This window comes from Chiloscyllium plagiosum, unplaced genomic scaffold, assembly GCF_037043375.1.
Source record: "Chiloscyllium plagiosum isolate Xiang-an unplaced genomic scaffold, Cpla_swu_hap1 HiC_scaffold_2, whole genome shotgun sequence".
NCBI lineage: Eukaryota > Metazoa > Chordata > Chondrichthyes > Orectolobiformes > Hemiscylliidae > Chiloscyllium > Chiloscyllium plagiosum.
In genome coordinates this window covers 5,664,078-6,774,153 of record NW_028270140.1, presented here as the reverse complement: position 1 = coordinate 6,774,153, position 1,110,076 = coordinate 5,664,078, and the positions used below count along the sequence as shown (strand labels likewise).

The following is a 1,110,076-nucleotide window of genomic DNA, read 5'->3' as shown; positions in this document are numbered from 1 at the left end:
AAACAATAACCAGGTTTGAAGGTGTTTAGATCCTCTGTCCTTTTTTAAAAGAAACAAATCACTGAGATTTGAAAGAAATGTCTGTTCCAGCATTTAAAATGCTATTTGTTGGCATTATCTCAGGGCTATGATAATATTAATGTGAATGGAGAGTTGCATTCCACATATTATTCTCTAAGTACTGATGTGAAATTCTATTCACAAATCTGTTTTGTTGCTTATGTTTTATTATGTAATTTTTTCAAGCGACAGCATCCCCTTTTATTTTGCTGTCAGCCTAAGCTACTGCTGTGAGATCTCTCTGACAATGCCAAGTATAAGCAGAGGCTAAGGAATATACCATCTGATATGAATTTGTAACACACTCCAAGAATTGAAGTTCTAATCTGCATGTTAATGATAATGATTAAGGTTCTTTGCATTCACTATTTTCTATAATTCCATGCACTCCCAACACATGATCGAGAAAGTCAATGACACCACATCCTAGCTTTTGGTCATCAGCTCTAAAACCTCTTTATGTAGTTTGGTGTGATAACATTTGTGAAGTGTCTTGGCATGTATTACTTATGTTAAAGTTGTTATATGGGAACGTAGAAGTAGAAGTTGGCATTTAGCCTTCATGTCTGCTCTCCATTCTAGATCATGATTGATCATTGTCCTTCATGCCATTTTCTCATGCTATCCACACTTCCTTTTATGTCATTAGTATTTAGAAATCCTCTGATCTCTATCTTGAACTTTCTCAATGACTGAACTTTCATAGCCTTCTCGGGTAGAGTATTCCACAGACTTTGAGTGAAGAAGTTATTCTTTATATAAATGCAAGTTGTTGTTGTCATCATCTTTGCCCAGAACATGCTACATGACAGAACTATATTGATCTGATCAATCTTTCCTCTTTTAGACAATTGCATTTACAATTGTGAAATTAGAAAAGATGAACACCATTTAACTTTGTGGCTAAGTAACAGATTTGATGCTGTTCAGAAATAAGGGCAGTACCTGGAAATTGTTAAGGGGAGAGTTCAGTTTTACATTTTGATTAAGTGAAGTGGACATGAGCTATGTGAAGATTTATCAATTAATTGACATGCTTCCATGAGCGGGTTGCTTTACAATTGCAAAATGGGTTCCAAAATATTCAGTATGGAGTGTCAAGCTGTGCACATATTCTGCACCAGACGTCTACCAAAGTGTGCACCAAAGTCTTTATATTGAAGAAAAATGAAATCCCGGTTTCACACCTGAAGCAAGGTAATTCACAATCCAGACATATGATAGAATAAAACAAAGATGCACATTACAGGTTCTGCAAGACTATGAAGGGCTTACGCCCGAAATGTCGATTCTCCTCCTCGGATGCTGCCTGACCGGCTGTGTTTTTCCAGCATCACACTTTTGGACTCCGATATCCAGCATCTGCAGTCCTCACTTTCTCCTCAGTCTATGGAATATGCCCACTTTAAGATTGTTAGTGCAATCTGCTTGAGAACATATGTTGATTCATTGATAAATGTTGGCATAGTTGATATTGGTAGTATCCTTGAGAATAATATGACACTTAATTTAATCTAAAGATAAAATAGAACTCCCTAATCAGCAATTTCCAGGTACTGAACTGACCTTATTTCCAACAGCATCACATTACTTACCCATCAAATTAATTATGATACTGTGCTTTCATATTTTGGGCAGGTGAGAAGGGGTGAATTAGCTCTCCTCTTTTTAACCTCACCAGTTAATCACAACAAAATTTGAAATTCCTTACAAAAAGAAGCTATACCTTTCTCCCTTTAAAATGGAGTTAATTTTATTTTCTGTAAGCAATTTGGAGCCAATTGCAATGTTTTCTTGAGTAAGAGAAAGAACAAAGACTTTTTTTGGTGTTAATAAAAAAGATAATAAATATGATGGATCAATCATAAATTGTACAGCCTTCCCACAGTCACTTGGGGCCCTCCAAAACCCGCACCCTCACCCCTCCCATACACACAACACGTACAAAGTTAAAAATGATAAAATACAGTTCAGAGTTATTAGACTGAATCTTACTGTTTCTTACCTGTCTGAATTTCGTTGAGCTTTCTGAAGGGATTTGTGTTTGAGGCCAAACGGGTTTCCTCACCCTGTCTTGCCAAATTTGCCTCATTAATAGCCTACCTCACCCCTATGGTGTCTCTCACATACAATTTCTGTCCCACTTTACCAATACCCCATCCCCAGAACAACTCGCCACTTGGTGAACATCTGCCAAACACCGTTATTCCTTCGGGCTGCCCCAGTGATGATTGCCATGGAGAGCCAGGCCCTCAGGGTCTGCTGCAGATCTGTACAAACCTTTGTATTCCATCACCCCCTTCATTGATCCCCAGGGCTGAAGGTATAGCCATGGTAGTGTGGTGGGGTGAACCTTCAGCTATGTGCAAGAGCCCTTTCCTCATAAGGAGACTGGGCAGCATGAACAGGGTTTGCAACCATGCACAGCCCCTTTATCAGGTTCCACTTAGGGCCCTGCAGAGGTGGCCATGTCTTACATCTCCACTCTACCTCACCTTCTCCAATCCTTAGAGGTTCACCTTGCCTTTGGCAAAAAAGACCCTTGGCATGTTGCCCTGTCTAGTCGCAAGTGCCCTTGGAGTCACCTGCCAAAGCTCCAGAGCCAAGGATGTCAGATCAGACCATCCATCCCAGATGCAAAACCAAGGAGTTCACTGAGACATGGTGGGATGGACAAAATGAAGAAAGTTGATTGGGAGGCATGGGGCAAATAAGCTTTCTCGTTTATCATACTTTGTACAGAAATGTTGAAGACTTTATCGTTCATGCACCTGCTTCTGAGTCTTTCTGAGTAGATGGTCAATGCATTTTCATGCCATTTGGCAGCAGTTCCTATCCACTCTCAAGGTTAAATAGATTGCATTAACAGCTTAGAGGAGAAAGTGAGGTCTGCAGATGCTGGAGATCAGAGCTGAAAATGTGTTGCTGGAAAAGCGCAGCAGGTAGGCAGCATCCAGGGAACAGGAGAATCGACGTTTCGGGCATAAGCCCTTCTTCAGGAATGAGGAAAGCGTCACAAACTTTCCTCATTCCTGAAGAAGGGCTTATGCCTGAAACGTCGCTTCTCCTGTTCCCTGGATGCTGCCTGACCTGCTGCGCTTTTCCAGCAACACATTTTCAGCTGCATTAACAGCTTACTACATCAACAGCAATTCGGGGAATGTAGTGTGCACATGGTATAGCGTGCTGCTAATTGACGGTGGGTGCTGCTGAATACTTTGGCCCTCCTGGAAAAAGATCCCTGATGTCCGGCTCCCTCTGTTGCACAAAGATGTAGCTGCTAAAGAGTTCTCCAGCAGTGGCTGTACCAGGAAAGTGCCACGCATACAGATGGTCAGTGTTGTTGGATGGTCAGTGAGTAGATATCCTCTATGTCTGTGTGCTAGACCTTTTGGGGAGCTGTGATTGATGTTCTCCTTTGAATGGCTTATGCTGCACTGGCAGTACTAACAGTACCCACTCAGAGTATGTTGACAGCCATTTACTTCCCATTGCACATGTTCAGTTTCCGGCATGATGGAGGTGACAGTGAGCACACCTCCTCCAACAGCTCTCAGCCTCAACCTGACTGTGGCAAAGAGGCCCCAGGTGTCCACAGCCTGTTAACCCATTAAGGGCAGGAAATAGCCTAGTGGTGTTATCACTGGATTGTTAATCCAGAGACCCAGATAATGTTCTGGGACCCGGGTTTGAATCCCACCATGGCACATGGTGGAATTTGAATTCAATAAAATTCTGGGAATACAAAACCATGAAACCATTGTCGATTGTTGTAAATACCACCTGGTTCACTAATGCCCTTTAGGGAAAGACATGCCATCCTTACCTGCTCTGGCTTCTATGTGATTCCAGACCCACAGCCCTCTGAGCTATTGAGGATGGGCAATAGATGCTGGCCTACCCAGCGATACCCTCATCATGTGAGTAAATGATAAAAGAATCTATAGCATTTACACTTGCCCAAATCTCCACCCAACCTGTTTTTGTTCCTACTCAGACCCTGGCGTATGAGATGAACAGGAAGATCGTTCTGTTGAAGCCAGGGTGTTTCTGACTGTGGACAATCTCCCCTCCCACAGTATACCCTCCCAGCCATGCTTTACAGTATTGTTCCCTTCGAAATCCTGCTGTACCTCATCGCAATCAGACTGCGCCTCACCCAGGGTCTGAAACCCCCAGTCCCAAAGGCTAACCTGCCTAGATTTACTCACTCACCCGCACCCTTCTTCCTCATCCCCCCATCGTTTCTGTGAATGGACAAAACAGACCAACTGTGGGCCCTCCCCTCCGATGATATGATCAGAAATCCTCGGGGAAGATGTGCTCACCCCTGAGTGGTATCTATACATCTCTCCGACTGCGTATGGAGACCATCGCTAGACTGCTGAGAGACCAGCTCCCCGACCGGGCCCTTGGGTTGTCGTGTGGTCACCCTCACTGGATGCCTGATCATGGCCTTATCTACTGCAGGAGGCTGCCCTTGCCTTACTGCACTGGGATGTCATGGTTCCTCCAAGGACCTCAGTAAGGACTATTCCCCTGAGAGTGGGATAGATGGCTGCATGCTTGCCACACAGGCAGTGTGTTTGCCATATGTGCTGCTGGCATGTGGAGCTGGTGTGAGATTGGTGCAGCACATTGCTACACAGTAAGGTGTACCACCCTTAGACGTAACTGCATGGTTGCTTAATCGTGCTCATCAGCATGACAAGGCAAGGCAAAGTAAGAAAAGGATGCTATGGGCAAGCAGTTGGCATAAAGTGAGTGAGTGCTAAAAGGAAAGTGAGCATCCCTGAGGGGTAGCATGATCCAGACTGCAAGCTAGGTTCCTATCCTTTTGTGCTCAGCAATGCCACGGCACTCTTTCAGTACTACTTGCTAACAAACCCTGCAATTTGTGCTTTCAGAGTGTACTGACAGTACATATACCAGAATAATTGTGTTGTGCTGGCAGATGGTGTATGCCAATGTCCACAAAGGAGGAGTGCACACAGTTAGTGCCACAGGACCATGCCTTGGGCAGTGGTTTGGAGCGCATCAGATCAAGCGGAGAGCTAAATGTGCCAGATGCATGCTCTGGGATCCTCGTGTTTTCCCCACTTCCAGGTTGTTTGGCGGGTTTAGTGAGCTGGGAGTCTGAATATTAATGAGGCGAGTTGGGCTGCTAGCTAGGCATTGAACAATCAATAATAAACATCAATTGGGATCTCAATACGGCCTCGTGACAGTCTTGTGAAAAGCATAAACCATGGAATTAGATGATCTCGATGTCAAGATGGGTCTTGCTACACTTGTTGCCTGATTTTGCCCAACATTATGTCATACCGCACATTTGTCAGAGCTCTAGACAATTTCACCCGTTGCCATTGAGGGCCAAGGTGAATTCGTTAGTTTCTTATGTGCAGTCAGTAACAGCAACAGTTGCATTTATTTTCATGTTCTCAACAATCTGATGCTTCTTTGTAGTTTTCATTAGAAACCAGGCTAGTTTCTTGGCCAGAACAAGGGAGAAGTATTGAGGAAGGTTGAGGAAACAGGGTTCAGACAGAGCAGTGGAGGGATACAGGATAGCCAGAAGGGAGCTGAAGAAAGGGATTAGGAGAGCTAAGAGAGGGCATGAAAAATCTTTGGCGGATAGGATCAAGGATAACCCAAAGGCATTTTATGCGTATGTGAGAAACATAAGAATGACGAGAACGAGGGTAGGTCTGATCAAGGACAGTAGTGGGAGACTGTGTATTGAGTCGGAAGAGATAGGAGAGGTCTTGAATGAGTACTTTTCTTCAGTATTTACGAACGAGAGGGACCGTATTGTTGAAGAGGAGAGTATGAAACGGACTGGTAAGCTAGAGGAGATACTTGTTAGGAAGGAAGATGTGATGGACATTTTGAACAACTTGAGGATAGACAAGTCCCCCGGGCCTGACGGGATATATCCTAGGATTATGTGGGAAGCAAGAGAGGAAATTGCAGTACCGTTGGCAATGATCTTTTCGTCTTCACTGTCAACGAGGGTGGTACCAGGGGACTGGAGAGTGGCAAATGTTGTGCCCTGTTCAAAAAAGGGAATAGGGATAACCCCGGGAATTACAGGCCAATTAGTCTTACTTCGGTGGTAGGCAAAGTAATGGAAAGGGTACTGAGGGATAGGATTTATGAGTATCTGGAAAGACACTGCTTGATTAGGGACAGCTAGCACGGATTTGTGAAGGGTAGGTCTTGCCTTACAAGTCTTATTGAATTCTTTGAGGAGGTGACCAAGCATGTGGATGAGGGTAGAGCAGTGGATGTAGTATACATGGATTTTAGTAAGGCATTTGATAAGGTTCCCCATGGTAGGCTTATGCGGAAAGTCAGGATGCATGGGATAGAGGGAAATTTGGCCAATTGGATAGAAAACTGGCTAACCGGTCGAAGTCAGAGAGTGGTGGTAGATGGTAAATATTCAGACTGGAGCCCAGTTACAAGTGGAGTTCCGCAGGGATCAGTTCTGGGTCCTCTGCTGTTTGTAATTTTTATTAATGACTTGGATGAGGGAGTTGAAGGATGGGTCAGTAAATTTGCAGATGATACGAAGATTGGTGGAGTTGTGGATAGTGAGGAGGGCTGTTGTCGGCTGCAAAGGGACTTAGATATGATGCAGAGCTGGGCTGAAGAGTGGCAGATGGAGTTCAACCCTGCCAAGTGTGAAGTTGTCCATTTTGGAAAGACAAATAAGAATGCGGAATACAGGGTTAACGGTAGGGTTCTTAGTGATGTGGAGGAACAAAGGGATCTTGGGGTCTATGTTCATAGATCTTTGAAGGTTGCCACTCAGGTGGATAGAGCTTGTAAGAAGGCCTATGGTGTATTAGCGTTCATTAGCAGAGGGATTGAATTCAAGAATCGTGAAGTGATGTTGCAACTGTACAGGACTTTGGTTAGGCCACATTTGGAGTACTGTGTGCAGTTCTGGTCACCTCACTTTAGGAAAGATGTGGAAGCTTTGGAGAGGGTGCAGAGAAGATTTACCAGGATGTTGCCTGGAATGGAGAATAGGTCGTACGAGGATAGGTTGAGAGTGCTAGGCCTTTTCTCGTTGGAACGGCGAAGAATGAGGGGTGACTTGATAGAGGTTTATAAGATGATCAGTGGAATAGATAGAGTAGACAGTCAGACACTTTTTCCCCGGGTGCAACAGAGTGTTACAAGAGGACATAAATTTAAGGTGAAGAGTGGAAGGTATAGGGGAGATGTCAGGGGTGGATTCTTTACCCAGAGAGTGGTGGGGGCATGGAATGCGCTGCCTGTGGGAGTGGTAGAGTCAGAATCTTTGGTGACCTTTAAGCGGCAATTGGATAGGTACATGGATGGGTGCTTAAGCTAGGACAAATGTTCGGCACAACATCGTGGGCCGAACGGCCTGTTCTGTGCTGTATTGTTCTATGTTCTATGTTCTAACAGCTTCCCTTCCATTAGTCTTTAGAAGTTCTGAAAATATTCTGAGAAATACTGGTATTAGAGTGAATCTCTGAGATCTTTTTACATAGGAGTCTCCATGGCAGTCGTGGTGTCAGTGCTGCATTATTAATGTCATCTTGAGATTGCAATAGGTTTTGATAGCTGAATGATAGGTTTAATTTTCAAAATGTGAATGGTAAACTAAACAGGAGCCAAGAATCTTTCAATGCTTCCCATGGGCCAACTGAATCATGACTCACAGGAATTTAGTATGCAAGTACAGCAAGTGCTGAAGAAGGCAATTGGAGTGTTGTTTATTGCAAGTGGAATTGAAATTTTTACTATTTATTTGTGGGATGTGAGCATGACTGGTGAGGCCAGTGTTTATAGTCCAATCCCCAGAGGGAAGTTCACTGTCACCCACATTTCTGACAGTCTGGAATCACATGCAGAGCAGGTCAGGGAAGGATGACAGATTTCCTTCCTTCAAGGATGTGTGCTTTCAGAGTGCATTGTCACTAGATGTACCAGGATGATTGTTGGCAGATAGTGGATGCCAATGGTGGATGCCACAGGACTTCACAACATAGACTAAGATTCAATTGAATTCAAATTTCACCAAGGTGGGCTTCAAATCAATCTCTTTAGAGTGTTAGTCTGGGGTTCGGAATTACTAGACAAGTGACATTATAGACTTGTTCTGCTATAATGCGTTTCATTAACGCGAATTTGCTCTAACACGATTGATGAATTGGCGAAACTGTTTCTAAAGCCCAAACTTTCAAAATATTTGTTGGCTGTAACATGATTACGTCGCCAATACTTTAAGTACTATTTCTAAAGCGTGATTTTTCTATAACACAGGAACGAAACCTTCACAATATAGAAGAACTACCTCTACCACTACATCACCATCTTTCCAATATAAAATTAGGGACATTATGTTACAGTTGTATCAAACATTGATGAGGCCACATGAGGCCACATCTGTCATACTGTGAACAGTTTTGGTCTCCCTATTTTCGAAAGCATATAAATGTGTTGAAGCTGAAGAATCTAGAAGAAACTAGGAGAATGGAATGGTGTCCTTATAGGAAGCTAAGTGTGAGGATGTTGTGTGCCAAGTGGAATATACAAGAATTGAAGTATGAGATGGATTTGTTTCATTGAAGGAAGGAGTTTTGATATGTGTAATTCACTTATTGGTGAGAAATTGATCCACACAGGATGTACAACAGGCTTTACTAATGCCTGAAACAACCATTAGGTCCTACATGTCTCGGATTGCAAGCTTAAGGATTGCCTGCAAAAGATTGATGTCGAGAGTGTGGTGCTGGAAAAGCACAGCAGGTCAGGCAGCATCTGAGGAGCAGGAAAATCAATGTTTTGGGCAAGAGCCCTTCATCAGCCATTCCTGATGAAGGGCACTTGTCCGATACATCGATTTTCCTGCTCCTTGGATGCTGCCTGACCTGCTGTGCTTTCCCAGCACCACACTCTCAACTCTAATCTCCAGCATCTACAGTCCTCACTTTTGCCTTGCAAAAGGTTGATGTCTGGGGAGCTGGGAGAAATAAGAGTGCTCCTTAGGTTTTGGATTAAAGTACATAATAATTTCTTCTGTCATCACCAACCCAACCAGATTCTCAGACCCAATGTCATGTGCGCTCCTCAAGGCTGGCATCAACAATAAGGTTCATAATGTTAGCCAATGATTAGAATTAGCTTTATTGTCGCATGTATTCAGATGAGTACAGTGAAAAGGTCACAAGTCTCCAAATATGGCACCATCTTAGGTACAAAGGTACCTACATACAGATGCTTGAGTACAAATTCTTTGGAAAAAAATTAGAAAGTAAATAAAAACTCCAGTATTACAGACCTTCAAAGGTACAAAATCATAGTAATAAACTAGAAGAATAAAGAGATAAAAGGTTCAGAATAACAGTCCCTCCACGATAATATAATAAAGGAAAAAGAGAAATTAAAACAAAGAATTTAAGACAAAGTCCACATGTCTCTACCTCTAAATGACTTGCCACATGGAAGTTGCCTTTATTTATTGGCAGCAATCAGTGATGCTTTTTCAGTATCATGCAGTACTCTTCCACTTGTCATTGATAGGATTTAATGACCTTCAGAATGCAGTGAAATCCAGCCAAGCGGAGTACTTTGGAGGTTATTGAAGTGAATGTAGTGGCTACTCCAAACAAAGCCTTGAACCTCCATGGGTATCTTTGAAGAAAATAACAAAAATCACTGCATCAGAAAATTGTGATAAAGATAGATAAATTGTTCATGAAAATAAAGCAGAAAACTGCTGTGGGAACTCAAACAAAATGTTGAAACAAATATGTGTGTATATATCCATTGATGCTGTGCAAGCAAAGAGAAATTGAAGTTATATCGCTGTTCTTGCAGGTGCTCCTACTGGGATCATTTTAACCACAAATGATGAAAATGAATGGCCAGCAAAATGAAATAAATTTCATTACTGGGTTCCCAAGCAAGCTGAGTGCTCTAGCAATTCTGCAGACATTGCTGATAATTTTCCAGATCATCAAACCAGATCCATCGTCTATATCTTTCAGGAGATACTGTATGAGAATTGATCTCATCTTTCCATGAATTGACTGAAACGATAATGAAAACCTGCCTTGTAACCTATTTTTGCGTGAACCATTAGTTCTGTGGTTCTGCTCACAAGTACCAGGCATCACAATAAGTTGAAACGCAATAATGTCAGCTTGATTTTCATAGTGTCCCTCTTATCGGAAAGATGTTGGTGAACATTGTACAGATTGAAAATGAGTATTGAGTAGAGGAGGTTAAAAAGAGTGGATTTAAATGGATAATCTATAAGAACAGCTGAAAAGAGATGTTTTTAGCAGACCTTTGAAAGAAGTTAAGGCTCAGATACTTTGAAAAATGCAATCACCCTGCAAATCGCAGGGACTTGTGAGAGAGGCAACGGCCTAGTGGTATTATGGCTGCGTTGCTAATCGAGAGACCCAGGTGTGGACTTGGGGACCTTGGTTCAAATCCTGCTATGGCAGATGTTGGAATTTGAATTAAAAAGTTGCTTGGAATTAAAAATGTAATGATGACCATGAATCCATTGTTGATTGTTGGAAAACCCTGTCTGGTTCACTAATGTCCTTTAAAGAACAAAACTGCCATCCATATCTGGTCTTGCCTTTAGACTCCAGACCCATAGTAATGTGGTTAACCTCCAGATGGGGAATAAATGTTGCCCAGTGATGCTGCAATCATGTGAATGAAGAATAAAAAATAAATCCAAAGCTAAACCTGAAGAAGATTCCAATGTAAGGAGGGAATTTGTTTTTCTTACTGTTTTAAAACTAATCTAAAGCTTACATTCTGGAAGTTTTAGGGCACAGTTAGCCATAGAAGCCCTCCGGTGTGGAAACAGGCTGTTTGGCCCAACAAGTCCACACCAACTCTTCGAAGAGTCCCAACCAGATTAACCCCCCTACCCTATCACCCTGCATTTCCCATGGCTAACCCACCCAATTTATACATCCCCCGACACTATGGGATAATTTAGCATGAGTCAAAGAGTGTGGTGCTGGAAATGCACAGCCAGTCAGGGAGAATCTGAGGAGCAGGAGGGTCAGCATTTCAAGCATAGACTCTTCATCAGCAATGTAGCATACCCAATCCACCTAACCTGCACATTTTTGGGATGAAACTGGAGCACCCAGAGAAAACCCCACACAGACATGGGGAGAATGTGCAACTCCACACAGACAGTCACCCAAGGCTGGAATTGAACCTGGGACCCTGGTGCTGTGAGGCAGCAGTGCTAACCACTGAGCCACCGTGCCACCTCAAATATTCAGGCACTGAAAATAGGTCACCTATACTCTGAGGGCTTGGTTTCCTCTTCTCCCCATTGTCTGTAACAGCCTTTGATTCTCTCTAATCTGTTCCTGGTTGGGCATATGGGAACTCTTAGTGGAGGACATTTCTGGCCTGTCTGCATCAACAGCTTTGTGAGGAGGAGTTGCACCAATAAAATGGACATAACTTGACCCAGAACTTTCAGGATACTACAGCCTTAGCTTGAGCATTTATTTTGTCCAAATACATGATATATAACACTTCTGGTATTGCATCTGATTAAATTAAAGCTCTTAAACCAGATGTTTATTCAATTTGCTCAAGTTTCATGCGCATGAACAGCAGCATGCTATATAAATAGTTAGGAATGTTATCAATTCTAAAGGAGTAATCTGAAAGCATAAACCTCCAATGAATGATTGGGATGGATGGCCAAAATATTCAAACAACAAGGAATCAATGACATCAAACATAGGAAGTTACATTAATGAAACTGTTCCGGCTATATTTGAAAATTCTTTCTGACAGTATTTTTCCTGATGGTGGACTTCTGCTCCTTCCCCCTATACCATACAAGACTGGCATGTTGTCTAATTTCTCTGTTCCTCATTTTTAAAGTAATGGAGCAAAGTTTTTGAGTTTAGAATCCAAAGGTGCAATTCCCAAATCTAGAGAGTTTTGGGAAATTCTGATTAATTTATTTGTAATTTTCTCACTTATTTTATTTAAATGGTCCTGGTGAAAAAAAAAACAGGCATCAGATACTCAGCCCAACGCAGGGGGGATCTTAAAAGAGTGCAGAGGGCCAGGAGTCTTTTCATATCAAGAGAGGAGCCAGCAATTTTTAGGAAATTGTTAGTTGGTTGGTGAGAAGCTGCTGTCAGGGAGTGAGTCTAATTCGCTTAAAACTGAAACAAATATAATTTACAAAGAAGAAAAAGCAGCTGATTGGATTTCAGGAAGGAACACTGATAGAGAGAAAGTAAAGTAAATGAAGTCAAAAGAATTGTAATTTCCTTTGCTATTATTGTTTTGTACAGGACGTTGGTGAGGCCTATTCTAGAGTCCTGTTCTGGTCGCCCTGTTACAGGAAAGATATTAATAAGCTAGAAAGGGTTCAGAAAAGATTTATCAGGATATTTCTGGGAATGGACAATTTGAGTCATAAGGAGAGACTGGGTAGGCTGGGACTGTTTTTCACTGGAGCATAGTAGGTTGAAGGGGTGACCTTATAGAGGTTTATAAAATCATGAGAGTTATGGATAAGGTAAATGGAAGGTCTTTTCCCTAAAGTGGGGGAATTTCAAAACTAGGGAGCATTTTTTTTCAGGTGGAAAGAAATTTTTTTTAAAATGTTTCATGTTGAATGGTAGGGCCTTAAGGAGTGTAATGGAACAGATGGACCTTGAAGTTCAGGTGCACAGTCCTCTGAAAGTGGAGTCACAGGTAGACAGGACAGTGAAGAAGGCTTTAGCACACTGGCCTTCATTAGTCAGGGCATTGAGTAAAGAAGTTGGCAAGTTATGTTGCGGTTGTACAGGATGTTGGTGGGGCCACACTTGGAGTATTGTGTTCAGTTTTGGTCACCTTGTTATAGGAAGGATGTTATTAAACTGGAAAGAGTGCAGAAGAAATTTGCAAGGATGTTGCCAGGACTCAAAGGTTGGAGTTATAGGGAGAGGTTGGACAAGCTAGGACTTTTTTCTTTAGAGTGTAGGAGACTGAGGGGGACTTAGAGGTGTAGAAGGTCATGAGAGTCATAGATAGGGTGAATGCACTCAGTCTTTTTCCCAGGGTTGGGGAATCGAGGACTAGAGGGCATCAGTTTAAGGTTAGAGTGGAAGGAATAAAAGGGAACCTGAGGGGCAACGTTTTTACACAGATGGTGGTATGCACATGGAATGAGCTGCCAGTGGAAGTGGTTGAAGCAGGTACATTAACAACATTTAAAAGGCATTTAGACAAACACATGGATAGGATCGGATTAGAAGGATATGGGCCATGTGAAGGGAAATGGAGTTAGAGTGGATGGACATTTTGGGCGGCATGGTCAAGTTTGGGCCAAAGGGACTGTCTCCGTGCTGTAGGGGTCTACGACTCTAAGACACGAGGGGCAACTTCTTACAAAGAGAGTGGTTTATGTGTGGAATGAACTTTCACAGGAAGTGGTGGATGCAAGTAGATTTACAACTTTAAAAGACAGTTGGACAAGTACATTAACAGGAAATGTTTGGAGGGACTAACCCAGGCACGTGGGACTAGTTTAATTTTGGACTGTGCTCAGCATAGACTGGTTGGACCGAAGGGTCTGTTTCCATGCTGTATGACTCTCTGACTCCATATAAAGTTGTAACCAGGAAGTTTTTATAGTAAATTGACAATAATTTTCAAAGTTTCAGGATAGCAACATCGCAGGAACAAGTAAAGGGTACATCATGTAGTAAATGTGAACTCACGGACATACCATGTGTCCCAGACAAACATATTGGCTACACCAGATTGAGCTATAGCTTTGGAAATTGTGCAGTGTCTGGGGGTCTGAGTTTCCATGAGGCAGAGGACACCATGTGTACAGGGAGATGGTCACGCCATCGATATATGCAGGCAAAGCGGGAAAGGATGACTCCCAGGCAGTCTCAGAAAGGTATAGAGGGAGGACAGGGCTCCCATATTGTCCTTGTTATTTTATTTAAATGCAGGTTATTTTTTATTCATTTGTGGAACTTGGGTGTCGCTGGCTGGGCCAGCATTAATAGCCCATCACTATTTGCCCTTGAGAAGGTGGTCGTGAGCCGCCATCTTGAACAATTGAGTGGCTTGCTAGGCCATTTCATAGGGCAAAAACGAGGTAAAAACAATGACTGCAGATGCTGGAAACCAGATTCTGGATCAGTGGTGCTGGAAGAGCACAGCAATTCAGGCAGCATCCGAGGACAGGCAAAATCGACGTTTCGGGCAAAAGCCCTTCATCAGGAATAAAGGCAGAGAGCCTGAAGCGTGGAGAGATATACTAGAGGAGGGTGGGGGTGGGGAGAGAGTGGCATAGAGTACAATAGGTCAGTGGGGAAGGAGATGAAGGTGATAGGTCAGGGAGGAGAGGGTGGAGTGGATAGGTGGAAAATGAGCTGGGCAGGTCGGACAAGTCCGGACAGGTCAGGGGATCGAGTTGCGGGAGGTTAGAAGCTAGGATGAGGTGGGGGAAGTGGAAATGAGGAAACTGTTGAAATCCACATTGAAGAGCTTCAGGGCTGAGGAAATGACCTGGGAGTTGCAGTGAGAGAGAGACTCCCTGAGATTCTTGTAGAGAGAGGAGGAAAATTTCTTCAAGGCAGGCATCCTTGCAAGAGGATTCGCAGTAGGGTTAAAATCAACGAGGTAAAAACAATGACTGCAGATGCTGGAAACCAGATTCTGGATCAGTGGTGCTGGAAGAGCACAGCAATTCAGGCAGCATCCGAGGACAGGCAAAATCGACGTTTCGGGCAAAAGCCCTTCATCAGGAATAAAGGCAGAGAGCCTGAAGCGTGGAGAGATAAGCTAGAGGAGGGTGGGGGTGGGGAGAGAGTGGCATAGAGTACAATAGGTCAGTGGGGAAGGAGATGAAGGTGATAGGTCAGGGAGGAGAGGGTGGAGTGGATAGGTGGAAAAGGAGCTGGGCAGGTCGGACAAGTCCGGACAGGTCAGGGGATCGAGTTGCGGGAGGTTGGAAGCTAGGATGAGGTGGGGGAAGGGGACATGAGGAAACTGTTGAAATCCACATTGAAGAGCTTCAGGGCTGAGGAAATGACCTGGGAGTTGCAGTGAGAGAGAGACTCCCTGAGTTTCCTCATTTCCCCTTCCCCCACCTCATCCTAGCTTCCAACCTCCCGCAACTCGATCCCCTGACCTGTCCGGACTTGTCCGACCTGCCCAGCTCCTTTTCCACCTATCCACTCCACCCTCTCCTCCCTGACCTATCACCTTCATCTCCTTCCCCACTGACCTATTGTACTCTATGCCACTCTCTCCCCACCCCCACCCTCCTCTAGCTTATCTCTCCACGCTTCAGGCTCTCTGCCTTTATTCCTGATGAAGGGCTTTTGCCCGAAACGTCGATTTTGCCTGTCCTCGGATGCTGCCTGAATTGCTGTGCTCTTCCAGCACCACTGATCCAGAATCTGGTTTCCAGCATCTGCAGTCATTGTTTTTACCTCGTTGATTTTAACCCTACTGCGAATCCTCTTGCAAGGATGCCTGCCTTGAAGAAATTTTCCTCCTCTCTCTACAAGAATCTCAGGGAGTCTCTCTCTCACTGCAACTCCCAGGTCATTTCCTCAGCCCTGAAGCTCTTCAATGTGGATTTCAACAGTTTCCTCATTTCCACTTCCCCCACCTCATCCTAGCTTCTAACCTCCCGCAACTCGATCCCCTGACCTGTCCGGACTTGTCCGACCTGCCCAGCTCATTTTCCACCTATCCACTCCACCCTCTCCTCCCTGACCTATCACCTTCATCTCCTTCCCCACTGACCTATTGTACTCTATGCCACTCTCTCCCCACCCCCACCCTCCTCTAGCTTATCTCTCCACCCTTCAGGCTCTCTGCCTTTATTCCTGATGAAGGGCTTTTGCCCGAAATGTCGATTTTGCCTGTCCTCGGATGCTGCCTGAATTGCTGTGCTCTTCCAGCACCACTGATCCATTTCATAGGGCAGTTGAGAGTCAACCACATTGCTGTGGCTCTGAAGTCACATGTAGGCTAGACTGGGTAAGGCTGGCAGTTTCCTTCCCTAAAGGGCATTAGTGAACCAGATGGGTTTTTCCAATAATTAGCAATGGATTCATGGTCATCAGTCGACTCTTAATTCCAGATTCTTTTTATTGAGTTCAAATTCCACCATCTGCTGTGGAAGCTTTCTAACCCAAGTTCCTAGAACATTATTCTGGAATTCTAGATTCGGAGTAAAATGATAGTACGATTAGGCCATTGCCTCCTCATTGGGTATCACTGTCCCATCCAGCATTTATTGCCCAGAGAGCAATTAAATGTCAACAATATTGGTGTGGATCTGGAGACACATGTATGCCAGACCAGTTAAGGAGAGCAATTTACTCCTCTCAAGAACACTATTGAACCAGATGAGTTTTTGTTTTCTGATTATTGTCAATGGTTTCATGATCAGGGAAACCCAGTGGATGTGGTCTATCTAGACTTCCAAAAGGCCTTTGATAAGGTGCCACACGGGAGGCTGCTGAGCAAGGTGAGGGCTCATGGTGTTCGAGGTGAGCTACTGGTATGGATTGAGGATTGGCTGTCTGACAGAAGGCAGAGAGTTGGGATAGAAGGTTCTTTTCAGAATGGCAGCCGGTGACAAGCGGTGTCCCGCAGGGTTCAGTGTTGGGGCCGCAGCTGTTCACGTTATATATTAATGATCTGGATGAAGGGACTGGGAGCATTCTAGCGAAGTTTGCCGATGATACAAAGTTAGGTGGACAGGCAGGTAGTACTGAGGAAGTGGGGAGGATGCAGAAGGATCTAGACAGTTTGGGAGAGTGGTCCAGGAAATGGCTGATGGAATTCAATGTGAGCAAATGCGAGGTCTTGCACTTTGGAAAAAAGAATACAAGCATGGTTTACTTTCTAAACGGTGAGAAAATTCCTAAAGCCAAAGTACAAAGGGATCTGGGAGTGCTAATCGAGGATTCTCTAAAGGTAAACATGCAGGTTGAGTCTGTGATTAAGAAAGCGAATGCAATGTTGTCATTTATCTGAAGAGGGTTGGAATATAAAAGCACTGTTGTGCTACTGAGACTTTATAAAGCTCTGGTTAGACCCCATTTGGAGTACTGTGTCCAGTTTTGGTCCCCACACCTCAGAAAGGACATACTGGCACTGGAGCGTGTCCAGCGGAGATTCACATGGATGATCCCTGGAATGGTAGGTCTAACATACGAGGAATGGCTGAGGATCCTGGGATTGTATTCATTGGAGTTTAGAAGATTAAGGGGAGATCTAATAGAAACTTACAAGATAATACATGGCTTGGAGAGGGTGGACGCTAGGAAATTGTTTCCGTTAGGTGAGGAGACTAGGACCCGTGGACACAGCCTTAGAATTAGAGGGGGTAAATTCTGAACAGAAATGCGGACACATTCTTTAGCCAGAGAGTGGTGGGTGTGGAATTCATTGCCGCAGAGTGCAGTGGAGGCCGGAACGCTAAATGTCTTCAAGGCAGAGATTGATAAATTCTTGATGTCACAAGGAATTAAGGGCTACGGGGAGAATGCGGGTAAGTGGAGTTGAAATGCCCCTCAGCCATGATTGAATGGCGGAGTGGACTCGATGGGCCGAATGGCCTTACTTCCACCCATATGTCTTATGGTCTTATGGTCTTATCATTATTAGACTCCTAATTCCAGATATTTCTTCAATATGAATATGAATTCAAATTCCACCATCTGCCTTGGCAAGATTCGACCCCAAATCCCCAGAACATTACCGTGTACTGTGTCCTGTGTTTGGAAGCTTGCAAATCTCACACCACTATTTTAAAAAGGATCAAGTGAATAATCGGGGACCTGCAGACACATCAGTCTCATGTCAGTCTTAGAGAAAATATTCTTCTCCTTGATTTAGGCCCCTGTGCTCCACTTCCTCTACTGTGAAAATTGATAGAAATTTGCTATAATGATACTCCATTGCTATAATGGAGGCCCACTGAAGATGTTACCTAGTAGGGTAACAAAACATCTGGAAATGAACCTTCCAGCTCAGCAAGCAAACCTACATCCAAAACCTCAACCTGAGCTACAAATCTTCTCAAAACTCACTTATGATACTCCATATTTAACTTTGCTTGAAGCACTTCAGTATTAAAGAATTGTAAAAAAGAGAATGCATTTTATGAATTGTGGTTATAGTTGGAATGGTTTCTTTAAAAGAGGTCATTGAAAGTTCACTGTGGCCATTTTTTAAGAACAGCATCTTAGGAAATCCATGAATGTCGATAACAGCTTATCCTGCTCTAAACTCTGCAGGGGCTGATTTTGAATAGAGAGGTTGCTATTTGAGGGAGTCTAAAACAAGCTAATTGGCAGAAAGCTTTCTATGAACAAGATATCCAATTGATTTCAAGTCTGGCAGCATCTGTGCAGAGAAAACAGAATTAATATTTCACGTCCAGTGGCCCTTCAGAAGAAGAGTCACTGGACTCAAACTATTGATTCTGAATTCTGCCAGACCTGTGCTGTTGTTGTGTCCTGTTGATCTTTCCTTTTTCAAAAAATAATTCCTTTAACATCAAAATAAAATAAAGAACTGTAGATGCTGAAGGTCTGAAACAGAAATTGCTAGAGAAACTCAGCAGATCTGGCAGCATCTGTAAAGAGAAAGTGGAGTCAATGTTTTGAGTCCAGTGACCCTTCTTCTTACATCAGATCAGGGTGAAACGTATTGGTCCTTGTGAAAGAGTGATTGAAATAACATCTCTAGATTGTATTTCCTGAGCAAATCATGTCCACAAAATTTCAGAGACGAATGTGCCTGATTACAGATTTGTACACATATGTGAGAACATCAGAACAGCAGACTTCAGAACAGTCTACAGTTCATGTCTTTGTCTTCAAGGATAGCCCATTGCCATGCGACTTGTCTTTCCCAGGAAGCCAATTTCGCCCTTTGCCTGAAGATGTGGATAAGCGTGTCTGTGTATTTTAGGGATATTTATAGGGAAAAGCATTTATAAATGTATGATCCGGATTCTGTATGTGAGCCAATTGTTGAAGCTCTATTGAATAAGGACATAAAACTTGGAACAGCACAGCACAGTACAGGCCCCTCAGCCCTCGATGTTCTGCTAACTTTTTTATCCTACTTCAAGATCAGATTAACCTACATATCCTTTATTTTACTATCATCTATGGGCCTACCCAAGAGTCACTTAAATGTCCCTAATGTATCTGACTCCACCATCACTGCTGGCAGTGCATTCCACACCACTGAGTTAAGAACCTACCTCTGACATCTCCCCTAAACCTTCCTCTAATCGCCTTAAAATTATGCCCTCTCATGATAGCCATTTCAGCCCTGGGAAAAAGTCTCTGGCTATCCACTTTATCTATGCCTCTCATCACCTTGTACACCTCTATCAAGTCACCTCCACCCTTCTTCACTCCAATGAGAAAAACCCTAGCAATAAGTTGATCATATAACCATAACTATGTTTGTTAAGAAACCTGACTGATTGATCTTCTGTGTTTAAAACTGATATCAACATGATTTAACTGGTTATCTTGGAGACCAGAAAAAAAGCATTTCTATTTTATACTGTGACCCATGGATTAGTGGAATGAGAATGAGAGTTCGCACCTCCAGGCTGAGTCATAACAAAGCATTCCATTAACAGTGTTACACCCAGGCAGTAAGTGAAACCCCCAATATGTTGGTGTTCCAGACAAAATGCTCAAAATCATTAAGCTCCTTTGGTGAGGAGGGTCTGTTTGTTTATTTACACGTGGGGTTAATCTAAAAATAGATCCCACCCCATACCTTTCTCCCAGATCCAAATGAGCTTATGTTTTAAATAGGCAGAGGTGGGTATTGCAGATGCTGGAGATTAGAATCAAGATTAGAGTGATGCTGGAAAAGCAGGTCAAGCAGCACCCGATTTATGTTTTAAATACTCTCTTCCAACCTCTTCTGTCAAGCAGAAGATACATAAGCTTCAGAACCCCCTACCAACAGGTTCAAGAACAGCTTCTTCCCTGATGTTATTATACTGCAGAATGGACCTCTCTAACTCTAAATAATGTTGGAGAAAGTGAGGACTGCAGGTGCTGGACAGCAGTCAAAAAATGTGGTGCTGGAAAAGCACAGCAGGTCAGGGATCATCCAAGTATCAGGAGAATCAATGTTTTGAGCATATGCATTTCATCAGGAATATTGATCTTGTTAATGTTGATCTTGCCTTATGCCCCTCCTGTGCAGCTGTAACCTGTGAGTCTAAGCACCCTGTAATCTGAACATAAAACATGGAAAAGTACGGCACAGAACAGGCCCTTGAGCCCACAATGTGGTGCCGAGGATTATTCCTAATCTAAAATAAATTAACCTAACCTACGCACCCCTCAATTCACTGCTCTCCATGTGCATGTCCAGCAGTTGCTTAAATATCCTGAATGACTCTGCTTCCACCACCACAGCTGGCAACGCATTCCATGCATTCACAACTCTCTGCATTAAGAACCTACCTCTGACCTCTCCTCTATACCTTCCTCTTAATATCTTAAAACTATGACCCCCCCCCCCGTGCCAGTCAGTCCTGCCCTGGGGAAAAGTCTCTGACTATCGACTCTATCCATGCCTCTCATTATCTTGTATACCTCGATCAGGTCACCTCTCTTCCTCCTTCTCTCCAGAGAGAATTTCCTTGTTTGCTATGATCTCCCTGTAATGCTCGCTAAACAAAACTTTTCACTGTAGTTACATACATGAGACTACAATAAATCAAAACAAAATCAAGAAAAGGAGCCAATTTGCCAGGTTTTTATTGAGTTAGCAAACACAGGCCGGTACACATGAGTGTGTTCAGCAGGCGAGGAGGGTGGAGCAGATAGGTGGGAAGTAAGTTGGACAGGTAGGACAGGCCATGACGGCGGTGACGAGTTAGAAGGTTGGATCTGGGATAAGGTGGGGGGAGAGGAAATGAGGAAACTGGTGGTGCAGCAGAGGTGGAGAAATTGGGAATAAGGGATGGCATTTTTACAGGAGGCGCACTGACCTCTGCACCACTGAAGCCAGGTCCCAACTCACAGACACCTCCTCCGACTACTCCCTTCACCATGACCTCACCTTCCACCACCAACACATCATCTCCCAGACTGTACACAACTTCAGCACCTCAGGGGATCTCCCACCCACAGCTTCCAACCTCACAGTCCGGGGGCCCTACACTGCCCGGTCTACCTCCTACGCAAGATCCACAAGCCTGACTATCCAGGCCAATCCATCGTCTCGGCCTGCTCCTGCCCCACCTACCTCAATACTGTCCTATCCCCAGCTTCAGGAACTCCCCACCTACGTTCGGGACACCACCCACGCCCACCACCTCCTCCATGACTTTCCCTGGCCCCCAACACCTCACCTTCACCATGGACATCCAATTCCCATACACCTCCATCCGCCATGACCAGTGCCTCCGTTTCTTCCTCACCCAATGTCCCCACCAGTACTCTTCCACTGACACTCTCATTCGTTTGGCTGAACTGGTCTTCACCCTCAATAATTTCTCCTTTGAATCCTCCCATTCCTCCCGACCAAAGGAGTAGCCATGGGCACCCGTGTAAGAGCCAGCTTTGCCTACCTCTTTGTTGGGTACATGGAGCAGTCCATCCTCCGCAGTTACACCGGCACCACTCCCCACCTTTTCCTCTGCTCCATTGATGACTGTATTAGTACCACCTCATGCTCACATTCACCCTGACCTTAAGTTCACCTGGACCATCTCAGACACCTCCCTCCCCTTCCTGGACCTCTCCATCTCCATCAACAGTGACATAGACATCTTCCACAAACCCACTGACTCCCACAGCTACCTGGATTACAGCTCCTCCCACCCTACCTCCTGAAAAAACGCTATCCCTTACTCCCAATTTCTCCGCCTCCACTACATCACCAGTTTCCTCATTTCCCCTCCCTCCACCTTATCCCAGATCCAACCTTCTAACTCGGCACTGCCCTCATGACCTGTCCTACCTATCCATCTTCCTTCCCATCTATCCACTCCACCCTCTTGTCCAACCTATCACCATCACCTATCACATTCCCAGCTACCTTACTCCCAATCCCAACCCCCTCCCATTTATCTCTCTACACCCTCTGCTCACAAGCCTTATTCCTGATGAAGAGCTTATGCCCGAAACATCGATTCTCCTGCTTCTCGGATGCTGCGTGACCTGCTGTGCTTTTCCAGCACCACAGTCTCGACTTTGATCTCCAGCATCTGCAGTCCTCATTTTCTCCTGAGTGTATTCAGTTCAGGTGTTTTGACTCACCTCTCCCCCACTCCCCCATCCCTTGAAAGGACTTAGTTCTGAGGTTCCCTCCACATCCGCAGCTGTGATCTTTCCTGGGTCTCTCTCTCTCTCTCTAAAGATTTACATCCAGAGCCATGTTTGACTGGATCAAGCCTTTTCCAGGTTCTGACACTTTCTTAATAGCCATTATAATTTTGAATGTGTCCGTGTTTAATGAGCCCACATTGCCCTATGTTAATTTCTTTGAATCTATTTGTAAAATCTTTTGCATTTAGCTTTGAAACACATTGAGTTTTTTTTTCTCATGTTTTCTTTTTGCTCTTCATTATCTTCATTATTTCTGTTCCTTGGCTGCATTCTCATCGCTTTTACGATTCCACAAAAATTCAGGTTCAGTTAGAAGAATCTTGTCAGTGTTTATCCTTTACATCAAGATGAGGAATATCAGTGTGTGGGAAAGATTACAGAGATTGGGTAGTTTTGCATGGTCTGAAGATCATTTCTCATCCTACACACATAATCACTGTGTTTAAGGGACCTATAGTGTGCTGGAGTGGAACTGAATCATTGCATTGTGAACAAATAAATTATCTGCATATGCTGTATTCAATTCTGCTCTAGCTTATACTGACTTCCAACAATAATAGAGCTCCACCCTTTATATGCTGCCATGAGGTATTTCTAAGTATAGCCAAGTCTGCAGAATTTTTGTGATTTGATTTATAATCCAGCGAAAAGTTTTGTTTTGTGTGCAGTACAGGCAGATCTTTGGATAAAAACAGAAAGAACTGCAGAAGCTGTAAATCAGAAACAAAAATAGAAGTTGCTGGAAAAGCTCAGCAGGTCTGGCAGCATCTGTGAAGAGAAATCAAAGTTAATGTTTCAGATCCAGTGACCCTTCCTGAGAACAGAATCATTGAACAATTGAGTCGAGAGTGTGGTACTGGAAAAGCACAGCTGGTCAGGCAGTGTCCGAGGAGCAGGAGAATCGACGTTTCAAGCATAATTTCTTCATCATGCTCAAAACATCAATTCGCCTGCTCCTCGGATGCTGCCTGACCTGCTGTGCTTTTCCAGCACCACGCTCTCGACTCTGATCTCCAGCATCCGCAGTCCTCACTTTGTCCTCATGGGTGACTGAGCACAGCGAGCAATATGATATTATGGCTGCAAAGAAGCTGTACATAAATCAGGATCAGCATTAGCTTTGAAATTTGAGAGGCTCATTCAAAAGTCTAATAACAGCAGGGAGAAGCTGTTGGTATGTGCGTTTAAGCTTTTGACATTACTGGAATGTGATAATACTGGAACTGATCCTGGCATGGTTCCATCCTATTTTACACTGGCTCTTTAAATTTGCTGACTCACTATGTTTAGGGATAATACTTTGATGGCAGATTGGGGTATAGTGTGGAACTTCCTTTATTCAATTAATCATCTTCTCAAGCAAACCTGCTGGTTGCACTGAAGTATGAAATGGAGAGTTTATCTCAGTGTTTATAAAGGCCATTCCTTTCTGCTGCTGCTGCTGTGGCCTTTTGTTACCTTGGTGTTCCAGCTGGGAATGCAACTTAATTCATTACAGAGACTGCAGCTCGCAGCCATTCCCCTACAGCAACAAGAACCTGCCTCATATTTGTCCTGTTCAAACAATTACCTAATTGCATTTAAAAATATTCAGCTTTAACAATATTTTGCAGCAAAGACTTCCGAATTACATCCATCACCTCTGTAAAAAGATCATTCCTAACCTTTAATTCATGGCAATTCCAAGCCTAGAAATTTACCGGGGTATCACAAATTTCTATTCCACCACCTGCAGGAAGCTGGTAAAAAAATTAGTCCAAGAATATTAAGGACACCATCTTTTATGCAATTCTTTGGGCCTCTTCCCCATTTATGTCACGATGTGAGACTATTAGAACCATCAAACCCCAATATCTTACAGGAAAATGTATTTCCTAGGGGGCCATGGTGGCTCTGTGAGGCCACTACTGCCTCACAGATTCAATTCTGCCATCGGGCAACTGTCTATGTGGACTTTACACATTCTCCTCATGTCTGTGTGGGTTTTCTCTGGCTGCTCCGGTTTCCTCCCACAGCCCAAAAATGTGCTGGTCATGTGGATTGGCTATGCTAAATTGCCCATAGTGTCTAGAGATGTGTAGGTAAGGTGGATTAGCCATGGGGAACAGAGGGTTAAAGGGTGGAGGGGTGGGTCTGGATGGGCTGCTCTTCAGAGGGTTGGTGTGGACATAATAGGTGAAATGGCCTGTTTCCACACTGCAGGGACTGTATTTAATGATTAACTTTAACAATGAGCCAAACAGGAGCTGGAATGTATGAGCTGTATCTGTATTGTTTTAAATTTGTCAATGGGTTATGAAGTATATTTCAGTGAATCTATCCATTTTTGAAGTAGCTTGTGCAGGTTAATGAGGTGTGTCACTCTCAACCAGATAGAATAAATGTTTATTTAGTTACCAAAGTAGAATAGCACAATATGATAATTGCCTCATTTCTGTGTCTCTAGGTTTCATGAGCATTTAGTGCTCATGTATAAAGTGAACTTAACCTGAGTATAAACTCATTTGGAAAAGAGAACGTGTTTGGTATGTTATCTGGGAATAGAAGTCTTGTGACTGGAAAAAAAAAGGAAGAGTAAGGGGCCCCTTGAAACCACTAAGCAAAGTATGAATAACATTGACTGCAAAGAAAGGTAAACTCCTCTCAGGATGATCTTTGGAGTTCAATAAATAAATGCTGAATATCTGAACAGTTTTGTTTGAGGTCAAAGCCAGTCCTCACCTGACACCTTGCCATGATTTTGTCTAACCATTTCAGATATTTAGGCTTCAATTCTCCCCAAAGTTGCTGTCTGTTTTTAATGAAATAGGATCAGGAAAACACCATACATGGACCTCATCGCCAACTTCTACATCAACTCTACTTTCTCACTCTACTCCCATATCCCTTGATTCATGCCATGCCCAAAATGCCTACACAGTAAACACAGGAAATAGCATTCTTAAAGGTTAGTATGGTACAAAGAAACTGGATCTGAATTCTCATTTTTGAAAAGAACTCTCCAGTTTCCTTTACTGTTACAGACTTCTTACACCACACATACATTTTTAAAGGTTTGTCCATGGGAAATGGGCAGCATTTATCACCCATCAGTAATTGACCAGAGTGTATTTAAGAGTCAACCACATTGCAGTGGGTCTGGAGTCACATGTAGGTCAGACTGAATAAGGGCAACAGATTTCCTTCCCTAAAGGGAAATGAACCAGATGGGTCCATAACAATAAAACTGATTGCTTTTGACGAGCTTTTAGTTCCAGAATTTTTATTTTTAATTCAAATGTCACTATTTGTCATGGTGGGATTCAAATCCATGTTCTCAGGATATTAGCCTGTAGTTCTGGATTACTCGTCCAGAGACATTGCTACTACACCACTGCCTCCTTACTCGGGCCAACAAAGCAACTTGTCTGGCCTGTTCTCTTCTGCTTAGATCCCAGACCCTCTCCACATTCTCACCATCACTATAATAGTTGCAGGATGCTCTATTATAAGCTATCTCTGAGTTGCATCCAATGAAGCAAAGATAGCCATGACATTTGTTACTTACGAATGTTTGCCAATCCACCTTCACATTCTTTTGAGGGATGAACCAAGCCTTCGGTTGACTCAGCTGTGCTCAAATTAACAGCTTGCACACTGGATATGGATCTTTCAATGCATCACCTAGATTTTGACATTATGAGGAGGAAAAGGATGACCATGTAGAAGAGGCAAGGTTGAGGCTTGGGGATAAGGCATTACTGAAGTTAACTTTCATCAAATTCTCGGAATTCATTGATCTTGATCTATAGATCAAGATGATGTTACGGAGCTGTACCTTCAAAGTTAAAGATCTAGCTGGAGTTAATACTTCTTCCACATTATAAAGATGAGGAAATATGTGATCTACATCTGTGCGTGTGAAAATTATTGTCCATATTGACCCAAATAGTCATTGCGCAGATATACAGCAAGGTCTTTATTCAACAGAAGCAAAATTTACAAATAAATTGATGATTCCCCAGTTCTCAGCTCCAACAAAGCAATCAATCCATTGAAGTTAAATCCTTAAATCTGCTTTTCTTTTCCATTTGTATTCCATAGTATTATTATTGTAACTTTAAGACAATTTTATTGCATTTCTTTAAATTGTTTACACTTTATTATATATTTTTTTGCTTTAACCTCAAGAACATCTTATTTTACATATTGTTTCAAATTATTTCAAATGCTTCATTGGTTTGGTCTTCTCAGACCATTCACAACGGTTGAACCTTTCCTGTACCAAATCTCTGTTTATACCAAATTTGGGTAACGTTCAGAAGTGGGGTAAAGAGCAGATACACATTTTTTTTCCACAGAGATTCAGTAACAACAGAAATGCTTTTCCAGAAATCAAGTGTGTCATATTTTCGATTGTGGATTCATGCAGATATTTGCAGGTATGGTTACCTCTAAGTTAACTGTACATATATTCCTATTCCTAGTGATACATCTACATTAATATTGGTTATTAATATACATTAATTTGGTTTCTACAATTAATACAATACACCCTGACTTAGCTATTTTATCAAAAATCAATACTTTTAGCTACCATAAAAATATTCCAAGGTTCAAAAGAAAATGTCACTTTTGCATTTGTAAAATTTATTTAAATTTTCTTTTACACAGAAGCCTCTGCAATGTTAAATCTATTCATTGAACTTTGCATGTTTTGAATATGCATTATTAAAATGGGTTAATTGAAAGTATGATTGGAAGTGTTTATGTACAATTGACAAGACAATTTTAACTCTTCAATTTGTCGAAAGGAATAGGACGATATTAAAAATGGAGGAACTTTATCTCCCACTCATCTGCAATATTACCACAGTTGGTTTTGGTGATAGGTAAGATTCCAGATAGATTCAAGCAGGAACATTATTCGTGAATACAAATCAAGGTCTCATAATATATATGTGACTCTTGTGAAATTTGGCCTCTCTCTTAAGTAGGGCTTCAACTTCTAAGCCGAGGTGAAGCTGCTCCTCCAGATTAAATCTTGCTGTCATCAGCCTCAACTCAGTGCTGCTGTGTAACCCTCAGATATCCTGATCTTAAACAGCCCCTAACTGCTACAAATTGCTGAGCAGCCGACCAAGTCCCATGTGGGACTACCTTGTACCCGAATTGTCCTCCTTCTAGTTGTTAATGTCAATGATGTATTCCTTCACATTGGAAATGGAAAGAACTCAGACTGTTTGATGTCTAGTCAACAATTTAAAGCATTGCCATTCCCTCTAGAATTTTGAAGAGAGGTCCAAAATAAATAACATTGATGTTGTGTTCATGATAACATATAAAATGCAAATAAATCTGTTACAAAGTATAAAATTTGCATGGATGGGGTATGCAATGTAGAAAACTGGATGGATATGCCATAAATGTTCATAAAAAATAAGAATCAGAAACTTTCCAGTCTCGATCCTTAGTCTTTGACGAGGTAACTGAACTGCTCCAGTGGGTCAGTTGGTGGCAGAGTGCTACAGATGGTGTTAATGCCTCTGGGCAACAAAACAAAACCTGTCAATGAGAGTTGCACTGCCAGTTCTGAGAATGCACTCTGACAATGTTAGAACCAGGTCCAGATCAGCTTTTTCCCTAGAATTAAAGGGTCTATTGTAGAATCCTAGAATCCCACAGTGTGGAAATAGACCATTTGGCCCAACTCTCCAAAGAGCATCCCACCAAGACTCACCCCCTACCCTATCCCTGTAACCCTGCCAACCCCACAGCTAATCCACCTAACCTACACATCCCTGGACAATATGTGATAATGAGCAGGTAAGCTGTTATTTTTGGTAATGTTGATTAAGGGATCACCACTGGCTAGGACACCCAGGATTACCTCCTTGGTCTTCTTAAAGATAGAGACATGGAAACTTTTAAATCCATGTGAATGGGTAAATGTCTTATTGGAAAGTGAGCACCTCTTGCAGTACAGCACTCCCTCAGTGCTGCACTGGAGTATCAGCCTTGCTGCATGTGCTTAAAGCCTGGAGTACAACCTTGTGATTCAGAGTGTAATTCACTGAGGCACAACTGCCATTTCTGCTTGAATAAACAGATTAAGGCTCTGTGGGACCCAATGACCTATTGGTAGTCATTGATAAATATAACAAAGAATCTGTTAACATTTTTACATTTGTGGTACAGGTTGTTTCTCCTGGGGTCATAATAATTCCTATCCATGTCACTCGAGGTCCTTCCAGGGATTACCCCTCCCCTCAACCCAACTTGCTGATTGGCACTACATGGAAACCAGTCCAATCCCCACCCTCGGAAATCACCATCAGTATTGGAGCACACATGATTCTTCAGTGGCACTTAAATGCGACCCACCTCCAGATTTGGCTCTGGTTCCAGGCGAGTATGGACCCAAAGGTGGAACCATTACTATGGCAACTTTATATCTGTTTGGAGCACAAGACAAATTTTTTGACTTATGTTTTCAAAATAGAAAAATGTGCTCGATCAAAATTATGTTGGGACAATTCCTTCAGATGTTTAAAGGCATTGCCAACAGTTTTCTGCCAGTGTCTAATTTTATACTGGCTCTGAGTGATGTTCTTTATTGGTTTCTGTTTTGAGTTTTACTGAGTAGATACCTCTGGAAGATTTTGAACATGCATCTTGTACGTGCATAAAGTTTTAGATATATTTTTCTAATCAACCTGTCATTAAACATCTCTGGCACTTAGACCCAGACCTCCTGGCTCAGAAGTAAGGATATTACCACTTTGCCATGAGAACTGTGCAGAAAGTTCCATTTTGTGTAAAGAAACATGACAGTGCTCAATATGTAAAATATGAAAATTGAAATCAAGTCAAAATGCTCCTTAACTTCAGCACTACTCATGTTTCCAACGAGAACATCAACAAATTTCAATGCTAAATAAAAGATTAACTCTCTTGAGAAACAAGTAGATAATGACAGTAAGAGAACATGATTAAGATAAGTGAATAAGAGTCCAAAAGGATGCAAGTAATGAAAATAAAGCCAACCCAGCAAAAATACTGAAAATTCTAAAAATCGGCAACAGAAACAGGAAATGCTGGAAAAACTCTGCAAATTGTACATAATATGTGCAGAGAAGAAAACATGAACAATATTTCAGGTGAGCAGCCTTCTTACCTCATTGCTTCCCATTATCTGGGGCTCCAAACTCTCTCTAGGTATTAAGCTATTTACACATATTTCTTTCAATTTAATAAACTGTGTATTCCCTGAAAATTGTGCTGTCTCATTCCCATCGGCGAAGATCAAGACTAACTTGGGTGATCAATTTGTTAAAGACTCTGTCTGATTCATTGGCATGGTCCTAAGTTTCCCACTTGCCCATCATTTTAATTCTCCGGACCATTCCCTCCTTGCTTGTTCTGCCTCATACACTGTTACATGACGTGGTAACGAAGTTTGAAGAATAACACCTCACTCTTCTACACCAATCACTTAGACTCGACATTGAGTCATGACCACTGCACTCACTTGTTGCAGGCAACATCTCCATGAGATCCTGTTCGGATGAAATGTGAGTGAACCTGAACCACTACTTCTCTTTGTCTCTCCACGAATGCTGCCTAACATTATAAGTACTTTCAGCTTTACATAGGTTGATATTAGATGAATTTTTGGTGCACTGCACAATTATGTCCAGTAAAATCAAGGTCAACTCCTTGCCATTCAGTTGCCAGCACTCAAATCTGGGTTGCCTTATAATGTCCAAGTTGAGATTGGGCAATCAAGATTAGATTAGATTAGATTAGATTCCCTACAATATGGAAACAGGCCCTTTAGCCCAACAAGTCCATACCGACCCACCAAAGAGTAACCCACCCAGACCATTCCCATACATTCACCCCTGACTAATGCACCTAACACTACAGGCAATTTAGTATGGTCAATCTACCTAACCTGCACATCTTGGACTGTGGGAGGAAACCAGAGCATCCAGAGGAAACCCACACAGTCATGGGAGAATATGCAAACTCCACACAGACAATTGTCGGAGGCGGGAATTGAACCTGGGTCCCTGGCGCTGTGAGACAGCAGTGCTAACCACCAGGGCCACTCAATCACAAAAACAAGATTCAGAAGAAGTAATATACTCACAAATATAATTCCAAAAATGAATGCAGATCTCACCAGCTGAGATCATTGACAATACTAGTTCAACTTCACCAAACAAGGTTTTAGCTCCTTTTTTATACTTGGAGCAACAATGTGATAGTAACAGTAACAAACGCAGACCCTGCAATGTATGGGACATGTATATTTAGACAAGTACAGTGGCAATCTAAGTTTTGGAAGATGCCAGTAAACCCATTGTATGCAGCCAATAACATTATAACTATATATAATCACCAACTAAATATCAGAACATCATCTGCCAATGTCTAGTTGGAAAATCTGTGCATTCTGATTAATATGTAGCCATATATATCATGCGCCATGATCAGTGGCATTGAAAAATCATGAATGAATTAGATATTTCAGAAATTTTTATTTATATTAGACACAACAAATGGGAGATGAATTTCTTTGAGGTTTCCCCCAATCTGTCACCACAATGACAGTGCTTTCAACCAAACTATCTCCAAAACTTAAAGTGGCAAAGTAGAAGAATTAATGAGGGAACTTATGTCAAATATTATTCTATTTTTATAACACTACCTTCGACCATATGAAAGAGGGGTAGGAATAGACCATTCGGCCCCTCATACCTGCTCCGCCATTCAATTAGATCATGGCTGATCCATCATTCCTCATATCCACTTTCCTGCCTTATCCCAGTAACCCCCCCTCTACTGGTCAAGAATCTATCTCAGCCTTAAATATACACAAAGATATTACCTCCACATCTTTCTGTAGCAAGGAGTCCAAAGGCTCATAACCTTCAGAGAAGAACTTCTGCCCATGTCGGTCTTAAATTGGCACTGCCTTATACTGAGACTGTCCTCTGGTCCCAGTCTCTCCCATGAGGGGAAATATTCTCTCAGCATTGACCCTGTCGAGCCCCTTAAGAATCCTGGATGTTTCAATGAGATCACCTCTCATTCTCCTAAACTGCAGAGAGTAGCCTCCCAACTGTTTTGTCTTTGCTCATTAGACAATCCCTCCAGACCAGAGATCATCCCAGTGAATCTTCTCAGAACTGCCTCCAATAAAATAAAATGACCTGTCCTTTCATGAACGAATGCAGTTAGAACCAATTTGTAACTATCAGTCCTGAGTCATAGTGATGTCAGGGAATGCATATATCATATGGATATGAAAAAGGTTAATAATTTATTCTTGAAACTGCATGAATCAATTATATCTAGACAGGTAAACTTTGAGGCTGGTTTCAAACAGATTTCACTGCATATGTGATATCATTATAACTATTTCATCTTAATGTTAAAGGTTGCTAATGGTGAAACATCATTTAGAACATATAAGCAACCTAGAATGATTCTAAAGTTGACTAATTGAGAGGTAAGCATAGAGTAAGAATTGTCTGAATCACGAGATAGGATTGGTGCCCAATATTCCACCTTGACATCTCCTATCTTTTTATAGAATGCACAGTTCTAATTTCATGGAGGAGAGATTATTCATACTAGCTTTGTATTAGTTCCACCAACAGCTACCTTGCTCTTCCATTCGGACTGGAGAGTGATCCTACCTTGTCTGCAAGCAAATGGAGGAATAATTTGCAATTTATTATCAGGGTTTCAATAGCCAGTGTCTATTATATTTTCAAAAGTTATCTTAAGGTACTCATTACTGATGAGGAGAAATTTATGAATAGATTCAAATGTACAGCTTTGTAAGGTCATCCTTATGTCTAACTTATTCACAAATGCTCATTTGCAACTCATCCTTACTCAATCAAAATTGCGATGTTTCTGTGACAGCTACCGAGTCTGTTTTATCTACATCAAATGCTCCATTGACGTAAGCTTCCTTTATCTTGTTTTTGTCCTTCTCAGATGCAGCGGTTTCCAGAGCAAATGGATTCACTATGTCAATGCCACTTGTGAGATCCATCTGCTGCAGTTCTTTACTGGACAGCTTCTCCACAATTCCGGCTCCGAAAGAGTCGCCGAGTACGTTCACCATTGTCCGAAACCGATCCCTGAGGAAGCAGGCAGAAGAGTTTATGGACCAGAAACAAATAGGCTGAGTATCTTTATAAAAATATCAACTCTTTCTGACCATACAGTCTGTAAAGATGCAAGATCCTGAACTATCTGGACATCCATTTACATATATCTTTGGAGTAACCTACAGTAAAACAATTTGAAACATAATTTGCTCAATTCATTTTGTTATCAATTTCTCAGTTTTCAAAAAAACCTCTGTGGAATTCAACAATTGTTACAAATATGTTACAAATCCTTTCAAGCTTAGCATCACTAGACACTACAGAATGAGCATGATTATATCTTTCTGCTGCTCAATATTTAGTTAACAATACCGTGATCCAGAGATGATAAAATTCTCCTGTAATCTGCTGCTGTAATATTTCACGTGGTACCATGTTACATTTACCAACCTTTTACAAAGAAACCTATCATGGTAAGATATGATTATAATCCAAAAATTAGTTTAATTTTACACTAAATCACAGATAAACAAAATACAGTTCTCTGAGCCATCAGTAATAAAATTCCATGGAAAGTGAAAGAATGTAAACTTTACTAATGAAGTGGTCAAATAGTAAACTTGAAGTTAAATAGTCTTCAATGAACTAATTTCCTGTTTTGCATGTAAGACTATTTAACTTCAAGTTTACTATTTGACCACTTCATTAGTAAAGTTTTTGTTAGCAATCAAAGATACCTTCGAACAAAATGCTTCTTTGTCATCTAAAGGTCTGAATGTTGAGCCATCTGCCATAAACGAATCAATGCTTGGCCATTCAAAACATCAGGCCTGCACAAGTCTTGAGTACAGGAGTTGCAATCGTACAGATGTTGGTTAGGTCACTTTTGGAATATCAGGTGCAATTCTGGTCCCCTTCCTATTGGAAGGATGTTGTGAAACTTGAAAGGGTTCAGAAAAGATTGACAAGCATCTTGCCAGAATTGGAAGCTTTGAGCTATAGGGACAGGCTGAGCAGGCTGGGGCTGCTTTCCTTGGAGCATCGGAGACTGAGGGGTAACCCCATAGAGGTTTAAAACATCATGAGGGGCATGGATAGGGTAAATAGACAAGGTCCTTTCCCTGGGTGGGGGAGTCCAGAATTAGAGGGCATAGGTTTAAGGGTGAGAGGGGAAAGATATAGAAGGGACCTAAGGGGCAACCTTTTCACACAGAGGGTGGTACATGAATGGAATCTGCCAGTTGTGGAAGGTGTCATCAACAGTGCTATCAAGCAACACTTGCTCAGCAATAACCTTTTCAGTGACACCCAGTTTGTTTCCACCAGGGCCACTCAGCTCCTGACCTCATTGCAGCCTTGGCTGAAACATGGACAAAGGTCCCTTTTAAATCTCTCTCCTTTCACCTTAAAATTATGCCCCGTAAGGTTCTCCTGACGATCAATCTATTAAAATCATGTACATTGTAAAGGTCCTCTGCTATAACATGTACTAACTAAATCTAAGGAGCAAATGTCATTCAGAAGTTATCTGTTGTCATGATTGGTTACCATGGAGCTGTCCAGAAAGGTAAAAGTTTGATTGACATTCATGTTATGAAAACTTTAGGCATTTTCCAAATTGACATGTTAACAATGTGCTATATGTATAATGAAGTGGAAGACTTTCTTTTAAGGTACTTGAAAAAGCTTACAATGTATCTTGGGCATTGATTGTACACTGATCCTTAAGAAAACCAGTAACCTTGTAAAACTGGATGACCTGACCTTGCTGTAGTCTTTCTGTGATGTCAAAAGCAATGAATTCTCTGGCTACTGTGTGTCAGGCATTTGCAAAACACAAAAAAGGAACCCAAAGAACTGTGGATGCTGTGAGTGAAAACTGAAAACAGAAATTGCTGGGAAAACTCAGCAGGTCTGGCAGCATCTATAAAGAGAAAGCAGAATTAACATTTTAAGTCCAGGGAAGCAATGCCTGTTCTGAAGAAGGGTATAAGTGAGGACTGCAGATGCTAGAAATCAGAGTCTAGATTAGAGTGGTGTTGGAAAAGCACCACTCTAATCTTTTCTGAAGAAGAGTCATTGGACCTGAAATGTTAACTCTGCTGGATTAGAACAGAACTTCTACCTTATAATATAGAAAATGAAAAGAGCATATTTATTTAATACTATTGTTCAAATGGGCGATTATTATGTTGAGAGGTTTGAGATGGCATTTTCGAAGCTGGGTAAGGGATTGAAGGCATACTCATTTGTTATAAGTGGTGAGGACTCCACCTCCATCCAGAGATGCTGCCAGACCTCCTGAGTTTTACCAGAAATTTCTGTTTTTATTTTTACAAAACACACGTCTGTTCTGCAGCCTGATTGATATTTGGGAGTTCCCCACATTGTAACACTGAGCTCGTTTAATTTCATATAGATTCTGATCCACAGACTTCCTGCCACAGTTTGAATGATATGGTTTTTGACCTGCCATTCGGGAACAATTTATTACATCAAAGAAAAAATATATGACTAGTACTGTGAATAACATCTTGAACACTAAATATAATTCTCTTTAACTGAATACATTCCATTACAGATCAGTTGTTAATTTTAAATCTAAGATTTTATTTTTGTAAGGCAAGGGTGCTAAGGGATATGGGCCAAAGGCAGGTATATGGAGTTGGACCATAGATCAGCCCTGATCACACTGAATGACAGAGCAGGCTCAAGGGGCTGAATGTACTTCTCCTGTTCCTATGTTTCAGAGTTATATTGTTTCCTAAAAGAAAGATACTTTCTTATAAAAAAACTTCACGCAGACTTACAGTAGCCAATCCACGGCCATGATCAGAGTGATGTCATTAGCAGGCAATCCAACTGCGGTAAGAACAATTACCATGGTGACCATCCCAGCTTGAGGAACTCCAGCTGCTCCAATACTGGCTGCTGTGGCTGTAATGCTGGAGAATTGAGAAACACTGATCAGACTCCACACCGTTTGCTGCTTTAGCTATCATGAAAACTATAACACGCTGCACAAGCACTCTTGTGTCAGTGCTATTGTCCCTAACTCTGGACCAGGAGGCCTGGGCACAAGTCCCATCTGCTCCAGAGGTGTACAATCTCTGAACAGGTTAACTAGGAAAATATCTACATTTGAATGGATGAAATCACTGCCAAATTAAGTACCCAAAGAGATGTTAAAAAATGCAAAATTGGTTTAAAAGAGGGAGGGGGAAAGCAGTAAAATCTTGTCCACTGACAGTACTCCCACTTCGTAGGGCTCAGTGGGTAAATGCACAGACTGGGATGACACTGAGCATTACAAATCAGTTCACTCCCAGTTTCAAACAGCCAGGACAGAGATGTGATACAAAAGAACTGTGGATTCTGGAAATCCGAAACAAAAACAGTAACTAATGGGGACTGAAAGCAGATGCTGCCAGTCCTGCCGAATGTTTACAAAGATACGAAGGCAATAAATAGCCCGTGTTCTTGGAACAATAAAGAGAATTCTAATGTTATTAGCTATCCAGGAACTAAAGTAGGATTTTAAACCTTTAATGTTTTCTGGGTAAGTATTAAGTTTAAGTGAATCAGAACCATCAAATCTCCAACTCTTTTAACTTTCTGGACAGAGGTTAAGGTAGCCCCATGGGATTTACCCCAGCCCTTAATTCTGAGTCCCTGTATTTCTTTCCATCCATGACACCCAACCCAGGAACCCCGAGCACAATTTCACCCACTGTTTTCTTGATACTCCACAATGCCAGAACAATGGCAGTGCACTTCTGGTGAGAATCACAGCCTCCGCAGTGTTAGCTGACAGTCTGCAACCTGTGTGTGGAGTTTAATTAGGGCAGGACTTACACCTCTAGGGTCATGATTCCAGGGGAAGGCTACCACCAACAAACCCTGTTCTTGTGGGGCTTTTGGTGGGTCTTCCTCAAAACAGTCAACATAGGTCACTTGATAACTTTCCAGCAGGTAGATGGGACAATCCTTCTCCATCCACCAAAGATTCAGCCAATTCTCTCTTTGATTCTGTGTCTCCTTGTGGTTTACAGGTATGTTTAGAACATTGCAACTTGACCACAATGCCTTTGCGTACTTTACATGGAATATAACTATGGAGGGAAATGGTTTAAGTCGAATGATTTATTAAATTTGATAGCACCAGCACTTTTTAAAAGAACCAATATCCCTACATGTTGAAACCTGAGCTGGAGGTCTCACCTGATGGTGACTATCTGTCCTGCATCCAATGGATAGTCATTAAGCTGAGCAATAAATATTGCAGCAACTGCTTCATATAGAGCTGTTCCATCCATGTTTATTGTGGCACCCACCGGCAACACAAATCTGGTGATCCTTTTGTCAACCTTGTTTTTGTCCTCAGCACATCGGAATGTGACTGGCAGAGTTGCGGAACTGCATGGAGGAATGCATGTTACTACCAGAGCAAAGGTCTTTTCACTTTTGTTTTTAACTTCTTAGCATTTTCACATCTTTGTCTAATTGCTCTGTTCTGATGCTACAACTCTGAACCATCCCCGAGCTACATCCAACATCTCTCTCGTTTTATCTCTACCCTCTTTCTTAAAAATCCATTTTTTTGTCACATGCACAAACAGAATCCCAGAACATTTTGGTCCATTACATCACTCATTCCAAGGCATATTGGGCTAATATTGTTTTGATTTATTTAAGTGAAATGATCATTTCTGCAACATCATAGTAAAATAATGAGGATTACTTCGGAAAAATGTCACAATTGCTTGCGCGAAAGATTCACTATCTCACTCTCACTCACTGACCATATTAGCTCCTTTTAAAGATCGAAGCTATCCTCTGGCAATTGACCCAAGTGATCATTCCAACACAAGATATAGTGAGTGCATAGACAAGGGGCATTAACACCCCTATGCAATAGCAAGAAACTGTTACAAAACCTTGCCTGTCATTACCCAACCTGCAGTTTCCAATGGGATCACAGAATAGCAAGCAGAAACCAAGGCTAACCAATATCCTTCCTGGTCTAGAGATGCTTAAGACATTTATTCCTGTTGTTGAGGTGCTGAATCAGCACATGGGAATTAAACACGCTGCCTACTTAGTCAGTTCTACTCAGTAACAGATCATGAATTGCATTCAATCAGTAAATCTGCAGGGACTCAGTATTTTTGATTTGAGTGGGACATTACCCATTAGAATCTTAATTAAATCCTGCAGACTAAATGATTAATCAAATTAACATTTTTCCTTCTGTGCAGTCACTATAAATTCTTCTCCAAACAAGGTCCAGGTTGCTTACTGTATTGTACAACAGTCACTAACACCTATCCCATTACCTGGATTGTACAACAGTCACTAACACCTATCCCATTACCTGGATTGTACAACAGTCACTAACACCTATCCCATTACCTGGATTGTACAACAGTCACTAACACCTATCCCATTACCTGGATTGTACAACAGTCACTAACACCTATCCCATTACCTGGATTGTAACAACAGTCACTAACACCTATCCCATTACCTGGATTGTAACAACAGTCACTAACACCTATCCCATTACCTGGATTATACAACAGTCACTAACACCTATCCCATTACCTGGATTATACAACAGTCACTAACACCTATCCCATTACCTGGATTGTACAACAGTCACTAACATCTATCCCATTACCTGGATTGTAACAACAGTCACTAACACCTATCCCATTACCTGGATTGTAACAACAGTCACTAACACCTATCCCATTACCTGGATTGTACAACAGTCACTAACACCTATCCCATTACCTGGATTGTACAATAGTCACTAACACCTATCCCATTACCTGGATTGTAACAACAGTCACTAACACCTATCCCATTACCTGGATTGTAACAACAGTCACTAACACCTATCCCATTACCTGGATTGTACAACAGTCACTAACACCTATCCCATTACCTGTATTGTACAACAGTCACTAACACCTATCCCATTACCTGGATTGTACAACAGTCACTAACACCTATCCCATTACCTGGATTGTACAACAGTCACTAACATCTATCCCATTACCTGGATTGTACAACAGTCACTAACATCTATCCCATTACCTGGATTGTACAACAGTCACTAACACCTATCCCATTACCTGGATTGTACAACAGTCACTAACACCTATCCCATTACCTGGATTGTACAACAGTCACTAACATCTATCCCATTACCTGGATTGTACAACAGTCACTCACACCTATCCCATTACCTGGATTGTACAACAGTCACTAACACCTATCCCATTACCTGGATTGTACAACAGTCACTAACACCTATCCCATTACCTGGATTGTAACAACAGTCACTAACACCTATCCCATTACCTGGATGAGATCATGACAGAAGTCAACAATGCCTCAGCCATTCCTCCAACGAATATAAAGGGATTTTTCTGAACCACAATGAAATAGATCATAGGAAGAATAATTCCACCATGGATGGCTAATCTGCCAAAGGAAATTGCAACAAAATTTAAAATGAATTGAATTTTACGTAATATTGCCTTCAATAAAGACTTGTAAAATCCTATATAAAACCATCCTACACAATTTAAGCCAAATACTATGTGAAAACTCATTGTGATTGTACAATGATTACACTATGATGTTGTACTTTTGAAGATGTGTAATACTGTAATCATTATTTCTTGTTTTTCTATTTTTGCCAAAGAATTTGTACTTAAGAATCCGTATCGAGGTAACTTTGTACCAAATATGGCACTGTAAGTGGTGACTTCTAAACCTTTCATGTGAGTACATGTGAACAATAAAGCTAATTCATTCAAATCAATTTAATTGAGACCTTCGAAGAGTTAATATTTCTCTCTTTTTTTTCTTTCATTCAAGAGAGCAGTTAAGAGTCAACTCTGCACTCACATATAGGCCAGACCAGGTAAGGATGGCAGATTTCCTTCCCTGAAGGTCAGTTGTGAACCAGATGGGTTTTTATAATGATCAATGGTGGTTATAACTATACAGTTTTAAATTTCATATTTCACTAATTGCCATAGTCCCATAGCTAATTGCCTGTTGTTTTCGATTCTAGTCCAGAGACATTACCACTGCACCACTATTTCCCCCCAATATGTACATTCCTGCTCGAAACAATATCACGGTTTTCAGAAGATCCATTGATACATATGTAGCATCTACTGGTAAATCACTGAGCTAAGATGAAGAGTCTTAGATATATCCTGTGAAGCATCTTGAGATATATCTTCCATTAAAGATACCATATAAATTAAAGGATTAGATTAGATTCCCTACAGCGTGGAAACAGGCCATTTGGCCCAACAAGTCCACAACGACCCTCCGAAGAGTAACCCACCCAGACTCATTTCCCTCTGACTAACACTGTGGGCAATTTAGCATGGCCAATTAACCTAACCTGTACATCTTTGGACTGTGGGAGGAAACCGGAGCACCCGGAGGAAACCCACGCAGACACAGGGAGAATGTGCAAACTCATCACAGACAGTCGACCCAAGGCTGGAACCAAATCCGAGTCCCTGGTGCTGTGAGGCAGCAATGCTAACCACTGAGCCACCATGCTGCCCCTAAATCTACTGTAAATTTTCTCTAAATAATTATTAGGGTATTTACTCAGCAAGGCAAAGGTTAATATGAATCGAAAGGACCTGTGTGCTCCTGGAACCATACACTTCTACAAATGCAGACAAAATTTATATTACAATAAAACTCAATCTGTATCCCAAAAGAACATGCTTATGAATGACAGTGATTATCTGACAAATACACTCACATCATTTCATGATTTTACAGAGCGGGTACAAAGCCAATATGAATTAATGATGCACTTGAAGACATTGTACACAGATCTTTGAAAGTTGCCACCCAGGTAAATAGTGCGGTGAAGAAGGCATATGGCATACTGGCTTTTATTGGTAGAGGAATTGAGTTCCGGAGTTCTGAAGTCATGTTGCAGTTGTATAAGACTCTGGTGCGGCCGCATCTGGAGTATTGTGTGCAGTTTTTGTCGCCATACTATAGGAAGGATGTGGAGGCACTGGAACAGGTGCAGAGGAGGTTTACCAGGATGTTGCCTGGTATAGTAGGAAGATCGTATGAGGAAAGGCTGAGGCACTTGGGGTTGTTTTCATTGGAGAAAAGAAGGTTTGGGGTGACTTGATAGAGGTGTACAAGATGATTAGGGGTTTAGATAGGGTTGACCATGAGAACCTTTTTCCACGTATGGAGTCAGCTATTACGAGGGGGCATAGCTTTAAATTAAGGGGTGGTAGGTATAGGACAGATGTTAGGGGTAGGTTCTTTACTCAGCGAGTGGTTAGTTCATGGAATGCCTGCCAGTAGCAGTGGTGGACTCTCCCTCTTTATGGGCATTTAAGCGGGCATTGGATAGGCGTATGGAGGATAGTGGGCTAGTGTAGGTTAGGTGGGCTTGGATCGGCGCAACATCGAGGGCCAAAGGGCCTGTACTGCGCTGTATTCTTCTATGTTCTATGTTCTATTTTTGATCTCTGGGTTATTGGCTAGTGCAATGTGAATAGAAACTGCTTGTGCTTTGTTAATATAAAGTCCTCAACATCGATCTTCCTGTCCATGTGCCATGTATTTAACATCGGCCTTGGAAATCATAACCATTCAACCATGCCAGGTTTAACCCTGCATCATCACTGAACTATTCAGACCCAGATATTCTGAAGGCCAGATAGTTGTTGGAGCACTGAGGAACTGAGTTATGCATGCAGAATTCCCAGCACATGATTATGTGGGAATTGTTCTGCTTCCGGAACCTTGCTCAAAGTCTAAGATAAAGGGTTCCGACAAACTTTTATGGTTAACCAGGAAAATTCAGAGGATTAAAACTTTACTCTAAGTCCTGGATAACAACAGAACAGAACCTTTGACCCACTACTAACCACACCCAGCATCTCCACATACAACTCCTACAACCTCTGACAACCCTCCAGGCCTGGCCACTAGACCTGCCCCTGTCAGATTTACCTCCCACTGCCAGCCCTCCTATAACATGACCTGACCTTGCCAAATCTGAAATCCACAAACCCCACCCTGCCCATAATGGACTCAATACCTATCCCCCACCAACACAAACCATCTCACATATCACAATTTTACATTCCTCACTGGCTGCCAGAGAGCCTATGAAACCATTTACAAATGATTTAAAACCTAAAGTAGAGCAGCATGCTATAAAACAGGGGCACGTCTTGCTTTGCAATGCTACTCCTGCACAGGGTGGATGTCTACAGGATTTCCCCCAGTGGACACACATGTGGCATACCTGACTTGGAAATTCGACTGGAAACAAACTGATGAAAGGTAAGTGGGTAATTTTATAGAGAATTACTGTTGGATGAATCTTTTCCAACATTTCTGGGCCAGTCCTCTTTGATAACTCCATAAAGAAACATTAGTCTGTATATTTTCTGTTGAAATAACTCAATCCGGACACTGTACATTTAAAGGCAAATGCTTTTGTAAACTTTCAAAATTTGCTTCAGTAATTCCCAATTAAGCAATTTAAAAGCTTTGTGATACATACCCAGTCAGAACTGTTGCCATATAAAGGCCAAGTCTACGGAAAATTTCCCAGTCATCCACTCCCATTACTTTTGCAGCAATAAGAAATAATATACCTATTGGCATATACCTAAAAAGAAATCATTGACAAGCAATCAAATTAGGAAATATAATTTCAATTGAACATCAATATGTTAATTTCTAACCCTCAGTTTAGAAATGATAGTTAATTTAATTTTATTTGCAGCTCAAGCACTAAAATAGCAAAGTTTGCTTTTTCAGAATAAATCTCGACATTTTATTTTGTGAAGTTTAAATAGTTTAGCCTTTTTTTTTCACTTTCACCAAACTCCAAGGCAGGAGTCACCCAAGATACAATTGACATAAGATTTTTGTTTTTGTGGAATGCTACTACTGGAATCTGATTACAGGGACTAACACTTTTCAAAAACAAAAACAGCAACAGCAGCTTTGGCATCATCTATGGAGAAAAATTAGCGTTCACATTTTGGGTCCAGCGACCCTTCCTCAGAACTGACGGTAGCTACAAAAATATTGTTTTTATGCAGAAGATAATGTGGGGAAAGTGGGTAAGGAGTAAACAGCAGGTGGAGATGGAGCCCAAAGAGAGAGAAAGGAGTAGATAATGGTCAGCCCAGGAAAATGAATAGGCTACTAGTGCGGACTAGTAGTGGCTAACAATGGGTTGTATGTAATAGTGGACCATGTGATAACAATTCCTGATGAAGGGCTTATGCTCAAAGCATCGATTCCCCCGCTCCTCGGATGCTGCCCGACCTGCTGTGCTTTTTCAGCACCACACTCTCGATTCTGATCTCCACCATCTGCAGACCTCACTTTCTCCATGTGATAACAAGGCCTGGTGTGTGGGGGTCGGGGTAAGGACATGGAAAAGATGCCTCAAAACCTAAAATTGTTGAACTCGATATTGAGTCCAGAAGACTGCGGAGGTCCCAAGTGGAAAATGAGGTGATGTTCTTCCCGCTTGCATTGAGCTTTGCTGTAGCTCTGCAGCAGGCCTTATACAGTGATACAGGCCAGGGAACAAGGTGGTGTATTGAAGTGACTATAACTTCTCATTTTACTGTGTCTCCTTAGACAATGAAAACAGTGATTAACAGAGAAATATGGATCATTGTTAACAAAAAGAGTTATGATCCCTTCCTCTCTTCGGACAGTCTTTGTTGGTGGGTATATTTCTTGCATGAAGTGAACGAAGGCATCAGAGAGTTGATTGCTGTTTATGGATCTTGTAATGGACAAGGATGAAAACCAATCATTGGTTGCTGCAATGGTTCCAATAATTAGCACAGGAAGGATAGTGTTGAAAAAAGGTAGAAATTAATTTTAATGCAACATTCTACTTACCACATAATAATCTGTACAATTTTCATGGTGGCTTCATTCAATGCATCAAAGAAATCTAGCAGAATTTTGCCTTTTTCGCCCATCTGTCCAATGACAATCCCAAATACTAGGCAGAAGACAATGAGGCCCAGTACATTTATTCCATCAGAGTATGCACCAATCACTTTGTAGTCACTGATCTTAGTCTATGAGGAGTTTTGAACAGATTAAAAATAAGAATTTTAACCTATTTTTTAATTGAATACATTGATGACTTCTTTTCAAGGAATTGCTACATTTTCTGCACTCAACAACTGAAGCTCTCAAATGCAATGAAATATGAATAATTTTTTTAAAAAATCACGTGCACAAGACCGAGGACAGACTCTTCCAGGTTAAAGTTTCATTATAACATCAATATTTACAAAAATCACATCCAAATTTTCAAGATTCAATTAAAAATAAGTCTTCGCTTATTAATGGGTTAACTATTGAATAACCTCTAGGGAGGTTAAATCCTGGGACTGAACACTTCCTCCTCCTCACCCCAAACAAATGTCATCTTTGATGGCTGTAGTGCACACTGTAGGGTATCAATTATGGGACCTTCTTGTTCCATATGACTCAGTAACTATTGTGTAAGCAAGGTAACCCTCCAGGAAACTAACCTCTTTACTTGTTTCAAAAATCTCATCATTCTTTACCAAAGACAGATTGGAGAGAAAGTGACATGAATATCTCTGCATTGCCACAAGACTGGCTTTACACACATAGCATTGTGGGAAAGCCATGAATGGAAAGATTATAGGGATAGGATGTGTGTCAGGTGCAGCAAGATTGACTGATTGAAATCTGAAAATTATCTATGCTGTCAAAATTCTTTGCATGGAGTGGACTATGTGGAAGGGCAAGGAACTGCAAAATGTTGCGCTATCCTGCAGTCACACCAAGATGCAGAACACTGGAAGGCCAAACCTTGTTATTGTGTATTATATTCATGTTTCTGCCTTTCATAGGCCACCTCAAAATCAATGGGTCTTCCTTCCTGCCAGTTCTTAACTTTAAAAAGGTAAATATGCCCACTAGTTTAAAGGATATGTATATTTCTTTTCCAGCTTGTTCAAATACCTTTTTAACTGAAAGAGAATTAGCTTTGTGTTTGATTTTTAATTATGGAAGAGGTGAAAGCAATTCACTTCCAACTGACTTAACAGAAGCTGTGAGCCTTGTTGTTGTGTAGCTAGTAGTAGATAATGTTTGTCCCTGGGTATACTTGAGGGAAAGACTTCGAGACTAAGGCAACCTTCTCTGAGACGGCGACTGATGCTATCCTGCCCTCAGTCAATAGAGGGCCCAAACTGACTCCTTATGCTTCAATCTCCAAAGGCAATTTCCAGATTTCTGCTTTCCACCATTCAATAGTGCAATTGATGCATCATGCTCACCCAGCACAGATTTGCAAAGGTCTGGGTGCTCATAATGCGTGTGTGTAACTTTATTTAACAGAGTTCAGCAGAGAGGGTACAGCCAGCGGCCCGGAGCAGAGCAGGGATGGTGACAAGTGGGCCTGGGGACAGGGGGAGGAGGGTACAGCCAGTGACCTGGAGCAGAGCAGAGACAGTGGTAAGCGGGCATAGGGGGAGGGAGAAGGGGATACAGGGATGGCAGCGAGCGGGTGTGGGGGGAGGGAGAAGGGGACACAGGGAAGGCAGCAAGTGGGTGTGGGGGAGGGAGAAGGGGATACAGGGATGGCAGCGAGTGGGTCTGGGGGGAGGGAGAAGGGGATACAGGGATGGCAGGGAGTGGGTGTGGGGGAGGGAGAAGGGGACACAGGGATGGGGGCGTGTGGGTGTGGGGGGAGAGAGAAGGGTATACAGTGATGGGAGCGAGTGGGTCTGGAGGGAAGGAGAAGGGGATACAGGGATGGAGGCGAGTGGGTCTGGGGGGAGGGAGAAGGGGACACAGGGAAGGCAGCAAGTGGGTGTGGGGGAGGGAGAAGGGGATACAGGGATGGCAGCGAGTGGGTCTGGGGAGAGGGAGAAGGGGATACAGGGATGGCAGGGAGTGGGTGTGGGGGAGGGAGAAGGGGACACAGGGATGGGGGCGTGTGGGTGTGGGGGGAGAGAGAAGGGTATACAGTGATGGGAGCGAGTGGGTCTGGAGGGAAGGAGAAGGGGATACAGGGATGGAGGCGAGTGGGTCTGGGGGGAGGGAGAAGGGGACACAGGGATGGGGGCGAGTGGGTGTGGGGGGAGGGAGAAGGGGATATAGGGATGGGGGCGGGTGGGTCTGGGGAGAGGGAGAAGGGGATACAGGGATGGCGGTGAGCGGGCGTGGGGGAGGGAGAAGGGGATACAGGGATGGTGGTGAGTGGGTCTGGGGGTCGGAGAAGGGGAGACAGGGATGGGGGTGAGTGGGTGTGGGGGGAGGGAGAAGGGGATACAGGGTTTTGGGGCGAGTGGGTCTGGGGGTTGGGGGGAAGGGGATACAGGGATGGGGGCGAGTGGGTGTGGGGGAGGGAGAAGGGGATACAGGGATGGGGGCGAGTGGGTGTGGGGGAGGGAGAAGGGGATACTGGGATGGGGCGAGTGGGTGTGGGGGGAGGGAGAAGGGGATACAGGGATGGGGCGAGTGGGTCAGGGGGTTGGGGAGAAGGGGATACAGGGATGGTGGTGAGTGGGTCTGGGGGTCGGAGAAGGGGAGACAGGGATGGGGGTGAGTGGGTGTGGGGGGAGGGAGAAGGGGATACAGGGATTTGGGGCGAGTGGGTCTGGGGGTTGGGGAGAAGGGGATACAGGGATGGGGGCGAGTGGGTGTGGGGGAGGGAGAAGGGGATATAGGGATGGGGGCGAGTGGGTCTGGGGGGAGGGAGAAGGGGATACTGGGATGGGGGCGAGTGGGTCTGGGGGGAGGGAGAAGGGGATACTGGGATGGGGCGAGTGGGTCAGGGGGTTGGGGAGAAGGGGATACAGGGATGGGGGCGAGTGGGTCTGGGGGGAGGGGGAAGGGGATACAGGGATGGGGGAGTGGGTGTGGGGGAGGGAGAAGGGGATTCAGGGATGGCAGTGAGTGGGTCTGGGTGTTGGGGAGAAGGGAATACAGAGATGGGGGCGAGTGGGTCTGGGGAGAGGGAGAAGGGGATAAAGGGATTGGGGGCGAGTGGGTCTGGAGGTTGGGGAGAAGGGGATACAGGGATGGGGGCGAGTGGGTCTGGGAAGAGGGAGAAGGGAATACAGAGATGGGGGCGAGTGGGTGTGGGGGAGGGAGAAGGGGATACAGGGATTGGGGGCGAGTGGGTCTGGGGTTGGGGAGAAGGGGATAGAGGGATGGGGGCGAGTGGGTGTGGGGGGAGGGAGAAGGGGATACAGGGATTGGGGGCGAGTGGGTCTGGGGGTTGGGGAGAAGGGGATACAGGGATGGGGGCGAGTGGGTGTGGGGGAGGGAGAAGGGGATACAGGGATTGGGGGCGAGTGGGTCTGGGGGTTGGGGAGAAGGGGATACAGGGATGGGGGCGAGTGGGTCTGGGGAGAGGGAGAAGGGAATACAGAGATCGGGGCGAGTGGGTGTGGGGGGAGGGAGAAGGGGATACAGGGATGGGGCGAGTGGGTCAGGGGGTTGGGGAGAAGGGGATACAGGGATGGGGGCGAGTGGGTCTGGGGGGAGGGGGAAGGGGATACAGGGATGGGGGAGTGGGTGTGGGGGAGGAAGAAGGGGATTCAGGGATGGCAGTGAGTGGGTCTGGGTGTTGGGGAGAAGGGAATACAGAGATGGGGGCGAGTGGGTCTGGGGAGAGGGAGAAGGGGATAAAGGGATTGGGGGCGAGTGGGTCTGGAGGTTGGGGAGAAGGGGATACAGGGATGGGGGCGAGTGGGTCTGGGAAGAGGGAGAAGGGAATACAGAGATGGGGGCGAGTGGGTGTGGGGGAGGGAGAAGGGGATACAGGGATTGGGGGCGAGTGGGTCTGGGGTTGGGGAGAAGGGGATAGAGGGATGGGGGCGAGTGGGTGTGGGGGGAGGGAGAAGGGGATACAGGGATTGGGGGCGAGTGGGTCTGGGGGTTGGGGAGAAGGGGATACAGGGATGGGGGCGAGTGGGTGTGGGGGAGGGAGAAGGGGATACAGGGATTGGGGGCGAGTGGGTCTGGGGGTTGGGGAGAAGGGGATACAGGGATGGGGGCGAGTGGGTCTGGGGAGAGGGAGAAGGGAATACAGAGATCGGGGCGAGTGGGTGTGGGGGGAGGGAGAAGGGGATACAGGGATGGGGCGAGTGGGTCTGTGGGGAGGGAGAAGGGGATACAGGGATGGGGCGAGTGGGTCTGTGGGGAGGGAGAAGGGGATACAGGGATGGGGGCGAGTGGGTCTGGGGGGAGGGAGAAGGGTATACAGGGATGGGGCGAGTGGGTCTGTGGGGAGGGAGAAGGGGATACAGGGATGGGGGCGAGTGGGTGTGGGGGGGAGGGAGAAGGGGATACAGGGTTGGGGGCGAGTGGGTCTGGGGGTTGGGGAGAAGGGGATACAGGGATGGGGGTGAGTGGGTCTGGGGGGAGGGAGAAGGGGATACAGGGATGGGGTCGAGTGGGTGTGGGGGAGGGAGAAGGGGATTCAGGGATGGCAGTGAGTGGGTCTGGGGGTTGGGGAGAAGGGAATACAGGGATGGGGGCGAGTGGGTCTGGGGGGAGGGAGAAGGGTATACAGGGATGGCGGTGAGTGGGTCTAGCGGGAGAGAGAAGGGGATACAGGGATGGGAGCGAGTCGGTCTGGAGGGAGGGAGAAGGGGATACAGGGATGGGGGCGCGAGTGGGTCTGGGGGGAGGGAGAAGGGGAGACAGGGATGGCAGTGAGTAGGTCTGGGGGTTGGGGAGAAGGGGATACAGGGATGGGGGCGAGTGGGTCTGGGGAGAGGGAGAAGGGTATACAGGGATGGCGGTGAGTGGGGCTGGGGGGAGGGAGAAGGGGATACAGAGATGGTGGTGAGTGGGTCTGGGGGTTGGGGAGTAGGGGAGACAGGGATGGGGGCGAGTGGGTCTGGGGGTTGGGGAGAAGGGGAGACAGGGATGGCGGTGAGTGGGTCTGGGGGAGGGTGAGGGGGATACAGAGATGGTGGTGAGTGGGTCTGGGGGTGAGAAGGGGAGACAGGGATGGCGGTGAGTGAGTTTTGGGGAGGGTGAAGGGGATACAGGGATGGTGGTGAATGGTCTGTGGGTTGGGGAGAAGGGGAGACAGGGATAGCGGTGAGTGGGTCTGGGGGGAGGGAGAAGGGGATACAGAGTTGGTGGTGTGGGTCTGGGGGTTGGGGAGAAGGGGAGACAGGGATGGTGGTGAGTGGGTCTGCGGGGAGGGTGAAGGGGATACAAGGATGGCGGTGAGTGGGTCTGGGGGTAGAGAGAGGAGGGTACAGCCAGCAGCCTGTAGCAGAGACAGCTGCTGGTTGGGAACCTTTGGAGCCCAGTAAGGCCACATGGAAGCCCTTATAGAAGGACTGCAATGTCTATCATTTTAGCTTTATTTCTCATTTTCCTAACTTATACTATGTATATCTATAATGTAGTGTTTTTTTTCTTTATTTACTTTATTTTTATCTATCAAAGATTGCACTGTGTATTGGCAACATTGTCCACGTTTCACTATCCTCGCTGTTCTTTTGTGTACATGTGGCAGTAAACCTAATTCTAATTCTGATCCATTGGTACACTAACAAATGTAGAACAAGTCACTCCTAAATGTAATGTTTCATGAACACAGAGAGTGATGGGTGTGTGGAATGCACTGCCATCGGTGGTAGTAGTGTCAGATACATTAGGGCCATTTAAGCGACTCTTGGATAAGCATGTGGATTATAGTAAAACAAAGGGAATGTAGGTTAGTTTGATCTCAGAGTAGGATAAAAGGTTAGCACAACATCGAGGGCTGAAGGGCCTGTGCTGTATTGTTCTATGTTCTATGAACACCATTGAGTTTATTAAAGCAAGTAACTGAGATTGTCTAACAAAAGTCTTATTAATTTTCTCACTTCACTTTAAGGCTTGTCAAAATTTTTTGTGGCATTTTTACCACAGGTGTTTACATTTTTGAGGGTGAATCAATAATCTTGGACTTGAGGGGGAAGAAAGCAATTCCTCCTTTCAAAGTCAGGTTCGGAGATATACATACATTGCACCTTGAATGTAATGACCTAGGTTTTGTGCCGGCACCATACTCTAGCACACTCATCTTTTGGCATAAGCCACAAGAGAAAATAAGGAGGAGGATTATTAAATGGGAAGGTCATCTTTAGCAATGAATCTGCTCACAAAGCATACTCAAAATGGAAGCAAGTTTTACCTGAGTTTATCGGATCTATTTAATTTCCCTGATTTTTAGACTGCAAATGGTGTTCAAAAGTAGCCTAGAACTATACATGACAATGCAAATTTCACTACAAAATTAGGACATAAAATCATTGTTAGGAGTTGTTTTTAGTGGCAATGTAAGGTATGCCACACATCAGGAAGTCATGCTTGATGTCGTAATCACTGGGGACAATGATCTGCATATTGACGGGGTATAGCTAAAATAAACCCTAGTGCTTTGGATAGCAAATCCCTGGAATGGAGGAAGAGGCTTCATATTTCATAATTGTTGTGAATTTGAATTTGAAAGATTGCGGATGCCTGAATTTTAGCTTCTGTTTTTTCCCTCATTTTTTTCCCTCCGCACCTCATACTTCACATGTCCACAGTTCACAATTGCTCCATTTTAAACAATGCTTCTGAATAAAAAATGGAAACAGTGTCTCTTAGAATGCAACATTGAGACTTAGGAGCAGGGTTTCTCTTCACTCTGTGAAGTTAGTGTTTCTCTTCACTCTGTGGATTTATGTGTTAGTGCTAGGAAACTGAGAAACTAAGAATGGGAGGAGACTGATGCTGTTTTCTTCATCCTGATGTACTGCGTACGTTCAGAAACTTGGATCTTGAAAACACATTTTATAAAAATTGCGTGGCAAATATCATGATGCAGCTGAGTACCAAAGAAGTTGTGCCACATACTGCAAATACAAAAGCAAAATGCTACACAAGATATAAAGAAGCATTTTGGGAGAAATAAATAGATTGAACATTTCAAGTAGAAATCATTTAATTTACTGTGTTTCTCCACAAATGCTGCGTGACTTGCTGGATATTTCCAGCAATTCTTTTTGTATTTTATATTAGCTATGTTACCTCATTCATTTGTGTTGTCATAACAACGTTAACCATTGGGCTAGTGGGAATACTGGCATTGTTTACAGGTTCAATTCCTAGTCGTTTGCTTTTATACTGAAAAACAAAACCAAAGATGAGGTCACACAATAACTCTGAATTGAATCAATCACTTTATGTACTGCCAAATCAATTACAGTTCTTTAATAAAAACCAACCAAAGGTAACTTAAGCAAATATGAAACATCTTAAGGGGAAGAGATGAATACTGGTGTTTTGGATAGTTATGAAAATGCTATTTATGTCCTGTAACTGGTTTGTTATGAGGCGTGCGTGAAGTGAGGTGGTACATTTTCAACAGTTCCTAGTGGCCATGGGAATAAAACTGATAATAGTTAATAATCTTACACGTGATGGCATACCTTGACTTTTCAGAGATTTGAACCCAGTTTAAATTTTGCAGCACTAACGTTTTCAATGTATCTGGCTGGAACATTGCCAACTTTTTTCAGCACAAGAGTGTTTCAAGACAACATTGTAGTTTTACCAAATTTTTGGAAATTTTGACTCCTGGCAGACCAGAGATCAGAGTGACTTGTGGAGTAAAATATCCAGTTGTCATGCTACAGCAACACCACTAGAGAAGGCTTTTGGATAAAAGCCTGGAAAGGACAGATCTTTGTTGAATATAATCATTTTGAAAACATCAAGAAATATTTTTACAATTCTTCTATGTGGCTAAATACCCCCATGGTGAAATTTACACCAATGGAAATGTTTATGTCTATTATTGCGTTGGAGACACAGATTTAATTCCCTCTCTCTGCTGTGAAAGATGGAAATGAAACATTCGGAATCTTGAATTTGAAAAAATGTTCCCTGATTTGCCCATTAAGCCTTAAAGAGTGACTGTAGAATATTGCCATTAAGTAGCAACTTCTTTTTATGCAGTTGCATCTAATTGAAGCTGCTGAGTTGCCTTATTTATACACCATTTCCAATTCTCTTCTCCTTATTTGAGAAACTAGATGGTGCCCATTCCCTGCATGTAAATCACAGCAGGTACCTGGTAGCTGCATCTTACCAACTGCATTTCCCAGCCATCAGTCACCTGCTTCTTCACAGCAACATCTTTGCTTGTTGAGTGGGCACCATCCTCATTGACCAATCATTCGCACAAGTTGACATTGGCAAATAGCCAGTACATCCTTTTGCCTCTATCAAGCAGCGTTCCGAAAGCTAGTGCTTCCAATCAAACTTGTTGGACTATAACCTGGTGTTGTGTGATTTTTAACTTTATAGCTTTTAGCTTGCTTGCTTAGCACTCATTCACTTTGTGCTATCTGGTGATTACCAAGCTCTGTAAACTTCACAGCATTGTATGTAAGGCATACTCACTGACTTTACCACAGACTAATGGAATAGTGGCCTGTGTGTGGCTGGCATTGATTTCAAGGTGTACAAGGTGCTCTCTTCCAGGCTGCCTAACTCAGTGGCTTGTATTGCTGTTTAGCACCAAAGGAGAGGCAGGCAGCTCATGATAGTGGGAAGTGCTGAATGTTCAAAGGGATGCATTTGTTGCTGGACATGTGGCTCGATGTTCTGTCAAGGTCACACCTGTAGCAATGCGTCAGCTGTTTTCAAGCAATGTGGCCCAATGTGAAATTCAAAAAAATGCTCTCCTTCATGGGATGAAGGGGGTCTACAGTCAGTCAGAAAATACCACCACAGTCAAAGAGCTCATCTGATTTCACTCCAGGGGATTGGTCATGGTCAGTCAGGATATTAGCCCCATCAGAGCCTAGACCCTGGCACATGCCCTCTACACTGTGCTTACTCCATATTAATGTGAAACACATTGACTGATCGCAGTCCCCCATCATTCTCCCTGTATCTGCGTGGGTTTCCTCCGGGTGCTCAGGTTTCCTCCCGCAGTCCAAAGATGTGCAGGTGAGGGTGCATTAGCCATGGGAAATGTGGGGTTACAGGTAGGGGGTGTGGGTCTGGGTGAGACTTTCTCCGCCAATTCGGTGTGAACTCGATGAGCTTCCTGTACTGTAGGGATTCTCTGAATCCTTGAAGTCTGTAGTTATCTTTAATCAAGGAGGGGTCTGCTGGTGAGAGTTGAGCAATGCTTGACCATTCTCTATCTTTTCTTCATCCTTAGGATAGCTCGAGTAACTTAATCAGATTGAGCAGCAAAAATTAAACTTCAGCGGATATATTTAACAGCGCAAATGAAGGTATGCTTACAAAAGCGAACAATTATGTACTCAAACCACCTATATGCACTTTGTAAGTTTTTTTTTCTCCTGTGTCTTCCATTATCTAAGTGCTGTCCCAACTTCAGCCAGGATGAAGACTGTGTGCTGGTGCATGATGTGACGCTTTTTGGTAGAGACAGACGAGGCCTGCTGACTTTCCTCTCTGTTCTTGGTTTGAAATGCTGCAGGCTTTGGGATCATAGGCAGGGGAAGGTGGATAGTAGTGGGGGGGGGGATGACCTTGAGAAATCCAAGCAGTAGCAACAGCAGGCTAGAATCTGGATGTACATAGGATGCTCTGTGACTGCGAGTTACAAGTTTATTTATTAAGTAAACTTGTTTCAGATTTCCAAATAAATTTACTCATCCTGCTTGAGTGTGGTAATTTTGTTAAGGAACATTGTACAAGAATATAGAAACTTTAACATTTTCTCAGCAAGTATCAATATTTAAAAGACACAAATTAATTTAGAATTAACACATTTATTTGGCTGATATAGAGTTTTCTGCCTGGCATACTATTTTATCTGAAGCAATGGCAGTGATGTTTCAGCGATTAGCAATATTTCATATGAAGGTACCTTTTGATTTTGAATCTTTTATCTTGGAGCCGTATTAAACAAAAGCAAATAAAATTAACCCAAAGCTCTGTTACTGAACTGAGATTTTTAAGCAGAGAGAACAAGAACTCAATTACCTGTTGAAAGCTAGCCTGCACCAGGTTTTCTGGGAATGCATTCCTGTATGAAAAGAAAACATTAGTTATGAGACTTCTTCAGATAAATTGATATGTGGAACAAACACTCACCCAAATGTGGTAATCTTGCATTGACTATATTGTTTTTAGATGGTTCAAGTACAAACTAATATTACTTGCAATTAACTACCACCAGTCTAATGTCTGGCTATTTAATGGGCTATTCTTTCTTCCAACTATCTCATTATATTTCTAATCAATGAACATCATGATCCTTTTGATAACAAACCAGAGCCATTTGGTTTCTTGCTTTTCAAGAGGCCTTGTATCTTTTTAACTCGAGTGAAATCCTGTTAGCTGTGCCCACCACACTGTACATTTTGTCCTGAGCCACTCCAGATGATGATATCATGAAGACATTTTATTTGAACAGGGCTCATATCTGAATTAACAACCTAAATATATTTACAGAACTTAAGCAGAGCATTAAAGTTGAGGGACGTACAAATCTTTATGGATTTATTCAATGAATTTCAGAAGCTAATTATAAATCTAGAGAGAAACAAAGCCACTGAAAAGCTGACTGGAAAACCAGAGAAATTAGCTTAGATTAAGGTTTAAGATTAAAGTTACCCAGGGAATATAAATATACGAGAACGAGAAATTAGTTAGCTGTTTGTATTGAAAGAAAAATCTTGTGGAATGGTGAATGATCTGACTGTTATGGATGCCATACATATTGAAGGAAGGATTAAAAGGAAACAAATGTAACTCACAGAGAATCTCCTAAAATGAAAAGAAGGGGATACAAAATACTATGCTCAGGGTATAAATGAATGATCGGAAAAATTATAAAAATGACCATGCATCACTTGTAAATACTATCAATACTTTCCGAGAAACGGAGCTTGTTATAAAAGAGACATAAGACCCTGAAATAAATGTGTGCACTAGAGACAGGACGACTGGCATTCTGTGAGACTTTCAGTTATTGAAAGAATCAATCTTTGATGGATCAACAGGATAAAGAATGACAGTCAATCTACTGTCAGCTTTGAAAGTGAGGGGTTAAGAAAATTAAGTGACTGCAGGAATTTCCAGTATTTCTGATGACTGCAAAGATCCTAATAAAACCTGTCAGATCTTACATTCCATGGAAAATGAAGGTAAAGTTGCCATAGTCTTACCAGAGCACTGGGCTGCTCTCTCATTACAAAGAAAGAAAAGGACAACTGGAACTCATTTAACGTGAGGGTTATCATGCCTTGGGAAAGGGGTGAAAGAAAATGAGAGTCCTTCATGGTAACTTCAGCTGGTGCAAGAATTGAACCCATGCTGTTGGCATCATGCTACATCACAAAGTAGCTGTTCAGCCCACTGACCCAATGGACACCTGAATCCCTCTTGCATCATTGAAGCAGATGGACCACCAATTACAGTCTGGCAGTATGCACAGATCAACCTATTCTTCTGATTTACAAGGTAACAAACCCATCAGAGCTGAAAAATGTGTTGCTGGAAAAGCGCAGCAGGTCAGGCAGCATCCAAGGAGCAGGAGAATCGACATTTCAGGCATGAGCCCTCCCAACAAACCCATCAGATGTAACAACAAAGATTCCTGATGCAAAATCGATCTCATATATTTTGTTCAAGCTAAGCAGGGCAGATTCAGTAAATTACACCAGATGGCGTTCAGCTGCAACAACTCATAAAGGTCATCCTCACTGAATGTATCTAACGCATTCCCAGGCTACTGTGTCCTTTCAGCTCATTTAGGGATGAACTAGGACTAACCAAAAATGTAATCTCCAAAGACTTCCGTAAGCTCTACATCAAAAAATGTTTGACCTTGTGAACACGTAAACTCACATCAGGGCAGAAAAAAGATTGATTGTCATGTCAGTCCATATATTGGTTTGGTATTAATATAAAACATCGACCAACAAATCACACTGTGTGAAACTTGCCAATTCTATCAATCTCAACAATCATGCGAAACTGTCCACCCCAATGAGAGTCTTTCCAAGCTGTGAAGTAAGATCACCTCTGATTATTTTCCATGCCAAAGGATATGATAGCATTCTAGTGACTGACTATTTCATCAGGTTTCATATTTTACAACAAATTAAAATATACCATTAATGGCAATTGATTTTTACACATTGACTGCCATGGTTAGTGTTCAGGTTCAGTGTACCTTGTGTCCAAGTGTTCTAAGTGCATTAGGGGCACCCTTTCAAAATGTGAGAGAAAAGAGATGCTCAACATGTTACCTCTTCTCTTCACTATCCTCAGTCAAACAGTCTCACAGGTTTCATTTTTCACTCCATTAAAGTCCATAAACACTAAGTAAGAAGTGGGCAGCACGATGGCTAAATGGTGAACACTGCTGCCTCACAGCATTCTCCCCGTGTCTACGAGGGTTAACTCCGGGTGCTCTGGTTTCCTCCCACAATCCAAAGATGTGCAGGTTAAGTGAATTGGCTGTGCTAAATTGTCAACATTGTTCAGAGATGTGTAGGTTAGGTGCATTAGTCAAGGGAAACGTAGAGTAATATGGTAGGGGAATGGGTCCGGGTGAGTTACTCCACAGGGTGGGTGTGGATTTGTTGGGCCTGTTTCCAACTGTAGGGATTCTGTGATTTTAAAATGACTTACCAAGTTTTCACATAGCTATGTTAAATCTATAGGAAATGGCTTATTCTCACTGACAGCTCCCATGTTTGGGCTTCAGAGTTTGTCCTCACACACCCTGACCATCCAAACATGTGCTACAATGCATTTGAAATGAGAGAAAAATCAAAGAACAGTTATCTCAGTTTGAACCAGGGCCAAGCAAACAGGTTTGAGATGCTCACAGTAACATGTGGATTTGTGGATAGTTACTGGGTCATAGCCAGCTGAGGTCACATGTCATTGGTAAGAGCAATAGTCCAATCCTGTGAAGAAAAAGATGACATGGCGTTTCATGTAACAACCTTATCTAAAAGGGGAAGGAGATTAAAAACTGAATTATAGGCCAGTTAGCTCATCATCTGTCACCGGGAAAATGTCCATTATCAAGGACATATTAGTCAAGCATTTAGGAACTTATAATATCAAGTAGAGGCAACAGGTCTTCATTTTGCAAAGAAAGGGATTGAAATGAACTTAAGGTCACATGAAACATGTTAACAAGGTGTAAATTTGAAAAGTGAAAAAAGCAAAGGGAAATATTTTAATCTATCTTCACGGCAGATCCAATTAGGTGGATAAATAAAATTCCTTCAGATTCTTAGCCACTGAAAATCTGGTAGCAATTCAATGTTCACGTTTAATCTATTCTCTTGAGCTTAAAGTAAGAATATCTATCCTAAGTTACTGGGGAGCCTTCTTTGTATTTTGATCCTGATGTTAGTATTGAATCCTTTCGGCATCAATAATACCTGAGTGGAGAAGATACTGTTGCTTATCCATCAGGTGAAGACAGTGAAAGAAAATGAGCTACAGACAAAGAGTTCTCAAATAGTTAATTCCTTTCCTTTCCCTCTATACCAGGGACAGCAAGAAAAATACTCAAATGCCCAGAAAGAGACCTTTAGCAGGTTCTTTGTCCAAATATGGATGCAGCCTCATCGATTAGGTTGGCACAGTGACTGAGTGGTTAGCACTATTGCCTCACAGTGACAGGGACCCAGGTTCAAAACTATCATCAGATGACTGTCTGTATGGAGTTTACACATCCTCCCTGTGTCTGTATGGGTTTTCTCCCTCAGTCCAAAGATGTGCAGGTTGGCCATGCTAAATTACCCATAGTGTACAGGGATGTATAGACTAGCTTGATCATCCATGGGAAATGGAGGGTAATAAGAATTGGGTAAGGTGTGGGTCTGGGTGGGTCAGCGTAGACCTGATGGGCTGAATGGCCTGCTTCCACACCGTAGGGACTCTATGAGATTGCCATCACCGAAAAGGGGAAAATTTATTTTTTTCATTATCAACTTGGTGCTTAAGTTCTTCTATGTTCAGAGTAGGAAGTGTTGGCAGAGAGCTGTATAGTGGAAATATCATTGGATAATTACTCCACAGGCTCAAGTTAAAGCTCTGGGAATAGGTTTCAAATCTCACAACAGTTACAGGTGAAATCTGAATTGAAAGCTCATCTCAGTAAATACAGAGTATGGTAGCTGTTGATTTTTGTATAAAAATTATTTGATTTTTCTAGTATCTTTTTTAAGGACAAAACCTGTTTTGTGTGATTTGTCCAATACATAACTGCAGTAACCTTGTAAAGGCTCTGACACAGTCCTGGACTCCCACCAGAGTTTAAAAGACGGCCTAAGAATGATACTGATGGAATTTGTTGTCATTAAATCAATGGAGTTTAATCCCATAGAGTGTCGCTCCATTGTACAAGTGGTTTCATCTTAAGACTTATAACATCTAACATGTAAGATCTAACTTTTTAATCTTTGATACCCGCATCTGATGAGCAGAGTGAAGTTTTCAAAGATTAAATATAATCAGCAATCGTTTCCTAATCTTGTGCAATTTGCTGTAGTCATCACTTATAGTTGAAGTTCAATAGGACTGCTTTAAATTCTATAACTTTTCATGCAATCATTCTTTCTATTTCCACACCAGAGGTTTAATTGCCCCATTAGCCTTTGACCTATCTGGAATTCATTTGAATTCTGACAAAAATCAGATAAATGCCTGGTAATGGTCTAATGGCTCCTGTGACAGCTCCATTTCCAGACTCAGTGATCCCTGGGCATTATTTCTCACCCCATTCCAAAACATTTTCCTGATTTGGTTTTTACATTAATATCTTGGGTTTATAACAAAAGCTACATTAGTTGGTAGCCATCAAAGTCTTCACACCATATTTGTGCAGAGCACCAGTTAGTAATTTTATATTAATGCATACAGAGGAACCTTGATTATCCGAATATCAATTATCTGAATTTCGGATTATCTGAAGAAGATCTCAAAGTCCCGATAGAAATATTACATCAAAGAGGTGTTTCAACACTGATCATGTCTTTTGTTTACAATAATTAAAAATGAACTCGGCTTACTGAAATGCAGAGCTTAAAAATGTGTTGCTGGAAAAGCGCAGCAGGTCAGGCAGCATCAAAGGAACAGGAGAATCGACTTTTCAGGCATAAGCCCTTCTTCAGGCTTATGCCCGAAACGTCGATTCTCCTGTTCCTTTGATACTGCCTGACCTGCTGCGCTTTTCCAGCAACACATTTTTAAGCTCTGATCTCCAGCATTTGCAGTCCTCACTTTCTCCTTACTGAAACGCAGCCAAGAACAATGCTGTACATCGATGGGAGCCCGGGTACCATCTCCAAATGACTTACCACCCACAATCTCTCTCTCTCCCCACACTTTCACTGGAGTTCTATACAGGGGTGTACCCTAAACCCCACTTCCCCAGATAATCTCTACAACATTGTCCTGTACAGGGCAAAGGTGGAACCTGTCAAAAAGTTGCAGTAAAATGTGTGTGTGTGTGTGCGCGCTACTTTGGGTACCACCCCCACCCCCAACAAAGGAGGTGTCATATTGTCGGTGTCCATTCCGGCTGCCCTGGGGGGGAGGCATGGGAGGGGGTGGATGGGGACTCATGGGTGTTGACGGAGGCAGTGGCGCACGGGGTGGGGGTGACCAGAGGGTGGGGTTGGAGGGGGCAGACTAGGCTGGGGCTGGGGCCAGATGGGGTTGAACGGGGTTGGGTTGGGGGGGGCAGGCAGGGGGGGCCGGAGTGGGGCCGGGGGCTCACACGCATTGTGCTGCTGCCTAGTGTCCTGAACAGGGAGCAGACTTAGCAAGTGTTCGCTGTGTCAATCCCATTGAACTCATTGTGTGTGTGTGTGTGTGTGTGTGTGGAGGGTGTGTGTGTGTGTGTGTGGTGCGGGGGGTGGCGAAAAGGTTTGAGGTCCCTTATACACGAGTGTGTGTCTGCTCAGAAACAAACCCTGAGACAGAGAGAGGGAGCATGGTAAGCAGAGCAAAAAAAAAGGAAACCAGAAAACTCCGAGCCCCAGAGGAGTGGCATTGAATCAATTAACCGAATAATCAATTATCCGAACGAAATAGTGTCCACCCATCTCGTTCGGTAATCGAGGTTCCTCTGTAATACTAATGACACTTCTGGGTCCATATAGCATGTGTAGCATGAATTTTGTTACAGACATAAGCTTGTTTTAAAATTAATTCACAGGATATGGGTATCACGAGCTGGGTAACTGCATCTTCCTTCTCCTCCTCCCCCCAAACGGCAGGAAAGAGTCAACCACATTACTGAGAGTCTGAGGTCACACGTAGGCCAGACCAGGTAACAATGGCAGATTTCCTTCCCAAAAGGATATTAGTGAACCAGATGGGCTTTTCCCCAGCAATGGATAATGGTTTCATGGTGATTATTAGCCTCTTAACTCCGAGCTTCTCTTGCATTCAAATTCCAGCTTCTCTCCTAGCAGGATTCAAACCCAGGTCCCCAGAGATCCTGTCAATTTCTTCAGCTTTCTGGGAGATACCAGGTTTAATGGTCAGAGAATAATACCTGGATTTCTGGATTTTTGGATTAATAGTAAGGTGATAACACCACTAGGCCATCACCTGTCCTGCTGAGTAATTGTCATCTGGAGAAGAAAACCAGTGCTGAATGGTAGATTGGTGAATACTGTAGAATTTGATAACTTTTGAGAATTAAAGTACATTTTCAGAATCTCTCCTCAATATTAACTGAACATGCAGAGTCCATGAGAGGGTGAATGTTACATGATCTGTGGAAGGAGCAATCTTGATTTAATAAATACTACTTTTCTATCTTTCACAATATGAATCTTTGACTATAAAAATAATAAAGTTTCCTTTGCTAAAAGCTTGGTGATTTGTTAAGTTCATGAAAAAAGTGCTCTTGTGGACTCAGAATATCTGGAATCTTAAACAATTTACACAGCTGGATAAAGCTTTAGTCTATTAGAATCTGATTAAGGATTAAATACTTGAGGTGGGATTAATATCTGACAATAAACATATAATCTTTTTACATAGTGTTGCTTAAAACACCTGACATTACAGTAAAAATCAATTACACTCAGCCAATTCGATAAAAGCGAAGCCCATATATTAGTTCTGTCTAATAATGGGTACAGTTAATATAAAGTTATATGCGTTTGGTTAAAACCTAAATGGATTAAAAAGATGATATTTTGATTAGTCTGTGATACTTTTTTCAGTGATATGATGGGGAAGTGAAGTGGTTAATCTGTGCTCAAGCAAAATTTAGACGTTGATTGTAGTTAACATATACAGAGGTGAAGGTCTATAAAGATTGCCTCAATTATGTTAACTCACCTAAGGAGATCTAGCAACGCATCCACAGTGGTGACCTCTGGGGTACTTCCACTCCTGTCAATTTCTTCAGCTTTTTGGGAGACACCGGGTTTAATGGTCATCACCAACACAATTCCTTGCACAAAAAAAGTTTGTATGTGAGTAAATTCAAAAATTGCTCTGTTAGTAAATGTTGACTAAATAAGGTTCACACATCAGTTAATGCTGTATAAATTTCATGGTTTAATGCTAGTTACAAACTCTAAGGCATGCATATATATCTTACACTGCAAGTTTTACTAAAACATCATGAGGTGACAAAATGGTAGCACAGAACTTAACAGGAGGTACAAATCCTGCACTTAGCAGGACAAGGATGCAAGAGACCAGACTTGGGGAGAAAAAAAATGAAACACTAATTTTTATACGGTAAACAAAATGGTTTCTGTTTGTTTGGACTATCATTGGCATAGAGATGAAGCAGGAAGTTGATTTCTGGTGTAACCTTTAGTACAGTCCGAATTATTTAATAATTTTGGATGGAGCAACAGGAATAAAGATTATTGGGCTAGTGGTGAGATTCTTGGTAGTGTAGATGATCAGAGAGATCTTGGTGTCCATGTCCATAGATCCCTGAAAGTTGCCACCCACGTTGATTAGATTGTTAAGAAGGCATACAATGAATTGAATTGAATTTATTGTCATGTGTAACGCAGCACAGTGAAAAGCTTTGTCTTGTGAGCAATACAGGCAGATCGCAGAATTAAGTAGCATGGATTGTAAATGACAGGTAAACAGTGGCAAAAACAAAAACATAGGTACAGGCAAATGTTAAGAGTTTGTGAATCCATTCAATATTCTAATATTCAACAGTAGGGTAGAAACTGTTTCAAAACCGCTGTCGGGTGTGTTCAGGCTTCTGTACCTTCTCCCCGATGGTAGAGGTTGTAGAAAAACATTGCCAGGGTGGGATGGATCTTTAAGAATGCTGGCGGCCTTTCCTTGACAGTGGACCTGGTAGATGGATTCTATAGATGGGAGGTTGGCCTTTGTGATTGTCCGGGCCGAGTTCACCACTCTCTGTAACCGTCTTCAATCTTGAATGGTACAGATGCCATACCAGGTAGTGATACATCCAGACAGATTGCTCTGGATGGCGCACCTATAAAAGTTGGCAAGGGTATTCACCGTCATGCCAAATTTCCTCAGCTGCCTGAGGAAAAAGAGACGTTGTTGGGCCTTTGTAACCAGTGCATCCACATGAAGAGTCCAAGAAAGCTTGTTGTGGATGACCACTCCCAGGAGCATAACTCTCTGCACTCGTTCCACCTCTGTGCTGTTAATGTGTGTGGGGGCGGGGGGGGGGGGGGGCATGAGTAACATCTTGCTGAAAGTCAATAATGAGTTCCTTGATTTTGCCAGCATTGAGGGTTATGTTGTTCTCAGTGCACCATTTTTCCAGGTCTTCCACCTCCCATCTGTAGTCTGTTTCATCGCCATTTTAGACAATGGTGCTGTTATCAGCGAACATCTAATTGGCATTAGTCTGGTACTTGGTGATGCAGTCATGGGTATACAGTGAGTACAGTAGGGGGCTGAGTACACACCCTGGGGGGGCTCCAGTGACGAGTGTTAGTGATGATGAAATATTGTCCCCAGTCTTCACTGATTGTGGTCTGTGGGACAGGAAACTGAGGATCCAGGTGCAGAGAGTGAGCCTTAGCCTGAGATCACTGAGTTTAGTAATCAGTCTCGAGGGGATAATAGTTTTGAAGGCTGAACTGTAGGCAATGAACTGTAGCTGTTCTTGGTGTCAAGATGTTCTAGGGAGGAGTGAAGGGCAGATAGGAAAATTGAGTGAGTCAAGAGTAGTGGGGAGACTGGAGTTGAGTAATGCCATGACCAACCTTTCAAAGCACTTCAAGTTAGGGCCACTGAGCAGTTGTCACTGAGACATGCTGCATGAGCCTTCTTAGGCACAGGGATGATGTTGGCCTCTTGAAACAGGCAGGGACAGTGGCCTGCTGCAGGGAGAGGTTGAAGATGTCCGAGAAGACCTCTGCCAGTTGATTTTCGCATGCTCTGAGTGCACAGCCTGGTGCTCTGTTGTTAGTGCGTAAGCCTTTATTGGTAGAGGTATTGAGTTTCGGAGCCACGAGGTCATGCTACAGTACTTGGAGTGTTGCATACAGTTCTGGTCACTGCATTATAAGGAGGAAGTGGAAGCTTTAGAAAAGGTGCAGAGGAGATTTACTAGGATGTTGCCTGATATGGCGGGAAGGTCTTATGAGGAAAGTTTGAGGGATTTGAGGCTGTTTTCATTGGAGAGAATAAGGGTGAAAGGTAACTTAATTGAGACATATAACTTAGTCAGAGGGTTAGGTAGGGTGGACAGCGAGAGCCTTTTTCTTTGGATGGTGATGGCTAGTACGAGGGGACATAGCTTTAAATTGAGGGGTGATAGATATAGGACAAATATCAGAGGTAGTTTCTTTACTCAGAGAGTAGTAGGGGCGTGGAGTGCACTGCCTGAAACAGTAGTAGACTCGCCAACATTAAGGGCATTTAAATGGTCATTGGATAGGCATATGGATGAAAATGGAATAGTGTAGCATAGATGAGCTTCAGATTGGTTCCAGAGGTCGGCGTAACATTAAGGGCCAAAGGGCCTGTACTGCGCTGTGATGTTCTATGTTCTATAGCTGCTGTCCAATATCAAAAATCGCATCTACTGTTGGACTTTGTGTTCTGAAGTTTGCAATCACAGGCTGGTTGAGCATGACTGCACATTGCAGACGGTCCACAGCACGGGTTGTTCTGTACAGTCAGTCAATGGGTTACACATCTGGCACCACACCTGCCCTGGCACTTATCACATTCAGCATTTGTAACGGTCGGCAAAACATCTTTTTTGGCTTTATGACAGTATCCCATTAAAGGTTAAAAAAAAAGCACTTTAAGACAGCTAACTTCACCTGTCTTTGAGACACTTTTCCCTGCCAGTCGAATCTGTGAGGTAGGCTGGACACTGTTCAGGGCTGGAAGTTGTGACCAAAGGACTCTGAATGTATAAGCATTGCTAAGGAGAATGCCCCAAAACCTACTTGCCAACCATCAAATATTGCTCCCCATTTATATTTGGCATTCACATGAATGTCCTTAAGGGTACAAGATGCAAAGTTTCAACAAAATATATCTTTTCTCAATATATTCAAGATATGTACCATTCAAATATGATAAACAAAAGAGTTAAAGACTGTACGGTCTATGTAATATTATATAGTGATATTTATTACCTAGAATTACAGCAATTATAGTGGTGGAAAAATAATATATCACTGCCCGCACTCCAACTTTCCCAGAAACATCCGAATCCAAGGTAGCAACTCCTGTGGGGAAAAGTTCAGCAACTTTGTTAGCACAGTGCTATTACTTAAATCGAGAACAAAATATTTTAAATGATCTATTTGCCAACTTCTGAAAAGCATATCTATTGGTGACAAACTACAGTCTCTAATTTATTGTACCACTGTTCTGTTGTCTAAATCACTGAATAATTTAGCAAATCTTTCAATATAATAAAGAAAGAACTTGTACGGTTTCAGAATATCAAAAAGTTTCTCATAGCCATTGTGACCGCTATGGGTACAGCAGGAACATACAGAAGTCAATTTGTGCAACACAAAGTCCCTCAAACAGCAAAGTGCTGCATAGACATGAGGCTGAGTTTTAAAGTCGACCATCATCTAACCAGAAAATCCGAGCTCCTTGTACATACCACTGCTTTCAACTGGAGTCAAACTCAGCTTGGTGCAAGCTTCCTTATTGATAGAATCATAGATCAACACACCCCGAAGGTAACTGCTTCGTTCCTGATGTCAACATCTAAAACAACTAAAGCTACCTCACTGAAGCAAATTGTGTCTCACCTTCTAATATAGCAATGTTGTATCAAGAAAGAATGGCAGATACAGAATCTGTTGCAAACATAAGTTGTTGATTTGTAAAGCAGATAAATAACTGTTCAGCAACTAAAGGATTCAAGATTTTGGAGAAGCTCATTAGACTTTGGAGGAGGACCTCTATACTGCTTATGTAGGTGCACAAGAATAAATGAACAGACAGAAGAAAGTCTAGCATGTGGCTGCAGTTGGAAAGTGAAATTGTAATAAAAATTGCCAGAGTGGAATATAAATTTCTCAAGAATCCATCAAAATGTTTACCTTGAAATAAGCAAAAAAAAGTGGCACTGTAAATTTAAAATCCAGCCCTGGATGGTGCACCTTTAAAGAAGAGAAACTATTTTCCATTACAACAGAAAACCGATGTTTTCTGCCAGTTGGGAGATGGAGAATCATCTGAAGGCTCAGTCTGCGAGGCGATGGAATTTGCTTTTCACTACAGACTCAACAATTTATTGGCTTTTATTGATGTAAACCGCTGGTGTCAAAGTGGCCCTGCTCTACTGAAGCACAAAGTTGTGCAATATTTGCAAACACAGGCTGGTTGTGCATGATGGTCCATAGAATGTGTTGTTCCATGAAGCTTTTGGGTAAGCTTTCAACTTAGTAGTTCATATGCAGTATTTCAGGTGATGCCTACTATAGAAGTGAACACAGAATAATATTTGACCTTTTAATTGTGGATATTTTAATAGGAACCTAGGCTATGGGTTATGGAGGATGTAATAACATGAATAAAATTTTAAAACATAAAACTAATAAGCTCTAAACATCACAATCCAAAGGAAACCAATTTATCATGGCACTCTGAGCTGTTTTCTCTTGAGAATTTTGCTAGTCAACAACCAAATTAAATCACACAATAGAAAAATAATCATAGACTGACATGAAGAGGAATTTCTTCAGCCGGAAGGTGATGAACCTGTGGAATACACTGTCATAGACGGCTGTCAAGCTTGGAAGCCAAGCCATTGAGTGTATTTAAGGCAGAGATAGATAGGTTCTTAATTGGTAAGGGGATCAAGGGTTACAGGGAGATGACAGGAGAATTGGTTTGCAAAACATATCTGCCACGATCGAATGGTGAAGTAGACTTGATGGACCAAATAGCCTAGTTCTGCTTCTACAGCTTATAGTCTATATGTTAGCGCTATTATTTATTTGCCAATTACAGTGTCTCCCAGAAGAAGCTGAGGACAGGGTTATCTCATTTCAATGGGTTTATAATTAAACATGAATTGAAGATTGGCCTGTGTTAGGTACATGGATGAGACTCCCATGGATTCCGAAATGTTAATCAGCCAAAGAGTGAGAAATGTTGGAAAGAAAACAGTGTTCGTGCTTTTCCATTGAAGAAAAAACCCAACAGCACAATTCCGAAAACAAAAAGTAACTCATACTCATGATAATGGATGGATGGATGAAGAGATGATGGAGAAAATTTGAGAGTTACAGACCAGGAGGATTTTATATATAAATGTTAAAGAAAAGTTGACTTATTTGAGCCATGTCCAGACCACACCTAATTGCGTACAACTCAAGTTTTTACCCACTGGCTGAAAATGTAATCTTAGTAACTTGACTTTTACATGAGTATGTGGTAATTTGCTTGAATTATTTGTTTTTATGGTTTTGGTAAAAGAGCGTTTATTTAAGGCTCTGAGCTGAACTCCCCTGTTGTTCTTTTGATCGGTGTCAGGGGATCTTGTAAGTGTACTGAAAAAGTCAGACAGGTCCTCACTTTAATAGCTAGTTTGAAAGTCAACTCATTCAACAGCACAGAATCCCCAAAAATGACATTCCTAGATTATGCACTCAATTATCTGGAATGGGGTTTAAATTTACATTTTTTTTGACTGGAGTAAGAGAGCAATGAGAGCTTTGAATAATAGAAGCACGATTAGTTGAGATTAATTTCTATATCACTAACACGACTGATGTGCTTGGTTTCACACTTACCCCTGCACCACTTTTGCGAATTCAGGCTGACAGGTCAGAGTGCAGAACGAGGCTAACTCAAATGAGATAAGTTGAGATTCTTGTTAACTGTTTCAGTGGTTTGAAGAACAAGGGCATATTCTCCTGGTGCATTGATCAATATTACTTTTTCAACCAATATTACCAGACATGGGTCAGCTACTAATTAATACTATTGAAGTTCTTTTGAGTGTAGCTGCCATCACTGCACTACATTTTCATTTTCCATAAGTTCACTTGCACAGAATTACTGGAAAACCACAATATTGAAACAGGCTACTTTAGTTATCCCATCTGGATTGATGGACATTGGTTTTTCAAAGCAACAGCTTAAATCAATACACCGATTCTTTACTCAAATTCATTTATTCCTCTTTAATCTAAACCAATTATAATTTACTACTTAAATGGATTTTGGTTCACTCAAAAACACTAGTCATCTAATCCACAAAATCAAAAATTTCTGTATTTTTAAAAAAGTCTTCCTCTTTATCCTAAGTTTTTTTTTAAATTCCATTGTTTTCTTGTAGACTCTTTGTTTACTGGAAGCGATGGAGATTTGTTTCTTTCTAAAGTGTTCAGTTGCATGATCATTTTAAACATCGCTATCATATCATCTCCCAGTTCTCTCTGTTCCATCAAGAATGGCCTCATGGCATATTTCAGATGGATGTGACAAGGTACGGTATAAAGGCATGATATTTATTTTAATGTCATAACATGTAGTCTATTCCTGCTACTGGAATAATCTGTCTCAATGTATAATTTACTGGCTACTTGATGAAGGCACAGCGCTCCAAAAGCTTGTACTTTCATGTAAATGTGTTGGACTATAATCTGGTGTTGTATGATTTTTAATTTACTTATAGGTAGTTCTCATAGCAAGTATTCAGTGTGTTATTATTGTTAATGGAATTTTATGATTATTGCTAAGAATTGATATTGCTCAATTCCTCAATTTTTACTGGAAGTGAGTCTGCACACAAGTCAGTGGCGTGATGGGTTTAGAGTTTAAAATGTGATGGGAGATATTTGCAACACATGCACCATGCTATTCAAGTAAAGTGAACTTATACACTGATTTGCATGCTGTAAATTAACATACATCGGTATAGCATATAAACATATTACATGTGAACACCATACGTTTTTATCTTGCTGCCAAATGTAAACCAGGCATTGTAGATTGGTTGCCCATTATAGAAACTGCTGTTGAACTCAGTATAAATGACGGTTTATTTGGAAGGCTGATTTTGTCATGTCAGGTTTAAAGGTAGAAAGTGGAAAGGGCTCTTTGGAAAAGTAAATCAAGGCAGGACTTATACAGTTAACAGTAGAGCCCAGGGGAGTGTTGCTGAACAAAGAGACCTTGAGGTGCAGGTGCATAGTTTCTTGAAGTCACGGGTAAACAGGGTGCTGAAAAAGGCATTTGGCACTTTTGCTTTCATTGGTCAATGCATTGAGTAATGGAGTTAGGAGGTCATGCTGCAGCTGTACCATTGGAACACTGGTTTGATTCTGATCTCCCTGGTATAAACTGTGTTAAACTTGAAATGGTTCAGCAAAGATTTACAAAGATGTTGCCTCGTTTAGAGGGTGTAAGCTATAGGTAGAGGCTGAATTGGCTGGGGCTGTTTTCCCAGGATTGTTGGAGGCTGAGGGGTGACCTTATAGAGGTTTATAAAATCATGAGGGGCAGAGACAGGGTAAATAGCCTGGGTCTTTTTTCATAGGGTAGGGGAGTCCAAAACTAGAGGGCATAGGTTTAAGGTGAGAGGGGAAAGATTTAAAAGGGACGTGAGGGACAACATTTTCACGCAGAGAGTGGTGTTTCTACGGAATGAACTGCCAGAGGAAGTGGTGGAGGCTGGTACAATTACAACTTTTAAAAGGCATCTGGATAGGTATATGAATAGAAAGGGTTTAGTGTGATATGGGCCAAATGATGGCAAATGGGACATGATTAATTTAGGATATCTGGTTGGCATGGTAAGTTGGACTGAAGGGTCTGTTTCCATCCTGTATAATTCTGTAGCTATGACTCTATAAGTAGAAAATCTGCATCAGTTAATAAAAATTGTTACAAATATTGCCAATTACATTCCAGTTAAAAAAGTTTGAAACAAAATCAATGATTCTGAAAATTAATCTTCCTGATTTTCAATGCACTCAGTCTAAAATGCAACTCAATACAATTATTTACCTGTAATCATACTGGAGACAATTAAAGGTAAAATGATCAGCTTCAGCATTCTCATTAGGATCTCTCCAGGAAAGCCAAAGTAAAATTTGTCTAGGTTCGACAAAACAGCAAATTCACGTGCCAGAATCCCGGTCACAATACCTGGAAAGAAAAATATCATGTGGTCAATAGGCAATCAATTGGACAGCATCTGAGAATCTTTATCAATTCGAGAGACATTTGACCATTTTTACGCAAATGCAAGAATTTTGGGATTGACGTATTTTAAACTGCTGTTGTATAAATCACTAAGATATTTTAATGAAAGAGTCACAAGCTTTAGGAATCGACGATTTGTTTTAAAGTTAAACAAAATAGTTGTGAAGTGTTACAGATCGCAGTCTATCTCAAATAAATTAGTCTTTTCTTATGCAGCATCACTGGAATGTTAACCTGACCTTAGGTGATTAAATAATGCTCCTAATTATTTAAAGACAATTCCAGCTCTGTATTATCATGACAGTAATTTTTAACTGGTTCTTTCATCTGGATCTGGAAGCTAAAATGTAAGAGGTCAGACTTTTGCAGTTCGAAAAGAGCATGTATACTTTTGCAATTGCAGTTTCATGTTTTCTTTTTATTTTCTCTTATTGTTTAAATAAAACTTTAAATTAAGCTAAATAGGTATAGCTTGCTTTGACTATTAATTGCCCATTAAATTAACCATATCTGCAAGTTATACTTCATCAAGTGAATCAAGATTGGACAATTAGGCAAGAACATGAGCAAAAGCCACAATATTCGGTTCAGATCAAAGAGAAATCATAATTGTTACATCCCTGAATTAAGTTAGATTCCCTACAGTGTGGAACCAGGCCCTTCAGCCCAACCAGTCCACACCGACCCTCTGAAGAGTAACCCACCCAGACCCATTTCCCTCTGACTAATGCACCTAACACTACGCGCAATTTAGCATGACCAAATCACCTGACTTGCGCATCCTTGGACTGTGGGAGGAAACCAGAGCACCCAGAGGAAACCCACACAGACACAGGGAGGATGTGCAAACTCCACACAGACTGTTGCCCAAGGCTGGAACCAAACCTGGGACCCTGGTGTTGTGTTGTGCTAACTGCTGAGCCGCCGTGCTGCCCTATTAGGCTATTGTATAATTAGACATTGGATAGCCCTGGTACATTTCAGACCGTAATGTACTCAGCCTGCTCACAAGGCTTACCAGTGTATCTATATGCAAGATATAAGACATATCAGAAAGTTACACCCTGGAAAAATCTTATTAATAACTGGCTTTGTATGTTAGTTAAGCAGTAATCTGTGAAATCAACACAATTTCTGAAATCCAACTCGATACATGTAATTTTAAGATAAATCAATTATCTGAAGTATCCTGTTAGCTTTAAAGTGACACATAAAAACAGTGGAGCATTGATGAGAAAAGATGGCAGAATGTTGCCAAATAAATTGTTGAAATTATCAATATCAAAATTGTCAAAATGCACCAGATTAAGAAGAATTGAGCCAATATCATTGGGGCTAAATGTTCAGGAAACCAGCTGTTCAGAAGTGGGGCAACTGCAATACATAGGTCACAAGGAAAGGCACTCCCACAGCACCCACCCCTTTGCTTCACAGATCTGGCATTTGTGGAGAGAGAAACAGAATAAATATTTCACTTTGGATGTTAGTGTTTTTGTGAAACTCAGTTTAAGTCTAAACTAGGTCAGATGACATACATGAGGCCCCACTTTCAGAGAGTGTTCTTGGAGGGTGCACTGCTGTGACCTTTGTCAGATAGAGACACTGCCAAAGAGGATCCTGCAATGTTTCTTTAGTCTGACTTATTTCTGTGAACCTACAAGTGACTAAGCTGCTTTTTGGTCCAAAAAATATTGCAGACATCACACACCATTCCTGTACAAGGGCTTAAACTGTAGTTGCCATAATAGTTTCAAGTTAACAATGTGTTTCTGTGGCTCTTAATTGGTGAAGTGTCTTGAGACGCTCATTTGGCATCAGTAACTAACTAGTTGGACTAAATTGGGAATAAAACTTCAAGTTGGTTATTAGTCAGCTGACACACTCTGCTGGTTAATTCCTTAAAAGTATAAATCGACCTCCCACATTTTCTGACATTGCTAATTTTATAAGAGATTCTAAATATTTTCAAAAATCTTATGAAATAACATCACACTTTTTTGTTTTACAATTTGATTTTATACTATGTTGGTTAATATTATGTATTAAACTTTGTCGTTCTCATGAGTAATGCCAGTTGTTCTTAATTGTTGTCAGTGAAGCAATCAGATTCATTCTTAACTTCTGTTATTTAGACAAGTCTCATGTTAAAACCACTTGCAGTTCACATAGGTTTAAAAATCAATTAATATAACAAAATAAATATCCTTTTATATCCCCAGATGATGCTTATGCAAAGAGATGCCAAAAGAAATATTGAGATGTCTGGCAAGTGAATATAACCACATTGTTGAAATATAAGAGATCCATTAACCGATCCCTAGACAATACTCTCGACATCTACAAAGTGTTTGTTTGATGGAATCTTCCACAGTTTTGTCTCCAGATAGTGACATGCAGTCCTTCAGATTCAGTATTTCTCAGACAGGGATTTTCAATTCAATCTCAAAATTCTTAAACTAAAATCAATAACAACAACTTTCAATTATATGCACCTTTAAAGTAATAAACACACATTATCTGGTTACTAATTATTTTGCAGAAAGTTGCTATGCACAAGTTAACTGTGAGAATTTCCTATGTAACAAAAATGACTATACTTGTAAAATAACTATGATCATTAATAGTTGAATTGATTTTTTAAAATTGAATTGAATTTATTGTCACGTGCACTGAGGCACAGTGAAAAGCTTTGCCTTGCGAGCAATACAGGCAGATCACAGAGTTAAGTAGCACAGATAAATAAATAATAGATAAACAGCAGCAAAAACCAAAACACAGGCACAGACGAATGTTAAGAGTTTGTGAGTCCATTCAGTATTCTAACAACAGTAGGGTAGAAACTGTTTCGAAATCGGCTAGTGCATGTGCTCAGGCTTCTGTACCTTCTCCCCGATGGTAGAAGTTGTAGAAAAACATTGCCAGGGTGGGATGATGCAAGTTTTTCTCTTGAATCTAAGACAATCCTCACTGTACATTTTACTTCTGTCTATGCCAGCCATTTTGGCATCTTATGACAAAAATTAATGAAATTCAACTGACAGTATTCTTTGAGGAATGTTGGTTAATGTTGTCATAAAGATTTATATCCTATCAGAATTTTATTGAGACATTATAACCTCGCTTCATAAAGCAAGGCCAGTAATTATTGTCTATTCATAATGGTTTTTGAAAAGTGGGGGTGAGCCAAATTTTTGAAACATTATAGTCCACAACATGTAGGTACACCCATGATGCTGCTAAGCAGGGAGTTCCAGAGAATAGATGTCGGAAATTCAGCAACGATTATGTTTTTGGGTATTATGGGGAGATAGTTAGAATCTAGCTGAAGATGGTCATACTGATAGAATATTCACAATGAATGAGCATTAATTCAAAATCTAAAGGGAGGATGTTAGGTGGTAAGCAGCAGGAGATTTCCATATCTGTATTTGACTTAATGCCATTATACCTCCTGGTGTCCAGGGTCAACATTAATGACAACTCTCCCCTGTGAATACCACCATGCAGCTATCTATGGTGGCCCTGGGAAATAATGCCCACTATACCATCCTCTTAGCATTTGTGTATCTTTCTTTAAATTTCCTTTTTTATATCCATTACTGTCAAATTTTCATTCTTTTGACCATTAAATTATCATTTGCAGTCCATTCCATTCTGATACCTTATCAAATTTCAACCTTTCTCTTTCACAAATTAAATCTCTGTGTTCTTGTATTTTACTTTCTGCCTTTGAAATCCATCAAATGTCTATCGACACTTTCCAATCACTATTTTGTTAATGGAAATAAAGTTATTCAATATTACATTCTCTACATTTTATGTTCAGAATACTCATTCCACCTGGCACATTCTTGTCTCTTCACTTCTCTGGATTTTGTCAGTTGGAATTGTTTGGATGACACTGGCTGTCTTTTTGTTACTGTCATTAGTTCTAACCTAACATCCTCCAACTGTACAAGTGTTCCATTCCCTCCGAACCAATCTAAATATTGCTGCCAAATGTGCTCATGAGGGTTGCTACTGTTATTTGGGAAACCAACCCCAACTCTGAACAGGCTGACACTAACTATCTTATAACTGTGGGCGGCACGGTGGCACAGTGGTTAGCACAGAGCCAGAGACCCGGGTTCAATTCCCGCCTCAGGCAACTCTCTGTGTGGAGTTTGCACATTCTCCCCGTGTCTGCGTGGGTTTTCTCCAGGTGCTCCAGTTTCCTCCCACAATCCAAAAATGTGCAGGTCAGGTGAATTGGCCATACTAGATTGTCCGTAGTGTTAGGTGTAGGGGAATGGATCTGGGTGGGTTGCGGGTTGGTATGGACTTGTTGGGCCGAAGGGCCTGTTTCCACACTGTAAGTAATCTAAACTTCTCTTACCTTGACGGAGGTGATGAGAGGAACTGGCTGACAGGAGAGATCTCAATCCCAGGACTATAAATAACAGAGCTGTCTCTGGTGCTCTGGAGCAGAGTGGCAACACTGCGAGTTTGGTGAAAGGGGAGTGTCAAGGAGATCAGGATTTGGATAGCTACAGAAGACGTTTTTTTTTAATGTTTAGATTAGATTTTAGATTAGATTACAGTGTGGAAACAGGCCCTTCGGCCCAACAAGTCCACACCGACCCACGGAAGCGAAGCCCACCCATACCCCTACATTTACCACTTACCTAACACTACGGGCAATTTAGCATGGCCAATTCACCTGACCCTGCACATCTTTTGGACTGTGGGAGGAAACCGGAGCACCCGGAGGAAACCCACGCAGACACGGGGAGAATGTGCAAACTCCACACAGTCAGTCGCCTGAGGCGGGAATTGAACCCGGGTCTCAGGCGCTGTGAGGCAGCAGTGCTAACCACTGTGCCACCGTGCCGCCCACTATGTTGAAGTGTGACATTGCAGGGAGATATGAGCTGATACAGTGGGACCTGAAAACCAGCAGGTCCCAACTTACCCAGTTTTTAAAAGTAAAAATTGTTGATTTTGTTCAGATTTAAGTATAGGAATGGGGTAAGGTCCCCAGTATATATTTAATATTCTTTGAACAAGAGCAAGTGAAAGAAAAGCTCTGGAATCCACATCATGTGATTGTACTGGAGACGATGTAAGAGATTTACTAGGCTGTTTCCTGGAGAGTTTCAGGTCTGAAGAGAGACTGGACAGTTTAGGGCTGTTTTGAGCAGAGGAGACTGAGAGGGACATGATCGAGATGGAAAATATTGATCAGCATAGAAAGGGTAGACAGGCAGAAACATTTTTCTTTGATGGAGGGTTCAATGACCTGGGACACAGATTTAAGGTGACGGGATGTGAGGAAAAGCTTTTTCACCCAGACATTGGAATAGTTTTTAACCCCTTGCCCTTAAGGTGGTAGGGGCAGAAATCCTCTTAACATTGAAGAAGCATTTAGGTGTGCACTCACGAAATCAAGCCATACAAGGTTATTGCAGGACAATGGGATGACAATGGGTAGAATGCTTATTTTTGACTGGCATGGATGTGATGGGCTGAAGAGTATTTTAGATTGAGGCATGGCAAGGCAGTTCAGTCAGGAGGAATGCTTCTCCTGTCAAATGTACAAAGTCAGGGACACCTCCAATGACCAGGGTGAGCACTTGTGCAAGATGTATCTTCACTAAATGGAAATCTATGTTTTGAATCTGGAGCTATGCCTGGAATTATGGTGAAGCTGAGATTGGACGAGCAGCATTATAGCGAGGTCGTCACACCACAGGGGAAGAGAGGGAATGGGTGGCTAGCAGATCGAGTCAAGACACATGGCAGGGAGTGCAGGAGCTCCCTGGCCCATTTCCCTCATGAACGGATTTTCTGTTTCGGATACCGTTGGATAATCTGGTTTCTTAGGGGAATGCAGCAAGAGGCAAGACAAAGTTTGTGCGAACATTTGTAGCTCGGGTGCTCGTTGTTGTGGTTCTGTTCGCCGAGCTGGAAGTTTTTGTTGCAAACGTTTCGTCCCCGGCTAGGCGACATCATCAGTGCTTGGGAGCCTCCTGCGAAGCGCTTCTTTGATGTTTCCTCCGGTGTTTTCTTTACTCAGCGAGTCGTGAGTTCATGGAATGCCCTGCCAGTAGCAGTGGTGGACTCTCCCTCATTATGGGCATTTAAGCGGGCATTGGATAGACATATGGAGGATAGTGGGCTAGTGTAGGTTAGGTGGGCTTGGATCGGCGCAACATCGAGGGCCGAAGGGCCTGTACTGCGCTGTATTCTTCTATGTTCTATGTTCTATGTTCTATGTTTATAGTGGCAAGACTCTGTCATCAGGAGGGGCTCAGCAGCTCAAGGTGGGAGAAAAAAGATTGGGAGAGCAAGGGGGTTAGGGGATCCTATCATAAAAGGGAACAGAGAGAGAAGAGACTGTATCACAGACATGACAGCAAGATGGTTTGTTCCCTCCCTGGTGCCAGGTCACTGAGCAGTTGCAGGACATTCTAAAGTGGGAGGGAAAGCAACCAGTGGTCATGGTCCATGGTTATCCCAACAACATAAATAAAACAAGAGGGAAGAGACCCTACAGCAAAGTATAGGGAGCTATAGGAAATAAATTTAAAAACCAGGAGTTTGTTAAGCAAAGAAAATAACTTGAAAATCTGATCTCCAGAACCAGGGGTCACAATGTAAAGATACGCAATACGTCATTTGGTATTGAGGTGAGGAGAAATAATAGAGTCTTAGAGATGTACTACGCAGAACAGACCCTTCAGTCCAACTCATCCATGCTGACCAGATATCCTAAATTAATCTAATCCCATTGCCAGCATTTGGCCCATATCTCTCTAAATCCTTCCTATTTACATACTCATCCAGATGCTTTTTAAATACTGTAACTGTACCAGCCTCCACCACTTCCTCTGGTAGTTCATTCCATACACGTACCACCCTCTGCATGAAAAAGTTGTCCCTTAGGTCCCTTTTAAATCTTTCCCTTCTCACCCTAAACCTATGCCCTCCAGTTCTGGAGTCCCACATCCCAGGGAAAAGACCATGTCTATTTACCCTATTCATGTGGGAGCCTGCAGAATTCTCTGCCACAGCAAGATTTTGAAGCCAAAACATTGAATGTTTTCAAGGAGTTAAATATAGTTCTTCGGGCGATAAAGGGATCAAAGGTTATGGAGTAAAAGTGGGAACAGGGGACTGAGGTGGATGGTCAGTCACGATCACATAAAATGGTGGGGCGGTCTTGAAGCGCTGAGTGGTCTGCTCCTGTTTTCTATGTTAAGCAGGATCTCAAAGGCAGTAATGTTAAGATTACTCCCAATGCTATGTACTCGTGAGATCAGGAATGCTGTAAGATGGAGGGATTTGGAATGCTGAGGCACTTGGAAGGATCGAGAGAAGGTAGGACGAGTAGAAGCTAAACAGTTCAGATCCCAGCAGGATCGACACCAGTGTCCTCACTATGACTTTGGGGATTGTTTAAATTAGAGTGGCAAGGAACGAGAATCCCACTGAGGAGACAAGAGTGAGGCAAACAAAGATACAAAGACTTGCATATTCAAATTGCAACCAAGTCCAGGGTTTACCCAGCCATTTCTACAATGTGGGGAGCTGCTGGCAGTAATTTTTATCTTGTTGGCACTCTTGGCACTGCTCTACCAATGCAGCTACATCTCACCAACACCTTCATTCTGGAAACCCCTGGAGGACCCTAGTGGAGTTCAGCCAGTATCTGGTGGTGAACTTTGCTTGGGACAGTATTGCTTCCCATCATAATATACCACCCTCTACTGTGATCTGGTCTCTCCAGTTTCAATTCTAGTTACGATGGCTCTTTGATTTCCCCACATCACCATCAGCTGTTTCAGTTTTGCCAGGACTGGATCTTTCTGGATCCATATTGTCAGCTGTGACTGGATGTGCATCCAGAAAATTTAAAACTGTAATGGACTCTTCCAGTGGTGGTCCTACTGGTGGTGTATGTGCCAATGGGAGGCAGTTCAATGCGAATGCATATGCATTGGCCTCTTGGTCTCCTTGACCGTGTTCCAACGTACAATTAGTATAGTATCAGAACTTACCTAGTATCAGAGCCACTATTGAATTCGGCCTGAAGCTATGGGAAGTGCTGCCTTGTCTGCTTTATGTAGACCTAGCAGGGGTTTGTGGTCTGTTATCTTTACAATTTTATGTCCGTAAAGACATTGATGGAACTTCCTGACACCAAATATGACTGCTAAACCTTCCTTTTCTATTTGGTCTCTGCATTGGCCAAAGTTCTGGATGCATTCACTATTGGATGTTCCTCTCCATTGGGCCACTTTGAGCAAGTACTATTTCAATGGCATTCGGGGAGGCATCGCACATCAATACCAGATCTTGCTTGGGATCATAATATGCCAATACCTTACAGGATGATAGCTGTTTCTTCACTCCCCTTGGATATGCAACCATTTCCAGGCTGACCCTTTGTTGATGCAAAGGTGCCAGGATGGAGGCCAGCTTATGTACAAACTTTCCATGATAAGGCACCAGCCCAAGGAAAGACCTAAGCTCCGGTACAGACATGTGAGCCGGGGCACCTTAGATCGCCCTCACTTTATACGAGTATAATGCGGTCTTGTTGACTCTGTAGTCCAAGTAAGTCACTTGGGCTGCTTGGAACACACTTTTTTCCCTTCCAAGGCATATGCCCACCTGGGAGAAACATCTAAGGACTACATCCAAGTTCTCTAAATGCTCTGCATTAGTCTTCCTGTTACTAGCATATCACCAAGATAAATGGTGACCTGGAGTAGACCTTGTAAAATGTTCTTCATTGTCAGCTGAAAAAATGCACAGGCTGATGATACCTCAAATGGCATCTCATATATATATATATAAATGTAGAGAGAGAGAGAGAGAGAGAGAGAGAGAGAGAGAAAACAAACCCTTCTGGGTATAAATTGTAGCATACTCATCTAACTGCAATTGCAAATATTCATGGCTCATGTCCAGCTTTGTGAAGGTTAGTTCCCCTGCCAGCTTTGCACATAAATCCTCTATGTGAGGGATTCAGTATTTATCCAGCTGTGAAAAATGGTTTACCATTGATTTAAAATCCCCACAAAGGGGAACTGACCATTGGGCTTCACAATCAGTACGGCCAGTGCTGCCCTGTAAGACACATGGCACTGCGTGGGCCTTGCAGAATCAGGGAGTTGCTGCCTGGTCAACATGCAAGGTGGCCTTGGCTCTTTTGATATTCCCCAGATGTTCCTGAAAAACGTCCAGGGATTTAATTTGGACTTCACTCAGTCAGCTGTTTTCTAATCGAAAAATATTGGGCCAATTAAGTTGAATCTTTCTCAACCAATTTCACCCCATCAGGCTTGGGCCCGAGTCTTTGATTGCAATCAGTGGGAACTGAACCAGCTGCTTCTCAAAGGAAACCAGAACCAAAGTTGTACTGTTAATCTGTAAAGGCTCCCCGTACAGGTTCTCAGTCTAGCCGAGGTCTTGCGTAAACTTAAGGCTTGGAGACCAGAGTGAATTTTGTTAAAACCTTGTTCTGCAATGACTGGTAAAGCCACACCAGTATCGACCCCCATTAGAACTGGGTGAACATTTAACCAAACATTTATTTTGATTGGTTCTCATTTGGATGTTGCTAAGCAAGTTAACTATTCTAAACCAGATGTAGGTGGACTTTCCATGGTGTGCACTCTCCTGGATACCGGTCAATGAGTTGTCTTACTCAATTTCAGTCTAGAGGGGCTCTTTCACTGACTCAAGTCCACATAGCGGCAGCAACTACAATGGCTTGTTGGCCCAGATACTGAAGAAACGTTTAACTGTTTGGCCGAGGCTTGGCTTTGTTTTAGGGCTTTGCTGGGAGCTGACCTAGATCCTTCCATACAGGAATTTGTCCTGTGTGAGGCTATGCAATTGTCTTCGCTTAAGTGATGTTCCCCAAGCTCAGTTGGATTGGTGAAGTTAGCCACTTCCATTGGAATACGCTGCAACTCATATGTTCCACTTGCCCCATTTCCCAATGATAAAACCAGTTGTGGTTCCTGTTAAAGGCTTCAACTGTAAGGCACTTTTGTATAGTTACATCATTAATCCCACATTCCACACAGTGTTCTCAGCATATCATTAAGGGTTAAACTAAATTCACATCCCTCTCCCAGTCATTTTAACCTAATCAAAAATCCCGATTCAGATTCTCTTGATTCTTGAATTGCCAAATAAAGCAATAGCATCTCAGAATTAGTGGAGGCTTGGCGTTGTAATGTTCCTTAACTAAATCTGTCAACTCTTGAAAGGTTTTCATCTCTCGTACCTCAGGGAAAGTTAGGCTCCGAACTAACAAAAAAGCTGTAGGTCCACAATCTGTCAGGGGAATTACTCGCTGCTTTTCATCTGCCCCAATGTCACCCCCTGCAAGTTCCCCTCCAAGCCAATCACCGTCCTGACTTGGAAATATATCGCCATTCCTTCAGTGTCGGACAGAGTCAAAATCCTAGAATTCCCTCCCTAAGGGCATTTTGGGTCAACCTACAGCACGTGTGCGGCAGCGATTCTAGAAAGCAGCTCACCCCCACCTTCCCAAGGGCAACTAGGGATGGGCAATTAATGCTGGCCCACATCTGATGAGTAAATAAAAAAAATGTATTCTACAAATGATGTTTAGGGTCCATATGCAGTCTGTTTTGGGTACCATACAAAAATTGTTCTTTATCTTTTAACTTTGTAACAAGAGTGTTTTGAGATCAATGAGGTTTCTGCTGTGTGCTTAAAATCCTTGAAAGTGTGTTTATAAATCAATAGTTTCATTCATTTGATTTTAATCTTTATTTATTTTGCTACTAAACTTCTGTTTTAATATTGCAACAAAACCTGCAGCTTTACGTATTTATGTTTCAGCATGAGACCACTTCATTAAAACCGAAACGAAGTAAACAAGGCAGGTTTCAGCCTCGGATATAATGTTATACTACCAGTAATACCATCAGCTGGGATCATAACCAACCACTAAGCATATATTCCCCTTCTTTCCCTTTCAAAGACTACCTACAGTGACTGTTCTAACTGTGGCAAATTCGAGTCTTCAATCACCCCCCACATCTGCTCCTTTCTGGCTTCCTTCTGAGGTAGTAAATAAATTGGTGTTTTTTCCAAAATTTTCCTTACCTCAAGAAATGCTTCATCAAACTGGAAAGTAGCAAATAAACTCCTTTGCTCAAGGAGAAAGGAATCAGAAGAAAGTGAGGACTGCAGATGCTGGAGAGTCAGAGTCGAAAAGAGTGGTGCTGGAAAAGCGCAGCAGGTCCTCGGAAGCTGCCTGACCTGCCATGCTTTCTCTCATGCCACACTTTTCAACAAGAGCAAAGGGAGGCAGAAAACATTGCCAAGTTAGCTTGACAGGTGCTGCCCGAGCTGCTCAATCTCCTTACTTTCATATTTGATTTCATTCATAATTTAAGACAGTGTAGCATCATTTTTTCAAGAGTCTTTGGAAATAAAACATTAACTCTGTCGCACTGTGCACAGATGCTGTCAGACCTGCTGAGTTTCTGATTTTATTTTGCATTTCCAGCACCTGCAATATTTTGGTATCATCGAACAAACTGAGGAGGGTTTGCTACATTTAAATAGGGCATTTGGTGAGGCTGCACCTCCAGGGCTGTGTGCAGTTTTGTCTCTTTATAGAAGGGAGGCTTTAAATGCCTTGAAGAAGTTCAGAGAATTGATAACTGGAATTAATAACTGGAATTGATAACTGGAATCATTGGGTTGCCTTATGAAAAAAGGTTGAAATGGCTGAGCTAGATTTAATTGAAGCGTAAAAGAGTGAGGCATTACGTCATTGAATTGTGTATGATCCTGAAAGGTGGATATGGAAAGGATGTTTCCTGTTGTAGGTGTGTCCAGAATTAGCCAATTCTGATAAAGGGTCATGAGACTCACTCTGCTTTGTTCTCACTGATGCTGGGTTTCCCCAGTAATTTCTGTTTCAGTTTCAGATCTCCATCATCAGCAGGTCGTTGTTATATTTCAGAATTAGTTGCCGCTGTTTCAAAATTAGTGGTTGCCCTTTTGAGTAAAGAAATAAGGAGAACTTTTATTTTTGTTCTAGGGGTTATGTAACTTTTGAACTCTCTGCCTCAGTAGGCAGGGTGGATGGACTCAATAAATCTTTCAGGCAGAGGTAGATAAGTTCTTCTCTCATTTCACCTCACAGTGTCTCATTTTCCACTCAGTTACCCTGCAGCCTTCAGGGATTTATATCAAATTCATTAATTTTAGGGCCTGAACACATTTCACATCCTTTACCCAGCCCCACACTCCAGGTCCTTTCATGTCGTGGGTATGCTCTCAGCGCAATCAATCCACTTTCACTTACTAATGGTCCCAATTATCAGCTTTGCTTTCTCCCTGGTTTACCATTATCCATCCTTTTGGCTGCCCAATTGTGGCTCTCTCTGTCTCTGTCTATCTCTGGGATCCATCTCCAGCTTGTTCTCACCTGCACTCCCTGTCTTCAGCACATCTACCACCTTTTCCCAGCTGCTATCAGTTCTGGGTCACTGGATCTAAAATGTTGACTCTGCTTTTGCTCCACAGATGCTGTCAGACATGCTTAGTCTCTCCAGTAATTTCTGTTTTTATGCTTTGGATAGATTCTTGTCAGTCAAATGGACCAAAGTTCTGAGAGGCAGACAGGATTGGAGAATTCGAAACAGAAACTGATCAACCACACTCTTAATGAACAGTACAGCCATCTTGAGAGTTGAAATAGCCTATCACTGTTCCCAAATTATATATGCTTATGGAATATGATTGTCTAAGGGGATTGGTAGGTGTGGGGGCCGAAATTTTCAGAGGAAGTGGACTGAAAGTGGTTCCATTTGAATTGTCTAAGCACAGAGAATCAGTTCCTTCGAGCTCCACAAAATCAAAGCTAACCACATTCACTTTTGTCTACGCAGCCTCCTCATGCTGGTCAATGCTGAATGGTATAGATTCTGCCCAACTTAACCCAAAAATGGCAGTTGGGGTCATATGCATGTCAAATGATCCTGGTTAGCATTTGAAATAGGCTCACTGCTAGTTGGGGTTGGGGCGGGAGGTGGTTGGTCATCCCTGTGGTAGGCCCAAGGAATTATCGCCATGACAATGGAAGTTGGGCAGCATGATCCCTGGGATGGAGGGATTGTCTTATGAGCAAACGTTGAACAGTTTGGAACTCTACCCACTGGAGTTTAGAAGAATGGGAGGTGATCTCATTGCAACATTTAAGACTATTGAGGGGCTTGACAGGGAAATGCTAAAAGGATGTTTCCCCTGGTGGGAGACTCAAGGACCAGAGGGTATTGTCTCTGAATAAAGGGGCACCAATGTCAGACTGAGGTGAGGAGAAAGTTCTTCTCTCAGGCTGGTAAAATTGCAACTTTTAAGAGGCATTTGGATGGGTATATGAATAGGAAGGGTTTGAAGGGATATGGGTCGGGTGCTGTCAGTGGGACTAGTTGTGGTTCTGTTCGCCGAGCTGGAAATTTTTGTTGCAAATGTTCGTCCCCTGTCTAGGTGACATCCTCAGTGCTTGGGACCCTCCTGTGAAGCGCTTCTGTGGTGTTTCCTCCGGCATTTATAGTGGCCTGTCCCTGCCGCTTCCAGTTGTCAGTTTCAGCTGTCCGCTGTAGTGGCCGGTATATTGGGTTAGGTTGGGATATCTGGTCGGCATGGACGGGTTGAACCGAAGGGTCTGTTTCCGTGCTGTACATCTCTATGACTCTATGAGTCTTTGGAATGCTTTGCCACAGAGAGCTGTGTGTGTGTGTGTGTGTGTGTGTGTGGGGGGGGAGCGGGTCAGAGTCCTTGTGTATATTTGTGATAGATAGTCAGGGAATCCAGGGTTACAGGAATATGCAGAAAGTGGTTGTGAAGGGTAACAGATTATATTGAAAGGTGAAGCAGGCATGAGGGGCTGAATGGCCTTCTCTTCTTCTTTGTTCTTATGGTCTTGTGGACTATTTATCCACCACTAATGGCATGGCCCACTTTCATCAGGCGGGTGGCTGAAAACCTTGTCTCTAATTGAACAAATTGTCATCATATGGAATACTCCTGACTCACTATATTATATGAAGCCAGCAGATCAGTTCAGGATTTGGAATCATTGATGCAAGTGCAGGAGTACAAAATACCTCCTCGGTTACTGGAACTCAGCAAAGAGAACATGTTTTAGGTTCTTGAGTAAACTGCAGGGATTGCTGATATATATGAAAAAAAAAACCTATTAGTCGATTGTATGATACACAGCAAGGGGAAACACATTTAAAATTAAGAAATTTTTTTTAAACTCATTTTTAAAAACTAGGTTTTTGAAACCAGTTCCTAATAATAAACTGATTTTGTGTGTTTTAGTGCCTTCAGGAAAGGGCTGAGCAATAATTTTCCATGAACAAGATTTCGGTGCTGAAGATTTAACTAATGATAGATTGGAATTATCGATTGCACATTAAATCATCGGCCTGGATTTAATGTTGGCTGTCCATGTCTGGCCATTGGGTGGAGGGTGGCCAGAGGGTGGTGAATCTATGGATCTTATTGCCACAGAGGGCTGTGGAGGCCAAGTCATTGACTGTATTTAAGACAGAGAGAGATGGGTTCTTGATTGATAAGCAGATCAATGATCACAGGGAAAAGGCATGTGGATTGGTTCGAGAGACATATCAGCCATGATTGAATGGCGGGTCAGACTTAATGGGCCAAATGTCCTTACTCTATTCCTATATCTTATGGTTTTAGGAAGGTGTCGGGAGAAGGGATAAGGTGAGTATGCCCTGGTCCACAAGACTCTCTGGTTAATCAGAAAGGGTTTCACTGGCAGAAGAGGTCACTGCTAGGAGCTGTACCTAAAAGGAAGGAACACATTAATAGATCTGTGCCCTCATGACCAGGTGTCTGAGGTCTGGAAACACTGAGGCTGATCAGGTAAGCTTTGTTGAGGAACACAGCATGGTTGGAAAGTATAGGTAATGCATTATTCCTGTTTGGAGCTCCGTCCCATCCCTCCTAAATATGTCAAGGAGTGCCCAAAATAGCAGAGTCACTCCCACTCCTCGAGCTGCCCACCATGGTTGATCTGCTTGTTTTCACACACAGTGGCAGGCCCCTGCTCCTGGTTAAACATCAGTGGAGGTAGGAAGTTAGCCTCCGAGTGGAGGACCAACCACCACCTTCCCAGCCACTGATGCCATAGCGTGGTACTATAGGGTTAGGGGGCTTGCTAGTGAACACACTGTCTTTGCATCGCTACAACTGAGTCATAGTAGAATCCCTACAGTGTAGAAGTAGGCCATTCGGCCCATCAAGTCCACACCAATCCTGCAAAAAGAATCCCATCCCATCCCTGTATTTCCCATGGCTAATCCACTTAGTCTGCACATCTTTGGATTGTGGGAGGAAAGCAGAGCACCACGCAGACACAAGGAGAATGTCCAAATTCCACACAAATAATCACCTGAGGTTGGAATCAAACCTGGCTCCCTGGTGCTGTGAGGCAGCAGTGCTAACCACTGAGCCACTGCGCTGCTCACAAAGCCTCCAACATCAACACCTGGGTGTCACCATTGATCAGGAACTTAGCTAGGTCAGCCATTGAAATCCACTCATTAGTTTTAAAGATATATTATTGACAGACAAATAAGTTAACAAACAGGGATCCAGCTGAAGTACTGGAACCTACCCCAACAATATGGAACATTGCATAGGTATATCCTGTACACAAAAAGCAGGACAAATCTAACCCAGCCAATTATTGCCCCCATCAGCCTACTCTCAATCATTGGTAAAATGTGAAAGTTGTCATTAATAGTGCTCTTCGGAGGTTTGGTGCAGACTTGATGGACCGAATGGCCTCCAACTGCACTCAACCTTTAAGTTGCTCTGAAATTCAGGAGCTTTTTTTTCAGCACTGATCTCCATTAACCCATTCCTTCGCTCATTCAAGGGACTGACTTTGCTTTTTACAGGACAGGGAAACTTTTTCTTCTAGTTACCAGAAGCAGTTATATGTTCAGTTGAATGTTAAGGTCATTGTAGATTTAATCTGTAAAGTACACTGAACAGAACACAATGTGCCAAAATAGTTTACAGATTCCCTTTTATTGCCTTGCATTTGCCTTTTTCATTGACTTTGTGATTCAGATTTGCTTTTGAAAAAGCTGTCTAGTTTTGATTAAACTTTAAACAAGTTATTGTTTTGGATGTCTCCGCCTTGCAGTATTACTGTGGACTATTTGATGAATCCTTGGCAGGGTACACCTACAAGATAAGCATCTGCTTCAAGGCTAAAGTATAGGGATTGTAGCATGGCAGTTATGTTATTGGATGAGTTAATTAGAAGCCTGGACAAATGTTCTAAATATGAATTTGAAAACATAAATGTTTTTAAAAATCTGAAATACGAGACATTTCTCAGTAATGATGACCATTAAAACATAAGCTGATGTAAAAAGCCATCTATCTCACCATTAGTCCTTACGAGGGAGTCTGAACTATACAGTAGAACCTCAATTATCCAAATGAGACGTGCGGGGAGTATTTTGTTCGGATAATTGATTGTTCAGATAATCGATCTGGTCGTAAGCAAGCAGTAATTTATGAGCGCCGGTTATCGAACATTTCTCGATTTTCCGTCAATGCACGCCATAATGCCACTTAACCAATAACTGGTCTATCGTAAACAAGCGGTAATTTGAGTGCCGGTATCAATCATTTCTCAGTTATCTGGCAATGCACGCCATAATACCATTTAACCGATAACTGAATGCTGAGTTGCCTAATGTCACTTTTACAGGACCTTGAGATTTTGTTCGGATAATCTGAAATTTGGATAATTGATGTTCGGATAATCGAGGTTGTACTGTATATGCCCCCCCCCCCTACCAATAGCAATGTGGTGAATTCTAAAATTCCCCTGGGATGACCTGGCAAGCGATTCAGTTGTATCAAACCAGTACATAGAAAGCTGAATAAGAATGAAACTGGAAGGACCATCCAGCATCAAAATGGTGAAGGGACACCCAGCCAATTTGGCATTGCAAAGTCTTCTTTACCAACATCTGGGAACTTCTATCAATCAAACAGCAGTTTGATATGGTCCTATTCACAGCCAACGTCCTCCATTATAGCTCTGGCTATATCCAAGGCCCCTGGCAAAAGAGTCCCTTTACAGGTAATGGCCCAACGGTATACAGCAGAAAGTGTGTACATCAAGGATTCCTCGACATTAACTCCAGACCCCATGGTGTCTCATAGAATCAGGTCAAACACGGACAAGGAAACATCCTGCTGATTATCGAGTACCACCCACTCAAATAGTGAACCTGCACTGGTTGACGCCATCCAGGACAAATTAGTAGCTTGGTTAACACCCTATGCACCAGCTTCAATATTCACTTCTTCCACCAGTTACATACACAGTGTAGTTGTTGTGTATAACATCCACAAGATGCACTGCCAAGGCTCTTTCAACAGCACATTCCAAACCTGTCATCTGTACCACCTTGGACAACAAGGACAGCAGACACAAAGGAACATCACCATTGACAAGTTCCACCACCAAATTACATACAAACCAGATGTGAAATGATATTACCATTTCAGTGCTGTATCTGAGTCAAAATCTCCCTGATAGTATGTGATTTACTTAAGCCATAGCAACTACAAAAGTTGAAGAAGATAGCTCGCCATCATCTTCGCAATGATAATTACCGTGGGATAATGAATGCTGTTCTTGAAAGCCAAGTCCAAATCCCATGACCAACTGAGAAAAAGTGCCAAATAAAAGTTTCCAGTTAGATTAGAGAATGGTAACTGATCAAATTGCATTGGCTGGCTCCTGTTGTTGTCTCCAAATGAATTGATCTTTAATTCTGACCTGCACTAAATATTGGATTTTACTCATTGGGGGCAGTTTCATGCCTCCTCCTTGAAATTTGCAGAAATTATTTATTGTATAAGAATTTGGCTTCAGCTGGAGAATCCCACCCTTTAGCTGTCACAGTTTGAGAAGGATGTTAGGAAGTGTTGGAGATACATCAGTTTAGAGCAGAGGGATTGGAGGCTAGGGCAACTGCATGCTCCTCTTGCAGGATGTGGGAGGTAAGGGGTCGAACTAGTGTCCCTGCAGAGTTCACCTGCGAGAAGTGAACCCAACTCCAGGTCCTCAAAGACCGCGTTAGGGAACGGGAGCTGGAGCTGGACGAACTTCGGATTATTCGGGAGGCTGAGGCGGATACAGTATATAGAGGAGTTAAAGGGAGGCTCTCAACCTAAGTTACAAGATAAAGGTAGTTGGGTGACCGTCAGGGGAGGGAGAGGGAGTAGGTAGATAGTGCAGGGACCCCCTATGGCTGTCCCCCTAAATAATAATAAGTATGCTGCTTTGGATACTATTGGGAGGATGACTGGGGAAAGACACAGCGGCCAGGTCTCTGGCACTAAGCCTCGTTCTGTGGCTCAGAAGGGAAGGGGAGAGAATAGGGGAGTGACAATGATAGGATATTCAATCGTGACAGAAAGAGACAGGGGATTGGCTGGTCGCAAATGAGACTCCCGGATGGTGTGCTGCCTCCCAGGAGCCAGGGTCAGGGATGTCTCGGATCGAGTCTACAGAATCCTTAAGGGGGAGGGGTGCAGCCAGAAGTCATGGTACACATTGGTACCAATGACATCGGGAGGAAAAGGGATAAGGACCTGAAAAATGAATATAGGGAGTTAGGTTGGAAGCTAGAAGACAGGACACAGAATAATAATCTCAGGATGGCCACCAGTGCCACGTGCTAGTGAGGCTAGGAACAGAGAGTGATTTGGAGGAGTCAATATTGGACTGGGGTGGACAAAGTTAAAAGTCACCTAACACCAGTTTATAGTCCAACAGGTTAATTTGGAAGCACTAGCTTTCGAAGCGCTTCTCCTTCATCAGGTTGTTGCAGGAGCAGGTTCTACCTGGCAACCACCTGCTGAAGGAGCAGCGTTTCGACAGCTAGTGCCTCCAAATAAACCTGTTGGACTATAGCCTGCTGTTGTGTGATTTCTTAAGAGAGTGAGTGCAGCTGAACACATGGCTGCAGGGCTGGTACAGGAGGGAGGGCTGGTTCAGATATGTGGATCATTAAGTTACCTTCTGGGGAAGGTGGCCCTATGCAAGGAGGATGAGTTGCAACTGAACTGAAGAGGTACCAATATTCTGGGCGGGAGATTTACTAGATCTCTTTGGGAGGGTTTAAACTAGATTGGCATGGGGATGGGAACCAGAGCTATGGATCAGAGGATGGGGTAGCTGGTAAGCAGGCAGATACAGTGTGCAGAGAGTCTGTGAGGAAGGATAGACAGTTGATAGGGCGAAGTTGCAGTCAGTGTTTGAAGTGTGTCTATTTTAGTGCAAGAAGTATCAGGAATAAGGGTGATGAACTTACAGCGTGGATCAGTACTTGGAACTATGGTGTTGTACCCAGTACGGAGATTTGGATATCACAGGGGCAGGAATGGTTGTTGGATGTTCCGGGATTTTGATGTTTCAAAAGTAAAAGTATTGGCATTGCTAATCAGGGATAGTATGACAGCTGCAGAAAAGGTGGTCATCGAGGAGGATTTGCTTACAGAGATAGTATGGGTGGAAGTCAGAAACAGGAAAGGAGCAGTCACTTTATTGGGAGTTTTCTATTGACACTCCAATAGGAACAGAGACACGGAGGAGCAGATGGGGAGGCAGATTTTGGAAAGTTGCAAAAGTAACAGGGTTATTGTCATGGGTGACTTAAACTTCCCTAATATTGATTGGAAGCTCCTTAGTGCAACTAGTTTGGATGGTGCAGATTTTGTCAGGTCCAGGAAGGATGCCTGACTCAATATCTAAATAGGCCGACTGGAGGGAATGCAAATTGGATTTGTGCTTGGCAACGAACCAGGTCCGGTGTCAGATCACTCGGTGGGAGAGCACTTCAGTGATAGTGATCACAACTTCCTGACATTTACTATAGTTATGGAGAGAATAGGAGCAGACAATATGGGAAAGTATTTAATTGAGGGAGGGGGAATTACCATGCTTTCAGACAGGAACTGTGGAGCATAAATTGGAAGCAGATATTCTCAGGGAAATGCACAACAGAAATGTGGAGGTTGTTTAGGGAGCTCTTGGTGCGCGTGATGGACAGTTTGTCCCACTGAGGCAAGGAAAGGATAGTGGGATGAAGGAACTTTGAATGACAAGAGACGTCGAACATTTAATCAAGTGGAAGAAAGAAGCTTACTTATGGTTGAGGAAGCAAGATCAGACAGAGCTCTAGACGGTTGCAAGGAAGCCAGGAGGAAACTGAAGAATGGACTTAGGAGAGCTAGAAGGGAGCATGAAAAAGCCTTGGTGGGTAGGGTTAAGGAAAAACCCAAGGTATTCTACATTTATGTGAGGAACAAGAGGATGGCCAAAGTGAGAGTAAGGCCAATCAGGGATAGTGGATGTAACTTGTGCCTGGAGTCAGAGTAGGTAGTGGAGGTCCTTAATGAATACTTTGCTTGATATTCACCAGTGAGAGGCACCTTGTCGTTTGTGAGGAAAGTGTGAAACAGGCTGATACACTCAAACAAGTTCAAACAAGAAGGAGAATGTGCTGGAAATTTTGAAAAACATGAGGATAGATAAATCCCCTGGGCCAGACGGGATATACCCAAGGTTACTAGAGGAAGTGAAGGAAGAGATTACTGCACTTTTAGCGATGATCTCTGCGTCCTCACTCTTGACTGGAGTAGTGCCAAATAATTGGAGGGTAGCAAATGTTATTCCCTTGTTCAGGAAAGGGAATAGGGATAACCCTGTGAAGTACAACCAGTCAGTCTTACATCAGTGGTGGACAAATTATAGGAGAGGACTCTGAGAGACAGGATTTAAGATTATTTTGAAAAGCATAACTTGTTTAGAGATAGTCAGCATGGCTTTGTGAGGGACACATCATGCTTCACAAACTTTATTGAATTCTTTGAGGATGTGACAAAACACATGGATGAAGGTAGAACAGTGGATGCGGTGTATATGGCTTTTAGCAAGGTGTTTGATAAGGTTCCCCATGGTAGGCTCATTCAGAAAGTAAGGAGTCATGGGATACAGGGAAATCTGGCTGTCTGAATACAGAACTGGCTGGCCCATACAAGACAGAGGGTGGTAGTAGATGGAAAGTATTCAGCCTGAAGCTTGGTGACCAATGGTGTTCCGCAGGGATCTGTTCTAGGACCTCTGCCCTTTGTGATTTTTATAAATGATTTGGATGAGGAAGTGGAAGGATGGGTGAGTGAATTTGCCGATGACATGACGGTTGGAGGAGTGGTGGATAGTGTGGAGGGCTGTTGTAGGTTGCAAAGTACAGGATGCAGTGCTGGGCTAAGAAGCGGCAGATGGAGTTCAACCTGGAAAAGCATGAAGTGAATCATTTTGGAAGGTTGAATTTAAATGCAAAATATAAGGTTAAAAGCAGGATTCTTGGCAGTGTGGAGGAACACAGGGATCTTGGGGTCCATGTCATAGATCCCTCAAAGATTGATAGGATTGTTAAGAAGGCGTATGGTATGTTGGTTTTCATTAGCAGGGGGATTAAGTTTAAGAGCCGCGAGGTTATGCTGCAGCCCTATAGAGTCCTGGTTAGTCCACACTTGGAATATTGTGTTCAATTCTAGTCACTTCATTATAGGAAGGATGTGGAAGCTTTAGAGAGGGTGCAGAGATTTACCAGGATGCTGCCTGGACTGGAGGACATGCCTCATGAAGAAAGGTTGAGGGAGCTTGGGCTTTTCTCATTGGAGCGAAGAAGGATGGGAGGTGACTTGATAGAGGCGTACAAGATGATGAGAGGAATAGATAGAGTGGTTAGCCAAAGACTTTTTTCCCAGGGTGGAAATGGCTATCACGAGGGGACATAATTTTAAGGTGATTGGAAGAAGGTTTGGGGGAATATCAGAGGCAGGTTCTTTACACAGAGAGTGGTGGGTGTGTAGAATGCATTGCTAGTGGTGTTGGTAGAGTCAGATACATCAGGGACATTTAAGCGACTTTTGGAGAAACACATGGATGATAGGAACCCACATAGGGTATGTGGGTTAGTTTCATCTTACAGTAGGATAAAAGGTCGGCACAACATTGAGGGCCGAAGGGCCTGTTCTGTGTGGCACTGTCCTAAATGCTCTGTTCTATGTAACATGGTTCCAGCGATGAAGAATTCCAGTTATGAAGGTAAGTGTAAGAGGTTGGACTGTTCTCCTGAGAGAAAAGAAAACTGAGAGAAGATTTTCAAACCCATGGCAGATCTAAAGTGAGTATATAGCGAGAAAATGTCACTACATGTGAAAGGGCACAGAGCTAAAGTATTCACAAAAGGAGAACCAGGGAAAGAAAATTCTCTTAGAAATTCGTTAAGGTCAGAAATGCACAGCCTTGAGAATGTAATGCAGGTGGGTTCAATCAAGACATTCAAGTGGATATTAGACTGTCATTTGAACAGGAACAATATACAGGGTTACAGAAAAAAGGCAGGAGAATGGTACTGAGTGAAATTCTCATTTCAATAGCAAGTGCGGACAGAATAAACGGAATAGCCCCTTCTGTAATAATTCTGTGATTAACTTTCAATGTGGCTTCTGGTGGAAGAGGCTTCACACTGGAAGTACATTATCATCAAACTAACTCAGAATTTTTCAGAAGAAGTTCTCATCTTGCCCTATATTCTTAAAGTGTGCTTTGAAATGCTTCAATGAAAGTTGGTAGATCTTACCTGTTGGCCACATAACCAGCATAAGGAGCATTTTTCCAAACCTTCACAGGGTAATCTGATATGCTTACAGAAACCAGGCCAGGTATAAATCAAGGGGCTTTTGTTTTCACAGATAGCAAGGAACTAGACTGGCCAACAACAAATATCACAGACTGAACAAAAGCTCACTTTCTCAAAAAACTTTAACAGAAACATACCTTTTTCCACTTGTGGATTGTCTAACATTCTTCATTAAAGTGATTCTATGTACAGTACAATACAGAAACAAAGTATTTGACTGCACTTTCTTTAATAGACATCTCCAACATTTGGAACCTGTGCTTTTTTTTGTCTCAAACATGACTGAATTGGTGACTTTAAGGCACAATGTTTTAAAGTACAACCATCACAATAATCTTTTTAATTCCGAATTAGAATATGTGTTGATTTTAAAAAGAGAGCTCCCTGAGAATGTAAGTTCTGAGCAATATAATTTAGTGACTCTCTGGTGGATCTGAGTGGATCACCTCCAGCCTCATGGGAGATTATGGAATTGACAATTTTTTTGAACTACTTTAGTAAAAGCTGGAAATATGAACAAAGAGGATCTAAGTTAGTGTTATCCAGCAGTAATTGCAATATCCGTCAGCACTCCTGCTGATCAAACATATATTCATTCTCCTTTTCATCTTACCATATTGCCAACAAACACACAAAAAAAAATTAAAGTATGCACTGTCCAATTTTAAACATTGAGCTTAAATATCCAATGATATTGTCAATTTATTATTTTTGATTTATTCTTTAGGAACGCAACTAACCAAACTTTTAGGTTCATAATTATTCAAACGTGGCTCATGGTTTATTCGACAACACTATTCTAATCATACATAAGACAAGCCTGCATTTGCTTCAGCTATTTTAAATACATCATTGAGGCAATCATTACTTAAACCATTCTCTTTCCAATGTTTTATTCCACAGTAACAGCAATTAGCTGACTACTTTTCCAATGGAGATATCATATATCTTTGGAGGATCTTTTGATGTTTCAGATGTTGAATTGCATGACAACATTAGCGATATATTTAATGATCAGTGCCATTGCTCTGTGCAACAGAGAATTTCAAAGAGTAGCAGTACTCAGAAAAGAAAATTTTCACTGTTTCTGACTTAACTTATCAACCCTTTATACTTAAATGTTAAGTCATTGTTCTAGATGTCCCTCTGCCTGGAAGATCTTATGGCTTTCACAGTTAGTACTAGTTTTGAAAAGGGCGAAAGTGAGTGAGTGATTGAAAGGGGTGTTCTCTGATTTTGTGTGGGAAATTGTTTTAATTGATTGTCACCAGCAAGACTGAAACAAATAAATTGTGAGCAGAGGACTGGTTCTTTACAAAATGCATCTAAAAACTAATGCTATTGTAATGGTTTATGAAATAGCATATTAAACTTCTTCATCTCCAAAACACTTTTAAATTTAATTTTGTGAAGTCTAATTATTGTACAAATTTGCTAGTGAAATTTACACAAAAAGTCTGCTCTAGTTTATTGTTTGAAGAATGCAAATGTTTTAAAAGGATAATTATTTCTCAATTATTCATAGCATATCAAGCCAAGTTGTGAAATGTTGATTATGTCTAGTTGAATAAAGACTTAATGGGTGAGATTGTGTTGGAATATTTGTGTTAACCTTAAGAAGGGATAATAATGAGTACATATGTGATTAAAAAGGACAACTATATTGTGATTCAGTTAAGTAATTAAACTGATTACTTAAAGCATCCAGCCATCCATTGAATTAGCAAGGTGGCAAGTTGAATTTTGCATGCATTCGGTTTACAAAAAGTCTCACCTCTAATAGTGATGTGAAGCCTGATGCACTAATCCTATTCTTGGTACAGTTACTTTAATCATGCCTGGTCTGTTTTCTAAATCATAGCTTGGTTTCAGTTTGTTTTGAAGAGTCTGAAGCTCAGAAACAGGCAATTTTGTCGAACCTGCCTTGACTAGTATTAATGCTCCATAGAGAAGGCTCTTTCCATTCCTTTTCCATTGATCCTGTCGGCATATCCTCCTATTCCTTTCTCCCTCATGTACTGACCCAGCATAACCTGTAAATTGCCCAATTTCTTTTTCACATGAATGCTTATCTGTGTACATTGAAATTTATGCTGTTTTCTTTCTGAATGTTTCATTAGGTCTCTTCTATGGCCAGGAATGTAGTGGAGGCTGGAAACTTATAGAACATTTAAAAATATTTGGAAAGGTACTTCAAATATCATAACATTCAAGGATAGGGGACGTGTAGGAAATTGGGATTAGTTATAGTTATATTGGTGCAGACTCGATGGGCTCAAGGACCTTTTCTGCACTGCGTGAATCTATGAAACTCTGAAACATTATCTCAGCATCTGTCCTGTTAAGAATCCTGTGCTTCAATAAGATTATCTCTCCTTTTTCAAAAATCCAATAAATACACACCCAAGCTGCTCAATATTTCCTCCTAAGGTAATCCCTTCACCTCAGGAATCAGCCTTTCTCTGAAGTGCTTCCAATGGCAATTTTTTTGTCCACTCACCTAACCTATCTGAGCCCCAGCACTGCTCCCTGTAGAACCCACTAATTACAATTATTAACCTGATAATGATCCACTTATTCTGACCCTCTGTTCTCTGTTTGTTAGCCAATCCTCGACTGTACTAATGTATCACCTCTAACATCATAAGCTATTATCTTCTGCTGTTGTCTTTTAATGTGGCACCTTATCGAATGTTTTCTTTGAAATTTGTACTTAATAACTTTATGTCCTCAAAGTTGTCTCATAAAATTATCAAACACAATTTCCTATTCTGTCTGAAAAGGCATGTAGTGTTGCAAACTAGTGCTCCAAACCTCTTTTATTTGCCATCATATAATCAGATATAATTGCCCTATTCTAACAACTCAAAGACCAGAGTTTTATGTCTTTGGTTATGAGTGCAGGATTGCGCCTCTTCCAAACTTCGTCTTCATGTTTCATACATCTCAGTAGTTGGACGTTCCTCAATTTACTCTGAAAGTCAACAATCACTGCACTTAATGAAGGCTCAATGTATGCCATTTGTTTCAGCTGGACAAAGGAACTGAAGCATACCAGCCATGCATCTGGGTTTTTTGGGGGGAGTGAAAACAGACCCTGCAATCCAACAGAGCACATGAAAAGATGAGTTGGGAAAAAGAGTAGGCCATTTGGGTCCTTGAGCCTTTTTCACATTCAAAACGTTTATGACTGATCTTTCTCCACATTACTCTGACAACCTTTCACCCCTTTGCTTGTTAAGCATCTATCAACCTTTTAAAACATTCAAACACTCTGCTTTCACTGCCCCGTTTTAAGGGAGAGTTTCAAAGACGTGTGACTCTTGGTGAGAAAAGAATTCTCTTTTCCGTTTGTCCTAAATGGATTACCCGTGATTTTTAAATTATGATTTCATGTCACACAGATGTGCAGCATGAAAACAGACCCTGCAATCCAACTCATCCATGCCATCCTAAATTAACCTAGTCCCACTTGCCCACATTTGGCCTATATCCCTCTAAATCCTGAGTCAGCATAGTTTTGGTAGGGGTAGGTCATGCCTCACAAGCCTTACTGAGTTCTTTGAGGATGTGATGAGACAAATTGATGAAGGTTGAGCAGTGGATGTGGTGGAAATGGATTTCAGTAGGGTATCTGATAAGTTTCCCCACGGTAGGCTCATTCAGAAAGTTAGATGATATGGGAGAAAGGATCCAGAATTGGCTGTCTGAAAGAAGACAGCAAGTAGTAGTTGATGGAAAGTATTCTGCCTGGAGGTCAGTGACCAGTGATGTCCCACAGGGATCTGTTCTTGGGCCTCTGCTCTTTGCAGTTTTTACCAATGACTTGAATGAAGAATTAGAAGGGTGGGTTAGTAAGTTTGCCAATGACAAAAAGATCAGTGATGTTGGAGGTGTGTCAAAGACTGTTGCAGACTACAAGACATTGACAGGATGCAGAGCTGGGCTGAGAAGTGGCAGATGGAGTTCCACCTGGGAAAGCGTGAAGTGATTCATTTCGGAAGGTCGAATTTGAATGCTGAATACAGGGTTCAAGACAGGATTCTTGGCAGTGTGGAGGGACAGTGGGATCTTGATCCCTCAAAGTTGCCACCCAGATTGATAGGGTTGTTAAAAAGCCATATGATGTTTTCGCTTTCATTAACAGGGGGATTGAGTTTAAGAGCAACGAGTTTTTGCTGCAGCTCTCCAAAACTCTGGTTAGACCACACTTGGAATACAGTGTTCAGTTCTGGTCGTCTCATTATAGGAAGCATGTAGATGCTTTAGAGAGAGTGCAGAGGAGATTTACCAGGATGCTGCCTGGATTGGAAGGCTTGTCTTATGGAGAGAGGTTGAGTGAGCTAAGGCTTTTCACACTGGAGAGAAGAAGGAAGAGAGGTGACTTGATAGAGGTGTACGAGGTAATGAAAGGCATAGATAGAATAGATAGCCAGAGACTTTTCCCCAGGGCAGAAATGTCCGTCATGAGGTGGCATAATTTTAAGGTGATTGGAGGAAGGTATAGAGGGCGATGTCAGAGGTAGGTTTTTTACACAGAGTGTGCTGGGTGGGTGGAATGCACTACCAGCAGTGGTAATGGAGTCAGAGACACTAGGGACATTAAAGCAACTCTTGAATAGGCACATGGACAGTAGTAAATTGAGGAGTGTGTAGCTTAGGTTGATCTTAGTTTAAGATAAATGCTTGGCATAACATTGTGAACCAAAGGGCCTATACTGTTCTTTGTTCTAAACCCTTCCTATTCATGTACCCATCCAGATGCCTTTGAAATGATGTAATTATACCAGTCTCCACCACCTCCTCCGGCAGCTCATTCCGCACGTATACCACTCTTTCTGTGAAAAAAGAATACTCTTTATGTCCCTTTCAAATATTTCTCCGCTCACCTTAACCCAGTAGTCCTGTAGTTTTGGACTTTCTCGCTATTGCCCTGAAGCATCCCTCCCTAAATTTGTATTCCATTCCCCTTTGCAATAATAACATAAGTTTAGCTTTCTGAATAACCTGCTGTATCCATATATGAACCCTTTTCAATTCATTCATCGAAACATCCCGATACCTCCCCAACTCAGAGCTCTGCAATCTCTCACCATTTCGATAATATGCTTCATTTTTATTCTTTCTGCTAAAATGGATAATTTCAAATTTCCCTACTAGTTCTTTGCCCACTTATTTAGTTTATTTAGAGACTCAAACATAGAAAATAAGAGTTGGAGTAGGACATTCAAGCTTTTGGGCCTGTTTCACATTCAACAAGTTCACAACTGAACATCAAAATCAATCCCCTGTTCGAGCTTTCACTCCATACCCTTTGGTCCCTTTAGCCCAAAGACCTACATAGATCTACTTCTTGAAAATAATCAATGTTTTAGCATCAACTGCTTTCTGTGACAGAGACTTCCATGGACTTACCACTCTCCGGATAAAGAAATTTCTCCCCATCTCAGACCCAATGACACAGTCCTGTATACTTAAACTGCACCCCCTGCCTCTGGACTCCTAGGTGATCAGGAACATCATTGCTGACCTAATCTAGGCCTGTTAGAATGTTTTGGTTTCTGTGAGAGATCCCATTCTCATTCTAAACTACAATAAATATAGTCCTGTCATTCAGGAATCAGTCTGATGAACCTTTGTTGCTCCCTCTGTAGCCAGAACATCCTTTCTCAGATAAGGAGACTACAACTGCATTCAATACTCCGGTGTGGTCTCACAAAGACCTTGTATAATTGCAGCAAGACATCCCTACTCCTGGACTCCAATCCTCTCATTATGAAGGCTAACATACCATTTGTCTGTTGCACCTGTGATACTTATGTTCAGCGACTGTGTACAAGAACATTCTGATCTCGTTGCACCTTTACCTTTCCAAATCAGTCACCATTGAGATTGACAGTCTGCCTTCCTGTTTTTGCCACCAAAGTGGATAACCTCACATTTATCGACATTGTACTTCAAATGCCAGACATTTGCTCACTCACTCAACTTCTCCAAACCACAATGAAACATCTCTGCATCCTCTACAGCTCACCCTCCCACTCAACCTTCTATCATCTGCAAACTTGGAGATATTACATTTAGTTCCCTCATCTAAATATTTAATATATATTATGATATATGCACATCTGGCCCACCAAAATGTTAATTTGTCTCTGATTTAGACGTAGTCTTGCCTGCTGATTTTAAAAAGGCAGTTCACTGTGACAATGTATCAAAATTAAAATGCAGGGTTATTGCTGTTACAAGTTTAACTTAGGCACTAAATTAATATTATGTTAACAATACTTAAAGTAGATATGAACTGGGACCAATACACTGTCATGACTCTTCCACTGCTCTCAGAAAAAAGGCTTGGCTGGTTGCTTTATGTTGCTCACGAATGAGTAAAGCCATCAGTTTAAGAAAATGGTGTTGATCGCCCACACAAGGAAGACAAAGGCCACATAATGACAGTTATCAGCTGAAGTAATTGCTATAGTGATATATTCTAAGAAGAAAGTCAATGGATGTTTAAGGAATAAATGCTGTAGTGAATGATGAATGGATCACATCAAGAAAGTGCCTACCATAACAGAGAAGGAGCAATACATGTAACACATTAGCACATTAAGACTATTTTTGCAAAATCACATTGGATGAAAAATTCTAAACAAAAAAGTTTGCAAAAAGGACATCTTGGGAGAAAATTACAATGCTTAAAATATTAAAAATGTTTAAAATTAATTTAAATGTAATAATAGATACAAATTTATAATGTCTTTAATTAGCAAATGAAAATTTGTTTTACAGGTTAAGAGGTCATCAACTGAATTATTAACTCTGTTCATGCTCCACAGTTGCTGTCAAATGTGTGAAATATTTTCAGCATTTTCTAATTTTTATTTCAGGTTTCCAGCAACTGTTATATTTTGCTTTTTGTACTCGCTGCTTCACAGATGAGTTTTGAGGAAATTAATACATTCTAATAAAATAATTTAATGTGTTTCTCACCTTGCTTTTTACAGTCCCCTTTGGGCAAGCCCTGTTGGTCAAATTAAGCTTTGTATTCTCTATCTCAGTAAGAGCATTCAATAAAGGCAAAGTTTCTTCTGCCAGCAAAAGATGTCACAAAAATAGTACTGATAAAACAGACCGTCCAGCCATTCTTAACTAATTTATCTAGAAATACAAACCTCCACTACAAATCCCAGCAATTTCTTAAATGATCCTAGGGTTCATGCTACCTTCTCTGGAAATTAATTCCACGTGTTAGACAGACAATATAGTAATCCATACCAACTCCTGCAAATCTGGTGTATCAGGGCATCAGAATGGAAGAAGGTTTTGTTTTGCAATCTGTGAATGTGACTTGATGTAACCAAGTAAAATGTGTGGGGAAAATCACAATAAAAGGGGGGAATAAAACATGGGTACTTATCAACTAATAGGAACTTTACTGGGTATAAAAACTGTAACATTTACTGACATGATCAGGGTACTTTAGTTCCAGTGAAACATGTTCCACAATAAGGAATTACTTTCGGGCAGTTTATTTTATGCAGTACTAAAAGAGACAGCGTTAATGGTATTCTGCATCTGTAATTTGGTAAAACCAGCAATTTAAGCATCCACTTCAAAATGAGATGTGCTAGAACGATGTTAATATAAACAGAGATCTTAAAACTAATAGAATGTATTCAATTTAATATGTTCCTTTACATATTAATCATTTACCAGAAGCAATCTATTATGTTACAAAGCAGCAACCATCGTAGAAGACAACAAAAGGATTCGGGAATGCACAGATTCAATGCTTACCTAAGACTACAGCGAGAATTGTGCTCATGAGCAACCAGTTCTTCCTCAACACAGCTCTACAATCACATCTTTTTGTGGATTTCTTCCCCATGTTTGTTTGTTGGTTTAAATTCAAAGAAACAGATTAAAAATACATGTGTGCATGCACACACACACACTCACACACATAAACACCAAAAACAGTGCTGAAGTCAGTGCGAAATGCTGCTGCCTTCACTTCACTGCACTGTGTTCCGTCACTGCAGACAAATCCATACTCGAGCCACTACATGCACTCAGTTGTAACTAAGTACCACCCCTTCTGAATGCAGTGAGAGCAACCGAACAATGGCTACCATTAAAACATAGAACTATGTTTTTTTCAAAACAAATGGCCTGTCCATCGTTTAACCATGGATTCAGCACCCAGTGAAGATTCTGCTCTGATAGAATCGAGCCCTCAATCACTGCCATAAAAATTCTCATGTAAATTTCATTGTAAATCATAAAATTAAAATGATTTATATTAAATGGAAAAGGGTCCTTTTAAAAGGAAAATTTGATTTCTCTGCTTACTACAATGTATTTGTTAAAAAAAAGTAAGCTGTTTATGTATCCAACATAACATTTTTATGAATTATCAACGTTGGGAAAATTTTATGAAATATATTTGAAATAAGAGTGAAATTGATCTCAAGCCTGTTTAAATAAATGCAGCACTGTACAGTGAAGTTGATTGCATATTTCAGCCAAAATGTGAGAATCTCACTCAGAATCAACTTTAAATCTCGAGTTTGTTTTTGTTCAAAATTATATTGTTTTGTCCCTCTCATGCCAAAGGCAAAATCTCCATTAAATCATTATCGTGAATTACAGTTTATGTGTGAGGGTGTGACATATCAAAGATTGACTCACCTAGCCTTAACGAAAGCTTTCTGAGAGAACTACTGATTTTGAAAATGTTACTTTTTATTAAGTGTCAGTAGGTTTCAAAATAGCAATGAATTTCATTTCTAAAGCATCCAAGCTCGTAGGATTTAGCCATCTATCACAGAAGCAAGCATCAGAAAGTGGTTCAACAAAGAGAAGTTACTTGTTATAGTGATAAACATCGAACAGAAATTACAGTGGTAAAGAACTTGCCTTCTTATCAGAAGCTGAAACATTCTGAATTACAGGACTGGCAGTCAATGCACTTCTTTGCTTCAGTTGGACAGTTCTCAGTCTGGTTTTGAGATTATAGGGAAGTACTACTGGAAATATTAATGGTACATAATAATAGAATGCATCACTAATGCAAAAAACAGCAGCCATGTTCAGAGATACTGGAGTGAGATTCAACTGTCAAAAGAAGGTAAATGTGGGTATGTGCACGGCATTAAATCTCTTAGAAGTGATACGTGCTTCGGATCCCAACATCATCTTGGTTTCATCTATACTAACTGCTGTGTACATACCGCCTCAGGCAAAGGTTGAGGAAGCTCTGGATGTGCTGTACTCCACCACTAACACCCTGGAGACAGAACACCCCACGGCCCTGTTTATTATAACTGGCGATTTCAATCAAGCCAATCTAAGGAAGATATTGCCCAAGTACCACTGAACATTATCTGCCCCACTGGGGGCCTGAACAGTTTAGACCACTGATACACCACTGTGAAAGATGCTTACCACTCCATCCCCTCATTTTGGGAACTCCAACCACCATGCCATGCTTCTTCTCCCAGCTTACAGACAAAAGCTCAAGCAGGAGGCCCCTCGTGGATACAGGTCCAGTGCTGGTTGGAGGGGGTAGAGGATCAACTCCGGTGCTGTCTGGAATCGGCTGATTGGGCCGTGTCCAAACAGGCCGCAGGTACCTTGGACGGGTACGCCACCACCGTCACAGACTTTATCAGCAAGTGTGTGGAGGACTGCATACCGGGTGTTCCCCAACAGGAAACCCTGGATGAATCAGGACATACAGAACTGGCTAAAAACCAGGCGTGAGGCCTTCAGATCAGGAGACCCACTCAAATATAAGGAATCCAAGTATGACCTTCACAGAGCCATTAAGACAGCTAAGGACCAATACCGATCCAAACTAGAGACCCAGACAGACACCCGATGACTATGGCAAGGACTGAATGACATCACAGGTTCAAAACAGAGACAGTGCAATTTGGCGAACCTATCCCAACACCATGGATGGCATGGTGGCTCAGTGGCTAGCACTGCTGCCTCAAAGCACCAGGGTCCCAGGTTCAATTCTAGCCTCGGGTGACTGTCTGTGTGGAGCTTGCATATTCTCCCCGTGTTTGTGTGTGTTTCTTTCCACAATCCAAAGATGTGTAGGTCAGGGAAATTGCCCATAGTGTTAGGTGTGTTAGGCAGAGGGAAATGGGTCTGGGTGGGTTACTCTTCAGATGGTTGCTGTGGACTTGTTGGCCTGAAGGGCCTGTTTCCATACTGTAGGGAATATTAAAAAAAAAGTCACTGCATCAGAGGTCAGATCAGTTTTCCTCCATATGAATCCAAGGAAAACGATGGGACCAGGCCGTGCAGTTAGAGTATGTGCATGTCAACTAGCAGAGGTCTTCTCGGACATCTTCAACCTCTCCCTGCAGCAGGCCACTGTCTCTGCCTGTTCCAAGAGGCCAACATCATCCCTGTGCCTAAGAAGACTCATGCAGCATGTCTCAATGACTACCGCCCAGTGGCCCTAACTTCGGTGGTCATGAAGTGATTTGAAAGGCTGGTCATGGCATTAATCAATTCCAGCCTCTCCACTACTCTTGACCCACGCCAATTGGACCAACGGATCCACATCAGATGCTGTATCACTTGCCCTCCATTCCTCCCGAGAACATCTTGGCACCAAGAGCAGCTACATAAGAATCCTATTCATTGACTACAGTTCAGCCTTCAACATTATTATCCCCTCGAAACTGACCACTAAACTTAGTGATCTTGGACTCAGGCCCACGCTCTGCAACTGGATCCTCAGTTTCCTGACCGACAGGCCACAATCAGTGAAAATTGGGGACAATATTTCAACATCACTAACACTCAACACTGGAACCCCCAAGTGGTCCATATTCAGCCCCATACTGTACTCGCTGTATACCCATGACTGCATCGCCAAATACCAGACTAATGCCATTTACAAGTTCGCTGATGACACCACAATAGTCGGTCGACTCTCAGATGGTGACGAAACAGACTACAGATGGGAGATGGAAGTCCTGGAAAAATGTTGTGCGGAGAACAACCTAGCGCTCAATGCCGGCAAAACCAAGGCACTCATTATTGACTTTCGGTGGGATGTTACTCATGCCCCCCCTACACATTAACAGCACAGAGGTGGAATGAGTGGAGAGTGTCAAGCTCCTGGGAGTGGTCATCCACAACAAGTTTTCTTGAACTCTTCATGTGGACACACTGGTTACAAAGGCCCAACAACGTCTCTTCTTCCTTAGGCAGCTGAGAAAATTTGGCATGACGGTGAATACCCTTGCCAATTTTTATAGGTGTGCCATCGAGAGCATTCTGTCTGGATGGCAACTGTACCATTCAAGATCGGAGATGGTTATAGAGAGTGGTGAACTCAGCCCGGACAATCACAAAGGCCAACCTCCCATCTATAGAATCCATCCACCAGGCCCGCTGTCAAGGAAAGGCTGCCAGTATTCTCAAAGATTCATCCGGCAACATGGTGGCTCAGTGGTTAGCACTGCTGCCTCACAGCACCAGGGTCCTGGGTTCGATTCCCACCTGTCTGTGTGGAGTTTGCACATTCTCCCAGTGTTTGCGTGGATTTCCTCTGGGTGCTCTGGTTTCCTCCCACAATCCAAAGATATGCAGGTCAGGTGAAATGGCCATGCTAAATTGCCCACAGAGTTAGGTACGTTAGTCAGGGGTAAATATAGGGTAGGGGAATGGGTTTGGGTGGGTTTCTCTTCGGAGGAGTGGTGTGGACTTGTTGGGCCAAAGGGCCTGTTTCCACACTGTAGAGAATCTAATCTAATCATCCCACCCTGGCAATGTTTTTCTAAAACCATTACCATCGGGGAGAAGGTACAGAAACCTGAACACACGTACCAGCTGGTTTTGCAACACTTTCTACCCTACTATTGTTATAATACTGAATGGACTCACAAATTCTTATCATTCGCTTGTCCCTGTGTTTTTGTTTTTGCTGCTCTTTACCTATTATTTACTATCTATGCTACTTAATTCTGTGATCTGCCTGTATTGCTCACAAGACAAAGCTTTTCACTGTGCCTCAGTAAACGTGATAATAAATTCAACTCATCTGGTTTTGCAGTTGAAACTTTATTGCTGGAACAGCACAGCAGGTCAGGCAGCATCCAGGGAACAGGAGATTCGACGTTTCGGGCACAGGCCCTTCTTCAGGAATGAGGTTTTGCAACACCTTCTTCATTCCTGAAGAAGGGCCTGTGCCCGAAACGTCGAATCTCCTGTTCCCTGGATGCTGCCTGACCTGCTGTGCTGTTCCAGCAATAAAGTTTCAACTTTGATCTCCAGCATCTGCAGACCTCACTTTCTCCTCATCTGGTTTTGCAGCCAAGCAGGGACCTCCCTTGGACATTCTGAGATCTGGTCAATGTTGTCCAATGGATTCAGAGTCGAGAAGGAGGAAATATATCTTTTTCTATCAACTTGTTCAGAGATGTTAGTACACTTTTCTGAGGCAGGTCAGACTTGAAACTAACCCTCCTGGCTCAGTGATAGACACTACCACTGCGCCACAAGAGCCCCTCCTTGGAGCTGTTGGGTAAGTCATTAAATTATTTAAATAGGTCCTTAACTCCGAGGTAACCATATTGGCTTTAACAACCAGTGCACCTACATTCTGAACTTGTAGCAAATCACCATGGTCAAGCGAGCAAGTGTGTAGAAAGAAGTACTTCTTCAGTGAAACGGAAATAAATGTATAATTTGTAAAAGGGATATTAAACAGCTAGGAGGCAATGGTATGGTTGTATTCTTGTGAGAATATTATTACAGAGGCTCAATTTTGTTGAAATGAAATTTGAATCCTGCCACAATAGATGGTGGCATTTCAATTCAATCAGATATCGAAAATCAGGAATCTGAAGATGATCTGGAAACCATTGCTGTTTCTCAGAAAAATCTACCTGGTTCGTTAATGTTGTTTAGGAAAGAGCTCTCCCATCCTTCGTTGATCTTGACCAATGTGTGACTCCAGACCCACAACAATGTGGTAGGGATGGGCAATGAATGCTGACCTAACCATTGATGCCCACATTCCCGTGAATTAATTTTTTAAAATGAGGTGAGGACCTGAAGACAAGCAGCAACCATAACTAAATAGAAAAAATTAAGTACTGAATTAAAAATGGCACCTCAGTTTTAAATTTTCCTTATCTATACCTGACGTACCCTCCTGCACTCTTCGTTGAACTAAGGTTAGTCCTGTGGCTCAATAGCAATGAGAGACAGGGTCATGTTAGGCTACAAACCCGGAATTAGTTGAACTCCGCTGCTGTTGATGGATGGTAGCACATCATGGAAGCCCAATTTCAGGATGCTAGATCTGAATCTAGCCCATTTAGAATGCTGACTGTGATAGGCAACATGATAGAGGGTATATTCAGTGTAAAACTGGGACGTTTTTTTCACAAGGACTATGCATGATCACTCTTACCAAAACTGTCATGGTTCTATTGTGACAGGCAGACTGGTGAAGGTTCCATTGTGGTTGTGCTGGCACTATCACTGCCTGCCTCAGGCCCAGCTTGTCCTCCAGCACTCAGTCCAATCTTCATCAGTGGTATTAGACTTGATAATGCACATTTATGACCTCCTCTCCCCACCAAGAATACATTCTTTATTCTTGTCACCATTAGTGCATCCTCCATGTGATGTTAATATGGAGGATTAATATTTACCACCCATAACTCTCCGTTAGCTGATTAGTCATAGAGTCATAGAGATGTACAGCCTGGAAACAGACCCTTCGGTCCAACCCGTCCATGCCGACCAGATATCCCAACCCAATCTAGACCCACCTGCCAGCGCCCGGCCCATATCCCTCCAAACCCTTCCTATTCATATGCCCCTTCAAATGCCTCTTAAATGTTGCAATTGTACCAGCCTCCACCAATTCCTCTGGCAGCTCATTCCATACACATACTACCCTCTGTGAAAAAGTTGCCCCTTAGGTCTCTTTTATATCTTTCCCCTCTCACCCTAAACCTATGCCCTCTAGTTCTGGACTCCCTGACCCCAGGGAAAAGACTTTGTCTATTTACCCTATCCATGCCCCTCATAATTTTGTAAACCTCTATAAGGTCATCCCTCAGCCTCAGACACTCCAGGAAAAACAGCCCCAGCCTATTCAGCTTCTCCCTATAGCTCGAATCCTCCAACCATGGCAACATCCTTGTAAATCTTTTCTGAAACCTTTCAAGTTTCACAACATCTTTCTGATAGGAAGGAGACCAGAATTGCACGCAATATTCCAACAGTGGCCTAACCAATGTCCTGTACTGCCGCAGCATGACCTCCCAACTCCTGTACTCAATACTCTGACCAATAAAGGAAAGCATACCAAACGTCTTCTTCACTATCCTATCTACCTGCGACTCCACTTTCAAGGAGCTATGAACCTGCACTCCAAGGTTTTTTAGTTCAGCAACACTCCCTAGGGCCTTACCATTAAGTGTAGAAGTCCTGCTAAGATTTGCTTTCCCAAAATGCAACACCTCTCATTTATCTGAATTAAACTCCATCCCATTCTCAGCCCATTGGCCCATCTGGTCAAGATCCTGTTGTAATCTGAGGTAACCCTCTTCGCTCTTCACTACACTTCCAATTTTGGTATCATCTGCAAACTTACTAACTGTACCTCTTATGCTCGCACCCAAATCATTTATGTAAATGACAAAAAGTAGTGGACCCAGCACCGATCCTTGTGGCACTCCACTGGTCACAGGCCTCCAGTCTGAGAAACAACCCTCCACCACCACCCTCTGTCTTCACCTTTCAGCCAGTTCTGTATCCAAGTGACTAGTTCTCCCTGTATTCCATGAGATCTAACCTTGCTAATCAGTCTCCCATGGGGAAGTTTGTCGAACACCTTACTGAAGTCTATATAGATCACATCTACTGCTCTGTCCTCATCAATCCTCTTTGTTACTTCTTCAAAAAACTCAAACAAGTTTGTGAGACATGATTTCCCACACACAAAGCCATGTTGACTATCCCTAATCAGTCCTTGCCTTTCCAAATACATGTACGTCCTGTCCCTCAGGATTCCTCCAACAACTTGCCCACCACTGCAGAAGGCTTCCTTGCTCAAGTTTGACCTGTTGCCACTAAGCTTCATGGGTCCACAATTAATATTAAGGACTCCCAAGGCATCTCCCTCCTGAATCTGCACCACAGTGCTACCAACTCTGCTGGGACTGTCTTGCTATTGTGACAGGACATACACAAGGATAGTAGTGGTGGTGGTGGTGGTGTCTCACGCAAAGGCTGTATGATATGATTCTGTGCGTGTGACTGTCAAGTTGTTGCTTGACTGGTCCATGGTCCAATTCTCTCAAATCTTCCATAAGGCCCCCAGACATGAAGAACAGAAAATGACTATAAACCAAGAGTTCATGGGGTTGCATGGAAAATGATCTTGTGGATTTATATGCACAAATCATTGAAGTAGTAGGATAGATTGAGTAATACTTTAGGAAAGCATATAGATCATGAGCTTTATAATTTGTTGTTTTTGTACTCGATATATAATGAATATTTGTAAAATGCTGGTTTGACTTAAAACAAGCTTTTGTTTCTTTTTGGACATTTTCTCTGGATAGGCTTCGAACTCGCTGGGTGCAGAAAAGATTTATGGGAATGCTTGCAGGAAAGAGAGACCTCAGGTATTTTGTCAAAGAGAGAAGTTGTGGTTGGTCTATTTCAAAAGAGAAAGTTGAGAAATAACTTGGTTGAGGTAGGTGGCACAGTGGCTCAGTGGTTACCACTGCTGTCTCACAGTGCCAGGGACCTGGGTTAAATTCTAGCTTTAGGCAACTGTCTGTGTGGAGTTTGCACATATTCCCCACCCCCACCCCACGTTGTCTGTGTGGGTTTCTTCTGGGGTACTCTAGTTTCCTCTCACAATCCAAGGATGTGCAGGTTATGTGAATTGGCCATGCTAAATTGCCCGTCGTGTTTAGGGACGTGTAGGTTAGGTGCATTGTTCAGCAGTAAATGCAGGATAATAGAGTTGGGGAATAGGTCTGGATGGGTTACTCTTCAGAGGGTCAGCGTGGATTTGTTGGGTGGAAGGACCTGTTTCCATACTGTAGAGATTTGTGGATTCTAAGACATTAAATGCTATGAGTGTTCTGAGTTAAAGATCACACAACACCAGGTTATAGTCCAACAGGTTTATTTGGAGGTACTAGCTTTCAGAACGCTGCTTCTTTCTCAGATAGCTGTGGAACAGGATCATAAGACACAGAATTTATAGCAAAAGATTGCAGCATGCAACTGAAATGATATATTGAACAAACCTAGATTGCTGTTAAGTCTTTCATCTTTTAGATTGGGTTGCAGGTTTCTGTACATGAATATGTCAATCCCAGAACTTCTTTCAACTCACATTCTCGAGGTAACTTAAGGTTTTATAAAAAAAGTGACATCTCAGGTCAGTGCATTAAAGGTGTGAGTTTAGAGTCTGTCTGTATCACAATCTTGAGTCAGACTGGTTCTATTTCCAAAGTAGGAATTTATAACATGCTCCATGCATTGACCGCCTGCATTGACTGCCTACAGATTGTGTGTTTTTTGAACAAAATAGAATGTATCTGCAATTACAATTCTGCAAATTCAAATTCACCCCCTCGACTTATATGCACACATACATAATTGCAGATATTCCACCCCAGTCCAACACTGGCATCTCCACATCCTGAGTGTTCTGGACCAGGGTTGTCCACTGATTTCTTGTGTGGAGCCACATTTCCATTTTCTCTCACTCGGTGAGTCAGTGAGCAATTTTCAGAAACATGATATGATACAACAGTGAATGTGATATTTTAAAAATAATCATAAGCCAAAAAGGAAGGGTTAGGAGGGGTATGAGCAGGGTGCTGGCAGATGGAACTAGATTAGGGTCAGGTATCTGGTCAGCATGGAAGAGTTGGACCGAAGGATCTGTTTCCGTGAAGTACATTCCTATGACTCTATGACTATAAACAGACCATTTAAAAAAATATGTAATTAATTTTAAAAAGACCAAACACAGAAGATTAACAACTTCTGATTGATGAAGCAACTCTTTGCAGAATTTTCCCTCATACTTGGAACACTGGTTGTGGATCAAACAGGATTCCTTTCTGAGCTACCTTCAGGGCCACAGTCTGCCATGGACAAGCCTGGTCAAAAGCACTTTGGGAAATGGCTCCCACTTATGGAAGGGTCAAGACCAAAGGACATTTATTTTAGGGTGATTGGTTAAAAAAAAAATCAGCGGTCCCTTGAGAGAAACCTTTTCCACACACTGAATTGTTCAGATCTGCAATTCATTGCTTGAGACTGTAGCAAAGATAGGTTCGATTATTGCTTTCCAATTGGAACTGGATAAACACCCAAAGAGAAAAATATTGCAGGTTTAAGGGAACAGATAGGGGAGGAGGTCCAGTTAAATTGCTCTTGGAGAGATCTGGGCCAAATGCCCTCTGTGTGCTGTGGCCATTGCACAATTATCTGATCATTTAAACCACTCAAGCTCATTTTTGCTTGTGGTCAGTTGGTTTTGGAGGTTTTAACAATGTCCTATTAAAAAGTTTTAATGTTTCTTACATCCTTTCTTTCTCCCTTCTCACTTTTAATCCAATGTCTTTTCCACATTTTTGGTATATTGCACCTTATTTGACAGGAATCACCTCCTTCTCCTTTTACCCTCTGTTAATTTCTCAATCAATAGACAACATAGACGATAAGTGCAGGAGTAGGCCATTCGGCCCTTCGAGCCAGCACCACCATTCATTATGATCATGGCTGATCATCCACGCCAGATTGGTTAAGAAGGTAGACTTCTTGTTCCTGCAATGTATTATGGTTCCACTTGCCATTTTCCTCTTCTGACTATCTTCAGCTCTCAATTCCAGCAAGTTGTAACAAAAAGTGTCTTCAAGCTGAATGGTATGGGAAAACTAATGATGTATGTCATGAGGTGCTCCATCCTAGCAAGACCCAGTCAATGAAAAGAAACAAAACCGATGACATTACCTAATTTACCTTGTATCAGTCAATAATTCAAGTACATACTTCATGCTTTTTAAAGATTGTATTGCAATATTGTGAGTGCTCAGTGGACTCACTTCGTGTTCAATAACGTTTCACTAGGAAAATGGACAAACAAGACACAAACCAACTTCTTGGCAAACTGAATTCCCAGCATTTCACTCAGCTCTGTTGAATACATTGTGGTGAACATTCAGCTAATAACAGTGCTTGCTATATGTGCCTTGCAGCATATGACATTGACTGACAAATGGTTGTGTGCTGAGCTAGAGTCTACATAGCTAATTTCATGCTGACTTGGATGGGCTTGTCAGAGCTTGCTGATATAATTATGCTAAAATCCTGACTATCTGAAAAATTGAAATCTCTTTTTATGAAGATAAAATTTATACATGCTGGAACTTTGAAATTTGATTTCATCTTGCTTAGCCACAAAATAAATATGACAACTTATGCCACCTCACAACCAACCACAACAATTAATTAGTGTCGACTGCTTTATTTTCTGATATTTACCATGCCCAATCAAATCTGTGCTTAAACCTGGGAAAACCTTCTGTATGTTAACTGATGTTCTACCATTTTTCCTTGGTGAATGGACAGATCTTTCTGCTTTGCCCACAGTGACTCTCTGGAAGTTCACTGTGGCTGCTAATGTTAAATTGAATCTTAGAATTGCTGAGTTTAATAATCACATGCATAAAAGAAATGCTGAGACCTTTGCTTCCACTTGCACATAAATTTCAAGTTTCAATTTTGTCTGATGCTTTCATTTTGTCACTATGTTGACACTACATCCTTCACAGTCTACATAACAGTGTGCAAGGATTGCTTTTTTGGAATAGAAAGGTTATGCTACATTAAAATGGTTGTCTTCTATAGGAATGGCACTGCTCAGTGGTGCAAGGAGCACGTGGACACAGAAACTCATGTTATCACTGAAGAATTCTTCATTGGTTCAAGCAGCACAGGGTCCTGAATAGGTTCCAGTTCGGGGTCCGGTTGCAAGTTGATATATATACAATTGAGGACAATATAAAAATAGCCATTCGTAAGTACAGGAAATACTTGCATGTTGGATCTTTACAATCAAGCTCCGGTATGGAATCATTTTGATCAGTATGAACATTCCTAAGGTCAGACGTTCCAAAGTCAGCAGCCCTGTACTTTAAGATGCATGAGAGTACGTTTGATTGTGGACTCAGTTGAGAAAAAAAGACTATGTTTTACAACAAGACAGAGGAGGGAATTTCTGTACTTTAAAAAACTCTCTCTTCCTCTCTCTCACTAGTTGGTGTAAGCTGTTGCTATTAACAAATAACAGATAAAACTTGAAAACGTTCTGAACCTCATCATGCCCATTTCAAAGGATCTTTCTCCACCATTTCAACCACCTTCAACCACAGCTTCCCATCTGCTCCACTGTCAGCATTGTCCAGGAACCATTCCTTTTGGGACACCCTGGGTCATACCTCCATCATTTCTAACACTTTTCACACCCCTGCGGCACCTGTCCATGCAATCACAGAAGATAGAACACTTGCCTGTGCATTTCACCCTGCTGGGAGAAAGTGAGGTCTGCAGATGCTGGAGATCAAAGTTGAAACTTTATTGCTGGAACAGCACAGCAGGTCAGGCAGCATCCAGGGAACAGGAGATTCGACGTTTCGGGCACAGGCCCTTCTTCAGGAATCAATTTCACCCTGCTCCCTGTCCAAGGCCTCAAACATATCTTCCAGGTGAAGTAGCATTTCATGTGTACTTCTTTCAATCTATCATCATCATCATCATCATCATCATCATCACTGGTGGCCCCGCGTAGACATGGATGACTCTGTTCCATTCTCAGGGTAAGTCTGTGAATGGCTGTACAGTCAAAAGTGCTTCCCCAGAATCTAATACAATGGGGGCAGAAGGTGGTCATGGACACGGGTGGGTGGGCTGTTGGTATGATAACACACTCCTTAATTTGTTTTCTCCTTCCTTCTGCTTTTTCCCGATATCATGTCTGGATTTCCCAGATGCTTCTCCTCCACTTTGGACGATCGTGGGCCAGTGATTCCCAGGTGTCAGTAGGAATGCCACACTTCACCAGCGAGGCCTTGAGGTTATCCCTGAGGTGCTTCCTGAAGAAGGGCCTGTGCCCGAAACGTCGAATCTCCTGTTCCCTGGATGCTGCCTGACCTGCTGTGCTGTTCCAGCAATAAAGTTTCAACTTCCTCTGTCAACCTGGGGCTCGCCTGCCATTTCGGAGCTGGGAGTCAGGCACCTGCTTGGGGAGTCTCAGTCATGAGGATGACATGCCTAGCCCTTCGCAGCTGATCAGGGGGATGGGGTGGGATGGAGAGGTGGTCAGTGTCTCGATGCTGGGGATGTTGGCCTGCTCGAGGATACTGGTGTCAGTGTGTCTGTCTTCCTATGTGGGATCTTACAGCCTCAGTTTCAGAGCTGATCCCCTAATGACCATCCTCCATTTTACTTACATTCTCTCTCTCTCTTTCTTCACCACTATCCCTATCCACTCATGCCATTCTCACCAGACTTGTGTGTCTCTTTTACTTTCCACTCAGTGAGGAGAACTCATTTTCACCTCTCCATGCCTTAATTTGCACCCATTTTATATTCCTATTTGTTATTTATCCTAATTGGCAACCCCTTTGTCTTTTGCACTGGGTCTCCACACGATGTATTCCTCCAGCTCCTTCTCCATCTCTCTCAAAAACAGAAATAAATACCATTTTCCAATCTCTTACAGTTCTAACAAAGAGTAATGTCAGACTTAATACATCAACTCTACTTCTTTCTTCTCAGATTCTGGATTAGTGGTGCTGGAAGAGCACAGCAGTTTAGGCAGCATCCAAGGAGCTTCGAAATCGACGTTTCAGGCAAAAGCCCCTCATCAGGCTGCCTGAACTGCTGTGCTCTTCCAGCACCACTAATCCAGAATCTGTTTTCCAGCATCTGCAGTCATTGTTTTTACCTCGTTCTTTCTTCTCAGACCTGCTGAGTTTCTGCAGTTTTTTCCTGCATTTATGCCAGTTATTAGAAGCCAGAAATACAGGCAGTGACTGGCTCCTATTGTTTGAAAGAAATAGAGTAGATTGGACATTGATTTATTGTCTTTTTTTCTCTATTGTTTTATGTGCTGACTCATAAAAAGCTGACATATTCAACAAGCCTATTAATCTCAATCCTTACATCTCATTGGGTGAGAAGATAGAACCATGTTCTGGTAACTGCATATTTGCTGTGAGTTCGTTATTCTGAGGCCAAAAATATCCCTCTTACTGAATCCTTGTTGCAAGGATTCATCTTTCAGAAATAGCCACCATGCCCTGCCAAAATAAAGTATAGTTTATTTGCATTGTCTCTCTGATCCATTTTTGTACTTTTGAACCCTATTTATATGCCTTTGGAGGACACCATCCTCAAACCTGACTTTACCTTTTCCGCTTCTCATTATTACGAATGTACGTTCTTCTTCAAAGACAAACTTAAGTCAATTTTTGTTTTGACTGTCACGTTTGTTCAGTGTATTAAATGGTTAAATAGTAACTGCCTCCGAGTAGCTGCTCAAATTATGACAACTTCAAACAAATGGGACATCATGTATTTTCAAAATATTTTTATTCTTCTTTTATGTGTTTGGTTTCAGGAGTATGGTCCTGAGGTAATTAAAAATTGTATTGGATCAGAGAAAGAAAATAGGATAATAAATTGCAGCAAGTATTTACACTACTGCTGAGTAAACCAATAACAAATTCAAACATTATTGCTTATGAATGTCCTTGCTGTATTTAACATATAGCAACAGTGCAAGGGATTTATTTATTGACCAGTGAAGTTAAAGTGGATGCCAATTTGACACAGTTTGACCTTTAGAAGACTTAACTACAGGATTTGCACATTTTGGAGCCTTTCTACTGTCCTTCCATATATTTATATTCCAGAGGACTGAAGTATAAGGATGCATAGCTTATACTGCAATTATATAAAACCCTGGTCAGATCTCACTTGGAACACTATGAGCAGATTTGAGTACCACTCCTTTAGGAAGAATATATTGGCCTTGGAGGAAGTATACTGCAATTAAAAGACTAGACTTCAAGGGTTAAGCTATGAGAAAAGATTAGACAAATTAGGCCTGTTTTCTCTAAACTTTAGAAGGCTAAGAGGTGATTTGTTTAAAGTTTTCAAGACACTAACAGCAAAAGACAGGCAGGTAAAGATTAATTATTTCAACTGGATGGAGATTCCAGAACTAGGGGACATAGTCTGGGAATTAAGGCCAGACTGTTCAGGAGAGATGTTCGGAAGCACTTTTACCCACAAAGGAGTGGTAGATGTTTGGAACTCTCTTCCATAAATGGCAGTTGGTGCTGGATCAGTTGTTACTTTTAAATTTGAGATGATGTGGAGGAACCGGTGTTGGGCTGGGGTGGACAAAGTTAAAAATCACGCAATACCAGGTTATAAGTGAACAGGTTTATTTGGAGGCACTTGCTTTCTTAGTGCCACTCCTTCATGGTGAAGCACTTTCATCATGAAGCTCGTGCTTCCAAATAAACCTGCTGGACTAAAACCTGGCATTGTATGATTTTTAACTTTAAATTTGAGACACACCCATAATGTCCCAACTAATATTGTGAGCTCAGAGACTTGATTAACATGCTGCATGTGGGAAGACCCAGCAATTGAACACATGCTGTGGAAGGTTAGATTTTGGTCCAACTTGGCCTCTGCTTGCATACCTCCTGCTGTAATGAAGAGTCCAAAACGTAATGAAAGTCAGGCAAAGTCTATACTGGTCAGAAATTGGACCACATTTCCTTGCAATGAAGACAAAATGCACTCCTTTGTGTTTAGATTAGATTAGATTCCCTACAGTGTGGAAACAGGCCCTTCGGCCCAACCAGTCCACACCGACCCTCCGAAGAGCAACCCACCCAGACCCATTCCCCTACATTTACCCCTGATTACTCCACCTGACACTATGGGCAATTTAGCATGGCCAATTCACCTAACCTGCACATAGAGTCATAGAGTCATAGAGATGTACAGTATGGAAACAGACCCTTTGGTCCAACCTGTCCATGCCGACCAGATATCCCAACCTAGTCTAGTCCCACCTGCCAGCACCCGACCCATATCCCTCCAAACGCTTCCTATTCATATACCCATCCAAATGCCTCTTAAATGTTGCAATTGTACCAGCCTCCACCACTTCCTCTGGCAGCTTTGGATGTGGGAGGAAACCAGAGTATCTGCCTCAGAAAGGATTGTTTTGACCCTATATTCCTTGTGCAATTTGTGGAATGATTTACAGACATGATAGAGCAATGACTTCTTATACTTAAAAATTCATGGCAAATCACTCATAGGAACTTTACAAGAGCAGAGAGAAATGTTCTGAACTTCAAGCACATTAGAAGCATTAAGGAGACTAACCAATAGTGATATGTATAAATCAGTTTAATGCAGATTTATAAACTTTGAGAAAAATGAATAAGTCAGTGGGGTTTATGGGAAGTAAATTCGATGAGCAGAATCATCACAGTGGTGTCAAGTAGCACTTGCAATGGAATAAGCTGCTCACAGACACTCTGTTTGGGTTCCACCAAGACTACTCAGCTCCTGGCCTTATTACAGCCATGACCCAAGCATAGGCAAAAGAGCTGAACTCCAGAGGTCAAGTGAGAGAAATTGTCCTTGGCATCAAGGCTACTTTTGACCAAGTGTGGCATGAAGTAAGATATTATTAAGCAGGAGAGGGTCCAGAGGAGATTTACCAGGATGTTCCAGGTACAGAAGGTTTGAATTATAAAGAAGGGATAGGTATGCTGAGACCTTTCTCACTAGAGTGTAGGAGGTTGAGAGGTGACCTTATCGAAGTTTATAAACTTGTGAGGGGTGTAGATAGGGTTAATAGTACATGTTTTATTTTTCCCCAGGATAAGGAACTGAAAGACCAGGGAGGACATTTTTAAGATGAGTAGACAGAGATTTTAAAAAGACATAAGGGTCAAAGTTTTTACACAGAGTGGTTCGCATATAGAATTAACTTCTAAAGGAAGTGGTGGATGTGGATACAACTACAACATTTAAAAAACATTTGGATAAATACATGAATAGGAAAGGTTTGGAGGGCGATGGGGCCAGGAGCAGGCAGGTCGGATGAGTTTAGTTTGGGACTATATTCAGCATAGACTGGTTGGATCGAAGGGTCTGTTCCTGTGCTGTGTGCTTCAGTGACCCCAGGAGCTCTAGCAAAACTGAAGTCAATGAAAATCAGATAGTAAACTCTCCACTGGGTTGGAGTCATAGCTGGAACAAAGTAAGATGGTTTTGACTGTTGGAGATCAATCATCTCAGCTCCAGGACATGAATGCAGGAGCTCCTCAGGAATAATGTCCTTGACCCAACCTACGGGAACAGAACCAGACCAGTTCTTAGATACTGATGCTAAAAAAGTAAGTTAGACATGAGGAATTCAGCATGATTAACTCACCTCCTATTTCCACGAAGCCTGTCCACCATCTACAAGGTACAAGTCGGAAGTGTGATGGAATTCTCTCCACTTTTCTGGATGAGTGCATCTCCAATGACACTCAAGAAGTTTCTCACCATCCAGAACAAGGCCCTGCTGGATTTGCACCCTATCCTCTACTATCCAGGTTCATTTCCTGCATCACTGATGCTCAAGAGGCAGCAGGGTAGACCATCTACAAGATGCACTTCAGCAACTCATCCAGCCTACTTTGACAGCGCCTTCCAAAACCCACAACTTCTACTATCTAGAAAGACAAGGGAAGCAGATACTTCACTATCACTGTCACCTGCACTCACCATCCTGACTTGGAACTGTACTGCCATTCCTTTACTGTTGCTGGGTCAAAATCAGAGTCCTCCTGTTAGGACTGTACATATCTTTACCCCCGAGAGATTGCAGCTCAAGAAGCTCACCATTCACCTTCTCCAGGGAAATTAAAAATGGGCATTACCTGCTGGCCTAGCCAGTGATACTCTCATCCCATGAAGAATTTTTTAAAAATGATAACTGAAAGGTCAAAAAACCGGTAGAAGCAAGCAAAGTATCCTAGATTCAGCCCAGAGTGAAGGATGCAAGATGGGACACAGAACTGGAGAAGATTGCAATGCGGGTATGAGGATTTTGAAGACATTGCCACTTGGGGATTGAAAACCATTTAATAACAACAGAGGAAAGCATGATAAGCACATAGGATATGGTATAGGATGCAAGTAGCAGAGGATTAGAATTGGTTTAAGAAAGAGCAGTTTCATTTTCCAGTAATCTCTCTCATTCATGTACTCATGACTACATCATTTAGAAAACACATTTTTTAATCAAAATCAAGCAATCATAAATTGCCCTTCTGGTTGACATTATTGAATGGCTTCCTTGCTTTGAACAATTAAAAGTCTTACTTAATGTGGATGATTAGTGAAGTCAGCCATGCAACTACACTGTCTAAAACAGAAACCACTCCATTTGCAAATTGTCAGCTTTTAATACAGTAAAGCTGTTAGCAGCTCCCTTCCTGCAGTGAAATCATTAACTGTCAGCTAACAGACAGATTGAACTCCAGCGCGTTGCCTGAGCACAGGTATGTAATGATCACATTACATTATAAATATTGTTGCATTCCACAAAACCAGGAAGGTTGTGATTCATTTATATCAGTGATAAGGAGTGGCAATGCTGCTGACAGCAACTCAATATTCCGCCTGGTGAAAGTGGCAACATATCTGAAACCAAGGCTCAAGGAGAAAGGGTGACTTTAATAATTAACGTACAGAGGATGGGGTGCAATTGTCAGCTCACTTGCTGCACTCTCTCATTTTTAGTTACTTTGAAGCTGATGTTATCTCTGTCACTATGTAAAATACTACATACATTGTTTAATAGAATTTTACAAAGAAACAACCTGATAGCCTAATGCTGGTGCTTATGATTCCTCTGAGTCTCTTGCTATCCTTTTCAATTCTCTACAGCATATTCTTCTGACCCTGTCTCCCTCATTTCCTTATCTGGTTTGCTCTTTAATGCATCATTGCAGTGTCTAGTATGTTTTTCAAATTCAAGTTGTGAATGAGAGATACTTTTTCTTTCCTTTCTGAAGTACATTTTACAACTTGATATATGCACTGTTGTTGAATAAAGGGAAAATAAGATGAGAAAGACAAAAAAAAGCGCTGTAAAGTTTGACGATGAGCAACAAAACCAAGAAATTACTGTATTTGAAAAGCTCAACAGGTCTGGCAGCATCTGTGGAGAGAAAGCAAAGTCAATGTTTAGGGTCCAGTCAGGCTTGAGCAAAGGCTCATTCTTCTCAAAATGTGAACTCTGCTTTCTCTCTATAGACAGATGCTGTCAGAGCTGCTGAGTTCCTCCAGCAATTTCTGATAATAATATCTTCTTTGCCAATGAAACAGATTTTCACCCCATTCAAATAACTTAAAATCAGCTTAAACTCATTTATTCCAACAGGCGCTGTTTCATGGGCATTTTAAAATTTAAAGGGTTAATTATCAAATTAACCCTTTGCATTGTGGAGTAAAAGATTTTCTTAGTATCAATGAATTATTAAAAAATAATGTCTATGTAAAGAAATAAGGGAAAAATGATGTTGGCCATGGTAATGAAAGGATCACTTTTTTCAGTTTAGGTAATAAACAATGGTGAGGGTAATAAACAATAGCAATAATGCAGAAAGAAAAACATAATTCAGATGTTAAGAATGTCAGGAAGTCTTCTTTGAGGCTTTAGAGAAAATGACAACTTTTTGTAACTGTGGAATAACACCAACATGAAAATCTACGTTCAAAAGGTCTTGGGATTGGATGCATCATAAAGACTTAACTGTGTCATGTGTCCTTGAACTAAAGAAATTGAGGGTTTGGTTAAGAAAAAGAAGGAAGCATATGTCAGGTATAGACAGGATAGATCGAGTGAATCTTTAGAAGAGTATAAAGGCAGTCGGAGTATACTTAAAAGGGAAACCAAGGAGAATCCAAAGGGTTTTTGTCTCCCAGACTCTGGTGTGGGAGTTAGCTGGTTGCGGATTTATTTTGAACAGGTTTCCTGAGCTGAGCCTTTGGGCCCACTGATTCCAGAGTCTTGTCAGTCCTGCTGCAGGCAGATAGGACTCGGTTCAATAACTAGCTTGGATATCATAATAACTCTCCGAAGGAAATTGCGTAAACTCATGAAAAAGAAACAAGTACTGTAGCAGAGCAGGACTAGTGCTTTCAGAGAGCCGGCACAGGAATGACTGGTATGCCTTCTGTGATCATTCCAGTGAGCTCTTCTACGTGTTGTGATTTAAGCTGCATCACTTTAAATGTACTTAGTGGCTTTGCAAGAGTTACTCATTGCTCAAAGCCGATCTCTTTTGTCCTGTAAGAGGGTTGTTTGAGTCTCCACTCTAGAAGACTTGACTGGTGCAGCACTGCGGAAATGTCACATTATCAGAGATGTTGTCTTTCTGATGACATTTAATTTGAGACCTCATTCTCCCTCTCAATAGGGTTGTTTACTCACTGTGACATTGGGGTACTGTAAATTGGACCTTGATATGAACAAATCAGCTGTTCTGTTTCCTATATTAGAGTTGTGGCTACATATCCTAAAGTAGTTTAATAGGTGTAAGTTGCTTTTGTATTATGAAAGGTGCTATCAAATGCAAGTTTTTATGTCTTTCGATTTCACTGATCAGAAAATTACAAATAACATTTGTATCCTGCCAATGTTACTGCTTTACCTTATGTTAGCACTTCATTTAGATTAGGCCTTGAGCTCAGAAGTCCTGGTTGGTTAAATTGTAGCCAGATTTTTTTTAAAGAAAACTGTTTGTTAGATGTTGGCATTGTGGATTTGCAAAGAATAAATGAAACCTTAAGTTTTAAATTGCTTTAGATTTTAATAATTGAACACGAGATGGGCCAGTGGGCTCAGAATTGGCAGATAGAGTTTAATTCAGATAAATGCGAGGTGCCGTATTTTGGGAAAGCAAATCTTAGCAGGACTTATACACTTAATGGTAAGGTCCTAGGGAGTGTTGCTGAACAAAGAGACTTTGGAGTGTAGGTTCATAGCTCCTTGAAAGTGGAGTCGCAGGTAGATAGGATAGTGAAGAAGGTGTTTGGTATGCTTTCCTTTATTGGTCAGAGCATTGAGTACAGGAGTTGGGAGGTCATGTTGCGGCTGTACAGGACATTGGTTAGGCCACTGTTGGAATATTGCGTGCAATTCTGGTCTCCTTCCTATCGGAAAGATGTTATGAAACTTGAAAGGGTTCAGAAAAGATTTACAAGAATGCTGCCAGGGTTGGAGGATTTGAGCTATAGGGAGAGGCTGAACACGCTGGGGCTGTTTTCCCTGGAGCGTCGGAGGCTGAGGGGTAACCCTATAGAGGTTTACAACATTATGATGGACATGGATAGGTTAAATAGGCAAAGTCTTTTTCCCTGGGATGGGGTGTCCAGAACTAGAGGGTATAGGTTTAGGGTGAGAGGGGAAAGATATAAAAGAGAACTACGGGGCAGCTTTTTCACACAGAGGGTAGTATGTGTGTGAAATGAGCTGCCAGAGGATGTGGTGAAGGCTGGTACAATTGCAACATTTAAGAGGCATTTGGATGGGTATATGAATAGAAAGGGTTTGGTGGGATATGGGCCAGGTGCTTGCAGGTGGGACTGGAATGGGTTGGGATATCTGGTCGGCGTGGACTGGTTGGACCGAAGGGTCTGTTTCCATGCTGTACATCTCTATGACTCTATGACAAAGGGGAATGAGCGAGAGAATGTGGCTCCTCCAAGATCAGCAAGGTAGCCTTTGTATGGAGCTACAGGAGATGGGGGAGATACGAGTATTTTGCATCAGTGATTACTGTGGAAAAGGACATAGAAGATAGAATGTAGGGAAATAGATTGTGACATCTTGAAAAATGTCCATATTACAGAGGAGGAAGTGCTGGATGTCTTGAGAGTGGATAAATCCCAGGACCTGATCAGGTGTACCCTAGAACTCTGAAGAAAAAATAAAGAGGATTAATGAAGGTAGAGTGGTAGATGTGATCTATATGGACTTCAGTAAGGCATTTGACAAGTTTCACCATGGGAAACTGGTTAGCAGGGTTAGATCTCGTGGAATGCAGGGAGAACTGGCCATTTGGATACAGAACTGGTGCAAAGGTAGAAGGCAGAGGGTGGTGGTGGAGGGTTGTTTTTCAGACTGGAGATCTGTGACCGGTGGAGTGCCACAGGATTGGTATAGGCCCATAACTTTTCATCATTTATATAAATGACTTGGATGTGAGCATTAAAAGTACAGTTAGTCAGTTTGCAGATGACACCAAAATTGGGGGTGTAGTGAACAGCGAAAAAGGTTACATCAGATTACAACAGGATCTTGCCCAGATGGGCCAATGGGCTGAGAGGTTAATTTAGATAAATGTGAAGTGCTTCATTTTGGGAAAGCAAATCTTAACAGGACTTCTACACTTAATGGTAAGGTCCTGGGGAGTGTTGCTGAACTAATAAACCTTGGAGTGCAGGTTCATAGCTCCTTGAAAGTGGAGTCGCAGGTAGATAGGATAGTGAAGAAGGTGTTTGGTATGCTTTCCTTTATTGGTCAGAGTATTGAGTACAGGAGTTGGTAGGTCATGTTGCGGCTGTACAGGAGATTAGTTAGGCCACTGTTGGAATATTGCGTGCAATTTTGGTCTCCTTCCTATCGGAAAGATGTTGTGAAACTTGAAAGGGTTCAGAAAAGACTTACAAGGACGATGCCAGGGTTGAAAGATTTGAGCTATAGGGACAGGTTGAGTAGGCTAGGGCTGTTCTCTCTGGAGCGTCGGAGGCTGAGGGGTGACCTTATAGAGGTTTATAAAATTATGAGGGGCATGGATAGGATAAATAGGCAAAGTCTTTTCCCTGGGGTCGGGGAGTCCAGAACTAGACGACATAGGTTCAAGGTGAAAGGGGAAGATATAAAAGAGACCTAAGGGACAACTTTTTCATGAAGAGGGTGGTATATGTATGGAATGAGCTGCCAAAGAAAGTGATAGAGGCTTGCACAATTGCATCATTTAAGAGGCATTTGGGTGGGTATATGAATAGGAAGGGTTTGGAGGGATATGGGCCGGGTGCTGGCAGGTGGGACTAGATTGGGTTGGGATATCTGGTCGGCATGGACAAGTTTGACCGAAGGGTCTGTTTCCGTGTTGAACATCTCTATGAATCTCTTACTATATAGACAAAATATGGCAAATAAAGGAACTTGGTTTTCAACCATTGTTCAAAGAACTTGAAAGATGTAGAAATTAAAAAGTTGTTTTCACTGTTATGCTAAACACTGTGCTCTATATTCATAATAGCCCAGTGGCTCAGTCGTTAGCGCTGTTGTCTCACAGCAGTTGAGACCTGGGTTGAATTCCAGTGACTGTATGTGTGGAGTTTGCACATTCTCCCTGTGTCTGTGTGGGTTTCTTCTGGGTGCTCCAGTTTCTTCCCACAGTCCAAAGATGTGCAGGTCAGGTGAATTGGCCATGTTAAATTGCCCATAGTGTTAGGTGCATTAGTCAGTGGGTTACTCTTCAGAGGGTAGGTGTGGACTTGTTGGGCTGAAGGGCCTGTTTCCACACTGTAGGGAATCTAATCAGTGCCACTTCCTCTACCATCAAATGTCTCAGCACCTGCCTTCATTATTTTGAATAGTCTGACCATGGGAGATTTTTTGGATTACAAATGCAACTGAGGGACCAATGAATGATCAACTGACTAAAGATTTGACATCAAACAAACAGATTGCTGGAGAAACTCAACAGGTCTGGTGGCATCTATGGAGAGAGAAACGGAATTGATGTTTAAAGTCCAATATGACTGTTTTTCAGAACAGAAGTCTCTCCAGCATTCTCTGTGTTTTTTTTTCAGATTTCCAGCATCCACAAGATTTTATTTTTATTAAAAATTTGTCATTACTGTTCTTAAAATTTTTTCTGCATTTTTTTTCAGAAAGTTGTAGTAACCCGGTAAAATGGTTATTGTTATTGAACCAGAAGAAGCAAAGTTAGAACATTAATGGGAATGCTGTAAGATTCCGTGACCAGTGATTACAGAAGGTCTGGTTGGGTCGACTTACCAAGTCCTTGGCTACCAAAAAAGATTGAGCATGTCAGCAATGAATCAATTACAATTCTTGAATGAAAGAAAGTATGTTTTTTTTTTAATTTGTCCACCCTGAGAAAAATAATCAAAATGTAACATTAACGCACAAAGTGAAAGAGGGATTGTGCTCAGTACAAAAGAAAGATGAAAGGGGTCCACCTATGATTTAAATTTAAAGATGTTAAAGTCTCTTGAGGCTTAAAGGTTTCAATCTAAGACCGAGGTGGCTAAATTGCTGCTTCATATCCTGAATATTGCAAATCATTTGAAGCCCTTGGTGTCCAAATGATACTCTCCAGTTTGTGTTGTCTCTGGATGCTCTGCCCTTTGGGGGTTGAGAAACAGAACTGTCTCCATCTGGTCCAAGACACAAAACCCCTGCTCTGCCAAAAACAACTCCCTGAAATGTAGCTGATTTGTATATCCCAATGTTTGAGTTCATTGTTTTCATGCTTGATAATTGTTGGCGATCTTTTTCATCTCCAGCATGTGAAACATATCAGAAAGTTGTGATTCAAAATAGGAGATGAGAGTTTATTTATAACTGACTGGGTAAACTAGTTTCAGTCTCTTTTTACAAAAGTGTTAATTTCAGTTTGGATAATTTTGTTTATTCTATGTTGGTTTAGCTTTGCTTATTCTGTGAAGCTTAACTAACCTGTATGGTCACCTGATAGTTATGGCTATTTTAAATTCACGATTTCTCCCATTTAAACTCACTTGAATTTTTTTAAAAAGTCAATTATTTTCTCAATATCATGATTAATATAACTGGATACAGTAAGATGTTGATATTACAAACAAACTAATGACTCATTTGTAAATTGTTGATATTTAACCTTAACTTGATGCAACCACCAAACATGTGTTCCTCTCCTGTCCATTCTATACTCAGCATTTTGAAGGGATCATTCCCCATGATACCTGAATCCAATCTTAAGAAAGACGTAAATATAGACCATAAAATTTTAACTTCCATTATCCACCTGTTATGCTAGAGATCTTTCATGATTAAAATATATATAATAGAATCGTACAATCATAGCATCACTACACTGTGTAAACCGGCCAGTCGGCCTATTGAGTCCACACTGACCCTCTAAAGAGCATCCCACTCAGACCCACCTTCCCCCCCAACCTTATCCCCATAACCCCAGACTTCCCAAAGCTCATCTACCAAGCCTGCACATCCCTGGACACTACCGGACAATTTAGCACGGCCAATCCACCTAATCTACACATCTTTGGACTATGGGAGGAAACCAGAGCATCCAGAGAAACTCACACAGACACGGGGAGAATGTGCAGACTCCCTACAGACAGTCGCCCGAGGCTGGAATCGAACCTGGGACTCTGGCATTGTGAGGCAGCACTGCTAACCACTGAGCCACCATACTAAAAAGGAAGAAGCATGGATCCAGATCTGAAATAGCTGTTGTGATTACCTAGCTATAGAATGAGGCAAGCTATATGAGACCAATGTGGAATGAATATGGACTGGTAACAGTAAGGACTGAAAGACTATCTCTCAGATCCTCTCTCCCACAGCTTGTTTCTCCTTTAGAATACAGTTCCCAGTCAAAAAAGCAAGTTGGAAAAATAGCCATTAATTATTAAGTCAAAGATATCTACAGATTTCACCATTGCTGAGTATACCTGTCAACAATTAAACAACTGTGGACTTGTCATATTCAAATCACGAGACAAAGCGATTGAGGGTCTGAATGAGGCAACAGGTTTATTCTACAGTGCAGCTCGGGGTTACAGCTTGTGTAGATACTGACTCCTTGGTCACAGTTTCCTTGATAAATTTATGCACCTTCTAGTCATGCCGTGTGCTCTGTCATTCATATCATCATATGATTACAAATTATACAAATCCAGTATAGTACTTATAATTTTATGTGAAAATGGACGAGGCTGTAGTTGATGCATTCCACAGTGATTGCATTTTTTCTGAGGCTGGTCAGTTCCTCTACTTTGTACATTCCACATTGATTATGCTTTTTATATGCTTTAAGACAGTTCTCCAATCTGTTACAGTGATTATTTCTTTACAACATTGTACAAATCTCTGGCTTATGTATATTTGAATGATCAGATCCTTTTTTGTGAGTTAAAACAGGTTTCCACCATTGACTGCAACCATTTTTCTGTAGGATGAAACATCTCCCTTTTTTACATATATTGTAATGGTCACATTTTCCTTTTCAATTCTAAGCAGGTCTCATTTTTGAATTAGTTAAATATGTCTTGACTGCTCCCAATATGTACAGTCATGTCTCATTAGTGTATCTCGCTGACTATTAACTTCTATATCTCTACCTTACTTCACATAGTCTCAGGTTAAGAAAAGGCTAATTTCAAGAGCACTAAGGGCTTTTAAACTGCATAGCTTTTATTTATCCTGTCTGTAACAAATACATTCAACTTTACTTTCGTCTGTGTATGTGAGTGTACCTGTCATGTTTATTCCTATTTTTGTAAATAATACCATTTATCTTTCTTTCAAGAGAAACATTGCTCATTGGTTCCTTCATTTTCTCGAGAACTTTAATTTTCATAGAATCCCCACAGCATGGAAGCAGGCCATTTGGCCTATCGAGTCCACAACAACCCTCCAAAGTGCATCCCACCCCGTCCCAGATCCCCCCCCCCCCACCTGTCCCTATAACCCGACATTTCGCAGGGCTAATCCACCTCGCCTGCACATCCCTGGCTCTCGGTGGATTGTCACCTTGTCGTGGTGGAGAAGCTTGTGTGGGCCTGAGATCTTGTGAGCCATGCCGTCTGGAGCTTTGCACCTGGTAGGGTCACCTATGGCAGTAAGGTCGAGAGTGAAGTCCCTGACAAAGAACAATCCAACCAAGACCTCAAAGGTGGAACAGTTGGACAAAGTTACTTCAAACTCAACGGCTGTGAAGACTGCAACAAATCAATCAGCTCCAAACGCCATGGGCTCCATGGCATTGGAATCAGTTGGTTGATTTGTGAAGTACCTTGTACTTCTTGGAGTACAATGTCAAGCACACGTTAAAATAACACACTCGCAGGCGTCTTTCTCTGTGGGCCACTTCTTCAAGTCTTTCGGCGATCGGGGGAGGGCGATGGGAGCAGGCAATGTGATGGTTGAAAGCTCTTCGTTAAGAACCGGCACAAAAGCGGCGAATACTTGATTCAGTCGCTCAGCTTTTGGACAGAAGCAGGGAAGTTGTTCAGTCGCAGTATTCACATCCAGCAGTCCTACTTAGGATCCACTCTGCTCACCCTGAACTGGAAGGGAGCAAGATAAAGTGCTCTAAAAACAATTTGCTCCACCCCATCCTATCTGGAGAGTCGCATCCAGAGGGATCACCGTTGTGCGGTCGAAAAACATCCAGAAGTGAAACTATGAAATTTGGAACCTGGAATATGCAAACTCTGATGGATAGCCCAAACTCAGACCAGCCGGAGACGAGAACGGCCTTTTTGCCCAGCAACTCCAAACATTCAAGTTTGACATCATTGCTCTGAGTGAGACCCATAGAGCTGGAGAAGGGCAACTAAAGGAAGAGCAAGATCAATATACTTTTTTCTTGAAAGGACTTAATACTGAACAACCTAAGAATCCATTGAGTAGGTTTTGCCCTCCGATACAGCTTACTTCAAAAGCTGACAGAGCAACCACTGCGAATTAATGAACGATTCATGACTCTGTGAATCCAGCTTGTCAAGAACCAACATGCCACCATCATCAGCGCCTATGCTCCAACGCTGGACGCTGATGACGAAGTAAAGGATAGCTTCATCGCCCAACTTGATGACGTTGTTTCCTCTGTTCCCAACAATGACAAGATCATTATCTTGGAAGGGTTCAATGCCAGTGTCAGGGAAGATCGTAGACTCTGGACTGGAATAAGAGGCAAGCAAGGAGTTAGCAAAGTCAATGCCAATGGAAAACTCCTCCTCATCAAATCAGCTGAACAGAAGATGGTGATTGCAAACACCTTAGTTCGTCATAAAAACAAGCATACAGTCTCCTGGCAAAATCCACGCCCAAACACTGGCACCTCACCGACTACGTCATCATGCTATTTTGGGACCAACAAGATGTACTGATAACAAGAGCTGTTATTGGTGCCGACGAGTGCTGGGCAGACCATCGACTCCTCTCATCCACCATGAGAAGGTAGATTCGGCCCAAAAGGAAACACTAAAATTGGAACACTATCAAGAAATTCAATGTTGACATCCTTCAAGACATCAACCACGTACAGAAGTTCCAACAAAATCTTCAAGAAAAACTGCCTCAACAAATCCCACCATCCCTAGAAGACTGCTGGCATCATTGACAATGCAATCATCACCTCCTGCAAAGAAACAGTTGGGTTCAAAACGAAGAAGCATTAGGATTGGTTTGATGATAACGACAAACTGCTCCAATAACTTATTGACAAAAAGAGAAAAGCTTTCATCACCTGACAAAATGACCAACAATCAGCTACCAAAAGGAAACACTATGAGGAATGCAAAGCTGCAATCCAGAAGAGCACCCGAAACCTAAAAATCCAATGGTGGAGGGGGAAAGCTCAGGAAATCCAACAACTTGCAGATGCCAATGACACTCAAGGCCTCTTCAACACAACTAAAGCTATTTTTGGCCAGTCCACTCAGAGTCAAGCCCCTTGCAAAAGCAAAGATAGTTCAACCATCCTGAAGAGCAATGCTGACATCAATTCTAGATGGAGGGAGCACTTTAAAGATATTCTCAATCAAATTGTCCCATTTGACAGGAATGTGATCAACAACATTCCAAAACAGCCTGTTGATGACTCCCTAAGCAAAATGCCAACACTTCAAGAAGTCAAGTAAGCCATCAAAACCTTGAAAAATCACAAGGCCACTGGCCTTGGTGGAATACTAGCCGAGGTGCATAAAATTGGAGCCAACCTGCTTTCTCACCAACTGCGTCAACTTCTCATCAAGATCTGGATAAATGAAGACATAGCAGTAGACTTCAGAGACTCAACAATCGTTACCATCTACAAAAGAAAAGGCGATCGATCTGAATGCAGGAATTATCATGGAATTTCCCTTGAGCAACAGCAGGACAGACCCTCACCTGCATCATGAACAACTGGCTCAAGCCTTTAGGTGAGAAGATCCTTCCGGAGACACAAGCCGGTTTTAGATCATCACATGTTACATTCGACATGATCTTCACTATGTGACAACTACAGGAAAAATGTCGCGATCCACTTCAACCTTTGTATATAGCATTCATCAACCTCACCAAAGGCTTTCACTCGGTATCAAGGGAACACCTATGGAATGGTCCCATCCAGCCATGGATGCCTTGAAAAGTATATTCAAATCCTGAGACTCCTCCACAATGGCATGCTTGCCACAGTTATGGTCAGCAACAGTAACTGTGGTCCTGTGCAAGTCAGATCAAGAGTAAAACAGGGTTGCGTGATTGCCCCAACTTTGTTCACCTTCTTTACTGTGACAATCATCCACATCATCAAGGACGACCTACCCCCAGGAATTGAAATTGTCTGCAGAACAGACTTTTCAATCTTGCCTCTCTTAATTCCAAAAACAAGATATCTATGAGTTCCCTCATCAAGTTCCAATATGCAGATGACCACAGTGTTGCAGCTCCCTCAGAAAATCACCTCCAACAGATTATGACTGCTTCAACTGTGCATACACAAAACTTGGACTCACCACTAAGAGTGGACTCATATCCCACTGAGCGCCCATAAATAGATCAATGGAATGAAGACCATCATCTTCAACAATATCCATAAACACAATGGGCAATTTAGCATAGCCAATTCACCTAACCTGCACATTTTTAGAATGTGAGGGGAAACCGGAGCACCCAGAGGAAATCCATGAAGATCCAGGGATAATGTGCACACTCCACACAGGCATTTACCCAAGGCTAGAACTAACTGAAACTGGATTCTTCGCACTGGAAGGCAGCATTGCTATCCATTGAGCCACCATGCCACCCAAATCACTTTTGTTGAAGTGTTATACCTCTTTGTTTAAAACAAAAGCAAATTTTTGCTGAAACACACTGAGAGCAGTTTAAAAAGAGAATGGCCAATTCCCCATCCTAATTGGATTATGACACTCCTCTCCAATCATCCAGAAGAACCTTCTCAGAAGTAGTTCATTGAGTTCAAAGTTTGTGAGAAGATTTGTAGTTCATTGAGTATTTGGTACTACAATAAGAGTTCACTGTTTCAATGCCTGTTCTCCCTGGACAATGGGTTGGGAAGGGAGTAGGGACGTGGGGATATTGGGTAATATAGAGTCTTCTTGTCATCAATCACGCCACTCTCATTAGTAAGAGTCTCTAGCTGCCCTCTAACAGTCCTGTCTGTTGCAGCCAAGGTTTCTTCAGGTAGTCCATACATCATGGCACCAGCGAGATCCTTGTTGGAACCTTGCTGATGCCAGTTGCCATCAGGATCTCATGTCTGGGGTTAAAGGTCAGATCTTCACACAAAACACAGTCGTGTAATCTGTAAGAGTCCACCACAGTCTTTAAGTCCTGTTTACAGATGAAGTTCCCCCCTGACCTATCCAGGCACTGGAAGCATGCAGTTTGCATTGGCATTCTGGATCATGCCTTGGCAGCATAGAAGATCATCAGATTTAATCCTGTTGATGTAAACAACTGCATCATTCAATACTGTCAACATGTTCCATCAAAGTCCTCAGGCACTTTGGAAAGCCAATAATCCTAAACCACAGGGAGCTGATGATGAACTTAAAAGCCCCACAGAAATGACATCCAAAGTTTGAAGTATGTAAGATTTTGCAGTGCTGCGGGTAATTCTGCACATGTCTCTGGCAGGTGCCAAGAATTGTTTGTATGTGTAATAAATATTTGAGTACTGTGATTAAATCTATCAACAAGGTAAGGAAGACCTTCAAAGCCCTGACATCCTCCTTTAATGCCTCAAAGGGACAAGCAATTGGCTCATCATTGAAGCACAGTCTCCCCATACACACATCTATATGACCATAAGACCACAAGACACAGGAGCAGAAATCAGGCCATTTTGCCCAGTGATTCTACTCCGCCATTGGCTGATAGGTTTTTCAACTCAGTTTCCTGCTTTCTTCCTGTAGCCTTGGCAATCAAGACCTTATCTATACTTATTTAAATATATTCAATGAGCTGGCCTCCATCGTCTTCTGTGGCAATGAATTCCATAGATTTCCCACTCTCTGGCTGGAGGAATTTCTCCTTATCTCCGTTCTGAAAGGTCTTCCCTTTACTCTAAGGCTGTGCCCTCAGGCCCTTATCTCTCCCGCCAATGGAAACATCTTCCCAATGTCCACTCTGTCCAGGCCGTTCAGTACTCTGTAATCAGATCTCCCCTTATCCTTCTAACATCATCTTGAAAAATAAGTTCTGCTCACACAGGTTACTGGGATCATCAAATGTTGCCTAAACAATAGATGGCCACGGCTTAATGCATCCATTACGCAAAGAGCAAACAAATTCAAGAACACCATTGGCGAAGGATATTTTCCCTCAGAATGTTTCACTCAATGTGAAAAAAAATTAAAACATCAAATACTCAGAAGGTATGAGGAAGTCACAATATATTAGATAAAAACTGATAAATATAAATGTGATCATAGGTTTTCGCAGCCATACTTTGCACAAATCTTCAATATAAAAATCTCCTTTTGATGTTTTCTTAAAGATACACAAATTGCACTGGATACCGTGTGACTCTTATTTCAGAAGAATTAGGCAATTCATCCAAGTTTATTCCATCATGTTGCTGTCTGCAGTAATTTCACCATCATTCACCTTATGTCTTTTGTTTTATTCAGTTGATGCTGCTTTCACTGTCTAGACTAACATTTATTGTCCATATCTGATTGTCCTTGAGAAACTGATGATGACATGCCATCATGAGTTGAAAAGTGTGGTGCTGGAAAAGCAGAGCAGGCCAGGCAGCATCTGAGGAGCAGGAGAATCGACGTTTCAGGCATAAGCCCTTCTTCATGAGCCCATTTGGTGTAGATACACATACACAATGCTGTTGGGTATTGGAAGGAATCATGATATATTTGAGTGGCTTGGAGGGGAACTGGCAGGTGGTGGTTTAGATTAGATTCTCTACAGTGTGGAAACAGGCCCTTCGGCGCAACAAGTCCACACCGACCCTCCGAAGAGTAACCCACCTAGACCGAATCCCCCACCCTACATTTACCTCTGACTAACTCACCTAACAATGGGCAATTTAACATGGCCAATTCACCTGACCAGCACATCTTTGGACTGTGGGAGGAAACCGGAGGATGCAGAGGAAACACACACAGACCCGGGGAGAACATGCAAACTCCACACAGACAGTCGCCCAATGTGGGAATTGAACTTGGGTCCCTGGTGCTGTGAGGCTCCCGGGACCCGAGTTCAATTAACCACTGAGCCACTGTGCTGCCCCATGTATCTGATGCCCTTGTTCTCAGTAGATGGAAGTCGTCATGAGTTTTGTACAAATGCTGCAGTGATGAGTGCAGGCGCAGCCTAATGTGGCACACTGACTTACTACAAGAAAAATTGATTCTTGACTGAGGACTGAAACACAGGATGGACACTTGACTGATTTTTGTGACTGCAACAATTATCACTTTTACAGATGATTTTATCACCATTTAATTTTGAGCTGATTTAATTCACTTTTTTTTCACTTTTTGCCGATATCCCAGTCTAAAGTATTATGAAAGTGCTAAGAGTGTGGTGCTGGAAAAGCACTGCAGATCAGGCAGGATCCGAGGAGCAGGACAGTCGACTTTTCCAGCATAAGCTCTTCATCAGGAGTAAAGAGCTTACTCTTGAAATGTTGATTCACCTGCTCCTCGGATGCTGCCTGACCTGCTGTGCTTTTCCAGCACCACACTCTGATTTCTGATCTGCAGCATCTGCAGTCCTCACTTTCTCCCTATTATGAAAGCACACTGATCACAACTGCACAATAGAGAACACACAAATCAAAAGTGAGGAACCCAGTTAGAGGAATTATCATTGAGAAAATACTAAGTAGGTATAAAATCAATGCTGAGAAATGTAACTTCAGTGGAGGATCCATTGTATCCTCGTGGGCGGCATGGTGGCACAGTGGTTAGCACTGCTGCCTCACAGCGCCAGGGACCCGGGGTCAATTCCCGCCTCAGGCGACTGACTGTGTGGAGTTTGCACGTTCTCCCCGTGACTGCGTGGGTTTCCTCCGGGTGCTCCGGTTTCCTCCCACAATCCAAAGATGTGCAGGTCAGGTGAATGGGCCATACTAAATTGTCCGTAGTGTTAGGTAAGGGGTAAATGTAGGGGTATGGGTGGGTTGCGCTTCGGCGGGTCGGTGTGGACTTGTTGGGCCGAAGGGCCTGTTTCCACACTGTAAAGTAATCTAATCTAATCTAATCTAAATAGCAGAATTCAATTTATTTGAAATTAAGGTGGCTACTTATTTATCATTGACAGCACTTTGCACACTTCATTTCCAAAGCACTGTACTTTGCTACTTTCACTTAATATATATTTATTTTGTAATGCATTCCCAATGGTTAAATACCTATATTTCCTTTACATATCTGTTCTGAAAAATAACTCAAAAATAACATCAGAACAAATGGCAATTTCTAGAAGGGCATATAATTCAAACTTGAGTGGTTTCTAAAGTAAAATTTGATTTAATGTGAAATATGTAATTGATACTCAGTAAAGAAGGGAAGATGCGCAAAAGAATAATTGTTCCTCAGACTTGAATGATCAATGTTGTAACTTCTAAAATTTGTTGAATTTCATTCTTCAGCCATGCCTGTTCTTACTTTACCAAGTTGGATGCAGTGGGGGAGAGAGGGGTATCAGAGGTTTTCTCCATGAATGAATGAAAATATACTGAATGGTCTTTAATACCCATCTCCATCTTCTCATCTTGCACATAATTCCAACCGAATTCTCTTTACTGTGAGTTCTCAGGGATTTATGAACTACTGTCCATTTATTTTGGAAAATATAAACTGGGCCAGGTCGGGGAGTCCAGAACTAGAGGACATAGGTTTAGGGTGAGTGGGGAAAGATATAAAAGAGACCTACGGGGCAACTTTTTCACACAGAGGGTGGTACGGGTATGGAATGAACTGCCAGAGGAAGTGGTGGAGGCTGGTAGAATTGCAACATTTAAGAGGCATTTGGATGGGTATATGAATAGAAAGGGTTTGGAGGGATATGGGCTGTGTGCTAGCAGGTGGGACTAGATTGGGTTGGGATATTTGGTCGGCATGGATGCGTTGGACCGAAGGGTCTGTTTCCATGCTGTACATCTTTATGACTCTATGACTATGACTCTATGTTTTTCAAAAAATGTATTTATTCTAGAATAATTTTAAATTGTAAACTGAATTGTGTGGAGCATGCAATAATTATAAAATTCTCCATTTGTAACTTCTTTTTGTTATATTGTTTTTTGATTGCCATTATTCACCATGTTAACGAGAGTTTGTCTTTCCTGATGAAACATTGCCTCATTGTTAGCTTTAGATTTCAGAACCAATTCAGTTTTCAACAAATCATAAATTCATCTACTGAAAGGTAAATAATTGCAGAATGGTTGCTATTTGAAATTTCTTTTCAAATGTATAAAGATGTAAGACACTGAAACATACTTGTAATCATATTATAAATGATATGTCTGTAAATAAATCATTTCTTTTAATGCCTGTTACTAATAAGAAAGTGATGCTTTATTTCCCTCTGTCTAATTGCTTTCATAATCATACAATCATTAATATAATTTTCAACTGTCCTTATTAAATATTATTAATTTGATAATATTACTTGCATTGGCTTCATCCATTCACAACTTCAGTTCACTGTTGTGCAACTCTGCCCTCTTGAGGATCAGTATATTTTCGGTAATTTCCCAGGCAATATCTGGAAGAATAATCTGGAAGAATAAAAGAAAAGAGAGTATTTTTGGAAGTTCCTTTCCAGCATAGACTTTGTTCATCAACAGTTCTCTTTGCGATATGAAGCAACACTCCCCATCTTCAGTAGGCATAAATGTGTCAATTTAAAGCCCATAAGCTCCGTCTACACTACAACAGTTCTGTAAAAATCTATCATTTCTTGATGGGCATCCTTGGGTAGTGAAGTTGTATGTTGAAATTTGTAAAATTGGGTCTTTACATTCTGTAATGACATCTAGGCCCTGAAATTATGATGCCATATAACAACTAGCACAGGAATAAAATTGCACTTGGTTGAACTTCTTTTATCCAAAATATTCAAAGTTAATCATTCCTTTACTTTATACTAATTGAAAGTACTAAAGTAGTGGAGTGAAGATCTCAGTGAATTGCAAGTTATTTTAATATATAAATGTACTGTTATTAGCGATGAAATTCAATAGCTTGTCAAAATGGATTACAAGAATTGTAATTGTTCCACATGCTGTATAGAATAGCTACTGTCTAAAGTTTTGTTTGCATGTCATGCCATCAGAAGTCACATGAGTATGGTGACCAGTAGTGTACAAAATATTTATCCAAACATCCTCTTTTGGTGAAAATGAAACATGAAAGGTGTACACCATCATTTGCTACTATCATTCAACTTACAGTCATAAAGAAAATGACCACCCTGGACCAAAAGCTGTTTGTTCTTCCTCGTCTGTTCCAATTTCACTTATTCTTCACTTGACAAAGGAGCAGTGTTCCAAACCCTTATGATTTCAAATAAACCTGTTGGACTATAACTTTGTGGCGTGTGACTTCTGACTTTGCTTCCCCAGTCTAACACCAGCACCTCCACATCACACTTATCCTTCCACACAGATTGTTGGATATTATGTGGCCTGGTTGGTGTGTTTCTGATCGTGTGTAAAACAGATCAGGCGGCTAGTCCACTATATTCTCACTCACCCCTGATCTCATTCCCATTAACAGAGGCTGGTTGGCACTAATTTTAAAAAACAGGTCAATTGAGCTTGTTAAAGGCTCAGTTCATTCAAATGTTATCTTGCAAACGTGATAATAAAGATGGCTGGGCAGACAGATGGGAGTGGACAGTGCATGTCTTTTTCAATTTTTAAAATCTGAAGAAGGAAGGTGGGCATTATGTTTGGGGAGGCTCTTTACTCATCGATGGCATTCTGTCAGAATGTCACAGCTTGCCTTCCTACCTGAATGGACATTAAATCCAAGCCTCAAGCTCACTCACCTTGTCTCCCTAAGTTGATAAAAATCTGCTCTGACCAATGCCCAAGTCATGTTGCAGCTGTATTGAGCTTTGGTGAGGCCACATTTGGAATTATGTGTATAGTTCTGATTGCCACACTACCTGAAGGATGTGAACTCTTCTGAGAAGGGAGAGAAATGGTTTACCAAGATGTTCACAGGTTTGGAGGGTATTAACTATGAGGAGAGATTGGACAACTTTGTTTGTTTCCACTTGATCTTCAGAGATTGAGAGTAGATCTTATAGAGATTTACAAAATTATGATAGGCGTGAATAAAGTAGATAGTTGGAGTCTTTTTCTTTAAGGTAAAAGAGGTTAATTTTAAAGGAAACATGAGAGGCCATTGTTTTACACACAGGGTGGTAAGTGTCTGGAATGTGATGCCAGAGGAGGTGGTGGAGGTGGATGCAATAGCAATGTTTAAAAGGCATCTTGACAGATACGTGAATAGGCAGGGAATAGAGGGATATGGACAGCTTAGAGGCAAAAGGGTTTGGATTTAGAAAGGTAGCCTGTGTCATTGTAGTCTTGGTGGACTGAACGGCCTGTTCTTGTGCTGACCTGTTCTTTGTTCTTTGGATTCCTATGCTTTGGGGTCCATTGGTTTTTCTCCTACCTACAGAGTCCATTATGACCATGATGGAGCTCAGGCCCTACCTGGACCATTGGAGCTGTCAGTCAATCCCTTTGCCCACAACTTTCCTTGAGGATTAGGGTTACAACTGTCTGTGCCCTATAAATTTCTGCCATTTTCAATGCCTTTTCTTTAAAGACTTCAGGTCTTTTTCATGGTATGCAAGCAATGCAGGGAAGCATGTGTGGCATTGTACTGGTGGCATTATCGCTAAGACATTAAATCCACAATTCCAAGTAATGTTTAGAGAATCAGATTTGAATCCCACCATGGTAGATGTTGGAATTTGAATTCAATAAAAATCTGGAATTAACAGTCTAACAATGATCATGAAACTACTTTTGATTATTAGAAAAGCCTAGCTGGTTCACTTATAGAACATAGAACATAGAAAAGTACAGCACAGAACAGGCCCTTTGGCCCACAATGTGGTGCCGAGGATTAATCCTAATGTAAAATAAGATTACCTAACCTACGCACCCCTCAATTCACTGCTATCCATGTGCAAGTCCAGCAGTCGCTTAAATGTCCCCAATGACTCTGCTTCCACAACCACTGCTGGCAATGCATTCCATGCATTCACACCTCTCTGTGTAAAGAACCTACCTCTGACATCTCGTCTATACCTTCCTCTTAATATCTTAAAACTGTGACCCCTCGTGCCAGTCAATCCTGCTGTGGGGAAAAGTCTCTGGCTATTGACTCTATCTATTCCTCTCATTATTTTGTATACCTTGATCAGGTCACCTCCCTTCTTCCTTCTCTCCAGAGAGAAAAATCGGAGCTTAGTGAACCTCTCTTTATAAAGCAAGCCCTCCAGTCCAGACAGCATCCTGCTAACCCTTCTTTGCACCCTCTCCAAAGCCTCTGTATCTTTCCTATAGTTCCTTCTGTTCCTCCACACTGCCAAGAATCCTATCTTTAATCCTATATTCAGCATTCAACTTCGACCTTCCAAAATGCACCACTTCGCATTTATCCATCTGCCTTTTCTCAGCCGAGCTCTACATCCTGTCTATGTTGCGCTGCAGACTGCAATAGCCCTCGATACTATCAACAGCACCTTTGTGTCATTGGCAAATTTACTAACCCACCCCTCAACCTCCTCATCTAAGTCATTTATAAAAACTACAAAGAGCAGAGGCCTAAGAACAGAACCCCTGTGGGACCCCACTCACCACTAACCTCCAGGCAGAATACTTTCCATCTACAACCACTCTCTGCCTTCTGTCAGCCAACTAATTCTGAATCCAGATAGCCAAATCTCCCTTTATCCCATACCTCCTGACTTTATGAATGAGCCTACCATGGGGAACCTTACCAAATGCCTTGCTGAAGTCCATGTACACCACATCCACTGCTCAACCTTCATCGACTTGTCTTGTCACTTCGTCAAAGAACTCAATAAGATTAGTTCAGCATGACCTGCCCCTCACAAAGCCATGCTGACTATCTTTAATCGCTCTATGCTTTTCCAAATAGTCATAAATGCTATCCCTCAGAATTATTTCCAAAACTTTGCTGACCACAGAGGAAGACTGACTAGTCTGTAATTGCCAGGGATTTCCCTATTACCCTTCTTGAAAAGAGGAACAACATTCGCCTCCTTCCAATCCTCCGGTACGACTCCCGTGGAGAGTGAGGAAGCAAAGATCTTCGCCAACGGCTTAGCAACCTCCTTTCTCATTTCCTGGAGCAGCCTGGGATAAATCTGGCCTGGCCCTGCGGACTTTTCAATTTTAATGTTTGCCAAAATTTCCAGTATATCAACTTCATCAATCTTGATCCGTTCAAGCTTGTATCCCAGCTCCTCAAAGTTCTCATTTACAACAAGGTCCCTTTCCTTAGTGAAAACCAAACTCAAAAAACTCCCCTATCTGCTCAGACTCCACGCACAAGTTCCCTATGCTATCCCTGACCGGCCCTACCTTCTCCCTGATCATTCTCTTATTCTCACGTATGAGTAAAACGCTTTTGGGTTCTCCCTAATCCTTCCTGCCAGGCCTTTTTTGTGCCCCCTCCTGGTTCTCCTCAGTCCATTTCTGAGCTCCTTTCTAGCAAGCCTATAATCCTCTAAAGCTGTGCTAGATCCTTGCTTCCTCCACCTTAGTTCAGCTGCTTTCTTCTTTTTGACAAGAAGCTCCTCTGTTCTCGTCATCCAAAGCTCCTTAATCTTACCCCTTCTTACCTGTCTCAGAGGGACAAATTCGTGCATCACTCACAAAGTGCTTATGTCCTTTGAGAAAGGAAATCTGCCATCCTTATCTGGTCTGGGGTTAGATATGAATCCGAAGCCATTTGACTTTTAACAGCTGTTCAGTTGTAGCAGTGGCTGCAAAGTCTCAAGAAGGCAACTCACCAAGGCAATGCTGGACAGGCACTAAATGCTGGTTCAGGCTGCAACTCCAACTACCCACAACTGAAATTTTACTAAGTTGCTAGTGATTTTTCATCTGTTGTTTTTCTTTAGCTGGCACACTCCCATCCTTAAGTGCCCTTGCTGATTCCTGGAATGAAGCTGTTTTCACCTGGAGTGCTGTTGCGAAGGTGAGCGCTGCTTGATGCTGACCCAGTGCATTTCGTCAAGGAACACATGATGGGTATGCAGGTCCTTAGACAGTTAACTTAGCATAAAAAGAACAGCATCGAACCTGTCTCTCCAGCAACTGAGTCAAATGATTAGCTTCACTGGTTATATGTAGTTTTCAACGGTTGTGACAAGTTACTCACTTTTCACTGCCTAAGTCCAAGCTGACAACTTTGTTGCAAGGTTTCAAGTTGCAAAGTGGATTCTCTTTTGTTGAGCACATTGGATGTTTACACCCTGACTGGCTCAGTAACTCTACTCTGGCAATGATTTGGTAGTTTCAATTGGGTCAGATTTGGCTTTCTGAAAGTTTACTTTAATTTTCTCTCTTTTCTTACTTCTGGCTAGAATCGTTTTGTCATTGGGAGCGTAGTCTGGGTGCAGCATGACACCAGTCACTGGAATTTACTATTTTCCATTAATCCAGTTGATAAGCTGCTCCACTCGATGATTGCTTTGAATTTATCTGTGCTGAATCTAGCCAATGTTCTTGTGATCCCTTTGGCTGCTTTCACTGACAGATCTTGCCTTTCCATTTGCCTGGAGGTATTGGAGAGTTAGTGCATGGTGTATAACTTCCCAATAGTTCACGAAATGTCTGAAACCTTCACTTATGAAATGAGGACCATTGCTGCCCATCATAATGTTGAGAATGCCAGAAATATGCTTTCAGACATTCTAGTAGCCACTGGTATCAGCTGGTCTGCCTCCCAGGAATCTAAATAGCAGTTGATTAAAATGGGATTATCAGTGACTGTGAGAGTGAAGAGATTAATTCAAAGTATCATCCATGGTCTGGAGCATCATGAGTCATGAGCATTTCTTTCTTGCCTTGTTGTTTGATGTAAGTATTGCTTTGACTAATGTGGTCTTCAATCTCATTGATTGTGATTGGCCCATAGAGCATCCCTTGCCTTCTGCACACTGGATTGGATTGCTTCATGGTTTGTGTGGCTGTGATTCAGCCTTTCTTTGCTCGTCTCTTTTGGGATAATGTCACACATGGATGTACATTCTTCTTCGATCACAGAAGAAGAACTAGCTTTCATTTGTACTGAATGACTAGTGATGAAAGAGTACTATGATGTCACGACAAAGTAATGTCAGTGAAGTGGGACTTAGAGCAACCCTCATGCAGTGACAATGCAGTTGTGCCCAGAATCTTCACACAAACTGAACAATGAACAGATTTTGAAAAACACATCCTTGTATATCCATTACTCTTACTGTAACATGTATCCTTAATGATTCAGGTCACGTTTGCATCATATCTTCCTATCACGCTGAGCAGTTTGCTTCTCATTCTGTCATTCGTTTGATCTGAACTAGACCCTTGTCTGTCACACTCTGTACTTTTGTTGAGTAAGTGACTTTCAGAACATTTTGTGCTTATGCCTCTTATTGATTCTGGAAGATTTCATACTCTGTAGAAGGATAATCAATTTCCCTTGATTAGAGTGCAGCTCTCAACATTATGTTTCACTTGCATGTAGTTCATTCCCAAATGGTCTTGTTGTTTGCAAAAGCTCCAGAACAGATTGAATCAGTTTGAGAAAGATGGTCTAAAGCATCTTGTGGTCAGACCATATTATCACTTTCTCTCTCCCAAACTAATACTGGTGAAATAGTCACAAATAAAGATAATAGCCAGACACTTGTTTCTCAATCTGTGGACAGTATTGTTTAGTTTTCCTTAACTCTTCAGGCACAGACACATGAAGATTGCTCTAAGCCCCAATTCACTGACATTATACTGCAGGATGACTTTATCGTGACATCATAGTGATTTTGTATTGTTGTTGTCATCACTGGTTGTTTGATACATATAAAAACTGGTTCTTGTTCTGTGATCAAATACCCGCGCACAATCTTAGCAGTTAGCTTGCATTGAGATTCACATTCTGATGAAAGAATTGTCAAGCTTATAAATCCTATGAACCATTGACCTGCTTTTTTGTCTGTTGGTTACTGCTTAACTTCTAGAACACACACCTTATTAGGATCTTGGTGAAGTCTTTCAGCTGTCAGCACATGACTTACCATCTTGATTTCAGTCATTACCAGTTGCAGATTTTTCTTGCTCAGCTTCATCTGTCAAGCTCTCTCAGGCAGCCTCACTCAATTTCAATCATGATCTGAAGTGGCTTCTTCCATTGCATCTCCACATGCATAGGCAATCAGATTATCCACAGTCACTTCTATTTATGCTAGATCATTGGCAATCTCATGGTGTCAGTGTGATTATTTATGCAGTGCAGAAATGCCAGTCAGCATACATGACTATCTGCACCTCTCAAAGGTATTGGAAAACAAGCAGAAAATTGCTGCTTTCATTCACCTTCACTTGCCATTATTTACCTTTTATCCAGCTCTAGCATCAAGGATAACAAAAGCCCCTGCCTTAACAAATTATGAAAGAAAAGTATTGTCACTGGATTTTTAATCCAGAGACCCAAGTAATGTTATCATCATATCATAGGATCCTCACAGTGTGGAAACAGACCATTCAGCCCAATGTTCTGGGAACCAGAGTTAAAATCCTACCATGGCGCATAGTAGAACTTGAATTCAGTAAAGAATCTGCAATCAAGAGTCTAATGATGACTGTGAATCTATTGTCGGAAAAACCCAACTAATGTCATAGAATCACCATAGAATCATAGAATCCCTACAATGGAAATAGGCCATTCAGCCCAGCAAACCCATACTGACCCTCCTTTAGGGAGGGAAACTGCCATCTTGTCTGCTCTGGCCTATGCATAACTCCAGACCCACAGGAATGCGATTAACTCTTAACTGCCTGTGGGCTGTTGGGGATGGGTAATAAATATTGGCCTAGCCAGTGATGCTCTCATCCCATGAATGAATGTAAAACTTCTTCAATGGTTGACACATGGTAGTGAGATCTCTTTAGAGCTTTGCTTAGATTCTTTGGATCCAAACACCATCTATTCTCCCAATTTTGTTTTCACTGCTAATCCAGTTGGTAGCAAATTTCACTTATTGTCAGCACATCAAGCCTTCCCATCTTTCCTTTCACTCTACAGTTGAGAGTAGTTGGAAATCTCTTCAGAATATATTTTAAATAATATTCACCAGGAAGACACCTGGGAGTTGTGGAGCCTTGGTTGTAATCCATCAGGATCTCAAGTAGCATCCGGGGAGCAGGAAAATCAATGTTTTGGGCAAAAGCTCTTTCCTGATGAAAGGCTTTTGCCTGAAACATAGATTTTCCTGCTCCTCAAATGCTGCCTGACCTGCTGTGCTATTCCAGCACCACACTAATCTAGACTCTGATCTCCAGCATCTGCAGTCCTCACTTTAGCCTATCTGTCAGGATCTGTTCAGCAGTTCACCAAAACATAGCAAAGTTGTTACAGTAAGTGTGAGATTAGCTCGCTGTCCAAGCTTTTGACTTGTTTCAGCAGAGGGAAGGGAACTTTGCTTACTCTTCATTATTTAGATCATCTTCTTTCTCACTGAATTGGACATGCAGCTTAATTTGTTCTCTTAGGTTGTGCATGGTTTTACCAGAGACTCTCAACAATTTTATTTTCAGATCACCATATCAGGTAACCTCACACAAATCTGTAATACTCATGGTGTGGTATGTTTTTATTCTTCATTCGTGGGATGTGAATGTCTCTGGCTGGGCCAGCATTTTCCACCTGTCCCTAGTTGTCTCCTGAGAAGGTGGTGGTGAGCTGCCTTCTTGAACCACTGCAGTCCATGTGTTTTAGGTAGACACAAATGCCCTGAGGGAAGGAATTCCAGGATTTTGACGCAGTGATAGTGAGGAAACAGTGATACATTTCCAAGTCAGCATGGTGAGTAGCTTGGAGGGGAACTTGAAGGTGGTGGTGTTCCCGTGTATCTGCTGCCCCTGTCCTTCTAGATGGAAGTGGCTGAGAGTTTGGAAGGTCCTGTCTGAGGTTCTTTGGTGAATTTCTGCAGTGCATTTTGTAGGTGGTACACACTGCTGCTACTGAGCATCCATGGTGGAGGGAATGGTTGCTTGTGGCTGTGGTACCAATCAAGCGACTGCTTTGTACACGATGTTGTCAAGCTTCTTGAGTGTTGTTGGAGCTGCACCATTCAGACAAGGGGGGAATATTCCATCACACTGCTGACTTTGCCTTGTAGATGATGGACAGACCTTGGGGAGTCAGGAGGTCACTTACTTGCTTCAATATTCCTGGACTCTGACCTATTCTTGTTGCCACTGTATTTATGTGGTGAGTCTGGTTGAGTTTCTCGTCAATGGTAACCCGGAGGATGTGGGGGATTCAGTGGTGGCAAAACCATTGAATGTCAAGGGATGATAGTTAGATTATCACTTATTGGAGCTCAAACATCTGTTTGACACTTCACTTCCAGTTTATAGTATTATTCTGTTACTTCAACAGCAACAAACCACTTTCTAACTTGAAACTTTATAGAGTTATTTTGTTCAACGGCGAAGAGTGATTTTTTCAGAAGCATCATCCAACGTCTGTCTAGCAGCTATCTTTATAAGTTAACTTTTCTCGTTTCCAAAGGAGTGGTTTAGCTTTTCTCTTGCTTTTCTTCTTGTGGGCATTTTCTATAATCTTTACATCCAGCACCCCACCCTAGGAATCTCTGCTTATACATCATTACGTTATTCTTCCTTTGAATTATGCATGCCTGGTTTGGTTTACATGTCAGCATATTGGAAGACCTCATCAGTTCTTCTCCTATCCATATCCTTCAGTTGATGATTAGCTACATTTGAGCTTCTGCAAATGCCAATATCTTTCTTGAGTGTCAGTATATTTTGTCGCAGGAGATGTGCTCTCATAGCAGCATCACTCAGTCCTGGGTCAACCCCATCTCAACTTGGATGATCTTTCGGGTGTCCACACTTATAAAATTCAGCTCGCAGTTACATAATGAAAAATATTACCCCTTTCTTGCCGAGCTCCAATATGAAACATATTTCATCCACAAAGTATATCACCAAAACAGAGCTGAAACATTTATTTTTGCAGGTTTCTTGTTCAATTTTGTGCCAACATCGTGATTCTTTCATTGAAACTAGAATAATTGCCAAATTGCTCTCTAACCTTTAATTCATCTTCACAAAGAGAAGGGCTGGACTAAGAAGTCACATAGCTGTCAATATTCTATACAAAGTTGCCAATCAAGATTTCAATTATTCTCTGCTTTCTAAAAAAAAAATTATTGGCTCTTTTACAGCTATCAAAGTCCACTCAATTTCAGCTGCACACATCTGACCTCAATGCCCTGATGCTTACATCCAGTTCAGGAGCACAGAAACAAGGTATTTTCCTACTGTGCAAAACTGACCCATTGAAATCTAACCCAGGAGGCTGAATGTGCGTTTGAGGTTGGAGCAGAGGACAGGGACAGTTGAACTGGGTGACGTGAGAATGAGATCAATGGCTGGAACCTGTAGCCTCTACTGAACACATGGCCTGCCTGTATGTACCTGCACTGTGTGGAAGACTAATATAAAGTATCCTGCAGTCAGCCTCACAAGGAAGCAGTCTGTGAAGAGTGTACTGCAGTCAGCATTGTGGTGAAACTCTCCTGATGAAGGGCTTTTGTCCGAAACGTCAAATTTCCTGCTCCTTGGATGCTGCCTGACCAGCTGTGCTTTTCCAGCACCACTCTAATGTAGTCTCCTGAAAGAATGTCCTGCTTTCAGCATCATGGTGAAGCCCTCTAGAGATGGTCCTGTGGTCAGCATTAGGTGAAACAGTTGGGGAAGAATGCCAAGACTAGCAATCCAAGGAAGGACACATAGATTGGTAGGACCCTAAAACATACAAAAGACCAGAGGAACTTTGGTGTGAATGTCCATTGATCCTTGAAGGCAGTAGGGCAAGTCAACCAGGTAGCTTCACAACATACTTACCTTTATTATTTAAGGCATTGAATACAACAGCAAGGACATTATGACAGAGCTGTTTAGGAGACTTGTTAAGCAACAGCTTAAGTAATGTCTCTGTTATGATTGTCACACTGCACTAGAGAGGATGCCAGAAGAGATTCACCAAGATGTAGCGCAGGCTGGAATGATTCAGCTATGAAGGGAGACGGGATAGGCTGGGATTGGTTTCCTTTGAACAGAGAAGGCTGAGGAGAGATCTGACCAAGATGTACAAAGATCTGAGGTGCAATAGACAGGATAGCCAGGGAAAAATATTTCCCTTGTTTAAAAGATAAATAACTAATTTCAAAGTCATGAGCAGGAGGTTTGGAGAAGATTTTATTTTTTCACGCAGAGTTTGTGGATATCTGGACCTCACTGCCTGAACGGGTGGTAGAAATGGGAACTTTCAATTCATTTAAGATCTATTTAGATGAGCATTTGCAATGCCCTAGCATACAAGGCTCTGGACCAAGTGCTGGAAAATGCAGTTAGAGTAGATGGCTGCTTGATGGCTGCCATGGACATGATGGGCCGATAAGCCTCATTCCATGCTGTAAAACCCCTACCACTCGCAAAGGTGACTGAGACTAAAAACAGCCCTCCAGCCCTCACAGGACCTGCCTCCCAAACTCAATTCCCATGCCTATCCAATGCAAATTTATGCTATTTAATGTCATTAACCCAATATCAAAGGCTCACACATCTTCAATGCCAACCTACACCATTCCAACCACCACCCATTAACCTTCACACCCTTCATATTCCACACCCTCCAACCCAACATACACACCCCTACTCCTCTCTCAAAGTGCCTTATATGCCAACCTATACTCCAAATCGCCTCACCCTTTATCAACTCTGTATCATCGTATGTACTTGTATCCATACCCCATGACCCCTCATAACCCCAAAACCAACTTATGTCCCCATGCCAACTTGAGGCCAACTGATCCCAACCTGTGTGCCACAGCCATTACCTTTTTCTGTCTGTCTCCATGCCAACATTTCTACAAACAAGCATGAAAGTCCTCTGGAATGATGCTGACACACATTTTAGGTTATGTACCTATTGATGATATCACTATTAGACAGACACACTCATTGTTTAAAAAATATTGGTTTGAGATTCCTTCAAGTAATTGTTTATGAAAGCAACCTTTTCTATACTACCAGCACTTAGAACTATCTACCAAACAGCTCATTTAATAGATAGCTAACGAAGTGAAAATAATAAGTTGGGAAATCAATCATGCAGCTATAATCTCTTATATCAACAGACACAAAGAGAGATCAGCACTGATTTTCAACCCCTTTTTTTGCAATCTTTGGCTAGTTTTGAATTTTTAATGTTTTTGTTGGTTTGAATGGATTTATGAATATTTTCAGACAAATTCATTATTCCTTTCAACAATTCTCAACTGTGCCTAATCTCACAAATGGCACCCCTAGTGATACCTGACCACATAGTCCCTTCCAAAGTTGTCCAATGACCAAATCCAAAGGGGTACCTATCTCTACATAGGTATGTCCAGCTATTCAAATGATCACACAAGGTTCTTAGATCCTTCCAGCTTTAATGTGCAAGCTCTGGGTCCATACTACACAGGTATGGAAATCCTACTTTAGTGGAGTCAGCTGGTATATTGAACGATAAACTGTCTCTGTGAAAATCACAAGCATGAAACCAGGCCTGACTCCACAAAAAAGTCTAGAGAACTGAGTTAATGTGGATTAATCAGAAATCATTTCATCTTTTTTCTCAAGCGCTGGCAGTAGACCAATGGTTTAACTTTTCCAAATATTTAAAGTTATTTACATTTTTATCTATTCTTTAATTTTACTATAATACTATAATTATATCTTTGTGGATAGGCAAAACCTCTAGGCCGTGTTTAATCTAGTGTGTGAAATGGCTAACGCCATAAAGCCTTTATTTAATATGATGACATCAGAGATCATATGAGTCTGTCAAACCATAGTGTACAAATGATATTTATCCAAAAAGCGATGAACTCCCTGAAGCTCCCTAGCCATCCGCTAGCACCTTTACCAAAATGGTAAGTGACTCCATCCAGAAGTATTAGCCTGCATTGCTGACATCATCTTGAGCTAAAATGTCACTGAAAAATCTGTAATTAAGCAACAAACCCTCAATTTTTCACTCAAGTTGCATGATCGGTAATGGAGGTTTATCATCCCTTTTTAAAACATGGTTACATTACAAGAACATGATTTTATCTCAATCTATTTCTCTTGGAGCATCTCATTGTTTATTTTTCCCAAGCCGAGAAAACAGATGGAAAAATCTTATATATTGTAGTGCTCTTGATCCAAATTTAGGCTCATTTAGAAGCAGTAATTCCAACTAAATCAGTTTAGGAATGTACAAGCAATTCAGTTTAAATCAGATGTACTAAAGTGTGACACTAATGGTATTACAGGTCACTTAAGCATATTTAGTCAAATGTCTAGAGAACTGAGTTAATGTGGATTAATCAGAAATCATTTCAACTTTTTTCTCAAGCGCTGGCAGGAGACCAATGATTTAGCTCTTCCAAATATTGAGAGTTATTTACATTTTTATCTATTTTTTAATTTTACTGTAATGCTATAATTATACTATCTTTACATCTTCTCTCCTGAAGGTATTGGCCCATGCTGACATATTGTTCCATCAATATTACTCACCTTTCAGCGCTTCAAACCAATGGCAACTCTTCAAGTGCAATTCTGGAAAATGAGCACTGGCAAACTCTTCGATGTCGCAGCCAATCAGATCCTCAACTCATCCTTGCACTCCAGCACCTAAGTAACTGGTACTTAGGAACCAGATTCTTCCCTAATCTTGGAATACAACCCTATTGTGGCTCTTGATTTTCTTTTGCCAATGTGGATGGATTATATAAAAACCGACAGAACTGCAGATGCTGTAAATCAGAAACAAAAATAGAAATTGCTGGAAAAGCTCAGCAGGTCTGGCAGCATCTATGGAGAGAAATCAGAGTTAATGTTTCAGGTCAAGCAACCCTTCCTCAGAACTTGTGTTGAATGGATTATATGCTGGCTTTACCAAAAGAGTTTATAAGAACTAGGAGCACCATTCAATAAGAGCATGGTTGATCTTTTCATGACCTCAGCTCCATTTACCCACCCTCATACCTTAACCCTTAACCCCTTTACTGTTCAAAAAATTACCTATCTTAGCTTTAAACTTTTCTGATGATGCTTGCGCAATAGCTGGACTATAGGTTGACAGAAATTATTCTTATTCCAAGGTAATTTAACAAATGAGTGTAAATTAGAAAATGATAATGCTATTTGCATTCATGCTGTATGACTGCAATTCCTATATTGCAGAATAGTTTCCTCCTTCATATCAATAGAGAAGGAATCAACTATGTTACATTAACTTGTTAACCTATGAGAAAGGAACAAAGTTCTGGTTAATGATTTACAGAATATCTATGATGACTGGGCCATGTTGTTGTCAAAAGTGGAACAAAGAAGCAATTGAAAAAGTTGTTACTTCATCACACAGTGCTAAAACATCGAGCTTCCTAGTCTTATCATTAAATCATTCCAATGTTGGATTTAATCATTGTGTCTGTCAAATTTAAGACGCATGCTTAAGGGCTAGTTGAAGACTAAAAGTATTTCAGCAAGATTTATAAAATTTAAGTAGTCTCCAAAACAAATCTACAAAAATAATTGTGGTAAATCACGCAAATCAAAATTTTAAATACTGTCAATAAATATCTAGTTTGTAATAAAATTAAGATACTAAAGAGCTTACTCTCAAAAAAAAACAAATTGCTTTACACCATGCAAATCATGATTTACTTCTATTGGCAGTTTTGCTTTTTGATAGCTTTTTTTTTGCCTGGGAATATTTATAACCATCTGCTGAAAATATCTTAATTGGTTACTGTTGAAGATGTAAAATAAAGTCAGTGCAGGTTTGCTTGGCACTGTGATTTTGCAAAGTCAGCAGGAACTAAATAATAGCTCACAGGCATTACAAATATTATTAATGTTGCTTTGTCTAAATTAGACGGGTTGAAAGGAAAATCAAATATGTGCAGAAATATTGTAATGTACAATTAATCAGAGAACAATTTCGTTTCTCTTATTAGAGGACTTCATTTCTCTCAATAAGCTTTGACTTTCAAAATGTCACATAATTCACAAAACAAATCCAATAAAACAGAGTTGAAAAAGCACTGAATAGGCAGATGTTTTATTCTGAAGCAGAGGCAGCTTGCTGTCCACCTGTTGTCACCTGCCAGAGTGTTCCTGCTTCTTTTATATTTTCAGGGAGGTGGTTTTTGTGAGTGTGATGACTGTGCCTTCCAGTAAAAGGTAGTCAGTCACACCAATTAAGGTGACATTCTTTACATAGCACTTAGATTGTCGGGTAGCTGATGGATCACAAAATCCCCACAGTGTGGAAGCAGGCCATTTGGCCCATCAAGTTCACACTGACCCTTCGAAGAGCATCCCTTCCAGAGCCTGTACCTTTACCATAGAGTTAACATAGAATTTCTTTGCCCACAGCAAACATGTATCTCTATCTACAAAAGATTAAGCCTCAAAATCACAGATATTAAGTCATCAAACAGAGTAGATTAAAGTTTTTGTTCCAATGTACTGATATAAAAATGTTAATAATGTTAAAAATATTATAACAAAAATCAATAAATTTGTTCATGATTCCCTCAACCCCTTTTCCCCAGTTTTCAATTTTACATTTTACCTTTCCAACATTATAATCTAATTGTCATATTCATTGAACATATCTATATCTTTCGTAGCCTCATTATTTCCTCTTCATAATTTACTTTCCTCTCTCTTTTCATCAGCAGCAAATTTAGCAACAATAGCTTCCATCCTTTCCCCTAAGTCATTTATATAAGTTATTGTGGTTCCAGCATTGATCCCTGTGGCACGACCACTTGTTACATATTGCCAACCCGAAATCGATTCATTTCTGCTTACTCTTTTTCCTATTAGTCAGCCGATTTTCTGTCAATGTCAATATTATACCTCCCTACAACATAAGCCTTTAGTTTCTAAATTAACTTTGATGTGATATCTCTAGAAATCTGGAAGTACAGTACACCCACCGGCTTCCCTTTATCTGCAGATTTTTGCACCTTCAAAGAATTCCAATAAATTTATCAAATTTGATTTCCCTTTTACAAAACTGTGCTGATTCTGCCTGATTACCTTGAGCTTATCAATGTGCCCTGCTACAGTGTCTTTCACATAACTTTAAGTATTTTCCCTATGACAGATGTTCAGCAGACTAGCCTGATATTTCCTGCCTTCTGCTTTTATATTTCTGGTTAAGCTTCTCTAACACTCTCTCTTTATTAATTTTATGATCATCCTTTTCTGTTTGTTATATTTTATCCAACTCTGACCTGTCAGGAGAAAGTGAGGACTACAGATGCTGGAGATCAGAGTTGAGAGTGTGGTACTGGAAAAGCACAGCAGGTCAGGCAGCATCCGAGGAGCAGGAGAATTGACATTTCAGGCAAAAGCCCTTCATCAGGAACGACCTTCATGTCTTTCCTTTTGAATGGCGTATGCCCGAAACGTCAATTCTCCTGCTCCTCGGATGCTGCCTGACCTCCTCTGCTTTTCCAGCACCACACTCTTCTCTCTGACCTGTCACCTGTCATTGCACATTTATTTACTTTCTCCTAAGATTGGTGTTATCTTTAAAATTTCTAGTTAACCATGAATCACGGTCCAGCTTTTGAAATTTTTCTTACTTTTTGAAATGTATTTATTCTATATAGTCTGAAGTATTCCCTAAATATCTGCCACTGCATCTCTGTTGATCTATACTTTAACATAACTTTGCCAAGTTACTTTAATCCAACATGCCCTCATAATTTCCCTCCTATTCGAGTTTAAATATTAGTTTAAGACTTACTCCTTTTCTCCCTCAATTGAATATAAAATTCAATCATATGATGGTCACTGCCATTGAGGGTTAACTTCACTGTGAGATCATAAAGTTATCCTATCTCATTGCACACTATCCAGTCTAGTATTTTCGACTCTCTGGTCAACTCCAGTGCACATTATTCTAATAACCAATCCTGAAGGCATTCTACAAAATTCCTCATTTAGGCTACCTTTGTTATCTGACTTTTTCATTTTATATCTAGATTAAAATCTACCTTGATTATTGCAGTGCCAATCTGGCAAGTACCTTTCCCTTTATGTTAAACCCTTCCATGTGATTACACAAAAAGGCTTGCACACCTCTTCCACAAGTGACTTATTTCCTTTATCATTGCTCATTTCTACCCAAATTGTTCCCATATATTGTTTTCCTGAACTCTGGTTGACCCACTCAATTATGCAAATGCCATCATTAACAATGAACAACCCATCCATCCTTTCCTTACTTTCTATTATTCCTAAATATTCTGTTCCCTTCAAGATTTAGGTCCCAAACCACATCATCCTGAAGGCCATGTTTGTTTTGTTTTAAACGGTACATGCATTCAGATACAAAGTATTTCGTTTTATCCTTTTACTCACTTTGCAAATTGTATTCTTACCTAATTGTTGACTCTTAGCTTCATGCTCTATATTTTCCCATCTTGGTCTGTTTGTCATTTCCCATATGAATAACTTGTTCTTTGGCATTGTCTCTAATTTTTGATTTACTACACCTTTCCAAATGTTAGCTTTCTCCCGCTATTTAGTCTAATTTCTTGTCTGCTTCCATAGATATGTGGTTGCCAAGAACATTGGCCTCAGTACACTTCAGGTGGCAACTATCCCATTTGCACAGATCCCACTTCCCTTATTACTGGGACCTGTGCCCCATGAACAGGACCCACTTCTCCCACTCCAGACTTTGAGCAATGTATTCATCTCTCATCTGATTTGCCTTGCGCCAATTTGCACCTGGCTCAGGGTAATAATACAGAGATTATAACCATTTGTGACTCCTCTTCTTAATTTGGAATCTCTCTCCTCTAATTGACTATGAAGAATCTGCTTCTGTTGACTTGCCTATAGAGTCATAGTCATAGAGTCATATAGCACAGAAATAGACCCATCAGTCCAACTCATCCATGCCAACCAAGTTTTACAAACTCAACTAGTCCCACTTACCTGCACTTGGCCTAAACCCCCTAAATCTTTCTTATTCATGTACAAATCCAAATGTCTTTTAAATATTGTTCTATATCATTGGTATGCATAAAGATTGGATCCTTGCCTCCAAGTGCAAGTTCATCTCCAACCTTGCAGATATCCTGAATCCTGGCTTCAGCAGGCAACACAGCCGGTTGGTTTTACACATTTTACTGCAGAGAACAGGGTCAATCTCCCTCATTGCATTGTCCTCAGCAACATTTCATCTAAGCTGTGTGGCTGGGCATGCGCGAGGCTACTCCAAGGTTCTATGTGTGAAAATCACATTGGCACGCTGATTGCAGCCATCAGAAATCGTGATTTGGAGATGCCAGTGTTGGACTGGAGTGTACAAAGTTAAAAATCACACAACACCAGGTTACAGTCCAACAGGTTTATTTGGAAGCATTAGTTTCTGGAGCGCTGCTCCTTCATCAATTGGTTGTCCACCTGATGAAGGAGCAGCGATCGGAAAGCTAGTACTTCCAAATAAACATATCGGACTCTAACCTGGTGTTGTGTGATCTTTAAATCAGAAATTGTAACCATGCATGGATCTCAGAGCCGGAAAGAAAATTAGAGGGAACGTCAGCCCCCAGACTTTTACAGATTTTTAAATATAAATTATCAACAGTGATCAACAGCAAAACGCAGGATGCAAAGCACAATGACAGCGTCTTTGAAATGAAATAGCCTGCTCTCAACAGTGGAAGAAATAGATTGTCACATGTCTAACTGGAGAAATGATCTATCTACACCATTCCCCTCATACACAGTATAATTTGCTGAAGCAAGTCAACCAGTCCTCAACAGGTCTGATAGCATGTGTGGAGAGATTGAAACAGAATTAATATTTCGGGTCCAGTATTTTTTACTTTTGTTTTCCCTTTACTTTGGTACTTCTTGAGAATTGACCTGATGAGTATAAGACAAAACATTTACACAAAATGTGCCTTTGTTCAAAAATACTCAAATTCTTTATTCCAAACAATTATTAACTATGAAGAGTTGCACAGGTGGTTCAGTAGTAGAATTCTCACCTCCCATGCAGGAAGCCCAGCTTCGTTTCCCAGCCAACGCATTTCAGTTCTTACTTCTGGGCAGCACATTGGCTTGGTGGTTAGCACTGCTGCCTCACAGTGCCAGGAACCATGGTTCGATTCCAGCTTTGGACAACTGTCTGTGTGGAGTTTGCACATTCTCCCTGTGTCTGCGTTGGTTCCTTCCAGGTGCTCTGGTTTCCTCCCACAGTCCAAAGATGTGCAGGTTAGATGGATTGGCCATGTTAAATTATCCATAGTGTTCAGGGATGTGTAGGTTAGGTACATTAGTAAATGTAGAGTAGTAGGAGAATGGATCTGGGTGGGTTACTCTTTGGAGGGTTGGTGTGGACTTGTTGGGCTGAAGGGCCTATTTCTCCACTGTAGGCATTCTGTGATTCATGATTCTATAAAGTGGTATATCAGGATTGTTGATTTATTTGCAAACTAAGTACTGTATTACAGTACAGTCTGAGCATTGAAAACTATGACAACAGTGCCACCTAAAGGTGTAACATATCAGAGACCATAGACTTCTACACACCACAGGGTCATCCATGTGGCAGCTCCCACCACACCCACGCATCAAGCTTGAAAAACTAAAGATAAATCTGATAGATGGATTTATAATTGAATTTTATTGTGCAGTTTGTGGATCGATTTACTTGTATATCTATATTAAACCTATGGAGCAATCTAGAACAAGAGCTCATAGTTTTAGGATAAGGGTTAACAGATTTAAACAGAGTCAAAAAGCACACAACGCTGGCTTGGACTTTAACCCGGTATTGTGTGATTTTTGACTTTGTCCACCCCAGTCCAACACTGGCACCTCCATATCAGACTTAAACAGGGATGAGGAGTGTCATGAATCCATGGAATTTACTACCCCAGAGTGCAGTTGTCACTTTGAGCAAATTTAAGGATGAGGTGGACAGATTTTTAATTAGTGATATGTTGAAAGGTTATGGAGAGTAGAAGAAAGAGTAGAGTTGATGCTGAGATGAGATCAGCTATGATCACTATCAAAAGGCAGAGCAGGTTTGAGGGGCTGAATTGCCGACTCCTGCTCCTAGTTCATCAACTCTTATCAATATGTATGATCTATTCTATATTAAATACTCTATTCAAAAAGTCAATATTAAGCCAAATGCAATTAGTTGTACAAAGATTGAAAATACAACTCAAGCGGATGCAATTTATTAGCATTCCGCTCTGAACTAGATAAAAACTGAAAGAACTGCAGATGCTGGAAATCAGAAACATAAACAGATGTTGTTGGAAAAGCTCAGCAAGTCTGGCAGCATCTGTATAGTGAAATCAGAGTTAACATTTCAGGGCTAGTGATCCTTCCTTTGAACGTATTATTTTGAGTTCTGAGGAAGGGTCACCAGACCCAAAATGTTAACCCTGATTTCTCATCACAGATGCTGCCAGACCTGCAGAGCTTTTCCAACAACATCTGTTTATGTTTCTGAACAAGATGTTGTTCAGTTGTTTCCAACATTTTCCGAACATCCCTTGAGTGATACCAGCAAGATATCTTGCTCCTGGTAGGACCACAAATGGTGGTTTGGCTTGGGAGGAGACAAAGTGCCATTTAAATAGTCTTCAATGGTAGAACAAGACAAGAACATTTGCAGATGATGCAAAGATAGGTGGAGGGGCAGGTAGTATTGAGGAGGCAGGGAGGCTACAGAAAGATTTAGACAGGTTGGGAGAGTGGGCAAGGAAGTGGCAGATGAAATACAACATGGGAAAGTGTGAAATCATACACTTTGGTAGGATGAATAGGGTCATGGACTATTTTCTAAATGGGGAGAAAATTCAGAAATCTGAAGTGCAAAGGGACTTGTGAGTGCTAGTCTAGGTGTCTCTCAAGGTAAACTTGCAGGTTGAGTCAATAGTCAAGAAAGCAGATACAATGTTCTCATTCATCCAGAGATGACTAGAATATAAAAGAAAGGATGTACTTCTGAGGCTTTGTAAGGCTCTGATCAGACTACATTTAGAGTATTGTGCACAATTTTGGGCCCCATACCTCAGGAAGTATGTATTGGCCCTGGAATATGTCCAGACAAGGTTCACACGAATAATCCTAGGAATGAAAAGCTTAACATACGAGGAATGTTTGAGGATTCCGGGGCTATACTTGATGGAGTTTAGAACGATGAAGGAGAATCTGAATGAAACTTTCAGAATACTGAACGGCCTGGACAGAGTGGATGTTGGGAAGATATTTTCATTGGCAGGAGAAGTGAGGACCCAAGCGCACAGCCTGGGAATAAAGTTAGAATGGAGATAAGGAGAAACTTCTTTCGAAGGAGAGTGGTGAATCTGTGGAATTCAATGGCAGAGAAGGCTATGGATGCTGGGTCATTGACTATATTTAAAACAGAGATCAAGAAGTTTTTGATTGCCAAGGCGATCAAAGCTTACAGAGAGAAAGTGGGAAAATGGGGTCGAAAAACCTATCAGCCATGATTGAGTGGCAGAGTGGTCTCAACGTACTGAATGGCCTAATTACTGCTCCTATTTCATATGATCTTATGGTCTTATAAAGTCTAAATCACTCTGGTGAGCCAGCTTTTTGAATTGCTGCAATCTACATGCCGTAGGTAGATCCATAATACCCTGATGGAGAGAATTCCAGGATTATGATCCAGCAACACTGAAGAAAATAAATTTCCAAGTCAGGATGGTGAGTGACTTCAAGTGGAATTTGCAGGTGGTGGCATTCCTGTTTATCTGCTGTCCTTGTGAGTTGTGGGTTGTGAGTTTGAAAGATGCAGTCCAAGGATCTTTGGTGACATTCTGCAGTGCATCTTGTAGATGGTACAAACTGCTGCTACTAAGCGTCAGTGATGGAGGGAGTGGATGCTCAGGGATATGGTGCCAATCATGCGACTGCTTTGATATGATGGTGTCAAACTTGTGGAGTGCCCTTGGACCTGCACTCATCCAGGCAAGTGGGGAGCATTCCATCACACTCCTGACTTGTGCCTTGTGGGCAGGCTTTGGGGAGTGAGGCAAAAGTGAGGCAAAAGTGAGGTCTGCAGATGCTGGAGATTAGAGTTGAGATTGTGATGCTGGAAAATCACAGCAGGTCAGGCAGCATCTGAGGAGCAGGAGAATTGATGTTTCGGCAAACGCCCTTCCTCAGGAATGAGGCTGGAGCCTCAGGGTGGAGAGATAAATGGGACGGGATGGGGCTAGGGGGAAGGTAGCTGCGAGTGCAATAGGTGGATGGAGTTGGGGTAAAGGTGATAGGTCGGAGGTGAGGGTGGAGCGGATAGATGGGAAGGAAGATGGACAGATGGGACGGGTCATAAGGACGGTGCTGAACTGGAAGCTTGGAACTGGGCAAGGTTGGGGGAGGGGAAATTAGCAAACTGGTGAAATCCACATTGATGCCATGGGGTTGGAGAGTCCCTAGGTGGAAGGTGAGCCATTCTTCCTCCAGGAGCCAAGTGGTAAGGGACTGGCAATGGAGGAGGCCCAGGAACTGCATGTCCTCAGCAGCGTGGGAGTAAGGAGGTGAGTTACTCGCCACAGTATTCCAAGCCTCTTATCTGCTATTGTAGCCATTGTGTTTATGTGTGAGTCCAGTTGAGTTTCTGGTCTTATGCCCTTGTCAGTTGTGCTGGAGGATCTCTGCTGATGCCTTGTGATCTGGGCTGCCCATTTTGGAATGCCTGAGGTGACCAACTCTACCCGCAGCTGGTATCACATGGAAACACAAATCCAGAGCCGGAGTAGCTCATTCAGTCCCTTGAGCCTATGCTGCCGTTCAATAATAACATGGCAGCCTCAGATCCAGATTCCCACCTACTCCCTGATAAGCTTTCCACCCCCGATTAACAAAAGTCTCTCTACCTTAAAAATAGCCAAGGGCTCCACTTCCATCACCTTTCAGAAAGGGAGTTCGACAGACTTACTCCCAGCCCCTAACAGATGTTTTTTTGCCTAATCTCTGTTTTAAATAGATAATCCCTGATTTTTAAACACTGGTTCTAGATTCTCCAATAAGAAGAAATATTATCTTCACATCAACCCTGTGTCATGACCGCCCAGGATCATATCTTTTTGCAATCAAGTTCCCTCTTACTCTTTTAAACTCCAATGGATACAAGCCTAACCTGTTCAAACTTTCCTGATGAGATACTCATCCCATTCCAGTCTGGGAAACCTTCTAAGAAGTCCCTTCAATATTTAACATTGGTCATCAGTTGTGGTTCCTCATTTGTCATGATGGCTGATGAAAGCTTGTATGTTTCTTGACAAGATCCTGAATTGGAGATGTAGGTTCCCTCTGATCTCTTATTACAGATTACCTTCACAATTAACATATCCCTTGGGGATGTAGTGATAATCTATCCTGTACACATGAGCAGGCGAGCAACATATTCTATCCTTGATTAATGCTAGTTGGCTTGTCTTGTTTGCCCTTGAAAGGACTGCTTCATTTGTGAGTAGCCATTCTGCATGATATCAGAATGTACAATATTGTAAACACCAGATATGCAAGTTATTGAGGAATCTTTCTTAGCAGCTGTAAGTTGTCTAAATGTTGCTGCATGTTATGATTACAGTTAATGGCAATGATAAACAATTCAGATCCCAATTCAGAGTGAAACCTGGCTTGATAGATCATAAGTTGTATTTTTCTTGTTGTTTATCATGATGGTCAGTCACTGAATATGCCCACGGAACATAAGATGTTGCAAATATATTTTTGATTAAAGAATGTATTCGTCAATTGCACACAAAAGAAAAATGTAATTAGTTGTTTTTCCACAAATTGATGCATTCACTTTATGCTATTTTTTACAGTTTATGTCTGTCCTTAGGCCCTTGAACAAGTTGATAACATCAGTTCATTTCTCCTTAACATGTATTCTTCAAATGCATGTATTCAACAGCCTTGTGGAATGTGTTCCTCCCTCACACCTCAACAGCCTTCTGTCTCTGGGGTTTTCTTATGACTCAGGACTTTTCAACCTAGACTACTTAGAGATGGTTCATAACAGTATCTCTGCTGTTGGATCCTCTCATCTTTGATTTAATCTTCTGAAGCATTCTAATAGTTTCTCTAGTTAGCTACAGGTGGTGGATTCTCCCTTTAGAATTTTTCTTTATGTTAGAAATATACTAATTCTCAAATAACCCCTTATCTATCTGCCACAGTAGTACTGTTGATCTGTCCCCTAGTCTAGTATGTCAGTTCACTTCAATTAACTTGATTTTCATGCCCACATCATTGTCTTCATTTGGTTTGAAAAACTAGTCTTGGACCTAATCTCCCAACTTTCAAACTACATTTAAAATGTAATCATATTGTGTTCACTGTTACTTAGGGGTGCCTTTACTTTGAGGCCATTAATGAATTATTTTCTATTTCACAAAAGCAAGTTTAATATAACCTGCTTTCATCTGATGGAGGAGCAGCACTCCAAAAGATTGTGATTTCAAATAAATCTGTTGGCCTGTAACCTAACATTGTGGGACATCTGACTCTGTCCACCCCAGTCCAACACCAGCAGCTCCACATTATTGATACTAATGTGGACCATGACTTGTGGTTGTTCAATTAGCTATCCATTCTTCCACACAGGAATATCCCTCAGTTGTTCTGTGACATCCCTTTATCTGTCACAGCAGAAACTGTGCAGGGCAGCACTGGACTGACAGTTATGATGATGCTGCCCCTTTAGCATGGTCATGTTGTCCTTGGTTTATTCAAGAAGGGTTGTAAAGGCAGAGGTGTCAATTTGTCTGGAACTGGTTGCTTTGAACAATGGCAGGGATGTGACCAGTTCTCCCAGTTCAGGGTTTTTTCTATTTCGGCTTTGTTGAGCAGGCAATCAGAAACTGCTGGGGACCGAGAGAAGCAGCTACAGTGAGAAGAGGTTCCCTGCTTCAACAGATGATTCTTGCCTGAACTTTCTCTCTGAAACCACTCCCACCTGTAAGACCCTGTGTTTGAATTTACCTTTTTCCAAGGGGTGTGTTTATGGGGTGTTGTGAGGATTGGAACAGTTTTGTCAAGTTGTGATATCGTGTCAGTTGGATTTTCAAGTAAGTTGTTATTCTAAATTCTATTTTCTTTTGTTTGTGTTTCATCTATAGTGCTTAAATAAATTCTGTTTTGTCTTAAACTGAGTGGTTTGACCAACTGCATCATGGAATATCCACTTTGCGTCTGCCTTTAAAGAAATTAAAAGTTTTTCTTGAAATGTTTTGAGGGGCTCTGGCCTGGTCCAAAACACTGTGCTTATGTAGGCAAAGCATTGTCTTGAAAAGATGATGCCTGAGCATGGGGTATCAGTCAATTCTGGGTGATCGCAGCAATGGTGAGCTGTCCCAGAAATGGTGCATGGTGCGGGGGTCTGGAATTGGATGAGACTGACATCACAAAAACACAGTATGTAGTTAATGAGGCATCTTTGGATTGATGTGGGTGGCACAGTGGCACAATGTTTAGCATTGCTGCCTCATAGCGCCAGGGAGCTGGGTTCAATTCCAGCCTCGGGTGACTGTGTAGCATTTGCATGTTCTCCCTGTGTCTGTGTGGGTTGCGTCCAGTTTCCTTCCACAGTCCAAAGATGTGCACAGGTTAGGGTGGATTGGCCACCGGGTAGTGTCCAGGAATGTGCAAGCAAGTTGAATTAGCCATGGGAAATGTGGGTTCAGGTTGAGGTGGATCTGGACGGGATGCTGTTAGGACAGTGGATGTGGGCTCGATGGGCCGAATGGCCTGCTTCCACCCTGTCGGGATTCTGTATGGCGAGGGAACTCAGGAGACCTGGCTATGTTAAACTCTCCAAAAAACCTGGCACTTATCCAAAAAAGAATTCAGCCCATTGATATTGCAATTACACTGCACCACCATCAGTATAGGAGGGAATTAAATAATTTAGCTACTTCAATGGCGTCATTAACACATCATTTTCATGCACTTCCACAATATTGAATCATTCCATGGAATTTCAAGGCCATTTGTAGAGAGGCTGCGTTACGATGGATTGTGAGGAAAAGGGACCATTTGGTATTCCTTGTCTAGCTGTTGGATTTTCTATGCAACAGGAAATCAAAAATGATGGCCTTTTAAGGTGTAACTTTCAGTCTCGGCATTTTAGATCCAAATCGAGGGTTGTTCAGTGCGGAGGACCTGGACATGTGAAGTTCCAGTGGAGGTGGCACAGTGTGTTTTAACCATCTGTGATGTCTCCAAAACTTTGTCCCTGATTTTTAAACTGGCAGTTAGTTGTGTGAGTATTCCTAGGTTACTCTCCAACGTCATCCAGATATAAACAACAGCGTTACCATGACCTCGCTAAAAGCGGAGCCGCCTGTGTAGTGTAAATGCAAGGAGAACAAACACACTCCAATAGCCATCACACAAAGCGGGCACAGGGCAAAACGGAAACACTGAGGAGTGGTTGGAAAACAGTAGCCCTAATTAAAAACCACTCAACTCCTCCCCCATTCCCCCTTCGGTGCGAGATACTGGTTATCCAGTTTAAACAATAGTTGGGCTACAAAAAAGACTTGTGTAGTTTAACTGACAGTCAATAAAAGCTCACTTATTGCATTGTAATCTGCACTGGGAGCTGACATTTTAAGTAGAAGTTAACGCGAAGATTTCTCCTTTTCTCTCTCTCTCAAGCCTTTTAGCTTTGTCTTGTTAAGCTCACGTGCACTCCGCAGTTCCAGCTCGGACGGGAGCAGCGTGCGAAATGAGCTCTCCGCACCACAACAGAATCCTGTGCTGCTGTGTGTTTATATGGAGGCTTGCTCACTTTCCCAACAGGGGACCCTTAAAGAACGAAAAAAGAAGAGCAGAAGTTGCTGGAGGGACTCAGCAGGTCTGGCAGCATCTGTGGAGAGAGAAAGCAGGATGAGCGTTTGGAGTCCCAGTTGACCTTCCTTCCGAAGTTTAGTTGACTCTGCTTTTTCTCCACATATACTTCAGGGCATCTGCTGAGTTTCTCCAGAGCGTTCTGTGTTTGAGTTTGATGCTGCTGTCGGGTCAAGGATGGGAGCCTGCCTCCTACCCTGTGTAATTCTACCCCCAGTCTGTCAGTCTGGCGTCGGGTCGAAACGAGTGAATTTCTTCGTTGAGATAAACAAATTTTGAGTCATAGAGATGTACAGCACGGAAACAGACCCTTCGGTCCAACCCGTCCATACAGACCAGATATCCCAACCCAATCTAGTCCCACCTGCCAGCACCCAGCCCATATCCCTCCAAACCCTTCCTATTCATATACCCAGCCAGATGCCTTTTAAATCTTGCAATTGTACCAGCCTCCACCACTTCCTCTGGCAGCTCATTCCATACACGTACCACCCTCTTGAGTGAAAAAGTTGCCCCTTAGGTCTCTTTTATATCTTTCCCCTCTCACCTTGAACCTATGCCTTCTAGTTCTAAACTTCCCCCACCCCAGGGAAAATACCTTGTATATTTATCCTATCCATGCCCCTCATGATTTTATAAACCTCTATAAGGTCACCCCTCAGCCTCTGACACTCCAGGGAAAACAGCCCCAGCCTATTCAACCTCTCCCTATAACTCAAATCCTCCAACCCTGACAACATCCTTGTAAATGTTGTCTGAACCCTTTCAAGTTTCACAACATCTTTGCGATAGGAAGGAGACCAGAATTACACGCAATATTCCAAAAGTGGCCTAACCAATGCCTTGTACAGCTACAACATGACCTCCCAATTTGTTGCACCAGGCGGAGCCTTGACCACTCGGTTATAAATATTTCAGTGACACTTGGTTTTAATTTGCTGCATTTTCACTATAATAATAGTCCCAATCCAGAGGAGAAAATCTGTACTTAAGTGGGATATTATTTCCTTATTAAATGAGGTCGCGCTAAACGTGACAAGCCTGCATCTTTAAAAGCGCCATTCTGAAATAATTAACTGGTAGCCAAGTGGTAGTGTCCGCACCTGTGAGCTAGGAGGCCTGGGTTAAAGTCCTCGAGGAGAAAGTGAGGACTGCAGATGCTGGAGATCAGAGCTGAAAATGTGTTGCTGGAAAAGCACAGCAGGTCAGGCAGCATCCAAGGAACAGGAGAATCGACGTTTCGGGCATAAGCCCTTCCAGCAACACATTTTCAGCTGGGTTAAAGTCCCACCTGCTCCAAACGTGTGTCCCTGAACAGGGTGTTAGAAAATATTCACAACATATCAAGAGGTCTTGCGGCACAATGGAACACATCTCAGGTGACCCAGGTGTGTGTCCAAAAAGATGACTTTAAAAAAAACTCTTTAACAATGATCTCGGGTCGCAGTGAAAATGACCTCTGGGCTAGAAAGTGCACCTTCCAATCCCACTTACTCCAAAGATATATCATAGGTCCCTGAATGGTTAAGTTGTTTTTTTAACAGCTTGCGAAAAGTCCTTGGTGCCCAACATGTCTGTGCAGTTCATTAAACATCCATGTATTCCAGTTCCGTTTTCGGGCATTTACCCATAGCCTGGTATACTACGGCATTTCAACTGTTCATTCAAATACTTCCCTAATATCCTGAGGGTTCCTGCCTCTAACATGTTTTAAGACGGTGAGTTCCGGATAGCTACCACTGTCTGCGTACAATACGGTCGCATTTTCTTCAAATCCTCTCTAATCTCTTTGCTCATAATCTTAAAACTCTGCTCCCTAGCTTTGACCAAGGGGCAATGTTTCTCTCTAGATACCCTGTCAATTCCCCTCAGTCAGCTCACTCCCTCGGCCTTCTCTGCCTGAGGAAAATGGCCCAGTCTCTCTTTGTTGCTCAGTCCATCCGAGGCAACATCCTGGCGGACATTCTCTGCAACCACATCCTCCCTCTGGTGTGGTGACCAGGACTGCACACAGTGCTCCAGATGCGGCCCAACTGACATTTACCTTATATACAGTTTCATCATAACCAACTTGCTCTTGTGTTCAATGGCTTAACTAATAACGTTAAAAAATCACACAACACCAGGTTATAGTCCAACAGGTTTAATTGGAAGCACACTAGCTTTCGGAGCGACGCTCCTTCATCAGGTGATAGTGGAGGGCTCGATCGTAACAGAATTTATAGCAAAAATGTACAGTGTGATGTAACTGAAATTATACATTGAAAAATTGATTGTCTATTAAGCCTTTCATCTGTTAGAATACAGTGATAGTTTCACTTTCATGTACAAATCACAAAACCTTTTTTTAAAGTTGAATTCTCGGGTTAGCTGTTAATAATGGTGATAGCTAGACAATATGTTGAATCTTGACTAATAACAGCATGTATCCCATGTGCCTTCTTAAATACCTTATCTATCTGTCCTGCTGCTTTCAAGTATGCACACCACGTCCCTCTACTCCTTTGTACGTCTTAGGGGTAATACTATTCAATATGCACTCCGTTACCTGGAAAATCTTTCCAAAATGCATCCCCTCACGCTTTTCATGGTTACATTTCATGTTTCACCGTTTAGCCAGCGCCCTGTTGTCATTCCCCTTCACTATTTACACCATCATCAATGTTCAGGTCATCTACGAATTTACAGAACAAACCTCATACATTCATTAAACAAAAATTTACAGCACCACACATCTTTGACCTCAGATACATGCATTTTAGTAGATAACCATTTTATTAGATAACATTTGCTTAAAGAGCTCATTCACATCATGGGAAACTCGATTCATTTTGTAGCAGCGCTTGAAGTAACAGAATGAACCGGACTCCAGCCTGAATCTAAATGTCAGTCTCAAATAGACAGTACCTCAGATCGGACTGTCTCTCGATACCCGAGTTTTGTAGGAGTGGGAGTTGTAATCTATTGAACACGACTAGTGTAAACGACACTGATGCTAAACTTGGAAAAAGTAACCTATCAGAAGTAAACAAAGGTAGTAGAGAGAGAAAAAAAAATTAAAGTGGCAGCTATTCATATTTAGTATCCCACAGTATAATTAACCCTAATTCTGTCACTTCTTCGTTTCATTGGTGTTTCAGTTGTACATTGCTAAAGAAAAACACATTTTAAAAATTGCGAAGTACACAAGTTCTGTTGAGAAAGCAGTTTTTTTTGTCACAAGATCATTTTAAACGTTTGCAAAGATTCGGACCCCTTAAAGATGCAGATCGTGGATGTAATATGGATATAATTACTTCAGAACAAAACACCTATAATTACTTCAGTAGCACTTTCGATGATTGCCAAAACTATTGGGCGGCACGGTGGCTCAGTGGTTAGCATTGCTATCTCACAGCAGCAGATTCAATCCCAGCCTCGGGCGACTGTCTGTGTGGGTCACACAGACATTCTCCCCCATGTCTGTGTGGGTTTCCTCCTACTGTCCAAAAATGTGCAGGCCAGGTGTATTGGCCATGCTAAATTTCACCATAGTGTTAGCTGCATTAATCAGCGGGGGGGTGGGTTGTAGACTTGTTGGGCCGAAGGGCCTGTTTCCACACTGTAGGAAATCTAGTCTATCCCGACTCTAAACCTTTGGCCGTCTTGGATTACAAGAGAATAGACCCAATCAGCAATACTTCTAGTACCTGCGTCCTCGGCTTTAAGCAAGGCAAAAGCACATAGAGGCTGGAGCTGAAGTGAACACAATGCGTCAAGACAAACAAGGAAGTAGGAAAGAACGGGAAAAATCACGTTCGAACGATTTACAGGAACTAACTTCTTGCCATAACTCCTCACCAAACTGATAAGCTTTTGTTAAATGAATCATTCAAAAGTTAAAAATTACTAGAATTCCCAGACGCCTTCCATCTGATAACACTTTTCAGTTCTGCCAAATGTCTCCGGTACATTATTTCCCTAATTCGTGATAACATGACAGAGATTTCAACATCCTCAATGCTGTGCTTGTCAATCCAACCGTTGGATTCTTTTTTGAGTTGTACCATAAACCAGTCTGTCTCTATCTACCCATCAAATGGAGCTATTCCGATTGCCTCATTGAGGTACGTTGTCTAATTGAGGTATTGATTTTAAGTCAAATCAGTCAGTGTTTTGTTTCGTTCAGTGTGTTACAATAGACCATGATGTTCGAAGGTCTCAGGATCCCGCATAATTTTTCCAAATAAAGATGAAGTGCGTTCAACAATGCCACAAACTGCGTTGCTTAGTGACTGGCTGTGTCCTTTTTAGTGATAGTCCGGGCTGAAGCGTGTCTCATAGTTGACCCCAAGGTGAACTTCCTATTATACATTTTTTGCCATCAACTCGACCTCCTACTTCCACCTTTTGCTCAAACCCTCAGCCGTGACTATGTTACCCGTGGGCTTGTCTATCGCAATGTACTCCTGACCAGCCGTGGCCACCTTGCCCTCTTCGAAACAAAGAACAGAAACACCTGGATTCGTTTAGAACATAGAAATGTGCAGCACAGAACAGGCCCTTCGGCCCACGATGCTGTGCCGAGGTTTGGTGCCTCTGTTAGGGGTTTTGAGTGGGGTTTTGTTTTGGAAATCTCGGCGCTGTTGCACTGTAGGAAAAGTAATAACCAAGTTGCAGAGTTTTGACAAATAGCAATGTGGCAGAGACAAAAACAGAAGTTGCTGGAAAAGCTCAGTAGGTCAGGAGGCGTCTGTAAAGGGAAATCAGAGTGAACGTTTCAGGTCCGGTGACCCTTTCTGAGGTTAACCCTGATTTCTCTGCACAGACTCTGCCAGACCTGCTGAGCTTTCCCATCGATTTCTGTTTTCGTTTCCGGTTGTCAGCATCCGCAGTTATTTCGGTTTTCAATGTGATAGTGGCCTGCTTTAGTTAAAAAGGAATCACCATTCGCCAGGACACTCCTCTTTAAAATAGTGGCATTGTTTTTTTTTTCAGATCCACCAAAGAGAGTAGATGGGATCTCATTTTAGCATCTCATCTGAACCGATTCACTTCAGGGAGTTCCATTTGTTTGTCGCTCGAACGTTATGGGAGGTTGTTGTAGTGTTCAAGACTCCGAAATGGATCTTGAAATCGCAGTCTCAAATGCACTGCAACATAAAGTTGAAATCAGCCTACTGCCCCTGTCCCAACCAAGTCTTTGGCAAGAGATTTGGTCACCAAGCCTTATTTGGCTTTTGTAAAATTATGGGGGGTTTTCCCCACAGTGTTTCTGTGTAGTTTCTCCCCCTGGGATGGGGGATTTCAAGACTAGGGCACACATTTCGAAGGTGAGAGGAGAAAGATTTTAAAAAGACATGATGGGCAATTATTTTTACACAGAGGGTGGTTCACGTGTGGAATGAATTTCCTGAGGAAGTGGTGGATGTGGGTACAATTACAATGTTTAAAAGACTTTTGGATAAGTACATCAATAGGAAAGGTTTGGAGGGATATGGGCCAGGAGCTGGCAGGTGGGACTAGTTTAATTTGGGGTTAGACATTCGCTTGGACCGAAGCGTCTGTTTCTGGGCTATATGACTTTATTACTAACTCTATGACGCTAAGAGCCTTGGAAGTTTGAAGCCGTTAAAGGTGCTCTGTAAATACAAGTTGATCGTGCTTAATGTGTCACTGCCAGTTAGCTCAGTTGGCCAAATGGCTAACATGTGGCTCAGAATCGCACCACAGTAAGGATTCAGTCTGCCCATTCTGGCTGAGATGGACTTGAAGCCGAGAGGAGACGGCAATGAAAACCAACATTGAGGAAAGCAAAGCCGAGCCCATGGGTCAGAGTGAAACATCATGAGCGAGCGAGCCTACTTGCCTTCAGCTACAGTCCTGGTGTTAAAAAAAAAATCTCAGTTGTCTTTGTGTCATCATATTGAAGTCCCAACTAAGGAATTAAAGCCAGCGGGATATGTCAAGAGGAAGCAAGTCGAGTCATAAGGTGCGGAAACAGACCCCTCGGTCCACACAGTCCATGCCGAGCATTACATAAATTAGCTGCAATTGGGTATGACCAGGTACTGAAATACAATTACAATACTAGGGATCAATTTACAGGTGCGACCTAATTTCAGGCCGTCCTAGTTCTTACCCTAAAATAAATAAAGGCTGCTTCACCTGGATCGTTATTTTCAGAGGGTCTGGTTGTATGTGGTACATTTGTGTTCAAAATCTTTATTATACACAACAAATTGCAATCTTCCAGGGAAGGAGAAGAAGAACCGTGAGTGAACTACGCTGACATTTTACGTATGATGCAAAATGATTGGAGATTGCTTCCTTGTATTCTGTAACATGGGTTACATGATGTAAGAAAAAAAAAGCTTTAGACTCGATGCAAATTGCATGGCAAACATAAACCATCATTTTAATGAACGCCTCCTCCAGGTGACGCTAGTAACAGTATTTGGCCTTGGTCAAGTTTTGGAAAGGGAGGAACAATTATTTTTATCAATCTGCTCAGATCGCGCTCACTACTGATAGCATTGAAAAGGAATAAAGAGCTGCAGATGCTGAAGATCTGAAACAAAAGCAGAAATTGCTGGAGAAACTCAGCAGGTCTGGCAGCTCCTATGTAGAGAAAGCTGGGTTAACATTTCGATCTGAAAGAGGGGTCACTGGACCCGAGACATTAACTCTGTTTTCTCTCCACAGATGCTGCCAGACCCGCTGAGCTTCTCTAGCAATTTGCTTTTAACATTGTTGCACAAAGGCACAAGGTAATTTATAAAAACAACTAAAAACGTGCAGTTGAGTTTAAAAAAGGAACAATGCAAGACTTAGAATGACTGAGCAAAGCAAACACTGCGTATGGATAGTACAGAGTTGTTAATTCATATCCAGGTGCGGACTCAGCATTTCATATGAACCCTCTGCCAGAGCCCCAGCAATCCATTCGAAAACTTTTCATTCCAACAACTCTTTAATTATCTTTGTATTTGTGCCAAATTTCAGCTGAACTTGGGAGTAGCAAATAGATAATACTTGTCCATTACGTCCACTGGCCGCAGTATTTCTTTCGTTGAGTTTTGGCTGTTTTCTTAAAGTAAATGGGCATTCCGTGCAAGTGTTCCACGCATTTTAGTACACAGTAGGTCAAAACTGTAACATTAACTTCCTACCTTACCTATCGTCATTGTTTCTGTGATATTCGTTAAGACACGCACATTATTCCAACAAAGGAAACCTACTTATCCATTGCGGTTGCTTAAAAGCGATTTAGAGATTGTACAAAGAATAGAATACATACTGTTTCGATTTAAAAATTACACTTTATTTCCGAAATTTCATCTATGTCCATCATTTTAAAAAAGGTTGAGAATGAACTGGTTCCAGAGCAAGAAACTGGCAGTTCAGTTCTCATTTACGAGAATTATCAAATGTTAAAAAATCGTCAGTAAAGAATCAATTGAAGTCAGTCAGGCAAAGAGATACAAAAACAGATTCGGTTTAATGGTGCGCAGTGTTCCTTTTGGTTTACTTACAGTGCAGCTGAAGGTTATGAAAGTGATGATTAGACTATGCCTGTAGCTTGTGTGCTTAAATCGCTTATAATTGCAACTTCCTGACTTTCAAAGAGGGAACGTTTTGGAACCTAAAAAGTGACTATTTTCTGTGAAGAAATGAAAAATATTTGAGGAAAATTATCATATCGTGGCAGATTCATACTTTTTTTACAATATAGTTAATTTTCTTTCCATCATATGATAGTGCACGTATGTTGTTGAAAATTGAAATAAAGTATAGAGATGAATTGCAAAACTAAGAGTAGCAAAGAATAATGAAAACCCAATTGCTGTGTAATGATGTCTACATTCATATAATTCTTTTCTAAAAAAAAAGATTGTACACATGACTGAGTTATCTCAACCTTAATTCTTGTTGTTTTAGTTTTTATGCATTTGTTGAAGTCAACACCTATCATTTAAAACTCAAAATTTTGTAATAGAACAAGTTAGAATAAAAGAATGACAAAGTAAATTAAGTTTTATGTCTCGGAAGTGCATGTGTGTTTTTGTAAAATAAAGATAAATGTCCATCTACATGTACCTTATAACTTCATTGAAGCATTGAACTCTGAGTAATTGAACATTTATGGCACAGGAGACCATCTTTATGTGTCTGTACATCACAGTCTAAAGTAATTTTAGATTTTTATTGAAGGCAGTTCTAATCAAGTTATTATTTTTTATAGAAAGTATTTCATCTACCACATAACAGAAATAATCACCTATCATGATGTTAGTTGTGATAATGATATCATATATCATATGCAAAACACCACTACAAATACATATTGTCAATTTGAAAAAGGAACTGAAGTGGGGAAAGTTTAATGGATAATTATCAAAAAGACAATTTGCCAACATTTATTGTAACAGCATATACAATGCCTTTAAACAGGTGTTTGATTAGTAAAGGAGATTAAAGGTTATGAGGAAAAGACGGAAAAACAGATTGAGAAACATATCAGCCATGAACAAATGGCAGAGAAAACTCAATGGGCTGAATGTCCTGATTCTGCTCTTATATCCTATGGTCTTATGCCAAAGAGCTGGAGAGTCAGAAATCTAGACTGAATCTGAAAGCGCATGAAATGTTGTTTGTGTATTCCCATAATTTTTCTCATTCATACGTCTCAGTGAAATTTTTAATTGGATAGTCTTCTGAAAGGTCAATTGATGCAAAGACAGGGCCAGATAAGGAAAACTCAATCAAAAATAAAACTCAATCCATCATACATACGTTATCTTGAAACAACTAAGATTGCAACACCAAAGTCAAGATAACACATCCAGAAGCTAACAGCTAAATTCAGTACAAAGAATTAGAGATTAATGTTGCTAAAGTTGGAATGAAACAATGCCAACTTTAGTAGTCTGGGATTAAAATGGCATAGGAGTGGACGTTATTTGCTTTTGATTGATGAATCAGAAACTAATAAGATATTGGTGTTGTGTAATTTCTCTCAAACAAGTTAAGCAACTCTAACCAGAATGTTATGAATTAATTAGCCCAGCTGTCCCACAATATCAAAACAGTCAAATTACTATGAACACAAGCTGGTACCAATGCAAAACACTCCCAACCCTATTAAGAAATAGGTTAAAATAGCTTTTACTACAAAAAAAATCTCTTAATTCTATTCAGCCCCTTGAGCCTATGATACTTCCCGAGTCTCTTGTAGATTTGTGCAGTTGCTGTCTGTCTCTCTGTCTCTCTCTCTCTCCCCCTCTCTCTCTCCTTCTCTCTCATTCTCTCTCTCAGGATGGTCAGCCAGTCTCTGACATTTGCCATGCTGGTCTCCTCAGAACGTCTAAGAGGGTCTAAAAGAGATTAGCTGAACCCCATTTAATACCATTTTGAATGGTTTTCTTAAACTTTCTATTGTTTTGGCCAGCCACAGAGACACACTTAATAGTTTGAAACATTGTCAATCATTTGGATGGCTTGCTAATGTTTGTTTCTTTGTGTAGCAGGACCTTTCTGTGTGGATCTTCCTAAGTTGGCAGATAACTTCTTGGGGGTATGTCTGTCCAGTATAACTGTTGCCTTTTACATTAGGTTAATATCATTAGCTCCTGGCTGCTGTTTTTGCACTGCGCCTGATGTTTGAGTTTTGTGACTTCACAATTTTACTTGGTCAATATACCCAGCATCCCTTGCTATTTGGCCAAGTTAGCAATCTAGCTGTGTTTTAGCTGCCAGGAGGCTGCTGCATTGCTTCTATCTCCAAATGAATAATTGGGTTTACCAGGTACATTAGAACTTTATGCATGTTAACATAAGGTTAAAGGATTGAACATATTGTGCTGGAAGCAAAGACAAAGAAAGCAAAAACATCCAGGAAGTTATCTCAATCTGCAGGCGGTTGAAGAGGTTCATCATTCTCAATAAAAAGGAACCAAGGCTAAATAATAAAAAATACTTCAAATAAACATTGTGTAGCAGATTTTATTCTAGCCTGGCGATAAATGGTTGTGAATTGTCACCACCAACTTCTTAGGGGCAATTAGGGATTGGCAATAAATGCTGCCAGACTGCAATGCCCATGTCCCATGAGTGAATTAAAAAATCTATTGGAGATATACAACTTACTAACCATATAAATATACGTTTATGCTTTATGTGTGCCTGACACGTAATTGAGACATAAGGTCATACAGCATGAATCCACCTGATCTGTGCAACCATGTTCCTAAACTGAACTGGTCCCACCTTCTTGCATTTAGCTATATCCCTTCAAACCTTTCGTATTCATGTACATATCAAAATGTCTTTTAAATGTTGCAACTATAGCTGCATCCACCACTTCCTCTGACAATTTATTTCAAACACAAATTACTCTCTGTGTAAAAACGTTGCCCCTCGTGCCCTTTTTAACACTTTTTCCTCTCACCTTTAAAATATACTTCCTTTATTTTGAACTCCCCCATCCTAGGGTAAAGACCCTGGTTACTCACTTTATCTCTGCCCCTGATTATTTTATTAACCTCTATAAGGTTACCCCCCAACTTCATATACTCCACTGAAAAATGTCCCAACCTCTCGCCTATTTTTGTAACTGAAGTCCTCCATTCCCAGCAACATCCTCGTAATTCTTTTCTGAACCCTCTTCAATTTAATAATATCCTTCCTCTAGCAGTGTGACCAGAACTGCACACATTACTCCAGAAAAGACCTCACCAATGTCCTGTACAACCTCAACATGATGTTCCAGTTCCTATACTCAAAGGACTAAGCAATGAAAGCAAGTATGCTAAACTCCTGCTTAACCAATGATGCAAATTTCAAAGAATTATGTACCTAAACCCCCACGTCTCTCTGATCTACAACACAATCTATGACCCTACAATTAATTGTATAAGTCCTGCCCTTGTCTGTTTTACCAAAATGCAATACCTTCTTTTTATCTAAATGAAACTCCATCAGCCATTCCTTGGCCCTCTGACCCAATTGATCAAGTGCTCATTTTAATCTGAGGTAACCTTCTTCACTGTCCACTATACTACCAATTTTGGTGCCATCCACAAATTTACTAACCATGCCTCCTCTTTTTACATCCAAATCACTTATATAAATAACAAGCAAAAGAGGACCCCGTACCAATCCCTGTGAAACACTACTGGTCACAGGCCTCCATCCTGAAAAACAACCCTCTCCCACCACCCTCTGTCTCCTACAGTCAAGCCAATTATGTATCCAGTTAGCAAGCTCACCCTGAATCCCATGTAATCTAACTTTACTAATTAGTTTACCATATGGAACCTTATCCAAGGCTTTACAAAAATCCATGTAAAAACATCCACTGCTCTTTTGGTTACTTCCTCAAAACATCAATCAACTTTGTGAGACACAGTTTCCCTCGCACAAAACCATGCTGACTGTCTCTAACCAGCCCCTGATTCTCCAAATGCATGTAAATCCCATCTGTCAGAATCACCTCTAATAACTTACCCACGACCAATGTCAGGCTCACAGGTCTATAGCTCCCAGGTTTCTCCTTACAGTCATCCTCCAGTCCTCTGCCACCTCACCCGTGATTATAGATGATACAAATATTTTTATTTAGGGGCCCCACAATTTCCTCCCTAACCTCCCACAACATCCTGAGATACACTTGATCAGTCCTGGAGATTTATCCACCTTTAGGTTTTCAAATATCTCCAGAACTTCCTCTTCTGTAATGTGAACTATTTTCAAAACATCAATATTTATTTCCCTGAGTTCTTTAACTTCTATTTCTTTCTCCACAATAAAAGCTGACAAAAACTACTCATTTAACATTTGCACCATCACCTGAAGTTCAACACATAGATGACCTTGTTGACCTTTAAGGGGCCCTATTCTCTCTTTAGTTGCTCTTTTGCTCTTAATGTACTTGTAGAATCTCTTTAGGTTATCCTTAACGTATCTGCCAAGCTGTCACATATCCCTTCTTTGCCTTCCTGATTTCCCTCCTAAGAATACCTCCCACATTGTTTATACTCATCAAGAAAATCATTTGATCCCAGTTGTCTATATCTAATATATGATTCTTTCTTATTCTTGACTAGAACCTCACTATCTTTATTCATCTATTGTTTCCCTGCTCTTATCAGCCTCACCCTATACTCTAACAGGAACACAATGCCTCATTATCACACTTTTAAAAGCCTCCCACTTGTCAGTTGCACCTTTACTTGTGAACAATTCTATGTAAATACTTAAAATACAGTCTTTTTAAATAACCCTGAATATATATTAATATATTGTAGTAATAGGCAGATGTCTGTACATACAGTGGTGACATTGTATCTCAGTATCTGTATAATATTTTTAAAAATTGCTTCCAACAAAATCCCTTTCATAAACCTGTCCTCCTCTCATTGTATTTGAATAATGCAAATTATGTCAAAATTGAGAAATAAATGTGGCTCAGCAATCATTTTCAATAGAATATTTCAGCATAAACTATTATCTTGCAGCGTAGTTTCAGGATCCCTACTGTTACAGGTTCTGCTATTCTCATTTTTGATTCCCTTCTATCATGTGTTGCTATAGTCATTGCTGTAGTTCCTTGGTTTGTGACATCTCCTTTTTTCTGTATCATGATTCATTTTGAATATCACCATCCGCAATATTGAGATCTTCTAGTTGGTCGAGCCACCGTCTCCCTAAACGTTTACTTCTTTTAATGACTCTGGAAGGATGCGCGCAAATTCCAAAACTTTACAGCAAAAAGGTAAACCTTCCCTCCATGGTGAGTTATTCCTGCTCTTCACACTCAACTTTCCTTGGCTCATCTTTCATTTTGTTTGGTAATTATATAAACATAAGGTTTGCAGTCTTACAGATTATACTTCAGTGATGGCTCCATTCTCATTATTGCCTTCCCCACTTCACTATTTTCTCAGCATAGGATCAAATATTACTCTGTGAGTGTCCTAAATCTTTTCAGGCTCTTTATTTAACCCCAGTCTCTGTATTTTCTTTTGCCTGTGGTTCACGGTAGAAGGATGAATTTGTTCATGATCACTGCGAATAAGGCTCAAGAGGAAGAGAATGTGAGCCAAGGAATGGTAGAATAGAACTCAAAGTCAAGGGATGATTTACTGATGATGGGGGGGAGCGGTTGGGAGGAGGCATGAAGAATAAATAAATGGTATGGGGGAATGGCCTGGATTCAAAAGTAAAATCGCTATAGTCCTACCAGACCATAGGACTGCTCTCTCTCATTAGAACAAGATGCCTGGTGATGGTTTAAGCTGAGGGGTCACTGTGCCTCAGGAGAGGGGAAAGGTTGAAAAGATGAGTCTCATGGTAACCTCAGCTGGTGAGGAACTGGAACCTATGCTATTGGTCTCTCTCTGTACTTCAAATCAGTCTGCAATCACAAAGCAGACCACCAATAGGTTGTAAGTTTGCTCACTGAGCTGAAAGATTTCTTTTGAGATGCTTCATCACTATGCTAGGTAAGATTATCAGTGAGCTGTCTGATGGCGTTTGTTTCCCATCTTCGGACACATTTTAGGGTACTGCGCCCAGAGGTGTTTGTGATTTTTGAGAAGATCTGTAGCTCAGGTTGAGGTTCTGGTTGTAGGTTTGTTCGCTGAGCTGGAAGGTTTGAGCTGGAAACCAGCCATCCCACAACTCATTGACGATGTTATCTAGCACGGTGGGGAAATGTCTGAAAACACACCTTGCAACTCATCGAGCAAACTTACATCCAGAACCTCAACCTGAGCTACAAATCTTCTAAAAAATTGCAGACCCCCATAGAATAGAAAATGGAGCAAGGGGGCGCTTATAGCACAATGGTAGTGTTCCTACCTCTGAGCCAGGAAATTCAAGTTCAAGTCCAACCTGCTTCAGAAGTGTGCAATAGTGGATAGGAAGGTGGCAAATATATATTTTATAAAATGAGATGGACTGATGCATAGACAGAGGGCCCAGAACATGTTAGTCCCTTACCAACGTCTACCCCCCCCCCCCCCCACCTCCTGCTGATGCTGATGCCAAAGGGTCATGACCTGCTGTCCCATGCCATCTTATGGATAGGTTTTTGTCCTCCCTCCCAGGCTCCCTCCAACAATGATGCACTGGATGCTGCAACTTTTATGTTGACATCCTTTTTAATTCTGTAAAGGGTGTCTGCATTTTGGGATGTCCCAGCCTACAGCAATATGACTTCACCCCAGTATATCTTCAAGGTGCCCAGAGTGTGTGTTTCCATTGAGCTCCTTCCCGGCAATGGCCACCTCCAGTGAGATCCCTCAGGACGGTAGTTTTGGATCTGCACCAGGAAATGGCCTCCTGCCTTAGGGTTCCCCTAATGGATGAAGCAAAATGGATCGTGAGGTTGGGAGGGTATGGAATCAAATGCAATGGAAGGATAGATCAAACGATAGGAAGATGTAGGAATAGATAATGCTTCACACTCTGCTCCCTTCCTTACTATGTTGTGGCCACTTCCAACTTCCTACTTGAAGACAAATGTAGATCAGAAAGAGAAAAGGAAAATAGAGCAGAGATACCAGAAACACCAGAGGCACGTGACAGAAATCACATTCTCTGACCTATGTGTTAGGAGATCCATTCATTCATAGAAATAAAATATATGATTTAGTACTTTAACCTACTTACTTGCCATGGTGGCTCAGTGGTTAGCACTGCTGTCTCACAGCACCAGGAACCCGGATTCAATTCCACCCTCAGGCGACTAATTGTGTGGAGCTTGCACATTCTCCCCGTGTCTGCGTGGGTTTCCTCTGGATCAATCCAAAGATGTACAGCTTAGGTGAATTGGCTATGCTAAATTGCCCATAGTGTTCAGGGATGTGTAGGTTAGGTGCATTAGTCAGGGCGAAATGTAGAGTTGTAGGGGAATGGGTCTGGGTGGGTTACTCTTCAAAGGGTCAGTGTGGACTTGTTGGGTCGAAGGGCCTGTTTTCACACTGTAGGGATTTCATTATTCTTCTGCTTGTCAAAACAATGTATTTATTTCAAACGTCCTTTGCTGGTCCATTAATTCCCACAAATCATTATCACTGTTCCATCTTTTTAATATATATTTCCATTATCAAATAGCAAAACAAAAACAGAAGTTGCTGGAAAAGCTCAGCAGGTCTTCCAGCATCTGTAGAGAAAAATCAGTTAACCTTTTGGTCCGGTGACCCTTCCTCACAACCTGCCTGTAATCTTCAGCTGCCTGAAAGGTTAACTCTGATTTCTCTCCACAGATGCTGCCAGACCTGCTGAGCTTTTCCAGCAATTTCTGCTTTTGTTTCTGATTGACAGGTCCGCTTTTTCGGTTTCTGTCCAATAGGAAAATACTCACCGTGGGATTTCACAGCGTCTTAGCATTTTCTAATCAACCTGTTCAGAGATATTATTCTGGATCAGTGGTGCTGGAAGAGCACAGCAGTTCAGGCAGCATCCAACGAGCAGCGAAATCGACGTTTCGGGCAAAAGCCCTTCATTGTCACCAGAAATATTATTGCTGACCTATAAAGAACCCCTCCTGGCTTAGAGTTAGGGACATTACCACGCGGTAACACTTCACCAGGTTTCGGATTGGGCGCATAAACACGATGGAAATGAGGAATTTCACCTCTCATTGGGCCGGGGTAATCGTTGCTCAATGGGATGTGGTAACCAAGGGAGTGTCATTCCTGGTTAGAGGAAGCAGTTTCTGAGCTTCAAAAGAAAAGGTCATTAAACTGGAAGGATCTTGATTCAATATTTTTTGTGGTTTGTATGAGTTTATTTAGGTGTGTGTGTGTGTTTGGAGTAAGCAAAGCAGCGCATTTATAGAAGAATAGTTAAAATGGCATTTCATTATATTGGGCTGGGCGAGCAAATGGCAATACACTTGTGTTATTACAGTTTAACCCTTTCATTGCTCCTTCCTTCAGTTGATCAAAGGTTGTTCAATAACACGGGCCGGAGTCATTTATCCTGTGAAATATGTTGCCCACTTACAACAGGAAATTAAGTACTGCTATCACGCAATTCAATCAGCCTACATGCACTGTCTTTATTAATTAATCAAGTTTGAACGTTTCTAAGCGCAGTTAAAGGGCAGCAGGATAATTCACTTTTCATTCTAGCGTCGATACGGCTTGTGAGTATGAGAGAGAATGCGGATATGTGAGCGTCAGTTCAAACGTACTCACACTTTAAAATTAAAAAAAGACAGCAACTGAACAAATGCAACTTTCCAACGCAGAATGTGACTGTAAACATCACAGTTGGCTGAGGCTCAGCAGGCAGGGTCGGAGATTGTCTTTTTTTCCTGCCAATGGTTGGTGCAGTTTTCAAATCCTTGGTTGAATGAATTTCCACAAATCGGTCACCAATTACCCACCCCCGCAGTCCAGTTGGGCTGAGCACAGATACACACAACGCTCCAGTCGCAGGCATAGATACAGCCACACGTACAACACAACAGTAAACAGCAGTACTACAACCCGAGTGTACAGCAGTGAGCCCAAAGTCAGAGATACCCCTCCCCCACTCCGCGGAGGGAGAGAGAGGGACACACAGAGAGAGAAAGAGACAGAGAGAGAGAGAGAAAGAAAGAAAGAGAGGAAAAAAGTTGAGATCTGCTGGGAAAACTCGGAGGCTCCGCTCCATCTTTGAACACCGAATAACTTCACTGCGGAATATTCGCCTGGATCCAGGGATACTCTCTGTCATGAGGGTGCTTACGGTGTGTTGTGCAATAATTTATTTTCACCTCCCGGTAAGTGGCTCCTGGTGTGAGGCAGTTGTGAACGTGGGCTGAACCACAGAATCGCCGTGGTCAGTTTGTAGCAGCTAATGTTGGATAATGTAAGGGTGAAGGGTTTCTCTGAACTGTCAGAATAGCTGGGGAACCCTAGTACTGCGTTGTCTGGGGTCTGAGCTGGATCTGAAATCTGTTTTAAAAAACAGTAGGTTGAACACTTACAAAACAAACACGAGCGATTCTGGTCACTTTAAACTATTGCCTTTACTTATGAGACACCTTTTGTAAAGTTATACCATCGGCTTGGGGCTAAACTGATCATCAATATTTCACCAATTTCCCTGGAGGAACACAGTCATTCTGGAAGTTTTAGTTACAAAACCTGTCCTGTCCTCAAGTAAGCATTGAGCTGTAGCTGTGCAATTGTGGCAGGTGGAGTTTTTAGCTCATAGCTGATTAAAACGTTTCATGTCAAATTGTCTTTACAGAGAACGATGTAGAAATTGTTTTGTTTTGTTATTCTCCCTTGCGCTGTGAACTGATAAAGCTCATTGGAGACAACCTGAACCTGACGCAGGGATAAAACTGAAAGTGGAAAAACGTGATGCTGGATCACGCTGTTACATAGTTCTACACCCTGCTCCTTCCCATCTGACAGAACTGCCTCAGTCTGACCTGCCTCCTCATCCAGAAAACAAAAACAGTTCTTTAAATCCCAGATTCACAGATGCACGACTTGAATTGTAGAAGGAGCTAACTCTGTGCGTCGGTATCTTGATAGGAGGAAGTATTTGTTATCCTTGGAATGAAACCTGCACCGAATTAATGTGAGCATTTATGTAAAACACCACTTTCAGATTCACCTCATCAATCTCTCACTTCTTTCCTTTTGGGATAATTGGTGTGTAATGGCGCATGCAGACAATGTAGTTTGTATGTAGATAAGGTTAAAATTTAATGCAATTTGTCACATCATATCAAACTCCTGACATTTTAAAACAATCTAAACAACATTTAAAACTGCAAATGGGTCAAAGGACTTTTAAGGTTTTAATTACAAAGACAAGTTCCTCCTAACCTCTGGACGGTGATGAATGCCCTGTCTCTCCTACAGTTGGCCAGTGAATGGCTTCTCGCTCTGTTTTGGGCTGTTCACTACCTCCTGAGGGGTTCCTCTCCATCTCACACCCAGGTACACCGACTCCCGCCGATTTACATACCATCCCCACACAGACAGCAGACAGACTGGCTTACCACACCTTCCTCTGAAGCGCTTCAACATTTTCAATGCCCAAGAGTTAGTGTCATATTATTTTATTTAAATCTACAATCATTTTATATTAAATAGATATTAGGGTGAATCTGTTTCTTTTAGTTAACAGCTCCCCACTCTGTGCAATGATTAGTCAGCTGCTCGCTGTTTGATTAGATGACCCACAGTGTGGAAACAGGCCCTTCGGCCCAACAAGTCCACACTGACCCTCTGAAGAGTAACCCACCCAGACCCATTTCCCTCTGACTAATGCACCTAACACTACGGGCAATTTAGCATGGCCAATTCACCTGACCTGCACATCTTTGGATTGTGGGAGGAAACTGGAGTACCTGGACGGAACCCATGCTGACACGGGGAGAATGTGCAAACTCCACACAGTCACCCAAGGCTGGAATCGAACCCAGGTCCCCAGTGCTGTGAGGCTGCAGTGTTGGCTGAAGTTTTTTGTTTCAATGGAAACTTCTTCAAATCCGATTTCTCTCACAAATTCTGGTCTTGGATCTCGTCTCTTCCTTCCAACCGACTCACCCCCGCCCCTAAAACAAAATACAGACTGTATGAAAGATCGCCTGGCGATAGACACAGTTTGGCTTCAGTGGTTGATCTGCAGCTGTCTTCTGATATGCCAGCATCAGCTCCACTTCCGAGTAAATAAAACCACGAGGATTAGAAAAAAAGGTCAACTTGACTGAATTCCTCCCCCCCCCCCCCCGCTCCCCTCTCTAATAGCTTCATCTTTTGTTGCAATTCATTCATTTGCCACTCATGTTCTGGGCCTGTCCTGGTCAATGTGATGTGCTCTGTTATTGAGAAGGATTTTCTCCTCCAGTGTCTCCAGTAGTCGAGGCTCCAGCGCATTCCCTGGCACCCTGGGGCGTAGCTTATTTATCTTCCTTTAAACACATCCAATAAATGTCAGGCAAAAAAAAACAAAGAACTGCGGTTGCTGGACATCTGAAACAAAAGCGGAAATTGCTGGAGAAACTCAGCAGGTCTGCCAGCATCTGTGGAGAGAACGCAAGGTTAACATTTCGGGTCCCACTCTTTCCCCTTTAGAGTTGAGCCCAGTTGATTGGACCTTTGGTCTGTGATGCAGAGTAATACCAACGGCATGGGTTCAATTCTCGCAGTGGCTGAAGTTCCCAGGAAGAGCTCTCCTTCTCAATCTCTTCCCTCAGCTGAGGCATGATGTCCCTCAGGTTAAGCTGCCACCAGTCCTCGCTCTAACGATTTGGAGGAGCCGGTGTTGGACTGGGGTGGACAAAGTTAAAAATCATGTCATTCCTGAAGAAGGGCTTCTGCCCGAAACGTCGATTCTCCTGTTCCTTGGATGCTGCCTGGCCTGCTGCGCTTTTCCAGCAACACATTTTCAGCAAAGTTAAAAATCACACAACACCAGGTTATAGTCCAACAGGTTTATTTGGAAGCACTAGCTTTCGGAGCGCTGCTCCTTCATCAGGTGGTTGATGATGAAGGCATCTCCAAATCCTGACGTTGTGTGATTTTTATCTCTCTGTAACGAGTCAGAGATGGCCTATGGCAATTTTCCCTCTTCTCCAGAGCTAGAAGCAACTAGGAAAAGTTTCAAAGGTGACAAATTAAAAAGTGCCGCTGCTCCCATAGAGATGTTGTAACATCGATTTATTATACTGTGTTGTAATTTTTAGCCATGGTACAATCCCACTGCAATGCTGAACACAGCATCTTTAATTGCTAGACAACCATGCGCTCAAATAATACAAATCCTCACACCCAATTTAACATAATATCCCTTGGGACCTTGCAGAGTGTTGTTCTGTTGCGAAATAAAGACAGTTTCTGAAGGATAACAAAAAGTTTTTTTTTGGTAGGGCGTGGGAATAAGAAGATAGGTGACAATTCTAGGTATATGAATAGGAAGGGTTTGGAGGGATATGGGCCGGGTGCTGGCAAGTGGGACTAGATTGGGTTGGGATATCTGGTCGGCATGGACGGGTTGGACCGAAGGGTCTGTTTCAATGCTGTACATCTCTATGACTCTATAATTCGCAAAAGCAAACTAGAGAGATGGCCCGAAGTCATCCCCACATAATAAACATAATGATCGCCATTATTTTCCCTTATCTTCGGCCCGGTTATTGAGACTCACTATTTCTACCGTGCTCATCACGGGCACTCCAGAAACATGAATGGTACAATTGAACCGCTCATAAAGTCAACAGATTGAAAGTAGCAACAGGCACAAGATGAACTCACCGTGTTGTCTGGGGCTCATTGCCCTTAACGCTGCATGTCGAATATCAAACCTACAAAGTCTCCCACAAAACAGATACTTGGCTCCAAACCCCACCACTACCCCCTCCCCAGCCCATGATGAAACGACATCCATATTATCACAAGACCAGGGGCTCGATTAACTGTAAAATATAACAATGAACTGCGGATGATAGAAATCTGAAACAAAAAAGAATTGCTGGAGAAACTCAGCGGGTCCTGCAGTACCTGTGGAGAGCACTGTTCTGAAGAAGGCTCACTGGACTGTTTGTCTTTCCGTACTTGCTGTCAGACCTGCTGAGCTGTCCATCCTCTAGGTCGGTTAGCTCAGTTGGCAGTGTGATTGGTTTGCAATACAGAGTTTATTCAAAAATATACTTTATCCGTTAAAAAAAAAAGATGTGGAGGTGCCGGTGTTGGACTGGGATGAACAAGGTCAGAAGTCACAGGACACCAGAGTTTCAAATAAGGCTGTTGGACAATAACCTGGTCTCCTGTGACTTCTGACCATAAAAATAGATGCATGCGTAATCCCTGAAGCAATCCGGTTTTGTACAGTAGCATATGAAGAAACAAACAAACATTGTAGCTTGACTCTATCCAATAAACAAACCGAAGGCATGTTTAACTTGTACAAGGTAAAATTTGGGGAATGGGGAGGAACCGATAACGGAATGGGCCCCCATTTAATTTCGGCAGAAAAACCTTAGGCGGTGGTCTTTGCACACCAGCAGTGTAGAGTCAGGTTCTGTACTGGTCTGGATTACCATGATGAACTCTCCTTCTCAATCTCCATCCTCACCTGGGGTGTGGCCACCCCCATGTTAACTCACCACCAGTCATCTCCCCATGGTTTGGTAAGACTATGGAAGTGTTTCAGCGTCTCTGCTTGCGGGTCTGTCAGCCTGAACAATGAGTAAGATTTGACTTTTGCCTTCAATAGTTGCATTTTAAACTCGGAAAAAAAGCATTGAACATTGTAATCAACAAAATAACCATGTTTTGCTTTAGATTAATGTCCATAAGGTTAGCATTTCGTTAAAATTCTTGATGCAGTTCAGGTCCTGACACAGTTCCTCACTGAAACTGTTCATGTTAATTCAGGATGAAAAAAAAACAAATATTGTCATTTAACACCAACGAATGTGATACTTTCAGAATCAAAAAAGTCAAGATGATAGTATCAAAAATATAGCAACAATGGTTGTTCCTCGGGGTACGGTAATATTATTAGATATATTCATCGTTGAGTTAATGCATATACATTTTTAAATAGTATTTGACAAATATTGTATTTTACGTTCGTAGGAGACTCTCTGACATGGTTTGGATCATGTCGTGAATTGTTATTAACTCTTGCTGGATTGACGGATTATTTAAGCAAGTTTGACTGCCGAAGAATCGTCCCAATCATGAATGGAAGACCCTGTAACATAAACCACAGGGCGTCAGGAACTCCCCAGGGCTCAGCCTTGATTAGCGGACAACAGATCCCCCCCATCATCATCCAGACAGAGACACCATGCCCGTCTTCAAACAGCGCAACGCCAAGTCCCGCGACTGGGATGCTGGCGAATAACATGCATCCGAAACTGTTCCTGAACGGCTGTCAGCACCCTACAGTCACACCCCAGAACAGCAGCATGCCCGAAAATGCCATCCATTTACCAGCTTTAAGTCCCAGAAGGCACGTGGTAACAAAACATACTTTTCAAGTACCCCAGCCCCTGGGGCATCCAACCAGCTTATCCTCAAAACCAAAACAGACGGAATTTGGAGGTATATTTTCAAACAGCAGTATAAAAGGTAGGGATATCATTGATTGGATTGCACTTGACCCTCGTTACTTGAACATCCAAATATGTATTAATTTTTGACTATTCTGGTTTGTGTATCTCAGCCATGATCGATTGTTTTTTTTTAAAGGAGTGGATTTGTTTTAAATACAGAATTATAGTATTTTCCCAAATAGCTTCTTACTCTGTTGGGTTAACGCTATTTGACTAAATGGACGGTTGTTTGGTAATTAATGAACCTGCCCTTATCCATCGCCTTAAGCATGCCTTTGCATGTTGGTGGTGATGTCAGCATCCAGCCAGCAAGTTTAAGAATGTGCCTGGTTAACTAGTAAGTGACCCTTGCTAATCTATTACTGCTAGCGTTTTTTAACCTATTGCTTGGTAACTGTTGCACAGGACTCCTACTGTATTTGTAGTGAATTAATAACCAGCTCTCCTGAATGTGGTGGTTTTTAATAATAGTGATTTATTATTTTGAGGTATTGAACTGCAAATTGCTACATAATGACTCGCTCTGATTCTACTTTGCCTACAAGTCATTCAATATACATCATAACATATTCACTGCTGGTCACTACTTATTGATGTCTGCCATGAGACAAGCCACCAACGAAAAAGTTGAATAAAACTTTCACCTGCATAACTTAAAAAAAGGGAATGACTATTAAGTACAACTCCCAAATAAGCTTAACAGGGATTCACTGTTTGACACATACAGAATATTTTTTCGATGTGCTTTTGAATAATCAAAACATAAACAGGAAAAAAAAACATATTGCAAGCAGGGTATTTCAGAGTTCCCCTTACAAAAACAAATGAAGCACAGAGATTACACTGTTATACAAGCAATTCTTGCAGACGTTCAACAATACTTTTTTATTTTGTATCTAAATGATTGTTTAATGATAACATTGGTTAGTTGCAATATGATTATCCTTCTTCATCCATCTTGCATCCAAGTGTGCCTATCATGAATGTTTTCAATTTTTATATTCTAACATCCAAATTTCTAAAGAAATCTCTTTAACTTATAACGTTCTTTTTTGTTTGGGTTTACATCAATGAGAAAATGAACAAATGCTATATGAAATCACTTCTTTTGTGCCTTCACAGTTGTTACATTGTATACCTATTTAATTAGTTGAATCTGAATGGGAACTTGAAAAGATAAAAAGATTCACACGGCATAGGATTGAGACGTTGTAAATTTTGGAGATAACAAAATTGCAAATAAATGCAATTGGATCACAGGAAATGTCTTTTGTATTGGAGCAGATTATTTTAAATTCCTGCTGTGCTTCATGTTGCTAACATTTGGCATTCTCCAACTCATTTAGGCTATGGCAATGCCGTAGAAATGAATACGTTAATGTCATAATCAGGACAGGCTGCAGTGGGATACTGCTTGTTCTATTGAACAAGAATGATTTGATATTGCTGACGTGTTGGATACTTAATTTAATTTGACCTTTAATTGTATATATCAAGCTGTTATGTTTCCTCTGTAATATCTCGGGATTTTGCGTGCACATTAATGAGATTTCAGAACACCACAACAGTGCTCTAACTATTAATTTCTACTCCCTTCACTCATAAATCCACTCATTGGTAACACATGGATTTGACATAAAATAGCATACATAAAATAGATTTAGACAAAGAGTATACAGGAGGAAAGAAAATATTTTTCCCTGGTTTAAAAACAGAAAATTATAAAGATTTGAACAGAGAGAATTACAGCCTTCTTCATTCGCAAGCATGCTTAGATTTTTATATCTCAGCTGTTCTTTATTTTGTGTTTCATTTTACACTCTCAAACAACTTACTTATGTCTGAAATTTTAAAGATAGCGTGATGTTAGTTCTAAACAGCTAATAGATTACAAAAAGGAACACTGAAGAAAATGCAGCTAAAATTGTATTATTCTCTCCAAATATTGGCACTAAAATTTAATTCAAAGAATTTTGAAATTAAAGTTAGTAAAACCTGTGAATTACTTTTGTATTGAACAGGGAAAATAGTTAAAAATTTATACCCCATGTCAGTAGATGTTCCTGCTAGCATAGGGACATATTTGACAATAGTTTGTTATAAAGAGTGAAACAAAAGATAGTTACCAAAGAGGGCACTCAAAGACTATTCCAATTTTGTCAAAATGCATGATAAGAAATAACTGCTGCCTGCAGAGGACTTAATCCTGCCTTTTGTTAAACCAAAAAAAAACTCTCTATTGGAAACCTGTAGCAAATACATCTCTCAAGGAAACATACCGTCTAATAGGTTATTACATTTGTATTCTTTAACTAGTCACTTAGACAATCTTAAACCCCTTTGATTGCTTAGCATGCATGGTCATAAAGCAGCATGGCATACATACAGGGTACAAGTTATACTTGGGACTATTGTACTGAAATCCTGAGTGCGTCACTCAGGAAAACTTGCCAAGACATTCCATCTGCATGAGGCATGTTCAGTTACTGATACACAAGAATGGTTGCAGGATGGCCAGATGGATGCTATAAATGATCCCCTGCATTTTATAAACGGTAATGCTACAAAATTACATTGCTGGTCAGGGACGGAGAATGGGGAGGGGAGGTGGTTTGGTGGGGGGGAGTGTTGGGGAGTGGTGAAACTCCAGCTCAGCTAAACAGTGAAGGAGATTTTAACTTCTGCTCCCTGGTGAAATAATGCAATGGGGAAGTAAAAATTTGAGTTGTTCAGTTTGCTGCATGTTCCTGTAATGCTGTTGGTTTACCTGAGGCCATCCATTCATTCCTGATGAAGGGCTTCAACCCGAAACATGAATTTTCCTGCTCCTTGGATGCTGCCTGACCCGCTGTGCTTTTTCAGCAACACATTCTCAATTCTGATCTCCTGCATCTGCAGACCTCACTGTCTCCTAGGCATCCATTGGACTTGAATAAGTGTTGGAGGGCTAACTCAGCAATTAGCACTCCCCGCCCCAGGGACCTGGGTTCGATTCTACCCGCTGGTGACCGTATGGGTGGAGCTTGCAAATTCTCCCTGTATCTGTGTGGGTTTTCTCTGCGTGCTCTGGTTTCTTCCCCCAATTTAAAGATGTGCAGGTCAGGTGGATTAACCATGCTAAACTACTTCACGATGTGCAGGTTAAGTGAGTTAGCAATGGGAAATGTAGAGTTACAGAGATGGGGTGGGTCAGGGTGGGATGATCTTCAGAGGACCAGCACGGAGTTGATCGGCCAAATAGCCTGCTTCTACAATGTAAAGATTCTAAGCCTGCTTTATTATGAATTTTTTTGGCACTTTTAAAGATACTGAGCTGATATTATTAGATTAGATTGCTTACATTGTGGAAACAGGCCCTTCGGCCCAACAAGTCCACACCGACCCGCCGATGCGCAACCCACCCAGACCCATTCCCCACATTTACCCCTGAACCTAACACTACGGGCAATTTAGCATGGCCAATTCACCTAACCTGCACATTTTTGGACTGTAGGAGGAGACCGGAGCACCCGGAGGAATGTGCAAACGCCACACAGTCAGTCGCCTAAGGCGGGAATTGAACCTGGGTCTCTGGCACTGTGAGGCAACAGTGCTAACCACTGTGCCACCGTGATAGATCATGTGAAACAAAACCATTGATTTCAGAGTTACCACAAAGTAATGCACTTAAAAACCAGATTACAAACTTCAGTCATGAATATTGAGCTAATTTAGTGTTGACGCATGTCAAAAACCATAGGCTGGATTGTATGGGGTTCCACAATCTGCTCCTTTTTGATAAAACAAAAGAAAATTGACCAGGACGCTATCTACAATAATGCTGGCTGCACCATTTTTATGCTTGACAGGTTTTTAATTGGCTCAGGGTGGGTCTACCACCCCTATCTGTGTGGAAGTCCCACCTCAGAGAACATAGAACATTGAACATAGAACATTTCAGTGCAGTAAAGGCCCTTCGGCCCTCAATGTTGTGCTTACCTGTGGAACCAATCTGAAGCCTATCTATCATACACTATTCCATTTTCATCCATATGTTTATCCAATGACCATTTAAAGCCCCTTAACATTAGCAAATTGCCAATCTGAAACGTCAAAAGCTCTGTAGTCCCAACAGCATCAGATTTAAATGCTATAATTAGAGCCAAAGGAAAGAAATTTCTAGAGCCTGGATTGAAGCCAGGTTCAAGGTAGTGGTGAGGCCTGACTGGCAGGTGTAGTAATGTGGTGAAGCAGATCTGGGGCTGGATATGAGGCGCTAAAAGCAGGGTTAAAGCAGGATATGACCTGCTGAGAGGGAGGGGTTGAGGGAAATGCCTCCAATAGTCACAGATGATCCCAAGAGTGTTTGTTCCCAACTGGTCCAGAAAAAGCTGCCAGGCTGCTGGATTGGCATAGGATCTCCCATGGTGTGAGGAAGTAGCAATGAGAAAGTGAACATTGATTTGCTACTTAAAGATGTCGATATGCCCAATAGTGGATGAGCTACCCAGCTCCTACAGTAACCCCTGTGAACTGGGAGATGGGTTGGGTGTGGGGCAGGAAGACAGTAGACAGACAGACAGACAGCACATGCATATTCTGAGCCTTAATGTCCCTCTGCTCGACCCCACCTTCAACATACACTTGCAGAGGAGTGTAAAAATTTAGCCCCAAACTGTATTCATATTGATTGAAAATTAGATCTACTTTCAATTTTAAAAAAACTGTAGGTGCCATCACAAACACAGAATGTCAGATAATCTCTGAATTCTTCTCTTCCACAGTGTTAACTTTTTGTGTTTTGTATTTTGATTTCTAAGTAATTGAATTTTAGGGTTTAATTTTTGTGCATTTCTGATGTGTAATTAATTGTTCGTTATGCTCTATGTCTCACCAACACCACCCACAAAACATTTTGTCCTTAAAAAGATTTGGTGCATTAATTCGGATTCTTAGCTATCACAACAGACACAGTCTTTCACAGTCCTTTTCAATGTAAACACTCTCTTTTGACATATGCCGCTCAATGACAGATCTGCTAACATCAGAGTTATTGTACTTCCCAACCCAACACAATTGAATTCATACCTTACTCTGCCAAGTTTTGAAAGTGATCACTGTAATTGATTCAGTAATATCCTTTTAGAAAAGGGAACAAACCACCGCTACCTCACTTAGTGAATGTCCAAGTCCCATCCTCAGGGAAACTATCCTTGTGAAGTTTGCACATTCTCCCCATGTATCCAGCTGTTCCAGTTTCCTCTCTCACTCCAAAGATGTGCAGGCTATGTGTTTTGGTCATGTCAAATTGCCTATAGTGTGGCTAGGTGTACAGGGATGGGCAGGCTAGGTGGGTTAGCCATGGGAAATAGTGTTACAGGGACAGGGTAGAGTGATGGGTCTGGCTAGCATGTTCTTCAGAGGGTCAGTGTGGACTTGATGGGCAGAGTGCCTGGCTTCTTCACTGTAGGGATTCGATGATTCTATGAACCCTATATCTTACAATATGATTGACTCATAATGCTCTAAAGTAGGGTTGTGCGCTGCTTAATTATGATACAATTGCTTCAAAGATTCACCACCAACTTCTCAGGTCAACTAAAGTGATGACTGTCATCAGATCCAGTGTGACCCTGAAAACTATCCTGAGAACTAATTAAGAAACCTTTATTTTTACCCATTCTATACCACCTGAAATGTAAAATTGACTGATAAATACAAATCCTGCCTTTCATTTACCTCTAACAATTGGATTTGTTGTTGGTGTGTTTGCCGAGCTGGTAGGTTTGTTGGCAGACATTTTGTTCCCTTCCTAGGTGACATCATTGGTGCTGCGTTGCCTCCTGTGAAGTGCTCCTCTTTGAATTGATGAGGTTCTGTTTGAGCTGTTTCGGGTTAGTGCCCATTCCAGTTTTTCCATTGCAGCAGTTTGCATATTCGGTCCAGGTGTTTATTGATGGAGCCTGAGGGTGAGTTCCATGCTTCCAGGAATTCCCTTGCTCTTCCTTGTTTGGCTGGTCCTAGTATTGTTGTGTTGTCCCAGTCAAACTCACGGTTATTGTTGTCCGTGTGTATGGATACCAGGGAGAGTTGGTCGTGTTGCTTGGTTGCTGATTGATGTTCATGGATACAGGTCACTAGCTGTCTGCCTGTTTGTCTTACATGGTGCCTAGAAATGGAGAACACACACCAGAAGATCAATAGAATTTTCACAGGGATCAAATTTAGGAGAGAGGAGGAGAACAACAACAACCGACTCCCATTTCTAGATGTAATGGTTACAAGGCCACTGAGTGATGAATGCACAACAAAAGTGTACAGAAAGACCACAAATACTGATCAGATCCTAAACTACAACAACAATCACCTGAACACCCACAAGAGGAGCTGTATTAGGACCCTGTTCAAGAGAGCAGCAACATACTGCAGCACCTCGGAAGAGAGGAAGGACACTGATACAAAGTCTCCGCTAAAAACGGATAACCTGCACAGCTTTGTCCGCAGATGCCTGACGGGCAAGCAACACCAGGACACTACCCAACACATTGGCTACTCTCCCATACATTTAAAACGTTTCGGAACTAACAACTAGACTGCGCTGTCCACTCGGGACCTTGACAGGACATAAATGGACAGCCACACTCAACAGTGGCTCATCAGAATAAAGAGCCCAATACGCACTATGTGCAGGGTGAATGTAATTTAGAAAATCCCATGCAGTGAGTGTAGGACAAACAGGCAGACAGCTAGCGACCTGTATCCATGCACACCAACTAGCAACCAAGCAACATGACCAACTCTCCCTAGTATCCATACACACGGACAACAAGAACCATGAGTTTGACTGGGACAACACAACGATACTAGGACCAGCCAAACAAGGAGGAGCAAGGGAATTCCTGGAAGCACGGTACTCACCCTCAGGCTCCACCAATAAACACCTGGACCCAATATACAATGGAAAAACTGGAATGGGCACTAACCAGAAACAGCTCAAACAGAACCACATCAATTCAAAGCGGAACATTCCAGGAGCACTTCACAGGAGGCAACGCAGCATTGATAATGTCACCTAGAAAGGGAACAAAATGTCTGCCAACAAACCTACCAGCTCGGCAAACACACCAACAACAAATCCCACCAGCTCCCAAGCTACAGATCTTCACAAGGACTTTAAATGCCATGCAGCATTCTTCTTGTATTCGTTTGTGGGATATGGCATCATTAACAAGGCCAGTATTTATTGTTGTCCCTAGTTGCTCTTGGTTTTGAGCTGCATTCTTGAACTGCTGCAGTCCATTTGGTGTAGGTAGACCCACAATGCTGTTGCAAAGGAGTTTCAGGATCTTGACTCAATGGCAGTGATGGAACAGTGATATAGTTCCAAGTCAGGGTGATGAGTGGCTTGAAGGGGAACTTGCAAGTTGTGGTGTTCCAATGTATGCTGTCCTTCTAGATAGTAGTAGTGGTAGATTTGGAAGATGCTGTCTAAGGAGCCTTGGTGAATTATTTTATCATTTCATTATTTCACAGGGGGCCTCAAGAATATTCTTGGTTTAAAGCATTGTCTCTTCTTATACATTACAACTCAGCCTTCTTTATTCTCGAAGACCCAGTGAGCAGGGTTAACCTTCACATATGTGCTTTTGGCATGCAGTTATACCTCCCAACCATTTTGACCCATAACTGCCTGCATAATAATAGATCTGACTGTAAATTCATCACGGTTGAGAACAAATTTCCTCCAGTTGAACTCAGGAACATCAAATCCTACAGTTTTAGCTCCTCACCGGGCTTCCATTCTCTTGTTTGAATAAACTTACTGCTCAGGAGCTCCACTTCCTGCATCGTATCTCATGTTAAAGCCTGCTTGTGTCACCATCCCCCCCCCTTCTAATTTTATTTATTTCCCCAAAATCAAGTTTTAACTTCTCATCCTCATCAAAAAGGTCTCTACTGCCTAATCTCCTTGTAATCCTATAATATTATCCGCACTTACATCCAGACCCCATTCTTCTGTTCCTCTAAATATAACCTTCTGTATATTGTTCTATTTCATATTCCATTTCATGACGAAACCTTTGTCAGTCATAGCAATTCTCTCTTCTTAAGTTCTTGCCTTTCATAACCTAGCTCTCCACATTGAAAGGTTTTTTTCCAAAACCATATTTTTGACCAATCCCTTTATTCCTCCGCAAAGGATCCAAATTTTACAGCAGAGCTATTACTGAGCAATAGGACCTTCCTTGAAGTGATAGTGGTGCTTCTGTAAAGTGCAACTTTGTGAAACAACTTTGAATGAATCAGATTTTCCCATTCAGGTCCTTGTAAAAGCTGCAGTAATACTGTTTAGAAAATAAAGATACTGAAATATTCTACCCTTATCACAATAATGGTAAGTTATGGACAAACAATTTCAACTTTCATCATCTGATTTTAATATCTCAAACCTTTTAGTGGCTCTTAATCAATTTTGATGAAAGCAGAAATTAGTGGCTTAAGAAGGTCGTGGCTGTCACCTGACCAGCTTGAGCTCTTGAAATGAAAATGGAATAAATAATGACAGTCTGGATCAAAATTACCATTGTATGGCAAGGTGTCGAAACCCAGCCAGATATGAAGGAACCCTCACCTCCTAATGTTGGTTTAAACCTTTCTGAATTAAAATGAAAGTCACCTGCAGTTCATCCATCCTGGGGATAAAAAAAGTGACACCAGACGTTGGAAGCACAAGTGAACTGCATTCCAGGAAAGCGGATTTTGGGCAGAGAGAGAGAAGGAACATGGATTGGTAACAAGAATGAATGGGAAACTGTCTCATTCCCTGCTTTCTTCTCAAAAGTCAATGCTGGTGATAGATAAAGGACAGAAACATCCTTTATCTGTTTCACTACTGATGAGGATACGACTCCTTTAAATAACTGTTGTCTCAGATCCAACTACAGCAACTGAAGGACTCCAAGAACCTTTTAAACTGCATTTTGTCTCTCGGTATATTATACTAGACAACTTGGAATTACTATATCATCAGTTACTGGAACATGATGCATGGATATACACAGTGCATTTTGGCCTTGCCTCGACCTCCTAACAATATACCAAGTATGTTGGTCGTAGGTTTTTACACCACTTATTCTCTTTCTTGACTATGCCCTTCCCCTTCATAATTAAGGATATACTTTAACTCTTTCATTGATTTGTGTAATAGAATGGCTTCAATTCATCTCCCATTATCATATGGGAGTGAAAGGTAATTGCCAACATTGAGAGAATGTTTACTCTTGTTAACTTGTTTATTACTGTCTTATTTGCCTGTTGTACATTATATGTAAGTGGACTGGGCCACAGCTACTACAGGTAGTTCTCCTACAACACGGTAGCTGTGTTCCCTATGTGACGCTGTGTTATGAAAATCGCGCAATATAAGTAATGGGGCCTATGGGAAAAACATGGTTATGGGCAAGCTACCATTAATATCAGTAAAACTTAAAAAAAAAATTGCCTAACACAAATTACAGCACAGTCTAAGTATATCTTTAAATCATATATTTCAATGAAATAGTACAGTAAATTTAGCACTTCAATATGACAATCCCTGACTACAGCACTGTACCTTTCACCTAGCTCCTCACCAGAAAGCACGTGAACTGACTGACCTCATAATGCCGACATGGAATTCTAGTTCTCTCCACAATTCTCCCCCTGTTTGAAATACAGTTCCTTCTGAATGTAGACTACAATTCCCAGTTTCAAGCCAATTTTCAAGGCTTTCAGAGCGGATTACATTCCAAGTTTCTTTGAACGCACTGGATTTGCATTTTGTAAACAGAGGGTCCTGAGGCTGGGTTTTGCTGTTCAGCCTATGCTGGGGATGGAATCATGTAACAGTAAACGGGAGTTCACTTTATTGAAAAACATTCCACAATTCGCTAATCACGTTCAACCAAATCATGTTTAATAAACACACATTATTGGAAAACTATCTGCACTTCACTGATCAGCATACATAAGCACAAATATTTAACATGCATTGAAGGATGTTATCATTTAGCTCATGAACATCAATGGGACTTTTACTGTCCTTCAAAATGATATTTCCCTCCAATTAGGAGAATGCTAATGTGCAGTCTTATAATATTTCCATGATTGGTCTACGGTATATGGAGCATTCTGACACAACTTGAGCCATTGATCCAGATGTTTTACTTAGAATAAATAAAATACTGAGTTTAAACTTCAAAAGTTTGAAATGGTGTGCTACCAGACATCTTTCATTCTGGTTCACTTATTTCAACACTCATGTAAAAATGGAGAAGGGAAACTGGTGTCACAATGTAAATATATCATTGTCTCTCATTGTAGGAGGTTGGAGAAGTATTAATTTGTTTGACGGTGTTTGTTCTGCTACGATTAACTGCCCCTGAGTTTTAATTTCACTAAAGAGTATGTTTCTGTCAGTTCCTGAACTAATTGAATAAAAATATGGAGTAAAAAACCAGTCTGATGGCATCACATAAGCATTGTTGATTGTAGTCAAACCTGTCTGGTTCACAGATGTCCTTTAGGGAGGGAAGAAGAGTAGGAATCAAAATCTCCAGTCCTTACCTGATTTGACCTGCATTTGACTCCAGACCCACAGCAATGTGGCTAATCTTTTACAGCCATTTGGGAAATTAAAAATGGGAATTAAATGTGGGCATAGCCTGAGATGTCCACATTGCATAAAGTATTAAAAGAAACATTTTGTCTAATGTAGAAGCAAGATCTGTGAATAATAATAAAATATCTTGAATCTTTACCACTAATGAGGTAAGAACAGTGCTGTCACTCATCTGTCTATTAGTTAATAAACTTTACATCTACTATAAATACTCAAAGGACAAATCATGAACTGTTCACTTCTCTTCTGTTGATGTCACTGAGATATAGAGAAGTTAGTCCCATATTTTCAAATGCAATTTTAAGATCCCAGCTCATCAGACTTCCTACATTACAGAAAGGGAAATAAAGCTATGCTACTCATCTAACAATTAGCCTCCAGCCCAAATGTAATATCATTGATTTTTCTCTCTCTCATTTTCAAACCAGAGCTCACCCAGGTCTGATCCAGCTAATGAATCTCTTCTTAAAGCAATCATGTGAACATCAAGTCAATAGTTCATCCCAGGGTCAAATGAGACACCAGGATTGTCAATAGAAAATCTTATTGTGAGCAAATGTGAGGTCTTGCACTTCAGAAAAAAGAATACAGGGACAGACTATTTTCCAAATGGTGAGAACATTTCTAAAGCCAAAGTACAAAGCGACCTGGGAGTGCTAGTCCAGAATTCTCTAAAGGTTGACTTACAGGTTGAGTCCATGGTTAGGAAAGCAAATGTAATGTTGTAATTTATCTCAAGAGGGTTGGAATATTAAAGCAGTGATGTGCTACTGAGACTTTATAAAGCTCTGGTTAGGCCCCATTTAGAATGCTGTGTCTAGTTTTGGGCCCCATGCCTCAGGAAGGAGCAACTTGAGCGTGTTTAGCGGAGATTCACACGGATGATCCCTGAAATGGTAGGCCGAACATACGATGTATGTTCTTTAACTGTGTTCATATGTTTCACCATCAAGTAGCACCTTACCAGAAACCTACCGGTGGTCCAATGTTTTTGGGAGTCCTGTAGATACAATGACCTCTCAAAGAATGCCATCAATTAATTTGTGTCAGTTGTTTCCCTGGATTGTATTCATTAGAGTATAGAAGGTTGAGGGGAGATCTAATAGAAACTTACAAGATAATGAATGGCTTAGAAAGGGTGGACGCTGGGAATTTGTTTCCATTAGGCAGGGATACTAGGACCTGTGGGCACAGCCTTAGAATTAGAGGGGTTCAGTTTAAAACAGAAATGAGGAGACATTTCTTCAGCCAGAGAGTGGTGGGCCTGTGGAATTCATTGCCATGAAGAACATTGGAGGCCGGGATATTAAATGTCTTCAAGGCAGAGATTGATAAATTCTTAATCTCGCAAGGAATTAAGGGATATGGGGAGAGTGCGGGTAAGTGGAGTTGAAATGCCTATCAGCCATGATTGAATAGTGGAGTGGACTCGATGGGCCGAATGGTCTTACTTCCATTCTTATGTCTTATGGTCTTATTCTTAGATTGTTTCCAGAGAGAGAAATGGAGCAGGTAATTAGGGAGTAGAGTTTGGAGTGGGGATTGAAACCAAAGGCTTCAGTCTTTCAAATGTGCTAATTGGAAGAAATTTCTATTTGTCAAGTATTGAGATGTTGGATAAGCAGGCTAATAATTTGATAGCAGTTGAGGAATCAAGAGAATGGAGCAGGTAATAGTTGGGGAACGGAAAAAAAAAACACTTCAAGTGTCCCTGGCTATGACTATATAGATAAAAATGGAATCATCATAACCATCATGTTCCTTTTCTCTCGTGTGCTTACTTAGTTATTTCTTAAATACATCAAAGCTGTTTGTTTCACTCACCCTCTCTGCTATTGAATTCCCCATTCTCACCTTTCTTTGGGTAAACATGTTTGTTCTCAGATTTCTATCGGATTTTGTTTAGTGACTACCTTATAATGATGATCTCTCATTATGCTCTTTCCTTCAAAATTAAACATTGTATCCTTCTATATCCTTCTATCCAAAACTTACGTAATTTAAAAGATCTCAGTTAAGCCACTTATCTTTTATTCAAGGTTCTTCCCCATTTTTTATAGATTTTTTAAATCAACCTGTCACATGTGATGATACATGTCTGGAGAAGACAGAATTTGGATCCAGACCTCCCTGATGTTTATATCCAGATATTTCTGATAACAGAATCTTCTCTGTACCACCTCCAGTGCTTCTACATCCACCAAAGAATATCTTTAAGGCATTCTATAATAAAACTCTTCTTTAACTGTGTTCATATGTTTCACCATCAAGTAGCACTTTACCAGAAACCTACCGGTGGTCCAATGTTTTTGGGAGTCCTGTAGATACGATGACCTCTCAAAGAATGCCATCAATTAATTTGTGTCAGTTGTTTCCACTGGTCAGGTGTGCTGCAGTCGGCACTATCTTTTGCATTGTTTACAGGAGCAATAGATATAATGTTGAGACACCCTAATTTACTCACTGTCATCAGTAATTCATTAGGAAAGGAAAATGAATGGGTTCATCTTTTATCTAATACTTTTCACACCTTCATGACTTCATTTAAGAGTTTCACAATGAATGATATACTTTTGAAATTCAGTCATTGTATTTGTGAACAAATGCAGTGGTTAGTTTGCATAGAGCTAGGTCTTAGGAACAGAAGGAAGGTATGACTTGGTATAAAACAGAAAGTGCTGAAGAAACTCGGTTGGTCTGGCAGCAGCTGTGGAAAGAAAAGAAGTTAACAGGCACCTGTACCACATACTCGCCCACCAAGCTTTGTCTCATCTGCAAGTTGGGAGATATGACATTCAGTTTCCTCATCTGGTTGGTAGTTATTAATAAAATATTTAAAATACTGGTTAATTGCTTCACTACTCCATTCAGCGCTCAGGAAATGAAGTTGCTTAAAAGAGTGAAACACCTCCCATCCATTGATTTTGACGGCACTCTGCATTGATTTTGAAATGAGCACTTGCTGTTTTTTTGTTCCACCTCGATAATGATGTTATTGATTAAATAGCTATGTCCATTATGAATTGTCTGTTATGGTTGAGTTTCAGCTGTTTATGTTGTGAGGGTGAGTCGTAACCCTTTGTTTCCTCTTCGACCAAATGAGACCCACCTCTCTTTGTTTAAGCTTCCAATCAACTGCTCCTACAAGTAACAATTTCTAATCAAAATGTTACACTTTACTCACTCATATCTCTACCAAATCATTTTTGCATAGTTTATATTCCAAGTTAGTACACATGACTATGTTATCCAATCATGTTTGATACAAGTTTAATTACATTACATGTATTTATGTTATCTAACCTCACGTACACATATCCTAGCAGCAGTACATACTTTGTGATTACTATTATCTACCTTCACAGTCTATGTTTCCTTTTCAGTCTCTTCTATTGCCTACACTGTACTTTTCCCTTTCAATTCATCCTATTCCTGCGTATCTTTCTCTCTTTCAGTGAGAGTCAGAACAGGTATTCCATTAATTCATAAATAAATTACCATTTTAAGAGGTTGGAAAATCAGATTACAACTTTGATGTGGTTTCTGGTATTTGATTGCAAGCTAATTGAATTAAAATATTGAAGGGTATTTTCACATGACAGACACATTTCTTTCCCTCAGCATCATTTGTAGTTTGTTGATCAGGGCTTTTATCAGGTAGTATAAGTTTAATTGTTTTTCTGCAATGAATGAAAATATTTTCCAAAGTTATTGCATAAAATCTGAGGTCTTTACACAATGGATTCTGGATAAGTGGCTATGGAGGATGTATGAGAATGCATTGGGGGGCATGGGTGGTGGGTGTGGGAAATGGGTGAGTTGTGGGTGAAGTTGAGGAGGCTTTTAAACAAGGTTAAGAGCTGTCACTAAGAACTTAGGTGGGTGTTCTAACTAGTCCACCTCTGCCTTCACACTCCTCCTGCACCGATTCACCGTTTGTAAATTGAGGCCAAACTGCATGGAAGAAGAGAAAAGTCCAGAAGAAGAGTTGCACAGCAGTCAAGAGTGTCATTTGCGGGTCACATACTGTACTATCTGGCAAAACATATCCCCATGAGAGATACCCAGCCCATAATCACTGTAAACTGCTTAATTGGTAAAACCCTAGAGACTGTGTGAAGCATTACCTAATTAAATGTGATAGATTTACTCAACCTTGGCCTCTCTGCACTGTAAATATGAACCTCTGGCATATTCCCAAGATGTAATTATGGCATGATCCAGAGCTTTAGGACAGTTTATTCACAAAAATACCAAGTATTGTTGGTGACAAATCTCTTTAATCTTTTGTAATCTTTTCTTCTTGCACCTGTGCTAAACAAATCACATGGCGAGACTCCCAGTCCAAGAGACTGGGATCAATCAGCACTAATGTATGCACTATACTCTTGGGAAGATAAACATAAAATCAAACACAATTTAGAGGAAGATAGTTTACATTTTTATGTTTTACATTAGGGAAATTTAGGAATAATGTATGTTTTTCGGCAATATGTTACATTAGAGTATAGTCTTGAGTGATAAGGAAATACTACAGGTTATATATGGGCATGCAATGTCATTTTAAAAAAATATGTTCAGTAGAACCTGATTGCAGAGACTTTATTTAAGTGATAATATGTCGTCGTGCATAGACATTGTGTACATAATTTCATGTATGTTAGCTATTAGGAAGAAAAATAAAATGGATATGATTCAGTTTCAACTTGAGATGACCCAGTTTACAGGTCATCAAGGTCAAGACTAACCAAAACAGTTTTTTTTAAAAGTCAAAGGCATATTAGAATAAGCTGGTATCGGTTACTAGTTTTTCATCAGCTGCTGATTTCAGTCTTTGAAGAATAGGGAGATGTGTCAATTTACGATAGGATAGTTCAGCCTGCAATTGTCCTTTATTTGTGTGATATGATTATATAGGTTCAATCTATTTTTCTAGAATTAATTTCATCCATAGTGGATGAAGTATTTGTCCAATACAGCAACAGTGTATTTGAGTTGTGGAAGTTTGTTTTACAATTAATATATTGCATATGGAATTATTATCCAATAAATATATTTGATGCATTGGTTATCTTGATAATTTTTTTTAGTTCTCTGGTAAATAATCAACAGTTCCACAGATACTACTTTATGCATCTAAACCATATGGATCCTCAGTAAATCAACCAGTAGATTATCAGATAACTAATTGAGGAGGGTTAAATTACAGATCCAGTTGCTGTTATACAAAACTAACGGACAGGTAAACGCAGGAAAAGTGTTCCTGATTACCAGGAATCTGGAACCAGGGAGATTAAAGATATGGTACAGGTGATGTAGAGCTGAATTGAGGAGAAATTTCTTCACCAGAGAGTGGTGAGCCTGTGGAGTTCTCTTCCATGGGAAGTGGTTGAAGCCAAAACGTTGAATGTTTTCAGGAAGGAGTTACATGGGACCAAAGGGGTCAAAGGGTATGAGGCAAAAGTGGGAACAAGGTACTGAGTTGGATGATCAGCCATGGTCATAATAGAATGGTGGAGCAGCATCAAAAGGCTGACAGGTCAATTCCAGCTGCTATTTCCTATGCTCCTAAACAAATCAGCATCAACAGTCTATTCAGCATAAAAGGCACCATAGCTAAACAATATCGTATCCTTGTTTGACATCCATGCACACACACGTCAAAGTAGGAATCAATGAGTAGCAATCCAGACTGAAGTAATTCTATTTAAGTTTGAGGACAATAAAACAAACATAACTGCATGCAGTACTACCTGAAATAACTCCACAGAGGCTGGTATCCCGTCACCAAGTCACCCTTTATTTATACATGGAGAGTCCTTGACACTGATCCAGATCCTTCAGAGCCAACTCTGCGTGAGGAGGATGTCTGACACTCTTGTTTCTATTTGTCAGCCAGGGCTCCCTGACTGGACCAAATTGACAGCCCGGATCGGGGAACTCATAGTCTATGAGGTCCATCTGGCTGGCCTCGTTACAATCACTACACTGGCCAGTTCAAACTTATGAACTCAAAGAATTTCTGGTTCAAATGAGGCAGTATCACATTGTATGATATTCAGTAGGTGTTGTTATATATCTATGATTGAATTTATTGAACTTCAGTTGGATAACTGGCACCTTTCTCATCATTATTAATTTCTTGCTGCTATTAAAATAAATACAATCTAACACTTATTTAATAAGATGGGGGTGGCATACCTTTCTTAATTGCTCAATTTTTAAAAGGTGTAAAGCTGTTTAAACATTGCCAAATCCAGACAAGGGCTATCAGCAATATATTAGACTGATACAGAGAAATTCAGGGAAGGGTCTCAATTGGTACCAGTACTGAGTGGTTGCTTTACACTTCTTTTGCTGTCTGTAAAATTGCTTGTGGGGCAGAGATGGGTAGGAAGGTGCTGACAAAGATACCCAAGACATTTTATATCTAATAGAGTCATCCAGCATGGAAACAGGCCTTTCTGCCCAACCAGTCCATGCAGAACATAATCCCAAACTAAACTAGTCTCACCTTCCTGTTGCTGGCCCATATCCCTCCAAACCTTTCCTATTCATGATTCTGTGTTACGATCAAGCCCTCCACAATCACCTGATGAAGGAGCGTCGCTCCGAAAGCTAGTGTGCTTCCAATTAAACCTGTTGGACTGTAACCTGGTGTTGTGTGATTTTTAACTTTCCTATTCATGTACTTATCCCAAAGTCTTTTAAACATTGCAGTTGTAGCCACATCCATACTTTCCTCAGGAAGTTCATTCCACATGTGAGCCAGAAGAGGAGCACAAAATTGTGCCTTTGTGTTTTGATCATACCCCTTTAAGTAGGATTCCTTTCTCCATTAAACCAAAGGTCCTGCAGCAGTGATAGCTTCCTCGGTAACAATGCTGAGTCAAGGGACTGAAGCATCTTCAATCAACATTACATTTCGTGAATAACTGGATTTACTAGGACTTGAAACTCAATTTTTAACTTTACGCAGGGAGGGTGAACAGTTAAAATGATAAAAGTGGTCTTACTGCATTGTTCTCATTGGGAAATCTTTGATTGCCCTATTAACTGCAACATTAAACTGTATCAGAAAAGTGTGCATCAGTAAACAGCGGGTGCTTTATCAATACTTGCAAATTAGCATCTCAAAGATGTGCTTGAGATTGCAATGCTATTTCAAATGGGAAAAGACGATAGCCTCTTTTATTAATTGCTCCCGGTGCACTGGTACAATACTGTAGTGCTTGGTACTTCACCAGGTGAAGATCCCTATGACTAGCCACAATAACTAATCTCTGAGTTTGGATGTGATGGTGCATATGATGACCTCATCCCAAAAAGATTATTTTTCCTCAAAGGAGGGCCCTTTGCTGTTGAAAAGAATTTGGAGGAAGGGGAACGGAAACAAGAAATGGTTAGCATTGAAACTCTGCTCAGTTGCAGGTTATACATGCCTTGTGTTTAATTTAATGCCACTCAATCTGTGCATGTTTTCAGTGCTTGACGAAGAGTTGCAAATAGTTTTCAGAGCCTCTGCTTAGTGAAGCCTCCAGCCTTGAAATGACTGAGGAGCTTAAACATTGGACTGCAGCACTACCCCTCTCTGAGGATGAAAGATCAGTCCTCAGCAGAGGCCTCACCTTCATTCCCCTACGGTCTCGGATTAACGAGTTCAGCACGCGGCGAGACATCGAACAATTCTTCCGCCGCCTTCGCCTCCGTGCCTACTTCTTCAACCAAGATTCCCGCCCACCCTCTGATGACCCCTTCTCCCGTCTCCAACACACCCCATCCACCTGGACACCCCGTACTGACCTCTTACCCGCCCTCGATCTCTTCATAGCCAACTGCCGCCGCGACATTAACCGCCTCAACCTCTCCACCCCTCTCACCCACTCCAACCTCTCACCCTCGGAATGTGCAGCCCTCCACTCCCTCCGTTCCAACCCCAACCTCACTGTCAAACCAGCAGACAAGGGAGGTGCAGTAGTAGTTTGGCGCACCGACCTTTATACCACTGAGGCTAAACGCCAGCTCGCGGACACCTCATCCTACTGCCCCCTTGACCATGACCCCACCCCCCACCACCAAACCATCATCTCCCAGACCATCCAGAAACTCATCACCTCAGGGGATCTCCCATCCACCGCCTCCAACTTCATAGTCCCACAACCCCGCACCGCCCGCTTCTACCTCCTGCCCAAAATCCACAAACCTGACTGCCCCGGCCGACCCATTGTCTCCGCCTGCTCCTGCCCCACCAAAGTCATCTCTGCATACCTCGACATGGTCCTGCCCCCCTTAGTCCAAGAACTCCCCACCTACGTTTGGGACACCACCCATGCCCTCCACCTCCTCCATGATTTTCACTTCCCCCGTCCCCAACGCCTTATCTTCACCATGGATATCCAGTCCCTGTACACCTCCATCCCCCATCACGAAGGACTCAAAGCCCTCCGCTTCTTCCTTTCCCGCCATACCACCCAGTACCCTTCCACTGAGACCCTCCTTCGACTGATTGAACTGGTCCTCACTCTGAACAACTTCTCTTTCCAATCCTCTCACTTCCTCCAAACCAAAGGAGTAGCTATGGGCACCCGCATGGGCCCCAGCTATGCCTGCCTCTTCGTAGGATATGTGGAACAGTCCATCTTCCGCAGCTACACTGGCACCACCCCCCACCTTTTCCTCCACTACATAGATGACTGTATCGGCGCTGCCTCGTGCTCCCCTGAGAAGGTTGAACAGTTCATCCACTTTACCAACATCTTCCACCCCGACCTCAAATTTACCTGGACCGTCTCAGACTCCTCTCTCCCCTTCCTAGACCTCTCCATTTCTATCTCGGGTGACCGAATCAACACGGACATTTACTATAAACCGACCGACTCCAACAGCTACCTAGACTACACCTCCTCCCACCCTGCTCCCTGAAAAAATGCCGTCCCATATTCCCAATTCCTTTGTCTCCGCCGCATCTGCTCCCAGGAGGACCAGTTCCAATACCGAACAACCCAGATGGCCTCCTTCTTCAAAGACCGCAATTTCCCCCCAGACGTAATCGACAATGCTCTCCACCTCATCTCCTCCACTTCCCGTTCCTCCGCCCTTGAGCCCCGCCCCTCCATTCTCCACCAGGACAGAACCCCACTGGTCCTCACCTACCACCTCACCAACCTCCATATACATTGTATCATCCGACGTCATTTCCGCCACCTCCAAACGGACTCCACCACCAGGGATATATTTCCCTCCCCTCCCCTATCAGCGTTCCGAAAAGACCACTCCCTCCGTGACTCCCTCATCAGGTCCACACCCCCCACCAACCCATGCTCCACTCCCGGCACCTTCCCCTGCAACCGCAAGAAATGCAAAACTTGCGCCCACACCTCCCCCCTTACTTCCCTCCAAGGCCCCAAGGGATCCTTCCATATCCACCACAAATTCACCTGCACCTCCACACACATCATTTACTGCATCCGCTGCACCCGACGTGACCTCCTCTATATTGGGGAGACAGGCCGCCTACTTGCGGAACGTTTCAGAAAACACCTCTGGGACACCCGCACCAACCAACCCAACCATCCCATGGCTCAACACTTCAACACCCCCTCCCACTCCACCAAGGACTTGCAGGTCCTTGGCCTCCTCCATCGCCAGACCATAGCAACACGATGGCTGGAGGAAGAGCACCTCATCTTCCGCCTAGGAACCCTCCAACCACAAGGGATGAACTCAGATTTCTCCAGTTTCCTCATTTCCCCTCTCCCCACCTTGTCTCAGTCCCAACCCTCGAACTCAGCACCACCTTCCTAACCTGCAATCTTCTTCCTGACCTCTCCGCCCCCACCCCCACTCCGGCTTATCACCCTCACCTTAACCTCCTTCCACCTATCGCATTTCCAACGCCCCTCCCCCAAGTCCCTCCTCCCTACCTTTGCACAGTTTCCTCATTCCTGAAGAAGGGCTCATGCCCGAAATGTCGATTCTCCTGCTCCTTGGATGCTGCCTGACCTGCTGCGCTTTTCCAGCAACACATTTTCAGCTCTGATCTCCAGCATCTGCAGTCCTCACTTTCTCCTGCAGCTGGAATCCACAAACCTTTGACTCAGAATGGGTGCTGCTAATTTGTTTAAACTTTTTCACTCTTGATATTAGCTAATTTCCATCTAAGGCACAGAGATACCAAGGAGTTATTGAAGTAAGTGAAGTTACATAAGCCAAAGGTCACGGTTGGGATTTGGTAATATATTGTACTCATGGAAAGCTCTACTCTTCTTTTGAAAAAAGGTGAAAATTAACTCTCAGTAGTCTGAATGTGACAAGATTTATCTCATGTAAATTACTCATTTTGGAATATATATGTATTACAGACCTCAATTCTATTGCCCAATCTTAACCAAACTACCTTTAAGTGTGTCCCACCAATGTGGAAGGCATTAGTGTCATTGCATTCTGTTTTATGATTCATTTGCACCTTAAGTGCAAATCAAAACCTATAATCAAATGATACAATATATTGACTGACTGTGTGGGGTGAATTTTATGGCCCCCTTGAGTGTTTGATGGCAGTGGTCTCAGAAAACAGAACAGGTAGCCTTCCTGCTTCCATTATCCCACCCTCAACCCATCACCTTCATTACGGTGGGTGAGTAAAGTATGAAGCAGTCCACCTTTGGGTCTATTTAGATTACTTACAGATTTTCTGATATAACGTGCATTTCGTCAATGCGAATTGGCTATGATGTGATTGATGAATTACGGACGCTGTTTGGATAACGCGAACCTTCTAGGGAACAGGTGTAGCAATCTTCTACAACATGATTTTCTAAAGTGGTTTCCCATAGCACAATTTTCTATAGAACAGGGTGGCAGAGGTATACAACCGTAGGGTTATAGCAGAACGACCCGTACTAACCTTATTCCATGGGAAGCCTGACAGTTGTCCTTCGTTGGGGAGTCTCCGCTGCCTACTTCAAGCCCCACTCCACCACATACAACTCCCCTGCCACTAATACAGATGCCAATTTCCCTTCACAACTTCACCTCTTGCTGGTGAATGCCAAGTGGGTCTGTCCGAAATGACTGGACTTGCCTGAAGTCTAGAATCCTCACCTCAATTACAGAAATCGCTGCAGAAACTCAGTAGATCTGGCAGCATCTGGGGAGAGAAAGTTGAATTAATATTTCAAGTCCAGTGACTTCATCAGAATGGACTCAAATCATAACTCTGCTTTCTCTCTCCACAGATGCTGCTCGACCTGCTGAATTTCTCCAGCAATTTCTGTTCTTGTTTCAGATTTCCAGCATCTGCAGTTGTTTGTTTTGCTTCATCTCAAGAGCTCAGCAATGGCTACAATCTGATGCTGCAATTACCGGGAGGACAGAACTGTCACCAAATCAGATTGGCCAGCTTCTGCCTCAGGCAATACTTCCTCTGAAGAGAGCAGAGATCCCACTCATTCAATTAACACTGCACCCCCCCCAAACAATGTGATATCATTGCAGGCAACCAGGGTTAGGGGCTGGAATGACAATGAACCTTTTGACTGGGGTCATGGGGAATATTCCCCTCCAATCCTGTGATTTTATTCAGGAGAGATAATTAAAAAATGGTTAATATAATAGGGTAATATATGTTATAGAAAATTGATACTATCAAATTACTTTACCAAGCTTTTAAAGAAGTGTTTTCTCTAGTTAATGATCTGGGGACACTGGTGTTTTTGTTTATCTGGTAATTGTGAAAGTTAGACAATAAATTAATGGATTAAATTAACCACATTGGTATAAATCTATTGTATTCATTTCATGTGTTAAATGTGCACTCATTTGAATGAAGCTTACTTGTGCACCACTTAAATTGTTTCATTGAGGCTGACTAAATTATTGTGATCATGCTGCTCGTTGCTTTTTAAGAAATTGACAACTATAAAATATTGTAAGCTGTTGGCTATAGTTGCAATGCACAAATGTGGGAAGACACAGATTAGTTCTTGGAATGTTAATTGTGTTGTACTAACTCTCAGGTCAACTTATCATTATTAATTTATCGGTTTATTATGGTGAAGTTGGTAAAAGTAAAAGACAGCAAGCCTGAACCATGCAACAAAGGAGACTTATAATTGCATTGTGCCAGTATTTTCTGTTCAGTGAGACACTTTTATAATGAACTTGCATCTTGACAGAGAATAGCAATGCACTTTAAACTAACAATACAAATGCAACGAGTCAGCAGTTAGCAACTGCTGGACAACAGGCTGCTTAGAAATTCTGAGGATATCTGAATGCTTATACTGTGTAAACAACAGTCTCCAAACATGGTCATCAATATTCTGAGCTGATTATTTTTAAACAAGCTATGTGACACATGGAAATACACCGAGAATATCTGCAGAGAGCATTAAAGGAGTTTGAATTATGTTGTTAACTGAGTACAGCTGAAGCAGATTATTTGGTTAAAACCAAAATCAGATCATTCAGTGTTGTGGAACAAAGACACTATTTGACAGACATTTTCATCTTGCATTCATCAGGGCTATTCCTCACAAACAGTATAAATGCTTTTCTGCTTTTGTGGTATTTTTGCAATTGTCCTAATGATTGCAAGAAGAAAATCTTTGATTAAAAAGTTTCTGTCAGTAATACTCAAATTCTGTACTACCAAATGACAATTAGATGATTCATAGAATCAGGCCATTCAGCCCATCAAGTACACACTGAACCACTAGAAGATATCCCACTGAGACCTAGTCCCATTCCCTATCTCTGTAAACACAGCATTTCCCATGACTAATCCACCAAGCCAGCACACCCCTGGACACTTGTCTTGTGGTTCATTATATTTATTACAGTGCTATTGTTTTGGGTTCATTATATCTGGTTAGAATGTTGGTGGTAAAAATAGCACACTCTGTCATTTTTCCATTCAATAGGGTAATAGTCTCATAGAAATGTACAGCACAGAAAATGACCTTTCGGCCCAACTCGCTCATGCCAACCAAATATCCCAACTTAATTTAGTCCCATTTGCCAGCACTTGGCCCAAATCCCTCTAAAAACTTCCTATTCATATACATGTCCAGATGCCTTTTAAATGTTGTAGTTGTACCAACCTCCACCACTTCCTCAGGCAGCTCATTCCATACACACCGCCCTCTGGGTGAAACAGTTGCCCCTTAGATCCCTTTGAAATTTTTCCCCTCTCACTCTCAACCTATGCCCTCTAGCTCTGCACTCCCCACGCCAGGGAAAAGACTTTGTCCATTTATCCTATCCATGCCCCTCCTGACTTTATAAACCTCTATAAGGTCACCCCTCAGCCTCTGACACACCAGGGAAAACAGCCCCCAGCCTGTTCAGCCTCTCCCTATAGCTCAAATCCTCCAAACCTGGCAACATCCTTGTAAATCTATACTGAACCCTTTCAAGTTTCACAAAGCACTCAACATTAGGAAGAAAAATCAATTCATATCATTAAGAGTGCGAAATGGAGGAGTTGGGGGAAGTTAAAAGCACCTTTTCGAGAAGAGTATTGGTAAGAGTTTTGAAAGCAGTCAGGGTTTTGATAAGGTAAAGGTTCGAATGATAGAATTCTAGAACATGCGAGCAGGATGTCTGATACAGTGGTTATCTGTGATGTAATCAAAATAGGCAAAGAATGACGAGACGTTAAGGTAGCAGACTGTACAGGGGAACCTCGATTATCCGAATACCAATTATCGGAAAATCAGATTATTCAAAGGAGATCTGGAGGTTCCAATAGAAACATTACATCAAAGATGTGTTTCCAACAGTGATCACCTCTTTTGTTTACAGTGATTTTAAAGAGGCACCGTCTCCAAATGACTGACCTCCTGCCCTCTCTCTCCCCACAATTTCCCTAGAGTTCTACAGTTCTAACAACACCCCCGCCCAAACCGCTTCCCAGGAATAATCTCTCCAACATTGTCCTGTGCAGGACAAACGTGGAACCTGTCAAAAATTTGCAGTAAAATGTTGTGTGTGGCTGTGGCTGTGTCTGCGCGCTATTTGGAGACTTACCCCACAAAGGCATCTACAGCAGCAGCAGCAGTCTTGTTGTTGGCATCCAGTCCGGATGCCCTGGGGAGGGGCCGGGGAGTGGGGGGGGGGGGGGGGGGGGGGCTCGCGCGCTTTGTTCTTGTGGGTGGGGGGCAGTGTTGGTCCGGGTTGGGGGGCGGGCAGCGGGTTTGGAGCGGGTTGGGGTGGGGTTGGACCGGATTTGGTGGGGGGGGTAGGATTTGTTCTGGGTTTGGAGGTGGTGCTGGATGGGGGGGGGGAAACGAGAGGGGGTTGGGGGCGGGGCCTCGCGCAGTGTGTGCTGCTGCAGACTCCTAAAAGGGGAGCAGTCTTTAAAATTCCGAGCCCCAGAGGAAAGGCATTTTAATTGATTATCCGAATGAAATAGTGCCCACCCAACACGTTCGGATAATCAAGTTTCCACTGTATATGTAAAGTTTAGGAGATCGATGGGAGCAATTGAAATTTGAAGGAGGTTGGAAGCTCCTGGAACGCGTGAATGTAGGTCAACACAAGTAAAAGACTTTTGTTCAAGTGATGACAATTCAGATGTGTCATTACTCAACTGTGGTTAATAATCCGGTGATGATAATTTAGGATTGAATATCTTCACTCAAAGGATTATATGGGAAGCTTTAGAGTTCTCTATCCCAGAAGATTTTAGATGCTCCTTGATCAGATATTTTTAAGACCTACACATCACTGAACACTATGGGCAAGTTGGGATGGCCAATTCACCGAACCTGCACATCTTTGGACTGTAGGAGGAAACCAGAGCACCTGGAGGAAACCCACACAGACACATGGGGAGAATGTGCAAACTCCACACAGAAAATCACCCAAAGCTGAGAATTGAACCCATGTCCCTGGCGCTGTGAGGCAGCAGTGCTAATCACTGAGCCACCGTGCCGCTGCTAAAGTATGGACATTGCCATATGCAATCGTGACAGTTAAGTACAATGGAATGAACGTAGAGAATGCTGGAGAAACTCAGCAGTTTTGGCAGCATCTGTAGAGAGAGGAACAGAGTTAATGTTTCCAGTCCGGTATAACTCCTCTTCAGTACTGAAAGGTGTTAGAAATTTTTTTTTCATGTATTGACAGAGGCAGAGAAGAAGCAAGAGGATGGATGCCATAAAGGCCCAGTGCAAAAGACAAAGTGCTTGTTAATAGTGAAAAAGAGGTGTAAAATGGGTGTGAATTAGAGTGTGAAAGGGAGAATATAGCTCCTCTCCACTTATTAAAATGTAAAGTCGCTATAGTCTTACCAGCCCAAAAAAAAAGGAAACTTGCCTGCTTCAGAAATCAAGGAAACTGCAAGGATAGCAATCCTAAGCCAAGAAAATTGATGAGGTTAAATGTCCTACAGATATTAGAATGGAGCAATTGCCTGCTTTGGTAGGAATCCTTGATAATGGAAACCTAATGTTCCCCAGCTTAAGTAGATTTACAGATGTCACGTTGTCAGGAACAGAATCAAAGTCAGTAGCCATCAACCGAGAGATCTGTTCATTTGCCACGTCTGAGGAGAACGTGTTCTGGCAGAATAGTGAAACCTTCAAATTGATTTCACAAGTTCAGGTGGAGATTTGAGGGGGGAGAGTCAGTGATAAATGTAATTATACCTAATTCTCAATGCTAACAATGGGGGAAAACTTTGGGAGAATCCTCTGAAAAGGTTACTGTTGGGAAGTGGATTATGCACCACCCAACATAATTATGTCACATGGACTTGAGGTAACAGCTTTGGACCTCAATGGACTAAGGCATAACATGGAGGTCTCCCTAATAGTCTCAATGCTTATCCTTCCAATGTGACTTGTATCCTTGAAGAGATGACATCATCTTGCAGTTGTACAGGATATTGATGAGGCCACTTTTGGAATACTGCATACAGTTCTAGTTGTCCTATTATACGAAAGATATTATTAAATTGGAAAGGTTTCACAAAAGATTTACAAGGATCTTACAATGACTGGAGGGTTTGAATTATAAAGAAAGGCTGGTTAGACTGGGACATCTTTTCTCTGGAGCATAGGAGGCTGAGGGTGGAGGCTTGTGGAGGCTTATAAAATCATGAGGGGCATAGACAAGATAAATAGCCAAGGTATTTTCCATACGGTAGGGAGTTCAAAACTAGAGGCTGTAGGTTTAAGGTGAGAGGGGAAAGATTTAAAAGGGATGTGAAGGATACGTTTTTCACACAGAGCGTGGTACGTATATGGAATGAGCTGCCAGAAGAAGTGGTGGATGCAGGTGAAGTTACAACATTTAAAAGAACAAACCACGACAAGCAGACAAAACACAGCCAGATACCCGAACCACCTTACCATATATCAAAGAAGTTTCAGAAATGACAGCCAGACTACTGAGACCCCTCGGAATCCTAGTAGCACACAAACCCACCAACACTCTCAAACAAAAACTAACAAACTTAAAAGACCCAGTACAACCCATGGATAAAACCAACATGATCTATAAAATTCCATGCAAGGACTGCCACAAACACGACGTAGGACAAACAGGAAGAAAGTTAGCCACCAGGATACATGAACATCAGCTAGCCACAAAAAGACACAACCCCCTCTCCCTCATAGCCCTACACACGGATGAAAAAAACCACCATTTCGACTGGGACAACACATCTATCCTGGGACAGGCTAAGCAAAGACTTGTCAGAGAATTCATAGAGGCCTGGCACTCCAACCACAATGCCATAAACAAACACATAGATCTAGATGCCAACTATCAACCCCTCAGAAAACGAACAGGAAATGACATCACCACAAACCCCAGGAACCCCATCCAGGAGAAAGATATAAATAGAAAGCAGGAGACAACAGCTTCGCTTCACTTGGAGGTCACCACTGATGATGTTACCTAGCCAGGTAATGAAAAGTCTGGATATCAAACCTACAGCTCAGCAAGCAAACCTACACCCTAAATTTAAAAGATATTTGAACAGGTACATGGACATGAAAGGATTAGAGGGATAAGGGCCAAACTTCTGAACAAGTTTATCTTGGGAAACCTGTTCAGCATGGACAAGTTGGACCGAAGTGTCTGTTTACATGCTCTATGATTCTTTGACTTGAAATGATCTTCCTCTACCACACTGGCAAAACCTATGAGAAAAAAAGATGGTGCCAGTGATTTTATATGAGCTGTGGTGAGGACTCATGTCACAGCAATGGTCTCCCAAAGACATGAAACTGGAATAAATTTTAATCTTGTTTGCATCTGCAACAAAGCTTATTTTGTAAGCTCTGCTTTATAAAATCTAATAGTTGCATAGTTACTGCCGCTGACTAACGACCTCAGTCAGCACAGACCCGGGTTGGAATTTCTGCTTTATGTTACTGAATTTTATAAATTTACCAACTGAGCAATTGGAGAAGTGTTTTTGCTTTGTTTTTATACCTCCACAGGAATTTCTCTTTTACATGCGGCTTGTGTACTAACTTGGCAAAAAATTGAATGTTGTTCCATTACCTTCAATGAGATTAAATGCTTTACTACAGCTCTCTGGAATTACTCCATGTGGGGCACTGTAGTTATGAATAACTTGATTGGGTTGAGTTAATTCTGGTTCCCAAACTGCTCCATTTCTGGATGTTACCTTGGGAATATTTTACTTTCTGGTGTTTGCCTTTTAACTGTTGTGAATCTATTCCCTCTTCATCAAAGCTTTGCTGCAAGTAATTTTATAAAGGCTGATTATTCCTCTTAAAGCTTCACACTGTAACAATTTGTTTACTCAAGGTCTTTGAATACACATGTAACAAATATTCTCCAAACTAATGGCAGGTGACTGAGGTGGCAGTGGGGGAGCACTTTGGGGCCAGCGACCATGATTCTATTCGTTTTAAAATAATGATGGAAAAGGATAGACCAGATCTAAAAGTTGAAGTTCTAAATTGGAGAAAGGCCAATTTTGACAGTATTAGGCAAGAACTTTCGAAAGCTGATTGGAGGCAGATGTTTGCAGGTAAAGGGACGGCTGGAAAATGGGAAGCCTTCAGAAATGAGATAACAAAAATCCAGAGAAGGTATATTTCTGTCAGGGTGAAAGGGAAGGCTGGTAAGTATAGGGAATGCTGGATGACTAAAGAAATTGAGGGTTTGGTTAAGAAAAAGAAGGAGGCATATGTAAGGTATAGACAGGATAGATCGAGTGAATCCTTACAAGAGTATAAAGGAAGGAGGAGTATACTTAAAGAGGGAAATCAGGAGGGCAAAAATGGGACATGAGATAGTTTTGGCAAATAGAATTAAGGAGAATCCAAAGAGTTTTTACAAATATATTAAGGACAAAAGGGTAACTAGGGAGAGAATAGGGCCCCTCAAAGATCAGCAAGGCAGCCTTTGTGTGGATTCACAGAAAATGGGGGAGATATTAAATGAATATTTTGCATCAGTATTTACTGTGGAAAAGGATATGGAAGATATAGACTGTAGGGAAATAGATGGTGACAGCTTGCAAAATGTCCATATTACAGAGGAGGAAGTGCTGGATGTCTTGAAACGGTTAAAAGTGGATAAATCCCCAGGACCTGATCAGGTGTACCCGAGACTTCTGTGGGAAGCTAGAGACGTGATTACTGGGCCTCTTGCTGAGATATTTGTATCATCGAAAATCACAGGTGAGGTGCCGGAAGACTGGAGATTGGCAAACGTGGTACCACTGTTTAAGGAGGGCAGTAAAGACAAGCCAGGGAACTATAGACCAGTGAGCCTGACGTCGGTGCTGGGCAAGTTGTTGAGGGAATCCTGAGGGACAGATGGAAAGGCAAGGACTGATTCGGGATAGTCAACATGGCTTTGTGCGTGGGAAATCATGTCTCACAAACTTGATGGAGTCTTTTGAATAAGTAACAAAGAAGATTGATGAGGGTAGAGCAGTAGGTGTGATCTATATGGACTTCAGTAAGGTGTTCGACAAGGTTCCCCATGGGAGACTGATTAGCAAGGTTAGATCTCATGGAATACAGGGAGAACTAGCCACTTGGATACAGAACTGGCTCAAAGGTAGAAGACAGAGGGTGGTGGTGGAGAGTTGTTTTTCAGACTGGAAGCCTGTGACCAGTGGAGTGCCACAAGGATCGGTGCTGGGTCCTCTACTTTTTGCCATTTGCATAAATGATTTGGATGCGAGCATAAGAGGTACAGTTAGTAAGTTTGCAGATGACACCAAAATTGGAGGTGTAGTGGACAGCGAGGAGGGTTACCTCAGATTACAACAGGATCTTGACCAGATGGGTCAATGGGCTGAGGTGTGGCAGATGGAGTTTAATTCAGATAAATGCGAGGTGCCGCATTTTGGGAAAGCAAATCTTAGCAGGACTTATACACTTAATGGTAAGGTCCTAGGGAGTGTTGTTGAACAAAGAGACCTTGGAGTGCAGGTTCACAGCTCCTTGAAAGTGGAGTTACAGGTAGATAGGATAGTGAAGAATGTGTTTGGTATGCTTTCTTTTATTGGTTAGAGTATTGAGTACAGGAGTTGGGAGGTCATGTTGCAGCTGTACAGGACATTGGTTAGGGCACTGTTGAAATATTGCATGCAATTCTGGTCTCCTTCCTATCGGAAAGATGTTGTGAAACTTGAACGGGTTCAGAAAAGATTTACAAGGATGTTGCCAGGGTTGGAGGATCTGAACTACGGAGAGATTGAACAGGCTGGAGCTGTTTTCCCTGGAGCGTCGGAGGCTGAGGGGTGACCTTATAGCAGTTTACAAAATTATGAGGAGCATGGATAGGATAAATAGACAAAGTCTTTTCCCTGGGGTCGGGAAGTCCAGAACTAGAGGGCAGGTTTAGGGTGAGAGGGGAAAGATATAAAAGAGACCTAGGGGGCAACATTTTCATGCAGAGAGTATATGGAATGAGCTGCCAGATGATGTGGTGGAGGCTGGTACAATTGCAACATTTAAGAGACATTTAGATGGGTATACGAATAGGAAGTGTTTGGAGGAATATGGGCTGGGTGCTGGCAGGTGGGACTAGATTGGGTTGGGATATCTGGTCGGCGTGGACGGGTTGGACCGAAGGGTCTGTTTCCATGCTGTACATCTCTATGATTCTATAATGCTGATGTTTCTCAGAATTACAATAATGGCCTCCTGAATCATTTCCTTAAATATTTCAGTAGAAATTTCACTTATATTTTCTTTGATTAAAGATTGAAGTCATAATTTCCTTTGTCAAATCTGGGGAGATTTTATAGATCCCTGCCAGCAGGTTTGTCGATGCAATGGCTGAGAAATTCTCTGTATGGCCTTCCCATCATCCCGGAATCCTTCCATCTCTCCCTGTCCATAACTTCATAGGGAACAAGTTCAGACTGTGGTGGTCTGCCTGTCCTTAGCCCAATTGAAGACTTTAAATAGTCAATTAATGGTCATTGAAGAGCTATTTCTCAGCCTGAGTTCAAGGCTAGGTACAAGGGTTCAACGTTGGGGGAGGGGGAGGTCCATCCAGTTAGCTTGCAGAGGGACTGGCTCCACCACTGGTCCCTTTAGAGTTTGAACACCTCCCTTACTCCTCTTCATCTCACAGCTCTCATCTCCTTGAGGCTCCAGCACCTGGACTTGGGGGACTGTTTCAACTCCCGGCAGTTCTTAGTGCTCCCCATGGTGCTGGTGGGCCAACTGGGTGGCTCTCAACTGGGTGGAGATCCTGCTTCCAGCCAAATATCTCTTCTCAGAGCATCTGTGGGCATCGGTAGAAACCCCACTACCAGAAAACACCGGTCCATAGAATTTATGGTCACCCCTACCATTGTTAAGCAGAATTCTGAAAGATTCTTATAATTGTTAAGTCAGATTAGAGCTCGGGAGAATAACATTAAGGATATGTGCATGGTACCAAGGATGGGGACTTCAAGTGAGTAGATGAAATAGGAAAACTGGTATTATTTCAAACATAGGAATAGGCCATATGGCCCTTTGAGTCTGCTCTACCATTCAATATGATTGTGGCCGATCCTCTATCCCAATGCCACATTCTTGCTTTCTCTTCAAACCCCTTGACGCCTTTGATATCCAAAACATTATCTGTCTTTCTTGAAGACACTCAGTGACCCACTCTCTAGCCTTCTGTGGCAGTGAATTCCATAGGTTGACCACCCTCTGAGTGAAGAAATGTTGCGCAGCAAACTGTTTATGATCCAGAATGCACAGACTGGTAAGTTGTTGAAAGCAAATTCAGCAATAATGTTCAAAAGGAAATTAGATGTTTGCTTGAAAAGGAGAGCTTTATGGGGCTGTGGGAAAAGAACAGGGAACTGAATGAATATCTTTCCCGGACAGTGAGCACTAGTACGATGTCCCCTGTGGCTTCTTCCTGTGCTGAAAATGAGGATGTTTGCAATATTTCACCACAAAAATACATGGACATTAGTTTCTTCAAAACATAAAAAAATTGTTAGAATATCAATTGCAAAGTCAAAATAACTGGCTGGGTTTAATGATGTCAGGTGGAGAACAGAGAGGGATGTTTGAAATCAGAGTGATAAGTACTTACAGCTTACTTATGGTTACTTTCATATGCATATGCACGTGTGCAAACATGCACAAACTCACGCAGGCACGCACACTGCACACACACAAACACGCATATACACACGCACACACACAAACAAACACACGCGCAAGCAAACACACACAAACAGGTGCATGTGCGCACACACACAAACATAAGTAAACAAACGCGCATGCACACAAACAAAGATAAACAAGCACACACCCAAACAAACACTTATACACACGTAGGCAAACGCACACGCGTGCAGGCACACACACAGACATGCACATACACTTCTGAACAAACTGAAAAAACACAGGTTCACGGTATGATTACTTTGCCTGAACAAAACTGAAAAACACCAAAACCATCCAAAGCTTCTGATCTACACTCTCAAAATAGGGAGCTCCCACCAACACTTACGTAACATTTCCATTTGAGGTGAAGTGATGGCTGAGTGGTATTATTGCTAGATTGTCAATCCAGCGACCCAGGTAATGTTCTGGGGACCTGGGTTTGAATCCCTCCAGGGCAGATGATGGAATTTGAATTCAATAAAAATCTGGAGTTAAGAGTTTGATGATGACTGTTATTGATTGTTGGAAAAAGCCCATCTGGTTCATGAATGTCCTTTAGAGGAGGAAATTGCTGTCCTCCCCCGGTCTGGCCCACATCTGACTCTTGACTCACAGCAATGTGGTTGACTCTTAATTAGGAGAAAGTGAGGACTGCAGATGCTGGAGATCAGGTCCAAGAGTTGATACTGGAAAGGCACAGCAGGTCAGGCAGCATCTGAGGAGCAGGAGAATCGATATTACTGTCCTCTTGGATGGGCAATATATGTTGCTCAATCCAGTGAAGCCCTCATCCTGAGATTGAATTTATAAATATTTGAAGTGTGCATTTATGATTTGCACTCCAGTAATGAGGCAAGGCTTCTTTGATAGTTTCACTTCCACCACCTAAAGGATGAGGGTAGCAGATAATGAAATACCATCACCTGGAGGTTCGCTCCAAGTAATGCAACATCCTAATTTGGAAATATATTGCTGTTACTTCTTGAATATCTGAAATTTCCTGTCAAAAGGCACTGTGAAACAATCTTTGCTATTTGTTCTGTCATCGTTCAAGAAAGTGCTTCATTACCTTCAGGTCACAAGGTTGACAATTAATGAAGACTTTGTCAGTGGTGACCACTTCCTTTGAACAAATAATGAAAAGAAAAGGAATTATGTTTTGGAATGTTACATAATGGAAATAAATAGGTGGTCATAATTCTTATCAATCCAAATGCCATTATGTTTGCTTTATTGAAGTAATTTCTCTGATGCTTTTTTGGAATGACATATGAACTAAATTCAATTGATTTTAAAAACTAAAGTCATTAATAGAATATAGAACATTGAACATAGAACAATACAGCGCAGAACAGGCCCTTTGGCCCTCGATGTTGCGCCGACCAATAAACTGTTCTCAACTCGTCCCTCTACGCTATCCCAAAATCATCCATGTGGTTATCTAAGGATTGTTTAAATCTCCCTAATGTCGCTGAGTTGACTACATTAACAGGTAGGTAAAATCAATGACTGCAGATGCTGGAAACCAGATTCTGGATTAGTGGTCCTGGAAAAACACAGCAGTTCAGGCAGCATCCAAGGAGCTTTGAAATAAATGTTTCGGGCAAAAGCCCTTCATCAGGAATATAGGCAGAGAGCCTGAAGGGTGGAGAGATAAGTGAGAGGAGGGTGGGGATGGGGGAGAAAGTAGCATAGAGTACCATAGGTGAGTGGGGAGGGGATGAAGATGATAGGTCGGGGGCGGGAGGAGGATGGAGTGGATAGGTGGAAAAGAAGATAGGCAGGTAGGACAAGTCATGGGGACAGTGCTGAGCTGGAAGTTTGGAACTGGGGTGAGGTGGGGGAAAGGGAAATGAGGAAACTGTTGAAGTCCACATTGATGCCCTGGGGTTGAAGTGTTACGAGGCGGAAGATGAGGCGTTCTTCCTCCAGGCGTCTGGTGGAAGGGAGTGCGGTGAAGGAGGCCCAGGATCTCCATGTCCTCGGCAGAGTGGGAGGTAGAGTTGAAATGTTGGGCCACAGGGCGGTGTGGTTGATTGTTGCGGGTGACCCGGAGATGTTCCCTAAAGCGCTCTGCTAGGAGGTGTCCAGTCTCCCCAATGTAGAGGAGACCGCATCAGGAGCAAAGGATACAATAAATGATATTGGTAAATGTGCAGGTAAAACTTTGATGGATGTGGAAAGCTCCTTTAGGGCCTTGGATGGAGGTGAGGGAGGAGGTGTGGGCACAGGTTTTGCAATTCCTGCGGTGGCAGGGGAAGGTACCAGGACGGGAGGGTGGGTTGAAGGGGGGCGTGGACCTGACCAGGTAGTCACAGAGGGAACGGTCTTTGCGGAAGGCGGAAAGAGGTGGGGAGGGAAATATATCCCTGGTGGTGGTTTGGAGGTGGCAGAAATGTCAGCAGATGATTTGGTTTATGCGAAGGTTCGTAGGGTGAAAGGTGAGCACCAGGGGCGTTCTGTCCTTGTTACAGTTGGAGGGGTGGGGTCTGAGGGCGGAGGTGCGGGATGTGGACGAGATGCGTTGGAGGGCATCTTTAACCACGTGGGAAGGGAAATTGCGGTCTCTAAAGAAGGAGGCTATCTGGTGTGTTCTGTGGTGGAACTGGTCCTCCTGGGAGCAGATACGGCAGAGGCGGAGGAATTGGGAATACGGGATGGCATTTTTGCAGGAGGTGGGGTGGGAAGAAGTGTAATCCAGGTAGCTGTGGGAGTCGGTGGGTTTGTAAAAAATGTCAGTGTCAAGCCGGTCATCATTAATGGAGATGGAGAGGTGCAGGAAGGGGAGGGAAGTGTCAGAGATGGTCCAGATAAATTTAAGGTCAGCGTGGAATGTGTTGGTGAAGTTGATGAATTGCTCAACCTCCTCGCGGGAGCACGAGGTGGCACCAATGCAGTCATCAATGTAGCGGAGGAAGAGGTGGGGAGTGGTTCCGGTGTAATTACGGAAGGTCAACTGCTCTACGTAGCCAACAAAGAGACAGGCATAGCTGGGGCTCATATGGTTACCCCTTTGGTCTGGAGGAAGTGGGAGGATTCGAAGGAGAAATTGTTAAGGGTGGGGACCAGTTCAGCCAAACGAATGAGAGTTTCGGTGGAAGGGTACTGTTGGGGACGGCAAGAAAGGAAGAAACGGAGGGCTTGGAGGCCCTGGTCATGGCGGATGGAGGTGTAGAGGGATTGGATATCCATGGTGAAGATGAGGCGTTGGGGGCCGGGGAAACGGAAGTCTTGGAGGAAGTGGAGGGTGTGGGTAGTGACTCGAATGTATGTGGGGAGTTCCTGGACCGGGGGGATAGGAGAGTGTTGAGGTAGGTAGAGATGAGTTCAGAGGGGCAGGAGCATGCTGAGACAATGGGTCGGTCAGGCTTGTGGATCTTGGGAAGGATCCACCCTTCAGGCTTTGTGCCTGTATTCCTGATGAAGTTTCGCCTGAAACGTCGATTTTACTGCTCCTCGGATGCTACATTAGCAGGTAGGGCATTCCACGCCCTTACAATTCTCTGTGTAAAGAACTTGCCTCTGACATCTGTCACCCCTCAATTTGTAGTTGTGCCCTCTTGTACAAGCTGACATCATCATCCTCGGAAAAAATCTTTCACTGCCTACCCTATCTAATCCTCTGATCATTTTGTATGTCTTCCCCCAACGCATCTCGTCCACATCCCGCCGCCTTTCCAATGAGAACAGACCCAAGTCTCTCAGCCTTTCCTCCTAGACCTTCCCTCCAGACCAGGCAACATCCTGGTAAATCTCCTCTGCACCTTTTCCAATGCTTCCACATCCTTTCTGTAATGGGGTGACCAGAACTGTACACAATATTTCAAGTGTGGCTGCACCAGCGTTTGTATTGTTGCAGCGTGATATTGCGGTTCCGGAACTCAATCCCTCTACCAATGAAACCTAACACACCGTATGCCTTCTTAACAGCACTACCATCTGGGTGGCAACTTTCAGGGATCTGTGCATATGGACTCCAAGATCCCTCTGCACATCCACACTACCAAGAATCTTTCCACTGACCAAGTACTCTGCCATTCTGTTATTCTTCCCAAAGTGCATCACCTCAACAAATAGGCAACAAATATATCACCAGTGTTGTCTGTGCTTTGGCCACTTTGACCAGTTTATGTATTAAAAAGATTTCACCAAGTATTCTTGTTGGTGAGACGGACAAGGGTCACAGAATTCAGTTTGCAGTTCAACTCAATTTTATTAACAAGTCATTACTTATTAGAAACACCATGTGAACAATTTACAAATTCCACAGCATTTGCTCTCTATTTAGCACTATCTGTCTGAGAAAGGATATTACCCACAATGTTCCATGTGTTTGATCTGAGTCAATAGAATCTCCTTCCTCTCTGATGTAGGGCTGGCTCTCTTCCATGAGTGTGGGTCTCGCAGGTCAGGGTGCATCTTCTCCTGGGTCTTCTTAGGTTGCTGCACAATCTGCTAGCTGCGAGTCTTCATTCATCGTGTAACTTCTGGGTGTTTGTTTTTATCAGATCTTCCAGAATGTTGTGTGGCCTTTGGCCAATGGAGTCATGAGCAGGGTTCAAATCATCTTATGGAGAACATGCCAACACCCTTCATCGTTGCTGGGGAGGTGTAAAGTGCACGTCCTCAGGCACTGGCTGGGAGTCAAGGTGCCGGGAAGTCTGATCAATGCTTCTTCAATACATAACCCTCAGGCTGGTTGTGACAGATTTATCCTGAGCCTTTGTACATGTATGTGCGTGTTTGCACATGTTTGTGTGCGTGCGTGTGTGTATAAAATCTTTGATTTTGGTTTCCATTATTTTCTGTAGCTGATAGCTGCTCGCTCTGTTTAATTTAGTTTGGCCACATTTCTGTGAGCCATCATCTCTCTGGCTGTGGGTCAATTTAGAATCCAATTTTGGGCCCCAGGTCACATAACTGCACAAGATATCTTGTTGAGTCATTTACTTTAAGTTATGTAATTTCTAGGAAAGGCTGTCTTTAGCTCACTGTTCCAAGTGACTTTCTGACCCTTCTTTAAAAAAGTCAAGGTTTCCCTGCACTGAAAACCAAAATCCTATTCATTTCTACTTTAGAATCCACGGTCCAAAGACAATAATATTTATAAACTTTCATCGAACCTACCTCTTTCATTCAGGATAAGTCCTGCATTTCAAAGGATAAGTCAGCAACTAGAAAAGCCGCAAATATTGAAAATTCCACGTTAAAGAACTAGTGTGGAAACTTTAACTGTATTTATCTTTTGCACCTTTAGTAAATAGAACAACCTTCATTATTCCTTTTCCAGCATCTCTTAAAACATTTGAATATAGTATGAATTCCTGCTGATCTGCCCACCTTGCGTTCTTGTAATATATTAATTCTGATTATTGTTGAATAGTAAACACCATAGTATGCATCAAACCCAACTATGAGGATCTTATAATCATTATATTCTCTGTGAATATTGAGGCAAACAGTATTCTGTTTTTCTGCTAAAACTCATTCTCTCCTTTAAACTGCTCTCCTTCACCTTTTAATGTCTGAAATCCCAGCACAAATATTAATATAGGAAGCCAGTATTGTTGTTTTAAATGTCAAGCTAATTTTCTTCCAAACTTCCTTATAAGTTTCTTAATTATTATTTTTTAATATTTGTCTGCACTCTCCAATTATTATTTGTGCTCTAAAAGTTAAACTTTTTTATAAGTATCAAAGTTGTTCTGTTTGCAATACTCTGCTGTGAAATTCCCTCCATATATGATTTGGAGAAGCCGGTGTTGGACTGGGGTGTTCAAAGTTAAAAATCACACAACACCAGGTTATAGTTCAATGGTTTAATTGGAAGCACTAGCTTTCAGAGCGCTGTTCCTTGACCAGGTAGCACAAGGATGAAGGAGCAGCACTCCAAATGCTAGGGCTTCCAAATAAACCTGTTGGACTATAACCTGGTGTTGTGTGATTTTTAACTTTGTACTCCCTCTATATATTTCCTCATTTTTCTTTCTGAAATACGCTTGATTCATATCCTTTCCAAATTCCATTTAAGTATTCCCAATTTCTGAATTATGATTTTTGTTTGTCAAGCTATAAATGCATTTAATCTTGGCAAAGTTTGTTGTCTTCTCTCTTTATTTTTATGTTTAGTAAATTTTCTAATCTTGGTCTTTTTCACCTACTAATTCTGTACTGATTTGCATTACATGGTGGTCAGAGTTTCTGAAGTATTTCCTTTCTTGTCCATTGTACAGAAATTATTAAAATAATGCTTCTTCTCCATATTGTTATAATAGTATATTAATTGAATAATCTGAAAAAGACTCTGTACAATCCCTTCTTCAAACAAGTTTATTATTAGAGAATAAAAATCTTTTAGTACACAAAACTTCTTCGATTTGCCCAGGAATATCATCATTCATTTATTTTCCAATAATTGGTAGTCTATAATATGCAGGGAGAAAGTGAGGCATTCATCAAGAGCTTATGCTCAAAATATCGATTCTCCTGCCCCTCGGATGCTGCCTGACCGGCTGTGCTTTTCCAGCACCACACATTTTGAGTCTATAATATACACCCTCCTATTGTGATAAATTCTTGTCTTTTCCTGATTAATCTAAAAGCAACTGGATCATTAGAATGACCCCGTTAATGTTAATAGAGTACTTTTTAATAAAAGTTTCTTAAAACTATTTTATTCACAAAGTTTTATCCTTTGAGAGCAATATGAATAAATATGAGAGCGCAAGGAATGTTGGCATGGTAAAGCTGAGGTCATATGAGCCACGCATACTTCTGAGTACTTTCACTCGCTGACACAGTAAGTCACTTTGGACAATGGAAAAGCAGCAATTATATAACGGTTAACCTGTGTGAGAACTGACAAGTTGGGCAGAAAGGCACATTTTTCACAAGTTGTCGAAGACTTGTTTGGTCAGGAACAAAGTTGCATAAGTTTGTAAGAGGCTTAGGAAGACCGGAATCTCCATGTAAGTGTAGATGGATTAATCAGTAATCAGCTTCGGTCATACTTGCAAACTTCTACATTAGTATTTTAATTCTTAGGATCATTAATAAGTGCAAGTCAGCACACAAAATTGTACAGGAAAGTTATTAATAGCAATTTACAAAAAAAATTCAATACATTCCTTTGTAAAATGCAAATAATCTAAATTATGCATTCCATCAGGGGATGTGAGTGTTGTTGGTGAGGTGCTAATTATTCATTAGTAATTATCCTAGATGAGAGGGAGGTGGACCACCACATTGAACTGCTGCAGTCCATGTGATAAACAGAAAGACTGAAAGAGTTCCAGGATTTTGACCTAACAGTGACTCCTGGTAGTGATGATGGAAGACTGATATATTTCCAAGTTAGGATGGTATGTGACTTGGAGAAAAACCTGGATGTAGTCTTTCTGCCCTTGTCCTTCCAGGGAATAGTTTAATGATCCACTTGATACTCTTTAATGTCAATATATTATTTTCAGTGTAATTAAACTTGCACAATAATTAACTACATGTTGATTTTAAAATAACCAATTGTTGAATACAGAAAGTGTGGTGCTATTATTTCATTCACTGATCCAAAACATTGAATGCAAACATAAAGAAAGAGGAGGTAAAATATGATTAAATTGATGTGGTTTGAATGTCCTTCTAAATGGTAGAAACAAAATTCGAAAACACAACTGCCTGAAACTTAAAGACTTCGGGCATAATGTTTTGTGGAATATTTTAAATGGTTTCCTCTTCTCATTTGTTGACCCCTCACTTTTCAAATTTGTCATTATCACTTTCCTTCTTAAAATACATTGCTCTTTATTCATCCTATCCTCGACCTCCCTTTCCTCTCCTTGTAACATCTTCCCACTCTAAATCTGCATACATCTTTCTGCAGTTCCATGTTTGCTGAAGGTGACTGATATTATCAGCAAGTAGAATTAATCAAAAGTAAGCAATGACTCACATGACACTCCAAACAGGCTTCTGTCCCTAAAACTGCCCTGATGAAAGTCACAATTGGCTTCCTATCTGCCACAGCACCAGGAAAAGCCAGAGGAATTGAGTAAATATTTTACACGGTCAAACTCTGTAACGCCATTACAATTATGCTATATAAGCTAGCTGCAGTAGTATACGTGATCTATATGGACTTCAGTAAGGTGTTTGACAAGGTTCCTCATGGGAGACTGTTTAACAAGGTTAGATCTCATGGAATAAAGGGAGAAATAGTCATTTGGATACAGAACTGGCTCAAAGATGGAAGACAGAGGGTTGCTTCTCAGACTGGAGACCTGTGACCAATGGCATGCTGCAAGGATCAGTGCTGGGTCCACTGCTTTTCTTCATTTATATAATTGATTTGGATGTGAACACAGAGGTATAGTTAGTAAGTTTGCAGATGACACCAAAATTAGAGGTGTAGAGGACAATAAAGAAGGTTACCTCAGAGTAAAACAAGATCTTTGGCCAATGGGCTGAGGAGTGGCAGATGGAGTTTAATTTAGATAAATGCGAGGTGCTGCATCTTGGGATAGTAAATCTTAACAGGACTTATACACTTAATGGTAAGGTCCGAGGGAGTGTTGCTGAACAAAGAGATCTTGGAATGCAGGTTCATAGCTCCTTGAAAGTAGAGTTGCAAGTAGATAGGATAGTGAAGAAGGCGTTTGGTATGCTTTCCTTTATTGGTCAGAACGTTGAGTTTAGGCATTGGGAGGTCATGGAGCTGTACACGACTTTGATTAGGCCACTTTTGGAATATTGTGTGCAATTCTGGTCTCCTTCTTATCAGAAGGATGTTGTGAAACTTGAACGGGTTCAGAAAAGACTTACAAGGATGTTGCCAGGGTTGGAGTGTTTGAGTAAAGGGAGAGGCTGAAAATGCTGGAGCTGTTTACCCTGGAGCATCAGAGGCTGAGGGGTGACCTTATAGAGGTTTATAAAATCATGAGGGATATGGATGGGATAAATAGGCAAGGTCTTTTCTCTGGATGGTGCAAGTCCAGAACTAGAAGGCGTAGGTTTAGGGTGAGAGGGGAAAGATATAAAAGGGACCCACGGGGCAACTTATTCACCCAGAGAGTGGTGCGTATATGGAATGAGCTGCCAGAGGAAGTGTTGGAAGCTGGTACAATTACAACATTTAAAAGGCACCTGGATGGGTATACGAATAGGAAGAGTTAAGACGGATATGGGCCATATTCAGGCAAATGGGACTAGATTGGGTTGGGATATCTGGTTGGCACGGATGAGTTGGACCAAATGGTCTGTTTCCATGCTGTACATCTCTATGACTCTATGCAGCGACAGAAGGACTAAAGGTAAGAGGAAATAAACAAAATAACTAATGCTAAAGAAAAAGTACTGAGGAAACTACTGGGGCTTAAGGCCAAAATAACCATTGAATCTGGTTGTAAGCTAGGATATTAAAGGATGTAGCTACAGAGATAGTGGAAGTACTAGGGTAATTTTCCATTATTAGAATCTGATGAAGTATTGCTGGATAGGAAAATTGCCACTATACATCTCTTTTCAGGCAGGAAGGGAGAGAATCATGGGGTATCTATAGGCCAGTTTGCTTAATGTCTGCTTTTCGGAAAAGTTACAGTCCGTTTTAAGGAATGTAATAGATATATTTATGAATAAAAAATATAATAATGCAGAGTCAACATGGCTTGATGAAGGGGAATCATGTCAGACAAAGTTATTATAATTCTTAGCAAGCAGAATGGTTAAAGGAGAATCAGTAGATGTAAGATATTTGGATTCCCAATAAGTGTTTGATAAGGTACTGATTATTGGGTTACTCCTGGGTATGGAGGGATATTGTTGTGAGGAGTGATTGAGCAGGTTGGGTTTGTACACATTAGAGTTCAGAAGAGTGAGAGGCAACCTTGTTGAAACATAAAAGATGCTTTAGAAGCTTGTCAGGATAAGAGCTGAGGGTTATTTTTTCCACTGTAGGAGAGGGCATAGTCTGAGTGAGGAATCACCCATTTAAGATGCAAACGTGAATATCTTTTCTCAGAGGGTCAGGAGTCAGTGGAATCCTAGACTGGGGAGAAGTATAGATATTATGTCTCTGAGTGTATTCAAAGCTGAGGTAGACATTTTCTTTTTATCAGTAAGGGATTTGAGGGTTATGAGAAAAAGGCAGGAAAGTGGAGTTGAGGATTATCAAATCAGCCTTGTCATCATTGTTGAATTACAATTGATGAGTCAAATAGTCTACTTCAGCTCCTACGTCTTATAGTCAGTGACGAGACTGCTTATATTGTACCTCTTCATTACACACCCCCTCCATTACTGACCTGAGTGATACTATCTTCAGCTGGTTCCACTTTTGCCTATTCAGTTATAGCCAGAATATCTCCTGCTGCGGCTTCTCTTTCTGCCCATAAGTTGTCCATCTGTTCCCAATCAGCTGGTGGTCTGCAAATCTCACTGGATTACTAACTCAAACTGTCAGGTTAATGTTTCGGGGACACAGGTATGAATCCCACTGCAGCAGCACAGTCCTGCCATCGCTTGCCTACTCGTTTAGAGACCTGGGTTCAAACCCCACCATGGTAAATGGTGAAATTTGAATTCAATAAAAATTAAATTCAATGTCAAATGATGCCCATGAAACTATTACTGATTACTTTGGGGAAAACCACCCATCTGATTCACTAATGCACTTCAGGGAAAGAAATCTGCCATCTTTACCCAGACTGGCTGACATGTGACTCCAGACCCAAAACAGTTTGGTTGACCCTTAACTGCCCTCTGGGGCAATTTGGAAAGGGCAATAAATGCTGGCTCAGCCTGTAACACCCACATGCTGTGAATGAATTAAAAACAAAAGTTACTCAGGGTCTAATCTTGACCCTTCCTGACTTCTGGTCTATGTTGTGCCCGTGCACTCTATGCAGCTGCACCGTATCATCACTACTACGGGTCTCAGCAACCAACCCAGGATCAGCAAAATATATTTTCAATAATAGGAAGATCAAAACCATTGTCTTCATGGTCACCAACATAAATTCAATTTCTCGGTACTGAATCCATCCCATTTATGCAATTTTATGTTCTCTTTAACCCTGAGTAGAGTTTCTGATTTAAGTATCTCATCAAGATTACCTTCTTCCACCTTCTTGACAATTGTCCATCTCTGCCTCAGTTTATCTGCTGCCAAAAATGTCAACAAAAATTATTGCCTCCAACCCTGGGAATTTCAAAGATTTCTTTTCTAACTTTCCATTTGTAATTAATCGTAAATTTATAGTAATCAAAAACTCATTGCCTTTAAATCAAATGCACTGACGTCTCCAGTCATCAATCCTACCTATACTGGTTTCTCATCCCAACTGGATTGCGTTCAAAATTCCTGTCTGTAATGATACTATGGCATTAAGAGGTCTATTTTGACTTGGTTTCTTTTAACAAAGAGAGGTTAAGACACAGATATCTTTCAATTTGCTTCAAGCCAATAAAGTAGACAGTTTGTGAGGCCTTAAGTTTTTCTTTCAAAGTTGGAATGATAGAAGCAGAATGGTTGGAGTCAGGCTCCCACAGAACCAGGATGTTTAGTTTAACTTTCACTAGCAGTTGCTGGGGTCTCAAAGCTGGATGTGGAAGCTATTTTCCCTCTCCTTGTTACAGATAAAAGCTGGGGATCTCCTACTGCTGCTAGAATTGCATGTAAGATAATCTAATTTATTCTGGATGTAGGTTTGCTCGCTGAGCTGGGAGGTTTATTTCCAGACGTTTTGTCACCCTACTAGGTAACATCTTCAGTGGGCCTCAGGTGAAGCAGTGTACATGATTCCTGCTTTCTACTTACATGTTTGGGTTTCTTTAGGTTGGTGATGACATTTCCTGTTCTTTTTCTCAGGGGGTGGTAGATGGGGTCTAACTCATTGTGTTTGTTGATAGAGTTCCAGTTGGAATGCTATGCTTCTAGGAATTCTTGTGCGTGTCTCTTTTGGCTTGTCCTAAGATGGATGTGTTGTCCCAGTCGAAATGGTGTCCTTCCTCATCCATATGTGAGGATACTAGTGAGAGAGGGTCATGTCTTTTTATGGCTAGTTGGTGTTCATGTATCCCGGTAACTAGTTTTCTGCCTATTTGTCCAATGTAGTGTTTGTTACAGTTCTTGCACAGTACATCCAGAACCTCAACCTGAGCTACAAATCTTCTCAAAACTCACTAAAATCTATGTTACTGGATTTGCCTTTTCCAAGAGTGTGCTTATAGGATGTTACTGTATTGGAACAGTTAATGAGTAGTTTATTATTCTGTTGTATTTTGGTTGAGTTACAGTTAAGCCAATTATGTTCTTATATTTTTAAATTTTGTCTGGATGAATAAAGCATGTTTTGCTTCAAGCCTGATTGTTTGACCAATCAAATTGCATCCAGAATGTAATACCTGATCCTTGGTTTTAAAATAAAAAAAAATGGTAGGATCTAGGCTGATTTCCTTGACATGATTTGAGGGGATTTGGTCTGTCCATAACACATCTTTGTATCTGAATCTTTTCATGGCTATTCCTCTCCTACCTCCTCAAAATGTACAACACTTTGCACTCCCCTATTTTCTGCACTGCACCATTGGTGGATGAATCTTCAGCTCTCTGAATTCTAAATCTTAGCCTTAAACTCTTCACCTCTCCACTCCTTTAAGATTGTTTAGAAAAGCCTCCTTCTTCATCTAAGCTTTAGCTTATCTGTACTAACATTCCTTCCTTTGGTTTGGAGTGAACCTTTGCAATGATTATATTGAAGTCCCAATGTACATTTTGCTCTGCTTGAAGTGCTTTACAGGGAAGAACTAGTATAGAGTCATAGAGATGTGCAGCACCGAAACAGACCCTTCAGTCCAACTCGTCCATGCCGACCAAATATCCCAACTTAATCTCATCCCACCAGCCACCACCCAACCCATATCCCTCCAAACCCTTCCTATTCATATACTCCTCCAAATGGCTTTTAAATGTTGCAATTGTACCAGCCTCCACCACTTCCTCTGGCAACTCATTCCATGCACGTACCACCCTCTGAGTGAAAAAGTTGCCCCTTCGGTCCCTGTTATATCTTTCTCCTCTCAACCTAAACCTATGCCCTCCAGTTCTGGACTCCCCAACCCCAGGGAAAATACCTTGTCTATTTATCCTATCCATGCCTCTCATGATTTTATAAACCTCTATAAGGTTACCCCTCAGCCTCAGACGCTCCAGCAAAAACAGCCCAGCCTGTTCAGCCTCTCCCTATAGCTCAAATCCTCCAACCTGGCAACATCCTTGTAAATCTTTTCTGAAACCTTTCAAGTTTTGCAACACCCTTCCGATAGGGAGGAGACCAGAATTGCACGCAATATTCCAACAGTGGCCTAACCAATGTCCTGTAAAGCTGCAACATGACATCCCAACTCCTGTTTTCAGTACTCTGACCAATAATGGAAAGCATACCAAACACCTTCTTCACTATCCTATCCACCTACAACTCCACTTTCAAGGAGCTATGAACTTGCAGTGTAAGGTCTCTTTGTTCAGCAACACTCCCTAAGACCTTACCATTAAGTGTATAAGTCCTGCTAAGATTTGCTTTCCCAAAATGCAGCACCTCGCATTAATCTAAATTAAATTCCATCTGCCACTTCTCAGCCCATTGGCTCATTGTAATCCATTGTAATCCAATGTAACCTTCCTTGCTATGCACTATGCCTTCAATTTTGATGTCAGCTGCAAACTTACTAACTATACATCTTATGCTCACATCAAGGCATTGATATAAATGACGAAAAGTAGTGGACCCAGCACCAATCCTTGTGGCACTCCACTGGTCACGGGCCTCCAGGCTGAATAAACACCCTTTGTCTTCTACCTTTGAGCCAGTTCTGTATCCAAATGACTTGTTCTCCCTGTATTCCATGAGCTCTAACCTTGCTAACCAGTCTCCCATGGGGAAACTTGTAAAATGCCTTCCTGAAGTCCATATAGATCACATCTACCACTCTGCCCTCATCAATTCTCTTTGTTACTTCTTCAAAAAACTCAATGAAGTTTGTGAGACATGATTTCCCACGCACAAAGCCATGTTGACTATCCCTAATCAGTCCTTGACTTTCCAAATACAAATGTTGACTATCCCTACTCAGTTTATCAGTATTCCCTCCAACAACTTGCCCACCACATGCTCACAGTCTATAGTTCCCTGTCTTGTCCTTACCACCTTTCTTAAATAGTGGCATCACGTTAGCCAACCTCCAGTCTTCAGCACCTCACCTGTGACTATCAATGATACAAATATCTCAGCAAAAGGCCTAGCAATCACTTGCCTAACTTCCCACAGAGTTCTAGAGTACACATGATCAGGTCCTGTGGATTTATCCACTTTTATGCATTTCAAGACATCTAGCACGTCCTCCTCTATAATATGGACGTTTTTCAAGATGTCATAATCTATTTCCCTACATTCTATACTTTCCATAAATACTGATGCAAAGTACTCACTTAGTATCTTTCCCATCTCCTGCGGCTCCACACAAAGGCTGCCTTACTGATCTTTGAGGGGCCCTATTCTCTTCCTAGTTACCCTTTTGTCCTTAATGTATTTGTAAAAACCCTTTTGGATTCTCCTTAACTCTATTTGCCAAAACTACCTCATGTCCCCTTTTTGCCCTCCTGTTTTCCCTCTTAAGTATACTCCTACTGCCTTTATACTCTTCTAAGGATTCACTCAATCTATCCTGTCTATACCTGACATATGCTTCCTTCTTTTTCTTAACCAAACCCTCAATTTCTCTAGTCATCCAGCAATCTCTACACCTACCAGCCTTTCCTTTCACCCAACAGGAATACACTGTTCCTGGTTATTTTTCAGATTGACACTTGAGTCCAACCTTTATCACAGTGATGTTATTACAACAATGTTATTACAATCGTTCTTTGAGGTGGCAGTAATACGTAGTGTACTGCTATAGTATGGGGCTGCTTCAAAGGAACTGTCTGTGAGGACCCAGCATGAAGTCACAGTCATACTTTAACAGGGTGAGAATAACTCTCTTGGGTACATAATTTGTCCATCTAATAGTAAATTTCCTTGACAAACATTTTGAGGCTGTTATTTACTTTCCTTCCTCATCTGCATTCATGTCTTTGGTTATTTGTTGCAAGGTTTATGGTGTCTGGCATCTGCTGCCAAGCACACCGTAAGCTTCTGAGAGGTGGGTACCTTGGAATCCTGAGTAGACCAACCAACGCTTCCATCTATAAACTACAGCAATAGTCATTAAGAACCTTAGCTGAGTGCTACTCCCTGCTCCATCTGGCAGTCTAACTGCAGCCCAAAATATCATTGAGTGTAGATAGTCCAACTGACCTTGGGAAATCCCACATGCTCAGTCCAGGTATGACATCAGTGCTATAAGTAATAGAAAATCAGGTCAATCAACCTTGTGCACCATTACCCTATTAACAACATTACTGACTTTTTAGTGTTGTTATTGAGTAGTTGCTGTTCTGTATCTAGTGAAGTTACGTTTACAGTGTTTCCTTCATCTTAATCTTCTGTACCTAAGGCCAAAATACTTCCCAACAAGGTCACAGTTCAGATCAAATGATATCTACCTATAAAGTCAGTAAATTGTCCGTAAGCCTGCTCTCTATCAGTTGTACAACTCTCAATTCCTTAAATGTTAATACAAAAATACCAAATGGTATAAACTGTTGGGATTTGATCACATTAGGTCGAATTGCATGGTTCCTCACTGATAGGTTTGAAATCAGGGATCACGTAAAATGAAGCATACTGTTTGCCTGTAGCCAACCTGCCTTTCTTGTCTCCCACTTTACGGGACACAGGAAGCATAAGAATATCGGATTTAACCATTGAGCCCGTTGACCTGACTCTGCCATTTTGTCATAGAGTCATACAGCATGGAAACAGACTCTTCAGTTCAACCAGTCCATGCTAAACATAATCCCAAACTCAACTAGTCCCACATGCCTGCTCCTGGCCCATATCCCTCCAAACCTTCCTATTTGTGTCCTTACCCAAATGTCTTTTAAACATTTGTAATTGTGCCCACATCCATCATTTCCTCTGCAAACCACCCTCTGTGTAAAAAATTTGCTCTTCAGGTCTTTTTAAAATCTCCTTCCTCTCATCTTAAAAATATCCTCCCTAGTCTTGAAATCCCCCATCCTTGAGAAAGGACACCTACCATTAACTCTATCGATACTACTCATAATTTTATAAACTTCTATCATCTCTCAACCTCCTATGCTCCGGTGATAATAGTTCCAGCCTGTCTTTATAAATCACACCTTCCATACCTGGCTGATCATCTACTATTTAGCCAGCCTCACCCCATTTCTCTTGATATCATTAGTATCTATCATTAGAAATTTATCAATTTCTATCTTGAATGGAGTAAATGACTAAGGTTCCACAATCTTCTGTAGTAGGACATTCCAAACATTTATTCCCTTCTGAGCGAAAAAAATTGCTCCTCATCTCATCCCTAAAGGCTTGCTGTCCACTCTCGACCCCTCAGCCAGGAAAAACATCTTTTTTTCTATTAATCTTGTCTGATCCTTCATTGTTTTGTTGGTTTCAATGAGACCTCTCATTCATTTCTCATTCATTTAATCTCACAGGCTCATAGAACAGTCCCCCCATCACAGGAATCAGTCCAGTGAACTTCTGCTGCAATCCCTCAATGGACAGAGTCACCTTGAGCCAAAGAACAGCTTTTAGGAAAAAAAAGGATGAGCTTTGTGACACAATGCTATATTTCAATATTCATCCCAATCTAAGCCATCTTGCAACCAGGTCACAGTTATGATCATGAGGCTGTACTATTTATCTTAATTTTTATGACCAGTTCATCTGTTTTGTTTTGAGTACTGTGCATTCAAATACAATGCCTTAAGTTTTGTCCTTTTATTATTTTTGCAATCTTTATTATATCTGCTGATTTGCTCTTCGATCTGCATTCTCTGTCCTTTCTTGTCATTGTCTACCATTTCCCACTAATTTTCATAAATTCGTTCCTCTGTTGCCTTTTCCCCATTCTTTGATTCACAATTTCCCAAATTTGGCCCTTACCTCCAAATGTTGTTTGAAACCTGCTCTACTGCACTAGTTATTCAGTTTGCAAAAGCACCAATCCCACTCCACTTCAGTGTAGACTATCCCATTGTTACGGATCCCACTTTCTCTGAATTTGGTGCCAGCACAGGGAGGCTTTGGCTTTGGTTGAAGCACGAACAAGAGATAGTGGCATAGCAAGACAGTCGAGGTTGCAAGGTGGATGCTGATTGGGTGACAGCCCTGAGGTACAGCCAGGTTTAATCCCTGAGCCAGGTACCTGTCCCTGGGTGATCAGTGTCCATGCTGCCATCATTCAACGCTAGCTGCCCTACACTGTGGATCTATACCTCCCAAGTGATGAACAAGTGAGTCTTCTAGGTGCCATGAGGTGCTGGCACATGCTGGATACAAATGCCTGTAGTGAGTGTTGCATGCAGCTGGTACATATTATGCTCTGAGGTACAGTTTGATGCAATTGAATGCAGAGGCTGTTTGGAACAGGTTACACGGTATCCATTGTAGATCCATTCTGGTTTCTATGTTGAATTTACTGGACTTTGAGCTTTTTTGGTGAGTAAGAGAGAAAGATGCATACTAATTAGGTGAGTTGAGTGATCAAAAAGAAATAAATCCTTCTGAATTTGCAACTTGCCACTGCCTAGCAAGAAACTTGCCCCACTACTTATGAAAAGCAGAGAAGATGGAACAAGATGCTCCTCATGTCAAAATAGGCCTCATTGACTTCCCATTCAATTATATTAGATTCCCTACAGAATGGAAACAGGGCCTTCAGCCCTACAAGTTCATGGCAATTTAGCATGGCCAATTTACCTGACCTGCACATCTTTGGGCTGTGGAAGGAATCTGGAGCACCCAGAGGAAACCTGCACAGGCATAGGGAGAATGTGTAAACTCCACACAGACAGTCACCTGAGATGGGAATAGAACCCAGGTCCCTGGTGCTATGAGGCTGCACTGCTAACCACTGAGCCACTGTGCCATTCACTCCTGCCACAAATCTTATCATTGTCCATGCTGTTCAGACCCCTGTAAGACCCCTGTAAGATCCTGTCCACTCATTCATGTACTGATGCCAATCCTTATAATCAGCAGTACCCTGCCTCTCACCCGTAGGTGTTCAAGGTTTGTGTAAAGATTTGTAGCTCAGGTACCCGTAGCAGTTGTATTGGGTATGTTCGCCGAGTTGGGAATTTGGTTTGCAGATGTTTTGTTCCCTGTCTGGGTGACATTCTCAGTGCTGTGGAGCCTCCTGTGAAGCGCTGCTGTACTGTGTTGGTTGGAATTTATTTGGTTTCATTCCCAGTGCTTCCGGTTGCTGGTTCTGGTTGTTTGCTGTAGTGGCTCGTATATTGGGTCTAGGTCAACGTGTTTGTTAATCGAGTCTGCAGATGAGTGCCATGCTTCTAGGAATTCTCTGGCTGTCCTCTGTTTGTCTTGTCCTGTTATTGTTGTGTTGTCCCAGCCTTCCTTGCCTCCTTTTGTTTTTATGCCTAAATGTTGAATATCCTTCAATATGAGGCTCTAAGCTTTGATTACCTGAAACCATATTGCTGTAACAGCGACTAGATCCTACCTACCTTCTACCTCTACCATCAATTCACCTGCTGTGTTGGGATTGCTGCATGCTTTCATATGGAGTAACTTTATCTCCATCTTTTGAACATCATTCTGCATTTGACTCTCCTCAATATTGGCATTTGTCTTTATTGGATTCTCACATTCGGCCCACATATCCTTGCATTCATTGAGACATTTAATTGCCAATGCAAGGCCTCTCAAGTTGCTCATCCCACCTCGGCTGATATTTTACCCATTGCAGGGACATGCCCCTGCCAGCTGAGTCGCCTGGCAGCTTTCTCTGAGTGAGCTACTGTCCACAGAAGGATGGGGGAGCTTTCTCTGTGGGTCCTCTTGTTCATTGGCGGCTCCACCCAACCAGGTCTTGCTCCCGCCATTTAACCTCCCCCGTCCATAACCCTCTGCCCCAATCCTGGCCTCTCAGAGCTGACCCCTCCACCACCCGCCACCCCTGCTGTGTGCCAGATGCAGGGTACACATAAAAGCTGGCCTCCATTAGCTCCTGCTGTGTGGGTACTCTCTGGCGTTCAGCAGTGGCCACTCCCTGAACCTCGTGCGGCTGGGATTACAAAGCTGTCGGCCAATCAGATTGGCTCGCAGCTGTCACAGTGAGAATGCCCCCTTCAGGTGGGTGGGCCAGAAATCTTGCCTTTAACCATTGATGTCCAGGGAGTGTTAGTGGACTAATGGCAGGTGATGCTACATTTTTTATAGATTCTTTGTGAGAACCCTCTCCATTGAGTTTCAAGCAACTATTCAATCTAGGTTCTGTGTTTATTTTCAAAAAGAAAGCTTTCTCTTTTAGTGTAAGGTGTTATCAGAACTATTGAAATGAATAACTTTCGAACTCACTGTCAGATATCAGTAATGCATAAACCTCTATTCAATGTTTCAGCAGTCTAAGTTACTGAATGAGAAACAAAGGCTGTGTAACCTGATATGTTGATCATACATTTACAGGATTGTAGGATGTAGTTCATTTACTTCGGCTAACAAAATTGAGTTACCATGCAAGAGGAAATATCACATTAATAAAAACGTCTGAAAGCATGTTTGCTAACAAATGAGATTCCTATCATGGACTGAGCCTCATTTTTTTTAAAGGACTTTATTTGAACTTTGCCTTTATTGTTTATTGAGATAGGAGGCTTTAAACTATTGCCTAGGAATATCTTAGCTTTATCTGGACAAGTGGAGAAATGGAAGCAGAGGTCCTAATTTTTGCTTCTACTTCCCGATAGCAATGATGCATTTGTACCCTAAAAGTTGCAGGCTTCAGTTTACTGCACTGCCTCCACAGCTGGTCACCTGTCAATTAGGATGTGATAATGGTTTTAGAGTCCTACATTACCAGTTACAGATAGTTCTTTTATAACAAGATAGTTGCGTTCCTGTGCAACCCCGCATTGTAGAAAGACCACGCTTTAGAAATAGCGCTTAAAGTGTTGGTGATGTAATCGTGTTAGAGCCAACACATGTTTTAAAAGTTCACTCCTTATAAACAGTGTCCCCAATTCGTCAATCGTTTTACAGTGAAATTGCGTTGATGAAACCTGCATCTTGCAGAACGATCCATAGCTGATATGTTCTAACCTGAGAAGCATGATGAACACATATCTTAAACAGGAGTTCTGCAAGCTCCTGAAACAGGTCATCAGTGGTTTCCAAAAGAGCCTGCATAAATGCTTCTCTGAGCCCATCTCTGCTGACCCATGCCTGTCACTCCAACCCCTCACCAGCTATGACTGTCTGTCCTTTAATGGCAACAATCTGACTTTAGAGCAGGAAGATTATCTCTCTCCTGGCTCGCCATGAGAAATAGCTGCTCGTGAGGCCATAATGGCAGAGGTAGGCCATCTGGCCCATCCCGTCTGCTCTGCCATTCAATTAGAGCATAGATGATTTGATAATCTTCAACTCCACCCTCTTGCCTTTTCCCCACACCTCTTAATTGTGTGACTAGTTAAAAATCTGTCCATCTCAGGCTTGAATATTCTTGAGGATCCAGCCTCTATGGCCTTCTGTAAAGAATTGCACAGATTGGAATGTTTGAGGCTGGATAGGCTGGGACTTTCATTCCCTGGAGAGTAAGAGACTGAGAGGTGACCCTATAAAGGTCTATAAAATCATGAAAGGCATGGACAAGGTAGCTAGCCAACAGCTTTCCCCCAGGGTAGGGCAGTCTAAAACTAGAGGGCATGGATTAATCATGCTAGGGAACAGATACAAAAGGATCCAAGGGGTAATTCTTTTCACACTGAGGGTGGTGAGTGACTGGAACAGGCAGCCAGAGGTAGTGGTGGTGGCCAGCACAATTTTGTCATTTAAGAAACATTTGGACAGGTACTTGGAGGGGATAAGTATGGAGTGATATGGACCAAATGCAGAGAAATGGGACTATTTTAATTGTGAAAATGGGGTGACACGGGCAGCTTGGGCCGAAGGGCCTGTTTCCATGCTGTAAACCCCTATGACTTTATGACTCACTACCTTTTGAGTGAAGAAATACCTTTGCATCTCTATTTTAAACCGGAGATTATGCACTCTGGTTTTAGATTCTCCTACATAGGAAACACCCTCTTGAGCTTTACTCTTGCAAGCCTCTTAAGAATCTTCTATGTTTCAATAAAGTAACCTCCTTTTAAAATTCCAATCAATGCAGGTCCAACTGACCCAACCTCTCCACATAAGACAGTTCCTTTCTACGCAGGATGAACCTCGTGAACCTGCTCTGGACTGCCCCCACAAGCTGCATTTCTTTCCTTAGTTGAGGTAACCACAACTGTTCACTGTATTCCAGATATAGTTTAGTTTTAAAAAGCCTTCCCTCTTTCTATATTGTGTTCTCTTTCAAATGAAGGCCAATATTTTATGTGCCTTGCCTATTGTCTGCTAAATTTGTGCGCTAGCTTTTTGTGACCGATGTTTAAGGACTCCAAATCTCACTGTGCTAACACTTTCTGTAGATTTTCCCCATTGAAATAGTGTTCATAAATAGGGGGCTAACACCTTCAACACATTGTCTCGCTATCACCATTGTTAACAGCTAACCCGAGAATGAAACTTTTAAAAAAAAAGAGTTTTGTGATTTACACATGAAAGAAGTGAAACTATCACTGTATTCTAACAGATGAAAGGCTTAACAGACAATCAATTCTTCAATGTATAATTTCAGTTACATCACACTGCAAATTTTTGCTATAAATTCTGTGTTGCGATCGAGCCCTCCACAATCACCTGATGAAGAGGCGTCGCTCCGAAAGCTAGTGTGCTTCCAATTAAACCTGTTGGACTATAACCTGGTGTTGTGTGATTTTTAACTTCATAAATAGTTAAATAGACTTCTCTATTCTCCTTGCCAAAGTGCGTAACCTTACATTTCCCACATAATAGTCCATCTGCCAGATTTTGCTTCCTCACTTAAACAGTCTACAGTTTTGGACAGACTACTTAGATCATCTTCAATACTTTCCTTCCCATCTTATTGTGTGTCAGCTGCAAACCTGGCCACAGTACATTCATTTCCCTTACCCAAGTCATTATTATAAATTGTAAATAATAGTGGCCCCCGCACTAATCTTTGTGGCACTCTAATCATTAGAGATTGCCATCCTAAAATTTCCTCACTTAGCCAACTCTTTGTCTTCTATAATTTAGCTAATCCTCTATCCATGCTAATCTTCTACCCCCAACTTAATGGGGGTCTTATTAAATCACATGACATGTGGTACCTTATCTAAAGGTACTTATGAAAATCTAAATATATTACATCCACTGCTTTCCCTTTATCTTGCAGAGACTTTACAGAAGCCCTGAAGCCATTCTTGAAGGTAATTTGAATAGAAGATGATCTCTTATTTAAGTAATTTCTTTTTATCTTCTTTGTAACTCAAAATGGGGCTGGGTTGTGGCTTTTCACTGTATCTTCAAACTGTGTGTGACAATAAATAAATAAATAATTAATCCATTCATTTATTTATCCTGTTTGTTACGTCTTCAAAGAATTAACTATCATAGAGTCAGTCATAGAGATGTAGAGCATGGAAACTGACTTCGGTCCAACTTGTCCATGTTGACTCCCATTTGCCAGCATTTGGCCCATATCCCTCTCAACATTTCCTATTCATCTGGCCATCCAGATGCCTTTTAAGTGCTGTAATTGTACCAGCCTCCACACTTTCTCTGGCAGCTCATTCCATACACACACCACCCTCTGTGTGAAAAAAATTCCCCTTAGATTAAATCGACTGTGCCTTATTGTATCATGTATTTATAAGTTCTCTACTATTACAGTCTTTATAATAAACTCCAATATTTTCCCCCAAAAAGTTGGTATGTATTTATTTTCAGTGTCTCTTTATAAACTGAAATACTACAAGCCTTCAACATTTTTCCAGAATCAAAGGATTACCACAAGTATATCCACAATCTCTGTTGCTACTTCCCTTAATAGCCTAGGATTCATTACATCAGGTCCAGGGCCTTATCTGTCTTTAGCCCCTTTAGCTTCCCTAGTACTATCTCTCCAGTGGTAGTTGTCATGTTTATTTCCTCTCCTCCTTTTGCCCCTCAATGTTTACTATTTCTAGAGTACTACTCAACTCCTTGGCCATTTTCTGCTTCCCGTTATTATTTCCTCAGCCTCGTTGTCTGAAGGCCCTATGTTAACTTTGGCTTTTCTTTTGCTTTTAATATATTTAAGGAAGCTCCTACTGTCTGTTTTTATATTACTTGCTAGTTTATTGTCAAAGTTTGTTTTGTCTCTTTTTTTGTTGTTTGGGCACTTTTGGATTTAAATGTTTCCCTATCCCCTGGATTATGTGTAATCTTTGCCACATTGTATGTTTTTTCTTTTGATTTGAGGATATCCTTACCTTCCTTGGTTAACACTTTCCGAGAATCTTTCCTCCTCACTGGAATACTTCTTTGTTATGTGTCATAAGTTACACCACTGTTGCCTTTGCTGCTTTCCTTCCCCAGTCCACTCCAGCGACCTGTACCCTCGTACCTTTGTAAATAACCTTGTTTAAATTTAGCACAGTTGTTCCCACCACAGTTCTTCCATCTCAAACTGAATGCTAAAATCTACAATGTCATCATCACTGTTTCCTGGGGAGACTTTCACTTTGACACTATTTATTAAACCTATGTCACCGCGCATCCAAAATTGCTTCATCCCTGGCATTAATAGTGCCAGTGCCACATGAACTGAAACATCTACCCATGCCACTCTGTGAGCCCTCCTTTTAACCCCTGGACTTTATTTTCCCTATGCGAAAGTGAGGACTGCAGATGCAGGAGATTAGAGTCGAGAGGGTGGTGCTGGAAAAGCACAGCAGGTCAGGCAGCATCTGAGGAGCAGAAGAATCGATGTTTCAGGCAAATGCCCTTCATCATATTTTCCCAATGTCAGTTCACCTGTGGCTCAAGTAATAATCCAGCGATTATTAACCTGGAGGGTCTGCTTTTTAGTTGAGCTCCTAAATGTTGAAATTCCATCAGCAAAACCAGTTTTCTAGCCCTGTCATTGGAACCAAGGTGGATGATGATTTTGGATCCCTACTCTCCTGTACCAAGTCATATGCCTTCTAGTTCTGGACTCCCCCACCCCAGGGAAAAGACCCTGTCTATTTATCCTATCCATGCCCCTCATAATTTTGTAAACCTCTATAAAGTACCCCTCAGCCTCCGATGCTCCAAGGAAAACAGCCCCAGCCTGTTCAGCCTCTCCCTATAGCTTGAATCCTCCTCCCTGGCAACATCCTTGTAAATCTTTTCTGAACCCTTTCAAGTTTCACAACATCTTTCCGATAGGAAGGAGACCAGAACTGAAAGCAATATTCCAACCTTGTTTGTGGCCTAACCAATGTCCTGTACAGCCGCAACATGACCTCCCAACTCCTGTACTCAATACTCTGACCAATAAAGGAAAGCATACCAAACGCCTTCTTCACTATCCTATCTACCTGTGATTCTATTTTCAAGGAGCTATGAACCTGTACTCCAAGGTCCCTTTGTTTAGCAACACTCCCTAGGACCTTACCATTAAGTGTACAAGTCCTGTTAAGATTCGCTTTCCCAAAATGCAGCGCCTCGCATTTATCTGAAATAAACTCCATCTGCCACTTCTCAGCCCATTGGCCCATCTGGTCAAGATCCTGTTGTAATCTGAGGTAACCCTCTTCACTGTCCACTACACCTCCAATTTTGGTGTCATCTGCAAATTTACTAACTGTACCTCTTATTCTCACATCTAAATCATTTATGTAAATGACAGAAAGTAGAGGACCCAACACCGATCCTTGTGGCACTCCACTGGTCACAGGCCTCCAGTCTGAAAAACAACCCCCCACCACCACCCTCTGTCTTTTACCTTTGAGCCAGTTCTGTATCCAAATGGCTAGTTCTCCCTGTATTCCGTGAGATCTAACCTTGCTAATCAGTTTCCCATGGGGAACCTTGTCAAACGCCTTACTGAAGTCCATATGGGTCACATTTACCGCTCTGCCCTCATCAATCCTCTTTGTTACTTCCTCAAAAAACTCAATCAAGTTTGTGAGACATGATTTCCTACGCACAAAGCCATGTTGACTATCCCTAATCAGTTCTTGCCTTTCCAAATACATGTACATCCTGTCCCTCAGGATTCCCTCCAACAACTTACCCACTACCGAGGTCAGGCTTACTGGTCAATAGTTCCCTGGCTTGTTCTTAACACCCTTCTTAAACAGTGGCACCACATTAGCCAATCTCCAGTCTTCCGGCACCTCACCTGTGACTATCGATGATACAAATATTTCAGCAAGAGGCCTAGCAATCACTTCTCTAGCTTCCCACAGAGTTCTAGGGTACACATGATCAGGTCCTGGGGATTTATCCACCTTTATGCATTTCAAGACATCCAGCACTTCCTCCTCTGTAATTTGGACATTTTGCAAGGTGTCACCATCTATTTCCCTATGGTCTATATCATCCATTTCCTTTTCCACAGTAAATACTGATGCAAAATACTCATTTAGTATCTCCCCCATTTTCTGCAGCTTCACACAAAGGCCACCTTGCTGATCTTTAAGGCGCCCTATTTTCTCCCTAGTTACCCTTTTGTCCTTAATGTATTTGTAAAAACCCTTTGGATTCTTCTTAATTCTATTTTCCAAAGCTATCTCATGTCCCCTTTTTGCCCTCCTGATTTCCCTCATAAGTATATTCCTACTGCCTTTAGACTCTTCTAAGGATTCACTCAATCTATCCTGTCTATACCTGACATATGCTTCCTTCTTTTTCTTAACCAAACCCTCAAATTCCTTAGTCATCCAGAATTCCCTATACCTACCAGCCTTTCCTTTCACCCTGACAGGAATATACTTTCTCTGGATTCTCGCTATTTCATTTCTGAAGGCTTCCCATTTTCCAGCTATCCCTTTAACTGCGAACATCTGCCCCAATCAGCTTTCGAAAGTTCTTGCTTAATACCGTCAAACTTAGCCTTCCTCCAATTTAGAACTTCAACTTTTAGATTTGGTCTATCCTTTTCCATCATTATTTTAAATCGCACAGAATTATAGTCGCTGGCCCCAAAGTTCTCCCACTGACACCTCAGTCACCTGCCCTGCCTTATTTCCCAAGAATAGATCAAGTCCTTCCCAGCACCAAGAAGATCTCCTTATCCCTGGCACTGGGCAGACTACATTGTCTTCCAGACTCATGGTTCCAGAGAACAGTATGTGTCCCCCAATTATTCTCTCCCATATCGTGACGGCATCCCTAATTTTTCCCCCATTTGAATGTCTCCCTGTACCACATTGCCATGGTTAGCTCACTCACCCTCACTGCACTCCCCACTCCTGTCTGCACAGTTTTCCAAAACACAAAGGGACACCTGACAAAACTGGAATATTATTTGTCAGATTTGTTACGAGTTCATGGTTTTGTAGAAGGGGAATGAAGAGACTTCGCTTGCAGATAGAAGACAAGTAAGTGTAAATAGGTTGATCTGGAAAAGTTCACTAGAGCTGTCTCCAAATTATATTTTGTGTCATCAATTACATTTGGTGAACCTCCTGCCAAAAGGGAGCAAATCCGAATATAAAACTAAAGTGTAATGGAAAACAGAGACAAAGAAAGCAAAGTTTTTAGCTTTTGCTTTTTCTGTAAAAGGGTTTCATTTTTTCTTTCTTTTAGAAAATTAATGTTTCATTGTTGGATAAGTGATAAGTGGAAAGTTGGATAATTCTAGGTCCAAAGGTCATCATCTCTGAATAAAGGGGAACCAATTTAAAGCTGAGGTGATGAGGAATTTCTTCTCTGAGTTTTGTGGGTGTTTGGAACTCCTTACCCCAGAGAGCTGTGAGGGCAGAGTCCTTGTGTATATTTAAGGGAGTGGCAGATAGATTGCGATCACTTGAGGAATCAAGGGAAAGGGCAGGAAAGTGGACGTGAGGAATGTCAGAAACAATAACAGTAGTTGCTGGAAAAGCTCAGCAAGTCTGGCAGCATCTGTGAAGAGAAATAAGAGTTAGCGTTTCGGGTCTAGTGACCCTTCCTTCTGTTGACCCTGATTTCTCTTTACAGATGCTGCCAGACTTCTCTGACCTTTTCCAGTAACTATTACTTTTGTTTCTGATTTACATCATCCACTGTTCTTTCAGTTTTTATTTTGTGAGGAATGTCAGATCAGCCATGATCCTATCAAATGGTGGATCAGGCCCGATGGGCTGAATGGCCTACCTCTATTCCTATTTCCTATCATCTTAAAATTCCATATTAATGAAAATTTTCACCTTTCGGTTTTGGATCATTAAATTCTAATTTCTGATATCTGGTTGCATTTCCAAAATTCATTTCCTAATGTTGTTTATAGAATACCTTTACTAAAAGATCTCCAAATGTAAAACAAATATACATGCTTTCAGAATCGAAGCAACAGTGACTAACATCATCTGATATATTTTTCAAAGTACAGTATCCTAACATGTTCATTTCTGTGAATGCAAATCTATGAGCAATTTATTTTCCAGAAATTTCAGACCAGCCTGTTTCAAAACCTTTAATGCAAAACAATTAGATGCAGAAACTTAAGCTTGTTCAACAATCATCTTTTTTCTTTCAAAATCGTCAATTATTTTTTGAAGCATTGGAAGGTAAAATGTACATATTTAAAACTGACATCCCTAAATATACTTGAACTGATCCAGTAAACAAGATACAATTTTCTATAATAATTTTATAGATTAGGTTGATATGGCACAATAATAATTTTCAGTATTTTAACTGATAATAAAAATATGGTGTGATCTTGGACATAACATAAACATAGTTCTACAGCTAGCATAATTTAAAATATGTACAAGGCTAAGACCTAATTTGATTAACCATTTGCATTCTAAACAGTCTGCCACCATTTGGTTTTCTTTCTATCCATTCAAAGATCACTTTACGTTTTTTTTTAATTCAACGTCTTTAACAACTTTTGTCCATCTTATACTTTTATTACAGGAAAGAAAGCAATCTGTAAAATCAATGTCTAGCTGAATACTTTTGACCTTTATTTTTCTTGATGTTGAAACCATATTGGCTTTCATTGTGGGTCTGCTGCTTTTCTCGTTACAAAGTTTTCCATAAAAAGTCCAAATGATGCCAGTGTATCTCCTTGAGGAATTTCTGCTAGTGAGAACTGATTTTTATGGACTCTGTCTCTAGCAAGATGTGACTACCAACAAATGTTCACTTGCTCACCCATTGTCTGCTGTGCCCTTCCTAAGTTTACCATATGAAAGAATTCAGTTTTGGTCTTAGTTTTGGATTTTAATATTCCTCATGGGGAGTCCCTAACTTCATTCGAGCCAGAACATCTCAACGAAAGCATGAGGACAGCTGTGGCTCAAGGTACTCGTCATTGGGTGCCTGGAGGGATATCAGAGTACACACGATGATTTTCCATCATTTGACTGTCTTGAGTGGTTGATTGAGCATCTTTTTCACATATTCTAGCTTTTTTCCTTTGTACCATCATAAGATACAGGAGCAGAATTAGGCCATTCGGCCCATTGAGTCTGCTCCACCATTTGACCATGGCTGATATGTTTCTCAAACCCATTTTCCTGTCTTCTACCCATAACTCATGATGCTCTTACCAATCTCTGTCTTAAATAAACTCAATGACTTAGTCTCTGTGGCCCTCTGCAGCAATGAGTTCCACAGATTCACCACATTCTAGCTGAAGATATTTCTCCTCATCTCAGTTCTACAGTCGTCCCTACACTCTGAGGAAATATTGTACTCATTTCCACTCTATGCAGGCCTTTCAGTATTCTCTATGTTTCAATCAGACTCCCCCCTTCATTCTTCTAAATTTCATTGAGTACAGACCCAGCGTCCCCATATAACAATCCCTTCATCCCCAGGATCAGTCTTGTGCACCTCCTCTGGACCCTGTCCAAGATGAGCACACCATTCCTGTGATTAGGAGCTCAAAACTGCTCACAATATTCCAAATTTGGTCTAACCAGAGCCTCATACAACCTCAGCAATACATCTCTGACCTTGGATTCCAGCCGTCTTGATCTGTGCCTGTCTGCTTGTAATATACAAGTTAAATTGAGGCTATATCTTGTGGTGTTTTTCTCCTGACAGAGAGCTGCTACTGATCACATTTCTACAATTTATTTCTAGATGGTCTTCCAACAGGACCATCCTGAGAGAATGCTGGAGTAAAATAAGATATTACTTCTGTTCTGAAGAAGGGTCACTTGCTTTCTCTCTTCACATCTGCATTTCTCCAGCAATTTCTGTTTTCAATTCAGAGGCAGCTGGAGGTCTGTAGGTGCAGGTGTTGAAAGCGATGGGGGGGTGCGGGGGCGCGGGGGCGGAGGGGTGCGGGGGCGGGGGCTGGGGGGGCGGGGGGGTGTGGAGGTGCGGGGGTGCGGGGGTGGGGGGCAGGGGGGTGCGGGGGTGCGGGGGCGGGGGGTGCGGGGGTGGTGGGGAGGTGGGGGGATGCGGGGGTAGGGGGGTGTGGGGGTGCGGGGGTGCGGGGGTGGTGTAGAGAATATAAGAAAAATGGAAAACAGGCAAAAGAACCAAGGGACTGGAAATCAGAAACAAAATCAGAAATTCTGAAGAAGGATCATTGGACTAGAAACATTAACTCTGCCTTCTCTCCAAAGATGTTGCCAGACCTGCTGAGATTTTTCCAGTAATTTCTGTTTTTGTTATTGAATTCAATGTTGAGACCTCAAGCCTGTAAAGTACCTAAGTAGGAAATGACATGAGCTTAGGTTGTGCTTTGTTGGAATATTGCAGCAAGTCCAGGACAGAAATAGTAGGAAGGTCATCTAGTAATTTCCAAGGTGTTATCTACACTATTACCTTTTGCCATCAGCATTGTAATTTCTGTGGAGCTACAGAAACAAATCAGTTCCTACTTAAGCAGTGCAAGCTGCTGTATGAAATTCAAGGCCAATGGCAAACTTACAAATTAAAAAGTACGGATATTACTGGAAAAGCTCAGCAGGTCTGGCAGCACGTGGAGAGAAAGCAGAGATAATGTTTCAAGTCCAGTCATCGTTCTTCAGACTCAGAGCTTATATACAATTGATTAAAAATATTTAAATAGATTTATAATTTTGTGTGGGTACTTCTTTAAGAAATTGTGCCTTTATATCCAATTTAAAAAGCTAATATGATGTAAAGAAAAGTTTAGATCTACATTATTTAGTTGGACTGAAAAATCATCATTTGATGGCACTGATGCAGATTTAGATTCAATTTCACCCAGCTGATGATGATTTTTAAATCCTGTTGAGCCAGAAATTCGAGTTGCAACAACAGTGTAACTGTCGGTGTTTGCTGTCATTACTCTATGCATGCACAGTTATACACACACACATTCAGCGGTTACTCCCAGAGATATCCTGCTTCGCCAGAAAGTCTGATTTTGAAGTTATTGTGGATAGAAGTTTCTAGGAATCATTGAATTGATGAAAATTTCCACTCTTTTATGTTATCATTCTAACAGTTTAAAAAGAAGCCCTTGAAAACTTTAGATTTCATTGAAGAGGATGTAATAGGGTTTATAATAGTTAACGAAGTTTATAATTATTCATAAACAATATCATTGGCACTAAGTAGCTGCTTTTATATTTGTCAAATGCCATTGTTCTAAATTTTAAGACAATTTCATGATTTTACAGATTATGTTCTTCAGATGAATTTATGGCGGGGGGGGGGGGGGCGGGGAGCAGGATGTTTCGGGGGATATGCCGGGACAGAGAATGGACCCTCTCAAGGTAAACAAGAGGCAAATAAGACAAGAGTGTAGGGGGGTGGGGAGCGATGAGGGGTGCAGAGAATGTAAGAAACAAAGACGTAATGCGATCGGTTTCTAAAGTTATTGAATTCAGTATTGCGATCTTTTCACTGCGCCTCAGTACATGTGACAATAAATTCAATTCAATTCGACCTCTAGGCTGTACAGTGTTGAAGTGGAATATGAGGGTGGTGGGAATTTAGAGTCCTGTAAGGGTGGAGGAGGTAGAAATCCTCATAACATTTAAGAAGTATTTCGATGTACACTTGCGATGCCAAAACAAACAATCCTGTCGGCTAAGTGCTGAAAGATAGGATAAGAATCTTGGTGCTCGTTTTTGACTGGTGCTGATTCGATGGGCTAAAGGGCATTTTTTGTGTTGCCATTCTCGATAATCTATCTGTGATTCTATGCTGGGGCTCGTGTTGCTGTTACTGAAAGCTTTGGGCAAAAGACCCTGAAATAACTCCACAGAGGCTGGTATCCCATCAACAAGTCAGCCTTTATTTATGCATGATTTGGAGATGCCGGTGTTGGACTGGGGTGTACAAAGTTAAAAATCACACAACACCAGGCTATAGTCCAACAGGTTTAATTGGAAGCACACTAGCTTTCGGAGCGATGCCCAATCACCTGATGAAGGAGCATCACTCCGAAAGCTAGTGTGCTTCCAATTAAACCTGTTGGACTATAACCTGGTGTTGTGTAATTTTTAACTTTATTTACGCAAGGAGAGTCCCTGACACAGTTCCAACTCCCTCAGAACCAGCTGTCAGAGTGAACAGGATGTCTGACACTCTTGTTCAATTTTTTCTTTTTTTTTCTCCTGACGCTCCTGTTCTTTTTTTCGTATTTTAAAACTTATATTCTTTTTTTCTTTTTTTTAACCCCCACACTACTGCCTAACTGCGGTAGTGCTTATTTTTCCCCAGCATCCATGTTGTGTGTGTGCAGGTGTGAGACACAGTGAAAAACACAAGGTGCACAAATCTTTATTCAGTTTCCACCACCAGGAAGACACTCTTGTTCTTTTTATTTGTTTTTTTTCTCTTTTTTACTCCTGTTTGTTTTTTTTTCTTTTTTTTTTCTCTGATTTTTTTTAATTTAACCCCCACACTACCACCTAAGTGCAGTAGTGCTTATTTTTTTCCCCAGCACCCATGGTGTGTATGTGCAGGTGTGAGACACAGTGAAAGAGACAAAGTGCACGAATCTTTATTCGATTTCCACCACCAGGAAGACACTCTTGTTCTTACCTGTCAGCCAGGGCTCCCTGATTGGACCAGATTAACCTCCCCAGTCAGTGAACTTCTATGAGGTCCAGCTGGTTGACCAATCACTACGGACCCACCTCAGGGAGCTGCAGCCAATCAGTAGCAATTGAACTAGTAACAATGGGGAGAACAAGGTAGACCTCCTAAGTCTAAGCGCCCAGAACCAGAAACCAAGTAAATGGAGGTGTTATTTCACGGAGGAAGGTGAGACGTGGGTGAGGCGTTTGGGATCTTTCTTGACAGGCCAGAAGAGGTTTGGGTATTCACAGAGGACAGACATTTGGAAGGTGAGCTGGGGTTGAGGGGTTGGAGTGATCTGGAATGGGGCCACTTAAGGTGGGTTCCCCATCTACGTCTCATCCAAGACACAGGCAGGTTATGTTATTCTTCAGTTTGAATTTCTCAGAATTGAGGCGGGCCATAGAGTGGCCTTAAAATGACCAAGAACTGGTCACTCAACAATCTCCTCTAGTTCAAATGTACCCCACCTCATCAGTCCACATTAACATTGTCAACATCTTGAGCTGGGCAGGAGGGTGGACGTAACGTCACCCAGTAAATTTTATAGCCCTGTCAATGGCTATCATATTGACTGGTGCACAATTATGCCTTTTATTTGTTCACAGTATTTCGGTTTCTAACATAATCCCATGGATAGGTTCCAATTATTTTTCTCACTTGCTATAAAATCACAAAAAGCAAATGGTGAAATCTGTTTGCTACTTGCTGTCTGTGAGAATCCTCCAATGACTCCAGTTGCTTACCCTGTGTGACACTATCACTGTTGTTGAATGACAGAAATCCCCCATAGACAGCACCAGAGTTAAATTAACATCAGGGTTAATGACATACCCTGAAAGATGCATTGGGACATTTTACAAATCCCAATATATTACCCAGGTGGTAATTGCCCAGGAAGTTTAAGTTTCTGCTCAACAATCACCTGGCATACATAACCCTTTTAAAAAGGCCACAACTCTGAATTAGAATAGGAGACTGAGAGTTTAAACTTATTTACCTTAATAAGTAGCCAGCACCAGTTAGAAACCTGCCCTAAACCCTGGAAGTCTATAAAACATGCCACCCTCGCCCCAATCACTCATAGTGACACCTCCCATGGATACCTGGACCCCAGACACCAGACCCACACCCCCATCCTATCAGGGACAGACAACCACCACCCCCACTGAATCCACAACCTCACACCCACCTGACCCCTCCATTCCCAAGAGACACCTGACTGACCTCTTGCCACAGACACTTGAATGCTCCTCACTCCCAGACACCCAACCCTCCCTGATTTCTGGCCCAGCTTACCCTTAGATGAGCCTTTTGCCTGTCGTCTGTACCCCTTCAATCATTGTTACTGCACCAACCTGCCATCCTTCCCTCTTTTACACCTAACCCCTCACCCATTACTGCATATACTTCACTTCTCTCAGCAACACTGGAACCTCTAAACATTTTATTTACTGGATTATTATAGCCGTTACTGCCTTAGAAAAGTGAAGTGGTTTCTGAGACAGTTCACTTGGAAGTTGCCCGTGTGGATTGCTGGACTTCATCAATGCAGGATCCATTCCAATATGGATCTCTGGCCAGAAACATCCAGGGAAGCCAATTTTCTTTTGTCCGATCTGCATTGGGTATATTGTTTACAGCAGAGGTTGGAAGATTTGGGAATTCACATTGTGAATTGTGAGTATAAAGGTGAAATTCATACCTCAAAGATTGCTGGGTCTTTGTGAGTAGCTTTCTTCAAGGTCAAGCGAGCACTGCCACTTCACTGCTGGGCCATTATGTGCACAAATTATGTCCAACTCACATAAATTATGCCACAGTGTTGTTCTCAGTGCTAAGTAAACCACTTGTGTGAGCAGTTAAGAACTATTGCAGAGATTTCCTCACAATTATAGTGGCCGCTAACCTAAATCTCTGTCCTGTTTCAAAATCTGCCCAATTTGAAGTATTAATATTTCTGAATGAAGAAGGTTCATATGTAATACTGGGTAATATTTCTCAAGCAACTGAATTATGAATGTGTCATTCTTTGTTTTTCTATATTATGAGTTTTAAAACTTCCCTAAATGAAGAAAATGAACAATGGAAATCACTGAAAAACAAAGTTTCTTAATTAAGTAACCAGTATTTGCATCAAGGTGAGATACAGATAATCAACCTATAATCTCTGCTAACAATGTGCTTGAGAAAAACACTCCTATTATATCAGTTTGTTATTTTCCATATGACACACGTATACCCCACCATCTTTTCATCAATTCTGTCAGAAATGGAAACATTCACCAGTGATTGCTGGGTATTCACACATGACAACTAACATTTGCATCACACAAGTTGCCAGATAATGTACATCTCCAAAAAAAGATCTGGCCTTGACTATTTCAATCAGTGAACCCTCAACCATAAACATCCTTGGATTTGCCATTCACCAGAAATTTGATGAGACCAGCCATATAAATACTTCACAAGAATAGGTCAGAGGTTGGGAATTTTCTCATCATTGGGCTCCCTGAAGCCTGTCAATCATCTACAAGGCACAAGTCAGGATGTTCCTGATGAGGGCTTATGCCCAAATCATCGATTCTCCTGCTCTTCGGATATTGCCTGACTGACTGGGCTTTTCCAGCACCGCACCTTTTGATAAGTCAGGACATGATATGGAATACTTTCCACCTACCTGGATGGCACAACTCCAACAAGTTCAATATCATCCAGGACAAAGCATCTTCCTTAATAGGTACACCATCCCATACCTGAAAAAAATCCATCAATAGAGTGATAGGAGTGAGTGCAATCTGCAAGATGAGCTGCAGCAACGTGCCAAGTAATCATTGACAATATCTCCCAATCCATAATCTCGATAACTTCAAAGGTCAAGGGCAATATATAGATCGGGACGCCATTGCTTGCAAGTTCCCCTCAAACACACATTCACCTCATAGAAATTAACTGTAAGTCAATGTGTAGTCAGAATTAAGCTGCGCTCTCCATAATGGGTGAGGAGCCAAGGTATCCAGGCACCTGTCTTGACTCTTCCTTCCCTATTGCGGCTCTGTTTTCCTCCAGGAATCTGAAAGAGAGAGGCAGGTATTAAGGGAGATGAAAATGGGTGACACAGCTGTTACTTTTGGTGCAAGTGGGGAGGTGTCCCGAGTGAGTGAGTAGGTAGTGCAGTGGGCTGGTGATTTTGGGGATTGGGGTGGGTGAGAGCGACTGAGGGAAGATGTTGCTGACAATAGCGAGAGTGGTAGAGCGTGAGACTTGGTAGGAGATAGGTGCACTAACAAGGCAAAGTGAGTGTGAGATATCAGAGAGAAGATGGTGGCATTTACACTGGTGGGATGGAGAAAGTCATTGACCTTCTTCCTATGGTGCTGTGCATTCTAGTCAGCTGAGACTGGTCTAGGCCAGTGGCAACTCAGTGCCAGACTGGCTATGGTCTGGTGTTGTGACCTCTGCCGCTGGTCCCACATCTGCATTACCCCATCCGATGGATCTCCAGGTCCCGATGTGCAAAGCAGGATGCCAGTTCCCCTTTATGTGCCATGTCCAGGAGCAAACCTTAGAAACATGCAGGGCAACTCCAGACTGAAGATGCTTGTCTGGCTGCAAAACGGGCTTTTAGAAAGTTCATAGGCACAAAGGATTGCTGGTCTTGTGGTGGACATCCACTGAGTGACAATCTGGGAACAGCGCATGGTTAAATGGGAATACAATCAGACATGAGGGGCACCAATGGGGTGTGGTAGATAGTTAATAATGCATGATTGGTAAAATACAACAAGGATCCCTCCAAAAAGCTCAATGTAATTTACACTTAGCCAAAAGAAACATTTTTCAGTCCTTGTTGTTTCCTGTGGTTTTATAGTATAAGCTTATGCTTTTGTTTACAGGAATTGTTTAATGATAGAATTTCATTTGTACCTTCTGCCAGGTAATTAACATTTCTAGAACAAAGGACATCTTTTACTACAAGCTTCATTAGTTATATAACTTATATATGAGATCTGCTGTTTTCCATTTAAACATTTACAGCTATTGGCAGGACTGAATAGCTCATTGGATAAGTGTTTGATATGCATGAAAAGAAAAACCTGGCTCCTTTGTTCATCAGCATGTGTAAGGTAAATACACAGCATTACACTCTTATCGATGTAACACACATTTTTATCAAACATTTAATGGTTTTTATGGTTACATGACACATTGTTGACAAATCTGAAAAACAACATTTTTGCCATAATTTCATAAAGTTTGGGTGAGCTGGGTTCACAACAACAATTCTGTATTGGCATTTTTTGTGATTTTGTCAAATCCTAGATTTCGCAAAGATCCATCTGGTTCTTTTTTTAAGATCATGCCAGACAGTGGAGTAGCATGGTGGCTCAGTGGTTAGCACTGCTGACTCCCAGTACCAGGGACATGGATTTGATTCCAACCTTAGGCAACTGTCTGTGTGGAGTGTGGACATGATGGGCCAAATGGTTTGCTTCTGCATTGTAGGGATTCTGTGATTCCATGACTTCTGTGATAGTACTTAAAAGCGAGGTGAATGCTTAAAATATAAATTAAAGCTGATTCTTTGAACTATTCCTCTGTTGTTTCTTAAGGGATAAGTGTTCTTAACATCTTTACATGGGGTAGGATTTTTGATTTTGTCTTGGGACTTGATGCCAGGGTTAAATGGGATCATGACACTGTGCTGAATGGGAAACAATCACCCAGCAGAACGGTTCCCTCAATTAATCAAATAGTACTTGAAGGAAGGCTGAACAATAAATGTTTCTCTCTCCAAGTTGGAGAACCACTGGAAGGCTATTGTTAGCCTATGGCTAGGTAAAACAAAAGACTGTGCTTTTTTTAAATTAAGAAAATAGCCTCAAAAGTCAGGTTACAGTACATTGAGTCATAGAGATGTACAGCATGGAAACAGACCCTTCCATCCAACCCATCCATGCTGATCAGATATCCCAACCCAATCTAATCCCACCTGCCAGCATCTGGCCCATATCCCTCTAAACCCTTCCTATTCATATACCCATCCAAATGCCTTTTAAATGTTGCAATAATACCAGCCTCCACCACTTCCTCTGGCAGCTCATTCCATACACGTACCACCTTCTGTGTGAAAAGGTTGCCCCCTTAGGTCTCTTTTATATCTTTCCCCTCTCACCCTAAATCTATGCCCTCTAGTTCTGACTGATGAGAGGCAGGGAGGTCCTGAAAGCTGTGTGTAGAAGAGCTTCAGAACCTCTTTCCTGAACGGTCTGACCCTTATTCTCAGATTTTGGCCCCTAGTTCTGGAATCCCCAACCAGTGGAAATAGTTTATCTTCATCTACCGTCTCTTTTCATGTTAGTGCCTTGAAAAATTTGATTAGGTCACTTCTTAACTTTCTAAGTTCTAGTTAAAACAGGTCTAATATGTATAAAAACCGAAAGAACTGCGGATGCTGTAACTCAGAAACAAAAACAGAAATTACTCAGCATTTGTGGAGAGAAAGCAGGGTTAATAAGGGCGGTGTGGTGGCTCAGTGATTAGCACTACTGCCTCACAATGCCAGGGACCCAGGTTCGATTCCAGCCTCAGATGACGTGTGGAGTTTGCACGTTCTCCCCGAGTCTGCGTGGGTTTCCTCCAGGTGCTGCCGTTTCCTCCCACAGGCCAAAGATTTGCAGGTTAAGTGAATTGGCCATGTTAAATTGCCCATAGAGCTAGGTGCATAAGTCAGAGGGAAATGGGTCTGGGTGGGTTCCTCTTTAGGAGGTCGATTTGGGCTGATGGGCCTGTTTCCACACTGTAGGGAATCTAACGTGAAATGTTTCTGGTCAAGTGACCCTTTCTCAGAACCCTAATGTGGATAATCTATCTCCTGAAGTCCACATATCATTCTTTGACAATTATGTTGAACTCCCTCTAAGGCCAGTTTAGATCTGCTCACAATACTCTTGGTGGGGTCAAAACAGGGTTTTGTTGGGGTTGATAGCATGTGAAAACTCATTTGGCCTTGCAGAGAGAAGTCCTCCATGAACTTTAATAAGTATGGGACTGAGTTGATTTCTGGAAGATTCAACCCACTACCTTTGAATGTGTTGAGTCCATGTACTTGGAGGGTTTGTTTTGTGTTTGTGAATGATTAAAAAAACTCCCATTGTTTCATTTGTACTCAGGTTGTGGGAGAGTAGTGCTCCAGCAGGGATTCTCAGCCTCTACATATGTTAATTTTCTTCCTTCATCTTTGCTGTCATCTCAAAATGACGTCCCGTGTCATCTCTACTTCAAACCTGCATTCACTGAGCTCAGCATCTTCTCAGATACAAAACATTCATTTCTCTTCATCATCGATAAATTGCAACCAAAATTTAAATGTTGTTCCCACATGCAGGAGGATGCTTTATAACCTGTGTATGAACAACTCTCCAATCAAGGTCTAATAGAAAGAAGTTAAAAATCACATAACATCAGGTTATAGTCCAATAGATTTATTTGGAAGCAGTAGCTTTCAGAGCGCTGCTCCTTCATCAGGTAACTGTGGATTAGGATCATAAGACAAAGAATTTATAGCAATTGCTGTAAATTTATTGCTAAAAATTCTGTGTCTTATGATCCTGCTCCACAGCTACCTGATGAAGGAACAGTGCTTTGAAAGCTACTGCTTCCAAATAAACTTGTTGGACTATAACCTGGTGATGTGTTATTTTTAACTTTGTCCACCCCAGTCCAACACCAGCTCCTCCACATAATAGAAAGAAGTTAGTATTTTCCACTTTCGCACAGTTTGGTTATCAAAATATCTGAAATGATTTTCTTCTGGAGCATGTTGTTGCCAGAAATAGGTTGGAGCAGAGTTTCCAATTGCTGTTCTGAATGTGTCGTATCTCTGACCCTGACTCTGACCCCAGTCTGAGGTTAATTGATGTTCATTAGGTGGTCTCATTATAGTGATTCCGTCTGTAGAGGGAGCTCATGACAAATCCCAAGATTCACAAACAATCAAGTCCTCGACTCTTTCGGAGTTCACTTGCTTGCTAACATAATCTTACTGTTGATGGCAAGAATTATATTTTCTTACCACAGATGGCAAATAAATAAACATACTCTCCGACCATCTGGAGTCAGAGAGATTTACAACAGAGAGAAAAACTTCTTCTATCCATCGAGTCCTTGAAAGGTAGATAGTATAATGAAGAAGGCGTTTGGTATGCTTTCCTTTATTGGTCAGAGTATTGAGTACAGGGGTTGGGAGGTCATGTTGCGGCTGTACAGGACATTGGTTAGGCCACTGTTTGAATATTGCGTGCAATTCTTGTCTCCTTCCTATCAGAAAGATGTTGTGAAACTTGAAAGGGTTCAGAAAAAAATTTACAAGGATGTTGCCAGAGAGGAAGGATTTGAGCTATAGGGAGGGGCTGAACAAGCTCAGGCTGTTTTCCCTGGAGTGTCGGAGGCTGAGGGGTGACCTTATAGAGGTTTACAAAATTATGAGGGGCATGGATAGGATAAATAGACAAAATCTTTTCTCTGGGGTGGGGGAGTCCAGAATTAGAGGGCATAGGTTTAGGGTGAGAGGGGAAAGATATAAAAGCGACCTAAGGGGCAGAGGGTCGTACGTGTATGGAATGAGCTGCCAGAGGAAGTGGTGGAGGCTGGTACAATTGCAACATTTAAAAGGCATTTGGATGGGTATATGAATAGGAAGGGTTTGGAGGGATATGGATTCGGTGCTGGCAGGTGGGACTAGATTGGGTTGGGATATCTGGTCGGCATGGACGGGTTGGACCGAAGGGTCTGTTTCCAAGCTGTACATCTCTATGACTCTATGAGTCCATGTCTGTCAGAAACAACCATCAGACCATTCTCATCCCATTTTCCAGCACTTGACCCATAGCCTTGTAAACCTTGGCATCACAAGTGCAAGGTTCACCAGGTGATCCCTGGTGGGGAGGGATTATCTTATGAACAAAGCTTAAACAGTTTGGAACTCTACTCATTGGAGTTTAGGAAAATGAGAGGTGATCTCATTGAAACATATCAGATTCTTAAGGGGCTTGACACAGTAAATGCTGAGAGGCTGTTTCCCTTCATGGGAGAGTCTGGGACCAGCAGGCACAGTCTCAGAGAAAAGGGGCACCAATTTAAAACTGAGATGAGGAGGTATTTCTTCTCTCAGGTGATTGTGCGACTTTAGAACTCGTTGACACAGAGAGCTGTGGCGGCAGAGTTCTTGTGTATGTTTAAGTCTAAGATTTTTGATCAGTTGGGGAATCAAGGGTTATGGGGAAAATGCAGGAAAGTAGACATGAGGAATGTAGAATCAGTCATGATCCTATCGGCTTGATGGGCCAAACCACCTACTCCTGTTTCTGTGTCCTATGGTCTCATGGGCAGTGTTGATGGTTGGAAAAACCGATCTGGTTCACTAATGCCCTTTGGGGAAGAAAATCTGCTATCTAGTCTACAAATCTTAAATCAGACCCAAAGTAATGTGGTTGAGTCTTAACTGCCCTCTGGATAATAAATGCCGGTCCATCCAGCAACACCTGCATTCCATGAATGAATAGAAAGAAAACCCATTCTTAGTAAGGACCAGTTTACTCCAAATCAGCTGGTCACCATTTAGAGACATAGAGCACAGAAACAGACCATTCCGTCCAACTCATCTGTGTTGATCAAGTTTCCCAAACTAAACTAGCCCCATTTGCCTGCTTTTGGCCCTTATACTTTTTGGGTAGGACATTAGATCGAGGGGCCTAATGGCCCACTGCTGTTCCTATTTCTTAAAAAGTATGTAACCCTGCAGGAAAATCGTACATATACAGTGAAATGAAATGTCTATGTATCTGCATCTATTGACAGTTTAACACTGGCATAATTTCAGTAAGGACTTGCCAACAAGTTCAATTACCTTTAGTTATTTATTGTGGTTTCATCTCGTTTGACCTTAAGGTGAAAACTTGTATCGTCTCCATCTTCAAACCTAGAAGCTCAATGTCTTCTCACAGACAGAACATCTCTTTTTTTCCATCTAGTATTTGTTACTCTCAATAAACCTGATCCAAAATGTAAGTATTGCTCCTACATCCTGGAACATGCTTCTAATTCCTTATTCGAGTTTCAGGATAGACTATCAGGTAAAATACTGTAGCACTTGATCACCAATCCCTCTTTCTGTTCCATCTCATTCTTCTCAGGATTTTAAATCCTGTGGAATCTCAAAAGCAGAGTTGGGGAGATTGGCTTTCATTGGAAAATAGGCAAAGATCCACTTTTGTGTAGGTAAGGAACACCAGAATAAAAAGTGATTGCTTAAAAGAAATAAGAGAGTTTCCAATGTTTGAGTATGCAGGATATCCATTGTAATCATTTCACTTTGAAATGGATGTAGTGAGTTAGGCAAAAGCAAAGATCATGGGAAATATGCATTATTTAGAGGTAAATACATTTCTGAAATTACTTATTCATCTTTCTCTCAGCGAGTATTTAGATTTACATGAGGTTTTATGCCCTGATTTATTTTATTTTACACCAGCAGCATCCCAATGGAAATTTCCCTCACTGGTGTTTCAGAAAAAGGATGTAAACCAGCAAAGGTAAACCCAGCTGACCAGACTCCAGAAGCTGTGCTTGTACAGATACCACACATCTCCAGAGCATGGATAATGTAACTTGTTCTGGGAGACAATCCAAATTTAAATTGCTGGTGGTGTAAAATAATATTTTCTGTGCTCTCTCCTTGAACCCACGGTTTTAAGGCTTCTTAAATCAAAGAGTTTATCATTTGGGTGGCATGGTGGCTCAATCGTTAGCACTGCTGCCTCACAGCCCCGGGTGACTGTCTCTGCCTGGAGTTTGTTCTCCCTATTTCTGCCAGGTACTCTGGTTTCCTCCCAAGATGTACAGACTAGTTTGATTGGCCCGGATAAATATGGGGTCTCGGGCACAAAGGAGACACTTCTGTGTGGAATGCTCTTCAGAGGGTTGGTGCAGATTTGATGGGCCACATGGCCTCCTCTGTACTGTAGGAGTTCTATGGTCTTCATTGTTCATATTCTTCACTTTGATTTGTTGATATACCAAAAGGTAAGGGCTGAAAAGTTTATAAAATCATGAGGGGCATAGATATAGTGAATGGACAAGGTCTTTTCCCTGGGGTGGGGAGTCCAAGACTAGCAGGCATAGGTTGAAGGTGAGAGGGGAATGATTTAAAAGGGACCTAAGGGGCAACTTTTGCACGCAAAGGGTGGTGCGTGTGTGGAATGAGCTGCCAGAGGAAGTGGTGGAGGCTGGTGCAATTACAACATTTAAAAGGCATCTGGATGGGTATATGAATAGGAAGGGTTTGGAGGGATGTGGGCCAAATGCTGGCACAAGGGACTAGATTTATCTCGGATATCTCATTGGCATGGATGAGTTGGACTGAAGGGTTTGTCTCTATGTTGTATATCTCTACAAAAGGTGAGGACTTGCTCACTACTGTATTTGAATTCCTGCTGGTTTCACACTGGTGTAAATTTGTCTGCTAGTCAAGATGACCTTTGTTCAGTCTGCCCAACTGTAATCAGCAATAATAATTCTGACTCCCTCAGAGAAGACAGTTCAAACAGAGCAACACTTCGATTTCCAAAGAATGCTACACATACACTATGGCACATGGACTCTGTCATCTGTTTCTCATATGTATCAGCATGTGGTCCAAACACCAGAGAGCCCAATGTGTGCAGTAGATACAACCCAGCTGTACAAACTTACTTGTGTAAGTTGCAGCCAGAGGGGTTGGATTTGCACCAGTAAATAGACATAGGTTCAGTAAAGTGCTGATGTTGCGATGTAATCATGTACATTGAGTTATAAGGTGTCATATCATTTCCAGCTTTTGGACCTCAGGTCATTAAGTAATCTGAATTGAAACTAAATTATATGTTTATTTATATGTGAAATGTTTTCCATTGCTGCTGTAGGTCCAGCATAACAAGAATAAAAATTGGTTAACTACAAGGGAACCTGGCGATAAATCAGATTAATATCATTATACATCTGGCATGTTTATAACTTTTCCATCTAAATGGGTGAATTTCCACTTCTCCTTCCACCTGGTTGTTGAAGACGTGCCTAAACTTAGTGTTTAGCCCTTTTGAAGGGTCTGGCTGCATCTCCAGTACCAGCCCATTCCTGGGCATGGTTTAACAAGTGTAGGCAACAGCAAGGATGCAGGCAGGAGAAAGACAGAGTGAGCAAAACCTCAACAGGTAGAATATAATACAGGAAAATGTGAGGCTGTGCACTTCAGTGGGAAGGATAGAAGAGTTGAATATTAATTAAATGGAGAAGAACTGCAGGAGGCTCCAGCATAGTAGGATTTGTATAAATAACGAAAAGAGTAGGCAACTGATCCCAGAGGACTTCTTTGTAAGAGGGTTATCCTAAATGACAAGCTCGAAAGGCTGGATTGCCTTCTCCCGTTCCTTGATTCCTAAGTATTTCAAAAGAATTGCATCTTCAGAATTCAAGGCTAATCTCTTGTCAGTGTTGGGTCTTTCTCTGCTTTTTTTTTTCAGAATATGTGTGAGAGAAGATTGACCTCTCTGATCCAATACCAGACAACTTTGAGTGGTGGCAGAAATTCACCACTTAAGGAATTAACAACATTTGTGAATAATTGACAACACTTTCATGGTCTTTATTAGACTCTTACTCCCAGAGTACTATTGAATTCAAATTCCACCATCTGCTACGGTGTCTCCAGAACATTAACTTGGTCTCTGGACTAATATTCGAGCAATAATAGCACCAAACTATCACCTCCCTCTCAGCTGGGGCTTTGATGTGAGGTGGCGGTGTTGGACTGGGGGTGGACTAAGTCAGAAGTCACATGACACCAGGTTATAGTCCAACAGGTTTATTTGAAATCACATACTTTCAGAGCGCTGCTCCTTCTTCAGATGAAGTCTGACATGATGTCCTTACCTGATATTAGATTAGATTAGATTAGATTACTTACAGTATGGAAACAGGCCCTTCAGCCCAACAAGTCCACACCGCCCCGCCGAAGCGCAACCCACCCATACCCCTACATTTACCCCTTACCTAACACTAAGGGCAATTTAGCATGGCCAATTCACCTTACCTGCACATCTTTTGGACTGTGGGAGGAAACCGGAGCACCCGGAGGAAACCCACGCAGACACGGGGAGAACGTGCAAACTCCACACAGTCAGTCGCCTGAGGCGGGAATTGAACCCGGGTCTCTGGCGCTGTGAGGCAGCAGTGCTAACCACTGTGCCACCGTGCCGCCCACTAAATTGGTGTCATGTGATTTCTGACCTTGTCAACTGGGGCTTGGCATAAACAGGTCTGAACCTAATTTATAGTTTTTGCGCTTCTCTCCCACTGAAGTTAAGTAGATTTATGCCAGAAGCGTCATAAGATTTCATTCCCATTTAATTTAATAATATTATTATAACATATTAATACATTTTAAAAGCACAATCATAGTCCAAACTAGAGTTTACAAAATGTAGATATGGTGAATTAACAGATCAGTGTGATCTAAGAAATATTCACAGCTTATTTATTTTCAGGAATGCATAACATGTAAAATTGATGCTTAATTTTCACTCCCTGTAACTCAGTGCACATCTTTTTCTCTACATTTTTGCTTCTAAGCCAAACATTGACTCCATAGGTGATGTCCTTTGAGATTCTCTTCCTTGTTCCATAACCAAAAACATTGTGAATCACTTCTAAGTGGAAATGATTCATCATGTACTCCCCTCAGAGATCTTTTACTTTATTCTTTGTAGCAGTACACTTGCTGGAAGAATTGAGCTGAATAGAACTTGTTGAGGTTTAACACTTGCCTAGAAAATCAGCTTTATGGGCTAATGTCTTTGATAGTTTCTTTGTTGAGAAACTGTTTCAAATTCAGTTTGCTTGCCTTATAACATCTACAATCTAGCTACCAGGCAGTTGCACGTTGTTGTGTTTTGTGATAGATAACAATTATTTTATAATGGTTGTCATTTTACTGATTCACAAAGAATGGGGCTTGATGGAGGGGCTTTGGGGCTTGGAATGTGTCAGAATACATTTGACTGGAGATTTGGTGCATGCGGTGATTGGAATCAGATGGATCATATTGTCGATGAGATCCTTGATTGGGCTTGTTAACCTGGGCCAATCAGGGAGCCCTGGCTGACAACATTGCTCTCTGATGAGAAGGGCACTGCTTGTCACTGGCCACTCTGGTGTTTCCTTTCTTCCTGGAGATGGAATATAAATAAAGATTTATGCAGTTGTTGTTCTTCATTGTCTCCTACACCTGCACATACACAACATGGGTACTGAGGAAAAATAAGTACTACCAAAAGTAAACAGGCGATTTAGAGACTGCCCTTATTTCAGGTACTTACCTGACTGGCTACAGCTGTGTACAGTGCATGTGTCAATTAAGGGTGACTTGGTGACAGGATACTGGTCTCTGTACAGTTGTTTGGGTGTCATAATGTCATTTTCAAATTTTACATACAATTGGGTTTAATGGAAGATGGATTCCTTATTACAATGTTGCAGAATACCAATTAAAATTGCTACAATAGATTTTTTTGATGGTTTTGTAATTTTATGAATGGTACAAAGGAACCAGAGGATTCCTGACTAGTTAAAGAAGAGGAAAGGAAATGAGAGGTTCATGTTGCTCTGCCAACCAGACATCCAAAGAGATCCCAACATATGTGGAAGGATGAGTAGGGAATGCGGAACATTTCTGGATGATAATAGAATTGAGGCAAAGGTGGCAATGCCAATAAGGAGGGCACGTGAAGGAGGCAGCACTATGAAGGGATAATGCTGCAAAGGATTGGTGCCATTTGCCCCCAATGGACTAACTGAGGAAAGATGTTGGAGGAGTAGGCTACAAAACATGTGCATAAGTAGCAATGAACCCATCTACCATGGGACTAATCCATGAAGATTGGGAGCAATACAGAGGGAGGGTTAATGTTGCAGATAGCATTAAGCTCAACATAATCTGTGAACATAATAACATAAGAACTAGGTGCAGGAGTTGGCCATTCAGCCCCTCGAACCTGCTTCACCATTTATATGATCATGGCTGGTCTCATCTCCACTTCAGCTCCATTTACCTGCCCACTCTCCATAACCCTTCAACCCATTACTAATTAAAAATGAGTAGACTTGAGGAGGAGATAGACAATATCCCAGCATCCTCCACACTTTAGGGGATGAATTCCACAGATTCACAACTCTTTGAGTGAAGTAATTTCTCTTCATGTCTGGTTTTAGTCTGCTACTCCTTATCCAAAATTATTGACCTCTCATTCTAGATTGCCCCAGATGAGGAAACATCCTTGCTACATCTACTTTGTTAATTCCCTTTAGCATCTTACAGATCTCAATTAGATATTCTCCCATCTTCAAAACTCTAGAGGGTATAGGCCTAAAGTGCTCAATCTGTGTTCAGAAGACAAGTCCCTCACCTCTGGAATCAACTTAGAGAACCTCCTCTGAACTGCCTTCAATGCGATTACATCCCTGTACAAGTAAGCAGACCAGAATTTTACACAGGATTCCAGGTGCAATCTCACTAATGCCTTGTACAGTTGCATCAACACTTCGATACTCTTGCTTAACTTCTTTGGTAATAATACCAAAATTCCTTTTGCCATCCCTATTTTCTGCTGTACCTGCATATTAGTTTTCTGAAATTCTTGCCCAAAGAAGAGTTATAGAGTTGAGTGGGAAGGGCAGAATGTGTTAGCATCTTGTAGGGTAAAGACTTATATCCAAATTCTTCCAATAGTCTGAATGACAGCCATTTGGCCCATTGAATCTGCACTGACCCTCCAAACAACATCCCCAGATTCAGCCCCTCCCTACCCTATCCCCATAACCCTGCATTTCCCCTAGCTGACCCACACAGCCTGCACATTCATGAACATCAAGAGGCAAATTAGCATGGCCAATCCACCTAACCTGCACATGTTTGGACAAAGGAAGGAAACCAGGATATCTGGAGGAATCCTGCACAGACAAGGGGAGAATGTCCACACAGACAGTCACCCGAGGCTGGAATCGATCCCAGGTCCCTGGCGCTGTGAGGCAGCAGTGCTAACCACTGAGCCACTGTGCCACCCTACATTCATAGTGTGCCTTCAACTCTTTCAAAGTTCCTGTCTGCAAGCAAACAGCGAGACAGAAATTAACAGGTTTAATGAAGGCATCAGCTGGGAAGATTTGCAGATTAAAAATCTATCTATCTCAGCTGTGAATATATGTAATGAGTCAGTCTCAACAACTGTCTGATATAAAGAGTTCCACAGATTCACCATCCTCTGAGTGAAAAAAAACTCCACATCTCTGTCTTAAGTAGGTAACTCCTTGCACTGAGAATATACCCTAGAGTCTTCCATAAGGGGAAATAATCTCTCCACTTCTACCCTGTCAAGCCCCTAGGAATTTATGATGCTTCAATAAGGTGTCCTCTCATTATTCTAAACCCCAATGTGTACAAGCCCAACATAATCAAACTTTTCTCCTAAAAAAATCCCTCCATATCCAGGATTGACATAGTGAACTTCCCTGGACTGCTTCCAAAGCCAGTGTATCTTTTCTTGGATAAGGGGTCTAAAACTGTTCACAATATTAGTACCACAGCAAATTTTAACAAGACTTCCATGTTTTTATATTCCACTCCCCTTGAAATAAAGGGTAACAATCCATTTGCCTTCCCTATTCCCTGCTGAACTTGGATGAGCTTTTTGTGATTCATGCACTGGGACTTCAAACTACCATTATGCTTTCTGCAATCCTACCCAACTTAAATAATATTCAGCTCTTCTGTTCTTCCTGCCAAAGTGCATAATAACCTTGTATCTTTCCACGTTATATTCCATCTTACAGGATTATGCTCATTAGCTTAACCTGTCTATATCTCTCCGTAGACTCCTTGTTTCATCTTCATTACTTGCGTTCCCACTGTACCCTGTGACACTCCACCAAGCTGCCATCCTGAAAATGCCTCCCTTATCCCAACTCTGTTGAATCTAAGATGGCAGCAGAGTAGGACATTTTGGCTGGAGATTGTCCATTCCAGCCTTTTTTCTCTCCTTTTCTCTCTTCTCTGCTTTTTCTCCTCCCTTCATTCTTCTCAGCAATGTCCTGATCTCCTGGCCTCAGCACAGATTCAGACTCATGGCAGTGTCCTGATCTCCTGGCCTCAGCACAGACTCAGACTCTCGGCCTCAGCGTGGACCTGGTATGGAGTCCTCTCAGGTTGGCATGGCCATCTCCCAGCCCAGCATGGTGGTCTTTTGGCTCTGAGTGACGTCAACATGGACTTCTGGCCTTGAGGGGATTCCAGAACAATCTTCTGATCTCGAGAACCTCAAGGCAATATCCGTCATGGACTGAAGTCTAGATACCAGCGTAGACTGGCTCAGATGAACTGTTGTTCTTTTTAATTTCTCTATTTTCTAATTTATTCCTATGATCTGTATTGCTACATTTTTCTTTTTGTACCTAAGATGTACATAAATGGTGACTTGTAAACTTTTCACTGTACTCATTTGAGTAATTGTGACAATGAAGTTAATTTAATTCAATTCAATTTTTTTCTTAGTTAGCCAGTCCTTCATCTACACTCAACACTACCTCTAACATTAAAACCTCTCATCCTATTCAGTAGCCTGTAGTACCATAGTTAACACATTTTTAAAAATCCAAATGTATTACATCTCCTGACTCTCCTTTATTTATTCTACTTGCTGTCATCTCAAAGAAATCTAATGTAAGTTGGGCATGATTTCCCCTTCATAAAGCCATGCTGACTCTGATTATAATATGTATTTCTAAATGCACTGCTGTTATAGACTTTATGGTAGACTTAAACATTTTCTCATTAACGGATGTTAAAGTAACTGGCCCACAATTACATTTTTTTTTATGTCTCCATTCCTTTTTGAATAAAGATGTTAGATGGTAAGGTTTTCCAATCTTCAGATACTTTTCCAGAATCGAAGGATACCTGGAAGATTACGACCAATGCACCAAGTATCTTTGTAGGTTCAAACTGTAGCGACTTTCTTTAATTTCCTAGGTAATCCCATCAGGTCCAGGGAACATATCTGTCTTTAACCTATTTAGTTTCCTTAATAATTTTTCTCCAGTGATAGTTATCATGTTTGATTTCCTCAATCCTTTTTCCCCTTGATTATTTAGTGTTTCTGGAATACTATTAATGTCTTCCGCTATGAAGACTGATGCAAAGTTTGTATTCAACTCCTCAGTCATTTACTATTATTATTACTGCACCATCAATTTCTAAAATGCCTACGTTCATCTCTCTTTATAATTTAAAGAATGATTCGGAGATGCCGGTGTTGGACTGGGGTGTACAAAGTTAAAAATCACACAACACCAGGTTATAGTCCAACCGGTTTAATTGGAAGCACACTAGCTTTCGGAGCGACACTCCATCAGGTGATTGTGGAGGGCTCGATCGTAACACAGAATTTATAGCAAAAATTTGCAGTGATGTAACTGAAATTATACATTGAAGAATTGATTGTCTGTTAAGCCTTTCATCTGTTAGAATACAGTGATAGTTTCACTTCTTTCATGTGTAAATCACAAAACCCTTTTTTTTAAAGTTGCATTCTCGGGTTAGCTGTTAACAATGGTGATAGCTAGACAATATGTTAAAGAAGCTCTTGATATTCTTTGCTAGTTTGACTCAAAGTTTTCTTCTTCTTTCCTTTGTTAATCTTTTCTTGTTTTTGAAAATCATATCCATCCTCTGATTCCCATGAATCTTTGGCACATGGTGTGTTTCTTTCTTTCAATTCGATTCTATCCGCAATGTCTCTGGTTAACCATGATTAGTTTATCCCTTTCCTAGAATCCTTCTTTCATACTGGGCTATATCTTCCATTCCCATGAGTCAAGGCAAGTCAATGCAATAGTAAAACATACTTCTTTGCAAACAATTCTACTCTATAAATTTAATTGTGAACACTTGAGAAGCATACTGTTCCTTGTAGGGCTTGCCATTGGTGTCTTTCCTTTCCTCGAGAAGCCTAAGCCTTTTAAGTTTCCTTCACAGAGGAACATTTCTGTGTTAACTTGAATTATTCTGATATTTATGATATTTCAGTTAAAAAGGCTGCTCACTCATTTATAGCGCGAGCTGAAAATTGCATCTGACAGTCTTTGGCTGTTAATGGGGTGAGAGAGGTTCCAATCTCCACAAAATCATGCCAAATTTTCAGTTGCCAGTTGCCAATTTTGCATGTGATAAACATGGCAACCAGAGCTGGAATATTGCCTCCCTCATCTCTGTTTTCAGGCAAATTGACATTATTTGTGAATTTATGTTATCCATGTCTGAGAAGTCCTCACCTATCATGATTAATTTCCTCATTTTGCTTTTAACACCAAAATGTCAGCAATGATTGCATGCTGTAATCCTGGCAGCCCATTGTTCCTCTTCAGCAGTAGTTTTTTCTAATTATCCCTAGCTTAGAAAACAAGACATTTATCGATTATGGAAGTGCAAATACCAGGTTTTCCTCAGGTCATCGGACCTGAAACATTAACTCTGATTTCTTTTCACAGATGCTGCCAGGCCTGCTGAACTTTTCCAGCAACCTCCTCCATTATTTCATGTACTATGAAGTCCACCTGATTGCCCTCATTACAACACCAACTTCAAACATAATGGAATTTGACAGAGAAACTTCACTTTCTCAGAATACGTTGCATATATGTCATTCCTCTCATTTGTGATGCTACCAAAAGGCTGCATGTTTCCTTGACAAAAGTTGAAGCTTGCAAATTAAAGGTTCACCAAAATCAACATATGGGGGTCCCATTAAAAGTTATGCTCGCCATTGACTTCTGTATAGGTGTTGCCAATCCCAATATCGTGGGAAACAAGTGAAACCCCAGTTCTGCAAAATTGGACTATTGCAGTTAACATTTCCCTTCACCCATTAAAGTGGTGCACAGCATTCTACTGAGCAACAGCCTGCCTTATTTTAATGAGAACCACCTAAAATCCTGGCCGTTAAAGTAAATGGAGTTGGAATGATAATCTATGATATAGGCTCTTTCGTTTTACTCGATACATCAAGCTGCTCATGTCACTTCATGTGAAAGAAAACACAACCACAAGTCTCCAAAAGAGCCTGCAGGGTTCAGGCACAGACATAATATTGCAACAACAAAGTCTCTGTGGATAATGAAAACAAATTTTACAACCTTTAGAATCCTGTTTTTCCATTTGAAATCTATCTTGTGCCTGACATTAAATGCTCGGTTATTTTATATTTCCGTGCAGTTTTCTGATTATAATTAATGTTTCTCTTTGATGTATTGGATTCGCAGCTGTCATTTGACACAAAAATACTGGCAGTCTAGTACTTTATATTTATTCTGTTTTAATCTCTTCTGTCTAAAGTAATTTTCAATACCCTAGTTAAGTTTCTAATAAAACACTTTGAGCGATCTAGTCAAAAATTGTTCTTGTGCTGGCCTGAAGTTTAGCTGTCAAGAGGCAGGGGCATTTTCTTTCTAAAAGAGACAAGTTAATAAGTAAGACAAAAAGAGGTCTTTATAATTACAAAGATGTTCAATACAGTTGACATGGAGAGGAAGTTTCCACTTGTGGACAGTCAAAAACTAAAGGACATAAAAATAAAATAAAGAATTCAGGAGAAATCTCTTCATCTAGCCAGTAGTGAGAACATGGAACTTGCTCTTACATGGGATAGTGAATGTGAATACCATAGATGGATTTAAGGACAGTACGACTGTATCCCTATCAGCATCATAAAATAAATACAGAAATTGATCACAATGAAGACTCGGAAAATATAATTTGGAGGTGCCAGTGTTGGAGTGGGGTGTTCAAAGTTAAAACGGTTGGACTGTAACCTGGTGTTGCGATTTTTAACTCTGGACAATATAGGATTTCAGTCTTAGTTGGATTCTACGATTCTAATTGGAACAAATGTCCTTGTACATTTATGCATTTTTTAAAACAAAAATAGCGTGAGTCTGGGCACTAAACATCATAAAGAACAGGTTTATACTTTTCTTATGTCTCCTCTTTATTGGGGAGATGAAATGTAGAATGAGCGACCACTTTGTAAAACACCTATGTTCTGTCTGCAAGAATGACCCCAAACTTCTAGTTTCCTGCCATTTCAACACCCCACAATTTTCCCTCACCAACATCTCCGTCTCGGTCCTGCTGCAGTGCTGCAGCTAAGCTCAATACAAACTGGAAGAACAGCACCTCATTTTCCACTGGGGTTCCTGCAACCTTCTGGACTCAAAGTTGAATTCAACAAATTTAGGGCTTGAGACACCTTCTTCCATGTCCTTACCGCAACCCCCCACCCCCCACCAGCCCCCCCACCACCACCCCACACAGAGACTACTACCACAAACCACCCACTGTCAGCTACTATTAAAGTCCTCTTTAGTGGCTATTCATTCCCCCTGGCTGACCTTTATCCACACCTTTGTCCAACTGTTCTTCTCTCTCTCTGGGCTCCATCTCCATGTATCGCTTACTCCTACCCCGTCTTAGCATATATACCAATCCTTTCCTAGCTACCATTAGTTCTGAAGAAGGATCACTGGATCCAAAACATTAACTCTGCTTTCTCTCCCCAGAGGCTGCCAGGCTTGCTGAGATTTTCCAACAATTTCTGATTTTGTTTATAACTTTATAGTTGCGTTGGGATTCCATTATGTATAGAAATTGATTCAACTAAAGACAGCACTTGTGTCACACAATTCCAGAACACTGAATTTTCACAGGGATAGAAAGGCTCTCTGGCTTGGCCAAAATAGTGCTGGAGATTTGATTTCAGGGATTCCTTTCCCTGAACACATTTTCAGGTCAGAGTTTGCACATGCATTGTTTGTGGAGGCAGCTGCTCATTGAAGAGTGTTTTTGGTTTCAAAATGTGATGATATTATGGCTTTAAGAGGTGTATTTTATCTTTTTTTTCCTGAAGAAAGGTTGAGACAGAGGTACCAAGCAATCTGCTCAAAGCCAATAAGCTTGTGAGGCCTTGGGTTTTTGTTTAAGTTGGAATAATAGAAGCAGTCTGAATGGGTGCTCCCAAAGCTTCCAAAGAATCAGGATTTTTCATTTTAGCTTTCTGCACTTGCCAAGGTCTTGAAGCTGGATGTGGAAGGTTTTATTCCTTTGTCTGTTACAGCTAAAAGTTGGGGTTCTCTTCCTGCTGCTAGAATTGCATATAAGACAATCTGAATTACTGAGTTTGTCTTTGCTAAGGGTGTGCTTATGGGATATTACTATATTGGAACAGTTAATTAATTTTTATTATTCCATTACACGTTTTGATAGAGCTGCAGTTAAGCAAATTCTTTTCTTTAATTTTTATTTTGTCTGTATTTTAACAGTAGTATAAAAATAGTGTATTTTGCTGGATAGACAGCTTGAACAGATCATTCATCTAAAGGTGAGTGTGAATCTTTTTGATGGATTAGCATTGGAAATGGGATTTCTAATGCTGGTTGGAAGATCTGGTCCTGAGTCTGCCAGGATCCAGAAAAAGGTTCAAAACATTTATGATTCATTACACTGGAAGGGAGGATATTTCTTGTGCTTGGATTGACAAGACCAAAGTCAAGAACATTTAAAACGAGCTGGAAGAATCACAAGGTGAAAATCCTCACCCTGAAAGACAGGCTAAGGTTAAAAGTTGGGGAGAAAGTGAGGTCTGCAGATGCTGGAGATCAAAGTTGAAACTTTATTGCTGGAACAGCACAGCAGGTCAGGCAGCATCCAGGGAACAGGAGATTCGACGTTTCGGGCACAGGCCCTTCTTCAGGGCCTGTGCCCGAAACGTCGAATCTCCTGTTAACTGGATGCTGCCTGACCTGCTGTGCTGTTCCAGCAATAAAGTTTCAACTAAGGTTAAAAGTTAATAGGCTGAGAATTCAGAATCATTTTGGACTGAGTCTGGGAAAATTGAATGACTACTTAATGAATGGTGCAAAATATAGCTATGGAGTTGGTGTTTAGGGATAATTCCGATCTGAAAGTACAAGTGGCCTACAAAAATTATGTTTAGTCAATAGTGCTTTGGGCTTATTTGTTACAGCGCTGTATAAAAATGGGAAGTTTTGTTGCATCATCCTTCCAGCAATCAACTGGTTTGAATGAAATGATATTCCCATTAGTTTTTCTTAAATTCATACCAAGTGATGTTTCCATGTTGCCATCTGTCAATTTCCTTATTCAATTTGTTTGTGATCCTTAGCAATTTTCTGCTTTATTCTCTGTAATTTATTTATTAATGATTTTGTGTCAGCTGAAAATCTTGATCTGTATCTCTCCGTAGCATCACTGGAGTAATTGTTTTATTTGGTGAAAAGCTAGGACTCCATTTTGGATCCCTTTTAACCTTAGCCTGTCTTTCAGGGTGAGGATTTTCACCTTGTGATTCTTCCAGCTCGTTTTAAATGTTCCTGACTTTGGTCTTGTCAATCCAAGCACAAGAAATATCCTCCCTTCCAGTGTAATGAATCATAAATGTTTTGAACCTTTTTCTGGATTTGTTCCCCATCTCCTAGCTACCCACCACTTACCAAGCCATACTATTGGGCTAACTCCAAATCTGTGTGCTTTTGTTCATAATATTTTTATTATAATATCTCTTGTGTAGAACCTTATCAAAATATATCATGGAAGATTTAATGGAGAACATCTGTACATGCACTTATACTGCCATGGTAGTGGTTCCCTCAGACTGTCTCATTACTCAGATATGGCTTACACTTCACCCTCTGTGACCTGCTTATAATTACCTCTATTGTTAGTCAATTCAAAGGCACAATTCTCAAAGTGAGAGAATTTTGAAAAATCATGACCAACATGCATATAATTTTGATACTTGCCATTTATCTCTTGAGGTGATGTTGTTCTTTATCACTTGGGGACTGATGTAATGAAGATCTTATCTCCAGTATTTTCACTCTGTTCATTTTGGAATGCAAAATCTATCATTCTCCTGAGGCTGATATTTATGTTCTCATGTGCCAATGATATTTCTACTACCCCCCCAATGTGAAGCATTCATTTACCATCCCTGTCATTTTTTGTTGTCCGTTATATAAAAAATTTAGAAAGCAAATGGGTGGAATTGAGAAATAAGAAAAGTATGATCACCTTATTGGGATTGTATTATAGACCTCCAAATAGTCAGAGGGAAATTGAGACACAAACCTATAAGGAGATCTCAGTTATCTGTAAGAATAATAGGGTAGTTATGGTAGGGGATTTTAACTTTCCAGACATAGACTGGAACTGCCATAGTGTTAAGGGTTTAGATGGAGAGGAATTTGTTAAGTGTGTACAAGACAATTTTCTGATTCAGTATGTGGATGTACCTACAAGAGAAGATGCAAAACTTAACCTACTCTTGAGAAATAAGGTGGGGCAGGTGACTGAGGTGTCAGTGGGGGAGCACTTTGGGGCCAACGACCATAATTCTATTAGATTTTAAATAATGATAGAAAAAGATAGACCAAATCTAAAAGTTGAAGTTCTAAATTGGAGGAAGGCTAATTTTGACGGTATTAAGCAAGAACTTTCGAAAGCTGATTGGGGCAGATATTCGCAGGTAAAGGGATAGCTGGAAAATGGGAAGTCTTCAGAAATGAGATAGCGAGAATCCAGAGAAAGTATATTCCTGTTAAGGTGAAAGGAAAGGCTGGTAGGTATAGGGAATGCTGAATGACTAAAGAAATTGAAGATTTGGTTAAGAAAAAGAAGGAAGCATATGTAAGGTATAGACAGGATAGATCGAGTGAATCCTGAGAAGAGTCTAAAGGCAGTAGGAGTATACTTAAGAGGGAAATCAGGAGGGCAAAAAGGGGACATGAGATAGCTTTGGAAAATAGAATTAAGAAGAATCCAAAGGGTTTTTACAAATACATTAAGGACAAAAGGATAATTAGGGAGAAAATAGGGCCCTTCAAACATCAGCAAGGCAGCCTTTGTGTGGAGCTGCAGAAAATGGGGGAGATAATAAATGAGTATTTTGTATCAGTATTTATTGTGGAAAAGGATATGGAAGATATAGACTGTAGGGAAATAGATGGTGACATCTTGCAAAATGTCCATATTAGAGAGGAGGAAGTGCTGGATGTCTTGAAATGGGTAAAGGTGGATAAATCCCCAGGACCTGATCTGTGGAAAGCTTGAGAAGTGATTGTTAGGCCTCTTGCTGAGATATTTGTATCATTGATAGTCACAGGTCAGGTGCCGGAAGACTGGAGATTGGATAACGTTGGCCATCAAAGACTGGGCCCAGTGTGTGGAAAGAATGTCACACTGTTTAAGAAGGGTGGTAAGGACAAGCCAGGGAACTATAGACCAATGAGCCTGATGTCGGTGGTGGGCAAGTTGTTGGAGGGAATCTTGAGGGACAGGATGTACATGTATTTGGAAAGGCAAGGACTGATTCGGGATAGTCAACATGGCTTTGTCTGTGGGAAATCATGTCTCACAAACTTGATTGAGTTTTTTGAGGAAGTAACAAAGAGGATTGATGAGGGCAGAGCAGTAGATGTGATCTACATGGACTTCAGTAAGGCATTCGACAAGGTTCCCCATGGGAGACTGATTAGCAAGGTTAGATCTCATGGAATACAGGGAGATCTAGCCATTTGGATACAGAACTGGCTCCAAGGTAGAAGACAGAGGGTGGTGGTGGAGAGTTGTTTTTCAGACTGGAGGCCTGTGACCAGTGGAGTGCCACATGGATCGGTGCTGGGTCCCCTACTTTTTGTCATTTACATAAATTATTTGGATGTGAGCATAAGAGGTACAGTTAGTAAGTTTGCAGATGACACCAAAATTGGAGGTGTAGTGGACAGTAAAGAGGGTTACCTCAGATTACAACAGGATCTGGACCATGTGGGCCAATGGGCTGAGAAGTGGCAGATGGAGTTTAATTCAGATAAATGTAAGGTGCTGCATTTTGAGAAAGCAAATCTTAGCAGGACTTATACACTTAATAGTAAGGTCCTGGGGAGTGTTGCTGAACAAAGAGACCTTGGAGTGCAGGTTCATAGCTCCTTGAAAGTGGAGTCACAGGTAGATAGGATGGTGAAGAAGGTGTTTGGTATGCTTTCCATTACTGGTCAGAGTATTGAGTACAGGAGTTGTGAGGTCATGTTATGGCTGTATGGGACATTGGTTAGGCCACTGTTGGAATATTGCGTGCAATTCTTGTCTCCTTCTGATGTTGTGAAACTTGAATGGGTTCAGAAAAGATATATAAGGATGTTGCCAGGGTTGGAGGATTTGAGCTATAGGGAGAGGCTGAATAGGCTGGGGCTGTTTTTCCCGGAGCGCCAGAGGCTGAGGGGTGACCTTATAGAGGTTTACAAAATTATGAGGGGCATGGATAGAGTAAATAGGAAAAGTCTTTTCCCTGGGGCCGGGGAGTCCAGAACTAGAGGGCATAGGTTTAGGATGAGAGGGGAAAGATATAAAAGAGACCTAAAGGGCAACTTTTTCACGCAGAGGGTGGTATGTGGATGGAATGAGCTGCCAGAGGAAGTGGTGGAGGCTGGTACAATTGCAACATGTAAGAGGCATTTGGATGGGTATATGAATAGGATGGGTTTGGAGGGATATGGGCCGGGTGCTGGCAGATAGGATTAGATTGGGTTGTGATATCTGGTTGACATGGACGGGTTGGATGGAAGGGTCTGTTTCCATGCTGTACATCTCTATGACTCTAAGACCTGCGGATGCTGAAGATCTGACACAGAAACCAAAATTACTGATTAGATCTAGCAACATCCGTTATTGAAAACAGAGTTAGCGTTTTGAGTCCAGTGACCATTCTTCAGAATGTATTAAAACTTGTGTTTGTTTTAAGTGAAAATGTGGGGCTCACTAATCAGTTGTGCTTATATATTTCTTATAGCTTTCATTGATCCATGATCTAGTCTTTTATGTCATTATTATACCACAAGCTTATTGCCAATTTTCAGAGTTACACAGTTACTGACATACATTTTGTGGTAAGTAAACAGTATGGGAGCTGAATGTACTAATTCAGAAGTTCAGAATGGTCACAGATGATGTGAGTGTGCACTTATGCTGCAAATGCTTACAGGAAAACAACTCAAAATGACCAATGTGATTAAGTTGTAGCTCGCACCACAGTCTTGCTATTCTGCAGGCTTGCAGTCTCAAGCTGACAATTACATTGGCAGGCCTTTTTATTTGATCAAAGCAGAACTGAAACTGGAATTTCGAGTAATTATTATACGCTGCCTCAGTTGCATGATGTCGGCAGTTTAATGCTGTTATTATAAGTGGCCACAGTAGTATTTTTTCACATATTAACATTACCCAATAGGCAAGTATCGCAATCCAATAAGGGAGTGAGTAGAAGAAAAACCTCAGCTGATGAAACTTTATATGAGATCTTTCACATCAACACTTTATAAACAGATTGTTACAAAGGAACATGTGTGTATAAGAATGCAAAATACCTAATTTTGTTTTAAAGAAATTGAATCAATTATATTTTAGATGTAGATTCAGCTTTTAGATTTTTTCTCATGGCACCTGATTGCATTGATTCTGGAAATATTAAACAACAGATATGAATTATGTCTGAGATAAAGACCACTAATACCTTCAGTATCTATTTGGTTTTACATTCCATAAATGGCCAAATGAATGACTTTTTAAAATCAAGATTCCATAAACTTTGATAAGTGCAGGAATTATTTTTGAAACTTCCTTTTAAAAACTCTTAATTTATTGTTAGTAAGCTTTAAATTATGGCAGATTTGGTGTCTCCTGCATTTTCTTTCAAAGAGGAGAAAGTGAGCTCTGCAGATGCTGGAGATCAGAGATGGAAATGTGTTGCTGGAAAAGCGCAGCAGGTCAGGCAGCATCTAGGGAACAGGAGAATCGACGTTTCGGGCATTAGCCCTTCTTCAGGAATGAGGAAAGTTGGTCCAGCAGGCTAAGATAAAAGATAGGGAGGAGGGACTTGGGGGAGGGGCGTCGGAAATGTGATAGGTGGAAAGAGGTCAAGGTGAGGGTGATAGGTCAGACTGGGGTGGGGGCGGAGAGGTCGGGAAGAAGATTGCAGGTTAGGAAGGCGGTGCTGAATTTGATGGATTTGACTGAGACAGGCTGGGGGGAGGGGAAATGAGGAAACTGGTGAAATCCGAGTTCATCCATTGTGGTTGGAGGGTTCCTAGCCGGAAGATGAGGCGTTCTTCCTCCAACTTCAAATAGGCATATTTAGAATTGCACTTGCAATTGCTCATAATAGAAACTGTAGCCCGTTAGTTGTTTTAAAATATTTTTGAAAATGCTACATTTTATTGAATTATACAGGATGCAAGCCATCAGTTTTTCAGAAGTTGATCATGTTTTGAAATGTATATGCTGTATGCCATTTATCCCTTAATAATTTTATCATCAGTAAACTACTTAAATACTCTTTTGTATATTTAGTCCGTGGAGCATCAGTTTAAAATTCAATTATCCTACATTGCATTTGATATTACTGAATATTGTGGACAAGATAGGATTAGTCTGTTTTACCTAACACCATTTACCCAGAAGAAACATCTATATGATTTGGACTAGGTTGAGCTAATAGATTAAGCCCATCTTTCTCTTTAAGTATTTCAGTTCCCATTAGAAAATTGTTATTCAGTCAGATCTGACCATTCTATCAAGTGCAATCCAATCAAGTGCATCATTATTCACATCTGTGACTCTTTTGGCAATTATTGGAAATATGTAACTAGTTAATGACTGTTCTGGGACTGTAAAAAAATCACTATTTACATGATTAAAACTATTCATGATTTTGAACATCTCTGTCCAATGACCCACCAACTTGCTCTTCTTTCAGAACACAGCGTAAGGTTTCTAATCTGGCCATATAAATGACATCATTTATTCTTGGTACAATTCTAATAAATCCCCTCTACATCATTCCAAAGATGTGTAGTTTTAAATCAAATACACCAGTTAATACTCACCCAGTGAAGGTTTAATAAAGCTTCCTTGCTTTTCTATTCCATTCTACTCTCTGTAAAGTCAAAGATATGCTTGATCTTTTCTTTTTGGTATCTTCTCAAATTGTCCTTTTGCCTTCAAAGATTATATACGTATAGGCTTCAGTCTCTGTTCTAACATTCTCTTTTTTTAAAAAATCATCATTTAATTTTATCTTTTACCTTCATTTGTCTTCCAAAAATTAATCACTTTGTACATTTGTAAAACAGGTCTCATTTCCTAAGTATCTGCCCATTTGGCATTCTTTTGTTCTCCTGAAGCCTATTGTTATCCTCCTCCATTGTTTACAAGATTTTCAAGTTTCATCTGAAAACTTTAAAATTATGCTATGTTTATGTTTGAAATTAAACCGTGTTGTTAATGTACTTCAAAAGAAAACTGTTACAAACCCGATTTGTAACGGACACCATTATAAATTTATCTTCATTTTTAAAAACAGCTACTTACCATCAGTCTCTGTCTCTCCTCATTTACCAATATTGTACCATTGAAGCCACAACCCACTTAATCTCTTGCATTTCATTTTTGCCTTTTTTATAAATTGCCTTTGCAACTTTATACATTGAGGTGTAACTTTATCAAGATTATCAACTTTATCAACATCATTCTCATTACTGTTATAAACACTCTCAGTTACTTTCTCAAAAAAAATCAATCAAATTAGTCAAACATGAATTGCCTGTAACAAAATATGTTAGCTTTGATTTATTCATACAGGTTAAATTATGAAAATAATTTTTATCCAACATTATTGTCTCTTAATATTTTCCTATTGATATCACTGAATACCCCAAAGATCAATAACAGTTTTGGAAAATGTATATTAATGTTTATTAACAGGTTTTATGATATGTAGGAGGCTCTGTCAGAGAGTTGGCATTCAGTCTCCACAAGTTTCAGGACAACATATAACTACCAACAGTGCTACAAAAACTGAAACTGCTGGAGAAACTCAGCAGGTCTGGCACATCTATGAGAATAAAACAGAGCTAATGGTTCAAGTCCAGTGACACTTCATCAGAACTAACATGTTACCTTAGTTAGTATGAGAATTTAAATTACTTGTTTGCACTTTCCTCAATTTTACAACAGGGGCACCAAGCGCAGATTCAGGAATTACCTTTGCTTGTGGATGACCTCCATTTAACCTGTAAACCAATGTGGTCAGTTGCATGTTCTTGGAACTCTCTCCCCCATTCCCACTCTGATCTCAGCATTCTGCCTGTAATGTTATACTAATGAAGTTCAATGGAAACTCGAGTAACAGTAGCTCAAGAGCACTCTCAAAGTCTTTCAGACTTATAACCGAGTTCAACAATTTCAGATCACAATCACCGATCCTATTTTTAGCAGGCACAGGTAATGAAAATGCCTGTCATTTTCAGCTTCTCTAGACCTCTGTTTTGTTCCTTTCCTTGTTCTGTTACTGTCCCCTTTTACGTCATCATCATCCTTTTTGTTATTTGATATTTCTTGTCTTCCACTTGGTCAGAGGTCTTCCCTTTTGTCCTTTTCTCACTCTATATCCCCTTCAACTTTCCCCTATCTCTGCACTTGCTAAAAACATGTTTCATCTCCAACTTCCTCCAATTCTGATGATACGTCATTGATCTGAAAAGGTAGCTCTGTTTCTGTTTCCATAGTTGATCCCTGACTGGCTAAGTAATTCTAGAATTTGTTGTTTTGGTCTCTTATCTAATGCTTAATCCTGTGCTAACCCCACAAATTTGGGATAAGGTCCAGCTAAATTCTTGGCTAAAGTCTTCAAAACAGAATGAATACTTGATTGGTGTAGGTGGAAGTAGTTTTTTTAAAAAAATTGGCATCAGGATGTGTGCCACATTAACACAACCACAGTTACTGTACACGCCTAGTTGCTATGTGATGGCAAATCTTGCTTTTAAGCTACTTCAGTCTGTGTGATGGTGCTCACACAATGATTCATCCATTTATGTGTGTACCAAGTGGACATTCTGATTACATATTGGAGATTATTGTATCATCATGAAGAGATTATGAAATGCTTGTGAAAGGAAATAGCAATCCAATCACTACAGTGGTCAAAAAGAAAGGTTTGTAGCTTGGCATGAAGTGAACTGCAACTCAGTTTTAGAACCCTTCCTCCTCCTTCGGGGTACAGAATTGACCAACATATTGGCAAGACAGGAGAAAGTGAGGACTGCAGATGCTGGAGATCAGAGCTGAAAATGTGTTGCTGGAAAAGCGCAGCAGGTCAGGCAGTATCCAAAGAGCAGGAGAATCGACGTTTCGGGCATGAGCCCTTCTTCAGGAATGAGGAGAGTGTGCCAAGCAGGCTAAGATAAAAGGTAGGGAGGAGGGGCTTGGGGGGGGTGGGGCGTTGGAAATGCGATAGGTGGAAGGAGGTTAAGGTGAGGGTGATAGACCGGAGTGGGGGTGCGGGTGGAGAGGTCAGGAAGAAGATTGCAGGTTAGGAAGGTGGTGCTGAGTTCGAGGGTTGGGACTGAGACAAGGTGGGGGGAGGGGAAATGAGGAAACTGGAGAAATCCGAGTTCATCCTTGTGGTTGGAGGGTTCCTAGGCGGAAGATGAGGCGCTCTTCCTCCAACCGTCGTGTTGCTATGGTCTGGCGATGGAGGAGTCCAAGGACCTGCATGTCCTTGGTGGAGTGGGAGGGGGAGTTGAAGTGTTGAGCCACTGAGTGGTTGGGTTGGTTGGTGCGGGTGTCCCAGAGGTGTTCTCTGAAACGTTCCGCAAGTAGGCGGCCTGTCTCCCCAATATAGAGGAGGCCACATCGGGTGCAGCGGTTGCAGTAACTGATGTGTGTGGAGGTACAGGTGAATTTGTGGCGGATATGGAAGGATCCCTTGGGGCCTTGGAGAGAAGTAAAGGGGAGAGGGAAGTGGAGGAGATGCGGTGCCCGCATGGGCCCCAGCTATGCCTGCCTCTTCGTAGGATATGTGGAACAGTCAATCTCCCGCAGCTACACTGGCACTACCCCCCACTTTTTCCTCCGTTACATCAATGACTGTATCAGCACTGTCTCGTGCTCCCACGAGAAGGTTGAACAGTTCATCCACTTTACCAACACCTTCCACCCCGACCTCAAATTTACCTGGACCGTCTCAGACTCCTCCCTCCCCTTCCTAGACCTCTCCATTTCTTTCTCGGGCGACCGAATCAACACGGACATTTACTATAAACCGACTGAATCACACAGCTACCTAGAGTACACCTCCTCTGACCCTGCCCCCTGCCATCCCATATTCCCAATTCCTTTGTCTCCGCTGTATCTGCTCCCAGGAGGACCAGTTCCAATACCGAACAACCCAGATGGCCTCCTTCGTCAAAGACCGCAATTTCCCCCCAGACGTGGTCGACGATGCCCTCCACAGCATCTCCTCCACTTCCCGCTCCTCCGCCCTTGAGCCCCGTCCCTCCAGTCACCACCAGGACAGAACCCCACTGGTCCTCACCTACCACCCCACCAACCTCCATATACATCACATTATTCGTCATCATTTCCGCCACCTCCAAATGGATCCCACCACCAGGGATATATTTCCCTCCCCTCCCCTATCAGCATTCCGAAAAGACCACTCCCTCCGTGACTCCCTTGTCAGGTCCACACCCCCCACCAACCCAACCTCCACTCCCGGCACCTGCCCCTGCAACCGCAAGAAATGCAAAACTTGCGTCCACACCTCCCCCCTTACTTCCCTCCAAGGCCCCAAGGGATCCTTCCATATCCACCACAAATTCACCTGCACCTCCACACACATCATTTACTGCATCTGCTGCACCCGATGTGGCCTCTTCTATATTGGGGAGACAGGCCGCCTACTTGCAGAACGTTTCAGAGAACACCTCTGGGACACCCGCACCAACCAACCCAACCACCCCGTGGCTCAACACTTCAACTCCCCCTCCCACTCCACCAAGGACATGCAGGTCCTTGGACTCCGCCATCGCCAGACCATAGCAACACGATGGTTGGAGGAAGAGCGCCTCATCTTCGACCTAGGAACCCTCCAACCATAAGGGATAAATGCAGATGTCTCCAGTTTCCTCATTTCCCCTCCCCCCACCTTGTCTCAGTCTCAACCCTCGAATTCAGCACCGCCTTCCTAACTTGCAATCTTCTTCCTGACCTCTCCGCCACCACCCCCTCTCCGGCCTATCACCCTCACCTTAACCTCCTTCCACCTTTCGCATTTCCAACGCCCCTCCCCCAAGTCCCTCCTCCCTATCTTTTATCTTAGCCTGCTTGGCACACCCTCCTCATTCCTGAAGAAGGGCTCATGACCGAAACGTCGATTCTCCTGCTCCTTGGATGCTGCCTGACCTGCTGTGCTTTTCCAGATGCCTAGTGACTGCAAATATCCCTGGTTAAACCAGAGGAGGAAGGGAGTTGATGTGGAATTCCCATTCTTCAGGAATGAGGAAGGTGTGCCAAGCAGGCTAAGATAAACGGTAGGGAGGAGGGACTTTGGAAATGCATTGAGAGAGAAAGTGAAGAGTGGTTGAGCCAGTGTTGCCAGATTTCTCTCAACTCTTTTAGAGTGAAATAAGGTGAGCCTGAAAAAGCAATGTTTATTTTACCCTTTCTGTGAAATGGCATAATGAATGCCATCAATGAAATATCGAGGCGATAATTTCTAACATGTTCATTACAAAATAAAAGCGTTTAGATTAAATATATATTTTTCAATTTATTCATTTTGTGGGATGTGGGTGTCGCTGGCTAGACAACATTTATTAGCCTTCCCTCGTTGCCCCTTGAGAAGCTGGAGGTGAGCTCGTGAACCACTGCAGTCCAGCTGCTATGGATTGACCTACAATGTCGTTAGGGAGGGAATTCCAGAATTTACCCAGTGACAGTGAAGGAATGGTGATATGTTTTCAAGTCATTTGAACATCAGATAAATAAGGAAATATTTGTTTTCATTACATCAATTTGAAAGTCATTACAAATTAATCAACACACACATTTCAATCAATAGATACCAAATATTTTAATGAATTAATGATTAAACCTCATGTCTCTACTTCTGAGCCAGGAGTCTAAGTTCAAATCTCATTTGCATCCATTTTGTTGTGTTCTTTGTTGATTTCAAAATGTTGATTTTTTTTGTTGTTGATAAGGTTCCAGACATCAAGGCTCACCAGAAGGTAGGTTCTTGGTTGTTCGAGGAATCGAAGCTTATAAGAGATAAATGTGAATATGAGATTCGAAAAATAGCCAGATTAGGGATGATCTGAATAGCGAATCAAGTTTGTGAAGCTGAATGACCTACTCCTGCTCCTAATTCATATATTTGCATGTTCGGAATTTGGGGCAGAAGGAAGTCACAGCGTCTTCAGTCTACCCCTTATTCAATAAGAATATGACTGGTCTGATTACTGCAAATTTACCCACCCCCTTATCATCCTTCACACCTTAGCTGATTAAGAATCAACCTGCATCTGCTTTAAAAAAATTCAAAAATTATACTCCCAATGTTTTTTGAGTTCCAAAGATTCATCTCCATCTATGAGAAAGATGTATGCTTAAACAGTGACCTCCAGTTTCAGATTCTCCTCTAAGAGGAAACATTCTTTCAATGTTGACCCCATCAAGACCCCTCAGTTAAGTTATCCACCTAAGCCCCCAGCATCTTTCCTCATAATCCAACCCACCAATTTCAGGTATTGGTCTTGCCTCTGAAGTCTGTAGAGCAGGTTCCAAACTGCTTACAATACATTTACATCCTTCATTAGTGATGGTGACTGGATATGGTGTCAGCAATGCCCTGCATCACTGATACGTAGCTTCCCTACTTTTGTATTCCCTATCCCTCATAATAGGCAGTAGAATTCTATTAGTTTTCCTAATTCCTTGCCATATCTGCAAACTAATCTTTTTGTCATTCTTTGCAAGAAGACACCTCTGCCCCTCAGAGCTCTGTAACTCTCACCATTTCAATATTGTATGTTTTTTATTTTTACTGCCAAAATGAACAATTTTGCATTTTTCTACATTCCACTCCATTTGCTCAGTCTTTGCCTACTCACTTTATCTATCCTTTTGAAGCTTCCAATGGCCTCTTCACAACTTGCTTTCTTATCTATCCTTGTGCGATGCCTCCAGTTCCTTCGTTCATTTCATTGATATTAGTTGTATAAAGGGCAGGCCCCAGCACTGATCCCTCTGGCACATTATGTGTTATGCCAAGCCAGTCAGAAAATGGCGTACTTATGACTAGTTTCTGCTTCCTCTTAGCTAACCAATCTATCCATGTTACCTACCCATTTCCATACCATACAGCACGGTGGCTCAGTGGTTAGCACTGCTGCCTCACTACAGGGATCCAGGTTTGATTCCAGCCTCAGGTGGTTGTCTGTGTGGAGTTTGCACATTCTCCCGTGTCTGCGTGGGTTTCCTCCAGGTACTCTGGTTTCCTCCCACAGTCCAAAGATGTGCAGGTTAGGTGATTCGGCGAAGCTAAATTGCATAATGTTCAGGATTGTAGGTTAGGCACATTAGTCAGGGCTAAATGTAGAGTAATATGGTAAAGAAATGGGTCTGGATGGCTTACTCTTGGGCTGAATGGCCTGTCCCCACACTATAGGGATTCTAAGTTAAAAATCACACAACACCAGGTTATAGTCCAACAGGTTTAATTGGAAGCACTAGCTTTCAGAGCGCTGCTCCTTCATCATGTGGTTGAGGAGTACACAATTGTAAGATGCAGAATTTATAGCAAAAGTTTACAGTGTGCTGTAACTGAAATTATACATTGAAAAATACCTCATCTGACCATGATAGTTTCACTTCTTTCATATGTAAATCACAAAACTTTTTTTTAAAGTTACATTCTCAAGTTAACTTTAACAATTGATGTCAGCCCAGAAAATGTGTTGAAGGTGTTAGCCCCCTATGTGCTGTTGTCTGTGCCATAATGTTTAGACTGATTCTAATCTAAAAAATGAATTAACAGAGTCTGACATGGATTCATGCAGTTTTTGAGCAAAGTACAATGTTACTCTGCAAGTATAAATTCACCCCACAAACATTTATGTGTTTCTGTGCATGTGTGCATGTGTGTGTATAGGAGTGCTTGTGTATATGTGTGTTTGTGTTTGTGTGTCTATATAGTGCAATGGTGGTCACCTGTAGTGTGGCGTGAACCCAAGGTCCTGGTTTAGGCCCTCCCTATGGGTATGGAACTTAGCTATCAGCCTCTGCTCGGCCACGTTTCACTGCTGTCTGTCCCGAAGTTTGCCTTGGAGGATGGTCACCTGAAGGTCCGAGGTCGAGTGTCCTGGACTGCTGAAGTGTTCCCCAACTGGGAGGGAACCCTCCTATCTGTTGATTGTTGTGCAGTGCCTATTCATCCATTACTATAGCCTCTGCTCGGTCTCACCAATGTACCATGCCCCAAGGCATCCTTGAGATAGACAACATTGAGATAGACAACGTTGGCTGAGTCACATGAGTACCTGCCATGTACATGGTGGTAACCTGGTGTTGTGTGATTTTTAACTTTGTACACCCCAGTCCAAACCGGCATCTCCAAATTATAGGGATTCTATAAGTTTTCATTTCCCAGAGTAACATTTAATATGGCATGTTATTAATTGCCTTCAATGAATCCAAGAACAGTGCATCAACATCAATTTCCTCAGTTCATGCCTTAGTATCTTATTGTATTAAAAGTGTAGACTAAGCATTTTCTTGAGGGCTGGAATATCTCTGCATTATAATTGGCTCATAGTTCTGACTGTCCATGTATGGTAATGCAAAGTCATTAAATTCTCAAATGTCAGAGCTAGCAGGTTCTCTCAATCTTGCCTACCATGTCTAACAATTCTCCTGGCTTCCTTAGCATTTCATATTACCTTTGGCTCTAATAACACCCCCATCACCCCTTCTTCACCTGGTACATTTCTCCCTCTTCTAGGTTTTCACCACATAGTTCAGCTAGTTTGTACAGTGTTCGCCGAACAATCACTGATCTGGAGACTGCCTGGGGCCTATAGGTAGTTCCTCCTGAGTGGCCCAGCAACAAATGTGCATCTTCAGAGACCCCAACTGAAGGCCCCACATGAAGCATAGGCTGCATTCTCTCTTTGTCCACCCTTAATCTGAGAGTCGTGTTATGGACCAGGCCAGACCCATTCAAACCATTTTAACATGGTAGCACAGACCTTAACTTTTCCAGTAGTTTCAGGCAGATGAAAGGTGGATATCCCAGGGGTGATGCAGCTGATCAAACCACTTGGCTTCAAGTAGAACAGACTTTATTTATACACCACTGAATAAAATACAAACAAGAGAAAACAGAATTTAGAATAACAGTGATTGAAAACCCGACCAACATGATATCGGGCGGCACGGTGGCACAGTGGTTAGCACTACTGCCTCACAGCGCTAGAGACCCGGGTTCAATTCCCGCCTCAGACGACTGACTGTGTGGAGCTTGCACGTTCTCCCCGTGTCTGCGTGGGTTTCCTCCGGGTGCTCCAGTTTCCTCCCACAGTCCAAAAATGTACAGGTCAGGTGAATTGGCCATGCTAAATTGCCCGTAGTGTTAGGTAAGGGGTAAATGTAGGGGTATGGGTGGGTTGCGCTTTGGCGGGTCGGTGTGGACTTGTTTCCACACTGTAATGTAATCTAATCTAATCTAATATCCCCCGCAATTTAATAAAGGAGCTGTTCCGGTTTCCTGCAGCATCCCCATAAACACACCCCTTGGCAAAAAAAGGTAATTTCAAACACAGGTTGTTACAGGAGGGATGTCAGAGAGAGAGGGTCAGCCAGGGATATTTGCTGAAGCATGGAATCTCTTTTTACTCCAGTGGCTATTTCTCTTGGTTCTCATTAGTCTCTAACCACTAAAACTAAACTGAACTAGAAAAATCCCTGAACTAGGAGAAATGGCAACACCCATTTCAGTGTACAACTGTTACTTTAAAAAAGCTTTCCTACTAACAGGGCAGTATCTATTTGCCATTAGCAAAGTGGCCTCATCCCAGACAAATCAGAACCTCTGCCTTTTACAACCCCTTTTGAAAGGACAATATAACCTTGTTAAAGGAGCAGCATCATCACATTTGTGTACTGAGACCATTAGAAATACCTATTACCCCTTGTCCCTCACAGGCCAGCCCTGGAGATAAGGGGGAAACATTCAGAGAACCGAGGAGTGGTGCAGAATGAACTTACTTTGACAGCTACCTGGATATTTGGGAGACCTGCAGAAAGTGATGCCTCAGTTCACAAATGACTGCTCATTGAGGAAGTGAAGTCCCTTCCCGATCAGGAATCTGGTTGGCTGATGTGGGGTGCTCTGAGTACCACTGTGCAGTCAATATCCCCTTGTACAGTAGCAACATTTCAGTACCTTGGCTCTCTGGAGCCATACTGAACTGGACAAAATGCATTGCTCCTCATTGGTGAGCTCACAAGTACACTTTGTGGGCTGCTGGTTGGGAGATACCACACATGTCTCCAGTTGAGTTTTGAAAAGAGGTGGTGCCAAGGAAGTTGAATGAGGTTGTGAGCTTCAGTGTCACAGGCTTAATGCCTTCTTCCAAGCTTTGTAGGGGCAGATCAGCCCATCGAAGGTGGCAGTTGTAAGGAACAGCTTCCCTCCTCATGAGGGAATGTGTCTTGCCCTGTCTTTCAGTCATCTGTAGTCACCGATAAACATTTAATGAAGTCCCTCTTGCTACACCAGTCCATGGTGCTGAAGATACTGGTTCCCCTCTTCATGGACTGCTTCCTCATTCACAATGGTAACTCGCTGAGCCTCTTATCTCTGGCATTGGTCATTCCTTGTTTTCCTCAAAGCTAATACAGTCATTTGGATAAGTTACACAAATGGAAGTACTGATGTGTGAAGAGATATTAGGAATGAAATGTTCACATTCCACTTATGATCATGACATAACAACAAAGTCAATTTATCCTTTGGCTCCTTATCAAGCTGAGTCAAAAAAATGTGGTGCTGGAAAAGCACAGCAGGTCCCACCGCATCTGAGGAGCAGGAGAGTCGATGTTTCGGGCATGAACCCCTCATTGCTCATGTGCTGGATGAATGTCCGGCCTGCAGCGATGGTGAGGGGCACCCTCCATGACTCAGGACTGATTTTATTTTCACTTCGGATGGTACCATGCTCAAGATACTTGTAGCCTTGAGCTTAGCATTGCTGTGAAAGCAAGCGAAAATTGGCACAAGCTGATTCTTGGTGGTTTACATTATCCTCCAAGATACAACCTTGGAACCTGCTGCCAAAGGGTACTCAAGCTTGTAATACTTTTCAGTTTTGGTTTTGATTGCTTTCTAGGTTGCTTTCAATTTTTGTATACTGCATAGCCGTGGTGCTTAATTTTTCCCCATAATTTTTCCCCAACCACACGGGGTTTGTACAGACTCAGTAATAGAGAAAAACACCATTGTGCAAAAACATTACTCAGTGTTCCCACTACAAGGAGAAACACCCATGTGGCCAGTGAACCATCAATAAGCAAGGCATGATAATGGCAATGCCTATGTGACAGAAAGTGAAGGGTGAGGGTAAGGACTAAATCAAAATGGAGTTGGAGGAGGAAAGAATTAAATGCTAAACCCGAGGCTAATTAGTTAACCTTTCTGCCCATTACCAATTGAGGCCCTTAAATGGTCAATTAAAGGTAAAGTTCCCATAGTCTTCCCAAACCATTGGGCTGCCTTCTCATTATAGGCAGAAAGAGATAGAGAGAGAGTGAGAGAGAGACAGAGAGAGAGACAACTGATGGTGGTGTAACCTGAGAGTCATCATGTCTCAGATGAGGGGAAAGGTTCAGAAGGAGATCCCTTCATGTAACCTGGGCCAATGTGGAATTTAATCTCCGCTGTTAGCATCACTCAGCAAGACAAACCAGCCATCCAGCCAACTGAGCTAACTAGCCAATTGAGGAACACTTCAGGTCCTCAGCCTATTGCTGGGATTTTACCCAGCTGTTAGCAGGTCTGTCAGCTTGTGGTGTTCCCAATAGGTGCTTCACTTAAGGCAGATAATCATCTTTAGGCTAGGGTGAGGGAGTTTGCCTTGATTAGACTAATTAAAGGTAATCAGAGACTGAGGGACTAGACATCAGGCGTGGATTGCCTGCTGGAGCCATACTCCCGCCTTTGTTTCTGACTCACTTTAATCACTTCCTTTCAATAGCCCCTTCACACCCAACACCATTTCCCCTTGTCCCCAGTGCAAGGAAGATCTCCTACCCACCCTGATCACATACCTTTGTTCTGGGTCCTTTGCCAACCTATAACCACCAGCAGCCGCTAATTCCTTAGTGCCACTGCTGAGCCCCAGAACCTCCAGCTTCTGATTGGCTGGCAGCTCTTGCTGGGTCTCCAGGATCTGGATTCTAGGGGAAGAAGTGCCAATAGCCATGTGACTTTGTGATTGACATGTTGGTCAGGAGGCCTTCCCTGGAAGAGGTAACATGGGGTCACACTGGGTATCAGTCAGAGGTGCCTGAGGAAGGTGCTGGCTCTGGATCTGTTGGACCATAACCCAGTGTCGTGTGATTTTTGACTTTTCAGAGCGCAAAACCTCCAATGTCTCAATGTCTATTTTTGTGATTTGAATTAAAACTCAATTGAAGTTTTGTTTTTTGCGCGTAGCTATTCCATGGAGTTAGTTCAAGTTTAGCTAAGTATATTTTGCTTTCTATTTGTCTGTCATAGAGGCAGATTATTGCCATTGGATTCCATTCAACACAATAGCAACCAACTATCATGAATTTACTGTGACACATAACCAAGAACGAGCCCTTTCCTGCTGTTTTTTACCGAAACAGATTAAGATCTGTAACATATATAACGCTTATACAATGTGAAGTGTATTTCAAATGCAAAGAACAAAGAGGTAGGTTGAAAGCAGTGTTAGGTACAAATTACTATTATCAGCAAATCTCAAAAACAAAATAACATTTTCCCCCATTTTAAACTGCTGCAGCCTGCTCTAGGGGTAATTTCTGACCTTATACAATGTTAGTAAAATAGCATATTGTTCGAAAAAAAGAATAGCAGTGGTTAAGATGCCAGTGCAATTAAATCAAATGTGACAAGACCAAGAGCTAAGGGCAGGAACTGGAGTCGTCTTTACAGGGCCTGACGCATTGAAATTGGACTTAATCCTACCTCTTGTTCCCAGTGGCTTTGTGCTGCCCTTTGGAAGGTATATGGAACGCCTTTAAAAGTTAAAGGAATTGAGGTTTTTTCAATGCCACAAAAGCACTGGAAAATTTCAATTAATTAGCATGCCATAGGCTAATGAATGAATAAAACTGAAAAGAGAAATGCCTTTGAGTTTGAGAGGAATGAAAGCAGACAGGAGCAATCCAGGTTTCAAGTATTTGTGGCAGTTTGTATAATTTTCCCAAGGTTTCCCTCCTATAAATACAGCAATGGACAAATGAATGATTTCATTTAGTTCTTGATGAAAGAATTTTCCAGTTTTTAAAAAAAAATACATTTCAGAATATCATTGTTATATAACAGAACAAAACAGTTATAAATACATTGACAGACTACAATATTTATTCCCTTGCTCCTGAACACGGTTGATAAAGATTATTTAGAAAATGCCAATGTTTGTAAACGTTTTCTAGAATATGTGTTGCACAATTGCACGACTTGATGTAAACACTGAAAGGCAAATGGGAGTTCCCTTCATTAATTCACTGGCAATGTTTTTGTTTCTCTCTCAGCAAATGGTTTGTTTCTGGTTGGCACCTTGTGAATTGCCACCTTGTTAACAGAGGAACTTTGTTTAAGGAGAGTGAAGTGAACTTCTGTCTGACAGATTCCATGGGCTCTACATTAGTGTCACATTGTGTTCTTGTAGATTTCTAAAAGGCACTTCTTTCACTAAGTAGTAAAAATCTGGTGGGAGTGAGCTGGGTGGGGATTTTCTATTTTGAGATATTTGACAAGCTGACACTTAAGAGATTGGTTAGCACGTGATATTGAGGGAACTGTAGCCATCTAAATAGAGAGGCTGTTATGTCTCAGTGCATACACATAATATACTTTTCAGGGACATGCTTATGATGTCATCACCATTTAATGGCATGTAACATCTATTATGGACCAGGCCAGACTCCCCAAACCAGACCAAAACAATTTAAGAAGGTAGCCCAGACTCTATCTTTTTTAGTTGTTTGAGACAAATGTAAGGTAGATATCCCAGGTGTGATGCAGCTAGTCAAACCACTTGGCTTCAAGTTACACACTACTAAATGAAACACAAACAAAAGAAAAGAGAATTTAGAATAACAACAATTTGAAACCCCAAATGACTCAATCGCAACTCAATGATGCTGTTCCAATTTCTTGCAACATCCCCAGAAACACATCCCTTGGCAAAAAAGTAAATTCAAACTCAGGTTCTTACAGGAGAGATGTTAGAGAGAGAGAGGATCAACCAGGGATCATTTGCTGAAGCCTCTTCCACTGCAGCTGTTTGTCTAGGTCACCAGCTAAAATTAAAACAAGCTGGAAATATTCCTGAACTGGGAGAACTGGCCACTCCCCTTTCCTTATACAACTGTTTTAAAAAAAACCTAAAAGCCATTTCCCTGATTGTTGCCTTGAGCAGTAACTGTTGGACATTATCAAAGACGCTAGTCCCCAGACAAACTGGATCCCCTGCCTTTTACAACCCCTCTTGAAAAATACCAAGGACAACATAACCTTTTAAAGGAGCAACATCATCGCACTTTTTAATAAAACTCTCAGACCCCATCTTACCTCATACTGTTCTCCTATAGCGTGGCATGCTAACAGAGATGTACAACAACACATCAGAATTGATAAGCCTGAGCCCAGGCACAAATGCTTGTGATTGTTGTGTACAAATGTAAATATCAGGAGCAGAGTAAAACCTCTTTGAATTGTTCAGTACTGCATGACCTATGACTCATATTTATGTTATAGGAGCTAACAATAGTCTCACATGGTAATAATTGCAGGTCATCAATACATCTCGACAAGTCATGTCAGAAGCCATGGTGATAATAGACACTGTTGACAGGACCAGACTCTTCCCTTTGATGGCAGGACCAATGACCGGGGGCACTGACTGAAGGTTAAAGGGAAAGAGGTTTAGAGGGGATGTGGGGAAAAGCATTTTCACCCAGAGGGTGGTAGGGAACTTACTTCCTGTAAGGCGTAGATGCAGAAACCCTCAGCACATTTAAGAAGGATTTAGCTGGGCATTTGTGATACAAAGGCCAACAAGTCTATGGGCCAAATGCTGGGAATTGGGATTAGAATAGTTAGGGTGGTTGTTTTTGACTGACATAGACATGACAGGCCAAAGAACCATTTTCTGCATGTAGATCTCTACGACACCATTAATTTATGACTCTGTAATTCAAATACAAATGGTAGAACTGGAACATAAGGTTGAATCTTACAGAGGTCTGGGTTACATAGACTATTGCAACAAATATGATAGAATAGTTGAGAAATCTGTTTGGGAACAACTCATGGAGACAGTAAAGCCTGCAGATGCTGGAAGCCAGAGTCAATAGATGTGAAGCTGGAAAAGCACAGCAGGTCAGACAGGCCATTCGGCCCAAAACGTTGGCTTTCCTGCTCCTCGGATGCTGTTTGACCTGCTGTGCTTTTTCCAGCTTCATATCTATTGTCTCTGGAGCTGGCCTCAATGTACAATGGCCCTTCACCAATGACACAGCACCAGATTCCAGTCCATTTTGGGATAATCCAGCATTGGCAAGTTGTCCTGGGTACGATGAGTGGTAGACTGAGGTTAGAAATGGACTAAAAGAGCATCACAGAGACATTGTAGGTCATCAATGAGAAAAATTTGGAATAGTAGTATGAGAAAACTCAACAAAACAGATGTAACTAAAAGCACATAAGATTTAACCCTTAGTTTTTATAAACTACAAATATTTGTTGACAGAAGAACATGCCACATGTGCATCTCCAGCTGACTGCACAATGCTCTGGCTGCTTTAATAAATTGCCATAACCAGTGAGGAGAGATTTTTACTCACCTCTGTTTGGATTTTCACTTGGTCAGTCACAATGAATGTTTTTTAGCCTGTAGTTATCCCGCTTCAATTAGACTGAGTTAACCAGACCATAATAAGAAGAGACAATTCCAAGGCTTTCTTGAGTGAAGGAGAATTTTTAAAAATTAAATCCACCCCTATTGAAATGTAACAATGAACAGACACAGAAAGGGAAAGAAGGTGATGGGAGTAAGGTGTGTCTAATGTAGATGGGAAGGTAAAAGCAGTTACTGATGTTTTTAGAATCCAGAGTCCCAACATCTGAGCTGTTGGCCTGCTTCTTTAGAAATGCTGAATCTTTAGATATCCTGGAGTTCTCTTTGTGAATTGTTGTGATTGTTCCAAGTTGCTATTGGTCAGCTCCTTTCTGAACTAGAGAGAGAAAGGCAGAGAGAGAGAGATAGGAAAAGGGAAAGAAGAGCTTGCAGTATCCCCGCTCTTATCAGTCTATGTTTCTTTTTCAGTCTGTCTTGATGCTCACAGTAATATGGTTTGTTTGGATCTAGGCTTGGAATATACATTTTATTTTTCGAACGGAATATTCAGCTCGTAACCTTTCACTTCCAAAGGGTAAAGTTATTATGTAAGTGGGAGTAAACAGGAGATGTGAGTGTTTGAAATCTCCATGAGTTTTGATACTACTTAATTAAAAAGAGTAATTCTCAAGCAACACCTTTCATATATTCATTGTGAGTTACCAGGACTTGTCAACTGATCAGTCATTTTAATCAACAAGTCCTTTTTAGAAATATTTACAGTATTAAAGTCAAATGATGACAGTTTAATATTGATCAATCATTTTCACTATACTTGTAAAAATACACAAATAAGATGTCTGTTATCTGACTACAATTAAACACTGAATTAATATGCAATTAGCGCAAACCCGGATAGTGGCAGTGGTGGGCTGATAGTCTGGGCCGAAGCCTTATGAGCGACGGAGAAGCTGGGCGTGCCCAATGGAGGTCAACAGCAGCATTTGGCAGTGACGGCGGGTGGCGAACACAGGCAGGCCTTAGCCCAGTACAGAGGAGGATGAGCCCTCTTGGGGGAAACCCAGCTTGGACAGTCTGCAGGCCCATGGCTTCAGAAAGGACTGTAATATTTAACTTCTTATTTCTACCTTATGCTGAGAAGACTGTAATGCTGAACTTCTAACTTATTTCTTTATTTTTCTACTTCTGTAACCAAGATTTAGTATCTAGTTATTTTGTACCTAAGATGGTGCCGTGTGTGGTGACATTGTAATGTTTTCACTGGACCCCTGTACTTGAGTATACATGACAATAAAACCTAAATCTAAATCTAAATCAACAGAAAATAATGACCAGCAAGTAAAAACAGGAATATCGGATTTTTCAGAATGGAAAGTTATAGTGAATGTTAGTCTACTTGCTTCCATGTTGAACCTGCAGTCAGTTCTACATAAACAATTAAAATTTAAGAATATAATAACAATATTGACATTTTACAAGGGGTAAGTATGCTAATTTGTTTTACATCTGTGAGAGTACAGGGAAGCTAAAACATGAAATAATATTTTGAAAGTTAATCTTTGCCAATGAATTTGATTTTAAAAATGTGTTGCTGGAAAAGCGCAGCAGGTCAGGCAGCATCAAAGGAGCAGGAGAATCGACTTTTCGGGCATAAGCCCTTCTTCAGGAATGAGGAGGGTGTGCCAAGCAGGCTAAGATAAAAGGTAGGGAGGAGGGACTTGGGGGAAGGGCGTTGGGAATACGATAGGTGGAAGGAGGTTAAGGTGAGGGTGATAGGCCGGAGAAGGGGTGGGGGCGGAGAGGTCGGGAAGAAGATTGCAGGTTAAGAAGGCAGTGCTGAGTCCGAGGGTTGGGACTGAGAAAAGGTGGGGGGAGGGGAAATGAGAAAGCTGGAGAAATCTGCATTCATCCCTTGTGGTTGGAGGGTTCCTAGGCGGAAGATGAGGCGCTCTTCCTCCAGGCGTCGTGTTGCCATGGTCTGGCGATGGTGGAGGCCAAGGACCTGCATGTCCTTGGCGAAGTGGGAGGGGGAGTTAAAGTGTTCAGCCACGGGGCAGTTGGGTTGGTTGGTGCAGGTATCCCAGAGGTGTTCTCTGAAACGTTCCACAAGTAGGCGGCCTGTCTCCCCAATGTATAGGAGGCTACATCGGGTGCAGTGGAAGCAGTAAATGATGTGTGTGGAAGTGCAGGTGAATTTCTGACAGATATGGAAGGATCCCTTGGAGGCGGAGGCGGAGGAATTGGGAATACGGGATGGCATTTTTGCAAGAGGTAGGGTGGGAAGAGGTGTAATCCAGGTAGCTGTGGGAGTCGGTGGGTTTGTAGAAGATGTCAGTGTCAAGTCGGTTGTCACTGATGGAGATGGAGAGGTCCAGGAAGGGGAGGGAGGTGTCAGAGATGATCCAGGTAAATTTAAGGTCAGATACGCCTCCGCCATATTTGCTCCCAGGAGGTGCGGTTCCACCATAGAACACACCAGATGGCGTCCTTCTTTAGAGACCGCAATTTTCCTTCCCACGTGGTTAAAGATGCCCTCCAACGCATCTCATCCACATCCCGCACCTCCGCCCTCAGACCCAACCCCTCCAACCGCAACAAGGACAGAACGCCCCTGGTGCTCACCTTCCACCCTACCAACCTTCGCATAAACCAAATCATCCGCCGACATTTCCGCCACCTCCAAACAGACCCCACCACCAGGGATATATTTCCCTCCCCCCCCCCTCCGCCTTCCGCAAAGACCGTTCCCTCCGTGACTACCTGGTCAGGTCCACGCCCCCCTACGACCCACCCTCCCATCCTGGCACTTTCCCCTGCCACCGCAGGAACTGTAAAACCTGCGCCCACACCTCCTCCCTCACCTCTATCCAAGGCCCCAAAGGAGCTTTCCACATCCATCAAAGTTTTACCTGCACATCCACCAATATCATCTATTGTATCCGTTGCTCCCGATGCGGTCTCCTCTACATTGGGGAGACTGGGCGCCTCCTAACAGAGCGCTTTAGGGAACATCTCCGAGACACCCGCACCAATCAACCAAATCGCCCAGTGGCTCAACATTTCAACTCCCCCTCCCACTCTGCCGAGGATATGGAGGTGCTGGGCCGCTCCCTCACCACCGCCGCTCCCTCACCACCAGACGCCTGGAGGAAGAACGCCTCATCTTCCGCCTCGGAACACTTCAACCCCAGGGCATCAATGTGGATTTCAACAGTTTCCTCATTTCCCCTTCCCCCACCTCATCCTAGCTTCTAACCTCCAGAAACTCGATCCCCTGACCTGTCCGGACTTGTCCGACCTGCCCAGCTCCTTTTCCACCTATCCACTCCACCCTCTCCTCCCTGACCTATCACCTTCATCTCCTTCCCCACTGACCTATTGTACTCTATGCCACTCTCTCCCCACCCCCACCCTCCTCTAGCTTATCTCTCCACGCTTCAGGCTCTCTGCCTTTATTCCTGATGAAGGGCTTTTGCCCGAAACGTCGATTTTGCCTGTCCTCGGATGCTGCCTGAATTGCTGTGCTCTTCCAGCACCACTGATCCAGAATCCGCCTCATCTTCCGCCTAGGAACCCTCCAACCACAAGGGATGAATGCAGATTTCTCCAGCTTTCTCATTTCCCCTCCCCCACCTTATCTCAGTCCCAACCCTCAGACTCAGCACCGCCTTCTTGACCTGCAATCTTCTTCCCGACCTCTCCGCCCCCAACCCCTCTCCGGCCTATTACCCTTACCTTAACCTCCTTCCACCTATCATATTCCCGACACCCCTCCCCAGGTCCCTCCTCCCTACCTTTTATCTTAGCCTGCTTGGCACACCCTCTTCATTCCTGAAGAAGGGCTTATGCCCGAAATGTCGATTCTCCTGCTCCTTTGATGATGCCTGACCTGCTGCGCTTTTCCAGCAACACATTTTTAAGCTCTGATCTCCAGCATCTGCAGTCCTCACTTTCTCCAATGAATTTGATTGTCCATTGCGAAAATTCAACACCACAGGACATGGGTTCCACGCATCCTTGTGTGGCTAATGATGCCAATCTGAGAGCCACATCTCCAACCAGATGTGGCAGGTGTTCCCGTGGAATTGGGCCTTGTCTTTGGGATCATTGGCATTTATTTCTCCAGTTTTTTCACCATCCTTCCTCCTGCCAATGGGTGTTCTTAAAGAATTGTGTCTCTTCATACAGGAGCTCTCGCTGAGTCAGTTTCCTCTGAACGAGGGTCTCCCACACATTGCATTTCTTGAAGGAAGTCTTCCATGAGTCTTTGGAATGCTTCCTTTTCTCTCCTCTCGTTTGAGGACCTTCCTTGAACTGGAAGAAGGAAATTTGCTTTGGCAGTCAGACCTCAGGCATCCTAACCATGTGTTCAGCCCAGTATAGTTGGTTTTGGATGATCATGGCCTTGATGCTGGTGGAACTGTCTCCCTTCTGGACATTTAGGTTGGTTACATCTGTCCTCCCAGGTGATGCGGTGAATCCGTCTCCAGCAGCATTGATTGTACTTCTCAAGGGTTTTGAGATGGCATCTATATGTTGCCCAAATTTTACAGCTATAGAGAAGAGTTGGAAGGATGACTGTCTTATACACAAGGATCTTGGGATAACACAGACGTCACAGTCATCGAAAACTCTCATCCTTAGGTGGCACTGGCAATTTGGATAACGTGTTGAATCTCTGCATTGCTGTCAGCCTTAGATTAGAGGTAGTTCCCCAGGTAGAGGAAATGTCCCACATTGGGGAGGACATCTCCATTGATCTTATTGGAGCAATGGACTAGAACTTGCTCTGGGATCAACTGATAAGGGGCTTGTCACTTCTAGTAAATTTTAAGTGAAGTTATTTTAAAGTAAATATAGAGAAAGGAAATGCATGTACATATTGAAGTTTTAGATGGAATACAAGAATAAATGGAACTTGTGCTAATTTGGAGGCCATCAATATTTGCAACTTCTGTAAATAAAGCCTTTAAAAAAGGCTTACTTTGTACTGAAAGCATAAAGCAAGGAACTAATCTTAAACATTTGTATAAAATTTTAAGCCGCAGTTGGAACATTTAGCAAATATTTGAGCATCTGATGATGTGAATGATCTAAGAACAATGGAAATGATGTTTCATAGGTTCAGTAGTTTGTAACTTGGATTATAGTCACCGAAAAGGCTTAAGAATTTAGGATTTTCTGAGGATTTTCAATGAAGACATGACAGATGCAATCAAATTTAATGAATGGTTAGGTGGTACAAGTCGAGACCTGCTAGAAAAAGAATAACAAAGGCACACAAGTTTAAAATAATCACAGAAGAATGAAAGCATGAGTCAGAAACACAATGAGACTGGTTAGAATGTGGATTCCTGGGCAAAAAGCAATCCCTTTGGCATTTTTTGAAACTTATAATGGGGTCTCATAACAGGTCTCAATTGGTACTGCAAGATGTAAAGGGAGAGGATCCCCAGCAAAGCTTAGGAACTTCCATTCTGCAAGTTGATTTTTAACCCTCCCAGAATGCACATTTGAAGATCTGTTGTAAATTAGACAGAATTCTAATGGATACAATCTCCGACTGATGTTCTGTCCCCCATTTCCCCAGTCAGAAATCAGACCATGTCCCAAATCAGCAAAATTGCAGCCTGTGATTTTCCAAACAACTCAGGGCCACAGTGGCACTATCAAAATCTGAATCTTCTCGATGAGATTTTCTTTTACTATTTTGAAATAATTTCTTGTTCTCTGAACTGCTGTTCAAACCTAAATAAAATTGCCTTTAATATTAGGTTTGAAGCTGCATGGGTCTGTGGATGATACAGCTGTGGGTGATGGGATGGAATAAAATCCAACATCTGTCTCGGTGGCTAAAATGAATCAATAAGGGCGATCATTTTGAGTGATATCTTTATTTGAGAGAATGCTTGCGAGCAGTAATATGGATATGTTTTGTGAACTTTGAAGCACTATTTGTATAAGTGTTATCTGGCTCAATCATCAAGGATCACTGCTTGCATAAGGGGAAAAAAAATCATCCCAACTGGAAACATTCTCTGTTATACTTATTTTTATTTAATGAGCCATAAAACTTTTAAACGAACCATGAAAGTAATAGTTAAGCTCATTAACGGAGCGTGAAACTCACTGAAAGTACATCAGCAATTTATATGGAGCTAGTGGTTGTCTCTATTCATGCTGCCAGAATTGGAAGAGCTCGTAACTTTATGTTTAACTTGTTGGAGAAGTACTATTCCACTAAACATCAGTTGTATGAAAAAGCTACTTGGTAATGTAATATTCTCCATCAACATCTATCTGTTCCTCTAAAATAATAAATGTCTTTACTGTAATTAAATGATACAGCTCCTTATCCACCTGGTGTGATTTTCAAAGCAGTAATAAAACAACAATAGAATCATAGAATATATGCCGTACACAACTGTCAACAAAGTCCCACCCTAAAGCATTAGAGCAATTAATCACTTAAAAGAGAAGAGAACGAAAGAAATTGGGAAAATTGTACACTTAATTTTCTCAGCCCTTTTATCAACAGCAAGTCAGGCAGGAAAATATGCCAAGATCATACAGTCAGCGAGTCATAGAGATGTACAGCATGGAAACAGACCCTTTGGTCTAATCCATCCATGCTGACCAGATACCTGATATAAATTAGTTCCATTTGCCACTATTTGGCCTATGTCCCTCTAAACCCTTCCTATTCATATACCCATCCTGATGCCTTTTAAATGCTGTTGTTGTACACGACTCCACCACATCCTCTGGCAGCTTATTCCATACACGTACCACCCGCTGTGTGAAAAAGTTGCCCTTTAGGTTGCTTTTATATCTTTCCCTCTCACCTAAGCATAAGCCCTCTAGTTCTGGACTCCCCCACCCCAGGAAAAAGACCATGCCTAATTACCCTATCCATGCCCCTCATGATTTTATAAACCTCTATAAGTCACCCCTCAGCTTCTGATGCTCCAGGGAAAACAGCCCTAGCCTATTCAGCCTCTCCCTATAGCTCAAATCCTCCAACCCTGGCAACATCCTTATAAGTCTTTTCTGAACACTTTCAAGTTTCACAACTTCCTTCCGATAGGAGGGAGACCAGAACTGCATACAATATTCCAACAGTGGCCTAACCGATGCCCTGAACAGCTGCAGAAAGGTTAGTTTCTCAATGTCAACAAAAGAAATCTAATTGCACACAAAAGGTTCGAATGAAGAGATGAGAATCTCACTGGTGGTGAGAGCCTGTATGGACACATTTCCATCTCACTTGTAACTAATCTCACCTCATTTTTATGCAGTTTCCTATTCTCCCATGCGCCAAGAGAAATGAGATAGCAAAAGCTCGCAACATGAAAGTGAGGGCAGGGTTTCTGATGCCCCCAGCTCACTGCTTGGTCCAGAACTCCAGCTTGAGCAGCATTCTCCAATATCTAAAGGTATTCTCTTGCACAGGAACCACCTGCACTCACCACTCCCACCTCTAATACAAAGGAGTGGACATGCATTAGCCTCACTACATCCTCAAAGCACATCTCTGACTCACTTATAATACAGCTCTAATTCATTCTGTCAGTATACAAATATGTTACCTAGCAATGCTGCTGTTGGATCACTTTGCACAAAGAGGCATGCACCCATCTCAGGGTTTGAACAATGAGCACCTCAGGGGTCATTACTTGCTCCTTTAATATTCGCTTATTTTACCTATCTAGCTGCTGTCAGCATCCCTACCTTGCCTTGCCTTCTCTTTTTGCTCTTTGCTGCACCATTCAGAATGCACAGTCACTGGATTGGGGTTGGGTATTGTCCTTGACATATTGTGCTGACTGAACATATCGCTTGACTGAAGACTGCTCCCCTTAGACTTTGAAAAATAGGTATTTGGTAGAAACATTTTCTTGCTTGTCAGTGCAGCCACTGAAACCAGGCGACTTCTCAAGGTTGTAAGAAGTGATCACTTAAGGGGATGGCATTTTTCTATATGGCACCATACTGTGTCAGTGTCACACCTATAGCATATACCTGCAGCTTCTGTGGTAAACACACTGAAGTGTTTCAACCAAATAGCCATGTCTCAGAGTCTAATGGGAGTAGCCTTCAGTCAAGCCTATAGGGACAGTCTTCAGTCAGCACAGTATGTCAAAGGTATTGTCCAATCTCAATCCAGTGGCTCGGAACCGTCACTTGGTTACTTGGATGTCCATTGTTAGAGGATTCAAATTATTATAGTGCAGGGAGTTGTCCATTGTCAGACTGGGGTCGAGAGAGAAGTCAGTTCGGGCTTTGTTCCCAAATCAGTCTGAGCTCTTTTCCAAGTCAGTTGGTCAATACGGTGGATCTATCCACTGAAAGTCGAGGGGGCTTGTCAGGGCTCAGTGTTGTGGTAGGGTCACTACGGAATTAGTTACAGGGATTGGAAGCAGTACGCTGGAACACAGAGATAACCTGTCCACCAGGGTCGCAAGGTTCTTGTCAACATACCCAGGTGTGAATGTGTTGGCTCTGTTGGCCATCTGTAGGGCAAGGTTTCTGACACCGCAACGGTGACGGGCAGCTCCTGGTCAATAGTATTGATCTTGTTCGGAGCTGGAGTTTAAATGAAATGCTGGTGGCAGGAATCACAGAAGGTGCTGGCAGTGGTGAGTATTACTGCTTCTGGAAAGTACAGGCAGCAGCAAGAACAATGTCATGGAGGCATGGTGCATGCATAATGATGTGAGCAGTGTAAAATTGTTTGAGTGACCCACACGAGCTCTTAGAGAGAAATTCTCCATATAACTCCCCAACATTAACAGTTAATGTTTGGTCAAATTCAGCCCCAAGAGACATTTTATTCCTTTGTTTGGTAGTGGCTTACTGTTTGCTGTGACTTCATGAAGGAAGTGAGTGATTTGATTGTGTGGTTTCATGTATTTGCTGATTTGGATTTGGAAACTTTGCCAATTCATGCTGGTTCACGATTGGTGTCTTTTGCTGTTGGTCTATATAATTCCTGATTCTCAAAAGTTAATAAAACAGCAGTCAATGAGGAACCAATTGCATGTGTGATGGAGATTTTACATGTAGGGCCTTTTAGCATAAGCTTTGTTTTGTCTTCTTCTCTGAAGAAACACTATAGAGAAAGAGGCACATATAGGGACAACATTAGTCCAGTGTTAAAGGGCTACTTCACTGCCAGAACTAGTGCCTTTTGAATGTGATCTTAGACTAAGTTCCAGTCTGCTTACTCAGGGGATGGATAAAAATCAGTGGCATGATTTAAAGGAGCACAGATGGGTTATTATATTATTCTTGCCAACATTTGTCCTTCAACTAACATTAGGGTGAATTCGAAATCAGAAGGCTTGTTTGTGGGTAAATGCAAGTCGCCAGAAAGCATCCCGGAAATACTGTCCATTCACTTTAAATTCCATAACGTTGTAGGGTCAATATTTGACAGTATCAGAGAAAGACTGCAGGGATCAAAATGCATGATTAATCTGTACTAGTTGCTGCTGATGCAGGCAACATGCCAACTTTATGTTGCCTGCTAATTGAAATGATAACAGCATGTAGTTCAGGACTAAATGCTTCCGTTGTGTGAGTGCACATCTCAGCACGGGGTCCCAACTGAGATGAGGCCAACATGCACAACTTCAAGCCAGCTTGGTTCAGGAGATGCATCAAGTGTTGGAATGACTAGGGAAGGCTTTGTGGGCAGGAAGGACATTGAAGACAGACATCATGTACCAAGGTTTGCTGTCATAGCAGTGAAAGTTTTCGGACAACAGGCAAACAAAAAGAGAGAGGTTTTCTATTGATAGGTAGCTGGGAGGCTTTTCAGACAATCAGAGATGGGAATGGCAGCATCAAAGGCATTTCAAGTAAAGACCCCAAAGACCTTGATGTATTGCTGTCCAAGATTCAATGACTTTACACAAACAAATGAGGTCAAAGAATCTTGAACTGTTGGAGATATTATTTTTACACAAACTGCTCCAGACATTGGTACTACTCAGTTTGCTGCATCATCTTTGTCCATGTATCAACAATATTGATCCAATACAACTCATACATGACATTCAGACATTCTCCTTATCCAAATGCAGAGCTTTTACAAACCTCACAGCCACCTCTCAAAGCTTGTACACGCTGCCACCTATTCAACCATGATAGTCACGTCAGTCAACTGCATTGCACAACACTCACTTATAAACATTTCTCTCTCTTTATAGAATTAGGTGCCATATAATTAAAGCTGATGGGTGGACACTGGGCAAGTGTGCCCTGCAGCCAAGATAGGAAAAAGGTACGACAAAAATGCCAGCTTTCTTGGTTGGGGCGAGGTCATATGAGTTCTGCTGTAGAAGATTCAGTTGAGCTCTTTGAGAGGGCAGTGTATAGACAAAACTTGTTGGGTATTTTCACAGAAATATTTGCTGTAGTGACAGCCCTGCAAGAAAACTTGTGCCTACTTTTGGTTTTTTGGATTGTCTTTTCTCTTTCTCTCCAATGCCTTTATTGTGGTGTTGCAGTCATGTAAAATTAATACCTTCTGAATTAGTGTTGCTGTATGGGGTATTTGGACTCATACTGAAGCAGGATATATCCTTAATAATCATGACTGCTCCATTAATTAGCAAGATTTAATAGTAACAGGAAAATATTAGCAGACAATTATTTTTTAAATACCCCTGACACACTTCTATACAAAAAAAGATATTGCCCTAATCACACCTTCCGCAGACTGTTAAGATTGTAGCTAAAGCGTGGCATATTTGTCTCTCGCACAGTCACAATACCTCAAGTAATTTATAGTATGTGAGACGATTCAAGATATGACAACACAATATTTAAGAATAAAACTGTACAATATGGGGCAGCACAGTGGCTCAGTGGTTAGCACTGCTGCCTCACAGCACCAGAGTCCCAGCTTCGGTTCCAGCCTCGGGTGATTGTCTGTGTGGAGTTTGCATGTTCTCCCTGTGTCTGCGTGGGTTTCCTCCAGGTGCTCTAGTTTCCTCCTATGGTCCAAAGATGTGCAGGTCAGGTGAACTGGCCATGCTAAATTGCCCGTAGTGTTAGGTGCATTAGTGAGAGGGAAATGGGTCCGAGTGGGTTACTCTTTAGAGGGTCGGGTTGGGCTGAAGGGCCTGTTTCCACACTGTAGAGAATCTAATCAAAAATTATTTTATCAAATTGTCACAGTATTCATGACAATAACCTGCATTGCATTTTGAACCATCTGCATATTTAATCTAAGGGCACCGCATTTATTTGCAAGGATTTTGATCACTGTGCCTTCAGTGTTGCTGGGTCAAAATCCTAGAACTCCCTCCCAAATGAAACTGTGGGTCCATCTGTACCAAAGAGACTGCAGCTGTTCACCACCTTCTCAAGGGCATTGAGAAATTGGCAATAAATATTGCAACAACTGAGAGAAAATGAGGACTGCAGATGCTTGAGTGTCAAAGTCTAAAAGTGTGGTGCTGGAAAAGCATAGCAGGTCAGGCAGCATCCAAGTAGTAGGAGAGCCGATGTTTTGGGCATAAGGCCTTCATCAGGAATGTAATAAATATCATAACAGCCAGCAATGTCTGACATTGCATGAATTAATTTAAAAAGTTACCTCAGGTGACCTCAGGGTTTCCTGGTACTACCCTTCTGTCTTCCAAATCCTCCCAATGCCAATCTCCATCAGCCTTGCTAAGTCTGCCCATAAGTGACCCTGACCACAACCCACTTCCTTTGGTCTGACAACCTTGCTTATGCTCATACCTACGAACATGGTCCCAAACAGGGGTGTAATTTTAAAGCCCTGACATGCAATAATTTCCGACACTTAGAAACAGCTGCTTTACATTGTCCTGCACTGAGTTCCAACTTGCACACAAATCCGAATCTAGAACAGGATCTGATTGTAACCGGGTTACTGCTTGTCTATGGAAAGACCAGTGCTGCTGGTGATGTTCTTCTTGGTAGAAGATTAAGATGTGCCTTGGAGAAATTCAAATGGTTTTGATAAATAAAAATAATTTCTAGACGAGGAAGGATTGGTAACAAAAAGACCCAAATTTAAGTTAAAAGACAAGAGAACCAGAACCAGAAGTTTTTTTTTACACAACACGTTATGGTAACCTGCCTGAAGGATGACGAAAACAGCTTAAATAATAATTTTCGAATGGGAATAGGATTAATGCTGAAATGGGAAAAAGGCATTGAGTTTGGAGCAGGGCAATGGGACTAATGTAACAGTCCTACCAAAGCTTTGAGACAGGCAAGGCGATATCTAAAATAACTGTACAGAGGCTAGTGTCCTGTCACCGAGTCACCCTTTATTTGTATGTGCACAGTACATGGGCTCTGACTGGCCAGCTCAGAGCTAAGCCCTCGAGTTGTGGAGACATTCCTGTTTATACCTGTCAGCCAGGGCTCCCTGATCTACTGCAAACCGACTGGCTCCTACAGCTATCTGGACTACACCACCTCCCACCCTACCTCCTGTGAAAACACTATCCTTTTTTCCCAATCCCTCCACCTCCATCGCATCAGCTCCCAGGAGGACCAATTCCACCATAGAGTATCCCAGATGGCCTCTTTCTTCAAGGACTGCAATTTCCCTTCCCACGTGGTCGATGATGCCCTCCAGCACATCTCATCCACCTCCGCCTTTGAACCCCATTCCTCCAAATGCAACAAGGACAGAATCGCCCAGTCCTCACCTTCCACCCGATCAACCTCTGGATATATTGCATAATATTCCGCCATTTCCACCAAACAGATCCCACCACCAGGGATATATTTCCCTCCTCACCCCTATCTGCATTCTGGAGACCATTCCCTCTGCCACTCCCTTGTTATGGCCACGTCCCCTACCAACCCACCCTCCACTCCCGGCACCTTCCCTTACCACCACAAGAGGTGCAAAACCTGCGCCCGCACCTCCCCTCTCACCTCCATCCAAGGCCCCAAAGGAGCCTTCCACATCCGACAGAAATTTACCTGTAATTCTACACACGTCATCTTCTGTGTCTGAGTCCGATGTGATCTCCTCTACATTGGCAAGACAGGACACCTACTTGCAGAACGTTTCAGAGAACATCTCTGGGACACACACACTAAACAACCTCACGCTCCTGAGGCTGAACACTTCAACTCCCCCTCACAGTCCACCAAGGACATACAAGTCCTGGGTCTTCTCCGCTGTCTAACCCTAACCACCCGACATCTGGAGGGAAGAAATCCTCATCATCTGCCTTCAAACCCTCCAACCACATGGGATCAATGTGGCTTTCACCAGTTTCCTCATTTCCCCTCCCCCCACCTTATCCCAGATCCAACTTTCCAACTCGGCACCACCCTCTTGAACTGTCCCACCTGTACATCTTCCTTCCCATCTACCTGCTCCACCCTCCTCTCCAACTTATCACCATCACCCTCACCTCCATCTTCCTATTCATTCCCAGACACCTTCCCCCAGCCTCACCCCCTTCCCATTTTTCACTCAGTCCCCTTTGGGCCACAAGCCTCATTCCTGTTGAAGGGCTTATGTCAATTCTCCTGCCCCTCAGATGCTGACCGACCGGCTGTGCTTTTCCAGCACCACACTCTTTGACTCTAATCTCCAGCATTCTCAGTCCTCACTTTCTGCTCCCTGATTGGGATTGGTAATCTGGGCCAATCAGGGATCTCACAGTCAATGAGATCTGGTTTGAATCACTACAATTTTCTTACACGCTGCACCCTTGCCTGAATATAATAGGGTAGGTACGGAGGGATTCGTTCCTCAAAGTTGGGTAATTTAAAACAATAAGGCTAAACCTCTGTGTTAGAGTGAAGCAAATCAATGGCTTAACCTGTGAGAGCTGTGGAAATCCAAAACTTGCTCATCCAAAAGGCTGTGGAAACTGGATAAATGTACGTTTTCGAGGCCGAGATTGTAATTGTTTGGCTAAGGTATGATGTAATGAATGTAAAATATTGTCAATTGTTTGAAGACGTGTACAAAATTGACTGATAACATCTTGAACTGACTTAATATGCATCAGAAAATTTAGGAAGTGACTGGAGGCTTATTTTTATTTCATTTCTTTTAACATTTGAATAATGTGCAAAGGTAAGTAAGAAAACTAATAGAATATTCCAGAATGTATCTAGAATACTCAACCTGAAGAGGTAGTGGAATAAGATTCAATAGTAACTTTCTAAAGAGATTGAGATATATTCGTGAAAAAGAGAAATTTGCATGGCTCTGAGCAAGGAGCAGAGATTGGGGTGGTGGGGGTAGGGGTGGGGGTGGAAATAGTTGACAGTGACACACACAATGGGTCAAACAGCCTCCTCTATTTTATGAGGTTTTGCATTAGATCCAGAGAAAGAGAGTGTAAGAAGATAAATCAAGAATTTACAATTCAAGTGACAAAGTAACTCTGGTTGGTTGTAGTCACTGCGATGTGTAAAAGCTGGAGCTCAGGTTAATGAGGAGAGCTGTAGAGATTCATATTTTGCCATCCAGAATAAAGGGATTAAGGTAAGCATATCTGTTTTGGAAATCCAATAGGTTGCTGGAGCATAAATCTAGCAGATTTGCCTCTGGAGGAGGGAGAGTAATTGCAGGAGGAGAAAGCAACTACTGGTGTAGTGCACCATTTAAGTTTTGACTTCTGAAAACAAAAGAGACTTTGAGATGGGCTGAGGCACAGCCACTAGTTATAGAGTTAGGTGAGGAAAATACTATTTTGCATAATTCCATCATTGTTTACTGTAGGCTGTGCCAATCTAGCTCATGCCACATTTAAGAGGAACCAAATGAAGCAGATCATCACTACTAATTACACAGGAAGGGTTACTCAATCTGAACATAAACTCTGATTTCTCCCCATAGATGCTACCATGCCTGCTGAGCATTTACAGCAATTTCTATTTTTGTCACTGATTACACATCAAATTTGTATTGCCTGCAGATTTTGAAATTGTGTCCTGAGTCTCCAAGACCAAATCAATCATGTGTATCAACTACAGTACTGGTCCTAGGGCTGAATCTTTCGGATCTATTGGGCACTTCCTGATAGTCTGAAAAGAAACCCATTCATCTGATGTTTCATTCATTCATCTATTTTATGTACATGCTGATACTGCACTTTTTCTTCACATTCTCTATTGTCTCAGCAATAATATCTATCAAGTGAGTCAAACACAATTTGCCCTCAAAGGTCTATGCTAGCTAATTTTTTATTAGACAAGGCTTATGCAACGTAGTTTTCTCCCACGTTGTTGTTTCTAAAGATCTTCCTCACAAACTATATTGAACCAACAGGTCTGTAATGCTGGGCTTACCCCTCTCTTCTGTTATGACCAAATGTCAGAAAATTTCCTATCTTCCAGTCCTGCCGTAAGGCTGCAATTTACAACAGAAGTCTTGGAGCAGCTTTGAACTAGCTTTGCAAGGAGGTATGCAAACTTCTAGGAATAAAATAGTGTGAACTATCCCAGAAGGCCATTATTGTGTTGAATTTCTTGGTCACTGGCCCATTCAGTGAAACAATGGATAACACCTGTAGCTTCTTTCTTGTATAAAGTGAGCACTTAGTGGTCTGCTTGGAAGTTTAACTCAGTTCATAATATTTATGTAATGGACCAGACTGGACTCCCCAAAGTATTTTAAGAAGATAGCCTACAATGTAACTTTTTCTCATTTTAAAGGCAGGTGTGAAATGTTGTGTTCCAGAAGTGATGTGACTGGTCTAACTACTTGACGTTAAACAGAACACAATTTATTTAAACACTGTAGTTAGAATATAAACATAAGAAAGAGGAATTTAGAATAACTTAACTACTGGAAAACTTAACTGAGTAATAGATACAGTAGTTAACTGTTCCAATACAGTAATATCCCATAAACACATCCCCGGCAAAAAGGAAAATTCTGCCACAGATTCTGATATATAGTTCTCCAATCTGAGAGGCAAAAGCACCAAGAGAAAATTCAGAGAGAGTAGCAGCAAAGAGACCTTCACTTAAGCTTCCAACTCTTTTGAGACCCTTTCTGATATTACTTAAAAAAAAACACAGAGCTCTGTATTTGTGAGAGTCGGCCACCCCCATTCAGGTTGTGAGAAAAAAAACAAACCTCCCAAACCTTTTACACAAGTCACCTTCAGTAACCAGTTTGCCTTACAGCCTCTCTTCAGAAAAAAAAAGCAGGACAAAAATCCTTTTAAAGTGACAGCACCATCACAATTTTACATATAAACAAGAAAATTGAGTGTGCGCCAGTAATTTTTTAATGGATGGCTAGATTTCCTTGATTTCTTGTATAATAGCTTTCACTCAGGGGGATAAACAGGCTCCTGCTCTCAATCCATATTATTACATCAATCCAAGGATTTCACTCCCTTAAAGTCCAATTGGTGTGCGATAACAGTCCCTATACCTGTCAATGCACTGTATGCACATTTTGTTTGAAGAACAGCGAGGTTATTTATTACTTGAGAGGTGCGTATCTCAATGGGGAAGAAGACCAAAGGGAGCTCAAAATACAAGGACACGAAGCCACAGGTTAGCAAGACTACAAAGAAAATCCAAGTCTAGGATTTATTTTGAGAGAGAAGTAATTGGAAATAGAAATGTTCTGCTCAATCTGAATTCAACCTTGATTAGATCCCACTTACAGTACAACATACTGCTTTATCTCTGGTTTTAGCCAAGACCACTGCCTGCACTATGAAATACCAGTGTGGAATAACTGTGGTTGTGGGCGTCGCCACATACATTATCCCTGTTTTAGTTTACTAGTCATCTCAAAGCAAGGCTGCTTAGCTCTTTGTGCCCTGCAACAATGCTTACATTTACATCTTGACTAGTAGGATCTTAGAATCAATTCTCCCATGCAGTGAGCGAGTCCCCTCTTTTCACTTGCTCATTGTAGACAAGTATCTTGTTCCTGACTGGTGTCAAAGTTATTGATCAGTTACATCACCATGGTGTGCAGAATCTCATCATACTATATTTCTCCTGCTGAAAATGTGTTGCTGGAAAAGCGCAGCAGGTCAGGCAGCATCCAAGGAACAGGAGAATCGACGTTTCGGGTATGAGCCCTTCTTCAGGAATGAGGAAAGTGTGTCTAGCAGGCTAAGATAAAAGGTAGGGAGGAGGGACATGGGGAAGGGTGTTGGGAATACGATAGGTGGAAGGAGGTTAAGGTGAGGGTGATAGGCTGGAGTGGGGTGGGGGCGGAGAGGTCGGGAAGAAGATTGCAGGTTAGGAAGGCGGTGCTGAATTCGAGGGATTTGACTGAGACAAGGTGGGGGGGGGGGGGGAATGAGGAAACTGGAAAAATCTGAGTTCATTCCTTGTGGTTGGAGGGTTCCAAGGCGGAAGATGAGGCGCTCCAACCGTTGTGTTGCTATGGTCTGGCGATGGAGGAGTACAAGGACCTGCATGTCCTTTGTGGAGTGGGAGGGGGAGTTGAAGTGTTCAGCCACGGGGTGGTTGGGTTGGTTGGTCCGGGTGTCCCAGAGGTGTTCTCTGAAATGTTCTGCAAGTAGGCGGCCTGTCTCCCCAATATAGAGGAGGCCACATCGGGTGCAGCGGATGCAATAAATAATGTGGGTGGAGGTGCAGTTGAATTTGTGGCGGATATGGAAGCATCCCTTGGGGCCTTGGAGGGAAGTAAGGGGGGAGGTGTGGGCGCAAGTTTTGCATTTCTTGCAGTTGCAGGGGAAGGTGTCAGGAGTGGAGGTTGGGTTGGTGGGGGGTTTGGACCTGACGAGGGAGTTATGGAGGGACTGATCTTTTCAGAACGCTTATAGGGGAGGGGAGGGAAATATATCCCTAGTGGTGGGGTCCGTTTGGAGGTGGCGGAAATGACGGCAGATGATACGCTGTATATGGAGGTTGGTGGGGTGGTAGGTGAGGACCAGTGCGGTTCTGTCCTGGTGGTGACTGAAGGGGCGTGGCTCAAGGGCGGAGGAGCGGGATGTGGAGGAGATGCTGTGGAGGGCATCGTCGACCACGTCTGGGGGGAAATTGCAGTCTTTGAAGAAGGAGGCCATCTGGGTTGTACGGTATTGGAACTGGTCCTCCTGGGAGCAGATGCGGTGGAGACAAAGGAATTGGGAATATGTGATGGCATTTTTACAGGGGGCAAGATGGGAGGAGGTGTAGTCTAGGTAGCTGTGGAACTCGGTCGGTTTATAGTAAATGTCCGTGTTGATTCGGTCGCCCGAGATAGAAATGGAAAGGTCTAGGAAGGGGAGGGAGGAGCCTGAGACGGTCCAGGTGAATTTGAGGTCGGGGTGGAAGGTGTTGGTAAAGTGGATGAATTGTTCAACCTCCTCGTGGGAGCACGAGGCAGCGCCGATACAGTCATCTATGTAGCGGAGGAAAAGGTGGGGGGTGGTGCCAGTGTAGCTGCAGAAGATGGACTGTTCCACATATCCTACAAAGAGCAGGCATAGCTGGGGCCCATGCGGGTGCCCATGGCTACTCTATTGTATTTCTCTTGCCCCTTCCACACCAAAATTTCTCTCTACATTATTCCAGCAGTTTACATCTACTCATCTGCATAGTCTTTGCAATCATTAATGTCATTATTTACAGCATAGTTACCATTTTCACTGTAACCACCATTATCAGTATCTCTTCACCCCTTGCCCCATCTCCAAGTCCAAGGCATACAAGTCAAGACAATCTGAAACTTTGACTGGATGTCCCAATCTGGTTCACTTGAGTTTTACATTTTGGTGATGGCTATGTATCACATTTGGAATAGTTGTCTCACTTTGTAAACCAGCTGATGTAGCGTCAGTATGGCTCTCCCACATTCTGTTATAATCATACTTGGTCTCAATTTACTTGACTTGAGTAAGAATAAGGGTCTTCTTGAATTTCCCATCAGGTGTTTTGAAAATACAGAATTCCATTGATCTGTTTGTCTGATGACCATGCCTTCTCACATCCTGTCCCTGAAGCAGACTTTCTGCCCTAGTTTTATTGATGACTGAATGTTTGCCCTATGCTTACAGATGTATCACATCTGCTGATTTTTGTTCTGGCATTTCTCAAGTGGTCTTGCCTCCTCATGGCCTTCCTCCCAGATGCTGATCTTGATTTTACATCTTCTGTTCCTTAGACAATGGATGTGTACACACTTAAGTAAGACGTTGTTCTTAACGTTTATCCCACCACTAAAATAAACAAACTCTCATTTCGCTTTTTATACAGTGAGGATATTTTTGTTAATTTTTTCATATTGGATTCAAATTAGTGAAAGAAGTAACTTGCAATTCTCAAAAATGTATCGCAGTATAAGAGCTTTCAACAGATTTTTTTAACTTTATATATTTATATTTGAATTATACTTCTAAGTGAAGTATATTAGCACATGATTGAATGTACTTGTACAATACAACTATATAAACAGAGATCTGCTGGAATAAAGACAGTCATAGAAAAACATTGATTAGGACAACATATAAATATCTGGACATATAAACCTGAGAAGGAGAAAAAATCCAAATAGTCCGTGAGGATTACCCAACATCATGATGATTAGAGAATTGAGATTACATTCATCTGTCTCACCACTGCACCTATGTAATCTCCAGTAAATGGAACCCCTGATAACTTTAGCACAAAGTTTGGTATTAGTCCAACCTGTTTCCATAATATATCTCACTATCTACAGGATGAGTGTAAATTCTTTGTGGTGTTTGACAACTGTAATGAGCTGAAGTGATATGAATACAAAGCTATTTATTTCCTGGAACAAAGTGATAAATTAATTTTATTTATACACAATTGTTGAGGGCTGGATCTTTGTTAAGTAGATTTCACCACTAATTTACTCAGTTTGTTTTATTATATAATTGTTATGACATTGAAAACGTGTACTGTACCTTTGAGACTGTGAAAGCTGTTTTGCACTCAGAGCTTGCAGGCGCCTGTCATGTGACTGACTAACAGTCTCAGTCTGTATTGGAAACAATTTGGCTGTGAAACAAACACCTGCATTTTAGTTGCTGTTTTGACAACCATTTGAATTTAGCCAATCAGTTTAAATTATGCCCCAGGATCCTAAAACCCAATCAAGTTTGAATTTATTGTTTTTTGCCAACCTCAAACCAATGAGACGATCCGATGTTATGGGAATAAAGAAGCAGACATTTTGAAAGCTAGAAGTGAGACCAACTGCCATCGACAGAGTAAATGCCAGCAAAACACTCTCTATCAAAGGTACCTTTTTCATAAGAAACATCTTTGCAGCCGAAGAAAACCCGTGGGAGACAGACACTGATGACAGCCACTGTGTAGTTTTGACAATAAGTTGATGTAAGTGTAATATGGGCTTTTATTGGAAAAGTATATCATTATAGAGTTGGAGGCAGATAACAAGTATTTATGTGAAAGGTGGCTTAGAGTTGTGAATAGTTTTGTTTAATGTTCACTTTTAGAGTTAAAGAATAAATTGATATTATTTTCTTTAAATAGTGGAATTTGGGAGTTCTCTGTCACTCATATTTTAACAGATTACGAGGCGAGGTGAGCTTTTCCAGGTGTTTGGTTCAGTTAGCAGAAGGATTCACAGCTGTGTCCTAACAGTCTGGGGGTTCGAGTCCAGGGTTTAGACAGATCCAGTCTGAGATTTGGGGTACGAAAGGTCCCAGCAGATTTAAACACTTGCCGATTAGTGTACTAAATCTTTAAATAAAATTTAGGTGAGACAATTTGTTTAATTTCGATTACTTGTGATTGGTTGAATTAAAAATGGGAGAAATGGCTCTTAAAATTGCTAAAGCGGTTCTGGGGTTTGAAGATGATTCCTAAATTTGCCAAGAAACTTTAGAAAGACAGAAAAAGGTCATACTTTTAGAATTAGCAAATAGCTTCGAATTGGGTCTAACCAAGGATAGAAGTAAAGCTAAAATTGTAAGTAAGTTAGTCAAGCACTTTTCTAACTTAGAGTTAGAAAAGCTTAAATTATTTAGATTTAGATTTAGATTAGATTACAGTGTGGAAACAGGCCCTTCGGCCCAACAAGTCCACACCGACCCGCCGAAGCGAAACCCACCCATACCCCTACATTTACCCCTTACCTAACACTATAGGCAATTTAGCATGGCCAATTCACCTGACCCTGCACATCTTTGTGACTGTGGGAGGAAACCGGAGCACCCGGAGGAAACCCACGCAGACACGGGGAGAATGTGCAAACTCCACACAGTCAGTCGCCTGAGGCAGGAATTGAACCCGGGTCTCTGGCGCTGTGAGGCAGTAGTGCTAACCACTGTGCCACCGTGCCGCCCACAAAGCACAACCCACCCATTCCCCTACATTTACCCCTTTACCTAGCACTATGGGCAATTTAGCATGGCCAATTCACCTGAATTGCACATTTTTATGGATTGTGGGAGGAAACCGGAGCACCCGGAGGAAACCCACGCAGACACTGGGAGAATGTGCAAACTCCACACAGTCAGTCGCCTGAGTCGGGAATTGAACCCGGGTCTCTGGCGCTGTGAGGCAGCAGTGCTAACCACTGTACCACCGTACCGCCCACATTTACTAATCAATCCACCTGTGCCTGCGCCTAAGTCATTTATAAAAATGACAAACAGCAGTGATCCCAAAACAGATCTTTGTGGCACACCACTAGTAACTGGACTCCAGACTGAATATTTTCCATCAACCACCACTTGCTGCCTTCTTTCAGAAAGTTTTTAATTGAGGAAAATGGAGTTAGAAGATAGAGAAAGGGAAAGAAGAGCCAAGAGAGAAGAAAAGGTAAAGCCTTTGATAAGGTTCCCCATGGTAGGCTGATGGAGAGAATGCAGAGGCATGGAATTGAGGGTGATTTAGCAGTTTGGATTAAAAACTGGCTTTCTGAAAGAAGGCAGCAAGTGGTGGTTGATGGAAAATATTCAGTCTGGAGTCCAGTTACTAGTGGTGTGCCACAAGGATCTGTTTTGGGACCACTGCTGTTTGTCATTTTTATAAATGACTTAGGCACAGGCACAGGTGGATTGATTAGTAAATTTGCAAATGACACTAAAGTCAGTGGAGTAGTGGACAGTTTGGAAGAATGTTACAGGTTGCAGGGGGACTTGGATAAACTGCAGAATTGGGCTGAGAGGTGGCAAATGGAGTTCAATGCAGCTAAATGTGAGGCGATGCACTTTGGGAAGAATAACAGGAAGGCAGAGTACTGGGTCAATGGAAAGATTCTTGGTAGTGTGGATGTGCAGAGGGATCTTGGAGTCCATGTGCATAGATCTCTGAAAGTTGCCACCCAGGTGGACACTGCTGTTAAGAAGGCATATGGTGTGTTAGGTTTCATTCATAGAGGGATTGAGTTCCGGAGCCGCAATGTCATGCTGCAACTATACAAAACGCTGGTGTGGCCACATTTGGAATACTGTGTACAGTTCTGGTCACCCCATTACAGGAAGGATGTGGAAGAATTGGAAAAGGTGCAGAGGAGATTTACCAGGATGTTGCCTGGTCTGGAGGGAAGGTCTTATGAGGAAAGACTGAGAGACTTGGGTCTGTTCTCATTGGAAAGAAGAAGGCTAAGGGGGGATTTGATAGAGACATACAAGATAATCAGAGGATTAGATAGGGTAGACAATGAAAGACTTTTTCCTAGGATGATGACGTCAGCTTGTAGGAGGGGGCATAACTACAAATTGAGGGTGACAGATTTAAGACAGATGTCAGAGGCAGGTTCTTTACGCAGAGAGTGGTAAGGGTGTGGAATGCCCTCCCTGCTAATGTAGTCAACCCAGCCACATTAGGGAGATTTAAACAATCCTTAGATAAGCACATGGATGATTTTGGGATAGTGTAGGGGGACGAGCTGAGAATAGTTCACAGGTCGGTGCAACATCGAGGGCTGAAGGGCCTGTTCTGCGCTGTATTGTTCTGTGTTCTATGAGAGAGAAGAAAAGGAGAGGGAGAAGAAAGAGAGAGAGAGGAAGAAAGAGACAGAAGATTCTTAGCAGAGCAAAGAGGGAGGAAAAAAAAAGAAAGAGCAACAAAGAGAGAGAGAAGAAAGGGATAGAGAAAGAGAGACAATAGAAAGAGAAAACAAGAGAAAATTTGAACTTCAGAAGTTGCAACTTAGTCAGGAACATCAAGTTAACAGGATGGAGATGAAGAGAGAAGGTAGTGATACATACAAATATGTTAAAACACTGCCACATTTTGATTAGAAAGGTGTCAAATCCTTCTTTATTTCATTTGAAAAATTGGCTCGGCAGATGGAGTGGCCAGAGATCTTGTGGGTCATGCTTGTTCAGACTAAACTGTTAGAGCTAGCGAGGCATATGCATTGCTGTCAGATGAGGTGTCAAGAGATCAAGAAATTAAACAGGCTTTTTTAAGTGCTTATGAATTGGTACCAGAAGCATATAGACAGCGATTCAGAAACACAAAGAAGGAACCAGGTCAGACTTACGTTGAGTTCGAAAGAATTAAACAAAGTAATTTTGATAGATGGGTGTGTACCTTAAAAATAGATAAAACCTATGAGGCTCTAAGAGAGATTATTCTGCTGGAAGAGTTTTAAAAACTCATTTCCTGAGATGATAAGAATTCATGTGGATGAACAGAAAGTTCAAGAAGTGAGAAGGGCAGTAGAGATGGCAGGTGAATATGCATTCGGGCATAAAGCAAAGTTTAGCTTCCGGCAAGAATTTCATCCTGTGAGGGATAGAAATTGGCTGAAAAGGAGATCCTACATTACAAGACAAAGAGTAGAGCACACTGATAATAGTTTACCACAGGTGAAAGAAGAGGCACAAGAGGGTGAAAAAGAGGTGAAAGACCTCAGGGGTTTACATTGTAGTAAAGTGGGACACATAAAGTCACAGTGCTGGTCAATGAAGAAAGGCACGGTGAGAAAAGATGTGGTAAAAGAGGCTCATCCAGTGTCATTAGTGAAATTAGTAAAGGAAACCCAAAGAAAGGTCTAAGAGTTGAAGGAGAGTACACAGCCTAGGCAGGGGCTAGGTTTGGAGTTAGTACCTGATCTCTATAAACACTTCACCTCTGTGGATAAAATTTACTCAGAAAGAACAGAGGGAGAAGAGAAATAAGCTATAATTTTGTGAGATACAGGATCAAATCAGACTCTAATAATAAGAGATGAACATATTTGAACTCTTTCTGACATGTTACCGGAGAGAGTGGTAATTTGTGGGATAGATGGACAGAAATTTAGTGTTCCCTTATTTAAGTTCAGGTTGGAATGTTAACTCAAGACTGGGGAAGTAAAATTAGGAGTGATGGACAGAGTGTTAGTTCCAGGTTAGTGCAGAGGAGAAATGGGCAGACGTGCACCAGACTGTGTTGCCGGTAACATACAGCCAGGAAGTGTTACGGGTAGCACATGGTGAGTGGCATGGTGGCACAGTGGTTAGCACTGCTGCCTCACAGCGCCAGAGGCCTGGGTTCAATTTCCGCCTCAGGCAACAGTCTGTGTGGAGTTTGCACATTCTCCCTGTGTCTGCGTGGGTTTCCTCTGGGTGCTCTGCTTTCCTCCCACAGTCCAAAAATGTGTAGGTTAGGTGAATTGGCCATGCTAAATTGCCCGTAGTGTTAGGTGAAGGGGTAAATTTAAGGGAATGGATCTGGGTGGGTGGCTCTTCGGCGGGTCGGTGTGGACTTGTTGGGCCGAAGGGCCTGTTTTCACACTGTAAGTAATCTAATCACATAAAATGCCATCAGGAGGTCACCTAGGTGTAAGGAAGACTCAGGTTAAGGTACAAAAGCACTTCTATTGGCCTGGACTGCACAAGGTTGTGGTTAACTTTTGCCATACATGTCATGCATGCCAGATGGTGGGTAAGCCACAGGCAGTAATAAAACCAGCACCTTGTTACCAATTCAAAGTTTGTGCAAAGATTTGTAGCTCGGGTGCTCGTTGTTGTGGTTCTGTTCGCCGAGCTGGAAGTTTTTGTTGCAAACGTTTCGTCCCCTGGCGAGACGACATCATCAGTGCTTGAGAGCCTCCTGCAAAGCGCTTCTTTGATGTTTCCTCCGGTGTTTATAGTGGTCTGTCCCTGCCGCTTCCAGTTGTCAGTTTCAGCTGTCCGCTGTAGTGGTTGGTATATTGGGTCCAGGTCGATGTGTTTGTTGATGGAGTTTGTGGATGAATGCCATGCCTCTAGGAATTCCCTGACTGTTCTCTGTCTGAGGCGAACAGAACCACAACCTTGTTACCAATTTCTGCATTTGAAGAACCTAACACATGGGTTATGATTGACTGTGTAGGTCCCCTCCCTAAAACTAATACTGGGAAACGGTACTTGTAACCGTAATGCTTGTATCTACCAGATTTCCTAAGACAATTCCACTGCGCAGTATGAAGGCAAGAAGGGTGGTTGTTATGAAGATGTGGGTGTACTGTACCTTTAAGAGAGTAAAAGCTAGCAGTGACAGCACCAAGCGTTCTCAATAAGATACAATGTAAAATGTGCTCCAGCTACTGGGCTAGCTAGTTGCCTGGGAACAACAAAACAGATTCGAATTCAGCCAATCAGTTTAAATTAGACCCTGAAAAATACCAAATCCCAGTCAAGTATATTGACAATCTTAAAGGCAATCACACAATCTGATGCTTTGGGATATAAGACTGGGGAGAATTGAAGAGTTAGGAGGAGAACTGCCACCAGACTAACAGCTGGAGACTGCTAGTCAGAACTGTCTGAGAGGTACCTGTCTAGATAAGGAGTTTGCACAGAGAAAAACCTCAACACTGACCTGGAGAGCCAATCTACCGACGAAAATAAAGAGAAGATTCGACCACTGGCTGGTTTTAAAATTTGAATTTTCCTGTAAATCGTAATCGGGAGTTTAATCGGACTAGTATTTTAGAAGGAAAGGTAACAGGTAGGTTAGAGAAAGGAATTGTAAATAGTTGTTAGTTAGGTATTATCTGTTATACTTTAAGAATTAAAGTTGTAAATTTTTACTTTAAATAGTTCTTGGCCACGTGAATTTTTACAGATTACCGCAGGGGATCAATCTTTTCTGTGTTGCTGGTTTTAAATTAAGCAGGAGGATTTACCCTGTCATAAAAGTGGTAGAGGAGTTAATAGCTTTCTTCATGCACCATGGGCTACCCAGAGAGATTCAATCAGATTAAGGGACTAGTTTTACTGCTAGGTTGTTTACGGAGGTCATGGATAGCTTAGGCATACAACACTTTAAATCAAATGCATATCATTCTGAATCCTAGGGAGCCTTAGAAAGGTGGCATCAGACCCTGAAGACTATATTAAGAGAGCACTGTCAGGTTTACCTGAATGACTGGGATAAAGGTATCCCATTTGTATTGTTTGCCATTAGAGATGCCCCAAATGAATCAACTCAGTTTTCTCCCTTTGAGTCAATATTCAGACATGAAGTGATTGGGCTTTTGAAAGTAATTAAAGAAAAATTGACAGGACCGAAGTCCGAGATCTCACACTTGGATTATGTATCTGAGGTGAGGGAGAGATTAAGTTGGACCTGTGAGTTTGCTAAACGGCACCTGAAGAGGGCACAGCATAGCATGAAGCAGGTGGCAGATAAAAACTCTGAGATTCTGACATTTTCTCAATAAAGATGCCAGATGGAAAAAAGCTGCATCAGGTATTTTGTGTGAATATGTTGAAGCCTTATTATAATAGAGACAGGGAACTGAAGAAACAGGTGTTAGTTACTACCCTGCAGAGTGAGGAATTAAATCCAGATGTTGTGGGGTTTGATGGGCCTTAAATTATGTTAGACAATGAGCAAGTTCATGAGGAGTGGGATAGGTGAGTGAACTATCTGGGTCAGGAGCAAAGAACACAGTTGAAAGGTTTGTTGCAGCAGTATGAGGACATATGCAGATACATGACGGGGAGGACTAATACTATCGTGCATGAGGTGTAAGTTGGACACGCTGTTCTGATAGAACAACATCCCTACAAGCTTAATCCTTTCAAAGACACACAGGTCCAGAAGGAAGTGGATGCGATGCTGAACAAAAATATCATCGAACCGAGTCAGAGTGAGTGGGGTTCGCCAATCGTGTTCGTCCTAAACCTGATGAGAATCAACAATTTTGTATGGACTATTGGAAGGTCAATGCCATAACAAAATCAGACTCAAACCCAATACGAAGATTAGTGAACTGTATAGAGAAAGTTGGACAAGTCGCTTATATCACCAAGTTGGACTTACTGCGATTATTGGCAGTTATCTTTAACAGAGATAGTGAAAGAAGTTTCTGCATTTGTAACCCCAAATGGGCTATATTAATTTATAGTGATGTCGTTTGGAATGAAGAACGCACCAGCACATTCTGGATGACGTCGTGATCTTTAGTGAGTCATGGAAAGATCACATGGTACGGTTGTCAAAGCTCTTCGAATGATTACGAGAAGCAAAACTGGTAATAAGCCTAAAGAAAACTGAATCCATGAAAGCAGAGGTGACATTCTTGGGACATAACATCGGTCATGAAAGGTTTACCTCAAGGAAAGCAAAGACAAAGGCCATCAAGGAATTTCCACAACTACCCTCAAAGAAAGAGATGCTTCAATTTTTGAGACTAAGTGGATTCTATCAGAAGTTTGTTCCCCACTTCAGCAGCATGGTGACACTGCTAACAGATTTACTGAAGAACAACACAAAATTTTGGTGGACAAAACAATGCCACGAGGCATTTGACAATTTAAAAGCAGCATTAACCACGGCATCAGTTTTAGCTACACTAAAACTTTTGAAACCATTAACAGTTGCAATTGATGCTAGTGATTTAGGAATTGGAGGTGTACTGCTACAGGAAGATGATGATGGAATTGAATGACTAGTTGGTTACTTTTCAAAAAAACTCAACACCGACCAGAGAAAATACTCTGCCATTGAAAAGGAATTATTGAGTTTGATACTGGCCTTCCAACATTTTATTGTTTACATGACAAACAACGTGTCAGAGACAGTTGTGTACATGGATCATAATTCTCTTACATTCTTGATATAATTTAAAGACAAGACTCCAATGAAATAGTCTCATATTTTTATGTTAATTTACAAATTGTACATGTTGCAGGTTGTAAGAATGTGACAGCAGATGCATTATCGCGGATTTAATGGATAAAGTACAGATAACATTTAAAAGGCATCTGGATGCGTGTATGAATAGGAAAGGTAGAGAGTGTGCAAGTCAGGCAGCATTCGAGGAGCAGGAGAGTCAACGTTTCAGGCAAAAGCCTTTCATCAGGACATTACATTCCTGATGAAGAGCTTTTGCTCGAAATGATGACTCTCCTGCTCCTCAGATGCTGCCTGACCTTCTGTGCTTTTCTGGCACCATATTCTCTATTATAATCTCCAGCATCTGCAGTCCTCACTTTTGCCGATATGAATAGGAAGGGTTTTGAGGGATATGGGCCAAGTGCTGGCAAATGGGGCTAGATTAGGTTGGGATATCTGGTCAGCATGGGCGAGTTGGACCAAGGGTCTGTTTCTGTGCTGTATATCTCTATGACTCTATGACTGTATAAGATTGAACAGATACCAATGCTTTTGTGTTATGTGTGCAGAAATTAATATGAATTTAGATTAATATCCTATATATTTCCTTGGAATGGGGGTTAAGAATTAGAAAAAAAATGATGTGATCTTTTTATTATGCTGGTTTACTTTTTCTTATCGGGGAGATGTTATGAAGTTGAAGGCATATAGTGTACCTTTAAGGGAGAATAAAAGCTGTTTTGCACTCAGAGCTTGGAGGCACCTGTCATGTGACTGACTAACAGTCTCAGACTGTACTGGAAAATTGAAAATATGTAATATTTGGTTGTGAAACAAACACCTGAGTTTTGGTTGCTGTTTTGACAACCATTTTAAGTTAGCCAACCAGTTTAAATTATGTCCCAGGATACTAAAACCCAATCGCGTTTGAATTTATTGGTTTTGCCAATTCGAACTAATGAGATGATCCAATGTTACGGGTATAAAGAAGCAGATGTTTTGAAAGTCAGACATGAGGCCAACTGCCCTTGACAGAATAACTGTCACCTTTGAGAGTAACTGGAACACATTTGCAGCAAAAGACCAAAGACAACCCGTGGGAGACAGACACTGATGACAGCCACTGTGTAGTTTTGAAATTAAGTTGATGTAAATATAATATGGGCTTTTATTGGAAAAGTACATCATTATAGAGTTGGAGGCAGATAACAAGTATTTACGTGAAAGGAGGCTTAGAGTCATAAATAGTTGTTGTTTAATGTTCACTTTTAGAGTTAAAGAGCAAATTGATATTACTTTCTTTAAATAGTGGAATTTGGGAGTTCTCTGTCACTCATATTTTAACAGATTACGAGGCGAGGTGAGCTTTTCTGGGTGTTTGGTTTAATTAACAGAGGGGTTCTCTGTATCTTCAGCTACACCTGCATGAAATCAAAATAATCATGGCGTGAAACATTGCTGTTTTAACTATTGTACAGTTTCCTTTCACTTACGATACAAAAAATTTGTAAAGATAGATCTAATTGTCTTTATCTATTTATATCAAGAACAAAGGGTCTGTCTCAATTCCACCTCAAACAATACAGCTGCCAGATGGGACCTTCTCTCCTTATAGATTTGATAACTCACCAATTAATCAACACTTCTTTCTCAGTGGGATACATTGGCTGCTCCCTTTAAAATGTGGCATTTTTGCATCTGCCCTGATGAACAAGTTTAAGTTTTTCCCATTCTTCAGTAATACTGTAATGTAATTGGGAAGGTGGTGGTCTAGTGGCGTTATCACTGGATTGTCAGTCTGGGGACCTGGGTTCAAATCCTGCCAAGGCAGATGGTGGAATCTGAATTCAATTTAAAACAAAATAACAGTCTAATGATGACCATGATTCTATGGTCAATACTTGGGTGAAAAACTCATCTGGTTTACTAATGTCCTTCAGTGAAGGAAACTGCCATCCTTACCTGGCCTGGTCTACATGTAACTCCAGACCCACAGCAATGTGGTTGACTCTTGATTGGCCTCTGGGCAGTTAGGGATGGGCAATAAGTACTGGCCTAGCCAACAGTACCCTCATTCCATGAATGATTGAGAAAAGCTGTACTGCATTTCCCTCCTGTTGGAAAGGATGGGCATCTGAGTGAGTCACTGCTGAAAACATTATTACAATTAACAATATTAAACCTCGGCATGTTCACCTTTACGTAATATTTTTGCTGGGGAGAGATCAATAGAGAGACAAACACACACACATAAAGGAGTGGGTTGAAAAGACGAAATGCTGAGTAAATGAGCTGCAGGGAAGGGAGACGTGATGGGAATAGGGGCTGTTTACTGAGTGCATGAATGTGGAAGAAGATGAAGGGCCAATTGAATGAGGCTAGTGGAAAGGGTCTCTGTGTATTATGACTGGGAAGAAAGGCCATACAGTGAGTAATTAGAGAGGATTGTAAAGAGGGGCTGTTGGGCGGCCGTAAGGGAAGAGAGAGGGTTTATCTTAATAGAATCACTCTAACCACGGAATGGAACAATGGGACAAAATTATACAATAGCCTCAGATTAATGTGCCCCTTTAGTTGACCAAGAATTGTATACGAAAAGCCATCTTCAGGAAAGAACTAAATGGGCATTATGAGCTGGCAGTGGGAGTAACCTGCAACAGTATTAACAATTGGAGTCAGAGACTCTTACAGCCATTAACATTGTACTGAGCTGTTTTACATCAGAGGCTATTCATATTCAGTCTATTTGAAATGGAAAGCATAGTTATCAAATAACATAGTTCAAATTAAAGCGAGTAAACAATTTACTTAAAAGATAACAAGATAGAAAATAAAAAATACGATGTAGAACAAGAAAGAGATCTTATCTGAAATTTTATTTAAATTTACATCAAAAGTTATTGTTGGAATTATTTTTCTTGAGGTTTTCATTCGGTCTTTAAGGATACACATGGGCAATCTTTTATCCCTCTTAGGTGCCACATGTTAACTCTATATTGTTAAAGATAGCTGCCACTGTAGAAGTAGGAATGAATGCAGTGAGAAGAATTTGTATGTTATATATCATTCCTCTCTGTATCCAAGGTAGAATTCAACACACAATCAACAGATTTATTTCCCTTAGGCAGACAAATTGTTATTAATCACATTTGTTCATTTTTAGACTTTCCAGGTTAAATTGTAGTCTTTTGATTTGATTACTTCTATATTCACTTTTAACATCCAACTTGAATATCTAAGAGTCTGACCTCCAGTAAAGCCTTAGTGTTGATTATGCAGTTACAAGTTCATAGAATCAGAGAGTTATAGAGGTGCACAGAAACAGACCCTTTGGTTCAACTTGTCCATGCTAACCAGATATCCTGAATAAATCTAGTCCCATTTGCCATCATTTGGCCCATACCTCTCTAAACCATATGACAATAAGACAAAGGAACAGAAGTTAGGCCATTCAGCCCATCGAGTCTGCACCACCATTCAATCTTGGCGGATATGTTTCTCATCCTCATTCTCCCACCTTCTCCCTATAACTCTTGATCCCCTTGATACTTGAGAACCTATCTGTCTTGGTCTTGAATATACTCAATGACCTGGCTTCCACAGCTTTCTGAGGCAGAGAATTCCATAGATTTCCCACTCTCTGGCTGAAGAAGTTTCTCCTTATCTCCATTCTAAAAGGTCTTCCATTTTCTCTAAGGCTCTGCCTACAGGTCCTAGTCTCTTCTACCAATGGAAACACCTTCCCAACATCCACTCTGTCCAGGCCACTCAGTATTCTGTAAAACCCTTCCTATTCATATACCCGTCCAGATGCCTTTTAAATGTTGTAATTGTACTAGCCTCCAACACTGCCTCTGGCAATTCATTCCATATATTCTGTGTGGAAAAGTTGTCCCTTCGATCCCTTTTAAATCTTTCCTATCTCACCTTAAACCTATGACCTCTAACTTTAGATTCCCCTACCCTGGGGAAAAAGATTATCTACTATATCCATGCCCATCATGATTTTATAAACCTCTATAAGGTCATCCCTCAGCTTCCGACATTCCAGAGAAAATAAAGCCCCAGCCTATTCAGCCTCTCTCAATAGCTCAAACCCTCCATCCCTGGCAATGTTGCAACAAGGAATTATGGATGTAGTTAACATGTACTGACTTGAAATTATCCGAAAGTTAGGTATGGAAAACTGGATACAGAATCTGAACTGTACCCTAACCAGTGAGCTCTTAAGGTCTAGCTTTTTTGCATTTATGTTTGGTGACATTATAAGAGATTAGAGTTTGCCTCAAATTGGGATTCAGTGTGGCACTGTGCACAGCAGAAATTGTTGATCAACCTCATTTGTTTATTCCTGATGAGCTGAAGACACCAGGTAGAGTCTCAGAGACAGCTCTCTGATTGTGGGGGCAGGGAGGAAAACAAGACTGACTCCAATCAGCTCACAGACTAAGGTAAGTTCAGAAGTAAGAAACAAATATAGTCATTTGAGTAAATATTTTTAAAATATGGCAGCCTTCAGCAATCCCTTCTAAGGACTGCTGGTAAGATCAATTGAAAATAGTAAGCATGCTGTTAATGATGATTTTAATAATTACAAAGATTATGTCAGTTATTACAATAAACTAATGGAACAGTGTGGACTAAGTACTGAGACCATTAGGTGCTGATGTGTTAACAAATAAATCGTGATGAGATCATTGATCATATGACTGATATCAGTCAGGGACCTTGTCTTTTTCATGACTATTGCTTTATCTATAGTTAGGAGAAAGTGAGGACTGCAGATGCTGGAGATCAGAGCTGAAAATGTGTTGCTGGAAAAGCGCAGCAGGTCAGGCAGCATCTAAGGAGCAGGAGAATCGACGTTTCGGGCATGAGAAGGGCTCATGCCCGAAACGTCGATTCTCCTGCTCCTTGAATGCTGCCTGACCTGCTGCGCTTTTCCAGCAACACATTTTCAGCTTTATCTATAGTTACACAATATAATAATTTCACCTCATTCCTTCTGCCTTCCTATTGCCTTTTGTGTACTCTAAAGTGCCTATGGAGACAAAGTACTTCTTTAGTATTTTGATTCCTTTATCAACCATAAGTATATATTATTGATTTTCTGTAAGCTAACCTCTTCTTAATTTAATGTTTTATTTTTATTTATTTATCAGTTCCTTTTACGTTGCTTGTCAGTCCTTATGTATTCTCTCCCTTACCTATTCCATTGTTTAAAATCTTATTTCCTGTTCTCTAAATTCAGCTTGTTTTCTTTTATGCACCTAAATTTTTCATATGCTTCTGTTTCAAGCTTCATTTTAATATTAATTTCTGTACTTATGCAAGGAATTCCATACTTTGATCATGATCTAGTTGTGTTAGGATAATATTGAAGATACTGGATTAGTGGTGCTGGAAGAGCACAGCAGTTCAGGCAGCATCCAAGGAGCAGCGAAATCGACATTTCGGGCAAATGCCCAGTGCTTTTGCCCGAAATGTTGATTTCGCTACTCCATGGATGCTGCCTGAACTGCTGTGCTCTTCCAGCACCACTAATCCAGAATCTGGTTTCCAGCATCTGCAGTCATTGTTTTTACCTCCTAATATCGAAGATATTCTCAGGAAAAGACAGGGAGGATAAAGCTTAATTGTTTCCACTGGTTGGCGTTCTAGAATTAGGGGGCATAGTCTGAGAATGAGGGCCAGACCATCGAGAGATGTTAAGAACCACTTCTACACACAAAGGATGGGAGATGTTTGGAACCCTCTTCCACAAATGGCAGTTGATGCTGAATCAGTTGTTAATTTTTAATTCTATAATAGATAATTGTTTGATAAGCAAGGGTATATGGAGTTAGGCCACAGATCAGCCATAATCTCATTGAGAAGTGTAACAGGCTCAAGGGACTGAATGGTCAAGCCCTGTTCCTATGTTCCTACATTCTGTTGAGATGAAACTGTATATAAACTAATGTGCGTGCTTTATGTTTACACATATATATATAAAAAAGATATATAGATATATTATTGTTTACAGCATGTTCAGATTCTTCAAATTCTAATTTAAATATATGTGTTAACCCATGTGTAGGAAGTTAACAATTAGCTTGTAAAAGCTTCCAGACCCATAATTTCAAGTAAAAGGAAGTTAAGCAGAGTTTCTATGGAATTTGCCAGAGGACTTACAGGGGAACTTTCCCAATTCTGTCTTTCATGTTTTATTCTGTGTTGGCAACTCATTCAAGAGAAAGTCTGTTCTTCTGACATTCTGGCACATGTAGTCAAGTCACTCATCATGCAAGTTGTCTCTGAAGTCCTGGCAGACATAACTTGCTCAGGAAGTAGCTGATTGAGAAGTTCTTCCAATCGCTTTTTCAGAAGAACAAATAGGATTGACCATGCACTGAACAGGAGGGTTTGTTTTTTCAGAAATAAGAGAGGTCAGCTAGGTAATTCTTCCTCACAGGCTTCTTGTTTCAACTTATTCCAGACCCCCAACCAGTCGCTGTTCAAATGGTCACAGCAGAGGTCTCCAGACCGTGCAGACGTGCAGTTATCACCAGCCACAGCAATTTTGGGAAACACAGTTGAAAACATTCTTTCTCTGTCCACAGTGACCTTTCAATTACTTCTTTTAAAGGAAGCTCTCTCAGTAGTTCCAAAAAAGTTGAATTCATTTTCCACAATTTTTCAAAATACAAGTTCTACCAAAAGAATTAAATATAAAACAACTTTGTTACAAAGTAGAGATGTTTATTCCTCCTTGGTTTCCCACCAACATTCACAATTGGATACAGCAGCACCGCTGTGATTTGCTCCATTGGTGGTGAGATTTCCTATGATGCCTCTGCCTGTTTAAGTTGATGTAAGAGATCCCATCGCACGACTTAAAAGAAGGCCATGGAAGATGTTCCTGGTGTCCTGGCTAATACCTATCCCTTAATCAACTTAACAAAAGAAAACAGATTGTCTGGTCATTATCACATTATTAATCACATTCATAATGAAAAGAATTGGAGGAATAACACAACTGAAGCATAAACAGCAGTACGATCTGATGGATGTCTTTGTAGTGATTGGAACCAGGTGGATCTCATTGATTGTGAGTTCCTTGATTGGAGTTGTTAACCTGGGCCAATCAGGAAACCTGGCTGTCACATATAAACAGGGGGTTACGCAGGGAGTGGAGTGCATTATTTCCCCCTCCAACTCTATTTTGATTTAATCCCTGCCCTCCCCTTCACTGTTTTGATCACACAGCACTGCCCTTTGATGTGAAGGGCAGTGTTTGTCACTGGCCACCCGGGTGTTTTCCTATCTTCCTGGTGGTGGAAATTGAATAAAGATTGGTGCACTTTGTGTCTTTCACTGTGTCTCACCCCTGCACACACACACCATGGGTGCTGGGGATAAAATAAGCACTACCGCACTTAGGTGGTAGTGTGGGGGTTAAAACAAAAAAAAAATCAGCACTCTCTTACAAAAAGAAAAAAAAAAGAAAGCAAAAAAAAAAACATAAACAGGGGGTTACGCAGGGAGTGGAGTGCATTATTTCCCCCTCCAACTCTATTTTGATTTAATCCCTGCCCTCCCCTTCACTGTTTGATCACACAGCATTGCCTTTTTTGTGAAGGGTAGTGTTTGTCACTGGCCACCCGGGTGTTTTCCTATCTTCCTGGTGGTGGAAATTGAATAAAGATTCGTACACCTTGTGTCTCTCACTGTCTCTCACCCGCACACACACACCAGGGGTGCTGGGGGGAAAAAATAATAAGCACTATCGCAGTTAGCCAGTAGTGTGGGGGTTAAAACAAAAAAGAAAAAAAATAACCAGGAGTTGTTTTGTGAAGGGAAAAATAAATAAATGGGGTTACGCAGGGAGTGGAGTGCATTATTTCCCCCTCCAACTCTATTTTGATTTAGTCCCTGCCCTCCCCTTCACTGTTTGAGCACACAGCATTGCCTTTTTTGTGAAGTGCACTGCTTGTCACTGGCCACTCGGGTGTTTTCCTATCTTCCTGGTGGTGGAAAATGAATAAAGATTCGTACACCTTGTGTCTCTCACTGTGTCTCACACCTACACACACGCACCATGGGTGCTGGGGAAAAATAAACACTACCGCAGTTAGGCGGTAGTGTGGGGGTTAAATCTAAAAAAAGAGAGAAAAAAATAAACAGGGGGTTACGCAGGGAGTGGAGTGCATTATTTCCCCTTCCAACTCTATTTTGATTTAGTCCCTACCCTCCCCTTCACTGTTTGATCACACAGCACTGCCCTTTGATGTGAAGGGCAGTGTTTGTCACTGGTCATTCGGGTGTTTTCCTATCTTCCTGGTGGTGGAAATTGAATAAAGATTCGTACACCTTGTGTATCTCAGTGTGGCTCACACCTACACACACACAGCATGGGTGCTGGGGAAAAAATAAGCACTACCGCAGTTAGGCAATAGTGTTGTGGGGGTTTAATAAAAAGAGAAAAAAACAGGAGGGTCGGGGTTCTGTAAGAAAAAATAAAAACAAAACAGGGGGTTTAGAATCTCCTCAATTCGGGGACTGACTCTGAGCTGGCTGGTCAAAGCTAGTGTACTGTGCACAAGTAAAGAAAGGGTGACTTGGTGATGGGATACTAGCCTCTGTGCAGTCATTTCACTGCTGTCCTAGTTATTCAATATGCATGTAATTTTTATACTGACTTCAGCACTGTAGACTTGTCTGACATATGAAGCACGTCCACAAGTAAAACATCCAACATAGGATGCTGCAGATGGTTGGGAAAGAGAGGGGGATTAAAATCAGCACTGACCTGGAATTGAATCACTGTCTGAATGTGACTTTCTGGTGCAAAATGAATGGAATAGCTTGGAATGATCACAAAGCATTCAAATAATTTATGAAGCATAAAGAAGCAGAAACATTTTTGCATCAACAAGGTATTTTAAATACAAACAAAATTATAGTGAGGACTTAAATTCTAGGTATTTAATTGAAGTGTTTAAGAGTTATCCCAACATATTTGGGATAAATAGTTTTAATATATATTGAGACCAGTAACAGGAATAAAAGCAATTTGGAGCACTGTCTTCATGCAATTATTCAATCATACAGGCACCAAGAATTGCATTTAAATAAATAGATTGAACAAATAAGTTAGTTTTAAAAAACATTGAGGTAGTACTGTTCTGCTAATGAGATATTTACACACTATTTTACCAGGTTTGTAAACTCAAGACAATATGGTAGGATGAATGGTAGAACAATGATGTATAATTACTGAGTATTATAAGTATTATGATTCATTATATTTTACACAGCTAAAAAAAATGTGAACTTGCTTACAAGTTATTTTATAGTTTAAGGGGGAAAGAAGTCATATTAATATAGTTTGCAGGGTTGACGATATAATGTGCTGGAGTTTTGCAATGGCAATGGTGACCATGCTGAAACAGTTCTTTTGGAAACCACTGTCCCTCCAGACATTCTCTGAACCAATTCCATCAGTAATGTTATTACATGCCTCTGGAGTGAGTGGGACTTGAACTTGGGTCTCCTGGGATATTAAGGACACTGCCACTGCACCACATGAGCTCCCCAACATTACCCCTCTGTGACAATAATAGACATTACTGGAGAAAATCTGCAGGTCTGGCAGTATCTGTGGAGAGAAAGTAGAGTTAGTGTAATGGCCCTTAGTCCTAAAGACCTGCTGAATTTCTCCAGCAATTTTTTTTTTGTTTCTGATTTCCAGCATCCATGGTTCTTGGTTTTATTTTAGTCTTTTCTCCTCTATTGTTTTGAGTCTGATTTGAAAACATGCTGTTATTTAACATATATTACAAAACTCGATATTTCTGTTCGTACGTTCATTGTGGTTGCCAACTAGTTTATAACATTTTGAAATATCCAGACTAACATTTACTTTTATACATACTTCAGGTAGCTCCGAGTTTGGACCACAATGCAAAGCCATTGGGAAGAGCACCAGCAACAATCTAGTGGTGACGAGCAGTCCCATGACAGTCCAGAGAACGGGACTTCTATCAAACCAGACAATTATCCAGAGCAACCACCTCAATCGCACTCTATATCGGCAGATGCACCCAAATCTAAACATTCCTGCGTCAGATACAAGGTCTTGCAATGATTTTGTTGTTTTAATTAATTTGTTGATTCATTGATCTTGTGGTTCCCTATTGTAATGCCATTTTAAAAACTCATCCATCTCTAATGTTACAAATAAGTGGCTTGAACTGAGAAAAGGAAAACCAACACAAAAAGATTTGAAATAGCTGAATTTTTTTGCACTCGGATCTGAGGGATGCACTAAAACAGGCTAGAACACCTGAATATCTGGTTTGTTGGGCATTTAATAAGGAGAAAGTGAGGACTGCAGATGCCGGAGAGTCAGAGTCGAAGAGTGTGGAGCTGGAAAAGCACAGCCGGTCAGGCAGCATCCGAGGAGCAGGAGAGTCAATGTTTCAAGCTTAAGCCCTTGAAAAGGAATATGGGGGAGTGGCCCAAGGAGATTGAGATATAAATGGGAGGGGAGTGGGTCAGGGGGAGACAGTAGCTGGGAATGTAATAGGTAGATGAAGGTGAGGGTGAAGGTGATAGGTCCGAGAGGAGGGTGGAGCGGATAAGTGGGAAGGGAGGTGGACAGATGGGACAGTTCAAGCGGGCGGTGCTGGGTTGGAGGGTTGGATCTGGGATAAGGTGGGGGGAGGGGAGATGAGGAAACTGGTGAAATCGACATTAATGACATGTGGTTGGAGGATCCCAAGGCGGAAGATGAGGCATTCTTCCCCCACCCTCCTCACCTCCATCTAAGGCCCCAAAGGATCCTTCCACATCCAACAGAGATTTTCCTGCACCTCCACACACGTCATCTACTATGTCCATTGCTCTCAATGTGGTCTACTCTGCATTGGCGAGACAGGACGCCAACTTGTTGAACATTTCATAGAACATCTCTGGGACACACGCACTAAACAACCCCACCACCCCTTGGCTGAACACTTCAACTCCTCCTCCCACTCCACCAAGGACATGCAAGTCTCGGGCCTTCTCCACCGCCAAATTCTAGCCCCCCGATGCCTAGAGGAAAATGCCTCATCTTCTGCCTGGGGACCCTCCAACCACACGGTATCAATGTCAATTTCACCAGTTTTCTCATCTCCCCTCCCCCCACCTTATCCCAGATCCCACTTTCCAACTTGGCACCGCCCCCTTGAACAGTCCTACCAGTCCATCTTCCTTCCCACCTACACACTCTACCCTTCTCTCCAACCTATCATCTTCACCCCCATCTTCATCTACCTATCACACTCTTAGCTACTTTCTCCCCAGCCTTACCCCACTCCCATTTATCTCTCAGACTCCTTGGGTCCCCCCACACCCTGATGAAGAGCTCATGCTCGAAACGTCGACTCTCCTGCTCCTTGGATGTTGCCTGACCGGCTGTGCTTTTCCAGCACCACACGTTTTGAAACGTTTAATATGGTCTAACCTTGGTCATCCTGAAACCATTTCTCTGTGCTCTGGTCTGAAGCATTTTTGGGAGGTTGTGTGTTTCGTCCTTTGTGCCAAAAAAACGCCAAGTATTTCATCGAATCCTACAGTGCAGATACAGGCCATTTGGCCCGTCGAGTCTATGTCAACCCTCCAAAGGGTATTCCATTGAGACTTGCCCCACCCATCCCCAAACCCCACATTCTCCATGGCCTAACCTGCACATCTTTGGACTGTAGGAGGAAACCGAGACAGACATGGAGAGAATGAGCAAATGCTACACCTGAGGTTAAAATTGAACCTGGGTGCCTGGTGCTGTGACTCAGCAGTGCTAACTACTAACTGTCCCAAAAAGCCTATTTGCTTAGTTTCTCTCCCATTTCCTGAATCTTAGTTCCAAAATCTCTTGTCTCTGCCTGTAATGGGTTTGTCATTTATCTGTTCTAATCTTTTTTCCTGTTACATTGTTACAATCCCTCTTCCACCATTTATCCAAGCTGCTTCAAAGCTCTGTTGGAGCAGTGTCAGCATGGAAACCTCATCTTAAGGAGGCTTAGGGTCTGTTCCACTATGACCCTAGTGGAAAGGATGGGCAGCGTTGTGTTCCTTATTCTGACTCTGCAAAGGTGCCATGTCTGGAAGGATTAGACCTGGCCTCCAAGCAGCCATCCCTGCATGACCTAAGGTCCTTGGAAGGCAGCAAGTACCTGTGAGTTCACAAGTATCCTCACATCATGTTGGGTCTGATGATATAGAACATAGAATAGTACAGCACAATACAGGCCCTTCAGCCCACATTGTTGTGTCGAGCATTTGTCTTAATCTATGATCAACCTAACCTACACACCCCTCAGTTTACTGCTGTCTGTGTGCCTGTCCAGCAGTTGCTTAAATGCCCCTAGTGTCTCTGACTACTACCACCTCTGGCAGTGCATTCTACACACCCACCATTCTCTGCATAAGGAACCTAACTCTAACTCTGACATTTCCCCTAAGCCTTCCTCCAATCACCTTAAAACTATGCCCCCTCATGACAGTCATTTCTGTCCTGGGGAAAAGTTTCTGGCTATCTACTCTATCTATGCCTCTCATTACCACGTACACCTCTATCAAGTCACCTCTCTTCCTTCTTCTCTCCAGTGTAAAAAGCCTTAGCTCACTCAACCTCTCATCATAAGACAAGCCCTCCAATCCAGGCAGCATCCTGGTAAATCTCCTCTGCACCCCTTCTAAAGCATCTACATCTTTCTTATAATGAAGCGACCAAAACTGGACATAATAGTCTAAATGTGGTCTAACCAGGGTTTCGTAGAGCTGCAGCAAAACCTCATGGCTCTTAAACTCAATCCCCCTGTTAATGAAAGCCAACACATCATACGCCTTCTTAACAACCCTATCAACTTGGGTGACAACTTGGAAGGATCTATATACGTGGACCCCACGATCCCGCTGTTCCTCCACACTGCCAAGAATCTTGTCTTTAACCCTGTATTCATCACTCAAATTTGACCTTCCAAAATGATTCACTTTGCATTTCTCCAGGTTGAATCTCTATCTGCCACTTCTCAGCCCAGCTCTGCATCCTGTCAATGTCTTGTTGTAGCCTGCAACAGCCTTCGACACTATCTACAACACCACCGACCTTTGTGTCATTGGCAAACTTACTAACCCACCCTTCCACTTCTTCATCTAAGTCATTCATAAAAATTACAAAGAGCAGAGGCCCAAGAACAGATCCCTGTGGAACACCACTGGTCACTAACCTCCAGGCGGAATACTTTCCATCCACTACCACATGTTGTCTTCTTTCAGACAGCCAATTCTGTATTCAGACAGCCAAATTTCCCTGTATCCCATACCTCCTAACTTACTGAATGAGCTTACCATGGGGAACCTTATCAAAGGCCTCACTGAAATCCACAAACACCACGTCCACTGCTCGACCTTCATCAACCTGTCTCGTCACATCCTCAAAAAACTCAATGAGGTTGGTGAGGCATGACCTGCCCCTCACAAAGCCGTACTGACTATTTTTAATCAAACTATGTTTTTCCAAGTAGTCACATCTCTAGCATATGTCCAAAATCTGGAAGTGATGGTCACAGGTAAATTGAGCACTGATGGAGTGGGAGTGTTTCCTGTTAATGAACTCTGCAGGTTGGTGACAGGCTGTTGTCAAAACAACCTGCGAGCATTTTAGTGCACTACATCGAGGGAAGACCAAAGATACTGGACAATGCCATTGCCTGTTTGCTTGGTTCTCCTCCTCATGGGGGAAGGGTGTAAACAGGTGTAATCTGGCAAAAAAAATCATAGATATATTTATGGGCCAGGAATTGAGACATGTCTCACAGGTACCCAATTGCTTTTTGTAATTACATTAAAAATAATCCAAACACCTGTAATCTTGATGGCTATTGGGATAGGATTCCCACTCAGCCCTTCAGAGAGTAAGCCCTCCTCCAGCAGATATCACACTTTGTCAACGGTGGTCAAGGGAGATATTGAATCTGTATGTGGTTTTCTGAGAGTGATGGATAATGACAGAGAGAGAGAGAGATCAGGATGGTACATGAGGTTTGGTCATTTTCTGCTGCCTCCTCGTGGGATCTTGCCTCTTGATGATGAGCACAGCAGCCAGTAGAGATGGTTGTTCTCGCTAAAGACGTTGTAATTGCTGTGCCATAGATCTCTGTAACACTTTCCTGCCCATTTCCAATATTCCTTATTTAAATGTGTCTCAGTGCATATTACCAAATCTAGAATAGCCGATTCTCTGGCTCTAGGGCTTGCTACTAAACTGTTGTGAAAACAATCCATGAGCACGCATTCTCGGGTTCCTTTGCCAATCTGATTAATTCAATCAATGTGTACATTAAAATCAATTATGGTTATTGTTATAGTGTTGTCAGAAGTACTTGTTTAAACTGTCCTACAGTGAAATCATTATGAGAGTGCTTCTAATATACTGCCACAGCTTTTAATATACTGCCACAAGTCTTCATATTTTCATTATTTGTTATTTCTACCAAAACTGATTCTACATCTTGATCTTTCTATGTAAGAGCATATCTCTGTAATTGTACTAACATCAACATTAATTAATAGACCTTCCTGTCTTTCTGAAATGTCACATATCCTACAATGTTATCCTGGTTACCTTGCAACCATATCTCCGTGTTAGCGTTCAAATCAGACCTATTTATATCTGCGTGAGCTGCCATTCATCCATTTTGTTACAGATGGTGTGCACACTTGGGTACAGAGCTTTAAGTTGTGTCTTTTTACTATTGCTGCAAACTCTGCCCTTACATGCTGATAAAATCCTAAATTTGTATGACCTGAGGCTTGCTGGTGCACTTAGAATATCAATTCTTTTATTGCTAGCTTGTTTCCTTGCCTTGTCCTCACTAATTTAGCCCATCGTCCCACTCTTGATCCTCTGCTCTATTATGTAGCTGAAATCCTTCTCTCCTGTACTAGTTGTACAACATTGCAGTACTGCTGTCCCAGGACAGCTCAAGTGAAGACCATTTAACGGCACAGTTCCCTCTTTCTTTCCTTAGTAATGATGCTATTGTCCTATAAATCAAATCCTATTCTCCCACACCAATCTTTGAACTAAGCATTTAATTCCTTAATCTCATTTATATGATGCTAATTTGCTCACGCTTCAGTCAGCAATTAAGAGATTACTACCTTTTGAAGTTCTTTTTTTTTAATTTTGCACCTTTCTTTTCACACAGTTTCTGCAGAATCTCTTTCCTACCAACCTGTATCATTTTAACCAATGTGGATCATGCCAGCTTGATCCTCCTTTTCCGTTGCAAATTCTTCTGCAGTTCCCTGTGAATGTTCTGAATGCTGGGAACAAACAGGCAATACAACCATTTAAGCTCTTGCTCTTTGCTGAAGAAAACTGTGCCTATTCCCCCTTTGTGCTGTCCTTTACTATCACAACATTCCTATTTGCTTCTCTGGTTGAATGATTTCCTGTAGCATAGAGTCATAGAATCCCTGCAGTTTGGAAGCAGGCCATTCAGACCATCTGCTCCTTTGCACCCCCCCCCCCCCGCCCCACCCCCACAACACCCAGAATATCCAGAGTCAGTGCTCAGTCATTTTAATTCAATGTTTTCATTCCACATCTGTGCCAATGTGAGCAAATCCTGGCTCCACTGTTAGAAAAGGTATAACATAAGCTGACCTTGTAAAGTTCCTCGAGTGGGCATCGTCACAAATTTCTTATTTATAGCAGTTGCCAAGGTTAACATATTGGGGCTCTCTGAAGCATGAGCCTAGCCTGGACACAGCAAAGTGTCTTAGTCCGAATGAGATTAAGCTCCTTGACCTAGATGTGGGCTATCTTTTTAAAAAATGGCATTTTGAAACCACAGCAATAAAATAATGCTCTTCAAATGTGCTCATTGTTCTTTCCAACTGAAACTCTATTGTAGTTTATAAAAGTTCAGTGTTTGATCATAAAGTGACCCTCAGGAAAGAACTTCCAAGTCTAGCTGATTTTTTCTTTGGTTATTCATTGACAGAATGAAAGCGAGTAGTTATCTCAGGTAAACGGGGCAGGGGGTGGTGGGAGGGGGAGGGAGAATCAAACTTTATGTGCCTTGAAATCACATGATGGCAGAGAAACAATGCAAGGATATTGTTTTATGTTGTCTCTCTGACACTTTCACCACTAATTAGATTTTTTTTACTGACCTAAGTAATCTATGAAGGAATTTCAAAAATTTCCAAGGTAAGGTGATTTGGTACTCTATAAACATTCCCAAGGCCAACCTCTGAACATAATATTCTGCGTCATTTGTAAACATTACTTTATTCTTTAGCTGCGTCAGGTATGCACTTGGAATGTCTGTGGTTTTAATATGCTATCCATGCTTTTACCCAACTAAACCCCTGCAGAATCTTTGTGCATATGAGTGCAAGCGAATATACTTGTGATGTGAAATATTCAAAAGTGCCTTGTTCTCTATTACATCTTAATTTCACAATTAGAAGACTTAGTGCAAAACATTGATTTGGTTTTTGAAATTCTGTCATTATCTTATTTACTTTTGTCACACAGTGTTGTGCTGGGATTGTATAAACTACTACTAACATTTATTTCCTGTAATGGAACATGCTCTTGACACCTTTAAAATTCGCTTTTGATTTGATTATCAGCCTTTGAAAAAATGTAAGGGTTGACTTGATGCAACATGAGTATGTCTTAGAAATTCAGGTAAGGAGGTCAGTGATCTTGACAGAGTTTTCCTTTCATGATCTGCTGATGTCTGAATCCCTGTAATGATTGTGGGTTGGGAAATCATGGATGGAAGATGATAGCTTGTACACCCAGGGTTCGGCTCTTCATACCATTTTTCAAAATGTACATGATGATGTGTTGTTGTCACTGCCAATCCACTGAAAAAAACTTTTGAAGTTTGTCAGAAAGCAAAATGAGGTAGAATAATGTGAGGACCATGACTTTCTTTTCTTCTTATCTGCGTTTTCTCTGCCAAGGCTTCATTACATTATAATGTTACACAGGTAATGTTAAGCTAATATACTGGATCATCATCAAATTCAGAGATGAATGCATTTATCCAGAAACAGCTTTCACAGCTCTCAAGACAAATATAGATAGAACACATTTAAAACATGTTCAAACACAGTTAAAGAATTAAAAGATCTTTCGATGTTTTGATTCTGAAATGCAGCAAATACAGCTTCTAAAACCAAATTTTCTCCAGTAACAAAGCACAAGAGAAACTAACTTTTAGGAATATAAAAATTGACTTTATTTATAGACTCACAGAGATGTACAGCACAGAAACAGATCCTTCAGTCCAACTAGTCCATGTCGACCAGATATCCTAAATTAATCTAGCCCCATTTGCCAGCACTTGGCCAATAGCCCTCTAAACCCTTCCTATTCAGATACTCATGTTGCAAATATGTCACCATTCCTTCAGTGTCTTTGGGTTATATTCTGAAACTCCCTCCAATGCTCCCAAAATCATTGTTGAGTTGCCTGTAAGACCATAAATATGTAGTAGCAGAAATAGGCTATTCAGCACATTACAACTACTCCACCATTCGATGAGATTATAATTGATTTGATAATCCGGAACTCCACTTTACTGCCTTCTCTGTATAACCCTTCATTTTGTTACTGATTAAAAATCTGTCTATCTCATCCGTGAATATACTTAACAACTCAGCTTAAATTTCACCAAGTGGACTGCAGCGGTTCAAGAAGGCAGCGAGTCACCATCTTCTCAAGGGCAACTAGGGACGAGTTATAAATGCTGGCCCAGACAGTGACGCCCATATCCCAGTAAGGAAAAAGAAGATATAAAATGTCACAATGCTAGAAGACGTGTGGGAGCGTTGCCACACACCATCATGGCTTGGAACTTTATCTCTGTCCCTGGGCTGTCACTACATCAAAATCATGGAATTCACTCCTAACAGCACTGTTGGTGTATCTCCATCAGTTCAAGAAGGCAACCCACTACTTGGCTTAACCAACAATATCCACGTCTCATGAATCAAGAAAATGAAACCATTGGGTCATCCTGTGACCCTGAACATTACAATCTCCAGCGACTAACTCTGCACAGCTGTCAACTTCAGAACACACACAGACAAGAAAAAAGTGATTTCATTACAAATGCTGCCTTTTTGTTTCTGCTGGCTTTGATTTTTTTTTCAAAAGACTTCATCTTCCTCCTATTGCTTTTCCCCGATCTAAATTTCCTCTCAGGTTCCTGGACCCCAGTTAGTTTAAATTCTGACCAGCAGCACTAGCAGATCTCTCTGTGAGGATATTGCTGCAGGCCCCATAAAAGTGTCACCCATAGTTCTTGTACAGTTTCCACATGACCTGGAACAAGTCTCATTTCCCCAGCAATCAAAAGCCTTCCCTCCGACACCATCTCTCCAGCCGCATGTTCATTTGCTCTCTCCTCCTATTTCTGCACTGTAGTGCCTGTAGCACTAGGAGTAGGATCAGTGCCATTAAATAGAATCATAGAATCGTTACAGTGTGGAAGCAGGCCACTAAGTCCATACTGACCCTGCACCCCCAAAACAGCAACCCACCCAGACTCACCTCATCCCTCTAAACCTGCATTTCCCATGACTAACCCACCCAGCCTGCACATTCCTGGACACTACAAGCAATTTAGCATGGCCAGTCCACTTAACCTGTAAATCTTTGGATCACCTGGAGAAAACCCAGGAACCCTGAGATTACAGCTTGCATTTTTAATCTGATCTTTAGCTCAGACCTCGTCTACTTTTCCACTCATCTTGTTGGAACTAATGTGGATCATGATTTCTGGCCCTCCCTCATAAGAATGGTCAGTGAGATCCTTGGCCCTGACACCAGGGAGAAAATATATCACCCTACCTCTGCAGCTGCAATTAGCCTGTTCCCTTACCTATTGAATCCCTTACCATTACTGTTCCTTCACTTTCCTTCTTCCCATTCTGTGCAGACCAGCCAAACATGCTACCACTGACTGTCTCGGGCTGCATTCGTGTGAGCAACCATCACCTTCTCCTGTATTCAAAATGGAAAGATCAATTTCTGGCTAACAGGGGACTGCTGATCCCTTCCTGGTCCTCAGAGACTGCCTGGTAGTCACCCATTCCCTTCCTTGCTGAGCCCTGTTAACCTGTTGTTTGGCCATTTCCCTGAATGTGCTATCCATGTAGCTGGCAGCCCCATAGATGCACCAATTACTCCAGCCACTGCTTGAGTTATGGATATTTTCCTAATCAACCCACTCCGAGATATTATTGCACTGCATTGGAGCAGATGGGACTTGAACTTAGGTCTCCTGGCTCAGAGGTCAGAACACTACCACATTGCCACAAAAGCCCTACTGCTTGCCATCCAGATCCCCGAGCTGATGTTGTTGATTGTTTCTGAATGTCTGGTTGTCTGGGTCATCCCATACAGTTGAGCAGCCCTCCAAAAATAGATTCAATCATAAACTGTAAAAGGAACATTTGATGTTTGCCAAAGTGACAATGATGCAAAGAATTTATCTTATTATTTTTCCTTTCTGTATCTCATTTTATTTTTCTTACTTTCAGTCCATTTTTCTCCCTCTTTCTTTTTATTTCTCGTCTTACACCTGAATTGACCCTAATTCACCATTTTTTTCCCCTCTGTTTTGTTCTCAATTCTAAAACCCATTGGCTGTAGAGATGTGCATTTTGACCTGATGCTATTATGTCATTATGGGTTTTCATTTCCATCAATTCAAGGGGAGAAATAATTTGTAATGAAGGATGCAGCGAAACAACTAACAGTGCACTATGCAAGATGTACCCCTCAAGTGAATGAGGTTGAATTGCTGAAGATACACCAGAATGTTACTGAATATATCCCTGTGGACAGAAACATTGGCTGATTCCAGCCTCGGATGACCATCTGTGTGGAGTTTGTATGTTCTCCCCGTAACTGCATGGGTTTCCTCCGGGTGATCCAGTTTCCTCTCTCAGTCACAAAAATGTGCAGGTCAGGTGGACTGGCCATGCTAAATTGTCCCATGGTATATCCATGGATGTGCAGCTAGGTTAGCTGTGGTGAATAGAGGGGTTACGGGGTAAAAGTGGATGTTCTTCAGAGGGTTGGTGCAGACTTGATTGGTTGGATGACCTCATTCCGCACTGTAGGGATTCTATGATTCTATTGAGATGCCAGCGCCAGGGAGAAGATCATACAACATCTCTTCAGAAACTAGTCAGACCAGCATCTGGTCCACAGATCTCCTTATCGAATGAGATATTCGATGGATTGAAGGCAGCTTGGCAGTAAACTCTCTGGTGTCAACTTTGGGAAATTGTGGCAATTTAAATAAATAACCTCACTGGAAATACAAGGCTCTTAAAACCATTTATGCCAGGGGCAATCAGAGCTGAAAAATGTGTTGCTGGAAAAGCTCAGCAGGTCAGGCAGCATCCAAGGAGCATAAGCCCTTCTTCAGGAACTAAATGACAAATGTTCCTTTTAATGGTCAATGGCATCTATGTTGGAAGCTTATGACTTTTTAAATGATATCCTACCTATCAGACTGTCCAAAATCTTATTCCCTGCCAGCTTTCGCTACTGTGCGATACACCTGGGCTGCAGTGCTTGGCTCTGTCAGGACCATATTTTAGCACTACGTGTGCCACTTGTTTTCCAAAATTACTCACACAGCACATGCATTCCTATCAGATTTGGGCCAAGCCAGACTCTATTTGAATAGATCATTGCACTGGCACTAGGGAAGCTTGTAGAGTAGCCAGATAGTAGCCAAACTGACAACTGTAGTGTCAATACTATCAACCATTACATTCCAGTTAAGATTAGATGATTAGATTCCCTACAGTGTCAAAACAAGCCCTTCGACTCAACCAGTCCACACTGACCCTCCAAAGAACAACCCACCCAGACCCATTTCCCTCTGACTAATGCACCTAACGCTACAGGCAATTTAGCCTGGCCAATTCACCTGACCTGAACATCTTTGGACTGTGGGAGGAAACCAGAGCACCTAGAGGAAACCCACACAGATACAGGGAGAACACACAAGCTCCACACAGACAGTCACCCGAGGCTGGAATCGAACCTGGGACCCTGGTGCTGTGAGGCAGCAGTGCTAACCACTGAGCCACTATGTCGCCCCTCACTTAATCTCGCATAACTGAATATGCATTCAGCAGCAGGACAAACCCCTGACCAGTGCTATTTGACAGTGTTGATTAAGGGATTTAGGACCTGAAGAAAACATGCAATGGGGATGCTCATCACTGAACATAAATAGCACAGTGTGGGTGGAGCTAATTAGAGAGGCATAGCAAGAGTGAAATATGTGCAGGGTAGCATGTGGAGGGGACTGATTGGCATTAGGCATCAGAGTTTATGGAATAGTCTCAGTCATGTACCAATAAGCCTGATATATCTCTGATTACGATGCATTGTAGAATCGATCTCAACATATAAAATGAACTGTGTCAGAAAGAAGCCCAAGCCAAAAGACACTTCTTGACATTGCCTTCCCCTTGACCAGTTTGTCTTAAATCCAATCTTTTGGATGTGTGCATAAAACTACATGATAAAAGAAAGGGGACCCTAACCAGTCATGATTTAATTTCTACCAGCTGTTCTTGCGTTATGGATATGATAGTCTATAGTACTGCCATTAAAAGTTGTTGAAATCCGTAGGGAGTGGTATTGTACCTGGTGATGGCCATGATCCCAACTCTAAGCATACTGCTCAGATCACTTGCTCCCAGTCATTATATCATTCGACTCCTGTCCCTCTTAGCTCACAGCATGAGAGAGAGAGAGAGAATGAGAGAATGAGTAGAAACAATTTAGAGAAGGACAGGTTGTTGGAAGCGGGAGAAGGAAACAAGGAAGTCAATTTGACTCAGCATCTTAAGGGAGCAGTTCTCAAAGCCATTAAGGAATTGTACAAGAGACAGTTCCCTTTTATGGTGGTAGTACTCACTGAAAGCTGCCAGCTGTTAGACATATAGTCACATGGAGCTCTCACTTCTCATGTGCTCTTCCCAGAGTGGTGTCAGGGATTTGTCCAACATCAGACAGTTTGCCATCCTCTGAGATGTAATGGTGGTGGACAATCTCAATAATAGGAGTACAATGCCTTCTGTTTATCCAGAGAGAGTTAAAAATCACACAACACCAGGTTATAGTCCAACAGATTTATTTGGAAGTAATAGCTTTCAGACTGCTACCCCTTCATCAGGTAGTGAGTGATTTTGAACTTTCTCCACTCCTGTCCAACACCAGTACCCCCACATTATATCCAGAGAGTCACAGGGAAGTGTGCTCATGTCTTCACCAGAATACTTTAACCTAAACTGTAGGTTTGCCCATAATATGGGGTGCCGTAGACTGGACACTTATGCTTCTGGTGTCACATTGAGATGCAATGATGAAATGTAATAGTACAATGTCTACTCCCGAAATGTGCAGCAAGTGTTAGTGCAGGCATATTATACAGCTCAGTGCTCAGTATCCTAATAGTGAAATAACTGCACAGGGGATTTATCTATCCTTATGTTTTACAAAATTTTCAGCACATCCTCCTTCCTAACATATCAATCTGTTTCATGCTGTTCTCAGAAATGTCAAGGTCCCTCTCAGTCGTGAATACTGAAGCAAAGTATTCATTAAGGACCTCCGCTATTTCCTCCAATCCCAGGCACAAGTTCCCTCCACTATCCCTGATCGGCCCAACCCTCACTCTGGCCATCCTCTTGTTCCTCACAAAAGTGTAGAACGCCTGAGGGTGGTCATTAATCCTACCCACTAAAGCTATTTCATGCCCCCTTCTAGCTCTCCTAAGTCCATTCTTCAGTTCCTTCCTGGCTACCTTGTAACCCTCAAAAGTCCAGTCTGATCCTTACCTCCTCAACCTTAAGTAAGCTTTATTCTTCATCTTGACTAGATGTTCCACATCCCTTGTCACCAGGGAACTCATATTCTATGAGGTCCATTTGGCTGACCTTGTTACAACCATTACACCTCTCCCTGCCTCCCGCCCCCAAGCGGACGACATAGGCCAGTGCTTCCCCATGGAGAGTCTTTTGGGGTGTTTTAGCACTGGGACAGGTTCCTCTAACTCAGCGTCTGAAATGGGGCAGCTTGTAACACATCAGAGTTCACCTCTTGCGCCTGGCGAGCCTCTCTTCTTCCAGTTGAGGCAGCTGTTTCCATTATGCCCATCTCTAATTCGTAGAACTTGGCAATGCTTGATGGAGAGGATGAACGCATAGGTTCTGGTAGGAAGTCACCCTTTATTACTCATGAACTGTCCTGGATTTTAATTCTGCCCCATTCAGAGTCAGCTACCAAAGTATCCGTATCTCTGAAACTCGCTTTTTTAATCTGTTAGCCAGGGCTCCCTGATTAACAGTCCCAATAAGGGAACTCGTATGCTTTGAGGTCCAACTGGCTGACCCCATTACAATCACCACAGATAGCCACAATCCTTTACTTTCCTACCATTAGTGACCAGAGGGTAGACTTTGGTTAACAAGGGCTGAGCACTAACCACCTGGATCATGACTCCAGTGCAATGTCCACAGTTACCCGGGCAGCTCATTAATAATGAGAGTCATGCTGACACATGGGGCAGAATTTGACAGTCCCCCCGTGGCCTGGTTTATGTAGGAGCTGGTGTCTTTCCTATCTCTCACATGCCAACCCATACCCAATCGTGATTATTTAGGTGAAGCCCTGGGCAGCCTGCCCACGCTTGTGTCAGTTGATGGCCTCCAGTGAATAATTGATGGGCATCTTGTGAAATGTTTTGAGGGGCAGGAGGAGATCAGTAATAGTTGGGAAATCTGGCAGGTAAACCAGCCTGGGCCTCAGCTGGGACATGTATGGGGTAACTCCTTCATGAGCCTCCTATTCCTGCCCCCAGTGCAAGCCCCAACCACCCAAAACCACTGGATACCACTCCACCCCTCACTTGTACCAGCCAGGGAATGTCTGCCAGAGAATGAACTAGCAGCAGAGCAGCCTGCAGGAATGGACACAAGCCTAACGGTAACTTCATCAGTCATAGAGTGGGAAATCTTTCTTTAAAGCTCTGCATGTGGCCTGTCACTGAGCAGAACATTGAGCTGCTGAAGCAATATTCCCATTCCGTGGACCTTTCTGGTGGAAACTAGGGATTCTCACCAAAGCATGTGTCCCTGTAACCAGCCAGTGTTGCTCATGGTTACTGCAATATCAGTCTGCTCCATAGAGGCGAGGTCAAGTATCCTTACCCTGCCCCACTGACTTATTGCTGCTGAACATCATTATGTATTGCATTGTCCTGCCCAGAGAAACTCCTCACTCCTACAGGCAGAGGATATTGCTCCCCTGTCCACATCTACACCAAGCCTTGCAGTGTTACTTTGATAAAGCTTCAAGCCTGCACTCTCACTTGAAGTCTCATGGATCATGCTGACTGCTAGAATAATTTCAAGCATCTGTTCGAAATAAGATGTCCCTCTTCTTCCGCAGGTGCAGGCTGTTTTACAGTGGAGCAGACTCGTTTAAATTCATGCTTTCTTTTCATGCCTGCTCTGATATACAAGCATCATGCAGTGCATGTAGCTGTACACTGCAATTATTGTCAGAAATGGACAACATGAGGTTTTCCTGATGCCTGCATCAGAAAAAAGGGGCATTGGTTTAAAGGGCATTGCAATCCTTCGCCTGTTTTCAGCTGTTATATATTGCACTCTGCCTGTTCTAAAACTTCTATCACAATTCTTTTTAAATTCCATTGTACAGCTCCATTATAAGGTAATTATATGAACATTTACATTGCCAAAATCTCTCATCTGTCTGAATAAACATTGCAGTTTTATCAATTGTGCCTGCTCCCCATTCACATTCAAATGATGGCACATAGTACTCAAACAAATAGAAAACTTGCTGGAAAAGCTCTCCAGGTCTGGCAACATCTGTGGAGAGATATCAGTGTTAATGTTTCAGACCCAGTGGCCCTTGCTCAGAACTGATGGTAGCTTGGAAAAAGTTGCTTTTATGCAAAAGGTAGGGTGGGGGAGGGGGTAAGATTAAATGATTGGTGCAGGTAGAGCCAAGGATACAGAAGGACAGTTGGACAGACAAAGGAGTGGATCATGATCCGCCCAGGAGAATAAATAACTACTAATGGGGGCTATTCATGGCTAACAATGGGTTGTGTGTAATAACAGACTATGTGGTAACAAGGCTGTGTGTGGGGGGGTTGGGTTAAGGACACAGAGACGGAACCTCAAGATCGAAAATTGTTGAACTTGATATTGAGTCCTGAAGGATATAGAGTACCCAAGCGGAAAATGAGGCGCTGTTATTTCAGTTTGTGCTGAGCTTCACTGGAGCACTGCAGCAAGCCTGAGACAGAGATATTTCCCAAGGAACAGTGTGGAGTGTTGAAATGGTACATAATACAATCTTTAAGCTCTGTGCAGTTACTTCAAGTGAACTGTGCTGAGCTTTGTTTGTGAAACATAAACATCCATTCCCTAACAATTAAGATGCTTCCTACAGAAAGAAAATTGTGAAATGAAATTAAGTTATCATTTTCTACAGAAACAGATATTTCGGATGTTAGCTGATGTTTTGTCACCGTGAGGTAAAAGGAACTTTGTGACATTTTTGAATTTCTTTTCATCATCTTTTTGTTTTATGCTTACTTTACAGATCCATTGCCTCTGGAGGATCGTTAGGCTCAACTGCACTAAGTCTTATAGAAAGCCAATCAACATTGAATGTGAAGCAGGAGTGGCCTCATGGTTACTCAATCCTTCCATCACTCCCATCAAACCAAGGTTCTCAGAATGGCAGCGAACTTGGGGACATGCTGAGCATACCACCTGGAACTGCCATGTCAAATAACAGCACCTCCAACTCTTTGCCATCCTACCTGTTTGGGAATGAGAACAGTTCTCGCAATTCTGCCCGCTCTAACTCTGCTCGATCGAGAAAAAGAGGTCTTTCCACCTCCCCATTTTCAGACGGAGTTGGAATAGACCTAATTATCCGTACATCCCCCACGTCATTGGTTGCCTACATCAATGGCTCCAGAGGATCACCGGCTGATGTTTCCCCTCAGTCTGAAGTGTGTGGGCACTTCCTTGGAGTGAGAGGTAGCTGCATCCCTCAGGCCTACAATACATCATGTAAAGAGCGTAATCTCTTTACACTCACCGACATTGAAGCTAGTAATGGTGTGTACCAGAGGATGCAACAACTGGAGCAGTCTTCCCTGCACCCCATGGTGATGAACAACATGGTTGTTCAACAGGGTATCTCGGTGATTGGTAATCAGCAGTATGACACATTTAAAAATGATCAAGTGGATGAATTCTCGTCAGGCATGGAAATTCCTACACTGCCCCAGGGTCCTCCACCACCTTACCATGCCCACCAGCACCTCATGCCCCATTCCCAGCCACATGGGCAGTCCTCCCCACAAGGGACACAGCTGGATGAGGATGGTGAGCCTTCGAGAGTGAACGGAAAGCACTGCTGTCGCTGGATAGACTGCAACGCAATGTACGATGAACAGGACGAGCTTGTGCGGCATATTGAAAAAGCGCATATAGACCAACGTAAAGGAGAGGACTTTACTTGCTTCTGGGCTGGTTGTCCACGCCGATACAAGCCATTTAATGCTCGCTACAAGCTATTGATCCATATGAGAGTGCATTCAGGAGAAAAGCCAAACAAGTGTACGGTAGGTGACAAAGTAAAGTTCTGTGTACTGTTGTTTATTTGCTGACAAATCAACACATTTACTGACTCAAGGCAGTCTGAGCTATCTGGCCATGTTTATGTTTTCCAGTTTTGGTTGCTATCTTGATTACTATAAAGCAAACCATTCAAAAGTATGAGAACTTAACCTTTGTTCATCAAATATGTTGGAGTGTAACAGTTTTGGTATTTTTTTCTTGTAACGAAAGGAACAACACTGATGCAGATAGAAGTATAACACAACTCCAATGCGAATAGCACAGCTCCCATGTTTTTATTCAGGAGGGATTAACATTCCAACTGATTTCTTTTGTGAAGCAGGGGTTACGAATGCAAAGCCAAGCCTGAACATTCAGTTTTATTATCACTTGTACTGTTTCGTAAAATCGTGCAGTAGCCTAGTTACTAACAACAATGAACATTATTTATACAATAGGGAAATAAAATGGCAAGATTGCACAAGATGATTGTTTTTGAAGTTAAAGGATAAGCAGGAGAGGAGGAAGTCCACGAATGGTGTAAACTGCCAAGCAGTTAGGGAATATAGATTTTAAAACTGTCACATTATTGAGTCCCATTTTAACCTTTTCATGATAGGAGGACTGAATGTAAGGTAGACATTTCACTTCAGGAATGGAAAAAATGTCAGAAGAGGGAGTTATCACGAGAATGTTGATAAGTGAATCAAAGCAACAAATACAGAAGAGGATAATAAAAGAAAGACAGTGAATGCTGATGATCTAATAAAAATAGAAATTGCTGGAGAAACTCGGCAAGTCTGGCAGAGAAAGCAGAGCTAATATTTGGAGTCCAGAATTTGAGTTCTGAAGAAGGGTCACTGGACTCAAAATGTTAACTCTATTTCTCTCTCCACAGACGTTGCCAGACCTGATGAGTTTCTCCAGCAATTTCTGTTTTTGTTTCAGACACAAAAGACAATTTAGTGCGATATGTTTTCTGCTGTTGTCTTCATGTTCCAAGTTGATTCAAGCCTTTTAATAATAAATACAATAACCAGTATATTGACTGGCCATTTAATTTTACCATTAATGATCAAACAGTTGGTATTATGTCATTGATCAGGATATGTTGGAAAATATAGTGCCACTGTTTAAGAAGGGCGGTAAAGACAAGCCAGGGAACTATAGGCCGGTGAGCCTGACCTCAGTGGTGGGCAGGTTGTTGGAGGAAATCCTGAGGGACTGAATGTACATGTAGTTGGAAATGCAAGGATTGATTAGGGATAGTCAACATGGCTTTGTGCGTGGGAAATCATGTCTCACAAACTTGATTGAGCTTTTTGAAGAAGTAACAAGGAAGATTGATGAGGGCAGAGCAGTAGATGTGATCTATATGGACTACAGTAAGGTATTCGACAAGGTTCCCCATGGGAGACTGATTAGCAAGGTTAGATCTCATGGAGTACAGGGAGAACTAGCCATTTGGATACAGAACTGGCTCAAAGGTAGAAGACAGAGGGTGGTGGTGGAGGGTTGTTTTTCAGACTGGAGGCCTGTGACCAGTGGAGTGCCACAAGGATCGGTGCTGGGCCCTCTACTTTTTGTCATTTACATAAATGATTTGGATGTGAGCATAAGAGGTATAGATAGTAAGTTTGCAGATGACACCAAAATTGGAGGTGTAGTAGACAGTGAAGAGGGTTACCTCAGATTACAACAGGATCTTGACCAGATGGACCAATGGGCTGAGGAATGGCAGATGGATTTTAATTCAGATAAATACGAGGTGCTGCATTTTGGGAAAGCAAATCTTAGCAAGACTTATACACTTAATGGTAAGGTCTTAGGGAGTGTTGCTGAACAAAGAGACCTTGGAGTGCAGGTTCATAGCTCCTTGAAAGTGGAGTCGCAGGTAGATAGGATAGTGAAGAAGGTGTTTGGTATGCTTTCCTTTATTGGTCAGAGTATTGAGTACAGGAGTTGGGAGGTCACGTTGCAGCTGTACAGGATATTGGTTAGGCCACTGTTGGAATATTGCGTGCAATTCTGGTCTCCTTCCTACCGGAAAGATGTTGTGAAACTTGAAAGGGTTCAGAAAACATTTACAAGGATGTTGCCAGGGTTGGAGGATTTGAGCTATAGGGAGAGGCTGAACAGACTGGGGCTGTTTTCCCTGGAGCGTCGGAGGCTGAGGGGTGACCTTATAGAGGTTTACAAAATTATGAGGGGCATGGATAGGATAAATAGACAAAGTCTTTTCCCTGGGGTGGGGGAGTCCAGAACTAGAGGGCATAGGTTTAGGGTGAGAGGGGAAAGATATAAAAGAGACCTAAGGGGCAACCTTTTCACGCAGAGGGTGGTACTTGTATGGAATGAGCTGCCAGAGGAAGTGGTGGAGGCTGGTACAATTGCAACATTTAAGACATTTGGATGGGTATATGAATAGGAAGGGTTTGGAGGGATATAGGCTGGGTGCTGGTAGGTGGGATTAGATTGGGTTGTGATATCTGGTCGGCATGGACGGGTTGGACTGAAGGGTCTGTTTCCATGCTGTACATCTCTATGACTCTATGTGTGGCATTGATTTGAATCTACTCGAATGAATTAGAAAGCATTTTTATAAATAATTTAGAAGCTATTCAAGGAAAAACATCAACAAAGAGGTTGGAGTATTAGAAAACAGCAAGAATACAGATAGTAAAGTAAACTCAGTGTGCTTTTGAAAACAGTTTTGGAATAGAGTGTTTTGGGGAGAAAATCCTGCAAAAAGCATTTTTTAAAACAATCACCAGATGTTCAAAATGAATGGTTGAGAAATAAATATGGTTGAATTTATGACATTTTTCAGTTCTGAGCGACTATATGGGTGGGTTGTGATGAGTATTTATGAAGATCATGACCCACAGATGACCAAGTTTGCTGTCTGCTATTGAGCTTTGGTCATTAGTGTTACGAAGCTCTGTAATCTGAGTCCGATTTCCAATACAAGGCAAGTTAGTAAGTGATAAAGGCGAGATGCAAATGTTAATTTGAGACAAGAATTAAACAGTAATATGATTTTGAAATGGTTGCACTGAAATGAACATGCCATAGTACCGTTTAATGCCTGTCTGTTCTTATATGTGTTGCTGCCTCTATCTAATGGCCCAGATGCTTCAAATTGGGCAGTGCTGTTTGACTTGCTGCTGGAATTGGAAATTTCTTCCAACTCAGTATCGCTGCATATTTCTTCCAGGATTTTCTGATCTCAGCTGCCAGAAAACGGCACAGTACAGTAGAGTAGAGTGAGGGGACAGGCAGGCCTCCTCCCCCCCTCCATTTTAATGGCACTAGGAGCCATATGCTAAGTTTAAAGGTCCAGTCGGTAAATGGATGATCAGTTGAATGGATGAGTTATTGAAGTGGGTAATTGAGTGGGGTATGGTGCCTCAGATTGGTAGGGTTAGGAGATTGGAGGGGGGGGGTAAGTGAGGGGGAATGGAGCAGAGGGGAATGGGCTGGAGGGTTGTGGGGACTGGTGCGGGTGGCCAGTGGCTTGCGAACCCGATCAGACCGTGTGTGGAAGCCCCTGCACTGATCTCCTGCAATACTGTGTTTATCTATAATCTTCGAGGAGAAAGTGAGGTCTGCAGATGCTGGAGATCAAAGTTGAAACTTTATTGCTGGAACAGCACAGCAGGTCAGGCAGCATCCAGGAAACAGGAGATTCAAAGAATCTCCTGTTCCCTGGATGCTGCCTGACCTGCTGTGCTGTTCCAGCAATAAAGTTTCAACTTATCTATAATCTGTTTATCTGACTGCATTGTTTATCCTTTTAACTTTAGTTCTTACTTTCTAACTTTTACCATGAATCACTGTAAGGTATTGTAGCTTTTATTTCCCTTTATTTCTCTATTTTGTATCTAAGATTTGTACAAAGCTACTTTGTACCTAAGTTGGCGTCGTGAGGGACACCACTGTAAACGTTTCATTGTACTCCTGTACTTCTGTACTTGAGTACGCGTGGCAATAAATCTAATTCTAATTCTAGGTTGGGTGAAGTGGGTTAGGGGAGTTTGGTGTAGAAATATATAGGTGAGTAGATTTTTGGACCAATGAGAGGAGCTGTAGTCAGGTCAGTGGCTGAGGGGAGGTGTTGGGAAGCCATTGGAAGAGTAGTCAGGTCAGGTCAGGTGTTAAGTGGTCAGGAAGAACAGTGAATCTGTAGGGGGGGGGACGGTGGTTAGTCACCACCTGATGGTGGAGTGAGTCATGTAATAGGTGGGAAAGAAGAGTCAGATTGGGGGTAGTAGGGTCAAGTTGGCAGTAAGTATGGATGTCTGGACAGGAGGAGGTTGCTGGTCAGGAGAGGTAGTGAGGTTAGTGGGATAGTTGGGTATAGTTGGAGGAGGACATGGCTGGGCTTTGAGGAGGTCTGGCCAGGTTGTGAAAGGAGTCGATGCCATAATGACGTTGGGGGGGTAGTGCTGTATCAACGCACATTTGTACCTAAGGTGGCGCTATAAGTGGCGACTTGTAAACTTTTCACTGTACTCATCTGAGTGCATGTGACAATAAAACTAATTCATTCATTCATTTATTCACTCATTCACTCATTCATAGTTAGTGGTTGGGCAGTGGTGGAAAGTCAGGTTGAGTCAGAGGGATATTTGGGTTGAGCCACAGTGGCGTAGTTGGGTTGGGGTTAGTTGAGAGTGTGGTGATAGTGGAGGCTAGGTGGGCCAGACTGGGAGAAGTCGTTCGGCCAGGTTCATGATGTAGATTCCTGATGAAGGGCTTTTGCCCGAAATGATTTTCCTGCTTCTCGGATGCTGCCTGACCTGCTGTGCTTTTCTAGCACCACACTCTCGACTCTAATCTCCAGCGTCTGCGGTACTCACTTTCACCAGGTTCATGATGTAGTTGGGTCAGCTCAGGAAGTTTGTCAGCTTGGGCTGGTCATCAGGATTTCAGTGATTTCATGCAGGGCGTAATTATGAGGGTTGTGGAGGAAGGTGTCACTTGTATAGTTATTAGGTTTTAATCTGTCTAACATTTCCTGGTTAACCTTTGTGCACATCTCGGGAAGTTGGACGTTTACTAGTTGAAAATCAATTCCTATATTCCTATGTACATTCACACGTATAATGTAAGGTGTGTGTTAGCATTCTATGTTCAACTGTCAAAGATCTGGAGACTGGGAAGTTTACCGAAATGTGAATGATAGATTACGAAATTGACCCTGTCACAGTGTGACATATCATCCAATACTAGGGTCCAATTTTCATTGTCTGAATTGGGTTGGAATAGCTGTAGGTGACAAAGAAAGGCATCAATATTCTGTGTGATGACATTCTGCCTTGATTCCTGACCCAATAGTTCAGGGTGTGGCAGAGTTGCAGGGAGGCGGAAAAGTAGAATTCCTCATATTGTTAACCAGATACAGAGATATTTATGCAACATGTTTCCAGCTTGCCTCCTAACATCTCAGATTTTATATGACCAGTTTATGAAGGAGAACAGTTTAGCCTATCAGGAACAGGCTCAGCTCTGTGAAAAAACGGTGTTGTTTAACTGAAAGAAATGGAAGTCTTGAAGAAAGTCCACTCCACAGCAATGAAATTTTAATCGCATTTACACTTCCCTATCTATTCTCATATTTCAACTCTCAGTTTTCCTTGGTCAACTTGAAAGATGTTTTTATTTTGATTAGATTCCCTACAGTGTGGAAACAGGCCCTTCTGCCCAATCAGTCCACATTGACCCTCCGAAGAGTAACCCATTTCTCTCTGTCTAATGCACCTAACACTAGGAGCAATTTAGCATGGCCAATTCACCTGACCTGCACACCTTTGGGCCATGGGAGGAAACCGGAGCACCCGGAGGAAACCCACGCAGACACAGGGAGAATGTGCAAACTCCACACAGACAGCCGCCCAAGGCTGGAATCGAACCTGGGACCCTAGTGCTATGAGGCAGCAGTGCTAACCACTGAGCCCCAATTGCATTTAACACATTTGGCAACTGCAGCAATGGCTGCTGAGTTGAACCAGAATGTGGCCTCTACTAATGTCGGTAGCCAGTCCAGTTTACTGTCAGGGGGGAGGTTTGTGATTGGAAATGTACGTGCTTCCCGCATCCCACCTCCTCAGCTAAAATCCGATTCTAGATCTCAGATTCATATATTAAGAATTTAGTATACTCCAATTTCACTGTACACGTAAACATCCAAACAGTAAAGTGTACAGTACTAGAGTGCTGCATATGTAGGAAGGATTGGAGCTGAAAATGTGTTGCTGGAAAAGCGCAGCAGGTCAGGCAGCATCCAAGGAACAGGAGAATCGACGTTTCGGGCATAAGCCCTTCATCTGCAGCCCTCACTTTCTCTCAAAGATTTTAACCCACTGCGAATCCTCTTACAAGGATGCCTTCCTTGAAGAAGCTCTCTTCCTCCCTCTACAAGGATTTCAGTGAGTCCCTCTCTCACTGCACACCCCAGGTCATCTCCTCCACCTATCACATTTCCAAAGCCCCTCCCCCAAGTCCCTCCTTCCTACCTTTTATCTTAGCCTGCTGGACACACTTTCCTCATTCGTGAAGAAAGGCTTATGCCTGAAACGTCGATTCTCCTGTTCCTTGGATGCTGCCTGACCTGCTGCGCTTTTCCAGCAACACATTTTCAGCTCTGATCTCCAGCATCTGCAGCCCTCACTTTCTCTATGTAGGAAGGATTGTTGACAAAACTTCAATCCAACCCACAGATTTCATTTCATTTCCTTTTGAGTGATGTACGATGGAAAATGCAAACGCTACAAATATTTCCTGAAACCGTCAACTGTTGCAAAATCTAAATCTTTATTTGTAGTTATTCCAGACTAACAATAAAGAATTTGCTTGAAGGTTTATGATACTGAACTGAGATGTCATGTGTAGCAATTGTATTAATGAAAGAAGGGAAATTGTCCTGTACCCTGTGACATCAGGCGTTCAGACATAGTGTGATATCGTTTATTCAGTCATCTCCCTTTAAAATACCAAATATCATTCTCACAAACCATGGTATAAATAAATACACAGCTATTGTTGTGATACCCCAAAAATGTTCTCAAACAATAGCCCCAGAAGAGTGTACTGCAACATAACAAACACCATCAACAATAGTATCATTGAGAGACATTTACTATCAATTACAGATAGTTCTTCTATTACATTATCGTTGCATTCTCATGCAGCCCCACATTATCCAAAAATCGTGCACTAGGAACAGCGCTTAAAGTGTTGGCAATGTAATTGCGTTACAGACAACACACGTTGTAAACGTTTGCACTTTAGAAACAGTGTCCCCAATTTGATAATCATATTACAGCCAATTCACGTTAACAAATCATGCGTTATAGCGCAACAACCTGTACACACAAATGTCCAGATCGAATTCTACCAGGATCACTGCATTCCAGACTTCATTACAGCTTTAGTCCACATGCAGACACAAGCTGAATTACAAAGTGATGTGAGAGAAACTACCCATGTCAATGAGGCAACATTGGACTCAGCACAACAAAGTGTCGATTGAGTGATAATGAAGCCATGGGAGATGTATAGCATAGGAAGAGGCTGCATAGGCTGGGGCTATTTTCTCTGGAGCATTGGAGGCTGAGGTGTAACCTTATGGAGGTTTATAACATCATGAAGAGCATGGATAGGGTGAATAGTCAAGTTCTTCTCCCCAGGTTAGGGGAGTCCAGAACTGGAGGGCATAGGTTTAATGTGAGAGGGGAAATATTTAAAGGGGACCTAAGAGAGCACTTTTTCATGCAGAGGGTGGTGCATGTATGGAATAAGCTGCCAGAGGAAGGGGTGGGGGCTGGTACAATTACAACATTTAAAAGGCAGCTGGATGCGTCCATGAATGGTAAGGGTTTAGAGCAATATGAACCAAATACTGGCAAATGAGACTAGATTAATTTAGGATATCACTGTAGGAATTACGAGGGAAATCTTCCAATGGCTACAGTCATATGCAACATGGGTGATTCCCATGTACATGCATCAGGACTCCCATTGAGTGCTATGTAACACTAACATGTGTAACACAAAAGATGACAGCTGTGGTTGTTGAAGGGTAATCCTATCAACCCAAGGATGCTTCTGCAGGAATACCTCAGAGCTGTGTCTAATGCCCAGCTGTCATCAGTTCAGTCGATAAATTTCTCCGCATCCCGAGATCAGGAATGGAACACTTTGTTTTTGATTGCAAATATTCGGTCCCAATGTTTATTCCCAGGTAATAAGGCAGTGCATGCTCATTTGCAGCAAAATCTCAGCAACATCCATGCTTCAGCACATAACTGGAAAGTACTACATAAGTACCAGAAAATGACCAGTTTTGATAAGGTATAGATTAAGCACAGTCGACGTTTAACGTTACCACTGTGGAACCCCTTACCATCAACATCCTGAGCACTACCTTTGATCAGAAGCGTTACGTATTAGTGGTACAGTTGGTACTTTAGTGATCAGGTACTCTGCAGTGAATATTTTACCTGATGATGTTGAAAAACATAACAATTGAAAAGGACATGAGTGTGGTGGGTGCTGATGCATCTTAATATCAGCCGGAATGAAGCAGACTGCTCTATTGCATTTTATTACTCACCTCCAGCACTGGTTTGCCCTGGCTGCTGTGTGCACTACACTCACAGGATGCATTGCAACAGGGCATTCTTCATAGTACCTTTCAAATCAGTGACCAGGTATGAGAACACCTCAAAGGCACATAACGCCTTGATTTAGTCAAGTATTGTCATTGCTATAAATTGCTGGAGAAACTCAGCAGGCTTGGCAGCTTCTGAGGAGAGAAAGTAGAGTTAACGTTTTAGGTCCAGTGGCCTTTCCTTTGGAAATGTTCTGAAGAATCACAGAATCCCTGCCGCGTGGCAATCGGCCATTTGACCCACTGATCCTGCAAAGAGCATCTCACCCAGAATCAGTTCCCCCAGCCCATGCTCATAACCCCACATTTATCATGACTAATCCACCGAGCCTGCACATCATGGGGCCACTCCACCTAACCTGCACATCTTTGGACTGTGAGAGGAAACCAGACTACCCAGAGGAAATCCACACAGACGCGGGAAGAATGTGCAAAGTCCACACAGTTACCTAAGGCTGGAATCGAACCCATGTCCCTGGTACTGTGAGACAGCAGTGCTAACCCCCGAGTCACCGTGCTACCCTTAAGAAGGGTCACTGGACCGAAATATTAACTCTGCATCCTTCTCCACAGAGTTTCTCCAACAATTTCTGTTTTTGTTTCAGATTTATAGCATCTGCTATTCTCTGTCTATTGCACTCTCTACATTACAAGGAACAAAGAAAATTTACAGCCCAGGAACAGGCCCTTCCACCGTCCAAGCCTGAGCCAGCCCAAATCCACTCTAAACTGTCACCCAATTCCGAAACATCTGTATCCCTCTGCTTCCCACTTGCTCATGCATCTGTCCAGATGCATCTGAAATGGATCTACCGTGCCTGTCTCTACTACCTCTGCTGGCACCACGTTCCCGACACCCACCACCCTCTGTTTAAAGTACTTGCCGCATATATCCCCCTTAAGCGTTTCACCTCTCACCTATTCCGAAAAGGGAAAGGACCATATTGGACCTTGTGTTAGGGAATGAGCCAGGCCAAGTGGTAGAAGTTGCGGTGGGGGATTTCTTTGGGAATTGTGACCACAATTCTGTAAGTTTTAGAATGCTCGTAGACAAAGTTGAGAATGGCCCTAAGGGAAGAGTACTAAACTTGGCCAAGGCCAATTATATCAAAATTAGGCAGGAGCTGGGAAATGTGGATTCGACGCATTATTGTTGGATGAAAATCATAGTTTGACCTACCAAACAATTCCATGGGAGCATCTTTGCTACATGGACAGCAGTGATTCATGAATAAAGGCCCACCATCAACATTTCAGAGTGATAGGTAATAAATGTCAGCATTGCAACTGAAGTCACATCTTCAGAATGAATGTGAAAATACCTATCTTCACAGCCCCGAAGGAATGTTACTCTGTTATGATCAATGCTTGAAGCAGTTGAAGCAGATTAGTTTTGTGGGCAAAAATACAGCAATGTGCAGTTGACAAGCCTCAAATTTATTTCCTTTTTCTCCTGTTGTTTTATTGACCTTTAAAACCCAGATAGTAGAGAGCAAAGGACAAAATCATATCCACAGTGCCACCCACTCATCATCTGTATGTTAAAACTGGCATAAAAATCAAACAACTAAAACATTCTTCTGAAATATCCTGTCATGTTTTCGTTCTTTGGTTATTTCTAATATCTCTGGCACTGGTAACATTGTAGAGCCAGAAGCAACATTTGTTCATGATTTGAATTAGAGTTGAGTTCCTCTAATGACATTTTATCAGTCATGAGAGCCATGTTTAGTCAATCTGAATGCAATCTATTCTTTGTCCATATGGATAGAATTATATGCCTCTCTCAGGTTTTTTTTCTCTATATTGTGTTACCTTCTTCATTGAAATATGATGCTTTTGTTAGTGACTATCGAATAAGGCAACCAATAAAATACGGTTCCAGGAAACAGAATTTCACAGTCTGAGTTTGATTTACATTGCCAATGAGATTTCATATAGTTTGATCAGGGTAACTTCAGGTCCATGCCTGATTGAAGCATTTTTTGTCCAGATTTTAACCTGTAGCTCCAAAAGAAAGCAAAAATCCTCTTGCTAATACGAGTGTTTCTGAATCACATAAAGAGACAAAATTAAGTTTCCTCGGATTAAGTTGATGGTATGGCTTACAATCATTTCAAATAAACATGACGAATGGTAACATCTCCACTACTGGTAGGTGAAAACAAAAACATGCTGTTTTCTAACATCTGGAGAAGTTTAGCCATGTCAGAGAAGAAACATCACTAAAACATTGGAATGTATCCCATGAGGCATCTGGTATATCAAACTCTTAACAGGTATGATAGAAGTATGATCTTCAGAAATTTTTGAATGACATTTGCTCGAAGGATGAGAAAGAAAAAAAAGTTAAACAGAGGGAAAAAATCCTCTCCAGATGTCCTACTGGCAGCAGTCAGTAAGAATACCTGCCAGAAACTGTTTTACTTCAGAAAGCATAATTTAAGATCTGTCATTCAGTAATTTTAATTTCATTTCCCAAGAGGTGGCATATGATCTAGCATACCTGAGCAACTGGCCTTGTTTTATACTATACTTTTTGAGGAAAATCAGAACCAGATTTTGTTTTTTTTGTAAAAACTTAGCAGCTTCCCTGTGTTAGAGAAACATTGACGGCTTGTTTCAGGAAGAACAGGAGATTTTAAAGGGATATTGTCATTATGGAGGAGAACAAGGTGTGGAAATCTGTCTTCAGTGTCCATATAAAATGATTGTATCATGTTACATACCTGTTATATACCTTGCTAGACTTTCAATTCTGTTTACTTCAAGGGAGCTGAATAAAGGGATAACAGGCAGCTGATGTGATGGCAATTGTGAGAGCACACACTACCACCCAAGCTGAATTCCTGTCCCCAGTTGTTTGACAAATCAAACTGTTTAGTAATAGAGACCAAGCACAATAGCTGAAGTTTATTGTTCGTTAAACTGAAAATTGACATAGTGACACAATGATATGTCTAACATGACTTATAGCATTGTGTATTTGTAAATTTGATTTGTACACCTTAGATTCAAAGGAATTTTTTTTGACTTAGCACAACCAATTGTTCTTTTATTGTTCCATGGGATGTAACATGTACTGTAACATGGTGAAAATTTGATTTCCAACAGCAGTTTGAATGACGTGTTGAAAGAATGGAGCAAAATGACCCTAAGTAAATTGTTAATTATTTTCTGAGTAAATTAAACTGTAAGGTGGTAAACACAAAATAAATGATTTAGAAAGGCTTATTGCAACTGAGTGATGTAGCAAGTTATTTTCGTTATACTGTAACCTATTAACCAAATATGATTTGCACTTCTTTCACAAATGACTTTTATTTTGAATACGTCTCTTTGTAAATTCCCTTTTTACTGGGTACTTTACTCAGTTTTGTTGCACATTCTTCATAAGTGGATATTTTGTACACATTCATTGAAGGAAGAGCAGGGTCACATCCTCCCAACACAAATAAAATCAAAGCTGAGGTAAGACAATTAAAAAAAAACCTATGGTTCCTGACCTTACTGATTTTTCCAAGGAAGGGCAGGAGGGCAGATTGTGGATAGGACAGCCAAGTCGTCCTCTTTACTAAATGGATGAATCAGGGTCAAAGATCATTCTCTGACTGCTATGTTTTTCATAGAAATGAGTGTCTGTTGGAAATTTCTAAAGTTGACAGCCTGAACCTGATGGGTGAAGGGACAATGCTGAAACAGTTCTGTTTAATATACACTGGGCAGGAATAAAACTTTTATAATCAGTCTTTCCTAACCTTATCTATGGTCTGAAGTATTTGCCCTGGCCACTTTGAGCCTGATGCTTTTCTCATTTATTTTGAGAGTACACACACACACACACACACACACACACTCACTCACTCACTCACTCACTCACTCACACGCACACGCACACTCACTCACTCACTCACTCACACTCACTCACTCACACACACTCACTCTCACACTCACACTCACTCACAAACGCACACACACACTCACTCACACTCACTCACTCTCACACACACTCACTCACTCTCGCTCTCACACACACTCTCGCTCACTCACACACACACACTCACTTACACACACACACTCACACACACACACACATATATATTCCTACATGGTTCCTGCACACAGTGTCTTCTTAGCAAAAGCTTCCCTGAATGAGGAGCCAGTCAGGACCCCAGTGATTAACGTGCTGCCTATTGAGAGCAGCTGACCATTCAAAGGTTGGCACCTTTAAACTCAGCTGTTCCACACAGAGAGGATGGAGGGTGGTGGAGAGGATCCACAGGAGGCCTTAGGCTAACAGAGCAGACCAGATCATGGGGAAGTAATGAGAGGTATATAGGGTGGGGGTTGTGGGGTAGCATCTTGTACCTGAGTATGGGCAAAGCAGTTTTCAGCAGTATTCCCAATACCAGGGCTCTTGATCTGGGCACTGAGAACCTTTTGAAACAGAGAGCCCCTGCCCCAAGCCTGTACAGACTACGTTGACACCTCAGGCATATGGCGACAGGTTTGCCAGGGTAAGAAAATCAACCGTGTTCCTGCCCATGCCAGGCTTACTCAAAGCCAGAGAGTGCTCGCTAGCCCATTGTGCATCCCATAAATAAATGCTTTCTCTGCCAACAAACAAATTGGTGAGATGGCAGAAGATTTTGTCCATAGTCTCAGCAATGTGTGGTTAATATTTGGGCAAGCTCTTTTTAATTAGAGTAATACATTCTGTAAAGTGAGAGACAGCAGTCATCATTTAACAAAATAGCAGTCACTTTGTTATAAACCTCATCATAATTTCTGAGGTTGTGTGAATTATTCACTGATTCTTGCCATGATATTTCATAATCAGCCGTGGTTAATTTTTCATAAGTTGGAGTGATAATGTTACTTATTGATTCTGTAAGTTTCACCATCCTCACCCAAAACAACTGGGATGTGGGTAAGCAGCATTGTTCTGCCTCCTTAATTGCAATTGAAAAGGTGGTACTGAGTAACTTCTTGAACCACTATATTCCATCTGGATCGGGTACATCAACAGTAACTGCTCGGAAACCATTAAAGATGGAAACTCCATAACATACTGTGAGGGAAGTAATTCTCCTAAAACAATTTAATTTTATTTTCTCATTGTGTTACTAAGAAGTCACATAGAAAAGCAGAGGGTTGCAACAGAAAGATGGACGGCTGAGATGGCCGATGATTGTAAGATGCTCCACAAACTCATTCATCTCTTCCATCAACCCCTTCAAAAGGGAACAAAGGGGCACCAATTTAAGACAGAAATGAGGAAGATGATCCCTGATATGGAGAAATTGTTTTATGAGCAAAGATTAAACAGATTGGGATTCTACTCACTGGAGTTTAGATAAATGAGAGGTGATCTCATTGAATTAAATAGGATTCTAAAGGACTGAGCAAGAGGATGTTTCCCCTTATGAAAATCTCTAGGACCAGAGGGCAAAGTTTCAGAATTAAGAGGAGAAATTTTGTGTCTCAGAGTGTTGTGTCACTTTGGAACTCCTTGCCCCAGAGAGCTGTGGGGACAGACTCCTCACATATGTTTATACTTGAGATAGGTAGATTTTTGATTAGTAGGGGAGATAAAGGGTATAGGAAAATGCATATGGGAAAGTGGACATGAGGGATGTCTGGTCAGCCATAATCCTATCGAATAGTGGATCAGGTTCAAGGGGCCAAATGGCCGATGTCTGTTCCTATTTCTTATGGATTTAACATGACAAGAATATGGGTTGTGAGTATGAAAGGAAGGCAAGTAGCTACAGAATAGAGTAAGGTAACATGAGAATGATCTAGGATCTCCTCTTCCGGAAAGAAAGGAAGGTGCTAAGCACAGAAATGATGTCCAAAGGCCCAAATGTTGCCATTTTCCATAACGTGAGTCACATTCTTGCAGATTGGGGGAAGTGACAGGGTAAGCTTCTCAGGCTTCTCGGGGTAACATGGGGTCAATGCAAAGAAAGCATTCCCAACCAAGAGTATAACAACCAAGTTATAGATCTGACTGCTGTTCTGAGGCCAAGTCCAAGCACAAGGAAGTAAACAAGATACCTGAGACTTACGGAGAATTGTTGACAGGGAAGGTAAATGCCTCATACCTTAAATAAGGCAGCTAAACTTGTAGTTATATTAAAGGATACATGGGTCACTAAAACATTTTTACAGGGGAGAGGCATTTTTTTCCTTAAAGAGTGCACCAAATGCCACAGTTTTAGTAAATGGTATTGGCAGGGAGTATACATCTGTATCTGTACCTGGAATGTGACCTAATGTCTGGGATGGTAACTGTAGGGCTCACCCATAGATTGCCTGTAGACAGAGTTCCCCTACTCTTGGGGAAGATTACCTGGCTGGAGTGAAAGTAATAGCTTCTCTTGGAGTCATAAAAAGGCCAAATGAGGTAAAGGAGATAGAATAGTTACAAAATAAGATTCCAAGAACTTTTCTGTCATTTATAGTGACCCACGTAATGGCTAAGCAAAGTTCATGGTTGAAGATCAAGTTGGCATCACAAACAGATCTTTGGATTACTTGAAAAAAGTGTTCAGTTTTTCATCAATGATTGAGGTTCAGCAAGAGAATCCAAAGTTAAGTAAAATAGTACAATCTGCTCAAACTGAAGCTAAAGCAAAGGACATTCCAGAATGCTACTATTATTGAAAATGGGATTCTGATGAGGAGATGGAGATCCCGTCACAGATCTGCAGACAACGAGTTGGATGGTGGTTCATCAGATAAATGTGATACCCAAATATCATCAGTAAATAGTAATGATAGCTTGAGATTACTTTGGCAAGACATATAACAATCCAAAAGAGAGAAACACAAGCAATTTGACATTACTTGCCAGGTCCTCACAGGAACTTGGTGTAGTTTTGTAAAACATATTGTTTGTATCAGATTATGAGAAAGTTGCAACATGTAATCAAATTAGCACTTCTAATTCACGTATAAGTTTTGAGGAACCTTTTAGTAAGGCGTTAGTAGACTGTGTGTGGAGTATTACCAAAGTAATGACTTGGTAGTATAGCCTTGTTAACATGGATTCGGTTACTCAGTTCCCAGAGGTGAATCGCTTGAGAAATATTGTTATGAAGGTGGTGATAGAGAAATTAGTTCAGTCCTCACTCATTATGAATTACCTGTTGAAGTCCAGTTAGCTGAAGATGCCAATTTATGACTAATACTTTTCAGGAAGTTTTAAATAGTTTGGGTAAAACAGAGTTAAAGTCCGTAGCATACCATTTATATGCACACAGCGTTTTTGAATGGTACTGTTAAACCCTCAGTATTATCATCAGGATGTGTTATCCTGAATATCCCCTTGATTGAGACAATGTGCTGGAATTTCTATTGTCTGCCACCTGAGATTCACTGGTTCCTAATCTTTTCTGGATTAGGTTATCAACACAAGATGAGAGGTCCTCTGAAACTAATCAAAGGAACATTTTTAGGACAGAGGGATGAACTTTTCATGTTAGATTACATATTCGTGTTCCAACTCCAACTCCCAGGAGCCTGCAAGAATGGCTCAGGAACAACCTTAAAGCTTTGGAAACAACCATGAAGAAATGGTAGGCCATGAGACTTAGGAGCAGAAATTAGCCATTTTGTCCATTGGGTCTGCTCCGCCATCCAATCATAGCTGTTAAGTTCCTCAAGCCCATTCTCCTGCTTTCCCCCTGTAATCTTTGATCCCATTGGCAATCAAGAACCTATCTATCTCTGTCTTAAATCTACTTAATGACCTGACCTCCACAGCCCTCTGTAGCAAGAGTTCCACAGATTCATCACTCTCTGGCTGAAGAAGGTTCTCCTCACCTTCATTCTAAAGGGTCTTCTCTTTACTCTAAAGCTGTGCCTTCAGGACCTAGACTCTCCTGCTAGAGACAAGAATACCAAGAACCAAATATTTAAATCATTGGATAATGTGTTAACTTCATAAGGGTGATCGTTGAATGCAAGATTCAATTGTCTACATAGAGCAGTCAAAGGGACTGATATAGACCCCATACATTTGAAAGTATCGGCTACAGCATATCAAGGTGTGATAGCAGTATTATCATCGAGAGAAGTAGAAACCAATCCAGGTAGTCAGATAAATGAAGAGTGTAGGACGAGTGATCGTGAGAAAGAAGCAGAAGGAGGCTGAAACAATTTCCAGATTGAACCTCCTGTTTTCCAGTCAACTACCACTATTAGGGCAGTTCAACACCATGCTTTCATATTATAGACATAGGAACAAGGAGAACAAATGGTATGTTGGTCTTCATTGCGATTGGTTTTGAGTACAGAGGCAGGGATGTGTTGTTGCAGTTATACAGGGTCTTAGTGAGACCACACCTAGAATATTGTGTGCAGTTTTGGTCTCCTTATCTGAGGAAGGATGCTCAACAAAGGAGTATAGCGAAGGTTTCCCAGGCTCATTCCAGGGATTGACGTATGAGGAGAGATTGATTAGGTTAGGATTGTTTTCACTGGAGTTCAGATAAATGACAAGGGATCTCATAGAGACTTAGAAAATTCTTACAGGACTAGACAGGATAGATGCAGGGAGGATGTTCCCGATGGTGGATACATCCAGAACTAGGGGTCACAGTCTAAGGATTGTGGGTGGAACATTTAGGACAGAGATGAGAAAAACTTTTTTCACCCAGAGAATGGTGAGCCTGCAGAATTCATTACTGTAGGAAGTAGTTGATGCCAAAACATTGAATGTATTCAAGAGATGGCTGGATATAGCACTTGGGGCAAATGGGATTAATGGTTATAGGGAGAAAGCAGGATTAGGCTATTGAGTTGGAAAATCAACCATGATCATGATGAATGGCCTCCTCATCTTCAACGTTTCTATGAGATCTAATAAAGCTATAGAGTTTAAACGAGTCTGTTGAGACAAACCAGAGTGTACAACCTTAGGCATACACAATGCAGATGTAGGGGAATCCTTTCCTGGAAAATAGCATCCTTAACACTTAGAACCAGAACCACATACCCAGGTGAAAGCAGAAATCTGTTGAAAATCTGTGACATTTTGGAAAACCACCTAATTGAACCCAATGAAATCAGCTGGAATTCCTCAGATATGTTAGTGCCGAACAATAAAAGGAGCAAAGAACTGTAGGTGCTGGAAAGCAGAAATTGCTTGAAATAACTCATCAAGTCTGACAGCATCTGTGGATGCAGAATGCAGAATGAACCTTTCAGGTTCAGTGACCCTTCATAACAATTAGTGCTTAACCAGATGGTTGAACTGGATTCCCCATAGATTACAGGAAGGTAATTGTAATAACTAAGAGAAATTGCTACCTAAATCCCCATTTGAAGATAGTACTGATGGAATTGGCAGTGCCAAGTCGCTTACCAAAATAGATTTGTTAAGGAAATATTGGCAGGCTCCTTTCACACTCAAGGTTAAGGAGACATCAGTTTTTGTCAATCTAAAGAGTCTTTTTTAATGTTGGGTGATGCCCTTGGCTCAGTGGTTAGCACTGCTGCCTCATAGCACCAGGGACCCAGGTTTGATTCCAGCCTTGGACGACTGTCTGCATGGAGTTTGCATGTTCTCCCAGTGTCTGCATGGCTTTCCTCCAGGTGCTCTGGTCCTACAGTCCAAAAACGTGCAGGTAAGGTGGATTGACCATGCTAAATTGCCCCATAGTGTTCAGGGATGTGTAGGTGAAGTGGATGAACCAGGGAAAATGCAGGTTTACAAGGATAGGGTATGGGATCAGTCTGGGTGGGATGCTCTTTGGAGAGTTCACGTGGACTCAATGGGCTGATAGGCCTGCTTCCAAACTGTAAAGTTCTATGAATCTGTGATTCCATTTATGTTAGAAATTGCTGCAGCAACTTTCCAGACACTAATTCATCCAGTGGCAAACAGTGTTCCCAACTGTGAGATTTATTCAATGATATATTGGTATAAAATGGCACTTGGAATCACTACTTGAAACATTCAGAATCTCAAATACAAAAATTGCAAGCAGCTGCTAAGAGATGAGCTTTATGAAAAGTGAACTTGCAAAAGTGTGGGAAATCTATCTCGGACATATAGAAAGGTGTGGACAAGCAGAAGCAATTCCATAAACATCAAAAGTACAAACTTTAGCAGAATCCCCTGCCCCAAAAGTTCAATAAGAAATTGAGATTTCTTTGGATATGTGGTTTTTGTCACAACTTTGTGTCAAACTTCAGTACTATAGCTGCTCCAAAGACAGTGTACTGCAGAAGAAAACCACATTAGTGTGGTTAGGGAATTGTTGAGAAACTGAAAGTTATTTGGATCAATGGACCAGTATTTATTGACCCAATTTCAATTGAAGAAAGAACAGGGACAGACCCTTTGGCTCTCCAAGCCTGCACTGACATATTTTGCTCTTCCATACTAAAACTGTCTTCATTTACAGGACGCATATGCCCTCTATTCCCCTCCTGTTCATGGATTTGTCCAGGTGCTGCTTGAGCGCTGCCAATGTGTCTGGGTTCCACCACCTCCTGTGGTACTCACCCCAAGGTTTCTTTCTGCTCCATGAGGTATCGCTTTTGGTGGCAGTGTAGCTTTTTGGAAAAGTATCCAATTTGTTCTCCATGTTGGAATTGACTTCCTGTAACAGAACTGCATCTATTCCAAGTCACAGGTATGCCAGTGACCTGAAGTAGGTGCAGTCCTGTTACAGGAACATGGAGATTCAATTGGATACTTTTCCAAAGGCTACACTGCCACCAAAAGAGATAGCTCATGGAACAGAAAGAAACCTTGGGGTGAGTACCACAGGAGGTGATGGAACCCAGACACAATAGTAGCGCTCAAGCAGCATCCGGACAAATTCATGAACAGGAGGGGAATAGAGGGATACGCGTCCTGTAAATGAAGACAGTTTTTGTATGGAAGGGCAAAATATGTCAGTGCAGGCTTGGGGGGGCCAAAGGGTCTGTCCCTGTGCTGTATTGTTCTTTCTTCTTTGCTCTTTGAATGCCTCTGGTTTTTAAGGAAACACTGGTGTGTACTGATTAAAACTTTGTGGAACAATACAGAAAGAAAAGGACTATTTTGGTAGAGAGTCCTTGCACAAGAATTGTTCACATTGCTAGGAATAACACTGCATAGAAAAGTACAGCAGGGAAACAGACCCTACAGTCCAACTGGTCCATGCCAACCAGTTATCCTAAATAAATTTAGTCCCATTTGCCAACATTTGGCCCATATCCCTCTAAACCCTTTCTATTCACATACCCATCTAGATGCCTTTTAAATGTTGCAATTGTACCAGCCTCCACCACTTCCTCTGGCAGCTCATTCCACACACGCACCACTCTCTGCATGAAAGAGTTGCCCCTTTGGTCCCTTTGAAATCTTTCCCCTCTCACCTTAAACCTATGCCCTCTATTTAGGACTCCCCTACCCTGGGGAAAAGACCTTGACTAGTTACCCTATCCATGCCCCTCATGACTTATAAACCCCTCAGCCTCTGACGCTCCATGAGAAACAGCTCCAGCTTATTCAGCCTCTCCCTGTAGCTCAGACCCTCCAAACCTGGCAACATCCTTGTACATTTTTTGTGAACTTTTTCAAGTTGCATAACATCCGTCCTAATTGCTAAAACTTTATGAAGAATGTAATTTTATTTAAATTATCTAAGTACAAAGAAGAGATCCGAATAGATCACATGCAAGGAGCCAATGAGAATGAGGAACGATTTGTGTCTTAATCTTTTTAGTTATATGTAAAATATGTTTGAAAGTTTGGGTTTATTATCTTCAAGAGTGGAGGTGTTACAGTGGTTTCGTGTTTTACACTTATTTGATGCCTTGAGTTCTGAAGGAATTTGGAAAAAATCAACCACTTTCAAGTTCTATAAAGACAGCTGGGCTGGACTTTTCTTGAATAAGTTCAATGAAATGACAAATTAGATCATTGTCTTTGTAAGGACTTCTTAGAAATCATATGGTTTCAGCTTTTTTTTATCATTAACCTATTTTTTCCTTATCAACCTGTTCAGAGACATTATTACATACCTCAGAAGCAGGTGGGACTTAGATGCGGGCCTCCTGATCCTGGGGTAGGGACACTATCACTGTAACACAAGAGGGCCAGTTTTAGTTAATTGTTAGATGGAGATCACCAGACTGGGCCTTTTCTTTAACTGCCATGTTTGAATAGTCTTCTGTGTGCAGTTTAGTGGGGGAGTGGGGGGGGTGGGGGGTGGCACAAGCCTTCTGAAGAGTAGATTGCTCAGCTCATCTCTCCTATTGGGTGGCACAGTGGTTAGCACTGTTGCCTCACAACGCCAGAGACCCGGGTTCAATTCCCACCTCAGGTGCCTGTCTGTGTAGAGTTTGCACATTCTCCCCATGTCTGCATGACTTTCCTCTAGGTGCTCCGGTTTCCTCCCGCAATCCAAAAAAAAAAGTGCAGGTTAGGTGAATTGGCCGTGCTAAATTGTCCGTACTGTTAGGTGAAGGGGTAAATGTAGAGGAATGGGTCTGGGTGGGTTGCACTTCGGCGGGTCGGTGTGGACTTGTTGGGCCGAAGGGCCTGTTTCCACGCTGTAAGTAATCTAATCTAATCTATTTCTGAAGTACCCTTGTTGAGAATCCGCTGTGAGACCTGATTCTCCTATTGAAGGATTGGTGTGACTCCTGAACAAGCTGTATCTGCCAATACTTCAGAGATAATTGCCAGGACCTCCATGTGCTTGAAAGCCAAAGCAATAACCTTTTGAACAATCTTCACTTTCTTCTTTTGCTTCCTTCAAGAGCTATCTATTATTAGCTCAGAAGTATTCTTTCCTAAAGATTCACTACAGAAGTATATTCACTAATTTTCCCTTTGCACCTGTGTACATTTGTATGTTTTGTCTCATATAGTAGTTAAAAATCACACAACACCAGGTTATAGACCAACAGGTTTATTTGGAAGCACTAGCTTTCGTAGCGTTGTTCTTTCATCAGATGGTTGGAGTTACTAGCTTCCAAATAAACCTGTTGGACTATAACCTGGTGTAGTATGATTTTTAACTTTGTACACCCCAGTCCAACGCTGGCATCTCCAAATCATATAATAGAGTATACATTTGTGTCTTCATATTATACATTGTTTCTGATAGCCCATTCAGCATCTTCATGGGTTAAAGTTGTGTTTTTATAATAAACCAATAACTTCATGCTTATTAAAGAGACCTGTTGGTGGATCTTTTTCATTCTAAGCCTCAAAGAGAAAAAAATATAACTGGTTATTTCAGAGTAAAACAATAGAGGTTATGTTGTGATTCATGGAACAATTGAACAAGAAAAAGGCAGTTCACTGCTCCCAACTCAGTTGCAATAGATGTGCTGGATATTTTTCTTCTGCTATCTAAAAAATACACTGCACTCTTTCTTAGTTTCCGAAGGAAAACTAGTGTCATTTTAAATAGGAATCCTCTGCTGACAATATAGCTCGAAATGCTTTGCATTTGGTGCTGTTATGATAAACATGCAGAAGCTATTATAGCCAAGAGCCTGTTTTGATTATGCAGCACATTTGTTTGAATTTGAAGGCAATTTTATTAACCATCCTGCTGGTCTACTTAAGACTAATTTAATTAGCGAAGACAAGTGATGAAACCTGCAAACTACTTAATCTGGCCTTATGAGCTACTCCATAGTTAGACATATTTGACACAATTTTAATGTAAGTTGCCAGGTGAGAAGTTGACTTGCACTCATCCATTATTACTTTTGATCTCAAATGACAGTAAAGTAAGGTGGACAAAAAACAGCATTGGTCCAAATTTTGTAATTGACCTGTGAGAGGGGTTAGGTTAAAATTGTTCCTTTGAAACACCAAAAAATATTCAGCTGGCATTTAACAAATATTGATGTACAATTTTTAAGCTCCATTCAGAGAAGTATAATGTGATGCAGGGTCCTCTTTGTAAAAGTACTGTTAAAACTTTGATGCTAGATTGACAGTATTATCACAGGTGACACAACCACCTGATGAAGGAGCAGCACTTCGAAAGCTAGTGCTTCCAATTAAACCTGTTGGACTATAACCTGGTGTTGGGTGATTTTTAACTTTGATCACAGGCAAAGGTCGTCAGAATACTATGATAAAATAGGCCTCACTGTTAAAATACTTCTAAAATTCACAGGGAATTCTCTAAGGGAAGTACTAACGCTTCATATAAATACAATCAAAATTCCAATGTTGAAGCCAAACTTCAACTCAGAATTTACTCCTATGTGTGGATGGCTAGGAGTATTGCCAAATTTAAGTGTTGGTTATGACATTTATGTCACTTTCTAAAGGGAGAATATCAATGGATCTTCAGGCATGTGCATTAATAAGAACATTTCAATCAGTAACTCCAATTGTCTTGAAAAGTCTCACAATCATTTAAGCATTTTGACACCCTCGAACATTAGTATGTTTTCTTCACCATGGAGATGGAAGACATTACTAAAACACAATCTGTTCATGTGCATCAGAGCAAAGAAAAACATGGAATCTGTTTAACAGATTGTTTGAAGATCAGAGACGGTTTGTGTTAAAGAATTCAGTCATGATACATTGTTGGAAAATTAGCATTCTTACAAATCATATGGGCTGAATCTCATCAGACTGGTGATGTGATTTTAAGATTGAATTCTTTTAGGCTATGGCATTTGGTCACAGCTGCATCAGTGAATTGGACATGTGCAAGGAGCAAAATATTGGCTATAATGGAAAGTCTGTGAATTGTAAATTAAAAGTGTCAAATTAAGGGAAAAAGCTCAAAAAGACAGATTGTGAAATAAACATTTGGAACATCACATACTATTAAGCTGGTAGCTGAAATATCATCAACTTTTCAAAACCATTAAGAATATATGGAAATACTTCTCAAACTCTCCAGGAGCAAATGTCACAACCACCATTGCTCAGTGAACTGGGAATTAATATAGCTCGTTTACCCTCATTTTTAAATGTCTTTTACTCAAGTTAATGTAGACCAGCAATTATGCTTTTCCTTAAATAGGTTAAGGGTGAGTTTATTAGAAGCTACTGCTGAAGGTTCCTTAAGAATAAAGAGACGATGTTATAAGAATGAGGAGCAGGAGTAGCCATCTGGTCCCTCAAGCCTGCTCCACCACTCAATAAGATCATGGCTGATCTTCTCATGGACTCAGCTCCACTCACCCACCCACTCACTGAAACCCTTAATTCCTTCACTGTTTAAAAATCTATCTTTGCCTTAAAAACATTCAACATGAAGCCTGAACTGCTTCACTGAGGAGGGATTTCCCCAGATTCACAACCCCTTTTGAACTAAACATTTACAGATATCAAGATATGAATGTTTAAAGTCAGTATAAAAGCATACTTATAAGAAAAAGTCACAATAGGTCTTTGCGTTGTAGCATTAAAATTGTTGCTGCATTTCCTGCTTGCTGAAGTGAAAAAGTTAACATTTTAAGTCAGACCCAACAGCTTCGATAACTTCTATAGTTGATATTTCCTTGTACAGGTTAAATCAGCAGATTTTTGGAAAGACCGGAGGTTCCTTGTTCTTCAAAGGTTTGGTAGATTTGGTGCTGAAACATTATCAAAGTTTTCTGAAAAGTAGAACTCTGTTTCTACACACCTCTCCTGCCTCAGTGAAAAACTCCTCCCTGAGTGGGTCTCAGTGCTGTCTTCTTTAAGCTGTTCGCTGTACAGTCAACATTTATATAGTCCTAGCATGCACAAGTATCCCAGATTGTTGAGTCATCTTTCCAACTGTGAGAGCTCGATTCATCCAATGTCTTTTTGGCATTTCAAATGATTTTGACATTTGACTTGAGTATTATTTTGATTCACTCATGGGATGAGGGCATTGCTAGCTAACCTGGCATTTATTGCACGTCTCAGAGAGAGAGAGACAGCTAAGAGTCAACCACTTTGCTGTGGGTATGGAGTCACATATAGTCCAAACCAGGTAACAATGGAAGTTTCCTTCCCTGAAGGGATATTAGTGAACCAGATAGGTTTTTCCAACAATCAACAATGGACATTGGATTCTTAATTCCAGACTTTTTTTCATTGAATTTAAATTCAACCTTTTGCCGTGATAGGATTCGAACCCAAGTCTCCAGCCTGTTACCTAGTTGTCTGGATTAACCACTAGGCCATCACTTCCCCTAGTAGCTCCCATTTTGATGTCTGTTGAGGCATGGAGAACTATTTCCACATTAGAAAGATCCATAGTGTGCTGGGGGATAGGTGAATTTAAGTGTAATGGCAGAGCACTGGGATAGGGAATCTTGTACCCAGGCCTCCCCACTCAGATGTGGAAGTGTTTTCCCCTCCTGGGAGAGTTTAGAACCAGAGGGTGTTGTCTCAGAATAAAGGGGCAACAATTTAAGACTAAGACCTCCCAGAAGGTTGTGAGTCTTTGGAACTTCTCACCACAGAGAGCTGTAGGAGGCAGAGCCATTGTGTATATTTAAGGCTGAGATGGGGAAATTCTTGATCAGTCAGGGAATCAGTGGTTACAGGGAAAGGGTAGGAAAGTGACCATGAGGAATGTCGGATCCTATTGAATGGGGAAGCAGGGTCGAGGAGTTGGGGGGCTTATCCTCCGAAGGCTTTTCTTGCCTTTTCTCTTCTTTATCCTTTTATTCAGTCTTTTAGTTTGTTTTTCTTTCACCTTACATTGTGGAGACAGCAGCGAGGGCAGTGGCTGAGGGCCTAGAGCAGATCTTTGGCGTGAGGCAGCTGGTATGATGCCCCCTTGGCTTCTTCAAGCTTTGGAGTTGGAAGTGGTTCAGGGGCTCGGTGATACCGGATCGGGATTCCGGCGATCTGCGGCAAGGCAGCTAGTGAGCCAGGCTGGATTCTAGAAGTTGGTGATGAGACGGCATCGCGGAGGATGTGTGTCCAGCGCAGCAGGGGACTGATCCACATGGGGGAGAGATCGAGCCCTCGTGGGCAGTGGAAACCCTCACAGGGAAGTCCAGTGTGGAGCATCTGCAGGCCCATGGCTAAAGAAGGCCTGTAATTCTTTATTTTTTCTACTTTATACTGAGAATGACTGTCATATTTAACTATGAACTTATTTCTTTTTTTTAATTTGAACCTAAGATTTTCTTCCAAAGTTGACATTGGGAATGGTGACATTGTAAACTTTTTACTGTACCCCTGTACCTAAGTATATGTGACAATGAACCTAACTCTAATTCTAATCCTGGTCCTACTACACATGGTCTTATGGTAAATACCACTGTACTACAAGAAGCTTAGTTCAACAGGCTTTGAAGTTGTCCAATTTGAAAGGTATGGCCAGCTGTGGCTGCAAACTTGAACAGATTTAATTTTTAATGCGCAGATGTTTAAAGCAGAAATGTTCTTTTAGCATGTCTTTCTTTTTTAAAAAAACTATATTACCAGGATGGCACAGTTACAACACCAGTTTTGTCGGAATTGTGAATTTAGTATGCCATTAAAATCTCACGATTTGGAGGTGCCGGTGCAAGACTGGGGTGTACAAAGTTAAAAACCACACAAAACCAGGTTATCATCCAACAGGTTTATTTAGAAGCACTCGCTTTCGGAGCACTAAATATACCTCATTCAACATGTGTTTTTTTTTAGAATTTTTCCAAAGAGACAGAAAGTGTTAAGTGCACAAGTTTTCATCAGTTTGATGCATTTGAGTAAGTTACATTCTAGAATTACAGCATCTCACTGTCTGGAGAAGCATAGACTCACCATCAGCATTTTTCAGATTAATATATTTAGCTGCATGTGTGCAGACTCCAGAAGTTTTAAGGAATACTGACAGTAAATGCTGACTGTTTTGTTATTATTACTACTGAAGAATGTGTGCCCCTGTGTGATTATTAGTTATTTCTCATTAAAAAGCTAATTGTAGACTCCTGCACTCAACAGCATCCAAATCGGTACTTTACTGAGATTGGGTATTTGTCAGTTCTTATATGATAACTTAGACACATATGATTCTACAAATCCAAACTACAGTCAAATTTGTTGAAAAAGCTTAAGCTAGGCAGACTCTGGGGAGAAAACAGAACAAGTGTAATGTTTCTAATTTAACATTTGTTCACACCTAAACCAATAAAAAGTGTATTTCCTGCACAGAACTGTCTGATTTGTTAAGTGTTTCCAGTGTTTTTATTTTATTTTACTGTAAATGATAGCTATCTGTTTTGATGCTCCATAGATAACTGGTGAACACCACAAAGGCTGGATCACATCCAGGAGATTCAGGTGATAGTGCCTGTTGTGACCATTCTCTGAATTGGAATATGAGATTAATGCCACAAGACCGTAAGATAAAAGAGCAGAATTAGGCTTTTCGGCCCATTGAAATGCTCTACCATTCGGTCATGGCTATGTTTCTCAATCCCATTCTCACATCCCATTGAGGTTAATGCCCTTAAGTAATTCAAAGTTTTGAAGTGAAGGTGAAGATCTAGACCCCCTTGCAGGGCCTCTCGATCTCGGGATTGGTCAAAAGAATCATGAGGAGTACGGCCTGTGTAAAGCAAGGTCACCAGTTTAATAAATTAAGACAGCCTGGCGCAGATTTGTCCAGCAACATGGAGGTTAAAAGCTTCTGTGTTCCGTGGAGAAATGGCGCCAGGCTGTCTTAATTTATTAAACTGGTAACCTTGCTTTAAACAGACCGTACTCCTCATGATTCCTTTGACCGATCCCAAGATCGAGAGGCCCTGCAAGGAGGTTTAGATCTTCAAAGGAAGATTGAATATATTCAAGTTAAAGGACAGGATTATGGATGCTGGAAATCCAAAATAAAACCAGAAAGTGCTGGAGAAACTCAGCTGGCCTGGCTGCTTCTAATTTTATTCCTGACTCTATTCATTCTCTTCTTAAAAATATGTTGCTGGAAAAGCACAGCAGGTCAGGCAGCATCAAAGGAACAGGAGAATCAGGAAGGGCTTATGCCTGAAATGTCGATTCTCCTGTTCCTTTGATGCTGCCTGACCTGCTGCGCTTTTCCAGCAACACGTTTTTAAGCTCTGATCTCCAGCATCTGCAGTCCTCACTTTCTCCTCTATTCATTCTCTGCAAATTTTCTGAGTTCTAATTAGTAGCTGACATCTGTGTACAGTTATGTCCAGGTTTATTGGATTCATTTATGGGATGTGGGTATCACTGGTCACATTTAGCATATTGCCCTTTGAGAAGGTGATGCAGAGCTGCCTTTGTGAACCGCTGCAGTCCGTGTGCTGGAGGTAGACCCACAATGTCCTTAAGGATGAAATTCCAGGATTTTAACCCAGCAATACCACCTTTTTTGCCAGGTATGACGGGAAAGTTGTCCCTGATTCTGATTGGCTCCACATTTGCTTGGACTCCTCAATGCAGCCTCTCTGAAATTCAGCTTTTTAATCCATGTTTGAGCCAAGGCTATAATTATGTCAGGAGCTGAGTGACCCTGGCAGTGACCAATTTAAAATTCTGTGTGAAATCACCCTGATGACCCCTTCCACCACTTTATTGATAATCAGGAGAAGGCACATGGCTTGGCAATTGGCAAACTGGATTTATCCTGCTTTCTGTGAACAGAACATACCGGGGCACCTTTACACATTATCAGGTAGATGTAGATGTAGATGTGCTGGTACAGCTTGGCCAAGAATCGGACTGGCACACAAGTTTCAGTCCGATTACAATGACTCCCACTATTGCAGAAAGATAGCCTGTACTTGCCTCATGCTCTTACCATGACATCTCCCCTGACTTGAAGTTTAGTGAAAGACAATTGGGAAAATTGAATCTTCAAACAGGGGCACTGAATCTGAAAGGATGGCTACCCCTGTTCAGGTGTCCAGTTTACAAGAAGTTTTCTTGCCATTAACCATGATACCTGCACATCAGAAATCACCTCACATGGCTACCACTTTCCCCATAGACAGCATGCTGCATTGCCAGTAGCATCTATTACTTGGATAGTTGCAGATTAAAACAATCTATTTTTAAAAATTCCTCTCCAGACATAAATCTCCTATTGTTTCAACAATTGACTTTACAGCGGCCTTTGGTCATGCACAACACTGACCACTGATGGCTGGGCAGGCCTGGTGACAGTGTGAGACTTCCCTCCCACCATGAAGACAAGAAACCAGACAGGGTTTGGGGCCTGTGCCTCTTGTCCCACTGACACTTTGAAAGCTCAGTGACCAACAAACTGGACAAAGTTAAATCCAATTGTTTGGCACCAGCAAAGCTCTCTATCCTCATAGTTAAAACTTTCCTTGCAAAGTTCAGGTTGTCTGGTGAACTGCATGACTTTAGCTAATGTAATGTCCCCTTTAGCTGTAAACAATTTGAGTGAGCTTCATCTAGCACCCCCACCATGATGTGGTCCCTTATGAGCTTATCTTGTAATGTTCCATATTGGCACTTATTTGTGAGGCTTGGGGGTATAAATCAAATTAACAATATCAGTAGTCTCCCTGGCTCTTGGTTTCACTCATTCAACTCTGCCTGACCTGTGATACAGTTTCAAACTAAAATTGGTGTCAAAATCCTTAATAATAGTAAGGTATCTTATGGTTCGTTCTTTTATATCCTATCTGATGAGAACAACTTTGGCTCTCCTGCTGAATATATACAATAGACTGACCTGATGTTTGTCTGTTTTTTGATTGTTTTCTGAGGTAGTGTTGTATCTGTTCATGGTTGATGCCACTTTGTCCAATATACAGTCAGGTCAGAGCCCACTCCCTGGTCTAGGGGCCCTGGTAAACGCAAGGCTTTTTTTCATTGGTGGGTTTTTTTTTGCCAGCTGAGTTATAGGGATGGAAATATTTCTCACTCCCTTGTCTTTTTTTCACCATTGTGTGCTGTTCCCTCTCTCTCGTGCTTTTCCCTTTCTACATCTTAGTGTTTAGTTTGGCCTTTTCTTCACTATTTATCGGGACTGGGCTTTTCCCACAATTTCAACAGTTAGATCGAAGCACTGGCTTCAGTATTTCCACGGAACTTCTCTTCAGACTCTCTTTGTCTCTTGCTACCAGTTCAGTCGATCTCGTCAATGTTTTCCACCACAGAGTAAGATCATCTCTAGATTATTGATTGAGCAATGCAAAGAGCAGGTTAACAGCGAACATCTCCAGGACACAACACACTCAAGTTCCAGTTCTATACGATCTGTTGTGATCATGAACAGCTGCTAACACACATGCTCATTAGCTATGAATAATGTAAGCTAACCCAGAGGTGGCACGGTGGCTCAGTGGTTAGCACTGTTGTCTCACAGCGCCAGGGACCCAGGTTCGATTCCCACCTCGGGTGACTGTCTGTGTGGAGTTTGCACGTTTTCCCCGTGTCTGCGTGGGTTTCCTCCAGGTGCTCTGGTTTACCCCACAATCCAAAGATATGCAGGTTAGGTGGATTGGCCATGCCACATTGTCCATAGTGTTAGGTGCATTAGTCAGGGTAAGTATAGGGTCTGGGTGGGTTACTTTTCGGAGGGTCGGTGTGGACTTGCTGGGCCGAAAGGCCTGTTTCCACACTGTAGGGAATCTAATCTGGTCTAATTACCCACAATTCCCCAGAATTATTTGCATCTCTGTAGGATGATGCGTTTGAGGTTCTGTATCATAAAGCAGTGACACTGAGAGTATGGAGTTGACACTATGTACTGCATTAATAAACCTCAAGCAATTTGTCAAAGTGAACGCAATTCTGGATCACACCACATACCTTTTTTTTTGGTCTATCTGGAGCAGGGCAGGAAATCTGACCTCTGGTTTCTCTTCATGGTGATCTCAGAGTTTGCCGAGTTTCCAGTTTTGGGTAGCCTTCTGGTATCATTCCCATTTGCCGTGCCATGTTCTCCATGGGAAAGGTGATGGGTGAATGCAGAGCAGCTGAACAGGAAACAGATAAAAACAGGAAGGTCAGAGGATTTGATGGCATATTTGAACATTCTGGATTCTGAAGCATTTGGTGGTGTGACTAAATTATTTTTTAACATTTCTTTTCTAAAAGAGTGAGCACGGTGGCTCAATGGTTAGCACTGCTGCCTCACAGCACCAGGGACCAGGGTTCGATTTGGGCCACTGTCTGTGAGGAGTTTGTACATTCTGCCCGTGTCAGTGTGGGTTTCCTCTGGGTGTTCCGGTTTCCTCCCACGGTCCAAAGATGTGCAGGTTCGGGTGGATTGGCCATGGGAAATTGCCCGATAGTGCTCGGGGATGTGCAAGCAAAGTGGATTAACCATGGGAAATGTGGAGTTACAGGGGTAGGGTAGGGTAGGGGATGGGTCTGGGTGGGATGCTTTTCAGGGGGTTACTGTGGACTCAGTGAGCAGAATGGCCTGTTTCCACATTGTAGGGATTCTACGGCTTCACAATTGATTCTGTTCCCTTACTTTATTTGAAATTTTAATTTTAATTGAGTGCAATCAATTGCAATCCTCAGTGCCACAAATGAACCAGTATCTCTTATTTTATGTCAGGATCAGAAGTATATCGCATGATATTATCTCCTAATATGACCCAGACAGCGGTATTGAGTGCTGATAGATATTATCAGTGGTAGTAAGTTCCAAAGTAATGAAAACAAAGCAGATCGATTGACAGGGGACTTTCTACCCCACTGATCACAGATTCACTAAATATTTAGAATCACTATATTGTAGAAACAGGCCCTTCGGCCCAACAAGTCCACACCAAACTTTCGAAGAGTATCCCACCCAAATGCATTACTCGATACTTACCCCTGAATTAATGCACCTAACCTACTAATTCCTGAACAGTATGGGCAATTTAGCATGGCCAATTCACCTAACCTGCACATCTTAATGATTGTGGGAGGAAACCGGAGCACCCGAAGGAAACCCATGCAGACACAGGGAGAATGTGCAAACTCCACACTTTCAGTCGCCCGAGGCTGGAGTCGAACCCAGGTCCCTGGCACTGTGAGGCAGCAGGGCTAACCACTGAGCCCCATACCACCCCTAGTTAGGTACATTCGAAGATATGCCCTGTTATTTCCTTGAACTGTTCTCCAGACTGTTTGGCGTATAGGGGGAGGGAATGAGGGAAGTTTCAGGAAATTTTATTTTTGCTAATGTTAAGATCCCAGGTCAAGTTTCCCAATTTCTTACAGGTCTGAATGGGATACATCAGACTGTTCGACAACTTTGTGAAGAGGGGTAAACTGGCTCCCCTTAGTTTTCAACCAAGTTGCAAAAAGGTTAAATTTAAAAGGACCCCTTCGTTTGCGAATATATTTCTGCAAGACCCAAATGAACATGTGCCTTAAAAGGAGTCAACTTAAAGAGGCTTTCTTGACTTAAGAATAAGTGTAAGTTTACTAATTCCTAAATGCAAGAGAAAAAATAATGAAACGCGCATAGATAGCAATTAGAGATAAGAGGAGAGTCCAAAATGATAAAAAATGTTAAGATGTTTTATGACCAGTTTTTAAATTGCCTGTGAAGAGCAGGTAGTTGAACATTGTCTCTGATATTGTGGATCATACCAGCAGCATTGACATTGGTTAAACAGTTGGTTTTCAGATTGTTGTGTGACAATGCTGCTACTTTAATAAAGTTACGTTGTCCTTGCTTTTTTTTCAAGAAGGGTTGTAAAGGCAGTGGTGCTGAAATGACTAACAGAAACTGCCTAAGTCAACAATCAGAGGAAGCAGTTTGGTTTTTTTTTAAACAGTTGTACAATGAAAGGGGAGTGACCAGTTCTTCCAGTTCAGGGTTTTTTCTAGTTTGGTTTTGTTTAGCAGGCAATCAGAAACTGCTAGGGACTGAGAGAAGCAGCTACAGTGCGAAGAGGTTTCATGCTTCAACAGATGATTCTTGCTTGAACTTTCTCTCTGAAACCACTCCCACCTGTAAGACCCTGTGTTTGAATTTACCTTTTTCCAAGGGGTGTGTTTATAGGATATTGCAGGGATTGGAACAGTTTTATTAAGTTGTCAGTTGGGTTTTTGAACAGTTAAGTTATTCTAAATTCTGTTTTCTTTTGTTCATGTTTTAACCATAGTGATTAAATAAGTTTCGTTTTGCTTGAAGCCAAGTGGTTTGACCAGTTGACCATCTGGGTTGTTCGATATGTCTTAGAAGAAGGCCTCCTTCTTCAAAGACCGCAATTTCCCCTCAGACATGGTTGACGAAGCTCTCCACCTCATCTCCTCCATTAGCCGCTCCTCCGCTCTTGAACCCCGCCCCTCCAATCGCCACCAGGACAGAATCCCACTATTCCTCTCCTACCACCCCACCAAACTTCAGATACATCGTATCATCCTTCGTCATTTCTGCCACCTCCAAACAGACCCCACCAGCAAGGATATATTTCCCTCCCCTCCCCTATCAGCGTTCCGGAAAGACCACTCCCTCCGCGACTCGCTTGTCAGGTCCACACTCCCCACCAACCCAACCTCCACTCCCGGCACCTTCCCCTACAACCGCAAGAAATGCAAAAATTGCGCCAACACCTCCCCCCTCACTTCCCTCCAAGGCTCCAAGTGATCCTTCCATATCCGTCAGAAATTCACCTGCACCTCCACACACATCATTTACTGCATCTGCTGCACCCGAGGTGGCCTCCTCTACATTGGGGAGACAGGCCGCCTACTTGCGGAACGTTTCAGAGAACACCTCTGGGACACCCGCACCAACCAACCCAACCACCCTATGGCTGAACACTTTAACTCCCCCTCCCACTCCACCAAGGACATGCAGGTCCTTGGCCTCCTCCATCGCCAGACCATGGCAACATGACGCCTGGAGGAAAAGCACCTCATCTTCCGCCTAGGAACCCTCCAACCACAAGAGATGAATGCAGATTTCTCCAGCTTCCTCATTTCCCCGCCCACCACCTTATCTCTGTCTGAACCCTCGGACTCAGCACCGCCTTCTTGACCTGCAATCTTCTTCCCGACCTCTCCGCCCCCACCCCCTCTCCGGTCTATCACCCTCACCTTAACCTCCTTCCACCTATCGCATTCCCAACGCCCCTCCGCCAAGTCCCTCCTCTATACCTTTTATCTTAGCCTGCTTGGCACACCCTCCTCATTCCTGAAGAAGGGCTTATGCCCGAAACCTCGATTCCCCTGCTCCTTGGATGCAGTCAAATTGAATAACATGAAGTTCAAGTAAAATCCTATTATGCTCTGTAATTTATAACAGGAAATTAGCATATTATACATTTTAGAGATATTGGTGTGTACATGGTGCATGACCAAATATCTTTTATCATGATAATGCATCATTAAACCCATTGCTTATCATGTATTCAATTTTTAAGTACAGTGTGTATTTTAAAAAAGGGTCACACAAGCCAAAAGATGGTTAAGAATGTGAACTCAGTGGCTGTGCAGATTGCATTGAGTCCCAAAATATGGAATGTTATACCTGAAGAGTGTCAATGGAACTGCAGACAATAACTCGTCAAAGGGAATAATTCCATTTACAAAAAAAAAACAGAACTGCAATTTCCCCTGGCTGTCGAGATGATGAGGAGCTGGTCCTCTTCCTCCCTCACTCGGCAGAGAAACATCTCCTGTGGATTGACTAATTGTAACATTTTTATGAAATAATTGTGCAATTTTCATTTCTAATTCAGTAGTCACAGGAGTGTTGGTTCTGTGAAAGAATAGAATCAGAGAGACATAATTTTAAATGCATTCTCAAGTTATATATTTTCTTGATCTGACGAGGGAAATCAAACGCATTCCTACATCTGCCATTTGGCATTATCACTGAGAACAAAATGCAGAGTAAAGTCACTGGACTCCTTGACTTCAGCTGCTAACTGTGGTTCAGTGATAATGTAAATTGGAACATTGTGGATTCAAATCCCACTGCAAGGACTTGATCAAACTGTTTAGGCTGGCACTCCAGCACATTAATCAAGGATTGTTAGGGATGAGACAATAAACCAAAACTCTATCTGCCTTCTCAGCTGGAATTAAAAAATTCCACGGCATGGATTCAAAGAGCAGGAGAGTTCTCCCTGGTGTCCCAGCCAATAGTTGCCCATCAACCTACACATAAAAACAGATGATCTGGTCAGTACTTGTGAGAGTTTGATCTGTGCAAGTGGCTTTTATGCTTCCTATGCTCTAAAAATACGTATACTTACATTACATATTTAGTTAGTGATCACTTTCAGTTGTCCAAAAGAGATGAACAATTCTTGCATAATGTTGGTATTTCTTTGTTTTATTTTATTTCATTCCAACGTTTTAAGAATGAATGTCTCTTACAGCAGGATTTAGTGCTTATGTTACGTTATTAGTAATTCAAAGCCTTGGAGCAATGATCCATGGACATGAGCTCAAACCATACCATGAGCTCAGCAAATTAAATTTAGTTAATTCATTAAATACATTTTAAACCAAAAGCAAGAATCAACAAGGAATAGTGATGTTACCAGATTGTTATATGGCAAATATCCACAATCACAAAGGCGTTGGTTATGGCCACCAACCGGTTTCTTATATACATATACATTTATGTTTTCCATTAAATTAAGTGTAGCGCCATTGTTTGTGATGGCAGATGTGTGCGTCAGACATAGTGACAGTATTTCCTGCTCAGAGGTATGCTGTTCCTATTGCCCCTCATCCTGTGACATTGCTCTGGCTGATTCAGCAGCAGGTATTGAGTAAATTGAGAACAGCTGAGATTTCTGATCACCCATGATTAGACTGAATGGCTGAATGGATTACTGCTGTTCCTTTGAATGTACAAAGGGAGGATTGGGGTCAGGGGGAGAACAGGTTAGGGGAGGGTGAAAATCAATAGATCCAGGACTGCACCATCCGCAGCTGGTTAATCAGACCAGGATGATGGGAGGGGGGCCCTCTTGTGGTGCAGTTGGTCTCTCCCTACTCTTGCACCAGGAGGCCTGGGTTCAAGCCCTATCTGCTCCAGTGGAGTGATATCATCTCTGAACAAGTTGATCAGAAAAATAGGTACATGATGATGGTAGGGCTCTTTGTAGCACAATGGTGATGTCCCTTCCTCTGAGCCAGGAGACGTGGGTTCAAGTCCTTTGTGGTCTCGAAGTGTTTAATAACATCTGAACCGGTTGATTAGAAAAACTGGATGATTGTAGTTGGATTCCAGAAGATCCCATTGCAGGTATGTACCATCATTCTGGCTGGTTTCAGTCATGTAGTTCAGTGAGCACAGAGTATTTGAGACTGGGATAGATAGATTCTTGATTGGTATGGGCATCAAATGTTATGGGGAGAAAGTGAGGTCTGCAGATGCTGGAGATCAGAGCTGAAAATGTGTTGCTGGAACAGCGCAGCAGGTCAGGCAGCATCCAAGGAACAGGAGAATCGACGTTTCTGGCATAAGCCTGAAGAAGGGCTTATGCCCGAAACATCGATTCTCCTGTTCCCTGGATGCTGCCTGACCTGCTGCGCTGTTCCAGCAACACATTTTCATCAAATGTTATGAAGAAAGGATGGACACAGGGAGTACTGGATTAGCCATGACCCTAATGAATGGTGAAGCTGGCCCATGGGGCTGGGAGGCCTTCTCCTGTTCCTGGCTTTTGGACCACTGCTCCTGCACAGTGTGCACATGATAAAGGGCAGCGCTTCGAAAGCTTGTGATTCCAAATAAATCCATTGGACTATAACCTAGTGTTGTGTGAGTTTTGACTGATTACAAGAGACTGCTGATGGGGAAGTGATGGAGTGTGCTGCATTGAACAGTGAATGAAGCTGGTGGAAAAGTTGTTTGTGGGATTTGATTATTTACATCGGTTAACAGTAGCAATTTTACTTTACATTGTAGGAATCTTATCAAGTTATGAATGACCCTGTTTCAATAAAATCATCTTCAGAATACCCTGGTGGTGTATTCTAGATAGGTTAAAATGTAGAGGGAGGAAGAGAGCTTCTTCAACGAAGGCATCCTTGTAAGAGGATTCGCAGTGGGTTAAAATGTAGAGGGAGGAATTCCTGAAGAAGGGCTCATGCCTGAAATGTCGATTCTCCTGCTCCTTGGATGCTGCCTGACCTGCTGCGCTTCTCCAGCAACACATTTTCAGGTGTATTCTAGATGCCCAATAGGTTTGTCTCTGTGATGATCATGGGACACTCTGACCCAATACAACATGATATGCAAATCCAACTTTACAATTCCAATTTCAAGATTCTTACCTAATGGTGTAGTGATTGGAATGAGGACAGCCACATCAACTTCATAAGAACATAAGAGCTAAGAGCAGGAGTAGGCCATCTGTCCCCTTGAGCCTGCTCCACCATTCAATAAGGTCATGGCTGATCTTCTCGTGGACTCAACTCCATTTACCTTCCCTCTCTTCATAACCCTTAGTTCCTTTATTGTTCAAAAATCTACCTATCTTTGCCTTAGAAACATTCAGTGAGGTACCTTCAACTCCTTCACTGGGCAGGGAATTCCACAGATTCACAACCCTTTGGGCGAAGAAGTTACTCTTCAACTCAGTCTTAAATCTGACCCCTCCCCCCCACCCCACGCCCCTTAATTTAAGGCTATGTCCCTGGTTCTAGTTTCCCACACCAGTGGAAACAACCTCCCTGCTTCTATTTAATGTATTCCCTTCACAATTATACAATTATATATGTTTCTATAAGATCACCCCACCCCACGTTCTTCTAAATTCCAAAGAGTGTTGACCCAGTCTATTCAATCTCTTGTCATAAGCCAACCCTCTCAACTCCGGAATCAATCTAGTGAATCTCCTCTACATCCCCTCCAGTGCCAGTACACCCTTTATCAAGTAAACCTGTATACAGTACTGCAAGTGTGGCCTCACCAGCGTCCTATACAACTGCAGCATAACCTGTTTTTAAATTCCATATGCTGAAAATGTGTTGCTGGAAAAGCGCAGCAGGTCAGGCAGCATCCAAGGAACAGGAGAATCGACGTTTCGGGCATAAGCCCTTCTTCAGGATTCTCCTGCTCCTTGTATGCTGCCTGACCTGCTGCGCTTTTCCAGCAACACATTTTCAGCACATGTAAATAAAGGGTAACTTAGAGTCTGAATACCGACCTCTGCTGGGTTATTTCAAATGATAGTTTAATTTGAATATTCCAGCTGTTCAACTCAGGTGTCTGTTGATATTGGTGGCAGGGGGCAGGACTGGATGGTCAACTTGTCTGAATTAGTGACTTAACAAGAGAAGATTGCTCCCATGATTTTCAAATTCTGAAAAATCCCAAAACTGTTCCAGTATGTTTCACAAAAGAGATTCATAGGCGAGATTGTGAAGACAGTTGCTTTCATGATATTTTAAACTATAGGCACTGACATTAATGATAAATGAACATGGAATATATGTCAAAGTCAGTACTTTATGTCTCACTTACAAAATGACACCTCCAAGTTATTTCACCAACGACAGAGAGATGAAGGTTTCTCGGAAAGAACTCCTTAGTGGCAAACATTCACCAGATAATAGGTTTCACAATATGATGACACATGATGCACATAAATGCACTGCTGGCTCAATAAATGATGCATGATGTTCATGCTTTCTTGAACAAACATAGTACCACTTATTAACAAGTATGTAATGTCTGTTTGCCAAATTGTCATTAAACAAATATCTGGAACATGTTTAGACAAGTGCTGTTGAGTCAGTTAGGTCATAACAGAGGAGACTTTCCATTCCCTGTAACTAAAATGACTGCAAGTCCAAGTAAATTAGCAATTAAGGAAACAACAGTACCATTGTCTTCAGTCCATCACGTAGAACAAGCCTGATTAGAATCAATGACGCTCTATTATAATGATAAAGGCATGTTGGTATAGCTGCACTCTTTTTTTAATGCATTTCTGAAACACAAATTGAGCTATCAAGTATTTTATCTGACAAGCATAACTTATGACAACCTTGAACCATAGCTTTACAATCTTATTTTACAGGCATTTCCTGATGATTTTAATCAGTGTACTAAAGCATTTACATTTGCATTACAATGTAGAAAAAATGCAGAAACTAATATGTAACTGGAGATGTTCGTACTTTCTAATCTGTTGTGCAAAATGAGTAACATTTGTCCACAAATACTGAACGTGTTGATATAAATATCCATCCTTCACTATTTTAACAGAGGTGTTGAAATGAAAAAGATAACCTGTTCATGTATATAATGAACAAAGGAATTCCATGCAAAACAGAAATTGTTGCTGAAACCCAACGGATCTCGCATCTTCGGAGAGAAAACAGAGTTAGTGCTTCAAGTCCAGTGATCCTTCTTCTGAACTGATAATATCTCAGAAAAAGTGCTCTTGCATTGATGACAGGGGTGAGGGGGAGAAAAGAGTGTTCTGATAGATGGAGACAGAACACCGAGAGAGAGAGAGAAGAGAACAAAGAGATTGTTGGTAATAAACCAGGAAAGTCAAAAAGCGAGATAAGTGATAATGGGGACTGTAAGTGGGTGAAGATGGGTTGGCTGTTCTGAAAACATCCCCAAGGATGTGGAGGTGTGTAAAGGACATGGACGAAGGTGTTTAGTCTCTAAAATGATTGAACTCGATATTGAGTCCTGAAAGCTGCAATGTACCCAAGGGGGAAATGAGATGGTGTTCTTTCAGCTTGCACTGAGACTCACTGGAGCACTGCAGCAAGCCTGAGACAGAGATGTTGGCCAGGGAACATGTTGCCGTGCTGAAATGGCAAGGACCTGGAAGCTCGTAACACCTCGTAGGTATTCTGCAAAGTGGTTGCCCAGTCTGCGTTTCATCTCCCCAGTGTAGAAGAGACCACATTTTCATCTGCAAATACAGTCGACCACAATGAGTGAAGTACAGGTAAATCATGGCTTCACCTGGAAGGTGTGTCTGGGGCCTTGGATAGTGAGGAGGGAGAAGAAAGACCAGCAGGTGTTACACTTTCTGTGGGGATGGTGCCATGGGGCTGTGGGGAAATGATTGGAGTGGAGGAGGAATTCCATAAGTGTGTTCAGCATTTTTACATCAACATCTACACAAGGCAATTAAATCTCAGGGCTGGTTTGTATTGCAAATTGAGGAGTACAGGAAGCATGGTTTCACTTCCTTGTGACAGTAGGTACCCTGTTAAGCAAATATAACAACATAATTATTGTTGCCCGCTGTGTCTCCATTTTTTTTCATTTATGTAAGGGATGTGTACATAGCTGGCTGGATCAGTATTTATGGCCCATTCCTGATTGCCCTTGAGAAGGTGCCGATGAGCTGCTGACTTGAACCTTGCACTATATTTTGTGTAGGGAAACCCACAGCACGATTAGAAAGAGAGTTCCAGGATTTTGACCCAGAGCAGAAATGGCAGGTCATGATGGTGGAATGACACTGAGCGAAACTTGCCCACGTTGATGTTCCTATGAAGTTCTGAAGAGGGGTCACTGGACCCGAAACATTAACTCCACTTTCTCTCCACAGATGCTGCCAGCCCTGCTGGGTTTTCCCAGCAATTTCTGTTTTTGTTGGCGTTCCCATATATCTGTCACACTTATCATTCCAGGCGGGAGTTATCTGTTTCAATTAGCACCGTGGTAATGCCTCACAAGATAACTGAAACTCTACTCAGTGTGAAGATGGGACTTCAACTCCATAAGGACTGTATGGTCGTCGCTCCTGCCGATATTATCACAGACCGATTGCAGGCAGATTGGTAAAGCTCAGGTCCTATTGGCTCCATATATACCTGCAGTGTTTTCAGTGTAGCAGCTAGGTCATAGAGATGTTCAACACAGAAACAGATCCTTCAGTCCAACTCATCCATGCCAACCAGATATTCTAAATTAATCTAGTCCTTTTTGCCAGCACTTGACCTATATCCCTCTAAACCCTTCCTATTCATGCACCCATCCAAATGTTTTTATCAAGTCAGAGAGATTATTTGCCACTGAACCAACTCAGTCAGTAATGATGCTGCCAAACTACTCTTGAGAGTTGACATTGAAGTCCTTCAAAGTACCTTCTGATAACACCCCTTGGTGTTTCCTCACAGTGACATTAACATCAAGGAGCACTTGTTCATCTCACTTGCAGCCTCCCCTCCTCCCATTTCACTTGGATCATTCCAAGTCGCCATTTCCTCTTCCAGCCAGCTTTTCCACCCACCTCTCTTCCCTCTTCCCCATCTCTCCCCCATCCTCTTGCAGTCTCTTCCTTCCTCCAGCATATGCCTTTCCCTAACAAGCATGTCCTGTTGAAAATGTTAGTCCCTGAATTCTGGGGAGAGGTATGGCCCCAATCAATATGGTCCCCAGCAAAAGGTAACTCTCACCAACTATCCCAGTCCCCACACCTGGAAAAGCTCCCAGTGTCACCAGTTATGTTTCTGTTCACTGTTCTGTGAGTCTATCAGCAACAAACACAGGGCAGCAACAGCCTTTGAATGGATGTGTAGATTGTCATTGATTCTGTCCATTATACATACAAGGGAAATCTTTCTTGTACAATTGTTTCTATAATTGTACTTTTATCGGTTCTTGGTTGAACTTCCCTGCCTGCCATATATTTTGATACCTAGCCCACAGCACTCATGCCTTCTGAGTTTTCAATTGCAAGATCTTTTTGAAATCTGTTGTCCCATTCAGCATATGGATAGTGCAACACAACATGTCAGAGAGATCCTCAATGTGAACGTGAGACATCATCTCTACAAGGTTGATGCAATGGTCACTCCTACAGATTCACAAGCAACAGGCAGATTCACGAGGACAAGCTCGTAGATTTTTGTCTCTTGCTGGTTTCCTCACTGCCTACTGCAGACCCAATATAGCAGCTTTAGCTGTTGGAACTCAGTCAGCTCGGTCAGTAGTGCTGTTACTAGTTTTGGTGATGGACATTGAAGATACCCACAGAGGGTATGCTCTGTGACCTTGATGTTATGTATTTGTGTAAGTACAGTGGACTGTCACTTTAAAGGTCCAGTCACATGATGTAATGAAAATTTCATCAGCTCTTTTGGGCAGGAACCATCCTAGTCTAACATTGCTGCCTGTAGAGTAAACATCTCTGTAGTAAAGACCTTGTCCTCCTCAGAGTTTAACACTTGCTCCCACAATGACTGTAGACCAGTGAGTAGGGACCTCAGGTAGGTCTATCCCGCAAGTGCAAAAGAATATAACTAGGGATGGTGACAGTGGTATCTACGGCATTTTCTGTAAGGTATGATTGTGTGAGTATGGTTAGGTCAGGCTGTTGCTTAACTAATCTGTGATAGACAAGCAGGAAGCTGGAAGAACACAGCAAGCCAGGCAGCCTCAGGAGATGGAGAAGTTGAGTTTCAGGTGTAACCCATCTTCACATTGACTTCTCCACCTCCTGATGCTGCCTGGCTTGCTGTGTTCTTCCAGCCTCCTGCCTGTCTACCTTGGATTTCAGCATTTGCAGGTTTTTTTTTGTCTCTAGTCTGCAAAACAGCTCTCCTAGCTATGGCATAAGCCCCCAGGTGTTGTCAAAGAATATATTTCCAGTGCTTAAAATGAAGCAAGGTGGTCTCTCTTGGTGTAATTCCTTTTGTTTAAATAGTGAGGTATAACTGAGTGGTTATTTAGACCATTTAAGAGTCAACCGCGTGACTGTGAATTTGGAGTTAAATTTAGGCCAGGGGAAGACAACAGAACTCCTTCCCATAAGGACATGTGTAAAGCAGATGTCATAATTACATTAGACTTTAATTGCTGATTTATTTGTTGAATTTGGCTTCACTAGTTGCCATAGTGGGATTTGAACTGATGTTCCCAGAGCATTAGTCTGGGTGTCTGGTTTCCTCAGCCATTACACCACTCATCTTCCCTTATGCATATATAGGACTACATGTAGTCATGGAGCCATTGAGTTTGGAAACAGATCCTTCTGTCCAACTCATCCGTGTCAACCAGACATCCCAATCTGACGTAGTCCCATTTGTCAGCATTTGACACATATCCCTCTAAACCCTTCCTATTTATATACCCATCCAGATGCCTATTAAATGTTAGAATTGTACCAGCTTCCACCACCTCCTCTGGCAGCTCATTCCGTACACATACCACCCACTGTGTGAAAAAGTTATCCCTCTAATAGACCAAGCATGTTTCTCCCTCATTCTCATGCTCCTCCCTTCGCTGCCCTCATCAGGCAACACATTCATCCAAAGTGCCTCAACAGGGTTGTAGACTGGACCTATATGTTTGTACTTCCCTAATTGACTTAATCAGGCTGACACTCAGATGGGGAACTTTTGACAAATGACACGCACTATAATGCCAAAGCATGGAGAGAAACTTGGATTTCAAGTCTCTTATTTGAAATTGGGCCCTGCATCACCTGCCTCAATTAATATCTAGTGCCATGTATAACACAACAGATACTATGAAGCTATGTTATAAATATGAGTTAATAAATGTTAGGGTATATTTCGAAAAGAAAAATCATAGACTGGTTTGAAGATTAAGAATGGAAAAACTGATCTTTTTTACATGTGTTATCAAAAAGATGACAGCAGATTTGATACAATATCGAGGTAATGGTAAATGGAAAATTTTGAAGAAAAATGTATTGACAGATAGTCCACAGGGGGCCACTGTTGTTTACTATATGTAAAATAATTTGGATCAGGATTTAAGCAAAAAATATTAAAAATGTTGAATCATTTCAAATGGAGGGATATTGTTGAGAATTGTGAAAATGTGAGGGCAGGCAATGATAGACCAGTCAGAAGGCAAATTTGATGACCAATGTATATAAATAGCAGAAGACCAAGTTTGCTGTGGCATTATATTGTGTGGAAAGTAAGATTAGGGAAATAAATCTATTTTATAATCTGAATGTGGTAACAGAGCAAATGGAGTTGGTGCCTCAACTATACTAGCCATGATTCATTGTCAGATTGTGGGGGTCATTGGCAAGGACAATATTTATTGCTCATTCCTCAGTGTTCCGATACAGTTGAGTGGCTTCCTAAACCACTTCAGAGGAAAGTTATGAGTCATTGACATTGGAATGAGACTGGATACACAGACAACCCAATCCTGGTAAGGACTATATCTTTTCTTTCCTTAAAAGACTTCAGTGAACTATCTGTGTTTTTTCCAAATATCTAATGGCTTCATCATCACATCCTTAACCAGTATTTTCATAATTCCAGTTATTTTAACTGCATTCAGTTTCTCAAAATGCCAAGGTGGCTTTTCCACTTGAACTTGCACTCTGGAGCAAGCCTTATTAGTGCAGGCTACCGGATTACTCACATCATAACGTAACCTCATTAACATTTTAAAAAGTTGAAGTAGTTAAGGCCATAAAAAAAATCTAATCTGACTCCTTGAATACAGGAGTAAAAGAGACAAACTTCCATTGGCATTTCTCCCACTTTTCTGGAACAGTTGGGTATGCGGAGAGTAAACTGCAGAAAGCCCAGAAAGAAATAAAACATATTGGAATGGTTCATGGAGACAAACACCAGCCCTGATATGTTAGGCCCAAAGTTCTGTTTCTGTGATAGATGATTATATCAAATGTAGAACAATCCAGCATAGGAACAGGCTCTTCGGCCTATCAATCCAAAGGGGTTTTACAAATATATTAAGGACAAAAGGGTAACTAGGGAGAGAATAGGGCCCCTCAAAGATCAGCAAGGCAGCCTTTGTGTGGAGCCACAGAAAATGGGGGAGATACTAAATGAATATTTTGCATCAGTATTTACTGTGGAAAAGGATATGGAAGATACAGACTGTAGGGAAATAGATGGTGACAGCTTGCAAAATGTCCAGATTACAGAAGAGGAAGTGCTCGATGTCTTGAAATGGTTAAAGGTGGATAAATCCTCAGGACCTGATCAGGTGTACCCGAGAACTCTGTGGGAAGCTAGAGAAGTGATTGCTGGGCCTCTTGCTAAGATATTTGTATCATCGATAGCCGCAGGTGAGGTGCCGGAAGACTGGAGGTTGGCAAACGTGGTGCCATTGTTTAAGAAGGGCAGTAAAGACAAGCCAGGGAACTATAGACCAGTGAGTGTGACCTCGGTGGTGGGCAAGTTGTTGGAGGGAATCCTGAGGGACAGGATGTGCATGTATTTGGAAAGGCAAGGATTGATTAGGGATAGTCAACATGGCTTTGTGCATGGGAAATCATGTCTCACCAACTTGATTGAGTTTTTTGAAGAAGTAACAAAGAAGATTGATGAGGGCAGAGCAGTAGATGTGATCTATATGGACTTCAGTTAGGCTTTTGACAAGGTTCCCCATGGGAGACTGATTAGCAAGGTTAGATCTCATGGAATACAGGGAGAACTAGCCATTTGGATACAGAACTGACTCAAAGATAGAAGTAAGAGGGTGGTGGTGGAGGGTTGTTTTTCAGACTGGAGGCCTGTGACCAGTGGAGTGCCACAAGGGTCAGTGCTGGGTCCTCTACTTTTTGTCATTGGTTAGGCCACTTTTGGAATATTGCGTGCAATTCTGGTCTCCTTCCTATCGGAAAGATGTTGTGAAACTTGATAAGGTTCAGAAAAGATTTACAAGGATGTTGCCAGGGTTGGAGGACTTGAGCTATAGAGAGAGGCTGAACAGACTGGGGCTGTTTTCCCTGGAGCATCGGAGGCTGAGGGGTGACCTTATAGAGGTTTACAAAATTATGAGGGGCATGGATAGGATAAATAAACAAAGTCTTTTCCCTGGGGTGTGGGAGTCCAGAACTAGAGGGCATAGTTTAGGGTGAGAGGGGAAAGATATAAAAGAGACCTAAGGGGCAACCTTTTCACACAGAGGGTGGTATGTGTATGGAATGAGCTTTCCAGAGGATGTGGTGGAGGCTAGTACAGTTGCAGCATTTAAAAGGCATTAGGATGGTATATGAATAGGAAGGGTTTGGAGGGATATGGGCTGGGTACTGGCAGGTGGGACTAGATTGGGTTGGGATATCTGGTCGGCATGGACAGGTTGGACCGAAGGATCTGTTTCCATGCTGTACATCTCTATGACTCTATGACTCTACGTCTGTGCCGAACGTGATGCTATTCTAAACTAATCCCACTCTGCCACACATAGTCCATATCACTCTATTCCCTGCCTGTTCACATGTCTGTTTAAATGCGTCTTACACTTTGTTATCACATCTGCTTCGACCATCTCCCCTGACAGCATGTTCCAGGCACCTGCCACCCTCTGTATAAAAAAAGACATGCCTTACACATAAAGTCATAGAGTCACAGGGATGTACAGCACGGAAACAGACCTTTTGGTCCAACTCACCCATGCCAACCAGATGTCTTAAATTAATCTAGTCCCATTTGGCAGCATTTGGCCCATATCCCTCAAAACCTTTCCTATTCATATACCCATCCAGATGCCTTTTAAATGTAACGATTTAGAATTGTTAAAGTTCACTTGAGCATGTAACTTTTAAAAAGGTTTTGCGATTTACGTATGAAAGAACTGAAACCAACATGGTCATTTTAAAAGATGAGAGACTTAACAAACAATCCAGGTCTTTTTCAATCTATAATTTCAGTTATATCACACTGTAAATTTTTGCTATAAATTCTGTGTCTTATGATTTTATAATCCACAACCACGTGATGAAGGAGCAGCGCTCCAAAAGCTAATGCTTCCAAATAATCCTGTTGGACTATAACCTGGTGTTGTGTGATTTTTTAACCTTTTAAATGTTATAATTGTACCAGTCTCCATCATTTCCTCTGGCACCTCATTGCTTACACGCACCACCCTCTGCGTGAAAAAGTTGCCCCTTAGGTCCCATTTAAATCTTTCCCCTCTCACCCTAAACCTATGCTCTCTGGTTCTGGACTCCCCCATCCCAGGGAAAAGACTTTGTCTATATTTTATAAACCTCTACAAAGTCACTCTTCAACATCCGACGCTCCAGGGAAAACAGCCCCAGCCTATTCAGCCTCTCCCTAGAGCTCAAACACTCCAACCCTGGCAACATCCTTGCAAATATTTTCTGAACCCTTTCAAGTTTCACAACATCCCTCCTATAGCAGGGAGACCAGAGCTGTATGCAATATTCTAAAAGTGCTTTAACCAATCTCCTTTAAATGTTTCCCCACTCATCTTAAACCTATGCCCCCTAGTATTTAACATTTTCACCCTGGGAGAAAGACTCTGACTATCTACCTTCTCTCTGCCTCTCATTATTTAATGTACTTCTCTCAGGTCACCCCTCACCCATTGAAGCTCTAGAAAACACTATGTAAGTTTGCTCAACCTTTCCTGATAGTAAATACTCTCTAATCCAGGCAACATCCTCGTAAACCTCTTTTGCAGCCTCTGCAAAGCCTCTACATCCTTCCCATCGTGTGGTGACCAGAATATTCTGTAAACATGAAAGGTTGCTGCCCGAGAGGTATTTAATAACAGATTGTATCCTTGCCTTCTCAGCTACAGCCAGTGGGCACCATGGTAAGAGCGTGAATAATAAACATCTCGTATCAAAACAATTGCTTCAGAATAGCAGCACATAGATGGCACACAGTAAAATATTAGTATGAAGTTCAATGTTTATTGGGTATCTACAAATTTCAATCACATTCAATCCCCCAGCAACAAGATCCTGCGCCAGCTAAGTATCTTTGTGATTTCAATTCCTGCTTCTTTTTCTAAATCTCTGCCCTTGCCTGAGGCACAGTGACCCTCAGGTTAAACTACCACTAGTTGTTTCTCTGTACTGAGGGAGCAGTCCAGTGGTGTGGTAAGACTTTGGTGACTTTACTTTTACTTTTTAAATTTTTGATGTGTACCTTACGAGAAACAATATTTAGGATCACAAACTCATTTGAAGATGAAATATACATTTTATAGAACAAAAGGGCTAATGAACTTCAGAGTTAATTGAAAGAGTGAAGGTTAGTGTTCAAGAAGTTGGAGCAACACGGTGGCTCAGTGGTCAGCACTGATGCCTCACAACGCCATAGACCCAGGTTCAATTCCAGCCTTGGATGACCATCTGTGTGCAGTTTGCACATTCTCCCCGTGTCTGTGCAGGTTTGCTGTGGTTTACTCTCACAGTCCAAAGTTGTGTAGGATAGGTGGTTTAGCTATGGGAAATGCAAGGTTACAGGTACAGGATAGGATGTGTGTCTGGATGGGAGGATTGGTGTGGACTTAATGAGCTGAATGGCCTGCTTCCACACTGTTAGGATTCTAAGCTAATATCCCAGATGTAAGTTATTCTAAAGGTTTATCAGATCTATATTTCAGAGCATAAGTTATCTTTGTAGAAAATTTCTTCCAGTAGTAAACTGGCTTGTGTCCACAATAAGCATTGACAGACATTTTTGTATCCTCTTTGGCCATAGGTGAGGTCCCAGAGGGCTGGAGAGTTAACACTGCTGCCTCACAGCATCAGGGACCCAGGTTCGATTCCAGCCTCAGGCAATTGTCTATGTGGAGTTTGCACATCCTCCCTGTGTCTGCATGGGTTTCCTCCGGATGCTCCAGTTTCCTCCCACAATCCAAAGATGAGCAGGTCAGGTGAATTGGCCATGCTAAATTGTCCATAGTGTTAGGTGCATTAGTCAGAGGAGGGGTGGTTTACTCTTTGGAGGGTCGATGTGGACTTGTGGGGCCAAAGGGCCTGTTCCGACACTGTAGGGAATCTAATCTAATCTAATCTAATAGCCAATGTTGTCCCATTGTTTAAGAAGGCTGGGAGGGATGATCCTAGAAATTACAGGCCTGTGAGTTTCATATTGGTGGTAGGGAAATTATTGGAAACAATTCTCAGGATGAAGATGTATTTGCATTTAAAAGCAAATGGACTTACTTGCAATAGACAGCCTGGTTTTGTGTGGGGAAAGTCTTCCCTCACTAACTTGATCGAGATTTTTGGGGAGGTGACAAAGTTGATTGCTGAGAGAACAGCAGTTGATGCTGTCTACATGGACTTCAGTAAAACCTTTGACAAGGTCTCCCATGGCATATTGGCACAAAAGGTGAAGTCACATGGTATCAGGGGTGAGCTGGCAAGGTAGATACAGAACTGGCTTAATCATAGGAGACAGAGGGTATCGGTGGGAGAATACTTTTCAGAATAGAAGATTGTGACTAGTGTTGTTCCACACGGATCAGTGCTGGGATCTCTGCTGTCCGTGGTCTACATAAATGATTTGGAGGAAGATGTAGCTGGTCGAATTAGTAAGTTTGTGGACGTTACAAAGATTAGTGGAGTTGCAGATAGTGAGGAAGATTGGCAGAGGGTACAGCAGGATATGGATCAATTAGAAGTATGGGCAGAAAAATGGCAGATGAAGTTTAATTCAGACAAATGTAAGGCATTTTGGAAGGTCAAGTACAGGTAGAAATTATACAGTGAATGGCAGAACCTTTAGAAGTATTGATATGCAGAGGGATCTGGGTGTGCAGGTTCACAGATCACTGAAAGGAGATAAGGGAGTAAAAAAAGCAAATGGTAAGCTTGCCTTTGTTGTTTGTTGTAGTAAAGTAGGTTATTCACAGCCTCTACAAGGAAGAAGCTTGGTGGATCAATCACTTTTTCTCATAATCATGCCTTCTTATCTTGCTGTAGCGTCAAAGCAAAGGGCTATTCATAAATGAATTAAAATACTTTTGCATGAATATTCAGCAATGGAAAAGCTTGAGATTTGGTGATATTGCAAGTATATCTGAGCAGGATCTCGCAATACAGTGGTAGTGTCCCACCTTTGAGTCAGGATGCCTGGGTTCAGGGGCCCCATTTGTTCCAGAGGTCATAGAGTCATACAGCATGGAAACAGTCCCTTCAGTCTAACCAGTCCATGCTGACCTTGATCCAAAACTAAACTAGTCCCATCTGCCTGCTCATGGTCCATATCCTTCCAAACCTTTCCTATTCCTATCCAAACTTCTTTTAAACATTGTGATTGTACCTGCGTCCACCTCTTTCACAGGAAGTTCATCCCACATGTGAACCACCCTCTGAGCAAAAGAATTGCCCCTCATGTTTTTTTTTAAATCTTTCTCCTTTCACCTTGAAAATGTGCACCCTAGTTTTGAAATGCCCCCATCTCAGGTAAAAGACAACTATCATTAACTCTATTTAAACCCCTCATTATTTTATAAACTTCTATAAGGTCGCCTCTCAACCTCCTATGCTCATTGAAAAAACTCCCAGCCTATCCAGCCTTTCTTGATAAACCTACCATACCCAGCAACATCTTGGTAAATCTTGTCTGAACTCTCTCCAGTTTAATAAAAATCTTCCTATAACTGGGCAACCAGAACTGACCACAGTCTTCTGGAAGAGACCTAACTGATGTCCTGTATAACCTCAGCATGACTTCACAGTTCCTATACTCGAAAGACTGAGCAACAAAGGCAAGCATGCTAAACATCTTTTTAATCATCCTGTCTATATGTGATGCAAACTTCAAAGACTTTCTACCTAACCCCTCGGTCCGTCTTTTCTACGACACTACGAAAGGCCCTAACATTAATTGTAAAATGATGTAAGGTGTATAATAACACCTCTGAACAGTCTGATTAGAAAATATCTACAATTGTACCTGAGCTGACCTGAGAACTTTAGACTGGAAGAAAGTAGGTTAATGTTGCAAGTCAAACTGAGAAACATAAGACATATCAGGAGTGCAGTTAAAACCAGGAAAAAAGCAAACAAAGCATTTATTTAGAAAAATGGAAATATAGCAAAGGAAATCTTGGTGGAATTGATTGGATCATAATTTTTTGGAGCAAGACTATCGTTAGATTGACATACAATTGCATTTTAGGTTTTTACATTTTTTTTTGTCTGTCAAGTTGTTAAAAACACAAGGTGATGACATCACAGTGTGGTAAACCAGTCATGTGGGAGAAAGGTGAGCAAGGAAATTAACTTTGTGTATGTGTCACCAGATGAAATGGCTGGGAAATTAACAGCACAAGGACAGAGAAGTGTAAATCAGAAAGAGTGAATTCAGTATGACATCAGCTACAGGAAGGACAGTAGAGAACAAAAGAATGGACTTGGAGAGAAAGAAAAGAAACAGTGCAAAAGTAAAAGCTAATTTGCATTTTTAAAATCTTCAACAATTAAAAGCTCAAAATGAAACTCCAACCTTGATTTTTTTTGATGCAAATATTAATTAGCAATAAGACATCCCATTACATAGGACATTTCTGGAATGATAGGCTGTAGCTAATAGGTCAGTACCTAGCTGCCGTATATCTCAATCTATATTAGTCACTTAGATAAGGGAATTGAGTGCAACACATCCAATTTCTCTTCATTGTCAGAAGAATTTGATAAGCATTCAAGAGTATGCAAAGAGGCTGTAACTGGCTAATAGACATGTTGTATGAGCGAGCAGGAACAAGACAGATTGAATATAATGTGGAAACGTGTAAAGTTATCATACTTTGATAGGAAATACCTTTTTTAAAAAAATGAATATGTTGTGTGGTGAGAGGCTGGGAAATGTTCATCTTCAGAATGCTGTGAGTGTCCTTGTGCACCAATCACAGAATGTTAACATGCAGCAAACAATTAGGAGGAGAAATGCAATATTAGCTTTTAGAGTATAAGATGAAATCAATGTTACTACAATTGTGCAGAACATTTGTGAGGCCAGACCTGGAGTATTGTTTGCAGCTTTTCTTTATTTACTGAAGGGAGGATATACTTGCATTAGGACAATGAACATTCACTTAACTGACCCCAAGAATGAGAGGATATACTCCCTGAAGTTTAGAAAATATCAGAGATGATCTAATTGAACACAATAAATTTTTAACAGATTTGGCATGATGGAGCCTGGGAAAATGTTTCCCTTGGCAGGATAATCTAGAACAGGTGATTACAGTTCCTGAATAAGTGAACAAGCCACTCAGCAGAGCACACCTGCCTGGTTTATACTCTGGAATTATAAAGCTAAAATAAATAAATATTTTTATACTCTTATTGAGAGTTCCAGCTCACTGAGGAGGCTTCAGGCCAAACAATGTTCAACAACCTGTTCTGAAAATTCTGATTACATTTATGCAGCTACAACATATTCTAGCACAACAGCTGAGGCAATCCAAAACATTCGACACAAAATAGACTCCCAATATTAAGGAATCTTTCAAAAAATGTCAGGATCCTGACCCACATGTTTAACAAATGTCAATCAGTACTTTATTGGACCATATGCAAAATACCAAGTTTCACTGAAATCTATCAATTTATATCGATGGAATGATTCAATTAGATTCCCTATAGTGTGGAAACAGGCCCTCCAGCCCAACCAGTCCACACCGACCCTCCGAAGAGTAACCCACCCAGACCCATTTCCCTTTCACTAATGCTCCTAACACTACGGGCAATTTAACAATGCCAATTCACCTGACCTGCACATCTTTGGACTGTGGGAGGAAACCGGAGCACCCGGAGGAAACCCACGCAGACACGGGGAGAATGTGCAAACTCCACACAGACAGTCACCTGAGGCTGGAATTGAACCTGGGACACCAGTGCTGTGAGGCAGCAGTGCTAACCACTGTGCCACCGTATTGTTGACAAACAGATTAATAAACAGGAATCCAAACATTACCTCATCCTAAGTCCACTGAATGTATGTAGGTTCAAGGGAGAGATTCTTAGTTCTTGGGCTCTAAGGAAATTAAGGGTTCTGGGTGATAATGAGAAAAGTGGGCTTGAAGTAAAAGATCACCATAACCTTGCAGAATGGTGCAGCCGACTCTGGGCCATTTTCTGATGTTCTTATGTAAATCCTATCTCTTCACCAAGCCTTTGGTCATCTTGTTTTAATATCTCTATACCACATTGGTGTAAAATATTACTTTGTAATGTTTCTGTGAAACACTGTGAGACATTTTATTTCATGAGTAGCACTTTATCAATATAAGTCATTGATGTTTTTGAAGCAGTGTTGTACAGATTTGAATGAAGAATCAGAATTTAGAATGAGCCTTTATTGTCACATATACTCAATGAGTACAGTGGAAAGTTTATACCTTGCCACTTACAGCGCATTCTTAGGTTCAAGGATGCCTAAGTATAGCTTCTTCAGTTACAATATCTTAGACAACAGAGAAATAAAATGTCCAGCATTGCAAAAAAAGAAGTTCAGAATAACAGCCCACGCTGGCACCTAGCTTCCAGTCAACACCGGACTTCACCTTGAGGGTTAGGAAGCTGGGGAATTGCTTCACATTACCATGCTGGGCTGAGAGGACTCCAGCTGGGAAGGCCGCTGTGCCAGGCTGAGAGATCACCACAGCATGCTGGGAGGCAGCTGTGCCAACTCGGGAGATCACCACAGCATACCGTGAAGCTGCTGTGCCAGGCTGAGAGATCACCACAGCATGCCAGGAGGCTGCTGCACCAGGCCGGGCATAAAGGCAAAATACTGTGTTCTGAAGAAGCTATATTAGACTCTGTTTCTCTCTCCACAGATGCTGCCAGACCAGTTGAGTTTCTTCAGCATCCTCTATGCTTGTACAGTTTTGAATTATCTTCCTTTTGAATTACCTTCCTTTGTAACTCGGTTGATGTTCAATGTACAACATTAGTAATTAATTTTACATCGTGTTTATTAATTGTATAATTTAGGATTGCAAAGTTCCAGGATTAATTTATTGTTTAGATTGACATAGGTCTCCGTTAACTTCACTAGTTTTTTTGTAGGGAAAAATTGCACTCATTTTGATTTAAAAATTATGAATTTTCGACACCAAGTGGATTTTTCATTAAACATTTATCCAACTTGCTTATCCAGCTTCTGCTGGCATGGCAGTTCAAGCTATTGAGTGAATAACTACATGTTGCTTGGATACAGCATTCTATAAATCTTCATAGGATTAATCATGCATTAATGAATGCTTTTAGCTTACCTTTAAGGCAAAGTATTTTTTTTTAGCTCTGTTCTTTGCCATCTAATATTACAACTGTATATTTAAGAATGTGCACACATATTATTAACTTTAAAGAAATTCAAGGTTTCACAGAGTAGTTTGAGGATGTGTGCTTTATATAGATATTACTTCTGAGTTCTGCCATTTACCTCCTTAGTATTTTCTATACAGCTGGCTAGAAACCAGCAAGTGAAAGAAAATATCAATATGATTGTGTCATCGCACATTCTCTATGAAAACTTCAGAACAAGTATGTCAAAAATATTGCTGGCATCATTAACTCCCACCTATGAACTGGCAAAATAGCTTGGAGGCATAGAAGCTTCAGATAAATATTCAGATACTGCAACTAACCATTTCAACACTATTTGATGAAACTATGGCTTCCTAACCAGAAGGAATGTAGGAGAGCATTAAGATGTTTGAAATCCTTTTAAACGGTCAACCATAACATATTTGAGGAGCTAGAAGACAACTTGATTTTTCTTTATTTGTTAAAAGAACAAAGAATGAATTATGGATCCAAACCCAGAATGATGAATAAAACATTCATCTTTACACACGCGATTGATTACAATTCCAGAAGATTGAAGATTTTCTTTTGTTATACATTTGTGGGATGTGGACATCACTGGCAAGACCAACATTTCTGATGATCTTTAATTGTTTTGGAAAAAGTGAAGCTGAGCTGATTTCTTGAATTGCTGCTGTCCTTATTTGTTGTTAAGTTACTGCTAAGATGGAAATCCCAGAATATTGATCCAGAGGCCGTATAAGAATAGCAATATTTAGAACGGTGCATGACTTGAAAGGGAAATGGATTAGGTGGTGTTCCCACACAGCTGTTCCACATGTCTTTCTGGTGGTAAAGGTCACAGGTTTGGAAGATGCATTGGCAAATAGCTAAGATTCATCTTCTAAATGATACAGGCTGCTACAATGGTATGGATGAAGTGGGTGGAGGGGATGAGTGTTGAAGGTAATGATGGGCACTAATCAAGTTGGCTGATTTGTCCCATCTCCTGTTAAAGCTGTACCCATCTCCTCAAGCGGTGGCTATTTTGCTACATTCCTGGCTTGTGCCTTGTAAATGGAGGGGCAGGCGTTGAAGAGTCAGGTGATGAGTTACTCACCACTGAATTCCCAGCCTCAGATCTGCTCTTGAACCAATGTATGTAGTAACGATTCAACTCTTTTCTGTTGGAGCTGGCCATTCTCTGGGATTTGCTTGTTGAGAAAATTATTTACTAATGTCCAGGCTAGAAAGTTGTTCAGGCCTTGATTTATGTGAGCATGAACTAATCCATTATCTGAGGAGTCCTTTGAAAAACCTATAATGGAGAGAAGGATATTGATGAAGGTGCTGGAAGGGGCTGGATCTCAGTCACAAGATTCCACTGTCTCAAAGTTATTTTCTCAAAACGAATCCTATTTTGTCAGTGTGAAATAGATATAAAAATAATTTCTCACACAGAACATGACAAAGGTTAAAAAAGAGTAAAAGACAATATGAGATAAATGGAGAAACACTGGACCAAAACTCCTGAGGAGTAGCAATAACATCAAATTGTCACTCTGTTCTTTTTACTGATTCTGCTCTGGAGATCCATGTATCTGGCATGAACTTCTAATTTGAGGCTTTTGAGAAACAGAGTGAGGTCCTAGTCAGGTACAATCACTGAAATGCACAATCACTGTTAGTGGCCACGCTACACTCACTCTTTACAGCAGTAAGACATATTGTGAGATATAAATGTCCAAAGTGTGTTTGATGTGGAGGAAATGGAAGGTAAGTAGTTAAGGGGAAAGTATCAGGTGAGTGAAGGAATATGGCATCAGTTAAGGGGATGACATGATAGGACAGCAGGCATGGATGGCGGTTGGTGCCAGACAAGTAAGGACATGGATCTCAGCTCCAGGACATCTCTGCAGGAGGTCCTCAGGGGAGTATCCTACACCCAACCATCTTCAGCTGCTTCACCAATGACCTTCCCTCCATCATAAGGTTACAAGTGGGGCTGTTCACTGATGACTGTACAATGTTCAGCACTATTCATGACTCCACAGATACTGTAGCAGTCCGTATTCAAATGTAACAATATCTGGACAATATCCAGGTTTTAGATTAGATTACTTACAGATTAGATTACTTACAGTGTGGAAACAGGCCCTTTGGCCCAACAAGTCCACACCTAACCTCCGAAGAGCAACCCACCCAAGCCCATTCCCCTACATTTACCCCTTCACCTAACAGTACGGGCAATTTAGCATGGCCAATTCACCGAACCTGCATATCTTTGGACTGTGGGAGGAAACCGGAGCACTCAGAGGAAACCCGCACAGACACAGGGAGAATGTGCAAACTCCACACAGACAGTTGCCTGAGGCGGGAATTGAACCCCAGTCTCTGGCGCTGTGAGGCAGCAATACTAACCACTGGTTTGACTACCAGGTTTGAACTGACAAATGGCAAGTACAATTTGTGCTGCACAAATGCCAGACAATGACCATCTCCAATAACAGAGCATCTCACCACCGACCCCTGACATTCAATGGTGTTACCATCACTGAATCATCCACTGCCAACACCCTGAAGGTCACCATTGACCAGAAACCCAGCTGGATTCACCAAAAAGCATTGCAGCTACAACAGCAGGTCAGATATTAGGAATACTGATGCAAGTAACTCACTTCCTAACTCCCAAAGCCTGCCCACTATCGACCAGATGCAAGTCAGGATTATGATGGAATACTCTGCACTTCCTTGGATGGGTGCAGCTCCAACATTACTCAAGAAGCTTGACACCATCCAGGACAAAGCATCAAATCCACAAGCATCCATTCCCTCCACCACCAACACTCAGTAGCAGCAGTGTGTTCCAAAAACAAGATGCAGTGCAGAAATTCACCAAAGATCCTCAGACAGCATCTTCCAAACCCATGACCACTTCCGTCTCGAAAGACAAAAGCAGAAGACACATGGGAACATCACCACCTGCAAGTTTCCCTCCGAGCTGTTCACCACCTGACTTGAAAATATATTGCTGTACCTTTTAACTTTTCTAGGTTGTTGTTAATGTAAATAAGCTGGAACACTTTGATACCTCCAACTTTCACACAGAGCTGAAGACATTTTCTGACATTTCCAGACACTGAAGTTCATCAGAAGTCTAAACCATCCTAAGTTCTGTCACAGAAATGAAAAGGCTACCTCTTAAATTTAAACCAACAGAAAGGTAAACATTTACTCCAGCAACATCGTGGATGAATATTACACTACTCTTTACTCCAATGAATTTCACATGCTTTGCTATATTAAGCAGAATTAGGCAAAATAAAGCTGCACTCTATTTTTCCAATCTCCCAGTTGAGACTCCTTTACATTTCGACACAACTCATAAGCTTGCTACACAGTAGGAGAAATGTTAGCACGAGAAAAAAAGGTCACTCCACCTAACATAGAGTCAGATAAAGTACAAGTTCCAGTTACATTCTTACATCACCACAGAGTCAGCTAGCTGCCCTCACCATGACTCCATTCCAAATGTCAAAGGTAAATATCCTCATTGTTCACCCAATAAACAAATTGGGAACTCAGCTTGGTGTAGTACCCCTTCTTTTGGAGGAGAGTTAACTGATTAGACAACTCAAAGACTTGTAGGCCCCATATCTCAGCTCTCTGACGAGAGTAAGCAATATTTATTAAGAGCACAAATACATGAGGATACACAGCCCAACCAAAGTGCTTTTGCTATAAAATGAACAGCATCAACTCAGTCATAATTGTTACACTACAATGTGTCTATCTATTCCATTTTCAGAGGTCAAACTGTTCAAAACTAATTTCAAGAAAAGCTCTTCATGGCTTTGACCTCATTGAGCTGATTTATTTTACAGTGGATGGTGGCCCATCCATGCTCACTCACTAATTTCTGAATCCTAGCGGTGTTTGAAAGCTTTCTTGAAGGAAAACAGAAAATGAAGAAAGCTGCTTTTGCACATTTCCAACGGACATCTTAAGATTTGCATTAGATGAGTCTTTCGAGTGTAAACTAGAAGGTATAAACATAGAGGTGCATATATAAACAGTCATTTGGTGGCACAGAATGTGAATATTGCTGGAATAATACACATTGTTTAAGTTTTTCATTTTGCAGTCATCAGGACAATTCACAAGAATGCCATTGAAGAGGAAAATCAACATTTATAACTCTGAGAAGAAAGTTCTGATTGGGTTGCAAGTCCACCAATTGGAGCCATCACCTCTACACATTACAATCCAGTTGTCCTGATGAGTGCAAGCTGAAACCTTTTGACATATATGTCATTTTTCAGCGATACTCAATAATTATTTTTAAATATAATAAACCAGAAAATGTTTATAAGTAGTAATAGTAAATCTCCTATGACAAATTATTATTAATTTATGTCATGTCGTGTTACATGTAGAATCTAGTGCAAGCATATAAAAGCTTTTCTATCAGCCAAACGTGTGATGAGCTTTTTCCATTCATAAGTTGAACACTTGCAGATTTACATGACGTCTCCATTGGAAAAGTTTATTATAATTATATTTGCCAACTGACTTTGTTTGCATCCTCCAAATGAAACACTTTGGCCTGGATTTTCAGTCTGGATTAGAAATCCAAAGTTGGGACTAATTCTGGATCCTGATTTCTCACCGCGTGTTCCAAACAGACCACCAACATTTTCAAATGTCCAGGCTCATTAATGGTGAGGAGCAGGTTCACCGTCTTTCAGTGGGATGTCTGGTGGGGGTGGGGGTGGGGGTGGAGGAACCTTTCCATTGACCTACCAGCAGCCTCACCAGTTAGTGCAGGAACTACCAAGGCCTCACTGAGGGGGAAAAGGTGGCTCAGCTTGGAGATACCCTTGGAATCAAACTGAATATCAAATAAAATAATTATGATGAAAACTCAACAGGCAAGGGTAATGTTTTCAGGTCTATGACCTTTTTATCAGATCTGTGAAAATTTGGAAATGCAAAGTTACATAATCTAACTGAACCACAGGACTGCTCTCCCTTCAGGGAAAGAGATGACTGGTGGTGATTTAATCTGAGAGTCACCATGCCTCAGGCAAGGGGAGAGGTTGAGAGGAAGAATCCTTCAGGGTAACCTCAGCCAATGCAGGAATTGAACCCACGCTGTTGGTATCCACACCACCACCCAGTTAACCAACCTCCCAACAATTTCAGAGAACATGCGCTTTGATCTCATTACCTCCCACATGCTCAGCAAGCTCACTACCATCTGATCTAATTCCCCACAACATGTAATAGATTGTGAACATGTGAAAGGGCAATGGGGGTTTACAAATAAAACAACATCAAAGCTCCTAATAGATTGGAAGACAGAAGAGATTAAATAACAAATGCTTTCATGGAACAAAAGATAAAGGGAGAAGCAACAAGTAAAGCAAGAGATAATATTTTCGTCAAGAAGTGGAATGAGTTGCTTCAAGCCAGCATCTGGATTGAGGATGTTATGATCCCAGGCCAAAGCACTAGATTTAAATTACCATCTAGCTAGCACCGAACAACTTTTATTATTAAAATAGACAAATGTGAGATAAAGCTACTTAACTAAGGAAGTACAACCACAAGATTCCATGGCTTTGAACAAACAGTAATAAACATTACTATACAAAATCAAATTGATAATGCAATTCACAAGATATGTACAACTTATATGTTCACAAGATTTGGAGGTGCCTGTGTTGGACCGGGATGGACAATGTTAAAAACATCACACAACACCAGATTTTGTCCAACAGGTTTAATTGGAAGTACTAACTTTCGGAGCGTTGCTCCTTCATCAGGTAGCTCATGGGGCAGGATCATAGGACATGGAATTTATCGTAAAAGATCAAAGTGCCATACAACTGATGCAATGTATTGAACAAACCTAGATTCCTGTTAAGTCTTTAATCACCTAGAATGGGTTGCAGGTATCAAATCATTAATATTTAAATCCCAGAACTTCTTTTAAGTCACATTCCTGAGATAGAACATAGAACAATACAGCACAGAAGAGCCCTTCAGCCCTCAATGTTGCGCCGACCTGTGAACTAATCTAAGCCCATCACACTACAATATCCCATCATCATCCATGTGCTTATCCAAGGACTATTTAAATGCCCCTAATGTGGCTGAGGGGCGGCATGGTGGCTCAGTGGTTAGCACTGCTGCCTCAGAGCGCCAGGGACCCGGGTTCAATTCCCACCTCGGGCAACTGTCGGCGTGGAGTTTGCACACTCTCCCTGTGTCTGCCTGGGTTTCCTCCCACAGTCTAAAGATGTGTAGGTTAGGTGAATTGGCCATGCTAAACTGCCCGTAGTGTTAGGTGTAGTGGTCAAGGGTGAATGTAGGGGAATGGGTCTGGGTGGATCGGTGCAGACTTATTGGGCAAAAGGGCCTGTTTCCACACTGTAGGGAATCTAATCTAATTTTAATTACATTGGCAGGCAGGGCATTGCATGCCCTTACCACTCTCTGAGTAAAGAACCTGCCTCTGACATCTGTCTTAAATCTATTACCCCTCAATTTGTAGCTATTCCCCCTCATACAAGCTGATGTCATCATCCTAGGGAAAATACTCTCACTGCCCACCCTATTGAATCCTCTGATCACCTTGTATGTCTCTATTAAATCCCCTCTTAGCTTTCTTCTCTCCAATGAGAACAGATCCAAGTCTCTCAGCCTTTCCTCATAAGACCTTCCCTCCAGACCGGGGCAACATCCTGGTAAATCTCCTCTGCACCTTTTCCAATGCTTCCACATCTTTCCTGTAATGGGGCAATCAGAACTGTACACAATATTCCAAGTGAGGCTGCAATAGCGTTTTGTATAGTTGCAGCATGACATCACGGCTCCCCCTCCCAATAAAACCTAACACACCATATGCCTTCTTAACAGCACTATCAACCTGGGTGGCAACTTTCAGGGGTCTGTATACATGGACTTCAAGATCCTTCTGCACATCCACACTACCAAGAATCTTTCCATTGACTCATTATTCTGTCACCTGTTATTCTTCCCAAAGTGAATCACCTCACATTTATCTGCATTGCACTCCATTTGCCACCTGTCAGCCGAATTCTGCAGTTTATCCAAGTCCGCCTACAATCTGCAACATTCTTCCACACTGTCCATCACTCCACTGACTTCAGTATCATTTGCAAACTGACAAACCCATCCACCTATGCCTGTGTCCAAGTCACTTATAAAAATGACAAACAGCAGTGGTCCCAAAACAGATCTTTGTGGCACACCACTAGTAACTGGACTCAAGGCTGAACATTTTCCATTAACTACCACTTGCTGCCTTCTTACAGGAAGCCAGTTCCTAACCAAACTGCTAAATCACCCTCAATCCCATGCCTCTGCATTTTCTCCAACAGCCTACCATGTGGAATCTTATCAAAGGTTTTACTGAAGTTCACGTACACCACGTCAACTGCCATACCCTCAACTACATGCTTGATCACCTTTTCAAACAACTCAATGAGGTTTGGTGAGACACGACCTACCCTTGACGAAGCCATGTTGAATATTTCCAATCAAGTTGTTGCTTGTTAGATGATTATAAATCCTATCTCTTATAATCCTCATCAAAACCTTTCCTACAACTGACATAAGGCTCACTGGTCTATAATTATCTGAGTCATCTCTACTGTCCTTCTTGAACAAGGGGACAATATTTGCAATCCTCCAGTTCTCTGCTACTAAACCTGTAGACAATAACGACTCAAAGATCAAGGCTAAAGGCTCTGCCATCTCCTCCCTAGCTTGCGAGACAATCCTCAGATAAATCCCATCTGGCCCAGAGGACTTATCTATTTTCAAACCTTCTAGAATTGATAACACCTCCTCCTTACGAGCCTCAATCCTTTCAAGTCTAATAGCCCATATCTCCTCTACAATATTCTTCTTTTCCTGAGTGAAAACAGGTGAGAAATATTCATTTAGCACCTCTCTGATCTCCACAGGGTCCACACACCACTTCCCAGTTCTGTCTTTGACAGTCCCAATTCCTACACTAGTCATCCTTTTATTCCTCACATACCTATCGAAAGCTTTTAGGGTTCTCCTTTATTCTACCTGCTAAAGACTGCTCTTGTCCCCTTCTTGTTCTTTTTAACTCTCTTTTAATTCCTTCCTAGCTTATCTGTAACTCTCCATCACTTCATCTGACCAATCTCATCTCAACATCGCATAAGCCTCCCTCTTCTGCTTAACAAGAGATGCAATTTCTTTAGTAAACTACGGTTCCCTGACCTTATCACTTCCTCCCTGCCTGACAGGGACATACCTATCAAGGACACAAAATACCTGTTCCTTAAACCAGCTCCATGTTTCAATTGTCCCCATCCTATGCCTCCTAAGTCTTGCCTAACTTAAGGAGATAACTTAAGGTTTTATGAAAAAAGGTGACATCTCAGTTCAGACATTGCATTAAAGTTTTGAGGTTAGAGTCTGTCTGTATCCCAACCTTGAGTCTGACTGGTTTTATTTTCAAAGAAGGAATTGACGAAATGTCACATGGACTGACTGCCTATATGTTGTGTGCAAATTAACCGCATAGACATGTGTATGTATGTGAGGAAGAGAGAGAGAGAGAGTGTGTGTGTGTGATAATGTGTGTGGGGGAGCGAAGGAAAGAGTGTGTGTTCAGTGTGTGTGTGTATGAGAGAGAGAGTGTGTGTGAAAATGTGTGTGGAGGAGAGAAGGAAAGAGTGTGTGTTCTATGTGTGTGTGAGAGAGAGAGAGTGTGAGAGCTTCATAGTGTGTGTGCGCAAGTGTGACGGAGTATATGCCTGTGATAGGGTGTGCACATGAGTGTGGGTGGGTGTGTGTGTGTCTCTGAGAGAGAGCATGTGCATGAGAGAGGATCTGCATGAGTGTGTGAGTGTGATCATGTGTAAGAGTGTGTGTGAGAGTGTAAGTGTAGTGGGGTCAACTGTAGTGTGACATGAGCCCAAGGTCCTGGTTAAGGCCATCCCCATGGGTATCAAGCTTCACTATCAGCTTCTGCTCAGCAACTCTGCATTGTTGTCTCTCCTGAAGTCCATTTTGGAGGACGGTCACCCAAAGGTCCAAAGCCAAATGTCCCTGACCGCTGAAGTGTTCCCCCACTGGGAGGGAATACTCCTGTCTGTTGATGGTTGTGCGGTGTCCATTCATCCGTTGCCGTAGCATCTGCTCGGTCTCACCAATGTACCGTGCCTCAGGGCATCCTTGCCTGCAGCGTATGAGATTTGTATTTGCAGATAGATTCTACTTTCTTTAAAAAGCACACAATCTGTAGGCAGTCAGTCCATGTGACATTTTGTAAATTCCTACTTTGTAGGAATTCCTACTTTGTAGGGCGGCACGGTGGCCCAGTGGTTAGCACTGCTGCCTCACAGCGCCTGTGGACCCGGGTTCAATTCCCGCCTCAGGCGACTGACTGTGTGGAGTTTGCACATTCTCCCTGTGTCTGTGTGGGTTTCCTCCGGGTGCTCCGGTTTCCTCCCACAGTCCAAAGATGTGCAGGGTCAGGTGAATTGGCCATGCTAAATTGCCCGTAGTGTTAGGTAAGGGGTAAATGTAGGGGTATGGGTGGGTCGGTGTGGCCTGTTTCCACACTGTAATCTAATCTAATCTAATCTAAATAGAGGCAGTCTGACTCAAGGTGGGATCCAGTAGACTCTAACCTCACACCTTCAATGCATTGTCTGAGCTGAGATGTCACTTTATTTTATAAAACCTTAAATTATCTCGGGGCAGTGACTTGAAAGAAGTCCTTGGATTAATCAATTGAACTTGCATCCCCATTGTAAATGATTGAAGACTTAAAAGTAATCCAAGTTTGTTCAATATATCACATCAGTTGGATGACACTTTGATCTTGTACTATAAATTCTGTGTCCAATGATCCCACTAGCTACCTGATGAAGGAGCAGGATCAAATAAACCTGTTGGATTATAACCTGGTGTTGTGCTATTTTTAATTATGTTTAACAATCAGATCTAATAGGATGAAAATATTAGGAACAACCAATAATCAACACCCTAATCAAGACAGATACCACACATTTCTTAACAACAGTCGAGAAATGTTGGGGGAAGGTAGCCGAGAAAACGATAGGTGGATGAAGGTGAGGGAGAAGGTGATAGGTCAGTGGGAGAAGTAATGAATAGGTCAGGAGGACAGTTCCGAGTAGGAGGCTTGGGACTGGGATAATGGGACTGGGGGGAATGAGGAAACTATTGATCCTGTGTGGTTGCAGGGTCTCAAGGCGGAATATGAGGCATTCCTCCTCCAGGTGTCAGGTGATAATGATTTAGTGATGGAGGAGGCCCAGGACCTGCATGTCCTTGACGGAGTGAAAGGTGGATCCTTCCACATCCATCAGAAATCTTTCATCTTGCTTAGTTGCAACAAATGTGGATTTGAATTCTCTCCTAAATTCCAACAGTGCAAAATCAGTGTAATTCCACTGTCTTCTCAACAGTGGGTACAGCTTAACATGGAGCTGTCTCTTTGTCACACACTGTGAATCTCCAACTTACTGTAACTTTTGAATGCTTTTCAATGGTGCTCAAACTGTATTAAGTGATCTGTCAGAAATGTCACAATAAGACCACTCCTCATTCCTAGATATGACAACTTGGCAAACATTGTAATACCTGATTCCATGAATGTTACAATTCACAGATAAGTGGCTCTTAACAAATCAAATGGATAGCACAAAATAAGGAGTCATTCATAAAAGGAAAGGACCAAGAACAAAAACAGTGGGGAATAAAAAAAATAGCAGATACAAACAGGCACAAAACAAAATGGAGGCTGACATTAAAATCTAAAATTGTTGATCTTAATGTTGAAGGCTATAAGGTGTTGAGTCAAAAATACCATGCTGTTCCCTGAGCTGATGTTGTAATGCAATTCATTGTAATGTTCTAGAATAGCCAGGGAAGCAATGGTCTGGTGGTATTGTCGCTGGGCTGTTAATCCAGAGACCCAGGTAATGTTCTGGGGACCTGGATTTAAATCTTGCCATAGCGGATGGTGGAATTTGAATTCAATAAATATCTGCAGTTAAGAGTAAATGATGACCATGAATCCATTGTTTGGTTCAGTAATGTCCTTCAGGAAAAGAAAATGACATCGCTACCTGGTCTGGTTTACAGGTGACTCCAGATCAACAGCAATGTGGTTGACTCTTACCTGCCATCTGGGCAATAAATGCTGACCCAGCCAATGATGCCCTCATCCTGTGAATGAGTTTCAAAAAAAGACCAAGGACAGAAAGATCCAATGAAAGCAAGAAAAAGAATTGAAATAACTCTGGGTCATGCTTGTGTTTTTCCTGTTAACTGGTTGTGATGGTGGAGGAGCCACAACATGTGGCAGTCAGGGAGTCAGGATTAGTAAGAGTTGGTGGGTTCCCTTGTAGAATAAAGTCCACTCCCTGCTCTTTCCTGAGGTGAACTGACCATCACTGGCTCACTCTGACCCAGGCTAATTGTCCTCATTGACAAATGGAAAATCAGTTTCCCTCAAAATGGAGCCTTAATTGACCCTGTAATTAGTGCTAATTTCTCTTATTTGGCTACAGTTGCCTGTGGATGGCTGGTTCAAGCTCAGACTACCTCTGCAAAATGTTTCCCGAGGTTAGGATCAAGGCATCAGCAAGACAAAGAATCTATCCAACTCCAATCCTAACCTCAACCAGCTTTTAAGATCTGACTGATTCTCTAGAATTTATTTACATTTTAGACAAATGTTAGCATGGGTAGCATTGTTATAGGTGGCTTTTGTTTTCTAAAAGCACTTTGTTAAATGAAGTATTCCATTGTTAAGTGGTTAGCTCCATAACAGAATATTCACACAGCATGCAAGCCAAGGTATTTCTGTCCAATTTTATGTCCACTTAAAGGTTACATAATGTATATCAAATAACAGATTCACTGAGGCAACTTTAGCTAATTAGAAATTATGATATCATAATCAAGTGACTTTTTATAGCTCTATTCACAATTAGCAAGCATCAACATTTAAAGAAGCATGTTAATGTTCTAAACTTCCATTTGCTCTGTGTTATTGCTCCAAAAACTGACTTTCCAAGTTTAAACTAATGCAATATAGCATCTTGCCTCTTATGACATTGTGCATGGAGCGAAGAGATTCAAAACAAAATTTTGGACCAAGAGTCATTAACAGCCAGGCTCAGTCATTTAGGCACATTTAAATGAGAAAGACATAGAAATAAAAGCTCTTTCAGCATATTTCAGCTTTAATTAAAGTCCTATAAATCATGATATGGAAAATTACCACTGGTTAAACATGCAAGACAGTGTGGGAATTAAGGTGGGAAAAACAATGACTGCAGATGCTGGAAACCAGAGTTTAGATTAGAGTGGTGCTGGAAAAGCACAGCAGGTCAGGCAGCATCCAAGGAGCAGGAAAATCGACGCTTCAGGCAAAAGCCCTTCATCAGGAATACAGGAATATTCCTGATGAAGGACTCTTGCCTGAAACGTCGATTATACTGCTCCTCGGATGCTGCCTGAACTGCTGTGCTTTTCCAGCACCACTCTAATCTAAAGTGTGGGAATTAATCCCAGTCACATAACAAACTGCAGAGTTCAAGTATAAAAACTAGAAAAAAAATGACATTCATTTATGGGACAAAATTCGGAGAAAATGCCCTGCCCTTGATATCTGAAAAAACTGTTTAATATTCACATTTCAGTTCATTGCATGCACTACACAGGAGGTGTCAGAGGGATCTCATTAACTGAGATAATATTGTACAGTTTTGTGTTGATGGGCAAAAGGGGTCAACTCTACTTAGAAAAAAAATTCTAAACATTTCAAAGACCTCACTAAATAGTGATTTCACCGCTGCGTTTTAACAGAACAAATCTGTATCATTTATCTGATGATTTCATACTGGGCCTTTCTATAAATAAAAAGAATGAAAGCAATCAAATTGGTGATAACAATGGCTGTGACTGCTGCTTGATTGCTTACAATTCAAATTCTCATTCCCACAGTTCTTACATGTACGTTAAGAGCATGTGTTAGCGGTACATTTACCAGCATATTTACAGCATTCAACTTATAAAAATAAGAAATAATAAAGATGGTAGCATGAGAATTATTCCATGGATTTCTACTTAACCAAGTAAGGAAGGAAGTTCTTTATATATTTTTTTCCAAAAACAGGTTGGAACAAGGTTCATCATCTTTAGCATCAAGATGAATGAATTCTAGATATAAAAATATGGCAAAAACATGGCTAGCTACTGAAGAGTATTTTCATGAGAAAATGGTTTCCTGTGTGTGGAGAGTCTTCAATTAACTAGGCTTTTAAATTATCAACACATCAAATATTGTTTCTAATGAGTGCTGGGGCACAGCACAAGCAGAACCAGGTATAACTAAAAATGAGGTGTCAGTCCAGTGAAACTACAGGACTAACTGCATGTCAAGCTGTGTTAGCAGAATGAAACAGATGGAACAAGACAATCTTCCAATCAGCTGATCAGGTCTAAGCTCCGCCGACCTGTTCATTCCATTTGTAAATGATGGTGGAAAATGGACCAACTCTCTATCCTCAATGGTGGGGAGCTGAGCATCAGTGACAATGACAGGCAGGTTCTTTTACATCTGTCTCCAGCCAGGGCTTTTCAACCTCCTGCTGAAGTTCTCAGAATCACAAATGCCAGTCTTCAACTGAATCACTCCACATGACATCAAGAAATGGCTGGAGGCTCTAGATATTGCAACAATATGGGACCTAGCAACATTCAGCTAATAATTATATTTCTGGACATTGGTAACCCCCAGGAGTTTGATAGTTTGAGGGGAAATAATAACACCATTGAAAGTCCCAATGAGATGATTAGATTCTCTTTTGTTTGAGATGGGTATTATCTATTTACTTGACAAGAACCTGATTAACCACTTTTTGTCCCAAGCCTGACTTCAACATAGACAGCTTCACTATCAGACAAGTCTTGAATGATGCTGAACATTCTACAATCAATGGTGAACATTTCCACCTCTGACCTTATGATGCAGGCAGAGTCATTGGATGAAGCAGCTGAAGATGCTTGAGCCTTGGAAAGTACCCTGATGAATTCCTGCAGAAATGTCCATGAGCTGAGATGGTTAACCTCCAACAACTACAACCATCTTCCTTTATGTGAGAAATAATGTCACAAACAGTTGCTCTCACCCTAAATGTGGAGTTCAGATATTTTCAACATGTTTGGACAAAGATGAGGTCAGGAGCTGAGTGACCTGGTGGAACCCACATCGAGCATCAATGAGAAAATTATTGTTGAGCCAGTACCATTTAATAGTACAATTGATGACACCTTCCATCAGTTTGCTGGTGATGGACAGAATAGTAACTTACAGGGTTAGATTTGTCTTGACGTGTCTCAATAATTAAATGTCAGTGTTGTAACTGAACTGGGAATGTTTGGCAGGGATTTTCTTGATATCCTGCGGAGTGATTCAAATTAGCTGAAGGTTGACATCTGTGATTCTGGAGACTTCCAGAGGAGATCAAGATGGATCATGCACTTGCCACCTCTATATAAAGATATTTGCAAATGCTTCAGTCTTTGCACTGATGTCTGGATTCACGCATGATGGGGTCTAGGAGTGTTTGTGGAGCCACCCCCCTCTGCCAGTGAATTGTTGAATTGTTCACTCCAGTTATATCTGGAAATGGCAGGACTGCAGAGCTTAGATCTAGTTCACTGGTTAGCTCTGTCTAATGCCCACCATTTATCCTGCTTGGCAGGCAAGCTATTTTGTATTGTAGTAGTTACACCTCATTTTTAGTACTTCTGCCCATTGCTACTCCTGCCATGCCCTCCTGGACTCTTCATTGTACCAGGCCTGACCTCCTGGCTTGCTGGTAACAGCACAGTGGGGGGCACGCCAACCAATGGCAGTTGAATAGTGTTCTGCTGCTGCTGGTGGCCCAAGGCACCTGATGGATGCCTAAATTTGAATTATTGTATCTGTTTGGAGTCTACACCATTTAGCATGGTGGTAATGCCACCCAGTGTGAGGCAGGATATCATCAATGGTGGGACTTCAACCCCATAAAGATTGGTCACTCCTCCTAATATTGAACAGATGCTTCTGTGACAGGTAAATTGGTAAGGATGAGGTCAATTGATTCATAAGCTGAGGGGTGATGAAAATTGTGGTAAACTGTAATTAGCAGGAGGTTCCTTTTCCAAGGTTTGTCCTGATTTCATGGTGCTTCATTGCCAGGATAACCTAAAACAGAATGGCATCCTTGACATTGGCGCCATCTTCAAAAGGCCATTGTGCACTCGGACAGCACTGTCTGTCTACAGCTACCCTGCACACTTCCTCACATTTGCCCCAGACATAACATAGAAAGAAAAATTGCTGCCTTGATTTGTGGATAAGGACCTGGGGAACATGGTCTTCACACCGTCCCACCCCATCACCACCAGCCAGGAGCAGTGGAGAAGGTCATGACACAAGACCATGTCAACCTGGTCAGAGGTTGCCACCCAGGTCAGTGCAGTCTCAGCCATCTGGGGGAATGCCCAGTAATGTACAAAGAAGGTCAATGTCCTTTCCCTTGCCAGATTTGAGTGCATCACTACCCGCAACCTCTTCCCTCACTTGCTGTCACCCACTGTAACCCTCGAAATTATCCGTGTATACCCTTTGTATTGCCTACCTGCTTGTTCACTTGGGACCCTTCACTACCCGCTCCAAAAGCAAATGTTGTGCTTTCATTATCATCTCCCTTTAACATGCCACTGTCTGGAGGAAAACAACCAACAATATGGCAGAAAGAGTCAAGACAGATGGTGCGCTATCCAGCGTTCAGTTGCTTACCCATTTTGAGGAGATGATCTTGACTCTGACCACCATGAATGGTTGACTGACCATATCCAATCCTGATCGAAGGCGATCACCTGTGACTTGACTAAAGATTGCTGATAGATTCCTCATTCCTGATGAAAGGCTTTTGCCCGAAATGTCGATTTTCCTGCACCTCAGATGCTGCCTGACCTGCTGTGCTTGTCCAGCATTACTCTAATCTAAACTCTGGTTTCCAGCATCTACAGTCCTCACTTTTGCCTAAAGGTTGCTGATAACCATGACAAGTTTCCTGGTTTTGCATCTGCATTAAATGGTGCCAACAACACCAATACTGTGAGCCTTCTAGCTCTAGCTAAGGGACAGTTCACAACAGGACACAACAAGACAAGGGATGCTGTAAGAAAGTGAGGACTGCAAAGTCAAAAAGGGTGGTGCTGGAAAAGCACTGCAGGTCAGGCAGCATCCGAGGAGCAGGAGAGTCGATGTTTCGAGCATAAGCTCTTCATCAGGAATGCTGTGTACATTAGGTTAGGCTCAAAATGATTGAGTACTGAGAATTACCATAGAATCATAGAATCCCTGTAGTGCAGAAAGAAGCCATTCAGCCCATCAAATCTGCACTGACTCTCCAAAGGGCATCCCACCCAGCTCCCCATTCTATCCCTATAACCCTGCACATACCATGGGTAATCCACCTCGCATGCACACCCCTGGACACCATGGGCAACTTCCCATGGCCAATCCACTTAACCTGCACATCTTTAGATTGTAAGAGAAAACCAGAGCACCCAGAGGAACCCATCCAAGAAAGCAAGCAGACAACCAGGAGATGCAGCCTGGCCCTGTCTGTGTATGTCCCTGAGTGCACAGTATCCTTATCGCAGTATGACAGTGTTAGTCACCATTGTGGCCCAAGGTGCACCATTGAAATGTTCTGTAAATGGATCAGTGGTGTGCCCCAGGGTCTCTTAGAGACTGGCCGAAGCTAGGTGTCAGTATCTATAGATGTGGGGTGTCTGTGGTTACTGCCTACGGAGCATGCTCTGACATGTTGGTACCCAGTGTCCAATTTAGAGGCCCTTTTGGACAAAGTGGCAAACAGATTACCAGATACCCGCACCGACGTCGATGTTGAGAATTCTCAGCATCTACTTTATTCAGTATGGTTGATCTGATAAGCTTTATATTGATAAGATAATGTGTGTAGTTAAGAACATGGTTACTGAGCAATAATCCTCCTTAATGAGCATCATGTTGTTGTCTTGCAAGAATCTCACTTCAACACTTGGCACGCTCAAATAGATGCAGCGAGTTACTCCTGACGTTCAGATAGGCCTTGCTAAAGTTCTCACCCGTTTCTGCCATAGTTAAGACTGTAATACCATAAAAAAAGGAGTAGGAGTGGGCCATTCGGCCCTTCAAGCCTGGTCCACAATTCAATAAGAATGTGGATGATCCTATACTCTTCATATCCACTCCTCTCATGACTCTTGCTTCCCTTCCTGATCAAGAGTCCATCTATCTCAGCCTTAAATATTCACAAGGACCCACAGCTCTCTATGGCAAGGAATTCCAAAGCCTCACAACCATCTGAGAAGAATGTCCTTCTCATCTCAGTCTTAAATTGGTGCCCCTTTATTCTGAGACTATGCCCTCTGGTCCTGGAATCTCCCATGAGGGGAAATATTCTCTCAGCATTGACCCTGTCAAGCCCCTTAAGAATTCGATATGTTTCAGTGAGATCATCTCTCGTTCTTCTCAATGCCAGTGAGTTCCAACCTGTTTAATCTTTTCACATAAGACAATCACCTCCATACCAGGACTGTCGGAGTGAACTTTCTCTGAACTGCCTCCAATGAAATAATATCTTTCCTTAAATAAGGGAACCAAAACTGCCCACAGCCTCTTCAGAACCTTATAAGAAATTGCCCACATTTAAATGATTTATTACTGCCACAATAAACACTACATTTCTCAAATAAAATTATACATTGGCTAAAAAAGAATAAAATAACACTTGGGTTTAGCCTGTGCGAAAAGAATGAACTTTTACATGACCCCAAGATATTAGAACACAATGTAAAATTCCACGCCAAATTTGGATGAGATTTATGGTGAAATTTCAGCATGAAGTTAGGGTGAAAGTCTGTTCTTTTATATAAGCTGCTGAAAATCCAGCTGTGGTAGTTGAGCTGATGGAATGCTTGTTTTACTTTGATTTCTCTTATCCTCCAGAAAGGATTGAAAATAATTTCTTGGAATGCCATTGAATGAAAATGTATACTGTATATAATAAATTTAAAATATAGTGAGTCATTGTATTCCTTATGAAATTTGTAACAGAAACACAGGGCAGAAACTTATAGGGGCCTGAACGATATGGGCTTTTGCAAGATTTTGGCAGAATCAGATGTGAACTCGTGCAAGGCAGTGCCTGACATTGAGAGTATCCTGCTGCATCTTTTATGCATTTGCCAAGCGGTGAAGCAAGTTTCTTGCTAAGCAGCAGGAAGTTGCCGATTAAGAGGGAATATGGTTTGTTAAAGGCTTTATTTCTTCCACAACTTGCCTGATCAATAATCATATCTCACCAAACAAGATGGACCTTGAGTATTCTCATTGTGAAAGTCAGAGCAGGTACATCAGCTCACTACCTGCTCTGAGGAATCTCCATGTTGGACACTGGGTACCAAAATCCAACGGTATGCTCCATGGGCACTGGTCATGGGTATCCCATATCAACAGACATTGGCACCTGCCATGTGCCAGCCTCTAAGAACCCTCATGGCACATCTCTGATCCACTTACAGGAAGATGCAGTGCTTCAATGCTGTACCTGAGGCTGTCTTCTCATTGTAATTGTTGCCACAAAGATTCTGTAGGCTCAGAGACACATACCTCACATCCCTCCCCCCCCCCCCCCACCACGCACACACACACACACACAGCTCATGGGCTAGACCATCTCTGGGTTATTTGTAGCTTGTCGTAGTGCTCACTCACTCTGAGCCGACCTGGGCGCTCACAGAATCACTGTATTGCCTGGCCTTGCCTTTCTGAATTTTGCCCAATCTGCAAGAGCTCCAGGTTTACATGACTCTGTCTTGCCTTGTTGTCCAACGCAGACACAGCCAGAAAGCTTGCTACAGTTGTCAGCGCCTCCGTCAAGTCAATGCTTCTGGCTTTCACTCAGGCGTTCGTAGAACGGTTGAGTTAAGGGCAATGTTCAATAGCACATCAGGGGCTTGCATCAGGAATATCTGGAAGCCCATTGCCCTCCTGTTGTGGACTGACATGAGAGAGGCAGATATTAAGAGAGAGGAACATGGGTGGAACAGCTGTTACTTCAGGTGGAGATATCCCAAATATTAGGAACCATCCAGGGCATCTCCTGGCTAACATCGTCTAGGTAAACAATGGCCTTTTAACAATGGTGCCAGCACCAGAAACGCTGGTTAATTCCATGATATTCCAGCAATGCCAAATTGTTCTGAGAATAGGAAAATAGGAATGGGAGTAGGCCATTCAGCCCCTTGAGCCTGTTCCGCCATTCAATGTGTTTGTGTTTGACCTGGGGTCTAACTGCATGTAGCTAACTTTGATCCAGACCCCACAATTTCTTTGCTTAACAAGAAAATTATTTTTGAGAAGATTTGTAGCTAAAGTTGAGACTCTGGATGTAGATTTGCTCACTGACATGGAAGATTCATTTTCAGATGTTTCATCATCATACAAAGTAACATCATCAGTGAGTCTCTGGATGAAGTCCTGGTGGTATGGCCCACTTTTTATTTATGTGTTTAGGTTTCCTTGGGTTGATATTTTAACAAATGAGGGGAAACCTGCAAAACCACCAGTAATACCCTTACTGGCATAAAATTCACTTAAGAGGATGAAAACAACAACAAACTGCCATTCCTAGATGTCGCAGTAGAGTGAACAGCCAACAGGAAACTTCAAACCAGCGTCTACAGAAAAACAACACATACTAACCAGATATTGAACTACAGAAGTAATCATCCTAACATCTGCGAATGGAGTTGCATTAGAACATTGTTTCAATGAGCCACCACAGACTGCAGCACAGAGAAACTACGAAGAGTAGAGGAAAATCACCTATACCGTGTATTCAAAAAGAACAGGTACCCAATGAACACAGTCCGCCAATGTCTCAGCAACAAACCCAAACAAGCAGACAAAACACACCCAGTAACCCTAGCCACTCTCCCCTACATCAAAGACATCTCAGAAATGACTGCCAGACTGCTCAGACCTCTTGGCATCATGGTAGCCCACAAACCCACCAACACACTAAAACAGCAACTAATTAATTTGAAAGATCCGATACAGACAACAAGCAAAACTAATGTCATTTACAAAATACCTTGTAAGAACTGTAACAAACACTACATTGGACAAACAGGCAGAAAACTAGCCACCAGGATACATGAACATCAGCTAGCCACAAAAACACATGACCCACTCTCAGTAGTATCTTTACATACAAATGAGGAAGGACACTACTTTGACTGACACAACACAGCCATCCTAGGACATGCCAACAGAGACACGTGTGAGAATTCCGAGAAGCATGGCATTCCATTCAGAACTCTATCAACAAACACATTGACTTGGATCCCATTTCCCACCCCCTGACAATAAGAACAGGAAATTACATCACTACAGGAAATGACATCACCAACCCAAAGAAACCTAAATACATAAATAAAAAGTGGGCCATACCACCAGTGTTTCATCTGGAGGCTCACTGATGATGTTACCAAGTATGGTGACAAAATGTCTGAAAACAAACCTTCCAGCTCAGTGATCAAACCTACATCCAATCTTTTTTAAATCTCAGACCTAATATTAACATCTGATCCAGCTTCCAAGGCCATGAATGGAAGAGAGTTTCAAACCTCTACAACTCTTTGTGCTTAAAAGTACTTCCTACCATCTCTCCAGTATGGTCTGACCGTAATTCTCAAACTATGCCTTCTAGATCTAGAATCCCCATCCATTGGAAACAGTTTATCTACCTTGTCCTTTCCCATTAATATCTTGAAGAATTTGGATCAGATCACCCCTTAACCTTCCAAATTCTAGAGAAAATGAGTCTGTTCATAACTTAACCCTTGAAGTCCAGGTATCATTATTGTAAACCTTCGTTGTACTCCCTCCAAAGCCAACATATTCTTCCTAAGGTGCTCAGATCTGTTCACAGTACACCAAGAGGTGGCTAGAATCAGATGAGGAGGATGCCTTTGGGGTGGGGTAACTAGTGAATGAGGTATTTTGGGTAAGATACAACAAGAAAATTTGCTAAAACTTTGCTAAAAATTTGTAAATTGAACCTAGTCAGTAAAATGTAAGATTTAGTCCACAGAAAAAATCTATTCTATTTGACAGACACAGTGATTCTCAAGGAATTTACTTACACAAACAATCTTCAGTTTCACGTGGTAAATTGCATGCTACTTTTGTAGAGAACTCCAGCTCATAATACTGTTATTTCTTTCATCACCAAGGAGACAGTATTGTTTCTCTTGCCTGCAGTGCATTCTGAGTAGGATGATGAGCTCTGTAATTGGCTTGGTCTCTGCAGACGAGTCTCAGTATTTTCCACAGAGACCTTTGTCACTGTATGAAAATGATGCTAAACATATCTGACTGCTGGTGGTTGCTTTGTAGGCACAAGAGATCTTCATATAACTCGTATTTTAGGAACTGCTTTAAAACTACTCTGGTTTTCAAGGTGCCTTCATTCTTTTAACCCCAGTAGTGCAATGAAGTTAGATAATTAACAAACATTTCTGTGTGGAAAAGACAGCATCTTAAAGATCCACATTTTCAAAGTTGCAATTTACATTAACTTTAAGAATGCATTCAGAATTACAGAGAAAAATAATTGCTTGCTAATACATTGAAAAGAGGTCCTTGAGCCAATTTAAATATTAGCTCATAACTCTGGGTAGAATTTCCTTGCTGACAAAATTTGGAAGGAGCCTACTAAATTCTGCAGGTGCCTTACCTCTAAGGGACCAGACCAGCCTGGCCTCGCCACAGTTTAACAAGTGAAGCCTCAGACTGCCCCTTCCCTCACATTGCACAATGAAATCCCAGAGCTACTCCAAGACCTTCACCATTGGGTTGACACTCTTCAGGGTAATAACTTTCCTCTCCCTTCACTGATGCATCTGGTTGGCTTTTCTGATCCGCCCCTCAACTATATTGGAGAGCATTCAGGAGATTTTGTTGGCCTCATTTTCATGGACACTGTCCTCGCTGTGATATTATGGAATCCCACCAGGTGACGTGTATGTTGAACAAAGTGGGACGATTCTTACCTCACCTATCCCAAGTCAATGAACTTCTAAGGTAATTTTGCATATCAGACCAGTCATGGGGCTGGACTGAGCATCAACAGTAATCATTTTTTATTCATTCACAGGATGAGGGCATCACTGGCTAGGCCAGCATTTATTGCCCATCCTTAATTGCCCAGAGGGTAGTTAAGACTTAGCCATGTTGTGTTGGTCTGGAGTTACATGTAGGCCAGACCAGGTAAGGATGGCAGTTTCCTTCCCGAAAGGACATTAGTGAATGGGATGGGTTTTCCTGACAATCGACAATGAGTCATCATTACACTCCTAACAGCAGATTTTTTTTATTGTTGAATTCAAATTCCATCATCTGCCATGGCAGGATTCAAATCTGGGGCCACAGAACATTACCAGGAGCTCTGGATTAACAGTCCAGCGATAATACCACTAGGTCATCACCTCCCCGATCATAATCATTTGACCAATTTTTTAAAAATGTTTATATTGTCAGGAGTATTGACGCCTCATTGTCTCAAACTTTCAAGTATTGTAGCAGCAGATGTATACAACTCCACAAGTCTAATATCAGTCTTATTCCCAGATTCACTATGATGGGATCAGAAGATCTGTCCTTTACATTTCAGCAGCTCTTACTTAAACCAAAATGTTATATACAACAATAGAGAAAGAAGCACTCGCAGTGACATGGGCATGCGAGAAATTTCCTGACTACATCTTAGATTGGCCATTTAATACTGAAGATGACCACAAATCATTCATAGCTTTTTTGAATATAAAGGAGGTCACAAAGATTGTGATATATACTGATGCAGTATGACACTGTTACAGAGTATGTGCAAGGAAAATACCAGATTACTGCAGAAACCCTAGCAAGGACAGCCGACTATTTCCCTGGGGAAAAGAAATGGAAATTTTGTCGAAGAAGTTAAACCCTTCACGACCGAAACATTTACAATTTCAAAAATTTGATTTGCACAACAGAAAACATGACCGAAGTCACGCACACTGCCTTGATGGCTGACCTCAGTATGTTCGCGGTAACCCTGTCCTGTCACTCTATGTAGGACAACTTTTGTCACATCAGCATCATCAATAAGGTTTTGGTTGCCATGAAATGCCGTTGATCCCATGAGTTGTGTCTGCCCACCCTCAAGCGGATTCACCAAGGATATCCATTTGCAAGGCACAGCAGTATGGAGGAGGTATCACACCTTCTTTCAAAGAATGGTCTTCAAATGTAAAACCTGTCCCATTCACAGAGGACTTTCTTTCCAGCCAGGGCATGAAAAGGTCTTGGTATTGAACACTTTCCATTCAAACAGTGAGTTTTTCTCATCCTTGTGGATTATTATTCCTGTTGGCTTGGAGGCCAGAAGCTAAATTGACTCACTGTTGAAGACATTAAACCTTCTTGAAGAGGATTTATTTTCATATGCAGAATCCTGTGCATTGTTGTCTCTGACAATGGATCACAATTCAACAACGAGTTTTTCCAATTCTTTTTAGCATCATATGGATATGCAAAAGTATATTCTAAATAATTTACTGCTTATTGATCAACTTGTAGCATTCATGAGAGAGATGGAACTTCACAATCATCTGCAATTGCTTCTGTTTCAAACCACCACAGACATCTGACAAAAAAAGCAGCAGCTTAAACTCCATAATCATTGTTCCAAATGCTGTCTTTGTTAACTGTCTTCATTAAAGGAGAATTCTATTTAATGGTTTACTTTATACTTTCAATACTTTGGTTTGTCTTTATTGTGAAAGAATTCATTGTGCCTGATTGACCTGCAGTAAATTAAGGCTGCAATGAAAAGATTAAAAGCAATTTTTCAATCAGACCTAAACTGAGTCTGAACGATGAATTATAGATCACACATAAATTACTGTAGATGTTTTTCCGTCTTGCCAGTCTATGTTTGAGATGGAAAATTCAATTTTAATGTGTCAAAGTGAATGTCAATGATTTTTGTGTTGTATAATAATGACAGTGACAAATTAATATCTAATGTTCAGTTCCACTTTTCCCATCTTATTATCACGCTGCCTGCCACTACATTTGTTTGAATGGGCAGAATCAGAGAAATTGAGGCAGATCCTTTGTGTTTTTAAAAAGGAGTGAACGATTGTTTTGAAAAACTGTCATGTCGATTTTTTAATATGTTTTGACTGAGTCCATTAGCACAAACGGAAAGCTGTGCCTCATAATTTTCATGTCCAGGCACCAAAATGCTTAGAGCAAAACAATTCCAAAAGTTGGCATTTTCTTGGTCTAGCCAAAGAAGTATATGGCAGAATATTTCTGTATGAACGCAGTCAGAAAAGTATAGATGTCCAGATTGTTCCCCGAAGATGGCTTGTCATTGCTAAAATCTGAAGCCATTTGCCATTCCTGGCATTCCATTCCATGAACCATTTACCTAAGCCTAAAGACCGGAGGCTAAGCAAATCTGTCTAACTATTCAATCAGACATCATTAAAGAGTCTGGAATGTCTGTGCTCAATGGACTGAGTTGCACTAATATTTCAGGTAATTATTTTTTGTGATGAACTATGCCCGACACATTTCTTTTGGGGCGGGGGGGTGGGGAGGAGGATGGTGTGATTTTGGTTACACAGCAAGAAATATTTTTGCCAATGAATGCATGATCCAGAGGCAGTGATAAGCCACACAGTCACTCAAGCCTGCTCTGTCACTCAAGAATATGCTGGTTGTCTGCTTCAACAGCATTTTCCTGCATCATCTCCAAATTCAGTAATGTTATGAGTAACTGGAAATCTATTGACCTTACTGAGCTTCCACCATCCTCTGGGGGCAGACAAATCCTCTTCATTACAGTCCCAGATAGCTTGCTTCTCATTCTGTGATTGTATCTTCAATTTGAGGCCCTCCAGCTCAGGCAAATATCTTTATTGCATGCACCTTGTCTCGCCCTTTAAGAATTTGGCAAGTTTCAAATAAATCACCTCTCATCCTCCAAAACTGTTCCAGTTCTCTTCTCATAGGAAATCCCAGGGATTATTGTTCATGTGGGTGGCAAGGTGGCACAGTGGTTAGCACTGTTGCCTCACAGCGCCAGAGACCTGGCTTCAATTCCCACCTCGGGTGACTGTCTGTGTGGAGTTTGCACATTCTCTCAGTGTCTGCGTGGGTTTCCTCTGGGTGCTCCGGTTTCCTCTCACAGTCCAAAAGATGTGCAGGTTAGGTGAATTGGCCATGCTAAATTGCCGGTAGTGTTAGGTTTAGGGGAATGGGTCTGGGTGGGTTGCTCTTCAGAGGGTCTGTGTGGACTTGTTGGGCCGAAGGACCTGTTTCCACACTGTAGGCATCTAATCTAATCTATTCTAGTAAACCTTCACTGCATTCCCCCTCTGGTAACTATACCTCTCTAAGGTAGTATTATTGCTAGTGCTCAACTGAGGTTCCGGACAGGTTGTTAAGCACCAGGGTGAGTAGAGATGAACTGGTCCCTCTTCTTTGTTCACCCACCCACTTTGGTTGCAACAAGGTTAATTTATAAAGGATCCCTTCCCTTTCTCCCAGCTCAAATGAATTTGTGATTTGAAAGGCATCAATTTAATCAGACTTTCGCGAGTACAACTTATTTGTTACTAAACACATGAACAATAAAAATGTAATAAATAAGTAGATTGCAGCTACAGACTAAAAACGAGTGGTGAGTTGAGAAAAGATATACCAATCAGTCTCTGAGTTTGTGAAGAATGTGTAAATGATATGGGAGATGCCGGTAGTGCTGTTGTTGGGAGGTTGCTTTTGAGATGCTTGGCTTTACACACTACCTTCGGCCTGTTTCTTTTCAATTGCAGTTTCAATTGACTCTTGATTTCCAGCAGAGAGTGACAACCTTATTCATTACCACATGGACCAAGGATTGAAATTAGCTTTTATCCCGTGTCATTGTGAAAAGGCAGCAAAACATGTCTTTTAGCGAGACTCCTGTCTTTTCTCTCTTCATGTTTGCTGTCTGAGATATCACATAGGAGATTTCAGTTAAGTTGCAGGCCCCATTGCCTTTTGAAGTCTTCCTCCTTGAAGCTTTCTCGACATCGTCTAGATGTGATGTTTCACGGTGTCTATCAATACTGAGGATCATCTGGACAGGCTTTCCAAACTGACATTGAATTATATTGATCAGATGTTACATTCTCGGTCACTTTTTAGGCTGCAGATGTGATTCAGTTGGTCTAACCACAGGCAGTTGTTCAAGAATGCGATTGTTGCATTGCTGCATGACCCTCCACTACGCAAAAATTGCACAATACAAACAGCACTTAAAGTGTTGGGCAGTCTAATCGCGTTATAGCCAACACACACTTCAAAAGTTCACGCTTTAGAAGTAGCGTTCCCTATTCACCCAATTGTGTTACAGCCAATTTGTGTTAATGAATTGGAGGTGCCGGTGTTGGACTGGGGTGTACAAAGTTAAAAATCACACAACACCAGGTTATAGTCCAACAGGTTTAATTGGAAGCACTAGCTTTCGTAGCGACGCTCCTTCATCAGGTGATTGTGGAGGGCTCGATCGTAACACAGAATTTATAGCAAAAAGTTTGCAGTGTGATGTAACTGAAATTATACATTGAAAAATTGATTGTCTGTTAAGCCTTTCATCAACATATTGTCTAGCTATCACCATTGTCAACAGTTAACCCAAGAATGCAACTAAAAAAAAGAGTTTTGTGATTTAAACATGAAAGAAGTGAAACTATCACTGTATTCTAACAGATGAAAGGCTTAACAGACAATCAATTTTTCAATGCATAATTTCAGTTACATCACACTGCAAATTTTTTGCTATAAATTCTGTGTTACGATCGAGCCCTCCACAATCACCTGATGAAGGAGCGTCGCTCCGAAAGCTAGTGTGCTTCCAATTAAACCTGTTGGACTATAAACTGGTGTTGTGTGATTTTTAACTGTGTTAATGAAAGATGCGTTATAGTAGAACTACCTGTTCTAGGCTTTAAGAAAGGTATAGGCAGAGGTGGCTACTGTAGATGCTGGAGATCAGAGTCAAGCTTAGAGTGGTGCTGGAAAAGCACAGCAGGTCAGACAGCATCTGAGGAGCAGGAAAATGGACATTTCGGGCAAAAAAGAATTGCCATAACTTTAACTCTATCAAAATACTTAACAAAATAATACATATTTTAACCACTACTCAACAATGATTTCAATATAGCAGTATCCCAAAAGCACACCATTAGCAAAGGCAAATTCAGTAAGATAGATTTCCCTCACTCACTATCTCCTCCAGTCGAGGAGAAAGGAGAACATCGACAGATTGAATCTAGCAGCAGAAAGAGTGACACCTCAAGCTTTTACAGCAGCGGACAGAGAATTGGATCTCGCAGCTTCACTCCAAAACTCCAGCTTCAACAACAGAAAGCAAAAACTAAAAGCCTGACCCCGCCCACTCGTGCTTAAAGAAATCCCAAAGCTATTTACTCTGCTTTCCATGGATCAGACACCTCAGCACCAGGTTTACAACACTTGTTTCCAAGAGAAAGAGCACAGAACAAATCTCTCTCAAAGGCATATTGCATCACATCAGTGGTCATGACATTAGTGGGAGCAAAACTATACACATAATTTCACATATGATCTTAGCAAGATTCTATACAATTGAAAGAAGACATTTTGACACCTGGGGCAGGGCTTTACGCTCCCTAAATGTGACAGGGCAGGTAGGGGCAATTCAAATGTTCACGTCGCCAATTAATAACTTCTGAAGGGTCCCAACCCAGCACTGCCCCAAGCATCTTCCTTCCAAGCAAATGGGAAAACTGGCTACTCCCTAAGCACCCTGCCTGCCAGGCTGGAAGGAGTTTGCTATTTGTACCCCCATCTGGGGCAGACTCTGCTCCAGAAACTAGAATGGTGAAAGATAATCACTAGTCTATTACCTCTACAGTTATCTCTTTCACTAAACTGGGATGTAAATCATCAGGTCCTGGAATTTTGTGAATTTTTAGTCCCATTAACTTCTCCTATAACACTATTTTCATTTAAACTAATTTCTTTTTGTTGCTTATTCTTGCTAGTCCCATGAATCTTTATTATTTTAGAAGACCTTTTGTATCTTCCACTATTAAGGCAAACTAAAAGTAATTATTTAGCTTCTTTGCTGTTTCCTTATTTACTGTTTGAAAAAAACCTGTTCACTGCAATACCATCAAAGCTGCAAAAGCATTTTTGTTGAATTGCAGGTATGTTAAAACCATATTAAGCACAATATAAGCCTCATATACCTATATGTATATAGGTGAAGCAAATCCTATGGGCATTATCACTAGACGAACAATCCAGAGACTCAGGTAATGTTCTGGGGACTTGGTTCTAAATCCTGCTATGACAGATGGTGGAATTTGAATTCAATAATAAAAAAAATCTGGAATTAGAAATCTAATGGTGGCCATGAAATTATTCCTGAAGAAGGGCTAATGCCCGAAACGTCGATTCTCCTGTTCCCTAGATGCTGCCTGACCTGCTGCGCTTTTCCAGCAACACATTTCCATCTCTGATCTCCAGCATCTGCAGACCTCACTTTCTCCTCCATGAAATTATTGCCAATTGTTGGGAAAATCACATTTGGTTCACTAATGTACTGCTGTCCTTACCTGGTCTGGCCTACATGTGACTCCAGACCCAAAGCACTGTGGGTGACTCTGCGCAATTAGGGATAGACAATAAATGCTCGCCTAACTAACAATGCCTATGTTCTGAACAAAAAGAAAGTTAGATATCTGCCTGCAACTACCTAATTGCTGTCTACTGCACTCTTTTCATGTCAGAGGTTTCTCACCTTCCATCAACATTCTATATTTCTTTCTAGAGCTCTCAAGGTGATTGCTTTTAATTTGGATGCACAACAATTTTTGCTTAAGTGCTCATCCATAACACTTGTGAGAGCTGGTCACCCCTAATGATGAAAGGTCATCTACCTGAAACGTTAACCCCATTTCTCTTTTCACAGATGCTGCCTGATCTACTGAGTACTTCCAGCAGTTTTACTTCCTTATCAGATGTTCAGCATCTACAGTATTTTCCTTCTGTACTGACTATTTAAATTTAATTTATAAAATCATAGCCAGTTCGATACTACATTAAGACAGTTGTTGTAGAACTCAGTCAGGTTCATTGTGCCAATTGACTGTTTATTGTTGTTCAGTTCTCTCAAGTTTAATCCCGTTAATGTACATGTTCTATCCAATGAATAATTATATAAACAGAAGGCTCATTTTCCTTAACCTGCCTATTACTCGGTGAGGATTCTGAAGGTGACTCACGATGAAAAGAAATGACATTAATCATTTGGTAGTGAAATATAAACCACTCTCACTCAAATTTCTCCAGGACTGCACTGCTGACCGAAGAGTGTCAGAAAAAAAACTCCCCCATGCGCAGATGCTTGGCCATTAACCCTATGCTAAATTACGGGGTTACAGTGTACAGCATATTCAGCAAGCTGGGGCATTTCATTAACATCCAGTCTGTTCTGCACTAATTACCTTAGCAGTCTTTGGCTTCCAAAAATTAGGTTGTTTTGCCTCAAGATAGAAGATATTCAATAATCTCTAATATCCTTAACCTACATTTACCCTGGGACCATTCGAGAGGCGATTGTTGAGTTTCATTTAGAAAGCATACAGCACAGAATTCCCAGGGTGGCCCAGAAGTAGCCAGCCATGACATGCCCTTTCATTGAAGATCCACTCATCTAACCTCCACCACACTCCCAGCACCACTGCCACCAGAAAGAAGCATGTTTCAATCTTCATTCCAGATCTCCTCAGAGACTCTGCCTTGGCCCAGACTGGAACTTGGGGGGCCTCTTGAGTTCAGGCAGGGTGCCCTAAATATGCCTGACTTGCAGCATGTGGATTTCCCAATGGACAATTTTTTGGCCAAAATGAAATCACACAACTGACATGTGCAGGCCTCATTTACATCAAATAATTGTTAGAATTTAATCATTTGGTTCAGGTTACTATCTATGTCAAGGGATCACCTGTGGTTTCCTTTTCACCCATTCTGATGAAGAACTGTGCTGATATAGCTTAAAAATAAGACTACCACATCTTCTCAGGGTAATAATTGTTGGTCTTTTCATTAATGCTCATATCTCTTCCTTTCAATTAAATTAAGCAGAAGGCTTGAAGAAATGAAAGCATTTTTCACTATTCTTTTGGAACCCTTAATTCATGTCCCTTTCTAACATATATAATGAGCAAAGATGGGGCACTTCAGTAAACTTAGAAGAACCAATGACCTTGATTCCTGCTCCCTGGAAGGTTCACATCCTCACTTTCAATTGTTTTCAATGAAGGAAATTAGGTGTATCTGTCAAAATAAAATAAAGCTGACAGATATCTGCTTAAATAGCCAGAGAATATTTATTGTGTTGGTCAAAGAGGTTTTGGAAACAAATCTATTTGTCAAATAATTGCAAACTTCATCTCTTTAAATGGAACAACCAAAGAAAAAAGTTCACACAGTGAAGCACAGTGTGCTTCCTGTGGACTGCTATGATTTTATATCTTTCTCTGAGTCAAATCTGAGGATTACCTCTGATATTAAAAGCTTACAATAGTGTAGGTGTGTATAACTTTTGTGCAGCACTGGTGAAGTGACTAGATTAAGTACAAGTATGAAAGATCTTGTACATAACATTTGGGCATTGATGTCAAATCCAGCATTCTGTATAACCAATTAAAGCAGTTCCATCTGATCAATGCATAGTAAAATATGGAGTCAAGCTTGACTTAATACATGAACACTTGATGTGCAGGAGGTGTATTGTGCAAGGGGTCACAGTGAGTGCTCGTAATCTGCCACCCCGGACGTCTTGCATTAAAGGATTTAAAAGGATTAACCTCAGAAGTGATTTGCATAAATTCACAGGGGAAATCAGCTAAAGGAGCTTTTTTTATATATGTCATATGATAGAATTGATGGGTGAGGCAGAATTTCCTTTAACTTAGGCAATTGCACAAAAATGATGTGGACTGGGGTGAGCAAGGTCAAAAGTCACACGACACCAGGTTATACACCAACAGGTTTATTTGAGATCACAAACTTTCGGAATGCTGCTCCTTCATCAGGTGAATCATTCTTCCTCAGGCATACGTTTAATCAATTTTCATTTAATTTTAAGAAAACAGGTTGGTTCAGGGCAAATTAGTTCATTCTTAACAAAACTGTAAAATAATGACAAGCTTTTTAAGTACCATACCATTCAGATATTAAAAAAATTATTCAACACTCCATGCACCATTGTTTTAAAGCAAGTGAAATTGGGAAAATATTGTACATCTTCAGACTTATTATTTAATTCTGTCTAACTTTTCTTCTGATATTTGCCATATTATCAGGAAATAGACTCTGGGGAAGAGTTATGGTTGAATAGCTGACAATGTGTTCAAGGTGTGAGATGTGGCTTTGGAGGCTTCCATTAGATGCTAGATTGAAGATCAGCTAAGCTATCAATATCAGGCATTAATCGTGCTTGTTCAAAATTGTTGTTGCATGAATGAGGAGAGAGTGTTGAATGGAACAGTTTATAAAAGTGATGGTTCCTTTGGAAGGAAATAAATACAGATAGGGATAGGGTAAATAGGCAAGGTATTTTCCCTGGGGTGGGGGCATCCAGAATTAGAGGGCATAGGTTTAGGGTGAAAGGGGAAAGATATAAAATGGACCTAAGGTACAGCTTTTTCACGCAGAAGGTGATGCATGGAATGAGCTGCCAGAGGAAGTGATGGAGGCTGATTCAATTATAACAAATAAAAGACATCTGAAAGGGTATATGAATAGGAAGGGATTAGAGGGATATCGGCCAAGTGCTTCTAAATGGGACTAAATTAATTTAGGATATCTGGTCAGCATGGACAAGTTGGACTGAAAGGTTTGTTTCTGTGCTGCACATCTCCATGACTCAATGAAGATAAATGCACTGACTTTGACTTGCAGCAGTCTGTCCGGGTACTCAGGGTGATAGAAATAACAATGACCTCTGTGCCTTTGAGTGAGAGAGGGGAGGACCCTGCATGACTGAAACTGCAGGAGAGAGTATGAGCACCACAGTTTCCCACCATAGGAGTGCAAGAGAGCACGGGGGCAGCAGCTTCACAAACAGCATGACAGAGCATGGGGATAATAGTCTTATGTTGGAAGGGCAGTAGATGGGACACAAATTTCGAGCTAGATCTGCTGTAGGGAGCTCACAAGGAGTCACCCAGTGTCAGCGCCATCTCATATCTTGCTTTATTACCGTGCCATTAATAGACTGATGAATGGACTCTCTACCTCAATTTAATGTTGATCTTGTTAATATTAAGCTTGTTTTGTACACCTACCGTGCAATGTAACCTATATATCTCACTCTGTCCAAGTTTCTTTTTCATCCTATGGTATGTTGTCCTGGCTTACTATGATCTGCCTGTACTGGATGCAAACAAAGCTTTTCACTGTACTTGTACTTAGATACACTTGACAATAAATCAAATCGAGCAATCAATCAAAAACGTTAATATGCTCCCTGCATGATCTTGAACAGGCACAAAATGTTTGAGAATCATTTTGTGCAACAATTACATTTTCAGCCTATTTTCCTTTTGGACAATCAAAAGAAATTGATGATAGGAAATATAGCTTGATATCAATCTCTTAAGGATTATTTCCCATTTTCATTGTAACAATCACCTTTACAGATTGAAAGAGATTTTGGCTAATTTCTGATAGGAAACAGGAATGCCTATTTAATATTTGTAGATTCAATTCTTGCCAGACTTAGGTGAAACTAACTGTTTCAAATGATTTCAACATAAATGCAAAGACGTCCTTGCTTATATTTATATTATTGTTGAGCTGCTTTCCCTTGAGTCAGAAATGATTGAAGATCAAAATGTTAAATGATTTTGCTGAGGGATATTATAAGCATCCAACTGAAGTCTTTAGTAATCACTGCTGTGTATATTATTACATTTAAAAAGCTAAGCCACATGCATTATGCAATTTGGAATTTATAATGCATGTATATCTTGTCAAGTCACCACAGGGAGTCTCATATTGACTACAGTTTCAGAATAGGGAATGAACTACTTAAAGTATGTCGTTTATTAGTTTCTCATTTGGTTCTGGAGTCTGGAAGACTTTATCATTAAGGCTTTTAAATTTCCAAATGGATTACATAATGAAAAGCTTGAAGCAATGTGCCATAACAGGGACAGAAAGCTGCATTTTCACAAAGGTGGGAAGAATCTGTGAATGTGGAAATATAGTAGTGTGGAAGTGCAATCTCCATTGATAACAGATCTAGTTTATATCAGTGGGAAAAGCATGAGCATTTACTTTCCCATTTGTCTTTCTTCTCATTGTATGGACTTTTGAACTGCGTGCCCAGCAGATATTCCCAGAACTGGAAGCCAATGTAACCTTGTCACAGATCTCCCAGTGGTTGTGCCCATTACAGGGCACATTGACAGGGAACATGAATAAAATGGCAGCATGGGGGAGTGGATGGGTATTTTGAGGGAACATTGAATTGACATTGAGGCAGTGGGAGGAGAATGGTGGAGTATGCCCAACAGCATTAAAACAATGAACAGAATGAAGGCAGGCCATTTAATGATCAGCTCGAAGCGATCACCTTCCTTTGTGGATGCTGAAAATCTGCTTATGGGTTTGGCAGCTCCAGCTCCAGCTTATCTCTGCTTCCTTAGATTGAAGCTACCTGCCCCAGTTCTGAAACTCTGTCCTCAAACATGCACTGGGTCTCTGTTTGTCATCTAAACTGTCTGAATTTTGTGATGGTTTTGTAATTAGATTAGATTAGATTCCCTACAGTGTGGAAACAGGCCCTTCGGCCCAACCAGTCCACACCAAGCCTCCGAAGAGTAACCCACCCAGACCCATTTCCCTCTGACTAATGCACCTAACACTATTGACAATTTAGCACGGCTGATTCATCTGACCTGAACATCTTTGGATTGTGGGAGGAAACCAGAGCACCCGGAGGAAGCCCACACAGACACGGGGAGAATGTGCAAACTCCAATTCTTATAGTCTGCCCTGTAACTAGTCCTGGAAATCTGAGCATAGTTGAATATCTCCTTTTTCCTCTTTGTTTAGATACGTGTCTCATCTATTACTTTTCAGCCAAGATTTACCTATCAACTATTATCCATCTACCAAAGAGCATCCCCCACCCAGACCCACCTCCCTATCCAGCATTCCCTCCACCTACCAACCTGTCCTTTCACCCTAACAGGAATATATTGTCTCTGGACTCTCGTTATCTCATTTTTGAAGGCTTCCCATTTTCCAACCGTCCCTTTACCTGTGAAAGTTCTTGCCTAATACCATCAAAATTAGCCTTCCTCCAATTTAGAACTTCAACTTTTAGATCTGGTCTATCCTTTTCCATCACTGTTTTAGAACTAATAGAATTATGATCACTGGCCCCAAAGTGCTCCCCCACTGACACCTCAGTCACCTGCCCCACCTTATTTCCCATGTTTTGCTCCTTCTCTAGTAGGTACATACTGAATCAGAAAAATTTCTTGTACACACTTAACAAATTCTCTCCATCTAAACCCTTAACACTATGGCAGTGGAAAGTTAAAATCTCCTACCATAACCACCTGATTATTCTTACAGATAACTGAGATCTCCTTGCAAATTTGTTTCTCAATTTCCCTCTGACTATTAATGGGTCTATAATACAATCCCAATAAGAGGTGATCATCCCATTGTTATTTCTTAGTTCCACACAAATAACATCCCTGGATATATTCCCAGGAATATCCTCCCTAAGTACAGCTGTAATGTTATCCCTTATCAAAAATGCCGTTCCCTCTCCTCTCTTGCCCCCCCCCCCCCCCTCCCCTCCCCTCCCCCCCCCCCTTTCTATCCTTCCTATAACATTTGTATCCTGGAACATTAAGTTGCCAATCTTGTCCATCCCTGAGCCACGTTTTTCTAACTGTTAGGATATCCCAGTCCCATGTTCCTAACCATAGCCTAAGTTCATCTGCCTTCCCTGTTAGGCCTCTTGCATTGAAGTAAGTGCAGTTTAATTTATCAGTCCTACCTTGTCTCTGCTTTGTTCCTTCCTGCCCTGACTGTTTGATTCACAGCTTTTCCCAAATGTACCTGTCTCAGATTGATCTCTTTTCTCAGTTTTTCCCTGGGCTCACCACCCCTGCTCCCCCCACCCCACCACCATTCTCCCCCCCCCCCCCCCACCCCCCACCACCACACCCTACTAGTTTAAATGCTTCCGAGCAGCTCTTGCAAATCTCTCTGCCAGTACACTAGTCTCCTTCCAATTCAAGTCCAATCCAGACTTCTTGTACGAGTCACTTCTACCTCAGAAGAGATTCCAATGACCCAAGAATGTGAACCCTTTTCCGATGCACCAGCCCCTCAGCCCTGCATTCATCTGCTCTATTCTGCTATCCTTACCCTCACGAGCTGAAGGAAGCACCAGTGTTTCATTTCTTTTTGTCTTACGCATTTCATATCGAGGGATCAGTTAGCCTGGATGGCAGGTTTGTGATGCAAAATAACACCAGTAGCATGGGTTCAATTCCCACACTGGTTAAGGTTACCATGAAAGTTTTGCCTTCTCAGGCTCTCGCCTCTCCTGAGGTGTGGTGCCCCTCTGGTTAAACCACCTCCAGTTGTCTCTCTCTTTCTAAGAGCGTAACCCTCTGGGTCTATGGTGATGTACCTTTACCCTCTTTCTGTTCATAATCTTGAAATATTTTGTAACCAAGCTGTGCCGAGATGAACAAAGATTAACAAGGATGTTACTATGACTGGAGTGTTTGAGTCGTAAGGAGAGGCTGGACCTTTTTTCCCTGGAGCATTGGAGGCTGAGGGATGACCTTATAGAGATTTATAAAATCATGAGAGGCATGGATAGGGTGAATAACCAAGGTCTTTTCTCCAGGGTGGGGAGTCCAAAACTCAAGGGCATAGGTTTAAGTTGAGAGGAGAATAGATTTAATAGGAACCTAGGGGGCAACGTTTTCACACCGAGGGTAGTGTGTATAGAACAGGCTGCCAGAGGAAGTGGTGGAGATGAGTATAATTACAACATTCAAAAGGCATTGGGACAGATACATGGATAGCAAAGGTTAGAGGGATATGGTCCAACAGGCAAATGAGACACGTTCAGTTTAAGAAACCGGATAAATATGGATGAATTGAGACAAAGGGCCTGTTTCTGTGATGTATGATTCTATGACGCTATGTTAGTACACATTTCTGAAACAGGTGGGACTTGAACCCAGACCCCTGTGCTCACATGTAGGGACACTATCACTATGGTAGTGATGTTCTACACTGTAAAGGTGGAATTTTTATATTCCCTGGAGGTGAGTTCTGAGATGTGGAGGGCCTAGCTGTAATTATACCTCAAACCAGAAGGCTCAATCATGATGCTGTCGAGTCTCTTAAGTTGCCAGGTAGGTGGGACAGCTCATTCAAAGGCATCCAGTACCTGATCGAGAGATCCAGTATCTGGATAGGGGTAGGAGTGCGTAGGCTGCTGCGATCCACACTTCTGCCCTATTATCCAACCCTCCATCTCAACCCACCATCCCTACTTCTGCTAGTGACCTCTCCTTACGGAGGATCTCTAAGCGCAAAATGAGGTGCTGTCCTTCCAGCTTGTGCTGAGCTTCGCTGGAGCACTGCAGCAAGCCTGAGACAGAGACATTGGCCAGGGAACGGGCTGGGGTGTTAAAGTGGCAGGCAGCTGGCTGCTCAGGGTCTTTTTGGGGGCAGAAAGTAGGTGTTCTGTGATGCAGTCACCCAGTCAATGCTTCGTTTCCCCAATGTAGAGGGGACAACATTGTCTCCATTAGCAGCTATTCATTCTCCCAGGCTCACCTTGATCCACTTCTTTGCCTGTCCAACTATTTTACTCTCCCTCTTTGGGCTCTATCTCCATCTGTCACTTACTGTCCTCCCCCCACCCCATCTTATTTATAAAAAACAACCTTTTCCTGGCTACCATCAATTCTGAGGAAGGGTCACTCGACCCAAAACGTTAACTCTGATTTCTCTCCACAGATGCTGGCAGAACTGCTGAGATTTTCCAATAATTTCTGTTATTGTCTACAATAATTATACTCACTCTCACTTCTTGGCTTGAGTAAGATCATTGTCTTCCTGTTTCTTCTGATTTCCATTCTGGCACTTTGACAAGATCTCAGTTAATGTTTTGGTCTGATGATCAGGCAGAAAGTCTGATGAAGATTGAGACAGCTTTCACCCTGTTTCTAGGGTTGGGCCATCACTACTGCTCTGTCCTGTTTGTGGAGTTTGTCCATTTGTTTCAACTTCCTCATCTTGAGAAGTTCAATTTAGCCTAAGGTTGCTTTTAAACTGTCACATCCATTTGTAACATCATTCCCATTAACCGTTCAGCTGGTGTTGCATTAACAATTTCAGGCTGTGCCGCTGCAAATAAATAGAGCTCATTTCTAGTCTTGATTTCTATGCATTAATGACTTCACTGTCATGGCTGCTTTTTCTGCCTCTCCACTTAATTCCAGTAGGAGTGGAGAACTTCATACCTGCTTAATGATTGCCTCCAAAGTGGACTTGACAAAATCACAAATTGAGATCCATTGTCTGACACTAATTCATCCAGGAACCTGTACACTGCAAAGATTCGTTTTGCTATTCTGATCGCTGTGTCTGATGTGGTTCAAAGCGAGTTTGCCACTTTTAGATTAGATTACTTACAGTGTGGAAACAGGCCCTTCTGCCCAACAAGTCCACACTGACCCTCCGAAGAGCAACCCACCCAGACCATTCTCCTACATTAACCCCTTCACCTAACACTACGGGCAACTTAGCATAGCCAATTCACCTAACTCAATCCATCCTGAATAGTAATTGACTAGGATTTGATACATCTACTCTTTGATTCTGAATAAATTCATTGCTAACCTTCCCTTTACAGAAATCTAGTTCAAAATGGGAGGCAATGGCTTAGTGGTTTTATCACTGGACCCTGTTAATCCAGAGCTCCAGGTAATGTCCTGGGGTCCAGGGTTCAAATCCTACCACAGCAAATGGTGGAATTTGAATCCATTAAAAATCTGGGATTAAGAGTGGAACTAATGATGTCCATGAACCATTGTCAAGGGCAAACCCACTTGGTTCACTCATATCCTTATAGAATCCCCACAGTGTGGAAATAGATCATTCAGCCCAACAAGTCCACACCAACCCTCCAAGGAGGATCCCAACTGGATCAATCCCCATCTCTGTAACCCTGCATTTCCCATGGCTAACACAACTAACATGTACGTTCCTGAACAATATGGGCAATTTAGCATGGCCAATCCACCTAATCTGCGCATTTTGGATTGTGGGAGGAAACTGGAGTGCCCAATGGAAACCCACACAGACACGGGGAGGACGTGCAAACTCCACACTGACAGCTACACGAGGTTGGGATTGAACCTGAGTCCTTGGCGCCTTGCGGCAGCTGTGCTAATCACTGAGATACCATGTCAACCTTCTGGGAAGGAAACTGCTTCCTTCATCTGGTCTAGCTTAAGCATGACACCAATGTGGTTGACTCTTAACTGTCTTTTAACCTTAACAATTAGCGATGTGCAATAAATGCTGACTCGGCAGTGATGCCTTCATCCCATGAATAAATAAGACTGACTCTGCTGCAGAGTACATACCTTGCAAAATGAAATGTAATCCTGCACATGTTTTGAAATGCCTGGACACCAAACTGACTGCTTTTGCTCTGTATTTTGTGATGCCAAGGTGTCTCCCTCGGAATTTCTATAGAATCTCCATGGACATTAACTTTATAACAATTCTGTGGTCAAATATGAATAAACCTTCCAGCTTGTTGATCTTTCCCTTCATATCAACTCAGCACGTCGCCTGCTGGACGACACTTTTACTACCCTTACAAACAGAATTCTCCAACCTTAGTGCTCTCGCTGTCAGATTTTTGAGCTGCACAAATTTCACTGAGGTTTCCCTTGGGTGCCTGTAAGACCTTGGTCATTGCTGTAAAACAACATCCCACTTCTTCCACAAAAATAAGATCATCTTTCTCTGCAAAATCCAATGTTGCCCTTGAGAATGTATCCACTGTTATTTATACCTTGCCTGGAACACGGACAATTCCATGTTGTATTTCATCAGTCCCAGCCTGAATCTTTGTCTGCATAGAGGCATTTTTGAGATTTATTTTTGATCCCAGTAAGATTACTTGTGGTCCATCATGACTTGGAATTTCAGTCCCAAGAGAAAGTCCACCAACCTTTCACATCCCCAAGTAAATGCAAATGTTTTAAGGCTATGTACATTGGCTGGTCTCCATAAAAGCTCTCGATGTAAAATATTCAGGTTTTATGTTGGATGTGATAATGGCAAATTTTCTTCAGGAGATACCATCCATATTGACTATTGCACTTAACTGACTCACATGAGAATTTGGACTTTTTCTTCTAATTGTTGAAGTGTTTCTGTTCGACAGAGTATTGACAGTTTGAGGCTTTACATAAACGTCTTTCAGGTTTCTTTTTTCTGCCATTTGGTGTTTTATTGTTCTATTGCACTGTCTTCAAACTGCTCCAAGTCTCTCTTCCTGTATTATGAAGCCTTCTCCTTTTCCAGCTTTTTCTCAGTGTCCTGACCTACCTTGGGAGACTTCCTGCATTTTCCACGTGCACTTGTGTTTTTGAAGTCTAAACTGTCATCCTGCCTTTTGAGGTTTTCCATGTTCAGTCGTGTACCTTGGGCTCTGTTTTCTAATACCAGATTTCTTCTATTCATCCATGGGACATGGTCATGACTGGCTGGTCCAGCATTTATTGCTCGTCCCTACTTCCCTCGGGAAGGTGGTGCTAAGCTGCCTTCCTGAGCTGCTGCAGTCTATGTGCGGTAGGTAGACCTCCAAGGCATGTATGGAGGGAATTTCAGGATTTTGACCCAGCGATAGTGAAGGAATGGTGATATATTTCCAAGATCCTGGTTCTGTAGTTTCCTTTTCTTGACCTGCCACCATACTTTAATGTATGCTTAAAGCTAATACTACCTGATCTGCACATCCACTTACTAATCTTTAGTATCCTCAGGTTAGAGGAGTCGACATGTTATTGGGCCTCCAGCAGCAGATGGTGAAGGTGAGGGTGGTCATCAAGCAGGGGATCTTGAGCAACTGAGTAGAGCCTTTCTGAAATAAAGGGTGTCTTTGTCAGAAGGAGACCAATGAAGGATTTCCTCAACTAAATATGAACAAATTCTGTATAATTAGTGTTTTCTCTGGTTAACTTTAATGTTTTCCCACATGTTTGTAAAGATCTAATCTCAGTGAAAAAAATGAAGACTTGCTTAATAAACTTCAGGCCATATGTGTACATTAGTCTCATGTTACTAACACAGACTGTCCCTGACACTTTATTTCTAAGTAAGGCATTTTAACTTCAGGTATACTTTTATTGATATCTGCACATTACAGGTTCCTTAATATAGCTCTCCTGGGTTGTGTCTACGACCTCTCCCTTTCCACATTTCTTTCAGTTCAATATCTTCTCTCAATCCTTCTTACCAATGTCAGAGTCATAGCAACAGTTTGATCATTATATTTGTTTATCTCCTTGTATCATATGGAGTATAACTGTCAGTCAGTGTTAAAAATAGAGACCTCTGCATGCATGCACACTTTTAAAGTGAGTCATGTTCTGTGACCTTTTGTGAAGGCATTAGTTCACATACAATGAACAGTTACATGACAAACAGAGCATGGCATCAACCAACACATGATATTGATTTAATGCCAGCATTCGAGAGTGTGGTGCTGGAAAAGCACAGCAGGCAGCATTCGAGGAGCAGGAGAATCGACGTTTCAGGCATAAGCTCTTTATCAGGAAACATTGATGTCCAAAACGTTGATTCTCCTGTTCCGTGGATACTACCTGACCTGCTGTGCTTTTCCAGCACTACATTCTCAACTCTGATCTCCAGCATCTGCAGTCCTCACTTTCTCCTCCTTAATGCCAGCATTGTCATTTTGGAGCTCAATGCTGTTGTTAATGACTTAACCTCAGATAGATGAGCATGCATTCAGCAGCAGAAAGAACATCACATCCCTATGCAACCCTCTGCACCATCACTGTGATCGACTAAATATAGTTTTGCTACTGGTTAATGTCTTCTAGCACTTGTTTCAATTCTATTCATGTCTGATGCTTTCTGTAGTTGATTAAAATCGGCAGTCGACAGGGAGTAGCAGATGCTCAAGGGATTTTCGCTGTCTTCTGCACAGATTTGTTGCTTCCAGGTATATGTGAACGAGGTACAGCATAGTTCAGAGAAGGAGAGGAATCCATGCAGCACAAGACAGCTTGCTGAAAGATGTGGGTAAAAAGAGGAAAAAAAAAGGCTACTTGCAGGAGGCCAAATATGTTCAGAACATTCTGGGAGCAATACTGTCTCCGACCTGTAACCAGAATCAGCTTCAAACAAGGCATCCTCACTGAAATCTGCCACAGTCACATCTCCAAGCTGAGAGAAGAGACAGCACAGTGGCACAATGGTTAGCACTGCTGCTTCACAGTGCCAGGCTCCTGAGTCTGATTCCACCCTTGAGTGACTGCCTGTGTGGAGTTTGCATGTTCTCCCAATGTCTGTGTCAGTTCCCTCTGCTTTCTTCTCACAGTCCAAAAATGTGCAGGTTTGGTGGATTAGCCACGCTAAGTTGCCCAGTAGTGTCCAGGGATGTGCACACCAGGTGGAATGGCCATGGGAAATGCAGAGTGAATCGTGGTGGGGTATTGTTTAGAGGGTCAGTATGGATTTAATGGCCTGCTTTCACACTGTAGGGATTCTAAGACTGCATTGCCAATGGTTTTGAAGGTGACCATAATAATCTTTTTTATGCATCTGCTTCTTCCAGGCTAAAGCTGGAGATACTTACAGTATCTTAAAGTTTTTACCTGTTAAAACAGAACACACCTGAAATAAAAAAAACATAAAGTACTGGAGAAACTGAGCGGGTTTAGCAGCATCCAAAGAGAGAGAAACCCAGTTAATGTTTCAAGCCCAGCATGACTCCACCATGTTGCTCTCCAACCATTCCAAGCTAACTATATTACATTATTTCATTCTGTCCTGAGAGGGAGACACTAGTGGCTGTAGATTCACCAGGATTGCAGGCTTCCCTGTGACCTGGAGCAGCACTGATTGCACACACATCACTTTGTGAGTAAAACCTGCAATCTCTGCCCCAGACAAGAATTGAAACACATTCCACTTCCTCAGCCACCAGTTGGTGTGTGACCATATGCAGAGAGTGTATGGCATTCTGGCAACAACCAAGATGCCAACCGATCCCAATGCCACCCTGTCTGAGCCACCCCGGCAAACCAAAGGACGAGTGACGAGAGCTATGTGATAGCCACATATTTGATGGCTACAGTGCACAGTCCACACACTCTGGCAGAGCATGGACACAATGAAAGTCATAGGATAGCACAAAATGTGACGGTGCAGACCACTGTGATGCTGAAACAATGCTCCCACGGCCTGAATACCCTGGAGCAATTCAGCAAAACCTGTTACCGTGTGTGTCAGAATTCATTGTCTGCTACATTGTACAGACAAAGGCTCTGGAGCAGGAACATGAGGAGGAGACAACCTGCATTGTGTCTTTCTGCCCACGTTAAACTCATTTATGGATGTTACTAGTGAACACAACCTCAATTCCCTTTTAAAGTCAAGCACACATACACTCACTGGAAACATTCCCAGTACTCCTGTTTTGGAGAAAGTGAGGACTGCAGATGCTGGAGACCAGAGTTGAAAAATGTGGTGCTGGAAAAACACAGCAGGCAAGGCAGCATCCGAGGAGCAGGAGAATCGACGTTTCGGGCATAAGAGTCCTGAAGAAGGGCTTATGCCCGAAACGTCGATTCTCCTGCTCCTCGGATGTTGCTTGTCCTGCTGTGTTTTTCCAGCACCACATTTTTCAACAACAGTACTCCTGTCTTGCCTTGCAGACACAAAGCGAGGCAGCTTGTCATTCTTTTCAGGAGTCAGTTAAAAATCGCACACCACCAGCTTTATTTGGAAGCATTAGCTTTCGGAGTGCTACTTGTTCATCAGGTAGCTTATGGTGCAACAGGTCTATTTGGAAGCACTAGCTGTGATGATGAAGGAGCAGCGCTCCAAAAGCTAGTGCTTCTAAATAAACCTGGTGGACTCTACCCTGGTGTTGTGTGATATTTGACTTTGTCCACCCCAGTCCAACACTTTTAGGAGTCATCAGTCAGAGGGTGATATCTCTGTATGGGTCTAGAGTGTGGTGCTGGAAAAGCTCAGTAGGTCAGGCAGCATCTGAGAAGCAGAGAATCGACATTTTGGGCATAAGCCCCATCGTCAGCCCTTTCCTGATGAAGGGCTTTTGCCCGAAATGACAATTCACAATCTCACAAAGATCATTGGTTTTGGTGGGCGAGATAAGTCACATGGGATACAGCATTTTGGTGAGTTACTGACCCTTTTGATGGCTGTGATACTTGTTGCACAGTCAACTACCTGTAGATGCTGCTGACCTGCCAGAATTGCTCTGTACTTGCATCCTTCCTTGAGCAGCATATCAATGGCATAATCTTTGTGTTTACCAAGAAGAATCTTTCTGAAGGAATTAATGGGTCTAGAGGCAATGACCAGTTCCATTAGCCTTGCAACTAAATGAGCTTTGATTAAATCACGTTTTGTATATTTGTGTCAACATCTAAAGACAAATTGATCAATTGTTTCATCTGGCGGTTGTCAGTATGACATGAACTCAAACCTGTGAACCCTGAAGTGGATGTGAACTTTAAGCTGATCTTCTGGAAATTAGAAACTTTTGTCAGGCTCTCTGCTGTCATCATTGATGTATTTAATGGTTTTATCCTTCTTAACCCTTTGATTTCCAAAACAGTAAGATGTTTTATTGCTGTCTTGCTTTACTATAATCTATGGGGTGGCACGGTTGTTCATTGGTTAGCATAGTTGCCTCACATCACTTAGGAATCTGGATTTGATTCCAGCCTCGGGTGACAATCTGTGTGGAGTTTGCACATTCCTCCCACAATTAGGTGGATTAGCCATGGGAAATGTTGGATTATGGGGATAGGGTGAGGGAATGGGGATGGGTCTGGCTGGGATGCTTTTCAGAGGGTTGGTGTGGACTTGATGTGTCAAATCACAGAATAGCGATTCTATTCTGTAAAGATGTATCCTTGCTTTAACTGAACAGAATATCAATGGATTGCCATTCAGCGTTTCTGCTAATGTTTATTTCTTCTGCATGGATCTCCAGTTTCCATGCAGGGATCTACCAAGAGGGATGCAGCAGAATTTTACTGCACAGAATTCTATTGCCAATCCATGCTCAGATGTTTGCTTTCCATTATGACTGTGCAGTTTTACTCTCTTCAAAAAATAAATAGCAGTATCCAAAGGATCTGTATTGCAGTGTAAGGCTTTTCTTACCTTTTGTTCATGTTGGTTTCTCTCTGTTCCTCTTTCTTTCTTATTGTTGCTACTTTCAAAGTTGTCACCCGAGAGATAGTAGCTGAACAGTGTCTGCATGTGGTGTTCATGCCCAAGGTGAAATCAGAGTAAAATCATGTTCAACTTTCTAGTTTCTTGCTGTAAACATAAAACAAAGCAGTGGAATGGACTGACACCTGGACAAAGGACATTTTCCTAGTGATTTTAGCTGTTAAATACCACTGCTAGCATATGATGTGATCTGAGCGCCTTTCTCTCTGTCAGCTTGAAGACTATCAATAAACTAATTGTTGACACTGTTCTGAGATCTCAGACCTGCACATAGTCTGGGTTCATGTTTATTGATGTTACTATTACATGGCGTGACTGTAACACTGTCGAGAGTATGGTGCTGACAAAGCACAGCAAGTCAGGCAGCATCCAAGGAGCAGGAGAATCAACATTTTGAGCATAAACCCTTCATCAGGCTTATGCCCGAAACATCGATTCTCCTGCTCCTTGGATGCTGCCTGATCTGCTGTGCTTTTCCAGCACCAAACTCTCAACTCTGACCTCCAGCATCTGCAGTCCTCACTTTCTCCCCATGGCTGTAACACTACATGGATTTGACTGTAATGACTACACACTGCACGAACACTGTTGCACTGACTACTGAAGGTGAGGTGAGAACTTTCAGACCAGAGCTTCACATGTCAGTACATCATCTAACAGTCTTGAAGGTACACTTTTTTCTGGGATCTATGCAGCTAATGGAATTTAAATTTAATTAATAAACTCTGGAATTGAAAGCTACTTGTAGTATTGGTCACCATGAAGCTTTTATTGATTGTCATAAAATCCCACCAGTTTCTTTAATGTCATTTAGGGAGGAAATGTGTTGTCCACAGATGGTCTGGCTTACATGTAACTCCAGGCCCACGGCAATATGGCTGACGTTTTAAATGCCGTCTAAAATGTGGAGGAAGCCACTCAGTTTCAGGGCCATTATAGGTGGGCAATAAAGCTGGCCTTACCACTAATACTCTCATCTCAGCCTAGCAAGCCCTCTCTGGATTGTTTCGGGTACCCGAATATCTTTCCTTGGATAAGGGACCCAAAACAGCATGGGGCGGCAAGGTGGTCCAGTGGTTAGCACTACTGCCTCACAGCACAAGGGTCCAAGGTTCAATTCCAGCCTCAGGCAACTGTCTGTGTGGAGTTTGCACATTCTCCCCGTGTCTGCGTGGGTTTCCTCCCACAATCCAAAGGTGTGCTGGCCAGGTGAATTGGCCAAACTAAATTACCCCTAGTGTTAGGGAATTAGGTCTGAGTGGGTTACTCTTCAGAGGGTCGGTGTGGACAGGTTGGGCCGAAGGGCCTGTTTCCACACTGTAGGGAATCTAACAGCACTCCAGCTGTGGTCTGACTGGTGCCTTGTATCGTTTAAGCAAGCCCTTGGTATTTTTATATTCCAATCCTTTTGAAATAAAGGCTAACATTCCATTTGGATTCCCTATTACCTGCTAAACTTGGATTCATGCATAATGACTCTTAAATCATTCTATCTTGTAGCTTTCTTCAGTCTTTCTCCATTTCAATAATATTCAGCCCCTCTATTCTTCCTGCCAAAGTGCAAAACCTCACATTTGTCCACATTATAGTCCATTTGCCAAGATTTTCATTGAACCTGTCTATATCCCCTGTGGACTCTGTCGCATCCTCATCACTTGCCTTCCCACCTATTTTTGTGTCTTCCACAAACTTGGCTGTAGTACATTCACTTTCCTCATCCAAGTCATTAATCCATATTGGAAATAATTGTGGTGAAGAGTCAGTCAAGGATGGAACAATGATTTTTCACATAGTTTTTCGACTTAAAGCCAGGTTTCTACGGAGCCAAGACTCACTTATCACTTTTTGATCAGCTTTTAATCAGTGGCCATGCAAACTTTTGTATTTGCATGCTTGCTCCCAGCACAGCATGAGTCTGCATAATACACATCTCACTCTATTGACAAACCAAGATTAACTTCTCCACCATTGTGTCATGACTTGGAGGTGCCGGTGTTGGACTGGGGTGGACAACCACCTGGTGAAGGAGCGGTGCTCTGAAAGCTAGTGCTTCCAAATAAACCTGTTGGACTATAACCTGGTGTTGGGTGATTTTTAACCATTGTGTCATGTTTATATTGAGCATTTTGCATCAAGGTGACACAAGAAACACACCTTCATAACAGAAAACTATAGCATAAAAATGTAAAGTTGCCACAGTCTTACCAGCCTATAGGCTGCCTATTCATTTAAGAGAGATAATTGATGGTTTAATCTGAGGGTCACTACAACTCAGACAAAGGACAAGGTGGAGAGGGAGAGTCCTCCATGGTAATATCCTCAGGTGTAGAAGTTCAATCCATGCTGTTGGTATCACTCAAAATTACAAAACAACCATCCAGCCAACTGAGCTAACTGATCCCCTAAAGCTTAAGCAGCTCAAATATGAGAGCCGCTATGACTAAGAACATTTTGATAATTCTGGCATTTTCTGATGAGCAACCTGAAACTTTAATTGTGTTTCCCTCCACAGCTACTGCCTAACCTGTTGAGTTTTTCTAGCACTTTTGTTTTGTTTTCTTATTTCAGATTTCAAGCATCCACAATATTCTGCTGTTACAAATAGGAATTTTTCTGGATGGTTCAAACACACCCCAATTGGTTAAACTGTCTTCTTCAGCCAAACTTCATGCTTTGAAATGAAAGCTACCATAGCTTCACTCTCTCATTTGAGAGAGGTGACAGGTGGTTAGTTTAACTTGAGGGTCAGCATACCTCAGGCAAGGGGAGAGGTTTAGAAGGAGACATCTTCATGGTAACTTCAGCTGATGCAGTAATTGAACCCATGTTGTTGGGATGACAAACCAGCCATCCAGCCAACTGAGCTATCCGAAAACATTGCATGTGTAAAGCTTATTAAATCCAGGGACTTGAAATTTAAAGCTTACCCAGCATCTTGACTGATTATAGTTTATGCTTGTTGTCTGAATTTCTGTAGAATTATGTTAACTCCTACGATTGGTTGGAGGATTGATGAAACAGTGAGTTTGTATACACTTTTTCCACTGAATGGGAGGAACCTGAAGGGGAATATCTATCTTGGCTATATGAAGTTTTACCAAGATCTTCTCTATAACTTCAGAAGTCACACAACACCAGGATATAGTCCAACAAGTTTATTTGAAATCACAAGCTTTCGGAGTGCTGCTTTTTTGACCATCTGATGAAAGAACAGTGCTCCAAAAGCTTGTGATTTCAAATAAACCTGTTGGATTATAATCTGGTGTCATGTGGCTTCTGACTTTGTCCATCCCAGTCCAACATCAGCCCATCCACATCATTCTCTGTAATGGGAACAGCTGAGGGAAATGTGGCTTTGTATCATACCCCAATTACCTTGCATGTGGCAAGTGATGCAATAATCCAAGGTGTTACTCGAAGGAATTACTTCCAGAAGCATTGTAAATTAACATGATAGAAACATGGCTTTATGTCTTTCTACTAACTTTCCTTCTTCCAATCTTCTACGAGTATAGGCTGAATCTGCTCACTTCTTTCTCATCATTAAATTCTATCTGATGAATCAATTATCTCCAAATTGATAAAAGAGAAAACTGAACATAGAACATTACAGCGCAGTACAGGCCCTTCGGCCCTCAATGTTGCGGCGACCTGTGAGATCAATCTGAAGCCCATCTAACCTACACTATTCCATTTTCATCCACATGCCTATACAATGACCATTTAAACGCCCTTAAACTTAGTGAGTCTGCTACTGTTGCAGGCAGGCTGTTCCATGCCCCTGCACTCTCTGCGTAAAGAAACTAGCTCTGATATCTGTCCTATATCTATCACCCCTCAATTTAAAGCTATGTCCCCTCATGCTAGCCATCACCATCTGAGGAAAAAGGTTCTCACTGTCCACCCGATCTAACCCTCTGATTATCTTATATGTCTCAATTAAGTCACCTCTCAAACCTCTTCTCTCTAATGAAAACATCTTCAAGTCTCTCAGCCTTTCCTCGCAAGACCTTCCCTCCAAATCAAGCAACATCCTCGTAAATCTCCTCTGAAACCTTTCCAAAGCTGCCACATCCTTCCTATAATGCAGTGACCAGAACTGAAAGCAATACTCCAAGTGCAGCCACAGCAGAGATTTGTACAGCCTTGTGGCTACGAAACTCATTCCCTCTACTAATAAAAGCTAACACACTGTATGCCTTCTTAACAACCCTATCAACTTAGGTGGCAACTTTCAGTGATCTATGGACCTGGACACTGAGGTTCATGTACATGTTCATGTACACTGCCTAGAATCTTACCATTAGCCCAGTACTCTGCATTCCTGTTACTCCTTCCAAAGTGAATCACCTCACACTTTTCTACATTAAACTCCATTTGCCACCTTTTAGCCCAGTTCTGCAGCTTATCTACGTCCCTCTGTAACCTACAACATCCTTCCACACTATCCACAACTCTACCAACCTTAGTGTCATCTGCAAATTTACTAACCCATCCTTCTATGCCCTCATCCAGGTCACTTATAAAAATGACAAACAGCAGTGGCCCCAAAACAGATCCTTGCGGTACACCACTAGTAACTGAACTCCAGGATGAACATTTCCCATCAATCACCACCTTCTGTCTTCTGTCAGTTAGCCAATTTCTGATCCAAATCACCCTCAATTCCGTGCTTCCGTATTTTGTGCACTAGCCTACCTTGGGGAACCTTATCAAATGCCTTACTGAAACTGTGCACCTATCTCTGAATAACTGTCTGTGGTATAAAACATAAAAATTGCCAGGAGACACAAAGTCAAAGTTTTTTGTGTCATATTGATCAAAAAAAAGGATGCAAGAAATCTGGGTTGAAAAACAAATTTTTTTTGCAAAACAGAAAGAGGGTTGTCGATTGGTTGCAGCAAGAACACTTAACTCTCAGTCCTAGTTCTTGAACCAAGAGGGCAGCTGCTGATTAGTCAAAGTGCTGCCATGGAAATACAGTCTCCATGGCATTTTCTTAACCAATGACAAATTCCTTTTGTCTACATAAAACAGATATGTTTGCATATGTAGCTTCCAGCAAGTCCAATTGAGCCTGAACAATAATCTTAAATTAGTTTCTGATATATTTCTTGGCACAGTCTGGATGCTTTGATAAATGCTGTCCAGTTGGAGCTGTGTATTAACACACAGGACGGCATATGCTCAATTTATAGAATTAATGGAAATATGGCTTCTGGAAATTGAACCAGATCTCATTAAAGCAAGTTAAGTTTTTCTTCAGCTGGCCAGTTAACAATTTTTTACCACACCTAATAAAACTGAGATTTACCTCATTAGATAACTTTTATTTTTCATATTAAATTCCTGCAACAGAACCCACAGTGCACTGTTACTTATTCACAAGCAGTGCCAAATTAGGGCATCTTGAATAAATCTAGTACACCTGTGTAACAAAGATCCTGTCAGTTTTCTAATTGGTAGCAGGTAAATTTGTGGTTTCCAAGCAATATTTCACTTCTTATTCCAGAAGCAAGGCCACTGGTGTATGGCAGAGATAATATTAATCATGGAAGCATAACTTCTTTGTGATAGCATGCATCAGAAATTTCAAGCTAACTGCAACATATGTGTATACAACAACTTAAAGTTGAATTTTGATTCACAAAATATCCTCCATAGCAACCATTTTCAGTTTGGAGATGCAAGTCTAAAGCTTTGCCTAACAAATTTTGAGAAGACTTATTGGAATATAGATTATATGTATCTTTAGCATCTGTAGTAGCACAACTGATTCCAGTGTATTCCTTAATTACACAAGAAATAAGCAATGTCGTACATGTTTCTAAGGCAATAATTTTATTGAAATATTCAAATATTGTCAGAACCTTCAACTGAATCCTTGAAATGTGTTAAACTTTATGTACCTCCTCTGCTTTCTCCACCTTTTTAAATACATGTTGTGAGTTGAGTAGGTGGTTTTATTGACTACAGCATAAATTTTTGCATCATTATGTCTTAAAGAAGACTTATATTATTCAGTGTTATTGATGTGCATTCTCTACAATGACAGAATAATAATTATGATGAATGTTTTGTTAATCTATTAAATAGTAATTTGGAGGATAAAGCATAAATCTATACTGTGCAGTGGAGATTCAAGACTTTTTTAATCAAATGAGCACTTTCCAATTTTCTGATGTGAATAAATATACGGTGTTCCCATGTTGCAAATGGATTCCATTCTGTTTACAAGTCGATTGTACACAAATCAGAACACAGTGCAGGACAATGTAAAGGAGCTGTTTATATGTATAAAAAACACTCATATGCTGTTTTGTTAACAATAAATTCCTGAAATCGCATTCATAAGTACGAGTCCCTGTATGCATTGAAAACAACAAGTGATTACAGCGGGTCAGACAACATCCATGGAGACACAGCCAGCTAATGTTTCGAGTCTGGATGTCTGTATACATTTTGTGAAACTTTTTTTTAATAGCGAGAGTAATTGTTGTTTAGAAGTTTAGTAAGACATACTTTTGGAAATAAAAGTATTGCTTGCCTGTTGATTCTCAGTGCAATGTCTACAAGCTTTCTTGTGCTAATAATCATGACTGGTTGCTTGCATAGGTTAAAATTACCTTTAGCACATGATGTGTGGTTATCAATGGTCTGATGCAGTGCAGCACCCTGGACTGGAGTTCTGCAGGTTGCAGGAGTAAAGGATAATCAACAGCTTGTTTCTCTAATCAGTCAGATCGAAGAATCCTCACTAAGGCAAAGTCCAAAAGTAGTATTTAATTTTGTACAAAGTAAACTACAGAAAGTAAAGAGAGGGGAAGAAACATGGAACATAGACGATCGGAGCAGGAGGAGGCCATTCGGCCCTTCAAGCCTGCTCTGCCATTCATCACCATCATGGCTGATCATCCAACCCAATAGCCTAATTCTTCATTCTCCTCATAACCTTTGATCCCATTCGCCCCAAGTGCTATATCTAGCTGCCTCTTGAATACAGTCAATGTTTTGCCATCAACTCCTTCCTGTGGTAATGAATTCCATCAGCTCATCACACTCTGGGTTAAGAGAGAGGTGGAGATTTTTTTTTTAAAAAAAGCAGCAACTAGCATTGACACATGTACAATGAAATATGGCGACTGACAAGTTGTTGGACTTGATCCTTCGACTGGACGTTCTTTGAAGCTCTCAAAAATGGAAATCTTGGAACTTACTTGAATGGATATAAATTTAAACACAATGAGACTTCCTGCAAAAGAAACTTTGAAATATTTCCTCAGTTTTCATGCCCACTGGCTTCAGAATTATTGTTAAAAGACTTATCTGATGGCAGAAATCAATTTTAAATTTGGACAATGACAGCTTCATTGTGATAAATAAAATTCACCTGCCCAGACACCCTTGCTTCAGTCCTGGAACAACCCCACACTGGCTCCCTCTCCTCTCCCTATTTCCCAGTCATAGAGTAATGCAGCATGGAAACAGGCCTTTCAGCCCAAACTGGTCCATGCTGACCATGGTGCCCACTCAGCTAATTCCAATTGCCCACATTTAGTTCATATCCTTCTAAACCTTTCTCATTCATGTACCTATCTAAATGTTTTTTAAATGTTGCTATTGTACCTACCTCGACCACTTTATCTGGCAGCCCATTCCATATGCACACCACTGTCTGCATGAAGAAGGTGTCCCTCAGGTCCCTCTCACCTTAAACCTATGTCCTCTAGTTTTCAATTCCCCATCACTGGGAAAAAGACTATAAGCATTCATCCTGCCTATGCCCCTCATGATTTTATACAACTCAATAAGGTCATCCCTCATTCTCCTACATTCCAAGGAATAAAGTCCAATCCTGGCCCTCCTCTTCCTATAACTCAGGCCTACTAGTCCCCCCACTATTGAAAACATTTGATCAAAAAACAGATGGGAAAACAAACAGAAGTGTGCAATGAAACATGACACGTGCTTTCCAGGGGACAGCAGAGCTTAGGTGGGGAGAGAGGGAGGGCTTGGCACCAGAATCTGGGGGGGGGGTGGAGTTAGGAATTAATGGTTGGGTTATTCGTGAGAAGGAGGCTGAAGCCACTGACAGGAATGAAGCCAGGATTTCGAGTCTAGGGATGGCTGGAGGAACCTGTTTGTATCAGTGGAAAAATTAAAAACATTTTTATTCACAATTAGGAGCCATCTGGTTATGTTGTGAATGGAGACCAAAAGGGCAGATTTCTTGATTTGGACCTGTAATTGCCAATTCTAAATTTTTGCACAGTCGAATCTAGAGAAAGTGGCAAGTTAATGGACTCTGCCACTTTAAGAATAAGAATAGAAGAACCATTAGTGAGGGCTTTTCTGGAGCTCAACCAGATACACTTTAATGTCTGTGTAAGTGAGCAGCTGGATGCTGTAAGGTCACCATGCCTCTCTGTAGTGAGATATTTCTCAGCCTTCATCCTGGCCCTAATGTATCAGCACAGAAACTTTGTGTCCTTTACGGTTTTGTTTGCCCAATGCCCCCCATAAGTTCATATTTCCTCTTGCTAGATGAATGCATCCTATCAGTCCCCTCAGTTTCCACTGTGCCAGAGCGATTTGCTCAAAAGTCACAACTGATCTGGTCTATGACAATGAAAAAGAATACCTGTCTCTGTTTTTCTTTCCAAATTTGTGAGCAGTCTTCTGACACAGTTAAGTCACATCATTCTCCTCGGAACCTTCTCCAGTGATGTCAAGCTGAGTGACACTGCCTTCACCTACTCCTAAGCTCAGCTATTTGATCATAGCCGCTGAACTGCCATCTTGACTTCTCATCCTATTCAACTACTGTTACTGGTCATGTCTCCCAAGGATCTTCTCATTTATTCCTTCTATGAATGCTTTTTCTCAGCTGAAATGTCTTCAAAATGAATTTAGGAAGACCAATCTTCATTCCCTGTTACACAAAGCATTCTGTAGCCCTGGAAAAGGTTTGAGGCTCAACAACAGTTTGGAATCTTATTATATTTGACTTCCATATGAGCTTATATGTACGCTGTCAGTAAGATCACCTATTTCCATTCCCCTAACATCACCCATCTGTGCTCTGCCTCTTTTAATATTGTACTGAAATATTTTTCTATATCCTAGTTACTTCCAGACATCATTGGTCTAATGCGTTCCTGGATGCATTATCTATGATGGATCTCCTATTACCTACTCTCTGTAATCTTGACGTTGTCCCTGTCATGACACATATGTACTGCTGTATTCATGCATTTCTCCAGGCCCACTGATTTTATTCTTATTTCCTAATCTCTCTCATGGTCTGTTTCCTCTTTATCTTTGTGATCTCCTCGAACACTACAACACTCTGAGATTCTGCACTCCTCTAGATTTAGCTTTAAAGAAAACCAAAATATTCTGGATGCTGGAGATAGAAAATATAAACAGAAAGTAAAGTCAGTTCTGCTACAACATTGGCTTTAACACGATTGAAGAGTTTAGACCGTTATTTGTAGAATGTGAACTTTCCTTACCTGAATTAGCTATAGCGCGATTCTGGCCCCATTAGTTTAAATGGCGTGGCTATTGCGCAATTTACTTATAACACAGGGTTGCACAAGAATAGAACTATATTGTTATATCAGAAGTGACTGTACTGAACAAACTGAGCAGGCCTGGCTGCATCTGTGGAGAGTAACATAATGTTTTGAGTGTAGCAAGGCTTCCTTGGATCTAAAGAAGGCAGGGAAATGATGGTTTTTAAAGCTATTGACAAAGGAGGAGGAACAAGTGGAACAGATGGTGAGAGAGCCCAGAGCAGTAGATCAAAGGAGTGCTAATGTCAGAAAAGGAAATAGGTGTTAATGATAGATGTGAAGAGTAGAAAATAGGCTGGGAGCAAAATCATGCCAACAAGGCAAAGGAATAGTGGGGATTTAGTTAAATAGTGGACAGTATTCATTACTCTCAAACCTTTGAATTAAATGTTGAGTCCGAAAGCCTGTAAAGTTCAATGGTGGAAAATGAGGAGCTGTTTTCCCAGCATGTTTCTCTACTGGAAAAGAGTCATATCAAACTTGAAATGTTACCTCTGCGTCTGCCTCTCTAGTTGCTGCTGGACCTGCTCAGTTTCTCCAGTATTTTCTGTGCTTGTTTCCTCCAGCCCACTCTGGGCTTCATTGGGACAATGGGGCAGAGCCAGGAGAGAAATGTGAGCAATATGGGGTAATCGAATCACTGAATGGCTATGGTGCAGTGGAGGCCATTCAGCCCATCCACCTGCATGGCTCTTCAAATGAACCTCATAGTGCCCCCAATCTCCTGCTTTCTCCACACAAACTTGCACACTACTTCCCTCCAAATTCTCATCTTGAATTCTTCAATTGAACTAGCCTCCAGGCAGTACATTCCTTTTCCTAACTACTGGCAGTCTGAGAAAGGTTTTTCTCACATCACCCTTGCTTCGGTTTCACATCACTTCAAATGTGTGTCCTCTCATTCTGTTCCATTTACTGGAAGGAACAGCTTCTCCCTATCTACCTAATGCAGCTTGATGCATGATTTTGAAAATTTCTATCAGAACTCCTCTTAACCTTCTGACCTCCAACCTCTTCAGTCCCAACCTCTTCAATCTATCCTTATCACAAAGCTTAATATTACTGGGACCACTCTTGTATATGGCTTCTGCACTCCTTCCAATGCATTCGCTTCTTTCCTATAATGTGGCCAGGACAACTATACCGTACACAATACTCCAGCTATGGTCCAGCAAGTGAGTTTTACAAATTCCACATCACCTTGTTACTCTTGTAGCCCATGCCCCTAGTAATAAAGCTGAGGACACTGTGTGAAATATTAGCTGCTCTCCACCTGTTCTCCCACCTTCACTGATCTGTGCACATATTCATGTAGCACTCTCAGGCTCCTGCACTCCTTTCAAAATTGTACCCCTTATTTCTCACATCTTTCAGTGTTCTTTTGACAAAGCTTTATCGTGTATTTTCTGCATTGTACCTGACCTGTCACAAATCCACCCACTCCACTAACTTGTCAATGTCTTTCTGGACTTCCATACTGTCCTCTTCACAGCCTACAATTTCTCCAAGTTTAGACATTTGTAAATTTTGAAATTGCCCCTGCACTTGAGATCCAGATCATTAAACGTATATCAGGGAAAATGAGGGTTCCAATCCCAGACCCTGGGGAACTCCACTACAAACCTTCCTTTAGCCTGAAAAGCATCCATTGACCATTACTCTCTGTTTCCTATCACGCAGCCAGTTTTGTATCCACATTACTACTGTCCCTTCTATACCATGACCTCACAAGTTGTTAGTTGGAATAGTATAAAACACTGTCTGTAAATCCATGTATTCCATGTTCAACAATTTTACCCAAATTGAACCTTTCTGTTACCTCTTCTGCAGCAAGTGTGTTAATCACAATTTCCCCTTTAGAAATCCATACCAACTCCTCCTAATCAACCCACGTGTTTCCACATGACTACTACAGTCAGTTCTGCTATAGTGCGATAGTTCTGTTCTCATTCAATCCCATGTTATAAGAAAATTGCATAAGTGAAGCACCATTTAAACTAATGGGGCTGGAATCACATTATTACCAAATACACACTTTAAAACTTGGCGCTTTAGAAACAGTGTCTCCCATTTGTCAATCGCGTTATTGCGAATTAGTGTTAACGGAATGCACATTATAGTAGAATGAATTGTAATTCTAATCCTGAACAAGTGTTTTTAGAAGCCTCCCCAGCACCAACGTTAAACTGACTGGTCTGTAATGACAGCCTGCTGGAAGGTCTGAGTCTCTTATGGCCCAGCAGAGGTGTTCTACAAAGCTGTCATCTAGGTCTGGGTTTGATCACACAGTGTAAAGGGGACCACATTGTGAGCACTGAATACCATAGACTAGATTGAAAAAAGGAGAAAGTGAGGACTGCAGATGCTGGAGATCAGAGTCGAGAGTGTAGCGCTGGAAAAGCACAGCATGTCAGGCAGCATCCGAGGAGCAGGAGAGTCGCTGATTCAGGCACAAGCTCTTCATCAGGAATGTTGGGGGGAGGGGTTGGGGCCAAGGGGGATGAGAGTTAAATGGAAGTGGGGTGGGGCTGGGGGGAAGGTAGTTAGGAATGTGATAGGTAGATGGAGGTGGGGAGTGATGGTGATAGTTCAGAGTGGAGAGGAGTGGATTGGTGGGAAGGAAGATGGATAGGTAGGACAATTCAAGATGGCGGTGCTGAGTTGAAGGGCTGGATCTGGGATAAGGTGGGGGGAGGGAAGATGAGGAAACTGGTGAAATCGACATTGATTCTGTGTGGTTTGGAGGGTCAGAAGGCAGAAAATGAGGTGTTATTCCTCCAGGCGTAGGGTGGCTAGGATTTGGGGTGGAGGAAGCCTTGGACTTGCATGTCCTTGGCGGAATTTGAGGGGGAGTTAAAGTGTTCGGCCATAGGCCGGTGGGGTTGTTTGTTGCGTGGGTCCTGGAGATGTTCTCTGAAATGTTCCGCAAGTTGGAGTCCTGCCTCCCTGATGTAGACGAGACCACATCAAGAGGTGAGGTGTTTGGATGTACAGCAAAATCTCCATCAGATGTGGAAGGATCCTTTGGGGCCTTGGATAGAGGTTAGGGGGGAGTGTGGATGCAGGTTGAAAAACGTTCAATTAAACCACTGCTTCACATGGAGGGTGTGTTTGGGCCCTTGTACAGTGAAGAGGGAGGTAGTAAATGGGCAAGAGTAATGCCTTCTTTTAGTTGTAAGGCAGGGATAAGGGGTGAGGAACTGTTGGGTGTGATGGAGGACTGGACCAGGGAAGCAGTGCCTGCTGGCAGTGGAGCAGAGGGAAAGATGGGTTTGATGTGGCATCCTGCCTGGGGCTGGCAGAGGATTATCCTTTGTTCCACAACAAAACTGATAGACCTGGGACTCATACCCACACTTGTGACATTTCAAAAGAGAGATGAGCTAAAGGAACGAAAACAGAAACTTAGCGGGTCTGGCAGCCTCTGTGAAAGGAAAGTCGAGTTAATATTTCAGCTGCAGTGACACTTCTTCCAGACCTGATTGTGGCTAGAAGGTCCACAAAACTGACCCTGAGCTTCCAGTAGCCTGCCACTTCAACACACCATCCTGTTCCCTGGTCAACATCTGTCTCAGGCTTGCTGCAGTGCTCCAGTGAAGCTCAGCACAAACTGGAAGAACATTTTCCGCTTGGGGAGGTCAGCAGCCTTCTGGACTCAATATCGAGTTCAATATTAAGGCTTGAGGCACCTTACCCTTACCCCGACTCCCTGTCATCACATGAGCTGCTACTGCAAAAAATCTAATGTCAGCCATTAACGGTCCCCATTCAATCTCCCAGCTGACCATTAGCCATTTCTTTGTCTGTCTGACTGTTATTTTCCCTCTCTGTGTGTAGGCTTCATTTCCACCAATTATTTATTCCTGTCCCCTCCCTCCACCCCATCTTTGAAGTACATACCAATGTTTTGTTAGCCACAATCACTTCTGAAGAAGGTCACTGGACCCAGAATATTAGCTTTGTTTCTCTCTCCACAGATGCTGCCAGACCTCTGGTCGGCATGGACGAGTTGGACCGAATGGTCTGTTCTCATGCTGTACATCTCTATGACTCCTATTCTGCATCCCAGTAGAATATGTGGGCCAATATAACATAAACATTAGCAACTTAAGAACCCTTGCTTTATATCTGAATTCATTAATTTCGCCAAAGAAAAGATTTACAAGGACGTTACCAAGACTGGAGGCTTGAATTATAAGAAAAGGCTGGATAGCTGGGACTTTTCTTCCCTGGAGCATCGGAGGCTGAGGGGTGACCTAATAGACATTTATAAATCATGAGGGGCATGGATAGGATAAATAGACATGGTATTTTCCCTGGGGTGGGGGGTGTCCACAACTAGAGCGCATAGGTTTAAGGTGAGAGGAGAAGATTTATGAAAAACCTGAGGTACAACGTTTTCACACAGAAGGTTGTGCGTGAATGAACTGGTGGAGGCTCATACAATTCCAACATTTAAAAGACATTTGGACAGATACATAGATAGGCAAATTTTCAAGGGATATGGTCCAGTTACAGGCAAATGAACTGACTCAGTTTCAGAAACCTGGTCAGCATGGATGATTAGATTCCCTACAGTATGGAAGCAGGCCTTTCAGCCTAACAAGTCCACACCAACCCTCTGAGGGGTAACCCACCCAGAACCATTTCCCTTTATGTACTGCACCTAACACTATGGCCAATTCACCTGTCAAACACATCTTTGGGTTGTGGGAGGAAACCCACACAAACACAGGGCAAATGTGCAAACATCACACAGACAGTCACCCATCCAAGATAGGAATTGAACCCAGGTCCCTGGTGCTGTGAGGCAGCAGTGCTAACCACTGAGCCACTGTATCATCCTGAACCAAAGGCCCTGCTTTCATGCTGTAGACCTCTATGACTGAAAATAAGATGGACCATCCCCAATTCTGTCAGATATCAACAGTGTATGGGAGACTGTAAGAAGCAGAAAAATATTATTTTTGAAAATAAATGATTGATTGAATTGATAAAATGGTTATTGCAGCCTGAAAGATTCTGCCATGTTAAACATGTAGCTGATCCCACATAAATATCCATGCACTGAATTATTGATCTTATTTGTATCATTATTGTGAACTGTTAACATGACAAGCAGAGAAAGTTGGTCGATTACATCTGTTAAGTCCTAGCAACATACAATGTACATAAAGGCATCACCCTTTTGCACTCCCCACCTGCAGTCACAAAAACTTAGGAGAAGCACAGAAACTAGTTAAACTCTTGTATGAATTAAAAGCTTAAAAGTAGAGAATAACCAAGTAACCTCTTCTGCATAAAACCAATTTTTAAAAATATTCTAATTTTGATCAGTGGTGATCACATTTACACCCAATCTTCGTCATCCCAAATTTGACCTTTAAGGAATCTGGCACTCAATTTAAATTTACAAAGATCCAATCAAAGTAACTATCTTAGGGGTCCGCACTGTGAAATTAACCTAAAAGAAAAACCAACCATGACAGTGTGAAATGCAGTACCCGGGAGGGCATATGAAGTGAAAAACCTTTATTATATTTGATTTGATTTGAATGGATTTGATTTATTGCTATCACATATACCTCAGTACAGTGAAAAGTTTTGTTTTGTGCAGTACAGTAAATCATTACATAGAAAGACACAAAGATCATTGGGTGATTGAACAGAGTGAGGATTACAAAGTCTTGGTTGCAATAAGTTGGGCAAAAAGCAAGGTCAAGATTAGAATAGAAATTGGAGAAGTCCATTCAGAAGTCTAATAACAACAGGGATGAAGCTATTCTTGAACTTGTTAGTTACTTTTTGAATGGACTTGGATGAACGCTTGAAGTGTCATACATTCAAGGCTATGGGCCTTGTGCAGGGAAGTGGGACTAGCATAAGTAACAGTATATTCTGGAGAGTACAGACTCGATGGGCCAAATGGATGCTTTAGTTCTTTATGATTCTTTGATTCTAGGACCAATGGTAGGCTATTTAACTACTCAAGCCTGTCCTACCATACGGGATTATGGCCCATCTGTACACAACCGCACTTAGCTCCATATTTCTTAATACCCTGTGTTTGCAAAAATATAATGATCTCCGATCACAAATGAATAGTTAAGGTAGCATCTGCTTTTCAACACTTCTACCATGCCTTGTATGAAGGAATGCTCCCCAACTTCTCTCCTGAATGGCCAACATCCTATTTTAACATTATGCCTCCCAGCCATAGACTATCCCTTCAGTAGGTGACATTACTGTCTATTTACCTTACTAATGCCTTTCAAACTCCAATGGATCTGAATTAAATTACCTCTTATGTTCCACAACACACAAATCCAAGTTATGTAAACTCTCTTCATAAACAAATCCTTGTAGCTCTTGTTATAATCATCTGGATCTGTAATGCACATCTTTCCAAGGTTACTATACTCTTTCTAAGTTGTGGTGTCCAGAAACATACACAGCACTCCAGATACAATCTAACCCAGGGAATTGGACAGCTACCTACTCAGTATATTCCAGATCTTTAGTCATCAAGACAAATGTTCAATTAGTTTCTCTAATTTTTTTTTGTACCTGACTGCATTTTAATTATATATGTGTACACACAGTCTCCTTAGACCTTCAGTGTACACTCAATCCTCGTTATTTACAGACTCGCTCCCTGTGAATCCCCATACTCGCCCTACACATGACGTTTTCTTCCTCAGTTGACTCATCAAATTTAATCGCGGATTCCTTAGAAGTGGATAGATTTTCATTGTAGCTGCTTACCTGTCTCTATCCCACACTAATAGAAAGAAATTGTGATACCTGGTGTTCCACCATTTAAAAAGAAGCTTAGATAAATGCTTGGCTCTGTTCTGTTTGGCCAAAATATATAACAGTATACTTTCCTGGTTTCAAATGCATCTGCAGCAATTTCGTTCACTCAGTTAAACTATTGATGTATTTATTAACATTATGCTCCCTCCTATGCGATACCATCTACCTTTTAGCCATTTTCGAAAACTTAGATATCTCCTTGTTGTACATTCCGGGCCTTAAGGAATTTGTGTTTTCCGATTGTTTTTAATTTTTTAAAAATAATGAATTAATGATGCTCAAAGCAAACTGTGATTGTCGGCTAAATAGCAATAATTACTCAACTAGAATTGCTGGATTTGGGTCATGTCCACAAAATTGAAAGTATTCATTACCTGGATTTTACAGCAATCAGGCTTTCTTTAAATGTTCCTAACTGGAAAGATATAATCTACTTTAAATGGTTAACAATTAATTTTCTATTAATGTTGTTTTCTTTTCGAAGAGATACTGAAGTCTGATTTTACTTGAGAAACAAAGCTTTTATCATCCTCTGTGCTGCCACTGTGGTCCAGTTATGTTAAATTTACTGAGTCACCAATTAAATCTAATTTTAAAAATAAAAGTTAGTGTGGTGCTGAAGTGAGCCAGAGCCCAATTATTGAACAGGATAAATAAGGGGCCACTTTCAACCTCCCTTTCTACAGACACAAAGTTCCTAATTTCAAACAGGCAGTTTGAATGCAGGGTGCTCAAATGGATTCCTGGAGATAACCCATTCAAATGGAAGTGATGCATTATGGAAGAGGGTTGATCAGTTGGTTTGCAGATGATACAAAAATTGATGGGGTGATAAATAGTGAAGAGGATAATCTTAGATCACAGGAGGTTATTTGTACAGGCTCCTCAGATGGGCTGACAGGTGGTACATGGAATTCTATCTGGATAAATGTGAGGTGATTCACCTGGACAGGATGATAAAGGCCAACGAATCCGAAGGCCTGGGAATTTGATGTTGTGGCAATTTCGGAGGTGTGGATAGAGCAGGGACAAACAGGTGTTTCAGTAAGAACAGAGAAGATGGTGAAAGAGGGGGATGTGTGGCATTTTTAGTCAAGGACAGTATTATGGTAGCAGAAAGGACATTTGAGAACCCGTCTACTGAGATAGTTTAGGCTGAGGTTAGAAACAGGAAAGGAGAGATCACCCTGTTGTGAGTTTTCTATAGGCCTCTGAATAGTTCCAGAGATGTAGAGGAAAGGATCACAGAGAATTCTGGATAGGAGCAAGAGTGACAGGGTAGTTGTTATGGGGTATTTTGCCTTCCAAATATTGATTGGAAATACTATAGTTTGAGTACTTTAGATGGGTCAGTTTTTGATGAATGTGTGCAGAATGGTTTCCTGACACAGTATGTAGACAAGCCAACAAGGGTGAGGCCACAATTGATTTGGTACTGGGTGATGAACCCGGCCAGGTGTTAGATTTGGAGGTAGGTGAGCACTTTGGTGACAGTGACCACAATTCTGTTATGTTTACTTTAGTGATGGAAAGGGATAGTTATATAATGCAGGCAAGAGTTATAGCTGGGGGAAAGGCAATTGTGATGTGATTAGGCAAGATTTAGCAAGTGTAGAATGGGGAAGGAAACTGCAAGACATGGGCACAATTGAAATGTAGAATTTATTCAAGGAATGTTACTGCGTGTCCTTGATTAGTATGTACCTGTCAGGCAGGGAGGAAGTGGTCGAGTGAGGGAGCCATGGTTTACTAAAGAAGTTGAAGCTCTTGTCAAGAGGAAGAAGAAGGCTTATGTTAGGATGAAACATGAAGGCTCAGTTAGGGCGCCTGAGAGTTATAGGTTAGCCAGGAAAGATCTAAAGAAAGGGCTAGGAAAAGCCAGGAGGGGACAGGAGAAGTCATTGGCAGGATCACGGAAATCCCTAAAGCTTTCCATAAGTATATCAGGAATAAAAGAATAAGAGAAAGGTTAGGGCCAATCAAGGATAGTAGTGGGCAATTGTGCGTGGAGTCTGAGAAGATGGGGAAGTGCTAAATGAATACTTTTCATCAGTATCACACTGGAAAAAAAACAATATTGTTGAGGAGAATACTGAGATACAGGCTTCTAGACTAGACAGGATTGATGTTCGCAAGGACGAAGTGTTAGCAATTCTGGAACATGTGAAAATAGATAAGTCCCCTGGGCCCGATGGGATTTATTCTAGGATTCTCTGGGAAGCCAGGGAGGAGATTTCAGAGCCTTTGGGTTTGATCTTTATGTTGTCATTGTCTACTGGAAAAGTGCCAGAAGACTGGAGGATAGCAAAAGTTGTTCCCTTGTTCAAAAAGGGGACAACCCTGGTAATTATAGACGAGTGAACCTTACTTCGGTTGTGGGTAAACTGTTGGAAAAAGTTAGAAGAGATAGGATTTATAATCATCGAGGGAGGAATAAGTTGATTAGGGATAGTTAACCATCTTTGTGAAGGGTAGGTCGTGACTCATAAACCTTATTGAGTTCTTTGAGATGGTGATGAAACAGGTGGATGAGGGTAAAGCATTTTATAACAATCCCCACGGTAGGCTATTGCACAAAACAGGGAGGCCTGGGATTAAAGGTGACAGCAGTTTGGATCAGAAGTTGGCTAACTGAAAGAAGATAGAGGGTGGTGGTTGATGGGAGTTCAGTTACTAATGGTGTCCCGCAAAGATCTATTTTGGAGCCACTGCTGTTTGTTATTTTTATAAATGACCTTGGTGAGGATGTAGAAGGATGGATTAGTAAATTTGCAGATGACACTAAAGTCGGTGGAAGTATAGATAGTCCGAAGGATGTTATAGGTTACAGAGGGATATAGATAATCTGCAGAGCGAGCTGAGAGGTGGCAAATGGAGTTTAATGTTGAAAAGTGTGAGGTGATTCACTTTGGAAGGAGCAACGGGAATACAGAGTACTGGGCTAATGGTAAGATTCTTGGTAGTGTAGATGAGCAGAGAGATCTCAGTGTCCGGCTACATAGATCACTGAAAGTTGCCACCCAGGTTGATAGGATTGTTGAGATTAGAGTGGTATTCCTGATGAAGTGCTTTTGCCCGAAATGTCGATTTTACTGCTCCTCAGATGCTGCCTGAACTGCTGTGCTTTTCCAGGACCACTCTAATCTAGACTCTGGTTTCCAGCATCTGCAGTCATTGTTTTTACCACCTTGATAGGGTTGTTAAATTGGCATACAGCGTGTTAGCTTTTATTGCTAGTGGGATTGAGTTTTGGAACCATCAGGTCATGCTTCAGCTGTACAAAACTCTGGCGTGGCCGCACTTGGAGTATTGCGTATAGTTCTGGTCACTGCATTATTGAAGGATGTGGAAGCTTTGGAAAGTGTTCAGAGGAGATTTACTTGGATGTTGCCTGATATGGAGGGAAGGTCTTATGAGGAAAGGCTGAGGGACCTGAGGCTGTTTTCATTAGAGAGAAGAAGGTTGAGAGGTGACTTAGTTGAGCCAAATAAGCTAATCAGAAGGTTAGATAGGGTGGACAGTGAAAGCTTTTTACCTCAGATGGTGATGGCGAGCACGAGGGGACATAGCTTTAAACTGAGGTATGATAGATATAGGACAGATGTCAGAGGTAGATTTTTTACACAGAGAGTAGGAGGGGCGTGGAATGTACTGCCTGCAACAGTAGTAGACTCGTCAACTTTAAGGGCATTTAAATGGTCATTGGATAAACATATGGATGAAAATGGAATAATGTAGGATAGATGGGCTTCAGATTGGTTACATAGGTCGGTGCAACATCAAGGGCCGAAGGGCCTGTAATGTACTGTAATGTAATGTAATGTACTGTAATGTCCTATGTTCTATGAATCAATGATGAATGGTAGAATCCTGGGAAGCACCAAGGATCTGAGGTTCCTTGGTGTATGTGTCACTTCAGGTATCAGGACAGGAGTTAATGTGGTTAAGAAAAATGTGGGAGACTTGCCTTTCTTTGAGGCATAGGGTTTAAATCTAGGAGGTTATGCTGAAGCTGTATAATAAGTTAGTTAGGCCACAGCAAAGATATTGTGTGTATTTCTGGAATTCACATTTTAGGAGGGATGTGATAGCATGGAGAAGGTGCAGGGGAGATTCACCGAGGTTGCCTGGGCTGGAGAGTTTCAGTTTTGAGGAGAGATCGGACAGCCTGAGGCTGTTTTCCTTAGAGCAGTGGAGATTGAGTATGCACACAACTGAGATGTCCAATGTTAAGAGGGGAATAGATAGGGGAGACAGGAGGAGACCCTCCCCCTTGAAGGAGGAATCAATGATGGGGGGAATGGATTTAAGGCAAGGACCAGAAGATTTGGAAGAGATGTCAGGAAAAACCTTTTCATCCAGAGGTAGGATGGGAATCTAGAGTCTCTGCCTGTAAGGGTTGAAGAGGCAGAAACCCAAAACACTTGGGAAAAATTTTGTCTGCACTTGTGATGCCAAGGCATACAAAGCAATAGGCCAAGTGCTGGGAAAATGGGATTGGAATAGTTAGGTGATTGTTTTTGACTGGCACAGATGTGATAGGCCAAAGGGCCTTTTCCAGTGCTGGAGATCTCTGTGACTCTCCGTCTCTCAGAGAAGAACACACATAGTCCCTCCAAAGTGGTGAATCTTGCTCCCAACAACAGGGGAGAAAAAAGAAAAAAAAAGCAAATTGATGGGGGAGATTGTATGTCAAGGATAGTTATTCATAGAAATAAATACATCAGAGTGAATTATCAACATGACAGTTGTCATGGCAGTGCAAGCTTTTGGGCAGTGGATCGTACAACATCAGGAAAAATTTAGAACAGTAATCTTCATTGCAAGTGAGTATAACTTCAACCACAGCAGATTTATGAATCTGAACTCATGAAAACTTCTGAAGTCCCTTAAATATGACATTAAGAACCTGGGTTCACTATACGAATATGAGGATTGAGCTCTCTACTTACAATTCCTTCTGACGTTGAGAATCTGTTTCAGCAATAAACTCCCAAATTACATATGGTTTTCAGTTTTAGCCAATGTCACTACCAAGAAGAACAGTGAAAAAATATAATTAGTTCCTTATACCACTTCAATTAAGGTAACCGATTTATTAAAACCATACTTGAATTTTATATTTTCCATTACAGTTGTTTAACTAACTCTCACTTCCCACCTACTGTTTTCCAGTAAAATGTATGCATTTGAGGCATAATAACATCTTGATCAAACATGTTTAGAACATTTGTAACAAATTCAAGGGAAAACAAGTCATTAAGACTGAGCAAATAAATAACTTAATATCAATTTCACTTATCTGTTCTCACAGCTTACCACATAAAAAATAACAACCAATTAAAGTCACTTTGGACTTCATGAATTTTCTGTCTATTAGAATCAAACTTAAGCAATTAAAAAGCATCAAATCAGTTTGCCCTTCTCTGCTGATTACTATGTCATTACAAGGGACTTTGTAAGCATAACGTAAGGTTATGTTTTTTCACTGTTCTTAAAATGGTGTGATTTGCAAAGATGTTAAGTAATACAATTTTGGATTCAAGCCTTTTGGATTGCTTCAGGAAAGAATATTTTTGTTATAATGTAAAGCAATGGTGCTTTTGTTTTTACACTGCTAAGCAACAATTTGAAGTTATGAATTTAAAGTGTTGAACAATAGATGTATTTTATAAGATTACTGTTGGTTTAAGTGCATTTTTTTCTTATACAACATATAGGAATCAAACTACTGCATATAAATATGGTGATGAATTACAGAGATAGGATTTGCATTTCTATTTATCCTTCCCTACCCACATCATTTGGTTTGCAACTAATATTGTTAAATTGACTGCTGTTTTAGATGGCACATAGACTTGTTTAATTTCATCAGTGAGTGGAGAACTAGAGAAACTGGCTTATTCACTGTACTGTCACCATTCGGGGGTCAGATAGCTTGGTTGCTGGACAAATGGTTTGCAATGTAGTGATGACAACAGCTTGGGTCCATTCCTACGCTGGTGGTCGTGACCATGATGGACTCTCCATCTCAATTGCTCCCCTCGCTTGAGGTGTGAGGACTCTCATGTCAAGCTACCACCAGTGGTCTCTCTCTCTCCCTCTCTCTCTCTCTCTTTAATGAGAGAATACTCTATCGTCTGCTCACTCATGGTAACTTTAGCTTTTAATGACAACCACTATCAGCTTGAAGTAGTTTGCTACATCCATCTTTTCCATTGACTCTGTCTAAGGGCCTACTACATTTAAAGTGGTGGAGCAAATCAGTATGAGTCTTAATGAAAGGAGAGTCTTCTATCAACACAAGATGCAGTTTATTGCATTATAAGCATCAGGTGTGAGTTACATAAATAAATCTATATTGCTATCAAGATGATTGAAGGACCTGTACACTCTACCAGATCCTAAGGTGTTCTGGCTTTTGCTGCCCTCCGTGGGTTTTAAGCGTCCCTTCCGATCTAACAATGCATTTGGAAAGTAATTTGTCAGGAATTATTGATAACTAATTTTGTCATTTTTGATGAGATTAACATTTCATGTCTTGTTTGCACCTTTTAATTAAGTACAGCTTGTCGATATAGTCCTTATGACATCACCAAATTGAGTGGAGCTTAATGCAGTCTCTAAAATGAACCCTTCCAGAACTATTAACTTATATAACAGAAGGAATATGATTTCATATATACTTTGTGCTTTTTGTAAGAATTCATGTCAATTGAGTGACCCAAGTCAAAATGTGTGATTCCTATTCCCTGGTTCCTATGTCCCAAATTATGGTCTACAGTGTCCAATAGATAATTCCAATAACAATCAATTTGTATGAATGTGGATTTCAATCTTTCTGCGTCATCTGATATCTATTATAAGCACTATCTGTATAATTAGTGATATCAAATGGAGTGACAATCTGAGCAATAATTAATACTTTGTGCTAGGTCATTGATTCACTGAATCTTATGGAGGTAGATGGAATTTGCTCCATAGGAGATTATGGTGCATTGCTTCAGTTGTTTTAGACAGCAAGCTCTCTGAAAAGTTTAACCTTCCCAATACATAATCCAATTCAAAATACACCTGACAGCGGAACAAAAATAGAAAATCAAAGGAAGGATCAATAGTTAAATATTTTTACTTGGAGATTATTGATGGTAATCAGCTTAATGTTGCTCGTTCTGAAGAAGGGTCACTGGATCTGAAACTTTGCTTCCTCTCCACAAATGCTGCCGGAGCTGATGCGTTTTTCCAGCCATTTCTGTTTTTATTTAAATTGGACGACTTGCCTCCTCATCAAAAAGCTACCAGGTTGAAAACTATCATCACCTAATATCCAATCATTCAAATATATTTCACGCTATTTCATCAAAGCTTACCCATTTGCTTTCTGCCCAGTGGAATTTGATTTTCTACACTTGTTCAACCCCTTCCTGAGGTACTAGTGCAGCTGGGATCCAACCAAAGTTACAGTGAAGACTTTGATCTTGGAATATTTGTCATTGTCAGTAGTTAGGAACTCAGGCAGTCCAATCCACAACACTATTCTTTTGTGAGCTTTCGATTCAAGTAAAAAACCTTACCCTTTTATTTTTCAATACACATTAATGACAAGTATGTCAAAGTTGAATATAAGCAAGTCAAAATTGCTGACAAGAGAAATAAAACACAAAAAAAAAATTGCAGAAGATTTATGGAAACATTTTGAAAATATTGTTGAAGAGACTGTTATCAGCCATAATTATGGATTTTGAATTTTACTGATGGAATTCAAAGTTTAGCTAATAGGATTATCTGGATTATATAAGTCCCTTCCAATCCAACAATGCATTTCAGAAGGAATTTGTCAGGAATTATTGATGGTTAAACTTGGCATGCTTTGATGAGATCAACATTTCATGCCCTGTTCTAACAAAGTATAACTTGTTTATATAGCTAGAATCATAAACTAATGTTTGATACCTTCGTAAGAGTCACTTGATTTGATTTGATATGATTAATTACTGTTGCAAGTTCTGAGATACAGTGAAAAGTATTGTTTTGTGTGCTAACTAGACAATCATGCTCACATAAGTATGTCAGGGTAATAGAAAAGAATGCAAAATATAGTATCACAGCTAGAGAAGGTACAGAGAAAGATCAACTCTAATATGTGGCAAGTCCATTCATAAGCCTGATAAAAGTACAGAAGAAGCTGTTCTTAAATCTGTTTGAACATGTTTTCAAACTTTTAATGGAAGAGGGTGGAAGAGAGTATAACCGGGGTGGGAGGGGTCTTTGATGATGTAGACTGCTTTCCTGAGGCAGCAGGAAGTGTAGATAGAGTCAGTGGATGGTAGGCTGATTTTCATGATGGACTGGGTTGCGTTCACAACTCTCTGTAATATCTTGTAGTCTTGAGCAGAGCAGTTGCCATACCAAGCTGTGGTGCATCTGGATAGGATGCTTTCCATAGTGTATCTATAAAAATTGGTAAGAATCATTGTGGACGCACTGAATTTCCTGAGCCTTCTGAGGAAGTGGAAGCATTGGTGTGCTTTTTTGACTGTGGATGGACCAGGATAGATTGCTGGTGACACTTACTCCCCCCACCTCCACCTCAGCCCCATTGATACAGAGAGGAGCGTGACCCTCACTCTGCTTCCTGAAGTCGATGACCAGCTTCTTTGTTTTACTGACATCTAGGGAGACATTGTTGTCTTTACACCGTGCCACTAAGATGCCGATCTCTTTCCTGTACTCTGTCTCATCGTTGTTTGAAATCCAGTCCACTACAGTGGTGTCATCAAATGTGTAAATGGAGTTTGAGCTGAATTTGGCCATACAGTTGTGAGTGTGTAAAGAATATAGTAAGGGGCTGAGTATGCAGCCTGGCGGGGGATTGGTGTTGAGGATTATTATGGAGGAGGTGTTGCTGCCTATCCTCACTGATTGCAGGGGGGGTGGGGGGGGGGGGGTCTGTGGATCAGGAAGTTAAGGATCCAGTTGCTGAAAGGGGAGCAAAGACCAAGGTCTCGGAATTTGGAAATGAGTTTGGTTGGAATTATGCTGTTGAAGGCGGAGCTAAAGTCAACAAATAGGAGTCTGATGGAGATGTCCTTGTTATCTAGATATGTGCGTGAAGTATCTACAAGATGCACTGCAGAAATTCACCAAAGATCCTCAGACAGCACCTTCTAAACTCACGAGCACTTCCATCTAGAAGGACAAGGGCAGCAGATACATGGGAACACCACCACCTGTAAGTTCCCCCCCAAGCCACCCAACATCCTGACTTGGAAATATATCACTGTTCCTTCACTGTCGCTGGGTCAGAATCCTGCCATCCCTCCTCTGATGGCAAAGTGGATCTACCCTACAGCACATGGACTGTAACAATTCAAGAAGGCAGCTCACCACCACTTTCTTAAGAGCAACTGGGGGATGGGATTAAATTATGGGCCCAGCCAGTGACACCCATGTCCCGTGAGAGAATAAAAGAAAAATAGTGGTAAAAGATAAGCCACCATAGAGTATTAACTGCAGATGCCCTGAACTTAGATAACAACAACGTTTGGTCAGGTATAATTACTAGGCTTTTACGGAGCTAGTACAGATATTTGTCCCTTCCAAAAGCTAGAGTAGAACTTATAGAGTAATGGAGTCATGCAGCATGGAAACAGACCCATCTACACACAGATTGTGTGCAATATCAGTAGAATGACTGGAACCAATGTTACTTAATATTGACCGGTTCAGAACTATTCACATCGACAACAGTTGTGAATTGAAACTATGATGGAAATGTGTTGCTGGAAAAGCGCAGCAGGTCAGGCAGCATCTAGGGAACAGGAGAATCGACGTTTCGGGCATTAGCCCTTCTTCAGGAATCTTCAGGAATTGAAACTATGAAGCTGGTAGCAAGTTTGTTCTCTTTTTTTTTGCAGCCTGTTAGTGAAAAGTCTCACTAAATTCTCTGTGGTCTCTACAACTATATTTTCTGAAGCAGTTGCTTTCTCACAATTCCTATCCAGTTGTCCTATATTTAAGAGTAACATGTAACGTGACTATTAAACTCCAGGAGATTAGAAAGTAGCACAGAATTAGAACTTGGGCCATGGTGGGGTCATTGGGCCTGGACAATTTCCCATTGAGTTTACTCAATGCCATATTGTATGAGGTGCCAGAGATTTGATATTCATATTCACTGACATTGTTGTAAAATACATCCTCTGACCGACTTTAAAATTTAAATATGTTTTGACAAATTTTAAGTGAAAAATGACTAGAAAGCTAAATCCACAAAACTGAAGGAGCATATGATTGACATAGGAAAACATGTGAAACATGAGGCTGAATATTTGAGGCCCTTGATGTTGGAAATAAGGTCAAGACCTCTCCTAAGTATTAGTGCTTAGCAGCGTGTCAATCGCAAAGCACTAACCTTGGCATTGGCTGCAATGAGCAATACAAGGGGGTGGGCAAGACAGAAATCCCTCTACACATCTCCATTTTGGTCAACTACACTTGTTTGTTTAAGAGCTGTTTTGTTGGAAGGGAATGGGGTTGGGCTGGTTGTTTATTAGTTTCACAATAGCTAAGGCAGGTTAGGTACATTTTAATGAGGCAGTCAGGACTGTATCAGTGCCCCATTCAAAGGTGGACTTGCTATTTGGTGCTTAGTGTTACCCAGCTGGTAGGGAGACTGGACAGTGAGTACCCATGCAGCACAACAACAGGGTGCAAGACTACCACGAACAATGAGTGGCCATTTGCCCAGAAGGAGGGTTTGGATAGTAGTAGGGATACTGCTCTCAGATTGTGAGCCCTGTGGTAGTGAGGGGTATACAATGATGGGCATCCAACCAAAATGGTTGGATTGATCTTCGAGGATAAGGGAGATCAGTTGAAGAGGTGGGCACTGATTCCCCAACCGAAGGCAAATTGAAGTCTAAAGGCTTGTCCCACCTGTTCAATGGGACAAACATCAAACAAGCCGTCAGGATTCTGGGAACTGGAGCAGTTGTCTGGTTCCCTTTGATACTCTCCTGCTAGGATCTCAGTCATTGAGGTACTCTGCAGGCATCGCCCTCCCAGAGAAGTGTGGTCCTTGAGGACAATAAGTGCTAGTAGGAGACTCCTCATCAAGGAAAGGGCAAGTGGGAAGTGATGAGGAGGAATTGGAAAAAGGAAATGCTGGATGGAGAGAGTCTTCTGCTACGCAATGAGGTGGTTGATCTTCTCGAAAAAACAAAGGGGCCACCTTCCTCTCCCTCACACCTATTGGATCTGGGACCGAATTGTTTTTTTGAATTTGAATTAGAATCCCTACTGTATGGGAAAAGGCCCTTCAGCCCAACAAGTCCACACCAACCGTCCGAAGAGTATCCCACCCAGACCCATTCCCTTATATTTATCTTGACAAATGCATCTAACCTATACATCCCTGAACACAATGGGCAATTTAGCACAGCCAATTCACCTAACCTATACATCTTTGGATTGTGGGAGGAAATTGGTGCATCCTGAGGAAACCACGCAGACAGAGGGAGAATGTGCAAACTCCACACAGTCACCCAAGGCTGGAATCAAACCCAGGTCCCTAGGCTATGAGGTAGCAGTCTTAACCAATGAGCCACCGTGCCTCATTACATACTAGTAAGGATCACTAATATCCTTACATACAGATAAGGGAGGAAGCACTCCACTTTGACTGGGACAACACATCCATCCTAGGACAAGCCAGAGACACACATGAGAATTCCGAGAAGCATGACATTCCAACCAGAACTCTATCAACAAACACATTGATTTGGACCCCATCTACCACCCTCTGAGAAAAAGAGCCAGAAATGACATCACCAACCCAAAGAAACCTAAACACATCAAAGAAAGTGGGACGTAACACCAGGGCTTCACCAGAGGCTGACCGATGATGTTACCTAGTATGGTGACGAAACGTCTGAAAACGAACTTTCCAGCTCAGCGAGTAAACTTATATCCAAAACGATGAACATTTATTAAAACAACTGATTCTTCAAAAGATTTGTTAGATACAATGAATATATTGTATGATTACTGCAGCAACGTGGGTGTCCGCTAAAAAAGTAAAATATGCTGAACATTACGCTGCTTCCACAAGTACATAAGTCAGAAGACAGTTCAGTTAACCACATACCTACACAAACAACTACCAATTTATTCCAGTACTACTTAAAATTATGAATTTTGCCCTTTTCTTAATCTCGAAGAAAATTCCAACAGAATCACTTCAAGTTAATTTCAACTGAGACTCCTAAATTCAAAATTGTTGAAGTGAGAGTTTGCCTTGTTCTTGTTATCAAGCCTCTGGCCTCATTGCGACAGCTCTCTTCCCTCTGCTAAATGAGGCTTTAGTACAATCAGTATGTATCTCCCTTAGGACAAGTATTAGACTCAATGATGGCTGCCAGAGGGGACTCTGAATGTGTCCCAGACTTCACTTGACTAGCCTGTTCCCCTACGGACTGTAAATGCATATGAAACATACGTCTATCTCAGTTAATGGCTGACGTGCCACCAGCACACCAACTAAAATCTGAACTTTAATCAGTTTTCCATTGAAGACAAAAACAGACTTAGCTCCTAGTTTCCCTGACTGTGTCAAAAGTACAGCCCTTGGTGTGAGCTGAAGAGGGCATTTTAAGCAATGATTTTTTAAGGATTATTGTTTGGATACATGAAGTGAGATTTTCCATTCCCTTTTTACCCAGTTTTGGGTTGATGTTAGGGTGGGGCAGGGCTGCATGTTGTTGGCATCCTGTATTACTCAGACAACCACCAAGGGATTTTAAATTTAAAAGTTTGACAATTCTCCCATGCTCTGCGATTTTTCAAATTGTTAACAGTCATTTCACTCCCTGAGGCAAGATCCCCATTACAGGTGGGAATCCAGCCTGGAATCCACCAAAATTACGATAATGACGCTAATCCTGAAATAGTTGCCACAGTTAGGATGGGATAGTTGGACAGTCACAAAGTCCACCATACTATTTTTAATGCAAAATTTCTAGTAAAATATAACGTTGTCGCCCTCTCGTTTATAATTTTCATCAATGACTGTTTATCCAAACCAAATATAAGCTTGTCAAATTTGCTGATGTGGAAGAATAATGTATATCTGGAAAGTACAGCAATCAGTCCACAGCAAGATTTAGAGTGATTATGCAACAAAGCAGATAATTGTAAAATCAAATTCATGACAGCTAAATACAAGGGTTTGCATGAAGGTAAAAGCAAAATCTGTCACAAGTTATGGATAAGCCACCCAATGTACAGCTAACTCAGTATTGACCTCCTCTTGGGAATTAGACATTGAATTGTCATGAGGTTCAGAGCTTTAAAGGCTGCTTTACTGTAGTCATATAGGAAGGCTTCATCAGTTGCTATTAGATTAGATTAGATTCCCTACAGTGTGGAAACAGGCCCTATGGCCCAACAAGTCCACACTGATCCTCCGAAGAGTAACCGACCCCGCCTCTGAATAATGCTCCTAACAACTTTGGGCAATTTAACATGGCCAATTCACCTGGCCTGCACATTTTTGGATTGTGGGGGGAAACCGGAGTACCCGGAGGAAACCCATGCAGACACGGGGAGAACATGCAAACTCCACACAGTCACCCAAGGCTGGAATCTAACCTGGGTCCCTACTGCTGTGAGGCAGCAGTGCTAACCACTGAGCCACCGTGCCAGGTAAAGTCACCATAATCTTACCAGACCATGGGGCTACTCTGTTATTAGAGACAGAAGACTGGCAATGGATTAACCTGAGGGTCACCACATCTTAGGCAAGGAGAGATGTTGTGAAGGGGACTTCTTCTTGATAACTTCAGACGTTACAGGCACCCAGCTGGTGTGTGCTAGATTTTCGCAAGAGTATTTACTGTTAACAGCCCATATCATCTTTGCCTGAGTTGTTAGCTCTTTGGATCTGTCTTGCAATATTAAATTGTTCCATACACCCCTGTTCCTCTGGCCCACATGTCCCCCAGCATGATTAGAACATCTGGCATTTGATAAATGTGCAGTAACGATATTGTTTTGAAACATGGGGTTGAGGGTGTTGAACCTCTGTAAAAAATCTGGAAAGCTGAGTTGATGAGAAATAAGAAATGTGATCCTTCAAACTTGGTCCTGGTATTCATGTTCACTTAAAGTTCTGCAAAAATCATCAACTGCGAGTCTTGTTTAAGCTAAAGCTCTTGCTCAGGATAGTTTGCAGTCAAAGAGACTAAAACTTAAAGACCAAACATCCTTCTGTCAAAGATGGAGCAGGAATGTTTTTTATTCCCTCAAACAATAACTATTTCAACTGAAAGGACAGAATGAATGTAATAAAAGAACACAATGCTATCCCTGCCAAAGTACTTGAATCACACTACCCAAGCTCATATCAAATAGCAAGAAGTGGAAAATCTTATGTGACTGGGGAAGTCCTGGCCTTGATGGGAGCAGTTGAAGCAAGCAGGAAAAATGACAGTTTTCTGTTTGCCCCATCAGCTCATTTGCAATTGGAGAGTTTTTCATTTTACTGTTATATTTTCACCATGACTACTGGTGTGAAGATTTCAAATTTTTAGTTGCTTTAGAGAGAATAAAGCATAAATAAATTCAGTGATATTCAGCCAGTTGTTGAGATTTGAGCTAACTAAGGGCATCAGACATGATTGAATGTAGTCATGGATTTGTAGTGTAGTAGTTCAGGTGGAACCTGTTGTATCATGTGTTATAGGGGCCGCATGGTGGCTCAGTGGTTAGCACTGCTGCCTCACAGCACCAGGGACCTGGGTTCAATTCCAGCCTCAGGTGACTGTCTGTGTGGAGATTACACATTCTCCCCATGTCTGCGTGGGTTTCCTCTAGTTTCCTCTAACAATCCAAAAGATGTGCAGGTTAGATGAATTGGCATAGTGTTCAGGATGCGTAGTTTAGGTACATTAGTCTGGGGAAATGTAGGAGAATGGGACTGGGTGGGATACTCTTTGGAGGTTTGGTGTGGACTTGTTGGACTGAAGGGCCTGTTTCCACACTGTAGGGATTCTATGAATTGCTAACACTGTTGATATTTTTAATCAACCTGTTGCTCATGATCACTACCATCGAGAAGGATAAGGACATGGGAGCTCCACCAGTAGCTGCAGGTCTGTCCCCAAGCCTGTCACCAAATTCATGTGAAAATATGTTACCATTCTTTCACTCTCACTGGATCAGAATGATGGATGTCCCATTCTAACAACACCATGAGAATACCTATACCAAAGGCACTGCAGCTGTTCAAGAAGGCAGCTCACCACAACATTTTCAAGGTCACTGTCAGTTAGGGGTGTTGTCCCTGACCAGTGAAGTCCCAAACTGCATAAAAGAATATTAGTATAATTGTGAGCTAGGAGACAGGTTCTTTCTACTCAATAATGTTAGGATTAACTATGACGTTAATTATGATGTGGTCTTTATATTTCATTTTATTCCTAAACGCAATACGCGAGGTCACCAATTTTCAAATGACTGATTAATGAATGCTCATACTTACAAACACTATCTTATATATTAAATAGCATATGCAATACAAATTTGCAAAACAGAACACAAAGTAGGACAATATAAGGATCAGTTGTAAGTACAGGAAATGTTTGTATATTGGGTCTTTAGAATCACATCCCTTGTATATTCATACGACAGGCATGGTACCAGTACAGGTATGGAACAGCACATACTAATGGGGTACAATAACGATAAATGCTGCATGAGGTATCCCTAGGCTGTAGATTGGGAGCAGATCTCAGTTGTCAATTTTAAATTTGAGAGTTTTTTTTTGTTGTTAAGCAAAGGTATTAAGGGATATCAGCCAAAGGCAGGTTATGGAGTTAGATCACAGATTGGCCATGATCTCATTGAATGGTGGAACAGGCTTGAGGGGCTGCATGGCCTCCTCCGGTTTCTATTAGGAGACCGCTCTTCCATTAATAAGATCATATCTGATCTGATCACTCCACATTTCCCACCTACTCCTGATAACCTTTCACTAGCTTACTTATCAGAATCAGACCCAGTAATGGGTCTGTGCCTCCTTCTCAGTCTGCTGTCCCTCTGGGCCTTTAGCCTCAGGCGGTGCAGCTGTTCTTGTAGATTCAGGGTATCTGTAAACATGAAAGTACAAGGGTAGGGCTGGATGAGCAAGTCGGTTGGAAGGCGTTTTGCACTCCCTTTCAGTTCTAAAGAAGAGTCATATGAAGATTAAATCTTATATCTGAGCGACATGGATTACGGTGGGATTTGTAGCACAATAAGATGGGGAATGCACCGAGGCCTTAATGAATATTGAGGATATCTTTCTTTATACCTTTGCTGAGCAACAAGGGGATTTTCTCACCAGGCAGTGATGAGTTACCAATAAATGAGGATTATTGTTTGCTCAGTGCCTTGTTAATGTTTGCCTCATTAATAGTCATCTTACCATATACGCTGGACATTGAGAATTCGCAATGTGGAAGACAGAGTGCTACCTAACAACTACCCTCTTGCTTGGGTACCAACACCTCAGGGCACCAGCCAAAAGCACCCCACACACCCCAACCTTGGCATCCAACCTGTACAAGCCTCTACAAACCTTCATGGCACATCTCTAATCACTCACAGGATACACTGGCAACTATCATTGTAATGCTACCACAAGGTGACCTTGTGCTCAGGATCATGACCCAGCTGCTGGCCTGGGCTCTTTGGTTGCTACCATAGTGTTCATTCACTCCACCGGGCATACCTGGATGCTCAGAGCACAGGTGCCAATCCAGGATTCTTGCCCATGATTGCTAAAAGCCCTCAGTCACATCAAGGAAGATAGCCTTCAGTCAGGGCATGCTAGGAGAAAGTGGAGGATGGCAGATGCTGGAGATCAGAGTCGAAAGGTGTGGCACTGGAAAAACACAGCCAGTCAACTAGCATCTAAGGAGCAGGACAATCAACGTTTTGGGCATAAGCTCTTCATCAGGAATGGGGTGGGGCAACTGGGGGAGCTGAGAGATAAATAAGAGAGGGTTTGGGGCTGGGGGAATACGATAGGTAAATGAAGGTGGGGGGGTGATGGTGATAGGTCGGAGAGTAGGGTGGAGTAGTTAGGTGGAAAGGAAGATGAGCAGGTGGGACAGTTCAAGAGGGCGGTGCCGAGTTGGAGGGTTTGATCTGGGATGAGGTGGCGGGAGGGGACATGAGGAAACTGGTGAAGTCGATGTTGATGCTGTGCGGTTGGAGGGTCCCAAGGCAGAAGATGAGGTGTTCTTCCTCCAGGCGTCAGGTGGCTCGGATTTGGCAGTGAGGAGGCCCAGGAGTGGGAGGGGGAGTTGAAGTGGTGGGCCACCGGGCAGTGGGGTTGTTTGTTGCCTGTCCTAGAGGTAGAGCATGCTAGCACGGTAAACCAAGACAACCTGTGATAGCAGTCCAGGGGCTTGGACATGGTCAGTCAGCCCCTCAGGGTGGTCATAACCAACTGCTCTTCACATAATAGGAGCGCAATCAAATGTCTTGATTCATTCTGCTCCACTGGGGGGTCTGTTTTCCTCCTGGAATACGAGAGACAGATACTGAGGGAGATGAAAATGGGTGACATAGCTGTTAATGTTGGTGCAAGTGGGAAGGTATCCCGGGCAAGTGAGTTGGCAGTGCAGAGGGCAGAGAGAGCTGGTGGAGTTAAGAGTTGGGTGGTTGAAAGGAATGAGAAAGATGTTGCAGGCAGTAATGAGAGTTGTGTAGCATGTGGCATGGTTGGAGCTAGGTACAGTAATAGAGACAGAGTGAAGGAGAGGTCTCAGGGGGGACACAGTAACACTTACACTGGCAGAGGGCATGGTTTGTGTTAGAGCCTGCCCTGATAGTCTTGGAGTCATACAACACAGAAACAGACCCTTTGGTACTACTCATCCATACTGATCAAGTTTCCCAAATAAACTAGTCCCACTTGCTTGTGTTCCGCCCATATCCCTCTCAGACCTTCCAAATCATGTACCCATCCAAACAGTAAATGTTTTACTTCTGGACGATGAGAGTCCATCACTGTACTCTCCATCCAGCATACCTTGCCCACAAACCCGGCTGGCAGTTTCCCCTTGTCTGCCTTGTCCAGAGCAAATATCAGGAATGAAGGTGGCAGGTCCAGACTGACAACTGGCAATGCTTGCCTGAGCGCAGAATGGCACAGTGTCTGCCTTTTCATTGGTTATCCGGTAAGTGGAGCATTATTCAGGGAACAGCTACAGATATGATTGGGCAAGATTCAATCTGAGGGATGCCATTGGGGCAGGGTAGGGGCCAGTTTTTGTAAGACGCAGTGAGAGATCTCTCTGGGCCATAAGGCAAGAATCCCTTGGAAAAAACTCAACATAACATGCACTTAGCCAAACCACGATGTAAAGTGTAGTCCCAACTTTGTTTCTCTCTCACAGATGTTGCCACACCTGCTGAGCTTCTCCAACAATTTTTGATTTTTATTCCCAAAGTATTTCATTTTTCATTCTTCTTTCTGTCAATCTTGTCCATTCCTTATCTCCTTGAGGCATGAGCTCCATACTTGGGCACAGTACACTCTTTATGTCATCAACTGTTGACTTGGTGTTTATCTGTAGAATCATAACTAATCCAAAATCTACCTCAACTGAGGCTCACAAACATGAGTTTTTACAGAGCTCATTGGAGAGTACTTATTAACAGCATCTTTCTCCTTAGTCAAAAACATAGTGTGACATTGTCTGAGTTGACACTGAGTTCAAAAGCTAAGAGCAAATATTAAACCTTCCTGACTTGAATGTCACAGATTCACACCCCCTGAACCAAATGATCAATTTGGAAGCTCCTGATATTTTTAAACATGACTATTTTCTATGGAGTGTTACAGTTTAGCAACATTTGAGCATTGTAATTGCTAGCATATGAATTGAAATTCCTCTATCTGCTCGTTTAGCAGTAATTTAACAAAATGTTAGAGAGAGCAATTTCATACAAATGCACTGGGCTTTAATTTTAAGTTTTCTGATTATTTTGGTGAAGGGAATCTTTCAGAAATGTCCACTTTGATTTGGGATTTGAAGTTACAGTGTCATTTTGTGTACTCAGAGTGGAACTTTGCCTCTCAAACAGATTTCTACAGTTTTTCTTCAGAATTAGAATTGGCCTGCCTAAGTAATTTATGGAGAATTTTGTGGTCATACATTAACTAAGCAAAGTCTAAAAATCATTGATTCCTACTGATTCTGACTCAAATAAAATCTTTTACCTCACAAAAATGTAATTCAAACTTGATATGTCTCAGTTTGCCGACGAGAAGTCTGACCCCTGAATAAAAACCTGATAGTTTTTTTTAAATGGTGTTGGTGTGAACATACCATTCAGTCATGGTTTAACAGAATAATACAGCTGTTAATGCAGCTTTTTCAGAAGCAATAGCAAAGATAATTGAGCATAATAACTACCCTGCTGTTGTCAAGATACGTGACAAAGAGACACTGAATGAATTACTATTCTGTAGCGTCATACACTTCAATAGGCTTACACAATGAAGTGGCTGCCAAAGCATTTCAAGCATTCAATACATTTTTATGATTGTTCCTCCTGCGCATTAGAAGTTTGAGAAAGAATAGACACCAGTAACTACCTACAGGTGCTTTCCAATGGTGTGAACGTTTTGCATGAAACTTTCTGAATTGACCTGAAATGCATCCTTCTCTTAATCGTCAGCTCACTGCAATGTTATTTTTGAATAAAAAATGGATTTAATGAAATAATATAATTATTATTTAAACAGTTGTATGTGATCTCCAAATTCTGCTTTTGCTTGCAAATTAAAATAGCTTTGACAGATCTAATTATAGAAAGCAACAAATCTTGTCACTTTACTGGAAGAGTAGTCACACCTGTCAAATGTTTTTAATGCATTCATTCACGAGATAATTAATCCAAACAAGAGCCTTTGTTTAAAAAACAAATTTAATGATAGCTTGACTGAAAGGTGCTACAGTAATTTTATTTTAAGAGGTAGGATAATCATGTTTACAATAATTTACATTGACACAATGTCTCTCATGTGGAGGACATTGCAAAATTTTGCAGAATAGATAAACATTGAGTGGAAAAGTAAGTTGACGTATGCTGGTACTTTCTTGAAAGGTTAGATTGCAGAGACTGGAGGCAGAGAAATTAACAGGAAGTTAATCAATCATTTCTACTGTTTGTACAATGAGGGCATGGACTTAGATTTTGGCAGTTATAAAATGAGATTGGAACATGACAGACAATATTTCAAAGGTAGATTAGAAGGGATGAGGAAGACAGGATGGTAAAGCACAAAGAACAGCACAGCACAGGAACAGGTCCTTTGACCCTCCAATCCTGTGACAACACATTTTGCCCTTCCATATTAAAACTGTCTCCACTTATAGGATCCATACCCCTCTATTCCCTTCCTATTCATGGATTTGACCAGGTGTTTCTTGAATGTTGCTATTAGATTAGATTAGATTAGACTCCCTTCAGTGTGGAAACAGGCCATTTGGCCCAACAAGATTAGAGTGGTGCTGGAAAAGGACAGCAGGTCAGGCAGCATCTGAGGAGCAGTGACCCTCTGGAGTGGAGAGATAAATGGGAGGGGGTGGACGTGGGGCTGGGTAGAAGGTAGCTAAGACCTCTCTTAGCTACCTTCACCCCAGCCCACCCCCTCCCATTTATCCCTCCACCCTGGAAGCTCCCTGCCTCATTCCTGATGAAGGGCTTTTGCCCGAAACATCGATTTTCCTGCTCCTCAGATGCTGCCTGACCTGCTGTCCTTTTCCAGCACCACTCTAATCTTGACTCTGATATCCAGCACCTGCAGTCCTCATGTTCACCCATTTGGCTCAACCAGTCCACACTGACCCTCTGAAGAGTAACCCACCCAGACCCATTTCCCTCTGCCGAATGCACCTAACATTATGGGCAATTTAGCATGACCAATTCACCTAACCTGCACACTTTTGTGACTGTAGGAGGAAACCAGAGCACCTGAAAGAAACCCATGCAGACACGGGGAGAATGTGCAAACTCTGCTCAGTCATCCAAGACAGGAATTAAACCGGCTCCTCGGCGTTGTGAAGTAGCAGTGCTAACCACTGAGCCACCATGCTGCCCCTATTGTGTCAGCTTTCACCACTTCCTCTGACAACGCATTCCAAGCACTCTCCACCCTTTGTGTGAAAAACCTGCCTTGCACATTTATATGATCATGAAAATAAGCTATTTGGCCTAACAAGTCCACACTGACCCTTCGAACAGCATCCCACCCAGGCCCATCCCTCCACCCTATCCTTGTAACCCTGCACTTACCATAGCTAACCCACCTATGCCTGCACATTCCTGGACACATTAGCATGGCCAATCCACCTGACCTGCACATCTTTGGACTGTGGGAGGAAACCGGAGCAGCTGGAGGAAACCCACACAGACACGGGGAAAAGTGCAAACCCCACACAGACAGTCACCTGAGGCTGGAATCAAACCCAGAACTCTGACGCTGTGAGGTAGCAGTGCTAACCACAGAGCCATTGTGCCATTTAAAATCTCACTTGAACATTCTCCCTCTCCCCGCATCTTGAACCTGTGTCCCTAACTCTTGACTCCTAGTAAAGCTCTGAACTTCTGGATAAACCTGAGCTACAATATGAAAGATTAATGGAACTTAGGATAATGGTACAGAACTCTTTCTATTAGCCATTGTAATGGCATCACGTTGTGGAAAGTTATACCGTGAAAGAGATCGGAAGAATAATCAAGTGTGGAGGGATCGCAATGGGGAGTGCAAGGGTGAAGCAGTTGAGAGGTAAAATCTGTTGTCATTATTGTAGAAGTTAACTAGTCTCCATTGTTGACATAAGTAATAAAGTTAAAAATCATACAACACCAGGTTATAGTCCAACAGGCTTATTTGGAAGCACTAGCTTTCAGAGTGCTGCTTCTTCATCAGATAGTGCTAGTACTCCCAAATAAACCTGTTGGACTATAACCTGGTGTAGTATGATCTTTAACTTTGTCCACCCCTGTCCAACACCAGCTCCTCCACATCATAAATGATGAAAAGGAGGGACCAAACCTGAAACTTGAGAGTGGATCCAGTGAATGTCAGGGGAGGCTATTCCAGGAGGTAGGAGAGGAGGAGAGTACAGATGGTGATAAAATTATAAGCTAGTGCCATGGAGGTGAATTTGCAGAAAGGATGTGAACAAGCAGCTATGCTAATGAATGATTGGAAGTGATAGAGGACAATAAGCAAGTGTCCACAACTGCAATAAAAAACACAGCTGCACAGCTGTGAGATGCCACTGAAACAACAGAACCAGGATCACTGTCAAAAGGAAGCCTGGTTAAGGGAAAGTAAGTACAGCTTTCCCCATTTCAGCTTCTGTTCCAATACTGGGAATATGAGGAAAGACTGGGAATTCCTTGAGGTTGCTTTCAACACTGTTTGGAAGAGACTGTTTCAAAGTATATTCCACCTGAATCCCTTTAAAGAGCAGAAAAAAAGCGTAGCACAACGTTTGAAAGCTTTGAAGGCACATTTACAGCCCTAAGTGAACATTACATATGAGCAGTACGTGTTCAATATTAGGGCTCAAGAGGGAAAATAGTCTATTGATCAATATGTTAAAGGGTAAAGTCACTATGGTCTTTCCAAACCATAGGGCTGCCCTGTCATTAGAGAAAGAGAGAGAGAGAGAGAGAGACCCAACTAATGGTAGTTTAGTCTGAGGGTTACCATGCTTCAGGTGAGAGGAGAGGTTGAGAAGGAAACCTCTCATGGTAACCTCAGCTGATAGCATTACTCTGTGTTGCAAAGTGGACATTGAGCCAAGGGAGTTAGAGGAGCCCCTAATCCTGCGTCTGAAAGATAAGTGAATTGAAGATGGAATCATCGTAGGTTTAGGAGATCCCACCATCACTGTGCAACTGCAAAGTGAAGAGAATCTGACTGTCTAAGAAGTTGTAAATACATGCAGAGGCTTGGAGTTTGTATATCCACAGTAACAGCACATGCCTGGAGGAACAGTCACATTTGTTCATAATGTGAAGATAAGCAAAGGGTCGCCACAGAAGAACCAACAGAAAAACCAAGCCCAAAGGGCAAGTTCCAAATATTACAGAAGTCATCACATAAAACAAAAGAAAGCATGGAGAAAACTTTGTTTTATCTTCAAGAAGCTAAGACATTCCTTCAGAAAGTGTTCAGCCAGGAAGCTGAAAAACAGTCCATAAAGATAATAAAGACATTACTACATAGATATCAGATGATGGTTTGTATGAATCAAGTGTGGCTGCTGGAGAGATGTCAGATCAATATCCAGATGCTTCAATTTGCATCTTGGAGCAGACCGGGGAATGTCAAATCTAAAGGAGGAAAATGATTTGTAACTATCGTGCAGATGACAGCAGTATGAGAGCTTTAATGAACACAACTTGTCAGATATACGCTGCTAGTGCTGCTGTGGGTGCTCACAAATGATGAGTTCTGCAGACCTGTGTAAAGTTACCCTAGATGATAATCCGCTAGTGAAACAGTTGAGTGTAAAGTTGAGGCTTTCTGATGGAATGAATAGTGCTCACCCTGTAAGGACAAATCAATCTGAGAGCCCAATGTGATGGAAAATCTGAAGAGATGGAATTCCAGATATTAGAGAGAAAGCTAAAGCCACTCATCTCACCAGAAGCAAGTTAAAAGGGATGATTAATAACCCTAAATGCTCCAGAAGAGATTTAGCATTTCACATGCCACATAGACTGACAAACAGACAAACAGACAACACAAGACAAAGAGGGTCGACTGCAGGAACACAAAAGAATCTTAATGCAGAAGTCACAAAATGAAAAGACTGCCTTGTCAAATGCACTTAATCCAACTAAAGGAAAACAGTGTCTGAGAAAACATCAAAATTAGCAGAGTCAGCTGAGAAGATTTTGAAACCAAACCAGGAATCACATCACTCCAACGAGCAGATGTTAGAGAAATAGTCGACAACTTGCAAATATATCATCATCAGATGTAAACACTTTAAGGATCATTGTGTGCCATGTGGTTAAATAAACAGATGAAAGTACAACTAGCCACAATAACAAAAAATTGCTAATGCATGAGGACAGCTGTAACTTGAGTAACTCAAAATGTACATGATAATGCATGCAATGTTTCTTTTTATTGTAAGAAAAAGAGGCATTTGGATTGAAATGCAATCATGTACAAAGTCCTTCCTAATTTACTGTAGTCAAATGATGTCCACCATAAGGCACACATCTTGAGTCCACTTCAAAGAAGTTCTAGTATTAAGACATTTCAGTATTGCACACTCGAAGCAATAGAGATACAATTATCTTTCCAAGTGTTGAAGAAGCTGTCTAATCTATAATTCACGACTCTATTCCCTTGATGTTTATGAATTACGTTTACTATCCGTCAGTCCTCTTGTACTACAAATGTTTGAATCAATTATTAAATATATGTAGCCATATCTCTCCAGTCTTATTCTAGTTTTTAAACTGTAAGGCTGCAATCCAGTTGGGACAAGGGATGTCAGTTTGAGTTTTTTTAGTTTATTAGCTACATCCCCTTGTTTATTTTAAATGCACATATCTCATTACAGATCTCATTAGTCAATGCCATGTCTACCTATTCTATTTCCTTGGTAAATATTGAAAAGAAATAAATGCTTAATATTTTTTCCAACTTTCTAACATTATTTGTATTATCCTGTATATCCTTCGCTGGTCCAATTCCTATCCCAATCTTTTTCTTTATAGATGTGCTTTGAAAACATTTTCTTCTTTGTTTTATGTCCCCTGATTACTGAATTTCATAGTTTATCTTTGCTTTTGTTTTATTTTAATCTTTCTCTCCTAATATCTTTGTATTCTCTCTTATCATGCACTCCTGTACTGTGGATTCCCTTTAGTCCTGATATATTCCTCTGCTTTTTGTTCTCTTACCTTCCCTGGTACTTTACTGTCTGGTATATACAGTATAATCCAATGAACTTCTGCTTGTTGGACATCTTGCTTATCAGTTTTGCATGGTTTCCTGTCCGTGTTGGAACTCCATTCCATTACCCATTTGAACTACTTTTTCCAGATTAATATCTAGGTCATTGAAATCACCTACGATTATTATATGCTTTATTCAATTCCCTAATTTCTCTGCATTTTTCTTCCTCCATCTCCATTCTAGTATCACATAGTCTGTGGATTACATCTATTAGTAAGAGTAATTATTTGTCTTTTACCACTATTGTTCTGAGTACTATTTTTGACTTGCTAACAGCCTTTTTGTTCTACCCCATTATGTTACTCTTAATAAGTTCAGTTATTCCACTTCTCCATTTTCCTCTTCATCTTTTCTAAATATGTTTTACTCTGCCATCTTTCATCCCTAGTCCTGAGTTTCCTGGGTAAAAACAATGACTGCAGATGCTGGAAATCAGATTCTGGATTAGTGGTGCTGGAAGAGCACAGCAGGTCAGGCAGCATCCCAGGAGCTTTGAAATCGACGTTTCGGGCAAAAGCCCTTCATCAGGAATAAAGGCAGTGAGCCTGGAGCGTGGAGAGATAAGCTAGAGGAGGGTGGGGGTGGGGAGAAAGTAGCATAGAGTACAATGGGTGAGTGGGGGAGGGGATGAAGGTGATAGGTCAGGGAGGAGACGGTGGAGTGGATAGGTGGAAAAGGAGATAGGCAGGTAGGACAAGTCCGGACAAGTCATGGGGACAGTGCTGAGCTGCAAGTTTAGAACTAGGGTGAGGTGGGGGAAGGGGAAATGAGGAAACTGTTGAAGTCCACAGTTTCCTCATTTCCCCTTCATTCTTTGCATAGTCTTCATAATTCCTTTCCATTAGTCCCTGGATAAAGGATATACCCATGCCAAAAGGTAATATCCAATTAAAATAAGTGGTTTATAATATTGCCAAAAGGATCAGCAAGTTGGAGGATTGGTAAAATTTTAAACATAAATCAAGGATGACCAAAATGTTGAAAGATGGAAAAAATTAAATCTGAGAATAAACTCGCCAGAAATATTAAAACAGATAGTAATTACTTGTACAAACAGGTGGAAAGGAAGTGAATTGCGAAAGTAAACATGACTTTCTTGAAAGCTGAGACTATCAAAATAATAATGAGGAATAAAATCTCAGCAGAGACACTAAACAAATATTTTATATGTGTATTCATGGCAGAAGGCACAAAAACCATAGCAGAGATAATAGGGAACCAAGGGGATTAATGAGAATGAGGAATTTAACAAAGGTGATTTATATTAGTAAATAAAAAAAGAATTGAAGATACTTGGGACTGAAAATTGGACAAACCTCCAGCATCTGTTGTCCCACATCCAAGAGTTCTAAAAGCACTGGTTGTGATCTTCCAAATTCCTTTAAATTCTGGAATGGTACCAGTGTGTTTAAATTAGCAAACATAACACCAATATAATTTAAAGTAAAAGGCAAGAGAAAACCATGAACTCAAGCCAATTTTTTCCTTATGTCAGTTACTGGGTGATTTTTGGAATGCTTTATTATGCAAGCAGTAATAAGGCAGCATTATGTTCTGTATTATTGGATCAGTTATGTCAGTGTAAGGATATTGGAACAGGAGTTGGCCATTAAACCTCTCTTGCTGTTCAATATTATTGCTACGAATTGACTATTTCAATTCCTTTCCTCACTCCATCCCCAAAACCCGATACACCACGAGTAATCGTAGGTACTAGCACCTAGGTACAAATGTTTTCGTACTCTGTAAGGTATGTACCTAGGTACCTGTACTAAGATGGCACCATTAAAAGGCAGCCATTGTTAAAATTTTCACTTTATTTTTGTATTCCAGTATTTCTCATACAGAACCTACATAAGCGACAATGTAGGTTATTCTGATTCTGATTCGAACCAGAAATCTATCATTCTCTAACTTAAATGTACTCAAAGACTGAGCTTCCACAGTCCTATGACTTAGGGAATTCCAAGGTTTCCTAATCCTCTGATAAAAATATTTCCCCCCATCGCAGACTTCAATCGAATACTAACTTTTGGCATGGATGCATTTTTTATTCCATGGACTCTTAGAAAGATATTATGAAGAATAATTAAGACATAAAATTATTGAAAAATCCCTTCAAGTTGTAGAAGAGAAAATGAAATGCTGAAATGCTTCTGTTCACTAAAGGCAGGAGACAGAACACAATTAATGACAGGACATTTAGCCTAACATTCGCCTTGTTTTTAAGTTGTGCCTCTTGGTTCTGGACTCCACAACAAGGAAAATATCTTACCTGCATCTGCCCTGTCTATCCCTTTAAATATTTTCTAAGTTGCAATGTGATCATTTTGCCAACTTTGGAACTTGTGTTATAATTTGACAGAGGCAAAATGAAAGGGGTATTGTAATATATGAGAACATAACTGGCAGGGTGAATAAAGAGCCATTTAATGTTGTATATTTGTATTTTCCAGAAATGTTTGATAAGGTGTAACACGAAAGTTTGTTGAGCAAGATAAGCTCTCATAATGTTTGCCGCACATTGAAATGAACATATAACTAAGCTCATGCATTGACTATTGAACCTCAGTCAGAAACAGAGTGTGGCTGGAGAGAGAGCAGTTAATTGTGTAATAAGAGCAGAAAGTGCCAGCGAAACTCACCAGATCTGGCCAGCATCTGTGAAGAGGAAAACAGTTAATATTTCAAGTCCGATATGACTCTTCTCCAGAAATGAGTTCCGAAGAAGGTGCTTCCAGACTTGTCATAGAGTCATAGAGATGTACAGCATGGAAACAGACCCTTCGGTCCAACCCATCCATGCCGACCAGATATCACAACCCAATCTAGTTTCATCTGCCAGCACCCAGCCAATATTCCTCCAAGTCCTTCCTATTCATATACCCATCCAAATGCCACTTATATGTTGCAATTGTACCAGCCTCTACCACTTCCTCTGGTAGCTCGTTCCATGCCCATACCACCCTCTGTGTGAAACAGTTGCCCCTTAGGTCTCTTTTATATCTTTCCCCTCTCACCCTAAACCTATGCCCTCTAGTTCTGGACTCCCACACCCCAGGGAAAAGACTTTGTCTATTTATTCTATCTATGCCCCTCATAATTTTATAAACCTCTATAAGGTTACCCCTCAGCCTCCGACGCTGCAGGGAAAACAGCCCCAGCCTGTTCAGCCTCTCCTTATAGCTCAAATCCTCCAACCCTGGCAACATCCTTGTAAATCTTTTCTGAACCCTGTCAAGTTGCACAACATCTTTCTGATAGGAAGGAGATCCGAATTGCACGCAATATTCTAACAGTGACCTAACCAATGTCCTGTACAGCCGCAACATGACCTCCCAACTCCTGTACTCAATACTCTGACCAATAAAAGAAAGCATATCAAATGCCTTCTTCACTATCTTATCTACCTGTGACTCCACTTTCAAGGAGCTATGAACCTGTACTCCAAGGTCTCTTTGTTCAGCAACACTCCCTAGGACCTTACCATTAAGTGTATAAGTCCTGCTAAGATTTGCTTTCCCAAAATGCAGCATATTGCATTTATCTGAGTTAAACTCCATCAGCGACTTCTCATTGGCCCATCTGGTCAAGATCCTGTTGTAATCTGAGCTAACCTTCTTTGATGTCCACTACGCCTCCAATTTTGGTGTCATCTGCAAACTTACTAACTGTACCTCTTATGCTTGTATCCAAATCATTTATGTAAATTACAAAAAAGTAGGGGACCCAGCACCGATCCTTGTGGCATTCCATTGGTCACAGGTCTCTAGTCTGAAAAACAACCCCCCACCACCACCCTCAGTCTTCTACGTTTGAGCTAGTTCTGTATCCAAATGGCTAGTTCTCCCTTTATTTTGTGAGATTTAACCTTGCTAATCAGTCTCCCATGGGGAACCTTGTCGAACGCCTTACTGAAGTCCATATAGATCACATCTACCGCACTGCCCTCATCAGTCCTCTTCCTTTACTTCTTCAAAAAACTCAATCAAGTTGTGAAACATGATTTCCCACACAAAGCCATGTTGACTATCCGTAATCAGTCCTTGCCTTTCCAAATACATGTACATCCTGTCCCTCAGGATTCCCTCCAAGTTCCATGGCTTGCCGAGTTTCTCCAGCATTTTCTCTTCTTCTGTTTTGTTTCAGATTTCCAGCATCGGCAGCATTTTGCTTTTATTTCAGCCAGCTGCATAACTGAGACAGGAGGAACTCCAGATTCGAGAGCTGGAGGAGTGGAAGAAATTCCAAAAGATTCTCCTGTTCTGGATCAGCTTGTGATTTAAGCTCAATGAATGTAATGAGGCTCCTGGATCCGGAGAAGAGGGATTTTCAGGAGTGCTCCCTTTTCATCCATTCTCAATGGCCAGGAGTCCATCTGGAGCAGAACAGACCTGAAAGATCCACAGTCCCTAATGTCACCAACAATGCATATTATGGCAAGATAACAAAATGAAACAATATTGAACTGTAAATTTAGTACTGAATGCATTATGGAGTGCAGATTTGGTTGTAGGTTATATAGAAATACAATAGATACAATGAACACCTGTTTAACTTTAGCATTGAATAAGACCCGCTTGGAAACACCAGGTTAATTGAAACTTTATGGGAAAGTAGATTGTGAGAGTTTAATTCAGTGTATAGTGAGATAGCTGCAGCTTATGGTAGTTTATGATCTAAGTCTAGGCTTCCCACCCAGGACACACACTCCTTGCCCTTTTCACACCTGCCCTTCTTTCCTGAAAGTGCGAGTTGTTTTGTTAGTGAAAGCAAATGACGGGTTTGGGATGTGTAAGAGAAAGGGAGAATGGGACAAATGTGTTCAGTGGTGTGGTGTGATGTGATGTGTGAGAAGAAGATGCACTGAGCAGAAAGTTAAAAGGGAACATGAGAGAGTCGAGATAGAAGGGGACATGTGGGGAAAAATGTAAAGAGAGGTAGAGTAACCACAGGGAAGGATGGGGAAAGCAACAAGTGTTGAGGGCTTGTCAGAAGCTGTGGTGATAATTGTGGACATAAATCTACACACAACAAATATAAGAAGTAGGCCATTTGGTCCCTCGAGTCTGCCCTTGTCTGCCCCAAGCCTCAGCTCCTCTTTCAGACTAACTCCCCTGCATCCTCAATTCCCAATGATATGAAAAATCTGTCAAACTCTTTAAATACATTCACTGATCTAGCCTCCTCAGCTCTCTGGGTTAGTGATGTTGGAGGGTGTGGTGTTGATGTGGGTGACAGAAATTGAGGAGAGATGTGGAAGGCATCAGTGAGAATGGTACAATAGGAGTCTTGGTGCGAGATGGCTGCAGTAGCAGCGAGAGAATGAGTGTGAGGTATCAGAGAAAATGGGGGCACTTACGCTGGAGGAGTGGAGAAAGTCAATGATCTTCTTCCTACAGTAATGGCCGTTCCGCCAGATGGCTGAGTCTGTACTGACCCAGGTGGCAACCTTTGACCAGCTGGCATCGTCTGGCATCATGTCCTTCTCTGCTGGTCCAAAGGTAAGAGGAAGTCCCACCTCTGCAGCTGGATTTCCTAGGCTCTGCTCACACAGTGGGGTGTCGGGTTTCCTCTGTCCGCCATACCCACAAACTGTGTAGGGCTGCTCTGGACTGCCAGTGCTTGTCTGCATCCACAAGGAGCTGTTAATAATGGCATGGATGCTGCTGAATCCTGGGATATTGCCGAGCAGCTAGTTGTTCTTGGAATGGCATAAAGTAAGATGGGACCAAAATAGAATATGAGCATTGCCATAAAACAAACTTTTGAGACCTGCAGGATGCTACTGAAAACAGACTTCCAGTTACAGGACTAGCTCTCTACCACCACCCATTACTACAGCGAGGTTGGTGATGGGGTGCATATGTGTCACTGACCAACCAGCGATGAGGGGTCAGTAGATTTCGGATGACATTGCATCCAGATCTAATCTCTAGCATGTGACCCAGCAGGCCAGCTGCTGCTACCTGCTTCTCAGTTAAGGGGCTTTTGATGCACAGCATCATCTCCCATGCTCATCTCTGTGAATAATACATTCCTAATGAAAGGCTTATGCCCAAAACATCAACTCTCCTGCTCCTCAGCTGCTGCCTGACTGGCTGTGCTTTTCCAGCGCCACATTTTCCGACTCTGATCTCCAGCATCTGCAGTCCTCACTTTCTCCTTGTGTTAATCATACGCCCAGCTCCATAGGTCACTGTGGATCCTTTTGTCTGCCCTGGAGTTCAACTTTTAAGAATTTGCATTGCAATAATCTTTATTTCCAAATTGCTTTTAAGAGACAAACTGCCTTCAGAAAGGAACAGGCTGCTGGTACCATGTCATTTGCAACAATACTTTCAGTGCCTCAAAGTTAAAAATCACACAACACCGGTTTATAGTCCAACAGGTTTAATTGGAAGCACTAGCTTTCAGAGCACTGCTCCTTTATCAGGTGGTTATGGAGCTGTGTGTCAAACTCCCCCGCAGCACTCGGGAGCTAAACCAGCTCCAAAACTACACAACCAGCACCACCACTACCATTCGGATACACAGACTGGGAACACAAGCTTCCTGTCTTTCCGATCTTGCCTTGAAAGAATGCAGGCATGTTGGATGTCATGAACCCTGTTCCCTAAAATCAATGCAGTCACATTTCTAGTCCAAATGGTCTGCAAAGGGAAATAGGTTAAGAAAAGAGGCAAAAGCATGGTAAACGGTATATGATATGAAATTTATTTTTGATTCATTTGTGGGGTGTTCGTGTCACTGGTTGGGTCAACAGTCCCTAGTTGCCCTCGAGAAGGTGGGGGTGAGCTATCTTCTTGAATCACTGCAGTCCACTTGCCATGGGTTGGCCCACAATGCCCTTAGGGGAGGAGTTCCAGGATTTTCACGCAGCGACCGCGAAGGAACAGTGATATATTTCTGAGTCAGAATGGCGAGTGGCTTGGAGGGGAACTTGCAGGGGGTGGTGGTGTTTCCATATAGCACCTGGCCTTGTCCTTCTAGATGCATAGATTTATTCAGTTGATAGGAAGAAGAGAAAAACGAAAGAAATTTGGAACGGTAACAAACAAATACATGCTTGTGTAAATGGGGGTTATGGTGTCATTGTATCAAAAAAACACAGAAGTATAGCATGCCAGTACAAAAGAGCAATTAGATGGGCAAGTGGCACATTGGTCTTTATTGCAAATAAACTGCTGTTTAAGTAGAAGGAAGTCTTATTGAAATTGAATTGAGCCCTGATGAGATCACACTTGGAATACTGCATGCAGTTTTGTTTCAAAACTTATTTTCCTTAGAGAGGGCACAGAAATGTTTCACTGGGTTACTCTTGGGTTGAAAGGATTATTCCATGTGGAAAGATTGAATAGAAAATGTCTACATTTTGCAATGCAGAGTGACAGCAACAGCATGGGTTCAATTCCCACACTGGCTGAGATCATCCATAAAGGATTCTCCTTCTCAAACTCTCCCCTCGCCTGAGGCAGGGTCGCCCTCAGTTAAACTCACTTTCAATTGTGCGAAAGTGAGGACTGCAGAAGCTGGAGATTAGAGTTGAGAGGGTGGTGCTGGAAAAGCAGCAGGTCAGGCAGCATCCGAGGAGCAGGAGAGTCGACATTTCGGGCAAAAGCCCTTTGTCTCTCTTTCTCTCTCTCTCTCTCTCTAATGAAAGAGCAACCCCAGAGTCCACTGGGACAATGGTGAACTTTTAAATTTATATTCAAAAATGATATGTGAAAATTGTTGAACATTAAAGGAATCAGCAGGTAGTGTTGAGGTCGAGGTTGATGATCTTATTGGAAGATAGATCTGGGCCAAATGGCCTTTTCTTGTTTCAACTTCTTATATTCTTACATTATTTTGGTCCATTAAAACCTTTTAGATGGATATAACAGATCATAAGGCATTGCTTCCAAAAGGAGTAAGGCTGCTTTCTTTTCGAGTGCTTTAGTATGTTTTTCTCATCCTTGACCAATATTTAAAATAGATGATCCGTTTGTTAATTCTTGCAGTTTATGGAAGTTTATTGTTTACAAATGGCTACTGTGTTTTCTGCATTATAAATGTGAATGTGTGGTTTGGCACATATTAGGCTGTGAAAGTTGCTTTGTAAATGTAAGTTCTTTCTTTGCTTTATCAACGTTTTGCCATATGTCCCTTGTATGGCTAACGATTGTATCAGAAACGTGATCCCTTTACAAAGTTTATATTTTTATTCTGTGACTTCAGTGAAAACAGAACAGCTGGGATCATTATGAAAATTAGAGGAAATATCCAAATTGCTTTGGATGCCAATTGTAGATAGACAATGCTGATGGCCAACACATTTCATTCCCTACACACTGCTGGTGTGTGTGCATTATTATCCAGTTTGAAGGACAATTTATGCTTAAATGAATCTTTTTACCCTCGTTTCTTGGTCTGACAAGGAAAATATTATGTTACACTTTTAATCTTTGAAACGTAAATTTCTTTACATTTAACTGAAAGGTATAAGGTGATGATTTTGGAACAGTCACTGTCAGAATCAATTTGAGATGATTATTATCTCCTCTTTGATGTGTATTTCTTTAACATTTTAATCAGATGTAGAAAGTACAATGACAGAGAAAATTACAGGTTCCCTATGTGTCAAAGAAAGGAATCTTAAATATACCAAGCAGATAAGGGATTCTTTTGATATAGGGGTGCAAAGAGTATGCGGTTTAATTTTGTTAGCTGAAACTAGCATTTTGATGAATCGTTACAGGTTTGCAGACTTTCCAAAGTTTAAGTGTTTTCTGCTAAGCAAAGCCGTCTATCAGGCCCGTCCAAATTCACTGACAAAGAATCTCATTCATGTACACTTTTCAGATTGACCCCTGCTAAAGGCAGAACAAGTTTCAGCCATCCTCCAGTTTTCTGCCACTTTGAAAAAGGTAGCCTGTGATGTCACGGGAATACTAATGCAAAACTGAAGGACTGAAGCAAAACCATTAAAAGAGCTGCAGCAGGTTTCTGAAATTAATTTAGTCGAGGTTAAGTGTTATTTTTGTGGAGTTGGGCATATTATTTATCTCGATTTTTAACCGTCACTCTCTGACCAACAAGCATGTCCAAATGTAGAACAGTTTGCTGATGGAGTACGGAAGTGGAGCCCATCCATGAAAATTAGTTTAAACTAATTCCATCTCACAAAGTAGTGTGTTCATTCTGCATAAGATGATAAGAAATAGATGAATAGGTCATTCAGCCTCTTGAGTCTGTTCCACCATTCAACAGGATCACTGCTGATCCAATGTTGCTTGCATCTATTTTCCTGCCCTTTCCCCATAAGCTTTGATTTCCCAACTGATCAAGAATCTATCTCAGCCTTAACTGCACACAGGCACTCTGCCTCCACAGCTCTCTGTGACAAGGAGTTCCAAAGTTTCACAGCCCTCAGAGAGAGGAGATTCCTCCTCATCTCTCTTGAATTGGTGCCCCTTTATTCTGAGACTGTACCCTCTGGTCCTAGGCTCTCCCAGGAAGGAAAACAACAATCTCTGTCAAGCCCCTTTAAAAATCCAATATGTTTCAATGAAATGACCCCATATTCTTCTAAACTCCAGTGAATGGAGACACAAGCTGTTTAATCTTTGCTCATAAGACAATCCCTCCACACCGGGGATCACCTGGTGAGCCTTCTCTGAACTGCCTCCAATGAAATGCGTTTTCCTTAAATAAGGGGACCAAAGCTGCTCACAGTACTCCCCAGCACCTTATACGGTTGCAGTAAGACTTCCCTCCTCTTTATACTCCAATTCCCTTGAAATAATGGCCAACATTCCATGAGCCTTCCTGATTACCTGCTGCTCCTGGGTGCTGGCTATCTGTGTTTCATGCACAAGCACCTCCAAGTCCATTTGTGTTGCAGCTCCATTTAAATAGAGGCTGCTATTAGTTTACTGTCAATACCTTAACACAAACGTTTTTTTTGGTTTGATTCCACAACCCAAATGTTGTTTAGAATGATGTCATCTACTACTGCAGTTTATTTCCCATCTGTGTTTATCTAAGCAATTCATTCTCTTGTCACAGTAACTGGTGCAATGCATTTTGCAAAAGATGCATCTGCATTCCACTTTTGAGAAAGCTCAGTAGTTTGACTGTGTGCCTGACATGGACAACTAGTTGAAATAAAGAACTTGTGAGGAATCATATGTTCCACAGCTCTGGGTACCATGAATCACCAGTTTATCATGTATTGCCAAAAGCCCTGCCAGTACTTTCTCCTGCCATTTTGGATTTGCTCACTGAATGAAACTAGTTTAGATTTCTCTTTAAAAAAAACTAAAATACACAGCTGCTGGAAATCCTGAAATAAAAATAAAATTCTGGAAATGGTCAGCTGGTTAGATAGGAGGGAGAGAAACAGAATTACCATTCTGTCCCAATGATTTTTCATCAGAACTGGAAAATAGTACAGATAAACAACTGCCGATATCTGAAATGTGCTAATGAAGGCTTTTCTTGCAACACACAGCCAGCAATTTTATTTTGTGGATGTTTCTAATATGCAACATAAAATATTGCATTAGGAAGTCTTTCTGCCAATTTTTTTTAATATAACTTGTGTTGGCTCGAATGAGCTATAGCCAAGGATCCCCTGAGAACTCTGTGATAGAAGCTGGACAACATGAGTAAATATTTTGGAAGATATTGAATATTTACAGTTTCTTAGTATTCAAACTGATAGCCAAATCAGCTCTGAGCTTTGAGAAATAGATTTATTCACTGTTTTGTGTAATTTAATTCTGCAATTTTTTTAACAATGTCTCATATGTATTGAAATTCAAATAAAGGATTGTTTTAAAATGTCTACGTACAAACTCTGGGGTACTCTACTGCATCTATTTTAATTCACCACCTTTTCACCTTGCCTTGGATGTTTGCTTAATTCCACAAAAATATAGTTATTAACCCTATATCTAAAAATACAAATAAACTCAGTATTAGTTAGAAAATGTAAAATTAAAAGTTGTGCTTTGAAATGGTTATAGCTAAATACAGAGATATTGAGCAAAAATAAAAGGAATGATGCAAATGCAGTAGAATTATAGAATCCCTAAAGTGTGGAAGCAAGATCACACCGACCTTCCAAAGAGTATCCTGCCCAGACCCACTCCCTCACCCAATGACTCTACGTTTCCCTTAACTAATGCACCTAATCTACACATCCCTGAACTGTGGGAAATTTAACATGGCCAATTCACCTGACCTGCACATTGTTGGACTGTGGGAGGAAACTGGTGCACCCGGAGGAAACCCACGCAGACCCGGGGAGAATGTGCAAACACCACACGGACAGGAGGCTGGAATCAAACCCTATCCCTGGCGCTGTGAGGCAACTGTGCTAATCATTGAGCCACCATGCCACCCTATGACCACTGAGCTACCATGCTGCCAAATGGAAGTTGAGGGCTTGTACCAGAACAATAAAGTGTAATCTTAACATTTTAGTAACCTCTCTACTTTAATATCAGTAGTTCTTTAGAGGATTAAAAGCATGAGCTGAACTCCAGTGAGCCCCCAGAATGGACAAGATCCACATCAACAAACTTTCCCTCATGGCAGAGTCTAGGACCAAAGGGCATAATCTCGTAATAAAGGGGCACCAATTTCAGACTGAGATGAGGAGGAATTTCTTCTCTCAGAGGGTTGAGAGTCTTTGGAACTCCTTGCCCCGAAGAGCTGTGGGGGCAGAATCTTTGTGTATGTTTAAGGCTGAGACAGAAAGATTCTTGATCAGTTGGAGAATCAAGGGTTATGGGTAGAAGTCAGATAAGTGTCTGTGAGGAATGTTGGACCATGATTTGTTGAATGGTGGAGCTGGTTTGAAGGACCAAATGGCCTACTCCTGTCCCTATTCCTTATGTTTTGACTGTTTTGCAGCCTCATTCCGAACTCCATTCTTTAGCTACAGACCATCCCTCTCCCTGGCAAGTGTATGAGACTAACCAGATTGTTGTATAGGAACCAAGGTGACCTTCCAGTCAAATATCCACTTCTATAAATTCATCCAACCTCAACTCTCTCTCTCAACCTATCTGAGGCTAAGACCCTCGTTCAGGCCTTTAATACTATTAGACTTAAATGATTCGTTACTAACTGCTCCCCCACTGAAAACTAAATCTAGCTCAACTAATTCTCGAGTGTCCCTGATTTTTTTTCACTCAACTGTTGGTGGCCATATCAGTGGTCTAGGACCAAGCTATGGAATTTTCAGTCTTCATCTCTCCCCCTTCTATCTTGCTTTATCTCCTCACTAAACTTTTGTGGTATCTGACCTAATACTTTGTGATGGGGCTTAGTACTGTGCTTATTTTAAAATGCACCCGTGAAATGCATGTTGAGGGCGCAATACCAATATAAGTTATGGAATGATTGATATTGTTGTGATTGAGTACAGTTCTGCTCCGATGATCCAAGGTTCCACATGGGGGCCCAGTTCTGAGCTGCTGGATTTGTACTGAATCTGCCTTATTTGACACAGTGATTGTGGCACACAGTGCATTTTCAATGTGAAGATGAAACTGTGGTGATCACTTACATCAGTGCTGTCATGGACAAATGTCAAGGGCAGCATGGTAGCTCAGTGGTTAGCACTGCTGCCTCATAGCACCAGGGTCCCAGGTTCGATTCCAGCCTCGGGTGACTGTGTGGAGTTTGCACATTCTTCTTGTGATTGTGTGGGTTTGCTCTGGTTTCCTCCCACAGTCCAATGATGTGCAGGTTAAGTGAATTGGCCACTCTAAGTTGCTCATAGTGTTCAGGGATGTGTAGCTTTAGTCGGGGGAAATGTAGAGTAATAGGGTTGGGGAATGGGCAGGATACGCTTCGGAGGGTTGGTGTGGGACTTGTTGGTTCTAATGGCCTTTTTCTACACTGTTGGGATTCTGTGATCTATGACAGACAGGTTGTTGAGAGCAAAGTAAAGTAGCTATTTCCCTCTTGTTTGCTGACTCACCACCTCCTAAAAAAACAATTCTGAAGGACAGCAACAGAGCTTTGGTTCGCCAGCAGTTTATTACAAAGATCCTCTTAGATATTAAAGACCATCAACCAAACTGCATTCCGTTCACCTGCTGCCCTCAGTGCTTCTTCCAAAGACATAGCTGAGTACTGATTCTGCAGTTGAGGGAGGGCAATAGATGGCAACATGCAGTTTCCTCGTCCTTTTAGAGCTGAGGTCAAGAGTCTCCGTGGATCCAAAGTCAAAGCCTGATCACTGTCACATCACTGTCTTGATGGGGTGCACCTCTGGTGTGTCGCCCTGTTGATGGGCCTGGGTATACCTCAGAATGGTGAGGGAGGATTTGTGGACCATTGGTTAAAAGTTATGATTCTGTATTATTCCTGAATAGGACCTTGTCAGGTGTTTGTTCGTTCAGTGTGTGGGCCAACTCTCCCAATTCTGGCACAAATTCTCCAATGTCAATCAGGAGGGCTTTGAGGGAGCAACGAAGTAGAATTGTCATTTTCGGTGCTGTGGTGGTTTGGCTGGCTATGGTCTGATACAACTGAATGACTTTTGAAGGACAGGTAAGAGTCAAACATAGATGTAGAATCGCACACAGAGCAGGTTAAGAAAGGATAACAGGCTTCATTCCCTGAAGGACCTTAGTGAACCAGATGGTTTGGATGAAAATCCAATAGGACCATAACTGACAGTGTGAAGGTATGGCCAAGGATGCAAGAATGCCTCTAAATGGATGTTTTGTTCAAATGAGCAGCCTTTATTTGAGCATAGGCAAAGAGAGGCCCCACTCTCACTAGTGATCTTGGGCATTCCACCATTACAATGTTATATTGTTACAAATATTTCACGTAAACAACCTTTATTAGATCATTTCACCTGATGTCTCTCTCTTCCCCGATGGGATATTCTCAAATGATTCTCTGCCTCACAGATACTGTACAAGGTTAAAGTCTTCTCACGTCTCAGCAGCTTTTAGCTTCAGGCCAAATATTCCATGATTCTCATTTGTAGATACTCTTTTCCAAATAATTGTTAATAATTAGTGCCACTTCACATTCCAAATTTCATTAAATGAATTTAAATTTCACCAGCTACACTGCCACCATTTCACTGTTCCTATGACTTGGAAATTGGTAGTTTTATGTAACAAATTTATTTTAGTGGATATAACAGCAATTGTGGTTGAAAAAGGTGCAACAGATATTGAATGCTTACACGCTAGAATTCAGAATGTAATGCATATCGAGAATGCTTCTTCCCTTTCTCTTTCTTTCTCATTAGCAGAAAGGAATGTGACCTTTCCCAATGGCAAGATACTGCTGCTTGCCACCACAAAGTTGGCACATGTTCTGCTGAGTATTGCAGTCCCTACCTTGAGTGTCCAGGCTACAGAAACATTGATTCAGCCACCAGCAGTCTGCTATACCCACAATTCATCTGGCGCCATAGCTTCCATTGTGTGCAAATAATACATGGATGCGTAGGTACATAAGTCATGTGACATGACATAAGTAGATGCCTCTTGTGGTCCAGTGGCCTCCCTTTGATTTCTTGACTGAGTTCAAATGCAAACCGGACTGTGATGGGGTTAAGGTATCATGTCTGCTGCCAGTGTACTGGAAATGAGTCTCCCTGATTTACTGCCTATGCTTGCATACCAGCTGGCTATAGAACCAATGGAGTCCCTTTTGGTTTCAGTAACTGGAAAACTTAATGTACTATATACATTTATACATATACATATACACACCCATACGTGTGGGGAGACAATGGTCTATGGTACTATCACTAGACTATCAATCCAGAGATCTCGGCTAAAGTTCCAAGAATTTGGATTTGAATCCTGCCATGGCAGATTATGGAATTAGAATTCAATAAAAATCTGTAATTAAGAATTCAATGATGACCATGAAACCATTGCTGATTCACTTTAGGAAAGGTTACTGCTGGCCTATGTGTGACTATAGGATCCACTGCAAAGTGATTGACTCTTAACTGCCCTCTGGGCAACTAGGGATGCGCAATGAATGCTGGCCTAGCTCGCAAACCTGCATCCGATTAATTAAAAAATACACCATAAAACATGCGTTCGTGGGGAAGATCACAATCTTAGCAAGGCTGCATGCTCATTCTGCCTAATTCTTCCAAGCATGAGAGACTGAGATGTAGTTGCCAGTCAGTGAATAGAGGGTGTCAGTGTCCTTTCCTACACCGTTTCAACAGAAAACTGAGAGATGATACAAATATCTGCCTGAAAGGAACTGGATGTATAAAAGTTTCATTCTCACGGTCACATTTGCAGTCTTGACTTGCTGTGATGTAATGGCTATTGTAGGTGTAGATTTTAGAGAGCACATCTTACCAGAGTACAGACATCTCCTCACTTTCTATCTTTGTCGTGTGCAGGTCTGAAAATTGCTCCCTGAAAAACCTGGGTGGAATCATTGTCGTCCTGAGAGCCGTTCATTCTAACCCATACTCACTCCTTCCAGCATCTTGTTCATAAGACCATGAGACATACGATCAATCCTGAGCCTGCTCCACCATTCACTAGGATTATGGCTGATCCAACATTCCTCATGTTCACTTTCCCACCCTTACCCCGAAACCAACTGATCAAGAATCTATCTATCTCAGCCTTAAATTTACACAAGAACTCTATCCCCATATCTCACGGTGGCAAGGAGTTCCATAGATTGTGACAGGGGAAATTCCTCCTCATCTCAATATGAAATTGGTGCCCCTTTATTCTGAGACCATACCCTCTGGTCCTAGACATTCCTACAAGTGGAAACATCCTCTCAGCATTGACCCTGTCGAGCCCCTTAAGAATCTGATATGTTTCAATGAGATCACCTCTCATTCTCCTAAACTCTAGTGAGTAGAATTCCAACCTGTTTAGTCTTTGCAAATAGACAATCTCTCCATATCAGGCATCATCCAAGTAAACCTTCTTTGAATTGCCTCCAATGAAATGACACCTTTCCTTAAATAAGGAACTAAAGCTGCTTACAGTATTCCAGATGTGGTCGCACCAGCACCTTGTGCAGCTGCAGAAAGAACTCCCCACTCTTATACTCCGACCCTCTGAAATAGGGGCAACGTTCTATACGCCTCCCTGATTACCTGCTGCACTCTGTGCAAGCTTTCTGTGTTTTGTGTGCAAGTATCTCCAAGTCCCTTTGCATTTTAGATTTCTGCGAGTTTTCTCCATTTAATTAATGCTCTGTTCTTTTGTTCTCCCTTCCGAATTTAACAATTTCACATTTACCTACATTATACTCCATTTGCCAACTTTTGTCAGCTTACTTACCTGTCAATATATCTCTGTAAACTGTTTGTGTCTCTCTCACAACTTACCTTTCCACATATCTTTGTGTTGTCTGCAAATTTACATAGAGTACATTCATTTCCATCCTCCAAGATACTAATAAATATTGCAAACAGTTGCAGTCCCGGCACTGATCCCGATAGGGCCCCTTTGGTCACAGGTCATCCAACATGAAAAAGAGCCCTTTACCCCTCGCACTGTTTCCTGCCCAATAGCTAATTCTCCATCCACTCCAGTATATAACCTTTAATACATTGGGCTATATGACTTCACCTTTTATGAGGTACCTTGTTGAATACGTTATGGAAATCCAAATATAACACATCTACTGGTTCCCCTCTATCCACACTGGTTGAGACAACCACAAAAAATCTCATAAATTAGCCAAGATTTCCCTTCCATGAAGCCATACTGACTCTGCTTGATTAGATTTCAATTTTGTAAATGTTCTGCTGCTACTTCCGTAATAATTGATTCCAATACTTTTCCAACAATAGGCATTACGCAGTTAGGTCCTGCTGCACTGTTCATTTTCTATTCCTGCTCAGAAATGCCTATGGTTGTACCAGGTCTACTAACAACTGGTTTGTGCATAAACAGTGAAGTCAGCAATATTGTCAGCACCAGCCACATCACTGTCTGTAACATTGTCAACTTAAAAGATCCAAACACTTAGAGGATGCAGCAACAGCCATGTGGAATCAACCAGCAGGTAACCTATGGTAGGTTGATCTATATGAAAGGCCATGTTGGAGTGTTTAAAGCATATTTATCCATTTGGGTGTTGCCTGAAGCACTGAACTGTAAAATGACATGGCTGGAGTCAAATGAGAATTTGGCCCCTATATAGAACATCGAACATAGAACAGTACAGCACAGGAACAGGCCCTTTCACCACCAAGACTGTGCCAACAATGGTACTATTCTAAACTAATCCTGTCTGCCTGCACATGATCAGTGTCCCTCTATTCCCTGCCTGTTCATGCCTCTATCAAAAGGCCTCTTAAATATTGTAATTGTTTCCGCCTCTACCACTTCCCCTGGAAGCTTGTTCCAAATGCATACCTCCCTCTGTGTAAAAGAATTGCCTCGCACATCTCCCCTCTCACTTTAAACCTCTGCCCCTTGTATGTGATATTTCCACCTGGGAAACAGACCCAGACTATCTCTCAAAGTAAACTTGCAGGTTGAATCAGTAGTTAGGAAGGCAAATACAATGATGCCATTTATTTTGAGAAGACTTGATTATAAAAACAGGGACGTACTTCTGAGACTCTATGAGACTCTGGTCAGACCACATTTGGAGTATTGTGCACAGTTTTGGGCCCCATATCTCAGGAAGGATGTACTGGCCCTGGAGCGTGTTCAAAGGAGGTTCACAAGAATAGTCCCAGGAATGAAAAGCTCAACATATGAGGAATGTTTGAGGACTCTGGGATTTTACTCAATGGAGTTTAAATGGATACTGAATGCCCTGGACATAATAAATGTTGGGAAGGTGGTTTCATTGGTAGGAGAGACTTGGCCCCAAGACCATAGCCTTAGAGTAAAGGGAAGCCCTTTAATAACATAGATAAGGAGTAACTTTTTCAGCCAGAGAGTGGTGAATCTATGGAATTCATTGCCACAGAAGGCTGTGGAGGGCAGGTCATTGAGTATATTTAAGACTGAGATAGATAGGTGCTTGAGTATCAAAGGGATCAAGGGTTACAGGTAGGAAGCGGGAGACTGTGGTTGAGAAACTTATCAGCCATGATTGAATGGCCGAGCAGACTCGATGGGCTGAGTGGCCTAATTTTTGCTCCTATGTCTTATGGTCTATCCATGCCTCTCATAATATTATACATTTCTATCAGGTTGCCCTTCAGCCTCCGACACTTGCAAAAACAATCCAAGTTTATCCAACCTCTCTTTATAGCTAACAATTGGCATAATGATCTGCATTCATTTCGAGGACATTAGGTGCATGCATACTGAAGTCATCACCATTCTGTAGAAATGTCAGCCAAAGCATTGGATTTTTAAACAGCCTTCAACATTGAACAAAATATAAATTATAAACAAAGATTATAGAGTTTGACTATGGTTAGATTTGTGAGTTGTTCTGTCACTAAAGCTGCTTGACACAATTACATTCAGAAAGTGAGCAAATTTTAAGGAAATTTACAGAAACCTTATTTGGAATCAAGGTAAGTTAATCTCCAGAAAATCCAAGTTGAGTAACATTAAGTTCTATTATAGTCAGTGCACAATCGGGTTGTTACCTACATTATATTCCAGATTTCGTGACCACATATGAACATAAAAGAACTGGCCCACAACTCATGTACATAGATCGACAATTCTCCTTGTGTACAACACATGCTGTGCATCAGATATCGGAACCAGAACCATATCTAATTAATACGAAGCTCAGATCATCTCCTTATTATTATAAAGTCAAAAAGTGACTAAATTAAGATAGAGAAGTGGAGAAGCAAATCTCTAGACAATTTGACAAATTGTCTAAACAAATATTTGAAGGTGGATGAAGAGAGGAAAGAGAATTTAAACGATACTTTTTAATTTGCTGACCTGAAATTTGCTGTGTAGAAGCCAAACCAAACATGTTGGCTCTGTTACAGTTGGCCCAAACTAGAAGAATCCTTTCTTTTCTTCGGCATCATTCTCACTCGTATCATATTGTCACTGCAGCCTCTACAACAATAATTCACAGGCCTTTTTTAATTCATTCATAGGGTCTGGGTGTCACTGGCTAGTCCAACATTTATTCCCCAGAGGACAGTTAAGAATTAAGCCCATTGCTGAGGGTCTGGAGTCACTTGTAGGCCAGACCAGGAGTTTCCTTCTCTAAAGGACATTAGTGAATCAGATGGATTTTTCCAACGATTGGCCAAGGATTCATGGTCATCCTTAGACTCCTAACTCCAGAATTTGTTTTATTGAATTCAAATTCTACCATCTGCCATGGCAGGATTCAAACCTGGGACCCCAGAACATTACCAGGGTCTCTGGATTAACAGTCTAGTGATATTACCACTAGGCCACCACCTCCCCTTGGGTTATCACGGGTGGGTTTGGTCTTCAAGGATGTGAGTGCAAAGGGCATTGAGGGTAGGTGGGGGAGATCTGGTACAACAAGGTCAATAAGAATGGAGTTCAAAACTTTCTCCTGCCATTCCTAAAAACGTATCTGATTCTTAGCACATTGTCAAATCCATCTAGTGTTGCTAGAAGTTGAATAATTTTAATGACCTTTGCGTGATGTAATCCGTCAATGTTTTTAAATACATTGCTGTTCTGTGGCGTTTGTTCCTTAAGATCATAAGAAAAGGAGCAGGTGTAGTTCACAGTGAGTCTGCTTCTCCCATCAGTAAAATCAGAACTCATATGACACCAGGTTATAGCCCAACAGATTGATTTGAAATCACAAGCTTTCGGAACACTGCTCCTTCATCAGGTGAGGACATCAGGTCAGACTTCATCTGACGAAGGAACAGCGCTCCGAAAGCTTTTGATTTCAGATCAATCTGTCGGGCTATAACCTGGTGTCATGTGACTTATGACTTTGTCCACTCCAGTACAACATTGGAACCTCCACATCATACCTCCCATCAGTATGATCATGAACCCTCTGATGGTGACCTTGACTTCACTTTCCTGCTTATCTCCCAAAATCCTTGACTACTTTGTTGATCAAAATTTTGTCTAACAAGGCTTTGAATGTATTCAATGAGCAAGTTAAGAGAATTCCAAAGGCTAAATATCCTTCGCTCATTGGATCCAATTTCCTATTAAGGCCATAAAATTAATTTGACGTAGTTAATAAAGTTTCAAAAAGGTATTACTAACTCCAAAACTGGTAGCTTATTAGTGCACAGTGACCCTGCAGGCAATAATATCTCTATACATTACAGCATTTAGCTGACCTATTAAAGTTGCCATGACAAAGATTTCTGTAATTGGCTGGCATAAATGAACATGACTTCACACCCAGAATCTGGGCCAAGAACTATCCTAGGTGTTCTGTACTTTGCATTCAAAAATCTCAAATTAAAACCTTTCTTTTCAAAAAAGAACAGATGCTAATAAATCTGCTGCTTTTGATTATTTATGCAGCTGTGTCTAAATTGATGATATAAAGTTGCCACATGCTGTTTAATGCAGAGCAAATCATTGGTGGAAGAACATGGCTAACTAATGTTCTCAGCCATTCACTGTGGCAACAGGTAATTACAATTATTTCAGTGCGAAAGCCAACACAAGAATTTGCAATATAAAAGAAACCTGCTATACAAAAAGTGTTCTGGCATTCAGCACCAGGATACTGATTTCATAGTGAACAATCTAAAAAGAAATTGGCAGCAGGAGCCTTTTTTGTTTTACAGATGGAAAAGGTTTAGAGTTTGCATATTTACTCCAAATTAATCTGTTGTTACTTAAACTATAATATGGGAACAGATAGAAACACTGAATGACCTTTGATTTCTGCTATTTATAAAAAAAAGCTATGGCCAACTCTTGAGTATATTTATTGCAATGTAAACCAATTGTGTGTTTCACCCAATGGGAAAATAATTCAGCCTTTTTGAAAGCAAATGATGAATGGACAATGAATAAATTGAAATAACTCTACAAAAGCCTGTATCCCATCACCAAGTCCCCCTTTATGTACACCTGGAGAGTCCTTGACCCTGATCCAGTTCCCTCAGAACCAGCTCTCAGAGTGAACAGAACCTTTGACACTCCTGTTTATATCTGTCAGCCAGGGCTCCCTGATTGGACAATGTTAACAGCCCCAATCAGGGAACTCATATTCTATCCTGACTGACCTCATTACAATCACTACAAAGTGAAAACAGTCAAAAAATATATATAAATAGACCCTTTTTCATCCATCAATACTTTGAAGCACTTGTGATTTGCACGTGCCGGTGTTGGACTGGGATGTACAAAGTTAAAAATCACACAACACCAGGTTATAGTCCAACACATTTAATTGGAAGCACTAGCTTTCTGAGTGCTGCTCCCTCATCAGGTGGTTGTGGAGTATAAGATCATAAGACACTGAATTTATAGCAAAAGTTTGCAGTGTGATACAACTGAAATGATATCTTGAAAGACACTCTCCTAGACTCATACACTCACGCAGACCCTCTCTCATACACAAGCTCTCTCTCATACGCTCACACATACACACCCCCCACACTCACACCCACACATGCACCCTCTCACAGACTTATACCCCTTTACACTCACACACATGCACACACACTCTCACAGACACTCACACCTCTTCCACACACCCCCAGCACACACACCCACATGCACACACGCACACACACGCACACACATATAAGTTTGTGAGGTGAATTTGTACTTACAGAATTACATTTTATTTTGCTCAAAAATTGCATGAATCCATGTCAGATTCTGTGAATCCCTTTTTTAGAAGTAGAATCAGAATGAACATTGGGGCACAGACAGATAGATTTTAACTTTACACCTTCAATACATTATCTGAGCTGACATGGCACCTATCGTTAAAGTTCACTCGAGAATGTAACTTGAAAGAAAGTTCTAGGATTTGCACATGAAAGAACTGAAACCAGTATGGTCATTCCAGAAGATGAGAGGTTTAACAAACAATCCAGGTCTTTTCAATATATCATTTCAGTTGCTGTAAAATATGTGCCTTACAATCTTATACTCCACAACACCAATAAAGGAGCACCAATAAAGCTAGTGCTTCCAAATAAACCTGTTGTACCATAGCCTGGTGTTGTGTGATTTTTAACTTTGAAGCACTTAAATATTCAACCAAACTTCAAGGAAAGTGGAATTGCTCAGTGAAAAATGATCAAACTTGACTTCAGAGGAGAATTCGCAGAACTTTTCAGTACAAATGTCTTAACTATTTTTATTGCCTCCTTTTCATTGGAATCTGTTTCTTTTTGCTCATTGATTAAGTGAGATAGAGTCATAGAGATTGCTTGCACAGAAGGAGGCCCTTCAGCCCATTGCATTCACACCAGTCAGAAACAATCACCTAACTATCCTAATCCCATTTTCTAGCACTTCGCCCATAGCCTTGTATGCCTAGCCATTGCAAGTGCTCAACTAAACACTTCTTCAATGATCTAAGGGTCTCTGCCTCTACTCCCTCACAGGCAGTGAGTTCCAGGTTCCCACCAGCCTCTGGGTGAAAAGGTTTTTCCTCACATCTCCTCTAAACCTCCTGCCACTTCCCTTAAATGTATGTCCCAGTCACTGATCCCTCCATCAAAGGGAAAGGCCTCTTTCTGTCTCCACTGTCTATGCCCCTCATAACTTTAGACATCTCAATCATGTCTCCTCTCAATTTCCTCAGCTCCAAGGAAAACAATTCCAGTCCCAAAGTCTCTTCATAGCTAAAACTACAAAGTCATTTGTATCATAATCAAAGTAAGTAACTCACCTTCTCACTCCCTAAATCCTGTCCACCATCTACGAAGCCCAAGTCAGGAGTGTGATGGAATACTCCCCATTTGCCTGGATGGGTGCAGCTGTGACAACACTCAACTATCCAGGACAACGCAGCCTGCTTGATTAGCACCATGTCTACACACATTCACTCCCTCCATAAATAATGTTCAATAGCAGCATTGTGTACTATTTACAAGATACACTGAAGAAATTCACTGAAGATCCTCAGACAGTACCTTCAAACCCCACAAGCACTTCCACCTATAAGGATGAGGGCAACAGATACCTGGGTACACCACCACCTTCAAATTCCATTCCAAGCCACTCACCATCCTGACTTGGAAATATATTGCCATTCCTTCACTGTCAATGGGTCAAAATCCTGGAATTCCCTGCCATAGGGCATTGTGGGTCATCCCATAGCAGGTGGACTGCAGCAATTCAAGAAGGCAGCTTACCCCCACCTTCTCAAGGGGGCACTAAGGACAGGCAATAAATGCTGGGCCCAGCCAGCGACAGCAACATCCCACATAAAAAGAATACATTTTTTAAAATCTATAAAGTAATAAGTCAATTGTATTGCAAGTATCTCTGAGACCACAGTATTAATAAGATACAAATCCACAGTTACTTTGCATCACACAGGTGATAGATTCCTGCAGTAAATATCGCAATGAGATGCCAACCACCTGCTGATTTTAAGTTCCAAAAGAACCGCAATAAACAGTAAAAACTGTTTGGTTCAAGCCTACCGATGAGCAATGTCACAATGTTTTGGGATAGGATAGCAGTAAAGCAGATTGTCACTCCACCTGTTGTCTGACTCGATGTTAGTCTAGTTTGATCAACTTTGATTCTACACCTAATCCCCATTCCATTTTATTGCATCAGCTGGCTACTTGGGTTGTAGCTTCAGTATTTGATCCTGAAGTTAATTTAAAATTCAATATCTTGTGTATCCTGATGACCATCAGTGGCGTATATCTCTGTTAATCTCCTGTCTCTGTCCTTATCTCTTCCCGTCGCGGGTGAAGATCACATTGATCTTACATCATTTTCAAGCTCAGCTTTTCAAAACTTTCTCACTGATCACCCAGATACAATATGACTGAGAACACAGCTTTTCTAATACTGCCTCTATTCTGGCAGGACCTTTAGCCAATACATCACCATGTCCTGAAATTACTCTCCTAAATTAATTGCACTTTCTAAAGTTTCTTTAAATCCTGTCCACCATATATGAGGCATAAATGTGAGGCATAAAACTATATCTCTACAGTGCTCTTAATGAGTACAGCTTCGACAGTACTCAACACCAGAAATTCAACACTTCAAAAGCAAAGCCAACATCGTTTGGCTGGTTAATATTCTCTTTCTTCACTATTGAACCATAGAGTACACAGAGCTCCTTCAGCCCATTGAGTCTGTGCCAATATAACTACACTAACCCACTTACCAGCACTGGGCTGTAGTCTTGAATGTTATGACATTTCAAGTGTTCATCAAAGTCCTAGGTTGTGAGGTCTCTCATCTCTCCTTCCATCTCCGGCAGTTCATTCCATATTCCCACCAGCTTCCAGGTGAAAACATGTTTCCTCAAATCCCTTCTAAACCTCCTGCAGTTTACCTTAAAATTATGTCATCTTGTCACTGACCACAGTGCAAAGTTCCAGCAGTGTGTATCATCTACAGGATGCACTGCAACAATATGTCAAGGAAAAGCACTTTGCAAACTCAACCTCTACCAGCTGGAGGGACAAGTGTAATAGACATATTGAAATACTAACAACTTGTAGGTTTCCCTCCAAGTCATCACTGTGACTTAGAATACTCTCACCATTCCTTTACTGTCATTAGGTCAATATCATCTAGAACAAAGCAGCCTACTTGATTGGCACTGATCCACAAGTATCCACTCCCTTCACCACCAATGCCGAGTAGCAGCAGTGTGTGCTATCTACAAAAATGCACTGCAGAAATTCACCAAAGATCCACAGACATCACCTTCCAAATCCACAAGCACTTCCATCTTAGAAGGACAAGGGCAGCAGATATGTGACATTACCACTACCTTCAAATTCCCCTCCAAGCCACTCACTATCCTGACTTGGAAAAATATCACCATTCCTTCACTGTCACTGGATCGGAAACCTGGAATTCCCTCCCTAACAGCATTGTGGGCCAACCCACAGTAGGTCGGTTCAAGAAGACAGCTCACTACCAGCTTCTCAAGGGGCAACTAGGGATGGGCAATAAATGTTGGTCCAGCCAGCAGTTCCCATATTCCAAACAATTAATAAGTTTTTAAAAAAACCCTCATGCTCCCTCATTAAAAGAGCTAAGGCTATACTGACACCACATGGACTTTCTACAAGTAGGTGGCTCATCACAGCCATCTCAAGGATAACTCAAGATGGACAATGAATACTTGAACAAGAATAACTGTGTTATAAAATCTGTTCAACCATATCTTTAGGCATTCCTTCCAGTTATTCCCCTAATTGCTACTTTCTGTTTCTATTCCCCACTTAATTCCTGAGCAGTGAGATGATTGAGATACTTTATAATGTAAAAGGTATAGTATTAATAAAGCAATTTAAATGTTGAGCTATTGTCACCTATATAACCTGTTGAATAAATGTATTTGTAAGTTTTCCAACAGAGCATTTTCTTTTTTGAGTGCAGTAGGATGACCAGTTAGCTGGATAACTGGTTTGCAGTAAAGAGTGTTGCCAAAAGTAAAGATTCAATCCCTGCACCAACTGAGGTTACTGTGAAAGACTCAACTTCTCCCTGAGGCATGGTAGCCCTCAGGTTAGACCACCTGAACTGCCTCTAATGCGGGAGCAGCCCTATGGTCTGTTAGGACAATGGTGACCTTACTGTTACCTTTTAGTTGTCAATAGCCTCAAGGACAGGAGTGTATCTTCATGAATAACCAAAATTGCAATCCATACTGAAGACTGACAGCATCAGTTGTCCAAATTCATTCTGTGTTTTGCCATTTTGGAGAACTGAACAAATATTACTCTCACTTATAAATCCATGTTGTCAGTTGGAGATGGCTCTCATCCACTGTCTTGCCAGTGTTTTGCACTGTTTTGTGGATTTGCACCATGTCATTATTTTTAGATTAACCGTAAATAAATGTATTCTCAAGACTTAAATTTAAAAACACTTCTGCCCATCTGTTTCAGATGTACAATTTCATGGGAATCCTTGAGAACTCATTAAATGGCTCTGGGCACAAACCTTGAGATTTAAGTCAGTTTTGCCACTTCATGAGAAAGTAATTAATGATTGAACAGTGTCAGCATAGCTGGTCTCACTTCCACAAGAGCATGTCAATCCAAGTAGAGTAATTCAATATTAGTCCAAGGTTAGGAATCAGTTCTTCCAAAAATATAGCCAATTTCAGTGTTGCATAAATGTTCCTGCATGGCATTTAAGCATAGGATAGATCATTTTAAATTAAATACTTTTCCTGGCTATAAAAAAAGGGCAGGAATGGCAACTCAACATTCCCTATTACAGAGTGTTCAGATAGATAGAAAGGTTGATGATTAGAGGAGGTTGCGATGTTGGTCAAAGAAACAGCCATAGCTTAAGCAGAGCAATATTTCAGAAGGTACATCAAAAGACATTCAATTGTATTATTATCACTGAATTCCCCCAAATCAACATCCTGGAGTTTACCATTGACCCCCAAAACTGAACTGGATCAGCCATTTCAATGCTGTAGCTCTAAGATTGGGAATCCTGCAACAAATGACTCACCTCCTAACTCCCAATAGACTTTCCATCACCCACAAGGCACAAGCCAGGAGCATATTGGAAGGTTCCCCATTTGCATGGATAGGTCCAGCTCCAACTGCACTCAAGAAACTTGACAATCCTGAGGCAAAACAGCCAGCTTTATTGGCACAATATCTACAAACATTCATATGATTGGCATCACATCCACCACCTTCTCCCCCTCCACCAAAGTAGTGTGTATTATCTGCAGCAAGTCACCATCGTTCCTTCAACAGCACCTTCCAAATCTGTCACCTCCACCACCTAGAAGGACTGTGCAGCGGATGCATATGAAAGCCCCATCACATGCAAAGTCCCCTCCAAGCTCCACACCATCCTGACTTAGCAACTCTATTGCTGCTCCTTCAATATGACTGGATCAAAATCCTGAACCCTCTTCCTGATAATAATATGAATGTTCTTTCACCACGTAGACTGCTGTGATTCAAGAATGTAGCTTACCAATGTCTTCTCAAGAGAATTTACAGGTGAACAAGAAATATTAGCCTAGAACAGAGCAAAGAAAAACCATCAAATGAAACATCATTGTGTAAGCGATTGTTGGAAAGAAGCTTTTCAGTAAATCCCTAATCGCGTTCCCAAGTTTCAGAAGAAAATATTATATAAAATAACAGGAAAGCCTGCATGAAGTCTCTTTCGATGTCTTCTCCTGGAATAGTAATGATACTTTTGACCCCTTGATGATAGAAAACACGGTTTTGTTGGTGACAGGAAGAGGGTGTACAGAGAGGTTTTACTTCCTCTGAGCGTAACCTCAAGCATAAGCTTGGTCCCACCACCTCCTGCAAGGAGGAAGGCAGCGTGTTCGTGACAACATGCATATCGAAGGTTGTGGTATTGCCTGAAATGGTTTTCTGCTTCTCGAGTAGGACACAGGATCTCCTCCTTCCTGGTAATCTAGCCTGGACCGGAGCCTTCAACATTACAGCTGAGATACCATCTCTACCTCCACTTCAGACGTTTAACTGCATTTCTCCATTGTCCATAGTTAGCTTACACCTCACCTTGTAGCGGCTTCAATTGCCCTCAGTTCAATTCTGGAATTACAACCTAATAATGTTTTACTGATTATCTTTACTTAACTTTCAAGTGAGCAGTCTGAAGCCGAAAAGTCCACAGGTCGGCGCAACATTGAGGGCCGAAGGGCCTATTCTGCACTGTATTGTTCTATGTTCTATGTTCTATGCTTCATTCTTTTGCCTTTCAGCTTAATTTGTTTTGAAAGAGCAAATTCAGTATTTTTTTAAAATTTGCTTTACTTCTCTTTGACTGAAATGAGGAAATGCTCGATGGGATTGATTCTCAGTGAGTCACTGGGAGCTCTGTCAGCGGTCTTCCTCAACAATGTTCCTATATAACAATGGAGCAACCCAAAAGTTTCATTAGGCCCTGTGCAATCTAACCTCTTTAAGTTACTGCACTTAAGTAGCCTCATGCAAAGAAAACTTTCAACAAATCTCCCGCAGACTGCAAAAGAAGGGTACAACATTGATCTCCAGTGGGGAGTCTTTCGAGCTTTATATGATTGTAATATACCTCAGCACTGGCCAAGTTCCACTGTACTGATTGCTCATTGACTACAGCAATAGTTTAGTTAGCCCTGCACATCAGAAAATCTCAATTCGGTTTGTGAGGTCTGCGCTAAGTTAGGTTATCTCAGCTTCCATGATTCAATGTTACCTCATCTCAACTAAGAAAGGTGAAAGGTGCCTGTAAGTCCCAGTCTGAAGATTCCTATTCACCGAATTCCAACAAATTCTACTGGAAAGTGTGAACATGTGGATCTTGGGCTAAAAGAAATGCTTACAGGCTAGAATGCATCAACAGCAGGTAACAATAAAGGTAAATTAAATTTTGGCTAAAGCAATAGAGTTTGGTGGTAGGGACGTGTTGCTACAACTGTACAAGGCAACAGTGAGATCACACTTGAAGTATTGCGTACAATTTTGGTCCCTCTACTTAAAGAGGGATTTAATTGCACTGGAAACAGTTCAGGAGGTCTCTAGATTTATTTCAGAGATGAAGAGTTTATCTGATGAAGAGACATTAAGCAATTTAGGCCCATATTCTCTGGAGTTCAGATGAATGAGAGGCGATCTAATTGAGGTGTATGATGTGACAAAACAGGCGTAGACAGGGTATTTCATCATATGGGACAATCAAGAATAAGAGTTCATTTTTGGATGAAGAGCAGGAGCATTTTTGAAACAGAACTGATGAGAAATTATTTCTCTCAAAAAGTCATGAATCTGTGGTGGATGCTGGGACATTGAGTAAATTTAAGGAAGTCATGGACAGATTTTTAATTAGTAATGGGCTAAAGGATTATGGAGAACAGGCCGAGATGAGATTAGCCATAATCTTATTAAATGTAGGAGCAGGCTGAGGGACTGACTGGCCAAATTCTGCTCCTGATTCTTATGTTTTTAAATCACCTTTATCTATAGACCTGTCAGGAAGTTCTGTCTAAGGTCAATCATGAAGATTATTTGAATGTGATACAGAAGGACAATCTGTATTATCACATTCAATATAGAAGAAGAGTCGACAAATTAAAATAAAAGGCACTTTCACAAGATGTCGATGGAGTGAACACCCTTTTAGTCAATGGCATATTCATTCTTGTTATGAGTATTACTGCCTAGAATGCATAAAGTTCCAGTTAGGTCATAAGAAATAAAATGTGTTTTGGCTTATTAATAGGGGCTTTTCTAAATGTTAAAGAGTGTTTTCAATTTTTATGCATGTCTCGCCCCAGGCATATGACATGATTACACTAACAAGACACCATCTCATCACTGAATCAGTGTTTAATGCATTATCAATGTGGAATCCAGAATCACATCTGGCTTTTACTCCTGCTGGATTCCTACACTATCCAAACTAAGTCAAACTGGTTTCAATTGCTACAGTCATGGTCTATTCCACTGGAAACCTTTTTGGTTACTTTGCAATGTGGAGCCAGAATTTTGAATGAGTTCTGAACCATTCTGTTTGTAACAATGGAGCAAGGATGGGTGATAAAAGTAACAGTTTTATTCATTCTGCACAGCTGGATTATGCTGTACAATCAACAGTATTGTGTGAATAGTAAAATGGCTGATAAAATAAAATAACTCCAGAAATGTGTTCTTAAGTGCAGCAGTCCAATTATGTTTGGTGAGCAATCTGTATTGCTGATTAACAAATGTGTTTACTAAATTGTGCACATCTATATCAAGAGTTTGATCACAACCCACTTCCAACAACTATGTGGGATGCAATATTGTAAAGAACAACAATTTGATTTTGACTTGTATTCATTTCAATTCTGTTCTATCAGTTTGACTGAAAGTTTATATTTTATGTATCTCTAAATCATTGAGATTTCTTAACTCCTCGGCATTTTGTTTTCTTTTTCTCTAATGCTGAAGAATATCATTCTCTGATTTCCATAATTGAAAAAATTGATTGGAAGACAAATGCAATGTTTGCATACATCTCAAAAAGGTTGGAATACAAGAGCAGGGATGTCCTGCTGAGGCTGTATAAGGCTCTGGTCAGACCGCATTGTGAATATTAATAGGGGCCCTATCAAAGGAAAGGAAAGATGTGTTGGTTTTGGAGGGGTTCCAGAGGGGATTTACAAGATTAATCCCGGAATGAAGTACTTGCATGAGGAGTAGTGGAGGACTCTGGGTTTGTACTCGATAGAGTTTAGAAGGATGACAGGGAATCTGATTGAAACTTACAGAATACTGAGAGGCCTGGGTAGAGTGGACATGGAGAAGAGGTTTCCACTTGTAGGAGACACTAGGACCCGAGGGCACGGTCTCAGAATGAAGGAATGATCCTTTAGAACTGAGATGAGATTCCTTCAGCTAGTGGGTAGTGAATCTGTGGAACTCATTGTCACAGAGAGCTGTGGAGACCAAGTCATTGAGTGTATTTAAGATGGAGAGAGATAGGTTCCTGATTAGTAAAGGATCAAGGGGTAAAGGGAGAAAGCAGGAGAATGGGTTGCGGAACAAATCAGCCATGATTGAATTGCAAAATAAACTTGATGGGCTGAACAGCCTAATTCTGCTGCTATATGTTATGGTCTTATGAATAAAGTAGGGTAGAACCCAGCTTGCTGTTTTACCTGTGATAGGATTTTGCATCCAGCAATTAATCCCTAAAGGCTGAATTTGTAATGATAATGTAATTGTAATTTAAATCATGCTGTGGAAGATTAGTATTGGCAAATGCAGGAATTGCTGGCGAAATTCTGCAGGTCTAGCAGCATCTGTGGAGACAAAGCAGGGTCAACATTTTGAGTCCATGTAAGTTAACTTTTAAAGCAATGCAAAATTCCTCCTAAAATGAGTGTCAATTCGAATGCCAAGCATTATAGTGAACTTTGAAATGTCATTAGCATTGGGTACAAAAGTGAATGTTTCCTAAACTCCTGTGCATATTTGCAGCAAAGGCAATATATCCTGCTTGATTGTTTGTACCTGCTGGGTGCTGGTAAGTAAATCATGTATTCATGGGTAAAAAGATTGAGACTGACTACCGATGTGAGTACAACATAAGGTGGATAAAAAGGAGATTATATAGAGTGGAAGAATGCCAAAAAAATTTCTGTGGTCAGAAATAGCATTTACACAATGCGAGTGTCAGGCAATGACCATTACTACCTATTGTTTACTCCTTACCCTTTCCTCCCACCCTACCTCCTGTGTAAGAACCACTGTTTTCCTGGTGACCATCATGTCTGAAGATGGGACACTAGGCCTGAAGCGTCAACTCTGATGTCTTTCCACAGATGCTGCCAGACCAGCTGAGCTTTACCAGCAATTTCTGTTTTTGCATTATAAGGTAGGCTTTTCTAGCATTCATAATGCAAAGGCTCAAGTGAAAAGATTTGAAGAAAATTAATACGATATGCAATATTTCTTTCCTCTTTCTGTCATTGAGAACTTTGTCTTCACCTTGCAGTTATTGTTTGACACGCCAGTGTATTGAAAGTTACTGGTACAAACCGATCCTTTGACGCTCAATGGTGGAACCTGTTAATATTTTCTGATTCTTCTCAAGCTCCCACAGTGAATTCCTTTTAACTTTACTGCAGCAATTGTAATTATCGATTACTAAACTTCCAAGTCCGCATATGCAATTGTCAAAACCACTCAGATGAAGTAGTTTTTGTTTGAACTCTGAACAGTTTTTTTTTGGAAATAGGTTGACTCTATAATAAAATCAATGTAAAAGGGAAGCTATCCAATATTAAGACGTCATTTCAGGGACATGAAACTGTTTCAAGTTAGGGTCACCACGAACAGGTCATGTCTTGTTGGTTGATTGAATTGTTCTCGTTGACTTATTCTGAAGTAGTTCTGGAATGTGACTATGTTAATTGTTATGACACAGAGCCAACATTAGCAGAAATTTAACATTATTTCTTCTGTTGCTGTTTGTTTTTGGAACCTAATGAAGTGTCCACTAATTTTAAACGTAAGCTACTTTCTCCTAAATAATAGTGTTTCCCACCATCAATATTCTATGAAATGTACAAAGTCAGTGTTATATTTTCTGCTTTTGAAGACACTGTGCATTTTAAAATAGTTACACTTGCCTCATTTCTTCCCATTTGTTACGACATTATGTCCTCTCTACTGCCATTTAACCTTTCAATGTGTTTTGAACTGAACTTTTCCTCCTGGCCCTGTTCTAAGGTGGAATGCTCCATGCCTGAAAAACATTGCATCTATCAAGGAAAGAATTAATAAAACTCACTCTGTGAAGGGTCAGATAGGTCCCACAACTGCGACTTAAACATAGGCTCTCTAGTTGGGGGGTTCAGTGCTGCAGCTACTGGACTCAGTGGTGTTTTTCAATGATCTTAAAAGCGTTGAGGCAAAAATGATGGAGTTTTCTAAATAACAACACATGTTTAAATATTGTGACAGAAGGTCTTATGCAGCTGTTAAACCAAATATGTTGAGAAAAAAGGACAACAGATCCTTTGAGTATCTCTTCCATGACTCATGTACTTCCTCTATGTGGGTGGTATTATTGTTAATTATCACAGCTTCACTTTGTTGAAGGTGCTGCATTGTGCAAGCATTTAGGCTTCCTAGAAAAAATGTTCTCAATATCCATCTCATAACAGTTGCAACCACATTTTGTCTCACCTCACTGCTTTTCCAAATACAAGCTCTTTATCTTCAGTTGTGACCACAGACTGCCCTTTCACAGACATGGCAGATCTTTGAAAATGGTGGGTGGCACCTGGATGCAGAAGTCCAGGTCAACATTTACAACAAATTCCAACTTCTCGCGAGGGAAACAGGATTCACACAGGAGACAAGATCATTTGGACTTTGTGCTGATTTCAAACAGAACTCATTTTGTCTGTTGCCTCAGAATGTCAGAGCATACTAGGCCAAGAATATAAATCGGATAATCTTACATTTTTTTCCACATTACATTTTAGCAGCTATGTTCTTGCCCACTCACTACATCTATCTAAATTTCCTTTAAGCCACTTTGTATGTTTTTTTAGAATTCATGGAATCCCTAGGATGCAGAAACAGGCCATTCAGCCCAAAACATCCATATCAACCTTCCAAAGAATGTCCCACTCAGACTCAGGCCCTACCCTTTTCCTGTTACCCTGCATTTCCCAGGGCTAATCCACTTAACCTATATATCTCTAGACACCATGGGCTATTTAGCATGGCCAGTCTACCTAACCTGCCCATCTTTGGACTGTGAGAGGAAACCTGAGCACTGGGGGCAACCACACAGCGCGGGGTGAATGTGTAAACTCCGTACAGACAGTCGCTCAAGGCTGGAATCGAACCAGGGTTCCTGGCGACATGAGAGCAGTGCTAGCTATTGAGTCACCACGCCACCCCACACAACACATTCCCACCTAACATTATGTCATCCACAAACTTAGAAATATTGCTTTTGATTCCCACATCTAATTAATTGATTAATATTGAGAATAACGAGGGCCCAAGTTCTGATTCCTAATAGCCTGTCAATGTGAGAATGGTCTGTTTCTTCCTAGTTTCTGTTTTCTATCTGATGAGTAAACCATGCCATTCCTTTCCTGTGTGTTTTGATTCTGCTCACCAACCTCCTGTTTATCTGAAGCCTTCTGAACATTCAAGGACATTACATCTACCAGCTCACTTCTATCATCTGTTAGCAACATCTTCAAAAAATCCAAAATGTTTGTCAGACATGATTTCCTATGCATAAAACTCCACTGACCTGACCACTCAGATTATTAGTATGTAAGTGTCAATTTGACACATTCTTTTTAATAGATGCTAATATTGGCCCTCACAGTGATTGAGGGCTCAGAAGTCTGTCATTGCCCAATTTCGCGTTTCTTCACTTCCTAAATAGTGAAGTGTCACTTGCAAACTTGTAATCTACTAGAGCCTTTCCAGAAACTATAGACTTTTGTAAGATGGCCGCCAATGCCTCTAATAACCCCAAAGATACCTTTTATTTCAACATTCTGCGACATAGAATATTAGGTTATGGATATTTATCAACCTTCCAATCTATTAATTTCTGGAAACGCGCAGCAGGTCAGGCAGCATCCAAGGAACAGGAGAATCGACGTTTCGGGCATAAGCCCTTCTTCAGGAATCTGATTCCCGAAGAAGGGCTTATGCCCGAAACGTCGATTCTCCTGTTCCTTGGATGCTGCCTGACCTGCTGCGCGTTTCCAGCAACACATTTTCAGCTCTGATCTGCAGCCCTCACTTTCTCCTCCTAATCTATTAATTTCGCCAACATATTTTTACTATTACCAATTTTATGTAAGTGCTTATTCTCCTTTGTCTTTTTAATCTCTAATTCTAGAGAATTTCTTGTAATAATTTAATTCCTATGACATTTTTCTATTGCTTATTACGCAATCTCTGGACTTTGCCAGAGTAATGAGTCCACATTTATTTTGACCAAATGTTACATTTTTACATACCTATGGAAGCTCTTCCAGCTCATTATTATTTTATTTTGCTGGTTTACTTTGACATTCCATTCTCCTTGTTTCCAGTCACTTGAACCTCCTTTGCTGTATTTTAGAATCCTCAGGTTCATTGCAATGTTTGGTAACTTTGTGTGTCTTTTCTTTTCATCTTATGCAATCTTAACTTCCTCTGTTAGACTCTCACATCTTCAAGGAAGGTATAGTTGCTACCAACAATTATTTAAAGTCAATCCATTGGCTCGGTACTGTCAATATCTTTTAAGGTATTGTACCAATCTAGCTAAGTTAATTTCCTCCAATTTCACAATTTGCTTTGTTCAAATCTAGCACTTTAGGTTGTATTACCTCACTTGCAAACATGATTTATAATTCTTTTATAGTGCAGTCCCTCATCCTAAAACTTATTATATGACAAGATTATTAAAGTTCTTTAAGAGTCCTTGAATGCAGTGAGGTAGTTACAGGTTAATGGAATAGTTCGGAATGCACTTAAAGAGTGCATACTATCTTTTTTAATGTTGTGATCTGATTTTTGTAAAAATCAGATCACAACTCCCTCCCACTTTTTGATCATGGATACAAATGAGGGAAGCTGAAGTGGCCGTTTAAAATTGATTGACAGAATCATACAATTGCTACAGTGCAGAAAGAGGACATTCTGTCCATCAAGTCTGCACCAACCCTGCGAACAGCATCCCATCCTGACCCACTCCATCACCTTAGCCCCATACCCTTGCATTTCCCATGGCTAATCCACCTCGCCTGCATGTCCTGGACACTATGAGGCAATGTAATGTGGCCAATCCACCTAACCTGAATATGTTTGGACTATGGGAAAAAACTAGAACACCTGGCAGTAACCCACACAGACACAGAGAGAACATGCAAACTCCACACAGTCACCTGAAGCTAGTATCAAATCTGGGTCCCTGGCACTGTGAGGCAGCAGTGCTAACCACTGAGCCACCGCACCTCCTGGGTGAAAAGGTTTTACCTCACATCTCCTCTAAATCTTCTGTCCCTTCCCTTAACCTCATGCCCTGTGTTCTTTGAGCCCTCCACCAAGGGAAGTGTTTCTTCCTGTCTCCCCGTCTATGTCCCCTCAGAAATTTATACATTTCAGTTATGTCCCCTCTCAGTCACTCTGTTCCAAGGTAAACAACTCCACTCAGTCCAACCTCTCTTTATAACTGGAACTCTCCAGCCCAGGAAACATCCTGGTAAATCTCCTCAGCACCTTCTATAGTGCTACCACATTGCTCCGATAATGTGGATTCCAGAACTGCATACAATATCCTCATTGTGGCCTAACCAACATTTTATACAGTTCCAGCATAATCTCCCTGCTCTTAAATTCTGTCTCAGCCAATTAAGGCAAGTATACCAGATGCCTTCTTAACCTGCTTGTCCACCTGTCCTGATACCTAAGGGATTGGTGGGCGTACACACCAAGGCCCCTCTGATCGTTGGTGATTCCCAGGGTCCTACTGTTCCTCATGGATTCACTTGCCTTCTTTGCCCTGCCCAAATGCCACCAAGTCCTGCCCACCTAACACTTGTTGGCACTAAATTCCATTTGCCACTAGTCAGCTCATCATCCAAGTCCAGCTGTATCCTTTGGTAGCTCTCAATAGAAGTTTGTTTTCTTTAAGAGATTAAACACTTGACATTTACAAGATTTCAATGGGTTTCATGAATAAGAGGTATTTTTTGTTTCATGATCAAGTCTGTATGAGTGGGAGCGATATTAGATTGTTAGATGTTCATTTCCACATGGTTTCTGAGATCTTCCCATGGTAGGCAATAGACAATAGGTGCAGGAGTAGGCCATTTGGCCTTTCAAGCCAGAACCATCAACAATCAATATCCTGTTCCTGCCTTATCCCCATATTCCTTGATTCCATTACCATTAAAAGCTCTATCCACCTCTTTCTTGAAAGTATCCAGAGACTTGGCCTCCATAGCTTTCTGGGGCAGAGCATTCCATACACCCACCACTCTCTGGGTGAAGAAGTTTCTCCTCAACTCTGTTCTAAATGGCCTACCCCTTATTTTTAAACTGTGGCCTCTGGTTCGGGACTCACCCATCAGTGGAGACATGCTTCCTGCCTCCAAAGTGTCCAATCCTTTAACAATCTTATACACCTCAATCAGATCCCCTCTCATCCTTCAAGTGTATATAAGCCCAGTCGCTCCAATCTTTCAACATATGATAGTCCTACCATTCCGGAAATTGACCTCGTGAACCTACGCTGCACTCCCTCAGTAGCCAGAATGTACTTCATCAAATTTGGAGACCAAAACTACACATAATACTCCAGGTGCAGTCTCACCAGGGTCCTGTACAGCTGCAGAAGGACCTCTTTGCTCCTATACTCACTTCCTCTTGTTATGAAGGCCAGTATGTCATTAGCTTTCTTCACTGCCTGCTGTACCTGCATGCTTGTTTTCATTGACTGGTGTACAAGAACACCCAGATCTCTTTGTACTGCCCCTTTACCTAACTTGACTCCATTTAGATAGTAATCTGCCTTCCTGTTCTTGCCACCAAAGTGGATAACCACACATTTATCCACATTAAACTGCATCTGCCATGAATCCGTCCACTCACCTAGCCTGTCCAAGTCATCCTATATTCTCATAACATCGTCCTCACATTTCATCCTGCCACCAAGCTTTGTGCCATCAGCAAATTTGATAATATTACTTTTAATGCCTTCATCTATAACATTGATGTATATTGTAAACAGCTGCGGTCCCAGCACCGAACCTTGTGGAACCCCACTGGTCACCGACTGCCATTCCGAAAGGGACCCGTTTATCTTTGCTTCCTGTCAGCCAGCTAATTTTCAGTCCAAGTCAGTATTTTGCCCTCAATACCATGTGCCCTAATTTTGCTCACTAATCTCTTATGTGGGACTTTATCAAAGGCTTTATGAAGGTCCAAGTATACTACATCCACTGGCTCTCCCTTGTCCATCTTCAGAGTTACATCCTCAAAAGATTCCAGAAGATTAGTCAAGCACGATTTCCCCTTCGTAAATCCATGCTGACTCTGACCTATCCTGTTGCTGCTGTCCAAATGTGTCGTAATTTCATCTTTTATAATAGACTCCAGCATCTTTCCCACCACTGAGGTCAGACTAACTGGTCTATAATTTCTGTTTTCTCTCTCCCTCCTTTCTTGAAAGATGGGACAACATTAGCCACCCACCAATCTGCAGGAACTGATCCTGAATCTATAGAACATTGGAAAATGATCACCAATGCATCCACGATTTCTAGAGCCACCTCCTTCAGTACCCTGGGATGTAGACCATCAGGTCCCAGGGACTTATCAACCTTCAGGCCTAACAGTCTCTTCAACACCAATTCCTGCCTAATATAAATTCCCTTCAGTTCATCCATTACCCTAGATCCTTCAGCCACTATTACATCTGGGAGATTGCTTGTGTCTTCCCCAGTGAAGACAGACCCAAAGTACTTATTCAACTCTTCTGCCATTTCCTTGTTCCCCATAATAAATTCACCCGTTTCTGTCTTCAAGGGCCCAATTTTAGTCTTAACCATTCTTTTTCTTTTCACATACCTAAAAAAGCTTTTACTAAACTCCTTTATATTTTTGGCCAGTTTGCCTTCGTACCTCATTTATTCTCCGCGTATTGCCTTTTTAGTTATCCTCTATTGTTCTTTAAAAGATTCCCAATCCTCCGGCTTCCCGCTCATCTTTGCTATGTTATACTTCTTCTCTTTTATCTTTATAAAGCCCTTAACTTCCCTCGTTAGCCACGGCTGCCCCTGCCTCCCCTTAAGATCTTTCTTCTTTGGAATGAACTGATACTGCACCTTCTGCCTTATATCCAGAAATACCTGCCATTATTGTTCCACTGCCATCCCTGCTAGGGTATTGAACCATTGCACTTTGGCCAGCTCCTCCCTCATAGTTCCATAGTTCCCTTTGTTCATTAGCAACACTGACACTTCCAATTCTCCCTTCTACTTTTCAAATTGCAGATTAAAACTTATCATATTATGGTCACTACCTCTTAATGGCTCCTTTACTTCAAGGTCCCTGATCAAATCTGGTTCTTTGCACAACACCAGAATTGGACCCAGAATTCCTTCTCCCTGGTAGGCTCCCGTATAAGCTGTTCTAAGAATCCATCTCGGAGGCACTCCACAAACTCCCTTTCTTGGCCTAGGTGACTGGGTGAATGGCTTTGGAGGGGGCATGGAGGTGGATGGTGGTATAAGTAGGCATGGTGTGTTGAAGCACAAACCTCCTGTTCTCTATTAGGCTGGAATTCCACCGGTACCTTGTTGTTGTCTCTCAACTGCCATTCCGCCCTGATGTTGCCCTACCTCCACCTTCCTCCCCCTCCCCCCCCCCCCACAAGCCAAGATGGTGGGTCAAAAACCAGACTGTCAAGATCCAGAGCTTCTCAAGGTGATTTTGCAAATGGAGTCTTCTCCACTAAAGCTCAGCAGCCTAGAAACAGCAAACTGTGTGGAAGCATTAAGTCATACAGCAGCACAGCACAGTGATTAGATTGCCTTTGGAATATTTGCTGGTTTGGACTATTTGTTTTGCGGAAGCTTTTATTTCAACACTCTGATGGCCGAGAAGAAAGAAGATAAACTATAGAACTTTTGATGAATGAGGAATTGGGATTGTGGTCACTGATGCTGTTAGTCAGCCGAGCCAGTGTTACATGGCTTTGTGAGAAATTGATGTGTCGTTTGTCTCCTCCCTCTGTCTCCCTGCTCCTATTGCACCTCCTCCCCTTTCACCCTCCTTCCGTTTTCCACTCACTATACCCAAAATGACAAGGGCTGTACCCCCAAATGCAGAAGACCACAACAAATCATGATGTATGCACCACTGAGTACTCCATGGTTCCCCTAGAGTGATCCAGAAAGTGGAAGTATTACTGAAGTGCCAATTAGTCTGTCCAATGGCTTTTGTTTTGGTGGCATTTTGTTTGTGATATGCATGGTCCAATATCCGTGCAGGTTATTCACCTTAGTCAGGAGCCAAGTGATTAGAGAAATAGCATTTGTTGCCCTGTAGCAACCCTATGGTCGTCATAGGAGCTCAAACATAGCTGCTCCTGTGGACTGCCACAGCATCAAGGCATATTGCCTGCTGCTAGGATCTCCAAAATTGACATGTGCTCTTGTGTTGAATATAGCCACACATCAGCTGGACACTTGCAGTTCTGGAAATCTCACAGTGTACACGGTGGCACAGTGGTTAGCACTGCTGCCTCACAGCTCCAGAGACCCGGGTTCAATTCCTGCCTCAGGCGACTGACTGTGTAGAGTTTCCACATTGTCTGCGTGGGTCCCCTCCGGGTGCTCCGGTTTCCTCCCACAGTCCAAAGATGTGCAGGTTAGGTGAATTGGCCAGGCTAAATTGCCCGTAGTGTTAGGTCTGTGTCTGGGTGGGTGGCGGTTTGGTGTGGACTTGTTGGGCCGAAGGGCCTGTTTACACACTGTGAGTAATCTAATCCCAGGAAGGTGATGTAGGCTGCATTCTAAGCAAAACTGTGTACTCAGCCAGTGTACCTTTCTCTGGCAAAGCAAGATGAAATACACTCAGTTGACATTGCATAAGGAGCTTCAGTCACCTCACTTACACAACAGTGGCAAACAGAGGTGTCTAATATCGAGCCTGAAGGAGCATACACTCAGTCACTGGCAGCAGCGTCTTTGCACTATTCTTGTGCAAATGTAATGAATTCCAATTTGGATCCAAAATCTTACTCATAGCAGTGAAAATGCATAAAGCATCAAAGTCTGTTTCCAAGGATGCTTGAAATTTGAAACTAATACATGTTACAATCCCAGCTGAGGTCGCACTGGACACGTTAAATCCCACACTGAAATCTAGCTTGATAGATCTTTTTTTTAAATTAACAAAGCGATCTTTCACTAAAAGAACAAGCAGGTAATTTGGAATATCTGCTTTTAACAACAAAACAAAAGTTTACTGTACAAAAGAAAAGCAGATCCAATAAAATAACCCAACACATTTCTATATGCCATGATTTTAAAGATTTCAAAACACACAATAAAATGCATTCTGATCTATGCCAACACTATCACTTAACTCAAATGTCAGAGCAAATTCCGTTTTTACATTGTGTATGTGGTTTCAACTTAATTGTTTCTTTCAATGCCTGATCTTAAGAGTTTGATAGATTCTTCCTTGATTATTCACATAACTGAGCTTAGACTTTCTCAGCTTTGAATAACCATTTCAGGGTTCAAAACAAACACTTCATATTAAAATCTTTACATTAAGGTAACCTTTCTCATAATTATTCTGAAGTATCTGCTTCAGACCAAAGTGATTTTTACATATAACTCTAACTAGGACTTCTCCAAACTGAAAACAAAAGTTTTCCAAGCTATGGATTTTTTTCCTAATCAAAAAGAATCAATTCCTAATTCTTGTAACCAAAAACAAACTCTTCAATGTTTACTCTGCTTACTGGTAAAACTCACTTGGTACAAACAAGTTGCCATTTTCACCCCAGAGACAGGTTTGCTCTCATACAGGTTTTCTTAAAAATAAACTCATGTTTCTAGAACTTCAGACAAGTTAGTCATTAAAGCCACTCTATCTGGCTCAAAAGAGCAAGATTTTATGCACGAGAAAACAGTGCTAAGTTTTGAATACGTTGTAGCCTGTAGAATAGGAGTTCTAGCAAGGAGGGCATTGGAATAATCAATTTCAGATAACAAAATGTGAAGGTTTCCACAGCATTTGGCTCAAGAATGAGCAGAGTTGTTTATTTGACTTTTGTATGTAGTTTGTTATTTTATCCATCTCGTCATTCAATCATTTGTATTCCTGTAGGACTTTGCTGACCCAAATTGGCTGGAGTCCTGCCTACATAACAACAATTATTCTTCAGACAATAATCCATTGATAGTGGGGGGGGGGGGGGGGGTAGGGTTTGTGATATCCAAAGGTTGCAATAGATTCCTTCTTTATCCTTTCTTTGTTGGTGCACAGATTGCTTAGGAGAACTCTTCAATGAGTAACAATAATGTTGTGAACATCAGTTTGGATGAGTTGCTGTTTTCATAGAACATCATCATTGCCATTTCATTATTGTCAAAAGCAACCATTTCTCGTGTGCATAGATTCTGTTCTGCATTCTAATGTGACTTTAGAGCCCAATTCTAATTCTGCATGGCTTTCCATTGTACAGGGAAGGATGAATTGTCTGATTTTCATTGGACAGGTGAATCTTTCTAGCTTGCCTTTTGCCTGTATTCTTTGCTGTTCAGTGAAAATAATGCTTCTACCTGCTTCCCAGAAGTCTCCTTCTTATGCATTTTACTGTTAGACTATGTTTGATAAGTCACATTCCCTGAAAGTTCACATTCAGGGAATGTTGATCCTTTATCTTGACTCACTTTGCAGTCAGTGGCCAAGTTTAAATTATAAATATGTGATCATCTTAGGGATTTAATTGCCAATCATATATACTGCACATCTGCTTCCATTGAGCTGGGGTCTGATGAGTACTTTGTTGTGTATTGCAATGGGTAAGATAAACACATTCTTAACTGCAGGCAAACATTACTGCAGTAACTTTTATATACATTTCCTTACCAGAGAGAGCAGCAAGGAGGAAATATAATACCTGCTAAGATTTTGAAGTATACCACCGTCTCTACTTGTAAAAAAGGTATACGTTAATTGGGGTATATACATAAGTTCCCAGAATGCAATATGTCAAAACAAACATTACCAATACTTGGAAATTTGACAGGTTGTGTTTGATATTTGTTTTTACTGGAAATAGAAAAAGACCAATACTTCCAATGTAATAATAAATATTTTAAAAATGATTTTCCTCAACACTAATGTGTGTTTAACAAAAACAGGGTCAGTTGACATTTCTCATTGAAGGTCTTTTTTAGTACCGCAGGCTGGTAGTTTAAGAACTGGAGACTTGTAGCAGCAGCTTTCAGCCTGTAGGTGGCACTTGTTCCTAAAGAAGGAATAATGATGTCACATGAGCCTTTTTATCTATTTTCATGTTGATTCAGAAAGGACGATGGTGGAACTGACCAATATCTGGACACAGCTAAGCCTTTTTAATGAAGTACCTAGCTGTATTTTCTTGTAGGATCACTTCAGGCTGTGTTCCATGACCAATTAAGACTGCCATTTGTGTTTTAAAAAAAACTAATCCACAACCACTCATTTTTCTAAAAAAAAGAGTACTCTGCTTCAGCACAGATTTGTAGCCTTTGTTTTTGAGCTTTTTTTTAACTTCAGCCTTTTCAATTTTGAAATATGACTCTCATAGAAATTGTCTGTTATTTCAGAAGAGCAAAATCTTAGAATTGTGATGACATAGAAGGAAGCTATTTGGCCTTCATGCCCACACTGCTCTTTACCTGATGCTGATCGCCTGCCATTTTCTCTCTTCCTGCACACCATTTCAATCCAATGCTCCTCTGGAATGCCTCAGTTGAACCTGCCTCCAAGCAGAACATTTCATATCCTAACTGCTCGCGAGGCAAAAAGGTCAAAAAGAGGGTTCCGGCAGTGAGACTGGGTGAGAATGAGAAGCTGCCAAGTGAAAGGAGAAGTACAATTAAAATGGAGGAAGGGCACGTGAATGATGCTTTCCCCAGGCAGTCGGCATTTTGCGGGAGCTAACCCCACCACATGGGGAGGTGGCTGGATTCCTGTAGATAGCCTCCCTTCTTCCAATGAGAGGGACATTGAAGCAAGTAGCCTCCAGCCTCCTTGGCCCCTCTCATCTCCATCTTCCTCCCTCTCTGAGGAAGCTTTTGTCTTGAGGTGTCTTCTTGATCTCCAACCAATGTCAGCATTGGCCTTTGATATTGCTCCTCTCCTAAATCATACAATCCCTACAGTGTGGATACAGGCCATTAGGCCCAACAAGTCCACACCGACCTTCCAAAGGATAACCCGCCCAGACACATTCCTTCCTCTATTAGTCTACATTTCCCCCTGACTAATGCACCACACCTACACATCCCTGAACACTATGGGCAATTTAGCATGACTAATTCACCTAACCTGCATATCTTTGGACTGTGGGAGGAAACCAGAGCACTCAGAGGAAACCCACGCAAACACGGGGAGAATGTACAAACTCCACACAGACCCGTGGCTGGAATTGAACCCAGGTCCCTGATGCTATGAGGTAGCAGTGCTAACCATTCAGTCACCACTGATGGTTCTCATTGCTCAAACTTACAGGTAAGCTGACTGTGTCTGAGGTTAGATCTCACGGAATATAGCGAGAACTAGCCATTTGGATACAGAACTGGCTCAAAGGTAGAAGACAGAGGGTGGTGGTGGAGTGTTGTTTTTCAGACTGGAGGCCTGTGACCAGTGGAGTGCCACCAGGATCAGTGCTGGGTCCTCTACTTTTGTCATTTACATAAATGATTTGGATGTGAGCATAAGAGGTACAGTTAGTAAGTTTGCAGATGACACCAAAATTGGAGGTGTAGTGGACAGCGAAGAGGGTTACCTCAGATTATAACAGGATCTGGACCAGATGGGCCGATGGGCTGAGAAGTGGCAGATGGAGTTTAATTCAAATAAATGCGATGTGCTGCATTTTAGGAAAGCAAATCTTAGCAGGACTTATACACTTAATGGTAAGGTCCTAGGGAGTGTTGTTGAACAAAGAGACCTTGAAGTGCAGGTTCATAGATCCTTGAAAGTTGAATCACAGGTAGATAGGATAGTGAAGAAGGCGTTTGGCATGCTTTCTTTTATTGGTCAGAGTATTGAGTACAGGAGTTGGGAGGTCATGTTGTGGCTGTGCAGGACATTGGTTAGGCTACTGTTGGACTATTGTGTGCAATTCTGGTCTTCCTATCGGAAAGATGTTTTGAAACTTGAAAGGTTTCAGAAAAGATTTACAAGGATGTAGCCAGGGTTGGAGATTTTGAGCTATAAGGAGAGGCTGAACAGGCTGGAGCTGTTTTCCCTGGAGCATCGGAGGCTGAGGGGTGACCTTATTGAGGTTTACAAAATTATGAGGGGCAAGGACAGGATAAATAGACAAAGTCTTTTCCCTGGGGTCAGGGAGTCCAGAACTAGAGAGCATAGGTTTAGGATGAGAGGGGAAAGGTATAAAATAGACCTAAGGGGCAACTTTTTCACGCAGAGGGTGGTACGTGTATGGAATGAGCTGCCAGAGGAAGTGGTGGATGCTGGTACAATTGCAACATTTAAAAGGCATTTGGATGGGTATATGAATAGAAAGGGTTTGGAGGGATATGGGCCAGGTGCTGGCAGGTGGGACTAGATTGGGTTGGGATATCTGGTCAGCATGGACTGGTTGGACCGAAGGGTCTGTTTCCTTGCTGTACATCTCTATGACTGTATGAGTGAAAATGATCACATTTATTATTTGACTACAGGAGGTGTTAAAATCAAATGAAATCCTTTTTCTCACCAACTGCGAGATAAACAATAATGAGAAACATGCCTGGTTTCACACCTCACTCAGGTACGAGGTTAAACACAGTGGTCACAGTGGTCTCCATACTATACTGGCTTAGGTTGACTAACCAGAATCTTTGAACCCTGAGAATTGACAGTGTTCATCATTAAACTCTTAATTCTTGAGGTTTTTTGGAATTGAATTTAAATTCCATCACTTACCATGGTGGGATTCAAAGCTAGGTCCCAGAACAGTATGTGAAACGCTGGATGAATAAGCCAGTGACATTACCGCAAAGCCATCACGTCCCTAGACATGTGTTGTGCTCTGTTTTGTTCAGAGATCTGAAGGTCGTGCTGGATAGGGTGTTGCACAGGGAGGACCTCCCCCTCGCCTGGCACCTGTGAGTAGGCCATGACCCCAGACCATACTCAGTCTGCTCTGAGTTTGCCACCTGGGTTAAAGCAATCCCAGGTGTCCGTAGGAATGTAGAGCACATTCCTGCAGGTCATTCCTGAAGAAGGGCTTATGCCCGAAATGTCGATTCTCCTGCTCCTCGGATGCTGCCTGGCCTACTGTGTTTTTCCAGCACCACATTTTTCAACTCTGGTCTCCAGCATCTGCAGTTCTCCCTTTCTCCTAGTTGATCTTAATGTACAGCACAGGGCAAAGGTCAAACATCTTAAATGGCAACTTAACGCTGCCTCACTGGAAACTCACCATGCTGCTGTCAAAAGCAATATACATGGAACAAGACGCTCCGAGCATTGAGATCAGTCGCACCGAATGCAAATCTCACCTTCACCCATTTCAGTCAGTTCCTGAAATGTTTCTGCCCGTAGTCATTTTCTTCTATTTCATTCTGCCAGATTTCCATCATCACAGTGTTGTCCATATTAACCAGTAATCCATCAAGTCTGATATATAAGATTCCTTAACCTGCATATTAACAAGCTTGAGCTTGACACTTTGATCGAAAAACCATTGAAACTAGGAAATGAGGCATACTGGTACAACTTGTCTTATATACTTCTAAATGGAGGAACAGAATAAACAATACATTTATTTCCAAGTCTGACATTTGATACGAAGAGGAAGAAAATGAGGACTGCAGATGCTGGGGATCAGAATTGAGAGTGTGGAAGGGCTTACGCCCGAAACGTCGATTCTCCTCGGATGCTGCCTGACCTGCTGTGCTTTTTGATATCTAATTCTTGCATGTGATTTGGGCAATGCTGAAAAGTCCAATCCTACTTGTCAGAAATGATTTACTTGCTTGGCCATTTCAGGGGTTAGTGAACAATCACAGGCATTGCTGAGATTTCCTAGGTTAAAAAAATGACTGCAGATGCTGGAAAGCAGATTCTCGGATCAGTAGTGCTGGAAGAGCACAGCAGTTCAGGCAGCATCCGAGGAGCAGCAAAATCGACGTTTCGGGCAAAAGCCCTTCATCAGGAATAAATTCCTCCTTTATTCCTCCTTTGCCCTCCTTTTTTCCTGATGAAGGGCTTTTGCCCGAAACGTCGATTTTGCTGCTCCTCGGATGCTGCCTGAACTGCTGTGCTCTTCCAGCACCACTAATCCAAACATTGCTGAGAATCCTGTCAACCACAGCTGCATGGAGTGGGGAGGTGGGGGGGGGCAGATTCCCTTCTTAAAACAACATTAATGAATCACAAGGTTTTTGTTAATGACAGTTTCATAGTCAATATTATGAAGAATGCTTTAAACTCCAAATCAGTGGTCATTGAAATTAAATTCCACCAAATTCTAAGTTTGAACCCATCTATTCAGAGAATCATCCTGAACCATTAGATGGTGCATCTAATGCATTTCCACTACTCCACCGTCATTCCTAGTGCTAAAAGCTCCAGGTGAAGTGCAGGCAGATGTAGAAGTATTCACAGGATTCCAGTATTCCATGGGCAAAGTTTCTGTCACTCGTAACTCCTAGCAACATTGAAACGGGAGTAGATCGTTCACATTCAAGTCTGTCCTACTATTCAGTTAAATTAGTATTTCCACTCTACCTGTCTTTTCTCTAATGTTTTAACATTTGTATCTAACAAAAATCTATTTCTTTCAATTTTTAATGTTTGGTCTCAATAGAATCTTGAGATTTCTGCTACTCTTTGCTGGACAAAGTTCTTCCTGATTGACCGAGCACTAATTCTATGTTTATATGATCCTGATTTGGAGTGTTCATGAGGAAAGCCCCCATCTGTATGGAATGCTTGAATCTTCTTCAACATTTCAACTGGAGCACCACCTCTCTCTACTAAAGTGATGCAAGCCTAGTCTATGCACAAATCCTCAGACTCAATCTTTCTAAAGACAATTCATTACCATAGTTCCATGCCTGTATCTCATATTCTTCCACTCCACAGGAACAAGTACTGGCCACTGCTGGGGCTACAGTGTATCCTGAGAACAGTATCATCTTTAAAGTCTACCTGTGCACCCAGACAAGTGCTGGCAGTCCACATTTGTCCCACATGGTTCCTGTCAATTGCCCAGACATGTTGATCAGAGGGAAATTGGCAGCTACTTGCCAACAACGACCTGTGGATGGACGGGGTCTAAATGGATCTCTGCCCATGGAGACTACTCCATGAAAGGGTGATGCCTGGTTTCCAGGATAGCAAGCTGGACGAGCAAGCAGTGAGCTGGAGATAGCAGATTATAGCTTGGACGTTCATGTTGGGAGGTGACACCATCTAGTTTCTCTCCAGCCAATAGAGAAAAGCCTCTTGTTGCTCACTAGCCAGAGTTGGCTCACCATTCAACACTTGGTTGGCAAATGGGTCATTTTGCTCGCAAGGTAGGGAATCTCCTTCCAGCTAATGTCACGTGATTCTGCCAAATTGCTCATATTGCCCACTCTGTTCAATGGCTGGGGCGATTCCACCTGGAATGTTTCAGAATGCTGTATTTTAAATAGAGCTTTGTTGTGGTTGTTTTCGTTTCAACCCCTTATGTTAAAGGTTATCATTCTACTTTCATTTTAAATTACTTTTTGTAGTTGTTCACTATATTTGTGATTTCTGACCATGGATCTTTGAATGTCTTGGCTTGTCATTTAGAAAATCTCACTTTCATCCATTGTGGAGGTCCTTATACATCCCCATATTGAAACACATCTGTCATAACTTGGTCCACTCCATCGGTGTCTTGTTGCAACTTTCAGCACTGATCTACGTTACTGACAGTGTCATTGTTACACCTTGACTTTATCTGAAAACAAAACACCAAGGTTTAGGTAAAAATTACAAACTATTCTCATTGTTAGTCTCATTGCAACAATTAGTTTTGTTCCAGAAATATGCTTGTTTTAGACAAAAGTTCAACATATTTCCTTCAGTTATTTCTGCAAACAAATATCATCATCATCAGAAAATGTATATAAAATAATTATTATTGTCTTGCTGACCAGTCCACTGACCTTAAAATATCTTAAACATACTGTGCTTGTCATCGATTTGGACCAAATATTCTTGGTTGAAGTTTAAATATTTTGAATAATGTGGGATATATTGAAGTCATACTTCAGTGTATTATTAATGTAGATGAAATCCAGGCCACCATATAAGCACGTCAATTCTCCTGCTTCTTGGATGCTGCCTGACCTGCTGCGCTTTTCCAGCAACACATTTTCAGCTCTGATCTCCAGCATCTGCAGCCCTCACTTTCTCCACCATATAAGCATTCATATTCTATACATTTTATGTAGTACTAAGCCAATCTGGCTTCTCATCCTGCTCCCACGCCGTTACCTCTAATGTCCCTGAAGGAGCTATCCTGTTTCTCATCCACATGCTACCTCTTGGCAACATCATCCAGAGGCATGGTGTTCGTTTTTGTGTGTACACTGACAACCCTTAGCTCTCCTTCAGTACCATCTCTCTCAATCCCCTCCACTGTTGCCAAGTTATCAGACTACTTATGCAATATGCAATACTGGATGACAATAGATGTCTGCTAATTAAATACTGGGAGGACCAAAGCCATTGTTTTCAATCCTCGCTCCAAATTCCATTCTCTAACTACCTACTCCATCTGTCTCCCTGGCAACAGTCTGAAATTAAGCCAGTCTGTTTGCCACTTCATGCAACCTGATCCTGATTGAGCTTCCCATGTCATATGTGTGCAATTTCTAAGACCTTCATAACATCAGTCAGCTTCACTCCTACCTCAACCTACCTGCTACTGAATCCTTATCCATGCATTTGATATTTCTAATCCTGTTTATTCCAACACACCTTTGCTTGGTTTCTCATACTCTACCCTCTGTAAACTCAAGGTCATTTAGAACCCAGTTGTCTCTTTAAACTCGGTCAGAAGTCAGGTGACAGCAGGTTATAGTCCAACAGGTTTGTTTGAAATCACAAGCTTTCGCTGTGCTGCCCTTTCGTCAGATGAAGTGGAAGAGAAGTGCACAGGCACAGAATTTATAGACAGAAAGATCAAAAGATGATACAAATGGTGTGAGTGGCATGTCGACAGGCTGAATAATAGGTCTCTGCAGGTGATCCAGAGCGTCAGACAGTGTGAATAAAGTGTCAACAATAACAAGTAAAGGGATGATCTAGAATCTGATTACATGAGGCAGAGAGATAATTACAAAGGATTAAAAATAAGGTGGTGCTGGAGACAAAGCAAATGACTGGAATAACATGATAGGTATAAGAGTTATGTGCTGAGGGTCTAACCAAAGTCATAAGTAATCCAGAAACTACACACTAATAAAGGTAGAGAGAACATAACAAGTTATCAAGGCGATGGAGTCAAAACAGGACAATAAGGAAGAGTTTACAAATCCAGAACAGTGTGCTGGGGTTACATGGAGTACGACATGAACCCAAGATCACGGTTGAGGGCATCATCATGTGTACGGAACTTGGCTCTCAGTTCCTCTCGGTTATTCTGTCTTGTTGTGTATCTGAAGTCTGCCTTGGAGGACACTTACTCGAAGCTCACCTGCAGAGACCTATTGCTCGTCCTGCCAACACTCCACTCACACCATTTGTCTGATCGTTTGATCTCTCTGCTCATTGACGTCTCTGCCTATAGATTCTGTGCCTGTGTGCTTCTCTCTCACGTCACCTGATGAAGGAGCAGTGCTATGAAAGCCTATATCTACAAATAAACCTGTTGGATTATAACCTGGTGCTGTCTGACTTCTGGCATTGTCCACCCCATCGGCACCTCCACATCGTGGCCTCTTCAAATGCAAACGGCAAGCCCTACTCATTAATCTACACTGGCACCTAGTCAAGTGACATCTTGATTTTAAAATTCGCAGTCTTGTTTTCCGTCCTCCATGGGCCACATCCCTCCCTATTTCTGTGACCTCCCCCAGCTTCACAACCTTCCACGATGTCTGTATCGTCTCATTCTGATCTTTTGTGCATTCAGAATCATAATTGCTCCTCTTCTGGTGGTTGTGCCTTGCGTTCCCTTGGCTCCAAGCTCTAGAATAATCTCTCATCATCTTCCTGCTGTCTAACCTTCATATTCTTCTTTTGAGACCCTCCTTAAAACCCACATTTCTGACCAAGGTTTTAGTCATCTGATATTATATCTCTCCATGTGATTCAATATCATACTTTGTTTTACAACGCTTCTGTTCATAATATGGTATATAAATGTCATTTATCCTTGTTGTTATTAGGGATTCAGTGATGCTCCCTATGTTAAGATCCACTTAAATATTTTTTAAAAACTAAAACACATCTTGTGGATCAGACCATTAAGAGGTAATTTATTTTGTAGCTAGTATGAGTTTAAATTCATACTTTTAATATTTACATCTTTCATCGTCAAAATGGCACAGTGGCTCAGTGGTTAGCACTGCTGCCTCACAGCGTTAGGGACCCGGATTTGATTCCAGCCTCGGGTGAATGTATGTGTGGAGTTTGCACATTCACCCCGTGTCTGCGTGGGTTTCCTTCATGTGCTCTGGTTTCTCCCCACAGTCCAAAGATGTGCAGGTTCGATGAATAGGTTAGGTGCATTACTCAGAGGGGAATGTAGAGTAATAGGGTAGGGGGGATGGGTCTGGGTGGGTTACTCTTCAAAAGGTGGGTGTGGACTTGTTGGGCCGAATGGTCTGTTTCTACACAGTAGGGATTCTATGAAATAAGCTATTGAACTAATTTGATCTGTGATTATACAGAAGAAAATTCAATAGTCTAGCAGTTGTAACTCATTTGTTTAGCATTTTTCCTTTTGGCAGTGATTTTGCTATTCAGCTACTGTGGATGAATCTGTACAAATATTATTAAGGAGAGAGTGAGGTCTGCAGATGCTGGAGATCAGAGCTGAAAATGTGTTGCTGGAAAAGCGCAGCAGGTCAGGCAGCATCCAGGGAACAGGAGAATCGACGTTTCGGGCATAAGCCCTTCTTCAGGAATGAGGAAAGTTTGTCCAGCAAGCTAAGATAAAAGGTAGGGAGGAAGGATTTGGGGGAGGGGCGTCGGAAATGTGATAGGTGGAAAGAGGTCAAGGTGAGGGTGATAGGTCAGACTGGGGTGGGGGCGGAGGGGTCAGGAAGAAGATTGCAGGTTAGGAAGGCGGTGCTGAGTTTGATGGATTTGACTGAGACAAGGTGGGGGGAGGGGAAATGAGGAAACATGGTGAAATCCGAGTTCATCCCTTGTGGTTGGAGTGTTCCTAGGCGGAAGCTGAGGCGCTCTTCCTCCAACCGTCGTGTTGTTGTGGTCTGGCGATGGAGGAGTCCAAAGACCTGCATATCCTTGGTGACCCCGCACCGCCCGCTTCTTCCTCCTGCCCAAAATCCACAAACCTGACTGCCCCGGCCGACCCATTGTCTCCGCCTGCTCCTGCCCCACCGAACTCATCTCCGCATACCTTGACACGGTCCTGTCCCCCTTAGTCCAAGAACTCCCCACCTACATTCGGGACACCACCCATGCCCTCCACCTCCTCCATGATTTTCGCTTCCCCGGTCCCCAACGCCTTATCTTCACCATGGACATCCAGTCTCTGTACACCTCCATCCCCCATCACGAAGGACTCAAAGCCCTCCGCTTCTTCCTTTCCCGCCGTACCGACCAGTACCCTTCCACTGACACCCTCCTTCGACTGACTGAACTGGTCCCCACCCTGAACAACTTCTCTTTCCAATCCTCCCACTTCCTCCAAACCAAAGGAGTAGCTATGGGCACCCGCATGGGCCCCAGCTATGCCTGCCTCTTCGTAGGATATGTGGAACAGTCCATCTTCCGCAACTACACTGGCCCCACCCCCCACTTTTTCCTCCGCTACATTGATGACTGTATCGGCGCCGCCTCGTGCTCCCACGAGGAGGTTGAACAGTTCATCCGCTTCACCAACACCTTCTACCCCGACCTCAAATACACCTGGACAGTCTCAGATTCCTCCCTCCTCTTCCTCGACCTTTCTATTTCTATCTCAGGCGACCGAATCAACACGGACACTGACTCCCACAGCTGCCTGGACTACACCTCCTCCCACCCTGCCCCCTGTAAAAACGCCATCCCATTCTCCCAATTCCTTCGTCTCCGCCGCATCTGCTCCCAGGAGGACCAGTTCCAAAAACGTACAACCCAGATGGCTTCCTTCTTCAAGGACCGCAATTTCCCCCCCGACGTGGTCGACGATGCCCTCCACCGCATCTCTTCCACTTCCCGCTCCTCCGCCCTTGAGCCCCGCCCCTCCAACCGCCACCAGGACAGAACCCCACTGGTCCTCACCTACCACCATACCAATCTCCATGTACAGCGCATCATCCGCCGTCATTTCCGCCACCTCCAAACGGACCCCACCACCAAGGATATATTTCCCTCCCCTCCCCTATCAGCATTCCGTAAAGACCACTCCCTCCGTGACTCCCTCGTCAGATCCACACTCCCCACCAACCCAACCTTCACTCCCGGCACCTTCCCCTGCAACCGCAGGAGGTGCAAGACTTGCGCCCACACCTACCCCCTCACCTCCCTCCAAGGCCCCAAAGGAAACTTCCATATCCGCCACAGATTCACCTGCACCTCCACACACATCATCTATTGCATCCTCTGCATCCGATGTGGCCTCCTCTATATTGGGGAGACAGGCCGCCTACTTGCAGAGCATTTCAGAGAACACCTCTGGGACACCCGGACCAACCAACCCAACCACCCTGTGGCTCAACACTTCAATTCCCCCTCCCACTCCACCAAGGATATGCAGGTCTTTGGACTCCTCCATCGCCAGACCACAACAACACGACGGTTGGAGGAAGAGCGCCTCAGCTTCCGCCTAGGAACCCTCCAACTACAAGGGATGAACTCGGATTTCACCATGTTTCCTCATTTCCCCTCCCCCCACCTTGTCTCAGTCAAATCCATCGAACTCAGCACTGCCTTCCTAACCTGCAATCTTCTTCCTGACCCCTCCGCCCCCACCCCAGTCTGACCTATCACCCTCACCTTGACCTCTTTCCACCTATCACATTTCCGACGCCCCTCCCCCAAGTCCCTCCTCCCTACCTTTTATCTTAGCCTGCTGGACAAACTTTCCTCATTCCTGAAGAAGGGCTTATGCCCGAAACGTTGATTCTCCTGTTCCCTGGATACTGCCTGACCTGCTGCGCTTTTCCAGCAACACATTTTCAGCTTAAATATTATTAAGACAAAGCAGGCAACAGAACTATAACTTATATAGCATTTAATACTTCTGCCAGATAATCAGAGGATAAAGCATAATTTTTAATTAGATTTTTAAGTCATTAATAAGGAAAATTTATAACTCAGATGTTTCTATTTACCATGGTTGGTAAGTATGGAGTTTGCACATTCTCCCCGTGTCTATGTGGGTTTCCTCCAGGTGCTCTGGTTTCCTCCCACATTCCAAAGATGTGAAGGTTTGGTGGATTGTCCATGGGAAATGCAGAGTTACAGGGACAAGGTAGGATCTCTGTGGGATGCTCTTTGGCCAGTCAGAATGGACTCAATAGGCCGAATGGCCTGCTTCCATACTGTAGAGATTCTATGATTCTATGAAGTTTCAGAGAATATAAAGGAACTGGGAAAGTAGTGCTTAGATAATGCCAAGTATCAATTTAAAAGTCCCAAGATTCCAGAAGAATGGAAAATTTAGGGAGTGCTTGAATCCATAATTCCTTTACCAGCACTAGAGATCATGTGTGCGAATTTTACAGCAGCAGAAACTATAAACAAAATATGATTAAATAACTTTGTCTTTGACTTTCTGTTTTTTATTACTTTGTGAAATATTTGTATGATCATGATACACATATACAGTATGTTCATATTGCAAGTGAAACAAGACAAGTTGAAGCTCCTTGGATGCTGCCTGAACTGCTGTGCTGTTCCAGCACCACTAATCCAGAATCTGGTTTTCAGCATCTGCAGTCATTGTTTTTACCAAGTTTTCTAAAGTGTTTGCAGAACTTGCAATTGCTTTATGTTGCATGCTGAATCATTAGACCATTAGTTTTTTTTTTAACCATTTGTGGATTATTTGAAAAATGTCATTTTAGTGCTGTATGCTGTGGCAACATCTTAAGTTTGTGAAGCTTCAAATGATTCATGAAACTTGATTCATCCAAGAATTGTAGAAGAACAGAGAGCAGGGTGAATGAAATATGAGAATAGCCTCAGCATAAATGATTGCAGGGTTTCGAGAGCATCAACGAAAGCAGAAACAAAGGAAAACAACTTAACATTCACATCTCAGCAGGCTTTGGCTGTGAGTGCAGTGAGAAACGACTAAATTCCACTGAGATCAGGTTTGCCAGGTTTTCAGTGGCAGTTAGCAAAGGAAGGAGGGGGGAAAAATGCTGATGTAACAGATAGTGGAATCAATGACATCATTACAAAGGGGAGGAGGGGTAGTATTGGAAAGTTTTGAATCATTTATTTGCTTCCAAAAAAATCTTTGCTGCGAAAGAAAATTCCATCAGCGTTCATTACATAAATGAATAACTGGAAATCTATGGAAATTAGACAAATATTGAAGAATGAGTATTATTGAGTGAGTCAGGAACTGGTGATTGTTTCCAATCATCTGATCCAATTCTAAGGCTCTTCATTCCACAGACGTTAGGATCATTATTTTAGGTAAAATAAAACTCCATTGTGTGCCATTGTGGCAATACCACACACTGGAGATTACTTTTACTCCAATAGTTTTGAAGTTCACTAGATTGACCTGTGAAAACGGTGTGCTGCTGTGAATCTGTCATCCCTTGCCTTGCTGTGCCCAGTGTTTTCTTTGCATAGCAGGTAGATACCGGTGCTGCTGTCAAATGCAAGAGGGTCCACAGTTGGGCTGACAAATTAGTTTTGACAAGCTTAATAACCGCAGCAAAGAAATTCGGCCATGTTGATAGAAAAAGCAGAATAGTTGATCAGCCAGCCAAGCAAGGAATGTGTTAAAATTCCAGTTCCTCACTGACCGATTGTGTATCGAGCAGTAGATTGTTGCTAATTATGATTGGTTCTCCAGGTTCACAAAAGGTGTTAATACATTTATTTAATGTCATTGACATTGTGTTATTAGTATACATAGCTGTTGTATTTTTTCACCATGACCTTCTGGGGTTATATAAGGAACAGAAGCCCTGAGTAACTCATTCAAGTCAGAGGAATGAACAACATACACACCATTCGAAGCTGCTACAGCCAAGTCTGGTACTTTCTGTCTTAGATACCCATAAGCATGTTTTCAGTCAAAGGTAATTGGATGGCAATGAGGAATAGGAACTTTGAACATATTCTTTTCTTTGTTGTCTGAAATCAGAATCCACTTATAGGGCTCCATGACAATCCGAGCTAATGCCAGTTGACCCTTTTGTATTAGTTTGATTTAATTTGTTTTTTCTAAAAGGATTAACAAGATGTGTAATAGCTACAATCGTATCATTCCAGTTCCCTGTCTTTCGTGTAATACCACAGAGTAATGGATGATTTTATTTTCTCTTTGTGTTGGTATAGTGTTAAAGTAATAAGGAAATACAAAAACCATAATTTTAATTATTTCATTAAGAAACTTATAGGGATAGATGTCAAAAAATGTAATATCATTCATTCTTAATAACATGATCATATGTAAGAAGATTCAGTACTTGAGTGAAGTCAAGAAATCATATGTGTGAACAAGACATTGTTTCTGATCAATCCAGTGTTTTTTCACACAAACCAGTTTCTTAAAGTTATAAGATTTAAATATATATTTCCTTATTCAGCAGGATTAGACCTTATCTGACCATTACTCCATAATTGTGGTGCTCTGGAAAAAGATCCTACTGTGGATCTGGGATATTGGTAGTGTTGAGATTCAGAATTTTCCAAATGGCCATTTCTGCCAGAATGTTGTACTGAGCAAGAATTGTTTGAGGCACTTTGCTGTCACCAATCCTTCTTTGACTTTGCCTGGTCTTGGGCTTGATTAGTGTTGGAAGATATACCACTGTACAGAATCTGCAGAAGAGCCATTCTTCTTAGTTAACAAGAAGGTTTATTGCATGATAGAAATAAACAAAGCTGCATTTGGTCAGGCATGATTACTAGGACCTTGCAGAGCTGATACAGATACATCTGCTCACTCCAAAAGTTAAAATAAAACTCCTTGACTCAACCCATAGTTTGTGCATGACATCAACAGAAATGGCTGAGCCAACGTACATTAACCATTCACAATCATTACCTTATGTAACAAATGCTGGAAAAGGAATGAAGAGGGAATATCATAAAATGGAATAATTTTACAACATGCAAAGTGTGATTAAAGCCATGATAACGAAGCGCTCTTTTGAAAGAATTAAACACTGAGTCCCATTCTATTGCTCTTTTTCCAGACCATTTTAGTTTCTTTTCAAGTATTTATAGACTCTTAAAGCTATTTATGAGTCTGCTGTTTCCATTGTTCCTGACTGGGCATAAGATTCCTTAATTTCTCTCTATATTTTTGAGAAAGATCTTCTAACCTCTCCATTCTTCTGTTGATGACCTGAATAGGCTCGAGCTGCCAAGTTACATACTCCAATGGGCTGGTGTTCTGAAATTTTCAAATTTCAAACACACTAATGATGAAAATAATAAAAAATGATATAAGATAATATTGAGCACATATCTCACACCATGTTTTAACATTTTTTGATTTAATGAAAAGTGTCCCAATTTCTCTAGTCTTTCATTTTAACTGATAATTAAAACCTCTCACCCTTAATGAATTGCTTCTGCACGCTTCCCAATTTTCCCAATATATTTGATGCTACATACTCTGCTTTGGTTCCCAAAAATGGCATACACACATACACCCACACACACATCCACCCACATACACAGGCACACACACATACCCAGCACGCACACAGACGCACATGTGTGCACTCACACGCAGCACATGCACACCCACACACAGACACACTCACATATATACACCCAGCACACATACAGAATTGAATTGAATTGAATTGAATTTATTGTCACGTGTACTGAGGCACAGTGAATAGCTTTGTCTTATGAGCAATACAGGCAGATCACAGAGTTAAGTAGCACAGAGAAGTAAATAATAGCTAAACAGCTGCAAAAACAAAAAAAAACACAGGTACAGGGGAATGTTAAGAGTTTGTGAGTCCATTCAGTATTCTAATAACAGGAGGGTAGAAACTGTTTTGAAAACAGCTGGTGCATGTGTTAACTGTTGCAAAACCAGCTGGTGGGTGCGTTGCACATTCGCACTCACACACACACAAACACGTACAGTACTGCCTCAGACCCAGCTGACATGGAGCATTAGAATGCACTAAAAAGTGAAGAGTAGGCAGATTATAATGTTAATCAGGGTGTGATACTACTTTGGAGACCCCTGCTTCAACTAATGCCCTCTCTTAAGCTTGCTGGTGAAATCTGCTATGAGCCCAATTTAAAGTGACTGAGTCTACGGGGAATGATGGACTGAAGATTTTCAATACAGACCACTGGCTTCCAGACTCAAATGCTGTTGTGTCCATTAATCTTGACCCATGGCATGACAAGAAGGATGGGCAGAGACAACACACAGAGGACAGATTGATCAAAGTGAAAAGTGGAGAAGTACTGGAGAACATATCCACCCAGGGTATTTGAAGAGCAATTGGCCTACCTGAACCTCATTGAGGAACAGTGTGAGAGAAAACTGCTTCATTAACGAGATGCTACCTGCTGTAGACACAACTGGAGTCTCAAACAGGGTAAGACTAGTATAATCAGTGGCTGTGAAAGGGGCAGTGATTGTGAGCTTTTATGCAACAGACTCCTTCCAGGCTGAAGTGTGCAATAGCTTCCAATGGCATAAAAAAAGTGACCAGAGCTCCATATACAAAGAGAGTAGAATACAGGGAGGTTGGTGGTCTAGGGTATTATCACTGAACTGTTAATCAGGACACCCAGAGAATGTTCTGGGGAGCCGGGTTCAAATCAGATGGTGAAATTTGAATTCAGTAATAATCTGGAAATAAGGTTCTACTGATGATCATGAAACCATTGGTAATTGTTAGGAAAAATCCATTTGACTCATTAAGGGCCTTTAGGGAAGGAAACTGCTATTCTTACCTGGTCTGGCCTACATGTGGCTCCAGACCCTCAGCAATGTGGTTGACTCTTAACTGCCCTCTGGGCAATTAGGGATGGACAATACATCTAGCCAGCCAGCCCACATTCCATAAATATATTAAAAAGAAGCATCAATGTCCATTATCAGGGAGAAGCAGAGAGAGTGAGCTTTATGAATAAGCTCTACACCAATCAGGAGCTTCAGTGAGGACCATTTCACACATGAGGGCTTTGTTGACAATTTTCACTGCGTGCAATGATGGGAGCCATTGGACTCCAATTACAACTGGGCTTATAGTTACTGACAACATCCAACAGCTGAAGAATCCTTGAGGAAGTATGAAGATCCAGCAAGCACTCTTAGCATTTTCAGATGGAAGTATTGGAAGGTCAGCTGTAACTCAATCCCTATTGAGACACACAACCTGAGGGTTCCTTATCCCTTCCACTTGGTGGATAGAACGGAAGCATATAAGAATATTTAAAAATCTGAACTGCAACCTTATTCAGCAAGAGCACGGGGAAATGTTTTTCTTTGTCAGTGTGCAGTACAGCAGGAGTGCAACTGGTACCACGCCACATTAAACAAATCCATGGATAGGAACATTCCACCGTCTCAAGATAAAGTCTTGAATCCAGAACATCAGGAGCTCAAAAGACAGCTCCAACAGGATCATTCTAGTACAGCCCGAGAGCTCAGACGTCTAACTTTTGCATCACCACCAGAGTAATAGCTGACAGGCAGGAACTGACCTGCCAGGGTGGGGGTGGGGAGGTAAACAAATGCCCCAAACTCCTTCAGCTCACCCTTGCCCAGAACTGGTGAACACATCAACAGTACACTGATGCTAGAGACTAGTGTACTGTGGAATTTTACACCAGCATGAGCTGGTATGAGTCCCAGCAGTTTTTAAGGTGATGCTCCTTGACAATTTCAACACCCAAGCTGGAAAGGACATAGAGCTCTGGGGAAACGTAATCAGCAGAGAGGGCTTAGGAAAACCAACATCAATGTCACACTCTTGAAAAAATGTTGAGAACAAACCCTTATCATAATCAGTACCTTGTTCCATCAGAGAGATAAGTAAAAGTTGTCATGGCAACACCCATGGTCCTGGTGCTCGCAGCTGTTGAACAATGGCATGATCAGGGTGAGGATGCACATCCAATTGGCTCCACTGATGAGGGCTGGATGGTTCCCACTCTAATTTGTTCTATCATCAACATTGATGTTGCCCCAAAACAGTGACAACAGAGGAAGATCATTTGGGGCTGTCAGAACCTGCAAGAAGCTGGTTTTCTTTCCCATGATTACTGATGATAGAGACCTACTGACCACATGTTCTCCTGACTCCAGTGCTACACTCCTATAAGGAAAGCTGTCTTATCATGTAGCCACTGTGGTGCTTAAGTAATGCTTCCACTACCTGAATCACCTACTGAACTCAGCAGACCACATGCCATGATTCACCTTTGTCTTGTACAACCTCAAGTTGCACCTCAGTAATCTTAGTAATTTGTCACAGGGCAGTTAGCAAGACCGCTGTGTCATCCCACCACCCGTTTCAGCATCTGGCATCTAACATGGCAAGCTGACCTTGTATGGCATCAGTGTGAGGTTCCTAACATTGGGTGGCCTCTGGTCCTGCAGAAGTAGATGCCGAGACATCGATAACAGACTCTGTGTTCTGAACGGTCCCTAAGTGTTCTCATAGAGTTGACCAATTTGGAAATAAAGGTCCTCTAGCTTTGTGCCAACTTTGGGACAGACTACGCCAGTCTCCATCACATTGAACACAGGCTTTCTCAGCTGCTTGCCACTGCACAAGGTATTTCTGAGTTCATACTCATCTGTCTTTTTATATAGGCCGACCCAATGGCATCCTCATCGAGCTCTTTTCTGCAGAACCCATGTGTGTTCCTTGAGCAAGCTGAAGACTATAGTACATTTGCATTCTGCCCTGGCTACACTAGCCTGATAGTTCACCCTCCAGAGTAGTTTCCTGATGTGTACGCATTGTTCGTATCTGAGTTGATGGGTGAGAGTTTGAGAGCTAATTTGAAAAGCTTCTTCTTCATTACAGCTCTTTCTCTGCCAGTACAGCCAAGCTTGGTTGTACTCCTGAGTACCTGAAAGGTAACAGGCACGAGAGGAGCATGGTTACAAATCTGAAAAAGTTGTGAGATGAGGAGAATATGAGAAGGAGTAAGAGGAATGAGTTAGTCTGTCATCTTGAATAGATTTATATCCATCACTGACCACAGCCTCAAACACTTATCTCCTCAGATCACTACATATTTTATGTCAGTAGATCCTTACTTACCTATAACAATAAATCCTTCATCCAATTTCCTTCCAGTACTTCAGTTCTTCCCTCCTCTTTTTTCCCTTTCTATTAATTATAGAACATATGAATAAGTGTAATTGTGTACAAAAGGAGGGACCAGGCTGAGATTTAGCTTAGCTGACAGTAATTGAGTTTGTCAAGATTGTAGTTACAACACTAAAGTGAGAAAAGATGACATATTTGTGCCAAAGAAAAAACTATTGTATTAAGGTCCTAAAACTGAATTCCCAGCTTTTTTAAAATTTAAATAAGATGGTTTTATCAAAGGGAAGGAAAGCCATTGGCTAGAACTAAAGACAAGTTAGTTTTTGGAAGAGAAAGTAGAAAATATAACCCATATTTACAGAGACTGGATTTGGTCATTTTCTTAACAATTCTTGATTGAACACTGATAGGAATACAAGCAAATATAAAGAAATGACCCATTTCCATTTTATTTTACATCATATCCACAGCCATTTGCGTTTATGATACTGAATAACAATGTTACTCAGAGTGAGAGGGGCAGAACACAATTAATTGTGTATTTACAATATTGAGTTGAAATTATCTGAAAGGTGTAAATATTAAATGTTTCAACATGCCAATTGATTATGATTGTAAAGTTGCTCTGTAACTGCAAATATCCAATTTTCAGAGGGAGCTCCTCTATCTTCCATTAATGTTGATTTATTTCATCATATTACTTAGCTGTTGCCACCTCAGTTTGGTACTGACCAGTTTAGTGCAACAAATTCATAAAGCTGAAAACCAAGGACTGTGTCAGAATGTGAATAGTCATGCATGGGTACTATGCAAACTTTGGCAAACATCTTCAGCTCTAAAATCATGGAACAGAGGTCATTGATGTAGCAGCTCAGGATATTTGCCCTGAGAAAATTCTGCAGTGATGCTGTGAGACTAAGGTGCTAGTCTCCAACAACCATACTCATCGCCTTTGTGCTAAAAATGACTCCAACCAGTGAACAACTTTACCCAACTGTCATTGACTGAGTTTTGCTACAGCTCTTTGATGCTGCATTGTTGTCAAGAGCAGTCGAGTCACATCACATCCACAGAATTCAGCTCATTGTTGCACTTTCTATGTTACGTTCAACATGAAGGGATACCGACTCATTAACTGAGAAAAGACAGGAACATAACACCAGCCCATGGATTTAAAATCATGACACTTACCAGGGTCCCTTTGTAGATGACTTAAAAATTAATATCCTGCTGTTTATGTTCTGAATAACTAAGCCAGTTCTGAGGCAGCTAATTATTCTAGTTTAATGCATAATTGTTGGCTAAGTAATATCCCATATTGAATTGTGAGCTGGCTGTGAAAGGCAGGAAATTGTGATTATGGTACTATTTAAGGTTGAACACTTAAACACCCCTATGTTTATAGACAATCTTTATAACTTCACCTGCACATCCAGCAATAAAACAGTAATGGTAGAAGGGCGACTTGAAGAGATTGCCCATGTAATTACATTCACAAACTAAAATCTTAGTGACAAAAATAATCCAACACACTGCTGACTTTGTTTTGAGTTATTTTCATAACAGTTGCCTGATGAGAGTAGGCATATTTTATCATCAAAAGAGGAAATATTCCTTAGAAAACCCAATAGGCTGAAGTTTAAATATGACAGATTGAAAGCTAGGTATTCAGACTTCTTCAAACAGCTTCCATAAATTAAAGAACACATCTGTGAACTTCAGATCCAAATGCTTCAGTGCACAATGGCACTTATCTGAAAATTGTCCTATCATTTCAGCGCTGCAAAAATATTGTGTTACATATAACCAGTTTCATATGGTTTTCCTAAAGCCTTTGAAGTTGGATATGGCCATCTTTTATCTGATTATCTATTGAATCATTCTGGTCAATATGAAAAGCTGCACATATGTCAGAGAGTTGCAGTGATGATACCTGACAGCAGATGTTGGTTGGCAGAGACACAGATGTCTGACTTGACCCTTCCAGCCAGTTTATTTTTGCTGTTTTGCAGCTCTATTTCATATTTTATTTATCTTTAAGGAACACAGTGTAGAATTTACAATATAGAAATCTGTGTAATATAGTTGAGATATTGTGGTTTAAAGACAATTCACTTATAGTCAGATTTTCACGATCTGAAACATTACCTGTAGTTCTATTCTGAATATTTTGAATTAAATGTTGAAGCACGATTGGAAATTGGCGAAATGGGGTTCCTAACTCTGGATTGAATTATGTTACATACGTCAAATAGCATAGTTGCTGAAATATCATGCATTAATGATTGCATCTATCAATGTTAAGTAATCTGCCCCTTAACAGAAATTACTGGAGAAACTCAGCAAGCCTGGCAGCATCTGAAGCGAGAGAATAGAGTTTGCATTTATGGCCCAGTGACCCTTCATCAGCACAGGTTGTAGTTGGGGAAAGGTTGGTAAATATATTGTGGTGGTGTGCCAGTGTGGGGGTTGGAGTAGACAGTAAGTGGAGATGGAAGTTGGAGAGAGAGAGAGAAAAACAGCTGGACAGACAAAGGAATGCATAAAGGTCAGTCTGGGGGAAACAATAGCTACTATTGGGCAGCACGGTGGCACAGTGGTTAGCACTGCTGCCTCACAGCGCTAGAGACCCGGGTTCAATTCCCGTCTCAGGCGACTGACTGTGTGGAGTTTGCACGTTCTCCCCGTGTCTGCGTGGGTTTCCTCCGGGTGCTCCGGTTTCCTCCCACAATCCAAAGATGTGCAGGTCAGGTGAATTGGCCATGCTAAATTGCCTGTAGTGTTAGGTAAGGGGTAAATGTAGGGGTACGGGTGGGTTGCGCTTCGGCGGGGCGGTGTGGACTTGTTGGGCCGAAGGGCCTGTTTCCACACTGTAAGTAATCTAATTTAATCTAATGGGGACCTATAGGGGTTGTGGTCAGGACATGGGAGAAGGTGCTCAGGCCCTACAATGATTGAACTCAATATTGAGTCCAGAAGCTGCAGAGTTCTCAAGTGGAAAATGAAGTGCTGTTCTTCCAGCTTGTGCTGAGAGAGAGAGAGAGAGAAAGTAGATTTTATTTGTCATTTCTACCATGCACAACTGATACAGTAAAAAAAACGAGATAGCGTCCCTCCAGGACCAAGGTGCTACATGGACAATATAAACTACACGATCATACAAAGGGAGGCATAAAGTGCGTAAGAAGTGAAAACCGCACAAGTTACAGCGTAATAAAAGAATGATAAATAGTAGACATTTTTCTTGCAGCAATTCAAAGTGATGCAAAGAATTTCAGATGAGAAAGAGTCCAGTCACACAGTGTTAAGGAGCCTGATGGCTTGGGGTAAGAAACTGTTGCACAGTCTGGTTATGAGAGACCGAACGCTCTGGTATCTTCTGCCAGATGGCAGGAGGGAGAAGAGTTTGAGCTTCACTGGAGCATTGCAGCAAGCCTGGGACAGAGACATTGGCCAGGCAACAAGATGGAGTGTTGTAATTTGATATGGCAACTGTATGTTTGGGTTATTTTTGTGGACAGAATGTTGGTATTTGCAAAACAGTTACCCCGGCTGCTTTTTGTATCCCCAGTATAGAGCAGACACATTGTCAACACTGAATACAGCAGACCACATTGAATGAAGTGCAGGTAAATTACTGCTTCACCTTGAAGGTGTGTCTGGGAACTTGGATAGTGAGGAGGGATTGCAGGGGAAGGTACTGTGGGGTTGTGGAAGATTGTTGGGAATGAAGGAGTGGACCAAGGTGTCTCAGAGAGATTGGACCCTGTGACAAGGCAGGAGAGGGGAAAGTTCCCTTGTTTGCAAGCAAATTCTGGTTTTGTTTCAAATTTCCAACATCCATTGTTCTGTAAACTTTGGTCACTTAGTCCCTACCGGAATGGTGGATTTGTTTTCAAGTTGGGAAACTAACATCCTTATAGCTGGGGTCTGGCATAACTTTCCTCAAACAATTATTTTGGCATCCCACCTCAGGATATGGGTTATAATCGATCACCGGCATTTCAACAGTTGAGGCTGGAGCTACCACAGACCCACCAGACATATTGGCACAGTGGTATGTAGTCAGGAAGGAATTGTCCTGGGAGTTCTCAGCTTTGATCCTGGACCTCATGAAATCACATGGTATTAACTCAAACATCGGTCAGGCCACCTACCATCAAACATCCCTTCTTAGTTGATGAATCAGTACTCCTCCATGTTGAACACTGAGGATGGCAAGGGTACAAAATGTACTTGAGAAAGGAGACTTCAACTCACCAACTGTCCCTCACCAACTGTCCCTCACCAACTGTCCCACACCAGCTGTTGCTCACCAACTGTCCCTCACCAACTGTCCCTCACCAACTGTCCCTCACTAACTCGCTCACCAACTGTCCTTCACCAACTGTCCCTCACCAACTGTCCCTCACTAACTGTCCCTTACCAACTGTCCCTCACCAACTGTCCCACACCAGCTGTTGCTCACCAACTGTCCCTCACCAACTGTCCCTCACCAACTGTTCCTCACCAACTGTCCCACACCAGCTGTTGCTCACCAACTGTCCCTCACCAACTGTCCCTCACCAACTGTCCCTCACCAACTGTCCCTCACTAACTGTCGCTCACCAACTGTCCTTCACCAACTGTCCCTCACCAACTGTCCCTCACTAACTGTCCCTCACCAACTGTCCCTCACCAACTGTCCCACACCAGCTGTTGCTCACCAACTGTCCCTCACCAACTGTCCCTCACCAACTGTCCTTCACTAACTGTCGCTCACCAACTGTCCTTCACCAACTGTCCCTCACCAACTGTCCCTCACTAACTGTCCCTCACCAACTGTCCCTCACCAACTGTCCCTCACTAACTGTCGCTCAGCAGCAGCACTACTTTTCCATCTGGCCAAGTCCTGACAGACATAGCTACTAAACTGGATCTGCAGCAAGCGGTGAGGGAACCAACAAGAGTGGAAAATCTACATGACAGAGTCCTCAGCAATCTACCCGTGCAGAAGCAAGATTTCCCATGACAGAATCAGTAGGACTGACCATTACCCAGTCCTTATGGAGACAATGCCCTCTATTCTCTATTGTGTTGTGTGACAATCTACCTGCCACATAACACTGCACACCCTCCACGCATACCATGCGCCTGTACCACTTCATCACAGCCTCACATAACATTCACATCATCATATGGCCTATTATATCTTAAATGTTAGCCTATTCCTTGCTGACCAACCCCGGCATTTTTTATAGTGTCTGCGCCAACTTTGTAGCAACTCATGCTAATCCATGCCCTCTATCCTCCTACCAACCGTGCTAACTCACTCAGTGGATATTCTGGGCAGTGCTCAGGACCCGGGTGAAGATGAAATAAAGTTTTAAATTTCTATTGAAGGCTTTACTATGTGGGAAACACATGCACATTAAAAACTATTTACTACCTTCGCAATTTGTCAATATATAATTCCTTTGGCAATTTTAGCCAATTGCATAATCCCTAATGCCAACAAGTGTTGGAAGCTGTTCACCCACTTAAAATAGTTTATAACCGCTTATAGCTGTCAGTCAAACTTACATGACAGACACCGCATTGGATAATTGATGGTTGTGAACTCAGTCATGCAGCACTAAGCCAGAAACAGAAACCCTTGAGTTCATGTCAACAAACACCATGAAATAACATGCAATATTCTATTTTAAAAGTTCCAAATGTTATTTTCAACTATTTAAAATGCAAGACTTTTAAATGATTAAAAGTTTGATAACTCCCTTTTGCAAGTGATTCAGACAGCTCTTCCCCATGTGTTTTGACAGTTCCTCTTGCTACACATTTTAGATTTTTCTCCTCACTTCCCCACCACCTACCTATTCCTGGGTTATGTACATATCTCTGGTAAGCTGCTGTGGTTGATCACATATATCCCATAACTGAGGTAATATTATAAATCCTGAGGAATGGTAATTGATGGTCAACACTCCAAAATTATTTTAATGTTTACACAGTGATTGTAATGAGGTCAGCCAGGTTGACCTCATAGAGTGTGAATTCCCTGATTGGGACTGTTAACCTGGTCCAACCAGGGAGCCCTGGCTGACAGATATAAACAGGGGTGTCAGAGGTTCTGCTCACTCTGAGAATTGGCTCAGAGGGAACTGCATCAGTGTCAGGGACTCTCTCCATGTGTAAATAAAGGGTGACGTGGTGACAGGATACCCAGTCTCTGTAGAATTATTTCAGTTTACATCACATCTGTTAAGTAATTCGAAAATGATATAAATCATATCTCAAAGCTGTCATTCATATATTTTGTTCCATAAAGTAACTTGTTTTAAGTTACTCAAATGTAATGGTATGTGGTCAAAATTTTGTAAGAACTCAGTGCAATTTAAATTTACTTGCCATTTACAAACTGATTCTGATAACTATTTGTATCTGAAGATATTTTCTTCCATGCACCCTACACTCAATATGTTCAATTTCACAACACTGTGCATGAAGAAATCTTCACTTCATGTTGTTACATTCCACAACATAGGGTAGATCAAAATCTTGCATGGAAGTGTAAAACAGGTGATGGAAAATCAACAATTCATTCTATATCTTCCAACATTTTACCTTAATGGGGAAAGATGTAAAGTGAATGACAGACTCATGCTGCCTGACCTGCTGCGCTTTTCCAGCAACACATTTTTCAGCTCTGATCTCCAGTATCTGCAGTCTCCACTTTCTCCTAGACTCATTTATCTCCCTTTTACACTAAAATCAGCTTCATAATCTACCTCAAACAAAATCAGACATTGCTGGAAAACCTCAGCAGATCTAGCAGCATATGTGAAGAGAAAGCAGAGTTAATGTCAAAATCCATCTCTACCTGTCCTCAAATGTGACATCCTCTACACCAAATACAAAATAGATTTCACAGTAATGACATTTCTCTTAGTGGTATTGTGTCAGATTCCCTTAATGTGCAGTCAGCGCCAACAACCAGAACTCCACTGAAGAGTCATCTGGACTCAAAACGTTAGCTTGTTCTCCCTCCATGGATGCTGCCTGGCCCACTGTGATCGCCAGTATATTTTATTTTCCGTACAGGTTCCAGCAGCTGCAATAATTTGTTCCTACAATCACTATTACTTCTCTGATCATAAAAATTTGTCCCAACGCCCTGCCTAAGTATACATTCCAGATCTGGTGCCTTGGCTGAAGAGAATAGATATTGAAAATTCAGGCATGTCCTGCCTACCAATTCAGGCATGTCCTGCCTACCAATTTTCTGACTGTGGTAATGTATTCCTGAATTTTGAGAATGCACTCTCACTCAGCAAACCTCCCTGTCTTACAGGCAATCCCATCAAATAAGGCCTGATAGATAAATTGCTCAGGATTGAATATTGCTCAGAAAATTGCTGAATAACTTTAAAAGTTTAGGACCATTTGAAACCATTATTTTTAGAAGTCATTTGAAGCTATTTGAAATCATGACTTTTCATGTTAATTGCTATCTTTAATAATCATAATAATTCCAGTGAACATAAACAGAAAAAAATCTGTTCTACTATTCAAATTAATTTTCTATTATTAATTGAAAATTTCAACTGACAAAACTTTGCGTGAAATTTACTAAACATTACACACAGAAAAAGTAAAGATGTTGGGGTATTTTTAGAAGATTGATGTGTGAAAAGCTCAAGCAAAACTTCTAACCTCATTTTCAGAAGGTCACTGGAGGCAGTGAAACATTTCTAAAACAGGTTAAAGTGTCTCATAAAATTTGGCAAAAATTTTCAGTGTTTTGATACCTGTGCAAGACAATTTGCACAATTTGTAAGTGCTAAAAACATCCCAGAAATAAATGAAGTTTTTGTTAGGATGGACATAATTACAATGTTCTATTTTCAGCATTTTGTTTATTAATCATACATTTGGTCACAGCGTTGTCACATTGAGAAATTTTCAGTTTGTCAGTCTTTAAATAATTGCCTTTCTAAGTAATCATTGCTATTTCTATTTTTAGCCTTGTTTTTGCTGATTATTATTTTTCGGTCCATGCCTGAATTCTAAGATGAAAAGTACAATCTTCCAATTAAGGAGGCTTTTATCTTGCCTCCATTGGAAATGCATTCTAACCAGCGGCTGTCAATATATAAAATGAGTGAGTTCCCTTTCTCTACAATGTGCCACCCCTTTTGGGGCTCAAAATTGGGTATTAGATGGGGATACTGACAAAAAGGGGGTCACAACCTGATTCTCTATGGAGAACAGTCACAGGGTAGTGACTTCCCCCAAATTGGTCAATTATTGGGGCTGGTTGGGTGCCCAATTAAAAATAGTAGGCAAGCCCTCATTGTTGGAGGGCCTATAAAATGTCTTCCAAAAGGATAAAGCCACAGCTTTCAGTTCAGATAAGAGAGACAGTGGTCAAGGTGGAGGCATTCTCTTTCTAACTTTTACGAACATTTGGAGGGAGCTGCCTCTTCTCAGGGAGACTTATGGCCAAACCAGGCAGGCAGAGGATATTCTCAAAGTGTACCTTCAGCAGTGGTTCCTTGGTCTACCATTGGGAGTAGCTGGCCTAGTCCCTGATGTCTCAGGGAACAAATAGGACTTCCCAGACAGCCTCTGGACTCAAGTGGCATTTCAATTTCCATTACGTAGAGGGGAAGTCCAGTAATATTTGGAAATGAACATCCTAGCTGTCAAGATCTCCATTTCGAAATTTGCAAGGCAATCTGAACAAGCATATCTCACTCATCAGCTTTACTGTGTTTTAGTTTTTCAATTGGCCAACGGGCTACATGTCACTTTGAGGGTGAGTTGCCCTGTTGCCCCTACCTTACTCCCTGGAGAATGGCCTGAGAGTATAAAGCCAGAATATTGTCTTGCAGCTTGAGTTCTCATGCCAATTGGAGTCCCAGAATTGTCCTCCTGATCTCTGTCCATCAACTTCCCCACAGTCCAGAGAAGAACATGGAATCAGCATCTAACCATTAAAAAAAAGTGTATATAACTGACTTAACCATAGACTTAGGACAGCTGATGTTAACTTTGTATAAGTGATTGGGTAATGAGTGGCTTAAAGTGGGCCCCATGTGAGGGTTTATTGGAAGCCCTAAATCAAACAGAAAAGGTTAAAGAATATGACAAAATTACAAATCCTATAAAAGGAACCCAGCTCTATAAATAGACATTTTTTTCACCACATTGCAAATGACTTGTTTCACTTTATCAAGTTTGTTATGAATTTGGATTTTAATTCAATTTACTCTGAATAATTTAATAAAATATTACATTAGATAGCACTGTTACTTAGATGGCATCTAATTGAATTGAACTGCATTCATTTCAGTAACTACAGTGTAAAACAAATGCAAGCGCCTGTGGACTCACCAAAATTAATAAGATGCAGGTGCAACTCTAGCTGTGTTTGGCAAAAGTTTCTACAATAAATGTGAATGGAACTCTCTGGTACAGGAGCAAGCTGAAATATTAGCTAATACAGTTCAGGAAGGACTTTGAGTTTACAAATACAGTTTGAGCCAACAAATGGTTTAAGTATCACATTAACAAAATGCTGTCATTCAGAAACCTGAGCATTTTAGTCAACATAGAGTTTTGTGTCCGTTATTTCTCTTCAATTTCACCAAGTTACATTTGGCTGAAGTTTTCCCCCTCTTAACCATCTCAGCAGAAAGTGTTTGTCATCTGGCACTGAAAGTGATCACAACAAAAGAAAATGATTAAGAAATGGATGACACAATATAGATTGAGGATTTGAATAGTTGATTGAAAATGTCAGTATAGAGTTTATCAGGGTTCTGAGAAAGGGTCACTGGACCTGAAACATTAACCCTGATTTTTCACCACAGATGCTGCTAAACCTGCTGATCTTTCTCTTTCAGTTTTTGTTAGGTTTATTGGTAGTGTACAGGAAATCGCAAATTTCTTTTAACCAGTCTTTAAGATACCTTAAATATGTTTTTACTAAATAGTCTTTTGATTACTAAGTATTTACTGCATTTTAATTAGAATTTTTAATTAGAATGCATTTTAATTTACTGCATTTTCCTTTCGGTTTCTGCATTTCTCCTTCTCAGCATCTGCCTCCACCCTCTCACCCCACATTGAGGTAACCAGTATTATACTTTTCATTCCAAGTTTTAATGGAGACCTTTTCATAAAAAGGCTTCATAATATTAAAAAGCCTCAACGCTACAGCTCACCAATTGACTGAAGGTTCTATAATGTCAATTATACTCTTCAACCCACAGGTGACAATAACATTGCCAAGTGTAGCAAACAAAGTCCTCAATACAGATCCAGAATAGTGATGCTGCGAACAAATTCTCCATATCATGGTCTTTGGCCCAAATCTTCTTTTGATTGCTCTTTTGTAGATGTTCGGCTTGATGGCAGCCAGAAATGGATGATAACAAATCATAGTTCAACTTACATACTGCCCACATTTCTTTTCCAAATATTAATTTCTGCCCCTAAAATAGCCTGATAATTTTAATTGCAGTAACAGATGTTGTCAGAATGGTTAAATGTGTATTTACGGTAGGTCATGTGCAACAGAGACTTGTAATTTTTTGGCTTGCTCAACAAACCTGTTGCTATTTTAAGAATCTGCCAGTGTGTGTGGAAGAAATGCTAAGTTTGCTTCCTATCGCCTGTTATTTGAATGGGAATTGGTTCAAGAGAAACTACAGCCATTTTCTTTCACCCATGGTATTAGCTGTGGCTTGCTTTGTTGTTCTTCAAGAGGATATTCTCAAAAGCAGATATGTAAAACGTAATAACATCAGCCTATATAATATTTGTCTCTAATTGAACTATTCATCCTATATGAATTTGTTTTTAATGTGCATACACTTAGAATAATTCTTAGGCATAGCATAATTGTTCATTCTTCTTTTGGATTTGTGCCTTATTTTGGTTAACAGGTACAAGATGCATCCTTTCAGCTGTGCATGATCAACAGTTAGGTCCTGGATTTGTTACATGTGTTGAAAATGCCCTCGATTATTTGATTTTTAATATACAAGCTATTATCATGAACATTTGTCAGTTCATGGCTGGAAAAGTAGATCAAAGAAACAATTAATATAGCCTGACCGTCTAAAATATATCTTTATTTAAACTAATAGATTAGATTTAATGAAATATCATCTCTTCCACTTAATTTACAAATAGTTTGTGTGTTCATTCAATAATTGGTAATGCATTGATACTAAATTGGGGGAACTTTCAACTGTTCCTTATTATTTTTCAGTGAACCAATGCTTTGAGACTTTCATCCAAAGCACCAGTATTAACCAGACTGTTTGGATTAAAATGCAATCATGTATAAATGTCTTCCTAGTTTCCCATAGCCATTTGACCTCCACCATGAAGCACACACATTGTTAGCAGAGGTCAATATGGACCTCATGTTGAAAACAGTGTTGTGTTGTACACATGAAACATGGTACAAGATGTAACACTGACGTGAGTGTTGTAGAGCTATGAGGAAGCACAGCTACAGATAGAGGGACACACGTGCGTGCAGAGCTAGGAGCTGCTATTGAAACTAAACAATAAATGAAGAGCAACAAGGCAAGCCACAGCTAAAACCATGGGCAAAAGAAAATGTCTGTGGCTTTTCAAATTCCCATTCAAATGGCAGGTGATATGAAGCAAAATTAGCATTTCTTTCGTACACAATGGCAGAATTATAAAATAGTAACGGATTTGTTGAATGTCACTAGTCACTGCACTTCTATCACTATGAGGAAGAGACTGTGTCAAAATATATCCCATCCTAAATCTCTATGAAGAACAGAAAAAAATACATATCAGATTTGAAAAGCTTTGAAGACCACTTTGAACCCTAAGCAAGTATTAGATATGAATGGTATGCATACAATATTAGGGACCAAAGTGAAAAAGAGTCCATTGATCAACACATAATATTAATAACATTTTAAACTATTAATTTTTCACAATCAAAGGATGATCTAATTAAAGACAGGATTTATTAAGTATGAACGATCCTATTGTGAGAACATGTCAACTAAGAGAAGAGAAACCTGTGCTCAGTAGACCAACTGACTTGTTCAAAAATGCCAAGATTGTGAAACAAGAGCTAGAGCAGATTAATGGCAGAACAAACCAGGTCTTGAATTCTGCTCATGGATTCTCCAAGGTCAAAGGGCAGAACAGGTACAGACAAAGGGCAAGAGGCATATACTGCAGAGGACTGCATGTGTAGGAGATGAAAATACAGCAAACTTTGTTTTAACCAGTTTCTTATGAACTGGCACTTTGATAAACTGGCACAAATTATATACCTGAAGTACTGGAACACTTTACTGTATTATCGTGATCTATACAATGTCTGAGTAGTCAGTTGAAAGTTCAAGTGAGAAAGCTCTCTGCTGCTAAATTTTATTTAAAGCAAAGTTGCTTATTATATAAGTGATGTATGCTGTAAACAAAGTATAATAGTGATGTGTATACCCCCTGCATTACATTTTGATTATTTAATTTGTGATTTTACATTGATTATGTGGACCAACTGGAATATTAGATAAACTGCTGGTCCCAAAGGTGCCATGAATAAAAGATTTGTTAAATGTAAAAACAGAAAATAATCTAGAAATCCTGGTCTGTGAGAGCTAGCCACACCCATCGAGGCTGCTTGTATCGTTTGCCATATGTCAAATGTTGGGAAAGCAGTGATTTCACTGCAAGAAACTGAACAACATTTTGTATACTGGTGTGTGTTGACAGATGACCACTGAAGTGGTATTGGCTAACGGTTCCAATGCAAGACACTACTCAATGCAGCAGGTTAGTTCAGACAAGTTAATGGGTGAGACGTGGTTGGTAACTATTGTAATGAGCACTGCAGAAGGAAAACATCATCAACATAGTGTCTGACAGACACCAGTGTATAGTGAAGTGTCATGACTCTCAAAGAATTGTTTGAAATGAAGCTTTCAAAAGTAATGTTAGTATTATATCATGGCACAATGTTCAGAGAATAGACTACTCTGTAAGTCAATTGCAACAGCATGAACAAGGATCTGGTAGAGCTGACTTCATTGACTACCAGTGAGATTGTCAAAAGAGTAAAAGGACTCTTTAACCATTGCAACATTTCTGAAGTTGCCATGGGTGATAATGGCCTGCAGTTCATGAATGAAGGATTCATTGGGAATGATTGGGAAATTAACATCACATATCACCTCCACACTATTCCCAATCAAATGGAAAGGTGGAGGGAGCTGTGACAATCACCCAAAGCAATCATAAAGAAATCAAGAAAATCTTGCGCAAATCTATTTGAGATAATCCTTGAGTGGAAAAACGTCTATTAATCGCATAAAAAGTCATTCATTGCAAAGCTTCATGTCACACCACATCCAAACCACTCTTGCAAGAGCAAAACACTACTGAGGAGAAGTTAGCGAGGTGTGAGTGACAGCATGAAGAAGAAATGGCAAAAAAACAAACTTCGTTTTGTCAGGACTGATAAACCATGATCAGAGTTTGGACAGCCAGATAGAGGACAAACCTTCAACACTCACAACAAAAACCAGCAGCAATTTGGGATCAGCAGAGAGCTGTTATCAGCTCAGTCATACACAGTGGAAGTGAATGACCATATATACCATCACAGCCACAGGCACGCATAATCAACAGAAGAACATGATCCATAACTGCAAATGGCTGGTGAGGAGCAGGTAAACACACCAGCTACACTAATCATACATCGACCATCATACCCGGGTGTCCACAGCAACCCAATAGCAGAAATGGAACAAAGGTACCCCATGAAAACAATAAATGATGCCGGAACAATGGACAATGGGGAGACAGCATCACCTGGATATTTAGCCAGTGATAATACCTTGTCCATTTAAAGACCTGCGCAATTTAAGGAGTATGTGTGCAATGCCTATGCAGAGATTGACAGGAATAATGTGCAGGATTGTGTAAATTTGGTAATTTGAGTAACTCAAAACATGCACAGGAATTCATGCAAGTTTCTCTCCTTAGTTTGTATATATTTGGATTGAAATGCAATCTCCCATAGAGATGTGATCTCTACTAGAGGACAAAGTTAAATATCACACAACACCAGGTTGTAGTCCTATAGTCTACTAGAGGAGACAAACTGTAGTCAGACATCTTAAGTTTATTTCAGGAAAGATCTCATATTGAACACAGAGCAGTACTGTACGCTGGAAAGCGAAAGTGAGGACTGCAGATGCTGGATATCAGAGTTAAGATTAGTGTGTTGCTGGAAAAGCGCAGCAGGTCAGGCAGCATCCGAGGAGCAGGGAAATCAACGTATCGGGCAAAAGCCATTCCTGGTGAAGGGCTTTTGCCCGAAACATCGATTTTCCTGCTCCTCGGATGCTGCCTGACCTGCTGCGCTTTTCCAGCACCACTCTGATCTGTACATAGGAAGAACAGACCCTGCCATAACATCTTATCTGATGGACATTGTCCCAACAATGCAGAATCCTCCTGAAACTGCACTCAGTTGATGGTGGAAACAAACATTTTACTGCAGTACTCAGAGCTCTCCACCAACGGCCCAGAGGTAATTAACCTGAATTAATTTAATTTCTACTTCAATGTATACCTTCAAAAAGCACACTGCATTAAAACCAGCGAGGAGGTTTGCAAAATTGATAGCTGGAATGAGCCAGCTGTCAAATGCAGAAACTTTGGACAGATTGGACTGGTTTTCATTAGCATTTAGAAGAGTGAAGGGTGTCCTGTTTGAAACAGGTAAGATCCTGAACATTCTTAACAAGATGGATGTGAAAAGGAAGTTTCCACTTGTGGGTTAATCCAGAAACACTCTTTAAAATTTAGGAATCTTCCTTTTAGGACAAAGGTGAGGATTTTTATTTCTGTCTCAGAAGGTAATGTGAATGTAACTTTCTGAAGATGATGGAGAAGCGGGTCTTTGAATATATTTAAAGCAAAATTAGATGGATTCTTGCTAGACAAAGGAAGTAATGTGTGCCAGGGGTGAATGGGAATAAGGAATTTGAAGCAAACAGATCAGCCATGATTTTATTGAATGGCTGTGTAGATTCAAGGAGCCAAATGGCCTACTTCTACTGTTGGTTCATATGCTGATAAAGCAGGTACAGAATGGCCCACTTGAGCAGCCAATTGAGCAAAGTCAGAGAAATATTTTATTTCACGTCGACTTGGACATGTCAAAGATGTCCCTGGTGGTTGTCTAAAATGAATATGCTAATAAAGGAACTCATGCCTGTTTTAAAATCCAAACCGGAAATTGGTTTGCTCTGATTGCAGAAGGAATCAGGTCTGTTTCACTCAGAATTATCTGGTTTACAAACTAATCTTGCCTGGCTTATTTTACCATGACTTTATTGATGAATTGCATTCCTTAATATGTCTGCATAAACCAAGAGAGAAAACCTTTTACTGCTTCCTCTGTTTATTGCAGCAATTTTTAAAATCACTGTAATCAGGGACATTTACAAATAACAGGTAATAATTTTATTGCATTTGTGAACATAGTGTGCTTGATTTTCCATTCCTGGTTGTCCAATTTACAATTGAAACTTATGGAGTATGTCATTCTATGTAACATTAGAGACTGCTCTGTGACTGCTCAAGTTCACCAAATTCTATCTGTGCATAAAACATTCCTTGTTTATTTACAAACATCATCCTTCTACACTCTTTTTTTAGTAATCTCTTTTTGGAGAAAGGCAGTACCATCCATCACCCCTTCTGTTGGCCTGTCTAACACAATCCCCAAATCTCTGCCTCCCCTTGCTTTGGTCTCACAGCCACGCCTTCCCAAAATCCCCAGAAATATTGATAGTTACTTCACCTGTGGGACTGAATGTCACCCCAGCAGTGGGATGATTCTCTTCTGTGCTAGTGAAGCTGTGGAACTGCTTGGGAAACAAATTGTCTGACAATTCTTCCTGAAGATCAGAAACCCAGTCTTGACAAATTTTAGAATATAAGCAAAGGACTGCAAATGCTGGAAATCTGAAACAAAAACAGAAAGTATTTGAGAAACCCAACAGGTCTGGCAGCACCTGGTGAGAGAAAAACAGAGTTAATGTTTCAAGTCCAGTGACCCTTCTTCAGAACTGAAAATAGCTGGGAAAGGGTGGTGTTTACACTGATGGTGGGATGGCAGGGGAATGAATCGAGTACATGGAAACGGTGCTCAAAGAGTACGAAAAGGGATAGGCAAACAAAGGGATAGCTAATGATAAGCTGAGAGAGAAAGAGATAAATGCTGGCTGGGATGCTAACGAGAAGTGAAAAGGGTTGAAAATGGGTTGGCTATGTTGGGAGTAACCTGTACAAAACAGGAGCTGGGGGTGTGGGCATCGGTGTTTTTGAGTTTTTCGATACTCTCTGCTTGTGTTGATTAATGTTAACATCCTCCAACCATGACATCACTGCAGAACAGCTGGATTTTATATCGACAAGATGCTGATACTTAGGCAATTTATCTGAGGAAATCTACATGCCCTCCCTCCCTCTAAAATCCACTCCATTGAGGAGTAATTTTAACTTAGTAACAAATAGACAGGGTCAAGTTGAATTCTGATTTGAAACCCAATCTATTTTAGTGTGTATTAAAATCAATGAGGAGTAAAACCCAAGTGGGCTGTCAAATGAGCATTGCACTTGATCCAATTGGATGAGCAAGATTGAAGTTATGCCCAATGTGTCTAATATAAAATCATTATTTAAAATTTAAAATATATTAAAGTCCAGATACATAACATTCTCTAAATGTCTGTAAACAAAGATAGATCACAGCGGGTCAGGCAGCATCCATGGTGAGAGAGCAAGTTAATGTTCCGAGTCTAGATGACTCTTCATCAGAGCTGAAGGGGAGGGGACAGGATTGGTGCAACAGTGTGGAGGGTTGGGGTTGGAATACTGGGAGAGAAAGGATGTTGGTAATTCAGATTCCATTCTCTCTATCTCAGCACTCCAAATCTCCCTCCCATCACCACCTCCACCCCATCCCAATATTGTATAAATGCCGCCCACGCCATGCTTCATATCAGCTCTGATGGAGAGTCACCTAGACTCGAAACGTTAGCTTGCTCTCTCTCCATGGATGCTGCCTGACCCACTGTGATCTCCAGCATTGGCAGATTCCAGCATCTGCAGTAATTTGCTCCTAGGCTCTAAGTGATATAAATCCGTGGAATTACTCCAAAGCCCAAATTTTTCCTTTCGATGATGGAAGTATAACTGTAAGGCATGCTGTATGTCTGCCTATCTTAGCTGATGCAGATTCGTCTTTCCAAACATGGTATATGGGTTTATGTCTGACCTGTTTGACTGCAACATTTCATCCACAGATATGCAGAGAGTTAGGAGTTTGACCCATTGTCTATTTTTTTTGTCTCTTGTACTGTGACATAACAAGAATCCACTATGTCAGCATTTCAAAGTTAATTTACAAATATTTGAAACGTTCGAATATTCATATTCACAGCACTCTGCCCAGTCTGTACACTTTTTACATTTGACATTGTTAGTGAAGAAAAGTGGCTTTAAGTGAAGGCTGACAACAGAAAAGTTAGCACCTTAACAAAATGTACAGCAGAGATATGGAAAGATCAAACCAGCCTGCCTTTATCAAAACCAGACTCAATTTTAATGCCGTTGTAATCAGCAGTGAAGCAGGCTGAAATTATGAAAGCAAGGAAAAATCAAGCGGGCATAGATTGAAACAATTTCTGATGCATTTTGCTGTACGTTGATTTGGCATCAAATGTTGAGCTTGTTAAAGGGCTCAGAATGTCTCCACTTTATATTCTGAGCACAAGTCATGTAATGTAAATAGGTATAATCCTTTTATTTGAGACTCATTAAGAGAGAGCCGGGAAAACAGGAAATGAAAGCAGTCAGGAAATTACATTTTATGTGGTCCTGTATGGTTTGAATTTGTATGCAATTGCACAAATACAAGTAGCACATACCAGCTTTAGGATAAAATGAAACCTTCAGCATGTAATTTAATTTTTTAACCACAACACAAATAAAATCTTAACAAAACATTACTGAACAAATAAAATTATTCTGTTGGGATCTGCATTGTTGATTAAGAAAACTCCTGGTTTGGGGGAATCAGTAAAAGATATTAAAACTGCTTGTTCTCTGTGACCAGGCTAACAATCCAACATACATATCCAAATCCATCTTTTCATGGAAACGGAAGATACATCTTAAATGTTTTTGTTCTGCCATCACTTTTTTTTTGTTTTAGATTATTATGTCTGAACAAACTATTCAAGCAAAATCACCTTTATTTTAGGCAAAGGTATTGTTTAAAATCTGCAAATTCTTTTTTTATTGCAAATTCTGCAAGAGTGCCAAAGTAGATTTATTATGATTCAATTCTGTTTTGAGATGGCCTTATGTGTTGTCATCATAATCTTACCAGACCACAGGGGCTGCTCTCTTACTAGAGAGAAGAAACTGGTGGTGATTTAATCTGAGGGTCACCAGACCTCAGGTAATGGCCTTGATGTCATTACAAAGTGACTTATGCTGTCACAGCCAGCACTGAAATTTCACCTTTGGACAACAATGCCAAAAATTTGTTCGAATTGTATGAAATTTCCTTTCCATTATTTCAGTCAAGGCATTAACTCATTTACCTGTAACAGGGAGAGGAATCAAGATCTCAAAATTTCACAGGCTAATTGTATTAGTTCAAGGCCCTGTTTGTGCAAAAGAATGGCAAAATCTACTTTGGAGAAAAAAGTGACTGCTTTAATACAATTGCCTTCTCATTTCCAGTTGGAAATCAATTGGTTATTTCTCACATCCACATCAGAAAGTATGTTAAATGAGTTAAGTTTTCTTTTACTTTCCCTCAGGGGATCTGGGCATCACTGGCTGGGCCAGCATTTATTGCCTGGCCCTAGTTGCTGTTGAGAAGGTGGGGATGAGTCGCTTTCTTGAACAGCTGCAGTCCATATGCTGTAGGTTGACCCACAATGCCCTTCGGGAGAAATTCCAGGATTTTGACCCAGCGACACTGAAGAAATGGTGATATATTTCCATGTCAAGATGGTGATTTGCTTCGAGGGGTATGTCCAGGTGGTGATATTCCCATTTATCTATTGCCTTTTTCCTTCCAGATGGTAGTGGTCATGGGGTTTGCTGTCTAAAGGGACCTTGGTGAATTTCTACAGCGCATCTTGTAGATGGTGCATATTCACACTTCTGAGTGTCAATTGTGGATGTGGTGAATGCCTATCGATATTGTGCCAATCAAGCAAGCATGATGTCAAGCCACATGTGGTGATGGACTTTGAGCTCCCCTGGCCAAAATTCACTCTATGCCTTTGCTGAGTTGACCATTGTCATTTCTGGCGTCTGACTCAACGCAAGGTGTTCTGTCTGGTTTCGTTCCTTTATTATTGAGACATCATAGTAGTTGCTGTGAGACCAAAATAACTGCAGATGTTGGAATCCAAAGTAGACAAACAGAAAGAACACAGCAAGCCAGGCAGCATCAGGAGGTGGAGAAGTCAATGTTTTGGGTCTAACCCTTCTTCAGAAGTTGATGCAACTGAATTGTTGCCTGGTATGGTATGAAGATCGTATGAGGAAAGGCTGAGGCACTTGGGGCTGTTTTCATTGGAGAAAAGAAGGTTTAGAGGTGACTTGATAGAGGTGTACAAGATGATTAGGGGTTTAGATAGGGTTGACCATGAGAACCTTTTTCCACGTATGGAGTCAGCTATTACGAGGGGGCATAGCTTTAAATTAAGGGGTGGTAGGTATAGGACAGATGTTAGGGGTAGATTCTTTACTCAGCGAGTCGTGAGTTCATGGAATGCCCTGCCAGTAACAGTGGTGGACTCTCCCTCTTTATGGGCATTTAAACGGGCATTGGATAGGCATATGGAGGATAGTGGGCTAGTGTAGGTTAGGTGGGCTTGGATCGGCGCAACATCGAGGGCCGAAGGGCCTGTACTGTGCTGTATTTTTCTATGTTCTATGTTCTATGTAATTACTTGATAGGCAATTTCAGAGCACAATTATAAGTCAACCGCATGGTTGTGGGTTTGGATTCACATGCAGGCCAGGCTAGATAAGGAGGATAGTTTTCCTTCCCTAAAGAATATTAGTGAACCAGTTGGAAGTTTTATGAAAATAGACAATTTTACTCAGTCAGCATGAGACTTTAGTTCCCGATTTTATTGATGTCAAATCCTCCCATCTTCTTGTGATGGGATTCTCAAATAACTGGTTTGTTGCCCAACGTATTTGCAGTTTGTTAAAGTTTGGGGCGGTCCAGTGGCTCAGTGATTAGCACTGCTACCTCACAACACCAGGGACCTGGGTTTGATTCCTGACTCAGGCAACTGTATGTGTGGAGTTTGCACATTCTCCCCGTGTCTGTGCGGGTTTCCTCTGGGTGACCCGGTTTCCTCCCACAATCCAAAGATGTGCAGATAAGATGGATTGGTCATGCTAAATTGCCCATAGTGATAGTTTATTAGTCAGGGGTAAATATAGGGTAGGGGAATGGGTCTGGGTGGGTTACTCTTCAGAGGGTCAGTGTGGACATGTTGCGGCAAAGGACCTGGTTCCATACTATAGGGAATCTAATCTAAAGTTTGCCAAAATAGAGAATATGTTTTTTTTGTTGTTCTAGTTTTAAATTAGAGTACAGCAGGAAACTAGGTTTGTATGGACTGTCCCACCATTCTCACTGCAGTACTTTGTAAAGATGGTTGGAAATGTTGTTTTATCTCCTGTAATCTGAGTTGTCATTAATCTCAAAATGAAAATCATTTTATTTTAACAGCCTATCATTTGAGAGTGAATTTTATCATTACTACCTCTGCATTCTTTAAAAAATTCAGTTGCAAAAGATGAAAACTGAAAGGAAGGAATGTTAAGAATGGGTTAGTGATGTAACCACATGTCAAATTGTTTAAATGATCTGCTTGTGCATGAAAACTTCAATCGGACTTTCTCTCTTGGCAGTTCTTCATGGATGTAGAGTTTAGGAAAGTTACACTCATTGCTTGTAAGCCCAATGGTAAATTGCGCTCATACTTTTATGTAATCAGTAAATCCTCCTACAGTTGATACAGGTGAAGGCGCAGTCACTATTGGGACAATGGTGGCTCAGTGGTTAGCACTGCTGTCTCACAGCACCAGGGACCTGTGTTTGAATCCACCCTTGGGCAACCGTCTGTGTGGAGTTTCCACTTTCTTCCCCATGTCTGCAGGGGTTTCCTCTGAGTGGTCTGGCTTCCTCTCACAGTCCACAGATGTGCAGATTGAGTGGATTAACCATGGAAAATTCAGGATTAAAGGGATGGGGTGAGTGTGGGTGTGATGCTGATTGGAGGGTTGGCATATACTTGGTGGGCCGAATGGCCTGTTTCCCCCTGTAGGGATGCTATGATCCTTTTCTCTCACAATTTGGCTTTTTGCTCAGTCTCAAAGAACATAGAGTCCTAGAGATTCACAACACGGAAAAAGACCCTTCGGCCCATCATGTCCAAACCAATCAATGCAACCACCTCATTATTCTAATTCCATTTCTAGCAGTTGGCCCATAGCCTGGTATGTCTTGGCAATGCAAGCACAATGGAGAGAAAATGAAGACTGCAGATGCTGGAGGTCAGAGTCAAAAAGTGTGGTGCTGGAAAAGCACAGCCAGTCAAGCAGCATCTGAGAAGCAGGAGAATCGATGTCTTGACCACATTCCTGATGAAGAACTTATGCTCAAAACGTTGACTCTCCTGCTGATCACAAGTTCAAAGCAGAGGCTCTCTGTAGCAATCCTGATATTGCACCTCCAGTTATCACAATCTGTGGCATATGTTTCCCAATGACAATGGGCAACTTTGTGGGAATCTTCTGAACATAAATTTGCTGCACTACAACAGTGACTAAACTTTTAAGCACTTTGTTGACTGCAAAATGCTTTGAAGCACTCAGTGGCTGTGAAAAGCACCTTATAAATGGAATTATTTTTTTCAAGGAATCATAGCCAAGTTAACTCTTATTTCATTTAATACTTATTAATTGAAATAATCCTAAAGGGCAAAGGCAAAAAAAGAAGTTATTCAACCCTTTAAGTCCAGGATCTACTTTCTTGAAATCCATGGTAATGACTTATAATGCCACAACATGCGACTTAACCTGTCCATGGAATAAAAGTCATATTGTATCAAGCCTGCCATTTCTGGTCTTATGTTCACCAGTATGGCTCATATCGAACCTAGACATATATATGACAGGTTTCTCCTTTGAACTCATGTCTACTACAGACAGCTTGGTCATACCATTACAAATGTGTTGTTGACTGAATGATTAAACTGTGGCAGGCCTTTAACTGCAGTGATGAAAAGAATAATAAATTATGAACTAACTTGCAGCCTTCAAAGTTTTTGGAGGGAAAATATGAAACTGAGGTTTGCTTTGAAGCTCAGACTTATTTCTATAGCTTTGCAAGTGTTAGTCTAACATAGTATTGCAAAACTCTTCATTTTTCCAAGTTTGTTCATGTATGTAATTAAGTTGTCAGACGGTTTAATATGGTCTTGAGTATAAAGTTGCCTGTCAAGTTATATAGACAGCATCTCCCATTGACCTCTGTCTAATAATAGGGCTGTGTGGGACTTTGACTGATAGAATTGGCCAACTTTGTACTCTCTGCTTCTAATTGAAGTCAAATGGCATCTACTTGACACACAATCCTTCATGTTTTCAGTTTCACGGACATCAGAGACAGTACTGAAACCTGATCTGAAGAATATCAATACTGTTTGCCTTTAGATAGTGTATACACATAAAGCTAAGGCAGCAAAATATCACATTGAATTGGGATCACATGTGATTATTGATTCTACATGTGAAATAAATCTCACTCCACATTGGTAACCATTTTTTTTAACCTATGAAGATTGAAAATTGATTACCACAAAAAAGTTCATAACTTCAGGTCAGAAATAGTACTTGAAAGTCATTGATGTTGAAGTTTTTGCCATGGTTTCAGTTTATAGTTAGAGCAGTAGCACTCTCCTCTCTTCAGTCCAAGAGTTTCAAACCTTTTCAGAGTTTTTACCATACAGTTTAGGTTGCCACCCTGGTATAATACCAAGGGAGCATTGAACATTTGGATTTGCTGTCTTCCAGGTAAGAAGTTAAGCCAAAGCACATGTGGTCTCTCCTGTAGGCAAGCAACTTTCTGTTACATTGTATGGAAAAAGAGTAGTGTTATCCCAACAGTCTGAGCCACATTCACCTCTCAACCAACATCACTGATATCCATTTGCTGCTCAGTGTTGCACTAACATTACAGGATCATGCTGTGACACCTGTTGATGTTCTCATAAAAGGAAAATTCTCCTGATGCTGCAAATCTGAAATTAAAACCAGTACGATGAAAAAATTCAGCATGTTTGGCAGCATGTGTGAAGAGGGGAACAGTATTAGTATTTCAAGTCCAGAGTGACTCTTATTCAGTTCTGAAGAAGGCCGACTTGATACATTTATTTAATTGCTGTGTTTCCCTTTGTTATATTAGTGACTGTCCTTTAGAGGTGATCATTGGCCATTAAATATTTTTGGGATATGTTGATAACATGAGTGAATTGGAAAATTTTTCTTTCAGCTTTGCTATTCCCTGCTCCTAAAGTAACATGATCATAAAATGTCCCTCTTTAAATATGTTTTTGAAAGAGTTGCACTATGTTTACCCATTGTGCAATAATCGCATTACATGAAGATTTTTTCATGCGAATGCAGATTTGTTTTCTTCCTTCCTTTCCCTTCCTTTCCAAGCACTATCTGCAGTTGAAAGATCAAATAGTCAAAACAGCCAGCCACGTTTGTAAATCATTGGACCAACCATGATTCTATTGAATGACAGAGCAGACTCGAGGGGCTGAATGGCCTACTCCTGTTCCTATTTCTTATGGTCTTAACCCAAGAAATTTCCCTTTTATGAATGTTATGCTGTGAAGAAATAATTGCCTTACTGTTTGCTTCCTCCTATGACAACAACCATAGAGATCAAGAATTTAATACATGAAGGATTTAAATACAAACTCATGCTTGACCATTTTGTAAGATAATTTGCTGGAATTGTTGTACCACCTCACCAGCTTTGAGATAGTATTGGGGAAGAAATTGGGTTGTGACATGGAGTGGACGTGAAATCAATTTGTTGTGATAAATGCCCAAAGGCAATATCCAAGGCTCACCACAGTAAGGGCCTTACAGTCAGCTTTGCTCAATAAGTTCAGGAATAGACTATCCCAATGGGCCTCTGAACCCAGTTGTCAGGCTCCAATGGGTGTCAGATGTGCAGAACTATCAAACAAAGTGATTTACTCACAGCAACCAATTGATGGCAAGAGGTGGGTTCAACAATCTGAGATGGATAAATTGTTTGTTGAGCAAAGGTATTAAAGGATGTGGGCCAAAGCCAGGTATATTATGTTAGGCCACAGATCAGCTATGATCTCATTGAATGGTGGAACAGGCTCTAGGGGCTGAATGGACACCTCCTGTTCCTGTGTTGCCAATTAAGGTTGGGTTGGTAGGAGATGCTGGAGAGTCAATCAGAGTCAATCTTGATGCTGGAGAGTCAATCAGAGATCTTCCAGCTCAAAAACAGCTAAGATGTAAGGATGTAAGGGAGAAGGTGTTTGAAAACCTATTTTCAATTTAAAATGTAGAAATTGCAGTCAGATTCTCACTGTAAAGCAAAGGAGCTATCATCCGGAGCTGTGAATTTTCATCATACTCTTGACTGTCTTGTAGATGAAGAAAAGGATTTGAGAACTCATGAAGCAAGTTTCTCACTGTGGAATAGCCAGCTTCAAGCTTGCTTTAGTAAAGACAGTATTTATGTGACTTCTCCAGTGAGGTTTCTGGTCAGTTGTGACTCCCAGGAAGTTGTTGCTGAAGGATTTGGTAACACTAATGTAATTAAATGTCAAAAAGAGGTGGTTGGATTCTCCTTCATTGGAAATTACCATTGCTTGTCACTTGTGTGATGGGAATGTTGCAAGCTTCTAACCAAACCAAGCTTTTGTCCAGCTCTTGTGCTAAAGTGAATACATTGACTCATGAATGTGACTGAAAGTCGCAATCATGTGTAGCCCCCTCTGTCTCAGACCTTATGATGGAGGAACGGTTAATGATGCATCAGCCTAGAACATTACCCTGAGTAACTCCCACAATGAAATCCTGTGGCTGAATCTATTGGCCTCCTACAAGCACAATCATCTTCCTTTGTATTAGGGTTGAAGAGTGTGGTGCTGGAAAAGCACAGCCAATCAGGCAGCATCCAAGGAGCAGGAGAGTCAACATTTCAAGCATAAGCTCTTCAGGAATGCTTGAAATGTCAATTCTCCTGCTCCTCAGATGTTGCCTGACCGTCTGTGCTTTTCTGCGGCTCTGATCTCCAGCACCTGCAGTCCTCACTTTCTCCTTTGTGTTTGGTATGACTCCAACCAGTGGACATCTCATGTGTGCAGTGGGAGTATCCCTACCCCCTGCAATTGGGAGGCTCAGTTCAAATCCCACCTGCTCTAGAGGTCATTAATAACATCTCTGAGCAAGTTGATTAGAAAAATAGGTTAAATTTTTTAAAAAGTGACTCCAACCAATGAAGAGTTTCCCAGCGATTCTCATTGACTCCAATTTTATTGAAACTCACTATGTCAAACTCTGCTGTCATGATGTCCACTGCAGTCACTTTTACCTCACTTCTGGAATTCAGCTCTTTTACTCATGATTGGGCCAGCGCTGTATGCTATTGGGTACAATGGGCCAAATGGCCTTCTTCTGTAATGCACTAATTCTGAACTATTTGGGGCCAATGTTCCATGTGTGACATTACTGACCATGCTTAAGTTTAAAGGAATTATTGTAAATGTGCTTAAACATAAATGTAGTGCTATCTACGTACTGCCTGCAATGAGGTATCTTCGCCTGAAGTGCCAATGCATATGTTCTGCAGCCGTGATGTGAGGACCACTCAGCAGCTAGTTGGTGTTCTTTTTCAGAAATTGGAACAGCAGGCTCTTGTTTTTAATTTCCTTTCGTTTAAGAAGGGAGAGCCAGGTAATATACAGGCTTGAGCCTTTTGTTTTCAGCCGATTATAACTTCAGACTTCTATTAGTTTTAATTCAAGCAATCAGAGAATCATTTTGTACATCTGGAAAAAGACTTGGATTTTAATCAGAAAGAAATTGCTTCTGTCTTCTGGCTGGTCTTCAGATCTGTGTGGCTGTCTGATATCACGGAAGCTGATGCTTCTGATTATCCAAATGTTTTGATGTCCCAAGTTGTTGTATAGTTGATCTTCAATTAGTTTTCTAAATATCTGCAAATGAGATCATAGAACTTCCTCTTTATAGATGGTCACTGCTGCTAACCATGATATTGGCTCCAGGAAGATATCTTCACCTGATGCTGTAATAATGCTTATGTTGTTCCTCATAACATAAAAACTAGGTGTGGATAACATTGCATTGAATGGTCCACTGGCATTTACTACAGCTAGATATTACATTCAAATATTTCTTCACAGACCCACAAATATCTGGGTGAGTTATAGGCTTTTTTGGTTATAGCAGAAGCATATGATTCAAATAGCACATTGTGCTTCAAGTGAACCTACATAAGATGGAATCTCAGTCCTTTATATCTTCAAGTCATGTACTGGGATACATTATTGAGCATGTCTTTTTAAGGTATGCTGACATACCAACCATGCAACATCAAACCACAAGTTAAATGTGCAGTGTAAGAAAATAAAATTCCCTACTTAATAATGACAGCATGAAGCAGCTTGATATTTTATTATTTTCATTATGATATAGTTCATGAACATTACTCTGAGGAATATGTTGTGTAAGATTCTTGATTGAGGAAGTATGTTTAAGGAAGTTTTTGATAGAGGAGGGAAGTGGAATTGATCATGGGTAGCACCACAAAGAATGAGGTACTAGGTGACTGAAGAGACTGCCAATAGTGGAGCAACAGGTAGTCATTTGAGTATACGTGATAATAAAGCTAATTCAATTAAATTCAAAGGAAAGGCAACATGCTGGCAAGATTCAAGTGTGAGGGGCACAAAGTTTGTGGAGAATGGGGTGGAGGCAGTTGCAAGACAGGATGAGTTGCAGAGAGAGAGAAAATGAAACAATGAAAAGAAACAACAAAAATGTGATAATTTAAAATTGAAGTTGATAGGAGGAAAGGATATCCCAAAATCAGACTGGAGGCATTCACAAGTTCTGAGGATGGCTGGTTAAAAGGTTTGCTTCAGTTCAGTTCTGTGGGACCTTGTCCCAGTTGCTTGCTTTCGTTTTCGGCCCTGTACTCCTCACCCGCACGTGGGGCGACACGATAGCTTAGAGGGGCGACACGGTAGCTCAGTGGTTAGCACTGTTGCCTCAGAGCACCAGGGACCTGGGTTCGATTCCAGGCTCAGGCAACTGTCTGTGTGGAGTTTACACATTCTCCCCCCACAGTCCAAAAGATGCTAAATTGTCCGTAGTACTAGGTGCATTAGGCAGGGGTAAACATAGGGTCGGGGTGGGTTACTCTTCGGAGGGTCTGTGTGGACTTGTTGGGCCAAAGGGCCTGTTTCCATACTGTAAGGAGTCTAATTATCGTCCTCCCTACCCATTGCCCTGCTACTTCACAGCTTCGTGCCAAACTCACGTCAACTCACACCCCATCAAGCATGGCTGATAGCCCAGCTCAAGAGGTGTTAAGTACTTAAAGCTTCTGTTGGTGCTGTTTAATTCATCTGTTTGATTGACATTTATAAGGTTGGATAAACACTAGTTTTATTTTCCAAATGCAAATAAATGGATGTTTTCTTCCAGGACATTTCACACATGCTGTTGCTATTGCAGGATTCATTAGTTCAGTACATAGAGTACACTCTTTGAATAACAATGCGAATTGTCCTGGAGAGTAGAGAGACCATTGAAGTTAGAAGGCAAGGGTAGGGAGCATGGGTTGGTATGTGTTGACATGGAATGTTAATAGGGACCATGGAGGTGAAATAAACTTTCTGAATCCAGACCATTGGTTCTTCATGCCTGAGATCTTGTGAATTACAAGTCATGGACAACCTGGCCTGACTCCGTGAAAATTGAGGGAAGCTGTGTGTAACCTATCCCAGCCAGATTGGAAATGGTGCAGGCTAGTTTCCTTCGCCACCCTAGACCTTCACCACTCTATTGTGAAATTCACCTTTTCTAAATGGGTTCTCTTGACTCAAAGACCCACCCATTAAGTCTGTTATTTGAATGCCTCCCTTAATGCCCATATCTTAATACATTATTTGTCAATTTAGAGTCATAGAGTTAGAGGGTCCTACAGCACGGAGACAGGCCCTTTGGCCCAAACAGGTCCATGCTGACTAAAATGTCCATCCACTATAACCCCATTTCCCTGCACTTGGCCCATGTCCTTCTAATCCTTTCCTATCCATGTATTTATCCAAATGCCTTTTAAATGTTGTTAATATACCCGCCTCACCCACTTCCACTGGCAGCTCATTCTATATGTGTAATACCCTCTGTGTAAAAAAAACTTTCCCCTCAGGTTCCCTTTTATTCTTTCCCGACTAACCTTAAACTGATGCCCTCTAGTCCATGATTCCCCAACCCTGGGAAAAAGACTGAGTGCATTCATCCTATCCCTGCCTCTCATGATTTTATACACCTCTATTCGGTCCCCCCTCAGTTTCCTACGCTCTAAAGAAAAAAGTCCTAGCTTGTCCAACCTCTCCCTATAGCTCAGACCATTGACTCCAGGCAACATCCTTGTAAATTTCTTCTGCACTCTTTTCAGTTTAATAACATCCTTCCTATAGCAAACTGACCAAAACTGAACAAAAACTCACCAACATTCTGTATAACTGCAACATAACTTCCCAACTTCTATATCTGACTGTTGAAGGCCAATATGCCAAAAGCCTTCTTCACTGCCTTGTCTACCTGGGACTCCACTTTCAGGGAACTGTGAATCTGAACTCCAAGATCCCTCTGCTCCACTACACTCCTTCAGGCCCTACCATTCACCATGGAACTTTTCATGACTTTCCAAAATGCAAGACCTCACACTTATCTATATTAAGTGCCATTTCCCTTTCCTCGGCCCACTTCCGCAGCTGATCAATGTTCTGCTGCAATTTCTGGTAATGTTCCTCACTGTCTATGATACCTCCTATTTTAGTATCATCAGCAAACTTACTAATCATGCCTTGTGCATTCTTATCCAAATCATTGATATCAATAACAAACAGTAATGGGTCCAGTACCGACCACTGAGACATTTCACTAATCACAAGCCTCCAGTTTGACAAGCATCCTTCCACAATTACCCTCTGCTTCCCACCATCATGCCAATTTTGTATCCCATTTGCCAGATCCCCCTGAATTTCATGCTATCTAACCTTCCACACCAGCCGACCATGTGGAACCTTATCAAAGGCCTTACTAAAATCCATATAGACTATGTCTACTGCCCTGCACTTGTCAACCTTCTTGGTCACTTCATCAAACAACTCTAAAAAAATTTGTGAGGCATGATCTCTCACTCACAAAGCCATGCTGACTACTCATAATTAAATCCTGACTTTCCAAATGCATGTAGATCTTATTTCTCAGAATCTTCTCAAGTAACTTACATAACACAGATGTTAAACTCAATGGTCTATATTTCTCAGGCTTTTCTTTGCAGGCCTTCTTAAATAATGGCACAAGATTCGCTACCCTCCAGTCTTCCAGAACCTCACCCGTGGCTAGTGATGGTACAAAAACATCAGCCAGGGCCCCCGCAATTTCTTCTCTAGCCTCTTGCAGTGTTTTTGGATATGTCTGGTCAGGACCAGAAGATTTATCCACCTACATATATTCTAATACATCCAACACCTCCTCTACTGTGATATGGACTGACCCCGAAATATCACCACTAGTTTCCCCAAGTTCACTAGTCCTCATGTCTTTCTCCATTGTAAACACAGAGGAGAAATATTTATTGAGGAACTCACCCATTTCTCATTAAAACAATGTTTGAATTTGCAACTTGCTGCAATGGTCTTCAATTTTTAGGAGGAGTTCATGACACACCTGTCAGTGAGACATTTCATCTCAATATTCAGCTTGGGATGTTTTATTGTGATAAAAGTGCGATGAAATGTCATTGTTGTTAAATAAAATTGTGTGGCAGTTTATCGAAAGTGATAATGGTGCTGCAAGGCACACTAATCCTTTTGTTTTGGTGTACAATGAGAACATCAGTCTATATACTTAATCAATGTTCTGAAGAATTGAGAAACTAAACAGAAAAAAAGAATAATGACAGAAGCAAGTTGGGATACAATTATTCAAGTACCAAAAGACGAATAAAGAAAAGGAAGGAAAGATTGGATTAAAAGAGAAAAGACAGAAAAGGAAAAGTAAGGAATTAGATTTCAATTTTGACTTTGATAAATTCTCTCAGAAGGATTAACTTCCTGAAAGTTCAATTATTTATTAACTAGCATTTCATTAACCTTATGAGGTTGTTAAAAGATTGTTAATCAATCTTGTTAACTTGTCACAATGAGGAACCAATGTTCAAATCTGACAAGTTCATAAAAATGTATCTCCTAACTCCTTAAACTTGATGGTCAATTTTCACACTAGTCATCATTATCATAATGACATCGTTATTTTCCCAACAAAATCTAGTTATTTGTTATTTATACCCTTTGAATACAATCTTTGTGGTGGCCAGCATGAGAAATCACTTTTCAAAGCTTCTATCGATATTTCTTATCTACAAGGTGCGATTATTGAAACTAGGCAGAAGATTGGGCAGCACAGTGGCTCAGTGGTTCGCGCTGCTGCCCCAGAGCACCAGGGACCCGAATTCAATCCCAGCCTTGGGTGACTGTGTAGAGTTTGCACAGTCTCCCCATTTCCTCAAGGTACTCTGGTTTTCTCCCACAGTCCAAAGATGTGCAGGTTAGGTGGATTGTCATTAGTGTCCAGAGATGTGGTAGATTAGCCATGGGAAATGGAGGGCTACAGGGATGGTCTTTGGAGAGCCACAGAGTCATAGAAATGTACAGCATGGAAACAGACCATTTAGTCCAACTTGTCCATGCTGACCAGTTATCCTAAATTAATCCATCCCATTTGCTAGCGCTTGGCTCTATCCCTCTAACCTTCCTATACATTTGCCCATCTGGATGCCTTTTAAATGCTGTAATTGTACCAGCCTCCACCATTTCTTCTGGCAGCTCATTCCATACACGCACCACCCTCTGTGTGAAAACGTTGCCCCTTAGGTCCCTTTTAAATCTTTCCCCTCTCACCCTAAACCTATGGCCGCTAGTTCTGGACTCCCCCACCCCAAGGAAAAGACCTTGCTTGTTTACCCTATCCATGTCCCTCGTGATTTTATAAACCTCTATAGGGACACCCCTCAGCCTCCAACTCTCCAAGGAAAATAGCCCTAGCCTATTCAGCCTCTCTCTATAGCTCAAACCCTCCAACCTGGGCAACATGTTTGTGGACTTGTTGGGCTGAGTGGTCTGCTCCACACTGTAGTGATTCTAAGGAAGATGGTTTTGATGGTTTTAACAAAACTCGCTTTAAAAGTATGAATTGAAAAAATGCAACTGTTGTGGAACTTGGAACCTCGAAAATTTTCAAAGAAATTCTACAAGTATTGGTTATTGAAAATAAAATACCACATGTTGGAAATGCACAATAAGTAGTTCATTTTCGGGAATGAAAAGATAAGGAGATAATGGATTGGATGTGACCCGTCATCTGAAGTGGAAGTCTGTAGTTTGCAAAACAGAGGTATTTCCTGATTGCTAACAATAGTTTCTCAATCCTATCCTGTAGTTTGAAGGCTGCAATAAAGCTTTTTCAAGACTGGAAAATCTCAAGATTCACCTACGAAGTCACACAGGGGAGAAACCTTACCTTTGTCAGCATCCGGGATGCCAAAAAGCTTTTAGCAACTCAAGTGACCGTGCCAAGCATCAGAGAACACATCTCGACACAGTAAGAGTCTTTAATTCAGAAAGCAGCACTCTACTGTTAAAAAATAAAAATTTTCAAGTTTTATCATAAATAAATGTTAATCTATTAACTTTTTCATCCCATTTTCAGTCTTGCCTCAACTAAATTGTAATCACTTCCTAATCATAATTTGATATTTAAAATACTGCAATTCTGACACATGAAATATTTTGCAAAGATGTTACATTTATTCTGGCTCTTCTCACTTATTAACTAAGAAATAACATATTCTATATCAGGGAAATAAACTTTCTTGATATTCAATATTTTATTAGATGTTGCTTGGGACATAATTTTAAGAATGTATAATTCATAACACATTGACTATTTAACTCTATTTACTATTATATAAATGCCCAAAATAATTGGTAACAGTTAATTATTTTCATCTGTCATTATGTGAGTTCAAATGTTTTCAATTAAAATATCTAAACTTGTTTAAATATTGGCTTTTCATATGAGATGAATGCATTAATAGACTTTAGCCTTCACTCCATTCAGCTCTTGTTTGAAAAGAGATATGATTCCAAGAACTTGGTTAAGGATATAACTGACATACATTGGTATTTTAAAATAAGTGTGTTCCTGCAAGTTTTAGGAGACTGGTTAATGCAGTTCATTAGATGATGAGAGTGTGTTTTAGAGTAGTGCCAATGGTTTCCTTTTCTGGCTGAGATAAATATAGAAATGGCATCTTCCTGCTCCTGAGGGTACAAGGTAATGGCAAACCACCAGTGGTTAAACCTGCCAGGAAAGTGGCTCGAGATGAAGTCTCAGCAAAGCAATGAGCACTCACGTGAATGGAGTGGAAATGCTGCGTTAAAATAGTTTCATGAGGAATTGCAGGAATTATGTGAGTAACAGTAATCTCTAAACAAGCATCTCGAGTGTAACAGGGCAAAAGCCAGAGGATTTGAGCTGCCTTTGAGGTTGAACTGTTTCAAGATGGGCCAGAATTGTCAGAGTCCAATTTCCTACTTATTATGAAATTAATCCACTTCCCTTATTTCTTAACATAAACTAATGAGGTTTGGCTGCACAAGTTCTCACCTCTTTCATTAATGCTCAGTTATTTTGGTTCCACTAATCATTATGGGTTCAGGAACCTGAGAAGTAATCTTAGTCCATTTGGCTGAGTATTGAGAGTTGTGGCTGGTTTAAATACCTGAGCAGTTTCCACACCAAATTGACTGATGTAAAGTTCAGTACAGATCAGTGTAAACTATAGAGATATTTTCCTTCGGCGTCACTGACAGATTAAATATATGAGCAAAGTATGGTAGCTCCAAAGAACAACAAAGAAATAAGGGAGTTATGTTGCTACTGGATTGCAGCAGAATTAATGATAGAAAAGCAGATATTACAAAACTAACTTTAGCTATTCAGCTCAACCTGTTTACTTCAGAATTGCCCTCCATAAGATTAACTAGCTCTAATTACATTTAACTATCCTGTTCCCTCTTGCTTCACCTCCCCAATGCAATCTTGAAAATTAACATAATTTCTGTCTCAACCATTAAGCAAGGAAGTGAATTCCATAGTCTCACAACTCCCTTTGTCTCCTTTGCCCTCTATTCTAAATCTCTTACATTTAATCTTGCATCAATGACCCTTAAATATGGATCTCTTAACTACTGGAGATGATTGTGCTATTATTGATTCTGACCCATGCGTTCGTAGCTTTAAACAGCTCTGTTAAATTGTCCCTCAAGCTGCATTGTTCTAACAAGCAAAGCACAGTTTATTTTTAGTCTGTCTCAACAGAATAACATTCCTGTCATCATTTAGAACTGCTGTCATTTGGACACCTTCTGAACCCCAAACTTTAGGAAGTTTGCCAAAGTGTTAGAAAGAGCACAGAGAAGATTTAGCAGGATGAATCTCGTATGAGGAATTTCAGGTTTGCAGAGATTTGGGAATCTTCTTAGAATGGCAAAACCTGAGGGTAGATTGAAAAGAAGTGTTTAGAAATATGAAGGGTCTTGATAGGGTTGATGAGAAGAGAGTGTTTCCGCAGACAGGGGATTTGGTAGCTAAAGGATTTTTTTTCTTTATTCATTCACAGGATTGGGCACTCCAGGATAGGCAACATTTATTGCCCATCCCCTAATTTCCCAGAGGGCAGTTAAGAGTCAACCACATTGCTCTGGGTCTGCAGTCACATGTAGGTCAGATCAGGTAAAGATGGCAGTTTCCTTCCCTAAAGGACATTAATGTACCAGATGTTTTTTTTTCTAAAAATCAGCAATGGATTCATCATCAGACTCCTAATTCCAGATATGTGTTGAATTCATCTGCTATAACAGGATTTGAACCCAGGTCCCCAGGACATTACCTAGCTCCCTGAGTTAACAGTCCAGCAATAATATCACCAGGCTGTCATTTCCCTACTACAGCTTAGAGGCAAAGGAATCAGGTGGGAGTAGAAGATGCAGAGAAAAGTGTAAGAAAAACCAAAAGTTTTCTTTGAAATACAAACATTGTTCTGCTATGGAAGGAGGTCAGGCAGCATCCAGGGAACAGGAGATTCGACGTTCCTGAAGAAGGGCCTGTGCCCGAAACGTCGAATCTCCTGTTCCCTGGATGCTGCCTGACCTGCTGTGCTGTTCCAGCAATAAAGTTTCAACTTCGATCTCCAGCATCTGCAGACCTCACTTTCTCCTCTGCTATGGAAGGCCCTGTCTGGAGCAGAAAAATAGATTCAGTAGTGACCTTCAAAAGAGAATTGATGCTATACTTTAAAATGAAGAATTTGTGATGATAGTGAAGTGAGATGAGTTATGTAGTGCTTGCAAGTAACTAGCACAAGCAGATAGGTAAAACCACCTCTTTCTGTGTTGAGATTCTTAGACCAGCTACCTTCCCCCATAAATTAAATAACAGTGGTTGTACTATTTCATAAAGTTAGTATCTGCCTTTAAGTAATAACTGGTCAGTAGTGCTTCCCCAAGAGAATTGGCTCCATTTGAGTTGTTGCTATGTCAGGTGACAGGTGTACTGGCTAATGAGCTAAAGTAAATCATTTGGAAAAAATGCCGAACCTTCTAAAACCTCAGTGTGTGTCAGAACTAATTTCTTATTTCTATCTTTGTTTTCTGTCTTTCCTAGCAGATTTTAGTTTCTCTCATAGTGATCAGATACTATTACATGGACCTTTCTGCTGTTTCTTGAGCTGAAACCCTAAATACTTTCTCTTGCTAATCGTTTCTGACTATGCTGCAGAGTCTCAGAGACTGAAATAATTGTAAGTATCTAATTACAATAACTATGAAGTCGGCTGCAAGTTTTCACTGAAAAATAAATTAAATTCACAAAGATGGCAAACGCTACAAGAGAATGGAATTTATTTAAATCTTTACAGTGCATTTTTCTGGTAGGGGATGCATGTGATTTTATTCAATAGTTAGCATGTAGCCCTATGAGGTTACGTTATTTGCATTTGGAAAATGGATGTTTCCTTGTGACCTTCGACTTATATTTGAGTTTGTGCATGCCTGACTGCAGGTGAAGGTGATTAATGTGAGGTCAGATTAGTGGACAGTCCAGGAGAATGCTCCTAACCAGTTTTTGATTAGAAACTTCATATCAAGTGAGTTTGTGCTGTACTAAAGCTGGTGCTGTATCCTCTCTCTGTTTTAGAAACCTTATGCATGTCAGATCCCAGGTTGCACTAAACGGTACACTGACCCAAGCTCTCTCCGAAAGCACGTGAAGGCACATTCCACAAAAGAACAGCAGGCAAGAAAAAAGGTGAGTACATATGGGAGGATCGAAGCAAAGATTTTGATGAAACAGGAATATTCATTCTCTTTATATTGTATAAGTCAAAGTTTAATTGTACTTTGATTGTAAGAAGGAATTCCTCAGCTTTGAATTCATAATCCACGTTATTTTAGGAAGACAGTGAAGACACAAGTAGACCATGTGAACTGGGAGCAGGAGTAGACCGTGTGAGCTGGGAACAGGAGTAGACCGTGTGAGCTGGGAACCGGAGTAGACCGTGTGAGGTGGGAACAGGAGTAGACCGTGTGAGGTGGGAGCAGGAGTAGACCGTGTGAGGTGGGAACAGGAGTAGACCATGTGAGGTGGGAACAGGAGTAGACCATGTGAGCTGGGAACCGGAGTAGACCGTGTGAGGTGGGAACAGGAGTAGACCGTGTGAGGTGGGAACAGGAGTAGACCGTGTGAGGTGGGAACAGGAGTAGACCGTGTGAGGTGGGAACAGGAGTAGACCATGTGAGGTGGGAGCAGGAGTAGACCATGTGAGGTGGGAGCAGGAGTAGACCATGTGAGGTGGGAACAGGAGTAGACCATGTGAGGTGGGAGCAGGAGTAGACCATGTGAGGTGGGAGCAGGAGTAGACCATGTGAGGTGGGAGCAGGAGTAGACCATGTGCGGTGGGAGCAGGAGTAGACCGTGTGAGGTGGGAACAGGAGTAGACCATGTGAGGTGGGAGCAGGAGTAGACCATGTGAGGTGGGAACAGGAGTAGACCGTGTGAGGTGGGAACAGGAGTAGACCATGTGAGGTGGGAGCAGGAGTAGACCATGTGAGGTGGGAACAGGAGTAGACCGTGTGAGGTGGGAACAGGAGTAGACCATGTGAGGTGGGAGCAGGAGTAGACCATGTGAGGTGGGAACAGGAGTAGACCGTGTGAGGTGGGAACAGGAGTAGACCGTGTGAGGTGGGAACAGGAGTAGACCGTGTGAGGTGGGAACAGGAGTAGACCATGTGAGGTGGGAGCAGGAGTAGACCATGTGAGGTGGGAACAGGAGTAGACCGTGTGAGGTGGGAACAGGAGTAGACCATGTGAGGTGGGAGCAGGAGTAGACCATGTGAGGTGGGAACAGGAGTAGACCGTGTGAGGTGGGAACAGGAGTAGACCGTGTGAGGTGGGAACAGGAGTAGACCATGTGAGGTGGGAGCAGGAGTAGACCATGTGAGCTGGGAACCGGAGTAGACCGTGTGAGGTGGGAACAGGAGTAGACCGTGTGAGGTGGGAGCAGGAGTAGACCATGTGAGCTGGGAACCGGAGTAGACCGTGTGAGGTGGGAACAGGAGTAGACCGTGTGAGGTGGGAGCAGGAGTAGACCATGTGAGGTGGGAACAGGAGTAGACCATGTGAGCTGGGAACCGGAGTAGACCGTGTGAGGTGGGAACAGGAGTAGACCGTGTGAGGTGGGAACAGGAGTAGACCGTGTGAGGTGGGAACAGGAGTAGACCGTGTGAGGTGGGAACAGGAGTAGACCATGTGAGGTGGGAGCAGGAGTAGACCATGTGAGGTGGGAGCAGGAGTAGACCATGTGAGGTGGGAGCAGGAGTAGACCATGTGAGCTGGGAACCGGAGTAGACCGTGTGAGCTGGGAACAGGAGTAGACCGTGTGAGCTGGGAACAGGAGTAGACCGTGTGAGGTGGGAGCAGGAGTAGACCATGTGAGCTGGGAGCAGGAGTAGACCGTGTGAGGTGGGAACAGGAGTAGACCGTGTGAGGTGGGAGCAGGAGTAGACCATGTGAGGTGGGAACAGGAGTAGACCATGTGAGCTGGGAACCGGAGTAGACCACGTGAGGTGGGAGCAGGAGTAGACCATGTGAGCTGGGAGCAGGAGTAGACCGTGTGAGGTGGGAACAGGAGTAGACCGTGTGAGGTGGGAGCAGGAGTAGACCGTGTGAGGTGGGAGCAGGAGTAGACCATGTGAGGTGGGAACAGGAGTAGACTCTATGAGCTGGGAACAGGAGTAGACCGTGTGAGGTGGGAGCAGGAGTAGACTGTGTGAGCTGGGAGCAGGAGTAGACCATGTGAGCTGGGAACAGGAGTAGACCGTGTGAGCTGGGAACAGGAGTAGACCATGTGAGCTGGGAGCAGGAGTAGACCATGTGAGGTGGGAACAGGAGTAGACCGTGTGAGGTGGGAACAGGAGTAGACCATGTGAGGTGGGAACAGGAGTAGACCGTGTGAGGTGGGAACAGGAGTAGACCGTGTGAGGTGGGAACAGGAGTAGACCATGTGAGGTGGGAGCAGGAGTAGACCATGTGAGGTGGGAGCAGGAGTAGACCATGTGAGGTGGGAACAGGAGTAGACCATGTGAGGTGGGAGCAGGAGTAGACCATGTGAGGTGGGAGCAGGAGTAGACCATGTGAGGTGGGAGCAGGAGTAGACCATGTGAGGTGGGAGCAGGAGTAGACCGTGTGAGGTGGGAACAGGAGTAGACCATGTGAGGTGGGAGCAGGAGTAGACCATGTGAGGTGGGAACAGGAGTAGACCGTGTGAGGTGGGAACAGGAGTAGACCATGTGAGGTGGGAGCAGGAGTAGACCATGTGAGGTGGGAACAGGAGTAGACCGTGTGAGGTGGGAACAGGAGTAGACCATGTGAGGTGGGAGCAGGAGTAGACCATGTGAGGTGGGAACAGGAGTAGACCGTGTGAGGTGGGAACAGGAGTAGACCGTGTGAGGTGGGAACAGGAGTAGACCATGTGAGGTGGGAGCAGGAGTAGACCATGTGAGGTGGGAACAGGAGTAGACCGTGTGAGGTGGGAACAGGAGTAGACCATGTGAGGTGGGAGCAGGAGTAGACCATGTGAGGTGGGAACAGGAGTAGACCGTGTGAGGTGGGAACAGGAGTAGACCGTGTGAGGTGGGAACAGGAGTAGACCATGTGAGGTGGGAGCAGGAGTAGACCATGTGAGCTGGGAACCGGAGTAGACCGTGTGAGGTGGGAACAGGAGTAGACCGTGTGAGGTGGGAGCAGGAGTAGACCATGTGAGCTGGGAACCGGAGTAGACCGTGTGAGGTGGGAACAGGAGTAGACCGTGTGAGGTGGGAGCAGGAGTAGACCATGTGAGGTGGGAACAGGAGTAGACCATGTGAGCTGGGAACCGGAGTAGACCGTGTGAGGTGGGAACAGGAGTAGACCGTGTGAGGTGGGAACAGGAGTAGACCGTGTGAGGTGGGAACAGGAGTAGACCGTGTGAGGTGGGAACAGGAGTAGACCATGTGAGGTGGGAGCAGGAGTAGACCATGTGAGGTGGGAGCAGGAGTAGACCATGTGAGGTGGGAGCAGGAGTAGACCATGTGAGGTGGGAACAGGAGTAGACCGTGTGAGCTGGGAGCAGGAGTAGACCATGTGAGCTGGGAACCGGAGTAGACCATGTGAGGTGGGAACCGGAGTAGACCGTGTGAGGTGGGAGCAGGAGTAGACCATGTGAGGTGGGAACAGGAGTAGACCGTGTGAGCTGGGAGCAGGAGTAGACCATGTGAGCTGGGAACCGGAGTAGACCGTGTGAGGTGGGAGCAGGAGTAGACCATGTGAGCTGGGAGCAGGAGTAGACCGTGTGAGGTGGGAACAGGAGTAGACCGTGTGAGGTGGGAGCAGGAGTAGACCATGTGAGGTGGGAACAGGAGTAGACCATGTGAGCTGGGAACCGGAGTAGACCACGTGAGGTGGGAGCAGGAGTAGACCATGTGAGCTGGGAGCAGGAGTAGACCGTGTGAGGTGGGAACAGGAGTAGACCGTGTGAGGTGGGAGCAGGAGTAGACCGTGTGAGGTGGGAGCAGGAGTAGACCATGTGAGGTGGGAACAGGAGTAGACTCTATGAGCTGGGAACAGGAGTAGACCGTGTGAGGTGGGAGCAGGAGTAGACTGTGTGAGCTGGGAGCAGGAGTAGACCATGTGAGCTGGGAACAGGAGTAGACCGTGTGAGCTGGGAACAGGAGTAGACCATGTGAGCTGGGAGCAGGAGTAGACCATGTGAGCTGGGAACAGGAGTAGACCGTGTGAGCTGGGAGCAGGAGTAGACCGTGTGAGCTGGGAGCAGGAGTAGACCGTGTGAGCTGGGAGCAGGAGTAGACCGTGTGAGCTGGGAGCAGGAGTAGACCGTGTGAGCTGGGAGCAGGAGTAGACCGTGTGAGCTGGGAACAGGAGTAGACCGTGTGAGCTGGGAACAGGAGTAGACCATGTGAGCTGGGAACAGGAGTAGACCGTGTGAGCTGGGAACAGGAGTAGACCGTGTGAGCTGGGAACAGGAGTAGACCATGTGAGCTGGGAGCAGGAGTAGACCGTGTGAGCTGGGAGCAGGAGTAGACCGTGTGAGCTGGGAACAGGAGTAGACCGTGTGAGCTGGGAACAGGAGTAGACTGTGTGAGCTGGGAGCAGGAGTAGACCGTGTGAGCTAGGAGCAGGAGTAGATCGTGTGAGCTGGGAACAGGAGTAGACCGTGTGAGCTGGGAGCAGGAGTAGACCATGTGAGCTGGGAACAGGAGTAGACCATGTGAGCTGGGAGCAGGAGTAGACCATGTGAGCTGGGAGCAGGAGTAGACCGTGTGAGCTGGGAGCAGGAGTAGACCGTGTGAGCTGGGAGCAGGAGTAGACCGTGTGAGCTGGGAGCAGTAGTAGACCGTGTGAGCTGGGAGCAGGAGTAGACTGTGTGAGCTGGGAGCAGAAGTAGACCGTGTGAGCTGGGAACAGGAGTAGACTGTGTGAGCTGGGAGCAGGAGTAGACCGTGTGAGCTGGGAACAGGAGTAGACCGTGTGAGCTGGGAGCAGGAGTAGACCGTGTGAGCTGGGAGCAGGAGTAGACTGTGTGAGCTGGGAGCAGGAGTAGACCGTGTGAGCTGGGAACAGGAGTAGACCGTGTGAGCTGGGAGCAGGAGTAGACCGTGTGAGCTGGGAACAGGAGTAGACTGTGTGAGCTGGGAGCAGGAGGAGATCCGTGTGAGCTGGGAACAGGAGTAGACCGTGTGAGCTGGGAGCAGGAGTAGACCGTGTGACTGGGAGCAGGAGTAGACCGTGTGAGCTGGGAGCAGGAGTAGACCGTGTGAGGTGGGAGCAGGAGTAGACCGTGTGAGCTGGGAGCAGGAGTAGACCGTGTGAGCTGGGAGCAGGATTAGACCGTGTGAGCTGGGAACAGGAGTAGACCGTGTGACTGGGAGCGGGAGTAGACCGTGTGAGCTGGGAACAGGAGTAGACTGTGTGAGCTGGGAACAATAGTAGACCATGTGAGCTGGGAGCAGGAATAGACCGTGTGAGCTGGGAACAGGAGTAGACCGTGTGAGCTGGGAGCAGGAGTAGACCGTGTGAGCTGGGAACAGGAGTAGACTGTGTGAGCTGGGAACAGGAGTAGACTGTGTGAGCTGCAATGGAAGAATAAATAAAAGTGACCACAGCCTTATCAGACCATGGGACCGCTTTCTCCTGAGGAATGGACAAATGGTGGTGCTTTAACCTGACGGTCACCATGCCTCAGACAAGGAGGAGAGAACTTCTCATTAATCTCAGACAGTGCAGGAACTGAACCCTACATCACAAAACAAATGTCCAGCCAATTGAGCTAACTGACCCCCACCATAGAAGGTAGGCTGTAACTGGGGAGCAACTAGTCAACATGGAATTGAGAGAGGAAGAAAATCTCATATTGGATAAAGCAGGATGTGCTTCAATAAGCTGCCTCACCATCTTAACAACTATTTAAATCATAATTTTGCACGATCAGATTGCGCTTCTATACGTGGCTAATTCAGAATTCTGGAGATAAGGCTTCCTTTCCACAACAAATCACTTTGTTTTATCAGGCTTCTTTTCTTAGTACAGGCAGTAACCAGCTGGTGAGACAAGACATTACTTCCAACAAAATGCCTTCCTCAGACCTTGTGTGGTACAGCAAGCGTGTATTTAGGATTGGCTTGTCTGAAGGGTACCTTTCTGAACCATTCCAATGCAATTCCTTGCCCTGTCCTTTCTACTTTGTGTCAAAATCAGGTGAACTCATAAACATGCCTCAAATCTGAGGTGCCAATTTGTGCTCTGTACTGGTTTGTACTCTATATCTGCAGGTAGGAACAGAAACATACCTTCAATCTGTCAAATCTGTCCCACCAGCTGGCACAGACCCCACCTGCCTCAGAACCAATCCCAATTCCTCAGAATTCCCTCCCTCTTACACTGGCTTTCCAGCCAAATATTCCAAAGATCTATCCTCCGGGTCTCATGTTCATGTGTGCATGGCACTGGGAGCAATCTTGAGATTACTGCTGTCGAGATCCTGCTTTTAAATTTCTAACTCCCTCAACTCTGATTTCAGGACCTCATCCCTCTTCCTACTTATGTCAATGATAGCAATGTGGACCATACCTTCTGGAATATTCCCTCCCTCAGAAGGACGTCCTGCAGCTTTTCAATGACTTGGGAAGCAACAATAGCTGTCTTATCCCCTGATGAAGGAATCCCCTGTCACTCTTGCTCTTGTGATCTTCTTCCTGCTTCCCTGTGCAGTGTCCCATGGTGCCGTGGGCTGTTGTTCTGGGTGCGCTTCTCTGAGGAACCATCACCCTCACTGTTTTCCAAAAATGAATTTGCAACGTTATAGACTCCAGGGACTCCTGCAGTTGCCTAGTTAAAATGGTCCCACACATTTGAATCCTGGGCTTCATCAGAAGTACAGCTGTAGACACTAAATGTCCATTCCAAGGCAGGTCACTGGCTTTTCTCTGCAGAATTGTCAAGGGGCTGGGACACCAGAGGGGGGTGAGAATTTGCAACTCACTGCCTGAAAGGATGGGAGAGGCAGAAACCCTCATAACATTGAAGGAGTATTTAGATGTGCACTTGTATACAAGGCATTGGGCCAAGTGTTGGAAAATAGGATGAGGGTAGTTAGGTGGTTGTTAAAGACCTGTGCAGATTCAATAAGCTGAGCCTGTCCTGTAAACTCTATGGCCACAGTTGGCTGTAGATATATCCAAGAAAGGCTGAGTCACTGCGGCTGAGTGGGAGAGTCCAGGTTAACGGAAGTTCACAGAACATTTACAGGTGCTGAGGGATCACACCAGATCCATGATCTCTATGAGATTCATTTCAAACTTCCCTCCCTATACCAAATCCATTCAGCCATACTCTGATGCAATAGAGTCATAGAGCTGTACAGCATGGAAGCAGACCCTTCAGTCCAACTCATCCATGCTGACCAGGTATCCCAAATTAATCTAATCCCATTTGCCAGCACTTAGCCTATGTCCCTTTAAGTTGAAACTTTATTGCTGGAACAGCACAGCAGGTCAGGCAGCATCCAGGGAACAGGAGATTCGACGTTTCGGGCACAGGCCCTTCTAAGAAGGGCCTGTGCCCGAAACGTCGAATCTCCTGTTCCCTGGATGCTGCCTGACCTGCTGTGCTGTTCCAGCAATAAAGTTTCAACTTTGATCTCCAGCATCTGCAGACCTCACTTTCTCCTCGTCCCTTTAAGCCCTTCCAATTCATTTACCCATCCACGTGCCTTTTAAGTGTTGCAATTGAAACAGCCTCCACCACTTCCTCTATCGGGACAAAAAAACACTGCAGATGCTGGAATCCAAAGTAGACAAGCAGGAGGCTGGAAGAACACAGCAAGCCAGGCAGCATCGAGAAGTGGAGAAGTCCTGAAGAAAGGTTAATACCTGAAATGTTGACTTCACCATGTCCCGTTGCTGCCTGGCTTGTTTTGTTTGTCCAGCTTTCTGTTTGTCCACACACCACCCGCTGCATGAAAAAATTGCCCCTTAGGTCCCTTTTAAATCTTTTCCCTCTCACCTTAAACCTATATTCACTAGTTTTGGATTCTGCTACCCTAGGGAAAAGACCTTGACTATTCACCCTATCCATGCCCTTCATGATTTTATAAACCTCTATATCGGTCACCCTTCAGGCTCTGATGATCCGAGGAGAATCGCCCCACCCAAATCAGCCTCTCCCTGTAGCTCAAACCCTCCAACCCTGGCAACATCCTTGTAAGTTTTTTCTAAACCCTTTCAAATTTTACTAAATCCTTCCTGCAGCAGAGAGACCAGAATTGAACGCAGTATTCCAAAAGTGGCCACACCAATGTCCTGTACAGCCACAACATGACCTCCCAACTCCTATATTCAATGCTCTGACCAATGGCCTTCGTCACATTCTGGTGTTGTTTTCCTCAAACAAGTGTTTAGAGTCATTTAAGGTAGGCACTTATCCAAATTTCACTGGCCACAACACTGGAGTTAATGGAGCAATTGGACTACCATATAAGGATATGCTACATTTAGGAGGATAGACAAGAATGATAAAGGAGATAGGGAAGGAAGCAACAGAAGTGGCTTATAAGAATGCCAGATATTGTCGTAAGCCTGATGATCGGGATCAATTTAGGATCCACTAAAAGATAAGGGAACAGAAAGGAGAATATAAATGTAAGCTAGCTAGGAACATAAAGACTGATTTAAGAACTTTTGATATATGAAAGGAAAAAGATTAGCAAAGAGAATGGTGAGCCCATTAAAGATGGGGACAAGAAAATGATACCTGGATTTCAGGGGTTAAGTTATGACGAGAGATTATACATATTATGTTGTTTTCTCTGGAATTTAGAATGTTAAGTAGTGATTCAATCAAAGGTTTCAAGGTATTAACAGGAAATGGCAGGGTTGATACAGATAAATTAATTCCACTGGTGAGGGACTCTAGAACTAGTCAATTTATACATTCCTGATAGTTAAGTAAAAATAAGCCTTAAAGTGAGTGTCAACTCACCACATGCTAATGTTGTGGAAAGTCAGTTTGTCATTCAAATGAGCGGTAGTGTTGACTAGTGATGAGATTTTCATGATTTTTGAACACCAGGGAGTCAAGCTCACAATAACATGACCTCAATTACTGCATTAGCACCATTGCATGAGCACTACTGCAAACTCAAGTTTAATATGTAAACTTTAGCAAGCAAGGAGATGAAACGCATTGGCAAATTTTAACAAAAAGAATAGGAATTAAAGCTAAAGCTCATATTCAATATTCATAAAATTTCTAAACATTAATTTGAATTCAAGTGAAATTATCACATTGTCGAGTTATAGAAAGCATTACTCCTTTGTTTAAAAATGATGTTTACTCCCCAATATAAAGAAATACTGCAACACAGGCATTAATCTGTCAAGAGGACAGCTTCTTACCTAACTAAATGAAACATACTGACCACTGGCTTTTACTGACAACTATTGCCAATTTAAAAAAAAAATAACCCCATCTCTGATGAACTCCCTCACATAAGTCGTATAGTTGGATAAGTGCAGTTTCAAGGCTATAATTTCATTTGGAAGGTTAGATAATTATCTTAAATTGTTCTGCCCCTAATAGATTAATGACATTGTTTGAAACTTTTAGAGAGATTAAAATCTTAAAACCAATCCTATTATCGAGAAACAATATATTATTTTCTCGATTCAGTGAAACAAAAGTTTAAATTAATACTGACTGAGTCACATGGAGAGGAACACGATAGTGTAATGTATGTTACAATGTCGCTACAGTGTAAGTCAAAGGATATAATCGCAGATACCTGCAATAGGATATAACCACACAATTGTGCATCTGATTTTCAGCAAGTGTATATATTTCTGATGACCTTGCTAGCCCAGAACCTTCCAGAATTGCCGTGTGGTTCTAGTTCTGGTCTTTTGCATGTGTCCTTTTTTATCACTTCTCCACTGTGGACTACGTCTATAGTAACCTGAAGCTCAATTGTTGAAATTCTCTCCAGTCTCAGCATGTTTTTGTCAACTTTACAGTCAGTTGTTCGGGTATTGCCTAATGTGGCTGGGTACCAAATTCTGTTTGATCATTCTGCACTCTGGGACATTTTACAATGTTAAAGATACGAGATTTATATGTACATTGATGTGTGTGTTAGAGAGTGCCTCTATTTTGCTGTATGGTGTAATTTTCTTTCAATGACTGATTTCAGTGGTTAAAATCATTTTTGAAATGCCACCAACACACATTGTAATGACCTGAATTAAATGGAATGGTGATTAACACATAGCCAGTTAGATTTAGCATTGGATCATCTTCCCTTGTAGACAACTGTATTTCAGCCATGTTTAAATATGGAGAGCAATGGGAAGGAAACAATTGACTATAATGGTCATAGAATGTACTACAGCATAACCAATCTTTCATCAAACATGTAAAGGGAGACCTAGAGCAGAATTGAATACATTTGAAGTGTTTTTAGAGATAGACTTGCTCTCAGTGCAAGGCATTGTGCTGACTAAAGGTAAACAACATGTGGAAGGAATTTATAAAAGGTTTTTGTTAGTTGTTTTTCCTTTGGAGAGATAATTCAATTTCCTAAGACAAGAAAATGTATCAAATTGACGCCTGAAATGCAAAATTCACACTGCTTTGGAAGTGACGGGATATGGATCTGAAATCTTCAAAGTTCAATGGTGAATCAACAAATCATAGAAATTTACAGTGCAAAAGAAGGTCAGTCATCTTTTCCTGTCTGACCTGGTCAGAAAAGAACTTCCAGGCTGATCCCGCTTTCCAGTTCTTATCCAAAGCCTTGTAGATGACTGCACCTACAGTGCATATTTAAGATTTTTTAAGTACAATGAGGATTTCTGACTCTGGCTTCATTTCAGGCAATGAGTTGCAGATTGTTACTACTCTCAACGTGCCTGTAATGCCTCGAACAATTGCCTCAAATCTATGCTCAGTGGTAACTTACCTCTTTGCTATGGGAGATGGGGTTTTCTTATTAACCATATAGAAGCTATTCACAATAATGTGCAGCTTAATTGAAAAGGTAACCCGAAGTCACCAGTCTTGCTAGACCATACCACTGTTCTCTCATTAGAGAAAGAAAACTGGACATTATTTAACCTGAGGGTCGACTACATCTCAGGTGATGGGGTTGAAAAACAAGAGTCCTTCCTGGTAACCTCAGCTGGTGCTGGAATTGAACGCCCACTGCTAACATCACTGTGCATCACAATACATGCTTTGGAGAATGAATGAATAAAGAAATTTATTCAGTATATTTCAGAAAAGACAGAGATACAGAATGAGGTGTGTTTTAAAAGGAAATGGATTGTAAGAGATGTTGTGGAAGGACAATTTCTAGTATAATAAGAAAAAGGAAGTGTTGGTTGGCTAGAAAATTGAAGCAAGTTATTGGTAAATGAAAAGAATGGCACAGAACAGAAAGTTGTGGAAAGTCTATTAGCCAACTGGCTTCAAACAAAGCACATCATGATGATGAGCATAATTTTTATAAGCTTCTATCCCATGTCTTGGCTAATAAAGTGAAGTACTAATAATGCCTTCTGAACCACTTCATCAACCAGCCTTTGTGGTCATGCACCCTATACCTCTCAGTAACCTACTAGATATGGCACATTCTGTTGTCTTCTTTATTATTCCAAACTGTGTGCCCTCACAGTTCCCTGGACTGGATTCTATTTGTCTCATTTCTGCCTACCAGAGCAGTTGATTTCTGACCTTGAGGAGTCTATAGCTTCCATTTGCTTCATCCAACCACATGACTAATTTTGGTGTCAAATGTCTTAATTATGTAATGAGGAGAAAGTGAGGACTGCAGATGCTGGAGAGTCAGAGCTGAAAATTGTGGAAAAGCATTCCTGCTGACGGGCTTATGCCCAAAATGTCAACTCTCCTACTTCTCAGATGCTACCTGACCTGCTGTGCTTTTCCAGCGCCATACTTTTCACTCTTGATTAATGAAATAGAATAGCAATTTATCACCACATGTATTTATGAAAATGTGGTGAGACGTACATAAGTCAGCACAATTCAGCACCATTTTAATTATAAAAAGAAATTATAAAAAAAGTTAATTGAGACAAAGTTAGGTCAAAGCTTATCTTTTGTTCTATCCATGGCCCCTGGGTTTCTGGAGTGGGCATGAGATGCTGCTGCTGAAGCCACTCCATGGGCACTACAGCAAGGAGGGTCTTCATGGACCCAAGTCACTGATACTGAAGCAATGACTCACTCCAATTCAGTCACTATCCGAAGCCACCATATTGCCACCATAGCCACAAGGGATGACCCGGAATCACCATGCCATGACCACTGAAACCGCCACCCAGCCATCAGGAATGAACCATGCCCGTCAACGATGGAGCCTTCGATAAAGCTGTGGTCACTATGGCCACACAGTACGGATATCCGGATCAACCGCCCTGCTGCCACCGCAGGCCCTCGTTAACCGCCTCCTCCACCGCAGCCGTGGAAAAGCACAAAAGATAAACTTTCATACAATAGAGAGATGAAGGAAATAAAACAAAAATCAAAGAATAATGCAGCCGGGTGGGTGAGGGAGAGCGCCCGGGCACAGAGCCCAAACACTTCCTGCCCTGCCGCTGCTACCGCCATCTTTATTTTTTTCTAAGTTGTTCACACATCCCACAAGAAGCAAGGGGAGCAGTTCGGAGCCTTGTTGAACGCATTTGAAACAGCCTTTCAGTTACATAGGCAGTTAGCTCTCATCACCCTTTGCTCTCTGACACTGAGCCAATTTTGGATACAACTTGGCAGCTTACTGTTGAATGGCAAATTAGTTCAAAAGTAATGACGAGAATTATTTTAATGCACTTTAATTGCATTAGCTATAGGCTGAAGTAATAAAAATGAAAATAAAATGGTATATCAAGGATACAAGAGCCATTAACTCTGTACCTTCCATTATGTATCTCTAAATGAGGGGAGGTTGAGGTGATGGCCTAGTGGTATTATTATTGGACTGTTTATCCAGAGATCCAAGTAATGTTGTGGGGACCCAGGATTGAATCCTACTGTTGCAGATGGTGGAATTTGAATTCAATAAAAATCTGGAATTAAGAGTCTAAGGATGACAGTGAATCCATTTCCGATTGTTGGGAAAACCCATCTGGTTCACTGATGTCCTTTAGGGAAGGAAACTGCTATCCGTACCTGGTCTGGACCCACAGTAATGTGGCTGACTTTTCAACTGCCCTCTGGGTAATTAGGGATGGGCAATAAATGCTGGGCTTGCCAACGATACCCGCATCCCGTGAATGAATGAAACAAAACTATGGCAACATCTTCCACACAGTGGTAGTTAAAAATCACACACCAAGTTCTAATCCAATGGGTTTATTTGGAAGAACTAGCTTGACAGCTTGGACAATAACCTGGTGTGGTGTGATTTTTAACTTTGTCCAGTCCAGTCCAACACCGGCACGTCCACATCACAGAGCTGGTTAAATAACTTCAAGGAAACATGTAATCAATCACTATCAGTCTGATCGAACAATATTACAAAAGACAGTCAGGTTCACCTCCATTCAGAGCAGAAGGATTTCTAATATGAAACAGTCATCAGTTGGTTGAAATTTGATACTGAGTGGCAACAGGAAAATGTATATAATTGTGGTTTAGCAATTCAGCCCTGAGATTATGATACTGTAAGTTTATCAGGATTTTCTAAAGTGAAGGAGCAGACACATAAGTCATTTTCTCTGGTTGCAGCCAGTCCCCTGTAAAAATGTATCTTGCAGTTATTTTGTATTATAATAATTTACCAGGTGAAGTGCTTTTAAGATGTTACGGTCCCAAGATTTTCAGTTGTCAGTCACAGTTGGAATGTGTTGCAATATGCATAAGCATCATCTACGATTAAGAAACTAGAAACCTAAGTTCTGAGAATGCACTTACAGTAACTATGTAGCAAATTAAAGGCAATATTTTATTGTTTACTTTCTCAGTTGATACACTTAGTGAGGTGAAACTGCTGGTTAGTATTATGTTACAGCTTTTTAAAAGTCTGCTATCATTTCCAACACTTCCCGGACTCTGTCCTACACTGGCTGTATAGTTTATTTTCTTTCGAGAGGGTGCTCTGTAGTGTCAATGAAGACCTCCTTCTTGGCCTGGCAAACTACCTCATGTAGGGGCACCTCCATTTCACCACACATGGACAGTGAGCTGGACATCCTGTGACACTCTAATTACTCTCTTGCTTTTTGGCGGCCAAATTCATTAACTCGCCAAATGTTTTGCATCACATCTTTAAGTGGCTCCGCTCACAAATCAGTTTTACAAGACTGCAACAGCACATGGAATTTTCCCCTCTCAACTCACTCCGGGAGTTTCCAGAAGTAGGCACATTCCGCACTGGAATTCACACTGCATGTCGAATTGATCCCATCCTCCAGTTTGCAGTGAGGTGGGCATGTGGATTCTGAGAGTGGCTTTCAATTGTTGCTTACTAGTGCTACTGTCTAAACCTCAAGATCAGAAACTCTGCTCTCCTTTAGGAACTCAGGGTAGATTATAGTTTATGAAAAGAGAAATTTCAAAGGGCTCTACAAAGTTCTCAAGATTTAGAAAGTAGGACAAGCTAATTTAAGCTTTCTGGTAACTTGTTTCCCCCCCCTTGTTTCCCCCTTTCATGTGATATGCTCTCTGGTTCTGTTCATTCTTAATCTATCGAGTTATTTTTCAACTCCATCAATATCTTGAAAATAGATTAGACCCAAAGAATAATTTCTGTAGTATGCAGTAGCAATTTATCTGCTATAAATGCAGACAAGTTCAAATATTTTAAGCCCTGGTGACTTCAGACTCTATCAGCATGCTAAGCTTCTGTGGTATCTTTGTTGTTTCAGTTGAGAACTCTAGTCTTATTTTGGCATGGACAAACATTCCCAGCTAATAACAATAAAAGCTGAAGAAACAATAAATTGTCTTAAAACTGAATTATTACTTTAATTAAACTTGAAGGATGGCGTGAGTCCAAGCAATCTTGTACAAAAATGTGGAATTCATAAAATGAAAATTGCCATAAAAATTCCATAGTGATAAAGGCTCAGTGAAACAATTCTGCACCAGCAGGTTTCCACTGTCCTACAAATAGATAAAAGACCTCTCCTGTCACATCCTGTTAGTCATGGATTCATTTCTACAGTACATTCACAAATGCTCTTCATTTGACTTTTAGCATTATTTTCAAAAGAAAAATCATTAAAAATTATAAAAGGCAATATACATTTTGAGTTGCAGTTCAGACCTAGTATGAATAATTATTGCACAGGAATAATGTGTAACTAATCGCAATGTTAAGCTAACTGGGATAGGTTACCACCTGTATATTGTTCCATTTGGTCAACATTTATATAGCAAAAACACTTCTCAAGTTACTTCCAAGAAATGCATGATTGAAGAACAAGTTCTACTCTTAGATCAGAGATTAATTTCATTGTTGTATGGTTGCAAGTTCCATGGTCATAGGTAATATACTGTGAGAGTGCTGAGTCTGTGTCTGTATTCATCTCACTAAAAATGCAATGCATGAACGAACAAGTGAAGGTTTTCTTGAGTTTCTAAATTACAAAGTCAGTTGATAGCAAGATAATTAATGAAAAGTATAAAAGTAACTGTTACAGTTCTTCAGCAACAGAAACACCGTACAGGAGAAAAAGAAATTCATTGACATGATTCTGCATGTCTGAATGTAGTCAGCCTGATACACACTAGAAAACAGCAAACGAGCCATAAGGTCAGGTAATGAACATTATCCAATACTCTCCACAATCCCTTACCAAGTTACCATATTGCAAACATTTCACTGTAACCCTCTGCCAGTGTGATCTGCCATATTCACCAATGCACAGTCGGAGTACAGATTTCTGAAATGGTTAAATTCAGAAAACAATATCTTGTGCACTGAATGTATTCTGTGGAATGGGATGGTGAATGGATGGTGAATCCCATAAATTCATACAATTTATTTATTCGAAGATCCTAATATAACCAGTACTTGGAGTGTTGATGTCTAAATGCAGATAACTACATATGTCTGACAGAAAAAGAATTGCAAAAGATAATGACCATTCTTTAGAAAAATTGTCCATCATTTGACTTACATTTTTCAGCAAATATTCCTTCATGCTGTCCTACAGGAACTGAGATAGATGCTTGGGTGGATCAGGAAATGCCACCAGAAACTCAACAGACTGAAGAAAGAATTGTATATCATTGGGTAGAATTATTTCTTCACAAAGCAGTGCACTGGACCGGAGAATCTTTTATTGTGTGTTTTTATCACAGTTTTGGTTTGAGACAGTCTAGTCAAGGAGAAGGCAAGTCAAGGGCTATCTTCAGGCTCATCTTCATCCCACATTATTTATTATACCTTCATACTATTAGTTTCAATAATCATCTTATAACAAGCTCTGACTTATATTTAAATTAGTGACAAATCTATCTTCTATCACAGAACCATAGCAAATTGAGTGGGCTTCACCATTCAGTCTCATTGAATATGAATGAATCTCATTGGAGGATGTCATAGAAACATAGAACATAGAACATAGAAAAATACAGCGCAATACAGGCCCTTTGGCCCTCGATGTTGCGCCGATCCAAGCCCCCCAAACATATAAAATGCTAACAGGAATTGACAAGATAAATGCAGGAAGGATGTTTCCTTTGACGGGGGAGCCCAGAACCAGAGGTCAAAGTCTAAGGATACAGGAGGGGCTGAGATGAGAGGAATGTCTTCACCCAGGCGAGCCTGTGGAATTCTCTGCCACAAAATACAGTTGAGGCGACTCAGGCGACTGACTGTGTGGAGTTTGCACATTCTCCCCGTGTCTGCGTGGGTTTCCTCCGGGTGCTCCGGTTTTCTCCCACAGTCACAAAGATGTGCGGGTCAGGTGAATTGGCCATGCTAAATTGCCCGTAGTATTAGGTTAAAGGGGTAAATGTAGGGGTATGGGTGGGTTGCGCTTCGGCGGGTCGGTGTGGACTTGTTGGGCCGAAGGGCCTGTTTCCACACTGTAAGTAATCTAATCTAAAAAAAAACGGCCAAAGCATTAAATGTTTTCAACAAGAAGTTAGATACAGTTCATCTGGATAAAGTGATCGAAAAGTATGGGCAGAAAGTGAGAATTAGGTACTAAGTTGATGATCAGCCATGAACATGTTAAATGATTGAGCAGGCTTGAAGGGCTTGAAGAGAAAATACTCATGCTGGTATTTTCTATCTTTCTACGTAATCATAGCTGATTCTCTAACTAAACCACATACTGCTGTACTCTCCTCCTAGCTCTTGACACTTTTGGCCTCTAGAAACCTGTTTTTTTCTTAAATATATTCAGAGCCTTGACTTCCACATCTTTCTCTGGTAGTTAATTCCATAGGTTCTAAATGAACAAACCTCTCCTCATCGCAGTCTGAAACCTAAGACTGTGATTCCTGTTGCTGCCACCTGGCCAGGGGAAACATTAATGTGTCCTGCTCTCTCAAAATGTTATATGTTTCCATGAGATTCCCTCTTATTCATCTAAACACCAGAGGATACAGGCCCCGTTGAACCAATCTCTCCTCGTACAACAAATCTACCTTCCCAGGAAATAGTCTGGTGAACCATTGCTTCCTCGATGAAAAGTTTATTTTGTTTTAGTTAAGGAGTCCAAAACTGCACATAATATGCCAAATGGGTCTCACCAAGACTCTGTACAGCTGCAATAAATGAAGGCCTTCCTACTGTGTTCATATCAATATGCTCTCTGTAAGCCTTTCAGAGAGACACTCTGTACTGTGGGCTTCTTCTATTGTTCTTTCCAGATTGTTCTAACTCCTGCATACAGTGTGTTATTTATTCCCAATGATGTGCAGCTCTGTGACATCATTAGCAAGCTTGCTCCAGGGTCCTCCTACCCCTACACAATAGAGTACCATTTGAAAACATTATTACAGAACAAATATTATAGTTATAGTAGATTGATAGCACTACACAGGATCAAATTGTCAGACTCAACAATTAATTGCTCGCAGTCGAACATGGAAATGTGCTGAGCTATATAAATAACGCTCGGTACCACAAATTCCATTATGGAATTAAAAGTTAGTAACGTTCTGATTTGAACAATTGTGTCCCTCCTATAAAATTAAATTCCAGTCTTAGCCTAACCAGCTTTGGATCCCTGCTTTGGTATTCTCCACCTCACTCATTAGAGAAAGGCATTCCACATCTTTCTTCACAACTTTATCCATTTATTCTGCTGCCTTCAAAACCATGTGGACATGCATTTCCAAGGTCTCTCATTACTCCTACTTCTCTCAATATCTTCCCATTTGTTGTGGAATCCCTTACTTTGTTTGCCTTTCCCAAATGCATTCACTCACATGTCTCTCGATTAAATTCTGTTTGCCATTTCTCTGCCCACCCAACTCAATCACTGACATCATTCTGGAGTTAACACCCATCCTATTCACCATCGTAACCAATTTTTATATCACCTGTGAATTTCATAATCAAGTCTCCCCATTAAAGTCCAAAGCACACAACAGACAGCAAGAGATCCAACACAATCATAAATTACTGGAAAAACTCAGCAAGTCAGCCAGTATCTATGGGTAGAAAGCAGAATTTCGGGTCTTGTGACTCTTCAGAACTGATAGCAGCTAGGTAAAGGTTGGTATATTTGCTGTAGAAGGGGTAGGGGAGGGGGGAAGGACTAAGCGACAGGTTGAGAGAGAGAAATGCAGTTGGACAAACAAAGGAGTAGGTAAAGATCAGCCTTATCAAAGTTGGCCTCATCGAAACAGATGTAGCAGAGATGGAGGAGCTGGAGAATGGAATGGAGTCTTTACACGAATGGTGTGAGGATGTATAGTCAAAGTAACTTTGGTAGTCTGTTGGTTTGTACTGTATATTGGTGGCCATCTCAGCAGAGTGAAGACAACAACATGAATTGAATTCCCACACCGGCTGAGTTTATATGAAGGACTCTCCATTTCAACCTCACCCCTCACCTGAGGCATGGTGGCCCCTCAGGTTAAACCACCACCGGTTATCTCTCTCCAATGGGAGGGCAGCCCTGTGCTCCAGTAGGACTGTGGTGACTTTACCTTATTTGACCTATCCCTTGCACTCTTTAAAAGCAATTTGCAGATCAGCAAACCTCTGGTACCATGCCTGTATCTAGTGAGGATTAAAATAAATCTGTGTATCTGTTATTTCCATCCTGGCTTCTTTTAAAGATTTAATTCAATCCATCCGGCTCTGGTGACTTATCCACCTTCACGAATATCAGTCTCTTCAGTACTTTCTCCTGCTTAATGATTATTGTATCTAGCATTTCACATTCCTTCTCTGTAGCTAGACTGTCTACATCATCCTTTTCCTTTGGGAAGACAGAGACAAAGTACTCTCCAGGAACCATAGGAACATACGATATCCAGACAACGGATGTTTATGTGTGATCCACCATTTTAGCATGATCAAACAATTAAATGCTACTATTCTAAGTAATTCTATAGCATTTTAATGCTATTAGTCATCAAAAATCTATTAGTCTCAACATCTTCTGCATCTACACATGGTTATCTACAATAGTCGATGGCACAGATAGAAGCTTCAGTGGCCATGATGGTATGTTGCCTCCCTAATGCAAGGGTCATGGATGACTCTGAGCAGGTACAGGGCTTCCTGAAATGGGAGAAGATACAGCCAGAAGTCATTGTCCATATTAGCACAAATGATGCAGATAGGAGGAGTGACAAGGTCCTGCTACAGCAATTCAGGGAGTTAGATAGTAAACTAAAGAGCAGGACCTCTCGAGTAGTACTCTCAGGATTATTCCCCGTGCCACGTGCTACTGAGGCTAGGAACAGAGACAGAGTACAATTGAACATGTGGCTAAGGAGCTGGTGTACAGGAGAGGGCTTCAGGTATGTGAACCATTGGGATGTCTTCCAGGGAAGGTGGGACCTGTACAAGAAAGGCAGGTTGCACCAAAACTGGAGAAGCACCGCTATTCTGGCAGGGAGGTTTGATAGTGTCACTCAGGAAGGTTTAAACTAGTGTGGGGGCTGGGGCGGGGTGGGCCCATGGTGGGAACTGGGGCAGCCAGTCAGTAAAATATAGAGAATGGGGAAGAGCCTGAGACTAAGGCAAATATAGCTAAGAGGAAGAGCAGTCGGGGAGAGGTTGCAGAACTCAGCAGAACTGGAGGCTTAGACTGTATTTGCTTCAGAGTAAGAAGTATAATAGGTAAGATGGATAAACTTAGAGCCTGGATTAATGCATGCAGTCAGGATGTTGTTGATATCACATAGACATGGTTGAAAGAGGGACAGGATTGGCAACTTAATGTTTTAAACAAGACAGAGGAGGAAGCAAACGAGATGGGGGAGTTGTGTCACTGGTTAGACAGCATACCCTGCAGTGAGGCATTATGGTTAGAGCTCAGGAATATGAAGGGTGTAATCACAATGCTGGGATTGTACTACAGACCTCCCAGCTACCAATGGGAGATAGACAAAGAGATATGTAGCCAGATTCTGGAAAGATGTGAAAATAACAGGATTGTTGTGATGGGTGATTTTAACCTCCCCCGTATTGATTAGTGCTGGGGAGTTGGATGGCAAGCAATTGAATAGGTATTTTCAAACAGTACGCGGATAGTCCAATGAGAGACGGGGGCCATACTGGATTTGGTGTTGGGAAATGAGCCTGGCCAGGTGATCTAAGCTTCAGTGGGGGAGCATTTCATGAATAGTGACCATAATTCCTTAAGTTGTCGAGTACTTATGGATAAGGGCAAGAGTGAAGCTTGAATGAAAGTGTTAAATTGGGGGAAGGCCAACTATAACTGAATTAAACAAGAGAGAATGTGGATTGGGAGAGACTGTTTAAGGTGGGAGGGGTAAGATTTAAAAGCGACCTAAAGGGTCGCATGCAGAGGGTGGTGTGTATATGGAATGAGCTGCCAGAGAAGTTCGTGGAGGCTGGAACGTTTTCAACATTTAAGAGACATCTGGGTGGGTACATGAATAGGAAGGGTTTAGAGGGTTATGGGCCAAGTGCTGGCAAATGGGACTAGATTAGGTTAGGATATCTGGTCAGCATGGATGGGTTGGACCAAAGGGTCTGTTTCTGTGCAGTATATCTCTATGATTCCATGAGTCTCTTAAGGACCAGTTGATTAGAGTGCAGGAAAGGCATGTTCCTGTGAAAATGAAGGACAGGAGTGGCAGGATTTCGGAACCTTTGGATGACAGGGGAAATTATCAACTTAGTCAAAAAAAAAAGAAGCATACCTAAGGTCAAGGCAACTAAAAATAAATGAAGTCCTTGAAGAATATAGAGAAAGTAGGAAGGAACTCAAAGGGGAATTAGAAGGGCTAAACGGGGACCATGAAATGTCCTTGGCCAGCTGGTTAAGGAGAATCCCAAGGAATTTCTATATATGTTTGGAGCAAGAGGGTAGCTAGGGAAAGTGTAGCCCACTCAAGGGTAAAGGAGGGAGGTTATGTGTTGAGCCGGAGGAAACGAATGCGATCCTTAATAAGTACTTTACATCAGTATTCACCAATAAAGAGGGGCGTAAGTGATATTGAGGTTACTCTTGGGCAGGTCAACATACGGTGGCTCAGTGGTTAGCACTGCTGCCTCACAGCACCAGGGTCCCAGGTTCAATTCCAGCCTCGGATGACTGTCTGTGTGGAGTTTGCACATTCTCCCCGTGTCTGCGTGGGTTTCTTTTGGGTGCTCCGGTTTCCTCCCACAGTCCAAACATGTGCAGATCAGGTGAATTAGCCATGCTAAATTGTCCATAGTGTTAGGTGCATTCGTCAGAGGGAAATGGGTCTGGGTGGGTTGCCCTTCGGAGGGTTGGTGTGGACTGGTTGGGCCAAAGAGCCTATTTCCATACTGTAGAGAATCTCATCTAAAAAAAATGAAGGAGGAAGTGTTGGGTGTCTTGTAATACATTAGGGTAGACAGGTCCCCAGTGTCAGCCGGGATATATCCCAGGATATTGTGGGAGGCAAGGGAGGAACTAACTGTTGAATGCAGTCGTGTTTGAAGTGTCCAGCCCTGTCCAAATTCCAACATCTCTTTAGAGAAAATCTTGGGTTAGGATTTGTTATGAGGATTCCTGTGGAGATATAGCCAGCAAGGGATGGGTCTGATCTGGATCTGGCCCATCTGCCTGAAATCTACGGCCCTCTCTGTGCTGGCATCCACCTGCCTGACCTTTCCTGATCTTAGGAGCCAATCTTTCCCCATGATTTAGATGATGAGATCTTCAAAGAAAGATAATTGAGTTTTGTCACTATGAAGCCTCCTGAAACCTCTCTGGACAATCCCACCTTTCATTGCTTCTGCTGAGAAGACCCTCAGGATCCTGTCATTCAGAAAGAGGGACACAAGAAGACGATGCAATCAAGCAACTTCACCAGCTTCAAAGTCATAGATTCCAGATCTTCTCCTTCACTTTGCTTGTGCTCATAAAAACCGTTACTTTAACAATCAGGCCACTGCTGCCTCCAAAATCCCTGGTCAGTACCTCAAATGATCCATTGCAGTCTTCTTAAAGGTTTGCCATTTACAAATTGCGTGGCCATAATCTCATTGAAAGATGGAGCATACTCAATAGGCCAAGTGACCCATTTCTGCTCCTGCATTTTATGGTCTTCCAAGTATATTTTCTTCCTATCAGATTGAAAACATCTGTTTTAGAGTATGTCTTATCCTTTTCTTCTTTAGTTTTCAACCAAATGAAGTAAAACTTGAATTCCAGCCTTTTTTACGTAGTGAAAGGCCCCACTTAGCTTAGTATTAACACAGTACTAATCTGCAGACCGAGGCACGAGGTTCTAAAGAGTAATTATCATTGTGATCAGAATTCACTCAAGTCTAAACAATGGTGCTGATATTGAAAATTCCAAGTGGCCACTTCTGTGTTTAATTTCCTCTGTGCAATTTTTAACACACCAGTGAGAAAGTTAGAGTCTGTGCTGTTTTAATGGAGTAGTTAACAGCTAATTCAAATGTATAACAATGTTAAAAATAGAGAACAGTTAGCGGAAAATACCACATCAAAGAAATGGAGGCCATGAGGTATCTCTCCAGAAAAAGGGTGTAATCATGGAGCTGAGGATCAAACGTAACAGTTCCAAATTTGCAGACGCCCCAAACCTGGATGGGGATGTGACGAAGTAACGTCAGGAGGATTTGGACAGGCTGAGTAAATGGACAAGAACATGGCAGATAGAATATAATGTGGTAAAATGTGAGGTGATCCACGTTAGTAGGAAGAACAGGGTGATGAGTATTTCTTAAATGGTAAGAGGTTGGAAAACGTAGATGAAAAAGGGCCCCAGCTAGGCTTGTCAATCAGTCACTAAAGGCTAATATGTAGGTGCAGCAAGCTATGAGGAAGTCTAATGGAATGTTAGTCTTTATTCCTGGAGGATTTGAATAGAGAAGCAGTGAAGTCTTGTTTCAATTACACAAGAGCTCGGGTAGGCCCAATGTGGAGTAATGTGTGCAGTTTTGGTTTCTTTATCTCAGGAAAAGTATAAGAGCATAAGAACTAGGAGCAGGAGTAGGCCGTCTGGCCCCCTCGAGCCTGCTCCCCCATTCAATAAGGTCGTGGCTGATCTTTTTTGTGGACTGAGTTTCACTTACCCACTCACTCACAATAACCCTTACTTCCTTTACTCTTCAAAAATCCATCTATCTTTGCTTTAAAAACATTTAGCAAGGTAGCCTCAACTACTTCACTGGGCAGGGAATTCCACAGATTCACAACCCTTTGGGTGAAGAAGTTCCTCCTCAACTCAATCCTAAGTCTGGTCTCCCTTATGAAGAAGGGTTGCACCCAAAATGTTGGCTTCTCCACCTCCTCATGTCACCTGGCCTGCTATGTTCTTCCAGCCTCCTACCTGTCCCCTTGTTTTGAGGCTATACCACTTAGTTCTAATTTTACCCACCAGCTTAAACAACATCCCTGCTTCCATCTTATCTATGCCCTTCATAATTTTATATGTTTCTATAAGATCCTTCCTTGTTCTAAATTCCAATGAATATCATCCCAGTCTACTCAATCTCTCCTCATAAGCCGACCCTCTCAACTCTGGAATCAACCTAGTATTATTGCCCATTGAGGGATTTGTTCATCAGACTTGTTTCTGAGAAGGCAGGACCGTCCTTAGAAGAGAGATTGGGCAAATTGGGCCTCTAAACCTTCGAGTCTCAAGGAATGAGAAAGGATTTCATTGCAACTTACAAAATACTGAAAGGGTTAGATGCAGATAATGATTTTCCATTGTTCAGGAGTCTAGATCCAGGAAGTGCAATTTGAAAATAAGAGGATGCCACTTGGATTTAAGATGAAGGAAGCATTTTAGTCAGAGAGTTGTGAAGCTTTGGAATTCTCTGTCACAGACTGCTGTAGAAGTTGTGACTTTGAGTACATTTAAGGTTGAAGTTGACAGATTTCTGATTCCCAATGGTGGACCAGGTTATGGGAATGAGGTGGATAAAAGACATTGAAGTGTTCAACCAGCCCTGATGATATTGAATAGCAGGGGAGACTCGGTAAGGTTAGTGGCCTGCCCCAGTCCCTATATTTCTAACACCCTGAGTTACTTACCTCATGGGCGGCACGGTGGCATATGAGCGACACTGCTGCCTCACAGCGCCAGAGACCCGGGTTCAATTCCCGCCTCAGGCGACTGACTGTGTGGAGTTTGTACGTTCTCCCCATGTCTGCGTGGGTTTCCTCCGGGTGCTCCGGTTTCCTCCCACAGTCCAAAGATGTGCAGGTTAGGTGAATTGGCCATGCTAAATTGCCCGTAGTGTTAGGTAAGGGGTAAATGTAGGGGTATGGGTGGGTTGCGCTTCGGCGGGTCGGTGTGGACTTGTTGGGCCGAAGGGCCTGTTTCCACACTGTAATGTAATCTAATCTAATCTAATCTATTTCGAGTTATAATTGTAGATTTCGTATTTACTGAGCAGTGCTTCCTGGATTGTTTGGATTGTTTTGTTCCTGTGGGCTTCAAGAGTCTGATGTCATAACTGACTGGAAACCTCAAGCCTGTCCTTGTTATCAGTGAGTCCATGTTAGAAATCCCCTGGAGCACCATCACCTGATTGGTCCCCTCTGTCCTTCCAACAAAGACAGTCTGCAGGTTCTCAATGCTGCAGCTATATTTAGTGGGTCCAAAGCCTCAATAACTTCACTGTGAGAGGTTAGTGCAACTAAAGCAGGTTGGGAACACAGGGGCACTTCAACATAGAAGGCCTCTCAATGGCCTGCACCATGGTGAAGAAATAAACAAAATCAAAGCTGGCAATGCAGAAGGAAAGATCAGTCAAATTGACATGTACTTCAAAATGGAGTTCCAGTATGACAAACCCATTAATTTCCAAGTGCTACTTTTTATTTTAACTGTTCTTTCCCTCTGGGAAATCCATCAGGATCAAGATTAGATCCTTCTGCTGGATGGGGATCGGCCACAATTGAAGCCTTTGGTGGTCAAGGGCCTGTCAATGAGTCGTGCAGACTCTGACTTATAAAGTCATAGAGATGTACAGCATGGAAACAGACCCTTCGATCCAACCTGTCCACGCCAACCAGATATCCCAACCCAATCTAGTCCCACCTGCCAGCACCCGGCCCATATCCCTCCAAACCCTTCCTATTCATATACCCATCCAAATGCCTCTTAAATGTTGCAATTGTACCAGCCTCCACCACTTCCTCTGGCAGCTCATTCCATACATGTACCACCCTCTGTGTGAAAAGGTTGCCCCTTAGGTCTCTTTTATATCTTTCCCCTCTCACCCTAAACCTATGCCCTCTAGTTCTGGACTCCCCAACCCTAGGGAAAAGACTTTGTCTATTTATCCTATCCATGCCCCTCATAATTTTGTAAACCTTTATAAGGTCACCCCTCAGCCTCCGATGCTCCAGGGAAAACAGCCCCAGCCTGTTCAACCTCTCCCTATAGCTCAAATCCTCCAACCCTGACAACACCCTTGTCAATATTTTCTGAACCCTTTCAAGTTTCACAACATCTTTCCGATAGGAAGGAGATCCGAATTGCACGCAATATTCCAACAGTGGCCTAACCAATGTCCTGTACAGCCGCAACAGGACCTCCCAACTCCTGTACTCAATAGTCTGACCAATAAAGGAAAGCATACCAAACGCCTTCTTCACTATCCTAGCTACCTGCGACTCCACTTTCAAGGAGCTATGAACCTGCACTCCAAGGTCTCTTTGTTCAGCAACACTCCCTAGGACCTTACCATTAAGTGTATAAGTCCTGCTAAGATTTGCTTTCCCAAAATGCAGCACCTCGCACTTATCTGAATTAAACTCCATCTGCCACTTCTCAGCCCATTGGCCCATCTGGTCCAGATCCTGTTGTAATCTGAGGTAACTCTCTTCGCTGTCCACTACACCTCCAATTTTGGTGTCATCTGCAAACTTCAGTCATCACCATGATTGATTTATTCACGGAATGTGAGCATTGTTGGCCAGGCCCAGCATTTATTGCCCATCCCTAGTTGCCCATTGAGAAAGTGGGGGTGAGCTGCTTTCTTGAACTGCTGCAATCCATGTGCTGTAGGTTGACCCACAGTGCTGTTGGGCAGGACATTCCAGGAACGGTGATATATTTCCAAGTCAGGATGATGGGTGGCTTGGAGGGGAACTTGCAGTTGGTGGTGTTCCAATGTATCTACTGCCCTTGTCCGTCCAGATGGAAGTGATCATAGGTTTTGGAAGGTGCTGTCTGAGGATCTTTGTTGAATTTCTGCATTGCATCTAGTAGACAGTACACACTGCTGCGATTGAGCATCGGTGTTGGAGGAGCGGATGTTTGTGAATGTCCTCACTGAGCTGTAGCTCTCTACATATGACAGGGGTCACTGTGCAGCAGCAAAATGGTGGTGAGGCCATGAAATCAGCCTTAACAGCCACCTTCAGGAGGGAAACCTCTGGAGCAGCTCCCCATTAGTTTATCAGCTCCTATGCCTTTGATCCTAGGGTGAGGTGATGGCCTAGTCGTACTATCACAAGACTATTAATCCACACCACCTAGGATTCAAATCCTGCCATGGCAGATGGTAGAATTCAGTAAAAATATGGAATTAAGAGTCTAAAGATGATCATGAATTAATTGCCAGCAAAACCCATCTTGTTCACCAATGAGTTTTAGTGATTAGTTCATTAACGAACTTTAGGAAAGGAAATGTGCCACCCTTCTCTGGTCTGGCCTATATGTGACTCCAGACTCACAACAATGTGGTTGACTCTCAATTGCCCTCATCCTGAATAAATAAAGGGGTGAAAAACAGTCAATATCAAGCTGAAAAGTTCAATCATTTAGAACATAGAACAATACAGCGCAGAACAGGCCCTTCAACCCTCGATGTTGTGCCCACCTGTGAACTATTCTCAGCTTGTCCCCCTACACTACCCCAAAATCATTCATGTGCTTATCTAAGTTTAGTTAGAATTATTTGCTCTGCAGTCAGGCTATTGGTTCCAAAATTAATAATTATAAAAATAGTTTTCCAGTCAATTCATGTAAAAATGAAACTGCTAATATTTATTTGAAATTGATCTAATTAGTGGACCACCACATAATTTGATATAAACCTAGAAATGGCAAACAAAATGTGCCGATTTATATTTTCAAAGATTTCCAGTGACTTGGTTTTGCCATACAGAGTCAGGAGCCTAATTGAGGTTTCTGCAGCTGTTCCCAAGGTACTTGGTTCCCATACAGATCCTGTCATCAGGTCAATGGTGAATTTGGTGCCCCATTTTATGTGCCAAGTGCTCCCAGGAGGAGGGAGACATCTGCTTAGAGCAAATCTGAAAGGCAGATGGCATGCAACGTGGAGATTGCAGAAGTGAGGCAGTAGAGAACCAGAGGATCAGCCGCAACGTGATGCAATGATAGAGTTAACGGAAAACCTACATCAACCACTCTGAAACAATAACCCTTAATGTCAATGAGTGAGCTTCAGAGAAAACACTATGATGTTGATGATACCTGAATTACAGGCAGCCGCTGTGTAGTTAGGTGCTATAGACCGTTTGGGTTTGCTGACCTGCAATTTGAAAGTCAATTTCTGACCTTCTCGAGCCCATTAGCAATCTTTGAAAGTAGCAATACATTCCAGAGGCGTCAAGGAACAGAGCCACCGTACAGGAGCATTATTTACAACGCCTACATATTGCTGTACTAACCCCCATGGGCAATTGAGAATCAAGCTCACGTTTTCTTATTGTACACTACATTTGTTATACCAAGATTGAGATTCATATCTTCCTCATATTGAATGTTTAAACCTTTGCATAAAGAACCTTAAAATGGAAGGTCTTTACTGAAAAATGATTCTATTTTAATGCCTTCCATACCTTTCTGTTTCTCACATCAAACAATGGTTCATAATTGTTGACCTTAAACTGAAAAAAAATGTGCATACCACGAGGAAACAAGACTAATTTGTTCTGCAGCTCTCACATCTGAAGAAGATATTTAAACATTCCTCAAGCTAATTTAAGATATTTTATATATGTGTAAAGAGGTATGCAGAAAGGCTCAGGGTCAGTGAACAGTGTAAATGGTATCTAGGATACATTCTAGACAAAAATGCAATGAAGAGTAAGTGTTTTAATCCTGAAACCTTAATCCCCCCTACTTCCTGTTCAGGAATGAAATATAAATCAGGCACCATGGTGTGCTGTAATTTTACTGAAAAGGATGTTGGCAAAAGAGGATTAGTAATGGTCAAAAGAGTTTAAGGAATTTAATCACACAATTTGTTGTAAAACTTTTCAGGCAGTGAGTGACCAATTCTTTTTTGTGCAGCCAAGGGTGAATAACAAAACATACTTTTAAAGTGATTACAAACTAGCCCTTACTGACACTCAACTAAATATATTTGCAGGCAGTTTCAATCCTCGACCAATGCATTATATCAAGGCATGCATATATTTTCATTATATATGTTTTCATTTTTTTATTCTTAAACTATCAAAATGGTGTCAGATTATAGTGACAAATGAAAGCTGTTCACTGTATTTTGTTGTATTTCACTGTAAAATACACATGACAGTAACAATCACTCATTCAAAATAATTCATTCATGTAGGGCAGCAAAGATTTCCTTTGCATCAATTTGTAAATTTAACCCAGTGAATTATACAATGTTGCAGATTGTTTTAGAATTATGCAGCTTTATAGTTAATATTAAATACTAAGGTGAGCAATATCTAAACAGCAAACATTGGAAATTGTAACAACATTGTGTACTTGGAGCAGACTAATTAGTGCTAATTTGGAACATCTCAAACCATCCATAATCATTCTTAATTTACTTTTCTAATCACAAATCAGCATAATTAACTGAGAAAATTTATTGAAGTGCATTAAAAGACCAAGACAATAATTTTTTCACCACTCAATCGGAAATGTACCTAAAATATAACCAAATAACTAATCAACTCTTCATTTTATCGAGCTCCTTAACGTGTAACGTGTTGATTATGTTTATTATGTCGGTACTGTGTTTCAATGAACACGAGTACTTTCTTCAGAGTGGTGCCCAGTAATAATGCCAGGTCTAGACGATTTACCAGTCACATGAACAATACTTCTCGCAGAAGTATTGAAGTGGTATCATTGTCTTTCAGAGTGGTGGCTTCTTAATTACCCACTAGCTTCACTGTCAAAATAATAAAATTCAGATCACATCGAGGCAAACTGAGCTATTAAAATAAATCAGCCACTTATGTAACAGGAAATTAATTTACTTTTAATGGTGATGACTGAAGTCCCAATCTATTATTTATTGCAATTTTAGCAAGGTTTGAAGAATCTAAGAATAGCTAAAAGGGTTGGCAATCCTACAGGTTAAACATTCTTTTTAGCAAGGTCTCAGTTTTATTTTTACGGAAGGTTTCTCTCCTTGAGGCCTAAAGGGTTTTCTTGCTGTATCTTACCGAACGTACCTCATTAACTACCTACCCCAGCCCCAAGACGCACCTCGTCCTATTCTCGGCTATTCTACCAACTCACCACACCCAAAAACGCACTATTGCAAGGTATCAAGGATTAGACCAGTGTTCCAAACACTGACACCAGTTTTAAAAGGCTGTTGGGCACTCAGACAAGCCCTGCCAATCTGGAGCACCCCTGACACTTGCCCTGAACATGGCAGAGAGGGGAAAATTGGCGCTTTGCTTTGTAGACATGGACCTAGACACCCTGCTGAATGAGGTGCTGCAGAGGTAGGATATCTTCCTCCCCCGGAGCCAGCAGAGCAGGCCTTGAAACTAGACCATGCCAGCACCAAGACTGCCACCTGGGTCAGTGCAGACTCCACCATCTGGAGTAACAGTGTACAGCAACGTAGGAAGAATGTCAATGACATTTCCAAATCCACCAGTGCATGTGCTATCATCTTCTCTCTGCTTCCTCACACACTATCCCTGCTAATGTAGCAAATGCCCATCAGGAATCAGAGAATCATGGAATCCCTACAGTGTGGAAGCAGGCCATTCAGCCCATTGAGTTCACACTGACCCTCCGAAGAGCATCCCATCTACTTCCAACCCCCATCTCTGCAACCCTACATTCCCCATGGCTAATCCACCTAGCCTGCACATCCCTGGACACTAAGGACAATCTAGCATGGCCAATCCACCCTAACCTCCACATCTTTGGACAGTAGAAGGAAATCAGAGCACCCAGAGGGAACCCACACAGACACGGGGCGAATGTGCAAACTCTGCAAAGACGGTCACCCAAGGCTAGGGTTGAACCTTGGTCCCATGTGTTGTGAGACATCGGTGCTAACCACTGAGCCACCGTGCCACTCATGCTCTGTCATCCTCAATACCACGTACAATAAAACTAACATCTGTGCTGCCCTCTTTAATTTCCCTCCAAACCTTCCCCTCGCTCATTTGAGGTGGAAAACAGCCCACAACAGCCACATAACAGGTGGTGCACTCTCAATATTCACTGTGACTATCCAGAGTAGCTGCCTGCCAGTGTCTAAATGGGTATCGGAGAATGCTGTTGGCTTACGTGCTGGGCCCCCCGAGTGAAGGCTAAGTCCCTTGACTTGTCTGAGGGTTGCTGACAAATTTCAAGCTTTGTGTCTGCTCTAATCAGCAAGGCAATACGACAGTAACGCAGGCCTGGTATCTCCAACTGGGTGCTAGGGTACAAAAGGCAAGGTAAGACAGGGATGCTGTGAGGACCCAGGTCTGTTCAAAGTGAGTGAATGCTAAGACAGCAAGCAAACAGTCTGGACAGCAGCTTTGTTCAGTCCATATGCTGGGTGTGTATCCCTAAACACAAAAGGTGCTTGCTGCTGTATTACACTGAGAGTCACCATTCTGCCCCAGTGTGGCAGCATTGAAGTGCAGAAGTATCCTATTGGTGGATCAGAGATGTGCATAAGGATTTTTAAAGGCTGGCACATGCCAGATGCCAATGTCCGTGGACGTGGGATGCCTGTGGCCAATGCTCATAGAGGGTGCACCAAGCTATTGGTGCCCAGTGTCCAACCTGAAGGTCCATTGGAGCAAGCAGTGAGCTGAATCCATCAGGTACCTACTCAGACTTTCACAGTGAGAATTCTCGACAGTGGCAGACAGTGTGACAGAAACGTGGACATTAATGAGGTGAGCTGTGCAGTTAGTAAGGTCATTAACCGACAATAATCCGCTTTGTGGACAACTCACTGCTGCTTAGCAAGAATTTCATCTCGACACCTGGAACTTAGTTAGAAAACACAGCAAGTTGTTCCCAATGTCGAGTCAGGCCTTGATGGATTTCCCTCATGATTCTGCCACATTTCTCATCATAGCCCATTGTCATTCAGCTCCCTATAAGATTCTGGCATTTTTTAAAAAAAAGGTGCAGAATTTGGAGTTGCTGGACTAATTTTCCTCATAATTAAAACAATCCTCAGCCTAATATTTCTTTCTGATGATAGATCTCAACAACTGTGATTTATGACACATCCTAATTAATTCATTTGATCCATGTTTTTAAAATAAAGATTTTATTTGTGGGGAAAAATGTTCTGATCGTATTTTCTGCTGGTAACAATGACAGGCACTCTCACTTTCAGTAATAAGGCATATTTAAAAGTAATTATATCTCAATGAAATTATGTGCACAATTTTCAAGTAAGACCTACGTTTCATTCTGGACTTTGGCCAATGTTTCAAAGGCTCTAAGCTTGTTGAGATATTTCACCTGAAGCCCTTGAGTATTACAGTCTGTGCATATATACCTTGCACTGTTTAAAGTCTGTAACTCTGAAATTCTCATCTGGAAATATGCCAAGTAATATTACCAAACAAGGAATATCACCTCCAATTTCTTTGGCTTTGTTTTTTGAGATGCTTTTTAAAAAGTATTTTGTGCACATTGTGTACGTGTGGTAACATGTAGGGGAAATCTTCTAACCAGATATTGCCATATCTTCCAAATTGTTGAACTGCTTTATTGATGCATATGAAGAAGGGTCACTGGACCCAAGCATTAACTCTGTTTTCCTCCACAGATTCTGCCAGACCTGCTGAGTTTGTCCAGCAATTTATGTTTTTATATATGTGCAGCTTAGAGGGCATATTGTCCTTTAATTCTGCAACTGAGCATTGAGCTATTTAAAATAATCATAATTTCCATGCTTATACAACGTGGAAAAGGAAAAATAATGAATAATCCAGTACATCAGCATCCCAAAAATAAGATCATCAGTTCTTCTTAGCAATGGTGACAGCACAAGAAACAGATTTAGCTGAACCATAAGTAAATTAAATTGTTACTTGATTATGCAGACACAATTGGCTCAGTAGTTAGCACTGCTGCATCCCAGCACCAGGGACCCGGGTTTGATTCCAGCCTCTGGCTAGTGTCGTTATGTAATTTGCACATTCTCTGGGATCTGCATGGGTTTCCTCCCACAGACCAGGGATATGCACTTTAGGTGGATAGGCCACGGGAAATTGTCCAAAGAGTCCAGGAATGTGTAATTTGGGTGGGCTAGCTATGGGAAAAGCAGGGTTACTGGAATAGAAGAAGGGGGAGGGCATGGGTGGGATGGTCTTTGGGGATCAGTGCAGACTTAATGGGCGGAGTGGCCTGCTTCCATGCTGTAAGGCTTCTATGACAAAATCTAATGTTTTTATTTAAATTATATACACAAGTCAGAGTTCAAATGTTGCTTCAACTTTCATCATGCACTACTAGAATAATTCCTAGTAGACATTCCTGAAGAAGGGCTCATGCCCGAAACATCGATTCTCCTGCTCCTTGGATGCTGCCTGACCTGCTGCGTTTTTCCAGCAACACATTTTCAGCACTACTAGAATAATATCAAGATTATACTCAAGAAGTACCCTCACCTAACTGCGCTAGTTCCTTGATCATTCCTTGTGCATTGGAATATAAATATATTCCAAAAATATATATATTCTTGCAACCAGTTTTTCTCTGACTGGTCGAATATTTCTCTTATATTGCAACAGTAGTTGACTCGCCAACTTTAAGGGCATTTAAATGGTCATTGGATAGGCATATGGATGAGAATGGAACAGTGTAGGATGGATAAGCTTCAGATTGGTTCAACAGGTCGATGCAACATCAAGGGCTGAAGGGCCTGTATTGCGCTGTAATGTTCTATGTTCCATATTCTAAGTTCAATATCAGATAATTTTCAATGTAGAAACTTAGCAAATCTCAGACAACTCATGCAAATGCACTACAGAAACCAAACAACTGATGAGGAAAAAAAAATGTTTATGAAGCCCACTCAGAAAAAGAGTTAAAGCAATGACGAAAATGAAGACACTTGCGTCTTCCAAAAGGACCTTTTTTTGCACAATAATTCCTCCAACAATGTGTTGTCTCATCTCGTTTGGAAAATGCAACACTATGTATACCTGCACTTACATTGTGTCTCTAATCATTTCCTAGAAGAGTCTTTCCTAACATTTTTATGATCGCTCAATAGTAACTAAGTTTAGTAATTTGCAATACACTATATCATGTCAGTAAGTTAGCATAACGGTGATGCTTCAATACTGCTATGATCAAACAAACATGCCTTATACATTCTGCAGTTCATAATTTTCATAAATAGAAATGGCATATTGGAATTGTCTGTGATGAATTATGTATTTGTTTGGCTCATAAAGCATTTGGCATTTTTCCTGGAGCAGTTGCTAAAGTCTGATTTTCATAAAGAAAAAAATACTCCCAGTTCTAAAGAAAGCTCAATTATGACCCACAGTGAAGAAAATTACAAGTTAGTGTTACTCTTCAATGCAACTAGCTCGGAAGAGTTTGCAATAAAAAAACAAATAGAAACCTGAAAGCAGCTGATTTGGACAATGATGTTGGCTAACTTCTGTAAATTCAGTTTTATTTATAAGACTAGCCCATCCTTGGTGTTGTTAGAAAACCCAATCATTATGCAGTCAGTATTATCCCAGGCATTAAAAAAATTCACACGTTATTTTATGTGCCCTGCAGTAAGATAAGGATGGATATTTAAAAGTTTAATTTACATAGTCAATGTGTCAACATTTTGATTGTAGTTGTGCAATATATTATCCATAAATATGAGAGTTACTCGAAGACAGCAATCAGAAGTGAAGTGAATTCTTGCTGTCACTGTAAAACAAAAATAACTAACATAAATCAAGAGTGCGATAGTCATCTTAATTAAACAACTGAAAAATATGAAATAGAGGTAACCATTAATAAAAAAAACTAAAATGGAAATGAACTTGTTTGAATGAATGGAATAAATGGACCAGATCTTGCACAATTCATAGGCTGCTGAAATATATTATCTGTGTGATTGCGACCTGACTGACTGCTGCATGAACAACTCTGATGTTCTTTGCCTTGTTTCCTCAAAACTACACACATAGACAGAAGCATGGACATCATCAGGCCCTTGGAGAAACCTGCAAAATGGCAGGGCAATTTAGGTTTCAGTCTGTAATACTGTCTGTCATGCTGAATGAACTCCTCTAACTTCAACTAATGCTGATGTTGCTAATGTTGATCTTGCTTTGCTCGCCTCCTGTGCAGCCATAACCCTATGTGCCTCACTCTGTCTAAACACCCTATGATCTGTATGTCCTTGTATGTTATGATCTGCCTGCACTGCTCACAAAACAAAACTTTTCACTGTACTTAGGTAGATGTGACAAACAATACATCAAATCAATTTTTTGATATTTTGGCATTATTTACAATGTTATTGATTTTATAAGCGGTATTTTAATTTTTGCTATCAAGTATTACCGAATTTTAAAGATTGATTCTGGGTCTTTTTCTATGCAGGTCTTCTTCAACAGCATTCTTGTTAAAATAAGGAATTTTCAATTAGTTTTATGTAAATTATTCAACCTAACAACTGCAAAAACAAACCATGGCTTTTTGGGCAGCACGGTGGCACAGTGGTTAGCACTGCTACCTCACAGTACTAGAGACGCGGGTTCAATTCCCGCCTCAGGCGACTGACTGTGTGGAGTTTGCATATTCTCCTCGTGTCTGCGTGGGTTTCCTCCGGGTGCTCTGGTTTCCTCCCACAGTCCGAAAATGTGCAGGTCAGGTGAATTGGCCATGTTAAATTGCCCTTAGTGTTAGGTGAAGGGGTAAATGTAGGGGAATGGGTCTGGGTGGGTTGCGCTTCGGCGGGTCGGTGTGGACTTGTTGGGCCAAAGGGCCTGTTTCCACACTGTAAGTAATCTAATCTAAGTAAGTAATAAGTTATGGGGCAACAATTGGTATTGTGGATTCTGGTATATCCATACCAGTTCTGGAGCAAGTGAGTCTTGCTGTTTTTCTTACTCACTCTAATGGGGGAATGTAATCTGGGAACATGTAAATTAAATAAGTGAAGAAGGCCATGTTCCCCAGTCTCCAAATACCATTGGCATTTCTATTTTAGAAAAGAACTAAACAGTTATTCAATCATTTCTATTGTCACAAACAGAAGAGTATTTCTCATCAAATGAATATGAAAGGTCTAACTGCCTTTAATTTTATCATGTAAAAGAGTGATTTTGCATTATGTTTGGAACTAGATCATTGCCTGACATGACACCAGCTTTATGCATCCTGACTAGAGACAAAAAAAACTGCAGATGCTGAAATCCAAAGCAGACAGGCAGGAGGCTGGAAGAACACAGAAAGCTAGGACCTGACGAAGGATTAAATCTGAAATGTTGACTTCTCCACCTCCTGATGCTGCCTGACTTGCTGTGTTCTCCCAGCCTCCTGTTTGTCTATGTATGCATCCTGATAGCTGGTGTATCACGTGAGAAAAATTACACTTCAGCAATTATCGTGTTTGCAGTCTGAAACTCTCCATGGGAAAATTATTTTGAAAGGCTGCAGTAAACTGCAATGTCTCAAGGCAGACTCCACTTTTCACACAGTAAACCGGACCAACAGATAGATCATCGAACGTAAAATGTGCAGTGACTGAGGTATTCAACCTCCAACAGCCACAGCCCTCATCCATTGTGCTTGGTGTCTCTCTCGGCAGCTGATCTCCAGTGGTTTCAATTTATTTAGGCTTCTAAATACCACACTCAAATTCTGCCTTGTATAATTCCTTCACCTTCAACTCTATCTCTCTCAATTGAAATCTTTCTGCAGTGATTGTAATGTGGTCAGCCTGGTGAACTTCATAGAGTAGGGGTTCCCAGATTGGGACTGTTAATCTGGTCCAATCAGGGAGCCCTGGCTGACAGATAGAAACAGGAGTGTCCTGGCCACCCGGGTATTTTTCTATCTTCCTGGTGGTGGAAATTGAATAAAGATTCGTGCACTTTGTGTCTTTCACTGTGTCTCACACCTACACACACCATGGGTGCTGGGGGAAAAAAATAAGCACTACCGCACTTAGGTGGTAGTGTGGGGGTTAAATAAATAAATAAATAAATAAATAAATAGGGAAAAAAAAAAGAAACAGGAGTGTCAGACATTCTGTTTACTGTAGAAGCCAGCTCTGTTCTAGCTGAGTCAGTGTCATGTACTATGTACGTGTGAATAAAGGGTGACTTGGTTACAGGTTACCAGCCCCTGTGCAGTTATTTCACCTTCTTTCTCTCATTATTTAATTACTTTTCCATCTGAGTTAATATTAATTTCACTATACATAACCCTCCCTGATTTAGACTTGTGTCCGTTTGACACGTTTTCAATTTCACTGGTTAAGGAGATACTTGTACACAAGTCCCAGATGGTCACATAGAGGTATTATTTGCCACATTATTTGATTGTCCTCGTGACAGCAACTGGCCATGCAATACCTTTAGAAATCAATGGAAAAATGCAAGTCTGAAGAATGCTTGGTGTCAATCACCTTTATTATGACTAGGCCTCTTCAATGGTTCACAGCTCCTCTAAGGGGACATGAATCACACCTGCTTCCAAAATAGACCCAACCCCATGGGAATAGTTGAGGGGTTAAAATATCCAACCCTGTAATGGGGAAGGCTGCATGTGAATTGCTGGCCAGAGATATTTATTTTCCAATCGACCTCTTCAGAGAGGTTATGGAACATCCCAGGAGCAGTAGGACTTGAAGTGGGTCTCCTAGCTCAGAGATAAGGACACCGTCTCTTCACCTCAGCAGTTACTACTCTGAGTTGCTACTCGTACAGTTAAACACTTCCATGTTTAAAAATTCAATATGATAAGAATGGAGATGGAAATCCAATCCCATTCATTGATTCAAACTCCTGCCTAGCTCCACTGAAGATCCAGTTCCCAAATATCCATGTGGTAATAATTCCTTATTTGGATACAACTTCCAAACATTGATGCTAAGTTGTTTTTTGCAAATTTGAAACTGTGCCCCCAATCCTGATATCATAATTGTGCACCATCTCTATCTTCCCTGTTACATTTTGTCAAAGCTGAAAGGTTTAGATGTCTTAATTTTGTTTCTCTCGGGTATTAGGAAGGATCAGCTTAATGACTCACTCAAAACCTGAGTGCTTTTCTTGTGTTTCAAGGGATAGACATTAAATTGAAGATCTGGAGTGACTGACACACCAAATGATTTGGACCGGTTTTCCTTTGACTTGCATTGTGCATTTTAATGATAAAGTTGTTGTATTCATTTTGCATCATGCATTAAGTCTCTAGTGATTAAATGTGTTGAGTGTTGAATTTACTTTATACTCTTAGATCTCTTTTAACTTCTTCCATAGCTCTTTCTCACTATTCACGTCGCCAATTCTTTTGTGCCAAATTCAATACTTCATATTTGTTCATATCAAATTTCATCTTCCATTGCTCAACCTAACAAGTACTAGGGGGTAACTCCAAACTGTGTGCTCTCTGCAGGAAGTCTTTCCCTCCAGAAACATTAAGAAGGCATTTGGCTGTTCACAGCCATTCATTCTTTGTGTGCATTCAACTTCTGTTTGCGGTCTGAGCAGTGAGTCTCCTTCTGTGTAGTATTTCGATGAAATAGAAGAACTCTTGCCTGCACGTGAAAAGATTGTAAATTCACATCTTACTGCAGAGACCTGGGAGCTAAATATAGCTGGTGCCCATGTGAATTGAGTGGCCTGTGAGACTAATGGAGCAGGTGGTAGGATATTGCATTTGAATATTCTTCATTTGATCTTCAGTCCTCATGTGGGTCCATATAACACTCTGCTACAATGTATGCAGCCCTCAGGCTCACACTGATGTCATTCAATATGGCAGCTAACAATTCCAAATGCCTTTGCACTTTCTGTCTGGTGGATCTCCCACCTTTTCAAGTGAAGCACTTCTCTTCTGCTGCGGTCTCACAGTAGCGACGCCTCCAGGAGCGCTCTTGCCCAAACACGCCTCTATAATGACCCACCCCACCCATTTGCTGCCCAATTTTAGCCCTATTCCTGGCCAATCAGGGACCGACTCACCACTCACTGGATATTTTCCCAAAGGCCAGTTTCCCTGGCACGTGTATCTTATCAAAACTCTTGTTGTGCACCCAGTTTGAGGGCTGACACTCCGAAGGTGCCCTGCTTTGTGAGCGACATTCATTCCAAACACATCAGAGAAGGGGAAAATTGTGCCACAATTCTCTGACAGGACCTGGAGGAGCAAACGAGGGCTGTCATTTAGCCAAAGGACCACCAGAGGAGATGTTCCATGCGCTTCACCACCCCAAATCCTGGCAGCCTGGTCTGAAGTCACCACAGGGGTCAGTATGACCTCCACGGTGCAGAGGCATGGCCAGCAGTGCTGGTTGAAACTCAGGGGCCCACTCAGCAGTGCTAGGGTAAGTGCCACACTCTTCTCTCTTCTACCTTGCGTGCACTCTACCTCTGTGACTGCACCCACCTCCCAGTAAGGGTCTGACACTGCCTAGGACATCTTCCCTCACTCACTGTTCCCTCCTCAGCCTCACCCTCCCTCACCTCTAACCCCACTCTATACGACTAACCCACTCCCTCAGAGCACCTGCCCATACCCACTGCTCCAGCACTGGCAGCTATGCCATCATCTCACTCAATTCCTCCCTTTCCCTCATTCCAGGAGAAAACAGGCCAGAATAGAATGGAAAGACCCTGGATGAGTGGTGAAGGGGAAAGGGACAGAATCCTGTCCCTCCCAGGAGAAGGCATGGACAGATCCTGCAGGATCCACTGTGATTCTGACATGTATCCTGCTGTCAGTGTTATTCATTATACAGCAGCTCGAACCATTGGCCGCATCGCCCCTTGTGTCTTGCAGGTGCCATTGGGATGGCCACAGTCCCTGTAGAGGAACTGGCTGCTGTCCCAGAAACCACTTCTCAGATCTCGGAGAAAGAGAGTTCAAGGGCTTGAGAGGAGGCATCAGAAAGGCTCTCTCTTTCAGGCCTCTCACCAGCTCAGATCCTGGGGCCTCTGTGGGAACATCATGCTCAGAGGGTATGGGAGCACAAATGAGTGAGCAGTTCCCTGTGAGACCTCCATAGCTGGCCAAGGAGGGAACACCGGAGTGCATTGGCTCTCAGGCCAGAGACTGGGCACATACTCAGCCAGAGGGAGGGGAATAGCATGTAGTGTCAGAAATCGGGGAGGAATGGGAAGGCCTGGCAGGGATAGAAGAGGGAAAGGTCGTCATTGCCCAGGGACTGCTGGACTATAGCTACACGATGGGGATGATGTTGGCCCAAGCATGTGATCATCTGGCTGTGTCTACAGACCACATCCAGAGCACTCAGGGTCTGCTTGATTTGCCCTCACATCTGCACTCCATCACCCCAGCCATTGGTTATCATGTGGGAAGACATGATAACAGGGGCATGAGGAACCTAGCATCCCTGGTCTGTAGTCCCCAACCCGCACAAATAGATTCCTGAGTCCCTTTCCCAAGCACCCCTGACCCCAACCTCACCCCCACACTCTGATTTCCCCGACCCCGCACTCTGACATCCCTGACCCCCACACCCCCACTTCCCTGACCCCCACACTCCCCTTTCCCTGACACCCACATTCCCCCTTCCATGGCCCCCACATTACCCTTTCCCTGACCCCACATTCCCACTATCCTGACCCCCACACTCCCACTTCCCTGATCCCCATGATCCCACAGTCCTGGACCCCAAAGTCCCACTTCTCTGACCCCCACACTCCCACCTCTCTCACCCCCACGGTTCCACTTCCCTGACCCCCACACTCTCACTATCCTGACCCCCACACTCCCACTTCCCTGACCCCACACTCCCACAATCATGACCCCCACACTCCCAATTCCTTGATCTCCAGAACCCTACTTTGGGCGGCACGGTGGCACAGTGGTTAGCACTGCTGCCTCACAGCGCCAGAGACCTGGGTTCAATTCCCGACTCAGGCGACTGACTGTGTGGAGCTTGCACATTCTCCCCGTGTCTGCGTGGGTTTCCTCCGGGTGCTCCGGTTTCCTCCCACCATCCAAAGATGTGCAGGGTCAGGTGAATTGGCCATGCTAAATTGCCCATAGTGTTAGGTAAAGGGGTAAATGTAGGGGAATGGGTGGGTTGCGCTTCAGCGGGTCAGTGTGGACTTGTTGGGCCAAAGGGCCTGTTTCCACACTGTAAGTAATCTAATCTAAACTTCCCTGATTCCCACAATCCCAATCCCCAATTTTCGCTGGATGGACTGATCTGGAGGCCTGTGACCAGTGGAGTGCCATAAGGATTGGTGCTGGCTCCACTGCTATTTGTCATTTATATAGACAATAGGTGCAGGAGTAGGCTATTCTGCTCTTCGAGCCTGCACCACCATTCATTATGATCATGGCTGATCATCCTCAATCAGTATCCTGTTCCTGCCTTATCTCCATAACCCTTGATTCCACAATCCTTGAGAGCTCTATCCAACTCTTTCTTAAACGAATCCAGAGACTAGGCCTCCAATGCCTTCTGTGGCAGAGCATTCCACACAGCCACCACTCTCTGGGTGAAAAAGTTTCTCCTCATCTCTGTCCTAAATGGCCTACCCCTTATTTTTAAGCTGTGTCCTCTGGTTCGGGACTCACCCATCAGCGGAAACATGTTTCCTGCCTCCAGAGTGTCCAATCCTTTAATGATCTTATATGTCTCAATCAGATCCCCTCTCAGTCTTCTAAACTCAAGGGTATACAAGCCCAGTCGCTCCAATCTTTCAACATAAGATAGTCCCGCCGTTCCAGGAATTGACCTCGCGAACCTACGCTACACTCCCTCAATAGCCAGAATATAAATGATTTGGATGTGAGCATAGGAGGTACAGTTAGTAAGTTTTCAGATGACACCAAAATTGGAGATGTTCTTTGTCAGCGAAGAAGGTTACCTCAGAGTACAACAGGACCTTGATCAGATGGGCCATTGGGCTGAGGAGGGGCAGATGGAGTTTAATTTTGATAAATGTGAGGTGCTGCATTTTGGAAAGGCAAATCAGGGCAGGACCTTTACACTTAATGATAGGGTCCTGGGGAGTGTGGCTGAACAAAGAGACCTTAGAGTGCAGGCTCACAGTTCTTTGAAAATGGAGTCGCAGATGAATAGGATAGTGAAGAAGGTGTTTCGTATGCTTTCCTTTATTGGACAGAGCATTGAGTATAAGAGTTGGGATGTCATGTTGTGTCTGTACAGGACATCAGTTAGGCCACTTTTGGAATACAGTGTGTTCTTATATAACTCAATAGTTCTGTTCTCGTACAATCCCACGTTATAAGAAAATCTCGTAACAGCAGCACCATTTTAACCAATGGGGCCGGAATGGTGTTATAGCCAATACAGGTAAGGAAAGTTTGTGTTCTACAAATAATGGTCTAAATTCTTCAATCGCATTAAAGCCAATTCGCATTGAAGAAATATACGTTATAGGAGAACTGACTGTACTGCAATTCTGGTCTCCCTAATATAGGAAGGATGTTGTGAAATTTGAAAGGGTTCTGAAAAGATTTACAAGGATGTTGCCAGGTTTGGAGGGTTTGAGCTATAGGGAGAGGCTGAATAGGTCGAGGCTGTTTTCCCTGGAGCATCGGAGGCTGAGGGGTGACCTTATGGAGATATATAAAATCATGAGGGGCATGGATAGGGTAAATGGACAAGTACTTTTCCATGGGATGGGGGAGTCCAGAACTAGAGGGCATAGGTCTCGGGTGAGAGGCAAAAGGTTTAAAAGGGACGTAAGGGGAAACTTTTTCACGAAGAGGATGGTGTGTGTATGGAATGAGCTGCCAGAGGAAGTGGTGGAGGCTAGTACAATTACAACATTTAAAAGGCATCTGGATGGGTATATGAATAGGAAGGGTTGGAGGGATGGTTGGTAAATGCTGGCAAATGGGACTAGATTAGATTAGGATATCTGGTTGAGTTGGACTGAGGGGTCTGTTGCCATGCTGTACATCTCTATGATTGACTATGGCCCACATTCTTGAGCAACCTAGATGGACATCTCTGGTTGGGAAGTGCCTGATACATCTCCCTGACTGGATCGGTGCCCATTCTCCCCCAGACTGGCCCAGCACTGACAATGAACCCCTCCTGGGACTCCAGAGCCTGGACCAATGAGCGATGACAACCCATTGGCAGGTACCTCCATGGAACTCAGTGAAGATGATTGTCCTTAAGGTATGGAGATCTGCTTGCTGCATGTGCAGTGGGCTTGTCCTGTAAACTATAGGAACATGGTGCAGGAATTGGAGTGATGTAGCCTGCTACTGTATAGCAAGATGTAAAGTCGCATTAGTCCTGCCAAACCATAAGGCTATTCTGTCATGAGAGAGAGAGAGAGAGAGAGAACTGGTGGTGGTTTAACCTGAGGATTACCATGCCTCAGGCAAGGGGAGAGGTGGAGGAGAATCCTTCATGGTAACCTGAGTTGGTACAGGAATTGAACCCACGCTGTTGGCATCGTTCTGCTTTACAGACGCCATTTAGGAACTTGCTGATGACATCACCGTAGTGGGTCCAACCTCAAACAGCGACGAGACAGAGCACAGGAAGGAGACAGACAGCCTAGTGGCATGGTGTAAAGACAACAATCTCTCCCTCAATGTCAGCAAAATGAAGGAAGTCTCTGCTTCCTAAGCATCCTGTATATGGAACAGAGAGGTGCCAAGAGGATTGTGAGATTGCCAGTGTCCATGGGCAAGGAGTGAATGTCACTGGCATCCATAGATTGTTCTCTGAAACGCTGTTAGCTAGTGAACAACATGGAGACTCCTCACAGCAAGAGGGTGACTAACGTCGCCTGGTACCCACTCTGACTTCCATGTCGAGAATTCTTAGTGTTTCTTATTCATTCATGGGACATCGGAATCACTAACTGATCAACATTTATTTCCTATCCCTAGTTGTCCTTCAGAAGGTGGAGGTGAGCGCCTTCCTGAACCACTGCTGTAAGTTGATCCGCAATGAACTGAGGGAGGGAATCCAGGATTTTGGCCCAGTGACAGTAAAGAAATGGTGATATATTTCCAATTCAGAATGGTGAACAGCTTGGAAGGGAAATTGCAGGGATGGTATTCCCATGTATCTGCTGCCCTTGTCCAACTAAATGGAAGTGGTTGTGGATTTGGAAAGACCTGTCTAAGGATCTGGTGAATACCTGCAGTGCATCTTGTAGATAATACATACAACTGCTACTGAGCTTTGGTGGTGGAGAGGGTGAATGCTTATGGATGTAGTGCCAATCAAGTGGGCTGCTTTATCCTCGCTGGTGTCAAGCTTCTTTAATGTTGATGGAGCTGCACCCATCCAGGCAAGTGGGGAATATTCTATCACACTCCTGACTAGCGCCTTGTCGATGGTGGACAGGCTCTGGGAAGTCAGGAAGCAAGTTATTCTCTGTCGTATTCCTAACTTCTAACCTGCTCTTGTAGCCATTGTATGTATATGGCAAGTCCAGTGCTCCCACGAGGAGGTTGAACAGTTCATCCACTTCACCAACACCTTCCACCCCGACCTCAAATTCACCTGGACAGTCTCAGATTCCTCCCTCCCCTTCCTCAACCTTTCTATTTCTATCTCAAGCGACCGAATCAACACGGACATCTACTACAAACCGACCGACTCCCACAGCTACCTGGACTACACCTCCTCCCATCCTGCCCCCTGTAAAAACGCCATCCCATTCTCCCAATTCCTTCGACTCTGCCGCATCTGCTCCCAGGAGGACCAGTTCCAAAAACGCACATCCCAGATGGCCTCCTTCTTCAAGGACCGCAATTTTCCCCCCGACGTGGTCGACGATGCCCTCCACCGCATCTCTTCCACTTCCCGATCCTCCGCCCTTGAACCCCGCCCCTCCAACCGCCACCAGGACACAACCCCATTGGTCCTCACCTACCACCCCACTAACCTCCATGTACAGCGCATCATCCGCCGTCATTTCTGCCACCTCCAAACGGACCCCACCACCAAGGATATATTTCCCTCCCCTCCCCTATCAGCATTCCGTAAAGACCACTCCCTCCGTGACTCCCTCGTCAGATCCACACCCCCCACCAACCCAACCTCCACTCCCGGCACCTTCCCCTGCAACCGCAGGAGGTGCAAGACTTGCGCCCACACCTCCCCCCTCACCTCCCTCCAAGGCCCCAAAGGAAACTTCCATATCCGCCACAGATTCACCTGTACCTCCACACATATCATCTATTGCATCCTTTGCACCCGATGTGGCCTCCTCTATATTGGGGAGACAGGCCACCTACTTGAGGAGCGTTTCAGAGAACACCTCTGGGACACCCGGACCAACCAACCCAACCACCCTGTAGCTCAACATTTCAATTCCCCCTCCCACTCCACCAAGGATATGCAGGTCTTTGGACTCCTCCATCGTCAGACCACAGCGAAACGACGGTTGGAGGAAGAACGCCTCATCTTCTGGCTAGGAACCCTCCAACCACAAGGGATGAACTCGGATTTCACCAGTTTCCTCATTTCCCCTCCCCCCAGCCTGTCTCAGTCAAATCCATCAAATTCAGCACCGCCTTCCTAACCTGCAATCTTCTTCCCGACCTCTCCGCCCCCACCCCAGTCTGACCTATCACCCTCACCTTGACCTCTTTCCACCTATCACATTTCCGACGCCCCTCCCCCAAGTCCCTCCTCCCTATCTTTTATCTTAGCCTGCTGGACCAACTTTCCTCATTCCTGAAGAAGGGCTAATGCCCGAAACGTCGATTCTCCTGTTCCCTAGATGCTGCCTGACCTGCTGCGCTTTTCCAGCAACACATTTCCATCTCTGATCTCCAGCATCTGCAGACCTCACTTTCTCCCCAGTTGAATTTCTGGTCAATGGTAACCCCAAAGATGTTGATAGTAGGGGATTCAGTGATGGTAACACCATTGATTGTCAAGGGATGGTGGTTAGATGGTTTCTTATTGGAGATGGGCATTACCTTGTGTGGGGTGAAGATTACTTGTCATTTTTCAGCCCAAGCCTGGACATTGTCCAGATTTTGTTGGATTTGAACATGAACAGCTTCAATATCTGAGGACTGTGTCGGAGTCTGTGTTTCCTAAGCATCTTGTATGTGGAACAGGGAGGTGCCAAGAGGATTGTAAGGAATTGCCGGGGTTAACAGACAATGGGTGAATGTAGCTGGCATCCATGGATCATTCCCTGAAATGCTGTTAGATGATAAACAACATGGAGGCTGTTTGCAATAAGGTGGTGAACATTGTGCAATTATTGGTGAACATCCCTATTTCTGAAGGAGGGAAGGTCACTGATGAAGCAGCTGAAGATGGTTGGGTCTATGGCACTACCGTGAGGAACTCCTACAGAGATGTCCTGGAGCTGAGATAACTGACCTTGAACAACCCCCACAACCATCATCCTATGTGCTAGTCAGACTCACTAGCTTAGTTGCGGTTGGATCGGACGTTTCATATTAATGAGGCAAGATGTGAGACTAAAAGTCATTAACAGGCGATACTCCCCCCTCCCCCAGTCAGCAACTTGCTCCAATCTTGCCTTGACACCCAGAACTCAGTTAAAAGATACAGTGAAGTTGTTCCCAGTATCGAGACAAGCCTCATTGGATTTCTTGCATGGTTCTGCCACATTTCACGCCATAGCCCACATTAGTCATGTCTCTTTGAGGTTCAGTCTGAGAAGGCAACACATAGTTTTCTCACTGTTTGCATTGGGAAGAGCTCCCTGGGGAACGTTGCATCAGAAACCCTCTGAAACCCATTTTCACATCTTGTAAATTCTCAAATTCAAATTCTCTAGGAAGACAGAAGTACTCACTGTCCGTTTAGAGAAGGATATGGATTTAAGTTTATAGCTGATCACAAGACAATTCAGTAAGAGAACATGACCAGCTTAGTTTGAATGAGATTGTGCTCACATGGAAATGCTAAGTTGACCTGATGATGGGCCCTGACCTGAAATGTCAACTCTCCTGCTCCTTGGATGCTCCCTGACCTATTGTGCTTTCTCCAGCTCCACACTGTACCAACCCTGACTCGCCAGCATCTGCAGTCCTCACTATCTCCAATGCCAAGTGTCTGGCAAGAAAGCAAATAAAGACCATTGAAAACTCAAACATACCACAACCTAATCTCAATTTATGTGAATTTTCTCAGTGCAAAACCACCAATTGATACCAGATTGATCACCACTGTGATGGTTTGATTCAATTAGAGTGGCTAACATGTAGATGTTGGCTTGTTCACCCATCTGTCCAATCAGGTACGTTACCCATGTTTCCATCCTGCTTAAAGAAGCATCGCTGTTGTTAGGAGAACACAGCAAGGAAAAAGCTACATTGTGCTACTGTAGGTGGGAGAGAGAAATGGCCTCCATTATGAAGTTTCCTCTCAAAGTTTAGAACTTTACAACTGGTCACTCATGCTGGGACATCATTGTGCAGGGGGAGACGGTGTTTCTGCAGCAACAGCTGTGGCCAGGTAGGTAAAGGTGGGATGGGATTGGAGATGCAGAGACATCAGGGTTTTCCTGGAGCTCTGAACCCCAATCTGTTGCTGGGGGTCAACTAAGGCAGCTACCATGCTCCTGATTCCACAGGAGAGCTCACAGACCATCAGGGAATCTCCAGTCACCTTCTGATCAACAGCGTTAATTACAGGAAATATTAAGCTGGAGATAGTTCAGAAGAGATTTTCCAAGGTGTTTCCTGTACGGAGGGTTTTAGTTATAAAGAAAGGCTCAATAGACTGGGACCTTTTTCACTGGAGCGTAATACATTGAGAGGTGACCTTAAAGAACATAGAACATCAAACATAGAACATTACAGCATAGTCCAGGCCCTTCAGCCCTCGTTGCGCCAACCTGTGAAACCAATCTGAAGCCAATCCATCCTACACTGTTCCATTCTCGTCCATATACCTATCCAATGACCATTTAAATGCCCTTAAAGTTGACGAGTCTACTACTGAAAGTTAAAGAAGTTTATAAAATAATGAGGGGTATAGATACGGTTAATGGTAGTTGTCTTTTCCCTGGGATGCAGGATTTCAAGACGAGGGGGCACACTTTTAAGGTGAGAGGAGAGCGATTTTAAAAAAGACGAGGGGCAAATTCTTTACACAGAGGGTAGTTTGCGTCTGGAATGAACTTTCTGAGGAAGTGGTGGATGTGGGTACAATTACAATGTTTAAAAGACATTTGGATGGATACATGAATAGGAAAGGTTTGGAGGGATATGGGCCCGGAGCAGGCAGCTGGGACTAGTTTAGTTTGGGGTTATGTTCGGCATGGACTGGTTGGACCAAAAGGTCTGTTTCTGTGCTGTATGACTCTATGAATCTATAACATCATAATGACCTTAACAATTATCCCACTGCAACAAGTGACTGGCCTGTCAAAATTCCACCTCTGTTCTCACTCTATCTGCTTCTGAAAATACCCTGGCAATTTTGTGACAAGTTTGTGACAAAAAAGTACAATATTGAAAACTTTAGTAAAAGCATGTGCAAATGATTGCTAAGCATTGTATACTATTGGTAAATGTTTGCATTATTGTTACATTTCACTGGTGATATATAATGGGAGATATCAATACCATGGCCTCTTACTTTGGTGGAGAAAACATAAATCTACACATGTACAATGAAATATTTGCATGGGATGTTTTAGATTTGTCACTGTGGTATATTATCCCTTGCAGAGCTGCATATTTCAGCAGTTAATTACCAGAGCAGATTGGTTTTAGTGAGTTTCAAACAAACCTCAGTTTCTTCCAGCTAAAGAGTGAAGGTGTGATCCATTCTCAAAATATTTTCACATTATAGTCTGTTTTCCAATTTTACTGAATACCTAGAGGAGGGGTTACAGTGTATGGCTAAAAATCTGAAATCATGTCATAACATTGCAAATGTACGATATAACTGCCATACAAATTCATTTGTTGTATAAATAGTGCATATGATGTTAAGCAGTGGAATAACTAATTGACTGATCTCACACACTAAAAACCTTGTAACTTATTTGACATCCTCACTGGTGTCATAAACTGTGTGTTTAATTATTCCCTTTTGTATTCTCAACTTAGACAGTACTTCCTGTATAAACTATTAAATTCTAGAAATTGCAACATAAAACATCAGTGAAAGCTAATTTTAAAGTGTTTTCGTGATTTCTTCCTGTTTTGCTGTCAAATTACTTATAGATCCCACTACTGCTTCCTTGCCTGCGCATGTTTCTTCCAATCAGACAAGTTAAATTGTATGGTCGCAAGACCAGATTCAGAAACTGTCACAGAACAAAAACTGCTGGTGAAACTCAGCAGGTCTGGCAGTATCTGTTGGGAATTGAATTGAATTGAACTTATTGTCATGTGTACCGAGGCACAGTGAAAAGCTTTGTCTTGTGAGCAATACAGGCAGATTACATAGTTAAATAGCTTAGATAAGTAACAATAGGTAAACAGTAGCAAAACCCAAAATGCAGGTACAGGCGAAGGCTAGAGTTTGTGAGTCCATTCAGTATTCTAACAACAGTAGGGTAGAAACTGTTTTGAAACCAGCAGATGTGTGTGTTCACGCTTTTGTACCTTCTCCCCGATGGTAGAGGTTGTAGAAAAGCATTGCCAGGGTGGGATGGATCTTTGAGAACGCTGGCAGCCTTTCCTTGACAGTGGTAAAAACAATGACTGCAGATGCTGGAAACCAGATTCTGGATTAGTGGTGCTGGAAGAGCACAGCAGTTCAGGCAGCATCCAATGAGCTTCGAAATCGACGTTTCGTGCAAAAGCCCTTCATCAGGAATAAAGGCAGTGAGCCTGAAGCATGGAGAGATAAGCTAGAGGAGGGTGGGGGTGGGGAGAAAGTAGCATAGAGTACAATGGTGAGTGGGGGAGGGGATGAAGGTGATAGGTCAGGGAGGAGAGGGTGGAGTGGATAGGTTCTGAGGACAGTGCTGAGCTGGAAGTTTGGGGAAAAGGAGATAGGCAGGTAGGACAAGTCCAGACAAGTCATGGGGACAGTGCTGAGCTGAAAGTTTGGAACTAGAATGAGGTGGGGGAAGGGGAAATGAGGAAACTGTTGAAGTCCACATTGATGCCTGGAGTTGAAGTGTTCTTCCTCCAGGCGTCTGGTGGTGAGGGAGCGGCGGTGAAGGAGACCCAGGACCTCCATGTCCTCGGCAGAGTGGGAGGGGGAGTTGAAATGTTGGGCCACGGGGCGGTTTGGTTGATTGGTGTGGGTGTCCCGGAGATGTTCCCTAAAGCGCTCTGCTAGGAGGCGCCCAGTCTCCCCAATGTAGAGGAGACCGCATCGGGAGCAACGGATACAATAAATGATATTAGTGGATATCATTTAGTAAAATTTTGATGGTTGTGGAAGGCTCATTTAGGGCCTTGGATAGAGGTGAGGGAGGAGGTGTGGGTGCAGGTTTTACAGTTCCTGCAGTGGCAGGGGAAAGTGCCAGGATGGGAGGGTGGGTTGTAGGGGGGCGTGGACCTGACCAGGTAGTCACGGAGGGAACGGTCTTTGTGGAAGGCGGAAAGGGGAGGGAAATATATTCCTGGTGGTGGGGTCTGTTTGGAGGTGGCGGAAATGTCAGCGGATGATTTGGTTTATGCGAAGGTTGGTAGGGTGGAAGGTGAGCACCAGGGGCGTTCTGTCCTTGTTACGGTTGGAGGGGTGGGGTCTGAGGGCGGAGGTGCGGGATGTGGACGAGATGCTTTGGAGGGCATCTTTAACCACGTGGGAAGGGAAATTGCGGTCTCTAAAGAAGGAGGCCATCTGGTGTGTTCTGTGGTGGAACTGGTCCTCTTGGGAGCAGATACGGCGGAGGCGGAGGAATTGGGAATAGTGGGCCTGGTAGATGGATTCTATAGATGGGAGGTTGGCCTTTGTGATTGTCCGGGCCGAGTTCACCACTCTCTGTAACCGTCTCCGATCTTGAATGGTACAGTTACCAGATAGTGCTGCATCCAGACAGAATGCTCTCGATGGCGCACCTATAAAAGTTGGCAAGAGTATTCACTGTCATGCCAAATTTTCTCAGCTGCCTGAGGAAGAAAAGATGTTGTTGGGCCTTTGTAACCTGTGCGTCCACATGAAGAGTCCAAGAAAGCTTGTTGTGGATGACCACTCCCAGGAGCTTGACACTCTCCACTCGTTCCATCTCTGTGCCGTTAATGTGTCGGGGGGGCATGAGTAACACCCCACTGAAAGTCAATATGGGTTCCTTGGTTTTGCCAGCATTGAGAGCTAGGTTGTTCTCAGTGCACCATTTTTCCAGGTCTTCCACCTCTCATCTGTAGTATGTTTCATCAACATCTGAGGTTCGACTGACTATGATGGTTTCATCAGCGAACTTGTAAATGGCATTAGTCTGGTATTTGAGAGAACGCAAAGTTAAGTTTCAAGTTCAGTGACTCTTCATCAGAACCTGTATTGTGCTGGAATGATATTTCTATTTCCTGTACAAATTACTATGACTATTAATATTGAATTTGTGCCAGAGTTTGATTAGATTAGATTCCCTACAGTATGGAAACAGGCCCTTCGGCCCTACGAGTCCACCCCGATCCTCTGAAGAGTAACCCACCCAGACCCATTCCCCCAATCTATATTTACCCCTGACTAATGCCCCTAACACTATGGACAATTTAGCATGGCCAATTCACCTGGCCCACACATCCTTGGACTGTGGGAGGAAGCCCACACAGACACGGAGAATGTGCAAACTCCACACAGACAGTCACCCAAGGCTGGAATTGAACCCTGGCGCTAAGAGGCAGCAGGTTAACCACTGAGCTGTCCTGCCGCCCATGAATTTGTGTTTCTGGGTTCGGGCAATCAAAACTAATTCAAGCCTTTATTTCACAAATCTGGAATACATTTCAAAATCGCTGTTTAACCATTGGTTAGGCCACTTTTGAATACTGCATGCAATTCTGGTCTCCCTCCTATAGGAAGGATGTTGTGAAACTTGAAAGGGTTCAGAAAAGATTTACCAAAAGGTTGCCAGGGTTGGAGGATTTGAGCTATGGAGAGAGGCTGAATAGGCTGGGGCTGGTTTCCCTGGAGCATCAGAGGCCGAGGGGTGACCTTGTAGAGGTTTATAAAATCATGAGGGGCATGGATAGGGTAAATAGACAAGGTCTTTACCCCAGAATATTGGAGTCCAAAACTATAGGGCGTAGGTTTAAGATGAGAGGGGAAAGATTTTAAAATAGACTTAAATGGCAACTTTTTCACACAGAGGGTGGTGCGTGTATGGAATGACCTGTCAGAGGAAGTGGTGGAGGCTGATACAACTGCAATATTAATAAGGCATCTGGATGGATATATGAATAGGAAGGGTTTGGAGGGATATGGGCCAATTGCTGGCAAACGGGACTAGATTAGGTTAGGATATCTCGTTGGCATGGATGAATTGGATCAAAGAGTCTGTTTCAATGCTGTACAATTCTATGACTCTCTGACTCTATGTCAAACAGCAGTTTATTTAACCATTAACAATTCTTGTCACATTTTATACATTTGAAACCATCATTTTGGGAATGCCACACAAGTGTTAAATGATGCTAGAACAATGAACTAAAACCTGACAAAAGGTAACATGTATTCTGCACACAATCCATACAGTTCAGCCATGCAGTGCCACAAAAGGCAGTTTTGGGGAAAAAAGGCCAATAAAGCTTTATTGCTGAGACCAGGAGATGCATGTTGCATTAGGTAATGGTTCTGAAAGAGATAATGTCGAAAGTGCATTAGCTCCACCTATTCTGTTGATACCTCACAGTGTGTGAGTGCAGAAATTAAGTTCTACGCTAGCCTTTGCAGGGAGCAAATGTGTTCTATGTTGTTCCCAGAAGACGTAATAATGATTCTGGACTGGTAATGGACTTGTTGTTATTGTGCATATCTAAATGATTTGAAATATCTCAATGCAACTACTCACTGCTTGATGTAGGAATTTAAGTGTCAACATCAAGAATACATGTCTCAGAATGTTACAAAGTAACATTTTAATTTGAACTACAGGTCGTCCTTGGATTGTGAACATGTTCCATTCTTGAGTCCACTCTCAAGTCGATTTATATGCAAGTCAGAACACAATGCAGCACAGTATAAAATAAGAGTTCATCAGTACAGTAAATCTGTATGTCAGATCTTTAAAATTACAGCCCTTGTATGTGTTCTTAAATACCAGGATTCATAAGTCAGACATTTGAAAATCGCATGATTTTTCTGTACACATTTAACATGCGCATTGTGGTGTTAGCCTGATTGCCACTAACAACAGTGCTTTTTCTGTAAAGACTCTCCTGTGATTTATCTTCTACACAGTACAAAGTACAGATAAACCAACCCTTACACTGAACCACGTATTGGCAGAGATGGCAGATGCCATGAGATGCCAGTAGTGGCAATCAGGCTAACACCACAATGCGCATGTTAGATTGATCTGAAAGTCATGGTTTACATGTAGTGAGTTGAGCATTAGCATCTCACATATACTTTATGTAGAAATATCAGCCCATTAAAAATAAGGACAAATGTGTACAGAAAAATCATGCGATTTTCAAATGTCTGACTTATGAATCCTGGTATTTAAGAACACATACAAGGGCTGTAATTTTAAAGATCTGACATACAGATTTACTGTACTGATGAACTCTTATTTTATACTGTGCTGCATTGTGTTCTGACTTGCATATAAATCGACTTGAGAGTGGACTCAAGAATGGAACATGTTCACAATCCAAGGACGACCTGTAGTTCAAATTAAAATGTTACTTTGTAACATTCTGAGACATGTATTCTTGATGTTGACACTTAAATTCCTACATCAAGCAGTGAGTAGTTGCATTGAGATATTTCAAATCATTTAGATATGCACAATTACACCACATTGTTATCGAGCACTGTCTCCATTTCCCCCTTCGCCTAATCAGGTAAGAGATGCCCTTTTCAGGAAACGGGTGAAGATTAGATTAGATTACTTACAGTGTGGAAACAGGCCCTTCGGCCCAACAAGTCCACACCGACCCACCGAAGCGCAACCCACCCATTCCCCTACATTTACCCCTTTACCTAACACTACGGGGCAATTTAGCATGGCCAATTCACCTGACCTGCACATCTTTGGATTGTGGGAGGAAACCAGAGCACCCGGAGGAAACCCACGCAGACACGGGGAGAATGTGCAAAATCCACACAGTGGAGTCGGGAATTGAACCCAAGTCTCTGGCGCTGTGAGGCACCAGTGCTAACCACTGTGCCACCATGTTGCCCACAGTGTTTCTATCCTTCCCTTGATTGCCGTGCAGGCTGATCGATACACAGTGCTCCATCTTAACTTGTCTTTGCACAAGCTGTTAATGTGCCTATGAATATTCTCATGTTTTATTTTAACATACTTTGATGCCTCTAGTGTAAATTTAATGCTTTATTCTTCATTCAATTTTTTTTTTGTTTTGTCTATAGTTAAGATCCAGCAATGAGCCAGACCAGGAAATGTTGAATGACTGTCTCACTATTCAACCACTGCAGCCTGCTACATCACCACAAGATGCTGTGGACAGTACAATCGGCCAATCACCTGGACATCCCCATGACATATATTCAGGTAAGCTTCCCCAAACTTCCAAAATAGCTTGGACAAAGTACACTTTAGTATTGCTGTTTATTTTACCCTTTGTTTCAAGTAGTATATTTTAATGGTTACTAAAAATGAAAGCAAGTTATAGTAGAGTTCACAAAACTGGCCAGCGAGATAATGCAATGGTACAAATGCACTTCTCCAATCATTCACATTCACCTCAAACAAAAGCACCAAATGAAGTGTGAATTATCATTTACAGTTACAAGTTACAGAAAAAAATTACAATTCAATGCTTTAATTTCAGTCAGCCCTACGTTAGTCAGTCTCTGCATATACATTTCATTCATAATCTCCAAACAATTGAATAGAGTCATATGTTCAAGGGGCATGTATGAGTTGTTATTCGTGGGTCATCTGTTCTTTTCTGAGGTGGTGTCCTTCCTCTGAGGAATATCACTCCTAAAGTGAGTGCTTGCACAGAATATTGACCAGATCTTTCAGATTCAGCACGAAGGGCAATCAATGCTACCTTTCTGCAACCATCAATCGAGCAGTCACAAACCATTTATTACTTTCTGAACTGATGATTCAAACCTGTTCATAGAGTGATAGAGATGTACAGCACGGAAACAGACCCTGCGTTCCAACTCGCCCATGCCATGCATGCATGTAGAGTGAATAATCAACTGATATCTCCCCAGCAGCCATCGTTGCAGCTTCTATATAGTGAGATAGTGAGGACTGCAGATGCTGGAGATCAGAGTCGAAAAGTGTGACACTGGAAAAGCACAGCAGGTCAGGCAGCATCTGAGGAGCAGGAGAATCAACGTTTCAGGCATAAGCCTTTCATCAGCTTCTTTTTAGCTGAACATTTGCATGCAAAGTGATTCAGCTTCTTGAAGTGGAGTAGTGCTTTCCCGATTGTGAACCTGCTTCCTTGTCTTTGTGAAATGATATATGTAATGTTGACATCCTGATTCTAACACTGATCTTCCTGTTAATCCTTCTGTTGATATTTACTCCTTTTCCCCACGATATTGCTCTTGTACAGTTTGAAATATCTGTCAGTGTAAAGCAAAGACTTGTCTATTCTTCCATTTAATCAGAGAGTCAAAGAGATGTACAGCCCTACAGTCCAATTCGTCCGTGCCGACCAGATATCCCAACCTAAATTAGTTCCATTTGCCAGCACTTGGCCCATGTCCCTCCAAGCCCTTCCTATTCATATACCCATCCAGATGCCTTTTCAATGCTGTAATTGTACCAGCCTCCAGCACTTCCTCTGGCAGCTCATTCCATACACGTACCACCCTCTTCATGAAAACGTTGCCCCTTAGGTCTCTTTTATATCTTTCCCCTCTCACCCTAAACCTATGCCCTCTAGTTCTGGACTCCCACACCCCAGGGAAAATACTTTGTTTATTTACCCTATCCATGCCCCTCATGATTTTATAAACCTCTATAAGGTCACCCCTCAGCCTCCTGACGCTCTAGGGAAAACAGCCCCAGCCTGTTCAGCCTCTCCCTATAGCTTAAATCCTCCAACCCTGGCAACATCCTTGTAAATCTTTTCTGAACCCTTTCAGGTTTCACAACATCCTTCCAATAAGAAGGAGATCAGAATTGCACGCAATATTCCAAAAGTGGCCTAACCAATGTCCTGTACAGGCACAATATGACCTCCCAACTCCTGTACTCAATACTCTGACCAATAAAGGAAAGCATACCAAACACCTTCTTCACTATCCTATCGACCTGTGACTCTACTTTCAAGGAGCTATGAACCTGCACTCCCAGGCCTTTTTGTTCAGCAACACTCCCTAGGACCTTACCATTAAGTGTGTAAGTCCTGCTAAGATCTGCTTTCCCAAAGTGCAACATCTTGCATTTATCTAAATTAAACCCCATCTGCCACACCTCAGCCCATTGGCCCATCTGGTCAAGATCCAGTTGTAATCTGAGGTAACCTGCTTCGCTGTGCACTACATCTCCAATTTTGGTGTCATCTGCAAATGTACTGACTATACCTCCAATGTTCATATCCAAATCATTTATATAAATGACAAAAAGTAGTGAATCCAGCGCTCATCCTTGTGGCACTCCACTGGTCACAAGCCTCCAAGTGTGAAAAACAACCTTCCACCACCACCCTTTGAGTCAGCTCTGTATCCAAATGGCTAGTTCTCCCTGTATTCCATGAGATATAACCTTGCTAACCAGTCTCTCATGGGGAACCTTGTCAAACACCTTACTGAAGTCCATATAGATTACGTCCACTGCTCTGCCCTCATCAATCCTATTTGTTACTTTTTCAAAAAACTCAATCAAGTTTGTGAGACATGATTTCCCACGCACAAAACCATGTTGACTATCCCTAATCAGTCCTTGCCTTTCCAAATACATGTACATCCTGCCCCTCAGGATTCCCTCCAACGACCTGCTCACCACTGACATGAGGCTCATCAGTCCATGGTTCCCTGGCTTTCCTTATCACCTTTCTTAAATAATGGTATCACGTTAGCCAGTCTTCCGGCACCTCACCTGTGAATATCTCAGCAAGGGGCCCAGCAATCACTTCCCTAACTTCCCACAAAGTTCTAGGGTACACCTGATCAGGTCCTGGGGATTTATCCACCTTTACCTGTTTCAAGACATCCAGCACTTCCTCCTCTATAATATGGACATTTTTCAAGATATCACCATCTATTTCCCTACAGTCTATATCTTCCATATCCTTTTCCACAATAAACACTGATGCAAAATACTCATTTAGTATCTCCCCCATTTCCTGCGGCTCCACACAAAGGCCACCTTACTCATCTTTGAGGGGCCCTATTCTCTCCCTAGTTACCCTTTTGTCCTTAATGTATTTGTAAAAACCCTTTGGATTCTCCTTAACCATATTTGCCAAAGCTATCCCATGTCCCCTTTTTGCCCTCCTAATTTCCCTCTTAAGTATACTCTTACTGCCTTTATACTTTTCTAAGGATTCACTCGATCTCTCCTGTCTGTACCTGACATATGCTTCCTTCTTTTTCTTAAACAAACTCTCAATTTCTTTAGTCATCCAGCATTACCTATACCTACCAGCCTTTCCTTTCACCCCAACAGGATTGTTATCTCATTTCTGAAAGCTTCCCATTTTCCAGTCGTCACTTTACCTGCAAGCATTTGCCCCCAATCAACTTTTGAAAGTTCCTGCCTAATACCTTCAAAACTTCAACTTTTAGATCTGATCTATCCTTTTCCATCATTATTTTAAATCTAATATAATTATGTTCACTGACCCCAAAGTGCTCCCCCACTGACACCTCAGTGACCTGCCCCGCCTTATTTCCCAAGAGTAGGTCAAGTTTTGCACCTTTTCTAGTAGGTATCTCCACATACTGAATCAGAAAATTGTCTTGTACACTCTTAATAAGTTCCTCTCCATCTAAACCCTTAACACTATGACAGTCCCAGTCTATGTTTGGAAAGTTAAAATCCCCTACCATAACTACCCTATTATTGTTGCACATAACTGCAATCTCCTTACAAATTTGTTTCTCAATTTCCCACTGATTATTAGGGTGTCTATAATACAATCCCAATAAGGTGACCATACCTTTCTTAATCCTCTCTCTAGCAGAACATTGGCAACTCAGATCTTCTACACATGTTGGTAGCTTCCTTGAAAGTCTGCATTTCCTCTCAGCAGATGTGCTCTCATGGCAGGATCTCTTCTACCTAAAACAATCACATCTCCGATGAAATCTTCATTTAGTTGTCCATATTCAAAAACGTCAACTAGATGTATCGGTCACAACACACACAGATCAAGCTTCCCAAAGCTGTAATATTGAACACATAATTTTAATAAGTAACATTAACAGAGAGTTCAAAATGTGCCTACAAACCCTTTGTAATTTGTCCACTCTGGCTTTTCTGGTCCTCAATGAGATCAAGAATGCAATATACCTTCTATCACTCTTCCCCCAGCACTGATAATAGAGTTGCAACGCTTATTTAATCTGGCTTCTTCATCAAACTTATAGCTACTTTATTTTTACTACTGAGATAGGAAGAAATTTCAATTATGTCTTATATTGCCTTTCTTTTCCATAGCACTTGGAGTAGGAAAATACTGAGCCATATTGAGTCACCCTACAATCCAAAGTTGCAGACTGCTGTTCTAATTCTTACTGCTTCTTGCAGTAACTGGCTCCCTAACAGCTCTGAAAATTTATACAATTTCTGACATCATTTTTCATACTGGTGTTTGAGTGATTACTGCTTCGAAAGAGAAAGCAGTTTACAACACGTATGACATGGGATGCCTGATATAAAAATGCATTTCTTCAAGCACGTTAATACAAATTTGGAAAATTAATCTGATCAAAACAATGATTTCAGAGAAGGTTCAGTGAATGTTATTCACATGTAAGGAGGCTAGATAGCTTCCAGTGGCACTGCTGAGATGTGAGTTCTCAGCCATTTCATTGGCTGATTACTCTCAGTGGGGGTGGGGGGGGGGGTTGGAATTTTCTCCCTGATGGAATGGAATCAGGCAATTATTGACTGCTGAGGTAGGAGCAAGCCAATTGCAGGTTGGAATATCAGCAACCTTTACAACGCACGTAAATTATCCGTACAAATTGCTTTGTTCAAATGCCTAACGTGCAATAGATTTTTGCCAACACATCAGGTTCTCCGTTTTCTCTCGTCTTTGGCTCTAAGAAAAGCTATACTTTATTTTTTATTCATTTTGCACACAGCAGAAAGTTTTCCACTCCTCATTAGGCCCAGTTTGTTGGTGAAGATCTCATCGCAGTGCCCGCATTTCCCTTCTGACCTCTCACGTGTCTGTGTTGCATTCTTACTGAATCTTCTGGGCAGTAACTAAATTACAAGGAGAGAAAAGAAAGATTAGTACTAACTTACTATGTATGGCATTTGTTCAGTCTGCATAGAACGATATACAAGGGCTTGGTTTTATGTTTCAACCACTGCATAGCACTCCATACATTGCAATCTTACTGTCAACAAATGACATACAGAAAAGCAAAAAGTAAACAAAGCACCTCACCGTTTGGTGCTCCTCTGGCCCCAATTCTTCATCTTACTCCTGAAAACAAAAAAATGCTGGAGATCACAGCGGGTTAGGCAGCATCCGTGGAGAGAGATCAAGCTAATGTTTTGAGTCAAGATGATTCTTCATCAGGGCTGAGGTGAAGTGTGGAGGGCAGTATTTGTGCAGTCGTGTGAGGGTGGATTGCTGGGGGACAAAGGATGTTGATAGTTCAGATTAGGTGATCGGAATATGAGAATGGCAGAACGATGAAGTATCCAACTGCCAAATTGCCCCTTTCTTTTAGCTTCACTTGTTGCATTCTCTGTCAGCATGTCCTGTCTCCCCTCCCCTTCCCCTACTCCAGTGGGACTGTCTGTTCTTTTCAGTCTGGCAGTTGGACACGCACTTGTTCTCCCATTCTCACAATCCGATCACCTATCTGGACTATCAACACCCTTTCTCCCCCTGTACTCCACCCCACACTGTTGCATAAATGCTGCCCTCCACGTCAGCCCTGACACAGAGTCATTGAGACTCGAAACATTAGCTTGCTTTCTCTCCATGGATGCTGCCTGACCTGCTGTGATCTCCAGCATTGGCATTGGTTGTTTTCCATATAGATTCCAGCGTCTGCAGTAATTTCCTCCTCATCTCTATAGTTACTCTGGCAATTCTTAACTGCTTCCCAACCAAGACCTCTGTCAGAATAGCATCTGAGGCTTGATGACACTATGATCAACAGTTTTATAGCTGGACGTTGGTGTATTTTCTTCTCTTTTCAAATAAAGGTCTAAAATCGTAGCTTGCAGTAGGTTGATGGTTGAGGAAGTGTCACAATGATTCTCACTGTCTGCTGAACTGTTGCTCGCTGTTAATTATAAGCTGAGGTTTGGCTGCTAGTGTCCAATGACAAGGCTCCTTAAATGGTTTCCTGTTTATCTGCAAATTAATGGCAAGAAGCGTTACAAGTGCTGTTGATGACCCGAGGATAGCCAATCCATCTCTTGTACTTTGCCTCACAGCTTATTCCATCTTGTGTTATTGAAAGTAAGGAATATTGTGACTGGAGTGTGGTGAGGTATCATAACTTGACAAAATGCACTTTGATCTGCTATTAATTTGGAGTCAACAGTATATCCTTAGGTAGGATGATTTGTTTTAGTCTTTGATGCAATGTGGACATGGCTTATTTGTCTCTCATGACTAATGCCCATGGATTAATGGCTCACAGGACCATCTCAAAAAGGCAGTTTAGAGTCAACCAATTTGTAATCATATGTAGGCCATCCTTCCCTGACCATCTTACCTGGTGCCAGGCACCGTTCTTTCTGCCACTTTGTTCTAGGCAATTAGCCAACTGTCACATCCTGCCAGTATGGTGTTGGAAACCAACTGGGGCATGGAAGGAGGGCAGACTTTCCTCTCTCCTCATTGAACCTGATAGATTTTTTTTATGGCAATTGTCATGATCACCATGTCTTAGACTAGGTTTCAACATCAGACTTTAAAAATTGCATTTAAATTCCAAGAGCCGCTACAGTAGAACCAGTGATTGGTCCTCACCTCCCGCCAGGACTGGGTGTCTGGATTACTCATTCCGTGACATTACCACAACTCTCTTGTCTCCATAGATCTTGGCGTTCTGGAAGCACATTACAGTTCCCATTTACTTGAAGAGTCTTTTAAAGATACATTGTTAGCTCCTAACAATACCAAAAACAACTATTGATTTAATTATGTTTCACCGAGCATAGAAAATACTAAAAATATGTGAAATATTCAAACAAAGAAATAAGATCACTGTGGCAATAGCAAAAAAATAGAGTTTGGCATTCATGCACAATTTTAATAGTTAGGACTTGCATCTAATATTATAAAACTAAGTGCCTCCTTATGGCAATCATTAGTATCATTGATTGTCTAATGAACAAAGTCTAAACAGGTTAAGATTACTCACTGGGGTTTAGAAGAATGAGAGGTGATCGCATTGAAACATCCAGGATTCTTAAGAGGCTCGACAGGGTCAATGCTGAGAGATTGTTTCCCCTCATGGGAGAGTCTAGGACCAGAGAGCACTAATTTAAGACTGAGATGAAGAGGGATTTTTGCTCTCAGAGCGTTGTAGTCTTTGGAGAGATGTGGGAGCAGAGTCCTTGTATGTCCTTAGGCTGAGATAGATTCTTGATCAGTCGGAGAATCAAGGGTTACAAGGAAAAGGCAGGAAAGTGGATGTGAGGAATGTTGGATGAGCCATGATCTGAATGAATAGTGGAGCAGACTCAAGGGGCTAAATGGACTCATCCAGTTCCTATTTCTGATGGTCTTGTGATCTTATCATGTATAGTGATGTATGCATGATGAGGGGCCACTCAGAAGATGGAGATGTGGTTTTTGGGACCACTGTTTCAACAGAAATATCAATGTTCTATGTTTTCATTGAATATTAGGTTATGTTAGGAACCACAATATTGTAGATATAAATGGACATTTATGTAAAGCCTCCATCTAATCAAAAATGCCTACTCCATGTTGCATGTGCTATATTTTCAGGTCATCCATTCTGGAAAGGTAAATCAAAGCAATGCACTCTCCAGGTCTTCCCTCTATTCCACCCCAGCCTGAACCACCCCGGCAAAGGGTCTTGGTTGCCAGTGGTCAGTTCGGGTGCCTGCTGGGCCAGAAGTCTAAGACTAAAAATGAGCTATAGCACTTGTTTGAACAACACCCTCCAGATTGTTGGTTTGCACGCTGCCTCATGTAAACATGTGCCCCATTCGCTCCCGGCCTGCCGATGGGGACATTGAGTTAAAACTGAGAACTCTCCACCCAGTCAAAGGTGACACAAAAAACTGCAGCGATTCTTCTTCTGATGTGGCCAGATCAAGGCTGCTCAACATTCACTACAAAATTGTAAATCAATGTACAAGAAGCATGTTCCCAATTTCATTATCAATAGCCAACTGAGAAATGTCCTCATAATATGTTTTAAATACAACTTCAGAAAAAGATCAAGTGCAGCTACCAATGTGATATTTTCTAGTTCAAGCCCCAACAGCATGGAAGCAGGCCATTCAGCCCATCGAGTCCGTACTGACCCTCCCACTCACACCGACACCCCTACTCTATAACCACACATTTATCAGGGGTATTCTGTCCATGTCTGCACATCCCTGATGTGGAGGTGGAGGTGCTGGTGCTGGGCTGGGTTGGACAAGGTCAAAAATCAACCGAAACCAGCTCCTCCATGAGGTGTTAGTGAGAGAGGAAGACAATTCTGTGTCTACGGTCTTCCTCTTTCACTAACACCTAATGAATGAACAGAACTCAGAAATCTACTGTTTTCAAATAAACCCATTGGACTGTAACCTGTAATTTGATTTTTGACCTTGCACATCCCTGGACACTATTGGCAATTTAGCATGGCCAACCCATCTAATCTGCCTATCATTGGACTGTGGAAGGAAAAATCAGAGCACCCAGAGGAAACCCACACAGGCACAGAGGGAACATACAAACTCCACACAAGTCACCCAAGGCTGGAATTGAACCCAGGTCCCTGATACTGTGAGGTAGCAGTCCTAACCACTGAGCAATCATTTCTGCATGTGAACTGTTTACAGTCTTTACAACTTCTAAGTTGCTAATTTGAGTCAAACGTACTGCCAGAACTCTGCTGTAAGTGATTAGAAACTAGTTTAAGATCGTCCAAATCTATATTCACAGAGAACTTTTCATGATCGACCAACCAAGGGCACATTCTGTCTTTTAATCTGTACTGGAGTTAAGCTCGTAACGGGTGGTCAAAGAGCCATTTACTTAACTCACAACATCGGCTAGTGATGATGCATTTACATTTCTTTTTCATGATTCATATTCATGATTTATCGAATTTTGAGAAACGAAAGAATTATGTATCTCTGTTAGTTTTCCAAGAAAAATTGGCAGAGACTGGAAAATAGATCAATGTCTCACTCTGTCATTTTGAGGAGTAACAAATGGAAGGGACTTTAGGATCAAACAGAATTGTTTTAAAAATACAAGCTTAAATTTGGCAGTATACAAAATACAGTATCCGAGGAAATGAACATGGTGATAATTGGAAAATAAATTTCATTATCACATATTTATTGGAGTTGAATGAACCACAACATTGATGAAAGAATTAGATTAGCACTGACATAGAAAAATATGAAGACTTGAAGAAAGGGCAAAGAATTTGGATGAGAGAAATTGATCCAGTAGGGAGGTTCTACAGGGATATCAGACTGAATGGCCTCCTTGTTTAAGTAGAGACTTCCTGTCAAGAATTGAAAGTGAGTTAGCAGGAATATATTTTTAAAAAGAAAGCAGACGAAAGAATTTTGCCTCTGACAATAATAACATGCAAAGAGGTTTCAAGTTCATAATATCATGTGGTACAACTTGCTCCATGTGATGTAAGGATGTATGTTGTGCAGAAGTTGTCCAGGAAGAAATCCTAAAGAACTGAAAATTCTAATAATGTTAAATAAAGAAACAAACATTTTCAATGGTGCTGCTGTGAGGAGTTGATGCAATTGCAATGACAAATTCCTTACAAACTTCTCACAAGCTCAAGGACGAAATGGACTACCTGTGATTCAAATTCATGCATTCTTAAAGTGGGAAAAGCTGCCAGTCCATATAAAATCCCAACCATTGAGTTTGCACACATAATAGATACAAAGATACTATAAGCAATTAATGGAGACATTGCACACAAATGATATTTCATTTAATTATTTTTTTAATAAAAGTCAATGTAAGACATAGTAGACAATAGACAATAGGTGCAGGAGTTGGCCATTCTGCCCTTCGAGCCTGCACCACCATTCAATATGATCATGGCTGATCATCCTTGATCAGTATGCTGTTCCTGCCTTATCTCCATAACCTTTATTCCATTATCCTTGAGAGCTCTATCCAACTCTTTCTTAAATAAATCCAGAGACTGAGCCTCCACTGCCCTCTGGGGCAGAGCATTCCACACAGCCACCACTCTCTGGGTGAAGAAGTTTCTCCTCATCTCTGTCCTAAATGGCCTACCCCTTATTTTTAAGCTGTGTCCTCTGGTTCGGGACTCACCCATCAGCGGAAACATGTTTCCTGCCTCCGGAGTGTCCAATCCTTTAATAAATCACTAAACCACTTTGATGTGCTAAAGTTTATACTAATATTATAAAAAAGTGCTTATGGAGTTGAAATATGGTATTTTATGTTTGATGTATGAGTCAGAGATATACAGCACGGAAACAGATCCTTTAGTTCAACTTGTTCATGCCGATCAGGTATCCCAAACTAATCGAGTCCCATTTGCCAGCACTTGGCCTATATCCTTCTCAGCCCTTCTTATTCATATACCCATTCAGATACCTGTTAACTGCTGTATTTGTACCAGCCTTCACCACTTCCCCAGCAACTCATTCCATACACGCACCACCATCTGTGTGAAAAAGTTGCCCCTTGGGTCCCTTTTAAATCTTTCCCTTCTCACCCTAAACCTCTGCCCTCTAGTTCTGAACTTCCCCACCCCTGGGAAAAGATATTGGTTATTTCCTCTATCCATGCCCCTCATGATTTCATAAACCTCTATAAGGTCACCCCTAAGCTCTGACACTCCAGGGAAAAAGCCCCATCCTACTCAGTCTCTCCCTGTAGCTCAACTCCTCCAACTCTGGCAACATCCTTGTAAATCTTTTCTGAACCCTTTCAAGTTTCACAACATTCTTCCAATAGGAGGGAGACCAGAATTGCACACAATATTCCAAAAGTAGCCTAACCAATGTCCTGTACAGCTGCAACATGACCTCCCAAGTCCTCTACTCAATGCTCTGACCAATAAAGGAAAGCATACCAAACGCCTTCTTCACTATCTTATCTACCTGCGACTCCTCTTTCAAGGAGCTATGAACCTGCAATCCAAGATCTCTTTGTGCAGCAGCAAAGGTCCCTAGGTCCTTACCATTAAGTGTATAAGTCCTGCTCTGATTTGCCTTTCCAAAGTGCAGCACCTTGTATTAAAATTAAACTAAACTCCATCTGCCACTGCTCAGCCCATTGACCCACCTGATCAAGATCCCGTTGTAATCTGAGGTAATCATGTTCATAGTCATAGAGATCTACAGCTCAGAAAAAAGGCACCTCAACCCATTGTGTCTGCATTGGTGAAAAACAACAATGTACCTCTTCCAGTTCCATTTTCTAGCACTTGGCCCATAGCCTTGGATGTCTTGTTCTCACACATGAACATAAAAAAGACATCTATACATTTAGAGAAAGTTAACCTACTTTGATAAGCAAAACAGCATTTCTGCAGTTTTGCTTTAGGTACTCTTGAGACACTTTCCTCTCATAATTTTCACTGAACTGCTGTTTTTCCCTTCAAGAATTGAAGTAGTTGAATGGATTTCAGCCCCAAGTACGCACAGTATTTTTTTTTGATTTGGCCTTCAGTGAGACAAAAGCCATCGTGCCATTTAATGAGTAAAATTCTTGACGAAGAACATTTCCACTTATTAACTGAATTAAAATCAATTACATACTGAGTTATACATTGCCATAATACTGGTTCTGTATTTCTGCATTACTTTACAAGCTTCACCGATTTAAAAAGTCAGGTTTTCATTGTATTCGGGCCAAACTGCGCAATGCATCACATTAACAGTCTTACCAAACTCTAAACAAGGTACTTGATGGCTTATCATAAATCTAGCGATATTCTCACAAAATCATGTTTTGCCACTTGATTTAAGAAAAAAAAACACATTATTACAAAAGGTAGTATAAAATGTAATAATTTTTTTAAAAAGTTATTTTATATTGTTCAGTTTTGGTTACATTGATGAATGTTGAAAGTGGTAGTGAAACAAATCCATTTAGCAAGGCAGACGTACAGTCTATTCCATGATTAAAATTTGCCCTAAATATGTTTTCATTTTCTGTCTGTATTTTTGTTCACAAGTTAATTAAATGCAAGCAACTTGTTTTCATTGAAGTAACTCAGCTGAAATAACAACATATACAGATTGACAGAATATAGACTACCTAATCCCTCTATTTCAGTTGCAAAAGCATTATAAGCATTATAAGGCCATTTGTTTTGCTTGTTTGTATACATCTAAAGGTATTATAGCATGAAGAATTTCCCATGGCTATAAAATATAGACCTGGTTCCTCAACTGTAGTTCGAGCCTGAGATCAAATATCAAATAAACTGGAAATTCACAATCATCTAAATTACTGTTGCATTGCAAAGTGAAGATCCTGTCATTATTGAAGAATCTGGAGAAATGCAACTAAACTCCATATTTTCCATTTTATTTTACCACATAAAGATCTATCCTTTAGACACTAAAGATCACTTCATTCAAATTTACATCTCTTCTCAATCTGCATGTGAAATACATGATTGCATTTTATGTAATTTAACACTTGTTTTTTAAATTTACATTTCTGCTGCGAAACTTTGACCAGCTACAACTGGTGCTGAGAAATAGTGCCTGCTATTTCCCTCTGCCATATGTCTGAGGACTGGCATTATAGATTCACGCTATATGACTGATTTCACAGCCTGTTATTACAGTGGGATGTTGGTCAGTTCACAGTTTGATTGATAGCTCCAAGTTCTTAAAGTCTGATGTGGTGGATAATTCACAGAAGCCCTTCAGTGTGGAAGCAGGCCATTTGGCCCATCACTGACCCTCCCAAGAGCATCCCACCCAGACCCACCTTCTATCCCTGCATTCCCCATGGCTATTCCACCTAGCCTCCACATTATGGTCAATTTAGCATGACCAATCAACCTAACCTGCACATCTTTGGATTGTGAGAGGAAACGCGGAGCACTCGGAGAGAATGTGCAAACTCCACACAGACAGTCGCCCGAGGCTGGAATCAAACCCAGGTCCCTGGTGCTGTGAGGCAGCAGTGCTAACCACTGAGCCACTGTGCTGGATGGATGAAATAGTGAAGGAATGTGAACACATTGCATTTTGTTTCCTCAGGTCGTATACTTTTTTCGAAAGAATGAAGTAATAGACACTTTGGCCTGAATGTTTGCAGGTGCAAAGGGATTTGAGATATAAGCCTGTTTCTAAAAGCCCCATTTCTGAGTGTTGCCCACACTGATTACCCTGGGAAGGAAATGAAGGCAGTTTGTGCTTTACATATCCATATTTCATGGAGGTAACTGCACATGGTAGCATCAGGCAGATCACAGCTTCACAAGTGGCGTGCTTGAAATATAATTTGTACACTTTCGAGCAAATCTAAAGTTGCACAGTTCATTGACAATGCAGGATATGCTTTTAAATATTTATCGTAGCCTTTTAACTAGGTCCAGGCAATCTTTGAGACATTCAATGTGTCCTTTGGGAGAAGTAGGTTGCCCTTTATGTTTATTGAAAGTAGACAGGAATGTCCGCAGAAAGTGAAGCTCTGAGTTAGAAAGGCTGGATAGACTGGGACTTTTTTCAATAGTGCCGAGGAGTTTGAGAGGCAACCTCATAGAAGTTTATAAAATAATGAGAGGTACAGGTAGGGTTAATGGTCATTGTCTTTTCACTGGGTGGGCCATTTTCAAGACCAGGAGGTGCATTTTTATGGTAAGAGGAGAGAGATTAAGAAAGGATGTGGGAGCAATTTCTTCTACACAGGTGGTGGTTCCTGAGGAAGTGGGGGGTGTGGGTATAATTGCAACCGTTAAAAGGCATTTGGATAGATACATGAATAGGAAAGGTTTGGAGGGAGACGGACCAGAAGCAGGCAGATGGGGCTAGTTTATTTTGGGATTATGTTCGGCATGGACTGGTTGGACTGAAGTGTTATGGACTAGGCCAGTCCACTCAAAACATTCTTAAGCAGGCAGCCCAGGCTGTGACTTCGCAAGTTGTTTCAGAAAGTGTACAGTGAAAATTACCCAGAGTAAGATAGCTAGGTTAACTACCAGGTTGTAAAACAGATAAAAATTTACTCATAAAATTACGGAATGAAACACAAAGAACGGAATAAAGAACCCCTACAGAACTCGGTCTACCCAAACTAGACTTAATTATGCTGTCCCGAATATACATAACAGTCCCAATAAACAAACCCCTTAAACATTGAGTAAAAATGAAAAAAGGCTTACAGGTTGAAGTTAGAAGGGCAGAAGGACAGAACGTTTAGCAACCTGTTTTCCAAACAGCTCACTGCTGAACTTCTTAACTAATGTTCTGAACTAAACTGCTCAGCCAGAGAACTGGCCACACTCCCTACATACACAGGTTACTTTTAAAAACATAAAAGCTTTGGCCTAAATCTCATTTGTTTATATATAAACAAAAAGGCCTTTCATCTCTGTACTGAGTCCGGCCTGTTAATGACCCCTCTGAAGAAAACCAAGGACACAGTATCCTTGAGAAAAGGAACAGCTTTTAGAAAATAGGACCATCTTTTTGACAGAAGGGTCTGTTTCTGTGCTGTATGACTCTATGCCGCTATTCCACCAAATTCATTGACAGTATTAAACTGTGAAAGGAACTATCAAGATGTGAAACATTAAATGTCCCGGCCTTCAATGTTTGATAAAATCTGCAATGAGAGAGAAAAAACAGTGCTTGCTGTTTCACTGAATCTGTTGACATAAACCTGGAACATGCAACCTGTCATCATCACAATGAGGAATCTGTCAGTTCACAGTTTGATTGATGGTTCCATGTGCTGATAAAAGCTTTGAAGTTAAACTATGAATACAAATACTTGTTTTAATAAAGGATTAAGTGGTTGAAGGATGTTAAATGTCATAAATGGGTTTTCATTAAATGTATTGTTTTTAAACAGTGGATTTAGGTGACAACTTCAAATGTATCTCAACATGGGTCCGAATATCGATCTATAATAGATACTGGGTCAGTGGAAGGTGTAGGAGCAATGGATGATGGGTGCAGGCAGGAGTAAGCATTAGGTTGGCAGCATAGCTATAAAAGGCCAAGGGGTGGGTGAAAGCATGAGTTGACATGGTTGGGGCAAAGCGAGTGTTTCTGGGTATGAGGGTGAGGCCTGAAGGGATTTTGATTTTGTTTTTCTGCAGCTGTGACAATGACCTGGATTACCCATAACCCCACCTCTGTGCATGAAAACTCCCTGGGACAACCCCAAACTCTCTTCAACTGAAATTAGGTCCAAATCCCACCCACAACTTTCAGAAAGCCCATCCTCAGTCCCGTCCTCACTGTCTCAGGAGGCAGTGAACTTGACTCCAGTTAACATACACCCCCCTGAAATAAAAATCTCTATATTTGGGACATTTTTTTCTAAGTTTGAAATTGTGAAATTTGCCAACTCTGCATTCTTAATTTGAGTAAATTCGGGGCCAACTCAAGAATAGATTAAATAATTGGTTAAGGAAAAAGTAGATGAGGTGACACTAAGATGTATTGCTGACATATTCATAGATATTTTCTAATCAACCTTTTGAGGAACATTATTACACACCTCTGGAGTAGGTGGGACTTGAACGCAGATCTTCTGATCTAGAGTTAGGGACGATTCTACAAGATCACTCAACACTTGGAAAAATAGAGTCAGCATATCTTATTTATATATGAGGAGGTTAAAAACAGGAATTGCTGGGAGTTTAGGCTAGATTCGATGCTGAGATTTTAAAGTATGTCCTGTAGCAGGCATGGTACACATTTTCAATCTATTGACTTAAATTATTTGAAGAACGTGAGGTTTTTTTTTCATTTTTAACTAAAGTGTTGTATGCCCAAAATTTAAGTATCAGTGTTATGGACCAGGCCAAATCTCCTCAAAATATATTGAGAAGGTAACCGAGACTTAAGCTTTTTTTTATTTTAAAGATGAACATGAAGTATTGCTATCCAGCTGCAATTTGATTGGTTAAACAACTCGACATTAAGTAAAAAACACTTTATTCAAGCACTATAGGTAAAATACAACAGAAGAAACAGTAACAAAAAAGAACTGGTTTAGCTATAACTCTTTTGAAATTCTTAACAAAATAATAGACACAGCAACTATTACTAATTAACTGTTCCAATATAGTAACATCCCATTAACAGATCCCTGACAGAAGACAAGTTTACAAAATAGATTATCTCACATACAACTCCAGCAGCAGGAAGAAAACTCCCAGCTTTTAGATGTGATCAAAAAAAAGGAAAAATAGCTTCCACTTCTTTAAGACCTTGTCATCAACTGCTAAGAAACTAAAAATTCAGATTCTGTGGGAGCTTGACTCCACCCATTCAGGCTGTTTCTATTGTTCCAGCTTTAAAAAATAGGTTTACACAACTGTTTATGAGTTTTCGACACACAGATCGGCACCTCTGTCTTAAAACTTTTCTTTTAACAAAAGGCAAAATAGACCTTTTTAAAGCCATAGTATCATCACAGGCAATCCCTACTTTATTTTCTGGTACACAAAGGAACCTCGATTATCCAAAGGACACAGGCGGCGAGTATTTTGTTCTGTTAATCGAGTGTCAAATAATTGATGCCTGATAACAGAGTTAGCCATGCATTGGGACCTTGTGATCTTCTTCAGATGATCTGAAGTTTGGTTAATCAAATACCGAATAATCGAGTTTCATCTGCACTTTTCAAAATTGTTCTCAGTGCCTTGGAGCATTTTAGAGTTGTAAAGACCCTTATCTGCTGCCTGTTTTAATTAATGGAGCAGCTTCTTAAATGTGCATGTTTTGCATTTACAGTAGTAATCAGTCAGTCAACAAGTGTTTATTTTCTTAGTGATGGAGTGCAAGAGGATGTAGTATTGTTTGCAACTAAATTAGCTAAGCATTTGTATTAGAGACAAAACAATTCTTGTGCTGTCACCCTGAGAGGGACCTGATTCAGATGAAAGGATCTGTCTAGTCATTTGCCTGTGGATAATAAACAACAGCTACCAAAGGACTGAAAGGAATTCAGCCTTTTGTCTAAAATAACATTTTCCATACATTATTAATGCTTTGATGATGAGGGGATTAAAATGGTGAATCCACTTCCTTTAGCCAGCTGTTTTTTCATATGGCAGACATTGCAAAAATGAATGTCAATATCCTGCTGACTTCTTTTTTAAAAAGGAAAATTAATATATTTTAATAACAAGGGCCTGAATTCTCAAAACTGGGAATTTGTTTCCATACAACAATGTAATTGATTTTTTTTTAACTTCCAAAGGGCTTTAGCTCAAGACTTTAGTCTTGAAAACACAGACACAAATGGCTAAATCCCTTGTCTCTGTTTTCTTATTTTAATATTATTGGCTGATAGATCCTTGAAATTTGCCTGTGGGTTCTTGAATATCTCAGTGCATTACAGTATTTCACTGTGCAGAAATCTCTCCAATATATGATCTTTCCAGTTGATATCTGGCTCTAAGGATCAAATACGGTTTCTTTATTGTAAGTCGGTGTATGTTTCTAGGATTGCTGACAGTAGGCTTCGAGACATGTTATTCAATGAAGCAATTTTTATTGAACTCAGCAACCACAAAAAGACAGAAATCTATCAGCTTTGTGGGAACATTGCCTTAGACTCCGTCCCAGATAGATGTTATTCTTTTTAATTCTTTGAATGCAGCACAGATTGGAATGTCCACCAAATATGGACCTATTTAGGCTCACAAAATGCACTGCGACAACTTAAGATTTGGAGTTTTCATATTTCCTAAATGTCAGTCTTTAAGGTTATGCGTCAAAAACATAGGTCGAGAATGCAGGCAGTAATCTCTCTGTCAGAATCAGTGGGCCTGAGGCATACCTGATATAATGCCTTAGACTTCATTTACTGAGACCACAGGGGACAGGTGTTTGTTGCTGTTGTGTCACTGGCAGTGGACTTGAAGCAAAGCCTGAGAGGAATGGAAGCCATTGAGAAAAGGATCATAAGGAGAGGGCGGGGGTGATCAGGAGAAAATCGTAATGGTCACGAGGAATTATAGTGGAACAAAGAGAACCATTTGTTCAAATCCCTAACTTCACAATCAGTTATTTAACATTTTTTGAAGTTACCTTTTTTGTAGCAACCTACACATTAAGACCGTCTAAAATATTTTGCCAAGTCCAGCTGACTCAAGACCAACTGCACACAGGATATCTAACCCTTAACCAGGGTCCTCTTAAAAATGTGAGGTCCCCTATTTGCTAATGCAAAGAACCATTCACCTATTTTATGTGCAGACCATGAATAGTGCTTTTTATGCTTTTACCAACATAGCCATCAATGAACTGCAGGAATGAAGTGAGTGCATGTTCCCCATCTTCCATATTGCATTACTGGGCACCTGTTTTAAATCTGTAAGAGAGATGCGGTGATATTGAGTTTCTGAGCCCATGTTCTTTTTCTGAAACTTCCTCCCACGATCAAATTAAAGTGTGTGCGATCATAGAAAGAAGAAACACAATCAATTAAAGGATTACATTTAAATTTTGTTCGACACAATGGGCTGGATCATTCCATATTTTGGCTGTGTGTCAGTTTTAGGGAATTTCAAGGTTAATTTAGATATTTTTGAAAAAATGGAAGTTAAATATGACTAATATGAACTGATACAACAAAAGGAGAATGGAGGAACATAGGAGTGAGCAGAAGTAATTGTTGAAATGTTTATTGTTGGTTATACATTGTGCATGTTTGTGTTAGCTCCATTAGCTTAACATTACAATAATCAAGATATTCCTGCACTTCTTTAAAATTAGGTTGTACTGCTGCACCACAGTTTGTGAGTTGAAAATGTCCAACATCACCTAGCTAAGTAATTTTCCTGAACACAGTAAGGTTTAAAATATTAGCAAGTATTGGAATTGTATCCAATGAACACAACACTTCACAAACATTGACATTGCTTCAGAGTTAGTGCTGTTGAAGTCTATTACACAGATGCCTAATAAATGTCACTAGTTAGCAATATGGCAGCTGAAAGTATCCAGTATCACATCATTTATATTACAGTGGGTGTTAATATGGTATTGTCCATTTTTCTCCACAAGAAAATAAAATATACACAGTGTGGTTAAAAATGCATTCCTCTCATCTAATTAATGAAAATGCTGAGGGCACGATCTATTAGGGGTCCCGGCAATGGGGGCTATGATGGGATTAGTGGCGGAATCGGATGAGAAGTCTGGAGAAGTGGACCTCAACACTGGGAGACCATAAAACCGTAACATATAGGAGTAGAATTAGGCTGTTCAGCCCATCAAATCTGTTCTGCCATTGGATCATGGCTGAGATGATTCCCAAACCCATTCCACTGCCTTCTCCTCGTAACTCTTGACTCTCTTTACTAATCCAGTGATATCAAGTACCTGCCTACACTTTTATACTTACCATAGGTGCTTGGTTTCCATTGGGCAGCAGCCAGTTGTCAATTAAAAGGGGTTGTTGCTTGTTAAATACTTTGTTAATGACCAAACTTACCTTGTTCATGTTCAACTTCTGACCTTACCAAAGATGCCAAATAAAAATCAGATATATTGGAAATCAGAACAGGTCCCTAACGATTCAGCTCATCACTGGAACTACCAGACCCATGTTGCACACAACACAAACAGTATCTCAGAACCTGGTCTACAGTTACCAGCTGTACACATCCCCGACCCATGGACATTGGTATTTGACTGTCGCTAATCCTTCCTGACTATTGTGGCCCTTCTCCAATCTAGCCTTTAGTCAAGAGGGCACCTTACTGTACAACCATCTGCTATGTCTGTCTCACAGCTATACCATGTACCTGTCTGTTGTATGTGTGACAAGCATGCAGCCATATCGCACCGTCTGGTGGGAATGCGGAGGGCAGGGGGCAATGTTTTCAGCAAAGTTCATCAAGGCACCAGTCAGTCAGGGAGTCCCAGCTCAGTAAGGCAAGGGCAGCCTCTGATAACCGTCCGTTGGGGGCTGCAGGCTTCAGGAGGTGTTGGGGGATATTACCCATGAGGGAGAGGTACACTAATATATGAATAGATTCCCTACAGTGTGAAGAGAGGCCCTTCAGGTCTGCACTGAACCTCCAAAGAGCATACTACCCAAACCCAGTCCCCACCCCACATTTCCCCTTCCAATCCACTCTAACCTGTACACCTTTGGATTGTGGGAGGAAACCAGAACGCCCGAAGGAAACCCACACTGACGCGGGGAGAATGTACAAACTCCACACTGACAGTCACCCGAGGGTGGAATTGAACCCAGGTCCGTGGTGCTGTGAGGCGACAGTGCTAACCACAGAGCCACTTTGGAGTCAGTGTTCAGAGGAGTCTGGCCTCAAGGCAGGGGTGGTGGGGGGGGGGGGAGATGGGGTGGGGACAGTGTGCAGCCACAGCTGGCATGGTCACATCCCACGTCAGGAGCTGGGCGGAGAGCTTGGCAGGTACAGGCTCATGTAACTGGGTGAATGGGGACCCCTGAGCTCACGCAAAGGTAGTGAGGTCGATGTGAAGGAATACAAAGGAGGGCATCGGGATGTTCAGGGACTCACTGACATGTTGAGGCAGTGACTGGAAGTCACTGTCCAACGAGCACTTCCATCGTTCTGGCAATCAAAAAAAAAGCCCAGTGGGGAATGAAAAGGCTGTTACAAGACTGGGAGTGCGTGGGATAAGCGACTCAAGCTGTGAGGATGGGGCTGCAGGATCTGCCAATATTTGGGCTTTTTAAAAGGAAAGGGCATTCTTTACAGACACAGGCACAGTCCAGGACACAGAGCTGCAGGTCCCTAAAGCTTGGCCACCCAGTACCATCCACTCCCTGTTTGCTGCACACCTTCCTGCCCCAGATATCATTGAGGACCTCAGCCACACCAACACTGGCCATTCCTCTGCAACGCGGAGATTGTATTGACTCAGGTGATGACCTCTGCTTAAGCTGCTAGAGTCTAGTGGCATGGCCTCCTGTGCCAGTCCTCTCCTTTACACCATCTCCTTGACAAAGACCTCCAGGTCCCTGGTGGAGATTCATGGTGCCATCTTTCTCTTCTCTGCTATCTTCAGCAGGCATTCTGAACCATGTAGGGCAACTTCAGAACACCAGTGCACAAATGGGTGGCACAGTGGGGAATTCAAAGATGACACAGGCACAAGGGATGCTGGTCTCTCAGCAGATATCCGCTGAATGGCGAGTTGTCCTGGGCATGGAATTTAGTAAGATGGGACCAGAATTGGAAGTGAGACAACATAGTGGCAGGGTGGGCACATGAATGAGGCAACATTGGTGAGATATTGTCAGGAAACTAGCTAGGCCCCACAGAGAAAATGCCACCCTATAAGTTCAACTAGGAGAAAATGAGGACTGCAGATGCTGGAGATCAGAGTCGAGAGTGTGGTGCTGGAAAAACACAGCAGGTCAGGCACTATCTGCGGAGCAGGAGAATCAGCGTTTGATGTTTCAGGCATAAGCCCTTCATCAGGAAGCCATTCCTAATGAAGGATTTATGCCCTGAACATCGATTCTGCTGCTCCTCAGATGCTGCCTGACCTGCTGTGCTTTTCCAGCATCACACTCTCGACCCTATAAACTCAACCCAGCCCTTGGTGACCAAGAATGTGAACTATTGACAACATGCAGATTATTTACTGTGAAAACTGTGCTAAAACGTAAAATTAACTATTGTCAAAGAAAAGGTTCATTTTATACTTTGTTTCAGTTTCCAAAAGCACAATTCAGCAATGTATAAGTTGTGCGATATTTATTATTAACAGCTACTGAAGATGTGTGTAATAACGTATTTCATATTAATGTTAGAACAGATGGGACTGGGACTGGGTTTAGTTTGGGTGGCCGTTTGTGATATTGACAACAGCGTGGGTTCAATTCCCGCATCAGTTGAGGTTACCATGAAGCACTCTCCTTCTCAACCTCTCCCCTCACCTGAGGCACGGTGACCCTCAGGTTTAACCACCACCAGTGTCTCTCTCACTCACTCACTCTGTCTCTAATGAGAGAGCAGCCCAATGATATTAACTTTCACTGGGACCTGCATCTGTAAAGTTCCAGAAATGTCCTCTCTTACCATTCCTTAAGTATAGTTATGTTCAAAACAGCCTGGAAAGTCGACTGAGCCAAAATTACAGCTGAAGCAGAATTTAACAGTGGAGTGCTCTGCTTGCACAGCACGAATCCAACAAAGACAGAAGAAAAGTTGGCAACAAGCTAGTCAACAGAGGAGGAGCCTGCCCCAGTGCTTGATGACGCTGTGGGTGGGTAACATTAGGATAGAGTAACCATTCTACCATATGGAATCTTATCAAAGGCCTTGCTAAAGACAATGTCTACCATCCTGCCTTCATCTACCTTCTTGGTCACCTCTTCAAAAAACTCAAACAGTTCTGTGAGACATGATTTCCCACACACAAAGCCATGCTGACTATCCCTAATCAGCTCTTGCCTTTCCAAATGCATGGAGGTAATGTAAATTCCAGCCTCTGCAAATATCCTGGCCACAGATACCCATTTTCAAAACAAAACAAGTTCTAAATCAAAGTTCCTTGATAATTTTTAAGTTTGATTTATCAATAATTTATTCCTTTTAAATTCTTAAGGTCCATTTTAAAATGTTTCAGAATCTGGTCTTAATGTTCACAAATTATCAAACTGCTCTACACTATCACCTAATATAATATCGAATGATATGAATGACTGGGGTGGACAAGGTCAGAAGTCACACAACACCAGGTTATAGTTCAACAGGTTTATTTGAACTCACAAGTTTTCAAAACACTGCTCTGAAAGGCTTCACGTGATGAAGGAGCAGCGTTCCAAAAGCTTGTGATTTCTATAGCCTGGTGTTGTGTGACATCTGACCTAATGCAACATTTTAATGAGAGGACTATTTCTTTGCTCCTCTCCCTCTCAAAGAAAGTAACTATTAAGCAGATGTTCTTCTATTACACTGATTGAAATTATGAGGGAATATCAAAAGTATCCATAATTCCATCTCTTGCCAGAAAGTGACATTTAAAAAGACAGTGTTCTTATGCAGCCTCAGTGTGGGCTTGCAGATTGTTTATGCTGAGTGGTTTTCTGTTTTTACATCATTGAGCCCAATTTTTATTCTCTTCCAGCAACACTTTTGTCAGAAAGCAGCCAAAATGTCATTGATTGTTAAATTTTCAGATAATCATTATGTCATCAGAGCATGGTGGCCTCATAAACATGGTTTACTACAATTTTGGAAGAAAAATTAAAGCAGTGGAAGAAATTATTCAAATATAAATGTAATTAAATCCACTGAGCGCAGAACATTCCTGGAAATTTCCGCCTACTTAAAGTAGAATTTATCAATATTCTGCTGTGCTTTTCACCGGGACAGTAATTATTAAAACATGCAAATGTTGAAAATGTACATTTACTGGAGACAATCTGAACAAATGTACATTACTCGATAAATACCACTTTTCTTAGAGAGATGGGAGGATCATGTAAATACTTTTTATTTGTTGTAAGTGCACAGTTGAGGGAGGACTCCAAGTTGAGCTTCCAACCATGATCAGTAAGGACACCAATGCTATTCAACTCTGCATCCATGTCCGCTCATCTGATACTGAAACCCTCATCCATGCATTTGTTAATTTTAGATTTGACTCTTCCTAACTGTTCCCAATCCAGCTCCCAAAGTTATAACTTAAAACAGCCTTTATAAACTTAAGTCTCCTAAACCTTTATTGTCCGTATTCTAATTGTATGAAATCCCTTTCACGCATCACCACTGGGCATGCCGACCGAGTGTGGTTTTTAATTAAGCAACACTTTGATTTTAAAATTCTCATCTTCATTCTCAGTTAGACCATAAGACCATAAGATATTGGAGCAGAATTAGGCCATTCGGCCCATTGAGTCTGCTCCACCATTTAGTCATTAGGGGCGGCACGGTGGCACAGTGGTTAGCACTGCTGCCTCACAGCACCAGAGACCCGGGTTCAATTCCCGCCTCGGGCGACTGACTGTGTGGAGTTTGCACATTCTCCCCGTGTCTGCGTGGGTTTCCCCCGGGTGCTCCGGTTTCCTCCCACAGTCCAAAGATGTGCAGGTCAGGCGAATTGGCCATGCTAAATTGCCCATAGTGTTAGGAAAGGGTAAATGTGGGGTATGGGTGGGTTGCGCTTCGGCGGGTCGGTGTGGACTTGTTGGGCCGAAGGGCCTGTTTCCACACTGTAAGTAATCTAATCTAATCATGGCTGATATGTTTCTCGACCCCATTCTCCTGCCTTCTCCTGTAACGTTTGGTCCCCATATTAATCAAGAGCCTATGTATCTCTGTCTTAAATACACTCAATGACTTGGCCTCCACAGCCCTCTGCAGCAATGAATTCTACAGAGTCACCACCCTCTGGCTGAAATTATTCCTCCTCATCTCAGTTCTAAAGGGTTGTCGCTTCACACTGAGGCTGTGGCCCCAGCTCCTAGTTTCTCCTACTGGTGGAAACATCTTCTCCATGTCCATGCTGTTCAGGTCAGGATTCCCTCCATGGCTTGCCCTTCCCAGTTTTATAAGTTGCTTCATGAGCTCCAGTCCTTCAATCCAGCCAAATATCTGTGCTTTTTGTATTCTAACCTCGTCAGCATCCCACATTTTGCTCAACCGTTGTACGTTTTCAAAAGTATACATCATTCATAAATTTGTTGACAGTACCTGACACAAGGTTTACTTGCACATTATATAAAATGCCACACAGATCAGTTACTTCACTTGGAAGGTGCTGTGCCTTGTCATCACAGTTTATATTTACAATGTGCATTTGCAATTCACATCAAACAGCCTCTGGTACATAAGGGACAAAGGATTTTATACTGTTTTCAACTTGGTATACTATGGTGGTAAGGTTTTAGACACATTGAATCTTACAAGCTGCTGCCCAAATCTTTAATGTATCCTTCAGTCCTTAGCCCTGGCCCCCTGCAGTATGCAGCTAACATTAAGCTCCATGTGCATCACCAACAACAGCCCACACAATATGGAGTACGGTGGTCCACAGTTGCTTTGGATGAACCTCAACAAAAGCCATTAAGTGTTTTTTTCCAGAACCTCTAGGATTGTATCCACCGGATCTTCAAAGAATAAGCGGAGCTCTCATAGAAACCTATAAAATTCTAACAGGGGGATGGAAAGGTTAGCTGCAGGAAGGACGTTCCTGATGGTGGGGGAGTCCAGAGCCAGAGGTCATAGTTTAAAAATGAAGCTTATACCTTTTCAGGCTGAGATGAGGAAAAATTTCTTCACCCAGTGAGTAGTGAGCCTGTGGAATTCACCACTGCAAGAGAAAATGGTTGAGGCCAATACATTGTGTTTCCAAGAAGGAGGTAGATATAGCTCTTGTAGCAAAAGGGATCAAGGAATATGAGGGCGAGGGCAGGATTAAGGTATTGAGCTCGATGATCAGCCATGATCATAGTGAATAGTAGAGCAGGCTCAAGGGGTTGAGCGGCCTACTCCTGCTCTGAGCTTCTATGTTTCTATGCTTAAATGCTTTCAGTTGAAACTCCAGACAAAAAAAGATCTGACAGGAACCGTCCTTCTTGTCACCATCCAAACTGTGTCTTGATGCTTGTTTGGCTGTTTTGGCAATGAAGCATTCTGCCAAATGTGTTTGTCCATGACCTGAGAGAATTATCCAGCAGGATCCACTGTCTCCTTTTCACATAGTGTCTCGGGGATGTTACCAGTAGACGTCTGTCTGATGGATATGTGGTCAAAGAGAGTTTTCCAAACAAACTTTTCCACAAGGTGAAAGTGATATTAAAACATAAATTATTGGAGAAACTCAGCAGCTATCTGTGCAGAGAGAGAGAAACAGACTTCATGTTTTGAGTTCAGTGACTGTTCTTCAGAACTGTCTAATGAGAATCACTGGACTCGAAACATTAATCCTGCTTTTGCTCTCCACAGATGCTGTCAGACCCGCTGTGTTCCTCCAATAACTTATATTTTTGTTTGTTTCAGATCTCTAGCATCCACAGCTCTTTTGTGTCCTATCCCTGCTTTGTTACTCTCACAATACTGCTGTTTAAAAATTCAAATGATCTCAGTGGCCAGGAGATGTGCTTGGCACCAATTAAAAGGGGGGTGTTGCCAGTCTGGGGCCAAAGACCAGACAGGTAGTATCCATGTTTGGGACAACTATTGCTTTACCAAAGTGAATGGGTGGCCCTTCAGAGGGCTATGAAGCACATGCAATGACTCAGTGGTCACGTTGATGTAAGTAGTTCCAGGAAAATATTGGTTATAGAGTCATCGAGTCATACAGCATGGAAACAGACTCTTTGGTCCAACTCGTCCACACCATTCAAGTTTACCAAACTAAACTAGTCCCATTTGCCTGTGTTTAGCCCATATGTCTCTCAACCTTTCCTATTCATGTACCTGTTCTAAATGTTGTAACTGTATCTGAATCTAAAACAGAAAAGCTTTATTTGGTCCTTGTAAAAACGTGATAGTTATACACTCATGTGTACACTAACGTGTGCCAGATTGTTCAGATTCCACAAAGTAAGGTTTAAAAATTCAGTTCTATACCAGGCAGAGTCCGTAACAACCTCCTTAAGGAGCTTTGAGGATTGTAAACTGGTGGTGAACAAGCTTCCTGTTTACTCAACCCTCACCAGTCCTTTGAAAATTACAAAACTATAAAAATGACAAACTATACCAGGGTCATCAGGATCAAGATGACTGCCAACACTGCAATTGTCAAATCCCACCCTCATTGGTATTGACCCCTTGTATTTGGAAAATCCAACACTGCGTGCTTTTGTGTGAGCCACCCATAAACATGGCCATTATGTCAGGGTAATTTTGGATATTTCCTCCCTCTCTATCCACTGCATCAGTTTAACAAGATGAGAAGAGGAACAAGCACTTAAACATCTCACTGTTCATGACTGATCTGCCAGGTAAACTGGAAAGACACAGGGACAATTCTTGTTAAAAATCCATCAAAGTATTGGTCTACCTCTCTACCAAGAAGTCAGTTCATCAATCATCTGGTGCACCAGACTGACCAAAATCAGATTTGAGTCATTGAACTGCAGTTGAGGATTGAATTGGTTCCAATCTTCCATCCAAGGCATGGAATGCTTTACCTCTCTCCAACATTCTCTGAGGAGGACCATTGCCATGTCGTTGGTCATTACACAGCAGACAATCCAGATATGAGCTCTTTAGATGTCAGGTAATACCTCACTGGTGGGTTCAAGTGGAATAAAGCCGATGGATATGTTGTGCTGAATGGTACTTCAGACCTATTCAGATACAAATGCCACTTTGTAGTTGTGCTTATCTGAGCAAAAATAATCAGTGATCAACATGAACTGACTGATGGATAAGCATGACACCACAAAGTGGAAAACCATATGGCTGCTGAATATTATTGGTCCTGTCCTCACCTTCCACAAAGTTGGGCCTCTGTTTGGTCAAATTACATTTTTACAGCATTAGGCTTTGATTGACTAAAGGTGAGATTGCCCCACCATTTTGTAACAAAGCACCGCTTCTGAGAGCTGCCACTAGGGAGCAGTGATGAGGCTGTGAATTCAGGCAGTCTGTAAAAAAGCTCAGATGAAGGTGGGATGTCATTGTGAGGCTGCTGGCATTGACCAGGCAGCGTGGTGGGAATAATGTGTGAGGGAGTTGGCCTCTCCTGGGTGCAGCCTGTCCAAACAGGAGGTGCCCCTGTAGCCTGCACAAAGACAACAAGGTGGAACCCTGAGGGACAGGCACATGGGATGGTCTCTGCAGGTACAATTCCAGCTGAAACTGAATGAAGCCCTTGTGTGGTAATCAATTGATCATTTATGAGCCTCAATTAGCTCACAGGCAAACACTCTACCCCAGGTATAATAGTTACAGGGCACAGTAGGTAACAGTCACAGTGCTGTTGTGATCATAATGGATTTTATATCCCTTCTTGTGCATCTAAGTCCTCGGCCATAATAATTGTAATTATCCACACTTCACAAAGTGGCAGTTCCTAGCTTCAGATCTCTGAGATACAATAATTTGAAGGAAGCGTGTCCTTAGATTATTGTCACGCAGTGACAATAGATTATTTCACCAGTTTGCTGAAAATTATAATTGTTGCATAGTGACTGCAGAGGGATAACCAGGGAACAACAGGAGGAAGAAAAGTTCCACTTCTCAATATGGTATTAAAAGGCCACTGGAACTATCTACAAATATCCTCCTCTATTGAATCTTGTGTGCAAAATAAAAATAGTTGACTTATAAAAGATCTGACCAAAGAAATGAAGTTTAAAGACAAATAGTGTTGACATGGTCAACAATGGACTCTACACATATAGATGTTTAATGATTTCTGAAAGAAATTAATTTAAATAACTAAATGCTTTACAAGGGATGTAATTCTTTGTAAGTACTTAATCCTTTGAAATTTGCTTCCCATGGTTAAGAAGGCATTTAGCACGCCTGCCTTCATTGCTCAGACCTTTGAGTACAGATGTACTGTGTCCAGTTCCAGTCATCCTGTCAAACGAAAGATATTATTAAATTGAAGAGGGTTCAGAAAATATTTACCAGGATGTTGCTGGGAATGGAGGGTTTGAGATAAAAAGAAAGGTTGGGTAGGCTTGTACTTTTTTAACTGGAGTGTAGCAGGTTGAGGGGTGTTTATAAAATCATGAGGGCCACAGATAATGTCAATAGCAAGGGTATTTTCCCTAGAGTGGGTGACTTCAAGACTAGGGGCCATATTTTTAAACTGAGAGGAAGAAGATTTGTAAAGGACATAGGGGCAACTTTTTTACACAGAGAGTAGTTCATGTATGAACTGCCAGAGGAAGTGGTGGATGCAGGTACAGTGACAATATTTTCAAGGCATTTGGATAAGTACATGAATAGTAGATTAGGAGGGATGTGTGCCAAATGCAGGCAAATGGGACTAGTTTAGTTTGGGAACGTGGTTGGTGTGGACTAGTTGGACTGAAGTTTCTGCTTCTATGCTGCATGACTCTGACTCTATAAGTACTGTTTAGAGGTAATCTTATTCCAAAGCTTTAACATCAGCCTGTTACTGTATTAACGTCTGTTTCTGTAGAAATGAAACCAAATATTACAAATGTGTAAAGAGAAAAGAGCTCACAACCAGATCCTATACTCTGAAATTCTTTATAATATCGCAAGTACCAGGTCCAAATTAATCTCAGAATCTCCCAGTTGCACAAGCTCCGAAATTACTGATATGTTCTCCTGCCGTGCCCAATCAATTGTTCCACTTGTCAATCATTTTAAGTATCTCAGAACTAACTTTAAAGCAACTCAGCAGCAAAAAAAGCGGTGATTTTTACTAATCTGAAAGATCCAGACAATGAACAGAACTCCCCTAGGCTGCACTTAGAGTAAATGTATTGCAGCAGGCTTGCCATTATTGTTCTGCATACCACAGGATGTTACAAGTGTATTTTGTTACCGATAAATCATTTCACCTCTCATTGTGAGTGAAAAACCCAGAAACACTTCAAAATTGTTTCTTGTGTAAGTGACTTATTAAATGTAAATGTTATTGTAAAGCATCTGCATTTATGGATTCCATGTTTTACACAAGACTGCAAGACACGCTAATTAAAATTTTTATAAACTGTTTTCAGTAACTACTCACACTTTTTTGACAATATTTATTTCTCTTGAAAATGATGTATGAAAGTTTAGTGACTACATGTCAGAACCATGAGAATTAGTGTTTCATTTTACAGTTAGGACATCATAATAAATAGTCATGAATAATCTTGAATCCTTTTGTACTATGTTGAAACATGACTATAGATTTCTCTTGATACATGTTCAGTTGTTACTTCAGAATACACAAGCTTTTGGAATGAGAATGGCCCCTACATTCATGAACACCTACATCAGTCGTAATTCTGCTTTCATGCAGATATAGCTACTTGGAGCAGTCAAGCCCAAGAATTTTTAAAAATTGTCACAATCTAAAACAGCTCTCATTACTACACACCTGACAGTGGGAAAAATAATTCCCATTCATACAGCCAATTCAGCTTTATTTAAATCTCCAACAACTTGCGAACATAATATTGTGGATTATAACCTTGCAACAGCCAAAATGGGGTGAACTCTCAACAAATTTTACGAGATGACATGATCCATGCTGGTGTGTACCATGCCAAAGCCCCTTTCCCCTTTGGGAGAAAATGGATATGACCAGGGATGGGGGCAGGACCTCCAACTCTGTCAGTGGCCCACCACTTTTAAAGGTTTAAGACTCCACACAATCTGGCACAAGATGTAATAAAGTAGATTTAATCTCTTTATTTTCATTATTCTGTCATGCGCTTACATTCTGGGCGACATGTATTTATAGTCCTCACATCAATTTTTGATAATTGTACTTTCAGATTCATAACTTACGAATATTTATTAGATTATTTTTTCAATTGTTGAAAGTTGAACCAGATCATTTTTTGCATCAAGACAACATTTGTTAGAGAGAGAGATCATTTGATTTCGCAACGACTGCAAGTGATTGAGAATATTTCTGCCGATATTTCATAATGTTACATTTCTGTGCCTCTCTTCAGGAATATTTTCCAGCACCCATTCAAGCCGATGTGGAACAGCAACAGGTATTATTCCTTCCAGCCATCCCCCAAGCCAACCTTCCCCTGTGCATAATGTGCAAGGGAGCGCCCACAGCGCACAGACGCAGCTCCCCCCACTCCAGGTGGTGGAAGAGGGCAGTGAGAGGTAGGTGAATGTTAGATTTCATGGATTGGATGTCAGTTAAATCAATACTGGCTTTATATCTGATACTAGAAGCCAATTGTCATTGACATTTTTTGATAAAATTCTTGAACTCCATGAAGTGAAAATAACTTGACAGAAAACTTAGCCAATGAGCACTGATTCTGGGTTCAATAACCAACAGCCCTTGAGAAGATGGTAGTGATCCACCTTCTAGAATCCCTGCAGTCTGTGTCGTGTTGGTACGCTCACTGTGCTGTTAAGAATTGTTTGGGTTTTGACCCAGTGACAATGAAAGAATGTAGCTACAACTCCAAGTCAGAATATTGTGTTGCTTGTAGGGCAACTTGCAAGTAATAGCATTCCAATAGATTTATAGCCTTTATCCTTTAAGGCAGGTAGAGGCTGTGAGATTGAAAAATACAGTCAAAGGAGTATTGATGAGTTGCTCCACTGCATCTTGTTTATACCAGACACTGTTACCATTGCGATTGGTAGTTGCTAGAGTGAAGATTGAGGGTGGTGGGATGGGTTGCTTTGTCCTGGATGTTATCAAGCTACATGAGTGTTGTTGGAACTGTATTCTTCCAGGGCACAAAGGCAGCATTTCATCAAACTTCTGACTTGGGACTAAACAGAACATAGAACATTACAGCACAGTACAGGCCCTTCAGCCCTCGATGTTGCGCCGACCTGTCATACCAATCTGAAGCCCATTTAACCTACACTATTCCATGTACGTCCATATGCTTGTCCAATGACGACTTAAATGTACTTAAAGTTGGCAAATCTACTACCGTTGCAGGCAAAGCATTCCACACCCTGACTACTCTCTGAGTAAAGAAATTACCTCTGACATCTGTCCTATATCTATCACCCCTCAATTTAAAGCTATGCCCCCTCGTGCTCGTCGTCACCATACTTGGAAAAAGGCTCTCCCTGTCCACCCTATCTAACCCTCTGATGCACATAATATTAATAGAGTGTAACTAAAGCAGTAATGCATGCCACATCATTTAAAATACTCTCATTCAGGATAGTAAGTAATGAAATAGACAACTACAACAATGATGTGAGATGTGAAGATCTAGCAGAGTGTGGCCGAGGAGGAGAGAGATAGAGTCAGTGAAATGGGAGTGAGGTGAAGAGGGAGACAATGAAAGGGGAGTGAGCAGGAGAGAGGGACTGTGCAATGGAGTGAGCCAGGACACGTACACACAGGTTAAATGAAAGTTAAATTCAATTCCTTAATTTCGCCCCTGTAGCCTCCTCTGCTTTAGTGAGTAGGATTTAGGACCTCATCTCTCTCTGACTCTGTTTCTTAAGCAAAAAGGCAAAAAAGGGTTTATTAATGTTTATTGGCACTTTTTAAAGATCATTTGTTAATGTTATCAATTTATTCCTTTGACATTGCTTATTGTTGATGAGCAGGTTGTTGACAATTTCTCTACACTTAATTTTTTATTGAGGTGTATACATTCGTGTTTCATGTTTTGCCCACCAAAACCTCAGGTAAATAGCTGCTAGTTTTCACGCTGATAGGGAAGGACAGTTTTAAAAGTGCAGTTGTGCAAATAGTTTTACTTTTCGCAGAATAAATGGGAAGTGTTGGAAATGCTCAGCATGTCCAGCAGTAACTGCAGAGGAACAAAGGTCAGAGACTGTCTGTCAGAACTTTTGCAAATCGTGGACCAGAAGTTTGACTGTGATTTCTCTCTTTCTAACTCTCACTCTCTCTCTCTGTGTCCTTCCAAGTTGCTGCCTGGTTTGCTGAGAATTTCCAGAATTTTCTCTTAACATTTCAGATTTTCACCATGTGCAGTAGATTGGTGTGATTGGAATAATTTGATTAGGGATAGTCAACACAGTCTTGTGAATGGTAGGTCGTGCCTCACTAACCTTACAGAGTTTTTTGAGAAGGTGACAAAATAGGCAGAAGAAGGTAAAGCAGTTGATGTGGTGTATATGGACTTCAGTAAGGCATTTAATAAGGTTCCACACGGTAGACTATTGCACAAAATACGGAGTTTCGGGATTGAAGGGATTTAGTGGTTTGGATCAGAAATTGGCTTGCTGAAAGAAGACAGAGAGTGATCGTTGATGGTAAATGTTCATCCTGGAGCTCAGTTACCAGTGGTGTACCGCAAGGATCTCTTTGTCATTTTTATAAATGATCTGGATGTGGGCATGGACGGATGGGTTAATAAATGGATGACACTAAGGTAGACAGAGTTGTGGATAGTGGCAAAGAATGTTGTGAGTTACAGAGAGACATAGGTAAGATGCAGAGCTGGCCTGAGAAGTGGAATGCGGAAATATGTGAGGTAGTTCACTTTGGAAGAAGTAACAGGAATGCAGAGTACTGGGCTAATGGTAAAATTCTTGGCAGTGTGGATGAACAGAGAGATCTTGGTGTCCAGGTGCTTAAATCCCTGAAAGTTGCCACCCCGGTTGATAGTATTGATAAGAAGGCAAATGGTGTTGGTGTTTATTGACAGGGGGATTGAGTTTCGGACCCCTGAGGTCATGCTTCAGCTGTACAAGACACTGGTAAGGCCGCACCTGGAGTATTGTGTGCAGTTCTGGTCACCACATTATAGGAAGGATCTGGAAGCTTTGGAAAGGGTTCAGAGGAGATTTACTAGGATGTTGCCTGGTATGGAAGCAAGGTCTTAAGAGGAAAGAGGAACTGAGGCTGTTTTCATTGGAAAGAAGAAGGTTGAGAGGTGACCTAATCGAGATGTGTGAGATAATCAGAGCATTAGATAGGGTGGACAGTGAGATCCTTTTTCCTCAGATGGTGAAGGCTAACACGAGGGGACATAGCTTTAAGTTGAGGAATTACAGATATCGGACAGATATTAGGGGTAGTTTCTTCACTCAAAGTGTAGTAGGGACGTAAAATGGCCTGCCTGCAACAGTAGTAGACCCGCTGACATTTTGGGCATTTTAATGGGCACTGGTCATATGTATGGATAGTAATGGAATGGTATAGGTTAGATGGGCATCAGATTAGTTTCACAGGTCAGCACAACATCGGAGGCCAAAGGGCCTGTACTGTGCTGTAACATTTTATGTTCTATGTTCTATTGGTGTCCTCTTGCATGGTCCATGCTGGAAAGTTGTAAGATTAATTAGTTTCAATTTAACATGAGAAAATATTTATCAGTCAATACCAAATGTAATTTTTTTTTGTTGCTAAGTTGCTGACCAGATATTGCATTGGGCCAGACTCAAAGAAGCAAAGATAGTTGCATAACATAAATGGTCAAGTTGTGAGTTATTGTCTGATGGTGCAATGGTTGTGAAGTGTATCATAGTTAGCGCTCAATGGGCTTTATAAATAGCGGCATAGAGCACAACAGTCAAGAAATTTTGCAAATCCTCTATAAGAGACCTTTACCCCACTGTGACTATGGTTCCCAAAAATGGATAAAGCCAACAATTTTTCACCTTCACCCTGAGCCTGTCCACTAGTATGGAGCATTTGAAAGCCTTAAAATATATCCCAGAGCTCTGCACACCATTCACGGCCCAAACCACTGTAACCTATTCCCAGGCGTGCAGTGTCCAAAATGAAATGAAATTGCAGATATCTGTTTTGCCATAAGAAGATCCAGCTTCAAGATTTCCACTTCAATACTTCTTTTCTCTTGCAATCTTTAGTTAATCCATGTCAGTGTTATGCCCAGACTTGACCAATATTTCCCGTCCCTTTCATTTTCCATCCTCCATAAGCTTGAACTCATTAATGTTTTTGGTGCTGCAGCACAGAACCTCTCTGTACCTGTTCAGATCCTGATGCAGTGGGAATACAGCTCTCTTTTAGGAATTGCAGGCTAACTTCAGGTGGTGTTAGTTTTGGATTATTGGTGAAGAGCACTGCCTTCCAACAGCCTGTTTGATTTTGGATTGCCATGGTGAATGAAGTTTGTCGACTACCGACACTGCAACAAATAGGCCTCGCAATCTGCATGCCTGTTTGTGGGCTGGGTCCAATTTTTCTCTCAATGTTTATTTGGATGTATATCTTATCTAATCATTTCTTTAATGATTGTGGCATCCACAACAAGGAATCCCAGCTCTCCCCACTATGGCCATTTTGAAAACCTGGGGTACTATTGGGTCTTAGCCCAATCCAGGGCAGAGAGGACTTTCTTGGGAAAGTCCAGTTTGGAGCATCTGCAGGCCCATGACTCAAGAAAGAACATAGAACAATACAGTGCAGGAAAGGCCCTTCGGCCCTTGATGTTGTGCTGACCTGTGAACTAATCTAAGCCCATCCCCCTACACTATCCCATCAAAGGACTGCAATGTTTGATGTTTCAATTTTATTTCTCTAATTTTTCTGCTTTTATGTTAAGAAACTGTAGCGCTGAATTTTTTAGCTTATTTCTTCATGTTTGTATTTCTGTAACTAAGATTTTGTATCTAGGTATTTTGTACATAAGATGGTGCTGTGTTGGTGACATGGTATGCATTTCACTGTACCACCTACTTGAGTACACGTGACCATAAATCCTAGATCTAAAATCTAAACCTATAGCCAATCCATTTGTTTAGGTTGGATCCTAATTCAATCTGCTATACTCATGTCCCTGTGAATCTGTCTCCAACAAATAGATGTATATTATTTTGTCCTTGGGAGTTTAACAGATTGTTGTCCATATGTTGGATTGGGTAAACTTTCAAACATTTCTTGTATTTCAATATTTTAGCACAAATGCCAGTTTCCATCTTTCTCTCTAGACCAGTTCCCTGTCCAGAAGTCAACATCACCACTGGGGAAGAGCCCAACTTTTATCTTTTATCTTTGTAAAATTAACCCGGCACAAATAAATAAAACACCCAATCAACAGATTAGAAGCATTGTCAACCTAGCCCCTGTGATAATCCAGCTCATTATTTTAACCAACCTGCTCAAACCTGCATTTACATATCTCCAGAACCGATGACATTTGAACTTGAATTTTCTGGACTGGAGGTAGGGACATTACCACTCTGCCACAAGATCTTTTTCAAAGGTCCAGTGAAGATCACCTGCTCTCAATGAAATCTGGACCTCTCTAAGTTTACCCTGTAAGGACATATATTTTTAATTCTGATAGACACCTTTCCTTTAAGAAAAGTGATTATATTTAGACAAGGATGCAGAGATATAAATAAACAGCAACAATATCAGATTTCCCAGTATCATGTAGCAAGATGTCCTTCTTCTAGAATGTTTAGCACTGATTTTTTTTTTCTTAGTGGAACAGGTTGATTGTTGATAACGAGTACCTGCCACTTAAACTTGGAGATTTCTTACCTCTCCAGCATCTGCTTAAAAGTACTCATATCTATTCGAAGGCTTTTTTCACTTGTACTGCTCCTAAAATGTTCACTATCCCACAAAGGCTGATTATCTATGTATCATTTTAATGGAATTATTCTTTTAGTCCCTTTTACATAAAGCATTTCTCTGAGGTTCTTGGGCTAATAGAACACCATCAGTGGGAGCCAGCGTTTCAGACACTAACATGCTCTTCTCCATTCTGCTTATTTTCTTTGCCTCCCATGCCAAGGAGAAACTATTCCCATTTTCTCCCACAAGGAATATCATAAATCGTCCTGCATGAGAAAATCCACTGCCAAGTCTTGTATGCAAGACATCGCTTAAAATCGTTAATGTCATATTATTGTGGTCACCCAAAGCTGAGAACTTCAGCATAAATTTATCTATTTTCAAATTATTTTAAAGTTGTATTTGCTCATAAGACATCCTCCACCTTTGGATTTGTCATGGCCAGACTAAGTTCCAACACTTCACAACTTATATCTGGTCTGGTGTGTGTGCCTAGCCAGTTGAGCTGTACATCAAGACTTGTCCACTGTTCTTGCTCAACCTTGATAGCAGCCTCATCTTGCTGTCCAGATCTGGTATGAATATCTGGGAAAGGATTGACATTTTCCCCCAAAAAGACTCTGGATGTAGAATTACATTGACTCATGCTGCTTAATTCCCAAATCTGTATATTTGTAAATTCCAGGAGATTGCGAATTTTGAACTCCTTCCTTATCTGATTAATAATCTTTCCTTTTCTCCAAAGTCATTGGTGAAGCCCCACCCACAATCACCCATTGACATGCATCTTAAAGACACACAAATGTTTTCTATTGTAGTGCCAATAGAACATTTCTAGATAGGCATTCAGTTGTGAACAGCCTAACATTATACAGTAAATAGCAGGACCCTTTGGAGCATTGATATACAGAGGGATCTTGGGGTACAAGTCTACAGTTCCCTGAGTATGGCAACATATGTGGATAAATTAGTAAAGAAGGCATCTGGCATTCTGCCTTCACTCATCTAGGCGTTGAGTACCAAGCCATTTTGCAACTGTACAAAACTTTATCCAGGCTATATTTGGAGTATTGGTGCAATTCTGGTCATCACACTATAGGAAGAATGTGGAGGCTTTGGAAAGAGTGCAAAAACAGGTTTACCGGAGGATGTTCTGAAGAAATATCACTTGACTCAAAACATTAAATCTGCTTTCTCTCCACAGATGCTACCAGACCTGCTGGGTTTCTCAAGCAATTTGGCAATTTCTATTTTGTTTACCGGGATGTTTCCTGGATTGGGATGTATTAGCTACAGGAGAGGTTGGATTAATTAGTATTGTTTTCACTAGTGCAGTGGAGGCTTAGGGTGACCGTATAGAAGTTTACAAAGTTGTGAGAGGCATGGGTAGTCAGAGGCTATTTCCCTGGGTGGAAATGTCAAATACTAAGGGGTATAGGTTCAAAATGAGAGGGAAAAGTTTAAAGGAGATGTGCATTGCAAGTTTGTCTACACAGCTGGTGGTAGTGCCTGGAACACATTGCCAAAGGAGGTGATAGAAGCAGATTCATTGACAAAGTTGAAGAGGCATTTAGTCAGATGCATGAACAGACAGGGAATAGAGGGATACAGACCTTGTGCAGGCAGATGGGGTTAGTTTGGAATGCCATCGTACTTGGCACAGACAGGGTGGGCTGAAGGGCCTGCTCCTGTGCTGTACTATGCTAGGATCTTCCTCCATGTTAACAGAGTTATCCCAACTTAAAAATACCACACCCACAAACTGTCATTTCACCCGAAAATGTATTTATGTAATTCCTGAGCTTCTCCTCTATTCCTGGTGTTTCCTTTGGGGGTCATAGGAATTCTTGCTTTGAGCAGGTTCCTATAAGAAATGCCATTTTATTATCTGTAGAGGGATCCTGCTGAGAAAAGGTTGTTTAAATGGCTGAAAAACATTTGCAAAATAAACTTCCTAGCCTTCGGAAAGCCTGTTTGAGATTCTCTTTCACCCAAACATTCCTCAAAGCCTCTAGCTCCCAACGTAGCATTGGCTTTATAATAGGTTCCAGCGGGTGGAACTCTATCCATATAGATCCATCTATATGACGATCTATCACCAATTTCCAAATGAACTCTGAATTCTTTCTCATTCTGTAACTCTTTGTTTCGCCTCTTCTAAGCTATCTTCTGTTCTACTGATAGCAACAAATAGGTAAAAACAAGGACTGCAGATGCTGGAAACCAGAGTGTAGATTAGAGTGGTGCTGGAAAAGCACAGCAGGTCAGGCAGCATCCGAGGAGCAGGAAAATTGATGTTTTGAGCAAAAGCCCTTCATCAGGAATAGAACAAATGCCTCCCAATCATGGGGACTCCTACTTTTATCTGTGTCAAGAGGGTTCTGCATTACCATTGCTATTATGTTGCCTTGTCCAACTGTTTTCTCACACTGAGACCTCTCTGCCTTATTCCTACAAAGAGATCTCCTAGAAATCCTTTCTAGTATACGTGATCTTGTCCATCTAAGTATATTCCCTGAATGACCTTGGAACTGTGTCTACTAGTCCTCCACTCTTGTACCCCCGTTGCCAATCCATGGCCCTCACTTCTTGACCTAATCTTGGACCATGTCATCAGCTTTTATATTTATCCATAAATGTGTCTGCACATGCCCAGTAGCCACCCTCATGTCATCTGACTCTGCTGGGCGGAAAACTACCCGAGAAACTACTTTAGCAAATGATTTCCACAAGATGTTTTTTCTCTTATTCTTTGCAATCAGTGCATGTATCTATGTATATTGATAGTCATAGAGGCATACAGCACGGAAACAGGCCCTTCAGCCCAATTTGTTTTCGAAAACCTGGTTTCCCAAACTTAACCAGTCCCATTTGCCTGCATTTGGACCATAACACTCTAACCCTTTCCTATGCATATAGCTGTGCAAATGTCTTTTAAAAGTTGTAATTGTACCTGTATCTACCACTTCATCTGGCAATTCATTCCATACACTCACCATCCTCTGTGTGGAAAGATTGCCCCTCATGTCCCTTTTAAACCTTTCCCCTCTCACCCTAAACCTAAGCCCACTGGTTTTGGACTCCCCCACCCAAGAAAAAAAACTTGGCTATTCGCCTTTTCAATGCCCCTCATGAATTTGTAAATCTCTATAGGGCCACCCCTCAGCCTCCAATATCCCAGAGAAAAAGGATCCAGCCTATCCAGCCTGTCCTTATAACTCAAAGTCTCTAGTCCCAACAACATCCTTGTAAATTTTCCACACCCTTTCTAGTTTAACAACATCTTTCCGAAAGCAGGATGACCAGAATTGTAAGCAGTAAGGTCTGCCTCTCTGATTCCAGATTGTAGAACTTCAGGGAATGTAAAGTGCAGAACAACCTCAGTTATCTGAACATCAGTTATCTGAATTTTGGATTATCCAAACAAGATCTCAAGGTCCCGTAAATGCTTCTTTTGTTTACGATCATATCAGTTATCTGAACAATCAGTTATCTGAACAATCGGTTATCTGCACAAAACACTCCCTGCCCATCTCGTTCAGATAATCGAGGTTCTATGTCATCATCAACACTTTCTCCCATCTTCCCATAGTTTGAAAGATAATAATGCAACTCCAGCACTCATTAGGAATATGCCTGTGTATGCTGATTCCCATTATTTTATATTTATTATCCTTCTGTGCTGGAGTGGTCTTTTTACCTGCAAGTTTATTATCCAAACATTTTTCCTGAAGTTTCCATTCTCCTTCTCATACTAAACAATGCCATTAGTTTTTAAATCTTACCTGGATAGTCTGCTGCGATGAATTAAAAGATCACCTTTGTTTTCTGATGCTTTAGTTTTAATGAACACTTTTCTGTTGATCTCCAGCATCTGCAGACCTCACTGTCTCCCACTTTTCTGTTGATGTATATCATGGGATATATATCGCTGGTTAGATCAGTGGAGTTAGAAAAAAAACACACTGATATTTGCTCATTCTAGTGCTGAACGATCAAAATGCAGTTTTGAAGGCAATTATGAACATAGAACAGTACGCTCAGGAACAGGCCCTTTGGCTCACTATGTCCATGCCAAAATGATGCTATTCTAAACTAATCCCATCTGCCTGCACATAGTCTCTCTGTTCCCTGTCTAGATTAGGGTAGTGCTGGAAAAGCACAGCAGGTCAGGCACCATCTGAGGGGCAGGAAAATCGACATTTCAGGCAAAAGCCCTTCATCAGAAAACGTCGATTTTGCCCGAAACATCGATTTTCCTGCTCCTCGGATGCTGCCTGGCCTGCTGTGGTATTCCAGCACCACACTACTCTTGACTCTGATCTCCAGCATCTGCAGACCTCATTTTCTCCCTGTTCCCGACCTGTTCGTGTGTCTGTCTAAATGCCTCTTAAATTTTGCTATCATATCTGCTTCTACCACCTTTCCTGACGGCACGTTCTAGTCAGCTTCAAAAACCTTACCTCGCACATCTCCTTTAACCTTTCCCCCTCTCACCTTAAAACTAGTATTTCACATTTAGCAGTCTAATCATGCACTAATTGGTATGGGCTATTAGCCCAACTATCTATAAAGATTTCTTTTTACATGCAGTGTCCATGCTAGTGCCATTGCAAATGACAGATTGGCTGATCTGCCAGTGTTTTGTGCAACATCACTATTTAAGTTCTTGCACGCATTTCGACATTTCACAAATTAACTTCGGATATCCACAAAGAATTTTGTTAGTGACCCAAAGCCTATGCCAATCCTCTTTCCCATGACTTTCTTCAGTATAGTCCAGCTCTCCATATTGTCTAAAATGATGGATCTGCCAAACCTGGTCACTGTATCTACAATATGTAATGGATAAACATTCTGGTCTTCTTTCCATATCTTCAGATCTGTGGCTAATAATTCCCCAAGTAAAAGGAACACTTCTTGCCAGACAGAGTGGTGTCTTTTAATGTTCGATACATTCATCACATTGTGACGCGATCTATTCTACAGGAGATTCATGGTCTTTATGCACAACACCAGCATCCTTTAACAGTTGCTTTACTGTTGGTGAGGGGGGGGATGAGCAAACCAATTATGCATATTTCATACAAACCTCTTCTTAAGAGCAATACTCCTATCTCAGAGGACAGCAATGGACCTTTTGGAGATCTTGACAAGGAAGCCTCAGTTTCCTCAGCGGAGTACAATAATGTCCAGATTCCATGAATTTGACACTTTACCGAATGTAAAAGTTATTTCATTCAAGCAGGTAGAATCTTCCTACTGTTGACACTATTTTGTCTGTTTTGTTCAAGATTTCCAAATAACAGTTGAGCCAAACAATGTCATATATTGTTGAGGTACAGCCACTGCCTTATACGCTACAATTGAACAATTAGCAACTAACAATATTTTTACACAATTTATGTTTTCACCACCAGCACAATATTTTATTGCTGTTCATCCTCATCATATCCGCCCTCAGCATCTCCTGTTTCATGAGTTGCTTCAGATATTTGACTCTTTATTTTTGGACAATTCCTGACAGTGATATTTCAAGACACACTTGAAACATCTGATTCTCATTCTATGTGGATGTTTTGGATTCATTCACTTTTGGCACTCAACAATCCTATATTTTCCCTTGATTCCAAAATCTATTAAAGGTGCCTGTTCTGAAAATATTTTAGTTCTAATTTGACGCATTCATTGTGAGGGAAAAACCAAAGCCAAACTTTGCTTCTTCTTGATTGAGGAAGGGACCTATTACACCTCCAGCTCATTTTTCCACTGATCAAATGGCTCCAGTTCCAAAAATACCTTTGGATAATCATAATTCATGATCATGCAGTGTGACTCAGCAATTTCATTTAAATAAGCCACGAGAAGCTTCACTTCTGTCAGAAAAAGGGATAACCTTTTACTTTCTTTATCTTCCCACCTGGAGAAGTTAATCCTCACTATCACGTATAACAGACTGGTGTCCATATGTTGACTTGGGCTGCAAAATACGATTTGCAAGAGTTTTATTTATTGTAAATCGATAGATTAGTATACGCACTAGTCTCCACCTTTCACTGCCCAGAAGCCATCTCCCTACTGGGGGAGAATGCAGCTCCCACAGTGAATGAGCAGTATGCACAATCAGTTGTGGGACTGATCTGGTTAACCATGTTGCATTTCTAAAACAAAAGCAGAAAGTGCTGGAAAAACTCAGCAGGAGGGGCAGCACCTGTGAAGAGTAAGCAGAATTAATGTTTCAAGACCGACCCTTCTTCAGATTAAAAAACGCAACAGAACTGCAGGAAATCAGAAACAAAGTGCTGGGAAAGCTGAGCAGGTCTGGCAGCATCAGTGAGGGAAATTAGAGTTAACATTTTGGATCCAGTTAGGAAGGATTCTGAGGAAAGGTCACTGGATCCAAAACGTTAATGCTGCTTTCTCCCCATAGATGCTGCCAGACCTGCTGAACTTTTCCAGCACTTTCTGCTTTTACTGTTGACCCTCCTTCAGAACTTTCATTTCGAACTCTGACACAGGGGACAATGCAAGCGTTTTGTTTTCTGAATGCAGATGACAGCTTTCTTAATGCATGCACTTACATTTCATATGAAAAATAAAATTTACAGTTTCTGCTGAAATTTGTATTTTTTTTCTATCATTACTGCTCCTGAACCTAGCAACGAGGAATTCTACAAAAGCTGTTCCCTGTGGTTCAGTGTCTAATTCTCATCATTTCTGCATGGAATCTCAGCCTTTGATTCATGCATTCCATAAAAGTACAGCAAGCTTTGGCCACTAACCAATGAGAGAACTTCATGCATTAATGCATTATATTATTCCTCTTCTGCATTTGTGAACCATCTGATTGTTTTAACATTTTGACAAATTTCATGCCTCCCTGTGGTTTATTTCTAATATTATGTTTTCATATTATTTGGAAATAGTTTAGATACCTGTACAGTCATGTGAGCTTTTTTCTGAGATTTGGACGGCTGTAGTGAGTATCCAAAGAAACACAATGACTAGAACTGGCTATATGTTCTTTCAATCATTCCTGTTCCAATAAACAACTACAGTACTTTTGTTTTCTTCAGAAACACGAGTAAAGAAGCATTAAAAACAATACAGAACTGTATCGTTACCTTCATATGACTGAAATCGTCAGATCAGACACCTTTACAGCGACTGTAATGACTTGGAGCCCTGGTATAAGAACAAAGAACAAAGAAAATTACAGGAGAGGAACAGGCCCTTCGGCCCTCCAAGCCTGCGCCAATCCAGATCCTCTCCCTAAACCTGTCGCCAATTTTCTAAAGATCTGTATTCCTCTACTCCCTGCCCTTTTGTATATCTGTCTGGATACATCTTAAATGATGCTATCGTGCCTGCCTCTACCACCTCTGCTGGCAATGCGTTCCAGGCCCCCACCACCCTCTGTGTAAAGAACGTTCCATGCATATCTCCCTTAAACTTTTCCCTTCTCACCTTGAATTTGTGACCCCTAGTAATTGACCCCCATTCTGGGGAAAAACAGTTTTGCTATCTACCCTGTCTGTACCTCTCACAATTTTGAAGATCTCAATCAGGTCCCACCTCAACCTCCGTCTGTCTAATGAAAATAATCCTACTCAAACTCTCTTCATAGCAGGCAACATCCTGGTGAACCTCCTCTTACCCTCTCCAATGCATCCACATCCTTCTGGTAATGTGCCGACCAGATGCAACAATATTGTATGACAGTTCCAGTTTCAAACATAACATCTTCAGTACATTCACGGTGTTCCCTTAGTGTATTTCCATTAAGCTTTCACTTATTTGTTGAAAATGACCCATTCCTCCATGAAACTCATTAAGATTTGTTATTCTATTTACTGAACATTCTTTTAGCTACAACAAAATCTTGTGTACTTCCTATTTTGTTGAATAGAATTGGTAAATATGATACCCTGTGCTTACATATTGCCAAGGTGAGGAAGCTAATTCAGAGTCCTTTGTCCAAAATTTAATAATTTTACAGACTTCTGTTCTCCACCTTCTCAGTTTTCTCTTCTTCAATATAGAAAGGGCTCAATGTAGAGGAGGGAACAATCCATCCTCATGCATCATTCACTTCAATTCAAGATCAAAGATCTCACACTTATACTTAACAATTTCCCAATTCTTGAAATAGAGAAACTAAACCTGGTGAGTACTGCCAATATGTAATTTGAAGTGATCTCTCTGGATTTAAGTTACTCCTTTTGCTATGCATTCCAACACACCTTTAACAACATGGGAACTTTGTACTAATGGTTTTAGTGACCTATCCAAGAAACCATTTAGAATTTACTCCTGTTCTAATAGCTTGAATAATTCCCTTAAACTTGCAATCCAAATCAGCCTGACCTCATAACAATGTATTTCCCATGCACTAATGTGCACCAGCAATGTCTTCACCAACTGAGCAATCTTGTCACAATGCTTTTAAATGTGTGCAGATTGATTTTCATTATCTGCTGCTGCTCTAACTGAAGTCTCATCTGTAAATGTGGAGAATTAGAATATAATTTCTTCCCCTAGATCATGTCATAAAATATCAATAATAATGGCCCCAATACAGAAACATAAATGATACTTCACTGGTATCTGGCTGTTAAACACATGTTTGTGCATGATTTCTGCTTATTATCAATCAATAGTCCATTTCTCAGACCGTTACAATTTATTTTCATTAGTGTTTTGCTCTTGGATTTTATGAAGTACTTTATCATATTTGTCAAATCCCTCCATCTACTAGATCTGCCATTTTCTCAAATAAATAATTAAATATTACTAGTTCCTTATAAATCAATGGTAACTATCTTGGATTGGCTCATTCTGTTCTAAGATATTCTGTTTCTGTGTTGTATGACTCCATGACACTATCTTGAAATACATTCCTAACAATAGAAGTAAAGTTTACAGCTTAATAGTTGAACACATTCTCCTTCAAATATTTTTTTGAAGATTGAACTCATATGAATAATTTCCCAATCCTCGAGGATTTTCCAAGACCTGTGAACTCTGAAAATATTCCAGAAAGGACAAAATTAAATCAAATTCTTCAATTATCAAAAATTCTTCAATTGACTGTTGAGGTGAAGTTGCTTCTAAATGTTCATATAAAAGTCCCTCTGTCCATAATGCCCAGTTGATTCTCTAAGTGAGTTATTTGAACTAATCCTAATACCATACCATATCATAATTTCAATCCACATAGAATTGTTGCTTTAAACACTTAACTCTGAATTTTCTTGACAATCGAGAACTTGTGCATCATGACGAAGAGAGCAGCTAACTCCCAAATGTGGAAATACTGTCCCCAAGCACGTTGTCACAGGGGAGGGACAGATTTTAAGTTAAATTTCCATGCTTTACAGAGGGGGGGCAGTTACATTTGTTTGACCTTATTTTCACTGGTAGAAAACATGAGGTGTGCTCTTTATACCTCATAGAAAGAAAGTCTAAAGCTGCCAGACCCTCCAGAAGGATATGTTACCCTTTTGGACATTGTCCCTTAGAGGTGGTGATATTCTATTTGGAAGAGGTAAGGTACCCTTTGGAAGAAAAGGTTAATGTGCCCTTTGGGATTGTTAAAGTTAGACGTGATTCTATGTGAAAAGTACAAACTCATTGGAATTGTCAAAAGGAACGTTTTCTCTTTAAATATTTTACACAAAAGCTGCCTGGTAGATAAAGCAATGTTCACTATTTGTGGATATAAACCTGAGCACTAGCATCTTTACTAGGTTAATGCCAGATGATTGATTTCATAACCTTCCATTATCACAGTGTGGTACTTCTCAACTCACAGTCTGATTCATAGATCCAAGTGTTTATTAACTTTTGCAAATGGAACAATGAATTTCAATACTTGTTTTTATAAGGGGTAAAAGAAACTCCAATGCAGTGAATGAGTTTTTATCAGAAGTGAATTCGTCAATAGACTCTTAAGAACTTTATTTCAGCATATGTCTTGAGATCTGCCCACTGTGGATAGTGGGTCAGTTGTCATGGTAGGTGTTCAGGCACAGGCATGGATTGGTATGATTTGGTACAAAAGGTCCATTGTAGGTGGGTAAAGAGTATATGGTTTGTCATGGAGGTTATAGGGGTTTATGGTAGGGGAACGGAACGGTTTATGGGAGGGGAACAGAAGGGCACAGGCTGCCATACAACCATATGAAATGGGCAGAGGGTGATGAGTTGGCCTGGAGGATATGAGGAGTTGTGAGGGTGGGTGCAGGGCATTGATTAGCATGGGAGGGGATGAAGGTATGAGGGGTAGGGACTGGGGAATTGGAGGACTTTTGTATTCTTGATTTCTTGTTATATCCTCAACAATGTGCTGGTATACCAAAGTCTTCACCCCAGTCTGTCTCGACAATGAACAGCTTCCACACACACTTCCAGATCACCCACCATGATTCCCATTTTGTCTTTTTTCTCAGACCCAAGTGCTCTGCTGAACATAAATTTAGGACTGAGACAGCATTTTCTAAAGTTTACTTGTTGAGGCTGCCTACAGTAGAACTCAAAACATTCTAGCATTGATTCAGAGAATGGAATGCCACGACAGATGCAAAGGATCATTCCACTCACAACACAGGACACCTTCCTTTGGTATCCTTTCACTTAACTGTACAGTAAATCAGCAATCTCCATTATTAGCCAGGGAGTTGTCAAAGGATCCTGACACTTTATTATGTGACAACAAAAACAGAAATTGCTGGTTAAATTCAGCAGCATCTGAGGAGAGAAATCAGAGCGAACATTTCGAGTCCAATAACTCTTCTTTAGAACCTATATTGCACTCCTACAACCCAACTTTCTTCCAGTTAAGATGTTGAAGGGCATAGTCTGCTTCATATAGAACCTGGATTCAAAAAGTGCTGATTTTTTTTGCAATATGTATAGAGTCTTTCGAAAATGTTGTGGAGAGAAATTCAAAATTTCTGCATTGATATGCATTTACATTTTAGCACCTCAGCAAAGCTTTATAAATCAGTGAAATATATCAAGATCCTGTCTTCCCAGAAGAATCTTTTGAGAGTGGGTGATGGATGTTCACTTGTAATTGAATTTAGATTGATGGCCAAAAGTCTTCTGGGAACAATTCCAAAGACACTGTATTCTAATTAGTTTTCATCAAAATACCTAGACAGTACTTCACATGGTCACTACTCTCTGAAAGCAGATGTGGACATTTCTCGAAGTATTTTTCCCTGACATCATGCTGCAACCAAGTAGAAAATGAGGGAAAAAAATGCAAAATTTCAAAACTATGTTGAAGAACTGTACCTCTTGTACAGATCTGTTTTTTGGAAGTCTTGATGTGGCAATCATCTAGCATTCATGAAGATGTTTGGACTATATTTTTAATATCATCCTGGGAACCTTGTTCATCTATTGAAGCATTGATATGTAGCTTAAAAAGAAATATTTGAATAACAGACAGTTGTTATTGATATCAGGAAATCTCAGCGAAATTCCTCATTTTAAAAAAGTTGTAATCGTGAAAGGATTATACATGTAGCACAGATCAGGAAGAATGACTTTGTTATTTCTGGCGTGACCAATATATTGAATGATAATATGAAATTTATGAAGCTTAGAATACCTTCTCTTTTTTGTCTTCTCCTCTGAGGTTTACTACTGTATCATTCAGCAGTGTATGGACACAGAGACATTGCTTGTATGCAGCATATCAATTGCTGTCACAGGGAGTATATTCAGGCTTTTTTGTCGTATTCTGTAAGCTTTGATTTCGGATGATGGCTTTACATCCTTGAAGCAACTCTTCAAGGCATTTTTCTCAAGCAACCATCCTCAATGTTCAAGTTTTAAAATAATTTACTGAACTCAGTCTGGCTTTTAGGAAGAAAACAGTCAAACATGTCACATAATGCAATGCACTATTATTTACTTCCCTTCGAGAAGCTTATAATTTAGGAGTTAGTCAATCCTTTGGAAGGTGGATCTTCCACACCTCCACTGCCCCATAGAAAATAAGATAGAATGTAGAACATAGAACATTACAGCACAGTACAGGGCCTTCGGCCCTCGATGTTGCGCCAACCTGTGGAACTAGTCTGAAGATCATCTAACCTACACTATTCCATTCTCATAATTATGCCTATCCAATGACCATTTAAATGCCCTTAAAGTTGGTGGGTTTACTACTGTTGCAGGCAGTGCGTTCCACGCCCCTCCTACTCTCTGAGTAAAGACACTACCCCTGACATCTGTCCAATATCTATCACCCCTCAATTTAAAGATATGTCCCCTCATGCTAGCCATTTCCATCCGAGGAAAAAAGGCTCTCACTGTCCACCCTATCTAACCCTCTGATTATCTGATATGTCTCAATTAAGTCACCTCTCAACCTTCTTCTCTCTATTGAAAACAGCCTCAGGTCCCTCAGCCTTTCCTCATAAGACCTTCCCTCCATATCAGGCAACATCCAAGTAAATCTCCTCTGAACACTTTCCAAAGCTTCTGCATCCTTCAATAATGCAGTGACCAGAACTATACGCAATACTCCAAGTGCGGCCACACCAGAGTTTTGTACAGCTGAAGCATGACCTCATGGTTCTGAAACTCATTCCCTCTACCAATAAAAGCTAACACACCATATACCTTCTTAACAACCCTCTCAACCTTGGTGGCAACTTTCAGGGAGCTTTGTGCATGGATACCGAGATCTCTCTGCTAAGATCTCCACAGATCTAAGTGATTTCAGTATCCAATATTCATTGGGTGGTTCAGAAATCAGCCAGCTGCATCAATTGTCACATTAGTCAGACATATTCCTCAGACATGTCTGCCTGTTACTGCAACTCTGAATTGTTAGAACAGGTCTAACGTAATACTTGCACCAAATAGCTGAGGGCATTTCTGGGTTGGATCTGCTGCTGGACAGTCTACACTCACCTAACTTCTAGATTTCTGAAAATAGATTGAAGGATCTGGTTCAGATGGGTTCCAACTGAATTGCTCATGTTATGATTTTCATATGGCACTGAAATGATTAAGAAAACCTGTCTTCTTCATCATCTCCTGATTTTTCTGTCAATATTCACCATGAGGAAGATAAGTTTAGTGACTGTGCAAAGTGTCAGCATTTCTTCCTGTCATACTTGTTGGATAGAAACCGAGAGGACTGCAGATGCTGTAAATCAGAAACAAAAACAGAAGTTGCTGGAAAGGCTCAGCAGGTCTGGCAGCATCTGTGCAGAGAAATCAGAGTTAACATTTTGGGTTGAGCGACTCCTGAGGAAGGGTCTCTCAACTTGAAGCATTAACTCTGATTTCTCTCCACAGATGCTGTCAGACCTGCTGAATTTTTCGAGCAGTTTCTATAATTATTGGATACCATGGCTTATGTTGTCTTTCACATGTCATGTTTTGGAAAGGAATTCAGGATTAGTATTGTTTGGCTACATGATTGGATTAGATTAGATTAGATTACTTACAGCATGGAAACAGGCCCTTCAGCCCAACAAGTCCACACCGACCCTCTGAAGAGCAACCCACCCAGACCCCTTCACCTAACACTATGGGCAATTTAGCATGGCCAATTCACCTAACCTGCACATTTTTGGACTGTGGGAGGAAACCGGAGTACACGGAGGAAATACAAGCAGACACGGGGAGAATGTGCAAACTCCACACAGACAGTTGCCTGAGGTGGGAATTGAACCTGGGTCTCTGGCGCTGTGAGGCAGCTGTGCTAATCACTGTGCTGCTATGTGTGTTATGTTATTCAAACTTTTATAATTGAGTGGATTAGAAAACAACTCCTATTTCCTAATATAATTTTCATGGATATTTTTTATTTTGAAAGCTGTATAGTACCCAGCTAAAATGTTCCAGGGTTCCAAATGCATGAACCATCGACTATTGTGTTCATTTAACAATGCACATGGAAGCTACGCATGTTTGGCAAGGGAAAACATCATTAATGCCAGGTGAAATCATATTACTAATGATGTGAGTTCTGAAGCAAAGTAGAGACTTTCTAGCTCCACTGGAGCAGTTGCATTTAAAATAAAAATATTCACAGTATATCTTAACACGTTGCAACCCAAAAGGACTTCCTAAATGGGAAAGAGTATAAAGTGAAGTATGAAGTTCTTGGAAGAATCACAATAACAAAATGAAGCCGTCTTGGTCGAAGCATCACCAAGAATTTTAGAACAATTGATCCAATTGTTCACACCTAGATTAGCTATGGGGGAATATGGGGTTACAAGGATAAGGGAGGGAGGGAGTCTGGGTGGTGATGCTCTTTGGACAGTCAGTGTGGTCTAGACGGGCCGAATGACCTGCTTCCACACTGAAGGGATTCTATGAATATCACGTTTTGTGGTCTCACTTCCACTGCTCCAAGGCAAAACCAGTTAGCTTCATTGTTTTCTCTCACCATTTCATTACAAACTGGCCAGCTGAATGAAGCAATTGCTACGGTGTTAGCGTTGCACTATAAAAAAACTTGCATAACTGCTGACTTTAAAGGATTACAGTTTCATGCCTTTAATATTTCTAAAATGTTTTCTAAAAATTGTATACTGCTAAAGTAAATTTTTAATAGAATAGTATTACTACAGTGCAGAAAGAGGCCATTCGGCCCATCAGGTCTGCACTGACCCTCCAAAGAGCATCCCACCCAGACACAGACCCCCAACCATATCAGCATTTCCCCACATTCCCTATGGGTAACCCATCTAGTTTGCACATTCCTGAACACTATGGGCAATTTAACATGGCCAATTCACATGACCTGTACATCGTTGGACTGTGGGAGGAAACCAGAGCACCTGGAGGAAACCCACACAGACACGGGGAGAATGTGCAAACTCCACACAGTCGCCCGAGGCTGGAGCTGAACCCAGGTCCCTGGTACTGTAAGGTAGCAGTGCTAACCATTGAGCCACCCTCTATGATTATTTATGTTTTGTATTTTAATGTTACCTGCTTGTTTAAATATTGAATTATTGAAAGTAAACAGCAGAATGAGCTGAAATGAAAGACATAGGCATATGAAAAGTTCAATTCAGCCAAAATTTAAATGAATATTCAAAACTTAGTTATGTCTCTTATTGTTTTAGTGGTAACTATCTTTTTTGCCTTCCTCTTGAATCCGAACTTTTTAAAGTAATTCTATTAAATCCACATTAACTCCCATTTTCTGGAATTTGATTATTTGTTTAAAACCCACAAGTTTATACTGAAGGGTGAAAGCCAGGTCAGAAGACTCTAGTTGCATATCTACAGTCTATCATCATCTCTTCTGACTCGATTCTTACTGATTAAGATCTGTTTCTTCAGCAAATCAACCTGGGAAATTTAATGGATTAAAAACGTTCGATAGATGCATTGTTGATTCGGAAAGAGTGGCGTTATCATTGTCATCATCATCATTAAGTAGGTCAAATGTAACTTTCCAAGCAGTATTCTTGGGCCATGCATTTCGTCAATAACTTTATTTGAAAACCAGGACAAGCTACAGAGGTGCACCTTAGTCGTGGATAAGGATATTCTTATGAGACATCTGGGAAGTAGCGAAGGATAAATGGAATAAGACTCATGTACCTACCTTTTATGTAGAATGTATTTTGCATCTCAAATCAGTTATCAAATGCCTAAATAATTTTAAAGGTACTTAACTGTTTAATCTGTCATCAGCAAGGTTCCAAAATCACTATCATCTGTTGCAAGCAGAACTATAATAGCAATGGACAATAGCCTGGCTATGGAGGAAGAAGCCAGCCTAGAAGGAAAAGCCAAATCAATGTGCAAACTCTGACCAGATGATCAAAACAGCAGTACTGTAAGGAAGAACTGACACACCCAGAATTCAACCAAGAGACATTCAACTCGATGTCTAGATTATACCTTTAAAAATAACCATACGCAACTACCAAGAAAGAAATTGAAAACAGCTTCTCCCTCATTCTCTTCGCTTCCCCAGCCAACATCAAAGTACATTTTTTGCTTCCTGCGTTTTTTTTTCTACCTGTTCAGAAATAAACGTCTGGACAAATTTGAAATACAATGAGTGCTATTTTCTGCTCCCTGGTGTGGCAGGAGCAATGACAAATCGGTGAAAAGAGATGGAGAGAATGAAAAGAATCAAAATCTTGATGTCAAGCAAAATCTTTGTGATTTTCTCATCAAATGGCATCTTCAGGGTTTCACTATTGGCTGTGACTGTCCTATTTCCATGTCAGTCCATGCTCATTAAGTCCCAACTTGTGTTATTTTTCTGCCATTTCCAATTTTCATCTCCTTTCCTGAGAAATGAAATGGTGCAAATTCTTGAAATGTGAACCAGAGGAGGTACCCAGCGGCTGCAACATATAGTATGTTTGTCCTGGCCATCAGAGCAATGCCGCTGCATGCTATCTGAGCACCATCATCCTCACTGACAAAACCCCAACAGCCTCCACAAATCATCAGAGCTGCTCTCAGGCTGACTTACACATCATTTCAGAGTTAGAATCATAGAATAGAGTCCTAGATTCCATACAGTGTGACAGCAGGCTATTCGGCCCATCGAGTGCACTGCGACCCTCGGAAGAAGATCACACCAAGACCTGCCCCCTTTACCCTATCCCCATAACTCTGCATTTCCTACGGCCAATCCACCAAATGTGCACATCTTTGGACAGTGGGAGGAAACTGGAGCACCCAGAAGAAACCCACTCAGATACAGGAAAAACATGCAAACTCCACATAGACAGTCACCCGAGGGCGAAATCGAACCCAGGTCCCTGGTGATGTAAGACAGCAGTGCTAACCACTGAGATACCGTGCCACTCCAGAGTTCAGGAACACCTATGGCCTGCATGCTTCTGCGAGCTCCCTTTGCAGACAGGAACACATGCATACATCACATGCACCAACACAGATGTATCTTACTTCATAACACTCACTCACTTTCCTGTCTATTTGGAGGCTACTAGCCTTTGTCTCCTTTACATTGCTTTCTTAATGCACACTCACTGACATCAGTTCTGATTTGCAGGCTGTCTTCCTCTGTAGCTTGCATTTCTTTCCAGTGCATTGGATGAGAGAAGCAGTTTGTCATACTGGGGAGCAGTGTACAGTCAAAGGTGTGGACGTGTTGCTGTGTGGCACCATACTACATAAATATTTCAGCTGCAGCATTTGACCAAGGTCAGTCCTGCTCCAAATCAGGTGTGAGCTGCTCAGGGATGCCAGGTACATCCATTAGGGTAGTGTAGAGACACTGCCTGGGCCGTGGGCCAGGTTTACCTGCAATGAGACAAAGGGAAGGATTGAGTATCACAGAGGTGAAAATGTGTTGCTGGAAAAGCGCAGCAGGTCAGGCAGCATCCAGGGAACAGGAGAATCGACGTTTCGGGCATAAGCCCTTCTTCAGGAATGAGGAAAGTTTGTCCAGCAGGCTAAGATAAAAGGTAGGGAGGAGGGACTTGGGGGAAGGGCGTCAGAAATGTGATAGGTGGAAAGAGGTCAAGGTAAGGGTGATAGGTCAGACTAGGGTGGGGGCGGAGAGGTCAGGAAGAAGATTGCAGGTTAGGAAGGCGGTGCTGAATTCGATGGATTTGACTGAGACAAGGTGGGGGGAGGGGAAATGAGGAAACTGGTGAAATCCGAGTTCACCCCTTGTGGTTGGAGGGTTCCTAGGCGGAAGATGAGGCGCTCTTCCTCCAACCGTCGTTTTGTTGTGGTCTGGCGATGGAGGAGTCCAAAGACCTGCATATCCTTGGTGGAGTGGGAGGGGGAGTTGAAATGTTGAGCCACAGGGTGGTTGGGTTGGTTGGTCCGGGTGTCCCAGAGGTGTTCTCTGAAACGGTCCGCAAGTAGCCGGCCTGTCTCCCCAATATAGAGGAGGCCACATCGGGTGCAGAGAGCAACACATTTTCAGCTCTGATCTCCAGCATCTGCAGACCTCACTTTCTTATCACAGAGGTGGCTGGGTCTATACTCGATGGAGCTTTGAAGGATGAGGGGAGGGATCTAATTGAAACTTATGGAATACTGAATGCCCTGGACAGAGTAGCTGTTGGGAAGATGTTTCCATTGGTAGGAGAGACTAGGACCAGAGGGCTACTTGCGGAGCGTTTCAGAGAACACCTCTGGGACACCCGGACCAACCAACCCAACCACCCTGTGGCTCAACATTTCAATTCCCCCTCCCACTCCACCAAGGATATGCAGGTCTTTGGATTCCTCCATCGCCAGACCACAACAAAACGACGGTTGGAGGAAGAGCGCCTCATCTTCCGCCTAGGAACCCTCCAACCACAAGGGATGAACTCGGATTTCACCAGTTTCCTCATTTCCCCTCCCCCCACCTTGTCTCAGTCAAATCCATCGAATTCAGCACCGCCTTCCTAACCTGCAAACTTCTTCCTGACCTCTCCGCCCCCACCCCAGTCTGACCTATCACCCTCACCTTGACCTCTTTCCACCTATCACATTTCTGACGCCCCTCCCCCAAGTCCCTCCTCCCTACCTTTTATCTTAGCCTGCTGGACAAACTTTCCTCATTCCTGAAGAAGGGCTTATGCCCGAAACATCGATTCTCCTGTTCCCTGGATGCTGCCTGACCTGCTGCGCTTTTCCAGCAACACATTTTCAGCTCTGATCTCCAGCATCTGCAGAACTCACTTTCTCCTCAAAGATTAGGACCAGAGGGCACAGCCTTAGAGTAAAGAGAAGACCTTTTCGAATGAAGATAAAGAGAAACTTCTTCAGCCAGAGAGTGGTGAATCTATGAAATTCACTGCCACACAAGGCTGTGGGGGTCAGGTCATTGAGTTTATTTAAGACTGAGTTAGATAGGTCTTTGGTTATCAAGGGGATCAAAGGTTACAGGGAGAAAGCGGGAGAATGGGGTTGAGAAACTTATCAGCCATGATTGAATGGAGAAGCAGACTGAATGGCTTAATTCCTGCTCCTATGCCTTACGGTCTTAGGAAAGCAGTCAGTGGTGATACGCCAGCAGGAAATGTGGTGAAGTGTAACCAGTGAGTGAGGATGACAGACGAAGGCAGGCAGGGATAGTAATTTGGGCGGGTAGGTAAAGGTAGGTGATAACCATTGAGTGGAAATAACGCATGCACTGTTCGAGTTGTGGGGGTCCATGAGGTTAGGTGAGGGGTGAGTGCAGTGGCCAAGTTAGAACAAGTACCGGCCCTGTGAGTGTGAGATAGCAGAGAAACGATGGTGCCACTTACCCTTGTAGAGCACTTTAGATCATTGACTTTCTTCCTGCACTGCCACGCAGTCTTGAGTTAGGCTCCAGTCTGTGTCCAGGTTGGGTTGGTCTGATGGTATGGCCTCCTGTGGCAGGCAGCAGGAACAAGGACTGCCCTTTGATTTACCGTGCCACCCACCCACACCTCCCAGCTCCCTATCCATGAAGCAGACATCAAGCTACACTTTGGCCTTGACCATATCGGTTTACACACAGTCCCAGCACCACAGTTTGTGCAGCATTTCCTAGTCGGCAAGATCTGAAGTGGTGTGCAACTTGGCTTTATTTATGCCACTGTCAGTACGATAGGCAGTGGCCAGCACTTCTGCCTCTCCAGCCTCATAATTCCTCAAGGAAACCACCCACCAGCCCAGTTGCATATTTAAAGAGGTGAAGACTTGAAGGTTGCGTGAGAAACGTTACACCAGGGCACACAGAACTAGGCTATGTGAATCTCATATGACAAAACACTTCAACTATGAACAGGAAAAATCCACGCAGTGTAACAAATGTATGTACCCGCAGAATAATGCTTTAAATGTTCTCATGATTGTCAGCACTCGTGTTGAATGGGACCTCTAATTCATAGCCAACGAACAATTATGAATGTATTCACTTTGGGTTTCAGTGGAATTTACATGAGATTCTGATAGCCCTCTACTTCCTCATGCTCATTTCGAGTTTGCCCTATAAATATAGCAGACACTTTTTGGCATAATGTTTTCCTTCTCAGGAGGCTGGGTATATCTTGATAGGAAGTAGTTGTGTCACAGGTTACTGGATTCACGGGAGCAGATCTGAGAAACAGCAACAAGTAATCTGAATCGCAGCCTCTCTCAATTCAGTCTGCAATCTGCTGAAAAAGATGAGGTTACTTAGCCAATCAGAGTTCTTGAATCTTTTACTGGTATTTTCAGTTTAATGAAGGTTAATCCAATGTGTTTTAACATATATCATAGGGTCATAGAGTTATACAGCACAGAAATAGACCCTTCAGTCCAACTAGTCTGCACTGACCATGTTCCGAAACTAAACTAGTCCCATCTGCCTGCACCTGGCCCATATCCCTCCAAACCTTTCATGAGCTTATCCAAATGATGGAACTGGACCTGCACCCACCATTCTCTCTGGCAGTCCATTCCACACATGAACCACTCTCTGTGTAAAAAAGTTGACCTCATGTCCTTTTTAAATCTTTCTTGTCTCAGCTTAAAAATATGCCCCCAGATTTTAAACTCCCGCACCTTAGGGAATGGACACTTGTCATTTACCTTATCTATGCCCCTCATGACTTTACAAACCTTAATAAGGTCACCCCTCCACCTCCTATGCTCCAGTGAAAAGGTCCCAGCCTTTCCAGTCTATTTTTACATCTCAAACCTTCTATTCCTGGCAACATTCTGGTAAATCTTTTCTGAACCCTCTCCAGTTTAATAATATCCTTTCTGTAGCAGACTGACCAGAACTACGCACAGTATTGCAGAGGAAGCCTCGCCAATGTCCTGTACAACCTCCACATGACGTCCCAACTCCTATACTCAAAGATCTGAGCAATGAAGGCAAGCGTGCTAAATGCTTTCTTAACCACCCATCTATCTTTCAAAGAATGATGTACCTGAACCCCTAGGTCTCTCTGTTCTGCAACACTATCTAGGGCCCTACCATTAATTGTATAACTCCTGTCCTTCTTTGTATTACCAATATGCAATACCTCACACTTGTCCAAATTAAACTCCATCTGTCACTTCTCAGCTCACTGACCCAAATTGTAATCTTAAGTCACCTTTTTCACTATCCACTATACCACTCACTTGATATCATCTGCAAACTTAATAGCCATGCATCCTATATTCTCATTCAAATTATTTATATAAATAACAAGCAATAGTGGAGACTTGGTGCAGATGCCTCTCAAAATGTTAGCTGCAGTTCAAGAAAGTTTCCAACATATCTACTTTTCAGCGGATAACAGTAAAAGTGCAACAGATTATGGAATAAATATTTCGTAGCTTACATACTTGGAACTGGTATTTGGGAGTTAGGTTACCTTGGGAAATCTCCAGAGGTTGAAAATCTTCCTGGTTTAGAATTAGGTTCTGTTGATGTTAGCTGACAGCATTTACCCTGTCAATTATTCTCTCCTGGAAATTTTCCAACATTCTTCCAGCAAGGGTGCCTAAATACTCAATAAAACAATCTTTCTTCACCACAATTTATTCAATATGACTTCAAGAGCACGATCCCTGAATCTGGATGCACAATAGCACAATAATGAACCATTTTCCACTGATACTGTAGCACCAATCCCATTCACTTTCTGTAGAGAAGAGAATCCTTTAAATAGCAGATGTAGAATTATAGGGAGACTGATTGAGCAAAATAAAATTAGCAGAATTTCCCAAGTTGCACCCCAGTTGAACTTTTATACCACTAGCTTGGATAGTTTAGGAACCAGCCAGAATATTAAAGGCTGCAGATGTACAAGTCTGGGTGAGTCTGATAGTTAATTAACTATCAGATAGTTAATTAGTCTCGATAGTTCATTAGTTTGATGTTCCACAGCATGATTTACTCTGCATCTAAAATTTTTCATTTGGGGAGTTTCTAATCTCATCTCATTGTCAGAGATAGTTCCAGATAGCATTTCCCCACATTGAGAACATTTCCAAAACTCCCTTCCAATTCAGTAATAGAGTTTGGGAGGAGAAAAATGAGTAGAATTTACAAAATTACAATATTTACAATATACAAATGAACAAAAATTATCATGAAAGGTATGAAACTTAAAAAGAAAATGTTACTGTACAGATTGAGGTTTGAATATTTACACAGAAGCATTACTGCACAACCTCAAATCAAATATGCTTTTTCCGTTGTCCTAAGTAAGCTCTGATTATCGCGTCTGTATCACAGGCAGCATATGCTCGAAGCAATATAAGCTCCACCCCAACCACAGTAATGCACTGTAATCACATCAGTTTCATCCCACAAAAACCATCCTTCCTGATCCACAGTCACATAGTTCCATTAGATTTTAACCATAGTTGACATTCCTAAATACTACAATGCCAGACTAAAGTAGGACAAATCCCTCTGTCCGTGGGGATGCCTGATCTCCAAACAATGCAACTACCCAACACTTCAACTATCCTGTGCTCCCTGTGTGGCAGAGTCTGCAAGTCATGTATGTTATAGCCATCTCAGAGCTCATTAAATTGGAATGGACTGCGTAAGGAGAAGGTGGCCAAAATGAAGACTGAAATAAATGAAAAAAAAGGAAGAACTAAATTATGAATGCTAAAAGAGTCAACATGTAATAAGCTTAAAGAGTTGAAGCAGTTCTCAGTATATTTTCAGGTCCTATCCATATCTATTGCAAATTTTGTTCAGACTTTGTCATGGGGTTACATTTTAGCATGCTACAATAAAGGGAGACTAAACTGGTGGAAGATAGGGGGAGAGAGGACACATCTGATATAAATATCTATGTAACTGCTTCCAATGTGGCTGCAATTCATTTGATGTAGCTTCCAATTCAACTGGCAGGACTATAAACTCAACTAGAAAGATGGTTAAAGGGCAATTCAAACAATTCAGTATCCCACCAGATTTTTCTGTTACATGAATCTGAAGTTTTTGCAAAAATAAGAAACACAATATTTCCTAACAGTTAAGGGGCAGGGTGGGGGAGCAATCTGTGAGTATTTTGAAACAGCATCCATGTGGTGTCAAACACCATTTGACTGTTCCTTTAGCAGCAGTAGGCTTGCAGCTTTCCAGTGGAAAATTCTGATTAATGGAGAAATTTGAATGTAGATTGAAAGCTGTCCAACATACCCACTTTACAGGGTAAGTGGGACTATTAATAAAGGCTGTAGTCACTAATGTCAGCAGGCCAGGAACTCATTGTGTAATTCCTGAACTATTTTAAATGCCATAAAGCACAACTAAATGAAACCATTCTTTTGTAGTATAAAGTGACTTGCAATTGTTTCCCAGATGCTAAATCCAAGGTGAAGTGTTAGTGGCTGTGGGCTCCTTTCCTTCACACTTTGGACTTTTACCACAAGTGAATGCAATAAAGACATCGTGATTCTGTTTAAAGTTCATCTTAAATGGTCAGCAGGTCTCTTGTATATAAGGGACAACTTTGTAAAGTGACCGTTTCAATTTGCCATTTTGACTTTTCCAGCAGATTTGCGTCCTCTGCTCCTTCTCCTCATCACATCAGTCCCAGAAGAATTGCAGCAGCTCCACCCCTGATGCACAGAAGGACATCACAGCCACCCCAAGTACAACAGTTTTCAGGGTCCCACCTCAAACCATACCCACCCATCACAGCTTCTTCCGCACAACCAAGCAGTATCCATGTCCAAGGTAAGAAACAATGACCACAACATGAGAAATTCTGGTAAATTCACAACAGGAACCTCGTTGAAAAATGCAATGTTCTGTAATGTCTTTCTGAAAACTGATTTCAACTTCCAGAGGTGAGTTACCAGAGGTGCAATATTCCGAGCCTTGGAAGTGCATTTGTAGCCACATATTTATATGGCAATTCTAGTTGAGTTTCTGATCAATGGTAACCCCAAGGATGTTGGTAGTAGAGGATTCAGTGATAGTAACAGCATTGAATGTCAAGGGCTGGTGGATAGATTGTTTCTTATTGGAGATGGTCATTGCCTGGCATATGTTTGGTGCAAATGTTACTTGCCTCTTGTCAGTCCAAGCCTGGACATTGTCCAAATCTTGTTGGTTTTGGACATGGACTGCTTCAGTATTTGAGGAGTCACAAATGGTGCTGAACATTGTGCTATCATTAGGGAGTATCCCCACTTCTGACCTTATGATGGAGGGAAGGTCATTGATGAAGCAACTGAAGATGGCTGGGCCTAGGACACTCCACTGAGGAACTCCTGCAGAGATGTTCTGGAACTGAGATGACTGACCTCCAACAACTACAACCACCTTCAATGTGTCAGTTAGAATGCCAACCAATGGAGAGTTTGCCCCCTGATACCCATTGATTCCAGTTTTGCCAGGGCAAATTGTTGAATGCAGCCTTGATGTCAAAGGCTGTCCCTCTCCCCTCCCCTCTGGAATTCAGCTCCTTCGTCCATGTTTGAGCCAAGGCTATAATAAGATCAGGATCTGAGTGGCCCTGGTGGGACCCAAACTGGCCGTCACTGAGCAGGTTATTGCTGAGCAGGTGCTGCTTGATAGCTCTGTTGATGACACCTTCCATCACTTTATTGGTAATCAAAAGTAGACTGATGGGATGGTAATTGGTCGGGTTGGATTTGTCCTGCTTCTTACATATAAAACATACCAGCCATTTTCAGCATTGTGTTGTAACTGTACTGGATCAACTTGGCTAAGGGAGTGGCAAGTTCTGGGGCACACAGCCTTTGCAGTATCCAGTGTCTCCAACTGGGTGTCATGGTATCTTTCTTGATATCATTTGGAACAAATCAAATTGACTGTGATACTGGGCACCACTAAAGGAGGCTGTGTATATTGTTCAAATGCTTCAGTGTTATCGATTACACTGATGTCTTCGCCTCTTCCATTGAGGATGGAAATGTTTGTGCAACGGCATCCTCCAGTGGGTTGTTTCGTCCACAAACATTCACAATTAGATTAGACAAGACTGCAGAGCTTAGGTCTGATCTGTTGGTTGTGGGATCATTTAACTCTGTCTGTCACTTGCTGCTTTTGCTGTCTGGCACGCAAGTAGCCCTGTTTCGTAACTTCACCAGGTTGACACCTCATTTACACGTATTGCTGATTCTGCCACGGGCGTGCCCTCCCACACACCCCATTGAACCAGGGTTGATCCCTTGGCTTGATGCTATTGTCGTGTGGGCAATATTCCAAGTCATGAGGTTGCTGATTCAGTTTGAATACAATTGAGCCGTTGCTGATTGTCCACTGTGCCTCATGGATGCCCAATCTTGAGTTTGACATCTGTTCCATTTAGCACTGTTTGGTATCTCTGCCCTCTCAATTTGACAGAGTTGATTGTTCCTGATGAAGGGCTTTTGCCTGAAACGTCGATTTTCCTGCTCCTCGGATACTGCCTGACCTGCATCACTCTAATCTTGACTCTGATCTCCAGCATCTGCAGTACTCACTTTTGCAGAGCTGATTTGTCTCTCTATATGAACCTCTAAATGGAGACCTCACTTTTATTCAGCTGCCTCTCGATGTCTATCCCCTCTGCTATACGTTCTCCCCGTGTCTGCGTGGGTTTCCTCCGGGTGCTCCGGTTTCCTCCCACAGTCCAAAAGATGTGCAGGGTCAGGTGAATTGGCCATGCTAAATTGCCCGTAGTGTTAGGTTAGGGGTAAATGTAGGGGTATGGGTGGGTTTCGCTTCAGCGGGTCGGTGTGGACTTGTTGGGCCGAAGGGCCTGTTTCTACACTGTAATGTAATCTAATCTATAGGGAGGCTGAGGTGAAAAAAGCTGGGGTCACTGCTCGTGTTTTTCCAGCTGCTACAATTATCTTTCACCCTCTTCCTTCGTCAGTCAGATAGAGCTGTCCAAGCTGTAGGCAGTCGGTTGTGAGTTCTGGGTACAAAGAGGTCAGCCTGAAGCTAGGTGAAGTGCCAAACTGGTGAAGTGTCTCCCAGGAGGTTGGCAGCCACCTATCCAGCTGTGAAACCAGTCTCTCTGAGGGAGTGCTTTGAACACCAGGCTCTCAGCTGGCCATGACTGGAGCTCCTCAATGGAACTGATCCAGACTTCTCAGCTCATCAGTTTCACGAGATAACTCTTCCGACTGTCGGCTTACCTCGGTAACTCTGGAACCACATCACAAAGTTCGGCGCATGGGCTGTTAAATCCAGAATTGAGGATTAAAATAGCACTTTGTAAGTCAGAAGTCACACAACACCAGATATCATCCAACAGGTTTATTTAAAATCGAAGCTTTTGGAGCACTGCTCTTTTGTAACTATCTAGGTTTCCCAGCAGGCCTAAGAGAGCTGTCCACTCACCTCAAAACCTTTCTTGATAAGAGAAAAGGACATGATGTCAGAAACCTAAATGAATATCAGCTTTAGAGAATTTAACTTCCCACACACTTGTCTGTCTAAATACTGCTCCATAGGCAACATTTAAAGGGGTCTTCAGGCAGTGGAGTTTTAAAATGGTGAGGTAAAGACCTTTCTAATTCTATCAACAGCAGGTATCGTGTTGGAGAACCTTCCCAGCCACAGGCCAGTTGAGGGGATTTTACCGAAAACCAGTGGGCCCTCCTGCACACAGTAACTCTGGTGAGCTTCCTGCTAACTTAGGGGTCAGATCTTCCCCATGGACTCATAGTCCCAAGACTGAGAGAGATAGGCTCTTGAGTATCAAAGGGATCAATGGTTACGGGGAGAAAGCAGGAGAACGGGGCCAAGATTGAATGGCAGATCAGACTCGATGGGCTGAATGGCCTAATTTCAGTTCCTATGTCTTATGATCTTACGGTCTAATAGATCTACAGCCCAGAAAGAAGGCCCTTGGAAACATCACATCTGTGCCAGTCAGACACATCGACCTAACTATTTTAATCCCATTTTCCCCACCCATGTAGTATGGCCAAGGTACCTTGTAATGTGAAGACTCCTGAACTTTGATGAAATGGTCAATCCATTACTTTCTTTAAAATCAACAATTGAATTTTAGTCATTTACTCACTGCATGAAAACTGTAGTTATTAATAAATACAAAATGATCAGTCCAGTTGCTGATCCAACTGTTGTAATTAGAGAAAGGCGTATGTCTTTTTAAGAGTTTATGGCTTTTGGGTTGAGCTTCACTGCCCAGGCATGGACAGAAATTTTAATCATCCTTAGTTGAATCATCTCAATGCATTTGAGAGTGCACAATGGTTCTGTTTCATCGGTTTTGGTACATTTCCTAATATCAGGTGGCTGTGGGAAGCCAGTTCTAACAGTCACCATCTCCTGCAGTTCACTACCTTGCTGTTCCAACTTGTTTGGAATGATTTAAAGAGCTGTAGCCATGGTCACTGAAATTTCAGTTCAGTCCGATACCAAACAATAGTGACATTTATCTATCTCAATGTGCAGTCTTAAACTTGTCAGTTTAGTTTAAATTGGCTGTACGAGGCGAGAGTAGTTCCATAGCCAACACTCCTTTACAACAAAGAGCAGTAAACAGTTTTCCTGCTGAAGACGGGATGTCTTGGAAGCCTGTGTGAATCTCCAAGTGTTAGTGCTTAAATAACAAGCACTCATGAAATCAGTCCAAGATTGACTGTCCTCTGTACTCCATCAACTGCTTGTGTTTTGCAGCTGTGTTTCTTCATAAGAAGAATAAAAGGCTTTTAAATGATCATAACATCTTTCTGAAGGAATTAGGCTTCATCTCACAATTTCATGCAGTAACTCTGAAGGTTGCAGCACCATTTCCGTATTTAAAAAAACATTGCTAGCTAAAGTCTGAAAATTAAAGATTTTTTTCTTCAATCCTCTCCATTGTCTGATGTTGTGCTGTTATAATTAGCACACAAAATACAGTGTAAACAATATTTGTTGTTGCCACCAACATAGATGCTTTTTGTTCTGAATGTTCCAAACTAAACATTCAATGATTTGCAGTTTCAGTGATTGGATCAGGTTAACAGCCCCAATCAGAGAACTCACGCTCTATGAGGTCCACCTGGCTGCCCTCATTACCATCACCGTAGTTGGGTTGCTTTTAAGAAAAATAGAGTCATAGAGATGGGCAGCATGGAAACAGACCCTTCAGTCCAGAATTATTTTAAAATTTCAACGAATAGATTTGATGATGAATAAAATCACTTTGAAAATGTTTCTTTTTCAATTTACATTAGCGCTGTTGTACCAAGATATTTAGTCGTGGAGCTTACTCTTGCATTTACCACCACTACACATCAACTTAAACTGTATATGCACAAGCTGCTCAGGAGAAGTTAATAAGTCTTTCATTGCTTTTGTCCTCCCTACCTGTTGGCTGAAGACATCTAATTCCATTTTGGTGTAGCTTTTACAAGTAAACAGGGTGATGAAGAAGATATATGGGATGCCTGCCTCCATTGACCAGGGTGTGGAATATCAGACCAAGGAAGTCTTGTTACAGCTTTATAAAACATCGGTTAGGCCACGGATGGAATACTGTGTGTAGTACAGGTCGCCACACGATCAGAAAGACGTGATTACACAGGAGAGGGTACAGAGGAGGTTTACCAGGATGTTGCTTGGGATGAAAAGCCTCCATTATGAAGAGGGGCTGGATAGGCTGGGTTTGTTTTCCTTGGAGCAGAGGAGGCTGAGGGGTATTGTTTTTCAGTAATCGTCACACAGTCTGGAAGGAACAATGCCATTCTGACGGCATTGGAGGCAGAGTGGGAATTTGGTTCAAAAAGGAAGAAGTGCTTTTTGCTTACTATTTTTGCCTCATAGTTTGTAAGGTTTCTATTTGAAAAACAGGATAAATTGAAGCGCAGGATCAGGGGAAAGTGAGAACTGCGGATGCTGGAGATCAGAGTCAAAAAGTGTGGTGCTGGAAAAGCACAGCACACTCTCCTACTCCCCGGATGCAGCCTGACCTGCTGTGCTTTTCCAGCACCACCCTAATCTTGACTCTGATCTCCAGCATCTGCAGTCCTCACTTTCTCCTCCCTCTGATTCAGTCGTTGGTCAGGAAAAGGAGGGTGTGACTATGAGCGAGGCCAGTAGAGGGATGCAGGAGGTAATGCTGAAGAAGCCTCAGCCCTTGAGCTCGTCTAACAGGTTTGCTCCCTGTGTGGATGAGAGTGCGGGTTGGAGAGGGGTTGACCAAACTGACCATAGTGGTATAGGGAGCTTTTCAAGGAGTGGGGAGAAAAGAAAAATGTAGTTGTAATCAGGGATGGTATAATCAGGGGAATAGACACTACTCCCCATGGTCAGGAACGAGGGTCCCGAAGGCTGGGCTGCCTGCCTAGTGCCTGGATTCAGGATCTCTCACCCGACTGCAGAGAAACTTGGAGTGGGATGGGAAAGATCCAGTCATAGGTACCAATGATACAGGTAGAAAGAGGAAAGAGCTTCTGCTGAGGGAATATGAGCAGCTAGGAGCTAAATTAAAAAGCTAAACCATAAAGGTAATATTCTCGAGGTTACTGCCTGAGCCATGAGCAGGTTGGTACAGGTCAACAAGGTAAACACATGGCTCAAAGATTTGTGTCAGATATACCAATTCATGGGACATTGACACCAGTACTGAGGAAGGAGGGAGCAGTTCCGATGGGATAGGATCCACCTGAATCATGCTGGGACCAGGATCCTGGCAAATTGCATAATTAGGGCTGTGGATAGAGTTGTAAACCAAATACAGAGGAACCTCGATTATCCGGCATTCGATTATCTGAATATCAGATTATCCAGCAAGATCGCAAGGTCTCGATGCTCGGCTGAACTATGTTATCCGGCATTCGATTATCCAAATTCGTTTAACCGAGTGATATATTCCCCGCCTGTGTCCTTCGGATATTCGAGGTTCCTCTGCAGTGGAGTGTGGGTTCATATGTAGGAAAATTCTGGAAAAAGTTAAAAGAGGTGGGGGGCACTTAGCAGAGGTTATTAAAGTTTCCAGAACCAAGTAATAAGACAGAGAGTATGGAAAGGGATATCTTTGAGAAGGGAAGCAATCAAGGCAGGACTGTGGGTGCTGAACTTCAATACAGATTGTATATGAAACAAGCTAATTGAGTTTGTAATGCAGATTGAAATTGGTGGGTACAATGTGGGTATCACATAGAAATAGTTGCAAGACGATCAGGGCTGGGAACTAATTAATTGAGGATATTCATCCTGTTGGAAGGACAAGCAGATGGACAGATGGGCAGAGAGGGTGGGGTTGTCTTGTTAATAAGAAATGAAATTAAATTGACAGTAAGAAATGATATAGAGTCAGAAGGCGTAGAATCTGTGTGGGTAGATTTGAGGAGGCACAAAGGAAAAAGTACCCTGACAGCTGTACCCAGGATGTGGGGAAGAAAATAAACCAGGAGATAGAAAAGGCATGTAAGAAATCCAATAATCTTGGGGGACTTCAATATACAAATGGACGGGAAAACTCAGGTTGATGGCAGATCTCAAGAAAAGGAATTTGCAGACTGTCTACACAATGTTTTCTTTGGAGTAACTTGTGGTCGAGCCCCACTAGAAAACTGGCAATTCTGGATTTGGTGATGTATAATGAGGCAGATGTGATGAGGGAGCTGAAGGTAAAAGGATCCCTCTGGAGCAGTGACTATACTATGACAGAACTCACCCTATAATTTGAGGGGGAGAAGCTGGAATCAGATGTAAGGGAGTTGCAACTGAATAAAGGTAACTGCAACAATACAAGAGAGGAGCTGGCCAGAGTTTATTTGAAGGGAGGCCCAGCAGAGAAAACAGTGGAGCAGCAATAGCAGGAGTTTCAGGGTCTAATTCGGGAGGCACAGCAGAAATTCATCCCAAGGAAGAAGAAACACATTGAGGGGAGGATGAGGCAAACATGGCTGACAAGGGAAGGCAGGGACAGCATTAAAGCAAAAGTCTACAATGTGGTGAAGAATAGTGGGAAGCCAGAGGACTGGGGAACCTTTAAAAACTAGCAGAAGATAACTCGGAAAGCATAAGGGAAAGGCAAGATGAACTATGAGAGTAAGCTAGCTCATAACATAAAAGAAGATTGCAAAAATTTTTTTAGATATCTAAAAAGTAAGAGAGAGGCAATAATGGACATTGGACCACTGGAAAATGAAGTTGGAGAAGTAGTGATGGGGAGCAAAGAGATGGTGCAGGAACGGAATAGGTATTTCACATCAGTTCTCACAGAGGAAGACACCAGCCACACACCCAAACTTCAAGATAGTCAGGGGACAGAGGTGAGTGTTGTGGCCATCACTAAGGAGAAGGTGCTGGGGAGGCTGAAAGGTCTGAAGGTAGAAAAATCACCCAGAGCAGATGGACTACATCCCAGAACTCTGAAGGAGATAGCTGAGGAGATTGTAGAGGCATTGGTGGTAATCTTTCAGGAATCACTGGAGTCAGGGAAATTCCCAGAGGACAGAAAAATGGCTACTGTAACACCCTGTTTATAAAGGGAGGGAGACAGATGACAGGAAATTATTGGCCGGTTAGCCGGACCTCAATTGTTGGAAACATTTTAGATTCCATTATTAAGAGTTAGGTTGCGAAGTACTTGAAAGTACATGACAAAATAGGGCACCTAACATGGCTTTGTTGAGGGGAAGTCACACCTGATAAATCTGTTAGAATTGTTTGAGGAAATAACGAGCAAGTTAGACAAGGGAGAGCCAGTGGAAGTGATCTACTTGGATTTCCAGAAAGCCTTTGACAAGGTGCAGCACAGGAGACTGCTAAATAAGAAATGAGCCCATGGCGTTAGGAGCAAGATACCGACATGAATAGAGGATTGGCTGACTGGCAGAAGGCAGGAGTATGGATAAAGGCGTCTTTTACAGAATGGCAATTAGTGACTAGTGGAGTTCTGCAGGGGTCAGTGTTGGGACGACATCTATTCCCGTTATACATTAATGATCTGGACAAAGAATCTGAGGGCATTGTTTAAAGATGGCACAAAGATAGATGGAGGGACAGGTAATGTTGAGGAAGAAGGGAGGTTGCAGAAGGACTTGGACAGGCTAGGAGAGTGGGCAAAGAAGTGCTAAATGGAGTACTATGTGGGAAAGTGTGAGATTATGCACTTTGATAGGAAGAATAGAGGCATAGACTGTTTTCTAAATGGGGAAAGGTAACAGAAGTCTGAAACACAAAGGGACTTGGGAATCCTAGTTCAAGATTAACTGAAGGTTAGTATGCAGGTTCAGTTTGCAGTTAGGAAGGCAAATGCAACATTAGCATTCATTTTAAGAGGATGAGAAAGTGAGGACTGTAAATGCTGGAGATCAGAGTCATAAAGTGTGGCACTGGAAAAGCACAGCAGGTCAGTCACCATCCGAGGCACAGAAGAATCGATGTTTCAGGCGTAAGCCCTTCATCAGGAACTTCTTGACTCTGACATTAATTTTAAGAGGGCTAGGAAACAAGAGCAGGGATGTACTGCTGAGGCTATACGAGGCTCTGGTCAGATCGCATTGGGCCCGATATCTAAGGAAGGATGTGTTGGCCTTGGAGGGGGTCCAGAGCAGGTTTACAAGAATAATCCCGGGGATGAAGGGCTTGTTGTATTTGTGCAGCTGTGGACTCTGAGTCTGTGCTTGATGGAGTTTAGAAGGATGAGGGTGGGATCTGATTGAAACTTACAGAATACTGAGAAACCTGAATAGAGTGGATGTTGAAGAGATGTTTCCACTAGTGAGTGAGACTAGGACATAAGGGCACAGTCTCAGGGTGAAGGGACAACCCTTTAGAACTGAGATGAGGGGGAATTTCTTCAGCAAGAGGGTGGTGAATCTGTGGAACTCATTGCTGCAGAGAGCTGTGGAGGCCAAGTCATCGAGCGTCTGTAAGACAGAGATGCACGGGTTCTTCATTAGTAAGGGTTATGAGGGGAACGTAGAGGGATGGAGTTGAGAAACATGTCAGTCATGATTGAATAGCAGAGCAGACTCAATGGCCCAAACAGCCAAATTCTGCTTATGTATCTTATGGTCTTATGATTCAGATATGCCAAATTATAGGAGACATATACATAGATCATGAGAACCTAACCCACTGCCGATGTGTCTAATACCAGAAGGCATTAGTTTAAGGGGAAGAGTAAGTGATTTAAAGGAAATCTGAGAAAATATGTTTTTGCCAGAGGGGGTAGAAATTGGATATTTTTTCTGATAGTGTGGTGGAGATGGATACTCTCACAACATTGAAGAGGCATCTGGATAAGCACTTAAAATGCCAGGGCACAGTCGGCTATGGTCCAAGTGCAGGGAAATGGGATTTTTTTAGTTTGATGTTTGTTGGTCAGTATCGACATAGTGGGCCGAAGGACCTGTTTCTATGCTGAATGACTCGATACCTCAGTTTGAGGTGCATGACAACGATTATCTCTGTAGAGTTTAAGACCCCAAAATGTTGGCCTCTGACTCCATGAGGGGGTCGTGACCCAAAGTTTGGAAAGCCCTGTTCTGCACCTCTGAATATTTTCACAATGCACGTCAGTTCTGGATCTATTCACATGCCTTGGGATTCAGATACTCCAGAGGAAAGTGTCAGAGAGCTATGCATTGCATGTCCAGACCAAACTTTGGAAACATGAGGTTTCTATCAGCAGTATGAAGTAATTATGCTAATTTTTCATATTTATACAAGTAAATGGAGCATTGTAAAGGTGTTGGTCCTCTATACTAGTATGTTGTGTGTTAAAATTTAATATTGTCATTTCGCAAGCTATTATCTTTACAGTCTGCCAGCTTTCCATATCTGTATCATATATAGGCCAGGATATTAGTGCAATAACATAAAGACCAGACAGGAATGTTGCTGAAACTGTTATCACTTCACTAAGTTGGACATAGACTTCCAGATTCGGAGGGATGGCTGACCCAAGGCTAAACCTTGAGAAATGGAGGAGAAAGGAAGGAGGACAGTGTCAGAGGCCCTGGGGGAGAAACCTGAAGGGGGAGAGCAGGGTGAGATCCAGAGGGAGCGATCATAAATGTTGGGTGGAGGTTGGAGACCTAGTCAGGGACATGGGATGAGTCAAGTTCATCAAAAGGGGCAGTCAGGGAGGATAGGAAGGAGGATTATAATTACAGAGATTAAAGCAGGTAAATTGCATCCGTCATGCAAGAGGAAAAGCATTTCTATCTTGGTTTCAACAGGCCTTTGACTAACTAGTTTGCTGAGACTTGGGAAACTCACCCAGACAAATTTACAATTAAGATGGTATTTAATTTGAAGGCACACTGTGTATTGTGATATTTAAAAGACTATTTGTCTCCTGTAAGAGTGTTTGTTGCCCACAGCTCTCAACTACAATACCCATTCCCCCTCATTTAAACTGAAAGGGGGTGTATAGATTCCAATTTTCAGAATTTTACATTTTATATTCACCAAACCATGGGTGGCACAGTGGCACAGTGGTTAGCACTGCTGCCTTGCGGCACCAGAGACCCGGGTTCAATTCCTCTCTCAGGCGACTCTCTGTGTGGAGTTTGCACATTCTCCCCGTGTCTGCGTGGGTTTCCTATGGGTGCTCCGGTTTCCTCCCACAGTCCAAAGATGTGCAGGTCAGGTGAATTGGACATGCTAAATTGCCCGTAGTGTTAGGTGAAGGGGTACATGTAGGGGAATGGGTCTGGGTGGGTTGCACTTTGGTGGGTCGGTGTAGACTTGTTGGGCCGAAGGGCCTGTTTCCACACGGTAAGTAATCTAATCTAACCTAGGGATTATTATTCCTCACATAGTTTGTAAATCTGCAACATATTACCAAATAATCTTTCTGTGCTGCTTCCTTTGTAGTTTTTACAAATATTCTGTCAGAGCATGATAGACTGGTTAGCGAGGTTAGATCACATGAGATCAAGGGGGAGCTAGCCAATTGGATACAAAATTGGCTTGAAGGTAGGAGACAGAGGGTGATGGTAGAGGTTTGTTTTTCAGCCTGGAGCCCTGTGACCAGTATCAGTGCTGGGTACACTGCTTTTCATCATTTATACAAGTGATTTTGAATGTGACCATAGAAGGTGTGGTTAGTAAGTTTGCAGATGACACCAATATCGGTGGTGTGGTGGACAGTAAAGAAGATTCTCTCAGAGTATAATAGGACCTCGATCAGATGGGCCAATTAACTGACGAGTAGTAGGTGGATTTTAGTTTAGTTAAATGCAAGGTGTTGCATTTGGTCAGGCAAATCAGGGCAGTACTTTTTCAGTTAATGTTCGGGCCCTGGGGAGGGTCACCAAACAAAGAGACCCGGGGGTGCAGGGGCTTGGCTCCTTGGAAGTGGAGTCTCAGGTAGACAGGATGGTGAACAAGGCATTTGGCACACTTGCCTTCACTGGATAGAACACTGAGTACAGCCGTTGGGGTGTCAGGTTGTAGCTATACAAGACATTGGTTCGGTCATTTTTGGAAAACTGCACAGAGATTTGGTCACCCTGCTACAGAAAGAATGTTGTTAAACTTGAAAGGGTTCAGAAAAGATTTACAAGGATGTTGCCAGGGTTGGAGGGTTTGAGCTACAGGGAGAGGCTGAACAGGCTGGGGCTGTTTTCCCTGGAGCGTCAGAGGCTGAGGGGAGACCTCATAGAGATTTATAAAATCATGAGGGACATGGATAGGATAAATAGACAAGGTCTTTTCCCTTGCGGGGGAGGAGGGGTGCGAACTAGGAGGCATGGGTTCTGGGTGAGAAAGGAAAGATTTAAAAGGGACCTAAGGGGCAACCTTTTTATGCAAAGGGAATGAGCTGCCAGAGGAAGTGGTGGAGGCTGGTACAGTTGCAACATTTAAAAAGCATCTGGATGGGTATATGAATAGGAAGGGTTTAGAGGGATATGGGCCGGGTGCTGCCAGGTGGGACGAGTTTTTTTAGGGATCATGGTTGGCATAGATGAGTTGGACCGAAGGGTCTCTTTTCATGCTGTGCAATTTTATGACTGTATATGATATCCTTTGATGTCACTGATTCTGCTGATATTAAAACATAGCAGATTATTTGGCTTATGCCAGCTCAAATGAGAATTGGTTATTTCGAAACAAATGAATTGTCATTGTGAGCATTTCCTCAATATAGTTCCAAGACACTGGAATAATTTAATTGACATTTCAGAAAATTTTAATGAAATACATGGCTACTCAATGATTCAGCTGGTACATGCAATCCCATTGGAAAATAGGAATTAGACAGGAATCATCTTCACCAACAGACATGACAAAAAAGATATTGTTATCTGCAAACTTATCCACATATTAAAGTATGATTGCAAATATAAACTTGAAAGAGAAAGTCACTGTTTCTGTTTTTTTGATTTTGTTCCTCATTGTAAATGTTTGCCCTGCTTTGGTTTCTCAACCAGGATCATCCCCTTCAGCCCCACATCCAGTTTCCAGTCTTTCTGCAGGTTTCAGAGATTTTCTCCAGATTTTAATTATATGATTATAAGTCAATAAAAGCACTAATGTTATATAAGCAAAACCAGCTTGAAATCTAAACTGTCTCACCATCTTGTTCAAATCGGTGTTGCTTGTTTTCTCCAAGTTGGGGGTTGGAAAAATTGGAGCCTTTCCCTGACAAGTCATGTTCAATTTTATCTCCATCTCCATCTTTACTAATTTCCCGAGGGAAGAACATTTTTGTGTGTTTCCCTGTTTGTTTTATTGAGTTATTGGTAATTAAGGATGTATGTTTAAGACATCTTACCCCACCATCCCCTTGCCCTCCTGCATGTGAACCCATGACTGACGGAGAGCTTAAGCTGTCAACATTTCAGAATGTTGGAGTGATCTTCTGTGGATGTATTCAACAACTGTTTCATTTTAATAACTTAAGATTGAAAAGATTTAAATATTTTTTTCTAGAAATATTTTTGTAAAAGTACAATCAATCATGATAAATAATTCAATTTAAATGCTAATAACTATCACTGGAGGACTTCTGTGCTCTGTAAGGATGTTGTTCTTTAACTATAAGAACATGGGATAGATGAGAAGGCTATTCAATTCCTTGAGTCTGTTCCTCTAATCAGTAAGTTTATTGCTGATCTCATGTGGCTTTCAATCTGCTGCATTTCTGCCTGCTCCCCCATAACCCGTGACACTCCAGTCAATCAAAGATCTGTCTACCTCAGCCTTGAACAGAATAAATGACCCAAGCTCCATAGTTCACAATGTCCCAAACACCAATACTTTTCTGAGGCAAGAAATTCATCCTCATCTTAACTGGGAGATTCTTTACTGTGGAACTAAGCCATGCTAGCTCAGTGGTTAGCACTGCTGCCTCACAGTACCAGGGACCCAGGTTCAATCCCACCCTCAGGCAACTGCCTGTGCGGAGTTTACACATTCTCCCTGTGTCTATGTGGGTTTCCTCCCACCGTCCAAAGATGCCTAGGTTAGGGTGGATTGGCCATGCTAAATTCCCCAAAATGTCCAGCGATGTGTAGGTTAAGTGGATTAGCCGTGGGGATGCAGGGTGACAGGAGTAGGACTGGTGGGGTGGGACTGGATAGGATTCTTTCCGGATGGTCGGTGTAGGCACTGTAGGGATTCTATACTTACAGATTCCTCTATGAGGTGAAATATTCTCTCAGTGACTTTTTGAGTATGGATGGCGGGAGTGGAGAGCTGAAAAATCGGAGCCAGCTGGGATGGTAAATGATTGTTTTTTAAGTGGGTGCGATCTAAACCTGAGACCCTATACTCCCTCCCACCCACCTCCTCTAACCTTAGTGAGAGTCTGTAGACTCGGAAAGTTTTTCAGGTTTTCTCTTTTCTTTTTCTTTGTTTAGTCCAGTGCGGGCTTTCAGAGTAGTGGGATATAGGTGTTAGGGCAGTTGCCTGTTCCTCCTGCAGAGTGTGGCAGGTGAGAGACACGACATGTCTCTGCCAACTACGTCTGCGGGAAGTGCACCCAACTCCAGCTCCTCGAAAATCAAGTTAGGGAACTGGAGCTTGAGTTGGATGATCTACGGATCATCCGGGAAGATGAGGGAGAAATTGAGAGGATGTACAGGGAGGTAGTTACTCCCCAGACACAGGATAAGGACAGCTGGGTTACAGTCAGGAGAAGGAAAGGGAAATAACAGATAGGGCAGGGATACCTTGTGGCCATTCCCCTCAGCAATAAATATACCGTTTTGGATACTGCTGGTGGGAACAGCCTACCGGGGGAAAGCCATAGGTGTCAGGTCACTGGCACTGAGGCTCAGAAGGGAAGGGGGGAGAATAGATAAGCGCTAATGATTGGGGACCTAATAGTTAGACGGATTGACAGGAGATTTTGTGGTCAGGAACGGGACTCCCAGAAGGTATATTGCCTCCCCAGTGCCAGGGTCCGGGAAGTCGCCGATCGGGTTTACAAGATTCTGAAGGGGGAGGGGGAGCAGCCAGAAATCGTGGTACATATTGGCACCAATGACATAGCCAGGAAAGGGATTGAGGATCTGCAAAGTGACTACACAGAGTTAGGTTGGAAGCTGAAGAGCAGGACGAGTAGAGTAGTGATCTCAGGTTTGCTACCGGTGCCACGAGATAGTGAGGTGAGGAACAGTCAGCGAGTGCAGCTTAACATGTGGTTGCGCAGCTGGTGCAGGAGGGAGAGCTTCAGATACGTAGACCATTGGGATGCCTTCCGGGGAAGGTGGGACCTGTACAAGAAGGATGGGTTGCACCTGAACTGGAGGGGCACAACAATCCTGGGTGGGAGATTTATTCACGTGGTTCAGCAGGGTTTAAACTAGTTGCTAAGCCTCTGGCAAAAATCTTTGCTTCCTCACTGTCCAAGGGAGCTATAGCAATGGATTGGAGGGAAGCAAATGTTGTTCCTCTTTTCAAGAAGGGTAATAGGGAAATCCCTGGCAATTACAGACCAGTCAGTCTTACGTCTGTGGTCAGCTAGGTTTTGGAAAGATTTCTAAGGGATAGGATTTATGACTATTTGGAAAAGCATAGTGTGATTAAAGGCAGTCAGCATAGCTTTGTGAGGGGCAGGTCATGCCTCACACATCTTATTGAGTTCTTTGAGGAGGTGACAAGACAGGTTGACTAAGGTCGAGCAGTGGATGTAGCGTATATGGACTTCAACAAGGCATTTAATAAGGTTCCCCAAGGTAGGCTCATTCATAAAATCGGAAGATATGGAATATAGGGAGATTTGGCTATCTGGATTCAGAATTGGCTGGCTGACAGAAGGCAGAGAGTGATTGTAGATGGAAAGTATTCTACCTGGAGGTCAGTGTGAGTGGGGTCCTGCAGGGCTCTGTTCTTGGGCCTCTGCTCTTTGTAGTATTTATAAATGACTTTGATGAGGAGGTTGAGGGGTAGGTTAGTAAATTTGCCGATGACACAAAGGTTGGAGGTGCCTTTGATAGTATCGAGGGCTACTGCAGGCTGCAGCGTGACATAGACAGGATGCAGAGCTGGGCTGAGAAATGGCAGATGGAGTTCAACCTGGATAAATGCGAAGTGATGCATTTTGGAAGGTCAATCTTGAATGCTGAATATAGGATTAAAGACAGGATTCTTGGCAGTGTGGAGGAACAGAGGGATCTTGGTGATCAAATGCATAGATCCCTCAAAGTTGCCACCCAAGTGGATAGGGTTATTAAGAAAGCATATGGTGTTTTAGCTTTCATTAACAGGGGGATTGAGTTTAAGAGCCGCGAGGTTTTGCTGCAGCTTTAAAAAACCCTAGTGAGACCACACTTGGAAAATTGTGTCCCGTTCTGGTCACCGTATTGTAGCAAAGATGTGGAGGCTTTGGAGAGGGTGCAAAGAATTTTACCAGGATGCTGCCTGGACTGGAGAGTTTGTCTTATGAAGAGAGGTTGACTGAGCTCCGACTTTTCTCTCTGGAGAGAACGAGGAAGAGAGGTGACCTGATCGAGGTTTACAAGATAATGAGAGGCATGGATAGAGTCACTAGCCAGAGACGTTTCCCCAGGGCAGGACTGACTGGCACGAGGGGTGATAGTTTTAAGGTGTGAGGAGGAAGTTATAGAGGGGACGTCAGAGGAAGATTCTTTATGCAGAGAGTTGTGAATGCATGGAATGCATTGCCAGCGGTGGTGGTGGAAGCAGAGTCATTGGGGACATTTATGCAACTGCTGGACATGCACATGGATAGCAGTGAATTGAGGGGATCGTAGGCCAGGTTATTTTATTTTTGATTCGGATTAATCCTCAGCACAAAATGGTGGGCCTGTACTTTTCTATGTTCGATGTTCTAACTGTCCTGTCAGGTCCTTTCTTTCTCTCATTCCTCTGAACTCCGAAGAGTAAAGACCCAACCTCCTCAACCTTTCCTCATAAGACAACCCTTCCATCCCAGTGAATCAGCCCAGTAAACCTTTTGATTAGATTAGATTAGATTGGATTGGATTACAGTGTGGAAACAGGCCCTTCAGCCCAACAAGTCCACACCGACCCGCCGAAGCACAACCCACCCATACCCCTACATTTACCCCTTACCTAACACTACAGGCAATTTAGCATGGCCAATTCACCTGACCTGCACATCCTTGGACTGTGGGAGGAAACCGGAGCACCCGGAGGAAACCCACTCAGACACGGGGAGAACGTGCAAACTCCACACAGTCAGTCGCCTGAGGTGGGAATTGAACCCGGATCTCCGGCGCTGTGAGGCAGCAGTGCTAACCACTGTGCCACCGTGCCGTACTGAACTGCCTCTGATGCAAGCATGTCCCACAGTAATTAAGGTGACCAAAGCTATCCTTACTACTCACGCTGTTGCCTCTCCAATACTCTGCACAATGGCAGCAAGACTCATATTTTTATAGTACATCTCCTTTGCAATACAGGCCAATATTCAATTTGTGTTTTTAGTGAATTATTATAATTGCATGGTGATTGATATACTGGAGCTCCCAGGTGCCTCTGTACTGCAGCATTCTGCAGTCTCTCACAGTTTAAATTATACCATACTTTTCTACTGTTCCTGCTGAAGTGAACAATCTCAATTTTTGTCCATCTACCGATATTTCTCACCCTCACTTCATCCATATTTCAAAGAAATCTTTGTACCTTGCTCACAACTTGTTTTCCATCTTCACACCATGTTACAATAGAGTCAGTCCCTTCACCAAAATTGTTGATATAAATCACAATAGTTGGCCGGGGCATCATCCCTGCGGTATTCCACTGTCTAGTAGCCTGAAAATTAACCATTTATCATGACATTTTTAGAAACATGGAGATTTTAATTTTTTTGAGACAACTTTTTATAATTTCAGAATCTATGTTTCATTCTTTGAAATGAATCTAAAGAATGAGCAAAATCTTAGTGGCCTGAATGACATAGGCTATGGTGGGAAATCTAGCCGAATCACACAGGAAGAAGAACTGGGGATGGGGGGGTGTGCTACCTCGACACTGGGAACAATTCGCTGCATCATTTAACTAAGTTTCAGGCATTGAAGTTGCTTATTTAGGAGTGTTATTATTAGTTCATGACCTTATTAACTGCAGATTTCACCTCATTATTATGAAGTTTCCTATTGTATTAACCCCCCCACAAACAAAGTAGACAGTGAAAATTCTCCACATAGAAACTGGAAGGATACTGGCCACACAAGCTCAGAGTTTGCTCCCAAGGATCTCAATGTTGGACATCAGGCATCAACATCTGAGGGCAAGCTTCCATGGGCACAGGCTATACATACCCCGCACCCATCGGCATTGGCATCCAACTTGTGTGAGCGTCTAAGAGCCCTCAGGAAACTGCTCCGATCCACTTAAAGTATGCTTCTGTACTCCAATGATGCACTGGTAATTATGACTGTAATGCTATAAAGACACTGCAGTCAATGGGACACAGCCAGCTCATGGACTGGACCAGGCCGCATCTCATGCCTGTTTATTTGCTCTCTTAGCACTCACTTATTTCCAGTCCAACTGGATGCTCACAGTTTTTTGAGCCACACCCTTCGTCTGGAGATACTGGGTTCTCAGTACTGCTGTATTTTTATGCTGTTTAGCACAAGTGGAAAGCCAGGAAGCTTACCATAGTTGACTGCTGTCTTCAATCAACTCCAGAGATATAGCCTTCAGTTCAGATGTCCCAGCACAGTCAGTTAAAGGCAGCCTTCTATAGCAGACTTGGAAATGGTCAGGCAGCTGCTCAGGATGGTCCAAGTCACAATGCCCTCCACCTTCTGCACCATTGGGAGCTACTATCCTCCTGGAATGGGAGAGAATGGTGGGTGTTACTGGAGAGGAAAGTGGGTGGCACAACTGTTACTGTGGGGAAGTGTCCTGACCTGAGTGAGTGGGCAGTGCAGAGGGCAGGAGGGCTAGTGATGTCCGTGGTTGGGATGAGTGGCAGCAAGGGAGAAAAGATGTCACAGGCAATAGTGAGAGTGTGAAAGCATGAACAGTAGCAAAACACAGAGTGACACACAAGGTATTGGGAGAAGATGGGAGCACTTATCGCTGGTGGAATGGAAAAGACTGCGGCTGGGCATTTCTCCAGACAGATGAGACAACACTGACCTGGGTGACAACCCTGGACCAGACTGGCACGGTCAGGTATTGTGGTCTCCACTACTCATCCTGGGGGTGGTGCTTGTGCAATGGCCTTTTCAATATGGTATTGACACTAAGGATGCCAATCATAGAATCATACAGCATGGAATTAGACCCTTCGGTCCAACTCATCCATGCTGACCAAATTTCCCATATTAAATAAGTCCCAGTTGCCTGCATTTCCCTCATATCCCTCTAAGGAGAAAGTGAGGACCGCAAATGCTGGAGAGACGGAGTCAGAAAGTGTGGGGCTGGAAAAGCACAGCAGGTCAGGCAGCATCTGAGGAGCAGGAGAGTCAACGTTTCAGGCATAAGCCCAGCATCACATTCCTGATGAAGGGCTTATGCCCGAAACATCGACTCTCCTGCTCCTCAGATGCTGCCTGACCTGCTGTGCTTTTCCAGCCCCACACTTTCCGACTCATATCCCTCTAAAACTTTCCACCTGCCAAATATCTTTTAAAAGGTGTAACTCTACCTGCATCTGCCACTTCCTCTGGTAGTTCACTCCACATACAAACCACTCTCTGTGTGAAAAAAACAGCCCTCAGGTCCCTGAGCATGGTGGCTCAGTGGTTAGCACTGCTGCCTCATAGCACCTGGGTCCTGGGTTTGATTCCTGCCCGTCTGTGTGGAGATTGCACATTCTCCCCGTGTCTGTGTGGGTTTCCTCTGGGTGCTCCGGTTTCCTCCCACAATCCAAAGATGTGCAGGTTAAGTGAATTGGCCATGCTAAATTGCCCACAGAGTTTGGTGCATTAGTCAGAGGTAAATATAGGGTAGGGGAATGGGTTTGGGTGGGTTTCTCTTCAGAGGGACGGTGTGGACTTGTTTGGCTGTAGGGCCTGTTTCCACTCTGTAGAGAATCTAATCTAAATCTTTCTTTGCTCTCCTTAGAATTATGCCCTCTGATTTTGAACTCCCTGGGAATCTGGGACATCCCAACAGTGGTGAGATGTTCCGGATACGGTGAGTGGGAGAATGAGGCTTTATGCAGATAAGGGAGGCAGCATGGGACACATCGTTAATGCGCAAGTTTAGTCCGAAGAAGTGAGAAAATTCTTTAGACTCCACAGAGAAAAAGCCTTTGCAAAACTCAGCAAAACTGACACTAACTGAAAAAAAGTTCAGTCCTGTGTGACAGATATTTGAACAGTTTGGTGCAAAAGGCACAGTGTAGACATTTCTTTGGCAGTAATCACACACACTTAAACTGAGTCATTAACGCTGAAGTTTCTGGCTCACTGATTGACTTGCTGTCAGATGTTAGCTGACGTTATTCAAATTTATTGCTGAAATGGTGGAAATTAGCTTCTTGGCACATAAAAAGTAAATGTGATGTGCTACAATGGTGGCAGTAAGGAGGTGAAAATTGGCAATGAAGGAGAACTTGCACACAGGACAGCATGTTTCAGTAAAGCTGAACTATTTGTCCTGTGAAACAGTACGTCAGGTCCATTCATGCTTGACTTGGCAACAGTTTTGATCAGAGAAGACTATTGAAAACCTAGGACATCTTCTTATCCAAAATTTGGAAGTCTGTAAGCCAATGAGAATTGTGTAAATACCTTGAGATATGTGGAACAATGGAAGGATACATTTTTAGTGTTTGTGCTTGTGGGACAGAGAATTCAATGACAGCTGCTCTCTCCAGAAATGAACTTTGAGTGCTGCACTCTCTCTGGACCAGGCTTTCTGATGAGGGATTTTCCAGATCTAACATGAGGTTCCCTTGACCGTGTCTCTTTTTGGCCAAGATTTCTTACTACATGGTGTTTTTCCCAGCCTGGGTCTCTCTGCCAGACCTGTCAAGAGTTCTGCGCATGAAACAATTATTCCCACTGGCAATGTGACATACAACTTCCATGAACCAGTATGTTGCAAAAAGTGGGTAATGATAGCTAATAAAGTTTTTAGATACCTCTTCAAGTACAGTGCATATGGCTAATTACATTGGGGTCACTCCTTGTACACAGAAATAAAGAGTTCTAGACACATGAAAATGTTCTTGTGTTCACTCTGGTACTCATGGTTTCCTAAACATTTGCCTCTTCTGCTCACAGTTGTGTGCCAGCATTTACTACTCCTCCCTCATTGACCTTGAGAAGGTGGTGCTGAGTTGCCTTCTTGAGTCATTGCATTCCATGTGTTGTGTGTTGACCCATAATGCCCTCAGGGAGGGAATTCCAGGATTTTGATCGAGCAACAGTGAAGGAACAGTAATGAGTTTCCATTGACACCACCCCCCACTCCCCCCATGAGTGGCTTGGAGGGGAACTTGCAGGGGGTGGTGTTCCCCATGTTCCTGCTGCCCTTGTCCTTCTAGATGGAAGTGGTTGTGGGTTTGGAAGGTGCTGTCTGGGGATCTCTGGTGAACCTCTGAAGTATATTTAGCATGGGCGGTGGAGAGAGTGGGTGTTTGTGGATGTGGTGCCAATCATGCGGGCTGCTTTGTCCTGGATAGTGTTGAGCTTCTTGAGTGTTGTTGGAGCTGCACACATCCAGGCAAGTGGGGAGTTATTCCATCACGCTCCTGATTTGTGCTTGTAGACAGTGGCAGTCTTTGGTGAGTCAAGCTGTGGATTACTCTCTTCAGTATTCCTACCTCTGACCTGCTTTTGTGGCCATTTTATTTATATGGCAAGTCTCATTTGATTTCTAGTCAATGGTAACTGCCAAGATGTTAATAGTGGGGAATTCAGTGATGTTAATGCTATTGAATGTCAAGCAGCGATCGTTAAGCTATCTCTTATTGGAAATGGTTATTGCTTGGCATTTGTGTGGCATGACCCTTGTCAGCCCAAGCCTGGATATTGTCCAGGTCTTATTGCATTTGAAAGTGAACTGCTTCAGTATCTGAGGAGTCACGAATGGTGCTCAACATTTTGCAATCTTCGGTGAACATCCCCACTTCTGACCTTATGAAGAAAGAAAGGTCATTGATGAAGCAGCTGAAGATGGTAGGACACTACCCTGAGGAACTCCTGCAGAGATGTCCTGGGGCTGAGATGACTGACCTCCCACATCTTCCTATGTGTCAGTTATGATACCAACCAATGCAGAGTTTGCCTCCTGATGCCCATGGATTCCAGTTTTGCTATGGCTCCTTGATGCCATACTCTGCTCAGTGTGACCTTGATGTCAAGGGCTGTCCCTCTCCCCTCCCCTCTGGAGTTCAGCTCCTTTGTCCATGTTTGAGCCAAGGCTATAATGAGGTCAGGAGCTGAGTGACCCCAGCAGAACCCAAACTGGGTGTCACTGAACAGGTTATTGCTGAGCAGGTGCTGCTTGATAGCTCTGTTGATGACACCTTCCATCACTTTACTGATGGTCGAAAGTAAACTGACGGGGTAGTAACTGGCCTGGTCAGTTTTGACCTGCTTTTGTGTACTGGATATATCTGGGCAACTTTCCACATTGTGGGGTTTAGATTTAGATTAGATTAGATTAGATTAGATTAGATTACATTAGATTATATTACAGTGTGGAAACAGGCCCTTCGGCCCAACAAGTCCACACCAACTCGCCGAAGCGAACCCACCCATACCCCTACATTTACCCCTTACCTAACACTACAGGCAATTTAGTATGGCCAATTCACCTGACCCTGCACATCTTTGGACTGTGGGAGGAAACCGGAGCACCCGGAGGAAACCCACGCAGACACGGGGTGAACGTGCAAACTCCACACAGTCAGTCGCCTGAGGCGGGAATTGAACCCGGGTCTCTGGCGCTGTGAGGCAACAGTGCTAACCACTGGGTAGATTCCAGTGTTTTAATTGCACTGGAACAACATGGCTGGAGGGTGGGGGGGGCAGCAAGGTCCAGAGCACAAGGCTTCAGCAGTATGACCTGAATATTGTCAGGGCTGATAGAACTTTGCAGTATCAGTGTGTCCAACTGTTTCTTGATATCCTCGGAAGTACAGAGGGTGGTTCACATCTGGAATGAACTTCCTAAGAAAGTTGTGGATGTGGGCACAGTTGTAGAGTTTAAAAGACATTTGGATAGATACATAAATAGGAAAGGTTTGGAGGGATATGCACCAGGAGCAGATAGGTGGGATCAGGTTAGATTGGGATTATGTTCAGCATGGACTAGTTGGGCCAAATGGTCTGTTTCCATGCTGTATGACTCTATGACTCTATAATGTCCGTAATGCTGGGATCCACTAGAAGAGGCCGAGATGGACCATCCACGCAGCATTTCTGGATGAAGGTTGCTGTGAATGCCTCAGCCTTACATTTTGCACTGACGTTGCACTAAATTAGTCAAACTCAGAGGATTTTATGGAAATATATAACACATGCCTAAAAAGCAAGTGTTAACCTTCATTATTATATAATATCATGGTTATTCACAGACATTATTCACAATAATTTCTAGGTATTTGGAATTTTGACTTACTAAAGAATTTCTATGTCCTCGCATGCTAGAATCAATTTTACATTTGGAAAATAATGGAGATATTACAAAATCAGATAAACCAAAGAACAGCTCATGCTGGATATCTGAATTAAAAACAAACTGCTGGAGAAACTCAACAGGTCTAGCAGCATCTGTGGAGAGAAATTTAATTTTTTTCCCCCTCCCCACACCCCAGGCAGTGTCATGGCATGGATTGCTTTCAGCACAGCCAACCCATTTATTGTCCCCATTATCAGCTTCTCATTCTCCCTGGTTTACTAACCTCCATCCCTTTGTCTGTCTGACTCCCATTGTCTCTCTCTCTGGGCTTCAGCCTATCACCTCACTTCTCTTTCTCCCCACCATTCCCCACCCTTACCTTGAACACACATATCACCTTTTCGCAGCTACGATAGGACCAAATCGTTAACCCTGCTTTCTCTCCACAGATGTTGCCAGACCTGCTGAGACTCTCCAGCAATTTTTGCTTATTGTCATGAAGATATTTGTCAGTTTAACAAATTATAAGTGACTATTGTGGTGCACCTGCCTGGTCCACTTTAACAATTGTAGTGACCTGGAAGAAACTTAACACACAGATAGTACTTCTATAACGCAATGGCTGCATTCCTGTGCAGCCCCGTGTTATAGAAAAATCACGCTTCAGAAACAGCGCTTAAAGTGTTGGCGATGTAATTGTGTTACAGCCAACACTTGTTTTAAATGTTCGTGCTTTAGAAACAGTGTTCCCAATTCATCAATCACGTTACAATGAATTCACATTAACAAAATGCGTCTTAAAGCAGAACAACCTGTAGCAAAAAGTTCAAGTCAGCAGCAAGGCTTATCTGATTGTGCTGTTCATGTGTGGAACCTATTTGAAGATTACTCTGCTTCAGATATCACAACTAAAGGTTTTCAATAATCTATCTTTGGGAAAAGAGAACCTCCCTTATCACTTCTTTCATCCTGTTCTTCTATCTCCAAAGCCCAGAGGATCACCCAGTGCAAATAAAGTGCTGAAATGATATTTCTATCAGATGTGCTCCAGAGGGGCATGTTGCTGTGTGCAACCTCTTTCTGGAAGGCTGCTATTTATGGGCAAGCTGTGTTTGCTCTCTCGAGCCATTGGAGAGAACAGGACTGTACTGCATCTTTGTGTTCAATCTAATCTTTATAAGACTGGACAATAAAAAGAAATTGTCATGCATTATAACAATCATTTTATGGCATTATGTTTCCAACATGAATTTCACCCACTAAGAATGTGATTTGGAAAGTTATGTTTTAAAAGTTATGCCTCTCGTATTTCCAGTTGTAAATTCTGCACCTGTATCATTAGCAGCCCGGAAGTTTACAAAACATACAAGATAAATAATCACACCCTGATCACAAATTCGAGGGTTTCTAACAAAAGGTAGTTGCAGGCCATCAAACTATCCACGACAGAGTGCGGTCTGCTAACACTCTAATGTACATTGACCTGACAATGTTTCAATTTGGCCGAACACAAACTGATGAAGCTGGTTGGCTTTGCACACAACTAAGAAAGCAGTTGGCTCCCTGTTCGAATAGCCTGAGGGGGTACCCATTCAAAGCTCTCTTGAGTTTTCTGAAGGTCATTCCATTGAGTTTATGAGGCCGGTATCCAGTTCCTTCAAGGTTTCAGTTTTAAAACATTAAATAATGTTACAGCTTATTGTATTCTTTAAACAGCATTCTCTAATTTATTAAATATTTATTTCTTTACAGTATATGGAGAAATAAACAGAACATATGCAAATTACCACTTGCCCTGGCTACTTTGTCAAGTTGAAGCAGATGGTGTAAAGCTTGTGTCTTCTTTAAGACTGAACTGAGTTTCAATTTTCATATTGTATCCATGACCAAAATTGGTTGTATGTACCTCCACAACCTCCACTTGCCCTGCCATTGCTATTCAATCACTCATCCATACTTCTGCAGTCTCGAAATGTGACTTCTCCTGTCATACCTGAGTGGCACTCGCAACAAACTCCAACCTCAGCAAAAGCTATCCTGCTCAAATCTTTTTTATGAAACATGTGCTGCACACAGTGTCACAGAGCTTTACTGCATGGAAACAGACCCTTGGGTCGCTCCCGTCCATGTTGACCAGGTATTCAAAATTAATCTAGTTCCCTTTGCCAGCATTTAGTCCATATCCTTCTGAACCCTTCCTATGTGTATACCCATCCAGATGCCTTTTAAATGTTGGAATTGTAGCAGCCTCCACCACTTCCTCTGGAAGCTTGTTCCACCCTGTGCATGAGAAAGATACCCCTCAGATCCCTTTTAAATCTTTCCTTCTCAACTTAAACCTATGCCCTCTAGTTTTGGACTCCTCCACTCCTAGGAAATGACCTTGTCTACTTACCCTATCCATGCCCCTCATGATTTTATAAACCTCTATAAGGTCACCCGTCAGTCTCCAATGTTCAGCCTCTCCCTATAGCTCAAATCCTCCAACCCTGGCAACATCCTAGTAAATCATTTCTGAACCTTTTCAAGTTTCACATCTTTCCTATAGCAATGTTGTGCCTGATGTTTTACTAAGCCCCTATTAACCAATGTAGCTGAATCGATAAGTTGTTCTGCTTGCCCGCAAATTTCTGATCACTTTAGACAGCACTCGATTGTCACTTCCTCCAGTCCTACTTCACAATCTACACTGATCAGCTGAAAGGGATAGCAGTGTGGATCTCTTGAAAACAGATACTGAGGTGTCAACAATGAAAATAAGAAATCGGTGGACATGTTGAATAAATATTTTCTACCATTCTTTACTGCAGGAGAAGAGACTAGAATACTTATCTTTCCCAAGAAAATCATTAATAATTGGGGGAAATGGGCTGAATAATACAAATATAAACAAGTTAACCGGAAGAGATAAAAAAAATGAAAATTTCCAGGGATCAGATGACTTCTATTCTATGGTTTTAAAGTGTATAGTTGAGACTGCAGATGTCCTAACTATTGTTATACAAGTACTCGCAATTCTAGAAGTGTTTTTTAATTTTGGAAAATTATGTACTAAGAAATGTAATGGAGGGAGACCAGAAAGTTATAAACCACAAACTGAAATATCTATTGTTGGGAGATTGCTTGAGTCTACCGTTAAGGACAGGATGACTGAACACCTTGAAAATGTTTCACTAATCAGAGAAGCTAACAGTGATTGTTAAAGGATAGGTCATGTCTGACAAACTGTTTGAGGTTTTTGAAGAGGTGACCAAAGTAATGGGAAGGGGAATGTTAATGGAATGCTGTATATATGGGCTTCCAGGAGAATTTGTTAAAGTTTATAACAAGATACTGTGTGCCCAAGTTAAAGCTAACATCTTGAAGGCCAATTATTGACCTGGTAAGGATGTTGGCTAAGCAGAAGAGAGAGACTATGGTAATAGGCATGTACTGTAATTAACAGGGTGGGGCAATGTGGTCTCCTGCAAGCATTGGTGTTGGAGCCTCTACTATTCACTATTAATGATTGAATATAAAAGTTCATAGCCAAATTTCCCAATGATGCAAATATAGACAATATTATAAAGAGTGTAGATAGAATCACAAAATTACAATAAAGTCGATTAAACAAATGAGCAAAACTGTGTAAATTAATTTCAGTGTAGGCTGAAATGGGGTCATCCACGTTGGTCCCAAACAGACAGAATGGGGTATGTTCTGAATAGTGAAGGTAGAAAGGGTATTGATATAATGAAACTCCAAAGTCCAGATGTACAGATAATTAAAAAATTCATAAAACATAGCACTTTCTCAAAACCTTTTTGACCAGGTGGAGCTCCGATGTTTTCTTTCTACCTCTGCAGCATCTCGTCATTACTTCAAACATGGTTTTGAAAGCTGCAAATTAGTCCTCATCGCTGTAACCACCACTAAAATTGTAATTATCAGATTATTTTCCCTCTCTTTATCTGAAAATTGAAGTTTGTATGCACAGCTAAAATTGCAAAATAATTAAATAAGGTACTCCATATTCTTTTCAAAGCATTACATTGCATGACACATCCTACTGTAAAACATTATAAATCCTTTGTACAGGTTTTTTTAATGGAATAAATGGACAGTTGATCACATGCAATCAGCATTTTAATTTGGACACTCTTTCCTCATTTACATTCATGTCAACAATCAAGGTCTATCTGTAATCTTTGCTGACTCACACTTTTCATACAGTGTACATTATCCCACAGTGAACAATTATCTAAATAATATTGAATGGGTATACTATCTTTCACATGTCTACTACACAGAATCCATTAAAACATTTTTGACAGATTGAATCCCATATGTAATACCACTTTGTCAGCTGATGTTTCAGAAACCAAAACACTTCTTAATGTTCCTTACTTTATTAATTTCCCAAGCTTAAGGATTATATTTCTCATTTTCATCCATAAAAATATGATGAAACCAACTGCATTAGAAAATCCTTAAGGAAGATTAGCATTTTAGCTGCTTTTAAGTAGCTCAGTCCTTTGAGTATAGGAGTTAGGATGTAATATTGTGTTTGTGCAGGACATTGGTGAGGCCTCTTCTGGAGAACTGTGTCCAATTCTGGTCGCTCTGTTCTCGGAAGGATATTATTAAAGCTGGAGAGGATTCAGAAGAGATTTTTGAGAATGTTGCTGGGTATGGAAGGTTTGAGTTATAAAGAAAGGATAGACAGATTAGGACTTTTTTCACTGAAGTGGAGGAGGTTGAGGAGATGACCTTATAGAAGTTTATAAAATCATGAAGGGACATAGATAGGGTCTTTTCTCTAGGATGGGGGATTTCAAGACTAGAGGGCATATTCATAGGGTGAGAGACGAGAGAGTCAAAAAAGACATGGGGCAAATTCTTTACGAGAAGGGTGGTTCATGTGTGGATAGAACTTCCTGAGGAAGTGGTGGATGTGGGCACAATTATAACCTTTAAAAGACATTTAGATAAGTTCATAAATAGGAAAGGTTCGGAGGGATATGGGCCCGGAGCAGGCAGGTGGGACTAGATTAGTTTGGGATGATGATCGGCATGAACTGGTTAGAGCGAAGGGTCTGTTTCTGTGCTGTGTGACTCTATGACTCTATAACTTAATTTAAGGTTGTTTGTATTTTAATATTTGACTCCAACATATTTTCTAAGAAGCCCAGATAGTCACTTTGTCCCTTAATATGTTTCAAAGGAGGAACTGAATTTTTGACAGCAGATTCTAATGAAGGGGTCTTCAAAAATGCCAAGCCCAGCTTTCCCCCTCATAGTGAAGATCTGTCAGGGCAAGTGAAGCCATGGATGTTTTTCCATAACTGTCTGGTACTCTGAGATTTAAAGATCTTGACTGCCACATTGACAGCAGCTAATAAATGCTCAGTACCCAAGGTAAGTGTGAGGGTTTAGGGTGCCAGGAAGTTTGGGTGGTAATTGGCAGGGGTGGATGTGGGAGAACAGAGTAGGGAGTATGGTGCCATGTGGTTATGATGGCATGTGAGTAAGCTTCCACGTGGGTAGAGAATGGTGCCAAGTGGGTTTTGTACATTCTCTGGGGGTGTCATGTATGTACGATGTCATGTATTGGATACCAAGTGGGTCACGGGGGTAAGGTGTCAAGGGGACCAGGTAGGTAACGCGCTGTGTAGGGTAAGTCAAGGTGGGTGAGATATATCGGATCAGGTGAAGGGATGGGAGAGGGAGGGGGTCAGCTCCTGGGGGTGATAGAAATCAGGCCTGGCTGCACAGGAATGGGCGAGTGGGGTCAGAGACAGATCAGTCCCAGAGTACAGAAGAAGGACACTGGGTCCAGAAAAAGGGAACAGGAAACATTGGAAGGAGGCAGAAGATTCAGAACCAGAAGAAACTGGAGGCAACAAGACCTTAAAACTTTTTCAAGTATTTTACTTGAATCCGAATGCACAGGCTGAGAATGTAGTGACAAATCTCATTGTCGCTCTCGAAACGGAATTGGGTAATTATCTGAAGAGGAGAAGACTTTCAGAGGCACAGGAAAATAGGCTGTGGAGGAGATCTTCCTGAGTTGAGTTATAACGAACTGGCACAGTCAGGGCAGACTGAATTGCCTCTTTCTGTACAATAAACATTCCATGATTCTATGGGCAATTTCATTTTTATTGTTTTGATTCTGTATCCCCTGCCTTTTTGGGCAGTTTTAGAAACATTTCTCTTTTAAAAATGTCATTTTGCAGAAATGTGGCTCTTATGTTGATTGATCTGCACCCTCGCCAAAAGACCTAAAAAGATTTTCAAGATTAGTCTTTCTCATATATCAAAAATGTCAAAGATCAGAAGAGGCTTTGCAGTGCTGATCACAGAACTCACAGAGCAGATTTGTTTGTAGACTATATTGTTGTACGCTATAATTCTGAGCTGTGTCTGTCATGTTGATGGATTCATTGAACTGCAATGAGAAGCATTCACAGTTCTTCAGGTCCAGCTGTAGTCACTGAAAGATTCCACTGCACTTTGGAGAAAGATTCCACTGCACAAACACCAAGTGCCATGTTCTGGATTGCCCTTATTATTTCTTCTTTATTCTTAAAGTGTTTGAATAAAGAGTCAGTGGCCTCAGTCATTGTTTCTTTTATTATTTTGCCATCTGCAAATTATTTCTTCCATTTTGTTAGAAGATGGTAAACATCAAAGGATGTTTCATTACCTTTTACTACCTTAACTTTTGTTGCTGGTTTAGAAAAACTTCCAAAAGTTTACACAAGTTACTTTCAACTTTGGAGCTCTCAAAATGGCCTTTGGCTCATCTGCTTTCTTTGTGTGAGGTAAAGGCAAAGCTAGCCTTGAATTTACTCTGCATCGTTTTGTTAGGTCATTCCAAATTCCCCATTTTACTTACCAATATACATTGCAATGTACAGATACACAATCCTTTATCCAAAAAGCTCCAAAATCCAAATTGCTTTTCGTGGTATGTGGACAGTTGTTTTGGCACGCAAACAGGTGACTCTACATCATACCAACTCGAACCACATCACACAGATGTGACATAGCGGCATGGCCAGCGCTGGCATGGCATCAATTATGTCTCAGCGTTCGTGCTAGTCACGCATGCGTCTGCTGTTCAGTAATTTTTTTTTATTTCACTGTGAAAAGTAATTTATTCTGAAATCTGAAAAATTCCAAATTCCAAAAAAAAACTGGCTCCAAGGATTTCGGATAAAGGATTGTGTACTCATATAATTCATTTTCCTGTTTTACATGGAAGTTGTACATTTCTGGTTTCCTTTTAGATGGTCCAAGTTCAACATTCTTGGTACATCTTGTAGCTCATGATGTCATGATGCAAGTAGGCTTTAGGCTCTGTACCTCTTGGACAGCCAGAATGTTGTTTGCTCTTTTCAAGTGCAGAGGCATCAGAGGTCATTTCTGTGATTGCCCAGTCAATAATAATCAATGTATTGGAGACCATCAGCATCATCACCACCACCAAAATCCCATACATGTATTATACTATTCAGTTAATGCAATCACTTCTGCTTTACACATGACCAATTAAACTGCACTTTAATTAACATTTCCTAATCATGGACATTGTAACCCAACCTTCATTGTACATAATCAGCTAACCAAAAACATACAAAATGGTAAATATGCACTTGTGCTGAAAGCTCAAATTACGATGGACTGTGTTACAATCTCTGTACAGGTTGGTAACTTTAAAAGAAAATTTTGAATTTGCTAGCCATATGAATGAAACAAGATTTCACATTTTGCAATGTTTACTGCAACAAATTATAAAATGTCCTAATTCATATTAATACAATATTTCCAAATTTGTGGATAATACAAAACTAAGTGGCAATATTTGTTGTGAGCAAGATGTCAAGCGAATTCAGGAGGATTTGGACAGGGTTAGTGATTGGACTACAACATGCCAGGTGGTATGGAATGTGGAAATGTATGACGTTATCCACTTTGGTAGTGGAAACATGTGCAGAATATTTCTGAAATGGTAGGACCCTGGAAATTGTAGATGTCCTTGTTGATAAGTCACTAAAGGCTAACATGAAGGTGCAGCAAACTATTTGGAAGGTGAATGGAGTGTTAGCTTTTGTTGCAAGAGGATTTGAGTACAGGAGCTGTCATGTTTTCCTTCAATTGTACACAGGCTTAATTAGATCACACCTGGAGTACTGTGCTCCGTTTCGGTCTCCTTATCTTAGGCAAGCTGGTATTATTATAGGTGGATTGCAACAAAGGATCACCAGAATTACCTATGAAGAGAGATTGGGAAAATTAAGCTGCATTAGTAAGCTGCCTATATTCTCTAGGCTTTCAAAGAATGAGGGATGATCGCATTGAATTTGCAAAATACTTAAAGGGATAGACAGGATAGGTGCAGGTAAGATATTTCCTTTGGCTGGTGAGTCTAAAACCAGGGTCACAGTTTATAAATAAGAGGGATACCAATCAGATCCAAGGTGATAAGAATTTTATTGTGTCAGAGGATTTGAACTTTTGGAATTCTCTAGGATAGAGGGCTGAGACAGACTGTCTTTGAGTATGTTTAAGGTAGAAATTGATAGATTTCTGTCAAAAAGTATAGCGCTGGAAAAGCACTTTCTCCGGGTTTTTTTTTCAATATATCATTTCATGGTATCACACTGTGATGTTTTGCTATAAATTCTGTGTGGTATGATCGTATACTCCACGACCACCTGATGAAGGAGCAGCGCTCTGAAAGCTAGTGCTCCAAATAGACCTGATGGACTATAACCTGATGTTGTGTGATTTTTAACTTTGTCCACCCCAGACCAACGCCGGCTCCTCCATATCATGTCTCCCATTGACAGATTTCTGAAGACTAATGGTGAACAAGGTCATGGAGTTGGGGCAGGTAAATGCACTGAAGTGTTTGATCGTTTATGATCGTACAGAATAGTAGGGCAGGCTTGCTTGCAGTAGAAAGGTTAGGATAATGCGCATTTGTTTTTTTTCATTTCCTTGTTTAACATAGCTCTTGTTGAAATACCAAATGCATGTTTTTGTTACTCCCTTCATCAATTAGTGGACATGGTTTGTGACAAGGAGCCATTTTTCTACATTACCAGGTTTCTTGTTACTAAGTATGATTACTTGGGGTGGACATTAAGAAGGCATTTAGCATGCTTCCCTTAATTGTTCAGACCATTTAGCATGTAGGAGTTAGGACGTCATGTTCACATAATACAGGATGTTGGTGAGGCCACTTTTGGATTACTATGTACAGTTCTGGCTAGCCTTGCTATAGGAAGAATATTATTAAATTACAGAAAATATTTACCTGGATGTTGCTGGGACTGGAGGGTTTGAGTTATAAGGAGACTTTTTCACTGGGGCATAAGAGGCTAAGGGATGACCATACTGAGGTTTATAAAATCATGAGGGGCATAGATTAAATGAATGATAAGGTATTTTCCTTAAGGTGGAAGGTTTCAAAACTCGGAGGCATACTTTTAAGGTGAGAGGAGAAAGATTTAAGAGGGACCTGAGGGGCAACTTTTTCACACTGGAATGAACCGTTAGAGGAAGTGCTAAATTTAGGTAGACTTACAACATTAAAAAGACATTTGGATAGGTAGATGAATGGAAAAGGTTTAGAGGGGTGTAGGCCAAACATTTGCCAAGCAGGCAATTGGGACGAGTTTAGTTCAGAAAACATGGTCAGTATGGACGAGTAGCATTCTATGACTCTAACATTATGTGATTCTCTGAATTGTAAATAGGGTGTTGTAGAAGGATCTAAACATGTAGAATGAGAGCAAAACAGGGTGAAGATGTGTTCCGATTGGCTGTGCCAGCTGGCTTGTCTTTGATAGAGGCAGTTTTCTCCTGTAATAGGACTCAGCTGTAACCTTTTGCAAAGCAATTCACTTCCAGCAAGTGTAGCATTTAATTCATTGCAATTTTCTGTTGAACATTGAGAACAGCTGCCTTTAGTCATGTGCAAAGATGTGTTGTCCCTAAAGCTGATCAGCACTTTTTTCCATTCAGATATTTACATAGAGAGTCAATATTTTCAATATGTCATTTTGTAATTGTGTATAATAATGTAATAAAATAAATTGACTTCAATTACACTGCAGTAATTTTTCCAATTTTAGTTGAGCACTGAACGGGGGTACAAAACTGCTTTGTTCCAAATTATTTGTGAACACTTAAGAATACACTCCAGTCAATTTAGATCATTTTAAGTTTTAATTCATTTTCCCATCACTCATACAAAGTGTGGCAACATGCCAGTTTTGATATGTCTAATATTACTTGCCAAGCTCTGCTATCTTGGCTAACCTGCTGACGTTACAGTTTACACTTCGTGTCACAGAATTGTACTGTTTTACGGATACAGATCCTTCAGTCCAACTCCTTTTTTGTTGTACTTGGCAAAAACAACAAAAATAACATTCAACAATCAGGTCGGTTTATCTAATTACTTTGTTTTCTCTTCATAGGTTACTACGGCCAACTGCAGACCTTCTACCCTCCTCAGTATAGTGAAACCTCTAGGAATATAGGCCAAGCTAGTCCTCGCAATATGGTGCCTTCGTTTGAAGATTGTCTACTTCCCACAACTGTGGGACAAGCTGGATTTGATGCCTTCCACAGAGCATTATCTGCTCATCCCAGTTTTCCAGGTGAATGTCAGTTTATTTTCACGTATGTCAAAAATACCACTGCTTCCCCCATTCATTAATGATGTGGAGGTGCTGGTGTTGGACTGGTGTGGACAAAATCAGAAGTCACACAACACCAGGTTATAGTCCAACAGGTTTATTTGAAATCACAAGCTTTTGGAGCCCTGCCCCTTCGTCAGGTCCACTTGGAGCAGTGCTCTGAAAGCTTGTGATTTCAAATAAACCTGTTGGACTATAACCTGGTGTTGTGTGACTTCTGACTTTATTTACTAATGAACCATGAAAATACAGTCATGTAAAGACATTTTCCAGCAGCAATTCTTGAACTATCGTTATTGCTAGGACCTCATGACTGCAGTTGCACAAAAAAAAGGGCCATGGTCATTCTTTTAAAAAAAGTTTCAGTAATGATGTCTGTTGGTTTAAGCTATTGCCTCATTAGAAAAGAGGGAACATCAAGAATAATAAAGCTTACCGGTAAGAGTGGTCACAGAGAGGCATTGTTAGAGAATCTTGAGTATGTTACTTGACTCCAAGGGTGGGATAGGGTGTTCTGATATTGCAAAACTGGGTTGAAATATTTAAGTGGGAGCTTACGAAAGGAATGGGGGAAGTAAAAATGAAAACACTTAAGCAGTGACAAAGAATGAATAAATCGTCATTGATAACAAGAATACAATAGCAATTTTTTGTAGCAATTTTGATTTGAAAATGCAATTTTTGTTTAGTCCCTGTTGCTTTTCAGTGTTATATTTTTAAAGATGCAAGCAAAGTTCACATCATTAACAGCTGCACCAGCATTCACTTAATCATTGTAAATGGAGAAACTTTTATTTCAAAGTGTTCAAGCTGAATAGCCACTTTAGCACCTGCTCTGGTGTTATTCAAATCAGTCTAATGAAAATGTTGCTGTTATTTCATCCTCACACTCTGTTTACTTTACATTTTACAGTTCTCACAGAAAACAGAATGTGCCAAAGGTCATTATATAAAGAACTGAAGATGACTGGATATACATTAGTAACTTTGTAATATAAACAAGTGGTTCCAACTGCATTGTGAAATGGCAAAGAAACTCAAGCTGGTTGTACTTGCCTTTGGCATTTTGGGATGTTGTCTGACACTTTTTCCACAAAAAGGATTTGGAAAAGCAATTACTTTCAAATGCTAGTTTTTTAATATAAAATAGCCCTGAGTGCAGCTCCACCTCTGGAATTATAAATGTGTTAGAATTACACAGTAAACCTGATAAAATTTCCAGCACATTGACAGTGAAATTACAATATTGATTGATTGATTGATTGTCACATGTACCGAAGTACAATGAAAAGTTTTGTTTGCGAGCAGTACAGACAGGTCGCAGTCAGCAAGGACACACAGAAAGAAAACTAAGACAGAGGCATGTGGGTTACATCATACAGGACACGTGTGAGGCAAGATCAACATAATTTGAGGGTAGAGAGGTCCATTCATCAGTCTAACAATAGCTGGGAAGAAGCTGTTCCTGAACCTGTTGGTGCATGTGTTTAAGCTTCTGTATCTCCTGCCTGATGGAAGAGGTTGTAGGAGATCACCACCAGGTGTGATGGGACTTTGACGATGTTAGCAGCCTTTCCATGGCAGCGAGTTGTGTAAATGGAGTCCATGGATGGGAGGCTGGCTTCTGTGATGGCCTGGGTTGTGCACACAATCATCTGTAGTTTCTTACTGTCCTGGGCAGAGCAGTTACCATAGCAGGCCATTATGCACCCGGATAGTATGCTTTCAATGATGCATCTGTCAAAGTTGGTGCCAAATGTCCTGAGCTGCCTGGTAAAGACGAGGCATTGTTGTGTCTTCTTGACCATCGCAACCATGTGGAAAGTTCAGAACAGGTTGTCAGTTATCATCACCCCAAGGAACTTGATGCTCTCCACCCTCTCAACCTCAACTCCATCGATGTAGATGAGGGTGCGTTCTCCTCCTTTTTTTCTGAAATCAATGATCAGGTCTTTAGTTTTGCCAACATTGAGAGAGAGGTTGTTCTCACTGCACCATGACACTAAGCCCTCTATATTCTGACTCGTCGTTGTTAGGTATCCATCCTACAACAATGATGTCATCAGCAAACTTGGAGATGGTATTCATTCAGAATTTGACTACACAGTCATGGATTGGGAATGGGTAGAAGTGTTTTCCTATAAGTTTAAGGAAGAAAACAAACACTGGTATATCTATTAATGACTCGGTACTGAGATAGTTTTCTCCAGAAATAGGAACAGGAAAGGCATTTCAAACCGGCCTTTCATTTGTATTCTGGCTAGGGGGTCAGTTAGCTTAGTTGGCTGGAAGGCCAGTTTGTAGACACAGAGTGACACTGACACAGCAAGGGTTCAATTCCTGCAGCAGCTGAGGTTACCATGAAGGACTCTCTTCCTCAATCTCTCCTCTCACCTGAGGCACAGTGATCCTCAGGTTGAACCACCATCCATTGTCTCTCTATAGAGAGAGCAGTCCTATGGTCCAGCAGGATTAGCACGATTTTGCCTTTCCTGTGGTATGGCTGATCTGTGACCAACCTCCATTTGCTATTTGACCAGATCCCTTCACATATCTGGTTAACCAAAATCTGTCAACTGCAAATTTAAATTTTATCATTGATCTTGCATCAATTCAGTCTATTCCAAATCTTTACCATATTTTCAGTAAAGTGTCTCCCCCTGAAGGAGACAGTGAGGTCCGTAGATGCTCGAGATCAGAGTTGAGAGAGTGGTGCTGGAAAAGCACAGCAGGTCAGGCAGCACCCGAGGAGCAGGAGAATCGACGTTTCAGGCCAGAGCCTGAAGGTCACTTCTGAAAACTGTGTTAAATATTTTGACTATACCCCTTAGTCTGAGACTCCCCAACCAGTGAATGTGGCTTCTCTCTGCCTCACCAGTCTGTTCCCCTCCCAGGGGACAGTCTGTAAGAGCTTGAAAACTTATTTCAAATGAATCAACACCTTTTAACCTTCAGGGAATATGACTTTAGTTTGTTGTAATTTCACCCATGGAGTCCCAAGCTGCCAGCTAATGCCTTTCCCCATGGTCAGGGAGGGTATTTAATCACTGTGCCACTCCAACCCAAGCAAAGCCTTTCAATGGGTAACGTTTGCATAAAGCAGAAAGTGAGAGATGCCAATACAGTGCCTGACTGAGAGACCTAGCACTGGGGGAGGATGTACTAAAAACCACTCTCCTCCCCCTGCTGCCCAGGCCCCAGCCCCACAATGTTCCAAACCTTCACCCTTTCCTGGGTATCCTCCTCACCCCGCTCACCCCCTTTACACTCAGATCCCTCCTTGACCACAACTCTCTGCTGTGTGTAGCACTAATACTGTCATCCCAGTGGGAGAAAGCGAGGACAGTGGAGCTGCCAGATCTGATTGTCTGGGACCTCTTGGTGCCTGCACCACCACTGGGGAGAGAATTCTCCTTATCCCTCAACCCCACCAGCCCCTCCCTCCCCTAGCTGCTCGGCAGGAAGGCCCCTTTTCATAAGAACTAGGAGCAGGAGTAGGCCATCTGGCCCATCGAGCCTGTTCCATTGTTTAATTCGAACATGGCTGCTCTTTACGTGGACTCATCTCCACCTGCTCACCATAACTCTTAATCATTTACCGTTTTTGAGAGTTACCTGCCAGTCTGGATGGTGATGTACACTGATGCTGAAACAGTCAGTCTATGTTGGACACCCCAGGGTTGTAACAGCAAGGCTGGGCACAGACAGAGAACTTGGTGTGTCTGGGAGAGCTTGATGGAGGGGAGAATGGATGAGGGGAGTGCAGGGGGGATTTGGGGTGGGTTGGGGGAGGGGAGTGTGGGGGAGAGGAGCATTGGGGAGGAGAATGTGGGTGGGGGGAGCATAGGGGAGGACAGTGTGGGGGAGCTTGGCGAGAGTTTGGGGCAGGGATGTCCAATCTGAAAAGGGGCCTGTACTTGACCAGTACCTGAGCTGGATGATCTGCGGAGTTACTTCCCCAGCCCTGACCTCCTCCCATTGACCATAAAGAATTGGCCACTCCAGGTCCAAGGTTGCTGTAACCCCAGTCTGCCCTCAGCCCCGTTCCCCGTTCTGTAAAATTACTAATCGGTTGGAGGTTGGTGCAAAGTAGTCGGATATCCACCTGCAGAATTCCTTACCCACCCTCAACCACACACCTCCATACACCCCTCGGTGAGGCACTCTGATATTCTTTAGCAGGTGTGCTCTTACTAGAGTTTTGTATACCTGAAATTGACTCCAACCTCCTTGTCCTCTAGTCCTCTAGATACAGAGATCAAAATTTGATCAGTATTTTTGATTCATTTCTATTCTTGTTCATGACATTTAATGATCTACAAAGCTGGACTCAACCCCTCCCCCTCCTTCCAATCTCCTTTCATTTTAGAATGTGACTTGCCTGGGTTCCACTTCAGTCCAAAGGAAGTCACATCACACATTGCAACCTATTTGACACAGTTCTGACTCTGTATTCCTCACCATCTCACATCCATTGTGTCACGAAGTCTCTGGACCTGAGAGATATAAAGAAATGACACAGGGACTCAGGCTTGTCTTAAAACAGGAAGTGGCAAGGACAAATATTTAGTAAACTCAGAAGCAGCAAGAAACAGAGTAATTTGAATTAAGGTAAAGGGCTCCCAGATTAGGGATAATTATAATTTAAATCAAGAAAAGTGGCCTACAGGTATTTAAAATCTGAGGATTAGCTTTAGTTTGTAATACAGAAAATTAGTTTGCACTGACTACATTTGAGGACGAATTATTTTATTCATTCCCTTGCTCTGACATCAACCCGTTAAAATTGATTTTTGCCCTATTAGCTACATATGTGGCAGGTAAATAGGAAATTGATTGCGTTATCCAATTCATCATTCAGCAGAAATGTGTTTTTTTATGTTATAGTACTAGTAGACACTAGAGAATATGATTCTACTCCTGCTATATAAGAGCGCTTAAGAAATGTCACTGAACACAAGCATTGGGTTCAAGATCTTTTAATCAACCTGTTCAAAGACATTGTTACCCATATGTTGAGAAATACAGTATTGGGTAAAGAGAAAACTGCAGTTACTAAAGTCTCAGAACGGCTGAAACCCTAATGGGGTATAGAATGTGCAAGAAGGAATTTGAAAAGGAGATTAGGAGAGAGAAATGGGGACATGGAAAGGGGACTGGCAGGCAAAACAAAGGAAAATCCTACGTTGTTTTACAAATGCATTCAGGGTGAAAGGATATTGAAGGAATAGGCTCATTAAAGATCAAAGTCACATGATACCAGGTTATTGTCCAACAGGTTTGTTTGAAAAGAGACTTCACCTGTCAAAGGAGCAGCGTTTTGAAATCTTGTGATTTAAAATAAACCTGTTGGACTATAATCTGGTGTTGTGTGACTTCTGACCTTGTCCAGCCTAGTCCAACAACAGTACTTCCACATTAAAGATCACAGTGGGACTTTGTGCATGGAGCCAGAGGATGTAGTGAGGGTTTGTATCAGTATTCACTAGTGGGAGAGATATAGAAATCAGGGAGAACAACTGTGACGTACTTAAAGAAATTAACATAGACAGAGAGGAGGTTCTTAGTGGTCTGACAGGCTTAAAAGTAGGTAGATCTCCAGAACCAGATGAAATGTATCCCAGGTTGTTAAGTGAGACAACAAATTGTGAAACAGCAAAGACATTGGTTATAATGTTCAATTCCTCATTTGTCACAGAGGTGCTGGAGGACTGGAGCACAGCTAATGTGGTACCATTATTCAAGAAGGGAGCAAGGGATAATTAAGAAACTACAAGTTAGTCAGTCTAACCTCAGTGGTGGGGAAACAATTGGAAGTAATTCTGAAGGAGAGGATTTGGGGAGGCAGGGATTAATGAAGAACAGTCAACATAGTTTTGTTCAGGGGAGGTCGTGTCTGACCAACTTGAATTCTTTGAAGAGGTGACCAAATGTGTAGATTTGAGCAATGCTTTTGATGTCATCTACCTGGACTTCAGCAGGGCTTTTCAAATGGCCATACATGGGAGACTGATAGCAAAAGTAAGACCCCATGGGATCCAAGGAAATTTAGCAAATTGCAAGCAGAGGGTGATGGATGAGGGCAGTTTTTCTGACTGGAAGTCTGTGTACAGTGAGGTCCCACACAGATCAATGTTGGGGCCCTTGATGTTTGTATTTTATAAAAATGATTTATACTTGGATGTAAAAGGGTTGATCAGTAAGTTTTGGATGATACAAAAATGGATGAGATGGTAAGTAGTGAGGATGATAGCCTTAGATTACAGGAGGATATCGGCAGGCTGGTCAGATGGGCTGATCAGTGGCCAGTGCGATTTTATCCAGATAAGTGTGAGGTGATGCCTTTGGGCAGGACAAACAGGATCAAGGAATGGTAGGACCCTGGGAAGCATGAAAAATCAGAAGGACATTGGTTTGTATGTCCACCAGTCCCTGAAGATATCAGGGCAGGGGAGAGAGTGATTAAGAAGGTATATGGTACACTTGCCTTTATTGATCGAGGCAGAGAATTCAAGAGCAGGGAGATTATGCTGAAACTGTATATAATCTTGGTCAGGCCACAGCTGGAGTGTTGCATGCAGTTCTGGAATCCACATTATAGGAGGGATGTGATAACACTGGAGAATGTGCAGAGGGAGATTTACCAGAATGTTGTCTGGGCTGGAGAGTTTCACTTATGAGGAGAGATCAGACAGACTGGGGTTGTTTACCTTGGAGCAGAGGAGATTGAGAGGGAACGTGATTGAGCTGTATAGAATAATGAGGCACATAGATAGGGGAGGCAGGAAGAAACATTCCTCCTTAATGGAGGCATCAATAACCAGGGGCATAGAGTTAAGATAAGGGGGCGGGAGGTTTAGAGGCAATGTGAGGAAATTACTTCTCACCCAGAGGGTAGTGAGAACCTGAAACGAACTGTCTGTAAGGGGGTAGAGGCAGAAACACTCATCACATTTAAGAAGGATTTAGGTGTACACTTGCGATGCTAAGACATACAAAGCTAAGAGCAAAGTGCTGGAAAATAGCATTAGAACAGTGAGGTGGTTGTTTTTGACCAGAGTGGAGATGGTGGGTTGTAGACCTCAATGACTCTGGAACACGTTGGACTTTACCCAAGTCTCCTGGCTCAGAAGTAGGATGATCTTAGGACCCTACCGGCATTCAGTTAAGACTTGTTCCTAAGCTCAGAATAACCATATTGCATCTCATTTGCTGAATCACATCCAATTTAATCCCACTGTATAGAATTCCAGTCCATTTAATAAATTACGCCATATACATTTTTGGACAAAATTATTCAATATGCTCCATTATTCACCTTTACTTTTATGTTCATCACCACAAAAGCTGAACAACTGTGATGTTCTACCATAAGATGCCAGTATATTTCAGAATTCTAATCCCTGTGTTGAATGTAATTTATTAATCATATTCTGTTTTGTTTAGGCTCAAGTGCTGTAAGATTAAATGGATTGTGGTGCAAAGGTTTGCCAAGTGGTTATTTTTTTATCTGAACTAGATAAAAATTCCAATGAAGCATATTCCTGACTGAAGCAGAACATTTCTTGGCAAACTAGTTACACATTTATCAGTATTCAATTGTACCAGAACAAGATTTAAATTTGGAGATAGGCCAGTCGTTTTTTTTCAGTTGTAACTTCTAGTCACATTGAAATACCATACTATATACATAATCTTTTTCTAAATCAGTTGTTAAGTAATTAATAACCCTATGCACATCAACAATGTACTCTTTGATAAGCCTTTGCTCTGCATGGTTGGTTTCTTGCACTATTTGATCATTTAGGATTGCATATGCCACTATAATAACCTACAGTTAGAGGCACTTCTGCATGTATTCAGGCTGTCTGTCCTGTATTTGATGCGTTTCCAATTCCTGTACTGCCATGCACCTGCACACCTCAGAGGGTAGACTACAAGCGAGAATGCAAAGTGTAAGTAATTAGTTACTCTCACTTGCTGAATTTAAACAGCAGCAACAATTATTTATTGCATTTTTAATACAGTTAGTTCTTCTTTAATGTTATGGTTACGTTCCTGTGCATTATAGAAAATTTGTGCTTTAGAAACAGCACTTACAGTGTTGGCGATGTAACCACATTACAGCCAACACACAGTTTAAAAGTTCGTGCTTCAGAAACAGTGTCTCCAGTTCAGCAATTGCATTACAGTGAATTCACATTAATAAAATGGGTGTTATTGCAGCACGACCTGTACAGTAGATTGCCCCAAAGTGCCCACAGAGGCATTATAGAATTAAGCTTGACACACAGACAGATAAGGAGGTATTAGAGTCAATGACCAAAAGCTTGGACAAGGAAGTAATGTTGAAGGAAGAAAGCAAGAGAGAGACTTTCTGGAGAAGAATTTCAGAACTTCAGGACCAAACACCCAAAGATATGACCATAAGGAAACAATGATAAAAAGGTCAAAATTGGAGGAATGCGGATATTTGGGCAGTTGTAGTCTTGAAAATGTGGTGCTGGAAAAGCGCAGCAGGCCAGGCAGCATCCGAGGAGCAGGAGAATCGACGTTTCGGGCATAAGCCCTTCTTCAGGAATGCTCAAGCTTATGCCCGAAACGTCGATTCGCCTGCTCCTCGGATGCTGCCTGGCCTGCTGCACTTTTCTAGCACCACATGTTTCAACTCTGGTCTCCAGCATCTGCAGTCCTCACTTTCTCCCAGTTGTAGTCTTGCAGAAAATAGGAAAGACAAGGCAATGGAGCGACTTGAACACAGGAAAGAGAATTTTCAAATTGTTTAATCAAAGTATGTGGGGGTAGTGCAGATTTAAAACAGAGATGAGGAGGAATTACTTCTCACAAAAGGTCATGACTCTGTGGAGTTCACTCCCCCAGGGTGTGTGGATGCTGGGACATGAGTAAATGTATGGAAGGGATAGACTGATTTTGAACGAGCAATGGCTTGAAGGGTTACAGGGAAAGTGGAGTTGAGGCCGAGATGAGATTAGCCATGATCATATTAAATTGCAAATGGATTTGAGGGCCGAATGGCCTACTGCTGTACTAGTTCTTATGATCTCACATCCTACCCAAGCATTCCTTTTTGTGATACATATACATTTATCTCAAGTCAACTATCCTTGAAGATGTCATAGAAGGCTTGAATATTAACATCTTTATTAAACTTCCACAGAATAAGGGAGATTCAGTGCTGATTTATCATTTGGCTTATTGGACTCAAATATATCCCAGTGCATGCTATAAAAGTAATAGGAACTTAAATAGTTTATATAATTTTTGAGCATGTGTTCCAAAAAAAACTGTAAATATTTTATTGGTCCTTTGGGACAATATAATAATGCCCTATGGAAATCTTACATTTTTATATTAATGAAAGTAAATATAAAGCTCAATGGTTTACTACTGGCTGAGATTCATTGAGGTGAATCTCCAGCAACCCTATATCATTCAAAAATCTATTTCAGGAAAAAAAGCTACAAAATTGAAAAATAAACTGATTTCAGCTGTCAATGGTTCAGGACAGCATTCATTTCCCAACTACAGCTAGCTATAGTTACAGCTGAAAACAAGAATCACTATCCATGGGGTTTCACAAAAGTCGTGTACCTGAGCCTTGGGTGCTGTGGAGTTTTACTTGCTATGATTAACTTCTAAGCATTGGAGAATGCACCTTAATTCTATGATTCTAAGAGTTAAAGTGTTCATCCTCTGGTTGAACGACAGTGCTCAGAGTCAGAAGTCACATGACACCAGGTTGTAGTCCTACAGGTTTATTTGAAATCACAAGCTTTCAGAGCGCTGCTCCTCTGTCAGGTGAAGTCACTCCAAAAGATTTCAAATAAACCAATTGGACTATAACCTGGTGTCATGTGACTGCTGACCTTGTCCAGCCAGCGCCTCCAAATCAATGCTCAGAATATAACACCATGATTCAAATCACATGGCAAGGAACAGATAGGGTGAGACAGTGTTAACTCCTGTGAACAAATTCTCTGATACATGTGTCTGGGTGTGAGAACTTAGACATGAACAGAGGCAGTTATTTGACCCATTGTGTATATGCATGTACTTTAAGGTAGGTTGTGCAGGGATCAGTGTGATTAGTGTTCATAAAATGCTCTGATGCTCACTTCAACATTGGAGAGAGGATCAGCCAGTGGTAACTAAATGGAGATTATTTTTCCAGGTACTAACTGTTAGAGATTCAGTAGAAGGGTAATACTTTAATGTAATACTTTACCAATGGGAGAAAGTGAGGACTGCAGATGCTGGAGATTAGAGTAGAGAGTGTGGTGCTGGAAAAGCACAGCAGGTCAGGCAGCATCCAAGGAGCAGGAGACATTTCGGGCAAAAGCCCTTCATCAGGAAGCAATACTTACCAATGACACGTTGACATGCCAATGAATCAGCATTTTAACTGATAGTCAATATAACAAAACAAAACTGCAAATGCCAAAGATCTGAAGCAAAAACAGAAATTGATGAAGAAACTCAGCAGGTCTAAAGAAACATCAGTGGATTTAAAATGTTAACTCTGCTTTCTCTCCACGGATGCTGCCAGATTGTGTTATCAGTGTTTCACTTTCTTTCACTGAAATTGGTGGCTGTCAATATGAACCATTCAGATTCAATGTCAGGGAACCAAAAGAGGCAACTAGAAAGACTACGCACTTTTCTTTAGATTAGATTAGATTCCTTACAATGTGGAAACAGGCCCTTCGGCCCAACCAGTCCACACCGACCCTCCAAAGAGTAACCCACCCAGAACCATTTCCCTCCTAACAATAACACTACTGGGCAATTTAGCATGGCCAATTCACCTGACCTGCACATCTTTGGATTGTGGGAGGAAACCCACACAGAATGTGCAAACTCCACACAGACAGTCACCCAAGGCTGGAATCGAACCTGGGACCCTGCTGCTGTGTGGTAGTAGTGCTAACCACTGAGCCACCGTGCCACCCTAATCCCATTGTAACTCAGATAGACTTGTGTAAAATAGACACCAACCAAAGAAGGAAGTATCACAATGCATGACCAAAAGGTTGACCTAACCAGTTCCAAAAGGTTAACCTCAAAAGGGTCAAAGGAGAGTAGAAGATTGAGTTGTAGAAACTAAGCAGTAGGTTTCTGCTTAATATGACTAAACTGGCTGAAGACTACGTGTCTGTCATGGACACAAGTCCTTGTGACATGTATGTGATATGTTACTTCAGTATATTTTCCATATTATCGCAATCAGTGAATTCTGTTTCATATAGGCTCCAGTGGGAATATGGAATGACATACTTCATCTCATGGAAACTGCTCTGCAAGTTCTGGACTGGTCAAACCATACCATAGGAAAACCAATATGTGAGAAAAAGACATTTGAAAATGTGTACACTGGACAGTTACATAGAAAATGAACTTTAACACAGATAAATGTGAGTTGATGCACTTTGATTGGAAAAAAACAGAAACTGTTCTGTGAGTGCTTTGGGACCCTCGAGCAAAGGGTTACAGACCCCACTGGGCATAAATAGTACATTGTAAGTGGAGTTAGAGTGGAAGAAGGAACTGAGATGGAGAATAAATAAAATTAAGGGAATAGTCTGCAAAAAATGTTATAGTAACATTAGATAAAAACAATGACTGCAGATGCTGTAAACCAGATTCTGGATTAGTGGTGCTGGAAGAGCACAGCAGTTCAGGCAGCATCCAAGGAGCAGCGAAATCGATGTTTCAGGCAAAAGCCCTTCATCAGGAATAAAGGCAGAGAGCCTGAAGCGTGGAGAGATAAGCTAGGGGAGGGTGGGGGTGGGGAGAAAGTAGCATGGAGTACAATAGGTGAGTGGGGGAGGGGATGAAGGTGATAGGTCAGGGAGGAGGGTGGAGTGGATAGGTGGAAAAGAAGATAGGCAGGTAGGACAAGTCATGGGGACAGTGCTGAGCTGGAAGTTTGGAACTAGGGTGAGGTGGGGGAAGGGGAAATGAGGAAGCTGTTGAAGCCCATATTGATGCCCTGGGGTTGAAGTGTTCCGAGGCGGAAGATGAGGTGTTCTTCCTCCAGGCGTCTGGTGGTGAGGGAGCGGCGGTGAAGGAGGCCCAGGACCTCCATGTCCTCAGCAGAGTGGGAGGGAGAGTTGAAATGTTGGGCCACAGGGCGATGTGGTTGATTGGTGCGGGTGTCCCGGAGATGTTCCCTAAAGCGCTCTGCTAGGAGGCATCCAATCTCCCCAATGTAGAGGAGACCGCATCGGGAGCAACGGATACAATAAATGATATTAGTGGATGTGCAGGTAAAACTTTGATGGATGTGGAAGGCTCCTTTAGGGCCTTGGATGGAGGTGAGGGAGGAGGTCTGGGTGCAGGTTTTGCGGTTCCTGCGGTGGCAGGGGAAGGTGCCAGGATGGGAGGGTGGGTTGTAGGGGGGCATGGACCTGACCAGGTAGTCACGGAGGGAACGGTAATTGCGGAAGGTGGAAAGGGGTGGGGAGGGAAATATGTCCCTGGTGGTGGGGTCTTTTTGGAGGTGGCGGAAATGTTGGCGGATGATTTGGTTTATGCGAAGGTTGGTAGGGTGGAAGGTGAGCACCAGGGGCGTTCTGTCCTTATTACGGTTGGAGGGGTGGGGTCTGAGGGCGGAGGTGTGGGATGTGGACGAGATGTGTTGGAGGGCATCTTTAACCACGTGGGAAGGGAAATTGCGGTCTTTAAAGAAGGAGGCCATCTGGTGTGTTCTGTGGTGGAACTGGTCCTCCTGGGAGCAGATGCGGCAGAGGTGGAGGATTTGGGAATACGGAATGGCATTTTTGCAGCAGGTGGGGTGGGATGAGATGTAATCCAGGTAGCTGTGGGAGTCGGTGGGTTTGTAAAAAATGTCAGTGTCAAGTCGGTCGTCATTAATGGAGATGGAGAGGTCCAGGAAGGGGAGGGAGGTGTCAGAGATGGTCCAGGTAAATTTAAGGTCAGGGTGGAATGTGTTGGTGAAGTTGATGAATTGCTCAACCTCCTCGCGGGAGCATGAGGTGGCGCCAATGCAGTCATCAATGTAGCGGAGGAAGAGGTGGGGAGTGGTGCCGGTGTAATTACGGAAGATCGACTGTTCTATGTAGCCAACAAAGAGACAGGCATAGCTGGGACCCATACGTGTGCCCATGGCTACCCCTTTGGTCTGGAGGAAGTGGGAGGATTCAAAGGAGAAATTGTTAAGGGTGAGGACCAGTTCGGCCAAACGAATGAGAGTGTCAGTGGAAGGGTACTGTTGGGGACGTCGGGAGAGGAAAAAACGGAGGGCTTGGAGGCCCTGGTCATGGCGGATGGAGGTGTAGAGGGATTGGATATCCATGGTGAAGACGAGGCATTGGGGGCCGAGGAAACGGAAGTCTTGGAGGAGGTGGAGGGCTTGGGTGGTGTCTCGAATGTATGTAGGGAGTTCCTGGACTAGGGGGATAGGACAGTGTCGAGGTAGATAGAGATGAGTTCAGTGGGGCAGGAGCATGCTGAGACAATGGGTCGGCCAGGGTGGTCAGGCTTGTGGATCTTGGGAAGGAGGTAGAACCGGGCAGTGCGGGGTTCCCGGACTATGAGATTCGAAGCTGTGGGTGGGAGATCTCCTGAGGTGATGAGGTTCTGTATAGTCTGGGAGATGATGGTTTGGTGATGGGGGGTGGGGTCATGATCGAGGGGGCGGTAGGAAGAGGTGTCCTTGAGTTGGTGTTTGGCTTCAGCGGTGTAGAGGTCAGTGCGCCAGACTACCACTGCGCCCCCTTTATCTGCTGGCTTGATGGTGAGGTTGGGATTAGAGCAGAGGGATTGGAGGGCTGCGCGTTGTGAGGGTGAGAGGTTGGAGTGAGGGAGGGGGGTCGACAGGTTGAGGCGGTTAATGTCCCGGCGGCAGTTGGAAATGAAGAGGTCGAGGGCGGGTAATAGGCCAGCGCGGGGTGTCCAGGTGGATGCAGTGTGTTGGAGGTGGGCGAAGGGGTCCTCGGAAGGTGGGCGGGAATCCTGATTACATTAGACCCTGGTGTATCTCAGATTATCATGTATATTGGTAGCTACTATTAACATACAATAAATAGAGTTCTCAAGAAATCTCAGCCTGAAGACAGTTTTTGATTTGGCCTGTTGCTCCCCCAATCTGTCCTGAACCCAAATTCTTAGATGTTGGCACAAAACCATACGACAAAAGAGAACCACCAACAATATGTTCCTTGAAAGCAGAGCTGCAGGTCAATAGGATAGTAAAGAAGGCATTTTGTATGCTTTCCTTTATTGGTCAGTGCACTGAGTACAAGAGTAGGGAGGTCATGTTGCAGTTGTACATGACATTGGTTAGGCCACTATTGCGATACAAATATTGCCATTCTGGTCTCCCTACCATTGGAAGGATATTATAAAACTTGCAAGGGTTCAGAAAGGTTTTACAAGGATGTTGCCAGGGTTGGAGGGCTGGAGCTATAGGGAGAGGCTGAATAGGCTGAGGCTGTTTTCCCTGGAGCGTCGGAGACTGAGGGGTGACCTTATAGAGGTTTATAAAATCATGAGGGGCATGGATAGGGTAAATAGACAAGGTCTTTTCCCTGAGGTGGGGGAGTCCAGAACTAGAGGGCATTGGTTTAAGGTGTGACAGGAAAGATTTAAAAGGAATGTCAGGGGCAACTTTTTCACATAGAGGGTGGTGTATATATGGAACGAGCTGCCAGAGGAAGTGGTGGAGGCTGGTACAGTTACAGCATTTAAAAGGATAGGTACATGAATGGAAAGTGTCTAGAGGCGTATTAGCCAAAGGCTGGCAAATGGGACTAGATTAATTTAGGATATCTGGTCAGCATGGACGAGTTGGACCAAATGGTCTATTTCCATGTTGTAGATCTCTATGACTCTATGACTATAAAATAACAGAAACAGAGAAGAAGAATAAAGGAGTCTGGGCTATCATGTGTATAAATCATTAAAAGCAACATCAGAAATTAGCAAAGCAATTGAAAATGCTTGAAAACAAGATATTTGCTTTTAAGAGGTATTCAATTCAGAAGGAGTAAAGTATGATATATTTGCATAGGCCTATGGTCAGCCACATTTAGAAAATTGTGCACAGCTCTGGCATTCATACTCTAAAAAGGGCATGGAAGCATTGGTGAATAGACATCACAGTACTTGATATAACTAAAGCCAAGAGATTACATTTAGAAACTTCCCTGGATGAAATGGGTATTGGTGAGAAATTTGGATGAATTGCTTGAGATCAGCAATGAGGAGCTTCCTACTGTCAAGTACAAAAGACTCAGTTTCCAACCAGCTGTTGAACATTAAGATGGGATTCTCACCAGTGTTTTTTCAACAAAATGAGATGGTCTGATAGAGCTCTTCTTTCTTTGACAGATAGCAATATTCTTAGTTTCCGAACTGCTGTTTGTTGTCTAAGCTATTGTCCAGTTCTAACTGAGAACAGTCACCCTCGGCATTAAATTGTCTTTTTTGTTTTTCCAGTGCTGACTGACCTGTTTTATACTTTAACCACTTCCTGTTTTAATTCAGATTGTCACCATTTTCAGTATTTTTTTTAAAAAGTTCTTATTACCAAAATTATGAATGGATTGGACAGCATGGATGAGGAGAGAATGTTTTTGTTTGTGGGTGGTTCAAAGCTAAGGGTGCTGAATTCAAAATAGGATATAGGAAATAATAAACAACTCTAAATGTGAAATAAGGAGAAATTGCTTTACTTTGAGAATGACCAGGTTGGAATGTGAAACTTGCAAACACAGAAAGTGATTGAAGCAAAGATCTTATCATAGAAAACCTACAGTGTGGAAAGAGGCCATTCTGCCCATCGCATCCACATCAACCCTCTGAACAAAATCCCACCCAGACACACCCCCAATACCCTATCCCTGAATTTCCATGGCCAATCCACCTGACCTGCACATCTTTGGACTATGGGTGGAAACTGGAGCACTCGGAGGAAACCCACGCAGACACGGGGAGAGTGTGCAAACTCCACACAGACAGTCACCCGAGGCTGGAATAACACCTGGGTCCCTAGTGCTGTGATGCAGCAGGGCTAACCACTGAGCCACTTCTTAGAACAGAAAAATACATTATTTCACTCATAAAGCTAATTTCCTGACCAGTGGTTACCTCACAGCATTTTGGAGACAATTAAATACTTTCTGAAGTGTAGTTACTGTGGTAATTTAGATAATGCAGCTGCAAATTTGATCTCAGCTGGCTCTCAGAAGTAGCAATGTGCTAAGCTGTGTTGTATGATGTTGATTGAGAGATGAATATTGACCTGCTCAGTGGAATAAACCTCCTGCTCTTCTTCAAAGTATTGCCATGGGATATTTCACATCCATCCAACCAGACAGATGGTACCTGAGCTCAACATTTCATTTGAAAGACTCTGGGTGAATTCAAAAGGAAATTAGATATGTGAGTGTGAGAAAGGGATATCAAAAGATATGCTGAAAAGCTCAAATGAGGGCAATGAAATGGGAGGAGACTTGTATGGAGTATTACAGCAGAATAGGCTTTTTGGATAAATGACCTGTTTCTGGCTGTGTATTGTATGTAACAATAACCAAAAACACTACGACGGGCAGCAATATCCTTAGTTTCCAAGCTGCTGTTTGTTATCCAAGCTATTCTCCCGTTCTAACTGAGGGAATTCACCCGAGGCACTAAATTATCTTTTTCTCAGGTCAGTGCTGACTGAGCTGTTACATACGTTAAGCACTTCCTGCTTTATTTAAGATTGTCACCATTTTCAGTGTTTTTTGTTTAATTTTCTTATTACCACCATGCTAGCTTAAATTAAGAATTGTTTCACAGTTCTGTGCCTTACAGATTTATACTAGGTTGCTAGAAACTAGCAGAGCATTTATGTGCACCAAATGAAATTGCAGATTCTTGTATTTAATTGGAAAGATTGCTGTGCTCAATGTGGTGCCAGTATCACTGAACACACAGAAACAGGCAGTTTTGATGACCATAAGTGCCAGAATAGCCATGGTCAAGGCAGGATTATTCCTGATGAAGGGCTTATGCCCGAAATGTTGACTCTCCTGCTCCTCAGGTGCTGCCTGACCTGCTGTGCTTTTCCAGCACCACACTTTTTGACTCTGATTGCCAGCATTTTTAGTCCTCACTTTCTCCGAGGGCAGGATCATCTGTACATAGCAGGAGGAAAGTTGCCTGCTCCCCTGAGGTGGAGGATGTGGAATAGATATAGGTGGGGGATGCAAGAAAAATAGTACTGACTGTAAACAAGACCAGCAAGGAATATCTTTTGTATGCAACTCAAAACATACCTTTATATATTTCTTGCAGCTTGAAGCAGTAAAACTTGATACTGGGTTTCGGTTTAACCACAGATGTAATCAATGTGCTGAGGTTGTTACGGAACAGCGGTGAACAGGATGCTAGAGCCATAGTTCCAATATTGCATTTCCACCTCCTTCACCTCACAATGGGAGCCTTGGAGATTAGAAAGTATCAGAGTGCAGAGCAGGGGCTGGATTTTCATCTTCAAAGCAGGGATTCTGAATTGGGCCAATCACTGATGACACAAGAAATACCTCCCAGTCTGCACTGTCGACGATTTACGTGGTGTGCTGACATGTGCCATCTGAGGTCAATGCTGTCTCCTCCAGAAAAAGACCTGAGATGGAAATGAAAGTGGTTAACTTGAAGGTGTACCATCTTTTATTGGGACCTAGCTCTGTTTTGTAAATGAGTGTAAAACCCTAACTATTATTTTCTTACCTCTATCACAGCCCAGCACACTGCCCTATTCTCCACATCTCATCACCCATCCCATATCCCATCATTCTCTCTTGTCCATTCATCTTGTAGCTGCTAGCTTCTGAATTCTTTTGCCCTAGAACGGTAGGGATGTCTTTGAAACCCCCATAAAACTTCAAAGTAAATGATCAGTCATTCAAAAACAACTTTTCAAAAGCATTATGCTATTAAGTAGTCATAAACATGTCAAAATAAATTCTGAATTCCCTCCCAACTGTATTATCAATCCCCACTGAGCTGAATCTATTTTCAGGTTTGAAACTCAGCTAAGTATTCAGAGTGAGATTCCCTTGCGCAACAGTCTCAACAAAATGTCAAGAGCTGAATATATTAAAGCCTTTGAAATAATTCAGATATCTCAGGTATCTGTTCAGGCTTTGGAACAGGGGAACAGATATCTGAGCTGTTAATCAATGAAAAGATTATATCGCGGAGGGCAATTGAGAATAATCAAATCTGAATCTAATCTGACATTAGATGAATGTATGAAAATCCAACCCCTTGTGTTTTGGGGCCCATCGACATTTTGAATCTTACCAGTCCTCCTGACTAATACCAATACTGGGATTAACTTGCAGCCAAAAATTATTTGTCTGCTTTGGAGTTAGCATGCTCTTATTCAATGCAAACTGTTGACAATTTTCTTCTTAACTTTACAGCTTACGACTTTCAAGCAACTTCCCCTGGGATTTTTGGTGACTCTGTACGCAATTGTCCTGAGGACAGTAGTTTTCTCCAGATTAATGCAATTGACCGTTGTCCCAGCCAGCTGTCTTCCATTTACACGGAGGGTTGAGCACGGAGAAAGGAACAATGTGGGGGATGGCTACACATGGGCTTCTTCGTTTTGATTTGAACCAATTCTTATAACTTTAATACGGAATGAGGCTTTTCTGGCGAATTCAGACTCTGCATCCTTACCTCTCCCAGTTGAGAGAAGCACAATGTTCACCTTTAGTTTCTGTTTGCACATAAAGCCAGCGTCTGAGGGAGGCAAAAACATGAATCTCAAAAGCTGTGTGTATTATGTCATTGAAGTGAAATATCCAAGGAATCAAGGTATTGTCAATCCAGCCTTAGCCACACTACTCCTGGAAAAGAAAAGGGAATCAGGTTTTACCTGGGATGTTCATATGTTGCTTTAAAGAACCCTTGTTTCTCTTTAACTGATCTGGTAATGTTCTTTCCTCAAATTTGAAAATAAAAAAAAATGAGATTTCACATTTTATAAAATTGTGCTTCCAAAGCTAAGGCCAGGTGCAATAGGAGCTTTGTCCAATTGGCATCCTGGCCACCCAGTTGTCTTCACAGTGGACACTGGAGAAATAGATGGGACCAATCCCTAACATTGAAGTAACCTGAAGATTAAAAACTGCAAACTACTGAAATAGGTAATATTGCATGTGGAGAGAAGCTTCCAGAACAGGTCTGTTATTTGTGTTTTTTTTATTTTACTATCTTTTATTTACACATATATTACATATCTCACACTTATGTATATTTTCTAAAGGATTGTTTTATTTTTGACTTTTCAAATCATTTATGCATAAATTTAATTTTTTCAGGAGGGTGTTTGTTTTCCTAAGCACACTAACAAAGCTTAAATGGGGAAAAAAATGGCTTTTTCACTGATGTTTGGCACTAAACAGCCCTAGGTTTCAGCAAACCGCTCTGCAGTCTCTGCAGTCAAAGAAAGGTCACAAAATACTTTTAAAAGTTTGTTTTATTAAAAACAGAAAATGCAAGGAAACAACCTAGCATCCTTAGACTTGAAGTATGTAAGATATGTGACATGACTTTTACTGAAACAGTGTGGAAATTATAATCTAACTAAGGTCGAATGCTCTGTCCACCTTAGACTAATAAAGATATTGGGCTGGAGCTCGCTGGAAAAATAATACATTGGTAACAGCACATGGTATTAGTAATGTGCAAATTGGCCACTAGGTTCTGAAAAATAGGAGATTATATTGTGCGTTGTGATTGTCGAGACTTGTAGCTTAATTTACACTGCTCACTTGACCTCTTGCTGGATATGCACAATTAAATTTGCCTTGAAAACTTAGGATTGGAACAGAATAGCATAAGCACCTTTTCAACCATGTGATAATTGTAAGTGCAATGCCAAATCAATCTGAAAGAGGTTAATTTAAACCATTCTACTTGTACCAAATTATTTACAAAAGATCATAAAAATGTTTTTAAAAACCTACTTTTCCTTCATGTCAGATCTCTCAATATCTTAATTCAACTTGGGTGGCACGGTGACTCAGTGGTTAGCACTGCTGCCTCACAGCACCAGGGATCCAGGTCAATTCCAGCTTCGAGCAACTCTCTGCATGGAGTTTGCACATTATCCCTGTGTCTGTGTGGGTTTCCTCCAGGTACTCCAATTTCCTCCCACAGTCCAAAGATGTGCAGTTTAGGTGAATTGGCCATGCTAAATTGTCCATAGTGTTCAGGGATGTCTAAGTCAGGGGTAAATGTCGAGTAATAAGGTAGGGGAATGGGTCTGGGTGGGTTACTCTTCGGAGACCCGGTGTGGACTTGTTGGGCCGAATGGCCTGTTTCCACACTGTAGGGATTCTATTTTAAAAAAATGTATTTTCATTTTTTAAAAATTTCTTCTATTGTATCTTATTTGATACTAATACATTCTCCTCCATTATTCATTTGTTCCTTTCTTATTCTTACGTCTAATTGCTTTTCGAGATAGACTGTTGGTCCTATATTTCACTAACTCAACTGAGGACCCATTTGTCCACTTGTTTTGTCACACTGTTACCCTTGTACTTCCAGCAAGTTATAGTGTAAACTTCTTTAACATGCATAGAGCAGAAAACAAACTAACAGTGTGTGCTACAAGATGACCCAATCCAGCAAGCGCCAGTCCATTTTGTTGCACATGGTGCAAAAATGGGTATTATCTATTTATATTTAATTATATTGTTCTATTTCTGAGGTGAAATAAGGAACGAGACGTAATACAACATCCCTCATAATGCACTATTGTAATTAGGTATCTTGCGTGTTATAGTAGAGTGTTATTCAAGAGATTACAAAATGCATGAAGGATTGTTCAGTGGAATAAGGTAACTCCAGTTTACTCGTATGCCATAAGACACATTTTGTGTTGTTCTGTCCTCTTAAAATAATTCTCTACTCAGAATAGTACCATAATAATTTAGTTTTGTACACCTTGAATGTGTGTAGTGTACAAATTATTCCATTCTGTTCCTCATGTGTGATACATGTTCCTCTACCAAAAATGAATATGCATTAATATAGGACAATATTCGGAGTCTTCCTTTTTATATCCCTTGAGGACTTGTTTACTTGAATGTTCACAAACGATTCATACACTTCACTACCTGTGATTAAAAGGGAGCAGTATTCTGATCAAAGAGTCATATAAACACTGAACAAATCCTCTTTACTCTGATCACATTATTTCATGATCTGGCCATGATCATGAGCAGCTATTTTGAGCACTAAATTCTGCTCCACTGACATTAAAGAAATTTATTCCCACAGTCTATTGTCCCAATTTGTAATGGAGCAGAGTTCTAAGGAAAGGTCACGTGACCTGAAACGTTAACTCTGAGTTCTCTTCACAGATGCTGCCAGACTTGCTGAGCTTTTCCAGCAATTTCTGTTTTGGTTTCTGATTTACACCATCTGCAGTCCTTTCGGTTTTTATAAACCATAGGGATTTCAATGGTGATTCACTTTAGTGAGAACTTTGCCATTGAAAACCTGAATTCATTTAGAAGCCCTTAAACTTGAAATGAAAGATTAGCATTGGCTGAAGCCAATACCCACAGTTAAAGTAAGCTAATGAAAACCTTTCTTTAGCAGGCAACAATATGGTGTCTTCATCGTTGTCAAAATATTATTCTTGATTACAGAGCATCATGCACACAAACATTCAATCTAGATAAGTTTTGTGCTGGTGAATGAAAGTCAGGGCATTTTAGTCATTGGACAGGGCTAATTCACAAACTGAAGATAGCTGGAATGTGTGTGAGCCATCAAACTGAAGTTGAAAGGTCTGCACCTTCCTGAATTCCTGTGAATTTGGTCGTGGAGAGGAAAGGTCAGGGTGGCCTTGCAAAACCGAAGTCAATTGAAGACCTAAATGGCTCATGGAAGACTACTCCCCAGGGGCACATCTACTGCCGCTGGTTTCCTGATTGATCACTCTGTGACTAACTGAGCAGGGCCTTGGCAAGTAAGGGCTGCCTTCCGAGAGAGACTCACCATGCCCTCAGCAACGATGCCCTCCAACAGGATGGGGTTTGCTTCTGGGCCAGCTAAGCTTTCACGACTGAGGTTCTCAGGTCTTTTCCATGGTTCTTGCCCTGATCATTGCCACAGAAGGCTGTGAAGGCTAGGTCATTGAGTATATTGAAGTCTGAGATAGATAGGTTCTTGAGTATCAAGGGGATCATGGGTTACAGGGAGAAAGCAGAACAATGGGGTTGAGAAACGTATCAGCCATGAATGAATGGCAGAGCTGACTCGATGGGCTGAATGGCAGAATTTTTGCCCCTGTGCCTTATGGTCTTATGAACGGATCTATTGGAGTGGTCACCACCTCATTACATCTGTTGGGATTCAGGTATTGGGTTCCCCTCTGATTGGCTGGCACCACTTGGATCTCGATGGGAACCCAAGTGCAGCAGATCATTAGCTGAAAACAATTGTCTGGAGGCTTCGAGAAATTGACACATGGAATTGCCCGCTGCTTTCTGACAAGCTACTGGGGCCTGCACTGCAGTTAAATTTAAATTAATATTTTGTTCATCATCCTATAATGAACAATTTCTGTAGCTTTAATCTTTTTCTGTGCACAGTAATTTGTCATTTATACATTTTTCTTTCACAAGTATTTTTGTGCTAAATTATTTTTCATCTTTGACTCATCTTTGTTGATGAGACAGCAGGCACCCATCCTGTCACTTTCCCAAATTATCTTCCTGTTGTGGATGAATTGAGGATTTCAAGTCTGACTACACCCATCTCTTCATTCATACTGGGAACTCCATTAGTATTTGACCAGATTAGGGGAACTGAATGAAGCAAGAATTGAATGTAGATTAAACCATAAACCCTATTCTCCTGGTATTCAGCACAACAATGTTACCTCAGCGACTTGATTTTTGAAATCAAGAATTATCACATTCTTTCCTTCTAAACCTCATGCTTCGGAAATCTTCCCTTCGTTCTCCCTTGCTTTTGTAGTTAATAGGCAAACCTAATATCACTTACAATTATCAATGTATCTAATTTTCCATTGCACCATTTCCATTTTTTTGTCATGTCTGACATTAAGAGCATTAACCATTTACCAAAGTTTCCTGAGATGAAATGGTGTCTTACAGACACTAGCATTCAGAGCCATTTGACCCCGTGATCCTGCTCCACCATTTGATAAGAGTGTGTCTGATCTACTCAAATGCCAAGCCCCAATAACCCATTGACTTTCACAGTCATTTAAATGTGTCAAACACTGCCTTAAAAATATTCAAGGTCAGAAGTCACACAACACCAGGTTACAGTCCAACAGGTTTATTTGAAATCACAAGCTTTTGAAGCAATGCCCCTCCGTCAGGTGAAGTCAGACTTGTGATTTCAAATAAATCTGTTGGAGTGTAACCTGGTGTTGTGTGACTTCTGACTTTGTCCACCCCAGTACAATACTCACACCTCCACATCATTAAAAATTTTCAATGACTCTTTCTCCGCCTCTTACACCAATCGTGACAACAGGCAACAGTACTCTATATAATTACAATATTTATAAGACATCTGGATGGGTGCATAGATAGGTAGGGTTTAGAGGGATATGGGCCAAATGCTGGCAAATGGGACTTATTAATTTAGGATATCTGGTTGGCATGGATGAGTTGGACCGAAGAGTCTGTTTCTGTGTTGTACAGGTTATAACTCTACAAGTCGCAACAAAAATGAAGAATAATCAAGCATATTACGAGAGTCCAATCATTGTCAGATATACCCTGACTTCTGCAATATGATAAAAGATTTCTTTCCCAATAGCTCCTATGTTCAGTTTGGCGCAGATGCTGCTTTGTTTATCTTTCTAGCTTTGATCATTATTTTATATATTTCATAATATATGGCTGTTGCACTGTTTCTCTGAGATGGCTTGCATTATTCTCACTGACAATGCTATGGTGTCTTCCCACTGAGGATTTTAATGTTATAACTAAATATAGGAATGATGCATGATAGAAACATTTTGAAGTAGAACAGTTTTGTACATATCTTACAACTTTCTGCATAACTTGGTTCTGGAAGCACTTTCAACAGGAAATGATGTGAAAATCTATCATGTTTTTGCATGGTTTTGTAGAGCTTGTACATATTTCATTGATCTTCACATGTAGATTTTTAATGGCAAATTTGGTTGTATATTTGGGTAATTTTCTTGCCCCATTATGACATCCTGTAAATTGTGTGGCTACGGCTTGAATTCACAACAGGATAGATTAATGGCTACATCTTCATTTACATATATAATGTAGACTTGTGGTCAGTTACAGCTTTGATAAATTATTTTCCCTTATGTTTATATTATTCTTTTACTATAATAATTCACTACTTCGAGCACAAAATAAATTGCAGAATTGTTCTCCTGAAAATGGTGCAAGATTGAAACTGGAAATCTCTCAGCATTTAAACACCTGAAATACTCCAGTAAAGGATGTACTGAAAAATAAAGCCTTTTTTCCCACTTGTTTTGCTATTATTGTTGAGTATTTGTGATACTTGTTTATATAATCAGAAACAGAAAAACGCTTTGAGGACTTTGCTAATGAGATAAATAAAAAAAATTGGGCCAAAGTTTGAGGACTGGAATTGATTAGGAATGTAGATTATATTGCTGTGAAATAACTGTCATAAAACACACAGCACCTGGAGTGAACATTTTTTGTACTTTATTTCCTTTGGGAGTTACCCCAAATAAAAGCTTGAAATGGATAAAAATGATTAAAGTTATTTTTTTTAATCCAGCTCCCTTCATCCAAATCATGGTTGTATCGTGTTAATGACCAGTTCTCAGGTGATCATTTCCCATTCACTTACTCACTTAAAAGTCTGTATTATTTGGGATTTCTGGCCTGGAGATATACCTGAGCAATATTTTAGTAAGTAGAGCTTACTAGTAAGAAAGGTTAGTTACCTGAGTAAGTGAAGCAGCATCCGAGGAGGAGGAGAATCAACGTCTCGGGCATAAGCCCTTCTTCAGGAATGAGGTACATTTATTTCAACTATTATGCATATTCAAATGTTTATACAGAATAAATGCAGAATACAATGGAGTAGATAACCAAGTTTGAATCTTTAGCATACAGGGGCTTCAAATAACATTTAAGTTGGTGCTCGCGTTAATTTATACACATCTAACATCACAGATATAACCTAATATACTGGCAGAGAGATTTGCAAGATCTGCTCAGGAGGATTTAAATGAGTAAGGTGGGGGTATATGAGACCCAGGGAGATAGCGAGGAAAGAGATCAATCTGAGACTGGTACAGTTGGGAAAGGGAGCAAGTCAAACAGTCAGGGCAGAAAGAAACAAAGTGGAGAACAATGTAGGACTGATAAATTAAACAGCATTTACTTCAATGCAAGAGGTCTAACAGGGAAGGTAGATGAACTCAGGGCATGGTGAGGAACATAGGACTGGGATATCATAGCAATTACAGAAATGTGGTTCAATAAACAGGACTGGCAGCTTAACGTTCCAGGATACAAATGCTGTAGAAGGATAGAAAGTGGGGCAAGAGAGGAGGGGGAGTGGCATTTTGATAAGGGATAGCATTACAGCTGTACTTAGGGAGGATATTCCCAGAAATACATCTAGGGAGGTTATTTGGGTGGAACTGAGAAATAAGAAAGGGATGATCACATTATTGGATTGTATTATAGACCCCCTAATAGTCAACGGGAAATTCAGAAACAAATTTGTAAAGAGATCTCAGTTATCTGTAAGAATAATAGGGTGGTTATGGTAGGGGATTTTAACTTTCCAAACATAGACTGGGACTGCCATAGAGTTAAGGGTTTAGATGGAGAGGAATTTGCTAAGTGTACAAGAAAATTTTCTGATTCAGTATGTAGATAGTCCTACTAGAGCAGTTGCAAAACTTGACCTACTCTTGGGAAGTAAGACAGGGCAGGTGACTGAGGTGTTAGTGGGGGAGCACTTTGGGGCCAGCGACCATAATTCTATTAGTTTTAAAATAGTGTTGGAAAAGGATAGACCAGATCTAAAAGTTGAAGTTCTAAATTGGAGAAAGGCCAATTTTGATGGTATTAGGCAAGAACTTTCAAAAGCTGATTGGGGGCAGTTGTTCGCAGGTAAAGGGACGGCTGGAAAATGGGAAGCCTTCAAAAGTGTGATAACGAGAGTCCAGAGAAAGTATATTCCTGTCAGGGTGAAAGGGAAGGCTGGTAGGTATAGGGAATGCTTAAGAAATTGAGGGTTTGCTTAAGAAAAAGAAAGAAGCATATGTAAGGCATAGACAGGATAGATCAAGTGAATCCTTAGAGGAGTATAAAAGCAGTAGGAATATACTTAAGGGGGAAAACAGGACGGCAAAAAGGGGACATGAGATAGTTTTGGCAAATAGGGTTAAGGGGAATCCAAAGGGATTTTATAAGTACATTAAGGACAAGAGGATAATTAGGGAGAGAATACAGCCCCTCAAAGATCAGCAAGGCAGCCTATGTGTGGAGCTGCAGGGGATGGGGGAGATACTAAACAAGTACTTTGCATCAGTATTTACTGTGGAGTACATGGAAGATATAGAATGTGCGAAAATAGATGGTGACATCTTGAAAAATTTCCATATTACAGAGGAGGAGGTGCTGGATCTCTTGAAGCACATAAAAGTGGATAACTCCCCAGGACCTGATCAGGTGTACCCTCGAACTCTGTGGGAAGCGATTGCTGAGCCTCTTGCTGAGATATTTGTATCATCGATAGTCACAGGTGAGGTGCCAGAAGACTGGAGGTTGGCAAACGTGGTGCCGCTGTTTAAGAAACTTGGTAAGGACAAGCCAGGGAACTATTGACCAGTAAGCCTGACCTCGGTAGTGGGTAAGTTGTTGGAGGGAATCCTGAGGGACAGGATGTACATGTATTTGGAAAGGAAAGGACTGATTAGGGATAGTCAACATGGCTTTGTGTGTGGGAAATAATGTCTCACAAACTTGATTGAGTTTTTTGAAGAATTATCAAAGAAGATTGATGAGGGCAGAGCGGTAGATGCGATCTATATGGACTTCAGTAAGGCGTTCGACAAGGTTCCCCATGGGAGACTGATTAGCAAGGTTAGATCTCATGGAATACAGGGAGAACTGGCCATTTGGATACAAAACTGGCTCAAAGGTAGAAAACAGAGGGTGGTAGTGAAGGGTTGTTTTCAGACTGGAGGCCTGTGACCAGTGAAGTGCCACAAGGATCGGTGCTGGGTCCACTACTTTTTGCCATTCATATAAATGATTTGGGTATGAACATAGGAGGCATAGTCAGTAAGTTTGCAGATGAAACCAAAATTGGAGGTGTAGTGGACAGCGAATAAGGTTACCTCAGATTACAACAGGACCTGGACCAGATGGGCCAATGGGCGAAGAAGTGGCAGATGGAGTTTAATTCAGATAAATGCGAGGTGCTGCATTTTAGAAAAGCAAATCAGAGCAGGACTTATACACTTAATGGTAAGGCCTGAGGGAGTTTTGCTGAACAAAGAGACCTTGGAGTGCAGGTTCATATCTCCTTGAAAGTAGAGTCGCAGGTAGATAGGATAGTGAAGAAGTTGTTTGGTATGCTTTCCTTTATTGGTCATTGAGTATAGGAGGTGGGAGGTCATGTTGCAGCTGTACAGGACGTTGGTGAGGCCACTTTTGGAATATTGCATGCAATTCTGGTCTCCTTCCTATCGGAAGGATGTCGTGAAACTTGCAAGGGTTCAGAAAAGATTTACAAAGATGTTGCCAGGGTTGGAGGACTTGAGCTATAGGGAGAGGCTGAACAGGTTGGGGTTGTTTTCCCTGAAGCATCAGAGGCTGAGGGGTGACCTTATAGGGGTTCATAAAATCATGAGGAGCATGGATAGGGTAAATACACAAAGTCTTTTCCCTGGTGTGGGGGAGTCCAGAACTAGGGGGCATAGGGTGAGAGGGGAAAGATAGAAAAGAGACCTAAGGGGCAACGTTTTCATGCAGAGAGTGGTACGTATATAGAATGAGCTGCCAGAGAAAGTGGTGGAAGCTGGTACTATTGCAACATTTAAAAGGCATTTGGATGGGTATATGAATAGGAAGGGTTTAGAGAGATATGGGCCAAGTGCTGGCAAATGGGACTAGATTAGGTTTAAGATATCTGATCGGCATGGACGTTGGACCGAAGGGTCTGTTTCCATGCTGTACTTCCCTATGACTCTATGACATCTTGATATTCTGATTTTGGATTTATCCACCAGTCAGGCAACCCCAGGAAAATCTTTCTTTTTCAAGTCACCAAGTTCCCAAAATCCAAAACAAGGCCAAGTGAGAATAAATAGTGAATGCATATTCAGGCAGTCCTTGCGTTAAGCATGGGATCTGTTCTTGAGCTCATACACAAGTCGATTTGTACACAAGTCGGAACACAATGCAGGAGAATATAGGATAGCTGTCCATAAGTAATGGAAATGTTCATCTGTCAGATCTTTAAAATTAATACCAATACATCCCTGTATGGAATCACATTCATGAGTATGGGCATTTGTAATTCAGAAGTTCACAAATTGGGAACTAGCTGTTAGACCAGATTGCTTGAACTTTAAAGCACATGTTGTCAGTTTTGGAAGTTGTATGTTGCTGTTTGTCTACACATTTGGGTACTCTGGAAATAGATGGCTTGAATAACCAGAAAACAGCATAAGACTAATTAAAACTGCAATATTAATCTATTCTGAAGAAATAACCTCATCAATTAAAATCAATATTCCAGCCTCTTGCTTATATTATTTTGAACTGCTTAACAACTATAGTGTCTACTGCTCTGGAAAGGTACAATGCATTTATTCATAGAATCCCTACAGTGTGGAAACAGGCCCTTTGGCCCAACAAGTTCACACTGACCCTCCGAACAGTAACCCACCCAGGCCCATTCCCCTACCCTATTACTCGACATTTACCCCTGACTAATGCACCTAACTACACATCCCTGATTACTATGGACAATTTAGCATGGCCAGTTCCACTAACGTGCACTGCTTATTATTTATCTCTTCAAATTAATCGATTAAGGTTACTTTAGAAATATGCTGTGTATCAAATGAGAAATTTATTTGTTTTAACATCAAACTATTTTCTTTATCAAAAAGCATGATGGAAGGTGAGAAAGCTTGCTTTAATGATGCTGAAAAAATAAATGATTCCCACTGCCTGGTTGATTTATTAAACAAACCAATATTTTGCTTCATTTCATGCATTGACCTTTAGACTTCCCTTCGCTAAAATCAGAGACCTTATTTTGAAAATATTTTGAAATAGTATAATAGATTCTGTTTGGCTTGTGAACTTAGCATTTTTCTTCCATGTTCAAGGACATCGCTACCAAAATATATGAATAAATTAAAATGCAGAGAATGGTAGAGCACTCTCAAAAGTTGTAGAGAAAAGTATTATGCTCAATAAAATTAAAGAAAGAGCAGATTATATCTATCAAAGAAACATATCAATGTTTATACTGATGTCAAAAATAAACATGAAAGTTGTTTTCTAAGATCAAGTGAAGAACTATAGATGCTGGAAATCTGAAACAAAGATAGAAATTGCTGGAGAAACTCTATCTATGGAGAGATAACCAAGTTAACGTCTCAAGTCCAGTGACATTTCTTCAGAACTGCCAAATTGTTTTTATTTCATTTTATGCATAAACTAAGTGCAAATTAATGTACCATATCCATTGGAGGATATAATTATTACAGTGTTGATTATGTGACATGCAGTTCAGCATTAAGAGAACTGGATGCTGTGGTACATCAGTGGTCAATAAGAGTGCAGATCTCAGAGAACTGTGAAAGTAACATCACAGCGTTAGCGATCAGGGTTGAAAATAATTCGCCTGAATATTTTTTAGAGAGCCAAAGAATAATTGTCAGAGCTTCACTTCAAAGAATTAAATTCAAGATAGAAAATCTGTATTAGGTCACATTGTTGGACCTATGGAAGAATTGTGTTTCATTTGTAGAATTTAGCAACAGAATATTTCCAGTCATCAAACAACATTAGCAGTGATGAGGCAATTGGGAAAATAACCAGGAATCGAAAAGTGAGATTCTCAGTGTCAGAAAAAATCCAATTTTCTTCATCAGGTTTCAATGGCTCAATGAGAATCTTGTTAGTGAACAGTGAGGATCCTACTTGCATTCATTAATGTCTCCTTATTATCTAATCTCACCTCACTTGTATGCAAATTGCTATTTTCCTGATCAGCTATGATCCTATTGACTGGTATAGAAGGCTTGAAGGGCTGAGTGGCCTACTCCTCTTCCTGTTTCTGATGATCGTACGGTCTTCCAAGACAGTAGGCAGAAGCTCAATGGTGCCAATTGGCAACATAAAAATCCTGAAGAAGGGTTACATCTGAAAAGTCGACTGCTTCATCTCCTGATGCTGCCTGGTTTGCTGTGTTCTTCCAGTCTCCTGCCTGTCTACTAACGTAAAAATCCGAACAGATTACTGGCAACTTGTTTGGCATCTTCTTTAGGCATCACCAGTCTAGCAGTCTCCAACATCTCAGGGCATGCTCCGTGGGTAGTGCCTGCCTGCACACTCTGTCCTTGGAAGTTGGCATCAGCATAGCAGCAGCCTCACCATATCAACATCCCAAATCTCTGCACCCCCTTTGAGAGCTGGTCATTTGGTTGAAATTGATGCAGTGTGTTGGCCGAATAGGCTGCTGCACACGCTGTGTTTGAGATGGCGATACTGTAGCACAGTGTCATCCATCGAAGTGTCCACCCCTCTGACTAATGACTGCTCCCACACTGCATGGCTTTGTATCTGTGCTGAACGGCAAGGCATAACCCAAGTATTGTGAGTCTTTAAGTTGTGTCTGAGGGGCAAGGAGCCTAAAGGAAAGGGAAGGTCTGTGATTATCAAAGTAGACACAAAGAACACGAGCTCTATAGGAACCAGAACGTAGATCTGAGATGTATGGGGGTTTATAATGTCATTGCTTTATTAAACAACTCTTCATGAAACAGGCATTGTTTTAATGACTGTGCAAAATCATTGTTTTTATGAAGGCAGAGAAAGGGCTAAAGCAAAATTCTCGAAAATTTAGAACTTTTTGTTGACAGCACTGCAATAAAATTTCACCAATTGGGTGGAATATTTGGATTAAGAAGTGGCTTTTGCAGAGAGGTACTGGCCCCAGATTTTCACTGTCCTTCCTGCAGTACTTTTTTTAACCGTGATCAATCATCTGTAACAACCTGAATATGCCGAGTCCCAAACTTGCAGAAAACTTCCAGCAATTGTACTTCTATCTGCTGATTGCAAATCCACCCTTAACTCTCAGGTGAGACGGGCATTGGCACCCTGTGTTGGGAATTTCTTTCCCTTCCCTTGGACATAATACATGGTGAGTAACAGTGTGTCTGGTCACAACAGGTGAACGTGGCATTGTGGATCCATTTGACCAGGATTGAGGCTTTGATCCCGGAATAGAAGCCCAATAACTTTGCTTAAAAAAGACACATGCAAAAAACACCCAAATCTACTTCATCTCAGAGATGATCCTGATGAATTCCCTTCCCCAGGCAGGACAGATCCACAAATGGTTTCACGGGTTGGTGGGACATCAAGGGTCGAAGGGCCTGTACTGCACTGTAAAAATCTATGTTCGATGTCTATGACTAAATCTTTTTGCACATATATAATCGCAGATGCAATAATGAAGTTCTGCAATTGCCAGAAATCGGATATTGAAACAGAAAATTCTGGAAATATTTAGGGGATCAGGCAGCACCTATGGAGAAACAAAGTTAGCTTCTGTTAACTCACATTGATAACTTTTGTGCAGAAGTGGAAAAGGTTAGGGAGAGGTCAGAGGTCAGGAAAGGGAAAGACAGAAAATGGTAAAAGAGATGAGAGCGCAAGGCATCTCCCTGATGGAGACATCTCAGCATTGATACCCAGCAGTCCCACATTTGTAATGGGATTGATACCCGGCAGTCCCACATTTGTAATGGGATTGATACCCAGCAGTCCCACATTTGTAGTGGGATTGATACCCAGCAGTCCCACATTTGTAGTGGGATTGATACCCAGCAGTCCCACATTTGTAGTGGGATTGATACCCAGCAGTCCCACATTTGTAGTGGGATTGATACCCAGCAGTCCCACATTTGTAGTGGGATTGATACCCAGCAGTCCCACATTTGTAGTGGGATTGATACCCAGCAGTCCCACATTTGTAGTGGGATTGATACCCAGCAGTCCCACATTTGTAGTATCTTAGGCTTTTGGTATAATAGTATGTGAAAATAATGAATACTCTTTCATGTTACCTGAGATTTTCACATTCATATTCCCCCAACTGATTGAATTTTGTTCCAAATGTTAGGTATGTTTGCCATTCAGGTGATCATAGGCCATGAAGATTTCAGGTTGACTGAAATCACAGTGAAAACACTTTTATTCTTCAATGCTCCGTACATTGCACTTTACAATTGTCATCTATCAAAGCAAAAGTAACGATTAAATTAACATTATCCCATCCTTGATATCTTAACATATTGCTGAACAACCCATGACCAAGAAATGTCATAATATAAATAGTGTTAAAGCCTTTTCAGATGTTGATAAAAACCCATCATACATATGAGATAATTTCTGCTTTTAACCAGCTAGTAAGGTTGCCAAAAGTAACAAAAGCTCAGTCAAAACGTAGTGTATTAGAACTACATGGAACTGTGCTATGTCATTGCCATGTTTAAAGCATCATATATAAACTAAATACGCATTTTCATCGCTGTCCTCCTGATGATCATTGCAAATATCTCTTTAATTCAAGTTAGCTCAAAGCAACTCAGGAATATCAGTTCACCATATACTTTCAAATCATTTTGAAAATTTACAGTGTACTGTGTAAATTGTACTGCCAAGGGAATTAATGATTCGCAAAGTGGATGACAGCGTGTTAAAGTATGACAAAGTTCTTTCTTTTGAAATGACCAGAAAATAACAATAACATGCATGTGTGCATTTATTAAAACTGCCATGCCCAGTGATAGACTAATGTAGTTCTTATAACATTAAATAGTCAGGAAAACAAAAACAAGAATTAGTTTTATTAACAAAATGTGTTGTTCTAAATCAAGCAGGAAATATGTTGACTTATTACAAAACAAAGAGAAGTACACTTTCACTGCTAAAACTCCTGGCTAAGCCTTCTCTTTTGCTGCTAGTGGGTGTATTTTGAAATTCTGGCAACTGTCCTAGAGTTACTTCAGCCAACAAGTATTTAACAAAGGCAGTATTATTGAGTAATGACCAATTATCAGAAAGGAAAGAGGAGGTAGGACAAAGGACACCTGACAGATGAAATGTTAATAATTTACCCAGATGTCTTTGATAAGTAAAGGCAGCTGCTGTACACAGCAAGATTCTAGAAGAACCTTAACCAACCTTAATTTTCATTGCAGCTTTTATCGTTAGTTATATTATACACACACGGAACTGCACTGAAAGTTAATAGGTGTCCAGCTTTCTCCTTTTTGACACAGAATGTGCAAGATCATTTACCAATAATACACAGTATGTATCCTGAAGTCATACTGGGTTCGCTGCTTCATCGAGTCATGCAAGTTGAAATAATTAATCACGGAAAGGGCAAAAAAATGTGTCCAAGAATGCCAAGCAGTAAAGTTAGGATCACAGCAGTTCAGTAAAATATTATATCAGGGGGAAAACAAAACTGCAATGTTTCATTTAGCATACATATATAAGTTATCAATTAACCAACTAAGATCAACTCATTTCTCTTAATGCCTGATTTTGTACAAAAGCACAAATGTTAAGTATAGTAATGTTAAACAGAAACATACACAGTGATGTGACTCATTCAGTGCCTGCCCGATACCAAATACATTCAGAATGAGTTGGAGATCTTAAATGCAGTAAATGAACTGACCAAAATTACATAGAGGCAACTGGATACCTGTCTGTGATTATAAATCAATAATCCATCTCACGTATTAACATGCATCTTTTAAATTTGAACCACTTATGTTTGTCAGAAATATAATGAAAGATTGCTCTCTTCTGTCCATTTAGTAATTAACCACTCAAAATGTATAACATTTGAGAACTTTTGAATATCATTTTTCTTCTTACTCTGAGTGCTGTGTTTCTGTTATTGTAAATTGACATAAAGCCTAATTATATTTTAACTGCAAATTCAATTGCCAGCTTTGCATCCAAAAACAGTGGTTTCTGGCATTTATTGAAATGAGGAAAAAGGGCACTCAGTAGAATGCATACCTTTGTCATGGTGTGTTAACTCAACAATATTATAAATTATGCAGTTCTTCATGGGATTTTCCTGCCTGTTTGATATGCAGCTACTATGTTGAAAAGAGCAAGTATTTTATTCAGTGATCCCAAATCACTTGGGAAACTTCAGCCCAATCTCATCCAACAACCTGCTCTGAAAACTGTGCTCACACCTTGACAGCTGTGACAAATTTGATCACTGTCATTAAAAGAATCTCTCTATTTAAGAAAGGAGCCAGGGAATAGAAAACAGAGGACAACAGACCTATCATGCTCACATCAGGAAAAGGGAAAATGCTAAATTTTATTTGAAAGGGATGTGATAAACAGGCTGTAGGATAAAAGTGATCTGATTACGTCTAGTCAGCATGATCCATGAACGGAAAATCAAGTTTAGCAAACTCAGAGTTTTTTGAGGATGTTATTAATGAAATTGATAAAGATGAGTTGATGAATATGAGTTGATAGATACTGTATGATTGGGTTTTCAGAAGATTTTTAAAGCCTAATTAGAAAACTTAAAGCACTTTGGTAATATAACAACATTGACTGAGGATCAGCTAAAAGGCAGAAAACAAAGAATTGGAATAATTGAGGAATTCTCATGTTGACGAATGTAACTAGTGGGATACTGCAAGGATATGTACTTGGACCCCTTCTGTTCACAATGTGTATCAATGGTTTGGGCATGGGAACCAAATGTAATATTATCAAACTTGTAGTTAATACAAAATTAAGCAGGAATGCATGTTGTGAGGAGGTTATAAAACATTTTCAGGAGGATTGGAAAGATTTAGTGATTGGACAAGAACATGATAGATGACCATCAGATGGAAAACTGTGTGGTTATCCACTTTGGGAGGATGCACAAGTCAGGAGTGTGATATGCAGTGTATTTTATTCATTCATGGAACACCATGGGCTGGTCCAGCATTTAATGCCCATCCCTAGTTGCCCTTAAGAAGGTGGTGGTGAGCTGCTTTCTTGAACTAGAGGTAGACCCACAATGCTGTTCAGGAGGACTTTCCAGGATATTAACCAAATGCAAGTGGCCATCGGTTTGGAAGGTGCTGTCTAAGGAGCCTTGGTGAATTCCGACAGTGCATCGTATAAACAGTGCACACTGCTGCTACTGAGCATTGGTGGTAGAGGGAGTGAAGGTGGATGTGGTACAAATCAAGTGGGCCGCTTTGTCCTGGATGGTGTCAAGGTTCTTGAGTCTTTTGTGAGCTGCACTCCCCAGGGAAGTGGGGAGTATTCCATCATACTCCTGGCCTGTGCCTTGTCGATGGTGGTCAGACTCTGGAGAGTCAGGAAGTGAGTTACTCTTAAATGGTAAGAGGTTGAAGATGTACATGTACAAAGGGACCCAGGTGTCCTCATTAATAAGTCACTGAAGTCTAGCATGCAGGTGCAGAAGCCGAATGGAATGTTAGCCTATATCGCTAGAGGATTTAAGAAAGGGAATAATAAAGTTTTGCTTCAAGTTTTTATGAGTTTAGTTACACCACATCTGGTGCATTATGTCCTGTTTTACTCTCTAAAATTCAGGAAAGATATTAATGTCTGAGAACGAAGGTTCAGTCATCTTGTTCCTAGGATGGTGGGATGAAAATAAATGGAGAAATTAGACCTACCTTCTCCAGAGAGTGAAAGAGTTAGAAGTGATCTCATTGAAACTTACAAAATTCTTAAAAGAATAGACAGAGTAGGTGGAGGTAGGACATCACCATTTATTGGGCACTGAGAATGGGGGTGTGCAGAATGTAAAAATAAGGAAGATGCCATTGACAACTGGGTTGAGGAAATTTCTTTTACTCAGAGGGTTGTGAATCTTTGGAATTCCTTACACCATAGGGCTCTGGAAGTTCAGTCTTTGTGAAATGTAGAGATTGATAGATTTCTGATTACCCATAGTGCAAAGGGCTATGGGGATCATGTGCGTAAGTAGCATTAACTTGTTCAAATAGCTATGATCATATTAAATGGCAGAGCAGACTTAACCCATTGAATGATCTATTCATGTTTCTATAACATTATAAAACAATCAGTAATATTGTTAAAAACCAAGCCACCACACATTCTAAAAGAAATTGCAATTTGCCCTTTGTCCTAATGCAAATGTATTTTTTATTAGATTATTTACAGAGTGGACCAACAAGTCCACATTGATCCTCCGAAAAGCATCCCACCCAGACCGATTCCCCTACATTTACCTCTTCACCTAACACTACGGGCAATTTAACATGACCAGTTCACCTGACCTGCACATCTTTGGACTATGGGAGGAAACCGGAGCACACCCACGCAGACACGGGGAGAATGTGCAAACTCCACACAGACAATTACCTGAGGTGGGAATTGAACCCGGGTCTCTGGCACTGTGCCACTGTGCCACCCCCTTACTATTTTAAAATATTCCAAAACCTGGATCTCGAACTTCGCCAAACCCTAGTCACTTCTTCTTTTGGACATAATTTAGCTGTGTTCCATATTTTATCAAAATCCATCCATTAATTTTGAGATCAGATTAACAAATCTGGGCAAAACAATACCTTCTTCACTGAAGGTGGGATGCAAAATTGTCTCAGTTAGCACCAGTTATCGCAGTACTATCTGTAAAGGGGCATTATAATGCTCTATCTCTTTTCCCCATGCAATTTGTCAACGCAATATTGCTGAAGTTAGAAAGGCCAAATGACCACATATAATATCCTTGTGCATGGACACTAACATTAAATAGATAACTGGGAAGAAAGGGTCATAGGATTCAAAATGTTCACTCTGTTTTCTCTTAATTAATGCTGCCAGACCTGCTGAGTTTCTCCAGCAGTTTTTGTTTTTGTTTGCTTCAGTGGACATTATCCTGACATCACACAATCAGATCAGTTAATGTGATATCAGGATTCCAAAATTATTTGATAAGTGTGCAAGGCATCTCTTTTTTGTTCAATCTGAAAGTGGGTCCTGGATTAATGTTATTCAACGTGATGGGCACCAACTGAGGGGCAAGGTATTACTTTTAAACATTTCCATTTCAAGGTTTCTGAAATTATTCTGAACTGCTTTTGCATTGAATTATAGAGTTATAGAGCTGTACAGCATAGAAACAGACCCTTTGGTCCAACTCGTCCATGCTGACCAGATATCCTAAATTAATCTAGCCCCATTTGCCAGCATTTGGCCCAAATCCCTCTAAATCCTTTCTATTCATATGCCCATCCAGATGTCTTTCAAATGTTGTAATTGTACCAGCCTTCACCACGTTCCATGGCAATTCATTTCATACATGCACCACCCTCTGGGCGAAAAGATTGCCCTTTAGGTTCCTTTTAAATCTTTCCCATCTCACTCTAAACCTATGCCCTCCACTTTCGGACTTCCTGATCCCAGGGAAAAGATCTTGGCTATTGGATTTTCCAGGAGTTTTTACATATCATCTCAAAAGTAGACCTATCCACACAAAGGCTGCAATAAGTATAGGGGCTGCCATAACTGCATCTGAGAGTCTACAAAATGACAAAGTATTGACACAAAGACTGAGAGGACGGAACCTTCTGGCAAATGTAGTGAACTTCCTCAATACTGCCTCACAAGAAGTTTTATGGTACAGCAGTCAATGCACCGAAGATATTGGTGTGCGTGCTTTTCAGTGGTTTCCTGTATGTAGCCCAGTTGAAGCCCTTTGCAGCATTACTAATATATAAACTTGACTTGCAGTGAGCTAACAAATGAACTATCTTGTATCCCATCTGGTTGCAGGCAATTTGTGCCCTGGTGACTAACCATGTTCTGATTCCAACTCAGTGCTAGCCTCCAAGGTACAAGCACTGCCTGAAGTAGAGGCTGTGAATGTCAAATCAAAGGATAGGAGTACCTTCATTAGTTTGCATTGTTGCTCACTTGAGGATCTTTGAATATCTGTGTCCAGACAAGAAGCAATTCCTGGCAATGTATGGCAATGTTAGTTTGAGGCATTTGGGGTGAAGAGGGAGCACTCACTTTACTAGGTGCTAACATGAGTGAGAATGAGCTGTGAATGTTTCACCTTCCTCAATGTTGCCAGGAACATTCAATGTCACAGCCCCTTCACAACTGGCTCCTTGATGGAGGCCATTATCTTCTCTGTAGGGTTCAAGAGATATCCTTGACCCTCATCAGTTCTGCTTTGTTGTATTCTATTATTTACTTCCTTGTTCTTCAAAAGAGAGGTCGAAATGTCAATGGTTTTGTTCCACTGTGATTGAGTGACATAGCTGAATAATGGAAAATATATGCAGATGATGAGAGGTGCACTTGAGGTGCAGGATTCAGGGCATGTATCTGGGTACTTGGATGCAAGAGAGTGAGGCTGGGCTTGTGAATCCACGTGGTGCAGTGAGTGGTGTAAGTGTCCCATCATGAAATCAGGATCTTCACTGTCCAGCCAATCATATTACAGACTATCCTGTGATCCACTTCATCATTGCATGAGACAGGAGACATTTTCTAAGGGACTGTCTTCATATTTGTTGTCCTAGAGCTCTGCTGCTTCTCAAGTAGTTTCATTATACCAACAGATTTCTGCAAAGTCAAATTCAAAACTTGTTTCATTTTCAATCACTTTAATGTCAACATCAAATAAATCACCATCTACTTCCGAATGCCAACGTGTAAGTGTCACAAAGCTGGTCCCTTTTTTTCTAAAAGCTCTTCCTTTTCTCGAGGACACTGTGTCCTTGGTTTTTTTTTCAGAGGGGTCATAAACAGCTCTCAGTTCCGATTAGATTGATTTGGTACAGAGATTAAAGGGTATTGAGAGGCCTTTTTGTTTAAATGTAAACAAATGAGACTTCAGGCCAAAGTGGTCATGTTTTAGAAGTGACCTGTATAATGAAAGGGGAGTGGTCAGTGGCCTAGCTGAGTAGTTCAGTACAGAACTAATTAGGGGTTCAATGATGAGCTGTGTGTGAACAGGCTCTCTCTCCTTCTGTCTTTCTAACTTCAACTCGTAACCATTAGTTCCATTTTTACTGGTTTTTTTTTGTTAAGGGGATTTGCTTATTGGGACTGTTGTGTATATTTGGAACAGCATAATTAAGTCTAGTTTGGATAGACTAAGTTCTGTCGGGGTTCTTTATTCTGTTTTTTGTGTTTCATTGTGTAACTTTGTGAATAAATTTTTGTCTGTTTTAAAACCTTGTAGTCAACCTAGCTAACTTACTCCGGGTAATTCTCACTGTACACCTCCCGAAACAAATTGCAAAGTTATGGTCTGGGCTGCCTGCTTAAGAATGTTTTGCGTGATCTGACCTAGTTCATAACATAAGTAATGATCTTTTGGAATCCACTGAAAGATGTTCACTGGTCATATTGGCTAGCAGTCACATGAAATAGGAAGTGTAATAAAAGTATGCGAGCCACATCACTTATTCTATGTGCTTGTTGTAACAGAAAAGTAGTTTTAGTCACTTCAATAGCTTTGCCAGTGACATGCTTTAAAAAGGATAAAGTTTACAACTTTGTTTCAAATCATATGGCATTTTCGCACAATGTTTAAACAATGAACATCTTTTCAGACATCTTCGCTTGTAACATGACAGAAGGCATCAGACCTTAATAAATTTGGGACCAAAAGCTATAGAGATGAAATTTGACAGCTTAATCATAGACTTGCCATGTGGTACATTAGAAGATAATCCTCTCAATCACTAAAGGCTAAAGCAACTTAGGACAGACTTTTCTGATCCCTTGAGCAGCTTTGGCAATGACAAGGAATTTGGAAAAATCAATGAAAATGGAAAAAATACATTCTCAAATGAATAAAAACATGCCCAATGTTCCATTTGGGATTTAAATGGCAAGTTCAGGAGCTTTTTAATTAGCAGGAACTACCTGACTTCCATGCATTTACATCTCATTAATAGTCCAACTCACCTTGCTTCTATGCCGCTCCAAATCCTCTTCCCCTTCCCCGAGAAACCAAATAGTATTAATTCCCAGTATGAAATTCAGAACACTAACCTGCTTCTCCCAGCCTTCACCAGCCTCTACACTGAATGTTACCAAAGATTGGCTAAGTGTCAATTCCAGGAGAGTGTCATAGAGGGTTTCCCTCTGTGAGTCCCAGTGAGTTACCTCCTCCAATTGTCCACCGCTTACCTCATTAGGTGTACACCATGTCTCTACAACAGCAGATGTACTTGCATCTCCTTCCTGGATTTGGACCACTGGTGACATCTTCAAACCCCAGTAGGTCAGTTGCTGCAAGCCAGGGGCTGCCCTCCACAATTGCCCCAGATGTGGCCAACTGAGCCAAGTTACTAACAGGGATATGAAGGTTCTGCTGAATGGTGTAGTGGAGAGGAGTGTTGTCCTCTTTTGGTAGGATTACCAGAGAAGACTGCAGTAACAGACCCTGCCACCTCATTTAAAATTGTTGCATGGATCACTGTGATATCCGCAGTCTGGAGAATGCCCAGTGGTGGAGGAAGAGGGTTAATCAGGGTAAGTGCCAATATCTTCTCCCTGATACCTCAGTCACTCCAACTCTGTACCCACCTCCTCATGAGTCCTCCAGCCTAACACTCTGACTATTTCATGCAGCATCCTCCCTCAAATGCTCTCACCCACTCCAGACCCCAGAGTACTAACTCTGTATTCCCACGATGCTGCCGCGACACCTTACCAGCTTTAAGGGGCTTTGCCAGCCCCTTACATCTCATTCAATCCTCCCTTTATCTCATTCCAGGAGCCAACGTTTCATGAAAAGTGAGAGCAAGAGAGTCATGCAGGTGCTGGGATGCCTGATGTTTGTCCAATCACCCTCTACAAGGAGAGAATCTATGCCTTCCTCCATGGGTGAGGAAGGACTCTGATGCTTATGTGATGATACCAAGACCTCCATGTGCCAGCAACATGTAAGATACATTGTCAAGTGCTGTGTAGCACTCCCATTACCATAACTGACCACGAGGATGTACAAAATAGGAACAGGAGTAGGCTGCCTGGTCCCTCGAGCCTGCTCCACCATTCAGTAAGATCATTTCTGATCTGACATTCCTCACATCCACTTTTCTGCCCATTCCCTGTAACCCTTGATTCCTCTCCTGATCAAAAATCTATCTCAGCTTTAAATATACACAAGGACTCTGACCCCCAATCCACCCTCACCCTCCCCACTCCCCCCACAGCTCTCCATGGCAAAGAGTTCCAAAGCCTCACAATTCTCTAAAAGAAGAAATTCCTCCTCATATCAGTCTTCAATTGGCATCTCTTTATTCTGAGATGATGCTCTCTGGTCCTTTGGTCCTAGATTCTCCCATGAGGGGTGACATCCTCTCAGCATTGACCCTGTCAAGCCCCTTTAGAATCCAATATGTTTCAATGGAATCACCTCTCATTCTTCAAACTCCAGTGAAGAGAGTCTCAACCTGTTTAACCTTTGCCCAAAAGACAATCCCTCCATACCAGGATCATCCCAGTGAACTTTCTCTGCACTGCCTTTAGTGAACTGTCTTTCCTTAATTAAGGGGACCAAAACTGCTCCCAATTCTGCAGACGTGGTCTCCCCAGCACTTTGTACTGTTGCAGTAAGGCTTCCCTACTCTTAATCTTCAACCCGCTTGAAATAAAGGCCATTGTTCCATTACTTCTTGACTACATGCTGACCCCATGTACTAGTTTTCTGCAGTTCATACACAAGCATCTCCCTGCCCCATTGTGTTGCAGCTTTCTGAAGTTTTCCCCCATTTAGATCATACTGATTTTTTTTATTTCTCCTTCCTGAAATGAATAACTTTACATTTTACCATCTTATACTTAATTTGCCACCTTTTTTGCCCACTTACGTAACCTTATCAATCTCTCTGTAAACTGTTTGTATCTTCTTGCAACCTGCCTTTCCACCTATTTTTGAATTGTCTGCCAATTTGGTTGCAGTACATTCACTTCCTTCTTTCAAGTCTTTAATATACATCGTAAACAGTTACATTTCAAACACTTATCCCTGTGGGACCCCACTAGTTTCAGGTCACCAACACGAGAAAGAACTCTTTATCCCCACTTGCTGTCTCCTGCCCAATTCTCTATCCATGCCAATATACTACCTCGAAAATCATTGGCTCTTATCTTATGATTTTGTGAGGAACCTTGTCAAACACATTCTCGAAACCCAAATACAACACATCTACTGGTTCTCCTCCATCCACTCTGGTTAAGTCATAGAGTTATAGAGTTGCAAAGCACAGAAACAGACTCTTTGGTCCAATTCGTCCATGCTGACCAGATATTTTAAATTAATCTAATCCCATTTGCCAGCATTTGGCCCATATCGCTCTAATACTTTCTCATTCATATACCTATCCAGATGCTTTTTAAATGTTGTAACTTCTATAAAAAAGCAGTCCCACTCATGAAGCCATGCTGACTCTACTGGATTAGAACATGATTTTCCAAATATGCTGTTATTACTTCCTTAAAAATTGATTGATTCCAATATTTTTTGAAGAATCAATGGTAGGCTAAGTGACTGAAAATAGACCAACCTTTGCCTCCCCTCCCTTTTTGATTTGCAATGTCTGTGACTTGATTGAAACATAAAATTCTGAGGAATCTTGACATTGTAGGAGTGATGATGATGCTTTTCAAAGAAAATACAACTAGGGGTCACTGTTAAAAAAAATCAGTGGTCACCTGCTTAAAACAGGTGAGATTAATATTTTTCTCTCAGAGGATTGTGAGTCATTGGAACACTCTGAAAAGACAGTGGAAACAGAGATAGATCAATCCTTATTAACATAGATACTTTAAGTGATGGGGCAAAGGTCTGGCAGGTGGAGTACAATGTTAATAAATGTGAAGTCATCCATTTCAGTAGGAATAACTAAAATGGATTATTATGTGAATGGTAAAAAGTTGCAGCATGCTGCTATGCAGATGGACCTGGATGTCCTTGTGCATGAATCACAGAGGGTTAGTCTGCAGGTACAACAAGTAATTAGGAAGGCAAATGAAATTTTGTCCTTCATTGTTAAAGTGATTGAGTTTAAAAGCAAGGAGGTTATGTTGCAGCTGAGCAGGGTGCTGGTGAGGCCACACCTGGAGTACTATGTACAGTTTTGGTCTCCTTACTTGAGAAAGGATGTACTGGCACTGGAGGGAGTACAGAGGAGGTTCACTAGGTTGAATCTGCAGTTGAGGGAGTTGTTGGCTTTTGAGGAGAGACTGAGTAGACTGGGACTAGCTCATTGAAATTTAGAAGAATGAGGGCGATCTGATAGAAACATATAAATTTATGAAGGAAATAGATAAGATAGATGTAGAGAGGATGTTTCCACTGGCAGGTGAAAAGGGGGGCATAGCCTCAAAATTAGAGGGAGCAGAATTAGGACTGAATTGAGGAGGAACTTCTTCACCCAGAGGGTTGTGAATTTATGGAATTCCCTGCCCAGTGAAGTGGTTGAGGCTTCCTCAGTAAATGTTTTAAAGCTAAGAGAGATAATTTTTTGAACAGCAAAGGGATTAAGGGTTATGGTGAGTGGACGGGTAAATGGAGCTGAGTCCATGAAAAGATCAGCCATGTTCTTATTGAATGGCGAAGCAGGCTCGAGGGGCCTGATGGCCTGCTCCTGGTCCTACTTCTTATGTTCTAATTATGTTAAGAGGTTAAGATTTTCAGTGGTAGGCAGGAATCTGGATTTGAGGCTATGCTTAGGTCAAATATGAACTTATTGAACAATGGAGCAAGATGAAAAGGCTAAAGGTCTACTCTTGCTCATCCTGATTTATACATTTGTTTGCTTTTATACAACCAAAAGGTTAAGGTGCAGAATTAGGTAAAAACAAGAATTGTAGATGCTGGAAACCAGAGTCTAGATTAGAGTGGTGCTGGAAAAGCACAGCAGGTCAGGCAGCATCCGAGGAGCAGGAAAATCGACATTTCAGGCAAAAGCCCTTTTTCCTAATGAAGGGCTTTTTGCCGAAATGTCAATTTTCCTGCTCCTTGGATGCTGCCTGACCTGCTGTGCTTTTCCAGCACCACTCTAATCTAGGAGCAGAATTAGGCCAGTCAGCCCATCAAGTCTGCTCTACCATTCAATTGTGGCTGATATGTTTCTCAACACCATTCTCCTCCCTTTTCCCTGTAACCCTTGACCCCCTTACCAATCTCTGTCTAAATGTACTCAATGACTTGGCGGCTATAGTCCTCTGCGGTAATGAGTTCCACAAATTCACCATCCTGAAGAAATCCTTCCTCATCTCAGTTCTAAAGGGTTGTCCCTTCATTTTGAGGCTGTGCCCTCGAGTTATAGTCTCTCCAACTGGTGGAAGGATTCTCTCCACATCCACTCCATCCAGGCCTCTCAGTATTCTGTAAGTTTCAATCAAATCCACCCTCATTCTTCTAAATTCCATTGAGTCTAGACCCAGAGTGCTCAACCATTTCTCATACAACAAGTCCTTCATCCACGGGATCATTCTTGTAAACGTTCTCTGGACCCCCTTCAATGCCAGCACATCCTTCCTCAGATATGGGGCCCAAAATTGCTCACAATAGTCCAAATAGAGTCTGACAACAATCTTATACAGCATCAGCAGTACATCCCTGCTCATATTTTCTAGTCCTCTTGAAATTAATAGTAACATTGCATTTTTTCTTCCTAACTGCCAACTGAACCTGTATGTTAATCTTAAGAGAACTCCGAACAAGGATTCCCAAGTCCCTATGTGCTTCAAATTTCTGATGCCTTTCCCCATTTAGAAAATTATCCACACTTCTATTCTTCCTATCAAAGTGCACAACCTCACACTTTCCCACATTGTACTCCATCTGCCACTTGTTTGCTCGCTCTCCGAGCCTGTCCAACTCCTTTTGCAGCCTCCCGCTTTCTCAATACTACCGGTCCTTCTAACTATCTTTATGTCATCTGCAAACTTAGCAACAATGCCCTCAGTTGCTTCATTCAGCTCCTTACTGTTTAACATGAATAGTTGTGGTCTCAATATGGACCTCTACAGAACTCCACACGTTACGGCTGCCATCCTGAAAAATACCCCTTTAGCCCCATTCTCTTTCTTCTGCCAGTCAGCCAATCCTCTATCCATGCCAGTATCTTGCCCCTAATACCATGGGCTCATCTTATTTAACAGCCTCCTGTAAGATGCCTTGTCAAAGGCCTTCTGGAAATCCAAATAGATCATGGCCACTGGTTCTCCGGTGTCTAATTTGCTCATTAACTCCTCAACAAATTCTAACAGATTTATCGGACGTGATGAAGCCATGCTAACTCAGCCCTATTTTATCATCAATCTTCAATCTCATTCATCCTGAATAACAAACTCTAAACCCAGGGAATCTAATACAAATCTAATAGCTGCAAATTCAGAAATATTACATTTGGGCCCCACATTGATATGTATTGTGAACAGCTACATCAAATGTATTGAGTCTTGCAGTACCCACTATTCTCAGTCTGTCAAACTGAGAATGACTTATTTATTCCTACTCTATTGTTTTCTGTCTATTAGCTAATCCTTAATCCATGCCATTATATTACCTTGCATCCCATGAGCTTTAATTTTGCTAATGAACCTCTATGGGGACCTTAGCAAAAGCAGGTGAAAATACAAGTATGCCACATTCATTGGCTTTCCATGATCAATTTTGTTAGTAATGTCTTCAGAAATATCCAACAAGTTCATTAACACGATTTTCCATTTGTCAAAAATGACTTCCCATTCACAAATCTATGCCCAATCAGGTCATTATTACCGAGGTCTCTATTTCTCCAATTCTTTTTCATACATTGTAGCATTTTCTCTTCTATTAATATAAGGCCTACAGGTCTGTCGTTCCCTGTTTATTCTCTCACTCCCTAACCTGTCAGAACTGCTCTAGATTTTTGAAAGATGACCCACCAAAACACCCAATATTTTCAGGTCCATTTCCTTTCGTAATCTTGGATGTGAACTATCAGGCTGTGTTGATTTGTCAGCCTTTAACCCCATTAATTCACTTAGCACTATTTTGAAATGATTCATGAGTTGACTTTTATCCGATGGTGTGAGAAAGTGTGCTAAGCCTTGTGGAGGGAAACCGGCTATGTTAATCAAATAACGCAAGATTCATTCTATTGGTTGCTGACATTTTAAGAAGCAATTTTCACCCGACCTTAATTTCCTTTGTTGAAAGCGTTCATTCCACGGGAATTAATTTAGTAGCATCACCTGAAATTCTTGGTGCAATGTCTTAAAATGAGATCAGGAGCGTTACCACCTCATCAGTACTGGCATTGGAGCTCCATTTTGAAGCAGGGAGAAAGTGAGAACTGCAGATGCTGGAGATCAGAGTCAAAAGGTGTGGTGTTGGAAAAGCACAGCCAGTCAGGCAGCATCCGAGGAGCAGGAGAACCGACGTTTTGAACATAAGCTCTTCATCAGAAGATGTCATTTTGATGCACACTTATTGACTCACACAAAATGGCCTTTACATTGATAAATCTGACTCTTACACTGGATATGAATCTTGTATACTAGTGGGAGCATGCTAGTATGAATGGCAGAAGGATGTACAACTCGAAGCTTTATGCATATAATCTGGAACACAGCTGACTTAGAATCCCACAGTTTGCAATTGTGACTTTTCCCCTGTTCCTTCCTCCCCCTTTTACTTACATTGCTGCTAAGTACTCTACCATGAGTTTTTCGCACATTTTGCATCCTGTCTCAGTCACAAAATCATGGGGAAGGTTGCACTCCACCATCACAGTAAGTGTCCAACCATTGTGCTCTGCCAATCGCATCTTATCCAAGTAGCATTCTTTAAATGTGAATCATTGCAATAAATGTCAGCAGTTAATTAATAGCTAAATATGATCTTGTCCTCAGCCACGATTCTCATGCATGCCTCTCTAGTGAGGATCATTGTGCACAGTGATCAGGATCGAGAATTTTTCTTTTGTCTTTTTTCCAGGGTGGGGGATTTCAAGACTAGGGTCATATTTTTAAGGAGAGAGGAGAAAGATTTGAAAAAGACATTGGGGCAATTTTTTTACACAGTAAATTGTTTATGTATTGAATGAACTTCTGGAGGAAGTGATGGATGCATGCACAATTATATTGTTTAAAAGACATTTGAGTAAGTACATGAATGAGAAATGTTTGGAGGAATATGGGCCAAGTGCAGGCAGGCAGGACTAGTTTAGTTTGGGATTATGGTCGGCATGGACTGGTTGGACTAAAGGATCTGTTTCTGACTCTATGACTCTACAACATGATCACCTGATCCCTAAGTGAAGCCTGATTCTAATAGTAATCTCATTAATGTTGCTTCACTCGGACCAGTGCTTCAGACATGGGATGTAATGATGCAAATGCCCATCTTAATTGCACACAATGAGAGTACACTGTTGTAGATAAGAAGTGGGCACTGGATCAGCACCGCTAATTTAATGGTGATAAAGTTGATAGTCAATACCAGAACTGGAACTCGGTTTTCCTATTTGAGAGCCCAGTGCTGCAAAAAAATCATGGAATTGTAGTTACTTGGGATGATTGTTATAATTCCTTAATTTCAGTTGATTTATTATATCTCTGAGGAATTTTAAAACTGAAATAAAATGGACATAAATTTACTGTTAAAATTCAAAATATGCAGATAGTTTGGTTATATTTGGACATAATGTATGCCATTTTCCATACACTTATCTGAACTGACAGCTTATTGAAACTGGCTGCATTCCGATTATTCCCAGCGTAATTGATTATTTCATTATGCTTTAGTTCTCTGGACCGAATATGCTTTCATACAACTGTACTTTGGAAATAATGTGGAATTCATTAGGCAAATTATTCCCTGATCTGATTAAATGGTGTACCACTGTTTTTACTTTGACTTTTAATAATTGAATCTGTATAAAATCCATCTTTGGAGGAGAAATAAATGCAACCAGGGAACTAGTGTCCCTGAGGCTTCTGTTTAATGCAAATAAGTCAGAATGCCTGAACATGTTTCAAAGTTTCCAATGTACATTCTCAACAGTAATGCCTCAACCAATCACAGTCGACTTGCCATCCAATCAACATTCCCTTTTCATGCTGTGTGAATTGTGTTCCTTTTGAAATTTGGCATTCTTGTATCTATGCTGATGAATGAAAGGTGAAAAACTTTGACACCGTGCCTCCTTTCTTTCAACAATAATAACATTATTGCTCGTTTTACCCCAAAATTAGATTTCCATCCAACCCAAGCCAATGAGGTGAAAATCCTTTGTACAGCTTGTTAGGAGCTTGGATTAAATACGTTTGCGCTGTCAAGTTTGAGCAGGTAAAAAGTAAACTATACACAATTCTTTATCATTTTCAATCAATTGGTGACCTGAGAGATATCATCATGTGATGACATTGAAATATGATGAAAACGACAACATGTATTGGATGATCATTTCTGTGGTATCATGAGAGTCTCACCCGTACAGGGGAGGAAGAGGCAGAGAGGAAGGGTCATAAACTTAGGGGATTCCATATTCAGGGATAAGAGAGGCATTTCTGTGACTTCAGAAAGGAATGCTGCTTCCCTGGTGCCACAGTCAAGGATATCCCACACCAGCTTAGAGGGGCATGCTATCGGGAGGGGCTCAGTTAGAAATCATGATCCACGTTGATACCAATGGAATAGGCAGGAAGACGGATAAAGTCCAGAAAGCAGATTTCAGAGCATCAGGAAGGATGTTAAAAAGCAGGAATTCAAGAGCATTAATCTCCAGATTTCATAGGAATGTAGAAACTAGGACCAGGAGTAGGCATTCTGCCCTTCGATCCTGCTCCATCATTCAATGGCTGATGCTTTAACTCAATACCATATCCCTGCTTTCTCCCCATGTCCCTGATGCCTTTAAAATCCAAAATATTATTCAGCTCTTTCTTGAATGCATCCAGTGACTTGGCCTCCACAGCCTTCTGTGGCAGAGAATTTTACAGGCTCCACTAGCCTTTGTGTGAACAATGCTTTCTTCATCTTAGCCTCACGTGTACCCAGTATTCAGAGACTGTGCTCCCTGGTTACAGAGTCCCCTTCCCTGGAACACAACCCCTCTGCATCTAGTTTGTCCAGACTGTTAGAATGGTGGCAGAGGTGACTTACTGACAGAAATAGAAGATCGCATTGCAACAATATTGGAACTTTAAACCAACACTTCTCTGATTTACAATCATTACAGCTGCAGCTATAAGAATGAAGTTGCAGAGGCTCCCCATCCGTAGAGCTACTACTCTTTCCCTAATGCCCATCATAACATCTCATCTGAAAACAACAAATGCTGGAGATCACAATGGGTCAGAGAGCATCCATGGAGAGAGAGCAAGCTCACGTTTCTAGTCTTGTAGATACAAACATTAGTTTCCTCTCTCTCTTTCCATGGGTGCTGTCTGAGCCACTGTGATCTCCAGCATTTGTTGTTTTCTGCATAGATTCCAGCATCTGCAGCAATTTGCTCCTAATGTCTTACCTTTTTGAATGTGGGAGCATCAGACACTATAAAGTCTTCAAAACACTGTTAAAGTTAACTTTCTTTAAACAACAGGAAAAACAAAGAACAAACAGAACATTGCATTTATTTCTGGGAATAAAAAATGGCTATTTGCCTTTCGAACAACAACTGAACTACCAACTAGGAAAAGTGAGGACTGCAAATGCTGGAGAGCAGTTTCGAAAGAGTGGTGCTGGAAAAGCACAACAGTCAGGCAGCATCCAAGGAGCAGGAGAATCAATGTTTCAGGCATAAGCCCTTCATCAGGAAAAGGCGTAATAACGAAGGGTTTATGTCTGAAACATCAATTCTTCTGCTCCTCGGATGCTGCCTGACTGTTGTGCTTTTCCAGCACCACATTCTCAAAAATGAACTATTATCGCCAAAAGCTGGATTCACCCAACTCATAGCTGTTGGAAGTGGGTGGCAATTGGAACTGTGGCTGGCTTATTGCACCTGAAACTGTATCTCCCTATCATAGTGAAGGTGATGTTCCTCCAGCTCAATGCTTTCAATTTCATCTTCAGAACACTGCTGTTACTCTCTCAGCTCTTTGGTGTCCATCACATCCCTCTTTGCCTGCTCCATGCTGAGATTATGCTGCACACTCTTCCAGACTGTACTGTAAAGTCCCTCAAGACCAATTCAACCTCATCTTCAGGTGCATTGTCTGCTCTACAATGGTCCTGGTGGGAGAATGGGCTGCACTGCATCGACGCTCGGCCTCAGTTGGAATGTTGTAGACCCAAGTCATCACGATTGTAGAGGGTAGCTCTCGTTGCCCAGTAACCATCCTTGGAAGGCATCTGGCCTTGGAAATGAAGCAAGAACCTGAGACTTCTCAAGTTATAGGCTTCATACTACAGGGTACCGGTACAGACCGCTGAGATGTGGTACCAATGACCACAAATAACGTGAACATGGAGTGAATGGAACTCTTCTCTATTGATAAAGTCAGCCACATTATGATATGGCACTGTCAATGCAGCATGTGCACTGTCTATAGCACCGTGCACCAAGGGGAAGCCATGTTAGCAAAGTCTCCTTCCTACACTGTAGCACTGACTGCAGGAAATGAGATGAAGCAATATGATCTGACACAAAATGCTTCAGTAACAGCCTTGATACATTTGTGGGTTGCTGATTGTGAGATCACACACACGTCTCCCGTGGATCGCATAGAAGATTAGTGCAGCTGTTAACTTGATGGTTCCTGGGGAGGGTGGCCCTGCTCCAGCAGATAACACAGTTCTCAGGGAGAAAGTGAGGACTGCAGATGCTGAAGATTGGAGTCAAAAAATGTGGTGCCGGAAAAGGACAGCCAGTCAGGCAACACCCGAGGAGCAGGAGGATCAATGTTTCCAGTATAAGCTCCTGATGAAGAGCTCATGCTCGAAACATCGACTCTCCTGCTCCTCAGATGCTGCCTGACCTGCTGTGCATTTCCTGCACCACACTTTTTAACACAGTTGTCTAACATTATCACGGAATGTGGTTCTAGGGCTGGAATATTTTAGGGGTCTAAGTGACATGGGCTATAGAGAGATTTGTGGCAGAAACGCACAGGAACCCCAGCTGATTTCAATGTTGACTGCATCTCATGCCATCTTTTATGCATTTGATAAGCAGCATGATGAGTCACCTAACAAGACAAGATGCCAATTATGGATTATTATTTGTAAACTCCTTGATAATAGCTCAATTTGCCTCAATATTATTCAGCTTCCTACCTTACCAGGCAAGATGGACATCAAGAAGTCTCAACAAAGAAATCAGAGTGGGTACCTGGCAACTTCAGCTCACTGCTTCTTCTGAAGGATCTCCATGTTGGACACTGGGTACCTACATCTCAGGGCACGCTCCATGGGCTCTGGCCAAATGCATCCTACATCCATGGACATTTGTAACAACGTGTGCCAGTGTCTAACAATCCTGGTGGCACAGCTGCAATCCACTTATAGGACACTCTTGTGCTTCAGTGCTGCACCTCAGGCTGCATCAATAACTCTCATTGTAACGCTGCAGCGAAGACACTGTGTCCTCAGAGACTTATACCCAGCTCATACTTTGCACCAGGGCTGTTCACTTACTCACTCTGAGCCTACCTTGATGCTTACAGCATCTATGTCTTGTTTCACATTACCTTGCTTTTTCTTCAGCTAACATACTCACATTAAATCCCATCGAGGCAAGGTAGGTAGTTAATGAGGCATGTTTGATAAGATACAGCGAGAAAGCTCTCTAGGTCTCATGATGAAAAACCATCCAAAACTGTGATGCAACTCACACTTAGCCAAACATTCCACCCAAGACTACAGATATCTTTAATGTGCGCTATCTGACCAATGCAGTTTCAACACTAACCTTGGCCTCAGATAGCTCACCCTCAATCTAACACACTTACTCTCCCACTTCAGATGTGGTGACAGCCATTATTTTATTTCTATCATTCATTTGCGATTTAGATGAGAATCGAAGTTAACAGAGATAACTCTTCACAAAATGATTTAGGGGCTCATCCTGTAAATCTAATTGAACCCCCAAACCTTGATGTTCTTTTCCATCTTGGACTCCTTGTTTATCTCATCTGGTTTGAGCTTCCATGAGCTTTCCACATGCTCCCCCATTTCTTTCATTTAAGTTTTTAGCTCCTCACTTTGTCCACTGTGGTCCCAGGCCTATAGTTTAATTATGCCAAGTAGCATGGTACATGTCCCCCTATCAAAAGTCAAGGCGCTGGTGAGCATAAATGATGGATGCTCCCACAGGAAACTGCACCCTCCAATGCTCTATCACCTTTCAGCTTTCTATGTTGAGTTTTCCCTTCACAATTATGGACCCATCCTAGTGCTGCCTTCAATCTCCACACCTGACTTCCCTACCTCTCATATCACTTCAGCCTTTATTTGGTTTAGTTTGTAAACATGTGAATGTATTAACACCTATGATATACTGTTGTTGCCAGGTCATTTGCGTGCATGGCCACAGATGCGTCTAACTCACATGCATCTTATGGCTCTTAGTTTAATTTCTTCTGGCTCACTCACTCACTTTGTGCTGACTTGGATGTTTCCAGTCTCTACGGCTTGCACTGTTTTTCAGTGCAGAGGGTCTTCAATGCTCAGAGACAGGCTACCACCTTCTGGAGTTTGCATTGTCTTTTACCACAGAGGAAGGGGCAGGTAGCTTGTTACAGTTGCGAGCAGCCAAAGAGGTGGATATGTTGTTTTACAGCTCCACACTATGTCAATGTCACACCCACAATGTGCCATTAGCTTAAAAGGCAAACACACTGCATGTGTTTTAAGCAAATGGCGATGCCTGAAAGTCAAGCTGGGTCAATTGAGAGTTGCCGCTGTAGTCAATTGTGGGTATCATTATTGTGTAGGTGACTTTGATTTGAAGATGGCAAGCTTCCAACATTGTATCCTTGCGGGTGATTTTCAGTTGCCTGAATTGTGGGGTGATTCTCTCTCCTCCCATGTCCGAGGACATTATATGGTTTTGGCTGCCCTCGGTCAAGGTGTTGGTCCTACTGGAGTCGGGGGATCCATGTTTTTGCAATCTGAGGGTTAGGCCACCGTCAGTCCTGCAGATCAAGTGCAAACAGTCCAGAGATTACGGACAGACCAGTAAAAGTGTGATGGAGACATTGGGAGCTGGACTGCACTCAGGCAGCGCTTTCCTCACATGTCACTCTTGAGATTGAGCCACAGTCAATCCTGGAGGTTTACTCAATAATAGTCAGGGTGCTTATCCGGGGAAAATCTCTGAAGTCTTATGGAGAGTCAGCATTCAGCTCTCGGATGGAGATCTTTGGAATCGGGCACTGAATAAATAATATTCGTGAGAGGGGGCGAATTGAGATGGAGTGGTGAGACCTCAAAAAACATAGGAAGAGACCGGGAACTCCTGCCCCTCAGCCTGGCCCCTGCGAGGTCCAATGGAGCATAGTGATTTGCAAAGTGATGAGCTGTCAGACTAAATTTTGGCATTACAGTTAAATAATGGAGCTGAATGGAATCGGGGGTTAGTGAAGGTGACAGATCATCGGGGCACAAGGATAGCAAACCAGAAAGGGACATGGGAGGAGAGAGAATCACCCCACAATTCAGGCAACTGAAAGTTACCTGCAAGAGCACAAAGTTGGAAGCTTGCCATCTTCAAATCAAAGTCATCTACACAATAATGATACAAAATACTGACACTGCACAAAGAGTGGGCAGAGGACGTCCCTGAGGAGTGGAGTAAAATTATTTGAATTTCAAGCCCTGTTAGAGGAAAATGCATTAATCATATGTCCTCTGATTCAGTAATGCCACACATCTGGCACCAAATTACATTACATTGGCAGGTCATTCATTGTCTAACAATGCACGTTGTAAACTATGGCCTCAAGCAATCATATATTGTTTGCACAAATTGCCTCCTTGTCATGTCAGCTAAGAAATGTAATTAGACAAGCAAGTGTATCACCTGGAATTGGTATTTCTGTAACACCTTCCATACGTCTATCTGGAAGATAACACATTGGAGCTGCCACATTCACATACTGAACAAGCAAAAGAACATGGTCTGTGATGATGTGTGGGAGCTGGTGTTGGACTGGGGTGGACAAAGTTACAAATCACACAACACCGGGTTACAGTCCAACAGATTTATTTGGAAGCACTAGCTTTCGAAGCATAAAAAGCTAGTGCTTCCAAATAAACCTGTTGGACTGTAACCCGGTGTTGTGTGATTTTCTAACATGGTTTGTGCAAGGATGTCTTTACATTTTTGGAAAGCCTCTTACAGTGGTGTACCACTCCCCAGGTCCAGCCAGACCTGCTGAGTTTCACTGGCAATTTCTGTTTTTGTTTTAGATTTCCAGCATCTGAGGTTCTTGGTTGCATTCTAACCTGCACATCCTGGTTCCAGTGCTGAAGGATCATTAGTAATCTGTGCCCTCTCTTTGGTTTAAGGAAACTGACGATTACTATTCTTGTTCATACAGACTCCAAATGTTCTGCAGACGTGGGCATCATATGGATGTCCCACCGCGCAAAATCCCTCAGGATGTCTTTGAACAAGTGGAATAAATTGTTTGCTGCTTAGCAAATGCTGGCCCTTAAATATTTTTAATGGTATGCAGTTGATTACAATGGAACTGGAACAAAAAGTCAAAGAGAAGATATGAATATGTTTAGCATTTTAAAATTCAATTCATATAAAGTCATGTTTAGTTTGGAAGAGCAGAAAACAGAAATTGGTATGAAATGAAAAAATCGCCCTAAAAGACTGGCAAATAAAGCAGAAAATATGAGTTCCACTCCCAAATGCATTGTTTTTCTTAAAAATAAGGGTTTGTCAGATTCTCCAGTAATGGTGATATGTTTCCTTGCTGGTCATCCTGCAAATTGGCGTCTGCTGTTATTGAAGGCTGTGAAGATTTGACATGAGGTATGAATTAAAATGATCCTGCTGGGCCTTTGTAAGATGGTCAATCCATGATCATTTCCAACCATTTCATAAACATGTTGGCTGCTAGATTCTGAAGAGAATTGTTCAGAGACAGAAATGTGTCGAACTACATTTGGAGTTTTGCTACTGCAGTATCCAGCTTTGTAGGATAAACTATATTTTAAAAAATAAAACTTTCAAAGGGACACGCGGCTTGTTGACTTTTTTGTTTGTATAAACATTTTAAAATGTCTGAAGCGTTATAGCATACACAGAGATAACTCAATTTACAAAATCAATCCAGACCTCAGTAAGTAAGTATGTTCTGAGCTGGCTTTCCCTATTTATTCTGTTTACATGAATTCAATTCCAGTGGAATCATTGGAGTCTATGGGGATGCACCCTTGGAACAATTTCCCCAATATAATCCCAAACTGTCAAGCGAATACTTTGTCACTTTAGATTTCATTTATGTGTGCTTTTTAAGAGAATTTAACTCAGCTGTAGCAATGTTTAAAAAAACAACAAAGGGAAGCCAAATTGGCAAATCATAATAACCACACAGTTCAAAATATTCATTAGGTGCAGCAGTTTCAAGATAATGATGTTTCATTGTGATGTGGAATTCAGTGATTAAGATTAACTTAACAAGATCAAAAATTGTGGTGAAAATTAAAGATTCACCGTGCAATACACCTGAATAGATTTCTGTGAATTATTGGCAAATGATATGGGCCATCAAGATGTTTTAAACACTACCCAAATTCAGGAAGGCTCACTGGACCTGAAACGTTAACTCTGATTTCTCTCCATAGATTCTGCTCAGTCCATCCAGCCATTTCAGTTGTTTGCTTTATGATTTCCAGCATCTGCAGTTCTTTCGGCTTTTATTTGCCCAATTTCAGGAGTAGCCAACTACGAGATGTGTCTCTATTCTTTCTTTTTTATCACCTTCCCTCACTTTGATGGAACTGAATACAACACCCACATCCAATTAAAATTCGAAAAAATTATGAAACACTATAATGGCAGTAATTAGTGAGAGTGTGGTACGTGTATGGAATGAACTACCAGAGGAAGTGGTGGAGGTTGGTACAATTACAACATCTAAAAGGCATCTGGATGGGTATATGAATTGGAAGGGTTCAGAGGGAAATGGGCCAAGTGCTAGCAAATGGGACTGGATTAGGTTGGGATACCTGGTCGGCATGTACGAGTTGGGTCTGTTTCTGTGCTGTACGTCTCTATGACTCTAAAAGACCATCAAAGTAAAGTTTTAAAGATTTACAGGTACCTCTGTAAAAAGTCAGTCCACTTAAGCAAGATAAAAAGTGAGACTTTCCAAGACTGCAAAAAGATTGCTGGAAAAAAAGTCTGTTAACTTTCATTAATTTCTTACAACTGACAACAAAATATTGAAATGATTGGTTGCTTGGGAGACATTTTGCAATAGTCAACTCAACTGATTGATCAAAATTATGATGTGTTTACTTTTATGTTTTCAATGCATTCTGCATAACTTTGGATTAATAATAATCAAAGGTCATTTTTGCATATTTAAGATTAATCTTTCCTGCTTGATATCACTTCGATGAAATCAGATCTTAGTCCAAATTCAACATTTTTAAAATCTCTTGAGTAACCTTGGTTCAATGTACTAAACTAATTAAATAATTATCCAGACCAGACATTTAAGCATGTCATTGTTAAATACTGCTTGCAGAATGTTCCCACTTAACACCTGAATGCACTTGACCCATTGTATTAATTAGGTCCAATGCAGTAAAGCCTGTGACCAATTGCACATTTGCAGTTAAGAATACATGGGTAATTTAGGTGTGGTTTGCAAATGAAATACTAACCTTAATACATTTTCAAAGTTTACACACGATTAAACTGATAGAATGTAAGAAATAATACAAGTAAGTTTCCCTGCAAAGTGAGACATGGAAATGTATCCCACTGAGAAAAGTTGTACATTTCAGAATAAATTAACAAGTCAATTATGTGAAACTTAAAATTTAATCACTGTCAGGTACACAGCAGATTGCAATCAGCTAATAGGGCAGTTCAGCATACAATAGGCATGTAAACATTTCTGCTGTAACTGAAACTAGGAGACACATGCCCTGGTTAATCTCTACTGTAAAACTAACTGTCACATCAAACATTTCAGAGAAATGTTAATCTTCTGAAACGAATAGTGGTTCTTGTCTAACCTTTAACATTGGTTAAACGATGTCAGGAAGAAATGGAACTTCAGTGACACCTGTTGAAGGAAATGAAGTACTGCTGAGAAGGTTTGACCGTGCTGGCTGGCTGGTACAAGAGTATGTAAGTAATGGATTGCACTTGTGTGAAGCTTGTGATGACTAAGGGTCTTAATGCCCTCACTGATTGAATAGCTATGTCAAGGGAGAGTGAGGCTACTAGGTAGGCTGATGTGAATAGAGCCTCATTGATGTCCTGGATGCACTTATGAGCAGAGGACTGCAAAATTCCACTGAGGTCCCCAGTTGATCCCAGAAACAACACATTTCCAGAAACATTAAACAGCTTGCCACAAGTGCAGTTTACAATCAATAGCACCCACATAAAGTGCCCTATCATGAAACAGCAGTCTTCATGAACAGAACTCAATCCCACTTACTTAATGCTCAAATAGTTTGTGACCATAGCAGCCTCCTATGTATGGGCGGAGTTGCAATTACCTGGAGATCCTAGCCCACACAAGGATGATTGCTGATCAACAAGAGATTCCACCCCCTCCCCCAAACCCCTAACCTACATCTGACTGATGACAGCTCGTAAGAATTCTTCAAATTGACGTAATCTTTAGGCCTACCAAGGTGAAACTGTCATCCAGTCCGTGTTTGCCAGCAGCTGGCATGGTGTGACATTATGGGGCATCCTTCGTCTTCTTCTCCCCTGGCTCTCAGTTATTTGCAGATAGCCACTCTGTAGGTTCAGTTCTGTGCCAGAACTCTTCTTCTCCAGGGTCAATCTTTTCCCTCTAGGTGCAGTGCGGCAACCAATAGCAGCAGCTGCTCTTGTCGGACCCACAGAAGCTGTTTTCTTCTGCAGCGGTTCCTTCCCAGTTGTAGGACCTGCAAGAACAACTGCTGGATTGTCTTTTCCCATTGTGTAGTTGACAGTGAAGACTGCAGATGCTGGAGATTAGAGTCGAGAGAGTCCACTCTTCTCCCATTGTGTGTCCAGTCTCAGCAGATCTGTGAGAACAAAAAGAAAGCCAATGAGGTTCTTAATAAACGGACACTTCAGCCTTGACATTCTTCTGCACAACAATCTGGGTGATTCCCTCACACACTACTGTTATGAGCGTGCAAAGAACCAAGTTGAATGGACCACTGTTCATTTAACATTGCTGTTATATATAGAAATTCTTGTCACCAATCTCACAGAAGCTGGGAGACATTTAAACTGCAGAATTTCCTTAATTTCTGATGATAACCTTCCCATGATCAATAGTCATCCTGGCCTCATATTAGTTGGTCCAATAAAGTCTTCATGTTTCATGGCGTGAGTCAACTGTCGGGAGGCTGCCCTTCCAATCAGTCTTGCCCATTTCAGAGATCAGTGCCAGCAGACTGACTTGTATGTAAAGACATTACAGTTCTAAGGTGTTGGTGTTTACTCTTTGGCCAAATGGGAAAAGGAAGTATTGACTAAGTGAACCTGCTTTCATTGAGTCAAGTTGGCCTCACATGACAAGATGGCAGTCAGAGCACAATGTACTTCTGAACATTCTCTCATAATGTAAGAGACCAAAGACTGAACTGAACCAGGAATCAGCATTGTGTCATTTTCGATGACTTTCACATAGGCTGTCTTTTCACAAGGTCTAGCAGGTTTCCTTGCATTATGGTCCTAACTTCACCTCATCAATCATACACAATGCTCTATGGTGCCCATCTCATCCTATTCTCCAACTCACCTTAGGAGGAAGTGATCACTATGCCAGGACATCTGGCATATCACAAGACCATAAGAAATAGAAACAGGAGTACACAATTTGACCCCTTAAGCCAACTCTGCCATTCCATAGGATCATGGCCAATCCAAAATTCCCCACACCCACTTTCCTGTCCTTTTCCTGTAACTCTTGATTCCCCGACTGATCAAGAATGTATCTGTCTCAGCCTCCAATATACACTAGGACTCTGCCCCTACAGATCTCTGTGGCAAGCAGTTCCAAAGACTCACAACCCTCTCAAAGAAATTCCTTTTTATTCCAATCTTTATAAAGGTACCTCTTTCTTCTGCGACTATGCCTTCTGGGCTCAGACTCTCCCATGACGGGAAACATTCTCTCAGCATTTACCCTGTCAAGCCCCTTAAGAATCCTATATGCTTCAATGAGATCATCTCCCATTCTTCTGAACCCCAGTGAGTCACAACCTGTTTAACCTTTGCTCATTAGACATCTCTCCATACAAAGCATCATCCCAATGAACCATCTTTGAACTGCCTCCAAAAGAATGATGTCCCTCTTAATATAAGGAGACCAAAACTGCTCTCCGTACTCCAGATGTTGTCTCACCAGCTCTTTGTACAGTTTCAGTAAGGCTTCCCTACTCTTATACTCCACCTCCTCACCCCCTACCCGCCCGAAATAAGGGCCAGCATTCCATTAACATTTTAAAGTATCTGCTGTCTCTGTGTACTAGCTTCCTGTGTTTTGTGCACAAGTGCCCCCAGTCTCTGTGTGTACCTACTTTCTGATTCCTGGCACTTGTTCATCTTTGAACAACAGCCATGCAACCAGTGAAGGATTTCTGTGAGGCAGATTGTGGAGCACAGGTTCCCTTGGGAGGTGTATAGTCCAGGGCCATTGTGAAATTCCATCCAAATAGGGGTCAGCTCAGACTGGAGTCCACCACATGCATGAGCCTTCTTAATACCAATGGTGTTGATGGGACCGAGCACCACGGTTTGAGGCACTGAATGCCATCAGCCGGCAGCTAGACCAGGACAGATGTCCATCGTGTTAACTACTGCAGCATCATCAAGCCTACTCCTAGCCATTCAGCAAGTCCCCAAGTCTGGTCACCCCCTAATAGCCCAAGCCCTCTTCTCTGCCAATTTCCTAAAACCATACTGGTGTGGCTTCCTGAACAGCAACTCCCTGATACGGGAGAGGTCCAGTATCCACTGACCATATCCCAAACCCAGACCAGATCCTGGTAAAAGCCAAACGAATCCTTTTAAAGCATTTCAGAGATTGAATGGTAAGGGGAATGTTGCGATTCTACTAAACTATGAATTGAAGGAGAATGTGTGGTATTGGCCAGTAATTGGACTCCAGTTACCTCCTGTAGCTCCCTGGGATGGATCACAATCCATCCCCTCTGAAAGGAACAGTTATTTACTCCTCTCACATTGGATGCTGTTTTATTGAAACCTTGTTGTATTGTTGTTGTGGTTCAGTTTGCCGAGCTGGGAATTTGTGTTGCAGACGTTTCGTCCCCTGTCTAGGTGACATCCTCGGTGCTTGGGAACCTCCTGTGAAACGCTTCTGTGACGTTTCCTCCGGCATTTATAGTGGTTTGTCTCTGCCACTGTACTGCGCTGTAACATTCTATGTTCTATGTTCATACTGGTTTCCTTGGACCAATCACCATCAATTGCTTCAGTGAATCTTAGGGGATGGAGTTCTGCTCAAGACTGGGGGAGTATAATTTCTGTCTGCTAGAGTGTGGTGCTGGAAAAGCACAGCAGGTCAGGCATCCGAAGAGCAGGAGAATCGATATTTCAGGCGTAAGCCCTTCATCAGGAATGAGGCTTGTGGGCCAGGGGCTGAGAGATAAATGGGAGGGGGGAAGGTAGCTGAGAATGCAGGTGAGGGAGAAGGCGATAGGTCAGCGAGGAGGATGAAGTGGATAGATGGGAAAGGTGATGGACAAGTCAGGAGGACAGTGCTGATTTGGAGGCTTAGGACTGGGATGATGTGGGGAGAGGGGAAATGAGGAAACTGTTGAAATTCACATTGATCCCATGTGGTTGCAGGGTCCCAAGGCGGAAGATGAGGCGTTCTTCCTCCAGGTGTTAGGTGGTCAGGGGTTTGGCGATGGACGAGTGGGTCCTTGTGGAGTTGGCCCCTCAGCTCCCAGTCTGGCCACTCTCCTTCGCTTTACTTTAGATAAAACTGCTGTAGCTGCAGCAGGTGCCTCCATGGTCACTGACCTTCCACCCAACCAACTGGGCAATGCCAACACATGGCCACCAACGCAGCAGCACTCACGTGAGGGTGGGCTTCAGCAGCCATTTTGCTCTCAGAGATGGTAGATCTCTGAGAGCAAAATGGGAGGGATAGCCAGCAACTTGTAGTTGAGAGAAAACTTTAGTGCAGAGAAAAAGGCAGGCAGCCTCTGGCTGAAATGGAGATGTCTAGTGACAAGGGAAAAGAGGCAGCTTGTGTCGTAGAATCATACAATCCCTACATTGCAGAAGAGGCCAATTGGCTCATTGAGTCTTCACCAACCCTCTGAAGAGCATCCCACACAGACCCACATTTCCCATGGCCAATCCACATAATCTGCACACCTTTAGACTGTGGGATGAAACTGGAGCATCTGGAGGAAACTCACACAGACAAGGAGACAATGTGTAATCTCCACACAGTCACCCAAGGCTGGAATCAAACCCAGGTCCCTGCTTCTGTGAGGCAGCAATGCAAACCACTGTGCCATCATGTCTTTAGCAAACAACAAAGATTAAATGTGAAAGTGGGGGATTCCATTGTAATGCTTGGCACAATGTTTTGTCAAAAGTCACATAGCACGTGCTTGAAATACAAGGCAATGTGTGAAAGGCAAAGGAGGTTCCTTCAATAGTATGAACATGAACAACAGTCAGTCCAGGCACTGGGCGTATTCTTGTCCAGGAAGTTCAGCTATGATCAGGCAGACTGTTGCTCCATCATACGTCAGGGTATCTCGTGCCATTGATGGCCCCTTCCTGGAAATCAAAACAAAAACCATGCTGGCCATTCAGTCAGGGCCAGGGTTGTGATGCAAACTCAGTCTGGACAATGGGCCATAAGCAGCCAAAGTGCTGGCCTTAAGGCATAGGATCTGATGGTTAGTGGTGGGTCACATATACTCTGGCAGATTGCTCAAGTCACTTTATGTGCATTAATTACACATGGTATTGTGGGACCCATTGATTTATTGGAGGAGACTTGATGGTCTCGACGAGGGGATGAAGGAAAGTCCTGGTCATTCTGGCTTTGATATGGTGATGCTGTAGAGCTAGAGGAGGCATTGGTTACTGAAGAGTCATGGGCTCAAGGGGTAAAGTGGGCACATTAATGGTCACATAAAGGAACTAAAACTGGAAAGGGTGAAGGGGTAGAAATACAATTGGGGACATGAAAAAGTAGAATTTCTTTGGGTCATGGGCAAGCCACAAGTCACTGGTATGAATGCAAAGTCAGACGCTCACCATATTTAACTGAAAATAAACAATACAACAAGTTCAAAGTTTGTGAGAAGATTTGTAGCTCGGGTGCTCATTGTTGTGGTTGTGTTTGCCGAGCTGGGAATTTGTGTTCCAGACATTTCGTCCCCTGTCCAGGTGATATCCTCAGTGCTTGGGAGCCTCCTGTGAAGCACTTCTGTGACGTTTTCTCCGGCATTTATAGTGGTTTGTCTCTGCCGCTTCCAGTTGTCAGTTCCAGCTGTCCGCTGCAATGGCCGGTATATTGGGTCCAGGTCGATGTGCTTATTGATTGAATCTGTGGATGAGTGCCATACCTCTAGGAATTCCCTGGCTGTTCTCTGTTTGGCTTGTCCTATAATAGTAGTGTTGTCCCAATCGAACTCATGTTGCTTGTCATCTGCATGTGTGGCTACTAAGGATAGCTGGTCGTGTCGTTTCGTGGTTAGTTGGTGTTCATGGATGCGGATCGTTAGCTGTCTTCCTGTTTGTCCTATGTAGTGTTTTGTGCAGTCCTTGCATGGGATTTTGTACACTACATTGGTTTTGCTCAACACTACTATTATAGGACAAGCGCAGTCAGCCCCTGATGATGTGCCGACCTGCGAAATTAATCTGATGCCCATCTTAAATTTATCACCTCTCAACTTAAAGCTATGTCCCCTTGTGTTAGCCTTCATCCTCTGAGGAAAAAGGCTCTCACTGTCCACCCTATCTAATCCTCTGATTATCTTGTACGTCTCGATTAAGTCACCTCTCAACTTTCTTCTCTCCAAAGAAAAAAGCCTTAGTTCCATCAGCCTTTCCTCATAAGAACTTCCCTCCATACCAGGCAAAATCCTAGTAAATCTCCTCTGAACCCTTTCCAAAGCTTCCATGCCCTTCCTAAAATGTGGTGACCAGAATTGTACACAATACTCCAGGTGTGTCCCCCTGTCAATAAACGCCAAAATAACATATGCCTTATTAACAATCCTTTCAACCTGGGTGGCAACTTTCAGGGATTTATGCACCTGGACACCAAGATCTCTCTGTTCATCTACACTGCCAAGAATTTTACCATTAGCCCAGTACTCTGCATTCCTGTTATTTCTTCCGACGTGAACTACCTCACACTTTTCCACATTAAATTCCATTTTCCACTTCTCAGCCCAGCTCTGCATCTTACCCAAGTCCCTCAGTAACCCACAACATCCTTCGGCACTATCCACAACTCTGCAGACCTTAGTGTCATCCGCAAATTTACTAACCCAACCTTTTCGCACACATCCAGATTATTTATAAAAATGACAAACAGCCGTGACCCCCATCCTTGCGGCACACCATTGGTAACCGAGCTCCAGGATGAACATTTCCATCAACCACCACCCTCTGTCTTCTTCAGCTCGCCAATTTCTGATCCAAACCGCTAAATCACCTTCAATCCCGAAACTCCCATGATTAATTTTGCAAGTCGACACAACATCGAGGGCCGAAGGATCTGTACTCACTGTAACGTTCTATGTTCTACATTCATACTGGTGTCCTTGACCCAAACCACCATCAGCTGCTTCAGTGAATCTCAGGGGAAGGAGTTCTGTTCAAGAGTGGGGGAGTGTAATGTGTGTCTCCTACAGTGTGATGCTGGAAAAGCACAGCAGGTCAGGCAGCATCTGAAGAGCAGAAGAATCCACGTTTCAAGCATAAGCCATTCATTTTTGCAACCGCCTACGATGCAGAATCTTATCAAATGCCTTAGCCTCATCCACCTGTTTTGTCACCTTCTTGAAGAACTCAATAAGGTTTGTGAGGCATGACTTACCCTTCACAGAACTGTGTTGACTTTCCCCAATCAAATTATTCCTTTCCAGATGATTATAAATCCTATCTCTTACAACTTTTTATGAAATCTTACCCACAAGCGAAGTAAGGCTCACTGGCCTGTAATTACCAGGGTTATCCTGACTGCCTTTCTTAAACAAGGGAACGTTATTTGCTATCCTCCAGTCTTCTAGCACTATTCCTGTCGCCAATGATGACATAAAGATCGAAGCCAAAGGCTCTGTAATCTCCTCCCTGGTTTCCCAGTGAATCTGAGGATGAATCCCATCCAGCCCAGAGGTCTTATCTATTTTCAGATCTTCTAAAATTGCTAAAACCTCTTCATTGTCAACTGCAATCCCATCTAATCTTGTAGCTTGTATCTCTGTATTCTCACTAACATTGCCCTTTTCCAATGTGAATACTGATAAAAAGTATTCATTAAGCACTTTCCCTGTAACCTCAGATTCCACACATAACTTTCCACTACTATCTTTGATTGGCCCTAATCTTACTCTAGTCATTCCTGATATACCTATAGAAGGCCTTAGGGTTTTCCTTGATCCTATCAGCCAACAACTTCTCATTTCCCCTTCCTGGCTCTTCTTAGCGCTCTCTTTATGCTGTCTCACATCACCACAATTGCCTTTCCCAGCATCTCCACAATAGCAGTGGCCCCTCATAACACCCAGATTTTCAATGAACAGAATCCCTGGTCTGATCATGGCCCACTCCTCGACATCAAAGATATTATTTTTCTGTCCTTGTCACATTTTTGAAACTGACACACCACTGCAATTCAGACAATTGTTACCAAATGGCATGGCTAGGTTATGGCCAGACTGCTGAAAGATATGATGTCTGTAGGTAAGCTTTTGAATCTGCAAAACTCTTGCATCCCTACTGAGTTATCATTTAATAGGTGGCTCTTGCAATCTACTTAAAACAGAAGAGCAAAGTCCACTGTTGGATGGCAACTCATTCCATACACACACCACCCTCTGTGTGAAAAAGTTGCCCCTTAGGGTCCCTTTTAAATCTTTGCCCTCTAGCCCTAAACCTATGCCCGTCTAATTCTGGACTCCCCTACCCCAGGGAAAAGACCTTGTCTATTTATCCTATACATGCCCCTCATGACATCTACAAGGTCACCCCTCAGCCTCTGACGCTCCAGGGAAAACAGCCCCAGCCTATTCAGCCTCTTCCTATAGTGCGTGAAGAGCAGAGCATAAAGTACCAGCCTGTGGAAATAAGGTACATCACAAGTGCCCAGCATTGGTGGTGGTGGTGGTGGTGGGAGCGGGGGGGCAGTCACCTTCAGAGGGCAGTCATCCATCAATCAGCTGACCCCATCAGATGGAAAATTGATTAGAAAGAGAACAAAGGAAAACCAGGGAGTGTTCTGTAAAACTGCACTCACGCAGCAGAGCAGAGATTGTTTCTGTCATTAAACGAGCATGTAACATTGAATTTTTATGCCATAATGTTGTGGATTTTAATTTAAAGCAATTATCTGAGCTGTGAAAAACCTGTTCCCAAAATATGGAGGAAAAAAAATTTGACTGACATCCAACATGAGCTCAGAATTTGAAAATTATTTTAAGAAGTAAAGCAAGAAAATAAATTTTGGGAAAGTAAATCAGAGCAGGACTTATATACTTTATGGTGAGGTTCTAGGGAGTATTGCTGAACAAAGAGACCTTGGAGTGCAGGTTCACCGTTCCTTGAAGGTAGAGTCTCCGGTAGATAGGATAGTGAAGAAGGTATGCTTTCCTTTATTGGTCAGAGTATTGAGTATAGGAGTTGGGAGGTCATGTTGCAGCAGTACAGGATGTTGGTTAGGCCACTTTTGGAATATCGTGTGCAATTCTGGTCTCCTTCCTAATGGAAGGATGTTGTGAAACTTGAGAAGGTTTAGAAAGATTTACAAGGATATTGCCAGTATTACAGGATTTGAGCTATAGGGAGAGGTGAATAGGATGGGTTTTTTTCCGTGGAGCGTCGGAGGCTGAGGGATGACCTTATAGAGGTTTATGAAATCATGAGGGACATGGGTAGGATAAATAGACAATGTCTCTTCCCTTGGGTGGACGAGTCCAGAATTAAGTTTACGGTGAGAGGAGAAAGACATAAAAGGGACCTAAGGGGCAACTTTTTCATGCAGAGGGTGATGTGTGTATGGACTGGCCTGCCGGAGGAAGTGGTGGAGGCTGGTACAATTACAGCATTAAAAGGCATCTGGATGGGTACATGAATAGGAGGGTTTTAGAAGGATATGCGGCAAGTGCTGGTAAATGGGACTAGATTAATTTGGGATATCTGGTCAGCATGGATGAGTTGGACCTAAGGGTTTGTTTCCGTGCTTATATCTCTGACTCTATGACTTGAATCCTTCTATGCAATGCTCACAGGAAAACCATTTACAATGTCAAAATAAGGGTTGCCCTTTTGCCCTTCCTGAGTTCAAGGTCAGCATTCATTTTGTAAGAAAATGCCTTTTTTTTCTGAACAACTTAGAGAACCAGGTATCGGTAGCCTGGTAATCTCGATAAATGTCATCTTTAACAAGCTGCTTGTCCTGGTGTGTTAAGAGTTTGTTTCTATTTTGACATATAGAGGTTCAAATTTGTCTCAGTTAAATTTAATAAAAGTTTTGAACTTAATAAAAGTGTAAGTGCCTCAGTTTCTACCAGGAGTCTTTTATTGTTTTAAAGAAAACTTGTTGCTTTAGTTTGCAGAGGACTGAGGTAATGCAGCCAATCCAATGTTGTATCTCCTTGTCAATATTGACCTTAGGGCAGAGGTTAGAGACAAAAAAAACTGCAGATGCTGGATTCCAAGGTGATTAAACAGGAAGAACCCAGCAAGCCAGGCAGCATCAGCAGGTGGAGAAGTCAACATTTTGGGTATAACCCTTCTTCAGAATTCAGTGTCCTAAAGAGGGGTTACACCTGAAACATTGACTTCTCTAGCTCCTGATGCTGCCTGGCTTGCTGTGTTCTTCCAGCCTCCTGTTTATCCAGGTTTGGGAAGTCTGAACATATGCCAGAACCTCTCCTTCGGCATTTATAAGAGGTGGAATATTTACTGACCAGGTCTGGTTTGGTCTCTGGGCTTTGTTTTGACATCTTTCGAAGATAGATAGTAATTTGTGTACAGAAATGAATAGATCAAGAGTTGTTTGCAAATCTGGTATAAATGCACAAGTCATCCATAGATGATAAAGGTCATTAGTGTCCATGGTGTTTAGTTTAGTTTCGGCATGCAGGTGACTGAGGTTAAACAGTTTTCCATAGAGACAGTTTTTAATGTTCACACTAGAGGGCAGTTGATCTTTTGAAGTGACTAAGCAATGTCAGGTAGATTGTACCTTGTGTGGGGATTATCATAAAGCCTTGCTTGACACCAGTCTGCGTTTTGAAGGTGCAATGCTAAGGCCTTGTTGGTCTGCTTATGGAATAAATTAAATCCATTTGACAAATGCTCATCAGTAATGTAAATATCCATTCAATCTTTTGGTATACTTACTTAAATATATGTTTGCAAACGTTGAACCTCTACAATTTATCATCCTGAAAGTTGCACAATTTCTGTTGGAATAAAAGCAGACTGTGCTCTTACACCATTTAAAACTGCATATAAATCAAGGGTTACCAAATAAAAATGTGCAAGGTTTCCTTTAGCATGCACATACAATGGGCTGAGTTTGTCAACACAGTTGCATCTAGCATAATGGTGTGGAGTGAGCAACATCACTACCATGTGCAGGTTATGGGACCTTGGAAGGTGATCACTTCTTTGGATTGATCCGTAATGTTGAATGTTGTGGTCGGGATTGCTTGGGCCTGGGTTTAAGTTGGCACAGGAGGTCAATGTGTAAGGTTCACATAAAGCACTTTGTGATCACAGATGTCTTTCACCTGTACTATACATGTCTGTTTAATGCTATTGCCATTTCAAGGGTCTTGCATCGTACAAAATGAGAACCCCTCCCCCTGGAATGAAACTCCATCCGCACGGGGGGTAATGGTAGCAATTTTCTTGCACTTTTAGGAGGCTTTCAAGGCTCAGCTTCTGAGTCTAGGTGACCCACCCCCCAAAACCTTCCAGTCCCTTCTTTCTTGCCCTTCCTGTCCAGCACAATTAGCCTTGACTGCCTCACATTGCCACCTCATCCATTTATTTAAACAACCATGAAATTTCAGGAGAAACTCAGCTGGTCTGGAAACATCTGAACTGTTTCAATGAAGAGTCACCGGACTTGAAACATTAATTCTGCTTTCTCTCCACAGATTCTGCCAGACCTACTGAGTTTCTCCAGCAATTTCTATTTTTGTTTCAGATTTCCACCATCCGCAGTTCTTTGTTTTATTTCACCATTTATTTAACTGTTCATCTCTGAGCCGAAGACATATCTCGTCATTGGTAAAGTCACCTTAATCCTAGAGGATCATAGGTCTGTTCTCTCATTAGACAGAGAAAAAGAGAAAGACTGGTGGTGATTTTAACCTGAGGGTCACCATGACTCAGCCAAAGGGCAGGATGAGAAGCTGGGATCTTTATAGTGACATCAGCTGGTATGAGAATCAAACCGAGGCTGTTGGTGTCACAATGCATCGCAGAGCTACCATCTAGCCAACTGAGCTAACTGACCTCTCCCCCTACTCACACCATCAATTATCTCCCTTCACCTGAAAGAGGACTACTAATATTAGACATTGAGACATGGCTAATTGGTTGAAGCACATGTAGGGTGGTTGGCATGGTCATAACATTGACATAGCACAGTCAATGTGTTGTACACCATTATCTCCACCCCCTCTAAAAACAATAAATGTTGGAGATCACAGTGGGTTAAGCAGCTTCCATGGAGAGACAGCAAGCTAATGTTTCAAGTTTTGATGTCCACCCCTTTGATAGATAACTGCTGACAATTGTTATGAGGTGCCTGGCTTTGCCAAAAAGCAATGCAGGACCGAATGGCTGAAGTGTGAGCCTGTGAGATATGAATGAGGTGGCAAGACAGTACGGAGAGCCTTTTTAGGTCTGAATAAGGAAGTAAAGTGCAAAAGGACAAGGGAAGGCATCCTGGTAGGTGCAAATGGAGCGGGAGCTCTGAGAAGCAGCCTGGTTGAACCTATGGTGGGTGACTGTCTCTTCATGTTCTGGCAACAACATCACAATGAAAGGCAGGAGAGCTCCAAAGTGCGGCTTTTGAGTGAAGCATGTGTTCTAAATGGTTCAGAGATGTGACATGATGATACAGTAAAGTTGGTGTGCTTCCAATGCCAACTTCTGTAGAAGATGGCTGGAAGCAATACCGAAATGTTGGGGACTGCTGGAGGCCTGGAAGGCAAGCTGCGAGCTGGAGTTATCACGTATCTGCTCTGACTTACACATGACGAACTGTCGCCTCTAGTTTCTGCACAGGAGAATAAGAAAATGAATACCAATGATTTGGTAACGCTGTTGGGGAGGGTTTAAACTAATGTGGCAAGGGGATGGGAACCAAATGAAGAGATTAGTGGACAGGAAGGAGGTAGTAACTAAAGCCTGTGATGAACTAGATAATGAGGTCAGTGTGGCTAAGAGAAAGAGCAGGCAGGAAGTGGAGGATGAATGCAGAGGGACTGGTGGTCTAAGATGCATTTGTTTTATAGTATAGTAGATAAGGCAGATGAACTTAGGGCTTGGATTAGTAGCTGGGAGTATGATGTTATAGTTACTACTGAGACTTGGTTGAGGGAAGGGCATGATTGGCAAATAGATATCCCAGGATATGGATGCTTCAGACGGGATAGAGGTAAAAAGGGTGGAGGAGTTCATTACTGGTCAGAGTGGATATCACAAAACACAGGTACAGGCCAATGTTAAGCATTTGTGAGTCCATTCAGTATTCTAACAATAGTAGGGTAGAAACTGTTGCGAAACTGGCTGATGCGTGTGTTCAGGCTTCTGTACCTTCTCCCCGATGGTAGAGGTTGTAGAAAAACATTGCCAGGGTGGGATGGATCTTTGAGAATGCTGGCGGCCTTTCCTTGACAGTGGACCTGGTAGATGGATTCTATAGATGGGAGGTTGGCCTTTGTGATTGTCCAGGCCGAGTTCACCACTCTCTATAACCATCACTGATCTTGAATGGTACAGTTGCCATACCAGGTAGTATACATCCAGACAGAATGCTCTCAATGGCACCCTATAAAAGTTGGCAAGGGTATTCGCCGTCATGCCAAATTTCCTCAGCTGCCTGAGGAAGAAGAGACGTTGTTGGGCCTTTGTAACCAATGCGTCCACATGAAGAGTCCAGGAAAGTCTGTTGTGGATGGCCACTCTCAGGAGCATGACACTCTCCATTCGTTCCACCTCTGTGCTGTTAATGTGTCGGGGGGGCATGCGTAACATCCTGCCGAAAGTCAATAATAAATTCCTTGGTTTTGATGACATTGAGAGCTAGGTTGTTCTCAGTGCACCATTTTTCCAAGTCTGTCACCTCCCATCTGTAGTCTGTTTTGTTGCCATGTGAGGTTCGACCAATTATGGTGGTGTCATCAGCGAACTTGTAAATGGCATTAATCTGGTATTTGGCAACACAGTCATTGGTATACAGTGAGTACAGTGGGGGCTGACTACGCACCTCTGGGGAGCTCAAGGATTGAGTATTAGTAACGATGAAATATTGTCGCCAAGCTTCACTGATTATGGCCTGTGGGTCAAGAAACTGAGGATCCAGTTGCAGAGAGTGAGGTTTAGTCCAAGATCACTAAATTTTTGGTAATCAGTCTTAAGTGGGATAATAGTGTTGAAGGCTGAACTGAGGGATAGAAATGTCAAGATTAGGGAACCTTGGATGACAGGTGAAATTGTGGGACTAGCTAAGAGGAAAAAGAATGCATACATAAGCTCTAGGTGACTGACAACAGACAAAGCTTTGGAAGAATATCACAAATGTAGGACCAATCTGAAACGAGGAATTAAGAGGGATAAAAGAGATCATGAGATATCCTTAGCGAGCAGGGTTAAGGAAAACCCCAAAGCCTTTTATTCATATATAAGAAGCAAGAGGGTAACTAGTGAAAGGGTTGGCCCATTCGAGGACAAAGAAGGAAAGATATGCATGGAGCCAGAGAAAATGGGTCAGATTTTTAATGAGTACTTTGCATCAGTATTCACCGGGGAGAGGGACATGACTGATGTTGAAGTTAGGGATAGATCCTTGATTACTCTAGGTCAAGTTGACATAAGGAGGTGGGGGGGGAAGTGTTGGGTATTCTAAAAGACATTAAGGTGGACAAGTCCCCAGGTCCTGGATGGGATCTATCCCAAGTTACTGAGGGAAACGAGAAAGGAAATAGCTGGGGCTTTAACAGATATCTTTGCTGCATCCTTGAACACAGGGGAGGTCCCAGAGGACTGGAGAATTGCTAATGTTGCCCCCTTGGTTAAGAAGGGTAGCAGGGATAATACAGGTAATTACAGACTTGTGAGCTTGACATCAGTGGTAGGGAGCTGAAAATGTGTTGCTGGAAAAGCGCAGCAGGTCAGGCAGCATCCAAGGAACAGGAGAATCAACGTTTCGGGCATAAGCTCTTCTTCAGGAATGAGGAAAGTGTGTCCAGCAGGCTAAGATAAAAGGTAGGGAGGAGGGACTTGGGGGAGGGGCTTTGGAAATGTGATAGGTGGAGGAGATGACCTGGGGTGTGCAGATGAAGGGCTTATGCCCGAAACGTCGATTCTCCTGTTCCTTGGATGCTGCCTGACCTGCTGCGCTTTTCCAGCAACACATTTTCAGCTCTGATCTCCAGCATCTGCAGCCCTCACTTTCTCTCAAAGATTTTAACCTACTGCGAATCCTCTTACAAGGATGCCTTCCTTGAAGAAGCTCTCTTCCTCCCTCTACAAGGATTTCAGTGAGTCCCTCTCTCACTGCACACCCCAGGTCATCTCCTCCACCTATCGCATTTCCAAAGCCCTTCCCCCAGGTCCCTCCTCCCTACCTTTTATTTTAGCCTGCTGGACACACTTTCCTCATTCCTGAAGAAGGGCTTATGCCCGAAACGTCGATTCTCCTGTTCCTTGGATGCTGCCTGACCTGCTGCGCTTTTCCAGCAACACATTTTCAGCTCAGATCTCCAGCATCTGCAGCCCTCACTTTCTCTATCAGTGGTAGGGAAGCTACTAGAAAAGATACTGAGGGATAGGATATATATCCATTTGGACGAAAGTGGGTTTATCAGTGATAGGCAGCATGGCTTTGTACAGGGAAGTTCGTGTTTTACAAACCTAATAGAATTCTTTGAAGAGGTGACAAAGTTGATTGATGAGGGAAGGGCTGTAAATATCATGTACATGAACTTTAGTAAGCCATTTGATAATGTTCCCCATGGTAGGCTGATGAAGAAGATAAAGTCACATGGGGTCCAGGGTATTCTAGCTAGATGGATAGAGAACAGGAGAGGGTGCAGAGGAGGTTCACCAGGATGTTGTCTGGTATGGAGGGTGCTAGTTATGAGCAGAGGTTGAGTATAGCCAGATTATTTTCATTGGAAAGACGGAGGTTGAGGGGGGACCTGATTGAGGTCTACACAATCATGAGAGGTATACACAGGGTGGACAGCAAGAAGCTTTTTCCCAGAGTGGGGGACTCAATTACTAGGGTTCACGAGTTCAAAGTGAGAGGAGAAAAGTTTAGGGGAGTTATGCGTGGGAAGTTCTTCACACAGAGGGTGGTAGGTGCCTGGAATGCGTTGCCAGTAGAGGTGGTAGGGGCGGGAATGATTGCAGCATTTAAGATGTATCTAGACAGGTACATGAATGGACAGGGGGCAGAGGGATACAGATCCTTAGAAAATAGGTGACATATTTAGATAGAGGATCTGGATTGGCACAGGCTTGGAGGGCCGAAGGGCCTGTTCCTGTGCCGCAATGTTCTTTGTTCTTTGAGTTGAGATTAGTTACTATTTGCATACAAACTGACCTCTTGCTGCTTACTTACAAAATTCTCATCTCCCTGATCAAAGTTTAGTTGCAGAATCAGATTTTGTCTTGATGTCAAGAAGCTCGTTTCTGCTGGTCTTCCCATATTTCTGTTGGTCTTCCCATATTTTTCCAACTGACTCATCATTGCCCATAAGACCTAGGGTGTAGTAATGGAAGTAGGCCATTTGGCTGACCAAGTGTGCTCAACCGAGTGAGATCATGGCTAATCTGATAGTGCTCAACTACACTTTCAGGGAAACTCTGAAGAGTGTCAACTGCCAACATGTTGCTTGTTTTTTCTCTGCAAAGATGGTACAGAACTGTTTTAGTACCTTTGTGTGTGCTTATAAAAAATCTTTATCAATAAAGTGTATTTTTTAAAAAACCTCCACTCTCCTGCCTTTTCCCAACAACCCTTGATTCCCTTCCTGATTAAAAATCTATCTAATTCAGTCTTGAACACATTTAGCAACCCAGCCTTGACAGCCCTCTGTGGTAAAGATTCCATTAGATTCACTATCCACTGAGAGAAGAAATTCCTCTTCATCATGGTACTGTATTACAGTCTGCCACAAGGGGAAACAGTTTCTCAGTATCTACCCTGTCAAGTCCCTTCAGAATCTTAAATATTATATCATTGCTCACTTTCTTCAGGGACTGAGAGGATTGTGCCCAATGTAAAGCTTCACAGATGAGGAGAATAAACAAAGTATTTCTATAGAAGCAGAACACTGCAGATGCTGGAAGTCTGAAAGATAAAACAAGAAAGTAGTTAGGAAAAAAACAATAGTTGCAGCAGATTGTGTTCAAATTCGATCCGGATCACACAATCAGTTTCTTTCCATAGATTCCGACTGACCCTTTGAGTTTTACCAACCCTTTTTTTTTGCATTTTATTTGAAGCCTTAATGTTACTTGAAGTAGAATGTAAAAGCTTTGACCCAGCAGTATCCTTTATTGTTCAACCGTGGATTTGAAAAATAATTAAGATGACAAATCTGGAAAAGCAGTGCCACACACCTACACAAACCAAACAGACAAGGTTACAAGTAAATGTTATTTAATTTGTCACAGAGTAGACTAATGTATATCTTAACTTCTTCACAGCGAATCAGAAAATGAATGTACAGCTAATCATTGAACTTGAAACATTGAACATCAACGTTCATGCACACAATCAGTTCTGCAATGACCCAGAGATTTGAGTGCATTCTTCATCCATGGAAACAATAGCAACCATAAGACAAGCATCTGAGTCACATGTGCACTGACATGCATTCCATCTCTCTAGCCATGGGCTCAAAGCTAATTGACAGGATAATAAGGCTGCTGAGATCACCCTCATCAGCTCCTTCCCCACTGGTGAACAGAGCAGCTATTTCACACTCAGATGGAACAGAAGTCAGCTACTTCAAGGTCTTCAGCACAGGATACTCCAGGACTAGTTGGCATCTCCTCTCCCCCTCCATCATTAACCTCAATAGCTCTTGCAGGCAGATATGAGGGGTTACCACTGTACCAGCACAGAATGCCCTCAGGAGGCTGGAGTCTTCAAGACTCCATGCCTTCAAAGGATGTTAGTTACATTTATCCAAGGCAATGAGGAATAACATGGAGCAGACTGCCTACATCTCAACTGGTGATGTTAGAGTAGCACCGAGATGTTGTGATAGCAAAGGAAAACTGAAAGAAAGTATCCTACTAAGGTGACATTAGTTATCGTGCCGTGACTGCCTCACTTTGTTAAAATATACACAATCATTCGTAATTATGAAAAATTGTTGGGACCTATCATAGTATTGACTCTTGTGAAGACAGTGCAATGGAATTCTCTGTGTTAGATATTGCAGGTTCTGTACAATGGTCATACTGAAGATAATACAAAGTGCACTGTCAGAGTAAGAAACGTGAAAGATTGATCTTGATGATTTGAAACAAATGCTGGAGTGAAAGGAAATCTTGAAAACTAAATTAATGTGTGAAATTCATCAGATGTCTGATTACATATCCATTTTTAGTAAAGTAAATGAAGGATTACAGGTTGTAAAGAAGGGGCATCCAAGAGTGTAAAATTTGCAACGTAATACAATATGAAGGTTTTTGACTTAATTTGTTTAGAAATTTTGCCTGTTTGTAGAAAAGGCAATCTGTTATCTTCCTGAACACACAAAAGACTGCGAAGGATGGAAATCAGAAACGATTTCAGAATTCACTGGAAAAACTCAGCAGGATTGGCAGCATCTGTGAACATAGTTAACATTTTGGGATCAGGGACCCTTCTTCAAAACTGATTGTAGCTGGGGGAAGGTTTGTATATACTGTATACCTAATGGTGGGGGGGTTGGGGGTGGAGGAAACAATAGGTGGAGATAGAGCCCAGAGAGAGAGAAAACCATTTCGGCAAACAAAGGAAGGGGTGAAGGTCAGACTGGGAGAACCAATAGCAGCTAATGGTGACTATTAGTAGCTTACAATGAGTTGTTTGTGGTAGCAGCCCACATGATGGCAAGGTCTAGTTAACGGGGATTGGGGTAAGGACAAAGGAGAAGGTGTTCAGTTCATACAATTATTGAACTCAATATTGAGTCCTGAAGGCTGCAGGGTTACCAAGTGGAAAATGAGGTGCTGTTCTTCCAGCTTGTGCTGAGCTTCATTGGAGCACTGCAGCAAGCCTGAAACAGAGATGCTGGCCAGGGAACAGGCTGGGGTGTTGAAATAGCTGGTAACAGGAGGCTCAGCATCATTTTTGCAAACAGAATATAGGTGTTCTCAAAACGAACACCCAATCTGCGTTTCGTCTCTCCAGTGCAGAGCAGACCATACTGGATTGAGTGAAGTGCAGGTAAATCACTGTTTCACCAGGAAGATGGGTCTGGCGTCTTGGATACTGAGGAGGGAAGAAGTAAACAGGTAGGTGTTTCACCTTCTCTGGTCACAGAGGAAGGTGCTGTGGAGCAATGTGCAGGTGTTGGGAATGAAGGGAGGAGTAGGCCAAGGTATCCCTGAATGAACACTCCCTGCAGAAACTTATAAAGGGAGTGGAGGGCAACATATGTCTGGCGGTGTTGGCATCCCACCCGAGGTGGTGGAAATAGTAGCTAATGATCCTTTGAAAATGGATGCTGGTGGAATGGTAGGTGAAGACAAGGGGGCCCCTATTGCTGTTGTGGGAGGGAAGAGAGTGGTGAGGACCGAAATACGGGAGACGGGTGGGACATAGCTGAGGCCCCTGTCAACCATGCTGGTGGTGGAGAATTCTCAGTTGAGGAAGGAAGTGGACATTTTGGAGGCCCCCTTGAACAAGTTGGTATTATTAGAACAGATATGACAGAGACAGAAACAGGGAGAATGGAATAGAGTCTTTACAGGAATCAGGGTATGAGGACGTATAGTCAAGTTAACTCAGGGAATCTTTTGCATTTGTTGTGGATATTGATGGCCAACCTATCCCCAGAAGCGGAAGCAGAAATGTCAAGGAGGGGAAGGAAAGAGTTGGAGATGGATCAGGTGAGGGTAAGAGTGGGGTGAAAATTGGAAGCGAAATTGATAAACTTTTCCAATTTCAAGCAAGAGAGGGAAGCAGCGCTGATGATGTTATCAATATACAGATGAGTTATGGGAAGGGACCCAAGTAAGATTGGAACAAGGAATGTTTCATCTACCCCACAAACAAACAGACATATCGGGACCCATGTCCACATCTTTGATCTGAGAGGAGTTAAAGGCAAGGTTGTTCAAAGGGAGGATGAGCTCAACCAGATGGAGGAGGGTTGTGAATGGGTACAGTTCAGACCTTTATTTAGGAAGAATCAGAGAGCCCTGAGACCATCCTGATGGAGGTTGGACATGTAAAGGATTGCATGTCCATGCCTCGAACCCGTGAACTGGAAATTTTGAAATCAGGGATGTCAGAAAGGGAATTGACTGGACAAGGGGAGAATAAGATTCAAGTCAAGGTAATCTGTTAATTATGCTTTGTGTTGAATTGTATGCAGGCTTTACTTTATGATGCACTGAACTCACGCTAAATAGACACAGACTGAATATGTGGTGCTTGGGTTAGGAGGTAGATGCTTGTTTTATGTAACTCAAAATGAATAGGAATATGCAAATGTAAATTGATGGGCTCCAGTTCTATTATCCACTAATTAGTTTTTAGATCATAACAATTTGGGCATTTGCTTCTCTACATTGGACTGCATCCATTTACAAAGCAGAGATTTGACTACTTGGAAAAAAATTTAACCCAGCAATTAATACCTTAATGTTTGTATTTTACAGTTAATTAATACTGCTTCTCTGCTGTAGCCAATGCTCTTCAGATAACAGTCGACAGTCAGATAAAATCCTTGGATTAGAGGTCCCATAGGTCTGTGCCCTGTACAGTGTAATGTTGCTTCTTTTAAGCCTTAACATCAATAGATCCTGCAGACTTAGCTGTCACAGATTTACCCATCCACACCAAGTGCAATTGCAACCATTTCTTTTCCCATTGTGGAATTTAGTTTTCCGGTGCACTGGAAGGCAGCAGTGAGTACTCCTCAAACAGTGGCTTTCAGACTCTGTATGTGTCAAAACCAGAACATCTAGATCTGAAAAAGTATGACAGAACAAAAAATCATACAGACTGATGAAGCTAATCTAGATCATGTGATAAAGGAGTACAATATCGTAGTATCATATTAGATTTGAAAATAGAGGTAAAATAGATGTGTGGTTTCAGTTCTGACATAAACATTTTTTAAAATAGGTCAGAATATCATTTGGAAGACTAAACTAAAGAAGATTAAGTGCCTAGCAAGATGTCTTTATGGTAATTGATGAAGTGTTTGCAAAGGTGAATATTTAGGACATGCAGAGATACCAGACCAAGGCTCCACTGGCAATTTGAATTCAATTCAGGATCAGGTGTCAGTCAGGAGAACAGTTTTACCTGAGCAGAAGGATTTTAGTTTGTCAGGTTGCCAAGTTCTGAGAGTTTGTATTGAAGTTTTCAAACAATCAGAACTGAAAGGAGGTTCAAGTCAGAATTGGGAAGAAGTCTCTAGGCCATCAAAACTGATAAGAGTCAATTAAGTAAGATATTAAAAAGCCACGGTAGGAATGAGACTTCACTGGTGTGAGATATTGCGCTCTGAGATATTGTGTTATCGGTTATTTTTATTAACTCACTCACCAGCTCGCTTTATTCATTAGAACCCGGTTCCTGTTCATTCATTCATAACCTTTTACTAACCCGTTATTTACTATAACACAGTTTCATTCATTCATTCATAAAATTGCAGTTCTGTTGAATATTTTACTATCCAAATTTAAACAACCTTTTCAAATCAAAACAACCCTTTCAAACCCACTACTGCATTTGCACACTTTATCAGCTCTTGCTACAGGCAGTGTTTACCTCTGAATAAGTGTAGCAGATAGAACAATACCATCCCCATCAAGTCTCCACGAAGCATTATAATATTAATCAGCCCTTACCAACCATCTCCTGGACCTGAATAGATTCCCCAATTAGTGTGAACTTGCTAAATACCTTTTAACTGGGGCATTATCCCTTTATGAAACTAACTGACAAAACTGTGCTTCCATGAAATTGCTTGAATGAATGAAACTCAACTGCAAAAAGTAAACAAACCTCACAATTCAGCTGAATTAATCAGTTTAACATGCTTTATTCTTTTATTAAGTATAGGTACAATTTCTAATTTATTTAGAGCATATAGGCCGAGTATTTTTACTAACATTTACTAACTTAAAACACAAAAGGACTAACACCTCTTCATTATGCAAGCAGAGCAGATAGACACTCTTAATCCCATCAGAAGCAGCAACCAGCATTTAGCACGTTTTAACTCATGTCCTGTCTCCCAGAACAGAAGCCCTTCAGATCTTTGTGAACTATATATAAAACAATGTAACACCATAGTAATGGAATTTTAATATATGTAAGAGCTGTGTATAAAGGGGCTCTTGTAAGAACTGTATTTCAGGATTCTATTGCCACCTCAAACTTGTGCTGTGATTGCTAAATAAAAGAGGCTATTTTCGCCATTCACTGCTTCCAATTGTTATTTGAACACGATCCCACACTGGGTTTGAGTATCTTTACAGAACATTGCTGGGAAACAGGAGAAAATCTTGTTATGCTCTTTATGTTAAGATCTTTCTAAACTGTCTCATTTATTTATAGCTTTGCTTCTTGTATGTGTTATAAACTTGTGTTCTCATTAATTAATGACAGTCCTGTATGAATATCTTCGTTGATGAACCACCACAGTACTAAGTACAAAAATTAAACTTACGATCTATCAGGCCTGGTTTCACACTGGATTCTGCCTTGTTCAGTATTACCAAAAGCTGGATTATAAGAAACGTAAGATGATATCTACTGGAAAACTTTTAAACCATCACATTGATTATATTGGATAAATAAATACTTAAAATCAAGAACTTAAAACCATACAAATTTGACTCCAAGTGGATTAAAAAACATATTCTAGAGAATCAAAATGGAAAAATAAGTTCCACAAATCCTTCAGTGATAAAGAGAAGGGATTTACTAAGATTAACAGAATAAAATTCAAGAACCTTACAGAGGTTTATAAAATCATGAGGGGCATGGATATGGTAAATAGACAAGGTGTTTTCCCTGGGATGGGGGAGTCCAGATCTAGAGGGCATAGGTTTAGGGTGAGAGGGGAACGATAGAAAAGAGACCTAAGGGGCAACGTTTTCATGGAGAGGGTGGTGCGTGTGTGGAATGGGCTGCCAGAGGAAGTGGTGGAGGCTGGTACAATTGCAAAATTTAAAAGGCATCTGGATGGGTATATGAATAGGAAGAGTTTGGAGGGATATGGGCTAGGTACTGGTAGGTGGGACTAGATTGGGTTGGGATATTTGGTCGGCATGGACGAGTTGGACCAAAGTGTCTATTTCCATGCTGTACATCTCCAAGACTCTATAACTGCTTCCTTGAAGAATTTGCAACACGAGGTATGAGCAACATCCTATTCTCAAACAAAGGTAACTTAGACAAAATTAATGAGGCAAAATAAATTAAATGAAATTCTAGAGAGGCCAACTTGGCTTGGAGTGATAGATTGGGTTGGGATATCTGGTCGGCATGGATGGGTTGGACCGAAGGGTCTGTTTCCATGCTGTACATCTCTATGACTCTATGCTGTATAACCTGTCGACTCTGGAAAGCCCCATAAAGTTTTATACCTAAATTCACAAAAGGCATTTTTGTGATTCATGCTAAACCTTCAGAATGGATAAGAAATTTTGTAAAGAGCAGTAAACAACAAGAATCCATGAAGGAGTTAGATGGGTATCTCCAGCGCTTAACATTTATCAATTTACATAAACGACCTGAAGTCAAAACTCATTATAATGCAGTAAAATTCGTGGATGATGGTAAGCCAGTAAGGGCATTGGAATTGAAATACACAACTTCAGTATTGCAGCATGAGCTGGATAAATGATGTACATTTGTAGAACAATAGTAGGTGAAGTTTAATGGCAGCTATAGAACTCCAGACAGGGCATTCCATGGATGGTGCTGAATAGCTGAGAAGAGATCTCGGATTCTTATTGGGCTGAATGATATACATGTCCAACTGTAAGGAATAATAATCTATATAACCAATAGAATATTGAATATAATTTACAGGAAATTATAATACAGTGAACACTATAGCACACTGCTCCATTGGCACCTTGAATGCTGCAACCCGACTGACTCTGAAAACATAGGGGAAGTATAAAAGCACTAAAGGCAATGCCGCACAGGATATGCATAGGTATACAGCACAGCTAATAAAAGGCAAGATGAATCCTTTCACTTCAATTTAAACTGAATTGTGACAGTAGAACAAGGGGACATGAGTTTATAAAAGCAAATGGAAACTGTAGGAGTGATGTCAAAGAAATTCGTATTTACACAAGAAGTGATTAGTGTTTTCAATAAAATTACATTGCCATGCAGGAAAGAAAATGCTGAAATTGCTGAAGAAATAATGAGATGTGACTATTAGGGATTTTAATTTCTTTCTGATGGAAGAATTAAGATGTATCAAATGTCTTTCTTCATCCAATATTATCTTATGATTGCTATTAGCCCTGGAAAAAGTTACCAAATATGAATACCTGAAATATATGGAGAGACTAGAACAAACAAATTGTGAACTAGGGTGGGGGTAGGGTGTTGATGTGATGGTGGTGTGTTGGTGGTGGTTTGGGATAGAGATGAGCTGTGCAGAAAAGTTCAAAGTGATAAAATACAGGGCAAACCCCATATTCATGGAATTGTTTTACCATGGCCTGAACATAATATAGGGAACCTTCTGGAACCAGGGAACAGGGGGCTGCCGTGAAGGTAAATTTCCCATTTAAATGAATGGGTTTGTTCTTATCTCGGTAGATCTTGGAACGTATCCTCCACGTGTATGGGGGAGGGACTATTGTAGCCAAGATAAAGGTGGAAAGTTCTTTTCCATTTGTAGGTTAATCAAAGGAAAAGTGGCCATTCTCTCAAGACAAGCACTCCATAAAGGTGCAGCTGAATAAAACAGAGCTCAGGAAGAAATGCTTTCACACAAAAAATGATCAAAAGGTAAGATTTTCCCAAATTGGTAATCAATGCTGCATCGGTTACAGTACATAAGAACAGAAGAACATAAGACCTAGGAGCAGGAGTAGGCTGTCTGGCCCCTCGAGCCTGCTCCGCTATTGAATAAGATCATGGCAGATCTTTTCATGGACTCAGCTCCACTTACCGCTGTTCACCATATCCCTTAATCCTCTGAAGTAAATTTCAACCCAGGCGCAACTGGAAATAGGATAATCAACATAACTAATAGGCACCTCACTCTAGTGAAGCTGGTTTAACTGTTGCTTTCCTTCAACTTTGGTGATAGTGACCCACAATTCATTTATGTTTACTTTAATGATGGAAAGGGATAGGTGTATAATGCAGGGCAAGATTTGTTGCTGGGGGAAAGGCAATTATGATGCAATTAGGCAAGTTTTAGGATGCATAGGATTAGATTAGATTAGATTCCCTACAGTGTGAAAACAGGCCCAACCAGTCCACACCGATCCTCCGAAGAGTAACCCACCCAGACCCATTTCTCTCTGACTAATGCACCTAATACTATGGGCAATTTAGTATGGCCAATTCACCTGACCTGATTATCTTTGGACTATCGGAGGAAACCGGAGCACCCAGAGGAAACCCACACAGACACTCTCCCAAGGCTGGAATCGAACCTGGGACCCTGGCACTGTGAGGTAACGGTGCTAACCACTGAGCCACTGTGCTGCCCGGGAAGGACACTGCAGGGGATGGGCACAATTGAAATGTGGAGCTTATTCAAGGAACAGCTACTGTGTGTCCTTGATAAGTATGTACCTGTCAGGCAGGGAGGAAGTGGTCAAGCAAGGGAGCCGTGGTTTACTAAAGAAATTGAATCTCTTGTCAAGAGGAAGAGAAAGCTCATGTTAGGATGAGATGTGAAGGCTCAGTTAGGGCACTTGAGAGTTTCAAGTTAGCCAGGAAAGACATAAAGAGAGAGCTAAAAAGTGCCAGGAAGGGACATGAGAAGTTATTGGCAGGTAGGATCAAGGAAAACCCTCAAGTTTTTTAAATCGGGAATAAAAGAATGACTAGAGAAAAGTTAGGGCCAATCAAGGATAAGAGTGGAAAGTTGTGCATTGTGTCCAAGGAGGTAGGGGATGAGCTAAATGAATATTTTTTGCCGATATTCACACTGGAAAAAGACAATGTCGTCAAGGAGAATACTGAGATACAGGCTACTAGACGAGACGGGATTGACATTCGCAAGGAGGATGAGTTAGCAATTGTGGCAAGTGTGAAAATAGATAAGTTCCATAGGCCAGATGGGATTTATCCTAAGATTCTCTGGGAAGCCAGGGAGGAGGTTGATCTTTGTCATCTTTGTCTGCAGGAACAGTGCCAGAAGACTGAGGATAGCAAATGTTGTCCCCCTGTTCAAGAAAGGGAGTAGAACAGTATGGTAATTATAGACCAGTAAGCCTTAGTTCAGTTGTGGGTAAAGTATTGGAAAAGGTTATAAGAGATAGGATTTATAATCATCTAGAGAGGAATAATTTGCTTAGGGATAGTCAATATGGTTTTGTGAAGCGTAGATCATGCCTCACAAACCTTTATTGAGTTAGTTGAGATAGTGACAAAACAGGTGGATGCGGGTAAAGCATTTGATGTGGTGTATATGGATTTCAGTAAGGCGTTTGATAAGGCTCCCCAGGGTAGGCTATTGCACAAAATATGGAGACACTGGGTTCAGGGTGATTTAGCGGTTTGGATCAGAAGTTAGCTAGCTGAAAGAAGACAGAAGGTGGTGGTTGATGGGAAATGTTCATCCTGGAGTTCAGTTACTAGTGTGTACCACAAAGATCTATTTTGGGGTCACTGCTGTTTGTCATTTTTATAAATGACCTCGATGAGGACATAGAAGGATGGGTTAGTAAATTTGCAGATGTCACTAAGGTCGGTGGAGTTTTGAATAGTGCTGAAGAATGTTACAGAGGGATATCGATAAGCTGCAGAGCTGGGCTGAGAAGTGGCAAATGGAGTTTAATGTGGAAAAGTATGAGGTAATTCACTTTGGAAGGAGCAACAGAACACTGAATAAAGAGTACTGGGCTAATGGTAAGATTCTTGGTAATGTAGATGAGCAGAGAGATCTGTGTTCAAGTACATTGATGCCAAAAGCTGATACCCAGGTTGATAGGGCTGTTAAGAAAGCATACGGTGTATTAGCTCTTATTGGTATAGGGATTGAGTTTTGGAGCCACAAGGTCATGCTGCAGCTCACAAAACTCTGGTGTGGCTGCACTTGGAGTATTGCATACTGTTCTGGTCACCACATTATAGGAAGGATATGGAAGCTTTGGAAAGGGTTCACAGGAGATTTACTCGGATGTTGACTTGGATAGAGGGAAGGTCCTATGAGGAAAGGCTGAGGGACTTGAGGCTGTTTCTGTTAGACAAAAGAAGGTTGAGAGGTGACTTAATTGAGACATATAAGATAATCAGAGGGTTAGATAGGGTGGACAGTGAGGCTTTTTCCTAGGATGGTGATGGCTAGCTGGATGGAGGAGACAAAGCTTTAAATTGAGGGATGATAGATATAGGATAGATATCAGAGGTAGTTTCTTTACTTGGAGAGTAGTATGGGTGTGGAATGCAACAGTAGTAGACTTGCCAACTTTAAGGGCATTTAAATGGTTACTGGATAAACATATGGATGAAAATGGAATAGTGTAGGATAGATGGGCTTCAGATTGGTTCCACAGATTGGTACAACATCGAGTGCCAAAGGCCTTGTACTGCACTGAATTGTTCTATGATCAAATTGTTCCACATATCCTTGCTGCTCCTCTTCCATCAGATTTCTGCTTTTCTGGACAGTCCTGAGATTATTCAGAATCTATCTGTCCCTTGGATAAATTTAATTTTTTGTGAGATTAGAAGTGCTGTGCCAATGACTACAGAGTGTACCATACCATTTGTGGCCAGCTCAGTTCCTCACACAGAATGTACACTTGAACATGATGATGAAGCCATTCTATAATTTATCCGAATCTGAGGTGATCTGTACCCATGTACAGCCGGCCCTCAACTATATTCAGACTTGGGCTTCTAAGTGACATGTATCTTCAGTTCCTGGATGCAGTCGGAGAGGTCACAGGATGGCCAGGGATCAGCGGAGCTTGTCGGGATACATGAGTATACAGTTTAAATTTCTTTTAGTTCCATTTTTCTTCAGTTCCTCAATGCAGTCAGAGCGGTCACATATTTGCTTTACCCAAAGCACTACTCAGGTATTGTCTCCCATCCATCCTCCTCCTCTAACCAAACAAAAATCTATGCGTTGGTTGGTAAGGTAACAAATGTTTTCTTTCGTGTTTCATTTGTTTCTTTTTTCAGCAGTCTATTTGGGAATTTAGAATAGCGGGAATGGAGGTTAGAGCAGTTGAATGTTCCTCCTGCAGTATGTGGAAGGTAAGGGTCACCTCTAGTGTTCCTGCTGACTTCATTTATTAGGAAGTGTACCCAACTCCAGCTCTTTGAGAACCATGCTAGGGAATTGGAGCTGGACCTGGATGAACTTTGGATCATTCAGGAGGCGGAGAGTGTTATTGAGAAGAGTTACAGAGAGGTAGTTACTCCATAGCCACGTGAAGAATGTAGATGGGTTACCGTCAGGGGTAGGAAAGGGAACCAACAGGTGGTGCAGGGATCTCCTCTGTGGTTCCCCTCAACAACAGGTATACCATTTTGCATACCGTTGTGGGGGGGGAATGACTTACCAGGGGTAAGCAATGATGCACAGGTCTCTGACACAGAGTCTGTCCCTGTCGCTCAGAGGGGAAGGGGAGCAGAGCTTTAGTCATTGGGGACTCCATAGTTAGAGGGACAGATAGGAGTTTTGTGGGAATAAGAGAGACTCACAATTGGTGTGTTGCCTCCCAGGTGCCAGGGTTCGTGATGTCTCTGATCATGTTTTTGGGATTCTTGAGGGGGAGAGGGAGCAGCCCCAAGTCATGGTCCACATGGGCACCAACAACATAGGTAGGAAGAAAGGTGGGGATCTAAGCAGAAATTCAGGGAGCAAGGGTGGAAGCTTAGAGCTAGAACAAACAGTTGTTATCTCTGGTTTGTGGCCCATGCCATGTGCTAGTGAAGCAAGGAAGAGGGAGAGAGTGGAGCTGAACATGTGACTGCAGGGATGGTGCAGGAGGGAAGGTTTTGGATTCTTGGATAATTGGAGATTTTTCTGGGAAAGGTGGGACCTCTACAAACAAATGATCTTCACCAGAACCAGAGAGGTAACAAAATCCTGAGGGGGAAATTTGCTAATGCTCTTTGGGGTGGTTTAAACTAATGCAGCAGGAGGATGGGAACCTGAATTGTAGTTCCAGTGTACAGGAGGTTAAGGGTAGTGAGATCCGAGATAGGTTTACAAGATCGCGAGATTAAGGTAGGTGAACTTGCGGAATGGGTTGGTACCTGGGATTTTGATGTTGTGGCCATTTCAGAGACATGGCTAGTGGAGGGACAGGAATGGTTGTTGCAGATTTCGGGATTGAGATGTTTCAGCAAGAACAGAGAAGATGGTAAAAGAGGTGGGGGGTGTGGCATTGTCAATCAAGGGTAGTATTACAGCAGCTGAGATAACATTTGAGGACTCATCCACTGAAGTAGTTTGGGCTGAGTTAGAAGCAGGAAAGGAGAGGTCACCCTGTTGGGAGTTTTCTGTGGATTCCAAATTGTTCGAGGAATTTAGAGGAAAGGATAGCAAAGATGATTGCGAGAGTAACAGAGTAGTTTTTATGAGGGACTTTAATTTCCCCAATATTGATTGGAAATACTATAGTTCAAGTAGTTTAGATGGGTCAGTTTTTGTTCAATGCTTGCAGGAGGGTTTTCTGACACAGCATGTAGAAGGGTCAACAAAGGGCAACGTCATATTGGATTTGGTACTGGGGAATGAACCCGGCCAGGTGTTAGATTTGGAGGTAGGTGAGCACTTAGGTGATAGTCACCATAATTCGGTTATGTTTACAATAGCAATGGGCAGGAATATGTATATACTGCAGGGAAAGAAGTATAACTGGGGAAAGGCAATTATGATGTGATTAAGCAAGATTTAGGATGCATAGAATGGGAAGGAGACTGCAGGGGATGAACACTCTTGAAATGTGGAGCTTATTCAAGGAACAGATATTGCAGGTCCTTGATAAGTATATACCTATCAGGCAGGGAGGTACTTGTCGAGAGAGGGAGCCATGGTTTAATAAAGAAGTCGAAGCTCTTGTAAAGAGGAAGAGGAAGGCTTATGTGAGGATGAGGTGTAAAGGCTCAGTTAGGGGGCTTGAGAGTTATGTTATCCAGAAAAGATCTAAAAAGAGGGCTAAGAAGAGCCCGGAGGGGACATGAGAAGTTGTTGGAGGATAGGATCAAGGAAAACCCTAAGGCCTTCTATGGGAATATCAGGAATAAAAGAATGAATAGAGTAGATTAGGACCAATCAAAGATAGTAGTGGAAAGTTGTGTGTGGAATCTGAGGACATGGGGAAGTGCTTAATGAATACTGAAGAAAAAATATTCACATTGGAAAAGGGCAATGTTAGTGAGAATATGGAGATACAGGCTACAAGATTAGATTGGATTGAGATTGACAAAGGGGAGGTTTTAGCAATATTGAAAGATCTGAAAATAGGTAAGACCCCGGGGCCAGATGGAATTCATCCTCCGATTCTCCGGGAAGCCAGGGAGGAGATTGCAGAGCCTTTGGCTTTGATCTTTATGTCATCATTGTCAACAGGAATAGTGCCAGAAGACTGGAGGATAGCAAATGTTGTTCCCTTGTTTAAGAAGGGGAGTCAGGATAACCCTGTTAATTATAAGCCAGTGAGCCTTACTTCAGTTGTGGGTAAGGTGTTGGAAAAGGTTATAAGAGATAGGATATATAATAATCTGGAAAGGAATATTTGATTAGGGATAATCAACAGTTTTGTGAAGGGTAAATCGTGGCTCACAAACCTTATTGAGTTCTTCGAGAAGGTGACAAAACAGGTGGATGAAGGTAAGGAAGTTGATGTGGTGAATATGGACTTCTGGCTTTTGTCCAAAACGTCGATTTTCCTGCTCCTCAGATGCTGCCTGAACTGCTGTGCTTTTCCAGCACCACTCTAATCTAGAATCTGGTTTCCAGCATCTGCAGCCCTTGTTTTTACCTACATGGACTTCTGTAAGACGTTTGATCAGGTTCCAAATGGCGGGCTATTGCACAAAATAAGGAGTTTCGGGATTGAAGGTGATTTAGTGGTTTGGATCAGAAATTGGCGAGCTGAAAGAAAACAGAGTGTGGTGGTTGATGGGAAATGTTCATCCTGGAGCTCGGTTACCAGTGGTGTGCTGCAAGGATCTGTTTTGGGGCCACTGCTGTTTGTCATTTTTATAAATGATCTGGAAGTGGGTGTAGAAGGATGGGTTAGTAATGGATAACACTAAGGTAGACAGAGTTGTGACTAGATATTGTGGGTTACAGAGGAACATAGATAAGATGCAGAGCTGGGCTGAGAAGTGGCAAATGGAGTTTAATGCCGAAAAGTTTGAGGTAGTTCACTTTATAACAAGTAACAGGAATGCAGAGTACTGGGCTAATGGTAAAATTCTTGGCAGTGTGGATGAACAGTGAGATCTTGGTATCCAGGTACATAAATCCCTGAAAGTTGCCACCCAGGGTGATAAATAAGGCATATAGTGTGTTGACGTTTATTTGTAGGGGGTTTGAGTTTCAGAGCCATGAGGTCATGCTTCAGCTGTACAAGAAACTGGTAAGGCTGCACCTGGAGTATTGCATGCAGTTATGGTCAATGCCTTATAGGAAGGATGTGGAAGCTTTGGAAAGCGTTCAGAGGGATTTACTAAGATGTTGCCTGGTATGGAAAGAAGGTCTTACAAAGAAAGGTTGAGGGAACTGAGGCTGTTTTCATTGGAGAGAAATTTGAGAGGTGACTTAATCGAGACATATAAGATAATCAAAGGGTTAGATAGGGTGGACAGTGAGACCCTTTTTCCTCAGATGGTGAAGGCTAACACAAGGGGACATAGCTTTAAATTGAGGGGTGACAAATTTAGGACAAAAATCAGAGGTAGTTTCTTTCCTCAGAGAGTAGTAGTGACGTGGAATGGCCTTGCAACAGTAGTAGACTTGCCAATGCTAAGGGCATTTAAATGGGCATTGAACATACATATGGATAATAATGGAATGGTGTAGGTTAGATGAGCATCAGATTAATTTCACAGGTCGGCACAACCATGAGGGCTGAAGGGCCTGTACTGTGCTGTAATGTTCTATGTTCTAGATCATTTGCATCACACAATTGCCAGACAATCACTGTTTCTAACAAGAGATGATCAAACTAAGTCTCTTTGAGGTTCAATATCATTGCCAATGCTGAATCCTTCACTATCAATATTCTGGAGGCTTGCTCTCGATCCTCCAAGTCACACATGACACTGACTTAGAAATGAATTCCTTCATTGCTGCTGAGTTAAAATCCTGGAATACCCTTTCCATCATCATTGTGTGTGTACCTACACAAAATGTGAGGCAAGAGTGAGGCCATGTCCTTTTGGAACTGGGCTGACCGATCCTTTATCCCCTTCACTGTCAAGTCAGACTATCTGAAGGTGCTGGGTATATGTTCCAAAGAGCCAGAGCATGTGCCAAAACCTGGGAGGAGCATATTGCCAAGATAAGCCAGAAATTGGGCATAGGGGAGCACCACTCCCTTTCCATTGCAGGTAAAAACCTTGCCATCAGGTGTCAGGTACTCTCGGTGTTGCTCCACATGGTGCAGGTTTAGCCTATTCCTGAAGCCGTGCCACTGCAGTCAACCAAGCTATTTTCCATCTCATCAAAGGTCAAAGATGGGCCAAATTCGCAGGAACAGAATGCACAAAGTTATGGATGGATTGGGTGGAGGGGGGGGGGGGCTGGGGAGAAGAGCATATACCCTCTGCTGCCCTTACCTGATATTTACCTTTGTTTATAACTGCATTAAGCAGTGCATAGACCCTCAGTACACAAAAACAAAGTGTCACTCTGTACTGAGGTTCCAACTGTCCCCAGTGTGACAAAGGATGGGCCTGGTCTTGGTGCCGCAGAACACTCCAAGGCAGTTGGACCGCTTTGTATCACCTGTCCTTCGTGGAAATACTTGGAAAGGAAAATACCACTGACCACAAGACCATCGGCAGTGGTCAGCATGCAGTGACCTTGAGATCCTACAGGAAAAAGAGAGGATGGATCCTGTCAGATAGTTCACTAAGCAGACTGTCAAAATAATTTGGCAGAATGCATCATTGCCAGAACTTTCCAACAAGTACCAATACATAGCTTGGCTGCTGGTGAGAAACACACTGTCCATCACATTGCTCATGTATGTGTGGACTCTCTGCACCTTTGCACGCTGCCCCTGAAGCAGTTGCGGGGGGGAAAAAGACTGTTACACATCTCATTTAAAATGTGCCTTTGCAAAGAAGATCTGGAGAGATACAGTGGTTTTTGTTGAGGTTCATCCCGACCAGCTCCATGATGCAAGACCATCAACTCGGTGAAAGATGCTATTTGACCTCGACCTAGTGTTGAAGATTGGCACATTCCAAGGTCCAGGACTACGTGCTAAGGGACATGCTAAAGTATGGGGCAACTGCTGCAAAGGCACAATGGGGAAGGATCACTGTCTAAGGTCTTCCTGCCAAAGTATAATGATGGTCCCTTTGATTATCAGATGCTCACTTTACCTCAAAATGTATGCAAATAGTGTCCTGCATGAGTAGGAAATGCCTTTGGTTTGCATCTGCAGGGAATGTTAAATTCTAATGTTTGTTTTTCTTTATATCGCAAAGACCTATACAGAACTGATCTAGAACATGTGTCTGTACATAAAGGCATGTTTTATGAATAAAGTATATTTTTGAATTAAAAAATTGAATTGCAGCAGTTCAAAAAGGCAATTCACCAGCACCTTCTGAAGGGCAATTAAGGTTGAGCAATAAATAATCACTTTGTTGGAGATGCTCACATCCCATGAATGAATGAAAAAGGTGACTAACCTACTCCAATTTAGATTATTCCATATCTCATTTGTCATTCGTTTTGATGTTACTTAGTTTTTTCCCTCATTAGTATGTAACTGCATTTACTTCTACACAAAAGTAGGTATTCAAAAGTGTTTCTGATTATTGGACAAATTATTTTCAACAGCTGTAAGGTCAGGAAGCAGAACAAAATTGACAAAAGAACCAAAGGCAAGATGAGAATTTTTTATGCAGTGATCCTAAATGCATTGCTTGAAACAGTGCTCGAAGCAGTTCCAATGATAACTTTCAAAAGGAAAATATTGCAGGGTTATAGGAGTGGGATTAATTGAATAACTTTTCAAAATAACCAGTATTGGCATAATGGACTGATTGGCCTCCCTCTGTGTTGTTTTAATTATTATGCATGGTTGCTTGTCAGCCTGTGGTATCAACTTCAATGCTTTGTTACCTTTTTTTTCCTCTTTTTGATAATGATTTATCTTTATTATGACAGGCATTAAGGTTTGTACACTGCGAACATACGTTGGGAAATTGGGTGTGTGCCCCAATATACTATCCATGATTTTTAATGAATGTAGAATAATGCATGGTACATGTCCAAGTTTCTATATTTGTTCTTTGTACACAAGCTCCTATGCTAGGAGAGCTGAGCATGAAAATTTAACCCTATTTAAATTATTAATAGCTGACTATTGTTACCATCTTAAGTAACTTCTCACATCTAAGGCCTTTAAAACTTTATCAATTTCACTGAAGGTTAGATTCTGTTCAAAGTGCCTGATAGCAACAGCTTTCTTGTTGGGAGTGAGGAAATAAACATATGTTTACACTTTTGCCAAGTAATGCTAACATTAAATCCTGACAAACAACAAACAGCAAGCAGGAAGAGGTCATGTATATAATTGTTAGATGGAAAGAAATACTTAATTTATTATTTCTAACTACAAATCAGAGGAATAACCCATTTTGCTACAAAGAAAATCTTGCTTTTCTGAGTTCTGTAAATGTCAGACTCTCACTGACCGCTCCTAATTGCCTCTCTAACTGCTTTCCTTCGTTTGGAGCTCTTCTAACTACTCCTTTTCTAATGTTACGTTTCACTTGGTTCTGAAGAAGGATTATTCGACCTGAAACGTTAAATCTGATTTCTTTACACAGATGCTGCCAAACCTGCTAAGGTTTTCCAGCAATTTCTATTTTTGTTAATCTTCACTTCCCCATCAATCAGCTTGTTTCTCTCCTTTGCACTCAGGTTGTACCTATATATCTGGCTCTCCCTCCCTTGAGTGCACTTCTGTGTACACACACTCCTTCCACTCACAAAGATTGCTCCTACCACCCTTAAGTTGTGCTTCCCTTCCCTAAAACTGCTTCCTGTTCTGTATAGGTTGCCTGTGTCTTTTGGATGTTTTCTTTAATTTACTCATGGGACATGGACATTGCTAGCTGGCCAGCATTTATTGTCATAGAGATGTACAGTATGGAAACAGACCCTTTGGTCCAGACCATCCATGCCGACCAGTTATCCTAACCCAATCTACTCCCACCTGCCAGCACCTGCCCCATATCCCTCGAAACCTTTCCTATTCATATACCCATTCAGGTGCCTTTTGAATGTTGCAATTGTACTAGCCTCCACCACTTCCTCTGGCAGCTCATTCCATATACGTTCCACCCTGTGAGTGAAGAAGTTGCCCCTTAGGTCTCTTTTATATCTTTCCCCTCTCACCCTGAACCTATGGCCATCCCTAGTTATACTTGAGAAGGTGGTGGTAAGCTTCTTTCTCAAACTACTGCAGGCCATCTGCTGTAGGTAGACCCACAATGCCCTTAGGGAGTACATTCCACAATTTTGACCCAGTGATATTGAAGGAATGGTGATAGATTTCCAAGGTAGTGGCTTGGAGCGAATACCTTCATCTGCATGTTATCTGCTGCCCTTGTCCTTCTAGATCGAAGTGCTTGGAAGGTGCTGCCTAAGGCTATTTGATGAACGTCTGCCTTGCACCTTGTAGATAGTACACACTGCTGCTGAACGTCAATGATGAAGGAAGTGGATGCTTGGGGATGTGGTGCCAATCAATGGGCTGCTTTGTTTTGGATGGTGTCAAGTATCTTGAGTATTGTTCGAGCTGCACCTATCCAGGCTCGTGGGGAGTACTTAATACACTTTTGACTCTTGCCTTGTAGATAGTAGACAGGCTATGGGAAGTCAGGAATCAAAAGAGAAAATGCTGGAAAATCTCAGCAGGTCTGGCAGCATCTGTAAGGAGAGAAAAGAGCTAACGTTGCGAGTCTAACTGACCCTTTGTCAAAGCTGGGAAGTCAGGAGTTGAGTTACCCATAAGAAATAGAAACAGGAGTAGGCTTCAGACTCCTCGAAGCCTGGTCTGCTCTTCAATAGGACCATGGCTGATCTGACATTTCTCATATAAACTGTCCTGCCCTTTCCCCAGAATGCATATTCATTGCAGTATTCCTGGCCTCTGACCTGCTGTTGTAGCCATTTTCTTTTCATACAGTAAGTCCAGTTGAATTTCTAATCAATGATAACCCCTCAGGATGTTGATAGTGGGAGATTCAGTTAAGGGAATACCATTGAATGTCAACAGGTGGTGGTTATTGCTTGCCGCTAATGTTACTTGCCACTTGTTTGTCCTTAGTTTGCCCTCCCCAGCCTGTCTCTGATTACTCCTTTCCTTGTTTTACCTTGGTATGATTTGACTTATTGTTGTCACATGTACCTAAGCACAATGAAAAGTTTTGTTTTGCGAGTAGTACAGGCAGATCATAGCATATATGGTCACACGCATCACAGAAACACAGAAACACAGAACAATACAGCACAGAACAGGCCCTTCGGCCCACGATGTTGTGCCGAACTTCTAACCTAGATTAAGTACCCATCCATGTACCTATCCAAATGCCGCTTAAAGGTCGCCAATGATTCCGACTCCACCACTCCCACGGGCAGCGCATTCCATGCCCCCACCACTCTCTGGGTAAAGAACCCACCCCTGACATCTCCCCTATACCTTCCACCCTTCACCTTAAATTTATGTCCCCTTGTAACACTCTGTTGTACCTGGGGAAAAAGTTTCTGACTGTCTACTCTATCTATTCCTCTGATCATCTTATAAACCTCTATCAAGTCACCCCTCATCCTTCGCCGTTCCAATGAGAAAAGACCGAGAACTCTCAACCTATCCTCGTACGACTTCCTCTCCATTCCAGGCAACATCCTGGTAAATCTTCTCTGCACCCTCTCCAAAGCTTCCACATCTTTCCTATAGTGAGGCGACCAGAACTGCACACAGTACTCCAACTGTGGCCTAACCAAAGTCCTGTACAGCTGCAACATCACTTCACGACTCTTGAATTCAATCCCTCTGCTAATGAACGATAATACTCCATAGGCCTTCTTACAAACTCTATCCACCTGAGTGGCAACCTTCAAAGATCTATGTACATAGACCCCAAGATCCCTCTGTTCCTCCACCTGACTAAGAACCCTACCATTAACCCTGTATTCCGCATTCTTATTTGTTCTTCCAAAATGGACAACCTCACACTTGGCAGGGTTGAACTCCATCTGCCACTCCTCAGCCCAGCTCTGCATCATATCTAAGTCCCTCTGCAGCCGACAACAGCCCTCCTCACTGTCCACAACTCCACCTATCTTCGTATCATCTGCAAATTTACTGACCCACCCTTCGACTCCCTCATCTAAGTCATTAATAAAAATTACAAACAGCACAGGACCCAGAACTGATCCCTGCGGAACTCCACTTGTAACTGGGCTCCAGGCTGAGTATTTACCATCTACCACCACTCTCTGCCTTCGACCGGTTAGCCAGTTTTCTATCCAATTGGCCAAATTTCCCTCTATCCCATGCCTCCTGACTTTCCGCATAAGCCTACCATGGGGAACCTTATCAAATGCCTTACTAAAATCCATGTACACTACATCCACTGCTCTTCCCTCATCCACATGCTTGGTCACCTCCTCGAAGAATTCAATAAGACTTGTAAGGCAAGACCTACCCTTCACAAATCCGTGCTGGCTGTCCCTAATCAAGCAGTGTCTTTCCAGATACTCATAAATCCTATCCCTCAGTACCCTTTCCATTACTTTGCCTACCACAGAAGTAAGACTAACAGGCCTGTAATTCCCGGGGTTATCCCTATTCCCTTTTTTGAACAGGGGCACAACATTCGCTACTCTCCAGTCCCCTGGTACCACCCCCTTTGCCAGTGAAGACGAGAAGATCATTGCCAACGGTACTGCAATTTCCTCTCTAGCTTCCCACATAATCCTAGGATATATCCCGTCAGGCCCGGGGGACTTGTCTATCCTCAAGTTGTTCAAAATGTCCAACACATCTTCCTTTCTAACAGGTATCTCTTCTAGCTTACCAGTCCATTTCACACTCTCCTCTTCTACAATACGGTCCCTCTCGTTCGTAAATACTGAAGAGAAGTACTTGTTCAAGACCTCTCCTATCTCTTCCGACTCAATACACAGTCTCCCACTACTGTCCTTGATCGGACCTACCCTCGTTCTCGTCATTCTCTGGTTTCTCACATACGCATAAAATGCCTTGGGGTTATCCTTGATCCTATCCGCCAACGATTTTTCATGCCCTCTCTTAGCTCTCCTAATCCCTTTCTTCAGGTCCCTTCTGGCTATCCTGTATCCCTCCACTGCTCTGTCTGAATCCTGTTTCCTCAACCTTATGTAAGCCTCCTTCTTCCTCTTTACCAGACATTCAACCTCTCTCGTCAACCAAGGCTCCTTCACACGACCATTTCTTTCCTGCCTGATAGGTACATACATATCATGGACACGTCGTATCTGCTCTTTGAAAAAGTTCCACATTTCCACCACATCCTTCCCTGACAGCCGATGCTCCCAACGTATGCTCCTCAAATCCTGCCTTACAGCATCGTAATTTCCCTTCCCCCAATTATAAAATCTACCTTGTTGTGCGCACCTATCTCTCTCCATAACCAAGGTGAAAGTCACAGAATTGTGGTCACCATCACCAAAATGTTCACCCACTAACAAGCCCACCACTTGTCCCGGTTCATTACCGAGTACCAAATCCAATATGGCCTCCCCTCTGGTTGGACAATCTACATACTGCGTTAGAAAAGCTTCCTGGACACACTGCACAAACACCGCCCCATCCAATCTACTTGATCTAAAGAGCTTCCAATCAATATTTGGGAAGTTGAAGTCGCCCATGACTACGACCCTGTGGCTTCTGCACCTTTCCAAAATCTGTTTCCCAATCTGTTTCTCCACATCTCTGCTGCTATTGGGGGGCCTATAGTAAACACCCAACAAGGTGACTGCACCTTTCCTATTTCTGACTTCAGCCCATACTACCTCCAGAGGCAGATCCCCCTCAAACTTCCTTTCTGCAGCTGTTATACCATTTCTAATTAGCAATGCCACCCCCCCTCCTTTTTTCCCACCCTCCCTAATCTTACTGAAACACCTGTAACCAGGAACCTCCAACAGCCATTCCTGTCCCACATCTATCCACGTTTCTGTGATGGCCACAACATCGTAGTCCCAGGTACCGATCCACGCCTTAAGTTCACCCACCTTATTTCTGATACTCCTTGCGTTGATGTATACGCACTTGAGCCCATCTCTGTGTCCGCTAGTAGTCCCTGTCAGTGCTACCTTCTCCACAGCCCCCCTACAGTCTTGGGCATCCTGACAAACAGCTAACCTACTTGCTGGACTACAAGTCCGGATCCCATCCCCCTGCCAAATTAGTTTAAACCCCCCCGAAGAGTGCTAGCAAACCTACCCCCCAGGATATTGGTGCCCTTCTGGTTCAGGTGCAACCCGTCCTGTTTGTACAGGTCCCACCTTCCCCAGAATGCAGTCCAATTGTCCAAATATCTGAAGCCCTCCCTCCTACACCAGCCTTGCAGCCACGTGTTCAACTGCACTCTCTCCCTATTCTTTGCCTCACTGTCACGTGGCACCGGCAACAACCCAGAGATGACGACTCTGTCTGTCCTAGCTTTTAGCTTCCAGCCTAACTCCTTGAGCTCTTGAATGACCTCCCCACCCCTCTTCCTACCTATGTCGTTGGTGCCAATGTGCACCACGACTTCTGGCTGCACACCCTCCCCCTTAAGGATTCTGAAGACACGGTCTGAGACGTCTCGGACCCTAGCACCCGGGAGGCAACAAACCATCCGTGAGTCTCGCCCATGTCCACAGAACCGCCTGTCCGTCCCTCTAACTAGAGAGTCCCCTATAACTAGCGCTCTCCTCCTCTCCCCCTTTCCCTTCCCTTCCCATCGTAGGTTGCTTGGACAGAGCTCAAGATTATGGCTGCACAGGAGGTGCACAAAAGCAAGATCAACATTAGATTTGAAATTAAAGAGTTTCCTTTCGCCCCTTATTTGCCCTCAAGCCTGTTTAACTCCATCCCTTGGTTTACTCTCATTTGGTTTAACCCTGATTTGCCTTTGTCCTGGTTTATCCCTCCTTCTAACATCACTCCTCTTGGTTTTCCCCAATTACCTCTCCCGTTGGTTTATCCTCCCTCTGGTTTACCCGATTACCACTCATCTTATATGCTCCAATTACCCCTCCCCTGGATTAGTGCTAGTTTACCCTCCCGCTGGTATACCAGTACCCCCAGCCCATTTACCCTCTACCTAGTTTACTATATCCCTGGTTCTACCTGCTTTAACATTCCAGTGGTTTACCCCTGATTACATCATTTACCCTCCTCTATTGTCCTCCACTGGTTTATCCCTGATTTGCACTTTCCCTGGTTTACCCCTCATTTACCTCTTTATTTACACCTGATTTAACCCCCTCACTTAGCCCTGCTTTAACCATTCACTTACCTCTGGCATTCCACTCCTTGGTTTACACTCTCACATACCCCTGGTTTAGCTTCCTCACTTACCCCAATTTGCCCAACTTATCCTGTCACTTACCGCTGCTTTTCCCCACGTTTAACTTCATACTTACCTCTGCGTTTCCTCCTCATTATCCTTTGTTTCCATTCCCCTAATTTATCCCCTCATTTACCCCCCTCCACTTACCTCTAGTTCACCCCCCTACTTACCCTGATTTATTCCCACAGTTATTTATAGTTTACTCCCTCATGTACCCCTGATTTACCCCCACACCTCTGGTTTACCTCCTCACCTGCCCCTGGTTTTCCTCCTCAGTTGGCAATTTATCTCCTCACATACCCTTAGTTTACCCCTCACTTCAATTCACCCTTCACTTGCCCCTGGTTTACCCTCTCATTTACCCCCAGACTTACCCCCTTACACATCCCTTAGTTTAATCCTCACTTAGCTCTCACATACCCCCTGATTTAGCCAAACACCATAGTTAACTTCTCACATACCCCTGGTATATCGCCCCAAACACCCTCTGTTTTTAACCCCCCCCATTTCCCTCTGGTTTATCATTCACATATGGTGTTGCTTACCACTCACACATTCCCCACTTTACCCCCTCAAATGCCCCCGATTTACCCCTCACACACCCTTAGGTTTACCCCTCATAACCACAGCTTTAACTCCCATTCCCCCAGTTTACCCCCTCACACACCCTAGTTTACCCCCTCACTCATTCCTTAGTTTACTCCCTCACACACCCCCTTCTTTACCCCTTACATACCTCTGATTTACCCACTCAAACACACTTTAGTTGACCTCACTTAACCCTCACAAACCTCAGGTATATCCCCTCAAACACCCTGTTTTACCCACAATTTACCCTCTCACACACCCTTTAATTTAGCCCTCACTTACCCCCTAGTTTATCCCTCACACATCTTAGTTTGCTCCTCACTTATCCCCAGATTTACCCCACACACCCCTTAGTTTGCCTCTCACTTATCCCCAAATTTACCCCTCACTTACTACCTGGTTTACCCCTCACTTACCCCCTAGTTTACCCCTCTCACAAACCCCTTTGTTTACCCGCAGTGACTGCCTGGTTTACTCCTCACTTACCCCTAGTTTACCCCTTAGTTCACCCCTCACACATCCGTTAGTTTAGTTAACCCCTAGTTTACCTCTCACAACCCTTTGTTCACCCCTCACTAACCCCTAGTTTACCCCCTCTCACACACACACACCCTGATTTACCCCACTCACAGCCCTGACCCCCCTCCCCCCCTTCGCCCAGAAAGTGGCGCGCAGCCGCAGTGCTGTGTGTGATGACGCTGACGGCCCGCTTCCTGCCTGGCGGCGGTTGGAGGGCGGCTCGCGGACGGAGTGCGGGAGAGAGAGAGAGGGCGGGTGTGCGCGCGCCAGCCAGCGAGCGAGCGGCAGGCAGCGGCGGCTTCAGTTATAGCAACTGTTGCCTTGTGAATAAAGCGCCGTAGTCCTGGCGACTGTTACCCACCAACAACTGCTCACAACAACAGCAACCCAGGTGAATATTATTAGTATTATTATATATCTGTCGCTCCTCTCAGCCCCAAACTGCTCTTACCGCCTGCAGCAGCGACAGCTCTCTCCCCCCCCCCCCCCTCGCTCTCCCTCGCCGCTCGCTTTCTTTTAACCGTCTGTGTTTTTTTTCCCCCTCACAATCCCAGAAATGGTGGATCTGAATAATAAGCTGTTAATATTTAAACTGTGTGCACCGTGGACCTCTCTCTTCTCAACCTTTCTCTGTCCTCTATCTCTACCTTTGCAGCACAATTTTTCCAGGTTTCTGCTGCTAATTTATTCCTGGTTTTAATTTATGTTGACTGCGGTGGGCCAAAGGGAGAAAGTGGATTTAAAATCATGATGAATTACTCGATTTGGTATATATTTATGTTACACAAAATGTGATTTCATCTTTTGATCCTCGCACGGTTTAAGGAGGCCCTGTGTGTGAATCCTGCCTGGTGGCTGCTTTTTTTTTGTTTCCTGACATTAATTATCCTGATCTGTATTGTTTTCTAGGTTTATTGGTAATGGTGTTTCCCACTCTTTGCAATGCCTTTATTATATAATATACAGCGTGCGCACACACCCCTTTTACATATACGTTGTGTGTGTCCATGTATACAATACATATATTGATACAAGGTGGAAACCGACTTTTTTTTGTAAAAAGGTGCCAGTTTCTGTTGAAAACTGACTATTATTAATCCTCTCTGATGTTAAGGGTGAGGATGGTCGTTGTTGTCTCTTCTCCCTCCCCACCTCCACTGTTGAGCATTTATTTCTTAATCCTTTGGTTGCATGTTTCTCTGGATTTATTTGTCTTGTATGAAATGATCCTCTAATAAAGAGTTAGCACACAGTGTGTACATAGCTGTTATGTGTTGGCGAGTGTGGTTGATCAGGTGTTTGCCCTCTGGCCTTGAGTAATATTTGATGCTGTTGGATCTCCTTAATTACACCCCCCCCCCCCCCTTCCCCTTTTCTGGATTGTTTTTGGTGGGCATAGATTTTTTGGGGGACATTTCTTTTAAGTTTATTTTAATTAAAATGGGCAAAATGGCGGTGAGTTGATAGAAATGTTCATGGTGTGCACAAATGTTACACTGGTTTTAAAGCACATTTTTAAAGAATGTATGTTGTGCCCTGTGATTTTTAAGGACAAAATATCACTGCACGTTTTGCAAAATAGTTAAGTGTTTCAATTTAAATCACGTTGATATCTGATTTGCTGTTGGAAAATCATAATATGAGATTTGGTTGAACTCCAGGACTGGCTGAAGATCAGTTGCATGTCGGTTTCTTCAGGAAAGGAAATGGGATTGATTTTATTTGTTTTATGTGGCTTTTTGACAAATTGGTATCGATTGGTCTGTTACCTAGACGTCTGGAACAGCGACCATTTGGTTTTAGTTTGTTTTATTTACGAGGATGATGGTGTTTAACTTTTGACTTTTAATCGGTGATTTGTATCTTCACACTTAATGAGTGAAGGAAAAGCTTTACGATATCTTTAATATTCCAAAGGACGGTGGGATATTTAATCTTAAATGTAAGGGGTTTACTTTCACACAAATGTTAGTGTTCTGTATTCACGTGTCGAACGTAATCAATGCAAGATTGATTAATTATTTTTAGATATACTTTTAAAAATATTCAGTGAGTTGTGTTGAAATATTATCAATATTTGATTTTTGTCCAGTCTTATTTTCTGTAATACAATTGTTTAAATGTTGTGGCTAGTGTTTTGAAATCTATATTTTCTGTTAATGTATTTGAAGATACTTGCTAAAGGGAAACATTTTTGGTGGTAGTTATGTATTTTGATTTGTTTATCACTTTTTGTTGTATTCATAGGTGTATTGACTATTGCACTAATTGTATTTGGTTGAGGTGGTTAGCACAAATTTTTTTTAGATTCATAAAACAATTGCATAGGTTCCTCTTGGTAATCTGTAAAAACTCAATTGTGTGTGTGGGCAGAACTATACTTGATGTTTACCAATACTGTTATTCACTGTACACCACTTTCGTTGATGTTTCAAAGTAGGATGACCTGTTTTTAGCCTGAATTACATTGTGCCATAAAGCTGAAGAAGAAACAATAATTGCATATAAATGTGTGAAGTCAAGCAATGGTATTTGTGGAAATCTCCAAATATTTATTGGTAAAGATAAGTATAGTTATGAAATTAAATAAATGAACTTGCATAGGTAATTCAGTATTTTGGATTGGAAGATTAATTAAATGGTAATGTTTTAGCAATGCAGGAATTTTCAGTTTTGTTTTGCTAGAGATTGGCCTAGCTTTTGCAAGTTCAGCTTCTATTTCTGTTGGCTGTAATGGAGTAAACATTTACTTTTAAAAAAGCAAGGAATGGACAAGATTAGTTTGGGAGAATAATAGTATTTAAAATTATGGAGCTGGTTTTTCAAGTGTGTCAGCATTTAAAAAACATTTTTTTTCTAATTCATTCATGAGCTGTGGGTGTTGTCCATCCCTAGTTGCCTTTGCATCAGGGTGCTTGTGGATGTGGTGCCATACAATACAGTTTACAATTTGTAAATTGTAACTGATCATAAAAGTATGAAACATTTTAATGTTCAATTTTGCAAGTAAGATAACTCAAAATTTTATTTTTTTTAAAAGAGGAAGATATGACTGTATTGTTTTGCATATTCCTTACTACAGTAAATTGCTAACTGCTGTTGGGGAAAGAAATCACACTAGTTCCATTAGGCTAATAAGAATATTCTTAATTTATTTTCAAAAATTACTCTTCTTTTCATGACCGGCTTCTAATAGACTTCACTGCAATGTGTAGCTCAAATTGATCTCTACAAAGCAGGTCTGTTTGGCAGACTAAATGCTTCATTTGCATTGCTGGGTATTTTTCAAGTGCTCAGCAAAACAGTCACCATTATTATTTTTTAAAAACTTGATTTATTAATTTTTGATTTGATTGTAGATATTTTTTTCAGGATTATAAAACTCTCAATGACAGAAATACTTACATCCAGACCTTCCCCTCACTGAGGACGAACGATCAGTCTTCAGCAAAGGACTCACCTTCATCCCTCTCCATCCACGCATCAATGAATTTAATACACGCCGTGACGTCAAACACTTCTTCCGCCGCCTTCGCCTCTGAGCTTACTTTCACAATCAGGACTCCCGCCCACCTTCCGAGGATCCCTTCGCCCGCCTCCAACACACTGCATCCACCTGGACACCCCGCGCTGGCCTATTACCCGCCCTCGATCTCTTCATTTCCGCCGGGACATTAACCGCCTCAACCTGTCTACCCCCCTCCCCCACTCCTACCTCTCACCCTCACAATGCGCAGCCCTCCAATCCCTCTGCTCCAATCCCGACTTCACCATCAAGTCAGCAGGTAAAGGGGACGCAGTGGTAGTCTGGCGCACTGACCTCTACACCGCTGAAGCCAAACGCCAACTCAAGGACACCTCTTCCTACCGCCCCCTCGACCATGACCCCATCACCAAACCATCATCTCCCAGACCATACAGAACCTCATCACCTCAGGATATCTCCCACCCACAGCTTCCAACCTCATAGTCCAGGAACCCGGCACTGCCCGGTTCTACCTCCTTCCCAAGATCCACAAGCCTGACCACCCTGGCCGACCCATTGTCTCAGCATGCTCCTGCCCCACTGAACTCATCTCTACCTACCTCGACACTGTCCTATCCCCCCTAGTCCAGGAACTCCCCACATACGTTCAAGACACCACCCACGCCCTCCACCTCCTCGAAGACTTCCGTTTCCCCGGCCCCCAACGCCTCATCTTCACCATGGATATCCAATCCCTCTACGCCCCCATCCGCCATGATCAGGACCTCCAAGCCCTCCGTTTTTTCCTCTCCAGACGTCCCCAACAGTACCCTTCCACTGACACTCTCATTCGTTTGGCCGAACTGGTCAAACAATTTCTCCTTTGAATCCTCCCACTTCCTCCAGACCAAAGGGGTAGCCATGGGCACACGTATGGGCCCCAGCTATGCCTGTCTCTTTGTTGGCTACGTAGAACAGTTGATCTTCCGTAATTACACCGGCACCATTCCCCACCTCTTCCTCTGCTACATTGATGACTGCATTGGTGCCACCTCGTGCTCCCGCGAGGAGGTTGAGCAATTCATCAACTTCACCAACTCATTCCACCCTGACCTTAACTTTACCTGGACCATTTCTGACACCTCCCTCCCCTTCCTGGACCTCTCCATCTCCATTAATGACGACCAACTTGATACTGACATTTTTTACAAACCCACCAACTCCCACAGCTATCCCACATTCCCAATTCCTCCGCCTCCGCCGCATCTGCTCCCAGGAGGACCAGTTCCACCACAGAACACACCAGATGGCCTCCTTCTTTAGAGACCGCAATTTCCCTTCCCACGTGGTTAAGGATGCCCTCCAATGCATCTCGTCCACATCCCGCACCTCCGCCCTCGGACCCCACCCCTTCAACCATAACAAGGACAGAACGCCCCTGGTACTCACCTTCCACCCTACCAACCTTCGCATAAACCAAATCATCCGCTGACATTTCCGCCACCTCCAAACAGACCCCACCACCATGGATATATTTCCCTCCCCTCCCATTTCCGCCTTCCGCAAAGTCAGTTCTCTCCGTGACTACCTGGTCAGGTCCATGCCCCCCTTCAACGCACCCTCCCATCCTGGCACCTTCCCCTGCCACTGCAGGAATTGCAAAACCTGCACCTACACCCCCTCCCTCACCTCCATCCAAGGCCCGAAAGCAGCCTTCCACATCCATCAAAGTTTTACCTGCACATCCACCAATATCATTTATTGTATCCGTTGCTCCCAATGCAGTTTCCTCTACTTTGGAGAGACTGGACACCTTCTAGCAGAGCACTTTAGGGAACATCTCCGGGACACCTGCACCAATCAACCACACCGCCCTGTGGCCCAACATTTCAACTCTCCCTTCCACTCTGCCGAGGACATGGAGGTCCTGGGCCGCCTCCACCGCTGCTCCCTCACCATCAGAGGCCTGGAGGAAGAACGCCTCATCTTCCGCCTCAGAACACTTCAACCCCAGGGCATCAATGTGGATTTCAACAGTTTCCTCATTTCCCCTTCCCCCACCTCACCGCAGTTCCAATCTTCCAGCTCAGCACTGTCCCCATGACTTGTCCTACCTCCCTATCTTCTTTTCCACCTATCCACTCTACCCGCCCCCGACCTATCACCTTCATCCCCTCCCCCACTCACCTATTGTACTCTATGCTACTTTCTCCCCACCCCCACCCTCCTCTCAACTATCTCTCCACCCTTCAGGCTCTCTGCCTGTATTCCTGATGAAGGGCTTTTGCCCGAAATGTCGATTTTACTGCTCGGATGCTGCCTGAACTGCTGTGCTCTTCCAGCACCACTAATCTAGAATCTGGTTTCCAGCATCTGCAGTCATTGTTTTTATCTAGAAATACTTACATGCTTACTGAGTGTAATGCATTCTGATGTGCTATTTATATGCAGACATTAAAAAAAAATCAAGCTGCTCAACATTCACCCAAGTATAGTGTGTTCCGTAGTGATAGTGACCATGAAGCATTTGTGTGCAGATTTTGTTGGGTGGCATTTCAGTTTAAATGAATCTAAACTTTCTATTTTTATTAAAATATCCGAGCTGCGAAACTGATTAATTGGGCAGGTGAAGAGATAGTGATGTGAGGAGGAAAACTTTTATACTAGAGTTTTGAGTGTAGGTTAAAAAGCTGAAGATGCAAGTGCTGAAGATGCAATCAAACTATTGATTCTGTTTAAGGTGAGCGCACTAGCTGTTTGCATGTAATCCCCTTGGGAGAGGTGTGTTGCTTATTAGCTTATGGTAGTCACGCAATTTGAGTGACATTTGAATACACTTTTAAACCTCATGCTGCATCTACAGGTGTCCCAGGCATTCTGAAACTTGACATTTTAAAAGCAAGGCAACAACACAATGTCCGTTGATGAAGCAGGTTTAAAACACGTGACAATGCATCAATAAATATTTACTCTTCACAGTTGCTTTCTTGTGAGTGGATGAATAACTTTTGAGAGTTTGGTAGGTTTTCTGAGTAGCATCTGTGTGGGTGCACCTTGGTTAATCCAGTCTTGACCTCTGATGAGCAGCATTATGACTAGCAGACCCTGCAGTTTGGAGGACTGCCTGTAAGAGGCACCAACCAAATCTCAGGCAAGCAAAAGGTGAATTTTCTTGGTGTGTCAGAGCACCAGTGTTTCAGGTGGCTCATATTGTCACGTCAGTTTCTGCACTTCCGAAAAGATCTATGACCTGTTTGACTTAGCCACATTTTAAAAGTAACAAAAGCCACCCTTTGTTTTCTTTGCTTCTGGATCCTTCGAGGATTTTGACAGATAGACATTCAGAATCTCCCAAATGGCAGTCCACAATTGCATAGATCAAATGACTGATGGTTGTTTGCCGGAACTGGTGGTTATGTGAACCTTGCCCATGATGATGCCGGAACTCAGGTCTCTCGCTTGGTTTTGAAGGTACAGGGTATAATCTTTACATATGCATGGTAATCTGTGTACCCAACGTTCACAAATACACCAGATTAATCATAAAGGCCTCCACGGGCAGCACGGTGGCACAGTGGTTAGCACTGCTGCCTCACAGCGCCAGAGACCCGGGTTCAATTCCCGCCTCAGGCGACTGACTGTGTGGAGTTTGCACGTTCTCCCCGTGTCTGCGTGGGTTTCCTCCGGGTGCTCCGGTTTCCTCCCACAGTCCAAAAGATGTGCAGGGTCAGGTGAATTGGCCATACTGAATTGCCCATAGTGTTAGGTAAGGGGTAAATGTAGGGGTATGGGTGGGTTTCGCTTCGGCGGGTCGGTGTGGACTTGTTGGGCCAAAGGGCCTGTTTCCACACTGTAATCTAATCTAATCTAATCTAATCACTCCATCCATGTGAAGTTTGTGTAAAGCCACAAAAAAAATTTTTGTGTAGGTGTGCACACAAGCTCCGGCTTTACAGTGAAGTTAATGCCCTTTATTATATTAAATAGTTTGGCATACATTCAAATTTCATTGGTGCAATTGAGCATGTTGAAGTGGTTAATTGTGACATTTGGTGAATAGCTAAACTTTGTCAAGAGTTAAAAATCAAAGCACATTCCTGGATTACTAACACTTAGAGACCATCAGTAAGTTCTTATGATTAGCTTTTAGATTTTGTCATGTTTGTTTAGACTAAGGACGCTAGTAATTTTGGCTAAATGCTGTGATCTTGCATACTGAAGTGGCTGCTTTTGTTTTATTGACTCGTGGGATGTGGGAACGTTGTAAGTGGTTTTCCTTTGTATTGGTTGGCCTTGTCCTTCTATTTGGAAGTGGTTATGGGTTTGGAAGGTGCTGTCTAAGGATCTTTGGTGAACTTTTGCAGTCCATCTTGGAGATGGTACACATTGCTGCTACTGAGCATCAGTATGCTTGTGGATGTGGTACCAAACAAATGGGCTGCTTTATTCTGGATGGCGGCAAGCTTCTTTAATGTTGGAGCTGCACCTATCAGACAATTGGAGAGTATTCCGTCACACTCCTGACATATGCCTTGTTGATGGTGGATAGGCTTCGGGGAGTCAGGTGGTGAGCTACTTACCACAGTTTTCCTTGTTTCTGACCTGCTTTTGTAGCTATTGTATGTATATAGTGAGTCCAGTTGTGTTTCTGGTCAATGGTTACCCCAAGGATGGTGATAGTGGGGGAACCCAGTGGTGGTAACACCATTGAATGTCAAGGAGTGGTGGTTAGATTGTCTGTCTCCGAAAAGAGACATTGTTTGGTATTTATGTTTGTGAAAATTACTTGCCACTTGTCAGTCCAAGCTTAGATATTGTCCAGATCTTGTTGCATTCGAATGTGGACTGTTTGAGTACCTGAGGGTGAAGTACAATCATCAGCAAACACCCCCCACGTCTGACCTTTATAGTGGGAAGGTCATTGATGAAGCAGCTGAAGATGGTTAAGCCTAGGGCGCTACCTGAAAGATCTCCTGCAGAGATGTCCTGAAGCTGAGATAACTAATCTCCAACAACAAAGGCCATCCTCGTAGGTGCCAAGTGTAGTGCCTTCACAGAAGTGGTATTTTAATATAATTCTGTATGGTTTTGGGCCCTCTTGTGGTGCAGTGGCAGTATCCTTACCTCTGGAACTGGATGCCTGAGATCTGTCCTGCCTGCCTCAGAGGTGTCTAAAAACGTCTCTGAACGGGTTGATTATAAAAAAAATTAAAACTATATGACTTAAGACAGTAGAGAGTTTGCCCCCGATACTCGTTGATTCCAGTTTTGCTTGGGCTCATTGATGCCGCACTTGGTCAAATGTGGCCTTGATATCAAGGACTGTCCCTTTCGCCTAACCTCTGGAATGCCTAACCTCTTTTGTCCATGTTTAAACTGAGGCTCTAATAAGATCAGGAGCTGCGTGGCCCTCGTGGGACCTAAACTAGGCATCACTGAGCAGGTTATTGCTGCTTGATAGCACAGTTGATGATATCTTTCATCACTTTGCTGATCGTTGAGACTAGAATTGACTGGCTTGGATTTATCCTGTTTTTTTGTGTACAGAAAATACCTGGGTAATTTTCCACATTGTCTATTAATTGCCAGTGTTGTAACTGTACTGGAAGAGCTAGGGGAACAGCAAGTTCTGGAGCACAAATCTTCAGTACTATTTCCGAAACGTTGTCCAGGCCTGTAGCCTTTGCAGCGTTCAGTGTCTCCAGTCATTGCTTGATATCACGACGAGCGAATCAAATTGGTGAAGACTGTCATCTCTTCTCGTAGAGACCACTGGAGGAGGCTGAGATGGATCATTGACTTGGCACTTCTGGCTGAAGTTTGTTGCGAATGCTTCAGCCCTTTCCCTTGCACTGATGTGTTGACCAATTCCATCATTAAGGCTGGGGATAGTTGTGGAGACTTCTACAGTGAATTAGATTAGATTAGATTCCCTACAGTGTGGAAGCAGGCCATATGGCCCAACCAGTCCACACTGACCCTCTGAAGAGTAACCCCCCCCAGACCCATTTCTGTCTGACTATTGCACCTAGCACTATGGGCAATTTAGCATGGCCAATTTCACCTGACTTGCACATCTTTGGACTGTGGGAGGAAACCGGAGCACCCAGAGGAAACCCACGCAGACACAGGGAGAATGTGCAAACTCCTCACAGACAGTCGCCCAAGGCTGGAATCTAACCCGGGACCCTGGTGCTGTGAGGCAGCGGTGCTAACTACTGAGTCACCCTGCCACCGCCATTCATGTGGCAGGAACTGCACATTGGTTGCGGGATCGCTAGCTATCATTCTATGTCTATTGCTTGCTACTTATGTTTGGCATGGAATTGTCCTGTTTGGTAGCTTCACCACACTTGACACCTCAATTTTAGATAACTGGTACTGCTCCTGGTTTACCTTCCTGCTCTCTCCGTTGAACCAGAGTTGATCCCCTGACTTGATGTAATGGTTGAATAGGGAGATGGCAGGCCATTAGGTACTGGAGTACAATTCTGCTGCTAATGATCCACAATGCCTCATGGATATCTAATCTAAACTTGTTAGATGAAGCATGATAGTGCCCACAACACAATGAAAGGTATTCTCAATGTGAAGACGGGACTTTGTCTCCATAAGGACTGTGCAGTGGTTACTCTTACCGATTCTGTCAAAGATGCATCTGCAGCTGGCAGATTGGTAAGGATGAGGTCAAGTATATTTACCCCTCATAGTGTTCTCTCCATCTGCTGCAGACTCAATCTATTAGCTGGATTCTTCTCTGACCCAACCAGCTTGATTATTAATTCTGTTGCTGAGCCACTCTTGGTGGACATTGAAATTCCCCATCCAGATTGCCACCCTAACTGTTGTGCAGCATGACAGTACTGATTGATTAGGTGGTAATCAGTAGGTGATTTTACTGACTATGTTTAACCTGAGGCCACGAGACTTCCTTGTTTCAAAGTCAATGTTGAGGACATCAAGTGCAACTCCCTCCTGACTGTATGCCACTGTGCTGCCACCTATGCTGGGTCTGTCCTGTCGCTGGCACAGAACCTGTCTCGTGGTGATGATGGTGTCTGGATGTCGGTCCAGTATGATTCCGTAAGTATGGCTATGTCAGAGTGCTGCTTGACTAGTCTGTGAGACAGCTCTCTTGATTTTGGCACTAGCCCCCAGACATTAGTGAGGAGGACTTTGCAGGGCCAACAGAGCTGATTCTGCTGTTGTCTTTTCTGGTGCCGAAGTTGATGCAGGTGTTCTGTCCAATTTCAATTCATTATTGAGACTTTATAGCGATTGATACAACTGAGTGACTTGCTAGACCTTTTCGGAAGATTAAAATCAACCACATTTCTGTGGGTCTGGAGTTATGTGGTCCAGACCAAGTGAGGGTTTTTCCAACAATTGACAATGGTAGTGAGTTTTGAGAAGATTTGTAGCTCATGTTGAGGTTCTGGATGTAGGTCACTGAGCTAGAAGGTTCATTTCAGACGTCTCGTCACCATACTAAGTAAGATCTTCAGTGAGCCTCCGAATGAAGCGCTGGTGGTATAGCCAGCTTTCTATTTATATGTTTGAGTTTTCTTGGATTGGTGAAGTCATTTCCTGTGGTGACATCACTTCCCATGGTGATATCATTTCCTGTTCTCTTCCTCGGGGCGTGGTAGATGGGATCCAAGTCAATGGCATTCCAACCGGAACTCTCTCAACAAACACATTGACTTGAATCCCATGTGCTTGTTGATAGAGTTCTGGTTGGAATGCCATTGACTTGGATCCCATTTACCACACCCTGAGAAAGAACAGGAAATGACATCACCATAGGAAATGATGTCACCATAGGAAATGAATTCGACTTAAGCAAACTCAAACATAAAGTTGGCTACACCACCAGTGCTTCATTCAGAGGCTCACTGAAGACGTTACCTGGTATGGTGACGAAATGTCTGAACATCTTCCAGCTCAGTGACCAAACCTACATCCATTGACAATGGTCATCAATAAATTCTTAATTCCAGATTTTTTAAAAATTGAAATTTCACCTTGGGATTCAAACACACGTCCCCAGAGTCTTAGCCGAGTTTCTAGCAATAATACCACGGGGCCATCACTTAACGTGTCACAATGAAGTTCCTCTTCTCTGCAAAGCTGTGATGGTGCTTTCTTTTGTGTTGGTTTAGGAATGGAAATCTCAGTGATTTGATAGCTTGTTTTGGCTTAATGTTTTGGTGTTTAGCCCTTGCATGATCAGTTGTCCTAATTCTTTGCATCTGCATCTTGTTGCCATATTTATTTGCTCCCTTTTCATCATTTACCTATCTAGTCTGTTCGTCAGTCTGCTGCTGAGCCTATCGCTGGCCACTGGTTAAATCGATACTTCAGCTCCTGGTCCTGGCCAGACTTTCACTTGGGCTAAAGTATGCTACCTGGCTCCTCCAAGTATACTGAAGGTCTCCGACTTCGCTATCACCTGCCTTCCTTGCCACTGATTCTGTTAAAATAACTTCAACTCCCACATCCTCTGATACTTTACCCTTACAGAGCTTCACATTATTTTTGAGCAGATTAATATAAAGGCAAAAGACTGCAGATGCTGGTGATCTGAAATAAGAACAGGAAGTGCTGGAGAAACACAGCACTTCTGACAGCATCTATAAAGAGTGAAAAAGAGTTAATGTTTTAAGTCCAATTAATTTTCTTCAGAACTGATTATCTCTCTGCAGATGCTGCCAGACTGTTCTTTCTGTTCTTATTTTAACTGAGTCAACAGTTGATGATGCTCTGTGCTGTCTCCATCCTCCATTCATCAACTTTAATCCACCATAAGACCTCTGATTTTAACTCGGGAGAGTGTCTGATCAATTTCCTATTGGAGTCAAGTTTTAATAAATCCTAGAGATTTTACCAGACACCACCTAGAGCAGGTTGACCTCTGGGTCTTCTGGAAACACTACCACAGTGTCACAAGAACCCCTAGAATTTACCTTCAATCCTCTCTTACTTTTCATCTCAATGGCACCCCTTGGTAACATCATCCAAAAACATTCTACTAGTTTTCCACATTCCCTGATGACATCTACCTCCGCACCATTTCTCTTAACTCCTTCATTGTTGCTGAATTATCAGACTGTTTGTCCACTATCTAGTGCTGCTTGAACAGAAAATTGCCTCAATTAAATTTTGGGAAGACTGAAGGTATAATCTTTGGATCTACTACAAACTCTGTTCGCTAACTGCCAGTCCACCCATTTCCCTTGCAGCTGTCTGAACTTAAACCAGGCTGATTACAACCTTGGTATCAGACATACTGAGGTAAGCTTAAACCCCACATTGATGCTGTCAGTAAACTGCTTACTTCCACAACTGGAACATCATTGACCTAATCAGCTGCTTGAAAACTTCCTTCATGCCTTTGTTACCTTTGCTTTTGGTTCTCAGGTTCATTTATTACTCTCACTGTTACAGTAATCCTGAAAATGTGTATGCCACTCCCTCTGGTCCAGTATCCTAATCATCGATATACACACAGTAACCATCAACATCTTGGGTGTTTCTGGTTACCAGAATCTGAACTGGACCAGCCAATTAAGTACTGTGTCTACAGGAGTGAAACAAGTGGTTGGGAATTCTGTGGCAAGTAGCTTACCATCTGATTCTCCGAAGCCTATTCTCTATCAGATGAGGCACAAATCAAGTGTGTTACTTTTTATTCATTCATGGATGTGGACATTGTTGGCTAAGCTTTATGGCCTATCCATAACTGTCCTTGAACCGAGTGACTTGCTTACCATTTCAAATGGTGGTTACAAAGCAACTGCATTGCTGTAGGCCTGGAGTTAAATGTAGGCCAGACCAAGTAAAGATGGCAGATTTCATTTCCTAAATGGTATTATTGAACCAGATGAGATTTTAACAACAATCAATGGCAGTTGCACGGTTGATGGGATATTAGCTTTTCATTGAATTCAGTTTTCACCATTTATCATGGTGGCATTCAAACCCATGACCCCAGAACAATAGCCTTGGATTCCAAGTTACTGCTATGCTATTGCTGGCTCCTGAATGTGATGAATGCTTTCTATGCCTCAGAGATAAGAGCTGTAAGAATATTCAAAGCTTGATACTATTCAGAACAAAGGAGCCTGGATAATTGGCAGTCCAAACATTATCATAAATGTTAACTTCATGCACTGAATAGTATTAACAACAGGTGTACCATTTCCAAAGTGTGCTGCAGCAACTTGCTAAGCCTCCATTGTGAGCACTTTCCAACCTGTGATCTCTACCACCCAAAAAGTGATGGATGCATGGGGTACCACCATTTGCAAGTTCCCCTAAAGAACCATACATTGTTTTCACTTGGAAATGTATTGCCATTTGATCACTGACGCTGGGCCAAAATTTTGGATCACTCTTCTTGATAACAATGTGGGGTACCTGCTGCACCAGCTCAAAAAACCTTTGAGCTTCTAACCACCTCCTTCATTACCTTACTTTTCTCCTTTTTAAGGTCCTAATTAAAACCTAACTCCAACTAAGCATTTGGTCACGACCTAATGTTTTCATACATGCATGGTGTTAAATTTTGTTTTATAATAGTGTAATACTTTGTGATCTTCTATTATGCTAAAGGAGTTGTATAAATACAGGTTTTGTCATTTTTCCTTCAGTAAGAAATTAAATACAACATTCATTCATTTATTTGAATGAAAGACATGTATGATATGTGGTATTCTTGAACTTGGGTCTTTCTGATATAGTTATGAAAAAAAAATCATATTTCATTGTTTTTGTCAAGTAGTTTTGTTAGCATTATCCAAATTACAACCAGGAATCAATTTTACATGTGTTGTTTTATCATTCAATGTGAATGCATCTTTGGTTGTTAATTAGTGCAATTATATTTTAAATTAGGTTAAATGTTTTAATAAAATAGCACAATTTATCATCAGAAACAATAACTTATTTTTGCATTTAAATTGTAATATACCTGTGCAAACAGTGTTGATTCATTGCATCTGGTGTGCAGGGTTGAAGGGTAAATAATTTCAGCTGACTTGAACAATATAGGAAGTTTTCAAATAATTACTGGCATTGTTTTCTTAAGCAAAAGAAACTGTTTTGGTTCGTTTTGCCTTGTTGTCAAAACACTTTTACATGCTTACTCTTGTAAGTTTTCTCTTTTAGTAAATGATCTTTTTCTGTAGATTCCTGCTAAATAGTTTGGATTATGATGTATAAAACACACCGTGTTCTTGGATGTCAGAAAACATGACTAAGCTTATAATTGATCTACAAGTCAGCACTCTCATTGTTAAGTGCATGTTTAGGGCTATACTCTTGTTTTGATGCTGAATTACTTAAAACTAAGGTTTCATAAATTTGGATGTTTTTCTTTAATTACAGCATTTGAGCTGAGCATTCATTTCAGTTTCCACCTATGATGTGATTTGTGATCATTTAAATGAAAGTGGACCCAGCACCGATCCTTGTGGCACTCCACTGGTTACAGGTCTCCAGTCTGAAAAACCTCCTTCTATCATCACCCTCTATCTTCTACCTTTTGAGCCAGTTCTAAATTCAAATGGCGAGTTCTCCCTGTATTCCATGAGATCTAACCTTGCTAACCAGTCTCCCATGGGGAACCTTGTCATACGCCTTACTGAAGTCAACATAGATCACATCTACTGCTCCGCCCGCAATCATGTTTGTGAGACATGATTTCCCACACACAAAGCCATGCTGACTCTCCCTAATCAGTCCTTGCATTTTCAAATACATTTACATCCTGTCCCTCAGGATTCCCTCCGACAACCATTCCATGCCAAGCAAGCAACAGACATAGCTAGTGATCCCGCAACCAATCATTCGATGTTCTACCGTCCTGCCACATCCGATCATGAATGGCGGCGGCACGGTGACTCAGTGGTTAGCACTGTTCCCTCACAGCACCAGGGATCCGGGTTCAATTCCCCCCTTGGGTGACTGTGTCTGTGTGGAGTTTGCACATTCTCCCCGTGTCTGCGTGGGTTTCCTCTGGGTGCTCCGGTTTCCTTCCACAATCCAAAAATGTGCAGGTCAGGTGAATTGGCCATGCTAAATTGCCCATAGTGTTAGGTGTGTTAGTCAGGGGTAAATATGGGGAATGGGTATGGGTGGGTTACTCTTCGGAAGGTCGGTATGGACTTGTTGGGCCAAAGGGCCTGTTTCCATACTGTAGGGAATCTAATTAACCTCCTTGAAAATGTGAATACTTTTGCCAAGAAAATAGATGATGGAATTTCATGCAAATATCATTTCAGGTCATAATTTCAAGGTCAGTGTTTTGGCCTTCCCATGTGACTTAAGCATTAAACAGGAGGGTTGAAATTCAATGGTCTTAACTTTTCAACTTTCAAAATTAAATATATTATCAACCATATACATTAGATTATACTTCAGATCATTTCCTCTTTTATCAAAAGTAAGAAAATGTCGTGTTTAGAATTATATTTGCACATACCAAGTTTGTTTGTAATATATAAGAGGTTATGGAATTCATTTTGAATTTGAGTGATGTATAATGTATGATTTCTTCCCTGGACAACATTGTATTTTGCACCACCATGGAAGCAGTCAGGCTGGTGGAATGTGGGGAAGGGTATAAAATTGATTGGCATATGAGAACATGATCTATCCACCTTTTATCACTGGGGAGAGCTGGTGGTTTTGGGCATCCTACCTGTGCTTGAGTCAGTTTAATCCCTTGTAACCCACTCATGACCTCTTAAGGGTTTCTGTGCTTTTCCAGCACCACACTCTCAATTCTTAGGGGCATCTTCCCACTGTTGCTGATGAGCTCTTGCCCAACAGTTCTAAAGGGCAGTAGGTGATTTGCTCTTGTAGTGTGCTGGTAGTCCTGATGAGCCAAATGGCCTTCTGTGATGTAACCACATTTATTGATAGCCAATGAAACCTGTCATAGCGTGTCATCTTGCATTCATCGGGGCTAATGCAGGATGAGCTCCATGAGAATCAACCAGCTAAAATCCTGTCTTTCTTGCAGAAAAAAATTGTTCTTCTCTTTGCAATTTGGTATTCTTGTGTCTGGCAAGATGGACAAGAAGATGAATAGCTTCAAAAATGCATCCTTTTTCAGCAGTGTTCAGTTCTCTATTATCAGGAGACTTCTATCAACAAAGCATTTGAATTCAAGGTGGTGATAGACTTATTGCCCTTGATATCATGGCAACATTTCTTTAGAATGAAGTATCGAGAAATCTGATCAAAAGGGAATCAGAAGAAAAGTCTTCTCTGACTGGAGTCATGCCAAGAAAAAAGGAAGGTGGTTATTATTGTTGGAGGCCAATCTTCTTAGCTTCAGGATATGACTGCATGAATTACTCGGAGCAGTGTTCTAGTACCAAATATCTTCATCGTAATGGGAAGAAGTGATGTTAACTTCAAAGTATACATTTACAGCTAGTCACATAGTGAAATGGTCTACCTATCTGCTGCAAGACTTTGAAAATGTTGAGATTTGGGCTGATAAATGCCAAGAAAATTTTGTATCACACCAAGTGCCAGGCAAAATCCATCTCTAAAAAAAGAAAGTAAAACCACATCTTCATGGTTTTGAATCTGATTACCATGACTGAATTCCTACCATTGATCAGAAACTTAATTAGCCATGTTAAACATTGTGGCTTCAAAAACAAGGAGAAACTGGATATTATTTAGTAAATAATTCACTAACACTGCCCAAAACTGGTCTATCTTGCAAGGTACAAATCTGGAGTGTGATAGAATTTTTTCTATTAGACTGGGTGGGTGTAGCTCCAACAACACTCTATAAGTTCATCACCATCCAGGTCAAAGCAGTATGCTTGATTGGCACCTCTTCCACTCCCTCAGGCATTTACTTCCTTCATTGTGGCAAGTGTGTACCAGCTATAAGATGCACTGCTAAAAGACAATAACATTTCTTTGACTGTACTTTTCAGCATACTTCCTTGAAACTCTAGAAATATGATGACAACAAAAGCATGGAAACAGCAACCACCTGCAAGCACCTCCTCTAAGTTGCATGCCATCCTGACTGAAAAACTTTTAATCACTTTGTCATTACTTCGTCAAGAACCTGGGACTTTTTACTAATAGCATAACAAATGCATCAACTCTAAACTATTCACTAAGATTGGGCATCATTATCTCCTCAGGACAATTCGGAATGGATCATAAATGTTAGTCTTGCTTGCCATGCCCCTATACCACAAGAAAATTTTCTTTATTTAATTGCCAGATCATTAATGAATCCAAAAATAAGATTTAATAAATATGCAACTTATTTCATTAATTGTAAATCAGTGACCCTAAGGCTATCCAGAGGCCTGTTTGAAACTCAAAGGGATTCCTGAGGTTGGCAGTAGTGGATGAATCGTCATTAGTAGGGATGGTTATATATTAATTGGCTTTTCAGTCCTTTATACCTGTCACTGATTTTGCACCAATTTTAAGAAAATAAGATTTAATCTAACAAAACTGCACAGAACAAGTGCCTGCCCTTAATTGTTAGTCGCCTTTTTGCTGAAAGGGATTAACAGTGAGTTTGTCAGTGAAACAAATAGTGAAACAAATTTTGTTGCTGTGGGTGTAAACAAATAATGTGCATTGGTTGTGCAGCTTCCTGTTGAAATTTACAATGTAATTGGCATTGCTGCATAAATTCATTCTCTCGTTTGTAGGTTACAGATATGTAAACCCAAAATCTATTTCTCTGTAGCTGAGAGATAAAACATCAGATGGACTTCAGTTTCGTTATTCAAAAAAAAATTAGACTCCAATGTCATGAATATTTTGAATTCTTTTCCCAGAGGGCAGTGGATTCTAAGCCATTATTATATTCCAGAAAGAGATCAATAGATTTTTGAACACTAAGGGAATTGAGTGATTTGGTGATAACATAAGTATTGGAGGTGATGCAGAAGTTCAAAAAAACAAAGAGGATAACAAAGAGAGAAATAGGAAGGAGCGGATCAAATATGAAGGTAGGCAAGCCAGTAATATTAAAAAGATCGTAGAAGTTTTTTTAATACATAAGAAACAAACTAGAAGCAAAAGTAGACATTGGGCCGCTCCAAATTGATGCTGGAAGGCTAGTGATGGGAGATAAGGAAATAGCTGAAGAATTTTGCGTCTGTCTTCACAGTGGAAGACATGAGTGATATCCCAAAAATTAAGGAGAGTCAGAGGGCAGATTTGAGTATGGTTGCCATTACAAAAGTGAAAGTGCTAGAAAAGCTAGAAGGTCTAAAAATTGATAAATCTCCTGGCCCTGATGGGCTACATCCTAGAGTTCTGAGACATTGGTTGTGATTTTTCAAAAGTCACTGGAGACTGGGAAAGTCCCAGATGATTGGAAAATTGCTGTTGTAACCCTCCTGATTCAAAGAAGGATCAAGACAAAATATGGAAAATTGTAGGCCGATTAGCTTAACCTCAGTTGTTGGTAAAATTCTAGAATCCATCATTAAGGATGAGATTTCTAAATTCTTGGAAGTGCAAGGTCAGCATGGATTTAGTAAGGGGAGGTCATGACTGAGAAACTTGTTAAAATTCTTTGAATTAGGTGAGATCAGGGAAACCCAGTGGATGTTATCTATCTAGACTTCCAAAAGGCCTTTGATAAGGTGCCTCACGGAAAGGCTGCTGAGTGAGGTGAGAGCCCATGGTGTTCGAGGTGAGCTACTGACATGGATTGAGAATTGGCTGTCTGACAGAAGGCAGAGAGTTGGGATGAAAAGTTCTTTTTCGGGAATGGCAGCTAGTAATGTGTGCAGTGTTGGGGCCGCACCTGTTCACTTCACATGCTAATGATCTGGATGAGGAGACTGGGGACATTCTGGTGAAGATTGTTGATACAAAGCTAGGTGGACAGGCAGGTACTACTGAGAAGGTAGAATGGCTGCAGAAAGATTTAGACAGTTTAGGAGAGTGGTCCAGGAGATGGCTGAAATTCAACATGAGCAAATGTGAGGTCTTGCACTTTGGAAAAAAAATACAGATTTGGACTATTTTCGAACCGGTGAGAAAATTCATGAAGCCAAAGTACAAAGGGATCTGCGAGTGCTAGTCCAGGATTCTCTGAAGGTTAACTTGCAGGTTGAGTCCGTGATTAAGAAAGCAAATGTAATGTTGTCAGTTTTCTTAAGAGGCTTAAAATATAATAGTAGCGATGTGTTTCTGAGACTTTATAAAGCTCTGGTTAGGCCCCATTTAGAATACTATGCCCAATTATGGGCTCCACACCTCAGGAAGGACATACTGGCCCTGGAGTGTGTCCAGCAGAGATCCACACGGATAATCCCTGGAATGGTAGGCCTAACAATTATGAACGGCTGAAGATCCTGTGATTGTATTCATTTGAGTTTAGAAGGTTGAGGGGAGATTTAATAGAAACTTAGGAGATAATGCATGGCTTAGAAAGGGTGAACACTGGGAAATTGTTTGTCAGGCAGGGAGACTAGAACCAGTGGGCACAGCCTTAGAATTAGAGGCAGTCAATTTAGAATGGAAATGAGGAGACATTTCTTCAGCCAGAGAGCGGTGGGCCTGTGGAATTCATTGCCACGGAGCACAATGGCCAGGTTGTTAAATGTCTTCAAGGCAGAGATTGATAAATTCTTAATCTCACAAGGAATTAAGGGATAAGGGGAGAGTGTGGGTAAGTGGCATTGAAATGCCCATTAGCTATGATTGAATGTCAGAGTGGGCTTGATGGGCCAAATGGCCTTCCTTCCACCCACCCCTATGTCTTATGCCTTATGGTCTTATTTCAATCTTTATACTATACCATCAGTATGTGTTGACATTAGCAAAAAATGACTGCAATGAAATAATAAAAACCAGTGAAATTTTCTTTCAATATTGTATGGCATTTTATTCATTCAGAATATATTCTACGGACTGTAGGTAAATGAATTTAAAATGTGTCTTTAGATACATTTGTGTACATTTATCTCTGTGTTCTTTCTGGACATGACTATTTCAGTACTTTTCACATGTTTCAGCTAATCCAAAAATGCTCCCTGTATACTATTCTGTACCAAATCCAGCTCACCTGTATCACTGTGTTCACTGACCTACAATTGACTCCCAGTTTCCCCAGTACTTGGAATTTGGTATTCTCTGATTTGTACTAAAATCCTTCGTGGTCTCAGCCCTTACCATCTGTGTAACCAACTCCAGCCATATCACACTGAGAACTCTGCATTCCACAAACCACGACCTTTTGTACATCACTCACTCCTTCCTACCATTATTGGCAGCGATGCTGTTGGTTGCCTGGGATTTTTGCATTGGAATTCATTCCATAAAGCTTTGCGCTTTTGTCTATGCAAGAGATACTATAACATTGGCTAGAAAGATTTTTTGATTGCCCTTAATGTGTTTTCATGTACACTTTTATAAAGCATTTTGTGTGTTATTAAGTGTACTACATAAATGGAAGTTTTGTTTATTAAGTGCGCTCTGTATATGGGGATGCCATTGTGAAGCATGTTTAAAATTGTCAAGTACTAAAAGCTGTACAATTATAATTTGTAGAATCACAAAATTTGATTTTACTTGTGTAAAAATGACACTGGAATAGCAGTAGATTATTGTAATATTGCAGCAATAACTTGTAGATGCTTTGTGATTTAAATTAGATCCTTTCTACAAAATCATTTTCCTCAATATATGTTTCAGTGAAATCCTTGAAGACACTGGCAGATTCTATGATATGGTGGAGCTATTGGCACTCAGTATTACAATGGAGTAAATAGCGCAGCTAGGTGTGACATCTAAGCATGTGCTATTAGTTGCAGCAATCTCCACGTTCCTGTATGATTTACCATGCTGTCTCCAACTTCACTACAGTGGTACTGCACAATTTTGGCTTTGAAATAATGGGCATGAAGTCGAGGTATTTGTCCACTTATCTTATTAGACATACAGAAAATGTTAAGGATACTGCATTCGGACAGATGTTGGTTTCTAATAGTGTGGTAAGTCATACTTATTGTCAGCATTAAAGTACGTGGCCTAATTTTTTGAGTTAGGTAATGTTCCTCATTTTAGCTTAAAAATGTGTTGCTGGAAAAGCGCAGCAGGTCAGGCAGCATCAAAGGAGAAGGAGAATCGACGTTTCGGGCATAAGCCATTCTTCAGGAATGAGGAGGGTGTGCCAAGCAGGCTAAGATAAAAGGTAGGGAGGAGGGACTTGGGGGAGGGGGGTTGGGAATGCGATAGGTGGAAGGAGGTTAAGATGAGGGTGATAGGCCGGAGAGGGAGTGGGGGCGGAGAGGTCGGGAAGATTGCAGGTCAAGAAGATGGTGCTGAGTCTAAGGGCTGGGACTGAGAAAAGGTGGGGGGGAGAGGAAATGAGGAAGCTGGAGAAATCCGCATTTATCCCCTGTGGCTGGAGGGTTCCTAGGCGGAAGATGAGTCGCTCTTCCTCCAGGCGTCGTGTTGCCATGGTCTGGCGATGGAGGAGGCCAAGGACCTGCATGTCCTTGGCGGAGTGGGAGGGGGAGTTAAAGTGTTCAGCCACAGGGCGTTGGGTTGGTTGGTGTGGGTGTTCCAGAGGTGTTCTCTGAAACGTTCCACAAGTAGGCGGCCTGTCTCCCCAATGTATAGGAGGCCACATCAGGTGCAGCGGATGCAGTATATGATGTGTGTGGAGGTGCAGGTGAATTTCTGATGGATATTGGAGGGAAGTGAGGGGGGAGGTGTGGGCGCAAGTTTTGCATTTCTTGCGGTTGCAGGGGAAGGTGCCGGGAGTGGAGGTTGGGTTGGTGGGGGGTGTGGATCTGACAAGGGAGTCGCGGAGGGAGTGATCTTTCTGAAACACTGATAGGAGTGGGGAGGGAAATATATCCTTGGTGGTGGGGTCCATTTGGAGGTGGCGGAAATGACGAAGGATGATCCAATGTATCTGGAGGTTGGTGGGGTGGTAGGTGAGGAATAGTAGGGTTCTGTCCTGGTGGCGATTGAAGGGGCGGGGTTCAAGGACAGAAGAGCGGGAAGTGGAGGAGATGCGGTGGAGAGCATTGTCAACCACGTCTGAGAGGAAATTGCGGTCTTTGAAGAAGGAGGCCATCTGGGTTGTTTGGTATTGGAATTGGTCCTCCTGGGAGCAGATTCGGCGAAGGCGAAGGAATTGGGAATATGGGATGGCGTTTTTACAGGGGGCAGGGTGGGAGGAGGTGTAGTCTAGGTAGCTGTGGGAGTCAGTCGGTTTATAGTATATGTCCGTGTTGAGTCGGTTGTCCGAGATAGAGATAGAGATGGAGAGGTCTAGGAAGGGGAGGGAGGAGTCTGAGACGGTCCAGGTAAATTTGAGGTCGGGGTGGAAGGTGTTAGTAAAGTGGATGAACTATTCAACCTCCTTGTGGGAGCACGAGGTAGTGCCGATACAGTCATCAATGTAGCGGAGGAAAAGGTGGGGGTGGTGCCAGTGTAGCTGCGGAAGATGGACTGTTCCACATATCCGATGAAGAGGCAGGCATAGCTTGGGCCCATGCGGGTGCCCATGGCTACTCCTTTGGTTTGGAGGAAGTGGGAGGATTGGAAGGAGAAGTTGTTAAGAGTGAGGACCAGTTCAGTCAGTCGGAGAGTGTCAGTGGAAGGGTACTGGTTGGTTCGGCGGGAAAGGAAGAAGCGGAGGGCTTTGAGGCCTTCATGATGAGGGATGTCCCTATACACTGGATGTCCATGGTGAAGATAAGGCGATTGGGGGCCGGGGAAGATTTGAAGAGGTGGTGCAGGCGTGATAGGCCAAAAGGCTTCCTTCTGCTCCAAGATAATTCTGAGAAATATTATCACAAGCTTTTCTGTTTAAATCCTAATCTTCCGTTTTCCTTTACTTTCTGTACATGATTTTACATTGATTTAAATACTCTTCATAATTTCTAGTTTGGACTCTTGAGTATTTTTCAATGTAATTGCTTGAACAGGTACACTGTTGACTGCCCTGTGTATACATACCGCTGATTCTCTGTAGAGCATGCCATGTTGACACAATCTCCATATACCATAAAGTGCTACTCAATAGTCTACAGGGAGCTGTGCTTGTTTTAAGCAACAAACCCTTTCTTTGTTTTTGACTGCAAAATCTGGACAGTGTTGCATGCACAAATGTAAAATGGAAATATTTACGGCTGGAATTCACTGCATTTGAAGCTGATGTCAGAGAAAACATGCTGAGTACAAAGCATCTGGAAATGTATTGGTGATGAATGCTTGTTTTACCATTTTTACATTGTGAAATAGCAAAAATATATCCCAGTCAGGACGAAAAATTCTAAGAGAGGAATAAACCGTGGCTAACCAAGGTAGTTAAGTAGAGCATTAAGTTGAAAGGAAGATTAAAAAGATAATAAAGGTAGAGAAAATAAACAATGAGAGCAAACTAGTAAGGAATATAAAAACTAACACTGAGTTTCTTTAAATATATAAAAAGAAAGAGAGAAACCAAAGTGAACATAGGGCTCCTTTGAATGTGGGGAGGCTGTTATGGGGAATAAGGAAATGGCAGAGGGGTAATTAGACATTTTGCACCAGCCTTTATTGTGGAAAATTCTTCAAACATCCCATTAATACTAAGGAGCTAATGGCGTAGTGGTATTATCGTTGGACTGTTAGTCCAGTGACCCAGGCAATGTTCAGGGAGCCTGCCAATTTGAATTCAATAATTTAAAAAAAAACTGGAGTTAAAAGTCTCATGATCATGAAACTGTTGTCGATTGTTGGAAAAACTTTTCTGGATTATTAATGTCCTTTAGGGAAGGAAATTTGTCATCCTTACCTGGTCTGGCTTATATGTGACTCCAGACTCTCTGATGTGGTTGATTTTTACCTGCTTTCTGGGCAATTACAGATGGGGAAAAAATGCTGGTCTAGCCAATGACAAATAAAGAAAAAAGGAATTAAGTATCATAACCATCACAAGAAAAGTAGTATTAGACAAACTAATAGAGCTAAATGTAGTTAAGTCCCGAGGAGCCTAAAAGGAATAGCTGCAGAAATGGTGGATGCATTGGATGTAATTTGGTAAAAATCCTTGGACTTTGGTAGTTTTCCAATTCTACAGTCCTTTTCCAATGTGATATGCCTATTTAAAAAGGGAGGGAGGCATAAATCAGCCTAATTATTAAGGAAGTAATAACACATTTGGAAATTAATTATGCCATTAACCAGAGTCAGCATAGCTTCACGAAAGGGAAATTGACTAATTTATTAGAGTTTTTTGAGGAGATTTCAACCAGAGTGGATAGAGGGGCACCAGTAAATGTGTTACCTTTGAATTTCCAGAAAGATTTGACAAGGTACTTCATGAAAAGTTAAGTCATAAGGTAAGAGCCCATGGTATTGGCGGTAGTAGATTGGCATCTTTAGATAGTTTGGCTAATGGGCAAGAAACAGCAACAGGAGCTAAGGGGTTCTTTTTCATGTTGGCAATCTGTGACTAGTGGGGTTCCACAGGGATTAGTATTGGGACTGCAACTGTTTACAGTATATATTAATGACTTGAAGGAAGAAGTGATATACTGTAGCCAATTTTGCAGATGACATAATAGGTGCAAAGGCAAATTGCGTGAAGGATACAAACCAAGGTACTGTTAGTTTGAGTGAGTGGGCGATAAGTTAGCAAATGGTGTGTAACATGGAAGAACGTGAAGTTGTTAACTTTGGAAAGAAGAATGAAAGAACAAAGTATTATTGAAATGGAGAAAAACTAGAAGCAGCAGCACAAAGGGACTTTGGGGTACTTGTGTACCAACCTCAGAAAGCTAGCACAAAAGCGCAACAGGTGATTAGGCAGGCTAGTGGAGTGGTGACCGTTTATTTCATTGGGAATATAAGAGTAGGGAACTCTTACTGCAACTGTACAAGATGCTGGTGAAATCACATCTGGAGTCTGAAGAGCAATTTTGATCCCATTATTTTGGGGAAGATATTGTTTCGTTGGAGGCAGTTCAAAAAAGATTCACGAGGATAATCTCTAATATGGAGAGAGAGCTTCTGAGCAAAGATTAAATAGATTGGGACTCTACTCAGTGAAGTTTAGAAGAATGAGAGGTGATCTTATTGAAACATATAGGATTCTTAAGAGGCTTGACAGGGTAAATGCAGAGAGGATGTTTCTCCCCCTGTGGGAGAGTCTTAAGGCCAAAGGTCATAGTCTCAGGAAAAAAAAGTGGTACCAATTTAATTCTGAGATGAGTACTTTCTTCACTGAAGGTTGAGCCTCTTTGGAACTCTTTCTCAAAAAAAGCTGTGGGGGCAGAGTCCTTGTTTATATTTAAGATAGAAATAAATTCTTAATATGTAGAGGAATTGAAATTATGGAAAATGCAGCAAAGTGGGCATGAGGAATTTTGATCAGCCATGATCCTATTAAATGCTAGAGCAGACCAAATGGCCTACTCCTATTTTTTTATTTCTTATGATCTGCCACTGACCCTTGCTTGCTTTTACTTTCTTTACTACTTTGTTAAAGTCCATGTTTAAACCTTTTTTAATCTTCCCCCATCAGGCTGAGTCTAACTGACTAACTGCAGTTCTGAATGACGCTAACTGGATTCAAAATGTTAACTCTGTTTCTCTCTCCACAGATTCTGACAGACCTGAGTTTTTCCAGCAATTTGTTTCTGACTAACTTCAGTAGCCTGCACAACTGTGTTGAGTTTTAATATTCATTTTCTGTCTGTCACCGAAATCTGGTTATTTTCATTTCTGAAGATTTTCTTTAAAGAATCAGCACGCCTTCATTTGGAGTCGGGGACCATGTGTAGTCTGTCAGAGTTTGCAGATGACGCTAAGATGAGTGGCAGAGCAAAGTGTGCAGAGGACTGAAACTTTGCAGAGGACGTAGATACTTTGAGTTGGCAAGAGTCAGACAGATGGAATACAATGTTAATAATTATGATGTCATCCATTTCGATAGGAGTAACAGTAAAAAGGATTATTATTTGAATGGTAAAAAGTTGCAGCATGCTGCTATGCAGATGGACCTGGATGTCCTTGTGCATGAATTACAGAAAGTTGGTCTGCAGGTACAACAAGTAATTAAGAAGTAATTTTGTCCTTCATTGCTAAATTGATTGACTTTAAAAGCAAGGAGGTTATGTTGCAGCTGAGAAGGGTGCTGGTGAGGCCACACCTGGAGTACTATGTACAGTTTTGGTCTCCTTACTTGAGAAAGGATGTACTGGCACTGGAGGGAGTACAGAGGAGGTTCACTAGGTTGAATCTGCAGTTGAGGGAGTTGGCTTATGAGGAGAGACTGAGTAGACTGGGATTATATTAATTGGAATTCAGAAGAAGGGAGATTCTATAGAAACATATAAATTTATGAAGGGAATTGATAAGATAGAAGTAGAGAGGATATTTCCACTGGCAGGTGAAAATAGGACAGGAGGGCATAGTCTGAAAATTAGGGAGAGCAGATTTTGGACTGAATTGAGAGAGAACTTCTTCACCTCGCAGGTTGTAAATCTATGAATTCCTTGCCAGTGAAGTAGTTGACGCTACTTCAGTAAATGTTTTAAAACTAAATTTTTTTTAAAAAACAATAAAAGAATTAAGGGATATGGTGAGATATTGCGGGTAAGTGAAGCTGAGTCCACAAAAAGATCAGCCACGATCTTATTGAATGTTGGATCAGGCTCAAAGGGCCAGATGGCCTACTCCTGCTCAGAGTTATGTTCTTATGTATCAGAAAGTATTTTGCTAGTTTGCTTTTTATTGTCTGCTGTACTGCAGGAAACACCTGTTGAAATCCTAAATGCCACTGTCTCTTTGTATTCTTAGATAACCATCACTGTCCACTATGCCACCATTTTTGGTGTCATCTATAAAGTTACTAATCATGCTTCCTACATTCTCATCCAAATTGTTTATATAAATGACAAACAAAAGTGGACCCAGTACTGATTCCTGTGGAACACTGCTGGTTATAGACCTCCAGCCAGAAAAAAATAACCCTCCCTGCCACCCTCTGTCTTCCACCGGCAAGCCAATTTTGTATCCAGATTAGATTCCCTACAGTGTGGAAACGGGCCATTCGGCCCAACAAGTCCACACCGACCCTCTGAAGAGCAACCCACCCATTCCCCGACATTTACCCGTGACTAATCCACCTAACATTATGGACAATTTAGCATGGCCAATTCACCTGATCTGCACATCTTTGGAGTGTGGGAGGAAACCGGAGCACCCAAAGGAAACCCATGCAGATACAGAGAGAATGTGCAAACTCCACACAGACAGTTGTCCAAGCCAGGAATCAAACCCGGGTCCCTGGCGCTGTGAGGTGGCAGTGCCAACCACTGAGCCACCGTGCCGTCCCAGTTGGCAAGCTTACCCTGAATCCCATGTGATCTGACTTTACTTACCAGTCTGCCATGCAGGACCTTGTCAAAATCTATGTAGACAATGTCTGCTACTCTGCCCTCATCTGTCCTTTTAGCCACGTCCTCAAAAAACTCAATCAAGTTTGTGAGACACAATCAAACATATTTTCTCTATACCCTGTTCTCAGTAAACTGCTGACCACTCAACTTTCTGTCTTGGCTCCCACTTTGCATTACATTGTTAATACTTCTCTCCTGTTACAACATGACAATGAACCCCTCTATTAGTTAAACAAATCGCCCTGAAAAGCTCACCTCGTCTCGTAATCTGTTAAAATATGAGTGACAAAGAACTCCCAAATTCCACTATTTAAAGAAAATATCAGTTTATTCTTTAACTCTAAAAGTGACCATTAAACAACAACCATTCACAACTCTTAAGCCCCCCTTTCTCTTAACTGCTTATTACCTGCCTCCAACTCTATACCAATATACTGTTCCAGTAAAACATTTTTTAGATTAGAATGGTGCTGGAAAAGCACAGCAGTTCAGGCAGCATCCGAGGAGCAGTAAAATCGATGTTTCGGGCAAAAGCCCTTCATCAGGAATACAGGCAGAGTGCCTGAAGGGTGGAGAGATAAATGAGAGGAGGGTGGGGGTGGGGAGAAAGTAGCATAGAGTACAATAGGTGAGTGGGGGAGGGGATGAAGGTGATAGATCAGGGAGGAGTGTGGAGTGGATAGGTGGAAAGGAAGATAGGCAGGTAAGACAAGTCATGGGGACAGTGCTGAGCTGGAGGTTTGGAGCTGGGATGAGGTGGGGGAAGGGGAAATGAGGAAACTGTTGAAGTCTACATTGATGCCCTGGGGTTGAAGTGTTCCGAGACAGAAGATGAAGCATTCTTCCTCCAGGGTGGTGAGGGAGCGGCGGTGAAGGAGGCCCAGGACCTCCATGTCCTCAGCTGAGTGGGAGGGGGCGTTGAAATGTTGGGCCACAGGGCAGTGTGATTGATTGGTGCGGGTATCCCAGAGATGTTCCCTAAAGTGCTCTGCGAAGAGGCGTCCAGTCTCCCCAATGTAGAGGAGACCGCTTCGGGAGCAACGGATACAATAAATGAGATTGGTGGATGTGCAGGTAAAACTTTGGATGTGTAAGGCTCCTTTGGGGCCTTGGGTGGAGGTGAGGGAGGTGGTGTGACCGCTGGTTTTGCAATTCCTGCGGTGGCAGGGGAAGGTGTCAGGACGGGAGGGTGGGTTGTTGGGGGGGGGGGGGGGGGGGGGGAGGTGTGGACCTGACCAGGTAGTCACGAAGGGAACGGTCTTTGTGGAAGGCGGAAAGGGGTGGGGAGGGAAATATATCCCTGGTGGTGGGGTCCATTTGGAGGTGGCGGAAATGTCAGCGGATGATTTGGTTTATGTGAAGGTTGGTAGGGTGGAAGGTGAGGACCAGGGGGGTTCTGTCCTTGTTACTGTTGGAGGGGTGGTGTCTGAGAGCGGAGGTGCGGGATGTGGACGAGATGCGTTGGAGGGCATCTTTAACCACGTGGGAAGGGAAATTGCGGTCTCTAAAGAAGGAGGCCATCTGGTGTGTACTATGGTGGAACTTGTCCTCCTGGGAGCAGGTACAGCGGAGGAATTGGGAATAGGGGATGGCATTTTTGCAGGAGGTGGGGTGGGAAGAGGTGTAATCCAGGTAGCTGTGGGAGTCGGTGGGTTTGTAAAAATATCAGTGTCAAGTCGGTCGTCATTAATGGAGATGGAGATGTCCAGGAAGGGGAGGTGTCAGAGATGGTCCAGGTAAATTTAAGGTCAGGGTGGAATGTATTGGTGAAGTTGATGAATCGTTCAAACTCCTTGCAGGAGCACGAGGTGGCGCCAGTGCAGTCATCAATGTAGCAGAGAAAGAGGTGGGAAGTGGTGCTTCAGGCACTCTGCCTGTATTCCTGATGGAAGGGCTTTTGCCCGAAACGTCGATTTTTACTGCTCCTTAGATGCTGCCTGAACTGCTGTGCTTTTCCAGCACCACTCTCATCTAAACTCTGGTTTCCAGCATCTGCAGTCATTGTTTTTACCCAAGAAAACATTTGTAGAGGAAGCTTGATGTTATTCACATATCGGATTATCCGAAGGGGATCTCAAGGTCCTGATAGAAACAGGTCAGACAGTGGGTAGAGATGGAAGGGAGTGCAGGGGTGGGGGGGTGGGCGGAGTCACGTACACTGAGTGCTGCTGTCTAGTCTACTGAACGGGGAGCAGACTTCACAGAAAACTCAGCCCCAGAAGAAATCAATTATCCAAACGAAATAGTGCTTGCCCACCTTGTTTGGGTAATCAAGGTTTGTCTATTAAAATTACATCAACTTTATTATAAAACCATACAGCGGCTGTCATCTTCGGTGTCTTTCTGCTTCTAGTTGAAGATCTCCCTGCATCATTGTCATTTTTTTCTTTACAGAGATATGTTCCATGCGCAAAGGTACCTTTTGATAGAGAATGTATCAGTGTCTTGGGTCTGTCTCAATGGCAGTTACCCTGTCTGATTTTCAAAATGACTGCCATCATTGTACCAATGAGACGATCCAATGTTGGCAAAACAAGAAAGTCAAACTTGACTAACTTTTAGTATTATGGAACCCCCCTTCTCTCTCGCTTCTCCCCCCAAACCATCTCTCTTGCCCCATCCCCCCCAACCATTTCTCTTGCCCCATCCCCCCCAACCATCTCTCTTGCCCCATCCCCCCCAACCATCTCTCTTGCCCCATCCCCCCCAACCATCTCTCTTGCCCCATCCCCCCCAACCATCTCTCTTGCCCCATCCCCCCCAACCATCTCTCTTGCCCCATCCCCCCCAACCATCTCTCTTGCCCCATCCCCCCCAACCATCTCTCTTGCCCCATCCCCCCCAACCATCTCTCTTGCCCCATCCCCCCCAACCATCTCTCTTGCCCCATCCCCCCCAACCATCTCTCTTGCCCCATCCCCCCCAACCATCTCTCTTGCCCCATCCCCCCCAACCATCTCTCTTGCCCCATCCCCCCCAACCATCTCTCTTGCCCCATCCCCCCCAACCATCTCTCGCCCCATCCCCCCCAACCATCTCTCTTGCCCCATCCTCCCTACCATCTCTCTTGCCCCATCCTCCCTACCATCTCTCTTGCCCCATCCTCCCTACCATCTCTCTTGCCCCATCCTCCCTACCATCTCTCTTGCCCCATCCCCCCCTACCATCTCTCTTGCCCCATCCTCCCTACCATCTCTCTTGCCCCATCCTCCCTACCATCTCTTGCCCCATCCCCCCCTACCATCTCTCTTGCCCCATCCCCCCCCACCATCTCTCTTGCCTCATCCCCCCTACCATCTCTCTTGCCCCATCCCCCCCTACCATCTCTCTTGCCTCATCCCCCCTACCATCTCTCTTGCCTCATCCCCCCTACCATCTCTCTTGCCTCATCCCCCCTACCATCTCTCTTGCCTCATCCCCCCTACCATCTCTCTTGCCCCATCCCCCCCCAACCATCTCTCTTGCCCCATCCCCCCCAACCATCTCTCTTGCCCCATCCCCCCCAACCATCTCTCTTGCCCCATCCCCCCCAACCATCTCTCTTGCCCCATCCCCCCCAACCATCTCTCGCCCCATCCCCCCCAACCATCTCTCTTGCCCCATCCCCCCCAACCATCTCTCTTGCCCCATCCCCCCCAACCATCTCTCTTGCCCCATCCCCCCCAACCATCTCTCTTGCCCCATCCCCCCCAACCATCTCTCTTGCCCCATCCCCCCCAACCATCTCTCTTGCCCCATCCCCCCCAACCATCTCTCTTGCCCCATCCCCCCCTACCATCTCTCTTGCCCCATCCTCCCTACCATCTCTCTTGCCCCATCCTCCCTACCATCTCTCTTGCCCCATCCTCCCTACCATCTCTCTTGCCCCATCCCCCCCTACCATCTCTCTTGCCTCATCCCCCCTACCATCTCTCTTGCCTCATCCCCCCTACCATCTCTCTTGCCCCATCCCCCCCTACCATCTCTCTTGCCTCATCCCCCCTACCATCTCTCTTGCCCCATCCCACCTCCTTTTCTTCTTTGTCCCTCTCCCCCTTTTCTCTGTCTCTCTTTCTAATATTCTCTCTCTCTTCCACACCCCACCCCCCAAGTGTGTCCTTCCTCTGTCTTTTTGAATTTCCTTGGCAAATTTGGGAAGCTTCGTCAAACCACACACTTCTTTCACAGTCTTAAGAGCATTGTACCTTCCTTCAGTAGGGGCGGCACAGTGGCTCAGTGGTTTGCACTACTGCCTTGCAGCTTTAGGGTCCCAGGTTTGATTCCAGCCTCGGGCAACTGTCTGTGTGGAGTTTGCACGTTCTCCCCGTGTCTGCGTGGGTTTCCTCCGGGTTCATGTTTTATGGAACTCCCATATTTGAATATTTCTAATTAAATTTCTGACACTGTCTCATGCTAATTTTTTCCCTTATCTAATGGCAGCCCTCATGACTTAAACAAAGACACTCAAAAGCAAAACACTGTGGATGCTGGAAATCCTAAATAATGGTAGAAAGTGAAGCCCTGTTAAGTCCAGCAGAAGGCGTTCTAAATAAATTCATTGACCTGCATGCTAGCTAGTTATCATTCACAGATGCCACCGGCCTTGCTGAATATTTCCTGTATTTTCACTTTGAATTATAAACATGATGTGGAGGTGCCGGTGTTGGACTGTGGTGGACAAGTTTTAAAAATCACCCAACACCAGGTTATAGTCCATCACATTTATTTGGAAGCACTAGCTTTCAGAGCGCTGCTTCTTCATTTTATAGCTGTGGAGCAGGATCATAAGACACATCTTAAAACAAAAGATTATAGTGTCATACAGCTGAAATGATATATTGGAACAAACCTAGATTGCTATTAGAATGGGTTGTAGGTTTTGATTCATTAATATATAAATCCAAGAACTTTCTTTAAGTCACATTCTTGAGATAACTTAAGGTTTTATTAAAAAAAGAAGTTACATCACAGCTCAGACATTGTATTAAAGATGTGAGGTTAGAGTCTGTCTGTATCTTGAGTCAGACAGGTTCTCTTTCCAAAGTAGGAGGAATTTATAAAATGTTATATGGATTGACTGCCTGAAGATTTATCTCCAAATATAATTCTGCAAATCAGCCTGTGACTTAGTAGTCATCCTTGGATTTACGTATTAATGAACCAAAACCTGCAACGCATTCTAAAAGATGAAACACTTAATAGCAATCTAGGTTTGTTCAGTACATCATTTCAACTACATGACACTAATCTTTTGCTATAAATTTTGTGTCTTATGATCCTGCCCCACAGCTACCTGATGAAGGAGCAGCACTCCAAAAGCTAATGCCTCCAAATAAACCTGTTGGACCATAACCTGGTGTTGTGTGATTTTGAACTTTAATTATAAGACAAAGTATTCTTCCTCTTACATAGACTTTAAGGTACAGGAACAGAATTAGGCCATTTGGCCCATTGAGTCTGCTTCCATGCTTTGATCATGGCTGATATGTTTCTCAAGCTGAAAATGTGTTACTGGAAAAGCGCAGCAGGTCAGACAGCATCCAAGGAACAGGAGAATCGACGTTTCGGGCATAAGCCCTTCTTCAGGAATCCTTCCTTCAGAAGCCCTTCCTGAAGAAGGGCTTATGCCCGAAACGCGATTCTCCTGTTCCTTGGATGCTCCCTGACCTGCGCTTTTCCAGCAACACATTTTCAGCTCTGATCTCCAGCATCTGCAGTCCTCACTTTCTCCTGATATGTTTCTCAATCCCATTCTCCTGTAACCCATGATCCCAATACCAAACAAGAGCCTCTGTCTTAAATGTACATGATGAATTGGCCTCCACAGCCCTCTGTGGCGATAAGTTCCAATTACTCACTACCGTCTGGCTGAGGAAATTCCTTGATTGTAATCCTTGATACAGTTAATCACATGCACCATCCTTGCATGCCTTTTCACTACTATCCAGTGAATAAGACTGCACTTGCTTGATTCCATTCTCATCCACTTAATTGTAGCCAGAGAATTAGCATCTTGGCTTCTCTTTGCACATCTGTATTATGATCTTGTGTTCCCCAAGGGTCTAGCCTTAGAGTCCTTCTACTTTCTCAACTATGTTTTGCTCCTTGATTTCATAATGTGAAATGCATATCAATTTTCAAGTATATGCTGACACTGCCCAGCTTTGCCTTCTCACTCTGTCGATCTCCACTGTCATTAGCTGTCAGACTGCTTGTCTTGGATGCGTTACTAGATGGGCAGAAATGTCCTCCAATTACGTTTTGAGAAGACTGAAGCCATTGTCTTTGACCTCTTGTCTCTATTCCCTCCGTTTAGCACTTGTCTAAGGTTGAACTAAACCTTTTGCAGTCTCTGTGTCAAGTATAACCTTTAAATCTCTTGGATGCATTATCACTAAAACTACTCTTTTCAATTTGCATAGCACTGCAGGTTTCCCAGCTCTTCTGCTGCCCACTCCAGCACCTGATCCTAAAAATTTCAAATGATACTCTACTGTGCTTTTTTTATTCATTCGCAGGGTGATGATGCCACTGGCTAGGTCAGCGTTTATTGTTCATCCCTAAAGGGCAGTTGGGAGTCACCCACATTGCTGTGGATCGGGAGACACATGTAGGCCAGACCAGATAAGAATGGCAGTTTCCTTCCATAAAGGACATTAGTGAACCAGAAGGGTTTTTCCACGACAACCGACTCATGATCATCATTAAACTCTTAATTGCAGATATTTATTGAATTCAAATTCCACCATCTCCCCTGAAGGGATTCAAACTCAGGCCCCAGAACATCTCCTGGGTCTCTGGATTAACAATCTAGCGATAATGCCACTAGGCCATTGCCTCCCCTGCTTGAGGGAGTGCTGCACAGTTAAAGGAGCCATCCTTCAGATGAAATATTAAGGCCCCCTCTGTTTAGATTGATGTAAATAGAGAAGCCATGACACTATATTGAAGAAAAGCAAGAAAGGAATGTGAAATTGGCCATAGCTACCTCACGGCAACAGATTTGATGGACTGAAATTAGTCTTTGTTGTATCAGACCCATGTTTGATACTGCCAACATTCTTCAAATTTATTTCCTGTTTAAAAAGTATTGTTTTAGAATGTTGACTCAATTTGGTCTTGCTAAGAGCTGGAGCAGTCACAAATGGCCTCCTTTTAAGCTGTAACCATTTTTTGATTCTAAGTATATGTTCCAACTGGTTTGCAGAAATAAGCCACCAAGTGGCACTGATCATTAACTGATGAGCATAGTAAACATGGAGTTGTGAAAACCTCAGCAGAGTTGATCTTTCGTGATTCACTGTCATTAATATATTCCATTTGTATGGCATGGAGTGAGGTTTCCATTTTAAAAGTAATCAATTTTTATATTCGAATTTTGGCTATTTATGGCCATCTGCATTGGAAATTGTGGCATGCAATTTGCTTCAGTAATATGTTGAGTAGTCTGTCATTTTTGAGGTTGTGTTAATTTGTTTCAGGCAAGAGCATACGGTCAGTAATTATTTTATCATTTTTCCTTCATCGTAAGTTTTTTTTTTCAGTTTTCTCACCTTATTTTGAAATTGAAGATACATCTTCGGTATCTTGATCTAGTGGTCATTGTTCATGTACAGATTTAGAAACTAAGGATTTGAATTTCCTTTATATTTAAGCCCAGAGTCATGTCTAATTTGGGAACACATTAATTATTTGCCTTAAACATTCATGCAATTTGGTGAATGCATTTATATACATATATATCTCATGATTCTTTTTGTTGTATAGCTGTCTATTGAGCCCCATGTCTAAGGAAAAATATACTAGCATTGGGTGGGGGGGTCCAGAGGAGGTATACAAAAGTGATCAGTAAGATAAAAGACTTGTCAAATGAGGAGCAGCTGAGAACACTAGGTCTGATCTCAGTGAAGGTTAGGAGGAGTGGGGGAGGGTGGGGGTCTGCTTGAAACTTACAGAATACTGACAGACCTGGATAGAGTGGACGTGGGGAAGATGTTTCCACCAGTAGGCAAGATTAGGAGAATACAGCATTGGAGTGAAGGGACAACCTTTTTGAACTGAAAGAGGAATTTCTTCAGCCAGAGGCTAGTTATTCTGCAGAATAACTCATTGCCACAGAGGGCTGTGGAGACCAAGACAATGAGTGTCTTTAACTCAGAAAGGTTCTTGATTGGGAAGAGGATCAAGGGTCAGAGGGAAAAGGTAAGAGAAAGGGGTTGAGAAACATCAGCCCAGATTGTATGGTGCAGCAGACTTGGCGGTCCGAATTAATTTTGCTGCTACATCTAATGATCTTAACAGAGGATAGAACAGCACAGGGACAGGCCCTTCGGATCACCTTATCTGTGCTGACCATGGTGCCATTCAAAACTAATCTAATCCTGCCTGCATACAGTCCTCTTGCAATTTCTGAGAGTTTTGTTTTCTTTATCTGCTGGTTTCTGCTTTTTAATGAATTGTTATGGTATAACCAACAATAAACCATTAAACTGCTACTGGCATAGAGAACAGTGAGACCAGCAAAAACAGAAAATGCCCTGGAGAAACACAACAGGTCTGGCAGTATCTGTGGAGTGAAAAATAGAGTAATGTTTTGGATCCAATGACCTTTTGTCAGAACTGAAAGCAGCTGGCAAATAGTGCTTTTTAGGCTGACGATGGGATAGTTGGCATAGGGACATGGTTGTGTATTGAAGTGGTAGGCAACTGAAAGTTCAAGGTCTTTTTTTTTATAGATAGAATGGAGGTGTTCAGCAAAGTAGTAATCCAGTTAGCACTTTGTTTTCTTCAATGTACAAGAGACCACTTTGTTTTTACCCAGTATTCACTGCTCACAATGACTGCAGATGCTGGAAACCAGATTCTGGATTAGTGGTGCTGGAAAAGCACAGCAGTTCAGGCAGCATCCGAGGGGCAGTAAAATCAGTGAATACAGTATACTAAATTGAGTGAAGTGCAGGTAATTCGCTGTTTCACCTGGAAGATTTCTGGGGCCTTCGATAGTGAGGAGGGTAAACCATCAGATATTGCAGGAGGTGTTGGAAGTGGACTAGGGTGTTCCAAAGGGAACTGTCCCTGTAAAGGCTGACAAGAGGGGAGGGGAATATGTGTTTTGGAGGCATCCCAATGAAGATGGCAAAAATGGCAGCTTGTGATCCTTTGGAAACGGTGGCTGGTGGGGTGGAAAGTGAAGACTAGGGGTCCCTATTATTGTTGTGGGAGAGAAGGGAGGGGTGAGGGTACACATGCGAGAAATGAGTCAGATGTGGCTAACAGCCCTGTCAGCCATGCTGGTGGGGAATCCTTGGTTGAGGAAAAAGGTGGACGTTTCTCAGGCCTCCTGTGGAAGGTGGTACAATCGGAACAGATGTGATTGTGACAGAAAAACTAGAAGAATGGAATGGAGTTCTTGCAGGAAGCAGGGTGTGAGGATGTATAGTCAAAGTAACTATGGGATTTGGTGGGTTTGTAATGGATATTGGTGGCCATCCATCCCCAGAAATGGAAACATTTTGAGGAAGAAAGGGAGGAATCAGATGAGCCAAATGAAGGTGAGACAAGGATAGAAATTAGAAGCCAAATTGGTAACCTTTTCCAATTCCAAACGAGAGGGAGAAGCCATACCAATGATATCATCAATATATTGGAGAAGAAGTTGTGGGAGGTAGTGAAGGGGAACCCGAGTGGGATTTTAACAAGGAATATTCCGCTTACCCCTCAAAGAGACAGGCATAACCCATAGCCGTACCTTTGATCTGAAGAAAGTAAGAGGAGTTAAAAGGGAAGTTGTTCGAAGTGAAGATTAGCTCATCCAAGTGGAGGAGGATGATAGTGGATGGGGATGTTTTCAGGCTTTTTTCCAGGATGGACATGTAAAGGGATTGCATGTCCATGGTAAAGAGGTGGTGGCTGGAACCTGTGAACTGGACATTTTGGAACTGAAGAAGCATTAGAAGAATCACAGATGTTAGTAGGAACAAAGGGTTGGGGGAAGGAATCGAGTCATTGTAGGAAGAAATGAGTTCTGTGGTTTAGGAACAGGCTGAACAGTGAGTCTGTATGGGCAGTTCTGTTTTTGGCCTTTGGGAAGGCTGTGTAGGGTTGAGGAATTTTGAACTGGGAGGTTGGGTGGGGCAGATCCCCAGATGAGATGAGGCTAGTGATAGTTTGGACACAATTGCTTGATGCTCAGTGGTGAGGTCCTGGTATGGGGCAGGTTGGGGGAGGTGTCAGAGAACTGGTGCTCAATCTCCATAATGTAGACATCTGTATGTCAGACAAAAACAGTACCAACCCTGTTGATAGGTTTGATTACAAAGTCAGGATTGAACCTGAGAGCACAGAATGCCATCAGTTCAGAGGGAGATGGGTTAAAATGGGTGACGGGAGCAGAGAAATTAAGGTCACCGGTGTCACATCAAAGTTTGCAGCATTGTTTTTCACTGATGACAAAATTTGGACCTTAGAACTTAGTATTTGTTTGTAATGTTATTAGATATGCCTTTCAAAAATAATGTTTTCTAGCTTAGTTTGTACAAACCTTCCACAACCCTGATATTTCAACTTGGAGTCCAGCAAACACTTCTGTCCACTTGTGCAAATGACTTTAAATTTAAGAACTCTCTTTGCTAAGCTTCAAGTTTCATACAACTGTGAGAAACAAAGCTCACTTCAATAATTTCAGTCCGAGACAAGATCTGAATCAGTAGTATCGTTTATTACGCTCTTGCAAGAGGGATGTTGTGTCCGCTGTCCACAAGGCAGGGACACACACTGTATTCAACAAGTACACAATATTTATGTAATTTGTTTCCCTACCCTCCTCCCATTGCTCCTCCCCTGTTTACATCTCCCATTTCTCTACGACGGGCGCCCATTACTCTTGTTCATCTCTTGCCTTATCCGGCCTTGTCTGTGACAAAATGCTTATTCTGGCCCCTCAAGGCCATTTGACCACCTCCCTCTGTGGTCCATTGTTAGGAATATCCTCCTTCGCTACCATCTGTTTCCCTTGCTTGTTATGGCCTTATGACCTCATGACCTCTTGATTGTGGTTTGTTCTTGTTTTTGCAGAAGCGGGAAACAGATGCTTATAACTACTGTTTGTACAGGCATGTCTAGCTTAACCCCCTCCCCTCACAGCATCTTATCTATTTGTCTGTAACATCTACCATTGTTTGCAGGCACATTTCATTCTTGTATGCACATTTTGGCTAATACAAAAACAATTATATATTTCCTTCACATAGTTTTCATTCTTGTTAACTCCGCTCTTGGCTGAAACAATTATACACTGGTGTGAGTTATGATTGCAGAAGTAACACTGCTTTACCTATACCCCATACAACTAAACTCCATGGAAAGGTCAAATGGGAATGTGTTTATATCCTCTTTCCCCTCATCTGTTTTGTGATTTATTTCCTTAGTTCCTCATCCGGCCTTGATATCCTATATTGCATCTTCATCCTTCTGTCTAGTGTATTACCTATTCCATTTTCTTGCTTGTTCTTATACTCCAATGTTTTTTTAAGATTTGCAATCATTTCTGCCCCTCAAAATTAGCCATGTTTAATCTGCAAAGTTCCGTCCAGTTTTCAGTTACAACTTTTGCCAATTCTGTCTGTCCCTCTGCTTCCCGTCTTATCATAGCTAACATGCATGCATTCTTTTAGCCACTCTTGTGTAATAATTAAAGTATCCCTAACCATGTTTCAAGTGATGCGTTTTTCGCAGTTCCCACAGACTTCTCACACTGCTTCTTACAGCAGAAGTTGAGATCATGTGACTATGGCAAGCCATTAAGATGCTATTGCATTTCTCCAAACAACCCCTTTTAAGAAGAAAAAACAAAGTGCATGTGCTATCATTTACAGTGAGAAGTACTAACAATTGTCCAACATTCATGGTCACAAAGAAAAATGATAAATTCATTTATAACGCTTTGACTCTTACCAAAACCATGTTAACTGCATTCATCTTTGCACTGGACTAATTTCCATGTGTTCAGGAGGTACTTTCTTCCGCTCAAAGATTACCTTGTGCGAATCTAAGTTGGATTTGCTTTATTTGTTTGTGATCCCATTGGTGATTTTCACTGTTGCCTCAGTCTTTCCACTATCTTGAGGTGATGTATGATATTCAGTTTCCCCATTATGTGTGAAATGACTGAATTATTCGCTCATAAGCTGAGAGCTATTGTCACTCACCGCATTGTCTGGAGCGCAATAGCGACTGAACTCTGCTCTCAGATATTCTGCAATCTCATTAGTAGCTGTTGACATCAGTTGGCCTAACCCATAGTAATTAGATGAGTTGATGTTGACAAGATAATCAGTTCCTGCAAAGGTGAAGAGGCCTACTCCAAGCTTTTATCTGTGGTCTTTCTGGAATGTCATTTGTCTTGCTTAGCTTGGTATTACAAGTGCTTCAGTGGCTGATGTAGTCTTTAATATCATTGCTCATGTTTAGCTGGTAGAGCATTTCTCTTATCTTTCTTATTTCCTTGATGGTTTGTGTGGATGTGCTTCAGCATCTGTTCTCATCTTGGGGATAATGGCTCTGTTTCTTTAGTACAAGATACCATCTTTTCAGTTCTGTCTTATACCAAATGTGTCATTGATGCTTTTAAGTCAGTCTTCCATCATTACTTCCTGCTGCACAACTTGGTGTGTAGTTTGCTTGATTTGAGCAGGAAGTTTGTCCTTTCAGATTCAAAGTCTCTGCTGGATTCACATCTTCCAGAATATGTTGAATTGTTGCTTCAAATTTGAATGTGAAGGAGTTCATACCCAGTCTTAACTTTTATTCAAAGTGCTGCTCTCAACAGCATTTTGGCAATGCACATCTGTTTCCTTTGCATGCATGCCATGACCAAGTAACAAACTAACATTTTTTTGCAGAGTCTTTAAAGCAGATAAGAGTGATTTCTGAAAGATGCTTTTGGTTGGCCTGCACTGTGAATTTGTCTCTCCTAGACAGATAATGATTCGAATATTCAGAAATGAAGACAACAGCTGGATATTCTTTCTGTATCTGAATGTAGCATCACCAATGTGTGTTAATGCCCTTGGTGTGAATGCAACTTGCTGCATAAGGTTTGTTCCAAATCCTGACTGACTGGCATCTAACTGCAAGGTAACATCAACATTCACATCATAATACCTCAATGCTGGCATTATCAATAGCTGTTTGATTCTAGTAAAGCTGTTTCTGTTTTGTATCCCAGTATTCCTTGCTTAAAGGTTCAGATTCTTATGACAGCTTAGATGAGAACTTCGGGAAATAGAACATTACAGCGCAGTACAGGCCCTTCGGCCCTCGATGTTGCGCCGACCTCTGTAACCAATCTGAAGCCCATCTATCCTACACTATTCCATTTTCATCCATGTGTTTATCCAGTGACCATTTCAATGCCCGTAAAGTTGGCAAGTCTACTACTGTTGCAGGCAGTGCGTTCCATGCCCCTACTACTCTGAGTAAAGAACCTACTTCTGGCATCTGTCCTATATCTATCAACCCTCAATTTAAAGCTATGTCCCCTCATGCTAGCCATCACCATCTGAGGAAAAAGGCTCACTGTCCACCCTATCTAACACTCTGATTATCTTGTATGTCTGAACCTTCTTCTGTCAAATGAAAACTGCCTCAGTTCCCTCGGCCTTTCCTCATTAGACCATCCATCCATACAAGGCAGTATCCTTGTAAATCTCCTGTTATGTCGTGGGGTAAACCCTCCTGCTTAATTTAAACCAGCAACACAAAAGATTTATCTTGTGCAGTAATCTGTGAAAATTTGAGAAGCCAATAACTATTTAAAGTAAAAATTAACAACTTTATTTCTTGAAGTATAATAGAATAATTAACTAACAACTATTTACAACTCATTCCTCAAACCTATCTTTTAGTTCCCCTTCTATAATACTAGTCCGATAAAACCCCTGATTAAGATTTACTGAAACATTCAAATTTCAAAACCAGCCAGGAGTCAAATCTTTTCTTTATATCTTCCTCTATAGATTTGCTCTCTAGATCAGTGTTGATATATGGTTCACAAATCCAGCAAATTGTTGCACTACATTCATATTTGTTAGTTACTACATCTTTGCTGGAGCATTCACCTTGTCAGGATCCAACAAAGTCTATCTGCTGGCAGTGCATGGCCTATATGGATGATTCCAAGCATCTTTCCTTGTTCCGCACAGGTTGGCTTCTGCTATTGTATCTTATTATGATAGACGAGCAAATCATCACGATAGTTTCCTCCTCTGAAAAATCACGCTTGTGTTGTCTGCACTGATGCTCATCTGGAACAGTGGAAATGCCAAACAGCTTGCACTGCCATCTGTATCTTTTAAATGACATCTGGAATGAAGTTTAAAAAATGGTACTTGCATCCAGCCTCACTTACCAGTAACCATCTTTCACAGCAAGGATGGTAAAGACCTTTGCCTTGGCAGATTCTAGCAAACCTTCTTCAGTAATTGGCATGTTTTAGTAAGATTTCTTTAGAGATTGAGATCCCTTGGATTTATGCATATTTGTCAGCTATCCAGTCTTTTTTTCATTGCCATCATGCTTCTAATCCAACCTAATAGGGATTGCCCCATTCTTGATTACTCCCTTCTTTTCCAGTTATTCTATTTTGTCTTTCAGGCTGTACTTGAGGGCACCTGGACTCTTAAACAGATGCTCTGTTGGTCTTGAGCTCTCACCTGCTTGAAGGTGATACTTGCCATGAAGGCATTCAAGACCTGTCAAAATTATCTTGTAATTTAAGACCTGTTTGGCAATCAATGGCTTAGTTCCCTGCAAAATGCTGATTTCAGTATCTGGCATGCTTAGGCTTACTAGCTCACACTTGAGACTTGCTTTAGCTGAGATGAATGATTTCTTAGTCTACTATCTAAAACTCCAAATGCTCATTCTTCCCATTGCATTGAGTTCTGTACTTAATCCTTTTGCCATGTCTATCAATACCTCAAATAATTTCAGCCTTATTTTAAGGGTCTTCACTTTTAGGGTGCCATCTTGAGCCACCTTATGGAGTTTGCAAAACACTCAACGCTAGATAAAGCATCATTGTCTATCTGATACTTTATGTTCACTTGATGCTAACCTTCTGTAGTCATTATTCTAACATTTACAAACTATTTGTCACATTTTAGATCTAAAGATTTGACAACATGTTAGATGGGGTAAAGTGAATTCTTGGAATCAAAAGCTGACATTTCTCCAGTAGCCATCTTTATGGTCTTTATTTTGCTTCTTTCTAACTAAATACAGATGCAGAACTGTTTCTTCTTGCAGTTAGAGTACTGCTGTTGTTTCTTTGTGATGACTTCTGCAATATTTACATCCTGTTCACTGGCCTTGATATTTCTGATGGTTTCTCTGTAAATATTTGTTCCGTTGTTCCAAGCATATTGTTCATGTTTGGCCTGGAATGTGTCTCAGCATAACTCAAAGGCACTGTCTGTTCTCTATTTGATATGCTGAAGCTAATGATTGACAACCTCAGTACTTCTGCACGTATTACAAGCTTTCTTGAGAGTAAATGTTTTCTCATGGTGGGATCAATTTGTGGTCATCATTCAGTTGTCCTGACCTATAGATTCTACTCAATGTATCAGTGCAGTGACATCTTCAGAGACTTCATCTCTCACCATGGAGTTCAAAATTTGTCTTCAAAGACTGCAAAATTTCTCTTGTCTGACTTTTCTGCTCCTCAGTGAGATCTAGCAGTACAATTTGGAGCAGTTTTTTTTTGTAAGCAGCTATCGTAGCAACTTTTACGTGGTCAGGTTTTTAAAATAAGCTCTGTTACAATTTCATTGTTTTATCACTAATTTGGAACCAAAATGCAACTCTGTTGCTTTTTCATTTCCACACCTAGAGTAATGAAAACAGACAGCTATTAGACTTGCCCTGTAGTTCACAGGTACAAACTTTTAAAATAATGACTAGCTGTTTCTATCCATAATTGTCTCTCAGCTCTGAAAATTCACATTTCCAGCTGGACATTCTTGTCTTTCCTATAGTACTGGGTTCTCTACAGCTCTGAAGTTTGCACATTTTCAGCTGCACTATTCTGACACCATGTTTCAAGTGATTTGTCTCTAATGTCTCCTGCAGATTGCACATATTTGCAATGCAGAAAGAGATCATTGAGGGCACAACTGCTTTTCTCCAAACAAACTTAGAACAATGATTCCTATAAACTGGGATGAGGAACTTTTCATTTGAAGTAGAGAGAAGGCAGGTCAATGGAAGAAAACAAAAACAAATGGAAAAGCAACAGTAAGGAACAAAAAGCTGGTGATAGAAAATGGCATAATTAAAATAGAATGTATATCACCAACAATAAAGCAACAGAACAGTGATTAAGCTTCCATGAACCAATGCCACAGGAACTTTACTATATTTTAATTCCAAATCATCTTGTTTAAATGGAATTAAATTTCAGCTTTGGTGACAAAACTACAATATTTTGCAAGGAAATTTAAGATGGAACTTAATTCTTAAGTATTTCCTGTTGTAAAGACCACTCCGTTTCTGTGGTTCTGTTCGCCGAGCTGGAAGTTTTTGTTGCAAACATTTCGTCCCCTGTCTAGGTGACATCCTCAGTGCTTGGGAGCCTCCCATGAAGCGCTTCTGTGGTGTTTCCTCCGGCATTTATAGTGGCCTGTCCCTGCCGCTTCCAGTTGTCAGTTTCAGCTGTCCACTGTAGTGGCAGGTATATTGGGTCCAGGTCGATGTGTTTGTTGATGGAGTTTGTGGATGAGTGCCATGCTTCGAGGAATTCCCTGGCTGTTCTTTGTTTGGCTTGCCCTATAATGGTACTGTTGTCCCAGTCGAATTCATGTTGCTTGTCGTCTGCGTGTGTGGCTACTAGGGATAGGTGGTCGTGTCGTTTCGTGGCTAGTTGATGTTCGTGGATGCGGATCGTTAGCTGTCTTCCTGTTTGTCCTATATAGTGTTTTGTGCAGTCCTTGCATGGGATTTTGTACACTACATTAGTTTTGCTCATGCTGGGTATCAGGTCCTTCGTTCTGGTGAGTTGTTCTCTGAGTGTGGCTGTTGGTTAGTGTGCTGTTATAAGTCCTAGTGGTCGCAGTAGTCTGGCTGTCAGTTCAGAGATGTTCTTGATGTATGGTAGTGTGGCTAGTCCTTTGGGTTGCAGCATGTTGATGAAATTGCGCGGGTATCCGTTTTTGGCGAATACCTTGTACAGGTGTTCCTCTTCCTCTTTTTGCAGTTCTGGTGTGCTGCAGTGTGTTGTGGCCCTTTTGAATAGTGTCTTGATGCAACTTCGTTTGTGTGTATTGGGGTGGTTGCTTTCATAGTTCAGGACTTGGTCTGTGTGTGTGGCTTTCCTGTGTACCTTTGTGGTGAATTCTCCGTTTGGTGTTCTCTGTACTATCACGTCTAGGAATGGGAGTTGGTTGTCCTTTTCTTCCTCTCTTGTGAATCGGATTCCTGTGAGTGTGGAGTTGATGATCCGGTGTGTTTTCTCTATTTCTGTGTTTTTAATGATTACAAAGATGTCATCAACGTATCTGACCCAGAGTTTGGGTTGAATTTGTGGTAAGACTGTTTGTTCTAACCTTTGCATTACTGCTTCTGCTATGAGTCCCGAGATCGGTGAGCCCATGGGTGTTCCATTGATTTGTTCCTATATCTGGTTGTTGAATGTGAAGTGTGTTGTGAGGCACAAGTCCAGTAGTTTAAGTATGCCGTCTTTGTTGATGGGTTCAACGTCCTGTTGTCTGTTATGTCTGTTCAGCAGGTTGGCTATTGTTTCTCTGGCTAGGGCTTTGTCAATAGAGGTGAACAGTGCCGTTACGTCGAATGAGACCATGGTGTCGTCTTTGTCTTTATGTATATTTCTGATGATGTCCAAGAATTCCTGTGTTGATTGTATAGTGTCTGGATCCGCTGATCGGGTGTTTCAGTTTCTGCTGTAGTTCTTTAGCCAGTTTGTGTGATGGTGTCCCTGGTAGTGATACTATGGGTCTGAGTGGGATGCCTGGTTTGTGCATGGCACTCATCCACAAACTCCATCAACAAACACATCGACCTGGACCCAATATACCGGCCACTACAGCGGACAGCTGAAACTGACAACCGGAAGTGGCAGGGACAGGCCACTATAAATGCCGGAGGAAACACCACAGAAGCGCTTCACAGGAGGCTCCCAAGCACTGAGGATGTCACCTAGACAGGGGACGAAACGTTTGCCACAAAAACTTCCAGCTCGGCGAACAGAACCACAGCAACGAGCACCCGAGCTACAAATCTTCTCACAAACTTTGAACCACTCCGTTTGTTTTGATCTGAGGGCTAAATAGTCTTTTTCTTTTCCCTTTTGCCACCCTTAAAATCCCTGTCTCCTTGTAATTGTGTGTGTGTGTGTATATATGGGAGTTTTTAAAAGGAGGCAGGGTTTATGTTATAGAATTCAAATTACTAATTCATGCTTCTATCTTGCCATTAGTTAAAGAGTTTAATTTCAGGGAGTTACACGGTTGGGTAAAATTGGGCTATTTTACGTTTTAAACCAATTTTAACATTTGTGATAACTCATGTAGAATAATTGGGTTTGATTTCCAACAGACTACTGCATTGAGTCATGACCCTATCGATAAAGCCTCTCACTGTGCTTTATTATTCTGTTCAATGCCTAAAAATGTGCTGGTTGTTGTGTGCTAACAAACCTAATTTCTGACGTTTTAATGTGCTCTGGCAATATTTCAATCCCTAGCTTCATTTCATATCATTGATTGTTGAGCACGAACATGAGGAAAATTCAGCCACTGAGATGCTGCACTCTTAGTGCTGCATTTATGGATAACAGAAGATGTTTCACTGTAATTTTCAGTGGTTTCTACAGTTTGGTATTCACTGACATCATTTTAATAAAATTGCTGTACTTTTCCACTTGCTCAATACAATGAGTTACATGATACTGTTTGAACCACATACGGCAAGTTTTCATTAAGGGTCTGTGTTGAACTCTCAAACTTGCACCAGGTTAAAGGTTAACTGCATTTTTTTTGTTTTAATATATATACAAATTTAAGAGACAGCAGTTAGATTAGGTCAGTTGGTTCTTGGGGTCTGGCACTCTCTGGGATGGTGGGTAGGCAACAGACGTGACTGATTTTTATGGACGAGGCCTGATGCCTCAAAACATTTTTAAGCAGGTAGCCAGTTAGTAACTTTGCTATTCGTTTCAGATAAGTGTATAGTGGATATTCCCGGAATGAATGAGCTGGTCAGACTGCCGAGATTTAAACAAACAATTTATTTACAAAATTACGGAATGAAACATCACAAACCAAAAATAGAATACCTGAATAACTTATCATATCTGAATTCAACAGGTTATCCTGACTTAATGATGCTGTTCCAAAATACTTGCAACAGTTCCAATAAACAAACCCTTAGCACAAAGAGTAAAAATGGCACAAAAATCTTACAGGTTATGAAGTCAGAAGGAGGGAGAGTATCAGGCTGGACTTGCTCCAGCAGTCTTTCTTCACACACACACTGCTGCTGAACTGAATCAAAAAGCTCAGTTGCTAGGACTGCCCATTCCCTTTTCATTATGCAAGTTATTTTAAAACATTAAAGTCTTCTGCCTGAGGCAGGATCTGTTAGCTGTAAACAAATGGGCTGTAAAATTTATCCAAAATCTCAGACTTTTCAAAGTCTGGGCCGTTTACAACTTCTCTGAAAAAAACCAAGGACAATCTAACCTTGTCAAAGGAACAGGTTCATCACACTGACCTTCATGCTTGCATCTTAGTTCATTTGACAAATCACAAACGTAAATTTAAATAAAAGTCTTTGTTTCTCAAAACCCTTTTCCTGAACCTGGCTTTCATGTCTATGAAGTACTGCTGAAACAATAATAACCAAAGAAGAAATAATAACGTTAATGTATTTTCAAGGGTTTCCTTTTTTTATATATTTGACCAATAATTTATTTTGAGTCCAGTTTAAGTTGGAGAGGTCTGGAGTAGAGGAGAAAAGGTTGTCTGTGTGTGTGATGAGGGTGGTGTGGTGATATGCTGTTAGTAAGAGAGAGGATTTTCTTCAAATATTTTTGGTTTCAAGTGTTCATGTAAAAGTTTCTTAGGTTATTGTTTTGTATGTGTGTTTTGTCAAAAACAAAGTTTTGATGTGTAAAAATTGTTCAGGCCAAATGGTCCAGGAGACTGCTGTTATAAAGCTTTGAGTTTGCTTCAGTAATGATCACTGGAAGAGGTGAAGGGAGAGGGGAGAATTATTTCTGTGGATTTAAAAAAGCCCTAAAAACTAGAACATAGCCCTTGTGATAGTTCAAAGAATGGATGCCCCTGTCCTCAGAATAAATATTTAACCAATAGGTATAATTCGCCCTCTGCCGTTTCTTAAGAAGACAACTTGATTTCTGCAACTTTTTAGTCTAATGGTAAAATTCTTGTTAAGAGTAGTAACTATTTATAGTACAGAAGGAGGCCATTTGGTCCATCAGGTACACACCTACTGTCTGAAGAGCAATCCAGTTAGACGTATTTCCCCCAGTCAATCGCTTGAACTTGTAAGTTTATTTTCTTAAAATTCCGATTTGTAGTTTTTTGAAATCCATTTTTTTCTACTTCTATTATCCTTGTGGGTAGAGAATTTCAAGTTATTGTACCTTACTGCATAAACTTCCGTCTCTTATTTGCCCTGCATCTCTTGCCCAATTCTCAAATTGGTGTCCCTGCTCCTTATTCTAACAGCTAATGGAACAGGTTTTCCTTGTCTACCTTACTCAAAACTGTCAAAATCATGTTTTCTGTCAAATCTCCTTTTAATTTCGAAGGAAAGGAACACAACTTTTCCAAACTAATCTTGCAACTAAAAATTCCTCGTCCTTGGAACTACATATATTATTTTTGCGATTACACTTATTTTGACATTTAACCATTGTTTATCTTCCAGTTGAGCAATCCACAGGCCATTTGATTTTCTTCCGACTTGCACCTCCTTCCCATTCCTTTAAAGTGCAGTTAATCTATGGTATCTTGTAAAGCATTCGGATACTTAAAACATTAATTTGGTTATGTTCTCGTCAGATACAGCTTAACCTGCTGAGTGTTTCCTACACTTTGCGTTTTTGTTCCAGATTCCCAATATAAGAAGACAAGAGCACGGTTTCCAACACCTTGTATTTTCAAATTATATAATAAACTAAGGCAATACACAAAATTTAAAATCAAAATTTGGAACAGAAAAAGAATCCTCTTCCAGAAGACGCCTACATTGTCAGACCATGTAATGCTAGAATATGCAACACTTTGAAATCAATTATAAGGCTTGCTGTATTACACCTGAGCTTCCTGTATTTGCAAGGAAGAGCTTCTCTGCGTTAGATTTAATCTGCTGTATGATACAGTTTACTCCAGTAAATTCATATTTCAATTAAAAACGAAATGCTGAAATTTGTTTTGCTTCAAGCTGGAACATAACATTCTTACTTGTCAACCCTATTATCAAATGTGCCATTAGCTTAATGCTTAATTAGTTATGTAGACATTCCTGCATTCTATTTTCTTTCAGATTTTCAGACTGAATGTTTATCTAGAAATGAACTTTGGTTGGGAACTTGAGGTGGAGAAAAGAAAAGGAAGGCTCAAGATTTATTTCATGTTCCATTAAATATTCCTAGTACTGTATTCAGTTTTGGAGTTTCCTTTACCTTAGTAAAGGAAAGGTTGCCAGTTGTGATTTAAAATGTATTCTTGGAAATTTCATAATGAAACATGCTCCATGCTCCAACCTCCATTAGGAGGTTAGTACATCCATCCTTGCAACACAGTCTTCCTGCATTACTCGGAAAGAAAAGGCTAATTACATCATCAGATCATACTTGACTGTCAGCCAAACAACTTTGTTACTTCCCATTATGAATTCTCCTTATTAGAAATACAAGGCAATGTTCAAAGAAAATCAAAGCTAAGAAGGAGTTTTTTTTAATTGTGTCCCTGTAATATTGCTCCAGAATTACACACAACAGTCTCCTGAAGACATCTTCGGTTGCTGAAGGATTGGCAACAGTAGCCTTGGTGCTTAGTGCGATGTACAATCTAGACATAAAGGTGATTGATGCTGTACTGCTTATTTAGAACTCTTATAAATTAAGTTAACCCACTCGTGAAATGTAATTCGCACATTAAATGTTGACATTTGTATTTTCTTCAGTTACATCCTATCGGCTTCTTTGTAATTTGAAATTGGATATTAAATTGATCTTCAAAAGTTACGGGAATTGCATGTGATTGAAAATAAAGCTAGTGTGAAGTTACTTTTTGCATCTCAAGAAAGATCACTTCCTTTGCCAAGTTTTTTTAGTAATACCAATTATAAAACAGGGCTGTTTAATTTGGCTGCTGCTTTAGCAATTCTAAATTTGATCCATTTTCTGCTTGTTGCAACTGCCATGTATGTTACACTGCTTCAAATATTCATCCACTTCGAGAAGTACAAGGGATCATGTTTCTCCCTGTGCAAGGAAGTTTTTTCTGCTCTTCCTCTGATTAAGCAAACGTATTAAACTGCTGATTTCTCACCACTGACACCCCAACCATTGGAAAATAGCTTCTTTTCATTCTAAGAGCCTTTATCCACTTTAATCTTAATATTCTCCACTCTAGTCAAAATAATCAATTATATTTCAAGCCTCTGTTCCAGTTATTTTCATTGAAATCATTAGAAATGGTGAACAGATCATGAAATGAGCTGGTTTTGAAAATGCTTGGATATTGCCTTGTCTTGGGAAGCCATGATATAAGTTGTCTCCTATTTCCTTCTCTTAGAACATTCTGATACTCACCGGAGAGTTTTTCTATATAAATGCCACTAAAGTAGCATAACAGTGATACCAGAAAGTCTGTCTTTTGTCAACGAAACAATAGAAAGCGAGAGTGTGATTACCAGTGTAGAGGTATAAATTATCGCAAGCTGAATGAAAGAGAGTCATAGAGATGTACAGCATAGAAACAGACCCTTCGGTCCAACCCGTCCATGCCGACCAGATATCCCAACCCAATCTAGTCCCACCTGTCAGCACCTCGCCCATATCCTTCCAGACCCTTCCTATTCTTATATCCATCCAAATTTTTTTAAAATGTTGCAGTTGAACTAGCCTCCACCACTTCCTCTGGCAGCTCATTCCATACACATACTACCCTCTGCATGAAAACGTTGCCCTTTGGTCTCTTTTATATCTTTCCCCTCTCACCCTGAACCTATGCCCTCTAGTTCTGGACTCCCTCATCCCAGGGAAAAGACTTTGTCTATTTACCCTATCCATGTCCCTCATGATTTTGTAAACCTCTAAGGTCACCCCTCAGTCTCTGACACTCCAGGGAAAACAGCCGCAGCCGGTTCAGCCTCTTCCTGTAGGTCAAATCCTCCAACCCTGGAAACATCCTTGTAAATCTTTTCTGAACCCTTTCAAGTTTCGCAACATCTTTCCGATAGGAAGAAGTCCAGAATTGCATGTAATATTCCAACAGTGGCCTAACCAATGTCCTGTACTGCCACGACATGACCTCCCAACTCCTGTACTCAATACTCTGACCAATAAAGGAAAGCATACCAAATGTCGTCTTCACTAACGTATCTACTTGCGACTCCACTTTCAAGGAGCTATGAACCTGCACTCCAAGGTGAGTTTGTTCAGCGACACTCCCTCGGACCTTACCATTAAGTGTATAAGTCTTGCTAAGATTTGCTTTCCCAAAATGCAGCACATCACATTTATCTGAATTAAACTCCATCTGTCACTTCTCAGTTCATTGGCCCATCTGATCAAGATCCCGTTCTACTCTGAGGTAACCTCCTTCGCTGTCCACTACACCTCCAATTTTGGTGTCATCTGCAAACTTACTATCTATACCTCTTATGCTTGTATCCAAAACATTTATATAAATCACGAAAAGTAGAGGACCCAGCACCGATCCTTGTGGCACTCCGGTGGTCACAGGCCTCCAGTCTGGAAAACTACCCTCCACCACCACCCTCTGTCTTCTACCTTTGAGCCAGTTCTGTATCCAAATGGCAAATTCTCTCTATTGCATGAAATCTAACCTTGCTAACCTGTTTCCCATGGGAAACCTTATCGAATGCCTTATGAAGTCCATATTGATCACATCTACTGCTCTGCCCTCCTCATCATAAAAGGCTTAATTTTATGTTCTAATGTAAGCAGTTCTATGCTCATTACACTTATTCTTGGAAAAATAAAATTCCAAATCATCATCATCCAGTTTTATCTTTGTACCTGCAAGTGATTGAATGATATAGGAAGTGGCGAAGAGGGTGAAATTAAGTGGTCCACATGGATTAAAACACTGGCACAGATTTGGTGAGCTGAATGCCTATGCTGCAATGATCAAGAACTGAGAAACCAATTCATTGTGGAAGAGTTGTATGTTGGGAGAGTTCCACCTCTAAAGATCATTTGTATTGCACTTAATGGTTGGACCACTAAACAACATAAATTGCTACGATTTCATTTATTTTGTTTGTATTACATATAAAGTATAAACAAAATCAATGTCCAAATTGTACCAACAATTCTGTGCTCACCATTTCTACATATGATTCAAAAAGCAGAAAGGTTTAATTCGAACTGTAGTTCAGGAGTAGTAGTTGGGCAGATTACATTGCAGTGAATGAACACTTTCTGTTATTGTTTATTGTAAAACCACTTCAAATATTGGTAAAAGATGTGCAATTCTGAAATCCTTAAATGTAGAGCTAGCATAACAGGCCCTTTGGCCCTCGATGTTGCACTGACCTGTGAACTAATCTAAGCCCATCCCCCTACACTATCCCATCATCATCCATGTGCTTATCTTTTGGCATGTCTTATCAGTGTACTCCTATTAGCATTACATTTGCATTCGATCCCAAATTTTTGTCAACTGCGATGTCCTAACGGATTTCTGAGAAATCAGTTTAGTAGGCCAGAGTCTTCGGCATCCATTGCTAATGAATACCACTCGTTCTCAAAAATAGCTGAACTGCAGTATGCTTTACTATCTATCCCTTTTAATAGTCAAGTCGTCATTTGACACCGACACACAATCCCTCACCTTCAATACCTACATCTGCCATTCTCATCTCTGACTCCAAACATGAGAACATTGAATTTCCTCCCCAAAATTAAAGGAATCCATTTGTACTGCAGTCATTTACCTTGACCTGTCCAGTCTTGCATTGGACCGCACCCCCCAACCCCGTCCAAGCCTCCATTCATCCTAATGTCATAGTTTGTCCGCAAAGTACCAATGTATATCATGAAAAAGAAATTGTATGCAGTGTCTATGATTTTAACATTGATCCTGTGCATGGCATTTCTTAAATATCATTTTTTTTCTTTATAGCTACCTTTATATGCTGATAGCAGTCAATTCCTTTATTGCAGAATGTTCTTTTTACGTGCTGTTCATGCCACTTTGTGAATCATTTTATTTTATCCAAATAATGTCCCATTTCTAAACACTCTAGATTGCCGCAGTTTCTCACATACCCTTCTAATCCTTGATTGATCGTTATCTCAAAATCATCATTTATTGAAGTTCAACAATAAAATGTGCATTCTATCAAATCTTTGACATACAGTATGACAGACTGTAGCCATGGTTTGGTGTTCCTTGCTAGTTGCTCTTCTCTGGAGCTTCTCACTCACTGATGGTTTAGGAGAGAAAAGTAACGAGGGAGAGAGGTGGGAACTAAGAGGTTTGGCAGTTATCATTACTTTTTTTAATTTTCATTTGTTTTAAAATTTATCAAAATATTGAAAATTCAGTGCCACAGGAAATGTTTGAAAGCAAGTCTTTATTTTTCAATTAGTTTACTTACAGAGGCCAGATATTATGGAGCATAAAACTTTGCAAAAGATTTGGAAGCTGGCTCCAATAATGTTCAGAGTCATGGAGATCTGCAGCTGAGAAAAAGGCCCTTTGGCCCATTTGAGTCTGCACCAATCAAAAACACACACCTAACTATTCTACTTCCATTTTTCAGCACGCATAGGCCTTTGCGTCACAAGTACCACTAAAATGTTAGGGTTTCTGTGTCTGCCACCTTTGCAGGCATTGAGTTCCAGATTCTCACCAGTTATCTTTATCTGCTTGATTTTGTCTTTGGGTGAGTTCCTGATGCAGTCGACTTGTTTTATGTGTTTGCATGCTTCCGTCTGAAGTCTTGGAATATCACCGAGGCTTTATGGCTTCAACTGGGGAGCTGGACAGTTGAGCAGTTGGGCATTCATCAGGGTGGTGATATTCCTTTTCCTTCATTGATACGTTTTATCCAGAGGTCATTCTGGTATAATGGGGGTTTCATTAATGTGAATTCACTGTAACATGATTGATGAATTGGGGACACTATTTCTAAAACACAAACTTTTAAAACATGTGTTGGTGGTAACACGATTACATCACCAACACTTTAAGCGCTGTTTCTAAAGTGTGATTTTCCTATAACGTGGGATTGCACAATAATGCAACCATCAATTATAGAAGAACTACCTATAGTGCATCCACGTCACAAGCCTGCTGGAAGTCATCCAGGTGAATTTATTAGCCTCACTGCATGAGTTACATGTTGACCTTCCCAAAGCAAGTTGCCATTGAACTTTCCTGTTAAAAGAAATTGCAACTTTTTGGTGCCATCTGTGTTTGTTCAGATCATGTATAGCTCTGGCATTTTATTTGCTTTCCACCAAAGCATTAAGTCTGACTGAGATTGTTATGAGAAACAGTAGTTCACTGGAAATTATCCAATGTCAAATGATCTTATTGTCTCTTGCAGCTTCTTGACAAGATGAAGCCACAGGAAAATGTTTCTTAAATAAAGTTCATGTTTTCCTTATCTCTCACACTCTAAATAAATTTTAACAGCACATCAAGGCCAAGTATCTTAGAGCCTCAACAAAATGAATCCAAATGTAATTGTATTGTTGTGTACATTCAGTTATTGCAAACATAATAGCAAAAACTATATCCATTCAACACCTTGTACAGGTTTAGACTTGCCCTAACAAATAGCTGATAATAAGGTTGTGCAATATTATTCAGTAGGAATTGCTGTTGCATGCAAGGATTAAGTGAAGGTTACGTGTGAACTGAAACTGTTGATCTTTGAGGTATAGTGAACTTGACCAAACAAATGAAATTATTTGCCTGCATTTTTATGTTTAATTTCTCCTTGAGTGTTTACAAAGGAAGCCATATGCTTAATTTTCTACATTTTTGCTTTGATTTATTTGGTTTGATTTATTTATTGTCACTTGTACCAAAGTACAGTGAAAGGCTTTGTTTACGAGCAGTATGGGCAGATCATAATAATTCCAAGGATGTACAGAACAAAGGTTTAGATGGAGGCATGCAGGTAACATTGCACAGGGCTTAGAAGAGAGATCAACATGAGCAAGATCAGTGTTATTTGCTCTTAAACAAGGAATACAATATATTTTGATCAATCCATCATTAAATGTAGACCTACTTATAGTGGAGTGCATCATGATCCAGTTACTACAGATCAAATCTTTGTTTTTCATTATACCATGTGCAGTTTTGAGTAGTGATGAACTTCAGAGTGGACCAGTTTTGAGGATTCAGTCAATAGAAATCTGTTCCTCGTGGCTCATCGAATTTGACACATGCTGCCAGTGCTTTTCATCCTTTTCAGCAAAGACATAATTTTAGGCTGACTCTTTATAATACTCCTTGGGCATGTTCTGGGGGAGGTGATTGGAGTAGGCTTTGGGGATTGACAATTGTGACTCTGTGCCCCCTTATTTTTTAGCCTGCCTTGTTTTGAGGTTTGCTGAAGAATCTTGAGTGATTTTCTTGCTCAGCATAAACTTATTTATAGACATTAGATTATAATCTGTATGTTTAAGTTATCCAATGACTTTATCTGCCAGAATTGTCCCTAAACCTAGTTCCTTTACCTTGAGCACCCTGCCAGCTAGCAAAACATCCTCATTCAAATCAGTCATGGAAGAAGTTTTATAAATTCTCCAGGTTGTGGCTTGAAATACCCCAAAAGGCATTTTTTTTTAAAAGTGTCCTTCTGAAGATTCCCCATTCTAAGATATCAGCACTTACTAGCGATTTTTGCAGATATTGAAACTATTGTGGTTTCTGATCATCTTATTTTTCTCTGTCTTCTGATATTACAGTATTGATACTGCCATCTGTATTTGCTGAATGTACTGGCCCTGAGATTGTTTTATAATGAGGGGAACATTGAAAGTGGCACCAACCTCTGCCACCCTTACATATGCAGTTAAATGCAGAAATCTGAAAGTTGTAAGCAGTGACCCCATGGTGCTGTGCAGGATATACAGTTGATGTTTTAGCATGAATTTTCATTTTGTACAGTTATTTTCACTGCAGAAGTCATGAAAATGTTTTCTCTTAAGTAAAATATAGCTGTATCGTAATTGCTGTTGAAAACATTGGCTCCGAAAATATAATTTTAAAGATGAAATGTCAAATTACTCCATTCCATGATTAAACATTTCATACATTGAAACACATTTTGAGATTTTACATTTAATTTTCTGCCTCAATCTTGTGTCTGTGCCAAATTATATTTTGTTTTCTGTGAAATGTGAATGGCGGAACCTGCTTATTACTTCCTGATTTGGTGTCTGACAATTGTTTCATGTGATTAATTGCTAAGCTTGCTTGATGAAATCGCTATTTTTGCCAGAAATCCCTGAAGCTGGCATCAGAATGAAATTACCTTTGGAAAATATGAAAGTTCATGCCAGAGAGTTTCTTCAGTCCTTGTTAGCAACTTTTTTCAGTGGTGAGTGTAGTCACTTCAATTTTGAACACACAACCTGGACCATTGCTAATGAACTCTGGTCATAAACAGATTATAATTTAGGACCACTGATATTTGACTTTTCTAGTTAGGTACAAACTATAACATATCTTCATTTTAAATGTTGAAGTATTTAGGGTATTTATTGATTTGAACTCTGTGGCTTGATAGAATCTAATTCACCCATCTGTGAAGAGATTATACTTCAAATGGCATTTCAAGATAGATAAACATGATGATTATTTAATGAAGTAAGAATTCACTGTAACAATCCTTGCTATTGTTAATCCATTGATCCACCTCAAAAAGTGGTGGTAGCAGATGCAAATAATTTAGTGAGAGCTGAACTAAAGAGTCTATCATAGCTTAAAAAAACCCAAAAGATTAAATGAGCATCTAAACTGCTGTTACTTATTAAATGATGAGTCCTTTTTCTCTGCCTTTAATGAAGACCTGTTTGACTTTTTATTGTAATTACTTGATTATTTTGAGGATGAATTTCAAAAGATTTATTTGGATAACATGGCAGTTGGTTAGCTCAGTTAGTTGTCTGCCTGGTTTGCAAATTAAATGCAAATAAAAAGCAGAAATACAAACCATGATGTCAATTCATTGTAGATGGGAGGAAAAATATTCAAATTGACAATGCATACTATGTGTATCTCATTCAAAGTTTGTGAGAAGATTTGTAGTCGGGTGCTCGTTGTTGTGATTGTGTTTGCCGAGCTGGGAATTTGTGTTGCAGATGTTTCATCCTCTGTCTAGGTGTCATCCTCAGTGCTTGGGAGCCTCCTGTGAAGCACTTCTGTGATCTTTCCTCCGGCATTTGTAGTGGTTTGAATCTGCCGCTTCCAGTTGTCAGTTCCAGCTGTCCGCAGCAGTGGTCGGTATATTGGGTCCAGGTCGATGTGCTTATTGATTTGAATCTGTGGATGAGTGCCATACCTCTAGGAATTCCCTGGCTGTTCTCTGTTTGGCTTGTCCTATAATAGTAGTGTTGTCCCAGTTTTATTCATGTTGCTTGTCATCTGCGTGTGTGGCTACTAAGGTTAGCTGGTCGTGTCGTTTCGTGGCTAGTTGGTGTCCATGGATGCGGATCATTAGCTGTCTTCCTGTTTGTCCTATGTAGTGTTTTGTGCAGTCCTTGCATGGGATTTTGTACACGACATTGGTTTTGCTCATGCTGGGTATTGGGTCCTTTGTTCTGGTGAGTTGTTGTCCGAGAGTCTACACCAGAACTGCAAAAAGAGGAAGAAGAACACCTATACAATGTATTCGCCAAAAACCGATACCTGCGCAATTTCATCAACAGATGCCTAAGGGAAAGACAACGGAATGAGGGCATGCCGCAACCCAAAGGACTAGCCACACTACCATACAGCAAGAGCATTTCCGAACTGACAGCCAGACTACTGCGACCACTAGGACTCATAACAGCACACAAACCAACAGCCACTCTCAGACAACTCACCAGAATGAAGGACCCAATACCCAGCATGAGCAAAACCAATGTAGTCTACAAAATCCCATGCAAGGACTGCACAAAACACTATATAGGACAGACAGGAAGACAGCTAACGATCTGCATCTATGAACACCAACTAGCCACGAAACGACATGACCAGCTATCCTTAGTAGCCACACACGCAGATGACAAGCAACATGAATTCGATTGGGACAACACTACTATTATAGGACAAGCCAAACAGAGAACAGCCAGGGAATTCCTAGAGGCATGGCATTCATCCACAGATTCAATCAATAAGCACATCGATCTGGACCCAATATACCGACCACTGCAGCGGACAGCTGGAACTGACAACTGGAAGCGGCAGATTCAAACCACTACAAATGCCGGAGGAAAGATCACAGAAGCGCTTCACAGGAGGCTCCCAAGCACTGAGGATGTCACCTAGACAGGGGCCGAAACGTCTGCAACACAAATTCCCAGCTCGGCGAACAGTGTATCTCATTCTCCATCAACTTTATAGATTTTGTGAAGTTGTGTCAGGTACTGTTCTAGAGATGGGAGGACATCGCCATTGTTGATTTTTCTGTAGGATGCCTGTGCTGCCAGAAGTGCCATATTTCAAGTCAAATGTTATGTTCCTACTGTATTTGAAGAAAAGCATGATGATTTTCTTATGTCATGTCCAACATTTATCCCATAACTAAGCAAAGTCATCGGTCATTATTATATCATTGTGCATGGTAAATTACTGTAGACAAACGGGATCAGCCACATTCCCTTCCCATGGAATGACTTCTATAGAAAGAATTAAGTGTTTAAAGCCTACAAACCGTTATTACGTTTATTAATTCTCACGTGCTATAGACAAAAACATCCATTTTATCAAAACAACTCAACAGCAAAGTGTTATTTTCTGGGTGAAGTTGCCATAGCCTTACCAGACCATAGATCTGCGCTCTCATTATTGACAACTGGTGGACGTTTAACTTCACCATGCCTCAGGCGAGGTAGAGAAGGAGACTCCTTCATTCTCTCAGCTTGTGCGGGAATTGAACCCATGCTGTTGGCATCACGCTGCTTCGCTAGCCAACCCCAATCTCTTTTTAAATTTGTACCATCTCACTCTTGATTTTTTTTACCATCAGAGACTGTTTCTCCCTATTTACACTCTCCAGTCTCTTCATGACTCTGGAAATTTCTGTTAGGGCTTCTCTTAGCCTTCTGTCCAAGGTGAACAGTCCCAACCTCCCCGATCTGTTCTCATGATTGGCACCATTTTTATAAATCACTTCTGAATTCTCTCAAGTGCATTCACATTCTTTCTATAGTGTAGCACATAGAATTGTACACAATACTCTGGTTGAAGCCTAGCAAGGTCAGTACCACCTCCTTGCTGTTGCACTCTGGGGCCCCTATTAACAAAGCTGAGAACATTGTACACGAGTAGCTGTTCTGTTGGCCTATATTGCCACTTTAAATGATCAGTGCACAGATACCTCCACTTCTGTTTGCTCTATATTCCCTTTCAAATTTTACCCTTCATTGTTTTGATTTCCTTACCAAAATGGATCGCCTCTGACTTTTCTGCATTGAACTTTACATGCCCATTTCACTGAATTCTCAATGTCCTTTTAAAGTTCTAAACTGTCTTCCTGTCGATTTACAATGCTCCCAAATTTTGTATCATCCTTAAACTTTAATATAGTCCCTTGCACACCAAGCTCTAGATCATTAACATATACTAGGAAGAGTAAGAGTCTCAATACTAACTCCGAGGGAATTTCATTGCAAACCTTCTTCTAACCTAAAAGATATCCATTGATCGTTACTCTTTGTTTCCTATCACTGAACCAGCTTCGTATGCATATTGCTGCTGTTACTTCTATTGCATGACCCATAACCTTTCTTAAAAGTCTGTTATGTGGCACTGTATTAAATACCTTTTAGAAGACCTTGCACAATTGCATTACCCGCCTCATCCCTTTCCATTACTCCAAAACACTCCAACAATTTAGTTAAACATAATTTCCCTTCAGAAATCCATGCAGGCTCAAATCAACTACTAGCTCTATCCTAAATAATTGCTTCCAGAAACTTTTACACCTCTGAAGTTAAACTTACTTGTCTGCATTGCTGGATTTATCCATACAAACCTTTTCGGATATGATGTTTGCTCTTCTTCAATCTTCTGGCATCTCCGCAAAGTCTACCAAAGACTGAGAGATTTTGACCAGTGCCACTACAATTCACTTTCCCACTTCCTTCATTATCTTTGGATGTCTCTCATCCAGTTCCAATGCCTAAGGAGATCTCCGACCCACAGCTTCCAACCTCATAGTCCGGGAACCCCGCACTGCCCGGTTCTACCTCCTTCCCAAGATCCACAAGCCTGACCACCCTGGCCGACCCATTGTCTCAGCATGCTTCTGCCCCACTGAACTCATCTCTACCTCCCTCGACACTGTCCTATCCCCCCTAGTCCAGGAACTCCCCACATACGTTTGAGACACCACCCACGCCCTCCACCTCCTCGAAGACTTCCGTTTCCCGGCCCCCAACGCCTCATCTTCACCATGGATATCCAATCCCTCTACACCTCCATCCGCCATGACCAGGGCCTCCAAGCCCTCCGTTTTTTCCTCTCCAGACGTCCCCAACAGTACCCTTCCACCGACACTCTCATTCGTTTGGCCGAACTGGTCCTCACCTTAACAATTTCTCCTTTGAATCCTCCCACTTCCTCCAGACCAAAGAGGTAGCCATGGGCACACGTATGGGCCCCAGCTATGCCTGTCTCTTTGTTGGCTACGTAGAGCAGTTGATCTTCCGTAATTACACCGGCACCACTCCCCACCTCTTCCTCCGCTACATTGATGACTGCATTGGCGCCACCTCATGCTCCCGCGAGGAGGTTGAGCAATTCATCAACTTCACCAACACATTCCACCCTGACCTTAAATTTACCTGGACCATCTCTGACACCTCCCTCCCCTTCCTGGACCTCTCCATCTCCATTAATGACGACCAACTTGACACTGACATTTTTTACAAACCCACCGACTCCCACAGCTACCTGGATTACACCTCTTCCCACCCTACCTCTTGCAAAAATGCCATCCTGTATTCCCAATTCCTCGGCTCCTCGGAGGACAAGTTCCACCACAGAACACACCAGATGGCCTCCTTCTTTAGAGACCGCAATTTCCCTTCCCACGTGGTTAAAGATGCCCTCCAATGCATCTCGTCCACATCCCGCACCTCCGCCCTCAGACCCCAACCCTCCAACCGTAACAAGGACAGAACGCCCTTGGTGCTCACCTTCCACCCTACCAACCTTCGCATAAACCAAATCATCCGCCGACATTTCCGCCACCTCCAAACAGACCCCACCACCAGGAATATATTTCCCTCCCCACCCCTTTTCGTCTTCCGCAAAGACCGTTCCCTCTGTGACTACCTGGTCAGGTCCACGCCCCCCTACAACCCACCCTCCCATCCTGGCACTTTCCCCTGCCACTGCAGGAATTGCAAAACCTGCACCCACACCTCCTCCCTCACCTCCATTCAAGGCCCTAAAGGAGCCTTCCACATCCATCAAAGTTTTATTTGCACATCCACTAATATCATTTATTGTATCCCTTGCTCCCGATGCGGTCTCCTCTACATTGGGGAGACTGGGCGCCTCCTAGCAGAGCGCTTTAGGGAACAATTCCGGGACACCTGCACCAATCAACCACACCGCCCCGTGACCCAACATTTCAACTCACCCTCCCACTCTGCCGAGGACATGGAGGTCCTGGGCCTCCTTCACCGCCGCTCCCTCACCACCAGACACCTGGAGGAAGAATGCCTCATCTTCCGCCTCAGAACACATCAACCCCAGGGCATCAATGTGGACTTCAACAGTTTCCTCATTTTCCCCTTCCCCCACCTCACCCTAGTTCCAAACTTCCAGCTCAGCACTGTCCCCATGACTTGTCTGGACTTGTCCTACCTGCCTTTCTCCTTTTCCACCTATCCACTCCACCCTTTCCTCCCTGACCTATCACCTTCATCCCTTCCCCCACTCACCCATTGTACTCTATGCTGCTTTCTCCCCACCTCCACCCTCCTCTAGCTTATCTCTCCACGCTTCAGGCTCACTGCCTTTATTCCTGATGAAGGGCTTTTGCCCGAAACGTCAATTTTACTGCTCGCATGCTGCCTGAACTGCTGTGCTCTTCCAGCACCACTAATCCAGAACTTAATTACCAACAGCCTACCCAACACTACTGCTTTATCAATTCTGGACCTTTTCATGACAGAGAAGGAAACCCTACCCCCATTGACAATCATGACTGGGAGGTGCTGGTGTTGGACTGGGGTGGACAAAGTTAAAAGTCGCACAACACTAGGTTATAGTCCAACAGATTTATTTGGAAGTACTAGCTTTCAAAGCGCTGCTTCTTCCTCAGGTGGTTGTGGAGAATAAGATCATAAGACACAGAATTTATAGCCGAATGAGTACAATGTTATGGAGCTGTGATGATATGTTAAATTGTTCCAAAATTGTTTAATGTTTCATCACATCTCCATGATAATGTACTCATTTGGCTATAAATTCTGTGCCTTAACCACGTGAGGAAGCAGCAGCCAGGAAGACGCCAGTGTTTTATTTCTACTGAAACAGTTTGGTTATGTGTGTGCTTAGTTTTTGAGCTCATATTTTCAGTACTATTCCCAGAATGTAGCCTGGGTCCAAAACATTTGCAAAACCGGCTCAAGTTGTGAATTGGTTCTGTTCTGGAGTCCTTTCACAAGCTGATTTGTTCTCATGCCAGAGGATGGAAAGCAGCCAGTCATAAGCACAGGAACCATTTGTATATCAAGTCTTTAAAACTTAAACATGTGTAGGACCATGTTTGTAAGTAGAAGTGTTCGTAAGTCAGACGCTTGTAAATCGGACCATCCTATCTCCCATGTTTCAGCCATTTTTTTTTTGCTCTCACGTAGAGTGAATTGAATTGGCTTAAGGCTAGCATTTATGTTGAGGACCTCAGGAGGAGGCCAAGATGGATCATGCACTTACTACTCCTGGCTGAAGATGCTTACAAATGGCCTAGCCTTGTCTTTTGCACTGATGTATTACGTTCCTTCATTTATTGAGTATACAGATAGTTGTTGAGCCGTCATCTCCAATTAATTGTTTAATTGTCCACTACAACACACGATGAAGTATGGCAGGACTCTAAACTTAGATCTGATAAGTCAGCTGTGGGATTGCTTAGCTCTGTCTATCAGTTGCTCACCCTGCTAGTAGTTCTATGTTGTAGCTTCAGCAGGCTGACACATGATTTTTTGGTATGCCAGGTGCTGCTCTTGGCATATTCTCCTGTATATTTCACTGAATCCATTGAGATTTTTTCCTCACTTAGTGGTAATAGAATGGAACAAATGCTAGACCCTGAGATTACAGATTGCGGTTTAATCCAATTCTGCTGTTGCTGATACCCAGTTTTCAGTTGCTAGAGCAGCGCTAGTTTTACTTGCATTTGTTCTTCACATGAGTCTCCTTTCATTTTATTTATCTCAGCCTTTGTTCCTTTTTGTTTTAAATTTCTTGCACACACTCCTCTTGTTTTCTTTTGCAAGCATTTGATATTTGCATCAGTGACTTCTGTAATATTAGTGAGGTAGAAAATAACGTATAAATAATAGTTGAAGACAACCGAAAGGGAAGAGAGCAGTGCAGGCAAAGGGAGAGCAAAGAAGTGAAACCATTCACCCAGGTGATGTATGTTACAAATGAGTAAGTAAGACATTGGAGAAGAAGAACAAGTTGCAGTAGTGATCCAAATAAGCATCGTGTGTGTAGATGCACTCATTATAAGGATTAAATTAATTTACAGGCATAAATTCAACTTGGAGACTTACTACCAAAAATACAGTTAGGGTTGGGAATTTAAAATATCAGGCTGTATAGTTTTTGCGAGGTTGAGCAAATCGACTAGCATTTGTGATTAAGCATGAAATCACTTCATTGATCAGATGAAGAGCTTATAAATTGTTTTGTGAAAATTTCCTGGAACTTACTGCAAAAAGAACTATTTTAGATCTCGTATTGTGAAAGGATAATTAACAATCTCATAGTTAAAGGTCAGCTGGAAAAATGTGATCATAATACAATTCTTATTAAATTTGAGTGCAACACAGTTCAGTCCCAAATAAGAATATTAAAGCTAATTATATTTGTAGATGGGAGACCAAAGTTGATTGCATAAATAGATTAAATGATATGTTGATAAACATTTAAAAAATGTAAAGATGTCCAAATATTCCTTCTGTTCAAAATATTCATGCAATATGCTAAATGGTCTAATAGCATTAATCCTGCTCCTGTATTTTTTAGTTCACCATATGCTACGAAATCGGGGAGGTGAATTAAATGTAACTTTGGTCCTGTGTTGCCGTAAGACTTTTTATTTATAGTTCTGTGATGCAACATTTAAAGGTATATGGTGTCATTTTCAATTAGCACATTAGTACTACTAAAACTGTTTTGCTGTCACTTTTAAGATAGCAATTAAATTGTGTTAACATTATAATATGTATTTCCTTCAGATTGGTAACTTTGAAATCAACCACTGAGAGTGCTAGGTAAGTGTTTACATATTCAAGAACATTAAAATTGAGTCATTTATCATTTAAGTCAAAGGCAATTATTGTGCCAACATATATGTAGTTATATGTTGAAAATGTTTTTTACAATAAGATCACGGAAAGATTATATTTGAGAATTATTGGTACATGATAAATCAGACTTTCATCGCTGCACATCTTGTACTCTTCACTTCCATCCCACAGAGCAGAGTAAAACTTTGTTTCATTTATTTGAGAAATTGCATGAATATGAAATGTTACCATGATAATGAAACTTGGAATACTGCGACACATCTACATTAATACCATTTAATGCACCATGGTGCTGGGTTTTTTTTTTCATCAATTAAAGGGTGTATTCATACTGTCCCTTGTCCTAGATTTACCATCACTGAATTTGGAACAGGCCTTCCATTCCGCAAGAATAAGTTTGTATTCTGCTCTTAAACAAGCCAGTCTACAAGGTTTTCTTTGAGCTTCTTGGGAACTTTAGCACTAACCGATTGCAGTTGATACACCTCTGGAGAAATATTGAAGTTAGGACTGCTCTTACTAGGGAAGACACAAAAGAAATCAAACATGGTAAGGTTGACTCTGTTTGCTTAGCTATAAGTTCAACTACATCAAAAATAGTGAAGCTATGCAATTTAGCACAGCAACCAAATTGTTGATTGTGGAAGGCGATGGCCTAGTAATATTACTACTGAACTGTTAGTCCAGAGACCCAAGTAATGTTCTGGGGACCTGGATTCAAATCCTGCCATGGCAAATGATGGAATTTGAGTTCAGTTTTTAAAAAAATCAAGAGTCCAATGATGAACACAAAACTATTGCCCAATTGTCAGAATTGTTCACTAATGTCCTTTAGGGATGGACACTGCCATCCTTACTTGGTCCTGGTCTACATGTAACTCCAGATCCACAGCAATGTGGTTGACTCTCAACTGCCTAGTGGGCAATAAATGCTAACATAGCCAGCGACCTCCTCATCCTATGAATGATTTTTTTTAAAAAAGTGGTTAATAAATGTCCTTTTGTGAGCAAATAAGATTCAATCAATCTACGAAGAACATTAGCATTAAAAGTAAAACCTGCCATGAGAGGGTATAAGCTTATAATAGTTAACCTGCCCTCAAACTTTAACTTTAATTGGCCTTGTTTTGACTTGGATTCTGGATGCTACTTGGCCATTGACTCATTCTTAACATTGATAATACTTATTTCGGCTCTCTTATCTCACTGTTGATAAACTGAGTCAGCATGTTTACCATTGGGAATATGAATTGAACCTCGTAGCAGCACATAGAATTAGGTCGCCATGCACATTCCCTTTAAGGCAATTTAAAACAGAACCAACATAAAAGATACCTCCTTGAATTGTGTCACTATGTCTTTATGAAGATCTACCAAATACTTCAACACTGAACATAAAGTTGGTGCCATCAACACTCTCGGTTGTTTCTTAAAACATTGATCATCGACCTTAAAATTCTAGTTCTACTTTGGCTTCACGAAATGCAGGTGGATTAAGTACATGTTTCAGACCTGGATTCTAAGCATGATAAGTCTAAAGAATTTAACTCGGCCAGTTAGGTAATGTTCAATACTCTCTACCAACAATTTCTGCTGAGGGTTTAGTGGCGAAGTGACCAGCAGGCCTGTTGGTGATAGAGATTGTAACTGTTTCATTGTAGATTGCACTATGATACTAAAAATGTCACTTCGTGCTAAGCAATTGCTGCTGGATATTAAGAATTATTTCACCAATTAGATTTAAAAAGAGTTCATTAATGCTATTTTATACTCATGCTTTAGTGAAAGGCTGAAAGGAAATCACTTCCAACACCTAAAATACCTTAAAAAAGGCGCAGTTGTTACAGCCAGAAATTTTCCTCGAATTCCAGAAGCAGCAATTACTATTTCATATGCTGTTGCATTGTTTTGGAATTTTGGGAAAAAAAAAGTCAAAAACAACAGCAGTTTTAAAAAGGGAGAGGTACAAACAAAGGAAGCACATGGTGAGGTCAGTGCAAGAGAGAAAGAAGCTGACACCATAGTGAACCTGCACTACCTTTGCTGTTTGAATTCGCTGGACATCGGAGAACGCCTGGGAAAATCACCAAACAGTGAAATTCATAACTGATCTTGGAGGAACTGTTTGAGTGAAGTCACAGCACAGAAACAGATAAGTGAATAGTTTCAACCTGGAGCAGTGTTTTGTAGAGGAATAAGATGGTGTTATTTTCTGGGTCTGTAGATTGTGAAGGAGCAAAAATGGCCTTTAGTAGAGTGATATGCGCTTCTTGTCAGATGTGGCAGTTTGAAGAGAGTTTACGGGTTACTGTGGATTATATCTGCAATAAATACTGTTGGTTGTGAATCCTATCAGATCGAATTGATCGATTGGAGAGACCGTCAGAGGCAATGAGGAATTTGCAACAGCAATGGTACGTGATGGATAGCAGTTACAGGAAGGGGAGAAAGTCTCAGATACAGGAACATAGGTGGGTTAACTCCAGGAAAGATAAGGGAGGTAGGCAGTTTGTGCAGGAGTCTTCGGTGACTATCCCCATTTCCAACAAGTATGCTGTTTTGGGAAATGTAGGGGGTGATGGATTCTTAGGGGAATGTAGCTCAAACAGCCAAGTTTCTGATATTGAGACTGGCTCTAATGCAATGAGGGGTACATTGGCCTCCAAGAGATCAACTGTGTTAGGGGGCTTTATAGTCCGAGGTACAGACAGACGTTTCTGTGGCCAGCAGAAGGATTCAGGTTTTTGGAATCTCTTTTGGGGTAGAAGTGACGTGTACAAGAAGGACGGATTGCACCTAAATTGGACTAATATACAGGCAGGGAGATTTGCTAGTGCTGCGTGGGGGGAGGAGAGGAGGTGGTTGGACCCAGGGAGATAGTGAGCAAAGAGATCATTCTGAGGCTAGTACAGTTGAGAACAGAAGCAAGGCAAACAGTCAGGGCCGGCAGAGACAAGGTAGGACTAATAAATTAAACTGCATTTATTTCAATACAAGAGGCCTAACAGGGAAGGCAGATGAACTCAGGGCATGGTTAGGAACATGGGTCTGGGATAAGTGCAATTACGGAAACGTGGCTCAGGGATGGACAGGACTGGCAGCTTAATGTTCCAGGATACAAATACACAGGAAGGATAGAAAGGGAGGCAAGAGAGGAGAGGGAGTAGCCTTTTTGATAAGGGATAGCATTACAGCTGTACTTAGGGAGGATATTCCCTGAAATACATTCAGGGAAGTTATTTGGGTGAAAATGAGAAATAAGAAAGGGATGATCACCTTATTGGGATTATATTATAGACCCCCCTAATAGTCAGAGGGAAATTGAGAAACAAATTTGTAAGGAGATCTCAGCAATCTGTAAGAATAATAGGGTGGTTATGGCAGGGGATTTTAACTTTCCAAACAGACTGGGATTGCCATAGTGTTAAAGGTTTTGATGGAAAGGAATTTGTTAAGTGTGTACAAGACAATTTTCTGATTCAATATGTAGATGTACCTACTTGATCTACTCTTGGGAAATAAGGCAGGGCAGGTGACTGAGGTGTCAGTGGGGGAGCACTTTGGGGCCAGCGACCATAATTCTATTAGCTTTAAAATAGTGATGGAAAAGGATAGACCAGATCTAAAAGTTGAAGTTCTAAATTGGGCAAAGGCCAATTTTGATGGTATTAGGCAAGAATTTTCAAAAGCTGATTGGGGGCAGATGTTCGCAGGTAAAGGGATGGCTGGAAAATGGAAAGCCTTCAAAAATGAGATAACGAGAATCCAGAGAAAGTATATTCATGTCAGGGTGAAAGGAAAGGCTGGTAGGTATAGGGAATGCTGGATGACTAAACAAGTTGAGGGTTTGGTGAAGAAAAAGAAGGAAGCACATGTCAAGTACAGACAGGAGAGATCGAGTGAATCCTTAGATATAAAGAAAGTAGGAGTATACTTAAGAGGGAAATCAGGAGGGCAAAACGGGGACATGAGATAGCTTTGACAAATATAATTAAGGAGAATCCAAAGGGTTTTTACAAATACATTAAGGACAAAAGGGTAACTAGGGAGAGAATAGGGCCCCTCAAAGATCAGCAAGGTGGCCTTTGTGTGGAGCCACAAAAAATAGGGGAGATACTAAACGAGTATTTTGCATCAGTATTTACTGTGGAAAAGGATATGGAAGATATAGAAAGTAGCGAAATAGTTGGTGACACCTTGCAAAATGTCCATATTACAGAGGAGGAAATGATGGATGTCTTGAAATGCATAAAGGTGGATAAGTCCCCAGGACCTGATCAGGTGTACCCTAGAACTCTGTGGGAAGATAGAGAAGTGATTGCTGGGCCTCTTGCTGAGATATTTATATCATCAGTAGTCACAGATGAGGTGCCGGAAGACTGAAGGTTGGCTAATGTGGTGCCACTGTTTAAGAAGGGTGGTAAGGACAAGCCAGGGAACTATAGACCAGTGACCTGACGTTGGTGGTGGGCAAGTTGTTGGAGGGAATCCTGAGGGACAGGATGTACATGTATTTGGAAAGGCAAGGACTTATTGGGGATAGTCAACATGGCTTTGTGTGTGGGAAATCATGTCTCACAAACTTGATTGAGTTTTTTGGAGAAGTAACAAAGAGGATTGATAAGGGCAGAGCAGTAGATGTGATCTATATGGACTTCAGTAAGGCATTCAACATGTTTCCCCATGGGAGACTGGTTAGCAAGATTAGATCTTACAATACAGGGGGAACTAGCCATTTGGATACAGAACTGGCTCAAGGGTAGAAGACAGAGGGTGGTGGTAGAGGGTTGTTTTTCAGACTGGAGGTCTGTAACCAGTGGAGTGCCACAAGGATCGGTGCTGGGTCCTCTACTTTTTGTCATTTACATAAATGGTTTGGATGAGAGCAAAGAGCTACAGTTAGTAAGTTTGCAAATGACACCAAAATTGGAGGTGTAGTGGACAGCGAAGAAGATTATCTCAGATTACAGCAGGATCTTGACCAGGTGGGCCAATGGGCTGAGAAGTGGCAGATGGAGTTTAATTCAGATAAATGCGAGGTGCTGCATTGTGGGAAAGCAAATCTTAGCAGGACTTATGCACTTAATGGTAAGGTCCTAGGGAGTGTTGCTGAACAAAGAGACCTTGGAGTGCAGGTCCATCACTCCGTGAAAGTAGAGTCACAGGTAGATAGGATAGTGAAGAAGGCGTTTGGTATGCTTTCCTTTATTGGTCAGGGTATTGACTACAGGAGTTGGGGTAGTCCGTACAGGACATTGGTTAGGCCACTGTTGGAATATTGCATGCATTTCTGATCTCCTTCCTATCGGAAAGATGTTGTGAAATTTAAAAGGGTTCAGAAAAGATTTTACAAGGATGTTGCCCGGGTTGGAGGATTTGAGCTATAAGGAAAGGCTGAACAGGCTGGGGCTGTTTTCCCTGGAGTGTCAGAGGCTGAGGGGTGACTTTATAGAGGTTTATTAAATTATGAGTGACATGGATAGAATAAAGTTAAAAATCACACAACACCAGGTTATAGTCCAACAGGTTTAATTGGAAGCACACTAGCTTTCGGAGCGACGCTCCTTCATCAGGTGATAGTGGAGGGCTCGATCGTAACACAGAATTTATAGCAAAAGTTTACAGTGTGATGTAACTGAAATTATATATTGAAAAATTGATTATCTGTTAAGCCTTTCATCTGTTAGAATACAGTGATAGTTTCACTTCTTTCATGTGTAAATCACAAAACCTTTTTTTAAAATTGCACTCTCGGGTTAGCTGTTAACAGCTAACCCGCGAATGCAACTTTAAAAAAAAGGTTTTGTGATTTCCACATGAAAGAAGTGAAATTATCACTGTATTCTAACAGATGAAAGGCTTAACAGCTAATCAGTCTTTCAATGTATAATTTCAGTTACATCACACTGTAAACTTTTGCTATAAATTCTGTGTTACGATCGAGCCCTCCACTATCACCTGATGAAGGAGCGTCGCTCCGAAAGCTAGTGTGCTTCCAATTAAACCTGTTGGACTATGACCTGGTGTTGTGTGATTTTTAACTTTGTACACCCCAGTCCAACACCGGCATCTCCAAATCATAGATAGAATAAATGGACAAAGTCTTTTCCCTGGGGTTGGGGAGTTCAGAACTAGAGGACATAGGTTTAGGGTGAGAGGGGAAAGATATAAAAGAGACCTAAGGGGCAATGTTTTCATACAGAGGGTGGTACATGTATGGAATGAGCTGCCCGAAGAAGTGGTGGAGGCTGGTACAATTGCAACATTTAAAAGGTATTTGGATGGATATATGAATAGGAAGGGTTTGGAGGGATATGGGCCATGTGCTGGCAGATGGGACTAGATTGAGTTGGGATATCTGGTTGGCATGGATGGGTTGGACCAAAGGGTCTGTTTCCATGCTGTACATCTCTATGACTCTAAATTGGAGAAAGGCCTATTTCGACAGTATTTGGCAAGAACTTTCAAAAGCTGATTGGGGGCAAATGTTCGCAGGTAAATGGACAGCTGGAAAATGGGAAGCCTTCAGAAATGAGAGAACTAGAATTCAGAGAAAATATATTCCTGTTAGGGTGAAAGGAAAGGCTGGTAGGTATCGGGAATGTTGGATGACTAAAGAAATTGAGGGTTTAGTTAAGAAAAAGGAGGAAGCATATGTCAGGTATAGACAGGATAGATCGAGTGAATCCTTAGAGTATAAAGGCAGTAGGAGTATTGGCAATTACTCTGGAACCATTCAAAAAGTATGCTATTCTGAGTTACGAATCAGACACTTCAGAGGGTTACACACAGAAATAAAACAAAGAACTGCGGATGCTGGTGATCTGAAACAAAAACAGAAATTACTGGTGAAACTCAGCAGGTCTGGTAGCATCTGTGGAGAGGAAGCAGAGTTGAAAAGTCACCTGACTCGAAACAGTGACTCTGCTTTCTTCCTACAGATGCTGCCAGACCTGCTGAATTTTGGCAGCAATTTCTGTTTTTACTTCAACGGGTCCTGACTGGTTTAAGATCACAGTTACTGGTTACAATCTGTTTCAACTCTTTGGTGATTATTAAATTGAGCCCTGACTTATCACTGACATGTTCTCCTTTCCCCCCCACAACCAAACCTGCCTAGATGTGCCCAATCCACCCTAAATTCCTTGACTCTACACCTAGGCTCTGAACGCCACCCTAACCCACTCACCCGCCTAGCCTCTTATCCCCCGACCTACCTGACACTTTTTTTCTTTCAATGTAGCTACAGACTTTTAAATCACAAAATGTGGTACTGACTACTAAAAAATTGGGTTTAATTTTCACACTGATGCTCTCCACTGTTTACTTTGTGGATTTTTGGATTTGCCTGTGATGCTTTGGGCAAGAAGGCTCGGAGCCTGAAAATTTACAGGAAGAAGTCCTGCAGGAAGAACTTTTTTGCCTGATCAGTCCTGCTGAGTTTCTTTAGTACTTTCTGTTTTTATTTCTAGCCTTTCATTTTCCTCTCAATATAAACCTATGTTCATCTAAAAGTCCCAAAGCTCATAGTTTAATTCAGTGCAAGTCTCATTTATCCATAACCAGATCTAATATTGGCTCTTCATCAGATCAGCACCTCAATTTTCAATTTTTTTTCAGGATGCTTGATGATCTCTCCTCTTCCAACTGAGTGGTCTCTTTCAAACCTCCAAGCCTTCAGAATCTCTGCCCTGTTCCGCGTTATTCTCTCGGAAGCCAGGGAGATTGCTGAGCTTTTCGCATTGATCTTTAAATCGTCATTGTCTACAGGAATAGTGCCACAAGACTGGAGGATAGCAAATATGGTTCCCCCGTTCAAGAAGGGGAGTAGAGACAATCCTGGTAATTATAGATCAGTGAGCCTTACTTCAGTTGTTGAAGTGTTGGAAAAGGTTTTAAGAGATAGGATTTATAATCATCTAGAAAATAATAGTTTGATTAGGGATAGTCAGCATGGTTTTGTGAAGGGTAGATCGTGCCTCACAAACCTTATGAAGTTCTTTGAGAAGGTGACCAAACAGATAGATGAGAGTAAACCGGTTGATGTGGTGTATATGGATTTCAGCAAGGCATTTGATAAGGTTCCCCACAGTAGGCTATTGTGCAAAATGCGGAAGAAATGGATTGTGGGAGATGTAGCAGTTTGGATCAGTAATTGGCTTGCTGAAAGAAGACAGAGGGTGGTGGTTGATGGGAAATGTTCATCCTGGAGTCCAGTTACTAGTGGTGTACCGCAAGGGTCGGTGTTGGGTCCACTGCTGTTCGTCATTTTTATAAACGACCTGGATGAGGGCATAGAAGGGTGGGTTAGTAAATTTGCAGACAACACTAAGGTCGGTGGAGTTGTGGGTAGTGACGAAGGATGTTGTAGGTTACAGAGAGACATAGATAAGCTGTAGAGCTGGGCTGAGAGTGGGCAAATGGAGTTTAATGCGGACAAGTGTGAGGTGATTCACTTTGGTCGGAGTAACCGGAATGCCAAGTACTGGGCTAATGGTAAGATTCTTGGTAGTGTAGATGAGCAGAGAGATCTCAGTGTCCATGTACACAGATCCTTGAAAGTTGCCACCCAGGTTGACAGGGTTGTTAAGAAGGCAGCTTAAAAATGTGTTGCTGGAAAAGCGCAGCAGGTCAGGCAGCATCAAAGGAGAAGGAGAATTTGTTAAGAAGGCATACAGTGTTTTAGCTTTTATTAATAGAGGGATCGTGTTCCGGAACCTTGAGGTTATGCTGCAGCTGTACAAAACTCTGGTGCGGCCGCACTTGGAGTATTGTGTACAATTCTGGTCACCGCATTATAAGAAGGATGTGGAAGCTTTGGAAAGGGTGCCGAGGAGATTTACTAGGATGTTGCCTGGTATGGAGGGAAGGTCTTACGAGGAAAGGCTGAGGGACTTGAGGCTGTTTTCATTGGAGAGAAGGTGGTTGAGAGGTGACTTAATAGAGACATATAAGATAATCAGAGGGTTAGATAGGGTGGACAGGGAGAGCCTTTTTCCAAGTATGGTGACGGTGAGCACAAGGGGGCATAGCTTTAAATTTAGGGGTGATAGATATAAGACAGATGTCAGAGGTAATTTCTTTACTCAGAGAGTAGTTAGAGTGTGGAATGCTTTGCCTGCAATGGTAGTAGATTTGCCAACCTTAAGTACATTTAAGTTGTCATTGGACAAGCATATGGACGTACATGGAATAGTGTAGTTTCGATGGGCTTTAGATTGGTATGGCAGGTCGCAACATCGAGTGCCAAAGGAACTGTACTGCGCTGTAATGTTCTATGTTCATCCTTGATTTTAAATGTTCTATCATTGATGGAGTACTCTTCTACTGTCCTGGCCTTTGTAATTCTCTCCTTTCTGCCTCTGTGCTTCACTTCTCTTTGACCAAGCTTTTGGCCATCTCATGAAATTTACCTCCGTTACTCATTGTCAAAATTCTTTTTGATAAATTCCTCTGGATCTTCTACAGTGTTAAAGGCACTGTAAAAATGAAGTTGTTTCAAAGAACCTTGCTGAAATTGGAATGACTGGAAATTCATCAATAAATTGTTTATATTAACCTTAGAAAACGTGATGATGCTGTGGCTTTCAAGAAGTTATTTTGTCCTGGCTTTTTGAAGAGATTATAAGGCAGAGGTGGTGAGCTGTCTGTAAAAAAGTAAACAGTATGTTATCTTGCGGTTTTTATTTAAAGTTGGAACAATGGAAGCAACCTGGGTGTGGCCAACTCTCTCAGACCAGGCTTTCTAGGTATCTTTTCCAGTTTTAGCTTTAAGCAGAAGCTATTGGGATTTCAAAACAGTTGAAAGCTTCAGTGAATGTCTTTTGGCTGTTATTCTCTGAGTTTTCTCTTGATGCTTTATCCTCCTGGATTGGAGAACAGCATGTGAGAATCTGTGTCAGAATTTACCTTTTTGCTAAGGGATATGTTTGTGGGATGTTAGTATACTGGAATAGTTAATTAGTAATAGTCATTTTGTCAGTTATTCTGTTTAGAGTTTCCCATCTGTTGTTATTCTGAATTCTTCTTTCTTCGGTTGTATTTCAACGACAGTGTTTAAATAAACCATTTTACTTAACACCGAGTAGTTTGACCAGTCACATTTGGGACACTTTACATTTGCCTTTAAAATAAGAAAAAAATTAATGTCTAGGCTACCTTAAAATATTTTGAGGGAGTCCGGTCTAGTCCCTTGGGTGCCTATGATAATCCATTTTGAGAAATTTTATTTTCTCTCGTTTCACCTAAAATTCATATATTGCAAAATGCAAAATCTGCTGAAAAACAGCCAATTAAGGGCATTTTAGAATGCATCACCAAATATATTGCTTGATATGTTAGGAATGGTAACTATAGGGTTCAGTTATTCAATTTTTCTGTTTGATTGTGAGTCTGTTTACTGTTGATGTGCTTGATTAGATAAGCCTTTTTATGAACAGAGTACAAATAAATGAATGTAGAAGTTGCTGAAAGCATGAGAGAGTTGTAAGTGTGGAAGAATTTTTTTAAAAATTCCTGTCAATAAAATCTCTACACACAAGCTGGTGTGTCATCTTTGCACATCTTAGCAATATAATATATACAACAATAATTTGCATGTTGAGCCTCTAAGTTAAAACAGGGTTTGTTATAACAGGCTTTTGGTAATTGTATGCCAATGTGTAATCCAATTTTAAAATACTGGAAATGACTTTTAAGATATTTGCAGAACCACTCATCACATACATTGTAATACAATGACCTTGGTATTTTAAGAGAGATTCAAATCTTATAATGTACCAACACGTGTCCTTGCGCCCCCCCCCCCCAAAAAAAAAGCCTAATTTTTGAGCCTCAACTAATGTCTGCAAACAAATAGAATCAGTGGAATTCTCAGTATTGATGGCATTGTGGGAGTGTGGTTGTAGGCAGTCTCTACTCTTGACTTTGAAAACCATCCTGAATGATTGATGAATGTGATTTGTGCTGAATTTAATTTGCGCTTCAAATTCACAGAAACACAGAATTGTTAGTGTAGAAGGGGTCATTCAGTCCTTCACATTTGCCCCAGAATTGCAAGTCTCCTGACATTATCACTACAGGCAGTGCCTGGGTTCCAAGTGGTTCCGTTCTCTAGTCTATTTGCAAACCGACTTATACCCCAGTAGAACAATACAAAATAGCCATTTGTAAGTACAGGAAACATTTGTCTGATCTTTAAAATTACACCCCTGTGTGGGATTATGTTAGTAAGTATGAGCATTTGTAAATTAGAGACACTGCACTAATGTCTCCCAGTGATCTTTTGCATGATCTAAGCCACTTTTGCACAAAGTAGTACAAGAGCCAGCACTAATATTTACCTCTGTAGCACGTTCTTTGCGTTGCATAGCAACTGACTTCTGCAGTATAGACATTGGATCTCCCATAGCAACTATGTTGAGTATATCAGGATAAGCATATACTACTTTCTAGTTTTTCAACGTAATAATAAAATAGTGAACAATTCTATACAATATAATATACAACATAATTCTCATTGCTTTTATTCTACTTGAAACCAATATTAAGCTTGCTATTCTTAAGGGCAGGCAAATATTGTTTTGGCACTCCATAGTCAAGATAAAATTTATTTTACTGTTAGGAATATTCTATGTATTTTGAAAATACATTTGCCATGGCCAATCCACCTAACCTGCACACCTTTGGACTGTGGGAGGAAACCGGAGGAAACCCATGCAGACACGGAGAAAATGTGCAAACTCCACACAGTTGCTTGAGATTGGAATGAAACCTGGGTTTCTCGTGTTGTGAGGCAACAGTGCTAGCCACTATGCTGCTCCTGACTGAATAACTGAACTGTCAGCTCTGCCATGTCCTGCTTTCTCAATTTCCAAAACGTCAGCACTTCGGGGAGGTTAATGAGAAAGCTTCAGTGAAGCTCTCTTTGAAATGCAGTGCAAGTGTCTGGGCGAAGCTTGCTACCAGTTGTTCAGAATGGCAACAACTCATCCAACAAGCTACATCATGCATTTAGCCCAATGCCTGAATGATGAAGCAGAGCAGCAAAAGAGAAGGAAGGAAAAGGAAGCAAGTCCTACTATTTGAGGTGTTGTTCTGCCCTATATGCCCAAATACGTGTGGGGTGAGAATTGGCTTTCTCAGTCTTATGATCTTGGCAGAACCTAATGACCTTGAGTTGGCATCGCCTTTGAATCAAGAGATAACTTTGGTGTGATATTGTGAATGAATAGTAAACCGAATTTTTAAAAGATCTTTTTGGCATTATTTCTTGTTGAGCATCTCCTGTCTTAGAGCTATGCTTTGAAACCAGTACCTAACCAGTCAGATTTGCTCAGCAGAACTGCTTTCTTCTACGCTTAGACACCTGCCTCCATTTATACTATAGTTTATTTGGCAAGTATGTTTTCATTCACACATCTAATAATTCCAGAATTTATTACTATAGTGCTGTCTTCCTTTCCTCTGACTTAAAAACAAATTTATTTAAATCTTTATTGTACATTTCTACTGTACAAGGTCCTGCTTGTTCATGTAAATCAGCATAGACTGGGGATATTTGTGACTTGATAATCCTTAAGACATGGTTAAGTTCAAGGCAACAGGTTTAAAACCTTTGATTCTAATTTGCCCACAGCCTGATCCTATGCTAATTTTGAAACTATTCTATTCATGTCTACTTCCCTAAATTCCAATGCAAGTAACTTGTGACAAATTTTATAAATATTCAGGTGGAAAGAAGAGGAGAGTTTGAACTGCATTTTGCCAGTTTGTTTAAGGTTTTCATGCCAGAGTAATTTCTAAGTTATATGTCCTGATGCAGTAGAGCTGAGGCTGTTGTAGGAATCTGGCTGAATGTGGTCTACTGATTTTAACTTCTTCACACTCCCTAGAAGGCTGGAATAGGTGCCAGTGGCAAACTGAAAATGTACTTTGTACCTTTAACCCATATATGGAATAACATGACCACTCTCATAAGGCCCCTGAAAGTGGCCCTTAAGTTCTGCTGCACGGTTATGTTCCCTGACTGCTGTGCTTTTCCAGCACCACTCTCATCTGGACTCTGATTTCCAGCATCTGCAGTCCTCAGTTTTGCCCAGTTCCTTTAATGGTGGTAACCTACAATCTGTTGATTAAAGCACCTTGCAGCTCTGAGAATACTTCGATGGCCACATATGGGCTTTCTTTGACATAGAGCTGAGAGATTGCTGCCGAACTAATTGTTTTCTGCCAGACTTGGATGACAGTTTGGAACTTGAAAGAACCCTGTCCTTGTGAACAGGGCAGCCATCATCTAAGTAATACAAAGATGACTTGCAAATTACAAGATCCTATAGCAATTCCCAACCAATCCCTGGAATGATCCTGGACAGGTTGGACCGAAGGATCTGTTTCCATGCTTTACATCTCTATGACTCTATAGTGAAGAAGTTGAATGACACTCTCACTGCCTTTATCACAGACAAATGGATGCACACAATATCCCAATGACCTCAACCTCTCCACCATGCCATGTGTCAGTAATCACCTTGATTAATAGTCTCCAATATATTGATAAGGCTGATCATTTTATGCTGGGTAGTACATTTAACCATTAGACTGCTTTACTGCCACTGTGTGCCCTCAATATACCTGTGCTAGCCCAGTAGCGTGTTGCTGCCACATCTCTGGCAGTTGCATCTCATTCCTACTTGGCTGCTAACATTCCTCTTTCTAACTCTTCAACCTTCAATGGATTTCGAGTCCCTACCCCCTGGTTTGCAGGAGTTGCTTCAAGGGTCCTGGGAGCAAAGCTTCTGATTATTGGCATTTACAGCAGCCATTCCTCACAGCAATCACTTTGCAATGAACTCTCTTCCATTGATAGCTCAGAGCTTTCCTGTTTAGGAATTGTATGCAAAATAATGCCTATCAGTTACAGGCCACAATCACCCTGCCATGTTGTAGCATCTATTAAAACACTTTGCTACAGAAGCTCCATGGGAATTATGCCCTTTCAAAAAAAAAGTCCTATTGCTGTGCAAAATAACCACTCGTGAATCCTGAACAGCCTCATTGGATACCTGCCATTGATTAGTCCTTCCTGTTCCTGCAGTTTCTTCCAATTTTCCTGATCCCTTAACCTCCAAGCTAATCTTCGTGTGACCAGGAGAATTCAGCCAAATGGTTTGACTCAATTATCTTTTATTCAGAATTCTGACATTTGATTTTTGCATTAACTTGCAATCTTGTTCTTTTTATTGTTGTATACTAAATGATCATCTCATGCAATAATGAAAGTTCATCTTTTTCATTTCAGTCGTTAGATTAAAGGACTCCTGGATAGATTTCAGTGTTTGCAGGAGGTACCATTCATGTACATATTTGAAAACCACGCATTGACTGTGTGTATCTGTTTATAAATAGGCCACTTGACTTAGCCAATTAGGATACCTGCTGTAGAAAGTACGGTTGTAATATTGTCCAATTAATGATCTGTTCTGTGGTTTTTTTTAAGCTGGCCTACCAGTGCAAAGAGGACACTTTGATGCCTAACGGAGTCTTTTGTTGGCATGTAGTGCTGTAAAGGGAAAAGTGTTCCATTTTATTGTCATAAGATTTCTAACATCCAGTAATCTAACATTTCTAGAAAATGCTGAATCACAGTAACTTCAGGTATGCTCAAGTTATTTCATCTCAATAGGTTCTTTGTGTATTTTTCCAAGCATTAAATTGTTTGAGATACAGCTTTCTAATGTAAGTGGCTATTTTTTATTAGAGCCTGTTTATTGGTCATATTGAAGTGGAACCCAGTTTGGTATCATTTAACATTCGTTCTTTCGAGCATGGTTCATGGGATTAGGAGCCTTATGTAATTTCCTCTATCTTCATGCAACATCCAGAAATATCAAACAAAATAATAGCATCTTTGAAATCCGTAATTAATTGAGATTGTGAATTAACCTGGGGCATACTGTTCTGTTTGGCTGAGTGCCCTGCCACATGGTGCAATTTCAATGCTCAAGTGCACTAATACAAAATTAATAGAGCAAAGCAAAGGGGGAGAAAAAGCTATAAACACTGATATGCATTGCGCTGAACATATCATTCATGGTCCATGTATTCTGGCTAGAATGAATTTTGAAATGGCAAAATGGGTTCAAATTCCAGGATAGCAGATAGTGAAAATTTAATTCAGTAAAACCTGGAATTAAAAATAGAGCCAAGAGTAAATCATTTGGCCCTTCTAGCCTGCTTTGCCATTCAGTATGATCTTCCCCAAGTGGCATCGCACAGCTAGATTGCTAATCATTCTTTTCTCATTACAAAATAACCTGTGTAGGATTGTAAGTTCTTTGCTTGGTTCCTCTACGTATTGATTCAGTGCACCATCCCATAGACATGCCAGAAAGTCCGGCTTGACTATATTGATAGTGATTTGCTTTCTTTAATCTATATGCAGATAATGTGACTTGGTAACCATTGTCAAATGTTGTAAAAGGTCTACATGTGACTCCAGACCCATAGCAATGTTATTGACTCTTAACCACCCTTTGGTCAATTAGAGATGTGCAATACTGGCTTAGCCAGCAATTCCCAAATCCCACGAACAAATAAAGAAATTCCTGCAAATCTGAATTTAAAAAAATAGAAAATTATGAAAGTACTGAGCAGAAATTGAGACAAAAAGTGATTTTTTTTTAAGAGCTGAGAGAAGTTAGAGAAATAATAGCCTTTTAAGCAAGTGCAAACCCAACAAATTAAGGGAGTTGTGGGATGGAAGCATAGTTAAGAAATTTAAAAAAGGATCTGTGATAGGGTGGTAAGCAGATGAAATTGAATGGCAAACGTTGATAGTGCAAGGCAAAAGGGAGTGGCAATGGGGCAAGTTTAGAGAGAAAAGATGAATCTAGAGGAAGTCTGACAAGCAGTATCGTAAAGAGCTCTTGTCTAAAAACAGCAACAGTCTCAAATTCGGGAGAAAAAGAGGTGGGTGCCAAGATTATGCTGTGAAATTATTGAAATTAATGCTTGATTCTCAAGTCTGAGACCACCTTAACTTAAAGATAAGGTGGTGTTCCTCAGGTTTATACACAGCTTCATTGGAACACTAGGAAACAGGTCAGAGTAGGAATTAAAATTTCACATAATTTCTAACCCCATTTTCTTTTCCTTATACTTCTGTTTGTCTTCCATCCAGGTACTCCTCCCTCCCCAAACTTTATCTTTGCCCTCTTCATCCCTTTCCCTATCTATGTATTTGTTTAAAACCTATTAATGTTCCCAATGGAATGTTCCCAATTCTGATAAAAGATTATCAGCCTTATATTTTAACCATCTCTTTTCTCTCTCGCTCTCTCCACAGATGCTGTCTGACCTGCTGAGTATTTTGTGTAGTATCTGTTTTGATACCATCAACACTTTGCATACTTATACCCTCCATACCTCGTCTTTTCTGGGAAAATCTGGATGTGTCATCACCAAACTCTGAACTTAACTATTCCTGATTTAAGATTCTTCAATTTGTTTTTGCCCATGTCAGAAATGACAAAAGGCATGTAGCCCAGGTCTAGCAGTAATCATTTGTGTACATCATATGCCAGTGATGAGTTATGCACTGCTTGAGTATATGGCCCTTAGATTCTTTGGTTGTGACAGATGTCATCACTTGGAGTGTGATAGAAAGGCTTTCTGGGATCTGGTGGGAGCATGTGAGTTGAAGGTAAAATTCAGAAGCAACTCATCAGAGGTGACATGTCTTGGCACATGAAAGAACTGTAAGATAGAACACTGGTAAAGAAACTTGGTAGTTCTTATTGAAAATAATTTGAATTGTTAAGAATACATTCAGATTGTCAAGCTTTTAAAGTTTAATTTTTACTGTTATCCAAAATGTGTTTTTCTCCATTCACAGGATGAGTGCCACCAACTAGGCCAGCATTTATTGGCCATCCTAGAGGACTGTTAAGAGTCAACCACATTGCGATGGGTCTTTAATATATCAACACACTTATTTTTTTAAAAATAGTAGTCTGAGGAAGTGAAAAGGGGCAATTCAGTCCAGAAGTTCATAAATAAGTAGCAGCTCGTATTTCTACTTTCCAGAAGGCCTGCATTTGATAGTGCAATGTAATAGTGATCCATGCTGAGTAAATTAAACCATGTTCTCGATTGTTTCTTTTTATTTTTCTGCTCAGTCAGCTGATGTGAATTGGACTAACCGAAGAGGCACTTCTCTTTTCTATGTATCATCTGTTGTATTCCCTTTTTCTGTTCCAGATTTCTGTCAATTTCAGTGCCAGAGCCTAGAGGTGAACAGCAGAAGTCACAATGTGAGTACACAATGTTGCTTTGCTGATGTTGTGGTTTATTTTTGGTGTGTAAAGCATCTCTCTTTATTAAAATGTTGTGTGCCTTCTCTCCTTGGATCCTTTGCTAAGTAGCCCTGCTGCCAGTGTGATGCGAGCCGTTTCCATATTTTGGTCAATGCCTCTGGCTACCTGCAAGGAGGTGAACAAAATTCCCTAATTTGCCTCCAGACTAAATTAGATAGTTAAAAGGTGTGGTCTCCCTACCTATGGACTAGATGATCCAGGTTCAAGTCCTACCTTCTGCAAAGGTGTGTCACAATATTTCTAAACAGCTTGTTTAAAAATTAAAAGCATAGCAGCCCCAAAGTTTAACTGTCATTGCACCTCCCCCTAAAAAATGCGTAATAGTAATATTTTTCAACATTGTCACTGTCTAACATTATTGGCACTTTAACCACTAATTTAATGTATGCAGTACAGGTTATATACCTTATCCTTTTGTCATATTTCACCATTAAACATCTTGTCATGGCAAAACCTAATGCTTAACTAGTAGTACTCAATTGTACGTGATAATTAGGGTTTAATATTCATTTTTCATGATGCTTACTTTCTGATATCCTACTGTGGAAATTACAGTTTTGACTGAAGATCTGTCCAAACAGTTGATTGCTCAGACAGCCAATGTTAAAACAACATCAGAATGTCAGACTCGTAACAAAAGTTTAACAGCAGGGTTAATGAAGTTTTTATAGCAAAGTCAGACCGTTGAAACTCTGAATGACTTCACTTTCTGTCCCACATTGCTGAATATCCCTCTCTTAATATACTTTAACAATTTAGTTAAAAGTTATGACACATTAATATGACAGAAGGCAGTTGAACCTAGATCATCTGGTCCAGAGGCAAGGAAACTACCATTGTGTAACTGTCTTGAGGTCCATCAGAATGACTAGAAATGCAGAGATGGTGTAAACTTGTGTTGGATTCTACCCAGTATAAACTCTTTTGACTTGGTTGCTACGTGGACATAGGGCCCAAGTTAAAACTTATTGCATTCATTTTGCAGCTTTCACAGGTCCTTAGAAAATTCTGTACTTAGTTTGGTCTGATTAACTTTGTTAAGAACAGGTGTGAATTGTAATCTAAGAAGAAATCCTCTATCATAATGGTTCTTACTCTTACCTTCATTAACCTCCTTCATAATGTCTAGTTTTAAAGAAGAACATTAGCATGGTTTTGACTTTTTAACACAGTCTTCTAACCCCCCTGTTGAGGCTTTAAACTGCTGATTTCCATTCACATGTATTACAAAGATGCTTCATATTTAATATTTCTTAGAGGGCTTAGGTTTTGAAGGAGTTTTGAAGTATGGTTTTATTTCAAGTTTTATGGAAGCACTGAGCAGTTTCTTTAAGGTAGGCCAGTGCAAAGTCGCTGTGGACATCGGCAATTTTGTTTTGAACCAAGCTTCTTCAAAATTGTAAGTCACGTGATACCTATCCTTGTTCAGCTATAGTTGTTTAGTGACTGGCAGAAAAGTGTTTTGGTAGCTGAATTAGTTGGGGGGGGGCAAGAAGCCTGTGAGGAAGAGCTACCATGCTAATCTCTCCTATCCTGAAAGAAAAGGCCTCTTGTTAAATTCAGGGTGAAACCTATTTCTGTGTGAGTGATAGGAGGAAGTTCTCAATATTGAAAAGATTACTGAATCCAAAGATGATAAGTGTTGTGACAGAAGGCAACTTCTTACTTTGCAATTCTCAACTGTTCTTAACAAAGTTAATCAGACGAAATCAAGTGTACAAATTAAAAACCAGAACAAGTTAAAGCTGGAAAGTAGACACAATAAAGTTTGACCTGGGTATGTGTCTCAGTGGCAGCCGAATCAAGTGTAAATGTCCCTCAGCAAACTATAGTTGATAAAGTGTGGTGCTGGAAAAAGCATAGCAGGTCAGGCAGCATCCGAGGAGCAGGAGAGTTGATGTTTTGGGCAGGACCCTTCTCCAGCGCCACACTTTATTGACTCTGACTCTCCAGCAGCTGCAGTCCTTACTATCTTCTTAGCAAGCTATGTCTTCCAAGGCTCAAGAGATGACCATGCACCCCCTCGTCTGCAAGTTTTTCATGTCTAAGACTGTAAAGTCTCTCTTAAACACTCATATTGTGTCCATTTTGTGTGAATGCAAGATTATTATTATCCTTGAGGTTGTTTTCATGCTTGAGTCCATTAGGGTTCTTTGCAAGAGATGCAGTTCTGACACAGCCTCCTTCTGCAGAAGCAATTGATTTTTTTTCTGTTACATAACATACTCATCAGGTACTTTACGAGCATTATTAATATTATGCCAGAGATTCAACAGAAGTAGTGATTATCCTTCTAGTTAGTTCAAAAATTCTCTTGCACTGTTTTTACTTTTTGCCTTCGTATTCAACACTACTCATGTCAGGTTCTTTTCGAACAAACGATAGCTTCTTCATTCAGAATTTTAAATTTGCATTCAAAGACATGTAGCCTTCTTTGCATCTCTATGGTAATATTGCTGCTTGCAGTGGAGTCATTTGTTTTGAAAGTAGTGCTTTCCTTTTTTCATTACTAACTTTGAGTGCTTTGCTGACTGCTAAGTCATCTTTTGCATAGGTTCTACCTGTTTGTTTAATTCACGCAATTTGAATTCATCGGCAGCTGCCATTAACCCCATGTCAGTCAAATGGACTGCAGTGGTTCAAGAAGATAGCTCAGCTGCATCTTCTCAAGTGCAAGTAGGGGTGAGCAGTAAACATTTGCCCAGCCTGCGATGTCCACATCCTATGAAAGATTATTTCTTTAATAAAGTTTTTTTTACATTAGCCAAAAACTGTAAGACTGTTAAAAATATGAACAGGAGTAGCCAGCTCTGCCATTCAATAAGATCATGACTCTATCTCTTGTCTTTTCTACTAGAGAAGTAAAAGAAAAATCCGAGCAGCCAGCTGCTCTTCTCACTTTTCTCAGTGAGCAGTTCTCTCTGTATATTTCCTGTTGAAAATAAGAGGGAAAACCCTCTTTGGAAGCACTAAAATGGTGAATCCTGAACCAGTGATTTACTGTATCCACAATCTCATGTCATCAGCAAAATATTGGAGGGAATTGAAGAAACCCCGAAAAAACTTATCAACATCTGTGATTGGGAATGGTACCTAAACAGCACTACTTTTTAATGTTTTTCCTTCCCCACCCACAATATTTGTTGCTTCCCTTGTCTCTTTTGACTGTCCATGTGTGGGAATTGTAAACGAGATAGAGTTTAAAATATAGAGTCATAGATCATAAATTCATCTTGTATAGTTTTGCTGTTGGTTAAAATAGTTTGATTGCAATCAATAGCTCTTTTTTTGCAATGGAAAACAACCTGGTGTGCATATTCTTATAACCTCAATTAGACAGTTAGGTTGAATTGGGAAATTTAGTGAATTAATCAAATTTTCCCATTTGTGATGACTAGGAATGGAGAGTCTTAGTTGCCAGAGCACTGTCCTAGTGAGGCGAGACAAAGCTGCTGTGGCCTTTTGTGAAATCCCGAGAGACTAGAGACCTTTTGTGAGGCTGAGTTCTTTCCTAATAGAGAATTGGCATTTTTAAAAGGTAACTAGGACACAGTCACTACAATTACAATAGAGGAAATTAAATCACACTGTGAATTAATTTCATACAAAAGAACAGATAAACTTTTGTTAATGCCCTGTATCAATGCATATTTATGTTGTGAAATTTCTTGAGGGAAATTCCTGTCACCTTCCAACACAGCAATTGATCTGTTATATCTCTTAGGATATTAATTTGTTTGCTTGCTTTGTCGCACAAAAATTGTGTCATGAAATTCTTAACTCACAACTTCAATAGTTTTCTGTGCTCTGCTCTGATCTAATCCAAGAACAAATATGTTCAAAACTACTGGTTCGTTATAAACTCCTACAGCATTTTCTGAGATGCACTATACAATATCTCAACTATGACAGTCTTGCCTTTTAATTTCCAACATTCAGCTTTTCCATATGCTTTCATATGACAAAAATTGCAAGTTGGTCCCCTTAAATCATACTTATTCTCCATACTTGTTTTAAACAAGGATGGAGTAGGTTTAAAATTGGAAATGGTTGTGTGCGCGTTTTAAATGTACTTTTATTCAATCCCAAGCTGACCCATTTGGATTTAAAATTACTGTCTTCATGTAAGAATTGATGTAGGTAAGTCCTAATATAGGGATTCCCACTCTGGGTTAGGCGTTCCAATGAGGAAGCAGGACAAACAGATGAGGTCATGAGCTCTTCCTCATCTGAAGCAGCAATGATCAGTGTTGAAACAAATTAGGCCGGAATAAATTCTTACAGTGGTCCACTTTGTTGAAACTATAACTTCCAATGTACTCTGTGACAAGACTCTGGCTGGATATTGAGAAATTTGCCAGACAAATTTCTATCTTGTTACAATTTTAAACAAAGAACTGTGAATGCTGGAAATCTGAAACAAAAACAAAAATTACAAGAAAACCTCGGCAGATCTTCAGAAAGGTCACTGGATTTGAAAACAAATTCTGTTTTCTCTCCACAGATGCTGACAGACTCAGAGTTTCTCCAGATTTTCTATTTTTATTCCATTTTGTGTTTGATCTAGAGATATTCACTCCATGGCCTTGAACTGCTTGTCATACCTGTGGCCTATACCTCCTTGAAAGTCACCACTTCTTTCCCCAAATGCTGCTGCTATCTCCCCAACCCTTCTGTTCACTGTTTTCCACCCAGTGGCTTGCTTGCTTGCGTTCTCTCATCTCACCACCGCTCTCCTGAGCCTCCCCTCACAGCAATGGTTCTGCAGAGGGAAGTAATGACGAAGATGGTCAGGGGCACAATAATGAGTGGGAAAGTCAGAGTGTAAGTGAAAAATTGAGTAGGAGAGTCAGGCAATGAAATGGCAAATGGGAGAATCTGGGAACAGGACAGGAGTGGCAGCAAGCACAAAATAAGTTATTGGAGTTTTGGAAGTTATTAGAGAGGATTTTTGAACCAGGCAGTTCAAAGCAGCTAATAGGTTTTAATGTAAAACCTATTTATTATGTGCCATCTTGCAGCAAAGTAATTTCTACTTATCAAGAACGCGTAAAAATTGTGTGATATGGGATGGTTATGTAACCCCCTCCCATTTATCTCTCAGCCCTGAGCCACAAGCCTCATTCCTGATGAAGGGCTAATGCCTGAAATGTCGATTCTCCTGCTCCTTGGATGCTGCCTGACCTGCCGTGCTTTTCCAGCACCACACTCTCCACTCCTCAGCTCCAACTTCTGCAATCCTCACTTTGTCCTCCATAGTTATGTAAAGCTGAGAAAAGTAGAGAAGTTATACTCCATGGATGACAAAGTTTAATGCTTGGTGTACTATATACAGATAATGTGTTTATCTTATATAATTTCTATAAATCAAGTTAACATTTTATTTGCAGAAATAAATTCGACTTGTGACCTGATTGAAATTTTCACATATCCCTTTTGGCTATTGCTGTATTTCTAAAGAATACCCTTGGTTTGATTGATCCATGTGCTTGGAAGTTTGTATTAATATTCCTGTAGTTATAAAAGTAAGGGGCCAATGGAGATAATGCAATGCTCTTGAATAAATTTGTGATAGAGGATACAGAAGAATCCTTTCTCAGTTGCTGGAAACCTTGTTCCCACTTTTCGTGACTTCATTTTATAACACTTCTGTGCTCAACTCCTCTCCCCCACACTCACTCCGTTGTCAGAACTCCCTCTTCTCCGCTCTCAGCCTGGTGCCTTGACAATTTAAGATGATTAAAATGGGGTCACGATGGCCAAGGTTTTAGCACTGTTCGAAGAGGTTAAGTAAATTTGTCAACATGAACATTTTGCTCTGTCACGCGCTCTTAAAAATGTTTGCATTACTTATTGTAGTAGCTTCAACGTTTACTACATTGCATTGCTGGTGATTAGGATTTCTTCAAAAGACTTGTTAGTTATTGAAACTTACCCACTCCCCCTCCATTTCTTTTCTTTGGGTAGGGAGTGAGAAATGCTCTCCCATATAGTTAATTTGATCTTGGAACAATGTGTATATTAATCAACTAGATTGAAATTTCGTAACCTGCTCTGCACTTGTCAATTGTTTTGTGACAGAATGCAGGCAATATTATTTTGTTGTGTTTATCACGCTTTACAGCAAAAGAAAATTACATTATTGAAAAAAAAATGAAATTGCCCCCTGTTTTAGTCAGGTGGAGCCTAATGTTAGTTTAAATGGCTCTTGGTTTTTATGGTCGACAGCTGCAGATAATTGGCTTTTTTTCCCTCAACAAAAAAGACTAATGGAGTCGCACAGCATTCATTGCCTTTTATCCCATTATAATAGTAATGTATTTAACTTCAGTTTTTAAAATTGATTTAGTGCGAAGCTGCTTACGGAACATGTAGCAGAAATGACAGGCAAATGGTGCAAAGTGTCTTTCTGCTTGAAGGGTCATGCATGAATGATTGCCAGTTTCTTTTTTTATTATTAAAAAGATTTTCTGCGACTGAAATAATATTTTGTACTGAAGTACGTTGTAAAGTTATGTCTGGTTTTCAACCCTGCAGTCAGGCTTAAAAAAATTAAATATATCAATGATGCTTCCTTTGTTAAGAATATTGCAGGTGTATAATGAAAGAGCTACCATTTAAAAAAAATTCTTTTAGGTAAAATTCTTCAATAGCATTTCCTTAAAAGTATGTGGTCCGAGAAGTAGTTCTACCTCTATTTCAGTAAAAGCTGTATCCTAATGACTTTTCAACAGATTGCTATTTATGCTCTGTTCCAAGTTGAAGGTACTAAACTAAAACATCTTTTGAAAACCAGGCAACACACTTAATAATTTCTTATGTGTATGAATTACATGCATGACTACTTACAGGAGTTGACTAGTTAGGTTACCAGGTACCATGCATGTCAGCAGGGACCATTGGAAACATTAACTCTCCAGCTTCATGTTCCACTACTGCTAAACATATTTTGTGGAGAATATTTTTTAATGGAAGTGTATACATGGTGACATCATGGGGTAATATTTATTATTTGGCTCATTGTTTTATTCTATGTGATTCACCCAAAATCAGCATAACCCTCGAAAATGCTGCAGTTTTAAACACTTTCTAAGTGACACAGGTCTAAAATTAAGTGCTCCTTTGTACTTGTTAAAAATGTTTTGTGTTTGAAACCACTCCTCGCCATATTGTGGTTGTCTACCGACTTTAGAAACACTTTGTACAGGTAATGAGCTTCTATCCTCAACAGGATGAAACAATAGAATGTGCCATGAGCATGCTGGGCTTTACAAACTGAGTCAACATGATTAAATGAATTGGATCAGGGATGTTACTGCTATTTTCATCTGTGTCCTTTGCCTTTTTTTTTACAAAAGTAAAAGATCAAATTAAATATACAAGTTGACTGTAGTAATTAAGCCCTCTGATTTAATGTCTGTGTAGAGCTGCAGAAAATGGGGGATGTACTAAACAAGTATTTTGCAACAGTATTTACTGTGGAAAAGGATATGGAAGATACAGACTTTGGGGAAATAGATGGTGAGGCCTTGCAAAATGTCCATATTACAGAGGAGGAAGTGCTGGATGTCTTGAAACGCATAAAGGTGGATAAATCCCCAAGGCCTGATCAGGTGTACCCTAGAACTCTGTGGGAAGCTAGAGAAGTGATTGCTGGGCCTCTTGCTGAGATATTTGTATCATTGATAGTCACAGGTGAGGTGCCGGAAGACTGAAGGTTGGCTAACGTGCATTGTTTAAGAAGGGTGGTAAGGACAAGCCAGGGAACTATAGACCAGTGACCTGACGTCGGTGGTGGGCAAGTTGTTGGAGGGAATCCTGAGGGACAGGATGTACATGTATTTGGAAAGGCAAGGGCTGATTATGGATAGTCAACATGGCTTTGTGCGTGGGAAATCATTTCTCACAAACTTGATTGAGTTTTTTTGAAGAAGTAACAAAGAGGATTGATGAGGGCAGAGCAGTAGATGTGATCTATATGGACCTCAGTAAGGTGTTTGACAAGCACTCTAATGGGAGACTGATTAGCAAGGTTAGATCTCATGGAATACAGGGAGAACTAGCCATTTGGATACAGAACTGGCTCAAAGGTAGAAGACAGAGGGTGGTGGTAGAGGGTTGTTTTTCAGACTGGAGGCCTGTGACCACTGAAGTGCCACATGGATCGGTGCTGGGTCCTTTTACTTTTTGTCATTTACATAAATGATTTGGATGTGAGCATAAGAGGTATAGTTAGTAAGTTTGCAGATGACACCAAAATTGGAGGTGTAGTGGACAGTGAAGAGGGTTACCTGAGATTACAACAGGATTTTGATCAGATGGGCCAATAGGCTTAGAAGTGGCAGATGGAGTTTAATTCAGATAAATGTGAGGTGCTGCATTTTGGGAAAGCAACTCTTAGCAGAACTTATACACTTAATGGTAAGGTCCTCGGGAGTGTTGCTAAACAAAGAGACCTTAAAAGTGGAGTTGCAGGCAGATAGAATTGTGAAGAAGGCGTTTGGTATGCTTTCTTTTATTAGTCAGAGTATTGAGTGCAGGATCTGGGAGGTCATGTTATGGCTGCACAGGACATTGGTTTGGCCACTGTTGGAATATTGTGTGCAGTTCTGGTCTCCTTCCTATCGGAAAGATGTTGTGAAACTTGAAAGGGTTCAGTGGGGTGGCACAGTGGCCCAGTGGTTAGCACTGCTGCCTCACAGCACCAGGGATCCCAGGTTTGATTCCAGCCTTGGGCAACTGTCTGTGTGGAGCTTGCACATTCTGCCCGTGTCTACGTGGGTTTCCTCCGGGTGCTCCAGTTTCCTCCCACAGTCCAAAGATGTGCAGGTCAGGTGAATTGGCCATGCTAAGTTGCCCATAGTGTTAGGTGCATTAGTCAGAGGGAAGTGGGTCTGGTTGGATTACTCTTCGCGGTCGGTGTGGACTGGTTGGGCCGAAGGGCCTGATTCCACACTAGGGAATCTAATCTAATCTAAAAAGATTTAAAGGATGTTGCCAGGGTTGGATGATTTGAGCTATAGGGAGAGGTAGAACAGGCTGGGGCTGTTTTCCCTGGAGCATCGGAGGCTGAGGGGTGACCTTATAGAGGTTTACAAAATTATGAGGGGCATGGATAGGGTAAGTAGACAAAGTTTTTTTTTCCTGGGGTCTGGGAATCCAGAACTAGAGGGCATAGGTTTAGGGTGTGAGGGATATAAAAGAGACCTAAGGGGCATCTTTTTCACGCGCACAGTGGGACGTGTGTGAAATGAGCTGCCCGAGGAAGTGGTGGAGGCTGGTACAATTGCAACATTTTAAAAGCATTTGGATGGATTTATGAATAGGAAGTGTTTGGAGGGATATGGGCCAGGTGCTGGCAGGTGGGGCTAGATTGGGTTGGGATATCTGGTCGGCATGGACGAGTTGGACAAAATGATCTGTTTCCATGCTGTACATCTCTATGACTCTATATGGGTACTCATGAAATTTATCCAAAAATATTATTCTTGATAAAATAAATAGTTAAGTTAATTTGCGAGGTCATCACACTCAGCAATCGTGATTTGAATGGCCCGTGGTTCACAAGTCAGAACTTCCACAAATGTTGTGGAGTTTTATCTGTGTAGCATGTTTCAAGTTTCTTACCCAGATGTCAATCTGATTGAGAGACTTGACTTGTGGACTGGATGGTGTAATTGCAAGTTGATATGGGGTCTGAGAAGGTCAGTGAAGTCTGATTCTAGTGAAGGATGTAAACTAGCTTAGGGGCTGTTCCTTGCCATAAGCACCAAACCACCTGCTTTTGGGTAAAATAGACCTCTGTTGGTTTGATAAGTTCAAATATGGAAGATGAAATAAAGTACCTTAAAATGTAAACACTTTGAATTGTCACAAAGTAAATCTTAACCTGTGAAGCTTAGAATGTTTCTACAATAATCGTAAATGAATTTTGTATCATGGTTATTTGAGAATTTAATTGATTTTGGGTGGCATTTCATAAAGAGACCTAATTTGAAAAAGAGGAATATGGCTTAAGAAAATATTAACATGAATGTGCACAAAGCAAGTTGACATGGAGCAGTATGATTGACAGTCTAATTCATTATTCAGTTAAGCATGGGTGATGTAATTTATCTTGTAAGGTCACGTTAGCATGTTCTTCACTCTCAGCATGCATTCTAAATATAGCCTTGATAGCGATACACCAAACAGAAACCACAGTGAAAGCCTAAATAGACATTTGATGCTATCTGGAAAATTTAATTACATCCATCTATGGATTTTATGGTGATGAAAAGTTTGAAGGCATCATCATCATTAATTTTATCATCCATCTAATGATGACTCTTGCACTCAACCACAACACTGGCAACTTCAGTATTCTGCTCACAGTCTATGTTACACCACAAGGTTCCAAACATATTCTTTTCAAGGGTTCTTCTTGATATTTTCTTCATTTTTCTTTTGTTTTCAGGGTTCCATTTTCATTCTAATAAATGCCTTCATCAAGTATGTAAAAATCACACAACACTAGGTTATGGTCCAACAGGTTTATTTGGAATCACTAGCTTTCACAGTGCTACTCTGAACTTTAAGTGCATTTAAGTCGTCATTGGACAGGCATATGGACGTACATGGAATAGTGTAGTGGGATGGGCTTCAGATTAGTATGACAGGGCGGCACAACATTGAGGGCGCTGTAATGTTCTATGTTCTATGTACTCCTTCATCAGGTAGCTGTGGAGCAGGATCATAAGACACAGAATTTACAACAAACGGGTTGCGGGTTTAGTTTCATTAATACGTAAATCCCAGGACTTTTTAAAGTCACATTCTCGCAATAACTTTAGGTTTTATAAAACGAAAGGTGACATCTCAGCTCAGACATTATCGATAAGATGAGCACCTCGCCAAGACCTTCCCTATGCCTCCACTTCTCGCCTTTAAACAACTGCCAAACCTTAAACAGACCATTGTTCACAGCAAACTGCCCAGGCTTCAGGACAACATCAACCACACCACTATACAACCCTGTCATGGCAACCACTGCAAGATGTGTCAGAGTGTCAACATGGATACCACCATTACACGTGGGGACACTACCCACCATTTACACAGCAGGTACTCCTGTGACTTCCCCTCCCTCTTAAGGATCCCGAAAACACAGTCCGAGACATCATGAGCCCTGGCACCTGGGAGGTAACACACCAACCGTAAGTCTCTCTCGTTCTCTCAGAATCTCCTATCCGTTCCCCTAACTATGGAATCCCCAATTCTACTGCTCTGCTCTTCTCCCCCCTTCCCTTCTGAGCTACAGGGACAGACTCTGCCAGAGACCTGTAACTCATGGCTTACCCTGGGTAAGCCAATCCCCCCCCCCCCCCCCCCCCCGCACTGTCTGCCAGTTCCCTTTCCGTCCCCTGACTATAACCCATCTACCTTTTTCCTGTACGTTTGGTGTGATACCTCCCTGTAACTTCTCTCAACTACTCCCGCTATCTCATGAATGAGCCGAAGTTCATCCAGCTCCAGTTCCCTCTCACAGTTCTCAAGCTGGATTTGGGTGCACTTCCCACAGATGAAGTCAGCGGGGACACTAGTGGTAACCCTTATCTCCCACCTTCTACAGGTGGAGCATTCAACTGCCCTAACCTATATTCCTACTGTTCTAATTCCCAAAGAGACTATTATAGAGAGAGAGAGAAAAAAAAGTAACTTATCAATCCGGTGTTTGGTTAGAGGAGGAGGATGGGTGGGAGACACTATCTGAATAGTGTTTTGGGTAAAGCAACTGTCCAAATGTATTACCTTACTTACCCAGCTCTCCAGTGTCTGCGCCTGCTCAGCTTACGCGCCACCTATAAACGTGATAAGCTTTTAAACAATTAATTTACCTTCCCGTCAGCCCTCCGGTCCTTGTTCCTGCTGTAAAATGGGAGCTGTAAACCTGAGAGATTTTTAACTTTGTCCACTCTAGTCGATCACCAGCGGCACCTCTTCATTAAGTAATGCAGTTACATAATATTGCCATTTGTGTTGTGTTTTTTAGGATTTTCTTCTTTAGGTAGAAATGGTAGTACATAATTAATTCTTTTAGCTGGAAACCTTCATGCGATTCTCAACTATTCCGAGCTGGTCTCTTTCATTCTTATTTTTTTCATTCTTTCACATTCTTTATAATCAAGTTTTATAATGCTTCTGTGGGATACCTTGGAAAATTTCATTATGTTAAAGGTAGTATTTAATTGATGTATTTGTTTTCATTTACTGTGATCTAAATATTGCTTGGTTGTCCATCTAAGGCTTTAATGCCTTCAGTCTTTTCTGCTTTCGCAATTTTCAAACCAGCTTACTAGCACTAAAATGTGTTAAGACTGTCCAAGTTATTTGTGTAGATACGGAGGCTCTAGCATAGAGTGGAAGGGAGCTTCACTCAATAGTTTCATCATCAGCCACAGATTATGAAATAGCTGCCTTTTCTTCTGCCATATTACTTTTCTGGTTAGACTAGCAAAATCTGCCATTACAAAGCTTGATCTAAAGTATCAGGACAATGACCTGTTACATAAGTTGAATGCAATAAGAAGAAAATAATCAGCTTCATGAGTGATCCAACGTTTTGTTCCTTCTGTTTATTTTCTCTCTCTGTTTCAAATGCACCAGTAGAAGAATGGGGTTGTTTCTAAATGTTGTTCACTTTGGTTCCATCTATCCGTAAGCCTCATGTTAACTACTGTTTTGATTCCAGATGATGATTATACTGGACAAGCCAGATGTCCAAGTGAAACCTGGCTTAGTAAATTGAGTTTCACTTTTTTCAATTTAGTTACCATGCTATCAGTAATTGACCATATTTACACAGGAGCTGTCAGTGTTGTTTTAACGAAGCACTCAGGTTTATTATAAAGAAAGTTACATAAATCTGCAAATTCTGAAAGATTTTGACATGGAGAGCAAGAATAATTCATCCCTTTCCCATACTTTACAGTCAAACCCAGTGAAGTAGCACTCCTATCTTAACTCTTTAAATTCTTATTGAATGACAAGGTTGCAAGCATTTCCTTGTGGCGACTGTCTATACGTTCACCAGATGTGATTCTGTTATTGTCCCTCCCTAAAAGGCATAGATACTGTCCTTTTCACTTTTTTCCAACTGAACTTTGAGAAATCTAATCTACTTAAACTTCTAAACAGTTTTAAGACATCTTTTCAGCTTTGAAAAGATTGGTTAATGAGTTACGTTTGGGCCAGAGGATCATTTGTATTGGAGTTGCTCTGGAATCTGCATTGGTCCCCTTGCTTTTCCTCATGTACATTTTATGAGCTAGATCTTAATGTGCAAGGGACAATTTTGAAGTGTGTGGACATCACAAGCCAAATTGCCCTTTTCAGAACAAAAGTCATCTTCTCACAATATTGAAAGAGGAGGGCATTTTTGTGACTTGTACATGGAGGCAAGAGGCATGAGGAAGGCGTTAAATAAATACTTTGCATTTGTTTTTACCTATGAAGCAGATGCTGCCCAGGCCATGTTGACAGAGGAGGAAACTCCTTCACTAAAGTTGTTTGGGAGGAAGTATCGATAAGCTGTCAACACTTAAAGTTGATGAGGCACCAGGACTGGCTGAGCTGTATCCAAGGACATTGAAGGAAGCAAAAGTGGAAATTGCAGTGTCACTGGCGATAATCTTTCACTCTTCTCTAGATCCTAGGTATTATTGAAGGACTGAAGAATTTCAAATGTTGTACCCTTGTTCAAATAAAGTTTGAGAAGATTATCCCAGCGATTTCTGATCAGTCAGTGTAACTTCAATAGTGGGGAAATTTCAAGAAATAATTATTTGGAATAAAAATGATTATTGCATGGAAAAGTGAAAGTTAATTCTCAAGAGTCAGTATGAATTTGTTTGGGAAAATTTGTGTGTATTGAAGACATAATAGAAGGTTGATAAGGGCAAGGTTGTTGATGTGGTATACACTGATTTCAAATGGCAATAAATCCAGAATTGGCTAAGTGATAGGAAACAAAAGGTAATGGTTAATAGATTCTGTAGAAAAGATAATGGACTAAAAATGTTAATTCTGTTTCTTTCTCCCTAGATGCTGCCAAACCTACTGAATTTCCTCAGCATTTCCTATTTGTCTTTATGGTTAATGAGAAATCAAGCACAAATCAAGATGCAAAAGTCAAAGCATTTATCAAAGTATGCAAAATTCCCCAATTTAACTTGGTTAGACCCAGGTTAACAAAAAAACATGGACAATGTTTTCTTACCTAACAAGAATGAATGTTTATTACAAATAAATAGATTCTAGTTATAGGTAAACAATAACTCTACTACTTAAAACTCTAACTCCTTTAAAATCACCCCTACACATACTTAGACAAAGAATAAGGTGTTACAGGCACAGGGCAAGATTGGCAAGATACTTCAATGGTTCCTGTCTACAGCTTCATTGATTCTTTAGAATGTTAGGAGTTATTTATATTTCTTCTCAAGATAGCACTGGAGTAGCAGGGCTGCTTGCAGGCTCTTGCCTGTGGCTCATCCATTCCCACATGCTTTTCCTTCCCTTTCTTTTTACTCTATTCTTTTTCTGTATTTTTCTCTTTTGCTTTTTCTCCTCTTTGGAACCTTTTGTGGTAGGTTAGTCAACAAAATCGGTGCAGCAGCTACAGCAGACCGTAAGCAGAATGGCTGCCTCTTGACTGCTGGGAAGAGCTGTGGTGGATGTATCTCCTCATGGCAACTGGAGGCAGTGGCATCTGCAACAGCAGGGACATCCTCCTGGCATTTGGGGCTGGCGGCGACAGGGATGGCAAAGCTCCTGCAGTGATCGGAAATATTAGTGGCAGCGGAGTTTTCAAGATGACAGCACTGGCGAGGCAACCTCTGAGGTGGGCAGCCAAAATGGGCCTCTTGGCGAGACTAGGGTGGTGGCCTGGTCTGGCAGCTGAGCCAGGGACTCCTGGCATTATTGAGTTGTTGGCTGAAGTGGCGGCAGCGTGGGATGCCTACACCCGGGACTGCTGGCATCGAGGCAACAACGGAACCAGGCACTCCAGGTTATGGGACGACTGCGGGTTCAACATGAGATCTGGCATCAATGGCAGCAAGGTGGGCCCGTGTCAAAGGGATGGTGCCTAAAGAGCGGCGACTCTTAGCTTGGTGGGTCAGGCGATAGTGGTGAAGGAGAAGTGGTGGCACAGTTGTCATTGCTGAGCCAATTCAGGACTGTCTTTCAGTTATACCTTCTATCCTTTTTATTTTTAAAGTATTCAAAATAGTGCTGGATTGTGCAGGTTTACATTGTATTTTACTGTATTATTCATTTTTAAATGCAAGTGACAATAAATAATTCGTATATTTGTTATTTGCACTTGCTGCAGGGGGGCAGAGATTGTGCTGAACACAGTGCACCAAAATGATCTCTGATGCAGTATTGATGGAGGGGTCACCCTGATCTGTCTCGGCTTGAATAGCTAGTCTTGTAATTAATCGCATGGCGGCAGTGGTACATAGCCTCTCCTTTTGTGCTGGGATTTAACAGAAGTGTAAGTAGCCATATCTTTATCACTCACTTAACTTCGGTGAAGGCATTTGAGTAGCCTGAAGAGCTGAGGCACCTGAGACTGCCCAAGAGTATGTAAGACCTGACAACTTCTCAGGAATGCATTTCTATGTTGGTACACTCTAGTTGAATGTTCAGTGAGTGGACCTCCTCCTGAACAAAGGCACCTGACTGCTCTGTGGGAACCACAGTCAATAGGCAACCAACAAACAGGAAAGAGTGTGAAGTTGCAAGAGGGAGCAGGATTGAGAGTATGAGGGTGGGGGGAGTGATAATGTATGCAGAACAGAGGGTGTGGCTGCAAGAAGAGATAGATGAGAGGGAGGGAAAAGGTGGCATCATGGCGTAGATGGTAGTGACAAGCTACAATGAGAGAAAATAGTGAAAACCCTGTCCACAAAGGAACACACAGCTAATTGGAAGCTAAATAGAAACTTTAAGTCAGAGTTAATGAATTACTTACAATTGAATGTGGCATTTCTGTCTTAAGGCTATATATGTTTAGGAACACTATATGGGGGAAAATGCAATGGATTCTACCCTAATTAACATATGTTAATTGTTAGCTTTATATCTGAGATCTGAAATGCAGTGAAAAGGATAGGACCTGTCCAGTTCAAATGTTCCATCTTTTTGAATATGCAACAGATGAATTAACCGTCATCTCACCATTCGAGAAAATGTAATTAGGATGATGAAGATTTTTATTTGGAACTCTGTCGGTTATTTGCAAAACAGTTTTTGTTGCTTTCATATGTTTATGGTCTTGTGCCAATTTAAATACTGCAGTGTCTAGGAAATTAATACTCTTTGTATAATATACAGAGAACAGGACAGCACAGGAACAAGCCCTTCAGCCCACTCTATCTCTGCTGACCATGATACCATTTTAAACAAATCCCATTTGCCAGCACATGGTCTGTATCCCTCAATTCAGTGCCTGATCATGTACCTGTCAAAAATGCCTCTTAAATGATGCTGCTATATCTGCTTCTACAACCTCACCATTCCAGACATGTACCATACTCTTTTTAAAAAAAAATGTACATCTCCTTTAAACATTTCCCCCTCACCTTAAACCTATGCCCCTAGTACTTGACATTTCCACCCTAGTAAAAAGACTCCAACAATGCACCCTTTCAATGCCTCTCACAATTTTATATATTTTTATCAGATCAGATGTTAATCCTGGAGTTCAATAACTAGTGGTGTATCGCAAGGATCTGTTTTGGGGCCACTGCTGTGTGTCACTTTTATAAATGACCTGGATGAGGGCGTAGAAGGATGGGTTAGTAAATTTGCAGATGATACTCAGGTTTGTGAAGTTGTGGATAGTGCCGAAGACTGTTGCAGGTTACAGTGGGACGTAGATAACCTGTAGAGTTGGTCTGAGAGGTGGCAAATGGAGTTTAATATGGAAAAGTGTGAGGTGATTCACTTTGGAAGGAGTAACAGGAATACAGAGTACTGGACAAATGGTAAGACTCTTGGTAGTATAGATAAGCAGAGAGATCTCTGTGTCCATGTACATAGATACCTGAAAGTTGACACCCAGGTTGATAGAGTTGTTAAGAAGGCATACGGTGTGTTAGCTTTTATTCATAAAGGGATTACATTTCAGAGCCATGAGGTCATGTTGCAGCTGTACAAAACTCTGCTGCGGCCACACTTGGAGCATTGCGTACAGTTCTGGTCACTGCATTATAGGAAGGATGTAGAAGCTTTGGAAAGTGTTCAGAGGAGATTTACAAGAATGTTGCCTGGTTTAGAGGGAAGGTCTTATAAGGAAAGGCTGAGGGACTTGAGGCTGTTTTCATTAGTGAGAAGAAGGTTGAGAGGTGACTTATTTGAGTCATCCAAGATAATCAGAGAGTTAGGTAGTGAGAACCTTTTTCCTCGGATGGTGATAGCTTGCATGAGGGGACAAAGCTTTAAATTGAGAGGTGATAGATATAGGAAAGATGTCAGAGGTAGTTTCTTTACTCAGAGTAGTAAAAGCGTGGAATGCCCTGCCTGCAACAGTAGTAGACTCGCCAACATTAAGGGCACTTAAATGGTCATTGGATAGACATATGGATAAAAATGGAGTAGTGTAGGTTAGATGGGCTTCAAATTGGTTTCACAGATCGGCAAAACATCGAGGGCTGAAGGGCCTGTACTGCGCTGTAATGTTTTATGTTCTATCACAGCTCAGCCTCTGACACAATCCAAGATTGTCCAAACTTTCCTTGTAGCTCAGAGAGTTGTTAATTATTGAGGATGTTGATGAATTCAATAAATTCTATTTGTCAACTCTATGCTGAAGATTTTGTTACTATGTGACTGCATAATCTTGGAAGCGAGTTAATGAGAAGGAACAAAGGAACCCCTAAAAAAACTCAAAAAGCAGCTCTTGTAAATGAAAATGCAGCTTTTACATCTCAAGAACTTGATATATTTACCTAGTACATCATTGGGATAACCTTAATTGCTAGTAATTGTTGATAGTTTGTAAAGCTTACTACACTTTGAATTTTGAAGTTGTGTTCAATCATCTTGTGTTTTATTTAATCTAACACAATAAACCTTTTCTTCCTCCTTTTCATGGTACACACTCTCATAAGATGTCACATATTACTGTTTTTTTTTGTTGGAAGCCAAGTATGAAAGTACAGAATGTATTGTTATGGCAGCATTCCATCGATATTTCTCACTGCCTCAGCAAGGTAGCCAACAGAATCAAAGATCCTTCCAGCCTCTTGTGTCGGGCAGAAGATACAAAAGTTTAAACACAAGTACCAACAGATTCAACAACAACTTCTGCCCTGCTGTTATCGGACTTCTGAATGCGCCTCTCAAATTTTAAGTTTAATGTTAACCTCACTCTTTGTGCACCTCTCTGCAGCCTTGAGTTGGTGACATCATTTGCTGCAGTGATGTCATTTCCTTTTCTTGATCTCAGAGGATCATAAATGGGGTCCACTCACTCTATTTTATTGCGTTATACACTTTGTATGGTGTGAGCTGCCTGTATTGCGCCAAAACAAAACTTTTCACTGTACCTAGGTACATGTGACAATAGTGAGTTTTGAGAAGATTTGTAGCTCAGGTTGAGGTTCTGGATATATGTTTGCTCAATAAGCTAGAAGGTTCATTTTCAGATGTTTCGTCACTATACTAGGTAACATCATCAGTGAGCCTCCGGTGAAGCCCTGGTGACCTGCTTTCTATTTGTGTTTGGGTTTCCTTGTGTTGGTGATGTCATTTGTTGAAACTTTATTGCTGGAACAGCACAGCAGGTCAGGCAGCATCCAGGGAACAGGAGATTCGACGTTTCGGGCACAGGCCCTTCTTCTTCCTGAAGAAGGGCCTGTGCCCGAAACGTCGAATCTCCTGTTCCCTGGATGCTGCCTGACCTGCTGTGCTGTTCCAGCAATAAAGTTTCAACTTTGATCTCCAGCATCTGCAGACCTCACTTTCTCCTCTTGGTGATGTCATTTGCTGTGGTGATGTCATTTCCTGTTCTTTTTCTCAGAGGGTGGTAAATGGGGTCCAGGTCGATGTGTTTGTTGATAGAGTTCCCATTGGAATGTCATGCTTCTCTGAATTCCCATGTGTATCTCTGTTTGGCTTGTCCTAGGATGGATGTGTTGTTCCACTCGAAGTGATGTCCTTCCTCATCTGTATGTGAGGATACTAGTTGGGAGTGGGCCATGTCTTTTTATGGCTAGTTGATGTTCATGTATCCAGGTGGCTAGTCTTCTGCCTGTTTGTCCAGTATAGTGTTTGTTACAGTTCTTGCAAGGTATTTTGTTAGTTTTGCACGTCTGTATAAAGTCTTTCAAGTTCATTAGCTGATGTTTTAGTGTATTGGTGGGTTTGTGGGCTACCACGATGCCAAGAGGTCTGAGTAGCCTGGCAGTCATTTCCAAGGCATCTTTTATGTAGGGGAGAATGGCTAGGATTTCTGGACGCATTTTGTCTGCTTGTTTGGGTCCACAGGGAAACAACACACATAGACCAAATACTGAATTACAGAAGCAATCATCCCAACACCCACAGACGAAGCCGCATTAGAACATTGTTTCAATGAGCCACCACACACTGCAGCACATAGCAACTACGAAGAGCAGAGGAAAATCGCCTATACAAGTGTATTCAAAAAAACGGGTACACAATGAACACAGTCCGCCAATTTCTCCGCAACAAACACAAACAAGCAGATAAAGCACATCCAGAAACCCTAGCCACTTTCCCCTACATAAAAGACATCTTGGAAATGACTGCCAGGCTACTCAGACCTATTGGCATCATGGTAGCTCACAAACCCACCAACACACTAAAACAGCAGCTAATGAACTTGAAAGACCCTATACAGACAACAAGCAAAACAAATATCATTTACAAAGTACCTTACAAGAACTGTAACAAACACTATATTGGACAAACAGGCAGAAAGCTATTCACCAGGATACATGAACATCAACTAGCCGCAAAAAGACATGACCCACTATCACCAGTATCCTTACAGATGAGGAAGGACACCACATCCATCCTAGGACAAGCCAAACAGGGACACACACAAGAATTCCTAAAGCGTGGCATTCCAACCGAAACTCTTATAAACAAACACCTCGACTTGGACCCCATTTATGACCCTCTGCGATCAAGAAAAGGAAATGACATCACTGCAGCAAATGACGTCACCAACTCAAGGAAACCTAAACACATAAATAAACAGCAGGTCCCTAACACCAGTGCTTCACTGGAGGCTCACTGATGATGTTAACTAGTATGGTGGCAAAATGTCTGAAAACAAGCCTTCCAGCTCAGTGAGCAAACTTGCGTCCAGAACATATGACAATAATAAATCGGGTATTGTTGTACATTATTCAGAATGTGCCACATTGAAGGAAAATTCCTTAAGTATTCCTTTGTGCATTGCCATTTTTCACATTAGACCAGTCTTGAGTTAGCTAACTAAGCAGCATATTTGAAAATGAAATCCCTTTGCTACTGAATTTTTCCTCCTGTAAATTCCATTTATTTCTTTTCACCCGTCCCCCATTTAGAGTACATATTGTAGTTGAGGCTATCAATTTAAGCAGATGATGGAAATGTGTTGCTGGAAAAGCGCAGCAGGTCAGGCAGCATCTAGGGAACAGGAGAATCGACGTTTCGGGCATTAGCCCTTCTTCAGGATTTTAAGCAGGCAACCTTATGGTAGGAGGATTGTCTCAAATGTATAACAGAGCTGAAAATGTGTTGCTGGAAAAGCGCAGCAGGTCAGGCAGCATCCAGCGAACAGGGGAATCGACGTTTCGGGCATAAGCCTTCCTGAAGAAGGGCTTATGCCCGAAACGTCGATTCCCCTGTTCCCTGGATGCTGTCTGACCTGCTGCGCTTTTCCAGCAACACATTTTCAGCTCTGATCTCCAGCATCTGCAGACCTCACTTTCTCCTCAGATGTATAACAGGTGACTGTTTTTAAATATAACTTTACAACATGAAAGGTCCGCCTTAACACATAGTTTCAAGGAAGAGCAATTGACTTGCCTCCAAGCCTTTGCAGCATCGTAACTGAATCCTGAGTGGTGAAGAAGACCTGTTAGTATTCCCTTTTTTCTGGGAGACAAGAATCTTGGGAATCCTCAGTGATCCATCCTGTCAGCCTGTAAAAATGTGGTATTTGTAGATTGAAACCTGCTTCCCCATAATTATGTGACATGGTATGTTGATGATTAAAATGCACTATTTTAATCTGGAGAAAAAAAAGTTACACATTCAAAGTCTTGTTAGTAACATGTTTCATGCTTTCTGTATTTTTTTTCCATTCCGGTTTATTTATAAGTGTTCTTTTTAAACAGCATATCCTCTCTCTTGCCATGTTGGATGCCATTTGAGACCATATAAGCGACATTATTCTCATGACCCAGTGATTTATTTATGCTTTAGCGTACATCATCCTGGCAGCTTGTCATATGTCAGTAAGTGCTGTGCCAGTTGTGGTTTAGTTGGCAGGACTCTAACCTCTGAGGTAGAAGGTTGGGGTTCATGTTCCATTTCGGAGAGCGAAACATGAAAGTCATGACTGACATTTAATTATATACTAAGGGAGGCTTGCAGTACTAGAGGTGCTGTAAGAAATTAAACATGAAAAGCAAACCAAGGCTATTCTCAAGTGGACTAGAAAATCTCTGAGTTACTATTTTAAAAAGTAGGGGTGTTGTTCTCTGGTGTTTGGCTAATATTTTTCCTCAATTCACATGACAGAAACAAATAAATTCATTCCTCTTTTATGGAAATGGGTGCTAATTGTGACTGCAGTGTTCATTTATATTACAATGGCTACACTCATAAGTATATTATTGGCTGTAAATTGCTGAGGGATATCCTGAGATTGTGGAGTCACTATATACATTCCTTACTTTCTGTTGCCTATCCGTCTGTCTTATTTCTACAGCCAAATATTCTTCAGGTACCCACTGTTCTGGATTATCTTTCTAATAAGTAGGTGGTGCCACATGTTGCTGGAATCCTATCCCAGAATGAGTCACTGTTTATACAATAAAAAAGAGCTAATTGGTTATACAATTCCTGTAATATGGAGACCCTTGAAATCCCCTTATTGTGGAAATTGGTTTGCTGCTGATTCCTAATAGAGTCATAGAGATATACAGGAAGCAAACAGACCCTTAGGTCCAACTAGCCTATGGCAATTTTTATATTAACTGCATTTGTCGCAAATGCGCAAGTACCACAATGAATTAGGAGAAACCTGGGACAAATAGGCATATATTCCAAACTAGGTTTAAATCTTGTGTAATATTGAGGATTTCAGTAAGTCCTTGAACATGTTGGTTCCAAAATCCATGCCCATCTTTGCAGAAGTTCATGGACATGATTATGGAAATCAGATTTCTATTCTCCATAGAACTATGTTCTTTCAAATTTGCTGCAGCCTTGGACAAAGTCTGCTACAACCATTCTCCTCCAGTGTCGCATATTTATTATTCTTCATATTGTAAGCTAGTTAGTAAGATTGCATTTAATGGTTTCTCTGCCCACCCATACAGTTATTTCCACAACTCCACAAGAATCTATCATTGGCCCTCTTGATTTTTATTATTGCCTGTGGCAATGTAATCTGTACAAGTGACAACAACATTATGTGCTGTACTTCCCCACCACCACTTTTCACTGTTTCATTTCCTGTGTTGTCAGTCTGCTTGACTGAACTCTTCCACAGCCCTTCTGTTAAAAGGTGGTAAAGATTAGAAATTATCTTGAGAAGGTTGCAAATTCCTTAAGTTAAACACTGAAAAAAAACAAAGCTATTGATTTCAGCTGTGGCTACAAACTGTGTACATAACAAACAGTTCGGTCCTGTGTTATTGTCTTGAACTGAATCAGACAGCTGGCAGCAATCTTGTTTAACTGCAAACAGAGTCTCTGGCTTTGTATCTGATCTCGTACAAAATTTGCCATTTGTTCTCTTACCTGACCTCATTGATGCTGAAACCCTTATCTCCAGACTGGTCAATTCCAGTGTTTTTCTGGCTGGCCCCTCATTCTCCAGCCCCCATAAATATAGTCATGATTTGGAGATGCCAGTGTTGGACTCGGGTGTACAAAGTTAAAAATCACACACCACCAGGTTATAGTCCAACAGGTTTAATTGGAAGCACACTAGCTTTCGGAGTGCTGCTCCTTCATCAGGTGATTGCCTTAATTTATGACTATGTACAAAAGCCCTTTTTTTTTGTCCAAGTGCTGGGGCTGTGGGCTAACGAGTATTCAGATCCAGAACGATTTCATCCTAGGGTCTTAAAAGAGGTTGCTAATGAGGCAATAGATACATTGGTATTAAACTTGCAAAATTTCCGAAGTTCAGAAAAGGTTCCATCAGACTGGAAAGTATCAAATATAAATACCCCCTTCAAGAAGGAGGGAGGCAGTAAACTGGAAACTATAATCTTGTTAAGTTGACAACTATCATGGAAGGTATTAGAATTGATCATTGAAGTGATTATAGTTGTGCATATAAAAAAAATTAATTTAACAACAATTTGTTGGTAAAATTCTAGAATCCATCATTAAGGATGAGGTTTCTAAATTCTTGGAAGAGCAGAGTCTGATTAGAACAAGTCAGCATGGATTTAGTAAAGGGAGGTCATGCCTGACAAACCTGTTGGAATTTTTTGAAGAGGTAACAAGTAGGTTAGACCAGGGAAACCCAGTGGATGTGGTCTATCTAGACTTTCAAAAGGCCTTTGATAAGGTGCCACACAGGAGGCTGCTGGGATGGATTGAGGATTGGCTGTCTAACAGAAGGCAGAGAATTGGGATAAAAGGTTCTTTTTCAGAATGGCAGCCGGTGACGAGCGGTGTCCCGCAGGGTTCGGTGCTGGGGCCACAGCTGTTCGCATTATATATTAATGATTTGGATGAGGGAACCGGGGGCATTCTAGCGAAGTTTGCCGATGATACGAAGTTAGGTGGACAGGCAGGTAGTACTGAGGAAGTGGGGAGGCTACAGAAGGATCTAGACAGGTTGGGAGAGTGGTCCAGGAAATGGCTGATGGAATTTAACGTGAGCAAGTGCGAGGTCTTGCACTTTGGCAAAAAGAATAAAAGCATAGACTACTTTCTAAATGGTGAGAAAATTAATAAAGCCAAAGCAGAAAGGGATCTGGGAGTGCTAGTCGAGGATTCTCTAAAGGTAAACATGCAGGTTGAGTCCGTGATTAAGAAAGCGAATGCAATGTTGTCTCTTATCTCAAGAGGGTTGGAATATAAAAGCAGAGATGTACTACTAAGACTTTATAAAGCTCTGGTTAGGCCCCATTTGGAGTACTGTGTCCAGTTTTGGTCCCCACACCTCAGGAAGGACATACTGGCACTGGAACGTGTCCAGCGGAGATTCACACGGATGATCCCTGGAATGACAGGTCTAACATATGAGGAACGGCTGAGGATACTGGGATTGTATTCGTTGGAGTTTAGAAGATTAAGGGGAGACTTAATAGAGACATACAAAATAATACATGGCTTGGAAAAGGTGGATGCTAGGAAATTGTTTCCGTTAGACGAGGAGACTAGGACCCGTGGACACAGCCTTAGAATTAGAGGGGGTAAATTCAGAACAGAAATGCGGAGACATTTCTTCAGCCAGAGAGTGGTGGGCCTGTGGAATTCATTGCCATGGAGTGCAGTGGAAGCCGGGACGCTAAATGTCTTCAAGGCCGAAATTGATAGATTCTTGTTGTCTAGAGGAATTAAGGGCTACGGGGAGAACGCTGGTAAGTGGAGCTGAAATGCGCATCAGCCATGATTGAATGGCGGAGCGGACTCGATGGGCTGAATGGCCTTACTTCCACTCCTATGTCTTATGGTCTTATGGTCTAACAAGATAGTTGAGAAGAATTAGCTTGGCTTCCCCAAGGGGGATTGTACTTAACAAATTCATTCAAGTTCTTTGAGGAATAATATGAACTGTGGATAAAGGGAAGCCTGTAGATGCCATACATTTGGATTTTCAAAAGGCATTTGATACGTTGTTATGTCAAACATTATTGTGGAAGATAAAAGCTCACGGTGTAAAGGGTAACATTCGCTTGAATAGAAGGTTGGTGGTGGCAGAAAACAGAGTGTAAATGGACCTTTGTCTGGTTGGCAGAGTGTGATGAGTGGAGTTTCTCAGATCTGTGCCAGGGCCTCAACTTTTTACAATTTACATCAATGACGTGGATGAGGGAAGTGATGGCATAGTTGCTAAATTCACAGACAGTATCAAGCCAGTATGAAAGTATGTTGTGAAGAAACCTTAGAGGTTTATAAAACCATGAGGAACATGGATAGGGTGAATAGTCGAGATCTTTTCCCCAGTGTAGGGGAGTCCCAAAACTAGAGGGCATAGGTTTAAGGTGAGAAGAGCAAGATTTAAAAGGGACCCAAGGGGCAGCTTTTCTATGCAGAGGATGGTGCATATTTTGAATGAGCTGCCAGAGGAAGAGGTGGAGGCTGGTGCAACTACACCATTTAAAAGGCACTGAATGGATACATGAATAGGAAGGCTTGAGGAGAATATGGGCTAAATACTGGCACAGGGGCCTAAATCAGTTTAGGATATCTAGTCTGCATGGATGAGTTGGACCGAAGGGTCTGTTTATGTGCTGTACATCTCTATGACTCTGAGACATAAGGCAGTTGCAGATGGAAATAAATAGGTTGTGTGTGGGGGTAAAATTTTAGGAGATGGAGTGTAATGTATGAAAATGTGAAATTCACTTTGGCAGGAAGAATAAAATAAGCAGATTATTATTTAAATGGTGAATGACTGCACAGTTCTGAGGTGCGGAGGGATCTAGGTGTTTATTGTATGAATTGCAAGTTATTATTGTGCAGGCACAACATGCAAGTCAAGAAAGCAATGAATTGCTACTCTTTGATACAAGAGGAGTTGAACATAAAAGTGGGAATGTGGTCCTTTAGTTTTGCAGGACCTTGAGACTGCATGTCAAATGTTGATGCAGTTTTGGTGTCCTTATTTAATGAAAGATATAAAAGAATTGGAAGTGGTTCAAACGAAATTTACGTGATTGATCCCTGGAATTAGCATATTGTCTTATGAGGATTGGTTGGATGGTTTGGACATGTTTTCACTAAAGTTTTGAAGAGTGAGGGATGGTGAAGTATAAAGTCAGAATGGTCTTGACAAGATGAATGTAGAAAGGATGTTTCCTTTTGTAGGTCAGTAATCCAGGCACTGTCAGGGCAGATGGATTTTTAGAAACGTTGGAATTCTCTGCCTCAGAAAGGGGTGGAAGAAGGTTGGTTGAATATCTTTAAGACAAAGATGGGTAGGTTCATATCAAGCAGGTCAAACATGGGTTATCAAGAGTAGATGCAAATGTGGACTTTGAAATACAAACAGATCAGTTACTATCGTTTTGAATAGTGAAGCAGGCTCAAGGGGCCAAATGGCCTGCTCCTGCTCTTGCTCAGTATATTCAGATAGAACAACCAGCCTTGTGTGAGGAGTGTTATCTTTGAAAGAATGATAGCCTTTAGAAGCAAGGTCATCTTGCTAAATTAAATTTGTACATGGTTTCTACAGTTGATCCAATGCACTGTAGACAAAGTGAGGCTATTAACAGGGTGAACTACTCAACTCTTTTTTTTTTTGGTCAAATTAGTATTTGTTGCTCCCATAGCTAATTTAGCAAAGGATGTTTGAACTAAAATTGAATATGTTTCTTCAGATACGGTGACTTATTTGAATATGGCCTGTGTTGCCATACAACTGAAATCTTGGCAGATGTAGTGAGTACTTCACTGAAACATATGGTGAATTGAAAACGGAAGCTACAATACTAGCAGCATTGGGTCTCTCAGGAAGCATTTTGAATATTCTGTGTATAAATGGCTGTTTTCCCAGTATACCACTTTTAATGCATTTTTAAAAAACTGGAAAAGCAATTCTTCGATGTGATAGTGCCTTGTGCAATATTCAAGCAGGGTTAGGCATAAGTAGAATGCATGTCATTCCTTTGCTATTTTATTTGTACAATATTATACAGGAATAAAAATATGTCTATATAAAAACATACAAGGATTTCTCTTCTAAATGATGAAACAAGTCGGTACTTGTAAACATTATCTCATTCGCACCTTTAAGACTGATTTTTTTATATCTTGAACACAAATTTAGCCATACACCATCCATTGCCATTGTACTACATGAAACTCCAGTGCCACAGTCTTCCAGAATCAGCCTATTTCAGCTTTCTCAGCTCTCATCTTGAGTCTCCAATTCTTTAGTTTCTCCATCTCTTAATAGACAAGAAATCTCATCCATTTCCCACTTAACTGCTGACCATCCAACTCCCCATTCCCCATTTGCTCCCCCCAAGCCAGCTGACACGTATGTGGTTCCCATTCCTCAGGTAGTAACTTCCCTCTTGAGATTACTATTATTATACCCTCCTCAATACAGCCTGCCCTTGTTCCATCTACCATTGAAATCTCTCATTTTCTCTCTCCCATGTTAATGCTGTCACCTCCAATGTCCTTGTTAATCTTTTCTGTCAAAAAACTTTTGAATACCTTATTTCACTGCAGCAGCACTAATATGCATGCAGGATGAAATATGTGGGGTCATACGCTGAGGTGGAAAAATAGTCATATTATCTGAATAGCAATAGATTGGGAAAGAGGGTGCAATAAAAACTGGGTGTAACTGCAAATAAACATGCAAATGCAGAAGGTGATGAATCAGGCAAATAGTATATTGGTATTCATGGCAAGAGGATTCATGTACATGTGCAGGGATGTCTTACCTTAATTGTATCAGGCCTTGTTACACCAAACCTGGGGAATTATACGCAGTTTGGTCTCCTTGACCAAGGAAGGGTGTTTGGTTATGGAAGGAGTACAATGAAGGTTTACTACACTGATTATTGTGGTAGCAGGACTTATGAATGAGGAGAGAGTAGGACCATATTCAATGGAATTTAGAAGAATGAGGGAGTGATTTCTAACAAGACTAGACAGAATAAACATAGGATGAATGTTTCCGATGACTAGGCAGTCCAGAACTAGGGTCACAGTGTAAGGATGTGAGTAGGGCATTTAGGACTGAGTTGAGAGATTTCTTCACCCAAAGAGTGGCTAACTTGTGGAATTTTCAAGAAAATGGTCGACTCTAAAATGTTGAATATTTTCAAGAATGAGATAGATACAGTTCTTAGGTCTAAAGGGATAAAAGGGTACGTTGAGAAAAAAGGAATAGACTATAAAGTTGGATGATCTGCAATTAACCTAAGGATTGGTGGCACATGTTTGAAGGGTTGAATGGCCAGCTGTTACTCCTTTTTTTATATTTCACCAAATGACAGATGACGCTGTGATTGTGTAACATTATCCCTTGACACTTATGCATTGTTTGATATGGTTGATCTCAACATCTCCAGAGTTCTCTTCTCTCGTGGAACTGGCATTGTCTGTTCAAATGTTTTTAAAGTATTAGCGAGACTGTCTACAGCAATTTATTATCTTCCTGATCCCACATTCTTAACTCTGAAATTCCTCCACGGAGCTACTATTGATCCTTTCCTTTATCTTATTTTTATGCTCCATCTTGTCTTGTGTCTCCTATCAATACGTTAGCATACCTTCATGAGACATCTTCCTATCATTACAACATACATGTGACCTGAGAGTATGAAGCTTTCAGATGCAAACTCAGCTCACATCACTTGAAGCATGACACATGGACACTACAAGCAGACAGATCAAGGAATCAGTTATAGGTAAGGAAGGATGGTATCTTGGAAGGATCATTAAATGAGGTTGTGTGTGGATAGAAGTTAAAACACACAAAGGGGTAAGCATAAGGTTAGGTATGTACTATATATCCTGAAATAGCCGAGGAGGGAGTGTTGATCAAATATGTAATCAGATTTCAGAGAAGCATATATTTATGGACCAGACCAAACCCCCTCACAATAAGATGATACCCTGAACCTAACTCTTTATTTTAAAGCCAAGTGCCAGGTATTGCATTTTGGATGCAATTTGGTTGAACTATCAATCTTGAAGCAAGACCATCTTTATTCATACACTATAATTAAAATACAACAAAAAGAAGAAATTGAAAAACTTAACTGTATTTAAAAACTTAACAGAATAAAAGATTACTTAACTGTTCTAATAACAGGCAATTCTCCAATCCAGGAAGAAAAGCATCAAGAGAAACCTTTAGTGTGTGCCACGCACTCATGTTTACTCGTGAGTGAGGGGTGGTGATGGTGGACATTGAAGCCAATGAAAAGAAAAGCTGGAATTAGGAATCCACTGATGACAGTGAAACTATTGCCAAATGTTGAAAAACACCCATCTGGCTCACTAATACTCTTCAGGGAATTAAATCTACCACCCTCACCTGGTCTGGCCTACATGGGATTTCAGACCAACAGCAGTGTGGTTGACTCTTATCTGTGCTCTGAAATGGCCTAGCAACCCATTCAGTTGTACCAATCGCTACAAAGTTTCCACAAAGAAATGAAACCTGGCATTGACCTTGGCAGTGCAAAAGGCAATGGTGGAAACAGCCCTGTAGACCCTGCAAAGTCCTCGTTAATGGGGGCTAGTGACAAAATTGGGAGAGCTGTCTCACAGATTAGTCGAGCAACAGCCTGACAGTATCGGTCAGGTATGATTCTGAGAGTATGATAATGTCCCCAATATCACCATCCTTGAATATGTCCTGTCCCACCGGCAGGACAGACCTGTCAGGGGTGGCGGCACAGTGGGATACAGTCAGGAAGGAGAGACACAAGGAATCCTCAGCATTGGCCCTGGACCCCATTAAGTCTCATGCCTTCAGCTTGAACATGGGCAGGGAAACCCTCTGCTGACTACCACTTGCTGTTCTTTCTTGGCTGATGAATCAATACCTGAGCATGTTCCACCACGCTTGAGAGAAAGCACTGTGTGTGGCAAGGGCATACAATGTATTCAGAGTGGAGGATTTCATTGTTAATCACCAAGAGTGGCTCAGCAGCATTACAGTTGAACTGATTGGATTCTAATGGCCATAACTACGTGACTGGGTCTGCGGAAGTGGAGGGAACCAAGAAGGACTAGTATGCCATATGGAAAGAGCAGCACATGATAGACAGAGCTAAGTGATTCAACAACCAACAAGTCAGGAGTGTAATGATTGAGTGCAGCTCCAACAACCTTCAAGAAGCTTGACACCATCCAGAACAAATCAGCCTGCTTGATTGATACCACATCAACAAGCATCTACTCCCTCCTCACTGATACTCAGTAGCACCAGTGTGTATTATCCACAAGATACACTGTGTAAATTCACCTAGATTTAAGACTTCAGGTCCATTTTGCCTTGAAGGTGGCATCACAGGTAGACAGGATGGTGAAGGTGGTGTTTGGCTTGCTTGCCTTCATTGATCAGAGCATTGAGTATAGGACTTGTGGCATCATCTTGCAGCTAGATAGTGTTAGTGAGGCCAGTTTTGGAGTACTGTATACAGTTCTGGTTGCCCAGCCTTAGGACTGGTATTACTAAATTGGGGAGGTTGCAGAAAGAATTTACAACAATGTACTGGGACTGGAAGGTTTGTGTTATAAGGATAGGCTGAGACTTTGTCTCTGGCGCATTGGAGATTGAGAGGTTACCTTAAAGAGAGTTATAACATCATGAGGGACGAATAGCAAAAGTCTTTTTCCCCAGGGTAGGGGAATTCAAAACTGGAGGGCATTATTGTAAGGTAAGAGGAGAAAGATTTAAAAGGGACTTAAGGGGCAACCTTTTCATACAGAGGGTAGTTCATATGTGGAATGAACTGCCAGAAGAAGTCGTAGATATAGGTACAGTTACCATGTTTAAAAGATATTTGGACGGGTACATGAATAGGAAAGTTTAGGGGGATATGGGCCAAACACAGGCAAAGGAGACTCTTTCGTTTGGGAAAGGTCAGCATGGACAAGTTGGATCAAAGGGTCTGCTTTCTTGCTGTATGACCCTATGACAAGGGCAGCAGATACATGGGAACACCGCCTGCAAGTTCCTCTACAATCCAAGTCAACTCACATCCTGAGTTGGAAATATATCGCTGTTCCTTCGCTGTTACTGGTCAAAATTCTGCATGCCCTCCTCTGATACTATAGACTTCAGAACTTTTGTAATTTCTTGGATTAAAAGAATCAATAAAAATGAACTGTTACACATGAAAGAAGCAGCAATAACTGTCTGGAATAAACTGTTAAAGACAAGGACAAACTTATATAGCAATTGAAATCAATTAGAAGGAGGAGTCAAAACTACATAAATAGAACTATTTTATCAGTTGCTTGATGATTAGCTGCCTAATGCCAAAGGACAAATGATTGCCCTGCAGAGGTTTTTAAGGAATTAACTGCAGGAGGGCTGTGTCTTCAGACAGTCAGTGCCAAACGTAAAAGGAAGCTACTTCAGATAAGAAGGCAAGCTGCAAACTTGATGGTTTCAGAGGAGTAGTCTAAAATTTGGATGAAAGATTCGAAACAAACAATCATCAAATATCCCATCATATACCTGAAGGATGAAAATCTGTACAAGAATTCCCCATCAGACAATTCAGCAGCAGATCTTCAAAGAACAGCACTGCACAAGCATAAAACCCTGGACACCAGAGACAGACACTGTTGGTTGGAATCGTAGTTAAATTCTGCCATTAATCGGGTAATAGCCAAGTTGAGTTGTGAGGATTAACTAGCTTATTTGAGGGGTCTTATTTTGGTTGCTACATGTAATAAAGTTTTAAGTCTGTTTCAGTTTTGATTGTCGTGAGATTTCTTAATAAGAAGCCGAATTAAAGGTAACTTGTGTAGTATTTATCCACAACACTCCCTAATCGCATTGAGAGTCCTTGTACAGCATGCAGAATACAAAGGTACAAGAATGCATCTCACCACCACCTTCTCAAAGGCAACGAGGGATGGGCAAAAACATTGGCAAGCCAGCGATACTACATCCTGTGAGTGAATAAAAAAGGCAATAATAGTTTAACTACACAAGTAGTAACTGAGATATTTTCTGTGTTTAAAGTAGAGAGGGAGCAAAACTCTTAGATTCAACAAGGTGGGGGGGGGCAGTTTTAGACCGAATATTTGGAAATATCTTAGGTAGAGTAGAATTCTGGAGATAGTGACCACAACTCAGTTAAATTTAGATAGTTCAGAGAGTGCCGTAAATATCAATGTGTCTGGGAACACTATCTTAGCCCATGACTTGGAGGTACCAGTGTTGGACTGGGGTGGACAAAGTTAAGAATCACAGATCTTTTAAAAGTTAAAAATATAGATCTTTTAACAGAAGTTCTGGGATTTACATATCAAAGAACAAACCAGCATATCCCATTATAAAAGATGAAAGTTTTAATCTTTTTTTACTGTATCACATCTCCATGACACTGGATTCCTTTGGCTATAAATTCTGTGAGCATGATCATAACCTCCACAACCACCTGATGAAGGAACGGTGCTCCGAAAGCTAGTGCTTCCAAATAAACCTGATGGACTATAACCTGGCTTTGTGATTTTTACCTTAGTTCAAAAATTGATGTGCCTGTAAATGTAATATATGTGCATGTTCAGTAGCTGTAATAAACATCTGTTGGATCATTCAATTACACAACTTCAAAGCCAGATTCTTGTTACTCCCAAAAGTGAGGACTGCAGATGCTGGAGATCAGAGTGTGTGGTGCTGGAAAAGCACAGCAGGTCAGGCAGCATCCAAGGAGCAGGAGAATCATGGTTTCAAGCATAAACCCTTCATCAGCAATGAGGTTTGTGGTCCAGAGGGCTGAGATGGGAGGGGGTGGGGCTGGGGGTAAGGTAGCTGAGAGTCCAATAGGTAGATGAAGGTGAGGGAGAAAATGGTAGGTTGGAGAGGAGGGTGGAGTGGATAGATGGGAAAGACGATGGACAGGTCAAGAGGGCAGTGCCGAGTTGGAGGCTTGGGACTGGGATAAGGTGCAGGGAGGGAAAATGAGGAAACTGGTGAAATCGATATTAATCCCGTATGGTTGCAGGATCCCAAGGCAGAAGATGAGGCATTCTTCCTCCAGGCATCGAGTGGTTAGGTTATGGGTTCACCACAGTCCCAATAAACAAGCTCCTTAAACACAGTGAAAATGAAACAGAGGCTTACAGATTGAGGTTAGAAGGGTAGAAGAGAGAGAGTCTCGCAGCCTGTTTTTACACAGCCCACTGCTGAACTGACTCAACAACAAGAATTCAGCTTTCAGGACTGACTCCCCTTTCATTATATATGTTACTTCTAAAATATGAAAGCTGTGGCCTAAAGTCTCACCTGTTTACATATAAACAAAAAGGTCTCCCAGTACCCTTTTCATCTCTGTACCAACCCAGCTGATTGTTTTCAGAGGGGTTGTAAAACAATCAGGAACACTGTACTTGAGAAAAGGAACAGCTTTGTGACAAATATTGTAAATGGTGGCTCTGCTACTGCTTGACTCAGCACTCAGCAGAAGCCTGAATAGCTCATGCTATTACATATGGTGCAGCCTGCTTGGTCGTTACAGAGCCTTAAAAGGGAGCTACTTCATGGAAGACAGCAATGACCCGCTGCCTGTATGATGTGGACTAGATGTAGAATGTTTGGAAAGACCGTGAGAGCTCTTTGGTTCACGATTACAGTTCTGGAAACCTTAGTGGTGAAGAAAAGAAACCACATTTTGAATGGTTCAGGAGGCCCGCAGAAACTATGTAGGAGCACATAGGCAGAGAGATCAGCACAAGGAGCTGACAACTTTGCCGCAAGAGGTTTATTGAGCTTATATTGCATACTTAGCTCAGTCAAAGCAGAAACACATGACATCCCTTCCCCACTGCACCACCATCAGTCAGAAATCAGCAGTCCCAGACACTCAAGTCCCATTTCTAAAGTCCAGATACTTTACCTCACATTCCAATGGTGACGGCTTGACATTCTCTGGTTCCACACACCTCAACCTATTCAGCTTTAGCAGGCATATCACCAAAACAGTGCAACAAAGCATGACATTCTCTTGCAGGGTAAGGGTGTAAGTAAGATAAGTAGAGCTGGTTGTGAACAAGGATGCCTGCATCTCCTGAATCCTATGGATGAGATAGTTCTGTACGTCTTGGGGCTGGCTACAACGGAGCCATTCAACGTTGAAGCTGATGGTTTGTTCTATCTTATACCTCTTCTTGATTTCCACTTCTGTTTCATTCTACGGTCTGGAAGATATGCAAGCTGCTCTTTGGTGGGTGACAAGTGAATACGTAGGTTAAATGAGTCACATATTCTCAATTTGTTAATCCTACGTCAGATAGGCTGGGACAGAAGTTTGACACCTGGGAAGCTTTCACATACACATACACAGCACGCCCGTGTGAATAGCCTCCTCAGCAGGGGATAGCGCACTGTCTATTCCAGAAACGCTATCACTTCTATTGGATAGTCTTCAATGTCCATAATGCCTCCTGCAGCACTGGTACAGATCTTTGTTTGTCACCAATGGAATTTCTAAATGGTCATCTTTTTGTTACCCAGTCTTGCTAGCAAACTATGACAGTAATTTACTGCTTTGCTTTTTTGTCCTCGGCATTTTCAGTTGATGAAATCTAGAATTCTGCTTGAGTAAAAAGAACAGGTTTATGTATGGTTATTCATTCACAGTGAGAATATTTTTGGTCTAATAATGTTTCTTGAATTCAATGGAAGATTAAATAGAAATGTACAAAGACTGTTTATTGGTAATTTCCATTTTACAATATTGCCCAAAGCTAACGTTACTGCAAAGTTTGAATAATAGGGGCCTATGAATTACAGTGCTTCCTGTACAAAATCAATTACAGAGTAATATCTGAGAATTATTTAGTGGGAGCATGTGATTTTCTTAGCCTTTGTGTTTTGGAAAATAAAATACATAATCTTTATCATCTTCTCAGTTAATTTAGTTTTTGTCTGTCCACACTGTTCTGATTAGGTTGATTTGATGGGCCTAGACGGGCACACTCAGTGGTGTTGAGTTTGTTGAAGAAAAAGAACAATGGAAAGTTAATGGAGTCCAAGGGCACCCCTGACTGGAGGGATGCAGGAGAACTGCGTAAGATGGGCAGTGTGGTTGGTGGCCAGCAATAACGGTGAGGAAATTTGTGGATTGGTGACGAGGTGAGAAAAATAGGATAGCATGGAAAGTAGTAGATAGTTATGTAATATTGGTATGGAAATGGTGACACAGGAAGGAAGAACATGATGGAGTTGGTTAAGTGTACTGATTTGACCGCAAGCCAGCAGTCGGTATCACGAGATTAGCTTTTTTTGAATATTGATTAATTGTGCATCACCCATAGGGAACATGGCACTGTATATATTGTGCTGTTGAAGGCGCAAGTTGAATACTATACAGTAAGGCTGAGTAATGTTCTTCTAAATTAGGCCATAGTTTTTAAAATTTGAGAAATATAAGATCTAATTTCAATTTAAAAATGCAAAAACAGAGGCTTTATTTTTATAACAGCTTACAAAATAAGTATGCTTAAATTTTAAAATAACATGCATTTTTTAAAAATTGAAGGCAAAAATATGTAAATATTTTAACGATTAGTTTTACCTTTTGATCACAGCATGTATTTTTATGCTGTTTCTGAAACTGCAACAAAAATATCCTGCCTTCATGTTCTATCTGAGTTCTTTATGCTTTGTGCTTAACTGGCAGCAATAGAAGTTTATCTGTCACTCCACATTCTCAGAGAAGCTGCTATGTATTTTGCGATTATCGCAAATTACTGGCATACTGTACCTAGTATAGGAGCCAGGACTCAGAAGTGTTCATTGTTGAGAGTGTGGTGCTGGAAAAGCATAGCAGGTCAGGCAGCATCCGAAAGTCAGGAGAATTGACGTTTCAGGCATAAGCCCTTCATCAGGAAGGGCTTCATCCTTTACGCCCGAAACGTCGATTCCCCTGCTCCTCAGACGCTGCCTGACCTGCTCTGCTTTTCCAGCACTACACTCTCGACTCTGAGCTTCAGCATCTGCAGTCCTCACTTTCTCCTCAGACGTGTTCATTCCCTAATATTAAACCCAAAACATATTTTGGCATAGAGTCATAAAGATGAACAGCATGGAAACAAACCCTTCAGTCCAACACGTCCATGCTGACCAGATATCCCAACCCAATCTGGCCAGCACCCAACCCATATCCCTCCAAACCCTTCCTATGCATAAATCCATCCAAATGCCTCTTAAATGTTGCAATTGTACCAGCCTCCACCACTTCCTCCGACAGCTCATTCCATACGCATACCACCCTCTGTGTGAAAAAGTTGCCCCTTAGGTCTCTTTTATATCTTTGCCCTCTCATCCTAAACCTATGCCACCAGACGCCTGGAGGAAGAACGCCTCATCTTCCGCCTCAGAACACTTCAACCCCAGGGCATCAATGTGGACTTCAACAGTTTCCTCATTTCCCCTTCCCCCCACCTCACCCCAGTTCCAAATGTCCAGCTCAGCACAGTCCCCATGACTTGTCCTACCTGCCTGTCTCCTTTTCCACCTATCCACTCCACCCTCCCCCCCGTCCTATCACCTTCATCCCCTCCCCCACTCACCTATTGTACTCTGTGCTACTTTCTCCCCACCCACACCCTCCTCTCATTTATCTCTCCAGCCTTCAGGCTCTCTTTCTGTATTCCTGATGAAGGGCTTTTGTCCGAAATGTCGATTTTACTGCTCCTCGGATGCTGCCTGAACTGCTGTGCTTTTCCAGCACCACTCTAATCTAAACCTATGCCCTCTAGTTCTGGACTCCCCTACCTCAGGGAAAAGACATTACCTATTTACCCTATCCATGCCCCTCATAATTTTGTAAACCTCTGTAAGATCACCCCTCAGCCTCCGACACTCCATGTAAAACAGCCCAACCTGTTCAGCCTCTCCCTATAACTCAAGTCCTCCAACCCTGGCAACATCCTTGTAAATCTTTCCTGAACCCTTTCAAGTTTCACAACGTCTTTCCGATAGGAAGGAGACCAGAATTGCATGCAATATTCCAACAGTGGCCTAACCAATGCCCTGTACAGCCGCAACATGACCTCCCAACTCCTGTACTCAATACTCTGAGCAATAAAGGAAAGCATACTAAATGCCTTCTTCACTATCCTATCTACCTACGACTCCACTTTCAAGGAGCTATGAACCTGCACTCCAAGGTCTCTTTGTTCAGCAACACTCCCTAGGACCTTACCATTAAGTGTATAAGTCCTGCTAAGATTTGCTTTCCCAAAATGCAGCACCTCGCATTTATCTAAATTGGACTCCATCTGCCACTTCTCAGCCCATTGGCCCATCTGGTCCAGATCCTGTTGTAATCTGAGGTAACCCTCTTTGCTGTCCACTACACCTCCAATTTTGGTGTCATTTGCAAACTTACTAACTGTACCTCTTATGTTCACATCTAAACCATTTATGTAAATGACAAAAAGTAGAGGACCCAGCACCGATCCTTGTGGCACTCCACCGGTCACAGGCCTCCAGTCTGAAAAACTACCCTCCACCACCATCCTCTGTCTTCTACCTTTTGAGCCAGTTCTGTATCCAAGTGGCTAGTTCTCCCTGTATTCCGTGAGATCTAACCTTGCTAATCAGCCTCCCATGGGGAACCTTGTCGAACGCCTTACTAGAACCACTTGTGTTTTTATGATGTCCTCCATACTGTATGATTGAATAATAGATGATGGTTCCCAACTAACTTATTTTACAATATTTTAGTAAAGCGAGCCATTCCTCCTGTTGTTGCTTACTGTGGATTGAAGGAATCCTTGTTGTTTTGGGAGTACCTAAGGGAAATAGGCATAATACATGATTTGAGAGCACCAAGATCTCAAATAATATGTGCTTGTAAAAGAAGAAGGGAAGGTGATATTTGAGAATTAGAACTGCAGTAGCGGGCTTGACAGTGTGTATGGTTAAGACCATAATGCTGCAGTAGCACTGATACTTGGAAAGGACAGTAAGATCTTTGGCTTCATTGGAGAGCCAGAAAGTGAACACGAGCGAATCATGGGAAAAACACTACTTACAGCATCTGGAAAGAACAAACATAAATTTATTTTGTACTTTTGCTCCAGCATGAAATGCATTACAACTACTGAACCACTTTTGGAACACAGTTATTGTTGTCATATAGGCTAAACAAGATTGCTAATTTGTACATAGTAAAACTCCATAAATAAGGATGAGATGAATGACCAGAATTTGTAATGGTTGAGAGTTGAACTTCAACCAGAACAACATGAGAAAAACTCAACCTCACTCTGGATAGTAATATGGGTACTTTTATATTCATCTGAAAAATGAAGATGAAACATAATATTGTTAAGTCATCTGATTGCACTTCCAACAACCTGGTGCATCCTCCTTATTCCATTGAATGTCATTTTACATCATTTGCTCAAGTCCTGAAATGAGATTGATAAGTGCTCCATGAAAGGAAAAAGGGGTCAGGTCTCAGGCCCTGAAAGAGGGATCTTAGGCTAAAATTGATGAGGTGTAATTCATCAAATTTGTCGATAAATAGCTTTATTGACGAATTTGATGAATTCCTTTCATTGTGCAAGCACTACAGCTGGAAGTATGTCAAAATGCCAGATTTGCTCTTCAAAACAAGTTGTTTTTCTATATATGTCTGGTTTAACAATAAGTTATTGGATGTAGGTTTACTCGCTGAGCTGGAGGGTTCATTTCCAGACGTTTCGTCACCCTACTAGGTAACATCTTCAGTGGGCCTCTGGGCGAAGCAGTGTTGATAATTCCTGCTTTGTATTTATATGTTTGGATTGATGATGTCATTTCCTGTTCTTTTTCTCAGGGGGTGGTAGATGGGGTCTAACTCAATGTGTTTGTTGATAGAGTTCCAGTTGGAATGCCATGCTTCTAGGAATTCTCGTATGTGTATCTGTTTGGCTTGTCCTTGGATGGATATGTTGTCCCAGTCGAAGTGGTGTCCTTCGTCATCTATATGTGAGGATACTAGTGGGAGAGGGTCATGTTGCTTTGTGGCTAGTTGATGTTCATGTATCCTGTTGGCTTGGACAAACAGGCAGAAAACTAGCCACCAGGATACATGAACATCAAATAGCCGCAAAATAACATGATCCTCTCTCAAATATAATGTAAAAGTACCCTAACAAATTTCCATCAGAGCTTATTTTGCCTGATGCCATTACTTCAATATTTGAATGAATCCAATCCATTTGTTTTTCCTGTTTCTCTAGAACCCAATATGCAGACCTCTGAGGCTGGTTCAGACACCACATCAACAGTGACTTTACAGACCTCAGTTGCAGGACAGCAGGCAGTGCAGGCCCAAGTGGTACAACAAGTACCCGTTCAGCAGCAGGTAAGTCTTACAGCTGAAATGGCAATGCATTTTATCTTTTTTTTTTCTCCACTGCCCTTGTAATGATACTTAGGTGAAGAAATAAGTGACCGTCTCTCAGATAGTCAACACAGCCATCATGTACAGCCTTCAACTGTGCTGAAGAGATTTCAAACACGATTGTGTTTGGAACTTAGAATAATAGATACTTTGAATATATCATGATATGAAAGAATTCCACCTTTCTGCCACTACCTGACATGGAAACCTTGCAACTTTGTCCTTATATTTTCTTTTATATACTGTCTTAAGAAATAAATTTTAATTTAGTAAAGGATTATTACTTTAACCTCGCACACAGAGGAATGTATACTCCATTACAGTATCTAAATGCTATATTTTTCAGACTTAAGTCATTATTGAATTTTTTTTTAGTTGTGAAAGATAGGGCCTTCAATTTAGCCAGTGAGCGTGTTGTCGACTGGTGATGCCATTGATTATTTTCGAACACGCAATTTTTGTCAGTCTGACTGTAGCTTTTTTAAACACTGACTGAACTGGTGACTTTTGTCAGTCGTATTTTGGGAGTTTTTAACAGTTGATTTTATTCCAGTCAGATTGATAGTTTTTTTTTAGCAGGTGGATTGATTCTAGATGCCATTTTACATTCTTTTGAGGGTTAGGGGAGGGGACCAAAGGAGGAAGGGGACTAAACTAACAGCTGGATTTCAATCAACTGAGTTTCAATCATTATTCATTTGTGATGGAGGCAATTCAGCCTCACGTGGAATGTTGTGCTAGTAGTGGCCATTCTTCTTTATGAATTGTGTGAAGGCAAAGAAGACAATGTAGAAAAAATTAATGGAAATGTTTTCAAAGATTAGAAATTTTAGTTACTGCGACTGATTGGAGAGGGTAGAGCTTTTTCTCCCTTCTAAAAAGCAAAGGTTGAGAAGAAATTTGAAGAAGGAATTCAAAAATCATGAAGGTTCTAAACAGCATTAATACACAGTTTGGATTTTTGAGAATCAGAGAATATTGATTAAGGTGAATGACAAGAATCAAACACAACATGGAGAAAAACTTTATATGCTACAAGTTAAGATCTGACAAGAACTGGCTGAGAGAATGAATGTATGATGGAAGCAGTTTCAGTTGTGGTTTTATCAATCTGTCACCTCTCTCTCTGTTGCACACAGTCACACTAACACAAACATACAGACATATGCATACTCACACAAACGTGTGTATACACACACACTCTCACTCTCTCTCTCTCTATCTCTCTTTCTCTTTCTCTTTCTCTTTCTCTGTGTGTGTGTCTCCTCTCATCCCACTCTCTCATGACACTTGCCTGCATGAGTGCGTCTTTAGTTATGCTCAAAACAATTGGAACCATCCAGCTCAAAGCAACCCTCTTGATTGGCATCCCAGCCTCGGCTTTCAAGCTTTGTTCCCTCATCACTTTGAAGTAAATTGCTAGAGTAAGTTAGCTTACTGAGAAGAAATGTTGGGCATACATAAACGTTTAAGATATTGCAGTTATTTCTTTTTAAAAAGTTTGTTTATTTTTCAGGTACAACAGGTGCAGCACGTTTACCCAACCCAGGTGCAGTATGTGGAAGGGAGTGATGCTGTTTACACCAATGGAACTATGTGAGTCATTGTCTATGAAACAATGAGAATAACATCGGGCAAGCCTGCCAACTTGCTATTGCTTGTTTTGTGAAACTGCCCATGATAGTTTCACTGGAATCATTAGTGGGTAATGAAGACAGATGAATTGCAGAAATTGCCTAATTTACATTTTGGAATATATCTTAAGATATTAAAAGAAGTGGATACATTGACAATGGATGCAATGGTAGTAATCTTACAAGAATCCTTAGAATCTGGAGAAGCCCCAGAGACTTGGAAAGCTGGTCTGTAACCCCTTTATTTTAAAAGGAAAGAAGACAATAAACAGCTCGTGAAAGGCCAGTTAGTTTAACGTCTGTCATGGGGAAAATGTTAGTGTATTATAAAGGATGTAATAGCAGCATGTTTATGATACGACTAAGCAGAGTCAGCACAACTTCATGAGGAGAAAATCATTCCTGACAAAATTACCGCAGCTCTTTGAGGAGGTAACAAGTAGGTGAGATAAAAGGGGAGCAGTGAATGTAATGTTGTGAAGGGAATGAAGATAAATGTACGGAGATATTACCAAAACTATATAAGGCACTCATCAGCTGGAATGCTATGAACTGTTTTGGGCCCTTTGTCTCAGGAAAGATAAATTGGCATTGGAGGCAGTCCAGAGAAGGTTCATTTGGCTGATACTGGGTATCGAGAGACTGTTTGATGAGGAGAGGTTGAATAGATTAGGCCTGTAGTCATTGAAATTTAGAAGAAAGATAAGTGACCTTATTGAGACATCCAAGATTCTTTCAGGACTTGAACAGGTTAGATGTGGAAGGTTGTTTTTCCTTGTGGGAGAGTCTAGGACCAAGAGGGCATAATGTCAGAATAAGGGGTTACACACTTAAGACCTAGGTGAGGAGGAATTTCTTCTCTGAGTGTAGTGAATCTGTGGAGGACTATGAAAGTTGGGTTGTTACGTACATTCAGGGCTGACATAGGCACATTTGTAACTAATAAGAGAATCAAAGATTCTAGGAAAAGGCAGGAAATTTGAGTTGAGGGTTAATTGGATTAGCCATGACTCATAGAGTTGAATGGCCTCCTGCTACATCTTATAGCCTTACACCAACTTTATTTCTTCAAAGTAGCAGAATATTCAAAGCTTTTCATGCTATGAGTGACAGAAGAAATGAAGTTAAAATGAAACATGAAAAGGAGGTTTATGACAAATGTTGAAAACAAAACTCAGTTAATAACAGGTGATTGTAGAAAGGTTTGCAGGACATTGAAAAATTAATATACCGAACAAAAAACGTTCTATGCAAAGAATGGCAGAAAATACTAAAGCAAACCCCAATGTGTTTCATAAGCTTTGACATAACTGTTGTATCTCTGAAAATAGTTGCTGGGATAGCAATGATTAACTCTTCCCATCGACTGAAATGCATGCAGCATGCCAACTTCATGATGCCTAATCGTTATAATGATTTTTGCATGTAACCAACACTAACTGTTCTGTTATTTGACTACCGAGCATCAGTAAGAGTTCAAAAAGCATAACTTTGCAGCACTTAAAGCTAGTTTGCACTGCCAAAAGGGGATGTGCATGTTATTTGGAGCAGGTGCTGGGAGTAATGAAGGAAGCGACTCTTGCCTTGGGAAATATCTCCACAAATAATGGCACAAAATGGGATAGAATGGACACCAAGGTTATAGATGGTACATTTCTGTACTGATGGAAGAAATGAAAAGGAAGAGAGTTGTCTTGAATCTGCATTGGGGTTATAATCCCTCCAGACTCTGATTCCATAGGTATTGGAAGTCAGTGCCAGGAATGACGCCCTGTGGACTGGGATGCAATGATTCAAGAGGTTCATGATTTCCCATGAATAGTTAAGGTCAGTGAATGCATGTCGAAATGTCTTAACTGACCACTAACCTAAGCCATTGCTCGATTTATCACACCCTCATCACTCACCATATCTTTTATTCAGTACTTACACTTAACATTCAGAAGCTGCTTTGCATACTCATGCATTGTAAAGCTGTAATACTCACATCCACATCCCTCAGCTTGGGAACACACTGCCAGTTGTTAAACTATAGTAGCCATATAACCCAGCAGTTGCACCACACTCACTGACACAATTCCATTTTTCTTGCAGGACAAGGTGGCACACAGCTCAAAGCAGCAGGAGCTAAGTGGATGGGGAAACAATCATGGAGGATAAATAATTGCTTGGTAGTACCAAACTTAAAAATTGTTGACAGGAGACAAGAAGTCGAAGCTTTTCATCTTGTATTTATCAGGACACATCCTCATATGTTATCTTGCTTCACACATTCTGCTTCCCAGGCCTCACACAATCTCTTTGAATTTACAATTCAGAGCTGATTGGCTCATGCATTTCTAAATTTCCCTTCCTGGCTGGCGTCTTGCACTCATGTACCCAGCAGTGCAGTCTGAAAGGCAGTGGCGGAACACCATGAAGAGAGTGATGATGGAAGCTTATACATCTGTCGAGACAGAAGTAGATCTGATGAAAGGTTCTCAATGTGAAATGTTAACTCAAGTTCTGTCTTCACCACACAAATCTCCATGTGGTGTGCTGAGTATTTGCAGCATCTCTTTTTTATTACAGAATGACATTGATGGATATGCATAACAAAATACTTGATGCATTGGGAGGCCTGCCAGAAGGCCTATATTAACTGTCAAATAGCGTGGAGGAGTACAGTGCCAACTTGGCGCAGGGTTTTATGCAGAACTCAGTGTATCCTTCCGATCATGGAAGTGATAGCCAACTCCATTCATATACTTGTGGATTCAACCGTGATGCAGCACATAATGGCAAATGATGTAATTTCCATTGCAGCATAAGCAACAAATAATAACCATCTGAATATTGAAGGGGTGAGTCAACTGCTGTCCTGTAATGCCTTCTTCCTGCCAAAGTTAAAAATCACGCACACTAGGTTATAGTCCAACAGGTTTATTTGGAAGCACTAGCTTTCAGAGCGCTGCTCCTTCATCACATAACTAGTGGGGTAGTATCATAAGACACGGAATGTATAGCAAAGCATTACAGTGTCATGCAATTAAAATGGTATGTTGAATAAACCTAGATTGCTGTTAAGTCTTTCATCCTTTCAAATGGGTTATGGATTTCAATTCATCAATATGTAAATCCCAGAAGTACTCTTAAGTCACATTCTCGAGATGACTTAAGGTTTTGTTAAAAGAAAGGTGACATCTCAGCTCAGACAATGTATTAAAGGTATGAGGTTAGAGTCTGTACCACAATCTAGAGTCAGACTGGTTCTCTTTCCAAAGTAGGAATTTATAAAATTTTATATGGATTGATGCCTGCAGGTTGTGTGCTTTTTGAGCAAAAATAGAATATATCTGCAAATACAATTCTGCAAATGCAAATTCACCCCGTAGACTTATACATATGTGTGTGTGCGCGTGCATGTCAGGGAGAGAGAGAGAGTGCATGTGAGTGTGAGAGTGCATGTGACAGAGTATAAGCTTGTGAGAGGATGTGGTGAGAGCGTGGGGGTATATGCATGTGTCTGTGAGAGAGTGTGTATGAGAGAGGGTCTGCGTGAATGTGTGTGTGAGACAGAGTGTATAGTGTATTGGAGTCACTATAGTTGACATGAACCCAAGGTCCCAGTTGAGGCTATCCTAACGGATACCAAACTTGGCTATCAGCTTCTGCTTAGCCACTCTGTGTTGTTGCATATCCCGAAGTCCGCATTGGTTGATGGTCACCCAAAGATCGGAGGCCGAATGACCCTGACCGCTGAAGTGTTCCCCGACTGGAGGGAACATCCCTTTCTGGCGATTGTTGCGTGTTGTTCATTCATCTGTTGTCGTAGTGTCTGCTTGGTCTCGCCAATGTACCATGCCTCAGGGCATCCTTGCCTGCAGCATATGAGATAGACAACATTGGCCAAGTCACATGAGTATCTGTCATGTACTTCTGCTGGCATGATGGCTGTGGATTACAGTGTGCAAAAGATTTCTAAAGTGTCACAGCAGTCCAACAATCTGTTCTCCACTAGCTTACAGAGGTTCTTCGCTTTGGCAAGGAAAAGGAACCTGCTGTCCCTCTTTTGGAGTGAGAGAGTTTGATAACTCTCCCCATCTTTCCTCCAGTACCCATACTGCAGCCACTTGGACAGCACAAGGTAGAGGCTCTAGTGCAAATAAAGATACCAAGGAATTGTTAACTGATCATGAATTTCCATTTGTTTGCAATATGGCATTCGCTTCAGTAATTTGGTCTGGAATGTTAATTTAGTGGTGGCCTTCACTTTTGTATCATAGCCAAGAGGATGTTGTAATAGTGAATGGCAAAGGGAGGATAAGATGCCAGATTTTTCTATATGCTCATAAAAGGCCGAGCTCCACACTTTCTCTCTTCTAAAATGAATGCTTGTGTTTACCCATTTGTGACTTGTCCAGGATTTGTGTTTGTGTCTTCTCACACAAGGCTCAGGTTCACTGTATAGTTTGAAGTTTTGATAGAGTGCATGTACTGTGTTAGGTCCAATTACAAAAACCCATCGAATTCAACACGGCAATCCAACTGCCAATGCTGTTTAAAGGCCCCATTAATCTCTCTGTACAACATATGTCCAGGCCTCCCTCAGATTTTCTATGCCACCTTAATGCACCCCTTGTACTTATTCATGGCCAGTCACCCAGTAAGTCTTCAGGAATCATGAAATAGCAGTTATTTACAAATCATTTTTGGGGAAAACCAATCTGATAAAACCCTGAAATCCAACTTGCCATCATTGATAATAGAAATAAAAAAAAATCCAATGTCTCAAAACAAAATTGTAATCCTTTAACTACTTCTTGAATTTGTAAACAAACAAGAAACTACATTAAGAAGCTGTAAGAACAGAATTTGCTTTAAATAAATGCCTTATTTAAAATAAATTGTCAATTATTCACAAATCAATTTGCCACCACTTTTAAAACCCAGCCAATTGTTATAGATATCCAGACCAATGTTTTATGTCCTTATTGCCTAATATTCACAGACCAGAAAGGTCTCACATTTCAGCTTCAAAGCAAAATGTCTACTAATTAAGGGAGAGAGAAGGGGGAGCATTTTTTCAACTTTTACTTGTTTTTTTAATTGCCAAATTGTGAGTTCACCTACCTCACAGCACGGTGTTGTCTGACAGGAATTTTCTTTACATTTTTAATGCTGAATGTACTTTCTTCAATGAAAAAAGGCACTGTAATGCTCAAAACTTACAAATGAAAAGGCCAATCTACCTGAGAAAATTATTCATTGCATTAGGAGCCCATCAGTTTTGCAATACAGTATCTAATCATATCATTTGAATATATTTAAACATTTGATGTTTGCCTTTCAAATTGTTCCCAACTCCTTAGCTGGTTCTCCCCAATGGTCACAAACTCTCCAAGGAAATGTTTGTTTACTTTTAGGGCTTCCAAAATACGTACCACCATATGAGAATATGCACACAAGAAAACACAACTTTCCTTTGGACCTTACCATGACCCTCAAAGAGGTGTTTGTGCTGTTTGTACCAAAGCTTTCCCAACTTGTAAAAATACCACAAGAAATGGTTGGGTGCTTGGGAAAGCAGAGGAAAAATGTTTCTCTAGCAACAAAAAAAACTAAAGAACAGCATTTTGTGACCCAATTTTCACCTCCGTTGGGAAATGAAGATCTGCCTCTCCGTATAGGAGCACTGGTGAATGGAAAGATGGGTTACAGTTAGTGTTGCACTCAGATTTACTTCTCATGTGTCAACCATGGTTCGATTAGTGGCACCCTTGATTCTAAGTCAGAAGATTGTGTGTTTGAGTCCCATTCCAGATTTTGAGTATCAAAAGGTGTATGTAACTACAGTACTAAGGTTTTGGAGCATTTTAGCAGAAAAGATGATGAAAGTTAATTTCACAAATAATTTAAAAAGTGAATTGGGTAGTTACTTGAGGTGAAGAACCACTTGACAAAAAGTAGGATGTAGGACAAAAGGTATTTTAAGATGTCAACACAAGCATGGCAGGGAATGATCATCTTCCATGCTATAATTTGCTGTTTATATCAAACATTACAGCGCAGTACAGGCCCTTCAGCCCTCAATGTTGCACTGACCTGTGAAACCAATCTGAAGCCCATTTAACCTACACTATTCCATTTTCATCCGTATGTCAATTCACTGACCATTTAAATGCCCTTAAAGTTGGTGAGTCTACTACTGTTGCAGGCAGGGCACTCCACATCCCTACTACTCTGAGTAAAGAACCTACCTCTGACATCTGTCCTATATCTATCACCCCTCAATTTAATGCTGTGTCCTCGTGCTAGCCATCACCATCCCAGGAAAAAGGCTCTCCCTGTCCACCCTGTCTAACCCTCTGATTATCTTATATGTCTTAATTAAGTCACCTCTCAACTTTCTTCGCTCTAACGAAAACAGCCTCAAGTCCCTCAATCTTTCTGTGAACTGCACTCTATGGTGTGGTACTGAGCCCACAACCGACGGAAATCCCGGGAGACGTTCAATTATCTATTAAAAACAAGTATTTATTGGTGTTAACTGCATATTATTTGGATGTCACTTCTATCAGATCAGAATTGGAGTCTCACCTGTGCTCATAAGTGTTGAAGACTAAAAGAGGGGGTTGATGACTGGAGCCAAACAATATACAATTGGTGTGAATAATAGCTTAAAAGTGAATCAAGATTAGGTTCCAGTATTTGATCCATCTCAACCTGTCAATCCTAATATTGGAGCTATGCAATATACTTCAATGCCCCTGGCTGGAGAGCAAGGTAATAAACCAAAGTTGCAATGTTAGGCAATTAGCCTAATTTTAAAAATTAAAAAAGGTCTAATGTGATGTCTTACAGAAGACAAGCCCATGTTGTCTAGGCTCATATATAAATAATGGCTTTTGGGTGAGATACCAGAGGACAACTGGTGTTGTGTAACTGTAGCCTAGCATGACTCATGTCTTTAAAAGAGTGTGAATAGAAATACAAATTGAAAAAGTACAATGCCTCTTTCTAAGGTACAGAAATCAATATAATTTAATCATAGTTGACCTTCTCAACACAAAAGGTCATGTACAGAATTTCTCATCAGGTCTGCAAAAGTCATAGAGTCATTCAGCACAGAAACAGACTCTTTGATCCAACCAGTCCACACCGAGCATGATCCCAAATTAAACTAGTCCTACCAGCCTGCTCCTAATCCACAGCCCTCCAAACCTTTTCTATTCATGTACTTATCCAAATGTCTTTTAAACATAATTGTACTCACATCCACCACTTCCTCAGGAAGTTCATTCACACGCAAACTACCCTCTGTGTAAAAAAATTGCCTCATGTCTTTTTTAAATCTCTCTCCTTTCACCGTAAAAATGTGCCTCCTAGTCTTGAAATCTCCCATCCTAGGGAAAAGACAACTACCATTAATTGTACATATGCTCCTCATTATTTTATAAACTTCTATATGGTCTCTGCTCAACCTCCTACTCTCCAATAAAAATAGTCCTGGCCAAGCCAGCCTTCTTTTTAACTAAAACCTTTCCATATCCAGCAACATCATGTTAAATCTGTTCTGAACCCTCTCCAGCTTAATATCCTTCCTCTAAGTGGGCAACCAAAACTGGACACAGTATTCCTGAAGATGCCTCACCAATGTTCTGTACAACCTTGACATGACTTCTCAACTCCTATACTCAAAGGACTGAAAGAGCAATGAAGGCAAGCATGCCAAATGTCTTTTTAATCACCCTGTCTATGTGGTAGTGTTTGACTCAGAAGCAACCCCACAAGAAACATTTAAAAAGGCCAGAGGACTCTTTAATTGTTTTGAAGAATCCTTGACAAGGACTTTTAAGAGTTTGCATCAATTCTAATGGGATCAGTTGTAATTTCTTGGATAACAAATACTGGTTCTTATAATCTGGCGCACTTGACCTGGAAGTGCCAGCTGGAAGGATGTTGAGAAGCTTTATGGCTGGTAAATACAAAGAGAGCTGCAGAAACAAAGATTAATTCCAAGCAGAGGAGCTGGAAGGTGCAGAGACACAAAGGTTGTTTGGTTGAAAAATAACTCTGGAAAGCTACACCATTATGATTGCCATGACCTGATGAAAAGACGCCATGTAGTGAAGCCACAATGATAGCCATTGGCAGTGCATGTCTACGTGGTCTGCTGTGATAGTCATCTTACTGTAATAGGCTGTGATGTCAACAGTGACCTATCATGGAAGCCTGAGTCTCATTAGATACTGGTGCTCAGACAAGTTAAAAGAGTTGATCCTTTGCCTGTAGACTGTGATGGGGTATCACCTCCTTCCAGCTGGATGTGTCCATCCTTCCCTTTCTCAAATGGCATGTGGTTAAAGAGAAGGCTGGTGCTGCTACTGCTGGAGCTGATACTAATGCTAGTGGTGCTGCTTCTGCTGTTCCTCATCAGCGATCCAAGATAAAACCAAGATAAAGCTGCTCCAGTGTCTAACAGCTGACAGCAGACAGTGCAGATCAAAGTCCAAGAAAGATGAATTGGCTTCTAAAAGGTTGAAACTTCTCTGTCAGGCAATGAGAGTACATTCTAAAGGGCAGTGAGCAGCAATCTCTCGCTTAGGTATGGCTGCAGCTACTCAGTTTCACTGTCTGAGGACCAGATGTTTTATTAGTTTTATTGACTGTGCTTTCAATTGATCGAGGCAAGTTCTACACTAGCTAAACCTGTTTCCTGGCTGTTACTCAAGATTCAGGGTTGTAGACTGAATTATTTGATTATTCAATTATAAACACCTAGACTCTTGAACATCTTTTGTTACCTTGAAAACTATTAATGAATGATGTTTACTCATTCATATTAAACAAGTTAAAAGTACTGAGCCAGCTTATGCAATGCAAAAGCCAAAATCTGTCTTTTGCTTAAGAATAATTGTTATGGGGTCTTTAACTTTCCTGATATTGATTGGGAAAGCTATAGCTCAAGTTCGTTAGATGGGTCAGTGTTTGTTCAATGTGTGCAGGAGAGTTTCCTGACACAATATGTAGACAGACCAACAAGAGGTGAGGCCATACTGGATTTGGTTCTGGGTAACGAACCAGGCCAGGTGTTAGAATTAGAGGTAGGTGAGCACTTTGGGGATAGTGACCATAATTCGGTGATTTTTACTCTCGTGATGGAGAGGGATAAGTGTGTACTACAGGGCAAGAGTTATAGCTGGGGTCAGGGAAATTATGATGTGGTGAGGCATGACTTAGGATGTGTGGCTTGGAAAAGTAGACTCCAAGGCAAGAGTGTAAATGATATGTGGAGCTTGTTCAAGGAGCAACTATTGAGTGTCCTTGATAATTATGTACCTGTCAGGCAGGGAGGAAAGGGTCGTGCGAGGGAGCCGTGGTTTAATAAGGAATTGGAATCCCTTGTTAAATGGAAGAGGGCGGCCTATCTCAAGATGAGACGTGAAGGTTCAATTGGGGCGATTGAGAGTTATAGGGTAGCCAGGAAGGACCTGAAGAGAGAGCTAAGAGCAGCAAGGAGGGGACATGAAAGGTCCTTAGTCGGTAGGATTAGGGAAAACCCTAAGGCTTTCTATAGGTATGTTAGGAATAAAAGAATGACTAGGGTAGGAATAGGTCCAGTCAAGGATAGTAGTGGGAAGTTGCGTGTGGAGGCGGAAGAGATTGGGGAGACACTGAATGAATACTTTTCTTCAGTATTTACTCAGGAACAGGGCATTGTCGTCGATGTGAATACTGAGTCACAAATAAGTAGAATGGATGGCTTTGAGGTATGTAGAGAAGAGGTGTTGGAAATCCTGGAAAAGGTGAAAATAGATAAGTCCCCTGGGCCTGATGGCATTTATCCTAGGATTCTCTGGGAAGCAAGGGAGGAGATTGCAGAGCCATTGGCCTTGATTTTTATGTCCTCTTTTCTACAGGAGTAGTGCCAGAAGACTGGAGGATAGCAAATGTGGTTCCCTTGTTCAAAAAGGGGAGTAGGGATAACCCTAGTAACTATAGGCCGGTGAGTCTCACTTCTGTTGTGGGCAAGGTCTTAGAGAGAATTGTAAGGGATAGGATTTATGCACATCTGGATAGGAATAATGTGATCAAGGATAGTCAGCATGGTTTTGTGAAGGGCAGGTCGTGCCTCACAAACCTTATTGAATTCTTTGAAAAGGTGACGAAGGAGGTTGATGAGGGGAAAGCGGTAGATGTGGTATATATGGATTTTAGTAAGGCGTTTGATAAGGTTCCCCATGGTAGGCTACTGCAGAAAATACGGAGATATGGCATTGAGGGTGAGTTGGAGGTTTGGATTAGGAATTGGCTGGATGGAAGAAGACAGAGGGTAGTAGTTGATGGTAAAGGTTCATCTTGGAGTGCAGTTACTAGCGGTGTTCCGCAAGGATCTGTTTTGGGACCATTGCTGTTTGTCATTTTTATAAATGACCTGGAAGAGGGGTTAGAAGGTTGGGTGAGCAAGTTTGCGGATGATACGAAAGTCAGAGGAGTTGTTGACAGTGAGGAAGGATGTGGCGGGTTACAGCAGGATATAGAGAAGCTGCAGAGCTGGGCAGAAAGGTGGCAAATGGAATTCAATGTAGCTAAGTGTGAGGTGATTCACTTTGGGAAGAATAACAAAAAGATGGGGTACTGGGCGAATGGTCGGATACTTGGTAGTGTGGATGAGCAGAGGGATCTTGGTGTCCATGTACACAGATCTCTGAAAGTTGCCACCCAGGTAAATAGTGCGATGAGGAAGGCATATGGCGTATTGGCTTTTATTGGTAGAGGAATTGAGTTCCGGAGTCCTGAGGTCATGATGCAGTTGTATAAGACTCTGGTGCGGCCGCATCTGGAATATTGTGTGCAGTTTTGGTCGCCATACTATAGGAAGGATGTGGAGGCACTGGAACGGGTGCAGAGGAGGTTTACCAGGATGTTGCCTGGTATGGAAGGAAGATCGTATGAGGAAAGACTGAGACACTTGGGGCTGTTTTCATTAGAGAAAAGAAGGTTTAGGGGTGACTTGATTGAGGTGTACAAGATGATTAGGGGGTTAGATAGGGTTGACAGTGTGAACCTTTTCCCGCGTATGGAGTCGGGTATTACAAGGGGGCATAGCTTTAAATTAAGGGGGGGGTAGATATAGGACTGAAGTTAGGGGTAGGTTCTTCACTCAGCGAGTCGTAAGTTCATGGAATGCCCTGCCAGTAGCAGTGGTGGACTCTCCTTCTTTATGGGCATTTAAGCGGGCATTGGATAGGTATATGGAGGATAGTGGGTTAGTATAGGTTAGGTGGGCTTGGATCGGCGCAACATCGAGGGCCAAAGGGCCTGTACTGCGCTGTATTCTTCTATGTTCTATGTTCTAATAATGTTATACTTTAATGATTATTGGCTAACTTAACATTCACACAAATTTATTAAAAAGCTGAGACAAATGATGGTTCAAATCCTAATGGACTAACCATTGAAAATGGAAAACAATAAGACTGTTTCAATAATCATTTACATTTCACAACTGTTGTGCGATCCTAGACACACCAGAGATGTCTGATGCCCTTCCTTACGTGAACCCTAGAAGACAAAAATTCACTGACAGTTGTTTTTAAACACACAAACCTGAAATAACACTCTTTTGCTAGAATTAGGACGGAAAGTGGGGAGTTATTGATTATAAAATTCAATTTTGAAGCCACCTTATTTTTAGTACCCCAGGTGCCTTTGGCCCAAATAGAACCAGTCCAGACTCTCTCATTGTGCTGGACCATATTTTGGTGAGTTCTTTGACACAGTCAGTCATTGTCATAGTGATGGAAGTATACAAATTGTGATGTTAGTCAAATGTGTTGATCTGACTCTCGTGTCATTTTTGACTCAATAGTCCAGCCAACATAGTTTCCTAAACACTCATCATTGCACATGCATTCAGTATCAGAAAGGACATGCCCAATAGCAATATTTAAAGGAATTTATCATCACCGCATTCCTACAGTGCAGGAAAAGGCTATTCAGTCCATCAACTCTGCCCTGACTCCCCAAAGAGCATCCCACTCAGACCCTCACCCAATCCCTATAATTTTGCATTAACCATGGCTAATCCACTTCGTCTGTACATCTCTAGACACTATGGACCATTTTAGCATAGCCAATCTACCTGGCCTGCACATCTTTGGACTGTGAGGAAACTGGAGCACCCAGAGGAAACCCATGCAGACACAGGGAGAACATGTAAACTCCACATAAATAGTCACCCAAGGCTGGAATTGAACCTAGGTCCCTGGAGCTGTGAGGCAGCAGTGCTAAACACTGAGCCACAGTGCCACCCACTAATGCTTAGGTTAGTTGCTGATTTAGTTTTGCTAACATACTGAGCTATTAGAAATGTTTTGGTAATTTGTGCTATTTTCATGCTGGTGAAGCCAGAGACAGTTGCATCCTGCACAACATTAACACAATGAGGCTACCTAGAGTAAGGTAATCAACTGAGGAAGAGGAGCAGCTAAAGAGGATGCAACCAACATGTGACCTTTCCAGCCAGAATATTCATGATCAGTTTATCTGACTATCAATGTAAATAACTCTCATGCCCTATTTGCCCCATACTTGGCCATCTCTCTTGCTCTAATCATCACTGTGTCTTCCAGGCCATTACTAAACAAACCAACTTTATCATATAACATACACAGTTGAATAGTCAACTAATCGCCATGTGCATTCCCTTAGTGTCTACTTTGTTACTTTGCCAGTGCTACTGCTTATTGAGTACTCGTGCAAGAGTTGTAGCATGAATGGTTGAAGGCAGTTGACTTTCAATGAGGGGACTTATGAAATAGTCTTGAGCGTTCATACACTTAGAAGGTCCAGCTTTGCACTGCATCACCTCGACATAAATGGCAACATTTGAAGGTTGGAGTTTAAAAGCCAGGAAGCCTTGTTACAACTGTACATGGAGTTGGTGAGACCGCACCTGGAGTGCTGTGTGCAGTTATGATTTTCTATTTAAAAAGGATATGTTTGGAATGGAGGTTGTTCAAAAGAGATTTGCTATCAAGGATGATTTCTGGGATGAAATGGTTGACTATCAAGAGGAGCTAATATGTTAAACTTTTATTCATTAAAGTTCAGAAGAATGAGGGGTGATCTAATTGGATCATTTAGGATTCCCAGGGACTTGGGTTAGATGTTGAAGATGTTTTCACTGGTGGGGGGATAGGGGATGTAGTTTCATTTAAAACCGAGATTCAAGTAGATTTCTTCTTCCAAAGGGTAGCATATTTCTGAAATTCTCTATCCCAGAGGGTTGTGGAGACTAGGTCAGTGAAAGTGTTTAAAAAGGAGGTGGATTTTTCAAGCATCAGGAAGTTGACGGCTATGAAAGCAGACGCAAACAAGGAATTAAGGCCTGGGGCGGGTCAGCCGTGAAGTTGTTGAATAGTGGAGACAGGCTTGATGGGCTGAATGGCCTAATCCTGCCCCATTTCTCATGTCCTAAGGCTGGCTGACAGCTCAAGCATGGGCATTGGCTTTGGTGAATGGATAGATGTAAAAGTCAGCAGTTTCCTACCCCATAGTATTAGTAATAATAATATTAGTAATTTGGTCAAGCAGCGATTGCTGAACTGGTATGAGAAGGAGCATGCCTTTTTGAACACTGGAATTCGAAGCTAGAATAGAAGCAGTCTGAGCTTAGATGGTGACAAGCCTGTTTACAGTATGAGCTTCCACTCAGAAATTGAGTGGCTTCTTCCTGTGTTGCATTGGAAGCTGGAGCAATGGCCAGTGGTTGCTGCGTCACAATTGGATCAACAGTGAATTGTATACAGTGGAAAGGATGGGCTTCATGTTTGTCATGAAACTGATTATGTTAGAGCCAGACTTCTTCTTGCTTCTAGCAAGTGACAAGTCTGTTTGGTAGGCCCATCGATGTACTAAACATCTGTGTTTTCCTCATCTAAACTGGAAACATTAATCACGTGAGAAGATGGGTCAGTATTGCATTAAATTTATAGCTTAGCTGGTTAAATTATCTTATGTAATTAATAATTATTGAGTAATACTTCTAAATTTAATTATTTAAGTAAAATATATATAGCTTCGCAGATGATGTGTAAGAGCTGTGGGATGTAGTGGGCACTAGTGTGATTTTCATCAACACGTACAATAAATGTCTGCAACTTGAGCAATTTCAATTCAGATTTGACAAGCTGGAATCTGAAATTGAGACACTACTATGTATTTTGTAGGAGCACATTACTTGGAAGTCAGTCACATTCTTTGGGTTTGACACTGTGATGTTTGCCTGCACTCAGGAATGAGGGTGGATAGCTACAAGCAAGACAGATATAGGATCTGGAAGGTAGCGCTGAAAGAGACTTGGCCCTTGTTAGTTTTCAGTAAATTCTAGATTCTTGAAGGTAGAATAAATTAAAATAGGACCTGCAGGGTGGATCAGTTAACTGGTCATGGCACTAGAATGCAGGAATTCATTTAAGTGGGGAGAGTAAATACGAATGTAGTGTCTGGAACAGTGTGGTAGGGGATGAGGGGATTGCTGCAGTTCTCTGCAGCCCAGAATGAGAGTTCGCAAGGCTATGTATCTTCCTGGTGCCATGATATAGGCCTTCTGCTTATCTCTGGAGAGTAACATGCAGTGGGATGGGGAGGAAGCAGTTCTCACATGTAGTACCAATGATATTGGTACGGCTAGGAAAGAGTTTCTACTTAGGCTGTACAAGCAGCTCGGGGCTAAATTGGAAAGTAAAACCACGAAGCTAATAACTTTGGATTGCATGAGAATATATAGCAGAACTGACTGTAGTAATAGATGAATCATTTTTGGGATTGCAAGTAACTGTACTCTATATGTAATTCCAGTGTTTGAGCTGGTGTTTGCAAATATCAGATGCTCCAAGTGCTTTGTATTTTTGAAATCAATGATAGATTAACACAAGATGTGATAATACACATAGAAGTAGGAGTTTAGTTCTTTGAGCTTGTTCCTACATTCACTTGAATCATGGCTGATCTGTACTTGAACTCGTAGTATATTTTTAATCCACCTTTTTCTCATCTATCTTATAAAAATCTATTGATTTCAACTATCCAATTATGAGATGGTAACGTAGTGGCAATCTTACTGAACTAATGACTGAGTGGCTCAAGGGATAGGGGTTCAAGATCCTATAATAATTGGTGGAACTCACATTCACTTAATAAATCTAAAATATAAGGCAAGTTCCAGAAATGATGACCTTGATAGATATCATTGATTATTGTAAAATCCACGTGGTTCACTCATGTCCTTTAGGGCATTACCAGAACCACAGCAGTGTGGTGGTTGACTCTTAAACTGTCTTCTGAAATTGCATAGTAAACCTCTCCGTTCAAAACCAATTAAGGATGGAGAACAAATGCTGTCCTTGCTTACAATTCTACATCCCACGATGCACAAAGGACGGGAATGCGTTTTGTTGAAGTGAGTTCCAGAATTCCACTATCCTTTTATAGGAAGAAATGCTTCTCAAATTTTGTCTCATAATAGCTTCAGCTGAAATTTTAAAGTTATATCTCTATTCTTAATTCTGCCATCACACGACAGAAAATCAGGAAGGGTGAAGGAAATCCCCCTTTGTCTCCAATTATTTTGAAGGAGTGGATTCTCTGAGGAGGCAGAGCAATCGACTGAAGCCAAAATGAGATAATTCATGAATGTGGAAATATACATTCTGTTGTAGGCTAAACTGTGTCCCCCAAATTCTTTTGTGTCTATTGGTGTATAATGATATATTGAGAAGATCTGTAGCTCAAGTTGAGGTTCTGGTTGTCTATTTGCTCGCTGAGCTGGAAGGTTTGTTTTCAGATATTTCGTCACCAAACTAGGTAACATCAGTGAGCCTCTGGTGAAACGCTTGGGTTATGTCCTGCTTTCTATTTATGTGTTTAGGTTTCCTTGGGTTGGTGATGTCATTTCCTGTGTTGATGTCATTTCCTGTGTTGGTGATGTCATTTCCTGTTCCTTTTCTCAGAAGGTGGTAGATCGGGTACAAGTCAATGTGTTTGTTGACAGAGTTCTGGTTAGAATGCCATGCTCCTAGGAGTTCTCGTGCATGTCTCTGTTCGGCTTGTCCTATGATGGATGTGTTGTCCCAGTTAAAGTGGTGTCCTTCCTCACCTGTATGTGAGGATACTAGTGAGAGTGGATCATGTCTTTTTGTGGTTAGTTGACGTTCATGTATCCTGGTGGCTAGTTTTCTCCCTGTTTGTTCAGTGTAAATTGGCTTGATTTAAATAACCATATAGCAGATAAGTACATCAATTGCAAAGCTTTAACACAGTCTTATAAATGTACTGAAATGTTCAAGTATCAAGATTAACAAATAAGAGTACAATAGTATTTCAATCTGTTGTTACCACTGAAAGAGATGATAGCGAACATTTGGACAAGAATGCTAAGCAAAATATTGTCCTTAGGGTAGCTTAAGTGCTCATACACCATTAATTTATGAATTCCCATTGTTAATCTAATAAATAAATTTCTGTTTAGAAGCATTTATGCAACATTAAAATATGGAATAATCATATTAGAGGTTGGAGAATTCTATGTGCTTTATCAAATAGGTTTAACTCAGTGCATCGTGAGATGTGAGCCAAGAGCAATAAGTTTAATTTGAAGAAGCAGGCTGAGCTTCCGCCTGACATTTAAACAGATTATTATTAGTCAGCGGAGAAGTCACTACCTTCTGACCACTGACGCATAGATAGAAAATTAATTGAAACAAAGGGAAAGGGGAAAAAACACCACTGTTTTGAAAATTTAAGTCCATGAGACATAAAATCAGTGTTCTGCAGTGGTTTAGCAAATTAGACAGGTAGGACTGAAAGTTTAACTCCTGAATTTAGCTTGCCATAGCAATCCATGCCCAGTTGTTTAAAAGAAATGGAGTTAGCCTCGTGCTTGAGGTGGCTTGTTTACTCCCAAATTATTGCTTTTGCTGTCATCATGAGCTATATTATTTAGTTGCTCGAAGCTTAAGTGACAAAAATCTCAACCCTATTCTGCTTTCTTCCTGTAACCCTTGATCCCTTTTATACTGAAGAACCCAGCTATCTCAATCTTAAATATACTTAAATGACCTGGCTTCAATCGCCTTCTGTGGCAGTGAATTCCATAGATTCACCACTCTCTGGCTGAAGAGGTTTCTCCTTATCTTTGTTCTAAAAGTTCTTCCCTTTACTCTAAGGCTGTGCCCTCGGGTCCTAGTCTCTCCTATCAATGGAAACATATTCCCAACAACTATTCTATCCAGGCCATTCAGTATTCTGTATGTTTCAATTAGATCCTCCCACCCCCCCCCATCCTTCTAACTCGATGTCGGGAAGTGTAGACCCGGAGTCCTCAAACGTTTCTCATACATTAAGCTTTTCATTCCTGGGACCATTCTCATGAACCTCTGAACACACTCCAGGGCTCGTACATCCTTTGTAAGATATGGGTCCCAAAATTGTGGACAGTACTCCAAATGTGGTCTGATAGACCCTGTTAGAGCCTCAGAAGTACATCCTTGCTTTTATATTCAAGTCCTCTCAAAATAAATGCCACCATTACATTTGTCTTCCTAATTACTGACTCAACCTGCAAATTTACCATGAGAGAATCCTGGATGAGAACTCCAAGTGTCTTTGCACTTCAGACTTCTGAATTTTCTCCCCATTTAGAAAATAGTCCATGCCTCTATTCTTCCTACCAAAGTGCATGATCTCATACTTTCCCTCATTGTACTCCATCTGTCAGTTCTTTGCCCACTCTCATGACCTGACCAAATCCTTCTGCAGCATCTCTGCCTCCTCACTGCTACCTGTCTCCCTACCTCTCTTTGTATTGTCTGCAAACTTAGCCAGAATGCCCTCAGTTCCTTCATCTAGATTGTTAATGTATAAAGTGAAAAGTTGTGGTTCCAACACTGAGCCTTGGGGAACATCACTTACAGTTGCCATCCTGAGAAGGACCCTTTTGTGCCTATTCTTCACTTTCTGTCAGACAGCCAAGCTTCTATCCATGCTAGTACCTTGCCTCGAACACCATGGCCCCTTACTCAGTAGTCCTCCTATACATGTCAAAGGCCTTCTTGGAGTCCAGGTAGATAAAAGCCATTGGCTGTCCTTGGTGTAACCTGCTCGTTACCATCTCAAAGGATTTAGCAGATTTGTCAGGCATGACTTCCCTTTGAGGAAACCATGCTAATTTTGTCCTACTTTACCATAATCTTCCAAGTATTCAGAAGTCTCATCCTTCGCAATGGATTCCAAGATCTTAACCACAACCGAGGTTAGGCTAATTTTCTGCCTTTTGCCTTACTGCCTTTTTAAACAGGGGTATCATGTTGGCAATTTTCCAGTTCTCTGGGACTCTCCCGGATTCTAGTGATTCTTGAAAGAACATCATTCATTAATCAATACTGGTATTGACCGTTTTTTTTTATTGTTAAACTTATTAATGACTAAATCATAATCTGATAATTGATCATTCAATTGTAATGCCTCAGATTTGGATTATTTAATTCCTGATTGACAAGGAAGGAAGCAATAACTAGGAGCAGGTATGATAAAAATATTTCTGTGGTCAGGACCATATGTTCCAGTGTTCAGAATAACTTTGCCAAATGATCAAACTATACATATTTTAAAAATTATGTGCCAAGTAATATTGTTTTGTATTTAAATATCCAGTTAATATAACACTGAGTAAACCTTTCTTGATTTTCCTCACATGCTGTGAGTTTTGCCAGCATTGAATTTTAATCAACTGAGTAGATTATATTCCCATTTGACTGTTGTGTTTTTCAATAGTGCTTCTATATATTACACTTGATCGAACATCTGGTTGACAAGTGGCATGTTCTGTGTATATATAATTGGAAGGGATAAAACATGAAGAAAGTTGCTCCTCATATCTGTATAAGTTAATGTTTTACAATCACATAGAAACACTGCCTCTGGCAAAATTTGATTAATCATTTTATTGTCAAAATCTAAGGAAAAATATACTGCAGTTCGTCACCATAATTGCCAGGGTTTTCAAAATAAAAGTTCATTATTTATTTATTAATTATTTAGTAGTTTGCAAAGTTCACATTTTAGAAATTTTGCTTTCTTAAGAATTTGCTTTTATTTTCCAGTTTAAAAGCGTAAAACATATGTCCAGATGTTATGATCAGTGGCAATAATCATCTTAAGTGAGGTGGTGAGTCAGAGAAAGTGGTAGGTATGTGATTGAGGTGTGTAGATGAGAGTCACAGATGGGAAGATATTTGGGTCAGATACAGTTGGATGGTCAGGAGGGGTTGTCAAGTTGGTTGGGAGGTGAACATGGGCTTGGGGTGATGTGGATCATTGGATGGTTGTCAGGTTAAGATGTAGTTGGGGACATAGCCAGGGAGATTGGTCATGAGGATGTGATTAAATATGGTCTTGAGATTGTTGCCTGGGTTGTGGGGTGATTTATCGGTCCAGTAGGTAGTCTGGAATTGTTGGCATGTAAGGGCAGTTGTCAAGCATTCCAGAGGTGTTATTTGGGATTGGTTATTATTGTTGAGCCAAATTTTAATCTTTCTACTTTGTCCTTGGTAACCACTGAAGGTGCATATCATCAGACTATCCAAAGGCTTACACTGTAATCCAGGATCGGAGAAATTCAGAGGGTCCTGGGGAACAGGGAAGTTGCCCGTTAGAAGCTGAAAATTCCATGCATCAGAAAATCTGGCCCATTTAAAAACATTTTAATCTCACAATGTTATCTACAGTGTTATGTCATGAAATGGCATACATTTTGCACCATCTGAGCAATGGCAATGATGAGCAGATTGTCACTGCAGTCAAAAATTCTTTCATATTGACGCTAGTAACGTTCATCTAGGAACCTCTAAACCCAACTTTCGTAGAAAGGCATGGCACAGTGTTCTTGAGCACGTCCTTTAGAGCAGAGTTGAGGGAAAGCAGGACATGCCTCCTATTTATCAGCCATCAGGTAAGTTTAAAGAACTTGTCTTTGAATGTCAGTGAAGGGGTGAGTGGATGAGTGAGTGAAATGGGTAGATTGAGTGTGTAGTTGGATGGTCATGGAGATTGGTCCACTTGGGGGTATGTGGTGTAGTAAGGCTGGTAGGATTAGTCAGGCCACAGGTCATGTTAGGGAGTGGTAGAGTCATCAGTTTGATTGAGGTGGGGTGTTGGTAGTGGTATTGAGGGTGTGTAGTTGAGTCAGATGTAAGGGTAGTTTTTTTGTGGGTCAGAAATGGAGCATCAGTTGTGAAATTACCCAGATGTTAAACTAGATTTTAAAATGTCTAAATTTCCTGAATAACCATAGGGGCAGTTACTGTGGACCTGTCCCACAATCTTACTGAGAGTTAGGAGGATTGTCCATTGGACATGGAAAGTTCTTAGGCAATTCCTACATAGATCTGTACATCGGAACTTCCAAAATGTCTTAACATGCATTTTCGATCTCTTGTCTGGTCTCTGATGTTTGGAGACCAGAAGAATTTGCTCTTTATCCCAGCAATGCATTCAGTGAGAAAGTTATGTTGAAACACCAACTTGTAGTTTTTATCATTTTTAATAATGTTAATATTGATATATCTAACTTTCTACTGTTGAAAATACTATAGAAGGATCAACAATGTAAGAATATTAAATTTTATAAATGATGCTTCTCCTCAGACGCTCAACTACCTACCCTTACTCAGAGGCCCAAATGTATAGCCAGAACGCGGGAGGAACATATTTCGACTCCCAAGGAAATTCTGCCCAGGTGACAACAGTGGTCTCGTCCCACAACATGGTGGGCACTGGCGGTATTCCAATGGGCGTTACAGGCGGTCAGATAATCAGCAGCTCAGGGGGTGCCTATCTCATCGGCAGCTCAATGGATGGATCTAATCACCCAGTTAGCCACACGACACGTGCTTCTCCAGCAACTGTAAGTACTTGTAGAAAATAATGCACTATGCTTTGGTTTGCTACAAATTTTAATTTATTTTCTGTTAATTGTGTTGTTTTCAAATTTTTGAACCAGGGATCGAGGCTGAGTTAACTGAAAACAGGTGCTGATACATTTGTAATTTGTAATTAAAATTTTCTGGCTGGAAATGACTAGAACCAATCTTTTGTTCAATTCTTCACTTCATTTATGATTTTTTTCACTGTTTCTGTTTTACGAAAATAATTTTAGAAGTGCAGTTTCATGATTGCTTAACACTGTACCTCATTGACGCACATTTTAGCATAATTAACTCATAATGATTGGTCTAAGTATTTTATTTCATTAGTAAAGAGAAACAATCATGGGAGTTGCAGGGAGGCTAAGTAGTGACCTGAAAAAGTCTTCAGGGCAATTGCTGCATCTGATTTCCCAAGATGTTTCCATGAGAAAGTGAAGTACATTATTTATGTCTCATTGGTGACCAGTGGTTCCAGTGAAGATTGCTAGCTGGGCACAGGCTTGTCACTTGCCCAGCTAATTACTAGCACATTTAGGCCATAGGCCTCCTATTTCTCTATTATAGGGACCTAACATATTCAGTCATCTGGTAGACACACTAGAACAAATTATGCAATGAGACCAATACCAATGCAGAAAATGAGCCCAAGGTGCATCAGTTTCTAACCCCTTACTACATTTTAATTACCTTTGTACATATTTTCAAATCTGTGGGGTGTTACATTCAGAAAAAAATTGTTACATAATTCCAGGGGTTATTCCCTGTTGGAATGACATTCAGACTTATCAGTGATTAACTAAATTAAATTCTATCTAATATGCATGTATTAACACTCAGCTTTTATCTCTCTAGACTGCTTTAGTTATCGTTTAAAGAGTGGTTTATTGTTAGGTTTATATGTAGGCAGTGCCAGACGCACATCAGGGTGTGTAAAAGACTGATGCGCATTTGGCCTTGCAGCTGCAACCATTGTTAGTAACTGTGGTTTTCCCCTTACTATCCACTGTCCTTGTTTTCTACCCACACTCAGCCAATGATGTGAGTGATCAGGACAAGAGCTGAATGTGAATTACATGGGAGGGATGTACAAATGTGACGAAATTTCATAACAGATAAGGTGAGGAGGGGGGAAGATATAATATGGGAGAGATGGAATGTTTGATGTGATGATAGAAATGGTTAAGTGAGAGAAAATGGTGGGAACAATTATTTGATTATCCTGAAAATGAAAATTCACTAGATACGAAGGAAAAATGGTCAAAGAAAAGCTGTCAGATGATTGTTTTTAAAAGTCAGCATTTATTCAATAGATGAAGATTATAACATCCCATACCTTCCAGATTTTCAACCAATGTAACTTCACTGGACAATATCACCATACAAATGTAAACTCTGAGAACAAGCAGTTATAGATATTTTCATTAAAATATTCAGATGTATTATCAAACACCTCTGGAAGCAGGTATAACTTGAACCCAAGCCTTCTGAGCTAGAGATAGTGACACTTCCACCGCTTCACAAGAATGCTTAAGGAGTAGTTATAATGTTGCTAGGAATTCTGGAACCTAAACAAGATTTTTGCCATGGCATTATGTTGTGAATGCTTAGCTGGTAATCAAAAGCTATAATGATCTCAGCAGGAGTTCTGAGTACGTAATTAGATTAACTATTTTAAGACCCCATTAAAGCGTTAGGTGTCTTTATGGTGTCTGAACTAGGTTTTGTTTGTTTTTATATGGGATTAACAATTGAAATTTAAAAGCTTAGAATGGGAATGGTTTTCACCAAGTTGGTAAGCTAGGGTTTAAGAGGACTCAGATGGTGTGAATGCTAGTTCAGGTGCATGGATTGGCACTTAACATGGAGGATATCAGTGCAGCAGTATCTATTTAGAAGTGTTATTTGATTGAGAAATAAATGTAACTAATTAGAAAGGACGCACATTGATGTTCGAAAAAATTAAAGGGTAGGGATTTATGTGGAACGTGGAATTAACCATTTAAAGTTTCCATGTCAGCGAGCATGAAAAACGAGAAAGGTTCATTTCAAAATTAGGGTATACAGAGGAATCTCAATTATCCGAATATTGGATCATCCGGCAAGATCGCAAAGTCCGATACTCAGCTAAACTATGTTACCCAGCATTCGATTATCCGGAATTCGATTAACTGAATGAAATACTCTCCACCCGTGTCCTTCGGATAATCGAGGTTCCTCTGTACCTGGAAGGGAACATAGAGATAAAATATATATGCTATTAATTAATATACTAGTACTCAGTATAGACAAAGCTAAAAGGTATAAACAATAATTTCCTCACACTGGAGGTGACCCGGAAAGAGATATGACTCCATCACATCTAGATGTGAAAATAAGATGCTAACTACAAGAGCAATAAAGAACTTAAAGCCTCAAGCATCCAGTTGACAAGAGATAGAATTAAAGATCCTGAACAAATTAATATCTTTGGACTCCAGGATCAAATACTCATGTCAAAAACAGTTAGAAATGTTAGCTCAAGATAGAGAAATGAAAAATGCTTTAACTGATAAACCTTTAACAAAATACAAGGGAAATACAAAAGAAATCCTCATATCAGAGTTATAAGATATCACAAGCAAATTGTTGAGATGAAAGTTCACAACTTTATGATGGAATCCGCACCAAATAATTGAGAAATAATGATTATACAGCATCACATAAAAGTGAGCTGAGCAAAGTGGAGGGAACAGACAATATAAAAATAAGATCCTTTCAATGAAAATTTTAGATATAATAGAAACCTGCAGATAATACTCCTCTAAAGATTTATTTTCCGCTGGCAGAAGATATCTTACTCACTTGGACCTTTAACGTAAAACTTTAAAGGTTTATGAATGTTTTATTTGTAGGTATTCCTGTATATTCTTAAATAGTTTTAAACAACATCAAACTGATTCTATTAGATTTGGTATTATATCTTTTGATTAGTTTTTTTTGGCTCAGCAGTTAATGTGTAATTTTAAAGATCTCAAAAGAGACTTTGGGAGTTCAGTTATGTAGATCTTTAAAATACCATGAAACAGGTGCAGATAATAATCAAGGCTCATGGAATGCTGGCTTTTATATCTAGCAGATGGAAATATAAGAACACTGAAATTACGCTGCAGCTACACAAAACCCTGGTTAGACCGCACTTGGAGTATTGAGAGCTGATCTAGACACCACACCTTTGGAAGGATATATTGATCTCAGAAGGAATATAATGATGTCTGGTCTTTAGGAACTAGGTTATGAGGAGAGTATGTAAAATTAGACTTTTATTTCTTTGAAATTTAGAAGGCATGATCTAATTGAAGACTTCAAGATATAAACAGGAAAAGACAGAGTAAGTCAAGGTAAACTATTTTCACTGGTTGGCAATTCTAGAACCAGGGGCCAGAGTCTGAGAATTAGGGCCACAATGTTCAGGAGAGATGTTAAGAAGAAGCACTTCTACACTCAAAGTCATAGAGACATGGAGCACTGAGATGTACAGGTTGGAAACAGACCCTTTGGTCCAACTAGTCCGTGCCGACCAGATATTCCAACCTAATTTAGTCCCATTTGCCAGCACTTGGCCTGTGTCCTTCTAAACACTTCCTATTCATATACCCATCCAGATACCTCTTAAATGCTGTAATTGTACCAGCCTCCACCACTTCCTCTGGCAGCTCATTCCACACACGCACCACCCTCTGCATGAAAAAGTTTCCCCTTAGGTCCCTTTTATATCTTTCTTCTCTCACCCTAAACCTATGCCTTCTAGTTCTGAACTCCCCCCACCCCAGGAAAAGGACTTTGTCTATTTATCCTATCCATGCTCCTCATAATTTTGTAAACCTCTATAAGGTCACCCCTCAGCCTCCAACGCTCCAGGGAAAACTGCCCCAGCCTGTTCAGCCTCTCCCTGTAGCTCAAATCCTCCAACCCTGGCAACATCCTTGTAAATCTTTTCTGAACCCTTTCAAGTTTCACAACATCTTTCCAATAGGAAGGAGACCAGAATTGCACACAATATTCCAACAATGGCCTAACCAATGTCCTGTACAGCCACAACATGACCTCCCAAGTCCTGTACTCAATACTCTGACCAATAAAGGAAAGCATACCAAATGCCTTCTTCACTGTCCTATCTACCTGCGACTCCACTTTCAAGGAGCTATGAACCTGCACTCCAAGGTCTCTTTGTTTAGCAACGCTCCCTATGACCTTACTATTAAGTGTGCGAATCCTGCTAAGATTTGCTTTCCCACAATGCAGCACCTCGCATTTATCTAAATTAAACTTCATCTCTCACTCCTCAGCCTATTGGCCCATCTGATCAAGTTCCTGTTGCAATCTGAGGTAACCTTCTCCGCTGTCCACTACACTTCCAATTTTGGTGTGATCTGCAAACTTTCTAACTTTCCCTCCTATTTCATATCCAAATCATTTATATAAATGACGAAAAGTAGTGGACCCAGCACCGGTCCTTGTGGCACACCACTGGTCCAGTCTGAAAAACAACCATCCACCACCACCCTTTGTCTTCTACCTTTGAGCCAGTTCTGTATCCAAATGGCTAGTTCTCCCTGTATTCCATGAGATCTAACCTTGCTAATCAGCCTCCCATGGGGAACCTTGTCAAATGCCTTACTGAAGTCCATATAGATCATGACCACTGCTCTGCCCTCATCAATCCTCTTTGTTACGTTTTCAAAACAACTCACTCAAGTTGTTTGAAAGCACTCAAGTTCGTGAGACATGATTTCCCACAGACAAAGCCATCCTGACTATCCCTAATCAGTCCTTGCCTTTCCAAATACATGTAAATTGTGTTCCCTAGGATTCCCTCCAACAACTTGCTCACCACCAACGTCAGGGTCACTGGTCTGTAGTTCCCTGGCTTGTCCTTATCACTTTTCTTAAATAATGGTACCACATTAGTCAATCTCCAGTCTTCTGGCACCTCACCTGTTATTATTATGATGATACAAATATCACAGCAAGGGGCCCAGCAATCACTTCCCTAGCTTCTACAGAGTTCTCAGGTATACCTGATCAGGTCCTGGGGATTTATCCACCCTTTATGCGTTTCAGGACATCCAACACCACCTCCTTTGTAATAGGGACATTTTTCAAGACGTCACCATCTATTTCCCAAATTCTATATCTTCCATGTCCTTCTCCACAGTAAACACTGATGCAAAAGAATTGTTTAGTATCTCCCCCATCTCCTGCGGGCTCCACGCAAAAGCTGCCTTGCTGATCTTTGAGGGGCTCTATTCTCTCCCTAATTACCTTTCTGTCCTTAATGTATTTGCAAAGGGTGGGTGATGTTCAGTACCCATGCAGTCCACACAGCAATGGTTGCTGGATCCGTTGTTAATTTTAAATCCAACAGAGAGTAAGTTTTGTTAATCAAAGCTATAAAGGGATCTAGACCAAAGGCGTGCACATGGAATTAGGCCACAGATCTGCATGATCTTATTGAATGGCAGAACAGGCTCAAGGGGCTGAATGGCCTACTTCATTCCTATGTTCCTTACCCTATCCATTTAAAGTTTATTGCTTGCTATCTTCCATTAATAAAGTTCGTAAAGTCTCATTTGAGTAATTTTGTTACAGCTGCCCTGTATCTACCTTAAGTGGTGAAGTATATGGACTGAGGAGAGAAATCTTAGATCCTTAAAGTATTTTGGATGCTTACACCCTTATAAAATTAAGCAGACTGTTTGTTAGTTTCTTCTCCTGAAGGATAGTTATGGAATTAACTGGCTGGAATTTAATAGACAGAAGTTATATGAGAAATACTCCTGATCTAAGTTAGCTCTAACTAAGAGTTAAAAGCTCAAATCAGTTCATGAGGAGGCATTGGGAGCAGGGGTCAGAGAACCAAGATAAAGCTTTTAAATAGCCCTCCAAGCAACTGCTTGGTACGTACTTGCCCTATGGCTGTCTGGGTTCATAAGGCTAGTTTTAATCCGACTCTGCTGCTGGGTTCATAAGGCTAGTTTTAATCCGACTCATCTCTCTGGAGTGAAAATTGCACTTTTCAAACATTTATTTGTGAAGGCAGGGTAGGAGAGTTCACTAATTAAGCTCGCTGCATCTGTTGCCAAAATCCACATAGATTATTTATACCTTGAATACTATTGAGTCTATCAGATGTAAACCTGACTTTTCAACTCCAAAGAAAGTAGTTTTCCCATTAGGCTGTCAAAATGATGAAAATGATCAAGTTACATTTGAGTTGATCATTTCAGAATGTATTTCCAAATTTGTTGAAGTATAAATGGCCAATGCATCATTTTGACCCAGTGTGAGATAATAATTACCATGCCTAATTGAGGTGTCAATTTTCCCCACTCAAATACTCCGCAACATTGTAATAGTAGTGGGAAAAATGCTGCAGTCCATTATGGAAGATATAATAGCAGAGCACTTGGAAAATAGTGACAAGATCGGACAAAAGTCAGCGTTGATTTAAGAAGAGGATGCTTGATAAATCTGCGGGAATTCTTTTGGGTTGTAATGAGTAGAGTGGGTAAGGGGGAGCTAGTGGATGCCGTTTACTTGGATTTTCAGAAAGCTCTTAGTAAGGTTTCATATAAGAGATTAACACGTAAAATTAAAGCGCACACCGATTGGAGATTGTGTACTAAAATGAATAAAGAACTGTCTGGCAAACAAGAAATAAAGAGAAGGAATAAAGGGTCTTTTTCTATGTGGCAGCCTGCGACTTGTGAGATAGCACATGGATCAGTGCTCCAGTTCCGTTATTCACAAAGTATTAATGATTTCGATGAGGGAACTAACATCTGCAAATTTAAGATGATACAAAGCTGAGTGAGAGTGTGAGCCGTGAGGAGGATGCTTCACTGTGATTTGGACAAGTTAAGTAAATGGGTAGATGCAATACAATATAGATAATGTGATAGATTGGAAAGTGGGGAAGTGCAGTGAAACCTGAATGTGCTTGGACGCCATTTGCTGAAGGTAAGCAGACAGGTACATCAGGCGGTGAAGAAGGCAATTAATATGTCGGCTTTCATTGCAAGAGAATGAGAGTACAGAAGCAGGCATGTCTTGCTGTGATTCTATAGGGCCTTGGTAAGATCTCGCCTCGAGTCTTGTGTGGAGTTTTGTCTCCTTATCTGAGGAAGGATCTAGCTATTCATGGAAGGCAAAGAAGGATTACCAGACTGATTCCTGTGACGGTGGACTGACACACTGGGAGAGACTGGAACGGTTAGGACTGTATTCACTGGAGTTTAGAAGAAAGAGGGAGATCTTATTGAAACCTAGAATGTTCTTAACTGGATTAGAAAGGGTAGATGCAGGAATGAAGTTCTTGATGACCAGAGTCCGGAACCAGGGATCAAAGTCTAAGGATAAGAGGCAGACTGTCTAAGACAGAGATAAGGAGAAATTGCTTCACCGAGAGAGTGGTGGTCCTATGGTATTCTCTACCACAGGAAACTGTTGAGACCAAAACATTGAAAACTCTCAGGAAAGATGTAAATATAGTTTTTAATACTAAAGACATCATACAATATGAGAAGAAAGCAGTAAGTGGATAGTAAATTGAATGAACAGCCATGATCTAGATGAATGGTAGAGCAGGCTGTAAGGGCCTACTCTTGCTCCAATATTGTAATTTCTATGTTTTCATGATATCTATATAATTACGAACACAAAATTATGTATATTAAATCACAAAAAATAAAATGTTACACCACCACCATGAAGCTAAAAATTATTGCTCAGATTAAGGTGCATATTATCATTGCCAAAATCCTTGCCATGATGTAGGGGATTGCTGAATGAACACTTTGTGATGGCTTTAAGATTACGAAAATTTGACAAGGAAAATCCACAATGCTGACAATAAGTGACTCAGACTGTATTTACACTGGTGACATCGCAGAAATCTGAGAGTGTATCCATGTCCGGTCCTATTTTTCAAGCTCGGGCTAAGGGTTCATACAACCAGATAAGTGGAAATACTTCAAAGTTACTGTGAGAAGAAAATTAGCATGTGCTGGTGGAGCAGCTGCAAAGTCGTTTCCTGCTGAATTAATGATTTCTGTACTTGGACCTGAATTAGACACGCACAACATGGATTCAAGGCTGAATATGGTTCTTGAGCTCAAATGTTAGTCAGTGTAACATACCAAAACTTTTACAATATCCATCAAAAAGTAGGTGTTGATGATGATAATGATGACAACGATGACAGAACAAAGGTTAAGCCACTGCCATCATCCAAAAAAGTCATCTACCACAGAGGAATTGCTGAGATGATTACAAATGAATGAAGAATCAACCGCTGCAAGTATGACATAACCTTCAAACATCCTACACCTAACAATGACAGAAAAAAGGAGTGTTTGTGACCAACTAAAAATGATTGACCCCTTCAATATGTGTTCATCTTATAATAATGACTGTACATGTATTTTCCTATTTTTGGTACTGAAATAAATGAAATTTTAATTGTTGGAATTAATTGTCTTCATTTTATTTGTTCCATCAATCTTGATACTAACAAGCATGTTTTTCAAAGAACGTTATTCCAACTCGATTTTATCTATAACATACGCTCGTGCTGTTGACCCGGTGGGTTGCATTATAGTGGCAATCCACTGTATTTACTGCCTTGTATGAGGCTGTGAATGTGCAAGGTGTTCATAATTCCCATCAGAGCAATCAAGCCTCGGAAGTGTTGACTTAAGTTAATACGATAAAGGATAACAAGCAGCTGAGCTGCATTATGGGATGTAATTTCACTTTGCGTGTGCTTCTACATGGAAGCTTTTCTTTTGGTGTTCCATGATGATAAACAATATTTAACTGTAGTACAAATTGCTCTTTGTTACATTTCAAAGGCAGTCTTTAGCATATCAAATTGTGAGACAGATGCATTGTCTTTAAAAATGTAATTTGAATTTAATCAGCTGCATTTGTTTCAATAGTAATGTAAATATTTATAATCATTGCAGTTATGAGTTTGGTATGAACAAGAAACCGGTCGGCCCTTTAAGCTGCTCACCATTCAATAAGGTTATGGCTGATCTGATTTCAACCTTCATATCCCTCATCTTTCATCTCGTTGATAGCCAAGAATCTATCTACGTCTGCCTTAAAAATATTTAAGATTTTTGCATCCACTGCCTTTTGAAGAAGGGAATTCTGAAAAATCAGAATCTTTTGAGAGAGAAAAGGTTTCTTCTTCTTAATCTTAAATAGGTGATGCGTAGATCTAAGTTCCCCCACAAGAGGTCACATCCTCTCCACACCCATCCAGAAAAGTCTCCAAAAGATAATATATTTCAATTAATTCACCTCTGACTCTTCCAAACTCCACAGGATACAGGCCTAGCCTGTCCAGCCTTTCTTCATAAGGTGATCCATTTATTCTGAGCATTAATTTAGTAAAGCTTCTTTGAACTGTTTCCAATGTATTGACATTGTTCTATAAGGTTTGTGTAAAGATTTGTAGCTCGGGTGCTGGTTGCCATGATTGTGGGTATGTTTGCCGAGCTTGGCAGTTGATTTGCAGACGTTTCTTCCCCTGTCTACATGACATCTTCAGTGATTTGAAGCCTCATGTGAAATGCTGCTGTACTGTGTCTTCTGGAATTTATTTAGCACCGTTCCTGCTGTTACCGGTTCCAGTAGGTTATTGTAGTGGCTTGTATATTGGGTCTGGGTCTATGTGTTTGTTGATGGAGTCCATGGATGAGTGCCATGCTTCTAGAAATTCTCTGGCTGTCCGCTGTTTGGCTTGTCCAATGATAGTTGTGTTGTCCCTCTCGAATTTGTGGTGCTTGTCATCTGTGTGTATGGCAAAGGTGAGGACTACATATACTGGAAATTGGAGTCTAGATCAGAGTGGTGCTGGAAAAGCACAGCAGGTCAGGCAGCATCCAAGGAGTAGGAATATCGATGTTTCGGGCAAAAGCCCTTCATCAGGACTGGCTTGGGACAGCTGACTAGTTGGTGTTTGTGGATACAGATTACCAATTGTCTGCCTGTTTGTCCTGTATAGTATTTTGTGCAGTTTTTGCATGGAATTGTGTAAATTACTTTAGTTTTGCACATGATGGGTATCGTGTTTTTTGTCCTGGTGAGTTGTCGTCTGAGAGTGGCTGTTGGTTTATGGGCTGTCATGAATTTGCGTGGTCAGAGAAGCCTGGTTGTTTGTTCCGAGACATTTTTTATATAAGGTAGCGTGGCTAGTGTGTTGGGTCATGGAATGTTCAGATCGCATTGTTTGTCTGCTAGACATCCGTGGAGGAAGTCGCAGGGGTACCCATTCTTGGTGAAGACTGTAGAGGTGTTCTTCTCTTCGCAGGTCAGGGGTGCTACAGTGTGTTGTAACTCTTTTGAACAGGGTCCTAATGCAGCTTCTCTTGTGTGTATTCGGGTGTTGTCCATGTATCTGATCCAGAGTTTGGGTTGGATTTGTAGGAGATCTTTGCATCATTGCTTCTGCTATGACCCCAGAGAAGGGTGAGGCCACAGGTGTCCCATTGACCTGTTCATATATTTGGTTGCTGAATGTGAAGTGTGTCGGAACTAACAGCCAGACTCCTCCAACTACTCAGATTCATGACAGCCCATAAAGCATCACCTAGACAGGGGATGAAACATCTGCAAATCAACTTCCCCGCTCAGCGAACATACCCACCACTATGGCAATTATTCTATCAGTACGGTGACTAGTATTGTACATAATACTCTAGATGTGGTCTCACAATTTCACTGTATAACTGAAGCATGACCCCTCTACTCTTACATTCCATTCCCCTGAATAAAACACAACATTCTAGTGAGTTTTGCGAAGATTTGTAGCTCAGGTTGAGGTTCTGAATGTAACTTTACTCACTGAGCTGGGAAGTTTGTCTTCCGACATTTCGTCACCATACTAGGTAACGTCATTAGTGAGCCTCCGGTGAAGTGTTGGTGTTATGTCCCACTTTCTATTTGTGTTTAGGTTTCCTTGGGTTGGTGATGTCATTTCCTGTTCTTTCTCTCAGCGAATAGTAGATGGGGTCCAAATCTATGTGTTTGTTGATAGAATTCTGGTTGGAATGCCATGCTTCTAGAAATCCTCTTGCGTGTCTCTGTTTGGCTTGTCCGAGGATGGATATGTTGTCCCAGTCATTTTGTGGCCCACAAAACCACCAACACACTAAAACAGCAGCTAATAAACTTAAAAAAGACCCTAGACAGACAACAAGTAAAACGAGTGTCATTTACAAAATACCTTGCAAGAACTGCAACAAACCCTACATTGGACAAACAGGCAGAAAGGTAGCCACCAGGATACATGAACATTAACTAGCCACAAAAAGACATGACCCACTTTCACTAGTATCCTTACATACAGATGAGGAAGAACACTACTTTGACTGAGACAACACATCCATCCTAGGTCAAGCCAAATTCTTAGAAGCATGGTATTCCAACCAGAACTCTATCAACAAACACATCGACTTGGACCCCATCTACCATCCTCTGAGAAAGAATGGGAAATGACATCACCAACACAGGAAATGACATCAACACAGGAAATGACATCACCAACCCAAGGAAACCTAAACACAACAGAAAGCAGACATAACACCTGCGCTTCACTGGAGGCTCTCTGATGATATTACCTGGTATGGTGATGAAATGTATGAAAATGAACCTTCCAACTCAGCGAGCAAACTTACATCTACACAACATTCTATCAGCTTTCCTTATTACTTGCTGTATGTGCATACTAACCTTATGTGATTCATGCACTTGGACACCCAGATCTCTCTGCATTTTTTTTATTTCAAAAATATACTTTATTCATAAAATTATTTGGATCTCTATACAATTGGTCATGCCATTCTTGTGCACACATTACATTGCTTTACATACAGACATCGAAATTTATTTTTCCTATATACATGTCGGTACATTTACTATCCAGCTTTTCTGCTGAAACGTCAGTGGAGCCCAAATGACTGGGTGGGCCCCCTGTTCTTCTTAGGCAGGCAGATGTTACACGGTAGTCTTTCCCCGCCGCGCCTTGGCGGCAGCTGCCCCAGCCTTCAGTGCGTCCCTCAACATGTAGTCCTGGACTTTGGAATGTGCCAGTCTGCAACACTCAGTCGGGGTCAACTCCTTCAGCTGGAAGATCAACAGGTTTCGGAACAACCAGAGAGCGTCCTTCACCGAGTTGATGATCCTCTAGGCACAGTTGATGTTCGTCTCGGTGTGCGTCCCGGGGAACAGACCGTAGAGCGAGTCCCGCGTCATGGCGCTGCTCAGGACGAACCTCGACAGACACCACTGCATTCGTCTCCAGACTTCCTTTGCGTAGGCACATTCCAGAAGGAGGTGTGTGACAGTCTCGTTTCCCCCCCCCACAGCCGCTTCGAGGGCAGTTTGCGGTGCGGCAGAGAGTCCGGGCGTGCATAAAGAATCTCACGCAGAGCCCTTCTCACCACCAGCCAAGCTATGTCTTGGTGCTTGTTGGAAGGTTCTGGCAATGAGGCATTCTGCCAAATGACTTTGACAGTCTGCTCAGGGAACACTCGATAGGATCCGCCCTCTCCTTTTCCTGAAGAGTCTCAAGGATACTACGTGCTGATCACTTCCTGATGGACTTGTGGTCAAAGGTGTTTTTCTACATAAATTTCTCCACGAAGGACAGGTGGTACGGAACAGTCCAACTACTTAGAGCTATCCGCGGCAGCGAGGCCAGGCCCATCTTTCGCAACACCGGGGATAGGTAGAACCTCAGTACATAGTGACACTTGGTGTTCGCTTACCGGGGATCCATGCACAGCTTGATGCAGCCACACACAAAGGTGGCCATCAGGGTGAGGGTGGCATTGAGTGTGTTTTTTCCGCCGTTGCCCAGATCTTTATATATCGAGTCCCTTCGGACCCGGTCCATCTTTGATCTCCATATAAATTGGAAGATGGCCCGGCACTTGGACACCCAGATCTCTCTGCATCTCAGCTCTGCAACTTGTCACAGTTTAGATAATATGCTTTTATTATTCCTTTTCCCAAAAGGGATGGTTTCACACTCCCCCACATTATACTTCATTTGCCAGATTTTTGCCCACTCACTTAATCAATCTACATCCTTTTGTAGGCTGCTTATATCATCTTCACGATTCACTTTGCCTACCTATCAGCAAATTTAGCTACTATACCTTCGCCACTTCATCCAAATCATTTGTATAAATTGTAAAGAGCTGAGATACCAGTGCTGATACCTGTTGCACACCACATATGACATCCTGTCAACCTGAAAAAAAGATTCATTCCTATTCTGCTTCCTGTTAGCCAGCCAAACTTCTATCCATGGTAGTATGTTACCACCAAAACCATGAGTTTTTAATTTCCACAATAACTTTGGATGTGGCAGCAGAGAATGCATCAGGGGATTTCTTAGATTCGGCTCACCATTTTCCTGGCCTCCAAGATGTTTCCATAGTGCTTGGAAAGTACCACCCACAATATTAGTTTGTAATAATCTTGCATCAAAACTAGAACGAATGTAGAGATACAAACAAAGTAGTAAAGAACAAAGGGGAAATAGGAAGAAGATAGAAGAGATGAACTGATGGGAGATAATAGTGTCAGGTAAAATGGGATGGTAATGAGTCAAGCAAATTAAAATAGACAATAGGTGCAGGAGTAGGCCATTCTGCCCTTCGAGCCTGCACCACCATTCAATATGATCATGGCTGATCATCCTTAATCAGTATCCTATTCCTGCCTTATCTCCATAACCCTTGATTCCACAGTCCTTGAGAGCTCTATCCAACTATTTCTTCAATGAATCCAGAGACTGGGCCTCCACTGCCCTCTGGAGCAGAGCATTCCACACAGCCACCACTCTCTGGGTGAAGAAGTTTCTCCTCATCTCTGTCCTAAATTGTCTACCCCGTATTTTTAAGCTGTGTCCTCTGGTTTGGCACTCACCCATCAGCGGAAGTATGTTTCCTGCCTCCAGAGTGTCCAATGCTTTAATAATCTTATATGTCTCAATCAGATCCCCTCTCAGTCTTCTAAACTCCAGGGTATACAAGCCCAGTCGCTCCAGTCTTTCAGTGTAAATTAATCCTGCCATTCCAGGAATTGACCTCGTGAACCTCCGCTGCACTCCCTCAATAGCCAGAATGTCTTTCCTCAAATTTGGAGACCAGAACTGCACACAGTACCTCAGGTGTGGTCTCACTAGGGCCCTGTAACAGCTGCAGAAGAACCTCTTTGCTTCTATACTCAATCCCTCTTGTTCTGAAGGCCAGCATGCTATTAGCCTTCTTCACTACCTGCTGTACCTGCATGCTTACCTTCATTGACTGGTGTACAAGAACACCCAGATCTCTCTGTACTGCCTCTTTACCTAAATTGATTCCATTTTGTTTAATGTGGAAGGCAAGTAGGAAAAATGCAAAGCATTACCAACAGCTGGCACTTAAAACAAAAAAGAAATGGAGAGAAGAAAAATTAGGCAGAGTTTATAATCTGGCATTGTTGAATTTGGTATAGAGTCCAGAAGACTCCCAGGAGCTGTTCTCCAACCTTCATTGGAATTTTGCAAGTTACAGAGAATAGAAATGTAGCAATGATGACAGGAATGGAATGGGGAATTAAGATAATTGGCAAATGAAACCTCAGAGTCACAGATGTGGATTGAATACTTCAAAGCGTTCACCAATCTGTGCTTAATCTTCTTAGTGTAGAATAAATAATGATCAGTGAATACAGTATTTTAAATTGAAAGAAACAGAGGTAAATTACTGCTTCACCTGAGAGTTATGTTTGGAGGCTTTGACAATGAGAAAGGAGGATGTAAAGGGACAGGTGCTGTGTGGATAGGAATGAATGTTGAGAGTGATAAGAGGAAGTGCTGCAGAGACAACCGTCCGAACAGAGTGCTGAAAAGGAGGGAAAGATATGCTTGGTGGTGGCAGCAATGGCAGCCCATGATACATTAATGTATAAATCTGGTGAGGAAGCAGGAGAGGAAATTATATCATGGCACTGTATCAGGGACTAGGGTGTTGTGAGCAGAAATATCATGAAATAGAATGGATGGTTTCAAATGTGATTGAAGCACAGGCCTATGAGCAACAAAGTAATATAGCATGTTTAAGTGGTTCGAAGTATAATTTATGTAAAAGGTAGAATTGGCAATGTTTTATATTAATAAAACAAATTGTGGATACTGAAGATCTGAAAGAAAAACATGAATTTCAGGAGAAACTCAGTACATATTTGAAGAGAAAGCAGTGTTTTATTTGAGTTGCCCAGCAGGAAAAGAGAATGGGAAAATTTGAGAATATCCAATCAAGTTTATAATGGCAGACTTGCCCTACATTGTTGATGTGTATGGGAAGGAGCCAAATAATAATACAGAGAACAAGCAATTGTTGCTGTAGCAGCGGTTAAAGTGTGCGATGCTATCTTTGAGGTCAGCCTCACGGAACAGGCTTGGCCATGAGCTCATATGCCAATTTGGGGTTCACGTTAGTTGCTTCACAGATACTTTGCAGTTATTAAGTGCTAATTTGCATTTTGAGCTGAATATTTCAGGTTTGTCTTGCTGTTTAGTGTGCAGTGAGACAAAACAAACATGTTCTCAAGTGATTCCCCAAGGTATTGAAGCAAGTTACTAGGAACTAGAGTTTGAAAATAGAGGGAGGACCCACCTAGAACCAATTTAACTCAAGCCAGACAATGTTTCCAGTTTGGAGAAATTTAGGCACATGCTTTTCGGGAAAGAAAACTGAAAATTAATTTCAAGTTCCACAACATCTTTCCGATAGGAAGGAGACCAGAATTGCACGCAATATTGCACAATGGCCTAACCAATGTCCTGTACAGCCACAACATGACCTCCTAACTCTTGTACTCAATACTCTAACCAATAAAAGAAAGCATACCAAACACTTCTTCACTATCCTATCTACCTGTGACTCCACTTTCAAGGAGCTATGAACCTGCACTCCAAGGTCTCTTTGTTCAGCAACACTCCCGAGGACCTTACCATTAAGTGTATAAGTCCTGCTAAGATTTGCTTTCCCACAATGCAGCACCTCACATTTATCTGAATTAAACTCCATCTGCCACTTCTCAGCCCATTGGCCCATCTGGTCAAGATCCTGTTCTACTCTGAGGTAACCTTCTTCGCTGTCCACTACACCTCCAATTTTGGTGTCATCTGCAAACTTACTAACTGTACATATTATGCTCACATCCAAATAATTTATGTAAATGACAAAAAGTAGAGGACCCAGCACCGATCCTTGTGGCACTCTACTGGTCACAGGCCTCCAGTCTGAAAAACAACCCTCCACCAACACCCTGTGTCTTCTACTTTTGAGCCAGTTCTGTATCCAAATGGCTAGTTCTCTCTTTATTCCATGAGATCTAACCTTGCTAACCAGTTTCCCATGGGGAACCTTGTCAAATGCCTTACTGAAGTCCATATAGATCACATCTACCGCTCTGCCCTCATCAATCCTCTTTGTTACCTCTTCAAAAAACTCAATCAAGTTTGTGAGATGTGATTTCCCATGCACATGTTGACTATCACTAATCAGTCCTTGCCTTTCCAAATACATGTACATCCTGTCTCTCAGGATTCCCTCCAACAACTTGCCCACCACCGACGTCAGGCTCACTGGTCTATAGTTCCCTGGCTTGTCCTTACCACCCTTCTTAAACAGTGGCACCATGTTAGCCAACCTCCAGTCCGGCACCTCACCTGTGAATATCGATGATACAAGTATCTCAGCAAGAGGCCCAGCAATCACTTCTCTAGCTTCCCACAGAGTTCTCGGGTACACCTGATCAGGTCCTGGGGATTTATCCACCTTTTTGCGTTTGGAGACATCCAGCACTTCCTCCTCTGTAATATGGACATTTTGCAAGATGTCACCATCTATTTCCCTACCTTCTATATCCTCCATATCCTTTTCCACAGTAAATACTGATGCAAAATACTCGTTCTCCAAAATCTCCTTCAGTAATGTCCAACCTTAAAACAACATTCAGTCTGTACTTGTGCATCACTTCTTGGAGGATTCTGAATTCTTGGATAAAGGCAGTTAAATGCTTCACAAAACTGATGAGACTTCTGTCCTTGCAGAGATGTTTCAGATGGAGGATACCAGTACATCTGAGCGTGCAGTGAAGCAGCTGCAACTGCAGACTAGGTGAACACAGCGTTCTTTGCTGCTTCTGCTCCTGCTGTGCTATTAAATGTAACAAAGCCAACTGGCTGTTGTGATGTTAGCTTCAGTGAACTTTCATATTCAAAGACAAGGTAAAGCTCAAGTGGTTTAATGCCCACAAGAAGGCCACTGACAAAAAGCGTACCAACCTCCTCTTCACTGTTGTTAATTTCTATACTTTTCATGCTCATGATTGTGCAGCTGATTGAATCCGTTGGATCAGTTGTGGAAGGGCAGGTGGTGGACCAAAGGCGTGCTTTACCTGTGAATGGAAAAGCTCTAGAGACAGTTAGCTGCTGAAAGTATCTTGCATTTCCTGTCTCATTCCTTCCTTGCCAAGGTGGTTATCAGTATGAGGACAGTCACACATTTGACTACATTAAATTGTGTCTGCCTCTTTCAACATTCTTAGTCATCTTGAAGTCTGTTACTCTGTTCACTATTTATGACATCAAGTTTTATACAATCCATAAACGACTAAATTGTACTGCCTGAACAATTCAGTCAATTATAGAAAACAATCAATGGTCCTAAAATCAAACTCTCGGGTACTCCATTCAGGTTATTCAAAAATTATTTTCTTTTAACAAATTGATACTTGGCTAATGTGAAAGTTGTCAGGATAAGTATTTCAAAAGTCTATAACAGCAAGAAAAACACAAAATGTTTCCTGTGCTTTAGCAATTGAAGAGGCAGTTTCAATTCTGATTTAAATCTCAAATATTTGTGGGAAACAAATGATGAATATTTTAAAATATGATGAAACTTCCCAAATAAAACAGTCGGAATTACAGTGGCAACTTTGGTTGAGATCAACATTCTTTGAATTTGCAATATGAAGGGGCCAATGAAGTCTAAACAGTAATTAATGGAATTTCAGCAGTTCAGCCTCAAGTTCTGATATTCTCTAGAAAATCTTAACAAAACATCAAACTAGAAATGCACTTCTTTTTGTAAACAGCACAGCAGCAGCAGCAGCAAAGATATTTTAATGCAGTATTCTCATCTGGCTAAAGCATGATCATTGACCAAACTGTGTTTTTTAAATAGGCATTGTATCAGGGGCTCAAGGCATTCAATCAGTTTGTTTTAAGGTTACAAGTTTGATCATTTTAAAAAGGACATAATGTTGTACAATTTCAATGTAAAAACAAAGCCTGCCCTATTACATAGCCCACAAAACACATTGAATTGAGATTCTGATTCAAACAAGGATTTTAAGTAACCAGTTTTTTAACAAACCAAAATTTTTAAACATTAAACACTCTCAGACTGGCACAATTTACATTGAAACTTTCCTTTTTTCAACCCAAGTATTAGTACAACCTTAATTTCAGTGTTTCTCATTTTTTTTTGCATCCTCTCACTGAAATTACACTTATAAAAGAGAAAGCCCTTGCAGCGGACCACATGGTGCCATTCTCTTCCACCAGAACTAAGACTCACAGAGCCTTAAATTTCACCATCGGGGATTTTAACCTCTTTCTCACTTTACGCCCCATGGGGGCACGAATCCCACTTAAACACAGAAAACCCCAATCCCACTCAAACGGAGAGAACCCGAATCCCACTCGAACGCAGAGAACCCGAATCCCACTCAAACACAGAGAACGGCAACCCCAGTTTAATCACAGAGAGCTCGAACCCCAGTTAACCACAGAAAACACAAACCGCAATTAAACACAGAAAGTTTGAACCTCGCTTAAAAGGAAAGTTGAAAGCTCACTTAAACACAGCTTGAACTCCAGCACAGCTTGGAGGACTCAAACTTCACTTAAACCCACCCAGTAATCTTGCACCCAATACTGCACAGAGGACTCGAACCTCAAGCAAACCCACCCCAGGGGACTCTAACCCCAGTACCACGCAGAGGACTCAAACCTCTGTCTGCCAACGTGCTTGCAAAACTGTGTCTCTCGACTGAACTAATTACCATTCAAGGAATCCGTAGAATGGCAAGCGATCGAATGAGGGGACCGCCTCTGGCACACAGGAATGTCAAGAGGGACTAAAGTTTAAAATCTTACCTTGTGGGCCTGTCCGTCTCGAGACACCGATGTTCCAGGCAGCCGCTGACACCGTCCGATCGTAACGATCCGTTTGGATAGTGCCGACAACACCAATATTATCGTTCCTCTCCCCCCCACCCAGTCGAAGCAAAACGCTCAGAGACACAGTGTAATTTTACCTCCATCTTTATTCTAAGCCCTGGAGGGAGAGAGAATGGTCACCCATGTGCACAGGGACATGAGTTCACGGTCTTCTCTGGAAGAGCAGTTTCTCAATGAACTATCTAGTCATTTTACGGGGAGGAGCATCCAGATAAGACAACATACGTATTAATTTGGTGACCGTTACAATCAACAAGGATCAACAGGAAAGATTAAGCCATCTGCTGTTCCACAATGAATGTTCTTAACCTTGTTAACTGGCTTCACGTAATGAATACTTTTCACCTTGTTAACTGACCTTGCAGATTGAATGCTACCAATATTGTTAAATGGCTCTAAGTAGTGACTGCTTTTCCATCTTGTTAACCAATTACACTTGCCTCCAGCACCCCATTGTTAACTGTAAGTTCTTATCTGATCTGAGTCATGCTCAGCTGAGCCCCTTGTTTCACAAAACTCAGAACTTAACTTTTTCCCTGCCTGCTTATACCCTATACACATTCTCACACTGAGCAGAAAACAATTAAACTTCCAAAAGGAGAACGAACTTTAGAATGTTACTTTTCACTGTTTTCCTCTGTAGTGATTAAATTGCAGTCGAGTCAGTTGAAGCCCTGGCTGACAGATATAAACAAGAGTGGCAGAGGTTCTTTTCACTTTGACACCTGGCTCTGGGGAAGCCAGATCAGTGTCAAGTACTATGGACGTGTAAATGAAGGGTGACTTGTTGACTAGATACTAGCTTCTATGGAGTTATTTCATCCCCAAACCTCCAAATGGTTATTTTTTGCATACTGTCAGTTGAACATTAGGAATTGGTCCTCAGCTATCATTCTTTTTTATATCATGCAGAGAGTTCTTCTAAGTAATTTTCATTATAGTGTTTTAGCATTGCTAGAAGTGCATCAGAAATCCTATTTAATTGTCTAACTTGGGATTCTGCCACACTCTTAACAAAGTTATTGAAGTAATTTTGGAGCACCTACAAGAAATTCCTGGATTTGATCTTTAAAGAAATCCAAGAAAATAGGAAGAAGGGAAATAGCTCAAGGAGAGGAAGTTTCAACTTCAAAATTATTAAGTCAAAGTATTTTTTCAATCATATATATCTTTTAATCCTAATTAGTGATTTTTGGCAGAGGGATTTTAATTTGCCAACTAGACATAAAATAACTGTTGAATATATTGCCTTTAATACCGAAACAGATGGTTTTACAAATTAAGAATTTCTATCTGTGCTAAAGGGATATATTCAACAACAGACGTTTATAATATTAAGTCAGAAATAAATTTGTATGTACCCTCACCCTCTTTGTTAGCTAATATTGAATGTGAGCAATCTAACTGTGTTTTTACTGATTCTGCTATTTCTATCTTCATTGTGCTTAGTATGTATAAATCTAACTATGCGACTAATTAAAGTAAGAAAGTTCTTGTGCATTTATTAAACTATTTTAATAATTTTATTACTCTGCTCATCCAAGGTGAAGGAGATGGAACATTTTGAATATCCTATATCAGTATCAAGTACTCAGAGGCTGAGTAAAACTCCTTCTGTTTTAACTGAAAATTAGATAAGACCATAATGAATCAGCATGTTTTCCCTCAGAACAGTCATTCATTATGGTCTACCTGGGTCTGCTTTCCAATTTTCTGCCTGTTTTCTGCACGCCATTGACCTGTAAGTGAATGCTTAAGACTACCTAAGCTCACTTGATGTTAGGACATTTCCATCAGTTATAGGACAAGAGAAGATATGTTTCAACCTGACAAACAACCCAATAGCCCTCCTCCAACCACCACTAAACATCAGGACATCTTGGGAATCAGTACGCAGAATTGTTCTGAACAAGGGCCTCTGGACCCAAAATGTTGGCTCTGCTTTCTCTCCATAGATGTTGCCAGAGTTTTTCCAGCAATTTCAGAATTTGCTTTTGATTTCCAGAATCTGAGATTCTTTTATTTTTGGTCATTCTGCTCAACTGTTCAACTTTCCTTTCAGGCCAGAGTTTAGAGCTGAAGTGTGGCCTAACACTGTAGACCAGCCAATAGTTAAAGAAACAATTAAGATTCCAGTATTTTTTTACATTTACCCTGATCCTAACAATAAATAAGTTGTTTTTCATCATTGTCCCTGTAATAGATTTATATCATTCATTTAGCTCATTAATTGCATTTCAATTTGTGAACTATGTCTTCAAGGATCCAAAAATGTGTCTGTTCATTTTGTTTTAACTTACAATTGCTAATTGAGCTACTGCAGAATCTCTTGCTGCTGTCAGATTGCTGGTATCATCCTAGTTCAATCAATGTTACAGTAATGACTAAAGCAGTGTTAATCCAACAAATTGGGCATCACTGTTTATTTTTAAAAGATAGTGATTGGCAAAGTTTGCCCCTGAGTGGGGTACAGAAAAACTTATTTTAAAATGATCCAAGTCACTTATAACTTGCTCGAAGTCGTAATGATGTAGATGCATCCTTGCAATGATACAGGTTTTCAGCATATTTCAGGCCAGTATTTACTGTGGTCAAACTCTTAACTTGAATGTAATGATTATTTTGAGGACTGGGCATAATTTCAAAAAGAAATGTGGCAGAAGTTTAAAGCAAACCCCGTTTTGTATATTGTATACTTTATATGACCAACTAAATGTGATTAACCCAATGAAATCACCATTACCACTTGTGAAGGTCTCTTCCCCTTCGAATGAGAAGATTGAGCAGCATAAATTTTACTGTGTGATTTCTGTTGTGTAAAACAGGAAATCAGTAAACTGGGCATTGACATTTATCTCATCCTACATGTAAAAGATTCATAGATTTCTGTATCAAGACTTTTAATAGATATTGTCAGTTTGTAGTACATTGTAGTACAAGGTTGCAGTGATTCATCACCTTGATCATGCAGGTGATAAATTCGGACAGAGGGAAGAAATCTGTAATTCCATCTTTTGAATTCCAGTTCCTTAAATCATGGTACTTTCACTACTGTATCAACAATACATTGGGCTTTAGTCTGCTTTCATTAGTGCCATCATTAGTGCAGATACTTCAAACTCTTCTGTGGGGGGTTTAAGGAAATTCTGTTGTGCTGTAACTAGCAAACTAAAACCATAATATTTTAAATGACTTTTTTGGACATTTTAATCCATTAATATAATGCCTACAACCAATTAACTGAGCTTTAGCACAATTTAAAAGGGCTGTGGTGGCAATGTGGTAATATCCCTACCACTGAGTCAACAAACTTGAGTTCAAGTCCCACTTGCTCCAGAGGTGTATCCTAACATTTCAAAATAGGTTGATAGGAAAATATCTGCAGTTAAAAACTGAGTTAATTTACATCAAGTTTCGCATTTATTGAAATGTTACCACCAACCCTTGTTAGATGGATGTCAGATTCGATTGTTTGAACTGGAACTTTAAACATTGGAATAGTAAAGAATGAGATTGGTTTGATGAATCTAAATGCCTTTCAATTATAATTTTCAGAGTATGTTGAATGGTACTTGAGAATGCAAAGCTTCGTGGTTTATGGACAAAAGGCAGACATGGGTGTCTAGCTACAGGCCAGCCCAGGTACGAAGGGACATGTGATCACCTCACTGCACCATCAATCTCTATGGTTCTGTCCTTAGTTATCAGATTTCTCCCAGCTGGATCCCTAGAAAACTGGCACATGCATTTCTTTTGTAAACATTGTTCCTTAAGTAACTTCTCAAGTGAATGTTTTAAAAGGGAAAGACTTGTAGTGATATTACACTGTTCATGTCTTCAATGTGCATCCAAAGCACTTTATAGCTACTAATCAAAGTAGGGAATCTTAAGATTTTTAACGGTAGCACCTTCATTTAACAGCTTTTCTGCAGAAGGTTAAATTGATCACTTTAGAACATCAAAAAGACACGAGCAAATGGGTATTCTATATATAGATCAACTATCAGTTTTCATGGTGACTGTCTACTTTTCAATTCATGTCAGCTTGATGGCATTTCACAAAAGTTTTTTTTCAACTAACAGGCATAATAGTTATCAATGGGAATCAATGTAATTAATTGGACTATAACTGATTTTAAATCCCTGACTACAAGTAGTCAGCCAAGACCATCAGTTTCCCATGTTAGTCCCCAAAAACAGATTTTTGTGCAGTTTGATAAAAATAATTATGATACAGAATATATTTTTTATTTCCACCACAAGAAAGTAAATTACTGATTAATTCAAAATGACAGCATTGGTGAGAAATTACTGTTGATGTAAATAGGAGGCAAATATACAGCAATTTCATTATACATTCCTTTGCTCATTATTTTAAGAGGATGTTGATTCATAGATTTAAATATTCCCCTTTCAAGTTCCTTTTAAGTCATACAGTTAGTTTCATTATCATATTTTAATTATCTATAACCCTTCCAGCAATGACTATTTTTGACACTGGATTATGGTCTGCTCTAAAATGCCAGAAAATGCATATAATAAAATGCTAACAATCATTCTGTGGACTTGCCTCAGATCAACCAAGAAAATGAATCCGATCTTTTCAATGCACAGATCTTCAATAAAATCAAAATCACCATTGTTATTAACTGTACATTTGTGCATTTTAATATTTTTACAACTGTATCTCAAATTGTAATAAACCCAGATCTATGTACTTTCAACTTACTCTCTAACATTTGCTCAGTCGTAGATTCTTAGAAGTTTACGGTATAGGAAAAGGCCCTTTGTTCCATCAAGTCTGTGCTGGTCAAAAGCAGCCACCTAACTATTCTAATCACATTTTCCAGCACTTGACATCGCAAGTGTATATCTTAAACGTTATGAGGTTTTCTACCTTGAGGACCACCCTCCAGGCACTGACTTTCAGATTCTTACTACCCTCTGGATGAAAACGTTTTTCCTCTCATCTCCTCTAAACAATCTACCCGTTAACTTAAGTCTATACTGCTGGTCCCTCCATCAAAGGGAAAGTTTTGTCCTGTCTGTCTCACAGCGCCGGGACATGGGTTCAATTCCAGCCTCGGGCAACTCTCTTGTGGAATTTGCACATTCTTCTTGTGTCTGCGTGGTTTTCCTCTGGCTGCTCCAGTTTCCTCCCACAGTCCAAAGATGTGTAGGTTTGGTGGATTGACCATGCTAAATTGCCCCATAGTGTTCAGGGATGTGCAAGCAAAGTGGAAATGCAGGGCTGTGGACAAAGGGTGGGTGGGTGGGTGGGATGTGCTTCAGAAGGGTCACTGTGGACTCGATGAACCAAATGGCCTGCTTACGTACTGTCGGGATTTTGTGATTCTATGATTTGAATTGAATTGAATTTATTGTCATGTGTACCGAGGCACAGTGAAAAGCTTTGTCTTGCGAGCAGTACAGTCAGATCACATAGTTAAGTAGCATAGATAAGTAAATAATAGGTGAACAGCAGCAAAAACGAAAACACAGGTACAGGTAAATGTTAAAAGTTTGTGAATCCTTTCAGTGTTCTAACAACACTAGAGTAGAAACTGTTATGAAACTGGTGGTGCGTGTGTTCAGGCTTCTGTACCTTCTCCCCAATGGCAGTGGTTGCAGTAAAATATTGCGAGGGTGGGATGGATCTTTGAGAATGCTGGCGGCCTTTCCTTGACAGTGGGCCTGGTAGATGGATTCTATAGATGGTAGGTTGGCATTTGTTTTGTCTGGGCCGAGTTCACCGCTCTCTGTAACTGTCTCCGATCTTGCATGGTACAGTTGCCATACCAAGTAGTGATACATCCAGACAGAATGCTCTCGGTGATGCACCAATAAAAGTTGGCAAGGGTATTCACCGTCATGCCAAACTTCCTCAGCTGCTTGAGGAAGAAGAGACGTTGTTGGGCCTTTGTAACCAGTGCGTCCACATGAAGAGTCCAAGAAAGCTTGTTGTGGATGACCACTCCCAGGAGCTTGACACTTTCAACTTGTTCCACCTCTGTGCTGTTAATGTGTAGGGGGGGCATGAGTAACATCCCGCTGAAAGTCAACAATGAGCTCCTTGATTTTGCAGGCATTGAGAGCTAAGTTGCACCATTTTACCAGGCCTTCCACCTCCCGTCTGTAGTCTGTTTCGTTCCCATCTGTGATTCAACCGACTATGGTGGTGTCATCAGCGAACTTGTAAATGGCATTAGTCTGGTATTTGGCGACGTAGTCGTGAGTATACTGTGAGTACAATAGGGAGCTGAGTATACACCCCTGGGGGGTTCCAGTGTTGAGTGTTAGTGAGGATAAAATATTGTCCCCAATCTTCACTGATTGTGGCCTGTGGGTCAGGAAACTGAGGATCCAGTTGCAGAGAGTGGGGACTAGTCCGAGATCATTAAGTTTAGTAATCAGTCTCGAGGGGATAATAATGTTGAAGGCTGAACTGTAGTCAATGAGTAGGATTCTTAAGTAGCTGTTCTTGGTGTCAAGATGTTCTAGGGAGGAGTGAAGGGCAAGTGATACGACATCTGATGTGGATCTGTTGGTCCGACAGGCAAATTGGAGTGGGGTCAAGAGTAATGATACCCTGCTTACTCCCCCCATAATTTTATATGTCTCAATCATGACCCCTTTGGTCTTCTATGCTCTAATGAAAACAACCCCAGACTATGTAGTTTCTCTTCATAATTAAAGCTCTCCAGGCATTTTACCAGGCACCATCTGGTAAATCTCCTCTGCACCCTCTACAATGTTATCACATCCCTCCTACAATGTGGATTCCAGATCTGTACAAAATTCTAGCTGTGATCTAAGCAACTTTGTACACAAGTCCAGCATAATCTCCCTGCTCTTAAACTTGCTGCCTTATCTAATAAAGGCAAGTATACTTTATGCCTTCTTAACCACTTTATCCACCTGTCCTGATACCTTAAGGGACTGGTAGACCTGCACACCAAGGCTCCTCAGATTCTCAGTGCTTCCAAGGGTCCTACACTTGTCTGGTTTGAATTACATTTGCCACTGATCAGCCTATCTGTCCAGTATGTCGATATCCTCCTCACTATTTACCACCTCACCAGTTTACATATTATTCGTGAAGTTATTGATGAAGCCTTCTACAGTCCAGTCTAAATCATTTAAATACACCATGAACAGAGAGGCCCCAACTCTGAATCCGGTGGAACCCCACTGGACACAGGCTATCAGTCACAAAAGTACACCTCGATCATCATCCTCTGCTTCCTTCCACTCAGTCAATTTTGGATCCAATTAGTCAAATTTTCCTTGGATTCCATGGGATCTTTGCTATCAGTCTCCCATGTTGGACTTTGTCAGAAGCCTTGTTGAAGTGCAAGTCGATAACACAAATGCATTATCCTCATCTACACAGCTGATTACCTCTTCAATGAATTTAATCAAGTTGGTCAACCATGACCTCCCCTTACCAAAACCATGCTGACTGTTCTTGATTAATCCCTGCATCTCCAAATGCATTTGTAATAATACCTCTATTCAGAGTTGTTTTTGAGCTGCCAACTCTTTTGGTGTCAGTTTTTAAGAAGCTTTTGGTCAAGTTTTATTAGTTTTTGAGGTTGGCATGTATGGCTGTATTGAGCCTCAGCAGGTGATATTGGATGGAATGCTAATTCTCATATTTCTTTTCAACAAATCTCAGTTGGGAGTTAAAATGTAGGCTCATCCTGTGGCGGATGTTTTGGCATTGCTAATACAGGATTTCATTTGTCTCATTAGTTGGAGTTTACAGGAATAAGCATCATAGAAACATTTATAAGTAGAAAAAGAGAGTCATTCAATTTATGATTGCCTTGCTCACAGACTCTCAGTCCTTGCATACTGCACGACTGGAATGGCTAACAAAAACATTTCTGATCTATTTCTTTCAAACACTATTACTCCATCATTCATTCAGCATGTGGGGTCCAAAAGCTGTCAGAGAGAGAGCAGCACTGTCAATTTTAAACTCTCCTGTAAATGTCAAGGACTTTCCTTGGTACAGATTAAAGGACCACAATTTTGGAACAGCCATGATTCTCATAATCAGGAACTGTTGATAACCACAGAAGTACCAATGGCCTGTGTTTGGTTGAAAAAGTTTGATTACACAGGGGCCAGAGAAGTTGCATACACATGTAGATTTTTATTTTAACTATTGTTCCAGAAAAGGATTTCTCAAAAATATCATATTTGCTGTTTGAATTATTGAAAAAAGGGAAAAAGCTATTTCAAATGCTTTGGATTAGATGAGATTAGATTCTCGACAGTGTGGAAACAGGCCCTTCGGCCCCACAAGTCCACACTGACCCTCCGAAGAGTAACCCACCCAGACCCATTTCCATCTGACTAATGGGCAATTTAGCATGGTCAATTCACCTGACCTGCACATCTTTGGATTGTGGGAGGAAACCGGAGCACCCATAGGAAACCCACGCAGACACGGGGAGAATGTGCAAACTCCACACAGCCAGTTGCCCGAGGGTAGAATCGAACCCGGGTCCCTGGTGCTGTGAGGCAGCAGTGCTAACCACTGTGCCACCATGCTGCTCTACAGGAGTTGATTACCCAAAGATTGTAAGCAATTGTTATCTTCCATGTAGTCCATTAATACCTCAAACTCCTGTGTTTTGAGGTATTAATGGACTACATGGAAGATAACAATTGTAATGTTTCAGTGCACTCAGTAGGAACTGCCTGCTGCAGGACTTCCTCTCATTGTAAAAATAAGGTTTAATCAGAGACTAAAATATGTAAAAGCCAAATTATTAAACAGAAAACTATCTGAGCGAACTTTTGTTTGTTACTGATATTTACTATGCATGAGGATAGGTAGAACTTAATTAAGTAACACAAGATCTATTCACTCTGACTACAAAATTGGATTCTAGATATGGTGTGATGCGTATCACTTTGGCTTCCAACAGTGCACTGTTTCAGTTCCAGTGCAGTATATGTCAAAACTATCTTGGCCAGGTTGCTGATTCTGATGTTAGGAATATAGATCGGAAGCATGCAGAGAAGACACATTGTGACATCAGTCATCATGCAATACTAATTTTATATTGGTGCTGCTGTTTTCAACATTACTGCCCTCTGTTAAACACAGTTAAAAATGCATTACTGCTGACAGTTAAATGGGTTGCTAGCAAATAACTTGAGAATGGTTGACAGTCAGTGAAAATAGGCAACTGCACCTTCTCCATGATGACACTCAATGCTGGAGCCCTCAAGGATGCATTCCTAGCCCCGTATGTTGTCCCTGTGCACCCACGACTGTGTAGCCAAATTCTGAGTAAACAACATTTACAAGTTTGCTGATAATGTCATCATGGTAGGACGGATATCAAACAACGATAAGACAAAATACAGGAAGGAGATAGAGAGCTTGGTATCGTAGTGCAATGATAACAACCTCTCTCAATGTTGGCAAACCTAAAGAACTGATCATTGGCTTCAGAAAGAAAGGAGGAGAACACGCACCCACTACACCAATAGACCTGAGGTTGAGAGGGTGGAGAGCGTCAATTTCCTCAGTCATGATAACTAACAACCTGTTCTGGACTTCCCATGTGGTTGCGGCAGTCAAGAAGACACAACAATGCCCTTCTTCACCAGGCAACTCAGGACATTTGGATGTCCATAAGGACCCTAATCAACTTCCACAGATGCACCATAGAAAGCCTACTGTGCGGGTGCATAATGGCCTGGTCAGGCAACTATTCTGCCCAGATCCATAAGAAACTACAGAAGGTTGTGTGCACAGCACAGATCATCGTGGAAACCAGCCTCCCATCCATGGACTCCGTTTACACGGCTCATTACTGCGGAAAGGCTGCCAACCTCATCAAGACTCATCCCACACCTACAACCTCTTCCTTCAGGTAGAAAATACGGAAGCTGGTTCAGGAACAGCTTCTTCCCTGCCATTATTAGACTAATGAATGGACTCTCTAACTTCAAATAACGCTGACCTTGTTAATGTTGATCTTGTCTAGCACATGTCCTGTGCAGTGTAACCTGCCTTACTATGTCCAAGTCTGTATGTCCTTGCTTACTATGATTTGCCTGTACTGCTTGCAAACAAAGCTTTGGTACAGGTGACAATAAATCAAATCAAATCAGCTACTGGGTCTGTTTGATGTCACAAGTGAGTTTGATAATTTGTAGAGTTAATAGTTAATGAGATATCAAAGAGTTGTGCTGCACATGGAGAAGATCTTGGTTCTGACTCCAGGAGCTTAATTCCCCTCAGTCGTGGGTGCTATAGTTGTTATCCACTATGGGTTACAGAAAGAAGGAGATGGGCATACTTCTTGTAGTGGAAGGAAGGGGAGCTGAGTCCAATGCAGGAGACATTATCCACCTCAGGTCTTCAGGATGCATCTCTCTCCACCAGGATAAGTGGAAGTTTCTTGGAGAATGCTGCTACCCTGGTCTGCAGGCTTCGAGCAGGGCAAGAACAGTTTTGTGCCTGTGAACCTGGTTGTAGCTCTGATTTTCTTCTCATTGGGATCCTGCTAGACTGGGCTACTCAGATTCTTAATATCTCCTGGTTCACCATAGACTACTGCATCAGAGAAGTGATGTTCTTTCCATCAGGAGAAGGGAGTTCATAGTATATTCATGACCACAAAGATCCCACAACACTGTTCATATAAAAATTAAGGAGTTACTTGAGATTTCTTGCCAATGTTTGTCCCTTAAACAGCATTATTGAAACCAATTAGCTGGTTATTTTACTCAGTGCTGTTTGTGTGACCGCAATCTGTTCAATCTTGTTAAAGCATTTTCCTTCGTTGCAGCAGTACTTTAAGCAGTCTTAATTTGTTGTGAAGTATTTTGCAAGATTGTTAAGGGTGTTATATAATTTAAAGGTATTTTTCTTTCTTTCATGCAATTTCTTGGTGGTTACTGACCTGCACCTTTCACGGATTCCTGAGCTTGGATCTATCAGTTAATTGTGCGATCACTTAGTTCTGTTTCTCTCACAGTGCTTCCACAGTTTTCTATCCTGTGTTGTGGCTTCACTGGATTGATCTCTCATTTTTAGACTTCGATGCTTTATAAATTCGGGCAGTGAGTAGAAAACCAAGCAATTTATACCTTTAAAATCCCGAGTTTGACCTCATGTAGAATATTATGTCTAATTCAGGGCATCAGACCTTAGGAAGGATGTGAAGGTATTAAACTTGATGCAGAAAAGATTCATAAAGATGATTCCAGGGGTGAGAAACTTTAGTTATCTGGATAGATTGGAGAAGCTGCAGCTATTCTTCTTGGAAAAGAGATGAAGAGGAGATTTCATTAAGGTATGCAAAATAACAAGGAGCCTAGACAGAGTATGTAAGGACAAAACCGTTCTTGTTAGCATAAGGGTAAAACGAGGGGATATCGATATGAGATTATTGCAAAAGTAGTAACAGTGATGTGGGGAAAAAATAAAAATTCTACAGAGTAGGTGTTTAGGATTTGGAATGTACTGCCTGTGAGTGTAATTCAGACAGATTTCTCAAGGCCTTTCAAACAGAATTGGATATTTATCTGAAATAATAAAGCCTCAGAACTACAGAGAAAAGGAAGGGAATGGGAATTAGTGAGTTGCTCTTCCAGAGAACTGGTAAGGGTATAATAGATCAAACAGTCTTCTTTTCTGCTGTAACCATTCTCTGATTCAATAATTCTAACTGTGTTCACTTTTATCATTGAGCAATGTTGTGGGCAATCAACTAATTGGAAAAATACAAACAAAATAGACTTCATTGGGAACAAGCAGTATGTTGTGAAACATGCAATTCATATAGACAAAATCTAAAATGCTTTACATGTATTTGTTATTTGTATGAAAGTAAGGAGATTGATCTCTTGATTTCTAAATTTTATCTTGTGCTGCTGAAATTAAGTCTCTGAAATAATAGCATCGTATGACCTGAATAAAACACAATTATTGGATATTATTAAAGGAAACGTCTGGCCATTTAATTACATTTTCCAGAATATTCTTGCATTTCAATTTTTAATTAAAATATTAAAAGGTTATGTAAATGGTTTCTCTATCTTGAACAGAGAAGTATTTTAAACTTTAGTCCTTGGTTTACTTCATATGCCATCCCTAACCATGATATGCAGGCAGATGACCTTTTTTGAAGCTTCTACCTTGTCTGCTATATAAAAATCACGTAGAAATGTTCAAGAGCAGAAAGGAGGCAGACTTAAATCTTTTATAAGGAAAATTTAGACATTTGCTTAGAACCTTCTCTCAGTGATGAGACTGCAGTCAGTAACATTTTATTTGAGCTATACACTCACGTTTGAATTCCTCTCTTGTGCAATGCATTGAAGCATCAAAGCAAGTCTTCTTCATGTTATCCACAATCTTAGACTACTTGTACATTCACGTTCTTCTGATTTTTTTTAGAAAGAAGGTATTTACCAATTTTCCTCTTTGATCTGAACTATTAAGTTCACTTTCACTTAACAGACATTAAGGAAAAAGAAAATAAGTACACAACTCAGCTGAATGTGAATAATGGTCTCGTTAGCAAATGCACAATGGCCTGGATTTTGTGCTGGCCAGAAAATTGTTTCTGCAGTGTCGATAAGTGTTGTGCATCAGGACCCTGCACTATTTCTCGTAGAGTCCAAGAGAATTGTTCGTGAAATTGAAGATTCTGATGGGTAATTTCCTTTCACCTGGAACCTTCAAAGATGTCTGTTTAAATGGGAGACTTTTGAAGAGTCTGCTGCAGTTATCAGTTATCCAGAAAAATGTTAGATAAAAAATTTCTCCAGATCCCTTATAGCCCCTGAACCCTGATATAGCATGTTCCCTGCTGCTGAATCTGACAATCCTACCAACACCTTCCCAAAACCCAACCCATTTGGCATCAAAGCCTGATGAACTATAATGTTCATCTCAGTGAACCCTGTGAACAGGGGACCATTGAACTGCCTTCCCAGTATTTCTCTCAGTCCATAATGCACGTTTTATTTTTGTGTCTGTCTGTATAAGAGAGTGTTAGTGGAGTTTTATATGAAGTTAAAATTTTAGCTAGTAAAATTATATGTTGACAGTTCATAATTGTTTACTTGTAGCCAAAATCTATTTATTTGGAATCAATAATTCTGGTTAAGTACAGAAATCTGGTACATCAATTCTGTCAGCCTGAGTATAGAAGACTGGTAAGTTGGCAAATTTTGGCAGTTTTTATAAAATTTTTAACTTTTTAGATGACTCCAGAATAATGGTGCAAGCCCAGTGAGATAAAACTTCATAAATTCTGTCAATATCCTTCGCCCAATTCACATGGTGTCGTCAACTGTCCACCCAAGTCAGGTTAGTTAATATGAATGAACAAAATTAGTGGTCCCGATACAGACTCTTGGAGAGGTCTACTGCATTGGCTTCCTCTAGTCTGATAAATAATTGTTCAACATGCCCTTCCATTTACTGACACTCAGTTGACTTAACGTTTATGCTGCCACCGTCCTATTTATTCCATGGGCTTTATCTTTGCTGACTTTCTTTTTTGTGGCAAGGGTTGTCCTCTCATGACTCCAGGCCAGACCTCTCAGCTATTAATACAGTGGGACATAATAAGAAGCAGGTTTCTCCAAGGAATATATTTATAGCACATCATCACACACCTAAAGCACTTCCATTACCCTGGACCTCTGATGGAACACTGGAGTACTCAACTGAGTGTTATCAAGATTTGAGGTAGATAAATCATTTCCTGAAGAAGGGCTTATGCCCGAAACGTCGATTCTCCTGTTCCCTGGATGCTGCCTGACCTGCTGCGCTTTTCCAGCAACACATTTTCAGCTCTGATCTCCAGCATCTGCAGACCTCACTTTCTCCTCAAATCTTGATAACACTCAAGATGTTGCACTGCCTAAGACCATGAAGGAACAACCAGTGGCATCATTTATAAGGATAGAGGATGAGAACGAGGAGGACGTGCAGAGGCACGACCGGGAAAAGGAGCCAGACATAAGCAGCCCCTTTCCATGTAATCTAATAACTTGAGCAATGCAAAATGACTGAAATTAAAACTCCCCATTTAGCAACAGTCTCACACACTCTTTACCTATCCTCTACAATGTCAACTTGATCAAAATGTAAAATACAAATTGCCACAAAGTAAACATTCCAAAACGAATTATGAATAACATCATGCCATTCTATATATAAAAGTCAATAATTCACATTCTTGTGGTACCTATCTTTTGTGTGTATTGGCTTACCTTAATTTCTCCAACATAGTATTGCCTCCGATATTTGAAGCTTGGCTGTGAAAGGTTGCTGACTTCCAGTTCAGGAGATTGTAGGTGTGACTTGGAGGGTGACTTTGAATAGCTTTCAATCTCGAAAATCTGGCTTCATTCTGCATCATCTTGACCTGGTCTTAAGTAGTCTGGTCTAACTGTGTGACAGAATAATACAAAGACATCAGAGCTGGAGCAGGAATGATGTTTCCTGAGAGAAATTGGCAGATTCCTGCTTCATGGGGCCACAGCCACACTTACTGCACGGTGCCTCTGTAATTTTATAGATCTGTCAGCTCTGAAAATTCCAGAGTCATGAAGATAACAGTCAGATAACAGCAGCTGGTTTTGTTGCAATGTGACATTGGCCATCAGACACAATGTCTTGCTAGGTTCCAGAGGTATACTGATAAAAGTGATGACCCATCCAATTTGGTAAGCATAGCTCTAAGGCCTGCACAGAAATCTTTATTTTCTTGAAGCTTTCCTAGTGCACCAAGAATTTTGCTATGTGTGCACATAAACTTCATATTGTAGCCTCATGCATTGAAGACCTCATTAGGTTCCACTGTGGCTAAACTTGAGTGCAGTTCATCAGAGGTTGAAGTCTGCAGGCTGGTTGTTCTCCTCCAGTCCTTAGTTTTTTTTAAACCTCTTCTTATGCACCACCAGTTCCAACAAAAAAGATAAAAGTTGTCAATGAATATCCTACAATATGTTATGGGTTTGCCAAAGTTGAAAGCTACCATTGTATGCAAGCTGAGAGTTGTGGGTGTGAGACTTGCAATATTACTGTGTTTGTAAGGTTGAGATAAAGTATAAGAACCTTCAGCGTTGGTTATCGATAGACATTGTTGGTAGCCAATGATATGTGGAGGATTGAGCAGATGATAAGGCTAGTGATGCTAGTAGTTACATATACCATTTGAAGGTGAGCTCACTTACATTTATATTCTGGAACAATTATTACACTTCTTGTGATTCATTTATTTTGGAGTAACATTCCTGACATTAACTTCCATCACTATTTCTTTCATTGTCTGCTGAGTAGATTTCTAGAATGCCTCCTGCCTTCTTTCAAATGTCTCTTCTTTCCCACTCTACCGCTAAGATTGCCAGTACATTGTGTGAAAGTCGGGGTGCTTACACTATCATATTTTCAGCCATAGTCTGAAGTATCACAGCCCATGTCGCCTTTTGAGTTCAAAGTCACTGATGCTCCTTGCATAATCTCCCTACTATTGCATTCATTTCCCCAGCAATAAACCATAACATTCTATTAGTTTCCTGGTTACTTGTTGTACTTGCATACTAACCTGAAATTCGTGTACTATGACACCCAGATCTCTCTGCATCTCAGAGCTCTACAACTTTTCATAGTTTCCTCTTGTCTAGAGAATCTAGAAATTGGAGTCAGTTTAAAAATAAGGGTGTCCCCATTTAAAACAGGTGAGGAAACTTGTTTTTCAGTGAGGGTTTTGAGTCATTGGAATTCCATTCCTCAAAAGCCAGTGGATGAGGGTGTTTAGATATTTTGAAGGTAGGGGTAGACAGATTCTTGATAACCAAGGGGATGAAAGATTATTGGGGAAATGCAGCAATGTAGAATTGAGATTAAAATCAGAGTAACCATAATCTTATAGAATTACAAAGCTGGTTTGAAGGGCTGGGTACAGGAACGCCATGGTTTAGTGGTATGATCAGCTGACAGTTAATCAAGAAACTCAGATAATGTTCTGGGGGTCTGGGTTTGAATCCTGCTATGGCAGATGGTGGAATTTGAATTCAATGATAATATACAATTAAGAATCTACTGATGACCATGAAACCATTGTTGATTGTTGGAAAAACCCATCTGGTTCACTAATGTTCTTCAAGGAAGTAACTCTTGACATCCTCATCTGGTCTGGCCTGCATGTGACTCCAGATCCACAGCAATGTGATTGACTCTGAACTGCCCTCTGAAATGGCATGGAAGCCACCTAGTTCAAAGGCAACTTGGGTGGGCAATAAATGCTGCCCAACCAGGGATTCCCACAAGTGAATAAAAAAAACCTTGTTCCTTGTTTGTATTTTGGAATACTCTCTGATAAATTACCTGTGTGATATTGTTTGTAATTCTTTGTAATTTTTACTTTAAATAGACTTTTAACTTTCCACTGCCCTCAGTCAAACACAGTGTAGAATAGAGATGGTACATAAAGTGAATCTTGTATCTTGTATGAATAGCATAATATGCCATTGATCTTTGAAGTATAACATGTAGCTGGTGCATATCACATGGCATGTAGGTGAGCTACTTCATGCAGTACAATGCATTGCTGTTATTCTAGTGTAGTATGCAGTCAAACACAACTTGTTACGTACCATGAGACATGAGGCTGATCTGATGCATGTAATATAACAAAACTGGTAAACTGTATAATTAATAGTTGGTCTGCAATCCACATACTTCCTAAGTAGCACAATGTACTGCAGTATGATTTAATATTTTCCCTGAGTTCATTAAAATAAATTGCACTTTAGAAAATTATTTGCTTTTAAATTGTATAGACTACAGCATTCTGTATAATAAAGTTGTTGCTTGAAACTTGCTCATTAAAAATCCTGTTGTGCTTTTTTTTTGTTAATTTTCATTTATTTCTATGTGCATTACAATCTGCTTTCACTGTCTTGAGCTCTTTTTAATGCTATCTGTCATCAGATTGAAATGGCGATTGAGACACTCCAAAAGTCTGATGGTTTGACAGCTCACAGAAGTACTCTTCTCAACAGCCATGTAAGTTGTCTCTTCCTTCAAAACCACTTGAATCTTTTACCTATTACAAATATCTTTTTTCTGATTAATTCTGTTGCTACTTCTACCTATTTTGTACTGACTTTTTGCATCATATTTTAGCATTTTGTGTTGCTTTCCTTCCCCTTACTGGAATAAACAATTGATCATATTGAAATGTGATGTTAGAAGTGTCCTTTTCACTCTATTCTGAGCAACTCCACTGGTTTCTGACTACAACGTTGTCATGACACTGGGATACACCTGTAGGGAGTAAAAGTAAGATCTAAGGCTGAATCTTCACAGTCTGGTTGCCACTGCATTTTTGTTTTGCTTACTGTGTTTTTGCCCAAACTTCTGATTTCGGCTTGTTCAGAAGAATGGGGTGCACCTGTTTAGAGATCTTCCATTATAGTGCAGGATCAGCACTAGGAGCCAAACCATGCCCTTTTCTGCAGTAGTAACAGTTATTCTCCTGGTTTTAAACGTCCCAAAGCTTCTTTAATGAGAAGAGAGAGGCAAGTAAGTAAGTAGGTGGCATGGCAGTTGAGTGCATGTGGAAGTTGATGAGGAGGGAAAGTCGCAAGTCGGCAAGGAGCAGATGACAGCTAAGTGCTGAGGTAGTAGGCAAATCAGAGGGAACGGCCAGGTGAATGGGTGACAGACAGGGAAGTGAGTGGAGGGGTCAGATGAGAGGGGTTCTGTGAAAGGTCATTTGAATAGGTGGTTGGGTATCATCAAAACAAGGTAACACTGGGTGGTGGTCCAGAGATCAGATCCAGTGTTGGTCAGTTTTTAGGGGAAGCCATATGTCAGTAGGGAAAGTAAAGTTGGATGTTCAAGGGAGTTCATTGGGAATATTTAGTGAATTGCTGCCAGTGATTGGCAGGCCAGTGTTAGCCCAGGGTTGCAGCAGATTTTAATCCCTCTCACCTTTCCTGACTAGCTATTAAGGTAAGTAAATTAGAACCCACCAAAAGTGGGTTAAAGTCAGAGACATTTTGAGAGGGTTCCAGACACCTATTTATTGCCTATCAGAAATTTGAACTTTTGATATCCTGTACTCTGCATCTAGAGTTCCGATGGCTGTCATAGCACGTTTGTCAGTGTTAGACTGGACCTTAACTATCTAAAAATGGGAAGATCTTGACTATGTATCTCTGTTATTTCTGGAAGTGTCCATTTTGCCTTATAAGGAAAGCTTCTACTTGCCTGTGACAAGTCAAATGACACCAACAAGGGTAGAGGCAGAGGTTTCAGAGGTGTTGCAATTCTCTAAGTTCAGTCAAATCTAGTGTATTTGTAGAGGACAGTAAGGTGACACTCACCAGCCACTACCTGAATGCATGTGGACCCCATCAGTACGATGCAGACCACAGAGCAGCTTGAATACTCTGAAGTGGATAATTTCTCTATGACCCGTGAGTAAAAGGAATAATGCCTGTAATTTACCCAACTGATGAACTTAGATTTAAAAAAACACTGAGTCTCTGTACTTAATAAGAAAATAATTGTTTATTGTGAGCAAATTATCTTTAAAAATGGCAATTATAAAATGTGAGTTATTAACTTATAACTCTAAACTTAACTTGATCTGTCCTTAAATATCCTTCTTCACAAGCAGTCATAAGACACAGACAGGACCATGGAGTCAATGAGTTGTTTCTTTTGGTTGCTTCTAATTTCTTTGAGTTCTTTGCTATTGATGCAAGATTGCTTGCAAACCAATGCTCTTTCATTTCCTGATTGAGAATTCATTGTTTCACTGTCCTTAAGGATGTTTTATTCCTCCAGCATGGAATTTAGTGAAAATGTTGTCGTAAACAGCTTGCTGTTAGTGGAGATATTCTGGTACTTTCACACGAGAGACAGATAGATACAAAGAAAAATTTGCCAATTGCTTTCTTACTTGCAGCTTCTTTGCTCTACTGGCCGCACACAAGCTGTGGTCATCTAATCAGGACCCAATCAGAATGTTGTTGTCAATCACTTTTCTTTGTGTTCAGAGCCCTTCAGCTCTATGGTTTCTGTGATTGTTTTCACTGTGCTAGGATAAAAACAGCATTGTATCCACATCATGTTGTGCTCCAGTAAATGTAATTTTAAAAGTGCACCCATCGCTTTGCACAGCCTCCTAAGTTTACAACAGTATTTTCCTCTTTTAGTCCACAGCTTAAAAATGGAAATGGAAAGATGTGGTCTTTACATCATTAAGGAGAAGGTGAACAAATAAAATGCATCGCTCAAGTGTCATAAAACAAATTTCTTAAGCTGATGTTTCTACGTAGAGCATCATCTACTCTGCTTCCTATCTATGTTGCCCCTTCCAAATATGACTACACTAACATCTGTTTGCTTTCTTCCCACTTTTCATGCTTCACGTTTCCACCTCATGTTTTCCCTTTCCAATTTTACCCTTTCTCTCCTGAGTGGTCTGATGCTGGATAAGTCTGTAGATATCGTATGCCCTCATCTTAAGTCAGGTGGTGTGAATCATTAGTTAGTATAAGTTGTATGAAAACACAAACATGTACAGGTATTGCTCAGCCACTTCTCATGCTTCAGCTGACTAGAAAAATATAGTAGCCATGATGTGGAGGTGCCAGTGTTGGACTGTGGTGGACAAGGTGAGATGTGACACGATACCAGATTATAAATACAACAGGTTTATTCCAATTCTCAAGTTTTTGGAGCCGTGCCCCTTCATCAGGTGAAGTCTCACCGCTTTAAGTCAGTAGTTTGTGGTATCGATGGTAGCCACGAGGTGGAGTGCTGGTGTTGGACTGGGGTGGACAAGTTCAGAAGTCACCCAACACCAGGTTATGGTCCTGTCCACCACCTACAAGGTACAAGTCAGGAGTGTGATGGAAAGCTCCCCACCTGCCTGGATGAGTTCAGCTCCAACAATACTCTAAAAACTTGACATCATTTAGGGAAAACAGCCTGCATGAGTCGCACCATATCAACAAACATTCACACCTTCACCAGCAATACATAGAATCATAGGATCCCTGCAGTGAGGAAAAAGGCTATTTGGCCCATCAAGTCTGCATCAAGCCTCTGAAGAGGATCCCACCCAAACCCAGACCTCCACCCTATCCCCGTAACCTTACATTTACCATGACTAATCCACCTCGCTTACACATCACTGCCACTACAGGCCAATCCACCTAACCATCTACAAGGTGAATTGCAGAAATTCCACCAGAGATCCTTTTATGCACCTTCCAAAACACAATCGCTGTCATCTAGAAAAACAAGCAGAATATACATGGGAATACAATAAGTGAGAATGGGGAGTTAATCAATAATAAGGAAATGTGGATGAAATGAACAAAAATTATGCTTCTGCCTTCACTTTGGAGGTTTCTAAAAACATTCCAGTGATAGTTGTCAATCAAGAACTATCAAGGGAAACAGCAACTTTGCAAATTTATAATCACAAAGGAAGTGCTTCAGAGCGACTCTAGCATCAAGCCTGTTGTTAGCACTTCAGTCACTTGTTGAATCACATTTCATGTGTGAATTGGCTTCCATTGTATTAATGTATTCACATGTCCATTAACTGTGCAACAGACTCAAGAACCACATAAATAAAAGCAAATTACTGCGGATGCTGGAATATGAAACCAAAAAAGAGAAAATGCTGGAAAATCTCAGCAAGTCTGGCAGCATCTGTAAGGAGAGAAAAGAGCTGACGTTTCGAGTCTAACTGACCCTTTGTCAAAGCTCTTGACAAAGGGTCAGTTAGACTTGAAATGTCAGCTCTTTTCTCTCCTTACAGATGCTGCCAGACTTACTGAGATTTTCCAGCATTTTCTCTTTATTGGGTTCAAGAACCATATAATTAGCAGAAAATATTTGTCATCCAATCACTTCTTGAGTTTGCTGTGGCCCCTTCATGATGGTTGCCAGGATACTGTGTATGGTCAAACTCCGCTGGTATTGCAGGGAATGGAATCCTTTTCATTGCAATGCAGCTGAGTTACCATTGGCAAAGTAAAGTCTGTTCAGACAATGACATCCAGCAACTTGCAATTCTAGTCAACCTGTGTTCTCACTCTACCTACAACTCTCTATCAAGACAGTGTGAAATGTAGCCTCCAGTTTTCACTCCAAAATCATGTCATTTCCGTGCTCCTCAATCCTAACCTGGGAGAATCTGGCCAGGAGGAGGTCATATTTTTATTGCAGGATAGACTGGCTTGCCTCCCAAGGACCCCCATCACCCCGGAATGAGAGTGGAGGCAGCAGATTGGACGTCAGTGATAGCACTGGTCATGACTCCTTCCATCGCTTTTCCGATGATCGAGAGTAGACTGATGGGGTAGTAATTTACCAGGTTGGAATTGTCCAGTTTTTTTGTGGACAGGACATACCTGGGCAATTATCCACATTATCGGTTGGATGCAGAGTTGCTGCTGTTTTGAAATAGCTTGTCTAGAGCAGCAACAAGTTTTAGAGCATAATCTTCAGTACTATTGCTGGCAATGTTAAAACCAATTTTAGTTTTAGTATCTGGTATTAGTTTTACTAATTTCAGAATTATTTTTATTTTTAAATTGGTATTGTTATTTTACATATTATTTCAAATGGAGAAACATAAGGCAATCTTAATCTTAATGTTCACCAATGACTACTTGCTTATTAAGTGCTATTGATTTAAGTGCAAATCAATGGCCACTTTAATAATTAATAAACAGAAGTAAGATTGTTAGATGACTTTTAATAAGAATGGAGGTTTGAATAGTCATTGAAGGTGCCAGTTTATTCCAAATAATATTTTCACAATCTTACTCATTTATTAATTATTAAAGTAGCCATTGGTTTGCACTTCAGTCGACAGCATTTAATATGCAAAGTTACTCACAAAATACAAAGATGTCTTAGCAAAACAATTCCTTCAGTCTTTCGTCAAATTAAGGCTCTATTTTACTTTCTTACAAGATTTGAAACTGTCTGTCACAAGGTTCAGTGAGTTCTGTTCCCTTGCAGGTTACAATATAAGCTTATTTTCTCCTTACATTTTTCTGTTGCTTTTTCAGTTTTATTATAAAAATAATTTTACATCTTGCCTTGCTTTGTTAACTTTGTGGCTAATATCTGACCATTGTGTCAGAATGTATTGACAACAGATTAATGTTTCATAATTGATAATAGCTATTCATTTTAAGTTAATGTGTAACAGTTCAAACAGTGTTGATTTTCATAAGATACAGCATGTATGAAGTGTCCGGAGGATGTGTACCCCACTACTTAATGGATGTTAGCAGCCTTGCAATGGAGTGTTAATTGGCTGGAGATCAGGCTTGCCACTGCCCATTCAGGAGGACATCTTGCTGCAAAGAGTTATCATCATATCTGACGGAGTTCTCTATTCCCAGTAGTGCCATCAAAGTTCTTTTTTAATCCTTCATGGGATGTGGGCATCACTGGCCAGGCCAGCAATTAGTGAGCATCCCTAATTCCCCAAAGGGCAGTTAAGGATCAACAACATTGCTGTGGGGTCTGGAGTCATGTGTAGGCCAGAGCAGGTAAGGAGGGCAGTTCCTTCTCAAAAGGATAAATGGATGGGTTTTTCCAACAATTGACAATGGTTTATTGATCATCATTACCCTCCTAATTTCAGTTATTTATTCAACTCTGATTCCACCATCTCGTTTGGCATGGTTCGAACCCAGGTCCCCAGAACATTGTTAGAGTCTCTTATAGTCATAGAGATGTACAGCATGGAAACAGACCCTTCGGTCCAACTCATCCATACCTGAAACTTGAAACGATTCAGAAAAGATTTACAAGGATGTTGCCAGGGTTGGAGGATTTGAGCTATAGGGAGAGGTTGAATAGGCTAGGGCTGTTTTCCCTGGACCATCAGAGGCTTAGGCACATGGATAGGATAAATAGACAAAGTCTTTTCTCTGGGGTGGGGGAGTCCAGAACTAGAGGGCATAGGTTTGGGGTGAGAGGGAAAAGATGTGAAAGAGACCTAAGGGGCAACCTTTTCACGCAGAGCATCATACTTGTATGGAATGAGCTGCCAGAGGAAGTGGTGAAGGCTAGTACAATTGCAACCTTTAAAAGGCCTTTGGATGGGTATATGAATAAGAAGGGTTTGGAGGGGTATGTGCCGGGTGCTGTCAGGAAGGAGACCAGAATTGCACGCAATATTCCAACAGTAGTCTAACCAATGTCCTGTGCAGCTGCAACATGACCTCCCAACTCCTGTACACTCAGCCTTTCCTCATATGACCTTCCTGCCAGACTAGGCAACGTCCTAGTAAATCTCCTTTGCACTTTTTCCAGTGCTTCCACATCTTTCCTGTAATGAGGCGACCAGAACTGTACACAATATTCCAGTGTGGCTGCACTCGTGTTTTGTGTAGTTGCAGCATGACATTACGATTCTGGAACTCGATCCCTCTCCCCATATAACTTAACACACTGTATGCCTTCTTAACAGCACTAGCAGCTGGATGGCAACTTTCAGGGATCTATGTACATGGACTCCAAGATCCCTCTGCACATCCACACTACCAAGAATCTTTCCTTTTACCCAGTATTCTGCCTTCCTGTTTTTCTTCCCAAAGTGAATCATCTCACATTTATCTGCATTGAACTCCATTTGCCACCTCTCAGCCCAATTCTGCAATTTATCCAAGACCCCCTGCAATCTGCAACATTCTTCCACATTGTCCACTACTCCATCGACTTTAGTGTCATCTGCAAATTTACTAATCTATGCACCTATGCCTGTGTCTAAGTCATTTATAAAAATGACAAACAGCAGTGGTCCCAAAACAGATCCTTGTGGCACACCACTAGTAAATGGACTCCAGGCTGAATATTTTCTATTAACCACCACTGTCTGCCTTTTTACAGAAAGGTAGATCCTAATCCAAACTGCTAAATCACACTCAATCCCATGCCTCCGCATTTTCTCCAACAACCTACCATGTGGAATCTTACCAAAGGCTTTACTGAAATCCAAGTATACCACGTCAACTGCCTACCCTCATCCACATGATTGGTCACCTTCTCAAAAACCTCAATGAGAAATGACCTGCCTGTGACGAAACCATGTTGACTATCTGCAATCAAATTGTTGCTTGTTAGAAGATTATAAATCTTATCTCTTATAATCCTTTCCAAAACTTTTCCTACAATAGACCTAAGACTCACTGGTCAATAATTACCTGGGTCATCTCTACTGCCCGTCTTGAACAAGAGCACAATATTTGCAATCCTCCAGTCCTGTGGTACTAACAGCTCAAAGATCAAAGCCAAAGGCTCCAACACCTCCTCCATAGCTTCTCAGAGAATCCTCGAATAAATCCCATCCAGCCCAGGGGACTTGTCTACTTTCACTCCTTCTAGAATTGACAACACCTCTTCCTTACCAACCTCGATCCTTTCTAGTCTAATATCTTGAATCTCATTCTTCGCCTTTTCTTGAGTGCAAACTGATGAGAAATATTCATTTAGCACCTCTCCAATCTCCACGGGGTCCGCTCACAACTTCCCACTTCTGTCTTTGACTGGTCCTATTCCCACCCTAGTCATCCTTTTATTCCTCACATACCTATGGAAAGCTTTAGGGTTCTCCTTTATTCTACCTGTTAAAGACTGCTCATGTCCTCTCTTTGCTCTCCTAACTCTGTCTTTAAATCTTTTAGAGAACTGCTTGTGTAGATCTTATAAAATTAATATTTTGTTGGTGATTCAAATCTAATTAAAGAAGTTCAGTCCTTAAAAGGTGAAGGCCAGAAGAGGTTAGACATAGCTCAGATTGCCAGACCTCAAAGGAAACAACACATTTCTCATTTGAGACCCAAGCAATGAAAGCAGCCAAGCTTATCCATCCTTCCTGGCCTCTGAATTACTGCTGGGCAAGAAACAACCATGAAGTAGCCTTTTAACAGGCCAGTAGCTTAAGGGCTGAGGTGGGCAGGCCTTGCTGTGAAATCACCGACAAGTTGGGTAGGCAGACCAAGAAGGCCGCCCAGGGAACTGCACTGCCTCTCCAGTATACAAACCTGCTATTGAGGGCCATACAATCTTCCCGAGAAATTTAAACTTGTCAAGATTAGAAAATTTATAAATAAACCAAAACCTTGGAAACCTTTTCCAGTTGCTGTTGATAAACCTTATATTTTCATAGTTAATTAACATCTAGTTGCATGAGGGTGAGCTGACCGATAGTTTAGCTATTCTGTTTATTTATTCTATTTATCGTTTATTTCTTCTGCCTCAAGAATATAGCTTATTTAACACCTGAGAAAGCAGATGGTACCAAGTAAATTATGCTTATTCTGATAGTTTTATATTGTAAGTAGTTACAATATGATAACATGCTCAGGATATATATACATTATCAAAAAATGTACAGGCATTTAAACATGCAATTAGATTGCATTATCCTTATTTAAGGAGAAAAATAAATTCAGAATTGTTTTGCAAAATTGTTTTGCCTATTCTGTTTCAGTGTGGTGCAGAAAACTGCTTGTGTAGATCTTGTAAAATTAACATTTTGTTGGTGATTCAAATATAATTAAAGAAGTTCAGTCCTTAAAAGGTGAAATAAATTCTAGCCATTTCCTGTGAAATGCGTGGAATTGAAAAGTAAATGAAGAATAATTTAAACGTAAATTGCAGAAGGCTCTAAATAATAGTTTAAATTGTTTTATTGTAGCTGTTACATATTAATTAACAACATAGATCATAGTAAGAAAAAGATTTGAGTGTTACTAAATAAGAGGTAACTTACAGAGAATGAGGAGCTCTTTGCCATTTTGATGTTTCAAAGCTAACTTTGGATCTCTTTTTCAGAATTGGGAGGTAGATATTTGTGGGTTTATCCAAGAGTTTAGCACGAAGAGAAGTGGTTTGGATAATTTTTGAAAATGGGTTCAGGGATTGTGATATGTGATTAAGTAGTAGATTCAGTTGATTGTAATACACGCAGCACAACACCTTTCTGCTCTCATTTCCATGATCTGAGTCCAATTAACCGCATTGCTCACTGGCTGATTGCATCATCTAGAGAGCTAAAGTTGTGAGCGGCTAGCACTATTTAAAGTTTGCTTATTTCTCTTCAAGGGCACTGTATTGTGGCTGAAACATATAAAGAGGAGTCGTCAGTAGAGAGCACCGGCTTTCACATATGTGGACACTACATTCAGGGTTGTGGTGAAAGACTTGGAAAGAGGAGTTGCTCTGTGCCCACAGAGAGACAAGAAACCCACCATACACATGGTCAAAAGACATTAGGAGCAGATAGTTATCCAGGCCAATGTCAGGAGTTTAGCCTTCGATATAATGTCGTAAAAAAATTCAATGACAATAGAAAAACAGTCAAAGTCAATTAATGGATCTTCAAATACTATATCCCATCAACTAGCTCTCACAGCCAGTGTGCATTTATATCTTCACCTCATCATCAAGTACTTAGCAATGCTGCAACACTCACTCATTGTAAATTCACACACTGCCAAAAGGGAAGGTGATGGCCTAGTGGTATTAGTGCAAGACTATTCATTCCAGAAACCCAAGTAATGTTCTGGGGAATCGAGTTCAAATCCCTCTATGGCACATGATGAAATTTGTATTCAGTAAGTATCTGGAATTAGGAACTTAATGACAACAAAACCATTGTTGATTGTTGGAAAAACCCACCTCACTCACTAATGTCTTTGTCTTGTTTGGCCTACATGTGACTATTCAATCATGACAGCTACCCTTAAATACAGCGACCAAAAAGGTTGTCATAACACTGAGTGGATTTCACATCTTACAAGCAACAGCTCAAACACTAAGTAACTTGGTGCATACACTAGCAATGAAATCTGAATGTGGTGAGATACCAGACATGAACAGGCTATAGCTGCAACAGTTTGCAAGGGTTTTGTGGGTCCTTAAATGCCAGAAGTCAATATCACTCAAAGATTGAACTGCAGAGCACTTGGGTGAAAGTTTCAATAAGGACAGCTGACAAAACAAAAGCTGAGATATATCAATAACAAAATGCTTGATGCATTGGGAAGCCTCCTAGAGAGCCTGCGGACCAAATCGGGAAGTCTGGGGACATCAGCTTTGTGCACTTCTGGGCAGTTTAGGCTACTGGCATCAGAATGGTGGATTTCAATCTACAAAAGGACTTGTAGGTGTCACAGCAATCCAGCAGTGTCATTCATCAGATTACTGTTCGTTGAGGTGCAAATCAGTGACTCCGTGGAGTATAAATGTACAGTTTTCTCTCAGGAAAATGAAGTGGCCATGTTTACTTCAGCTAACCAGCCCAAATTGCTGCTGCCTATCCCAAGATGCCACCATGAGCAGTTGGGTCTTCTATTATGTAAATTTTTTATTGTCACGCTTCAAGGATTCCTTCAAGCCTCCCTACTGAGCATCAGCAGCCTTCTACCAGCTTCTGCAATAGCACTGCATGGGAGCACTGGGACAATCTAAAGTATATGAAAGATGACCATTAAGCAAATGCACAAAGTTGATTAGTTGAGTTTTGCATACAGTATTGCACGGTGAGGTATACAGTTGGTTTGGACTATTTATTTTGTGTTGGGTTTTGTTTTTTTATGACAAGTGAAACAATGGTATTGTACTCTGATGAATTCTTCAGGGGCAGAAAGGGGTGCCTGCATTATCTTCTGCCAAATTCTCTTCCACCTTCTGCTACTCTTTGTGCTCCTCAGCTACTTGCCATATAGCTGATGGCAAAAGGGCTGTGTGCTTCGGCAGCATGAAACAGATTAACATGCAACCTTGTCACTCAACATGCTGAGTACTGCAGGGTACCTCTAGAGCATTCCATACAGCAGATGGATTGTTTCTGCAAGCCAGAGATCTGTTCTATCGCATTTCTTGTGGCAAAAAGGCTTTCATTATCAGCACACTGGTCATATATGCATGGATTGTTCACTGGATTCAACAGTTATATTGTCAGTGAAGAGCCCTTGGTGACCAGTAACCACCCTTTGGTTTGTCATGGTAGCTTAAAAACAGCTGGCACCAAGGACTGCTGTAGAGGGAAGGCATTAGGCTTTGATTTACTGTTTGATTTGCTACCAGGATGCATTAGGCTTTGATTTACTGTTTATATTCTACATAAAAGCTGCACTTTGAGAGATTGGAATCTCTTTTCAACCCAAAATAGGGCATATTTGGCATGCATCACCTGCAAAGTGATGTGCAGGCAGTCAGTGAAACACTACATCATAGGTAAGCATGCAGTCTTCACAAAACCACATGCTTACTCCTTCTGCTTGTATTTGGTCTCTGAATAGAGAACCAAAGTGACCTCGTTCAAGTGTGATCAATAAACTTTCAAGATGTTGCAAACATGTGGGCGGCACGGTGGCACTGTGGTTAGCACTGCTGCCTCACAGCGCCAGAGACCCGGGTTCAATTCCCGCCTCAGGCGACTGACTGTGTGGAGTTTGCACGTTCTCCCCGTGTCTGCGTGGGTTTCCTCCGGGTGCTCCAGTTTCCTCCCACAGTCCAAAGATGTGCAGGCCAGGTGAATTGGCCATGCTAAATTGCCCGTAGTGTTAGGTAAGGGGTAGATGTAGGGGTATGGGCGGGTTGCGCTTCGGCGGGGCAGTGTGGACTTGTTGGGCCGAAGGGCCTGTTTTCACACTGTAAGTAATCTAATCTAATCTCCAGCTTCAGCCAGGAAAGAACCAGATTCGTAGAAGTTTGTTGCTTCAGTCACCTTCACAGATTTGGTAATTAGGTCCTCACCTTGCTATGAGGTTGCATTTGTGGCTCCAGCAAGCTGCACATAAAGACATTCTTAACTGAGGTCCAGATTTGTCATTATTTGTTCCTGCCTGATGTAGGAAAATTGCTCCCAAGCTTGGCACATATAATACAGTAGTGCCTCGACTTACTAACTTAATCCGTTCCAGGACCCAGTTCGCGAATGAATCAATTTTTCCCATTGTTCGGATAGCATAAAAATGCTTGGACGGCTGTTCACAGCGCACGCGCCAAGTCGAACTGAATGAGATCACGCGGGGCACGAGAGCTTTTTCGTTCAACAAGCGCGTAGCAAAGCAGAACAATGAAACCACATGGTCGAACACGGGCTTTTTGCGTTTGTACCTTGTTCGTACCTTGAATTTCATACGTATGTTGAAGCAAAATTTAAGGTACAATCCTGTTCGTAAACTGATTTGTTCGTGAACGGGGTCGTTCGTATGTCGAGGCGCTACTGTATCTGTTAATTTTCCACATCATGCTATATTCTGAGGTAAGTGGTTACCGGTGCAGTTGTAGCTGAAATTGATTTGTTTTTTTTTTAATTCATTCACAGGATGAGGGTGTCACTGGCTAGGCACATTTATTGCCCATCCTTAATTACCCAGAGGGCAGTTAAAAATCAACCACATTGCTGTGAGTCTGAAGTCACACATAGGCAAGACCAGGGAAAGTTGGCAGTTTTCTTCCCCAAAGGACATTGATTAACCAGCTGTGTTTTTCCGACAATCAGTAGTGGATTCATAGTCATCATTAGATCCTTAATTCCAGATATTTTATTGAATTCAAATACCCCCACCTGCCTTGGCAGGATTCAAAGCTGGATCCCTAGAACATTATCTGGATCAACAGTCCAGCAATAATACCACTAGACCACCGCCTCCTCTTTCAATGTTCAGACACATTGAAATCAGCAAGAAGTTCTTCTCCACCCACCAGGTCATTCTTTACAGAGCTGTAAAAAATACCAAATACTTACAGAATAATAGCAATAGTCAGAATAAATGAATCAATGCCAGCATGGAAAAAGTTGATCCCACTTAAAATGCCTTTGTGGCAGGTTGGTGCTGGGAAGGATAGTCTAATTCCTTGTGCTGAATGCACATTGAAATGTACAAGAATAAAACATTGCAGCTTTGAACTTTAAGATAGCAGTGCATTTCCAAATGAGTGTGCTGATGGATGTCATGATTTTCTTGCTGTGCATGCTATGCATATTTACTGCATGCATATTAACTCCTGTTTCAACATACTAGCCAGGCAATCCAGCACATAAGGCACATGCCATTAGAATTGCAAAGAAAAATCAGGTGGCAACAGGAATAATTTCTCATTTTTAATAAAAGTAAAAGTGAAAATTAATATTAATTATTTGAATTGTAGTCACCAATTTTTACCAAGTCCTGTAAATTTAGCTTGCAGATTCTAAATTCACTCTTTCTGTACAATGTTACTAACTTCTGACTAAATGTACCCTTCTAATTTTATAGCTGCCTTCACATGAAGGAAGATGTTCCATTGTGGTACATAATCCAAAGATTGATGTTTCAATGCCCAAGTAGTAGTGAGAAAAAGCAAAGTGGAGAATGTTCTTTTGCTAGATCAAACATACATTGAAGAGAAGAATTTTGAGAAGTTTGTTGAGCAGTGGGGAGGAAAATGAGGAAGGGAGTTTGAGTGCCAATGTGCAATGGCTAAGCAAACAGCTAACAATGCTCAAAGATAGGGTAAAGAGGACACATGATCATTCAGTGTTAATGGGGGGAGAAAAGGTTGCTTAACAGATCTTAAAACAGGAAAAAACACAAAGTTAGAGAAGAGTGAACTGATAGGCTTTGAAGCTGACAGGAATGCAGGTAAGGATGCAAGCTCCAGCATTTTGGATGAGTTGAATAATGTGGGGGATTAAAATGGAAAGGTCAGCTACAAGAGCATTGGCAAGATTGAACTAAATGATGATGAAGGACTAAGCTAGGAATTAGAAATGGAAGCAGGCAATGTTGTAGAGGTGGAATAAAGACATGCATTTATGTAACACTTTTGATGTCTTCAAAATATCCCAAATTGCTTATCAGAATTAATTACTTTTTGAAGAGTAGTTACTGTTGTTTGTAGAACAACAAGTGAATTTGACCACAGTAAATTCTCACAAACAGCAATGGAATGACTGTTGTATCAATTTGTTTGATTGTGTTAACTAAGGAGGATTGTTGAGCAGGACACAGGTAAAATTTCCATCTGTCAAAGTGCCCAGGCAGTTTTGTATTTGCCTGGACAGGTAAGCATGGGCTCTATTTAACATCTCATCTCAAATATGTTACCTCTCACAATGCAGTCCTTCATCAGTATCATACTGATGTGTCAAATTGAAGTGTTCAGCTGCTGATATTGGACTGGTACCCACAATCAATTGACAACTGGCCAGATCATGGGGGATCCTGATCAATATTTAACCACCAACCAATATCGCTAACAGAGATTTTCACATTGCTGTTTGTCAGATCTTACTCTGTGCAAATTAGCACCTTTCCGACATTAATACAGTAACTACAGTTCAAAAGTGTTTTAATTTGCTGAAGAGTACTTTGGAATGTCCTGAGGTCATGATAAGTGCTGTATAAATGCAAATGTTTATATTTTTTTTCTTTTCTAACTCAGGCAGGGATGCTACCACTGAACCAAGCTGATACATTGAAGAAAGTGGAAGTGGACACTTGGAAGAAAGCTGTTTTGGTAATGGTGTAGTTGTGGGGAAGGGGAAATGAGATTAGGGTCAAATAGTTGTTGATTTCCCACATTTTCTGAAAGCTCAATCTTCCAGGGTGCTGATGTAGTCATGGACAGAGGTATTAGTAGGATCCACAAAAATAATTGCACAGGGGGTTTTCTGACATTAGGCTAGAAGAAACGTTGTCTTATTAAGTTCCTGATGTCAGGCAGCTATCACAACATTAAGATTTAGGGAAGAGGCAGCAAATTAGGGCAGGGTGTCATCAACATACATGAAGAAGTTAACCCATGCTTATGTAGGTGACAAATAATGGGAGACTGAGTGCATCCCTGGAGATGAATTTGTAATTATAGAGGAAAAAAGGCATTTAAAGGCAGAGTCAAAACAGGCATAACCAAGTGAACTTGATGAATTTGGCTAAGAAAGACAGGAGGATAGAATAGTCAGCGGTGGAAAGGATTTAAAGGAACAGGACAACGGGATTGTCTGTGTCACCAAATATTGGTTGTGACTTTAACCAGTTAAGTAGGTGTAACGAAAACCACATTCAATGAATTTTAAGAACAAATGGGAGAAATTGCAGTGTTGCTGTGAGGCACTAAGTCAGCCTGTAATGTTTTTAAAGGAAAAAAAGGTTGCATTTCCAGTGACATCTGGAGAATTGTAAGCTTGAATAGTAGACTTTTTAGGAGGGTTAATAACAGCAGTCTTTATAGAATTCAATAATCCTGCCTTACCCCTACCAGTTGTGAGGTGGAACTATTCAGTTGGGCCCTCTCCATTGTCCTTTACCTTTGATAATGTGCTTTTTCTCTCCTCAGAAAATTTATCCTATTCCCAGTTGAAACCACATTTGAATCTGCTGCTACTAAACTCCCTTGCAAAGCATTTTAGAATCTAACCACATGTGTAAAATGCTGTGCTTCTTTTGGCAGTCCATAAATCATGGTCCTGATTCTGGACGCTTCCACTAATGGGAAAAACTTCTTCCCATTTACTCTATCCAGGCACCTCATGATATGGAGCCATACATCATTTCTCCTCCCAACCTTTCGTCTTTAAAGAAAAACCACCTAGACTGTCTGTTGCTAAATATGAAGCCTCTCATCCTCTGGGCTTTCTCATGTTTTTTTTCTTCACTCTTTCCACTGTCTTCACATCCTTTCTAAAATGTGATGTCAGACTTGGAGGCTGTAATGCAGTTAAAGCTGAACAAGTCTTTATGTAAACATTCATCATAAAATTTTTGCTTTTGCACTCCATGTGATTATTTATAAAACCCAGCATCCCATTAGGTATACTGATTGTTTATAGTGTGATTGGTGGTCTCGACAAGCATGTTGATAAGGAAGTGAAGTTAACATGCTAGAAGAGTGTTTATGGTCTAGCTTTGTGGGTAGTCAGAGACTAATGGTATAGAAAGGACAGAGTAGGTAAAATATGCAACTGGAGGGATAATAAGGAATATTGAGGGCGAGAAAGAAGATGTAGTTTTGCCTTATAGATTGATATAATTTTGGTCATACAGCATGGAAACAGGTCCTTTGGCCCAACTCATGCATACTAAACAAGTTTCCAAATCTGAGCTCGTCTCATGTGCCTGCATTTGGCCCAAATCCCTCTAAAACATTCCTAACCATGTACCCAACATTCCCAAGCGTCTTTTAAATGTTATAATTGTGCCCGCTACTACCATTTCCTCTGGCAGCTTGTTCCATATTAGCACTAACCTCTGTGTGCAAAATGTTGCCCCTCAGATCCCTTTAAAATCTTTCTCCTCTAACCTTAAATCTCAGCCCTCGAGGTGTGCACTCCTGTGCCGTGGGGAAAAGATTTTAGCAATTCATCTTATCTATGCCCCTCATGATTTTATTAACCTCTATAAAGCCAACCCCCAGCCTATGCAACCTATCCTTACAACACAAACTGTACAGTCTCGGTAACGTCTTTGTGAATCTTTTTTCACCCTTTCCAGTTTAATAACACACTTCCTGTAGCGGGACAACCAGAATTATACTCCGTACTCCAAATGTTGCATTCTTTGTGTTCAGAGTGTACAGTGAGAAGATAGTTGGCAAGCTTGCACTTCTATAGTTCTTTCACAATCTCAGAAAAATTCAAAGTGTTTCACAGTCAGTTAACTTCTAAAGTATAGTTGTTGTTGTAAAGTTGGGAGGATTGGAAAGAGAGGGAGCAATTTGGAGTTATTTCCATACATTATTATGATTTTTGAGTAATTTTTTTCAAGTAAAGGAAGCCATTGTTCATTCAGTTCAGACAAAATCCAAATGCCTATTGAGAGACTATAACTGCTAAACCAGAGGCAGAAAGTTGGACATTACCTCCAATCAAAGGATTCAAGGAAAGGCACCAAAAAAAATAAGAAAGTGGAAGTAGGTCACATTGAAAGTAGTAAAAGGTATATTTTTAGAGTTCTGAAAGGAAATTCTTATTCATACCAAGAGTGCTCAAAAATGGAATGGAGTTACAAACCATGGAGACTGAAACATCAGAATCCTTTAACAACATTTGGCTGACTTTAGAGCCTCTCTTGTTGGATGCAAGGAGATAGACTGATTGACAGCTCATTTATATCGCCCTTTTATTTTTTTCACTTGAAATTATTTTCACTTCAAGGAGATTGGCCTCTGATTTCCAGTTTCTTCCCTGAAGTGCTTGCAGGTTTATTGAGTAGTCTCAGGAACCTGATTATTTAGACAGACAATGTTTGTATCTTAGAATTTTGTACAGGAGTAATAAAAGATTAGTAATAAGAAAAAAGTAATAAAACAATGCATTTTTTTTTCCCGTCTGGCCCTCGTGGTGGGCATCACCTTGGGAAGCATGAAGAAACTCTGAGCAGCCTATCACATTCAGTGACTTCAGCAAACACAGACACACTTACTGATGTGATTGCAAGCCACCTGATCCCTGTTTTATTTTCATAACCTATTTTGATCTAAAACTGTTAATATTTTAAAAGGACAATATAATTTACAGGCAGCCTGAATTAGGAAATGTATGTTTTCGGGGGGAAAAGCTGAAAGCTGGACAGCTTTCTGTAACAGCATCAGAAAAGGTACTTTAGTGATAAAATAATTTTATAGTTATTTAGTTTGATAAAATGTCATAGCAAGGAATCTTACAAGAATATAAGGATTTACATAGTGTAGACTTAACTGTGGTGATTTAGGTAAAGAGGAAGAATGTAATTATTTTGTGGCATGTATAAATATTTGTCTTGCCTTCATTTTCATGATATCAAAAGATTGGACTCTGGTTCTTTCTATGATATCCAAATCAAATGACCGTCAGATTGGATATTTTGCTTCACGTTGCACAACTTTAATGGATATATTTCATAGGCCAATAAACCAATTATTTTAAATTTTTATTGTGATTAATCAACTGTGCCAACTCCAATGTGCTAGTTAAATTCAAATTGTATCTTCAAGTAGTCTTACATCAATGTTTTAACATTTGTTTTCAGCTTCAATGGTTATTGGACAACTATGAGACAGCAGAAGGTGTCAGCCTTCCTCGAAGTACTCTTTACAACCACTATCTGCGTCATTGTCAGGAACAGAAGCTTGATCCAGTCAATGCAGCTTCTTTTGGAAAACTCATTCGTTCCATTTTCATGGGTTTGCGCACTAGGCGTCTCGGCACAAGGTTAGCTATTTATCAGACTGCTTCCTGATTTCCAAACATTATTGTAGTGATTCAGCTCATCTTATTTGAAACAATATTTTTCTCTCTCAGGGGAAACTCTAAATATCACTATTATGGCATCCGGATTAAACCAGACTCCCCACTAAATCGCTTACAGGAGGACATGCAGTACATGGCTATGAGACAACAACCAATGCATCAAAAGCAGAGGTAATAGATCTTTGTGGCTCTAAATTTGCACATCTATAACTTTGTTTCATCCCCAGAGTGAGCATTCATGTTTAACGAGAAAATCAAACACCCAATGATCAACTGAAAAAAATCATATCACAAGATTTCCTTGGATGAAAACATATAAACTTTACTATATAGGAAACAAGTGAAAGAAACATTACTAAATAAGCATTTCTTTGGGTTAATGCTTATACTTTATACTGTAACACATAATAAAATGCAATCACGTGTACTACAGAACAAATGAATCTCTCCTTATTTCTTTTAAATATCACCACCAAAATCTTTGGTTACTTATCAGATTCTTGAAACTTTGCTTCCTGTACCAAACCAAAGTGCCACAGCTCTAAGGAGTTCACTTTCTTACCAGTGTTCAAGCTATTCTTCATGGTAGGAAGTTATATGAGCACACTTCCATTATTTTTGGCGATCCTTAAGTATACCTTGAGAACCTCATGACTGTGGACTTCTCAGCTCAAGCTTGAGCTCAACTCTTGCATAATGCTCCGCCATAGAAATACTCCTGATTATTTATTCCCATATACTTTTGGTCTACAGTTACTTTCAATTCTGCAGAGTTTTTTTCTGCCTGCAATTCAGGACTTCTACCCACCAGCTCTTGAAGCGCAATGGTAGTGTCCTTATCTCTGAGGCAAACGTCCAGTTTGAAATCTCACCTGGTCTGGTGGTCTTTATAGTGTGTCTAAGGGCTCTTGAAGCACAGTGGTAGTGTCCCTAGCTCTGGGTCTTGAAAGCTGTGTTCAAGCCTCACCTGTTCCACAGGTGTGTCATAACGTAGCTGACCAGGTTGATTAAAAATATCTGGATCCACTAACTTGGCTGTTTTCAGCTCAAACCCAAAAGTCTTTATGACCAAGTCTCAGACAACTTCCCAAAATTCCAACCAAGATTCAACCCTGAATTACCCATCTCTGACAACAGAGGTGAGTTTTCTAAGCTATGCTAATTTCCCAATAGCTGCACTCAAAAAGATGTTTCATCTGTAACCTCCATGTGGTTTTAGGGACTTGTGTTTTGTCATTGATTGAACACTAAATTTGCTTTATAAAGCTAAGTTTTATCATTGTTGCCTTAAATTATGTATTGTCATTTTAGTCTCACAAACAGTTCTCTGTTTGATCTAGTGCCCTCAAGAAAAGATTCATAAGGATGTTGCCAGGGTTGGCGGATTTGAGCGACAGGGAGAGGCTGAATAAGCTTGGGCTGTTTTCCCTGGAGCGTCGGAAGCTATAGGGTGACCTTATAGAGGCTTATGAAATCAAGATGGGCATGGATAGTGTAAAAAATAGTCTTTTCCCTGGTGTGGAGGAGTCCAGAACTAGAGGGCATAGATTTAGGGTGAGAGGGGAAAAATTTAAAAGGCACCTAAAGGGCAACTTTTTCACGCAAAGGGTGATGCATGTGCGGAATGAGTTGCCAGAGGAAGTGGTGGAGGCTGGTACAATTACAGTTTTTAAAAGGCATCTGGTTGGGTCCAAGTGCTGGCAAATGGGACTAGATTAGGTTAAGATTTCTGGTCGGCATGGACGAGTTGGACGGAAGCATCTGTTTTTGTGCAGTAGATCTCTATGACTCCATGTTATGTTTCAATAAATTCACCTCTCATTCTTCTGATCTTCAATGACATATGCCTAATGATTCTTCATAAGGTAAACCCTTCATCCCCTTAATAAGTCAAGTGAACCTTCTCTAAGCTCTTCCTGGGTGGGGGAGTCCAGAACTAGAGGGCATAGGTTTAGGGTGAGAGGGGAAAGATATAAAAGAGACCTAAGGGGCAAAGTTTTCACGCAGAGGGTGGTACGTGTATGGAATGAGCTGCCAGAGGATGTGGTGGAGGCTGGTACATTTGCAACATTTAAGAGGCATTTGGATGGGTATATGAATAGGAAGGGTTTGGAGGGATATGGGCCGGGTGCTGGCAGGTGGAACTAGATTGGGTTGGGATATCTGGTCGGCATGGACGGGTTGGACCGAAGGGTCTGTTTCCATGCTGTACATCTCTATGACTCTATGACTAAAGCAATTAATTTTATTTTTCGAAAAGGATAACCAAACTGCACGAAGTATTAGAGATGTGGTCTCAGTAACGTTCTGTACAACTGCCATAACATCTGTATTCCATTTGCCTTGGAATAGGCAACAACATTCCATTGCATTCGTAGTCACTTTATGGCTTTATTTGGTACAATTAACCACTGTATGGTTCATACCATTTTATATGATTCATGTACCTGGACACCAACCATGTCCTGTAGTAGCTCTCCATTTAAAATGTATATTGCGTTTGTGTTCTTTCCAAAATGGTTGTCTTCACATTTACATACATTATATTCCATTTGCCAGTTTTTTGCCAGTTATGTGACCTGTCTCTATATCCTTTTGCAGACCCTCTTCCACCTCATAACAATTGCTTTCCTAACTGTCATGGTGTCCACAGCAAAATTATCTATCATATGTTTGTTTCTTCATCCAACTTATTGGTGCACATTGTAAGTGCTTGAGAATCAGTATTGATCCCTGTGACACTTTCTAGTTACAATTGCCAACCCAAAACAAGACCCGTTTATCCCTACTGAAACAGGGGAAGGGTCACTGAACTTGAAATGTTAATTTTGATTTCTCTTCACAGATGCTACCAGACCTGCTGAGCTTTTCCAGCAACTTCTGTTTTTGATTCTGATTTACAGCTTCTGCAGTTCTTTCCATTTCCATTTATCCCTCTCTGTTTCCTGTAAGCGAACCAATTCTTTAACATGCCAATATGTTACCTAGTACATTACATGTGGGCACCTTACTCAATACCTTGAAATCTAATTGTAGTACATGCTACCAAATCCCCTCCAGCTACAGTGAATATTACTTCATCCAGAAACTCTTGCCCAAATTGATTATGCCCAATCACATTGTGATTTTCTAACCCTCTTGCTGTAACTTCCCTAATAATGGATTCCAGCACATTTCTTATGAGATGTCAGGATATGTGGCCTATGACTTCCTACTTTCTGATTCCTTCCTTTCTTGAATAAATATATTACATTTGCAGTTTTCCAAACCACTTCCCTTCTTGAATCCATGCACTTTTATACCTCATGCATCTACTGTTTGTGCTGCCACTTCTTTTCAGCCTTTAGGAAGCAAGCCATTCGGTAATAGGGACTTGGCTCCTTTACGTCAATAGATTTCCCAGCAACTTTTCCTACTAGTGTTTTAAACTGACCTTTTGATTTTCAAATATCATTTGAAAGTTTCTAAGTCCTCTATCATGAAGATAGGCACAAAATATCTGTTCAAAGCCTCCACTATTTCTTTGTTTTCAATTTCCTGCAGATAGAGAGAAAACAAACACTAGCTGCAGTTTCTGTATTCTTCTATTCAAATACTTGTAGTAACTTGTATTTGTGTTTTTACTTTACTAGCTAGATTTCTGTCCTACTCTGCTTTCTATCTCTTTATATTTCATTTTCTGCTGGTTCTTAAAGACTACCCACTACTCTTCCCACTAGTCTTTGCAGGTATGTAGAGTGTTTATTCTGATTTATATTATACTTAATGTTCTTATTTAGCCATGAATGATGCAACATTCTCAAAGAGATTGTTATATGATATTAGCACTCCTTTTTTTTAAAAAAAAGCTACCTTTAGCTGGTACAGAAAATCATGGACATCCTAAATGTGACTGCAAAACAGCCGTGTAATCCAGCAAGTTCAGGTGGCATCAGAAACTGCACAGTGGGTTATAAGTATCGGAATTTCAACGTTATAGTATTGCTTTTAAATCATTCTGAGCATAACTTAATTATATTCAAATGCAATTTTACATAGGCTTGTTTCTGTGCTGCACATTCTGTCACATTAGCCAGATCATGTCATGCTCAGTTTTCTCATCTAAATCTTTCTCTCCCATATTCTTGTCCAGTTTCCCCAGAAATGCATCAAGCTAGTGGCATAATAGTGTTATGATGTGGAGATCGAACCCATCTGTCAATTAAAACTAACACCCCAGAAAAGCTCATCTCGTAATCTGCTAAAAGTGTTAGTGAGTGAAAGAAAACTCTAGATTTCCACTGTTTAAAGAAAAAAATAACAATTTATTTTCCTAACTTAAACAGTTAACACTAAACAGAAACTATTAACAAATCTGAACCCCCTTTTCTTAACTAATCACCATCTGATCCCCAACTCTATAAAAATGCTATTCGAATAAAACAATTATTAAACATTAAATCAGTTTAATCTCTCAAAGTCCAGACATTCTTTAATGCTGTTTTCTTTCCAGTCTTCCGAATCTGTTGCTTGTTTCCACCCTTCCGATTCTGCTGTGTTCTTTCTGGGTTGTCTTCTTACTTTTTACTACTTTTACTGGAAAAGGTACCTTTGATAGATAATGCCTTCTGAGTGATTTCTTTTTGAGAGTCCTTTCAGATTATGTGTGCTGTCATGTTCGATGGCAGTTGCTCTGACCAATTTTCGAAATGCCCTCATTTTTATATTCCTGAATACACCTGAAATTGTTATAGTCTGATTGGTTTCTGGCTGTCAGCATCATCAGATTTTAAATTTGATTGGCTTTGAAGGGCTGAGTGTTTAGTTCAAATCAATTGGTCAGATTTAAATTGTTGTCAAAACAGCAACCAAAACTCAGGAATCCATTTAACTGTCAATTGCATCTGTTTTGGAACAGTTGTTGTGTATACTCAGTGTTTGCTGTACCAAAAACTTAGACAAGCACTTTGTCTTAAAGTGACTATACACTCTTTTGACTTTGTAATAATTATAATATCACTGGATATTCAATCCAGAAGTCCAGGCTAATGCTTTGTGGACATTTGTTCAAGTCCCACCATAGCATTTGTATTTAATTAATAAAAATGTGGAATCAAAAGCTAGTCTTGGTAATTATGGCCATGGCGCTGTCATTTTTTTGATGTTAAAAACTGTCAGCTTCATTAATGTCTTTAAAGAAGTAAATCTGCCATCATTACCTGATCTGACCTGCATGTGACTACAGACCCACAGTGATGTGGTTGACTTTTAATTGCCTTCTGAAATGGCTTAGCAAGCCAGTACGTTCAAGGGCAATTAGGGATGGGCAAGATCACCTTGCCAGCGAAACCTACAAGTCATGAAATGAAAAATGCTATTTGCTTCATTCACCCACCCTTTATGAAAAGCTCCACATCTTTACCACTCTTTATTGATATGCCTTATCTTTCTGAATTCCTTGTTGGATTTCTTGATACTATCTTTTATTGATGGCCTCTTGTTATGCTCTTCTCCAGAGGAAATATTCTGTGTGCCCAGTTTATCTAAACCTTTCATAATTTTAAAGACCACTATTAGTTCACTTCTCAGCTTCATTTATTCAGGAGAAAGGAACCCAATCTGTCAGTCATTTCCTGATTTGTATACACATACTTTTGGTATCATCCTTGTTAATCTGCTCTGTACCATCTCCTGTCTTCTGTATTGTTTTCATGAGGGTGCAGCCCAAACTGCACACAGTAGGTCAAGTGTAGTCTGATTTAGGTTTGATACAGGTTCAACATAACTTCTCTACTTTTTAATTTTATCTTTTGAGAAAAAAAGTGCCTTGGACTTTTCTGTTCTGTGGCCTTGTCTTGCTTAACTTTTAGTAACTCATATATATTCCTTATCTGAGATCCCTTTGTTCCTCCAATTGTAATTGTTGAAATTTGTTTTGCCAATTCATAACATTTTCTATTCTACCTTTAATAAATTATTAATTCTAAACATGCTTTTAATGAGTGATTTTTGAGAAGATTTGCAGCTTAGGTTGATGATAAGTCTGTAAGTTAGCTCACTGAGCTTGAAGGTTTGTTTTCAGACGTTTAATCACCATGACTAGGTAACATCATCGGTGAGAGTCTCCGGTGAAGTGCTGGTGGTATGTCCCGCCTCTCTGTTTATAGGTCTTGATTTCTTAAGGTGGGTGATGTCATTTCCAGTTTTTATTTTTCTTTTCAAGGGAGGGTAGATAGGATCTAAATTGATGTGTTTAATAATGGAGTTCTGGTTAGAATGCCATGCCTCAAAGAATTCTCATGCGTGTCTTTGTTTCACATGTCCTAGGATGTGTGTGCTGCCCCAGTCAAAGTGGTGTCCTTCTTTGTATGTATAGGAACTAGTGATAGTGGGTCATGTTTTTTGGGGGCCACTTGGTGTTCATGTAAACTGGTGGCAAGTTTCCCTCTACATCACACTGCAGCACCCAAGAACTACAAAAAGCAGAAGAAAAATATCTATACAACATTTTCGGGATAAACGGCTACCCAATAAACACAATCCACCAATTCCTCAGAAAAAAACCCAAACAAGCAGACACTATGCAACCAAAAACCATAGCCACATCACCTTACATTAAGGACATATCAGAAATGACTTCCAGACTCCTCAGACCCTTTAGCATCATGGTACGCACAAACCTACCAACACACTTAAACAGTGACTAATGAACCTAAAGGATCCATTAGATACTACCATCAAAACTAATGTCATTTACAAGATGCCATGCAAGAATAGTAAAAAACACTACATCAAACAAGCTAGCAGGAAACTAGCAGGAAAAGTAAATATTGATTTCCTTTTTAATTTTTATAGTTCTACTGGAAAAGAAAACATTATTTACAGTTTTGAATTTAATGTGTGTTTGGCACGCAATCATTCTGAACCTGTACTCGTTAAAACTTATTTAAAGTGTATATTTTTCTCTTTATTATTTCTTCCAATGATTCAGTCTTGTGCAACCTATTCCATTAAGCTAGCTGTGTCACCATTTAGTAATTCAGTCTTTATCACAGCATTAAGTTTGATGTTATCATTTTGCTAATTGTTCCTTAGATCCCTTTGTAGATTATCAGTCTATGTAATAAATGCAAGTCGCTATGATGCAAACCAATCTAAGTGCCAACGAGGACATGTTTTTAAAAACTTAATGTGACTTTTTCATCATCTCCAGGATATTTATTGCCACTTAACAAACTTGTTGATCTGTTTCAAATGATCTTTGTGCCAGAAATTTGCAAGCAGGGCAACATGTCCCAAATGCATATCACTCATGCATTTCCCTAAAATATAGATGGCACTTCTCAGCTTTCATTGTCAGAAAATGTAACAAGAAAGAAATATAGGGCACTTTTTTTTTAATATCCACTCACTTCTCCAAATGGCCGCTGCTGCAAATGAGGGCGATCTACACTCGTAATCTTGAAGGGTACTGCTTAATTGGAGACTTTATTAAGGTGCAAAAAGATAAGATGATGCAAAGGTAAATTATTGCAGAGGCTGTAAATCTGAAATAACAGAATCTGCTGAGAATATTCAAGTCAAGCAGCATCTGTGGAAAGAGAAACAGAATTAATTTTCATGTTGGTGACCTTTATTTGGCATTGGGAAAAATTGTAAAGTAATAGGTTTTAAGCAAATGAGAGGGGAAGGGCAAGCAAAAGAATAAAAGTGAAGATCTTTGATTATGTGAAAGACAGAAGAGATTAAACAATAAAGGAGTTAGTGGTGCAGGAATAGTAATCAGACAGTTTCCTCTTGCAGGGGAGACTAAAACTAGGCATCAAGGTTTAAGAAAAAGAGGTTTCCCTTTAAAATGGAGACAAGGAATTCTTTTTTCTGAAGATCATTAGTATGTGTGGAATTTTTTTCCTCAGAAAGCAATGGAGACTGGATTGGGACAGATAGGAAATTGGAGTTGAGACCACAGCCAGATCAGTCTTCTTTTGTTAAATCGTGGAGCAGCTCAAAGACCAAAGTCCTATGTTCCGAAGTAAAGAAATAAAATATGTATGTGGAGGAGGTGAGAATGGCATAATCACAGAATATTATGATGCAGAAGGAGGCCATGCAACCCATGATGCCTGCAGCAGCTCTATTATCTAGGCTGGCCATATTATCTAATGACAATCTCCTGCCTTTTCTCCATATCCCTGCAAATCATCACTATCCAAAAGACCATCCAATGCCCCTCTTGAATGCCTTAGTTGAACCTGCCTCCACCAAATTTCCAAGCAGTGTATTTCATACCCAAACAACTCACTGTGTAAAACGTTTTTTTTACATTATCCTCACTTCATTTGCGCATCACTTTAAATCGATGTTCTCTTGCCCTTGTTTCTTTTACAAAGTGAAACTTCACCCTAACCACTCTGTCCCACCCTGTAATGATTTTGAAAACTTCCATTGAGCTTCTCTCCAGTCCTAATTTCTTCAATCTGTCCTGAGTTGAAGATTGTCATACTTGGAAACATTCTAGGAAATCACTTCTTCTCTGCAAAGCATAATGATGAACGAGTACTATTGAACAGCAAAACATGCTGCTGGATGGTTTCACAGATATGCTCTTAGTTTTATTATACCACAGAATTAATTATATCAACAGGAAAATGAGAGTGAAACAAAAATCTGTTGGGAAAGAGGAAACAAAATGTACCAGAGGTTAGGTGTGAAGTTTAGATTAGGTTAGATTCCCTACAGTATGGAAACAGGCCCTTTTGCCCAACAGGTCCACACCAACCCTCCAAAGAGCAACCCTCCCCCTACCCTATATTTAGCACTGATTAATGCACCTAATACTATGGGGCAATTTAGCATGGCCAATTCACCTGGCCTGAACATCTTTAGATTGTGGGAGGAAACCAGAGCATCCAGACAAAACCCATGCAGACACGGGGAGAATGTGCAAACTCCACACGTGCAGTCGTCCAGGGAGGGAATCGAACCCGGTTCCCTGGCATTGTGAGGCAGCAATGCTAACCATTGAGTCACCATGCCGTCCAAGTTGTTGAATTAATTGTTGAGTTTGGAAGGCTGTAAAGTGACATATTGAAAGGTCCTGTTCTTTGAACTTTTGATGAGCTTCATCATTGCAGGGTGTAATGACTGAAATGTCAGCATGAGAATAATGCGGAGAATTAAAATGATATACAACCGAAGTTTGTGATCCTGTTTTCGTACTGAGTGTAGGTGCTCTACAAAGACGCCATCTAATCTGTATTTGATCTCCCCACATTTAATGATAAATGCAGCATGCTACATTGAAAGTATTACATTAAAATCATTGTTTCACTTGGAAGGACTGTTTGGATTGTTAGGTAGTGAGGCGAGAGAGTATGAAAGGGCAGGTGTTGCATTTCTGCATCTGCATGGGAATAAGGTATTGTAAATGAGCCAAGCTGTTATGGGTGGAATTGTCCTTTCCAATTGCTGAAGGGGGATTGGTGCAGGAATGGGGGAGAAGGAGTGTGTGGAAGAGGTGCTGGCTTGGGAGGACAAGAGGAAATGGTTCTGAGTAGGAAGGACAAAGATGAAAGCAGAAGTGCATAAAACAGATGCTTATGATACCAAGTGGGCCTTTTATTGTGCAAAAATAACCATCTATCAAAAATGTAGGTATGGAACGTTGCATCATTAGAACAGGTATAAATTATGTATAAGAAACAACTGGATAATTGTAACACACAATATTATTTTCAATTAAACCTGGAAGGTTGGAATGGTAACTAATTTAAATCAGTCCAAAGTTAAAATTTGGGTCAGGAAGAAACCCTTCAGTCAAAAACTGCTGAATGTTTGGCATGACCTGCCAGGTAGGTGGTAAAAATACAATTCCTAGCAATGGGTGAAATACAGTTAAATGCTATCATGGGAGAGCTGCGGTAGTATAAGAACAAAAGAGTCTTAATTGGCTAATTTCTGTTTTTGCTCCTGTTATTTTCTTAATGTATGTCTATGCTGTTATTGCACAGAGTAATAAAGTTTCTTATATTTTGATACTTTAGTATGTTCACTGTCCTTCTTCTTTCCAAGATGTTAGTCTTCAGAACTTCAGATTTTGCTAATACTTTTATTCTAGTGTTTTCAATTTGAAGTTGATAATACTCTTTCTTAGATATAAACCTATGCAGAAGTTGGATGGAATGGGAGATGGCTTTGCAGGAAGTGGCCAACAGATTCCTAACTCTGCAGAGCAAACCATTGTAGCACAGAGTCAACACCATCAGCAGTTTCTTGGTAAGCTGCAGTTATATGTCAGCTTTTAATATTTCTTGTCATTTACAACTTTCAAGTTAATTTTATACTATGTACCATCTGCAAATAAAATAGTCTTTAAATTTCTAATTAATTAGGGAAAGATAAAGAACCAAGTACAAATGTTTGGGTTGATGTGCATAAAATAATGAACAAGGAAACAGCACCAGAAATATCACCATTAGCTGTTGCCTTTTTCTCAACCACACGCTGCTCCATACAATACACTGAAGTTAAGCTAAAAGGAGGTGATACCTCAGAACAAAGTCGACAAGCAGAATGAAGTTTTGTGACTTATTGGAGCTACAATACCTTAGGAGGCTCAGGCTTTCACAGCAGATCATTTCTGACATCTGCCGCCTCCTGGAACAAGACCTTATTTCAAGACGGAGGTGCAGACTCATTGCCAGTCATAGTCCAAACACCACAGCTCAAATGTTTTCACCTGATTGTAATCTCAGATCAGCATTCCTCTCTACCACTGATATCTTTCACCTCCATGCTTATAAACAAATATACCTACCTGTACATTAAAAATATGCAAGGATTCTCCTTCCACCACCTTTTCAGGAAGGTAACTCTAAAGACTGAAAACGTTTTGAAAGAAAACTGTTATGGACAGACCAAATCCCCTGCAAGTATATCAAGAAGATAGCCTAGACCCTAACGTTTTCTTTTTTAAAGGTAAGTGTAAGGTGCTGTGTTCCAGATTAATTTGATTGGTTACGCTACTCAGCTTTAGCCAAAACACACTTCAGTCTTACTCTACAGTTAAAATACAAACAAAGGAAAGAAGAATTGGTCTAACTTGAACTCTATTTGAAAAACTTAACAGAATGATAGACTATTTAACTACTAGCAGCAACTGTTCCAATATAGTAACATCCCATAAACACATCCTTGGCAAAGGCAAGTAAAATAGATTATCTCACATGCAATTCTGGCAGCTGAGAGAGCCCAAACTTTTAGCTGAAGTGAAGAGAGAGAGAGATGTAACAGCTTTGATAACTAACTTCCAAGAACCCCAACAAATACTGGAAACTAAAGTAAAACCCTGGTTTTGTGGGAGCCTGGCTCCACTCGTAGATGCTGCTTCTATTGTTGCAACTTAAAAAGAAAAGAAACCCAAGGCTTCACAGGCTGCTTACTTTATTGGCTTGGAGCAGATCACTCTTCAACCTCTGAATGAAACAAAAGGACAAAATATACTTTTTAAAGCAGAATATTGTCATATCTCCCCCCCTTAACAGTAATGAGCCATCAATATATAAAAATGCCTTCATTCTTAAAAACCTTTTGGTCTTACGCTATTAATACACTACAATACATATGTATTCCATCGACTCTAAACATGCAAACATTCAATACCACAGTCCTGCGAGATCTGCCTTCATGATTGGCACAGTGTAAAAGATAAACAAAAAACTAATAGAACCAAAACCACTCCTCCAGCCCATAGTGCTCATATGCTTATCTTCCCTACACTCTCCATGACTGAACCATGCTACGGATTGCCACCTAATGTGCCATACCTATCGCCATGATGCCTCATCCCCTCCACACTGCTCTCTTTTCCTATATCTATCCTTATAGCCTCCTTGCCACCCTATGCTACTGTACCCGATCTGGACTAAAGCAGTGTGGTTGACTTTGGGTAATTAAGGATGGACAGTGGATGCTAGCCCAACCAGCAGTGCTCACATCCCATGAAAAAGTTTTTATTTTAATTCTTTCTCCTTAAGCATCATTCATAATGCTTTCTCACTTCCAATATGAGATGCAAAATAGCCTGTTTATTATTTCATTGAATCTCTACTGTGTGGAAACAGGCCATTCAGCCCAACAAGTCCACACCAACTCTCCGAAGACTAACCTACCCAGACTTAACCTCCTACCTTATCCCTGTAACCCTGCATTTCCCATGGCTGATCAACCTAACCTACACATTTCTGGATACGGTGGGCAATTTAGCATGTCCAATCTTCCTAACCTACACACCTCTGGACTGTGGGAGGAAAGAGAGCACCTGGAGGAAACCCACGCAGACACGAGAAGAATGTGCAAACTCCACATTTCAGACAGGCTGAAATTGAATCGGGGTCCCTGGCATTTTGAGGCAGCAGTGCTTACCACTGAGCCATCATGACGCCCCCTTGACAAGAGAAGAAATATAAGCTGGGCCTAAAGCAGGTATAGATGAGGGTTGCAGAATCATTATCAACAGTTGTTGCCTGGAAGAAATGGAGGCCATGGTTATGATTTAAAATTGTCAAATTCAGTGTTGACTCCAGAAAGGTGAGATGTTGTTTCTTAAGTTTCACTGGAACTATGAAGGAAACTGATAATGTGTGTTGAGTGTCTTGTGAGGCAATTAATTCATGTGGTTCATAATCGATGGAAAGTGCAGTTTGAATAAATAAAGTAGTCCAACATACTAGCACACGTCTCCAAATCCATGATTAACTAGAAGATTGCAAGTCATCACATATAATCAGATCAGAGCAGATCAGAGGCTGGATTTTTTGTGATGCATAACTCTCCAAAATCTTTCCAGTACCTACAAGGCACAGGTCAGAAGTGTGATGGCCTATACCTTCCACCTACTGCTCCAAACCATGATATCCATCATAAAGCAAACCAATTGATCAACATCCTGTTCGTTACCTTGTGCATTCATTTACGTCACTATGACTCAATGCCCGCAATGTGTACCAAAGGCTTCTTTAACAGCACCTTTCAAAGACACAACCTCTGCTATGTAGAAGCATAAGGAGCTCAGGCACTTGGCTACACCACCATCATTAAGTTTTCCTCATATTCACACTGGAGCTCAAGATCTAAAAGCACTTCAGGTGTATTTATACCACAGGAACTATGGCAGTTCAAGAAAGCAATTCAATATCACCTTCTTAAGGTCAATTAAATATGGAAATAAATGCTGACTCTGCTAGTGACATCTGCATCCTGTAAATGAATTGTGTGAGTGTAAATGTAAGAATAATCCGGCAGTATTTTCAATGACGGGAAATCAAAATTACATCACTGTTGGCCACTTAATAACCTTTACTCTCAAAACTCTAAAGGCCCTTTGATGTCAGTATATGAAGTTAGGTTTGGTCTCTCAGATGACCTGTATCAGTAAATCTTGTTTTTGATTTATTTTAATAATAGATGCCTCTCGCGCTCTTCCTGAATTTGTAGAACTTGAGGTTGCAGATATTCCATTATTGGATGGCATCACCCTTGAGGATATCAGAACATTACAGATTCTTTATAGAGAGCACTGTGAGGTAAGAAATATAGTACCTCTAATTTAAAATTATTTTAAAATTCTGAATATGCACAATTTAAAAGTAAATTATTCATCCTTTAATGGCTGCAATTTCACATTAAACTTTGCCAAATCTTTACTAATGCAAAACAAACCATAAGACTGACCTCTTTCCTTTTTAAGAATAAAATTCTGCAGACAATGGAAATAATAAAAAAAAATGTGCTGGAAACATTCAGCAGGTCTGGCAGTGTCTGTGATGAAAGAACCAGTCAATATTTCAGTTAATCAGAACTGGGAAATGTTAGAGACATAATCGCTTTTAATCACGTTATAAGGAGGTATTTGATAGTCCCTCAGAAAGTAAGATGACTCTCATTCATGGCAAGAACCTGCTGACCCAGAGGTAGAAACACTACCACAGCATCGCAATATCTTTGTAAATGGAGGAATGTGGAGGCAAAATAAGGAAAGATTTGTGATTTGGTTAAAGGTAGGAGACATTAAATGATAAAGAGTAGGTAGCAATAGCTGGATAGTGGCATAGTGCTAATGTCATACTGGGCTAGTAATCCAGAGACCCAGATTGTAGGTTCAAATCCCACCACGACAGCTGGTGGAATTTACATTAAATAGAAACATATGAAATAGGATAAAGAAGACACCATTCCATCCTTCGAGCCTGCTCCACCATTCAATATTATCCTCAGTGCCCTAATCCTGTTTTTGCCCCATATTTTTTTATCCCTTTAGCCTTCAGTACTATATCTGACTCTTTAAAATATTCAGTGTTTTGGCCTCAGCCACTTTCTGTGGCAAAGTGTTCCGCAGGCTCATCACTCTCTGGATGATGAAATTTCTTCTCATCTTAGCCTTAAGTGACCAACCCCATATCCTTATACTGTCACATTTGGTTCTGGAATTGCCTGGTCATTGGGAACATCCTTCCTGTGTTTACCCTCCCCAGTCCTCTTAGACATTTATACATTTCTAAGAGAGATCTCATCATCACCTAAACTTGAGTGAGTACAGTCTGAACTGAATCATACCCAAGTTTCTTCATACCCAAGTCCTATCAACCCAGGAATCAATCTGGTAAAACTTTTGTTGCATTCCCTCCATCGCCAGAACATTCTTCCTCAAAGGAGGAAACTGCACACAGTACTTCAGATGTGATCTCACCAAGACCCTGTACAATTGCAACAAGGCATCCCTGCTCCTATACTCAAATCCTTTTGTATGAATGCCAGCATATCACTGCATGCTGCACCTGTATACTTACTTTCAGCGACTGATGTACATGAACATCCAGGTCTTGTTGTACCTCCCCCTTTCCTAATCTATCACTATTTAGATAATAACCTGCCTTCCTGTTTTCTTTACTAAAGTCACATATAGCCATATTATACCTCATCAGTTATGCATTTGCCCACTCACACAGCTTGTCCAAATCACACTGAAGCATCTCTGCATCCTCCTCAGATCTCACCCTCCCACCCAGCTTTGTGTCATCTGCAAACTTGGTGATCTAAATCATTTAATAGATACTGTGAATAGCTGGGGCCCAAACTCTGACCCCTGTGCTACTCCACTGGTCACTGGCTGCAACACAAAATGATCTGTTTATTCCTATTATTTGTTTCCTGTTTGCCAACTAGTTTTCTAAATATGTCAGCATGCAACCCCCAATCCTTTGCGCTTTAAATGTGGAATATAAAGCTAGACATCAGTAAGGGTAATCATGAGGCCATCATCAATTGATGGAAAAGGAAATCTGCCATTCTTACATGGTCTGGTTAATATATGACTCAATACCCACGGGATGATTCTTAATTGCCCCCCTGAAATTGGCCAGTTCAAAGACCATTAAGCATGGGCAACAAAAGCTGGCCATACTAGTGCCCATATTTCATGGAAAAATAAAGTTAAAATAGGGACAAGTATAGAAAATGCAGGTTGGTCCAGAGGAGATATGAATGTGAATGGCTGCCATCGAAAGCAAAAGTGGGAAAAACAAGATTATGACCGAAACCTGAAAAGAAAGTGAACCTAAAGGAAAGAGTGTGAGGCCAGTGTTGTCAGTTGCAGAAATTAAAGTCGGAAATTGTTGAACTCAGTAATTGGTTCAGGAACCAATAATGTTTCAAAAGACAAGGTGCTGCTCCTCAAGCTTTTGTTGAGCTTCACTGAATGCTGAGGATAAGGATAAGCACAAGCTGGGGAATTAAAATGACAAGCTATCAGAAACTTAGGGCCATACACGTGCACCAAGCAGAGGGGTTCTGCACAGCAGTCACCTAATCTAAATTGCTCTTTTTTATGTAGAGGAAACCATATTGTGAGTATCTAAAACAGTTTGCTACATTGAATGAAGCACGTGTAATTCGCTGCATGATCTGGAAAGAAGTGAGTGGGACCTTGGACGCTGAGGAAAGAGGAAGTAAAATGGCATGTGTTACATTTGGTACATTTACATGGGAAGGAAATCAGGTGTTGCATTTGACTGTGCCACATTTCACCTCCTGATAACTGTTACGTTTTTTAACATTTCCCAATTTTAATGAAAGGTTATCAACCGAAATCTCAACCAATATCTTCGGAGAGTACCGATCTCTGTATTAATACGCTTACACTAAATAACAACACATTAATTGACACACTCAGTGACATTGACTATAAAACACGGAGGCAAGAAAACACACTTGACCAATCTCAACTTCTGTCAGTCATTCTACTACCCACTTACGTAGTTCACTTAAACTTTATTTCTAAAAACAGAATGATAGATCAACATTTTCCAGATGTGGATGAATGATCGTCATATATTCATTCAGTTCCTCATCCTTGCATTAGGCCTCTTCACAAAGCATCTCAGTTCAGCAGAGAGTTGTTTTAACTTACTGTATGCAGGTCTCGCAATCAAAGTTCTGCCCAGTTAATGTGAATCCATCTTCCGACAGTAACCAAATCTTAACATGTTGTGTATTAAATAATTAAGCTAGCACCTGCATTTTAAGCTTGTTAAAGCGTCCCCTAAAATGGTGGATGGAAGAGTTTCAAATAAACTTCTTGATGTTCATGTTCTAATATCTATGATTGAATATAAACGTTCTAATTCGCCCCTCCCTCAGAAAAGCTTCAGTTTTTAAACTGCAAAGAACAGTGAATCTTTTAAACTATTTATTGGGCCATACCTTTTGCTTACAGATTGTTTTTTTACTTTATAGGCAATACTGGATGTTGTGGTGAATCTTCAGTTTAGCCTAATTGAAAAGTTATGGCAAACATTCTGGCACTATAGTTCATCAACTTCAACTGAAGGGACAACTATCAGTCAAACTAGGTAAGTGTCTCCTCTGGTCCATTTGACTTTCACAATGTGGTCAGTTATGTTAAGCTGGATGAAATTGGTTTTGGCCAATTTTAGAGGCCAAAAATAGGTGATGCACCACAAGCATATTGCTGAAACCAGAGATCTGACTTTCTCCCAAAATACAGTTTGTGGCCTCCTTTTAATCAAGCTTCAGAAACAGCAAAACTAAAGTTGACAATGAAATATGAGCCTTGCCTGAAAGTCACTGCCAGTGAGGAGTAAGGTTGTAAGGAGAAAATGGAGAGAGGACATTTCAGGACCAACAAATGTATCACCGCACAAGGTGATAATATAGACTGTCCTTTCATTGTAGAATTGAGCAAAGTGGAGAACATGATTAAGAACCAAACACAGGCAATTCAACAGTATAAGACAGAAGTAAGGATTGCCAGATGTACCAAGAGGCATTATTTTGGAGAGTTAGCATTGGTTACTGACAAAAGCAGTCTAGATTAGAGTGGTGCTGGAAAAGCACAGCAGGTCAGGCAGCATCTGAGGAGCAGGAAAAGGACAGCTTCAGCATATGTTGGAGAAGTCAAGCCATGGTGATGGATATCCAAGCATTTGGAAGATTGTTAGGCCCTTGCATAAACATCATAAAGAGAAATATAGTGAATTATGAAGTACAACTCTTCTTATTTGGTACCAGTTTGGACTTGGGAGAATCCTGGTATGTAGGCATATTGTCATCCAGTGCCTTCTCAGTTTGATGGAAACAAAGTCAAACTTATCCACACACAAATAAAACTCCCCACAGGGAAGAAAAGAATGCTGGAAATGGGCAAAGCAGCATTTTGTGGCCATGGGGTAGCTACCATGTAATGTTGAAATACATTACTGGCCAGCCAGTGATGGGAAAACAAATGGTATATGTTTATTTTTGTTATTTGCCTTCTTGGGGTTTAAAAGCATTTATTCTCTTGTTTATATTTTCAAATCCAGACAAAATGTTCATTTACGAATTATCACACTGAACAACAAAGACAAATACTAAATGTAATTTTTGATGAGAAGAATTTAGTGTAAATTACAGGGGCTGGGAGTGACCCACAGGACTTCTGTATAGAACAGTTTTTCTGCTGCTGCCAGCCCAATGCAAAGAATTAGTTCAAGATAAATAGTAGGAGCTGTTTCTTAGATGAGGAAATCCTACCAAAACCTGAGTACTGGGGGCTTGATACTCTGCTCCACATAAACTGATCAATGTTGACAAAGGGCAGTAAACAGGCATTATCTCCCTTATTAGCAGATACATGGGGATGAATGCCTCTTTAAGGTGGATGCCTGACCTCATATTTCAGGTGTCTTTGGGGAGCAGTACATAACCCTGTGAAAATTTTACACAGTCTGGAAAATTGCTGCAAAGGCCACCAGTTTCTAACCTGAGACATATTATATATTTATGTTTTTCTTTATTTTCTATCTTTCCTATCTATCCTACATCTCCTGCATGCAATTAAAACAAATATCCTTCACCAATTTTCAAAGTAACTCATAAAATGCATGTGTGAGAAGCCTGAGGCGAGTCTGTTCCATTTTTCTCTTTCTCTAGTGTGCAAGTGCTTGGCCTAGTTCGATGCCATGGTGGATCTTACAATGCCTAAAGCAATTCATCTATCCTCACTATTAACTTTCAGAGATGCAGACAGTAGGTCAGTTAGCATTATAAACTGATTATACAGGAGGTTGGTTGTTGCCCTCTGTTTTATTCAGCTGGTACTGAAATATCTATAATTTAAATAAATAGTTTAGGGCTTTTAAAGAATTCTTCACGAATTGAAAGTGAGAGTTCATAACTTGTTTTTCTCAAGTATTTCTGCAGCAACATTGGGATAAATATGCTTTAATCCCATAAAGCTTGGTTCCATTGGTATAACTTGATTAACTCTGTATCGATCACTATTTTTGTAATATCAGACAGTGGAAGGAAAAGTTGGACTTTTCATTCCAGGAAATGGTTTGACTGAAGCAAGCTGACTCTTAAAATGATTCTAATGTGTAAGATCTGTGACACTGCCAAGGAGATTTGTTGTTTTAGGATTAAGATGTGAAATATAATGATCATTATTAAAACACAATGGACTTCGAAACATAGGAAGTAGGAGCAGGATTAGGTCATTTGGCCTACAGAGCCTGCTCCACATTTAGTATGATCACGGCTGATTATCCAAATCAATACCCTGTTCCTGCTTGCTCCCCGTACTCTTTGATTTCTTTAACCCTAAGAAATATGTTGAATTCCTTGAGAACATTCAACATTTTGGCCTTAACCACTTTCTGTGGCATTGAGTTCCACAGGCGTTCAACTTGCTAGGTGAAGAAATTTCTCCTTATCTCAGTCCTAAATACATACTCTACCCCACAACCTTATATTGTGACACCTGGTTGCAGGTATCCCAGTCATTGGTATCATCCTTCCTGTGTTTGTCCTGTCTCGTCCTGTTCAAGGTTTTATGCAATGATCCCTCATTCATCTAACTCCAGTGAACATAGAAGAATACAGCACATGACAGGCCCTTTGGCCTTCGATGTTGTACCGGCCTTTTATCCTACTGTAAGATCATACTAATCTCCATACCCTTCATTGTGCTATCATCCATGTGCCTATCCAAGAATCGCTTAAATGTCACTAATGTATCTGACTCTACTACCACTGCTCAAGGAGTTCAATATATTTCTTAGGGCTAAAGGAGTCAAAGTGTATGGGAAGCAAACTAGAACAGGGTACTGATTTGGATAATGTCACCAATGTATCTGACTCTACTACCACTGCTGGCAGCGCATTCCATGCACCCACCACAAACATCTCCCTTACCTCCTACCTCTGACATCTCCCTTAAACCTTCCTCCAATTACCTTAAAATTATGTCCCCTTGTGATAGACATTTCCGGCATGGGAAGAAGTCTCTGGCTATCCACTCTTATCTGTGACTCAACATCTTGTACACCTCTCATCCTTCTTCACTCCATTGAGAAAAGCCCTAGCTCCCTCGACATTTCTTCATAAGACATTCCCTCCAGTCCAGGCAGCATCCTGGTAAATCTCCTCTCCATTCTCTTAAAGCTTTCACATCTTTCCTATAATGAGGCAACCAGAACTGAGCACAATATTCCAAGTATGGTCTAACCAGGACTCTGTAGAGCTGCAGCATAATCTTGCGGCTCTTAAACTCAATCCCCCTGCTAATGAAAGTCAACACACCATATGCCTTCTTAACAACCCTATCAACCTGGGTAGCAATGTTAAGGGATCTATGGACATGGACCCCAAGATCCCTCTGTTCCTCCACACTACCAAAAATCCTGCCTTTAACTCTGTATTCTGCATTCAAATTCAACTTTCCAAAATTAATCACTTCATACTTTTCCAGGTTGAACTCCATCTGCCACTCTGCAGCCCAGTTCTGCATCCTGTCAATGTCTTGTTGCAACCTACAACAGCCCTCCACACAATCCACAACTCCATCAACCTTCGTGCCATCGGCAAACTTACTAACCCACCCTCCACTTCCTCATCCAAGTCATTTATTAAAATCACAAGGAGCAGAGGCCTCAGAACCGATCCCTGCAGAACACCACTGATTACCAAGCTCCAGGCTGAATACATTCCATCTACTGCAACCATCTATCTTCTATGGGCCAGCCAATTCTGTATCCAGACAGACAGGTTTCACTGTCTCCCATGCCTCCTTACTTTCTGAATGAGCCTACAATAGGGAATCTTATCAAACGCCTTGCTAAAATCCAGATACACCACATCCACCGCTCTACCTTCATCAACCTGTATTGTCACATCCTCAAAGAATTCAGTACGTTTTATGAGACATAACCTGCCCCTCACAAAGCCGTGCTGACTACTTTTAATCAAACTATGGTTTTCCAAGAAATCATAAATCCTGTCTCAGAATCCTCTCCGATACTTTGCCCACCATCGACGTAAGACTGACTGGTCTGTAATTCCCAAGATTGTCCCTATTCCCTTTCTTGAACAAGGGAATAACATTTGCTACCCTCCAATCATCTGGGACTACTCCAGTGGACAGTGAGGACGCAAAGATCATCGCCAAAGGCACAACAATCTCTTCCCTCGCTTCGTGTGGTAACCTAGAGTATATCCCGACTGGCCCTAGGGATTTACCTATCCTTATTTTTCTAAATTTTCGGCACATCCTCCTCCCGAACATCAACCTGTTCAGTCTGTTTCACGCTGTCCTCAGAAACGTCAAGGTCCCTCTCCGTAGTGAATGCTGAAGCTAAGTATTCATTAAGGACCTCCCCCACTTCCTCTGACTCCTGATGCAGGATCTCTCCACTTGCCCTAATCGGCCCTACCCTCACTTTGGCCATCACTTGTTCCTCACATAAGTGTAGAACGCATTAGGGTTTTCCTCAATCCTATCCACTAAAGCGTTTCATGCTCCCTTCTAGCTCTCCTAAGTCCATTCTTCAGTTCCTTCCTGGCTACCTTATAATCCTTTAAATCCCTGTATGATCTTTACTTCTCACCCTTAAGTAAGCCTCCTTCTTCCCCTTGAGTAGATGTTCCACATCCCTTGTCACCCACTGTTCTTTCAACCTACCACCCCTTCCTTGCCTCAATGGGAAAAACCAGTCCAGCACTATCAGCAGGTGCTTCCAAAACAACCTCCACATTTCTCAAATCTGTGGAATGGAATGTATTCCTAACTAATTGAGTCTCTCTTCATATGTCAATCCTGCTCTCCCAGGAATCAGTCTAGGAAATCTTTGTTGTACTCACTCAATAGCCAGAGCATCCTTCCTCAGGTAAGGAGACCAAAACTGCACCTAGTGCTTCAAGTGTGGTCTCCACCAAAGCTCTGTACAATTGCAGCAAGACATCCCTACAACTATACATGAATCCTCACATCACTGCTCCTCTTCTTGAATCCTCTATTGATTTAATTAATTTATTTATGACATTTTTGTTTCTTAAAATAGGTAGTTCTTGATTTCATTAAGTGGATTTGTATCCAGCCTAAACCAAACTATGGTTTAGGGCTGAGACAAGAAGAAATGTCTTCAAAGCGTTGTGGATATTTGGAATCCTTTCCCTTATTGGGGTGTGAATTCTTACTCATTGAGTGTACTCAAGGCATGGATTGATAGATGTTTAGATGCTTAAGAGAATTAAGGAGTATGAGGATATTGCAGCAAAATGGATTTAAATAGAAATTTAAACCTGGTCATATTGTATGTGAAGTAAACTTATTGGCCTTGTCCTTTTATATATGTTTATTCAAAAAATCATGGGTTATAGATATTGAAGAGTCCCCCAGATTTGTCCAAGCATCTGAGATACTTCTTCAGCAATCCAATGCTTTGCTCAATGGCTCAATATCAGACTATCAGATATAGGAGTACAATTAGGCCATTCGAACCATTGAGTATGCACTTTGACTTGATCTTGGGTGATATAAGATATCTTGGGCAATATGTTTCTCAACCCCATTCTCCTGCCTTCTCCCCATAACCCTTGATTCCTTTATTAATCAAGAACCTACCTATTGCTGCCTTAAATACATTCAATGACTTGGTCTCCATAGCCTTCTGCGGCAGTGAGTTCCACGGATTTGCCACACTCTGGCTGAAGAAATTTCTCCTTATCTCAGTTCTAAAGGGTCATCCCTTTAATAAGGCTGACCTCTCAGGTCCTGGTGTCCTCTATGAATGGAAACATCTTCTCTACGCCCCCTATATCTAGGCCCCTCCGTATTCCAAAATGTGATTTCTGTAATATCTTTTCTGCATTTGGTGAAGAGGCTTCTTTCAGTGTTATCAGTTATAACCTTTGAAGGCAGGCTCATACCTCATTTCTGAGGAACCACAGGCTGACACTGCTTGGAGTGTATGTAGGAGAATTGACTGTCAAAGGATGAAGCAACCATTACAGGATCATGATCTTTCAGTTGTTGCAAACCAACTGAGAATTGATGGATTAGAATCCTTTTAAGGTTATGAAAACCTCTGAGTGATCTAAAGCTTCCTTAAATACCACATGTGCATACCTGGTGATTCTTTGAATCTGCGAAAAATCAAACCACAACAGTAAATCTCTCCGATTGACTAGCCTCATTAGTATTAAGGTGAATTCAGGTATTGGTTGAGACAAGCATATTATACACAGCCTTTGGTTGGAAAGGAGGGGCAGATGTTTACAGGGTTTTTAGAATAGCAGGCAATGGAACTTGATTTGGGTTTTCCGACAACAGATTGAATGTTACCTACTAAGTTCTCTGGAACCTGCAGGCTGGTCAGATTTCCCAACCTTTATTATCAGGAACTGGTGTACAATCAATTGCATATCATGAATACTCATTAATATGCCAGCCTACTGAAATAATATTCATAGACATAATCCTATTAGTATTGATATTATCGCTAGAAACAGCTGAGGTTGTGGGGACCTGGGCTCAAATCCTGCCACAGTAGATGGTGGAATTTGACTTAAATAAAAAAATCTGGAAGTAAAAATTTGCTGATGACCCTGATCCATTGCCGTAACGAAGACTTTGCAGGGTCGACAGGGCTGTTTCTGCCATTGTCTTTCTCAGTGCTTAAGTCAAAACCAGATGGTCCGGCCGGTTTCATTGCTTCGTTGAGACTTTGTAGAAATTCATAGCACTGCGTGGCTTGCCAGGCCACTTTAAAGGACAGTTGAAAGTCAACCACGTTGTTGTGGATCCAGAGTTGCATGTAGACCAGACCAGGTAAGGATGGCAGTTTCCTTCTCTAAAGCGTATTAATGAACCAGATGGGTTTTTCCCAACAATTGATAATGATTTGTGGTGGTCATTAGACTCTTAATTTGTTAAATCAACTTCTTGTAAAAATTGAATTCAAATTCCATCTACTACTGCAGCAGGATTAGAATCTGGATCTCTGGGATTTTTCCTGAGTTTCCGAATTAACAGTCCAGCAATAATACCACTAGGCCACTGCCTCCCAGTTAAATCCCAGAATTTGAATACTTGAATATCAGAAAGTGCCAGGAGTGGTCATCTGGGAAAATATCACAAGGACAGGGTTCCTTCCAATTTCCCAACCGATACACAGTTTTTTGCTCTTTTAACCTGCTGCCTGTATGCTATGGAATATTAAAATATCACCTTTTGTCTCAAATTTCACAATACTTGGGAAATCAGTCATTTTTCATGTTGGCACTTGCTAAATTGGACCTGGGTGAGGGTATAAAAATTCACCATTTAATTTCAAACAAAAATCTATCACTCTTCACTGGTATTTGAATAATCATTGATTTGATTCTACATCTGTCCTTCTGCAGTGAGAATGAGATAGAAGGTAGACTCCCGAAGGCAAAGCTCACTGCTCTGTGCAAGAATGACTCCGTCCTCAAGTGGATGTGTACCTGCGATCATATAATGTACCAGGCTTTGGTGGAAATCCTTATTCCAGACGTCCTTAGACCTATTCCTAGTAAGTACTGCTGGAAGTTGGTTGCTTTTCTCAATTTGAAAATTTTAGTCCTAAAAAGCAAAAAAAACCCAGATCGCAGCATATAAGTCAACCAGGTGTTAAAGACAAACCTATTCTTCACCCTCAATAGTCATGTTTTAAATGTGTTCAGCATCCGTTTGAGCACCCCTTTTCAGCTTGATGCCTCAATTTGTTATCCCACAATTGGGTGTTACTTAGTGCCAGCAGATAATTGTTTTCATGCAAAAAAGCAGGCAATATGGGCTATGTTGCAAAATGATATGACATTCTCAAGAAGAGCAGCCCTCACATGGAGGATGACAAAGATGGTGACTATCCACAAATATGTAAGCCATTTCACTTTTATACTTGATGTTTAAGTTGACCCTTGTTTTGAGAAAGATTTTTTGAAACTTCAAAAGATCAACTTATGTCATCTATGCAAACTGACATTACAGTTTGGAGTTACCCTAGGAGAATGCAAGCAGGCAAGGGGCATGTAACATTGGTAAATTTGCCATGTTGCTCCCAGTGCTTTGTGCCAAGCCCACCCCAATTTTACCAGCAGTGGGCATGACATTAGGAATTCTGTCCAGCTGTAAGACAATTTAGGTCATTAAGGGCATCCTCCTATGCCACTGCATTTAAGCCACAATAAGAGGGGGGTCAGTCTGAATGTGCAACCTGACAGCTGGTGTATAACTACTTTGGTGCTCGTGTGTTCAGTGACAGTCCGATCAAAATCTTCCTGCATCCTCAATAAAAACTCAACCCTCCCCTGGCTCCACCAAGCCAGTCAGGACTTGCCAGCTTGGAGAGACCCTAGACTTAAAGTCTTCCATCATATCACCACACCTTCTTTGGGACTGGCTGCACTGTCAGCCACAGCTTTCCATGATGCTTCTGAGTTGAGATTCATTGGTGGAACTTTTGTATACAGGACTTTCTTTACAGCTGGGGTGAAATTTGAGCTTTGAGTTAATTAAGGACCAAAGGCTGAATAGAAATGGGTTTATGCCTGACTTTTTACACTGGCCACTCCCTCCCCATACTCAGCTCCGTGCGAATGATATTGTATCGCTTTCATTTATAAGATGAGTTTATTTGTGCACAGAATTATCCGGAATGACTTCTTCTAAAATTCCTGTCTCTTAAATTATCTTGGTAATATAACCGTTGAGGGTAGCACACAACCTCCCGATCTCATTTTCAAATAGAAATAACTTAGAAATTGTTTTCCACATCTTTATCTTAATCTGCTATTCTGCTTTCATTGAAAATGTGAGTCTACAAATCCTTAGATTTATTGGATTAACGCAGGACCAACATGCATTATTTTTATATTTCAATCGCATATTAATTTTTCTGTTCTGTCATATGATTCTGTCTTACAGTAGATATGCATTTGTTATCAGTCAGTTTAATATGACATGTATTCACAGTTATAATGCTCCTCAGTGAAATTCCAATTTGTTCAGAAAGGGCACCAAGTGAAAGGAATGCATTTCCCCAGGGTGTTCTTTGTTGTATTTAATGCTGTCCATTAAATAGTGACAATCACGGAGCCCTGTTAATACTTGCCTACTCTCTTCATTAGCATTAAACAGTGTCAGGAACATAAAGGTGGACCAAAAATTATTTTGAAATCTTGTGTTTTTGTAAAACATGGTTAAACAAACAAATGTGTGCAAATAATTAGCAATAATAATTGAATCAATCTAAGGTGTTTTTTGTTTGCCACAGGAAATAAGATTTGCAGTTTTTCATTTCTGTTGTGAACTGCTTCTCTAATTTGACTTTTATACTGTTATAATTACTCTAAGGTGTTATTCAATTCTTTGTGAATGATGATTTAGATTTGTTGTCCCTGATTCTAAGGGATTGTCTCCAATGGGAGTGAGGCAGAACCTCCCCAAAATTCATGATTTAAACTTGGTGCCTTGTTATTGCTCCCATTCCATTTGCCATCATTTTATTTGGTGTATTCAGAAGGACAGGCTAGGCACCTGGCTGAAGGAGGTAGAATCTTCATTATGGCGTTCAAATCTGGATCCCAATGATGTTTTACTTACATAAATTACAGGCACGAATACAGGGTTTGAATTGTTCGAGAGTATAGACCTAAATAATCATTGGAAGCACATCTTAAAATGCATTTAACTGCACAGATCATTGGGGTTTGTTTGGAGATGACCTGACTTGATTTCTGTCAATATGTAGGGCTTGAAAATCTTTTAAAACCATTTATTTTTCCCACTTAACTTTGTATTATCAACTAACTTTATACCAATTACCTTAATCTGTTGTCGCTTGCTAAATCAAATTAATATGGATTGTAAATGGCTGATACATATGTACTGATCCTTTCCGTTCCTTACTAAGTTATAGCCTGCCATCTCAAAATATACTGTTTATTGATTGCTACTGTTTTCAGTTGATTATTTAACCCTCAATCATTATTATCAATAGGCATATTAAAGTGAATATCAAGAAGTGAATTAACCTCTTTTCATGACACTGTTTTTAATATCTTTCGAAAATCCACAAAAGCTGCAACCACAGGTTGCCCCTTATTTATCCGACTGGTTGCATTCTCATAAAATTCCAACATTATTAAACACAATTCCCCTTTCATAAATCCATGGTAGCTGCAATTAATCATTCTGATTTTTCTAAGTCTCCTGTTTCCACATGCCTAATTTAGGGTTCTAGCAGTATACTTATAAATGATATTAAGTTAACAACCACGATTTCCACATTGTCGCTCGTTGGTCTAATGTGTGGTATTCTGTTTACTATCCTCCAATTCTTTAGAACACATCTATAATTGAAATAATATTGAAAGATCTTCAGTAATGCATCCACTATCTCCAGAGGATTTGTCACTATTTAGTCCAATCAACTCCTCAGTTACATTTCTTTGCTTTATTTAATTTGTTCATGGGATCTGGATATCTCAGGCTGGGGCTATAAGGAAAGGAATTCCAGATGTTGACCCAGTGACTGTAAAGGAGTTGTGATCCAGTTCCTTGTCAGGATGCTGTGTGGTTTGGAAGAGAATGTGCAGGTGATGATGTTCCATGCATCTGCTGTCCTTGTCCCTCTAGTGGTCACAGTTCTGGAAGATGCAGTCAAAGGGGCCTTGAAGAGTTTCAGTGCATCTTGTAGATGGTACACACTACTGTCACAGTGCTTTGGTGGTATGTTTAAGTTGGCAATGGAGATGCCAAATAAGGAAGCTGCTTTATCCTGGATGATGTCAAACTTCTTGTGTGTTGTTGGACCTGTGCTCATCCACACATGTGGAGAGTATTCCATTGTACTCCTGACATGTGCCTTGTAGTCGGTGGACAGGCACTGAGAAGTCAGGAGGTGAGTTAGTTACCCCTGACGTACTTTTGTAGCCACAACATTTATATAGCTAGTCCAGTTCAATTGCTGGCCAATGGTAACACCATCTTGATATTAGAAAAATTCAGTGATGGTGATGCCATTCAGTGTCAAGTAGAGGTAGTTAAATTCTCTCTGATTTAAAATGCTTGTTGCCTAGCATTCGTGTGGCATGAATGTTGTTTTCTCCTTAGCGGCACAAGTCTGAATGTTGCATAGGGCTTGTCTTTGGCGAATTTGCCAACATGGAAGGATTCAAGCAGGTGAGAGTATGACGTGTGGAAATTCAGTTGCCTTCCCACCTTTTCTCCATTTAACCCATGACAGAAAAGTCCCTGCTCTTCCCACGTGCTACCATTGAAGCCTTTATATATGCAATTAATACCCATTCCAGGGTCACATCCCACCACTCACCATAAGGAAGCTGAAAAGTAAATGCTGTCAAAGATACTCACAGAAAATCCCACCTGCAAAGGCAGTCAGTGCCAGTACTGAGAGGTAGGGATTGGTCACGCTATGGAAGGATTTAAAAGGGAAGATAAGAATTATAAAATTGAACGGTTGCATAATCGGTTGTCAGTGCAGGTCAGGGAGCATGGGCACACAAGGTGAAGTGGATTTGGTGCAAATTAGGACATGGACAAAAGTATTTAAGCCTCAAGGTTACAGAAGATGGAATTTGGGAGACCAGCCATGAGTGTTGTACAACAGTGACGTCTGGAAATATCAAGTGTGGGATTGGGTTTTATGTGAAATAAACTAGTTTGAAATTATGTCTTGTTTCAATACAGTGTTTTTCTATCTGCCTTCCCTGAAGAAAAATATATATGATGTTCAGTAACTGGTACAAAGCAGTGGTTCTTTGTTATGTTTCAGGGCCAGTCTACCAATTAACAAAGTTTTGAGTAGTAAAGAAATTATGTAGTCCTGATTGTAGACAAATTGAGGTCTGCTTAATTGTGATGCTGGACTTAATGCAAAAATCTGAAATTTGTATGTTTACTTTTGCAAAGCCAAATTTAAGGTTATAGTTTTAATTGGAAATTCAGGTCTATGTGTCCATGATTTACTAATCATTAAACTGAAAGTCAGAAAATCATTCTGTCCCAATGTCCAAGATGCATCGTTGTCCATCAGGGTATATGAAGGAAAACAATTTTGTAAAAGCATCAGTTGTAGCTGGTCATAAAATAATTGAACAGATTTTTAAGTAATGTGCTTGTTCAGTAATAAAATTCTCAGTGTATAGGTGTTATTTTTTATGGCCACCTTCAGCTATATATATAGCATTGTTAACAAAAATCGCAAGTTAATTGCTCATAAACTAGCTGTCTGTCTCATTGGATAATAAATTATTTGTCAGAATGGAAGAAAATGTTAAACATTAGTGAATTTTTAGTTTTGCCTTCAGAAGAACCTTGTGGGCGGCACGGTGGCCCAGTGGTTAGCACTGCTGCCTCACAGCGCCAGAGACCCGGGTTCAATTCCCGCCTCAGGCGACTGACTGTGTGGAGTTTGCACGTTCTCCCCGTGTCTGCGTGGGTTTCCTCCGGGTGCTCCGGTTTCCTCCCACAGTCCAAAGATGTGCAGGTCAGGTGAATTGGCCAGGCTAGATTGCCCGTTGTGTTAGGTAAGGGGTAGATGTAGGGGTAGGGGTATGGGTGGGTTGCGCTTCGGCGGGGCGGTGTAGACTTGTTGGGCCGAAGGGCCTGTTTCCACACTGTATGTAATCTAATGTAATCTAAAAAAAAAGAACAAATTTTAGTCTATTATATGCTTTCAAAATATTTTGTTGGACTTTACTGTTGAGTCTAGGGGAAATGCAATAGGTAGATGAAGGTGGGGGACAGAGCAGGACAGACACCACCACCCCCCCCCACACCCCCACCCTCGGTCCTCACCTTCCACCCCACCAATCTCTGGATGCAATGCATCATCATCATCTTCTGCCACCTACAAACAGACCCCACCACCAGGGATATATTTCCCTCCCCACCCCTATCTCCATTTCGTAGAGACCATTCCCTCAGTGACTCCCTTATTAGGTCCATGCCCTGCACCAACCCACCCTCCACTCCCAGCACCTTGCCTTGCAATAAGAGCAGAAATCTGCACCCACCCCTCCCCCCTCACCTCTAGCCAAGTCCCCAAAGCATCCTTCCACATCCGACATACGTCATCTACTGTGTCCGTTGCTCTCGATGTGGTCTCCTCTACATTGGGGAGACAGGACACCAACTTGCGGAACATTTCAGAGAACATCTCTGGGACACACATGCCAATCAAACCTACCGCCCTGTGGTCAACACTTCAACTCCCCCTCCCACTCCACCAAGGACATGCAAATCCTCGGCCTCCGTCACCACCAAACCCTAGCCACCCGACGCCTGGAGGAAGAACGCCTTATCTTCCGCCTTGGGACCCTCCAACCACACGGGCTCAATGTCGATTTCACCAGTTTCCTCATCTCCCCTCTCCCACCTTATGCCAGATCCAATCCTCTTACTCAGCATTACTCTCTTGAACTGTCCTACCTGTCCATCTCCCATCCCACCTATCTGCTCCACCCTCTGCTCCGACCTATCCCCTTCACCCCCCATCTTCATCTACTTATCGCATTCCCAGTTACCTTCCCCCAGCCCCGTCCCCCTCCCATTTATCTCTCAGCCCCTTTGCCCCCCCCACCCCCATTCCTGATGAAGAGCTCATGTTCAAAACGTCGACTCTGCTGCTCCTCGGATGCAGCCTGACCAGCTATGCATTTCCAGTACTACACGCCTCGACTCTGATCTCCAACATCTGCAGTCCTCACTTTCTCCTATCATCCCATTCTATGCCCTACAATTCTGGACCCTCCCATTCCAAGGAAAAAACCTTGTTTATCCATGCCCCTCATGATTTTATAATCCTCTATAAGTTCACCCCTCAGCTTCCGACGCTCCAGGGAAAACAGCCCTGTCTATTCAGCCTCTTCCTGTAGCTCAAATCCTCAAACCCTGGCAACATCCTTGTAAGTCTTTTCTGAATCCTCTCAAGTTTTACAACATCCTTCCGATAGGAGTGAGACCAGAATTGCACACAATATCCCAACAGAGGCCGAACCAATGTCCTGTACAGCCACAACATTACCTCCCAACTCCAATACTCAGTGCTGTATCCAAAAAAGGAAAGCATACCAAATGCCTTCTTCAGTATCCTACCTACCTGCGATTCCACTTTCAAGGAACTATGAACCTGAACTCCAAGGTCTCTTCGTTCAGCAACGCTCCACAGGATTTAAACTAGTAAAAATAAATTACCTACAGTGTGGAAACAGGCCATTTGGCCCAACAAGTCCACACCAACCCTCCGAAGGGTAACCCACCCAGACCCATTCCCCTACCCTATATTTACCCCTGACTAATGCACCTAGCACTATGGCAATTTAGCATAGCCAATTCACCTAGCGTGCACATCTTTAGGTTGTGGGAGAAAACCAGAACACCCAGAGGAAACCCACGCAGACATGGGGAGAATGTGCAAACAGTCTGTCACCCAAGGCTGGAATCAAACCCGTGTCCCTGGCACTGTGAGGCAACAGTGCTAACCACTGAGCCACCGTGCCGCCCTAAAGTGGGGATTTGAGATCCAGAGAAAAAGAGAGGAAAGAGATCAATCTGAGACTGGTACAATTGGGAAAAAGAGCAAGTCAAATAGGGCAGGCAGGAACAAAGCAGAGAACAAGGTAGAACTGATAAATTAAACTGCATTTATTTCAATGCAAGAGGCCTAACAGGGAAGGTAGATGAACTCAGGGCATGGTTAGGATCATGGGATTGGTATATCATAGCGATTACAACGACACAACTCAGGGATGGATAGGACTGGCAGCTTAATGTTCCAGGATACAAATGCTATAGAAAAGATAAAAAGGGGAGACCGAGTGGCACTTTTCATAAGGGATTGTATTACTGCCGTATTTAGGTAGGATATTCCTGGGAATACATCCAGGGAATTTATTTGGGTGGAACTGAGAAATAGGAAAGGGATGATCACCTCATTGGGATTATATTATGGACAACCCCCTTAGTAGTCAGCAGAAAATTAAGAAACTAATTTGTAAGGAGATCACAGCTACCTGTAAGAATAATAGGGTGGTTATGGCAGGGGATTTTAACTTTCCAACTATGGGAGTGCCATAGTGTTAAGTGTTTAGATGGAAAGTAGTTTGTTAAGCGTATGCAAGAAATTTTTTTTTGATTCACTGTGTGGGTGTACCTACTAGAGAGAGTGCAAAGCTTGACCTACTCTTGTGAAATAAGGCAGGGCAGGTAACTGAGGTATCAGTGGGGGAGCACTTTGGGGCCAGTGACTATAATTCTATTAATTATAAAGTAGTGATGGAAAAGGATAGACCGGATCTAAAAGTTGAAGTTCTAAATTGAAGGAAGGCCAATTCTGACGGTATTAGGCAAGAACTTTCAAAAGTTGACTGGGGGCAGTTGTTCACAGATAAAGGGACAGCTGGAAAATGGAAAGCCTTCAAAAATGAGATAACGAGAGTCCAGAGACAATATATTCCTGTTAGGGTGAAAGGCAAGGCTGGTAGGTGTAGGGAATGCTGGATGACTAAAGAAATTGAGGTTTTGGTTAAGAAAAAGAAGGAAGCATATGTCAGGTATAGACAGGGTATATCGAGTGAATCCTTAGAAGAGTATAAAGGAGTAGGAGTATACTTAAGAGAGAAATCAGGAGGGCAAAAAGGGGACATGAGGTAGCTTTGACAAATAGAGTTTAGGAGAATCCAAAGAGATTTTACAAATACATGAAGGACAAAAGGGTAATGAGGGAGATAACAGGGCCCCTCAAAGATCAGCAAGGTAGCCTATGTGTGGAGTCACAGGAGATGGAGAGAGACTAAATGAGTATTTTGCATCAGTATTTACTGTGGAGAAGGACATGGAAGATATAGAATGTGGAAAAGTAGATGGTGACATCTTGAAAAATGTCATTATTACAGAGGAGGAGGTGGTGGATGTCTTAAAACGCATATAAGTGGATAAATCCCCAGGACATGATCAGGTGTACCCTAAACCTGTGTGGGAAGCTAGGGAAGTGATTGCTGAGCCTCTTGCTGAGATATTTGTATCATCGATGTTCACAGATGAGGTGCTGGAAGACTGGAGGTTGTCTAACATGGTGCCACTGTTTTAGAAAGTTGGTAAGGAAAAGCCGAGAACTATAGACCAGTGAGCCTGACGTCGGTGGTGGGCAGGTTGTTGGAGGGAATCCTGAGGGACAGGATTTACATGAATTTGGAAAGACAAGGACTGATTAGGGATAGTCAACGTGGCTTTGTGCGTGGGAAATCATGTCTCACAAACTTGGTTGAGTTTTTTGAAGTAGCAACGAAGAGGATTGATGAGGGCAGAGCGGTAGATGTGATCTATGTGGACTTCAGTAAGGTGTTCGACAAGGTTCCTCATGATAGACTGGTTAGCCAAGGTAGATCACATGAAATACAGGGAGAATACATAGATAAACTCCTGTTTGCCTCTGCATTGACATCCAGTATATCTTTATCCTTTGTTTCTCAAAAACCCTTCTTAATGTAGCCCTGCTTTCAAAACCAAAATCTTTTGAGGTGATCGTCTTTGTTTCTGTGTTATTCTTCCACTCTGCTTTCAGTCCCCTGCCCCTGAATTCCATTTCATATTGTCTTTTTCATCCCACTTGGTGCACATTTTTCCCCCAGATTTCAAGGTGTTCTGTTTTATTTTTCTTATGTAAGTGCAATTTGTTTGATGTTCTCCCTATTTGGAATACAACCAAAGGAAGCCATAGGAGAAAGTGAGGACTGCAGATGCTGGAGATCAGAGCTGAAAATGTGTTGCTGGAAAAGCGCAGCAGGTCAGGCAGCATCCAAGGAACAGGAGAATCGGCGTTTCAGGCATAAGCCCTTCTTCAGGAATGAGGGAGAAAGTGAGGACTGCAGATGCTTGAGATCAGAGCTGAAAAATGTGTTGCTGGAAAAGCGCAGCAGGTCAGGCAGCATCCAAGGAGCAGGAGAATCGGCGTTTCAGGCATAAGCCCTTCTTCAGGAATGAGGGAGAAAGTGAGGACTGCAGATGCTGGAGATCAGAGCTGAAAAATGTGTTGCTGGAAAAGCGCAGCAGGTCAGGCAGCATCCGAGGAGCAGGAGAATCGACGTTTCGGGCATAAGCCCTTCTTCAGGAATGAGCTCATTCCTCATTTCCTGAAGAAGGGCTTATGCCCGAAACGTCGATTCTCCTGCTCCTTGGATGCTGCCTGACCTGCTGCGCTTTTCCAGCAACACATTTTTCAGCAAAGGAAGCCATAGGTTAGGTGAATCCAGTTATTTGAGCACAGTGCAGTCAGAACAGGATGGACCGTTTATTTTATGCTACTTGTGGATGAGGTGGATCTACAGGAGAAGTGGAGTTGCTTCTTACATAGAAGGTAGAAATATATTGGAAACATTAATATAGCTATCATCAATCGAATCATGAATGAAGTCGTTCAGTTACAAATTAGATTGTACCAACATACACTTCTGGACAGTAAGCAGCAATTTGACAATTATTGCTTCTATTCCCTACTGATAAAAATTACTTGATTCATGATTTTATTGGATGTAAAAATAGTTGTGTAAAGATCATTGTTCAGACAAATTACTGTTACCAGTGAGACCATTTTCATGAAACTTGAAATGTTTTGACAGGTTGTAGGTGGGCACTGAGCCTTGCAATATTTTCACACTCTTGTACAAATATGACCTAATCCAGTGTTGTTGTAGTGGTTCAAAGCACCTGGAGTAATATGAAGGGATTCAAAATTAATATTATTAAGAAATGCTGGATATAAATATGCTGTTAGACAAAAACAAGCAAGTACTTTTGTTGTACAGGATGGTGTTGGAGGGGAATAGAAAACTTTCCATTTCAGCACCTAATGGCAATATTTAACATTCACAGGTTATATATAGCATAACCAGCAAAGTCTGTGCAACTTTGTTTGAATATTAAGCCTTGGCTAGAAAAGAGAGACATTTAATGCAGCAGTGTGCCTTTTTGTGATATATATTTCACTCATATTAACTGTTTCAGTTAATGCCAAATAAGGAAAACTATTTTTCCTGTAGATTCATGTCCTATAGGAAGTGGATTGAGCTGCCCAAATTCAATTTGTATACCAACAAATTTAGAAACTTAATTCCACCTGGGCTACATAAGTAGCTGATGTGAAAGGCTGATAGCTAGCCCTTGGCACTGGCCAGTTCTTAACATTTCACCAGCTGAATTACAAATTCTTCAGTTGTTAAATCTGAAAATAGGCATTGAATTGTAGACTTCACATGAGGAAGTGTAAATTTCTTATTGATTTGTATTCATCTGTTTTTATTCATTTCTGCCATCGTTAGGTGCCTTGACCCAAGCCGTTCGCAATTTTGCAAAAAGCCTCGAAGGATGGCTGACAAATGCCATGAACAATATTCCACAGCAAATGGTTCGCACCAAGGTGAGTCAAATGGAATTGTTATAAACTAAATTATATTGCAATCCTGATTGTTTGAAATAGAAGCTTTAAGGCTCTTCAACAACGTATGAAGCACTATTCAGGTATATAATTGCTTAAGTATCCTATATTGATAAATACTGAATGGTTGATCTTCGCTCATCACACAGGAGTTCTAAAATTCTTGTAGACTGCCAGATTGAGTTCATCTCCTCAAGGTGAATCTGAAATGGGAACGGGAGGATCCAATTTTAATATTCCACATAGGAAGCAACAACATGAGTAGAATTAGGAATACTATTTTACTGATAGAGTTTGAGGAATTAGATTCCACTCAGACTATTAAGTGTCATGGAGATGTACAGCACGGAAACAGACCCTTCAGTTCAACTCGTCCATGCCGCAGGTATCCTAAATTAATCTAATCCCATTTGCCAGCATTTGGCCTATATCCCTCTTAAACCCTTCCTATTCATATACCCATCCAGATGCCTTTTAAATGTTGCAATTGTACCAGCATCCACCACTTCCTCTGGCAGCTCACTCCATACACGCACCACACGCTGCGTGAAAAAAATTGTTCCTTCGGTCTCTCTCAAATTTTTCCCCTCTCACCCATAACCTGTGCCATCTAACTCTGGCCTCAATTGAAGTAAAAAGCAATAGAGTATAAAAAGAGGGAAGATTTGTGGCTGACCCAGACAAAAAGTTGGGGGAGGCCTGTCTCAACTTCAGGAACATCTTGTGCTGCCTTTTACGCTTTTGGCAAAAGGCATGAGGAGTTTCTCACCAGGTGGTGATGAGTTGCCAATCAAGGAGGATTATTACTTGCTGACGGCCCAACTCGCTTCATCATTATTAAGCTCCGATCTTGCCAAATGTACTGAACAAGTTAGATGTCAAGAAAACTGATATGGAATTTGTACGACTCATGCAGTTAAGTTTCGACTTAAGGAAATCTCCCAGGATGTTCATGGTGGAGTTTTAGCAATGGTAATTGGATTAAGTATTAAGGAGAGCTGGTTTGATTCTATCTTCATGGAGATGGTCATGCCAGATGCTTGTGAGTTAAAAATATTGCTTGCCACTTGTCAAGACAAGCCTGAATCTTTTCCAGATCTTGCTCCATTTGGACATGTATTGCTTCAGTATCTGAGCAGTTGCGAAAGGTACTAAACAGAAAATTGGTTGTGGGGATTGGAGAGAGCTTTTCCAGTCTTCCCATGATATTTTGAAGATTTGTCAGAGATTGGAAAGTGGCAAATATGATGTCCTGTTTTGGTAAAGGGTATGAAGACATTCCCAGTAGTAGCTGTCGTTTAAATTCAGTGCAATAAGAGTTTGGGGCCAATAATCAGGGAACAAAATAAAAGATGCTTGGGGAGTTTTGAATAAATTAGTGAGAGGCAGCACAGCTTTGTAATAGGCAGATCGTGCTTCAGTTCTCCAAATGTTTTGATGAAAAAGAGAAAATCGATGAATGGAAAACAATAAACATTCATTATATGAATTTTAAGAAAGTCTTTTCCAAAACACCACAAAAAAACTGGTGGTTAACTAAATTGAGACTCAGAATGGGAGGCTCGTCGCTAAATTATATGATTTTTAGGCTAAGGACAAGTTGCATCAAGTCTGGTGGAGTGATTCTCATGGCCCGGAGAGTGGGTTTTCTCATTGCATCTTGGCAAACTCACCCATTAATTGGTATTCAGCCCTTATGGCAAGTACACATCTGATTTCCACCCCATCTTACCATGTGCCAATCGTGGAACATAGAACGTAGAAAAGTACAACAGAGAACCGACCCTTCGGCTCATGATGTTATTCCGAGGATTATTCCTATTCTAAAATAAAATAATCTAACCTATGCACCCCTCAATTCACTGCTGTCCATGTGCATGTCCAGCAGTCATAGAACATAGAGTAATACAGCTCAGAACAGGCCCTTTGGCCCTTGATGTTGTGCCCACCTGTGAACTAATCTGAGCCTATCCCCCTACACTATCCCATCATCATCTATGTGCTTATCCAAAGATTATTTAAATCTCCCTAATGTGGCCGAGTTAACTACATTGGCAGGTAGGGCTTTCCACAACCTTACCACTCTGAGTAAAGAACCTGCCTCTGTTATCTGTCTTAAATCTATCACCCTTCAATTTGTAGCTATGCTCCCTCGTACAAGCTGACATCATCATCCGAGGAAAAAAAGTTTCACTCTCTACCCTATCTAATCCTCTGATCATCCTATATGTCTATCAAATCCCCTCTTAGCCTTCTTCTTTCCAATGAGAACAGACCCAAGTCTCTCAGCTTTTCCTCATAAGACCTTCCCTCCAGACCAGGCAACATCCTGGTACATCTCCTCTGTACTTTTTCCAGTCCTTCCACATTCTTCCTGTAATGGGGTGACCAGAACTGTCAACTTTCAAAGATCTATGTACATGGACTCCAAGATCCCTCTGCACATCCACACTACCAAGTATCTTTCCATTTACTCAATATTCTGCCTTCCTGTTATTCTTCCCAAAGTGAATCACCTCACATTTATCTGCATTGAACTCTATTTGCCACCTCTCAGCCCAATTCTACAGTTTATCAATGTCCCCTGCAACCTGCAACATTCTTCCACACTGTCCACTACTCCACCGACTTTAGTGTCATCTGTAAACTTACTAATCCATGCACCTATGCCTGCGTCTAAGTCATTTATAAAAATTACAAACAGCAGTGGTCCCAAAACAGATCTTTATGGCATACCACTAGTAACCGGACTCCAGGCTGAATATTTTTCATCAATGACCACTGCCTTCTTACAGAAAGCCAGTTTCTAAACCAAACTGCTAAATCACCCTCAATCCCATGCCTCTGCATTTTCTCCAACAGCCTACCATGTGCAACATTTTCAAACGCTTTACCGAAGTCCATGTACACCACGTCAACTGCCCAACTCTCATCCACATGCTTGGTCACCTTCTCAAAAACTTCAGTGAGGTTTGTGAGAAATGACCTGCCTTTGACAAAACATGTTGACTACCTGAAACCAAATTGTTGCTTGTTAGATGATTATAAATCTGATCTCATATAAGCCTTTCCAAACCTTTTCCTACAACAAACATAAGGCCTACTGGTGTATAATTACCTGGGTCATCTCTACCATCCTTCTTGAACAAGGGCACAACATTTGCAACCCTGCAGTCCTGTGGTACTAAAACTGTAGACAATGACGACTCAAAGATCAAAGCCAAAGGCTACAACACCTCCTCCCTAGCTTCCCAGAGAATCCTCGGAAAAATCCCATCTGGCCCAGGGGAGTTGTCTACTTTCATTCCTTCTAGAACTGATAACACCTCTTCCTTACAAACCTCAATCCTTTCTAGTCTAATATCTCGTATCTCATTCTTCTCCTCTACAGTATTCTCCTATTCCTGAGTGAAAACCGATGAGAAATAGTCGCTTAAGTGTCCCTAATGATGCTGCTTCCACCACCACCGCAGGCAACGCATTCTATGCATTCACAACTCTGTGTCAATACCTACCTCTAACGTCTCCTCTATACCTTTCTCCTAACACCTTAAAGCTATGACTCCTCGTGCCAGTCAATCCTGCCCTGGGAAAAGTGTTTGGCTATCGACTCTATCCATGCCTCTCATTACCTTGTATACCTCGATCAGGACACCTCTCTTCCTTCTTTCCTCCAGAGAGAAAAGTTTGAGCTTAGTCAACCTCTCCTCGTAAGGCAAGCCTTCCAGTCCAGGCAGCATCATGGTAAATTTTGTTTGTACCCTCTCCAAAGTCTCCATATCTTTCCTATAGTAGGGCAACCAGAACCGGACACAATATTCCAAGTGTGGTCACACCAGGATTTTGTAGAACTGCAGCAAAACCTCGCTGCCCTTAAACTCAATCCTCCTGTCCATGAAAGCCAAAGCACCATATGTTTTCTTAACAACCCTATCCACTTGGGTGGCACCTTTGAGAGATCTATGTATTTGAACACCAAGATCCCCCTGTTCCTCCACACTGCCAAGAATCCTGTCTTTTTTCCTATATTCAACATTCGAGTTTGACCTTCCAAAATGCATCACTTTATATTTGTCCAGATTGAACTCCATCTGCCTTTTCACAGCCCAGCTCTGCATCCTGTCTATGTCGAGCTGCAGCCTGCAATAGCCCTCGATACTATCAATGGTAACTCCGACCTTTGTGTCATTGACAAATTTACTAACCCACCTCTCAACCTCCTCATCCAAGTCATTTATAAAAACTACAAAGAGCAGAGGCCCAAGAACTGAGCCCTAAGGGACACCACTCACCACTGACCTCCAAGCAAAATACATCGACAACCACTCTCTGCCTTCTGTGAAACAACCAATTCCGAATCCAGACAGCCAAATCTCCCTGTATCCCATACCTCCTAACTTTATGAATGAGCCTACTATGGGGAACCTTATCAAATGCCTAGCTGAAGTCCACATACACCACATCCACTGCTCGACTTTTTCGACACCTCCTCAAAGAACTCAATAAGATTGGTGAGGCATGACCTGCCCCTCACAAAGCCATGCTGACTGCCTTTAATCACTCTATGCTTTTCCAAAAAGTCATAAATTCTATCCCTCGCAATTCTTTCCAAAGCCTTGCTGACCACAGACAAAAGACTGACTGGTGTGTAATTGCCAGGGATTTCCCTATTTCCCTTCTTGAAAAGAGAAACAACATTTGCCTCCCTCCAGTCCTCCGATATGACTCCCGTAGAGAGTGAGGAAGCAAAGATCTTCGCCAGCAGCTTAGCAACTTCCTTTCTCACTTCCCGGAGCAACGAAGGCTAAATCTGGTCTGGCCCTGGGGACTTATCAATGTTAATGTTTGCTAAAATTTCCAGCACATCAACTTCATCAATCTTGATCTGATCAAGCCTGTATCCCAGCTCCTCAAAGTTCTCATTCTCAACAATCTTGGAGTAACTCATCACCCATCAGAGATCCCAGAATGTACTGGCATCCCTGTCACAACACCATATTTAAAACGATATGAGCTGAAAATGTGTTGCTGGAAAAGCGCAGCAGGTCAGGCAGCATCCAGGGAACAGGAGAATCGACGTTTCGGGCATAAGCCCTTCTGAAGAAACGTCGATTCTCCTGTTCCCTGGATGCTGCCTGACCTGCTGCGCTTTTCCAGCAACACATTTTCAGCTCTGATCTCCAGCATCTGCAGACCTCACTTTCTCCTTAAAAGGATATGAGTCTAGACAAGCATTGTAAATCTACAGCTTCCCTGCACAGTTCTCGACATTTGCCCAGGGCATTGTAGGCAGGGAAAATCTGAGGTCGCCACCCTGGGTAGAGCAGTCTATAATGACCAGCACTATAGAAAGAAAGTCCTTCTCCACTCTACCAGGGTAAGTTCACCAATTTCCCCCTCAGTCCTTGTGCTCCCGCTATCTGCCATTGTACCCACCTTCCACCAAGGCTCATGCTCTACCACTCTCACTATTGCCTTCAACATCTTACACACTCTCCCTTACCTACCCCTACCTATGTCACCAGTAACCCTGTATGCCCTCTACATGGCCTCCTCCTTCCCCAGCCACGCCAACAGTGATAGCTATGTTACCCATTTCCATCTTTTATAATACCTGTCAGCCTGCCATTCCAGGAGGAAAGAGCCTACAATTCAGCAGGAAGAATCGAAACAAGTGCTTGCTACACATTATCCAGCTCCTCACCCATTACGAGTAATGGATTCTAACTCTGACCACCCAAGCAGGGGCCAGGCTGCCTTTATTGACTTATTGTGTCAGGATCCCATGAGCGAAGACAAACCTCCATAGTCAGGACTGAGTCTGCTGACCACAGTGACAAGCTTCTTGACTCTGCACTAAATAGGATGGCAAGTTAATCGTAAAATGAGTTTGATACCTGTGGCTGAGGGGGCAAAAGACAAGGAAAGGCAATGCAAGACAGAGATACAGCAAATAGCCAGGTAGGCCCAGACTAAGTGTGTGCTAAGAGAGTGAATGAAGGGTGCGAAAGTGCAGCCTGGTCAAGTCCACGGGCTGGGCATGTCTCACTGGATCCAAGTGTCCTTGTTGCAGTATTACAATAATAGTTGCTGCTGCAGCATTGAGGTACAGAAAATCCTGTATGTAGATCAGATATGTGCCATCAGAGTTCATAGAGGCTGGCATGTATGTGATTGTGCCGGAGATATTGGTACTATTAATGTGGAAGTCCTTTGGAACAAGTGGCGAGTTGAATCTGCCAAGAAACCGCTCTGGTTTCCACATTGAGTTTTCCTTACTCTGTTGGTTTGAATGGTAGACTTTCCTCTCTGTATTGATTAAAATGGCAGGTATTCCTGACTGTATTGGTTTGTGTGATGAGTTCACCTGATCGTATTGGTTTGTATGGGAAGTTTGGTAAATTCACAACATGAGCGGGGGTTGTGCCATTAATGAGTAATGATGATTGTCAATTAGGAACTTGCCACTGCTTAGTGAGAATCTTGCCACACCTCTTGAAACAAGCATACAAGATAAGCCAATCCTGTCGAATGGTGGAGCAGGCTCAAGGAGCCAAATGGACTATTCCTGTTTTTATTTTGTATGGTCTTGTGGCAGTGGTAATTTCTCCTGGTCTCACCTGCTCCAGCCCTGTGTCATGACCTCTCTGAAGAAGTTGATTAGAAAATTTGAACAAAATGCAGTGAGGTAATCTCAGTGTCCAGATGGGCCTTCCTGAACATTTCTCCCCATTTATGCTACACATCTCATCATAGCCCACATCATTCAGAGCCTGATCAGATTCTACACTCATTAAAAAACTTGCATGAATAATTGGTTTAAGCACAGAAAACAGCAAGTCACAGTCAGCATTATTTGGAAGAGTGAGGATGGCAGTCAGAGTATATCAAGAGTGGTTTCTAGAACAATACATTACAGAATCTACCAGGGAGCAGGCTGTTTGTTGCTAAGTGTAAGTAGACAGGACAACTTAAAAACTTCATAGTTAAGATCTTCTAGGCAAGAGTGAGGATAGCATGATAGAATTTTACATTTAGTTCAAGAATTAGAAACGTAGGTCCATAACTTAAGTTTAGTGCCCTAAACGTAAATGAAACAAGAGAATGAAGACCATGTTGGCTAAAGTATTCTCAGAAGTAGGTTAAAAGGAAAAATGGTAGAGAAGTGGTGGCAGACATTTCATGTGATATTTCATAATGCTTACAAAGATGAGTTCCACTGAGGAACATAGTCTGTAGTAGAAGGATCTATTGCTAAAGGGGATGAAAATGGTCTCAAATTGACAGAAAAGAGATATATTGCTGCAGAGATTTGTGATAGACCACAAGTTGGGAACGTTTTATGAACTAGCAAAGGGTGACTGAAAAATGTAATTAAGTGGGAGAAATGAGAAAAATCTTGTTTAAAAAAAGAGTAGACAGTAAACACTTAGACAAATATATATCAAGGAGAAAAGCTTAAGTGAGCATCTGTCCATTAAGCGGTGACAAATCTGTGTGTCCTTGTATATTAATCAACAAGAAATTATGAAACCGAATGGAAACTTGGCCTGTATTGCAAGGCAGATGGAGTGTGGAATTGTGAGACTACACCGACAGTGTACAGTTTTGGTGACCTTAAGGAGGGACATACTTTCAATGGAAGCAGTTCATAAGAAGGTTCATTTGGCTGATTTCTAGGATGGAGGGCTGCTGTCTTGTGTGGAAAGCTTGGGTCTATACTCACTGTCATTCACAAGAATGAGAGATTATTTTGTTGAACAATATAAGGTTCTGAAGGGGCTTGATGGTAAATTCTGAAAGAAGGTTTCTTTCTTCAGAGAGTCTAGAAATAAGGTAAGTAATTTCACAATGGGGGTTTTCCCATTTAAGATGGGAATGGAGAGAAATTGATTTGTTCACAGTTAGTCTTTGTTTACTAGGGAAGAGAATTACAATGTATTTAAAGCAGAAGTAAACAGATTTTGATAGGTAAGAGAGTCAAAGGCGCTGGAGGTAGGCAGGAAAGTTAAGCTAAGGCCATAATCAGATTAGCCATCATCTTACTGAATGCTAGGGTTGTCTCAAGGCCTACTCCTCCTATTTCTTATATAATTGCATTCTTTTTACATCAGTCTGAAAATGCTAGCTGGGGCATTATTTAATATCTTTTGTTGCACCCTGACTTTGGTTAGAAGACATCTGCACTTTTATTTCTTGATATTTTCTTTCCTGATTGAATGATCTGGAGTAGATCTTTTTTTTTCAAATGCAGATTGTGTTCTAATATGATATTTATGTTTTGAGGTATTATTCATTCCCATTGTTCATTTTCTTAGAATGATAGAGTTTACAGTGATGATGTTGTTGCTCATCAGATTTTATTTCACAGCTTCACTCCTCACTTCCATGTACTAGAGTCTGAGTAATTGTGCTTCAGACCTATTGCACCTCATTTTCATTTTCCAAGCTGAGTGCATTAATATGGATGTAAAGTCATGTGTGAATTGCTCCATCTGTATGCTAAAAGTTTGCTTTCATGTAGGAGAGCAGAATTATAATGTTGAATCAATAAACAAATAAGGTTAACAGCAAGGAATTGCTGTCTTTAGACATTCATTCTCTTATTTGAATTTTCAGCTTTGACCTGTTCTAAGAAATATCCTGCCCCTGCTTTCACTGGGTGTTACAGCCTGTGATTTTGTTTCAAACACAAGTGGCTGTATAAAATGAGGGAGCTTCAGGATTATGATTGAGCTTTCCTAACATGTACATTGTAATGCACTAAAATTGACATTAAACATATGTATTAATCTGTATTTACAATAAAATTATGGCATTGTATTATGTCAGCTATGGTTCAGTTGGGAGCATTTTCACCTGATTCAGAAAGTTGTAGGTTTCAATTTCTGTTCCAGAGACGAGAACAAAATAAATTCTAGACTGATACGAGTACTGCACTGTTGGAGGTGACAACATTTGGAGAGACTGTAAACTAAGGTGTCACCTCGTCTCAGATGAATATAAAAATCCAATGATAACATCATATTACTGTGTGCCAATTGGCTGTTATGTATCCCACATTAAAACAGTAACTAAATTCAAATATAAGTAATTGGTTATAAATTGCTGAGGGATATCCTGAGCTCAGTGTCTGGGACCCAGGGATACATAAGGCCCCAATAACTGATGCCTTGGGTGGTGGTTGTGGTGGTGGTGGTTGGGAGTGGGAGAGCCAGTGCTTTGGTCAGGGGTGATGAAACTGGAGAACAGCAGAGGCCCCTGATTTTCATTCCTATACCTGCCTGAGATCATGAAAAATTCTAAAATGCTACATTCTCTCACTCATGCCTCATCCTTCCTTAACTTTCTATACCTCCCTCCATAGGTCGATCCAACTAATTCACCCTCTAAACTAACCTACCCTCCTCCCAACCCTCTCTCACTCCCAACATTGAGCCCTCCTTTCAACCAGCTCTATCTCCTACCATCAATCCAAAGATACAGAAAACCCTATAGTACTTTCAAGAGCCAGTTGCTGTAACTTTCATCATATTTGCACCTTTTTCATGATAGGTTGGAGCTGTAAGTGCCTTTGCTCAGACACTGCGTAGATATACGTCCCTCAATCATTTAGCTCAAGCTGCTCGAGCTGTGCTGCAAAACACATCTCAAATTAACCAGATGCTCAGTGACCTCAATCGTGTAGACTTCGCCAATGTCCAGGTAAGCTTCAGGACTGTACAATGTTACTTCAATTAAAGCTAATTGACTTTAATTTTTTTAAATTAAGTCATTCAAACATGTTATGCACAAATGAAACGGGTAAATGGTTTTCTTTTGTTTTTTTTTAAATCCTTTTTGAGTTACTTAAAATCAGATTACTGTCAGATGGTGGAGTAAGGCACTCTGATTAAAATAGCGTGGCAGAAAAGCTTAGTTTCTTCACAATCTTGTTACTGGTTTGGATCCAAAGTGATGTTTGCACAAACCCACAGTGCCACTCATGCCTGTTATGTTAACACAAGTGGAATGTCTGTCTGTCAGAAGTTTGGAGGCTAGGTAGATCTAATTTAAAAATCACACAACACCAGGTTATAGTCCAACAGGTTTATTTGGAAACACTACCTTTCAGAGCAGCTTCCAATTAACCCTGTTTGACTATACCCTGGTGTTGTGTGATTTTTAACTTTGTACATCCTAGTCCAACACCGGCATCTCCAAATCATGACTAGGCAGATCTAAACATCAGTCAGCATGCCACATTGATTTAATACCGGCAATGCCGCTTGGAGCTCAGTCCTCAGCTAACACCATCTCCAAAACACACATACAGCATTAAGTATATCCATAAGCATTATTTATAGACACCATCGTAGAATTTTTACAGCATGGAAAGAGGCACTTCGGCCCATTGCATCCATGCAGTCATCAACCATCCATCTATCCTGATCCCATTTTCCAGCAGTTGCTGCAGCTTACACTGGCTTTTGCTATAATTATAGAAATTTATTGTGATTCCTAGTGTTCCTTAAAGTTGTTAAAATTTACAGGGACTGATGTCACATAACGTTGTGCTGACCTTCAGGCCTGGTGACACAAATCACCTGCTCTCAGTATGAGTGTAGCCCTCTCCAATTCTTTGAACTACAACTGTTAGACAGAGACAGCTGACAAAAGTCAGGACAATTGCTGGAAAAAGGAGGGAAAGAAAAATTCCAATAGATGTACTTCCCTGGCTATTGGGTGCCACTGCCTCTGTACGCATTGCTTTATGGCACTGCATGTCACCTATGATTTGTACCATAACAAAACAGGATTCCACACCCTTAGCTGCTATTTGGTATGTGACAATAGATGGGGAATCATGCACATCAATTCCAGTTCCCTGTACCATCTGCAAATGAACTAATTGCTTACGCTGTATCATGCACTCACTTACACTCGCAATCATGCACTTACTCTCTCACTCTTATTCTCACCTTCATGTTTGTGCACCTGCTAACTGTCAGTCTTGCTCACTCATTCATTCATGACACACTTGCTAATTTGTCACATACTCGCTCACACTCTCTCGTATATTCTCTCACTCTTGTATCAGCTCATTTTCTCTCTCTCTCACACTCTTGCATACTCTCACTCACCTGATCCTTTGAACTCTCTGCCTCACTCTTGCACTAGCCTACATTCCCTTTTGCTGTTGCATACTGTGGTCACGCTCTCGTTCCTGCTCACTGGGTCCAGTACACTTGCTCACTTGGTCCTGCACACTAACACGTTCCTGCACACTTGCTCATTTCCTCTTTCCTGCAGTCTTGCTCACTCATTCCTGTGCACTCGTTTACTACCTCATTCTTGCACTAGTTTGTTCTCTCTCTCACTCTTGCACACCCTCTCTTTTCCATGCATTAGCTCATCCTCCTTTTCAAACTAGTTCATACAACTGAGGAGAAAGTGAGGTCTGCAGATGCTGGAGATCAGAGCTGGAAATGTGTTGCTGGAAAAGCGCAGCAGGTCAGGCAGCATCCAGGGAACAGGAGAATCGACGTTTCGGGCATAAGCCCTTCTTCAGGAACCGCCACAGATTCACCTGCACCTCCACACATATCATCTATTGCATCCTCTGCACCCAATGTGGCCTCCTCTGTATTGGGGAGACAGGCCGGCTACTTGCGGAGCGTTTCAGAGAACACCTCTGGGACACCCGGACCAACCAACCCATCCACCCTGTAGCTCAACATTTCAATTCCCCCTCCCACTCCACCAAGGATATGCAGGTCTTTGGACTCCTCCATCGTCAGACCACAACAAAACGACGGTTGGAGGAAGAACGCCTCATCTTCCGGCTAGGAACCCTCCAACCACAAGGGATGAACTCGGATTTCACCAGTTTTCTCATTTCCCCTCCCCCCACCCTATCTCAGTCAAATCCATCAAATTCAGCACCGCCTTCCTAACCTGAGATCTTCTTCCCGACCTCTCCGCCCCCACCCCAGTCTGACCTATCACCCTCACCTTGACCTCTTTCCACCTATCACATTTCCGACGCCCCTCCCCCAAGTCCCTCCTCCCTACCTTTTATCTTAGCCTGCTGGACAAACTTTCCTCATTCCTGAAGAAGGGCTTATGCCCGAAACGTCGATTCTCCTGTTCCCTGGATGCTGCCTGACCTGCTGCGCTTTTCCAGCAACACATTTCCAGCTCTAGTTCATACAACTCCCATGCTTTTGTGTGGTGTCTCATATTCACTCCCCTCCTCTCTCCCAAGGGCCCAGGGATCACTGACCCATTTAATGGCTGCCATTTCCTCCTGAATGTTTTACCAGCTTCATACATTGACCATTCAGATTAATAAGTTTCTGGGCAACTGAGCCTGGCTTCTCTAGAGACATTGATTGCATCCTTATGTCCTGAGCATTGAATATAAGGAAAAGTAGAAAATTGTTTGGCCATTGGCTGGCAGTTTTTACTCTCACATCTGTTAGTAATTCTTCGATGAATCTCACCTGGTGGTGCTGTCTTTATCAACTTTAAATACAATCTAACCAGAACACCCCTCTTCAGCAATGTTAAATCCTTCAAAAGAACTTTCACCATGACTCGGACAGTTTGATCTTTATTTTGATGGAGCCAAATGCATGATATTCACTTAATACTTGAGTCTTGACTAAGCATGATACTTAATTGGTCCTGCTCCACCTTTTACCACTTTCTTATTATTCAGTGTGTTCTTGGCTATTATCCATGTTATTTGTCACAAGTGTATTTTTTCTTCTTCATCCGAATTTTGATTTCTTTCACAATCCAGCAATTGTCTGCTCTAATCCTCCAGCTCATTGGAGTAAACCTTGACTGTGTGCAAAATATCACTTCTTCGAATACAGCCCATTGTTCAGTTACTGTTTTGCCTGGCCTCTTCAGGTTCCAGAGTCTAGATTAGAGCGGTGCTGGAAAAGCACAGCAGATCAGGCAGCATCCAAGGAGCAGGAAAATCGACGTTTTGGGCAAAAGCCCTTCAGGACTGAAGGCAGGGAGCCTTCAGGGTGGAGAGATAAATGGGAGGGGGGTGGACATGGGGAGAAGGTAGCAAAGAGTACAGTAGGTGGATGGGGGTGGAGATGAAGGTGATAGATCAGAGAGGGAGGGTGGAGCGGATAGGTGAGAAGGGAGATTGGCAGGTGGGACAGGTCATGAAGATGGTGCTGAGCTGGAAGGTTGGAACTGGGGTAAGGTGGGGGGGGGATGGGAAATGAGGAAACTGGTGAAGTCCACATTGATGTCCTGGGGTTGAAGTGTTCCGAGGCGAAATGAGGCATTCTTCCTCCAGGTCTCGGTTGGTGAGGGAGCGGCGGTGGAGGAGGCCCAGGATCTGCATGTTCTTGGCAGAGTAGGAGGGGGAGTTGAAATATTGGGCCACGGGGCAGTGGGATTATTGGTGTGGGTGTCCCGGAGATGTTCCCTAAAGTGCTCTGCGAGAAGGCGTCCAGTCTCCCCAATGTAGAGGAGACCACATCGGGAGCAACGGATACAATAAATAATATTGGTGGATGTGCAGGTGAAACTTTGATGGATGTGGAAGGCTCCTTTGGGCCTTGGATGGAGGTGAGGGGGAAGGTGTGGGTGCAGGTTTTGCAATTCCGGCAGTGGCAGGGGAGGGTGCAAGGAGGGAAAGGTGGGCTGTTGGGGGCATGGACCTGACCAGGTAGTCATGGAGGGAATGGTCTTTGCGGAAAGGGGTGGGGAGGGAAATATACCCCTGGTGGTGGGGTCCGTTTAGAGGTGGCGGAAATGTCGGTGGATGATGTGGTTTATGCGAAGATTGGGAGGCTGGAAGGTGAGGACGGGGGGGGGTTCTGTCCTTGTTACGGTTGGAAGAGTGGGGTTTGAGGGCAATCGTGCGGGATGTGGATGAGATGCATTGGAGGGCATCTTCAACCTCTGATCCAGTTCCAGTCTTACCTCAAGTTAACCTAGATAATGATTATATTCTAGACAATACATACTCCTTTTCCAGACTCAGCCTAACCTTATTATACAATGGTCACTATTCCCTAAGTGTTTCCAGCTGACATTTAATCCACACAGCTCACCCCATTCTCAAAAATCCGGTCCAACAATACCTCATTTCTTGTTGGAGTTGAAAAAGACAGCAGGTCAGGCAACATTCAAGGAGCAGGAGAGTCAACGTTTGGGCACCTCGCCCCAGCCCCCCCCCCCACCTCCATTTATCTCTCATTCCCCTTCCCCCTCCACATTTTTGATGAAGGGCTTATGTCTGAAACATCGACTCTCCTGCTCCATGAATACTTCCTGACCTCCTGTGATTTTCCAGTGCCACCTTTTTCGACTCTGACTCTCCAGCACCTGCAATCCTCACTTTCTCATTTCTTGTTAGACTGGAAGTTGTACTGTAGTAGAAAATTTTCACTACCAGATTCTAGGAATTACCTTTTACATTTCTAACATCCAGGTGTATACTCAGAAGAGTTAAAAAATTTCTGCCTTGAATCCACCTAATCTGTAATTTTGCGTCTTTCTAGTTTTCTTTAAATTTTTATTCTCTACATCTTTTTCATTTGGTAGCCTATGGATGATACTGAACGCTCTAGTCGCATCAGTTTTTTTTGTTGTTTAGCTCTAGCCAAATGGATTCTGTTCCTGGGATAGTCTGTCTCTTCAGTGTTGCAATGTTCTCCTTGTTCAATACAGCCACTCCTGTCCCTTCTTTTCCTATCTTTTCTGAACATCATTAAACGCTGCCACATTACACTGCTACGTAGAAGAGTTTGCATTCACCAAAATGCAGAAATTTAACTTTGAAAATGAGCAGAAGCTCTTGACAAATGTATTTAGTCTACTTAAAGATTACCTTCAATTCTGATGAAATATTACTAAGTAATCAGAATCTACACATGGGAAATCTTTTTCTTATTTTTCTCTGAAAATAATTCTTCCTGAATACTTATTTTGTTCTATAGATTCATTGTTTTTAGTATTATAAACTGCAATTTTGAACCTTTATCATTGTAACAAAGTTCTTAATGTCACTGATGTATATAGCCAATTGTACAAGGAAAAAAGGAAGTTTGTCCACTTTGGTTCATCGTTCATATCATGTTGATCATTGCATAAAACATTATTTATCTTCTTTCTGCTTTGGCATAAAGTCTAAATTTCTCTCATGTAGAGTTTGTGAGGTTTTAGGTCTGAAATCTGAATGTCAGATCACTGTATCCAGATCGTGACACTTCTAGTTTCCTTGTCATTAAAACTAATTATCAGAAAACAGGAAGCACCACAAAGCAGGTACACTGGCATGTGTATCTGGTTCTCCAATTAACAATTCTGTCAATCAGGGGTCCCCTCCAGGTGCCTCACCTCACAAATGCATAGACTTATTGGAATAGGAAAGTCTGTTTTTCATTCCAAGTACTTCCCAGTTTAACATTGGAAAAAAAAGGGCTTCACATTTTTAGGAAAATATTAACCTTATTTCCTACACAGAGATTTCTGAGGCCACTTTGAATTACCTCCATTATAAACCCATTCCTTTCTCAACTGGAAGCATGGTTTGCCAAGATGTCAACCTCTGCTACCCACAGTAATGGCTGTACTGTTGTCTGGTTAGCATTTACATCATCTGAAGGCACTCTTAATGACTTCACCAATATCAAATTTAGAACAATCAGGATCTCAGCACAATAAATAGCTATTGGCTATAGCTACAGCAAATTCATAGTCAAATAAATTTTTCATGCTCTTATTTCATTTTTTTTTTGTTAAATTGCCCTTTCAGTATTCAGTAATAAAGAATTCAGTAATAAAACTGTAAATTACTTTGTGTTTGGCAACTTTCTTTCCTGAAGCACCAAACAGAGAGAAACCATTTGAAATCTTCCATGATGAAAATATAATCCTGAAATTAAGTTTGTTATTGAACACAAAATACAAAAATTTACCAAAAGGTGCTTACTCTGGATTGACTTGCCTTTTAAAAATGTATTTACCAATGTTTGCTTAACTTGTCAGCACAGCTCTTGTTTCTCATCTTCTGCAAAGAAACTCTAGAGAGCTGTGCCCTGATCCTGCTCTTGTTTGAAATTTACATGGATTCTGTTCTCTAATGCTGTCAGCTAAATGGAGCTCACACTGTGGGTGTTGCAGTACATGACAAAGGTATTACTGTAACTATTTCCAAAATCTGTAAGCGTTCTTGTAACAGTTAAGTAAAATGAGTACTTGTTGATGTTTGACAGGGCCCAAGTTTAGAGCAGCAAAGTCGCCTCAACTATGGCAAAATATTCAGTGATTATAGCTTGACCAAATTCATAGTGGAGCTAAATTATTCATGAGTGAATGCCACAGCTAATTTTAAAGCTACATCTGAATTGTAAAATTCCATTAGTATGGACTATAAATTTGTTTTAATTTGCTGCTTTCTAACACTGGGTCAGATATGATTTTGGACTCAAACTTTTTAAAATAATCTGCTCATTTGTAAAATCAAATAATCAGACCATAGGATATAGGAAAAGAATTAGGCCATTCGACCCACTCAGCCTACTCTGTGATTCAATCATGACTGATATATTTCTCAGGGAGAAAGTGAGGGCTTATGCCCGAAACGTCGATTCTCCTGTTCCTTGGATGCTGCCTGACCTGCACTTTTCCAGCAACACATTTTCAGCTCTGATATATTTCTCAACCTCATTCTCCTGCTTTCTCCTTTAACCTTTGATCCCCTCACCAATAAAAACCTATCTATCTTAGTCCTAAAGACTCTCAATCACTTGGCCTCCACAGCCTTCTGTTGCAATCGGTTTCACAGGTTCAACACTCTCTGGCTGAGAAATGATTCCTCTTCTCAGTTCTAAAGGGTTATCCCTTCAGGTTTCAGTCTCTCCTATTAGTGGAAACATTTTCTTCACATGCAATCTATCCAAGCCTCTCAGTATTCTTTAAGTTTCAGTGAAACACCTCTCTCATCTTTCTAGATCCATTGAGTACAGACCCAAAGTCCTCAACCACTATTAATGTAAGAGAGGTACGAAGGTCTCCCTCTTTTCCAGCACCTATGTGAGCTAATTCAATCAGTGAAAACCAGCTCTTAATGTCTGGAAGTGGTCTATAGCACAAAACAGCCAACACACATTAGCATTAAATCGATAATCTTGCTTCAAGATATCACACTTGTGCAGTAGACAATATCGTCCTATGGCTGGCATTTAGAGGAAACTTTATTTCATTTGAAATACTTTATCCTTGTCCATTGCCGTCAATGGATAAATAGCCAAGCAAATAGAAAATTACTCCACAGCTGTTATCCAATTATTTTCTGGCGATGAAAACAGTCCTTGAGTAGAGGAATGGGAACAGAATTCCCTCAAATCACCTTGTTCTCTCTTATAATTTTTAAAATAATTCTTTTTTTTAAAATTAAATATAAAGAAAAATTCATCAGTGTTTCCATTAACATCACCATACCAGCCAGTTAGTTGGCCTGAGGATTCTTGCAGAACTTACAATAAAGCTATTTTACAACAAACAACTTTGATTTACTCAGCAGAATCTGATTAAATAGTACACCGCAGCAAACAAGACATAGAGTATATTTTTAAAAAATACACTGAATTACAGCAAACTCAACTGGTGACAAAAGCTGCAGCAATCATCATCATGTGTGCTCTACCCAAAAACAGGTTTAGTTAGTTTTACTAAATCTGTTCAGACCTGTTATAACACATATCCAGATGGGACATTCCCACACCACCACAAGACCACCTTGTAGGTCCTTGCTTTATCGTGGTCTTTTCATATCTTTCTATCCTGTGCCAGTTCTTTTTCATTTGCCCAAAACCTTTTCAATTTGCAAGCCATCCGGCATCTATCCAGCTGCAGCAATATCTCCCAATAAAAAGCTGTGTGCACTCCAGCAAAATACCATGAGTGGAAGATAGTTACCTGCAAGTTATGAGAGTACAACCAATCTCTGTCATATACAGGCATAATTCACTGAAAATATACCTAATCATTTCCATTTTTAAAGGAAGTGGTTGCAGCGATAGTGGAGATATCAATCAAAATATTTCAGAACTCCATGGGTTCTGGGAGAGTCCCAGTAGGTTGGAAGACTGCAATGTGACACCCTGTTGAAGAAGGGAGAGTGACAGAAAGCAGAAAATAATAGGCTAGTCAGCATAGCATCTGTCATTAAGTAAATGCTAGAGTCCATCATTGAGTAAGAAATAGCAGGGCATTTAGAAAAACTTAACACAATCAAATGGAGTCAACATAGTTTTGTGAAAAGGAAATCATGTTTGATAAATTTGATTTAACAAGCAGAGTTCATAAAGGGGAGCAGGTAGATGTAATAATTGGGATTTTTAGAAGGCATTCAGTAAGTCACTACAGAAAATGTTATTGCACAAATTAGGAAGTTGTGATATTGGGGGTAATGTGTTAGCATGGAGAAGGCAGAGAATCACGAGTAAAGGCTCTTTTTCAGGTTAGAAGGACATAACTAGTGGAGTGCCTCAAGGATCAGTCCTAGGGGCTCAATTATTTAATATCTATATTTAGTATTTGGAAGAGGGGACAGAGTAGGGTATCCAAATTTGTTGACAATATAAAAATAAGTGGGAGGGCATGTTGTAATGAGGACATAAGGAATCTACAAACAGATATAGGTAAGTGACTGGGCAAACCTTGGGCAGTAGGTGTCTAACATAGGAAAGAATGAGATTGTGCACCTTGGTAGAAAGAATCAAAAAGCATAATTGTTATTTAAATAGAAAGAGAATCCAAGGAAATGCAGCACAGAGTGACCCGCGTGTTCTTGTGCAGGAAACAAAAAATGTTAGGATGTGGATGCAATGAGTAATTCGAAGGCAGAAGGAATTTTGACTTTAATGCTCAGGGTTTGGAGTTTAAAAGCAGGTGCGTCCAGTTCAAGTCCCTGTATTTAAGAAAAAGATATACTGGCATTGGAGGCAGTTCAAAAGAAATTCACTTGGCTGCTTCCTTAGTTGAATTATCAAGAATGGCTAAACAGGTTAGGCTTGTGTTCATATGCGTTTAGAAGAATGAGGGGGTGATCTTATCAAAACATACAAGATTCTGAGGGGTTTAATCGGGCAGATGTTGAGAACATGTTTCCACTGGTTAGGAATAGGAGGACACTCATTTTAAATCTAAGATGCAAAGAGGAGACAGCAGCCTAGTGGTATTATCACTAGACTGTTAAGCCAGACACCCAACTAACGTTCTAGGGACCCAGGTTTGAATCCTACCATGGCAGATGGTGGAATTTGAATTCAGTAAAAATTAGATTTAGATTTATTGTCACATGAATAGGAAAGTACAGTGTTATATGCAAAGCGTTGCCACGCTCCGGTGCTATCTTGAAACAGTGAATATAATGCAAGATTTTACTCAATAGAGTTCATCTTTCTCTCTTCATGTTCTTCTTCCTAGGCTTCTGCAGTCACTGCTTGACATTGGCTATGGTCTCTGAAATGGACCCCAGGGTCTTGATCCGCGCTCCCAGGTCTCAGTTACAGGCTCCAGGGTCTCTGTTTCGTGCTCCGGGGTCTTGGTCATGAGTCTCCACCACTGCCACAATTGTGACCGTTGTGTCTGAGCTGGAGCCATGGGCCTGGGGATGCTTGGGTTCCATACTCCTGTTGCCCGTCTGATGCTTCTCTAGACACTGCTGCCAGTCATCAGGGTCTTCTGCTGTCCCTTCCACTCCTTCAGGTGCCCGGGTTTGGGCCAGTGTAGTCAGCCCGGGACTTGTTCCTTGCTCGCCAGGAGACCCCCCTGGCTGGGGTGAAGCCGTGCCCAGCATGTCCTGGCGTTGTTGCCACTGCTGCTGGAGGCCTCCACACTTCAGGCTTTAAAGGAAAAAGATAAAAAAGAAGAATCTGGAAGTAAGAGTCTAATGATGACTGAGAATCCATTTTCGATTGTCAGAAAAACTTATCTGGTTCTTTAAGGAAGGACCACTAATGTCCTTTAAGGAGGGAAACTGCCATCCTTTCCTGGTCTGACCTACATGTAACTCTTGTCTCTCAACAATGTGATTTACTCTTAACTGCCGTCTGGGCAATTAGGGATAGGAAATAAATGCTGGACTCGTCAGCGTCGTCCTCATCCTGTGAATGAAAAAAATAGTTACAGCATGGCATCTGTCTGACAATATGAAAGATAGACTAGGTGTATCCTAATTCAACTTGACCAATTAACACCCAGCAGTCTACTCTCAATCATCAGCAAAATGGTGGAAGATGTCATTGACAGTGCTATCAAGCAGCATTTACACTGCTATACCTGCTCATTTGTAATCAATCTGGCTTTCACCAAAAGTTAATCTCATCATAGTCTTGGTCTGAGCATGGACTAAAGAGTTGATATCAGGGTGAAGTGACAATGATTGCTCTTAACGTTGAGGCAACATTTAACCAGCTGTGGTGTCAAGGAGATCTATCAAATAGGAGTTGGAATCATACTATTCCTGAAAGAAGTGGTTCATGATGGATAATCATCTGTGTCTTAGGACGTCGCTGACAAAGTTCCTGAGGATCCTATGCAAGGCCCAACAAATTTGGAAGTTAACTTAATTCTTGGCCAGTACTTCTGGATGATGTACAGTACAGTGAAAAACAGATGACTGAGAGTATGCCAAGGCAATTTTCCGTCACTCTCATAATGTAGCAATGCCAGTTCCATGAACATTCAGCCTTTTTTTTCCTGTAGAGTTAAGCGTTGGTGCTTTTCTGCTCATTAGTGAAGTATGCTGGAGAGCACAACTAAGTTTCATTCCTCCATCAATCTTATCATCTTGTCTCAATGTTGAACTCTCCCAGGACGGATGCAGCCACAGCCAGGTGCAGAACTTTTCATTCCTTTCACCTTATTCCAAGTGAAGTCAGTCTGAGGGCTCATGACACAGACTAATGTGAAAATAATCAAAAGGTTGCATCCATGGGAGGAAGAAAGTAGGAACTGTCTCAAATAAATTAACACAAGCAAATATATCTGACTGTGTTCCAATAGATTGTCCCAAGCTAACAGAAACTGAGATTTTAACCAGTGGTGAGAGGTGTCCATCCTGTCAGCATTCGAAAAATGGTGCGTTTAGAAAGAAGCTTTCCTCTGGGTACTCTAGTTTCTTTCCACAGTCGAAAGATGTGCATGCTAGGTGGATTGGCCATAAATCAGTTGCTTCAACAAGTACCTTCTCACCATCATAAGTTTGGAGTGGAGATGTTTGCTGTAGATTGTGTAATGTTCAGTAGCGTTTGTGACTCCTTAGACACTAAAACAATCCTTACTCAAATGAACCAAGATCAGGATAACATTAACGATAGGGCTGCTTTGTGTGATACAAATATCAGGAAATAACCATCCACAAGAAGAGACAATGTAATCATCTAGAGAAGCTGTACAACATCCAAGCGAAGCACTTGATTGTCACCCCATCCACCACCTTAAACATTCACTTTCTCCACTACTCATGCACAGGGGCAGTAGTGTGTACCATCTCAGATGCGCTGTAGCAGCTCAACAAGGTTTCTTCAACAGTACATAGCATATTGTAAATTCAAGCACCTAAGAAGACAAAAGCAATAGATACATGGTAACACCACAATCTCCAATTTTCCCACCAAACCACCCAGCATCATGAGCTGGAATTGTATCATTATTCCTTTTCCGTTTCTTCATTATTCTGAAATTCTTTTCTTAATAGCACTTTGGGTTTAGCTACACCGCATGGACTGCAGTGGTTTAAGAAGCTGATTCACCAACGCCCTAACAAAGCGCACTATGGAATAAGCAACAGTTGTTGCCTTGCCAGTAACGCTCACATTCTGCAAAGTCTTTAAAAAGAGGTCTCCTGATGAGCAGGGTGTACTGCTGCTGCAAGCCTCCTCAGACCAGCTGTTACACTTCAATTTCTTCCCCTATATTCAGGTAGAAGTCGCAGTCAGGGAGCAGGCATGTGTAGCCATGCTATGCAAATAAATTTGAGAGAGAAAATCACTGGCTGTTTTTTTAAAGATAGCCAGAGCAACCTGCTGAGAACTTAATTGGCAGTCATATGGAAAAGTCTATCTTTTTAAATCTGAACTGAAAGCTCGAAAGCACTTTCATACCCATTCGCTGTGTTCGGAAAAGATCTGTACTGTTATTAATGGCACTTCAGGTTGACGACTCAGTTACAAAATTCACACAAATCATGTATTTATGTGCAAATGTTTCTGAGTATCAAGGTGCAGAATAGCAAAGTTGAAAAAGTAAAAGAATTTTCCACTGTTCCTTAGAATGTGCTTCAAGTACTCCCACAGCAATTATATAACAGTATTATAATTTGGGCTTTTTCCACTCTAATATAAACCTATGGTTCTCTAATACAAAACTTAGAAATCATTGCATGTGTGAACAGAAAAACGTGCCATAGGAGAATCCTTTTTACTGAGGTAAGTTGCATCAAAAATTGTAAGATCTTTCCATCATGTATTACTTGATGAGATGATAATCAAGTGACCCAGTTCTCCATTATCTGTGAAAGATTACAAATTAGCCTTGAGTGGGACAGAAAAGTGCCATGCTGTCAAACCACTTCATTCAGGATGAGGTCATACAGAAGCAAAAGAATGGTTCAAGATACCACTAGTATAAGTGCTTCTGAAACAACAAACTGAATCTGTTTTAAGAGCTTAAAATTTTCTCTTCAGACCATATTTCAACAAATGCCATACAGGAAATCCTACATGTTTCTATGTGGCTGTGGTGATATCCTTGCTTTTTTCCATGTAACTTAGTTTTTGAGCCCAACTGAAACTTAAGGAAGCAAGTACTAATTTGGTAACTGATACCACACTTTTAACACATCGCTCAGAACACACTGTCAGTGTGATAAAGTTCACGATCATTAATGCAAAACCCCTTGCTAAGACTTTTGGATAACCAAATTGAATCTACCTGCTGCTATTTGAGGTGATATTTTATCCTCACCAGCAGCTCCTGTTATGAAAGATTGATCCCCACAATTATTCCTCCACAGCATCATCACATAACTGAAAGTACACCCAACATTGTTGGAAACATGGGAGAAAATGACACAAGGGCATGATCAAAAAGCTTTCAGACTATGTCCCAACTTGAATCTGGACAGATCGTCTGTGCAGCAATTATTGACATAATACCTGTCATTCATAATGGATCTTCATAAACTTCCATTCATGGAAAGATATTACAATGTTGGTGGCCAGTTCAGTTTGTACGATATTGTCACAAACAATGGTCAAAATCTATGACGAAACAGATAACACTTCCAAGTTGTACATGGCCCAGTCATCCATCATACAAGATGCCAAGATATAACTCTGATACTGCAAATATCATACCAGACATTTATGATACATAAGACACACCCACCCACAATGACAGAGAGTACACTGTAGAGTGCATCTGTAGACAAATCATCATAATTGTATAAAGATTAGATCGGGTCATATTGCAAAAGTATCATCTCAATGTATAAAGACAATGTACTAATGTGCATCCTTATTTATATTAATCAGAATAGATTTCCTATTCTTCAAAGGGAAAAAAGGATATTGTGTTAACACACAGATCTCCAACTGTGTCTATAAAATAGCTAGGTAACATCACAACATGTATAGAGAGTAGAACTCTTATACAGACATTCAGCAGAAATAGCCAGCCAATTAAGCTGCCAGTCAACCAACCACACAGTCCAAGGAGTTCAAACCTCAGTCTTGAACTTCTCCCTTGCCCCATAACTTCACAGACTGCCCCAATATAACCCCCAACCATTAATGCCCAAATCCCTTGACTGACTTAAGAGGATTGCTGTGACCTCTAATGTTCTTTTCTGTGTATACATCCGAGGTCTGTGCACGGTAAGGACTTTCAGAACTGGATCAGTGCTGTAATTTGCATTGGCATGCAGTTCGCCATGCGCTGAACATAGAGGTGGCCACATGCATGCTCAACTATGCAGCTAAGAGTAACATTGGCTGTGACTGTGCCCAGCCCCAGATAGGTATCTTCACAGCACCACAACTGACATACCTGTGATCTCTGGGTTGGTTGCACTTGAGCTGCAGGACAGACTATGGCCCAATCTCCATGAACCAAAACACCAAGGCATTTTCCCTTTAACTGTTGCACACATTATGTCTAGGTATTTGAAATGCAATACTAAACACACAAATAAACTTGGATGTTTTTTATGCTTTGGCAGGAGCAGGCTTCCTGGGTGTGTCAGTGCGATGACAGCACAGTACAAAGACTGGAACATGACTTCAAGATGACCCTCCAGCAGCAAAGTACCCTGGAGCAGTGGGCTGCTTGGCTTGATAATGTGGTAACACAGGTGTTGAAGCCATATGAAGGAAGTCCTAATTTTCCCAAAGCTGCCCGTCAATTCCTGCTTAAGTGGTCCTTTTATAGGTAGGTTTGGAGAACTGAAAGAAGCAAGCAGTTATAGTATCATGAATGATCTGAAATAAAATAAACCAGAAAGGTGGTACAAGTCATCCACGTAAAGTAGAGGTCAAGCACTTTCTCAGGCCATGTGAGCTATGAGTAGGACTAAGGATTCTTCAGATGTTTACATTGAAAGGACATATTGCATTTATACAGTGCCTCAAAGAAACGTTCTCTCAAACTATTCATGCACCGCACTGCACTTAAATTGCTTTGAAATACAAAGATTGTTCCTTTGTATCTGTTGGAGAATAATGAATTTGAAGCAGACCGTAAAATCTTTCAGGAACAGATCAGCTCGACCTTTATTAATTATTTAACCCAACTGTAAGAATTTGCAGAAGGTCATGAATAAATCTGCAGACTAGGCCAATAATGATTAAACAAAGTTCAAAACTGATGAATTTGAGCTAATATATTCTTACAGGAAGATTAGGGAGGCTATCGGATAGCCAGCTGAAATAAAGAAATAAAAGAATCTCAAAAGTGCAAATGTGTCAGTCACATGGAGTTTTGCAACAAGTTGACAAAGCCAATAAAAAAAACAAGCCCAGATCTAGGCATATTTTCTCGATGAGAGAAGAGCTGGAAAAGCACAGCAGGTCAGGCAGCATACGAGGAGCAGGAAAATCGACGTTTCGGGCAAAAACTATATTTTCTAGATGGATTAAATTGGAAATTTATGCTAATTGTGAATCAAATCTTGTTAGACCACAATAAATGAACTTCATAGCTCTGGTCATCATATTTTAGAAAAGACTAGAATCTGCTGCAGAAGGGTTTTACAAAGATGACAACAGAAATGTGTGGATGTATATCTTAAATATGGGTCATTTATAAATACTGTGTTTACAAGAGCAGACCAGAAGTTGGGAACTGTGCAAGACTAATTCACCTCCCGACTCCTTAAAGCATGTCCATCAACTACAAGGAGAAAGTGAGGACTGCAGATGCTGGAGATCAGAGCTGAAAATGTGTTTCTGGAAAAGCGCAGCAGGTCAGGCAGCATCCAAGGAGCAGAAGAATCAACGTTTCGGGCATGAGCCCTTCTTCAGGAAGAAGGGCTCATGCCCGAAACGTCGATTCTCCTGCTCCTTGAATGCTGCCTGACCTGCTGCGCTTTTCCAGAAACACATTTTCAGCTCATCAACTACAAGGCACAAGTCATGAATGGAAATGCATACTTTCCATCTGCCTGGATGAGCACAGTGCAAACAACATTCGAGAAGCTTGACACCAGCCAGAGCAAAGTGGCCTGTTTAATTAGCAGCAGAGCTAATACCTTCAGCGCTGACTTCCTTCACCACCAACACACAATGACACCAGTGTGTGCTATCCAAGAAATGTACTGCAACAGCTCACCGGGGCTCCTTAGATAGCATCTTTTGAGTCTGTGGTCTCTCCCATGTAAAAGGGCATGGGCAGCAGATATATGTGAAAACCACTACCTGCAAGTTTCTCTCCTTCTAAACCTGTGAACACTTCTCCCTATAACAACAAGCACAGTAGGTCCATGGGAACACTGCTGCCTGCAGGTTCCTCTGCAAGCCACGTCATCCTGACTGGGAATTAAATCAGCACTCCTTCACTGTAACTGTGTCAGACTCATGGAACTCACTCTCTACTGGTACTGGGGATATACCTTTGTCACGTGTACTGCAGCTTTGTAAGAAGGCAACTCACTACTACCTTTCCAAGGACTACAGGATAGGCAGGAAATGCTGGCATTTGATATGATGTCTACATCCTATGGTTATGTAAAAATAATATGGTTTGTTTCTTTTTTATGGGAATGTGAACACAAATGCTGTATGAAACTATCTGGACCTAATTAGTTTATGGTCAGAAATTTCATTAGCATCTAAGAAAAGGCATAATTAGACAAATACAATTTCACTAGCAGCAGGAAATTCCAGAAAAAAGATTCTATAATGTGCAAACTGTAATGTTTATGATATCCAGAAAGTATGAAAAAGGGCATGTTCTGGATGTAAGTTTGCTTGCTAAAAGGGCATGTACTTGGAGTTAAATTTGTTTTGACATCCCATTAGAAGCCAAGATCATTAATTATTGATAAGCCTATTTTAAAGTAGATTGAGTGCATTTATTTTTAAGATAATTTCCACAAAATAAGTTTTGAATTAGTTATTGCTAATTCACTGTTCTATTACCAATACTATAAAAGTAATTTGTTGATTGTCAATACTTCCTATTTCCTGAAGACATAACTGTGTTATGGAAAGTTTTAATATGGTCTGTCTTCCAGCCACTTATTGTTATTTATTAAAGAGTGGAGTAATTAAGAGACGAAGTATACAAAAAGTCCACTCATATTTAATTGGGGATGAAAAGTCATTCTTCATAATATTCTATTGTGGAGAAGGAAGTATTATTTTAAACTTGCAATTCAGTGACACAGATCGGGGAGGCAATGCCTAGTGGTATTATTGCTAGACTACTAATCTAGAAACTCAACTGATATTCAGGGGACCAGGGTTTGAATCCCACCATGGCAGACGGTGAAATTTGAATTCAATAAAAAAACAAAACATCTGAAATTAAGAATCTGCTGATGACCATGAAGCCATTGGTGATTGTCAGAAAAACCCTCTGACGCTGTTAATGTCACCCTCGAGCTTCCATCTACTTGATAGACCTGTAAGGTTCAAATTTAGCCAATGTTCTCTTTCTATCCCTTTTCTGCTGCCCTCTGTGAAAGGGTGTAATATGCTGATGTGTGGTTTTATGCCAGTAACTATCTGATTCTTCATCCACAAGTACCTTGTTTCACTATTAATCTAAATAGTATCATCAGTTTTCCATTATGAAGGATCATCACAACCGAACCTCATTTTCTCAAACAATATGTTATTTGACCTTGATTATCAATAGGAAACATGGGTAATATAATCCTTCCTGAACTCATGAACAGTGAATCCAATCATAGCAGCTCATTACCATCCAAGATGAGACTAACTATTCTGACATAGAGGAAGGTTGTTGAATTTGAAAGCATGTGATCTGTGTGACACAGTTTCACACGTGTGAAATGTAAGTTACTGACCTTAAAGTTCAAGAGACTATTGGCTAATAGGCCACTTTATGAAAGTGAACATCACTTAACCTCATAATTTACTTGTTGCAACAGTTCCATGGTTATCCGAGACCTGACCCTACGGAGTGCAGCAAGTTTTGGTTCTTTCCATCTGATTCGTCTGTTATATGATGAATATATGTTTTATCTGGTGGAACACAGAGTGGCTCAAGCTACTGGGGAAACACCTATAGCAGTGATGGGAGAGGTAAGAATTTTAGAGTCTTGAAACTTTGAACAGCATATATTTTTGCTATTAATTTTCTGCAACCGACTGTCACAAAATATCTAAGCATATTTAATTTAAAAAGCTGCAATACCCTTCAGTATCCATTTGAACATTTCAAATTTGTATAGAGATGGCAATACATAATGATCTCAAGTGTATAAAACTATCTGTGTGCTTACACACATTTCGCTCATCCGCCTACAATTCTGTCAGTGTCTTTTGCCCTCCCTTTTTCTATTGGCTTGCTTTCTTCAACTTCCTACTATTAGAATATTTCTAATTTAAAAGATACATAGTTATATCAAAGGAAATCAACTCTTGACCCTCTCGGCAAAAAGATATTTCCTAATAGCTACTACAAATGGACAGACCTTGATTTTCAAAATGTGATGCGTATTGCTAGATTCTCCCAAAAAAGGAAGCATTTTGTCCACATCTACGCTGTCAAGACCTTTCAGGATTTTGTGTGTTTCAATCAAGGCAATTCTTATTCTTCTAAACTCCAGTGGATACAAGCCTAGACTATCCAATCTTGCCTCATAAGACAAACCGCCCATTCCAAGTAAACCTCTGCTGCCTCCAATGTATTTACATCCTTAAATAAGGTGACCAATACTGTGCACAGTACTCCAGATGTGGTCTCGCCAGTGCCCAGAATAATTTAATCCTCCTCATTTTTGTGATAATGTGATAATTGATAATATTTATTCACTTTACTATTTACTTGCTTACCTGCTGGCTGGGCATACCAAGGCGAGTAACCCAGCTCCTGACACCCAATCCTGTCCGACATCTCCACAAAACACAGATCAGGGTATATTAGAATGCCTGTATGATTCCAGCTTCAACGATACTCAAGAAATTTAACACCATTTAAGATAAAAGAGCCCATATGAGTTGTGGCCCATTTAACACCCTAAAAATCATTCGTACACAGTTGAAACAATGAGCTTTAGGTTGCAAGGTGCCATGATCCCTGTCCCACATCCACCCCTTCTCAAATAAATGGACAGCCTGGGACAAACACCTGTTCACAGCCCCTTTAGACTTGTCGGAGTGTTAATTGGCTCAGGACAAGACTTTCATCCCCGACTGGAATGTTTTAGAGTTGCTGGACAATCAGATTATTCTACAGCTCCTCAGTCTGATCAGTTCGTTTATTTGTCCCTGCTGGGGATGATTTACAATTATGAAGGTCAGATTTGTGTAAATCCAGGTTTGGGGGGGGTGTGGGGGTGTGGGGGAACCTAGCTGACCAGGCCCAAGTGAGGAAGGAGGAGAGAGTGAAGAATGACAATCTCTGATAGGAACTCACCAAAGAGGCTCCCTGATGCCTCTCGCCAATTTTCTTAACAAAATATATCCACTAGTACAGGACTCCCTGTACTGTGATCTAAAATGGAGCAGAGGCTGGTAGAAACAGTCAAGCAGACATTAATTGGTTACTTAATGGCCTTCGTCAACCCACAGAATGGATGCTGCCTAACTCCTCCACAGCCTGTGTAAAATGACAGACAGATTCGGCAGGCAGGTCGCACACAACATTTTATTATTCTAACTAGCCCTTCCCCTCTACCCATCTTCAGAAAGATACAGCCTAATGTGTGGTATCTATAATTGGCACTGTAACAATTCGCCAAGACCATTTCAATACCATCTTCCAAATATTGATCCCTACCACCTACAAGTAAAAGGCCAACAGGCACATTGATGCACTACTACTTGAAAATTCTCCTTCAAGGCATGCTGCATCCTGACTTGAAACTAAATCACCGTTCCTTCATTGTCACTGGATCAAAATTCAGGAACTCCAGCTCTAACAACACTGTGGGTGCACCTACATCACATGAGGGGCAGCAATTCTGTCAGTGGCCCTTGCTGAGATATTTATGTCATTGATAGTCACAGGTGAGGTGCCAGAAGAATGAAGGATGGGTAACATAGTGCCACTATTTAAGAAACGTAGTAAAGACAAGCCAGGGAACTATTGACCGGTGAGCCTGATGTTAGTGGTGGGAAACTTGTTGGAGGGAATCCTGAGGAACAGGATGTCACATATCTGGAAAGGCAAGGATGGATTAAGGATAGTCAACATGACTTTGTGCGTGGGAAATCATGTCTCATAAATTTGATTAAGTTTTTTGAAGAAGTTTGCAAATGACACCAAAATTGGAGGTGTAGTGAACAGCGAAGAGGGTTACCTCAGATTACAACAGGATCTGGACCAGATGGGCCAATGGGCTGAGAAGTGGCAGATGGAGTTTAATTCAGATAAATGCGAGGTGCTGCATTTTGGGAAAGCAAATCTTAGCAGGACTTATACACTTAATGGTAAGGTCGTAGGGATTGTTGCTGAACAAAGAGACCTTGGAGTGCAGGTTCATAGCTCTTTGAAAGTGGAGTTGCAGGTAGATAGGATAGTGAAGAAGGCATTTGGTATATGGTCAGAGTATTGAGTACAGGAGTTGGGAGGTCATGTTGCGGCTGTACAGGACATTGGTTAGGCCACTGTTGGAATATTGTGTGCAATTCTGGTCTCCTTCCTATCGGAAAGATGTTGTGAAACTTGAAAGGGTTCAGAAAAGATTTACAAGGATGTTGCCAGGGTTGGAGGATTTGAGCTATAGGGAGAGACTGAACAGGCTGAGGCTGTTTTCCCTGGAGCGTCAGAGGCTAAGGGATGACCTTATAGAGGTTTTCAAAATTATGAAGGGTATGGATTAGGTAAATAGACAAAGTCTTTTCCCTGGGGTCGGGGAGTCCAGAACTAGAGGGCATAGGTTTAAGGTGAGAGGGGAAAGATATAAAAGGGACCTAAGTGGCAACTTTTTCACGCAGAGGGTGGTATGTGTATAGAATGAGCTGCCAGAGGATGTGGTGGAGGCTGGTACAATTGCAACATTTAAGAGGCATTTGGATGGGTATATGAATAGGAAGGGATATGGGACAGCTGTGGGCAGGTAGGACCAGATTAGGTTTGGATATCTGGTCAGCATGGACGAGTTGGACCAAAGGGTATGTTTCCATGCTGTACATCTCTACGACTCTAAAACTCTAAATCAAGGAGGTGTCTGACCACCAACCTCAAAAGTTAAAATTTTGGCTTTGTTAGAAAATTCCATGTTCCATGAATGACAAGGCCTTTTTTTTGTCTAAATCTAACTTGTTTGTCTTTCAGTTTACTGATCTCAGTGGTATGTCCCCAGTAAACATGGATAAAGGTAAGATGATGTACAATATTACTAATGTTAATAATCTATTGTATGAGCAAAGTAAGCACTCTCTTTTCTTTTTTGGAACTACCACTACTTCACACTTGGTAAACTACATGCAGTTGGAATATTTTGCAAGCATTAAATGTTTGCATCATTTTTATAATTAATGTATCTCTGAAAGCAACAGCATAGGTGAATTAGAATATGGTAATGTCCTAACAGTTACTACCTACAGTTCTTTAACAAGCATGACATGCTCATTAGTAACACGCAGCATTAGCACAAACAATTGTTCTTGTATATAAAGGAACCAAAATAGTGTGGTGTTTACGGTCTGTTTATTTCATCTTACAATATTATCAATGAAATTACTGATTTTTAAGAGCTGATTTAGGGTTCCTGATACATACATGGGCTTAGAATGATCTGTCCATCATTTAACTGTTTCTCAGCTATTAATTGTTCATTTAATCATGTTAGCAACGCATTTTCAAAGATGTTCAGGAATATAGTGAATGTAAGTTTCCTTCAATGAATAATTGTCATGATGTATATACACTGGGTATTGTCTTAAAATCATTAGATGATGCAACATAAAAAGAAACCAGTTAGTCCATTGTGCTTTTGCTAATTCTTTGAAAGGTTATCCACTTGGCTTCACTTTGCAGCTCATTCTAAAACATTCTATGAAAGTTTTAATTTCAAATGTTTACCCAACAAGGAGATAAAAATCAGACAAGGCCCTTGGAGTAGAAAGGAAGCAGAAAAAAACTCTAAAAAGAAATTAGGAGGGCCAAATGTCCTTGGCAAGTAGGATTAAGGAGAATCCCAAGACATTTTTTACATATATTAGCCAAGTTTAATAGGCATTTAGTCAGACACATGTACATGTATGGATTAGAAGGATATGGACCAAGTTCAGCCAGATGGATTAGTTTAAAATGACATCACATTCAGCATCCACATGGTAGGCCAAAGGGCCTGCTCCTGTGTTGTACTGTTCTAGCTCCTACTTGAAAGTTGTATTTTCACTGGAATCTGCCTCCACCACCTTTACGGGCAGTGCACTTAACAAAACACTGTTCATTAAAAAAACAAGTCCTCATATCACCTCAAGTATTTTTTGCCATTTACCTTCAATCTGTACCAAAATCTTTGTTTTTGAATGCCTCTGTCAAGTTTCTCTGCTCAATGGGACACTGACATCAGTTAATCAGTAAGGAAGGAACTTTCCCATTGGGGTGACCTTCACCTGAACCATAGAGAAACCAATGTGGTATAGAGAGTGCTTTAAACTAAATAATTTGGCACAAAGTTGGGGGTTTGGTTAAGGTCATGTTAGTACATGGTGATAATGTAAATAATGATTACCAGAGTATAAAGGGATTGATCACAGTATATGAACATATCAATGCACCAGAAAAAATGTCAAATTAAAGAGCATAGAAATGTACCACCTAGGAGTAGGGGTGAGACATTTTAGCATCTTGAGCCTGCTCTGCCATCCTTAAGATTAAGGTTGATCTAATTGTAGCCTCACCTCCACACCTACTACAGACGGTAAAAATACAAAATTAAAAACTCTTTAACTGAATGTATGCAGTATTGTAACAAGCTGAATAGGTTAATAGGATACATAGAAATAAATAAGTATGATAGCCATTACAATGACAAAGTTAAAAGGTGACCAGGATGAGACCTGAACATTCCAGCATATTTGACATTTTTGTAGAACATAGAGAAAGTGAAAGAAAGCGTGTAGCTCTGTTAGTGAATTATTAGATCAGTACTATCTGAGGAATGTTCTTGGTTCAGATAATCAGGATGTAGAATCTTATTACTGAGGAAAATGGAATGCTGGCCTTTACTCCAAGGAAGATTGAGCATGAAAGTGGAGAAGCTTTGTCACAAATTCATCTTATGAGGACATGTTGAGTAGGTTGTGCTCATATTCATTGGAGTTCAAAGAATAAGAAGTCATCTTATTGAGCATATAACATTCTGATGAGACTTGACAGGATTGATGCTCAGAGGATGTTATTGTTATGTGAAAATCTAGAATACTTTTAAAGAAAGTCTCTATGATGAAGATTTGGAAAAATTTCTTCTCTTAGAGTAATTCTTAATTTTTGGAATTCTCTTCCACTGAGAGCAATAGAGGCTTGGTTATTGAATGTATTCAAGGTTGAGTTATAAACATTGCTTTGCGTTTTACACAAAGAAATCAAGATTATGTTAGGCAGACAAGAAAGCAGTTTTAAGGCCACCATGATCTGATTGAATGACAGAGCAGGCTCAAGGGACCAAATGGTCTACTCCTGCTCCTATTTCTTGTGATATTATGATTCGTGACTGCTAATTATATTGTCAGAAAATACTTAGTTGTGCAGGACAGAAAACTTGCAGCAAATAATAATTTCTTTGCAATGAAATATCTAGAAATGGAAACTGATGATACTGAAGCAGCTGAATTAAAACGGAAGTAATAGAGATCACAATTAGAATTCCAACTTTTGAGAAGCTGGAAGATTAATAGTTTATAATTATTGAAAATGTGGAATACTTTCCTTAATACTGGTCTGAATAAATACTATTTGTTGATAATCAATGCCGTTGGTAGTTGTGAATTATTCTATTAGTATCATCCTTGATCAGCAGAAATGAGCAGGAGGTCAGGGGTGGTGGTAGAGAGCTGATTGTGTGACTGGAGCCGTGTCCAGTGGTGTATCATAAGGATCAGTGCTAGTCCCTTATTGTTTGCAATCATATATGAACAATGCACAGTAGATGAGATTGTGACGGGAATAAGATTGCAGATGACACAAAGATTGGCCGAGTGGTTGACAGTGAATAAGAAGGTCATAGGTTATAGGATTCGTCAGATCGGCAGATGTAATTTAACCCAGATTATGTGAGGTGATGCATTTTGAAACAAGTAACAAATGGAGAGAGTACTCAATGAATGGTAGGACCCTGGAAGGTTCACTGGAACAGAGGGATCTTGAGGTGTTTGTCCACAGATCCCTGAAGATGACAGGGTGAGTTAATACAGTTGTTCAGGCATAATAGACACTTGTTGTGGTCTAGATTACAAGAGCAGAGAGGTTATGCTGGAGCTATACAGGATTTTGAATAGGCCACAGTTGGAGTACTGTGTGCAGTTCTGGCCACTGCACCTTAGGAAGGATGTGATTTCACTGGAAGGGATGCAGAAGAGATTTATCCGGATGGAGCATTACAACTATAAAGAGAGGCTGGATAAGGGTGGCACAGTGGCTCAGTGGTTAGCACTGCTGCCTCGCAGCATCAGGGTCCCAGGTTCGATTCCAGCCTCGGTGACTGTCTGTGTGGAGTTTGCACATTCTCCCCGTGTCTGCGTGGGTTTCCTCCGGGTGCTCCGGTTTCCTCCCACAGTCCAAAGATGTGCAGGTCAGGTGAATTGGCCATGCTAAATTGCCCGTAGTGTTAGGTAAGGAGTAAATGTAGGGGTATGGGTGGGTTGCGCTTCGGCGGGGCGGTGTGGACTTGTTGGGCCGAAGGGCCTGTTTCCACACTGTAAGTAATCTAATCTAAGTAATCTAATCTAAATCTAATCTAATCTCCCTGTGTCTGCGTGGGTTTCCTCCGGGTGCTCCGGTTTCCTCCCACAGCCAGGTAAATTGGCCATGCTAAATTGCCCATAGTGTTGGGTGCATTAGTCAGAGGGAAATGGGATTGGGTGGGTTACTGTTTGGAGGGTCGGTGTGGACTGGTTGGGCCAAAGGGCCTGTTTCCACGCTGTAGGGAATCTAATCTAATCTAATAAACTAGGTTGTTTTCTTTGGAGCAGAGAAGCTGGAGTGAAGAACCTGATAGGAGTGTACGAACATGAGAAGCGTGGACAAGGTGGATAGAAAGTAGCCACTCTCTTTAGTTGAAGGTTTAATAACAAGAGGGCACACTTTTAAGGCACGAGGTTTAGAGTGGACTTGAGAAAAGGCAGTTTCATCCTGAGGTTGGTGGGGGATTAGAATGCACTGCTTGGGATAATAGTTGAGGAGAGAAACATTTAAGAAATACTTAGATGTGCACTTGAAATGTCATAACATTCAATGCTACAGGATTAGCATAGATTTAATGTATTGTTTTGGAGGTACAGACTGAATGGGACAAAGGATCTCTACTGTATGATTTTATGACATATGTCAAGCTAACTGTCCTGTGGTTTCCTGCTTTCGGTCTCTCTGCCATTTTAAATAAATGAGTTACATTCAATACTTTACAATCTAAAGGAGCCTTCCCTGAATCTAATGATTTTTGGAAAATTAAGACTAACTCATCAACTGTTTCACTACTTTATATTTGTAAAACTCTAAGATGAAATTGATTAGAACCTGGGGACTTGTCAACTTGCAGTTCCAACAATTGACTCAGTACTGCTTCCCTGGTAACTGCAATTTTCTTGAGTGCCCCCCTCCCTTTTAATTCCTGATTTACACCTGTTTTTGGGATGCTACTTGTACCCTGTCAAATGAAGACTGATAGAAGATATGTTTTCAATGTATCTGCCATCTCTTTCTCCAGTTCTTTGTTTTATTATATCTCATTTTTTATTACTTGATACACTGTCCTACCATGTGGTTACAGTTAGGGGTCTGTAGACAACTCCCACAAGTGACCTCTTGCCTTTATTATTCCCCATCCCTACCTAGACTGCTTCTGTATTTTGGTTTCCTGAATTTAGATCATTACTTTCTAATAATTAGCAGTGCCACTTCCTGTCCTTCCTAAATGTTACATACTGATATATATATTCATATCCCAATTTAAGTCATCCTACCTAGTCCAGGATCCTCTCAAGGTAAACTTACAGGATGAGTCAGTAGTCTGGAAAACAAATGCAGTGATGGCATTTATTTTGAGACAACTTGAATGTAAAAGCCGGGGTGTACTTCTGAGGCTCTATGAGGCTCTGTTCAGACCACATTTGGAGTATTGTGTGCAGTTTAGGGCCCCATATCTCAGGAAGGATGTACTGGCGCCGGAGCATGTTCAGAGGTTCACGAGAATGGTCCCAGGAATGAAAAGCTTAACATATGAGGAACGTTTGAGGACTCTGCATTATACCCCAAAGTTTTAAAGGATGAGAGGGGATCTAATTGAAACGTACAGAATACTGAATGGCCTGGACAGAGTGGATGTTGGGAAGATGTTTCCATTGGTAGGAAAGACTAGCACCCAAGGGCACAGCCTTGGAGTAAAGGGAAGACCTTTTAGAATGAAGATAAGGAGAAACTTCTTCAGCCAGAGAGTGGTGAATCTATGGTATTCACTGCCACAGAAGGCTGTGGAGGCCAGGTCATTGAGTATATTTAAGACTGAGGTAGATAGGTTCTTGAGTATCAAGGGGATCAAGGGTTACAGAGAAAGTGGGAGAATGGGGTTGAGAAACTTATCAGCCACTATTGAATGGCAGAGCAGAAGTCACTGGGCTGAATGGCCTAATTTCAGTTATAGCCACTGGATTTTACTTAATTATTTCTATTTGCGCCACTATTCAAATATAGTGCCTTAAGTTTCTTACTTTTATTATTTTTATAATCTGTAGTTGTATCTGTTAATTTCGTCTTCAATCTGCATTCTGTTTCTTCCTATCATTTTGTATCATTTTCCACATTAATCCCTTCCTCTGTTGCATTTTCCCCACTCTGTGATTCACCACAGCTTCCCAAATTTGAGCCCTTGCCCCAACTATTTGGTTTAAAGCCTACTCTACTTCCTTACTTCTGCAGTTTTCAAGAACACCAGCCCCAGTAAGGGTCACGTTTTGACCATATCATTGGTGCAGATCTCACATTTTCCTTATAAGTGCCAGTGCCACACAAACTGGAATTCACTTCTCCGAAACTAGTCTTTCAATCACACATTCATCTGTTTAACCTTGTTTTCCTTATGCCAATGTGACAGTTTTCTACTTTTGATTTTCACCTTTCTGTAATTTCACATATTGGAATAACTGTCACCTGTAGATTATCCAGTCTGGGAAAAAAAAACACTCGAACCAGGTAAGAGAATACATAAGCGAACTGTATTACAGGAAAACAACTTTTGGAGCAAAACTAAGAAGGAAAGTGCTTTTGTAACACAAGACTGGAAGACTTCCTCTATTTCCCGCTCTTGAAAATCTGTGCCCAGTGATAAAGCAAATTGGAGAAACCTCTATTCATCAAAACTGAGAATATTTACAAATTATACCACCGCCGTGGATACATGACTTCCATAAAACAACTCATTCTCATGTTAAAAATCTTAATACCTTAAAAACTCTTTTTTTGAAAACTGCATATTCTTTATCTTATTTTACTCGAGAATTTCTGCTTCTTAAAGTTCAAATCCATGATTTTTTTGCTTTGTGTTGTGTTTTATTTTTCTTATGGTAAGTAAATAATAAAAGTCCCCTTCCTTTCACTCAAAAACACTTTTAATTGGCTTCTTGATTTTAGCCAGCATTGTGTTTTAATTGAAATATGCGATACCTGCGTTATAAAAAAAGTTAAAACTATTTGTTGCAATAATCAATTTAAAAAGAGGGGAGAAAATTCACCTTTCCTCACCTAGTTTTAACATTGATTGTAAAAGTAGTGGTTGCAAAACTTATATCAATTTTATTTTTGGCCTCAACAGAAGTTGATTATCAAACAAATGTCAAAATAATTTTGGTGAAATGGACTAACAATGATGCATTTCAACCATACATACTGTACTGAAGAAATAGCTTGTATTTATATAGTGTCTCAGGGCCGAAAGGAATAGAAGAACATTTGGAAAAGCTTAATGCAATCAAACAGAATCAACATGGTTTTGTGAAAGATGTGAAATCATGCTTGACAAATTTGCACGCATGCTTTGACAATATAACAAAGAGAGTTGATAAAAGGGAACCAGTAAATATAGTGTATTAGTATTTCTAAAAGGCAAAACGTGAGGTCCACGGCGTAGGAGCTCACAGTATCGGAAATAATGTATTAGCCTGGATTGTGGATTAGTAAACACACAAGACAATGAGTCAGGATACAGTGCTGGGTCCACTAATTTTAGCCATTTATATAAATGATTTGGATGTGAGCATAACAGTTAGTAATTTTGCAGATGACACCAAATTGGAGGTGTAGTGGACAGTGAAGAAGGTTACCTCAGCTTACAACAGGATCTTGATCAGATGGGCAATGGGCTGAGGAGTGGCAGATGGAGTTCAATTTCGATAAATGAGAGGTGCTGCATTTTGGGAAAGCAAATCTTAGCATGACTTATACACTTAATGGTAAGGTCCTAGGGAGTGTTGCTGAACAAAGAGGCCTTGGAGTGCAGGTTCATAGCTCCTTGAAAGTGGAGTCACAGGTAGATAAGATAGTGAAGAAGGCATTTAGTATGCTTTCCTTTATTGGTCAGAGTATTGAATACAGGAGTTGGGAGGTCATGTTGCGGCTGTACAGGACATTGGTTATGCTACTGTTGGAATATTGCGCGCAATTCTGGTCTCCTTCCTATCAGAAAGATGTTGTGAAACTTGAAAAGGGTTCAGAAAAGATTTTCAAGGATGTTGTCAGTGTTGGAGGATTTGGGCTATCGGGAGAGGTTGAACAGGCGAGAGCTATTGTCAGAGGCTGAGGGGTGACCTTATAGAGGTTTGCAAAATCATGAGGGGCATGGATAGGGTAAATAGACAAAGTCTTTTCCCTGGGGTGGGGTAGTCCAGAACTAGAGGGCATAGGTTTAGGGTGACAGGGGAAAGATATAAAAGAGACCTAAGGGGCAACTTTTTCGCACAGAGCATGGTACGTGTATGGAATGAGCTGCCAGAGGGAGTGGTGGAGGCTAGTACAATTGCAAAATTTCAAAGGCGTCTGGATGGATATACAAATAGGAGAGGTTTGGAGGGCTATGGGCTGGATGCTGGCATGTGGGACTAGATTTGGGTTGGGATATCTGGTCAGCATGGACGAGTTGGACCGAAGGGTCTGTTTCCATGCTCTGCATCTCTATGACTCGATGACTCTAGTTGAATGCTACAAAGATCAGTCCTTGGAGTTAATTATTTGCCGCCGAGATTGATGACTTGGAGGAGGGGGCAGAGTGTATAATATTCAGATTCGCTGATGAACACAAAAATAGGTTAGAATGGCTTCTTTTTGTGATGAGGATGTATGAAATCTGCAAGAAGACATAGGTTGACAAAGTGGGCAAATTCTTGATAGTTGGAGTTTAAGTAGAAAAGTATTGGGTCATGCACTTTGATAGGAAGAATGAAAAGGCAAACTATTATTTAAATGGAGAGAGGCTCCATAAGGGATTTATGCAATCATGAGGGATTTAAATAAGGTGAATGACAAGGGTCTTTTCCCTCGGTGAGGGAATTCAAAATTAGGGGGCACATTTTTAAGGTTGACAGGACAAAGATTTAAAAAGGACATGAAGGGCAGCTTTTTTTACAAAGAGAATAGTTTGTGTGTGGAATGAACAGAGGAAGTAGTGAATGCAGGTACAGTTACAATATTTAAAAGGCATTTGGATAAGTTCATAAATAGTAAAAGTTTAGAGGGATATGGGCCAAGCTCGGGCAGGTGAGACTAGTTTAGTTTGGGAACATGGTCGGCTTGGACTGATTAGACTGAAGGATCTGTTTTCATGCTGTATGACTCTGTGTCTCTCAGTTTATAGCGTTGTGGCATCAAATTGATTAGAGCATTCTTGTGCAGTGGTAATGTCCCTACCTCAGGGACAGTAGACCCAGGTTCAAGTCCCATTTGTTCTGGAGGTATGTAGAAACATCTCTGACCAGGTTTATTAGAAAATATCCATTAAATAGGTTGGGGATATTGTGATACAGTGGCAGAACCCCTACCTTTGAGCCAGGAGGCTCAGGTAAAGCCCCAGCTGCTCCATAGCTGTGTTACAAAATCTCTCTGAACAGGTTGATTAGAAATTAACTACAAAATAGGATGTGTATATTATCCATATTTGTTACATTCTAGAGTTCAAATTGCTATATCAGTAAGAATGTCTTAACTCAATTTTGTGCTATTCTTAACATATTTCTTTTCGCAGACTATGTTTCGTCATATCTACAATGCATCTTGAATTTAAATGATCTTTTAACTGTTGCGACCCATTTATAATCTCGTCCCTGAGTTCTATGAAGCATACTCAAACGTCCAAAACTGTTATCCAACATAACATGTTTCAACAATGTTATAATAGATCCTAAATGCCTTGTATTTTTCCTTTCCCTCTGAAGATGAAGGAAGTGAGGTTGACAGCGAAATGGATGATGAATTGGAAGATTCTGGAGAACCACCATTCAAGAGGGAAAAAATAGACCTTAACCAGACACTACAGGGTGTCTGTGTAGCACCATCTCTCAACAGCAGCATGCAACACGACCCTCTGATCCCTCTACATGCTGAACAAATCATTACAAGTGTGGCTAGTGCCAGGCACTGCAGCACTGTTGGAAGCACATACACGGCAGTCTAAACAATAATTTGACCATTCGTTGATTATCCTTCTCTTATTTACTTCAAGCCTGAAGTCTGACTGTGTTGTGGCTTCAGCTATTGAGATGACACATACTGCTATGCTGAATGTTACTCTCATACACTAACTAGGTGTATATAGGTTTTGTTTTTGGATTATGTTTGGTCCCATATTGATCATGTTGACTAAAGGGACTCAGTAGACATTGCAATTGTAATTGATGAACTTCTAACAGTATAAGTTGTTTTGTTTAGTTCAGTTTTTGATTGAAAATATATTCTTATACATGCGACAGGATATGCTCACTTGACAGCAGAAGTACCTAAAGGTCAGGGCTAGAATCCAACAATATCCTGTTATCTCACTGCTGATTTTATCTTTCTTTTGGTTTGAATCTGTTTCAAAAGGATCCAGGATTATAGTTCTGCTGCGTTGTTTGAATGCACTTGAATAAGTTACAATCGGACAAAGCTGTACTTATCACTACTTATACATTAGGTGGTTCCATCATTCATGCATTATGTGTATTTTAGAAATAACTTAAGCCAAACATTGTAATGAATGAGTAATGGTTACTTTTTGGATTGGAGACGTGGCATTGTAATCATCAACAGTATTTTTGACCAAAGTGTTTGCTTAAGTAACAATTCTTGTGCCTCACCACCATTAATGCCTCAGATTTCTAGTAATTTTGCTGTTACCTCAAAGATTAGTGTTACTACATTCTATTAATTTATGACCAGAGCACCTAAAATCCTCAATGTTTCTGCCCATGTTATTCCAGGAAATATTTCTTTGTTGCAAGCAATTTTCCATAAAATTGTAAGTTTCCTTTCAGAAGTTGCATGCAGAAAATCACTTTTCTGCCTTTTATCACAATTGCTGGTCTGAACAAGTAACTGGGTTGTTGTACTGGATTCTAACCATGAAGCAGTTTATTTCAGCATATTGATGTGCTCTAAGCTTTGACCACAAATATTTGACTGTTACACATACAGGAATATAATTTTTTTCTGTCAAATTAATGGACCAGACTTCTGCTGTTGAAGATTTTAGAATGTAGATTTATGGTTGAAGTTGAAAGCTTGAGAGAGGAGGCCGTGTTCATTGTTACTGGCCTCCTAAAACTGTACTGTATTTAAAATTCGTCAAAAATCAAAATCTATTCAATTCTTTAAAACAACTTCCTACCTTTGCAGAAAGTTCAATGGAGTTCCCTTTGAAACATCAAAGTTTTGAATGCTACTGATTTGCAAAGTAGTGCAGCCATATTTAAAAACTAGATTAGTTTAATAACCATTTTTTGGGAAAAAGTGTTAATGATAAAGGCTGCAGTATGTGATAAAATATGTTGCATTTGTTTCAGTTATGATTATACTTTCTGGGTGAGGTCTTGCTAGACCAACAAAAAGTATACCGTTTCATTTGAAGTCCACTGTACCTGTGAATAATGTGAGGATAGACTGAAATCAATCATTGCGAATTGATTTGTCTGTTCCATCTGTTTTGCTGTAGTGTCTTTAGCTGCTATGATAAGACTTTATGAGGGGTTGGCCAATACTGCCTGTTACCAGTACTTCAACACTTTTTCATTGGTTAACTGATGTAACCACGGCTGTTTGTTTTCCATTCAATAAGACAACAACATTAAGAAATTGAATTGAAATTTTAAACATAGGAAATTTTAAGATGGATAAGTGTAGAAATTTGATTTTGTGAAAATTTTGAATATGTATCATATATATAAAAATATACATATATTCAAATTTGGTTAAAACTAGCATGATTACTATTTAAGAACTGTGATATCTGAGCTGATTTCAGCAGCTGTATTAGCCAACTCCTCAGTGTAACTACAGAAGACAAGAATGTAGCACTCAGCATAGTCTTGGCAGCTTTACGTTGAGTTTTCTATGTGGTCTGTGTGGTTGTCAAAGATGACGAGACCAAAAGTACTGTAGCTGGCACACCTCACACATACTCATCAATTCTGTAGGAACAGACTTGGTAGGCAATTAAATGCCACTTCAGGAATGTATGTCAGGGATTACTGTACCTCGGCTATTACACAGTGCCTTAAACAGTTATGGAAAGAGTTAATTTTTGTAGTTCAGCAAGGTGTGCCTGCTGTTTTTCTACTACCCACAGGGGAAACTATGGAATGGAAGCTCGAGTGATGATTCTTAGTTAGAAACCTATGTCTTTTTCTTACACTAAGAATGAGTATATTTGTCTTATGAAGCCATGAGGAATGAGTAAGTATATGCATTAATCAGAACTTGAGATACATTTCAGTTGCATTATCCAAAAAGCATACAGTGTCTGAAGATTGTAGAAATCTAGAAACGACTAATTAATGCAAAATACTTCACTCATTTTTAGCATATCTATAGAAAAACCAATTCTAAACATCTATTGACAAAGGCATTGTGCACATTTTTTCCCTCATATAATTACCTAGAATTTTACAAGACTCTCAGTATATTCTCTACTTATTGTGAATATGGATCCTGACTAAATGAAAGTGCAGTTTGCACTTTCTCTGGATAAATATGTTTTAAACCGTCCTATATGATAGTAGTGTTTTCACAAATTTGCCTCAATTTCGGAAAATATGTAGTCCCTTTTGGGGGAGGATGGAGATCATTAGTGATTACATCTTTTATTGAGCCTTTGGAGAAACCTGCTCGATGATTAGTTATTTTTAAAGTTTAAGACAAGAGGAAAACCTGCTTCCTGTAATGCACAATGACTCTGTTCATTTTCAGATAAGGTACTTTTCAGTACTGTGAGACAGTAAGACACATATGTGCCGTTAAACGAATTGGCAAGTAACAGTGTACACTTTGCAAAGGGTTTCTTTGAAGCCAATAATGTTTACAAACTTTCTTGAGGTACAATTAAAAATTCTGAAGAACACTCCAACTGCCTCCCCTCACCACCCTATCCAAGAAAGGGGTCACATTGGCTTTTTAACAGCAGACTTTTTAAAGAAAATATCTATATGTTAAATTTCAGGCAAGACAAATCAATTAAACATGGCAAATGTTTAAAGTCTTTGCTTTTCTAAACTGCAAAAAGTCCAAAAGTCATTGATCGCTTTGAAATGGTTTTATCAAACAAATTAACTTAGGTTAATGCAAACATACTCATTCTTTTCAATGTCATTGATTTTGATGCTGATCAGCACCAACCAAGTTAAGGCCATTAGGCAGCTTCACCTGCCTCTTGGGGAAGATTCTCCTTAATCCTGTTTTCTGTGCTTTAACACCAAACATCAAAGGTTTGTTTTTCAATATATTTAAAGTCTTAATGGTATTCAAAACAATTTGGGTCATTTGTTTCATAAACATTCTGCCCCTTCAATCTTCAAAAAAAAAACAAACCTTACTTATTTCTGTCTTATGTTAACATTTACATACTGTTCTGGACCAAAATGTGTTTATATGGTGTGTTTGTAATGGTTAAGGAAAGCCTTCTATATATTTCTTTTCTTTGTACTTTTTTTTAAAAAAGTGTTTAGTTTGTTGTGCTGCAGATATATTTGGATCGTAATGTGCAATTTAGAGAGTTGTTAAGGGGCTGATGGGGGAATGGGGTTTGTCTGTAGACCCCGTGTTAACAACAAACTGTAGTTCTGTGGAACAGAACACACACTGCTCTGTTTAATCAATAGACTCCTTGAACTTGGTAGAAATGGGCATTTTACCTGGTATAAAAACTGGAATTGAAGCATGACCTTTATATTGAGTTTCAGTACTGATGGATAATGGTCCAATAAATTGTTCTCATACGTGAAGGTATGCAATGAAAGCTCTGTGTTTTGGCAGTAGAAGTGCTTCTCAGTCTGCATGCCTTTCTATATGCTGCTAGATTGTGGTTTTTGTTTTGGTGCCAGCTAGGTAACCACATTTTAATTTTTCGCACTTTTTTTCCTGCTTACACCATCATATTTCAAACAGCCACTTACAGTGAATTATTTCAGCCTTTATTAAAAAATATACATAACTGAAGTGCAAATCCATTTCCGCCCTATTGTAGCGTTTACTAGTGTGCTTAAACTACTTTTTTTTTGCCAAATCTTATGATGTGGAAGATAGAAGCACTGAATGGTGGTAATATTTTGACATACTTACATGGTATTGCTAGTTATCAATTTGTTTAAATTTCAAAAATTATATTAGCATCCAGTGATTATGATTGAGAATGTTAAAGTCCAGCTAATTTGGGAATAATTACTATTATTTTTTTAAAATCTATCATTAATAACTCCATTCTTTCACTTCCTGGGTAATTTTGCTGTATGTCAGATTGGGATGTCTGGTCAGTGCGGACAACTCGAACTGAAGGGTCTGTTTCCATGCTTTATGGCTCCTTTCTGTGTCAAATGCACATACCTGCTGACCATGTCCTCCACTGATATCCTGAACTCAAGCCTTTTCTGAAGGTGTTCTTCTAGCCATTACGAGGTGTGCAAAAATGGAATCCTAGCCACTAGATTGATGGTAGAGAGATTTCTTGTGCAGAGAATACGATTAATAGAAGAAGAGAATACATTTCTCATTGTTCCATGACCCAGTACAAAAGTTGAAGTTCTGGAGAGCTGAACAGGAAAGGGAAGTTTAGGTTACAGCCTGGTCAGCCATGATCTTGTTGAATGATGAGGCTGCTGTAAGGGACCTGTTCCTATTTCAAATGGTTGTGTAGTATGGCATTAGTAGCTGCTCTGTTCCTGTTTTTGAAATGGTTAGAATAAGATTCAATGATCAGAATTACCCTGGCAAGTTTTAATCCAAGAATCAGAGGCACATGTTACATATTGAAAGGTTTTTACAGTTAGGTCTTTAGAATTAAGAAAAATATTACTTTGCTGTTTACAAAATAAAATGCCAAGTCTTTTTATCTTTTATTGAACAAATATAGTTTCTGAACTTTGCTAGAAAGCATGATTCTTGAAAACTAAATATTTAATGTGTGTAATTTAATTCATTCGTATCTTAGTTTGCTTATTAAAATATGTTACCATCATAATTGCATTCCTTTAAGGACCAATGGAATCAATCAACTTATTCCTTTGAATCCACAACTAGTAATTGCACTCAGATTTGGAAGCAGCAGGGCACCTTTTCATTATATTTGTTTCCAGCCATTGAGTATCTATAGGGAGCATTAAGGAAGATATATATTTATTTCAGTTTTGGATATTAAAATAGATACGGTGGTTCCACAGTGGTTTTGTTTTTAAGATTTTGAGAGTATTTTTACTCATGGTCAAAACAAGAAGATCATAAGAAACATTTCTATAATGGCAAGGACATTTTTCAGAAGGCAATTACAATAGTACCTGACTGTGATTTTTGCTTTGGTGCCAGCTGGGTAACTGATTAGTTTAACAAATAATTAAAACAAATAAGAAATTCTGTTCAATATGTTTCAGAATTGAGCATGAGCATATTCCTTTTCCTTGTTTTACATTCCTTTCTTGTGGTTTCTTTTCTTCTGACGGCTCCTTGAGCACAGGAAATCTGTTTCTATGGCTCTCTGTCTATGCTGTCTTCTCACTGTCCATTAGAATGAGAGAGAGACTGGCTCACATTCATAGGCTTTCACAAAGAAAATTATCTCTGAGAGAAGCATTCGGCTGTCATAACTCATCTTTCCATGTCCCTGCTTACCTCTCAAATTATTCCAGACCATTTACCTCCACTACCCTCCCTGAATAGACAATTCCAAATATCAGATTCCTGTAGCCTGAAGAAACGCTTAGCTTCAGTACTGAAAGTTTCTACTACCAGATTACATATTTGATTCACAGTTCAATTGGAACTTGAAATAATATGTTGAGTTTAATTTTTTTTATCTTTGTTAGTACTTTTCTG

General features: G+C 41.5%; 3 protein-coding genes across 17 annotated transcripts; 2 read left to right on the top strand and 1 right to left on the bottom strand.

Moving 5' to 3' along the window:
- Positions 1 to 26,402: 26,402 nt before the first annotated feature.
- On the bottom strand, positions 26,403 to 100,558 carry slc1a1 (solute carrier family 1 member 1). Its single transcript, XM_087994504.1, has 12 exons — positions 99,949 to 100,558; positions 69,122 to 69,262; positions 64,276 to 64,368; positions 61,001 to 61,115; positions 53,651 to 53,693; positions 50,711 to 50,806; positions 43,532 to 43,716; positions 42,165 to 42,272; positions 38,945 to 39,067; positions 36,797 to 36,991; positions 35,386 to 35,520; positions 26,403 to 32,605 (listed from the first exon to the last, which is right to left on the bottom strand). Exons 1-12 carry the CDS (start codon positions 100,037 to 100,039, stop codon positions 32,359 to 32,361), a joined length of 1,572 nt encoding a protein of 523 aa, XP_087850630.1. The 5' UTR covers positions 100,040 to 100,558; the 3' UTR covers positions 26,403 to 32,358.
- Positions 100,559 to 177,302: 76,744 nt separating this feature from the next.
- Positions 177,303 to 754,845, top strand: LOC122564092 (zinc finger protein GLIS3-like). Of its 7 annotated transcripts, none has more exons than XR_015759424.1 (12): positions 177,303 to 177,600; positions 182,423 to 182,920; positions 328,521 to 328,716; positions 344,332 to 345,367; positions 578,075 to 578,236; positions 581,894 to 582,004; positions 636,267 to 636,408; positions 666,992 to 667,157; positions 695,940 to 696,124; positions 729,826 to 730,008; positions 741,315 to 741,479; positions 748,503 to 748,612. XR_015759424.1 is itself a non-coding variant. In XM_087994499.1 (12 exons), exons 4-12 carry the CDS (start codon positions 328,598 to 328,600, stop codon positions 748,637 to 748,639), a joined length of 2,241 nt encoding a protein of 746 aa, XP_087850625.1. In that variant the 5' UTR covers positions 182,787 to 182,920; positions 236,497 to 236,606; positions 237,631 to 237,664; positions 328,521 to 328,597; the 3' UTR covers positions 748,640 to 754,845. The 7 variants fall into 7 exon arrangements, 6 of the variants coding, with proteins under 6 accessions (XP_087850599.1, XP_043574613.2, XP_043574604.2 ...); XM_087994499.1 differs by lacking the exons at positions 177,303 to 177,600; positions 741,315 to 741,479 and adding exons at positions 236,497 to 236,606; positions 237,631 to 237,664 and having other exon boundaries at positions 182,787 to 182,920; positions 748,503 to 754,845; XM_087994473.1 differs by lacking the exon at positions 741,315 to 741,479 and having other exon boundaries at positions 177,303 to 177,567; positions 748,503 to 754,845.
- Positions 754,846 to 829,579: 74,734 nt separating this feature from the next.
- LOC122564059 (transcription factor RFX3-like) lies at positions 829,580 to 1,109,482 on the top strand. Of its 9 annotated transcripts, none has more exons than XM_043718555.2 (20): positions 829,580 to 829,716; positions 911,473 to 911,525; positions 946,667 to 946,823; positions 950,955 to 951,079; positions 952,635 to 952,714; positions 973,444 to 973,702; positions 1,010,069 to 1,010,143; positions 1,024,571 to 1,024,645; positions 1,028,134 to 1,028,315; positions 1,028,406 to 1,028,525; positions 1,038,487 to 1,038,608; positions 1,041,798 to 1,041,916; positions 1,045,125 to 1,045,240; positions 1,052,574 to 1,052,725; positions 1,063,536 to 1,063,633; positions 1,073,207 to 1,073,356; positions 1,087,902 to 1,088,110; positions 1,091,295 to 1,091,448; positions 1,094,648 to 1,094,690; positions 1,103,959 to 1,109,482. In XM_043718555.2, exons 3-20 carry the CDS (start codon positions 946,772 to 946,774, stop codon positions 1,104,195 to 1,104,197), a joined length of 2,370 nt encoding a protein of 789 aa, XP_043574490.1. In that variant the 5' UTR covers positions 829,580 to 829,716; positions 911,473 to 911,525; positions 946,667 to 946,771; the 3' UTR covers positions 1,104,198 to 1,109,482. The 9 variants fall into 9 exon arrangements, with proteins under 9 accessions (XP_043574490.1, XP_087850546.1, XP_043574509.1 ...); XM_087994420.1 differs by having other exon boundaries at positions 946,667 to 946,851; XM_043718574.2 differs by lacking the exon at positions 946,667 to 946,823.
- The last annotated feature ends 594 nt before the right edge of the window (positions 1,109,483 to 1,110,076 follow it).

What these genes read in the sequence shown, in the direction of transcription:
- slc1a1 (XM_087994504.1), bottom strand. Translation starts at nt 100,039, where the DNA reads ATGGGGAAGAAATCCACAAAAAGATGTGATTGTAGAGCTGTGTTGAGG. An exon ending in TGTCTCCAGTATGATTACAG is followed by an intron (nt 64,369 to 69,121) that starts GTAAATAATTGT and finishes TTTTCCCCACAG; the next exon opens with GAGTTGCTACCTTGGATTCG. An exon ending in GCGTTGCTAGATCTCCTTAG is followed by an intron (nt 53,694 to 61,000) that starts GTGAGTTAACAT and finishes CTTTTCATACAG; the next exon opens with GAATGCATTCCCAGAAAACC.
- LOC122564059 (XM_043718555.2), top strand. Translation starts at nt 946,772, where the DNA reads ATGCAGGAGAACTGCGTAAGATGGGCAGTGTGGTTGGTGGCCAGCAAT. An exon ending in GTACTCTTCTCAACAGCCAT is followed by an intron (nt 1,010,144 to 1,024,570) that starts GTAAGTTGTCTC and finishes TTTCTAACTCAG; the next exon opens with GCAGGGATGCTACCACTGAA. An exon ending in CTTGGAAGAAAGCTGTTTTG is followed by an intron (nt 1,024,646 to 1,028,133) that starts GTAATGGTGTAG and finishes ATTTGTTTTCAG; the next exon opens with CTTCAATGGTTATTGGACAA.
- LOC122564092 (XM_087994473.1), top strand. Translation starts at nt 182,527, where the DNA reads ATGAATGGAAGACCCTGTAACATAAACCACAGGGCGTCAGGAACTCCC. An exon ending in ATTCCTGCGTCAGATACAAG is followed by an intron (nt 328,717 to 344,331) that starts GTCTTGCAATGA and finishes CTTACTTTACAG; the next exon opens with ATCCATTGCCTCTGGAGGAT. An exon ending in TGCTCATCCCAGTTTTCCAG is followed by an intron (nt 730,009 to 748,502) that starts GTGAATGTCAGT and finishes TTAACTTTACAG; the next exon opens with CTTACGACTTTCAAGCAACT.